Source organism: Bemisia tabaci, chromosome 7, assembly GCF_918797505.1.
Source record: "Bemisia tabaci chromosome 7, PGI_BMITA_v3".
NCBI classification, from domain to species: Eukaryota; Metazoa; Arthropoda; class Insecta; order Hemiptera; family Aleyrodidae; genus Bemisia; species Bemisia tabaci.
The window spans coordinates 25,457,181-26,296,291 of record NC_092799.1 but is presented as its reverse complement, the minus strand read 5'-3'; the positions used below and the strand labels follow the sequence as shown (position 1 = coordinate 26,296,291).

General features: G+C 39.5%; 20 protein-coding genes across 37 annotated transcripts; 9 read left to right on the top strand and 11 right to left on the bottom strand.

Moving 5' to 3' along the window:
- The first annotated feature begins 7,144 nt into the window (after positions 1 to 7,144).
- Positions 7,145 to 26,039, top strand: LOC109034047 (uncharacterized). 2 transcript variants are annotated; one of them, XM_019046971.2, is made up of 4 exons: positions 7,145 to 8,096; positions 16,781 to 16,965; positions 17,616 to 17,800; positions 19,079 to 26,039. In XM_019046971.2, the coding sequence occupies exons 1-4, from the start codon at positions 8,006 to 8,008 to the stop codon at positions 20,124 to 20,126; spliced, it is 1,509 nt and encodes a 502-aa protein (XP_018902516.1). In that variant the 5' UTR covers positions 7,145 to 8,005; the 3' UTR covers positions 20,127 to 26,039. The 2 variants fall into 2 exon arrangements, with proteins under 2 accessions (XP_018902516.1, XP_018902517.1); XM_019046972.2 differs by lacking the exon at positions 7,145 to 8,096 and adding an exon at positions 14,558 to 14,918.
- A 2,089-nt stretch (positions 26,040 to 28,128) lies between these two features.
- Positions 28,129 to 45,109, top strand: eIF4A (eukaryotic translation initiation factor 4A). 2 transcript variants are annotated; one of them, XM_019046968.2, is made up of 11 exons: positions 28,129 to 28,403; positions 32,717 to 32,837; positions 33,830 to 33,977; positions 34,994 to 35,103; positions 35,909 to 36,074; positions 37,121 to 37,230; positions 37,910 to 38,018; positions 39,712 to 39,884; positions 40,660 to 40,829; positions 41,748 to 41,913; positions 44,782 to 45,109. In XM_019046968.2, the coding sequence occupies exons 1-10, from the start codon at positions 28,378 to 28,380 to the stop codon at positions 41,890 to 41,892; spliced, it is 1,278 nt and encodes a 425-aa protein (XP_018902513.1). In that variant the 5' UTR covers positions 28,129 to 28,377; the 3' UTR covers positions 41,893 to 41,913; positions 44,782 to 45,109. The 2 variants fall into 2 exon arrangements, with proteins under 2 accessions (XP_018902513.1, XP_018902512.1); XM_019046967.2 differs by having other exon boundaries at positions 44,778 to 45,109.
- A 651-nt stretch (positions 45,110 to 45,760) lies between these two features.
- LOC109034060 (uncharacterized) lies at positions 45,761 to 59,683 on the bottom strand. Its single transcript, XM_019046994.2, has 8 exons — positions 59,324 to 59,683; positions 58,038 to 58,226; positions 56,626 to 56,913; positions 55,458 to 55,763; positions 54,518 to 54,820; positions 52,926 to 53,251; positions 51,291 to 51,465; positions 45,761 to 50,441 (listed from the first exon to the last, which is right to left on the bottom strand). The coding sequence occupies exons 2-8, from the start codon at positions 58,210 to 58,212 to the stop codon at positions 50,227 to 50,229; spliced, it is 1,788 nt and encodes a 595-aa protein (XP_018902539.1). The 5' UTR covers positions 58,213 to 58,226; positions 59,324 to 59,683; the 3' UTR covers positions 45,761 to 50,226.
- A 263-nt stretch (positions 59,684 to 59,946) lies between these two features.
- LOC109034015 (RNA-binding protein 25) lies at positions 59,947 to 82,766 on the top strand. The gene is made up of 17 exons (XM_019046924.2): positions 59,947 to 60,306; positions 61,473 to 61,564; positions 62,694 to 62,734; positions 63,276 to 63,534; positions 63,935 to 64,072; positions 64,684 to 64,881; positions 66,503 to 66,603; positions 67,280 to 67,366; positions 67,981 to 68,306; positions 70,790 to 71,159; positions 72,051 to 72,217; positions 73,666 to 73,819; positions 76,343 to 76,718; positions 77,323 to 77,457; positions 78,329 to 78,489; positions 78,812 to 78,958; positions 80,000 to 82,766. Exons 2-17 carry the CDS (start codon positions 61,477 to 61,479, stop codon positions 80,090 to 80,092), a joined length of 2,841 nt encoding a protein of 946 aa, XP_018902469.1. The 5' UTR covers positions 59,947 to 60,306; positions 61,473 to 61,476; the 3' UTR covers positions 80,093 to 82,766.
- Positions 82,767 to 83,603: 837 nt separating this feature from the next.
- Positions 83,604 to 636,854, bottom strand: by (focal adhesion protein tensin). 10 transcript variants are annotated; one of them, XM_072303044.1, is made up of 22 exons: positions 636,720 to 636,854; positions 591,087 to 591,334; positions 383,400 to 383,511; positions 378,582 to 378,619; positions 212,263 to 212,307; positions 197,580 to 197,777; positions 194,959 to 195,131; positions 185,981 to 186,130; positions 180,774 to 181,058; positions 178,542 to 178,723; positions 176,773 to 176,973; positions 140,580 to 141,261; positions 97,757 to 98,237; positions 94,293 to 94,415; positions 92,334 to 92,521; positions 91,840 to 91,896; positions 89,934 to 90,030; positions 88,545 to 88,734; positions 87,924 to 88,148; positions 87,362 to 87,511; positions 86,395 to 86,677; positions 83,604 to 85,943 (listed from the first exon to the last, which is right to left on the bottom strand). In XM_072303044.1, the coding sequence occupies exons 2-22, from the start codon at positions 591,171 to 591,173 to the stop codon at positions 85,787 to 85,789; spliced, it is 4,104 nt and encodes a 1,367-aa protein (XP_072159145.1). In that variant the 5' UTR covers positions 591,174 to 591,334; positions 636,720 to 636,854; the 3' UTR covers positions 83,604 to 85,786. The 10 variants fall into 10 exon arrangements, with proteins under 10 accessions (XP_072159145.1, XP_072159144.1, XP_072159147.1 ...); XM_072303043.1 differs by lacking the exon at positions 636,720 to 636,854 and adding an exon at positions 621,004 to 621,344; XM_072303046.1 differs by lacking the exons at positions 378,582 to 378,619; positions 383,400 to 383,511; positions 591,087 to 591,334; positions 636,720 to 636,854 and adding exons at positions 245,518 to 245,622; positions 267,016 to 267,439; positions 285,222 to 285,449.
- LOC140225006 (uncharacterized) lies at positions 441,556 to 444,819 on the top strand. Its single transcript, XM_072302335.1, has 3 exons — positions 441,556 to 441,800; positions 442,705 to 442,901; positions 443,420 to 444,819. Exons 1-3 carry the CDS (start codon positions 441,733 to 441,735, stop codon positions 444,442 to 444,444), a joined length of 1,290 nt encoding a protein of 429 aa, XP_072158436.1. The 5' UTR covers positions 441,556 to 441,732; the 3' UTR covers positions 444,445 to 444,819.
- Positions 445,515 to 447,450, bottom strand: LOC140225007 (uncharacterized). Its single transcript, XM_072302336.1, has 2 exons — positions 447,348 to 447,450; positions 445,515 to 446,763 (listed from the first exon to the last, which is right to left on the bottom strand). Exon 2 carries the CDS (start codon positions 446,650 to 446,652, stop codon positions 445,603 to 445,605), a length of 1,050 nt encoding a protein of 349 aa, XP_072158437.1. The 5' UTR covers positions 446,653 to 446,763; positions 447,348 to 447,450; the 3' UTR covers positions 445,515 to 445,602.
- LOC140225005 (uncharacterized) lies at positions 449,350 to 451,283 on the bottom strand. The gene is made up of 3 exons (XM_072302334.1): positions 450,791 to 451,283; positions 449,885 to 450,127; positions 449,350 to 449,577 (listed from the first exon to the last, which is right to left on the bottom strand). The coding sequence occupies exons 1-3, from the start codon at positions 450,965 to 450,967 to the stop codon at positions 449,365 to 449,367; spliced, it is 633 nt and encodes a 210-aa protein (XP_072158435.1). The 5' UTR covers positions 450,968 to 451,283; the 3' UTR covers positions 449,350 to 449,364.
- On the top strand, positions 573,594 to 583,775 carry LOC140224980 (uncharacterized). Its single transcript, XM_072302241.1, has 7 exons — positions 573,594 to 573,768; positions 574,707 to 574,828; positions 575,456 to 576,215; positions 576,653 to 576,837; positions 577,879 to 578,047; positions 579,048 to 579,379; positions 583,024 to 583,775. Exons 1-7 carry the CDS (start codon positions 573,699 to 573,701, stop codon positions 583,030 to 583,032), a joined length of 1,647 nt encoding a protein of 548 aa, XP_072158342.1. The 5' UTR covers positions 573,594 to 573,698; the 3' UTR covers positions 583,033 to 583,775.
- A 22,860-nt stretch (positions 636,855 to 659,714) lies between the features above and the next one.
- Positions 659,715 to 678,130, bottom strand: LOC109038134 (maltase 2). The gene is made up of 11 exons (XM_019053092.2): positions 677,494 to 678,130; positions 673,574 to 673,748; positions 671,165 to 671,344; positions 669,416 to 669,570; positions 668,359 to 668,484; positions 666,486 to 666,724; positions 664,081 to 664,279; positions 663,317 to 663,572; positions 662,328 to 662,523; positions 661,401 to 661,544; positions 659,715 to 660,935 (listed from the first exon to the last, which is right to left on the bottom strand). Exons 1-11 carry the CDS (start codon positions 677,494 to 677,496, stop codon positions 660,806 to 660,808), a joined length of 1,803 nt encoding a protein of 600 aa, XP_018908637.1. The 5' UTR covers positions 677,497 to 678,130; the 3' UTR covers positions 659,715 to 660,805.
- A 12,007-nt stretch (positions 678,131 to 690,137) lies between these two features.
- On the bottom strand, positions 690,138 to 705,579 carry LOC109038121 (uncharacterized). Of its 2 annotated transcripts, none has more exons than XM_019053076.2 (6): positions 705,347 to 705,579; positions 703,511 to 703,567; positions 702,369 to 702,446; positions 700,183 to 700,346; positions 697,770 to 698,001; positions 690,138 to 695,649 (listed from the first exon to the last, which is right to left on the bottom strand). In XM_019053076.2, exons 1-6 carry the CDS (start codon positions 705,433 to 705,435, stop codon positions 693,186 to 693,188), a joined length of 3,084 nt encoding a protein of 1,027 aa, XP_018908621.1. In that variant the 5' UTR covers positions 705,436 to 705,579; the 3' UTR covers positions 690,138 to 693,185. The 2 variants fall into 2 exon arrangements, with proteins under 2 accessions (XP_018908621.1, XP_018908622.1); XM_019053077.2 differs by having other exon boundaries at positions 702,369 to 702,443.
- LOC109038122 (pseudouridylate synthase TRUB2, mitochondrial) lies at positions 700,896 to 722,863 on the top strand. Of its 4 annotated transcripts, XR_011900194.1 has the most exons (8): positions 700,896 to 701,187; positions 705,890 to 706,030; positions 706,839 to 707,030; positions 708,302 to 708,521; positions 709,603 to 709,739; positions 712,299 to 712,598; positions 718,740 to 718,796; positions 720,707 to 720,788. XR_011900194.1 is itself a non-coding variant. In XM_072302216.1 (6 exons), exons 1-5 carry the CDS (start codon positions 705,892 to 705,894, stop codon positions 712,562 to 712,564), a joined length of 954 nt encoding a protein of 317 aa, XP_072158317.1. In that variant the 5' UTR covers positions 705,725 to 705,891; the 3' UTR covers positions 712,565 to 712,598; positions 715,403 to 715,572. The 4 variants fall into 4 exon arrangements, 2 of the variants coding, with proteins under 2 accessions (XP_072158317.1, XP_018908623.2); XR_011900193.1 differs by lacking the exon at positions 700,896 to 701,187 and having other exon boundaries at positions 705,726 to 706,030; XM_072302216.1 differs by lacking the exons at positions 700,896 to 701,187; positions 718,740 to 718,796; positions 720,707 to 720,788 and adding an exon at positions 715,403 to 715,572 and having other exon boundaries at positions 705,725 to 706,030.
- Positions 722,864 to 723,062: 199 nt separating this feature from the next.
- LOC109038126 (uncharacterized) lies at positions 723,063 to 727,697 on the bottom strand. Of its 2 annotated transcripts, none has more exons than XM_019053080.2 (6): positions 727,537 to 727,697; positions 726,572 to 726,760; positions 725,515 to 725,638; positions 724,906 to 725,064; positions 724,185 to 724,319; positions 723,063 to 723,465 (listed from the first exon to the last, which is right to left on the bottom strand). In XM_019053080.2, exons 2-6 carry the CDS (start codon positions 726,625 to 726,627, stop codon positions 723,283 to 723,285), a joined length of 657 nt encoding a protein of 218 aa, XP_018908625.1. In that variant the 5' UTR covers positions 726,628 to 726,760; positions 727,537 to 727,697; the 3' UTR covers positions 723,063 to 723,282. The 2 variants fall into 2 exon arrangements, with proteins under 2 accessions (XP_018908625.1, XP_018908626.1); XM_019053081.2 differs by lacking the exon at positions 727,537 to 727,697 and adding an exon at positions 727,341 to 727,488.
- A 2,358-nt stretch (positions 727,698 to 730,055) lies between these two features.
- LOC109038118 (uncharacterized) lies at positions 730,056 to 746,773 on the bottom strand. Of its 2 annotated transcripts, none has more exons than XM_019053071.2 (9): positions 746,476 to 746,773; positions 743,139 to 743,233; positions 742,588 to 742,708; positions 738,631 to 738,952; positions 737,870 to 738,045; positions 735,966 to 736,098; positions 734,387 to 734,586; positions 733,206 to 733,376; positions 730,056 to 732,236 (listed from the first exon to the last, which is right to left on the bottom strand). In XM_019053071.2, exons 2-9 carry the CDS (start codon positions 743,224 to 743,226, stop codon positions 732,209 to 732,211), a joined length of 1,239 nt encoding a protein of 412 aa, XP_018908616.1. In that variant the 5' UTR covers positions 743,227 to 743,233; positions 746,476 to 746,773; the 3' UTR covers positions 730,056 to 732,208. The 2 variants fall into 2 exon arrangements, with proteins under 2 accessions (XP_018908616.1, XP_018908617.1); XM_019053072.2 differs by lacking the exon at positions 746,476 to 746,773 and adding an exon at positions 744,736 to 745,463.
- A 548-nt stretch (positions 746,774 to 747,321) lies between these two features.
- Positions 747,322 to 751,483, top strand: LOC109038119 (protein FAM210B, mitochondrial). Its single transcript, XM_019053074.2, has 3 exons — positions 747,322 to 747,587; positions 748,604 to 748,916; positions 750,314 to 751,483. The coding sequence occupies exons 1-3, from the start codon at positions 747,500 to 747,502 to the stop codon at positions 750,522 to 750,524; spliced, it is 612 nt and encodes a 203-aa protein (XP_018908619.1). The 5' UTR covers positions 747,322 to 747,499; the 3' UTR covers positions 750,525 to 751,483.
- A 157-nt stretch (positions 751,484 to 751,640) lies between these two features.
- Positions 751,641 to 763,799, bottom strand: LOC109038117 (RNA polymerase II-associated protein 1). Its single transcript, XM_019053069.2, is given in 11 exon segments — positions 751,641 to 752,112; positions 754,240 to 754,373; positions 754,998 to 756,114; positions 756,116 to 756,756; positions 757,154 to 757,296; positions 757,628 to 757,794; positions 759,859 to 760,020; positions 760,642 to 760,820; positions 761,992 to 762,146; positions 762,490 to 762,718; positions 763,154 to 763,799. Coding segments are annotated over 11 exon segments (3,114 nt in total). The 5' UTR covers positions 763,287 to 763,799; the 3' UTR covers positions 751,641 to 752,058.
- A 1,306-nt stretch (positions 763,800 to 765,105) lies between these two features.
- On the top strand, positions 765,106 to 767,904 carry Blos2 (biogenesis of lysosome-related organelles complex 1 subunit 2). The gene is made up of 4 exons (XM_019053075.2): positions 765,106 to 765,370; positions 766,397 to 766,527; positions 767,119 to 767,230; positions 767,576 to 767,904. Exons 1-4 carry the CDS (start codon positions 765,325 to 765,327, stop codon positions 767,713 to 767,715), a joined length of 429 nt encoding a protein of 142 aa, XP_018908620.1. The 5' UTR covers positions 765,106 to 765,324; the 3' UTR covers positions 767,716 to 767,904.
- Positions 767,905 to 768,756: 852 nt separating this feature from the next.
- LOC109038115 (EF-hand domain-containing family member C2) lies at positions 768,757 to 787,527 on the bottom strand. The gene is made up of 14 exons (XM_019053067.2): positions 787,477 to 787,527; positions 786,247 to 786,408; positions 785,500 to 785,650; positions 783,843 to 784,069; positions 782,329 to 782,571; positions 779,606 to 779,846; positions 778,107 to 778,290; positions 776,276 to 776,418; positions 774,036 to 774,232; positions 773,217 to 773,344; positions 771,254 to 771,370; positions 770,571 to 770,750; positions 769,465 to 769,567; positions 768,757 to 768,896 (listed from the first exon to the last, which is right to left on the bottom strand). The coding sequence occupies exons 1-14, from the start codon at positions 787,525 to 787,527 to the stop codon at positions 768,777 to 768,779; spliced, it is 2,247 nt and encodes a 748-aa protein (XP_018908612.2). The 3' UTR covers positions 768,757 to 768,776.
- A 5,361-nt stretch (positions 787,528 to 792,888) lies between these two features.
- Positions 792,889 to 837,212, bottom strand: barc (RRM1_TatSF1_like and RRM2_TatSF1_like domain-containing protein barc). The gene is made up of 8 exons (XM_019053090.2): positions 836,626 to 837,212; positions 835,297 to 835,499; positions 834,241 to 834,424; positions 833,043 to 833,248; positions 799,473 to 799,645; positions 797,480 to 797,666; positions 796,435 to 796,571; positions 792,889 to 794,902 (listed from the first exon to the last, which is right to left on the bottom strand). Exons 1-8 carry the CDS (start codon positions 837,023 to 837,025, stop codon positions 794,584 to 794,586), a joined length of 1,809 nt encoding a protein of 602 aa, XP_018908635.2. The 5' UTR covers positions 837,026 to 837,212; the 3' UTR covers positions 792,889 to 794,583.
- On the top strand, positions 812,423 to 831,585 carry LOC109038133 (natural killer cells antigen CD94). Its single transcript, XM_019053091.2, has 3 exons — positions 812,423 to 813,908; positions 821,052 to 821,282; positions 831,214 to 831,585. The coding sequence occupies exons 1-3, from the start codon at positions 813,818 to 813,820 to the stop codon at positions 831,507 to 831,509; spliced, it is 618 nt and encodes a 205-aa protein (XP_018908636.1). The 5' UTR covers positions 812,423 to 813,817; the 3' UTR covers positions 831,510 to 831,585.
- Positions 837,213 to 839,111: the final 1,899 nt, after the last annotated feature.

Below are 839,111 nucleotides of genomic sequence, written 5' to 3'. Positions count from 1 at the left end.
AATTTTGGTCCATTGTTGTTCTTAGAATTTCTTAATGGCAATATTTTAGCCATTTTCCGTACAATTTTATTTAAGATTGCGCACAAGAATAATTCATGGGGGTATCGTTAAGAGGTGAGAAACTCTCATTGAAAAAAAAAAAAAAAAACTAGTTTGAACTGGTTGTTTGGCATTTCATATAATCCCAACGATTTGATTTACCAAGCCAGACTCTCGGTTCACGTAACCCAAATTTCGGCTCATATGCATGTCCGAACTTCGTTCGTAAGTTTCTTTTGCCGCCTAAGTTCGCTTTGGCAAACCGAATAGTTGCGATATTATGGAACACCGAAGTATGACCGAACTTTTTATTTCAGTGATGTCCTTCCTCGACTTCAACAATTGAAAAATTAGATCCGTTGACAATCTGCCAGAAATTGGAGATTTCATTGGAGATTGGATGGTGCACTTTCAATTATCGCAAATTATTTTCTTGTTGGTGATCAGTATCATAGTGGGGGTGGTATTTGACCGGATATGGAATGTATATAAAGACAGTCTAACTGGCAACATACCTCCTTGAAGAAAAAAAAGTAGGTGCATAGAGTGTCATCATTTTTCTGAGACCGATTTTCTTGCTTGATTCCCATGAATTACTCTTATGTGCAAATCTTAATTAAAATTTCCTTGAAGATGACTAGGATATCATCCTTAAAAAATGTTAGCGACATCAAGGAACCCATTTTATGGTGAACGCACCAGGATGTACCAAGTTTGAAACGAGAAAAAATACTCCATGAAATTCAATGTTAAGGATAAAGTTTAACGAATATTTCCACGTCCAAAAATATTCTTCTTGACATTGAAGTTTTGATGAGAAAGAAATTATGAAAACTCAAAATTTTTCCCCTAAAATGCAACTTGGTGCGTTTCTGTTAAACTCAGTCCAGTCAGTTGGTCCATATCAATCTGCAACGAACACGAAGACGTGTTGGTGTCAAGTCAGCCCCTTGATACAACTATTATTCGTACTCGATGGATGTCCATATTGCATAAGCAAAAAGCTGAAGGCGTTTTGAAACACCTATTAGTTCCACACCGAGGGTTCTACTCAAACGATTGAACTTTTTTTTCCAAATATACGGCACCCCCTTTTTTGAAGTGCAGGAAATAAAATTGATCGTACGATTTTTTCTTTTTTCCTTTCAATGAATAATTAAATAAAGGTCAAGTCGTTTGAAAAACAAGTGCACCCATAGTAATCTTTTCATTGGCAACTAGGTTTGATTAATCATTCCTATAATGTAAGATGAAGATCTGAGATCCCAGTTTGGAGTGCAATATTTTATACATTCTTTTTTTTCATTCAATATTTTTTCCAAAAGTTGAATCTTGCAGAGAGTATCTAATTAAAATTTGAATTTAAATAGGCATTTGGACTTTCAAGAATAAATCGCGGTCAAAAATTACCGCAAAGCAGAATATTTCTGGCAAAAGAGGTCTTGAATCATAGGGTTAGATGCGTAATAGTTGAGGGCATCAACTAACCGTTCGGAGGCAATAGACTTCATGCAAACTTTTAGCGACTGATCGTTAAGTCGCTTTCATGTGCATGGCGTCCCACTTGCCGCATGCTGAGTAAATTACGCGTTTTAACTAATCGCGAAATTTTAAACCCGCAGCACTAAAGACTCTAAATGATACACTGAATATAATAAAATACAAAACATTTTAAGTAAACTGCTCAATTGGCTTTTTTCATGAGCAAGTTTTCTTTAATTATGGCAGGGGTCAGGACTCAGGTTTTTGCTTAAATTGTTATTAATCTATGATACCCCTTGGACACTAAGGGTATCACATAATAATAGAAGAGAAAAGGAGGAATCAACGATAAAGGCAATAATTAATGCAATAGATCTGAAATATTACTTAAATTTTTTTAGCAGCTTCATGCAGCAATGAAACTGGCAAACACGGCAAGGTAAAGTGGACTGTAGCTCTATACTCTCTTGCTTGTGAATCCGCATAGCGCCTTCAATCCGCGCGAATACGATTTTTGTTGGATACTGGTAGATATCAGAAGGCATTAACAGGCAAAAGTGAAAATGAAAATTATTATAAAGTGCTTCATTCCCCGTGCCCATGCAAACTTTTATGTCTTTTTGTTCGCTATTCAACGACAAGATAAGAAACGCAATTTTCTTTTTCTCTCAACCAATCTTGATCTCCTCTTTTCCTTTTTCTGAACTACTTAAACACTTTAAAATATTTTGACTGGCGAAGTGTTTAATTGAAAGATATTCTATCCTTTAGTTTAAATTGTATTGTTTATTATTTAATTTTTCTACCTAGAATTTGAACTTTCATTTATTGGGTAGGACAGGCACGAGACAGTTTCTATATATAAAGTCGCTCCTCCAACGCACTCTGGCATTCTGCGACACCCAAACGCCACATATACCTATCCTTTCAGAGGTTATCGGGCAACTGGCACCGCAACAAGTCGACGTTAACGAAGAGACGATACAGTTTAAATTTTTAAATATATCCAAGAATTTTAGTATTGCGGAGGGGTGAGAGTTAAAGAGGTTGTAAAACCTTTTTTCGAGGTTGTAAAACCTTTTTTCGACGTGAATTTTTTGTGCGATTTTAAGAAAATCCTTTGAGACTTTTTTCAGAAAACAAGCAGGCACCTTTTTATGAATGAAATAATATGTCATAGGATTCGCACCGTTGCAATTAAGTTACTCTGGTTCTCATCCCTTCATATGAAAGAGCAAGAATGGTTACAAAGCTGTAGTTGACGTCTAGTTTTCTTTTTAAACTTATGACTCTCATTGAGCGTTAATAACGTTAATCACGTTTGTGCTCAATTATTTATCCAGGTATCTATTTTGATATTTGTGACGGAGTCCAGGGCCGGATTCACCTACTTGCCGCCCATGGGGCGCCTATATTTTGCCGCCCCCTTTTCATTCGTTTTGAAACTCGATAAAAACCATCGAATGAACCCATCGAATGCACCTCTCCCCCGCGGGCACTACGCGGGGGAGAGGTGCATAAGACGCATTTACTCGTGTTGAACACATTTTTTGGGAAAGCCCGCGGTCAACACTACTTGCAAAAGTTCACGAAACTTTGCGCGGAAGTTAAGTTCCGTAAACCTATCTCTGTGTGGACAAGGCCTTCCATTCATAAGAAATGAACGAAAAAATTATGAAAGAACAAACATAAATGTGGTTCAATGATTTTAACTTCCGCCGCCGCGCCGCGCAGACCGCACCGTGTTGGACGCAATGCGTGAAGTATTCACACAGTCTTGTAGACGCTATGCGTTTCACGCTGACCGCACTGTGTTTGGCGCAATGCGTGAAGTATTCATGCATTCTTGTAGGCGCTATTCGTTTCACGCTGACTGCAATGACCGCACTGTGTTTGATGCAATGCGTGAAGTATTCGTGCAGTCTTGTTGGCACTAATATGTGTTATATGCCGCTCGCCGCGCCGAGGGCTTCTCCTTTTCATCTCAACTCCTCGATGTCATTTCTCGCTAAGTCGCGCCGTTCTAGGCCAAATTGCGTGTTTGGTTTCTCTCGTAACTCGACTTATTGAGGGTGCTGTCTCTTGAATCACTGAGAGACGACAAAATTAGAAATTACTATACTCTCGGAAGAATGAGAGATCTTGTCGCCTTTTCTCGATTGTAATTTTGTTTTTATAAATCCGATTTTTTTTTGTTTATACCTACACTTTAAAAAATTGCAAATTTTTGCCGCCCCTTAGATTTGCCGCCATGGGCCGCGGCCCATGTGGCCACCCCCTTAATCCGGCCCTGACGGAGTCAGGGTTTTGCTTTCACACAGGAACTTTTAACCATATTCAGCACAGCGAAAGACTTAATTTAGGGTAAAAAATGAAAATTTATAAGTTTCGATGCCGTTATGTACCTGGGTGAATTCAAATAAGGGTCAAATTCCAGGTTCAATTTCCTCCCAAAATTTTTTGGTGAATTTTTGGGCGAACCAAACTTTATTTTGACTCTCATTAGGTATAGACTTAGGAAATATAGCTCGTCGAGCTTAATAGTTATGCTTAAACCCGAATTTCCACCGTCACGTGTATCACTTCCCAAAATTTGCTCTAATTTTGCCTGATTTCCCAAATTTTCATCTCAGGGGTGACATATAATACATTTAATTGAAAATTGAACGCAATTGTCATAAAAGCATCGTCGAGCACTAAATTAAAGCATAAATGAAAACATGTAACCCTTTCATATCTTACAAAACCAAAAAAATTCATCCATCATGAAAGATATCTGGAGCTTACTCTGCTTATGCTTTTAGAAAGTTCCGTCTGTTTATCAAAATGCCTACTATTTTCCTTTAACACGAGAAGAAGCTTTTATTTCTTGGAATATTGCCATACAAAATTGATCAAAAACATCGAATTTTAAAACTTCGAGTGGGCGTGTACCCGCCGAAAAGTTTGAGGAGTTGCATTAACATATCAATTACACTGGTCAACGTTTTTTTTTTTTTTTTTTTTTTTTTTTTTTTTTTTTTTTTTTTTTTGATTTTCCGAAGATTTGCCAACGGTTTCGGAGTAGATTTTTGGCGCTGATTCCGAAGATCACCTCCATTTACCTGTATCAGTGCGACTTATCCCGGGAAAGTTCGGAATTATTCCGGAGAAATCGGAATTTTCCATAAAAATCTAGCTTTTCCAGCAAAGTCAATCTTCCGGGAGAATCTGTGCACGATGGAAAAAACCTAGGAATTTTTCGATTTCGTAGCCTAAGATACATAAGAAACCATGTATTGCACCCCTATTAAAATTTCCTTTCTTTTCCTAATGCAAGGTTTTCCGGTCCAGTTTCATTAAAATCAATTAATTAGTTACCGAGATAGTGTTTTAAGCCACGGCCACCACCTTAGATTTTCGAATTTTGGAAAATTCGACTAAAATTCGAGTTCCTCATTCAAAAATACCCGCGGGTACCAAGTTTCGCGTAAATCGATTGATTAGGCGCTGAGATAGCATTTTAGGTCATGTCCGCCATCTTGGATTTTCGAATTTTCAAAATTCGACTAAAAATTCGAGTTCTCCCATTGAAAAATACCCTCGGATACTAAGTTCCACTTTAATCGACTGATTAGGCGCTGAGATAGCATTTTAGGCAACGTCCGCCATCTTGGATTTTCGAATTTTGAAAATTCGACTAAAATTCGATTTTCCCATTCAAAAATACCCCCGTATACCAAGTTTCGCGTAAATCGATTGATTAGGCGCTGAGATAGCATTTTAGGTCATGTCCGCCATCTTGGATTTTCGAATTTTCAAAATTCGACTAAAAATTCGAGTTCTCCATTGAAAAATACCCTCGGATACTAAGTTCCACTTAAATCGGTCGAAAAGAGCGCCTACAGGGCTTAAACAAACAAGCCTCAGTTGATTAGGCGCTGCGATAGCATTTTAGGCAATGTCCGCCATCTTGGATTTTCGAATTTTCAAAATTCGACTAAAAATTCGAGCTCCCCATTGAAAAATACCCCCCTGTACCAAGTTTCACTTAAATCGGTAGGAAAGAGCGCCTACAGGGCTTAAATAAGCAAGTCTCAGTTGTAACAGTTTTCCACTCTGTCCCACTAAACTGGGACATGGGACAGGATGGAAACATATGGGACAGGATGGAATAAGCTGTTTTTTAAGCTTATCTCTAACAGTAAAGACAATTTTGGTGTTTTTTTTCACGGAATATTTAGTAGCACATCCTAGAGGATCGGAATAAGAGAAAATTTTCCCTAACGCACACTTCGAAAGTATTTTACGAGCTGATATTAGTGTGTGTGTGTGTATGCTTGACGGCCTGTTAGTTATCGTGTATAGCATTCTGTTTGGCATCGTTAATGACGTTAATCTTGCACAAAAATTTGCGAATTTCAGAATTTTTGCCATCTACGACGTGTGAACTATTCAATCAAAACAAAAAAAGTCGTTTTTGGATAAACCTCAACGTTACGGCAATCATTTAGAGCTTATTACATCGTTGCCATGTCTCTCCTGACTGTTGCTGACTGTTGCTCGGGACAATGATTCTAGCGCGTGAAAAAGTTATTGATGGAGCAAAAAATAAATTGACATATTTTTTTTCTCAAATTAAAAAGCATTACCTATGATCTCCGATAAAGTTTTCTTAAATAATCACTCTAGTTATGCTGCAACATCGATTTAAAGTCAAGAACCAGGCACGGGGGACACTCAAATATGGGACAAATGTAGGCAATTTGCACATTCAAAGTTCTCCTAAATTTTTATTTCAGTCCAAATAAAGTGGGAAATAGCATGTAATAGTCAACAATAGTGTGGAAAATGAGAAAAAAATTTGATCTGCCCATGTTTCTCAGATTATGACGATTAAAACAGCTGGGGACATCAGATTAGACGCTTATTTGAACTCACCCACCTATGTAAGACAATTAGACCGCGGTTAGCAGAAAGGAACCAAGCCACATCAGCAATTGCCAAATTTATTTGGGCGATTTAATTTTTTACATGAAAACAATTGTGCGGATTTTTGTGCAAACAGTGAATTTTCTGCATGGCGCGAAGCAAATTCCTCAAACTTTTCAAAGGAATTCGCACAGAAGTTCTCTTGTAAAGAAGTGAATTGGGAATTGCCCAGTTTTTGGCGATAGCTGATGTGGCTTGGTTCCTTTCTGCTAAACGCGGTCCAATTGCTTAATCTTACTTTAAAGTCCCTCAACAGTCAGTATTGATAGGGCGATGGTGCAAAATTAAACCCTTAGCCGTGGTAGGTATATTTATCAATTATCTTGTTCCCCTCCTCAAGAAACCTCAACTTGTCCAACTCCGTCACGAATCATTCACGTATTTTTATCCCTCTCATTTTATTTTGATAACGATGGAGGTAGCTGAGTATGTCGTTATCACATCCACCACCCCGCGGCTAAATTTCTAGAAATCATCGAAGCCGACCAAACTTGATGTCCATCGGGTGGTGTGAAAATAGGCAACCGATCATGGCCGCGGCAATAATAGTTGGTTTCGAGCTACTTTTTCTCGATGCGTAACACAACACAACACAGCTCGACTCGACGAATTTTTATTTTCTGTTTACCACTGACAACGAGCGTGAACTTTGTATTCAGATTGTGTGGAGATTAACTCGTTGTCATATGTTATCGGCCTTGTTTCAAGTGTCTTGTCGTCAGTGTCTGCCTTTTGTAGTTCCCTCGACTTTCTGCGGGATCGTTGTGTGGTTCTTGGGCCGAACTTTCATCGAAATCAAGTTCCCGTAAATTATGCGCGTCCCATTTTCCAAAACAAACTAATATTGAATGCGTTGACCGAGAGCTCGATGAAATTGGAACCATAGAATATTTCTTCAAAACCCCTACTTTGAACTTTTTATATTATGTTTTGACGTATAACTTTACAGCATTTTTCGGTGAAATAGACATTTTTGTTTTCAACGTAAAGAGGTGCGGTGGTGGTTTAACGTAAATTCGTCGACCGAGAGCTCGACAAGATTGGAACCATAGAACATTTCTTCAAAAACCTTACTTTGAACTTTTTATATTATGTTTTGACGTATAACTTTAAAACATTTTTCGGTGATAAAGACATTTTTGTTTTCAACGTAAAATGGTGCGGTGGTAGTTTAACGTAAATTGGTAATTTCATTCATTTGACGACGTTACGAAATGCACTCGCGTGATCGGTGATCGATGGTGTTGAGCGTGTTATCTTGCTTCTTAGAATATAGACGCGTTATCAATGTTTTTATTTTTCTTTCGCATCAAAATCCACACGAAAATAACCTCAGTACAATGTTTACCGTTCAATTAGCTCAGTGCGATTTTGTGAAGTTGACCGCGCTTTTCGGCTACTCCATCGTCATTTGCGTAGGAGCGTAACTTGGTGTTGCGTATAAATCTGATTTAGTGAAATAAACATTTGCTTTTCAAGTTTCTGGGAAAATCTTTGGTGCAAGTAGTGGAAAATGCCGTCCTTGTCCCGCGAATCGCCCGAAATGGGCAGCATAGCGTACTATCACACTGCATATGCTTACGACTCTTTCAATGGATTACAAAGTGAGTTTTGACCGTTTATTTCCTATTAATTGGACCGAGTTTAACAGAATAAAGGAACCAAGCCACATCAGCTATTGCCAAATTTAACTGGGCAATTAAATTTTTTACGAGAGAGCGTTTGTACGGATTCCTTGGAAACTTTAAAAGAATTTGCTTTAAACTATGGAGATTTTTCACTGAAATTTGCACGAAAATCTGCAGAACCGTTTTCATGTAAAAAATTAAATTGCCCATTTAAATTTGGCAATGGCTGATGTGGCTTGGTTCCTTTCTATTTAACGCGGTCCAATTCACTATTATATTGAGTAATGAGACCTAGTTAGAGGGGAAATTCATGCCAGACACTTACTAGACAATAGGTATACCCGTGCGAACTTTTTTATTAGTTCTATGGTTTTCTTGAAGTTTGTTTCAAGTTTTTAATCCTGTTTAGGTATTACGCCCTCAAATGAACAATTTTTAAAAAAGGGAGGTCATTGAAAGTTCTAAGTTGGATTAAGGGATTGTTCCTGAACGATTTCCTATTTTAGAATTTCCACAATAAGAATGACTTAATCTAACTGAACATACGTAAGTTAGTACATAGACAAAAAAACTGTGCCATGAAACAGGGAATCTTGTTTCAACTTGGAAAACATTTATTTATCGACACTCTCGGACCATATATCTGAAAATGAGACTTTGCAATTCTTCTCTTTTCTCGTAATTTTTTATAGAGAAACAACTCGTTTTCATTTTTTTTTATATATTTTTCTTTATCTGCAAAAAATTTCAAGTCATAGTATTTGCTAATTGTTCTTTCATTTAAATTAAGTAAACCGTGAGCGGAGACTTTGAAACCACGTACTTGACATCCATGCAGTCATCGATATTTCAATTCAACGCGTTGCAGACTTCTCGCGATAGTTTAATTTTATAGGTGTTTTTTGTTTTAAAACCCCTGTGACCATTCATTCAAATTTTAAGAATATTCTTTAAACCATTTCAAGGAATGAGGTTGACTCAATCCTCTTAAAAAAAAAAAAAAATTGGTAGAGATTTTGAAACACCGCAGTAGTTTCCGAGCGGTCATCATATATATTTAGTTTCTTACCCTAATGTGGGGTCAATTATTTCTTTTGTCCTGACGTAAGGAAAAATTAAAAAATTGAAGGCAAAACTTGCAGATTATGTGGTATAGTGAAGTAGGCATCGCTCCTTTAATCATAGGGTACTCAAAGAAAGGATATGGTCAAGGAGCGACTATGAATGCAGCCTTAAAGCAAAAACTACTGCATGGATTCTCTCAAAATGCCTTCATTTCGTTGGGTATGCAATATGATCCCATGAAAGTTAAAATAGTTGCTTATGGTCAATGCAGACTAGGCGCGGCGGGAGTTACCCTTATTCGGTCGTAATTTTACGATATAAAAAAAAAGGTATAAGAAGAAATCGTGAAATCTAAAGATGAAACATGGTTGAAACCTCAAAACGATAATAGGTGTTGAACGTCTCTGAATTTTATCTCTTCCGTTAGAAAATGGATCTCCTCCTTGTCAGGCTCATAAATGCAGGCTTAAACACGGCTTCTAATAGATTCATCGCATCATGTAAAATCAAAGCAGCAGCATATTGAATTTGAAACGAAAACTTTTGCCCTTCATCGGAATTTACCATAAAGCATGTTGAAAGTACTCGGAAAATCATAATCTCCGAACGAAAATTCTTGAAAAAATAGTTACCAATTTTTTGGTGAAAAATAAATCAAAACTTTTATTCTACTATCCATCCGCCCCTCCCATGCCCGTGCACGTTTCAGCACCCCGCACCCCCCCCCTCCTCCCTCAGAGGGGGGCAGAAGTTTTATCTTTTTTTTCTTTTGGCTCAATGGTCCTATCACCGAACAAATTTTGCGAATCTGCACTTTCTGCGTCATACAATGGACATCAGATGATATCAAATGGACGTATTTCTACCAAACGGAACTATATGCATTGAGACATGATCCTTGAGACCAGTGTTCAAAACTCATCTTTGAGTTTCAGTAGCCATGCATGTGGCCCATCAAGCTCGATTTTTAGGGGCCATTGAATATTTTTTAGGGGCCAAATTGACTTTTAGCCTATGTATCATGGCGCATTTAGTGAAAAGTTAGACGCAAGAAGTTTTAGTTACAAAACTAGCAGCTGTGAATTGTAACTTTCGAAAAATCACTGGATGGAAAAATTAGGATTTTGTTTTGGAGACGGTGATGGGGGAGGCAATTTTTAGGGCCAAGTTGGCACAGAACCTTCATTTTTTAGGTGCCATGACCTGTCTCTTAGGCGCAATTGGCGCGTTGGCGCCTGTGAGTTTCGAACACTGCTTGAGACCCATAAGAATACATGCATAACAGGACTCACGTCATCGATGTCAAACTGATATCTGGACCGAGTTTAACAGAAAGGAACCAAGCCACATCAGCTATTGCCAAATTTAACCGGGCAATACAATTTTTTACGAGAGAACGTTTGTGCGGATTCCTTTGAAATTTTTAAGGAATTTGCTCCAAACTATGGAGAATTTTCACTACAATTTCCACGAAAATCCGCAGAACCGTTTTCACGTAAAAAATAAAATTGCCCAATTAAATTTGGCAATAGCTGATGTGGCTTGGTTCCTTTCTGTTTAACGCGGTCCATCTATGCTTTTACCAGAAGTTCAATCAAGGTAAAAGAGTGAGACGTGTATGCCCGATTCAATGACCGCACTCATTGTATCGATCGGCTGAGAATAAAAATAAACGACGAGGGTATTATGAAACTGAAGATTAAACTTATTGCTGACATTGGATAATATATATTCCACAGATAGACGGATGGAATCAAGCTGAATCAATCTATCTAAAGTTGTGGCCACTTCAAGCTCACCGTGTAGTATGACATAGATGTAACGAGAGTGGGTAAACATTGAGTAATTGTGAGGAGGTAGCCGACTAGGAGAGTTCGTCACTTTCCGGCCGAAGTATCACAAGCGCCATGCGACGTTTCAAAATTTCCGGTGCCACTTTATTTTTTTACAGAGAAATTGCTCAACGAAGCTGTTCGAAAATTTCTTTGAATTTCATTTGAGCTGCCGATAAAATTCAGTGAAATTTTCAAACAGGTTCAACCAACAATTTCTCTGTAAAAAAATGGGGTGGCAGCGGAAATTTTTAAACGTCACATGGCGCTTGTGATACTTTGACAAGAAGGTCAAAGAAGGGAAGAAGTTATCGATACTTCTTATTTGCGAATGTATTCAACAATTTCGCATGCTCAGACATTTCTATTGAAATTTATCACCGTCAATTTTTCCTTCTTTTCATGAAGACTTGATTTTAGAGAAGCGTGTGCAGAAAACATAGACAGAATAAATACTCTTGAAGAAAACACCAGCGATAACCTCTCGGGTTTCCCCTTCAATCCTAAGTTGGGCAACATACACAACACTCCGATGTGGAAGCAAATTTTTAAGTCCACGCGCAGGGTCGGATTTCCCTACTTGCCGCCCATGGGCCGCTTGTATTTTTCCGCCCCCTTCTCATTCGTTTTGAAACATCAATAAAAACCATCAAGTGAACGTGCAGGAGGGGGAGGGGTGCATAATACGCGTTTACCTACTCGTGTTGAACACATTTTTTGCGAAAGCCCTGTCAACACTACTAACAAAATTTCACGGAACTTTGCTTCTCCATTTATAAGAAATGAACCAAAAAATTATTAAAGAACAAACATAAATGTGGTATGATAATTTTGACTTCCGCCGCTGCGCCGCGCTGATCGCACTGTGTTTGGCGCAATGCGTGAAGTATTTCTGCAGTCTTGTAGGCGCTACGCGTTTCACGCCCACCGCTCCTGACCGCACTGTGTTTGGCGCAATGGGTGAAGTATTCATGTAGTCTTGCAGGCGCTAATAGGTGTTACATGCCGACCGCCGCGCCGAGGGCTTGTCCTTTGCATCTCAAGTTCTCGTCATCATTCCTCTCTGCGCTAAGCTCCAGGCCAAATTGCGTGTTTAGTTCCTCTCTTAACTCGACTAATTAAAGATGCTGTCTCTTGCTTGTCTCTCTTGCTTGATGTTGAAAAACGACAAAATTAGAAATTACTATACTCTCAGGAAAGAGAAATGTCCCCTTTTCTCATTGATAATTTTTTTCCTGAATCCGATTTTTTTTATACCCATTCAAAAAAATCGCAAAGTTTGCCGCCCCCTAAATTTGCCGCCATGGGCTACGGCCTGCCCATGCGGCCGCCCCCTTAATCCGGCCCTGTATAAGTACGCTTATAAGTTTACCCACTCTTGGACTGCGACAAAAGATCATCCGACATCATTTCCGCATTTAATTCAAGAAGCAGATGGCGGATCTTCTCTTGCAGTGTTGGTTGGCGCGGACTCTACCCAACCACAATTGAGGAGCTTAGAGGACAAGTCGCATAAGTGCAGTTTTCGAAAAAATTAACACATCAGTGAATCCGCAACTAAATCTAAGTTTGAAGTAAAGTCTATGAAAAATTCACCGGTAAAATCCAATGTTTAAGCATCAAAGTGTGAGTTTGAACTCTCTTTCCGCCATGTGGCTTCATATAATTTAGAAACTCCAAACACGTTAGTCTCGAAATGGCGAAAACTGCACTTTTGCGCCATGTCCTCCGAGCCCCTTAATTTATTTCAGTCTCTGCTACATGTGTAGTTAAGGCTAAATGGTTTGGGGATTCGCCTCTGGAAAATATCGAAATTTGTGAAATCTGTTACAGGATTTGATCAGTGGCGTGGTGTGCTTTGCGATATATCGATTGATACGCCACTCAGACCTATGAAAAAAGATCGATTATCGGTGTGTTCGTAGCGAACACCTTAGTAATCGATTCTTTACTATAGCTGCAAATGGCGAGATATCGATAATCGATCATTCACGCCACGCCACCGCGCCGATCACCGCCGATCACTTATGTAAAATTAGAAAACGTATCGATTAAAGCTCGCTCTGAACTGACGTAAGCTGTTTAAATGAGATAAACAATGATTCAATAATCCTGAGGGCGACCTCACTTTAGTAGAACGAAGATGCCGGAAGGAACATTGAATTGAAAGGGAAAATAAAATAATAGAATGAGACGGACCTGTGTTTCGAGAGGGTGACAAGTAAAATACGGAAAAGAGGAATCAAAGTGGATAAGATGAAGAAAACAAATTGAATGCGAGACCCAAACAGAGGTCAAGAAGCGATGCTAGGTAGTGGAGGTCGCGTGTAGTCTGTAGTGCGTTTGGCCTGCCTTAGCGTTGCACGGCGCTCAACCCTAATTCCCGTGCTCATGATGCCATTATGATTCTTTCCATCATTCCTTAAAGTATTGTATTTCGTTTCCGCTTTTTAATTCACCAGACAAATATTTTATTGTGTCAGGTATCGTAAATAACATCTAAATATACAATTATTATTTCGGATGAATGAGTAAGAATCCTAAACAAACGACTGAACCGATTAATCATTTTACGATGCAGTGATACGAAATAAATATGTAACGAAAAAGTGACGATTTTTCAACTTTAAAATCTGAAAACTTTTATTGTTACTTCGCACCCTGAGTTGCTTTTAGCACAAGTTACGAAAATCACGAAGTACCCTTCAAAGTTTGTTTGTTGCTAACGAAAGTTTGAAAGTAAAAACATGAAGTTTGAGATGATTCACATTGGCCTGTTTCATTTCATTGGAACATTTTCGTATTTTTCCATCGGAAGACGAAACATTTGGGAAGTCAGCTTGCCTTTGAATCGCGTTTGCGAATCAAATAGTTGAATCTTTTGAGGAAATTCTTTTAGTATTCGTAGGATCCTGAACAATCCTGAAAAGATTATTATTGAAATCCAAGCCACCCCTCCAGATTTCCTATTCTGAATAATTATTATGAGTATCAATAATTATGAGTATGATAATTCATCCTAATTCCTACTCAATTCATATAAAGTATTCTGATCTACTAGAATATACAGTATGAAACGACATCAGTAGTATCTACCTACCTATATGAGTACATATTTCGTTTTCTGACAACTCATCATTGATGAAAGTTTCACGAAGGAAAAGCACGAATTGACTGTCAAATTTAAATAGCGATAATCTCAACGACTAAATTTTTAGACATTTTATCTGGACCCGCCTTCACCACTCGAAAATCAACAATTAATAAAACGTAAATTGAATATAACAATATTCAAATTATTTTTCTGTCATCATCCGTGGAGCATATACTTTGAATTTCTTCCTACGGCTGATGCTTGCAGTGCGGTGCTCTTTGCCTTTTCGCGTCGACGGCTGGTAAAAGTAAGGTGCGCAAATTCAAAAGAGTGCCAAAACGGACGTACCAACATTTGAAAAATTGGCAACTCCTGGACTCACATTGTGCAAGTTCAAAGTCTTATCTAATCAATAATTCTTCGATGTCATCGCTTTTTCAGTGCATGGCAGACGATCATATAAAAAATGCTTCACATATTTAATCCAATTTTCCGATATGAATGCTTATTGTGAAAGAAGTAAACATTCATCTCATCCGCGCACCACTTGCGATTGTAAGACTCTAGCGTCTTGACAACCCTGTTCTTTCTTATCAGTATCAGTTATTTATTTTTAATTACCTTGGTCAGCAACTTTGTATTCTTTAGTTCCAAATTTTCTCTTTCGTCGCAACAGTTATGATTTTATTATTCACCGCCGTTGTAACCGCATGTTTTCGAATTCATTTCTGTCGTATTCACTTCAACTGATCACGCGTTTTGTCTAATTTTAGTTTCATTTTGTTCGATCCCACATTTTGAGGTTATGTAAGTTCATATTTTCCCCATTCACTTTTTATTGTACATCGCTTGTGTGCTTAATTTTTTATTGCTTCATTGTGCGTAAGTATGCTCATGGCAAATTGGCTCAATATCAGACATCCATTATCATACAATTCTCAGTTGCAAACAACTCACACTGTTGTGATCCTTGAGACTCGGTGATGTGATGCTGAGAGCGAGACGATATATTGCTGTGCTGATATGAAGCTCCTCTTTTCTAAGGCTCCTGTTTTTTTTTCTGAGCCTTTATGAATCAGACCCTCAAATGAGATATGTCACGACTAAATTTAAGTAAGAGCTGCAACAAACATTAGGGAAAGATGGAATTGTCGCCTCCAAATTCCAACACCATTCAAAATCTCTTCGACTCATAAACATCACATTAAACCTGTTTAAGTTAGCTTATGTTCCTTGTCATAACTCCATTCTTAATCATACCGGAAGTCAAACTAAAAGTTCATTGAATTGGATACTAGAATTAAGACACCGATAATCTTTTTTCCTCACTTCTTAATGACTGAATTTTTTGAATGGAAGTTTAACTCAAATGCACTGAAAGCAATCAGAAGGAGAAATTCTAATGTTAATTCAACAAGATTTCACAATACTGTTGATTTGAACTCACCAAAATTTCTGACTAAATGGATTTCACACAACCATGAACATCCATCTCTCTCAATTCCAGTAAAGTGCATCTACGAAGGATATAGACAAAGAGGTAGAGTGTATTTTTGTTGATCATCGCATCATATTCAAATGCAGGAAGGGCCAACTTCAAGTTTTATGGCTGGAGCAGATCACGTACGCTGACTCAGGCTTCTTACCTTTTTCTGAAATCTAAAGCGTCAGGGATTCCATTCAGAAAATACGTAATGATAAGGGGCGAAGGGGATAAAAAAATATAAAATTTAATGTTCCATATTTCATGAACGGCCCCTGGTCAGTTAAGTGTTTGTTTTTCAAATTTGCATGCTGCAATAAGGACGTAGAGCATCCTCTCCAGTATCTATACATTAAGGATTACTCAAAGAATCTGTTATCAAGGCAAGATAGTGTGCCTCTCCTATCATCTAAGGGGTTTGGCATAGATCAACTAAAACCTACTGTTTTGCATGACTCAGGACCATCATCAGCTGTGTACTGAAGCACCAGAGGATTAGAATATCGCGACATTTTATACATCAATTCAAGCTCAACTACATTTGACTATTTTGAACAATTTAACACGGCTCTAATGAGGAACAAGTGTGTCTAAGCATATCAAAACTTTGGAATAGAAACATTCATGCCAAGCCGTTTATTAAACTTATTAATCTTAATCCTATAATGTCAGTCTCGAGTTTCTGAGGGCATTCAATTCTCTACTCTAGGATGTTGTAATATGCTTGTCTTTGAAGATAAAGTAATATCACAGGTTGAAACTAATGCTTCCGCACTTGTTTATTTTCTTTCGATGACAGACATATTGTCAAACTATTTTTTAATGAGGCTTTTTTTTCAAGACTTGGGTCTATAGCCAGATGTTGTGTTCATAAGCTGGGTATGAATGTCCCTTCTTTCAAGAAATGCAGGCTCTGGTAAAAAGAAAACAAATTTGCCTTCCTCCACTTTTCTAAAGAAATTACAGTTAATAAAATTAGCTTTAACATCTATCACTAAACTTGTCTCTTAAATGAAGCGTAACAAAGATGGAAAAACTCAGAATAATGGAAATTGCACCGAAAAAAAGGAAAGAAAAAACAAAGAAGTTGAGGGGAATCCTTCGAGGTTCACTGAAACTTTTGACCTGATACCAAAACCTATTTAGACAAATTGTTGTATAATTATTGCAAAATATTTGTTCGCAGAATTTGGAAAAATGCATGGAGCACGCCGAGTGGCTGTTTTCTGCTTGCTGACAGCAGTTTTACCTACAATTCTTCTCATAATTCCATTATACCTGAGGCATAGTGTATTTATGGATGTTGTCTATTCTGTGGCTGAGTCAGATGTCCTTGAAATAGTAGAAGGAATATCAACTATTTTCTGCCAGGTTTGTTTTTTAATCTTTGAAATCATTGAGTTTCAACAAAATAATCAACCGCACTGCACTGATATTATAAATACCCAATCAGGGTGTCAGGGAGAAACCGAGAATTGCCAGGGAATATCATTAAGCCAGGGAAATCAGGAAAAAGTCAGGAAACTTGATTAAAAAGACAGGAGATAAAAAAATTGTGAAATTTGCAATCTGGAAAAATATCCTTACAATCAAAGTGAGTCCCAATGTGGTTTTAGGCTTCATGATCTGAATCACGTTCTAATTACTGAACAGAGGAGTGAGTCTCAGTGAGGTATTTACTTTCAGTTAATTTAAGGATTCACACTTGAAGAAGAAAGGTTTACCTGGCTTTGTCATTACTCATTTGCAGTGAAATGAACGTAAAAATTGTACATTTTCAGTTCCACACCCTTAAATTGTCCATGTAAAAATCAGGGAGTTTGATCATTTTGGTCGGGGAAAACTTAGCAGTCTTAGAATTGTTTTTCTTTGAGTCTGTAGACATCCTGCCAATCCATGTTGACGAGTTGATTTACTTTGTAAAAAAATTAACAGAAGCTGTTCTATTCTTCAATACAGCTGAAACTGATTTAACACTAGTGCATCCCCTACAACTTCAATCATTTTTCGTTTTGTTTCAGGGTCAAACATTGAAAATGAACTCATCATTTAGTGCTTTTCAAATAAAGGGTTCTCCAGAACCTCAAACAGATATCAGGAAACATATCCGTCTGAAAAAGAGTATGTCCTTACCTGATGACACTTTGGAATATTGGGGCTTTTACCTTCCCAATGGCTCTACAGTTTCATTATCTGTCTGCTCTAGGTAAAATTATGATTTATTATTGTTTTAATTTGTTTCTACAAAGTGGAAGCACCAAAGCAAATTTCCTGTCGGTTTTTGATACTGATAGAACCCTCCCACTTTTCCTTCCCATTACCTATGAATAAGCGATCAGTCACATAGTGTTGAAACAGCTTTATGAACTTCTCTGGTGGTCAGAAGATGTGACAATTACCTTGCCTCCAAGTAAGAATTGAATCAGACACTCTCACAAAGACTTAAGCACCAGTAATGAAAATAAGAAAAAAACAATAAAAACTATATCAGTCGGCCTGTTCTAAATCTGAGCTCTAAAATATTAAATTGATTAATGAATTAATTGCATTATTAATCAATCCAACAGCTAAAATGGGTCGATTACTAAAGTCTCTTCTGTTAGTTTTATATTTTCATTTTTGGCACTCGAGTCTTTATGGAAGTGTAACGAGGTATACTAATTCAATTAAATCGATAGATTTCAGTAATGGAACTAGAAGTATGAAGCCCAAAGTTACTGTAGAACAAAGCACTTTTTTGCTAACTTCGTATTGTTGACAATTTTGTAAGTCTGCATTCAAAGCCAAAGAGCATTGCTCGCTTTTTTTTCTTTATTTTCGTTTGCAGCGATGCTATTGTGCGGCATGTTTGATCAGAAAATGTCTTTGTTGGCAATTACAATAATGGCACAATCTGCTGTCAGGTTAAATTAGTATGGTGTCTTATTCTTCAATTTAAAGGTTGTAGAAAATTGTTCATAGTGGTTGTGAAGAATTGAAATTTCCAAGTCTCCAGTCAATGAAAAAGCTGAAACCGATGCACCATATGAAAGCTGGTCTTTTAAATTGTCAAGCTGAAACTCTTCTAACCTCTTAATTTTCAACAAAAATACTGGAGAGCTTATCATGCGAGCAACATTCATCTTTTAGATTAATATTGCTGTATTTACAAGTCACATCAGTGTGCTTTTTTCCCGGGATACGAATAATTTCTGAATGAGGACTGTTTCTTACAATCTGGCGTTTTTGCCTCATAAAAATATCTGAGGTATACCTCTTCTTTGACACTTACTAATCAAATTTTTAGGATCTTTCCTTTAAGATGGTGGCTTTGCTTAACAAGCTCAACAATTTCCTTGCATTTGCTGAAAACAGAGCCCTAGCATTTTTTGCACTCCCACTATTTTCTATCGTTCCTTGGAATAATGTACTGAGTGCTGACCCTTCCTTGTCTTTGCTTGAAATTCTAACGCAGTATCATTTATCTTTTCCTGTTCATTTTCAGGTATGATGGGTCTAGGATCTTAGTTGTGAAAGGTGAGAAGAATTTGAAGACTTGCGGTTTGTTGAATCACCCCATGAGGAAACCTCCCAGTATGGCCACAGGTCAAGGTCAGGTAACAGTCACTTTTGAAACCAATGCACAAGTAATTCTGTCCGACAATGACATAGATCCACCTCAAAATGGAACGGATGAAAGAGATTTTGAGGGTGAGGACTTATCAGATTACAATATGGAAGAAGAGAAAAGGAAAGAGATAGAAGAGATCCGAAACAAAAACATAAAGATTTTGTCAAATCAAGAAAAAAAGGTGGCTGATAATAAAAATTTAATCGAGAGTGACAGCAAAAGCAAGGCTGATGTAAGTCCGAAACTACATAGACGTAGGAGGCATGAGAAAACCAAGAGCAAGCATGAGATCGAGAAAGAATTGCTAGCAAAGTTACTGAACGAAGATGAAAGTGAAAGAGTAACTTCTCCCAAGCGAAAGAGGTTTGCCAAAGCTGCCCAGCAGTCGCATCGTTTTGATGGTGGTTTAGTGCATGGAGGTAATGCTCTAACTTACAATACCTCTGCTCATGATTCCTCTTTCTCAAGTTTCGAGTATGGCTTATACACTTGTTACGATGGCAATATCCTTCTCACTCAAGGATTTCCTCCTTCAAAGCTTTGCACAAGTGTTGAATTTTTTGAAATGCAAAAGCACATGAAAACCGTGCATGATGTTGTGTCTGACGGGTATTATTACTACATATTTTACAGTGACAATGATTTTCAACTGAATGATATCCATGCTGTTTTCGATATATATAAGCCAACATATATGTACGGTAATTACTCCCATGGCTGTATAAATAAAACAGAGTGTTATTTTCCAATTAATTTCTTATCTGATGAGACTGTTGTAGTTGAAGTACCTACTAGAGATGGTATTGAACATGAAGGAGATGATATAACATTGCTGACATCAACGTGTCATCCACGTGTGACAGTCTATATGTTGTTCCCCATTTCCATTCTGTTCCTAATTCTAAGTTGCGCCTTTCTGTGAAACGTGTGATAAGTAACCGATAAAGCTGTGATATTTTTCAAATCAAACTTAGTATTTGAATACTTTAATTTTTATTTGGTTTTGGGTATTTTACTCTAAAGTAAAGCGAACAAAGAATTGAATGGATGAAGCTTTGAAATCGGACCAAGTTGTAAACGTTCTACATTATGAACCGGTTTCCTCCGTATATGATACAAATCTTGGAGTGGTTGAAATATTTTTAAATGTTAATCATTTCCAAAAACTACTAATCAATGCAGCTGACAGAGGTGTAATAATATGCTTAGTATTGTCCCCTCTATTGTTTGAATGATAATAATGAGAATGAGGATGGAGAGTCCACTCAGTGCTAAAATCCAATAATCGAAAATTATTAACCCAACTAATTCTATACATTTCCAAGCGGAAAGAATTAAAAATTTGAATGTTCTTGCTCCTCATCCTATAATTTTTATTTCAGCATTTGACCATCTTCAGTGATTAGGTTCACCGGAATTTTACTCAGTGTTGGAAATATGTATGATATTCCTCTCATTGCAATAAAAATGAAGTTACTAACATTTTAGCCCCTTAGGAAAGTTTAAAATGTTGCGACCTAATCAAGCAGTGTGGCATTTAATGTGGGAATGTTCGAATTTTTTTCAGCTCTTATTGGTGATGCAAAGTCAGTTTTTAAGGTTAACCATGAACATGAGGACTAAGATCTTGAGACCAACATTGTCTTATCATTGCTAAATATGAATCCTAGGATGTTTTTATCACAGTTCGTTCCCACTATAAATCGCAAGTTTACTAAATAGTGGACTTTTTTTGGCCTTTAAAAATGGAACCAAGCTAGTTTATTTTGGATTGAAGACTACTCGTAAATGGATTTTTTTAAATTTTTTTTCTAGCGATACAATTGCTTTTAACAGAGCAACTATTTTCTGACTAAGGCATGACAATCTTTGAGATAAGATGCTCTCTTTCTTTGTAGCTGCAATTGAAATGTGAGTTTTGCGACTTTCACCATTGAAATAAGACCGTCAAACTCGAAAAGCTGATGTGGGTTTTTCAAGTGGTTGGTTTCTGTGATCAGCTGGACAATGATTGTCTTTGCTTTTACTTTTTCATCAATAATTGCACCATTACTTGCGACCTTTCCCTACTAGCAAAAATTTGTCTAACCCTTAACTAGGATAGTTTTCTGTCTACTAAACCTAAATTCTAATAATAAACAAAATCCAATACTGTTGCTGTGGAATAGAAGCTGACACTGTAAAAGTTCAGTTCCAGGTTGCAGCTAGATTTTTTTTTTTTTTCCTGCATTTGTAACTAATATTTATTTATACCACAAATATTCTTTAAAAACCATTTTTCTTCTCATTTTTCATGATGTGTAAAATTTAAAGGACCTATGGTTGAAGATTCAGTTGTTTTCGGCATCATTCTCTGATATTTATCTTTTTTTGTCTTCTTTAAACTTCCACCCTTCAATTGCATTTATGAGTTTTATTCCCTTTCAAGTATTTTTCTTGATCCTGTCTAATTTTTTTTTTTTACCAATGTATTTGTCATCACTTTTTTACATTTTTATTTTTCTCATTTTGTCTAAAATCGGTTTTACTTTTAGTCTTTTCTACTATATGTAATAGTCTCGAAGTAAACACGCACTTCAGATGTAAGAATACTAATACCTCAGAAAAGAAGGCTCTTTGCTAGAATTAGCGGTAGAGGCCTGGTGTTTTCATTAATTTTTCCTCAATGAAGACATTTAGCAATATGATTTAAACTAACTTCAGACCGAAATAAAATCAGAACTTAAAGAATCAAAGCAAATCATAAGTTTTCTCTATTTTTCAAGAGAACTAATTCATCGTCTCATGTAGGAAGAAACGTATCTTGATTATGCTTTTTGAGTATCTCTAAGAAGACGTCATTTTTTTCATTTTTTGTGGGAGAATCGTCCTATGAATTTGTCTGAAGATTGCAGAATCTTTTCCAACAAAAGTAAGAAAAATTCACAAAAATTTCAGACATTCATATCATTAAGTTCATATCAGTTTTCCTACAAAAAGATAAAATGTTAGTGTGAAATACTGAAACAGCACAATCAAGATACAGAACCGCGTACGAGAGACAATATATTACATAATTACAATAAGTAGAAAGTAGAAATTTTAATTTTGATGTCAATGAGTAGCAAATTAATATAATGACAAAAAAAGCAATGATCTCTCCTTGTAGGTAGCTTCAGATTTAAGAGTGTTCAGTTTTTGTGATAAAAAAAGGAAATGTAAAATGTAAAAGACAATTTCTATTAATGTTTTAGAATTTTACTCAATTCTTCATTTTGTTATTATTTTCAATATTCATATCAGTCTACCATTCTTTTTGCTATGGTTCACTTAGCTTTATTTTTTGTTATGTACTCGTTGATGTTAAAACTTGAGAGTGTTATGATTATTTTTTTTATAATGTTTTTAAGTAATTGAAAAGCATTAGATATTGTAAATATTTTTATTTATTTTTTACCGTGTACATCCAATTGTCATGTAAATATGTAATAATGTTTATAGAATTTCGACTATTTTTTATGATCATATTTTTTCGCGAGGAGTAGTGATTCACTTCTCTGAATCTGACAGTTGATCACACTCACCGCTTTCATTTTTGTAGGCACATCATTCATTGATCATTCTTGCAAAAATGCATAAACCTATTTGTACATAAATTCAAATTTGTATAATTTCTTCTGCACACACAGCTGGGTATCACAAAATCCTTTCCATTACCTATGGCGATTGATGTTGCTCTTATGCAATCTGTGGTTTCTGTGGTAATCTGTGGTTAAAATCTTAACTGTCTCTGAGTTAAAATCAGGTTACAAATGTCATTCAAAATTTTAGGTCCTTTGTTTGATCCATCCCGGACAGAGAAGATAAATTTTGTTATCAAGGCAGAAAATCAAGGAATTGGGTGCTGGATAAATGTTTCACATATTTGACATGGTGTTGTTTACAACCTAACTTAAGCACGATGAGCTTATAAATTGAAACTTTTTGCGTGCTAATTTTGAGAAAAGTTGGGTTGATCAATTAGGGAGCTTCAGTGCAAAAAAATTAGGCACCTTTAGTGCTCTCAAGATGTGGGGTTCCAAAACCGTTGGGGAGTGGTCTCAGTAAAATTAAGTTTTCTCATGAGCCTCACGACTACCTCAAAAATCTTAGACTTGTTTCAAAATTGAAAATATAGGTAACTAAGAAGTTTCTTTCGCAAATTTGATTTATCTTGTTTTGTTTATTAGGTACAAAATAGGGAACTTTACTATTTGACAACCCTCGTACTTCAAAGCAGCTCCTGTTACACTTTGCTCAAGTTGAATCGTAAGAGCCAGAAAGTTTAAAGTTAATTTTTATCATTTTGTCAAATCAAAGAAAAGCATTTCATTGCTTCACCTGAAAAATTAATTTTATATTTTAAAACTATCAGCCTCTTTGTTTCTTATGCCAGTGAATTAAATGTTTTCTTATGAATGGAGCACATGCTGTCATCAAGTGGACGTATTTCTACCAAACAGACCTATGTGGAGGTGAGAAATATGAGGTGTGCTTGTTAGTTTCCTGGCCGTAAGAGTGAATGAGAATAATAAAGCGCCAGTGACGTCAGCGGCGACGATGGAGACTCCGAGCCGCGGATCCGCATCTTTAACTCATGAGCCCTGTCCACAACGCTCTCTTGCCATGCCCGTGGCTCATGAGTTCCGCATTCAGTTGGCACATAGGTCTCTTTGATAGAATGTAAAATTCCGCTTTTCCAATTCTACAAAAGGAATCACGCCCACTTTTACATTGCTTCTTATGCAGCTTTCTAGAGCACACCCCATATTTCTCACCTCCACATAGATCTGTTTGGTAGAAATACGTCCAAGTATAAAAGTAATCCAATATTTACCAATCATCTAGGTTATATACATTCGCCTCCTAAGCCTAAGCCGTAACATGTTTTTATTTTCTTTGAAGTTTTTTTTTCATTATTCTTGCTAAGCCTCTCCTAGTCATATGTTTCCTTTACAATTCTCATGTCTTTAAAATGCTAAAGTAGAGGTACAAGTAATCATGTTTTTTGCAGCTCATTTTTATTTAGAAAAGCTGGAAATAATTTATTATTTTAGAGCTTTTCTCAACAGGTGATTTCTGATCCCAAATTTCAATTTCCACCTCTTATCCCCATGCAAATGCTGAAGATTCATAACTCACTTTAATTTTTTTCAGCGTTAATAATTTAATTCCTATCCTAGTACTTTGGATCGCCCTTGTTACAATTCCTTATTTTTTATTACATATTTTTTTTTCCTTCCCAACTTTTGCTCAGCAAATTTTCCTTTAATGTGTCACTGATCACTCATTTTGCCGCCCTCTGGCCGAGGGTATCTCAAGTGCCCTTTGTGCTCAGGCACCGTGTTGCTAAACTTGTCCAACTTTCACGGAAAAACCAATGAACAGAATCACTTCGGAATTTTACCCAATTTTTCTTTTATCATCAAGATTGTCTTGAAATTATCCATGAATTGTCATGAAAGTTTGTGCAAAAGTTTAAACAAAAACATTCAAACAAAATTGAGATGTCAGCAGCATAGCATCTAATCATAAATGGCACTTGTGATACTTTGGCCTGAAGGTAATGATTTGTTGCTATGTTTATATTCTGAAACAAGTTTGTATATCTTTTACGAACATTAACAAATTATTAACGCACGCAAGTCCTCCTTAACTTATTTAAGGTTGTTTGCATTTTAAGTAACAAGTATTTTCTAAATGGGAGGTATTTTAATCAATGTATGAAAACGAGTGAAAAATGATTGCCATTTTTTAGCTGTAAATTTTAGGGAGTGCTCTTGCCATTATCAATTTTAAGTATTTTGTTCATATTCTCACTTGTTATTACTTATTAATTTATTTCTGTCTTTGTCTGATGTCATTTCCCTGATTGTCAGCTGTGAAAGGGCTGTGCAGACATTTTCTCCTCATTTCTCCATTCTAGCTCATATTCAACTTTCTATTTCACAATTTAGTTTGAGTTGGTGAAATTCACTTTAAAATCCTCATGTCAGATGGAGAGGGAAAAAAATTTAACTAATATCTCCTGCAAATAATGGGTTCTAAAATGCAGTATCTTGCTCTGTGAACAATGATTTAGCTCACATTACGTTGGTAACCTCGCTAATTTTTTCCAACTCATTTCTGTTATTTTGAACGAATCTATCACAAGTTAGGTATCACAAGTTAGGGAGTCAAGTCCGAAAATAAGTACACTTTACAAGTTTTAACTTGGTTTTGAATGTGTCCAAGAAGGATGAGCATTAGCATAATGATGATATAGCATTCAGCAACAAAGAACCAAGTGATATTGACTATCGCCGAATTTCATCTGGCAATTAATTTCTTTCAGGAGACGAGTTTTGTGGATTCTTTCAAAGATTTCAAGAAATGTTTCATTCTCAGGGAGAATTTTCCAAAAAATCTGTGCAACTTTTTTCCTGTTTCCAAAAAGTTAACTGTCATATGAAATTTTTCCATACTACTTGGTATATTCTGTTTTTACCTCATTTGTTTCCCTTTTTGTCAATGAGAAATGCCTCACAGGACTTCTAAATCTCTGCTTTGAAGGGAAAAATGTCTCTACAGTCCTAATTTAAATTTCATTTTTTCATTAGAATCAGTGTCCCTTTCGAATATCAGCCATATTATAGTTTTGAGCTTCCAATATTTTTCTAGAACTTATGTCTGATCTGCATTATTTGGCCTTAGAATGTTGCTCAAAATATATTGTAATCATACTTACTTCGTGTGTAATGTGTTTTATTCTCTTGTGTTATTTTAAGTACATGATAAAGTGGTAAAGGAAAAATTACATAGTCCTTTAATCAGAAAATTTTCCTTTTATTCATTTTCGTTTTCTTTACCTCCTCTCTTCCTTCTTGCAAATAAATAGGCATAATTCAAATCTTACAATCCTTAGGCGACATACGCTTTTATGGCACTCTTCTATCACACTTTAAGTGATTTGTCCCAGGCTTTGGGCGTAGGCAATTTGCCATGTAACGCATGAGTCTTAAGAATCATTTGCAGTGAGAAGAATTGAAAAATTCAGAGGAATAAAAACTGGATTTGGCAACGAAAAAACATTGCTTTCAACATGTAGATTGATTACTTTATCAAATGCAATATTTGTTTTGTCGCTAAATCCTGTAATCTATGTTAGAATTTTGCAATTTTTTCCATCCGAAATGATTTTTTAAGACACATGCACAGGGGCTATCATTGCTTATTTGGGCTATAATTTATGCCCTAATTTCTGCTGTATTATTTTTCAAAAGTGGAATCATAATTTCCTAGCATCGATCTAACTGCATTTCTTATTGCCTAATATTTTCTCATTTTTTTTTTTACAATTTTTTTTTAACAATATAAGCCTGAACAATTAAACGCTTCGAAACTTCATTTAAATTTTCTCAGGTTGTGAAGAATATTTTAACTTACATAAGTTTAAATTTGAATGTAGCTTGGTTTCCTGTTAAACCCAAAAAAAAAAAAAAAAAAAGACAGGAAAGTAAAAAAAAAATAAACATGAGAGGAAAGTATGTGTTGTGCAGTCGAGCTGTTTCTGGTTCCCTTCTCATAAGTTTAATAGCAACATATTCCTATTTTTAAGATAATGATGAATCATGAGTAGAATACATGAAACATTTCAACACTTTATCTCCTCACAGAGGCATTACTTATAATTTTAATTGTTGCTGTTAGGGCTTCATATAGGTACTTGAATGGAAATTTTACAGTTAAAAGTATCAGCTATGTAGACAGCTATTATATCTCACAGTTTGAATATTATTGCAAATTTTCATCAGTGAATTTTAGGAAAAGTAAGTAGTACCTATCAAAGTACTATTTTCAACTCAATGATACAGACTTTTTGATATTTCCAATGAAGGCTTCGCCCTTATTTTTAAAAATTGATTTTTATCAAAAGCACTGCGACTAGCTCTCACATCATGTGATCATCTGGTACATATTTACCCAGCATACCAGAAGGTATCGACACGGTATCTGCAGAGAATTTACCTGAAGGATTACGTAGGTAATCGGTTTTTTCATTCGCACTGCGCACCAAGAGTGTCATCTTCAATGTTATCTCACTTTCTGCTCATGCCTCCCATTCCTCATGAGTCTTCCGGCAGTATATTTTTACTTAAACTTAATGGATACATTCTGAGAACATACCTATATTCATATCGTAGTATTTTAAAATTTGCACACTTTATACTATTCTTATAAGAGAAAACAAACCAACTGAAAAATTGTGCTGTAAAATTCCATAAAACTTACTGCACATATGTAGAGAGGGAGAGTGAAGAAAGTTTCCATGTGCTACCCTTAAGTATACCCAATTAGTTTTTCACTTGAAAGGCACAGAGCAAGATGGAAAATGTGCAGGTTCATATGGACCGTCGTCGTGAATTTACAAAGTGCGGAGGGCGCACAGTTTAGAATCCTCATTATTGCTACAGAAGAAAATTATAAATGCATATTTGGGTAATTACCCGGGTATTTGAATGCTGGATGCCCGTTGCCGCGCTAATTTAAACGTCAGGATGTTAAGCCCATTCTGCTGTGGGCCAATAGCGACTGTCTATTTTGCCAACTCCTGAAGAGTGGGGGCAATGAAGACAGTGATGCATGAGAAAGAGAATAAAAAAAATTATTTATCTTCTACCATTCGAATCAATTTCTGAATCTTGGAACTTGAAGGACAAATCAATCAAGTGTTAAAATACAAGGAGTACGTAAATCTTTGCCGTCTATTTTCTTTGCACTATCATTTTATTCGAGTTTCATCTTTTTCCTTCAATCAGTCGCGGACAGACTGAAATTTCCTTTTCAAGGTCATTTCCCTTATTGAACTTTGCCTTTGCTCAGGCGATGAATGCAACACTGCGGCACTTTCCGGCAAGTTTTTTCAATCGAGCATCGACAAAGTAGTCCTTAGTTTTGAGGGTTATAATTATTAAATTTCAGTTTCTAATCAGAAATTCACTTTAGCGTGAACTTTTAATTCTCTGCATAATTCAAAATTACCTCGCCGATCGTTCCTGTTCACCGTCATTTAATTTATTTCGGCTGCTCAGCGGAAGGATAATTGGCGAGACTTCTCCAAATTTCTCACTGAACCTGCGAACTTCCTTCTTTTCATCCGCGAATTATCTGTGAACATGTCGTATCCCTCGTCTGATAGAAGGTAAGTTGATGTTTTTGATGGATTTAAATTGATTTTACAGTTCCTTCCTTCGGTGTCACGGCCTTTAGTTACTTCGAATCAATATTTCAGTGAAGTTTTGTGGTTTGAATCGCGAGTGAACGTGAAAATCCAGCGAGTCGTCCGCCTAACCTAGGCCGCCTCCTCGCTTTGCCAACATGGCGTGGTACTCATTAAGCGGCTTTTTACAATTCACTCGTTTCGAAATCTTAGTTTGCCCTTTGATCCACATTTCTTTTGTCGGATTGCCTCCCAACAGCTGCCAATCAATAATCATATGCACTTACCACTCAGCATTTACAACATCAGTAACTCCTCACCGGAAACTCTCGCAGCCTCAGGCCTTTGTCATGCAGCCTGATATCACCCTTTTATAATTGTTATCATCAATTTATACATGAAAAGGAGCATTTTTAGTAGCTACATCTTTTTCTGGCATGATTATTTGTCAGTCCTTAATGTTCATGTACCCCTGTTCCCTGTAAGTCGCATAGTTGTGTATACATGTGAGCAAGCACATGTTCACTTATCTTCCGTATCATCCCCGACCCTTGTCATATGGTTTCGCTAGTTAGCAGGAGATTTCTCTAATTGTAGGATCCCATCGAATGCAGGACTGTAGTGTACCTGAAGTTCCACTAGATTCAGCCCCTGTGGAATGTTGTTCTGTTTCTCGCCACTGGTATCCATACATGATGCACAGGTGCCATGTATAGGCCTCTCGCCCTCTGATATGTCAATATCAGTATTATTATTTACCTTTAATCTCTTGTGTCTCATCTTATGTTGAAAGTTCATTATCCTAACTCTCTAACTGTTCCATATTCCACTACTAAGTTTTCATCTAAATAAGTCATGGTCATTCTGTCTTCTGATTTTGTATACAATTCTTCAAGGCTACATCCTGTCTATTCAATTAACCTGAGCCATTGCTTGCATTTCAATTGGCTACTATTTCACTTAAACCCTTATTATTAGTAAAAGTAGATGTGCCTATATGTCTTGAATGTAATATTTGATGTTAGCTGGATAAGAAAATTTGCTTATCACATCTAATTAGCATATCTTCTTTCACCTACTCCTAGAATCCCTAAAACGCTATGTGTGATCCTTTGAGAAGAAGCCTTCAAGCCGTTTGTTTTAAAAGTGAGAATTATCATAGGGAAAACTAGAGCAGCTTCCATCAGTTGGCTTGGAATCAGTGCCATGATTCCCAATTATGCCACCATCATTCTCTGATTTCTGCAGGCATTGGAAATGATTAGTCAAGACAATTTGTAGCCAAGTCTATCTCGTTCCAAAGATAATTACTACCCTGTTACCTGCAAAATCATGTCTTTTCAATTCGCTTCAGGCTGCAAGTGGGTGATTTCATGATAGCAGAATAGTAGTTTTGCCAGTTTAGTTTTTTGAGTTTAAACTAATCAATGAAGAATACAACTGCAGCCTGATCGTTGAAATTTATGTCAGCACGACAAGAATCGAAAATCGAGATATTACACGGCGCAGATAGGGCTATGTCTTGGCTTATCGTGCCGACATAGCCAGTTACAGTTTCAACAATCCAACTGCTGTTATTGAAAAAATTTCAAGTTGTGACCTTGTAGTGATTCATGCGTAAAAATATAAGAGATTATTGTTACCAAGACGTTTAAACCGTAAAACATTCTACATGTCACTTGACCAACACAACATTTTTTCTCTGTCGGTCACGCGTAATTAACATTCCATTTTATGGTCTAAAAGCCTGAGTGATAATAATGTCTCACTAATGTTTGCATAAATCTTAGGCCAGTACACAAATAAAACAGTTCCCATTGGCAATTAAGTTTTTTTTCCGTTTAATTCGTCTCATTGCTTTGAAAATACCTGATAATGAAACTGGCGACACCACTATTCTCATTATCGTGAAATCACTCAGGTATCTAAATTACCTATCTTGTTCCCTCTTTCTTCCTCTTCGTTTGGTCTTGGGGTGTCAAAAATTCTTCTGTCTATTTTACATGTTGAGAGCCTTAATCTTACTACAAATCATTAGTGAGTTGAAGCTGAGTTACCAATAATCAAGTCACAGCTCAGTGCTATCTTTTGCATTGAATCACCCTAAGTACTATAGTATAATTGATCCCCGATGACAAGTGTAGGTCTCCTTCCTCTTCTTTTTTTTCATCCCTGAAACGAGTTTCCTTCCCAAAACCTGCAGCTCTGGGAGAGACCAAATTAGAGCTGGGTGGTCAGCTAAGTTGACGGTTGTTTATTTTCGGTTTGCAAGCGTTTCCGCTTCACTACTATCTACATGAAAACATCCGTCTCTCGCAGAAGCAAGAACACAAGCTTAAATAAGTTTTTTAATACTTACAAACCTTATAACACTTTAATTTTTAACCACCCAGAAATTGCAACCACATGGAAGTCGCGAATTGAAAAGGAGTTTTTTTACGATACGATCATGAGACTGATGTTTTCAAGGGGGATAGTAGCAAACGCCGCTTTGTGCAGAGGCCCAAATTTGTTGTTGGCGTATGCAAACTGAAAGTTAACAACCGTCAACTTAGCTGACGATACCTATGGACTTTTCTGAATGTTACAGAACTGTTAAATTGAATTCGGTGAGCTCTTCTTCAGCCTCACAGTACCTTCTCTTTTCTCATTAGTGATCTATGTTACAATGATTCCCGAACTTTTTCACTTTAAAATCGCTGATGCTACATTTACTAAATGTAGATGAAACTAGTTTTTCTGGTTTTTCTCTCTGTGAAGAAAGGACTGCACCACTCTCATTGTGAGTCTGGAAATAATTTTGGTGAATTTTAGAATCTCAAGAGCCCTCCTTATTGAACTCTTGTCAAGTCTCTCAATTTGCTGCCTGAAGCCACAACTTAAATTGATGAATTAAGAGGAAAATGAAAAAACTAACTTCACCAACTTTTTACTTTCTTGAACTCAAACTGTGTTCATGATGGGCACCAGAAAGTCGGCGTGGTTGAGAACATGCATGGTTGAACTTATGTCAAACTTCATGGGTTACCTCAGCTCTCTCTTAATATTTCTTATTAGCAACAGCTTAAAAGGTGCTGCACTGAGGTGAACATCTAACCCCAGTTAAAACTTGTGTATAAGAGTCCTATCCTCAGCTTTTGTTTCAGTCAATCAAAAAAGAATCAGAGAATTCGATTTTATCATTTTTTTTTATTTCGTTTTTTTGAAAAAGAATCGATCAGCTTTTAATCAGAGAAAATTAAGGATTTTGAGGAGAACCTATCGCCAAAACCGACAGATGATTATAGACTGATTTAGTGACCACATCATTTGATATAATATCAAACTCAGTGTCTCAAACTGAAACAAATAACATTACCTTACGTACTACCTCTGTGTGAGTTGACTGTGTTATCTCATTACAATTTAGTCCTTGCTGTGTCATAAAGGAACTAAGGACTCATTAAACACGAGAAATTTCGATTGCCAGAAAAAATTCGACGCATTATACCACCATGGCTCTAATCAGAGACAAGGTTATGTGTTTGTTCCAAATTGAACCATGGTGTATCCACTAAATCAGCCTATTATCAGAACTTAAATTGGAGTGAAGGAAAAGATGTACAAAGAATTCAGATAAAGATGGAGGAGGGAACAGGGGAGTAGGTAAATCTATGTTTTTATTTTGTGATCTGATAAATTCTAAACTTTATCTAACAAAAAACTTGGAATCTGACTGTTCAAATTTTTCGTGTATTAAATCGGTCTGTAAAGCTGCTTGCGTTCATCCCTTTTTTTTTCAGCCACAAATCTTATCTTCCTATCAAAAGCTGATTGAATCCTCTGATAGGAAAAAAAAAATGATCCTCTGAAAAATTTTCAATTATTGACTCATTTGACAGCATGTACTTTAAGTATAGTGAAAATTAACTTAAAATTAATTTCTCAAAAGTCTTGTTCTCAGTGCAGGTCATTGTTGAAAATTCTTCTGTACATCATGCTTAAACCAGTAGCACTCCTCCGCACTGAAGTGCTCTCTTCATTTCTTCTTCCTTTCTTCAAATTGCCTGACTGCTCATCTTCCTTTCATCCTCCCAATGTCTGCTTCGGTAGATCCTCATTTTAAGCATTAAACTCTTCTTGAAGCTTACCTCTCTTGTACCTCCGACTCATCACAATTCATCATAGCATAAAATAATGTTATCTTCCAAATTTTGTTTTATCTCATCATTGAATTTTATTTCTTTTCTCTCTATTTTTTCACTTTTTAAGTACTAAGTGTGATTCTATCTAACTGTGATCTTTGATTTCTTCAGATCCGATTCAGAAAATTGGTCTGACTCCAAGAATGGACCATCTGACCAAGAGCCTCGAGATGGCGGCTCCGGCCCCACAAATATGGACCCGGATGGCGTCATCACGTCCACATGGGACGAGGTAAGTTTTGCAACCTCATGATCACTTCTTGACAGAAAGTTCTAAATGGAAACTAGTATTCATGAGAGCTTTAAGCATGTATTCAATTTTTCCAAATCAGAGATGAAAGTAAGAGGAACAATCAGCCAAATAATTATTACTGTAACAAATTTGAAAGTTCAAAAAAGGCGGAGAAATAGAAAGCCTGTCTTTGTTTACAACAAGCTGCGTTGAAAGACTCGAGCGTAGTCTCATTTAGACACTCACTTTGACTTAACTCTCCAAGAATTAGGTACATCAGATATATCATGAGTACCAATTTGTCTCTGATGTGTAGAGTTCATAGCTTGAGTTTTGTCTTCCTCATTGATAATGAAAAATGAACAAAGGAAGAAAGGATTAAATATTTCTAATGTGGCATCTGGTAAATTTCATTATTTTTAGCTTTCAAGTTTCTCAACATTTTCTTAGCCACGTCAAGCTAACAGTTAAATAATCTTGTGTTATTTTAGTCAAAATTAGCAAATCCAGTGAAATATTGCACCCTTGATGAAGTTTAAGGATGAATGCAAGGTCTCCAGCAGTCTGGAAAACCAGGTTGTTCCAAGGTTAATTTTGTGAGCTGCGTTCAGCAGAAGACAGTATTTTTAAAAGGGAAAAATCAAAGTGGTACTTAATTTTGTTTATAAGTCAGGGAAAGCCAAGGAATTCGAAAAGTTTAGAGTCTGGGATAAGTTAAAAAGTCAGACAATTGGAAAATAAAGTAACCATGAAAACCCTATGAGCAGGAAATTAATACTGGGTTGTACGCCGCTCGGGCAATTAAGACTGCCTTTTCATTGCTGAAAAATGGCCAAATTCGCGGTGTCAGACTTTCAATTTGCCTATTTTCACTGACAACTCGACGAAGATAAAGATGGGCCATCGACCAGTATAGGCAGACAATACAAAATTAGTGTTTGTAATCTGGAAAAGTTATAAGAGCTTCTGTTTTCTTTTCTTTTCTTTTTTAGATCGTCGAAAGTTTCGATGACATGAACTTGAAGGAAGAACTCCTGAGAGGTATTTACGCTTATGGTTTTGAAAAACCTTCAGCAATCCAACAACGAGCAATCTTACCTTGTGTAAAAGGCCATGATGTCATCGCACAAGCTCAGTCTGGTGAGAATTATTTCAAATAATTCAATTTCAATTTGAGGCTTATTATAAGTATTGTTTTTCGAACTGTCATTGTCAAATTTCACGAAGAAGGCTTCTCCCAGTCGTTCGAATAGAATTTCTTCCTGCCTAACCTGTTTCTAAAATCTTAAAATTGTTCAATTTTTTTTTGCTACGCGTTTTATTGGTTTTCTCCTACCACCATTATTCTTGGTTCAGAGTTCAGCCGAAGAGAAAGAATCTAACTGATGCCACCAATAAATGGTAAAATCTTGCATGCCTTAAATTGGTTGGCGGTTTAATATTTTTTTAAAGTATCTGCTAATTGCTCCTGGTGTAATATTTCATGAAAAAATTCCATCATAAAGTTTCAAACAGCGCTTCTGAGGGAAAGAAACGCTTATTATAATCCAACAAACCTGAAGTCAACAGTCAAGATGATATAACTAGGCCATGTTTTCCGCTGAGCTTCAGCTTATCAGTGAATGCGGACTCTCTCACCTGCGAACGTCATGACTGACCGTCAACAATATCATTTCAAATGGGTGTAAACTTCAAATTCGTTTTTCTGTGTCTATTAGGAACAAAAAAATAATTGGGAGCTTGTCTCAACTAATACTTCAAGAAAATGCACCAAATTAGAACAAGCATCAGTGACCCATTAAAAGCATTCGTGAAAGACTTTGACATGTCCTTGGTTTTGAAAAATTTATAAAGCCTGATTATTATTATTATATATTGCGTGTCATTTTCACCTGTATCATTTTGAAAGAGTATTTAACAAAATACCGGGGTGAAGGAGCAAGGAAATTTAGGAACAAGTTCGCTAGAATAGTGCTCTTCTTAGTCTAACAGAATTTCTCAAATTGTAGTATTAGAGATAGTTCACCATACAACTCGTCAATGAAAAGAAGAGAAAGCTTTATCAATTGAAGAAATTTGGTGCTGAGTCATGCTGTATATGAAATAAGAATTTTAATCAGACTCAGGTCTCATTTATGCCAATTTTATCCTTGCAGGAACTGGGAAAACAGCTACATTCTCTGTTTCCATCCTTCAAAAATTGGATACCAGCGTCCGGGAATGCCAAGCTCTAATTCTTGCTCCCACCCGAGAGTTAGCTCAACAAGTAAGTCAACTCTCATAATTTTTTCTTTCCCTGTCATTTAGTCAATGTTGAACTCATCACACAGTGCCTGAGGTCTAATTGCCATTAACCTTGAACTTCTAATTGCCAAGACTGTTTTCACCTCAATCTGCCAAGCCATCATTATTTTTTTTAATATTATTCCAAGGCGGACCAAGGTATAAAATTCAAACAAAATTCCATATGGGCCATTCATAAAAGAAGTAACACTGCATTAGCTGACCACCTCCCTCTCACAATAAAGGTCCCTCTAAAAAAAATAAATGCGCAAAGACAATACGATGCATAATTTAACATTGTTGGATGATAATGGATGAAAAATTGCCACCACAGTCAAGGAACATTGGAAAAACCAATTTCAGTAAAACTACGAGAACCTGGAAATGCCTCTAAAAAGGACCGAAGTGTGAGGGAAAAATTGTAAGGTCACCTTTATTTGCTTATAGAATGTATTTGAGCTGTGAAACAACCAAGTTTGCCTAATAACTGTTTCAAATTACGTCTTTGTAAGCATTTGGCACATCGTCAATTGTCAGGAAATTTCACCGAAATGTGTCAGGGAATTGCATTTTCTAAATTCTTTTACAACCCAGTTTACCAAGGTCACTTTCCCCGTGGTAAATCACAAATTTTTGTTATTCCATGTCACTAATTCACAATGTTGTCAGGGTCAACAAATTTGTCCCTCTATTAAGTGCATCTTTCCTTTAAGTATAAAAGTTAACATTACTCCTGCATCAAAGTTGTAGTAACAGGTTGAGATTAACTATCTTTTCTTCTGTTACAGATCCAGAAAGTAGTTGGAGCTTTAGGAGACTACATGACCATCATGTGTCACGCCTGCATTGGTGGAACCAACATCCGTGAAGACATTAAGAAGCTGGAATTAGGAGTCCATATTGTTGTCGGAACTCCTGGTAGAGTCTACGACATGATCTCGCGAAACGCATTGAGTGAGTATTCTCCAATTCTTCAAAAACCATTTCTCCTTCTTTCTGTCAGGGTGAAATGGAGATGTTGTGTGTGTGAGGAATTTGCAATTTGACTATTGATACTTATATAAAAGTTTGCAAGAAACACGATGGTGCCACTGGTTTTCTCTGAAATCAACTCCCAAGCTCAAAAAAAGCTCTCAAGTTGAGGCCAAAATGGAGGGGATATCCCACGTTATCCTGAGAGTCCACGTCTACATCAAGACAAACTCTCCATGCAAAGATAAGGAGCAAATACACTAACAGAGCTGCCACTTTATTTGGGGACTCTAAAACTGGAAACACGGCTACCCTGCCAATGTATTTGCTCCCTATCTTCGCATGGAGAGTTTGTCTTGATGTAGACGTGGACTCTCAGAATAGCTTGGGATATCCCCTCCATTTTGGCTTCAACTTGAGAGCTTTTTTTGAGCTTGGAAGTTGATTTCAGAGAAAACCAGTGGCACCATCGTGTTTCTCACGAACTTTTACTTAAGAATCAACAGTCAAATCGCAAATTCCTCACACATGCAACATCTCCATTCCCTCCAACTCTGGAGAAATAATTGGAACCCTCCATTAATATGCCTTTGACCTGGGGTATCAGCAAGAGCTTGATCATAAATTTACCTCTAAAGTTTGTCTATTTCCATCTGTGCTATGTTTGGGCCTTTCATTGGTTTTCATGCCTAGCTCCAAGCTTCAAACTCTTGAAATATATTTTCTACCCTTACTTGTTTTGGGGTTGATTCAGTTAGATTTCATTCTTGCTAACAAATTTTTGCTTAGTTGGTTAGGCAAACAAATCTCAGCTCAATTAAACCGAGTGAAACCGCGTCACCAATAATTATGTCTTCTCAGGCGCAGCAATTAGTTAATCCCAGTGGAACTGCGGAACTAATAATTTTGTCTTCTCAAGCGGAGCAATTAGGGCAAGTGTTTGCCAAGGTAGTTGAATCATTTTTTCCGCAGTGAATATTCAAGTTGATTGTTTGATAGTAATCTGTCTCTCTCTATGTGACTTTCAGAGACGAACCACATTCGTATCTTCGTGCTGGATGAAGCTGATGAAATGTTGTCAAGAGGATTCAAGGAACAGATTTATGATGTTTTCAAGACACTCCCCACTGATGTCCAGGTAAGGCAAAAAAATTTTATTCTGCTCTTTTTGAAGGCGTGTTATCCCCTTCCCATTCCTTAACCTCTGCATTTATAAGATGACCTTCTGGTAAGCAATTCATATCAATTTTAGGGGTTTTCAGAAATTTTTAAAGCTATGCATCCGTATTTCATACACTTTTCTCCTTTTGTATTTCTAGCAGCGAATAAAGGTATAGAAAGAGAAATCTTCTATTCTCAAGGAATGGTCAGCAGCGTTAAAATTTTTCTGCCCATCCTAGGAAATATGTGATAATCATAATTTTGGACTCACGTATGGTTCCAACTGAAAAAATTTACCAGCCTTGTTAAGAAGTGCTGACGTGAAGATTATCAGAGATGGACTTGTGCCTCAACACCTTATGATCAGGGTCTAGAAAGTCCCAAGTTTACCTCTAAAAACCAAAATAGCAGACTATTTCTCTGTTAAAACACTGCAAAGACAAACATTTTGAGAATTCTGACAAGCTGCTCCAATTTTTTCTTGTTTCCATGGTAATACTTACTTTTCTTGTGCTCTGTCTGGTCATGTTGATGCAAAATTTCCGCACCCCTGTCAAGATCGGAGAAGTGCATATGAAAATGACAGAACATTAAATACATCAAATGCATCATCTTTACTTTGAAGTATTTACTTTTTTTTTTTTTTTTTTTTTTAGGTTATTCTATTGTCTGCCACCATGCCAACTGATGTGCTCGAAGTGAGCAAACGATTCATGAGGAACCCCGTTAACATTTTAGTGAAACAAGAAGAGTTAACATTGGAAGGTAAAATCTCTTACTAATTCACAAGTTGCAGTTGGAACATGTTCCAGATGATTCTATTGCGTCTATTGTCAAAATTTGAGTTGAGCTATTAACAAAAATAAACTAAAATTGTTCAATCTATGCACATAAGAGTGCTTAAAATACCTGATGTGCAGGCCGACTATCGAAACCACATCAGCACGGCAAGACAAGACATAGCCCTATCTGAACCATACAATATATTGCATTTCGATTTTTCATCAGATTGCTTTACACTTCAAATAATTGGCCTGCTGGGGAATAGACAAATTGTCATGCGACTGAGCATCAATTTTTCTATCCAAATTTGACTATCCTCTTACAGGGCGTTCTGTATCAACTCTTGCATGAAAATTTAGACCAACCCGTCTGATTCTTTACAACATTGTCCCTTTCTTGTGCAATTCTATAGTTTAATCGTGTGTAAATATTCCACATAACCTCAATTCAATGTGCGTTTTTAGCTTTTTGAGACCTTAGGTGCCGCAGAAACACTTCTCCAATGCGGTGTTTCAGAATCTCCGCTGCTACTTTAACTTTTATTGAATTTTTCAACCAGGAAATGTTAAGAATATTCATTAGAAGTTTCAACAGAATATGAGGACTTATCTGTAACAATAGCGGATGTGAAAAATTACCTTTTTGACACACATTTAAAAAACTGTTTTGGCATCAAGATAATTTTGAGCAAATACTTGAGATGCAATCTTCGAGATCTGTACATTATGCTAGAGCCAAACATATAAATTTTTGTTCAAACAGAACAGTTTTTTAAGCAAGTTTCAATAAGGTAATTTTTCACATCTTCTATTGTTACAGATAAGTCCTCATATATGAATTTGTTTTCCTTGTAGTGATAAAATGTTAGCAGGCTGGATAAAATAAATTATTTGACAAGTTTAAAGAGTATACTCAGGTAGATAGCATAAATTAATTATGCTAGCCAATCAAGCCCCAAAGATGTGTAGGCAAGAAATGAATGGAAATGAAATGGTTTATCTGTTCTGCTCTGTAGTCTAATGGTTAAAATTTTGTATTCTTTGACTGGACAAGACTAAGGAGAAATGGAGTTGACTGATTGGTTGGCTTTATGTGTTGTCTTTCTTGGTTACTCTTGTGTCATGAGGGATTGATGACACGCTATTGGCAACTTTAAGAGATGGTGTCTTATCGTCAGTTCCATCAGACATAGACAGGTTAAAGAGGACGACTGACTAAGCCAACCCATCGCTCAACTCCATTCCTCCTTAGTCTTTTCAATCAAGCCGCTGGGCCTAAGAACATTCCAACAGTGACATCGGCGGACCCAGCAAGTTGGCAACATTCTTTTTCTCCATTTAAACCTTTGGAAATGTATCGATTCTTGGAGAGGCCAGGTGCTCCGACAAGAATCGACTATTTAACATAGGTTTTAACGGATGGAATCCATTGTTGCCAAATTGCTGGATCCGCCTCTGAACAGTGATCTGCAAGGTACCTCAGAGTACATCCGGGTCTAGACTTTGCCAAGTTCATTTACAATAGCATTGCCTCAGTTATTTCATTTTCAACAATAGGATTCTGTGATGTCTGGAGGATGAGTTCAAGAGCTGGTAGCTTTCTGAGCAAGCAAATCTAAACTGAGCAGCTTGTGATTATCTGTTGTCTATAATGTTTTATTTTTTTTTTTTTTCAGGTATTAAACAGTTCTTCGTCAATGTGGAAAAAGAAGACTGGAAATTAGACACGTTGTGCGACTTGTACGAAACTTTATCCATCACTCAGGCTGTTATATTTTGCAACACCAGACGCAAAGTCGACTGGTTGACAGAAAATATGCAGAAAAAGGATTTCACTGTTTCAGCTATGGTAAGTTCATATGAAAAGGATTATTTCTAACTTTTGGTTTTTTTTTCATCGTAGAAGATGTTTTCATTCTTTGCAGTGCTTTAATCCGACAGGCGCCAAGAGCAAATTACACAAAAATACTTCTTATTAAAATCGTGGCCGAAGTTAGCACCTGAGTACTCGAAGTCAGTTAGCTGCGTAAACACCGTAACCTAGGCAAAGTTTATTTATTAATTGATACTTGCATATAGTAGAGAGTGTTGGAAGGAAAGATTTGGAAATTTGGTAAAGGAAAGCTAGAAAATGGGCAATCAGTTACAAGTACGTTTTAGTTTCAAGAGACATCAAAGTCTCGTCTTAAATCATTGCAGAATTAACTATTTTGGCTCTTTAAAAACCTATTTTCCCGGATAATTGATCCAAGTTGGCCAAATTGGTCCCTAAATATTGCTTTAAGTTTTGGACATCAATTATTCGCCATTATGTTGCAAGTATTATAATTTTATAAGTGACTGCCAGACAAGGTATGAAAAATCTGGTTCCTCATCAAATGAACTTTCAGAATAAGTTGAGAAATTGAAAATTGCCAAAATCAATTGACAATTAAAGTTTTCAAAATTTAAGTTATGCTTTTTCCCTGTCAGTATTCGGAATATTCAGTTTATTGAAAATTGTATGCTCTCATCATAAATCTGGAAAAATATTGCGCTGTTTCCCGTTTTATATGTGAAACTACTATGGGTACAATTCTCTTGTGCTTTGTTTGGCATTGATGGTCTCTCTTCTTGTCTTTCAGCATGGAGATATGGATCAGCGTGAGAGAGAACTCATTATGAGACAATTCCGTACTGGTTCAAGTCGAGTTCTGATTACTACTGATTTGTTAGCTCGTGGTATTGATGTGCAGCAAGTCTCTCTTGTTATCAACTATGACTTGCCCTCTAATAGAGAAAATTATATTCACAGGTTTGTTCTTTATATTTCTATCGCTAATATCTGTATTTATTGGTTAATCCTCGCGCAAGTTTCATCAGCCTTCTGAAAATATTTTTTAAATAGTTCTGTGTGTATCCCATTAAAATCCCTATCTGTAACTGTACGGATGCATACAATCATATCAGTATTGTGTATCATTTCTTGCTAATCTTTCACATATCTGATTATCATGAATCGTCCTTCTTGATGATTCTCTGCAAAATGAGCTTGCTCAGTGTTTTTGAATTCTTGCCCTTTTTAAAAGTAGAGACAGAACTCAGTTCACAGTTATCTTCCTGGATTTTTTTTAAAAATGTTAACCCTCGATAAACAACCTCAAAGTTGCATATTTTGAGCTTACATCCAATTGCCGAGAAAGTCATGATAGCATCCAAAAATATTTGACCTGTGGTAGGCACACTTTGACTGCCAGAGGTTTGCGACATGATTCGAGCAGCTGTTACTAATGCTTAACCACATAGAACATGAATCATGGCAGAGGAGTCATAAAAGTACCTACTGCAGTGAAGATATTTTTCGACGCCATTGTGGCTTTCCCGGTGATGGGTCTTTTAATGGAAGCTCACAATACGCAACTTTGATCGAGTTCTTGGTGTGTTAATTTTTCTCAAAGCCAAGGAAATTCCTGTGCACCAGTTCAGTCTCTACTTATCAAAAAAGGAAGAATTGAAAGCTACAGATTAGGATCATGGTCTTGTTACGGCTTTGGATCTTACTTCCTCTGGATTTCCCTCTGAGTTTTCCTCAAACAGGGACCTGTACAATCCAATTCCATAAGCAGACAATATAATTGTCAAAAATCAGAGTTCATGGAAGAAAAATGTCTATTTTCTAAGGAAAGTTTTTATTTTGAACTTACATTCATGTTGGTGGGAATTGATGTTTCAGAATTGGACGTGGTGGACGATTCGGTCGTAAAGGAGTAGCTATCAATTTTGTGACAGAAGACGACAAACGTGTTCTCAAGGATATTGAGACTTTCTATACAACTACAATTGATGAAATGCCGTTGAACGTTGCTGATCTATTCTAAAACCGATCATTTTTGCAAAGTGTGAGTATCTCTGAATACTTGTGCATCTGTAGTGGTGGACAATTTCATTCGTTTCCTTCGTGCTGACCAAGTGAACATTAATTTGCCCATTTTTCATTTCTTTGCTCGGTATTAAAGCGATTTTGACACTTATGAACGAGGACAAGTTGTTTCTTGATTCTCATAATCACAGTTAATTGAATTCTTTCGGGGAAAGACAAGTTATCCTACTTTAAAAGGACTTTTATTTACGTAAATATCTAATCATTAATTTATTTACCCCTTTTGTATGTTTTAATCTGCGTCTTTTTTCCGTTTTCAAAGCGTATTTATCTTTATAATAGTGAATCAGAATGATTTAATTTTAATTGAGTGACTAAAATATTTCTGGGTTGGCTGTTTGATGGTGTTAGAGGACAGTTTGTTTAATTTGCGAAAGGCTTCAGTGCCATGTCGCCTTATTTTCCTTCATCATCGAGAGTTCAGAATTTGCTTTGTTGCCTGTGCAATGCTCAAATTAATTCAACCGTACAAGATGTCTCCAGTTTGGTAGCGTTGGCCAATTATTCATATTTTTCAGATAAAACACTTTATTTCTTAAAGTTATTAGAGGCTTCATTCTCTGCATTTCCTCACATTGCCAAGTGCTTTGTAGGATTTTGGCATGGGTTTTTTAATCAGAAAAGATGTAAACGGCGGCCTTTGTTAATTTTATAACTTACTCATTTCCGTTTATTTTCACATCAAAAGAAATTGGTGTTGTATACTTTTCATTGTACAAGGTTTGTAATTTTGTTTAGCTTCTTTATTATAATGAAATGAAAAATAAAGAACCCAAAAGATTCTTCTTTTAACTACCCATTGTTTTTTTTTACTTTTTCGTCGTCACTCCTTTTCAAAGAACTGAACCTATCACGGGCCTTGAGTTCGGTAAAGTCCTATTCATCCTTTCTTTCAAGGCATTTTTTGCCACTTGAATAAAAACGCAGTAGTACTTGTTAGTAACAATATCGCTGTTCCCAAAATCATGGTCTCTTTGAATTTTTGAAATCATGATTATACCCGTTTCAGTCTTTTTTACCATCAATTAATCAGTTACATTTTTTAGTATCTTGAGAGGCTCTCTCTATCATTGCGTCAACATTGAAGATTATCAATTGGCAATCTCACGTAATGAACTGACGTTCAGTTTTAGTGTGCCTATTAATTTTAATTTTTGAGTTCAGAAGATGAGGAAAAACCAAACGGCTCTTCTAGTTGGTAACACACCTCAAATGCTCGATCCCTCTTTTAATGATAATTGTCACCTAAATGTAGGCATCATTTCTGCAGCCCATGACTTTGAAAAGTATACATTTGTTAGAGGTATCGTCAGCTAAATTGGCAGTTGTTTACTTTCCGTTTGCAAGCAACCGCAATGCAGTCATTCAGTAACGATAGAAGATTAACGGCTGCAGAATTGCCAGCAATGCTGCTACTATGCGCAGAGATGTAAATCAGTCTACTAGAGGTGACAATCAGAAGTAAACAACTACCAACTTAGTAGCCGATACCTCTAAAGAACTCAAGTTTTATAAATCTCCTTTTCTTTATCTTGACAGTAGTTAACTATCTGAATTAATGAGGAAATTTTTGCAGACATGGCTTTGGAAGCTATGGAGAAGGTTTTCATTCCTTTGACCCTCTTGAACTATTTATTTTTCATTGATTTCTTTTTCAATTCATCGACAGTCAATCTAATAACAAGAGATCCGAAAATAGTTTCAAAATGACTTAATGATGTCTAGTTCATTTGACAAGCTGATTACCTATCAAGCTTATAGAGAGGTAGACAGCAATTAATCTCACAAGGCCTCAGGAACGTATGAAAAAAGTGGCAAGTTGATACACGCCAAAAACTGGCCAGGAATGTTTAAATTACGATGGGACAACTGTGGTGCATGATAGTATAGCTTGATATTGTTCAGTTCTATATGTAGCAACTGTCTGATAGCGTTAGCAGCGTTCCGAAAAGCACCGAACTTGCTTCATTGAAAGGAACGGTCTGATCGTATGAGCTTTACATCTTGCATCTGTATTGATGAAATTATTCAGTATGTTAAAGCAAAATTTCGGTTCTTAGGATTAAAACTTTAGTTAATGAGATCAGAATTGATGATAGGAGTTTGATCCTCCAAACCGAAATGTCGCTTTGAAAAATTAAATAGCTTGGTTTGTCTTAAACACCGAACGTTTAGCTCATATGATCCAACTTTTTTCAGTGCAGCAGACTCGCATAACTGTCAGTTATCCCTACAGACTGATCTGGCTTTATGGGGCCAGGGACTGAAAAGTCTACAAATCAGACATTACTTCATACCTCTTTTCTTTCTAATACAATTTTTTCGTACTGAAGCAATATCCGCCAGCAATATTTTTATTTACACATCGTTCCCTGCCGGGCAGAATATCCCAAGTACTCTTTAAGCCTTGATGTTGTCTTGCTGGACATCTCAAGATTTTTTATTTCTTTAAAACTTTTGAACATACTTTCATGAAAATTTCAGTGATGTCTTGAGGACATACAAACTTTTTTAGTTAAATTTTCAATTGAGTCTCTTCATTGATTTTTCCATAAAGAATTAGGCGAGTTTAAGAATTTTGGCAGAATAGTGCCTAAGCATAATACACGCTTGTATTGTGTGCACTGTGCAGAAGGTGATGGCATGTTTTGTATTCTTAATTCAAAAGGATTTGGGCTTAAAATCACCAGATAACTTGATATCCTACAATGGCTGCCTTGTGTTGAAATGGAAACCAATCTTCTAATTTTAGAATTCGAAAAATTCCTAGCATTTATAAACTAATTTTTCTCCTTACTTATCCTTTCGGTTTTATATTTTCAGGTAGTCTCTTGATTGCTCACTACTGGAATGGATTTATTTTAAAGAACAAATCTTATAATTTTGAGAAGAAGGTAGATTTTTCAACAATTCTTTTGCATCTGTCCTCATCACTAGATGTGTAATTATTGAAGTTAATAAGAAAGTTTTTAATTAATGTAATATATATGTAAATTTCTACATATATATTTATCAAAGTAAGTCTAAGTGTGAAAAGAAGAAAAACTGTATCTTATTTTATGATAATGATGATCATAACATTTTTATTGTAATTTATTCCCTTTTATTGAACTCCCCTTTTATTTTTAAATACATTTTTTTTTTAAAATTCCTTACTTTATTCATTTTCTCTTTTTTCTTTTCCATAATATTTGCTGAATTGATCAGCAGTAACTAACTTGCAGGTGCTGTTTCATTTTTCTACCAATAATTTAAATTGAGCCCACAGGACTCCTGCCCCCCTGAGCCTGTAGCGGACTGAAAGGTATGTTTAGAGGTATGGGAGGGCTATAACATTTGCTCAACGGTTTGGGAGATGTACCATAGTGGCGTGGCGTACTTGGCGATATATCGATTGATCTATCATTGAAACCTATGGAAAAGGATCGATTAACAGGGTGTTTGCAGCGAACACCTAAATAATCGATTCTTTACTACGGATTCAAATGGAAAAATATTGATAATTGATCATTCATGCCACGCCACTAATGTTCCATAAATCTATCCATTTTCACCTTCATGAAAAATTGACCAGCACTTTTGCTCCGTTTTGCTCTTCGACCAATTGGGTAGGAGATATTAGCATCTGTTTGTTGCTAAGGCGGATTCATTTTCTTGGCACTAAAGAAATGGAGTAGCAACGTTCATTTAAATGTTTCTTTTACAGAATGAGACCAGCGTAATTTAGCTTACTTGAAATTTTGAAAATTGAGATCAAGAATGAAAGGGGAAGCTGGAAAAAAAAAAAACAAACTTGTCAACAAGTGTGGAATTGAAAATTCTTTACTGACAGATTTACGAACAAGAGGACAAGGCTCCGTAAAAATTAGATGTACTTAGGGTATATTAAGCATGTTTTTGGATCCACACTAATAAGATAAAGTCGAGTCATAGTGAAATAAAATCACTCGACACCATGGTTATGACTTCACTTTGTCAAAAAATTTTCCTGTAGGCAAGACAAGACATTATTTTGAGAAAATAAGCGTTTATACTTAGTTATACTCTAATTTTAATGAGAGGTAGATGACTGTAGTAGGCACTCACTACCAAGCAAACGAGAATGCAATTTATCGACTAGGTTTGCAAATAGCATTTCAGTAAGCCATTTTAGACTATCTGAGATGATTTAAGGATACCAAGAATGCTTCCATGGATATGTTTTTCAATTTTTACCCCTTTGAGTGAAGAACAGGGTACATAATAATGATTTTGAAAAAAATATTTGATTTAGTATTTCATGAATTTAAATGGAGGTATTCACTGGCTACGTACTCCTTGGATGACGAATCCACTGTACGCTATTATGGAGTCTATGATGCGACTGCAGAAACGAATATTTCGTTTAGATGGTTCAAAATTTCTACTCCTATTTTATTTTGTCAGAAAAAGACAAACCAACACTACTACTAAAGATTTCCATGGATAATACTTCCCACCGAGAAGAAAAATCAAGGAAGATTTCAAGAAAAGACCTTGAAAAATAGTGTAGGATAGAAAGTCTGCTACGTCACAAATCGAGATACGCGTTCCTGCAGTTTCAACAACTTTGAAAAAGTATTTTACCGTTCTGACATCTAGAATATATGCACTTATTAACATAGCCTGACTCAAAAATGGGGTTTTCCTTCCTTACACAGTAACTGTTTACCCCTGTCACACATAGGGATGTTCTTTCTATCCTAAGTATGAGGTAAACTTAGTTCAATGATGAGGATAAAAAAAGCAAAGAAAGACCAAAATGAAGAGGTCGTCTCCAAATTAAACAAATAATATTCCATGAAAAATAAATTTGGACTGTCCATAACAGAAAAAGTTTAAAGCAACTTCGAAGAACAGTTGTGCGTGAATGAGTTTACAATGCCCCTTCACTTACATTCAAACTATTTTTTGACTAATAAAAAACACACCGACAGGCTGTGCATTAAAAATCAGATTCATGATGAAGTCTCTCTGCAGTAGGGTTGGTTGTTGAAATTTAAGGAGGCGCGACCAGACATTGAAAATTAATACATACTCGTATATTCGTGTACATAGGGTTTTGTCCTGTCTTATCTTTTCAACACAGCCTGAGATAATTTCAACTATCGACCACTAGGAGACTTAATGTATTAGCTAGCATGAAAATAGTAACTTAAGTGAACAATGTATCATCATTTCCTAGAATACTACAGAAAGAGGAGACATCAAAACCCAAGAAAATGAGGAAGTTGAAATTTCTAGTCAAAGAGGGTCGTCTCAGGAAGCATTCCCCAACATAGAGGGGAAAGAATCTTGATAGGTACCTCAGGGCTAATTCCACGTAAAAAAGGAATAAAGATGCAGACAAAACCTCCATGTTAAAAGAGAATCAACATGAAATTTATTAGGAACACTTAATCGAGAAAAATAAAAAAGAGAATAAAAATGGTGAGGCAGAAAAAGACTAGAGAGCAAAATGAAATCATCAACGTTAAATTCTTGCCCAAAAATTTTCTTCGCCTTGTCGGCTACCTTCTTATTTAAAAAAAGTCAATATTCACTGCCTACCTTCGGTAGTAAATAATAGCATTCAATAAAAAATATTATCCTGTATTGCTTGTTGTTAGCTTTTTTTTTTTTTTTTTTTTTTTTTTTTTTACCTGATCCACACAAGTATTTTCCCCCTTTCTTCAGTTTTTAAAAAGCATCATTTTATTTTTTTTTAAACTGTTCTCTTTGTCATACAATATATACATTTAGGACTTTGAAAATATTTCACTCCTGATGATTTCTAAGATGAATAAAGATATATAGTTTGAGAGAGATACAAATTAAAACAACTTCATCTACCTAAGTACACTTATAAAAAACTGTTAAGAGTTCAAAATGAAAATTCGAACGTTTCCATGATTAATGGTGTAACTACTGGTTTGTTGGTCCTTAAAATTTTTAACAACAAAAGGAACCCCCCTCCCCCAAATTACAACTGATTTTTCAAAGTGGCGGTGAGCGGTTAAGTCATGAACGCGGGATAACATCAAATGAAAGCGTACTGCTGTTGTCTGAATGCTGATTGGTTGCTGACAAACCTGAAGATTTACACATTGTCAGGCTCACCCTCCTAAAATGTCGATGGTTCCTTTGAAAAATTAACTTCAAGGATGGTCAGCATAAATAAAGTCATGCAAAAGGAGCCCAAGAATACGTATCAAATTCTTGTGAGTGCGAACATTTTTAAAATAGGTTTTGGATTTATCTGATGTTGATATCTGTTCTGAGAAATTCATCAAAGAATTTCAAATTACTTTGAAAAAAAATGCATGTTTTTTGAAATCCAAAGATTGACATAAAAGGCGAACAGTAATCGGATGCTCACGTATTCCTTGAGTTTCTTTACTTTCAGCATACTTAATACATATCTGAAAGTAATCAATTCTAATGTACAAAAATTCGTAGTTGAAACCATATTGCGTTCTTCCATTAACTCCAGCAAAGAGTAATTGAAACCTAATGACTGAACTTTCTTTTAAACTAGTTTGATAAGGTCCTTAAAAATATCATATACACCAGCAGCCTGATCGTTGAAATTTTGTGTTTGTCCGGTAGACAAAGATGAAATAGGTTAAAAGGCGGAGCAAGATTGGTCGGCTAAGTTTTAACGCTGCTTTATCATGCCTATGTTGGGTGAAACTCATGACAAGCTAAAGGCACCTCAAAAGTTTCCAACAGTACGTTGTCCATTCCGCCTGACAAAGGTGTGATGAAGCAGCGATAAAACATGGCCAACCAATCACACTCCGCCTTTTCACTTATGCCATCTATGTCTACCCGACAAACACAAAATATCAACAATCAGGCTGCTGACTTGAAGACTGAAGGTTATAAAGTCCCCAACTGTGACAGAGTTGGACCTTTTTCAATCGTCAATTGACAATTGGCAAAACTAAAAATAAAAATACCGATAAAAAAACAACAAAACCTGAGAGGAACATAAATTACGAGGAATTTAGGAGGTAAAAACACAAGAAAAGAAAAGAATGAATAAAATAATAAAATCATAAAAATAAAGAAGAAGTAATAGAAATGAAAAATACACATGAGTCCGATTAGCCCTTAAAAAAGGGTACATGACTTAGGGCAAATAAATTGCAAATCACTTAAAATAGTTAGAAAACAGAAGTGAGAGGTATGGTCTTCTATTAAGAGTCACACTTTCCTTAAGTATATACAGCCTTTATTATCCTACTATAATTTGTTCTCTGTATAAGAACATTTAGCAAAAAGCAGAACATTTCTAGGTAGCTGTTTTATATCTTCGAACATATTGGTATTTTTTAGTGATAAATACAGTATTAGGACATGTTTTCATACAGGATAAAAAAAATCAGTCTTTTAAATGTTTTTACCGCAGCAAAAAAACTCATACTTACTAACATGAAATTGCGTATCAATGGTGAAACTGCGGAAATGCATATCTTGGTTTGTTGCGTTGCAAACTTCTTGTAACACTTTATTCTCTCTATAAAAAACTTCCAACTGTCATTTCTTGAAAATTTTGGCGATTTTTCTTTTCTGTGTGAGGGCTTTTTATGAGAACTTATGGCTATGATGTTGGATTGGTCTACTTTTAAAAAATTGAATTGGAGCAGAGATTTTGAAACAACGCAGCCAAGGTGAGCATTTTTGCAGTGTCACTGTTGATGTTTTGGAATATCACTCAATTTCTTTGAGTATGATGAAATTCTGAAAATGAGTCTGAAAGGAGGCAAAATTAATGTGTCATCTTATCTTGTTTCATAGAAAGATAGTTAAAGGTTCAGAAGCTTGATGCAAGGTTCTTTCCAGCTAAAAAGGATAGACTATCATAGCGTTGAAATATGTGGTGTATCATTTTTCCACTTCAGCAAGCAGCCTATTTTGCCGAGAAAGGGAAACCTGCCACAATCTAGACAAATCTCAGAAAGGAAAAAAATTCAGAAAATCATTTTATCATGCTGTTACCCTCTTTTCAAAGTATACTTGCTACAAAAAATGTAGGTACTGCATCAGGATGCAATTTCAACGACGATTTCAAATTCTCATCTTCTGATTTGAAACAAATGAGGGTACACTTTTGTGCCTTAAGAGGGAGACATAATTTCAAACAATGTCTAATTCCTGATAGGAAGATATATCACAGAGGGAAATATTCATTTCCAGACTTTTTATCTTTGGTAAAAGAACAGTAATTTCATTGGAAAACAGAGCAAGTTGAAATATTCTAATACTTGCATTACTTGCTTGTCAGTTGATTGGATCTATTTTCATAGAGTTTCGGGAGTTCTGCTTCGAGATGAATGACTTGTACTTTTGACTGTAGCTGCCAATCTGAATCTAATGATTTCTTCAGGAAGCCCATACTTGACTCTCCTTCTTTCAGATTCACAAAAGTGACTTGATACGAAACCAGTTCTTGCAGACCATCTTGGTTGAGATCACTTAATAACACTGAAAAAAGTTACATGTGACTTTAGGGGGCGAAACACACAAATTTGTCATAATATGTGAAGCACGACTATAAAATTTTGAGATTAAATCACAAGGCTACAAGACTCAGTTTTATTTCTCTTGTCAAATTCTTTACAGATCCATAAACCTTAAATTCATTGAAAATATACTTAATTTTATACATATAATGTTTCAATGCAAAACAGATTTCTTGTTCTGACAATGATCCTTGATCTGGCTTGACCGTCAATAATTAGTTCATCTAATAGTGCGTAAGAACGGTAAAAGCTTCACCAACAGTCTGCAAGGTTCATTCAATGAGGAAGTCGTTTTTTCTGACACTTCACTCCGCTCCAAAAATACTGCATTTTAAACCAAACTCTTGAAGTTCCACAGTTGTTAAATGACGACACGCAAAATTTTTCATGCATAATCAACGTAAAGGCCTCAGAGATAAAGTTTTACAAAATCCAATCCAGACAAATACTTGGGAATTACAAAATAATTGTTGGCAAAGAAAGAAATGATGAATACGTATTGTGGTAAATGCGCATAGCGATGGCAGCTGCTTTTTTTCTTGAGCTTGTTGCAATGATAGCGGTGTCTAGGATACTTTACCTCAGGTAGAGACACGCTCATTATCGCTATCATTGCTATATCGCCCGCTATCATCGCAACTTGCAATGATAGCGGTGTCTAGGATACTCTACCTGTGGTAGCCCTACTTGACCAATTGACTGAGCAATGTGCCTCTGTTGGGCGTTTCTTTTTTCAGGAAAATCTGGAATTTCATGACAATGCCAGAGACATTAACTTCCTTCCTTGAACAAAGGAAATTAGAGTACTTACTTGACTGTCCTTGCAGTTGATGATCTGGCTGGCACTGTTTTGCATAACACAACTGTGTGATATCACTTTGACTCGCACTAACTACATGAAGATTTCCAGTTCCGTTGAAAACAATGAGTATAACATTTTCTCTCACTTTGCGCACAGCAAAATGGTCTTTACTAGTTTCTTCCACCTGAAAGCATGAAAATCATGGAATGAAAAAACAAAAATCTTCACTTTACAAAAGGCAAATAGATAGAATCTTGGATTTTATTTTTGTTGAAACATCAATGGAAGAAAAACTAGAGGAAAATTATACAAAGTCACCACTCAGATAGTGAGCTTCTAGACTGGGTGTAAATTAGAGCAGCGCACGACATGTTCCCTCTTTAAAATCGCACGTAGAAAACAAATCATCCATCGGGGAGTATGGAAATCAACTTCTAAACATAATACATAAAAAAGTTTATAATTAAAATAGGCAAAAATACAAAAGAGGACATTTGTATAATTTAGCTTCCACTTGATCTATGTTGAAAATACTTGTTCATATCTTGTTCGAAAGTTGATTTTCTTACTTCCTGTAGTGAAAATAGTTTTTAACGTAGAATTTTAAAAATAAAACAAAAGACGTTCATTTCTAGTACAGGCCAAGTCTAGTGGCCCATTAGAGCTGATGATAATAAATGAAAAGGTCTTGATTATGTAAGCAGTGCACCAAAAATTTTGAACTATGCCACTGACTGAATGCTACCATGGATATCTTCTGTTGCTTCCAAGGTGGAATCTTGCAAATATATTATTATACTTTTAGCTACAATTAGAAATAAATGTAATTTTGTATACTGAATAAAAGACAATATAATTAGCGACTACAACAAAGATTTTGAGCGACCGATCAAGAGTTTACACTCTTGGTTAGCTTCCATTAACTAAGTTATGATTTAGTTTTAAATTGAAGCATGTTTCAACTTAAATTTACAGGTATGGTGACCATTCCTTTGTCTAGATAAGGGCTTTTTTCCCTGTTTTCAAAAATATACTGTCAAGGTAATTGCTAAAGTGATTAACTGTTCATTTTGAGGTATCTTCTAAAAGCAACTACAAATTTAAGGTAATTCGATGGGCACTATATTTTGTGTCAGAACAGCATATGATAGATCACATCAATTCGTTCCATTTTTTCAGCTACTCGTCATTTTCCTTGAATTTTGAGATCCCAATTCTGTTGTCAGGAGTCTAAAGAATTGACTTACCAATTTTGACGAACAAATTCAATGTGGTATAGGTGTGGTTTTTTTAGAGAGAAAATATCGCATTCGAATGCAGTTTCGATATCGTTATCAAATGCCATATTTTCTCTCTATAAAATCACACCAATACCACATTGAATATGTTTGTCAAAATTGGTAAGTGAATTCTTTAGTCTCCTGACAACAGAATTGCTATCTCAAAATTCGAGAAAAATGACGAATGGCTGAAAAATTTAACCAATTGATGCGATATATTGCATGTCGTTTTGACATAAAATATGGGGTCCATCGGATCACCTCAAGTTTAAAATATATATAAAAAGCAGATGTCAGTCTAAAGACAAAACTGAATAATTAGAAGGCAAAGAAATAACAAAACAAAGTTTGGCGGATTACGTACTTGCGAAGAGGGTAGCCACTCCCAAACTTTCAGTAGGAAGCCTGAGACAGAATTTTTAAACTGAATGGTAACAGGGATCATCACGGTTGATAGTTCAGAAAAATGGCGCCAGAAAACTTTCCCTTTACTATCCATTACTGTGATGTTCACGAAACAATCAAACGGTGGAGTTCCATGATTTTCTACAGTCAGAGTATGCTCACCAACAGTGTAGTTTTTATGAAAAATAATACGTTCGTGTTGCTTCAGTGTGTAGGAACTTCTGTTAATATTAATGGCATTGGTGGATTTGAACACATCACTCAAATTTAACGTTGCGGTTTTTTCTAAAGTAAACAAAAGCAAATTGATCAACAAACAATTATAAACATGTATTTTACAGCTGAAAGTAGTTTTCACTTATTTGTAAGGATAATGGCTGATGGCAGGGACAGAGTTCTATGTATTTTATCAGAGCAGGCAGGGTGTTGTGTCTTTTTAAAAAATATCAGGAGGGATGTTCAATTAATTCAAAATATCTCAACCGATTATCTTTGTTTGTTAACACACAGGGTGATCTCACCTAGGAACTCAGTTCACAAGATAAAAAATTAGATTTTAATCTATTTAAGACTGACCATGGGAAAAGAGACAACAGCATTGGAAAACTGAACATGGAGATATTGATGCCACTGATCAAAGAAAAAAGGTTCATAACAATGCTGGACCATAAATGGTTCCTTGCATGGTACGCAGGGATGGTGAGTGGCACTTTCCTTAATTGCCGCTAGACGTAAACCCCAGTAATTTTCAGCTGTTCTCAGAACTTCAATCTGGTCTAGGGGGTAGTAAGTTCACCACTGGGGATGAAGTAAAAAAATCTTCTTTTCCTGGCTTCAAAATCAAAGACAAGGACCTCTTCACAGCTGACATCAAGAGAGCTGTAGCATTCATATCCATTGAGTTTGCACATAAAAAGAGATTGCTTTCAAAAGTTAGGTGAGCTCTTTAAAACTCATCTTTTACTGGACCATTGATTTTATGTTGTTGTTCTGATTATTGATGTGGATGTTGAAGATAAATTTTTGAACCTGCACGAGGGCTGTTCCCCGGTAAAATGGACTTTTTTAGCGAACCAGTGGGCCGATTCCTGATTACTTTACCTTGTTGGCAAGCTGAGAGTATGACAGAAACACTGTTCTTTACCGCAGTCATTTATTGTTAATACGTTCGGAGAAATAAGCAGCTTGATCTTCAGAAAATGCTTGATCACCTGATTGGGCAGGCGCATGAAAATGTGGAAAGGCTCTTGTAAATGTGGAGGGAGGGATGTTTTTTAGGGGAGTCAAAAGGAAAAATAAAAGGAACTTAGAAGAAAAACGTCCTCGCTTATGAGATATGAGGGAAATTTTTTAAAGAGTCAATAAGAAAAATGTGAAAAGCCAGCGGATAGATGCGTGAAAACGTGGAGGCTTGAGAGATTTTGCACCCTAAGAAATGAGACGATGGAACTTACTTTTGGTGCAACCCCCATAATTTAATAGTTTGATTAAAGTCAAAAATGGTTATACAATGTTTAAAAGGACATGATGATAAAATTGAAAAGTACTTACCATCGTTTGAATTCAATTTACAAACATATAATAATGTGATTTGAGATAAATCAAAGCCTAGATTACTCATTTCCACACAATCTTTGTTTTCTATTAATTTCACAGAACCATCAGACCCTGAAATGATTAACAGTTGATATTTGTTATGGTTATCAGTGGTTGATGATTGATTATCACAGCTAATTGTGGCCAGTTCCGGCACTTTGTCACCATTCAAATCGGGTAATATCACAGGAAATTCAAAATCAATGTCTTTACTTTGGTAAAGGGTAGATAAAGATGGGTATCGCCACTTTGTCTCACCTGAAATACAAATAAAAAAAATGATTGACGCAAAGAAAAATTGGGAGGGAAAAATGTTAAGGAAAATTATGGAGTTTCATAAATTTCTGAAACAACTTGAGACGTTTCTTTAAGTTGGAATATTGTTGCAACGTTGTCAATTTTCATCACTTGAATGCACCGCAGAGAACGCACTTTCCAAATTGAGTTTCCAGCTCTAAATTCAAATTAACATTCCCATCTGATTCAGATACTTAAATTTAGCGAGTGCATTCTAATAACCGGCTAAATGAAGATTATTTCTTGTCTAAACATCACCTTCGGTAAGGCAATCTTAATTCTTCTACTTGCTTCTTAATGTTGCTAATGGCTTTGTCATCTTTCGTGTGAGGTTCTTAAAATATATTGTCATTTAAAAGGATAAAATAAATGTGAAAAAGAATAATCATAATAGATCTTGCAAGAAAATTAAATAATCCAGCATTGGATGTTAAAGATGATACTTTATAAAGTAAAAAAAAGAATGTATTATAAATTATATTTCAGCATTATGAAAAGTCTAAAACCATTTTGTTCTTGTAACTTACAATAATCTTTACCCGGATCAAACAGATGTTCAATTGATTAGATGGAAAAATGTATGATACAAAAAACTAACCTTTAATCGGTGAAACAGCAGCGATAAAAGCCTTCCCAGTGACAATGCATTCATTGACACCGTCATTATCAGTGTCAATTAGGGCACAATCTATGTCCGTGGGAGGATTATTCAACCTTCGATAGCTTGGCCAAGCTAGAGCACCATTTGAACTAATTAAAGAGACTAATCCTCCACCTTGGGGTGGAAAATTATCTCCTCTTAATGGAACGTGTAACTTCTTCCATAAAGAGCCTCGTAACATAAACAATAAATTTTGGTCCCTATCCCAGGAACCTTCGATTATGGTGATGGCTCCTTTGATCTCTGAAACGATAAGGACATTTTTTTCTTAAAATAGGTAGTGAAAAATTAATTCAGTACTGACACAGTTCTCAACAGTTATCCAACACGAAATGAAGGGCTTTTAGAAACTTCTTGAGGATTTCAGGAAATATTTTCTTGGTCTTCCAAACTTTTTTGAAAGTTTGGGAGTCTTGATTTACTGGAAAAATGTCATAATAATGAAAAATTCTATCCCCCATGTACCTTTATTTTCTGCTACAAGTATCTGTATCAACTATACTCGAATCATCTGAAAATATAAAAGTTGAAGCTGCAGACTAATTTTCAGATTTATAGCAGCATAAGTTGTTTTTGAAAATTTTAGGATACATCTGAGAAAACTGTGTGAAGATATCTAGAGTTCCATTTAAACACGATATTATACATTTTTGACAGCACAATTTCATTCCTTCCAAGACGTTCCAAATTGGCAAGGGACGGATGTGACTATTACACGTCAAAAACTGTGACTGTGGCAGCATTAAAATGAAGAAAAGGGTATTTGTGAAACTGTAGGGAGGAAACTAAACTAAATATGTGAGGGTATAAAAAGTTGTGTCTGTGGACTAATTTTCAGATTTTAAGCAGCACATATTCAAACCTTGTGCAACAAGCCCAACCAATAGAGGCCTCTACATTCACAAAGTGAACCTCCTCACGGTTTAACTTTAAAACCTGTTCAGGACAGATTGAAATGATAAAGCTTTGAATTTATTTTCTTCCTTCTTCATTTTTGACTCAACAGCATTTTTTGAGGGGGGCAGAGTTTGCAGTCCTCAGAAGTCCAAAACAAGGACCACATTAATTTATAGACAGAACGATAAGGTTTAGAGTCAAAGCTTACCGAGATCAATCAGGAGTTTTTCCCACGAGGTCGTTGAAAGTAATTGCAGTTTTGCTGGACAAGTTTCGATACCACAAGGGACAATCCATAGAAATATTATAACTGTACTTATGCAAATAAATATGGAGGAGATAAAAGCTATTTTCCGCAAATTTGACATAGGCTTTACGTAATATAGTTCATTTTTTGGGGACCCTCCTGGTTGAGTTTTTGTTGATGTTGAGGATGTGCGCGTATTCTGCGACCTTTCCATTGACTCCAAGGGCTGGTAGTTAGTTTTCAAAGTCCCTATAAAAGATAAAAAATGTTCAAATTAGATAAAGGTACATGGTCAAAATAAACTTACCCTACACTGTTAGTACGTTTTCTCAACGCATCTAAACAGTCCCAACAACCTCAGGAGACTATGGAGTAAAAACTTTGGACATTCAAATGTAAACCCTCAAGTCATAGGGTTATTCTTAAGGAGTCGAAGAGTGGGAACAGTTTGGAATCGAGAAGTTTTGTTTCCAAACAGATTAATTCCACTTTGCAGTATTTCAGAACTGAAGAAACATTAGTATTTAAACATCAAGAACTAAAAAAAAAATATTGTGGAAAGACCTGCACTTAGGAAGTTTATCTATCTATTCAGATCATTCATATTTGTCTGTATGAGGTCGATCAGATCTATTGAAAAATAAGGCTGGTATCAGCTTCAGTGGTAATGATCATACTGCGTCTCATAATTAAAGACTTCTTTGTTAAAAGGTCATTTAAGGTAATTCGACGGCTGCCATTTTTTGTGTCAGAGGGATGTATGATATGTCGCATCAATTTGTTCCATAATTTCAGCTACTTGTCATTTTTTTCGAATTTTGAGATCGCACTTCTGTTGTCAAGAGACTAAAGAATTCATGTACCAAATTTGACAAAGAAATTCAACGTAATGAAGGCAGGGTTTTTTTTTTTTTTTTTTTTTAGAAGAAAAATATCACATTCGATCCTGATATCGAAACTGCAATCGAATGCGATATTTTTCCTCTGAAAAAACCCTGCCTTTAATACGTTGAATTTCTTTGTCAAATTAGGTAAGTGAATTCTTTAGTCTCATCAAAATAGAAGTGCCATCTCAAAATTCGAAAAAAAATGACAAGTTACTGAAATAATGGAACGGATTGATGCGATATATCGCACGTCGCTGTGACACAAAAAATGGCAACTGTCAAATCACCTTAACATACGCATATATACATGAATTAAATATTTCTCATTTTCTAGTTAAGATTGGGAATGAACCGTGTTTTCAACATCATGTTTTCTTTAACTTACTATCCACAATTAAAAAAGCTGTAGAAAACAGCTGTCACCGTGTAACTCAAAGGTCTTTATTCTGGTAACAGTAAACTGGAAAATAAAACGAAAACTTTTACCATTTTCCTGATCCAAAGAGCTTGTGTCATCTAGACGAATACGATTTTTCAATATAATTTGAAATCCATGGGTTTGAATAATGCTTTGTATTTCTTCTTCTGATAATTCAGAATCGCTGTATGCTTGAGGTATCAACTTGTACTTTGCATCTATGCCTGGAGTAGCTCTTGACATCACACTGAATTAGCCTGCAGTTATGAAAAACATATGGTAAACAGAATTCTTTTTCCACATTTAAAAATCACGATACAGTTTCAATTAAAATACAGCTAAAGGATTAAGCAAGTACAGCAAAATATTCGTTGAGCAGAGAGACTGCAGGCTCCTCACCAGTAGATCTGGGTAGTAGGCTTGTGACAGCCAGGAAAATGGAAACAAGCTGCATACTTAAGAGGCAAGAGAGAAGAAACAGAGGTTGCTCTTGCATCTGACTAGCGCATCATTTAAGTTAATGACTCATATATCGACGGTGTATAAGTCAGCGATCATATGACTCGGTTTGCGGCGTCACAGACTACCTGTCATATCTTATTCTTCAAATGGAACTACTCAACAGCAATTCTATGAAACTGCCAAGATTTTTCTACTCTGCGCTAAAAAAATTCTGCAAAAATTTCAAGGAATGATGTCAAATTTTCCTCCTTTAAAAAAATAACATGGAGGCGGAGATTTTCAGACACCGCAAACGAGATATGTGATTGCGGACTTACATCGTCGATATTCATAAGTAACTATCAAATTAATCCTCTGAATTATAGGAAGTGTGCTTTGGACTTGTGTCTGTTGGGTTTTGTAATTGTAGGTAAATGAAAGGCCGGGAACATTATTTTAAATGGACATTGAAATTTCTTGACTTGTAAGTAGGGATGATACTCCAATGTAAGTAAGCACTGAACTTTTCTTTCAAGTAACGGATAATATTTCATTTTCAAATCATCTATCTAGCTACAGTGTAAAACTGGATTGCACCTGGAATCGTATGAAATTTACACTCTCATGCTTACACTAAGCTGCTTAGTGCTGGTCTGTGCTTAGTCTAAGCAAAGATAGCACAGACTGACTTGAGAGCTTCTACAAATGATTGTCTTTGAACAGTAAAACATTTGTTTTAACAGATAATGCTCAATTACAATAGAAGTATCTTGGCTTCTTCGAATTTTTTTTGCTCCATTTTGCGGTGAAAAGCTTACAGCTTCGGAAAGAACTCAAATGGACAAATGATAACGAGGAGTGCCTATGTAATATAGCGTTTTTTCAGAATCAGTTGTGAACACAGCATACTTACGAAGATGGGTCAGCAAAAGAATAAAAAAAGGAAGATAATATCTCTCGAGAATAAGCATGGATGCAAGTGAGTGAGCTTTAAGCACCGACTTTCACTAGATCATGTAAACTGCTGTAAAAAAGATGAAAAAATGCTTTCATGTTTAAGTATTGCAATAAATTTAAATGATATTGATATACGAAAACATCGGTAGTAATCTGACCACGAATGTCCTTTCAAAGTTCTGCAGAAAGAGCACTAAGATATTTGAAACAGCTTTCAATTTTCGCAACTCAGAAATATAATCATAGTTTATCTTATCCTTATCTGCCTTATCACAATTGACATAGAATAATAAACGTAGCCTTATTATTCTATGCAATTGATAATAACAAGCGAATTTTTTGCGGACTGATTAACCCATGGTCGAAGAAGTAACATACGTCGGACAGGCAATGTCTGAGACGAGTAAGCTACGTCATGTAATACCTGTAATCTGCTCCTCGGATTGGCGGATATGAAGCTCATTATTGAGTGAAGACGAGTCATTTGCCCATCCTTCGATTCATTGTGCATTCAATTTGGGAACGCTGTAAATTTTTTGGAACTCGAAGAAATGAGGAAAAACAAATTCGACTTTTTGGAATTTCGGAAAGTTTGAACCATAAACGTCCGCAAGGGTAGCGTCCGCTTCGCTTCCGTTTCCGTTGTCCGCTTCGCTACGTACCGCAACCGCACTACCGCAACCCGCAACTCAACGCAGCTTCGCGGAGTTCGCGGTTTCGTTTTCGTACACCAAACAAATTTTACGTGCCGTCGCCGCGTGAACGTGTTTTCAGTGTCATTTCTATTAGTGCCAGACTCTTTTTAAGTGCAGCATAGTTTGCCTGTTTTCAAGCTGTGTTTCGTGCATTTTAGCCGGAGAGAAAGAAGACCAACATCATCCTATTTTACCGACTGTTTCTCAACTTTTAATGAGGGTCGTGTAGTGTTCAGTTTTAGAGGTTAGCCTGATTTCCAACCATTTTGTCTGCACTTATTTTTTGAATATTACTTTTCTCATCCACTCTTAGAATTCCTTTATTTAATCTCACTTTCAAGAACTTGCTAATTTGCTGATTATTTGGGAGATTTGAACCTTTCCTCACTAAAACGATCTAGTTGCTATGCATGGTTTTGGCGGTGTGCGCTATACAATTAAAATGTCTATTATTGCACAGACATGGACTCAAAAGGATGGTTTAAGTAGTGAGCAGTCATGTTTTATCTCTGTTCACGAATCTCACTTAATCTCTTCAACCAATTGATTAATTTTGCACTGGAATTCATCAATAAGTTGCACTGTCTTCCGTAGTTCAGGGGGGCCCTGCAATTAGTATCAGCAAAAGTAAATTCCAGAAACCTGAGGTGAACGTTGCTATCAAATCTTTCCGTTATCAGATGGCTCTCTGGCCCATCAAGTAGTGGTGGCAGGGCGTCTAGCCATTTGTCATGATGTGACATGCAGGTGAGGTTAGGTTGAACAGAGAAGTCAAAGCTCTCATTTTAAATTAAAAGTCTCCATAACATTCAGTGTCAGAGATATATTCAAAGAACTTGAGTGCCTCTCCCAGATGTTTATCTAATTGAAAAACTGTAGAGAAAGTTTTAGATGTACGATGTAGTGTTATCATCGTTCTCCTACTCTTTAGCTGCATTGACGATTCAAACTCGGCCAATACTATTTAGAACTGGGGAAAGAAACGAAGAGACAAATGTCACATCCAAAAATCGCACCATTCAATAGATATTTACATGCTAACCCATGGGCCAACTGATGATTGATGCATCTAGACTGATGTGACTTATGCCTCTTCTTTTCTTTCCCCAGTTCTAGTTCTGCTTTTTTAATGCAGCCTATCAGTTCAAATGTCCTTAACAATTTTCAGAAAGTAACGTTGAACACATGGTCGTCAACACCTCAGCTACCAAAGTGTGAAACGTTAGGGCATGCATGCGTGGGCTGCAGCTCCTTAAATTTCAAAATTAAGTAAGAACACTGCTTCCATCCATTCTGAAATGTCAATGAATCTGCAGCATTTTCCTCACTGAAAGAAAAGGCTCTGCTCCTGTCTGTTAGAACCTATATCTTGATCTTATAATAGATAGCACAATTTTATTCTTTTTCCAGGTTAATGGTCATGTCGTTTCCGGGTCGACCTCCCATGGTTCCTGGCATTCCGATGCCACCAGGAATGGGAATGCCGTACATGTCCATTGGTGGTAAGATTTTTCATTTTCATTATTGGTACTGAAAAGACATCGTCGCAGAGTAGATTTGTTACATTTTGAGATGAAAATCATATATTTTCTGCATCAACCATGGACTGTGATTTCATTTGTAGGAATGTATTTTACATCAATTATAGATTAATTTTTTTCTCATCATGAAACGAATCTACTTCGGTAATACCTCACCAATCTCGTTTTTCAAGAATGGACCACTAGAGAAGGTACGAATTTAAGCATTCTGATACATGTATCTTAACGAAAATTTCACATCGAACACGATTTGCGCAACAGAAATTACTGAAACCAACTCCAAACGGAGATATCAACATTTTAATTTCACATTGGTTACGAGGAATTTGAACTGCCCGCTCACAAGAAACTCAAAGCTCTACATGAGTCAAATCGCGCACTATAACGGTTTGAGCAAGCTTCTCAATCGAGCAATGCTCATTTCCCTCTATGTGTTGTTCAAACCACAAGAAATTTGCTATAGCTGAGCCAAAGCGTAAAGATTGAGGTTGCCAGATTATTCTATCGCAAAGACGTTCATGATACCGTTTAGCGCGCGATGTGAATCTTGTAGAGCATTGGGTTTTCATGAGCGGGTGGTTTCAATTCACGCACCAAGAATTATTAAATATCTTCGGATGGAGTAGATTTCGGTTATTTTCGTTGTGCGCATCGTGTTTTACGTGAAATTTTGGTGAAGAAACATGTATCAGAATGCTGAAATTCGTACCTTGTCTAGTGGTCCATTTAAAGTACCCAAGGTAGCGCATTGAAATTCTACAAGAACTGGGCTGAAGTAAGTAATGTGTAGTAGCAAAGTTGACCTATGCTAGTCTGACCTTGCCTTGCATAAAATCCCAACCCATACCGGAGTCGTTTTCCTTTGGTTTTTTTATAGCATCCGGTTTCAACAATTTTTCCAGATGCAGGTAGATAAATGTACTGTGGTTAAGGAGTTCTCTATATGAAGGTGCACCTTGTTTACATCGCGCACCAGTATTCTATCTATTGTGCGTCAATCTAGGTATCATCCATTTTATTTTAAATTTAAATACTTTTGTCCCCTTGTTCCGTAACTAACTAACTAAATAACTTCTTCTTTTGCTTCCAGGTGGACCACCATTGATGCCTGTAGCAATGCCAATGGCTCCGGTAAATTATGATTTCTGCTCTTAAACTTCTCTAACTTCCTGCATATTTAACCTTTTCTTGTCTCAAAGGAAGGATAGCTTTTAATAGTATTGACTCATTTATGGTGATTGAAAAGAAGGTGCAGTCAAGCAAATGTGCGATTTATGGCTCTAATTGGGTCAAAACTCCAGACAGGTTTTGACTTTGACCAGAAAAGAAAACAAAACGCTGGTAGCTACTGCAGATGAATCTAATGGCCTAAGAATGATTATTAATTCTAATGAGTTACTTTGGTGACCGGTTGTCAGGAATATTCATTTCGTGCTTGCAAATTTTTCCGTTGCCCAGTGCAATTGCTTTAATGTCAGTCAAAATCTTAGAATTCTTCTTTTTCTGCCACTAAAAGCTTGAAAAACATCCTTGTTTGAGAGAGAGTTGATAAATTATTAGTTGCACGAGCAAGTACCTTGAATTTTTGTCAAAATCTTAGATATACCTCACAATCTTCACTCTAAGTGTAAGAAATTGTCATGTTTAATTATGAGCTTTTCTTTACTTTTAGATGATGCCCGGTCCAGGAATGGTTCCGCCTCCAGGTATCCGTCCTTACACAGCACCACCACCACGCTCCCAACCGCATCAAAATAATATGGCAAAAAAACCCTCAACTCCAACAAAGAAGCCCGATCCTGAACCAGAGAAACCACCTGGGCCTCCGGTAGTTGTATTTGTCGGTAACATAACTGAAAAAGCGCCAGATGCAATGATACGACACATTTTAGCTGCCTGTGGTCCTGTCCATTCTTGGAAAAGGGTTCAAGGTAAATTCACATCTAAATCATTTTAATACAGGGGTCCAAAAAGTTTTAGAACAAAAACGGATTCTTGCAAAGTGGCCCTTTCGCCTCACTGCAATTTTTTTTTCTAATTTTGTCTGCAAGAAGAATCAAAAAAATAGCAAATGCTCCCCTTTTTTAAAGTCATCAGGAATGGGGAAGAAAAGAAGGAACAAGGAAACAAAGTAATCTCCTCTCTCAGCACTTTTTATCACAAATGTCTGTAGAACGCTCTTCTATGTTCTGTTATTCATTAAAAACTAAAGTTTGAGTCTTTGTGGACTGAGCCATTTTATCCCACCCGCTGTCACAATAAATATATTTTGTGAGTCATAAATATCTGCTCTGCAGCCCTAATCAGTTGTTGTGTAATGATTTTTTTCAGGTTTTGGTTTTTGCGAGTATGCCAGCCCTGAATCTGGACTGCGAGCAATCAGATTACTACATGAAATGGATATAGGTGGAAAGAAATTAGTAGTCAGAGTTGATGCTAAGACAAAAACAATATTGGATGAATTCAAAGGTCAGTTCAATTTTTAGAACATTCAATAATTTAACGTTTTCATTTTCTCTCTCAGAAATACATTGTTCAAACCGCTTTTATGAGAATGCAATCAGTCAGGCGATATCCTTCAATTTAAGTGGTTTTTGCTCTTTTTGTCCGAATATGCAATGAAAATTCAGCTTGTAACCTTTCATTTATCAGTTTTCACGCTCATCATGTGACTATCCCACATAGAGACCTAGTCTATTTTGAAGCTACCTGATGTCAGAAACCAAAATATTATGCTGTATGCATGGGCGGAAGTGCCTAGCCTTGGAAGTGGCGCATATCCAATTTCTGACCAATCATTTGTGTCAAGAGAGGATTGAAAGCTTAATTTTTGAGAGATGTAATGGATGATAAAGCTTAAGGAAGAAAGATGCACCAATCACGTAGCCCAGAAATAGAAATGCAATAGAATAAGAACTAGAAACATGATCAAATGAGGTTAAAAAGTTGAAAAAACTTAGAAGGGAGGACTTTTCAGTCCGTCAGAGGCTCATTGTTAGTTGTAGGTAACAATGGAAAATCAGTAAAAGAATTGAGCTGCCGCTCTATCCCAGTAACTATTCTAAAATCTGAATTTTCAGCTGAAAAAACGAAAAAGCAAGATGGGAGTTCTACACCAACAACTGAAGAGCCGGAAGAAGATGGATATCTTGATGAAAATATTAAAAAAATTGATGACTCAGCTATGCAGCGGATCCAACAAATCATGTTAGACTATGATGATGACATGAAAAAACATGTGCCTTCTGCTAATGCTCAGCTTCAACTGCCAAAAACAGGTAACTTTTTTTGTTTTATTATTCTTGATTGTATTCCTTAGTACAAGTATCAAAAGCTTGAAATTGTGACTTAGAGATCAAGTGTGTTACTGCAGCACCAGCTTTTCAAGGCTGGTAGCTAGTCAAAACTTGACCTTCTTGCATCCCGCAAGTGACAGAGGCTGGTGCTACAAGCCTAATCACTTTAAGCTAGATCGAGCCTTGCCTCAATATTAACGGACAGTTAGTTCACCAGCACCTAGACTAATGTTGGGACGTCGATTCGATTGAATCTTAGATCTCGAGGATTTGGATTTGGGATTTGGTGTCAAAATACGCAAATCCGAATCCTCGAATCCTCCAAAATTTCAAAATTCGTGCCATGAAGCCAAATCCCAAAGATTCCTTTAGGTTCTCAAACTGTGTCGAATATCGATATTGTCTCTCTATCTCATCGATCTCAAATTTCGACTCATTCCAGAATGTTTTCAAACTATAAATATCAATGTAAATACTTGCCGTGTCGAAATATCGCAACCATTGTTTGTTTACCTGCCTAATAATTTTTAAAAAGTACTGAGTTTCTGAAAAGTGAAGGATTTGCGATGAATTTGGATTCAAGGAATTCAAAAGTTAAAATTTGGGATTCGAATTCGGGTAAATTTAGAATTCGACTCAACACTAACCTGGAATGAGCGAAGCATAGGGCGAGACATGAAAAGAGCAGCTCTTGGTTTGGATAGATAAAGGAAGAGGGGCAGGGCGAAAGAGATCAAGCCGTAGCAGAAAAACAGAAGAGGTGATTGTGTAGCCCAGAGCAAGCAGAGGAGAAAGGAAGGAGGCAGCCTCTGCATTATAGACATTATTAGTTATCATGTCATAGCAATGAGTTAATCTCTTTCAACATGTCTGTTTAATGCTAAAGATACATCCAAGCAAATTACAATGAACACATCAAAAAAGTTCGAAATCCGCAATTTAGTGCGTAATCTGTGTATTTTATAACGATATGTTCAGCTACACTAAATCAGTGCTGAAACGCACAGAGTATTATTTTGCTACTTCAGCAGGGGAGCCAGAGCCTCTCTGCCAATTTTTTTAACGAATTTTTGGGTCCTCACGGGCCCACTTGTAAAAATGGCAAAACTAGGGTTCTTTGTGTGAAGAAACCTTTGGCCTCTTTTCGATCAAAATTTAGATGAGACACTGCGTGACCTCCTCTTGTGAGCGCAGAACTGTTTTTACTATCAGATGAAGCTATTATTATTGATAAGCTGAAGCCAGCTTTCCCAGTCACAATTATTCCACTTCCGTATCACCACCTGAAATCGGAAGGATAAATGAAAACGGTGTCTTTCATTCTCTGCATGAACTTTTCTCCCTCTTTTTATTGCACCCTCTCAGCTCAATATCTTTAAGCTCAGGATCTCCGACCACTAAAACATTCTAATGAGTCTTTTCGGGCTTTACCCCCATTACTCTAAAGGCCATTAATCCATTGGAGTCAGGCCAGGCGAACCAAAGGTCAAAAAAAAAGAAAGGATCTCCAACCAGTCCTTTACATTTCACCCTTTAAAATCCTCAGAGTACTCTGCGCCGTAGATTATCTTCTTTCTCATACTTTATCAATTCTTTTTTACAGGCAAAGAAGTCACAGATCAACGAATAGCTAAAACACATGAGCGGCTTCTTCAGCTAACGCAAGCCTCAGAAGCTGCAAACAAAGATGGTGATAATACCAAGGTATGGTTCTTCTCGATTATTCTATTTAATATAAATTTAGTGGAAAGAAACATGCAAATTGTTGATGTATTCATTATAAGTTTTATCAATTACGGTTGAGTGAAAATGGTTTTTTGGCCTTGAATGAAATCGGGAGAAAAAAAGAAGTTTGAATGTAAGAACCAATATTTTTGTCTACAATCTTTGCAGCATGCCTAAAAATTTTCCCTGCTGTTTCTAATAACAGAGTTCTTTCAGGTCCACTGGCTAAATCCTTCCATGTAACACCACTCAAAACTAATCTGTTTGTTTCACAACTGAAAGATAGGAAAATCATTTTTCCCCGATATCCAGTAGTGTTAATGCTACCTATTTTCAGTTGAAAGCAAAAATGACCTTGGTCCTTCTCTAACACCCACGAGTGTTTTTGAGTCAGTTTTTTTTCTTTTAAAGGAAAAATAAATACAAAGGTGTTTTCTTAGTTTAGAACAGAACGCCTTTCTTTAAAAATTGGACCCAGAATCAGTTTAACTTTTTGGAAAACTGATCTGGGTTCACCAGTGTGAACAATCATCAAGCAGTTTTTCCGTAAGTAACCTTAAAATTTATAATTGAAATCCATGAATTAATCAAAATAGAATCGTCATTTAAGTAGATCATTATCTCAAATCTCCAATTCTTACATTTTTATTTGCAGCGCCTAGATTTGGATCCTGTCGAGTATGAAGAAGGAAAACGTGATCTCATCACTAGGGAAATAGGAAAATTCCGTGAAATCATGAAGGTAAGTCTCCCCCTTTTTCCATGTTAATTTTCGTTGCATATTATAGAAGCACAGTACTTACATGTCCTGCGTGTAAATGAAATCCGTCTCACAAAATTTAGATTTACGTCCATTCAAGTGGGGGATAAATAACAAACTATGTTATGAATTTTTCAAAAAAATTTATGAGAATATTTATGATGAAGTTTACTTCTCAGAATTTTCAAGCCTTAGCACACCTTTAAGTGTCTACAGTAGCTGGAAATATTCTCTAGCATGCTGTGCATGCACTCTTACATATATTTGCCGGTTGAATGAAAAAATGACCTTGGTATTTCTCCATCATGCACTGATTTTCGGGGGAAATTTTGTTTTTTCGGATAAAATTGGACTAACTGAGACAAACAAAGAACATTTTTGGATAAGCTCCAAAAATGTTGCTAGAATCCTTAATTAACTTTTTGGTAATTGAAGAAAAAAAATCATTTGTTAATCAGTGTAATTTATGAATTGCCCTTTCCTCATTGCTTCTTTTATGTGTCCAGTACGTCAGTGACATGATTAGTCTCTCTAGCCATAAGAATTTATTTTCAATGTAAAATTACTTCAATTATTTTGAAATATTTGTTGGGCAGAAACAAGAAGAAGAAAAAGAAGTCGAAAGGCGGAGGAGAGAAAAGGAGGAACGAGACAGAGACGGACATCATCGAGATCGCCATCGAGACCGAGACAGGGATCGCGACAGAGACCGTGATCGTGACCGAGACAGGGATCGCGATAGAGACCGCGATCGTGACCGAGATCGTGATCGTGACATAAGATCTATCTCTCCATCTGAAAATGGAAGGACGAGACGGAGTCATCGAAATTCCCGCACTCCGGATTCAAGTAGTTCTGCAAGGAGCATCTCACCAGATGATCGCCGCCACCGTTCTAAGTCTATTAAGCGCTCGCGCTCAAAGTAAGTATTTTCATCTATTGCCATTACTCTAGCTTATTTTGGGACAAAAAACACCTAAAAATTTCAAATCAAACTGGAGTTATGACGTTCTGAAGTTTAAAGCTTGAAAAAGGTATAAGGAGCCATTTGAAACTCTAATTCACCAGGCTTAGAGCGCAGGTTTTACAACTTAATTCCTTCTTTTGGCACAAAAATAAATTAGAGCATTTTTAACCTTTTCTTGGGGGCATTTGAGCGAGTTCTCCATCAACAAAGGTGTAATTGTATCAATAAAAAAATGAATTTTTCCCTGTAATTTTCTGCTGCAGCGAAAAGCAGTTTAATTTTTGAACCCGTGCGTAAAGCCAAAAATGTTAATTTTATCAAAAAGATCGCTCCTCAAATTTTTTGTTGAACTATGGACTGTTTTTGATACATCAAACGGGTGAGATTGTATCGATATCGATTGGTTCAAAACACTCGAAAGTCAATTGAGTAATCTGACGGAACGGGTTTTTTGTGATAGGTTTTTGATTCATATGAATAATAGTTAGCCAAGAGTAGTGAAAATGCTACGAAATTTCCGGTGCCGGACACGGGAGCTGTCAGCATCAGATTCCGGGTGCAGATACCGAAACGACGGTGGTGGCGCACAGCGGATGGCACAGGAGCTGGGGCGCTTCGCGGGAACATAGAATAATAATAACGAGCTGACCATTTTCTGACTAGCTGAGCTTCTTATTATTCGATGGCGGGAATATGTGAACAATACCTATATGAAGCGTGTGGCTCGCTTTCAGTTCCCGAGATCCCGACCCGTGTCCGGTGCCAGTGAATAGTCCCAAATACCTAGAGCTAATGTAAATAGCTTGTAAATCCAAACTTTTTCGACTGAAACGAGAATCAAACAGACTCATTCTAAAGAGCGCAAAATTTCCTATCAATCAGTATCAAAAAATTCGTCAAAAAAAATTCCTGTGACCGAAAAATGGGTTTTTAAAAAAACCGCGGCAAAAATTCTTACGACCAGTGACCTTTTTTTCTCATTTTCCCTTGAAACTGTTAATTTTAGAGAAAATGTCTGAGGACGTTTTTGAAAGGCCATAAAATTTTCTATCAGATCGTTACAAAAAAATTTTCGAAAAAGTAATATCTGAGGACGAAATTATGGATTTTAAAAACGGCCGCGGCAAAAATTCTTATGATGAGAAACCTTTTTTCTCATTTTTCTTTTAAACTGTCGACTTTAGAGGAAAATGTCAAAGGACCGTTTTGAAAGGGCGTAAAATTTACTACTTTTTACTATACTAGACAATGATCCTATTTGAAAGCTTATCTTCAGATCATTTACTAAAATTGGTATTCGGTAAGATGCCAAAAGTGAAGTGACAGAGGTTCATTGCTGAATGCCGTGATCACTGAATCTTTGGGGTCCAACCATGCAGGATCTTCGGAAAGATTTGGTTTGCATCGTACCTGTAAACCGACAGTTATTATTTTTCCCCTCAGAAATTCAGCTGAAGACGATGAAAAGTAACTATAAACACGTGCTTGCCCTACCGGCCCTTTTAATATCACGTAACCAACGTCAATCCAAGACATAATGACTTCACTTTACACCACAAGAGCTGATAAGAACTAAAATACAACCACCTTTCTGTAGGCCTTGTCTCCACGAGCCGTTTCACGTGATTTGTCCCAGGGAAAAATCCCACTTACGAAGTTGGGAAAAATATTGAGTTAATCAATATTTTTCCCAGTACCAAGTATGGTACTTGTACCCCTATAGGACCCACTGAGAGAAGAAGAAGAAGTGAAAACAAATTGTGCGATATTTTATTCATTACTACATTGTTCATGTTTGTTTAGTTAAAATAATGAGTCTAATTGTCAATTGAGTGCAATTATTATTTAAATCCTGGTTAAATACTCGACTTTATCCAATTTATCTTCCCGCGCAAACTAGTCGCAGGACCGTATGAGCCTCGTCCCGTGGAGACGGTAACAAACTGGGATAAATCCCAGAAGTTTCATTCCTGCGATTCGAACTTGGGACAAATCCCATGAAAACGTCCCGTGGAGACAAGGCCTTACTTTTTCCCGTGGCAAAAGTTATTATTTACGTCATCCGAGCGCCCTAACTCCTGTGCAATCCGCAGTCGCGCCACCACCGTCGTTTCGAAATCTGCACCCGGAAACTGATGCTGACAGCTCCCGTGTCTGGCACCGCGAAATTTCTCATTTTCAGCTTTTCTGACTCTATCTTAAAATTTTGGTTTGAGGTTATGTTCTGTTGTTTTGAACAGAATGATACATCAAACCACTATCGAATACGATCCATTAGACACTCTGTTTGAAGTAGTTTGAAGTAAGAGAACAGGAAAATTTAATAGAATAGTTTCTTTCAACAAAGGTGAGTTGACTTGAGATCAGTGGCTGATCAGAGCGATTGAAGTGTGGTTTCTACTTCTCTTATGTACTTAAAATTATTTTTGTTTTTCCAGATCACGTGACCGTGAACGAGATCGTGACCGAGAGCGTGAACGAGAGAAAGAACGTGAAAGAGAGCGTGAACGTGAGCGAGAACGCGAACGTGAGAAAGAACGAGAGCGGGAGAAAGAGCGCGAAAAAGAGCGGGATCGCGAAAGAGAGCGGGAGCGAGAAAGAGAACGTGAACGAGAACGCGAAAGAGAAAGAGAGAGGGAACGGGACCGTGACCGAGAGCGAGAGAGGGAGAGGGATCGAGACCGTGATAGAGAAGACCGTGAAAGAAAATCCGAGCGTGATATTCTCAGGGAGAAGGAAATGGATGAGGAGGCAAAGGAAAAGAAGAAACTGGAACGGAAAGCACGAGAAAAGGAAGCTGCCTACCAAGTATGTTTTTATTTATTATTAATTTATTAATCAAAATAATTACATGTCACCACTACCGATTCTAACAAGGGTATCTATAGACATTTTTTGAAGTAGCCTAAATGCTAGAACTAAAATTAAACGAATGATAAAATAAACTCGCCTATTTTATCATTAAGATCCGTCCATAAAAATAAATTGAGTATATTTTGGTAAGATATGAAGAAAAAAGTGCAAAAATATAAGAAGTATTAAAGATAACAAGTGAAATAAGATAGTAATAAACCAAGTATGTATTGATACCTTTGATCTCGTGTTCTATCTGATTGAATGGGTCCTTGGTACAGGGTTGCCGGTGGTCTGGAAAACTAGAAAAGTCAGGAAATTTGCGGCGACCAGGGAAAGTCAGGAAATTCACATGAAAAGTTAGGGAATTCAATGTGTACAGCGTTTAGCAGAAGTGAGTAATTAAAAGAAAAATTCAAAGTGAAAGTTTTATTTGAATGTCAGGGAATCCGAATATTATGGAGTCATGGAAAAGCCAAAATAGTCTGGGAAATGGGAGAATTTTATGATGAAAAAATTATGGCAAACCTGTGGGTATGATCTCAAGGTGATTTTCGAGTCCCACAATTGAAGTGTTAAAAGAAAAAAACACATTATCATCCAAATTATGACAGAGTAATTTTTATTATTTTAATGTGTTTGCCTACAATTTGCCTCTGTTAAACTGAAGACCAAAAGTTTTTAGGGCTGTGCAAATAGTTCAAAATCGGGAATAACCAACTTGACCGACTCTGCGCAATAACGGACATTTATGAATATTTGTGCCATTATGAATATTGCAGTGGTGAAATGTGTAAGATTTTATTTGGCTTATTTTATTAATTATGTTCATTTTTTTCTTCATAGGAAAGACTGCGTATGTGGGAAAATAGAGAAAGGCATAAGCAAAAAGAACATCAAAAAGAAAAGGAGAAGAAAAAATTAAAAGAAGAAGAACGTGAAAGAGAAGCTAAAAGGTTGAAAGAATTTTTGGAAGACTACGATGATGAAAGAGATGACATTAAATACTATAAGTAAGTATTTGTTCTCCTTGAATTCTGTTTTATTTCTTTTTATGCATGTTCTTCTTGCATTAAGTTTCTTGCAGAGATCTCTTAATGTTGGTACAATTTTTTATTTGTTTTAAACTGCTCTCTGTGATTACGTAAATTACTAAGAACTTTTTTCTTTAAGTTTTTGGTGTATTAAGTGATTTTTAAGAGGTGTTTTGGTCGAAAAAGATGATATAATTACTCCTTTTTTACATTGATTTGAAGTTCCCCCAAAAATATATCTAAGGTGTTGAGTCATCGTACTAAAGGCCTGATTTTCATTCCAAGATCAGGCTCTTCTGTTAAGTCAGTTTTTATTATTTTTTCATTCATTTGTGAGAAATATCTTAAGTCCTTTTGGAGCTGAACCCACACCCTCACCCCCCTTTTTTTTATGTTAACACAATTTTATCTTCCATTATCTGATGATAGATTTTGAAGGCGCAGCTTGGTTTTTTTATCTTACATAATGAATGAAGAGGGTTAAAAAAAATCAATTCTTTTTAGAAAAACTGCAAAGAAGAAAGAATAAATACATACGCTCAGTAAAATATTCACAAATCAATTCGGACAGATAATACAGGAAGCAATTCTGATGATATCAAAACAAATCTTAGGTTGCTAGCTCACTCTAACTCTTAACTCTAAGAATTTTTGTCGTAGTTCATGTATTATATCTTACAAGATTTCACTTTAAGAGATAAGTCATGAAACTAGCTTCTCAAAAATTTGGGTGAATCCTAGTTAGTGTGTTTGACCAAGAAAAAGTTCTAGTTGCCAGACCAAAAAGGGGGGCGATTGATTATGAATCAAAATACCCCTTTAATCAAGGGGGAGTGGCTGCCTTCTGGTGTGATTTGCCGGAGGAGCTTTGGTGATATGTGGCAATCAGATGTCACAGAGCGCTCAGAAGTACTATAAGAGCAGCATGTTAGTTGAAAAAGTACCCCTGTAATTTGCATCATCTTTTGCTCTTATGTGCCTTAGTTACTCCCTGCATTTTAACCCAGTTTATTGTAGTGTTGTGTTTACAAAAATGTAAAATCAATAAGCGCTTGTCACCTACTTTCTCTATTGACCTTCTTTTTACCCTTTTGAAGGTGTAACTGAACGAAAATTTGCCTGTATTATCAATAAGTGTTAGTTTATCATCACCAGACAGGTTGAAAACATGTTCAATTGAATTGACCACTAGATATTTTTGTAAGTGTCACTCATGAGTATTTTATAGCCGATGGACTTTATTTATGTGAGCTGTAAAGAAATAACAAGAAGTATTGGCAACTTCTTTCATATTTTGAACTCATTTATATTCGTAGTGGTCATGGTGGCTTTCTGATGTGCGCTTTCAACTCTTTTTCCATCATTTTCCTCAGTCATAAATTCATTTCCGCAAAATACTTATCCAAGTGACCTTACTTGTTCAACAGAGGACGAGAACTACAAAGGAGGCTTGATGCAAGAGCCAAAGAAATGGAATTGGATGCTCGTGACAGACAAAATGAAAAAGAAGAAGTTGAAGAAATTAGGAACAAAATATTCGCCTCTGCAGACAGTAAAGATCCAAATGTAGAGTTTGCCAAGGTGAGTGAATTGACTTAAAATTTTCATCGAAACTCGGAAGATCAATGAGCTGTGCCATTAAGCAAATTTTAACTGTAATCAATTTTAAAAATTAATAGCATTTAAAAGTTCTGCCATGTCTGTTTCGATTTATGTTATTCTATGATGTTAGCTTATCACTCTAACTGTAGTGCCTTGCTGATGTCTTTCAAAGAACAAATGCTCTGATCATTTCAGTCTCTCAATGGAGATACTCGGACCATGGGTTTTAATATCAATAATATAACAATATCTTCGTCAATGCATTCATTGAGGTTTAACATTCTCTTCAATTTTGCATTGTCATTACTTAGATGTAAGTTTCTGTTAGCTCCATGCTGGCACAATTAACAGAAATCTTGTTCACATAACGCTTTTGGCCACTGATCTTGTGCACAAATGTAAAAAAATGTACGGCTTGGGGCATTAGAGCAAAAACTGCCCACAGCTAAAATGTTAGTCACATGTGCACAACATAGCGCAACGTAAAGCTCAAGTGTTGGGCTTTTGGCAATCAACGTCAACGTTAAAATTAACTGTTAAATTTTTGACTGAGACAGAGCATTTGCTTCCTTTTTTTTCTCCGTTACATTTTTGACCCCACCTATTTTCATAACATTGTTTGATCCACCACCTCACCATTTACCTCTCTTTTCCACTATTTAATTTGATTACATGTTATGAATTTTTTTTAATTTAAACCTTATTTGCTTCATTATTCCCTGTAGAGATGGTCTGTGCTCCCTTCTTTTACCATTCAATCCCCAAATTCAGTGACCCCAACCTTCAAACCTAATCTTTTTGAGACAAGTGAGACATTCAACATCCAGAACATCTTTGCTAACAGCAAAGTAACACTCTATCCCGAGATATTAAAGGTAATGAATTTTGTGAGTTTTGAAAATAATGATTTTTTTTTTTTTTTTTTTGAACAAAAAAAAGAAAGAAAAAAAACCTTCACCTATGCAAAGGAAAATTTTTTATACTAGATCAATGATACAGAACTGTTCCAGCTCAAGGCCTCTTGGAAGTTAGATGCACTGATGTCTTCAATTTTTTTCTGCATTTTTCACATTACTCTATGATCAAACCAAATTTTTAGAATTGTGAAACTAACCAGCTTGTTGGTGCTAAAGCTTCAATGAACATCATGAATTGTTGGGTAATACATGAAAAGTTGTTTAAGTGGGAATGTATAAACTTAAAAAGATCCAAATGAATTTTGAGTGTCTGTGAGAACCTCAAAATACTTTAATAGGATTTTTAATCAAAATTCCTGTCAAGGCTTCTTTTTATGACAGGTCACAGTTGAACACCAGTAAAGAAATATTGAGCGAGTTTCGACAGCCAGCCTTGGTCGAAATAAGTTTTTATCATACTCCAACCAATTAGAACTTATACATCAAAACTGCAAGAAAGTGAACTTTTTAACAAACAGGTGGAATCAGAGACGAAGGACTTAGAAAAGGAGTAGAGAGCTGCAAGGCCACTGAAACTATCTCTCTCAATTAAGGAGTAATATCATAGGGAACCTATCCCCCCCCCCTCTCTCCTGCTCATACCCTCCCTACCACCTCCATTAAAACTTGAATGTAAATATGTAATGAATTTGTATCAAATATATAAAAATGTACGTTTTGCAAGAGCATTTGTGAGGTTTCTTTTTAGGAAAGGAGGCGCACAAAATCTGTTTTGATTTGTCAAAACTGGTTACATTGTTTTGGGGTTTTCATTCATATGCATAATAGAGGTAGCATTGCTGTACTTTCATGTTGCTATACTCTTTTTCTTTATGTTGTGTGCGCTTATCTTTCCCCCGAGTCTTCCGTATGGACTTTCATCTTTCAGACCCCTTAAGCAGTCTTTGATGAGTTACGGAGTCCTTCCTAGAGGTGTTGGAAACAATCTGTTTAAACACTTTTCTTGTCACCATTTTAATCACAGCCTCATTTTATGCACCATATGCTGGAAAGCACTCCTGGCCTCCATTAGGCTCAAAGTTCTTCAAAAAAATATTCAGATATGCACTATAGTAACTTCTCTTCAACCTTGATGCTAAGAGCTGGTTTTTCATTTTGATGGCTAAAGTCGAAAAATCTGTTTCTTATATAGCAATGTCAGTCTCTGTTCGTGTTTTTATTTTTTCAAGAGAAAACTAATCGTCAGTTTCTATTGAAATTTCCTGTGAATTTTCTTCACTCAATTTAAAAAACACACAACACGCAATTGCAAGGAAATGTTTCGATTAGTTTTCCTCAAAGAGATTAAAACATAATATGAGTTTCATAAACATTACAATTGAAATGCGCGTTATTCGCATTTAGTCATCGATGCACATCCATTCAGGAGAATTTTGATCACTGAACTTGAATGTTTTACAATAATTGAGCAACTAAGAAGCATCTGAAAAAATTACAATAAAAATATGATAGTTTATTTAACTTACTCGTTTATTCATTATTTTGATGAGCTATAAAATGCTTTCTCTGTTTTTTGTTTTTGCAGTTATTAAAAGCTAGAGAAGACTTGTACAAACCAAAACTTCTAATCGATATGAATTCAGAAAAATCCAAAGAAAAAGAGAAAGAAAAGGAGAGAGAAAAGAGAGATAGAGAGGATAAAGATATTGAGATTATAGACAGAGAAGCCGAGAGATTAAAGGAAATGGAAGAGGCAGAAGAATCGAAACGACGTGCTGCAGCAATGGCAGAGCAGCTGCAGATGGCTGAAAAAGAAAGGATGTACGCGGAAGAGCACCATCCACCATCGCCTCCTAGCCCATCTCCGCCACCTCCAGACGATTCGTTCTCCCCTCCACCTCCGCCAGAGGAAGACTCTCAATTCAACTCTTTCTATCAAGATACAACAGACAGCAAATCAGGTAATTCATGTCTTGTGTTTATATGCCTCTTTTGTATCTGTGGTTTGTGTAAAGACCGCTATATGTTTTTTAGGGAAGACGCTAGTTGTATCTGTAGAAACAATGGGGAAAATTGGATGGAATTAAGGACAAATAGCTGGGAGATCCAAGGAGCGTGTATTTACGCGAAGTGAGCAAGAGACAAGAGAGAAGTGTAACCACGGAAACATGCAATGGATACAAGTGAAAGTGTATAGCATCTGTCATAAGTTATGATCATGCTTCATTTTTCCAGTAGGGAACTGACCTAAATATCTCTTTAAAATTTTCTGTGAAAAACATGAAACATTTTCTGGTTAATGAGTAAAGAAAAAAACATAGAAGGTGAATTATAAGAAAAATTATGGTTGATTCGTTTTAAAAAACTAAAATAGGAGTGAAGGTTTACCATACCGCAATCTGGTACTATCACTTTTTGACATCAGTCATCGATACTCCTCTCCATTCTATTTAATTTCTTTGCCAATTTGGTAGGTTTACCATAAATATACTGATTTTTAATTTGTATTCTAACTGTCTGGTGAATTTTCCCCTTTTTGCTACATTTTATTCTTTTGTTTTACAGGATTGAAGGAGTACTCCTCACCTGTTCCTGCCTCTGGTGATAAAAAGAAGAAAAAATTAGACGTAAGAGAAGTTTTCAATAATGATGATGATGACTCACATGTTGCAGCTAAGAAAAGGAAACTGGTACCACTAGGTAAGCAAATAAGTACAGTGAAACCTTGTTAGGTTGTTCTCAATCAAGATGGAGGAAATTTTATGACTTAAACAACCTTTTTACTTAACGAATTTCCTCTTCTTCTGCTTCATATTCCTTGGATTTCACACTCCTATTAGAAAAAACTCACTGTCTAATATTAATGTGTTTACATAGCTCCTTTAAGTGTCAGGAGTAGGAGCAACTGTCGCTCAATTCAATTCAGTGTTTAAAAGGACATCACATGTCCATGTGACTCAACAGAAACAATTATCTCAATTTAGTAATCAGCATAGAAAAAATATAGAAAGTGATAGTGAGTGGAGAAATAGACCCGTCTGTAGTAACTGCAGGTCTAATAAGGGTCATGATGAGGTTGTGTCTCATACAGCATGAAGGAAGTTCCTTCTTTATCCGTTCCAAAAATTTAAGGAGTTATACAAAGTGACAAGTGATAGCGAGATCGTGTAGGCTCCTTTCTCAGGACAATCCCGACCCCCATCCGCAAGATGGCAGGCCTCTACGTGGACAAGTGCCTCCAGAAATGAAAAGTCATTTAAAAATGTCATCATTTCTAGAATAAATACAGCACTATTAATTCACCTTATACAATAATTTCTAAAGAAGCAAAAGCAGCATGTACTTTTTATTTTCACATGTTTTACAAGACTGTCCCTCGTGACCCATCTCATTCCGTGCACTTGGCAATGTAATCAAAAACTTGTGTCATTTCCTTTTAGACATGTCTCTAGCATGACTGTTCATTTATTCAGAGGGTATTATGTGCCACTCATCCAAGTTTTGATATCTGACATCTTTGATATTCAAGCCACTTATAACTTTTATGATGTGCGTTTTGCTAATTTTATAGATTATGGAGAAGATAAGAAGAAACCTAAAGAGGAAAAGAAAGAGGATGTAGCCAAATCCCAAGAGGAAAAACGGAAGCACATTAAGTCACTAATCGACAAGATTCCTACTGACAAATCAGCATTATTCTCGTTTCCATTGGATTGGGCTGCTGTAGACAATGTAAGTTTTTTATTATCGTGCTTTTGTAAGTCTTTTTTTTCTCTAAATTAACCCTGTATCATTAGTTTTTAAGTCTAAATTGTCAATGTTTTTGTTTTGCTGACAATAATTCCAAAGAGTATCTGGTCACAAATTCCTTCGATGAGAACCGTCAGACTTTGATTGTGGATTTTTTTTTCTATCGCAACTCTTTTGATTGTTACACAATTTTTATTTTTTCCTTGAAAGCTGTCCTCAAACTGTCAGTTTTAGCCAGATTTAACTGTACTTTTCTTCTTACATGTCAGTTTTGTATAATGTGCTCTATTTCTTTGCTTTTTAGCAACTAATTGAACGAAGAATTAGGCCTTGGATCAACAAGAAAATTATTGAATATATTGGAGAACCCGAACCGACTCTAGTAGATTTCATTTGCTCCAAAGTTCTGGCAGGCAGTGCACCTCAGGGAATTTTAGATGATGTTCAAATGGTAAGTACTTGTTGTTCATGCATTCTCAAGATCTTTCTCATATCAAGAGTAATAATTTCCTCCTTTGTAACCAGTCATGTACCTTATCATATTCTGCTTTAGTGAACAACCTTAGTATCCCTCTCACCCCATCCCTTAGTGCCAGTATTTTTGTTTCAGACATTTTTTGAACAGATAATTTTAAAAAAAAATTACCAAGACATCTACTCTGCCAAATATCGCAATTGGTCACACAGTCAAACCGAGTCTATCTGTGTAACAAGGTCAGATTTCCAAGGCCCTGATTTGTTCTAGCTGTAGGCACAGCCTGGATTTCCTACCTGGATTTCGATGCCCTATTGCTCGATCCAACCAATGAGAATACTATGCTTTTTCAAAATGAAGTGGACCCGATCAATTTTGATGGCAATGCGCTCTGATCGGTGAGCAAGTAACCAATTGCGGCAGCAACCTTGTTAGATGGATGCGCTCAGTTTGATCGTTTGACTCAGGCTCATAAGATAATATATTTATGACCTTTAACAGGAAACATAGATTAAACATCTGGAGTTGTGGCTGCCTGAATGATTTTGATGCTGAGTTACATATCTCAAGAGTTATTCTCATCAGTTACATATCTCACCTCAGGGAACAGAAAAAGAATGTAGAAAAAACGGGAAATTTAAAATTTTGAAAGGACTATGAACTTTGCGATAGAGACAGATCTGTATCCATGACATCTCTTAACAGCAAAGCAAAGTTTAGCATGTGTACATGAAATGTATCATTTCACCATAAACGATATTTTTTGCTTTTTTCACCAACATGAAGAAAAGAGGCAAACTGGGAATTGTGGACAAACAAAAATGCGAAATAGTGTGAATTGAGTGGGCTAGCTGGATCAGAGAGAGTATTTTTCATCTATGTTCTCATAAAGTGACATGGGAGCTTGTGTCAGCATACGATGCTAAATTTTAAGCGTTGTTAAGGTTTGAGGCTAATCTTGTTTGATGTTTCATCATACATGCAATTCACTTTGTCTTTCTTATTTTAATTTCACAGGTGCTTGACGATGAAGCAGAAGTTTTTGTCGTTAAAATGTGGCGACTTTTAATATACGAAATAGAAGCTAAAAAGTTAGGTTTGGTGAAGTGAATTTCCTTGTCCTCCATCTCCTCTGACGAAAAATGTTGTAATAACTTGTGTGATCTTTTTAAGTCTTTTAGTCTGTGTGTAAATATTTCTACTAAATGTTCACACTTCTTGTATAGTATTTTAAAGACTTTAAGTTTAATCATTCAATGGAAACAATTTTCTTTTAGGTTTTATTTAATTTTTTTTTTTTTTAATGCCATGCACTCTTATGCGTTTACATCGAGTGATTCAATCAGTAATCAATTACTTCTGTCAGAAAATTTTATCATTCATTGAATTTTCTTTTCATGCCATTATTTATCTTCATTTGTGTACCATGTTGACTGCCACAGATTTAAGCAAAAATCGAGGTAACTTTTCACATGGAAATAATACACATAGAAACCATGTCCAAACCATAGCAACAGAAGCATATTCTTTAGGACATTAAAAGTAACATCAACTTTGTTTGAGAGCATGCAGGCAGTGTAGTATTCAAATGGAGACCTCCAAAATAAACCAATCGTAAGCGCTGATCCATACACGCCATTCAATATGTTGAGTTTGGTTTCTCCTTCAAAATAATTGAATATGCTGATGCGATTCAAATTCGTAGTGTTTTGTTGAATCTGTTGTTCAATAACTTTTTATTGCTGGGCTTTTTGTCAAACCAGTTGATTTTCTGTACAGTTTCAAAAGATCGCTCGAAAGCCTCATATTTTGACATTGAGGTCTCTTCCCCCAGAGTTCAAAATGCGTTCCTCTGCCAAGCTTTCAAAGCTGCAGTGTTTTACTGTGCATAAGTTTGATATGATTTCCTGTGTATGACTGTTGCTTATGATATGGATCTTGTCAGTTCCTTTTTTGTAACATGTTTCGTAATAAGCCTTGTGAGCTTTTAATGACTAAGAAATAGAAGCAAGATACTCAAATTAAAAATTAGTCAAGGAGACCTTTTTCTGATGGCTGATGATGAGAGATGGTTTCTTTTTAGTTTCTTTCTAAGTGACTCAACCCTAATAACAATTTTTCCTGAGTGGAAGACACAACGGCTATCAGGCTACTTTAAAAAATGCTCCTTTTTCCAGCAAAAATCCAAATGAAACATTTTATCAAGTGTCTCTTCCCTCCAATAATAGGTTAAGTCTGTCTTGACAAACTTTGAACTTGCACTTGTAAAATGCATCATGCAGGTTTGGTGTATATATTGGCGTAAAAACTGATCTAATGCTCTTTCACAAGATTTACTCGACAAGAACCAAAGTGCGGAAAGAAGCTGAAATGGAAAATGTAAAACTTTTAAAAGAGGATATATTCACAATTTGAATTATTCATTTATTAATCTGGGCTAATTTATTCAAACTCAATACTGCTAGTTATGCAATGAGAATTGAGGACTCAATGAACAGATTTTTGAAGAGCTATTTGATCATTCAGTTGAAAAAAAAAAAACAAGAAAAATACGTTGACTTCTAATATGAATTTTTTCCGAAAGTGCATGACTTGATGAAATTATTATTGTGTTTAGTTTCAAATTTCTTGAGATGTCACTTATCACCTGAAGAATTGCTCAGTATACATCAACTAAAGCACCCACCACAATGAAACTGGGAGGTGAAGTTGAAAGATAATTCAAGATTTACATAATGTTATTTGAAATTAATGTTAAATGAAATTATGTGAGTTAATCACAAATTATCTTTCAGAGTTCCTAAGAATTATGTTAAATGTTAATCATCTTAAAAAAATTTGTTTGAAAATATTTTTCGTTGCAGCACCTAGCCTTTCTCGAATTTCTGGTCGTAAACCTGGATTGAATCGCGACATCAAGGTGATTTATGTTTTGTCACCTGAATAGAAATTTTTATGATCCAATCTGGCATACCAGCACACTTTAAATCGATTGACTGAATAGCAAGATTAGTCATTGACTCTGAAATATAAGCATAGCGACCTATTGCTAGGAGGTGCAATGACTGATCTCCATTCCTTTTCATTTCCAAGTAAACTTTCGAAGAAAAGAATATTTCCAACTTAAAAAACAATAATCCGCTTTACTCACCGAAGGTGCCCTGTTTGGTCACTTTTTTTGCTGCTTTACTTCGTAGATGCCTATTTTTATTTTTATTATTTTTTTAAGCTCTAAAATCTTTCCAGTCAAGAGATTTGACAAGGGAAAAATCTCTGTGATTTTAATGTAACCCTTTTTTTTTTTTTAGATGGTACTTTAATGCTAAATGATCGATTGAGTTTCCCTCTTTATATATCAGTTGAGATGTTCTCACATAGCTTTCACCGATGAATTTTAGGGTAACTCCATTCTCCATTTCATCATCAGATTGTCTTACTTTAAAAAAGCCTTGAAGATGAAATCAATCTTGTGAGGAAAGAACTAGTTCAACAAAATTTTTGATCATTTTTATGAGTTGTTATTGTATAGTTGAGTTTTGTACCCTTTGGTTATTTATTTACTCAACACTTATCAATGCTGAATCAAATGTATAAAATATGTTACTTCGAATGCTTTATCTATCTGGAAGTAATCATTCATCGTTTCTCTTTTGTAAGAATTCAGTCAATTCTTTAGATTTTTCGAAAGTGAATGATTTTCCAATATTTTAGTATTATTTTCGCAATAATGCAATGTCCATGCATTAAAAATCAATTTCTTGTATTATATTTGTTATAAAATCCAGATTCAATCTTTTTATTTACGTTAACCATCATCCTTATGAAGATAGAAACATTGATCCATTCTTGCACCAGAAAATTGCCCATCTCCTGAACAGTTCTTTGCTGATTATAACAGACAAAATTTTCCAGCCATCGTCTTTGCTGGATCTACTTATCTACTTTCCTCATGCCTTAAGGGTCTAGAATCTCTTTTTCTCAATTTTAATGTTCAAAATTTCATTTGTAGTGGACAAAATTCATTTTTCCCAGAGACAAGAATAGATCCATTATAGTAACTTATCTTACAAAGTAGATCCAGAGCTTGAGAGGAGCTGGAAGATTTGCTCCGTCTATGCAGAGGTATCACTCATTGAAAAATAAAGTGAATGATGTTATCTACTGCGATAGGGCATATGATAGTTTCTTCCATGTTGGTGCCACCAATCAGTGGTACACACATTTGCACTGGCTGCTCACCGTAAAGCACAGATGAAACAAAGGCCATAGAAACTACAATATGCACAACGGCTTCGGAGGATGCAAAACAGAGTGTTTTAATATGGTCAATATCTGCATTTATATAGCATGAAGCTCAGTGTTCAGACAGATCTTTTTTTTTATCTATTCTATATGCTAAAAACCACCAAACCCTGATTCTGCCACTAGCAGAACTGACCCATTGCAAGCTTGACAAAATGTTTTGTCAAGGTGCGTCAATGGGTTAAGAAATTAACAGATTCAGATTTCCCTTATGTATTGCAGATGATCAATTTGATCATCTACAAAACATAAAGGCAATTTGATCATCTTCAAAACATAAAGGCAATCTGCATAGCTTATTAAAATGAAAGCAGGTGGGTTTTTTTTTTTTTAAACAGAGACTTTTTTTATTTATTTTTTACACAGATTTTCTTATGAATAATAATACTTTTTTATTACAACAATTTGATTTAAATTTCAATATGCATAAATATACAGACAACATTCAACGGATGAGTAAAATTAACTTTGATACCTTTACAAACATTTATTAACAGATTACAACTTTAGTGAATATGTACATGGTTGATATGAAAACAAAATACTTACTTTTGTTTGTACTATGATAAAATAACTGTGAAAATTGTGTAATGTTAAAGCGAGAGAAAAAATGACTAGTTTCTTTCTCAGCTTTCATTGTAGTTACTAGAAAATACTGTTTCTGGCTTTGCTTAGTGGGTGGGAAAAGATTTATAGGTCAATTACATTTCACTGCTGAACAAAACGGTACTTGCTCAAACAAAATGGTAAAAATAATCTTTCCTAATCTGTTCACTTTCAAGACATGAGTCAGTATTCCAAATAAATATATTAATCTTCTAAAAATTTTGAATTGACATCTTGTTATGTAAAATTATGCAGAAAATTGGAGTTGAAATTTATTAGCACTTAGAAACCCATATTCAAACAGCAAAGAGAATGCAGAATTTGCAATTCAATAGAAAGAATAATAGGTACTGACTAGGAAAATGAGTTACAAAAATAGATTATCTTCAATTAATGACAATAATTAAAAAAAGAAGTTGCCCAAGAGAAAGAATATTAGGACCTCTCTGTAAAATATTACATCCTTCTTCTCAAAACCCGCTAATATTTATGAATTTAACTGTTAATGATCTAAAATCTTCTTCCGGGCATGATCCACCGCTAAATCCATAGCAATCACATAGCTTTGGGGAGGGAATTGTATTTCCTCAAGAAATATTATTAGAAGTTCCAGATTTGAGGCTCAGCATCTAACTAGGCGAACCTTTTTTTCATTGAAATTTATTGAAATTCTAAATTTTTAATTAGCTGTTCAAATAGATAGAGACAAGAGAAACATTTTATCTAACACATACATTTGATTTTTCTACAGGCTGACCTTGTTTTGGAATGTAAATAAAAATTGCGATTTAAACTGAATTACTGCCTTGAGCACGTTATATATGATTTCCATTAAAATTTTGATTTCAAAACATGTTATTCAATAACAAATTTTTGACTGAAACTCCATTTAATCAGAGGAAATTTGTTTTAATAATGTTTTTCAAATGGACTTGAAGACAGCAAGTTACTAAAATCAGTAAAATGAAAGCTATAATAACAGTTGAATCAATAAAATAACTACAGAGAACCATACAAAAAAAAGTTCAAAACCATGTAAATAAATACCTACTTGGGCATAAAGTTCTCAATAATGCGTACGCATTTTGCCGCCTCCACATTTTGGTATCTTCAGTGCTACTCACAGTAAGTCGTACTAAGAATGCCAAAGTGTAGTACCAACGGAATATGTATGCAATATTAACAATGTTACAGACAAGTGAATAATTATTTACATCGTTTTGCAACAGCTGACTTCGTAAAAATCATATTATTTTGCACATCTTCTCAGTAATGAGGTACTATATACTCCCAATAGTATCTCTATTAGAATATATATACAAGTCAACCTAGTAAAAAATAATTTCATATTTTTTTGACAGGAACTATAATAATCCTGTGCCCTGTGATTTTACAGCGGAAAACAAAGTTGGTGGAACTTATTACTTCGTTGTTACTTTCATGGTGATTGTGAAAAGTAGTATAAAATGAAAAAGAGTGAAAAAAAACAATATGAACAAGAACTACATAGGCCATTGAATAATTATTTCATTCCGTTCTCCATACTTTGAAGAATAATGAGAAAAAGGATAAGTAATCAACGTCATTTTCATTTAAAGGACTGTGCCATTGAGAAAGATTGAATTAAAAGGTCATTTAATTAAAGTTAAAGTTTTGCGTGCCCGCCGCAGATGTAAAAATTAGGTATGCAAGCGCTTGGTTTTCCCATTTTCATATATTTGATATGATAATTAATTAAGAGCAATTCTGAAAACAGTTTTTATCTAAATAATTTAAAATTGAATATAGCTGTATTATTGACTGGTAATGTCAGATAGTTCAAAGAAAACTTCAAGACACAACAAATTTTTAAAATATTAACAAAGAATAAAATACAATATATTTGGGTATTTCTTCTCATACGATATTTGGTTTCAAATTACTATTCATCATAACTTTACAAACAAAATTTACTATAGCAGTGGCTGGTTGTTCTGGTTCCAGTTCTGCAAATATGTGGCACTCATTATCTGTTTGGCTGGCTGGTTTTCGTGCGATGAATCCGAAACAGCGGCTGCAAGTACAAAAAATTAAATTATTAGTGAACAGGATAAACTTGTAAAAGCATGGCAATGGAAAAATTGCAAGATAAAAAGACGTCATGCAATGATACCTTGAGGATGAGAGGAATTTTCAAAAACGGTTGAAAACAACCATTCTTTGGCTTAGGGAGCCTCGGGATTACGCACAATCGATTCTACGCCTCGAACTATGTAGGATTCGACAATAAACTCGAATTTTGTTTTGTTATCCTACATGGACTAAATTTTCGAAGTCAAAATCGAAAGTTCTTCCATTGAGCTGAAATGAGGCTATTACCCTTGAAAATGAACCACTGAGACCGATTATCGGGTCTTAAAAACAAATTTTCAATTAAGGAGAGATCTGGTAATATGTAACATCTTTTAAACATGAAAATCTCTCAATTAAACATGAGTAAAAGAAACGAGGATATGATTACTTACTTTGAACTAGTTGGAAGACCGGTAGTATCGTTCTGTTGACTCCATCGATGATCTCCAGGGTCAAGGCCACAATAACTAATGGTATTTACTGGATAGTGCCGCCTGAAGAATAATCTTCTTTTATTGTCTGTCAAAGTAATTCCGTGGCTAGAGACTTTGAAATGAACGACAGTTGCCCTGGGCAAAGGGTTCATTGAGAACAGAGCACCAATTCCTCTCACAATGGCTTGTGGTCCAGTTAGAGACTCCGTTTCAACGGTAACTAAGTAGAGCACGTTACATGCTGTGAAGAAAGAGACAAGCTCTGTTAGGATTTCACACAGGAAGGAAAATTCACATTTAAAAACATCAGAATAAACTATTTCAGCTCCAAACACAGTATAAAATATTCCTGCTTAAATAAAAAGTCAGAAGGCAAATGGTGAAAAATATGTAATGTAGCTAGTGTAACAAACCGTGATGGTAATAGTGAAATTGAAAATTTGAAATTAAAATTTCACAACTTTTAGCTGCTATTTTGTCTGTACTATGCATTTAGGGTTTTTTCTGAGGCCTCCATGAAATGCTTGAACAAAAATTGAAATTTAATTTAATCTGTGAAGGAAATTCCCATAAACTTTTTTTTCTTTTAAAAAACTGCTGATTAGTTTTTGAAAAAAAAGAAACAGAACACGAGCGAGGATTTGTAACATTATTTCCATTTTTCGACTTTAGACATTGATGTTTCTCCCTGGTTTTTTTCACTTTCACTTTATGACATAAACATCTTCCCTGACGACTTTGAAATTACAACTTTAAACCTGATATGCAGAGCTTTATGCTCTGCCATGCTATCAGCAGCCAGATTCTAATTGCCAGATGTAAGTGCCAGATTCTACCTTTGGGTTTAAATGTATGCTGATAACAAAGTTCCCAAACTCTATTTTAACACTATATCCATCCTTAAAATTTATAAAATAAAATTCACCTGCTCCATTAGCCAGCAGAAGTTGTGCAGAGCTTATCGTATTGGATCCATCAACAACCGAACTTGCAGGATTCATTTCAGGTAACACTAATTGGCATGGTAAGGCAAGAGGCATTATTGAGTGCTGATAAACTAGAGCTGACAATGATCCTGGAAAATAATAATTTCAACAAATTAAAAAGAAGTATGCCCGTGAAGAATGTTCAATAATTCATTTTCCATTGCTGTTTTTTATGCTGAGTGCAGTAATGCTTCTGAACTGCGATTTAAATCACTTGATTAAGCTATTAAATTACTTGAAAATAAGGACTTTATCTTTCACATATGTTTTTTGAAACTCTATTCTTAATGGGTGCCAGAGATATAGCGCCAAAATAGTGATCATTATTGGGTCCAACATAGCTGCCTATGAACAGAACAAATATTAAAATTTCCAGAAGTCTTGAAACTAAGTTTCCCCACACCTGCTCTTGTTTCACTTGGAGCTGTAGATGTGTTGCTTCCAAAGGAAATCCCAGTAATAAATAAGTTTGATTGACCGGAGTGTTGGTGGTATACTTACCAAATACAGGCTCGTTGGCGCAACCTTTCAAACGAACTCCTCTCGGAGTCGGTTCAATCAGGAAGTGCCTGACAAGTTCATTCGAAGGATCGCTATTTGGAGTTTTGTTCACCGAACCTGGGGGCGGAGTTGCAACTTTTAGAACTAATCCAAAAGCTCCAGGAAATGAGTTTGAATCCCTGACAATAAATGTACCTGGAGGTTTATCCCTCAACATTGCGATAGCTGAAATCAAAATGGATTAAAATTACTAATGAGGAAAACTCAACTTCACTTTCGTGTAGCTAGTAATAATAGCTACAAACAAGCATGAACATAAAGTTGTAAAAGTAAATACTGGGATAATAAGAGAGGTCAACATTTTTAAAATTTCATTCCATAAGCTTTAACGGGTAGAATAGAGCTTTAAAATCTTTGAGGACTATATCATTTGCCTCAATGGCCTGCTTGTACTTTTGCTTTAAATATAACTAAACTATGAGAACTTATTGACACTACTTACCTAAGTAATAGACCATTAAATATTGTTAAACTATTGCGGCAAAATCATGAAAATTTAAAACATGAAACTTGTGATGTATGGAATCAATTTTTAAGAAAGGCCATCTGGTAGGTACCCACCTTCTTCCCGCGACATGTTAGGCTTGTACCAATATTTGGATGTGTCCCTGACAAAATTGACATTGGCACGGGAAACTTCATGGGTAGTTTCGCTATTAGAATGTGTCGATGACCTCCGTGATGTTCCGAAATATACAGATGGCGATGAGTGACCGGTGCTTCCATTTTGTAAACTTGTTAGCGCGGGACTCTGGAAAGAATAGAAATTTAGTTTAAATTAAAGTGTATTTTGGAAAATACTCATAAGGAGATTATGTTACTTGGCCAGCTTAAGGCAAACTTAATGTCTGCTTTACACGGTAATTGAATCGGTTTCTGTTATACGGGCGTAGGTCCAAAAATTTCAAAATCGTTTTTTTTTGCATTTTCAGCCTCCTTTAGGGTACACACACATTTTCTGAAAAGATGGCGGAAGTCCTATGTATAGAAGCCTGTGGAATAGGGGGGCGAGTTCTCAAACTCGCGCATTTCTAAAGTTTCTGTAACTTTTTTCATAATAAATGAAGAACATTTGTATTGAATTTGCATCTTGACCTAGCTGTTAGCTGATATAACTTCTTATTGTGCATTGATCACAAAAATACATGATTGAAATTTGAAAACTTGGTTTCAACACTTTTTTAAATGAAAATATCCCATGTCACCTTCATTAATTTTGGAAAAATAGGAGTAATTCTAGAAAATTTAGGCCTTTAAATAAATTTAAAAACATATAATAACTCCCTATGCTATATAAAAGAAAAAAACCATGTGCTACATTTTTCAAACTTACTTTAATATTAGTTTTTTGGCTTGAAACTGTCTCAGTCATCCTTCGTTTTCTGGTATAAGGGCGTAAGTCCAAAACTTAAAATTAGCCTAAAAGGGTACTAAAATTTTTCTGAGCCAAAAAAACATTTCAGAACTTTTAAACGGGTGTTTATACAACCTTTGAACCTTTTTTGAAATTTAGTGGTGTCCTGCATAACGAGAAAATCAGTTTTTTACCTCTCCTGAAAAATTTGGATTTGTGGACTTACGCCCGTTTAACAGAAACCGATTCAATTATCATGCCGGTCCCCAGGGGCCAGCACCTAGAAGAACCAATCTTAAGTCAATGTGACATATTCTAAATTTTCCCCTGTCAAACATTCAAAGTTGATGGAAAATATTTTGAACGTGAGAAACGTCGTTAAACTTTGACCTTAACATTGAGTCTCATAGAGGAACAAACCTTCAAACCTCTATTCCTCGAAAACTTAAACTCTTCAAGCTTGATGCAGCTAGGTGCATTTCTGTTAAATTTGCCCAATTTAAAAGCCTTTTAAAAAACGTTTGGTTTTACCTCTTAAGTCTCTTCTCACTCTACGCTTATTTTGCACACATTACAGTCAAAAAAAAATACCATACCTTCGGGCTATGAGTCTCTGATGAGCTATCGTAACTCCTGGCAGACATCATGTTACGCTCCCTTTGTAACGTTTCAGCAAGAGGAGACCAGTCTTTTCTGCAATAAAACCAAGAAAATTAAATAAATCAAAATGCAACTAAATCATGAAATTAAGAACAAAATTGTGGAGGCAATTTTCCGTTTTGAAATTATTCCTTGGTCGAGCACTCAAGAAAAAGGACTCATTTCAATGGAGCAATGGACAAATTAAATCTAAAACAGTGATCACTTATGCGTACTGCACACTTGAAAACAGCACCAAAACAGGGCCATGCACGGAGGCTAGGTGGGTCGAGCGCAGAGCCAGTCAAAAATACATGAGGTCCTGTCAATTAAGTGTTTTTCATATTGAAAAGAAAAGTGAAACAACAGTGAAACCAAGGAAATGTGTATGTAAGCAAAGAGTCCTCCTGTAAAGTGTGATGGGCTAAAGACAAGAGTATCCAGTCTTTGTCTGTACCAATTGAGAGATAGCGCTGTAGCTGAGTCGCAACAATCAAGGTTTCTGTAATTGCAGAGTTTTTTTTTTTTTTTCTTTTTCCTAACAGTGCGTGCATGGAGTTTTACTTTTAATGACTTTATCTTTGTATACTTTTACTCGATGAAAGATGCGTCTCTTTCTCAACTTCATCTATGAACATTGTGAAAATACTGCTCTCATGGTGAGGTCTTCAATTTTTCTGGCAGCTTATTATGAATTTCTCATTATTATTTGCTTCATTGCTTAAACTAAAATTTTTTAAGGATCACTTTTTATAATTTCATACCGCAATGTTGGTTCAGTATGGGACATCGTCATGTTTTGATGGAATTAGTATTCTTACTTTGTACACAGTGTTCACGGAATATGGGGAGAATAAAATATCGAGACAGTTGCAGAGGCTGAAGTAAGTGAAAAGCAAAGGTTATTCTATTCTCTACTAATTTCTTACTCTTTTGTCTTTTTCCTTTTTTTAATTTTTTCAAAAAAGACCACCCACAAGAAAAGGACCATATATTATTAGTCCATAAAAACTACAAATTGAGTTCTAAGAGTTTTCTACAAAAACTATGGCACAACAAACGCCAATTAATGTCAAATCAAACTAGAGTTGTGGTTGTTTGAAGTTTTTAGTGAAATAAATATAATTTTGAGAACAAATATCATCTGTCATGTTTGAGGTACGAAATTGCCAGATTACAATGCAACTTTAAATGTTCTATATTGGAACCAAAATGACTTAAGACTTTCACTTAGTTTTATAAATACTAGCGAATATTTTTGGTCGAAGATTTCAAAATCAAATTTTTCAACCCACCATGACAGAAATCGCACAACTGAAAATTTTGCCTCCAAGGACTGGATCTATTTCCCTACGGACAGTCACAAATATTTATAATTTCTCACTTTTTTCCCCAAAAATTCAACGGCACTACACTTACTTTGTCTCACCAATTGCAATTTCTTAAGTATTACATTTTGATTTTTTTTTAAAAATAATACAAAAGCCCCATGATTATTTCAGGAGGCCATTTATGAGCACTCCCTTTCATAGATGACATTGCGAGTTGTTGGTGAAGAGTGGCTGATAGGGAACGACTGGCTGTGTTTCCATAAAATGCTGGTAAACATTTGTAGGCAACAAGGACCGATACAAAGATGAAGTATAAGTGGCAACTGAGGAAGCAGAAAAGGAAAGGTACTAAGATAAAGTATGAAGAATGATTTTATACAGTGCAGGCTACACGTGAAAAAACGGAAGAACTGAACATCTCATCAAATTGTGATGCAAGCAAACGCTGATTGCTGACTCCAGTTAAAAAAATTAACTTGAAAAACTCAAAACCTAGCACAAACTCATGTCAGGCTCATTCTTTTTTACCTACCGAGACCTTGTGGTATTCTGAGAGGGTTTCTTAACATTTTTACCCATGCCTGCTCGTCTATTTTAGAAATGAAAAGAAAAGAAAATATTACAAGTGGTTTATAAAGGGATAAAGAATATTAATGAGGGAGTAAAATCTAACGCTACAGAGAACATTGAAACTTGATAAATACAAAATCAGTTCCTTCTTTCCAAATAGGCTAATATAATTGAAGAGGTCTTCATGAATAATAGCAGTTAAAATGGGAAAATTAATCATGAAGTTCAAATAATTTCCAATTTTTAAATCCATAAAATGACAAATAAATAAATAAATCATGAGACTTCAATTGGGATACCTTCATAAAACTTTAAAGGTTCTGCATTCCAGATGTACTTCATTTGCGATTCAAAAGTTCATTCAAATTTTGTGCAGTTTGTCCACCATCAAATTTTTGTGGCCCTTTTTGGCTCAATTTATCAAAGAGGCCTAAAATCTTAAAAACGAACTCTTACCTTTGTGAGGTAGGACTTTTGGGTGGCAAACTCGAGGCATCAAAGTGGACACTGCTGTTGCTGTAAGGGGTGCGAGGATGGACAGGGAATGCTGGCGTCTGAGGTCGAGGCGTTGTAGTGTGCGGTGGACTTGATTCCGTATCACTGATTGAAGCAGTGCGCAATGATCCCACACTCTCATGCCGGCTCTGAAAGTATTATTATCATATAAATAAAATCAATCAAAATGAAACAGAGGAGCTACATTTTATGATCTTAGATAGCAATGGATGGGTTCAAAAATATTTTCGTTTGATGATGGATTGTGTAGAGCAAATAAGACTACGCACGTTTTTGAATGATATGAGAGACATACCTAAAGAATTTCACTATCGCAAATAATTGTCAACTTTTTAAAAATAGGAAAAAAACTAGTATTCAATCTTATGTACACAACTCTTGGTCAGTAAAAAATCATGCATGTGCAGTTATATTTATTACACTCGTCCAATCGGACTGCATTTTGCAATTAGGAACTATAGTTCCTGGCTCAGTTTAGAAATAACGTAACATTAGTTTCCCCATGTACATGACTGTTTTTACCGATGAGCCACAGCTTGTAGTTCCAAATTGCAAAATGCAGGCCAATTACAAGAGCACTTAGCTTAAAAGTATTCACAAAAGTAAAAACAGATGGTGGTACCTACACAATCATAGAATTGTCGTCAGCACAAAAAATTATAATTATCTCTTAATTTGATTCTTTTCATGAGAGGATTTGCAAAGTGGAGAAAATCATAACTTCTGTTGACGTTTCCTGACTTGCAGGCCGACAGAAAGTTTGTAGACTTACAACTTCAGAGTAAGAACGATTTGTTTCTTTCATGGAATGAATTTCACTGTTTAAACGTTTATTCCAAAACTAACTAAGCGAACAGGGTAGTTATACGTCAAATGCAATGCCAGCTCCAGAACGAGGTGATTTAAAATATCATTTGAGCTGAACTTGATATGGGTGCACAGTTTAATTTTGAAAAAAAAAATTGAGAGGATACTTAGTTTTCAGAAAAACTAATTAGAATTTTAAGAGAGAAATTTAAAAATACATGCTCACAACGTAAGTGAATAAATACAAGTGGGATCAAATTCAGCAGTAAGGAACCATCAGGCATCAGCATTCACCTAATTTTTTTCGTTATATTTATATTAATTTTAAACGAAAAAGACTAAGTAAATGAATGTACAACACTGACAGCTGGCCACAATGTAATTTTTCAATTACCATCACATTACATTAGGTGTTTAAGCCGTGTCACTTAGGGCTCATGAGGTCAATAGTAGGGATCTGATGTCAAGCACTGACATCAACTGATTAATAAGGAGCTGCTAACGGTGTTTTGCAATTTTTCCAACTAAACATCAGAATTTATCATTTTCTACATGTTTTGCTGGTGTGGTAGAAAACATCAGCAACAGAGGTACTAACAGTAAGTACACACTCTTCTTCATAAGCTTCAAAAAATCATTTTTACAAGACAAAAATAAAGTCACAGAAAGTTTCGAACTTTAATGCTAGGTATGAGATTTTTTTTAAGAGTAATACATCGACAGTGAAAGTCCAAAACTACGCATCTCGGTTTGCGCCGTCGCAGACTTCCTGTCATACTTTATTTTTTAAATGAAAAACTACTTGACAGCACTGAAACACTGCGGTGTAAACTGCCGTGATTTTTCTTATCAGTGCCAAAAATTCTGCAAAAACTTCAAGGAATGATGTCGATTTGTCCTCCTTCAGAAAAATAAAATAGGAGCGGAGATTTTCAAACATCGCAAACAAGATAGGTACGTGGTTGCGGACTTGCGCTGTTGGTATGAGCAGTATCAGATGATTCCTTTCTTCTGCTTTTGTTCCCAGAGGTAATAAAAATAAGCTTTGGTTGCGATTAAAAGCAGAAACAACAACATAAAAGGAAGGGGTACCTGGTGCCGCAACCAAGTGGGAGAGCTTGAGGTATCATGACTAGTTAGCGTGGCAATGAGGGATGCTAGGTGATCACTACCATTTCTTTCCACCACTGACAGTAATCCAGTCGACGGTGAAGGCTGAATACAAGCATGTTAATAAAATAAAATTACAGCGTGCTCAAAAAATATTAAAATGCAGTGTTGTGAAAAAATGTTCAAATCAAAGAAAATGCATATTGACACAATTTACAAATTACTATTTATACTTACAAAGTGTGGATCATCTGGTTTTTAATTAGGTGGTGTTAGAGTGGTAATTTATGGTAGACTCATTGTTTAAAAAATCACTACAGAGTTGGCCGCTCTGATCGGAGCTGCCTTTTAATATTTTGGGCTTTTAAAGAACAAATGCTGAGAAAATCTAGGAACCTTGAAAAATATCTTCCTTGCATCAAACGATGAGCAGTGACCAGTGAGGATCTGGAGATACCTCATATTTTCAAGCCGCTGTCTTCAGGCAACAATTACAGCTACAAATGAATGACCTACGACTGGCCATTTGGTGTTGGCTGTTAAGAAAGTGCTGCGATTTAGATTGACAAATAAATTGTTTTTTGATAAACTTTTTTACAACGCTCCCCAAAATGAAAGTCAAAAGCCATTGAAAGGATAAGATGGGCGTTGCTGCCCATGTACTTAAAAATGTTAAATTCCTACCATTGGCAGATTGGCCAGGGTGTCTATTCATTTCTAAAACTTGGATAAAATGTTTGGACAATAGTCAAATATTTTCTTGAAAAGAACACCCATTAATTGTGCCGCCTGAATGAATGAAGCATTGGCCGTTTGGGTGGTACTAATTCAATGCTAATGAGAGATTGACTGTAAGTCTGAAGATATGATGCTGAAGTTATGAGTAATTGGTGTTTTATCCTGCGTTAGATAATACAGATATCAATTTCGTTGAGTTTAATATGATGATAAGTACCTATTGAAGTGGTTATGTTCATCAGAAACAGAGTTATGGGGGAGGGCACCTCATAAACACCAAAGATTAACACCTATAAACCAGTCAACCAGTAAATCTTGTAAATATAGTTAGTCAGGGGATACACACCACAACATATTTACACAAACATCATACAATGTTAATAAGAAGCTACTTTACTTCCAATCTTGTTCTAAAAATATTCAAGTGTTCCTTCGCATGTACACCTTCTTTGGATCGAATGGGTAACAACTTGGTGCTTTCAGGGTTGAAATCTACCCACATAAAATTCTGAGCTCAAGAGTTTATTCCTACTTCATTTGAATTCAGTAAATTTAATTGGCAATAAAATGTCAATACTCTAATGTATAGGTCCGGGATGTAAATAATACCTGTTCATTACGGCATGATTTTGAAGGAAGAAATCAAACTAAATTTGATCGATGAGCAACATCTTCGGCTAGTCTTAATTTTCCATTTGAAAAAGTAACAATTAAACATACCTACTTTATTTCACACGAAGTTTTAAATCAATAACGAAATCTGTATTGAATAAATCACTGTTGGCTTTGTTTGTTTACAAACTGTGCTCCATGTGTGCTCGCGTCACGTGCTGCGCATGCGCCATGAGCGCTATGCAATTTATGAATGAACCATTCAAAACAGAACGGACCAATGAGAGGCCAAGAATTCGGCATCGTACTCATCGTAGTACTACGCGTAGTATTTGTAGTGAGTGTTGCCAGATTGAAAGCACAAATGACTGATGAAGCTTCCTAGGCCGTAGATACACCCGATATTTCAGTTGGAATAGCGTGGGAGGAGACACGTTGCGTGTCCATCTAGTCCTAAAATGTATTTTGTGTCATTTTTTATTAACATAGAGATATGGGCTCTAAAAATGACTGTTCAGAGATTTACGTAACTTCTTCAATGCCGTCAAAAAAAAGGATTTGTGCAATTTTACTCCGGCAAACTACACGTGTCGTATGCAAGAGCGGACTGGATCCAAACTTTATAAATTCCATTTGGGAGAGGACGCTCAATTATTGATATTTTTTATTTAATATTTGAAGGTGACAGTTGCAGCGACTTTTTTCTGGTGTTTTTCTAGGGAGAGTAAAGATTCGATCGAAAAATAAAAACGTGAGTCGACTGGCGTAATTCGATCGACAAACTCGTGAATCGATCGAAATAGGTCGATCGGTTTGCGTTTTTACTTTTCGATCGATCCATGTCGATCGAATCGCCACCGTCTTACTTTCTCACTCCCTTCGTTTGTCGTTTGTCGATTGAATCGGTGTCGATCAGTTCACGTGGATCGATTCACGTTTTTAGTTTTCGATCGATTCGTGTGGATCGAATTCATACCTTCCTTTTTCTTATGTGAAGATTGGCTGCCCTCCGCTCCTCACTCAGCAACACCTGTGGGCTGACTATTGAAATTGATAGACAAAGCGATAGACAAAGAAGACGGAAAGGATATGGAGGGATCCTATTGGTGGAAGCTAGTGGTTGCAATAGACAAAGGAGGTAGGTAATAGACTAGCTAACAGCAACCACAGAGAGTTAGTCCATCATTTCCTCTCTTAGTCGATTTCAACCGATGGGATCGCTCCATACTCCCTATGTCTTCTTTGTCTATAGCTTTGTCTATCAATTTCAACAATCTGCCTGCAGGCAGAACTACCCCGCAGCCTCTAAGAAAGGCAGTCCGCTCGTGCGTACGGCATGCTACAAAAGCCAACCGCAAATGAAGAGTGCCGTGCTGAGGAAAAACGCCGCATAAACATTCAAGAGTTGCCAAATCTCCCTGGATAAAACGTGTATTTTGACGAAATTCATGCATATTTTTCCTCGAAGCTTTCAGATACTTTAGATTAAATTGCGTACAAAATTTTGTGAGAATTTTGGAGACCAACATTCACCCAAGTAGCAGAGGTTGCAACAACTTGCAACAAAATCGTTTGATTCTTGCAACTAATAGATTGATGTACAGATTGTCTACTCTCTCCCCCGAAGGAGCTATCAATGTTGGAACTAGTTGCAATTAAGTTGAAACATGTTTCAACTTCAAAGTATTTCTGGTTGCCTATCTTTAGATTTTAAACAGCTTTGGTGCAGCAATTTTGCAATCTCAGCAGGTTGCAAATTTGTCTTCCGATCAGATCGCCGAAAATCGGCACTTATCGACCAAAAGTTGACCGAAAGTTGCAACTTTGTTGCAACTAATGCCAACATTGTTTCAACTTTTCGCAACTTTTACATTGAAAAATGCTACTTGGGCACAAGTTCCTCAGTAAATTCGGTTTATGTGGAAGGAAATTTGGCAACGTCTGAGGGCTCATACGGCGTTTTTACTTAGCACAACAGAAGAGTGCTCATGAAGGTGGAGCGTAGGCGTGGATTTGAGGTGCACGATGCAAAACAATAGGAGCGTGAAAAACCAAGGACTCGGAATTGGATAGTAGAGTAATTGTGGAATGCTTACCTCGCCGTTCTCGGCGTACTTTTTGATCTGCTGCTCGTGCGCCCGCTTGACGGAGACGAAAGGCCGCTCGAAAGTGTCGAGCTTTTGCCGGTGGACGTTGCCGTTGCTGATGGCGCTGAACTGCTGCTTCTGGGAGCGGGAGGTGGTCCTGTGCGGAAGGACCGGCGAGGTGGGCGTCGAGGTCCCGTTCTGGAGCTGCTTGTGGTGGCCGGCGGCCGTGTTGATGTGCAGCGGGATGGAGAAGTCCTCCTCGTCCTCGCCGGAGAAGAGGGTCGTGTCACTCGTGTACCCGTCCAGCCTCTGGCTCGGGCTCGGCTTTTTGTACCTATTGTGATGGACCAGCTCCGAGAGGAGCCGCGTCTCGTACGGCAGCCGCTCGTTCCTGATCTGCACCTCCTTTCGCTCCTTCAGCTTCAGCTGCTGCCGCTGGAGCCACGTCAGGTTGTGCCCGGTCCCGTTCATGCTCCCGCTCACGACGTTCCTGCAACAAACAAAAAATCAACAAATTAGTCCCAAACAAAAAATCAACAGATTAGCCCCAAACAAAAAATCAACAAATTAGTCCCAAACAAAAAATCAACAAATTAGTACGGCGACAATGGAATGGCAGATAGTAGGTTGCCCAGAAAGGTATTTGATTGGGTTCCTCCCGGAAGAAGGCGGCGTGGACGTCCAGTAAGAGGTTGGCGGGAGGGAGTGGAGGGGGAGATCAGACGGTGTAATCTGCCCGATGATTTGTGGGAGGATCGATTCCGATGGCGATTTGGAGTCGCAGAGCGCTCTAGTGCGCTGAGGTAGCGGCTTGATATGTATGTAGTACGGCGACAACACTTAGGATCGGCGATTTCGAAATGGACCGAGTTCATCAGAAAGGAACCAACCCGCATTAATTTTCTGTAACCCGCATTAAGTTGAAACTCATACCGGAATCACACGCTGAATTTGGCAGCTGAATGTGGAGGTTAAAAGTCATTGCTCAACGGCTGAAATTCGTAAATTCGAGTTATCACATTCAGATTTGTATCAAATTTAATCGAATAGTTCAGACAAATCCAGCATTATCCGATGGTGGCTGAGAATCATTGCTGAATTTTGCGCGACACGCGCAAAATTCAGGCATTGGGCCGAAGACTTCCACATTCAGGCCTTATTCAGCTCCTACATTGAGCGTGTGATTCCGGCACGAGAAAAAGAGGCTTGAAGTTTTATTACTATACTGCATAAGGCAAAAGTATTACTTTAGAAAATCTTTAACCTCTCTTTTCACAAACTTATATAATTTCTTTTTTTCGGCTTTCAGATTTTGGCAGTGGAAAATAAACGACTGTTGGACTCAAAAACATTCTTAATTCATTCAATTGTTTCGAAAATATGAGCAGGGCCAAATTTACCTACTTGCCGCCCATGGGCCGCCTGTATTTTGCTGCTCCCTTCTTCTTCGTTTTGAAACATCAATAAAAACCATCAAAAGAACGTGCCGGAGGGAGAGAGTTGCATACGACGCGTTTACTCGTGTTGGACAAATTTTTTGCGAAAGCCCTGTTAACACTACTGGCAAAAGTTCACGGAACTTTGCGCGAAAGTTAAGTTTCGTAAACCTATCTCTGTGTGGACAAGGCCTTCCATTTCCAAGAAATAAACGAAAAAATTATGGAAAAACAGACATAAATGAGGTTTAATAATTTTAACTTCCGCTGCTGCGCCGCGCTGAACGCACTGAATTTGGCGCAATGCTTGAAGTATTCATGCAGTCTTGTAGGCGCTATGCGTTTCACGCCGACCGTTGCTGACCACACTGTGTTTAAGGCAATGCGCGAAGTATTCATGCAATCCTGTAGGCGCTAATAGGTGTTTCATGCCGACCGCCGCGCCGAGGGCTTCTCCTTTTCATCTCAAGTCCTCGTCATCATTGCTCTCTGCGCCGCACCGTTTCAGGCCAAATTGCGTGTTGGATTCCTTTCTTAATTCGACTAATTAAGGGTGTTGTCTCTTGTAAAAGTGAAAGACGACACAATTAGAAATTACTTTACTCTCAGGAAATGAGAGATTCTGTCGCCTTTTCTCGTTTGTCATTTTTTTTTCTGAATCAGATTTTTTTTATACACCTAGCTACATTAAAAAAAATTGCAAAACTTGCCGCTCCCTAAATTTGCCGCCATGGGCCGGGGCCCATGTAGCCACCCCCTAAATCCTGTCCTGGATATGGGTTGGTTCCTCTCTGATAAACTCGGTCAAATCGATTAAGTTCAAGACATTTATTTCTACGCACAAATAAACGAGAAAATAGCATCCTTTCTTTGAGATCGAAACTGAATCGATTTTCAGAACATTAAAAGCGGTGACAGATTAAAACAGTACAATTTTCGTTCAATTTTTATTCAAATTTTGAATTTAGAATGATCTTCGGTTGATGGCTGAGACGTCTAATCGACTCGTCAAACCACGATCTGTTCGCAGTCTTTCTGTGATCGATTGATGAAATGCGGTGTAATACAAGCCCCTTCACTGTAAAAGATATGCAATTACTATGGTAGTCGCGTATCCTTAGTTGCATAACCAGCGTTTTGAAGGATTCTTTTCCCTTTGAGAGTTTTCCATGCAGGGAGTTAAAATGGGAGAGAAAAAATTAATTCAGACGTGCCGGCCCACAGAAAAAAGCACCTCACGCCCCAGGAGAAACATTTTTAGATATAAAAGAGATTTTTGTAGAGTTGAATTGAAAACTATTATTTGAAGAATTGGACGGAGAACTCACTTTGTCGAGAAATTCTCGAATTTGGCTTCACATTGTGCTAAGTTCGAAAATGGACTTAAGATGAATATTTAAAAGAAAAAAACCCATTCACAGAGGATCAGTTGCTCTTATTGGGATTAAAATGCAAGCTTTCGAAAAACTTTGCATTCGATCACGGTTGGACCGCGTTAAGCAGAATGGAACCAAGCCACATCAGCTATTGCCAAATTTAACTGAGCAATTTAATTTTTACATAAGAACGGTTAGGCAGATTTTTCTGCAAATTGCAGTGAATTTCCTATACAGCACGAAGCCAATCCCTCAACATTTTCTAAGAAATCCGCACAGACATTCTCTTGTAAAAAATTAAACTGACTCGTTAAATTTGGCAATAGCTGATGTGGCTTAGTTCATTTCTGCTTAACGCCGTCCAGTTTAACTCTCGCTCCTTCGCAAGAAATGGAGAATACAAACAATGGCGCGGCGTGAATTGCGATGTATCGATTGTTATACCATTTAAACCTATGGTAAATAATCGATTATTTAGGTGTTCGCTGCGAACACTCTACTTATCGATCTTTTTCCATAGGTTTAAATGGCATAACAATCGATACATCGCAATTCACGCCACGCCACTGATACAAAGTGGGTGAAAAAATGACCCCCAGGAATCTCGACTACTGCAACTGTTGGTTCGCATAATCAGATCACAGAGCGTAAATCTGTTTCTGCGATCGCCGAAGAGAGGGAATGGGCGTCGACCAATTATGATTTAAATATCCCCGAGGAGACGTTTATTTCCGCGTAATCAAGGTGTTCAAAGAGGCTGGAGTGGGCGTAATATTTCAGATTTCTATTTCATGCACCCCAGATGTGCCGTAACTGCTACTTTGGCGCCAGCTTAATTTAGACGGAGCTGGAACAGGAGTTGGAACTTGAGTCTTGTTTTTCCGTTACGAACTTCTTCCAACGTGGCCCAGTTATGCGTTCCGTCTGGCCGGACGGCCGCGCTAGCTAAAAATTTAAGAAGCCGGCTTCTCGTGTCCTCTGCGCATCATGTCTACGCCGCACACTGGACCGAATCCATTTGAAAGGTCGGACATGAAATTTTTGACTAAAACTGCGAATTTTGGTGTCTAAATTGTGACATTTTAAATTATAAGGGGTGAAAATAAGAAGAAGATAAAGAAGATAATTTAACGAGAAAACCAACGGAACCACTTTAAGAACCTCAAAGTTTTGTATAAACGGAGTTACAAGCGTTTAAAGTTTCCAAATTCTGTCCGACCTCTCCTATTGACTCTATCCACTGTGCGCCGCTAGGATACTTTTTACTTCACACATCCGAGGGATCCCCTGTTATATAGCAATATTTTGGAAATATTGTTAAAATATCTAATCTGTAATAATTTTTCTTGGAAAAAATTTGAATAACTATAGAAAAACGCATCTCGCGTGCTATTATAAACGATGAGATAAGTTGGAAGTACACGAAAACACGCATTGTTTATATATAAAAATTGGGTCACATTTAAGAAAAAGGAACCGGCGCGATTAGTGTTTTCAAAATCGTAAGACTTCTTTTTTTCTTTTAAAAATACTTATGTACAGTATTAAAATTCACACGGTTGTTTTTCTTTCCAAAGAACTGGTTCAGCTAGCAAATTTCGGTTCCTAGGATCGAAAATTTTGGTTATCTGTGCCGTAAAATTTTAATTTTTTGTACAATTAACTGAAATTCAGGCCATGTAACTGAAGTTTTTTCTCAGTGGGTTTGGAATCCAAGAAAGTTACTTGCAGTGCTTAGACAACCCATAAAGAAATTCCCAAAAAAATGACATAAATTCTCTTGCACAAGTGAACTATTGATCGAGCAAAATTTTGCGAAGTTGCAACGCAAATTAACCATTCTGGCTCCGACCCATTCAAATAAGCTATAATCGTCTTATGATTTGGTGACGATAATCACCTCCAAATCATGTTGATCGCTTGAAGAATTCGTGTCAGATTGTGCGATCGTTGACGTCATGAGTCTTTGCAAATTAACACGGCGCCTTGTGCAAAAAAACTATAAAAATGAAATCGAATATAAAACAAACCGGTAGCTTTTTAACCAAATTGCAGATGTTTGATTTTATTACACTTATGTCGCCTTAAGTCATTGAGATATGTAAGTAGGCAATGCTCCGTACAATATTTACAAAAACACGCTGTATTTTAATGCGAGAGTGTGATTTTTTTATTGCATTAATTAATCTTTTTGTAAACTATCTTAGATCTTATCTTTCTTCCTTTTTTCTCATGGTAGAAAAATCAATAACAACATAATAACTCACCTTAACTCAGTACTATACTTTTTATCCATGGTTGCAATTGAGAGCCTTTTCGAAGGTTCTTTATAGTCAAAAGGACTACAAAAGTAATGTAATCGTGCTTCATTTCCCTGCCGGGAGTCCATAGTTTTTTTTTTTTTTTTTTTTTTTTTTTTCTTTCTTCTTTCCACGGTCAATGTTTTCAGGACACATGTTTTTCTCAAAACCAACACCTAACCACTCCATAAAATCATGCGCAGCATTGTGCGGCATGAGCAGCTTGATGGGGCACAATACAAAATACAATCGCGAAGATATGAAGTTGAGATTTTAAGTTATTAAATATCAGATAAAAAAATCCTGAACTCAAACTTTTCTTTCTAATTTTCAATGTGAAGATCATAACTCGTATCCAGCACTATTCACAGTTGCAAAATGTGTATGCAATATATCAGTCTTTCGGATAAGCACTGAAAGTTTTAATCTCTATTGGAGATTCAAATGGTGATTTGATATTTAATTACAACCTTCCATTTTTCCTCCAATTCTAAATTCGCAAAAAAAAAAAAAAAAAAAAAAAAAAAAAAAAAAAAAAACGATTCGCAGAAACTGAATGTGTCTGCAGTTGCGTCATTCAATCTTAACGAAGAGAAAATAAATAAATTATGGCGAAGATCGAAGAGTTGGAATCTCGACAAAGGGAGGAGACAGAACAGACGGGCTTTGATAAAATACGAGGTTAAACGGAGAGATAACCCGGAGCAGTTAATTTTGAATAATGAATTTTATATTTCAATTAGGACTCTATTGTATAAATCATGTTTATTTCTCACGTATCTTGGCTTCGACTCTTCTGAGAAACGAAGGAGAGGGTGTAGTACTATAGCACGCCTGAGGGTAAGACCGCCAACCCAGATGCTCGGATAATTTAATTAAGACATCCAAAACGAATCGGACTGTACAGTGTAATTAAATCGCGTCCTTTTGATTATAGGTTTAAGCGATCCTTTACGGACGGTTTTTTATGAGCCTTGAGTTTTTGTGCGTTTGAAAATGGACTGAGTCACAGGATTGGAATTGGCGTCTGGAGCTCGCCCAACAGATTTTGACTCAGCGATGATTCGAATCCCCGAATAAAATTCAGGGAACACGGCAACCATGGTCACGCTCGACTTGTTGCGTTGGCCGCTCTGTGAAGGCGTATGGTCGTAGATCTAAGGACTCGAACGCTCGACGCCCATCTCTTTCCTCCGTTGACAGGAGGGCATATCCTCATTTTTGCGTGATCCCTGGGAAGCACGATCTTATTTGACCGATAGAGGTCATCTCAAAGTTTAGTTACTACCTTCCGTCAGCGGAGCGATCATGATCTTTCATCGGGGACCGTCAAGTCGCCGTATCACATCCTACTGGACGAATAGGCAAGAAATGAATACGGCGTGTACTCGAATGTTATGTTTAATAAGGAGCGTTACGTTTTGAATATTGAATTGTAAAATACAATTTTAAAGATAATGGTTCATATTTTAAATTGTTTGTTTTGGACAAAACTTAAAAGCAAAAATATAACATTATAACAAGCATTTTAAGACAACAGTAATATCACTCTGAAGTATTCATACAGTGCCTATAATTCAAAGATAGTCAAGAAGTGTTTTTTTGCAAGTAAATTCTTACCTAACTCTAATTGGACGTAGTTATGCTAAAAGGAACTACGTTACACGCAAGCCCTACGCAAATAGTTCCGTTTAGCAAAAATACGTCCAATTGCGTTTCGCGATTGTCACGAAGTTGGGTGTCTCGACACCTAACTTCGCTTTGTGTTCCGACTGCCGTTGTGAGAAACGTCTCAAGACAACGATTGTGGAGAGAGAGAGCCGCTGAATGGATCGACCATTTGTACTCGTCAAAATCTTCAAAGAGCCCCGATTCATAACCAATTAGCATTCATCAAAATAATGCGAGGAGTTTGTTTGGTCACGAGGCGAGTCTGCAAACATAGACGCTCCTCACCTCTGGTGTTGGTGTGTCGTCATTTTTACCGGATTCTACTCACGCGGTACCGGTGAAAAAGTGACATTTGTGAACGGAGAGACAACCAGGTCTTCACACCGCTGAAAAAGTCTCATCACGCTCGCCCCGAAGCCGAACGTTGACACTCACGTTCTCATTTTGGAGAGAAGACAAAATGACGTATGAAGTCTTTGCAGAATTTATTCAACTTAAAAAATGAGAATAAACTACAGGACCTTATTAGTGAGAAGAGTACACGTGACTGTATTCAAGAGAGGCAACCCGTAGTCCACCACGGCAAATTACGTAATTTTTCAAGTTTACGCTATTTTTTCAAGTTGATCGGCTTTCGAGTTTTTCGGTGGAAAACTCCATAGTACCCGAAATAAAGAATCACAAATAGATGGCTAAAGTGCAAAACCCCGTATCTCTATTGTAGTGTTTCAAAATTCCCGTTTCTGATTTCTACCTCGAAGAGAAACAAGCAAACTTCATAGCTTGAAATTCATACAGAATATCGACTATTCTTCATAATGGACCACTAGACTAGGTACGAATTTCAGCATTCTGATACATGTTTCTGAACCAAAATTTCACGTAAAATGCGATGCGCATAGCAAAAGTTACCGAAATCAACTCCTTACGAAGATATTTAATAATTCGCGTGAATTCAAACCGCCCGCTCATGAAAACTCAATGCTCTACGTGATTTACATCGCGCGCTAAACATTCATCATGATAGTCTCTGCGATATAAAAATCTGGAAACCTCAATCTTGACGGTTTGGCTCAGCTATAGCAAATTTCTTGTGGTTTGAACAACATATGATGGGAAATGAACATTGCTCGATGAAGAAGCTTGCTGAAACCGTTGTAGCGCGCGATTTGACTCGAGTAGAGCTTTGAGTTTCTTGTGAGCGGGCAGTTCAAATTCCTCGTAACCAATGTGAAATAAAAACGTTGAAATCTTCGGTAGGAGTTAGTTTCAGTAATATTCGTTGCGCTAATCGTGTTTTACGTGAAATTCTGGTTAAGAAACATGTGTCAGATTGCTTAAATTCGTACCTTGTCTAGTGGTCCATTATCTAAAAAAATCTCCCAAAATAGCAAATAGTTCTTGCTCCCCACCAACAAATTTTTAATTTGAAAGGAAAATAATCGTGTAAATAATACTATACATATATCAAGTATTTTGAACAGAGAAGAGGAAGTTGCACAATTTTGAAAACGATTTAATTGCACTGGCTCCTTTTTGCTGAGTGCGATCCAAATGGCGATCCCTGTTCCTGGAGATTTACCGTCTTCTGCGGGCCGATTATTGAAACTGATAGACGAAGCTATAGACAAAGACGACAAAAGGGATTTGGAGGGATCCTATTGGTGGAAGCGGGTGGTGGCAATGGACATAGGAGATAGGTAATGGACTAACTAACGGCAACCCACCAAAGACCCGACAGTTAGTCCATCATTTTTCTCCTTAGTCTATAAGAACCAACCGTGTCAACCAATAGGATCGCTCTAAACTTACTATGTCTTCTTTGTCTATCGTTCTGTCTATCAGTTTCAATAATCGGCCCGCTGGTGACATAATGTTCTGAAACTGCATTTAAATGACCAAATTTTCGACACGAGACGTGACACTCGATCTTATTTCGCTTTTGCGCGGGACAATTGTCCATTTGTTCTTGGGTGAACTTCATTAGGTGCGCGGCGCTGCGCTGGGGACGTCGCAAGAAAAAAGGTCTCGAGAGCTCACCTGGCCGTGCCTTCCTTTTTTCGCGCGTTCGTTTCTCCAAGTTGTCTTCGGAGGAGCTCCTTATCGAGCGTAACTGAACTTTCACTGATTCTCTCCGATGCTTCCTTCTGGCCGTTCCCAACTATCCAGCCAACTCTATCGCCGTTCGGTTAATCTCTTCGACACGAAAACGTTAGGAACGACCACGGACGATATATTCATAGCCAGGTTGAACGATGGTTCAACGACCAGACTCCAAAAGCGTGTTTTCTGGCTCAAAATAAAATTTCTTTCGCTCAGAAAAGTTTTTGCCCTAGAATGCCGCCAATCGGAGGTTACACATTTTTGGGGGAATCATCATTGAAAAAAAAAAGAAAAAAAAAAAAGAAAAAAAAATTGGTGACGATCAAATGGACTGCGTTCATCAGAAAGGGACCAACACACATTAAGTTGAAACTGAGAAAAATAGTTTTGAAGTTGTATTCCTGCATAAGGCTGAACGTAGAAAATGAACTTTAACTCCTCTCTTCACAAACTAATTTCTTTTTTTCGACTTCTAGTTTTTGGTAGGAGAAAAACTACGGTTGGTGGAAATCAAATACGTTCTTAACTCAATTTTTTTGGAAATGTTGGTTGGTTCCTCTTTGATGAACTCGGTCGTAATACGGACAAAAATTAATGGAAACCCCCATAATTGGACTACATTTTGCGAATAGGAACTACGATTTCTGACTCAATGTAGAAACAATGTATGTATCTATAGTTTCCCTAAATACATGATTACGGATGAGCCAGAATCGTCGTTCCTACTTCCAAAATGAAGTTCAATTATAGGCGGAAATGTATCCATGGCGTCAAGAATATCAAGATTCCAAGTTAATATTGAAGGGGCATACCAAGGGTCCCACAGGGGGAACCAAGTTTTGAACCTTGAAAGATTCGCGACTTTCGAAATACCCTTCTTAAGATTTTGATATTCTTGAGGCCATAGACGAATGAAGCACCAGGAAAAAAAGAGATGTGGTCATATTTCATTAGTTGTGGTCCATTTTCACCAGAATTCAGGGAAAACTACAATTTTCCCTAAAAATTGGGAAATCTGTATTACTGTGGATAACTGGAGACACTTCTGAGAAGGAACTTTTTTGCGAAAACAAGTTTTCTTTTAACCCGTAGAAAAGGCTCCAAGGGTCTGTAGATTTAACACTGAGGCACCTGTATAACGAGGTGCATAGCTGACCGGGTAATTCTAATCGGTAAAATGTCACACTTACGTAAAACGCATGTTAAGGTAAACCCAATGCGTTTAAATTAATTGCATAATGATGTTCAGCGATCCAAGACAAATGTAGAGATCATAGCGATAAGAATGTCTGCAAATCTGGGAGCCTCGGCATTAATAACACCTTCCGAGTGAGTTATGCCGGCTTCGAGGAGTTGAATTACCGACACGTAGTCGGTAGACACACTATCCTGTGGATATTCACGTAGACGACTTTTCACCTACGCCCGTGCCTCGCTTAAAATACACACGAAAAAGTTTCGATCACGATGAAATTATTCATAAATTCATGACTGCAGAGTCTGCACTATGAACGATTACGTTCAAACATAATCCTCGCGGAAAAAAATCGCACAACTTGTTTTGACAGAATCATTTGGGTTTGATTGCATGCTTAAGCCGATTTTAAATTTTTTTTCCCTTTGGGGGGGGGGGGGGAGGTAGAGTCATCAAGACTACTAAAAAGGACCATATTTTTTGGGCTTTATTTTGAGTTTACGTAAACAAAATTATTCTTTAAATTTCACGTCATCAGTTTCTATACGAATCTTACGAATATCTCTGCCAGTCACTGTGTAAACCGCGTTTTGTTAGCCTCTTACGTGAGCTTATTTGAAGTTTATCGACGAAAGTTTAAGGACACCAAAGAAAAATGAGGATAAAAATACTGAAGTTCTGTCAGCAGCTGAGATTAGGGCGCAGAAGTCTCCTACGAGATTAACAGTTTTCTAATGTACGATCAATATTAACTTGTGAGTTACTCTGAAATTAGTGTGACTTACATTGGATTTCTTTTCATGAATTACTCCGGATGCAGCATTATTTCATTGTGTCTGCGATGGATCAGAAATAATCTACAGCGCTGCGAAATCAATGCAGAAAACGAAACAATCAACACTGTTCTTGGTTTTTCCACTCTTCAGGAAGTTAGAAAATGGTGTCTTAAAATGCCACAGAATAAATTAGATGGTTGTTTTTGTATTCTCAAGCATTACTAAAAGAAATAAAACCCGAAGCACTTGACAACTTTTGCAGTATATTCGGAGGGGATAAAAATTACAAGAAAACAAAAACCATACACACACACTTCCATATGGAATTAAGCACCATTATCGGGGGAGTTGCGTGAGGGGGCAAAAATGCGAAAAAATTAGAAAACAAAACTAAGAGAACCTGGGCAAAAACAAGTGAGTTGAGGTCCAAATCAAGACATCAAGGCGAGAAAGAGGAGATGATACTGAGAGAGGTGGAAAAAGGGGAATCGCGGATGGTGATAGAGCAGCACCCTGGGCTATGCCAAGCACTGCCGTTCTAAGGTAAAACGCCGTATGAACATTCCACAGTTGCCAAGTTATCTTGATAAAACAGGTATTTTTGACAATAGTCATGCATATTTTTCCTTGAAATTTTCAAATATTTTAGATTAAATTCCGTACACACTTGCCTGAACGTTTTGGAAAATAGTATTCACAATTTTCCCAGTAAATTCGGTTTTTATTGAAGGAACTTTGGCAACGTCTGAAGGCTCATACGGCGTTCTTCCTTAGCACGGCAGAGCAGTCGCCATGCCCCACGCGTGGGTGTGGTGGGGTAGGTGGCCAATTTCAGTCGGACTCTAAAAAATTGGACAGACCTTGCGACATGATCTACCTGGCTGGCAGTTGGCAGCCGCCTATTTAATATCACTTCAACCATTGCTAATTTGCCGCTAAATTCTACTGAATTTTGCGGACTCCGCCAGAAGTTCCATTTTCCGGGAAGAGTAATGGCCACGGGACGGGGGACAATTTTTTCTCCGCCCGACAAAGAGCCAAAAAGAGAAAGGGGCGGGCACCAGAGTAGAGTACCTGTACACAGGAGGGTATTGCCATCTCAATCCTTTTACTGTAGAAAAAGTGTACCGCTCTCTGCTTGGTCGGCTATCATGGATCCCCAAAGTTGGCCCAATGTAAACAAACCCCATCCCCTCCGCTCCTAGTTTGGCCCAATGTAAACAAACAAGATGGCGACAAAGTTCTACTAAGTTCTACACTTGATTTTGGATGTGATCTATCACATCCAAAATCAAGTGTAGAACTTGAATTTTTGCGAAATTTTTTTCGTGTGCGAATTTTTTTAACATCCGATTTCTGAATTGAGTTCGAATCGAACTTCGATGAATATTTTTGCCGAAAATTAACCTTTGAGTGTGATTATCATTCATTTCTCAGCCGAAAACACGTGTTCCTCTGGGTCGGGTTTGTTTACATTGGGCCAACTTCGGAGCTCCATGATAGCCTAAAACTGATGAACCAATCAGAGAGCGGCACAGAGATGCCAATACTCTCCCGTACGAAGGTACTCTACCAGACCCCCCATGAGACTCTCACAAGCGTCAGCTTTGCAAAAGAAAGGCGAGGCGAGCTTAACTTACGAACTGAGATTCGGAGCATGCGAACGGTGACTATCTCGGATGGATCTTCCATCTTCCATTCTGGGTGCTCGGTGAAAATTTAGGGGGACCGGGGACAGTCGCGCAGCTGGGGGCGAGCGCTTTGAACACCGGGCGATTTACTCGCAGTGATTTTGGAACAGTGGCGTGGCGTGCTTTGCGATATATCGATCGATGTGTCATTTCAACCTATAGAAAAGTATCGATATACAGGTTGTTCGCAGCGAACACCGTAATAATCGATTATTTACCACAGCTTCAAATGGGGAGATATCGATAGATCGCAAGGCACACCACGCCGCTGTTTTGGAATGTCTCCAGTGAATGATGGTGAGCGGGTTGTGTGACAGACTGTTGATTGAATTGTACCATGTCTTCCTTCCAGATTCTCACTTCCGATAGAGTCTAACACACCCGATGTTGCCGCCACGTTTGTCGCCCGAGCAGCTTCCGACTGCTAGCAGTGCCGATTTCTGACTGTAAAATTAGCAGCCTGACCCGCAAAGGCTAATAAGATTGCGCGCATAGTTACTGCGCCTTCAATTTCCGAAGTAGGCCTGGGAACATCTTCCCTGTATCAATGGTGATCTAATCGAAGAAGTGTTCCATTTATTTTATCCTAGTGTCTACAAGTAATGATAGACATATAGATAAAGATGCAAATTTAAGCCTAGTGATTTTTAAAAGGGAAATAAAGCACTTCCCTATCAAAAAGACGCTTGTAACGCTTTAGTGACGTAATATTCCACCAAAAAAACCACTCCAGCGGGCTGATCGTTGGAATTGATACACTGGAAAAAAAACACATTGGATCTAGAGTCCAGACTCTTGAAAACATTGACAAGAAAAAGGACTCTTGATTCAATCATATTTAAGCTTAAATCAAGAGGAAATCCGCTCAAATTTAGAGGCTTGGTTCTTGATTTAAGCTTAAATCTGATTGAATCAAGAGTATTTTTTCCTGTCGATGTTTTTAAGAGTCTGGACTCTAGATCCAATGTGTTTTTTTTTTCCAGTGTTACGTATTTTAGGGAGGGTCCCTACGGGGCAAGCATGAGCCAGATTCTGCGATAAAAGCGGATTTTTACCCAAAAAGTTCCAAGAAAAGTTCGGTATTTCCCGAGGAGATCTGACAACTGAAAGCTCACTTCATCTGACATCGCCTTCGTCGCTCCACCTGCACGTCGACGTCGATCAACGGCGGCTCCGGCGTCTCGGAGTGGAAACGATATCGTGAGCATCAACGCGTCCGGTTATTTTGGAGTTTTTTCGCGTTTCCATTCCGCCGCTGATGAGATCCTCTCCGAAACTTGGACAAAATTTTAACCGCTCGGTCACGACTCACTGGAGTGCCCCACGGGACGACGTCGCCATTTTAATGTCGTGCAAAGAAAGAACGCCATATGAGCAGTCCTGCGTTGCCAGTTTTCCCCCAAGAAAATATCCATTTTTAAGGAAACTCGTGAATATTTCATGGAAAGAAAAAACACATTGGATCTAGAGTCCAGACTCTTAAAAACATCGACAAGAAAAAATACTCTTGATTCAATCAGATTTCAGCTTAAATCCAGAACCAAGCCTCTTAATTTGAGCGGATTTCCTTCTGATTTAAGCAAAAATCTGATTGAATCAAGAGTATTTTTTCTTGTCAATGTTTTCAAGAGTCTGGACTCTAGATCCAATGTGTTTTTTTCCAGTGTTCCCTTCAATCTTTTCAGAGACACTGCGTTAAATTACAGATAAAATTCAGAAAAATATCCAAGGGAAAAATTGGCGATGTTTCCGGATAATTCGTGCTTTGTAAGGAGAGATTTGGCAACGGCCGCGCGTTCACACGGCGTTTTTCCTCAGATCGGGAGTCTAGCTCTGGAAGCACGCCGATTAATCAATTCACACAAAGTTGAGTTGTTAGAGCTTTTAATGGGCGCCGAGCTTGCAAATAAGGAACGGACGAGTTCTCGCGTCATGCCAAAATCGGGGAAAAGTTTACCGTGGCGCCATCTATTCTGGCAGTAAAATTAAGTCTAAATTACTGTTCGCTTTTACCTTGTTTCGGCGCGGTGAGAATTATTTCTCTCGGGAGCTCGCAACGACAAAAAAGCGTCGCACAAAGGGACAAGCTAATAGAAGAGGTCGGACATGAAATTTTTGGTTGAAATTTCAAATTTTGATGTTTACTTCGTCATAAATTCAATTTCAAGGGCTGTTTCTAAAAGATCGTTTTACGAGAAAACCGATAGAACCACTCTTGAACTTTTTTGTTTCGGATTTTCGAAAAATTAGGCTCTCAAAGTTTACAGATCTTGTCCGACTTCTCCTATTGACTCGGTCCAGTGTGCGTCGGTACTCCAGCATGTGAAATAGCACGGAGAAAAAATCTTTAAATTTTTTTAAGAGGATACTTGTGGGCTAATTGTTGAAAATGATAAACAAAGCGATAGACAAAGAAGACATCGGGAAAATGGAGCTATCCTATTGGTTGAAACAGGAGGTTGTTATGGACCAAGGGGCAAAATGATGAACTAAATATAGGCTTTTTCATGGTTATATTGCATTACGTTCCACCGATAGGATCGTTACATTTTCTCTTTGTCTTCTTTGTCTATAGCTTTGCCTGTCTATTTCAAAAAACAGCTCTCCATCGTACGGAAAGGCAAACGCTGTATCATGAAAATTCAGACTTTTCCAGATTTCCTCCCGATGAAATATTTGATTTGAGAAAATTTCTGAAGACTTTTCCTTCAAGTTTTCCGACGCTTCAAATTGAATTGCGGATAAAATCTTCTGAGAAACTGGAAGAAAAATATTTACGCAAGTTCCCCAGAAAATTCGTACTTAAAGCTCATTCCCTACTACGTCAGAGCGTTTTACGCGTGCTTTCATTCATGCGTCAGCTTCGTTCACTGTATCATTTGGAGGGCAATATCACTGCTGACAGACGTTCAGATTCGTGTGGATATTATTTTTTTAAAACCCTTTCCCCCAATTTCTACGATATGCGAAGTTAAATCATTAAAAAGACGCGTTCCTCTGCCAATTTTTCTGAAATTGCCACCCCAAACTGCGAAGCTTAAATCCTCTAATTGTCCTTGTTCGAGACGCAGAAATAGACAAAAGTATTAAAATCTATTCTCCAGAGAGGACCAGAGATCATTTTCCGGGAGACGTGGAATTTCCTCCGAGGCCAAGAATTTCTTTAAGGTGGCGTTAAAATTTACGACACATTAACGCGGGACGACTGGTGACTGGGTCCTCCTTATCTTAATTCAAGGCAGATGGAGTAAACATGACCAAACCATTCGCACACGGAGGAGGCGAACCTCACATTCCCACCAAAAAACGGGGAGTTTCGCTGCAAAGTAACGGGGGCCATAAACAAGCGTATCGTGCGTTCCAAAGTTTCCATTATATTTATCGCGAGATAAAAATAGCTCTCGAAAAAAGTAAACACGGAACCTGGAGGAAGAACCACTTAAAGCTCCGAGCAGGAGATAAACAAGAGACGAAACTACCAAATACCCAATTTAAAATTTGGACGATGGAAACCTGTTATTTATTGGACACTTAAGAAATCGAGACTGGAACCTCGGCAGCCCCACAAACGGGGAACAGGTGCTAAAATAACCGGCTTCCTAGAAAATAGTAATGGCTAATATCATTCATAATTTTACGGGACTTAACGCTTTAGAAAAATAATCACGTTCAGCCGTGGTTGGCACGCGGCGATCTAAACATTTAAAGCGAAGTCATCCGGTGCATTTTCTCAGAATGAGAGGAGAGAATGTTTAATCCTGTTTTTAAGTACTTCAGTCTCTTCAAATTATGAATAATTGATAATCATGATCAAAAAGAGGGAACAACAATTCAACCGACTGGAATCTTTTTTCGTCAGTAGTTTGGTAGTCGATTTAGAGTTGGCAAGTTCCAAATCAGCACTGGAAAAAAAAACACATTGGATCTAGAGTCCAGACTCTTGAAAACATTGACAAGAAAAAGGACTCTTGATTCAATCAGATTTAAGCTTAAATCAAAAGGAAATCCGCTTAAATTAAGAGGCTTGGTTCTTGATTTAAGCTTAATCCGATTGAACCAAGAGTATTTTTTCTTGTCGATGTTTTTAAGAGTCTGGACTTTGGATCCAATGTGTTTTTTTTCTGGTGAGAATAACTTAAAGCTCGAATTTGCAGTTCAGATAGTCGATCCGTTAACAGCCAAATTCTCGACAGGATAGAATAGCCGAGGACCAAACAACATCTGATCTTTCTTTTGAACTCTTTTCTTAGAGAGCGAATCAAGAAGGTAATTTTGTCCGTTATTTTCGAAATTACCGCTCGGCTTGATGAAAATCCGATCGTAGGCTAGTTTCTGTTTCTTGATTTCCAAGTTCTGGGAACCCAATCAGGATTTCAAAAGTGGGTGAAACTGATAGGATTCAAGGCCACTACCAATTGTGTAATATCGGACCACGCAGATCGGATCGTTTGAGTGACCGTCAGGCTAAAAGCTGCACCCGGCAATACATCTGTTTCGGAACGCCTGCGTGATTCCAGTACTGCCGTGTTAAGGAAAAACGCCGTACGAACCTTCACGCGTTGCTACATTACCTTTGACAGAACACGAATCTCCTGGTAAACTCATGGATATTTTTCCTCTAACTTTTCAGATTATTTTTTTCGCAACTTTATCTGAAATTCCTGAAAATGTGAAGGAAACATATTCATCGACTTCCTTAAAAATGAACGTTTCATCGAAGGAGATTTGGCAAGTCTCGAATGTTCATACCATGTTCTTCCTTAGCGCTGCAAAGTAGAGGAGTGTTGTGCTGCACGCGTCTCGCTTGCGCTAGACCTGCGCGCGTAAAAATTGAGTAGCGTCGTCGCGTGGTTGCGCTCGGATGTGGGAAGGGATGAAGGTGACTCGAACTAGTCCTGCCGATCGCTAAGAATAAGTAGGAATCCAGCTCATTTAGACGAGATTTGATTCAATATACGCATAAACTGATAACCATCGAACTTCACCTTCAAGATTGCTCTGCTCGCGGATTTTTCGTCGGCATTACTGGTGGCCCGCAGAATCAAAACCGAAAAATAAAAAGACGAATTGACTAAATTTTTCAATGTACCACTGGATAAGTAACGAATTTCAGCATTCTGATACATGATTCTCAACCAGAATTTTACGTAAAACACGATGCGTACAACGAAAATTACAAAAATTAACTCCTTGCGATGCTATCTATTGATTCTTGATGCGTGAATTCAAACTACCCGCGCATGAAAACTCAATGCTCTACGTGATTCACATTCCGCGTTTAACGTTATCATGACAGTCTCCGCGATATAAAAATCTGGCGACCTCAATCTTGGCGCTTTGGCTCAGCTGTAGCAAATTGCTTTTAGTTTGAATAACACATGATGGGAAATGAACATTAATCGATTGAGAAGCTTGTTGAAACCGTAATAGTGCGCGATTTGACTCCACGTAAAGCTTTGAGTTTCTTGTGAGCGGGCAGTTCAAATTCCTCGTAACCAATGTAAAATAAAAACGTCAATATCTTCGTTTGGAGTTTGTTTTATTAGTTTTCGTTGCGCGAATCGTGCTCTGCGTGAAATTCTGGGTTAAGAAACATGTATCAGAATGCTTAAAGTCGTACCTTGTCTAGTAGTCCATTAGAAACTTAAGTTTCTGGAGACCCCTTTAGTGCATAAGGAAACTAATGGTATATACGTTGGTTCTAAACTGAATTAGAAATTTTGTTCCTAATTGCAAAATATATGGTCCAAATGTAGAGGAATAGGCAACGTTGGAGCAACGATTAATTATTTTTTCTCCGTCGAATACTGCCCACCAAAGTGTTGAGCCATCTGTTTTGCAAACTGCACCTAGTTTTAAAAAGTTGCTTTACAAAAGCTCCATCGGTACAAACTTATCAGCCATCATAAGTTCATAGTTCAGTGTATCCAAGATATTGTTCAAATCGGGCGAGAATGTCGGAACAAGAATGCTGCATAGCCAGCACGGCGCAGTAAACGGAAGGTCATGAGTGTTGCGTCGGTGGACTTTTTGTTTTGTTTTGTTTTGAAATTGATTAGGTATATAGAATCCTTATGCAATACTAGGGGGCTACGCCCCCTGGCCGCTACGCGGCCCAACCCCCTGAAGGCGCTCCGCGCCATCAATGGGCCGCTTCGCGGCCCTATTTTTACCCTCCTATCGGTGTTAGTTTTATTTTTCCCTTAAAAAATTACGATATGAGGTATACTTACTTTTAGAATGAAATAATTTTTGGTTTTGATGAATAAAGAAACAAATTTTTTTTTTTTTGAAGTCTAATGGACGCGTTTTGGAATGACTACTTGATGAAATATTGCAGTAAAACAACGAACATTGATGATCAGGTATTAACTAAGAAATTCGGGAGACGGGGATCGAACTCACATCATAATTTAAGTGGACGCTTTCGGCGTCTTTGACGACTCGGCCACCGCTCGTCTAGTGGAATCAGGGGCGAATCTTGTGTAGATAAGTGTAGAGCTGATGCGCAGGCTACACAGCTACTGCGCAACCTCCTCGACCACTGCGCATCCTCCCGCGCATAGCGGTAGCAGTCTCGGAGCATTCTGAAAATTCACTCACTTTTATAACGTGATTGTAAAAAAACCTGGGTCCTATTTCCAAAATCTGAATAGAGCGGGCTCATCTAGGGCCAATTACCCGTCGATTACCGCAAAAAACTTAGAAATCGGCCCGGTAGAACGCTCAAACGAACTATGACAAAAAATATAAATTTACATTGTTTAAATGGGAGAATTCGCAACTTTACCACTTAATATAAAAAAACCTAGGCCATATTTTGAAAATCTGAAAAGAGTTGGCTTATCTAGAGACAATTGCCCGTCGATAGCCGCAAAAATCATAAAAATCGGCTTTGTAGAACGCTGGAACTAAGCGTCACCAGTTTCGCAAAATTAGGAGGCTTGAGAGCTTATAGTATAGAAGATTTCCATAAACAGGAGGGTCGAGTAAAATTTGACAGGCATTCCGTTTCTCGTTCGATCGGATCACAGCATGGGTGCAAGGCTGAACCACCAGCACCGGCATGGGTGAAACAGTGGAACTCTCGGTTGTCGGCCCGCAGCGGTTCTGCCCGATTTGGGAAAACGGGCTTCGGGTTCACGCGTGTTGGGCACATCGTGCCACAAAAACCGCGCGCACGTTACAACCGAATCACTCATTTTCGATTATAATTGCGACCATCCACTGGTAAAAGGACCGAATGCTCGAGTTATGACTGGAGTCCCTTTATACTGAGAGTCAAGACATCACCCCCTCATGGAGTCACAAACGGGAATAAATATTACACAAATTAAGGTAAAAGGACCGAATGCTCGAGTTATGACTGGAGTCCCTTTATACTGAGAGTCAAGACATCACCCCCTCATGGAGTCACAAACGGGAATAAATATTACACAAATTGAACGTTTTTCTCCATCTTAGAGTCACTTTATACTGAGCGTCAAGACAACACCCCCTCATGGAGTCACAAACGGGAATAAATATTATGTACACAAATTGAACGTTTTTTGTAATCTTTGATCGGCCCATTCTCAAATTCCTTTCTCCGTTCCTTCTCTCGTTCCGTTTGTTCCTTGCCGAACCCGTAATTCCCCGGTCCATTCCAGATTATAATCTTTGCAATCGGTGAAAGTGTTATCTTTATTCCCGTTTGTGACACTGTGAAGGCCTAAAATACGGGAACCAATCAGAAATGGATTCACAGTGTCTTGACTCTCAGTATAAAGGGACTCTACTCAATCTTTGATCGGCCCATTCTCAAATTCCTTTCTCCGTTCTCTCTCTCATTCCGTTTGTTCCTTGTCGAACCCGTAATCCCTCGGTCCATTCCAGATTCTAATCTTTGCAATTGGTGAAAATGTAATTTTTATTCCCGTTTGTCTCAGTTATTAGAAGTCCCGATCACTGACTTTAACAGATCTTTGAATTGGTGGCGGGCAAATTCTGGGGAGAAGCATAATATGCTTCGTTGTACGCGAGTTTCTCGTTAGTATCCAGGTTTATACATTCCGTTGAAGAGAGGAAAGTATGGAAGGATGGCGGAAACGCAACAGATCGAGCGTACAGAGGAACAAGAGCTTGACACCTTCCTGGGTCAAGAGTAGGTAGATCCCCAAGCGGACGGGCAGTACTGACTCGCTCGAGTACTGGTTACATGTGGCTGCCCACGCAACTTTATACTTAATTCGCCACTCGAAAAAATAAGGAGAATAGGAAAAGCGGGGAGAGGGGGAAAATGTGGGCGGTCTCAATCATTCTTGAATGAGACGTCCCTCTGGAGTCCACCTCTTCATTGCGCTGCAAAGTGGCCTGCGTTAGAGGAAAAATACCTCGCAGACCCCGCACTAAGTATCAAAGAGGAATGGAGGTAAGGCAAAATCACTCTTAGCGAGTCACCGATGTCTCGGCTGCACTGGTTATAGGCTGGTGTTTTGATGGTTAAAATCAGCGGTTCGAAAATATAATATAATCTCCCCCACGACTGCTCACGAGACGAACAAGGACCCGAGCTATCATGAATATTCCAGCGATGCGATATTCTTCTTTGTCTATAGCTTCGTCTATCAATTTGAATTATCAGCCTGTTGGTTTGAATGGCGCGGTGTGGTTCCGCGAAGAAAAAATCACCGCGAAGTGGAGGCACTTTTCCGAAAATGACAGTGGAATCAATTGTACGGAAAAATTATGTCTTGCTGATTTAACAATTAAATTTTTAAGCAAAAGTGTCCGACATGTTTCAATGTGGATTTTACGATGAGAAATGCTAATTTGACGCCACGGTGATTAAAATAGAATTAAAAAGATTTAAATAGAATTAGAATTTTTTTATGGTAAAATCTTACTATAGTAAAAAAAAATAAGGCCTTTTTTGTGTGTACGTCCGTGTCATTTCGCATTCTCATTGGTCTTTCATTAACCAATCAGAAAACGTCATTGAAAATCCCCGGGAAATTTACATGTATCCTTCCGTAAAGGAATTATTGATAGGTAGACAGGTATAAAAATGGGATGTATTTCTTCTAATAACCAGGATAAAAGGGAGGATTATTACCTATACAGGATAGTCCTAGAAAAACGGGATGTACCTATATTGATAAACCGGGATAACAGGAAGGATATCGATCATTGTGTATCGATATTCGATACATCGTTTGTTCTAAAGCAGTATTTACTGGGATAAAACGGGATTTCTTCATAATAACCGGGATAAAAGGGAGGAATTTTACATCCTATACGGGAGAGTCATGGATGAACGGGATGTACCTATATTAATAAACCGGGATAACAGGAAGGATATCGATCATTGTGTATCGATATTCGATACATCGTTTGTTCTAAAGCAGTATTGACTGGGATAAAACGGGATTTCTTCATAATAACCGGGATAAAAGGGAGGAATTTTACCTATACAGGATAGTCATGGATGAACGGGATGTACCTATATTAATAAACCGGGATAACAGGAAGGATATCGATCTTTGTGTATCGATCTTCGATACATCGTTTTTTCTAAAGCAGTATTGACTGGGATAAAACGGGATTTCTTCATAATAACCGGGATAAAAGGGAGGAATTTTACCTATACAGGATAGTCATGGATGAACGGGATGTACCTATATTAAGAAACCGGGAAAACAGGAAGGATATCGATCTTTGTGTATCGATCTTCGATACATCGTTTGTTCTAAAGCTGTATTGACTGGGATAAAACGGGATTTCTTCATAATAACCGGGATAAAAGGGAGGAATTTTACCTATACAGGATAGTCATGGATGAACGGGATGTACCTATATTAATAAACCGGGATAACAGGAAGGATATCGATTTTTGTGTATCGATCTTCGATACATCGTTTGTTCTAAAGCAGTATTGACTGGGATAAAACGGGATTTCTTCATAATAACCGGGATAAAAGGGAGTAATTTTACCTCCTATACAGGATAGTCATGGATGAACGGGATGTACCTATATTAATAAACCGGGATAACAGGAAGGATATCGATCATTGTGTATCGATATTCGATACATCGTTTGTTCTAAAGCAGTATTGACTGGGATAAAACGGGATTTCTTCATAATAACCGGGATAAAAGGGAGGAATTTTACCTATACAGATAGTCATGGATGAACGGGATGTACCTATATTAATAAACCGGGATAACAGGAAGGATATCGATCATTGTGTATCGATATTCGATACATCGTTTGTTCTAAAGCAGTATTTACTGGGATAAAACGGGATTTCTTCATAATAACCGGGATAAAAGGGAGGAATTTTACATCCTATACGGGAGAGTCATGGATGAACGGGATGTACCTATATTAATAAACCGGGATAACAGGAAGGATATCGATCTTTGTGTATCGATATTCGATACATCGTTTGTTCTAAAGCAGTATTGACTGGGATAAAACGGGATTTCTTCATTATAACCGGGATAAAAGGGAGGAATTTTACCTATACAGGATAGTCATGGATGAACGGGATGTACCTATATTAATAAACCGGGATAACAGGAAGGATATCGATCTTTTTGTATCAATCTTCGATACATCGTTTGTTCTAAAGCAGTATTGACTGGGATAAAACGGGATTTCTTCATAATAACCGGGATAAAAGGGAGGAATTTTACATCCTATACGGGAGAGTCATGGATGAACGGGATGTACCTATATTAATAAACCGGGATAACAGGAAGGATATCGATCTTTGTGTATCGATATTCGATACATCGTTTTTTTCTAAAGCAGTAATGACTGGGATAAAACGGGATTCCTTCATAATAACCGGGATAAAAGGGAGGAATTTTACCTATACAGGATAGTCATCGATAAAACGGGATGTACCTATATTAATAAACTGGTATAACAGGAAGGATATCGATCTTTGTGTATCGATCTTCGATACATCGTTTTTTCTAAAGCAGTAATGACTGGTATAAACGGGATTTCTTCATAGTGACCGGGATAAAGTGGAGGAATTTTACCTATACAGGATAGTCATGGATAAAACGGGATGTACCTATATTAAGAAACCGGGGAAACAGGAAGGATATCGATTTTTGTGTATCGATCTTCGATACATCGTTTTTTTCTAAAGCAGTAATGACTGGGATAAAACCGGATTTCTTCAGAGTGACCGGGATAATATGCAGTAATTTTACCTATACAGTAGAGTCATTTATAATAGTGGATGTAACTATGTTAAGGAACCGGGATAAAACACATCAAATGCATCATGAAACATAGCAAACACATCAAACACATCATGAAACACGTAAAACGCAATATACACATCATGATACACCTAAAACACATCAAACACAACAAACACATCATGAAACACAATCAAACACATTAAACACAACAAATACATCATGAAACACAATCAAACACATCAAACACAACAAACACATCATGAAACACAATCAAACACATCAAACACATCAAACACAACAAACACATCATGAAACACAATCAAACACATCAAACACACCATGAAACACAATCAAACACAACAAATCGCATGTATCGATAATCGCACGTTTCGATAACCGCATTTATCGATTCCAAATTCCCCCAAATTTCCCCATTTATACAAAAAATTACGAATCTTCCTATTTCTCTACTGTTCGAAATTATATGAATTTAATTTTTGATCATTAATAATTGTATGTATTTCATTACAATTCTTTTCTCCTATCTTTGCGACTTATTTTTCATTATCAGTTGCATTACTTCATTATCATGTGATGAAAAACAGCTGAGTATTTTTCACCACTTGGTTTTTCGCAATTTTTCCGTTGAAAAATGCTACTTGGGTTGGGTGATTTAATTTTACCGTGAATAATATTGGTAGATAAAAAATTGTACCATCAAGTCTCCAAGGGGTTTCATCCCCTGGCGTTAACTCTGGGCGTTCTCCGTGCGTCCATCACGTTTACCGGTCGATTTTACCGGTGATAAAATCGCTAGGATCATCAACATATGAGCGATTATCGCCTCAGTCGCCACGGTGGTAGGCCAACACTTTCCCATTAGGCTATGGCCGCAACATGATTCCCAAGTGCGAATTGCCTCTATGTAGATGGATCGGCGCTTCGCAACCTTACAACTTTTTACATTGCGTTGACTGACACCGAGTTTTCATTGGATTTTTTTTTTTTTTTTTTTATTTTCCCTCCTCTGTACTTTATGAAATACGTACTGTACTTTATGAAATACGGTTGGTAAAATGAGGTTCTACTGGTAATCTCATCATTCTGTCTTTGTAAAATTACCAAGAATAGTGAGATGGCAAAGATATCGATGGACCTTGGTAAAAACGCCGATATTTTTTATCGCCTGTGGTAGAATTACAGAGATAAAATGGTAAATTAAGTTACCGGGAATTGATTACGAATAAAAGTGGTATTCTTACCTGGAAAAATCAGTAAAAATACCGGTCTGCCTTTCTAACATTACCAATGATTGATAAAAAAAATGAGATGGTAAAGTTACCAACGGATCTTGGTAAAAACGGCAGCGGCGGCGGCATAGAAACATGTTTCATAAGCGTCATTCATGCGTTAGTAGGCGTTGATGAAAAATTGCAATTTATTGCAATTTTATCTCTATAAAATCGCGTTCGATAAAATCGCGATTTTTCTCCCGATAATATTGCGATGATTCGCCGTCGATAAAATCGCGATTTTTTTATCCGATAATATTGCAATAAATCGCGACGTCGATAAAATCGCGATATATTCTCCGATTAAATCGCAATTTATGGCGATCACTACTACTCGGGAATTGCAGCAGCAAATCCAAAAATTGTTACGCATCACCGCCACTCTTTAATTTAAATATCAAACCGACCTGTGGCCTTTTATCAAGGTTAATATAAATACATCCCGTTTTATTAATGACAAACCTATTATATTTCGTTTATATTATATTATATTCTATCCTATTTGCTTTCCATCCATTTTATTTTTTCCCATATAAACCGTTTCAAACTGATTATTCACCTTTTTTTAAAACTCCAACCTTAATTGAAGTAAGTTTTTAGCTAAATTGAAGATGATCTTTTGAATGAATAAGCACTTAACAGAACTTCAGCAGTATTAATATTAATACAATTTACGAGAATAATGTAAATTAAAAAAAATTAAGTGATATTTTCATAACGAATTGACAGAATATACGAGGGGGTTGGGCCGCGGAGCGGCCAGGGGGCGGAGCCCTCTAGTATACATTAAAATTTGAAGCATGACCCACACTGTTTTTAATAATTTAATTATTAAATCAGCACTACCATTATTTCCCTTGCATTTTTAACGACTTGTGCTTCCATAGTGCCGTGTTCCAATCATATTTTTGATGCCCTCATATCACCTAATTCTGTTTTTCACCGTCCTGCAAAAGGGGGAACGATACTTACACCGAGATGCAACTATTCGAGCTCTGAAGTCGTAGTATGGTATCACCCGAAAATGAAGGCGAATCGAAATTGGTCGCGGCTGTCTTTACTCCTGCGGACGTGGAGGCGAAACGAGTAAACTTACGAGATGCGACTATTCGAGCTTCGGAGTCGTGTTATTGTATCGTTCAAAAATGAAGGCGAATCTAACGGGACCCGGCTGTTATTACTCGACTAGCTGAGGAGTTGTAGTTGATGCGAATACGGGATGACATTCTTCCTCACGGGCAGCAACAGTTATCCTACTTTTTTGTTGGCTGTTGAGCCTCGAGCTGATCCGACTGACAAATAAGTTACTCGATAATATTGGTTTGTTTATACTAAAGAGGGAATTGTTTACCTAAAAGAAAACAATTTCCAGGGTTAGTGGTGGAGCTCCGAGAGTAATAAGTTCTTTCCTGTCACCAAGAACCAGAGACAATAATTGAGATCTCCTTCAACCTCTCGGTGACAGGTGGAAACTTTTTCCCCCAAGGCTTCATCATGCAACCCTTGAGCGACTTTTCTGATGGCTTCTTTAGCAAACCAGACGATGTTTTAGAAACTTTCTGGGCTAACTGCTCATCCCAAAAGTCAACAGCCAACAAGGAAGGACGGTGACAGCTCCATCACTGGCCATAAGGAAATGTTGAGCCCCCAAAAGTAAAGATTCCACCGCATTGCCGCGGCACTAACGGAAGTTCCTTATTTGCCTCCGCCAAGGCAAGGGCCCCATAAGCGTCTATTATTCGGACTGTACATTTTTCAATGAAGAACTATTCCTAGCTCACATTAAAAAGTATTTCCTGTGAAGAATGTTCAATGATCAATTTTCCGATAGGTATTTTTTATGCTGGAAGTAATTTTTACCCCTAGAGACTTTGGAAACATACTCCTGAAGTATTTTATCCATCCAATAACTTGAGTAAGCGCAATGCTCATCTTAACATCGTTACTATACAACTAGAAAAATAGGTAGGATCTGATATCCGCACTGATGACACTGTGGCAGCGACGATTATTTCCTCTCCGTATCACTAGGCAAATGTGAGAGTCAACTCAAGAAAATTACTGAAGGCAAGATAGTATACAGAGAAAAAAGTTCGGTCCGAGCTCTTACTAAGCTCTCGGAAGTCAAACCGAACTAATGAAAAAGCTCGGTTTTATATAAACCGAGGATACGGTTCTTAGAATCAAGCGTACGGTTGCATGAACCTACCGTACTTATGTTTCATACAACCGAATACTTTTTCTCGGTGCGGGTAGATTTTTTCTTCGCGGGACCACACCGCGCCATTCAAACCAGCAGGCTCAAATTCAAATTGATAGACAAAGCTATAGACAAAGAAGAATAGGGGCAAATGGTGGGAGCGGGTGGTTGCGATGGGCAGAGGAGATGAGAAATAGAAAAATTAACAGCAACCAACGAGAGACCTTACAGTTAGTCCATTTTCCCCCTCAGTCCATAAGAACCACCCGTTTCAACCAATGGGAACGCTCCATACTCCCTATGTCTTCTTAGTCTATCGATTTCAATGATCAGCTTGAAGCCCCACAGTATAGGATGACTCGATAAAGCTCGCAAGCTGAGCTGTAGGTAGCGATCGGTGGGTTGGGAGGTGTTAGATGAAAGCTGGAGGAGGAGGGTGATGGCTTTATTTGAGCGGACAACGGAATGCTGTCGCAACACGAACTGAAACGAAAACGACGGACAGTCCCACCGTAAGTTCTTCGACGTTACGCTCGACCGCTGAGCGAGAGATCGACTGCCTCGCTTAGGAAAAAGGACGTACGTGCATTCGAAATTTGCCAAATTTATTTTGATAAACAGCGCGTTTTTAGAGAATCTTGTATTTTCTTTCGCCGAAATGCGGAAATTCATCCGAGAAAGTAACATGAAAATAAACACTTGATTATTCAAAATTGCGTGTTCTGGTAAACATGTTCCTACATTTAATTTAATTTTAATCACAAAACGCGGAATGCGATTCTCCAATTATTTTCTTCTCTTGACTGCTAATTGGTCTAAATTTTGCGATACGGAACCACATTATCTGGCTTAAAAGCACTTATCTGCACGCATAGAAAAACCGAAAGCACAGGTTGATTAAAAAATAAGCCAGAAATAGTGATTCTTACTAGAAAATATATTAAATCAGTCATTTCGACACACCGCAATGAATGTATGTGGTTCCGCACTTTGACCATCGTTACGCTAGGTAAAAACATGTAGGAAATCAGAGGGAAACGAGTGCGTGAAACGCGGAACTCGCAAGAATAACTTTTGGCTCAATTTAACACAATACCCACACAAAAGTTTTTAATACATCTAGAGATAAGCCGCATTTATTCAGTTCAATTCCCGCTTTACGCAGTTTAATCTTCATGCAAACGTACGAAGAAAAAACGTTCTATCTTTCCAAAAGCTAGACTCTTTGTTGAAAAGCCCGAACTCCCGTTTGCGTAGTGACTTACAATTTAATTTCATTCTGCAGTAAGGAACTACAATTTTTCAGCTATACATAAAAACACCTATTTATACACGGAGACTGATCACACACATGTTGTTTCTAAAATGAGCCAAAATTTCATTCAGATTTAATTCTGCAGCGAGGAACTACAATTTCCTAATCATACATAAAAACACCTATTTACATACGGAAACTATATTACACATATGTCGTTTCTAAAATGAGCCAGAATTCGGGGTTCCCAATTGCTGTATGTGGTCTAATTTATTTTAACTTACCAGCTTTCGATGAAAACATTCACAACTCTCCACAAAAATAAACATTATATCGGGGACGATCTGGCAACACTAGACTGCTCACACGCCGTTTCTCCTTAAGGCAGGAGAGTAGGCCACCACCGCGGCGTCCACCCGCCCCGGAGCGTTGAGCAGATGTGCAAGAAACCACCGAATTACGCAGCGGAAAGGTGAGGAACGTGGCTAAATTATAGCCGACTTGGCAACAAGGATGGCCGCTTTGGTGGACCGGGACCGTCCTGCAACATCCCTATATGGAACCAAAGCGCCGCTGATACGGATTGCGTAACGTAAGCGGCGCGCTAAAGAAAATTTCTTCTCCGAGCGTTCCACCGAGTCTTTTTACGACGCCACCGCGTCACGGCTCATCTGATCATTGTTTCTCGATACGGTTTCCGTTTTGGACGAGCCTTACGGTTGGGTGTGGGAGAGGCTCGGAGTTCAACGGAGCGAGACTGAAGCTAGTAGAATAGTAGAAATATCTGTAGAACCGTAACTATATTTTCACCGATTCAACAAATCAGGGTCACTATGCGACAGCTCTATTGCCTATGGCAGGAGATAACTATTCGTACTTTGTTTTGGTCTATTTTGCAGATCTGGCAATGTGAAGGCGTTTCTAGCTGTCGGGCGCCTTCCTTAGTTTTTAAGGAAGTTACACAGACTTAAAAACAAAACTAAGGAGATAACTATTCGTACACTATTGTGGTCTATTTTGCCAATCCGACAGTTTGAAGGCGTTCTTACCAATCGTGCGCTTTTCACCGTTTTCAAACGGGCTAGATGTATCCAACGGGGTTGGTTGCGCTGGTCACAAAATCGTGTTTTGATGCTTGACTTTTGTAGATCAACTAAAATTAAGAAGATCTGTCTAAACAGCAATTTTCGACGTTGAATATTAACCGAGCTACCGTCCTTTGAAAAGTCGGGTTTTTGACGTCATCCATCGCGGTAGTGCATAACATGGTATGTACTACCGCGGTGGATGACGTCATAAATCAAGTATTTCAAAGCGCGATATCTCGGTTAATATTAAACGCAGAAAGTAGCTTTTTGGACGGATTTTGTTATTTTTAGTTGATCTGCAAGAATAAAGCATCAAAACACAATTATGTGACCAGCGCAACTGACCCATCCTGGCGTAGGTGATTAATATTAAGACACCATCGGAACGGCGACAAGGATGCACCGCAGAAAAAAGCACCGAGGAAGGTAGAGACGAATTCCAGGATGAGGAAAGGAGAGCCGGGGGGAGGGGGGGGGGGGGGCTCGCGAGCAAGAGCAAAAGATGCGAGCGCGATACATGGGAGCACGAGCCGGCGCGTGAGGCGGGAGGGGGAAAAGTGGGTTACGAGACAGATGTTGACCATCGGCGGCGAAACGGCGAGAAGCGGGCCGGGCCGGCGGGCGCCGGGCGGTCGACGGGGGAGTGGACCGCGGTCGCCGGCCGGGGCGCCGGTTTCGGCCGGGCACCCGTCCGAAAAGCCCGGAAAAACCGCCTCGTGAGAACATGTGCTCGAGAGCGGGCGCCCGGGTCGCGGGTCCACGACGCGACGCAATCGCCACGCCGCGACATCGACACGTTGGTCGTTGGTCGTTGCTCCGGTCTGGAGATCGCGGCCGTGTCACGGGTGCCGCACGCATGCGCGAGAGCGCCCGATGGTCGATGCGATGTCACCGGTGGCGTCTTATTTGACTAATTTGATGGTTTTTACCGCCTGAATAGTTCTTACTCTCCAGGCGATTTTTTGCATTTAGCCTACTTTGACTGGTTCGTCCGTTTTGACTGTTGGATTGGTTTTTCGCAAACCAATCAAAGGATAAATCAAATCCCAAGTTGGTGGGGTCTAATTTGACTGGTTTGTCAGTTTTGACTGTTTTGACCGTTTGGTTGGTTTTTCTCACACAATCATAGGGTCAATCAAATCCCAATTTAGTGGGGTCTTCTTTGACCAATTTGTTGGTTTTGACCGCCTGAATAGTTTTTGCTCTCCAGGCGATTTTTGCGTTTCGCCCATTTTGACTGGTTCGTCCGTTTTGACTGTTTTGACCGTTTGATTGGTTTTTTTTTTCAAACTAATCGAAGGATAAATCAAATTCCAAGTTGGTGGGGTCTAATTTGACTAATTTGTTGGTTTTGACTGTTTTGACCGTTTGATTGGTTTTTCTCAAACGATCAAAGGGTCAATTAAATCCCAATTTGGTGGGGTCTTATTTGACCAATTTGTTGGTTTTGACTGTTTTGACCGCCTGAATAGTTTTTTCCTCTCCAGGCGGTTTTTGTATTTTGTCCATTTTGACTGGTTCGTCGATTTTGACTGTTTTGGCCGTTTGATTGGTTTTTCTCAAACAATCATAGGGTCATAGGATCCATCAAAGGGTCAATCATAGGGTCAATCAAATCCCAATTTGGTGGGGTCCTATTTGTTTAATTTGTTGGTTTTGACAGTTTTGACTGCCTGAATAGCTTTTGCTCTTCAGGCGGTTTTCGCTATTTAGCCTATTTTGATTGGTTTGTCGATGTTAACTGTTTTGATCGTTTGATTGGTTTTTCTCAAATCAATCAAATCCCAATTTCGGAGGGTCATCTTGGACTGAAGCGACAACCCCGCTGGTCGTGGAGGCAAGCGGGCGGCTGGACGGACCCGATCGTTCATCGGTCATTAGTCGGGTATCAATAAAAGCGGCGCGGCGAAGCTATTGAGCTCTTCTTAAAAAGGCGCTCGCTTCGCCGCCGGCCCGTCCCAAGTCCGGAGGCCCAACTTTGTTGATTTATGCCCGGCCGCGCGGTCCGTAGTTAGGCCGTGCATACAACTACATACTAAGCTACCCGTGCTAAGGAAGAACGTCGTAAGAACATTCGGGAGTTGCCAAACTTCCCTAGATAAAACATGTATATTTGACGACATTCATGCATATTTTCCTTTGAAATTTTCGGATATTTTAGATTAAATTGCGCACAAAATTGTATGAAAATTTTGGAAACAAATATTTATAATTTTCCCAGTAAATTCTGTATTTATCGAAGGAAATTTGGCAACGTCTGAAGGTTCATACGGCGTTCTTCCTTAGCACGGCAGCATAAGTAACCTCTCTCCGAACAAACGAGACCCGTGGAGTGACCTACGAATAACGACTCGCATTCTGCCGTGCTAATGGAAAAACGCCGTATGAGCATTCAAAAGTAGCCAAATTGCCTCTCAGAAAATATTTTTTTTCGAGAAAATTTATGAATTTTTCTCCTTGAAATTTTCAGACGCTGCAGATCAAACTACGAGCAGAAACCTGTTAAAAATTGGAAGGCAAATACTTATAAATGTTTCCGAAATTTTGTGATTTGTCGGCAGAGATAAGGCAACGTCTGAAAGCTCATACGGCGTTTTTCCTGAGCATTGTGGAATAACGAGTCGAACGTTTCTCGGCGGGTGCTTGAAACTTTCCGAAGATGTGCTTATTCCTTACGCAACCCAGAGGATAAATTGACGAACGGGTCGTTAGCCATCGACCTTGATCGAAAGGTTCCCGTACACGCGATGCTTTCTATCCATCAAGGTCGTGTGATAAATGGTGTAAAAAAATTGGCTTACCGCCCGCAACGGCCTGCAGTAGCCCGATTCTGAAACTCGTGGAAAACAGAGATATATTTGAAAGATCTCGCGCTGATACCTTCCATATGGTGTAAAAGTTGTACTTTCGGAAGGCAACGCTTAGATTCGTCTGATGATGACTCATGACGGAAAAATTGAGCACACTGAAAAAAACTCCGGCTGCGAAAGTCGTACTTACGGGCTGTACAGACATACGGTCCACGTTCCGGGCTCAGAGGCCAAAAGTCCCGAGCGTAGCACCCGGAACTTTCGGCCTCTGAGCTCGGAACGGACGGTTTGTCTCAATATCCCGTAAGTTTTTTCTTCAGTGCAACGAGTTCAGCAAGCTAATTGCTAAAACTCGCAATGAACTCGCTTGAAAGTTGCTAAAACTCGCCTACCGTGATCAATGGGTTCAGCGAGCTATTACCTAAAACCACCTCACCACCTCACTCACAGTAAAGTTTACACTTCACTTGCATTTGGAATGCATTTTGCAAAAAGGAACCACTAGCATTGCAATGATGCTAAGATTGTGCAACTTCATCTTTTGCAATAAAATTGCGGAAATTGTGAAAAACTATGAAATTTAGATGGTAATTTTTGTCTTAAATTTACAGTTTTTAGCGAGTAAAATAGAAACTATTAATGGATAATCGGGTTTTTCCTCCAAGACAAAAGAAGTTGCACAATCTTAGCAACATTGCAATGCTAGTGGTTCCTTTTTGTGAAATGCAATCCATTTACTCTTTAATTGATTTACTTTTTACTTCTTAGTATTTTAAGGTATTACTTGGTATATACTGAGTATACAAGACCTGCTTAGTATTACTGAGAAGAAGTATATGTTACTTCTGAGATGTAGTGCTCACACTTTAAAATAATTAGGTCGTGCTCCTTTTTCGCTACATGCTCTGTCTTTTCCATTCCGCTCAATTAAACGGAACGAAATTGCTCTCCTGTTACACTGACAAACTGGGCGAACTCCGAACGGTTTCCGATACACTCACGCTTGTGGCTCACCGATCTGAAGAAAGCTCATTGCATTGTTTATTAAATGGCTTTAAATGGACGCTACACCCGATACCGCGCCTTTGCGGGCGGGGTCAATGGTAAACGAAAAGGGAGACCATTAACCGTCGCACACGGCACACCAAGCATGCAGAGCCCGATTTCGACCTTCCAATCTTTCGCAGAAACGAGAATGGGTTGGTTGCGCTGGTCAAATATTTACTGAGAATACTTTTCTTCAAAATTTTCCGAAAATTTTGTGCGCAATTTGTTATAAAATATCTGAAAATTTCAAGGAAAATTGTACATAACTTTCCTACCCTGGTAAAAATTGGCAGTAGAATCTGTGTTCCAAAATACCATAGACCTACAGCCGGCTGTAAGATTTCCAATAGCTTCTATAGCAGGCAACACAATTTCTTATAGCCTTTTATAGCCGATGGCGACTAAGCAACAGCCTGGCGATAAAGTGTATGCTAAACGTCACTAATTACGGATAATAGGACTTAGTGAGTTTTTGGACTACCGCTCTCTTTTTGGGCAGTAGTATCTTGATTTATTTTGCCAGGAAAGCTCCGTACTTTTGAAGGATACCTTCCATTCCCAACATGTCGGAGCGCCTGCAATTTTGTATGATACTGTGCAATACCTCTGGTGTGAAATAGTTGCTTCAAGCGCCGTGGTACGCTGCGGCGCGGCGCGGCAGGCAACCAGCGTGACACGCGCATAAGCGCCTTCAAACCTAACAGGGATACTTCACGCATTGCGCAATGCGTGAAGTATCCCTGTTAGGTTTGAAGGCGCCAGTGCGCCGCCGCTCCGTTTTGTGTTAGGCTCTAATATTTAATCTCGCGGAGTCAGCGTTTTTCAACTCATGACTTTGAAATGTTTGCACACTCTGTATGGATTATTCTCATTTTAATTGATGAAAAAAAAATATGTAGTGAAGGAAAATATAATGTGCGTTTTGTAAATATGAAGGCGATTCCGTACAAACTTAAGGATTTACAAAGCACACGAATTTCTACACAATTTCTTATAGCCTTTGATGGCCGATGGCGAAAAAGCAACAGCCAGAGGATAAAGTGTAAAACCCGGCGATAGGAACTATAGCCCGGCTGTATAATTTTTTATCGCTTCGTATAGCCCGGCCGTATAATTTTTTCCACTTTCTACAGTCAGCTATATGATTTTCTATCGCCTTCTTCAGTCGGCTATATGAACTCCTATGGTATTTTGAAACGCAGCTCCTATCGCCAATTTTTACCAGGGTACAAAAGCCATGTTTTAACCAGGGAAATTTGGCAACCCTCGAATGTTCATAAGGCGTTCTTCCTAAGCCGGGCAGTACATATATTACCACCTGAGTCTTCAACTCGATAACTCCGATTATTTTTGACGAGAAGTTGAGTATGCTGATAAAGGGCGATTTAGCATCGAAACCAAAAAGTGTCTAAAAAGCGGCAAGAGCGAAATTATTTTTAAACATAGCGCGAGATGAACCCAACGATATTCAAAAGCCGGAACCTAGGATGAGCAGCGATTCAATGGCGAAAGAGGAGATAAAATCATTAATTCGAGCGCGAGGGCTATTGTTCGTTCGATCATGACAACATGAAACACAAGCACCCTTGTGTATCCTTATAAGATCATCTACATCATATTTTGGCGCGGCGCAGTGCAGTGACAACATTCGGTTACAAATGACGGAGGACCATTTTCAAAATGTTGATGACCCAAGTCGAGGGAGGCGCCCCGGCCGCTTCGATTGTTGCGGGAAGCACACTCGACGAAGTTGCCAAATTGCTAATATTTATTTATTTTCTTTGGCACAGAGTAGAGTCCCTTTATACTGAGAGTCAAGACAATGTGAATCCATTTCTGATTGGTTCCCGTATTTTAGGCCTCCACAGTGTCACAAACGGGAATAAAGATTACATTTTTGCCGATTGCAAAGATTATAATCTGGAATGGACCAGGGAATTATGGGTTCGGCAAGGAATAAACGGAACGAGAGAAGGAACGGAGAGAGGAATTTGAGAATGAGCCGATCAAAGATTACGAAAAACGTTCAATTTCTGTAATCTTTATTCCCATTTGTGACTCCATGGGGGGTGTTGTCTTGAGTCTCAGTATAAATGGACTCTAGTACAGAGGAGTAAACTCTTTAGGTTGGGGCTGCTGTACAAGTCAGTCTAATATCTCAACAGCTTCCTCCTACACTTCTACACTTCCATCGTCTTTAAACAGTAAACTTGTGTTATGGACTCATCGTTTTTCTCAGCATAACGTTTATACACACAAAATTTCAAGACAAATTTTGAATAGTTTAAAAAAAAAAAAAATTATACACGAGAGGCAATTAGGGAACTTCTGGGATAGTTAGGCTAATCTCGGTTGATGTCATTGAAATAATACAACAAAAATAATAAATAAAAAAAATCTGCTTAACAAGTACGATTTACCTGCAAAGTGCTTAACATTTTACAGTGCCCTTAAGAACATCAGACTTGAAAGAACTATTGAAAGTCATAACACGACAAAACTTTATAGGACAGGTTATTTTTGCACACCAAAAAGCACGAACACCTTTTCTACAATAAAATAATAATGAGGTATTTTGGATGACTTCCATCTCGGTAAGAGAGTTCCATTCAATGCCTTTTAACTACCTCAGCTGGAAGAAGAGAGCAGGCGTCTCATTATCGAATAAAATAGGAAATCGTTAAATATTTCGGCAAATTTAGAGGTGTGTCAAGAGAAAATTAAAAAAATTAAAAGCATATATGCGAGATTTTGCATGGGACATATTTTTCGAGTCATTGATGGAAGCTGTATGTATAATAATTAATGTCTTCCCTGATCAAATTTCAAATTTCATTTTCGCATATACATGATGAAACACTTTCCATGAAAAAATAAAATAAGCATTTAGCTAATTCAATCGCGGGGTGATATTTCGTTCCCGACTGGGCAACATTGCCGGCAACTTGAAACTGGGTTAGCGCGTCTCTTCCTGTGGGCGTATGGAGACTTGGAGATCTGTCCTAGGGCTCGGAGTCGAGAAACGATCTCATCAAGTGAAACAATTTTAAATTTAGTCTCCGCCGACCAATTTACTGTTTGTTTTCTTCCTCGTGCTTTTCTTGCTTACTCGTTCGGGAAAACAACCGCAGGCCTAAATTTTTTTCCCTCTCAGAAATCCAGATTTAAATAGACTGCAACGGCACCGGAAACCATCGATTGCATGTTCTTGAAAACAAGCTGTCTCGAGAGGAGATATTGGCCGCGAGAATAGTTCATAAGCCACAGCCTGCCGATACGGTCAATGCAATGGTTTTATGGATTCAAATTTATTGATCGATAAATGTAAGAGTTTCAAAGCAAATATTCTTTGGGTTGAACGGTAAAAAAAAAATAAACTCTCGAGATTATTTTAAGATGAAGGGTGAAAAAAAGGCTCAGCCGAATTTTGTCAGCTCTTTCGCATGCAGGTGCCCGACATCCATCAATGGGTTCAAACCACACGACTGGCCAATTAGTAGCGCTAAGCCGGACTTAAGTGCAGTCGCGACTCGTCCTCAGTACTGTCGTGCTTAGGAAGAAAGCCGTATGAGCCTTCAAGCGTTGCCAAATTTCCTTCGATAAAAAACGAATTTACTACGAAAATTGTCATGATTTTTCTTTGAATATGTTAGGCAATTTTGTTCGCAATTTAATCTAGAATATCGAAAAATTTCAAGGAAAAATAAGCATAACTTTCCCCAAAAATACATGTTTTTTCCGGAGACATTTGGCAGCTCTCGAAAGTTCATGCGACGTTCTTCCTTAGCACGGCAGTATGTAGTTACAGTATATTTAAGAACGGTGGAGGGACCAACAAAATTCGGCTCCTGAGCCGCACCTTAAAATCATCACGGCGCGGAGATGCAGGAAAGGCAAAATGACATGAAGCATTTTCTCCGATTATGATTGTTTCAAATACACGGAGAATCCTGTGACAAAAATAGTCGTTTTCCTTTAGCACAATAGAGATAGACAAACTATTGCCCGATGGAGAGAGGTCCAATTCGAAACTTTGAGCTCTGATGCATACAAGCTCTTTTCGTACTCGGACGGTAGTGAGCAAAAATGTCACGTAATACCCTTTAAAGCTACAACTCGAATTGCGCGACCGTTCTACAATAGGAGCGCCTGGTTTTCTTGGCGTAAAGGTCACTCACTTCCGGTGAAACGGCGTCATGTAACCAATTTCGGACAAGCTGCACTTTTCGAAAACAAAAGACACTTGATTTGGTTCACGGATTAACTACTCGTAGACTGCCGTGCTAAGGAAGAACGCCGTATAAGCCTTCAGGCGTTGCCAAATTTCCTCTGGCAAATCACTAATTTTCAGGAAAATTTTTGAATATTTTTATGCCAATTTCTCAGATAATTTTGTTTGTAATTTGATCTAAAGTGTCTGAAAATTACGCCGTCTTTAGTCAAATCGTCGTTCCCACAACGAAAGAACGTAAATACGTTTCTATGTTGCCAAACCCCGCACAAACTGCATTTTTATCAGTAGAACCTCGAGCATTTTCACGGAAAATTTTACTGATTTTTCTTCTGATCTCATGTAAAAATCAGACAAATTTTAGACAAAATTTGCACAAGTACATTCATGCAAAAAATTAGATTGTTTGAGTAAATTTTGCAACCTTGGAATGGGGTTAAGCTCTGTCATCCAAGAAAGGCCGAAATGATCCTCTTCCTATTCACCCCTAAAAATCGGGCGCGCTAGTTAAAAATTCATAACATTTTTGGGTACTTCTCTATTGGCTAGAAATCTCAACTCGAGTATAGATCTCGGCCTGTTCCTTATACCATTTAATAGGAGAATTCAGTTGCAATGAACCGTGTTTAAGAAATAAAAGTAGATCAGCCAATTATTTATTTCCTCCGGCACGAAACTTGAAACCATCTCGTTTATTGCCCTCATTTATTGACTTGAATTGCTTTGCGATAACAATCGATAATTATCTATTTAGCCTCTAATCAGTCGTTTATGGCCTTGAGCCAAAGGATCCGAACGACTCCAAGAGCACCTGTATTGATCGGGTATTTGTAGCCAACAAAAGTACATTCACAACGATCGATATTTCCAGAGGGACAGGAAATCCGAAACCCGTAGACTGAGAAATCAGTTCGGTCATTTACACGTGGTTCGATTCACATCGATCCTGAAAGTCATCTGTCTGCCGCGGTTGATAACGACACTTGCTCCTCGCGACACTTCAAAGCACAGGTTACCTGTGCAAATACCAGTTATCTTCCTTATAAATGGCACGTTCGAGCGTTAAAAAGGAATTGTTGGCAAGCGCACAGCGATAAGTGTGGATACAATTATTAAATCTATACATTATGTATAAACGGTAAGCACTATTTCAGCGCCAGGTTGGTGCGCTGATGTCCGCGCGGCATGGATGGACGGAGGGAGGGGGAGGGTATTGATAAGGGAGAGCGGGGGCGGGGAGTGGCTCGGGGGCAAAACTTGGGAGATGCTATCTGATAATAACTCGACACGGGGGAACTGCCTGGCAAAGGTCCATGATAGTATACGGAGACGCGATGAGCAGTGCAGACTCATGGCATTGGAAAAAAATAAACAATGCAGGCATCCGATGGATGGCACGAAAAGCGAAAGAGGTAAAAAAAAATTGCAGTTTCAACTTGCTGCGGGCTAGAATTCGCCTATTTGGAGGGGGCGATTTGGACAGATTTAACCAGAAATGCCGCAAGCGTTTGAACAGTTGCCTAACTTCCTATCATGTTTTATTAGTTTTTTTTTTTTTTTTTTTTTTTTTTTTAAAGAAGAGCAAAACGAAATGGACCGCGTTTAGCAGAAAGGTACCAAGTCACATCAGCTATTGCCAAATATAACTGGGCAATTTAATTTTTTTACAAAAGAACGTTTAAGCGGATTTTTTTTTAAAATATTGAGGAATTTGCTAAGTACAATGCAGAAAATTCATTGATATTTGCACAAACATCACAATTAAATTCATGTAAAAAATTAAATTGCCCGATTAAATTTGGCAATATCTGATGAGGCTTGATTCCTTTCTGCTTAGCGCGATCCAAATTCCAAGTCATAATATAGCTATTCGTTAGTTCGCTGCGGGAAAAAAATGAATAATGGTAGCAATCGGGCAATGTTTGATGTTACTGATTCTGATTAAATTAGTCCAAAAAGCGTCGGAAATAACACGTTATTAGTCACCTGATTCCGAGGAACTGATTTGAATATGCCGTGAAGTAGTTACTGCTCTAGTGAGTCAAGTTCTTTTAAAGATGGGCGTTGCCACGACAAATTTAACCGCGGAGCGGCTAAGCCAATTCAGAAGGTGGTAGACGGAAACATGTTATATGTCCCGCACTACTATCTTCCCTCCTGTCTTAATGTTATTTTCGGAAGTTAACGCTCAGATCCGTTCAATGATGATCGATGACCAGTGTTGAGCAACTTTTTTAGGAAAACGAGATTTAGTTTGACAAACTTGCTTTGCAACCTGCTTGGTCCGATGTGCATGAGCTATCATTTCATCGAGAAAATGCTTGGCAAGTTAATCATCACCAAGCGAAAAATGGTGTTGACTTTCGAACATAACTTTTGCCTCAATTAATGTCATTGCTCGAACTGAGAAAACCGTTACTAGATGACATGGCAAACAGGGTTATGCCCTAGTGATCGTTCGTAAAAGAGGAAGGAAAATTGAAGACAAATGCTGGTGGTATATTCAAAAGGCTAAAACTTCTGAAAAAGGCGAAAAATCACATTTTATGGAAGTCAATTTTGGGGACGTGGGGAAGAAGCCTTGAACTTAAAGTGCCTCTTTGGCTAATCCTTCAAACAGAGGTTTGCAAGCACTGGAAAAGAAAACACATTGGATTTAGAGTCCAGACTCTTGAAAACATTGACAAGAAAAAGGACTCTTGATTCAATCAGATTTAAGCTTAAATCAAAAGGAAATCCGCTCAAATTAGGAGGCTTGGTTCTTGATTTAAGCTTAAATCTGATTGAATCAAGAGTATTTTTTCTTGTCGATGTTTTTAAGAGTCTGGACTCTAGATCCAATGTGTTTTTCTTCCGGTGAGGATTGCAAGCGATGAAATGATTAAGTTGTACCATGTTTCGGAATCCTAACCGTAATTAAGGAAAAACTCTACTTGAACGTCCAATCACGACGATGTCTCGCGGTTACGGAGTTCAAAAAAGGAAAGCTTTTCATGACTTTCGATGGCAGATCATCAACTAATTTTACGATCCGACCTGAATATCACACGCAAATTGGGTTCTTAATGTAAATGATTGTATTTGAAAACACAGGTCGCCAATAAGCTGACGATAACCTAGAAAGGGACGCAGCTAGAGCATTTAAAATATTTCGAGGTATTAGCCGCGAAAAATTTAAAAAACGAGGATTTGTCGGGCTAAATTTTACTCCTTAGGAAGTATCGTTTACGCTCGAGTTCGTCGTGCCGGTTTTTTTTCCTTTCTGATTTTTTGTCAGCATCCGCTTCGTAAGTAAGTGCATTATTGCATGAGGAAAACTCGGTTCAGATTAAATTTCACCTCCGAGAGACCCTAAGCATGCAGAAACACGCAGACACAAGTGTCTTTCGAAAAAGTGGGCGAATAAACCTCGAACATGCTGATAAAATTCCCGTTTAACAAATACTGCAAATAAAAGACCGTTTATTTCTGTTCGAACCTGAGAGCACTGGTAATAGCTTCGGAGCGAGTTTTTGGATTATCCCAAAATTATTTAAATTGTTCAATTTCACTTACGTCTTGTCAGAATATGCAACATTAAATGAAGAAAAAAAGAAACATGTCTGCTACTATGCTAAGGATTGAACTTTTTTCCTTCTTCGTTACAGCGCTAATCTGATTTCTCCTGTAATTTCAATGTGCATGTTTATCCACTCCGCATTAGCGGCTCACTTAGCAGACAATTTTATGACTTTCTTCTTTCCATTGCTGAGATGCAGTTTTTACACGCATCCATTGTTTGATCGTAAAATACATTCCTGCGTTGTAGCTATATTGCAAGTACCGCCCAGCTCACGTTATTTACAGAAGGAACAACTAAAATATATGCTCCCAGGAGCATGTTTAGCAAATACCCTGTATGCATGACACTGAAAATTGAACGGTAGGTTAATCTTTTCCCAGAAAACGAATAATTGGGATAGAATTTTTACGACTTCGCGTTGTCGATTCGTATTTTTGTCTGTTCCAATAAACACATCGGCATGTGAAAGTATACAATAGTCCTACGGTAAGCGTAAGTTTCCTAAGCGACGAAAATGAAAATAAGACTCTAGCTACGCAGGATGAATTCCTTAATTTTATACAATTCCTGGCTTATCAAGGTTTCAGAGATAACAATTGACTGACAAAACATTTTTTCCCCCAACATTAAACGGACTTCTGGCATGAAAATGCTCTACACGAGGCATATTTAGGACGAAATTTAAGCTCCATCGACGGAAAACAGACGCGATCAAAATCATTCAGATAAAATGACACAACATTGAAATTCGAGGCTTGACGGCAAACTTCTATGGTTTTTCAACATTTTAGATAAAAAAGATCGACTTTCCCCTGCCTTTTCAAACATGAGCGCAAAAATGTTTTATTTAGACATGTCGTCGTTTTCCCCACGAAAGAACGTAACTCCTTCAGTGCTGCCGAATTTACCTTTGCAAATTGTATTTTCACCAGGAGAATTCTGGGCATTTCTGACTAAATATTTCACTGATTCCTCCTCTGATTTCATGCAAAAATCAAACTTTGGAACACAAATTGTACAAATACATTTTTGTAGAAAATTGAATTGCTTGAGTCAATTTGGTAACTTTGGTATGCAGTTACGTTCCTTCGTCGGGGAAACGAAGACATTTGGAGCGAATAGTTAAAGCTCTCCCAGCAGAGTCATTCAGAAATTGAATGATAACTATTTGTAATTTTTCCCTCGCTTTTAACGGTTACGTGAAAAATGGTTAGTTCAAGTTTCCCCTAAATGGAGAATTTGCACGCAATTTTGTTGTTGTTTGGTCAGAGAGTGCTGAAAGATCAAATTTTGCAGTATTTTTTAAAATTGTTTTCTGATATGGGAAATGGTATAAAAATAGATTTAAAAGAAAGAAAAATCACCACCTAGTGACGTCATCTGGCGGTATTTTCCACTTAAAACACATATATTTTAGCAGATTCGGTTATTTTCTCATATCTCCTCCAAGAATTGCTCAATTAATGAACCAAGGGTATCCTCATGTTCAGATCATTCAGTAGATTCCACTCAAACAATCAGACACCTGCAAATTCTCCATTTTCAAAAACCTGTCATGCTAAAGCCAAAGATTAGACTGATAACAATTCGGACTTACCCCTCGTGGAACTCGGGCGATCTCGGGGGCGAGGCGACGGCATGGCTGCTTCGGCTCCTCTTGAAATCCCTGGGAGGGACAGGGGCCTGCCTGTCGTTGTGGTGCCCATGCCCGTTGGTGATAACAGGGGCCGGGAGCGGCGGGCTATCCTTGAAACTGGCCTTGCGGACGAGGCTGGGGCTGGAGAGCCCGGTGGCTATCTGGGTGCGAAGCATGGCCTCATTGGGGACGGCCCCGTAGGTGAAGGGCTGGCTGTCCTGCCTCGCGTGATAAGGGATATCGTCGTCGATGAAGCGGATGCCGGACTCGCGGTCTGGCGCCGACTCGGGACTGGCACTGACTGGGCGCTCGGGCGTCCGCGAGTTGGCGTTGGCGGCGGGCGGAGGCGGGAGCGGCGCAAGGTCGGGCAGGTCCGGGATGTTCTCCACGGTGAGGAGCATGTTGCTGAGGAGCTCCTCGAGTTGGCGGTGCTGATCCGCGTCGGCCCCCGGGGGCGATGAGGACGCGTTGCTCGCGCTCGCGTTGTTCTGGCTCCCCGTCGTGTTCAGCACGTTCCCCGCCGAGGAGATCCCCGAGTCCATGGAAGACGAGCGCTGCTGCCCGCTAATGAGCCCGCCCTTCTTCCCCACCGTCGCGTATAGGGATCCGTCCAGCGGCCCCGATGTGTGGCATACCTCCCCGTCTGAAACATCCAAAAAAAAAAATCACATCAGCATTGTTTCCATGAAAAGTATCACAAATTCATGTATTTTAAAAATTCAATACATACAAAATGATTCAAAGAATGACGGACGAAAAGACACTGAGGAAGATACTTGATTGGGTTCCTCCTGGGAGGAGACGAAGGGGACGCCCAGTGAAAGGGTGGTGACACGGGGTTTCAGAAGAAATCGTGGCCTAATGAGACTAGGTCTGTCCTTCCGAAAACGAAAATAAGACCTCTACTGCGCATGACGTCAGCAGGAGCCCCTTCGAGCGGGAAGTTTGAAAACGGTATAGGCTATCCCGGGGAGGGCGGGGAGCGGGAGGTTATCTCGATTGGGCTCCTGCTGACGTCACGGCAAAACTCCGATGGGCAAGGGGCGGCTGTGCAGCCGCGCGGGCGGGGGGATCTGCGCAAGGACAGACCTAGTCTCATTAGGCCATGAGAAGATATGAGGGTATTGCAACTCCCTGAATGGCTTTGGGAGGATAGGGGACTTAGGCAGCTAGGTGTCCCAGAGAGCCCTATAAAAGCGGCTTTGTATGCATATCCAGAAGTCCCGCATCATCCCTGTAACCTCTCCGGTTCTTGCTACTTGGACGTATTTCTGCCAAACGGAACTAGAGACGGGTGAGAAAGATCGCGGGTGCACGGGGTGAAAGGTGGATAGGAGCCAATGTAAAAGTAGGCATGATTCCCTTTGGAGAAATGGAAAAGCGGGATTTTACATTCTGTCAAACGAAATTATGTGCCACCTAAACAGGGCCGGGTTTTACCTACTTGCCGCCCATGGGCCGTTTGTATTTTGTCGCCCCCTTCTCATTCGTTTTGAAACATCAATAAAAACCATCAAGTGAACGTGCCAGAGGAGGAGGCGGAGGGGTGCATAAGACGCGTTTACCAACTCGTGTTGGATACATTTTTTGCGAAATCCCTGTCGACACTACTAGCAAAATTGCACGGAAAAATGACTCCTCCATTTAGAGGAAATGATCCAAAAAATTATGAAGGAACAAACATAAATGTGGTATAACAATTTTAACTTCCGCCGCTGCGCCGCGCTGATAGCACTGTTTGGCGCAATGCGTGAAGAGTTCACGCAGTCTTGTGGGCGCCATGCGTTTCACGCTGACCGCTCTGTGTTTGGCGCAATGCGTGAAGTATTCATGCATTCTTGTAGGCGCTATACGTTTCACGCCAACCGCTCCTGACCGCACTGTGTTTGGCGCAATGGGTGAAGTATTCATGCAGTCTCGTAGGCGCTAATATGCGTTAGATACCGACCGCCGCGCCGAGGGCTTCTTCTTTTCACCTCAAGTCCTCGTAATCATTCCTCTCAGCGCTAACTTCCAGGCCAAATTGCGTGTTTAGTTCCTCTCTTAACTCGACTAATTAAAGATACTGTCTCTTGTATCATCGAAAAACGACAAAAGTAGAAATAACTGTACTCTCAGGAAAGAAAGATTTTGTCCCCTTTTCTCATTGATAATTTTTCTTTCTGAATCCGATTTATTTATACCTATAAAAAATTGCAAAATTTGCCGCCATGGGCCACGGCCCAAGTGGCCACCTTCTTAATCCGGCCCTGCACCTAAATGTGACACTCATGAGCCGTAGGCATGTGACAATTAGAGCGTACAGCGATAACAGAGCATATACAATTCCTTGCAACTTAGTAACGGTATTTTTCTTCCATTTAAATCCATTGAATACAATCGATTCTAGATGCTATTAAAAATCGATTGATTAACGTAAGTTCAAATGAATTAAATGCAAAGTAACAAACTTGCGAGAGCTGCAACAGCAACTGCCCAGCCAGAGATTGGCGTGGGCGTTTTACGACGCTGAGATCCACTACGCGAACTTTACGCGTGGACGCGGCGGGATGAGCAAGGTCTCGCTTAAAATATGGATTATTAAAACAGAACCGGAGCAACTGCACTTGCAGAACTGGATTCCTCCGGTGGAATTGCGGTTTCCCTGGTTGAAAACTCGTTTCGAACAAAGCACCGAATTTATTGCTCCGTCGCCGGCGATTTTATAAACGCTTAAGTCGGTCCTCGGAGATGGATGAAAGATTTCGCGACCGATAAGCGGGCTAATCCAAGAGAAATTACGCGTGCCACTAGAGCTCATTCGAATACTCCTCGATGATTATGAGTGAGGATGATGAACTTCGCTGTGCTATAGAGAAACGCCGAAAGAGATATCGAATGTTGTCAAATTTCCCTTGGTAAAATATTCATTTTTAGGACAAGGAAATTTAGGAGAGCATACTCACAAGGCTGGGACCGTTGAAGTATTACGTGAACCACTTAGAGAGGGGGAGGGGTGAGAGGGGGAGGGGTGAGAGGGGGAGGGGTGAGAGGGGGAGGGGTGAGAGGGGGAGGGGTGAGAGGGGGAGGGGTGAGAGGGGGAGGGGTGAGAGGGGGAGGGGTGAGAGAGGGAGGGGAGGGGGAGGGGGAGCCTGGTCTTATGTAAGCCTTCATTTGTTTAAAAAAATTCGAATATAAATGAACTTTTTCATCTATTTTTCAGCAAAATTCATTATTTCCTAAAAATTGGAGAGGGATGGGGGTGGGCCGGTCTTATGTAATTCAAAAGAAAAGGAGCGGGAGTTTGTCGTACGGAACAAGAACAAGAGCAGGAGTGTCGGAAATTCGGCCTAAATGCCTCACGTGATATTTGAATAGCCTCGAACTTATGATCCCAAAAAAATATGCCAATTTAAATTTCCTTTCGCGCAAAGTTCCACGAACTTTGGCTAGTAGTGTTGACAGGGCTTTCGCAAAGATGTGGCCAACACGAGTAAACGCGTCTTATGCACCCTTTCTTCGTTCACTTGATGGTTTTCATTGATTTTTCAAAACGAGTGAGAAGGGGGCGACAAAATAAAAGCGGCCCATGAGCGGTAAGTACGTGAATCCGGCCCTGCTAAACATGTAAGTTTTATTCTGGGAAATTTGACAACATTTGAAGGTTCATACATTGTTTTTCCTGAGCACATGAGATCTGCTCTGTCAGGCAAAATATGAGTAATTCTGATGGATAGGCCACGTAGATTCGCGTATCTTACTCACCACAGGAGTTTTCAAGGGCCGCCGGCCGTGTATTTTTCGAATTTCAAGAATTACAACCCTCGCGGCGGTTACGTTTTGAAAATTCTGGGAGATCATTCTGCGTTCAGATCATTTGGATGGAGTTCAGCAGAAAAGTCATGTTTACAATGCAATGTTTTGAAATCTCATCTCTTATTTTACGGTTAAGGAAGGAAACCATCCAAAGTATCATCTTTAAAAAGTTTGTAGCAGTTTTTCTGTTGATAAGTACATAGGAGGTCCTCCCAACGACATAGAAAGCAAAAATTTTGGTCGTTTTCCTTCCAAAAAATTCAAATAAGAGATACAAAATCGAAACACTGAAATGCAGCTATGACTGTTTTGTTTAACTCTACCCATTTGTGGAACATATTAAAGAGCTTTTTACCACGGCAAGTGACTTTCATATTAGCAGTGAGATCAGAGCCAATTATAAACTTCAGTTCGCACATCGAAGGAAGATTCGTGTAATTTTTGATGCATAGTAAACTTTCTAAAGTGAACTACAAGGAACGCAAGCCACCAGGGTGGCGGGAAATATTACTGTAAAAGAAGTTCTTTGGATCCAGAGTAAAAGTCTATACTGGGATCCACGAGACTTTTTCTCCCAGTGCAGTCAGGAATCGCCGGCAATTTTGCCAGCAGCAATCGGCATGCGTCTTGCTGCCGATTTGCGTCTTAATTCGTTTATCAATTATTCGCATCGACATAGTAAAGGCGTCATTGGAAAACTTTTCCAGAGCACGATCTCCGTTTAGAGCGCCTTCAAATCCCACGGATACTTTCCGGTTCATCAGGGAGTTAGTTCAGTTGCCTATCCGAAACCAAACCCAACTAAGTTCATTAATTTCACCACACGTTCGCGTTTTTCATGTTGAATTTTCTATTTACCGAGAATTTTTGGCTGAATTTTTTTACGTTATTTGAGGTCTTCAATCCATTTGAGGACTTTCATTTCTTCTTTTTCAGAGTTGGGCACTTTTCGAAACAAGCTATTCAATGATGGTCCATTGAATGGGACCGCGGTAGATGGGAGGGAGGTTGATGGCAGTAACGAGAGAGAGAGAGAGAGAGAGAGAGAGAGAGGGGGGTAAAGCATGAGAAGTAATCCCGCGTTTTTCATGTTGAATTTTCTATTTACCGAGAATTTTTGGCTGAATTTTTCTAAGTTATTCGAGGTCTTCAATCCATTCGAGGACTTTCGTTTCTTCTTTTTCAGAGTTGGGCACTTTTCGAAACAAGCTATTCAATGATGGTCCATTAAATGGGACCGCAGTAGATGAGAGGGGGGTTGATGGCAGTAACGAGGAAGAGGGGGGGGGGGTAAAAGCATGAGAAGTAATCCACAAGACGAACTAGTGCGAGGAATATGAATGAGAATATGGTCATATATGGAAGTGGACAAGCTTGGGATTTCAGCTCGCGGGTCCGGAGACCAACAGTGGCGTAGCGTGAATTGCGATGTATCGATTGTTATGCCATTTAAACCTATGGTAAAGAATCGATTATTAAGGTGTTCGCTGCGAACACCGTATTGATCGATCCTGTTGCATAGGTTTAAATGGCATAATAATCGATACATCGAAATTCACGCCGCGCCACTGGAGACCAACGGTCAGCGCCACCACACTCACATCCCGAGAGTCCTCGGGCGCTCATTGCGAGCTCCAGAACTTCACGTTGCCGCTCATCTTCGCTCAGGTGTATTTTTTTCAAAATCAGGGATTCGCGTGTGAAAATTCCCGTATTTCCCACCGATTTGACAACGCCGTATTGGGGTCCACTGGACATTCCGCGGTTGTAATTACTGAACTCCAAAAAGCCACGTACAAGGGCCTAACCTTAGAGCTAGTTTATGACTCCCGACAAAAGCTGTCGGGAAACATTAGGAACAACGCGAGCTACATCGTGATTCTGGGTTCGGTTCGACGTGAGAAATTCGCGCGATTGGAGTGTAGACGGAAACAAAGCCAGTTTATTTGCTAATTTTCCCCAAAAGAAGGGATACATTAGTGATTTCTCTTAAAATAATGATAAAAAAAACCCCAGAGTCACGAGTGAATTGCATTTAATATATTTTTACTAATTTTTTTTAGAAAAGTTATGAATATTTATCCTCGAACTTTTCACATACTTGGGATCAAACTGCGAACACATTTCTCTGACAAATTTGAAGAAGAATACTCGTAAGTTTTCCTGAAATACAAGTTCTTTGGAAGGAAACCTGGCAACATCCAAAGGTTCACGCGGCAATTTTCCGCGGCAAGGCGGTTCACTCGATGACTATTTTGACTACATATTGCAGTTAGGAGCTAATTTCGGACTCAGTTTAAAAACATCGTACTATTTTCAGGTCCGGATTAAGGGGGTGGCCACAAGGGCCGCGGCAAATTTAGAGGGCGGCAAATTTTGCGATTTTTTTTAAAAGTAGTTAAAAAAAAAATCGGATTCAGAAAAAAAATTACAAACGAGAAAAGGCGACAAAATCTCTTATTTCCTGTGGTATAGTAATTTCTAATTTTGTCGTCTTTCTGTGATACAAGATACAGCACCTTTAATTTGTCGAGTTAAGAGAGAAACCAAACACGCAATTTGGCATGGAGCGGCGGCGCGGCGCAGAGAGCAATGCTGACGAAGACTTGAGATGAAAAGGAGAAGCCCTCGGCGAGGTGGTCGACATGTAACACATATTAGCACCTACAAGACTGCATGAATACTTCACGCATTGCGTCAAACATAGTGCAGTCAGCAGCACTCAGCAGTCGACGTAAAACGTATAGCGCCTACAAGACTGCATGAATACTTCACGCATTACGTCACGAACAGTGCAGTCAGCGCGAAACGCATAGCGCCTACTAGACCTCATGAATACTGCACGCATTGCGTCAAACATAGTGCGTTCGCGGCGACGCGGCGGATGTTAAAATTATTAAACCACATTTATGTTTGTTCTTGCATAATTTTTACGTTCATTTCTTACAAATGGAAGGCCTTGTTCCCACAGAGATAGGTTTACAGAACTTAACTTTCGCGCAAAGTTCCGAGACCTTTTGCTAGTAGTGTTGACACGGCTTTCGCAAAAAATGTGTCCATCACGAGTAAACGCGTGTTATGCGCCCCTCCCCCTCCGGCACGTTCACTTGATGGTTTTTATTGATGTTTCGAAACGAATAAGAAGGGGGCGGCAAAATACAGGCGGCAAGTAGGTAAATCCGGCCTTGACTATTTTCTCTATTGGTAAAAGTGTTTCTACGGATGAGTCGGGAATTCTAGTTCCTAATTGGAAAATGTACTCCATTTGACTCCAGCTTGTCCTCCACCCTAAGAAACCGCAGATCCCCATAAGAATGTTACTATTGACCCATATGCAGCTTCCTGTAAGAACCGTATTCGTGGGTGGGGTCACTCGATCCAATCTCGCGCATGATTGATTTCAGCCTCCGCACCGTCTCATGGGAAGAGAATATCAGAACACACACCACGAAAGGAATTTTCATTTTGGACCAACCTCAAATGCGACTCTTAGCAGCGTCTGCGGAGAGAGCTTGCGAAACTTGGTCCGTTCGATGGGCCCACGTATGCAGTATTTACCGGTGATTATTTGCAGTTAATATCGCTCCGTCCATTAATCGCTCGTTTAATGATGCACTTCGGAGCCGTTTGCAAAATCAAAGCGAACCGATTGTAACCGTGGTCAGTGATAGAAAGCGGAATTCCATGAGAAAGAGGAGGCGTTCAGAAAATTTGAAATGTCATCCCTTTTATGGGCGCGTGCATCGTCTGCCTTTTTCCTTTTTGACGTTTCTATTTACTCCTTCACTTAATTATAAATATGTTCGGATTTGTGGAAAGGGGTCTTGTCTTCCGGGAGCAGATTGATAAGGTTAGCCGAATTCAGAGGAAAAGGTCAAAATTGGCGGTTCAAGATTCTTGACGGAGTGTGAAGAATCCTTGAAGAAAAAGCTATTTCCGTTAAAAGCTATTTCCGGGTTTAGCTTAATTCTTTTTCAATGTGCTACCTTCTCCAGTTTTGCGTGCAAGTCAGAATTTCTGTACAAAATTCAACCTAAATCTTGAAAATTGTTCGCTTTGGTACTTCAAGACGTCATATCTCCCTCAATTTTTGAGCTTCCAGGGTCAAAATTCCGTCGAAATATCCAAATTTTCTTCGTCTATGTAGTGGTACCATTAATTCAAGTTTGAATTTTTGGAAGATTTTTGCAAGGCCCCTTTTCAAAGATTCTGTATCACATTTATCACTTGTTTAGTCCTTCGAATTGCCCTCTATTCCGTCTAAACGTCCGTATGGTACAATGTTGCCAAACAGTGGGCGGTGTGAAGCTTAACGGAACGAAAAACATGCGCAAAGGTTACAAAGCGGGGTGCGGTACTGCTGTGCTGAGGAAGAACGCCGCATGAGCCTTTAGACGTTGTCAAATTTTCTGTAATAGAACATGAATTTTCAGGAAAATCTGTGAGTATTTTTCATCCCATTTTTCAGATGATTTTGTTCGCAATTTCACCTGAAATTCCTGAAAGTTTCAAGGAAAAAAATTCATGACATTCTCCAAAAATTACTATTTTCTTAGAGGAAATTTGGCAACTTCCGAATGTTCATACGGCGTTTTTCCTTAGCACGACAGCATGCGAGTTGCATTCTACCGTCCTAGGGAAAAACGCCGTGTGAGCCTTCAGGCGTTGCCAAATTTCCCCTGGAAAATCATTAATTTACAGGAAAATTTTTAATTGTTTGTCTACTAATTTCTTAGATAATTTTATTTGTAATTTGATTTAAAACGTCTGAAAAGTTCAAGGAAAAATATTCATAATTTTATTCAAAAATATACATTTTATCGAAGGGAAATTGGCAACTCTCGAATGTTCATACGTCGTTTTTCCTTAGCACGGCAGTATGCGAGTTGCACTGCGGTTGCGCGGGGATAGAGAAGCGCGTAGTTGACACGGGCGGTGAATGATTGCGGTGACAGACGAAATAAACAGGCCTGCGTTATACAATATGGCCATACACGTCCTTCCGTCTGGGACCAGGATAGGACCGCGACCGAAGCTCAATCCTCAATCACGTTACAAATCATGACCGCAAAGAGCGCGGGATCGTGGGGACCGGACCCGGCACCTATTCAAAGCGACCGAGGACGAAAGGACACAACCGACGGACAAAACGATGGTTCAACGTGTTTGACAAACTACACACACCGCTAACGCTCTTACTAATAAACATGGGACGGGGACCCCCGCCCCCCACCCCGTCCTGGCCGGGGCAACATTGCCGAATGGGGAATGAAAGCTCGAGTTGGCTGCTGGGAACTTTCGGTGCGTCGCACGGTGGACCGAGCCGATCAGTGGCGTGGCGTGAATGGAGATGTTGCATGTGTGAGGAATTTGCGATTTGACTATTGACTCTTATGTGAAAGTTCGCGAGAAACATGATGGTGCCACTGGTTTTCTCTGAAATCACCTCTCAAGCTCAAAAAAAGCTCTCATGTTGAGGCCAAAATGGAAGGAATATCCCACGCTAGCCTGAGAGTCCACGTCTACATCAAGACAAATTCTCCATGCAAAGATAGGGAGCAAATACATTGACAGGGCTGCCGCTTTATTTGGGGACTCTAAAACTGAAAACACGGCACCACTGCTAATGTATTTGCTCCCTATCTTCGCATAGAGAGTTTGTTTTGATGTAGAGGTGGACTCTCAGGGTAGGGTGGGATATCCCCTCCATTTTGGCCTCAACTTGAGAGCTTTTTTGAGCTTGGGAGATGATTTCAGAGAAGATCAGTGGGACCATCGTGTTTCTTGCGAACTTTTACATAAGAATCAATGGTCAAATCGCAAATCCCTCTAATGCAACATCTCCATTGTAGAGTGAAATTTGGTGCATATCACAGTCCGGAGTTGACATGCGGCCCAAAGAACTCGAGTGGTATGAATGATATGATGATATGAATGTTATGAGTGATATGAATGTTATGAGTGATATGAATGATATGATGATATGAATGATATGATGATATGAATGATATGATGATATGAATGATATGATGATATGAATGATATGATGATATGAATGATATGATGATATGAATGATATGAATGATATGATGATATGAATGATATGATGATATGAATGATAAGATGATATGAATGATATGAAAGCAGAGCGGAATCTACAAGTTTAAAGGAGCGAATTTTATTATTATAAAATCATATCGCTCAGGTTCTTCGCGATGTGTTGACTCTGCAGTGAGATTTTTCTCCTCCCTTTTTAAAAACGTGTATGGAGAGAGTGAAGCTATGGTTGTGCCACACTCTGACTGTTTCGCGAGTTTTTGGATCTCCAAGACGGTCTTGAGGACCAATGTCAACAAACACAATATTCAGGAATTTGTGGATTTCATCGTTTCTCAGCAGAGACAGTAATAAATGTAAAGACCTACACCGGCAGTTGGAGCAGCAATTTTGGTATTCAGGTAAGTGAAGCAAAAGTTGAATATGGAGGTCAACGCTACTTTCCGCATCATGATGATTACGCAAACTACAAACGCAACTACAATGTTTTTGGACACTCTCGTGGGAAAACTAATACAAAAATCAATGAGCTCACAATTAGCACTTTGTTAGTGTTAGACTGAGATCATTAAAAAAGCGCGATTTTTAGCGCCTCGGCACAGCCACTTGGTTCATTTGCATAGGTGATCTACCTTCGCCAAGAAAATCTACCTTATCGTGCGATGGTCTAAATAAGCAGACCAAAAATTTCCGTAAAAGCGCTCGACACTGCAGGTATAAGACTATTTATTGTGGAAACTGATCATATATCCTGAAAATTCAAAATCAGTTAAAAGTCATTTTGCCGATTGACTAAATGGATGAACAAACCCGGTCTAATATTAAACTAGCTGTTCTTCAACTTAATTAAAAGGACAATAATGAATTTTGAAACAATTATTTTGTTAACTGAACCGCCCTTCTAGCCGACCAATCAACAAACTGTGTATACTGCCTCATATGGATTACATTTTTGCAATAAGGAACTACTATTTCTGGCTCATTTTAGAAACAAAATATATGCCATTGATTTCCCTATATGCAGATACGTCCTTTTATGGAAGAGCCAGGGATAGTGGTTCCTGATTGCAAAATGTAATCTATATATTCTTATTATATTCCGTTAAATGTTTTAGGTATTTCTTCAAGAAATGAGATACGGTTACTAAACATTTTGCGACTTTGATTCAAAGGCCCGGTAGGTATCAGTTCGTCCATCGGGAATCCATCTTATAAAACTGACTCGACCACTATTACCACTATTTTTATGCGATTAACATATAATAAAATGGAATAATTGAAAATTGGACAACCGTGTTCGGGGTCTCTCTCCTGTAGGACTAAATCGACCGATGCAGACGCGAAAGGTGCAATGGACGCACGCAAACATCAAACAACGGAAGGACCCAGAAATTTTACACGCGAGTTTCACTTGCATTACAAACACACAATGATGCAAGACTCTTGCGGTTCTTTCGGGCTAACACAGACTACCGTAGTTTGCTTTCTATAGATACTCGAGTGGAAGGGTTGGATATGTTCCTACGCATTTAGTTAACTTCCGGCACTATAGTTGAAGTCTCGAATGTTGAAACCTGCAAAATGTGGTCATAAAACGCGTTTAAAACGTTGCGATAAAGTTGCGCGGGGTGGGAATTTTCTGCTTCTTCTTTCGACGATGTAAGCCTAACAAAACGGAGGCAACGGTAAAAAAGGCTTTAAAAACATGGGGGAGTGAAATTCTGGCTACCGAAGAAAAAGATTCGGTTCATTATTAAACACTCTTTGAAAATCCAGAAAAAACCCTGAATCGTAAATGAAAAATATTTCTCCTTATAATGTTCGAGAAATCATTGTTTCATTTGAAGGATGAAGGAATTTTTAGAAAAATAAAAATGAATTTCGTGGAAGGAATAAATTTTAACAGCGATAATTAGGATTATGTGGCATTTCAGTCCATTTTTTCTTCTAATAAAAATATTTTTTACAAGAATTTCCGTGAAATTCTGTCATAAGATTCTAACGAACAAACCTCTCAATTCGTAAAGAACTTGATGTACTTCTGTTAAACTCGGTCAACTTCAGCAGCAGACCACAACTGCCGTGCTAAGGAAGAACGCCGTATGAACATTCGGAAGTTGCCAAATTTTCTTCAATAAAACGTTAATTTTTTTGGAAGGAAATGAATATTTTTCGGTAAAATTTTCAGGAACTTTAAGAAAAATCGCGAACAAAATCATCTGAAAAATTGGAAGGAAAATATTCATATGCTTACGAGGAAATTCGTGATTTATCAAAGGAAATTTGGCAACGCCTGAAGGTTCATAAGGCGTTCTTCCTTAGCACGGCAGACAAGTTCTCAACGGTTGGGTTCCATTTAAAAATAAACAACCACTCTTCCGGGGGAGTTGCGGAGAGTTTGATCCATAATGTGATTTTCAAACGCATCGCACACAATTACGTCATCAAAGTGATTTGCAGTGATAATAATTAGAGGCGATACAACTGTAATTGCTGTAGCTATGATTCGAACAATGTAAGCCGGAGAATCTCGGCGCCGTATTTGGACCTGCACAAGACTGTTCCGAACTTGAGGGTTCATTTGGACTCATTTCTGCCGAACGGAACTGTGTGCATTACGACGTGAGCCCTGATATGCATATATTCTCATGGGTCTCGGGGCTCGTGTCGTGATGCAAATAGTTCCGTTTGGCAGAGATACGTCCATTTACCATTGCAATCACGATCGAGATAACATCGATGATCGGTGGGTACATCAAAGCGGGAATAATAATTGTCAGTCCTCGGTGAGATATCCGACGCTCCGCAGTCAGAACGGCGTCACGCCGATCGAGGATTTATACTAGAAGGAACTATGTCACGCGCCAACCCTATGCACATAGTTCCTTTTAGCATAAATACGTCCGATTGTGCGTCTAAAAGCATGGGAATGGAGCTAGATAAAGAATGGGATTGGCTTCACCTTCTTCAAAGCACTCCGCACACCTCGGAGTAACCTCTCACTCAGATCGAATATCTTCATGAATCCATGAGTCAGAGTACGTTAAATTTTCAGATCAGGCGGGAAAAATACGGCATTAAAATTACTTCACCTCACGGCACATCTCCCAAAATGGGCTAATAAACATAGTCTTTCCTAGAAAAAAGCCGCGTGTTCTCTTAACCTAATATCTAACTAATAACCTAAAATCTTTTTTAAAGTTATCTTTAATTTCACGTATTAATATTTTCATAAACTAGTTAGATTCAAATAATTATTATATTTGGGTTAATAGAAATCGAAACTATTGGAATAGCGTGTATCTTAGAAATATTAGTATTTTTTTAATTTGATTCGATAGAAAACGATGCACACGACGAAAGGATCGAAAGCAACTCCTAAACGAGGTATCAACAAGTATTTTCAACATAGGTATATCAAATGGAAGTTAGATTATACGAATGGCGTCATTTGAGTTTTTGTGATTTCACCAAAGTTAATTGTACAACTTATACCTTGGTCATGAAATTTTTTACGGACTTCCTGTTGTAGGATTCGTTTTCCTCGTGAAATTCTATGGGGGAAAACAAGCTGCGTAACTAGTCTATACCTTGTCCATAGTCCCATTACTACTTAATTGCAAAGAAAGACCATTAAGATGTACTGGTGCAGTAGGATAGCCAAGTGGCGGTGGATTCAGGGGGTCTAAAACCTCTACGATGCACTGGAAAAAAAAAACACATTGGATCTAGAGTCCAGACTCTTGAAAACATTGACAAGGGAAAATACTCTTGATTCAATCAGATTTAAGCTGAAATCAAAAGGAAATCCGCTCAAATTAAGAGGCTGGGTTCTTGATTGAAGATTAATTCTGATTGAATCAAGAGTATTTTTTCTTGTCGATGTTTTCAAGAGTCTGGACTCTAGATCCAACGTGTTTTTTTTCCAGTGTTTTCATTTTCAACAACCCTTAATTTTTCGTGATTTTTTGGATTGTCGTACCTATGAAAGCCTCTCTTCTTCCCATGGTAAAATGTCTATCTACGCCAGTGTTTAAAATGGATGTTCGTGCAAATGAATGAAATCAAAAGAAGCTATGGAGCTCATCGGCGGTGCAACTACCAGATCAAGTATCTCGATTGCGGCGTTTAAAAATCTCCGCGCCCATTTTATTTTTTTGATGGAGAACGAATCAATATCATTTCTTGAAATTTCCTCGGAGTTTTCTCTGCACAGAGAGAGAAAAACACGAGGTTTTCAAGAATTGACGTTAAGCAGTTTTAGATTTAAAAAATAAAGTATGACAGGAAATCTACAACGTCGCAAACTGAGATACGTGGTCTAGTAGTTTTACTGTGCATATGTACAATTTTCCTTTTAAATAATTGAATCCTTTGCACGCAGATTTTTTTGCATAAATACATCCATTTTTGACATTGATTCGTCCTTTCAGCGGAGCAACCAATAGAAAAAATTTCCCCTCGGTGATTAGAAGTGAAAAATAGGAAAAAAAATATTTTTAACCGATCAAATTTTACAATACAATACCATGTTATAACATGCAAGGGAAATAATTTGAGGGTGGCGAAGTGGGAGTCACACCCTCGGTCTATCAAAATGAATGGGAAGAAAAGAGTGAGAAAGTCGGCTTCACATGAGTTTCAAAACTATACACGCTAAAAATCAATTTTTCCAGCATTTTGACACTGCACTTTTAAGCGTTTAAGTTCAAAAGCACTACTTGGTTACCAGATGAAAAATGATGAAGAAATCAAGTGAAGGTAAGAAAACAGTGCAGTCATAATCACAAGACCTCGAAGCACCGCAATCGTTCCCAACCTTACGTCTGAGCCGAGCCCAAATAAATCCGCGAACCTTTTTTTTCCCCGATAAACTTGACTACATGCAGCGAAAGGAAAGTTATGAGAGGCAAAAATTTAATAGACTCAAGAATTTATTTCTGGTAAAAAAACAAACGGACAGAAAACTCGCAGAGGGATAAATAATAAAGCTTATCGGCACGCAAGGACAAAAGGCAGGGACACAAACACCACAACGGACACGCAAATTTGTAAGGGCAATAAGTAGCAGAAAACTGCCGTGCTAAGGAAGAACGCCTTATGAACCTTCAGGCGTTGCCAAATTTCCTTTGATAAAAAACGAATTTCTTGGTAAACTTATAAATATTTTTCCTCAAATTTTTCAGATAATTTTGCTCTCAATTCCACCAAAAAGTCCTGAAAATGTTAAGGGAAAAGATTCAAAACATTCCTGAAAACTGAACATTTTATCGAAGGAAATTTGGCAACTCTCGAATGTTCATACGGCGTTCTTCCTTTAGCACGGCAGAAAACGTCATTGATAAAGCGCTAAAAGGCCACACTACCACGCTAAGGGAGGAACGCCGTTGGAACACTCGAATGTTGCCAAATTTCCTATGGGAAATGATTCACTTTCCAGGAAAGTTATGGATGTTTTTCTTTCAAATTTTTAAGAACGCTTCATTAAAGCACGCGTACAATTTTCTCGTAAATTAGAGGTGAAATATCCACAAGTTTTCCCGAAAATGCGCATTTAAAAGGACATACATTCGCCAACATCCAACAGTTCACACGACGTTTTTCCTCAGCACGGCGGCGCGGAGAACTAGGGTGTCGATGCTATCGCGCCATTGTTCGGATGCCACTCTCACAAATTAGGTCCATTCCGGGCGGGGTTGGGAAGCAAGCAGCGAGTGAGAAAAAACACCTACGCGGAAACCGGTTGCAGGTTGCAGGGAGCCCGACGGAAATCCAAAACCGGTCGACCGACGCACCGTGGAAAAACCCGAGGGGGGAGAGATAAATGAAGACACTGAGAGGAGAGAAAAAAAACGGGACGGCGAGCTCCGCTTAGGATCAACACCCACGTCCGACTGATGTATACCAATAACGACGCCGCCGCGCCGCGCAGCGCCGCGACGTCCAGAAATAGACCCCGGAGCGAAAGCCGTCCGCACCGTCGGCGGCGTCGGGGCGCCAACTCTCGCGTCCCCCCCCCTCCTCGCCCCGCACCGGCCCCCGACGCTGAGGTGTCGAGAGGGAGCGGATTTAGTATTAGTCGAAAATTATTAAAATGATGCGGCCGGTGCGCGGTTTCGAGGGGGGGGGGGCGGGGGGCGGGCCCCCCCGCGAACGCGAGCGTGCGGCGAGGAGGCGCTACGCGTGCGCATTCGGGTTTGGATGTTGATGTTGACTGTTGAGTACTCGCATGAATTAGCCGCTCGTGCGAGCGAGCGAGCGAGCGGTGCATCATCCGTTACCGTAGCGATTACGTTACCGGAGACCATCTGCTCGGGTGAATTAGCGCCAGGCGGATCATATGGGCCGGGTGACGTCACCCTGGGGCTTCAACCTCGGAGGCTCCAGATTTTGAAGGTATAGATCGTATTTGATACATTGAACAGGTGAGATTGTATCGATATCGATTGGTTCAAAACATAAAGATAGGCTCAAAAGTCAATTGAGTAATCTGACGGAACGAACGGGTTTTTTGTGATAGGTTTTTGATTCGTATGAGTACTAATTGACCAAGAGTAGTGAAATTGCTACGAAATTTCTAAAAATTCAGCTTTTCTGACTATTATCTTAAAATTTTGGTTTGAGGTTTTGCTCTAATGTTTGGAACCAAACGATAAATCAAACCACTATCGAATACGCATTTATGCTGGAAATGTGCAATGTATGTGCAAATGAATTACATTCAAAAAAGCATAACACAATTTCCGCGTTTCATAGTTCTTTTAGACTTAATTAATTTGCATATAGTTCCTTTGGCCGTAGACACGCCCACTTGCATGTAAAATGGGAGGGCAAATAAACCTGTCACTATAGTCGAAAAATGCATACATCAATTATGAAATTTTGTAAATCTCCGCTCATGTTTCATCTTTTTGATAGAAAACGGCTTCTAGTGAAATTTTCTGTAAATTTTTCTCGCTCATTTTACCAAAACTACACACGATTGTTAGCAAACACTCTGATTACATTTCCTTGAAGAAAATAATCGGACATTTTTGCACGTTGTACTAAAGATTCGCATTTAGACTACGATATTTTAGAAATCACGCACTGACAATTCAAGCAATGTAATGAAGCGAGGCAAAAGTTATTTTCAAAGTTCAGCGCTATTCCCCGCCCCGTGATGTTCACAGGGAATAAAAGTGAAATGCGAGATGATCAGAGCTGAAACTCCATTCGTTGAGTCAAAAATTGTGTCTTGAAATGCAAAGGCAGAAGGAGGTTTTAAGATTTCCGACCACTTGAGAGCACAAGGCGCAGATACAATTATTTGAACGTACGAGTAATGTGGGGAAGCGTGCGGAAAATTTGAAGGCGGTACAAACTTTTCGTTCTGCCAGTATCCATGCGCTACCGGTGAAAAATGCGAGGTTTTAGTGGCGAGGCGTGAATGATCGATTATCGATATTTCCCCATTTGCAGCTATGGTGAAGAATCGAGTATTAAGGTGTTCGTTTCGAACTTCCTGTTTATCGATATTTTTCAATAGGTTTAAATGGCAGATCAATAAAGGCCAAGCACGCCACGCCACTGCGAGATTTCAGAAATATTTTCTATTCCGTCCCCAACTGAATTTAGTTCTTCTCGAGCTCTATTAAGACGAAATAATCTAGACTATATATTTAATCCTAATGAGAGGGAAGTTATATTCCTAATAGCTCTTTGATGAATCGCTGAAAACACACAAAATATCTACGAAAAAAATTACGTCTAACTCTAGAGAGGCGCTTATGAATTTTTGAGTCAACCAACCTCCTTAAAAATAGGATTGTTTTATTTCATTTTAAGATTGATATGTTTACCCTTCATTGCACGATGTAAATGATGTAACAGTTTTAAGTCTGATGAATGTCATCACTAAACTATCCTCGAAATTCTTTTCCTACGCATACGTTTCTGCGAGAGGATAATTCAAGAGAGAAGTTTCCTTGAATCTGTTTTATGGGAGGCCCGTGCTTCCTTGGGATCAGCGTAACTTAACCCCACGCGATTAATATGAACGTGACTCGGTGACAGACCGAAATTAGACCAAATTTGTTCCCCCTCGGGTCGATTAAGCCGACTGGCAGTATGATTAATCGCTGTGAGCCTAAGCCGATAGCAAACTGGCGACGTCTTCCGAGGTCTCCAAACAGTTTCAGAGATAACACCCAAATGAAATTCCTCAAACTATCTTCAGGGTGTCCAACAGTTATAAAAAAACCATAATTGGGGACTTTCGGGGACTTTCGGGGGTTTTTTTTTCAAGAAAATCGGGAACTTTTTTCCCGAAAATGTAAACGAAAGGGAGCTTGTTAGAGCGTTAGAAGGCGTATTTTATACGACTAATTCTACAAGTCATTTTGAACCGATGAAAACATACGAAAAACCAAGCAACACTTCAGTTTTTTCACATACTGAAGTGTTTTTACCAGTCAATGACCTTGCTTTTCTGTCGACTGGCTTTTTATTTTAATTTAAATCATTTTCAAACCCATTCTATTCCGTTCCGGGTCGGTGCCACTCTGATTCCCTGTTGCTAGAAACCGTCCGATTCATCACAATACGTCGCTCCTCTGATGTAAGGGCGTATCTCAAAATCTGCATGAGTCCCAGAAAGTATGGATTTGTATGTAAAACAAGGCTCACGTGGAAACTGAGATACGCACTTAGGTCAGAGGAGCAACGAATCTTGAAACAAGGTCCTCCAAAGAAGCCTTCTAGCCTCCCTACATGTTCCCCTGAAATTACTCCCCTCCGCAAAATTCATCGCCCAATTACTGATCAACACAAGACCTAATCAACATAAGCCTGTAATCTTTGCTTGGACCTTGGCGATTGCTCTTCGTAATCACTAATCGATCTCCCAATGGAATGAAGGGTCGCTGACGATGTTTCAGACTTCAGGTAACATACGATTGAAGATGGAGGTATTTTTGAGCGATAGTGACTCACGTTTCAGCCGGCGGCCACAGACAAAAAAAAAAAGAAAGAGAAAGAAAGAAAGAGAAAAAAAAGTGACAGCAGAGCGAGATTGTATGACTGTGACAGGAGCAATGACTGCTTGTTAGCATCTTGGCGAGACGAATGACGGCTCCGTTGCCACGGTAACACTATCTATCTATGAAGAAACGCCCTATGAAAATCCAAACGTTGCCAAAATTCTTTTAACGAAATGTGAATTTTATGGAAAATTTGTGAAGATTTCATTTGGTAAATTCTACAGACTTTCACTCATAATGCAATTCAGCCTGCTTGAAAATTTCAAGGTGAAAGATTCTTAACTTTCCTACAAAATTAGGATTTTATTTGAAGACATTTCCCAACGTCTGAAAGTTCATAGGCTCTTCCTCGGCATGGCAGCGACGTCATTTTAAGACGGGAGACCTGTCGAGTTTGCGAGGGGCTACCTTTCAAGAGTCACTCGTTTACGGCTGCGAGATGAAAGACCTGCGAGTTAAACAATTGGCGGTGAGGGAACAAAATAGCCACAACGTGAAGCAGGGGATGAGATGGACCCCAAGCCCGATGCTGACAATAAGTGACAGATCCTTATCTGCTCTGGAGCGGGGACAAGCTGGCTGTCCACGTCCAGCCGATCTGAGAGAGGCCCGAGGAATCAAGCTTGCGTAAATAACTTGTCGAATGTGCTAACTTGGAACAAGCAGGGATACGAACGCGGTCGATCGACTCCGAGTTCTGCACGCACCATCCACGCTGCCGTGCTGAGGGAAAACGCCGTATGAGCCTTTAGACGTTGCCAAATTTCCTTCGATAAAAACCGAATTTACAGGGAAAATTGTGAATGTTTTCCCCCATATTCAGACGATGGAGATGTTGCATGTGTGAGGAATTTGCGATTTGACAAATGATTCATATATGAACGTTCGCAAGAAACACGATGGTGCCACTGGTTTTCTCTGAAATCAACTCCCAAGCTCTAAAAAAGCTCTCAAGTTGAGGCCAAAATGGAGGGGATATCCCACCCTACCCTGAAAGTCCACCTCTACATCAAAACAAACTCTCCATGCAAACATAGGGAGCAAATACATTGACAGGGTTGCCACTTTATTTGGGGACTCTAAAACTGAGAACACGGCAACCCTGCTAATGTATTTGCTCCCTATCTTTGCATGGAGAGTTTGTCTTGATGTGGACGTGGACTCTCAGGATAGCGCGGGATATCCCCTCCATTTTGGCCTCAACTTGAGAGCTTTTTTTTGAGCTTGGGAGTTGATTTCAGAGGAAACCAGTGGCACCATCGTGTTTCTCGCGAACTTTTACATAAGAATCAACAGCCAAATCGCAAATTCCTCACACATGCAACATCTCCATTCCGCACGCAATTTAATCAAAAATATCTGAAAATTTCAAAGAAAAATGCGCGTAAATGTCGTCATAAAAATATGTTTTATTAAAGGGAAATTTGACAACTCTCGAAAGTTCATACGGCGTTCTTCCTTAGCACGGCAGTACGACAACGCACGTCTCACGTCTTCGTCCGATCGCAACTACGCGTCGCGGTGATCTTATCACCCTCCGCTTCAAAACTGGAGATTCGGAGTCCATTTTGCAAGAAGGGACTACTATTTCTGGTTCGTTTCAGAAACAACATACGCGCCATTAGTCTCCGAATACAACTGAGTGCTTTTATGAAAGAGCCAGAAATAGTAATAATGGTCCATTTTAAACTTGGTGCTTTCCACAATCGCGGAGAGATCCTTCGCGATTCGATAGGAGTTTACAAATTTTTGCGACTGAACCAGTCGGTGATATCGCCTAACTTGTAATAAAGAAAATCAAGAGATTAGTTCTCTGCGAAAAGAGGATATCTATCATCTACAAGAAGGATCCAAGAAAACTCAATTGTATGTCTTTTTAAAGACGCAAATCATCATGCAAAAACGCATCACGTCCAAAGTAAATTCGCTCTTGAAGTTAATGAAGATTGGGCAGGATTGTCAAACTTGGCCATCACTCACTCTGCACACTCTTGGGAACATGGAATGCAATGGTCAATGACCATACAAACGGTCATCTGAACGAGAAATAGTGTTAACCTTCGAATATAACTATTTCCTTACCTGATCACATTACTTACATTATAAGAGCGGGGTCTCTAACATACATTCTCTCCGTTCGGATCATAATCTTGATTATTAGAGTCCCTTCATAGAGAGAGTTGAGACAACGCGGCTTATGGACGTCTCAAACGGGAGTAAAGATTACACAAATCGGACGTTTTTTATAATCTTTGATCAACCCATTCCCGAATTCCTGTCTTCGTTCCCTCTCTCATTCCATATGTTCCTTGCCGTACCCCCAACTACCCGGTTTGTGACACTGTAAAGGCCGAAAAAACGGGAACCTATCAGAAATGGATTCACATTGTCTTTACTTTCAGTACAAAGGGACTCTATTGATTATGTGCCGTTAGTGTCAACGTAGTGCGAAAAAAATTGTTTCCAGGATAGGTATTACACCTATTAGGACTTGAAAAACGCAAACCCAACTGAGAACAGGCTCCAACGCGGCGCGCATGGTGAGAGCAGCGGACAAATTCAAGTGTGCTACCTGAGCAAACATGAGTTGCTACAGATATCCACCGATAGAGACACACTCGCGGGTCGCAGGGACCGGGGAGCATTTTTAATGGTGGTCCGGGAGTCATGCATGAGCCGCATTGTTCCCCGGATTTGAAGAGCGGTCCGCGGTCCGGGACTCCGACTCGTGAATATTACGACCCGGGCGCGCGGGTACACATACACCGTACGAGACGCGAATTATTGCGACAATCGGGAATCGGGCCGACTTGCATACAATTATGTATATGGACTCGAAAGCAAGAGTAGCCGCGCTGCTCATGCCGCCGATTGTTCGTTCCCCGGTCCGGGGTCCGGCCCCGGTCCGTTCCCGGGCGCCACCGCCGACCGGTGCCGACCGGAGCCGGCCTCCCAAGCGCCAAATACGGAATCCCCATTCCGATGTCCGCGTAATTATCCGCTCCCATACCGCCGCTAGTTCACACCCGCGTTGCCAGATGGCGACACGGGTCCTGCCACGCATCGCCTAGGAGTACATTCCTACATCCATGCCATGCTAGAGTACCTATATAGCGAGAGTATGGACAGATTTCTTCATGGCGAGCTTAGGGCAAAAGTGCAGCCACCCTTCTAACCAACTTCCAACGCACAAAATTTCACTGCCAGTCTGCAGATCTAACCAAGCTGGCTAAGAATGTACATAAATGAGCGTTCTTCCGCAAAAATGAGTAAATTAAAGCAAAAACTAAGTCGAATACGTGCTTTACAAACGATGGTTCGTAAGAATTGTATCAGTAAAGCGTTCTGGATAATTGAAATTCATAGGTTGGCTGCATTTCTGGGCCCTAACTTTATTCGCGGAGGCATTGGTGAAGGCCTGATGGATTTTCGGAGTTTCACATCTGTCTATACTCTTGCTATACAGGTACTCTAGCTAGGAGCACATTCCTGTATCCATGCAATGGAGGAATGCATGAAATTAAAAAAATCTGCATGGTAAATTTTTACGGACGGACTACATGAAGTAACCGGGAATACCGGCGTCTTACCGGTGTTGTCGCCTTCCTGCCCTCCCCCCCTGATATTTTCCAAAAAAAACTGCAGCCAAAAGTTCAGGGCAGCAACAGCCTGATAGTTGAAATTTTATTTTTGTCGGGTAGACATAGATGACATAGGCTAAAAGGTGGAGCGTGATTGGTCGGCTATGTCTTGTCCCTGCTTTGTCGAGCCTATGTCGGGTGGAGCTCGCGACAAGCTTAAGTTTCCGACAATACGTCGTCCATTCCACTCCACCTGACAAAAGGCGCGATAAGACATAGCCGGACCAATCACTCTTCGCCTTTTAACCTATGTCATCCATGTCTACCTAACAAACACAAAATTTCACCAATCAGGCTGCAGGCTGATTGTTGAAATTGATAGATAAAGCGATCGACGAAGAAGACAAAGTGAAAATAGAACGATCCTGTTGGTTGAAGCGGGTGATTATTAAAAACTATGGGGGAAAATGATGGACATACTATATAGACTATTACTTGCCTTCTTTGCTCATTTCAACTACCCGCTGCTACCAATGGGATCGCTCCATTGACCCTCTGTCTTCTTTGTCTATCGCTTTGTCTATAACGTTCAATAATCAGCTTTAAGGTATGGTAAAGACATAAGATGCAGCACTCGCATTATAAAACGAGGGAAAAGTGAAGCCGTTCTGGCGCTGTGCGTTTGTGTGTGTGTGTGTTAAACTCGCCCTCTCAAAATTAGTCTGTTTTACGTTCTGAGCTGGCTTAAAATACCTAAAACGATAATATTAAAGGTGGCACGGCGGTGACTTTTCATCATTTACCTACTTCGGTTCAATAGTTCTCTTCTTTAGTGCCCGTCTTTGTATTTCTCAGGTCTTTGTTTCAAAGCTTTGCGGGTCATAAATCTTATTTTTTCACCTCGAACGGCAACACGAGCCCACGGATACAGGGCCGAGCGGGGGAGTGAACAAGCGCGTCCAGGAGACGTCGCGTCGCGTCGCATCGCGTCGTCGTTCAAAGGAGGCCTTCCTCCAGAGAAAGATGATAGAGCTTGTAAATTGCACATTGCCTCTCTGGGAAAGAACGGTATAGCTCAAAACTGGCGCGAAGGGGGCAAAGCCCTTTCTTAAAGAGGTACATACTGTACATTCAGAACAGCGCTGCCGTGATAGCGAAGAGAGCAGTAAGGGCAAAAGTGAAATTTTGAGAAAACGGACTCAGAGGCTTCTGACAGGAAAATTGTATTCACAGAAGCCTCCGTTCTTTCTCGAATTGCCACTAATCGTCCGAAAGACACCTGCAGGCTGATTATTTACTTTCATAGATCTCGGCTATAGATCTGCAAATCTCATCTATCGCGCATCTATGATCAAACTATTTGTGATTCTACACTGTGATTCTATCCGATGGATGAGCGATAGATCAGCAGAATTGGAATACAGTGTTGAACGATTGCTTTGAAATGAAAATAATCGTTCTGACCAATCAGACACCTTGATTCACCGAGTGAAGAAGAAGAACCGCGTAGGAAACCTAACCTCCAAATAGATCATTTATCGTGTTTTACTCAACTCCGTCTTATCAGCTACCGTGGCGCAGTGGATAGCGGCGTCGATATTCAGTCGCTACCAATCCGAGCGATGGTGGGTTCGAATCCCGCCGCGGCAGTACCAGTCGGCCAATCAGAAGCACAGTTTTAATAGATGTCACCGCATCTACTGCCTTAGGGCCGGGGGATCCGCATCTATCAGTGGATCTATAGCTGGATCTATTGAAATTAGTTCTGAATCGCTCGGAATCTCTGTCTCATAGATCCGCAGCCCGCATCCATCAAGGTCAATAGATGAGGGAAGTAAATAATCAGCCTGCTGGAAATCGTTTGGATGATTAAAAATCGACTGATTTTATTTCAATTACTTAAAAATGTTATTTTTCATATTCATGCTAGGTTATTGTTAGGCAAGACAGCCGTAAGTGCTATCTTCTGCATGATTTCGTAGTTGCGTTTTGGCCGCACAACAAACACATTTTCAGGTAGAAATTGGCAGAAAAGGCTGGCACTTTACTTGACAGCACTATTTTCATTGGCTCTCTGGAAGAATATCGTCACTTACTGCTGTCTTGCCTGAAACTACGTCATTTTTTGCGCACTTACGGCTTTCTCATAAGTCTTGTTTGCAAGAGATTAAGATGAATTTTACTGTTAGCTATTTCAGTGATTTCATCTGAAAGAGTTTCGACAAATTTTGAAGGAAACTCGATTTCGGAAATTTGACCCTTACTGCTCTCTTCGCTATCAGGGCAGTGTCGAAAAAGCCGTTAAGGGGCCTGGAACAACCAAGAACGGTACTGATTAAGTTCCGCAAGTCTCCGTTACAGAATTGCTCACGTGGGAGGACTTTTCAGCGACAGAAGGAGACGAGAAATTTTGAAGATGAGCTATAGGATTTTGTGGTTTCTATCCAAAAGGCCTAGGGTAGAACAATTTGGCCGAAGAACAGGTATTTCATCAACCAATATTACTTAAAAAATAGCATTGATTTGAACTTTTGCCTACCGGATTACATAGATTAGATGATTGTAAGAGCCCACGCCAAATAAGTTCACGCACTTTTAGACTGAGACAGAGGATACGCTATCTTACTTCTTGCATGTATTTCACATATAAAAGTGACGTCAGACTATCTTCTGTCCCAGTCTAGAAGTGCGTTATTTGGCGTGAACTCTAGCACGAGGTCTCCTGAACAAGTGATCTCTTCCGTGCTGAAGAAGAACGTCGTATGAGCCTTCAGACGCTGCCAAATTTCCATCGATAAAACATGAATTTTCAGTGAAATCTGTGAATATCTTTCCTCCGATTTTTCAGAGAATTTTATTCATCACCAGATCTAAATTATCTGAAAATTTCAAGAGAAAATTTTCATAACCTCCCTAAAAAATTGAACATTTTACTGGAGGGAATTTGGCAGCTCTCGAATTTTCATACGCCGCACAGTGGATCAAGTCAATAGGTGAAGTCGGACAAAATTCGGAAACTTTAAACGTTCGTAACTCCATTTATACAAAACTGTGAGGTTCTAAAAGTTGTTCCATTGGTTTTCTCGTAAAATTTTCTTCTATGAGCACCCCTTGAAATTTAAAATGTGACGAAATTAACACAAAAATTCTTAGTTTTAGCCAAAAATTTCATGTTCGACCTCTCTGATTGACTCGATCCACTGTGCGGCGTTTTTCCTTGGCACGGCGAATCTCTGGACGTTGCTGAAAACTCGGTATATTTTTCTTGGATGCGGACTCAACGAGCCGAGAGCCGGTGTATCCTTGTTCCGGCGATGAGATGAAATCTCCAGAAACCGTCTGGAAAAGAGTGCTTTCGAGTGGCACGAACAGACACCAAAATAAACCGAGGATACGGTGCGTTAACGGGGTTTCAACTACCGCGCCACGCACGCCACGGGCGGCCGTCCCAGGATCCAACGACTAAATCCGTCCCGAGGAAATAATCTAATTAGCCTTTCAATCAACTGGATAATTGTCTTCCAAAATAAAATCGGAAAAAATGCGGTAGGTTAGCTGGATCCTAATCGTCGCTCCGGGTTTACCGTGGGGTCACGGACCAAAAAGGCGGCAGGAGAAACGGGGAAGGAGGAAGAGGCGAGAATAAAGGAGATGTGAAAAAGTCGTAATTTGTCACGTGCCAAAAAAACATCTCTCAAGTTCCTGTCGACGCCTGCCTGTTTTTCGGCGTCCTGCGCACCTCGGATTAGAGAGCCGTCCATAGCTAACTTCGTGATCCGTCGGCTCTTCTGGAGGATGATAGGATCGCACCAAAGAACAAGGACCCTCATCGGGAAAATTTAAGGGTAAGCTTTCGACTTTCTGAGGCTGAGATGTAATAAAGACAATCGAGAGGGCGTAGGTTTATAAAACCAAGGGGATATTATACGGCGAATTTTCAACGAAGAAAAATCGTCATTCCTTGCATTCGGTGATTCTCCTTCTCTATGTTGAGAATATTCTGTGAAAATTTCAAGTCATGACGGTGGTCCGGTCTCCTTTTAAAAATAAAATAAGAGTGGAAATTTTTCGACACTGCAATGAGCCTGTCGCAAAATTTTGCTGGAGCTAAAATAAGGGTGCTTCTCATCAGTAATTGTGTCAAATATCATACGTAAGCACATCAGGAAAGTTTGAAATGCACTCCTAACTTCACAATCTGCATAAAAAATTTGCGTTTTCTTCAGCTTCCCACTTCAAAAATGATACTACGGCACAGGTGATAAAATCGTTAGAGACGTCGTTCTATCCAACCCCTGTGCCCTCGGATACCACACAATATTCAACATGGCCGACACTAATCCGCAAAACACATGTTCCTGGACGAGACTCTAACCATTTGTTGACAATCCAGCGTGTTTACATTCACGATTTCTTTGCGACGATAAAGATCCACTTTGGTTGACCTTGTGCTCCTGATTGCGATTTGCGTGCGGAAAAGTCGATTATGTTGGGTATTGCTAATGCGAAAGGGTTGAATGGAACGACTCTTCTAACGAAATGTTCACCTGGGCCGTTGTATCATTTTGGAAGCGGGAAGCTAAATGCAAATTTTTTACACAAATTGTGAAGTCGGGAGTGCATTTCAAACTTAGCCCACGTGTCATCATGATTTTTGAGACGTTTACTGATAGAAACAACTACTTTTATTTTTGCTGCAGCAGGCCCATTGAGATACGCATTTTTGCAATTTCACCGTCAATATGCGCTTTCAAACCAAAAACTCAAAATTCTATCCCTCGTTACTCTTAACATTTACCTGCTAGGATTCTCCATTTCAACCTCACATCGAAATCCTCCGATTAAAAGATCAAAAAACCTTCAAGGCATAATGAAACAAAGTCAGACTTTAATATTCTTATTTCGAAGCCACTGACGGCCGAGAAGTATTCTACGCGGGAAATGAAGACTGACCCGACTTCACGGGGCAAGATCGTATCAAAACCGGGGTGTTTCGGTTTCTAATGACTTGCAATGGCCGAACAATAAAGGATAATAAATTAATTTGCAGTCGGGACATTTCTGGATGAACACAATGAGTCTTATCTTGATTCGAGGGACCCTCGGCGCCCCGGATCGATGAGCCGCGATGCTGCTCTCTGCCTTTCACTCAATCCGAATCAATTCGTCGCTCTCCGGTCGAAACAACGTAACTACCTTTCAACGGTGCCAAATTTCCACTCATTAGTTTTGTTTTATCACCTCCAATTATCGGGGAATCAGCCTAAGAAAGTCACTAGTTTTTCTTCTGATAATGCACGAAATTTGGCAAAATACAGGACCAAAATTAGAAGTCATAGCTTTGTAAACAAAATTGAATTCGCTGGGTCTATTTTGCAACCTCGGAATTGAGTTATGTGCTTTTTGCCGAGGAGACGACGAATTCTTGAATTCACGGCGTTTCACTCACAATCAGTTTCAGCCGCGATCCATAGACTTCCAAGCACGAAATCTATACTCGGAAAGTATGGTTTCTCATGGATTTTAATCAGTAGTATTTTTATGAATGAGACTACATGCTGATAAGATATTTTCTGACGAGGGGTGCGATCGTGATCAGTGGCGTGGCGTGCTTTGCGATACATCGATTGATCTGCCGTTTAAACCTATGGAAATGGATCGATAAACAGAGTGTTCGCAACGAACACCTTAATAATCGATTCTTTACTATGGCTTCGAATGGGGAAGTATCGATAATCGATCATTCAAGCCTCGCCGCTGATCGTGATCACGTCGGAAGAGACACTCGAGACAAGTACTATCGTATCGCACGATTCAAAGTTAGATCGAGGACGGAGGAGGTCCTATTAATATACATTGATCCAAATGAATTAAATTGTCGTGAGTGAGTTGGCAATAAATATGTCGTTTTCCGCACGAAAGAACGTAACTCCATTCCAATGTTGCCAAATTTCCTTTCGTAAATTGCATTTTTACCAGAAAAGTATTGGGCATTTCTATCTGAGAATTTCACTGATTTTTCTTCCGATTTCATGCAAAAATCAGACAAATTTGGATATAAATTGCACACTTACATTTTTGTAAAATAAATTAATTGTTGGAGTCAATTTGGCAACCTTGGATTGGAGTTACGTTCCTTCGTGCGGGAGACGACGAATATAGCGGAGGAACTCTTGTAAAAGCGCCGTGAATAATGCAGTTTTGTCCGGTCATTAGTAAGAGTTATCGTGAAATTGACTGTAAATGAATCGATGAGAACGAAAACACCAACTCGGTAACTCTAAAAGCCTCAATGTTCATTATAAGGACAGTCAATTTTCATAAAGGTCATTGAAGTTAGCGAATCTGTTCCAACTTGGACCTTTTAAGTTTTCTTCAGTACTTGTATTACGGCACCAAAAATGTTTTTCTTGGACTTACTTCTTGGAGGTAACTCTAAAATCCTCAATTTTTATTAAGGACAGTCAATTTTCATAAAGGTCATTGAAGTTAGCGAATCTGTTCCAACTTGGACCTTTTAAGTTTTCTTCAGTACTTGTATTACGGCACCAAAAATGTTTTTCTTGGACTTACTTCTTGGAGGTAACTCTAAAATCCTCAATTTTTATTAAGGACAGTCAATTTTCATAAAGGTCATTGAAGTTAGCGAATCTGTTCCAACTTGGACCTTTTAAGTTTTCTTCAGTACTTGTATTACGGCACCAAAAATGTTTTTCTTGGACTTACTTCTTGGAGGTAACTCTAAAATCCTCAATTTTCATTAAGGACAGTCGATTTTCGTGAAGGTCATTGAAGTTAGCGAATCTGTTCCAACTTGGACCTTTGAAGTTTTCTCAAGTACTTGTCTTTCGGCACCGAAAATGTTTTTTTTGGACTTACTTCTTCACCTACTGTGCAGTTTTGTGTGCGTCCTCATTATTTTCATTTTTTCGAGTTGGTGTGTTTTCGTTCTCACTGATTCAAATAAATTTGCTTATAAGTGTAGGACTGTCGAATGAATACGGCTCTGATTTTAAGACCTGAATATTTTGGCCTTTGGACTCTTGTTTCCATAAAATTATCAATGACTAACATTGATATTTCAGAAGACCTTCCGATACACACACAGTGAATGTTAGGTTTGCGAAACAGGAAACAGCAGTTGTTAATCGGTATCGGTATATTATACATTCGCTTTTGCCCGATTTTAATTTTCTTATGACAGAAGAAAGGGAATTCCAAAATGCCTTGTCTTATAGATAATCTGCATCATCTAATGTTACTTTGTTTCTTAATACCTTTATTAATTTAGTCCATGTAGATGAGTACAAGATATACAGTTCTTGTGAAGTATTTTTCAATAAAATGTGTGAAACAAGTAAAAAAAAAAATATCGACAAATCGTTTTCAACCAGTTTTGCTTCCGACATTTGACATTGCAAGAGAAAATCAATATCATGGGAAAATTTGAGTAGAAACTCCATTTGGATTAATTTAATTGAAAAGCTTCAAATGGGTATCGTTCAGTATATTCGTATCGTAATTGGTATCGTGTCTTATTATTTATTTATTCGAATTCATTTAGATATTCATCTAATTGGCATTTAACAGTGATAGTTAGGTGGAAATTTTTATGAAGAATCGCGACAATAAATCATAAAACAATACAAAAAGGATGTGTAAGTTGGCGAACAAAAATTTACTGCATCGTATCTAATAAGATTAAGATACGGGTAAGCGAAGAAACGAATTAAAAAAAACATAACGAGGCGAAGAAAAAAAAAAGCGAAAATTTTTTACCTGCTTACAAGCAACAATATTTATATTCAATGATCATGTGACACAAATATTGAGGATTTGTTCCTGATTAGGCAAACGTTTTCAAGCAAAATTATAGGTCTGAAAACCCGCCGATTAAAACTTAAGCACCATAACATGGGAACTACATCGAATGACGAAAAGAGTTATAAAATCTTTTTCATGCAGTGAGGGCAAAGTAAGGAATTGAGGCTTTCTCATAGCATACTCTCCTGGTGTTACAGGTTGAACCGAAATTACCAGCTTTTAACAGATGCTTACGCTTAAAAATAGCTCGTGCGGACCTGAGCTGAGGGAAGCGGAAGTATGCGGTGTGCGTAGCGCGTGTCTCTGAAACTTAGTTTCCGGTGGACTCCTCCTATGAGCATCTATATTGTTAGTCATTCCTCAACTAAAGTAACAGAGATTTGATTCGGCGGCCTTACAAGAGAGTTAATTTTTCTCAATGGGTCAGGTATGCCATTCACAGAATTGTGTTTTGATGCTTGATTCTTGTAGATTAGCTAAAAATATTAAGATCTGTCCAAACGGCATTTTCTACTTTTAATATTGACCAAGATATCGCCCTTTGAAAAGTCGGGATTTGACGTCATCCACCGCGGTAATGACACCATTATTGGTTTCTTCCACCTTGTTTTCATTTGTCAGGGAGACGCACATTTTTACCGATTACTCAACGTGAAACTCGGATGAAAGCGAGGTGGAAGAAACCATGGGTGTCACTACCGCGGTGGATTATGTCAAAAACCCAACTTTTCAAAGGGCAATACCTCGGTTATTATTGAACGTAGACATTTGCAGTTTAGACCGATTTTATTAGTTTTAGCTTATCTACAAGAATCAAGCATCAAAACACGATTTTATGACCAGCGCAACCAACCCATTCAATGGGCCTGTCGCAAACTTTAGCTAGAGCAAAATAGGGAATTTTCGTATTTTCGTAAAATTCATTTAAAACAAATCGCTCTTGCCAGTCATCATCAGGCGAGTTGGACAGAGCCGGATCTAGCAGTTCGGCAACACCTGATTTCCTCCAATATATAAATGCTAAATAATCGACTCCTTGTAGCCCCTCCAAGAATCGATAAATTTCCATGGATTTAAATGGAGAAAATACAATGATGCCAATTTGCTTGATCCGCCGATGGAGTTGGATTTGGTTTTGTGCTCACCAATCATCATTGGGCGGAAAATTGCGTTGATCCCCGACTTCGACATTTGCCTCTCTCGATTACATCGTTTAGATTGACATCGCGGGGTCTTTGGACAAAGCGCGCAGGTAAGAAAGTAGGTTATAGTTGAGTTGGTGAAAAAAATGCTCAATTCCGTAAGCCGTTTGCGGCTGAACTTCACGGTTCGTATAAGAAACGAGCGGAGTGAATTTCCAAAATGAAGTAAGACGTCGCTGCCCCGGCTGAGGTTGTGCAATTCATTATTCCGGAATCAGGCTGCAGAAGTGAAGACAAATGACGGTGCTGCAAGCTCCGCAAATGAGATAGAACGGGGAGGGAGGAGAAGAGAGGAGGAGAGGAGGGCGCGGAGGGGGGCCGTGAAAATCCCCGCAGAAATCATAAAACACGGCGAGGAAAAAAGATTTGGCGTAAAAACGGGGGCTCCCGGCGAAACGGAGAAAAAAGAGAGTGATAAAGGGGGTTATAAAAGAGATTTAGTGGTCGATGAGATTTAGAGACAATGACAGACCCGGCGATAAAATTAAGAAAAACAAGGGAGGGTAATTAGCCGAAAAGCTTTGCAGGTGTCTTGGATCTTTGACCTATTCCGGCTCGACGCCATGGACGAGGCATCGGGATTTTTCATCTCCTTTTTCCCCCTCTCCTTCTTTCTGCTCCTTGTCTTCCGCCGTACCTCGGCCCTGGGCGGGAACGCCACTTTTAGCTCCACTCGGCAGCATGCAGCTTTGCACCACTCACCGTTTGAGGCCCCTATTCGTGGTCGTCCCTTGACAAGCTCATTTGCTCAGGAACAACCTATATGGTGCTGTGATTAAGGAGACCTTCAACATAGCACCATTAAAAGGGCAATTTTTAAGAGCCTCCAGTATAAATCGTAACGTAAGGGCGTATCCCAATTTCTACGTGAGCCCTGGTTTACAAATAAGTCTGTGCTTTCTGAGGCTCATGATGCGCCCTAACGTCAGAGAAGCGACAAATTCAACAGGATAACTTTAGGAAGTAGATGCTTGCCTTTGATTGCAATGATTTGACCACTACAAACAACACAGAACAAAAAAAAAAAAAAAAAAAGCGCCTAGAAATGATACAATTTTGAGGTTTTTTTATGATGACAATACTTCTCCTACCCGTTTGGGAAGCGAGAGAGTAAAAATTCTTTGCATTTGAAAAATTTAAGGTAAGTATGGACCTGCCTTCACGTTTCAAATTTCAAAATATTTTTTCTCTCGAAAATTCCTGATCCATGACCGATTTTCCCGATTTTCCCTGACGACATTGAATTTTCTGATATTTGCGGTTTTCAAGCCCTAGATAGACGATCAAATTCCGAACCAATTCCGATCAAAGTAGACATGCTGATGACTTGTGGTCACTATCTACCATCAAATTTTGACGGGCCGCACTTTTTTGTTCAAAGTAAGATCAGAACGGAGTGCTACCGTTCATCATTTCCTGCCACAGGAAACATTTCTGCCAAGTTTTCATTTTAAAATGAAGCAAATTAATGAGTTTAAGACTGATGACTCCCGACACTTTGATGCTACTTTGATCGGAATTGGTTCGGGAATTTGATCGTCTATCCAGGGCTTTTCTGACGATTGACACCCTGCAAAGTTTGCTGAATGTTCAAAGTTTGCTGAATGTTCAAGAACCTTCAATCTTGATAGAGGTATATCATCAAATATTAAGAGTACTGATGAAGTACACAATATAGTTGACGAGTGTTACGTCGCTTTATTTACCATAAACTGCCCATTAAAAAGAGACTTTTGCGGTTGAATCCTTTTTTTTCTGTGTGTGTGACCTCAGCTATAACACTCGGTTCTCGTATTCATTTTATGAGGGACGCTACCGCTGTGTCCAGCGCGGTCTGCCGTCTGCAGTGCGACGAGACGGTCATAGCTTAAAGTTCGCGGTCGGAGCGCCTCGCTTTGATGGTTCGTGCGGCCTAGACAAAATGGGTTATTTAGTCGAAAAGCCATTTCAATTTCCAGTTGCCCGGGCCACGTGCATAAAATTGTTTTTCATCCGAGCTTCTCTCTCGCTCTGCCCACCTTTCTCTCCTCTCAATTTCCTCACTTCTTGTCATCGCGCCAAGAACACACACACACCTAAATAAATTTACCTTTACCGAACTGCCACTCCGTCTGCGTGAATAATCCTCACCGACAGCCCAATCAAAATTTCGAAGATTTTGTTTTGTCGCCGGATTTGCTATCATAGCGCCTTCCTTTTTGCGCGACGCAAAAAACGATGAAGCTTGATTTGTCGGTTCTTGAATGGATTTAAATGTGTAAGTCACGTAAATAGCAAACATGCACCCTCTCACCCGAAGCAGTAAGATTCACGGTCACGTATTCTTGTCAATATAGCAAACATGCACCCTCTCACCCGAGGCAGTAAGATTCACGTAAGTCTTGTGTATATTGTGTCTTATAAGTCGTTGAATTGATGACGAAACACAATATTATGCCTGATGATCTTCCACTTTGACGCTTATTCGTAATCATGCGTTAAACGACTCCTTTCCTCACGCATGCACCATATAGTAAACAGTGTGATTAAGGAAGGTCTCAGGAATCCTTTAACTGAACACCTTAAGGGGGGCAATTTTTCCGGACGGTTCAAATGAAAATGAAAGTTATCTATTATTTTAACACATTTTATGGTAGACCCCAATTTACTTTAAAATTTACAAAATCTGCAGTACACTTAGTATTTTTTGCGACTGCAAATTATTGCCATCTCTTGCGGTGACTTACGTGAGTCTTAATGACCCAAAGGAGTGAGGGTGGTTGAAGTATTGACAAAGTACGTGATTAATACACAAAAATCCATTCGCGAACTTACAAAACAAGGCGCACAGACTTTTGTGTCGCGTGAAAAGAAGGAAGCTTTTCTGATTCTAAAAAGGGTTGGTTAGGAGACACGCGCACGATTGTGATGCCAACAATCAAAAGCATAAACATTTGTTCTTCTAAGATTTTTAGGTTTTCGGCTACTCATAATGCGAAATAAAAGGTGAACTATTAGCCGACTTTCCAAATATAATATGCAATAATTGCTACTCAGGCCATGCTTCATTAAAAAACAATGTGCAAGAGGATCCTATTGCACACGTCATGCAAGAAGGCAGACGTATTAAATGCCTGTGCTACGCATTGGCAGCATAGCATTGCGAGTTCACGCCTAGCGCCATTGCGCCTTCAATTTCGCAAACGCAACGCGGGCATCCGTCAAGCACGAATAGTTGTGTCACTGCGCCGTCATCAATGCGTTCCTTTTCCCTCGCTCCGTTTCCATATTTTGTCGGTTCCGTTTGTCTTGTTTGTAATGTTGCTTCAAGGGCTACGTAAGCAAAACAGCTGAGGATAGAGGTGACGTCATCGGGCCTCGTCTTTTTAACTTTTCTCCCAAATCTGAGCGACACCTCACAACTGGCAGCATAGAACAGGTCATTGTGACAGTTCACGCTTCTCATCGCGCCTTCAATTTTGCAGACGCAACACGGGCATCCATCAAGCACGAATAGTTGTATCTCTGCGCCGTCATTAATGCGCTCCTTTTCCTTTGCTTTATTCTCATATCGTGTTGGTTCCGTTTGTCTTCGTTTTCGTGATGCTTCAAGGGCTACGTAAGCAGCACAGCCGAAGATAGGAGGGACGTAATCTAGCCTCGATTTTTTAACTTTTATCCTAAATCTGTGCGACACCTAGCTTTACGCCGTAAGAATTAGAACACGACTAAGTAGAGAAAAGCCTTGAAGCTGGTGCATTTCCTTTTTCACTGAATTAGACCACATTTCACAGATAGGAACTACAATTTCTGGGCTAGTTTAAGAAAAAACGTAAGTGCCATTAGTTTCCGTATAGACATGGGTTTTTCTTTCACAAAAGGGCTAGAAATTGTAGTTCCTAATTGCAAAATGAAGTACAGTTATACGATGGTGAAAAATAGGTTTAGTACCTTATTCAAGAGCTATAGGTATATTTCAATCTTAGGGTTGCTAACGGTCAAATTTAACACGAGAGCAGTCACAAAATTCATCTCTGAGAGAAACTTATTCCACAGTGTTTCAGAGGATAATTTTTAAAACCTTCCCTCATACTAAAAAAACTCTTTTCTGGGGGTGGTCGGGCCGACCCCAAAAAATATCCTGGCTGCGTCTGTAGCGAACGGTGAGAAATAAACAGTGGAAAACAGTTACAGGCTACATAGACACACCTCCGCTCCGGGCTCAGAAACCGAGCGTTCGGGTGCTGGAGCCGTAGTTTCGATTGCTACGGCGCCTCTGAGCCCGAAACGCGAACGGTATGTCTATATAGCTCGTAAGTACTGCTTCCGCGACCGGGGTGTTTTTTCAGTCTATGGATAATACTGCCGTGCTAAGGAAGAACGCCGTATGAACATTCGAGAGTTGCCATATTTTCCTCGATAAAACATGTATTTTTGACGACATTTATACATGTTTTCCCTTGAAAGTTTTGGATGTTTTAGATTAAATTGCGTACAAAATTGTCTGAAAATTTTGGAAAATAATATTCACAATTTTCCCAGTAAATTCGGTATTTATCGGAGGAAACTTGACAACGTCTGAAGGCTAATACGGCGTTCCTCCTTAGCGCGGCAGAATAGCCCGGGGGTTTTTTCAGTCTATGGATAATAGCTCGGAGTTTTTTTCCGGTAAAGTAAGTTGGATTGGAGGACTTACCGGCAGTGTCTTCGGTGTCTGTATCGGCTGTGTCTCCGAGGGGGGAATCCGCCAGATTCTCGTAGCTGTCCCACCTGGTGACCGGATCCGTGGACAAGTCGACAGGGACCGCGGGGGTCGGGGCTGGCGCCGGGAGACGCACCGATTCGGGGGTCGCCGAAAAGTGGAGCTCCACCGCACCGTCCAGCGGAAACCTCAAATCTGGAAACCAAGAGTGCACTTTGTCACAAAAATCCCATTTCAATTTTCAAATCGAATTAAATCCCACACAGAAGAAAATAGATGATGCTGACGACAGAGCCTTCTGTTCATAGGGCTCCAGCTCTTGCAGTTTTTTTGTTACACTTACAGAATTTTTCTGTTGTGAGAACAGAACTTCGGTCGTGGGAACAGAGTACTCTGTCCTCATGCTGGAGGCTTCTGTGACTGTTACAAAAGAAGTGCAGGAGCCCTGTGAATAGAACTATTTTTTTCAGTGCACGTTTTGTAAAGAGGAAGAATCTCAAAGCAATCATAAGAAGTATAATGAAAAAAATGGTACGCTGTTTTAGCACGTAGGATCTCAAAAACGTGTCTGTTGATCCAAAGCTGCCTTGACTGCTAACACAGTTACATTTGCATTCACAAATTTTAAAAGCAGCTGCGTGGGCAGGAAATGCAGCATCTTCAGATCATCTGACACATTTTTGACATCCTAGAAGCTGAAACTGCATACCATTTTTTTCAGTAGTTTAATTTTTGGTCAGAGTGCTGTAAATTTGGGTTGTTCATATTATTAAAAAATGTTCACACATTGTTTGCTGACACATTTTGGGTTCATGTTGATCCACAGAGCACTAAAACGGTGATCAGTATACAAATCACTAAATAAGTTGGGGGGAAAATATATTAATTTAAAAAAATATATGAATCTCGAAGGTTACAGATATAGAACTTGTAACGATATCATTAGGTACCAACATTAGTTGAAAATTTGATGGCCTCAGTGCGAAACCTCGTAGCTTCATTGCGGTGTATCGAAATTTTTGCTCCAATTTTATTTTTTCGGGGAGAAACAAGCCAACTTCGCATAATTTTCCAAAGAAAAAATAAAGTATGACAGAAAGTCTGCAACGTCGCAAACGGAGATAGGTGATTTTGCACTTTGCCCATCAGATTCTATACCTAACTTAGAGATTCATATATTTTTGAAATAGCTTTTTTAAATTACGAGCGAAAAACGGTTCTCAGAGTTTTTACGTGTTACTGAAAACAAAGATTTTAGATCTTTCTGTGTGGTTGAAGAGAGTTTTTAATGATAATTCTGACCCATTTTGACCAATTAACGAAACCTCGAGTTTAATAAAATAACAACTTAATTTGGGGAAAGGCAGCAAAAGAGGGACGAATCAAAAGCAAAACCCGATTGATGATGAAATTGTAATTACTTCGAAACGTTCCGGGTTTTGCTTTTGATTTGTCTCCCTTTTGCAGCCTTTCCCCAATTAAGTTGTTATTTTAATACGTGTTTTGGCTGATAAAGTTGTTTCTTCCTTGAGCTTTAAGTTCATGGTCACTCGGCTAGTTGCGAGACATGCTGTGCGGCAAATTGGCAACGATCCTGCAGTTACTGCTCAGGTATGGAAAAATAAGGCTATTCGAACCAAAAAATGTAATCTATGCTAAACTAAAATTTAATGAAAGAAATAAATGGAATTTCACAAATGATGCGAGAGAGGACACGAACGATGATGAAAGTGCACGCATTTCAGCGAAGGTCGATAACTCACCGTGACAGGCTGAATCTAATTCTTGACGAGTAAAGCTAACAGTGTAGTCCGTTATAGCACAGGTATGAAATTGGCACGAGAAAATTTGCTCTCTGAGCGGCGGCAGAGGTTCGCTTGCGTTGCTGCTGCACCTTGTCGGGCTGTCGGCTGTGCCGCTGTCTCGCTGGTTGCCAGAATAATGTCTGCAAAATGCAAGCCTCCAATTAATCTTGCGAGCCATCTCACCTTAGAAAAATCCCAAGCATCACCCGTTTGACGATCGGCAAATGCGCGCGCTCCAATTGACATCCCTAATTGCGCCATCGAGAATCCCGAATTCGAGACCCAAGATCAACAGAGCTGTCGCTAAACTTACGGAGGAATTTGAGGCAGTTTTTGCTGGTCCTTTCAAGAAGGTGCACAGTCGGACAGTTAAAGAGGAAAGGAGACTTCCCTTATTCGCACGCTGAAAATGGGAGTTGCTAGTCGCTGCTCGGTGCATCGCCACACACTGGACCGAATCAATAGGAGAGGTCGGACAAAATTTTGAAACTTCAAACGCTTGCAACTTTGCTTATGCAAAACTTTGAGCTTCTAAAAGTGGTCCCATTGGTTTCCTCCTTAAATTTTCTTCGGGAAGCACCCCTTAAAATTTAAAATTTGACGAAATTAACAGTCAAATTTGCAGTTTTGATAGAAAAATTCATGTCCAACCTCTCTAATTGACTCGATCCACTGTGCGCCAGTAGCAATATCGTAAAATTCAGACAAATTTGTAACGAACTTGCACAAAAAATTCAATTTTTAAGGAGAATAATTTCTGTTAAAAGTTTTGCTAATTTTAGCGAATAATCAAAAGAAAAATCAGTAAATTTCAACTGGAAACGGCCAATAATTTCCTTGTAAAAATAAAATGTGTGGGTCTAAATGTTGTGACATCGGAATGGAGTTGCGTTCTTTCGTCAAGAAAACGACGAGTTACGTGGTAGACGAATTATAATGTACTATGATGCTAGGGCATGTTTATTGGCACTCTAACACTCCATGACTGGTTATTCGAAGAGTGTTTAGAGGATAATCAACTGTCTATAAATTCAAATATTATACAGTGTCTGCAGCTTCAAATTCGTGTTCGGCACTCAAAAAGACATTACTAGCATTGGAATTCAATCCTTTTCGTCATTCATAGGAGAAGTCACTGAAGTGACGAGTTGAATTTTATGAGATCACAGCTCAATGTAATGTAGTCTCATGCTTGATTTCTCACACTGCCCAGTGATCCATTTCTAGCCGATTTCTGAGCGTCGACCGTACACAACCACGGTCTAGGCCGTAATTGTGATCGTTCCGGACCTAAATCACTTTCTTTCTCTAGGAAAAGCTCATATTTTGGAATTACGGGAGGTTTCGGAAGGCTTCAGACATAGCATAATAAAAGAGCAATTTTTACAAATTTCGACTGAAATTCTTCATGTTTAAACAGATCTTGTTATTTTATCATCTAAAAGCTTAAACCATCAAAACACGATTCTATGACTACAGCAACTGACCCATTCTGGTCGAAGTTTTTAAAAATTACTAGATTTTTTAATGGCTTTTCAAATATCTTCTCCAGCCTCCCATGGTTGTCAAATATCTCCTCCAGCCTCCCATAGTTGTCAAATGAACCACGTGGGATTGGGCGGTGAAGTCAGGAGCTCTGCCGTGCTAGGGAAAAACGCCGTATGAGCCTTCAGGCGTTGCCTAATTTCCTCTGGCAAATCACTAATTTTCAGGAAAATTTTTGAATATTTTCCTACCGATTTCTCAGATAATATTGTTTATAATTTGATCCAAAACGTTTGAAAATTTCAAGGAAAAATATTCATAATTTTTCTCAAAAATAAACATTTTATCGAGATAAATTTGGCAACTCTTGAATGTTCATACGGCGTCTTTCCTTAGCAAGGCAGAGCTGTTCAAGGAATAATTTTGGACAAGAGCCCAAGAAAAGCTTTCACTGGAAAAAAAACACATTGGATCTAGAGTCCAGACTCTTGAAAACATTGACAAGAAAAAGGACTCTTGATTCAATCAGATCTAAGCTTAAATCAAAAGGAAATCCGCTCAAATTAAGAGGCTTGGTTCTTGATTTAAGCTTAAATCTGATTAAATCAAGAGTATTTTTTCTTGTCGGTGTTTTAAAGAGTCTGGACTCTAGAACCGATGTGTTTTTTTCCAGTGTTGGCCATGGTGGGAAGTATTGATACTTGCCTATGATAGCACTTGAGTAGGATGTCTCCCCTGAGCTGAAGGCCTCGCCGCTGGCGTTCGGCGGCGACGTTGACGGTGAACTGTTTGGTGTCCCCGGTGACGGTATACACGCCCGAGGTGTAGACAGGGACCAGCCCCTCATAGACCTTGAGGAATGCCCGGCACCCGCCACCCATGCCGGGCTCGAAAGCCGGCGCCCCCAGCACCGTCACGTGCGTCAGGAACAGCGGAGCTGAATTCACTCGGATGTTCGCAGATAGGAGACCGGCCATGTAGTCCACGTACCTGAGGCAAAAAAACATACAAATACTTAATTCAACGATTTTTGAAGCGTTTAAAGCCCAATTCATACTATCAAACTTTTCATCCGACATGATTGAACGAAAAGTTAGATGGAGAGTTGGACGCAAAAAAATTTGATTCAATTACCGTTGCAGTGTGATATCGTCATAAGGCTGCGGTTTGCGAAGATACAGCTTCGGCTCATGTCGGTCGGAAGATTTGGTTCCAACTTTTCGTTCAACTTTCCATTCAATTGGCACCGTCAATTGGTTGGAAAGTTGAACGAAAAGTTGAGTGTGACATCGCATTCAAGTTTCCCTTCAATTTTGCATCAAATTGTCGTTTTTTCTCGTCAGTATCACACTATCCAACTTTTCATTCGACAAGTTGCATTCAAGAGTTGGATGAAACGTTTGAGTGTGTGAATTGGGCTTAAAAACCACCGTGGCTTAGCACGTGAAATGCGTTTTATTACAACAAACATCAGTGGAAAATGAGAGGAGATAGCGATTTGACTGCTGTAGTAAATCGCCTCCATCATTTCCCATTCCGGTGCGCTACAAATTCATCTAGGTCTTGGACTTTTCGAAAGCGGGTTTCTTCAGGATTTTTGCTCTAAAAATACACAAAAAATCACCGCATAATCTAATCACCTGGTGCTTTCAAAATAGTTAATAAAAAAACACAAGGTTTAGAGACTCATTCCCTCTCATAAAATAAGGACTTTTTGGAAAACCTGTTAATTTTTTCAGATGATCTTATCTTGTACACAATTAAATCTAGTATGTTTGACTTTTTACATTGTTGTTTTTTGACTTTTCGAAAATGGTTTTCTCATGAATTTTGGCTGCAAAAATACGCAATAAATCACCCTATAATATACTTACCTGGTGCTTTCAAAATAATAAAAAAACACAGGGTTTAGAGATTCATTCCCGCTCATAAAATATAGACTTTTTCGAAAACCTGTTAATTTTTTCAGATGATCTTATACGCAATTAAATATAGTATGTTTGAAAATAATAAGGAAAAAATATCTATTCATAATACTAATGAGGAATACAATCCCCATTAAGGAAACATTCCTGAACGTTACAATGCTCACATGACGCATGACGTTTTACACGGCAGAGTGCAGTAGAGATCTCACGGCGTGGGAGTGCATCTGCCCGCGCCCGGTGCAACGACGCGACGACGGCGGCGTCGACGTGCATCGTTTTTATCCACCGACGCGACGCGGGGGTTTCCACTTTAGTCGAAAGCCTCTCGACAAAAGCGCAGCAAACAAAGACAGATGGATGCCCGAACAAAGTGCGAACAGGAGCCCGAGAGCCACTTGACATAAATTAAAAAGAAAGGAGAGAAAATCCGCGCTAACATTCTTATCGGGCCAAACGCCGGAGCACTTATGGATAAAAGAGGGTACGCCGGGATGCGGGGGCGGGAACGCGTGCAGAAACCGCGTAACTCCCCTTAAAACCTTCACACAGCTGCCAAGTTATCCATTACGCGTACACTTTTACGTATAAAAAAGGTGATTTTCAGCACGATCTGGCAAGGATGGACCCTTTGCAGATACGCGAGAGGGGACGTCGCGGTGATAACGACAAAATGGACCGCAACAATACCGCCGCGTTAATTGATGACTTGTAACTCGGAACAATGGGCATTGTTACTAATTAATCATTTTTCAAAATTGAAAAAAGGCCGGGCCGGGCGGGGGTGCAGGCACGAAATGACTGTCGGAATAATGCGTAAGTTGGCAGGGAATCCTGCCTTAATCGGGCGCATCTTACTCCGGATTCCGCTGATGAAAACAACGTTTTACTGTGTAGCTTGACGGTGGAACTAAGGACGAGGATCTGGATAGCTGTTTTACGAGATTCTCACTCCTTAATTATTTTTTTTATGGAGAGGAGATTTTCATTTGACATATTTTCATAAAAATTTCAGAGCATACTCCGGGAAAGGCCAAACCATTTGTAGTAAATATAGGCGTTATTTCGAAGTCATTTTAAAGGATTTCCTGATCAACATTCCGTATAAATATCTCGTGTATTTCCTGATCAACGTATCAACGTTTGATATAAATATCTCATGTACTGCGGGGTGATATGTAGGGTTCTTAAAAATCTTAGAATGAAAGTCTTAGAATTGAGAAATAAGCAATAGAATCTATCGAGGATGTAGGAAAAAATAATTTAATAGATGAATGTTATAATTCGATTATTTAAATTGATGGATTCAACCGAAATTATCCTAACTACTCATATGTAGCCTAATTTTTTCTGGTTGTTTTATTGTGTAAACAGAAAACCAAGGAACACTGAAAATTGAAATTTTGTGTGTGTGTTTCTTTTTAATTAATCTAGGGTGAATTCATAAACATGAAAATTGAAGGCGTTGAGTAGTTCAGTTCCCTGTTGAAAAAAATAAAGAAATAAAAAATAATAATAAAAGAGGGGAGAAAATTAAGCAACATGAAATGCATTTAGGCTTATTCCAGTTAGATTCGTCCAATGTGTCGCCCATTTGACGTGAGGGAATATCGATGGCATGAGTTCGCAATCACATATCTCGTTTGGGGTGTCTGAAAATCGCCGCCTAAATGTTATTTTTCAAAGGAGAACCATGACATCATTCCTTGAAGTTATGCAGAATTTTCTTCGCACAGAGAAGAAAAATCACGGCAGTTTTAAAGAATTGCCGTTGAGTAGTTTCCCGTTTAAAAAATAAAGTATGACAGAAAGTCTGCGACGTCGCAAACCGAGTTATGTGATCACCGACTAACACCGTCGATATATGGCGTCGAAACACCAAATGGACATTTAAAGCCCTATTATTCGATACCGCGATTAGTCTAACGCGAGTATGCGCGAGTAATAATAGTCGCGTCAAACACGTAGTGCGGCCGGCGTTAAACGCACATCAGCGCCTGCAAGACTGTAGGAATACTTCACGCATTGCGCCAAATAGTGCGGCGGGCATGAAGCGCATATTAGCGCGCCTACGAGACTGAATGAATACTTCTCGCATTGCGCCAAACGCAGTGCAGAAATACACCTGCCGACTGCCGACTTACACAGCCGTTATCTCAATTTCTTTGTGAGCCTTTCTTTACATATAAATCCATGCTTTCTCGGGCTCATGCGGAGATGGAGATACGCGTTTCCACCAGAGGAGCGACGAAAAGATTGAAGGCTGAGGTCATATTTTCGTTGACATCTTCTTTCATGATCGCACATGACAGAATAAATTTTGTGCTCGCGTGACCTATGATTTTGCGCAGAGTCCTTTTGCCTTGGATTTCAGAACTTATGAAATTTCGAATGACCCAATTATACGTCTTTCGACGAGATGATCCGTGACTCAAACTAATTGGTTCTGGCGCCTTCGGTGGCCTCTCATAATTGATCCAATTAGTGCCCTCACCGACTCCATGACTTGCCGTTTGATCAAACAATTGCAATAATATCGTAGTCTTCCTGACATAAAGGCGTAACTACACTTGACGATGAGTCCTGTTGTCCATACAACTCAATGCTTTCTCAGGCTCGTCTCAAATTGTAGTTACGCCCTTTTGTGAGCCGAGCGAAGATATGATGACCACAGACTCGTTGATTCTCTGATCAACCTTGAAGAAAACGGATCTGCCACTGTGTGTTTAAATTTTATCTGGTGAAAAATAAAAACCTCATTTTGGAAAATCCCTAAATCCTCCCCTGTATATAGTCATTTTAGTCACGTCGCAATGGGATAAGCTAATAGGAGATATTGGACTTGATGTGGAAACTTTGAAAGCTTATTAGAACACCCTGTAATCGATTCAGCATAGCTACAAATGAGGAAATATCGATGACTGATCGTTCACGCCTCGCCATTGGTTCCTAGTAGCAAAATGAAGTCATAATATCCTGTTTTATTAGTGCTGTCTTTGATTTTTTCTGGACCATAATATAATCCGATCGTAATTTTTGACCGGTCGATTTCCATCAACAAAGAATGCTTACAGTTTGTCCTGAACTACCATATCTGACTCATTTTAAAGCAACATATGTGCCGTTAGTTTTCCCGTGCGTATAAGCGTTCTTACGGGCATTAAGCTAGAAAAAGTTATTCCTAGAGCAGAATGAAGTCGAAATTTTCTTTTCGGTCGGCACGGTCTTTGATTTTACACTGGTCCATCATCCGATCCTAATCATTGACGGATCCAGTAAATTGTCTACATTGTCTCTTCTCCAAAAAAACCCATGTAAATGCATCGATTCTTGGAGGGGCCAGGTTCTCAGACAAGAATCGATTATTTAGCATAGGTTCAAATGGAAGAATTCCGGCGTTGCCAAATTGCTGGGTCCGCCTCTGATCCTAATTCTCGATTGGTCAGTTCCCACCGTCAAAGAGTGCTCGGTCGAAGGAGATCGAATAACCGCGACAACGGACAGAAGACGGTCAGGGGATGGACAGACTAGTCGACGAGCCTGTGTCCGTTCGTCCAAGTCTCAGCCGCAACGTGTCGAAGGTGTAGCTGCGACTGATGTCCTCAACGAGAGCATGGACCGCAGTGGCGTGGCGTGAATTCCGATTTATCGATTGTTGTGCCATTTAAACCTATGAAAAAAGATCGATTATCAGGGTGTTCGTAGCGAACACCTTAGTAATCGATTCTTTACCATAGCTTCAAATGGCGAGATATCGATAATCGATTATTCACGCCACGCCACTGATGGACCGGTTTCGGAAAAAGGCGAGATGAGAAGACGTCGCGGATGCTAGTCGACTCGAATCGGTGGTTCGCGGAAGTGGAAACGCAGGAAAAGAGAGATGCCACGTCCTCGTCCAGGTCCAGACGCAGACGGAGCGGAGATGAAAAAACGGGGAGACCGGCTCGGAGCTGTAAATTGATGGACGAGTGCGTGAGTTCTTACCTGCGGTTCGATGGCTGCTCCAAATCGCCAATTTTAGAATCTAGAAACCGTCTCATTGCGAATCGGTCCAGGGCCTGGTCGGGGCCTCCGCAAATGTCGGAATAGTGCGCAAACGCGGCTACCACCACGCCGATGCGCTCCTTATTCCCCCTGGAAACATTCAGAAACAACAAATGAAATTAGCATCATCTCGGATAATATTCCACAAAAGAAAACCACCCCAGTTGATCGTTGATATTGATGAGGAACTTTCCGGGAAAAGGGCACATAGAAAAAAATCGCGTTCGAGAAAAATGCGTTTGAAGTTTTTATCATTATTCTATGGCCACTGACTGTGACTTACGTTCGAAATCGGGAGTCCAAGCTGCGATGTAAGTTATCATCAGTGACCGGAAAGTAATGATATGACACTTAAGATACATTTTTCTCTTACGCGATTTTTAGGTATGTGCCCTTTTTTCCGGAAAGCTTCTAAATTGATAGACAAAGCGATAGGCAAAGAAGACATGAGGAGTATGGAGCGATCCTATTGGTTGAAATGGGTGGTTCTTATAGACTAAGGGGGTAAATAATAGACTAACTATCGGGTCTGTCGTGGGTTGCCATTACGTAGTCTATTACCTACCTCCTCTGTCCATTGCAACCACTCGCTCCCACGAATAGGATCCTTCCATATCCTTTCTGTCTTCTTTGTCTATCGCTTTGTCTATCAATTTCAACAGTCAGCCCGCAGTGCTGGGTCCTAAAATGGCGTCATTCAGATTTTCGGTAAGTTACGGCTGATTGATTGAAATTGGTAGACAAAGCTGGAGACAAAACAATATATGGTGGAAGCAGACGGTTGAAATGGGCTAAGAAGGTAAGTAATAGACTATCAACGGCAACCCAAGGGAGACCCTTTGGTCAGCCCATTATTTTCTACCTCAGTCTATACCCTTTCATTTTCCCTTTATCTTGTCGATTGCTTAGTCCATTAATTTCAATAATCATTCCGCAGGCCCACCCTCCAAAAGGCTTGAGACTAATCCCGGCAGAGCCGGTACGTAGATGCGTACCCAAAATCTAGGTGATGCCATTAATTTGACCCACCACTCTCGACGTGAGTATCAAACTGTTATATTGGTCTGCATGAATAAATTACTGCATGGTAAAATGACGGGTGACACTTTTAAACGGATCAGCGCATTGATGTTAGAGCATGCACTGGTCAGCATTGACGGCAATCTATGTGAACATGGAGCGGATACGAAGATACTGAGGTTCCTAAGTTTGGGTTGTGTGTGTGTGTGTTTTCGAAGGAAAACGAGCAAGCTTTGTTACTTGGCATTTTAAACATATATTGTTAAAAAATGGAAGAAAGATGGTTTGAAAATGGTTAAAAATTCACGGAGAATAGTGAAAATATGCCCAAAAATATCAGTTTTGACGGGATGTCCGCGGCGTGGTTTCCGTGTTCAGTGAATTTAATAAGTTGACTATTTTACTTCAGCAAGAGAGTCGGAACAATTTAGGATCCTGCGTCAAAGCCGAATCAACCTGGTACACATGAATAAAAAAATCTAGGGCTAGATAAAACGTTTCTACATTGACTTTAATAGCAGAACGATTGAAGCGACCGTAGGTATCATATCGAACAGATCGGAAACAGTGGCGTTATCTCACGAGCGAAGCGTGATTTATTTCGATGTGTCACGTAAATTGCATGCAGCGTATTTGAAGGCGTTTTAAGGCCTCGTCTTGCGCAGGAGATACGAGCGGCGACCGGCGAGGACTGAAAAGAGGGCTGACACCAGCGTAATTTTTACTTACGCGTCGATCAAGCCCAGAGAGGCGAGTCTCAATGAAAGCGAATTCTTCATTTGAGTACGATAAGTTTATACAGATAAAACACCACGGGACAAACAGGAGGTAACAAAATAAAATGAAGGGGATCAGTTGCCTCGTGGAGCAACAAGGACGCCTATTTGTTTCTTATCATTTCACACACTGGAAAAACAACACATTGTATCTAGAGTCCAGACTCTTGAAAACAATGACAAGAAAAAACACCCTTGATTCAATCAGATTTAAGCTTAAATCAAAAGGAAATCCGCTCAAATTAAGAGGCTTGGTTCTTGATTTAAGCAAAAATCCGATTGAATCAAGAGTATTTTTTCTTGTCGATGTTTTAAAGAGTCTGGACTCTAGATCCAATGTGTTTTTTTTCCAGTGCATCACTCTTCGGACTGTTTAGGTTTGTATTCATATTTCCGTTTCAAATCAGCCCCAAATATATTCTGCCTGCCTTTAAATTGATTGAAGAAGTTCAACGACTAATTTAAATACAAGTGTTATTACGATATAATCATGAAATAAAAACATAAGACACGATTTAAAAAACATAACAATATCAATTATGAGAAAAAACAGTTAAAAAGCTATATTTAGTTAAATAAATGAACAAAAAAACTTGAAGCAATTTTAATGCTAAGCTCAGGAAGGTTTCCGCTCACATTCTTTTGCCTGCATTTGATTTAATAGAGCCTAATGCTTCTTTTCCATCGTCACACTGATATATTTTAGGGCTCATAAAATTTCATTCCTTGGAATTTATTTGAATCGATATATTATTGATCCAATAACTTTTGCAGTGGATTTCTGTTTAAATGGAATAGGTGCGAAAAAAAATTCGATACAAACATTTTTTTCTGGCAACAACTGATATAATCGCCTTCCGTTTAATTTATACTCTAGCGATAATCCATTACATCTTGGATCTTTGATCTACCGTGCTATATTCTGAAGCGTGAGGTTAAACGGGTCGCAACTTTTACGAATTCCTACCGTCTGCAGCCGGAGCCCTCCTTGTTTGCAAAACAGCGTGTCCAAGTCTACCGCGCCAACGAAGAACGGCATACGAGCATTCTGACGTTGCCGATACCGCCCGAAAAATATTTCTTTTTGACAAAAATTGTGAATACTTTTTCTTGGTATTTAGACATAAATCTAGATTTTGCATAAATTTGATACTGGGAAATAATCGGAGGAAGATACGAAAAATTCTGCATGGCTGTTAAACGAAGTTAAAACCTTGTAACTTTTAAAGAGAAAACTCTTTAAAATATCTGAGTTAAAAAACCCCTTTATTCTTTTGTGCATGAAAATGCAACCTTGCACTTTTACATGTTTTCCACCAATTTTTAAATACATGAGAGCCGCGTTTGCAACGCTTTCTGACGCTCTGCGACACATAGTGCAATGTTACCTACCCGACCAAAGCCCTCCACGGAGTGACACTCCATTCTTTTACCGGGCGTTGCCTTCGTCGATTTTACCACTTACTTATTTTAGTGAATTTCAACAAAAACATTAAATAATTATATAAGATTTCAGTCTTTTATGTCGCAATATTGAGTTTCTGCTCTTGCATTCAGCATTAATTTGAGGGATTTTTAGAATGTAACAAAAGTTCCATGCTAATTTTTCAAATACATTTTTTTGCCGTAAACTTCACACAAATTTTACTTAAAAACTCGTACATTTTGACAATTTTTCTATAGTTTATTAAAAGGCCGAATTTTAAACCCAACTCACACTATCAAACTTTTAATTCAACTCTTAAATGCAACTTGTGGAATGAAAATTTGGATAGTGTGATAACGACCCGAGAAATCGAAAATTTGATGAAAAATTGAACGAAACTGGAAGACGTCACATTCAACTTTCCATCCGATTGAAAATTGAACGAAAAGTAATTGAATCAAATTTTTTGCTTTCAACTTTCCATCCAACTTCTCGTTCAATTATGTCGGTTGAAAAGTTTGATAGTGTGAATTGGGCTTTATAGTCAATGATGCTACACGAGAAGTTATTTGAAAAATTATTATCTTATCAGAGGAAATTTCGCAACATCCGAAAGTTCATGCGGCGTTATTCGTAACACGGTAGATTTCCAGGTGGACCTTGACGTACTTAAGGACACGAGCACTTCACGGCTCATTTAGAAGTAGTGCGTTTTTCCTTTGAACAAATATGGATTCATACGGTACGGAGACCCCAGTTAATCTTCGATCACTGCACTGCCGTACCATAGAAGAACGCCGTTTGAGCTTCTCAACACTGCCAAATTTCCTTGAATAAAACAACGGTTTTCTGGAGAACGTGAGAATGATGTCTTCTCAGTTTTTCACAATATCTTAACCGCACTTTTTTAAATAAATATCCGTAAATTTAGAAGAAAAACACCAAAGGCAGATTCATCAACTTGGCAACACCGGATTTCCTCCATTTAAACCTATGTTGAATAATCTATTCTTCTCGGAGCACCTGGCCCCTCCAGGAATCGATACATTTCCATAGGTTTAACTGGGGGAAAATCAATGTTGCCAATTTGCTGGATCCGCCAACGAAAAACACTCATAAATTACCTTAAAAATAAATACTTAATCTGCACTGGAAAAAAAAACCACATTGGATCTAGAGTCCAGACTCTAAAAAACATCGACAAGAAAAAATACTCTTGATTCAATCAGATTTAAGCTTAAATCAAGAACCAAGCCTCTTAATTTGAGCGGATTTCCTTTTGATTTAAGCTAGATTCTGATTGAATCAAGAGTACTTTTTCTTGTCGATGTTTTTAAGAGTCTGGACTCTAGATCCAATGTGTTTTTTTCTAGTGTGGAAAAGTTTGGCAATATCCGAAAGTTCATACGACGTTCTTAGCGCAGGGAAGCACTCGACGATAAATGTGGCAAATCTGCGCCAGAAATACCCGGGCAAGGGCACGTTGGCACAGGTCTAGCAAGAAGCACGTAACTCTATAGAGAACCTTGCGATTATACGTGGTTTTTGCCTAATTAAGTGGAGCATTGAGGCATACGGTGTGCCGGGCATGCTGCATGTGTATGCCGGTGCAGCTTGCAGTTGCTATAGCTTGAGCTTCGGCCGTGAGCCGACTAGGACTTCAGGGATGGCCGATGGCATCGTTAAAAACGCACGTGAAGATTATTAATTGCGCTCGGCTTAAACAGACCCGGACTGCGTGAGGTTCGAACCTACTCTCAAAGACCGAGGTAGAGCACTAAACGGCCAGCGTTGCTGGTTTTAACCGTCCAATTTGAAATTCCGCGGGAAAACCCTCCTGGCTCATCCTTCACAAGATTGGTAGGAAGACGTTTTATTTTTATCCTTAAGCAGCAACTTTTCTAGAATTAATTACAAAACGTTTTTGGGCAGTTTTGGAAAACAACTTCCGGGCATTTTTTGTTCCAGAAAACCTTTTTCAAACTATACGATTTACTTTTTTAAATTTCATTGGTGTTTTAAAGAGGAAAAATGAAAAATTCAAACACTCTTTCGGAAAACCCATTTTTAAACGACAATTGTAAGATCTGAAAAAATCACTCGTTGTATCGGTAAGAAATTCGAAAATGAGTACATAAAACCTTTCAAAAATATGTATAAAATGTTTTTTTTAAAAAAAAAAAAAAAAAAAAAAAAAAAAAAAAAAAAAAGACTTTATAAACTTAGAGACTTCCTGGTGACTTCCAACGCTTTAAATATTTTGAAATTATTAAAACACGACTTCAAACATTTGACAAGGCGTAGATTATGTCACCCCAAGTCTGCTTGCTTCCAGGACTTTATGTCCACCTACCTTTCGTCCATTAAATAAATGTCCACCGCTATTTATGTCTACTAAACGTTAAGTCCAGTCTTTATTAAGTCCACATGATTTAATGTCCAACCATGAATATGTCCAAAATTGTCCAAATTGTGGACATGTTATGTCCACAATTTTTTCTACTCATTAAAATGACAGGAACCACCTCAAAAATAAATGCATACTACTACTACCTTCACTCTTGAAAACATTTCATTCATGAATCAAGTCATGAAAGAGAACAGACTCTAGGAGAGATAAAAACATATGTTCATGTGTACAGTGTGCGGATATGATAAGATGAAAACCAAAGCGGGAGCCTATGAAACGCTCCAATGCCAAATAAAACATTTTTCAGCAACAGATGCAGTCAAAATTGAAAGTCCTCTTTGACTAGTTATTTCGTGCGCCTTTAATCTTGTAGGATACTGTGCAACGCCTCTGACGCGAAATAGTTGCTGAAAGCTAAAAGGCAACCAGCGTGACACGCGCCTACAAACCTTACGGGATACTTCACGCGTTGCGCAATGCGTGAAGTATCCCGTTAGGTTTGTAGGCGTCAGTGCGCGTTCTGCGCTGCTAACACGCCGCTCCGCTCTATGTTAGGCTCTAATATTTAAACTCGCGGAGTCAGCGTTTTTCAACTCATGAATTTGAAATGTTTGCACTCTCTGCATTGATTATTCCCTTTTAAACTGATGAAAAAGAAATATGTACTGCTGGAAAATATAATGTGTTTTTAGTAAATATAATAGTGGTTCCGTTTCAAATTTAATGATTTCCAAAGCATTCAAATTTATTATTTTATGTTTTGGGCTTTTACTGTGCTGCTGTGTGGTGTAAGCGCAACTAAAAGCTCAAAATTGGACGTATTTGACTCAAGGAGGTCGATGTACAAATAAGTTAAAAACAAAAAATTGCGTGCTTCTTAATTTTTTTCCTCTTTTATTAATTTTTGTATAGTTTCTTTCATCGAACTACGGCTCATTGAGATTCATATCGATGCCATTGCTTGGAAAAGGTTTTACAAATTATTTACCACGTTTTAAAAATGTAAATGTTTTTAAAATGAAGTAATCAATTTCATTAAAAAAAAGAAAAAAAGAAAGGGAAAAAAAAAATGTGCATTTAAGGCATATTTTACATCGGAAATTTCAAGGATGAAATGAAACCAAGTATTTACCAAAGACAATTTGAAAAGATGAATCAAAAGAAGAAATTAACATTTCATTTAAAATATGAGTTACGATAACAACGACTCATTCTCTCTTAATTTCTCATTTCGATATTGTCAATATAATTTTACACACGGACTAAAATATAACGCTCGAATTTGATTTTAGTGGACTTTACATTTGTGGACTTGACTTAGTGGACGTTTAAGTAATGGACTTAACAATAGTGTGGGCTTTAGAACTGTGGACGTAAAAATTGTGGAGAAAAGTCTGTGGACGGAAAAAAGTGGACATAAAGTCCGTGTACCGTCTGCTTAAACGTTTCGAAGTCTTTTTTGCGATGTTCGCTTTTTCCCCGTTTGCAAGAGACGCCCCCGAAACTAAAACATTTTATTGTTTTCAGCGACAATTAAAAAACATATTTTAAACTTCACTGTGGTATTATTGTTCCACCGTGTCTTTTTCCACGTACATATAGTTTTCCGGGCGGTTTGACATCCGCGCGCCAGGTCTCACCTTAGGCCTCGGCGGAGCCGCCTATGCAAATCCACGTATCGTTTTCGTTCCATTTTTATGCCCTAATGGAAACAAATGAACTGAACTCGGGTGTTTTAAGGAGCCCCCCTGCTCCCCGCGTGCCCCCTCTTTCCAAGCCCCCACCCCTTCCGGCTCCGCGCGTCGCTCCTAGATTTTTATTATTGCGTCGATTGCCTCTTGGATGCACGGCCGAAAGGCTCATAAATCAGGCTCACAATAGAACAGAAATATCGTCGTTTTCCAGTTTTCCGAACGAAAGAACGTAACTCCACTCCTACGTTGTCAAATTTACATTCCTAATTTGTAAATTTACCCGGAGACCCTCGGGAATTTTTCTCGGAAAATGTCTCTAATTTTACTACGGATTGCGAACGAAATTAGGCAAAATTTTAAACAGGAGTTGCGCCAACATTTTGGGGTGAAAAAGTGATCATTGAAGTAAATTTTGCAACCTTGGAATTGAGTTACGTTTTTCTGTCAGGGAAACAAGAATATGTGTAGATCGAGCTTGCCTCTATTTGGACCCCACCTTGCTCGAACTTGAAAGCTCCAGATGAGATTTCTGAATTTTACCGGTGATTTCGTATTTTCAACGTCGTCTTAAGACGCATCCTGAATCTTTCTAAATGGATCGTTAATGCTCAAAATTACGGCTTAAATGACAGTTCTAAATATTACACTTTTTCACCGTTTGAATCGAGTTTCTGAAAACTTCGTCTTTGATCTGTTCTTTGTGCTATTAGTTTCGTGAACTATTTTATTATTACCTGCTTGATGAGCTATTTTCAATAAAAATGGAGAGGAAAATTTTGGAACTAACCGAGGATTCACGCTACTCCTTTTTTTAATGTAACTATGAAATCTCCATAGGTCCCCATAAAATCCCCATGGGGATCCATTGGGATCTCAAGGGCCTCTATGGCTTTTTGACGTAATCTTTAGAGAAATCCTTCTATCTCCAGTCTAAAGTAAGTCATGCGTGTTTTTGAAGTTTTTTCTTCCGTTTAAGTACAGTAGTTCCTAAGTATAGAATACGCCCAGAGATTCTTTTTAGCACGGGTAAGTCCTTTCTCAGAAAAGAAGAAAACGTAGCCCTCAAAATCCTAGTGACTAAGTTCAGACCCAACCTAAATTTTAAGTTATTTTGTGGCCCAGTACAAGTAAAATTGATGGTAATAATTGGACTGAGTTCATCAGAAAGGAACCAACCCACATTAAGTTGAAACTGAGAAAAAGAGGAAGTTTTACTCGTATTATTGCATAAGGTTCAATGTAAAAAATAAACTTTAACCCCCATTTTCACCAAAAACAAGTTTATTTTTAGACTTTCCGTTTTTAGCAGGAGAAAATATACGGCTAGTGAAACTGAAAAACATTCTTAACTCAATTTTTTCGAAAAAGTGGGTTGATTCCTTTCTGATAAACTCGGTCCAATTTTTGATACAATATTAAGACTGTAACTGGAATTTGAGGTTGCGCTAATGATCCGAAAAAGCTTCAAAAGAGATACTATTTGTTTTCCTCCGCGTTTCTCTTTCACATGAGCTATTTTTGAAGTTTTCATGTGTCTTTAACAGATGAATTTGAATGATGTCAGAAATGTGAATGCGGATAACGTAACGTACCTTGCGTGGAGAACGGCTATGCGTGCCGGGTTGCCTGCCAGCCAGGAGTCGATTTGCTTGCAGACGGTACAGAGTCTCTCTAATGACGGGGCCAGATCGGGGGGCCACCCCAACTCGGTGACCCTGTCGTGATGACTCCTAACACTCCTACGAGGTTCTGATAAATTGAAAACCTGAAACAAACATATGTTCCTTGAGGACCGCTCGATAAGTTAAAATGACAACATGTGGAAACACGCTGTTCGTCGGACACCTTTCACTTGCTAAAATGGAAATAAGACGCCACTGAGGGTATCCTTATCCTGTGGTCGTTTGAATAATGAGCCGTGCTTTAAGGTAAATACTCTTGAGGAGAGCGTGTCACTGGGTTCTTTTACGACCTTTAGGACTCGCTCAGAAAGTTACAACTTTACAAAATTTTGGAATTTTGAGAATCTTTGAAAATAGTATTATTTGGTGGCTGATAGAATACTAAAACTAATCAAAAACAATGATGTCATTTGTGTGATCTAACTTCCATTAGATCTCTGCCGCAAATACTTGTTGATGCCTTGTTTGAAAGTTATTTCCGAACTTCCCATTGTAAGAATTCTTCTCGATGTTAAGATTCTGAAGAGGAAACATGATACGTCTCTTTTCTAGTTCAAACCTTGCCCCGTGACCCGAAGAGAGAGAAAAGGGAGGGAATTCAAGGAAACATTTTATATTTTTTACTTTGTACTCGTATAATTGAATTTAGAGGTAGATATTAAATCCCATTAATGCATGATGATTCGGAGGCAAGTCAACTTTGATCTCCAGATGCGAGAAACGAGGGAGGATGATAAATCTCATGATTCTGATGAACGCCTTTCACGCCACGCGGACAATACGTGGCGCATCATAGTTATTCAATTATGAACCGCCGCCATCATCATACTAATAAATGCAGTTGTTATAAAACAATTAAGATTAGGCGGGAGGAGTGTGGGACGATGAATACGAACTGTTAGACGTTTCACGAGAATTAAAGGATCCTGGAAAGGATGTGGCATCCCATAGCCGCCAGGTTAGACAATTTAAATTAATTATTCAGAAACGGAACACGTAGAAAACTTGCACATTTCATGCAGCCAGGCTGCGATATCATTTTGCAAGTTCAAAAAAAAAAAATTTTGAGACACCTTCTTTAGATAAGACAAAAATAATTTTTTAGTTAGAAAACGCCGCTGACGGACAGAACCTAATTAGTGAGATAGGATGTTTTGATAACTAAGCGGCAACAGTGTGCGAGGACTTAAAAGGAAATCACCGGAACGTGAGAAGAACTAAATTAATAAAAAAGCAAGGAGAAAATTAATAGAAACATTCGAATGAAATCTAGGGGGCAGGACATACGAAATGATTAGGGAGAGATATACTGCCGTGCTAGGAAAAAACGTCATGTGGACACTCAAACGTTGCCGAATTTCCTCCGAAAAAATAAGTTTCCGAGAAAACTTGTGGATCATGAGAAAACTCTCGGTGAAATGACCTGTGCTTCTTGCAATATTGATGAGATCGAGTAGTGTCGTTACCATTTGGACGTAAATTAACTATTTTACACCCAAATTATGTTCACACCAAATGAGGGAAATTCAGAGTTCGTTTGGGGACAGAGCTTATAAGAACTTTTGGATTGGTCAGCAGTATTTACATCTTCATTGCACAGTCGATCTTAGCAGCATTGCAAGCCTTATGGGCACTCATCTCTTAGGTACCGATGATGTTCTTTTTTGTCGTCAAATGTTCCTGTTGAAATATTTGATTCGCACTGAAATCAAGCAAATCATCTAAAAATATTCATAATTATACATAGCTTTTCTTGAAAATTAATACATTGATGAATGTGTATGAGCCCGATCGCTCTGAAACAGGCACGTAGTCAGGATTTTGCTTTGAGGGGGGCTTGGCCGGCTGCAAGGGGTTTGCCCCCTTCAGAATAAGGGCCCCCCACGAAATTTTTTTGAAAAAGGCCCTCATCGCTGTTGCGGGGCATATTGGCATATTCTTTTTCAGACCAAGAATGTATGGATCGCATTTAGAAAAAGGACCCTCTGAGATTGCAGTGTTATCAAAATCGTGTCAATTCTTGTTTTCTTTTAAAAATACTTAATATTGTGTAAAATATTACAATTTAAACGGTTATTTTCCTTTGAAACTAACACTTTTTTGGTGGGAAGCAAAAACTATTTGCCATTCTAGGAGATTTTTTTAGATAATTATGAAAAAGCAACATTTTAAAAACACTATAATTGTGCTGGTTTCTTTTTGCTAGATGCGATCCATATTTCCGGAAAAATTTGACAACATTCGATGGTTCATACGTCGCAGTGGCGCGGCGTGCTGTGCGATATATCGATTGATCGGTCATTTAAACCTATAGAAAAGTATCGAAAAAAGGGTGTTCGCAGCGAACACCTTAACAATCGATTATTTACCACAGCTTCAAATGGGGGAAAATCGATAGATCGCAAAACACGCCACGCTACTGATACGTCGTTATTCCTCGACACGGGAGTTGAGACGTGGAATTGGACGAGGTTCCATAAAGATGGGGGTCTAAGCGTTTGTGAGTGAGAGTTGACGGGTCTTGATTTTACCATATAGTTGTCAGGATGTTTGCCCTGGAGCATGGTGGCGGCCTCTTGGTGGCCGGCGATGAAGGCCGAGTGGGGGAGGTCCCCGGGGAACCACAGGGCGATCATCCTCTCGGTCACGTACGTCAGGTCCATTCCGCTCATCGCGGATTGGTCCCGAGGGCGCCGCGCCGCTCTCCTCCCACCGCTGGTCATCCTCGTCTGAAACACAAATTCCAAAAATCATCAACCAAACTTCACACGAATCATCAACGAAACTCCAGACAAATATCATCCTCACCAACACCAGAAAACACATTTGAATCCCAAATGAATATCATGATTGCAATTTTTAGACCCGCACGAATGTGGTCTTCCAATGCTGCCGTGCTAAGGAAGAACTGCGCATGAGCATTCGAGAGTTGCCAAATTTTAGAATATTTTGCCTCGAAATTTCCAGGAACTTCAACTCAAACTACGAACGAAATTCTCTGAAAATTGGAAGAAAAATATTCATAAGTTTACCAGGGAATCCGTGTTTTATCGAAGAAAATTTGGCAACGCCTGAAGGCTCATACGGCGTTTTTCCTTAGCACGGCGGAAGGGGCCTCTTGATAAGGAGTAAATTAAAACACTACGCAGAGATTCGAGATGAAATTTCATTCTACTGGGAAAATTTTAGAAACAACTTTCATTTCGCTGAGAAAATTTGACAAAATTTCATGAAATGAAATTGGACAGAATTTGACTTTCATTTTATGAAGTTCATGAAATGTATCTCTGCCTGCTGCGCAACATGTGTATCCTTTAAAATGTTGGGAGTATTGTTTTATCTCAATTAGCTTATTAATTGTTCACTTGTACGTAAAGCTTTGAGGGGCAGTGGCCCAAGTCACGATAGGAAAAAGACAAAGAAGTGAACTGAAGGAACAACAAAGGAGAGACGAAGAACACAGCAGAGAGTCTGAGAATCAACTCCTAAATGACGTGTAAATTCCATTTGATCTATATTTGAAATACTTGTTAATGTCTCGTTCAGAAATTGATTCCCATTGCATTAATTGTTTTCTACGTGATATTTTGGGGAGGAAAAATTTGACGTTATTTCTTGTCCGGACCATGTCTAGTGGCCAATTGTATCGTCTGTAAAAAATTCAATCTCAAATTCCAATTTTACAGAATCAAAAAGCCAGTTTGAACTTCCTTTCCCCCATAAGGATCCATGTAATTCCGAAACTTCAAACACGTAATTCTAGAAATAGCAGAAACTGCACTTATGGGCCTTGTCCTCCAAGCTCCTCAATTGAGGTTTGAAAACTGTTACCAAGCGCAGCCTGCGGGATTGTCTCATTAAAGAATCTAATATCTGTAAAGGTCGAGAGAACGATGCATATTTTTCGCGCTGCATACATTGAAGAAAAAGGTGAACCCGGTTCATTACATTGAAGAAAAAGGTAAACTCGGTGCATTACATTGAAAAAAGTACTCAGAGCCAGGAACGTTAGCAGCACCTTATCGCTTGATACGGCACGGATCAATTTCACGAGGAATTAAAACGGGATTTTATAGCCAATCTTCGAAGATGAAGTTGAGAATAACAATGATCGCGCCTAAGGTGTCTTCGCATTACCGAGGGAATCGTCGGCGGAATATTTAAATGGAAAGAGTAATTCTCTTCGTTAGTTCGCAGACCACCATGCCGTCCTCTGTTATTGATACGGACATAAGGTCACTGATGGTGTCTAGCCCGCTTTCAAAGCGTATTTTCTCGTAGTTGATGCAGGAATTAGGGTCTAAAAGACTTAAGAAAACTATTGTAAATTATTTAGATTTGCATTTTAATGGTAGTTTTAAAATGACGAGAACTGTTTGTGCATCTCCTATCATGAATAGGCTGTCCCAAAACAACTGTCCTTTGATCTCGTTCTCGAGTGAGAACTATACACGATGTGGGCCTGCGGTTTTTGAGAAGCTCTAGAACAATTCAACAAGTTGAGCTTAGTTGGTCAAGAATTGTCGAATCTACAACAATTAATTTACCGAGGCATGTTGGAAGCTGTTGTTAAGATCTCGTTCAAGTGTTAATTTCCGAATTTTCTTCACGTAAATCGTCTTCTACGTGGGATTTTGAAAAGAAAAAGAGTAAAGATTCTCTGTAGTCAAGACTTTTTCTAGTGACCCATTGGTGTTTGTCGAATCTACAACAATTTGTTTACCGAGGCGTGTCGGGAGCTGTTCTTAAGATTTCGTTCAAGTGTTAATTTCCGAATTTTCTGTACGTAAATCGTTTTCTACGTGGGATTTTGAAAAGAAAATAAGTGAAGATTCTCTGTAGTCAAGACCTTGTGTTTAGGCCAAGGCCTATTAGTGTTTCTTTACTTTTCCCGCAAGTACATCAAGCAATTGTAGGTATCAAGATAAAGAAATATCATTACGATAAAAATTTAAACCATTAAATGATGAAGACACCCTGAAATAGGTAATCACAAAGCATCCGAGAGCTTCAAAATCGAAAAGTGCATCATTTTTCAATGCAAGATTGCGACTTGACTGCGGCATAAAAAGGCTCGAATGCCAAGTTATAATCTAAAACTCATACGAAGGCCCCGCATCTTGCAGGGTTGAAGGTCTGGGGTCAGCGACGATTCCATTAATCTGGATTTGCGTTCGAGGGAATCGACGTTTATACTGCCGTACTATGGAAGAGCGCCGTATGAGTCTTCAGAAGTTGCCAAGTTTCTTCCGGTAAAAACCGACTTTACAGGAAAAATTGTGAATATTTTTCCCCAAAATTTTCAGACAATTTCGTACGCAATTTAAACTAAAAATATCTGAAATTCCAAAGAAAAATGAGCATGAAATGTCGTCAAAATTACATGTTTTATCAAGGGAAATTCGGCAACTCTCGAATGTTCATGCGGCGTTCTTCCTTAGCACAGCAGCATAATACAGCGGCTAATTTCTAACTCTATCGTAAGCATCAGGTCCATTCTGCCTTGCGCAGGAGAAACGCCGTATGAACCTTCTGGCGTTGCCAAAATTCTTTTGATAAAACACGAATTTCCTGATAAACTTATGAATATTTTTCTTCCAGCTTTTCAGATAATTTGGCTTGCAATTGAACCTAGAGGTCCTCAAAATTTCAAAGAAAAATAATCATAACTTTCCTTTAAAACAAACATTGTATCAAAGGAAATTTGGCAACTCTGGAATGTTCAATCGGCGTTCTTCCTTAGCACGGCAGCATTCAAATTCGGTCTCAATCCCCTGCGAAAGTTGCGGGGATAGACAATGAGCGGAGAAGATCCCTGGGGGTTTTTCGTAATCTTTTCGAGTGAGCAGGTTCGCCGGGATTTGATTTCAAAGGTTAACACACCAATTAGGGTTATTACCCAGGGATAGCGCGGTAATCCCCGGCGTCCGACTCTGGGATCTGTCTATTCATCGGCTCCCCTCGGAGTTTGTCCCTAGGCGCTGGATCCGAGGTTGAGGAGCATGACTAGGTCGTTTCGATCAGGGTCGAGGGCTCCTTGAAAGCGTGACAAAGGACTCGCGAGTCGTGGCTTCATTTAACATGTTTATTTTAATATAACAAAATATTGTTGCCGTTTGCGATAACGAACACGTTCTGGGAACCGGCGCTGAGCGATTGTTGCCGGCTCACTCAGACTGTGCAGCCGTCCTGATATGAGGAAAAACGCAGAATGAACATTTGAGGGGTGCCAAATTTTTTTTTTTGTTAAATGTTTATTTTTGAGGGGGGTTATGAATATTTTCCAGAGACAATTTCAGATGACATGGATCTAATTAAAAAGAAAACTCTCTGAAAAATTGAACGTTTATCATTCGTACGTTTCCCTGAAAATTCGTACTTGATCTAAGGGGATTTGGCAACTGACGGACGTTCATACGGCGTTTTTCCTTAGCATGGCAGTATGAACATTTGAGAGATGCCTTTTCCCGGATAAAACATGTATTTTTTAGGGAAGTTGTGCATATTTGTCCTTGATATTTTAGATGAAATTGCGAACAAAATCGTCTACAAATTTGAGAAATTTTTCTTTGCAGTGAGTTCGTTTTTCATTGAGGGGAATATGGCAACGTTTGCCTCTGCAGGCACATACTATGTTCTTCCTTAGCCCGGCAGTATAATATACGTTCTCTCCTATTGAGAGAACGGTTACTGGAGCTTACTCTACTGTTTTACGGAGAAAAGCACTAACACCCAATTTTAGAAATCTCCCTTCAAAATTTTTTAAAATTAGTTTATAAACAGACTGGTTCAGCTAAAACATCACAATTTATCTTATTTTTATAAATGCAAAATCACTGGACAAACAGTGAGATTAAAAAATGGAGAAAAATAAATATTATTTGCTTGTATTACCGTGAAAATTTTACGAAAATCATGAGGTTATGCACATTTACTCTGTTTTAATACCAAAGTCTGTGCGAGCAATCTTGGAAACATATTTATAACTTAGAATTTTGTTTTAATTTTAAAAAAAAATTATCCTCGGGACTTAATTGCGCGTTGTATTTTTCTGACGATTCAGCGACTACTTTGTAGGTACTTCTGTTCTCAACCAAAAACGGACCTATCCAATACGATCCGGCCGGAGGTTAGGACAACACAAATAGGGTACAAATAAAAACAAGGGTACCGATGATTGAGATTGACGTAAAGTTGGTCATTGGTGAGGGTGAGCGGATATTTATTAGATAGAGCGGCGTGTACGGCCAGTCAGCTACACTGCCGTGCTGTGTAGCCGGAATAACGTCGTATGAACATTCGAAGGTTGCCAAATTCCTCGTGACAAAATATCTACTACGAAGCAAATTTATGAGTATCTTCACTTGAAATTTTCAGGTACTTTGGATTGAAGTACGGATAAAATCCGCTGAAAAATTAGAAGAAAAGTATTCACAAATTTCCCTGAAAATTCGAATTTTGTGAAAGGAAATTTGGCTACACATGAGGGTTCATGGGGTGTTTTTCCTCAGCATGACAGCTACACAGGCGAGTTGACAAGGGCGTTAAGTGGGGCCACCAGATGCTTTCGCTGAGTCTTTGTTCCTCCCCGATCAGGTATGGGCGCCCCCGCAGACGCTGCAGCTTGGCGGTGATTGATTTTAAAGAAAGCACCGAAAACATTTACTTCTGACCGCGATGTTGCCATCCAGTGCACATTTTACACATTTCAACGAACACTTGGGCACAAAAAGACTCAAATAGGACGCGCGTGAAGCAAGATGAAACCAAGTCGCATTAGCCATTGCCAAATTTTATCCAACCCTTAATTTTTTTATTCAAAAACCGATTGCACGGATTCTTTTCTGAAATTGTCAAAAGGAAAGAAAAAGTTCTTCTGTAAACAAAAATTAGTCGATGAATTTTGGCAATGGGTGATATGACTTGGTTCCTTTCTGCTAAATGTGATCCAAATATATCAAAACTAGTTGCAGGTTATGACGGTTTGAAGTTTGCAGTAGAAAAAAAATTCAGCTGTTTCAACGAGGTTGTTGAGATTTTGGTCGATCATGCTTGGGGCTCAAAATCGTTGGCTTGTCATGCACAATTAAACCCCATACTAGCAAAAAAATTAATAAAACCGCTTTAAATTACTCTATGCGATACAAGAGAATGTTTTTCATCAACATTTGACTTCTGATTATTTTACTGAACCTACCAAAAATGAATCTCCTAAAACTGCCCTAAGGTTCCTTTCCTAAGGTCCTCGTGGACTTAAGTCATCACTCAAAGCCATGCTATTATCTGTTTTTGGCTACTCTAGAAAAGCCAGATCTTAAACCAATGAGTTTTGTTTTCCTTTTACAAATTGGGCAACACCACACTCCGACGGTCAACGCGCGCTGGCGGACGGACAGCATCCAATGCAGCCCTGGACATGCAGTCCAGTCGCAGTCGCTCCCCTCGTCATCGCAGACCCTTGGACTTGAGTCCCGAATCCCGAAACGCCGAGCCGCCAACCCGCTATGATTGAGCGTATTTTAATGACGAGAATTCCGTTTCGTTTTTTTCCGGCCGCCGTAATCCACCGCCCGCACTTGAGTCTCAACAGCTCTGTTGGCCATTCGAATTGATTCACTTGTCAGTGCCGCGTTTATACAACGCTGAGAGCTTCCAGAGCACGTTCACGGCTTTTGATTAACGAGTCATCGGCTGACCTCCACCGCCGACTTAAACGCTTAACTCTATTTTCTCGTGAGCCCTGGAGACCATAGAGTTATACGGACGACGCAGTTCATTACGGAATAAGTCACGTGCTTACGTCGGAGGCGCGATGACAGCTCACCCACGCGCCACGAGAGCGAACTATAATTTACGGTCCTTCGATTTTCCTTGATGATTGAAAGATTCATCGGAGGAAAACACATCGATTGAGAGCGGAGTAATTTGATTTTTTTTTTTTTCAAGTGTCTTGATTCGATGCGAATAGGGTTATGAAACAGACGTGCAGAAAAGGGCGAACAAATATGCTTGGATGTTTGTTTTGGCCGCACTGTTAGAAAAATGTGATTCGATGGGCGCCATATTTGGTGTCGGAAAGACATGAGATGTATCCCATCGATTAGTTCAACATTTGCAGCTACTTGTCGTTTTTATCGAGTTTCGAGATCACATTTCTGATCAACGGACTAAAGAACTTACTTGGAAAATTCGACAAACAAATTGAGCGTAATAAAGGCAGGATTTTTTAAGAAGAGAAATATCACATTTGATACCGGTATCGAATCTGCACTCGCAAGTTCGTTTTTTTAAAATAAATGTTTACTTTCAAAAATCAAGACCTTCCTATGGAAAATGTGTAGATTTTCCTTTGCTCAACTGCTTGGGCACTCGACTGAGTATTAGCCTCCAACATATACAACTATGCGCAGGGTGGATATAAATCTTACCTTACATGCTTGCGCGGACAAAATATTGAACATTTTATATATCTTTCTCTCATTGATATACTGTTTTACATTGGAACTCGTGCCCAGCTGCTAAATTACCTGGTTCGGATAGAGAGGAAGAGAGGGCGAGTAAAAAGATCCTGGCTGCGGCCAAGTCATTCGGTTATTAAAGTAACCACCGCAGCCTCCCCGCTGCGGTGCCCGTACAAATACTGTGCTTAAATAGATATAGAAAAAAGAAAGAAGTAAAAAAAAGGCTCTTCACGACAAACGACGCAGCAATAGGACGGAAGTCAAAACACGTTGTAGGATATGAGCTCTGGATAGAATAATAAAAAGGAAGGTAATCTGGAACCGGAAACTGGGTAGCATCCTGAAACGTTAGAGGTGCCTTTTGTACCCAAACGCGAGCTTCAAACTTTTCGTCCTGCCTCGGCGCCGCGGCGCACAGTGCACTGGAAAAAAAAACACAGTGGATCTAGAGTCCAGACTCTTATAAACATTGACAAGAAAAAATACTCTTGATTCAATACTCTTGATCGATTGATCGGCCGTTTAAACCTATGGAAAAGTATCGATAAACAGCACTGGAAAAAAAAAAAAAAAACACATTGGATCTAGAGTCCAGACTCTTATAAACATCGACAAGAAAAAATACTCTTGATTCAATCAGATTTAAGCTTAAATCAAGAACCAAGCCTCTTGATTTGAGCGGATTTCCTTTTGGTTTAAGCTTAAATCTGATTGAATCAAGAGTCCGTTTTCTTGTCGATGTTTTTAAGAGTCTGGACTCTAGATCCACTGTGTTTTTTTTCCAATGTGGCGCGAATCAACAAGAAACGTCACACTTCATGTAAAAACTTGAAAACTTATCTCTTCTTTAATTTTAAACTATGCCGTTTAAAAGTCGTCTTAGTGGTTTTCTTGTTGAATTTCTATACTGAACACACCTTAAAATTTAAAATGTGACGAACTACACATTAAAATTTGCAGTTTAAGTCAACAATTCCATGTTTAACCTCTCCCAATGGATCGTCCTATTGTGCGACGGTTCAATGCAAAGCACACGTTTTATTCGGTCTCAAACGTTATCTTGCTATGTTATTTTTCTATGTGAATTGCCTCTACGGTCATTTCATTTCCTGATTTCTTATCTATTACATGATGTCACTGATTAAATTTTATAGTGGATTATTTTTTTTCCGTGCTTACCAGGAGTTCAATTCAAAATCATTCATTTTTTTCCAAAATACGGCACGATGCGATTCTACGTGCCCTCTCACACGGCTGAAAAAGATAGAACAAAAGCCTAACAACAGGATGCAACTATTCGAACTCTGGAGTAATAATGTGGTATCATCTGAAAATGAAGGCGAATCAAATTGGTTGACGGCTGCGACTGCCTTTTCTCCCTTGAAAGTGGGATGAATAAAACGAGAGGATACGACTATTTTAACTCCGGAGTCGCTATGTGGTATCTTCCAAAAATGAAGGCGAATCTGATTGGTTGACAATTAGTTTAGTTTCGTTTGGATTCGAATTCTAACATTGGAAATGATTTGAGATTGCTCCAAGTGTGAAATTCTGTTTAATTCGGTCTAGATGTTTATGCTCTTTGAGCCAATGGGTTGCCAGAAGGGGTGGGGAAGGGAGTAGATTATCACTTTTGGAAATGAAACTAATGATTTGATGCTAAATAAACACACCGGGAAAAAAAAAAGTAAAATGAATGGAAAAAACCTTCAACGATTGGAAAAGTAACTATTCTCTAAAATTTCGAGACAAGCCTTGCAGTGTTTTCATTTCATATGAAATCTGATTCTCCAAAATCCGCCCTTAAAATTTTATGTAAAGCTACAGCAACTTCCGTTTTTTGACACCTCCTGGGACCCAAGACAAGCGTGCATTCTGAAAACTTTACACACCATTTATCAACGTTAACGACTGAAGTCAAATCGATTGGACGCCCTTGTTTCACTAAAATTGGAGCGAAAAAGAGACTTGACTGACCAATTCCCTTATTTACCTCAGGGAATGAGACGTGCATACAACCCAATTACGGAAAGATTTATTGTCCAATTTGCGCATGCAGAGAATGCGACGTTTTGCATGGCTCAAATATCTCAGATAAGATCTTTTTCCCGACTTGGAGAGTTCAGCTGTAATTCACAATCGATATTATATGCAATGCAGAACTTTAAAGCTGGCCAATGTTTGTCGCATGATACTGCGCCCTGTTGCCGTAACGACGTAAGGTGATGCGGGAATGGAAACGAATCGGAATACTTCGATATATATATAAAGTCGCTTTATAACGCACTCTGGCGTTCTACGACACCCAAGCGCCACATATGCCTGTCTTCCCAGAGGTTATCGGGCAACTGACACCGCAACATCTCTTTGTCAACGCCCTGCCGCCAACCCTTTACGGGACGTCCCCGTCGCCTCTTCCCAGGTGGTACCCAATCCAAAACTTGTTTGGGCAACCTCTCCTCCGACATTCTTTGCACATGTCCATACCAGCATAACTGCCTGGACATGACGTCGTGCACGATATCTTTCTCAACCTTCATCACCTGGCGAATTCTCTCATTACGGACACGGTCCCGTCTCGAAATGCCGGCAGATCGCCGCCAAAAATCCATTTCAGTTGCCCTCAACATTTCTTGCGTTCTTTTCGTCAAAGGCCACACTTCACTACCATAGAGCACGATACTTTTAACGATGGCGTCATATATCCGGTGCTTGTTTGCCTTTGAGATGCTCTGATCCCAGAGCACCCCGTTCAGCATCGCGATGGCTCTCCTGCCCTGGATGATCCTGTCCTTAATTGCTCTATCCATCCTTCCATCCTGATCGAGCCAAACACCGAGATACTTATACTCGTCACACTCTTCGATGTGCCGTCCATCCTCAAGCTCTATGCTTTGCCGTTGATGCGCTGCTCCCACGACCAGCTTCTCTGTCTTGGACACACTAACGTCCATGCCCCATTTCCGATATTCTTCGACCAACTTCCGCGTCATGTAATCTGCATCTTCCTCATCTTGAGCTACAACGATCTGGTCATCGGCAAAGCATAGAGTATAAAGGGTCTGCCCATCAAGGAGTGGAACGCCCATTCCTGCAACCTTCTTTTTCCATTCCTCTAAAACGTGCTCTAGGTATACCTTAAATAGTGTTGGTGACAAACAACAGCCTTGTTTTAGCCCTTTTGTGACGAAAAAACCTCCGGACAACTCTCCACGACATTTAATTTTTGCTATCGTCCCGTTATAAAATGATTTAATTGCCCCCACAAGTCCTTTGCTAAAACCCCTTTTTTCCAAGGCTTCCCAAAGCTTCACTAACGGCACGCTGTCATAAGCTTTCTGAAGATCCACAAACACCAAGTGCAGCTCCTGGCTGACCGCCCTTTTCTTCTCGATGACCTGGGTAATGGTGAACAAATGGTCGACGGTAGACCTACCGGCTCTAAAACCAGCCTGTTCTTCGGCTTCCTGGCCGCTCCAAACCTCTTCGACCTTTGCCTTGAGAATTTTACCGTAGACCTTGCTCAAGGTTCCTGTGACCGATATACCTCTGTAGTTGTCGCAATCTTGCTTACTACCTTTCTTATGACTGGGAGTAATCCAAGATTCCTTCCAATCCTTTGGTATTTCGGAACCATGCAAACAGTCTTGCATAAGTTTCCTCAGATGTTCAAATAGTTTACCGGTACCACATTTGGACGGAGTTAAACAGAAAGGAACCAAGCCACATCGGGATCGAACCGAGAAAAAGAGGTTTGAAGTTAAGCTCCTGCATAAGACTCAATGTAAAAGATAAACTTCAAGTTCAATTTCTGCAAAATTTGCTCCAACAAAAACTTTGAATTTTCGGCGATAGATAGTAGAGCAGTGGTTGAGTTCAAAACCACACATAACTCAATTTTTTCCAAAATGTGGGTTGGTTCCTTTCTGCTTAACTCAGTCCATTTTATCAACTCCGCCGGTATACCCCCAGGTCCAGGAGCTCTGCGAGTTTTCAACTCCCTCACAGCCTTCACTACATCTTGGAGCTGGATCTCCACGTTGGAATCTTCTTTAGTGCTTATGACTCCGCCTTGAAACTCGGGTCGCCTCTCCGTTAATAAATCTTTAAAATAGTCCTCCATCTTGTCAATTGGTATCGGAGATATGATGTCGCGCATTTTATTCCGTCGCAACCCTTTGATCACTTTCCAGCCTTCCGTACTTTTCCGGCCTCCAAGGTAGGTATTTATCTTCATGCAGCTTTCTTCCCAAGCCTCATTTTTCTTCCGAGTGATTACCCGACGGACTCTTGCTTGAGCCTGTCTGTACATGATTTTATCATCCAACTTTTGGGAAGAGAGAAACTGATGATACCTATTCCTTTTCAAATTTATTTCCTCCTCTACCTCCGCATCCCACCAGTACGGTTTTCTGTTATCATTTTTTTGATCAGAAACCCCCAGGGCCTCCGCTGCCGCCGAGTGAACGCAATTCTTAATGAATTCATACCGCTCTTCCGTACTGCCATCGCATGCATCTCCTAACTTTTCATCCAGGCGCTTTGCGTACAGAGCCTTGACACTCGGGTGCTTTAGGCTATCGATGTTGTACTGAACTTGATGTACGCGTTGTCGCTCCGGTTGTTGATTGTCGCCTTGATCGTTCTGCGACACACGAGCGGGAAAGGCTACATCCGCTCTGAGGAAATAGTGGTCACTACCGCAGGAGAGTCCTCTACATACCCTCACCTGCTGGATCTTCAGGTTTGTTACCTGTTTAACGAGCACGTAGTCAATGATGGATCTTAAGCCGCGGGTAGGTTGGACCCAAGTATATTTGTGAATATCCTTGTGTTGGTAGAACCCGTTCAATACTTTTAATTCCCTCTGCTCGCAAACGTCGATAATGCGGCTTCCGTTGTCGTTCACTGTAACTTCACCGAACGGGCCAACGATTTTACTGTTAACCCGGATCCCGTTCTTCCATTTAGATCTCCCAACACAAGGACTTCTCTCCCAGGTCCTACCTTCACTACCTCCTCGTCCAGTTCTTCGAAAAACTGATCCTTAAGTGCGATGGTAGCATCATCATTGACCCCGTATACCCCCAAAACAGTGACTCTGTGACCGTGCATAGTTAGGTTCATCTTAATCATGCGAGCGTTGATGGCTTCCCAGTTCTTAATATTTATACTTCGATGCCGTGCTAAAGAGAAATGCCGTAAAAGCATTTGAATGTTGTCATATGTTTTTCGACACAATGTTAGTTTCTGAAGAAAGTTATTGATGCTTTCCTGGAATGGTAAAATTTGGCTCCGCCCTTTAAACATGCCTTAAATTTTCGATCAAGCTAATAAATAGAATCGGTCAGGCCTCGAACAGAACTGGACTCTATAAGAATCGACTATTAATGAAAAAATTAAATGAGAATAAGAAAAGGTTATCAACTTAAAAGAATCGCGATTTCTTTTTCTGTGAAGTTATAGAGAGTTTTCATTACGGAGTGACTAAAATTCTCTGAATAATTCAAACATGAGAGTAATTCATATCTTCTCCAGAGAATTCTTATGCTATCGGAAAAAATTGGCAACATCTAGATGTTAATACTGCAGTTTTCCGTCGAACGACACAGTCAAAATCAACGGTGATTATAGCTCACGATGTGTCAACATACTTTACCACCTAACTGCAAGTAACTGCAAAATATAAACCAATTAACGGCTGCGGTTGTCTTTGGTCCATTAGAAGTGGAATGAGTCAAAATAGGGGATGCGACTATTCGAGCTCCGGAGTCGTGACGTGGTATCATCCGAAAATGAAGGCGAATCGTATTGGTTAAAGGCTGCGACTCTCTTTACTCTCTTGGGATGAATGAAAGAAAGGGATGCGACTATTCGAACTCCGAAGTCGTTGTGTGGTATCGACTAAAAATGAAGGCGAATCTAACTGGTTGTAAGTTATTTCAGTTTAGTTTGGATGTTTAAATTAATGATGAAAATCATTTGAATTTTGTCCAAAAGTAAATTAGCCATTGGAAACCAATTACTGTAAAATTTGAAATCAACTGATTGAATTAAGCATCTGATTCATTTTCTACTACTTATTGGTTGCATTAATGATTGAATCAGTGAGAACAAAAACACACCACTCGATAACTCGAAAACGCCCAATTTTCATTAAAGACAGTCAATTTTCAAAGGTCATCATAGTTACCGCATCTGTTCCAGCTTGGACCTTTAAAGTGTCCTTAAGTACTTGTCTTTCGGCACCAAAAATATTTTTCTCAGACTAAGTTCTCACCTACTGTGCAGTTTTTGTGTGTCTTGATTATTTTCATTTTTTTTGAGTTGAAGTGTTTTTCTTCTCACTAATTCAATTTTACGTAAGAGATGTTCGGAAACAAGGATGTATTTTCCTCCCAATATTACACTTAACACATTTTAATTTGCACTGGAAAAAAAACACATTGGATCTAGAGTCCAGACTCTTGCAAACATCGACAAGAAAAAATACTCTTGATTCAATCAGATTTTTGCTTGGATCAAAAGGAAATCCGCTCAAATTAAGAGGCTTGGTTCTTGATTTGGATTACATTTTGCAATAAGGAACCACTATTTCTGCCCCATTTTAGAAACAACATACATGCCATTGGTTTCCCTAAGCAGATATGTGCTTTTATTGGAGAGCCCAAGATAGTGGTTCCTTTTTGCAAAATGTAATCCATTTAAGCTTAAATCTGATTGAATCAAGAGTATTTTTTCTTGTCGATGTTTTTAAGAGTCTGGAATCTAAATCCAAAGTGTTTTTTTTTCTAGTGTGTCATTATCTAAATCCCAAGTTTCGAAAAACAGAGCAAATCGGCAACAGTGGGGTAATGAACTTCAACTGCTGCAAGTCTATCCAAGGCATGCGCATGCGCCGGACGACGGGTGGTCTCCCCATTTTCCCTTTATTTTCTCCTGGACGCCACCGCCACCGTAGACCGATTCATCAATTGCATCCGTAGTGAACATCAACAAAACAAACTTAAATATTATTTCGAGAGGTGGGCTTAGCAGCGAGGGCGGTCCTAGCTAAGCTCCCCGACAGACCCTCGAGTAAAATCCGTATTTACGCTCGCGGGCAGCATGATAGTACTTGGCACTCATCAATTTTTCAGCGCCTAAACGCCAGATTACCCGGATTCTATTTACATAATTCGACGCGTCCACTGATTTATTACGACTTTCCTCGAGGAGCGTAATAGCTGGGGATGCCGGTGACTTAAACAGATTTAGTTAGCAGCTGGGATGATGCAGGCAACACGAAGGGAAGGTTTTAATAAACGAAATCATGAGGGCAAATTTAAAAAAAAAAAAAAAAAAGTTTACGGTGATGCATGCACCTATGCTCCGATGACTATGCAAATTTTACAGGTGTATGCTCTAATCATACGTAGACAGGTCAATAAATCATGTTTCATGTACTAAATGCAGCAACTATGTATTTAATATTTCAGTGATGCACACTGAAAAATTAACATTTCCATTTGACTTAGAAATATACGTCATCGAATATTCCACGAAAGAAGTACGTGGAGAATCAGTTGGTTTGGAAGGAAAATGAAAAGTTTTCCGATCGTTTTGAGAAAATAAAAACCTTATTTTTTTTAAAACAACCGGAATTCTAGCGATAATAATTCAAATTGAAGTATTTTTTGACTCTGACAGATTTTTTGCTTAGTGTAAAGCTCTAAGTAAAAAAATGGATTGATAAGAATTTCAAGATACTCACCGATTTATTTTTCGTCGAACTTTTGCTCGTGGCATCGTTCGAGTGCTGAAACAAAGAAAACAAACACTGGTTAGATACAATTTAAATAGTTTGATTACATTAAATGGACGTATTTATACTGAAAAGAATTATGTGCAGAAGAATTATTAAGAATAAAATCAAAGGAGACTATGGAATGAACAAGCAAACCCGATGCACATAGTTCCTTTAGCATAAATACATCCAGCTTTCGTTGAAAAACATAAAATCAAAAGTTGACGACGAAGTTATTGAGAGCTCGTTAGCTTGTTCCGAAGCGTTTGAAAAAAGTCAGAGTTTTCATCAATTTAGAAGTTGATTTGAAAATGTTTAAAAAAACATATTGAAACCACACTCCTCTCCCGATTTAGCGTAGAAAAAAAATTGCAACCTTTTCATTTGCTAAAAAAGCATACGCAACTTAAAATTTCGACACGCATATATTCAACTTTTACTTTAATTGAAGGACGAGCTACTCGTGAGAATGAGATAGTAACTGATACGAGTTTCCGTTATGATTTTAGCTTTTCAGGGAATGTATGACAGGAAGGTCGACGTAATTTTACAAAATAATCTCTTTGCCCGACGGGAAATTAAGCTGACGTGTATTCAAAATCTTCTCAATGACAAATAATGCGGTGAACTTTATCTTACGAATACCCTCAAAAATATATTCCAGCAACTGACCGACGTCAAAATGAAATTAGGCTAAATTTCTACCACTAGCCTGAATATTTCTATGCGTTTAATGACTTTCTGTGAGTATGGAGCTGTTTCATTCATTTTTGAGGCAATGGAGAAAGTAAAGATGTAGATGCATGATACGCAGCTTAATGGTGAATATTTGTGGTACCCCACTTTTGCACGCAAACGATTTCATCAAGGACCTGGGTGTCTATAGACTTAGGGGAGGAAATTATTCCCTAACTTTTCTATGTTTACCCTCACCAAAATAATCAAAATTCCCTGCTTTTTCACAACAGGACCTGAGGCCCTGAAAATTCTTGTTGTTTCCGGTCTTTCAGTCTACAGCCTACGGATATTCTGAAGAACACGAGTATTTTGAAGGACTAAGACCAGGAGACCAGCTATTTGTACCCAAAACACGACACTTTTCGAGGCGTTATGGCTATACGTTTCACGGACAAACGCACGCATGGCGACGACGGCACGCGGCACGCGCGTGTCCCGTGCCCGGTGTCAAACCGGTGCCCATCGAGCAAACTCAGCCTGTAAATCAAAAACACGTAGAAAACGGTCGAAACTGCCAAGAAGTGTGGCCGTAAGATTGTGCATGTGGGTGGAAGAGCCGAGCTCGGGTCAGACGCCCCCCGCCTCGGGAAGAAACGCGTAAAACCACGATGGAAACCACGAGGAGATCCGCGATTTTGGCGGAAGCGAGGGAGGATGCGAGGCCCGGTGCGAACTCCCAAGTGGACTCGACGAGCGGGACGTGTGCTCCCACCTTCGGGCGGGAATGACATGCGCCGGGTTCCAGGATCCACCGGGCAACAATTTCATCCAACATCTGGACTCAGCTTCGAATCGAAGGACTGCGCTTGTGCTATATTTTTGATCTGCTGATTTGATGCATTCAAACGCTACTCGATTTGACTGCAGGCGCTTATTCTTCTGACTATAATAAGCTTTCTTCCTCAATTAAAGTCCTCCCAAATGTGCTCCCTTCGGAACTACACTCTTCACAATCCACCAAAGATTAGCAGTATGAGCATAGAATTACAAACACAAGTCGCAGGTCTCCTAATGTGTCAGCTGTGGACGCATGTTAGAGGTCGAAAGAAAGTGAAGTGAGGAAGAAGGTGGCGGAGGAGGAGGAGGAGGAGGAGGCGGAGGAACAGGAGGAACAGGAGGAACAGGAGGAACAGGAGGAAGAGGAAGAAGGGGAGGAGGAGGAGGAGGAGGAGGAGGAGGAGGAGGAGGAAGAGGAGAAGGAGAAGGAAGAAGAGGAGGAAGAGGAGGAAGAGAAGGAAGAGAAGGAAGAGGAGGAAGAACATGATGATGAAGAAGAAAACATGACAGAAGAAGATAAAGAAGAAGACGACGATGAAGAAAACAAAGAAGAAAAAGATGAAGAAGATGAAGAAGACAAGGACTAAGAAGAAGAGAAGAAGAAAAAGACGACGACCAAGAAAAATACAAGGAAGAAGGCGACAACCAAGAAAAATACAAAGAAGAAGACGGCGACCAAGAAAAATACAAAGAAGAAGAAGAAGAAGAAGAAGAAGAAGAAAACGACCAAGAAGAATAATCTTTTCCTTCGTCTCCATCGCTTTTTCCCCGAAAAGGATTGGTCTCGAAACAGCACTTTGGCGACGATTTCAAGTTCAGAGTCGCAGTTTAGTAAAATATGTATCTTTTCTTTTTTTGCACAAAAATACTCGTTTGACAACAAGGTAGGTGAGAGGTTAGGTGGTTGGGTCTCACGTGCGGTCAAAGCGGCGCGGCGCGAGGCGCGAGGCACGCCGCACGCTGCGCCTCAAAAGTTAAAACCACTGCCATGCAGCTGCTGATGCTGAATCTCCTCTCGCTCCATCTCATCCAAAGGTGCCTTTTCGTGCATGAAAACATCATCCACAACTGAATTCATTCAAGATTCGGCTCAATCCGGCATCATCGGTTCACTCCTTCTTCTCACGCGACACCCATACGCCACAAGTTCATTGCCGAACCAGTTACCTCCGGTCGTGGTTCCTCGTCCACGTAATTGGCCGACGTTAGGCGCAGACAGGCGGTGCATGTTCAAGCGCGGCACCTTGATTGGGTAGGAGCACAGCACGACCGCGGCTCATGTTGAATTTCAGTTAGATTTCTTTCATTAAACGGTGACCAATTGTGCTGCTCTTTCATTATCACTCGGCACTCGTACACTCTTATTTTGCGGTTTTGTCAAAATCATTACAGGAGAGCGTGGCGTTGATGGGAGGGGGATGGGACGGGGGATAGAAGGGCTGCTGGGAGGTGCGGTGGGAGGGGGTGATGTGGAAAGGGGGAGGGGGGAGGGTAGCATGTATCGACGTACCGTGCCCCGCTTGTCTGAAATCTAGGTAAACCCTAATTGGACTTCATTTTGCAATTAGGAACTATATATTCTGGCTCATCCGAAAAAAACACTTATGCACGTAGGGAAACTAATGGTACATTGTTGGTACGTGTTACGTTGTTTTAAAACTGAACCAAAACTTATAGTTCCTAATCGCAGAATGTTGTACAACTATTACCCCTCTCTTTCAAGGGGACCGCGGTGTATACGAAAAAAAAGGAATAGCAGATCTCATCAGATTTAGAGCTGATTTTGACGCCACCATAAAATACGGTTAAAGCCGCCTATCTAGTAGAGATGAAATTATGGAAATTAGCATACTACCATCATTAAGGTTAATTTCATTATATTTTTTTGGTTGCCATCGAAATCTCCAATGAATATGGTTGGATCCATCATTTTATGGTCTTGACTTCCCCGCAGAAAAATGCAAACTGAGCACTATCCTACCATCCTGGTTATCATTAAGATACATCTATTTGAGGGTAGCATGCTATGCGATTATTTAAAAAGTCATCTTCAAACACTTATAGACCTCTGGATTTTTTTTTTTAAAAAAAAAAAAAAAAAAAAAAAAAAAAAAAAAAAAAAAAAAAAAAAAAAAAAACCAGATGCCTCGTGAGAATGAGATTCCGTAGAGATGGAGGAAAGGAAGACACTAATAACAATTTAAAAAGCGGGTGATAAGGCTAATTTCCACATAACCACCAAAATGTTTCGGCTGAAAACTCAGCCTTCCTCAGTTGAATAAAAACAGTAAAAATGCAAAAATCTAAAAACGTTGTACTTGGCTGTATCCAAAGCGAGAAAAATGTTGTTATCAAAAAGGAAAGGAAGAACTATGCTGGGTTAAAACAAGACCAATAAACATTTTCTGAGGGCAGAGAAGAATGCATATTTGACACCCTGAGCAGCAGGTTTCTGAACGTCGCGCGTCGGTTGTGATGTAGCTCAATAATTCTTCTCCGAAGCCTTGGGCTTCGATGTACAAAAAAGATTCATAGTACATTCGGGCAGCTATAGTCTATATCTTAGATCTGAGCACCGCGGCTCATCGGTGAGCAACGATTTGGGGGATCCTAAACGTGGAGACTCATTAATATTCAAAAAACTTGAATATTGAAATAAATAAATAAGTACGGTACAATAAAAAAAAGGCGATTTGTAAATCAAGATAATGAATGGTTATGATGAAATAAATCACGAGGAGAACATGCTCGTGAAAAAGACCTTGGACTGAAACTCTCTGCAAATATGCTTAGGCACTTCATGAGCTCATGCTCGACCCTTTTCACATGATTTAAAGAGTCTTCAGACATGTGTAAGACCTGACACAAAACAACTATTTGCACTTGAAAGCACTATACGTGCCAATTTATTTGCAAATCTTATCGTCGAGTAAGATTACATTGTTGACTTGTAAGTGAAAGGAATTCAAAAATATTTGATGGAGGATTCCGAGAACTTGTGATTACAGTTCATTTCACTGAAAGCGTCTTACTTACTACACATGCGTATCATATCATATTATTATAAAAATGATATCTCGTTGCACAACAATCGAGAAGTTTTTTCCCGAAATTTTGAGCATCCATTCAGGAATAAAAGAAAGGGCAGAGTGCCAGATCAAAATACAGAATAAGTTATCTCTGACCGGAATATTAAAGGCAGTTTTCTGCATAAAAATCTTGCATTATTTCTGTGTACACAAATTTTAGTAATCCCCGAAAATTAATATGAAACTACAAATACATGCTGTGAAAAATTCAACACTACAAAATATCTTCTCAGGCAATTCGAGCTTAAAGAGGCCAGTTTGTCCGCATTATAAAAAAGCGTGGGTTGCTGATTGAATGTAAATATTATGTATGAAAAGAAACAACAATAATAAATTGCTATGCGCCTTGTCCCTCTCTTTCCTTCTCCTTGTGTATCACAAAACCACTCACCAGAAAACGGGCTGACTGAGCTACGAGCATTAACATTACTTATGGCATTAGGGAAATTTTTCACGGGTTGATATTTTATTTTGATCATTTCTACATATGTTTGTAAACACGCCGAGGGACAATACACTCCAAAAATATTATAGCACTGTCCGAACTGATTCCGTAAAACACAATTTAGCCTCGATAACAGTTCGGGTGGTTTCTCACCAGTGGCGTGGCGTGCTCTGCGATGTATCGATTGTTATGCCATTTAAACCTATGGAAAAGGATCGATAAACAGAGTGTTCGCAGCGAACACCTTAATAATCGATTCTTTACCATGGGTTTAAATGGCAGAACGATCGATACATCGCAATTCACGCCACGCCACTAACTGTTTCTCACACGCTCTGCCTTTGACAATGACAATTTAATGATTATTTATTCGATAAAAATTTGAGGGAAATACAGAGACGGCGGTTTGTCGATACCGACTTTGTGGATCCCGTAAGAGAGCAAACAAAAAGAACGCATTTAAGCGCACCCGAAGAAGCCATAAATAAGGCGGACCCCGGGAGAAGCTACAAGGAAATCATTTTAGGAGGCGAGAAGTTATTTGATTTGAGAGGTTTCACTCGGAGCTCGGAAGATGCGGAGAAAGAGTTTGATCGGTGGACACGGATCGGATTTTAATTAACATATGAATTCCGATTGCCTCCAAGTGGGAGGAAGCTATTTTGAGTGGGCTGTGGGTATCGGGGTATCGGCTTTGATCCGTCCAAAGGAGCCTGGGAGAAATTAGAATAGAACAACAGATAAGATCACGAAGGAATGCACGAGGCAAATATTGGGCTCGGCGGTGTGGTTTTAGCACAATCGTGCGTTGTTTTTTTGCTGTTGATCAAATTGTGAAGCAACATTTTCCTCGACATTGCGAAAGTTTAAAATACTTGTGAAAAGTAGGAGGAAAAGAGGTGTGAATTTAGATAAAAATTTTGATTTCTTGGCAGTGAATATCTCATTGTGCCGAAATTGTACAAAATTCAAACCTTCCAAAAAACATCGAATTCAGCACGATTTTAAGGCGTCGTGCCGGCCAGGTTGGTCTAGTGGTCAGCGCGTCTGCCTCTAGGTCAATGGGTCCCGGGTTCGAATCCCGGTGGTGGCGTCTAATTTTCACGGAATTGGAATTGACGAGTAGATCCGCTGAAACAGTTTCTCCTCGGCCCTAATTCCTGAAAATTGGAAAGGCCTGGAGCATGGAAATCCCACGATGTCTACGGACACTAAACATTGTCTAAAGTTGGCTGAAGGTGCTGGACACGAAGCCATTAGACCAACAGAAAAAAAAAAAAAAAAAAAAAAAAAAAAAAAAAAAAAAAAAAAAAAAGCGTCGTAAAACATTTTTGGCAAAACTGAGTTAGCGACTTTGCCGCTTTCTTCAGTATTAAGTACGCAAGCTGATGTTTTGGGTTTTTTTTTTTTTTTTTTTCTTTTTTTTCTTTTTTTTTTCAATTCCACACGGAAGCGCTGTACAGACGCTGCAATGTGTACAAAAAAAATTGCAAATCAAACCACAAAATTATAAGAATTGCGAAGTTTGTCCTGAGATATCGTTAGATAGCAGTTAGGCGGTATTGTTCATTATCCATCGATATAAATTGCAATTTTTTAAAAATTTGGTTAAACCAAGCGCGTAGGATTTTAGAGATGAAAAAACACGAACTATTAGCACCGATTTTATCCCCAATATACGTGATTCTTAACGCGGCAGTGTAATAAATCCGATTTCCCCGAGTGAAGACGCCAGAAGTCGCGCGAACCCGTTGACGAAGGCGACTGGCTGGGCGCGCGAGGAAAAGGACGATGAAATAATTAAAAAAGCGGCGCGCCGCCGGAAGAGGAGTCGGGCACACGTCGAATGAAATTAGACGATCATTATTAGGGCGTTAACCTTTTTGTTTTGATTATAATGTTATAGCAGCTATTGCGTGTCCATTATTATTATTAGATGGCGCGTACCGTGGACCCCGCGCCGCGCGCCCGCCACGGATTGCAGCCCGGTAATCGACTCGCTTACGACGACGAGGTCTGAGGAGGTGGTGAATCGGCGATAGCCCCCACGGAGATGGCACCTGGAGCATGGATCATTGTTTCGGCTCGATTTAAATTAAGTCAAGAGAAAAAAACAATTGAAGGGGCTTAGGCGGGGACGCGAGGATGTTGCTGTCCCGTCTGTTTATATTGTATTGAAATCGAGGCGAGAAAGTTCGTCTTGAAAATCCTGTGAATCAAGACTTTTTGGGACCTCATGTTTTACGGTGAATTTGATTTGATACGGTGCGAATTTTTATTGCATATATGCTTAAAATAGTACAATGAAGAACAACTTAATCAGCCAAAAATACATGATAAAAAAACAACTTAATTTGGGAAAAGGCTGCAAATGGGGGACGAATCAAAAGAAAACCCGGAAAGTTTCGAAATTGTTAAAATTCCATTATCAACCGGAAAAAATATAAAAAAATATAAAAATAATGGAATTTCAACTATTTCGAAACGTACCGGGGTTTTCTATGGATTTGTCCCCCATTTGCAGCCTTTCCCCAAATTGAGTTGTTATTTTAAAATAGGACATTTTGTCGGTTTGCCCAAAATCTAAGAACCGATATATGTAACTTGCTCTGCGAAACATGTTGAGTTTTCGGCTCTAAATCTGCAAATAATTTTTTGTTGATAGTAACAAAAAAAGAAAAGAAAGATACGTTTAAAAATTATTCGTGCTACGGAAAAATATCTGAAGAGCACATTCTCGAGAATATCCGTATCAATGAGTAACAAATCTAGTAGGTGAGAATGATGCGACTAAACGAACACTCGAGTAATTTTCGGTATCATTTCTGATTGAAGGCGCTTTTTGCATTGGAGCTTTTGCCCGCAATGTAAGTACTTTGACAAGAGAAATCAATAAGTTTAGTTACTTTTTGGAAATTAGGATTCACTTTGCCTTTCAAGCCATTTTGTATGATGCATGGTTTGAGATATGAAGACAGAACAATCTCAGATTAATGATGTAGAAACCATGCATTAATGAAGGTTAATGAATGGCTATCAATGATGATGGTATTATTCGTTGTGATGTCAAAGATCTGATTTTAAAAATTTTAATTCATTGAAATAGAACTAACACCATATTCTTAAGCTTCAAGTTCGAGAGGCTCCACTTTTTATTCTTTGATTCATCGTTAATTAATGATAATGGATTCTAGGTAACCTATATTTGTTAGTATTATTATCAAGAGAAAAAAGGACGGAAAAAGAATTGAAATTTGAAAATACGATTGCCAGATTTGAGTAAAATACTTGAGGACTGGACAAGGAACGGGAAACATGCTGAGTTTTCGAGTCCTTAGGGATGCTCCCTTATATCCGACATCGACGCCCCACCCTCACCTCCACGGACCGAACTTGTCGAGAAAACGTTATTTACAGCGGAAATGAAAATGAGTTGAGAGGACTGACACCCTTCTCCCCCACCCTTGCACCCCCTCGCCCCTTACGTCGCATAGTGACGATCGATTATCGATATTTCCCCATTTTGAGCTATGGTAAAGAATCGATTATTAAGCTGTTCGTTGCGAACACCCTGTTTATCGATCCCTCTCCATAGGTTTAAATGACAGATCAATCGATACATCGCAAGGCGCGCCACGTCGCTGGTGTCGCATCCTTACCCGACACCGAGGATCCCTGGGTGTGTGTACCTATGCTGCCGTGCTAAGGAAAAACGCCGTATGAACATTCGAGAGTTGCCAAATTTCCTTCAATAAAATGTTTATTTTTGAGGGAAATTATGAATATTCTTCCTTGAAATTTTCAGGGACTTCAGGTGAAATTGCGAACGAAATTATCCGAAAAAATGGGGGGAAAATATTCATAAGTTTACCAGGACATTCGTGTACTTTCAAAGGAAATTTGGCAACGCCTAAAGGTTCATACGGCGTTTTTCCTCGGCACGGCAGTATACAGCTCCTGGAATCTCCTCGTAATTACGATTAATGGCCACGCCTGAGACTGAGAATCAGAAACTTATCGATTGAGCGTAGCCTAGTTACGGGGTTTTATATCCTGGGTCAAGGTTTGTTTTCATTGTGTTCCCCGAGAGGACCCCCAATCACATTCGCTCAATCTATCACTGATCTCGGGGCCCCTTTCTCCACTCTGTCGAGAGACGTTGCCGCTGCCACGGAGAGAGGATGAGCTAGGAAAAATGTCCATCTGCATGAATCAAAAGCAGCTTCGATTGAAAAAATGGTCATTCGTTGTCTTCAATTGAATTAAACCGAGGTTGTGTCCTCCCGCTTGCTTGATAGGATTGTCCCTGCCGAAGTGCCGATACATTAGAAAAATCTGAAACGAAGCTAATGGATATGTTGCATGTGTAAGGAATTTGCGATTTGACTGTTGATTCTTATGTAAAAGTTCGCGAAAAACACGATGGTGCCACTGGTTTTCTCTGAAATCAACTCCCAAGCTCAAAAAAAGCTCTCAAGTTGAGGCCAAAATGGAGGGGATATCCCACGTTATCCTGAGAGTCCACCTCTACATCAAGACGAACTCTCCATGCAAAGATAGAGAGCAAATACATTAGCAGGGTTGCCGTGTTTTCAGTTTTGGAGTCCCCAAATAAAGTGGCAGCCCTGTCAATGTATTTGCCCCCTATCTTTGCATGGAGAGTTTGTCTTGATGTAGATGTGGACTCTCAGGGTAGGGTGGGATATCCCCTCCATTTCGGCCTCAACTTGAGAGCTTTTTTGAGCTTGGGAGTTGATTTCAGAGAGAACCAGTGGCACCATCGTGTTTCTCGCGAACTTTTACATAAGAAACAACAGTCAAATCGCAAATTCCTTACACATGCAACATCTCCACTCAGCTAAGATATTTTCTTCTTCAGATTCTTTAATTTCATGTTTGGTTCAATCATCACTCGGCAAAAATTAGCGTTAAGCACCGAATTTAACTTTTACCGCGCCGGATAAAATATTTTAGACTGTCAGAGCGGAATCTCTGAAAGGCTCTGATTATAATTAACCGATTTTACCGAAGCCTCTTTCGATATATTTCGATTTTTCTAGATGCGATTCAACTGGCGAAGCCCAGTGCGCTAGAGTACCTGTATACGGGAGAGTACTGCCATCCCTTTCACTACAGAAAAAGTGAACCGCTCTCTGATTGGTCGGCTACCATGGAGCCCCAAAGTTGGCCCAATGTAAACAAACCCCAGCCCCTCCGCTCCTAGTTTGGCCCGATGTAAACAAACAAAATGGCGACAAAGTTCTAGACGTGATTTTGGATGTGATAGAAATTTTTTCATGATCAACTTCTGAATTGATATCGGATCGACCTTTAATGGATTTTTTGCCAAAAATTAACCTTTGAGTGTGGTTATCATTCATTTCTCAGCCGATAATACGTATTCCTCTGGGTCGAGTTTGTTTACATTGGGTCAACTTGACCTGAAACTGATGAACCAATCAGAGAGCGGCACGGAGATGGCAATACTCTCCAGTATACAGGCACTCTATAGTACGCCAATCTGCGAGGTTGGCCACTGAATTGGCAGCATGGACTGTTAAGAGAGGGGGTGGAAGCTTTACCAGATGAGAACATTATTGAAACATCCAGCCGAGAGCACGGTAGGAATTAATTTTTCGAGGAGCTGATAAACTACTGTAGACTGTGCAGGAAGTCGGGAAACGTGAGACTAGGAGATCGTCGGACGGAGAAAAAACACAAAAACTCGGTCTCGGTGTAAATCTAAATGAAGACATTATAAAGCACGATGGGTTTCCCTGAAACCACTGATCTTGCTTCGCCACTCCATGAATCTGCTGCCCTTTCAGGGTTGCCATAGGTATTCTGAGAAAGGGACCTCAGTCCCGGAGGAAACATGTTTTTAGCGATCCCACGCAAACAATCCAAGCAACGTAATCGGATGAGGCTTGTTGGGTTTTTAGGTTGATGCTACTTCTTGCCGGATGATGGTTGATGAGCAACTAATTGGGCAAAAAATCAAATGGGTTTGCCTAATAGTGAATGAAACTACTTTGCTACATGGATTTTTGCACATTGGGTTGGGAGCACTAAACCAATTGCTTGGGCAAATTACACCTCCAAAAATGTGTAAAAGTTATTTTCGGAAGTCCAACAGGGAAGATAAGGCACAGTAAGGAGTCTCCAGGCTCAATTTTGAGTTATGTCAGAAAAACTCCTTTCTCAGGCTCACAAATACCGTTCAGTTCTCTTCACTTCTTCTACAGAAATACGTAAAATTAAGAGAAAATACCTACGTTGCAGCTACAGAAACACACAATTTAATGACGGTAATTCAAAATGCCTGTCTCTCCGTATTTCTTAAAAAGAAGTTAACTAAAAATTGTACTGAAATCAGGGGCGGTCTCGCCAAAGATACTAGGGTGCTAGAGCATTCCAGAGATTCTGACGGGTAGCTCAAGGTCCCCAAAACTCACATTAAGGAGGACTTTTGGTTAATGGGGGGGGGGGGAGGGGGCACTCGAGAAGAGGGGCCCCGAAAACGTATCTGCACTCCCAGAATTTTCGAGCTGAATCGACACGGATTTAAATTTTCAGAGATAAAAGGTTACTATGGTCCGGTTCTACCATCTTCGACTGGAAGTTCAATCCATCGTCTGGTTGAAATTTGACAAATGCTTGAGTACAAGTGCCCCATACGATTTAGAAATGTCACACGGAAAAAAATTAAATGCTGATTTGGCATTTGAATTGTTAAAAAAAAGCCCGTCAAGTTTCAAATGCTGATTTTACCATACAAAAATGCTAACACAACATTTAAATGTATTCGTTTTTCAGTGGGCGTAGTTAAGTTAGCATTTCTCCAAATGTAAAAGCAGCATTTGAAAGTTGTCGGACATGTTTTTTAACAACATAAATGCTAAATCAACATCTAATTTTTTTTCTGTGCACTATGCAATTCCCACAATTCTTAAAACAGAGCTGAGGGTTTTGCATCGTCGGGGCCGGGCGTTGACTTTGAGGAGGAGTCTAAGATGCAGTCTTTAGTGCCAAACTTGGCTTCCTCGTGCCACTGCCGAGTATCAGCTCACGAAATCTCCGGCAAACTCACTCACTCCTCGCTCAAACGGGCACTACTTACGCTAATTTAAATCTAAACACTGACTCATGGGATGGCGCGCCGTTCCCGGACCGAACACGACTCCTTGAGATCCACGACGGAAGCAATATCGGTAGCCACCCGTTTCTCATACCTTCGTCGGAACGTAATGGTGGTAGAAAGAACACCCTGAACCTCTACCAGAGGCAGGGCGGCATGAAAAGTAAGAAAGAAATGAAAGATTGACAATTTCAGTGAAGTATTTCATGAAATTTCACGAGGCTGAGAGATATTTCATATTTTTCAGGGGCTAGAGTATGCAACCCGCACTAAAACACACAAAAATAGAAGAAAGTCACAAATATCGGTAGCCACCCGTTTCTCATAGAGTACCTATATTGAGAGAGTATGGCCACTGGGGTTACCACCTCTGATTGGCTCAGCCATCTTAGGCTAAATGGAGCCCTTAGGACCCAAAAATGGCGGACGCCATAAATTAATGTAATGCAAAATGACTCAAAATGTAGTTTTCTTTGCTTATCGTAACGAGAAATTTACTCAAATGCACTATTGCGACATCTTTACATATTTTTAAGGCTAATCGTGTGCAATTTTTGAGAAAAATTATCTTAGATGTAGTAAGGTTGGCAGCAAGTGCGGTTGGTGATAACCGTCAAAAGTTTGCAATGACCCCCCTCCCATCCACAAAAACCAAAACAAAGCACCGCCATTTTTGGGTTCTAAGCCTCTCCATGGAGCCCAGTGGCCATACTCTCTCAATATAGGTACTCTAGTTTCTCATACCTTCGTCGGAATGTAATGGTGGTAGAGAGAACAATCTGAACCTCTACCAGAGGCAGGATAGCATGAAACGTAAGTAAGAAATGAAAGATTGGAAATCTGAGTGAAGTATTTCATGAAATTCCACGAGGCTGTGAAATATTTCATATTTTACAGGGGCTGCAGTATGCAATCCGCACTAAAACACTCAAAAATAGAAAAAAGTCACAAATATCGATAGCCACCGCGTTTCTCATACCTTTGTCGGAACGTAATGGTGGTAGAGAGACCACTCTGAACCTTTACCAGAGAAAGCAGGGCGGCATGAAACGTAAGAAAGAAATGAAAGATTGGAGATTTCAGTGAAATATTTCATGAAATTTCACGAGACCGTGAAATATTTCATATTTTTCAGGGGCTAGAGTATGCAACCCGCACTCAAACACAGACAAATAGAAGAAAGTCACAATTTTTGCGAATGTGTTTGCGAAACATGAGAAGGGACCGATAGTTTTCAATATCTTTCATAAATTCCTGAAATTTCAAGAAATATTTCACGTGCAATTTCAAGATTTCATTCTTCGTGAAATTTTGCCACCCTGACCAGGGGGAGGACCTGCAGAGGCACCAGCTGCCTCGCAATCGTTCGGAAAGGATAGTGATAGGATAAGATAGGATTCGGATAGGATAGTGCATGGTAGGTTGTTACTATGTGATTAGAGAAAATTTATTTCAGAAACCCCTCACTGACAATTTGAGAATAGGCGACTAGACAAGGTCTGAGGTCGTAGAAAGAGCCACGTGTTTTTTCTTCAAAATCCTCCGTAGAAAACAATTCACACGACACACAGTGTATCAAGTCAATTAGAGAGATCGGACATTACATTTTTAACTAAATGCATTTTGTGATTTTTGGAGTAATATATTTTTCCGTCTGAAGGAAAAGCTATCATAAATGGATTACATTTTGCAATACGGAACCACTATTTATGGCCCATTTTAGAAACAAAATAGATGCCATTGGTTTCCCTATACAGATATGTATTTTTATGGAAGTGCCAGAGATAGTGATTCCTTATTGCAAAATGTAATCCAAATATGGTTGAAACTAAAGGAGGGCGAGTCGAATTAGCAGAGATTTGGCGTAGTCTGCGTTTTCGGTTGAATACTCTAAATTCTCTTCTTTTAGCCACAACAAAAAGGATGTCATCAGACATGCACATCATGGGCAAGAACTACTCAGTTTCTTCCGCACTCCATCCTCCATTTTAACGGTGCCAACAGTCGATTCTTTTAATTTATGGGGTCGCAAGTGTAACACCACTCCTGACACTTGCTAATTGTTATTCTTCTTGGTACGAAATCTAAAATGAGACCGAATGTGCGATCCGGAGCGCAGAATTTCAATAACGAGCCGTTCGGATGCAAATCCTTGCAAACGCTAAATTTAAAAATGACAGGAACAGTCATTATGACTGGGGAGATTTATGACTGCTTCGACAGCTGCCATGTAATTGCATCAGAGCTCTTCGCTCATTGGTCCTTCCCTCTCTTTAACGACTTCGGGGGAAACAAGGAACTATGGCAAAGCCAATTTTAGAGAGTAATCTCTCGTTAACTCGTGAAACATCGACTCGGCTCTTTTGTTTCAATCTTTCAGCAGAGTGCCCTACTTTTTCAATCATCATGATCGCACTTTGTAAAGGGATTATTAACTCAAAAGTTTCCGGAAGTTAAACAAAGGAGCCGTCTCGGAATAAGTGCATTTGTCGCTTTCTTCAGTTTTGCATTGATTTCTTTGTACTCGTCGCTGTCAGAAATGTAGTCCTGGATTTCATGTTTATCTGCCGAGGAATTTTTTTAACTCTCTATCATGCATAGTAGAAATAAATTCATAGACTGCTCCGCTTAAACCATTAATTTTTGTTTTGGTAGCATGAGGAACCTCTTGAAAATCTATTTCAAACTTTTTTTTTGAAGTTCCCACCCACCAAAAGCCCAAGATAATTCTCATTCACAACTGATTTAGTTTTTTACTGTTGTTGAGGCAGGTGCCTGCGTTTTAAGTTTTATGTCCCATTGTATTATTGTTTAATTAGGGTAAAAACATAGAACGGTTGTAGAGCGTTTACCTGCAGTCAAAATCATGATGCCAAGCAACTACATTCATGTGATAAAGTTATAATCAGAACAGTCATAAAGATATACGCTATAATCCAGAGAAAATTGCGAAAACAATAAATTATTCAATGTTTCTTTCATTGCGATTTTTTTCCGTAATTATCTGCATAGAAGTAGTAGAGGGGTAATTTAAAATTTAAATACAGGGACACACGCGTGGGAACGATGTTTGATTTTACGTTGCTTTTAAACACAGTCAGAAGTCACCGGTGGTGAGTATTATTTGGACCGTGTTAATCAGAAAGGAACCAATCCACATCAGCTATTGCCAAATTCAACTGGACAATTTAATTTTTTTTACAAGAGAATGTTTGTGCAAATCTCTTTGAAAATTTCCAGGAATTTGCTTCGCTCTATGCAGAACAATCACTGAAATTCACACAAAAATCTGCACAACCGTTTTCATGTTAAAAAGTAAATAGCCCGATTCAATTTGGCAATAGTTGTTATGGCTTGGTTCCTTCCTGCTAAATGTGGTCAATTTGCATCGAAATTTTAGGATGAATAAATAGACAAAAAAATATCGATGGTGTGAAGACAAACTGACTCACCTTTCTTAAGTTTTAAATTCAGAGGGCCTTAGCTGGAAGGAAGAACCGACTGAAACTCGTAGATACTACTACAAATTATGAGGGAGTGACTGATAATTTCCGCGAGTAAAGGTGTGATTTATGATAGAGGCAAAAGGTTTATAAACTGACGGAGAGATAGAGAAAAAAAAATTGGCACTTTTCGTTTTATACTAAAATCCGCTTCAAGCGAGTTTAAACGTTGGAGAAAACAGGATCTTACGCTGTTTTTCAGCTATTTGTTCTAAAAAAATCTATTTCGTAAACGTGAGTCGGAATTGTAAGTATCCAAAATCATCCGTTTGAGTTCACAATCAGAATCCAGTGATTCCCGTTTGAATACTTTCAGCTTTACTTTAGATTCAACGAAACAGATTTTTTGGGAAGAAACAGCTAAAGCAAGCCTTTTAGTCTAGTTAGGATAAGTTATTTTTTTATCAGAATATTAAAGAGAACTAGTAACTTAGCAGCGTCTATGCAATAGCTCGATGTATTTTTTAATCCGGAGTAGAATCACTTTTATTTGGACCACTTTATGCATCAACTTAAAAATTTGCACGGGCGGAAAAAGCACCCAAAATTACGGTTAAATTACGACAAAAAAATGTTATCCATAGCTCATCACCAAACCACACACCGGGTAGAAGTCGGAAGAAATCGATGATAGATTTACAGGTCAAAAATTGAACGATTAATCAATCGTGAATATCGTAACGCGCGAGATTCGGGTGAAAATAAATGGACGAGAGTCGCGCAAATTGCATAAGCGACTGCAAGACGGCGCGAAACGGCTTGCACGAACTTCCCGCTGCTGGGCGAACGCGACAACTGCATGGGAAAGCGTCGCGTCGTGGGACTAGGATTTTTCCGCGCCAGTTTTCTGAGCGTAGATCATTGCGCACCCTCCCTCAACCCTGCCCCGACCTACATGCCCCAACCGACGGCCCCGTCCTTTTAAACTTATCTCCTTCGCCCCTCTCCTTTGCCCTGCACCAATCCCAAAGCAAACGTGGATCCATTTACATCAAAATTTCGGCGATGGGGTCAGCGGAGATCGGAACATAGTATTTTAGAGACCCCGCACCAGCATTGATGGATCCAGCAAAGTGGCGATATTGTTTTTCTCCATTTAAACCTATGAAAATGTATCGATTCGTGGAGAGGCTAGGTGCTCCGACAAAAATCGATTATTTAACATAGGTTTAAATGGAGGGAATCCGGTGTTGCCAAATTGCTGGATCCCCCTCTGCGCACCAGCAATCCAAGCGATAAAATTGGATGAGAAAAAGGGTTATATTCGAAGGTCAGCGCTACTTTTCACCTAATGATGATGGATGGGTAACTTTTTGAGCAAACCTGCGATTGAAATTCGCTTACAGATGGCTCATGAATGTGAGGACGAGCACTACTCCACTAGGCTAGACTTGGTTTGATTAGGTTAGGCCATAAGGACATCATTAGAAAAATCTGAGAGTTGATTTCCAAGAGTGACTGTTACAAATTCAAATGAAAAAGTTGAAACGGAATAGCCCGAGAGCCAGACGAAATTTAGTGACAAAATCGTGACGCAAGTTTTGACCATTAAATCTGCACTGACACGGAAAATGCTTGTCAGCCACGTAATGGCACACGCTACAACGTGGCAGACGACCATTTTCCATGTCAGTGCATGTAAGGCTATCGCTTTTAAGTGGTCAAAACTTGTGTCACGAGTTTGTCACCAAATGTACCCTAGCTCTCGGACTATTTTTTCATGAAGAGATCTAATACAGAATTCTTCCGACCCCTTTCAAGCAGTGGCGTGGCGTGAATGATCGATTCTATCGATATTTCCCCATTTGAAGCTATGGTAAAGAATCGATTATTAAGGTGTTCGTTGCGAACACTCGGTTTATCGACCCTTTTCCATGAATTTTATGGTAAATCAATCGATATCTCGCAAAGCACCGCTTTCAAGGAGCAGACCTCGTTTTTCCCAGAGAAAAAAGATGGTTCCTGTTCGGTAAACACCGCTCAAAGGAGTACGCAAAAAACAGAGGTAAAATCCCCTGCGAAAAAGCATTAAACGGATGTGGCGGAATGGGATATTTTGTTATGATGGGCCGCGGCCGAGGCTAAGGACCATGCTGATGTGCTAAGGAAAAACGTCGTATGAACATTCCAGAATTGCCAATTTTCCTTTGATAGAATGTTTATTTTTTAGGAAAACTATGAATATTTTTCCTTGAAATTTTCAGGAACTTTAGATCAAAATACGAAGAAAATTCTCTAAAAAATTGGGGGAAAAATATTCACAAGTTTACCAGGGAATTCGTGTTTGATGAAAGGCAATTTGGCAACGCCTGAAGGTTCATACGGCGTTTTTCCTTAGCATGCCGATGTGAATCGTAGGAAATTTGAGGCATCCTCTCTGCAACGAAGCGTTTACCCGCGCGCTGCCTCCTCAGTTTTTGACGGGCTTCTCCGAGAAAACATTCCGCGAGGCATGAACACGAGAAATAACAAGAAATATCGGATTTCAGCGACAAGCCGCATCTTTGCTGATCCTTTCTTCCTCCTCTCTGGGGTCAGTTAGGATGTGAGCCCGAGAGGCCGTGAGACGTTAAACCCCTAACGTCACAAACCATTGCTCCGATGAGTGATCACACTTAGGCAAATGAATTGCAGGAAACTCTTGTGGTTACGGGGTTCTCATTCTCAAATACTTAGGCGGTTCTGCGGGGGTGCCAGTAGGTGCCGGGCACCCCCAAGCAAAAATTGAGTACGGTTATCTGAACCGTGAAATTACTGCTTTTAAAGACTCTATGTATTCGCTCACACTGAGAAAAAATCCCAGCAATTAATTGAAAATGTTTTCAACAGAATTAATATTGGTAGCCGTGTTTTACAAAGATCCTACTGTTTTTTTTATGGTAAGATTGTAGTTTTGATGGAAAGATTTGCTAAAAATTTTCTACGTTGAGTTTATAGGTATTTAAGTAGAGAGGAAGGAGAGAAAAAGAGAAAAGGGGGTAGGAAAGGGATAAAACTTGAGAGCCGAAACTTAGGCCTCCCCTGAGCGACCGTCCCCTTCGGGGCCGGAGGTCTAGAACCGCCTATGCTCAAATACTCGTCATTTCGTAAAATGGACTTCATAGGGATGTAAAATTATTGCAATGTATTAATATTCCAAGTGAAAATTTCGCGGCAAAGTAAAAGGCGAATTGCCGAGAGTAGATTATTCCAACAATGTCGGAAGGATTTTTTGGGGGGTTTATCGCCATTGATTAAATATTTACATGAGGTTAGCAAGTTTCTACGAACTGAAGAAGTGACTTAGGTCTAAAAGTTTACTTAGAAAAGGCACCGCGACTGATCCATTTGACATTCGTCGGCTATGCGAGTTGGTCCAGAATTACTCTTTTTGACTCTCAGACTGCATGAAATGACATAGTCCTGGACAAGTCTACATTTCCGCGAAGTCGGAAGGGTTGCAACCAATCAAAGGAGGGAAAATGCTGTGTTGAAATCAAGAGCTAAGCTCAGTTTCTTGATGAATTTTGGCCAAACTTGGATCCACTCACTTTTCGACCTACCTCGGGAGGTGAATTTCGTTCTGTTGTAAGGGGTTGGCAGTAATTTAAAAACTTAAACAAAATCCAGTCGGGAAATTTCAACTTAAGGTGCTGTTGGTTTCCTTTAACATGTCAATTTCCAAGTATATTCTAGAGACCGGGCATGGCTGTTTTCCCCAGTCTTTGAAAGAAGCAAAGCAACGAATGGCAAAAATAAAGCCATGTGGAATACAGCCGTTAAAATACCACATGAAAATTCAGATGTTGCCAAAATGTTGGTGATACACCTCAAATTTTCTTAAAAAGGAATGCATGTTTGATTCTTTAAATTTTTCGTAGCATTTTATTCACAGGTCAATCTAGTTAGTCTGCAAATTTCAAAGAAAAATATTCACATCCTGAAATGTGAAATGAATATCATGTTCAGAGAAATGCAACGCTCGAGTAATCGTAGAGCGATTTTCCTTAGCACAGCAAAATTCGTCGTTAGTCTTTCGGCTAGTGTCTGCAAAACGCCTTCACTTGCGTGGGTATGCGCAACACGGACATCCATGGAGCTCGAATAGTTGCACCCAGGCGTTATAACCTAACTCGTTTAGAATCCGTCGCTTCGGTTGTTTCTCTCACACCTTAACTTAATTCCAGCGTTGCCTATTGTGCCGATGAGGTAAACCGTCACTGATTTTTCTTGCGGCATTGCCAATTTTCCGATAAATGCATTATTGTAATGCAACGTTGCCGGCCCTCGAAATCGCATTAAATTTGGTATCTGAGCATTATATGTGAGAATTCCTTTAATCTACTTTGATTAGTCGTTCTTCACTTAAATGTTTTCTTATTCCCCCTTCAGGAAAACTAGTTTGACGCTTGGTGCAAAATTTTTGAAGAAATATCCTGTGGATCCCACGGACTTTGGAACAAAATCTATGACTATGCGTCTTTCGACAAAATGAATATTTCCTGTATCAAATACAGGGAATATGTAACATCACATGCTAACATACACGAATATGACTTCCTAGACGCAATGGCGGAACTACATAATACAATAAAGTCTGGTAAATATAAATAGTGAAAATTTAATTATATTCTACTCATTCCCTCCTAAGATGTGGGCTGCGTTTAGTAAAACACTTATTGAGAAGAATTTTTAAGATAATTTTTCCTTAAAAGTTTTATACATACACTAGCTCAAAGAGAGAAAAACATCCCGAAAAATTCCGAAGAAATATATTCATAACTTCTCCGGAAATGTAGAATTAAATCACAGGAAAATCGACAACGCTTAAATGTTCATACGGCGTTTTCCTTTAAAGATCCTTTTAAAAAGGAATCCCACTCGAAGCCAGTGGCGTGGCGTGCTTTGCGATCTATCGATATTTCCCCGTTTGAAGCCGTGGTAAATAATCGATTATTAAGGTGTTCACTACAAACACCCTGTTTATCGATACTTTTACGTAGGTTTAAATGGCCGATCAATCGATAAATCGCAAAGCGCGCCACGTGACTGCTCGAAGCTGAGACGAAGACTAGGTTCGACGGGCTCTTAATAACCATTAATTTCGGATTGACACTCTTCAACAATGGTGTTACGTTTTAATTACAGGTGCGACTGCCGCTTTTGACTCTCTACATGCAAGCGGGAGGCATTTATCATTTGTAAAGTAGATTGAAATTTAAACGACGGATTCACAAGGTGTTGCAGGTAATCTTCAGGGGGCAAGGACATTCCTCCTCCTCTATTTCCCTCCGAGCTTAACCAGACTTGCGCGGGATCCCATGTTGCCGTTCATGATAAAGGGCGTGCACTTACAGAGCCCTGGAAAAGGGAAAGAGCCTACACACAAATTCTTCGCTAAAACAATCCTATTTTAAATTTTTCGTAGAGGACAATTCACGCGAAGCGAAATTCCAAAATCTACTGCTAGGCAAGGTTTTTTTTTATTTTATTTTATTTAATTTTTTTAAATTTTTTATTTTTTTTTAAAATTTTAAAATCATTAAAACATCATTCCTCATCCATCATTCCATCATTCATCATTCCTTATCCAGAAATTAGAATAATTCACCTCCTCATACCGGAATTAGAATACGGGCTATATTTGGAGAATGCGCAAATTACCCTGCTCACAAGAAGTACAAACCAAAAAATATCTGTGTCAGATTTATTTTTGCCATTTGACTAATGTTAGTCGTACATTTTTTTTCTCCTACAGAAGCTGATTTTCTATTTTTCATTGAACTTTCCCACTTTGTCCTTAAAATTTTGAGGAAGAAACATTGGATACTAAACTTTTTGTCTGGTGCCCCATTTGATTTTTTTCTTTTTTCCCACCCTTTTAGTTCAGCTAAGTACGAAGGGCATACAATTGAAAATAAAATGCTATGATATGAATAGGAGTGCTTACTTTCAAAGAAAACATTTTGCCGTATTTTGTACTTCACGAAAAAAAATGAGGTAGCATTTACTATATTCTTGTTAATAAACGGCACAACCAGAGAGTATGGTAACTTTCATCAAAATTATCGATAGGATTTTTCCTTGTTGTGACAATAATTTTGGTGAAAATGACCATACTGTCGGTTGTGCCGGTTTTTATTTTTAACCTGAGTATGGTAAATGCTACCCAACTTTTTTTCCGATACCCACACCTCTCAACTTTTTCTACGTACAGGATTTGTCATATTTCGTATCTCAATATCCACACCTCTCAACTTTTTCTACGTACAGGATCATTTTTTTTCTATGTTTTTCTTCACCTTCTTTTTTTTTTTTTTTTTTTTTTTTTTTTTTTTTTTTTTTTTTTTTTTTTTTTTTTTTTTTTTTTTTTTTTTTTTTAAAGTGTGTTTGCATTGGTTTGTTCGTAAAGTTTACGCCCGCCGTATGCCACAAAAGTAGAAACATTCGAGGCACCACGTATCCTGTATCCCAGAAGAACCACGTGAAATCCGGCAAGGGCGGCGGAGAAGAGCCGCGTAAAGCGACGGAAAAAAGGCAAAGGAGACCGCTACAATAAATAAAACCGCATGTTGCTCGGACCATGCTGATGGCTCGGTAATGGGTTTTATAATACCAACTTCCCGCTCGTGCGTTTCTCAGAAGTTGAGGTTAGGCCCTCATCCCGGGCGCGGGAGCACGTCACGGACCCAGGACCGGACCAGGGAGCCTGGATCTCGGATCCTGGACCCGGGATAGGGGAGAGTATTAGTTATCTATATAAATAAAATCGTTGGGGGTTTCACTGTAACGCTTATTTCTGGAGTTCTACCGGACCGATTTCGACGATGCTTGACTCTGGTTAAAGCCCTTGACGTCCCGATGTCCGCAAAATTTTCAGACTTCCAAATTTTTCAGCCTCTTTCGCTTAAGACGCTTTTAAAGCCAAATCCACCCCCCTCCGACCTTAAGTTTCCGAGAGTTGCGGTATGTTTCCGTTGTAACGCCTAATTTGAGAGATCTACCGGGGCGATTTTTACGATTTTTGGGTCGACCGCAAGCTCCTAGCTTCTAGATGCTCGCAAAATTGTCAGACTTCCAAATTTTTCAGACTCTTCTTCCTGAGACGCTCTTAAAGCCAAATCCACCCCCCTCCGGCCTTAAGTTCCCGGGAATTGGTTATGTTCCTGTTGTAACGCCTATTTTGAGAGATCTACCGGGGCGATTTTTACGATTTTTGGGTCGATTGAAAGCTTCTAGCTCCTAGATGCTCGCAAAACTATGAGAATTTCCAATTTTTCAGCCATATCTGTGTAAACCGCTGAGAGATGCAAATAGACCCCTCTCCATATTACTACTACACAGCCTTCACCCAACGCCGAAGGTCCTGTCTGAATAAAAGGAAGCCGCCCCAGCTACGTGGTTCCATAAAACTGTCGAAGCGACGCGATGACATGGGTTTTCCCGTCCTTTTGTCTAACAACCCTCGAGCCCGAGACTGCTCGCTACGGGATCGCAGCCCTATTGTCTCATATGCCAAACAAAATCTGACCCTCAAAATTTAAAGACAGTAAAAATGCAATTTTTTCTATCATTCGGAAATTGTTTTTACAGTGTATATTTTTCGATTCGCGGTGAAATTTTGAGCAGAATGGTGGTCAAACTAATGAAAATTCATGATTCTACGGTACACTAAGATCGATACCACAACTGCTGCATTTATAACTTGCTGAACGATATTTCCGTTACTTATCAACATATCACGACGAAATTTAGTTCATTGTAATATACTTTTTTAGCAGAGCGTAAATTTACTGAGAAAGTTGAAATCGAACCCGATGAGAGAAATTTCATCAATTCTTTTGGAGCTCCAATAGGCCGAGCAGGAAGGGAAAAAAGGATGACGAATTGAGATCTATTGCTGCCGCCTGGTCTCCTGACTGTCCAGGCCCAGCTGTTCTTGAACGCTATGACGAGATTTTGTCGGCAGACGAGTCAAAACATGATTTTCCGACCAGGGAGCGACATCCAAACCTCGCGCTAATCCTCTCATTGTATTTTTATTGGAGTTATGTCCGAATACTTTGAAGAAAACCGAAAATGGTCTCTTTTTTAAAGCGTAGTGTTTGCAATTCTGCCCTGCTAAGGAAGAACGACATATGAACATTCGGGAGTTGCCAAATTTTCTTCGATAAAATGTTTATTTTTGAGGAAAATTATGAATATTTTCCCCATGAAATTTTCAGACGTTTTAGATCAAATTAAAAACAAAAGTATCCAAAATTTTCAAAAATTTTCCTGAAATTTAGTGGTTTTCCAGGGGAAATTTGGCAACGTCTGAAGACTCATACGGCGTTCTTCCTTACCAATGCAGAATTATGTTTGTCCCTCCCGTTACCCCTACATCAGCTACCTTTATCGAAGAGCAAAGGAAAACCGTGGGAAAAAACAGGAAACAAAATGTTTTCAGGACTGAATTGCTTCCTTTGAATTGCTTCCTCTGAGTTGCTCCGAAAATCAGTCTATTCGTGTACGCTGCCAACTTAGCTGCATTCTGCACCTCGAGAGCAACACTGATTAGATTTCGAAATCTCGCGACTTTTTGAGAGGTTGCCCATCGCTCATCTGCTTTCGTCGGATACGTTCTTTTACGGTTATGTTAGTTGATCAATGGGTACTTAACAATATCTGCTCAATTTTTCTTTCTTTTTTCACGGAACAGTTCCGATTTGTGAGTGTCCGATATTGAGTGATACTATTTTGCCTCTGTATTCGCGAGATACGTTCTTTTGCGGCCGCGCCAGTCGATGAATGGATATTTAGCAATTTCTACTCATACTTTCTTTCCTTTCTTTTTTTACGGAATATCCTCGGTTTTTTAGTGTCCAACCCAGTGCGAGGCTATTGTACACCTGTTTTCGCCAGAAACGTTCTACACAATTTCTACTCATATTTTCTGGGTGCAAATGTGCGAGATTGTTGCGTCCTGTGCATGAAGTTTGTCTCTTTTTAGTGCGTATACTAATTAATGAGTCTAATAATTTACACATTCAAACAATTCACTCGAATTTTTTACGCAGAATGTTCCTTGAGTGAGTAGCTAACGACTAGGAGGAGTAACTCCAAATTTACATGTATTTTGCCGGTCAGTGCCGAGTAACCGAAAATCCTTCTTTTATAAGGTAATACGTTTTGTACCCCGTTCGTTCATACTTTTGCGCGAAATTCATTTGAAAATACATCCATTTATATGATGGCCAAATGCATGAGATGCTTTTTTTCATGTAACATTCGAAATTGTCTCTTTTCTTAAGTCCTAAACTTCTCTACTACTGGCGCCACCCGACGTATGATTGTTTAAGTCTGTAGCTTTGGCGTGGTGTTGGCTGGAGTCCTGGAGGACGCCAGTGAGCTACTCCTCCTGGCCAATACCAAGTGCGCAGGGCTTACATTGTCATATTCCGGAGGGACTTCGCCTTATTTAACTCACAGTTAATGCCGCCCCCCCCCCCCCCTCGAAGAAAAATCCCTTACAGGAAAACTATCCATAATGCTTCTTGGCAATTTCGCGTAATTTCGTTTTTCTTTTGAAAATTTACATCGAAGATCATTACGGAACTGAAAACAGGTAAACTAATTTAGGAAGGAATGCCTCTCGTATTCATGTATTCAGAAGAGTTCTTATTGGATTACATTACTTTATCATCTTTTTGCATTTACGGCACGGAATACGGCTCGCTTGCGAGCCGTAAGTCACTCGCGAAGCGAGTGACCGGGGGTCCAGGGGGCGGAGCCCCCGGCTAGACGCGAGGCGAGCGAAGCGAGCCACAGCGGCTAGTGTTAAATAATAGACGACCACATAGGCGGCGGTGGACCGGCCCACAGTGGATCGAGTCAATGGAAGAGGTCGGACAAAGTTTGGAAATCTTAAACGCTTATAACTCCGTTAATACAAAACTTTGAGATTCTAAAAGTGGTTCCATTGGTTTTCTCGTGAAATTTTATTACAGAAACACCCCTTGAAGTTTAAAATGTGACAATATAAACATCAGAATGGAGAATGTGCACCCAGAAATGGTATTGCTTCGTCTGAGAGTGCCTAATAAGCTGAGTTCGCAGTATTTTTCATAATTATTTACTGACACTGAAAATCGGAGAAAAATGGATTTAAAAATGAGAACATTTGCCGCCTTATGACGTTATCTAGCAGCATTTTCCATTTAAACACATGTATTTTAGCAGAAGAGTTATTTTGTCATATTTTCTCCAAAAATTGTTCAGTTTAGAAACCAAGGATATCCTCGTAATCAGTTTTCTTAACGGTATCATTTTAAAGATGAAATTCACAAAATTTATGACAACTGCAACTTCTGTATTTGCAGTTTCAGTCAAAAATTTCATGTCCGATCTCTCTAATTGGCTCGATCCACTGTGCGGCGGTGTATCGGCCCGAGCGTGGGCGGGTTCATTCTAATTCGCTTTGTACCTGCTTAGTGCTTAGCATGAACCCTTGCCGACCACCGACCGCCAAGCCCCAAAACCAAAATGGGGAGGGTCAAATACTTGACAGAAAACATACAAAACGCACGCTCAATTTTACGTATTATATGGGGTGAAATGTTTTCCACACTACTTTGTACTATGTAAGATGCGGTATTCACACACTGAGGAGAATCGGATTCATACCAATGGATAAAATTGAGGAATTTTTCGGTAACAGAAAGTATGAGGCTTGCGATGCTACTAAGATTGTGCAGTTTTTTAAAGCGTTTGCGGTGGCTGAAATTTATTTACAGTCGACTTACTTCCTTACAATAGTGAGGAGCAGATTTAGAGAAAAATTCATAGCGGAACTGTCAGATAAGTTACAGACAACTACTGTGGGCTATGAAATCGAATTTCTTGGAAGGGATCAGGATTCCTGCAACTCTACCGACAAAAACTTAAGTTAAATTTTACGACGAAAAAGAAATAGGATATACGTTGAAAGGGAGGAACAATTTCCGGGGAACTTTACTCACGCAGTCGTGTGATGTGTCTTGGAATTTTGGCATAAACTGACAATTCTTACCTGCAACAAACGAAAAACGGAAAAATTTAAAAAAACGAAAGAATCTAAAGTTACAAGAGAAATAAAGTAACAAAATAATTGCATGCATAAATAATTAACACCCAAAACTTTCAACTTTTGCTTGAACGGTTTCATCCCGAGTTCAGCAGTATCCGTAAAATACTTCGGTCATTTCAGATCCACAATTCATACGCCAATATACATCAATTTTTGACGTTTTCATACATCTAATCTTTCTTACGCGTTTTTGAGATTCGACCGTTTAAGCACAATTCTACAAAAACAGTGTCTGATCAAGTAAACGGGTGCCTGGCTAGAAGTTACGACTGCACTTTCAGCAGGAGGGATACACAGCCTTGACTGGACCGACATTTTGGGACGGTGATTCGGTAGTTGGGCAGAGTAAAGAAAGGAGGACCCGAGAGAAGGAACGGGTCGTATGAATACGCGGGGCAGGAGAAAGACGAGAAGTCCAAACAACTTCTTAAGAGATATTAATGAGCCTCTCGGTCGCTTAATAGATACGAAGCAGCTCCAGCCTCTACGATATTTTAATCACAAATTAACGATTAATCACGCCTCACGCAGGAGTGCGTACTGCGTAAGCTCAGATAAACTGCTCAGGCCGAGTTTTGACATCGTCTGACTCATCTTGGTTCTATACACGCATGGTTTCCATGCATGCATTTCTGCATACAATCAATTAATTAGTCACAAATCTGAAAGCAAAAGCTCGACTGACCAGTGACTAATTTTATTAAAAAGGGTCTAATTAAGTCATGAGAGAGAGATGATGGCGAACCAGAATACTTGACAGAGTGCAGTGGCGGATAATTTTTGTGGAAGCCGAGGCTAACATCGGGCTGTAGCGCTAGTGAAGAAGAAGAAGAAGAAGAAGAAGAAGAAGAAGAAGAAGAAGAAGAAGAAGAAGAAGAAGAAGAAGTAGAAGGAGGAGAAGAAGAAGAAGAAGAAGGAGAAGGAGGAGAAGGAGGAGAAGAAGAAGAAGAATTAAGTAATGAGGGCATGTATACAACTGCTACTTTGATTTCCATAGTTACTAACTTTTCCTTGTAATTGTGAGCTTTTTCGAATCTATCTTCGGTTTTGATTTCGTCAGACCGTGCTTGTTTTGATATTTTCTTGATTTATAATATTTGACATATTGTAAATATTTAGTATGCTCTTTGTATAATACATAATGGTTTGTTGACCGATTTACAATTCTAACTGTTTGAAAAGCTTTTTTTGAAGATTCGTTTTTATCCTTTTTTGTATTCATGTTTTTTCTGCCTAACCTCTACTCTTTGTGTGAAAATGCTTAACAGCAAACGACCGACATGGAACATAGACAAAACACTGATGGAATACAATGAAAAATGAGGAATTCCTCATGAGGAGAAATAATGCGCGGAGCGTGAAACAATGGAAAAACACTCGAAGTTGGGTTCCGACTCAACATGCAACTATTTTAACTCCGCGGTGGGCCGGGTTGCATACGCCCGATTTTGCGGGCGAAATCTAAGATTGGCCTACGACTTTCGGGTAGGTTGCGGGTGTATATAGTGTTTTCCTCGAGCATCACGTCTATTCCAGGTCAACTATTCGGACACTCCTGTCGCACAGATTTGTGGCGCGTTTATAACAAACCGAGATGTTTTGACATAAGAGACTAATTTGAAAAATATCTATGCGTATTGACGACGGAGAATTTTCTAGACGGCGATTCACACCTCAAACATTGAGGTGGACTAGAATTTCTACAAGTAATGATACCTTATGATGGGAATAAGACTTGTCATGTTGCAGGTTCAATAACACGAGCAATTACTTGATAATACTAATTTTCCCTTTCGTTGTGGCGCCTGTACGTGAACTTGAAAAAGGGAAATGCTGAATTATAGAGATATCATGTCGATGCATCGATAAATTATCTGCACGATCTAGCGTTAGCTTTCAGGATATAATTAGTCGATTCTGCAATAAGTTAACGCTACCATTAGATCATCGGTTCCTGCCCCACTGAAACAGTGTTTACGGCGTTGCTTTGTCGCAAATTTTGAGAGGTAACTTGTGAGACTAGACACTAGAATACAAATAAGACAGTATAATAAAATGGCAATGGTATGTCTTTCACCATAGATGTTCCTATAGCGGTCATCACGAAAAAGTTGACCTATATTTATTCATGCGCGAAAATTAGACAAGTCATCTTAGAAAAATAAATGTATATTATGTTATGTCATAACTGAATTTATTATTATATTTTTTAACGAAAATTGAGCGAAGGAAATTTTTGCAAGAACATTAACCACGTTCTTGACTTCTTTAGTTTTACGATATCTCCGAAGCAATAACTAGAAAAAGGGGTAAAACTATAGTATTTTGAGGAATAAAAGTACACTAAGATAAATGTGTGTCACTTTCCGTATGAACTGAACTTTTGTGTTATTTTTTCTCGCAATTTGCACTCTTGACTGTCTTCATAACAACCGTTCTCCAAATCCTTTACCCCACCAAATTTTTCGATACACGCAATAAATTTTCCCAGACACAAAAATCGAACTTAAATTCAGAAAATCAAAATTTTCGTTAAACCTGAAACTTACCGAAGAGTTCAACTATCTAACTCGGAGTTCGGTTTCGATGACTAAAAACTCTATTAGGTTTCTGAATCTAAGTTCAGTTATCTTATGAACGGAAGTCATTAATTCCTCAATGAAAATAAATTCTTATTTCGATAAACTAAATATTCAATATTGACTCCAAATTTTTTGTAGTTATCGACTGAAGAAGCCAACTACTAAGGGGAAAGAGTGGGCAGGAAAGATCAGCAAAAGTACCTGAAAGTTTTCTTAAATTCATCAGCTCACCTACATGCAAATTGTACTGATTTTTCTCGGATAAACTTGGCAACAGGACATATTCTTGGATACATTAAGGTAATAGCGACACGATCGTCAGTCCTGGTGTTAGTCTCACCTGCCTCGCCAAGAAGCAAAACATGACGATAACAACGCTCTGGCCCAGCAACCTGAGCGCTAGACGGGAAAAGCATAATGAAGGGTAAACTACGCTAATTGTTGCAGTTGCTAAACGCATCTTACTGTGATTACCGCAAAAATTACCCGTGTCGATCCAGCACTTTATTGGAACTCCAACCCGTCCGCCTACAATCGAAGCGCGGTTGCCAAATGTCTAGGAAAAATATGTAGCGAGACAGTTACGTACAAGGTATACAAATAAATATATTATCCGTCGAAATTACTTTTATTTACAGCTTGTACCCCGTGTTCCTCTCATTTCATTCACATAAATTGATGGAGTTTCCATGGTAAAACATCGCAAGACGAACGATAAGCACGCACTGGAGAAAAACACATTGGATCTAGAGTCCAGACTCTTAAAAACATCGACAAGAAAAAGTGCTCTTGATTCAATCAGAATCTAACTTAAATCAAGAACCAAGCCTCTTAGTTTAAGCGGATTTTGTTTTGATTCGAGCAAAAATCCAATTGAATCAAGAGTATTCTTTCTTGTCAATGTTTTCAAGAGTCTGGACTCTAGATCCAATGTGTTTTTATTTTTTTTTCCAGTGCGTCAAAAAAGTCTGATATCACTTCCAAAACGCGCAATTCGCGTGGTCAGTAATACAATTATTAAACACGCATCTGCGATCAAAGATATGAAAAAGAATAAGTGTGAAACAGCCAAAAAGCCGCACTGTGCTCCTACAAAATGTCTGAAATCAAATCCTTAACGCACAATTTATATGCGTTGAGTGTGTACCAAATTTTCAAATTTCTCACGCTCGTAGGTGGTGTTTTCTGCGTTGTTTGCAACCTTTGCTCAGAGAGATGTAACAAAAACCCTGATTTAAAAATCGAACGATTTTTTGAGCCATTGATAAATGCTTTCTTATCTATGAATCCAGTCGTTCAAAATAATTTTGCTTCTGATGTATGAAAATAATTCTTGAAACCAACTGGAATCATTGGGGAACAACCAGCGAAGATTGTCCGAATACTTAGGCTAGGTTTTCTTACTTCCTTCTCTATCTCTGTGCAAATAGTTGCAAACAACGAAGTAAAAAAGGCCCAAGCCCATGAGCGCGGAGAATTTCAAAATGTGTAAAACGAACGCGTAACGCAATCGAATGTTAAGAATTCGGTTCCAGAAATTTTGAAAGTTCACACTGTGACATTTGGGCTGTTTCATACCTTCAAGAACTCGATCTATTTATCTGGATCTCTTAAAAGAGCAACATTAAGGCTGCTTAAACTCTTGAAAACTTGATAAGTTTCCAGGATTTTTCATAAAGTTGACAAATGCGCAAAGTTGCAACCGGTTTACCTTCTAGGTTACACAGTTAACCCTGCAATATTTTCATACATTCCGGTGATTTTTCCACGAGGAGTGAATACATTCAACATCTGACTCATTTACTCTTTACCATTGCGACGATTCCATTCCGATTTAACACTCTTCCTCTCTTGCTAATGAAGTCTGTATAGTGAAGATCACTTTACAGAAGATAATTATAAGCTATGAGTCGAATTCTCTCACCACTACACTGCCGTCCTATGGAAAAACGCCGTATGAGCCTTCAAGGCGTTGCCAAATGTCCTTCAAAAACAATGAATTTTCAGGCAAATTTCAGAATATTTCTCTTTCAATTTTTCGGAGGATTACCTCCGAAATTCGATCTAAAAAGTCTGAAAATTTAAAGCAAAAATATTCAAAACTTTCTTCAAAAATTGATATTTTCTGACAGGAAATTTTACAACACTCATATTCTTATACGAGGTTTTTACTTAGCACAGCAATGCACGCGTGACACTAATGCGCAAAACACAAACGCTTGGCTGGCATTTAGAATCCACGAACCGGGAGGGATGAGTGGAAATTCTCCCCGGTCCAGCGAAATTCCAGAAATTCAAAGCTACTGCTTGCGAGTGGAAATCACCCATGCAGTTTTTCGCTTACCCGCGCGACCATTCATGCATGTGATTCTGAAATTTCAATGAGATGGCCGGCGCGGCGCGTTTGCAACGAGTTCTATTGTTGCGGTTCGAGCGGGTCAGATGTGACGCCGCGGAAGAGATATGTGCAAGCACCGAACAAAAAAAGAGGAAATTTTAACCCTGGATAAGATTAATAAAATGCTAAAGTTGCCGTTGTGTACTCGCATCTCTAGAGATGGAATGATGCAACGGTGGAATGGACGATGGTCTTGTTTAAGGGTTGGAAATTAGTAAAGACTTGTAAGATTCAGGGGCTTGGAGGACAAGTAGTATAAATGCAGTTTTTGACAAAAATTGAGATCTTCATCATTTCAACTAAAAATGGACTGCATTTTGCAATTTGGACCTATAAATTCTGGTTGGGTTTAAAAACAACGTATGTTCCATTAGTTTCCCTATGCACATAAGTGTTTTTTCAGATGAGCCAGAATTTATAGGTCCAAATTGCAAAATGCAGTCCAAATAGTCCTTAAATATACACAAAGCCGTGGCATATCGTCGTTGAGTAATTCAGTTATCCGTGAAAAAATATGACATGAGAGAAAATTAGGCAAAATTGAAGAGCGATTACACTTATTCCTGTTAGATCCGCCCAATTTAATTTGAACAGTTGGAACCTTCGACAATTTGCTTCTCATGGTGCACGGATTTTCTCCGGCTAGTCCTTAAAAGTTTAATCTTTTCTTTATCTTTCTTATCGGAGCGATAGGAAGTATTAGGTGAAACGGAGTGAGAAAAAAATCAGCAGCAGAGAGAAGATAGGCGAAGGAAGGGAACTGCGAAAAGAAGGAATAGCAGTTTTGCACTTAGTGTGACGACAGTTTGCACAGGTTTGAGAATTAGCATGAAATTATGCAAATTGCCGTGACATAGCCGTGAAAACCTGCACACCTGAGCGGAGCACAGTTCGCTATCGGACTAATTTTTATCTCTACCAGTCAGAGGATGGGGCAGCTCTTCGAAATGTTCTGGGAAAAACCTGGTACTTTTTTTCTATTTTTTCTTATAACAAATATGTTATTAAAAACGCAACTGCTACAAGAATTACATGAATATAGTTAAAATAAACTTACAAGAGAATCAAACAGCCAACGTTAAAAATATCTAAAATAACAGGATTATGGAACTCGGCAGAGTCCTCTACTTCAGTAATGCATTTATCGCAAATAAGTCAAGCATATTAAAATTTTCAGATTTATTCCAAATGTTCAAATTCTTTTCTAAAGTTACCAAAAAATATTTTTTAATCATTTCCTAGAGTTTATCTATTGAAGATTAAAATAAAACGTTTTTTAAAATATTATCTAGACAAACTTGTTTCAAGATGTGCTTTTAGTATTGCAGCTCACTCAGAGCGCGAGACTCATAGGATGCAATAATTATGACACGAACAAAATGAACCACAAACAGAATGACAAAAGCAAAGGCGAAAAAAATGCGGTTAACGTTAGATACATTAGGAGAATAAGTTAGATACGTTACCTGTTCCTCGTAGGCGAAGACGGTGGGAAAAGCCTTCTCGGGCTTAGATTTCCATTGTCGATGTATTTCGTATGCATTTGTCCTGAATCTCGGCGAATTCTCGGCCTGAAAAGTTTCCATTATTACTTTCACGTCGAGAACGGAAAAAGGATAGTAGTCGCTACTAGACTTTCTGGCTATCCATGATCCTCAGGAAATCTAGTACTTCTGGTATTCTGGCAGCGTTTACCATACAACTATAGAATATGTAAGACACTGACAGGAACAAGGAACATGACTTGAGTTACTAAATATCCGAAAGATCATGATTAATAGAGAGATAGTCTAGAAGGAACTGCCTTTCTTTTTTCCGTGGATTTGGATTATTTACTTCATTTTGATTCATTGTATTACATTTTTTATTTGAGAGACGTTCGATATTTTGGATTCGTAATATAATGTCGAGAAAAATCCAGGGCAAAAAATAAATCGCTTTTACACTGTATATGCGAGGTCAACTTGCATTCTGCAGGAACTAGAAAAGTCGAGATGAAAGAATGGAAGGTTCGGAATTTTTCCTTGAGCCGCGTTTAAGTCACCGTAAAAGAGGCTCTACCGTTTTTATTGTTTGGACCCAATTCGATAAGTAGAAGAATCCTCATGATGACGTCACCACTAATACAGGGTTGCCGCTCTCTGACACTTCCCTGTCATTAAGTTCCTAAAAGTGTCATAAAATTCCCTGAATTTGAGATACGCCAGACGGTTAAAAAGACATACTTTGAGAAGTTTTAACGCACAAACCCATTCCGTAAAGCAAAAATAAGTGACATATTGACAATTTTTCCCTGACACTTTCGTCATTTCCCTTGGCTTAAAATGCCTTGGCACTCCCCAGCTTTCCTGGTATTCCCTGATTGTGGCAATCCCGCATAAGTACACGGAGAGAAAAACTTCGTGCATGGGACCCGAAGTTCAGGTCATATGGGTCTCTGAAGTTTTCTGATTAGGCATCCGAAAACTTGAGGTTGAGCTGCCGAAGTTCAGGTCAGACATCGAGGCACTTTGGTATGTACCGGAGTACTTCAGATGTGTGACCCGAAACCCTCGGTATGTATCGAAGCACTTCAGATGTCTGACCCGAACTTCGGTAGCTGGACCTAAAGTTTTCAGATGCGTGATCCGAAAACTTCGGAGATCCATATGACCTCAACTTCGGGTCCCACGCACGAAGTTTTCTTCTCCGTGTTGCCCCTGGCTTAAAATGCCTTGGCACTCTTGGCCACCGATTGTGGCAATCCCGCATAAGTATCTACACTGGAAAGAAAAAACACATTGAATCCAGAGTCCAGACTCTTAAAAACATCGACAAGAAAAAGTACTCTTGATTCAATCAGAGTCTAGCTCAAATCAAGAACCAAGCCTCTTAATTTAAGCGGATTCCGTTTTGATTCAAGCAAAAATCCGATTGAATCAAGAGTATATTTTCTTGTCAATTTTTTCAAGAGTCTGGACTCTAGATCCAATGTGGGTTTTTTTTTTCTTTTTCCTGTGTTCGGTGCGTATCGAAGCACTTCAGATGTCTGACCCGAACTTCGGCAGCTGGACCTCAAATTTTTAGTTACGTGATCCGAAAACTTCAGAGATCCATATGACCTCAACTTTAGGTCCCACGCACGAAGTTTTTTTCTCTGTGTATCTATATGACTTAAAATGCGCTCGGAAATGGAACAAAGCGACAACGCAGGCGGGATCAACGGCTGATTTTGAAAATCCGCGACCGCGGCCGTTACGGCGTTACACGGTAGATGCGCTCTGGCGCGAATCCGTATTCGAGGGCTTTGAGCAGAGACAAAGTGACACGGATACCTCGTATTTTACGGAAACGCAACGGTCACGAATGAGTGAAGGCTCATAATTCCAAGCTCGGATCCACGCCGCGTCGCGTCGTCACGCGTTTCACGTTAGGCCGCACGCCGCGCGCAGGTGATCCGACTGATCAGGCATCGGGCGTCAGGCGTCAGGCCCGGACGTCAATTTACGGGACAAAGGCCCGAGGCTATTGACTTGCAGCATTGACAAATGTCGTTGACGAGTCCTGCCGTGCTAAGGAAAAACGCCGTATGAACCTTCAGGCGCTGCCAAATTTACTTCGATAAAACGCAAATTTCCTGGTAATGTTGTGAATATTTTCCGCCCAACACTGGTAAAAAAAAGTTGCTTGAATGTAGAGTCCAGACTCTTAAAAACATTGACAAGAAAAAATTCTCTTTGATTCAAATGGAAATCCGGTTAAATCAAGAGGCTTGGCTCTTTGATTCAAGGAAAAATCCGATTGAATCAAGAGTATTTTTTCTTGTCAATGTTTTCACGAGTCTGGACTCTGGATCGACGTGTTTTTTTTTCCAGTGAATTCTCCGGATACTATTATTCGCAATTTCACCGATAACTCTTGAAAATTCAAAGAGAGGTATTCACAAATCTCCTAAAAAATAAATATTTTTATCGAAGGACATTTGACAACTCTCGAATGTTCATACGGCGTTCTTCCTTAGCGTGGCAAAGTTGCGGCTCTAAGGTTTCTCGACGGTGACTAAGGTGGATCTAAACGCTCGGAAATTGATTTCACAGCCCTCGGTGTTTATGAGTCGGATTTAAAGCTCCTTGAGCGAAAGTAAAAGTTGTTCTAGCAAGTGCAATGTATGTAAAGAGGTCAAATGGATTTTGATTTTGCCTATTCGTTGAAACGAAGGAGAACTAAATGCGTTGATGGCGAAGTCCCCGGTTTGAATCTGCCACCGATTCCTTGGATTATCTGATTTTCACTCAAAGTTTTCCATCTGAAGTATAACCATGGCTCTAGGTTATTCCAAGCCCTATACGTCATTATTAACAGGGGGAAATGGAGGTTCTCATGGAGGTAAAAAGAGAATCGAATTCATTAAGTAAATGTGACTGAGAACAGATTCAAGGACAAAAGGTTTCTGAGGAAAAAAATATGATTATTTATTTAATGGATCTGGGGATAATTCTCACAATCGCCTCAAAACGCACAATTAAGAATTAAAACACGATAAATTGATCAAAGTTCGACTCTTGGCCTGGCCAAAACTAATGGTTCGACTCCCGATCTGCTTCCTTGAAAACGAAGCATGTCCATTTGTAGATGAGCCCCGAAACACAAGTATATCTATGCATTTTAGGGCTCATCAATTATCACATGCTCAAGTTGGGAAGTTGCATGGGAAACTGGGATCAGATGCGGCACCGAGTCAAAGTCAAGCCATTCTTTTAAATTGTTTTTTTCGTTCGTCAGTGGCCGGGGACAAAGATCCAGCCTGCCAAGAAAAAACAGCGTACCTCCGATAAAAAACCTTACTTTGATCTGATGTTCTTGCGAAGCGCAGGGATGCACAACGACGGCCAGATGCACGTCGACACCAGTGTGTAGGAAGCTTTTTTTGTGTGAGATCTGTGATTCCCTCGGTGCGTGATTAACAAGTGCTCCATTCTACCAAGCTAAGGAAGAACGCCGTATGAACATCCGAATGTTGCCATTCACCCTCACAAAATACTTGTTTTTTATATTTCATAGAAACTGTTAAACACTAAAGTTTGGAGTCCCTTTATACTGAGAGTAAAGACAATGCGAATCCATTTCTGATTCATTCCCGTATTTTAGGCTTTCACAGTGTCACAAACGGGACTGAAGATTACATTTTCACCATTTCACCAATTGCAAAGATTATAAACTGGAATGGACGGAGGAATTGGGGGTAGGGAAAGGAACAAATGGAATGAGAGAGGGAACGGAGATAGGAATTCGGGAATGGGACGATCAAAGATTACAAGAAACGTCCGATTTGTGTAATCTTCATTCCCGTCTGTGACATCCATAAGCAGAGTTCTCTCAACTCCCTCTATAAAGGGAATCTACTAGTGGACGTATTTAGGCTAAATGGAACTAGAGACATACGGGAAAAATGGGGTGTGGTCTAGAAAACGGCATGAGAAACAATGTAAAAGTGGGTGTCATTCCTTTTGGGAAAATGGAGAAGTATGATTTGACATTAAATCAAAAGGAACTTAGCGCAAAAATATTCTGCACTCGTGAGCCGTAGGCATGTGACAAGAGCGTTGTGGACAGGGCTCATGATGAGTTGAAGACCGTCTTCGCCGCTGCGTCACTGGCGCTTTAAAATTCCTACTCATTCTTACGACTTCCAACTAACGAGCACCCTTCTTCTTTCCCACCCGTCTCTTCCTTTTTCGCATTCTAAATTACGAACGAAATGCTCTAAAAATTCGGAAGGAAAGTATTCACAAATTTTCCGGAGGATTTGAGATTTGTCAAATGAGGTTTGACAACGTCTGAAGGCTCATACGGCGTTATTCCTTAGCAGGACAGCATTGCTCCAGTCACTTCGGATGGACACCGAGCCGTGGAGAGACGTTATTAATCAGGAGCTGTTGACAGGTCGTGTCCCTTCTCCGCGGAGATACGCACTGCGTCAAGCTACCCGGCGCGGCGTCTGGTGCGTAGGAGAACGAAACAGAATCCTATAATAGCCCGGCTGACATGGGCATGGGTCCAGCTCTGGAAGTAAAGCCGGAAGTGGCTAAAGCCTCGGATCCCATTCAATGGATTCGAGCTGGACAGATGAAAAGTGTGTCAGGGAGATGGATTTGGGAAGGAGGGCAAAGGAATGTTTTATGAAGTGATGAATTTGGGAATGTTTCACTGCGTCGACTTATTTCAATCCGACGTGAAACAGCCCGATTTTATCTCATTAACAGAACAATTCAGTACTTTTTTGGTACCTCGAATTGACGGAATTCAAAAAATTTCAAAAATTAGAATTTCCCGCTCGAATTGCGACAAAAATGGAAAAAATCCCGAACCATCTTGCGAAATTTCCGCACTTTTTCAGTACTTCCGGACCGCCCTTAAGAAATCCGTATTATTTCCGGAATTTCAGGACTTGCAGACACCCTATTTGCATAAAAACGCTCGAGCGATAAACACGTTGTCCAACAACCAAACGAGCAATGAAAAGCGGTGAAATTGACGACAGGACATCCAAGATGCGCGAGAAGACTGCATAGGCCAGGCGGCGAGGCGCGAAACGCGAAGGTTGCTTTTGACCGCGATTCAAGGGCCGCGAGGGGGGGGGGGGGGGCTAAGGCTGCGGGGGGCCGGGGCCCAGTGAGCCGTGACATTAGTGGAGCAGCGATGGGCGAGATTATTGGAGCTGTTGCAGTTTGACGGTCGCCACTCGCCACTAGCCGCGCTGCGGTCGATCTCGACCATGATCCTGCGAGAACCACGTAAGTCCTACAGGAACCGCGTGTAGATGGGTGGTTTGAGTGGGGCTTCTCTGTGTTTATACTCTTCCCTTTGTAATCGAGCCACCTTTGGAGGCGCCCTCTCCTCCGGAACATCCGATACACACCAGCGGCGTGGCGTGCTTTGCGATGTATCGATTGTTATGCCGTTTAAACCTATGGAAAAGGATCGATAAACAGGGTGTTCGCAGCGAACACCTTAATAATCGATTCTTTACCATGGGTTTAAATGGCAGAACAATCGATACATCGCAATTCACGCAATCACGCCACGCCACTGATACACACGATGACCGGTTCACGTTACGTGGATGGCGCTCCGGAGCGTGGACCACGTCCCGCCGCACAGTGGATCGAGTCGATTAGAGAGGTCGGTCATGAAAATTTTGACTATAACTGAAAATTTTGATGTTTATTTCATCACATTTTAAATTTTAAGGGGTGGTTCTAGAAGTAAATTTCACGAAAGAACCAATGGAACCACTTTTAGAACCTCAAATTTTTGTGTAGACGGAGTTATGAGTGCTTAAAATTTTCAAATTTTGTCCGAACTCTCGTATTGATTCGATCCGTTGTGCGCCGCGCCGCGATTTCATCCTCCGACGCCGCGGGTCCCGATGCTCATCTCGGCGAGTCATTAAAAGCGGTCGTCGGGACGCCTCTTGTTTGCTCCGTCGCTCCGCACTATGGAGGCGATCGTCTTGGTAAATTCGACTTTTATTACAGGGCTACCATTTTATTCTACCGAAGATTCCGGGATTAATTCTGATTTCCCGAAGGTCCGATAAAATTCCGATATCTTCTGAAATTCCGGGGAAAACTTCCGATTTTTTAAAACATTCCGGGAAATAATTCCGAGTTTTTCAAAGGTTCCGGGAAAAATTCCGAAATTCGCCTGGATTTAGTTCCGAAGATCATCTGATTCAGTGGCGTGGCGTGCTTTGCCCTATATAGATTGATTTGTCATTTAAACCTACGGGAAAGGATCGATAAACAGGGACGCCTCTTGTTTGGTCCGTTGCTCCGCACTAAGGAAGGGATCATCTTGGTAAATTCGACTTTTATTACAAGGCTACCATTTTATTCTGCCGAAGATTCCGGGATTCCCGGATTAATTCTGATTTTTCAAAGTTCCGGGTAAAATTCCGGTATTTTTAAAAATTCCGGGGAAAATTTCCAATTTCTGGAAAAGTTCCGGGAAATATTTCCGAATTTTTAAAAGTTCCGAAATACGCTCGGATTGCTGGATCCGCCTCTGAATGGAGAATTCACGCCAAATATCTCAGAGAATGGTATTATTCTAATGACACTAAGAAAGCAATAATTAATGCGAATCCGTTCGGAAAACATTTAAGCTCACAATGTTAACAGAACATTCAAACGAGCGTGACGTCCAATTTTATCTGTTATGGATGCCCGCACCACGAACGGGTCCAAAAGTACTGGCTAGCGCCAGTTAAGTCCTTGCTAATTATTTCATGACGCTGCAATTTAAAACGCATCAGAGTAAGTACCGAGCTCATTGCACTAATTTAGGTTCATGGGCGCTTGTGCACGAGTAGAGACAGATACACAAAACTGGTGCATCCAAAGTTCCGTCATGAATGTTCACGCTCGGAACTTATCAAAATCATTCAACTTTGTAACATCTAATCATGCAGGGTCTCTCACGCGTGGATAGTAAAACCTGGTACCTCGTAGTTACTAGACTGGTCCTCGGGTTTGGGCACGATCCCACAACATATATTAGCCAGTACTTAGCTTTTGGTGATGTTAACCATATGCTTAGTAAAACTACAGCAAATCTAAAAGCTAGTTTAGACTTCTGGAGTTCTGGCACCGGCTTCTATTTTTTTGGGAGTATAGGTAGCTACACTGGGGGGAAAAAACACATTGGATCTAGAGTCCAGGCTCTTGAAAGAAAAAGGACTCTTGATTCAATCAGATTTAAGCTTAAATCAAAAGGAAATCCACTCAAATTAAGAGGTTTGGTTCTTGATTTAAGCTTAAATCTGATTGAATCAAGAGTATTTTTTCTTGTCGATGTTTTCAAGAGTCTGGACTCTAGATCCAACGTGTTTTTTTTCCAGTGTAGGCAGTCTGGTAGCCACTATAGGGCTTTCTTTCACGTTTTACTTACCTGGATCTATGGTATTCACAAAACGTGAGCATACAATTTCTATGAAAGCCTGTTCGCTCAATGCACTTCCGAACGTGCTGAGGGTATGTATTTTAAGGTCTAGAACGGAGACAGTGCAATAATTAATAAAATTTTAATATCAAAGGCAAACATAATGCTTGAAAAACTCAGAACCGAGTTGCGAAGCACCGAAGGATAGCAAAATAAACTAAGCGAACATGACTGAAAATTTTGCGCTCATGCGGAACAGCAATTTCCTACAGACTTGGGCGTTGTGTGTAAGTCGATGAGAGTAAATTTGACCTTATTTCGATTCTTGTCGACGCAAGCATCAAATAACGTAATGCTCTAGATAAATCACTGAGTCATTTTTTTCCGACACAGGATGCGCTGTCCGCGTTTACGAGTCGAGCGAATCATTTGGATCTGGAAGAAAACTCGGTTAAACCCGATTTTCACGATGCGCCTCCTATCTAAAATATTCGTCTCAAACTGTCAGAAACGTTAGTATACCGAAAGGAGGTGTTTGCATTTCGGGCATCTTGGAATTTTTTGATGACGTAGGTGGGTACAGCGACGTTTTTATCCTGTCGATTTTCTTGGAAATGGTGTGATTTAAGGAAAAAAGTCATTCTATAAAAAGTGCTTGAAATTATATAATGAGTTGATTTACGTAAAAAAAATCGGACATTATGGTCCGTTTTTCATATTTAGCTAAACGTCGCTGTACCCACCTACGTCATCAAGTCATCAAAAAATTCCAAGATGCCCGAAATGCAAACACCTCCTTTTTTTCTCTATGAGTATACCGTTCATTTAACAATCCTCCTAAAAATACAACCTATCCTTCACCCTTCCAACTAGTTTCGCTGTCAATGGCGAGGCGGTAATGATAGATTATCGATATTTCCCCTTGGAGCCGTGATGAAGGAATCGATGATTAAAGTGTTTGCTGCGAACACTACGATCCTGGCCCACAGGTTTACATGGCAGATCAATCGATATATCGCAAAGCACGCAACGCCACTGTTTGCTGTTTGTGCCCCAGCACAGTAAAATATGAAAAACAATCAAGCTGAATAAAACAAAAGAAAAATCTAGTCGAACATAAGAACAAGAATTTGTGAACAATTGCTTTATTTTCATGTGATTTCCGAGAATAAGGTGCAACGATTGCAACCTCAGAATCAGAGGACAATAGACACGTGATTAGCGGTAACTGATTAATTCTGTGAAATCTGCCGTGCTGAGGAAAAACGCCGTATAAACCTCTATGCGTTGCCAAATTTCCTTCGATAAAACATGAATTTCCTGGTAAACTTATGAATATTTTCTTTCGGATTTTTAAGATAATTTTGCTCGCAATTTCACCTAAAGTTCCAGAAAATTTCAAAGAAAAATATTAAGAACTTTCTTCAAAAATAAACGTTTCATTGAAGGAGAATTGGCAACTCTCGAATGCTCATACGACCTTCTTTCTTAGGATGGCAGAAATGCGCCGCGAATAAAACCATCCGACAAGCCCTGCCATCCTGACTCACAACCAGGCTTCTTAACCAGAGATTTGCGAGACTAATCCTTCTCCCTGTCGTAATTTCTAACTCACAATGATAGACTTTAGTGCGTTTTATGTTGGCGAATTTATTTTCTCTAATTCATGTTATGCTCCGGATATGAATAATGAAACATTGATTAATTGGATTTCGGACTGTTGGACTTCCAGTTATCACTCTGCAGTGAGCTACGCAGGGTTGCAGGTGGGGAAAGAATAACAGATCACTGCAAGCCGGTAACGCTGTATTAATTATCATTGCAGATCCTCAGGTATGTCTGTGGATCGTTGATGATATTTTATTTTCACAGGGGGTTTTACACCCTGTCTGTGAGACCAACGATTAATAAATAATCGTGGCAAATAAATTAGATTTTTAACACGTACACGAGTTTCACCATTCTTCCACTGTTTTCTTCCCATTCTTCGGTGCTAAGTGAAAATATTGTGGGTGAATCTGAATGTTGCTATATTTTTCCAGGTAACACATTCATTTTTGGGGAGGATTATGTAAATTATTTTTAGATACTTTGGATCAAATTGCGAATTACATGCTCTGACATACCACTTACGTTAAAGACTCGGCAGCACTAACAATGTAAGCAATGGAATCCGGCTAAGCTGAAGTTCAACGTGAAATACGACGCTCCTTTTCGCCTTATGATAACTTATGAGCAACTTTTTGACTACAAAATCAAATTATATTTGCCTGATATTGACTGATGAATTTCGGGGTTAGGAATATACCAAGTATGTTTTTGGAAAAAAATCTTTGGTCATAAGTTATCATTGGGCGAATCTGAGCGCTGACTTCCAAAAGTAACTTTTACAATTAGAGAGGATAACAATACGAGGTCACAAAAATGCATTACCTCTGCAGTAGTTTCTCTGACAGTTCGTAGTTTATCGAGGGAAATTTGGAATCATCTGAAGGCTCATACGTCGTTATTCCTTACCACTGCAGTATTCTAATTTACCCCCGCCCTGCCTAGCTAGAATTTCAAAAATATTACCGACTATACATCAGCGTCACTAACCGAGGTAAAAATTTTCAAGTAACCTGCGGGTAGAATCGCCAGAGGAGCTAATCAGGAATTCCGGCCGAGCTCCCGTCGCACACAGGAGCGAGTAAATAGGAATAGTCCGACAAACTCTGGAACTTTTGAAAGCTTGTATTCTCGAAAATATGAAACAAACACGTTTAAGCATGGCTCAATTTTTTTTTTTTTTTTTTTTTTTTTTTTTTTTTTTTTTCGTGTAATTTCATTTCAGAAACATTCTCAAGGTGTCTACTAAAACAGGCTGGCCAAAAATCAGAATTTTCACAATACTTTTTCAGTACATTCCCAAGAAATTCAGTACCTCTTCAACAGAAAATTTCAGTACAGTTCAGGAACTCCATTTGATGAAATTCGAAAAATTTCAAAAATTGGAATTTCTTACTCAAATTGCGACAAAAATGACAAAAAAATGAAAAAAATTCCGGACCTTCTTGTGGAATTTCCGCACTTTTTCGGTACTTTTGGACCACCCTCATAAAACTAGTACTATTTCCGGACTTTGAGACACTTTGCACCCTTGTAAATTGAATTTGTGACGAAATAAACACAATAATTTGAAATTTCACCCAAAAGTTTCATGTCTGACCTCATCTAGTATCTCGTTCCACTGTGCGAGTGTGCGCCGGTCAGCCCGTATGGGCCACAATTTTTTCCCGTCTGGTGGTTGGAGTTTTCTCGGTAATTTGCATAGCGTTTCGCGCGGGAGACGTCGAGGGTCGACGGCGCGTTACAGGGCTTGCACCTCCGGAGGTTAATTAATAAAATTAGTTAGCGCCTTAAGAGGCCCGATGCCCCGATGCAGGACGACAGGCTCGAGGAGACCATCGTTCGACATCCATGCTTCGTGACGCGCGCCAAAGGTTTCCCTCCTGTCGAGCCGCAGACGTGCCGTACTAGCCACAACCGTCTTCACCGACTTGTTCCTACTATGCTCAACACATCGCTGTTGCGAAATTTTTCACCTCCACTGGGAAAAAAACACATTGGATCTAGAGTCCAGACTCTCAAAAACATCGACATGAAAAAATACTCTTGATTCCATCGAATTCTTGCTTAAATCAAGAACCAAGCCTCTTAATTTGAGCGGATTTCCTTTTGATTTAAGCAAAAATCTGATTGAATCAAGAGTATTTTTTCTTGTCAATGTTTTCAAGAGTCTGGACTCTAGATCCAATGTGTTTTTTTTCCAGTGTATGGAGAATTTGCAGGTGTCTGCACTGAAAGAAGAATACGGGCTATGTAGACATACTGTCCGTTCCGGGCTCAGAGACCGAAAGTTCCGGGTGCTGGAGCCGTATCTTTAATTGCTCCCGATGCTACGTTCGGAACTTTCTGCCTCTGAGCCCGGGACGCGGACGGTATGTCTGTATAGCCCGTAGGTATGGCTTCTACGGCCGGAGTTTTCTTTAAAGTGTGGAATTTTGTGAGCATCATGTTCAAGGGGATACTTCTGAGTGAACTAAACATCATTAGGACATCCTTGGTTCCTAAAATGAACAATGATTATAGAGAGGATATGACCAAAGGACCTAATCTGATATGATAAATGTGTTTGAATAGGAAATGCCGCCTAATGACGTCCAAATGCGACAGATTTTCACACTTTTAAATCCATTATTCTACGATGTCCCAAGTTAGAAAAAAGTAGGAGAAATACTGCGAACGTAGCTCATTAGGCACTCTCGGATATAGCGATAAAACTGTTTCGCTCAAATTGTGATTTTGTGAGTTTTAAATGAGAAGCGAGGATAGAGAAGCATGTGAAATTATTAATCACGTGCAATTTCCCTCAACGAATATGAATACACGGTGAATGCAATGCAGCTTTTATCAATCTGCTTGCGATAACTACTATTTGAACTGGCTGTCGTATTGCATACTCATTCAATTGAGGGAAATTTTTAAGACTTGAAAGTACACACTCCACAGGGTTGAATTGGACGTATTTATGCTAAAAGGAACTATGTGCATAGGATGTGCATGTAATATAGTTCCTTTTGGCATAAATACGTCCGATTGCGGTGATAACTGGCACTCGATTCCACGGAAAATTAAATAAATATTGCAATCCCTATATATGAATAAGCTTAAAATTAATTTGATGGTAATGCGATTTCCTCCCATAAAATTTTGAAAGTGAAACGTGCGGCGAAATACGAGCCGTTGGATTCAAACCATGCCTGGTATTTTGTCACGCAAATAAACCTAAAAGCTATAAACTTTCATTTCTCTCCTAATCTGGCGACGCGTGCAATATCCTCCTATGCAAAGCACGAGACCTGAGTTGCGTGATAGCGAAGAGAGTAGCAAGTCATTTCTGTATGAGCCATGATTAGCACACGCTTTTATGAGTCTCAGAGTTCATCCTAGCATGCACTTACTGCTCTTTTCGCTATCGAGGCAGTGAGGACGAGAGACGCGGACATCGGAGGCCAGAGGTCGCCACTATTTTGAAAATTAATCAAAGATGGTAAGTAGACGAACTCCGCCCACGGCAACTTCGGGCTAATCCGCTCGCGCCGTTTAAAACAAAAAAAAAAGGAGAGAAAAAGAAGTAGAAAGGTGACGGTAAAAACCCGCCTTTCTCAAGTTCATGACCGGTATTAATTGTTCGTTAGCGGTTCCGTCCGTCGCCAAGCGATAAATTCTCAACGCAATATGATACATGGTCCCTCCGAGCCAGCGGATTTAGGTACATACTGTCGTACTTCAGAACGCCGTATGTGCATTCGAACGTTGCCAATTTTTTCCGGATAAAAAGTTTCTTTTTGAGAGAAATGGAGATGTTGCATGTGTGAGGAATTTGCGATTTGGCTGATGATTCTTATGTAAAAGTTCGCGAAAAACACAATGGTGCACTGAAAAAAAAGTAGTTAGCGTTGAGAACTAATTTGGTAAGTTCTCGCCAAGTAGAATCAAAATTAGGCTTCAGAACTAATTTATTGTACTGAAGCACCAATCAATTCGCTTCATACGCTGACTTGACTTTACTAGAGCGCGAACCAGAATTGGAAAACAGCACTAGCTGTAAAATTAGCGCTGTGGTAAGACAAATTCACCTTCGGGTCAAACTAATTCGCCCTCAACACTAACTGCCACATTGTCCGTTACATTTATTTAGTTTCGAAAAAGTGGCGTCGGTACAACAGCCTCAATCGCGTCAGCTCGTGAAAATCAATTAAAATGTGAAATTTCGGGCTCGTTTGACAATGTAAATACTCCCGGTATGATTTATAGTGTCCTCTCTTTCTTGAAAACGTTCGAAAGCAACATTAATAAACCTGTTAAGGTTAGAAATCGTCTGTTCGATTCAAAACGTAAACAAGCATGATATTCGTTGGAGTCGTCAATCTTCTGTATTAAATTGCGATTAAAGCGTTCCGCGTTCAGTTTATATTTTACGAAAATCTGTGAACTTACTGCTTACTTCTATAGTTCGTGTTCTCCCGTAATTTCAAAAGAATATCTCAAGTGTTCGGACGAGATATGTTTATTCAGTGTGAACATTCGCTACCGTTTCATGTATGAGTGTGTGTCTCTCTAAAGGATAATTCTGTCTACTTGCACATACCTATGGGATATTCCTTTCCTCTGTCGTTCATTTGGAACCGGTCAGTTGAATTTTACCTCTCATCTTTTAAGAAATCTTCTTTTCCTGAAAGTATTGTCCAGTTATCATTCGCTAAGCCGTTTTCCCCTCTCTCAGTTTTGAGGTTAGGTTGACCCAACCCTACCGAATGCGAATTAGAGTAGCGGAATTAGTTCCCAGCACTAATAGTGGTTAGTGTACAGAAACCAAAAATCATGTGTGTCCAAATCACACAATATGAGTTAGTGTATAGAAACCATTTTTAGTCATCTGACGCTAACTCATTTTTTTCAGTGTGCCACTGGTTTTTTCTGAAATCAACTCCCAAGCTCAAAAAAAGCTCTCAAGTTGAGGCCAAAATGGAGGGGATTTCCCTCGCTATTCTGAGAGTCCACCTCTACATTGAAACAAACTCTCCATGCAAAGATAGGGAGCAAATACATTAGCAGGGTTGCCGTGTTTTCAGTTTTGGAGTCCCCAAATAAAGTGGCAGCCCTGTCAATGTATTTGCTCCCTATCTTTGCATGGGGAGTTTGTCTTGATATAGAGGTGGACTCTCAGGGTAGGGTGAGATATCTCCTTCATTTTGGCCTCACTTTGAGAGCTTTTTTTGAGCTTGGGAGATGATTTCAGAGAAAACCAGTGGCACCATCGTGTTTCTCGCGAACTTTTACATAAAAATCAATGCTCAAATCGCAAATCCCTCACATATGCAACATCTCCATTATAAATATTTCCCCCCTCAATTTTGAGACACCTCAAATCAACTTGCGTACGAATCTCTCCAGAAAATTGGAAGGGAAATATTTTCAAATTACCTGGAAAATTCATATTTTATCGAGGGAAATTTGGCGACGTCTGAAGGTCTAAACAACGTTTTTCTTTCGTGCGGCAGCATATGTTCGAGCTAAAGCTGGCAAAAACTCACTCTTGACACCTACGCTCGTAAAAATTTCAATTTTACAATCTCGAGAGACTTCGAGCGGAGGTAAAAAAGTACCACAAAAATGGACGTATATTTATGCTAAAAGGAACTATGTGCATAGGATTTACATGTGACGTGGTTCCTTTTAGCATAAATACGTTCAGCATAATACAGGTCTAATTGGTTGGGCTAACGCAGTACCTACATGTGCCCGTTAACCTTGCCAAGTATTAAAAAGTTCTCCGAGAGAGACCTGGTGGTATTTGTGTATCATTACTCTCGTTAGGTTTGCTTTTGTTTCTATTATTTCTAACCAGTGCGAGTCTCACGCTTTGCTGTTGATTCAATGGAAGAATATAATGTTGACGTATTTCTGCCAAACGGAACTATGTGCATTATGACGTGAGCCCTGTTATGCATATATTCTCATGGGTCTCAGGGCTCATGTCTTAATGCACATAGTTCCGTTTGACAGAAATACGTTCATGTCTGTTTATAGTCTATGCGTCGACGGGAAAGAGTTGAATGGTTCACTTCAGATAAGGACCTCCTTTCTTCTCATTGAGCAGGTGAGGGGAGGGGCCATAATGTTTGGATTGAAGTTTATTGCTGATTTTTATGACAGAGCTCAAAAACGATAACAGTTCGTACATAGGTAGGAACCGAGGTATATCTTACTCGCTTGGTGGCAACTTAGGGATTTAAGGAGCGGTGGAGTGGGCCTATCGACAAGGCTGAATAATGAATTTCGCATGAAATTTTCTCTTAGAAACGAAGATTACGACGGAAACTACAAAAAGTAAGTAATTGGTGAAAGTTTCATATGAATAACGCGAGTGGGTCAATTTCTCAATGGTACATAAGAGGAGAAATTGCATCTCTTCGGTTGTTATTAACTCTATCTTCAATTCGTAAATCGAGGTAATTTGCAAACTCTTCCTTCCTGAGTAAATTATTACACGAGTTGAGTTACTTGGAAAATTCATATTTTCCGAAAAGAAACTTGACAACCACCGACTTTTAATACGACTTTTTCGTGAGCAGTGGCACCAACATCTCAATTTGAGTCTTTCGATAGTGCTGTCCCGGTTTTTTCACACCCCCAAATTTGAAGAGTAGCGAAGGAAAACTTGCTAAGCGCTGAGAAATGTTGTGAAACTTGTGCATGGCTTTCGTTGCTGTAAAATAGCAAAAATTTCTACACCCCAAGGGCTGAATACTGGAAAATTTTGTTTTGATTTTGGACTGATTCTCATAACTCTCGAACATGTTGATTCTTTAGCCGTTAGATGAAAGAGACAGCGGCAGAATGTAAACAACACCGGAAGACGCTCACCAAGTTTAAATTCCCAGTCTTCGTCCAAGGTGTTTTGGTTGTAATCTTGACGATTTGGCAACGTGAATCAAAGAAGTAGTAACCGGAATCCTTTTGGCCTATCTCGAGAACTAGGGTGGGCGGAAATTAAAAAGTTGTCAGTTTTACCACTGCCAACTTAGGCGGGATATTGAAAATGTTTTTCTCCGCTCGCTATTGCACAGCATTGTTCTGAGATGCAACCATGCAACCGCGGTCCTGTTCCGTGCACAAAATGCGTATCATATTAATATGCATGCGGTACCGTGGCACTCCCCTCCTCTTAGCCCCCGCGCATCTTCTATAGAAATACTCATCAGATGCTCTTCACATCTCGCCTGATTGATTATTTACACACCCTGTCGATGGACGGAATGACGATCCCGGTTATGAAAGTCCTGTTTGTCTTGTTCATCATTTAACACTTTTCAATCGGGGCCTGTACTCCGAATGACGAAAAATTGGCGAATTTTCCAAGAACCTCAAAGTATAACAGCAGGCTGATCATTGAGATTGATAGACAAAGCTATAGACAAAGAAGACATAGGGAGTTTGGAGCTATCCTATTGGTTAAAATGGATGAGTCCTATAGACTAAGGGAGAAAATGATGGACTAACTATCGGGTCCCTCGTGGGTTGCCGTTAGTTAGTCTATTGCCAACCTCCTTTGTCCATTGCAACCACCCGCTTCCACCAATAGGAGCCTTCCATATCTCTTTTGTCTTCTTTGTCTATAGCTTTGTCGATCAATTTCAATAATCGGCCCGCAGGGTGTCTACCAAAACAGGTTGACCAATAATCAGTACTTTTACAGTACTTTTTCAGTACATTTCCAAGAAATTCGGTACTTTCTCAACTGAAAAATTCAGTACTTTTTCAGTACCCTCATTTGACGAAATTCGAAATATTTCAAAAATTTGAATTTCTCGCTCAAATTGTGACAAAAATGATAACAAATTCCGGACCTTCTTGCGGAATTTCCGCAATTTTTCAGTACTTCCGGACCGCCTTTAAGAAATCAGTACTATTTCCCGACTTTTAGACACCCTGTATAATCTTGGCTAGGAGTGCAGTAAAATAGAAAGAAAGCTTGCAAAATTCTAGATTTGGCAAATCGATATCTTTTTTTCTCTCTTATTTTTTCTAGGAAATGTTTCTTTATTGGTGAAATACAGAAAAATAACAGAAAAACGGTTCCTTATGAAATTAGATTAAACTATGTGTAAATAATGCAAGGTGCAAAAGAGAAACATTAATGGAATGCTGGAGGGGTGCGAACGCATATCATCGGCTGGAAATTAATATCATATCCCACGAGAAATTTGTAAAATTCGGCAAAATTGTGTGTTTGGTAACATTTTTGGTAAAGTAAGTTATAACTGAAAATGTCAGGTACTACGGGGATTCTTCACTGGCAGACAAGAGGCGTTTTGAGCGGAAATTTGGTACGTGTTGTTTGAGCGCATGAATAAATGAGCTGAGTTGAGCCCCTGGTGTGATTTACGACGAAATGACTTCGAACAGTGAAATCATAACTCTACACAAACCATTCAATTAGCTAAAAAAAAACGTGCGCTAATCCGAACTGCTGACAGGATATTCGGTCATATAGGTACCAAGGTCATGCACCGTTGCGCGAATCGAACCCTTCCCAGTTTTACTACCGACCTTCAAACCTTTCGCATGCTCCATCGACGTAACACCGAGAACTATCAGCGGTAAACTGACGCAAAAACCAAATAATTTCAAGCGAGGGAGTGGTTATTCAAAGCGCCAAAAATCATTTTCCAGGCCCTTATGGTTTTTCCCCGTCCGATTACCGCCGGAACGAGTTCATCGCGGTAATTTTTTCGTCTCGGTGCGGATCACGGTGATAAAATAAATTTTTCGAGTCAAAACACTGAAAGAAAGAGGCTCCACGAGTCATAAAACAGGTCCGGGGAGACGCGCTAATATGATTTAGGCGCGAATCGCCGATGTTGCCACCTACGAGGCGAGTTTTCGAACAGCACTTGATGTGTGAATCGAGGATATTTCTCGAACGACTTGACAACGCTGGGGCTGAAAAGGACTTCCAGCTGTAAGATCGGTACAAAATCAGAAAGTGCCGCGCGTGAATAATTTAAAATAACTGGCGACCGAAAAGCGGCGTTTTGAGTTCATAAATTAGCGTAACCTGAGTAGGTGGCGCAGTGGGCGCGGTGCGTTTGTATGCCCTCCGAGCGTGGAGTCCGGGATTTAGCTCCGGGCCGGCCGGTATCGATGGACTCGACCACTGGCACCTGAGAAAATATGGACCGCGGTACCTGTTCTGCATTCGAGAAAAGATCTCACGCCGCACAGTAGATCGAGTCAATTAGAGAGGTCGGATATGAAATTTTTAACTAAAATTGCAGATGTTGATGTTTATTTCGTCACATTCAAAACTTTAGGGGGCGCTACTAGAAGAAACACGGGAAAACCAATAAGACCATTTTTAGAGCCTCAAAGTTTTGTATAAACGGAGTTATGATCGTTCAAAGTTTCCAAATTTTGCCTGCACAATAAGAAAATAGAGCGAGGGAAAGGACATGCGTTGCTGACGGCGCAGAGATACAACTATTCGTGCTTGATGGATGTCCGTGTTGCATCTGCGAAATTGAAGGCGCAATGGCGCGAGGTGTCTGATTGAAAAATGAATGCCGAATCTTCATCTCCTCGTTTATTTTACCAAAACCTCACACTATCAGTGGCGTGGCGTACTTTGCAATCGATCGATATTTCTCCATTTGGAGCTGTGGTAAATAATCGATTATTAAGGTGATCGTTGCGAACACCCTGTTTATCGATACTTTTCCATAGGTTTCAATGGCAGATCAATCGGTATATCGCAAAGCACGCCGTGCCACTGCACACTATCCTCCTAAAACTCCCCTGCGCCTATTACGCGGGCACTTGCTTCAAGAAGGTAAACCGACCTTTTTCAAAGCACTGACGTCACGTCGAATATAAACTTCTGCAATCGCAAGAGTGGAATGTAAAGAAAACAACAGCATTTGCGCACCCAGCGTGAATATTTGCAGTGGCGCGGCGTGCTTTGCGATATATCGATTTTTATGTCATTTAAACCTATGGGAAAGGATCGATGAACAGGGAGTTCGCAGCGAACACCTTAATGATCGATTCTTTACCATAGGTTTAAATGACATAACAATCGATATATCGCAAAGCACGCCACGCCACTGAGTATTTGGCTCAGGAGTTCGCTTCATGCCCATCAAACGTATATGCAGCCCTCTATTTACAAAAAACCATCCATTCCGCTGTTTTTCCGTTCGCAGAAGGGAAAACAATGTTTACAACTCAACTGGGCGCAATATTAATGAATTCCATCGGACGTCCGAACGTCGGCTTCAAAACTCGGAATCGCCATTCGACCGAAGAGTTTTTATCGACAGGCAAAGCTGGGCACACGCACCAAGTTCCAGACCTCCCGGATTGGACTTTCGCCAATTCGATATCGTAAATCGACTTAATCGATCTTACAAAGGGAAGTGAACGTGCGTCGACGATATATCGAAATATCGAGGGCTGAGCAAGCCGCTGGTTGAGCTGCGAATTTTAGCTTCATTTGCGCCCTGCTTTTAGAGCCAGATGGATAATGGAGGAGGGTTTCACGACCCAACGACTTTAAATATTTATTCGCGCAACGGAAACGGATCGAAAGCCAAACAATCGGGGTTATTTTGAGATATAGGTCGTTCTTCGACATGCGTTGTTCTTGAGCGTACACACGGACTGCGTACTGTGCTCTGGTGAGAGGAGACGGTTCAATCAGCAGGATGAGGTTCTTCTAAGAATTGAAGCTGTTATGGGAATTGGCCACACGAAATGAAGGAAAGGAGCAGATTTGGAGCGGAACAATTATATCTGCAAATAATATTTTCAGTTTCAGCTGCACAAGTGTCGTGACATCTTACATGTTTGGCAAAGTAAAGTATGAGTATAGTTATGTGTTCGCAGTAATCCTTGGGAGACTGTAATCTTATCTAGGGAAACACAAAGGAAAGAGAATCGTTGCTCTTGGTATAATCTTTACTATCAGTGGATCGCAGATCCTATCTACCTTGCTAGTAGTAGTTACAATTTTACGTTTTTCGTAACTAATTTTTGACCCAACTAGCGGAGTACGAGAAACCTGAAATCTACTACTATCATTGTGATAAAACGATTCTTTTTTCCGTAAATAACAGATTACAGGGGTTGGAGAATGCATTAATAATCTCAGGGTAGACACGTTTAAAAATTGAAAAAATCATTGCTGCCCTGACGTAAGGGTATATTTTGATTGGGGCTTTAGTAGAAGAGCCCCACCATGGCAAAATTGTCAATCAACTTCCGAGACACCCAGTGGACGCTCCGGTCCGACCCCCTCCCCTCCACACTCCCTCGCGCGATTTACGTACCCTATTGCCGTGCTGCCAAAACCCCTAAAATCAACAATCAAGCCAACGAACCAAAATAAAGTAACCAAACCTAACCTAACCTAACCTAACCTAACCTAACCTAACCTAACCTAACCTAACCTAACCTACCCTAACAAGAAAAACACGAAAAATACAAAATGAAAATAAACAACAATAAGAAAACGGAAAAGAAAAAATGAAACTCACCTAGTCATTGCAATGGAAAAAAAGTTGCAATGTCAGTTAGCATTTGTTCGAACAGGGAACAGGGGTAATAGATTCCGCTTTTGTAAATAACGAACAGCCTCCTCCTCGGAATTCACCTCTTGACACAAACGAAACATGACGCACGCACAATGAAATCAGAACTAACGCAAGTGTGACGGGCAGTTACTGAATAGACTCCGCCGCTCTGAACTTTGACCGAACATCACACCACCGACCTCACACATTCTTCCTCCCTCCCCACCCATCATTTTCCGGCTGCAGTTTGTTTACCCGTTTTGCAACCGCACTCAACCAGCCGTCCACCTGAAGCGTCCACCGGGTGTCTCGAAAGTTGATCGACAATATTGCCGTGGTGGGGCTCTTCTACTAAAGACCCTTTTGGTTTCTGCTGAACCCCAGAGAGCATGGATCTACATGCAAAATAGGGTTCACGTGGAAATTAAGATACGCCCTCGCGTCAGAAGAGCGTCTATGTGTGAAGCGTGTGGATTTTTGTAAGATGCAAGATTTAAAATGAAGTGTAATTGAATTCATCATGAACTTTTAACACGGAAAAAAATAGATTGCAGATTTAACAAGTAAATTGTTAAAAACTAGGTCCGACATGTTTTAAATGTACATTTTACAATGGTAGAAAGCTGATTCAAACACGGGGGTGGTAGAATTAGCATTTTAAATTGTAAGATCTACACTGAAACGCGTCGGACACATTATTCAACAACAAAATTGTTAAATCAGCAATATCATTTGTTCCCGTGAAGATCCGTGATTGTTCTGTCTAGAATGAACAGAATCCATACTTTTCGGACGAATCAAAATGAAGTAAATAATCAAACTACGACGATGAAAGTAATAACAAACGAATTTCAAAATCTATACCTGTAATTCACAATAATTCACCATTATCATTGGGCACTGAACACGTTACTGGGGAAGTCACGGGCTCCTGCCTGCTATTCTTGATGAAAACACACTCTCTCCATTATTTCACGGCACTGAAAAACACTCCATGGCGGAGATCACTGAGAGCGATTAATTTGCGTCAAAACTAGGCGACACACATGAGAGCAGCGAGGATAATTTCCCGGGAAGTTTTAATTTACCCTCTCGACAAACTTGTCGCCGCAACAGGCTGAGTCGTGGGATCAGATAATATTAATGAGCTAATTAATACTCGCATTTGTTCCATTTCTTCCCTCTTGTTCATTTCCTGGTTCGCTCCGAGGGATCTTCACTTCGGGTTCCGCTGTTAGCACTTCATTATGGTAAAATATTAGAGGAGTCTGATTGAAAAATGGCTTTGCTGAAAAATCCGGGTATCAATTTTTGAGTATGAGTGCACCAAAAAGAAAGTATGACGCTTTCAACTACATTTCCGGCTGATTTCGGCGCCAATCAGAAGTTTAGCTACACCGATCGAGTCAGACAATAATGTGGTTGAATCTACCATAGTTGATTGGCGTTAAATCAAATAGGGGTTTGAGTTGAAATTACCATACTTTCTTCTGAAAAATTCAAGAATCAAAACTGGCTGAGTTGTGTCGCAATACTGCTGAAAGCCAGATGTATGTAAAATTACCAACAAAGAAATTGAAATCAGCATCAGAAGCTTGTCATAGATATTTCAGAGTTGACGTCTGTACTTTATTATTTCCGCGGAAAAATAAACAGATATTTTTAGAAAATTCTTGCCGTAACAAAGATAAAAATCGTAAAGGAATTCCAAGGACAAATGAGGATAAGTTCTTGAAAAATACTGGTTCACAAAACGGTAATTTACAGGATTACGTTAAAATATTTACGGCTGCTCATAATTCTTATTATCTCAATTCAGAACGCACACAAACAACGAACAATCACGAGTAGTTCAAGGCAGCGATCAATGCCCGGTCCCTCAAAATTTCTTTCCAAATTGTATTTTTCCTTATAAAATCGTCCTTTAAAATTCTGTACCCCTTTTCCCCTATAGATTGATTGCAGAACTGCTGTCACAAATATAATATGGATTAGAAAACCTACGCCTGAATTTCGGCGACACATGAGCATATCGGTCCTAATTCCCAGTATCCGCCAGCTTAGACTTACTAATCTTGAGCTTCATCGTTTTAAAATGAGTTTTCTCCGGTTTTTCGACCCACGCGGGTTTCGCCGACCCGAGTTTCGATGCTCGAGCAAGCTACATTCATTCACGTTTCGCCCGGGATTTACCTCATCGACACTGTCCGAGCGATCGAAAATAAAGTTATATCCTGCGTTTTATTGACAACGCTTTGAGGATGAGCTGGCGGCAAAAGCCGAACCGTGAGATACATGTAAACATTTGAGCTTAAGTGGATCCGATTGTACGGCGAGGAGCGACGTTGCCATTCTAAGCAAAACACACGTTTTTTCTGATTTTATTCGAGGAGATCTGGCAACCGTGGAGGAGAGGCGGTGAGGTGCGGCTGATACGGGACGAATTTGATATAATAAATCTTCCCAAACAGGTGAATAGGCGTGAAGTCTTTCCCGCCTCGATCTGTGGAGAGGTGTAAAAAATCGTTGTAAAGTGCGATAAGATAACTTTAATTGAGATGCGTCACTCAAAAAGCGACGCTTTACTTTGGTCTGGTGCAAATTAGTGCCGTATTCGATTGACTTCGATCGTATTCACCTGCGACTTGTTTCGAGCATGCCTTCAAATCGTCAACGAACACGGCTCGATCTGACCGAGTGCACCGTTCTCAGAACGAGCTAGTTTTGACCGTGTAAAACTAGGCTTTTAGACCGTGCATAAATAAGAGACCCACGAACTTAGGGGGAAAAAACTATGTCTTTTTTCTATTTAAACTGATACAGACTCGGCGACAAGATCCTTTTAAGGCTTTAAAAAAACCATTACAGGGTTGCAAGTTTTTGGGGAAAGGAGGTAATGCACAGTGCACACGTTAAGCTGAACTAAAATGCGTGATACAAATATTGCAACTCCTGAGCCGCTCAAATTGTATCCATCGATTTGAAGGCGATCTTGATTTCTCATTCCTGTTATCAGTTATTCAGATGTTCGCGGAAGAGCGAAGCTAAACTATAGCTTTTGCAACTTTTCTCAAATCGTATCCACTTTAAAGTACTTGCCGAAAAATGTGATTTTGGGAGATTATTAGAAAGTTGATTATTATTTGCACACGTGTCGAACCTGACATTGGTTCACAGTCATTAGACTATTCCTGCATGTCAAAATGTTGATTTTTTATTCATCTACTAAAGTGCTTCCCTGCATTGGATCAGATATATGGGAAGCGACGAGGATATGAGGTAAAACTAAAACGAATAAACTAAAAAATGCGTATTAAGAGGAGTGAGTAATAATTGATGACAGGAATTGTGAAGATCACTAATTCATCATGAGCTTGTTTTAAAAAATTGTTCCCATCCGGACAGGTTATGGGATGTTTCGTTTGCATCCTTAATTGAAGAGCCCCTGAGTAGATTAAGAGCCTTTGATTCAGCAGGGTCGAGGGTCACGCCAATCAGACAGATTTGAACGACTGGAGGATTCATCAAGCTTGATAATTTTTTTCAAACAGATTGCTCGATAGAGACATTTGCGGAATAAGATTTAAGTCCTTGAAGCTTTCCTACAGACTTCCCTCGATTGCTAATTCCTGTGCTCAATGCCAATCAGCAGTTTTCCTGTCTCTAAATTTGCATGCGAGAAAAAACGTTCTCCTAAAAAATTGCCTCCGCGTACTACGGTATCGTTCCTTATGAATGGTCATACTTTTTGACTCAACTAAAAGCTTGATTGGAGCAACGTCAAGAGTTGGATCCAGCCAGATAGAAAATATTGTAAAGACTCAACCCACACTTCTAACTTTCCTATGATGTAACAGCAGCCCGTTGCGGGCTGATTGTTGAAATTGGTAGACAAAGCTGTAAAGACAAAGAAGACAAAAAGGATATGGAGTGAACCTATTGGTGGAAGTGGGTGGTTGCAATAGAGAAAGTAGGTAGGTTATAGACTAACTAACGGCAACCCACGCTTTCATGGGTCCGATAGACCCGATAGTCAATCCATCATTTTCTTCCCTAGTCCATAGGAGCCACCCATTTTAACCAATAGGATCGTTCCACATTTTCTATGTCTTCCATGTCTATCGCTTTGTCTATTAATTTCAATAATCGGCCCGCTGGACTTCGGGGCGACCAAACTGATAATTGGGCACAGATGATACGCTTAACGCGGTTAAGCGGGAAAATTACTCTTTGGACTTCTCGTTAATGCCAAGGAAAAGAGAGATGCGCTCGTAGAAGAAGGATAGTCGAGACGAAAATCATTTCGAAATCTGCCCTCGCCGCTGCTCCGAAAAGTTGATTAGATTACACCTCACTTACGCCCAAGTTTCAAGTTAAGTTGCAAACCGAAGCTGCCGCGCGGTGGAAAAAACTCATCTTTTCGACTTACTAATCGACGTGCTGAGGAAAAACGCCGTATGAACCTTCAGGCGTTGCCAAATTTCCTTGGATAAAACAAGACTTTCTCGGTAAACTTATGAATATTTTTCTTCCGATTTTCCAGATAATTTTGCAACTTCACCCAAAGTTCCTGAGAATTTTAGGGCAAAATATTCACAAATTTCCTTAAAAGTATACATGTTGGAGAAGGAAATTTGGCAACTCTCGAAAGTTCATACGGCTTTTTTCCTAGTGCGACAGTAGTCGGATGTATAACGGCTCACCTCGGCAGCGGTACCGCGAACGTTTACCGTCTAAATGAGGTCTGTTCGGAAATAAATTAATACTTCTACGCCGAGGAAAGTTGAGACGATGCCGTTCGCTTCGAGTTGGACAAATTTGACTTTTTCACGCCGTGTTGAAAAAATTGTGTTTTACGACTTGGCCCGACAACGAGGCCCTGTTTTGCACGACTTCGGAGCGTAACCCGAATGAAATGAATTTTGATGGTGAATTAGCAGAAAAAATCTGACACTTATCACGAGCGCTGGGTCCTGACGTAGACCTCCCGGTTGAATTCGGAAGCCTAGCTGGACACTAAGTTTCGCTAATCCTTGAAAGAATTTACACCGAGTTTATTTTCCTAATAGGTAAAAGTTATGGTGGTTTAATTAAATATGTTAACTATCGAACTAAGGATTCTTAGTACATTACTTTGAGATTCCCGATATTCCCAAGAGATTATGGGTTAATAGAGAGCAGTGCCGAATAGGGGTCGTGAGGCATTAGAAAGCGCTATAAAGCGGGAATAAATTAACAACAAACAGGCGTGTTTGCACAAAAAAGCAACTCTTCCTTTCCATCTAAAAAATCCATTTGCAGCTTTCTATCTTTCAAAAATCTGGTTTCTTTAGGCGCGAGAAAGACATTTAAATTTCCATTTAAAAGAGAAGAGGAAGATGAAGAACTATGACAAAGTTGGTAAAAAAGAATTTACTGGGAGTACTTAGTTCATTTCCGCGAAATAGGTTCCCATTCAATTACTAGATAGTTGGATTTTAATGCACCCATTTAAATCCAACAAGAATTCCATAAAATGTACCCTCTGTAAGATTACACAGACTGAAAAAGAAATGGACGTACTTCTGCCAAACGAAGCTATGCACATTATGACGTGCGCCCTGTTATGCATGTATTCTTATGGGTCTCAGGGCTCATGTCTTAATGCACATAGTTCCGTTTGGCAGAAATATGTCTAAATTAAATGCTGGAGAAAGGTGTGTTTTGCCTTCGTAAACAACGCCGCGACGAAAGCTACACCAGATTTTGTTTAAAAAGGGACGTGGCCAGTTTCAGACGAGCCACAAGACAGTAATGTCTCTATGTACTTCAGGACCCACCGCAATTGGATGTGATCTTTTCTAGAAAACTACTGAGTAAACGGCCGAAAGCCCTCAAAGCAGGAATCTCAGTAAGCACATGTTGGCTCGGGCAAAAACCTCCTCGAACCAACCAACACCTCTTTAAGTGGGTCAACACTTACCAGCCTATGAAATTACGCGGTTGGCTCGAAATTCAACCCGAATACCAACAAACGCAGACCTCATCTACCGCTTTAAGGAAAAATGCCGTATGTGCCTTCAGACGTTGCAAAGTTTCCTTCGACAAATATCGAATTTTCGAGAATATTTATCAACATATGTCTCCCGATTTTGCAGATAATTTTGTTCGCAACTTCATTTAAAACATCTGAGAATGGAGATGTTGCATGTGTGAGGGATTTGCGATTTGACCAATGATTCTTATGTAAAAGTTTGAGAGAAACACGATGGTGCCGCTGGTTTTCTCTGAAATTATCTCCCAAGCTCAAAAAAAGCTCTCAAAGTGAAGCCAAAATGGAGGGGATATCCCACGCTATCCTGAGAGTCCACCTCTACATCAAAACAAACTCTCCATGCAAAGATAAGGAGCAAATACATTAGCAGGGCTGCCGTGTTTTCAGTTTTGGAGTCCCCAAATAAAGTGGCAGCCCTGCCAATGTATTTGCTCCCTATCTTTGCATGGAGAGTTTGTTTTGATGTAGAGGTGGACTCTCAGGGTAGGGTGGGATATCCCCTCCATTTTGGCCTCACTTTGAGAGCTTTTTTGAGCTTGGGAGTTGATTTCAGAGAAAACCAGTGGCACCATCGTGTTTCTCGCGAACTTTTACATAAGAATCAACAGTCAAATCGCAAATTCCTCACACATGCAACATCTCCATTTCAAAGAAAATGATGCATAAATTTCTTCAAAAATAAATATTTTCTGAGAGGAAATTCCGCAACGCCTGAGGGTTCATACGGCGTTTTACCTTGGCACGGCAGTCATCGATCCGTTCGACCATCGAAATCGAGAAGCCCGGGTAAACCCGTGAAAACACTTGTTAAGACAGGTATTACAAGATCAAATAGAAGGCTCGGAAAGTAAATCCGAGGAGAGGACTGCTGTGATTTGTAAGAACCGCGTATTTATATTCGATTTTGATTGGGAGTTACGCGCTTTCTGCTTCGCCGGGCGGAGGACAATGGAACAGGCGCGAAAAGCGAGTTAAAAAATATCAGCAACGATTTCACCCTCGACTGGCGCTCTTTGTGCGGGTCCAAGAACAATGCCGCAGACAAAGGAACACGCGCTCTTCCACTTGTTGCTTCTCGGGTAAAATAAGTCGCGTCCGGCTCCCAATGGGGATGGGGGTGAGAAGGGCTGTGCTCAGGAAGAACGCCGTATAAGCCACTAGACGTTGCCATATCTCCTTTAATAAATAAAGAATACACTGCGAAAATTCTGAATATTTTTCCTCCAATTTTCCAGACGATTTTGTACACAATTTAATCTGAAACATGTGGAAATTTCAAGAAAAAATACCCATAACCTTCCTGCACTGGAAAAAAAACACATTGGATCTAGAGTCCTGACTCTTGAAAACATTGACAAGAAAAAGAATCTCTTGATTCAATCGGATTTTTGCTTGAATCAAAACGAAATTCGCTTAAATTAAGAGGCTTGGTTCTTGATTTAAGCTAGATTCTGGCTGAATCAAGAGTATTTTTTCTTGTCAATGTTTTTAAGAGTCTGGACTCTAGATCCAATGTGTTTTTTTCCAGCGTGAGGAATAAATCTTTGTCAGGGGCGATTTGGCACCAGCGGAGTGCTCATACGCCGTTCTTCCTTGGTACGGCAGTGTGGATCCTGATCCTCTTTTCACGGTGGTTGCTTCTCGTTTGGTGGTAAAAAATCTCCGGCCCCACATTCGGTGATCTCCTGTGCTTGGAAAAAACACCGTATGATCGTTCGAAAGGAGAATTATTTTTTCTTGTCAATGTTATTAAAAGTCTGGACTCTAGAGCCAACACTGGAAAAAAAAAAAACACATTGGATCTAGAGTCCAGACTCTTAAACACATCGACAAGAACGGATACTCTTGATTCAATCAGATTTAAGCTTAAATCAAGAACCAAGCCTCTTAATTTGAGCGGATTTCCTTTTGATTTAAGCTTACATCTGATTTAATCAAGAGTCCTTTTTCTTGTCAATGTTTTCAAGCGTCTCGACTCTAGATCCAATGTGTTTTTTTTCCAGTGAAGCGACTTTTTTTCCAGAGTAACTTGTGTTTGATTTGAACATAATTTAAAATACTCAGTTCCAAGTTCCAAGTGCTCTGTCAATCAGACCAGGGTAACTGTCAGAATAATTAACTGTGCGGCAGGACCAAGAGAAATCCCTAACATAACATCTATATGCCTATGAGTTTGACCAGTGACCACTGTTTTAAAATGTTCGATTTTGCTCCTTGTAGAAAGGAATGGTAGCCTTGCCACTTTCAGACATGACTCTTCGATCTTCGATAAATCCGAAACAGTGGGCCACACAACACCAGACCGATCGAAGATACTGGATTCGTTAAAACGGAGGAGGATGAGCGATAAAATTTGAGGTTTCCTCTCTATATGATAATAAGCGCCTTAAGGGTGGTCAAACGGACAATGGGGTCCTCCACGGTATGATCCGATACAGAGATTACGTCTTTTTCAATTCCCGTTGATCCGGCCTATGAGCCCGGACGATAAAATAGATAGCGATCACTCTCAAGTTCGACTATGCTCCACATGATGAGCGCTTGAGTTTTTACGACTGGCTTCGGAATAGGTGATGAGACAAACTGACCACGGGCCAGGCTGTTCGACTGGCGGGGTCGAGAAAAATGATCTAAAAATGAGCGCGTCCGATCAGGATGAAGAGCCGACGGATTTTTTGAAGATAGATTATTTTTTCCCTGGTCTGATCATAGGTCCTTAGAGGTCCGTGCGTCGTGACACTCAAACAGGGTGGCAAAATTTCAGGAAAAATAAAGTCTTGAAATTTCACGAGAAATATTTCATGAAATTTCAGAAACTTATGAAAGATATTGAAAAATGCCGGTTCCTTTTCATGTTTCGTAAAATGTAAAAATCGTGACTTGCTTCTTCTTTTTTTTTTGTACTTGAGTGCGGGTTGCATACTCTAGCCCCTAAAAAATAAGAAATTTCCAAAAGAAAGAACTTTTCCAAAAAACAATATTGCAACAGAAATAAAGGCTGAAAAATAATTCAGGAGCCACTTTACTTAACTTTCGTCGCCAAAGACATGATTTCTATGGGCGTTCGACGCATGGCGCTTGGTGAAACCAAATCACCGGCTGTGACAAGCACGACTGGACGTTGCTCCCGTGCTAAGAAAAAGCGCTGTATGAGCATTCAAACGTTGCCAAATTTCCCCTGATAAAAGAAAATAATTTTAAAAAAGTTCTGTAAGTTTTACCTTGAAATTTTCAGGTATTTTAGATTTAATTGCAAACAAAATTGTCTGAAAAATTGGAAGGAAAATACATACAACTTTTCCGATAAATTCGTAGGAAATTAGGCAACGTCTGCAGTTTCATACGACGTACATCAGAATGTCCCAGCATCCGAAAGCTGAATCGGCGGTGGTTGAGGCGCTCCACGCCGCACAGTGGAACAGCTAAGAGCAGAGGTCGAACATGAAATTTTTGGCTAAAATTTCAAATTTAAATATTTATTTTGCAACAAATTCAATTTCAAGGGGTGTTTCTGAAAGGCAATTTCATAAAGCACCCAATGGAGCCACTCTAAAACTTTCTTACTTCGTATTTTCGAGAATATAAGCTTTCAAAGTTCCCAGATTTTGTCCGACTGAACTCGGTCCACTGTGCGGCGGAGTGCGGAGGCGAAGTGCGTGGACGCAGTTGCACTGCTCGCGGAGCGGGGCCCGGTCGAAGTCTCCGAGTGCGGATCGATTTGTTTATATTTCAGCATTCTGTCAGGTTATTGACACTCGGTCGGTGCCCCGCGAGCGTCGCGACGCCAATGCGACGGCGTCGTCGTGCCGGTGCCGGAGCCGCTGGCCATCATAACTAGATCAGAATCAGAGTGGTCAAATACGCGTGGTATGAATACCGAACCGTGGACCAGGGGCCACCAACCCGGAGATTCCCAGCGTAATCCCCTGGGTCCTACCAGCCTCCTCTCAGCAGTGTCGCCGACAGGCTATGTGCGGCTCAACTGAACTGATTGTGGGCAGTGAAGAAAATTTGTAGAAATAACTGGTTGTCCTATTGAGAGCGTGGTCAGGGGTTGCATAATGGTACACTGAAAAAAAAAAACTCCGGCCGTGGGAGCCGCAATTACGGGCTATATAGGCATACCGTCCATTCCGGGCTCAAAGGCCGAAAATTCCGGCTGCTGGAGCCGTAGCTTCGGCCTCTGAACCCGGAACAATCGAAGCTATGCCGAAGCTACGGCCCCAGCAGCCGGAATTTTCGGCCTTTGAGCCCGGAACGGACGGTATGTCTATATAGCCCGTAATTGCGGCTCCCACGGCCGGAGTTTTTTTTTTTTTCAGTGTACGAGTCAATAGGAGAAGTCGGACAATATGCGAATACTTTAAAAGCTTCCATCCACACACTGAAAAAAACTCCGTCCGAGGAAGCCATACTTCCGGTCTACATATAGACATATTGTTCACGTTCCGGGCTCAGAGATCGAAAGTTCCGGGTGTAGCACCCGGAGCAATCGAAGATACAGCTCCAGCACCCGGAACTATCGGCATCTGCGCCCGGAACTGACGGTATGTCGTATGTCTATACAGCCCGTTTGTTTGTTTCGAGAGTTTCGAGTCCTGCAGTTTCGAGATGATCTGGGATCGAAATATTTTGTTAGGATAATCAGACTTTTCCTTCCGAGTCCGAGTCGGAACGAAGAGAACCCTGCCCAGGGCTATGACTTTGTTTCGATCTATGACCCCGAATTGTGAAGATCCAAACGTTACTAAACGCTAGAGCTCCAGCGACCACCATCGCGTCATGCCCGCAGTCAAGTCGTGTCGCCTGGTCGCGTTCACGGCGAGCTCGTTTGTTTGAGAAATCACGAAAATTGTTTTCCATAAGTATCTCGTTTCAAGAATCGCCATGAACGGGCCCGCGCTTCTCAGCGAACAGTCCAGACTGTTGTTGTTTGCCGACCAACGTCTTCATCAACGATGAGCTAACCATCGTCTGGCAAAAAAAAGCGTAACCTCGAATCGACTTGCTGCGCAGAAAGCGGTGGACTACATGGATTACATTTTGTACCAAGGAACCACTATCTGTGACTCCTCTGTAAAAGCACCTATCTGCACACGGAAACCAACGGCATGTATGTTGTTTCTAAAATGAGCCAGAAATAGTGGTTCCTTATTGCAAAATGCCAGAAATAGTGGTTCCTTATTGCAAAATGCGGTCAATATTTCCTCAGATGATTCAAACTATAGTAATTTGTGATGTAGTTACCTGTGCCTGTGTAAAAGGAGTATGGACAAGTCGGTAATTTTTAAGTTAGGTCATGGAGCTTTGAGGGCCCAAAAGGGCGGCCAACCTTTGAATCCAAATCATCCAGAGTGATTTTTTGTTACAATTCTTACGACCCGTCGCACAGCGACTCAGTAAGAGAGGTCGGACATTAAAGTTTAGACTAAATATGTGAATTTTTATGTTTATTTCGTCATATTCTGAACTTAAAGGGGTGCTTCTGGATGAAAATTTCACGAAAAAAACAATGGAACCACTTTTAGAACTGCAAAATCTTGTATAAATGGAGTTATAAGCGTTCAACGTTTCAAAATTCTGTCCGACTTTTCCTATTCACTAGATCCATTGTGCGTCGTTTGTAAAGCACGTATTTGACTTATTCTTAGTTCTTGCATGAGCTTACTCATTTATGCGGGAGACCGCTCATTTATGAGCATATTCTTGGCCATCTTGGTTTGAAATAGGAATCTGAAGATTAGCAATGACATTTTTTGGTGTTAAAAGGATTGGCTGCCCTTTTGGGCCCCAGAGCTCCATATTTGGATATGTGTGTATTCTCCCTATGCAGATACTCTATTGATGAGGATCCTCCTTACGTTCAGTAGAGGTCTATTTCACATCCCGTTGGAGTTGGTTTTTTTTCTTCCTTGACCACATCCACGATGACGGAGACCTCCCAGAAGCCGCGAGAAATCTCAAAAACGACCGTAATCATAGCCTTATTCAATTAGAATTCCGCACGCACAGCATGCACCGCAATAATTCAGGATCAAACCGATGAAAAAATCGCGTCGAAAAAACGGCCGTGGCCGTAATTGTAACAGCGTGCGTTGTTTGGCCTCTTTGATTAGAATGAATGGACGCGGAGGCTTCGTCACCAATTAGCGGGCTCATAATCGTAGGCAATGCATCCACTCGCCGGGCGCTCTGATTTATCGCCCTGCGGATCGATATGTTATTAATTCAGATCCCTCAACGATCAATTATCCGCGGGAAGTGTCCAGCGTCGTCGCTCGTCGCGTCGCTCGTCGCGTCGCTCCCTTGTTTGCCCATCCGACGCCCGTAATTACACCCCTCGACTATCCAGATTTATCGAAAAATTCCTGCCCGACCCGCGCCGCACAGCGGTTCGAATCGTTAGCAGAGGTCGGACAAAATTTGAAAACTTTAAACGCTTACAACTCCGTTTATACGAAATTTTGAGGTTATAAAAGTGGTACCATTGATTTCCTCGTGAAATTTTCCTCTGACGGCACCCCTTAAAATGTAAAATGTGAGACGTTAAACTTCAAAATGGAGATGTTGCATGTGTGAGGGATTTGCGATTTGACTGTTGATTCTTACGAGAAAGTTCGCGAGAAACACGATGGTGCCAGTGGTTTTCTCTAAAATCAACTCTCAAACTCAAAAAAAGCTCTCAAATTGAGGCCAAAATTGAGAGAATATCCCACCCTACCCTGAGAGTCCACCTCTACATCAAAACAAACTGTCCATGCAAAGATAGGGAGCAAATAGCCAACGCCAAATACATTAGCAGGGTTGCCGTGTTATCAGTTTTGGAGTCCCCAAAGAAAGTTGCAGCCCTATCTTTGCATGGAGAGTTTGTTTTGATGTAGAAGTGGACTCTCAGGGTAGGGCGGGATATCCCCTCCATTTTGGCCACACTTTGAGAGCTTTTTTTGAGCTTGGGAGATGATTTCAGAGAAAACCAGTGGCACCATCGTGTTTCTCGCGAACTTTTACTTAAGAATCATTTGTCAAATCGCAAATCCCTCACACATGTAACAGCTCCATTTTTCCTCTGCAAACACCCCTTAAAATGTAAAATATGAGACATTTAACTTCAAAACTTGCAGTTTTTATAAACAATTGCATGTGCGACGTCTCGATTTGACTCGCTCCTCTGTGCGCCGCGCCGTGCACAGAAGCGGGATCACGAGCCGGGCTGTCGATAAAGATCGATGCTCAAACATTCCGACGCATGTTAATTGACCTCTTAATCATCGATGGGTAACAGTTTCCGACACGGATGTCGGAGGGTTTTCACTCCAACCCCATCGGCGTTGCCGATCCGGTGCCCTCTGACAGTCACCCATACGTCAAAATATTAACGATTACGTCAGTACTGCCCTGATGAGAAAAAACGCGGTTTGAACTTTCGGCCGTTGCCGATGTTCTTTATGAAATACGAGTTTTCTGGACAACTTGGGAATAGGCCAAGAGACAAGGAATGGACTAAAACTAAACGTCCCTTTTATTCTTTTCAAAATTTCACGGAGAAAATCATTCGCTCGATGGGAAGTTCAGAAATTAACTCCTGCACGAAATATCAACGACACGCTTTAGCTGCGAAGGACTATGGATTGCGCCAGGCACAGACGCAAGTCAAACAAAGACACAGACAAATGGAGGCTACATTATATCAAATGACTTCAATTGTATTTTGCTATTCAAACAATTGCTGATTGTGAACGTACATATTGGTTACTAGGAATTGATTTCCAGGCTGGAGCAATAAATTGATGGGACGGGTTTGGATCAAAATGCAGGGATCACATCAGAGACTTTAACGCGGAACAGAAAAACTGACGTATCGACAGACGCATATCTTAACGCATGAAGGCATTATCCTCCTCTCTGATAAAATATCATAAGAGTAAACTCATTCGGCGATCCGCGTATAAACTAAAGCTCCGAGAACACAACTTTACTTCCTTTTTTCGTGAGTTACTATTTTCGAAACAAAAATGTGGAGAAATTCGCAAGAACTACGTCCACTCTCTTCTTTTCAAAAATTCAAGAATTAAAAGCTATTGAGCCAGTTCATCCAAAAATAAAGTAACATCACATTAGACTTGAAAAATAATTTGTTTGAAGACATTTTATACCTAAATTGTAAATTGTCTTCTACTATATGAGGAACTGAGCAAATATTTAACCAAACAAAGGGCAGCTCAAGGCTGTAGCTGCGTATCACAGCCGGTTGGTCAGCATTCGACGTAGCATTGCGCGAGGCTCGAGTCGCGTTCCCGTCGGTTTAAATAAAACAGGTGACCGGTAATTGAAGACAGATGAACGACCGGCCGATGACTGATGACATTAGCGACGGACCGTTTTATCGCGGTTACAAGCCCGGATTTGAAATTGAAATTCGATTTGGAGCAAAAACCCCAGCGGAAGCCATAAATATCGGCTCCAGTACCGCTGCGAAACCCGGCGCAATACCGTAAAGAGCACTTAAAAACATGTCGAGCAAATTGCTTGTCTCCAAGGCTCACTCCACCGTATCAGTGCCCTGTCCTGCTTTGCGATGAATCGATTGATCCGCCGCCATTTAAACAGAGGAAAAGTATCGATTATCAGAGTACACCTTGATAATCGATCCCTTATCGTAGCTTCAAAGGGGAAACTATCGAAGGCTGATGCTTCACGCTTGGCGACTGACTCTGCTGTATATCCTGAGTTTGTGACATCAAGACAAATTGGCGATATTATGATTGTGCTTGTGCGTCCCAATGGTTGAGATGCATGGGTCGTCGGCCACTCGCATTCCTGAATATGTACGCGCCAAGGAAGCAGTTTCCTCAAAAAAATGGCGAAAATTCTTGTCTTCGTATTACACATTAATTCAGTGTCAATCATGGAGACTTGAGTGAAAAAAAAAGAGCTTGCTGGAAAATGTAAGGTGGAATTTACATACTTTGATGCAGGGTAAGAATTCTGTTGAAAATGCAAAATTCTATAGAAAAAGTGGAACAAATGAGGGAAGTAGGCGACGTAATTAAACTAAATAAACAATTAAACAATCTGTTACTCTGGGTTTTCTACATATATTTAGGATACGATTACCTGAAAAAAAAGTGGTAGGGGTTATCCCCTAAAATTGTGGTACTACCACAATTTGTTGGATGATACGGACATTTCTAATAAATTGTGGTAGTACCGCAACATTTGGGTTAGTAACCTAATTTATTGGAGTACTACCACAATTAATTCCTGTACTACCACACTTAATTGGAAATGTCCATATCACACAACAAACTCGTGCTGTTTTTTATCCGTGTATTATCTCATGGAATCTCATGACTTCTAACCGAATTCACGTAAAATATTGGTTTTTTTAATTTAATTTTTAATTTTTTTTTTTACTACTTCAAATAGCCTACGAGGCTAAACTTTGCGCTTTAGTCCCGTCCCCCTAGTCCCTACAACCAGTCCCAGGCAACCATTGCTTAAGACCATCAAACTCAGGTCGCCTGGCCGAGAATCGAACCCGGACCCTTCCGATCATAAAGCTAGCGCTACAACCACTACACCATAGACACTTGAGGCAAGTTACTATTCGGCACAACGGAATTTCGTTGACATTTTGAAATTTTTCAAAAATTTCTTCGACCGTGGTGAGAAGAATCATTAATTAACGGGCCATACAGGCTATTATGTCGCACCTACATTGTATATGCCAAGACCGGATACCCACAGCGTCGATAGAATCTACATCCACAGAACGGACACTATGACACTGATGAGACGGGCCGGAATAATAATTAAACTCGTTAAAACAATCAATTATGCCGCGCGTGAGAGCAAAGGATTGCGACATTTGACCTCTCAAGAGCCCCGGCTGCAAATTCATTCATGAACTCGTCAGCAGCCTCACTCCTCGCAAGGTTAAGGCCAACAATACAGATGTCCACTATAAGTAAGACACGCGAGGCGCATGATCCATTCATAAGTCTCTCAGTAAAATGTGCATTTTGATAGTGTCAAGGTAAGTCTCTTTACAACTTCCAACGGTAGCTGTGTACGTTCGTTCTGCGCGCTGATAGAGAGAGAAACAATTACCTCGTTTACAATAATTATCAACCGTTTTTCTACCTAATTACCGCGATATCGGCCACGACGTTCCAAGATCCATTCATAAGTCTTGGAATAAAAAATGCCGTTCGATAGCGTCAAGGATTCTACAACTTCAAACGGTGCGTGTGGTGTTTAACTCCCGTATAAAAAATAAAGATAGAAAAACCCGATCGGTGGACGTCAATTGTTTTTGAATCTTATTTATGTGGCCTTTCGCATACTTCCCATTTATACATTTTAATCAACTTTTCCTAGATCTCGGAGCTAGAGAATTTCTTAGAATGGAAGACACACTGAAAAAAAAACATGTTCCGATTTATTCGAGTAATAAGTTTTTCACAGGCTTGACCCTCTTTGAATCTCCAAGCCTACTCATGTTTTATTTGTATTAACAGCGGGCTGATTATTGAACTGGGTTGTGTGAGCTATATACAAAGCAATAGACAAAGAAGACAAGGCAAAGAAAATAGAGTTATCTTAGGTTGAAACGGTTGGTTGCAATGGACAAGATAGGTGAGTGATAGACAAACTAACGGCACCCTTAGGAGACCATTTATCAATTATCACTCTTTCCCTCAGTCTATGGAAGCAACCCGTTTTGACCAATAGGATCACTCCATTTTCCTTTTGTTTTAATTGCCTATAGTTTTGTACATGAGTTTTAATAATCAGCCCTGAAAGGGCTAAACAACATAACGCTATGAAACTTTCTCTGAATTTTTTTGGATTCTGAGAAATATAGTAACGCAATTTTTAGTGAAACTGTTGCATAGATTTCTGGTAAAAAATAATAAAATATGAGAAGAAATTAAGATTTGCAGTTACGCTGTTTCAAGATAAACCCGTCCTGATTCGTAGTATATAAGGTCTCTGTCAGAGCGGAATGATGCCGGTGACAGTGGCGTGGCGTGCTTCGCGATCTATTGATATTTCCTCATTTGAAGCAGTGGTAAATAATCGATTATTAAGGTGTTCGCTGCAAACACACTGGCAAAAAACACATTGGATCTAGAGTCCAGACTCTTGAAAACATTGACAACAGAAAATACTCTTGATTCAATCAGATTTAAGCTCAAATCAAAAGGAAATCCGCTCAAATTAAGAGGCTTGGTTCTTGATTTAAGCTTACATCTGATTGAATCAAAGAGTATTTTTTCTTGTCGATGTTTTTAAGAGTCTGGACTCTAGATCCAATGTGTTTTTCTTTCCAGTGTGGTTTAGGGTTCCATACCGATCGTAAAACTGCCGGTTTATGCAACTTTGTTTACGGTTCTGACCAAATTCAGGGCTGGATTGCCACTAAGCTCCTTGAACCTTTCTTTCTAAATCTTTTCTAAAACTTTTCTAAATCTGATTGAATCGAGAGTATTTTTTCTTGTCGATGTTTTTAAGAGTCTGGACTCTGGATCCAATGTGTTTTTTTTTTCCAGTGCACCCTGTTTATCGATACTTTTCCATAGGTTTAAAAGGCCGATACATCGATACATCGCAAAGCGCGCCACGCCACTGGTCCGCGATGGTTTCGGATCCCACTAACCACGGAAGAGCCAGGCGTAAAATATAGAATCATCGCTCGAGGACCTCTTGTTCCTCTATCGGTCAGTTTCCAGAACCCGGCGCTGCTCCGGTCTGGACCAAACAATAGGACACGGATGGACCATTTTAAAAGGATTTGTTTTGCTGCGTCTCCCTTTCCCCCTTCCTTTCCTTCCCGAACCCCCCCGGCCCTCCAGCCCCCTCGGACACCACCGGTTCTACGCAGTGTCCCGAGGTTGGGATTGCCGCGTGAAGTAGAGTCATTCCTTGTACAATGTGTTTGTGTGGCTCTGTTCTGCGTTGGTTCCTCCGATATTTGAACGTATTTCTATCAAACAGAACTATGTGCATTATGACGTGAGCTCTGTTATGCATATGATCTTTTGGGCCGCAGGGCTCATGTCTTAAAGCACATAGTTCCGTTTGATAGAAATACGTCTATTTGTATGACTTCGCCACGCTAGGTTTGTACCATCGACGGAACAACTTCATCCGAATGGTGGGTCAGCTAGCTTTATAGTGGACTTTATTCGAGGGGGGAAAGGGGGGTCCGGAGAGGGTTATGCTTTATAAGAAAATTCTTTGGATAATGCTGATTCATAACTTTGGAAATCAAACCCGTATACAATGGGTGCATTATTTCGACGGGTTAAGAGGTTAAGTATGTGGAGGCTGCCATCTCCACACAGACGGATCATCATACTGATACTTATTTCCCGGGAACTTGCGGTATAAACGGTTGAAAATAGTCATTTAAAATGTTTATAGTAAATTTTACCGTAAAATTTACAATTTTACCGCTTTTCTGGATCTTTCACGTAGATTAGATAGTAATCGAGCCAAACTTTGAGGTCGCAATATTTGAAGGAAACGTATTTATTTTTCGTAGCGATTAGCGAGCTCTATTCCTTATCCCACCTCAAGGGTGTTGAGACTACATTTATCCCTGAGTTTTCATTTCGCCTGTAAGAAACTCCTTGCATCCCACGAATTTTCCCTTCATAATATATTCCGCTTTCTTGAATGCCCGGTGTCTAGGCAAGTACGATAGTTGAAAATAAATTATTTCGGCATAATTTGTTCGGAATTGAAACGTTCGATACAAGCCCCCCCCCCCCCCCCCCCCCAAAATGACTACCTTCAGTTAACGATACTGAAGCTGACACTTTACTACTGGAAGGTTTAATCAGCTATAAATGTGATAATATCTAATTTTCTTCATTCCTGGGGTACATTTCAGATAAATTCGTCGGGGATAATTCTTCACTGCTGAATAATTTCACAACAAAAATCGATCAGAAAACACACACAAAATGCATCAAACGATAACAAAGCCACTTTTCAATCATCTTCAAAAATATACTAGAAAAATTACGATTAATTGCCGAAAGCACATTGGAGACCGAGTCATAACACCAGAGATCCGAGGGTAAAAACTGCCACAGAGTGGGCCACCGTAAATCCACGGGGCGCGGGCCCCTGCACAACGCGAGCGAAACGAAAGACGCGGCGGAAATCGGAAGACGGACGCTTCACCCACGAACCCACGTGGTCGAGAGGCCGATGCCGATCGTAAACTGAGCTGCGGGCCCTCAGCCGGCGCCCGACTCCGCTCCGACCTTCGAATCGGTGCTGCACTACTCACTCGAAACCGGTGATAATAGTACGCAGCGCCCGAGAGGTATGCAATTTGCATCGCGCTGCGTGAGCCCCGCGCCGAGTGCGCTCGCCGATGCAGCTGCCCCTGCGCGGAGGAGAGCCGGCGACCCGCGCGACACCCGAAGCGGCATCTGCTGGGGGTCGTAACGTCCTAATTTAGTGCGTTCGCACTTCCTTTTGCCGCTCACCCTGGCCTAACTCCTGGTTTCCTTCCGTCTTCGACAACGTGGTTGTCAGATTGGTGGTTTTTCATTCATGCAGGGTGTCCACGTAAACAGGCTGGCCAAAAATCAGTATTGTCCGGTACTTTTCCTGTACATTCCCGAGAAATTCAGTATCTCCTTAACAGAAAAATTTGGTACTTTTTCAGTAAGTCCAATCGACGAAATTCGACAAATTTGAAATTCCTGCTCGAATTGCGACGAAAATTACGAAAAATAAAGAAATTCCGGACCTTCTTTCCGCGTGCGAATTTCCGCACTTTTTCAGTACTTCCGGACCGCCCTTAAAAAATCAATACAATTTCCGGGCTTGTAGACACCCTGTCCATACTGTCGTGCTAAGGAAAAATGTCGTGTGAATATTCAAAAGTTGTCACATTTCCTGCGAGAAAATATGCAATTTTGAGGAAAGATATAAGTGATGCTCCTTGAGATACTTAGATAATTTAGATCAAATTGCGAATGAAATGCTGTGAAAAATTGGAGGAAAAATTTCACAGGTTTCCAGCTAAATTTGTGTTTTATTGATGGAAAAATGGCAACGCCTGAAGGCTCATGCGACGTTTCTCCTTAGCATGACAGCATAGTGTCGCCTGTCTGATGTTAGAGGGAATCTAATTGTCCACGTGAGCCTTGGTTTACATATAAATTCATGCTTTCTGGGGTTCATGCGGAGATTGAGATACGTCCTTACACCGGAAGACCGACGATAGTGGAAAGATAAAAGATGAGTTCGGTGGTTTGATCATGCAGAATGAAAGATCATTAACAATCCACAATTCGTCGGCAGGTGTGGCAACAATGTGATTTCTACCCCTGAAAATCCATCGTCATAAAACTGTCTCTCACCGACATTAACACCTCAATATCCTCTTCGATTTATGGAAATATCCTCCAGAGATGTGACCGATTTCACGAGTATATTTGGTCCTGAGGGTGTGTGCTGATGATCACTATAGCTTCGAGTTGGAGGGTGAGCAGCGCTGAATAGCTACTTCACGAAACAAAAACATCGTTTAAACACTATGAAAACATAATTCGCGGTATTTGAAGGGAGACAGACCAAAATTCAGGGATTCCGAACAAAGCAAGATCATCATACGATAATCAATAAAGTGACAATGTAAAAACTTCCATTTCACTGACAATCGTTAGTAACGTGGTTTGGAGCGATGAATAATTTTTAAATGAGGTGGATGTAGCGATGGGGAAAGAATGTATCTTGAAGAAAAAACATAGGATTATCGTCAGTTGACCGATGAACTGAAGACTAATGAGTTTGCTGGCGAAAAAAGGGTTTTTTTTTTTGTGTCTCTTTTCTAAAATTCGTGGATTTTGTTTAAATCCATTCCGAACGAAACCTTATGATGGCAAAATTCTTCAATAAATATTTAAATTATAGATTTCAAAGCTCATTTTGGAAAGGAGCTTCCCATGCTAAAATTTTAGTCAAAAAAGGCAACGCGTTCAAGGATATTAATAATAACGCCTTGATACAACTATTCGTACTGTATGGACGCCCGTGTTGCATAAGAAAAAATGGAAGGCGCTCCTGTCACTCGAGTTCATGACGCAGTAGGCACACGTAACAGCGCACGACACGCTAGTATGACAATTTGGCAAGATATAAAACCAAGGACGTTTCGGGCCAATTACATGCCCATTCTCAACTGGAGCAGAAGCTAAAAAATGTAAAAGTTAAAACGAGAAAATGAGCATGCGACTGACCGAGTTAGGAATCAGTGCAAACTGAAAAACAGAGCGAAGATGGACAGAGGGGCACTATCACCTCCTTGACATCCCCTCGCTGTTTTATGTCTCCTCTAGACTTGTATACCCATTTGTTATTTTGTATTTTAGTGTATTTTTATTGTTTCCTCATGATTAAACGTTTTATCGGAGGAAAGGCAACTCCTGGATGCTCATACGGCGTTTTTCCGCAGCGCGGCGGAACGCATGTGGGTTCGGCGCATCCGCGTTGTTCGCAAGGTTGGCGAACGGAGAGTCGGGAGATGAATGGTTTCATCGGGTCGCAGTCGCACCCAGCACCCAGCCCCTGCACCCGGCAATCGGGCACGGGGACCGCGGGGAACTGGGCTTGCATCTGTTTCAGATAAAATCTCCGATGCGCGCGCTCCGCGCCTGGATCAGACGCAATTCCTGCGAATTTTGCCTACGATTCGCTTTCCGCTTTCTTTTCCCTCGCCCCCCCCCCCTTCTTTAACCCCCCCCCCCCCAAGTGTCACGCTCCGTCCTGCATTCCGGAGCGCGCAACATGCGACCCGTTGACAACGTCGCGTGGCCGACGTCAGTGTCTGGACCCTCCGACCCATGTTGTCGCACTGTATTCGCCTTCAGAAGAATAATAGAGGATTTCCGGCATTTTTTTCATAATTCTATTTTCTTCGTTTTTTTTAAAAAAAAAAATATAAAAATAAAAAATGTCCGAGTATCTGGAGCAGTGCTCCCATTCCATGACCGTCAAAAGTTCCGGGATTCGGAACTTTTTCGTTCCTAATTCTCCCACACCATGACCGTCAAAAATTCGGGGATCCATTATAGATTTTTCAAATGTTCCGAGAAAGATCCGGAACTATTCGGGAATTTCAAGAGTTCCGGGAAAAATCAAGGAAAATCTCAAAAGTTCCGGAATTCCGAACTAGTTCCGGGAAATGGGAGCACTGATCTGGAGGTGGTAATCTCACGCTTAAAATGATGGGGCCTGTTGCAAACGTCAGCTAGAGCAAAGAGAGGAGTTATTTCTTGGAGAAAATGACTGAAAAACCACGGTGAAGTCTGACATACACTCCTGACTTCTCAATCTGCGTAAGAAATATACGTTTTTTAAGCTTCTCACTTCAAAACCGATACTACGGCTCCTCCAGTGGCGTGGCGTGAATTGCGATACATCGATTGTTATGCCTATTAAACCTATGGAAAAGGATCGATAAACAGAGTGTTCGCAGCGAACGCCTTAATAATTGATTTTTTACCATTGGTTTAAAAGGCATAACAATCGATACATCGCAATTCATTCTACGCCACTGGGCTCCTCGGCACAGGGGAACATCTCATCAGAGGAGTCGTTCGATCCCACCCTTGCGCACTATAGGATGCAACACAATATTCAATATGGCCGACGCTTCCGCGCGCAAACCTCAAGGAAGCACCATGTTCTTACAGCCCGTGTCCCGCTATCAAATGAACTCATAGAATGCAAGAGGCGATTGTTCATCAATATTTGACAACATTGACAGATTGTGAAGGTAGTAGGTAGGAGTGTATTTCAAACTTCCCCGATGTGCTCATGGTAATCTATGGGTCATTTTCCGTTGGAAATCAACTCTGTTTTCTGTTCTAGTTGAGTTTTGCGACAGACCCATGTAGTCAAGTAAATAAAGAGGAGTTCAGGTACTTACATATACACTGGGAAAAAAATACATTGGATCTAGAGTCCAGACTCTTGAAAACATTGACAAGAAAAAGGACTCTTGATTCAATCAGATTTAAACTTCAATCAAAAGGAAATCCGCTCAAATTAAGGGGCTGGGTTCTTGATTTAAGCTTAAATCTGATTGAATCAAGAGTATTTTTTCTTGTTGATGTTTTCAAGAGTCTGAACTCTAGATCCGATGTGTTTTTTTCCAGTGTAGCGTCGTACGTCACAATTTAAAGTCGAGAAGAAAATAACTAGCTTATAAACAAGATATTAAAACGAGCCTAATTCCTTGAATTAAAGGAAGGTTTAAGGCGTCAAGCCTCTGTTCTTCAGTATCAACTCGGTTTGAGTTTACTTTTCTTTGGATCTCGGCTGAATGGTTTTTACTGTAGCAGTTGCCGTTGAAGAGCCGACAACACGGGGTATTTTATTTTGCGCGCCAGACTCATTGGTTGCGGGCCGGGCACTTGCCATTGGAACGTGGGCGTCTGCAAACTACGTCTGGTTTTTACATCCTCTTCTTTCTCCTTTTCTCTTTGCATCGTGCCAATTCGAACAACAGCACACGCAGGCACGCACAGACCGAGAGCGCCTAGCCGACGCGTGACCCATTCGCGGGCGCCGCCGCCGCGACGCTGCTGGCCGGCCGGCTCCCCGATCACGCTGAGCTCATTGGTTTTCGGCTTCTGTAATTGGCGCTTGGGGCTTGGGTGATGCGTGCTTTTGGAGTAGGTTTTTTCAGCGGAGAAACTTATTTCAATGATCCACTGTCTCTCCTGCTTGCAATTAAACTGTTGCAAACTTCAGCTAAAGCAGAAAGAGGAGATGTTTTTTTTTTTTTTTTAAGAGAAAATGGCTCAAAAATCACGACAAGTGCATCGAGGAAGACTGAAATGCACTCCTATCTGCGAGAGGAACATGCAGTCTTTTAAGCTTCCCGCTTTAAAAATGATACTACGCCAAGTATCTTGACCTGCCTATCTTGATACTACCGTGCTTACCTTTCCTTAGCACGTGCTACACTGGAAAAAAAAATCGCTTGGATCTAGAGTCCAGACTCTTGAAAACATTGACAAGAAAAAATACTGTTGATTCGATCGGATTATTGCTTGAATCAAAAGGAAATCTGCTTAAATTAAGACGCTTGGCTCTCGATTTAAGCAAAAATCCGATTGAATCAAGAGTATTGTTTCCTGTCAATGCTTTCAAGAGTCTGAACTCTAGATCCAAGCGGCTTTTTTTCCAGTGTACGGAAAAATGCCGTATAAACACTCGAGAGTTGCCAAATTTCATCCAATAAAATTTTCATTTTTGAGGAAAGTTATGAATATTTTCATTGGAGATTTTCAGATACTTTGGATCTAGTTGCGAATGAAATTCTCTGAAAAAGTGAAGAGAGCATCTTCAAAAATTTCCCTATAAATTCGTATCTTATCCAAGAAAATTTGGCAACGTCTGAGGGCTCATACGGCGTTCTCCCTTTGGCCGACAGTATAGTTAGTGTAGTGACGATGGTTCTGAATGCGATTATTCCGTTGTAGAACTCTACATGGAAAATTGCAAAAAAAAATTGGAGAAATTAGTTGACCTCCAAGCAAAAATCCACGTTGTGCGAAGCTGAAAGATGCAGGTTGCGAAGAGTAGATTTGTTTAAAGAGTTGAATGACTCCACAGCGACTAGACACAAACGAGTCAGTGTAATTTTATTTACCGACAATCACAGTGAAACGGCGAAACCTGCGCGTACGCCTTGCAGAGACGTTTACGGAGACCCGCTAAAAACATATTGATGGGGGTTTGAAGAATCATCCGTGTCGTGAATTGCGATATATCGATTGTTATGCCATTTAAACCTATGGAAAAGGATCGATAAATAGGGTGTTCGCAGCGAACACCTTAATAATCGATTCTTTACCATAGCTTCAAATGGCGAGATATCGATAATCGATTATTCACGCCACGCCACTGATCCGTGTGCATAAGTACCTGACGACGCCGAGCTTTTTGTTTGAAGATCGAGAGGAACCGATAAGCCTAAAGGAAGAGCAATCTTCGGAAAAAACAAGACTGCAGAACAAACACGTCGGTTGGAAGAAGCTGGTTTGTAGATCTCGCCGGGTGATAATCCCATTCAAAGTGTCGTATTGTTACAAGTTCGTAAACTTAATTACATCGTAAAGACGGGAAGAGGTGCACAAGCTGACGATGGCTTTATAAACTGCGCGGAATCACAATTACGCCTGTAGTAAAATTTTAAAGAGTCAGTCGAGATAAATCATGTACGTAAAAAGAAGCTCCGCCTTGTCTCGAGAGCGCAGGCTGTACTGTGGGTGAATAAGTTATCATAATGACGATGATCGCATAATTCAAAAATCAAGAATGTAAAGTGGGGAGTGCACAAAATTAGCGTTAATCTTCGTATATCGGTTCGCTCGCAGGTAATTCGGGAATCATCCGCAGGGACTAACGGTTATAATTTGCAACACTGGTTCTCCTGTGTTTCCTTTGGAGGATGCTGCTGAGGAAGAGAATTCTTCTAATTCAATTATTCCCATCAATTTTCGGCGAAACACTTGTGTTCCAGCGAAACGCATTAAAAATCAATATTTAGACGATCCACTCATGAATAATTCAGACGGCTAATAAGTTAGCAACAATTAAGGGCTGAGAGCGGGGGATCGAGAATATTAATAATTTAATTATGGTGTGTCTCGTTTTGAAAGATCTATTGCTATTGTAAATGAGAGTCTGTACACCTTATTTCAACTTTTCTTCTCTTTCTTTTGCAAACGTAGCTTGTGTGGGCTTATAGAAATAAGGAAAAAACATCAATAGCAACCCCTTCCCCTTGAAACGAATTGATGCCCGAGGGAAAAATAATAGGGAACACCCGTTGTCGATTTGGACTACAAAATTGGAAATGGTTTTGAGGCAACTAAAATATCATGCTTCGAAAATCAATTTTGCAGGTGTCTAAGAAAGTATTAAACACTTGATCATGAAAAAATTAACCTGCTGGCCGGCTGAATAAGAGATGAGGAATGTTGAATGTGATTTTTCCTCAAAAGTGGAATCATGATGAACATCCTTAAGGACATGCAAATGGGGCAGAAATGACTCCTAACATGTTTAAATGTAGACATAAAAAAACTGGAATTTTAAAACTCCCAAAGCTCATGTTAAGTCCCCACCTCAGCGCTATCTTGTTTTTCCTTCTATAAGATGAATTCACCGTAGGACTTCATAACCGTATCGCATGCGTTAGGGACAAAATGAAACTTTGTGTTAGGTTACTAACTCGAACATCAGACTTCTTCGGAGAGTACTTAGCATTTGATGGACTACTAATATTGTATGAATGAAAAACAAAAGGCAAAATTAGGTGAAAACTAGAGAAAATAAATGCACAGATGTGGGATAGTATACCCAATGGCACGCGGGTTTTTAGATCAATTCATTTCGTGTTCTTTTGATAGGTAAGGTTTGGCACCCCACACTCAAAACATACTAGTAGAGAATGAGCTATAGGTAACCTTAGAAAAACGAAGTTTTCAATAGTTTAGGGTTTTAATTTAAATAATTATCGCCTCAATATTTAACACTTTAGACCTAAACTTAAATTTTGTTGGGAAGGGAAAAGGGTTCCAAAACCGGCTTCGGTTGGTTTTAGTAGGTGTCTATTTTGACTAATTCAATGCGCAGGGCTGACCCGGCGGCCGAGAACATATGTGAATCTTTCATCATGCAATCCTTAAGAGTGAATTTTTGTGAGCTCTAGTGAGCATTCCTCAGCATGAACGTAGAGGGTTCATCAGAAATCGAGCATACCTGGTTCCTGAATTGACAGATTCATATTACACAACCAACATCCCTACAGACACATTTACTGATCGCAAACAAAATCTCTTGTGAACCAGTTCAGAGCAAATAAAAAAGACGGGAGTGGGTAGAACTTGTTAGCAGGTAAAGCGGGTGGGGATCAGCTAAGGCGCCTGCCCTGCATCCTAAGTTATGGATCCGTCCGTCAGGATAGACGATCCTTGAAATGACGCTCTCTCAAAATGTTGACCCTCTCTCTCCATTCCAAGTTAATATCATGTTAAAAGGGTGTTTTTTTTTCTTTCTTTTTCTCTTCTCGAAAGAGCACCGAGGACATCAGTGGACAATTTTTCCCAGGATTATCCTTAAAACTCGAACGTAAAGCTCGAGAAAAGGTTAAAAGGTGAATTGAAACACTCCTGCCTCCAAATGGACCGCATTTTGCGATTAGAAACTACTATTTCCAGATCACTGAAAAACAGCGTATTTGCCATTTGTTACCCTGTGAAGATAAGTGCTTTTACAAATAGCGTCGCTCCTCTGGCGCTCACTGGAGTCACTGGACCGAGTCAATGGGAGGGGAGAGGTCGGACAACATTTGGAAATTTTAAACCCTTATGACTCCGTTTCTAGAAAACTTTGAGGTTCTAAAAGTAGTTCCGATGGTTTCCTCGTAAATTTTGCCTCTAAAGACACTCCATACAGTTTAAAATGTAACGAAATGAACATATTAATTTGTAGTTTTAGTCAAAACATCTTATGTCCGACCTCTTCAATTGACTCGATCCGTTGTGTAGCGTAAGGGTGTATCTTGATTTCCGAATGAGCCCAAGAAAGCATGGAACTAGGTGTATTGCGGGGTTGAATTGGACATTGAGATACGCCCTCAGTTCAAAAGAGGGAAGATGAGTCAGAAATTGCAGTTCCTAATAATTACAAAATGAAGTTCAAATGATCTCAGGGGATGATAATCCATGAGATGCAAAAAATTCTGACGCGAATTATTTTAAGCGCATTTTGGGGAGATTATTGGAATTCAATATATCCCATGATATTTGCGGCAAGTGTGAGAATATTAATAGCAAAACCGAGTTCAAAATCGATTAAAAAAATATGTTTCCGGGCAGTTTTTTTCCTAACCTTTTCTGCACAGTAAGTTGGAATTTTTTTGCCGTCGTACGTTAAAAATCAGTATAAAGCTGGAAATCTCAATTCGGAGTGAAAAAGCTCATATGAACAAAGTTTTCCTTCGAAGGTCGTTGCTAGTTTTGCACCGAACAGCGTATCTCTTGGAGGGCAAATTGTGCTCATATGAGCTTTTTCCCTCTGTATTGAGATTTCCAGCTTTATACTGATTTTTAACGCACGACGGCTAAAAAAGTCCAACTTACTGTCTTACGACCGGTGCGTCTACCGCAATCAGTTTGTGTTTTCTGCACAGATGGAGCCTTTTGAGGAACGCTTGCAATTCAAAACGTGCTAACTTTGAACCGAGTTAAGTAACACATATGTCCCGAGACATATTGTCAGCTTACTCGATGGACTTCGAGGTCTCTAATCCGAGCATAGCTAAAGATTTAGTAGAGTCTCTTCCAGCACTGTCACTGTCCTTCGGTTGCATTTTGCTAACGAAGTGCGGTGCATTTGCATTCGAGCGCATTGTATACGAGCTATACTATTTCATTCGATGAATCGGAGCAGCTGCTCCAGAGGCGGCAAAATTCAAACGACCGACGTTGACAAGTTGACAGACAAATCGTTAGTTTTTTTTTTTTTTTTTTTTTTTGAGAAACAATAGACGACCAGTAGCATGCAGTAGGCCTATGTATATGGCCGGAAGATATGATTTTATGATTTTGACGAACTTAAAGGTAAGTCGGAACCCATCTTAAAATTTGCAAAATCTGAAATATATTTTTTTCGTGTTGGAAATAATAGGGAACTTGCTTCGTACTATGCAGAAAATTCACTAAAATTTGCACGAAAATCCGCACAACCGTTTTCATGTAAAACATTAAATTGCCCGGTAAAATTTTGCAGAATCTCGTGTGGCTTAGTTCCTTTGTGCTTTACGCGGTCCATGCTAAGTATCTCCATAAACCTCCTTTTTTTACTATGTCATTTTCTGGAAAAACGAGGGAAATTGTTTCGGTTCCGTTCGGCGGCTATGAAAGGGTAGAAGATTGAACGGCGGCGTATTCGTATGCGCAATGCGGATTATGCGGGTGGACTGGGCTGCCATCATCCGTTTTCCATGCTCCGATAGAGGAGGATGTTGGGCGTTGGGCTACGATGCAATGATGCAGATTCACCATCTGTCAAGATCTCCAGAGTATTGAACACGTTCTCTTAATAATAAAACTTAGAGGTGTTAGATGTGTCAGTCTCGCCGTCATAAATCGTAGGACTTTGTGAGATGAAAAGGGAAAAGGGCTGACGGCTCTATAAATAGCTTTCCGGAGGGCGGGCCATGCTGATTGTAAAATGTACTTTGTACGTCCATTTCAGCTTTGCCGATTGTCGAGATTGTAATAATGACTGATAAATCGAAAGACTTCACTGTTTCTTTCGCGTAAGACTTACAATGTCACGAAAAGGGTCAAAATTAGAATGCATTTCAGATTTCACTCCAAAATGACGAATTTGACCTCTCTAATGCAGTCCTTGGATTCCTTGAAAATGCCTTGATAATTATTATTGGGAGTGAATAATAACGTAAGCTCAGACAAATCATGAAGCCAATAGGATTCGGAGCTTATGATTTTTGTTTTGGTAAAAGCGCTGCATGACGATTGGACCCAAAAAATTAGGCTGTAACCACAACTTTTTTTAATTGCTGTACCATTGTGTGCAAAGTCTTACTACATTAAATTTCTCAAAAAGTGGATACTCGCTCCAACAAACGAAGCTGAAGAGATGAAACTGACCATAAAATGCGTGATGAAAGGGATGCGCATGCAGAATTTGTATCAAATGCTATGCATGAGTCATCCGAACACGTGTTTACGATCTGGACATGCAAGTAAGAAAATGCGCAACTCTCGCGGGCGAAGCCGGGAGCAAGTTCGCAATATTAAAAGGGTCGTAAAAAAGTGACACGTTAAGTGCGGAGAGGTAGCGAGCTTGATGAATTTCAAAAGTGAATCGAAAACCACTCAACTCACCCGGACACCGGTTCAGATAACTTGGAACATACCTGGAACATAAAAAAAAAAACAGAGTCTCGAATTAGTTTTACAACTTAATTTACCGATAAATCAGGTCGAAAAACACCAGCGTCTCGTAAATAATGGGTATTTTTCTTTCGGACAAGATCAGTTACGCATCGCTTAGTTTAACATGCTCATTGCGAAACCAGTCGACATCGGGGCGCTTTTGACTGATGGCTCGATTTAATTTAAATATTTTGACGCGATACGACTTTCCAAGACTATTCTGCCGTCCTAGGTAAAAACGTCGTATGAACACTCGAGCGTTGCCAAATCTCCCATGATAAAATGCGAATTTCCTGGAAAACCAGCGAATATTTCTCTTTCAATTTTTCAGAGCCTTTCAATCGCAATTTGTCTCTAAATTATCAAAAAAACTTCAAGGGAAAATCATCACATCTTTACTCAAAAATACGCATTATATCGAGTAAAATCTGGCAACGCCTGATTGTACATACGACGTTCTTCCTTAGGAGGGCAGTATTCCGACACTAATGCGTTTGGCGCATACTCGCCGAGAGGAGAAATTTATTGCGGGCGTTTTTGCACTTGCTCATCGTGTGTTGCGAAACGAGCAGCTTCTAATCGGAGATTCGATCAGATCGAGACTAAAAGGGCAACTTGGACCATCAACACAGGTGAAATGTAAAACTCACCTTCCATCTGACGTAGAGTAAAATTGAGAGGGCAATATCGCTCTCCCCGCGGAAAAAGAGAAACATTGAATGCTCAATTTGGACTTTAAAAAACGTGAATTTTTTCTAAGATGTACCAGTAGAGAACCTATATTGGTTCTTTTGCAAGTTCCGATTATGTAAAATTTACGTTAAAAAGTAAAATTATGAAACAAAATTGGCATCAAAATTTTGAAAAATACTAAAAATCACTTGTATTAATACTAGACACAAAGTGAATTGCAATATAGGCGACCATGAATAAACTAAAATTTCATGTAAAATGTCCGTAATTTTTGTTAAGATTCACTACGATAAAGTGAGAAAGAATTTGAAAAATTTCGAAGTGGCACTTTTACATACCTAAAATAGATTAAAACGAGACTCCTAACTCGAATATTTTAAGAACAATATCAAAAGTGTTCTCTTCGAAATTTAAATTTTTTTGACTGTTCTCAACCCGCTGATGGTATACGAGGGAGCCTTCAGGAAAAATGTCATAAAATACAGAAAATTCAAAACGTCGGCAGTTAAAATGGTACTTTTAACTGGACTGCATTTTGCAATTTAGAACTATAGATTCTGACTCTTATGGGAAAAAACTTAAGTGCATAGGGAAACTAATGGCACATACGTTGCTTTGAAACCAGGCTGAAATTTATAGTTCCAAATTGTAAAATGTAGTCCAACTGCTCTTGACCCATCAATTATTGTATACGTGGGAACATGCAAGGAACATGTCGTTAAATACAGAGTTTTCAAAACTTCGGCACTTAAAATGAATGCAAGGCATTTGGGGAGGGGAAGTTCAGGAAAATTTGTGGATTTGATAAATTTCTCCTGTCAAAACATTGAAATCTTTACAGCTCTCAATCAAAAATGTACAAAGCTCCGAAAAATACCAAAATTTGACGATCGTCCTGGTAATTGGAGAAAAATGCCTGATTTGATGAATTCTTTCTTTCAAAACATTCAAAGCTCTACAGCTCTCAATCAAAAACTTACAAAGCTCCGTAAAATATTAAAATTTGACGATCTGCCTCGAAATTTGAGAAAAACGCCTGATTTGACCACTTGCGTAGAACATATATCTAAAATCTTTTCTCATCGAAGAGGTCTTGTTCGGCTATTCACGAGCTCATCCCAATCCCTGGAACCTCAGCCTATTTCCATGCAATATTGGCAAGGTTGACTCAAAGCAGATGCAACGGCAGATTCCGGCGCTCTGATTGGCCGGCACCGCACGTCCAACCCCGCGGCGACGCGTCCTCGGCCCCCTCCCCCGCCCCCCCCCGCTCGCCGCCGTCGGAGCTTTCGCGTTAACGGTAACGTCGTGAACTTATTGTTCCGTTTTGACCTTAGATATCAGCGACCGCTCGGCAGTCACCGTCGGTCCCACTCTTTATGGCCACGACAGTTGCGACTGGTTTCCACGGCCGGTAGCGGATCCGTTCTTCGGCCGCGCGGATTTTTGGTCTGAATCTATTCGGTGACCGTTGTACTCGCTGCAACTCGCAACGTCACCAGGACTTATCGGCGTTTCTGGTGTTCTTGCCTGGATTCGTGCTGTCTCGGCCGTGTCCATGAGTGTGTATATTTGATGGTCTCCTAAGTTACGCAGAGATGAATGACCTTGATGCGGGGGCAATGAGGAAAAAAGTTCGGTCGTCTATGAACTATGCACTGGAAAAAAACACATTGTATCTCGAGTCCAGACTCTTGAAAACAATGACAAGAAAAAATACTCTTGATTCAATCGGATTTTTGCTTGAATCAAAACGAAATCCGCTTAAATTAGGAGGCTTGGTTCTTGATTTAAGCTAGATTCTGATTGAATCAAGAGTACTTTTTGTTGATGTTTTTAAGAGTCTGGACTCTAAATCCAATGTGTTTTTCTTTCCAGTTGGGTTTAGGGTTCCATACCGATCGTAAAACTGCCGATTCATGCAGCTTTGTATACGGTTCTCACCAAATTCAGGGCTGGATTTGCCACTAGGCTCCATAGACTGCACAGCTGTACAATTTCTGTGTTTATATTTACTATGGGTACCGGAAAAATTACCGGAACTCTAATAGCATTCGCACCGAAAGTAAGGTAAATGCTATTAGATGTCTAGTTATCATTACCCTACAGTATCACTGAGTCAAAGATAGAGTAGACTCATGGGGGGGGGGGGGAGATTTAAGATACTTATGGTTACAGCGATACAATTTTCTTTTTTTAGGAGGGATTTCGGAGCTCAGCATAGTATGTGTGCTCCTTGAGCATGATATTCTGGCCAAAACTTTTTACAGCCCTGTGACTATCTGTGAGCTTATTTACTCAATTGGATCTTGGTCCAATAAAATTGTGCGGAATCGCGAGATTTAAAATATTCCCAAGGGTTCGGTATAAATGTCGTCCCTTTCCGTCGTTCAAAAGTGACGGGTTGTATCGGGGGCTATGCGAGGCCTCGGCGCAAAATAGACTCCACAGCTGTTATCGTAAAGTGTCACTGTTTGTAAAGAGCATCTGCAGTTGCACATTTTCTTGCAGTTTCGCAAACAAGAGCCAGGCCATGGTCGCAACTGTTTTCACTCATCACCCGGTGTGAGAGATGGTTTCGCCTCGTATAAATGTGTGTGAACGATCGCTTGTTACGTTGCACTAGTGTACTACTCCTAACTGAACTGTTCATTTTCAAAAGAGTACTTAATACTACACACTCATGAGCCCTTTAAATCGTGATGAAAAGAAAGAACCAAGCCACTGGACATTTTTGCACGTAGGCCTTTTTCTACCGTTCTAAGGAAAAACGTCGTATGATCCTTCAGACGTTGCCATATTTTCTTGACTAAAACACTAATAATTTACTGAAAAATTCTGAATAAATTACTCCCAAGTTTTCAGACTTTGTTCTTATAAATCCATATAAAGTAATCGATTCTTGTCGGAGCACTTGGCCCTCCAAGAATCGATACATTTCCATAGGTTGAGTGGGAGAAAAAAAATGTTGCCAATTTGCTGGATCCGCCAATGAGGAAATTTGGGTCATTCGGAAAAAACAATGGAAGCTTTGGATGTGTATTGTCTCATTGATTTGCTTTAGTCTGCTGACAGAAAACCGAAAAAAGGAAAGAAATTACATCATATGCGTGAGAAAAGACGAGTGACACTTCGATTTTGACTTCGAAGAGCTCTTGCCCTACATGTCGTGCGATTCAACTGCTTAAAAATAATTTGTCACTGTGATTCATATCCAGTGCCTGTCACATGAGGTCTGCACTAAAAAATGAATTGAAGTCATTCCTATTTGGTGTATTAAAATTCTCTACGTGAAACTATAATGATAGACGAAGATAAAACCTCAGTATGATGAAGTATTTGTATCTTAAACAATATCACCAAAAAAACCGGAAGTACGGATCGCTTGTACGTTTGGCAGAATATTGAAATTTTCTGTTACCATTTTCAGTTATGCCTTCACTTTCAATCGTACAAACGATACACTGAAAGTAATTTACAATGAATGTATTTTTCGAGAAGGAGGGGAGGAAGAGCGAGCGAACCTTTTCTTGCATCTTTATTGAACATCAGTAATAGCTGGAAGAGAGACAGAATTTCTCAACATTTATCATCACAGCAAAAATAGCCTATACTCTGACAACTCACAATTCAACGTTTCCCAGACGAAAGCACGTAACTCCACTCCACGGTTGCAAAATTTACTTAAAAATTTAAAATTTTTACAAGCATATACCTATGCAATTTTTGTCCCAAATGTGTCTGATTTTAGCATAAGATGAGACGGATATTCAGTGACATTTTCAGATAGAAATACCTACAATTTTCCTGGTATGAACGCTATTTACAAGGAGAAATTTGGCAACATCGAAATGAAGTTACGTCCTTTTGTGAGGGGAACAACGAATTGTACCTGAAGTTAATAGCATGATCTTCTCTGTTCTGTCTTTCCCATGCGTTCAAGTCTGAGCAACCTGAACTGACCTCCTCCGCTGCAAATTTATTACAATATTATCGGCTTGTATGGACTTTGACAGAACAATAATTACAGAAAATCTCGTTTAGCGTAATTTTATCCTCGCGCACTCCAACTGAAGCTACTGATGGAGTTATCAATCTCATTGTCCTATGCAGCGAGCTAAAAGAGAGGGCACTGGGAGAGAGAAAAATTGAGGTCTAGAACCATTACAGTGGGAGAGCTGAACAAATTAACAGCCCCTGCACGGTAATGATATGCATTTGCCAGCACATCTTGTGACTGACTTAAAAGATGCTATTAGATCCTAATAATTACTGATAAGTAGATATTGAGTATCATCTTCCGAATGTGGTCCTGGAGAGGAGCGGTGGCGTAGCGTGCTTTGCAATACATCGATTGTGGTGCCATTTAAACCTATGGAAAAGGATCGATGGACAGGATGTTCGCAGAGAACACCTTAATAATCGATTGTTTATCATAGCTGCAGATGGAGAAATATCGATAATCGATCATTCACGGAGAGGAGGGAGCCCACCCAGACGCCCAGACCGCAGAGGCAAGCCCACCATTTTTCTCTGCGACCAGAGTAACACTTCTCCGATCGGATTTTTCAGCTTCCCTCGAGTATGAGCATCTTTAGGCCCCGAGATCTCCAGATAAGGCCGGCTAATGGAAATTTATTACACCCCCTTCTTAAATCGAGTCATGTTCAGAATTCTTTCCTCCTTTTTTGTTTGGTTTTTGTCAGTTTTTGATCCCTTCCCTATCCCCTCGCGCCTTTTATTTATTTTCACCTGTGGTGAAACCTACACCATCACTTGGTAATTAAAATTCGGGGATCCTTGTTTTTTTTATGAAGAGAGATGGATTTGATACAAGGGTGAGGAAAAGATCTATCTTATTTCACGGTGAGAAAAGGATTATTTCGGGATATTTAAGAAATCTGTGATTGTATCGTGCGATCAAAATTTATAAGAGAGGTGTGACGATATTACTCGATCATTCATTGCATTCACAATAGTCTACATAAAGAGACATCAAATTATGAATCGCTGGCAATAGCAGAATAAGACGATATGATTACCAAATAACGCCTCCATTTACCCTCTTGTACTAATTTGTAGCAAATTCACTTCCATAAAAGGTGTATTTATATTTGAAAATGAAACTGAACAGTCATAATATTTCTTCTTAGCCACAAAAAAGTGTTCGCGTAATACCACATATAAATTTGAATAACATTCGCATTTTGTTTAGAAATTATGCGTTATGACTTATAAACGAGTGTAACCATTCTTATTAATGCGGACCTCACAAGTTCTCCAATAAAAACCGGGAATAAAAGAAATTTAATATACATGTTTCCTAACCCGTCGTTTTCTAAACGAACGGTTGGAAAATCGGCTGAAATAATTTAATCTATTACGGGAATGTGACTGAACAATTGCTGTCAACAGTTTTCATGATTTTTGGAGGCAATGAGTGGAAAAGTCAGTGAAATTTTCAATTGAAATAGCCCAATTTTTATCTTATAAAAATACAATTTGCAAGTAGAAATTTTGAAACAATGAAATGTAGTTACGTTCCTTCATCTGAAAAACGACGGCTTTGACCTTGCCCGCTAACAGCGCTTTGGAGGGTGTTGAAAGGCAGGGGTCCACGAAAGATCTTTCTTTGAATGATTTTATGGAGTGGTTCTCTGCGATGACAGCACCCTGCTGATTTGAAAACTTTCCTGATCGTGGTATATTTCGTGCCATTGTTGCCGTGGTGAACTAATATCATTCGTTTCGTGGCTCCGCTGACACAAGGGCGTGACTATTTTTCAAGATGAGCCCTGGTGTCAGTATAGCCCCATGTTCTCGAGGACTCATTTCATACTGATATTACGCCTCACGTCAGTAGAACAATGATTTTAAATTTGATATTACGCCTCACGTCAGTAGAACAATGATTTTAAATTAAAAATCCCGCGTTATCGAGAAAGCTGCGATCTGCGCTGTAGGTATTTGAATACCCTGCAGAATAGTGACGATTGGCGATTTTTGAACTACACGCGTGACAATACACGAGGGTCGGTGCACGGCACCGCACCCGACACTCCTGTCAAAAAAATAAATCACCAATAAATCCAAAATGGCGTTCAGCTATCAGTGTCCCTTCATTTTTCTATATATTATAGCCAGTATGCAAGTTGACATATTGAACACATTTATCTCTAAATTTTCGTAGATTTTCTTCATTTTCTTCTTCTACTTACTTTTTTTATGTGGTTTGACTTTTGAATTCACACACAACAAATTTCGACGACAACAGTGACACCGCCGTGTTTTTCTCGGAACTTCACAAAGCATTGAGGAACCTCTTATGATGATAAAACTGTTTGCCTGGAACGATATTTGGGGATTTTTCCGGGAATTGACCACGGATGATCTTAAAAAGTAAGTATTTATGCTAAAAGGGATTATTTGAATACTTTGAGTCAATAGGAACTATGATATACGCATATCCGATGCGCACATTTCCTTTTGATACATTTCATTTTCATGCGGTTCCTGTTAGCTTAAATGTCTTTTTAAGGGAGCCTTGAATAAATGTCCAAATGAGTGCGTTTTTTAGTCACATTATCCGTCACGGAAAGATTAGGATAATTTCAACTATATATCTGATTCATTCTAGCGCCAGCTCTAAGTATGTGGCTGCATAAGAAAGAGGTATGGTTGAATCAATCAGAAGTGCGGTTGAATCGACCTACATCTGGCTGGTGCAGCCATACTTCTGGCTGCCAACAAAATCAGTTAGGAATGAAGATAGAAATTCCTTACTTGTTTCCATCCTTGATTAAGTGAAGTTCAGTCTACTACTTCACTCTATACCAGAATTAAATATACTCGAGGAAAAATTTAGCAACGCTGCATTTGGTCTATTCACGCACAATGAAGCCATGATATGAGGCCCAAATAGGTGTCGACGGGGGAAGAGCGGGGGGACGTTGCATCAAACGTGATAAGTTGCAATTCTGTATACCGAGCGGCGGTCCATCAATACAAAGCCGTTCGGCTGTCATACATAGGATGGTCCTAAAAAATGAACGTGTGAGAGACAAAAGACGTACGGTGAAACAGTGATGTAACGATAGGTTACATACAGCAATCAAACCGCGAAATTGTTTTGACCTTCTTTCCTCTTTCGTGGCGGGTTATTGATATGGAGCTTTTCAGCTGCGATGACGGCGTGATAGGAAGCTTTTGTAGGTTCACAACAAACTATTGAAGTTTTTCCTCTTAAAGGGCATACTCTACAAAAAAAAAATCATACAATGCGTCGCACAGTGGATCGAGTCAATAGGCGAGGACGGACATAATTTGGAAACTTTGAAAGCTTATAACTCCGTTTATACAAAACTTTGAGGTTTTAAAAGTGGTTCCGTTGGTTTTTTCGTGAAATTTTCGTTTCGAAACACCCCATAAAATTGGAAATAAATCGATAAAAACATCAAAATTTGCAGTTTTAGTCAAAGGTTTCATGTCCGACCTTCCAAATTGACTCGGTCCATTGTGTGTCGCGTCGTTTCTTTCACGAAAGGACGTAACTCCATCTCAATGTTGCCAAATTTCCCCGCGTAAATTGCGGTTTAACCAGAAGAGTTTTGGGAAATTCTAATTTAAAATTTCACTGCTTTTTTCTCCTGATCTCGCGCGAAAATGAGAAAAAATTTTAAACAAAAATTTCGCAGGTTGCAAGTATAGTATATTTTTGATAATCTAGGGTATATTCACAAAAAGTTTACATTCGCAGAGTAGTTAATTTCTTTGTTTTAAAAAATGAGACATAAGAGAAATGTTGCAACGAGAAGCAGTTAAGCTGATTTCAGTTAACCCCGTACTGGAAAAAAACACATTGGATCTAGAGTCCAGACTCTTGAAAACATTGACAAGAAAAAGGACTCTTGATTCAATCAGATTTAAGCTTAAATCAAAAGGAAATCCGCTCAAATTAAGAGGCTTGGTTCTTGATTTAAGCTTAAATCTGATTGAATCAAGAGTATTTTCCCTTGTCGATGTTTTTAAGAGTCTAGACTCTAGGTTCAATGTGTTTTTTCCCCAGTGTGTCCAACTTTTCTTCTACCTTTAATCGTGAAGGCATTTTTAAGTCAAAAGAAAACCACCAGCGCCTCGGGAGAATTTTCGTTGTTCCCCTCGAGTAAACATAAAAACTAATGGGCGAATTCCCACGATGTTTCAAGGTTGCGGCTAAGGATTTTGGCCGGGTGAAAAATGACGAGCTATCATGGCTATGAAGATAATCTGCCGTGCTAAGGCAAAACGCCGTAAAAGCCTTCAGACGTTGCCAAATTTCTTCTGATAAAATACGAATTTTCAAGGAAAATTGTGGATATCTTCCTTTCAATGCTTAAGAGAATTTAATTTGCAATTTAATCTACAGTATCTAAACATTTCAAGAGAAAATATTCACAAATATCTTCAAAAATGAATGTTTAGTAAAGGGAAATCTGGCAACATCAGGATGTTCATACGGCGTTTTTCCTTAGCGCGGCAGTAATGAGCTCCGTTTAAACATTGCGACCAACAATGGTAGAGCGCAGTAGTACATACACGTTCACGACGCGACAGACGCGTCAGTGGGGCTTGGAGCCAATGGATTCGGTGATTAGCCTGGACCATAAGTCATGTGCTCGTTAGACAAGCTTGAAAGAAGTGCGTCTACGCTGGAGAATACGTCCATGTTGCCAAACTTCAGGATTTTTTTATAGTTTTTTCGGTCATTTTCTGAAAGAATGAGAGCCTGTACCGAAAATATGTTCGTTCGCTTTATTTCGGTTACCTGGGCAGATATATCAAACGGACCCGCTCTCTTTATTCAAACAGGGTGTCTGGTTATTTTTAAGTTTGGGAAAACCTGATTCTTTCTGCTTTTTGACTGCTAAATCCTGATTTCATAATTTTTCCAAATCCTGATTTTTTGTGGAGAAAAATTAAAATTTCTGCATGCGCGTATGCGAAAACAGAACTCTGGAATTAAGTTCTAGGGATTAAAAACGACGAGTGTAACTTCACAAAAATACCTCGATAAAAAACACCGATCGGACGGCCGACTTTTCTCAAATCCCGATTATACGACCGATTTTCCCTCAATTCCTGATGAAATCGGGATTAAATCCTCATTGACCTCAAATCCTGATGATGGACACCCTGTTAAAGTTCTCTCCGTAAGAACGCAATCCAGGGTTCTAGTCCAGGCAATAGAGCTCAAAATAGGAGGTTTGAGGGAAAGTTTAGTCGAACTAGCAATTATGGGCTAACTTTATGTTTTTTGGGTCGTAGAATCCGAATTTCGACTTGCCTGACAGATCCGACCTTCCCCCCGGCCGCCATTTTGAAAAAACGACTAAAATTTACGGTTTTTCCCCATTTTTTGCTCATAACTTTTTTTCTGTTCAAAATATCGAAAATCCCCCCACTTCTGTCAAAAGAAGATTAAATTTGCAAGAGATTGGTATGTACATATGTACACTTAACGTGAAAATCGTGAGAATGGGAGCGCGAAGACGGCAGCGGGAGGTATCGATTTTGCATCCCTGCAACCCTTTACGTGTAAGTCATACGCAGGTCATCCAAAAAGTAAGGTTCCCTACCTTATATCATCCGAGCGAAAAGAGATAAATCAAATCGGTAAAAAAGCACATATTAGGCATACTTTAAGCTTTAAAACAAGCTCAATTTTTGAAAATCGGTTAAAGGATTCACGAGTAAACTTAATTTTACTGAGACAACCTCCTGTCGCCGCGTGTCCACCTCCGGGGTCAGGATGCGCGGAGAGTCGATTATTGAAGACTCGGGTTATCGTTTCTATACATCACATCAACAAGAAATTTTAAAGTTTTCATTCAGTAGGCCTTATCTTACTTTTTGACGTAGTCTTCACATCTTTTTTTGACATTTCTGGTATCATTACAGCAGCTTCTTGATGCCCTTCGCGTAGAAGCTTTCGCCTCTTGACTCCAAAACCAGTCATTGTCATCTATCTGTACCTCTGAATCGGTTGAAAATCGCTTCCATCGTGGAAGTTTTCCGCTTGGGAACTAATGAAAGTCACATGAAGCTAAAGTAAGAAAGTTTGAAGGATTGGGGGAAAATTTCCCTACGCAAAGCAACTGATTTGGAAGTGCAGGTCGCTGTCAATGACCGGTTTTGGAGTCAAGGCGAAAGCTTCTACGCGGAGGGCATCAAGAAGCTGCTGTAATGATACCAGAAATGTCAAAAAAGATGTGGAGACTACGTCAAAAAGTAAGGTAAGGCCTACTAAATGAAAACTTTAAAATTCCTTGTTGATGTGATGTATACAGGCGATAACCCAAGTCTTCAACAATCGACTATCCATGGATTCTGACCCCGGAGGTGGGCACGCGACGACAGAAGGTTGTCCCAGTAAAATTAAGGTTACTCGCGAATCATTTGACCGATTTTCAAGAAATTGAGCTTGTTTTAAAGCTTAGAGTATGCCTAATATGTGCTTTTTTACCGATTTGATTTATCTCTTTTCGCTCGGAAGATACAAAGTAGGGAACCTTACTTTTTGAATGACCCTCGTATTAAACAAGCGGTTATTTCAATGTATTATTTTATTAATCCCATTACATAAATGACTGGTAACGTATTTAGACAAAATCAAAAATATTTTCAAAATGTGGACATGTTTGACAAGTAAGTGAGTTAGTCCAATCGTGGGCGTTTGGCAGCTCGGTGCAACGAAGTTCTAACTTTTGGTGACGGACAGGTGGATGGGCCTGGTTCTCCTCCATAGACATCACGGCTGGCGTTGATTTCCGACTCTAAAACACTATCATGAGTATGAAGCTAGAAGTCAGACAAAAAAAAAGAAAAGAAAAGGAAGGAAAAGAAAAGAAAAGGGAACAAAAGGAACCTAAATTGATGGATGATTAAAATTTTCGCGTCACTAATCCCCAATAGAAAAAGCACTCTGATTTACTGTATCAAGCAGTCTGGTGTTCATATATGACGTGTATTTCTGATAATCCTTACCGAAATTTTTGGTAATGATTATCAGGAATTCATGTCAGTAACGAACACCTGATTGTTTAATAAAGCTTGCCATGGAATTTTTTCTGTGCAAGAAGTTTTTGATAACAAGCGAGCAGTGTAAAAGGTTCATTGTTTATTTCTGAATGTAGGCTTTCTGGAAGGTCTTGAACTTCAGTCGTGACAGCTTCAAAATCTTCTTCTGTACTTTGCTCGTCGAAAAAGTCATAAGCTTCGACATCATCCTCGTCCTCAGAGTCCGCTGAAGCAATTTCAGGCGTGTTTTCGCATGTATCACTACAGTTGATGCACAATGCTGAGCATTTAAGCCCACATTTCCTGCAACAGCACGCGCCTCGACAACTCGTTTTGCACTTACAGGATTATCAGAAATACATGCCATATATGAACACCAGACTGCTTTATACTGTAAACCAGAATGCTTTTTCTATTTGGGATTAGTGATGCGAAAATTTTAATCTTCCTTCAATTTAAGTTCCTTTTCCCCCCTTTTCTTTCCTTTTCTTTTCTTTCCTTCCCTTTTCTTTTTTTTCTTTCCTTTTCTTTTCTTTTCTTTTCTTTCCTTTTCTTTTCTTTTTGTTTGTCTGACTTCTAGCTTCATATTCTGGATACTGCTATATAGAGTCGGAGATCAACGCCAGCCGTGATGTCTATGGAGGAGAACCAAGCCCATCCACCTGTCCGTCACCAAAAGTTAGAACTTCGTTGCACCGAGCTGCCAAACGCCCACGATTGGACTAACTCACTTACTTATCAAACATGTCCACATTTTGAAAATATTTTTGATTTTGTCTAAATCCGTTACCAGTCATTTAAGTAATGGGATTAATAAAATAATACATTGAAATAACCGCTTGTTTAATATGACTTACACGTAAAGGGTTGCAGGGATGCAGGGTGTTAAGTATCTAATGGCGCAAGATCGATATCTCCCGCTGCCGTCTTCGCGCTCCCATTCTCACGATTTTCACGTTAAGTGTACATATGTATATACCAATCTCTTGCAAATTTAATCCTCTTTCGACAGAAGTGGTGGATTTTTCGATATACTGAACAGAAAAAAAGTTATGAGCAAAAAATGGGGGAAAACCGTAAATTTTAGTCGTTTTTTTCAAAATGGCGGCCGGGGGGAGGGTCGGATCTGTCAGGCAAGTCGAAATTCGGATTCTACGACCCAAAAAACATAAAGCTAGCCCATAATTGCTAGTTCGACTAAACTTTCCCTCAAAAATTCTCTATTGCCTGGACTATTCGTGGATGGACGGGGGTCGACCTCCAACTCCGATTATGTATTCTGCGCGCGGTTCCGCGTTCTAATTTAATTTGTCTTCAAATAAAAAGTGGAGGGAGAAAAGCGGAAAGCAGTGGAGACGTAGGGACGGAATCGCAATTTCACGATCAATTTTACACGGTGGCCGGTGGTTGGGAGCTATGCGCACTTAAAACAATAATTTGGGAGAATTATGGAGCGAGTTGTGCCGCTATTACCGTCTCAGATACAAATAAGTTATTCGGATCTTAGTTGAATTTCATAAAATGCTGTACATTCCTTCATTTTTCCGCAGGGCTGACAGTTACACTGAAAGAAAGAAAGAAAATAAGAAAAAAAACTCTGACCGTGGAAGCCGAATTTACGGGTGCAGCACCCGAAGCAATCGAAACTACGGCTCTAGCACCCGTAACTTTCGCGCAGCCTCTGCCTCTGAGCACGGAACGAACGGTATTCAACCGACAACTCGACACTTTGCTCATGACTCATGAATCATCATATTGGTGAATTTAAACGTTCACTGGAAAAAAAAAACACATTGGATCTAGAGTCCAGACTCTTAAAAACATCGACGAGAAAAAATACTCTTGATTCAATCAGATTTAAGCTTAAAACAAGAACCAAGCCTCTTAATTTGAGCGGATTTCCTTTTGATTTAAGCTTACTTCTGATTGACTCAAGAGTCCTTTTTCTTATCAATGTTTTCAAGAGTCTGGACTATAGATCCAATGTGTTTTTTTTTTCCAGTGTTGATTTCCGAAAGTGACTTTTACACTGTATGGTAGATCGCAATGTCACTTAAATATATTGTCTCTGCGCAAATCCGACAATAAAAAGCGAAGACTCGATTGGAAAGAAGCTCAATCATAGAAGGGATGAGTAAGCGGCGGCGTGCTCTAGTCCACGTCGCGTCGGCGCCGTAGAATCTGGACTTGTACCTTAGACCGTCGCACAAAGGGGCGATTCGAAGACATCAGTCGGACACGACATGGAGACTTAAAAAGCTCACATCTTCGTAAATTCAGAACGTGGACGTTTAAAAAAGGTTCTCTCGTAAAATTACCATTAAGAGGCGTTCCTTAAAAATTTATAATGTGAGGAATTAAACAAAAAAATTTGCAATTTTGGTGGAATTATTTGTCTAATCTCTCTCGACGTTTCGTTCCACTGTGCGAGGAGTCTAGTTCTCGGTGCCGGATCGGACGAGAGAGGCACGGTCGGCGACGCGACGCAACGCGGCCGGATGTGAATTGGAGGTTATGTAGCGGGGAGGTGGTTTCTTGTGGCCGGCCGTAGATGACGGTCCCTCCCTGGTCCACGCTAGCCGTCCCGGCCCCGATGAGAGTCAGGTTTGTGGAGTTTGTCCTTGCGACTATATTTGAGAGGGCGTTGCAATGTTGGCCGCGCTCCAGTTTCGCCCTTAAATCCGGCATCTACAAGTCACTTCCTTAGGATAATACCTATCTTTCAGACTTCGAATTGGATACCTGAAGGATAAAGTCTACAGGGAGCATGGAACGTTGGGAAATGGCGGGAATTTTCCTGATGATAGTCAAAAACTTCTTAACTTCAGAGAGAAACTACTCACTCCTTGAAAGAAAGTACTTCGACTATCAGAAAAAACTTCTTGTTCACAGTTAGAAATTCCTTGACTATAGTCTAAAACTTTAAATTTGAGGGGCTTGGAGGACAAGGAGCATAAGTGCAGTTTTTGCTATTTCGAGAAAAACGTGTTCGAAGTTTCGAAATCACACGGCTCCTTGGGGCGGAGAGAAAAATCAGACTGATTTTTTTATGCTAAATACGGGAATTTGAAAGCAAATTTTTCACTGAATATGCATTAAGACTTCTTGAAATCATTAATATCTACGTTTCCTCAAAAAGTGCATTTATGCGCCTTGTTTTCCGAGCCCCTCATCTATTGTTAGCTAGTTCCTGACGAAAGGAAGCAACTTAGAAAAGATGGTTAAGATTCCTGCTCTTTGCAAACTTGAGAAACTCAGATTTACTTTGAAATATACGTTCTTATATGCAACGGGTATTTGTGATTGGAGTAACTATTCTTCCGTAAAATTTTGTGAGAAATAATGTACGATGATGCCACAGGTTTCCGCTGGAATAAACTACCCAGCTCTTAAAGTCAATGCCGCAATGGAGGAGATTGCCTTAGTAGGCAATCTCCTCCATTAAGGTATAAACTTTGGAAGCGTCTAAGAATAGTTTGGGCGTTTGTTTGGGAGATAAACAGCGGCACCATCGAGATTTTCGCGAAATTTTACTTGAAAAAACGTACTTAAATCGTAAAATCCTATGACATGCAAGAGTGTATCGTAAATCCCCGTGGCATGCAAGGAGCTCCTCATTGATATTTCCTTTCGAAGGATGACCAGGTCCTCGCGCGCGGTTAATCCTGCCGGGTGTTCCAGTGAATTCTTGTCACTTTCATTATTGCTCATCATCATTGACAGGTCTGGATCCAAAAAAGAACCCAATTCGAGGAAGGAAAAGCCAGCAGGATATTCTTCCACTATACCCGGAAATTATTGAATCAATTTAAATTTTGAAAAAAACATTCGCGATCACACATCAATAGGTGATCCGATCAAAACCCTACCGCTGTAAGAATGTTAAGCAACATTGAAGTGAGAGAAGTAAGTCACAGAGGTCGGCAAAGCCATCAATTTAAATTCGGAAAAAAACATTCGCGATCACACATCAATAGGTAATCCGATCAAAACTCTATCTTTGTAAGAATGTTAAGCAACATTGAAGTGAGAGAAGTAAGTCTCAGAAGTCGGCAAAGCCAAACAGTGTCAATGCCTCCCCCAGTTGGACCGCGTTTAGCAGAGAGGAACCAAGCCACATCAGCTGTTGCCAAATTTAATTGGGCAATTTAATTGTTTACAAGGGAACGTATGTGCGGATTCCTTTAAAACTTTTGAGGAATTTGCTTCAAACTACGCAGAAAATTCACTGAAAATTGCACAAAAATCCGCACAACGGTTTTTTTGTAAAAAATGAGATTGCCTGATTCAATTTGGCAATTGTTGATGAGGTTCGGCTCATTTCTGTTTGACGCGGTCCAGTTAATCTCGAGGAAAAGAGGGAAATTCTGAAAGTCGATGTGGAAGTCAATAATCAATGTCAATAACTAAACAAGTATTGACAGAGACGTGATGAGTGTCCATGCGTATGATCTCATCCTGTCATGTAGACTGACTGACCACACACGGAACATTAGCAAGTTCCAGCTCGCCGGCTTAGACATGTTCTTACATATTTTTCTCATTAACACTTCGTCGTTCTTACTGGAAAAGAAGGCTCAACTTTTCCTGGCGCTGGAGTCCCTCTGTCTGAGATCTTCGGAAATTATCACGTCTTCGGAAACCGTTTCAAGTGCAGGTATTCAGTATCAGTGGCGTGGCGTGAATTGCGATATATCGATTGTTATGCCATTTAAACCCATGGTAAAGAATCGATTACTAAGGTGTTCGCTGCGAATACCCCGTTTCTCGATCCTTTTCCATAGTTTTAAATGACATAACGATCGATAAATCGCAATTCACCCCACGCCACTGTTCAGTATCTATAAGCATATCTACGTGCAGAGAGAAACCCAACATTAAAAACCAGCGCTCCATATCTATTTTCAGGAGGAGGATTTTGGGGATTTAGGAGTTCCCAAAAAACCGACTCTATTGTCGAAAAATACTGCACAGAGTAGAATTTCTCTCCAAAAGCAACGATTAGTCCATGCAAAAAAGGGTTAATACTGGACGTAATTTGGCGTTTAAACAGATTTAATTGTTTTTCCTCACTTATAAGCAGTAACCATCTTAACATGCTTCTGTTACTTGCGCAACTGACCCATTTTTCAGATTCTTTAGACCTGCAGGGTAGGCACCCTGTGCAAATTTTAATTTCGAGTCAAATTTTGAGAAAGTGAAACCGACTACGTTCCGTGATTGAAAATAAAGCGGCGGAATAATGTAAATACGAATCAATCTGAGTGCTGCATAAATAGATAGCGTTAGATCCTAAACTGGACGGGCTGGAACGTCTCATCACGGCCAGAGCTGGGGGCGAAGCTGATGGATGAGATAGGATTAATGGCCGGTCAGCGAGTTATTGAAGTGCTCCGAGAAGGTTGTGTCAGTGAACGAGAAGTACCCATAAGTCATGTGGGTGGCGGAGAACTCTATTGGGTTACGTTACGGCTACGGAGTACCGAGAAACGATCGTATCGGAACACCAATCGCGGGAACATCGCGACTGGTCCATCACACGGACCATACTGCCGTACGAAGGAAGAGGAGAAACGCCGTATGAACCTTCAGGCGTTGCCAAATTTCGATTGATAAAACACGAATTTTCGGGTAAATTCATGAATATTTCTCGTTCAATTTTTCAGATTATGTTATTCGCAATTTCACCCAAAGTTCCTGAAAATTTCGTGAAAAAATACCCATAACTTTCCTTAGAAATAAATATCTTACTAAAGGAAATTTGGCAACTCTCAAATGTTCATACGGCGTTCTTCCTTAGCAAGGCAGCATACTGCTGTACAAAGGAAGAGGAAAAACGCCGTATGAACCTTCAGGCGTTGCCAAATTTCCTTCGACAAATCACTAATTTTCGGGATAATTTATGAGTATTTTTGTCCCAATTTCTCAGATAATTTTGTTTGTAATTTGATCTAAAGTTTCTGAAAATTTCGAGGAAATGTATTCATAACTTTTCTGAAAAACAGACATTTTATCGGAGGAAATTAGGCAACTCTCGAATGTTCATACAGCGTTCTTCCTTAGCACGGCAGCATACAACCGCATTCGACTCCTCTCTTCGCACGGTGGGGTAAAGAGGGATCATGTTGGGAATTGAAGCTCCCTTTTAACGTAACCATGTCAATTGTGGACAGAGGCGGATCTAGCAATTTGGCAACACCGGATTTCCTCCATTTAAATCTAAGTTAAATAATCGATTCTTGTCGGAGCACCTTGTCCCTCTAAGAATCGATACATTTCCATGGGTTTAAATGGGGAAAAAACAATGTTGCCAATCTGCCGGATCCGTCAATGATCGTGGAATTGACTCCTCGGCTCTCGCGTAAGGTTCCGAAATTGAAATGGTGTCACTGGAGTATGTTCTCTTCCTCGATGTCGTATATGGTGCGTAATTTGTTATAAAAACAACACAATTGAACGCTGTAGGGGTGTGAAATGTTCACGAACCAATAACCGATCAGTCGTTCGGGAACTGCGTAGGCTGTGGGAAAAGTGCCTGGGCTAACGACCTTGAATAATGGATGATATAAATTTATTACGTTTTAACCAAAATGCGCTCTATTTTTGCGTACACCCTCCAATTTGTGGTGTATGTGTACGCGCGGTACTTTACGCATTTCCAAACAGCCTGGCCACCTTGGAACTTGGCATGATTTGCGAGTCAACAACCGAGAGCGAGACTAGAGATCGGGTGGAGATTGCGCGATGCTTGAAGTATCCATTCACTTTTGCAGGCGCTTCCAGTGATCGTTTTTCGCGCAAAGTGCAAAGTTTCGGAAATTTTTTTTCGGAAGTTGAGATACCTTTTCATAGATTCGGTAACGGTTATGAAGCAAAAAACCTTTCTCGTACGTCCACAAGGATGAAAAAAAGTTTGGCCTCTTTTCCGTTGACGTACTCGGAGACTTTAACGCAGAGTAGAAAAGTAGGATAGCGCGAATAACATTATACAACTATTTTGATTTCCAAAAAGATTGAATTGGATATTCACAAAAGGAAGGAGAATATGATACTCTGAATCATCCCAACTATTCGGTTCATCAAACCCAATTTTCCTAATGCATTCTTCTTTACAATCACAATCGATCATTTCTACAATTTCCTCTCCTTACTATCAAGCCCGAAGTGAAACGATAAGGAATTCTGCTGTGCAAAGGAAAAACGCCGTATAAACTTTCAGTGGTTAACAAATTTTCTTTGATAAAACACGAATTTCTAGGTATACATATAAATATGTTTCCTTCAGATTTTCACATAATTTTGTTCGCAACTTCACCTTAAGCTTCCGAAAATTTCAAGAAAAAATATTTATGACATTTCTCAAAATGTACGTTTTATCGGAGGAAATTTTGCAACCCTCGCATATGTTCATGGGACGTTTTTCCTTACCTTGGCAGAATAGGAGTTTTCCAAGAGGGCGAGGAACAAATGATAGAGGAAATTCGACAAATAAATAAAAAGAAATGTGAAAGAGGGTATTAGACATTATTACACAACAGTGTTTAGCTGCAATGCCCAATGATAGCTTGAGCTTTCCGATGAGGATGAGACTGGACAGCCAGATAAATTATTACAACCCCCACTCTCCTCCCTCGGGAAGCCGACTGCGAGCAAATAATTTCATGGAGAGCATTGAAGACTTGAATTAAGGATAAGAGCAGGATGGATGCAGGCGGTCGCTTGTCATTTTTATACCTCCGACCGCACTAAGAATTTTCGCGACCGTAATTACAAGTTAGCAGCTTCGAGGAAAAAAGGGTGGCATGCGGTCGCAATTTAGTAAATTTATGGCGCTTAAAATATATTAATTACTGCATGAGGATTCAAAAATGTAACAGCGAAGCTAACCGATTTAGAAGATAAATCATGAGGAATGCACGCGAAGGATTTTATACGAGAATAATTTTTAGGGTGTATACATACGGAGTAACTTGCTGATACTACCACTGTGGTAGGTTTTTGCATGAAACAACATGAATAACTTTAAAACTCAAACTACGAACAGCGAAGGTTTGTAGCCTCTGAAAACCCTAGTATGAGGATGCCTTGAGGAAAATTGGCGAGCTCTCTTAATCGGCATTCCTCATGACGAGAGTTTCAATTTTCTTGGAATATGGATTTGGGTCAAATACGTTTGTATTTCAAGACTTCTACTTGAAAAACACTCGTCTGCAATCCTCCCTCACAATTACGTCACTTGTTTTGGATTATTCGTAACCCTGATAGAATCATACGTAAGGAACGCGAGGTAAATTTGGATGTTCTATGTATTGTTTGGACAAGTTTAATGATTTTCCTTCTCCACGCAGAAATCACTCCCCGATTAATCCGCGTTCGATCGTTTGTTTCCGCGTAGAGAGATGTCCAAAACACACGGTGAATTGTGCAATATTGTAACGTCACACACCCGTCGTTTTTAACTGGGCGATCGATAAGTTTGAACAGTGTTAAAGCTCCGGCCCTACACTCAGAAAAAAGCTGCGGTTACAAGGACCTAACTTCAGTGCATATAAAGTACCAAAGTTTCCTGTCCAGGCAACCGAAGTTTCAATACGTACAAAACAAACTTCAGTTCAAGCAACTGTGGTTTTCGGTGAGAAATACGCGTTTTAATATAGTTAACGGAAACTTTGGCACCCGCACTAAATTAGGCGGTTCTTTCGACAGGCGAAAGCATGAACTACCCAGGTTAAGAATTTTCACGTTTATATGAGCCAATTTTGCTCAACAACAAGATGGCGGAGCAGGGGCCTAACATATTTAGAATAGATTATCTATGATAACTTTATTTAGTGCTTCTGGTGTCAAAGCACGGAGGACGAAACCCGTTTTTCTGTACTTTATTTTTTTGGCTGTAGTGTACTTCTCTCGAAATAGATGGTAGGAATTTTGGTGAGTGAGTTCTTTCATCTCAACAGTGTTCATTTTCTTCAGGGAACCTAAAAATGCGCCTGCATACAAAAACAGCAGAGCGCTTCTTTAATACGTATTATAGCTTTCTAGCTTGGTTTTCTCTTGCTATAAGCGAAGTTGTAAGTCACGTATTTTTCACTAAGGGTCTCCTTCAAGATTGAGACGCCCCTTTTCAAAAAACAAAAAACAAAACACAAAACAAAAATCCAAAAAACAAAAACGAAAAAAAGTAACCAATTAGAATGTAACACAATCAATTAATTACAGCGACATTGCAATACGCTCCTAACAAAAGGACTCTAAACTGCAAAGTGCACCGGGGGAAGAAAAGGGACAGGGATGCAGTAACGCCGGGATGAATTCAGCACCCGCGGGGAGGGGGCGAGGGGGAGGGGTCAAGCGAGCTATTTGCGTCGGGATGTAGGTCAACTAAAACCTTGAGGTCGCGGGAAGCCGATCGATGGAACGGTCCTCGGTCCTGTGTCTCTATTTATTTTACTTACATTCCTCCTCCTTCAATTGGAGTTGCACGAGCCCTCGACTACTACGAAACGTAACTAAATAATCTAGGGCTGCTGCACTGACTTTGACCTGGATTCGTTTTGAGTCCTGAATAAATTCCGCGTTCGTCGCCCGACCGCAGCGGGAGAGTTACGGCCACCCGCCGCCCACCCCCGCCCCACCCCTCACCCTCATTATTTCACTCTCTCTTTCGCGATTCCATCTGTGCGCCGCATCCCCCCCGTAAACCCATACTCCCGTGCCACGTGCCAGGGAAGAACGTCGTATGAGCCTTCAGACGTTGCCAAATTTCCTTCAATGAAAACTCAATTTACCGCAAAAATTGTGAATGATTTTTTTTTTCAACACGGAAAAAAATAGGGTAGTCGACACAACTAGCGGCTAGTTAAATGTAGAGTCCCTTTATACCCAGAGTTAAGACAACTCACTTTTGGTTGGGCTGAAAGTGGCCTAAAAAAAAATCCAATTCTGATTGGTTCTCGCTCATGGAGGCCGAAACGAGTGCACCAAGATGGCGGTACCTCGAATGTGAACAAGAATAATGAAAATATTACCTAATTGTGGTTTATCAAGAGTAAATTGTCATTTCCATCGGTCCAAAATGAAAATAGATTAAGAAATTATTCACAAACCAATCTCATTTTCTTTTTAATTGATCAATTTGTTGATGTTGTTGTTTTTGTGTGACAGACATCGCAGGATTCCTGATCCTTATCCCTCAATATCGTTCGTTTGGGTGCACTCGTTTCGGCCTCCATGGCCAGCCAAGGCCGGCTGCGAGTCAGCTGATAATCGAGTTGTCTTAACTCTGGGTATAAAGGGACTCTAGTTAAATGCGCCAGCTACCGTGCGGTAGTTACGATAACTACCGCGGTGGAGTTCACAACTAACCCGGTAGTTACATCAACATCCATGGTTGTTGGTGCATTTTTAACTAGCCGCTGGTTGTGTCGACTACAATATTTTTATCCGTGAAAATTTTCAGACAATTTTGTTCGCAATTAAATCTAAATATCTGGAAATTTCAAGGAAAAATATGCACAACTCTCCTCAGAAATGCAGGTTTTATCCGGGGAAATTTGGCAACTCTCGAATTTTCATACGGCGTTTTACCTTAGCACGGCAGCATAGCGCCTGAGACAATTCGCCTCTTGTTCCTGGAGGCTGCTCTCGTAGCGTGACTTATTATATCGTGATCTTACGGAAAACAAGCTCAGAGTTTTTGTGAGGTTTGCTTTTGAAAAATGTTGACTTGACTATTTATTGCACGGTGTTGTATGAAAGCTAAACATGATTTTTGGCTTTAGTCCTTTGAGAAATTAAATTTTGTCGAAGCAACAATTTTTCCCTGGAGGGAGAGGGGTGTTACTTTACCCCCAAATAACAATCTTAGGAATACAATCGAGTGAGGCAAAAGTTGAGTGTGGAGGTCAAAGCTATAGTTGTCGCCTAATGATGATTGATGAGCAACTTTTTGACAAACAATCAACTAAAATTCGCCTAATGATGATTGAAGAATGCCGGGGTGAGCATTCTGCTGGAAGTTTTTGCAAATTAGGTGTAAACTGACTCACGAACTAAAAAGCTTTCCTTAGAAAGGGGCCATAGCGAAATATAACGTTTGAGAAAAATACGCTTGACGTTCCCATTATTGTCATCTCACCACTGAAAGTGACTTGAATCGGAGCTTGGACTCAAATTTCCGATGTAAGTCATCGTCAGAGGCACCAAGGTCGTGATGGAAACTTCAAATGCATTGTTCCCAATCGCGGTTTTTCGAGATGGGCTATTTTTTCGGAAAGCTCCTCAATCGCTAAACTCTCTGGTTCCGAGTCATGCTGGGTTTATTTGAGCGTTACTTTTAAAAATATCATAAACCTAGTGGGAAAGGTATCATTAATGGGCCTCTAAAATATACTGTCTCGGTAAGCGCTGCGCTGGAGGAATGAGAAAATCCTCAAGGGCCGAATACGAAGGACCCTGCCGATTGCGCCACACTCCGGATGTGGAGCGCCGGCAGCATTTACGACCGGGGCCTGGTGCTGAGAGTTAAGAGAACCTCAAATTTTAGTACCGCCGGTCTAGCGCCCAGGAGTGCCCAAGAGCGGGGCCCCCAATATGCTAATTGCGTCCCAGCCTGACGCGCCGCACAGTGGATCGAGTCAATTGCACAGGTCGGACATGAAATTTTTGACTAAAACTGCAAATTTCGATGTTTGTTTCATCACATTTCAAATTTTAAGGGGTGCTTCTGGAAGAAAATTTTACGAGGAAACCAATGGAGCCACTTTTTGAACCTCAACGTTTTGTACAAACGGAGTTGTAAGCGTTTAAAGTTTCCAAATTTTGTCCGACCTCTCCTCTTGACTCGATCCACCGTGCGCCGCCCCCCCTCCCTCCCCGAGGGTGTCCGGTCGGGTGTCAGGAGCCCAAATACGTGAGCATCAGCGACCAACGGGAGCCGCAAGCCATCAGTAATGCCAAACTTAGCGGGAAACTCAAAGGCTCTTTCTGGATTTCCGAGGTTTTCGGGGAGAAAAGGCAACGTTGCAGGAGTCACGACACGGGTGGTGGACTGATGAGCACGACCGGGGAGTGAGCACTGACCACGACCGACGACGCGGACAGGAGGTCAAAACCGCGCAACTGCGAGGGGTTTGCAGCGGGAGTTAAGTGGTTTTTCCATAGGGGGGAGGCGCGAGGAGGATGATGTGACGTCAAAACAAACCCGGCCGTGGGTACCCACCGGGAAAAATGTTTGGGTTCGTGACCGGGGTCGGGGCAGCACTGCGCGTCACGTTGTTTCATCGGCCATTCCGCCATTTTTCGGACGAAAGAACGTAATTGCACATCGATTTTGAAAATTTTTGGTTCGTAAAATATGCATCTTGAGCATTTTAAAGAGAAAATCTCAGTGATTTTTAATTTGAGTACATGTTAATGACAGCAGCATACGCCGTGATTTCTATGATGCTAGTAAGTTTAATTAATCTTATCTACTTCACAATTAAGAATAAGGCTGTTAATCCTCGGGAAAAATACTCCACTTTTGAAAGTGGGATGGATTTAATAACATCTTTACGACTTCCATTTTCCTTACATTTTTACTTTGTTTCAATTGTTTTTCTGATTTTTGATGTGGAAGTGATGTGTAAAGAGAAAATTTCGGTGATTTTTAATTTGCGTACGCGCAAAAATCGGCAAAATTTTAGAGAAAAAAAGTACGGAGAAGAGGAAATGCCTTAAACTTTCCGAGAGATGGTGTCTAGATAGTAATACAGAATGATGAAACTTGGCGTTTGCACAAATCTTATTATTATTAAGTAACTTAGAAGAAGTCGGAGGCGGATCCAGCAATTCGGCAACATGGGATTTTCTCCACTTGAAGCTACGCTAAATAATCGATTCATGTCGGAGCACTTGGCCCCTTCAAGGATCGATACATTTCCATAGGTTCAAAAGGAGAAAATACAATGTTGCCAATTTGCTGGATTCGACGTGACCCTGGGCATGTGCAAAAGAAGTGACCCAATATTTCCGTGACACTGCGACAGAGGTATTCACGGAATATTTAAATGTAACAGTGGCGTGGTGTGCTTTGCGATACATCGATTAATCTGTCATTTTAACCTATAGAAAAGGATCGATAAAAAGGGTATTTGCAACGAACACTTTGATAATCGATTCCTCATCGCAGCTCCAAAAGGGAAGACATCGATAATCACGCCTCGCCACTGAAATGTGACTATGTAAGAGCGGCGGCAAGAAAGTATTGACGGTAAATTGCATTGTTTCCCAATCTTTGGTGCCAGTAAATTTTAGCGAAAGTGTACATGCGTATTATCACTTTATCAGTTCGTCGTCAAACAGCGTGTTTTCTCAAAAACAAATGAAGGTAACGATTGAAAAGACAGTCCTCTTTTTTCGAGAGACAGAAGCTTCAACTTTCATATTCGACGTGTCGAGGCAACTGTTGGTATCACGGCTGATTCAATCCGTTAAATCTTCAACTCCTGGGAGCCCACGGATCGATTGAAAATAAAAAGCGCCTTCAAAAAAAAGAATACAACTAAACCAGCACGCTCACGCTGGGCACAACGCGGCATTTCATTCCTAGCATTCGCTTTGCGGTACTTCACACCACGACTACGGTAGGCTGTGAGATCATGAACTGTGTTGTCAACTAGTCACGGTTACTACTCCTTTACTTACTACGCTACTTGTTTCATTTGCTAATTAATGAAAAATACTTTGAGGACATCGTGAAATCATCCATGCAATAATCCTGCCTTCACGAAAAAATATACATTGCATTATTACATTTTAAAATAAATGAATGATCAGCACGCTTTGAAACTATCCATGATATAACTCTACATGAACGAAATTTAACTATATATTGTATATTACATTTTAAAATAAGCGAATGATATATTCAGTTTGAGGGCAGTTATCATTTGAATTTAAGTATTGCCGTAAAAATTATGTATTTGGGCATTTAGGTTATTAAATCGTGATATAGGCCATACAAAATTTCAGCGATGACAGATGGTGGCTTAAAAGATTTTGAATTTCTGTTTTTCATATACGGCTGAATCCAGTAACTATAGTAACTAAGCAGTGGCGAGGCGAGGCAATGGTCGATCATCGATATTTCACCATTTGAGTGTGATAAAGAATCAATTATTCAGGTGTTCGTTACGAATACCCTATTTGTCGGTCCTTCCCCATAGGTTTAAATGGCAGATCACTCGATACATCGCAAAGAACGTCATGTCGCTGTATTAAGATATATTTCTCGGAAACCCCCATTATTATCATAAAATGAAAAAAATAGATTGATTAGAGATGCTAACCATTTTTAAGCACACATGTATCTCATATTAAGACCGGCGGGCTCATAGTAGAAAATGTGTAGACAAAGAAGACAAAAGAGGTATGAAGGGATCCTATTGGTGAAAGCGGGTGGTTTCGATGGATAAAGGAGGTAGATTGAGTTGAGCAATTAGCCGAGTTTTCAAATATAAGCAATGATTGCGACTCAGGCCATGCTTTAATAAAATAAAACCAATTCTATTTATCTATGTACTTTCCCTTGCATACACTGGAAAAAAAACACATTGGATCTAGAGTCCAGAATCTTGAAAACATTGACAAGAAAAAATACGCTTAGTTCAATCGGATTTTTGCTTGAATCAAAACGAAATCCGCTTGAATTAAGAGGCTTGATTCCTGATTTAAGCTAGATTCTGATTGAATCAAGAGTACTTTTTCTTGTCGATGTTTTTCAGAGTTTCGACTCTAGATCCAATGTGTTTTTTTCCAGTGCAGATGAAGATCAAAGTGTTGGTCGAAACTTTGTTTGTTCACCATGTTAAAGGTAAAATCTATGTAAATATACCTAACATCCTCCAGCACATTATTTTACTTTATTAAAGCATGGCCTGAGTCGCAATCGTTGCTTATATTTGAAAAATCGGCTAAAAGCTCAACTTTTCTTTTCATCATTACGGGTAGCCGAAAACCGAAAAATCTCATTAGTCCATCATTTACCCCTTAGTCTACAAAAACCACCCATTTCAACCAACAGGGTCGCTCCATACTCCTTATGTCTTCTTTGTCTATCGCTTTGTCTATCACCAACAGAGATGGAAAATTTCATGAAATTTATCCAAGTGAAATTTATTGAAACTTTTGGGGATAGATTCACCGGGGGGAGGCTGAGAAACACCTAGAAACAGTAATTTTAAATTTTGAAATTTTTTACCCCAAGCGTAAAACATTCGCGCGTTGCAAATGTTTTCGTTTAATTTAGAGGTTAGGTTGGAGTTTTTCTCTCTAAACTCCCCTTTTTGCCCTCCCTTTGTGTCTGGCACCTGCAGTAGAGTAGCATAATACCGCAGCATCAACAGAAGGACCAGCTGAAACGCTTTCAGACCTCCAAAGGTTCAATCAATAATTCTAAAAAAGAATTAATAAATTTCAACTTTTGTGAAATTTATTCGAGCCTTATGGAATTTCATGAAATTTCTGAACGTGAAATTTCACTTTCCATCTCTGATCACCAATAATCAGCCCGGAGGGTGCCCTTTAGAGCGCAAATAGTAAAATTGGCAAGTACTCCCGATTAGAGATTAGACGCGTGCGAGCGGGGAACCAGATAGTTGGAACTGGGAATTATGGAAGGGGGCGGGGGCAATAAGATTTACAGACACAGGAATCCAGACGCAATCTCTGAACACGTACGCGCGCGGCGCGGCAGGTGAGCACAAAGTGTAAAAGAACATTCGTGGGGAAGTAATGATATTTAGATTAGACCGCATCAACGTTTATTTCCTCTTTGACGCCGCGCCGTCCGGCTCACCAATGCTGTTGTGAATTAAGTATCAGTGTACGTGTCTTCCATTAGTCTGCATGATCTCTGCAGAAATCTGAGAGCCCTCTGCATTGTCAAATAATTTCAGAGGGGCGATTACTCATGAGTCAAATTGGAAGATTCTGAAGGGTGTGTCCCGTTTGGCTCATTTTTGACCCTTACTTAGATCTAGAAGAAAAATGGACCGCGTCAAGCAGAAAGGAACCAAGTCAAATCGACTAGTGCCAAATTTAGTCGAGCAATTTAATTTTTTACGCGAAAACGGTTGTGTGGATTCTGGCGCGAAGTTCAGTAAATTTTCTGCGTCATAAGACGCAAATACCTTAAAATTTCCTAAGGAATCCGCACAAATCTTCTCTTGTAAAAAATTAAATTGCCCAGTTAAGTTTGGTAATAACTAATGTGACTTGGTTCCTTTCTGCTAAACGCGGTCCAAATAGCTTAGAATGTCATTCATTCACAGACAGACTCAAGGTGGATCTTCAGTGCTTTGGAGAACGAATTGGCGAACGAATGGTCGATTGACCGATTGATATAATGTTTGGATTTTAGGGCATTTATTGAGAATTACAGAGCACCACATTACGTTGGCGTACGTCCGATATTTGCAAACGAAATATGACCGAGAAGCGCTTTTAAAATAAGTCCGGAAGAAAGTCCCGTGTGAAAATCGCAAATTAAAAAACAAAACAATTTGCGATTTTCATTCGGGATGTACTCGCGGAGGGTGTTCATTGGTCGTATTTTGTGTGAAATACCTAACAGACTTAAGGAAACTACTCAAGAAGAAATTGCTCTTATTTGAGGGTTTCTTGAAAACTTTTTCTCTGACTGACCGAAAGTAGTGAAAGTTTGCCATTATCGCGAAGAGTTGCTCCTTATAAGGGTTAAAAACCCGCTTGTAGACGAAAATCCCTAAAACTACCCCTAAAAATTAATTTTCCTCCGACAGAGAAATTGTTCGTCGAGGACAAGAATTTGGAGGACGATTTATTGGAAGCATGCCTTATCCGCACAAAAACCTCTGTTTTATCATTTCCCCACAAAACTTGTGATTGACACTTCCGCACAAACGCCATCTTTATCGATTGCGGTTTAGAAAAAGAACTTATGTTTCAAGATTACAATATGCCTACTATTAAAATTCAGATGACAACTACCATTTCATTGACTTGTTATCAAGTTTTGGCTCAACTTTTGTTGGCCTGTCCTACTTAGGTCCTGATGATGCTATCCTAACTTTTAAAACTTTAGAAGTTTTTGCACCGTAAGATATTCAATGTAACACATTCTTAAAGTACATAGAAAAAAATTGCATTAATCTGCGTGGTGTTGCAAAATTGTGTGAATAAATAAAATTTGCGGAAAGATTTTGTAAGGAAATGTTTACATCGGAAATTTTGTGCGGAAACGTCAATCCTCCGATTTATTTTCACTCGGGCAGTGGAAGCGAATATCACATACGCCAAAAACTGACCCATTTTGGGGAGGATATATTTTTAATCTTATTTTAACGTGAATTGATAAATTTAGCTATATAGTGGCGCGATTGTGTGACATGCGCGACTGACCTAATCGACCGGTAGCAATGAGCCCAGACAGGGTGTGCTGGAAATGGTGGCCGGTAGTCCTGAGGTCGTGCGACCAGGCCGACACGGACGACGGGCAGTGGCAGCGAATACCACATACGCCAAAAAATGACCCATTTTGGGGAGGATATATTTTTAATCTAGTTTTTACATGACTTGATAAATTTAGTTATATGGCGACGCGAGTGTGTGACATGCGCGACTGACCTAATCGACCGGTAGCAGTGAGCCGAGACAGGGTGTGCTGCAAACGGTGGCCGGTAGCTCTGAGGTCGTGCGACCAGGCCGACACGGACGACGGCCAACGGCGACGACCGAGCGAGACCAAGAGACAGCCTTTGGGCAGAGATCGGCCTGGCCTTCACAACAGCGTTGCCAACCCCACCAATTCCTCCCGGAAGACCAAAACACGGTAAACGAGCTTTTGCGCACGTTCCGCGCCAGGAGGGAGGAAGGCAGTAAACTCAGGATAACAAGGATAAAACGATTGAATGCGGAAGGGAATTGAGCAATTTTCCGGTCATCAAGAAGAATTCCAAAATGCCCCAAACCGCATCCAAGATTGAACAAAATGGACCACTAGACAAGGTACGAATTTAAACAATCTGATACATGTTTCTCAACCAGAATTTCACGCAAAACACGATTCACACAACGAAAATTACTGAAACCAACTCCTAACAAACATATTAACGTTTTTATTTCACATTGGTTACGAGGAATTTGAACTGCCTGCTCCCAAGAAACTCAAAGCTCTACGTGAGTCAAATCGCGCACTACAACGGTTTCAGCAAGCCTCTCAATCGAGCAATATACATTTCCCATCATGTGTTGTTCAAACTATAAGCAATTTGCTATAGCTGAGCCAAAGTGTCAAGATTGAGGTTGCCAGATTTTTATATCGCAGAGACTGTCATGATAACTTTTAGCGCTCGATGTGAATCACGTAGAGCATTGAGTTTTCATGAGCGGGTGGTTTGAATTCACGCATCAAGAATCATTAAATATCTTCGTAAGGAATTAATGGCGGTAATTTTTGTTGTGCGCGTCTTGTATTACGTGAAATTTCAGTTACGATACATGTATCAGAATGCTGAAATTCGTACCTTGCGTCTAGTGGTCCATTCTTTAACTTTTCCGGATTTTCGATGACTTTTCAGGAACTTGCCACCCTTCGATGAAAAATCAGCTCCGCACTCATATTACTCCCAGGAGGCGGAACAGGTTCCGGTTTTACTCTGAGCTTAACAGAGAGCCATGAATTCCAATGCTTTCAGCGCAATTCCCAGACTCTCCACGATTGGACAGAATTCACCAACTTTATCAAGTCTTCAATGACTTTTCCAGGGACGCTGAAAGTTCCTCATCTTCACATTTTTGAAGGCAACCGTCGCATTTGTAAGGTTGCCTGTAAACATTGCTGTCCTTTAAGACTTGTGCGCCTCACTGTTTCCTTCGCATGAAAGAGCGAGCGTAACTATTTTTTCGCATTAGAAAGCGCGTTACAGTTTCTACCGCAAAAATTAGGAGCTTAGTAGATTTTCATGCTTTCTATACAGGGTGTCTACGAAAACAGACTGATCATAAATCAGTACTTTTACAGTGCTTTTTCAGTACATTCCCAAGAAATTCTGTACCTCCTGAATATAAAAATTCAGTACTTTTTCAGTGCCTTCAATTGACGAAATTCGAAAAAGTTTATAATTTCAATTTCTAGCTCAAATTGCGACAAAAATGACAAAAAATTAAAACGATTCCGGAACTACTTCCGGAATTTCCGCACTTTTTCAGAATTTCCGGGCCGCCTTTAAAAAATCAATACTATTCCCTGACTTGCCGGAAATTCCGGACTTGTAGACACCCTGCCATATTCACATTTTGGCCCTTTTTAGGTGCCTTCACATGTTTTACCCTTTTTCTGGTGCCTTCACATTTGCTCCGAGATCGGTCTGCGATCAGCCAATCCAGCTCTTTCTGCACCCTTGGACTTTTCAATAACTTATATATATTAGAGTCGCTTTTACAGCGCTCTCTGGCGCTTTACGACGCCTAATCGCCACAAAGCTCGGTCTTCCCACAGGTCATCAGGGAGTTGACACTCCCTCAACACCCCCTGTCGCCAACCTCTCACTGGGCGTCCTCTACGTCTCCTCTCGGGAGGAACCCAATCAAGCATCTTTTTTGGCAGCCTCTCTTCCGTCATCCTATTTACATGACCATACCAGCCGAGTTGCTTGGTCATGATGTCGAACACGATGTCATTTTCGACTTTTCGATAACTTGCCGCGCTGTAATGAATCAGCTCCGCATTCATATCACTCCCATTTTCGGGGACGAAACAGGCTCCGGAGTGAGGTGCACTCCGGATTGATTTCCAAGGCTCTCGAACCCTCCCGAGTAACGCGGCAGCACTGCGGATCGTTGAACGGAGCGGTCCGCATAAGGAATCGGTCGGGAAAACCGGCCTCGGCCCGGCCGCTCCGGCCCGGAGTGAAGGGACAATCGGGGGCTTTCGGCAACTCGCCACTCGGCACTCTCCACTCGGCGGCGGCCCCGGATTGGCCGATCCGCGGCGCGGTTTCCGAACCGGGATTAGAAATCGCGGAGCTGGGGGGCTGGCCGCGGCCGCGTTGCGTCGGGCGATGTGACGGCGACGGCGCGGGTAACGTGTCCTGTATTGCTAATTATCCGGCTCGTCTCTCAAATGTCTCGCTGAATTGAGATCTAGAGCTACGACTTCCTACTGCCCGTCGATATCCGAGCCAGGCCGACCGCTCCGCTTCCACGGAACATCGCGACCCGGAGCTTCGGATCCAGAAGCGGAGCCGGCAATTTGGCAACACCGGGTTCCTTCCATTTAAACCTGTGTTTAATAATCGATTATTATCGGAGCACCTGGGCCCTCCAAGAATCGATGTGTTCCCATAGGTTTAAATGGAGAGATGACAATGTTCCCGATTCCCGAGCTTCGGATTCAGAGGCGGAGCCAGCAATTTGGCAACACCGAACTGGAAAAAAACACATTGGATCTAGAGTCCAGACTCTTGAAAACATAGACAAGAAAAAGGACTCTTGATTCAATCAGATTTAAGCTTAAATCAAAAGGAAATCCGCTCAAATTAAGAGGCTTGATTCTTGATTTAGGCTTAAATCTGATTGAATCAAGAGTACTTTTTCTTGTCGATGTTTTTAAGAGTATGGACTCTAGATCCAATGTGTTTTTTTTTCCAGTGCGGGTTTTTTTCCATTTAAACCTGTGTTAAATAATCGATTCTTATCGGAGCACCTGGCCCCTCCAAGAATCGATATATTTCCGTAGGTTTAAATGGAGGGATGACAATATTCCCGATTCGCTGGATCCGCCAACGTGGCGAGGTGACCGCGAAAAAGACACTAGCAGAGAGAAATCAGGGGCGTTATTTAGGCAGACGAGTATTCACCAGAAAAGTTCGGGCGTAAAAGAATGGGGGGGGGGGGGCGTCCTGAGAGGTTAACAAAAAAAGGGCCTTTTCAAGGTCGATTAACCCAGCTTAGTCCGTTAGAAAAGCTGAGTGTGATAATCTTTGCAAAATGGCGGCGAGGACCGTCCGCGTTGACGAAACATTCCGCCAATTTGTTTGTCCCACTCTGTTGTTCCGCCAATCCGATTACATTGTTCTTATGCAGATCGGGGGGGGGGGGGGGGGTGTGGAGCAACGGATCAGCGCAAATCGGGGGAACTCGTCGCCAGATTGGGAAATTCAAAAGAACATTTTGTTATTGACTGACCTGAGTCTATATCCACCTAGCGTTTTTGTGCGCTTTTTTGGAAACTCAAAGATTTCTTTCATGTCCATCCAAAACGAAACCTCATAATGAGATGATCCTATAGTGAAAATTTTCACCAGAAAACACAAGAAAACGGGTAATCAAGGATACAAACAACTAAACACAAAGTCTGAAACATTTCGGGCAGGGCCGGATTTACCTACTTGCCGCCCATGGGCCGCCTGTATTTTGCCGCCCCCTTCTCATTTGTTTTGAAACATCGATACAAACCATCAACTGAACGTGCCGGAGGAGGAGGGGTGCATAAGACGCGTTTACTCGTGTTGGTCACATTTTTTGTGAAATAGCTCTGTCAACACTAGCAAAAGTTCCCGGAACTTTGCGCAAAAGGTAAGTTCCGTAAACCTACCTCTGTGTGGAAAAGGCCTTTCGTTTGTAAGAAATGAACGAAAAAATTATGAAAGAATAAACATGGATGTGGTTTAATAATTTTAATTTGCGCCACCGCACCGCGCCAACCGCACTGTGTTTGGCGCAATGCGTGAAGTATCCCTACAGTCTTGTAGGCGCTATGCGTTTCACGCTGACCGCACTGTGTTTGGCGCAATGCGTGAAGTATTCATGCAGTCTTGTAGGCACTAAGAGTTTCACGCTGACCGCACTACTGAATTTTTACTTTTAAAAATGCTAATATTTTGAAGTTGTTCGGTTAAAACAGCAATCCATCATCCACCTTTTGTTAATTTTTTGGGGCACAATATTTCATCGGTCAATGTTACTAGTGGATTGAAACTCATCATTTGGCGAAATTTACGTGTTCGTTCTTTGAACTCAACAACATGATCATCAACCACCAATAGGCGAAATAAGAGTTGCGACTTCCAAATTAGACCTTGGTCTCACTCATTTACATTACTTCGATTGCTAAGGCGGGGTCTAAGAAATATTGTTTCAGACTCTTCTTCTTAGAGGATAACACTCCGAGATTACGATTACTAATTGGATTATACATGTTGCAATAAGGAACCACTATTTCTGGCCCATTTCAGAAACAACACAAGTGCCATTGGTTTCCCTTTGCAGATATGTGCTTTTATGGGAGAGCCAGCAATAGTGGTTCCTGATTGCAAAATGCAATCCAATTCATGGAGGAGGGAAATACTGCCGTGCTAAGGAAGAACACCGTATGAACATTCGAGAGTTGCCGAATTTCCCCAGATAAAACATGTATTTTTGACGAAATTCATGCATATTTTTCCTTGAAATTTTCAGAAACTTTAGATTAAATTGCGAAAAAAATAGTCTGAAAAATCGGAAGACAAATATTTACAATTTCCCCGGTAAATTCGTATTTTATCGGAGGAAATTTGGCAACGCCTATAGTTTCATACGGCGTTTTTCCTTAGCACGGCAGAATAGATAAGTGAGGATAAGCGGACTGGCTTTTTCCTCCCGAGTCCTCTGCGCGAGGAAGACCTGATCCCAGCATCACAATTTTCAGGCTCCGCAGTTTTTACTCGGAATGAGAGAGCATGCAGTTTTCTATGTAAACAATTTGTTTGATTTTATCGGGGAATGGAGCGAGCATTTCTTACTCGGAGAGTCGAGCCCCATCGACAGCTCGGCAAAGGCAGCATCGAAACATCGATCAACCTGATTGAAGCCGCGGCCGCGACCGGAGTTCGCAGCATTTCTACAACATGTCCTAAAAGGAAGAAGAAACAGGTGAACCGGGTTCACTGCGCGCTAGCTCCGCCCCGATTCTGACGTCACGTTTTCCTTTTTTCGCGTAAGGAATGCGAGACCTTAATACGACTCGGCTCTCTGATGCTTTCGTGGCAAGTGCGATCGGCGTTGAAGCTCACAATGGATCGCCGGACACTGACAGGGTAACAATGAACTCTCGTGGTGACGCGTCGTGGGACTCAACGGAAACTCCTGATGCCTCCACCGATTGCAATCGTCGTGACGTCGCGGTGACCTCGGGTTCCCTTTGAGCGTAATCAATGGGTCATAACGTCGCTCCTCTGACGTAAGGGCGTATCTCGATTTTGACATGAGCCCTGGAAAGCATAGAGTTATATGGACGACACTCGACAGGGCTCACGTGGAAATCGAGATACGCCCTTACGTCAGAGGGGCGACGATAAGACAGGGTAAGAGTTAGGCATCTAAAAAGCAAGTTTTCTCTTAACGTCTTCTCCACTGGACGTTTCACGGGATTTTTCCCAAGTTCGAGTCGCAGGAATGAAACTTTTGGACTTTTTTCCCGTTGAACAAGACGATAAAATTTCTTCTTCTTACTTCTAAGTCGTTCCTAAGAACCACAATGACTCTTACGCCTTATCTCCACGGGCCGTTTCGCGGAATTTTTTCCAAGTTCGAATCGCAGCAATGAAACATTCCCCGCGAAATTGTGTGAACCCAGCACCATTTCTCCACTTTGTTATATACAGTTAAGGCCACTTCTTAGTGTTTTATTTTTTCATTTAATACCTTGTCTAGTACTCACTTCGCTAAATAAAAATATGACTCACCGACTTGAGTTGGAAACGGCATTAATAGTAACAGTACATACCTGGAACATAGTGAACAAATACGCCAAATTAGTACTAAGGCAATGAAACAAACACTGGATGTTGAAAATACATGCAGGCAATACATACGATAACCATTAAGCTATCAATCCAATGCAGTGTTAATTGAGCACGATTTACAATACATTTGCGCAAACACATTTATTTAAAAAAAAAAATTCCAAAATAAAAAAATTCAGGCATTCATTATTGGGGCATAAACTTCCTTCCTCGAAAATCAAAATCCCCTCAGCAAGGAGATATGAGGTTATTGGGTTAACTTTTCAAAGGTCTTCATTGATTGCTTTAGTCTGTTTTCCACACGACGCTAAGTTTTGGAGAGGCGCCCGATTTTTGCTGGATCCGGCCAGTAATTCATCTGACTTTCTACACATTGCCTTCTATCGTCTATTTTCGCACACGTAAGGGGTTTAATTTTAACTCAACTGTACTCGAACAGGACATCTCTAAAATAAACATGGTGACTTATTGACAGGTGAAGACAGATCTATAAAAGAATTAGTACTCAGACTCATTCTGTCTTGCTAAGGAAGAACACCGTATCAAAATTCGAGAGTTGCCAAATTGCTCCGGATAATATATGTATTTTTGCAGAAAATTACGCGTATTTTTCTTTGAAACTTTCAGACGTTTCAGATAAAATTGCGAACAAAATTGTCTGGAAAAATTGAGGAAAAACATTCACAATTTTCCTGAATAAAGTATACTTTAATTGAAGAAAATATGACAACGTTTGAAGGCTCATACGGCGTTCTTCCCTAGCACGGCACCATTCGTTCAGACCGCTTCACCAATGATGCCGTGATTTAAAACGATTTTCTACATCACAATGAAAGGTCATCATGTATTCTGAAGGAAATTTCCTGAGATCGAATAGATAAAATATTTTGGCGACATTAACAAGTATTCCGAAAGTTACAGTCAGTTAGAAAGTTTTAAGTTACAGACTTTTTCTTTAATACAGCTGATCAAGAGTTGCTACAAAATTTAGAAGAAGAAATTTCCTGATAATCCCTGATTTCCATATTACATTTTGGTGAAACTCCCTAACAATTAAAGATACGCCAAATACATAATAAGAAATAGTTTTCAGGCAAAATTTGTTTTTCAAACGTCCAACTCATTCCAGACAGCAAGTTAAGGTGACCCAACAATTCTGCCGTGCTACGAAAGGAAATTGTAAGAACATTTGAGGGTTGCCAGACTTCCTTCGATAAAATGCTCATTATTAAGGTAATTTATGAACATTTTTCCTTGAAATTCTCAGGAACTTCAGTTTAAATTAGGAGCAAGATTATCCGAAAAATTAGAAGAAAAACATTCACAAGTTTAGCAGAAAATTCATGTTTTATCAAAAGAAATTTGGCAACGCATGAAGGTTCATACGGCGTTTTTCCTTATCGCGGCTGAGTTGTTCCCTGACATCTCCAGGTTTTCCCTGACTTGTTAAAATTCTCTGACACTTCCCGGTATTTCCTAGCATAGTAACCCTGCCGATCCATTTAAGCGGCCTATACACCTGCGAGTTACAAGCGCTTGTTGAAATTGAAACTGAAACACCAATAGGAAACTGGAATTTCAATAGCACGACGTCGAGCTATCGAAATCCTCCTTGCCTATTGGTGCTTCACTTTCAAAAAGCGCTTGTAACTTGTAGGTGTATCTAGGCTTTTAGTGACGCCCGATTTGGCGACGAGGGTTGCGGCCGGGGCCTTTGGTGGTGTCGCGGAAACGAGGCTACGGGAGCCAACAGTCATGAGTGCCATTTTATAAATACAGTCATCAATAAATTGCGCCTTGCGTTTCATTCATTACGCAGACTGCCGCGGCTAACAGCTAACAGCTCGAGGCTGGAGGGAATGCAGTTGAGTAGCATTTTCCGTGGGAGGCACCTCATCGTCTGTCTGGCTCTTACCGCTGCCTTTGTACCACCTGTTCACTCTTTCCGCAGGGTTCTACCAGTGGAGGCATAGTAAAGTATTCTGCCGTGCTGAGGAAAAACACCGTATAAACTTTCAGGCGTTGCCAAATCTCTTTAGATAAAATACGAATTTTTAAGAAAACGTGTGAATATTTTCCTCCGAATTTTCGGACAATTCTGTGCGCAATTTAATCTGAAAAATTCAGGGGAAAATATGCATACAATTTCTCAAGAGTACACATTTTATCCGGGGGAACTTGGCGAATGTGCTTACGGCGGTTTTCCTTAGCACGCCTGGTGACCGCCTAATCGTCCCGCGCATGCTTTTCAGCCAATCAAACACCCGACCCGACCCGACGGCCACTTTTGAGTGCCTTATGGAAAATAACATGGGAAATTGATATCATTTATTTGTTCCGGATTCAGCCGATTTTCCGGGGAAAATATGTCCATTATTGACTTCTCGAAGATTTGGCGTTCCTTTTGATGTACATAGTACACTCCACTTTCTCCAAAAAACACCAATGATCTTGATTTTTGGTGATTTTTTTTGGAGAAAGTAGAATGTGTTGTCCATCAATAGAAATGCCAAATCCTCGAGGTGTCAGTCATGGGTATCGTTGTCCCGAAAAACCTGATAAAATTCTGTGTCAAATCCCAGTTTTCCAGGTTTCTCAGACCTGTGGGCACTCTACTGGTGCTTTGGATAGCATTTTGCAAAAGGGAACCACTAGCATTGAAATGTTGCTAAGATTGTGCAACTTCTTTTGTCTTGGAGGAAAAACTCGATTATCCATTAATCGTTTCTATTTTACTCGCTAAAAGCTGTGAATTTAAGACAAAAATTACCATCTAAATTTCATAGTTTTTCACGATTTTCGCAATTTTATTGCAAAGGATGAAGTTGCACAATCTTAGCATCATTGCAATGCTAGTGGTTCCTTTTTGCAAAATGCAATCCATTTGGTCCACCGAAAGAATAGAGGAACAAGAAGGAGAGATGAAGAGGGACGAAAAAACGGAACGAAGGAGCGTCGGGAAGGGTTGAAAAGTGGAACGAACATATAATAGGGAGAAATCTGAAGGAAAGTAAAAATATTGACAAGACTTTGCCACGGTATGTTTGCGTTGGAATAATTCGGTTGCGGTTTCCGTAACACGGGTTCCCGTTGGAGACCCGTAAAGCCGGCTAGCAATGCGGCACTTGTCTTGGTGCCGTTTTCGGCCATTTCGGCAGTTAGAAGTGGGCCACGGGCCTATGCCCATTCGTGGCTCGTGTTATAATCTCCGTCGTGCATGGTCTCCGGTTCCTCGAGCGCTGTCCGCCCAAATGTGCCCGGAATAATTCATATCGATTGTTTTTCGAGCTCTCCGCGCTGATTCCTGATTTTCGCCCGACATCGTGACACCCTTCAATCGCGTTGACAAATTTATCTTGTGTTGTGTTCGGCGATACTCATGCGATGACCATAAACCAGTTATAATAAGAGAATCCCAAACGAGAAAAAAACTCGTCATTGGTTGAACAGTTCGGAGAACATACGCGCACCGACACTTATCGTAAACCGTTGTTTGGACCGAGTTCATCAGAAAGGAACCAACCCACATTTTCGAAAAAATTGAGTTTAGAATGTTTTTGAGTTCCTCAGAAAAAAAAATATTAGTCTGTGAAAATAGGGGTTACAATTTACTTTCTACGTTGAATAAAACTTCAATCCTTTTTTTCTCAGTTTCAACTTGGTTTGTCCCTTTCTGATAAACTCGGTTCGTTTGTGGCTAGAGACAACATATTTGGAGACCTCACATAATAGTATTCTCCCTAAAAGTGTGTAAGATATTTCCGGGAATCAACGCTCAGATTCGCCGAATGATGAACATGGTCCTAGAAGGAATGGGTTTGGCAATCCTAACCTAATTTGCATAAATTCGCCTACAGAAGTGCTCACTTTGACATTTATCAGTTCTTCGCTCAACACATTTTTCTTCAAACATCAATGAGTCATAATTTTTCCACGATTGAAAATTTCTTCGTTCAGGTATCTTATCATTGAAATTCTCTGGATGGTACTACTCCGGCTCAGAATGCATTCAAACTTGGGTGATACTCAACACATCACCCCAGCATTAGTTTAGTTGCCTAGCCCAGCCAAAGCAACTCAGGGTGAAATAAAGATCAAAAGGTCATAAGCGTAAAAAATACTCTCAGTATCATTTGGTTTAAGAAACCTAAGGGTGCGGCATTGCTCTTCTTTCCTTCCTTCATAAATATAAAGTCGCTTTACAACGCACTCTGGCGTTCTACGACACCCAAACGCCACATATGCCTTCCTTCATTCCTTCGCAATAAAATCTGCACTTAACTTGCAAAGGTGTGAGTGGCTGAAGTTGCTAGGGCACCTCTATAAAATAAGTATATTCTACTTCTGCTGCTACCTTCCTTCCTTTCTTCTCTTTATCCCCGCGTCTCTGTTTTGGCTACGGATTTTCTTTATTTTCATCATCTTACAGTCCCGCCCTCCATCTCACAACGACCTTCCAGAATTCCCGGTGAACCAGTCTTCCTCTGCAAAATTATGATTCCTTCTTCTTCTTCTTTTTTTTGTTTACTTTTCTCTCCTAAATTCTGTTTTGTTCTGGTTCTTTAAATATCTTTCGATGAAATCAGCGCCAATATTACTAAGATAATTTAGACGAGGCAGCAGTGATAGCAATCTGACAGCGCTCTCTGGCTCAGTTCAAACGATGGTAGACGTGATGTCTGTCGACACGTTGTCACGCTTGAGTCATTAAGAAACAAGCAAGCAAATAAAATAGAAGTCAAAAAAAGACTTCAGCTCAGCCAGCTTATTAACGTGCGAATCGAGGAACTAACTGGTCATTTAGATTCAAATTAAATGGGCATGTCACGCCAAGATCACACATCCCGTTTAATTTGTTCAAGAGACAAATCCTGCTCTTGTCCCCTTGCAAAACCCCTAGGAAGTACAAGCACGAAAGTTACACACTTACGGTTTGTTACTTTATTTTCCTTCTACGTCGAAAACAAATTTCGGCACTTCAACAAGTAACACGCTTTACGGTTTTTTTAAACCTTCTTCTCTCTCTGCACAGCAGCTTCAGTATTTCGCTTTTTAAAATGTCACTTTGTCGTTTCCCAAACGAAAGAACGTAACTATATTTCTATGTTGCCAAACTTCCTTTCGGCAATTACAATTTTAACAGTAGAATCGTGGCCATTTCTGACTGAAAATTTCACTGATTTTTCTTCTAATCACGTGCGAAAATCAGAAAAAACATCGTGGCATTTTCAGACATGACATTCACGATGAAAACCGATATCTTTGACAAAAATTGAAAATATCAGGTTTTTTTTTTTATTTACCTGTCAATTAAATGGCTAAGTTTTTACACATAGAGTAGAGAAATGGCAAAAACTGTGCTTTCTGGTAACAAAACGAGCTTAAAATGAAATTTATTCGGTCTTGTTCTGGTGGTTTCGAGTATCCGTTATTTTTGGTATTCGGCGCCGAGCTCCACCACATTGCACCGCACGCATCAAAGCGTGGCGTGAATTGCGATAAATCGATTGTTATGCCATATAAACCCATAGTAAAGAATCGATTTTTAAGTTGTTCGCTGCGAACACCCTGTTTATCGATCCTTTTCCATAGGTTTAAATGGCCGATCAATCGATAAATCGCAAAGCACGCCACGCCAATGCACCGGATAACCCGTGCTTCACCGCATGCGTTATCCTATTTACATCTTGTGTTTTCCTTTTATGCTCATTCGACGTCCACGTTTGATATTCATAATTTATCATAAAAACGTCACCGATTTTCAATATTGAGAAAATAAATAATCCAGATCTGCAAGACTTAGCTTCTTTCTCCTCGAAAAATCGCTCAAAACAGTTGCAAATACAGTTGAGGCGGCTCAACCAAAATTCTTCAAGGCAAGGCAAGCCTCAGGCTACGGAAATTCAAAATATCGTGAAAATATTCTCCTCGGCGAAATATTCAAAAAGCTGTCCAAAGCTGGCGAGCGCGTTAATCTGGGGGAGAACCGGTGTCGGCACCCTCATTATTTTGATAAAAGCATTCACTCGACGAACCAGTGGCGTGGCGTGAATTGCGATACATCGATTGCTATGCCGTATAAACCCATGGTAAAAAATCGATTTTTAAGGTGTTCGCTGCGAACACCCTGTCTATCGATCCTTTTCCATAGGTTTAAATGGCTGGTCAATCGATAAATCGCAAAGCACGCCACGCCACTGCGACGAACTTATTTGGAATTTCCACCGTCGCGCAGCGCCGAGCTGGTTTCCAACGCATGCGACCGACTCGCATTCTTCGGAACGATGTCGCTGAATTCGTCGCCTGAGAGACAAAAGATCGTAACTGCACTTACAAGATGAGTCTAGAAAAGCATCGGGTTATGTGGACGGCAAGCTTAATTGCGGAGTTTAGTTACGTCCTGGTGCAAGAAGACGACGACTTCTTGATACAGGATCTCACCCGGGCGCGGGCGAGGCACATTTTGACCACACGATTCCCATTCAGTTTAACCATTTCGATTTTGGTTAGCATCCATCCGAAAAATTCCCGACTCGGAGAAAAAAGATCATCGAGATAATTCTCGATTGCTGTATTAGAGGCCTCGAAACGAGGAACAGAATTTTCACTCTTACGCATGCTTGCATGCCTGATTCTGTGTATCACCCCTGCACTATTGTGAGGGTGGTACACAACACTGGAAGAAAAACACAATGGATCTAGAGTCCAGACTCTTGAAAACATTGACAAGAAAAAATACTCTTGATTCAATCAGATTCATGCTTGAATCAAAACGAAATCCGCTTAAATTAGGAGGCTTGGTTCTTGATTTAAGCTAGATTCTGATTGAATCAAGAGTACTTTTTCTTGTCGATGTTTTTAAGAGTCTGGAATCTAGATCCAATGTGAGTTTTTTTTTCCAGTGAATAGTGATACACACCCCCGAAAGTGAGAGATGGCTTCTGACCAAAAAAAATGTAGACATGCAACATTGCAACATTGGAATGCAATTACGTTCTTTCGTGGAAACGATGTTTTATCCCAAAGGCCTCGAAAACTGACGAGAAACCCAGCGGAGGAACGTCTTATTAAAACCACACTCCCATTGTTTACGAGGCGACACCGCGCGGCGCCACACAGAGTGTGGAATATGCTAGTCACCAATGTTTATTTTTGCGCGGAGCATCGGGCACTAAAATGCAAATATTACGCAAGTCACTTCGCCTAGCCTTTTTTGATCGAGAGTAAAATTGGAGGTATGCGCTGACGCCGCACAGTGGAGCGAGTCGATTGGAGGGATCGGACAAAAATTGGAAACTTTAAACGCTTTTCACTCTGCTCTCACAAGGATCTAAACGTGGTCCCATTGCTTTTCTCGTGAAATTAGCTTCTAGAAACACCCCTTAAAATTCAAAATTTGACTAAATAAACATAAAAATTTGCAGTTTTAGTAAAAAATGGAGATGTTGCATGTGTGAGGAATTTGCGATTTTACAATTGATTCTTGCGTAAAAGTAGGTGAGAAACACGATGGCGCCACTGGTTTTCTCTGAAATCAACTCCCAAGCTCAAAAAAGCTCTCAAGTTAAGGCCAAAAAGGAGGGGATATCCCACGCTATCCTGAGAGTCCACGTCTACATCAAGACAAACTCTCCATGCAAAGATAGGGAGCAAATACATTAGCAGGGTTGCCGTGTTTTCAGTTTTGGAGTCCCCAAATAAAGTGGCAGCCCTGTCAATGTATTTGCTCCCTATCTTTGCATGGAGAGTTTTTCTTGATGTAGAGGTGGACTTCTCAGGATAGCGTAGGATATCCCCTCCATTTTGGCCTCAACTTGAGAGCTTTTTTTTGAGCTTGCATGGGAGTTGATTTCAGAGAGAACCAGAGGCACCATCGTGTTTCTCGATGACTTTTACATAAGAATCAACAGTCAAATCGCAAATTCCTCACACATGCAACATCTCCATTGACTCGATGCACTGTGCGCCGGGCTCGCCGGGATGCGGCAACCCGCAGCGCAGCGCGTGCTTCCGAAAGCGACCGCGCGCTGCGCTCTGGAATCGGCAGGCGGCTTGGCGCGTGGATATCTGATGACATGTTGATTCTCCGACGGCCACGCTCTTGCCAAGTCTTCCTGAATTTATACTGTCTTTTCAATTTTAACGGTAGGAACTTTCGTTCAACGAGGGAGAGATCTTGGAGCCGAACGAATCAAAATTGAAAAAAGTGAGAGCAAGAAGGATCTTATCTTAAAACCGGCACTAGAAAAAAAAAAAACACATTGGATCTAGATTCCAGACTCTTAAAAACGTCGAACAGAAAAAATACTCTTGATTCAATCAGATTTAAGCTTAAATCAAGAACCAAGCCTCTTAATTTGAGCGGATTTCCTTTTGATTTAAGCTTAAATCTGATTGTATCAAGAGTATTTTTTCTTGTCAATGTTTTGTAGAGTCTGGACTTTAGATCCAATGTGTTTTTTTCCAGTGCGTTTTGGATTAAAAACGGCTTTGAAAGTTCCAGTTATTTATTTATTCATTTTTTTTCATTTTTGTAAATAAAGAAAGCAGTTGTGGTGACACTTGAGAAAAGTAATTGTATTCTAGTTGTAAGTGATAAGAAGACCACGACGTAAGACCCCAGTTCAACAACACATGGAAAAAAACGTATGGGTTAAGGTCCAACGTGGACATTTCCAATTAATTTTGGTAGCCCATATCAATTTATTAGGTTACTAACCAAAATGGTACGGTATTACTATACTGCGAGTGGATCTGAGAGCGCTGAATTCAAAACGAATTTTAGAGAAAAACAAGGAATTCAAACTTAACATCGCAGGCGGAAAGTTCAAAGACCTAAAATTGTACACAGCCTAATTTACGTACGGACAAAGCATGAAAATGACGATGACAACATAAAAGCGCCAACAATGTGAGAATTCGAAGGAACTTTGATCTTCCTCGCATCCTTTTTTTGTCGACGACTGATGCTAACATTTTAACACTGAAGCACGACCGTAGCCTTGGTGAGCCGTGTGCGTTCACACATGAGGAGGCACACACTTCAAGAACGGTTTGAACACACGTCTAATGCGTTTAATAAGTATTTTGATGGTATCTGTCTCGGGATAAAAGAGGGGGGAAGGGGTGGGGGAGTGGGAGTGGCGATGGGGCGCGGCGCTTGCGGCATTGATAGCCCCACTTGCGTGGACATTGAGTGAAGGATCCTTGATTATTGTTTACGTTCTGTGACCACCATCAAAGATCCCACTTGTCGTTAAAGAAACGCTGCGAGACAAAGAAAATGTAACTGTAGACCGTCTCGTTTTGCGGATGCGACATGGCAGCAAAGAGCGATAAAATTCGTCGTTTTTTAACCGGAAAATGGTAACCATATTTAAAGCTACGCAAAATTAACTAAACAAAATTCAGTAGACTACAAAAATATGGCTATGCACTTTCTACCGTAGGTTTTGCTAATTTGTTTCATTATAATCTGAGTGACACCGGCGAACTTGACAATTTGAGACTCTCATCAGTTACCTCCTAAAAATACGGATTAGAGGAACTTCTGCAACGTTGCAATGTAGTTGGGTTAGGTTCGTAACCTTCGTCGGTTCGAAGGCTTTCGTCTATGTATAGGGCTGTTAGGGGCCCAAAATTGGCAAATATGGGTTGACACAACTTAATATGTGGTTTCATCCACTTAGGGCACTATGAATAACATGTTGAAACACGTTAAAAAAAAAAGAAAAAGAAAAAGAAAAAGAAAAAAACGGACTTTTTCTTAAACTCGATCCAAGGGTTGGATTAAATAATTGCGATACCTCGACTAAAACTAACAATTTACTTTTCAGCTGAGAGAGAAATATGACAAACTGGCTCGTAATTTCATCAGAGAATAGTACAAATCGTAATAACAAACTTAATTTCCCTCTGCATCAGACTTGCACGTCACATGCATCGACGTCTTGCGGTCTGAAATTTCTTTAGTGTTTTAAGCTATCAAAGTCGACAGAGGTGCTACTTATCGATAAATTACGAGCGGCGGCGTTAAAAATAGGAGTTTTCCCGATCAGTAATAGGTCAACGACAGTGGATCACGAGCAGTAGGTAAGTGAGATCAAAGCCAATGCAAGTTTTAAGGGCGCACACTTTTTACCGCGGATAATATGAGTTCTGATAATCACTCGACTCTTCCGCTGCGATTGCAACCGCCTCACAGTGGATTGAGTCAGTCAATAGGAGAGGTCGGACAAAACTGGGAAACTTTAAACGCTCATAACTCCGCTTATACAAGATTTTGAAGTTCTAAAAGTAATTCCATCGGGGTTGCCATAGAATTTAGAAGACAAAATTCCCTAAAATTTCCCTGACACATTTATTGAAATTACCTGGCGATTGAAGATATGCCATGATGGTGAAAGAGACATAATGGACCACTAGACAAGGTACGAATTTCAGTATTCTGATAAATGTTTCTTGACCAAAATTGCACGTAAAACACGATACGCACAACGAAAATTACTGAAATCAACTCCTAACCAAGATATTCAATGATTCCTGATGTGTGAATTCAAACCACCCGCTCATGAAAACTCAATGCTCTGCGTGATTCACATCGCGAGCTAAAAGTTATCATGACAGTCTCTTGCGATATAAAAATCTGGCAACCTCAATCTTGACGCTTTGGCTCAGCTATAGCAAATTGCTTATAGTTTGAACAACACATGGAGGGAAAATGAGCATTGCTCGATTGAGAGGCTTGCTGAAACCGTTGTAGTGCGCGATTTGACTCACGTAGAGCTTTGTGTTTCTTGTGAGCGGGCAGTTCAAAATCCGCGAAACCAATGTGAAATAAAAAGGTTAAAATCTTCGTTAGGAGTTGGTTTCAGTAATTTTCGTTGCGCGAATCGTGCTCTACGTGAAATTTTGATTAAGTAACATGTATCAGAATGCTTGAATTCGTGTCTTGTCTAGTGGTCCGTTAGAAATAGTTTTCAGGCAAAGTTGTCGTTCGAAACGTCAAGCCTTTTCCAAAAATGCAAATGAAGGTGACTCGAGGATTTTTCCCAAGCATTTTCGTCATTTTTGCCTGACATTTCCAGATTTTGCCCGGCTTTTAAAAATTCCCTGACATTTCCCGGTATTCCCTGAGTGTCGCAACCATGTTTCATTGGTTTCCTCGTGAAATTGTCTGCTAAAGCACCCCTTAAAATTTAAAATGTGACGAAATACACATAAAAATTTCAGTCTTGGTAAAAAATTTAATCTCCGACCTCTCTAATTGACTCGACCCACTGTGCGCCGGTCGCATTCGTGTTTGATGCACGATAACAAAAAAATTGATATTGAACCGATTTGAATGAACCATTGACCTTAAATCGTCTGACGTGAGGGCGTGTCTCGATCTCCTCATGAGCCCCAGAAAACATGGGATTGAATGTGACTCAGGGCTCACGTGGAAATTGAGATACGCGCTTACGTCAGAGGAGAGACGGAATGCCGCGAACGGAAAGTAGAAAATTTTCAAATACCTATTTGTTTTACAGCATCGTAGCGAAGAAATCGGGCACATGCTGATTGAAATGCGCTTATAACTCCGAGAAAAGAAAATCTGCTGTAAAATTATGGAATCGATTGATTAGTGTTTTTCCTAAAACAGAGAGGCTAGTTTTTCTTTCATTTTGGGAAATCCTGATATAATCCTGATTTTTCCTCATTCTTGACTGCTAAATCCTGATTTCATAATTTTTCAAAACCCTAATTTTTTTGCGGAGAAAAATTAAAATTTCTGAATGAGCGTGTGCGAAAGGAAAACTCCAGAATTTCGGATGGCCGAAATCTCAAATCCTGATTTTACGACCGCTTTTCCCTCAAACCCTGACTGACCTCCGATCCTGTTAGAATCAGGCAAATCGTGAAAATCCTGATACAAGACATCCGATAAAACTATTCAAAATGTTGGATTGAATTTTATACAAATACTCAAAGAATGTATCAGTAGTCAGGGCTGCATTAAGGGGGTGGCCAACTGGCCACATGGGCCCCGGCCCATGGTGGCAAATTTAGGGGGCGGCAAATTTTGCAATTTGTTTAGATATAGGTATAAAAAAAATCGGATTCAGAAAAAAAATTACAAACGTGCAAACGGTCTTTCGGTGATACAAGAGTCGACCGTTAATTAGTCGAGTGAAGAGAGAGACCATGCACACAATTTGGAATGGAACGACGCGGCGCAGAGAGCAATGATGATGAATAGGAGTTGAGATGAAAAGGAGAAGCTCTCAGCGCGGCGGTCGGCATGTAACACATATTAGCACCTGCAAGACTGTATGAATACTTCACGCATTGCGTGGAAGACAGCGCGGTCAGCGTGAAACGCATAGCGCCTACAAGACTGTGGGAATACTACACGGACTACACGCATTGCGTCAAAAACAGTGTAGTCAGCGCGGCGCGGCGGCGGAGGTTAAAATAATTCAACCACATTTATGTTTGTTCTTGCATAATTGTCACGTTTATTTCTCACAAATGGAAGGCCTTGTTCACACAGAGACAGGTTTACGGAACTTAACTTTTGCTGATAGTGTTGACGGGGTTTTCACAAAAAATGTGACCAACACGAGTGAACGCGTTTTATGCACCCCTCCCCTCCTCTCACACTGGTACTTCACTTCATGGTTTTTATTGATGTTTCAAAACGAAATGAGCAGGGGGCGGCAAAATACAGGGGGCCCATGGGCGGCAAGTAGGTAAATCCGGCCCTGGTAGTAGTAGCTGTCATGCTGGAAAAAAGGAAACTCCAAGAACACATGTAGACATTTTCATGTTTTCTTTCATGGTAGCATTACATTCAAAAGCAATAATTGATATTGTCATCTCAGTAAAAGTAATTTATAACAACTATATCCTGTTTTGTCGATTCACTTCCATTTTCTGCGACATTCTTAAATATTTCGGGGTCGAAATTTGGAGATTATTGGTTTCATTTTCGGTCAGATTGAAAAACTGAATAAGAGGCTATTTTCATTCAATCTAGATTAAATTCGACTTGTTGAGATTTTCCTTCTTTTCTCTTTTCTTTCGAACCGAAAAGAGAAGGCGACGCACCTCATCAATTTCGTTCGTATAAAAACAGTGATATGCAGGACCCCCGATGAAAAAGAATCCGACCGACGTAAAAGCCGTCGAAGAGCACGGGCTGGATGAATTCTGAGCTGCGATCCCCAAATTATGTTAATTGAGTCATGCGACTGCGCCGCACAGTGATAAAAACCAGTAGGAGAGGCCGGTCTTGACACGGGAACCTTAAACGCTTATACATCTACATTAATACGCAACTTAGAAGTTTAAAAGTGATTTTCATGGCTTTCTCGTGGAATTACCTTTTGAAGGCACTTCTTGAAATTTGTTTGACAACATAAATACTGGAAAAAAACACATGGGGTCTAGAGTCCAGACTCTCAAAAACATCGACAAGAAAAAATACTCTTGATTCAATTGGATTTTTGCTTAAATCAAGAACCAAACCTCATAATTTGAGCGGATTTCCTTTTGATTTAAGCTTAAATCTGATTGAATCAAGAGTCCTTTTTCTTGTCAATGTTTTCAAGAGTCTGGACTCTAGATCCAATGTGTGTTTTTTTTTCAGTGTGGTCCATAAGAACCATAGAAAATAACCAACAGGATCGCTACACACTCATTATGTTCTCTCTGTCCATCGCTTTGCCTATAAATTTCAACGATCAGCCTGCAGGTCGTCGTGAATCAATCGCTTTGTCCATCGAATTATCGAATCATTCCCTTCGACAGCGTTATACACCGGAAAAAAAACGCATTGGATCTATAGTCCAGACTCTTAAAAACATCGACAAGAAAAAGTACTCTTGATTCAATCAGAGTCTAGCTTAAATCAAGAACCAAATCTCTTATTTTAAGCGGATTCGTTTTGATTCAAGCAAAAATCCGACTAAATCAAGAGTATTTTTTCTTGTCAATGTTTTCAAGAGTCTGGACTCTAGATCCAATGTGTTTTTTTTTTTTTTTCCAGTGCGAACCCGTATCAATGTGGAAATATCGATAAAATTCGGCCCCTAAATGCGAAAATTTGGCGCCCGAGCCAGGTCTCATGGAGCCAGGATGCAGTTGGCCAACGTTACAGAGACCCACAATTAGACGTGACCGACCTGCGACGACCGTTCTCCGGGCAGACGTCTAGCGACCGACGCGACGTCGGGCCCATGCAAAAATGCGCCGCGACGCCAGACGCACGGATTCGCGATTCGCAGTTCGCACGCGTCGCCCCGAAAAGCGTCGTCCCGAGCCCATTTATCATAGACACGACATATTCTGCCGCGCTCGGGAGGAACGTCGTAACAGCAGGCCAGCGTTGCCGAATTTATTCCGATAATTCACGAATTTTCCAGCGAATCTGTCTCTTCAAAATTTGAAGGGGCGAGTCTTCTTGACAAGTTTACGTGCGGATGAAAGTTGAGGCAAGAATGTTGACTTTATTACTGGGTTTTTGACCAGAATATAGAAAATTAAATTTCCTGACATTTCCCTGAAACATTTAGTGATTTTTGCTGATAATAGAAAAAATACCATATTTTTGAAGGGACAAAGTTTTTTTTTTTTTTTTTTTTTTTTTTTTTTTTTTTTTTTTTTTTTTTGGGTGAGGGGAAAAATTCGAACCAGTGCCCCCATCACAGGGGTCACCGAGGCCTAGCCCTCAGCACCCCCCATGAAAGGGGCCCATCGAATACCGGTACGGCAGCGACCATCAGCCGGCGAGAGGCCGACGAAACGACCCCTAGCCGACCAGTGACAGCCGCTGAGAGATGGAAAAATCCGGTTATGTGAGGTTAGATCACGCCGCTGTGAAGGGACAAAGTTAGAAAATAGTTTTCGGGCAAAATTTGTTGTTCGAAACTTCAAACCCACTCGAGAAAGCGAGTGAAGGTGATAGGACGATTTTTCCCTGACATTTTTGTAATCTTTTCCTGATATTTCCAGGTTTTCCCTGACTTTTTAAAATTCCCTGACATTTCCTGGTTTTCTTGGTATTCCCTGACTGTGGCAACCCTGTTATTATTGAATCGTTGATTGATGGTTCACACCGTTGAAGAACAGTAATGATCGCTCGAGCATGCTGTTAAGGAACCTCAACTTTCGTATGGCTTGAGTTTAGAATAACTTCTTCCGACTTAAGGTCGAGTTTAGAGGTACATAGTAGGTAAGTAGGTCTCCATTGTATTTAGGGAAGAGGAAGACCTATTAGGAGATCCTTGACATCGCACCATGAAAAAGACAATTTTTAACGAATCTAGCGGAATTCGGGCATGAATTCTGCAAGAGATAGTAACGTTTTGTCGCTCCAAAAAGTAAAAAATCATCGATAAAAAAAAAAAAAAACTGTACGACAAACTTCGAAGAAGTTGCGAACCTACACCTTGAATTATAAAACCCCAAAATTGTACCTTTTGACTTTTAATTTTTTTTCAGACAAATCATTTCAACTCCTTGCAAGGATCCATTTCAAAAGTTAGTGTTGAATTTCACTCAAGATTCGCTAAAATTTTCCTTTTCATGGCCCTTCGTTGTGGTTCAGGGTCTCGCCACGTACGTTGATCACAATGTAAACCATACAGGGACCTCGAAAGAAACGGACCTTTTAGGGGACGACAATGAACACGACTCTGAATATTTTACCCCGGAAATTTGGCAATATCCAGACGCTCATACGACGTTTTTCCTGAGCACGCGGCGGTATTTCTCTCGCGCGCAGATGTTTATCACAGACGCTCCGGTTCAAAGAGAGTCCCCAACCCCTGCGTTGCGGCGTAATTATTATTATAAGCGCATCCTTTATTTATTTTATTCCGCCGACGCGACGCAGCGACGAGCGTCCAAAAAAAGAACGCGCTCCCTCCGAAGAAACTAAAAACGTGCCTGGGCGAATTTGAGAAAAAAGTTCGGGGGACGTTTCCACGAATTTCTCCTTCGCGTTTACTCACGATGTGACTCCGTCCGGGGTTCGAAAAAATGATGAATGACACGGGGAAAAATGAGTTATTGTGGGGGCATGTTTGGGTTTTGTCGCTTATTCGATTGTCGTTGCGCGGGACACGAAGAGCCGGTGAAATTAAGCCGGCAATCGCTCAAGATGATAGAAAGAGGGGTTCATTAATCATGGGAAGTGTAGAGGACGGTTTTCCAGACGCCGCGCCGTCCGCATGGATACCGAGCAGACTGAGTTTTCCATTTCCCGCGGGTAGTCAACAGAGAGGAGGAATATTTACAAAAAGGTATCAAGTCGTATTTCAGAAATATTTTGAATTTAACTAGTCGAACGATGTCTCTCGTCAGGAGTGCTAAGTGGAGATCATGAAAATATTGGTTAAACTTTGATCCCTCAAACTTTCGTCAACTTTGCCCCAAGACAGAGTGCCACACAGTAGAACGAGCTAATATAAGAAATCGGACATGAACTAAATTTCAAATCGACGGTATAAGTCGGCAATTACATAACCCGTTTGCGCTGTCTGAAAATATCCGCCTCTATGTTATTTTTTTAAATGAGAACAAATTTACATCATTCCTTGAAATTTATGCAGACTTTTCTTCGCACAGAGAAGAAAAATCACTTCAGTTTTAAAAAATTGTCGTTGAGTAGTTTTCCGTTGAAAAAATAAAGTATGACAGGAAGTCTGCGACGTCGCAAACCGAGTTATGTGATTGCCGACTTACACCGTCGAAATGTTGATGTTTATTTCGTCACAAATTCAATTGCAAGGAGCGTTTCTGAAAGAAAATTTCCCCAAAAAACCAATGGAATCGCACTTAAATTTTCTTCTTTCATATTTTCGAAAATATAAGCTTTCAAAGTTTCCAGATTTTGTCCGACGCCTCATATTGATTCGGTCCAGAGTGTGTCGGTGGTCTAAATCAATGCGTGGGAAACGGAATGAATTGGACGTACTTCTGTCAAAGGGAACTATGTGCATTAAGACATGAGCCCTGAGACCCATAAGCATATGCGCATAACAGGGCTCACGTCATAATGCACATAGTTCTGTTTGACAGAAATACGTCCAATTGAAACGTTTCGAGGAAAACCCCGCGACGAATTCGAATAAAAAACGGACGGAATGATGACAAACCCCAGACGGCTCCGTTGTTTACGAGTCCTCTTGAAACGCGGCCCAAAGTTCAAATTATGACGGGCGGCGGATGGGTCGGACGAATCCCGCGCGAAAACGCGGCGTTTTCTGCGAAGAATTCCGGAGGTATTTCCAGAAAGGAGGGAAGCGGCAAGAATGTTCCCGGAAAACGGCTGGAACCGGAGGACGCGGACCGGAGGCTGCGAGGTTACGAGGGTTCAGTTTCCCAACTTGGACACGGCCACATCCCGCCATCGGCCATCGACTATGGATGACCCGAGACCGCGAGACTCAAGCTCCAACGCTCCGTCGACTTCGTCGTTGCCACCGCGACGCACAGTTGGCCGAATGGAGATGTTGCATGTGTGAGGAATTTGCGATTTGACTATTGATTCCTCTGTAAAAGTTCGCGAGAAACACGATGGTGCCACTGGTTTTTCTCTGAGATCAACTCCCAAGCTCAAAAAAAGCTCTCAAGTTGAGGCCAAAATGGAGGGGATATCCCACGCTATCTTGAGAGTCCACCTCTACATCAAAACAAACTCTCCATGCGAAGATAGGGAGCAAATACATTAGCAGGTTTGCCGTGTTTTCAGTTGTGGAGTCCGCAAATAAAGTGGCAGCCCTATCAATGTATTTGCTCCCTAACTTTGCATGGAGAGTTTGTCTTAATGTAGAGGTGGACTCTCAGGATAGCGTGGGATATCCCCTCCATTTTGGCCTCAACTTGAGAGCTTTTTCTGAGCTTGGGAGTTGATTTCAGAGAGAACCAGTGGCACCATCGTGTTTCTCGCGAACTTCTACATAAGAATCAACAACCCAATCGCAAATTCCTCACACAATCACACATGCAACATCTCCATTAGTAAGAGAGGTCGGAACAAAATATGGAGACTTTCATAGCTTTTAACTCCGGGATTACACAATTTTAAGGTTTTGAAAGTAGTTCCGTTAGTTTTTCCGTAAAATTTACTTCAAAAATCATCCCTTGAAATTCAAAATTTGAAGAAATACACATCTAAATTTGCAGTTTAAGTTAAATAATTCGTGTCCAACCTCTCTCATGGACTTGACCCACTGTGCGGCGGTTAGAATCCACGTCCTCTACAGGAATTCTTTGGATCGGGAGGAGATGTGGCAATGGTGGTGTCCAATTTTAGGGGAAAATATTTCGGTGGTATGGGTCAACATTTGTGATGGGAGCAACATTTTAGTGAAAACTCTTGCCTGCATTCGATGAATGGTGGTTTCCGACCAACATTCATTGAGCATTTCTGTCAGTTTAGTTGTTACGGTCGCATACTCTGCTCCGAGAAATTCGACAAAATTTTAGAAACTTTTTAAAAAAAAAAAAAAAATTGAAGGAAAAAATGATGTGTTGAACTCAAAAGGTCCTTGTTAATTCATGTTTTTCTGTCAGTTAAGATGTTACGAGTGTCACACTTAGCTCTAGCAAACTCAACAAAATTATAGAACCTTTTTTAAAGAAAAATTCAAAAAAATCAATAATGAGTTTAACTTCGAAGTTCCTTGTCAGATTTATGTTTTCCTTCCGATTGGACAGCGTTAAGCAGAAAGGAATCAAACCACATCAGCTATTGCCAAATTCAACTGAGCACTTTAATATTTTGTAAGAGAAAGTTTGTGCGGATTCCTTGGAAATTTTAAGAAATTTGCTTCGTACTGTGCAGAAAATTCACTGAAATTTGCACTAAAATCCGGACAAACCTTACCCTGTGAAAAATTAAATTTTCCATTTAAAGGCAATAGCCAATGTGGCTTGGTTCCTTTCTACCGTGGTGTCTAGTTTTCTTAGCAAAGCTCATTCCCTGATTTTTCCCTGATTTTCAGCTCATTCCCGGATGAGAAACCGAAGTTTTCTCTCACTTTCCCGGGGTTTTCTTGGGGAAAGGAAAATCATTTTTCCAGAGTTCCAAATATGAATATAGACTTTGATTCATCTTACAGCCATTTCTTTGGCGCACATTCAAAATTTTGATTAAAAAAATGTTCCTGATGTTGATATTATGTGGTCGATGAAAGCTTCCACATTATTCCCGGTTTCTGGAACAAATTCTTGATTTCCCCCGGATTTTCCCGGTAGACTTTCATTCCCTGATGAATCCCGGTTTTTATAGATCTAGACACCATGCTTTTTTCTTAACACGGTCAAATTTAAGTATTTATAGACACAACTCCAGCAAATTTAACAAATTTTGAAGAAAGAAACTTTTTTAATCTCTGAGTGGGGCTGACTCGGCAACGCTGGACCAGAAACCAATTGTTGGAGCTTGGTGGTTCTTCTTCAACGGGGATCCGGGCTCCCAACATCGATGACTACAATGTCCCCTCGAAGGTCAGCCATTCTATGCGGATCCACCGCCACACCGCCACACCGGGCGCTGCGTGCCGCCTCATGATGGACAACGGAATTCGCGCCGGCCGGCGAGCGTTTATTGAGTCCCACTTTGGGCGGAATCGGAATCGTGCAAGCACTGCCCCGCGCCTCGCGCACCGCAGCAGTAAAAATTTAATCGATTACCTTAAAAGAGGGAGCTGAGGAGCCCATGACACACCCGGGGGCTGGGGGGCCGGCGGAGGGGGGCAAAAAATGGAAAACAATAAACAACGCGGTTTGGGGCCACGTAGCTGAGGATCTTTGAATACTTCTCCTGGAGATGGAATGGGTCCGCCGATGAGGATGACGACAATGATTGAAACGGTGTATGAATGTATGTATGGATGACATGTTAAGGAAACTCTGTGGCCTGGTCCGTAATTCATCCTGCCGTGCTAAGGAGGAACGCCGTATGAGCCTCCAGACGAGACCGAATTTCCTTTAACAAATCATGAATTTCCGTGAAAATTTGCGAATATTAATCCTCCAATTAATCAGAGAATTTTTTTCATAATTTGGACGTATTTATGCTAAAAGGAACTATGTGCATAGGGCTTGCGTGGTACATAGTTCTTTTTAGCATAAATACGTCAATTTGATCTGAAGCTTCTGAAAATTTCGATGAAAAATATCCATGACTTTCCTCAGAAATGAGCATTTCATCGGAGGAAATTTGGCAACTCTCGAATGTTTATACGGCTTTTTACCTTTGCACGGCAGCATAGAGCGATTTTTAAAGGAGTGAATCCTTTTCGTTGAAAAAAGGGTATGATTCGAACTGACCCAGGTGACTCGCTTATTTTCCTGATGCAGGCGCAAAGACAATATCGATGGTGAAACTTCCAAACCATGCACGTATCTCGTTTGCGGTGTTTGAAAATCTCCGCTCCCATTTTACTTTTTTACAGATGAGGGAATCAACGTCATTCCTTTAAAGTTTTCATAGAATTTTCTTCGCAAAGGGAAGAAAAATCATGGCAGTTTTTAAAAATAGCCGTTGAGTAGTATTCTATTTAAAAAATATGATAGGCAGTCTGCAACGTCGCAAAGCGAGATACGTGGTTTGGGAACTTTACCGTTAGTATATTTTAGAGACCTCGGTATGGATTCTGTAGAAAATTATCAAAATTTTCCGCCGGGATGGAGAATTTCGAGGCTCCGCAGCAAAATCCTCTAACTTTTCGGGGTTGGCCAAATTCCCAGACTTTTCCTGGTTTCTATTACTTTTCAAAAATGTGTCACCATGCAAAACTCAGAAAAAGCATACTCAATGTAATAATGTATTTGTCTACGATTTCCACGAAAAGATATAACCGACAAAAAGACACCCACAATGGCTCGGAGAGAGAGAGGGTGGACACACAAGAATATTTATTTTCAGCGTAAGATCCGGTTCGTTATTTTCTATCTGCCTGCTAGCAAGTTGTCTTTGAAAGCCAATAAAGACACCTGGGCAAGGCTTTTCATAGGATAAAAAGCTCGCTTTTAACAAGCTTTAATCTAATCTATTAAATGTCAACGGAAGTGAGGAGCCTGGCGCCTCTGAGTATACCGAGTTGATCAAACAAATTCGGATGTGTGCTTTTGCCCGCGCCCACCTCTTGGTACAGGATGATCAAAAAATCTCACACAATTTCTGTGAAGCTTCGAAATTTGTCTTGTTTTTAGGGAGGTCCCCCTGAAATTTGTAGGGGTCCCAAAGTAGTTTTTTCGGACCTGGAAGCACTCTTACAATTTTAGGTCTTCATCTTAATTCGTTCAAGAGTTAGAGAGGTGGTGCCTTTTCCTGTTGGTGTGAGACATTTGGATCACCCTGTATTTTCTAACATCTTTGTCTCCGCAGTCCTGCGACAGATGACACCGATCTTGTCGACCAACAAATTTATCGATCGATTTTTGCTCGGAGGGGAATTAAGTGACCCTCCCCTTGCATTTGAAAATTAACCATATAAGGGGGCAATTTGTGTCCATTTTGACCACTTTTAGGGCCATTTCCTAAAATTTTCTGATTAGTCCATCCCGCAGTAAAGAAATTTTGCCTCCATCGGAAAACTTTTCTGCCTTAAAGTTCGGCTAAAATACCGCCCCTACTTTCAAAACTTGAAAAAGTTCCTACAAAGAGCAAACTTGACCTGATATGGGGCCAATATTGGTATATTTTGACCACCTTTAAGGTCATTTCAAGTTTGTCCATCCCGCAGTAAAGAAATTTTGCCTCCTCCGAACAACTTTTCTCCCCTAAAATTCGGTTGAAATACCGCCCCTACTTTCAAAACCTGAAAAGTTCCTACACAGAGCAAAATTGACCTGATATGGGGACGATTTCGGTCCATTTTGACCACTTTTAAGGTCATTTCCTAAATTTGTCAAATTTGTCCAAATTTTCTTTCTCCGAGAAACTTTTCTCCCTGAAATATCGGCTGAAAAACGCCCCTAATTTCAAAACCTGAAAAACTCCTACAGAGGGCCCGTCGAAGACTTTTCGAATAACACGAGACCATGAACCATACCCAACGTTTTATTAAGAGTTAAGAATTAATTAGGCTCTTGCGAGCTTGGTTTTTTCTTCTTACTTCTCGGCTGCCCTCTTCCGCTGCGACTGCATTTCGCGGCTCCAGCCATTGAGACGCTTTTAAAAATAGCCGGAATCAGACAGAGGGAGGAAGGACGAGCCACGGCTGAATCCGAAAAATCCTATGAATGAGTGAATTTCGCCGGCTGGAAATAGACTCCGCTCCAGAATCCTCCTCAGTTTTCAGAGTCGTTTCGGCGGCTAGACAAGGGACTCGGCTGCAATAATTTTCCACTCCGGTCCCGGGAGCATCTTCGCGTCGCTTCACTGGAGCCGGAGAACGCTCTCCGAGTATTTACGACCGAGTTGATAGAGCTAGTGTTCGCTCATGAAATTTTCCCCGCGGCGTTGCAATTTTTTTCTTTTTTATCACTTCAAATATCCCACGGGGGACAATCTTGCGCTTTACCGTCCCTCATCAGACTGGACCCAGATAACCGATGTTTGAGACTATCAAACTTGGGTCACCTAGCCGAGAATCGAACCCGGGACCTCCAGATCAGAGAGCAAGTAAGCAACTGAGAACTGAAAGTTCCAAAGTCGCGACGATGGCCTGGGACACATAGAGTAACTTTAATCTGAACTTTTCGCAAACGGGTTAGTTTGACTGAACGTATGCAGTAGAAATTGCATTTCACAGAACTACCCTACCTTAAGGAGTGTTTAATACATCAAAGGGACATGTACCTTAATGGCGCTCTGGATATAGTCTTTAGAGAGTTCCCCGTTTTCGGCTCCGGTTTTTTTTCTCTCTTTTTTTCTTCTTTTTTTTTAAAGAAAACCCAGGGTAGTATACATACGTCCAGTTTAATTCACACGACATCTAGCAATTGGGGACTACAGATTTTGGCTCATTTTTAAAGTAACATAATGTGTGTCATTACATACCCTATGGAGATCGGTACTTGTACGTATGAGCCAGAAATTGTAGTTCCTAATTGTAAAATGTATTCTATTTATTCATTTTGATAATCCTATTTTTGGGGGAAAAAGCGATGAAAATTGAGCGAATTATAAGTGAAAAATAGCTGCACTGCTGCCCGCACCCTTCCCCTCATCCTGAGTATTCTGCGTTGCACCAATGTATGTCTGCAATAAAACTCGTAGAGGAGTGTGAAAATAATGCCGTTCGCAATCGCGAGATTTTTGCGTCAGACAAACGGCCGTACTTATGCTAAAAGGAACTATGCGCATGGGCGTTACGTGCGACTAAGTTCATTTTAGCATAAATCCGTTCAAATTTTAAGCGACTAATTAAGAGAGAACGGGCTGCTGTGCAGTGAATATGAAAGGTGCTTAAACTGAGGAGTTCACGGGTCAATTTCAAGCGCATGGACAGTTAGTCTCGTCGCTCCTCTGACGTAAGGGCGTACCTCTATTACTACGTGAGCCTTGGTAAATAAAGAGTTATACGGGGAACAGGGCTCACGTGAAAATATAGATACGCTCTTATGTCAGGGGAGCGACGGTATGAGCGCGGTGTGCAGTCGAATCGTGAATCGTCGCTGTCATGCCGGCTTAAATGGCCCGAATTTTACGAGCACCTACGTTCGATTTTATGGCTTGGACGGCAGCGCTGGAAGACAATGAAAATCTGTTTATCGGGATGCGTTCATGCATGAGTCAAGCCGCGAGGAAATTACCTCGCAAGACACTTTTGTCGGCACATCGAACTTGGGATTGTTGATGTTGAAAGTCGCACCAAGTGCAACAAGTTCGATCGATGAACTTGCGCGCGCTTCAGAGAAGCCACCGGTACTTTTCATTCTTTCTCTTTTTCTTCTTCTTCTTCATGCATGACCGTGAAACGGAAATCAAGGAAATTGGAGTTCCAGTGCAGGTAGGTCACCAAAAGTGTGTCAAATAAAAAAAAAAAGTGCCTCTAGTGTAAAAATCTTGGATTTCTTATTTCCGATTATAAAATTATACACTGGGGAAAAAAAAACACATTGGATCTAGAGTCGAGACTGTTGAAAACATTAACAAGAAACAGGACTCTTGATTCAATCAGATTTAAAAGGAAATCCCCTCAAATTAAGAGGCTTGGTTCTTGATTTAAGCTTAAATCTGATTGAATCGAGTATTTTTTTTTTTGTCGATGTTTTTAAGAGTCTGGACTCTAGATCCAATGTGTTTTTTAATCCAGTGTACATTTTGTACGGTAGATATTTGCAAAGGTTAAATTTTTAATAACTCAACTCTTTTTGAAAAAACCAAGGAGTAGAAAAATAAGGATACCGTGCTTAAAATTGTACTGAATACGGTTGGGGGAAAATTACGTTGTGTGTAAAACGGGAAAAAAAGGAAAAAGTGTATGATGGACTTGAAAGATTACACTTTCATTAATACAAGGTCAGCTTTGATAGATTTCCCTGAATTTCTAATATATTAGAGCGATTTCTATCTCCAGTATTCTAGAAATGTCAAATATCTGCGTAACTTTCGAAGAAATGGACCAATTTCACGAATTGAATCTAAATCGTTTCGATCTACGGAAAATACCACCGCACTATCCCAATAAAATTCCTCTACTCAAGGAATAACCTTGATTCAAAAACCGGAAAATGAAAAACAGTAATCAGAAACATTGCGGAGTGGGAGTCCTCTGTTGAAACTATGCGAGGAACGCAGGTCCATAGAAAATTGCGATTTCCAGCCCATGGCTGATGTGGAAGAAACTTTAGGTACCCATCAGAAGTGTTGATTGAATTCTCTGCCTGGTCAAATTTCGTTCTATAAAACGGCGAAACCACTCGTAGTATGTTTGAGTGTTCCAAGAACTTTTTATTCCAGTGGTCCCGGTTGGCATCTTGTACTGAAGTCACGCATTAGAGTGCACTTTGTATGCAAATTGGATTGGCTCTAACTTTTCAATCTGCGAGTTTTTTTCATCGCACGATTCGGACTGGTTTCTCGCTATTTGCAGTGTAAAAATAGGGATGGCAAATGCTACACAGGACTTCGAAAACACGAGAGATTTTTTCGAACATTCGTCATCGAACAGTCGGATTAGGATTTCACATGAAAGTATGCCTATAACGTTAAAGCTGTGTGAATTCTATCTTCAACAATAAAATTCTGCGAAACTCAAACACAGGGAAAAGTAGCTTATTGAGAATAAAAATAACATCAAAAATAACTTCCTCTCTTGAGCCTTTATTTGGACAAAGCTCCGTGCATGAAAGCAATCCAGAATCCAGCTTTCTTGGAAGAGAAGGCATTGAGAAAATGACCAGAATTCGACATTTATTCGCATAAGGAACACCTGAAAGTTGTTAGTGCATAGGTTTTTTCCTGGTAGCTAATGGCAAGAAATTATAACTTGATCTAAATTTATATTATTTACTTTTCATGTTAGTTGGTTCCATTCAGTTGGTTGGCAAATGAGCTAATTGGCAAATGAGCTAAATTGAATCCCAAAAGGGGAGCAAGTGGTCGGTCAGTTCCTTTTAATAGCTTAAGAATGGAATTTGATTCATGACTAGAAACAACGAACACTTGATTCCTTTTTGCGAAACAATCTATACGCTTGGCCGTTCAGGAGCACTGAAAATTTTTGGTCTCAGATTCCTAGATCTACTTACGGTTGATGATTTAATGACCCCTTATCTATACGGGTTCATTAAAAGTCTTCAAGTAGCAGCATAAATGACGTCATCCGCAACAGTAACAAAATTAAAGGGGACCATGTAATGTGACGTAATCGCCCTGTATATCATGAATGGAATCCCTTCCCGCCGGAGCGATCGGACCGACGAGGGGACAGGAATCATAAACTGTCGTGCTAAAGTATAAACATCGTATGAACAATCGGACATTGTCAAATCGTTCCGGAGAAAACATCTACTTCTCACAGATATTAGAATTAATGGAACGATTTTTTCCTTTTGGGCCAAAATCCAAACTTCAAATTCCGAAAAAATGGGGAAAACTGAGCCAATTTTTGGCGCCCAAAAATGTATTAAAGTGCTTATTTAGGTCATTCAGAACCGGATTTCAAGTCCATCGCTGCACCATGTGATGCGTCTACTCCTGAGTAACAGTGATCCACTAAAAAGACAAAATCCGAAGTTTCGGCCCTTGTGCCCTTAAAAAATAATCGATTTAATTTTTTTTGAAATGGACATATTTAACCTAAGGAACTATGTGAATAGGATTTGCGTGCAACATAGTTCCTTTAAACATAAATACGTCCAAATTATAAAAAAAAAATACTAGATAATTCGATTAATCAACTGGCCCGGAAAAATATGAGGAAAAATATTCAAAAAATTTCCAAATCTATATTTCATCAGGAGCAATTTGGCAACGTCTGAAAATGCATTGTTCTTATGACGTTTTTGCGTAGCAGGCAGTATAAAGGGCCGGATGTAATGATGCATCCTCGACTCATCCGTGCACTTGGACACCTAGACCTAACCTGCGCGATGAGCCGTCCTCTCGACGCACAGCGGTTCGAATCAATGGGAGACGTCGCACATGATTTAAAAACTTTAAAAGCGTTTATCTACGTTAGAATGAAATGTTAATGTTTTAAAATCAGTTTCATTGGTTTTCTCGTACAATTATCTACTACGGCAACCCAAAAAATCAACATTGTGACGAAATGAACGTAAAACTTTAAAATTTTTGACAAAAATTCATGTCCGACTTCCAGGGTGTCTACTATGACAGGCTGACCGAAAATCAGTACTTTTACAGTATATTCCCAAGGAATTCAGTACCTCCTCGATAGAAAAATTCGGGACTTTTTCAGTACCTCCAATCAACGAAATTCGATAAATATCAAAAATTTGAATTTCTCGCTCAAAATGCGACGAAAATGACAAAAAATTAAAAAAATTCCGGACCATCTTACAGAATTTCCGCACTTTTTCAGTGCTTCCGGACCGCTCTGGAAAAATCAGTACTACTTCCGGACTTTCCGGAAATTCCGGACTCGTACACACCCTGCGACTTTTTCCAAAGACTCGTTCCTCTGTGCGGCGGCCCGGGCACCCATCCATAAAAATAATGGGAGGAAGGGCAGTAATGGGAATAATGGGCGGTGGAGGAGTCAACGAGACGGCATGGGATCCGATGATCCAATACCGATCGACGAGTCGATTATTTTCGTTCGTAATTTATGGCGCTGTCTTTATGACTCAAAACGCTTGCTCGCCACCCCCGCCACCTCCCCGCGTGACCTCTTGACCAAGCCGACGCGACCCACACACGCCAACCTGCGGACATGGTCGCCGGCCGCAGTGGGGTCCCAGGGATGAGGATGAGGGGCAGGCGACACCCACCAATGGGGGACGATTAACATTCTCATCGTAAACTGAGGATCGGAGCGTCGAGATCCGAAGACGGAAAATGATCAATCCACAATTAAACTAATCTCCAGGGATGGAGGCGTCTGTCTTCAGGGTGAGTAGTAAAACAGGGTGGCCAAAAATCAGTACTTTTCCAGTACATTCCCAAAGAATTCAGTCCCTCCTTAACAGAAAATTTTAGTACAATTTCAGTACCTCCATTTGACGAGATTCATGAAATTTCAAAAATTTGAATTTGTCGCTCAAATTGCGACAAAAATGACAAAAATTCCGGACCTTCTTGCGGAATTTCCGCACTTTATCGGTACTTCCGGATCGCCCTTGAAAAATCAGAACTGTTTCCGGACTTGCAGACATCCCTTTGGCATGAGGTTATGCCGATGATAAACACATTTGAACGTGATACATTTTTTAGCATGCAGCTGTTCAACACATGCGCATGATCGTCAACGGAAAAATGGATCTACCAGCCAAAAAATCGAAATTAAAATAATGGCATCACTGCTCAAAGGAGTGGTTGCAAAAATTTTGACACTGAGGCGAAAAATAAAAAAATAGACTGAAAAAAGCACGAAAACATCGAATCGAACCCGAGTTTTGATGGTTTACAATTTTCAGCATGGAAAAAATGATTTCAAGAGAACATCGATTGAATTTTCACTCGATCATGTCGGGGGGTCAAAATTTTTGGATAACGATGTGATTTTTACCCTCTTGATCAGGACACGAAATAATTTAATCATTCGTGATTTATTTTTCGGTGCATTCTGAAGAGAGTTTCTTACGTGAACTCAAATTCTGGGTTTTTTACTCAAATTGCTGATAAATATTGTGGTCTTGAAAAGGTTGTTATCATTTCTGCTGAAATGACTCATTCACAAAAAAGGAAATAAAAGCAGAAAAGTATGACTTTGCTTTTTCAGAGAGAGATAGAGGAAGGAGAGCAATTTGAACAAATCTAGGGAAAAGCTTAATCATACTAAGAAATGAGTATGGACACCGATGCGTCTGAGCAAAATCTAGTTTAAAGTCTGACCATCCCTCATTTGCCATCTTTGACATGACCGAATGAAGGTGGTTTAGGGGTTGAATCTGATTTTTTGGCATGAAATGATGGAGATTACAAATCATACTATCGAAAATTTTGAGAGTATCTGCGAGGAAACAAAATGTTGCTGGCCCCTTGAAAATGGTATAACACGTTTAACGGACCATGTTCAAAATATGATTTGAAGACTGTTAAACTTTCCAATAGTTTTCCGGTCTTAAGGAACATCGAGGATGCATTCATGTTTAAAGTTTCCCCACTATTTTCGACTCGAATTCGGTTTTTTTTTTTTTTGGGGGGGGGGGGGCAGGGAGATATGAGAAAAAATCATTCTACTTTTACGAGGGGCTGGTCATCAAGTGTGAGACTACTAATGAAAATAGAGCCTCCGAAAATCAAATTCGGAGTGCAAAGTGGAGATTAATGAGGTCGCGGCAGTTTTGTTACGTTATTTCTTGAGTTAATTGCAGTTACATTCTCAAAACCTTAAAATTCAAAATATTTCGTACACATTGCGAAGACGGTCAGTTACTTTCTTCCCCCGACCAAACCTCAAACAGAGACTGAAAAATCGACAGATCTTACCTCAGAGAGCGAAATAAGAAAATACAAAAAAACATTTTAAAGAACATCGAGGATGCATTCATTTTTAAACTGTCTTTCCTTACTACTTGTGACCCGAATTCGGTTTTTTTTGGGAGGGAGGAGGGGGGATGAGTAAAAATTAATTCTAGTGTAAGATTGATGGGAACAGAGCCTCCGAAAAATTGAATTCCGAGTACAAAGTTGAGATTAATGAGATCGGAAGTCTTGTTACATTATTTCTCGAGTTAATCGTCGACACAACCGTCGAACAGAGACTGGAAAATCGGCAGATCTTACCTCAGAGAGCCAAACGAGGAAATCCAAAAAGCATTTTAAAATCCAAAACTGAACCAAGTACAACAAACACGAGCAACACAAATCCGAAAACACCGCGAACCACGGGAAAAACACTCGGCGCCGCGAACAGGAAATCCGCGAATCCGAAAACCGAAAACCAAACAACTCAAATTACACCTCGAAACCGCATCGAAGCACACACCAGAACGAAAACAAACCCGAAAGTTGACCTCGCGATCCGAAATCCGAAATCCAAAATCCGCGAGAGAGGAGACGTCGAAACGAGACGGAATCCGATTTTTCGCGGAGTGGAAGATGCACATGGAGCACACGCGAGAGAGGAGCGCGAGCCGGTAAGAAGCGAGTCGAGCACGCTGGAAAGCCGGAGACTCGGCGGCGATTACAACATAACCTAGCGGGTAAAACGGCAAACAGATAAGTCTCCACATATGACAAGTCAAGTACAAATACCTCCGGTGTGGATATGGTCAAGGTGAGTTCCGCGCCACCCCGCCGCCGCATCCCCTCGTCGTCGCCTCCTTCGGTCGTCCTCGGCGAAAACCGCGGATATCCAGGGGCGTTTCGTGGAGGTTGCGTGGTTTCTGCGTCGCGAGGCGTTTTTATCCTTGATCGCGGATTCGCGATGAGACCAGCGCTGCTCCCGCTTTCTTCCACGGCTCATCGCCCTCCAGCGCACACTGGGATGGACCATTGAAAAAGGTCGAGTAATTTAGGGTGGCTGGTGGAACTGGCTGGCAAATTTTGGTACTTTTTCAGTGTTTTCTTTAAAAATGCAAACTCTTCAATAGAAAATACAGTGCTTTTCCAGTGCCTTGTGTGACTAAATTCGGAAAATTTCGAAATTTTAATTCGAAGACCGTTGGTCAACTAACTGCACAATTGAAGCATTTTTCAAACTGGTATGGGCCATTGAGAGAGGTCGGGCAATTTAGGGTGTGGAAGTGGCTGGCAAATATTGGTACTTTTTCAGTATGTTTTCTTTAAAAATGCAAACTCCTCGATAGAAAAATACAATGTTTTTCCAGTGCCTTGTGTGACTAAATTCGAAAAATTTCGAAATTTTGATTCGAAGACCGTTGGTCAACTAACTGCACAATTGAAGCATGTGCTGGGGATGGGCCATTGAAAAAGGTCGAGTAATTTAGGGTGTCTGGTGGAACAGACCGGCAAATTTTGGTACTTTTTCAGTGTTTTCTTTAAAAATGCAAACTCCTCAATAGAAAAATACAGTGATTTTCTAATGCCTTGTGTGACTAAATTCGAAAAATTTCGAAATTTTGATTCGAAGACCGTTGGTCAACTAACTGCACAATTAAAGCATTTTTCAAACTGGGATGGACCATTGAGAGATGTCGAGCAATTTAGGGTGTCTAGTAAAACTGGCTGGCAAATATTGGTACTTTTTCAGTGTTTCCTTAAAAATTTCAATTTCCTCAACACTGTTGTCATAAGAGATAACACCGAATGAACCTTCAGGCGTTTCCAAATTTCCTATGATAAAACACGAATTTTCTGGTAAACTTGTGAATATTTTCGGTCGAATTTTCCGCATAATTGTGTTTGCAACCTCACCTGAAATTCCTGAAAATTTAAAGGAAAAGTATTGATAACTTTCCTCAGAAATAAACATTTTATCGAAGGAAATTTGGTAATTCTCGAATGTTTATACGGCGTTCGCTTCATCAGCACGGCAGAATAGGAAAATACGGTGCTTTTCCAGTGCCTTTATGGGACTAAATTCGAAACATTTCGATACGTTAGGTAATTCTAAGTTCCTTAGTTTTCTAGCGGGCAAGTCTACACGAAGAATTGATCCGCAAGGGATTTCATTCTTTCCAAGCTGTCGAAACATAAGCGGCATGAAAAATTTCGGACCTTTTTGCAGAATTTCCGTATTCACTCAATATTTCCGGACTGCTCTCAAAAAATCAGGGTTACTTCCGGATTATCAGGTACATTTGATACCCTAGAAAATTAAATTTTTTATTAAACCTGCCAATTGGACTACTCGTACATTTCTCGATTAGGAACTACAATATCTGGCTCAGTTCAGAAACAACGTATGTATCATTAATTTTCCTATGCACATACAAGTTTATTACCAATGAGCTGGATATTGAAGTTCCTGATTGTAAAATGAAGTCCAATTTTGATGTTCATCTCCTGATATTTTAAGGTTAAAGGTGTAAATCTTGAAAGACATTTTGCAACGAAACTAAAGTACCACATTTACAATATACCATGAAAATTTCAAAAAATGTTGTTCGTTCGATTTCTTCTGATAATTTGAAACAAGAGCGGAGATCTTAAAACACCGCAAACGAGATAGCTTTCCTGCAGCTTTATCGATTGCAACGACTCTTAAACGACAAGATTCATAGACAAACAAACAAACAAACAAACAAACAAACAACTTAACAAAGATATGAGTTTTTAAAGTTTCCAAAGCATGTTTGAGTTTTCCAATCGACTGACTCCTCTCCCTCTGTGCGACGCGACGCTCCCGACCTAGGCTATCGACCAAGACCGATTCTTCCGATCTCAATTTCTAATTCTTCCTTTTGCCTGATCTTCAATCCGTGAAAATTTGCCTATGAATCTCGTCGTTTAAGGGTCGTTGCATATCGATAAAGCTGCAGAAAACATATCTCGTTTGCGGTGTTTTAAAATCTCCGCTCTTGTTTCAAATTATTAGTAGAAAACGAACGAACGACATTTTTTGAAATTTTCATGGTATATTCTTCATACAGAGACATCAGCAATATTTCCAAGAAAAACGTTGAGCGCTTTTCAATTTTTAGAGATAAAAAATTGTGACAGGAAGTCTGCACAGCGCCGCGAACAGAAAGACGCGTATATTTGCAGTTTTATCATCAACGTTTTGTCTTTTTTTAAAGCAAAGGCTTAAAAACTTCATCTCAACCTTGATAACGATGATGGGTCAGGGGGGCTTATAGTAATGATACAACAAGTCATCCAATTTCAGGCATTTGAACTCGATGTAAAACTGCATGGAAAATCGTGGTGTAAAACTGGGACCAGTATCCTCTAAAACAGGGATGATAAGATGGATGGGCGTTGCGACAAGGGATGAAATGAGAGGATATCGATTTACACTTTAGCACGAAGACGCGTCGTGTGCAGAAATTATTTTAGGTTAAGTGGATTTGTGCAAAGAACGGGCTAGTACGGCAGTTTAAGGCTCAAGCTAATGGCATACACTGAGAAAAAGCTATGGTTTATAAACCTATTAGAGGTAAATATGGAACACCTATAATAGTCGTAAATAAACTAATGATTCTCGGTCTGTGAACCATACTAAGGTCTCTGTACCTAATTAAGGTACAGAGACCATAACTAAGGTATATGTGCTATTATTATATGTAGAGGTACTACTATTAGTGGTGTTCCATATTTACCTCTAATAGGTTTATAAGCCATAGTTTTTTCTCAGTGTACGCAATAAAGCGAGAGCTTCCGTGCGGTCTTCGCTAGGTATAAAGGAAGGGACTCGTATGTTGACAATTTTCACAGGAAAAAATATGAATTTTAGTGAGGAAGTAAGGAAGTCAAGAGACGAATCAACGCTTCTTTAGTGATTTTATGATGCAATAGTTCGCTGGAAGGTGGCGGTCAAAATTACGTTAGGTGGTATTTTGAGAGTCGTGACTCATTGTTGCAGATGAATCACCAAGTAACCTGGAGGATGGTCAGGATATTTTCGGAGGAAAACGAATCTCGTAATTTATGCATCAGGTCCGGTGGATGTTTATTTTTGTCACTGCAGATTAATCATTTCACTTTTCCTTAGAGGAAAAACAATCGCTGCTCTTTTAGTGGTCTTTTAAGATTATTCCAGGTCCGATGAGGCCAAGATATTATGCTTTTAATGGGTACACGGGATGTATTTTTCATGGTAAACACGCTATGTTACCTACTGTAATGTGGTATGTTATGGTTCCACGGCGAGGTTGGTTTTATGGTAATACGGCATGTTACTTTTATGATAACGCGGCATGTTACTATTACGGTAACACTAAATTTATTTTAATGGTGTACTTCTATGCACAATATGTTACTTTTATGTTTTTTTATTGGTTTTTACTAGTAACACGGAATAATACTTCAATGGTAACGCAGGATGTAATTATTTGGTAACACGACATGGTCGACATGTCAGTTTTATGGTAACACGAACACGGCATGTTATTTTCATGGTTCACATCTGTTAAACTGGAAAATTTTATGAAAATGGATTAGCATCTAACTAGACCAGACATTGCCTAATACTTGTCTAGGTGAAATTCCCTGAAATTTTCATGGCATTATGTGTCTTAGCATTCCGCTCAGAAGATGAGAAAGAAAAAAAGCTTGAGAATAAAATGTAGTAAAGTGAAATTTAGTCAGATTGTGTCTGGTTAAATTCGGTCAATTTCTCTCAGGTTTGCTTGATGTTAGCGGGTACCATCGAAAGTGGCAGGCGCAAGCACTTCTTTTCGTGATATTCTCTCTTTTTTATTATGGGAGGGTGAACGCCTTTTAAGCGAATGATGGATCAATATTGTTACTATGTAAAATTCAAATAAGGATTAAGATGAAAAATTTATTGGTGACTTTTAAACGTTAAACAATGATCATACAGCATAAATTTCACATTAAATGTTTTTCCTGGTCAAATTTTACGATTTTACTCTTGACCTGCTTCCGCGATAAATTTTCCTCTCACTTACTGTCACATCGTTTTCTATCATGTTAATAACCGCTTCAATAAAAACCCCAAAAATAAATTGACTTTTAACCTCATCATTCATTCGGAATTTGGAAAAGATTTGGATGGCTTGAACTTTTAGGCACATAGCGACACTTAGAGCAAGTATTTAAATGACAATAACAGCAAGTCAAACAGTTCCTTTGAGAATTGAATTAAATATGTTATTACTCGAATTACAACCGATGAGCCCACGGATAAATGCCTTCGCTACATCTGATCTTTATTTATTACCAAGAAAAGTAACCATTAAGACCCTCCGACAAATAAGATACCCGAATCGCCAGTCGAATTTCCCTTACTTGTCACCTCAGTTGAAGGAACTGGATTGGAGCTAACCGACTTCGTCCAGCTCTTGCAAAGGTCGTAAGTTAAGATTATGCAAAACCACACAGAATCGTTCGAGGAGTAAGAAGCTTCCAGTTTTGTCGTCTCAGGCAGAAACGCTGTATCAATTATCAAACGTTGACACATAACCTCCAAGAAAACATAATTTTTTGGAGAGTTTGTGGATAGTTCCGATTAAACTCTGCCGAGCTGAGGGAAGATGTCGTATGAACATTTAAGAGTTGCCAAATTTCCTCCGCTAAAATGTTGATTTTTGAGGAGAGTTATGAATATTGTCCCTTGGACTCTTGAGATATTTTCGATTCAATTGCGAACGAAACTGTCGGAAAAATGTAAAGAAAAACGTTCACACGTTTTCTGTCAAATGCGCATTTTACCAAGGGAAATTCGGCAACGCCTGAAGACTCATACGGCGTATTTCCTTAGTATGGCAGAATGACAGTAAATTATGTGCAAAATGTAGCAAAACGCAGAAAATTTTAAAAACAATATTACGTTGATTTTTTTTCAAAAACAATATACATTATGATTCAGTGAAATTTGACAACACTTAAATGCTCATACGGCTTTCTTGCCGAGCACAGGTGTTTTGGAATTCGCACAGCAGTCGATAATCGGGACCCAGGAAGGTAATCTACCATCGGGACTTGCCAAAATAAATATTTTGATACCCGCGCGGAACGTGACAGTTATCGCTGAATTTGAATGACGGAGCGCACTACCCGAAAAATAACGGCCTCACTCCTTTGCGGAATGCGTGATCGATCATAATTCCTCGCTCGGCTGACAAAATGACCTAACTACAATTTAAGATGAGCCCGGGAAAGCATTGTGTTGTATGGACGATAGGGTTCATCGTGAAGAGTAGTTACGCCCTTATGTCAGGAGGGCGACGAATTTCGCGAATTAATTGCAAGTCCCGAGCTTGAATAATGGAGGTGGGTTAGCGGCATTGGACAGTGGCCAGCCCCGGTCGTGGACAAAGAACCGCTCAACTGCTATGAGAATCTCTGACGAATACGTGGTTTTAATCGGACGCGGGAGGAGGCAATTCATTGGAAGACGAGAGACGTTCTTTCGTGACAGCCATCATTATACGCGTGTGTGAAACCTAATCTTTTAAAGTCTCGCGCGGGGAGGTTTCTTCCGTCCCGCTCCAGGGACCGACGTTGTCAAATATTCTGTTAAAATATGAATATTTGACACGTCTATGGATAAAGGGACTTCAATTCCAAAAAACCGAAGATGAGACACCAGGTGTCTACTAGAGCAGGCTGGCCAAAAGTCAGTGCTATTACAGTACTTTTTCAGTACATTCCCGAGAAATTCAGTACCTGCTCAACAGAAAAATTCAGTACTTTTTCAGTATCTCCATATGACGAAATTCGAAAAACTTTAAAATTTTGAATTTCTCGCTAAAATAGCGACAAAATTGAAAAAATTCCGGACCTCCTTGCGGAAGTTCCGCTTTTTTTCAGTTCTTCCGGACCACCCTTAAAAAATCAGTACTGTTTCCGGACTTGTAGACACCCTGCACTGAGAAAAAACTATGGCTTATAAACCTATTAGAGGTAAATATGGAACACCACTAATAGTAGTACCTCTACATATAATAATAGCACATATACCTTAGTTATGGTCTCTGTACCTTAATTAGGTACAGAGACCTTACTATGGTTCACAGACCGAGAATCATTAGTTTATTTACGACTATTATAGGTGTTCCATATTTACCTCTAATAGGTTTATAAACCATAGCTTTTTCTCAGTGTGGACACTGATACAAGAGGATAGAAAAGTGATTTGCGCTCACTTCGAGGGAAAACGTTAAAAAAGCCAAACAAAACTGAAGATATGACGGTTTGAAATTTATAGTTCAAAACATTTAGTTTAGATGGAACAATGCTTAAAATTGTATTCTCTGATTATCGTATCAGATTACCCATCAACTGAGAAAATAAAAACAGATGACACTGTATTAGACACCTTGCCGAGAATGAAGCAGTGCAGTCTATGAATGTATAAAGCTGAAAATTGCCCGCCGTAAAAATAGTTGCTCAGTCTTAGCAACCCCTGAAGATACTACTGAGTCTTGGCTTTTTCACTCTTCAAATGGGAAATATTGGTGATTCTCTGCCAAATCTGGCATCTCTGCTGGGGCTTTCAGCGGGGCTGCCGGGCAGCCCCGGTTTCTGCACTGATGGATGCACCTGGGACGTGGGGTCTGGCAATGGCGCTGTACTTGCTCTCGGTCGTTGGTGCCCATATTTGGACGTGTTTCTGCCCAACGGAACTATGTGCATTAAGACATAAGCCCTGAGACCCATAAGAATATATGCATAGTAGGGCTCACGTCATAATGCACATAGTTCCATTTGGTAGGAATACGGCCATTTAGCATCCGCTTTTGTCTCGAGCTTTTTCTCTCCTCGCGCCGCGCCGGGTGAGCGCATCCGCATGCTTCAAACGCCCTTCACGTGAAACGTCATACGGGTGCATCTCTCCCAGGAATCCATGGTCCGAGAGCTCATGCTTAGTAGAAGAACCAGGCAAAATAGTATTCTTTTTTGAGACAAAATCTACGTAGGATTTTTCCAAGGAGGTCCTTCGATCTGAAAATGTCGAACAGACTCCCTTTAATGGGGTGCCTTTCTAGCACCCCCCCTTCCCCCGCATCCATTTTCCACAGAAAGTTCCTTACGGTGAAAAAAACTTCGCGCATTGGGCCAGAAGTTCAGGTCATATAGTTCTTTGAAGTTTTGGGATCGTGAACCCGAATACTTGAGGTCTAGCTGTCGAAGTTTGGGTGACCTATGAGTTACTTCGCTTGAAACTTCTATGAAGTCAACCGTATTACCGAAGTGCTTCAGATGTGTGACCCGAACTTCGGCAGCTGGACCAAAAGTTTTCGGATATACACTGAATGAAAAATAGATAGGGGCTGATTCCTTACTTGGACATTTCTAATTAATTGTGCACTGGAAAAAAACACATTGGATCGAGAGTTTAGACTCTTAAAAAAACATCGACGAGAAAGAGTACTCTTGATTCAATCAGAATCTAGCTTAAATCAAGAGCCAAGCCTCTTAATTTAAGCGGATTTTGTTTTGATTCAAGCAAAAATCCGATTGAATCAAGAGTATTTTTTCCTGTCAATGTTTTCAAGAGTTTTGACTCTAGATTAAATAAGTTTTTTTTTTTTTTCCAGTGAGCAGTGCCCCGACAAATTAGGTTACTGGCCCAACTGTTGCAGTACTAACCAAATTATTTGGAAATGCCCATATCATTCAACAAATGAGGTAGGGCCACAATTTTAAGGGATAACCCCTGAAAATTTTTTTGTGTACACGATTCGGAAACTTCAGAGATTTGTAACTGAACTTCGGGACCCAAGCAAGAAGTTTCCTCCCTCGTAGAATTCGGGCCATGCTACCGGCAAGCGCGGCTCTGCTTTCTGTACTTGAGGCTCCATGACGAGTCCTCGACTGTCAACGCCGACGAATTTTATGTCCGAATTGTGCAATCCGGGGCGAGCCGATGCAGCGTTTGTCAAGTTGGAAGACGAGTGCATTATGACTGCAACTTGGAGGCTAAAGTTGATTTATGCGTGAGGCTCGGTCGTATTGTTCCACGCAAATGAGCAATTTACGCTCGCACGCACGCCGGCAAATCGGGTAGCTCACATACTAAACACTGGCGGCGCTTGGATTCGTCACAGAGCGACTTTCCACGTCCCGACAGGAATCACCGCGTGAGCTCGGAATAATTTAACCGCGGGAGTTTTTCGAGTAGTTTTTGCGTCGTCTGTCGGTGCTCCGCTACTGATCTGCATTGAGATCTTAGTCAACACTGGAAAAAAAAAACACACACACATGGATCTAGAGTCCAGACTCTTAAAAACACCGACAAGAAAAAATACTCTTGATTCAATCAGATTTAAGTTTAAATCAAGAGCCAAGCCTCTTAATTTGAGCGGATTTTCTTTTGATCTAAGCTTAAATCAGATTGAATCAAGAGTCCTTTTTCTTGTCAATGTTTTCAAGAGTCTAGACTCTAGATCCAATGTGTGTTTTTTTCCAGTCAAGCTCGTATCGCATGATCAAAGTAAAGTTCTCAAAAAGGCTCATCGATGGTATTTTTGGTTGTTAGCCACTCAAAAAGGTAACCGATGGTTTCGGGACACATCATAGATCACATCTTGAAATTCTCAAAGGATTTCATGCACGTCCGGCTGAGAAATTAAATAATTAGAGCCACTTTGAGAGCACTACTTTGGTCGTGTGATTCGGGCTTCAGAACGTTTTACTTTTGCGTTTCAAATTTTTAACTCGTTATTATTATGTGTAAGCCTTTGACGGCTTTTCACGATTGACAAATGCAGTCTAGAATTTTTGATTTATCTATTTCTTGAAAATTTCCCTGATTTTTCCTGATTTACACAGTTTTTGTAATTTCGAGAAATGCGTATTTGAAGTTTCGAAATTACGTCGAGTCTTAGGGCTGGAAAAAAGTTTAAACCGACTTTTTGATGCTTGAAAATTGGAACTTGGAATCAAATTTTTCACAGAATATGCATTAAGACTAGTTTTACCTGAGATCATTCATAACTCAATTTTGTCAAAAACTGCACTTATGCGCCTTGTATTCCAAGCCCCTCAATTCGAGGACGAGACCCTCGGATTTCCTCTCATTTTACTTCGAATCCTTGTCCTTGGGGAAAAACAACAAAATATTCTACTTATGTTTTGCAGAAAAAAGCAATTTTTACACGTTTTACCTGATTTGTAAAGCCAAGTCAGTGCGGATCATCAATTATAAAAATAATTCGACTTAGGAGTGAAAGAAAAATATTTAAAAAAAAATCTCAGAAGTGGTGACTGTGAAGTCTCTACATTCTCTACCTGCTTACACGTATAAAAAACCTATTACCAAAACTTTTCAAGAGTAAGAGACGGAGAAACAATTCTGCAAAGGCCGAACCGAGCAAGGGCGGAAAAACGCATGACAATAAATTGCACACTGCGCCAATTTCATCGAATCCTATTTCACCGAGAAACTACAAGTAGCAAAGAATAGGGGCCTATCATTTGCTCAGCGTGCGGTACGCCCCAACGGAGCCGTAATGGCAGATAAGATTTAAAGCAGTGTAGGCTTTAACTGAGAAGGCTGGCTACTAAAATAGTAAGTACATCTATATCGACAAAATTATTGCTCATATTGAGGGCAATTTCAGGTTTTTTACTCGCGGAATGAGTTACATCTTGCTCCGCAATGGGTATTTGCCCCTGAACAAACGAGCATTGGTTTTGCTGATTGCAGGGCATTGCGGGCTCTTTATTACTCTTCACGACGGGATGGTCCCCGGAGCAAACTTAGAGAATTATCCCTGCTTTTATTCTGCTGTGGTAAGGAAAAAAGCCCTAAGAACACTCACATGTTGCTAAAATTACTTTTGATAAAATATAAAATTCAGGGGAGTTCGGGAGTGTTTTCCTTCGAAATGTCTGAAGACTTTTAATTGCAGTTAAATTCACAGTGCTTGAAAATTTCGAGACAGAGTATATATGACTTTTCTCAAAAATCAGGATTTTATTAGCAGGCATAAGCCTGCAACGTTCATTTGGTTATAGGCCGTTTTTCTTTAGCACGGCATCAATGTTCCGGCATTTCAGTGGTCGGTTCCGTTTCTCTACGATGTAGTTTCATGCGACGTTTGAAATAGGAATGCGACGAAAACTTTTGTGAAACTGTCTTCACCTCTGCTACATCTATTTCATCAATGATGAAACATTTGGTTTTATTGTTAGGAGTCAACGCAGATACACTCATCGTTATACTCCTACTCATTTCCATTCGCTAGACTCTACAAATCCAGCATGGAGTTCAACGGTTAGCTGGTCGTTGCTGCACACCTGAGTTGGTGGTCGCCATTGGCAAGCATTCACTCTCCTTATTGAAAAGGTTGGCAACCCCGAGGTACAGCCCTTGGATTCTTGTAATGTGTATGTGGATGTGTAACTGTGGATAATTGTAAAATTTAGTCCGATCGTACAAATTTATCCGACAACGACCTTATTTAATGGCTGATTTGACTAATGATGACCTTATTTGAATCAGGGAGTTCGAAAACACACCAACTCGGAAAAAAATTGTTCAGGAAACACCTGAAACTGCGCAGCGGGCGAAGAAGTTAGTTTATAAGAAAAACCTTTTTGGTGCCAAAGGACAAGTACTTAGAGACATTGTAAAGCACCAAGTTGAAATCGATGACAGACCATGATTTATGACAGAGAATTAAGCGTTTCAAAATTTCCGTTACACGTGTGGGGTTGGTGTGTTTTCGTTCTCACCGACTTTCAGATACTGATTTTTCATAGTCTGCATTGAAGAGTTTATATTTTTCGACCTGAATGACGCTTGAATATTTATCTAAAACTTGTTGCTACACGGTATAATGAACTGAAAAAAGAAAACCGCAAAATCGGATGGTCACCCGTTTCCCTTGAAATGGCCAAAAATTGGTATTTCCAATAAAATACTTCGATTTTCCCTTTTCACGTCGCTGCTTCGAGCACTTCCGATTGCAATTTCGAAATTTCCTTTTGCGTGCAGATACTTCTATCCATAATTGTTACGAAACCGTAAAAAAATGAAAATCGAAAAAACCCGAGTTGGTGTGTTTTCGAAATCATTGATTCATTTTTTAAACTGGCGGCAAATTTGAATTGACTCATTTTTGTGTAAATATTCAATTTGCAGGTTGATTTTAGAAATTTTCAATACGCTCAACATATTTGGCAGGTTGCCGATTCATGTCTTGTGATGCTCCAATCCTCACCTCGCCTAATAGTCCATTTAATTTATGTGGATCAATGATTGCAGCCCTAGCAGAGCTGCTGTGTTGAAATTCCAATTAAACACACCGATGTGACCACGCCACAATAATGGCGAGACAAAACAATTCCAAGTTGTTTTGAGGTTCCTGATGAATCGCGATGATGAATTGTAAAAATGCAGCTCTGGATTCAAAACTCCTCACGACTCGAGAGCGAAGATGAACAAGTGCGGAGCGATTGTAAGCTGATTTTAAACAGGCACAATACTCACCATTACTTACGATGGCACGATAAATAGCCCATTGAGTGGCTAGTTGTGCGCGCATGCGGCCGCTTGGTGCCGTAATTTATAACGCGTGTAATCCATGATCACCAATGCCATGTTGTACGTAAAAGAGGAAGTTTTTAGCTACTCCGTGGTTCCGAAATTTAGATTCCACGTATAGTTATCGAGTTGGAAACCGCGGCCGCTCGTTCCAACCCATGCCCGCCCAACACAAAATATTGCTGCAATATTTTCGCAATGTTCCAAGACAATATTGTCGCAATATTGTTGAAAAAACACTCTTTAAATATTTGTTCAATATTTTAAAAACATTTTTGACAACATTTTCAGAATGTTTTTGCAAAAATATTGTTTGAATATTTTAGCAGTGTTTACAAAATATTTAATTTACAATATTGTTAAAATATGTTGATGTGTATAGTAAAAAAATGTTTCAAAAATATTTTAAAATATATGTTGCTGCAATATTTAACAAAAAATATTTTAAAATTATTTTAGAAATATTAGTTTAAAAATATTTGTTTAATATTATGTTAAAAATATTTTATAAATATTTTTGTAATATTTAAAATTATTTGCTAAAATGGCAAAAAATGGTTTGCGATTTCTGCAATTTGCTTTTTTTGCGAAAATGCCCACCTCGTGGCAAGAACGACAAAACAATTTGCAACAGTGGTAATTTTATTGTGCGAAAATGGCAAACTATACTTTTGCGAAATTAACATCACTAGTTTATGCTATTATGGCTAAAACTTTTGCTAGATTTTCAAAATGTTTGCCAAATTAGCGTATGGTTTTGCTCTGTTTACCAATTATTTTGCGGAACTTACTAAAATCAATCGCTATTTTAGCAATCTCAATATTGCGATTTTGCCTACCTCATAAATTGCTTTTTTCACAAGATATATTGCGAATTTAGTGACATTTTTGCGATTATAACAATTCAAAAAGCTATTTGATTGTGCAATTTAATTGTGCTGAATTAGCAAATTGTTTAAAATTGCTGAATTTGCAAAATTATTGTTAAGTTAGCGATCTCATTTTGCGATTTTCGCAATAGCAAAATACAACCGTGTGCGCGCGCCTTAGGAGCCGTTTTTGGTACTTTTGTTCTTTTCTTATAAGATAAGATAAGATATATTATTCAAGAAGTAAAACATAAAATAAAGAACAACATTAATCTCCCGGATCGGACCTAAAATTAAATTCAACTGATAATAATAGAAAAAAGAAGGGGGGGGGGGGGGAGAAAAGAAAAGACAAAAAGAAGGGGAAAAAAATAAATAACATAACATAAATACATCGACATAAATTCAAACTAGAAAAATGCTCAAATAATTAAAACTGGAAAAAGACGCAATTATAAAAACAGTAATTTGGTAAAGAAAAAAATGAGAGAGAGAGGGAGAGAGAGAAAGAGAGAGAGAGAGTTAAAAAAAAAAAAAAAAATGAAAATTTGAAATACATGAATAGGAATATGTTGAGTACAATTAATATAAAATTTGAAACATAAATTACAGGATGAAATAAAAAATAATAAATAAATAATAAATAAATAGTAAATTCTGGTAAAATATTATAAGAATCCGTCAATGAACAAACATATTACGGACTCAGAGGCCTGCGATAGTTAAGAGATTGAATTTACGGGCCCATCTACATCAAGCCTGGCTGGTCTGGTGGTAAAGTACTGGATTTCGGAGATCAACTCCATCCCGAGGCGTGGGTTCTAATCCCGACTAGGACGGCGCGGATTTTAAGGTAAGTAATAACTCTACGATTCACAATCTGGACGCATATGTACATTAGAAAGAAAATTAGTACCAAAGGTGTCTCCTAGAGAGCGCGCACACGGATATGGAATATGTACCCTGATCGCAGTATTTGTGCAATATTTTCGAAATATTTTGGCAACATTGTCGACAATGTTGCCAAAATGTTGCTGACAATGTTGTCAACAATATTGTTAGGTAGGACCCTAGCACATTGCTGCAATATTGTGCCAATATTGTGACAATATTGCAGCAATGTTGTCGGAAATATAATAACAATGTTGCTGCAATATATTGGAAACATTTTCGTGTTGGGCGGGTGGTAGTTTGCAAGTAGAGAAAAATATGAAAAACTTAAAATTTCAGTGAAATATTTTATAAATTTTCAAAAGGCAGTGAACGGCTAAGGCGAGCAATCCGCTTTCAAAGGCAGATATTATGAAAAAAGTAACGATTTTTCCTTTTGGGAAGCCTAGGAAGCAAACAACATATACAATAGCCGGACATGCATACATCCAAATAATATTACTTTTTCCAACCTACCAACAATTGAGCTCAAAAATTTTCCCTCCTCTTTCTGACCTCAATATTGGACATTCAAATTGTTTTTTATCAAATCCTTCCCTTTTTCAAACAACTTAATCTCCAATTTTAATTCATTCTCTCCTTGTCCTTTCTTTTAATTTTTTGTAATATTCTTTTTTGCATCTCTACTTTAAGGTGTTAATGACCCATGATGTTAAAACACCTTCAAATAAATGTATCACACAACAGCAACAACAACATGCGTTTTAATCTTTCTACGACTCTCGGATTGAAAATTAACTCTCTAATTTAAGTTCATTAACAGATAGTACAAGCAAACTTCATTTTTTGCACTTTAGAATCATTTGCATGCACTTGATTCATTCTGAGAGCTCTGTGATGCCCTAGACGGCTAAGCCAATCAAGAGGATTTTCCGGAGGCTATACAGGTATTCTACCCTAGTCGTCGCGAAAATAATGTCTAAGAGGTGGCAACCAGCTGCAATGACACTAGCGGCTACAGCGGCGCATCACCATTAGGGCTGGCCGCTGGCCGGTAAAGCACCAACGGGCACCGCGCACCGCACAGCGCGCAATCAATTCACGAGTGCTTGAGCACTAATTGGGCGGCGGGATTTCAAGCGCGACCCCGGACCCGGACACGATTCAAAAATTATTCGGGACCATCGCGCACATGGACGTGTTTCTGCCAAACTGAACCATGTGCATTATGACGTGAGCCCGTTATGCATGCATTCTTATGGATCTCAGGGCTCGTGTCTTAATACATATAGTTCCGTTTGGCAGAAATACGTCCACATAGACTCGGCTCACGAGTCGAAAACACTCATGCTCGAGCGCTCCTATTCACCTCCTCCTACAGTACACGCAGGCCATGACCGAACAGAAAATCTAAAAAGTTTTCCCGGGCGCAGGAATTCGAAACTCATCGTGGAGGGTACGCCGTGATGAAAATGAGGTACATGATATAAACAGCAAACGTAAATAAAATATATACTCTATGTTCAAGGTATTTTTACAACCACCTGATGAAAGAAAGATAGAAACAAGAAAAGTTTTCGCAAAATCGTGGCGATTTATACGTACAGAGCCATGAATAAGTCATCTTTTTGAAATTTCTGAGGGGAAAAAGGGTTTTGATAATGGGAAGGCTTAGACCTTTCTGCATTACTGCTCGTAACGGAGCTACGCTCCTTCGTTCGGGAAACGATGGTATGTTACCGGCCTTGAAGTATTGCACATAGACCCCATTTTTAAAAACTTTCAAAGTTAAAACGACTGGTTTGCTTACCACTATATTCGGATTTACCAGAGACTCATTTTACCAATACGTTTTGCTTCAACCGCATGTCGATAAAAAACCCAGATTCCCAAAAATGGAGATGTTGCATGTGTGAGGGATTTGCGATTTGACCATTGATTCTATTGTAAAAGTTCGCGAGAAACACGATGGTGCCACTGGTTATCTCTGAAATCATCTCCCAAGCTCAAAAAAAGCTCTTAAAGTGAGGCCAAAATGGAGGGGATATCCCACCGTACCCTGAGAGTCCACGTCTACATCAAGACAAACTCTCCATGCAAAGATAGGGAGCAAATACATGACAAGGCTGACAATTTATTTGGGGACTCCAAAACTGAAAACACGGCATCCTTGCTAATGTATTTGCTCCCTATCTTCGCATGGAGAGTATGTCTTGATGTAAACGTGGACTCTCAGGGTAGGGTGGGATATCCCCTCCATTTTGGCCTCGACTTGAGAGCTTCTTTTGAGCATTGGAGTTGATTTCAGAGAGAAACAGTGGCACCATCGTGTTTCTCGCTAACTTTTACATAAGAATAGGAGTCAAATCGCAAATTCCTCACACATGCAACATCTTCATTGAGAAAACTGGAGGTTTAGGAGTTTTTTTCCTCTGGCATTGGCGGATTTTTCCGTCGGGACGGCAAATGCGGAACCGCGAGGGGACAGTGCCGCTGGAGCCGTAGCCGGCGGCGGTGGACCACGGCTTGGCGCGGCGGCGGCGGCCGGGGATAACAATGGCGAGCTTTGAGGAGCTTCTTTGTGCCCGTCTCCGGCGGTTGCGACGCCCCATGTGGTCTGCTTCATGCTAATTAACACCATTATTGTCTCAGCTCCGACCTCGCCTACCACAACCCGACTGAATCGCCACACCGCACCGCAGCCACCGCCGAAACGCCCGCCCACCGCCCGCGTCATCCGACGCGACGTCACGCGTCACGCGTCGCGACGCCGCAGACTCTCCCGTCGCACCGTCACGGCCCAGCGTAAAGTGTAATAATAGGCGCTTACGGGGGAGTTTTTACACTCGCTTTACGTCGAGAACAACGTCACTTTTGGAGCCGCCCATACTGAAGAGTTACGGAAAAACGCCGTATGACAATCAGACGTTGCCAAGTTTCCCTCGATAAAAACTGAAATAACTGGGAATTTGTGAATATTTTTCCACAAAATTTTCAGACAATTTTGTACGCAGTTCAATCTACAATATCTGCAAATTTCAAGGTAAAATGTGCATGAGTGTCGATCAAAAATACTTACTTTATCAAGGAAAATCTGGCAACTCCCGAATGTCCGTATGACTTTCTTTCTTAGCACGGCAGCATAGGTGACTTTAAAGATGGCTGGAGACCGCCCAACCGAACCCCCTTAAACGAGGATGGGGGGGGGGGAGAGTGGACCTCACATGGGGCACGAATAAAACGGTTTGCGTCGGGGACACAGAACCGGTAGGTCAAAGGCGATCCCTGTCCTTTCCTCTGCCCCTCACCTGCGAGTTTCTGTAAATTTATCCAGCATGCAGGGTTTCAATGGTGGGGGGGGGGGGGGTTTGTAATGAAAGATAGAGGGAAAAATGTACTGCGTAAAATCTTACCTTGCTTTCACACGCTTTATGGCAAATGTACTTGCAAACTGGAACAAAAACAATAAAATTATCCTTTAACAGGTATCAATAAACTAGAAAGTGGATTTTTTTAAAATTTTGATTTAAAATGCTTTGATTCCTATTACGAGCAAGCTCCAGTTCGATACTCAGAAGGCTTCTTTACTACAACTTGCACAGAAAAACAGAAGCCCGTGACCCACTGTCAAATGAATTCCTCGAAGTTCACTAATCACTTCACACGAACAGTGTTTATTTTTAAAGTCGAAAATTAAAAAAAAAAAAAAATTAATTTAACATGAAGTTTGTCCATTTCACAAAAGCCACTAATTCATTAAAGAGCCTTGGATATCCGTTTAGGGAGCTCTCCCCACTAGAAATGGTTCACCACCTGCCCGCCAGGAGCACCTCGGCGCGGCGCGGCGCGCTGCCAGCGCGAACGCACATTGGCGCCTACAAACCTAAAGGGATATTTCACGCATTGCGCGATGCTTGAAGTATCTACTTAGGTTTGTAGGCGCCAATGCGCGTTCCGCGCTGGCAGCACGCCGCCGCGCCACGCCGCGTCGCCGCGTAACGTGCCATAAACTTGCCCAAATTCGATTGGTCAGGGTGTTAAAATCTTGGCAATTTGACATCAAATTCGAAATCAGCGACTATTAAACCTCTGGGACGAAACTTTCGGTGATCTTCCAGTCATTAACCGACTTACTCCTTCCTATTTTTGAATTCTGAGCCATAGTGCACCGCGGACAGTCAATCTTAAAGGATCAGAAGGCTTACGTATAATACCAAGACATATAATGGGTCAAACGGTACCTAAAGTGTTTTTAACAAAGAGCTGGGTCATTAAAAAATGAAATTATTTTTGTTTTGTCATTTAAACAGTGTTCATGAAAAACACTACCCTAGTTTAAAAGTTAATGTGCAGGATTCCTGTTTTGCAATTCGTATTTTTCGTGAAATTTTGAAGAGGAAACACATAACTTTTTCTTGTGGCCCAGTGGGATAAACCGCAACGATACACTGTTGTGGATTACAGTCTGGTACAGTAATATTCAACCGGCAAAAACGCTCTTCATCGAACTTCGGTCGACTAATTATTAGCTGCACATCAAATCAATACCCCTCCACGTAATTATTGACCGACGGTTTGTTTAATCACGAAATAGTAGGAACTACGGTTAATTAACCGGAGGCGTCACCTGGGTATCTTCAATGCATTTTGGATAAGACAAAAGTAGTGATTAATTGTTCCAATTATGGAGCCTGAATGGACTGAATTTTTTCAGACAGTGGAGTGATGCTTTGTTCTAATTATATAGTTGGCAGTTTTGCATCAATGTTCAGAAAATATGATAATCACTTGCTCAATTTTACAAAAAAAAAGGCTTGATCTAAACAAAAATATCCTCAAATGGATCGCATTAAACAGAAAGGAACCAAGTCACATCAGCTATTACCAAATTTAATTGGACAATTCAATTTCTTACATAAAAACGGTTGTGCGGATTTTCGTGCAAATTCCTCAAATTTTCAGAAAAATCCGTTCTCTCGTAAAAAAAATTAATTGCTCAGTTAAATTTGGCAATAGTTGAAGTGGTTTGGTTCCTTTTGCCTGGACAGTCGAAACGCCTTCACTTCCGTGCTTATGCAATACAGACATCCGACGACATCCGTACAGCCGGAATAGTTGCATCCAGGAGTTAAATAAAATGAAATTTGTGTAGGGTTCGTCGCATTTGAAACTAAGGGCGCTCAGCTTGTTTCAATTACATCGTGGCTTGATTCCGGCGTTGCATATTAATTGTCCTGATAAATTAAACCCTTGCTGATTATTAACGCAATTTTGTTAATTGAATCTCTCAGTTCTAAACGACCTATCTTGGAAAAACAAAATTTTTCAGGAGACGATAAAAACTGCGTAACAACCAGAAAACGAGTGTTTCTACGCAAAAAAGAAGAAAATAAACATTGTAAACAACCTGAGTTTGGTCGTTTTCGAACTGAGAGATTCAATTTGGATTTTGTTTAGATGGATATTATTTGGGATACATTGAAATAATTCACATTCGAGTAATTTTCTTACATTTTTCCCGTTCCTTTCTCATATCTGGAAAGTTCTTATGCGACTTCTAAAAGTACAGGACGCTGAGAGCTGATGAATTCAGATAATTCAGCCATTAAATTCGCACCCGAGATAAATAAGAAGTCGTCCGGTCGTGAGCGATTTACATACCCGCAGACGTTAATGCCGTGCTCTGCGATATGTCGATTGATCTACCAATACCATTCAAACCTGTGGAAAAAGATCGATAAAAAGGATGTTCGCAGCGAGAGCCTTAATAATCGATTCTTTACCACAGCTTCAAATGAGACAAAATCGATATCGATCGTTCACGCCTGTCCACTGTTTAAGCGGTGCCGGAGACTGTGCATCAATTAAATTAATGCTCTCTCGAACCTGTTACAGAAGTTCGCGGCGACACAAAGTGGGTCGAGTCAATCAGTTAGTTCGAACATGGAATTTTTGACCAAAATTGCAAATTTTGATAGTTATTTCGTCACATTTTAAATTCAAAGGGGTGCTCCTGAAAGGGAATTTCACAAGGAAACCAATGAAACAACTTTTAAAACCTCAAAGTTTTGTATGAACTGAGTTACAAGCTTTTATAGTTTCCAAATTTTGTCCAACTTCTCTTGTAGACTCGATCTACTGTGCATCATTAGTTGCTCGTCGCGAGTTGTCCGCGGGCCGGCTGAAAGCTCGATAATATTTTTACAACAATGCTCAGGACTCGGCAATGTTAATTCGTCAAGTAATTTTATATGCTAATTAAGCTTTGATCTATTTACGGGGCGTGCGCCGAGTGGTCAACGGAATAAACTCTTCATTACATCTTGTTTCATGTCCTCCCGGCTCTTTGAAGCACTCGGAACCTGTTAAATGAGTCTATTACGGCGAAAAACGCGTCCATCTCCCGAGCGACTCATGAATCAGCACAACTGAACGGGTTCGAGAGGAACGCACTAAATCGCATCGAGCTTGAACTGAGAAAAGGAGGTTTGAAGTTTTATCCCTCCGCAAGAATTAATATTAAAGACAGAGTTCGGCGGCTATTTTCAAGATCAAAATATTTCTTTCCTATTTTGAATTTTTGAAGAGAGAAAATTCACGACTGGGTGAATTTAATACTACTCCTAACTTATTTTTCCTCAAAATGCGACTTGGTGCATTGCTGTTATATTCGGTTTTGGTCCATATTCATGTAGGTTGAATGATTCTGCGGATCCGGTGAACACGAAAATATATCGACGGTATGAGTCCGCAATCACTTGTCTAGGCTTAAGACGTTGCAGACTTCCCGTCATACTTCATTTTTTAAATGGAAAACTACTCAACAGCAATTCCTAAAAACTGCCGTGATTTTTCCTCTCTGCACTGGAAAAAAAACATTGGATCTAGAGTCCAGACTCTTGAAAACATTGCCAAGAAAATATACTCTTGATTCAATCGGATTTAAGCTTAAATCAAAAGGAAATCCGCTCAAATTAAGAGGCTTGGTTCTTGATTTAAGCTTAAATCTGATTGAATCAAGAGTACTTTTTCTTGTCGATGTTTTTAAGAGTCTGGGCTCTAGATCCGATATGTTTTTTACTTTCTCGTTTTTCCAATATGTGAGAAGAAAATTCTGCGAAAATTTTAAGGAATAATGTCGAATTATTCTCCCTTAAAATAATAAAATGGGAACAGAAATTTTGAGACCCTGCAAACGAGATTCGCGGTTGCAAACTTACACTGTCGATAATTAAAATCTTGTGGCAGTATGTTCGGAAAGGGATCGAAAAAATCCAAATATATCATGAAAGCTTTTTAGAGGCCACCCCAGTTCAGAAGATCGACTTTTCTCGAGTTTGGTTGAAAAGTCGGAGGAAATTTTGAAGAGGAGCTGTGGGCTTAGTTTGATACTTAGAAACTTTGTTTGCCCCAACATGCCTGTAAATCACCCCTTTTTGCTAGGATTCCCAACGACTCTGGTTCGAGTTTTTCTGAACTGCGGTACCTGATATAGCCAGTGGATGGTTTCGCATAAATTCGATACATCAAACGACTGAGATTGTATCGATATCGATTGGTTCAAAACATAAACATAGCCTCAAAAGTAAATTCAGAAATCCGAGAGAACGGATCTTTCGTAACAGATTTTTGATTCTTTCGAGTACCAAATGCCAATTCAAAGTGAAATTGTCAGGAAATTTCTCATTTTCAGCTTTTCCAGCTTAAATCCTTACAGTTCGGTTTGAGGTTATGTTCTATTGTTTTGAACCAAACGGTACATCGAGCCCTTATCGAATATGGTCCATTACAAATTTGCGTGATTTCACATAATGAGTAGAGTACCTGTATAGGGAGAGTAGCGACAGATCTGAAACTCCGAAAGTCCATCAGGTCTTCACCGATGCCTCCGCGAATAAAGTTAGGGCCCAAAAGGGCAGCCAACCTATGAATTTCGAATGTCCAGAGCGATTTACAAATACAATTGTTACGAACCGTCGTTTAGAAAGCATGTATTTGGCTTACTTTTTGCATAAATTTACTTATTTTTGCGAAAGAACGCTCATTTACGTACATTCTTAGCCATCTTGGTTAGAATTGAAATCTGTAGGCTGGCAGTGAAATTTTGTGTGTTAGAAGTTGCTCAGAAGGGTGGCTGCACTTTTGGGCCCTAAGCCCTCCATGAACCGATCTATCGCTACTCTCCCTATACAGGTACTCTAATAATGGGAAGGTATAAAAAAGATTCTTACCGCGACAACAGCTGCCTTGCTGGTTGATCGGCTGATGGCAGAGATGGCACGGACGCGGTTTTTTGAAGACTTTGCTCCGGAACGCATGGCACTGCGCTGGCTCACCCTCCGGCTGCAACAAAAAGCGACACACACCGCTGTCAATACACATTAGCTTGACAAACACTTGATTGACGACTTCAAGAGATGTGACGACACCAGAGACACACATTTTGCGACACAAGATCACTTGAAGTCAGGAAACAAAAGACGGAAAAAATACGAGCGGTTCGATCCGTTTGTTGCCTGTATCGACGGGTTAAATATTCACGAGACTTTGAAACATTAAATGTGAATGGACCACTACACAAGGTAGGTACGAATTTCAGCATTCTGATACATGTTTCGTAACTAAAATTTCACGTAAAACACGATGCATACAACAAAAATTATCGAAATCAACTCCTTACGAAGATATTCAATGATTCCTGATGCATGAATTCAAACCACCCGCTCATGAAAACTCAATGCTCTACGTGATTCACATCGCACGCTAAACGTTATCATGATAGTCTCTGCGATATAAAAATCTGGCAACCCCAATCTTTACGCTTCGGCTCAGCTGTAGCAAATTACTTATAGTTTGAACAACAAATGGTGGGAAATGAACATTGCTCGATTGAGAGGCTTGCTGAAACCGTTGTAGTGCGCGATTCGACTCACGTAGAGCTTCAAGTTTCTTGTCAGCGGGCAGTTCAAATTCCTCGTAACCAATATGAAATAAAAACGTTAATATCTCCGTCAGAAGTTGGTTTCAGTAATTTTCGTTGCGCGAATCGTGTTCTACGTGAAATTCTGGTTAAGAATCATGTAACAGAATGCTTAAATTCGTACCTTGTCTAGTGTTCGATTGAAAGTGGATCGTATTTAACAAAAAGGAACCAGCACGATTTGAGTGTTGTAATGTTGCTGCTTCATACTTATCTAAAAAATCTCCCTTGAATACTAATATGTTTTACTTCCCACAGAGAAAATCGTTAATTTTAAAGAAAAATAATGGTGTGATTTTTAAAGCTGTACACGTGTATATAAAGTATTTTTAAAAGAAAATAAGAAGTTGTACGATTTTGAAAACACTGTAATCGTGCTGGTTCTGTTTTGCTAAATGCGATCCAATCAATTTTAAGATTTAAAAAATAACAACTTAATTTGGGGAGAAGGCTGCAAAAAAACAACAGAGGATAAACCAAACCCGAAACGTTTCATCATATTAACAATTTCATTTTCAACCGGAAAAAATAAAAACGAGCCGCCAATTCGCTGTTATTGCGAGACCACGACTTTAAGATTAAGGGGTCGGGTCATCCTTAAATTACATAAAGCATTTTTTCCGAAAATTGAAGAAAAGCGTAGGAAGTACCATGACTATCTGGCTTCTAGGACTGCAGACACCCGCGGCGCGTATAGGAAAGCCCAGGCGAGGGTTCGTCTTTTAATCACCAGGAAGAAAAACGAGTCTTGGGAGACCAACTGCTCAAGGATTGACACATACCTGGGGGGAAGGAAGAGTGCTGAGAGCTGGAAGCTGATCAAAGGCCTAAGAAGGGACATGAAACGGGACATTATATCTCCGATAACAATCTCACAGCTTGACGAACATTTTAATAAATTATTGACGGAAGGACGACCAGAGTTTCAAACGGGGAATGCTGAAAATATAGTCGAGGATCACTCAATGGAAATTCGAGTTGAGGAGGTGGTCAAAGCAATCAGGGAATTGATGAATGGAAGAGCTCCTGGGCCAGGAAACATTCCAGCCGAGTTAATTAAATGTGGGACTGGCAAGTTGGTTAACCATCTCAGGGATTTGCTGCAGAAGTGCATTGACGGTGATGACATCCCGAAAGAATGGAAAGAGGCCTGGATAACAGCGTCGCACAAAAAAGGAAGGAAGGATGACTGTGGGAACTACAGAGGGTTAGCGGTGACAGGAACGATAAGTAAAATTTATGGAAAAGTGTTGAAAGCGAAGATCGAAGAGGAGTGGACCCCGTTCGAGGCGGAGGAGCAAGCAGGTTTTAGGGCTGGTCGGTCTACCGCTGATCATCTGTTCTGTGTTACCCAGTTAACTGAAAAGAAGAGAATTGTTGGCCAGGAGCTTCATTTAGTGTTTTTGGATATTGAAAAGGCTTATGATAGTATTCCTCTTGTGAAACTCTGGGAAGTCCTAGAAGAAACTGGTTTTAGTAAAGGACTTATTGGGGCAGTCAAGCAGTTTTATCGGGGGGCTTTTGCTAGAATTAAGTGCCAAGGAAGGCTTTCAGACGGTTTTTTTGTCACCAAGGGGCTTAAGCAGGGATGTTGTCTGTCACCGACGCTGTTTAAGATATATCTAGAGCACGTTCTGAAGGAATGGAAAAGAAAGTGTGCCGGCATGGGCGTCCCTCTAAATGACCAAGAAACACTGTTCACGCTATGCTTTGCTGACGACCAGGTAGTCATAAGTCAAGATCACGATGACGCGGAGTATATGACCCGGAAGTTGGTGGAGGAGTACCGCAAATGGGGCCTCGAGGTTAGTGTCCGTAAGACAAAAAAGATGTCAGTTGGAGGTGCTCAGCAAAGCATAGTCCTGGAGGATGGTCAACATATAGAAAGTTGCGAACAATACAAGTACCTGGGGGTGAACCTGACTTCGGATGGGAAGCTGGATCAGGCCATTCGGGACCGTAATCTTCTAGGAAGGAAAGCCATCGCCATGCTTAATGGGATCCTTTGGGACCAAAGGATTTCCAAAGACAACAAGAAGAGGATTTATAACTCGGTTGTCAAGCCTATTATCACCTATGGCAGTGAAGTGTGGCAGTTGAAGAAGCGGACCCAAGAAATGCTCAAGGCGACCGAGATGGATTTCTGGCGAAGATCGGCTGGAATCTCGAGGAGAGAACGTGTCAGGAATGAACGTGTCCGAGAGATAATGGGCGTTGAGGGGACGACTGTGCACGATATCATGACCAAGCAATTGGTATGGTATGGGCATGTGCAGAGAATGGCTGATACCAGGTTGCCGAAGAAGGTGTTGGAGTGGGTCCCACCAGGTAGGCGACGGAGAGGGCGTCCAGCCAAACGGTGGGTAGAGGGCATCCATGAAGAGATGGAGAGATGCCACCTTCCAGAGGATCTCTACCATGACAGATTCCTGTGGAGAATAGGCGTCGCAGAGCGCCCTAGCGCGCCGTAAAAGCGGCTCATACATACATACATTTTTTCCCATTTTTAGACTCCCCCCTCCCCTTCCCCTAGTAAGGCACCGTAAGGCATCTTTTACCCCCCCCCCCTTATGAAATTACGTAAGGCTCGACTGACCCCCCCCCCTTTTTTTAAATTATCGCAGATCTAACCATTATTTGCTTTCAGAAAAACAATGAAATTTGTAGGCCAAAATGTTTATTAGTGGAACTAAATTTGTAAAATAAGTTCGAAGGAGATATTAATTTTATAAACGAAAATGCTTGTTGCAAAATTGAAGATTTTTTTTTATCTTTGGAATAGTTAAAAGTATCAAGTTGACATAAGGATGAAGCCACAACTCATCATCCCACGGAGTGGAGAAGCGTGTATCAAGAGAAATGACAGGACCCTGGTGCGATCGGTTGGCAATCGGTGATAAGCTGCTTTCCTCTATTTCATGTTGAATTTTATTATCAACCTGACGAAAAATAGATTTTTGCATTTTCTTTAAATATGAGCTGGAAAGCTTACGTAAGGCTCAGCCCCCCCCCCCCCCCGAAGGAATTGATTGTGATTTTAGATACGTGGGGTAAAACGTATCGCCGTACAAGTGGAGTAGAGTTCCTTTATACCCAGAGTTAAGACAACTCACTTTTGGTTGGGCCAGGGTTGGGCTGAAAGTGGCCTAAAAAAAAATCCAATTCTGATTGGTTCTCGCTCACGGAGGCCGATACGAGTGCACCAAGATGGCGGTGCCTCGAATGTGAACAAGAATAATGAAAATATTACCTAATTGTGGTTTATCAAGAGTAAATTGTTATTTCCATCGGTCCAAAATGAAAATAGAATAAGAAATTATTCACAAACCAATCTCATTTTCTTTTTAATTGGTCAATTTGTTGACGTTGTTGTTTTCGTGTGACAGACATCGCAGGATTCCTGATCCTTATCCCTCAATATCGTTCGTTTGAGTGCACTCGTTTGTGACTCTATGGCCAGCGAAGGCCGGCTGCCAGTCAGCTGATAATCGAGTTGTCTTAACTCTAGGTATAAAGGGACTCTACGCCGTACAAGTGGAGGATGCACGCTATTAGTTGAGGAATCGGTTCACAACTGAATTGCTTTTGCTACTGCTGGAGGGGGGAAAAGCTGCGCCTGCATGGGTTGGCGACCAGTGTCTGGAGCAAAGTCTGCGGGCTGAGTTTGTGCTCCGTGACTAAGAAGAACCAAGTTGGAGGACGCAGAACGAGGATGGAGGACGTAGGTCACACAACTTGGGCAACGCTGCCTCGTCGCTAGTTCAATCCCAGTTTTTTGTGCCAGTATTCTTCTTCAGTATCCAGAACAGAGACAATATATTTAAGAGACTTCGCATGGCTATGTCCCCTATGGTGTAAAAAGTTCTTTCGGAAGTCAATGCTTAGACTCGCCTACTTATGATTCACGAACAGCAGTTCGTCACCTCACTGGAAAAAAAACACATTGGATCTAGAGTCCAGACTCTTAAAAACATCGACAAGAACAAATACTCTTGATTCAATCAGATTTAAGCTTGAATTAAGAACCAAGCCTCTTAATTTGAGCGGATTTCCTTCTGATTTAAGCTTGAATCTGATTGAATCAAGAGTCATTTTTCTTGTCAATGTTTTCAAGAGTCTGGACTCTAGATCCGATGAGTTTTTTTTCAGTGGCTTACGGCCTAAGTATCACAAGCGCCATGCGACGTTTCAAAATTTCCGCCGCCATCTTCTTTTTTTTACAGAGAAATTGTTGGTTGAATCTGTTCGAAATTTTCACTGAATTTCATCGGCAGCACAAAGAAAATTCAGTGAAACTTTCGGATGGATTCGTTGAACAATTTCTCTGTAAAAAAAAAAAACAAATGGCGGCGGAAATTTTGAAACGTCGCATGGCGCTTGTGATACTTTGGCCGGAAGGTGACAAGCTGAGCAGTTCCGATTAGCAATCCTGACACAATGTACAAAAATTCGCCTGGCAAAGTGCTCGTTCTGGCATCAGTCATCATTTGGAGAGTTTCATTTTATTTTATGCTCCCCTAGTTTCTCATCAATTCGCGAGAGAAGAAAAATACTGGTTGACCTTCGAACTTAACTTTTTGCCATACTCGACTAAAATGCTTACATTGTTTGTGCAGGGTCCATCTCTAATCCAGAGAGTGCAGCCCTTTGGCCTTAATAAAACATTATTCGAATGGAAGTAAATCATGTATACCTAAGTATTGGACGTATTTAAATCAAAACTAATTATATAAATTGTGACATCAGCCCAATCGTGCAAGTATTCTTATGGATCTCAGGATTCACGTCAGAATGGACACAGTTCCATTTGATTTAAATACGTTAAATTAAGCATGATTTCAGGTTTGATTGAAAACAAGGCCCATAAAAAAGACAAGTAAAACGGTCAGGAGATCAACATCCCCACGTCACTGTCATTGTGTTTTCAGTCATTTCTTCGCGCTCTGCAATTTTAATGAACAAGTTTTTAGGACCCATCTCAATTCACACGAAAGTTAACGATTATGTCGGAGGTGCCATCTCTTGCTCCGGGCTAGAAATTAGTTTCTGATGCAATCCTCATTGAAAGAGGCGACACCCCAACAATCCGGCATGCAGTTTTGGAATTGGTGCGTCGTAAAATTCTTGACAGTTTTGAGCAAATTCACGACGCTGCTCTTAAATTCTTTCTAGGATTACTTGTCTGAGGAAGCAAAATTTGACAAAGCTTTTTAACGGGATGAAGATGGATGCAGACATAAAAGTTGAGAGGGTCTTCGTCCTAATTGGTCTAAATACAAAATTGCCGGAGAAAATTCAATTTAAGAAATTACTATTAGTGTTCGGGGGGAAAAAATAGGTGGGGCCATGAATTTTTACGATTCCTACAAAGAGCACGAAGATAATCACTGAAACTTATTTCGAATGCACGAGAGAGACGGTTCATCGATCGTATTTTTTAATGCATGGGACAATTTTTACCGAGACCCCGAACTGCTTTCAAGTCCCTGGTATCAGAGTTAATTTTGGTAGCTCACGCTCAGGTTTGCTTCACAACGACTCACGACCAAATTATTGAGCCAGTTTTTTGACAAACAAGACTTGGTCTCGGAGACTTAAATGCAGAATAGAAAAGTAAACCATCTGCAATGATGGAAAGCATTTTCTTGTCAAACACCTTTGACGAGTCAGGGGAAACCTTGGAGGATTTAACGCTGAGTAGAAAAGTAAACCATCCCATGACATGACAACTCCCTATTCGTCCAGTCCAAATGACGGTCATGGTGAAAAACAATGCCTTCTCCAATGCCTTTGGAACTTCCGTGTTTTGGGCTTTGTCCCCCAGGTTTTGAATCTAATCTAATCTAATCCAACACTTTTGAATGTAGAGCAATTGGGAGTTAGATCAAGCAAATGACTTCATCTGTATTTTTGCTATTTATCCCATGTTAAATTCTACACACTCGAAGTGATCCTATTGGTTGAAACGGATGGTTGTCAAGGGGGAAAATGCTGGACTGATTAAAGGGTACCTCTTGTGTTTCCAATAGTTAGCCAATGGAGATGTTGCATGTGTGAGGAATTTGCGATTTGACTATTGATTCCTATGTAAAAGTTTGCGAGAAACACGATGTTGCCACTGGTTTTCTCTGAAATCAACTTCCAAGCTCAGAAAAAGCTCTCAAATTGAGGCCAAAATGGAGGGGATATCCCACGCTATCCTGAGAGTCCACGTCTACATCAAGACAAACTCTCCATGCAAAGATAGGGAGCAAATACATTGACAGGCAACAATAAAAACACACTAAAATACAAAAAACAAATGGGTATACGAGGCTAGAGGAGACATAAAACAACCAGGACGTTTCAGGCCAATTACATGCCCATTCTCAACTGAAACAGAGGCTAAAAAATGTAAAAATTAAGACGAGAAAATGAGCATGCAACTGACCAAGGTAGGAATCAGTGTAAACCCTGCTGATGTATTTGCTCCCTATCTTTGCATGGATAGTTTGTCTTGATGTAGAGGTGGACTCTCAGGATAGCGTGGGATATCCCCTCCATTTTGGCCTCAACTTGAGAGCTTTTTATGAGCTTGGGAGTTGATTTCAGAGAAAACCAGTGGCACCGTCGTGTTTCTCACACACTTTTACATAGGAATCATTGGTCAGATCGCAAATTCCTCACACACGCAACATCCCCATTACCTACCTACTTCCACCTGTAGGATCCCTCTATTTCCCCTGTGTCTTCTTTTGTAATGTAGCTTTGTTCATTAGTTCCAATTATCGTAACCTTACTTTTCCAACACCCTGTAACATGCCTTGAACCAGGAGTCCGCGGTCTCCGCAACGTATTGTCCCTGATCGTGTTCGATATCATGGCAACAATGGGTTGAGGTCGGGGATAAGAGGGAACGGCGAGGCGGGGTGGGCGAGAGAAAGGGGCTCGAAGCTTGTGCGCTAACTCGAACTTGTCATGCCCATAAGAAACCGCGATACCGAGTACTCCAAGAACTTCTGCCCCAGCCCCTGACAGCCCCGAACAAAAAGCGCGCATCTACTCGCGTATACCATGGGGATTTAAGCGGTTTCGCCTAAGCAAAGGACTGTGTCGAGGCCGCACCTGCGAACGCACAACCGAGATTAGCCGCCCCGACTCTTCTATTTTGTCCATTCTCATCCGCTAGTAATTCGTCCTCACTCTTCTCGGTGAAAAACCCCGTATGAGCACACCGAGGTTGCCAGAGTCCCCCTTCAAAATATTCACTTTTAAGAGGAATTTTCGATGTTTTTCTTAAAAGAGTTGAGATGCGCTGAATTGAATCGTCGAAAATACAATTAATGTATGAAACCTAAGCTGCCATGCTAAGGGAGAAATGACTTTCAATTAATGATAAGCCGAATAAATCAATCAAATGTCTATTGGCAGCTAGCTCTTGATAGCAGTAGTCGCTGTACATTAAATAGAGTAGATTAAGAAATTTTCATTGTATTTATTGTATATATTCATGTGCAAATATATTAATTGATGAAAAAAAAATGGCACGAGAAAACGCCGTGTGAGCCTTCGGGCGTTGCCAAATTTCCATGGACAAAATACGAATATTTTGGGAGTTTATAAATATTTTTCCTCCAGTTTTATAATAAATTTTGTTTTCACCTTTAATTCCTGAAAATATCGAGGAAAAATATTAACAGTTTTCCTCAAAAATAAAAATTTTATCGAGGGAAATTTGGCAACTCTCGAATTTTCATACGGCGTTTTTCCTTAGCACGGCAGTAAGGAAGGGCGTGCACACAACTTATTGGAAAAAAATTTTGGTTATATCGGCAGAAATGTGGCCGCGTAGGATTGTTCTGACGTCGTTTTTTCTTGAATCGACAGCTCTCCATGTACGCAGTATCCGTCCCCGTTTATCCCCGGCATCTTCTCGCTACCCCTGCCACTATCCTACTCTCCACCCCCCTGCCCACCCGGGTGCGCTCCGCGGTTAACTTTCAATTCCTGGTTTTTTGCGGATTCCGATACAACGATCCGGTTCATTTATCCCCGAACGCGATGGGAAGGTCATCCACGTCGTCGTCTTGGCCAGACGGAATGTCTTCGTCGATGTAAGAACTTTCAGTACATGGCTGAAATATATGGGGTGTAACTAGGTCCTTTGACCCGGGTATTAGAGAACCTTTATAGGGAGAAGATGGATAACTCGAAAATTTGGAGGTTTGGTTTGATCAGGTCATGTCTTGGGGCCCAAAAGGGGAGCCAACTTATGAACTCGAATTATCCAGTGGTACTACTTTTCGCATTTCTACCATTTACACTGATAAAAAATCATAAAAGCTCTATAAAACTTTGATTTCGCTCAGTTTCAAAGTTTTAATTCTTAAAAACGCTAGTTTGTAATGCGCTGTCGGCTATATTGACTAATCATCTATTCTTGCTATTCGTTTGGCTAGATTTTGGAAGTGGTTGGCTGATCAGTTATAGTTTAGGAAAATAAAAGACGTCGCGGCTGACGTTAGTTTTGCCGTGCTAAAGAAAGAACGCCGTATAAACATTCGAAAGTTGCCAAATTTCCTTCGATAAAATGTAATTTTTAGGGGAATGTTATGAAGATGTTTCCTTGAAATTTTCAGGAACTTAAGGTGAGATTGGGAACAAAATCATTTGAAAAATTGGAAGGAAAATATTCACAAGTTCATCAGGAAATTCGTATTATATCGAAGGACATTTGGCAACGCCTGAGGTTTCATAAGGCGTTTTTCCTTAGCACGGCAGAGTTAGTAGACGTGGCTAATTGCTTGTATGTTTAAATACATATATTTGACAACATTGTGCTACGATGACTGCAAAGTATAAAGAAGATCGGACAGTGAGCTCAAGTGCACTATTGCCGTTGGACTTCACATTTCCTCTGAACAGTTCAATCCTGACAATTAGTAATTGCGGTAATTATACGGATGTTTACTGGTTCGCACATAGGATTGCAATTACCTATTGCCGTGTACCATTGACCGATTATGTTTCCCACGTGGCTAATCAAGAGGAAATCACATGAAAAGCGATCCCACGTTTTCCTCCCTTCTTTTTTCACTTATGAAAAGAGCCGAAGACAATGTTTTCACCTTTGTCTCACACCACCTACTGCTCAAAGAGCACGAATTTTTTATTAATTTCATGAACTTTCACTTAAATTTCAGGAGCTGAGCGTGTTGTAACCCGTATTGATAAATCTAAGATTTTAATCGAAACTTTAAAACTCGACTTAGGATAATATATTCATAATTTTTTATTAATTTTTTCACTATTTCTGAGCGTATCGTAGCCTACACGGTTGAAAAAGTTCAAAGAATGCCATACAATTTTCTATTAGAAAATTCAATTAAATCGTGCACGTCACTGAAAAAAGAGAGATAAAACCTCGATTCTGTGGATTACACTTTCTTTGGTTCGGGGAACTTTAAAGGTTTGATCTAGGTGAAACCGAATTTTGAGTCAGAGAACTAAAGATTTCGATACTCAGAATCCTAGAGTACCTGAAAAAAGATATATAAAATGGTTACCTCGACCGAAATTTGGTTCCTCTGACCTAAAACTCCGGTTACCCGGACCGAAAGCTTCGGAAATCAATATTTAGAGAAGCTATCCATCTCGCTAGTAAGATCCCAAGCGTATTGTGTACATTCCTGAAGGAATCAATCTGTTTGGATATTTAGCAGAGACGTTTACTGCCGTGCTAAGGAAGAACGCCGTGTGCACATAAAAGAGTTGCCAAATTTCTCCGGATAAAATACGTATTTTTTAAGAAAGCTATGCATAATTTTCGTTGAAACTTTAAGATCTTTTAGATCTAAATGCGAACAAAAATGCCGGAAAATTTTGAAGAAAAATTAAACTCAATTTTCCCAGATGTGTTGTTATTTACCGTGGGAAATATACGAGCGTCTGAAGGCTCATACGGTGTTCTTGGTCTTACAAAGTCTACAGTCACTCCTGGCGTCCTGAATCAGGCCGTAGCAGCGTGAATCGTTCTCAATGTGCCCCGTCCCTTGAATATTAGAGCCAAAAGGCAACAACCAGCGCGAAACGCGTGCTAGCGCTTGCAAGACTGCAGAAATATACTTCACGCATTGCGAATTGCGCGTACTCTACGATGCGGACGGCGCGCAATGCTTGAAGTATCCCTGCGTGAACGCGCAAAGTGTGAAGTATCCATGCACTCTTGTAGGCGCTACTACTCGTTACGCACTGTGCACTATTATGTTTGGATGTTTTATTCAAATTCACGTAGTCTGCGTCTTTCAACTCATGATTTTGAAATGTTTGTACACTCTACTTGGATTATTGTCATTTAAAATGATGGTGAGAACATTTGTATTTATTTTATTTTTTTAAAATTTTTAATTTTCGCAAAGTACCGAATCTGTAACCTCGCGCCAATATTTTCCCCGCTTTAATTTATTCATTAAACGGCACCCTCCAGAAAGGATGCTGAGAGTTCTTAGCCTTCCCATATTTCAAATCGAGACCACCCCCTCCCCCTTTTTATAACCCCTGTTGTTTTCTCAGAAATTTCTAAAAAATGAATGATTGTCGTAATTTTGCGAAAACCTAGTGAATTTTACCGCGATTCTACGAAAAACACATCCTTTTCATCGCAGTTCTGCATACAAAGCGCGATTCCTACGACGCTGTGTAATTTGGAACGTTTCCTTTCCATTTTCACTGGCGAGCAACCTCGAACCGCCCTGTCGCACAGTGGATCGAGTCAATGAAAGAGGGCGGACATGAAATATTTGACTAAAACTGGAAATTTTGATGTTCATTTCGTCACATTTTAAATTTTAAGGGGTACATCGAGACAAAAATTTCTCGAGGAAACCAATGTAACCACTTTTAAAACCTCAAAGTTTTAATTTTACGGATTACTGAGATGCAATCGACAGTTGACGATAAACCGATTTGCGAATTTTAAAAATATTAAAAATTTGGATTTTGTATTGTATAAAATTTAAAAATTTAAAATTGATAGATAATAATCTTTCAAAAAGTCATTCACTTAAAATAATCTTTAATTTTAGTTTGTGTAGAATTTGAAAGCTGTCCGGATTTTTAAACTGCTTCCAAATTTTGGAGGCTGTTGAAAACTGTATCGTCCACGTCATTTTATGTGCCGAAAAAGTTCGTCTTAAGCGCAGTTGCCGCTTATGCCGAAAAATTTCGTCTTAAGCGGAGAACGGTTAAGACGAAAAGCCGCTTATGACGAAATTTTTTTCGGTCCCTTCATTTTTCGTCTTAACGACCTTTTACTGTATAAGCTTTTAAAGTTTCAAAATGTTGTCCGACCTCCCCCATTGACTCGGTCCACTGTGCGTCACTGCACCCAGCCCCGTTGCGGTGCGGGTTGCAGCGGAATCCCCGCCGAACGTCCACAATCCACAACTCTGCCGTGCTACGGAAGAACGCCGTACGAACATTTGAGAGTTGCCAAATTTCCTTCGATAAATATTTATTTACGAGGAAAATTATGGATAATTTTCCTTGAAATTTTCAGAAACTTTAGATCAAAATAAAAACAATATCCTCCAAAAAATTGGAAGAAAAATATTCATAAGTTTACCAGGAAATTCGTGTTTTATCAAAGTAGATTTGGCGACGCCTGAAGGTTCATACGGCGTTTCTCCTTAGCACGGCAGAGTTCCGCCGTGCTATGGAAAAAAGACTAATGATCATCAGGCGTTGCCAAATTTTCTTCGATAAATCACGAATCCCCAGGTAAACTTATGAATGTTCTTCTTCCAATTTTTTGGAGAATATTGTTTCTATTTTGATCTAAAACGTCTGAAAATTCCAAGGAAAAATATTCATAATTTTCCTCATGAATAAATATTTTATCGAAGGAAATTTTGCAACTCTCAAATGTTCATACGGCGTTCTTCCTTAGCACGGCAGAACTCCCGTCCGACTCGAACACCGCCACCGTATTAATGATCCCATTAATTTTTTCTTCACCTCCTCGCGCTTAATGAGCGTATTTAGAAGTCCCAACTCTCCACTCTTCCGATGCCGCTGGACCAACCCGCTCTCGACTTCGACTCCGGCCCAGACTACAATGCACACGCCGCTAATTTCACCGACTTTATTCCAAAGATGGAGTGTTTTTCATTTGCACGACCGACTACTTGTGCCCCCCCCCCCCGTCCCTGCCCCTGGGGCTCCCCCTTCACCGGGAGTCGCTCGTCGCCCCCCGCTCCCACGGCGGCGGCCAGACTGCCTCGGGCCCCTGCCCACCAGAACCCTTTCTCCTCACGCACGCATTCTGAAAATACTTCGGATCGCCCGACGTAATTAAATTGGTTCATTTGTTTTCTCGGCGATTTTGCGTGGGTGTTCACTGCTCGAAGTTGAAAAGCCACTACACTGCGGTGCTGAGGAAGAACGCCGTATAAGCCATCGGGCGTTGCCAAATTTCCCTCGACAAATTACGAATTTTCAGGAAAATCCGTGAGTATTTATCCTCAGGATTTAGTTCGTAGTTTGATCTAAAAAGTCTGAAAATTTCGAGGAAAAATATACGTAACTTTCTTCAAAAAGAAATATTTTCAAAGAATAAATTTGGCAACACTGAAAAAAAATTTTCGGCGTTTTACCAATGTCCGTTGGTACCTTTAACATCTCATTTTTTTTTACCAATGATTGGTAATTTTACCAAGACAGACTGGAACGCTTACCTAAAAATCGGTATTCTTACTTTTTTTTTTTTCAGGTAAGAATACCACTTTCATTGGTAATCAATTCACGGTAACTTTGCCATTTTATCTCGGCAATTCTACCACAGTCGATAAAAAATATTGGCGTTTTTACCACGGTCCTGTAAAATTACCGTGAAAGTTCAACAATTTTACCGAGATTTCTCGGTAAAATTACCAATTCCATAAATGGTAATTTTACCAAGAAAAAACTGGGATCAAATAGAACCCTGAATTCTTGGTAATTTTACCCTTTTCTTAGTAAATACACCGAGAATTTTTTTTTCAGCGAAGTCTCGAATGTTCATACGGCGTTCTTCCTTAGCACGGCAGTACAGACAAAATAGCGATGGCCGAATAACGAAACCACGTATCTCCGTTTGCAACGTTGTAGACTTCCTGTCATACTTCATTTTTTCATTTGAAAAAGTGGGGAGGCGTGAATAATCGACTATCGATTACCCCATTTGAAGCTATGCTATTAAGAATCGATTATGAGGGCGTTCGCTGCGAACACCCTGTTAATCGAACCTTTGCCATAGGTATATATGGCAGATCAATCGATATATCGCAAAGCACGCCACGCCGCTGATTTGAAAACTTTCCTTGGAAACTTCCTTCATTTTTCTACTTTATTAGCAGAATATTCCGGAAAGTAGGAAGGAAAGGCGACTAAGAAAAATTATCAATACTTTGAAATCTCCCTCGATACTACTCGATAGATAAAACTTATTTTTACACGCACTGGAAAAAAAAACACAATGGATCTAGAGTCCAGACTCTTAAAAACATCGACAAGAAAAAATACTCTTGATACTATCAGATTTAAGCTTAAATCAAGAACCAAACCTCTTAATTTGAGCGGATTTCCTTTTGATTTAAGCTTAAATCTGATTAAATCGAGAGTCCTTTTTCTTGTCAATGTTTTCAAGAGCAGCCTGGACTCTAGATCCAATGTATTTTTTTGGCGCGTATACGTAGTATACCGCCTTTGCGATCGTTTCGAACCCTGCTCGATACAATAACCGAGTCCCTTAGTTCCTTACCGAAAAGTGACTACCGCGAACTTCTGAGATTTTCCAAAGCGTGTAAAAAGTTTATTTATCCATCAATAATTATGATTTAAAGTTGTTTCTCATTCTGGGGGTCGCTAGTTTATGTGCAGTGAATACCAAGAGTCTAAGTTACTTGGTTTTTTTAAAAAAAGCCTAAGAATGCGACGCGCTGATTTAAAATATGCATATATAAGCAGAATCAAGCGAATTGATTCGAGGATGGCTGAGCAGGTCGGCACTCTCGGAATGAGAATCTAACTCCTCCGTTTTGTTCAAAACGTTGCTTTGACAGATCTGTAACCTCGGTTATATTTTTCAAAAGTTGGTACCCGTGCTTTGAAAAACCCAAATAAGCCAAGTTCGTGTAACTATGGTGTCGTTGCCTCGACCGGGCTGTGCTGTGTTGCCAATTGTTGGAGGATAGGTTACTTGCCCGGTGGTGGCTACCGCCACTCATGATAGTGCAATCTGTGTAAGTGCAATCTGTAAGTGCAATCTGTGATGAGCCTCGAGACTCATTAGACCATTAGCTAAACGTGGCTCATACAGGAATCCACTTACCCCTCTCTTCCCCACGCTCCTGATCACTGCGCCGGCGTCTCGACGAACAATAGCTAATGACGGTCGCCAAGCGAAGCCGGGATCCTCAGCCCCTCGCCCAATTACTTACGCTTCATTAACCATTTCACCGTCACGCTAGGATTCGTCCAATTTTAAAAAAAAATTGTTTCGCGAGTTTTTAGCAATTTTTTCCTTACTTTCCGTTAAAACACGAATTAAAAGAGGTCTCATTCATAAAAATCGGCCAAATAGAAGAGAAGTTGCAGTATTCGAAATCCGAAGAAATCAACAAAACTTCTCCAAACAAAAAATAAAATGAAGGGGGAAAAAAGAAATGTATAAATTACAATTTAATATGATTGACCTCAGAATGTGACAAGCAATTCAATTATAAAAAGGAGAAAAAATTGAGTGAAATTACAAAAAATTAGCCTCTTGCAAGGGGCTTTCTTGTATGAGTTTTGACCTGAAGACAAGTAAATCCCGTTATATTATTAAAACGAAATTGACTCCATAGTTTAATGCCTTAGTTTCTTGAATACGATTATTTTAAGCACTCGAAAATTTATACCAGCAATTTTACCCATGGGGTGATTTCCTGAGAGCTGATAATATCACGAATTTCTCATAGAGCCCTTCAAAAATGGCTTGCTTTTTGGGCAGCCGATTCGGCCATCAAACCGGGGTTTAAATGGAAGCTGATAATAACACAAAGCTCTGAGAAAAATTTTGAGATGAGTATAGGAACGGTTTGTAAATTACGAGGAGAGGCGGGCATTCTGTTCAGCATATCGATACATAAGTATTTTCACACGTAGAATTTAATTTTCACGTCAGGGAGTCGACATATTTTGATTTTTTTTATTTTATACGGAAAATTTATGGTTTTTCGGGATTGAAATTACTTACAATTGTTTCATGAAAAATGAATGCACCCAAAATGACTATAGCATTTTGACTTTCACATACGTGCACTCACTAAATTGATTGGTAAATTCAAAGAGTGGGTACATCGACCTGGTATATCAAGTTTCTGCGATTTTTTACGGCAAATCGGTAGATTTTCGGGATGTGGATTGCTTACTTTCAATTCATGAATGAATAAAGCATGGACATGGTTGAGCTTCTTTGCATGAAAAGACGTTTAAAATAACAAAATCAAGACATATTTAAGACAATTGCATTTATATCGAGTCAATTTCTTTTCAATAATATAACGGGATTTATAATACCGGTGATTTGGGTATTTTAGCCCCAAAATACCTTTAAATCGACTTTATCTTCTAGGAGTTCGACAGAATTTTTCCTTTCTTCGCTTAAATTTTTCCGTAGTACTTTTCTTCAAGAATCTGAAAAGATTTTGCTTGAGGCAGATCAAAAAACTTAAATTTGTTCGAATAGCTTTCTAGATTCACAATACACGGTCTCGTGAAGGTGCGTCGTTGACCTTGCAGTGTTGGATCGTGAATTCTCTTGTTGTGCTGCTTGCCTTTTTTGAAATCTCTGTAAATGAAAACTAAAGGGGTTGATATGTGCGAGTTAATGACGCGCCTTATCAACACATTGTGTTGGAGTTCACTGCTTGTTTTTCTATTGCGCGATTTGAACCCACAGCCAGGACGCGGCCCAGTCTCAACTCTGATCTACGGACTACCTTTATTGATACATTACGTTAAGGCGTCAGATAAAACGTGACTTTAACCGGCCGGTGGTCCTTGAAGGGAGAATAAAAATAATAAAATCTACTGACGGCCGGACCAGTTCTTGACAGATCCGTTCCTTCGTTCCTGCGAAGACCAGAGCGCCGCACCGCGTCTTTCAGGGAGTGCACATCACCTCATAAAACGGACGATCCAGCTAGCGCGGTGTGTTTGGTATCAGTTAATCAGGAGAAATCGAATCTTTAAGGTTGTCAAATAGTATCAGTTATGAGTCCAATTTTCTTTAAAAAATTGACTATACGCACTTTTTTCAACTGGAAAGTGTAACACGAGTGAAATCGCACAATTTTTTATGTATTTCGAAAAACTGCCACGTGAAAATTTGACTTCATAAGCTGCTCATTTTCAGATTGATCGTTACTTCACTGGAAAAAAAAACACATTGGATCTAGAGTCCAGACTCTTAAAAACATCGACAAGAAAAAATACTCATGATTCAATCGGACTTTTGCTTAAATCAAGAACCAAGCCTCTTAATTTGAGAGGATTTCCTTTTGATTTAAGCTTAAATTTGATTGAATCAAGAGTATTTTTTCTTGTCAATGTTTTTAAGAGTTTGGACTCTAGATCCGATGTGTTTTTTGTTTCCAGTGTTCTACAGTCAATTCTGCAATCAAAATTTTGAAAAATAACATGAAATCATGAACATAACGCATAATGCATGACGCCTGAAGCTTAAAACAGTCAGGAGGACCCTTGAAAACTTGGGAGATTCCTAAGTTTTAGGAAATACTTGCAGGCAGCAACAACCATAACCAAGCGTCTGATCACGTTGCCTAATAATTCTCTTCTCTACGTTGGTAACTTCATCTGACCTGTACGACTTGAAAACACCCTTTTTGGAAAACACAACTGACTGGGCCCGACTAACACCCTGCAATGATTACAATTTGATAATAACGGATAATCAAATATGTGGATCAAAAGACGTTTCTGAAGGAGCCGCTACACGTTACAACACTAAAAATATTATAAAATTCAATTATTTAACTAAAGATTGCTCTCGAGAGTCTGTTTTGAGTCTCTTTTGAGTCGGTTTTGAATTGCGGGGCATGATGCGCTTTTGAATTCTTCGATCACCGTGAGTAAAAATTAATACACTTAATTTCATTAATAATGCACGCTTACTTGCTTACGTAAAATATATAGGAAGAAATGTGTTTCCGTGCACAAAATCTCAAGGATCTCGAAGACTCATACCTTCTGAAAATAATTCAAAATGCGCCTGATTATGCATATTCACTCTCGGACAGAATAACTTTAACGCGAATTTATTGTGAGACCGAGCGAGAACATTCTGACATGAGTACGATTGAATCGCCTTGATATGCGCCTGCGAAACGCTTTGATACCGATATCTATACGCCACTGAATTCTCGAGGGGGCGAACTCCTCTCTGGGGGCTTCGTAGTTCATTTGGACGTATTTCTGCCAAACGGAACTATGTGCATTATGACGTGAGCCCTGTTATGCATATATTCTTATGGGTCTTAAGGCTCATGTCCTAATGCACATACACTGGGAAAAAAAAAACAGATCGTATCTAGAGTCCAAACTCTAGAAGACATTGACAAGAAAAGATACTCTTGATCCAATCAGATTTTTGCTTAAATCAAAAGGAAATCCGCTCAAATTAAGAGGCTGGGTTCTTCATTTAAGCAAAAATCCGATTGAATCAAGAGTATTTTTTCTTGTCGATGTTTTTATGAATCTGGACTCTAGATCCAATGTGTTTTTTTTTTCCAGTGTAGTTCTGTTTGGCAGAAACACGTCCATTTCAAACTCATGCCATGGTTTCTCTACATAAAAACACAATTTTCCCCACAAAAAGATTTCTGCGGATTTAGACATGCATCTTCAAAAGGCATTTAAAAACGGTTAGATTGCCATTTGTTATTTGTAGCTTCAGGCTGTTCCGGGAAAAATGAACTCATTGTGTTAAAAGGATGGGGAGTTTTGTCAGAACTTTCCCGGGGGCCAAATTTTGTTGGTCCTTTTATTCCACTTAAATATACTTAGGGCGAGTCTCGACTGCATTGAAGTCCAGCTCAGCGCTTCTGATTGGCCGGTGGTACGGTTTGGACTCATCGATAGATGTTGCACCGCACTTATGTGTGGAAGGACCGACAAACTTCGGCCCCAGTTTTTTTGCTGAAATCTTGGAGCCTGTTTACAATACTGTTTTTGAGAGATTTGTTTGTCGTTCAAATAGACTAAAATGGAACGATGTCATTGGTTGACTGAGTTCAACACTCAGTATAATCTTTTTCACTGTTATTCGTTTATTTTATTACCAAAAAACCGTACGCTCTACTTGCCGATGCTTTAATGTTTGTAAAATGTAACAGAAGAAGAAACTTAAAAGATAAAATTACTTTCAGAATAAATTGTACTTTCCATTGTAATACCTGAAATCGTTCGGGCATCTCCCAGTGACTGGACACAATTATGTGTACAATCAGAAAAACTGAACTCATGATAATCGTTTTGAGGTTTTTGTTTTTCTAAAAGTTAAGTTTCTGTATCTTCAAACTACAGAGTATTATATTCAAAGAAATAAAAACATCATCACCTTCCGAGAGCTAGAGCACAAAGAAAATCTCCGTTTTGAATCAAAAGAAGCGCCGAATGAATATTTCCAACGCTGAAATTCTTCTCATGAGGACTGAAATTCTCCTCGAGTTTATTGATATACCTTTGACGTGAAGGAAATTCTAACTATCTCAAAAAACATTCGTGGTGCCGGGTCAATTCATAATATTTTTCGCCGTGTGACCAGGTATTTATCGAGGAAAAGATACACTTAACAAAGGAAAGATAAGGCGAAAAATATGCTCAACAAGATGGTAGTTCTGAATGCGGTGATGAGTCGACGGTAAAAGGTTCCTGACTTCCTGATTCCGAAAAGACATTTAAGGCCTTTTCAGCAAAAATGCCACCTATTTATCGGATATTCTGCTAGGTGTTGTCGGGAGCAGTGAGCCCGTGCGAATAGTACCGATCAAAAAACGCCTTCAGTTTTCAGAATACAACTTATCGTGCATCTCCGCCTTCTCGTTCCTCAGGCGACCGAGAGATGGCGGTAGTGTAACCCAGCCCTAGCGCACAGTGGAACTAGCAAATCGGAGAGGTCGCACATAAAATGTTTGACTGGAACTGCAAATTTTGATGAATATTTCGTCACATTAGAAATTTTATTGAGCGCCACTTAAAGTAAATTCAACGTAAAAACAACCCATACCATTTTGAAAGCTCCACGTTTCAAATTAACGAAAAAATGAAGCTTTCAAAGTTGAAAACTTTTGTGTATGTTTTTTCCCACTCTCACTCTATTGTACGAAGCGGCGTGCAAGTCTCAAAGTTAGAACTAACGTTTAACGCTTTCTTGTGACGTCCGCAACGGCCTTTTTTAGCGTGTATCTTGAAATGTATACGCGATACTTTTCAACGAAAATTTGCAGCGCGCAAGAGATTAATGCTAATTATCTAAAGCTACAAAAAATGGAATTGTTTCCTAATAAATAGACTCACTTACGCACAGTTTCAGGCATGGGCTGTAACGTCCGCAGCTAAAATAATTCCCCACAAAAAGAAGAAGTGAGATCGATTATAACAGAAGGTTGACGAAATTTTTTTGTAATATGTAACGATGAGTTGCAGCCATTGGACGTATTTCTGTTGAACGGAGTTGAGCGCCAATTTCAATTCATTTTCAGGAATTTAGAATCCCGGATTGTGTGTTTTATCAAACGGAAGGAAGCGGCATGAAAAGGCATTGCGAGAATAGGACGGAGTGAGCTCAGCGGTCCGCAGTCCTCGCCAATCCAACACAGCCCCCCCCCCCCCCCTTCTTCCCCTTATGCCGATTGGTTCCGTGTAGCAGAATTACGTCCAATTATAATAATGAATCACTCTGAATGATTTGAATTCATAGGTTGGCTGCCATTTATGGCCCTAAAAGCTCCATGGCCTAAACTCAAAATTTCCGACCCGTCCATGCTCTCCCTATAGACACTCTAGTTCCTTCTTACAAGATAAAGTGCAAATATAAAACATGGAGATTTCACAGAGACAAGAGACCCTCTACTCGTAACTCCGCTATGGTGGAAGCTTTTACTTTCGGGACTTCAACACTTAACTGTTGACTTACCTACATGGTTGATGTTTGAAAACGTGTTGGCAGTTTCGTTTTGCAAACAAGCAGAAGTTCGGGAAACTTGTTTGGCTCATGACGTCACCCCAAGCGCATCATCCACCATGTAGGTAGGTCAACAGCCGAAAAAAGAGTGATGACTGTTGCTCCCTTCTAATTGGACGTATTTCTGTCAAACGGAACTAACCACCATAGGGTGAGGAAGGTAGAGGTGGGCTTGGATTGGCGGCGCAACCGGGCGTCGGGCTCATTCCGTCCTATACTCGCAATGCTTTTTCATGGCGCTTAGTTCCGTTTGACAGAACGCGCTATCCGGCATTCTAAATTCCTCAAAAGGAACTCAAATTGGCGCTTAGTTCCGTTTGACAGAAATACGTCCAATTTTCCAAAAGGAACTGTTGAATCCCCGACTCTAAAAGCTTCCTTCCGTCTGTCGCCAAGAGGACAGTGGAGGGACTCTGGTCTCTGAGACTTCATCCTACATTCTGACAACGTCGCATGTATCGGAAGTGAATGGAACTGGGACGCGCTTCGATTCAAAGGCTCCGCGAACGCCCGGCGGGTGGCCGGTGTTGGCGGGAAAAGAACCACCGAACTAAATCGCCGTTTAGTGTTCTACCAGGTGCCATTTACGATGGGATATCGCACGTGCTAACTGCTAAGCCGCGAGTCAAGGTCGTCCCGCGGTGCAGACAATTAGCGGTCTCTTTGACGGGAGTTTTTACGGCCCTCCTGTATGCACCGGCTGATTTGCATGAGAAATCCTCCGCCGCTCCCATAGGAATCGGCTCTTTTCAAAGGGGAACGAGTCCATTTTTTCATGAGCCTTGGCTTGCATAAGAGGACATGCTAATCGAGACTCATCGAAGAATGGACCCTTACCCTTTTGAAGACGACTGATTCATAGGACAATCGCCCGCGTATCCCATGAAGGTGAGTTGATGTAAATTGGTCAAGTGACCCATTTAGAGATGAGGACGTTGTGCTGTTCAAACAACTTTTCAAAGCTGCGGACTGATTAATGAAATTAATAGACAGCTCAATAAAAAAAGGATGTAGAAGGAAATTTGAGTGATCTTAATGGTTGAAAAAGGATCACTGGGGAAAAAAAACACATTGGATCTAGAGTCCAGACTCTTGAAAACATTGACTAGAAAAAATACTCATGATTCAATCGGATTTTGGCTTGAATCAAAACGAGATCCGCTTAAATTAAGAGGCTTGGTTCTTGATTTAAGCTAAATTCTGATTGAATCAAGAGTACTTTTTCTTGTCCATGTTTTTAAGAGTCTGGACTCTAGATCCAAAGTGTTTTTTTTTTTTCCATTGTTGAGCTTTTAGACTGACGGGGGGAAATCGTGGACTATTTATGAGGTCTCTTGACGTACCCCTTTGTTATTGCAACAACCCGTCTCCACCGTAGGAGTGTTCCGTTCCATTTTCCTTGAGTCTTCTTTGTCTGGCAATTTTAATAATCAACCCCCTGTTTGCCCGTGTTACTGAAAAGAGCAGCAACAATCAAATTTTATTCAAAATTTATTTGTATTAAATTTTAATATTTTCCCCCATTTTATTTAGAATTTGATCCATCTAATTCAAGCAAACTTCAATAATGACGCCGCTTAAACAGTGGAATTCATCTGTTATTCAGGGCCGGATTTACCTACTTGCCGCCCATGGGCCGCCTGTATTTTGCCGCCCCCTTCTTATTCGTTTTGAAACATCAATAAAAACCATCAAGTGAATGTGCCGGAGGAGTAGGGGTGCATAAGACGCGTTTACCTACTCGTGTTGGATACGTTTTCTGCGGAGGCCCTGTCAACACTACTAGCAAAATTTCACGGAACTTATCGGGAAAGTTAAGTTTCGTAAACATATCTCTGTGTGGATAATAAGATCCTCCATTTATAAGAAATGAACAAAAAAATTATAAAAGAACAAACATAATAATGTGGTTCAATAACTTTAACTTCCGCCGCTGCGTCGCGCCGCGCCTGGCTGATTCCACTGTGTTTGGCGCAATGCGTGAAGAATTCCTGCAGTCTTGTAGGCGCTATGCGTTTCACGCCAACCGCTCATGACAGCAGGCGCACAGTGTTTGACGCAATGCGTGAAGTATTCATGAGGTCTTGTAGGCGCTAATATGTGTTACATGTCGACCGCCGTGCCGAGGGCTTGTCCTTTTCATCTCAAGTCCTCGTCATCATTCCTCTCTGTGCTGAGCTCCAGGCCAAATTGCGTGTTTAGTTCCTCTCTTAACTCGACAAATTAAAGACGCTGTTTCTTGTATCACCGAAAAACGACAAAATTAGAAATTACTATACTCTCAGGAAAGAGAGATTGTGTCCCTTTTTCTCATTGATACATTTTTTTTTCTGAATCCGATTTTTTTATACCTACATTTAAGAAAATTGCAAAATTTGCCGACATGGGCCGCGGCCCATGTGGCCACCCCCTTAATCCGGCCCTGCTGATAGTAAAAAAACAAGATTTGTCAAGGAAGATTAATCAGTGAGTATTAATAGCATGACCTCATTTTCGGCAAAACAGCGGTGAGCTGATGATGCTTCCGAACAGAGCAAGATCTATGGATTGATTTAGTAGCTAAATCATAGCTTCAAATCGAAGTTCCGATGGTTCAATTTTATTGTAAGCAGGTTAACCTTGTCGTATATTTGCGCCGTAGTGGTTTAATGTGACCTGGTGTTTCTTGTTATCGCAATTTCTCTTGTTGGATGAGCCATTGATTGATTGATTGATTGAATACGTAATCGATTGATTGATTGATTAATTAATCGATTGATTGATTGATGACTCGTTAATGACCAAATTGTGAAAAATTAACACTATTACGTCACAAACACTTTAGACAAGAGGTTATAATTTGAACCTTCCACAAATCGATTATGTCGAGTATTGCACCTATCGCAAACCGATAGTTCCAAAGTCAAAATTACAAGAATGACGTAGCCACTAAATCAGTCTATTGCCGCCTTGTGCTTCACGTACCTTTATCAGTCGAATTTTTATATTATTTCATACCTTGGCATGGCCTTAATCACTCATGCAAGGCAATCAGACCATTCATCAGTTTTCTAGCAAATTTGCAAGCAGGGGCAGAAATCTGACAACGTCAAATTGTTGGTACGGCGTTTTTCCTTAGTGCAGGAGTATTTATCATCGAAGAGTTTTGACAGTCGAGCCGAGGCCCTCTCACCCACGTAAACAGTGAACACACACGTAGCCGTAGTGTCGCGGCGAGAAAGCATGCCAGCGAAACAACTTTATTTATTTTCGAAAGCAACCGTTGGTAATTTGTCAAGCCATGATTTAAACGACAGGGCATTGTCGGACTCGGGTTTAATTCATATGAATTGCAAAGTGCGTTGGTATGAGTGCACCCACAACAGGAATCTATTTTGGCTCGAAAATTTCGCCTACTGGATTGATAAATTCGACGTTTCTTGGACCAAAAATATTCTAAATTCAACCAAGCAATGTAACTACACTTCAACGTCGAGAAGTTTCAACTTGAAGATTGTATATTACTAGAAAACTGTTGAGCGCTTCTGCCTGAAAATTTTCCCCGGTTTTTCCGCTGATCACAAGCATAAATCAGCAAAATTTTGGACAGCAATTCCTTAATCATTCTTGTAAAAATTTGATTGTTACAGTCACGTTTGCATTCTTAAAATAGACCTACGTTTCTCCTTCTGGTAAATACGTAATTTGTGACAGTTTGTAGGAGAAGGGATTTGAGACTACGAAGAACATTTGTTGGAGAGGCAAATATTTTGGAACTGGGTCGATAAATCGAATGTTGAGCTTTCGACCGATGTAAAACTTCTAATCGTCGCTTTTCAGCCGCAAAGGGGTGACTTCATTCTAAGCAAGAGACAAATCAATTTCTACAAGAATATGACTTTGTGATTACCGTTCGAAATTTTATTGATTCAAGTATCTAATCAGAGAAAATTAGTCCGATTTTCAGTTACAGATGCCCACGTAAATGCGACAATGTCCAATGACGATATCATTTTCCGAAACTCCCAATGCAGGTAGACTTGTTTCACATAAATGCAACATATTAATAAGACTACGGACAACTGGTGTACTATATATTGCAATCAGAAAACATTATTTCTGGATCATTTATGAAATCACCGATCTGCATAGGGACACCAAAAAGCGCAAAACGTTGTTTCTAAAATAAGCCGGAAATACTGCCGTGATAGCGAAGAGAGCTGTAACTGCATTTCCAGGGTGTCTACTAAAACAGGCTGGCCAAAATCAGTACTTTTTCAGTACATTCCGTAGCAATTCAATACCTCTTCAACAGAAAAATTCAGTACATTTTCAGTACCTCTAATTGACGAAATTCGAAAAATTTCAAAAATTTGAATTTCTCGCTCGAATTGCGACAAAAATGGCGAAAAAAATGAACAAACTCCGGACCTTCTTGCTGAATTTCCGCACATTTTCAGTACCTCCGGACCGTCCTTAAAAAATCAGTACTATTTTCGGACTTTCCAGAAAATCCGGGGTGCCTACTAAAAGCAGGCTGGCCAAAAATAAGTACTTTTTCAGTACATTCTTGAGAAAATCAGTACCTCCTCCAACAGAAAAATTCCGTACTTTTTCAGTGCCTCCATGTGACGAAATTAGAAAAGTTTCAAAAATTTAAAATTGCGACAAAAAAGACAAAAAATTTTAAAAAAATCCGGACCTTCTTGTGGAATTTTTGCACTTTTACAGTACTTCCGGACCGCCCTTAAAAAATCAGTACTATTTTCGGACTCTCCGGAAATTCCGAACTTTTAGACACCCTGATTTCTCTATGAGACATGGTTAGCACATGCTTTTAGGTGTCTCGAGGTTCATCCAAGCATACACTTACTGCTCTCTTCGCTATCACGGCAGAATAGTAGCGCCTTACTGCAAAATGTAGACCAGTTCATTGCTCGCTATGAAATATAATCACGCGAATAAACATCCGCAATCCGCGGCCGGAATGCATAACAGTGCACAGCTTGGTGTGGGCGTTGACGCCTGCCACGCGTGTTGCCCGAACCGTTCTCTCGAAGATCGAAAAACAACCCATCTCGATGCGAAACCCGCGAGAGATCGGCTATTCTCGAGCGCGCTATTGCAGTGAGGCGTGTCGGACGGGTTGCATCCCGAAAACAGCGCGAGAAACGAATGCAGCTATGCACATTGCACTCTCAAGGCGGAGAAACCCCCGGCGCGACCGCGGTGCATAATGAATGGAATCCTGCCGTGTTAAGGAAAAACACCGTAAGAGCCTTCAGACGTTGCCAAGTTCCCTTCGATAAAGACCGAATTTAACGGGAAAATTGTGAATGTTTATTTTTTCAAAATTTCCAGACGAATTTTGTACGCAAAACAATCTAATATATATGAAAATTTCAGGGAAAATTGTGCATAAATGTCGTCGAAAATACTTATTATATCGAGAGAAATTTGGCAACTCTCGAATGTTCATACGGCGTTCTTCCTTAGCACGGCAGAATTGCCATGCTAGTGCGGCATTGCTCGTGTTGCGTGGTCTGGGCCAGGCCGCAGCCCCCCCCCCCCCCCCAACCAGTCGCGAGTACGGCTCAAACTGAATAATAAATTTGAGTGATTGCCCCGACTGCCGAGAGTGGAGCTTCCAGCGCGCTTTGCGATACATCGATTGATCTGTCATTTAAACCCACGGAAAAGGATCAATAAACAGGGTGTTCGCAACGAACACCTTAACAATCGATTCTTTAGCACAGCTTCGAATGGGGAAACATCGAGAATCGATTATTCGCGCCTCGCGGCTGGGAGGTTTGTGCGGCCGAGTAAGATGCAACCGCTAAGTGCACACCGGACCTCTCTTGGACGAGGATTTCCATTAGGAATTCTGTTTAAATCACTCCGCAGCTAATTATAAAGTACTGAGAATTCGAACGAGTACTGCGAATTTAAAAATTAGGATGCCGTGCCCTATAAATTATGCGATTTCTTATTCGTCCACGTCCCATTCGGAATAGAGGGATTGAGTTAGAGTGCCTTCATCTGCAGTTGAAAACCAAAGAACCGAGTGACTACATTTTTACCAATTCGAGAAATGGGGGGAAAAACATCGCTATCCACAAGGAAAACACCGTAGCTCCAATCCAGATTTTGGCCATTTTGCAAATCTTTCTCACACAATATTTCTCTGCAAATACTCATCCTTTATATTTTCGGAACAGTGTTCGAAACTCACAGGCGCCAACGCGCCAAATGTGCCTAAAAAATCGGCCATGGCGCCTAAAAATTGAAGGCTCTGCGCCAACGTGGCCCTTGAAAATCTGGATTTTCACAGGAAGTCACATACAGAAAGAGATCCAAATCTATTTGCATTGAAAAAACTCAGAATTGTTAGCACTACAAGTGAAAGCTTTTTATATTCCTCACGATTTCATTCTAAGTGCTTCTGTCGTCTCCAAGTTACATGTACTTACTAATTCTGTTACAAAAACATCTTGTGTCTATACTTTCACTAAATGCGTCGTAATGTATAGGCAAAAAGTCAATTTAGCCCCTAAAAAATCTTCAATGGCGCCTAAAAATCGAGCTTGATGCGCCGAATGGCTCCTAAAACTCGAGGGTGAGTTTCGAACACTGTTTTCGGAATAACTTTGTTACACAACAGGGAAGATGCAATTAAAATATCGAGCATTGTGTTGTTAACGAGATACCTGATCACATTGTAAACTATGTGGGCCGTCCCAAAAAAGGAGTTTTCAAGAAACGACTATGAATACTCATTTATTCCTGGGATATTTCTGTACAGCGCAAGGGAAAATTGGCGGCCTTGGGTATGGATTTGAAAGGCGTCGGAGCACGTGAGATGAGGGGACGTTGACAGTGGGATCTCGTGGTGGATTGCACCTTGCGAGATGCAGATGCCTCGACGAGGCGACTGCACAATTATTATGCTACATCACTCGGAGTCATGTCCAAGCTTCGCACTCGAGCAGCGCGCTGGCCTTAATCTCCCACACACTGATCCCGATGGGGTGTGTCAAATTTACCAGCGAATATCACAATACGTCTGACTGAATACGAGGCGTATAGGATCAAAACTGCTCTTTTTCCTACAAACTTTCGGAAAATCGCAAGACATAATAATCAGAAGCCACAATAAAAACACGGTCAACCGAATCAGTGAGAACGAAAACACACCAAATCGAAAAAATGAAAATAATCAAGGCAGGCACAAAACTGCACGGAAGGTGAAGATAGATGTTAGTCTAAGAAAAAGATTTTTCGTGCCGAAAGACAAGTACTTAAGGATACTTTACAGATGCAAGTTGGAACAAATGCGCTGACTTTAATGATCTTCATAAAAATTGACTAGCTTCAATGAAGATTGAGCATTTTCAGGTTACCGAGTTGGTGTGTTTTCGTTCTCACTGATTCAACTTTAACTTACAGACTCATCCTGAACGATTGAGAGATAGCTTTGATATTTTAATGGCTGATGCAGTGGGGCTGCAGTAGAATAAGTTTGAATTTTATTTTCGGAAAATACGCAACAAATGGCGTTTTCATACATTCCTTGCTCATTAGACCAAATTTTCGGTGAGAGAATGACTTTCGAAATCGCCAAAAGTCCACTCTCGATAAAAATAACGCTCTCTTTCTTATTGTTGCTCGCGCCGCTTTGCCAGACTGCTCACTGGGAAAAAAACACATTGGATCTAGAGTCCCGACTCTTAAAAACATCGACAAGAAAAAATACTCTTTATTCAATCGGATTTAAGCTTAAATCTAGAACCAAAGCTTCTTAATTTGAGCGGATTTCCTTTTGATTTAAGCGAAAATCTGATTGAATCAAGAGTATTTCTTCTTGTCAATGTTTTTAAGAGCCTGGACTCTAGATCCAATGTGTTTTTTTCCCAGTGCGGAAAACTTTGCAACCGGTGGTTAAGTCCTCACGTCGCGTCGCCTCGCGTCTCGCCGACGTAATCGACTTAAATAGCGCTAATCCGCGCTGCGTCTGCGCCGTGCGGCGACCCGGCTCCAATTATCAATTTATTATTTTGTTTAAGCGTTATTCACGCCTCCACGCTCGGGACCCGGCTAAGTGGATTATAATATAGTTTCACCCACAGTCCACCGCCTCATCCACCGCCGCAGAATTTTTCCTCCGTCTTCAACCACCGTGAGCGCAAAATCCTCTCTCCAACTAACGCGGAATTAGCCGCAAGTCGTGTCAGGATAAATGGACGTATATCTACCTAACGGAACTATGTGCATTAAGACTTGAGCCTTGAGACCCATAAGGATATATGTATAACGGAGCTCACGCCATAACGCACGTACTTCCGTTCGGCAGAAAGGCATCCGCAAAGGGAAGAAGAATTGGTGGGTTCACTCTTTCCACGTTATGTAGGAAGTTAAACTCGACCGTGGGTTTCCTCTGGCAGTACAGTCACTTGTCAGAGGAATGCACGGTTGAGCTCAACTTCGCATGTGACAAGGAGGGTGAGTCCATTTTTTTCAACTGTGTATGACGACTACTTCGGCTGATCAGAGGTTATGCTATTTTTGTAAGAATAACTAAAATATCTAGAAATCAGGCAAGTGCTCTCTGCCACCCACGGTAAAAACGTTGCAATTCAGGGTGTCTACTGAAACAGGCAGCTCAAAAATAAGTACTTTTACAGTATTTTTTCAGTACATTCTCAAGAACTTCAGTACCTCCTCCAACAGAAAAATTCCGTACTTTTTCAGTACCTCCAGTTGTACGTTTACGTGCTTTTGGAGTTTATTATGGGTTCAAGCATGTCTATTCGGTCGAACGCATCATGCGAATCGACATACTAAACTTGTGAGTTTATAACTCACAAAGCGCGGAAATTGTGCGTTTTTGTGCTTTTGGAGATTCTTAGGGGTGCAAAAACGACTATTGGACCGTAAAGGTCGAAAGCATCATGTGATTCGAGATTTGTCTCTTGTGAGTTTAAAACTCGCAAAGCGCGGAAATTGTGCGTTTACGTCCTTTTGGAGATTCTTAGGGGTTCAAAAATGGCTATTCGGTTGAATGCATCATGTAATACGAGATCTTTCTATTCGGTATCGGCTATTCGGTCAATCGCATAGTGCGATTCGAGATCTTTCACTTGTGACTTTAAAACACACAAAGCGGCAAAGATGTGTGTATACGAGCTTTTGGAGATTCCTATAGGTGCTAACAAGGCTATTCGGTCAATCGCATCGTGCAATTCGAGATCTTTCACTTGTGACTTTAAAACACACAAAGCGGCAAAGATGTGTGTATACGAGCTTTTGGAGATTCCTATAGGTGCTAACAAGGTTATTCGGTCAATCGCATCGTGCAATTCGAGATCTTTCACTTGTGACTTTAAAACACACAAAGCGGCAAAGATGTGTGTTTACGAGCTTTTGGAGATTCCTAGTGGTGCTAACAACGCTATTCGTTCAATCGCATCGTGCGATTCGAGATCTTTCACTTGTGACTTTAAAACACACAAAACGCGGAAGATGTGTGTATACGAGCTTTTGGAGATTCCTAGTGGTGCTAACAACGCTATTCGTTCAATCGCATCGTGCGATTCGAGATCTTTCACTTGTGACTTTAAAACACACAAAGCGGCAAAGATGTGTGTATACGAGCTTTTGGAGATTCCTAGTGGTGCTAACAACGCTATTCGTTCAATCGCATCGTGCGATTCGAGATCTTTCACTTGTGAGTTTAAAACACACAAAGCGGCGATGATGCGTGTTTACGAGCTTATGGAGATTCCTAGGGTTGCAAACACGGCTATTCGGTCAATCGCATAGTGCGATTCGAGATCTTTCACTTGTGACTTTAAAACACACAAAGCGGCAAAGATGTGTGTATACGAGCTTTTGGAGATTCCTATAGGTGCTAACAAGGCTATTCGGTCAATCGCATCGTGCAATTCGAGATCTTTCACTTGTGACTTTAAAACACACAAAGCGGCAAAGATGTGTGTATACGAGCTTTTGGAGATTCCTATAGGTGCTAACAAGGTTATTCGGTCAATCGCATCGTGCAATTCGAGATCTTTCACTTGTGACTTTAAAACACACAAAGCGGCAAAGATGTGTGTTTACGAGCTTTTGGAGATTCCTAGTGGTGCTAACAACGCTATTCGTTCAATCGCATCGTGCGATTCGAGATCTTTCACTTGTGACTTTAAAACACACAAAACGCGGAAGATGTGTGTATACGAGCTTTTGGAGATTCCTAGTGGTGCTAACAACGCTATTCGTTCAATCGCATCGTGCGATTCGAGATCTTTCACTTGTGACTTTAAAACACACAAAACGCGGAAGATGTGTGTATACGAGCTTTTGGAGATTCCTAGTGGTGCTAACAACGCTATTCGTTCAATCGCATCGTGCGATTCGAGATCTTTCACTTGTGACTTTAAAACACACAAAGCGGCAAAGATGTGTGTTTACGAGCTTTTGTAGATTCCTAAGGTTGCAAACACGGCTATTCGGTCAATCGCATCGTGCAATTCGAGATCTTTCACTTGTGACTTTAAAACACACAAAGCGGCGAAGATGTGTGTATACGAGCTTTTGGAGATTCCTATAGGTGCTAACAAGGCTATTCGGTCAATCGCATCGTGCAATTCGAGATCTTTCACTTGTGACTTTAAAACACACAAAGCGGCAAAGATGTGTGTATACGAGCTTTTGGAGATTCCTATAGGTGCTAACAAGGTTATTCGGTCAATCGCATCGTGCAATTCGAGATCTTTCACTTGTGACTTTAAAACACACAAAGCGGCAAAGATGTGTGTTTACGAGCTTTTGGAGATTCCTAAGGTTGCAAACACGGCTATTCGGTCAATCGCATCGTGCGATTCGAGATCTTCAACTTGAGAGTTTGGAACGCACAAAGCGCGGAAATTGTGCGTTGACGTGCATTTGTAGTATATTTTTAGGGATTCAAACATGGCTATTCGGTCGAACACATCATGTGATTCGTGATCTTTCACTTGTAAGTTTAAAACTGACAAAGCGCTGTGCGTTTTCGTGCTTTTAGAGATTCTTAGGGATGGAACAAGGCTATTCGGTCGAACGGATCATGCGATTCCAGATCTTTCACTTTTGAGTTTAAAACTCACAAAGCGCGGAAATTGTGCGTTTACGAGCGTTTTGAGAATCTTAGGGATGGAAACAAGGCTATTCGGTCGAACGCATCATGTAATTCGAGTTTATTCACTTTTCCACAGAAACCTCTTTTCTTCTTTTCTACAAAGCGTGCCGGTGATGGTTTGAAATTTCTTACCTTTTAAATTCCTATAATTTTTCAACCTTCCAATAAAGAATAAGGCGTGGAACAACGCACTGATTTAGCACCCATTAAATAATCGGACATTCCTCTTCGTAAAAATGTCATCATTGGTGAAAACTAATCATTGTCCAAAATAAATATCCTCCATACTCTCCATGGAGAGAACCGACGGTATGTGCACCGGAACAGACACACCTCTACAACGTGACACTTGCATGCATTAAAACACGAGTCCATATAAAGTTTCAATCACCGTAGCACACCTCGGTCCGATTTACGCTAAAGGATAGAAAATACCCTCGCTGCTCCGCGCGCACTCCGCTAAAGACAGACATCAGCGTCAACGTAATAACTATGATCCGGATCGCACCATTCATCAAAATGTTGACTGGTGGAGTCTCCACCGCCGTTGATTCTTGCACCGGGGAAATTGAAAACCTAATTGTTCGTCGAGATTGCCGGACGTCCGGAAAAAAGTGTTCGTGAGAACCGATCACCCGGGACAGTTTTCCTCTAGTGCACTAGCAACACTGTCCTAGAGTACCTTTATTGACAAAGTATGGCCATTTCTGTGCCGGTTTTTCATTGATCGCGAGAAAATAGGCGTCTTACGGCCGTAAATAAACAGACAAGATGGCTGTTATCAGCAAGCAAGTTTGAGGTTATGCACATCTTACATCCTCCTATGATAAAGGAGAAAGGCGATTTAATAGTGTTTTTTCATGTGTTATTCATAGATATGTTCGTATAAAGCCGCTTTTATATAGCGTGATTCGTATATACACTGGTAAAAAAACAGCTTGGATCAAGAGTCCAGACTCTTAAAAACATCGACAAGAAAAAATACTCTTGATTCAATCGGATTTTTCCTTGAATCGAAGAGCCAAGCCTCTTGATTTAAGCGGATTTCCATTTGAATCAAGAGTATTTTTTCTTGTCAATGTTTTTAAGAGTCTGGACTCCTGATCCAAGCTACTTTTTTTTACCAGTGTATGCTTATGTGCTTATTATAGCGTTATTCGTAGATATGCTAGTTAAAATTATTACTGCTGTATAATTGGATGTTTTTCGAATACAGCATCGGTCTTAAAAAGCCGAAGATTTACCATAAAGAGAAATATTCATGAGTCGTCTCTAGATTAAATATAATTCAGAAGCGATTTGGCAACCTTTGAATAATCATAAGGCGTTTTTTCAAAGTACGCGGCGCGCGGAGTGGCGGCGGGACTGTTGTCTCAGAGTTGTTCCGCTGTCGCCGGAAAGGATGGACGGGGAGGAAAATTGAAGAATCATGGGGGGCAACCATGTAATTTTGAAGGGTTGTGAAGCAGAGGAGGCGCGCTTGGGAAAACACAATTTCTACTCTGATTGAAAGCTGGTGTTTTTTCCGTGTAATAAACGTACCCGAGTGTTGCTGCTCCGAACCCGAGATATTTACGGTAACTCAATAAACATTCGATTTCTATAATGAATGGAAGAATCATACTTAAATCTCTCCTCATGCGGAGAACGTACATTCGGATTTGCGGGTTGCGGTCAATTCGAGCGCATTTAAGTGGCGATCAAACAGTAAAATGGTCCATTTTGTGTACAATTTTTATTAGTTTGATGACTGGTGATAAAAATAGTTTTATTGACTCCTTTGCATCGTCAGAAGCTCTCGTTGCGCGTGGTTGTTCGGTTTTTTCTTCTTTTGTATCTTCCTCAGTGAAAGGAGGTAACAGAAATCAAGAGTTAGTGTTTCTTAAGAATGTAACAAAGTAGGATCGACGTGTAATATAATTTAAATGAAAATGTTTTAAGGTAATTATTGCCAAAATTCACAATTATCAATTAATGAAAAGCGCAATTTTTGACGTAATGCGGAACGTATTGCATTTGACATGCAAAACAATACCAAAGCGTAAAACGTATCTAAACTATAGAAAAAATGCTTTACAAATATTTTTCTTTTAAAAATTAGAAAATATTTCTCTTTAATTAAATGAACAATTTCTGGAGGTGGAAAAAAATTGTTATAGTTTTCAGAAATGTTTCCTTGAGTAAAAGAAATTTTCTTTGATTCAAGTGAGTTGCTTTAGTGCAAAAAAAGTAACTTTATCATCGATTACAAATTGAATTTTCTTTAAATTCTCGTTTCAGAGAGAAACCGAACACGCAATTTGACCTTGAACGGAGCGGCGCGGCGGTCGGCATGAAACGCATAGCGCCTTCAAGACTGCATGAATACTTCACGCATTGCGTCAAACACTACGGTCAGCAGCTGACGGCTTGATACGCATAGCGCCTACAAGACTGCATGAACACTTCACGCATTGCGCCAACACAGTGCGGTCAGCGCAGCGGTGGAAGTTAAAATTATTAACAACATTTACATTTGTTCTTTCATAATTTTTTCGATCGTTTTTTATAAATGGAAGGCTTTGTCCAAAGAGGGATGGGTTTACGGAACTGAACTTTTGTTAGTGTTGACAGGGCTTTCTCAAAAAATGTGCCCAGCACGAGTAAACGTGTCTCATACACCCCTCCCCCACCGGCACGTTCACTTGATGGTTTTTATAGATCGTATTTGACAGATCAAACAGGTGAGATTATATTGATATCGATTGGTTCAATATGTAACCACAGCCTCAAAATTCAATTTAGCAATCTGAGGTAACGGGTCTTATGTGATCGCATTTTTATTCTCTCGAGTACCAAATGGCAATGAAAAGTGAAATTGTTAGGAATTTTATCATTTTCAGTTTTTCCAAATTAAATCCTGAAATTTTTGTTTGAGGTTATGTCCTATTAGTTTGAACTAAACGATACATCGAACCACTGTCGAAAACGCTCTATTGATGTTTCAAGACGAATGAGAAGGGGGCGGAAAAATACAGGCGGCCCATGGGCGGCAAGTCGGTAAATCCGGCCCTGGTTCCGAAATCAATTTACGCTCAAGCAAACGTGTATTTATCGACAACTGGGAAGGCGGGCTGGGGGCGGCTGGGCGGCGGTTGAAACAAAAAAATGAAAATTGTTGCTTACACCCGGTGCTGCTATTTTAGACGCATAATTTATTTCACTTTCTCGATGAAAAAATGAAATTTATTTCCCGATCCTTGACTGTTATCAAGGGCTACGAGGGTCAACCTGTGCTCATTCACCGCTCTTGATTTCCGTTCCAGGTCTCGATCATTAAAACCAGGCTATTGGATTGAGTCCAGATCCTTGCGCTTTTGGTCCCGTCTCAGGAACTTGCGGTGGCAATAACCGTTTGTAACTTGGAAATTGAACGAGTGGTGAAATTAACTACGAGTAATGTCAACGTTAGTCCTCAACGGAAACTGTGTTTCTGCTTTACCAGCCTTCGCGATCTACGGCTACTCGAGGAGGCAATGTCTTTAAAATACGCGGTATCAAGTTTAGAGGGGGATTTTTTTCCATGAGCTGACATTGGAGACAATGTCCTTTAGAGACACCGCACTGCGGGCCGATTATTGAAACTTATAGACAAAGCTATAGACAAAGACGACAAAAGAGATTTGGAGGGATCCTATTGGTGGAAGCAGGTGGTGGCAATGGACATAGGAGGTAGGTAATGGACTAACTAACGGCAACCCACTAAAGACCCGACAGTTAGTCCATCATTGTCTTCCTTAGTCTATAAGAACCAACCATGTAAACCAAGCGGATCGCTCCATACTCCCTATGTCTTCTATGTCTATCGCTTTGTCCATCAGTTTCAATAATCGGCCCGCTGATATACATGTGAGGGGCTTGGAGGACAAGGTACATATGTATAGTTTTTGCTATTTTGAGAAATGCGTGTTTGAAGTTTCGAAATTACATGTATCTTTATGGCAGAAAGAAAGTTCAAATGACTTTCTGATACTTAAAAATTGGAATTTGGGAGTAAACTTCTCACGGAATTTGCATTACGTATAGTTTTCATTGAAATCGTTGATATCTCAATGTATTCAAAAGCTGCACGTATGCGCCATGTCCTCCAAGTCCCTCAAGAGTATTTTCCTTAGTGTAGTGTATATGATACTTTTGAAAGTCAACTTAAATTCACCTGATAATATAGCTGATGATCAAACAGTTGATCAATCGATTTCTTAATTTCAAGTATATTCTAAACTGCAAAAGCATAGTGAATTGAACACTTTATTGGTCTAAAATAAACTTATTTTTTTTATTAGATTGTACTCTATAGTTTTCATTTTGCCTGTGATTTGGTTGTGCAACGAGAGGAAGGACCAAAGAAGTCCCTAAGTCCGGTAGCACGCTTTTTTCTGATTAGCTTCTTTTCAAAGCATATTGAAGTTACACGGAAAAAATAGGGTAGTCGACACAACCAGCAGTTGGTTAAAAATGCGCCAGCTACCGTGCGGTAGTTACGATAACTACCGCGGTGGAGGTAATAACTCACCCGGTAGTTACATCAACAACCATGGATGTTGAATGTTGATGTAACTACCGGGTTAGTTATCACCTCCACCGCGGTAGTTATCGTAACTACCGCACGGTAGCCGGCGCATTTTTAACTAGTTGCTGGTTGTGTCGACTAACCTACTTTTTCCGTGTACCCTGAAGTTTAATGTAGGAATAAAACTTCGAACCTCTTTTTCTCAGTTTCAATTTGATGTGAGTTGACTCCTTTCTGCTGAACTCGGTTCATATTTCCCTCAATGACGTTTTCATTTCTGCAAAAAGTTGTGCAAATTCTTCCTCACACACTTAATTGAACTACGGAGTAGATTCTATGAAAAATTCAAAGAGAAAATGCACTAATTTCCAGGAGATTCGATGTGAGTTGGCTCCTTTCTGCTGAACTCGGTTCAAATTTCCCTCAATGACGTTTTCATCTCTGCAAAAAGTTGTGCAAATTTTTCCTTACACACTTAATTGAACTACGAAGTACATTCTACGGAAAATTCAAAGAGAAAACGAACTAATTTCCAGGAAATTCGTGATTTACCAAACGAAATTCGACAACGCTGGAATGTTCATACAGCGTTTTTCATTACCGCGGAGGTACATAACAAACGCCTACAATCAACAGACCGCGGGAGGTCGGCGAAAATTAATTAAACAGGAATTGGCGAGGATGGCGGGTGTATTTCGTGTTTGCTCTCGGAATAACAATCCGAGTGTTGCCCCAGTTTCTCCGACCTATTAGATCCGATCAGCGAGTCAAAAATTAAGGCTGAACACGCGCCGCGCCGCAGGATCGGGGCGCGATGCTCGAGTAGACGAAGACGGACAATTACACTAAACATTTCATCTTGGCGATCAATCAAACCGAACCCTGAAAAACACTCCTAATCGGTCGGGGATCCGAGGATAGCGGACACGCCGCGAGCTGCACTTCAAGTTAAGTAGCTTGATTACATATTAAATCCAGACCTCCATCTTCGCCGAGCTAATGAACTGGCCCCGCCCTCTAAACCAACGAATCTGGTTAATAGATTTAACGGTCTTCATTTATTCGCAACTGGAGTAGGTACTCGAGAACCCTCCTCCGTTTGCGATTGCGCGAGCAACTTTTTGCTTTAATTGCTGGGATTCGCCGCTTGCTCGCTTTGAGAGCTAGGGCCTGACCTAGAGAAAATGTTTTATCGAGACCCGCGATGCTATCGTCACTATGTTTTGGACGTTATTTTCGGGAGTGGTCGCTAGGATTCGCCTGGTGATGACTGATCCACTATGATACATACTGATCTGTACTGATCTAATAAAAGATGTGTCCCATTAAGGAGGGTATTTTTGCCCTAACTTTGGTCGAAAATTGAAACAGCTTAGAATAATGTCATGTATGGTCAAATCGACTCTTAATCATCTACCCTGTGAGAACTTGTCCTTATTTGAGGTGTTTTTGAAAGGTTTTTGCCTGATTTACCAGCGCAATGTAGTGAAATTTTGCAGTTTTCTCGAATAATCGCTCATTTTCGGTCCTAAATTACATTGTTTATGTACATATACGAGCACAAGTGATTATCACTTTCATATTCGAATATGTCAATCTTTAGTACACCCATTACAACATATTTAAAGGAGAAAGTGGTAGTCACTTGTGCTCGTATATGTACATAAACAATGTAATTTAGGACCAAAGATGAGCAATTATTGGAAAAAATTGCAAATCTTTACTACTTTGCGCTGGTAAATCAGGCAAAAACCTTTCAAAAACACCTCAAATAAGGACAAGTTCTCACAGGGTAGATGATTAAGAGTCGATTTGACCATACATGACATTATTCCAAGCTGTTTCAATTTTCGACCAAAGTTAGGGCCAAAATACCCTCCTTAATGGTACACATCCTTTTAGAGTTCCCGCAATAAAACTCTAAGAACTTTAATACAGAGTGGCAAAATTTAAATTCAGAGGTCGACGTTATTTTTATTGATGATTGATGAGCGACCCGCAGAACAGGAAATAAAAGAAAATTCGCCTGATGGAGACTGATTAATGTCAGAGTGAGCACTTTGCAATATATGAGAGTAGTTGCAAATTAAGTTAGGGCTCCTTATAATCAGTTGCTTAACTCTTTGATCATGCGTCAAACTTACGCGTATTTGAGTGTTGATTTCGCACACTGACTTTTACACCATAAAGAAGACAGCAGAGTAAAATACATGGATGATCTCTGGTCGGAGTGACTTTGCGTTGCTTTTGAGGGTAATCAATTTTTGCTGATAGAAGTGTGACTCACCGAATAATTGCGTTGGAAACAGTATTTGTAACTAGGGGGCTCCGCCCCCTGGCCGCTACGCGGCCCAACCCCCCGAAGGCGCTCCGCGCCATCAATGGGCCGCTTAGCGGCCCTATTTTTACCCTCCTATTAGTATTAGTTTTATTTTTCCCCTAAAAAAATTCGATATGAGGTATACTTAATAGAATGAAATAATTTTTGGTTTTGATGAATAAAGAAAAAAAAAATTTTTGAAGTCAAAAGGATACGTTTTGGAATGACTGCTTGATGAAATATTACAGTAAAACAACGAACTGTCTAAACCAGGTAATTATTAAATATCTCTGGAGTCGGGAATCGAACCCACACCTTGATCAATGAGGACACTTCCGACGTCGCGTCGTAGACCACTCGGCCACCGCTCATCTTGAAGTAATCGGCGGAAATCTTGTGTAGATAAGTGTAGAGCTGATGCGCAGGCTACACACCTACTGCGCAACCTCCTCGATCACTGCGCATCCTCCCGCGCATAGCGGTAGCAGTCCCGGAGCACTCTGTAAATTCACTCACTTTTATAACGTGATTTTAAAAAAACCTGGGTCCTTTTTCCAAAATCTGATTAGAGCGGGCTCATCTAGAGCCTATTACCTGTCGATTTACGCAAAAATCATGGAAATCGGCCCAGTAGAATGCTCAAACGAACTATGACAAAACACATAAATTTACATTGTTTATATGGGAAAATTCGCAACTTTACCACGTAATATAAAAAAACCTGGGCCATATTTTGAAAATCTGAAAAGAGTTGGCTTATTTAGAGACAATTGCCCGTCGATAGCCGCAAAAATCATGAAAATCGGCCCGGTAGAACGCTGGAACTAAGCGTCACCAATTTCGCAAAATTAGGAGGTCTTGGAGCTTATAGTATAGATAGGAACGGTGTATACCTGAAACATAAATAAAAAAAATACATGAAATTAGTGCCAAGATGATAAAACGAATACTGTGCGGTGAAAAATGTGCAGGGAAAACGCACTATCAAGATTTCAAGACGGGGCATCGAGAATTATCGGTCATCAGTTATTTACGCGTTGACGTCCGAAAGTAACTATACCGAAAGGTTACTTGTCATGTCGGTTCGCCTTCAATTTATAGTGTAGGCAACACACACTCCCAAGTGGTCGAATAGTGGTATTATCGTGAGACGGCAGGCTCACTCCTAGATATATGACTCATTATTTTTGGAGCCCGCTATCTTGCACCTGGCGTTATACGAGATTACTTCAAATTTTACCGCATGAAATGCCAGCATGTCAATAACCCGATTTTTCCGTTAATGTTGGTTAAATCGTTTTATTTTCACCTCCGAAGTCAACGTAAACTATTTGAACGAAAAGAGATTCGGTTCAAAATAATTTCAGCGCGAATAGATTTCAGTTTTGGTGTGTTCGCTACGGAGCAAAACATTCTACATTCTCAGTGTGCTCAATGTCAGACTAGCGAATCGTCGGAAATTTAATTATAGTTCATTTGACGGTTGATGTCTAAAATCTCACACCCCCACGCTGTCGTGCTAAGAAAAAACGCCGTATGAACATTCGAGAGTTGCCAAATTGCCCTGGATACAACATGTATTTTTGAGGAGGATCATGCGTATTTTTCCTTGAGATTAACGGATAGTTTAGACGAAATTGCCAACAACATAGTCTGAAAAAACTGAAGAGAAAGATTCACGATTTTCCCAGTAAATTGAGGTTTCATTGAAGGACATATGGCAACGTCTGAAAGTTCATTCGGCGTTTTTCCTTAGCACGGCAGCACGCGGCGCAACTGCATCAGCGATCCCTTGAACTTTCATGTGATGAATGCGTAAACGGATGCCCGAGCCCATATTTTACCCCTGGTTCAAAATATACTGTTCCGCTGCTTCGTCTTACGAAATTAAATCGAGTGACCTTGTTTTAATCCAATTTACTCTTGATGACGCATACTCAGCTATTAATAAACTCACAAAACGTCTCGGTAACTTCTTCTCAGCATTTAAAAATTATCTCCCTGGAGTCTCCGATAAGCATGATTTGAAAAATCGTTTAAGAAATCGTAGCGATAACTATTCAAACACGACGCGACGTCGCGTGGGGCTATGAACTCACAATTTTTCAAGAAGTTATTCTTCGGGTGTAAGAGAATGAATACTTTCACCACTAACTGGATTAGTCCAGACGGATGAGAGTCTCACCCTTATTTTTGAAAAATATTGAGTAGACGGCTTTAACAAAAATACGTCAACACTGGAAAAAAAAACCACATTGGATCTGAGTTCAGACGCTTGAAAACATCGACAAGAAAAAATACTCTGGATTCAATCGGATTTTTGCTTAAATCAAGAACCAAGCCTCTTAATTTGAGCGGATTTCCTTTTGATCTAAGCAAAAATCTGAATGAATCAAGATTATTTTTTCTTGTCAATGTTTTCAAGAGTCTGGACTCTAGATTCAATGTGTTTTTTTTTCCAGTGCACGTGATAACTTTAAATATTGTATATTACGTACCCTTTCCTAAAAGCATATCAAATTATATGTATAAGGGCAATTTCCACAGACTGCTTGACTGCCAGAGAGAAATATCTTTGGAGCCAAAAACAAAACAAAAAAAACCAACTTGGTTGTTTTCAGAAAAATCAGAAAGTTTTTAAGAATTGACTTTCAGTAGTTCTCCAGGTAAAAAGTATGGTACAACGGAAAGTCTGCGTCGTCGCAGACCGAGATCAAGGTTTTGATTTTCCATCGATATTGATTCCATTACAGTGTATAACAATTAGAGATCCGAGTAATTCGTGTGCACCGAACAGACATAAGCTAATCTCACACGATCAAACCGCCCGCCCGCGCCCTATGAAAATATCAAGGTCAGGTGTTGAGATTGGCTTATCAAAGGACTTGGACCAATCACAGCAATTCTGTCGTGCTAAGGAAGAACGCCGTATAAACCTTCGGACGCTGCCAAATTTCCTTCGATAAAACACGAATTTCCTGGTAAACTTGTGAGTACTTATCTTCTAATTTTTCAGATAATTTTGCTCGCAATTTCATCGAAAAGTCCTGCACATTTCAAGGGAGAATATTCATAACTTCCTTGGAAAAAAACACATTTGATCTAGAGTCCAGACTCTTAAAAACATATACAAGAAGAAATACTCTTCATTTAATCGGATTTTTGCTTAAATCAAGAACCAAGCCTCTTAATTTGAGCGGATTTCCTTTTGATTTAAGCAAAAATCTGATTGAATCATGAGTATTTATTCTTGTCAATGTTGACAAGAGTCTAGACTCTAGATCCAATGTGTTTTTTTCCAGCTAGTGTTTCCTAAAGAATGAACATTTTAAAAAAGGAAATTTGGCAACTCTCGAAAATTCATACAGCGTTCTTCCTCATAACGGCAGGATTGACCTTAATACATCGATAGCAGGGTTAGATCGCGAAACATTAGCTATCGGTTTTACACCACTAGAACAGTTCAGTTTCATCGGACTTTTTCAGCTTATTTAACGAGTCTCTTTTTCTCAGATTTACCCTCGTTTGTCGGCAACTTTTTCCTTCGAATTTTTCGAGAGGATTTATGGGGCTGGGGCTCATTGCTTAAAGCTCCTTAACAGCACCGGCTTTTGGCGTTATGACGCAACGCGAGGAAGGATGCGCGGAATATTTAAGCGTGCGACGCACAGTGGACCGAGTCAGTAGGAAAGGTCGGACAAAATTTGAAAACTTCACAGGCTTATGACTTCGTCCATACAAAACTCTGAGGTTCTAAAAGCAGGGTGTCTACTGAAACAGGCTGTTAAAAAAAAGTACTTTTACAGTACTTTTTCAGTACATTCTGAGGAAATTCAGTACCTCCTCAAACAGAAAAATTCCGTGCTTTTTCAGTACCTCCATTTGACGAAACAAGAAAAATTTCAAAAAATTGAAATTGCGACAGAAATTACAAAAAATTGAAGAAAATTCCGGACCTTTTTGCGGAATTTCCGCAGTTTCTCAGTACTTCCGGGCCGTCCTTAACAATTCAGTACTATTTCCGGACTTTTCGGAAATTCCGGACTTGTAGACACCCTGTAAAAGTGGTTCCATTCACTGGAAAAAAAAACACATTGATTGGATCTAGAGTCGAGACTCTTGAAAACATTGACAAGAAAAATATTCTTGATTCAATCGGATTTTTGCTTGAATCAAAAGGAAATCCGCTTAATTTAAGAGGCTTGGCTCTTGATTTAAGCTAGATTCTGATTGAATCAACAGTACTTTTTCTTGTCGATGTTTTTCAGAGTCTAGAATCTAGATCCGATGTGATTTTTTTCCAGTGTTGGTTTCCACGTAAAATTTTCTTCCAAAAGCACCACTGAAATTTTAAAACGAGACGAAATAAACATCAAAACTTGCAGCTATGGTCAAAAATTTCGTGTCCGACCTCTCCGATTGACCCGATCCACTGTGTGACGGCTCCCGCTCTCGGGTCCGGGCGGGCGTTCGCGTCAAAACAATGCGTATCGCCTGATTTATGGCCGCGCGAGCATCGAGCAACACCCTGCTCCATTCCCGCGCAACATCTCAGACTCTGATCATCCGTTAACATCCAATCCGACTTTCCAGCTGCAATACTCCACTCTGCCACACTACGCTGCCGTGCTGAGGAAAAACGTCGTATGAGCCATCAGACGTTGCCGAATTGCCTTTGATAAAACAGGCTGTTGATGTAACTACCGGGTTAGTTGTGACTTCCACCGCGGTAGTTATCGTAACTACCGAACGGGAGCTGGCGCGCTTTTAACCAGCCGCTGGTTGTGTCGACTACCCTATTTTTTCCGTGAGGTTAATCAAGGAGACAACGATAATTTTTCAAAATTCTAGTTTCAAGATTTTAGCGGCTCTGGTGCTTGCACTAGTTTCAATTTTCCGGTCATTTCCCTGAATTTCCTTACACAATGAAATTGCCCCACGATTCCCGGTTGATTTGCTACAGCTGAAGACACTCGGTACATCAATTTTAGAGATGTGCTTATTTTTCCATTAAATATATTAAATTGCGAGTAAAATACTCCCATAATTTCAAGGGAAAATAATCCAAAAATTCAGGAAATTACACAGGAAAAACAAACACATTGGATCTAGAGTCTAGACTCTTTTAAAACATTGACAAGAAAAAATACTCTTGATTCAATCGGATTTTTGCTTGAATCAAAATGAAATCCGCTTAAATTAAGAGGCTTGGTTCTTCATTTAAGCTAGATTCTGATTGAATCAAGAGTACTTTTCTTGTAGATGTTTTTGAGAGTCTGGACTCTAGATCCAATGTGTTTTTTTTTCCAGTGTAGTATTTTATCAGAAAAAATCTGGCAACGCCAGCATGCTCATACGACTTTATTCCTTCGCACGTCAGTGCTCGCGTGGCTTAAAACAAACGAGCGCGATGCCATTAGACTTCGAATTTTGAATCCGCGCGTTTAATTGTGAGCTCGCCTCACCACTCACTCAGATGCGTTAATTTATTGCCCCGATAGCAACTCTCGTCTGCCGTTGCAGTGGATGCCTCTATCATTGGAAGCCGCGGTTGCGAAACACCGTTTGACTAGACTTGAAAAACGGATGTACAAAGGTGCTTAAGTTTTTGTGAGAGCTTTTATCGCAATTGTGATATTTTAATGCAAAATATAAACGAGTTTTTTGTTTTTAGAAAATTTAATTTCGGTAGAGAGTAAAAATTGTTTTTAATCCATTTGCAAGTGATAAAATAAAGAGTAGACAGAAAGAGTCTCCGGTTATTGGAATCCAATAATTAGAAGCTCTCTCAGATAAAAAAAAAAAAAAAAAAAAAAAAAAAAAAAACCAAAAAAACCTTTTATACCTACCCTTTATTACACAAATGCGGTCTAACCGATGTCAATGTAATAAAACATATTTACTAGGAATTGAGCAAAAACTAACGGTGGATAGTCACTCATGTAAAATATGCCTATCTTTATATTATTGTGAATATTAACTCCAATAATATTCGCTTACAGTTATCGAATAGAATCCTGGGCACAGAAGAACTCTCTCAAAATTATATTAAATTCTCTTTCCTAGAAACTTTAGAACTTTCAGAACTTTTAGTGATACAGAAAAAAAATAATACCCTGTAGTCTTGCTATCGATGAAAGTTAAAATAAAAAAAAATCTTCACAGTTCACAATGAGGTATTTCACCAAATTAGCCAAGTTAACTTAATTTTCGGCAAGGGATTCAATGTATTTGAATTACACAGTTCAAACATACACAGTTAAGCTGCCGTGCTAAGGAAAAACGCCGTATGAGCCTTCAGGCGTTGCCAAATTTCCTCTGGCAAATCACTAAGTTTCAGGACAATTTTTGAATATTTTTTGCCAATTTTTCAGATAATTTTGTTCGTAATTTGATCTAAAGTGTCTGAAAATTTCGAAGAAAAATATTCATAACTTCCCTCAAAAATAAACATTTTACCGAAGGAAATTTGGTAACTCTCGAATGTTTATACGGCGTTCTTCCTTAGCACGGCAGTAAGGGACTAGGGGTAACTTAAGTCTCCGAAATCACAAGTATTCATTCTTTAAAGGAGTGATGAACTTATGGACCCGAATAACCTGTGGCAAAACTTGGAATGAATGGGGAAAAAAGAGGGAAAAAAGAATGTGAGATAGACCTTGAGCAATAAGCAGAGATCAGAAAGCCTTGGAGAGCTTTAGAGAGCGGTAAAAAGTTGAACCTGGCAATAAAATATAAAGAGGACGCAAGTGCTCTTCTTTTTCTTCTTATTCTTCTTCAGACTTTTGCCATTAAAGGAAACCGTTACGGACGAACGATCGTTAGAGCTCTTGTAAAGGCTTCTTCGTTCAGGGTAAGTTTGCGGTGCCCACCCTCTCGTCACGCCCGAGTAAAGAAAAGGTTGAACATATAATAATTACAATGAGTGCAACAAACTTTCCCCAAGAGTCTTGACTCTTCCAAGTTTCTACCGGGCCTTAAGCGTTGAGTGGTTTCTCTCAGAGATTACTTGCTCTGAAACTCGAAGTAGTTTCAGGCAGAACTGACACTGCAATCGCGAAAAAAAATTCCTGAAAATTACTTTGTTGGAGGAAATGAAAAAAAAAAAAATTAAAATAACCTACATAAAAAGTAGAAAAGGGAATGCGTATACAAGAATTGAGAGAGCCTCATTGTAGAAACCTTGAAATATTCGATTTATTTTAAGAAAATGTAAGGTCTACATAGGGTTGGTTTTAATATTGCCATGAAAACCCAGGGAGAATGTCAGGATAGCAAAACTGGGGAACCAAGCTGTCCGATTTTTCTGAAGGAAACCAACCGATATTGTATTTATGGGAACAACCTCAGTAGGGCGAGAAAAATTGCAGTGATTTCGAGTGAGGATTTTGGTAGATTTCCAGGTTCCAAATAACTTAAATAGGTGATGACATATTGGAATAATGTAACGTAAATGTGACCGTTTCGCTTAACTCTACCTAGTTAGAGTACAGCACCAATTCAGGATGTGTACAACGTCAAATAAGTCAATGGAAGTACAACACCAACTTTTTTCCTTTTTCTTTGTGAAACCGCGAACATACAACGACCTTAAAACGAACATACGTATCCCCGGATTGTACTCAACCCGAGGCTTCATAAATCAAAACTGACGTTATTGACGGAATGAAATTTTCATTTGGCGAGAAATGTGACAAATTCAAGCTTGACTTATCATCTGCCCTGTCTCCTTACTGTATGATCAACATCGGTTATGGTGCGGAACGTCGCACGTCGCCGACGCGACGTCTTACTTTAATATCCAGCAAATCGAGACGCACCATTTGTCATTCAACCATAACGGAGACGCACCTGAAATATATAATAATACTTTTCATATTTATTCTGCAAGACTTTTGCAAAAAGCGAGCAGTGGAAAATTTCGGATGACGCACAGCAGCTGTCACCATCAGCCGTTAGGTATCAGTGTGATAAAGTAAGAATATTACCATTTAGTGTTATCAATTCATCTTTTTTAACGATCACTTCTTGAACCAAACTTTCACCTGCTTCACACGACAAAATAAGTTCGGTAGCGTGGACCGTTTGTTCAAGGAGTTCGGTAACATGATCACGGTACTGCACCAAAAGTAACTTCCGAGAACGAAATATTGCGACCGAAGTGGAAAATCTGTTCCTTTCAGCGAAGAGCGTCAATGCGAAAAAAAAGAACATGAAAATGCAGAATCTTAGCAACATAGCAATGATTACTCTGTATGCTTTGATCGAAAGCGCCTCATCCTCATTATAAACTGCTGAGCGTATAGTTTGCAAGAAGTTGCTGTTTATTAAGCACGTCACACCTTTTTCGCACATTCGTGTGAATGTTTGATCACTCCAAGAGACCTTTTACTACATGCGAACTTACGTGTTGTTGGTTGTGGTTGACCCGAAGGTCTCTGGGATCTCGGCCATTGTGCCAAGAAATTAACGCTCTTGGATAACTTTTCATTTTCAGATTCCTGTGGTGTTTTTAGTTTCGAGCTCCTTCGTGCCATCCAAAAGCGATTCTTGCAATTTTCCTCCATTCAAATCTATTATAAATAATCGATTGTAGGCTAGGCAGCCAGTTAAGATGAGCATTGCACATCGATTGTTTTAGAAGCGTTTAAATTAGCGAGGTCAAATTAAGAGAAAATGAATGTTGACTTAAACGTCTGAAAGTTATGGAGTCATTAAAGAGAGAAAAATCTCTTTTAACAATAAATGAACAACTTCCATTGAAAAATTATGCAGACGAAATTCCTCTTAAATCGACTGAAATCTTTTCTGAATTGACTAGAATTCCTATAAACACAACCGAATACTATCATATCATAACTGTATTATTTTCGGAAGAGGCCGGAATTTTTGGCGGGAAGTATTAAATTTTTTTTTCCCACGGTAGAACGTAACCCGCCAGGAGTCCGACCCCAGAAGTAACCCAATTTAAGAAAATGTGATTTCTTGAGCTATAAAGGTATTTTTCTAAGAAATTGCTTTTGTCGTGTCAGTCTTGAAAGTTGAGTGCTCTTCATAACATCGCGCCGTAGAAAATGGAAAATGCACGATACTTGAATGATTTCACGTCTAATTTCTGAAGAGTACAATAAAGCAGATCAGAAGTGCATTTTTATGCTTATTTTCAAACTTACCACATGGTGGTATATCATTACCTTCCCTCCGGATTCTTGGATTTTAATCGCGAATCTAGATTCTTTTATTTAATATGTGTTTTTCTAGGTTCATTCAATTTCCTTAGGAAAAATGTTACATTACGCCGCAGCTGAAGGAGATTTTTCCACGAGGCTTTCGGTCTGAGAGTCTGAAAATCAGAGGAAGCACGTTTCTCTGTGGAAAGCATACAATTCAATTCGACGAAAGAACTCATTGCGGCTTTTATTTCACTCCCAGAGTCGGACTGGCGTAAAAAAAGTTAGGCAGCTACTAGGATTTTGGGGCCCCTGACGTAAAAACTGGGCCCCTATGGGGGGTCTGGGGGGTCGCCCCCCAGGGACGGGGGGGGGGGGTCCGGGGGTCCTCCCCCGGAAAATTTTGAAAATTTAACCCCTGAAAATAGAAGTTTTAGGCTCTTTTCGCATTGAAATTTGATAAATAGCGCCTCCGAAAATGTCACCAATTTTTTAGATTTTTCTTGAAAAATTCGGCGATTCCTCTTGTTGATAAAGAAGCACATAACCTCCTCAAACTTTACGCATGGGCCTCTGCTGGTATCTTTTCAGAGGCCCCGCCCCTGAAGTTACCTTCTCCCGGCTGCAGGGCCAGTAGGGGCGCCTCCAAAAAGAAGTCATCTTAAAGTGAGTAACCTTCAAAGACCCGAAAAAAGAGCTTTCGAGACCCGGAAGGGCCCCTGAAAGTGAAACTCTTTTTGTCGAGCCCAGGGTTAGGGGCCCCTGCTGACATATTTTCAAGGGCCCCAGAAGTGACCTTCTTCGGGCTATAGGGGTCTCAGAGAAAGAGTCATGCTGTTTAAAGTAAAAAACCCTTAGAGGCCGGGAAAATATAGCTTCGAGGGCCGGTCCAGGGCCCTTGAAGCTCATATTTTCCGATCGCTGAGGGGCCCTTTCAGGGGCCCTTGAGGTTACCTTTTCCCGGCCGTAGGGGCCTCAGAGAAGGTGTTATGAGTTAAAGCCTCAAGGACTGAAAAAAACGAGGGGTTTTCAAGGATTCATTTCATTTATTGAAGAATAAATTCAAGGATTTTTCACTTTTTCATGGATTTATTTCATTTATTGAAGAATAAATTCAGGAATTGTCGGCTCAGGGGCCCCGTCGGGGCCCCTGAGCCGACAATTCTTCGGCAGCGATCGCTGCCTAGCTGCCTTAGCCAGTCCGGCCCTGTTCACTCCCTGCCTCTCCTCTTTCTACTCCTCTCTGCGGTAAGATTGAAATCAATGCATTGTCTTGAGATTGTCCTCAAAATCAATAAACCACCGTATTGAAGGACTTCTCCCATTGTTGAGAAAAAATGAAGGAAATGAGTAATATCCACTCTCGAACGTTTCGACTGAGGATTGGATGGGGTTACCAATAAAATAATGACGGAACTAAAAAATATGGGACGAAGTAATAATGTCGGAAGACTGTTCTCGGCATTCAAAGGTATTTGCCAAGAAAAGATATAGCAGAGTGCTTTGTTTACACTGACAGTTCAATTTGTAGACGATGACTAAAATTCATCCTGACTTTAGTTATTTACCGATCAATAACTAACGAAAGAGTAATTTCATTACGACTCGTATTGAAGGGAGACTGAATGACTCATGCGATTTCCCTCTGCCTCGCATTTATGCAGTTTCTTAAAAAATGAGATATTAATGATTTTATCTAAGACTGGTCTTTCAATATATTTCGTCAAAAATTCACTGCGAGAGTTCAATTTTTTTTAATCAAAAAATGAGATTCAGCTTCCTTTCCACCATTAAGCTCAACGTACAATTTTGAAATTTTTGACAAGTACTTCTTAAAATAGCAAAAACTGTACTTATGCGCCAATTCATGGGCGGTTCTACGGGGGTGCCAGTGGGTGCCGGGCACCCCCAAGCAAAAATTAAGTACGGTTATCAGAACCGTGAAATTACTGCTCTTAAAGATTCTGTATTCGCTCACACTGAGGAAAAATCCCAGCAATTAATTGAAAATGTTTCAAACAGAATTAAAATTGATAGCCGTGTTTTACAAAGCTCCTACTGTTTTTTTTATGGTAAGATTGTAGTTTTGATGGAAAGTTTTACTAAAAATTTTCTACATTGAATTTATAGGTATTTAAGTAGAAACGGAAGGAGAGAAAAAGAGAAAGGAGGGTAGGAAAGGGATAAAACTTGAGGGCCGAAATTTAGGCCTCCCCTGAGCGACCGTCCCCTTCGGGGCCGGTCTGCGACATTTTCCACCTCTGGGCACCCCCAAGCATGAAGGTCTAGAACCGCGTATGTGCGCCATGTCCTTCAAGCCCCTGATTCGCAATAAATCTGTCAAGAAAAAGAAATATCACCGTGGCTAAAATGTTAGGAAGATACTGTCACCGAACCAGCAAAAGGCACAAATCGCCGTTTTTCTCGCAAAAGAACGTAACTCCATTCCAATGTTGCTACATCATCCCGAACAAATTGCACTTTTGCGAGGAGAATTTTGAGAATTCCCAATTGAAAACTTTACCGACTTTTCTTATCTCATGCAAAAATCAGACAAATGGAGATGTTGCAAGTGTGAGGAATTTGCGATTTGACTATAGATTCATATGTAAAAGTGTGCTAGAAACACGATGGTGCCACTGGTTTTCTCTGAAATCAACTCCCAAGCTCCAAAAAAGCTCTCGAAATGAAACCAAAATGGAGAGGATATCCCACGCTATCCCAAAAGTCCACCTCTACATCAAGACAAACTCTTCATGCAAAGATAGGGAGCAAATATATTGACAGTGTTGTCGTGTTCTCAATTTTAGAGTCCCCAAATAAAGTGGCAGCCCTGTCAATGTATTTGCTCCCTATATTTGCATGGAGAGTTGGTCTTGATGTAGAGGTGGACTCTCAGGATAGCGTGGGATATTCCCTCCATTTTGGCCTCAACTTGAGAGTTTTTTTTTTTTTTTTTTAACTTGGAAGTTGATTTCAGAGAAAACCAGTGGCACCATCATGTTTTTCGCAAACTTTTACAAAAGAATCAACAGTCAAATCGCAAATTCCTCACACATGCAACATCTCAATTTTCACTTGAGCCCTGGAAAACATGTAATAATATGGAGAACAGGGCTCAAATGGAAATTGAGATACGCCCTTACGTTACAGGAGCGACGTTTGTACGTTTTACTTGTCTTGGTCGGCTGATTAACTCCTATATGCAAGAGAGAATACGCGAATGCAGTAATTGACCCAGTGGTCGCCGAGCAACTGTTGCATTGCATGATATCATTGATATCACTGGGTCGTAACATTCCGCGGCGGGACAAGGATCTCTGGAAGCGTCTGCGCCAAGAATGACCCTGCGGAAACGGTGCCTTGGAGAGATTACACACAAAGAGACGATAAATACTCATTCACAGACCCTCGCATATAAACATACTAGTTAGTTAGTTTGTTCGAATGAGCATTGCGAAATTGAGCTGTCAACGGCAACGTTTAATAAAGTTTTCAAAACCACGACTGTAACAGCGCGATTGTGCCGTTCATTATGACCCCGCAACCTCGATGCCCTTATATTTTACGAATATTTACATATATGCGTATGTTATGAGCTACTCTTCAAACGGTTTAATGTTTAAACGCTGTTCTTACCTTTTCCTCCCTTTACCTAGAGTACCTGTACAGCGAGAGTATAGACAGATGTGAAACTCCGAAAATCCATCAGGCCTTCACCAATGCCTCCGCGAATAAAGTTAGGGCCCAGAGATGCAGTCAACCTATGAATTTCAATTATCCAGAGCGATTTATTGATACAATTGTTACGAACCATCGTTTATAAAGCACATATTTGACTTAGTTTTTGCATAAATTTACTCATTTTTGTGAAAGAACGCTCATTTAGATACTTTTTTAGCCATCTTCGTTAGAATTGGAATCCACAGACTGGCAGTGAAATTTTTTGCGTTGGAAGTTGGTTAGAAGGGTGGCTGCACTTTTGGGCCCTAAGCCCTCCATGAGGCGATCTGTCCATACTCTCGCTATACAGGTACTCTACCTTTACCAGTTGGTTCACGGAGAAAAAAACTTCTTGCATGGGACCCGAAGTTGAGGTCACATGGATCTCTGAAGCTTTCTGATCACGCATCCGAAAACTTGGGGTCGAGCTGCCGAAGTTCGAGTCAACCATCGAGGTGTGTACCTGAGTACTTCAGATGTGTGACCCGAACTCTCCGGTATATATCGCAGTGCTTCAGATGTCTGACCTGAATTTCGGCAGCTGGACCTCAAGTTTTTAGATACGTGGTCCGAAAACTTCAGAGATCCATATGACCTCAACATCGGGTCCCACGCACAAAGTTTGTTTCTGCGTGTTGAGTTTTAGATGACAATCGCCTCTTCAGGATTATCCCGCTTGGACTGGTGGAAAATTTTGCCATGCTGGAGGGAAAACGCTGATTGTGCATTCGAATTTCACCAAAATATCACGCATTTAGTGAGGAATTTAAGGAAAACTCAAGAGTATTCTTCCTTGATATTTTCAAAGAAACTGGGTTACATTTCGGATAAACTGAAAGGAACAAATTAATTGGCTCTAAAGATAATTCTTAATTTAGCAGAGGAAATTTCGCGGATTTTTAAATATAAACTAATTTATAATAATACTAACTAATCCACACGAATCAAGCAACAAAACACGGTTCTGTGAATAGTGCAACTGACCCATTTCTCGGTAAAGTGTAGATCATTTAGGCGGAAAAAAGATAACTATTCGTGCTCAAAGGTAATACTATGTGGTCTAGCTTCTCATTTGAAGGCGAATTTTCGGGTTAACCATTTTAAGTAATATTTATATTTGGTTGCTTTACTCTCCAGCGGCGAATCCATTCATCAAGAACACATGAAAGTGGAGTGGGAGTTAAGCGCCTTTCGCCCAAAAAAGACTATAATAAGTTATATAACTACCCTATTTTTCCGTGTCGATTACATACATTTTCCTACTGTCGTGGAAAAAATATCGTCGAATCAACACCACCAAGACAGCCACGAATCAACACGTCAAGCTGCGGTTGCAATATTGCACGCCTCAGAGATGAATCATTATTTTGGTATGCAAAACGGGATTTTTTCTCAATCGCAGGAAAGCACTGGTGGATCATTCGAAAGCGCTTTTGAACGACCGACAAAGGGGCCAAAATCGACGGATCGTCACGCGATGCGGCCATTCGGTCGCAGCTTAGCCTTATCTATGTTGTCAGTTTGTCAGAAAAAGTAGACTTTAAACCGGACAGAGAACAGGAGCTTTAAATCCTTTTCGACGAGAACATCCACCAATGGCGACGACGGATGGTAGACAGCTGCGCACGCGCGCGGTAGCACGTGATCGGCGAAGGAATGAGATGCTGTACAAAGGAAACTATTAAGTTTCCGTCTCGCTGGCTCTAGCGCCATCAGCGGCGGCGCATGCTTTTCGATACATCGATTGATCTGCCATTTAAACCTATGAAAATGATCGATAAACAGGGTGTTCAAAACGAGCACCTTGATAATCGATTCTTTACGTAGCATCAAATAGGGAAATATCGATAATCGATCATTCACGCTTCGCTGCTGAGCGCCATGCCGTGGCATCCCACCAAAGCAAAGCGTGCTCTGCCGTCCTAAGGAAGAACGCTGTATGTGCTTCTGAGTGTTGCCTCATTTCTCACCTAAAAAATACTTCTTTTCGGGGGAGAGTTATGAATATTTTTCCTCGCATTAATTAAATATATTAGAGGAAATTGAGGGTAAATTCTCGACAAAATTTGAGAAAAATTAGTCACGAGATCCCTGACGGATCCATCTTTTATTGAAAGAGTTCTGGCAACATTGAAACGTTCTTACGGTGTTTTTCCTGTGTATTCGCTGTGAATCGTAAATATTTCTCTGGAGACAGGAGTCGAGTCGGCTCTGGTGCTGCATCAGCGGATGCAACACGCTTCACCGTGCACATGCATTCGGATTCAATCTTCGCCTCCAACGATTGCGTCAGGAGAGATGGGATTCGATAAAGATACCAAGTGTGTCACCGAATGTTAGGTCTTACAAAAAAAACAATTTTCGTATTTTATTTTCTGCACTTCAAAAGAGGTGGATCGATGAGAGGCCAAAAGCGCCATCTGAGGAACTCGTGGAAGCCAATTAGAGTGGCTTGTCAACAAGACTTTTTTCAACATTCGGTAAGGACGTATTCCGCTTTAGGTTTAGGTTTGGTTTGATACTAGTCGGTAGCTTCGCTTAAAACACTCTCAGAAATTGATTACTTCTTCGGTAAAAGGGCATGTAGACTCCGAATGCCGCAAAGATTGTGCACGTAGTTCTTCAATTCAATTATAACTAACCTATCCGAAAGCTCTGTCATTAATTTTTTCCTAGAAAAATAAACGCCTGAAGGCTTATACGGCGTTTTTCCTTAACATGGCAGTATACGAGGCACTACAGAGCTCTCTGATACGGTCATTCTTTCCCATCCATCTGCTGATTATGAAAGCTGCCGTGCTAAGGAAAAACGCCGTATGAGCCTGCAGGTGTTGCCAAAGTTCCTCTAGCAAATCACTAATTTTCAGGAAAATTTTTGAACATTTTTCTGTCAATTTCTCAGGTAATTTTGCTTGTAATGTGATCTAAAGTTTCTGAAAATTTCAAGGAAAAACATTCATCATTTCCTCAAAAATAAACATTTTATCCAAGGAAATATGGCAGCTCTCGAATGATCACACGGCGTTCTTCTTTAGCACGGCAGAATAAATGCGGTTATTTAATAGTTTTTTGAAGCTGACGTTTTCTGCGGCAACACCGAGACGATACTTGAGCACGCGGACTTGGGACCGATTATGAACACGACTTGGTATAAAGCCTCGAGTCGATCATGATCATAGCACTCGGAGCAGCGAGATTCCAACCTTAACATCCGATTAATTAGCGACTCAAACTCAACAATTGCACTGGCAGTGATACAATACTCCAACTGGAAGTCCTGTGGCTTTGTATTGTGCCGCGATAACAGCTCGTGTATTTCATCCAATCCTTACCGCCCTCCGGCACGCTGCAGTGTTGAGGAACAACACCGTATCAACGCTCGAAGGTTGCCAAATTTCCCCGAAGTGAATATTCTGATATAAAGGCGATTCCTCCCTGGAATCCACCACGGTGGTGCATATCATGGTTCTTTCCACATTGATTCATCCTTGTTTCATGCCAAGCAATCAGTGCGAATATGTGTGTCACTACTGGATGACTCCAAGGTAGAGGAAACCATACTACTGCGGTGGATAACATCGCACACGGTGTTTTTCGAAGGACGATATCTCTGTTCATACTGAACACAGAAACTTATAAGGCCTTGTCTCCACGGGACGTTTTCATGGGATTTGTCCCAAGTTCGAATCGCAGGAGTGAAACATCTGGGATTTTTCCCAGTTACCGTCTCCACGGGACGGGGCTCATACAGTCCTGCAACTAGTTTGAGCGGGAAGATAAATTAGTTAAAGTCGAGTATTTAACCCGGATTAAAATAATAATTGCACTCAATTGACAATTAGACACATTATTTTAACTAAACAAACATGAACAATGTAGTAATGAACAAAATATCGCACAATTCGTTTTCACCACTTCTTCTTCTTCTTTCAGTGGGTCCTAGGGGTACAAGTACCATACTTGGTACTGGGAAAAATATTGATTAACTCAATATTTTTCCCAACTTCATAATTGGGATTTTTCCCCGGGACAAATCTCGTGAAACGGCTCGTGGAGACAAGGCCTAGGTGTCTGCGGGCTAATTGTGAAAGTTGATAGACAAAGCTATAGACAAAGAAGACACTGAAAACGAAGCAATCCTATTAGTGGAAGCGGGTGGTTGCAATGGAAAAAGGAGGTAAATAATAGACTGACTAACGGAAACCCGCGGGAGGTACTGTGTTTAGTCCGCCATTTCCCCCTTAGTCTATATGACAACTACCCGTTTCGACAAATATGCTTGCTCCATGTTCCCAACGCCTTCTTTGTCTATCATCATCGATGTCCATAATCAGCCCGCTGGGCAGATCTTACATTTTTTTTACTGATCTATAAACTTGAAAAAATCAAAATACGTTTTTTTGACTAGCTCAACTGACCCAATCCAGGAATTTCGTATTTCATGAAAGGACAATTGGCAATGCTCGAAGGCTCATAGGACGTTTTTCCTTAGCAAAGCATCATAGGCGTGCTCGGCGCTATATCTATTCGCAAGCGCCATATCTCCCGCCGAGATTTTGTTTACGCTTAAGTCAGTGTGCACCCTCAGTTTATCGCATTATGAGCCGTCTTACGAATCTGATGAGATCTTGCGCAATGCACCCTTACCTCACGCTTTGTTATTACCCGAGGGACCGTCAATGAATTACGTCATCTCAGAAATCTAAAAGTTATCCATAACCTGTCTCAAACCTTGTGCTTGGGTGGAATTACAGTTCTACGAATAACACACACTTTTTGGCAGAACGGTACCCCGAATCCGCCGTTTCCAGATGACCAAAGGATATAAATCAATTTTAAAATTGCAACATTTTGACTTGAGAATGGGCCAGTGGCACACCTTCACAAAAAACGTTGAAACTTCGACCTCTAAAGTGATTTTTCGCGAAAACGCCAAAAAAAGCATTAAAAAGTTCCAAAAAGCTTTCCTTTAGGTCAAAAAAGCTGAAAGTTGTGACAGCCAATCACAGTGTGACATTCCATGATGACGTAGAGAGGCGATGTTTACATTTGATGTCCATATAACTCAATGTTAAATTAGCGACTTTCATAGATGAAAAATGAATATTATTTGCCTTCCACTTGAACATACGAGGGTCATCCAAAAAGTAAGTTCACCCCTTTCATATCTCCGAAACTAAAAGGGATAAATTAAATCGATAAAAAATAACTTCTTACTTATATCCTCAGCTCTCCATAGGTACCAAGATTTTTAAATTTAGACCACTGGTTGCCGAGATATTCGATTTTTACGTGAACAACTCCCGGCCAGTTCCGTCCACCAAACGATGCGCTGCGATTCCCATCACGCTACCTGAAATGGACTGTGTTCCTCACACATCTACGTAGGAATAACCAACTCAAATATTCTAAGATTGGCTTTAAAACAATCTTACCTTATTTTTCGACGTAATTTCCGTTCCTATAGATGCATTTTTCATAGCGTTTCTGAAGCTTCTTAGTTCTCAAAGAACACTTTTGGTGGACTCATGAACCAGCCATTGACTGCTTCCATCACCTGCTGATCGTTCTCGAAGCGGTGGCCACCTAGGTGCTTCTTGAGTTGCGGAAAAATATGATAGTCACTCGGGGCAAGGGCTGGAGAGTATGGAGGATGAGGTGACACCTCCCACGCAAATTTGTCCAACAAATTTTGGGTCTCTTTCGCCGTGTGAGGTCTGGCATTATTGTGAAGGAATAGGGGACCACGAGACAAGAGACCCGGTCGCTTGTTTCTTATTGCCAATCGCAACGAATTCAATATTCCACAATACCGTGGTGCATTGATTGTACACCCTTTCTCCAAATAATGGACGAGAAGTACTCCTTGAGAGTCCCAGAAGACAAAAGCGACGCGACAGCGCGCGGTGCATCTCATATCAGCGCGTCGTTTGGTGGACGGAACTGGCCGGAAGTTGTTCACGTAAAAATCGAATATCTCAGCAACCAGTGGTCCAAATTTAAAAATCTTGGTACCTATGGAGAGCTGAGGATATAAGTAAGAAGTCCTCTTTTACCGATTTGATTTATCCCTTTTAGTTTTGGAGATATGAAAGGGGTGAACTTACTTTTTGGATGACCCTCGTATATGATTGCCATTCGAAAACTGAATCAACAAATTCGCTGGAAAAAACCTCGTCGGCTCAAAAACTGAATAAAATCTCTATTTCCTCGAGTTGATACATCGCATTCCGAAAGCTAACCTCCAAACCGGACATGCGAAGTGCGAACGCGAACTGTGAGGGTTTTGGTTTTGTGTGAAATTTTTAGTGAAGTTTTTAAATTTCTATAAAAATGCCAATGCCTCAAACAGCAGCAGGCTTCGTCCAAGCCTGCCCTGGAAATCTGCCGGGCTGGACACTGCCATGCTGATAGAATTTTTTCAGAATCCAATGTTCCAAGAGCCTGAGCTCAGGCATGTGAAAACTATGAGGTAGGTCCGTAAATCTTATCTCCCCTATTTTATTTGGCTGCTTACGCTTTTGTGGAATCATCTACTTTCTTCAGAATTTTATTGTCATAAGCGGGATTGTAAAACATCCATACTCTATGATTTCAAACTATCAGGCATTATGACTTGGTCGGATCTATTTTGTCAGATCCAAATAAGTCCCTTGAATATTTTTTGCCACAACCCGGACTTTTGAAACAGACACCCAAGTCTGATGAGCTAACTACTGGGCCACTTCAATGAGCCAAATCAAAAATCAAAGTTTGATTGTCTTGGCAATGTCATGGTCATTTTATTCAGAATGGTTTCCAATGAAAGCATTGCAGTGTTCTTCGACGGGTTTTGATCATCTCCGAATCAGTCTTTGATGATTAGTCAGACACAGTTTATAAAAGGAGCCACAACTATTGCTACCTAATGTGAAGGAGAAACTCTCATATCATGTTTCTCGATTCTTCAGTTTCAAAATCTTTGCTCTCATTTTATTCCTCTCAAAGGAAAGTAAGAATGTTGCTCGAAATTCAATGTATCTCTGCCAAACAGAACTATGTGCATAAATTCATGAGCCCTGAGAGCCGTAGGAATATATGCAATACACGGCTCATCTCATAATGCAAATAGTTCCGATTGACAGAAGTACGTTAAATTAAGGAACTACTCCTGAAAAACATAAAAAATAAATAATATTGACCAAAAATGTAACGATTCTGAATGAGGGGTGGTGCATGACAACCTGATGAAGAGAGGTTGTATACATGAGATCCTCGGAATGTAGTAATAATGTGCTGGTGAAAAATCAGTATCCTATAAACTTACTAATTTCGTAATAATTTTCATTTTTGTTCTTCATATGGCTGCCTTTAAAAATACAATTTATGGCTTTCAGATCAACTCGTGTCTCTTATGGCGATAACGCTGTGGGCTATGTGCAAGTGAAACGCGAGGGTGGGACATGCCATGTAATGGCAAAAATAACACCCGAACATCGCATCAACAGCCCACCATATCAGGTTCATGTAGTTATTGACGAGAAAGAAGAAAAAGTGAAGGAAGCGTATTGTGCTGATTGTGCTGGAAGTGCTGGTAAATATTAAAAGTTCATTCAAACTCATATGTCCTTAACATTTCGTTCTCTTCATTATTTGCTACAATTTCCAATTTTTCGATTGCAATAAGATTGTCTTGTAATGCTGAAGACTATTTGCCATGAATGTTTAGCGGTGAAGATGAAACCATCCTGGAATAGTTTAGAAATGGATGGGAAAGAAAAATTAAAACCAGTTCGCTTCGCTAGTCTGAATAAGCATGGAAGCATAATTTATAAATTTGTGAAGAAGGTTGGAATGTAAGTTTTGGCTTAACTCAAAAATTCAACAACTTTCAAATTGTAAAGGTGAGAGACAAATTTCAAATATTTTTCAATATTTAAATTTTGAAGATATTCAACAAACCAAATGTAGATAATATGTCCAGTTGTTAAAATGCACATCCTTGTTATGTTACACCTCACAGCAAACAGGGTCAAAGGCCTGATTTCCACCACTTTGTCCTGAATTAACCTTTCTGTACCAATACTTAGCCTTTGTTTCTTTGTTTCACAGATTGTTGCAAACACGCTGTGGCATTTGTCGCTTGGCTGCACCGCGAGGCCGAAAAGAAATCGGTCACGGATGTCCAAAGCTATTGGCACAAATCAAAACTATCAAGCATTAAGACCTCAACTCCGGAAGATATGAGGTTGGAGAAAATGGTTAAGCAAAAGGTCGCTGCAGTTGTTGACAATGACGCAGCTAATACACAAGAAGAAGCCTTCTATAAAGAGCTTACCAAGGAGCTATGCAAGAATAAATCTTGCTCATCTTTGCTGAAGCAACATTTGAGTGTCAAATTTTCATACGCAATTCACCATTTGTTAATGAAATTTATAGGGTCTGGCTGCAATGTAAATGCTGACGATTTCGTACTTTTTTGTAGCAGCATTATGAAGGAAGATGAGTGCAAGAAGTTGGCGAGACTAACTGCGAATCAAGCCGATGACTCGCTATGGTTCGATTTTCGTGTCGGTAGGGTCACAGGCTCTAAAGCTCACGAAGCATCGCGATGCAAGACTGATGATGGAGTTACCGTCAATAGTGTGCTGGGAGTCCAGAAATTTAGGGAAACAGAAGCTATGAAACGAGGAAAAGACTTAGAGCCCCTAGTGCGAAAAGCATTTCAAAATCATATAAAGACTCCAATCTCATGCAGCGGTTTTGTAATGAGTGGTAAGCACCCTGTATTTGGAGCCTCACCGGATGGTCTAACGAGGACTCACATCGTTGAAATTAAGTGTCCTGTCAAAATGGAAACATTTAATAAATATTTTAAGGATGTAAATAGCAGTGAGCCAGAGCCAGCCCCTATTCGAGTCGCGCAAATGGACTGGCAAATGAAAATGTGTGGGAAAAGGAAGGGTTATTTCGTTGTTGCCTACCCAAATTTTAAAGAAACGGGTTTATTTAAAGTGGCAGAAGTCACACTAGACAGTGATCGCATTCAAAATACAATGAATGACGCATTGGATTTTTGGAAGAAATTTATTTTCCCAAAGCTTGTGGATAGCATCTTAGGTGTTCGTGTATCATAATAAACTAGATGAGCCGAAAAGATATTTTCAAACCCAACTTTATTTGTTGTTTGTAAATTTTGTACTGCAATGCATACGGATAAATTATTTCGGGTAATGCAGGAACGTGTCCGACTTTGTTCACTTTTCAAAATGACTAACGCAAATTTCACTATGTCTTAACATAATATAATTATTTTTATATTCAATCTACAGTTAAAATGTTTCTTTTAAGTCATTTCATGATTATCTCAGATTAACTTGGTAACTCAATAAACACCAGTTAAAGAGAGGCAGATTATGCAATAGAATATAATGGCTACTCAGCATAATTTGCATTGAAATTCCCTGTTAAAATTGTAAATTGTTAATTAAATAAATTTTTATTTTCCGGAAGTCCTGCCTTACTTTCACTTCTTTCTTGCAAGATGTTACCGAAGGAAGATTTCCTCTCAAATTTTACCTCACAATTTTGAATTAATATCTTTATATTTACCTAAAAAGGGTCTCTTTATGTACTTAGATGTATTCTGTCAACAACCGAAGAAGAGGGACAACGAAGTTGTCTGCTCCTGGCGACTTATTGATTCATTAAAAGGATGTTTTAAGGCACCTGCAGTTCTAAAGTTTGAAACTTGAGGTGCTTGGAGGACAAGGCGCACAAGTGCAGTTTTTAAAGAAATGGAGATTTTCATGATTTCAAGTAAAAATGGTCTTTATGAATACTGTGTGAAAAATTTGCTCCCAAATTCCAATCTTTAAGAATCAAGAAGTCGGTCGGAACTTTCTTTCCGCCTTAAGGATCTATGCGATTTTGAGACTTCAAACTCGTATTCCTCGAAAAAGCAAAAACTGCACATGTGGGCCTTGTCCTCAAAGCCCCTCAATTTTCCTAAGCAATTTTTTTTGAAGGGGGCACAGTATAAATATAACAAATTTCCTAATGAATGATGGTGCATTTCCCCTTCGCTGAGTAGAAAGTGTTTGTTAAATGATGAAAACCAAATAGCCAGGTTTCCTTCTTTCATACCTACTTAATAACAAATATTCATATAAAGGGGAAGGTGATTCAAATAGAATACAAAGTTAAATCTTATTATTTTCATTTTATTTTCATGTAAAAATTGACTATAACATAGAAATAAGTCGGAAAAGGAAAATAAAGCATCAAGTCAGAAACTACAGAAACAGAGGTCCTTGAAGGTTACTAAGTCCACAGACTATTACAACAATATTATTTGCTAAGCTGAGCAAATCATGGTGGAAATTTGCAGCATGATCTACCATTTCAAAGTTTCTCAGGCGCCCTATTACTCTTTCTATCACAATGCGGAGCGAAGCAATAACTTTTGTTCCTCGAACCTGTCTTTTAGTCATTTTCACCGTTTCCTTTATTACTTTCTCAGAATTTCCCTTCTTTACGGTCTTCTCTTCAGTATGAACACTAGGAGGGCGTACTAATCGGGAGCCACTATCTGATATGAGACTTTCTACATTTTTGAATCCTCTATCTGCCATGACTAATGTGTTGCGAGGCAGAACTTCAAGATAACCGCTATCACGTAAAATGTTGCAGTCGGTTGCTCTTCCCCCATATGCACCAGAAATAAAATTTATAAGACCATCTGGTGTGCTAGAAATTAAAAATTTAATTGTATTGCGCTTCTTGTACTCCGACCAAGTCAACGATTGAAACAATGGATTAGAAAATTTTTCTATCTCAACCTCAAAGCAGTCCAAGATGGACTGTACTGTAGAATAATGTGCCCTGAAAGCGAGCGGGACATTAGATTGAATTATCTGTGGGCTTGGCCACTTGATGCATGTTGCCATGAACCTTGCAATTTTAGGAATTGACTCATTTACTATTCTACAAACTGAGCTCCGATGAAGCCAAAAAATATGCCCCAATACTTCAGAGGATTCATTTAAGCGTATTTTTCTGAGAGCTACAAATATGTTCCTTTTATCTAAGCCAGTGTGCTTTTGTAACAATGGAACCAGGAACATGGTTTCCTTATCTAGTCCCACAAAAACTCGGGGAAATTTCTCCATCAATTGCATATTACAGGTCGCAACTGTAACGCCTAGGTGAAGATCTTTCACTTCATCTGGTAAAGTGTCAACAGAAGTATTAGTGACTTCTGATGGTACATACTCAGATGCTGAAGCATTATCTGTAGCGACGCTGAGATGTGTTTCGTTTAAGGACTTTTCAAGTTCCTCCATTGAGTAGACGTCATGCCAGAAAACCCTGCCTTGCGTTGTCTGCGACGAACTTTCTTTGGTAGCCGCAACCTTCGTTTGAGTGTGTTCACTGCGATACCTGGGGTAAGCAGTCTGTAAAAAAGAAAGATGAGCTTAGTTAAATATGAAGAAAAGATGGTTTTTTTTTTAACGTCTTGGAGAGAACCCTTCCTACTACAATAAATTCTGTTCATTTTCCTCTTAATTTAACAATTAATGAAGGTACCACTTCTTCTATTATTCATTCATACTTTGTCTTTCTTCTGCATCTACAATTTCACTTTTTTTTGGTCGCAAATTTTTCTCTTTCTATTTGAGCTTAAAAATATTATTTTTTGTTTTGTCAGGCTATGCCAACCATTGTTTAGTTATTTTCTTGTTGTTTATTTCATTTGGTTCAGTAACATATGCCACACAAGCTCTTTTTGGCATATGGAGCTGTTTTATTGTGCTTCTATAAATTTAAATTTTTGAAATAAATAAATCTTGAATCTTGAGGTATTTTTAACAAATATTTTGGTCTCACAGTAGGTACAAATTTTTCATACTCTCATTTCAATGGAACCGTTTCCAATGATGTTTTTTAGGTTTACCCAAAACTTATCCTAAACTTCATTTTTACAGTGATTTTTGGGTAGCAGTGATTGATTGCAAATGTAAATGAATGATTGTGTTACCTGAGTCTGGGTATCTCGTACTGTCTTTCGAGCTTCACAACGATATTCAGGAGTGGAATTTATGACAGTCTCTGGAAGTGCTGCTGCTGTATTGTGGGCAGGTTCTAAAGAGGGTTATTCATATAGGCGAAAAATGTACCCAGCCCGGAATGTACGAAACTTTGTGGGCTGATAGTACTAGTTGAGAGAGGCTTATACCTAGCTCCGTTTTTGCAGGAACCCCAGGGAAACAGCGTTGCCATTTTTTAAAGTCGTAACCTTCAAACATCCATAACTTTCGCAGAAACGCAGTCACAGAGCTCGTATTTATACCAAAAGATGCAAAAAATTACGTTCTATCGATTAATGCCAAAGAAATTTTAATTTGACTCCATTGTTGCCACGTTTTGGCCATTTTTTTAATTTTTGTAATTGTTTAAAATCACGTTACCGCCTAAAAAAGTGTTTGCGGTTGGTAGAGATTGTATAAAAACCTGTCGGAATTATTGTTCGTTCGATTCCGCATCCATCGATATATTATACTTTTCTGAGAGACTCAGGAAACACGAGTTATAGCGATTTGAAAATTCGGCAACACGCCCGATACCCCGATATTGACGCTCGTTTAGGTACGTTTCGCAACTCCGTGTTAAAGCAAAACGCCTAGACCAAACAAAATTCGAAAAGTCAGTTCATGTTTTGCGCTTTTTTGAAACTTTCACATGATTTTTAGGAATTCAAGTAGCGGCGGTGTTGCCGGTTTTCAATGAAAACCACCGCTGCGATCACAATTTAAAGTAGTACTCATTTAATCTTATCCAGCTACATTTGTTAACATAAACTGACCATTTGCGACATGGTGTTGACAACATTGCCTAATTTCCGTCGGAATTCGCGTAGAGGCGGGGTTGCTAGTTTTCATGGAAACCGCCACCGCAATCACAAAAAAAAAAAAATGTATTACTTATTTAATCACGTTCAGCCTTATTCTGTAGTTGGAATTGTTTATTTATCGAATCGATGGTTTGGTTTCTTCTATCTCTCTGCAACGGCAGTGGTGACCGACAGTAACGAGATATCGAAATTTAAAGCTACCGAATCACTCAAGCGGTCCGATGAGTAGTTTTGGCGAGGGGCCTAGATCCATTGCTCTTGATCTCTATACAATATCGATATCTCGGTACTGGCAGGCACCACTGCCGTTGCAGAGAGATAGAAGAAACCATCGATTCGATAAATAAACAATTCCAACTACAGAGTAAGGCTGAACGTGATTAAATAAGTAATACATTTTTTTTTTTGTGATTGCGGTGGCGGTTTCCATGAAAACTGGCAACCCCGCCTCTACGCGAATTCCGACGGAAATTAGGCAATGTTGTCAACACCATGTCGCAAATGGTCAGTTTATGTTAACAAATGTAGCTGGATAAGATTAAATGAGTACTACTTTAAATTGTGATCGCAGCGGTGGTTTTCATTGAAAACCGGCAACACCGCCGCTACTTGAATTCCTAAAAATCATGTGAAAGTTTCAAAAAAGCGCAAAACATGAACTGACTTTTCGAATTTTGTTTGGTCTAGGCGTTTTGCTTTAACACGGAGTTGCGAAACGTACCTAAACGAGCGTCAATATCGGGGTATCGGGCGTGTTGCCGAATTTTCAAATCGCTATAACTCGTGTTTCCTGAGTCTCTCAGAAAAGTATAATATATCGATGGATGCGGAATCGAACGAACAATAATTCCGACAGGTTTTTATTCAATCTCTACCAACCGCAAACACTTTTTTAGGCGGTAACGTGATTTTAAACAATTACAAAAATTAAAAAAATGGCCAAAACGTGGCAACAATGGAGTCAAATTAAAATTTCTTTGGCATTAATCGATAGAACGTAATTTTTTGCATCTTTTGGTATAAATACGAGCTCTGTGACTGCGTTTCTGCGAAAGTTATGGATGTTTGAAGGTTACGACTTTAAAAAATGGCAACGCTGTTTCCCTGGGGTTCCTGCAAAAACGGAGCTAGGTATAAGCCTCTCTCAACTAGTACTATCAGCCCACAAAGTTTCGTACATTCCGGGCTGGGTACATTTTTCGCCTATATGAATAACCCTCTTTGTATGGATCTCAACATGACATTCCACAGAAATGTCATTAACAGACAGGTCATCAACAAAGGCTGATACATCATTAATCACTTGCAATGGAACCGCAGGCTCCACATTTGTTTCCAGAGGCTCTGTTACTGGATACTGTGAAAAGATAACAAGGAGGATATTCAATTACTTAAAAAAAAATAAGTCACAGTACAACTATACGTTGCCTACCAATTAAGTAAGAAAATGTTTTCACTCGCCAGACTGATTTACATAGTTCAAGGCAGATATCATCTTGCGCTGATGGATCCATTTAGAAAATTAAATCTAATAGTTTGTTCACATATTCTTTAGGAATTTTACTTTGCAAGAATCCGGAGGAGAAATTTTTTAAAAATTATAACATTGAACAAAAGAAGGTATAAAATGAGTCAATATTTACTTTCAGAAAGGGGTACATTACCTCCAAAGCTGCCGCTCCTACATCAGACCTTTCAGCATCTGTATTTGATATGTCCTTTAGGACTTCCATTCTCTTCCTCTTCTCTACGGCAGACCTTATTGAAAGTGTGTGAGACCTTTTACGGTCCTTCTGACAGTCAAACAAATGGGGAGTCACATCTTTCCTGAGGACCCAAGGAAATGGTTTCAACCCGCTTTCCATCATCACCTTATTCTGGATCCAATTTTCAACATCCTTTTCTACCTGCAAAGGAAGAAAAAAAAAATTAATATCCGTACGACAATAGCAGATTGCTTTCACTACATGACTTACAAGAAAGCGTGGCTCTTGCGAGTTAAGTTCTGCTGCATTTTACTTAACAAATTCTGCAGCAATGATGATAAGCAGTGCAGCTGCGTAACACTTGATAGTTGATATATTCTTGGTTTATTACATTTATTCATAGTGTCGTTGACCTTAGTATCAAATGGGTAATTCTCACTTCTACAGCATTTCCTGGGTAGAACTTTTGAAAATTGAAATCATCACTGTTGTATGCCAAAAGTTTTTGGACCCCTATTTGTATGTAAATCCAATGGATTGAGGCAATTCTTTGGAGCGCTGTTTGATGATGTCGGAGCACATTTCACAATGAGAGATATTACTAGAGGCAGAGTTCTTTGTGATGATAGAAACTGAATCTAAAATATCCTGTTCAGTGATCTGAGTTCAGACTTGTTAGTTTAATGCCCAACACGTCTGACAAATGCTTAACGCTCAAGGGATGTTGATGAGACTGCGTTGCAATGTGGTTAATGAACTGAAAAACCCAACAATCGGATAAGTGTTTTCCAAAAAGCACCTCTCTGGACTCAATTGCTCGAGTGAGTCATAGTAATAGGGGCATAATATAAAGTACCTACCTACATCAAAATGATCTTCACAGCAGCGAAGAGAGGACTGCAAAGAAGTGCACTGACTTCGGGCCATCTGCAACCATAGCCTCCTCCTTTCCCCTTTAGGAACTGTAAAAAATATTTTTCCCGGTGTGGAATCACTTGAATTTCCACAATCACGCACAAAACACTTCACTTTACTGGTCATTTTCTGATTTTCGTGACTATTCTTGGGTATGATTTAGCAATATTATTGTTTTGCAAGTGATCAAGGTTAGGTTTACATTCGTATACGACAATTAATGATTAAACTCGAAAAGAGTTGTATCAAACATATCGAGACTCGACAGCGGAATTTTGAACGTAGAAATTCCAAAAAATACTTTCAAATGATTTCAAAAAAACTACCTAAGTTCAGAAAATTATGACACACGTAGGTAACATTACACACGGTAGATAGGGAAGTTGTTGTTTCCTCGCCTGTCTACGTCATCACCATGGCGCGAAAAAAAAATAGCGTTTCAAACGGGTTTTCTTAGTGATTTCGGGCTTTAAAAAATCTAAAAAAAATCATGGAAGCTCAGATCACTCCAAACTTTAAGAAAATGAATTAAAAAAAAAGGGTGCCACTGGCCCATTATAGTTTTACTAAAACAACTATTGGGCATTTCTAACCGAAAATCCCTGCCGACCTACCTGAACTGGCTTGTTACACTATGCAACGTACTATTCAGTATACATTCCCAAGAAATTCGGTACATCCTCAACAGTGAAATTCAGTACTTTTTAGGTACCTCCAATTTACGAAATTCGAAAAATTTCAAAAATTTGTATTTCTCGCTCAAATTACGACAGAACTGACAAAAATATGAAATACATTCTGGACCCCCTTACGGAATTCCCGTACTTTTTCAGTACTTCCGGACCGCCCTTCACTATTTCCAGACTTTCCGGAAATTCCGGACTTGTAGACACCGTGCTAAAGTATTAGAGCTCAGCCCTGAATTGTCCTTTCCGCATCTTACATTTTTCATCTTCGTTTTGACTTTCATTAAATTGCAGAAAAACATCTGAAAACCAATTTAAAGGGGGAAATGCACTTGAGATACACCGGCAACACTCGACCATTCATACGACATTTTTCCTTAGCTCGGCAGAGTAAGGATGTCCTCCTCGCTAGGACACAACGAAATGGCGGGATTTTGTTCAAGGAGATGGTCCCTGAGAAAGCATCCGGCCCGAGGGACCATGAATAACGAGCTCCCCTGTAATCGTGTCCGGCTGGGCCGGGGGCTCGGGGGCGCGAAACTCGACGCGCTAACGAGAGGACGGCGAAAAATGAGCCCGTTGATAAAGAAAGCAATTTGCCGCTGAAAATAACGGGTTTCGCACATCACACCTCGCACTCCACCGTCCGCCAACGCACCGCACCGCACCGCCTCTCTTCCTGTCCCGCGTCCGCGGTCACCGAGGGCAAGGTCGCCGGGGGATGGGCGTCCCGACGCCGACGTCCGACGCGTCGCGCCGCGACGCCTCGCCGAGGGCGCCGATGCGACCCTGCGCCCTCAGTGTCCAACTCAGGGCGGGTGTTCGCACGATCTGGAGGTGCGAAAGCTTCCCGACGAAGCGACGCACAGTGGATCAAGCACTGGAAAAAAAAAAAAACCACATTGGATCTAAAGTCCAGCTCTTGAAAACATCGACAAGAAAAGGTACTCTTGATTCAATCAGAATCTAGCTTAAATCAAGAACCAAGCCTCTTAATTTAAGCGGATTTCGTTTTGATTCAAGCAAAAATCCGATTGAATCAAGAGTATTTTTTCTTGTCAATGTTTTCAAGAGTCTGGACTCTAGATCCAATGTGTTTTTTTTTACCAGTGTGTTTTTTTTTTCAGTGAGTCAATAGGAGAGGTCACCGATCTCAGGTCGGACAAAATTAGGAAACTTTAAGAGCTTATATCTCCGCTTATACACAATTTTGAGGATCTAAAGGTGGTTCCGTTGGTTTCCTCGTAAAATTTTCTTCTTGAAGCACTCCTTAGAATTTAAAATTTGACGAAATAAACGTCAAAATTTTCAGTTTTAGACAAAAATTTCATGCCCGCCCTCTTTCACTGATGACTCGATCCACTGTGCGACAGGGCGGTTCGAGGTTGGTCGCCAGTGAAAATGGAAAGAAAAGGTTTCAAATTACTCAGCGTCGTAGGAATCGCGCTTTGTATGCAGAATAGCGATGAAAATTATGTGTTTTTCTTAGAATCGCGGTAAAATTCACTAGGTTTTCGCAAAATTACGGCAATCATTCATGTTTTTGAGATTTTTGAGAAAACAACAGTGGTTATAAAAGGGGAGGGGGTGGTCTCGATTTGAAACATGGGAAGGCTAGGAACTTTCTGCATCTTTTCTGGAGGGTGCCGTTTATGAATAAATTTAAGCGGGGAAAATAGTGGCGCGAGGTTACCGAATTCGGTACTTTTCGAAAATTTAAAAATCTTAAAAAGATATAAAAAATAAAAATGTTCTCACCATCATTTTAAATGACAATAATCCAAGTAGAGTGTACAAAAATTTCAAAATCATGAGTTGAAAGACGCAGACTACGTAAATTTAAATAATACATCCAAATACAATAGTGCACAGCGCGGAACGAGTAGTAGCGCCTACAAGAGTGCGAGGATACTTCACACATTGCGCGCACACGCCAAGGATACTTCAAGCATTGCGCGCCGTCCGCATCGTAGAGTACGCGCAATGGGTGAAGTAGATTTCTACAGTCTTGCATGCGCTAGCACGCGTTTCGCGCTGGCTGTTGCGTTTGGCTCTAATATTCTAACTCGGAAAGTTAGCGTTTTTCAACCCATGATTTTGAAATGACTGCACTCTGTATGGATTAGATACATATAAAGCCGCTTTTATAGCGCTCTCTGGAGCTCTGTGACACCTAGCCGCCAAAGTCCCTATCCTCCCAAAGCCCTGCAGGGAGTTGGCACACCCTATCTTTGCATGGAGAGTTTTTTTTTATGTAGAAATAGACTCTCAGAATAGCGTAGGGTATCCCCTCCATTTTGGCCTCAACTTGAGAGCTTTTTTTGAACTTGGGAGTTAATTTCAGAGAAAACCAGTGGCCACATCATGTTTCTCGCAAACTTTGGATAAGATACATAAGAATCAACAGTCAAATCGCAAATTCCTCACACATGAACATCTCCATTGGAAGTAGAGATACGCCCTTGCGTCAGATGAGCTACGAGTTGTGCAACAGCTCCAAACCATCAAAAACCATAATGCTCCTGGACTGTTGTTCCTGAGCACTTTGTTTTACTTTACCATCCTCGGAGAAAAACATTGTGTCTCCGTTTGAGTATCGGAAAGAAGTTCCCTCATCAGACCCAAGTCCATTAGAGCTTCACGATGGACAATAAAATCGGCGCGCTGACCACATCAGCCTTATTACTAATTCTTTACCGCTCCGCAGGTCGATTTTAGACTCGGTATCGAATGATCCAGATCGATGAATCTCTATCTTAGCAACGCTTTATATCGATCAAGGTTACTCGATACTCGATATTCGATCCGCTGCGCTGGGACGACCAGCATGACTACTTTCCGCGAGCACTCTCGATTTTAATACCTTCTTCCCTTCAGATTGTGACGCTCTCGTTACGTAACATTCACTGAAAACGCAATAAAATGAGTCTAATGGACGCTGATTAGGCTCAGGCTAACCAAATTATACGTGCAGCTACCGCTTACAGCGCGGAAAGAGCCTGTGGAGCACTAAAAATTATCGAGCTGGTTCGATCAGTGCAATTAGCGTTTTGCTCGCTTTGAATAATGACTGTGATCATCTAAGTAGAGAACTTGGAGGATTTGTCTCTGTGTGGCTTGTAACTGGGTGACCGGTGTTACGCGGTTGGGCTGTCGGCGTTGTCAACTTCATAGGTGCTACGAAATATGCTGTCTCTTGGTTTTATTTTGATTTTGAAGCCATCATGTGGTCTGAATTCATCCGAAAGGAAACGGCCCCGCCAAGGATAAAATTTCCAAGAAGAGGTTTGAACTATTGCTGTGCTGTATAGGTTTGATCTTAAGGAGGTCTAACACGTGGCAAGATCAAACGAGGGGCTTGGACATAGAGTACATAGAATCGGAATGTAAGTGAGAGAGCTGGCGCCACTTTCATGCATTTTCTAGGTCCCGAATTCCGAGATTGCTGTATGACGCCGGGTCACTTTTTCGATACATGATCGATTTATTTCAATACACGGGTACCCGGTCATCCGATGTACACAAAGAAGATTTCTTAAAAAAATTATATATTAATGACCTCACGTAAAACTAGTCCAAATGCATATTCTATGAAAAATTCGCCCCTAAATTGCATTATATTGCATCCAAAAGTGTGTCTGAACTTCTTTTTTTGCTGTAAGGATTCATGTAATTTCGGAACTTCAAATACGTACTTCTCGTGATATCAAAAACAGCACTTATGCGCCGTGTCCTTCAACCCCCATTATTGAGGGATACTCCTCGCCATGGACCAAAATTTTATCGATTTAAGCTCGAATAAGCTCGGTATACCAAAGTACACGCTAAATGCGTTGGATTTCGGTCGAACTTCGCTAGTGCTTATGATTAAACCATGTACTAGTGTTGTTGATTTCTTTTCGATTTTCTGAAGCTATCGATTTTTTGCACAAAATAATCTATTAAAAATCGATTTTCGGCACGCGATCTTGCAGCTGAATCGCTATTTTACTCACAAATCGAAATTTTTCGATTTTATACAAACAAACATTTTACTCTTGAATAATAATTAAAAGAGCAACAAGCCTATTATTCTTCGAAACTAAAGGAAGCCATCGAAATTGCTCCAATTTAAGGACAATGAAACTCAACGCTCAGTGAGGCGAGAATTTAAGAAAAACGAACGGCATAATACTCATCCTAAAAATCGATTTTTTATTCAGGGCGATTTTCTTGATAATCGATTTTTTGGGGCTTGTTTTTAAAGCGAATAATCGATTTTTCGGACAAAATTGTCACTTCCGATTTAATCGATTTATGCAAAAATCAACGACACTACCATGCACTGAAAATGAGTTGCGATGAAACGTTTAATGTAAACTGGTGAGCCTCGCTCATGGCGGGGATATTGCAAGTTCGATGAAAATGAAGAGGCGGTGAAACTGGACGTGGGAAGGCTAATTAAGTTGTTAAACATCCAGGCGCAGCACGATGTTCCATGAACCCCCCGAGAACAACAGAGTTGCGGTTTATGCCTCGCAAAGCAAGTATTTAGGCCAAAGCGATGCATTGCAGTCGTCCATAACACGCCCTTTATTAATCGAACCATGCTCTTCCGGCAATTTCTCTCCTTTTCGAAAGAGCGCTATTGCGCTCAAATTCCGACTCAGGGCTGCCACAGAATTTAGAAAATGAAATTCCCTGACATTAATTCCCTGACACATTTTAAATTGTATGTTGTTGTTTTGCAAATCCATGGAAGAAGAAAATGTGAATATACTGGCACAAGTTTGACCCTCGTTCTCAAAAATTGGAGGGGATATTAGTCCTTAAATTCCAATGAAAAACGTAATTCAAGTGTTTGCGGAAAATTAAGAAACATTTTCGGCCGGAAGATGAAGTCCCTTTTCACAGATCCAGTCACTTTGCCTCCAAGCCCCTCAATTATTCGTCCACCGTACGTGCTAAGGAAAAACACCGTAAGAGCCTTCAGACGTTGCCAAGTTTCCTCCGATAAAGACCGATTTTACCGGAAAAATTCTGAATATTATTTTCCAAATTTTCTGACCATTTTGTACGCATTTTAATCTAAAATACCTCAAAATTTCAAGGAAACATAGGCATGAATGTCGTCAACAATACAAATTTTATCAAGTGAAAATTGCCAATTCTCGAATGTTCATACGGCGTTCTTCCTTAGCACGACAGCGTACGACAAACAGGCGACTAATTTTTACCGGACCCGTTCAAGGGCAGAGGGTGACGAATCCCTCATCTCGAAACATTTAATCCGGGCTCACGTAAGGTTTCACCTCTAAATCCCTCCTCATGGGAACGAATTCGCAGGAATTGCGTATACAGGTCGTGTTCCTTTCGCACTTGGGTGTCGCGTCGGGCCGCGCGCCGGGGAGGAAACCTCAACACCGTATTTTTTGTCCCTCGGAAAAAGTAGGTCAAAGGGAGGGTGTATCGCCGTGTGCACACGTAGAGGAAACGGTGGCGATGCACTGATGCTCCGAGCCGGATCCTTAGACGATCGCGCCACGCCCGGCTTCACACAACCGGCGAAAAAAAGTGCGAGGACGCTCGCTTTTTTTTCTCACAGCGGAAAAAAATAAGACGGTGGCTCTATATCTGTCGTGCTAAGGAAAAACGCCGTATGAACCTTTAGGCGTTGCCAAATTTCATTTGATAAAACACGAATTTCCTGGTTAACTTATGAATATTTTCCTTCCAATTTTTCAGATAATTTTGTTCGCAATTTTGCCTGAACTTCCGGAAAATTTCAAGGAAAAATATTCATAACCTACCGCAAAAATAAACATTTTATCAAAGGAAATTTGGCAACTCTCGAATGTTCATACGGCGTTCTTCCTTAGCACGGTAGATATCCTCTCCACACTCGCCAGGACAGGAAATAAAAGTCGGGCGGGGAGTTGTCGCTCCAGACCTTCCTTCCATCCGTATCGCCTATTAACGGGACGATTTATCAAAGACAGCGAATGCCGGATGAAGAGGGGTGAAAGTCAATTTCTTCCCCGAAGATATATCATGTAAATGGTGCGTTGGTCTCGCTTTTACTTTTCAATTGGTGCCGCGAGAAAATTGTCTGGGATTCGAGGAGTTTTCAAGCCGTGTCGATCGCAAGTAATCGGGACCCCACATTGTGTGTAGGGACAGGATTTAATTGAAGGAATAAAATCAATGCCATAAAATTAATCTTACCCATATTCGCATCATTTCATATTCTTCGCGAAGTCGGATTTAGAGAGTGCCACGCGACTAGATACTTTTTTCTTCTTGTGAGGTGATTTTATGACAAAATGAAAAAAAGTACGATACTAAACGGACCGGCAAAGGGTGGCCTCTCCGTTTTAAAGTAATGTGATACGTATTATATCTTACCCCTCGGAGGAGAGAAAAAGAAAACGTTTCCGTTTTTTAGCAGTCTCACCTGAAACAAAAACAACAAAAGCATTAAATTGGGGAATTGAAGACTAAAAAAGCTTGAATTAGTTGCTTCGATTAAAAATGCAGAGAAACACATTCCGGCTGCTGCCGTTACAAATGTTTTAGAATGATTTATTTTTCCATTGGGTAATGTAGGAGCTGTTAAAAAGTTGCCCTCACAAACAATACTTTTCCTCTCATTTAATCATAAAACTGTCAGTTCTAAGAATAGCCCCTACACATGATTCAGTGCCAATCCTAAGTGTAAATTGAAAACTTCAAAGCGTGATTTTGAGAAGGATTTTCGGGCGGCCCCACGACAGGTATGCCCCATACGGCCTCCGCACCACCCTAATTCCTAAATTCGATACTGATTGTTCGTATACACATTCGCTTTCTTAACGTGAAATTTTTGCAGTTCAAAAAGAGGGTTAAGCAGACTAGGGTTTACTTAAAAAGCTTATGAGAAGAAACAGGAAAAGTAACTCCGATCAATTCGCTAAATTCAATAAGAATTCCTTTTACATTTCTTGTGTAGTGCCAACTTAATGAATCCACTCAAAATTGTCCGCACTTATTCTCACCAGTTTGCCTTCAATAAGCTGATAGGCAATCTGAGCGGCTCAGGAGCAGTAGTAGTTGCTTGCAGCCATTTGAGTATTTCATCGATTTCAGTTGAACCTGGGTTATCTACTTCGCATCTTACTACCGCGCTATTCTAGCAAAGTTTGTCTTTAAACATTTCGCTGTATATGCTATTAAATCTTTTTTTGACATTTGAAAAGCTGTTTCAGCGAAAAAAGGCGTAATTTCCGAGCCAATTCTAATAGTGGAGGGTGCTGCATGAGAAAGGGCATAAACTGTGCTTTTTGATATTGCCATCGAACACGCAATGTTAAAAAAAAATGTTTAAAGAACAATTTCAGGGTTGCCATAATTTCTTCATCTTCAAATTACCTGACTGTTCCCAGACCATATTTTCGCTTTTCTCTGACATTCGAATAAACCTTCCACTTTGAATTTTATCCTTTAAATTACAATCACTTCTGCCAAAAGCTAAACGCATTAAATTCCTTGACTTTGTATGAATTCCTTATCTTTTCTTGGTCGCCACAAATTCCCTGACTTCTTCGGAATTTCAGAGAGCTCGTAACCCTAAATTTTGGTTGAATCACTCTGTAATACGACGATCTTCTCCGACGGTTTCTTTCTCTTACTTCAGGATTGCCTGAATGACCCCTTAGGAAAATTCTCATCCTGGCCAGAGAAGGAAAAGGGGCAAAAATCAGGATTGAATCTGGTGATTCACAGCGACAACGGGTAATGCGTCCGCGTGGATGTGCCGCTGTGGCGTCGGGCTTCGGGTCAGCGACGGACGTCGAGGATGGACCGGAAACAGACTCCTCTTCGCCGCGCTCTGTGAGGCACGACCGACACCGACGCCATGACCGACGACCGCGATGCCACCGACCGACGACAAACCATCGGCCACCGCGGCTAACGCCTTCATTACCAACCTTCACATCGGCGACCATTTATCATTGCCCGTCGCTCAAGAGGACATCGCGTCGTGCGATGTACCGAGAGCGGCGGGCGAGCACTTTTCCAAAAATTCCCGTTTTGGTACCAGAAAAATAATCAAAAAACAATTCTATGCCCGTCGCGGCTGACTCATTACCTACCGACGAGGTTATGGTCTCTAGATAATGGTAATTGTCAAATTTCGAGGCAATCAGATGAATTGTGAGGACCTACACAGTAGAAAAAAGCAACCGACATCTAATATATTCTGACGCGTTAGGAAATTATTGAAATTTTCATCCGAGAAAGTTAGAAATGTGCTATGAATAATTGACTCGATGCGACTGGTCCGAACTGACATAAAATAACCGTAAAAACGGAAATTTTTATTGTGAATCAAGTTTTGCATGATTTAAAAGAGTAGTCTGAATTTATTAATATTTAGAGAGACAAAATTGATAAACACAAGTATTTTTTCTAAAATTTGATTATTCACAATTCATAACGTTTTTATTATTCTTCCCCATGTAAATTTTAAAATAATCTGTAAGGTATTTTGAGGTATATGTACCTTCAGACCAAGAATTCCAATTAACTATCATGAAACAATTTTCTGTTCAAAAATCAGGAACGATCTGAAGTTTCAGAGTCAAGTTCCTAAGGTAAGTTCGATTCAAATCGCGCTAACGGTACGTATGGTACGATGCGAAACAATTACCATATCCCCCAATACGTTTGGCATTTGCCAGGGAGCTCCTAATCGAATTTGACCGTCCGAATACCTCAGATCCTCCAAGATCGTTATTAGTCCCGAAAGACATTTGGACGTACTTCTACCAAACGGAACTTTGTGCACTAAGGCATGAACCCTGAAACCCATGATAATATATGCATAAAGGGGCTCACTTCATAATGCACACAGTTCCTTTCGGCAGAAATACGTCCATTTTACAGTCACTACCGAGGAAATCACATCTGATGAGCATCCACGTTTCCACCCACCTTCGTTTCGCCGCGAGGAGAGCTTCCAACTCCAACCCGCGGCTCGCGCGAGGAGTGCGGTGAAAAGGATTCAATTTGCGTTCCAGCATCTCCGATCAAGATTTATGTCTTCATGCGACGGTGCGAAGACCGAGCAACAAAAGGCGTTCCGTCGATATCCGCCTGCGAGTGCAAGTCCGCAAGAAATTGAAGGGCGGAGTCCTAATGGAATTACGGCTCGATAGTCGATCCTTCCATCGAGACTTAAAAGTAAAGTTGAGAATCGTAGCAAATGAGCCTAAGGTAGGGGGTGGAGCTGAGCATCGAGGGGGGGGGGGGAGAGAAAGAGAGAGGGAGAGAGAGGAGCTTGGGGGTGACGTGAGAGGGGCTTGGTCTCGGATTGTGTGCATATTTTATGCGCGATCCGAGGTTCGACTTCCGCGCACCGGAAGAGAACCGCAATAAATAGGCAAGCGATACGGTATACCCACCGAGCGATGGTGCTAGATATCGGGATAAACCGTCGATTTCCTGAATAGTTTGATATGGAAATGGAAATTTTTCGTGGTAAACCGGCAGCTGTGATTCGGGTCCCAACTGCACTGCCTCGATTTCGTCGGTGCGTCATAAGGTGGGAAGATGTAAAATCATTCGTTCAAATTGTTATTGCAGACGGGAAGGTATGAAATTCTCTGAAATAATAAACTACGATCTTGTAAAAGCTCGATAAGCTCGATCTTGTAAAACGCATTCTCTGTTTAAAATTTAAAAGTGTTGCCGTTGTAACAGGGGACATTCGCTCGAATCTAAGGTGGATGCAGGGTTGCCCTTGATCGGAGGAAATCCGGAATATTCAGGAGCCTTCTCAAAAAATCACTAAAATTGAAGAGATACTGACAAAATTAGTTTACTGACCACACATAAATATCACCAGTCAGTTTCAGTGTTTCTCATGAAAGAATTTTATTTAATTTCTTACCTACTATAATTTTATTCCAGATCGATCGTTTCTCTCAAAAATTATGAAAAAAACGGGAAATTTTTTTTTGGACTGAATTGGAAAATCAGAACATTGTACGGATCATTTTCGGATGCAACCCTGCGCTCTTGCTTCTATGGGCAAGAATCACAATATCCGTCCAGCTGTCAGTGACGTTTTTCTAACTGCTTTGGAGCAAGCAGGATTATGCAAAGGTTGTAACACACATTTCCATTTCGCCTTTAATTTTCTAGGCAGGCCAGAAAGTCTCTTCCGGCAAGTGATAGTTATCTATTCAGGGAAATCTTACTATGTGGTAAATTATGTTGGACCCTCCCAGAATCAGGTACAGGACCAAGAAATCTCAAAGGTGGCTCTATTTTTCTGTTCGCAAGTTCAAGTCTTCATGATCGATGATAGATATACAATATTAAAAACATGCTTTACTCCCAAACACGTTGGAGTAAAGCTATTCCCCAACACGTGTTCAAAAAAGAAAGAAACGTTATCAGGCCTACGGTAGACGCAATACTATTGGGCGAACTCGACCAAAATTTGTTAATTTTTTTTGGTGTGTGTGGTGTATTTTCTTGTGCAGTGTATTTTGTTTGTATGGTGTATTTTTTGTTGTTGTGTGTGTATCTTAGTTGGGATCAAGACCCATATTTTTATACTGAGCAATTAATTGCGTTATATGTTTTGGGGCCCTTGTATATACACTGGAAAAAAACACATTGGATCTAGAGTCCAGACTCCTGAAAACATCGACAAGAAAAAATACTCTTGATTCAATCAGATTTAAGCGTAAATCAAAAGGAAATCCGCTCATTTTAAGAGGCTTGGTTCTTGATTTAAGCTTAAATCTGATTGAATCGAGAGTATTTTTTCTTGTCGATGTTTTTAAGAGTCTGGACTCTAGATCCAATGTGTTTTTTCCAGTGTATCTTCTTTTAACTATTAAAATAAAAATGATAAATAAAAAAAACCGATCCATTGCCAACACTCACTGTTAAAAATTTTGGAGAGAAATTCTATTCCTGAATCGCTCCGTAGTAGTGTAAGTCACACCTTAGGGCGTACAGATTCCTCTCCGCATTCATATCCATTGGGGTCTTGGGCGCTATATGGACCACATTTTGCAATAAGGAACCACTATTTTTGGCTGATTTTAGAAACAACATAAATGCTATTGGTTTTCCCCATGCAGAAAGGTGCTTTTATGGAAGCGCCAGAGATAGTGGTTCCTTATTGCAAAATGTGGTCCATATAGACTCCGGCGCAGAATTTAACTCCAAAATTTTAACAAGGCATGTGCCTGCACCCTGCTGTGCAGAGAAATCTACAGAGACGCTACCGTTCCTAATACGAGACTTTCCTTCGTGGGTATACCTGGCGATGACAGAAAGTGCCGGTGGTAACGTAAGGGCGAGGAGGGCGACGAGAGAGACCACCTGAACTGCAATATGAATGAATATTTAATTGGTTCAGATGCCGCAGCCGCACAGTGGGTCGAGTCAAAAGGAGAGGTCGGACAAAATCTCGAAACTTCGAACGCTTTTAACTCCGTTTATACACAATTTTGAGGTTCTAAAAAAGGGTCCATTAAATTCCTCGTGCAATTTTCTTCCGAAGACATCCCTTAAAATTTAAAATACGACGAAATAAACTTCAAAATTTGCAGTTTTAGTTAAAAAAAGCTTCCCGACCAAGCGATACACAGTGGATCAAGTCAATAGGAGAGGTCGCCGATCTCAGGTCGGACAAAATTAGGAAACTTTAAGAGGTTATATCTCCGTTTATACACAATTTTGAGGTTCGAAGAGTGGGCCCATTAAATTCCTCGGGCTATTTTCTTCCGAAGACGTCCCTTAAAATTTAAAATGCGACGAAATCAACTTCAAAATTTGCAGTTATAGTTAAAAATTTCATGTCTGACCTCTCTAATCGACTCGACCCACTGTGAGCCGCTTGTTGACTGGGATGAGTGGGATCGTCCAACGCGATGAGTCTGCCTCCGAAGCCATGCAGACTGCTAATCAGCCTGCTCACGCTTCACTGCGTGTCCCACCACCAGCCCCCCCCCCCCCCTCCACGGAGTTAGGGGGGACCACTTACACGGCACCCGAGCATCCGTGTTGCGAAGACAGTCAGTCGAGGTCCTGTGCCAGTAAAAATGCAACCCACAGTGCAACAGGTACGCAGCGCTGGCCTCCCTTCGCTATCTCCCTCAGACTCACATCTCAGAGCCGAGGAGAGATCCCTGAACCGAAATCTTGGCAGTTAATTTATATTAGGGATTTCGGACTACTTGGAGCTTCCGCGGGGGTGACGATTTGCGTTTAATACTGCAAAATGGCGAGTTATACATATTGAAAATGTAAAACCCTAGTGCTGTAAGATCTATTTACAAAATGTGTAATGGTGTAATTATGTTGTTGTTGTTGTTTTTGTTTTATAGAGGGCGTCCAGCCAAACGGTGGGTAGAGGACATCCGTGAAGAAACGGAGAGATGCCAGCTTCCGGAGGATCGCTCTACCATGACAGATTCCTGTGGCGGGTAGGCGTCGCGGAGCGCTCTATATAGCGCGCCGTAAAAGCGGCTCATACATACGTTGCGATTTACTATTTCTAAAGTCTGAATCGACGAAGAATTGTTTGATGATCAATGGGAGAAGATTTTCCCTGCACGCTTCACTCAGCTTGCTAAGGCTATTCGTGTCCTGTTTCCATACGCGATAGGATCTACCTACTAAATATGTCGTTCGATGTAGGGATATAAGCAACCATGTGCACAAAGCTAGAGGAAAGCTCTGCGATCGCTGGACCAACCTAAGGAGAACTTTTGTAGATGAAGATCTTGTCAAAAAAACGACAGCCATCCACAAAGCTAGAGGAGAGCTCTACGATCGCTGGACCAACCTGAGGAGAACTTTTGTGGATGAAGATCTTGTCAAAAAAACGACAGCCATCCACAAAGCTAGAGGAGAGCTCTACGATCGCTGGACCAACCTGAGGAGAACTTTTGTGGATGAAGATCTTGTCAAAAAAACGACAGCCATCCACAAAGCTAGAGGAGAGCTCTACGATCGCTGGACCAACCTGAGGAGAACTTTTGTGGATGAAGATCTTGTCAAAAAAACGACAGCCATCCACAAAGCTAGAGGAGAGCTCTACGATCGCTGGACCAACCTGAGGAGAACTTTTGTGGATGAAGATCTTGTCAAAAAAACGACAGCCATCCACAAAGCTAGAGGAGAGCTCTACGATCGCTGGACCAACCTGAGGAGAACTTTTGTGGATGAAGATCTTGTCAAAAAAACCGCAGCCATCCACAAAGCTAGAGGAGAGCTCTACGATCGCTGGACCAACCTGAGGAGAACTTTTGTGGATGAAGATCTTGTCAAAAAAACCACAGCCATCCGCTTTATGGTTCCAATTCTCTCTTTGGTGCGCATTTGTAATCTCCTTTTAAGCGCTCAGCCGATAGGCAGCGCTTTTTGATTTTGGTTTGCCTCTGAGTACTAGTATACTAGTGCTAATTCGTTTAAATGGCGCACCAGCTCATCGATGTGTAGGCTTTTTTTTGGGGGGGGGGGGGGCATTTTTAAAATAAATAAAGCTGTGAAAACTATATTTTATGCTTTTACCGTAATGCGTGGTAGTTTCGATCGTTTGTCTATAAGAAAATTTCTTAGCGGTAGAGTAATTCTTATCAAAATTGATCGTTGAACTCAAATGAAGCCTAAAAAAACGCGTCTGATGAGCTCAACGGTGAGCTCATTTTCGGGAAACAAAAATACGCGTTTACAGTTTCCATGGTAACCTTTGTTTGCTATCAGCTGATGTTTTATTTCCATTTCCCAGCCAAGTCGACGGAGTTTATACGTCCTTTCTTCACTAAATACATTTACTAACACCTGAGCGCTTTTCTAATACGACAGTATTCGAACTTTCCCGCTTGTTTATATTCTTTCGAAGTCCTTACGACATGTTCATTTTTTATTGCTGACTAAGACCGCGTGATTGTTCGACTAAAACAGCTTTAAGTGATTCGCAGTTTTTACTGGGTTCTACTATGCTGTTGGTTTTTAATTCTAATATTTCATTGAATTATTTGGATGAATCTCAATGACCTTGCACTTTTTTCATTTTTGTGAACCACTTTTTGCCCTCAGCATTGTATGTTGAGTCTAAGGGAACGGTTCTTTAATTGAGTGGAAATCTTTCCTAAAATTTACGTAAATTTGTGTAAATGTTGCGATTAAACTTGAGTGCGTCATTATTTATTGTCCACTGAGACTGTGTCGCGTGTTTTTTTATTCTCGAATGACTATAATGAACATCATTTTTCATCTCTTAAACATGGAGCCGCGAACGCTGCATTGTTTCTCGCCGCAATCGAATGACCCCATCGTCATTAATGGAGTCCGAATGCAGGCGGGAGTTCGGTTGCCAAATGGTAGGAAAAACGGACGTTAAAAAATGTTGGAATTTAATGTTAAGTTTGTTCAAAAGTTTCGTGGATATTTTTAAAATTATGATTGACTTTTCCCGTTGAGACTGTTGAAGCTCTTGCTGCGCGATGTTTTGGGCTGAAAGTGTAGAAATCTTGTTCTTTAAATACAGGAGTCTCGGAGAGCGAAATGGGACGATTTAAAGTCGAAAATTTTTAATTTATGTTACCGTTTTATTTTATTACTTTTTTTTGTATTATTATAATTTGTATTAATGTTACGTCTGATCAGGCAGAATAGTGGGGTATCCTAATTTTCCGGGCAATATAATGTTGTTTTTTCTTTTATGTTTTATACATTTTGAATAAATTTATCTTATCTCAGAAATTAACTCATTTAAATTGGAGAGTCTTAGAGTGCAGAGGTTACTTTTTTAAGTCCACGGCTGATGACCGTTGAATTGAGCAATGGGTTCAGCAGTTCAGCAATCCATTCTGATTTGCAAAAACTCGCCTAGCAAATCACTATCCCGATATCCATCAATCATTAGGCAAAAAATAACGTTGCCCTCAATTTATCGATCAAATCGCTTACACGGAAAAAACGAGCTTAGGGTTGGGACCTACATGTTAGTGCTGGACACTAACGAGGGTTAGGTCAAATGGAGCCAGCAAGTCAGAGGAGTGCTGGGCACTAAACAGCTCGAGGCTGGGTCACTAAGGAAGAAGTAGTGTCAAGCCCTAAAGTGACTTTGGAGCGAGCGTAAAATATGAAACGCCTCCGCCTGGGATCGAATTCGGATTGCGCCGGTGGAAGACCAGCGCGTTACCACCAGGCTATGGTGACTCCGACTTCCAATGGGTGAATTTACACCTGTTAAGCGCAACTACGTCTCGCGGCATCTGATTAGCACTACTCATGTTCAGTGCCCACCTGTACTGCCTTCCGATGTTGAGCTGTACAGCGCTTAGACGCCAGCCCTCAACTACTCCCCACTAAACGGCCAGTAGTGCTCAACACTAGTCTTGTTTTTTCCGTGTAAGTTGATATGGTGCAGGATATCTAAAATTGTGTATCCACCAGTTTTGATTTGCAACAATAGAGAATTTGCAGGTGTTTGTTTGGTGAATTTCTTGTTTGAGTGGAAACTGCTGAGTGAACTGAACACGAAGACACCCTTTGTTCATGAATTGAACAATTATTGGAGAAGATATGACAAAATGATCTAATCTGCTAAAATACGTGTGTTTAAATGAGAAATGCCGTCAGATGACGTAATTAGGCAGTGCATTTTCTCACTTTTAAATCTATTTTTATACTATTTCCCATATCAGAAAACAATTATGAAAAATACTGCGAACTCACCTCATTAGGCACTCTCAGATGAAGCAATAAAATTTTTGTGTGCAAATTCTCCATTCTTCTCTTTATTTCTGTTTGAAAAAATTAACTAATGTTTTAAGGACCATCCTTTGAAAGACCTTTGAGGTATTGGGCAGAAATTATAAGAAAATTTATTAAAAAAATTATAGAAAATACTGTGAAATCAGCTTTTTAAGCACTTTCAGGTGAAGCAATTAGACATTTCCATGCAAATTCTCCATTCGTCTATGACCAGGCAACCAAGGAACGAGGCACAAGAATGGACCCGAGCAACGGAGTGGATCCCCTTTCGAGGCCCGAGGCGCCAGCCACGGATGAAAACGAGGAACTTATTCAAATTGTGGCACTCGTGCGAGAGGCTCGAAACGAAACGTTGGAGGGACACGCAGAAAAATGATTTACATCACTGATCACATACTTCTATTCAAATTCGATCCGGCAGACGACCCGAGCCGAGTCAGAGCGGCTGCTTTTCAATTTCTAATTAGTTTGTCTTATAGATTAGTCCGAGACCCGGTGCCGGTGCAGTTGGGCCGTTGCCAGTTTCAGGTGTCGACTCGGCTTTAAGCTGGGTTTCCACGACTGAAATGGAGGTTCAAAATGAGGTAATGTATCGACATTTGCAAATTGGCCAGGTTCCGAGGAATTGCTTCGTTTTGAAATTTTACTCAGTGTACTTCATGGTGGTAATTCGGCTTCACAAGAATCTGTGTTCCAAAATACCATAGACCTACAGCCGGCTGTAAGATTTCCAATAGCTTCTATAGCCGGCTACACAATTTTTATAGCCTTTTATAGCCGATGGCGATAAAGCAACAGCCAGGCGATAAAGTGTATGCTAAACGATACTAATTACGGATGCTAGGACTTAGTGAGTTTTTGGAATACTGCTCTCTTTTTGGAACGTATAGTATATTGATTAATTTTGCGAGGAAAGCTCCGTACTTTTGATGGATGCCTGCCATTACTAATATATTAGAGCGCCTTCAGTTTCGTATGATACTGTGCAATACCTCCGGTGTGAAATAGTTGCTTCAAGCGCCGTGGCAGGCGGGCAGCCAGCACGAAACACGCATTGGCGCCTACAAACCTAACAGGGATAATTCACGCGTTGCGCAATGCATGAAGTATTTGTAAATATTAAGGTGGTTCCGTATCAAACTTAATGATTTCCAAAGTACACGAATTTCTACACAATTTCTTATAGCCTTTTATAATCGATGGCGAAAAAGCAACAGCCAGGCGATAAAGTGTAAATCCCGGCGATAGGAGCTATAGCCCGGCTGCATAATAATTATCGCTTCGTACAGCCCGGCCGTATGATTTTCTCCGCATTCTACAGCCAGCTATATGATTTTCTGTAGCCGTCTTTAGCCGGCTATAAGAATTCCTATATGGTATTTTGAAACGCAGCTCTTATCGCCAATTTTTACCGGGGAAGAGAGAAACTTTGGTTTCTTGAACAAAAAAGTTCAGTTTACGCCACTGGTTAGCCCCACGTCATCGCTAAGATCGGAAAATATTGTCATTAATTCCATGACAATTTTCATCAGGACAGGATGTCTAGTTTTTTAAATATTGGGAAATCCTAATGAAATCCTGACTTTTTGCTTAGAAAAATTAAAATTTCTGCAAAAGCGTATGCAAAAGCAGAACTCTATAATTAAGTTCTAAGGACTTTTCTCAAATCCTGATTTTACGACCGATTTTTCCTCAAACCTGATTGACCTCAAATCCTGATAGAATCGGGAAAATCCTGATAGATTTTCACACCCTGCAGGATCTCTCGGAAAAGCAGTATCTTTCTCAAAAACGGCTCTCCGCGAGAAAAATTTGATTTCTCGAAAAACTGATGCATGAATGGAGGAACTTTTTATTTTCGGGGAAACAGAGCCCATTTTTCCGAGAAAACTCTTGTCGGGACGGTATTCCCTGGAAATTTGTCTCCGACTCGGTGCTAAAGAAATACAGTCAGTAATTACGCTGTAAATATCATTTTTACACAGCTGAAGATTGGAGAATCAAAATTCAAAAAATGCTCCATCTGGCAGCATATCAAACGCACGAAATGCTGTGGCTAAAAATATCCATGTTTTGAAGAGCAGGTTCATTAACTTCTCAGAATGCCTCGTGTTTCAAAGGCTACGCACATTATTCGATTGTTCTACGCTATCGTAACCAGTGGGCTCATCCTAAGCTTTGACTAGAAAGCGCATCTAAACAATAGTAACAGAGTACATGCATCTTGAACGCTGTTGCCAGAGTGTGCTGGATAAAACTCTTGAATAATAAATAATTTTACCGACATTAATTTATGATGCAACAAAATGCATCCTATGTTGTGACATAACTCACTATTTATTAAAACTTTATCGGCACTATGAACACATGACTTGAGAACTTCACGCCGAACTTTTAAATTTCGTACCCGATTCAGTCACCTGAAGATGGGCGTTCTAGTCCTTATTGACAAGAAAAAATACTGTTGATTCAATCCGATTTTTCCTTGAATCGAAGAGAAGAGCCGAGCCTCTTGATTTAGGCAGATTTCCTTTTGATTCAAGCAAAAAGTCCGATTGAATTAAGAGTTCTTTCTCTTGTCAATGTTTTCAAGAGTCTGGACTCTAGATCCAAGCGAACTTTTTTCCAGTGATTGGTCAAAAGAAATCCTAAAATTCTTTGCACGAGCTAAGTATAGTGCTAATGCGGCAGCTAAGGTTAAGGTGCTAAGCTGACAAAATAGGAAGGAAATGAACTGGTGGCCTCAACTTCTGTCCTAAACTTATTATGATAAGTAAATTTACAGTTGGACTAAACGTTTTGCAATTTGGAACTTCGAGGCTATCTGTAAAAACACATATGTGTGGGGGGACACTAATGGCACACACGTTGTTTCTAATCTGAACCAGAAATTGTAGTTCCTGGCTGCAAAAAGTAGTCCACTTGTCATCTCTCTTCTGTCAAAATGCATTCACTAAAAATGCGACAGTACAGGTGGATGGAGATGAAAATCTGTCTCGCTCCACATGATCTCACAGTGACATTCCATGGCAGATGTCACGTTTAGGAAATACCTTCGACCCTTTCCGTTCCTGAATCTACCTTCAAATTATGAGTTTAAGTTTCTCTCGGAGGATAATAACCGCTTTAAAAGCTTGCATTGTTCCTTCAAGCACATTCTTGCCTCTATTTCACTTTTCTATTTCCTTCTCCTTCGCTCGGTATCACCTCTTCTCTTCGAAGCCAGAGAGAAGATCGACCGTCTCATGACGAGAAGAATGGGAGAGCAGAGAGATGTTACATCTTATCAATCAACCTCGAACAATCAAAAACGCAACCGAGTACACACATCTTGCCCCCCACCTGAACAATTCAAGCTCCCGAAAACCGTGTTGGTGTTGGTGCAGCCCCGCGGTGGGGCACGCTGTCCCATTCAAGTACCCGGGGAACTATGAATATTTCATGGAATTCGTCCGTTCATACACCGCGCCATCACCTCATACCTATCCTGCCAGCTGCTTTATCAATCCGTGATGCCCGTGATATACAGTGTGTTTCCAAGTGTCGAGGGACAACTTTAAAGGTCAGGGTAATATTTGTTTGTCCTCAACGCATGGGTTCCAAAATCGAACCATTATACCCTGCTACAAGGGTCCAAACTTTCAAAAAAGCGATTTTTTTCCAATTAAGAGACACCATAAAGACGAACTGTGATACTGTGAGAAATGTTAAGCTATGCTCGATGATTCCCGAAATCAATCTAGAATTTGGTAAAGAAAAGAGTTCCAGGTGAATATCAAGAGAGGTCGGAAGGGCAAAAAAGTATAATTCTCTTCCGACATCGTTTTTAATGGGACGAGTGCAAATTCACGATTATAAGCTTCAAAACTTACCTGAAAACACATACATCCTACCTAAATAGGGAGAAAAGCTCACGATAAAGGGGGTCGGTCAGCAAGTCTATTTTACACTGCGACGTTGTGAAGTCCCGCTTGATAATTTATACATTTATGTCAGAACGATTGTGCATTTTATTAACAAAATTATGGACGAATTTTCTCTCTGTCAATTCCATGAAATTTAGGATGAAAACCATGCACCCGTTCATTCGTAACGACAAAATTTGCCACTTAAATGTTCGCAACGTTGTGGTGCTATTAAGATAAGGCTTCCGGCTCTGACATAATTTAAGAGTAGCCACCCCCTCCCAATTTTGCACCCCCGAAGATTCGTGGGTTTCTATTTTGGGACCCTCATTAACAACGTACAAAAAATGCCCAAGCAACTTTCAGAATCTCTATTGAATTTTTCGACACTAACCCTGGGACACCCTAGAGTCCTTTCATACTGAGAGTCAAGACAACACCCCCTCATGGAGTCACAAACGGGAATAAAGCTTACACAAATTGAACGTTTTTCGTAATCTTTGATCGGCCCATTCTCAAATTCCTTTCTCCGTTCCTTCTCTCATTCCGTTTGTTCCTTGTCGAACCCGTAATTCCTCGGTCCATTCCAGATTATAATCTTTGCAATCGGGGAACATGTAATCTTTATTCCCGTTTGTGACACTATGGAGGTCTAAAATACGGCAACCAATCAGAAATGGATTCACATTGTCTTGACTCTCATTGTCAGTATAAAGGGACTCTGGGACACCCTGTAGAATCTGAGGAAGATCCCACGATATTAAAATAAGTTTGGCGACCGCGCAACGACCCCTGGAGGGCGCACGCGGGGCGGCGTCAAGATGAGGTGGGGGAGGAAATATGGAAGTCAGCGCGGGTGGTCTGACGCGACGCACGAATTTCCTATAATATATGATTAGGCCGTAAAGGGTAAATTGATTAAGAGAACCCATTATTAGGCATTATTATTCGGCCGAAGTTCGGGCGCAACCACAAAGTGGACAGGTGATCCACTGCTCCACTCATCGAAATTTTCACTTGAGCATGAGGTCTCAACCGATGACTTAACTGTGTGTCTTGAGGTCGTGGCGAATGCATTTCACGTGGAATTCTTCCCGGCTGAACCTGAAGTATTAAGATGTTACTTTTACCCCCACCCCCCTCCCCCACGCTGCCATGCTAAGGAAAAACGCCGTATAAACCTTCAGGCGTTGCCAAATTACCTTTAATAATTCACGAATTTTTCGGTAAACTTGTGAATGTTTTCCTTCCAATTTTTCAGTTAATTTTATTCACAATTTCCCCTGAAGTTTCTGAAAATGTCAAATAAAAATATTAATAACTTTTCTCAAAAATAAACGTTTTATCGAAGGAAATTAGGCAACTCTCGAATGCTCATACGGCGTTCTTCTTTTGCACGGCAGCGCGGGTGCATTGTATGTTCTTCATAACCAGTCAATAGGCTTTGATGATGAAATTCTCTGTTTTACACGTATGCTGCAAGGTGACATAAGCATTTCGACCGTAAAGGGTGAAATATACGGAACTCAACTTCGATGTTTCAAATTAAATTATCGTTGTTGTCATATTTTCTTTTCATAGAAAAACGAATGAACGTTTTCAGATGGAGGTTTTGAAGAATATTTTGATGGAAATATGCACCTAGAAAAGATCAATATACGGCGTTTTTAAAAATAGTCTATTTTAAAATTAAGGCTCGGTTGTGAAATTAATCAGTCTCGATCTCGCAATAACATCGAATCGAAGACTCATTTTTCCCCTGGTTGAAAATGGTATAGTGATTTATTGTAGAACGGTACGGGTTTCTTAAATTATCTTTTGTCTTGCTGTGGAGCCTTCCACCAAATTAAGTTGTTATTTTTAATTATTTTTTAAAAAATTAATTTTGACGGGATAGTCATGAAGAGGCTGGATTTCCGAGCATTCTGTGGTCAAAGTTGTCCCTAGTGAAAAAGAACACTGAAGAGCTGAAAAGGAGTTGCGAAGTTTTACCGTCAGGAGTTTTGCGGATAGATCTGTTCGGCCAAACGGTGTATTCATTCAGAAATCGAATAATTAGAGTATTGCACACGACATTTTCTTACAAAATCTTGGTCTGTTTCAATGGCTTGAATCTGATTTTTCTTTCAGGAAATTATAATGATTATTTTTCCTAAAGAAATAATGACAAGAAAACTGTAACGTAGCAAGTCGCTATAATGTTTTCCGACTTTCTCCATCAATTTTCTTTTACGTTGATTCAATACTAATCTTATCTTCATGACAATGCATGAGAATTTCAAGACAGGTACGTATTGAAGTACGCATGTACACAGCATCTCGGGTTCTGTGGATGATGCGCACTCCAACCGGAGATTCTACGCGTCATGCAGCCTTAAATATTTGACCACCGGGTGCAACGACGTCGTGTCAAAGCTCTGTGTTTTTATTCACCGCCTTTTGTGTGAGTCAAGTGCTTCTGAGTGTTTGTCCTTCCTCCGCTGATCCTGTCTTCTAGTTTACTTTCCTCGACGACTTATTCATGAGGATCCCACGCTAGTTCATTGAGACCATTGCGTATAAGATTTTGATATGCCTCCTCCACGAATCTGCTTAGAAAGCAGGGGTTTTGGCGGAGGAAAACGGATGAAGGGTAATTCTACTATGTTAAAGTCTAATTCTACGGAAATGTCTGCGTAAACGTAACCTCGATGTCTCCACTTACGTTAAAACGGGTTTGCGGTTTTCGTTAAGTACACCTTAGAGCTATTTTGATAAGTTATATTAGATTCTCTATCTCAAACAACGATGACTTTTGGATGCCCAAATCAAAAATTCAACCAATACCGTACTATTTCTGACGGAATGTTCCTAATTTAATCATTTTCTGATTCCCTAACTATGAAAGCTTTTCAAATTCCCTGACCTTGGAAATAAACTTCCACTTTGATTTTTTCCTTTCAACATTGACGCTGACTTCTGATTGACGCTGCTCGCAAAAATTCTTCGACTTTTCCTATAAATCCCCTGATTTCTCCTGACTTCCTCACGTCGCTATAAACTCCTTGGCCATCCAGATTTTCCAGACTGCCAGAAACCTTGGAAGCATGGTAGTGTCGAACGCTGCGAGGTCGGTGACTCGAGTAAACTCCTGCACTGCTGTGCTAAGGAAGAACGCCGTATGAACATTCGAGAGTTGCCAAACTTCCCTAGATAAAACATATATTTTGACAACATTCATGCATATTTTTCCTGGAAATGTTCAGACATTTTGGATTAAATTGGGTACAGAATTGTCTGAAAATGATGGGGGATAATACTCACAATTTTCCTGGTAAATTTGGTTTTTATCGAAGGAAACTTAGCAACGTCTGAAGGCTCATACGGCGTTCTTTCTTATCACGACAACGCAGACCTCGAAATTCTCCATTACAAAGCCCCTACTTCTCTCCCCAGAAACGCATGAAGGATGAAAAAAAGCGCAACTTCACTTGAAGTTCACCTTCGTCATCCGTAGAATTCGACGCCTGCCAGAGCTCACGTAAAAATCGAGTTATGCCGTTACGTCGCGTCGGCCGGGAGGCGGAATTCCTTCCGCCTGGAAACGGCACTAGACGTCTGAGCACGCACGAGGGTTCTGCAATGGGGACTCTTAAGAGTATCTAATCTAATCTAGTATGTAAAACAAGGAAGTAACTAAGCGAGCCGGGCTTATCAATGCATTCGAGGGACCCATTCGGACCGAGAACGGGGACGAGGGACGAGGGTCCGGCCGAGGCCTGTGACAAATCCTCGTTTTCAACACAGAACAACGTAACTACATGTCAACGTTGCATTTCTTTTTAAAAATAATAAGAGTTTCTAACTGAAAAGTTCACTGCACTGAAAATAAAAGTTGCGGGCTATATAGGCATTTTGCTCGTTCCGGGTGCTGGAGCCGTAGCTTTGATTGCTCCGGGTGTTCGGCCTCTGAGCCAGGGAATTCTGATACATATGAGGACTTACCTGTAACAATAGCGGGTGTGAAAAATTACTTTTTCGAAACACATTCAAAAAACTGTTTTGGCATCGGGAAAATTTTGAGAAAATACTTGAGATGTGATCTTCGAGATCTGTACATTACGTCAGAGCCAAACATATTAAATTTTTGTATGAACAAAACAGTTTTTTAAGCGTGTTTCGAAAAGGTAATTTTTCACATCCGCTATTGTTACAGATAAGTCCTCATAAATAAATTCGAAAATTCAAAACGCGTTTTCAACTCTGAAATCGTACTCTATACATAAAATTTTGATGCAGGGGAATGCAATATAATGCTTAAATTCAGACCCTGCTTTGAATACATCGCGCAGTCGTATTCTTGTAGGAGGTCTGTGATTCTGAGTTCATATTGCAATCTTGGATTGAAGTTACGACTTTTTGTCCGGGAGACGACGAAATGTGCGTGCGCCAAGCTCGAACGGGGCTGCGGAAAAGTTAACGACGACCAGCTGGAGCTTGATAGCATGTTAATGAGTCGCACTGCGGACCGGGGCGATGTGCTTGAGGCACGGTGAAGAAAAGGCGACTGAACAGTACTGCCGCGTTACCGAATAGAGCAGAAGGTGCAAAAATGTGTAAGCTTTGAGAAAATTGACCAAGGAGCGTCTTGGCGGAAACCTTTATTTAACGATGAAAGCACCCTTTTCTCTTTAAGGGTTGTCAAAATTCCTTCAAACGACCCTCAGAGATTCGGAAGGAACGAATTGAATCGGGACGTGCGAAAACCGCTAATGTCCATTTTTCCAGTCTTCAGTTTTTTTTTTATTTGATGGTGCTTTTAAAGAGTTGATACAACCACAAAAGCGATGAAAGGACTCGTTTTGGGATTAAAGTAACCCGCAGACGAGTATTAACGCCACTTTCATGGTTGCATCCAACTCCGAAAAGTGTTATCGACTAAAAAAACTGATGACTGGAAAAATGGACATTAGCGGTTTTCGCACGTCTCGACTCAATTGTACCTCTGACAGTTTATGAAATGACCTTTTCATTTGGATACATTTTGATGCTTATATTGTCACGTTATATATTTTATGGGGTGTTTCTTAGTAGAAATACTCTTAAACTCTCCCGCTTTTTAAGTTTCCGACTTCCTTCACACAGTCACCCCTTAACAGCTTACATCTTCGTAATGCAAAATGAGGGGCTTGGAAGACAAGGCGCATAAGTGCAGTTTTTGAAAAAATTGAGGAACTAATGATTTAAAGTAAAACTAGTCTTAATGTATGCTTCTGAAAAATTCGCTCCCGAATTCCAATTTTTAAGCGTCAAAAAGTCAAGTTTGAGCTTTCTTTCCGCCATAAGGATCCATATAATTATACAACTTCTGACATATATTTCTCGAAATAGCAAAAGCTGCACTTATGCACCTTGTCCTCCAAGCCCTTCAAATGTAGAAGTTTGAGAGAAGTCCTATATTAGTTTCTTAGTAAGATTTCGTTCAAGTAACACCCCGTAAAAAGTATAATGTGAATAGGACGATAGAACAGTCAAATCGAAAACCTAAATTACAGGGGGAAAAACCTCTCTGAACAGCTACTTCTGCTGCGCGTAGGTTCTGTAAACAGGTGCTGAACAGTACGGGTTGAAGGATCATAAAATTCAAGAATTGGCAGGGCTGCTAGTGTAAATACTTCACTAAAACTTGCGTGGATCACAAATTATGAATTTCTATTGGCCACGCAAGGAGATTAACGACACGAAGTATCGGTTTGAAGGGAGTAATTAGTTCCCTATTACCGTCATAAATTCCTGGCGAGAAATAATAATGCTCTAATGAAGCGTACGGTATTTGCAACTGCAGGGCTGGAGGTGATCCATGGTTGCAGGCTGCAGGGAGTGCAGGGCCACCAGCTTCTTCAGCACGCATCACGTGGCATTGACAAAATTCTAGGGTGAATTCTTGATGTATGCGATGTGACATCGACTTGGTTGAATGGATAATTTGAGAGGCTCAAAGCATGAGTGAAACTGGTGTATTTGTAAGTTCCTGGGACTGGCGATTATTATGATTTTTAATATATCAAGAGAAGAAGCTAACGATCAATTAGAAGTACTAGAGGGAACCACAGTCAAATAAGTTTCAGTTCTACATTAGAGATTAGCAATAACTAAATGATAGAAATGCAGAGGAAATACGAGAGAAAAAGTTGTTCTTTTGAATTCCATACCTTAAATGAACGTATAGCTAAACTAATAAAACTCGTAAAAATAATGTGGAATAGTATAATGTTTCAAACTAATAAAAAATGCTCAAGTAATTCATTTAGTAATTTCAACGACATCAGAACATGCCAAGAGTTTTATCAGTTCTTTGTACACTTGTACTATACTAAAATATAAACGCTCTAGTTCAGTCTAAACAACCACTTTCACAATTTAAGTGACACCGGTTCCCTCTTAGGGCTGTCAAAGAGAGCTCACAGGAATTCAACTTTTGTGATTAATGTAAAGCAAAGGTTATAAAGTGAAGTCCTCGTAACTTAGCGCAACTGCACATTCGTCGAAGTAATACTTTGCGCATTGCAGCGCGATCCGTTTTGATCCGCCTTCATTTCAGCGTGATACTTTATGCGCTGCCGCAAAGTTAGTTAGTTTATTGAACCAAATGAAACCTAACTGGTGATTGTACTCATGTTTAACTATTTTTAATGGCGCTTAGTAATGGTAAAAAGTCTCGTTCAGCCTAAAACTCGATGGTATTACACGGTGTTACTCGAGCGCACGAGTTTTCCCACTCATCCTATCCAGAAGAAACATTTTATGTGCGTCATCATAAACAACAAATAAAATCACCAGTTTTGTCACCTTCGTGACTTTCACTGAAACCGCTGACGTCATTTACCTACGTGACGTTCACAGAAATCAACGTGACTTCAAATTGCGCTAAAAAGTCCTTCCTCCCGATTCTTTTGCAGCACTGTGCTGTACTTGCAAAAGATCAACCTGGAGGTTTATGTTTTGTTGCAGAACTTTGCAACTTTGGCACTCTCCGCTAGTTTCCCCTCTTAAAAAACATAATCTATATGAAATTCTTTGAAAGATCGAAAAAAGCCTTACCTAATGGAGATGTTGCATGTGTGAGGAATTTGCGATTTGACTATTGATTCTTATGTAAAAGTTTGGGAGAAACACGATGCTGCCACTGGTTTTCTCTGAAATCATCTCCCAAGTTGAAAAAAAAGCTCTCAAGTTGAAGCCAAAATGGAGGGGATATCCCACCCTACCCTGAAAGTCCACCTCTACATCAAAACAAACTCTCCATGCAAAGAAAGAGAGCAAATGCATTGTCAGGGCTGCCACATTATTTGGGGACTCTGAAACTGAAAACACGGCATCACTGCTAATGTATTTGCTCCCTATCTTTGCATGGAGAGTTTGTTTTGATGTAGAGGTGGACTCTCAGGATAGCCTGGGATATCCCCTCCATTTTGGCCTCAACTTGAGAGCTTGTTTTGAGCTTAGGAGATGATTTCAGAGAAAACCAGTGGCACCATCGTGTTTCTCGCGAACTTTTACATGAGAATCAACGGTCAAATCGCAAATTCCTCACACATGCAATATCTCCATTAACTAAAAAAAGATGTAGAGTGTATAAACTACGGAAATCTTCGAGGTCTGCGTTACGAGAATGATGAAACTCTTTATGAGCTTAATACAACAGGTTTCCCGTGGTTTTTCAGTTTTACCGTGGACATTGAATTTCAAGACGCATGTGCGTATAAAGCTATAAATTCACAGACATTTCGAGGGAAATTCGCTTGACTTAAGAGCGCCGAGTCGCGTAAAAATAAAACGCTCGGAGGAAGAGGAGTTAATCCGAAACAAAGTTCGCGAACGTATGACAGGTGAAATTAAACGCGAGAGTGGTAACGGCAATAATTGGAAAGATAAATACGTTACTGTCGGTATAACGCCAAGCACTTGCGAAAGTTCAAAGCACAAACACTTGAAATCGGCGCGGCAGCAGCGTGGACAAGTTTCGATGATCCTTGCCGTTTTCGCACTCGAATGATGTTGGGAGGTTTTTATTTACAGTTGGGGTTCGCAACAATGCGCACCGTTGGTTTGAAACACTGCCAAGCGAGTGCGGCATCGATTCCCGTCTCGGTTTGATTGAGCAACGCGGCTGGCGCGAGGCCTCTGCACTCGCGGAAAAACTCTTGGTTCAAATTCAGCTATGACTCATTCCCAATCAGAGGCTTCTCTCAAAAGTTGAGAAAAGAGACAATACACTGGAAAAAAACACATTGGACCTAGAATCCATGACTCTTGAAAACATTGACAAGAAAAAGGACTCTTGATTCAATCAGAAGTAAGCTTAAATCAAAAGGAAATCCGCTCAAATTAAGAGACTTGGTTCTTGATTTAAGCATAAATCTGATTGAATCAAGAGTCCTTTTTCTTGTCGATGTTTTTAAGAGTCTGGACTCTAGATCCAATGTGGTTTTCTTTCCAGTGGGGTCTCTAAAATGTATTGTATCTGCTTGGGAACTTCGGTTTTCTCCATTGAAGCCCCGTCTACAAAAATCGATATAGACTCAAAATTAAGGGACAAATCGGAGTCTGCCCGAGCATACCTTCTGATAAATCGCTCCATTTTGAGCGTGGATAAATCACTTTAAATACATTATAAATAATCGACTTAAGGTGAGGACCTTACTTCGATACACTTTTAAGTAAAAAAACGGTCAATGGTTTTATATTCATTCATATACAAAACTCAGTGTTACGAACTTGCTTCAAGAAACTAAATTTAAAAATTTAAAATTGCCTAGTCCCCGACGTAAATAGCCTAGATGCTGATCGTCGTTAAATAAAATTAACTAACTAACTATATTTGTATACGGCCATCGTATCTAATTGGGTATACGAACGAGGATGACAGACCGAGTTTGAAGTCGCCAGGTTGCACCATACTGACTCTGCTGAAATGGTAGCACTGGGTTCCGTGCTTAAATGTATATAAAACAATCGATATGTATCAACACATGCTGCCTCAAATGGTAGCACTGGGTTTCGTGCTTAAATGTATATAAAACAATCGATATGTATCAACACATGCTGCCTCACCAAAATCGATTATTATAATGGCTTTAAATGCAGATAAAAAGTGCTGCCAACTTGAGGAAATCGCAAATAACGACATTTTTTCTCCCTTCCTGCCCTGATCAATTGGACAAGAGCAATCGAACAAGAGCTACTGGTTCCTTGACCGGTGGCTGGCCCTTTGTGATGCTAAATTTTCAAGAACCAATAAATTAATCCGGATCGTTTTTTGGAAGGATCCTTCCATTCGATCAAAACATTACCCACGCCATGCTGTGCTTGTCGGGGAAACACGACAATCCCATTAAAACCACGTACGATATTTACTCATTTTTTTCTCTCCTCATTTAAATTAATAGTATTTCTCAGGGAGCGACAAGTTGGAATCTCTTTCATTTGAATACATTTGTCATTCGGAAATTATGGTGTCACGCGCGGTGTGAGGATTTGTCCTGTAAAAATGGACGATGCCGATGAACACGTATCGATAAAATATAAAACTGAGAAATTCACGAATTTTCGTGTCGATTAGGAAACGCTGGCAAGGCGTCCTGGTCAGTCTCAATAGTTGACTCCGAAGAAGTAACTCTTACTTCCTCTCTCTCACATATTATTCTTATTTTGAGGTTCAAAAATGCGGCACACCTGTAATGATGACTCGATTCTTGTCTTGTCGCGGGACAAGTCGCCGGGACCGAAACGTCGCGTCATCTTAACAGGGTTCGAAATTCGGAGGAAACCCCACGCGGATGACGCCCATGCTTTGTCACGTCTCCGGAAAATTTGGATTTTTCCTCCCGTTAAAATTAGAGAATTATGTGTGGATTTTCGTCAATAAACTAACGTGGGATGCGCATTAAAAATCGGAAATACGTCATTAAATCACATTCCGAAAGCGTCGCGATGAAATGGAATTAATATTGAATCCGTTCGTGCGTGGGACCCGAAGTTTACGAGGGGGGACCCAAAAAAAACCGGAATTTCGCTGTAACTTGGCAACAATGGAAAATATTCGGGTTCCACCGCTAGGAGGTGTAACTAAGAGCTATGAAGAGTCACTATGCCAAATTTCAACATCGTAGCACATTTTCTTTCCATTTTGGCGAGACTTGGCTTCAGGGGTGTTTGGCGACTTCGTAGTTTTTTTAAGATAGGTGATTTTCATAGGCTGTGTGCGGCTAAACTCTGTCAATTTTTGAAGTGAATGTTGCACAGAACATGATTTACCTATAACATAAGTGAAAAAATGTTTTTCTTCGTTTTAAAGTGTGATTTATTGTTCTAACGTAGGCTGAACGCCAAGCGGTCGTCACCGGCTAGAGCGCAAAATAGGGGATCAATTCGGCAACAACGCGTTTTATGCCAAAATTTTTCACAGCAATGTTCTGAATATTTCTGTATTACATCCAAGTGATATCTGCTAGTAGACGAAACGATATTTAACCATGTTCATTCACAAAAACGCGATTTTTTTCATGTTTTCAGCGGTTCTAGCCGATGACGATAGCGGTTTAGAGCCATACAGGGGTTTCGGGCGATACAGACCATTTTGAAACTGAAAAACCGTAATTACACTGAACTTTTTGATAAGACTTGTCCTTTAGAAGCAGCACTTTAAAAGGTTAACAGAGAAAACCTATTTTTATCGAGCAAGAGAGAAACATTTGAGCTCTAAGTGTTGTTACTGAAATTGACTCATCTTAAAAAACTACGAAGTCGCCAAACACCCCTGAAGCCAAGTCTCGCCAAAATGGAAAGAAAATGTGCTACGATGTTGAAATTTGGCCTAGTGACTCCTCATAGCTCCTAGTTACACCTCCTAGCGGTGAAACCCGAATATTTTCCATTGTTGCCAAGTTACAGCGAAATTCCGGTTTTTTTTGGGTCCCCCCTCGTAGGTCATATGGATCTCTGAAGTATTCAGATTGAGCATCTGAACATTTGAGGTCTAGCTGTCGACGTTTGGATCACACATCTGAAACTTCAGTTCTTACAACTGAAGTACTTCAGATGTGAGAACCGAAGTTTTTCGGATGTGAGAACCAAAGTTCTTCGGATGTGAAAACCGAAGTACTTCAGACGTGAGAACTGAAGTTTCAGATGTGTGATCCAAACCTCAGCAGCTGAACCTTGAGTGTTCGGATGCTCAATCCGAAAACTTCAGAGATCCATATGACCTAAACTTCGGGTCCCACGCACGAAGTTTTTTTTCCGTGTAATAATGAGAATCATTCATTTTCAGCTTTTCATCATCTTAAATCCATACTGAAATTCTTTCTCGGTGGTATCATACTGCCGTGCTAAGGAAGAACGCCGTATGAACATTCGAGAGTTGCCAAATTTACTTCGAAAAAATGTTTATTTTTTAGGAAAGCTATGAATATTTTTCTTTTAAATTTTTAGAATCTTCGGGTGAAATTGCGAACAAAATTATCTGAAAAATTGGGAGGAAAATATTCATAAGTTTACCAGAAAATTCACGTTTTATGAAAGGAGATTTGGCAACGCCTGAAGGTTAATACGTTGTTTGTCCTTAGCACGGCAGCATTGACGTCGTGCGTACGGATTGTATACGGTAAGTTAGTCAGTTGAGGCATTTTTCGGTAAAATAACGTATGAGATGTAATAGACACTGTAACTAAATGAAGAACCAGTGCGTATTCATGACCCAAGACAAGATCCTCCCTTTGAGAAAGTCAGAGGTGGGTAGTATTCCCGGTACTTTTCAAAAGCTGTATTAACGCCTACATTAGACCAACAAACTTGGCATAGGGATCAATGACATTATTTTTTGCTAATATAATGATTTAACTATCTCAAACACGAATCTAAAACATACGCCAAAAATGCCTACAGCGTGTTATCAACTTCACCTACGCAGTATGTGCTGTGCTGCCAAATTGAATCTAATTAAATATTTTATTTTCAAGAATAGTTATGATTATTTTTCTTCATAATGTTCCAATGCACTGGGAGGGATTGCAAGTAAACGAGTCTGAGAAAGATTCCGAGCATAATAGGAAAACATAAAAGTTTAAATGTTGGTAGATACGAAACATGTAAGTTTAGCCTGTTGAGCCCTACGCTTCTAAATATGCGGGCTCCGCACGCCGTCTTCCGGGGCTCAAGCCCGGATATATACGGGTTTCTCCAAAAAAAATTCCTATTTTTAAAATTTTTAACTGATTTTTTCTTATTTCTGAGCGAGGCTAAAATAATTTGAAGTAAGTATTGTTAATCTGCGATGCATTATGTATAAATCCTGAAACATTCAAGTTATTTCATGAGAAAATTAGGGAGAAAAATTAGGGGAACATTCTTGTGGACTCAAGCATTTTCTGTGATTGCCCATTTCTACCCTAGGCCAGGAGTACACTCTCTGTCTACCGTAACCCAGGAATAAAAGTGCCCCTACCTATGTGCAGTATTTCGTAAAATTGTCTTCAAGACCCACCTAAATTTTTAAAATTTGACGAGAATAACATAAAAATGTACGGTTTAGGTGAAAAAACTCCATGACTGACCTACCCCCACTGGCTCGTTCAGGGTGTCTACACAAACAGGCTGGCCAAAAGTCAGTACTTAGACAATATATTCCATTCCCAAGAAATTTAGTACCTCCTCAACAGAAAAATTCAGTACTTTTTCAGTACCTCCAAAAGGCGAAATTCGAAAAATTTGAATTTCTCACTCAAATTGCGACAAAAATGACAAAAAAGTGAAAAAAATTCCGGACTTTTTGCGGAATTCCACACTTTTTCGGTGCTTCCGGGCCGCCCTTAAAAAATCAGTACTATTTTCGGACTTTCCGGAGATTCCGGACTTGTACTTAAACCCGATTGACGAAATGCGAAAAATTCCAAAAATGTGAATTTCCGCTCAAATTGCGACAAAAATTCCGGACTTTTTGCGGAATTCCACACTTTTTCAGTGCTTCCGGACCGCCCTTAACAAACCAGTACCATTTCCCGACTCTCCGAAAATTTCGAACTTGCAGACACGTAGACACCCCGCCGACCTACCCCAACTGGCTTGTTACACTATGCAGCTTAAAAACGAGTAAAATCCGGCAGCCGAGCGGAGGAAGCGGTGGCAATAAAGAGTACGAGCGCGCGTCTCCTCCCTCGGAATTCCGAGATGAATAAATGCCGGATCCACGTTGGACCGGCACCGGTGCGCTCCCGGGTGGACCCGCCCTTGTATCACTCCGAGTCCGTCCTGATCTCGCGCACCGCGGACTGCGCCGAGGAGGGTCGGCTCATCCAGCCCGACGAATCCTTTTGTTTATGCGCCTTGTCGGGCTTCAACTTTACATGACCGCGCTCAAATTGAGCCGTGGTTAAGGACTCGCGACGTAGACACTTCGGACAGGCCACCACCGCGCCGAGGCACCGATACAAATTGGCCCCGCTCTTCGATGCAGCGGAGCGCGCACCGAGCAAGGTATCCGTGGTCCACCGGGTGGTTTCCAACTTCTGGATAGCCATATTTCGACCGGGCATCATTCGTTCAATCAGGCTTAGTTGTCCTCAGAGTTGGAGTCATGTATAGAGTGCCTATTTGGAGACAGTGAAGACACGTCGATAATTTTGGAGGTTCGGTCATGGAGCGCTTAGGGCCCAGAGGGGCAGCCAACCTATGCCGGGGCCGGGGGTTGCCTATGGGTTTCCATGCTACGGAAAAACGCCGTATGAACCTTCAGGCGTTGCCAAATTTCTTTTGCTAAAACTCGAATTCCTTGGTAAAACTTGTAAAACATTTTTCCTCCAATTTTTCAGATAATTTTGTACGCAATGGAGATGTTGCATGTGTGAGGAATTTGCGATTTGACTACTGGTTTTTATGTAAAAGTTCGGGAGAGACACGATGGTGCCACTGGTTTTCTCTGAAATCAACTCCCAAGCTCAAAAAAAGCTTTCAAGTTGAGGCCAAATGGAGGGGATATCCCACGCTATTCTGAGAGCCCACCTCTACATCAAGACAAACTCTCAATGCAAAGATAGGGAGCGAATACATTGACAGGGCTGCCACTTTCTTTGGGGACTCTAAAACTGAAAACACGGCAACACTGTCAATGTATTTGCTCCCTATATCTTTGCATGGAGAGTTTTTCTTAGTGTTGAGGTGGATTCTCAGGATAGCGGGGGATATCCCCTCCAGTTTGGCCTCAACTTGAGAGCTTTTTTTGAGCTTGGGAGATGATTTCAGAGGAAACCAGAGGCACCATCGTGTTTCTCGCGAACTTTTACAAAAGGATCAACAGTCAAATCGCAAATTCCTCACACATGCAACATCTCCATTATGAACTGAAGTTCGTTCTGCTTGTCACTAAAAGCTTGCGGTTAGCCGGCGATCGATTGCTGCTTGCCCATGACCCCTGCCGGCTGATAGCTGAAATCGGTAGACAAAACGATAGATAAAGAAGACAAAAAGGATACGAAGGGATCCTATTGGAGGAGGCGGGTAGTGGCAAACATCATGAATGTTACGATCTCGTAATTCAGGATTTATTTTAAAAACTGTCGGGGTCTCGATAACTTCCAGCATTTTCTCCCGAACTCGCCTTTCAAGACGTACTTAACGATTGGAGTAATTTTACAGATTTACATAGATTTCAATTAGATCTGGGGGTCAGCTGAAAAGCAAAACGCGGCACGGTTGAATAAACATTCGAGTCCGAGAGGAGGAGGTTTTACATTTGTATATTTATGGTGTCGTCACACTAAATCAGTCGTGCAAGTAACTGAGAGCGACTGCGATTATGGAAATGCAGAGATGAAGGGAGCAGCCCGGCTTCTGTTGAAAATATTCTCGCGGCTCATTTACCCTTCAGCGCTAAATTACCATCTCGAGAGCGATGGCGAAAAGATTTCGAACATCGGTAGCTCTCTCCCATTCGACGCATTAGTTCTCATGATATTAACGCCGCGCCGGCACAATTAAGTGAATTACTGAGTCACGCACACGAAAATGTTGAGTTGGTGTTACGGAGAGACTACTGAAACCTTCGGACTAAAAGCGATAGTCTGAAATCGTGCACTGGAAAAAAAAAACACATTGGATCTTGAGTCCATACTCAAGAAAACATTGACAAGAAAAAATACTCTAGATTCAATCAGATTTAAGCTTAAATCAAGAACCAAGCCTCTTAATTTGAGCGGATTTCCTTTTGATTTAAGCGTAAATCCGATTGAATCAAGAGTCCTTCTTCTTGTCAATGTTTTCAAGAGTCTGGACTCTAGATCCAATGTGTTTTTTTTTTTTTCCAGTGTTGTTAACTTTGAACCTGGAACTGAGAAATTTGCTTGTATTTACTGAAAAAAAAATTGGTCCCAATTCACCGGAATAGTTCGATTACGACGATCTTTTTTTCTCAGTGTACGAGATTTCATTTTAGAAAACGTCAAGTTTTAATGGAGCTCCTCTCAAATTGTCTCGCATGTGTGCGTTTTAATTTATCACGCCGCCCTTGTAAACTTTGAACCCTGTCTAGTGATCCGCTACCGACCCGAGATTCCTCACGCCTCTTTTCAAAATCGCCAAGCCTCTCATAAATCACGCGTGAACAAATAGCTTTTTTGTCGCTGGAAATGAGTAATGGAGCGTATTGCGAAAATTTCGGGAACTCCCGCACGAATGCGTCATTTTCGGGGATCAGAAGCTCGCGCGGCCCCGGGGGGCGGGGGCCCCCTCGAGGTGCGTAATCCGCGGCCGAAGGCCCTGGCGACAGCTGGCGCTAGTCTTTCGTCAGCGCACAACAGGCAGCCACGAGCCAAAAAACGATCCAGTCGGCGATAGTGCGGTCCCTCATTCCCCCGTCGATTTTAGCGCCTACCACGTTTCACCAAGGGATAAACTGCCGTGCTAAGGAAGAACGCCTTATGAGCCTTCAGACGTTGCCACGTTTCCCTCAACCCCAATTTTTCTTTGGCAATTTTTCTTTCAAACTTTGGCATAGTTTTTTTTCAACATGGTGTCTAGTATTTTTTAATTTTGAAAAATCCTGATATTGTATAAAGATTCCTGAGCTTTTCATTTTGAAAATTCCTGATATTTTCCTGATTTTTCTCGACTCATGGCACGGTATAGGCAAAAAGCAGTAAGACTTTCTCCGCTGAGGAGATTCCCTTAAGAAAAATTCCTGATAAAAAGTCCGATTTTTCGGATTTTCCTTTTATTTTCCTGATCGGCCAAAATGCCTAATATTTTCCGGTTTTTCCTGATGCTAGACACAAAATTATTCGAACGATTTTGTTTGCAATTGAATCTAAAGTATCTGAAAATATCACGCAGAAAAACGCGTAACTTTTTCTTAAAAAAGACATGTTTTATCAGAGGAAATTTGGCAACCCTCGAAGTTCATACGGCGTTTTTCCTTGGCACGGCGGAGTGGGCCCCCTTGTTTACTGCTGACTTATTTGCCCTTACCCTTTTTTTATTGGTTTATGTGGCGGGCCACTCATGCGGGCGTAACATTGCGGCGTGGCAATAGCGACAGCCGAAAATGTGAACTGGATGCTTTTGCTTTTGCCCTGTTTGCGCTGCGAATTGTTACCTCACTCGGTGAGTATGTGTGCGCAATGCGGGGTACGGATTGATCGCGTGGGTGTACGTTTGAACTACATTTTGCAATTAGGAACTACTGTGATTTCTGGTTCAGTTTAGATGCGACGTGTGTACCCTTAGTTACCCTATGCACTTTAATGTTTCTAAGGATGAGCCAAAAATGTAGTTCCCAATTGAATCAGTGAGAACGAAAACACACCAACTCGGAAAAATGAAAATAATTAAGACACACACAAAACTGCACAGTAGGTGAAGAAGTTAGTTTAAGAAAAATATTTTTACTGCCGAAAGACATGTACTTATGGCCACTTGAAAGGTCCAAGTAGGAACAGACGCGCTGACTTCAATGACCTTTATGTAAATTAACTGTCTTTAATGGAAATTGAGTACTTCCGAGTTACCAAGTTGGTGTGTTTTCGTTTTCACTAATTCAATTGCAAAATGTACTCCCTTATATGTTTCCGTTTCGACTAAATTTTGCAATTAGGAACTGCAATTTCTTGCTCAGTTTAGGGACAACGTATATACCATTAGTTGCACCATGCAGGTGAGTCATTTTACGAATGAGCCAGATATTGTAGTTGTCGATTGGAAAATTCAGTCCATTTATTCTTTAAATACAAGGGTAAGGGTGAGGTTGGAAGGGCAACGCAGAAAATTTTCAGTGAATTTAAGAACTTGTGTAAATATATTCTTAACAAATCTTATAATATTATACATTTTCCGGGTGTATAAACTTTGGCGGATTCATTTCGGTATTCAGCGACGAGAACGGCCGAAACCGGACTTACAACGTTAAGGCATAAGCGAGCTTCATGACTTTTTTTTTTAAAAAAAAAGAAGAAAGAAAAAAAGAAAAAAAATTTTAAGGTTTCTTTTTATGTGTTTTGAGCGGGAAAACTGGCGGGAGTTTCTTATTGATCTTAACTTTGAGCATTTCAAAGATTATTGGCTATCAGCAATCATCAGGTAAACCTAAGTTTCAGTTTCCGACGGTAAATACAGTACACTTGGGGAAAATAACGCTCAGTAGTATGCGACGTCTTCAAATATTACTGTATCTCTGAAAAAAGTTAAGTTCTTTGAACTTAACGTGCTATTCCTCCAACTATATTCGGTTCAGAACAGAGCTTTGAGTTCGTATGACCAAACGTCCGGTTTTATGTCACCAAACTTCTTCGATCAATTCACTTCAACTCATGTCCCCAGTTACATGAGCTGAAAGTTCGATTTGACAAACCGAACACTTGGGATGATATTATACACAAGTCACACCGAATATTCAGTTATAATAGAAAGTGTTGACGAGAGGTACTTCCGTTTTTGAACGAACTTACGGCCAGTAATCATTAATTATGATCGGCAACACTGCCCTGTTGCATCTGGTTGGAGGGTGAATTCCGGGACTCGAAAGCGGCAAGATGTTAACGCCAGCAGTCGGCACACCTACGCATCACGAGACTGCTACACGCTCTGCTTCAAGCACACTGACCTAGCTTCTCCTCAATGAACTAACCCGAAGCTCTCCCCTAGAGGAAGTCTCAATGCGGAAGTGATCGAGAAATGCACCACAGAGTTTTGTTAGCACCGTGCTTAGAGGTGAAATTCGAAAAATACATAAAGCGGAACTTCCCAACAAAACACCTCATAACAATGTCAAAGTCTCTAAGATTTTAAGACTATTTTACAGGCACCTAAACTTATGAACTTTGAATATTTATCAGCCAAAATATTAGGAATAACACGACGGAAATACTTCACGATCCTTGCATGGACATTTTTCTAAGCATTCCCAGAACTTTTTCACCCCCGAAAAAATTAGTTTTGCAAATTCCATTATCAGTTGCGTTAATTTAAAATAAATCATTTCTTTTTACCTGATGTAAATGACCTGATAGAGATTAGAGAACCGAGCCAGATCGCAAAAATGTTACATACCTGCAACACAAGACAAAAGGAATTAATAATTCATAGTGTTTGACGTTTATAAATCCGTGATACATAAAATATTACCATCAGTTAGCTAGTGGACTATGCAATGAGCTTAAAAATCTTTGGCAAACAATATTTTTCATATAATTGTTCTGATTTTAGGATAGTGTTGCTTAAATAAAGAGAGAACCACTATCATTTCAGATTTTAGATTTTGAAACTCAGAAACTCAAGCTCAAAGGACATGCGTTCCATTTTTGACAGTAACAGAAAGAAAACGTCGCATTGCAGCATTTGTGCATTATTAAAATGCCGAATTGCCTTCAAAAAGTTGATTATGCAAAATACCATCACGGAGGGCCACTTAGTTACCTCCAAGTGATACAGTGTTTTCATCGTAAGGTGGACTAATAGGTGTATCAGCTCCCTTTTCGCATCGCATCTACAATATTCGTAAAATATTCGAACAACCGTCGTCCAAGTTGAAACTGCACATTTCCACTCAGCAATAGTGTACGCTAAGGGAATCACCCAAGCGTGCTGCTCAGCGAGCCTTGATCAGTACTTACTGCCATAATTACGACTTTAAACAGTAGCGAAGTGTTTTTAATTGCACCCATTTCCCACACCGCCGTTCATCTCGTAATGAGTAGGACCGATCATAAAATAGGCGCGAGAGTGGAACTCTGCCGTGCTAAGGAAGAACGCCGTATGCGCCTTGAGGCGTTGCCATGTTTTCGTCGATAAAACTTGAATTTGCTGGGAAAATTGTGAATATTTTTTTTTCAATTTTTTCTGAAAATTTTGTTCGCCATTCAACTTAAAATGTCTGAAAATGTCAAGGAAAAATACGCATAATTTTCCTCAAGAATTCACTGGAAAAAAAAAACACATTGGATCTAGAGTCCAGCCTCTTGAAAACATTCAAGAGAAAAAATACTCTTTATTCAATCGGATTTTAGCTTGAATCAAAACGAAATCCGCTTAGATTAAGAGGCTTGGTTCTTGATTTAAGCTAGATTCTGATTGAATCACGAGTACTTTTTCTTGTCGATGTTTTTAAGAGTCTGGACTCTAGATCCAATGTGTTTTTTTTTCCAGTGAATACACAGTTTATCCGGGGACATTTGACAACTCTCCATCGTTCATACGGTGTTTTTCCTTGCGGGGCAGAGCTGTGAGCTGCAACATTTTCAGCTGCGGAGCAAAGGCGACATCAGCAATTGCGCTAACTTTGAGCCTGGCTGCAGTTTTTCCCTCGTATTACGTTGCCGTAGCCGTGGAATGCGAGGTCGTCGATTGGGTTTAACAGTCAGCATCAACATTCCGCCAGACAATCGTAAAGGTTGCCCGCTCGACTTTATGGAGGCGGGCTAATGCTCATTAATGAACGGTGTATTACCTTTCTTCATCGCGTGCAATTTTAATAATGTAGTTTATCCTTTTTTTAACGCTTGGACGCTTAAGTGTGAAAAATTATGGACGCGATAATTTCTATTTAGCTACCTGAGATCCTCTGCAGGAAGACGAGTTTGAGGGACGGATAGAAATCTCTCAAGGGAGTGATTTTTGTTCAATTGGTCCAAAAGCGGAAAAGTAAACAACGGGAAACTGTACTTCTAGTACTTCAGCTAGTAAACGGCAAACTGTGCAGTTCATCTTTGTGAAAATAGTAGGCGTAGAATTGCATTTTAACTTGAAACGTAAGAGCTCATTACACATGTCAAATTGAGATTTATGGCTCTTCCTCGAAAGTATACGTTTTTCGGACTGCCTAATTCAAACCGGGAGTTGTTTTAGGTTATTGTCATACTCTGGAGTATTTTACAGGCAAAAAATGTTCATAAATATCATTTTCTGTGATAATACAAATGACTGCGGTGCCATGTTTTGTGCGGCTCCTCGGCAAATTGCAGTTTCTTCTTTAGTGAAAGGTTGCATTTATTCAACCCCCATGAAAAATCAAAACACTTCACGGAAAAAAACAAATTACCGCTGAGCCTCAATACTTCAGGTAAACTAGCGCCAATTACAGGCAAACGAGCAATGTGTCTACTAAAATCGGCTGGCCAAAATCGGGTTTTCACAGTACTTTTTCAGTACATTCTCAAGAAATTCAGTACCGCCTCAACAGAAAAATTCAGGACGTTTTCAGTACCTTCATTTGACGAAATTCGAAAAAATTCAAATACATGAATTTCTCGCTCAAATTGCGTCAAAAATGACAAAAATTCCGTGCCTTCTTGCGGAATTTTCGCACATTTGTACTACTTCCGGACCGCCCTTAAAAATCAGTACTACTTCCGGACTTTCCGGAAAAACCGGACTTGTAGACACCCTGACAAGGGAATGCTTTCTATATTATACAGCTACAAGCAAAATCTTGTATTTTTATACACTTTTTTCTTAATATATACGTGCATTGAAATTAGATGAGAGCCTGAAGAGACCATTTCGACCTCAGCTATGTAGCCTTAACTCATTCTCTCTCAGCCCCCGTTCACCCTCCGAGACGAAGTTCTCAACTCGAGCCGTAAATTGCGAACCCGTTGTGCGTGTGTGAGTGCGTTTTATCTCAGAGCAGGACACTCGGGCCCCAGTTTATAAAGCCTCCACCAAAAAGTAAGCAAAATTAATCATAGTCCGCACACATCCGAAATTCCAACCTAACTCAAACCCGACGGTGGAGTCTTTATCACCGCGCCCCAATCTGGGCTGCCGTGCTAGAGAAGAACGCCGTATGAGCATTCGGGGGTTGCCGAATTTCCCCAGATAAAACACGTATTTTTGAAGGAAGTGTGCATATTTTTCCTTGAAACGTTCAGATATTTCAGATTAAGGTGATTCAACAAGCTCAAGTGACGTGGTCGAACTGGCATGCGATATATTGCATCGATTAGGTCAAAAATCTTGGCAGATTTTAAATTTTTAGCAAAGAAAAGGACGATAGCCCCTGCGCATGAGCCTAAAGAATCATTCCAAACCCAAAAATCGGCAAAATTCAGAAAAATGAAAGCAGATTAGTGTTTGGGAAAAAACCTCGCATTCGACACAGAAATCGATATCTGAATCGAATGCGAGGTTTTTTTCCAAACACTATTCTGCTCTCATTTCTCTGAATTTTGCCAATTTTTGGGTTTAGAATGATTCTTTAGGCTCATGCGCAGGAGCTGTCGTCCTTTACTGAGCTAAAAATTTAAAATCTGCCAAGATTCTTGACCTAATCGATGCAATATATCGCATGCCAGTTCGACCACGTCACTTGAGCTTGACGAATCACATTAAATTGCGAACAAAATTATCCGAAAAATTCGAAGACAAATATTCAAAATTTTTCCAGTAAGTTTGGTTTTTCTTCGCACTGGAAAAAAAAACCACATTGGATCTAGAGTCCTGTCTCTTGAAAACATTGACAAGAAAAAATACTCTTGATTCAATCGGATTGTTGCTTGAATCAAAACGAAATCCGCTTAAATTAAGGGGCTTGGTTCTTGATTTAAGCTAAATTCTGATTGAATTAAGAGTACTTTTTCTTGTCGATGTTTTCGTGAGTCTGGACTCTAGATCCAATGTGGTTTTTTTTTCCAGTGCGGGAAAATACGGCAACGTCTGAAGGTTCATACGGCGTTTTTCCTTAGGAGTGCGGGGCTCCTTCGTGGAGCCTCCTGTCCCCAATCGGAAATTTGACCTTGGGCAGATCGGAATAATATTGTGGCAACCTTAGCGAGATTGTGAGCATATTTCAACAGTAAGGTTGGCCTGAGAATCTTGGTACAATATGCCATCAATACTGGATATATAACCTTAGTATTTTAATATTGCACCAATATTAGCAACATTAGAAATCCAACGTCAGATGGTGCTCGGTGATTCCAAGATTGTCACAATGTTGTCACAATATTGGTTATACAATATTGGTAAACTAATACTGTCGTAGAGTTATGTTTTCAATATTGCAGTAATATGTTAGTTTTAACATTGGCGCATTATTAAAAAAAATACTGAACATAGGCTTCTGCTTATAATATTGACACAATATTGACACAATATTAGGAAAACAAAATTGCTAAAATAATATCGAGACGATGTTATCTCTGTGATACTGCGGTATTGTTATTATGTTAACATTCAATTAACGTTAGAACAACAAACATAACAGGCTTCTGTTCGTAATATTGTCATAATATTGACACAATATTGGATATCTAAAACTGCTGAATTGATATTATGCTAACATTATTTTTACAACATTGTGGTAATATTCGCACTTTAACATTGTCACAAGATTAAGAAAATAAACATTTTAGGCTTCTGTTTCTAATATTGTCATAAGATTAACACAATATTGTGCGCGACGAGCACAATTCGACCGCGTTTGCTATTTCCGCCACCAGGGCGCGCTCGCCGCGGATCTGCCGTTGCGGTCCCTTTAAGGGCAAATTAAAGGGCAAAAACTGCGACCTTTCGCTTTTTGACGTAATAGGCACATGATCCATAGGCGTCTAACCCATCTTATCGATATTCTTAGGCCAAGGGCTCAAATGGAGCTTTTTGGCAACGGTCCGCGCGCGGCCGCCCCGTCAATGGGGCTGGTTCTCGTTTCGCCTGGGCAGTGCCCGTTATAAGTGGGATCCAAGTTGAATACTTCAGCCAGTGCAAGCAGCCAAGGAAGTAGCTGACTTAGGAAGGTTCCTCGGCACTCCAATGTTCCGTATGCCTACATTATAGGCATTGCGACGCTAAGAAATTTCTTCCGCGAGGACGGCAGGTAATACGGCGTTCTATCGCCTACCTTGCCTCAGAGGGAAGATTGGAAATCCAAGCTTGTCTCAGAGGTAAAATAAATATCCTGCCAATACTATGGCAATATTTTAACATCAAGACTATGGCAACATCATGATCAGAATAACCGCTGAACAAGCTTGGAGCAATATTATTAACATAACATTGTCACAATATTGAATATCCAAGTTTGTCTCGGAAGTAAAATAATGTCCCACCAATATTGTGGCAATATTGTCAGGATAGGCTTGGAGCAGTCTTACAAACCTAACCTTGGCACAATCTTTGGGCTCAAGCTTGTCCCAGAGGTAAAATAAATGTCCTGCTAACATTGTGGGAACATTAGCAAGATAAGCTTGGCAACTCTATTCAAATGTGAAAAAATGTCATACTAAGCTTGTACCAAGGTCAAATTTCCGATTGGGCACTGAATGAAAGCAGATAGTGTTTTGAAAAAAACCTCGCATTCGATTCAGTTATCGATTTCTGTATAGAATGCGAGGTTTTTTTCCAAACACTATTCTGCTTTCATTTCTCAGAATTTTGCCGATTTTTGGGTTTAGAATGATTCTTTAGGCTCATGCGCAGGGGCTATCGTCCTTTTCTTTGCTAAAAATGTAAAATCTGCCGAGATGTTTGACCTAATCGATGCGATATATTGCATGCCCGTTCGACCACGTCACTTGCGCTTGACGAATCACATTAAATCGCGAACAAAAATGTCCGAAAAATTCGAAGACAAATATTCAAAATTTTCCCGGTAAATTCGGTTTTTCTTTGCGGGAAAATACGGCAACGTCTGAAGGTTCATACGGCGTTTTTCCTCAGCAGTGCGGGGCTCCTTCGTGGAGCCTCCTGTCACTATTATCACACCTGGCTTTTAATCCGTGCGTCCGAAGTTGTTTTTTACCGGACTCCGTGATTGATCGGTCCCCAGGCTCGGGGGTCGAGTGGTCCATCGTTGGGCTAGGCCCACGTTATCGCTCCAAAAAGGGTAAGCACATCCTTCGGTGAGCCCTACTACGCATAAATCCCCACTTCATTGAGGGCTCACTTGATAATTGATTCGGGTCGTTTAGTCGCGAAAGTTATCTCCGGCGTACAGAAGCTACTTAGCACCGTAATTCGTGCCCACGAATGCTTCCACCGTCTTATGCGGCTAATTTCAATGGTTACCCGCACCGTATGTTGTATTTACTTTTCCCTTTTTTCCCGTCGCTGTTCTCCGCCATAAATAACGAAATAAACACATAAACGTCGGGCGTAAGTCGATTCGACGGGTCGTTCCAAAAGCGATTCCTTTATTAACGCTTCTCGGCAATTCCCTTCCTTATTAACGCTCCTCACCTCCATCTAATGCTATCGCGAGCGGTAGATTATACTTTAAATTTACGGTGCTGCCCCGAGAAAAGCTGAGGCTGAGGATTTCGTCCGACGCGAAAATACAAACAAGTCGACCGACGCACAGAGGATCGAGTCGTTTACACTGCCGCACTAAAGAAAAACGCCGCATGAACCCTCAGGCGTTACCATTTTATTTGATAAACACTGGAAAACAAAGTAGCTTGGATCTAGAATCAAAACTCTTGAAAACGATGACAAGAAAAACTACTCTTGATTCAATCGGATTTTTGCTTGTATCAAGAACCGATCCTCTTAATTTAAGCGGATTTCCTTATGATCCAAGTAAAAATCCGATTGAATCAAGAATATTTTTTCTTGTCATTGTTTTCACGAGTCTGGCCTAGATCAAAGCGACTTTTTTTCCAGTTAAACATGAATTTGCTGGTAAACTTGTGAATATCTTTCATCCAATTGTTCAGAGAATTTTGTAAGTATTTTGACCTAAAATTCCTGAAAATTTCAAGGGAAAATATTCACAATTATCGTCATAAATCAATATTTCAAGGAAATTTGGCAACTCTTGCGAGTGTTCATACGGCGTTTTTCCTTGGCACGACAGTGCAGAGATCGGACATGAAATTTGGGACTAAAACGGCAAATATTGATGTTTATTTTGTCACATTTTAAATTTCAAGGGGTGCTTAACGAAGAAAATTCTACGAGAAAACCAACGGAAGCAATTTCTGAACCTCAAAATTTTGTAGGGACGGAGTTATAAGCGATTATGGTTTCCAAATTTTGTCCAATCTCTCCTATAGACTCGATCCATTGTGCAGCGTTGCGATTCGATGACTCTGGGACGCTTTTGAGTAGAGTGCAGTCGTTCGGTTTCTCTCATGCACTCGGAAAATATTACGGTTGGATCATTAGGAGTGTTCAATATGGGTCCCCAACGTCGAGTTTTCCTCCAGGGGCCGTTCATAAAATACGTAACGCTGCGTTAGCGCTACGCAGCGCTCACGTAACGAGGGAAAAGGAACAATACCACGTGGCTGACAATTTGCATACGAAATCCGCTTAAATTAAGAGCTTGGTTCTTGATTTAAGCTAGATTCTGATTGAATCAAGAGTACTTTTTCTTGTCGCTGTTTTTAAGAGTCTGGACTCTAGATCCAATGTGTGTTTTTTTTTTTTTTTTTTTCCAATGTGCAAAATCGTCGGTTTGTAGATGGACCATTGTTCCTTAGCCGTCGCTACGCTACAATTTCAGAAAAAATTAAATATGATTTTCGATTTTTTTTTTAAAAAAAAAAAACCCGTTCTTTGGATCTGATCCCAAAACTGGGCGTTAAAATTATCGTTCTACACTGCAAGGAGACTCTTACACGGAGGTGGACGAAAATTCCGATGTTCTATGTTAAAGCGATATTCAGAGTATGAGGGGTCAATGCAATAAACAGAGAACATAAAAAGAATATCCTGTCTTAATAGACATGCAGAGGCATTGCACGTCTAATTCTACTTTTTCTTTGACTTATTCATAAGTCCAAGCGATGCGAATGAGAAACAGTCAACGATGCGATAACAAGAGAATGGACTGGAAAAGATTACACGTTTTCATTCCATTAAATTTACAGGATCAAAGACAACTTGTAAAAGCTGAGTCGGAAAGTTTCGATTGTTATTGTCCTTCTTTGTGACGCGGTACTTTTACAAGTTCGGTCTCGTAAGTCGGAGGCGTCTTCTGAGACAGATCAATCCCCAGGGAGCAATGAAAGCTGAGTAAAGCATTCCACGAACTATTAAATACACACGATTAAACTGACCACATTCCACAATTTAACCCACCACACTCTAAATCATGCGTAATTTTGAGGGTGCTTAAATACCGACAGAGAAAACTCAGCTCTTTAAAGCATCCATTTTTCTCTGAAGCTCTGATATGATAGCCATGCTTTCGAGAAGAAGAAAAGTATTTAAATTCCAAGCGTAATAATCGGTACTTTCTATCTTGTTCCTTTACTCTTGAAAGTTCACATTACTTCAATCAACATTCATATATTGCAATGGGCCAGTTGCGCTGCGGTCTTAGAATAGTGTGTTGATGCTTTATTCTTGCAAATCAAGTGAAAATAATAAGATCTGCCCAAACAGCAAATTCCTACGTTGAATATTGACCGAGATATCGCGCATTGAAAAACTCGATCTATGACGTCTTCCACCGCGGTAATACATACAATGTTGTGCAGTGCACTACCGCGGCGGATGACGTCAAAACCCCGACTTTTCAAAGGACGATATCTCGGTTAATATGGTACGTAGAAAGTTACTGTTGGGACAGATCTTATTTTAGCTAATTTACAAGAATCAAGCACCAAAACACGATCCTGTGACCAGCGCAACTGGCCCATTTGCCAACGATTGCTCCTTACCCGAGACATCCACACAATTTAAATACCTCCCCATTCATTTTACGAGAAGCTAAGTGCACTATTGGCTTGCGATAGGCGCAACATTGTTTTGTTTCCTCATGCATCTTTCCCGCCGAAACGAGAGTAGCTATCCCCGAGCCTGGCTCTTCCCGACTGGTACCATTTACCAATTAGGAATACCAGAGAGTGGTGCACTCCTGAGCAGGAGGATCGCTAAAAGGAAGGAGGGGGTCGGGGGGCTTGTGAGCAAATGATTGATGATGACGAGCGGGGAATATTGAAATTAAAAGACTTAATAGAAAAGGGACCGCGGAAACAGGCACGCGCCGTAGTTGCCAAATTTGGTGAACAGTCTGATAATTCTAGTCGCAACTGGATAATATTTCGCGGAAGAACCGATCATAACAAGTAAAGAAATCGTACTTATCATGGTAGCAATGACCTGTAAAAACAATTTTCTGGAACTCTTAAAACACGTTGAACAGTTCGTATTAGGAAAGCCTTTTTAATTATCTTTTAAAAACTTTCAGAGAAATTTACGTAAGAAAACTAAATAAAATATAACTCCTCTTTTCAGAAGCTTTTTTTGACATTTTTTTTAATATTTTCAGCGTTGAAAAGTAACAGATCAAACTTTACGAGTTTTTTTCCTTAAATTTTACTGAAACAAATACACAAAAAAGTTACCCAAAACGAACGAACAACAACAACGTGACAATTTTCTTCGAGTGTTCTTTTAACATGTACTAAAGTATTCTAGAAGTAATTTGTTGCAGTATACTTGTATGCAGTATATTTGCTGCAGCTACAAAATTATTCTTCATCACATTAAAAACCAGGATAAGCCGAACTCGAAATATTTAAGGTATTTCCTTCGGAAAATACACTGAAACTGTTCGTTCTTTTTCATTCACTGGGTCGCTTTTTGCACGATCTGAGGGCATAGGAGGGAGTAAATCCTTACTTTTATCGTGCATCCTTAATATCTGAAAAATACTTGAATCGGAAGAACGGAGTCAAAATTAAAACCGTCAAGGTAAAGCTCAAATAAAGAGATCGTGGGTTAAGAAGTTGCATAAGGCTCAAGGCTCAAATCCTTGAATCGGGGTGGCAAAATTTCGAGAAAAATAAAATCTTGAAATTTTACGTGAAATATTTCAAGAAATTTCAGAAAATAAAAGATATTGAAAAATACCGGTTCCTTTTCATGTTTCGCAAAATGTACAAATTGTGCGACTATCTTCTATATTTGTGTGTTTGAGTGCGGTCTGCATACTCTAGCCCCTGAAAAATATGAAATATTTCACAGCCGCTTGAATTTTCATGAAATTTCAGGTAATATTTCTATGAAATTTCCAATCTTTCATTTTTTTCTTACGTTCCATGCCACTCTGCCTTGAATAGATATCTATCGCTGAATGGCTGACTATATGCGACCATCTACGAAAATTGAGGACGAAACAGTATTTCGCATCGAAATATTTTTATTGTTACGCTTGTTGCACGATCTGGAGGCAAAGCAGCTTGATTCCTCGCGTACAATCCCTCAAAATCGTCGAGCGTCAAGCGACGTCGAGCAGATGGAGGGAAACTAATGTGAATTGAAAAACGTCACTACATCGCAGAAGTCACGAGAACACCCCCTTCCACACCACCACCGCCGCACAGTGGATCGAGCCGACGGGAGAGGTAGGACAAAATTTGGAAACTTCAAAAGCTTATAACTCCGTTCATACCAAGATGTTGGGGTTCTAAAAGTGGTTCCGTTGGTTTCCTTGTGAAATTTTATATTAGAATCATCCCTTATGATAAAATATGTGACGAATCAGACATCAAAATAGAGATGTTACATGTGTGAGGGATTTGAGATTTGACCATTGATTTGTGACGATGGTGCCACTGGTTCTCTTTGAAATCAACTCCCAAACTCAAAAAAAGCTCTCAAAGTGAGGCCAAAATGGAGGGGATATCCCACGCTATCCTGAGAGTCCACGTCTACATCAAGGCAAACTCTCCATGCAAAGATAGCGAGCAAGTACATTGACAGGGCTGCCACTTTATTTGGGGACTCAACAACTGAAAGCAAGGCAAACCTGCTGATGTATTTGCTCCCTATGTTTGCATGGAGAGTTTGTCTTGATGTAGACGTGGACTCTCAGGGTACGGTGGGATATCCCCTCCATTTTGGCCTCACTTTGAGAGCTTTTTTTGAGCTTGCGAGATGATTTCAGAGAAAACCAGTGGCACCATCGTGTTTCTCACGAACTTACACATAAGAATCAATGGTTAAATCGCAAATCCCTTACACGTGCAACATCTCCATTAGCATTTTTTGTGAAAAATTTCATGCCCGACCCCTCTGATTGACTCGACCCCCTGTGCGCCGCCGTCTCCTTGAGTGGGGCACGTGGTCCTGAGGCTCTCAGCCCGACGGCAGATGGCACGGCGGGGACCAGGAAGCGGGACCTCCGGGGAAAATCGTTTGCGGCCCTCGCCGTGCAAGCCACGGAAAGGAGCGGGGGGAGTATAAACACCTAAAAAGGCTTTTGTGCGCGCTGCACTGTGCGAATCAACAATGCAAACAAATAGGGCTTCGCGCACGACCCCCGTCAATTTTTAATACGGGGCTCGTTAATAGCGGTAATAAATACCTACTTTATGATTCGGCCAGGTTTTACATTGTTCGCGGGCGGAGAGAGAGGTCAGGGGCCAGGTCAGGACAGGCTGATCTTCATCTGGGCCGCATTTTGCACTCCCGTGACCTTCAAAAAGCGCCGCGCCGGCTACGAACCCCCTCCCCCCTCTCCCACCAACCCCCGCGAATTCACTCGTTTTGTAATCCGTCAACACAATGGGCTTCGCCGAGAAATGGGTCGAAAATGTCAACCATTGTGCTCCCCCTTATCTTACGATCGGTACGGTATTTTTTTGTGTAGATCTTCGTCTATAAGGATTCTCTCGGGTTTTAGAGATCATTCACTCGGAGATATAATGTAACTATCCAAGATACTTCTTTGCAGCTTGGAGAGGCATTGACCGCTATTACTTGAAAAGTTCGCGACTTTCGCTTAATCTTTTCACCTGCATAAACTCACAATTAATGTCTGTAACCCCATGAAATTTGAGATCGATTTTTCTGCGTAAATTCTTGTTTAAAACATTTCAAGTTTAATTGGATTACTTTTTGCAATTGTGAACTACAATACCTGGCTCAGTTTATAAACATTAGTTTTCGTATATACAGAGGTAATTTTATGGATGGGCCAGATACTTAAGTTTCTAATTGCAAAATGTCGTCTAATTGAATTGTGCCGTGCGAAAACCGCTATGCTCATGTTCCAAGTCTTGTGTTTTTTGGGTTAATGGTACCCTCGGTTGATGCCATGAAGTATACCTATCAGAGTTAGATGCCATGAAAGTAATGTTAGTAACGCGCTTTAGAGTTATCTTAATCCCAAGACAAGTACTTGAACCCTTTTCATGATCGTATCAACTGTTGAAACGTATGTACGAGTAAGTAAAGAATGTGATTTCCTCCCGGACACATTGAAAAAGCGGCTGGGTACGAAGACTTCAGCTGATTTTCGTGTGTACCCAACAACGTCGATAGGTACGAATCCTCAACTCGCGAACACCCTCTCTTTTTTCCATAAGGGCTGATGGAATCGACATCATCCATTTACCTTCTGTTGTTTGAAAGTGAATATTCCGATATTTTGTTGGTGTGTGTCACTTGAAAATGCAGTTATTTTGTCGAGTTCTCTTCCCCTCACGCCTCGCGAGATATAGGAAGGAGGCTGACGAAAACGGTCGCTCCTCGAACATGAGGGCGTGACTGCATTTTGAGATGAACCTTACTATCCATTTAACCCCATCCTTGTCACGGCTCAACTGGAAATGAAGATACGCCCTTACGTCAAAAGATCGACGAGACTAGGCAGACGGATTCCTACCGAGATGATAGCGATGGGGCTGTGCATTAGCGCTGTTTGTTTTTTCACTTTCGGGGCCGCCGCGCCGCCGCACATTGGATCGAATCAATAGGAGAGGTCGGACAAAATTTGGAAACTTCAAACGCTTATAACTCCGTTTATACTCGACTTTGAGGCTCTAAAAGTGGTTTCATTGGTTTTCTCGTAAAATTTTCTGCTGGAACCACCCCTTGAAGTTTAAAATGTGACCAAATGGACATCAAAATTTGCAGTTTTAGTCAAAAATTTCATGTCCGTCCTCTCTGATTGACTCGATCCACTGTGCGCCGCGTCGCGCGAGGTGCGAGCGCTACCGTGCTGAGTAAAAACGTCATATGAGCATTTTAATGTTGCCAATTTTCCTCCCCTAAAATATTCATTTTCTAGGCTATTTATGAATATTTTCTCTTGGAACTTTCAGACGTTCAAGATAAAATTACGAGCAAAATCCGCTGAAAAATCGGAAGTGAGACTGTCACAAATTCTCCCGAAAATGTGTGATTTGTCAAAGGAAATTTGGCAACGACTAATGGCTCGTAGGGCGTTCTTCCTCAGCACGACAGAGCTCTTTCGGTGCGGCTTTCATTTCGGAAAGTGAGACGGAAGGCCGTACCCTCGCCGGAGGGGTTGCAGTCGGGAAGCGCATCGCAAGGAGTTGCAGTCTCTAAAAATACTGCGCGGTGTGCATTCTTATCAAGTCCCTTTTTGTCTCGCGTAATTACACTCGGGCGGAAGTGCCACGGACAGGCTGACGACAAATCAAGTGTCATTGTGATCGACTCGCGAGACGAGAGGGTAAGCCTGTTGCGCGAAGACACAACACCGTAAGAGCGTACAGACGTTGCCAATTTTCCGCGGATGTAGTGTTTATGTTTAGGAATGGAGGAATGAAAATGCAAACCTGATAACAGGGTTGCACAGAATTTGGAAAATTAAAGTCCGTGACATTTCCCTGACACATTTTGGTGAACTTACTTGACAACACTGGAAAAAAAACACATTGGATCTAGAGTCCAGACCCTTGAAAACATTGACAAGAAAAAGGACTCTTGATTCAATCAGATTTAAGCTTAAATCAAAAGGAAATCCACTCAAATTAAGAGGCTTGGTTCTTGATTTAAGCTTAAATCTGATTGAATCAAGAGTACTTTTTCTTGTCGATGTTTTTAAGAGCCTGGCCTCTAGATCCAATGTGTTTTTTTTCCCCAGTGAATTGAACAACAATGTCAGATTTTTCCGGGCGATTTTTCCCTGATGTTTCCGTCATTTCCCCTGACATTTCGCCATTTTCTCCGATATTTCCAGGTTTTCCCTGACTTTTGAAAATTCCCAGACATTTTCCGGTATTATTTGACCGTGACATTCAGGATTTGGCAACGTTCTTACTTTTCCTCCCAAGACAGAACTTTTCAAGATGGAAATGGGAAAATGACACACCGGCGCGCGGCGCCTCATGGGGGTCCAGATATCCCTCGATAATTCTTGACCGGAGACTTCTCACCTCGTGGAGTCCGACAAAAAAGAAAAAAAATCACAGCGCGATCTCCGATTTGATCCTGATTAAAACTGAAGAGATGGGAAAAAACCGGCTGGGAGCGGACTAATAAACTAGCGCATTTCCTCCGAACACTCCATAATGGATGAAATTTCGTTCTCGGAAATTCATATTTTCAGCTCGATTTCTGTCCACATAATTGACTCCGACTAATATATTCATAATAACTCGGGCGGGCGGATCAATCCCGGTTGCCTGCAATTCCAATCAACGGACTTAGGAAAACTGGATGAAAAGAGTCGATTCACAGTAGCGACCTGGCTGGTTCGAAGAAACTGATGCACACAATGCTGCCAAGTTGAGCGATTATAACGGGATTTTTCGATAACTAATGAGAGCTGCTGTATGATCCTGGGACTACATCGATAAATGGGTCAGTTGCGCTGGTCACGGAATCGTGTTTTGATGCTCGATGCTTTCAGATCAGCTACAAATAATTAAATCTGTGCAAGCAGCAACTTTCTACGTGGAATATTAACCGACATATCGCACTTTGAAAATTTCGCACTGGAAAAAAACACATTGGATCTAGAGTCCAGACTCTTGAAAACATTGACAAGGAAAAATACTGTTGATTCAATCGGATTTTGCTTAAATCAAGAACCAAGCCTCTTAGTTTGAGCGGATTTCCTTTAGATTTAAGCTTAAATCTGATTGAATCAAGAGTCCTTTTTCTTGTCAATGTTTTCAAGAGTCTGGACTCTAGATCCAATATGTTTTTTTTTTCCAGTGTAGTGAAGAGGCTGGTACCAACCCCGACACAAAACCGTTGCATATTTTATGCGATTTTTCTCGTAAAAACCGAAAAGCACCCTCTTAATTTTTTCGAGAAAAATTTCGACATAAAAGTGCTTTCACTCGGCACGAAAAATCACTAATTCGACTATACGGCGCTGTTTTAAACATTGTTCCTTATGGGAGCGTCCCAGGACCGAAGAGAATTTCGACTTAAGCGAATTTCCGTCATAAGCGTCGTTCGACTTAAAGAACATTTACTGTAGTAGTATATTAGGATACTTTTCTCTGAAACGGTGCCTTAGCAAATATGACCATGAACACCTCTGTAGTTGGGTCACAGGAAAGAAAAGGAAAAAGCAAAGATTTTTTTTACAAAGATGAAGTAAAAGATGCATCAGTTAAATTCGATATTAATTGCTGAAGCGGCAACGTCGGCGAAAGCTGCGGCCGCAGGCGAGGCAGCGCGGCGCCAGGGCGGGAAACGCGTCCCGACGTGAATGCGCAACACAAACAAACAATTTTCATTTTAAATTTTTAATACCATCACTTGACTGCATTGTGCTCGAAAGTGCTTGCATTCCTCGGCTCCCACTGACCGGGCCCTGCGGCCAGCAATCTTTCGGCCTCTCCCTGTCTACCCGCAAAACCACACTGTAATATCCTGTGCAACTTAACGCGAGATACTGTCTATTATGGTTCTTGCCTTGTAAAAGGGCAAGTCTCACAGATCTTAACGCACATGGTCGCCACCGAGACTAACACGCAAAACGTTGGCATTGGCTATTTTTATGAAGAAATTAGAACCTTTACCTGTTCTTTTCATCAGAGACTGGCCCGGGGGCCCCTGAAAAGGTACACTTGAATCAATTGAATCAGTGAGAACGAAAACACACCGACTCGCAAAAATTAAAATAATTAATACACATACAAAACTGAGGCCGAATTTCGTCGGTCCTTCCTCCGTACTTAAATATACTTAAGATTGGTCTCGACTGCACGTAAGTCCGGCTTCGCGCTTCTGATTGGCCGGTGGTGCGGTTTGAACTCATCGATGGCTGTTGCACTCCGTGTGAAAAAGCCGACAAAATTCGGTCCCTGCACAGTAGGTGAAGAAGTTGGTCAGAGAAAATGTTTTTGGTGCAGAAAGACAAGTACTTAAGACACTTTAAAAGTCCAAGTTATGACACATGCGCTAACTTCAATGACTTTCATACAAATTGGCTGTCTTCAATGAAAATTGAGCATTTTCAAGTTACCGAGTCGGTGTGTTTTCGTTCTCACTGATTCGATTTTAATTTATGTTTAAAATATTATTTATATTTATTTATTTAGGTATTTATTTATCTATGAATTGATTTACCAATGTATTGATTTTTAATCGATTTTCAATCATAAAAATACCTCGATTCACAAATTAAGCAATTTAGAAATATGAATTTTCCCAAACAAGGATTTCAATGTGTTCAGCACCAAAATACCTCGTAAAAAATACCCAAAAATAGATAGGTGTAAAGTGACCGCTCCGCGGAGGAATTTTCTTGCTCTCTTCCTGGAGCAATCGTGACATTTGGACTGAGTTCATTAGAAAGGAACCATCCCACATTTTTGAAAAAATTGAGGTAAGAATGTTTTTGAGTTCCACTAGTGGTATATTTTCTCCTGCCAAAAACTGAAAGTTGAAAAACAGAAATTAGTTCGTGAAAAGATGGGTTAAGATTCATTTTCTACATTGAGCCTTATGCACGAATAAAACTTCTTATTCTCCGTTTCAACTTTATGTGGGTTAGTTCCTTTTTGATGAACTCGGTCCATTAAAAAGTGATACAACTATTCGACCACGTGGGAGCTCGGGTTGCCTACACTGAAAATTGAAGGCAGACCTACAGTAAGGTAAAGTCACTACCGCTCCGCACAAGGTGCCCTTCTGTCCCTCCCTCCATAAAAAGTTCATAGTTCCGCCCAGGGTCAAGTTCTTTTGAGAAACTTAATGAAGTGAAAAGAGTGATTACCTCAAAATTCTTTCGTACGTTCATCTTACAACATGCCATTCAAAACCTACACGGAGAAAAAAAACTCGTGCGTGGGACCCGAAGTTTAGGTCATATGGATCTCTGAAGTTTTCAGATTGAGCATCTGAACACTTTAGGTCTAGCTGCCGAGGTTCGGATCACACATCTGAAACTTCAGTTCTGACATCTGAAGTACTTCGGTTCTCACATCCGAAGTACTTCGGTTCTCACATCCGAAGTACTTCGGTTCTCACATCTGAAGTACTTCAGATGTAAGAACTGAAGTTTCAGATGTGTGATCCGAACCTCGGCAGCTAGACCTAAAGTGTTCAGATGCTCAATCTGAAAACTTCAGAGATCCATATGACCTAAACTTCGGGTCCCACGCACGAGTTTTTTTTCTCCGTGTATATTTAGAAACAGAAGGGTACTTAAAAAATTTATGTCCTGTAACTTGGAATACCTACGAGACCGGTTGAAAAAAAGTCGATTACTGTGCTGCCGTGCTAAGGAAGAACGCCGCATGGACATTCGAGAGTTGCCAAATTTCCCTTGATAAAATATGTATTTTTGAAAAAATGAATGCATTTTTTCCCTTGAAATTTTCAAATACTTTTGAATAAATTACGTAGAAAATTGTCTGAAAGTTCTGGAAAATAATATTCACAATTTTTCCAGTAAATTCGGGTTTTTCGGAGGTAACTTGGCAACACCTGAAGGTTCATACGGAGTTCTTCCTTAGTGCGGTACTGTAACCCAATGTAATACGAGGTAAGAGGAGGGGGTCATTTGAAACGAAGCGTTCACGACTCCAAGCAGATTATCGAGAAATTCAAATTGGATTTTTGGTTAGTGTACTCAACTGCTAAGCACAAGCAGAAGGACATGCGAGTATTCAAATTGAAACGTGTCTTGAATTACTGTTATTAGATTGAGGGTGTTAGTGTGCGGTTTATTGCCTCGTCAAATGGCCGTAGCGAAAAAATAAATTGAGAGCAATATCGTGCTAAGGAAGAACGCCTTGTAAGCATTCAAATGTCGTCACATTTCCTCGTATACTACCGTGCTAAAAAAGAACGCCGTGTGAGCCTAAAGAGGTTGCCATGTTTCCTTCAATCAAAGACGAATTTACATAGAAAATTGCAAATATTTATTCAAAATTTTCATACATTTATATTTGGAATTTACTCTGAAACATCAGAAAATTTCAAGGTAAAGTATGCATATCTATCCTCAAAAATACGTGTTTTATCCGGGAAAATCCCGCAACTCTCGTTCGGTGTTCTTCCTTAGCACGGCAGCATATAGTGATGTTCTTTTCTTTTAATAAATTTGATTACTTTTCCTTGAAAGTTTCAGGTGCACCGTAATCAACTGCGAATTGGACTCTCCTAAAAATTCGAAGAGAATAATTCCAAAATCTAAGGAAAATTATCAATTTGACCGAGGAAATTTGATAACGTCCGATTGCATGAACGTCGTTATACCTTTGCACAATAGAGCAAGAGGCGGAAATATCATCGCTCCTTTGACAAGAAGATGTAATCAATGTCTACGGGAGCCCTGATTAACATACAATTCCATAATTTTTGAGGCTCGTGCTAAAATCGAGGTACGCAAAAATATTACTACCGGAAGAAGACAAGCTTTAAATCGTTCCGAATCTCCTTTTTTTCCCCCTTGGTTTTTCTCGTGAAGAAACTGATCGTTTTTTCAGTACACAGAAGATTCCTGACGCACCAAAAAACAGGGCTAAAAATAAAGGGTTGACGAGAGAGGGCTGAGAGATGATGGATCCCGAGTTTGTTCACACCCATCATTTCAGGACTCAAGGTCGGAGAGGGGGGAGGGATGTAGGGCTGACAATCATACGTCTCTCACGCACTGAACATCACAGCATGGCCTCATCCTATTTCCGGATCCGGGGTGGACGTGTTTTCTGCAGTGGCGTGGCGTGCTTTGCGATATATCGATTGATCGGCCATTTAAACCTATGGAAAAGTATCGATAAACAGGGTGTTCGCAGCGAATACCTTAATAATCGACTATTTACCACTGCTTCTAATGGGGAAATATCGATAGATCGCAAAGCACGCCACGCCACTGGGTTTCACGGTCCTTGCCTAGGCAAATTCTTACATCATCTAACTCCTGCCCTAAGAAAAATTTCCATTCAAATCCGTGGAAACTTTCAAATGCATATTTTCCGCATAGCAATTCAAGTATTTAGAGTAAAAGGAAATGACATAAAATGGCGAATTCGTAACAACGTATTTTTGGGGTTTTAAGAAATTGAATCTTTCCTCTGAGGCATGATTTTGCAAATTTTTATTAGTTCTTCTTTTTTCGAATAACCAACTCCCAAATGCTTAAAATTTTGATAAAAAAGTTATTTCTTCTGTGTTCTTTTGGCGGACTACAAAATAGATTGGTGTCCCCCAGAATTTGAGATTTAAAATTAGTTCATGCCATAGAGGGTTAAGAAATGTCTGGTTGATTTAAGGTGCATTATTTTCGAGACGACTGGACTTTACCACCATGGCGCAGAGGGCTCGAATTAGAAACAAATTCATTTTTTTGTTAACATTTGAACCATAAAGTAGGCACTAAATCAGTCTACACGGAGAAAAAAACTTCGTGCATGGGGCCCAAAGTTGAGGTCATACGGATCACTGAAGTTTTCGGATCTCGCATCCGAAAACTTGAAGTCCAGCTGCTGAAGTTCGGGTCAGACGTCTAAAGTGCATACCGAAAGGTTCAGGTCACACATCGGAGGTATCCGGTACATACCTAAGTACTTCAGATGTCTGACCCGAACTTCGGCAGTTGGACCTCAAGTTTTTGGATACGTGATCCGGAAACTTCGGAGATCCATATGACCTCAACTTCGGGTCCCATGAACGAAGTTTTTTTCTCCGTGTATCATAAAATCCGAATCAAGAATACAAAAATATATTTAAATGAAAACGTGGGAAAAAAGAGGAAATCAATCGTCGTCTCATAAAATAAGCTGAATTTTTATCACATCAGAAACATGAAAAAACTCGAAAATTTGAAGAAGCTACAGCAATCGTGAGTGTAGGATGAGCAGGTTTTTTTTAGAAAATCTCAGCACGCGAATGCAAGTTAAATATTTATCAATCACATGAGTACGTATAAGTGTCAGGAACATCTGTGCAAATATGCCAAGTGTCGAGGGAATGAAATCTGCGAACACCAGGAAGGATGTGGGTCAAACTCGCACAGTACGTAAAAACTCTAAACTCCACTCTAAACTGACTGGCGCTTGGAATTCAAAATTCTAAAGTCAAAAAACCGCGATACAAACAACGCTGCCATGCTGAGGAAAAACACCGAATTCTTTTTCAAACTTTGCCAAATTTCAACCGGTAAAATATTTGAGAGGTAAGAAGTTATCTATACTTGTGAAATTAGGAGTTAACTTCACAGCCTCAGCAGCTAAATGTCTATACACAATAATAACTAAGTAACTAACTAACTAATTAACTAACCATACATTTCTGATGCGTTCAGCGTGATTGTTGAATCATTTTCCGCTCTGGCAAAATTTTACAACTGACTCATTGGGGACAAAAGGGGCCATTCATATAATACCTAACGTAAAATTTTAGATTTTTTCGTCCGCCCCCCCCCCTTCCCATGCCTATCGCCTTCGTCAAGCTTTGGGACGTGGGTTTCTATCATTCAACATTATAAAACAAACTGTCCCCTCACTCAAACCTCAGAGCATGACGTATTTTATGGACGGCCCAAAAGTCTGTGAAAAACTCAAAGGGGCAATGTGCAAGTTTTCCAGGCAACTTTCATTTTATGTATGAAAATAAATTTGGCAACATCCGGATAACTGTGCGGCGTTTTTACGCGGTGCGACCGAATGGTTCAGGTCCACCCGCCTGCCCACCGCGCCGGATTCGCGGTTTGGTCCCCGCTTTCTCACTTTCCGCCACTTGAATGGTTATTAGGTGAAGGGGGGAGGGGACGGGGCGTTAGAGGGGGATGTGTAAGTCGGCGGCAGGCAATTAAAGGTGACCTCAACTCTTTGGCGGTCAAGGTCGCGCCGTTATAATTACGTTTCATAATCATCTGATCATTTATGCACACTCTCACAACTGCACGGTGCATCCCGCATCTGCCTCTCGCGTTGCCAACATGTGGGAGCACAGTTCTCACTATAGGAAGCCATTCGTTGTCCCCTAGCAACGTAACTGAACGCAGTGTGGCAAAATTTCCGTAATGAATTGTATTTCTACTGGTACTGGGTAACTGTTGGGCGTTCCTAACTAAAAATTGCTCTCATTTTTCTCCAGACATGAGCACGCCGAAATCAAATTCTTCTGAAAAATTGAATTGTTCCATTCAATTTTGCAATTTTTTCCGTGTGGGAAACGGTGAATTTAGAGCGAATTTGCACGAACCTACGCACATTTTCTGTCAAATTTACATTTTTTTATGTCTTACTTCGCGTGGCATTAAAATGACTCGCATTGGTTCAAATGGCGCTCATTTGAATGTTCTTAATTCGTTTGATTTTATTGAGATTATAGGCAAGATACTTTTTCACCGACTTTGAAAACAATAATTTTGCAGCAAAAATAATTTACTTTTATGCAAATGCTGGGTATGGAAAACTGCAGAATCTTAGCCGCATTGGAAACCTTGAAGGTCTTGCACCGAAACGTCCTCGATTCCCGTAACGCAGAGATACAGCGTTCAAAAGTTCAAAAATTGATTCAACTGACGACGCGACGCGACGGCACGAGTTTGCTGGTTATCAAGTGACATTACTCCGGGCAACAATCATTGTCAAATCAATTATTCTCTGCAGTTGCATCGGAAGAGATAAATATTGATACGATGATGTGCATCTTGTCAGTGAGTTATGCAATAACAATTAAAACGCGACGTAGCCGCGCCGACAAAGGAAAACGAGCGGATGGACATAGCGGCAGAGGATTTGATCCGGATTATCACGCGTTACAATAAGACGCGCCGGCGCGACCGACACGCGTCTCGCCACGGTAGCCTCTGGCGTTGCCATATTTCATGAAAAATCCACCATTTTAAAATGCATGAGAGGGAGAAATGTCGTTGGCTGAAATACTCATTTCGATGTGATTGTTTGGGGGCAAAAACCAAAATATATTAAAAACTCACCAGCCAGAGGAGAATTTATCTAATATACGACGCGTTTCGACAACTTCGGTCATCTTCTGGGACGCGACTCCCGATTTAAAGATTTTAAAGAAATTCCCTTTTGACTAGTGAGTTTTTAATATATTTTAATGAAATTTTAATTTGAACTCTAGTCTGGTACTTTTCAACAAAGTTTCTTAAATTGATATTTTCTCTGCCAAAATTATGTACTGTGAGAGAAAATTCAGCCACGTAAAATGCAGCTACGCTGGTGGCTACGCTTATTTCTGTTTCTTTTTCAATTTTCGAGACTGGTCAAAATCCTCCGTGCAACAATAATAACTAGTCCGAGAACCAGACTATACTTAGTGACAAAATCGTGACACAAGTTTTGACCACTGACCTGAGATGACCTGAGTTTGATGGTCTCAGGCAATGGTCACCTGAAGTTGGGATTGGTCTTAAGAGCTAATTGAAAATTGGTAACAAAAAAGGAGAAGAAGAAAAAACACTTAATCTGCACTGACAGAAAATGATCGTCCGTCACGTGATGGCACACGCTGCAACGTGGCAGACGACAATTTTCCGTGTCAGTGCATGTAAGGCTATCAATTTAAGAGGCCAAAACTTGTGTCACGAGTTTGGCACTAAATATCGCCCGGCTCTCGGACTATACCTACTTGAAGATTTGTATCTAGCACTGCCCGTAAAGCTTGACTCGAAATAAATCGTGTTAAACTTAAGCGTCCAATTTCAAGGCAAGCACTGATTTACTATTCTTAGGTCCATGAATAAATAAGCTATAAAAATGTACAATTCACTCTCAAATTCTTCGGAAAAGAGATATGCTTTCCTAGTTACGAGCAAGAAACGAAACTGGCACAGAGACACCAATAATAAAGTTCAACTGACTTAGCAACAGTGTCTCTGACTTAACAAGCCCTTCCCCCGTTGTCCGTCCAGTTTTGTGTGTTTGTACAATTACAAACTCGGAACCCGACGTTTACATAATGATATTTATTAATGGTAATTAATGTACTAATGATTCAATCAGATTAGCTCCACAGCAGAGCATATTTTGGGACCAACATAGCATGAAACTTGGGTAAACAAACTTTCCGGAGTTCTATGAAATTAAATCATTAAAATTTTAATTTCAAAACGGAAGCACGCTTGCACGCAACCCTCGCCTCACGCATTCGATGCTCTACTTCGAGTTTTTCTTGCGTCTGTTGGTTCAACTGGAAATCTGTTCCAACATGGAAACTTCATTCATAGTTTACGAGTAAACAGCAAAAGATATTCTCCCAAGTCAGTGACAGTGGTATTTTTCCTCCGTGCAAATCTGTGTTGGTAAACAATCTATTCTTAGCGTAAGTTACACGACTATATTCAAAATCCCCGATGCCTGTGTTGTATATGTTGCCTGTGGTTCATTTCACACGATCAAACCGTGGTATCAATATATCAAGGTCGAAGACTATGATTGGTCCAAGTCATCAAATGAGCCAATCACAACACCTGACCTTGATATTATTCATAGCAGGGTTTGATCGTGTGACAATGGCTTAGGCGGTGTTACGGAAGGCGAACCCTTAGAGAAAAATACCCGCCGATAGGTGTATGTATGTATGTATAAAGCCGCTTTTATAGCGCTCTTTGGCGCTCTGCGACCCCTAGCCGCCAAAGTCCCCTATCCTCCCAAAGCCCTTCAGGGAGTTGACAAACCCTCATTTCTTCTAAAATCCCCTGTCGCCACCCTTTCACTGGGCGTCCCCTTCGTCTCCTTCCAGGAGGAACCCAATCAAGCAACTTCTTTGGCAGCCTTTCGTCCGTCATTCTATTGACATGACCATACCAGACAAGCTGTCTGGTCATGACGTCGAATATGATGTCATTTTCGACTCCCATGATCTGACGCACTCTTTCATTGCGGACCCGATCTCTCCTAGAAATTCCAGCAGACCTCCTCCAGAAATCCATCTCCGTTGCTCTTAGGGCCGTTCCTGTCACAAGCGTCAACTACCAGTTGAGTAGCTGTTGACCGTCAACTACCGGTTGACGTGTCTTGTCAATTTTCAACCATCAGTTGAGTTCCCGTTGACCGTCTGTTACTCAACTGCTACTTTTTCTGGCTGTCGAGTCTTCAACTTGAGGTTGAGACCATTTTATAACCTCACTTTTTTCACACTGGATGTTATGTTTTGGTTCTTACGGTTGTTGGCGTGATCTGTCTTGCGATATTCGTTAATAATTTTATGGTTTGAGTTTCTCTAATTAAGTTTGAAAATGTTGGCTCTCTATGATGAGTTCGTCAGCTCCTCAGATGACGAGGAAGAGTATGTATACATTCCACGGAGACCTGCCCTCCGAAGGGCCAAGTGAATTATTTTGACTTATTGAGCGAACCTCAATTTTTCATGCGGTTTCGCCTGAAGAAAGAAACAGTGGCCTTGCTACTCGTCCAAATTGAGCCCATGATCAGGGTTGCAAGCGTGAAATGAAAAATATGAAAGGTTGGAAGTTTCAGTGAAATATTTCATGAAATTTCACAAACCTGTGAAAAATATGAAAAATTGGAAAAATTGGATTTTCTCGCCGCCAATTGACAGAATATTGATATCAATACTTTTACTTAGCAAACATATAATTCCAGAACAAAAATATAGTTCCTGTCTTTGCTGTAATTCAGTAATTGGAAATCTGAAAAAATACCAAACCTATAACCTTATAACTCTTCATTCGTCAACCATTTTCAGATACACAATTTGTTTTTAACTACATATTTCTTAAAAACTCAAACTGTTCCAATGGAATAATTCATGAAGTTTTTAAAAATACTGATGACTCTGTTTGATGCTTAAAGCGAAAACAAAAAAAATCAAATGTCATGAGAAAAACACTGGTATCGTTGAAGGGTGCCATTTGGAAGGATTCTGTTCCCCCTCCCCAGAATCTTGCAACATTCACATACATACAGAGTTAAGAAATTTCGTGAAAGATTATAAAAAGAAATATCATGAGGAAATTTCAAGAAATTTCATTTAACACACAGAATTCAGGATTAAACCCTAGAAACTTATGAATCTCCTTAAGTCTCTTTATACACACGTGGTAAACTGTGAAAGGGAACTTTAGAAATGTCCAGAAAGTTGAGTAAAACAGCAAAAACATATATAGGTAATTTTAATTTTTTTTCTCAAATTTTGGTTGAACACACAGCCGTACTAGTTGAACATCAAAATAAATTTTACGGATAGAGTAAAACGTTATAGCTTTCATACTTGGAACAAAACAAATTTCTTGACTATAAAGAATTCTAGTACCCCCTAATAGTTTCACCTTATTTCTTGGTACAAAAGGGAGGGAGGGATCTTAAACTATCCTTGAAACAATTTAATGGATTTTTCAGGAATTAACAGTTTCCTTCGCTAACGTATTTCTTTTTTTAAATAGGAAATATTTGATACACAAGTAGAGTACCTGTATTTTTGAACTTCGCAGTGCTAGATTTTGAGATCGGTAAGTAGGCAGGTATTTTACATTTCTTGAATCTGAGAGAAAATGTTTGACATTTTGTCGGTCGAAAGAAATTTCATGAGGAAAAAAGAAATTTCATGAAATTTCTTGTGATTTCTTGTGAAATTTCACGAAATTTCTTGTGAAATTTCACGAAATTTCGTTCGATGAAATGTCTTTTAGCAACTCTGCATACATATAAAAATAAAATCTAACAATATTAATCTCAGCAGGAATCACATAAGGTCCGAAAAAAGTTATATTTCCCCAATTTTCTAAAAAAATTCCTTCGCCCTTTTGTGGAAGTTGTTCTCTACCCTCGGAGTCGAGAGTCGAACACGAACACACGACGAGTGACGTGATTTCTGGAAAATAATGGCTGCCGATTGACCGGAAATGGCTTTTTTCTTGCATGTTTTGGAAAAGAGTAGTACTGCAATCAGACACTCATCAGTCAACAGCCTGTTGACCGCTAGTTGACGAACTAGAGGTTGAAATTTCGTCACAAGACACCCGGCTCCGCTGAACTGGTAGTTCGCCTCAACTACTAGTTGATCAACTAGCAGCTAACACCCAGTTTGACAGGAACGGCCCTTAGCATCCCCTTTGTCCGCTCCTTCAGCTGCCAAACTTCACATCCATATGTAAGAATACTCTTGACTACAACGTCGTAAATTCTCCTCTTGTTCTCCTTGGAAATCCGAGGGTCCCAGAGGATTCCATTTAACATCGCTGTAGCCTTCCTTGCCAGGGTGTTTCTTTCCTTAATCGCTTGATCAGTTCTTCCATCCTGGGTCAACCGCACTCCCAAGTACTTATAGTGCTCGCAGCCTTTGATCTGCTGCCCATCCTCCAACTCAATGCTTTGCTGATCACCGCCAAAAGTCATCTTCTCAGATTTGGATATGCTGACTTCCAGACCCCACTTCCGATACTCTTCTACTAGCTTGCGCATCATGTATTCCGCGTCGTCTTGATCTTGAGCAACCACCACCTGGTCATCAGCAAAGCACAGAGTGAACAGAGTTTCAAGATCACCCAAGGGGACACCCATACCAGAACATTTCTTTTTCCATTCTTTTAGCACGCACTCGAGATAAATTTTAAATAATGTTGGCGACAAACAACATCCCTGTTTTAAACCCTTAGTAACATAAAATCCCGCTGACAACCCCCCATGGCACTTAATTTTGGTAAAACTCCCTTTATAAAATCGCTTAACAGCGTCAATCAACCCCCCGTTAAAATTCGATTTTTCCAAGGCCTCCCAAAGTTTCACCAACGGCACACTGTCATACGCCTTCTGGAGATCCACAAAAATTAAATGCAGCTCCTGAGCTACGGCCATTTTCTTCTTAATGACCTGGACAATAACAAAGAGGTGATCTATCGTAGACCTGCCAGCTCGAAAACCAGCCTGCTCCTCTGCTTCGTGATCTTGCCATTCGTCCTCGATCTTCGCTTTCAGTATCTTCCCGTACACTTTGCTTATTGTCCCGGTCACTGAGAGCCCCCGGTAGTTGTTACAATCGTCCTTCCTTCCCTTCTTTTTGTAGATGGCCGATAGGTGTACTCAATGTAAATTAGCCTTATCCGAAATTGAATCAGTGGGTTCGAAAACACACCAACTCGGGTTTTTTTTCGGGGGCGGCCCCTTACAAAAAATATACAATTAGTTGATTCTCGAGCATATTATTTTATGATTTTTCAGCCAAGCATACATAACAGCGCTGAGACGCTGACTACGGAATCAATAGGTAGTCATGCGACTTAAATTGTAAACAATGCGTGTGTGCTTAAGACTCGAGAGTTATTGCTCCTCCGTGTTTGTTTTTAAATACGTCCATTGTTTGCTCTCTCCAGGTTCCAGCTTGACGTGTCTCGTCGCGGTTGAATGAAGTGCGAAACGCTAACATCACGTAAAATGTGTCGTAACACTTCAAGATACGTATCTGGCACTCGAAATAAAACAGTAAACTTGCATAAATTGCCCTTTTACTAGTGCTGAGCACAAATGAAAGCTCTGCTTTTGCTCGATGTCAGTCATGAAAGAATCGAAATAGAATTACACGCGTTTTTCGTGCGGAAAGACGAGAGCTTTGCTACCAATAGAAATGCTGATCATTAAGTCAGAGCTCGACTGCAAAGTGTTGTAGTATGCTTTCATGTTAAAGATTTCTAAAAATAAATGTTTCTTGCCCGTTTTCAACGGTGTTTCCTACACTGGAAAAAAAACACATTGGATCTAGAGTCCAGACTCTTAAAAACATCGACAAGAAAAAGCTGGCAAAGGTTTGTAAAAACTCAAGTGGTGCCAATAAAACGTGAAAAATAATTATTTAAAAATTAAGATTTTATCATACCAAACTGAGTTGTGAGAGAGACAAGCAGCAGACATTACCTGAAAAAGAGAGAAAAAAATAAAATACTGTACCATTAACATTTTCAAAATTAATTGATATACACTAAACGTCTTACAAAACATTGCGTTTCCTCCTGAGACAGCGAAAACACTCTGGTGTTTTTGAGAGGTTCCATGATTTTTCTAGCAGGATACGTTCACTGGAAAAAAAACACATTGGATCTAGAGAGTCCAGACTCTTAAAACATCGACAAGAAAAAGTACTCTTGATTCAATCAGAATCTAGCTTAAATCAAGAACCAAACCTCTTAATTTAAGCGGATTTCGTTTTGATTCAAGCAAAAATCCGATTGAATCAAGAGAATTTTTTCTTGTCAATGTTTTCAAGAGTCTGGACTCTAGATCCAATGTGTTTTTTTCCCCCAGTGTATGTAGTAATCTGTTATCTGGTCAACTCCAAAAACCTGCACGGAGAATCCGATTGTGAGTAGGGGGAACTCGGAAAAATGTTGACATGTTTCATTGTTTTGGTGTGAAGAGCGTGCGCCCGATAATACATGATCTTCAGAATTTCGGGTGCTTTCCCAGAAGCTTTTCCTCGGCACGATTGCATCGATTCATTGACATTCGATGACACTCTAGGTGTAGCACGAAAATGATATGATAGATTCAAGATCTAGATTTCAATTTTCCTATGTCAGACGTAATAGCCGCAAAGCTGATTGCAAACAAGTAACGCCTCAAATGACAATTTGTCACCTTCCGGCCAAAGTATCACAAGCGCCATCGCTGAAAAGTTGGAATTAGGAGTGACTTTTCGCGGTTCGGGACTTTTCTGGTTTAAACCGACAATTCAGCTGTCAAAAATGGAAATCTTTTTCTCTTCGATCTATTATCTATTGTTGCATTTTCATTTGCGACAGATTAAAAAGTTAGCTTATCACGAGCGCCATCAGGTTTCAAAACAGGGTTTCACAAGTGCCAAAATAGACCCGTAACTTGACTTTTCTCCAGAAATGTCTGAAGTAGGTGATAAGAATGATTCTGAAGACGTGTTTAAAATTTCGAGTCGATTTTATAAGAACCATGATTAACTTTTTCAGTTTTACATTGGTCTTACGAAGATCCACGCTTAATTAGCGCTTGCGATACTTCGACCGGAAGGTGACGATTACGAACTGACGATCAGGTTTCGACAAATCTGCAACGATAAAAAGGCCAGCTATTGATATGCTCTTGTTTAGTGCATACAAGAGCAAAGCGAGCTGATTCCATGCACTTACAACGACTGAAAATTAGCGATTTTCAGATGGCCGTCGAACCAGTTTCCGATGCAAGGTCGCGTCGGCGCCGGAACTTTACCGTGTGCCTTACAGTCGTCTGGACAACTTTTAGCCCACAATCAGGAACAACTTCCAACAGGACACTCGTCTAGTCGTCTACGATGCCAAAAAGTAGGTCAGTTTCTCTCTCCACCTCCATCCTCCGTCTCCCCTGGGATCCGATCAGCTTCGAACATCGCGCCAAGACGAGCTGGACCCGGTCAAGCTCAAGCTACACAGACACTCAATTGGACATATTTATGGTAAAAGGAACTAAGTGCATAGGGACTGCGTGTGACATAGTTCCTTTTAGCATACGTCCAATTGCGCAGCTCATTCAAATATCTCCCGCTTCATCTTCCTCCCCCCCCCGTCTCATTTTTCTTGGGTGATCCTGGACTCGGGTATGTGCTCCAGTGAGACAAGACTGTCCATTCTTCAAATGCCCGCGCATGTCCTCGCCTCCCTCTCCAAGCGACTCGCCAAACCAGTTTCATGCATGGTTAATGTTCACTCCTCCTACGAACGGAGGAGGGGGGTTTATTGGGGGGGACGGGGGGCGGGGGCGAGGCGCAGGGGACCGGGGGGCACAGGCGGGGGGCATCCCGATCTCGGCTCCGGAATCCTCTTCGAGTAACCTCATGCCCGAGACCTTTATGAATGAACCGAGTGCATCTTCGGAACGAGGATGCAACACAAAACTATTTACTCACTGTTCGGTTTCAAGTGAGCCGTACAAGGTGTTTACACTCTTGCATTTTTTAATTCACGCATTGAATTCCTGAGATTCTCTGGTTTTGACTCAAATGCGCTTAAGGTGATTCAATGGACACCATATTTTGTGTCACTACTCGTCATTTTTCTCCAATTTTGAGATCGCAATTCTGTTGTCAGGAGACTAAAGCACTCACTTACCAATTTTAACAAAGAAATTCAACGTAATAAAGGCGTGGTTTTTTTAGAGAGAAAATATCACATTCGAGTGCAGTTTCGATATCAGTATCGAATGCGATGTTTTCTCTCTGAAAAACCACGCCTTTATTATGTTGAATTTCTTTGTTAAAATTGGTAAGTGAGTGCTTCAGTCACCTGACAACAGAAATGCGATCTCAAAATTGGAGAAAAATGACGAGTAGCTGAAAAAATGGAACCAATTGATGCGATATATAGCATACCGTTCTGACACAAAATATGGCGTCCATCGAATCATCTTAATAATTCTTTCACTGGGGAAAAGTCTCTTGGATTCAGGAATAATACTCTTCATTCCATCGGATTTTTGCTTGAATCAAAAAAATATCTGCTTAAATTAAGAGACTTGCCCCTAGATTCCCTTCCGTTCGAATCCCTTCTATTCATGAAATACCCAAGTTTAAAGAAAGTTAGAGCATTTTTGAAGAGGCTCTTTAGCAACACTGGAAAAAAGTCTCTTATTGGACCCGGGGTCCCGACTCTTGAAAAAGTTGAAACGAGAAAATACTCTTGATTCAATATTGGATTATTGCTTGAATCTAAAGAAAATCCGCTTAAATTGAGAGACGTGGCTCTCGATTCAAGCAAAACTCCGATTGAATGAAGAGTATTTGCTCGTGTCAAATTTTTCAAGAGATTGGACTCAGGGTCCAATGAGATATTTTTTTCTAGTGTTCTTAGAGATCCTCTTCAAAAATGTTCTTACTTTCTAGAAACTTGGGATTTTTCATGAACAGGAGGGATTCCAAGAAACTTCGTAGTGAGGGAAACCTCCTTTGTAACTTAACTTCAAAAATAGTTTTGGCGAAACAACGAGGTGCGATTTAGAATTTTAGGATATGAATAAGAATTTAGTGATGCAAACTGAATAAACTGATGTGCTTTCGAGACACGAAAATCAGCTTCAAACTTGATTTATACCTTAAAACAAGGTTTCATTTTAGCCCCATGTTTTTGAAACTCCCAGGTTTTCAGAATTCAGAGAGGAGGTAAAAAAACCTCCTCTGTGGTTTTTTGCCCTCAACAGGGTCTTTCATTAGCTTCGGGATTCAGGAATTTCAAAAGTTTACCGTGATTTCCTGAATCACAGGAACTAATTTTTCACATGATAAATGTGGCAATTGCTGCACAGAAAACCACAAAATGTTTAGAGTGAGGGTTTTCGAGCATGCAAATTACCAAGCTTTCCTCGATTACGCTCGATGAATGACGATGATCAACTGAACGTATTTCTGCCAAACGGAACTATGTGCGTTATGATGTGAGCCCTGTTATGCATTTGTTCTTATGGGTCTCGGGGCTCATGTCTTAATGCATATAGTTCCGTTCAGCAGAAATACGTCCAATTAAATCTAAGTGTGGAGTCAAAAGGAACATGCGGTCGTCCTCATAACCACTGCGGTGTCACTAGAAAAATAAATAAAGTATCACGTTTCTTCCGAGATCGAGCATCAATGCGGGCATTAAGTCGTGAAGTTTTAAGCTGCTTTTTGTGTATGATTTCATAGCCTCTATCGAAATGATTTGTTTCCTTTTATTTGATTGTGAAATGTGTGAATTGATTCTAGCGCGAGATTTCAAGAAAATCACCCTCAAAAAAAGGGAAAACATTGTACTGAACGTTTCTTCCATTTACAGTTGCTTACCCTGGAAAAAAAACAAACACATTGGATCTAGAGTCAAGACTCTTGAAACTCATGTGCAAGAAAAAGGACTCTTGGTTCAATCGGATTTAAGCTTAGATCAAGAACCAAGCCTCTTAATTTGAGCGGATTTCCTTTTGATTTAAGCTTAAATCTGATTGAATCAAGAGTCCTTTTTCTTGTCAATGTTTTCAATAGTCTGGAATCTAGATCCAATGTGTTTTTTTCCTGTGTAAGGAGGAAAACATAGAGATTTGGAAGAATCAGTAAGAACAAAAACACACCAACTCGGTAACTGGAAAATGCTCAATATTCTTTAAAAACATTCAATTTTGATAAGGGTCATTGAAGTAACCGGATCTGTTCCAACCTGGACATTCTAAGTGTCTTTAAGTACTATCATTATGGAATATATTTAAGTTAGTTCGTTAATATATTTTAAGACATTCAGCGTCACAGGCTATTAACGTATTTACAGAGAATTTTGAAAATGGGTGTATGTACGAAAAATTAGATTTTTAAATTAAGAGAGGCGAAGAGTTTCAGAATTTTGGTATAGCGACATTGGATTCATCGCATGTAAGTTGATTTGTATTTCTGTTGATTGTAGGTGAGTAGGAAGCTTGTGTATACGTACATGGACTCTTGCCGCACCGTATAAACGCATTTACCCACCAACTATACGAGGATAAACCAATTTTGTAAGTTTCATCGTCATAGCAACAGTTTCCTAAACTTAGAACACACAGTCAATGGTCTGACGAACATCCCTCAACAGCATCATCAGACAAGCTCAACTTGCGCAGTTGGAAAGTAAGGCACGCGTTTTCATCGCTCTGTTTGATTTATATTTTAATGCAGTCGTAATTAATTTGCTGCCTCGGCATAGCCCACGGACACATTTCGAGGCACGCCGTGCGATCGCGCCAACCACATTTTCATCTCTCTCTTTATCAAACTTTTCCTCGTCACGAGCCAAAAGGTTTTCATCTCTGGTTAACTAGTTACATGTCCAGCTGCTTTCGTCTCTTCATTCTCTGATTATCATGCGTTCATGACTCATTTGAGTGCGAAGTGGCAATTTTTCGGTATGCTGCACGTGTGTGCACAGCTTTTTCTCGATAAGTAACGAGGAAAAATTTGTAATAGGTATTATGCGTGTTGGCATGGTAATTTAGTGTGTATTAATTAATTTTCCACAGTCCCACAGAATAAGATTTATCTTTCTTCTTCAGTTGGAATGCTAATTTATGTGTATAAAGTAAGCGCTCAGCTCTACACAGTCCCGTCGAAATAACTTTTAATTACTTTTTCAGTTTTAGTGATGAAAGAATGTATTAAATTATCTTCCTTTTGTTGGTGAGAGCTCTTTTTCCGAGTGTTAGAATTGCGATGGAAAAAGTTCGGGCCTCCCTTTTTTCAGTCACTCAGTTAAGAGGGGAGAAGCTTATTTAACTTTTTTAAAATAACACGTTTCCTCGAATTGAATACGTGAAAACAAGAACACACCGACTCGAAAGAATGGAAATAATCAAGACTTACACAAAACAGCACAATGGGTGAGGAAGTTAGTCTAAGAAACGAATTTTGGTGCCGAAAGACTTTTTAGCAGGTCAAAAAGGTATCATGGGAGGGATACAAGGGCTGAAAATCACGAAAAATTACTTTTTTGAGGTAAACATTTTCTAGTTTGAGCGGTAGTTTTTCGACCTACACCCACCCTACGCTATATTACTGAACAGAGTGTCATGGAATCGATGGAAAAGGCAAAATTTCGGATCCATTGAGTTGATATTTGAAAGTCCAAGTTTCTTACTCTCTCTTTGAATACCGTAGGAAACTAAGAATTCTTATTCTTAAAGTCAACAACGTTTATTACAATGATCATGCGCATGACAAAAGGTAAACATTCATGATGATGCTGCTGCATTAAAGAAAAGAAACTAATGAGTAATGAGGGACGGAAAGAGGCGGTGTTTACAATAAGACCGCGTTAAGCAGGAAGGGGCCAATCCACATCAAATATTGCCAAATTTAATTGCGCAATTTAATTTTTTAAATGGCAACGGTTGTGCGGATTTTTGTGCAAATTTCAGTGAATTTCTGCCACAGTGCGAAGCAAATTCCTTAAAATTTTCAAAGGAGTCCGCACAAACGTTCTCTTGTAAAAAATTGAATGTCCCAGTTAAATTTGACAATACCCTAGTAGCAGAGCTACTTTCACAGTATATAAACGAAGTATAACTGTTATATAAAGAGCGTATTTATATAAAAAATGTATAATCAAAGTATAACGGTTATATAAAATGTATATAAAGAACGTATTTATATAAAAAATTTATAACTTGAAGTATAACAATTATATAAAACTTTTTTACAAATAAATTTTATATAAATTAATTATAAAGGTTATTCGCGGAATTTATAAAAAAAATTTTATTTTCTTAAGTAACGAACATAACTTCGTTATAAAATGATCATATAAATTAACAATAAATGTTACTTAATCAACTTGTAAAAGAAATTAGTATTAGAGACAGTGGCGTAACGGGCGCCCCCGCACACCTGCTATGCAGGGGGGGGGGGGGGCCAGGCGCCAAGGGGGCCCTCGGCCGCCGGAATTTTTTTTTTTCTCTCTCTCTTTGATGCTTAACTTTGGTTTCAAACTTCGGGCCTTTTACTCACCGAGATGGGGCTTCTTCCTTTGATTTTCATTGTTAGCTCGGGGTTTTTCATACTTCTTTCGGACTGTTCCGAACTTCTTGTTTGCTGGAAGGCCCTTGCCTTCCAATGTCCACTCAGTGATTACTAAATTTTTTTTCTTTTTTTGTCACTTTTCGTATTTTCGGGAGATCCAATAATCTAAAGGGCCCTCAAGGCTCTTGGGGGCCCTTTGATCCTTGGGCCTGGGCCCCTCTGTAGATCCTTGGGTCTGGGCTGGGCCCCTGCCACCCTTTAGATCCTTGATCCTTTAGGGGTCCCGTATAATCGGGTACGGGATCTGGGACGGTGAGGGGTGAGGCATTCCAAGTCCAAGTCCGTGATTTTAGATGCCTCGGGCCAAAAAATGGGAAGGGGTGGGAGGGGGGATAATTTTGGAATTTTATCGACATGGGGGGGGGCCTAGAAAAAATTTTGCGGGGGGGCCCAGCGAAAGTCCGTTACGCCACTGATTAGAGATTAAGAGAAGATTCTGGATCAGCAGCTAAAGTCAGAATATTCTCTGAGTGTTCATCATCTTCCACTACGCATGTGTAGGAGAATCCTCCAGCTACTTTTGCATCATGCAAGGTAACAACGGATGACATATGTTGTGCAAACATGCTCAATAAAATAGAAAATGAACAAGAACCACTCACCAACTTGCTCAAATCAGTAATCCACTGGGTCAGGAAAATCCACTTGACAACAGTGAATCCAAATTTCCAATTAGAACTGGTATAAGTACAGAGAAACACTTGAATACGCTATGGATGCGTTGTAAGAAAATCTTAAGCACTCTTTGGCGTAAGAAAAAAATTAGCACCATGATTTAATAGCTGATCAATACAGAACAGCACTCTTAGAAAAGCACAGACACAACACCATTTTTCACTTTATTTTTACTTCTAGTAGAGAAATGCATTTTTCAAAGGATGCGACATCATCGACCATTGCTCGACAGCAATGAATAAGATAAAAATAAAGCTTAAATAATTTCACAATTTACTCCGATCATAGATGATATTAAGGTAGCCATTGATTCTTTACCCAACGTCCTTTTCACACATAACAAGGAACGTCATAAGGTACAGAGCAAATGGCGCTAGGCAGTGACGTACATGTGATATCCCAAGTTCCTGGAAGTGTCGATCTGCAAAAATACAAAGCGAGAAACAGATCACCAAATTTATCCACTTGCAATTAATGACCGTCAATAGAGACAGACATTAAAATACATTATAATAAATAAACCACCATTTGTTAGCAGAACAAGTTTTTGTGAGAGTAAGACCCTTCCGTCTGGAGGGACGAGGACCTTCCTTAGACCTTTCCTTCCGGGAAACACTTAAAAATGAACCACTTTACTACTTACAGGTCTGAGCTGCTGGATGAATTACATTACACCAGTCAATAAAATTTTAAACTCACGCCCACACCGTTGAATGTTGACGGATGACCTGATATATCGCTGAATATACGTAGGATGGGAAGTTGGCACATCTGAAAAGCAGAGCGGTCCATTCTTGTTTCAGCTCTTGTAGTATTTTAAAATTAACAACTATATGTTGTCTTAAAAGGGATGAAATAAGTGCAACACCAGCACCACTGCAAATGTGCGATTTGTCAAAGTTTTAGGCAAGTATGAGGTGTTTCAAGTTCTCGCTAATAAATTAGCCAGCCAATTCAAGAGAATGGCAGAGGATACGCAGTGAGGATGCCTTTCTATAAGTCAGTATTGAACGAACGGGTGAAAGAGCTGTCGTCTTGCAGTAGGTAACAGTCGGCAAACTATTTGGGCAGGAAGAGAGTTCCCAATTTTTAATTTGAATATTTGGAATCGATAGATGCCAATAAACTGAATTGAAATACGCAAGGGTGTGATGATGAAAAATTACTTACTAATCGTGCCAATTTTTGAGTAAAAGGAAAAATGTAGAACAATGTAGAACTGTTTTACAAGAACAGATGTGCGAGATAAACATGAGATAAACAAGGAGGATGTAGACATCATAACATAACCTAACTCTTGTCAAGGTGTTCCTGGAATAATCGTTCCTTGCCGATACTTCCAGGGACGTATATATTTATCAAAATAATTATCAAAGAGAATTATCAGCAGAATGTTTCAATGGGATTAAAGTACAAAAACTGGCATTCTTAAATACATTTAGAGGCTGATTTTCATTTTCATACGAAACCCAGATGAAAAGTCAAAAGGTGGAACGGTCCACCGCCCAACTATCCGGTATCCAACTTGGGGAACAGAATGTTTTGAACTTTCTTTCATTTCACCGAGCCGACCCGTTGACAACGGTAACGTCCGCCGTTAATTTGAAAATGAAAACAATATTTGATCTTCTTTTCGTGATTCATATCATCGGCATCCACCTGTACCACCCAATTTCATCAAACACAGGTAAATACTTTCCCTTCTGCTTCCACCTTTAAACTCTGGACGACGGACACAAGTATGAGCCTGTCACCCATTGTCAAGCAACTGATAGTAACTTGAGTTTAATTTGCTCTGCCGATTTACGATTCAGTCGATTTAAGTACCTATTCAAACTAGCAAGGTAATTGTGATTACTACCATGTGCTATTCCTAGCTGCAGTTACAAAGTTGAGCAGAAAGTCTATGTCAAATAAGTTCACGCACTATCCTTCAATGAGACAGAAGATTCTCTTTCATCGATGACCAGAATCGAGATGGTGGATCTTCTGTCCCACTCTTAAGGTGGAAATCGAGGGAAAACAAGTATGAACCGCTCAGCATTTCAGATGTGCCAACTTCCCATCCTATGTATATTCAGCGATAGATCAGGTCATCCATTAACATTCGACGGTGAGGGCGTGAGTTTAAAATTTTATTTTTTTTTACTACTTTAAAAAGCCTACGAAGGCTAATCCTTGCGCTAGTCCCGTCCCCCTTCTGTCCCTTCAACCAGTCCCAGGCAAGGGCAACCATGACTGGGACTGGTGTAATGTAATTCATCCAGCAGCTCAGACCTGTAAGTAGTAAAGTGGTTCATTTTTAAGTGTTTCCCGGAGGGAAAGGTCTAAGGAAGGTCCTCGTCCCTCCAGACGGAAGGGTCTTACTCTCACAAAAACTTGTTCTGCTAACAAATGGTGGTTTATTTATTATAATGTATTTTAATGTCTGTCTCTATTGACGGTCATTAATTGCAAGTGGATAAATTTGGTGATCTGTTTCTCGCTTTGTATTTTTGCAGATCGACACTTCCAGGAACTTGGGATATCACATGTACGTCACTGCCTAGCGCCATTTGCTCTGTACCTTATGACGTTCCTTGTTATGTGTGAAAAGGACGTTGGGTAAAGAATCAATGGCTACCTTAATATCATCTATGATCGGAGTAAATAGTGAAATTATTTAAGCTTTATTTTTATCTTATTCATTGCTGTCGAGCAATGGTCGATGATGTCGCATCCTTTGAAAAATGCATTTCTCTACTAGAAGTAAAAATAAAGTGAAAAATGGTGTTGTGTCTGTGCTTTTCTAAGAGTGCTGTTCTGTATTGATCAGCTATTAAATCATGGTGCTAATTTTTTTCTTACGCCAAAGAGTGCTTAAGATTTTCTTACAACGCATCCATAGCGTATTCAAGTGTTTCTCTGTACTTATACCAGTTCTAATTGGAAATTTGGATTCACTGTTGTCAAGTGGATTTTCCTGACCCAGTGGATTACTGATTTGAGCAAGTTGGTGAGTGGTTCTTGTTCATTTTCTATTTTATTGAGCATGTTTGCATGACATATGCACTTCACAAGTTGGGGTAGTCGCCACGACAACCCCTGTGATTAGGACAATACGTAGTTCGAACATCTGCAGGTAGTTGCACGACTACACCTAGGCAGTCGTGCGACTACCCCAGATGTATTCATGCGACTACCATTTTTACCCAGGGGGTTCCATTTACGTACCCACCTAGTAACAGGGGTATAGTCGTCTTTTTTACCAGGGATATAGCTGATGTGGCTTGGTTCCTTTGTGTTTAATGCTGTCCATCTGTGGGGGAAAAAAAAAAAAAAAAGCCAACGCTTATAAGGGTACTGTAACTTTTATATAACGGTTATACTACGGGGGTTTCCTTTGAACATCCCGTTACTTAACCGTTATATAACCGTTATATGAGTGGTATACTTTCGTTAAATACTCATTATAATTTCATTAATTTTTTTTTTATATAAATCTGCTACTAGGGTAGCTGATGTGGTTTGGTTCCTTTCTGCTAGGCACGGTCCAATACTGCCGTGCTAAGGAAAAACGCAGTCTGATCTTTCAGGCGTTGCCAAATTTCGATCGATAAAACACGAATTTCCTGGTAAACTTATGAATTTTTTTCTTCCAATTTTTTACATAATTTTGTTCGTATTTTTACGGAAAGTTCGTGAAAATTTCAAAGAGAAATATTCATAGCTTTCTGTACTGGTTACACGCTCAAATTTCCATCAATTTCCGAGCAAATGGTGACTGTTGCGCACCATCTACCATCAAATTTCTGCGGCCTGCAAAAATTTGATGGTAGATAATGGAGCTGTGGGGCTCATCCTTCATCTAATTTCCACACAACCGTGCTTATTTCATGCTTATTTCAATCAACACGCTGTTTTAATTAATTTTACTCATCAATCTAGATAACTCTCGACCGCCATCTTGGTCATCATTTTGATCGGAATTTGACGGAAATTTGAGCGTGTAACCAGGTCATTCCTCAAAAACAAACATTTTACCAAAGGAAATTTGGCAACTCTCGAATGTTCATACGGCGTTCTTCTTTAACACGGCAGAATAGACCTGAGGATCAATGAGAGTGGATCAGGTGTCGGAACAACGCGCGAGCAAGTGGCGCGGCAAATAAGCTTTCCATGTTCGGGCAACGGAAAACGAGAGTGAAACAAGTCTGGCTCCCATGCCTCGCCTCGCCGCTCCGCCCTGCGACACGACACACGAGTGATTTTACCTCGAGCGAGAAAAAGCCTGCCGCGGGGATCGTGAGAACATGTTGGTATTTTAATAGCTCCCGCGACATGCTCGCAAAATCATCCGGACCATATTTCATGGCTCGTCTCCAGGACTCACTCGCGACACGCCGCTTCTTCACGCCAGCCTCCCGTTCCAATAACACCTGGATGCGGAATTTAGTCAGGAGTTTGGTGAGCTCCTGGATCTAAGATGATGCATTTATATGCAACGCGCATCTTCATATGTGAATCACTGAGTTCGAAAACAGACAAACTCGGGTTTTTTTCGATTTTCACTTTTTTCACGGTTTAGTAACACTTATGGATAGAGGCATCCGCGCCCAAAAGGAAATTTCGAGATTGCAATCGGATAAGTGCTCGAAACAGCGAAGGGAAAAGGGAAAAGTCGAAGTATTTCATTGGAAAAACCATTTTTTGGCTATTTCAAGGGAAACAGGTGACCATCCAATTTTTCGGCTTTCTTATTTCGGTTCAGTATACCTTGTAACAACAAGTTGTATAAATATTCAAGCGTTATTCAGGTCGAAAAATATACATTTTTCTAGGCAGACTATAAAAATTCAGTATCTGAAAGTCGGTGAGAACAAAAACACACCAACTCGGAAATTTTTAAACGCTTGATTCTCTGTCATCAAACATGGTGTATCGATTTTAGCTTGGTGCTTTACAAAGTCTCTAAGTACTTGTCCTTTGGCACCAAAAAGGTTTTTCTTAAACTAACTTCTTCGCCCGCTGCGCAGTTTTAGGTGTTTCCTGAACATTTTTTTTTTCCTAGTTGGTGTGTTTTCGAACTGACTGATTCATTTCATGGCTCGTCCCGAGGACTCACTCGCGACACGCCGCTTCTTCACGCCAGCCTCCCGTTCCAATAACACCTGGATGCGGAATTAAGTCGGGAGTTTGGGGATAGAAGATGATGCATTTAAATGCAACTTGCATCTTCAGATGTTTACTTTCTGCATGGGTTGGGGACGATTTACTTTTCCCTTCATTGAAAAGCAAAAAATGTCTATTTTACGGACTGGAGCATTTACCCTAATAATGGAGATGTTGCATGTGTGAGGAATTTGCGATTTGACCATTGATTCCTATGTAAAAGTGTGCGAGAAACACGACGGTGCCACTGGTTTTCTCTAAAATCAACTCCCAAGCTCATAAAAAACTCTCAAGTTGAGGCCAAAATGGAGGGGATATCCCATGACTATCCTGAGAGTCCACCTCTACATCAAGACAAACTCTCCATGCAAAGATAGGGAGCAAATACATTGACAGGGCTGCCACTTTACTAGGGGACTCGAACATTGAAAACACGGCATCACTGCGAATGTACTTGCTCCCTATCTTTGCATGGAAAGAGGGTTATTCAAAATCGGCGATTTTACCCTACGCTTGGATTTTGCCCGGAGTTGGATATGTTGCTCCTATCACAAGACACGCCTTTTTCCGGCATTGGCAAGTTCACCCGAAATTTTTCCCGCGCGCTACAGCGTTGCCAAGTTGAAAACAGGCAAATTCCGTAAGTGGCATCAAAATTGAGCTATGAAGTTGCGGTTTTAACGAAAATTCTCTAAAAAATTACGCACTTTTAGGAAATGACCATGTTTTTAATGTCGCATTCAATTTTAACATGCATTATTGCCAAATTTCAGATTTTTAAATTCGACAAATGTTACATATCCGCAAATACCCAAAAAGGCTATCTTCAAATTTGAATAAGAAGTTGTCTAATCGATAGTTCGTTCGATTCCACATCCATCAATATATTATAGCTTGCTGGAAAACTTTTGGTTCGCGAGATATCATCATTTTTGTGAACAGCTTTATGGAGCGACGACGCTTTTTGAGTCCGGGGCGGATAGAAATTTTAGCCTCCAAAAACACCGGGGTAGCATTAATTCCATGGTTTCCTGTGTAACTTTTGGCGCTGAATCCGAATTTGACCATTTCATAAAAAAATTGTCACCAAGATGTTGCCAAAATTTGGCAAAAATTGCTTAAAAATTCGGCCTTTTTGGCGGATTGTAGCCTGTGACTTGCCAGGAGTTGATCACACGACAAAATTGGGTTATTTCCACAGTTAAAAACTCGTTTAAACTATCTACAAGCTGAGTCAAATTCTTTCTGCTCACGGTAAAATTAAACGCGCGACAAGCAGCAAACTGAAAAAAAAAGACACCAAAATTGGCCCGCTCTTTTGCGGTTTTTGTCGGTAAGTTTCTTGTTTTCCGATTAAGAGAATGTTTTCTTAGGAAAATCTGAATTACGCCGAGTGTAACGACAAACTATTGTATTGTTACATAATATATAGGGGAGACGGGGACAGCTAACAAGCGACGCTAGCGCTCCTATGGTTGTTCGGGGAAACATTTGTTTGTGTGTGGTGTTAGCCCTCTATAGGTACTTCATTTCTATGCTGTGCATCTCCAGTTTGTTGACAATGGAAATTACTGACAACAGGTCATTTACTTTGAAGGAAGTTTTTTGCACATTTTAAATATTCAATTTCTCATTACTTTTGGCGTTAACATTATGAATCAAGGAAAAATCTACTTGCTATTTTCCAATGCACAGGTTCTTTGGGTGTTATTACCTGTACTGAAAAGTTTACCACTATTTCAGAATCATCACGTTATGAGGTTATGTTTATGGAAAACCCCTACCGGGGCACACTGATCTCTTTCCTCAGGGGTCCTGCGAGGGAAATGGGGACTTCTTCACCCCCCCCCCCCCACCCCCCTTGGGCTCGTCGGGGGAGCATGGGATGAAGATCCCCGCTCCCCCCCCCCTTCGTTTTCACTAATCAATCACATCTTTACCCAAAATACTGACTCAATTTGGTGAATTTTGGCAAATTGTTGCCCCCAAAAATTTTACCCCCCCCCCCCCCCCCCCCCCCCCCCGAATTTGTTAATACCCTCCTCTAAGTAGGAGATGAATCATCCTTCCCTTCAGGATAAGGAAATGTCGAACTTCCTTTCCTGTAGGGGTAGAGAGGGTTCCTACGGCCCACTCACAAGAAAAATGGTCACTGTGCCCTAGTCCGTGAGCACTGTGCCCCAGCCTTGGGGTACAGTGGCCAAAATTTTTTTTCAACTTTCTTGGATTTTTAACAATTTTTCTAATAGGTGCAGACCTTTGAAACTTCCAGGGGTTTTGAGGTACTGACATACACTTATCATCCCCCATAGCAGATCTTCAGAAACCTCTTCAGGAAGAGCAGAGAAAGCAAAAGGAAAAATCCCAGGTCGCTGTGCCCGGTCTCCCTAGATAAAGAGCCGCTTTAACAGCGGTCTCTCGGGCCCCGCGACGCCTAACCGCCATAGTCCCTTGTCCACCCACAGGTCCTCAGTAATTTGGAGCGCCCTGTTCCTTTTTAAGCCCTTATTGTCCTTTCCTGGGCGTCTTCTTCAGTTTGGTGTCGTTACTTTTTTTCTATTAAACTCCATTATCTCAGAATTATAAAATAAATTTGTATACTAAATATAGGGCAATGAATAATAACGGTCAAATACCGCCAAAATTCAACGATTTGTACGTAATTTTTGGCAATATTGCAATGCGTCTTGTCTTGTTTTAATGAAGTCAGTCTGAGGAGTACATTTTATTCATTAATTTTTAGCAGAAAATTTTCCATTATTGTTTCAAAATGTGGTTTATTGACACGATTCGATAAAACTCACTATTTTATGAATTTTTCCTCTCTGAACTAAATACCCTAGTTATTAGTATATATCTAAGTTGAAAATTAAATTATTCTACAGAAGTGTATTATTTTGCAAGAGAGATACATTTATAAAATTTAAAAATAAGAGGTGAACAAAGAATATACGACAATAATATCGAAAAAAACCAGCGAAAATTAAAGTATTTTGTTTAAGCTTGGCAACATTGGAATATGTTCGATCTTATTTTATTGTTCAATTTTATTAAATTCTGCTCATGTTGTTCATTAGTATAGTCAAGAAACATTCTCTTAATCGGAAAACAAGAAACTTACGACAAAAACCGCAAAAAGCGCCAATTTTGGTGTCTTTTTTTCAGTTTGCTGCTTGTCGCGCGTTTAATTTTACCGTGAGCAGAAAGAATTTGACTCAGCTTGTAGATAGTTTAACGAGTTTTAACTGTGGAAATAACCAATTTTGTCGTGTGATCAACTCCTGGCAAGTCACAGGCTACAATCCGCCAAAAAGGCCGATTTTAAGCAATTTTTGCCAAATTTGGCAACATCTTGGTGACAATTTTTTTATGAAATGGTCAAATTCGGATTCAGCGCCAAAAATTACATAGGAAACCATGGAATTAATGCTACCCGGTGTTTTTGGAGGCTAAAATTTCTATCCGCCCGGACTCAAAAAGCGTCGTCGCTCCATAAAGCTGTTCACAAAAATGATGATATCTCGCGAACCAAAAGTTTCCCAGCGAGCTATAATATATTGATGGATGTGGAATCGAACGAACTATCGATTAGACAACTTCTTATTCAAATTTGAAGATAGCCTTTTTGGGTATTTGCGGATATGTAACATTTGTCGAATTTAAAAATCGGAAATTTGGCAATAATGCATGTTAAAATTGAATGCGACATTAAAAACATGGTCATTTCCTAAAAGTGCGTAATTTTTAGAGAATTTTCGTTAAAACCGCAACTTCATAGCTCAATTTTGATGCCACTTACGGAATTTGCCTGTTTTCAACTTGGCAACGCTGTAGCGCGCGGGAAAAATTTCGGGTGAACTTGCCAATGCCGGAAAAAGGCGTGTCTTGTGATAGGGAACAACATATCCAACTCCGGGCAAAATCCAAGCGTAGGGTAAAATCGCCGATTTTGAATAACCCTCTTTGTCTTGATGTAGAGGTAGACTCTCAGGGTAGGGTGGGATATCCCCTCCATTTTGGCCTCACTTTGAGAGCTTTTTTTGAGCTTGGGAGTTGATTTCAGAGAAAACAAGTGGCACCATCGTGATTCTCGCGAACTTTTACCCAATAATCAATAGTCAAATCGCAAATTCCTCACACATGCAACATCTCCATTGGTGAATACTACCGGGAGTCTAACTTCCTTTACCCAACTGCTACAACTGGATAAAAACTTCAACAGACTCATGGTAGACTTTACCATATTTTTCTCAGTGCAATCTAGAGGCTACCTTGTAGGCCCAATAAAGAATTAGTGCGGGGTGAAAATGACAATTGCTTTGTTTCGGGTAGCTAATGTCACACAAGTGCCATCAATATATCACGGTCAAGTGCTGTGATTGGTCCAAGTCATCGAATGAGCCAATCAGAACACCTGATCTTGAAATTTTGATATCTAGGTTTAACCGTGTGACAGTAGGGTATGGGAGTGCTCGAAGGTAGTACTAGATTTTTCTAGTACCAGAACAGATTACAGTACAGTTTTCCAACTTTTTCGAACGTAGGAGACTAGAGAACAATCAATTTATAAGTAAGACAATGTGTCACTTTGAGAAGTATAACAAACGTGGCAGCAGCGTAGAAATTCAGCCTTACAATAACACTTGATACCTGAAGTCCCATGCGCATGATCAATCCGCAAGCTTATAATCCGTTCTTTATTAGAGCAGGGTATCAGCTCATTGAACGGTCCGGTTCAGTGCTTAAGCTGCAAATCCAGTATAATATTTTGCCCCGAGTATTGATTGAGTTAACGAATGAGAAATGACAGATTTATTTCCGTCGCAATCTGTTTCTAAACACGTCACTCCACTTGTGTCATTGTGTGAGTATTTCAATGGGGATTGGGGGAAAGGATATTGACGAATGAGACATACCAAGGTGAAGTCGTTGTAATACTATAAATATTGGATAATCCCCGTCATTGTCAGTTATAAGTTGGAGAGTAATGCCTAAAAAACCGATACGAATTTGTACCGATATGCGTTAGATTATCACGGTATGCATGTACGGCGAAAACATATCACGCAGAACATCCTACTACATATATAAAAAAAAATTACGTCAATCAAATTCGATCAACGTCAAATTTCTCACAATAAATTGATTATCAAAATTGGACTGCATTTTGCAATTTGGAACTATAAATTCCGGCCATGTTTAAAAACAACGTATGTGCCATTAGTGTCCCCATGCACATAAGCGTTTTTTCAGATGAGCCAGAATTTATAGCTCCAAATTGCAAAATGCAGTCAAAATAGTAAGAGGCGTTTAAAAAGTCATTGATTACGCTTATTTTGTACAAAGAGTTTCCCGAAAATTCTTACCAGAACAATTTCGAAAACGACATTTCAAGCTCAATGAAAACCTTTCAACAGCACGTCTTTGGTCATCATTATTTCTTCTCGAAATCATTCAACTATTCTATCAATGTACTTTTTACATAAACGGGTAAAACTGAAGACGCATTTGACTTTCTCCATATTGAGTTGGAATACAAATATTCGTGCTCCAGGGTCGTCCGTGTTGCATGCCCACAAGCTTGCCTGATTTTCTTGATGACACAGCCTGGTTCATTACGAGAATGAAAAATTGAAGGCGCCTCGGCTTCTTCAATATGGATGTCTGAATACAACTATTCGTACTCGAGGGATGTCCGTGTTACATACACACACAATTGCAGGCGCTCTGATTTTCTTGATGTCACAGGCTGGTTCATTACGAGAATGAAAAATTGAAGGCGCCTCGGCTTCTTCAATATGGATGTCTGAATAAAACTATTCGTACTCGAGGGATGTCCGTGTTGCATACACATAAAATTGCAGGCGCTCAGATTTCCCAATTGAAAAATCTTATTGCAACTCTTCGCACCCAAGGGATGTACGCAAAGACAATTCATTTAAGAGACTCCGCGCACTGAATCTTCGAAGCTGAAAAGGCAGCTCTAGGAAAACGATTCGATGATTCGAAACATAGGTACGTTACACGGGTTAGGACTAAACTTTCATGTTTTCAAGGAATGAGAGGCCTGGCCCTCGAAGCGAATCTGTGAGACCCTAAACATTACGTTCGTCCGAATTACAGCTGCGAACTCAAGACCAAACGTCCGTATTAATGCTAAAAAGAAGTATGTGCATAGGGCTTGCGTGGAACATAGTTCCTTTTAGCATAAATAGGTCCAAATAATTAATTCACGATTAAGTGGACGTATGGTGTCCGGGCTGTGAGCGGCCAATTAGTTTTTTAGTGCTGGTGCTTCTTTAATTACCGCCCACAGTTTTGCTGGCCATGTTGCCGTTTCTAAGCCTCCGCTGAATTCACGGATGAGCAGCCCGAAAGATCCCTCGTGATATATCCGGAAATTTGGTGGCTAGGATGTTCGAATAATGAGGGGTGGGTCCTGGAGGTTATCAATACTGCCAACCTAAGGAAAAACTCCGTATAAACATTCAGGCGTTGCCAAATCTAATTGAGTAAAACACGAATTTTCGGGAAAATTTGTAAACATTCTTCTTCCAATATGTCAAATAATTTTGCTCGCAATTTCTCCTGAAGTTCCTGAAAATTTCACGGAAAAACATTCATAGCTTTCCTCAAAAATGGACATTTTATCGAAGACAATTTGGCAACTCTTGAATTCTCATGAGGCGTTTTTCCTTAGCACGGCAGAATACACCAGGAAACGAACCGGGAAAGAATCGGAGTGTTTCCTCACCACATGCCTTGTTAGGTTTAGCACTTCAGAAAATCTGACAAAGAATAAGGCGCAGGAGCGACTCGCAAACCAATCTTTGGGAGTTATTCGATTAGTTCGGTTGGGCATTGGAAAATTGCTCTTGGTTGGTTTTGATTTATTTGAAAGAATCCTTTTGAGTCGAGGCTCACCAGTAGGAAAACCCACCAACGGTCTTTACCTAAAACAATAAATCAATTTTTTTAAAAAAAAAACAATGTCATGTAAGCACATTTAAAATCGAACTTAACAAACACAGTTACAGAGGAGTGCTCAGCGCAAACGTAGTTTGGACTCATACGTTTATGACGATTTTTTTTTTCAATAAAATGCACGAAGGGGAGTGCGGATCACAGCAATTGAAAATCAGACTCTTTGGTATTGATTCAGACTCAATAGAATTTACCATATACTTTCTTCTCACGGAAGGAATATCTTAATTGATGAGCCATGATGATCGGACCCTACCTGATGGCTCATTGATGTTGGCCTACCTAAGTGAACACTGATTGTTTAACATGTAGTTTAAATGTACTAACAATAAGTCTAGGATCGTCAACCCACAGCGGCGGATCCAGGAAGTTGGCGACTATGTTTTTCATTCATTTAAAGCTATATAGAAATGTATCGATTCTTTCAGGGGATGCTCCAACAATAATCGAACATTCGATACAATTCTAAATGGAGAAAAGCCAGTTCTGCCAACTTGCTGGACCCACCTCAACTTTTAAAAAACACCGATATTATCAAGCGAGAGGGCGTATGCGCGATTCATCGACAGCAATGATCGAGATGGTTTCAGTGAAGGGCGAGCATTCGAGCAACCCATCCCGAGTCCTACGGTTCAATCGTTGAATCATTATCAAATGACCTTGATCGATACGTCCCTATCTTAATAATGCTTTTTATCGATGAAGGTCATACTATATCGATTCAACAATCGACCTGCTCACTGGAAAAAAAAAACACATTTGATCTAGAGTCCAGACTATTAAAAACATCGACGAGAAAAATTACTCTTGATTCAATCAGAATCCAGCTTAAATCAAAAACCAAGCCTCTTAATTTAAGCGGATTTCGCTTTGATTCAGCAAACATCCGACAGTATCAAGGGTATTTTTTCCGGTCAATGTCTTCAAGAGTCTGGACTCTAGATCCAATGTGTGTTTTTTTTTTTCTTTCTTTCTTTTTTTTTTCTTTTTTTTCCAGCGCTGGCTCCGCCGTGGAGCTGAAAGATGCACACGTGACTTTAGCGAGGATAGCGCCAGAGCAAGACGAAGGTGGAAAACCCCCGCTGACAAGAAAAAAGAAAACCTATGGGTTGAGTGACGCGGAGGAAAGCCACGAGCAGAAGCTGAGATGAATTTATTATCGAGGCGAAGTCGCGGAAAACGACGGGAGGGCACCCGGGTACCGCTCAGTGCAGAGCAAGTCTGTGTTAAGGAAGAACACCGTATGAGCCTTCAGGCATTGCCAAATTTTCTTCGATAAAACACGGATTCCTTAGTGAACTTATGAGTATTTTTCTTCCAATTTTTCAGAGAATTTTGTTCGTATTTTAACCTGAAGTTCATGAAAATTTCAAGGAAAAATATTCATAACATTCCTCAAAAATAAACGTTTTATCAAAGGAAATTTGGCAACTCTCGAACGTTCATACGGCGTTCTTTCTTAGCACGGCAGAACTGCGGACTGAGGCTCATAAACTTCGGATTCATGCAATTGGTATCTCGCTAGGATTTGATTTAGACTAATGAGCCGCTGATTCTTGGAATGGACGAGGGAATTTTTAGTGTGCTTGAAGTATGAACTTAACGAGGAAAATCCGTGTTTTCCCACACGGAGAGCTGCATGCTACGGTTGAAAAACCGAGTCCTTGAATTCAATATTTTAGAAGCATGTATAACGGTGAAATTTTTGTTTAAAATTTCGCTTTTTGATGTGTTAAAATTAGCAACCTGTAAAGGGAAAAATCAGTGAAATTTTCAGTTAGAAACGCCTATCGATCACCCAGTAAAAATGCAACATCGTAGAAGGATCACCAAAATAATCTAGGACAACGAGAAAACTCGTGAAATTTGCTTCTTTCGTGCACAAAGGGACAAAAAGCACTAAATATTACTTAAAAGTCATATAAGAGACAACATTTTTAAATTTTTTATGGGAACTCCTCTGGGCCCCTTTTTAACGTCGCATTGCTTCACACGGGCCAGCAGAATCGATCTCGCACCAGCACTGGAAAAAACACATTGGATCTAGAGTCCAGACTCTTGAAAACATTGACAAGAAAAAGAACTCTTGATTCGATCAAAAGGAAATCCGCTCAAATTAAAAGGCTTGGTTCTTGATTTTAGCTTAAATCTGATTGAATGAAGAGTATTTTTTCTTGTCGATGTCTTCAAGAGTCTGGACTCTAGATCCAATGTGTGTTTTTTTTCTAGTGAGGTGGTAAAAATTCATAAATGCAGCATTGCTCCTCCAATTTTCACAGCTTCTCAGGATATTCAAATGAAATTAATTACATTCATTAACGAGTCCGCGACCCTATTACACTATGAGAACGAACTGAATGACTTAGCGCTTCTCCTCGCTGCTGAATTCACTAAACTTGGCATACCACTTTCATTTTTTTAACAATTTCAGACACGATTCAGGCTCGTCTTTCAAGCTCAAGATAATCATCCATGCTTCACAATTAAATAACTTTCGGCGAGGTTAAATAAAAGCATCGCGCAAAAAAACATCCGAGTGCCGTAAAATTTGACGCAATGCTTTCCCAGTTTTTTCCTCATGAAGCTGGCAATTGAAGTGAGCGAATAGCCGGCGAATCCAATTATTTTTTCGATGAATGGGTGCTTGGAAAAATTTACTGCATTGAGTGCCTCTCTCAGATTTGCTTAACAAAGGGAGGGGAGGGGGAAGCTGCAAAGCTCGAATCACCAACGGGCGGATTTTGTTAAAAGTTGCAGTAGTTGGAATATACCCGCAGTTGCGTGAAGAACACCGTATGACCCTTCATGCGTTGCCAAGTCTCTCTTGATAAAAATAAGAACTTTATCAGGGTGTCTAGTTTTTTTCGTTATGGAGATCCTGATGAAACCTTGATTCTTCCTGATTTCTGACTGCTAAATCCTGATTCCATAATATTTCAAAATCCTGATCAAATCCTGATTTTTGGCGGAGGCGAATGTGACTTCACACAAAAGCTCGATAAAAAAATCTGATCGGACGGCCGCCTTTTCTCAAATACTGATTTTACGACCGATTTTTCCTCAAATCCTGATGAAATCGGGATTAAATCCTGATTGACCTCAGATCCTGATAGAATCGGGAAAATTGGGGAAATCTTGATGCTTGGGACCCTGTTTAAGGAAACTTGTAACCAAATGTTATCGTATTTTTAAGAGTAGACGGTTAACAATTTGATTTGAAATATCTCACAAGTTCAAGGGAAAATGATTGTGAATTTTTTCAAAAATTAATGTTTGGTTGGGTTTAACTCGGCAACATGCGAATATCCATAAGGCGTTTTTCCTTAGCAGGGCATCGTTGTAAGAGAGCAACGACCGAAAAGCAGTTCGGGGCTTTCCCTGTGCATGAAAATATGACGTTTGAAATGCAAGAACGAAAGCTCTCAAATAATAGTTAGCTTGTAATTCGTTTTTGCATCGAAGCCCGTCCATGGACGTCAACCACGCGGCATAACAGATGAAATGCTGTTCCGCGTGGAGGAAAAATGACGGCTTTCATGAATTTATTCAACTGCTCATTCCTGCACCGAAGTGAGGGATATTTGGAAGGCAGCCGCAGCTTACCGCTGTTGTCATATTGTGCTGGCTTGGACCGATAAAAATTAATTCGTGTATGCATAAGCCACACTCCTGTCATTCATCAATACCTACTTGAAAAAACCCGTCGAGAAAATTGAGAATTTGCGGGTGTCTAAACCTTGATGAGTTAGTTAGTTAGTATAATTTTAAGACATTCAGCGTCTCAGGCTTTTAACGTCTTTACAGATAATTTTGAAAATGGGAGTATACACGAAAATTTAGATTTTTAAATTAAGAGAGGTGAAGAGTTTTAGAATTTTGGTAGTAATATTGGGTTCATCGCATGTAAGTAGATTTGTTTTTCTGTTGATTGTAGGGGAGTAGATCTGTGATTGGAGATATCGGAGGGCAGAGCAGTCCATAAGTATGTGTTTATTTCGAATTTAAGTGGAGACTAATACATATATGAGAGAACTGAACATGAGAAAACCTTTGGCTCATAAATTGAACGATTATTAGCAAAGATATGACAAAATGATCTAATCTGCTGAAAAACATGCGTTTGAAAAGAAAATGCCGCCAGATGACGTCACTACTGCAGTACTAAGGATAAAAACGCCGTATGAGCCTCTACAAGTTTCCTTCGATAAAAATCGAATTTAATAGGGAAATAATTGTAAGTATTTTTTTCCAAAATTTTCAGACAATTTCGCACGCAAGTTAATCCAAAACATCTGAAAATTTCACGGAAAAGCATGCATGAATGTCATCAAAAATACATGTTTTATCAAGGGAAATTTGGCAACTCTCGAATGTTTATACGTCGTTCTTCCTTAGCACGGCAGAGTAGGCGTAGCATTTTTCAATACAAAATCTATTTTTTTAACTATTTCCCATACCAGGAAAAAAATATAAAAGAATAATGCGAAATCAGCTATATAGGGACTCTCAGATGAGGCAATAACAAATTTACATGTAAAATCATGTAATGTTCACATCTCGTGTTCTAATGTCCTCTCCAAATTATTATAGCAATATGCAATTTCCCTGCGATCGCGGACAAAGAGAGAACGTGTCTAATGCATGCGAAGAGTCTACATGCATAGTGACGCTCTTGACTGATTGCTTGCAGGACATTGACTTATGGGTCCTTCGAGCATCTCTGAAAAGTAAACTTTAGCGCGTGAAGTTCAACATATGCCTCCAGATTTACATAAAAGATGAATGAGGCATGAGAGCAACAAACGGATCAGTAAACCTAGCTGGTGCTCGAGATAAGATTAGTTCGGTTTCATCTTCTCGCTGTCTGTTAACCTAAATGCATTACCGAAACGAATTTGAGTATTTGCCTAGGTATACGATTGATTCGATTGGGTTGACCGTGACTGCAACTGTGCACTGCTTGCGGGCAAATTATTACCTCACCTAAAAACTTCAAAACAAAAACCGAAAGTTGCAGTCAAGCGGGCTCTTGATTGATATTCTATTTTAATGTGTCCCCTTTTTATACCGATTGCAGACACCCATGTGTTTGGCTGAAACGTTTTTGGGTTTTCTCAGAGATTTTCATCACCTCTACCATCCAGAAAAGGACAAAACACACGACGCTAAAACTCGGATTTTTCTACCTGCCTTTCGCAACGCACCAGTACCACAGGCTTACAACCTTCCCACATCACACAGCGAGAAACAAATTACGTACGCTTTGTTTGGCCCCTTCCCCTTTAAATTAGCAATTTGCGATGAATTTCGGAGAAAAACTTCCAACTCGGGTCAATTTTTCAGATAGGATTTTCGAAAAATCGCTCATACGTACAGTGGATCGAATACGTAGGAGAGGTCGGACAAAATTTGGAAACATTAAACGCTTATAACTCCGTTTATACAAAACTTTGAGGTTCCAAAAGTGGTTACTGATTCTCTCGTGAAATTGTCTTCCAGAGGCATCCCTTGAAATTTAAAATGTGACGAAATAAACTTCAAAATTTGCAGTTTTAGTAAAAAATTTCAAGTCCGACCTCTCTGATTGACTCGATCCACTGTGCTACGCGCCCATTTCAGAATTACGTGACACAGTCCATGTCAAGGAGCACTCCCCTGGTATTACCATAACGTACCTGGGATTTCAATACCCCCACTCCCCTGTAACGCAAGCTCAGACCCCTATTCCGCTTCACGGAGAGCGTTGCGCATTGAACGAACGGCCCCAAGTATCAATTATTACTTACAACCGAAAGTATCGATAAAACATCCGACATTCCTATGTGCGGAAACGGACCTGGAATTCCATCGCAAGGCTTATGATAGCGACGATGCGTTCGATGGCCGAATGAAGACATATCGAACGACGCCGAGTTCAACGAATGGGCGTTGTGCGAATTGTTGGGCGTGTAAATTGTAAAGCTCGATTATCAGTGCTCGAGCCTTCGTATCGGAATGGTCATTGAATTGATACGGACGCCGAACTCTCCGCGTAATAAAAGTTGTGCATCTCGGATGCAAATATGCTCCTCTGGCCTTGTCGCGCACAATTCGAATCACACCTCTTTCTCCTCCCCCGGCTGCGAGCGACCAATCTTTCCATTGCGTTGCGATGACTTGCAACGATCACTCTTCTACGTTTGTTTCATGGTTCGCTTTGTTTGACTGAGTTCGCACCTAATAATCGTGCGCAATGTTACTACATGATAAAATTCTATTTCCGTGTTGAAGATAAGTTAAGCCGATTGACTAGTAGGTCGAGCCAAGTGAGATCCCAACTTGGAGACAATAAGGGCGGTTGAGAGTCAGTTACGGTCAAATGCGTCAACATTCATTAAATTTGACTCAAAAGGAGAGTCAAAATTAACTATATAGATTTTAGATCCTGTGACTTCGGGAGAAGAAAAGTGTCATTTAAAAGTTCAGCTCTTATCCGTGTTTGTTTGCAGAAAGATGAAATCTCAACAGCGATGAAACGCATACTCTGAAATTTGCCGCCTGGGGTGATTTTGCCCAGGAAAAAACCTTCGTTAAAAACCACCTATAGCCTCGACGCATATGGCCCACCAAACTTCTCAGTATAGATAATCAGGTTCAAAGGATATAGAAACCTAATCAAATCAAAGGTAAAGAAATCAAATTTATCGGTTCCTACAACGAAATTTCTCGATAAATATTAAAATTCTTCGATGATGGCGATGATGTATAAGGTAGCCGAAAACTAGGGTGACCGTAAAACTTATTCGTTTGAATCGAAGTTCAGTTTCGATGGTCAAAAGGCTCGATTAGTAGGACTGAAAATTCTTGTGGGCTACATGAAGCGAAGTTCAGTTATTTTAAACTTAGTTTTTTCCACCACCTAGTGCTCGAAACAGCGTAAGTGATGTGTCGAGCTAGTGTGCAGCTCTAGCAGAGATTTTTGAAAACTCAAATGGTGCCAATATCACGTGAGAAATAGTTATTTTAAAAACATATTGTACCTTACCAAACTGAATTGTGAAAGAGACAAGCAGCAGACATTACCTGAAACAGAGAAAGAAATATTAAATACTGTGCCATTAACGTTTTAAAAATGAATCGATATACACTAACTAGACGTCACACAAAGCATTACATTTCCTCCTGATTCAGCGAAAAAATCTGGTATTTTTGAGAAGCTTTATGATGAAGTCTTAGGATGTTTTACGGCCGGTTACATTGCAATGAACAAAAATTTGTACTTTTTAGATCACTTCAAGTCTACGGCTGGCATCAGAGACAAAGAATTCATTTTCATAAAAAAATATTCCAAGAACACTCTCCGTTGTCCATCATCACGTCATCACGTCTATTTTCGAAAAAACCGCCTAACTTTCGGGTCGTATTTTCATGTTCACCGATCAAGAACAGTGTCTCATTGCTGGTATCACAGGGCGGGTGGCAGCTGGCAGAGAAGGTAATAACAAAAGGGCGGCCGATTAATCAGTATAATTTTCGACGGAGCCGATGATTAGGTGTTTAGGGATGGAATATGTAATAATCCGATGTGCAGCATTTCACACCAGAGTTTCCACCTGCACCACGCCACGCACTACCCCAATGCGATTCAAGGCTCACTTCGCAAGGTGGATACGCTTGTTCTGCCTTAAACCGCTCCGCTGAGGGTTCGTGTCGATCGTGTGGTCGGGGTCGGTCATCTTCCGTGCTAGGCAATAACCACGTACCTCAATTGTAAATAGAGTGGAAATAAGTGGTTTTTGCTCTCGGTCACGTCGCCTCGTCGCCGGTGCAGCAAATTGAATGTTGCGTGTTGCGGTATAATGCGAGCCGGCCAGACAACAAATTACACGGTTGCTGGGTTTAATGAATAACGTCTCTATTTCCACGAGGGTTTCGATGCTGTGCGCCGGTTGTTTTTTTTTTTCGAGTACGCCGGGCAACTTCGATTCGGATCGTGCGATAAAATTGCAGCACCTTGTGGCTTTTTCCCGCCGCGAAAACCGCCTTTTCGCCGCGGTTTTCTGAAAGTAAATACGATGACTTTTGGTCCGGGTTGGCTATGCCCAAAGACATAAAGACGGAGGGCTAAAAGCAAAAAATGAAGCTTCTTTTCAACCACCTCTACTATTGGCTAGAGGATTGGCGGCGAAATCGGGAAAAGTTTGAATTCAAATATAGGGCGGGAACTGAATAAAATAATTGCGGAAACAAAGTATTCTAGGTTGATTTTTGCCCAAATTCACTTACCCACTCATATTTCTTTAACTTTAGGTTAGCTTTGGTCCGTCGACGACCGATTAATTTCATTTGGGAGTGACGGTCATCTAGAACTGTAACGACCTGTTTGAACCTGCAGAACCACCATGAGCAGAAGAAAAACTAACTTTATCTGAGATTACTGCCTATTACTGAGCAAAAGTAGGTGTATTATATTAGGACGCAGACCGAACTTTCTTAATATAATCGTTTTAGGCATTTAAAACACGTTTAGAAGAAGAAATAAGGAAAAATCAAGAGGACAAGTTCAAATCAAATTTCCGTTTGCCGCCATGGATTCCCGCGCTCATTTACACACTCACACAAGCACCCAGCGCCAAACCAGGCTTCACTTTTTCCCCGTGCTTTTAGATACGAGCACTCCGTCTTTATGTCTTTGGCTATGCCTCGTCTTTGGATCCTGGGAGATGGAATCGTGGCGTCTGGACGGACGCTCCTCTCCTCACCTCACTGAAACCCGACAAAATACTTTTTTCGGTGGAATTTGCAACAAGCAGTGCCAACGCCAAAGCGTTGGAGGGCGCTTCTTTAACACTGCGCATGCGAGGAACGTTTCCATACGGCCAAGCGAGAGTATTGCGGACGGACGATGTATAACAAATTGCCTACGTGAAGGTGGTCCGGCAGCAACATACCCGCCGCTAGTCTCTGGAAAACAATAGAAAATAGTAGTTGCGTACGTTGCCAGCGAGCGCATCTGTTTCAATTACCTAGCATCGAGTCGGGCCCAGAGACAAGAGACCCTCCACCGGCCTCCTAGCGACAGGTGGAAGCTTTTACTTTCGGGGTTTCAACAATTCCTTATGGACAATTATTAGGGAGCAACAGTCATCACGCTAGTTTCGGCTGTGGACTTACCTACATGGTCGATGATGAGCTTCGGATGACGTCATGAGCCAAACAACTTTCCCAAACGTCGGCCATTTTCGGCTTGTTTGCAAAACGAAACTGCCAACACGTTGTTGAACATCAACCATGTAGGTAAGTCAACAGTAGAATGCTGAAGTCCCGAAAGTAAAAGCTTCCACCATGGCCAAAATACTAGTGGAGGGTCTCTTGTCTCTGGCCCGGCCTCTAACTTTCTATTCTCTCTGACATAACCTTAAACCTTCAACCCAGAGCCGCAAACAGCTGACGCTTGACGATGCTGCGCCGAGAAAATGAACCAATCACAAAATAGCACAGTAATACGTCACTAAAATGAAGAGATCACGTGACTGTTCGTGATTTTTTCGAATCAATCTGAAACTACAACCTCGAATATGAGGCATTTAAGCATAACGAAGCCCCAAAATAGTTTAACCAGGTAATACGTCCGTGCGAGATTGTTATGCTTAAAAGCAAAACATTTCACGAAAACTTTTACGAATACCAGATGCAGAAGAAAATCAAATTTTCCAGGGTGTACCAGAATGGCGTCATTACCCATAAGGCAAAACGGTATGTAGTATAGTACATGTTACATCGGGGGAGTCGAACGGCTGGAAAGGGCGCATCTGGTACCCAGAAGCGCCCAAAAGAATTAAAGTTATTAGAAGACGCCGAGGGCGCCCGGTTGGAGGGACGAAAGGTTGGAGGGAGGGGATTGAAGCAGAAATGTTAAGGTGCTCAATGCCCCAAGATTTGTGTTTGAAAGAGAGCAGTGGAGGTTAGGAGTCGTAGAGCGCGAGGGAGTGCTGTAAAGCGACTTATAATGTATGTATTAAAGTTAATAAGAAAAAAGTTAGTTTCAGGGATGAAAATGCGATTGGAGGCGAGAAAAAAAGGGCGAAAGGCAAACTCTGTTTAAAAATCGAAAATATCGAGGAGTATTTTGCTCATTTGGCATCGAAAAGATCGATCGGCGCGGCGGCGCGGCGGTTAGCTTTAGGAAGTCAACTTTCCCAGAAGAAAAAAAGGTTTACTTGTTGGAATCTGTTCGAAGAATTCCATGGGGCAGAATAATTTAATCGTTAAAAATTTAATTTGATAAAAGAAAAACGATCATTCGAAGAGTTTCTTTTTGTCAGTCAACGCTTCTTTGTTCATTGGAAAAGAAAGAGGAGAACGAGCGAAATTAAATCAAATGAGGGAACCAAATGACCAGCCGTTTCCTTCAGGACCGCTTAGAAATGAGACCTAATGAATGATAAGGAGCCAATTGATAAATATTAAATATCAATACTGAAGTCGAACATTTTACACCTCAATTGCAACGTATCCCAATTCCCAATCTTGCTAACTTTTTAACTTATCAAAATAGCTACGCAGAAATATTTTGATATGTACACCAAACTTTACGGGCTATGGCCCCTCCGAAGACTTCAATACTCAATTCCGTAGGGCTCAATTGCTCCACTGAAGCTTCCGCATTTTTATGATATACCAACAAAATATGAAGATTATGCTCCTAACTAGCCTTTGGCGATTACCACCGATGCTTCAACGTTACGCCTAAACCTTTCGGTGATGAATATTAAAGACTTCGAGGGGCCATAGCTCACGATTACAGGATTTGCCGAAGGGTTCCTCCCAGCGTAAAGGGACGGTCAAAATTAACGGGGAGACAACTGTCCTTCGATGCGCATTTCATAATGACCCTTATGGCTACTTAACAACGCATACAAGACATAAGCGGGATGGCGGCATCCAGTAATTTATTCTGTAAATAAGCGCGGTGAATCGGTGAGCGCGCGGACCTTGGTTCACCCGGGAGCCCGGCGGCGGCCGAAAAGGAGGCTCCTGATTGACATGACGATGCATAATGATGGTGATGATGTCGATGAAGTTATCAAAACACGCAATCCGCGGGCTACACCCTGTTTTGTTTGCAAACCCCCGGTCTGGCGGAGCCGAGGTGTTGTTAACAAAGTGTTTCTGAAGGGGAAAAATCTCCGCTCGCGATAAAGTAAATTATGCGCTCCTTGACGCGCCCATGTTTGCGGGGCGAGCGAACACTGATTTCGCGATGACTGTGGAGTGTGGAGCAGTGCGAATGCGAGTCCACGCGAGCTCGTTCGCGGACGATGCTGCCGTTTCCCAGAATTTATGACGAATTTCGGGAACTCTTTGATATTTTGCGACTTTTCTCGTAATCTGCGAGATTTCGGAATTTTTTTAAAATTTTTTGGGAATTACTTGGAATTGATTTCACTGGTAGAAAAAAACCTCTTGGACCAATGCCGCATTGCATTGACTTAAGAGTGCAGTTTCTTGTCGCCGGATTTAAGTCTTGAACTCTTGTTTCAAGCGGATTTTGCATTGATTCAAGCGGATTTTGCATAGATTCAAGCGGATTTTGCATTGAAACATAAGTCCAGACTCTTTCCGGCGACAAGAAACTGCACTCTTGAACCAATAGGTTTTTTTTTTTACCAGTGTTCTTTTTAGGTGATGCCGAATTTTGGAAATTTTATGATTTTTCACAAAATCTTCGAGGTTTCTGAAATTTTTCTGATTATTCGGAATTTGTCTGTTATTTACTTTTTCCTACCTACTGTTTTGAGCTATGCTTGGGTTTATCACCAGCACTTCTGCCACATCCCGAAATTAATGCTGGATTCGAAATTTTTCCCGAAATCTACACTGGAAAAAAAAAAAAAAAACACATTGGATCTAGAGTCCAGACTCTTGAAAACATTGACAAGAAAAAGGACTCTTGATTCAATCAGATTTAAGCTAAAATCAAAAGGAAGTCCGCTCAAATTAAGAGGCTTGGTTCTTGGTTTAAGCTTAAATCTGATTGAATCAAGAGTATTTTTTCTTATCGATCTTTTTAAGAGTCTGGACTCTAGATCCAATGTGTTTTTTTTCCAGTGTACAGTATTCCTGATGTATGTATTTCTCTTTCCTTGAAATGTTTCGGGTTTTCCCCTTTATCCAATTGTTTTGGGCGATTTTTCCACTAGCTCTCACCTACTTTTCAATTTAGAATGCTGGGTTCACTTTCCGTTAATCCCTCCATTCCTTCTTATACTCTGCTTCCTTTCCTTCAGAATTGGCAATTCCTAATTTCATGGAAGTTTCTTGCCATTTCCTCAATTCCTCAGTCTCAATCTCAATAAATTCCTAAACACGAGGCATTTTAAAATGGTACCACCTGAACTTTCTACTAACTGAAGTTTATTTTCGCAGTTTATTTTAAAAGTATGTCCATTTCTATTGTCCTCATTATAGTTTAATGTTCTTTTAAAAATTATTCTTACGATTATTTTCAACCCGGAACATTTGAAAGATTTCGGAACCAACAAGTTACAAATCTCGGAATCTTCGGTCCAGCCAAAATGGCAGCACTGCAGGTTGCCAGTCCCTGAGGACCGGAGCACATGCTCACATGCAAATCGTTGCACTTTTAATGTAAGGGCGTAACTCGATTTACGCTTGAGCTTCAGAAAACATGGATTCTTATGTAAAACAGGGCTTGCGTGGAAATTGACATACGTCCTTACGTCAGAGGAGAAACGAAATGTTCCGCGATTTCACTATGGAAGTAATTACCGTTCGTGGGAATAAAATCACCGCGCTCAAGTACACGCAAAAGAACCTCTTAGGGTATTCCACGCGTCATTATTGAGCTGCATTTGTCTCCTTTGCACTGTCCGGGACATGATTTTATGTCGACGGATACTTACTATCCCGTCCTAAGGAAAAACGATGTGTGAGCATTCAAACGTTGCCAAATTCCTCTGGCTAAAGGATTTAATTCGTGAGATTTTATGAATATTTTCCCGGGAAATTTTTAGATATTCGAAATTTTATTGCGAGAAAAATGCGCTATGAAAAATTGGAGGGAATGAATCCTCAAATTCCTCGGAAGCCCCATATTTTTTTAAAAAAAATCATTTTGGCAACGTCTGAAGAATCATGAGGCGTTCTTCCTTACCAGAGCAGCACTGAGAGAAAATACAGGTGGACAACTTAATCCCGAATTTCTCTTTCAAACATGGCTTGGAGCTCAAGTTAAATTATAGTAAACAGGAGAATTGTAGTTTGGTCTCGCTGGGTTAAGCGATTAGAGTGAAAGTTCAGTTAAATTAGTTTCGAGTTAAATGTACCTTGAATAAGACTAATTAACTAATGAAAAAAGGGGAAGGACGTTGTTCCTTATTTGCATTATTTTAAATGTTTCTTTCACTCATTTTTAATTCTTTTTTTTACCTTCATTTATTTTCATAGAGTAAGATATAATACGTTACTTCTCACAAGTTATAAATTCAAGTTTACAGGTAGTAGGCTCCTCCCGATACAAGGTTAAACCTTAGTGAGTGGTAATGATACTTTTTCATTCTTCTTCTTCTTCTTCTTTTTCTTCTTCTTTTTTTTTTTGGTATAACTTATTTGAAAAATTCTCATAGTACTTTGAGAAATGGTAGAAAAGACCAAAATATAAATTGAATTGAACCGAATCAAAATGACAAGAAAAATTCTTGGTGGTAAATTTTTTCAGTGTATTTTCCTTCAAGTATCTAGCGGTTACAAAAATAGTCATTGACACACTTAACGGAACAGAAGCAACGATACTATGTCTGTGAAGGCAAGAAGACACATCCTCATCCCTCCGCCACTTTTAGCATTAATTATTAACATGTGGCAAACTCAACTTGAGTAGCCTGGCACCGGAGTCAGTGACTAGGGCCATAAAACGCAAGCAGTTACCATAAGCACCACTCTACTTCAAAATGAATGTTTGCTGGATGAGTGTTTTCGGTAGCTTCCTCCACACTGGGGTTCTTGTTACCCTGGGCTTCGTTTCGAAACGATTTGGCTCTTTTCAGTCTCTCGACGCAAGCTCTCTTCACTTTCAAAAATATTTCATCGAGTTTCCTAAATCCATCGAAGCTCAGTGCTGTTTCGATCATTTTAAGAGCACTTGAATTCATCTCTCTAGTTCTTAGCTCTGAAGTAGATGTGAGGTCGCGTGAGTAAGAATTTGCTTTCACGTAAGAACTACAATACCTCGAGGCAGGGATGCCAAGTGAGAATCGAAATTTTTTCTTTGACATCTGAATGAAAATATATTGTCTCCTACCTATCTTAATTTTCTACATACATCTTAGCTATACACCTACGATTGTGGGCTGAGAGATTCTACTTGTGGAATTTGTTGCATTTCGGATGGAAATCTCGCATAGATAAAAGCGTCATTTTTGGGGTCAAATAATTTTTGGGTGAGTAATTTGAGTATTATGTTCCTGCATTTAATTCTCAGTCTTGCTCTTGATATTGGAATATAAAACGCGGAAACAAACCACCGCATTCGGTTCATTATAGGAGTGCATAGGTACATGCAATTAATTGATCCACGCAGATAAGCCAAAAACCGGAGAGCATGAGGGGTATTTGCCGTCGCCCCCCCCCCCCCCTCCGAAAAAAGTCCAGAATATCATAACAAATAACTTATTGCTTTCCCTATAAACTGATTTCCTCTTCTCCTTGTCTGAGGATCATTGAATTTATGCGCCTCACTGGAATAAAAAAAAAAACATTGGATCTAGACCCCAGACTCTTAAAAAAATCGACAAGAAAAAATACTCCTGATTCAATCGGATTTAGGCTTAAATCAAGAACCAAGCCTCTTAATTCGAGCGGATTTCCTTTTGATTTAAGCTTAAATCTGCTTGAATCAAGAGTCATTTTTCTTGTCAACGTTTTCAAGAGTCTAGACTCTAGATCCAATGTGCTTTTTTTTCCAGTAGTGTTGGGAACGCAAGATTATGTCTAATCCTTCAGAAAAATTTCTTGAACGCTTTACACGAAATACAAGGACTTTGTGCCTAGCAAAAATTAAATATTTGAATTTGGAAAATTCGCCATCTTATCCGCTCTCCTTTTCTTCTAATGTTGGATAAGCTATTTTGATCCGTATAGCTTAAATATATACATCACCCTCGAGTCTTTTGTGGTGACCGATAAAAACTCAAATTCTGGACGCCCGACAACTATGTTGAACGTTACATTTTTATAGCCCAATCGATTAATGGAGAAGCATGCTTCGTACGGCAGTAAATCTTTGATCGATCTGAAACGCATTTTCTTTTCCTGCTCTAAGGATGCTGGTCGAAGGAGAGACAGACATCGCTTGAGAGCAGTGTAAACTCATATCCTCCATCAAAAACTTTGAGCTTAAATTGGCTCGAGACGTACCGGGATAAAACGTCTTGGGAGAAAATAAAAAGTTAATGCGTGTCGAACGAATCAAAACATTTCGCGCGCTATGTTATGATAACAGCCACTTATACTTACCGGTTCCATGATCGGAATTTAGGCTGGGAAGCAAAAGTAAGCTGCTTCTAGAGAGCTGATGGTAAATAAGGGTGTCCTGCGTTCACCCTCTTGGCCAAATATAGTAGAACTACTGGGAGGATTATTCGATTTACACTCGATTCCTACACCGTTGCTTGGTGGAAAAGTCGTCGGCAACTTACGACAAAACGACGAGACAGAGCTTGGGAATAAACAGCGGACACACACGAATAATTTTCTCAATGGGAATAAAACTTACTTTCGGGAATCAAAACTGAAAGAATTTACCACACTTGGATCCGTGAGAACAAACTAACTCGGTAACTCGAAAGTGCTCAATTTTCACTGAAGACAGTCCGTTTCATAAAGGTCATTGGAGTTATAGCGCATCTGTTCCAACTTGGACCTTTAAAGTTTCCTTAAGTAAGTACTTGTCTTTAGGCACCAATAATCTTTTACTTAGACTAACTTCTTCACCTCCTGTGCAGTTTTCTGTGCGTCTTGATTATTTTCATTTTTTGTGCTTTCGTTGTCACTGATTCACTTCTGGTTAAATGATTATACGCCAATTCTTTTTTTCAGTGTACGGAGTTGATATAATTTACATAATTGAGGAGCTTTCCGGAAAAAGGGCACATAGCAAAAAATAGCGTTTGAGAAAAATGCATTTTAAGTTTCCATCATTAATTTCTGGCCACTGATGGTACCTTCCATCGCAGCTTGGACTCCCGATTTCGAATGAAAGTCATTGTCAGTGACCATAGAGTAATGCTCAAAACTTCAAATGCATCTCTCTCAAACGCAATTTTTTGTTATGTGCCCTTTTTCCGGAAAGCTCCTCAATTGTGCAACTAGGTAAATATCACGAATGAGGAACTTTTGAAACGTTGGAGTCTGAGTAGCGTCATTTCAGCGGGGAGTAAGTTTACAAAACCCCAGAAAATTTCCTCTCATGCGTGTCAATCTAATTTCCTCATAATTCTTGTCCTTTCCTGCCTCTCCTTGATTTAGATTTAGACTCGTAATCTCATTCGGCGGCTCAGGATGTCATAAAAACTCCGCATTGGGTGCAGAGGTGGGTGTAGCACACAGCAACGAGAAGAAGTGCTCGCCTGACTGACAAAAAATTACACCACTGAATCTTCTTGAGGCGACGACGATGCAGAGACACGACGAAATTAATGACGCAGTCACAAGAAATAATGATCGACCAAGGATAAACGCATAAAAGTATCCTGCCCTAGTCAGATGTGACAGCGATAGGGAGGGGTGCCGAAAGGTGTGAAGCCAAACCCGAACAGAGATGTCCGACGTATGATGTTCATAAAATGGCAAGTTCTCTTCCCAAAAGAACTTACGATGGAAGGGGAGATAATGGTCGGTGCTGTTGGAATTTCAAGTCTCTGGGGGCTTCCATCGCTCTCCGGGGATCATTGTGTCCGATCATATCGGATTCATGAGATTTGACACACAAAAAAGTAGGAACTAGGGAGTCTCGTCTGAATCAACAACAACTGACAACTGAATCAGTGAAAATGAAAACGCACCAACTCGGAAAAATGAAAATGTTCAACAGACACAAATAACTGCGCAATAGGCGAAGGCGTTGGTATGAAAAGAGCTTTTGGTGGCAACTTTAGGACACTTGGAAGACTCAAGTCGACAGAGATGCGCCATCTTCATTGGGCATCTTCAATGTAAGAGCATTTCTAAGTATCTGAATTCGTTTGTTTTCATTCTCACAGATTCACTTCTGTACCAGCGTTGAAGCAAAAGTTGTAAGTTCCTCCATGAAAATCCGAAAAAGGATGTGACAGTAGAAGCTTTTCATCAGGTGGCCGATGCGAGAGACGGTAAATTTGTTTATTTCGATCATTTTCGATTGATAACTTGTTGAAAATGAAACTTGTTCCTGGACAATTTTTTTCCATGATTACAAAATTTCAATTTTGATTCTTTGATGCGGACAAAATTTTATAAACAAAAACATTTCCGTTAGATACAAAGACTTCTGCCCGAGAAGTGTTACTTCACTGGAAAAAAAAACACATTAGATCTAGAGTTCAGACTCTTAAAAACATCGACAAGAAAAAATACTCTTGATTCAATCAGATTTAAGCTTAAATCAAGAACCAAGCCTCTTAATTTGAGCGGATTTCCTTTCGATTTAAGCTTAAATGTGATCGAATCATGAGTCCTTTTTCTTGTCAATGTTTTCAAGAGTCTAGACTCTAGATCCAATGTGTTTTTTTCCAGTGTTGGAGAAGGCGTGGTTTGGACCCCCTCAATTTAAAATCGACCCTTTCTAATCTCAGTTGTTTCAAATTTTGATCAAATTCAATGTTTTTATTAACACATCTCAAAGTTTTGAGCCCCCAAGGAAATCCTACTTCCTCTCAACAACACCCCTATTCCGCCCTCAAACTCAACCTCTCCGCATACAGATGACAGAAATTCAACCGAGGTCGACGGAGAACTAGACCGATCGAACCGGTTCCACAAACTTCCCGTTGATCCCCGAGTGGCGAGAGGGGAAACACCTTTTCTTACGAGAGCAATACTGTGGTTTTGGAACTGTTTCGCGTGGGTGGAAACACGTGTCTCGAATCCTGATCGCCGAGCCTTCATAGCATTCGAACTGCGGATCGCGTCTGTCGACTTGCCGGCCGAAAAACCACGGAATCTCGATTTTTAAACCAGGAGTCTTTTCTTTAATGCCTCATCCGGCAACGCTGCAAATTGCAGTGCACCGCTGGGCGCGCATGATTCCGAGCGGTGGTAATTACTATTCGACTCGCGTCGCGCTATTCTGCCCGGCTAAAGCAAAAATCGCCTAACTCCCTAAGAAAACCTGCGAATATACGCGGTTCTTAACCTTAGTTCTCACGGAGATCACGCATCGCGCTTCGGAGCGACACTGGCATGTGCAAGTGTAACTATGAGTCGGAGAAGAGAATACTATATATCCATTCATTGCAACTGAAAAAAAAATGCACCCCCCCCCCTCTACCACTACTCATTTCTGAGTGCACTAACTCTTCAAGGATGAGCTTTTTGCTTAACGAGTCCTTTATGCGGTGCACTAGGCGCTGGCAGGAGAGGTCCAAGGTGTAGACTATCATAGGGTTGGCGATATCAAATCCATTAGGTAGTTCAAAAGATCAATCATTGGTGCAAAACTACACTGGAGAAAAAAACGCATTGGATCCAGAGTCCAGACTCTTGAAAACATTGACAAGAAAAAATACTCTTGATTCAATCGGATTTAAGCTTAAATCAAGAACGAAGCCTCTTAATTCGAGCGGAATTCCTTTTGATTTAAGCTTAAATCTGATTGAATCAAGAGTCCATTTTCTTTTCAATGTTTTAAAGAGTCTGGACTCTAGATCTAGTGTGTTTTTTTACCAGTCTAGTTCAAAACATCAATTTTTGGTGCAACACTTGCAAAAAATCGCATACCTTATAGGAGTAAATGGAAAATTGAAATCAATTTTTCTAGCCGGTCAACGATTAAGATTGCAAAACGATTTAAATCGAAAAAATTGTCAAATTTGGGACCAATAATTGTCAAATTTGGGACCTAAATTTGAAGGCGGTAACGGCAATGCCATCATATTTTCGCTTTTTCATAAATTTGATCCCAAAGATACATTTTCTTACCGCCGCGCCGCCGGTCCTCAGAGCCTCTCAGTCCGTGTACGATATTCTGAATGTTCACATATTACAAATTCGTTTCCTAGGATTCCTTCCACAACTTGGCAAGTTTTATAGGAAATGCACGGCATATCGGAGCTGTCAGAGTTATGTTGCAGCAAAAAACGCACCGATGACCCAGATCGGTGTTTCTGACAGCGACGAGTCGGAGACCTCGGGCGGGTAAGAAAGTAAAGCTGGCGCATGGTACCCTCGGAAACGCTGCCGTGCTACGGAAAAACGCCGTATAAACCTTCAGGCGTTGCCTTTCCTGTGATGAAATAAGACTTCATTGGGGGAGATAGTAAATATTTTTCTTCCAGTTTTACAGACTATTTTGTTTGCAATGGAGATGTTGCATGTGTGAGGAATTTGCGATTTGACTCTTGATTCTTACGAAAAAGTTCGCCAGAAACACGATGGTGCCTTTGGTTTTCTCTGAAATCAACTCCCAAGCTCAAAAAAAGCTCTCAAGTTGAGGCAAAAATGGAGGGGATATCCCACCCTACCCTGAGATTCCACCTCTACATCAAGACCAACTTTCCATGCAAAGATAGGGAGCGAATAAATTAGCAGTGATGCCGTGTTTTCAGTTTTAGAGCCCCCAAATAAAGTGGCAGACCTGCCAATGTATTTGCTCCCTATCTTTGCGTGGAGAGTTTGTCTTGATGTAGAGGTGGACTCTCAGGATAACGTGGGATATCCCCTCCATTTTGGCCTCAACTTGAGAGCTTTTTTTGAGCTTGGGAGTTGATTTCAGAGAATACCAGTGGCACCATCGTGTTCCTCGCAAACTTTTACACAAGAATCAACGGTCAAATCGCAAATTCCTCACGCAAGCAACATCTACATTGTAAATATTTTTCGTCCAATTTTTCAGACTATTTTGTTCGCAATTCAATCTAAAATGTCTGAAAAATTCAAGGAATAACATGCGTAAATTTCGTCGAAAATACATGTTTTATTCGGGGAGATTTGGCAACTCTTGAATGTTCATACGGCGCTCTTCCTTAGCACGGCTGAACGGGTCTGGATGCTTTCATTGCAACCCCAGCAGCCAATAACGGTTGTGGTGAGGATCCCCAGCTTTAAGAAAATAAAAGAGGAGCGAGGAGCGAAATACGAAAAGCCCATCTTCAGTGGCGTGGCGTGAATGATCGATTATCGATATGTATGGCCATTTGAAGCTATGGTAAAGAATCGATTAATAAGGTGTTCGCTGCGAACACCCTAATAATCGATCTTTTTTCATAGGTTTGAGTGGCGTATCGATCGATATATCGCAAAGCACGCAACGCCACTGTCCAACTTGGCCTGGTGTTGGATTATTTCTTCCTCGATCGAAAGTGACACCTAGCTCACTAAACAGAACATCAACTTCAAACAAGTTAATAAACTTTGGATTCTTTCTATTATTTCGAATCGGGATGACGAGAAGTATTTTTCCGATGAAAAGGCCTTCAAAAACTTGCTCAACTACACGGAAAGTAAAGCCTGAAGGAATTTTTAGTTGGCTGAATCACAAGTTAAAACGATATCAAATTTAAGTATTATTCCTCAAGAGAGACTTGAAAAAGCGAATCTATTAGTTTGACAGGTGTCAAAAAATTAATGGCTTAATGATCCTCGTTAATTTTGATTGAGAAAGTTGTAATTAATCGTACTTCATGATAGTACGGCGAATTTTTTAATTGAAAGGGTTCCCGAGTGTTAAAGAACCAAAACCAGTCATTTTTTCATGATTTCTCATTCCTAACCTAGACTGTAGGATCACAGCGTGAAAATCTAACTCAAGAGTCACAGGGTTCAGAGCGAATGATTGGCTATTAGTCTCCGCATTTGAAAATATACTTTTTTCACTGATGGACCTCGGCATATGCGCAAACATTAGGATGGATGATATTACATACTACACTGTGTTTTCCGAAGAGGTCGTATTCCGTAGATATTAAACACGGCAGACTGGCATGAAAGAGAGCTCCACTAATAAGGCAAGAGGAAACCTGAGGCAAGTTTGGACATTCATTTTTGCTAATCCGTGGCAAAACACAATTCTGCAACCAACGCAGCCAACCTATCACAGGCATAACATGCGTCATCTTCATCCTTATATGGTATTTTTTTCCGAAAGATTCGTAGATAAGACAGGGAAAAGAAGGAAATACGGAGGAATGTCATCCCATCATCCCATCAGGAATAGAGATGAAAGATAGCACCTTCACAAATTTAAACAGAACCGCTAACAATTTATTGCCGCGCGGTTTGAATCCTCCAAGTTAATAAGCTAGAGAGACGAAAAAAACCGAGAAATTGAATTATTCGACGACTTTAGATTGATGAAGAATAAAAAGGCGGAAGGATTGAAAGCAACTTAAAAAGGATCACATTCCTCTTCTGGATAATTTTTGAGCGTTCAATCTCAAGAATGAGTATCAGAGCTGCGTCAGTCCTTCCGAGTAAGGACATTAAACGAAGGATCAGGGTTGCAATTTTTATGAAAATTAAAATCTTGAACTTTCACGTAAAATATCTCATGAAATTTCAGAAATTTATGAAAGATATTGAACAATACCGGTTGCTTTTCATGTTTCGCAAGATATAAAATTATGTCTTTCTTCTATTTTTGTGTGTTTGAGTGCAGGTTACATTATCTAGCCCCTGAAAAATATGCAATATTGCACAGCCTCCTAAAAATTCGTGAAACATGAGCCCTGAAAAGCATGGGGTTATATGAAGAACAGGACTCACGTAGAAATTGAGAAACGCCCTTACGTCAGAGAAGCGACGAATTAAACGATTAGAACCACGTCAAATCACTGCACCTAATTCAATGCTCATGTTGGATCTGCATGTTACAACGTCGCGACCAATCGACCTCTAAAAATCTAATTCGACGTTACCCACGCGTCAAAAAAACCAGCATCGGAACGATAAACAGTTAGTACAAGTCAATTACATTTGGCGCAATTGATTGGCACGTGTTTGGCGTCCTATTGTTGGGAGACAATGATGTTGCACTTGCGGAGTTACATAGTACACGCTTTGAATAAATGAAGATCTACCAATAACATTCCGATGTGGAGTTGGAAACTCTGACGAATCAAGGTCGCGCAGCGAGCGCGCCGATGCATTTATGTAGCCAACATAAATCACAAGCCTCGATCCCGTCCATTAGGGAAAAAACCGGATATGAATGAGGCATGATCAATCGTTTCGTTTTACTAGCTTGATCCGTTCTCGGGCGAAAATGAACAGTACGCAACGAGATTACGGATTCGGGCGATGTGAAAAAAAAAAAAAATTAAAAACATGCGCGGCCCGCATGTTTAAGTTCTTGCGGTCAAAAGCTTTCTCGACGGAGGTGTAGGAAGGTGGAGGGTTGCAGGAAGTCCATAGATCAAGGCACTATTCCCGCCGATAGGCCCGATGTCCCAAAAATTATGGATATGTATACATAAAGCAATTACCTGTGATTTTCATCAAGTATTTTCCTACCCTAGTGAGAAAATATTGAACATGAAATGGCACCCCGTCAAGAGAAATCCATGTGGTGTTATGGTTGATTACTGCCTTGAGTGCACTGACTGGAGGAAGATTTTGGAAAACACTTCACTGGAAAAAAACACAATGGATCTAGAGTCCAGACTCTTGAAAACATTGACAAGAAAAGATACTCTTGATTCGATCGGATTTTTGCTTGAATCAAAACGAAATCCGCTTAAATTAAGAGGGTTGGTTCTTGATTTAAGCTAGATTCTGATTGAATCAAGAGTACTTTTTCTTGTCGATGTTTTTAAGAGTCGGGACTCTAGATCCAATGTGTTTTTTTTCCCAAGTGTTGGCGAAAAGTACGGATAGGGGCCAGATTCCAATGAGAAGTGCTCCAACAAACTTTTCCTGAAGTTTGGAAAGTCTTCGATATAGGCGACAATATTGTTCAGGGACAATTTTGGGGATTTGGGTAAATAAATTTGTAAGTTCTCCATCAAACGACGTTGAAAAAGAGCCATCGGGACAAAAACTACCCACATTCTGAATAATTATGGAAAAAATGGCATTTTGCATGCCGATATTCTGGAAGGTGGAAATGAACATGGATCGCTGGGCACACTATCTTTAGCGTTTTATCGGTACTCTCATTTGACCACAATAAGGAATTGATCATATTTTCGACAGTTAAAACAATCGCATTTTAGACAAGTTAACGTCAACTTGCTGACGGAATACGCACTAAAGTAGAAGAAAAGAAAGATTTAAAAAAAAAAACAAAAAAAAAACACACATTTGGTGATTTGGATGTTCCGTGAACTTTGCAAGCAGATTGGATGGGCTATCAAACGTTAATTATTGATGTGCATTCAACAGCTCACGCCCACTTATCCGTCGTTCAGTTTTTGACAACTCATGAGGTCGTAATTTGAGTTCAAATCACGCGGCTACATCATCCTGAGCTTCCAGATCATCTTAAGTGTTGATCTTTAAAAAGAAGATGATGTCTCACTAATATTCCCACGCCTAAATTTTAGCTCATTTACTTCCTGGTAGCTCGCGAGCTTTAGCAGGGCATTTTCTCGTTGGTTTCACGATGGAGCAGTCTTCACGCGAATGTAAAAAGAGCAGGCAATTATCCTTCAATCTAAGTTTCTTCCATTGTGAGTTCTATTTTTATTCTACTCCGATGGGCAACCTGAGAAAATCAGAATCAGGTCTCATACAGGAATGCACTAAAACAGAACACTTGCAATTGATAATTAATAACAATTACGCTCGATTGTTTCGTTCTTAGATCTTTTGGATTCCGCCAAAAAAAGGAAGTTGACGTAAACCGTGAAAAAAATTCGAAAAAGTCGATCATGCATGGTAAGCCGTGAAGTTCCGAAAAACGTGTATAGACTGTGTAAAGCTGCGGTGCGTAGGTCACGCGTTTTCAGGAACGAAAATTTTCGCAGAAAAGTTCACGTGAATTTCAAGCTTACATCCACTTTTCGGCGAAAAATCGGGTTATGTTTTTTTTTATCATGGTAATTGATAAAAAAGCGAGCGACAAGCCAAAAATTAATTAAACAAGTATTATTTCAAACTACATGTAGATGAGAAATAATACAAAACTTACAAGATACAAAACATGTAGTTTGAAATATTACTTGTTTAATTTATTTTTGGCTTGTAGCTCGATTTTTTAATCAATTACCATGTTCTATGCAGCTTAGCCAGCCAAATTTGGCATCAATTTTTTTTTTTATTTTTTTTTTTTTTAAAGCTTTGCTTCATATTGGACGGAAAACTTTTTCGGTTCCGGTAAGCGAACTCATCTGTCAAAGAAACCAAAATTTGGTGTTCAATATGAAATGAACTTTTTCTCTCCGTGTACTACAACTTTGACTCTAGTTCTAATGGTCACACTTTTCGCTTACACGTCACTATCCGTAGAGCCGGCCTGGGCGGTGCCACGAAGTAATGAATAAGGTAAATGAGCTAATTCGTATGGATAATAAAGTGATCCAATCCCATCTGCGAACTATTCTCCGGAGCCTTGGGGTGAAATGAAAATGCATTACTCCCCCTCTGACAGGGTCTCCTGCTTCGGCTGTCAGTTCCGACAGCGTCCACCTGGTGCCACGCCGCCGCGCCGTCGTCGTAGCGCCCACCCCGTGTTTTTCGAGCCCCAATTTAAAAACCCCCGCCCATTGCGATCTAAATTCAGAATTCCGTAAACCTGATGATGAGGAGCAGACGGTAAGGGATGTAAAAACTGAATAGAGGTTTATTAGTTCCAGCCCTGGAGAGTGCCAAGCCGGTCCGCTTTTGTCTATTTTGATCAGGGATCATGCCTTGTTAAGAGGTTTTTCCCCGTTTCTTTCTACATGTGCAAGCAGGATTTATTAACAGTTGCATGAAATAAAAGAGCTAGTTGACACGAATCTAAAAATCATCGGGCGTCATTTTGTGTGACTTTCTTGAAACCCCACGAGTGACTATTTTTCGTCAGAAATCCTAAAAATCGTATAGAACGCTCTTGAGGTTATACCTTATTTCAAACCATAGCTAATTTCAATTTTGCATACATGTAAATAGAGGCATCTACTGTGTCTTGTCAGCTTTCAAGAGAGGCTAAGGAGACCTAATTTTGATGCACATTTGGCTAATCATCACGGAAATATGGTTTTTATTTGAACACACCTCGTATTTGGCGTAATGCACAAATTCAGTAGTTGATATACAGGACACATAACACAATCAAAATAATAACAATAAAATGTAATTCACATATATTTGGTTGGTGTGGCTGGCTGTGCGGGACCAAGCGTATTAACAAGGTGAATATCTGATTCGAGAGCATCAACTTTTGATTCTGTCATGTATTTGTGGCAGGATAATAATCAAGTCAAGTTTGTCAGACGCAGATGGTAAAATAATCTTACCAGAATGGAAATCATGCTTCTTTTGCTAACTGTAGAATGAATAATTATGTACTTATCTTGGAAATGATCTACTATAAAAATACGCATCATACAATGATATTTGTAATGATGTCTATATGATAGCCCTTGAGCTAACATTTAGTTATATCCCAAAAACATGTCGTAAGTTACAGAATTTGTTGAATTTTACAGTTGAAATACGTGATGATCATCTGAATAGGACAATAACCGAAAATTGTATAAATTCTCTGAATTTTTCTTCAAAAACGTTGAAAACTCGAGGGTTTACGGAACTTCGGAAATGGTCAAAATACCATTTGCCTAGCATTTAAAAATGCCTGATCTGACTATTATCAATAGTCGGCTACAGGATAGGTTCTCCAAAAGCCTGAAAATATCCACGGAAAAGTGTCGATTCATTCGTCCTCCCCAAATTTGAGATCCCAGGCGCTAGACTTTCATCCCGCATACGATGCTAAGTCACTAATTCGAGGTAATTAAGGGTTGGATTCTTCAGCGCCGAACCTCACACTCGCCCACCCTCGTTGGGGCTTATAGGGTGGACGAGCAGTGTGGCAACAGTCGCTGTGCCAGCCCCTCGGACACAATGCCGGTCATAAAAGTGGGAGCGCGGTCATCGCGAATCGTCGCAGGACTCGTCGGCAGAAACCGAAGATCTGCATTGATTTTCCACTGGAGTTAGGCTGTTTCTGCGAGGCGCGATGGCTTTGTGCGGCTCCATTGTGCGTGAGGCAATTAGTACCGCGCGAGCTCGCAAATGTGCACGCCGTCCATTGTTGTGTCTTGAATCGATCGTTTAACTCGCCGCGAATTTAAGGCTTCGTTGGTTTCCGGAAAACGGGCGGTCAATCCAGCATCTCGCGGCATATGGTGGCGTTGGACGGTGGGATAGGTGCGGTCAGCGAGGGGGTGAGCGCTGTTTCGTTTGTTTGACAGTGGCTGCATTCTTCGATAATGAGTCACTCGATGGGTTCAAAGTTGTCAACGGAGGATATCCGAACGAGGGATGTGTTTCTCTGAGCACAAGAAGGTGGCAAGGAAAGTTGTGCAGAGCTGGACCGCGTTTAACAGAAAGGAACCAAGCCACATCAGATATTGCTAAATTTAACAGGGGAATTTGATTTTTTACAGGAGAACGTTTGTGCGGATTCCTTTGAAAATTTTAAGGAATTTGCTTTGAATGATGGAGAAAATTCATAGAAATTTGCATAAATATCCGCACAATCGTTTTCATGTAAAAAATTAAATTGTCCGATAAAATTTGGCAATAGCTGATGTGGCTTGGTTCCTTTCTGTTTAACGCGGTCCAGTTGTAGTTAGTTTCTCTGAATTAAATTCTTGAAAAACTAAAAAGTTAAAAAAAATCATTTCTAAGGTGTGTAAAAGCTGATCAAAAGCCGGCGGCAACCGAATTGACGTAGCAAGGCGATGCTTGGAGCTGAAATCAGCCAATCAGCAAATGCCAATCTCCCCGCCTGTCAACATCATTAGCGCCCGTCATCTATATAATTTCGAACGGGCCATTTGACATTTTCAACAGGGATTTCTTTGCCATTTGGGGTTTAAATAAGTCTAAAAAAGTCCTAGGAGCGTAATGCTGTGTGTACCTTGAAAAAATGATTTTTCAAAAATGGTTGCCCATGACCAATGTCTTGTTAGGCCCAAGAATTAAGTTTCCCGGAAAATTTAAGCCGCGGGAGTTGTCGAGGAAGTTTCCGGTAGCTCCTTAAAGTGTGAGTGATAGTTGTTTTTGTATTGACAGAAAGTTGTGTAGACAGAGAGAGAAGATAAGGTGCCAACCGCTGCGTGTACTCAGTTTTAGAGTTGCCGCAGAATTTAGAAAATATGTTTTCCTAACATTTCGTCGACACATTTTGGTAAAATTCCCTGACAATTGAAGACAAGTCGGATGGTTCAAAAGACATGATTGGAGATAGTTTTCATGCAAATTTTGTTGTTCAAAACGTTAAATCCATAAAGGAAGCAAATGAAGATGACGTGCAATTTGCCCCTGACCTCTTAAAATTCCCCGACATTTCCAGGTTTTCCCTGGCTTCTTAAAATTCCCTGACATTTCCCGGCATTCCTTGACTAGCGACCCGGTAGTTTTGCAAAATTTTAAAATTCCTGCTCTGTTTCATTTTTTGATGCATGAAATGAGCCGTAAATTATTCGGCGAACTTCGTACGAAATTTCTTAAATCGCGAAAAAAAAAATACTCTCTACTAAACGTTCATTTTGTCCTCCAGAGACTTCTAAATTAATCCAAATAATCCCCGAAAATTATGAACAAGGATTATTATTACGATCACATTTGTCTAATTTACCCAAGACTTTTCAGCTGCAGTCAAGACTTCCTTGTTCAAGAGCTGGAAATAATTTTAAAGTGGTTGAAAGTGTTTTAATTGGATTCAAACCACTTAGTGCACTAAGACTGAGGGCTAAAGTGCTTACGAAGTTAAGAGTTAGGCTGCACTTTGCCGATGCACGACGCCGCCGGCACACGGTGGATCGAGTCAATGGGAGAGGCCGCATATAATTTAAAACCTTTAAAGTGTTTAATATGACATTTTGGTGTTTTAAAAGTAAATTAATCGGTTTTCTCGTAAATTTTTCTATAAAAAGCACCCCCTTCAATTGAAATTCTGACGAGGTGAACGTAAAATTTTACAATTTTTGTCAAAAATTTCATGTTCGACTTCCTACAAAGACTCGTTCTACTGAGCGGCAGGGGAAACTTGAAGCTCACGCACGCTCGGCACATAGTTGGAGGAAAACTTGTTGCATGTTTTGATCTCCGGACGATTAGCATGAAGCTCGCTGTATACGTCTCGGTAAACAGCATGCCATTTGTTTCCCAGGGCACTACTGATTCTGAGGCCCAGTTGGCAAGCTACATTGCACCTTGCAAAGTGCACGTTAATTCAGTTTGTTTGCACACGACTGAGGGCCGTTTTCAGTCCTATGCCTTAAACAGCTACTTTCTTCAGGGAGACCCTGTGCGGTTTATTCTGAAATCAGGGAGGGGAGTTCAAGAGCTCTTTTAATGTATTATTATGAAAAGTACAATTTTTCAGATACTTGAGTGAAATTCGACGTTTAAACCTCAAGAAAAAATCCTTGCAAGGGATCGTCATGATTTGTCACCGCAAAAAGTACAAACTACTAACAACAATATACGACAGATTTTTCAAATTTTAAGTAGGTCCTAACCTACCTTAAAGATTGTCAAAATCATAGAATCTTTTCTTTAGTATTTAATATATTTTACTGTGAAAAATCATGATGGTCCCTTGCAAGGACCTATTATCTACACTATTCTGATGAATTTCACTCAAATTTCGTGAAATTTTTTTTATATGATGTAACATTGAAGAGAAGGTGTTAAAATTGTAGGAATTTTTAACTCGAAAGTGCATTACAATTTTTTACGAACAGACGCGTTTCGCGAAGCCTACACATTTTTAGCGTATGAACGACTCCAGGTGGTTTTAAACAAACTATAGGGTACACGTGGAATTTGTGGTCATTAAATCTTAATATTTCCATATTTACATGAATGAGTTCACACACTGAAAAAAAATTCTCGGCGTCTTTACCAAGGTCCGTTGGTACCTTTACCATCTTACTTTTTTTTACCAATTATTGGTAATTTTACCAAGACAGACTGGTAAGCTTGCCTAAAAAGCGGTATTTTTACTGTTTTTTCCAGGTAAGAATACCACTTTTATTGGTAATCAATTCCCGGTAACTTTGTCATTTTATCTCGGTAATTCTACCAGAGTCGATAAAAAATATTGGCGATTTTACCAAGGTCCAGTAAAATTACCGGAAAAGTTCAATAATTTTACCGAGATTCCTCGGTAAAATTACCAATTCCATAAATGGTAATTTTACCAAGAAAAAACTGGGATCAAATAGAACCCTGAATTCTTGGTAATTTTACCCTTTTCTTAGTAAATACACCGATATTTTTTTTCAGTGCACAGAGATACATAGGTGTAAGACTGCAAGTATTCTGTTTTTTTCTCTTTTTTTTCTTTTTTTTTTAATTTTTAAACGAAAATGGTGCCTGGTCATTGTTACAATATCGTCGGTGAGAGAGGCACGCCATGCGCCACGTTAACGTCCACTTTCCTCGGAATGTCAAAGCACGATCCCTGGAGTCGAGGCAACTTTGACAGGTAATCAATGGAACAAAGTACACCGCAGTTGATTCACGCAATGTTTTACGGCGGCGGCGCACGTTTTCGCTCTCGCCTTTGCGAAAAGAGAGCAATATTTTTAAGGCTTTATTCCGGAACAATGAGGGTTGCGGCGCGAGCACAACTCGGCCTGGACTGAGCTCTTAATAACTTCGGAGGCTTATGCTCGCACTTAATTAAAAAGGCACTCATAAAACGCCGAGTGTTCCGCGACCGAGCTTTGATGAACTTGCGCGGCGGAGGAGAGGGCTTTAATAGCACTCGGCACGCTATTTTAAAAGTTGCGAATCAAAAGAGCGTGGCGCGAGTGCAAAAGCTCGGGATCGAGGAAAATACCAGGGATCGAGACGTGCATGCTTCACACACAACCGTCTCGAACGAGGGCGTCGAAAGTTTCGCAGTGGGCATGGTGCTGCCTTCAAAATTTCACCCCCTTTCTATAGAGTGACTGTAAAAATTGAAAAATGGAATGGACCAATGGACGAGGCACAGAATTGAGCACTCTGATGACCAGAATGTCACGTAAAACACGGTTCGCACTGGAAAAAACACATTGGATCTAGAGTCTAGACTCTTGAAAACATTGACAAGAAAAAATACCCTTGATTTAATCGGATTTTTGCTTGAATCAAAACGAATTCCGCTTAAATTAAGAGGCTTGGTTCTTGATTTAAGCTAGATTCTGATTGAATCAAGAGGTTACTTTTTCTTCTAGATGTTTTTAAGAGTCGGGACTCTAGATCCAATGTGTTTTTTTCCAGTGCGCACACTGAAAATTACTGAAATATTATCGTTTTTATTTTACATTGGTTACAGAATTTTAGTTTTTCAGTAACAAGAAAAACAATATTCAACATGAGTCAAATCAAATGGCTATCAAGTTCTTGAAAAACATGAAACGCCCGTCTAAGAGGCGGAGAAATGTTTGCTTAAAAGGGACGAAAATATTTTGAAAAAATACACATTTTCAGTAATAAATTAAGTATCTCGTATCATTGGTCAACCGTGAAAAAGAAGTTGCGAATCAAAAGAGCGTGGCGCGAGTGCAAAAGCTTGGAATCGAGAAAAATACCAGGGATCGTGACGTGCATGCTTCACACACAACCGTCTCGAACGAGGGCGTCGAAAGTTTCGCAGGCGGCATGGTGCTGCGTTCAAAATTTCACCCCATTTCCACAGAGTGACCGTAAAAATTGAAACATGGAATGGACCCGTGGACGAGGCACGGAATTGAGCACTCTGATGACCAGAATGTCACGGAAAACACGGTTCGCACGATGAAAATTACTGAAATCAAATTCTTGCACGGAGAAAAAAAACTTCGTGCGTGGGACCCAAAGTTGATTTGACCCATGTTGAGAATTGTTTTTCTTGTGACCGAAAAATTCAAAATCTGTAGCCAATGTAAAATAAAAACGTTAACATTTCAGTACACGGAGAAAAAAAACCTCATGCGTGAGACCCGAAGTTTAGGTCATAGGGATCTCTGAAGTTTTCGGATTGAGCATCTGAACACTTAAGGTCTAGCTGCCGACGTTCAGGTCAAACATCTGAAACTTCAGTTCTTACATCTGAAGTACTTCGCAGTTCTTACATCTGAAGTGCTTCAGATGTGAGAACCGAAGTTTTTCGGATGTGAAAACCGAAGTACTTTAGATGTAAACGCTGAGGTTTCAGATGTGTGATCCGAACCTCGACAGCTAGACCTTAAGTGTTCAGATGCTCAATCTGAAAACTTCAGAGATCCATACGAGCTAAACTGCGGGACCCACGCATGAGGTTTTTTTCTCCGTGTACTGAAATATTAACGTTTTCATTTTAAATTGGCTACAAATTTTGAATTTTTCAGTCACAAGAAAAACAATTCTCAACATGAGTCAAATCAAATGGCTGTCAAGTTCTTGAAAATCATGAAACGTCCGTCTAAGAGGCGGAGAAAATGTTCGCTCAAAAGGGACGAAAATATTTTAAAAAAATACACATTTTCGGTAATAAATTAATTATCTCGTATCATTGGTCAACCGTGAAAATGACTGAATAATTGTAAGATGCTAGACGAACATCAGTTGCCGGTCTCGCGATAACTAATGACGTTTTAATGTCGATTTTGGTATCAAGTGTTACCTCGCTCCACTAGCCTCTCCTTATTCCGGCGAATCTGAATGCCTAGAATTCTCCGACGATCTCGTCAATCGTAATGATATTGGAGTAAGCGGAAAACACATAATGGTCCGAGTCGTGAGACAAGAAGCGGCATATAAAGAGTTTATCTAGAGTGCCTGCATAGCGAAAGTGTAGACCGGGGTGAAACTCCGAAAATCCATCAGGCCTTCACCGATGCCTCCGCGAATGAAGTTAACCCCTTAAGGTGATTCGATGGACACCATATTTTATGTCAGAACAACATGCGATATACTGCTCTGGGATCAGAGCATTTCAAATGTACTGAATTTTTCTGTTGAAGAGGTCCTGGACTTCTTGGAAATGTACTGAAAAATTACTGTAAAAGAACAGATTTTTGTCCAACCTGTTTTAGAAGACACCCTGGATGCTCGGCGAGCCTCTCCACTAGCCACGCGGCACAAAAAGGTATATTTTACTTGGAAAAAAACCCAAAAAGCGTTTCCTAATAGGAACATTTAAACAATATTTCTTTAAAATTGCTTTACAAAGGTCATAGCTACAAGGCCGAACACGGGCCTCATACCGTCGAGGTCCTTCAGTGGCGTGGCGTGAATCGCGATATATCGATTGTCATGCCATTTAAACCTATGGAAAAGGATCGATAAATAGGGTGTTCGCATTGAACACCTTAATAATCGATTCTTTACCATAGGTTTAAATGGCAGAACAATCGATACATCGCAAAGCACGCCACGCCACGGAGTGTTCCCGACGGCTGACGCCGGAATTAAAAACGTGACCAACTTAATCAGCCCCCATGATTTACCCTCGGATTTTAGATAAGCGGGTTCCCAGGACGGACGGCAAACACCCGTTAAATTGGGCGGCGTTAAAAATACCCGTAACAGGTGTGAGAGGACACAACCCGAGCGTCAGATGCGAGGGCGGGGACGGGCGGATAAGCCACAAGCACGCGCGGCCAAAAATTGTAACAACTTAATTAAGCACTCCGTGAGCTCCTGCCGCCGGGTTATTGAAGTTTGTATAACCTAATTCCGAGTCATTTGGTCGATCCAATTTAAGCTTACCCGGGGTATCCAACGCGGGCTTGTCAATATTTTCTTACGCTTGTCGCCACGAGTTTTTCTTCGCCTGTCGAACATCCTCAAATGCTGTCCGGACAAGGGTCCTTACTTGAGACGATTTTACACCCCTGACACGATCAAATCGGCAGGCGAGATGGACCACGTTGAGCAGAAAGGAATCAAGCCACATCAGCTTTTGCCAAATTCCGGGTGTCTACAAGTCCGGAAAATCCGCATGAAGGTCCGGAATTTTTTCGTATCTTGTCATATTTGTTGCAATTTGAGCTGGAAATTCAACTTTTTGAAATTTTTCGAATTCCATCAAATGGCGGTATACTGAAAAAGTACTGAATTTTTGTGTTAAGGAGGTACTGAATTTCTTGAGAATGTATTGAAAAAGTACTGTAAAAGAACTGATTTCCTTTTGATTTAAGCTTAAACTTGATTGAATCAAGAGTATTTTTTCTTGTCAATGTTTTCAAGAGTCTGGACTCTGGATCCAATGTGTTTTTTTTCCCAGTGTTTAATAAGAGAAACAGTACAGCACGATCTTAGCGACCGAATGGCGCTCACGAAGTTTTGAATTAGACATTATGAAGCGAGCAGACCCATCGAAGATCTTGCCGATCGATTTGAAACTCTCCCCCCTGAGAAACTAGGCGAAATTAATAATGTTAGTCGAAAGACAAGATGTATCGATCAATAGCCTCTTGACAGCTTTTTCTTCCTTCCCTGCTCTCGATCACACTACCGTGCTATGGAAAAACGCCGTAAGAACATTCGCGAGTTGCCAAATTTCCCCTGATAAAACATGCATTTTTGACGACATTCATGCATATTCTCCTTTGATATTTTCAGCTATTTTGGATTAAATAGCGTGCAAAATTGTTTGAAAATTTTTGGGGAAAAGATTTACAATTGTCTCGGTAAATTCGGTTTTTTATCGAAAGGAACTTGGCAACGTCTGTAGGCTCATACGGCGTTTTACCTTAGCATGGCAGTATAGATCTACACTGACATTTTCGAGCGGACCCTCTCGACCCCGAAGGTCAAACATGTGTATTTTCGACATCCTTTGTTTCCTTAGAATAACAAAACAGAGTGAATCCTCGGAGAGAGTGCTCATGGCCCCTCTTCATTTTCACACGGAAACGAGGAACATAATAATGTTGTAATATTCTGCAAGGTTAGTTGGTAGAAATCGGAAATAGATACAGCTTGTCCCAGATTCAAACAAATAGAAGCGTGTACCAGAAGAATATTTGTGTTCTTGTGTAAACGTCGGTCAGTAGAGGAAGAGCAACACAACGGCACTATTCTACTAAAAGAAACTTAATTTTCGAGAAATTCTCGAAAATGGCTAGAAAGTTTCACAGCCTTTTCCCCTAGAAGTTCCAAGACCCCTAAAACCCCTTTAGAATGCCTTTGTGGTGTCAGATCTTTATATTTTTGAAGCCACGTATGGATTTTGCGCTGAAAATTGTGTTGAAGAACCATTTTATTTGGAGTTTTTTTCCCATGACCATTGTCAAGATTCATAGAAACTCACTAATTAACACGAGATCTTAATATTTGTGAAGCAATAAATGGAATTTGGCGCTTAACATTGAGATGAGGAACCATTGTTTCACTAATTTCTATTCAAAACCGTAACAAAATCCAGGAACAACCTAGTACATTCTCACCTTTACAGAGTAGCCACTTTTCACGAGTTTCCGCTCATAACCGTCACCAAAATTCGGAGAGAAGCTATGATTTTCGCGAAACCATTGGGAGCCATACATGGAACTCCGAGCACTTTTGGGGGAAAAAACTTATAGAACAAAAAAAATCTTGATTAGCCCCGTACCATACGCATTCTGGCCGTTTCATCATATGACACCCTGTACAGTGTACATCCCCCAGTGCGAGGGGACGCGTGACCTTTCTCAACGCGGAGTAAGTTGTCGGCGTTAGGAACACGACGCGGGAACAGGGAGCCGGCGGAGCTACCCTTCGTTTGTAAACACGCTCCCTTCCCGGTTCCCTGCGTGTGTGTGCTCTTCCGACTAATTGGAAACTGTTTCTTTTTTGAGCCCTCCGCTTATTTATTGCTTGCTCGCCTTCCTCCCCGAGAAACAATTACGTTCCTGGAAATAAACCAACAAGTGACGTCAGCCACCAATATTCCGGTGTCGGGCCCCTCTGACTCGGCCGCATTTTTGTATTTATCAATTCGGGCTTAACCCCTGCGCTGGCCCCATCCCTCCCGCCCCCGCGGGTGTCTTGGGCTGTTGCACAACACCGCGAGGCGGGATGCGAACATTACTGCCAAATCGTACTGAAAAATCAGCAGTTCCCCAGGGTGTCTACTAAGACAGGCTGGTCAAAAATCAGTACACGGAGAAAAAAAGAACAGTTAAATTAACGAAAGTGTCTACTTGGAAATTTTCTACGTTAATTTAACACCGAAAAATAGTTGATCCAAACGGATAGGGTACTTGACGTTAACGGACGTCTCACTTGAATCAACTGGACTAGTCTAGTTGAATTTTTTCCAGTTATTCCAAATGAGAAAGCCCAGTTACCGTAACTGGAATTCCATGTTTACTGAATTGCGCAGAAAGTTGTAGTGGTTTTATGCGAGTGTCATATAAGTAGGTATGCGATGGAATTAACGGGAACGAAGTTTTTTTAGAATTCAGTTTTGCTCGCAAAACTATCAACCGTCTAGAAATTCGTATTTCCTTCAATTTATATGCTATGCAATATGCGCTTCTCGTTGTTGATAGCGATCGTCAGACCCAAAGACATAAAGACGGAGCACTAAAAGCAAAAAATGAAGCTTCTAGAGCTTCTTTTCAATCACCTCTACTATTGGCTAGAGGATTGGCGGCGAAATCGGGACAAGTTTGAATTCAAATGTAGGGCGGGAACTAATAAATAAAATTGCGGAAACAAAGTATTTTAGGTTGATTTTTGCCCAAATTCAGGTACACACTCATATTTTATTCACTTTAGGTTAGTTTCGGTCCGTCGTCGACCGACTGATTTCATTTGGGAGTAACGTAGATCTAGAACTGTAACGGCCTGTTTGAACCTGCAGAACCACCATAAGCAGAAGAAAAACTAACTTTATCTGAGATTACTGCCTGTTACCGAGCAAAAGTAGGTGTAATATATTAGGACGCAGACCGAACTTTCTTAATATAATCGTTTTAAGCATTTAAAACACGTTTCGAAGAAGAAATAAGGAAAAATCAAGAGGACAAGTTCAAATCAAATTTCCGTTTGCCGCCATGGATTCCCGCGCTCATTTACACACTCACACAAGCGCGCAGCGCCGAACCTAGCTTCACTTTTTCCCCGTGCTTTTAGATACGAGCGCTCCGTCTTTATGTCTTTGGTCAGACCGCATTGTCGACCTAACCTCAAAAGGATTGAAAATTTCGTTTAGGCCTACACCTGCGGCATGCGCTTGAAGTGAGTTAAGTACCTATGTGATTTTATATCATTATGTCTGATGATCAAGTGAAAGATTTCCTCGCCAGCAACGGGCTTGCAGTATACTTCGTTGAATTTGAAAGTAAGTAATAGTTCTTCCATTACATAAATTGAAAGACGAATTGGTCTGGCACCTTCGCATGGCATGTCAACATGTGTTCTTCCATTCCATGTTTTCTGTTCAATAAATCACTTGAGGTTGCAAGAATCTTAATAATTTGTCGTGCTGTTTTAAACTTGAGGTTCAAGTGTCAAAGGAAAGTACTTTACTTAAGTTGCGCAGAGTATGCGTCAGCATGAACCACAGAGCGTTTTCTCAAATTCTAACCTCTACGTATACGTATTAGTCTGTGATCAGTTATAGCTATTTTCTCAAATTATAATTCAACATTGGCCTGTGGTACTTAATGAGAGCCTCGTCAATGCAATGTTTGGAAACATCTTATGTGATACACTATCAGTAATGGCTGGTTATCTGAATTTCTAATCTAGTATTTTTGAGCGTGCCGAACTCAGAACAATCTTTCGATATGATGGTTGAAAATTGCTAAGAGCAAAGAACACATTGAAGAGTTGGCTGTTCCTGTTACCAGTAAACTGATCATGAGATGAGTTTCCAATGGTTTGAGAACACAAGCATATGTCAGTGAATTTTTGAGCAGGCTTCATAGGACTGCATAACACCCATCTGCGGACCGTTTATTGAAATTTAAAGCAGCCCATTAAGACATAAAATTGCTATATATTGCATGGTTGAATTAGGGCTATGTCTTGTCGTGTCAGGCTGACATAGTTTCAATAATTGGTCCGCATGGGGTCAAGTATATAGGAGTGTTGCGAACCATGATAGTGTCGAGTGCCTGGAAATAAAAGTAAAATAACAGCTGTTTATTAGGAGAGAGTTGCTTTTCAGGTGACTCTGTTGCCGCACTGCTCTTCAGAGACTGTTCTTTTTTTTCTTTTTTTATTCCTGATTTTATTTATTCTTTCTCCTGCTCTAATTTGACTTTCAAATTCCAGAGGAACAAATAACATATGATCTGTTGAACGAGCTAGATTCAAATCTCTTGGAAAAAATTTTCCCCATAGCTGGGCCCAGACTCAAATTCATAAAAGCACTGAGAGGAATAAACAACCAATCGGTCAGTGTTTCAATGCTTCTTATATATTCTAGGAGTTGGGAAAAAATTGACAGAAATTTATTTTCAAATAATTAAGTGGCAGTCACATATTTTTCAGATGTGTTCATTACCACCAAGTCCTTAATAGGGGTCATATGTAAATTATATATAAAATATTACTCTCTAAACAGTGACTCTTTTTCTCCAAATGAAGTTGTTTAGCTTCATGCAATGACTGTAAAAGAGTGCTTTGAAAACTCGGTGCGAGACCTGATACGAACAACAATAAGTTCTTGAGCCATTTTTTCTGTCATTTTAAGATAAATAACCTCTTTTTGCATGAAAAGTCACAGGGGAGTGGGCTTAACAATTTATTTGCATTAACTATGTATTGATCAGTATATGGGAAGGAGGATGCTCCATTAAAATGGAGTAGGTAAATAATTACTTTTGACTTCCATATTGTATATTAATGAACAGATCCAATTAAAGAAAAGTGGAGGTAAAATAACCCCCAATCTTTCTCAAGCTGCAGAGTGGGAGGGGTAGTGGACTGCTCAGGCTACACAGTATGGTGTGCATTAGTTTTACGCTACCAAAATAATTAATATGCTGTAGACTTACTGGTTTTTTTTTCTCTTTTTTTAGAGTTCAGCGATTGAGATTGTCAATGTAAATCAGACAAACTCTCAAAATCCAGAGGAAAATAACAGGTCAGTGGATCAAAATCGAACAGAGCAGCAAGTCTTGGTTGACTTAAGTCCAGCTTCTCCTCAAACAATCGACATTCCATTAACAAACACGGAACTTTTGGAACTAGGCATTGCAATTCCTCCTGACAATGCACAGCCAACGGCAACTACTACTGCAGTAATTTCAACTGATGCAACTACAACTGCAGTAATTACAACTGGTGCAACTACAACTGCAGAAACAACAACTGCAACAACTGCAGCTCAGCTTCCGTCTGCAGTCGAAACAACACCATGCAAGTCTTTTGACGCCTCGACTCTGAACAATTACGTTGAAAAATTAAAGTCCCTTCTTCAAAATTCCTCAGAAGGGAAAAGTTTACTAAAATTATCTGAGAGTAACACTGAACTCTCTGATCACTTCCGCATCGCGTTGGTCGACTGTATTATTTCCCAGGAGATAAAAGACAGACTTAAATATAAAATTCCCAGTGCAGTGCTCAAAGCTTATAGTCTTGTTATACCTAAAGTATTTACGCACGAAAAATCATCTGTTTATTATGTAGACTACGTATACCTTGGAAAAGGGAAAAAAAAAAGTGCAAGGGGCAAACTTGTGGACAAATATAACAACAAAAGAGCTTGCCTTCGAAAACTAAAACTTCTCTCTCCTTTGAAAGCAGCCTCAGAGGAAATTCCTACCGCTATATCAGAAGGTGTGTAATGATTTGTTTTATGTTATTAATTCTACTCTACAAAGAAAAATTAAGTGGACACTCATAACTTTTTTCAATACTGAATCTGTTCTGGCCGATTTCGGCTTACAATCATGAAACTCCTTGAATCCCCCCCCCCCCCCAATTGTTTGAATCCTGAATGTGTTTTCCTGAAGTCACAGCTCGAAAAAAATATGTCAATATTTATCGTTGAGTAAACAAGACTTCTTTTGACAAAATTTTGAGTTCCCCTGAAAGAATTTCAGTCTCAACTTTATGTTGATGTTCCACAGATAAGGATATTTAAATTTGTGTGATAAATTATTTCATTTAAACTCATTTAGCTAAACTGAAAATATAAGTGAGCCTGGCTCTCCTTCACAATGGAAATATTTCTCCTTCAGCATCAAATTTATACAAGGTTTTTTTCCCCCCAGATGAAGAGGTTTTGGAAGAAGACCTACAAATTTTGCAAAACAATCTCGACCCATGGTGTCTGATAGTCCAAAAGTGGAAGTCCTCCTATGGAGGAAGAATGAAGATACTTCGCTCTGTTGCAAGTATTGGAGAATATTTAAGAAAATTTCCTGCTCTATCGCTCCCAAAGCGAGGATACTTATTGGTTCGTATGCTTCTCAGTACTTTCTCTCTCCATCCTATCAAAAGCTGCTCCAAACTGCGTGAGAAGATGGCGTAAATTATTGGCCTCATCATTTTACTTAAAGATACAATGAAAAATAGGAAACAAAATTCCAATACAGTCTCAACTAGGAGAAAATAAAGGAGTGTTACGTGCATAAGAGAGATGACGATCACCATTTAGATAGAGATTTGCTGGTTTTGCCAGTGCGTGTTCAAGTTCAGTCTGTATAAACTGATATTCTCATTGTAGATAGAAGAAGCACACATTTTCTCTCAAGAGAGTTGTGCTGTTCGGCACAACACTAGTTACGACTGATCAAGAAGGCAGCTGTAGATGTGTTTAGAATCTAATTGGACCCATCATCAACTCAGACCCTCAGCTGATTTACACGACTCTCCAAGCTTAGAATCAGAAAATCAAGAGGCTGCGCTGCAATGATAATGGGTACAATTAGACTTGAAATATGTTTGCAGTTGCCCTCCTCATTGGTTGTAACTAGCGTTGCACCAAACAGCATATTTCTCATGAGGAAAAAATTGGTGCCCTGATGAGCTTTTCTTACCATTGTGTGAATGTCAGTTTCAAATGATAATGAAGGTACGGGTGGCAAAAATATTCCCTGGGAATTTCCATGCATATAGTTTGAAAATTTCTCTGTAATTAAATGCAATGAGTATGGACATTTTTCAATGTAACAATCTTGAGACAAGGTTTTTAAAGTTTTGCCATTGATGATTAGATCTGTATTGACTTACAAGGCTTCCATGAAAGTTGGCATCCTTTAAATTTAAATTTTCTTATACTTTTCTTTTTCTCCTGAAAGACCAACTTGCCCGAAAATTTCCATTTTATATCTCACAGGAATTTGCCGGAAGACCATCATTTCCAAAAAAAGGAATTTTTAACCTTGGAGCTTACTTTTAATGGTGCTCGTTCCTGAAGTGCACACTCACAATCAGCCTGTTACCTTGGATAATATAGCGGATGATATTTTATTTTCATTTTTGGTTCATTTTCCAGATCTTGGAAGATTTTGCTGTAATCCATCCTGAAGAAGCTAACAATTTTCACACTCAATTTAAGGACGTGGCTAAGAGCATACTTAAATTTTCAAAAGAGAAAGCAATCACGGATCTGCCCTGGAATAAGTTGATTGCCAATGCCAATATTAATTTAGAAGAAATCTCGGGTAACTATCATTTTATTATTAGTTTCTTAAAATTTTCTTTCTCAATTGGGAGGGAAGAATTACCTGACCGAGGCATGCAAGAGGGGGAGGGAATCTTTTTTCAATAATTTCATTTCATGTTAACAAATGAGGAATTTGCATAAAGTTTTAATTTTGATTTAATGCCTTGACTGGAAAATGGCTGTCTACTGAAAGTATTTTCATTTCATTTTTGCAGTAAACATGGAGCATTTGAAATCAACTTATTTAATGCTTTCAAAATGTTAAATTACAAATTAATATTGCCTTAAGGTACATGAGGTTTCTCAGCAGCCTGGAAAATCTGGATAGTTGGTATTTACGGCATCCCAAGTAGCACAATTTAAGGAAAATATTAAAATTAAATTGCAACTTGATTTCAATAAAATTGTAATTTTTTTACCATTAATTTGCAATATTCTTACATCACTTAGTGGATTTATGCCGATTTTAATCAATCAGCTAAATGAACTCCATGTGTCAGAAAGATAGACAATGTGCAATGCAATGAAAAATTGCAACTTATTTCAATTTTATTGCATCAACTTTCATTAAATGGGGCTCCTTCAAATAGGAGCTAGGCAACATACGCAACACTCAGTGGAATTGCAATATTTCAAGTATGTAATTGCTACTTGCGATCTATGCTACTTGGGTTACGGGAAAGTCAGGGAATTCATAAAAAAAGGCATGTAATCTCGCAAGCAACCTTTAGAGGAAGTCAGTATCAGTAGAAGGGATAAAATGAAATCAGAAGTTTTGTTTGTAGGTCAAGAAAACTCAGGGAATAAAACAATTTTAAAGTCAAGGAAAGCACAAAAAAAACCGGGGAAAGTCAGGAAATTCGGAAGTGCAGAAATTATGAAAACCCTTTATAACGTGTACATGGAAAAAAAAACCATTTAAAGAAATACTTTGAATTGATCGAATTTGAGACTTTTGCCTGCTTCGTGGAATTAAGTTCTGGCTCTCCTTCTTTCAGACACTAACATTGATCAACTAGCTGCCCTAAAACTCATTCCATTCTTATTGACACCACCTGGAGTCGTGAACAGTAAAGCTTCTGGAAACAAATGGAAACCTTCTCGTATGGAATCTCTGGAAGGGTTCCTTTTTGATGTACCCTCTAGTGGCAATTTAGAGAATGCACTTGGTCAAAGGCATGAAAAAATGTCAAAATATGGACTTCAGAACCAACCTTTAACACTCATCATAAGAAGTGCAGAAACAATTTCCTACCAAGTAGAAATTGAAACGGTGAGATTTGTTCTACCCTCAGTATTAGAGGCAATAGATTTTTGTTTCAAAAGTTTTTTTGTTTTCAACTTGGAATTTCCACCCGAAAGCAACAAAATATTTCACTTTTTACAGAAATATGTTTACAAAATACCCTGTCCAGGCTCATTGTATACAGCAAGCATAGATTTGCTCGCCAGTAATCTGAAATTGTGATTTCAACGCCGCTAAACTAGAGAAGTTTTTTTATCTCCTCGTTTCCCAATTACTCATTTTTTCTATTTTTTCTTGTATTTCTACAGTTTATTCTTTATTTAGCATTCCATTCTTTGGACTTATCGCATTGATCTCGGTAATTATTGAATTTTTAGTGTGGCTGCTTCATATGTGAGAAATCCTCAGAGATTAATTTATTCACAATGCCTGTTTGTTTCGTTTGTAAAGAAAATTTTACTGTTATTAAACAGCTTACTTTTCATTATTCTTTGATTCATCGATTAAACTATGACTCAAAAGTTTTCAAATGTGCTGAGGCTGGATGTTTTGAAGAGTTTGAGAAATTATATTCTCTTACTGACCACCTTGCAACCATTCATAAGTTTCCACGAAATGTAAGTGAAGTCAGTAAACGGTTGAAACCTCCATCAAGTGGTCCACCTCCCAAAATTATGAAATGTGAAGCTTCAGTCTCTGGCATCAGTTCTGAGGAGATGAATCAAGAGGTGAATGATCCAAACTTAGAATTTGAAAACTCTGTTGATCCATTTACTGAATCATCAATTCTTAATAATCAATCAGAAAAATTAGATCCGCAGTCTAGAGCTCTTGTTTTTGTCTCAAATTTATATGCTAACCCCAGCTTACCCAGAAATTGTGTTCAAAATATGGTTGAAAATTGCTCTGACCTTTTTTCCTCAGTGATTTCTTATGGTAAAGCACGATTAAATTCTCTCCATAGCCAAGTTAGCAAAGAAGCATTATCTGAAATTCATGATATTCTATCAAAAATTCAAAATCCCTTTCAAAATTTAGAAACTGAATATAAAAGAATGGAGCTTTTTAAAAAATTAGGAACATTCATCCAACCTCAACCAATTTACCTTGGCACCTATCCTGTTGATAAAAAAATTGATGGAGCAATACTCAGCGTTGACACCCCTGTGTATGGACAGTACATATCTGCTCCAAAACTTCTCTTCAATTTTTTTAGTCAGGTTGATGTATTGCGCAAAACTCTTGATTATATGAATTCACTGATGCAGGTAAAAACCTGCCTTACAAATGTTGTTCAGGGGCAGTATTGGAGAAGAAGGTTTGAGAATTGTGGTAAGATTGTTATTCCACTTTACTTCTATGTCGATGCCTTTGAGGTTGGCAATCCGTTAGGTAGCCACGCTGGTCTGCATAAAATATCAGGTGGATATTTAACAGTAGCATGTATTCCTCCTGAGTACAGTTCAAGCTTGAATAACATTTTTGTGACCCTGTTATTTAATGCAGATGATAGAAAAACATTCGGCAATGAAAAAGTGTTTAAACCTCTCATCAAAGATCTTAAAGAATTACATGATAATGGACTCTCTTTTAATACAAGTACTTTTAGCGGAAAGGTCTACTTTGCACTCGCAAATCTACTTGGCGACAACTTAGGTAACCATGAAATAACAGATTTTGCTTGCTCATTTATGGCAAAGTTTCCTTGTTTGTGGTGTAAGGCCACTAAAGAGGAAACCAAAACTTTATGTGTAGAAAAAAAAGAAAAGCTAAGAAATAGTGAAAACTATAAAGAAGATGCAGCCAAATATGATGTTTCATTAACAGGCATTCATAAGCCAAGTGTATGGAATCAAGTACCATCATTTGAAGTAATTTACGGGGCAAGTTGTGATCTGATGCATGATTGCGCTGAGGGTGTTGGTCCCTATATAATGCTTTTTGTCATTAAGCATTATTTACAAAACAAATTTTTCACTCTCAACACACTTAATTTCAGGCTGAAAAATTTTGACTATGGCCCTATAACCAGTAACAAACCTCCATTAATCTCTGAAAATGATATTCAAAAGTCTAAAATTAAAGCATCGTCTGCTGAAATGCTTAATTTGGTGCGATACTTTTCTCTGATTATCGGTGACCTCATACCAGAGGGAGATAAGGTGTGGAATTTATACCTGAATTTCAAGCAACTTCTTGAACTGTTACTAGCACCTTCCCTCCAAAGGGAATGTAGTGACCTTATAGAGTATTATGTGAAGGAGGTAAATGTAGCATACTTGGAATTGTCAGGGGAAACATTAAAAAACAAATTCCATCACTTGACACATTATCCTCGGTTGTTCCTTGAGTTAGGGCCCAGTGTTAAAAATTGGGTCATCCGTTTAGAAGGTGGGCACCGCCTAAGCAAACTAAATGCTAATGTTGTTATGTCTAGAGTAAATCCATCCTGCACTTTGAGTATTAATAGTCAGTTAAACTTTCAAAGCAGATTGCTTTCTGATAAATTCATGGATGATACGCTTGAATATGGAATGTATGAAATCGTCCCTCTTAGTTTAGATTTGCAAAACTTTAGTACTTATCTTTGCAACAATAATCTGCTGAAAAAATATGCTTTTAAAGTTTCTTGGGTAGTGTGTCATGGAACTAGATACTCAGCAAAAATGGTGTTAATTTATGACATCAGTGAAAATATTCCAGATTTTGCCAAAATCATGGATATATATGTTATTGATGATAAGCTTGTCTTCTTCAAATGCTCAAAGCTGGAAGTAATTGATATTAGTCCACATTTCGGTTGCTATGAGATTCAACCCACTGATGAATTGATCCTTTTAAATCAAAACGATTTGATCGACCCAATTCCAACCTGCATTTCTTTAAATGCCGTGGGAACCAAATTTGTTACTCTAAAACACTCAGTGTAATAATTGCCTTAGCAGATATTTTTCTCTTATGTTTTTGCTGCATATACATTTACTTATCCAGAATATGAGAGAGGCTACTGATCTCTGAGGATTTCTCACATTCCTGACACGTAGATGACTTGTAAATAAGTTTACCTCTATATTTGTTTTTTTTTTTTTTCTTGTTGGACTTGTGATAATTAGTTTTGAACTTTTCAAGAGAAGAAAATTAGTTCCTAATAGCCTGTTTTTTCCCGGTTCTGCCAGGTTTTAAACACAATTTATTAAGTTGTGTATGACACTCCTGCAGTTCCAAGACCTCTGAAGCCTTTTTTTAAGTTACCTTGTTCTTAGTTTAATTTCATATTTTTAAGATTTTTGACTTCACTGTCATATCCTTCTCCTTTCCATCCTTATTTTCTATCGATGTCCTTTTTTCTTTTTCTTTCTCTTTGTTGCCCTCGATTCCCTCCTATTCCTTTTCCTATTCTTCCTCTTCTTTTAAGTTTACTCATTCTTCATTCTTCCCTTTTTACTATTTTTCTTCCTCTTCTTTTCCCTGGACTTCTTTTTTTATTTCCTCTTCTTCTCCTTCTTCCTCTTTACATTTTCATCCACCGCTTTTTCTTCTCTCCTTCCATTTGTTCTTCTTCTATCTCTTTTTTCTGTGTCTTTTGTCTACTTTTCTGTCTGTCTATTTCTTTTTTCTCTTCCTTGATCTGTTTTCACCTTTCTTTCCTCTTTCTGTTCTGCCGCATTCTACCCCAATTTGATTTTCTTATGTTACATAAGTGCTTTTATGGATTAGCTGGGATTTTTGGTTCCTAATTGCAAAATGCAGTCCAATTGTGAGGAAGTTTTGCTCTTTGTAATGTGATGTCTTACACTGTGTTCCTTTTCTGCCTTATCTTGAATGTCCTTTCGATTTTTTAAAGGAACCAAAACTGTGCTTTGATTATTTTTCTAATACTTTTGATATTACCAAATTAAATAATGTTATAGTCAATAAATTTAAGATTATAAAAGTCCATACTTTATTAACGTTTGTTATTATTATTTTGATTCTTTCTTATGAAAGTAATGTAATTTTTCAACGAGCCCTCAGTAGTGAACTTTTTGCTGTCACAACACTCTGAAAGCGAAATGTATTTGTGGTCTACATTTAGTGGCAACTTCTGTATACGAGTTATTTTCTTACTTTAATAAAACTTATTAATCTGATAAATTGTATCTCATCCAAATGTAGCCATCATAGGTTCCTCGCACAATTCAAAGGAATTTTTGGATTTGTCATGTTGTAGGGCGTGATACTTTTATGGAATGATAATGCAGAATTCAAAAACTTAACAATTTTTTTAGGAGGGATCATTTCATTTTATTTCCATTATTCAGAATGAATGTTAAAAATAACAGAGATAAATTTACATGTCATTATAAAAAAGCAGCTCATAGTAGACATTGTCAAAATTCTTGTCTATTCTTTGCATTTTATTCATTTTTTATTTTATTCTATACTCAAGAATTAAATTGTAAATTTCAAGTAATTTTTTGAAACGTGATGTTGGTTGGTTCAACAAATGGGGCAAATCTGAATTGAACGTGGCATTTGACAAGGTCTGATGTGAGCTGTTTTTTCTATGAATACATTTTTTAGTATGTCGATCAACTTCTACTGTAATGATTTCCACTTCAGATTGTGACGGTCAACATTGTGCTCAAATCATTGCATCAATTTGGCGAATAACCAGGGGAAAGTTTCATTTCTTAACCGCCAAAGAGCATGCATTATTTATCTTTCACATGCGCCAAAATTAATCAGAAAATATGTAGGAATAAAACTTGCGAGGAAAATACTGTTAGTAAAAAAAATACTGAATTTTCAGCCACCAATGATTTTTCTGCATTGAAAAACTGTAGTTCCTGTACATCCATATTTTTCCAAATGCTTAATAGTTTCAGTCACATCTCAGCATGCAAGATAAGCACTGCCCCTTTTTTCTATTTTGCACCTGTAGAAATCGAAATTTTTCCCCGGATTTCTTGCTCAATTGATGCAATGTACTTATCAAAATCTCACTCGCCTATACTGCCGTGCTGAGGAAGAACACCGTATGAGCTTACATGAGTTGCCAAATTTCCTTAATCAGAGCCCGAATTTCCTGGGAAATTTATCAATATTTTTTACAAACTTTTCAGAAAATTTGCTTGCAATTTGATCTTGAATATCTGAAAATTTCCAAGAAAACTACTTAAACCTTCCTTCAAAAATTATTGTTTTAACTAGGGGCAACTATCGAGCGTTCGGACGGAGATTTTTCTGAGCATAGCGGTACAGCAAAGTAAAACTGAGAAAAGAGATGATTTTGCTGAACCAGAATATCTTGTTGTACCAAGGATCCAAAAATTTCGGGTTCCGAAGTACAACCAGATATTATAAAGAGCAATTTTTAGAGGGGAGGGACAGTGTAGGGGTAGGGGTAGGGGTAGGAGCTCTTCAATTAACCGGAAATTTTCCAGTGAAATCAAGTAATTTTTCCAGTCATTTCAAGGATATTTTCCAGTTATTCCGAGGATAATTCCAGTTACCCCAAGGATAATATCCATTTAAACCAAGGATAATTTCCAGTAACTTCAACTGGAAAAAATTTAACTGGCTATTCCAGTTGATCCAAGTATCATTCCATTCCGGGAAATATTCATTGGAGTAGTCTCATTGGATCAAGGAGTTTTCTGGTTGATCTGACTAAAAATTTTTCTCAGTGTACTTTCACAGTACTTTCCCAAAAAATCCAGTCTCTCATCACAGAAAAATTCGGTACTTTTTCAATACCTCCATACAACGAAATTCAAACAATTTCAAAATCTTGAATTTCTCGCTCAAAAATGACGAAAAAAAGGAAAAAAATCAGGACCTTTTGGCAGCATTGCCGCTCTTTTTCAGTGTATCCGGACGTGCCTTAAAAAACCAGAACTATTTTCGGACTTTCCAGAGAATCTGGACTTGTAGACACCCTGCTCGTTTCACTGCAGCGTAAAATTCAATACTTTTCAGTACCTCCATTTACCGAGATTCGAAAAATTTCAAAAATTTGAATTTCTCGCTCAAATTGCGACAAAAAGGACAAAAGTTATGAAAATGCCGTACCTCGTTGAGAAATTTCCGCTTTTTTCAGTACTTCCGGACCGCCCTTGAAAAATCAGTACATGCTATTTCCGGGCTTGTAGACACCCTGCCCATGTAAGATATCCAATTTAATGGCATAACGTGGCAACCTTGAATGTGGAACTAAAATACTAACTAGCCCTGCACCTTGTGCCCTCGCGCACGCCCTTTCTCCCTCTCGATTTCAACCCCTTGGCACTGACCTTCGACTAATTATAGGCTCCGTGTGCTTCGTTTTGTTGTCTAATCATTGGCCTCGCACTCGAATTCTGTGCCCTTAAAAAAATGATCGCGGAGGGATGATCGTGGAATTTAAAGTGTGAATTCAGGACAGTGTAGTGAGAAATTCCACCGCGAGGGGAGTGCCACCCCTGTGTTTAGATGTTTTTGATTATGCTTGTTAAAAAAGATCGCGGAGGGTATCAGAGAAAAATAGGGGCTCGGGTTAGATTTTTCTCGATCGGGTATCATCTAGTTGATTTCTTCGTTGTAATCCTGGAGTAGATATAGGCAACATTGGAATTTTATTTATTAAACTTTCAGCTATGGTCGCATGCGACAGATACTACACGAAAATCCTTTAGACGCCTGGATGCAACTATTCGGGTTTGACAGATGTCCGTGTTGCATGCGCACGGAAAAGAAGGCGTTTTGACTTCAGACCGCGTTTACTTGTGTACGCTTGTGATGTTTAGGTTACTTTCTGTAGTATTTTATTTTCCGAAAGCGCCTTCATTTCCGTGCATATGCAACGCGGACATCCATGAGCCCGAACAGTTGCATTCAGGAGTTAAAATGAAATTGTGTAGTATTCGTCGCATTCGACACTATCTAAGGGCGCTTAGCTTGAGAAAATAACAGAGTCCGTAAATCGCTATTAATTTTTTTTCGAGAAGAGTGGTACGGATAAGTCTTCATGACCCCAAGTGGTATTCCTGCTTTTCCTTCAGGTATATACAAGATTGAAAAAGTGAATATGAGTTAGGGACGAAATAGTAAAGTTACATCGAACAAGTTGATTGAATTCAAAACAATGCTGAAATACAATGTTAGAATATATTTACAGATTTTTTCGGAAGTTTAAAAATAGGACGGCGATATAGAGGTGAGGAAGGCCGATGAAATTTATTTCATATTTATGCTTCAAGATTGGTGAGGTTGCAAGCCTCGTAAAATTAGGGTGTCAAAAAGCAGTTAAGTTCGGAGGCACCAACGATTTATCCGACGACACTACTGCCGTGCTGAGGAAAAACGCCGTATGAACCTTCAGACGTTGCCAGATTACCTTTCATAAAACGCGTATTTCCTGGCAAATTTAAGAATATTTTCCCTCCAATATTTCAAGTAATTTTGCTCGCGATTCCATCGAAAAGTCCTGAAACTTTCAAGGGAAAATTCTCATAACTTTCCTCAAAAATAAACATTTTATCGAGGTAAATTCGGCAACTCTCGAATGTTCATACGGCGTTTTTCCTTGGCACGGCAGACTAGCGGGATAAAAAATCCGCACATCGAGTCCGGGCCGCGGAGAAAATTAATCGAAAACAATTAAAGATACAAAACGACGGGACTCGGGTTTCGAGGAGCAGTCGACAATAACTTATCGGACGGCCAGGTGAGAGTGAATTAAAAGAGCGAGCGAGGGCCGGGGGCTATGCGGGTCGAGTCAAGTGAATGAAATTGAAATACATCGTTTTCGATAGTGGTTCGATGTATCGTTTGCTTCAAAACAATAGAACATAACCTCAAGCCAGAACTGTAAGAATTTAAGTTGGAAAAGCTGAAAATGAGAAATTTCCTGACAATTTCACTTTGCATTCGCATTTGGTACTCAAAAGAATAAAAAATCTGTTACAAAAGACCCGTTCTCTCAGATTTCTGAATTTACTTTTGAGGCTATGTTTAGGTTTTGAACCAATCGATATCGATACAATCTCACCCGTTCGATGTATCGAATACGATCTATTGAAATACATTCGGCTTTTAATTTTGAAACAACGAGCACATGCATTGGGAGGTCCCGGGTCTTGGACGAGATGACCGCAACGCGACGCGGTTTAATGGAGGCGAGCTAGGACGGGAGTGTCAGGATTGCCCAATAAAATATAAACAATCGAGGAGGATCGAGGCCTTGAAACACGGCGACACTGAAACCAATAACATTAAGTTTATGTAAATAAAGGATACCATCGGCCCCCCGCTGAACCCCAATCCCACCCCGGGCTCGGACAGGGTCTCCGAGGTTATGTTTCCATTATTAGAACCATGTTGTCGCTTTTCGGGGAAAAATACACCGATTTGGAAAAGAAAATTGAAATTCTTGGAATTGCGCCCTGTATAAAGCGTTCCTTATCTGAATCAATAAATACAAAAAGGGCACAAGTCCAGAAAACCAAATTGTTCAGGAGACACAAAAAACTGTTTATTTCGTGGTAGATATTTTTTGGAAAGTCGTTATGTTTAAAAAAATATCTACCACGAAATAAACAGTTTTTTGTGTCTCCTGAACAATTTGGTTTTCTAGACATGTGCCCTTTTTGTATTTAGTGATTCATCTGGACTTCGCGTTTACTGAGAAAATTTAAGTTCTTAGCAAGAACGGAAGCCGATTTCTCGATAGTTTTTCATTAAACCATCACCATCCGGCCAAAGTATCACAAGCGCCACACTGGAAAGAAAACACATCGGATCTAGAGTCCAGACTCTTGAAAACATTGACAAGAAAAAGGACTCTTGATTCAATCAGATTTAAGCTTAAATCAAAAGGAAATCCGCTCAAATTAAGAGGCTTGGTTCTTGATGTAGGCTTAAATCTGATTGAATCAAGAGTATTTTTTTTTTTGTCAATGTTTTTCACTGAGAAAAAACTATGGTTTATAAACCTATTAGAGGTAAATATGGAACACCTATAATAGTCGTAAATAAACTACTAATTCTCGGTCTGTGAACCATACTAAGGTCTCTGTACCTAATTAAGGTACAGAGACCATAACTAAGGTATATGTGCTATTATTATATGTAGAGGTACTACTATTAGTGGTGTTCCATATTTACCACTAATAGGTTTATAAACCATAGTTTTTTCTCAGTGTTAGGAGTCTGGACTCTAGATCCAATGTGTTTTTTTTTCCAGTGCATGCGACGTTTATGAATTTCCACCGCCATTTTATTATTTTTTTACGAAGAAATTGTTCATCGAAGCTGTCCGAAAACTTCACTGAATTTTCTTTATGCTGCCGATAAAATTCAGCGACATTTTCTAACAGACTCGACCAACAACTTCTCTGTAAAAAATAAAATTGCGACGGAAATTTAAATGTCGTATGGCGCTTAAGATACTTCAGCCGGAAAGTGACGAAATGCTGAATATAGAACTCGTCGCATCGAAGACGCGACGTATCACGCCAAGTAAAGTTTAAGTTGTGAAAGCTCAAGTTTCCTTGCAACGAGGGAAGTTTCTTCATCATGACGGATGTTTTTTGGTTGTTTCAACTCACATGTAAAAAAATGCTTGCGGAAAAAATTCGGTATTTACACGAATCCCGAGAAAGGGTTTTCGGAGTTGCATATCTTCGGATTATATTTTATCTGAATTATCGTCTGCAAAACTTGGCAAGTCAGTATTTCAAGCTTCCAGACAAGTTCAAAAATTGAAAAAAATAGTTTGTTGAAAAGTTATTGTTTCTTTTAAAGAGGTGCGAATGACCCGTCGAACTTTTCATTTCAACAAGTTCTTGAAATGGCTCAGAAGACACGTTGAATCTCCAGATTGAAAGAAACAAAAGAATTTAATTGCGGCAATACAGATTCCATCGGCATGCTTGCGCATAAAATTCGCGTGGATAGTGGTATCCTTGGAATCTTCCGACTGGACATCAGCGGCACTTAATAAAAAGATCAATTCAAAAGCTTAATTAAATTATAATCTTTTACTTCGAACCAGTCATAATATCCTAAGTTATTCACCTGAGCTTGTCAAGCAAGTTCAGAAGAATGAGATAAAGCAGAGGATTAGCATACGTAAGTAAGAGTTTTGTTCATAGGCAGCTTTTACTTTTCCTTCCACTTTTCTTCCGTTCAATGCACTTAATGGAAAATTACCTACGCATTTTTCAACTCCGAATGCATTGCGATTGTAATACGACAAATCATTTGAGTTGTGTCTTTGGAGCCTCTGCAGCTGCACACAATCTGTGGACAAACACTGCCGTGCTAAGGAAAAACGCCGTATGAACATTCGAGAGTTGCCGAATTTACTTCGATAAAATGTTTATTTTGGAGGAAAGTTATGAAAATTTTCCCTTGAAATTGTCAGGACTTTTCGATGGAATTGCGAGGAATTTCGTAGGTTTAAATGGAGAAAATTTCGGAGGAAATTTGGAGGAATTTCGTAGGTTTAAATGGCGACGGAGAGGGCGTCCAGCCAAACGGTGGGTAGAGGGCATCCATGAAGAGATGGAGAGATGCCAGCTTCCGGAGGATCTCTACCATGACAGATTCCTGTGGAGAATAGGCGTCGCAGAGCGCCCTAGCGCGCCGTAAAAGCGGCTCATACATACACATACATACAATGGAGAAAAACAATGTTGCCAATTTGCTTAATCCGCCAATGATTTGCGACCATCCAAGCGAAGAGCGTTCACGCGGGGAAAGTCCCGGGTTTCCGCTTATTTTCCTTCAGAATCTCGCGGGAAAACTTCGATTCTTATTCAGAGTTTAGAAAAAAAATGAATTTTTTAATCTTTTATTCAATTTTTAGAGCCGAGTCGACAGAGTGCACCGACTTTGAAGGAAAAGTATCACTTCGAAGTGGAAAAAAACCACATTCCCGATTTAGGACGCAAATGAAGAGAGGAGGCTATCAATACCTCGTGAGCGCTATCGGTTGTCGCTAAGATTGTGGGAACACTTCTCTTCTTCATCGGGAACCCAATGGCATGGGTATAACATTCTTATCATAAGAATCAAATCAAACTTCAGCGAAAATTTCTCCAATTCCGAGTCCATTACACACCAAGGTACAAGCTTTGCAACATCTGATGGTGCTACCGGATTTTGAATTTCCACTCTTTAAAATCCCCGATTTTTCTCGTACCCCGATAAAAACCGGTTACGCTCCCGATTTTCCCAAATCCTGACCATCATGCTCTATAAACCCTAAAATCGAATACTTAATTGAATAGATTATTTTCCAGATCACATAAGCGTCAATCTCTATTTTGATGGAGAGCGGTTGTTTTTTCTTCGTTTTCTCTGGTATATCAATCATGTCCGCTTTAATAGCCTTCTAAGAACATACATTTTGTTGAATTCGAAGATTGTTAACAGAGCAAATAAAACTGTTTTTTAAGTTCTTCTCGCATTCGCAATTTTGGCGCTTATGTGATTTGAAAAACAATGCAGGGGTGCAGAATCTTCTGAGCTTCCACATTTTCACACGCCCGCCAGCCGACTTTCCACATTTTTTTTATCATCAGGTCTCAACAAAATTTCCCACCAATCTAAAAAAACATGGCGTTTTTCCTCTGTTTCCCTTGGCTTTTCGACTTTTGGCCCCTCAAATGTTACCTCCTTCCGCATTTTTGGGGCTTTTCCACATCGGGCATTTTCTGCAACCCTGAAATAATGGGTTCAATTTCTGTCTCTACTAAAATCATTCCAAAAAAAAATGAAAAACAATAAGATGAAGCGAAGCAAGCTGGTAAGAAGAGACGCTTACCTTTAATAGAAGCCGGATTGGAGCGCTGATGACGGGTCGCTTCTTTTCTTGATTGGAGCAGAAACAGGCGTTGATCCAAGCCATCATGAGGTCGAGTTTCCCGGAGGAAAGATCAACACGTCACAACACAACCCCTCGCCATCGGCCACCCCTATCCCCCGCACTTTTCCGCGTTTAGAATCCCCACTGATACGATCACCACACCCGGATCCGCTTTTTCCGATGCGATCGCCGCATTTTTCGAAACACTGCAACAAAAAAACAAAACAAAATTTGTTAGTATTACAGATAAACGGCCGAAATAAGAAAAAAAATAAAGAAATGAATGGAACCCCAGGGTGTCTACTAATACAGGCTGGTCAAAAATCAGTACTTCCACGATTCTTTTTCAGTACATTCTCAAGACATTCAATTGCTCCTAAACAGAAGAATTCAGTACTTTTTCAGTATTTTCATTTGACGAAATCCGAAAAATTTCAAAAATTTTGGATTTCTCGTTGAAATTGCGGCAAAAAAGAAAACAAAGAAAAAAATGACTAAATTTCCGGACCTTCTTACTGAATTTCCGCACTTTATTAGTACTTCTGGACCGCCCTTGAAAAATCAGTACTATTTCTAGACTCTCCGGATTTGTAGACACCCTGAATCCCCGAGTGGTTACCATAATACTTGAACGGACCTTACAGAGGGCCTTAGTTAGAGGCTACATGAGGAAAGGGTTTGATACGCAGAAAATTCTGTTCGTTTTAACCGGGCGTGGTGGGTGCGAAGGTAACCCCAGTAGGAGGAACTCCAGGGTCTAATGAATTCCTGCACGCTATTTTCAAGTTTTATCATACGAGATTGCAACTCACATGGCGAGCTCTGCCGTGCTAAGAAAAAACCGAATAAGATTCAGGTGTTGCAAATTCTATTCCGATAAAATACGAATTTCGTGAAAAACTTTTTTCATTGATTTTTTCCAAAAAAAATACTAAACGCGATTTCATCAAGGACGGTGGCGGATTCGCGGAGAGGGTAGGGGTACAGTGGCATGTCCTCCTCTGGCAAAAAAAAGAGCGAATGGGGTTAGGAAATGGGAGAAAGAGAAAAAGGGGATGGATGGGAGTAAAAGTAGCCTAAACATTTACTACGATGGTTTTTTATTTTCAGACGTGACTACACTACTGCTTCCTTCTTGCTGGAAATTTTGTCCTAAAACTTCACACCTCGGAGGAAAATAGTGTGATTACTGAAGAATAATCACAGTAAAAGAGGTAAATATCCGCCGATTTTAAAACATCAAATATTTAACAAATGTTGGGCGAAAATTGCGTAAAATTTAATAAAGAGATTCTTTTAAGAGACATTTTCTGAGAGGGTCCACCCAGACCCCCTAATGGGGAGTGTCCGCCTTACCCCCTCCCCCTCCACTCACTATCACTACATTCCCCTACTCTAAAAAATACGAATTCTCTGCAAAACTTGTAAAAATTTTCCTCGATTTACTTCAGAGAAAATTAAACGCAATTTCACTGGGGCAGGTATGCAGAAAGTTCTTAGCCCTCCCAAAAATTTGCTGAAAGTCTTCTCCAATTTCCACAAATTTTTAAAGCCTTTCAAAATTCTCACGCGAGCTTCCACGCGAGCATGATCGCGCGATCGAGAACATTCTGCACCCCTGACTAAGGGTACTTGAAAATTTCAAGAACAAATATTCGTAATTCGTCGCTCGGCTGGCATAAGGGCGTAACTACACTATGTTATGAACCCTGTCTTCCATACAATGCAAAGCTTTACCGGGTTCATCTCAATGTGCAGTTACGCCCTTGTGTCAGCCAAGCGACGAATTAATCTCTGTGGTGAATATTTTAACGGCAGAAATTTGGCGCCACTTAATTGTTCCCTCGGCGTTTTTCCTCACGGTGGGGCTATCTTCCAGGACCCGTTTCATAGCCGTCGGGTGCTTTATGCACTCCTAGCCGAGGCCCATGCGCCACGCCGTTTTAGCTCTTACGTAGCGTAGCCACGGCCGCCTGTTGCATCTCCACACCGCGGAAATTCTCTTGTTATATTGGTTTTAGGGTATCTTGTTTCCCCTGTTACCACATTTTACCCTAAACCCCTGGACCGTCCACGGACAGACCTAGTTCCGTCCGTTCATCCGACAACCCGTCTAATGGAACTGGTTTCAATCCTCTTCCATGTGTTGTGCACGTTCCGTTCCTCACCTCCGACGCACAGTGGAGCGAGTCAATAGGATGGGTCGGACAAAATTTGGAAACTTCAAAAGCTCACAACTCCCGTTTATACACGATAGAGAATTTGCAGGTGTCTGAAATTTGATGAATTTCGTGTTTAAGTGGAAACTACTGAGTGAACTGATCACGAGGATACCCTTGATTCATGAATTGAAAAATTATTGGAGAAGATCTGACAAAATGATCTAATCTGCTAAAATACGTGTGTTTAAATGGGAAACACCGCCTTATGGCGTCACTAGGCGGTGCATTTTCTCATTTTTAAATCTATTTTTATACTATTTCCCATATCAGAAAAAACATTATAAAAAATTCTGTGAAATCAGCTTTATAAGCACTTTCAGACGAAGCAATGAAAAATTTGCATGCAAATTTTCCATTTTGAGGTACTGAGAGTGGTTCCATTCACTGGAAAAAAAACACATTGGATCTGGAGTCCAGACTTTTAAAAACATCGACAAGAAAAAAACTCTTGATTCAATCAGATTTAAGCTTAAATCAAGAACGAAGCCTCTTAATTTGAGCGGATTTCCTTTTGATGTAAGCTTAAATCTAATTGAATCAGAGTCCTTTTTCTTATCAATGTTTTCAAGAGTCTGGACTCTAGATCCAATGTGTGTGTGTTTTTTTTTTTTTTTTTTTTTTTTTTTTTTTTTTTTTTTCCCCCAGTGTTGGCGCCCTCGTGACATTTTCTCCTCTAAGCACCTCTTTCCTCCAGCTTCCCTCTATGGGGGTGGGGATAACACTTCGAGAAAGGGAAAAACGCCCATTGACACTTTTGATCAGTAGGTTAAGACCTACAACATATAAAAAAACCGGCCGATTTAACCGGGTCCACTTTTCCCATAAGAACGGTCCGTTGTCCTTTGAAATGTGACGAAATAAACATCAAAATTTCCAGTTTGGGTCAAAACTTTAAGTCCGGTCCTCTCCGATTGGCTCGACTCGCTGTGCGACGGCCTTTCCACTGCGCAGGAGGTTCGTCTCGAGGCTTTACGACCGTTTTTTAGTGGCCATTTTTTACGCACAAACTGCGCACCGCTGGGCCGCTTCCGCCGCTACGCTGGTCGCGGCTCCCGTTGGGCCCGCTTTGCATGAAACTTGACCTATGTCACCCTCTCCCCCTGTATGTTTCCTCCTGGCGCTCTATACCGCGCCGATGGTCACCAATTAAACGACCGTAAAAGCCGCTTACGTCATGAGTGACGCTTTCGGACTTCGGCTGAGGATGTACTTACTACAAAATCGTGGGACGCGAAGTTTTTTACCTGCTCTGGAGTTCCAGTATACTGCCATGCTAAGGAAAAAGACCGTATGAGCCTTCGGACGTTGCCAGATTTCCAGAATTTGCTGGGAAAATTGGGAATATTTAGCGTCGAATTTTTCAGATATTTTTGTTCGCAATTTGATCTTACACATCCGAAAATTTCACGAAAATGTACAGGGTTATTCAAAAGTCACGCACCACTGGCCATACTTTTAGTTCTAATTATGACATCGACTTGCGGTTTCAGACATTTTTCCTCTTATCGAGGGGGAGAATTCTTTAGGTACTCTCTAGTTTTTTATCCCCTCGGGAGGAGGGGGAGCGGGGGGCAACTCAAAAATTTCAAATGGCCACCTCCCTCATGGCCAGTGGTGCGTGACTTTTGAATAACCCTGTATACATAACTTCTCTCAAAAATACACGTTTTATCCGGAGAAATTTGACAACTCTCGAATGTGCATACGGCGTTTTTCCTTAGCACGGTAGCATATACTGGTGGCGATGTGTTCAAGTGACGTACCGGCTCAACAATCAGATGGCGGAGGGGGCCTACCATATTTGGGATAGATTCATCCGTGAAATCCAGCCAGGCTCATTGCTGGTGGAGTGGTGGCCCCGGGTTGCGAAAACAGGGTGGCTATTGAAATTTCAAATCATCATTCCCTGACTTCTCCTAATAAAATTCACTGACTTTCTTACGATAACGAAAGGGCAATTAATTAATAGTCAGAACGTTGGCACAACAACGCGATATTAGATACAATTCCTATCAACCGGAGCGAGCGTTCCGCATTTTTCTTTTGTTTTGTCCCCCTTTTGCAGCTTTTCCCCAAATCAAGATGCTATTTTATTCCGTGTTTTTGACTGATTAAGTTGTTAATCTGAGATCGTATGGTGCGCTTTTAGTTCAGAACCTCTATTTCCATGACATTTCATCACAACGTTTCAAGCTCTTAATATATTATTTTGGATCACTTCGTGAGTGGCGCTTCACGTGTGGTTTTGATCTAACTCCTAAACTAAAGGAAAAAAGTGTAGGAGTCAATCAGAAAAAACATTTTAAAAAAGTGGGGGGGGGGGGAGGAACAATGTATTGCGTCAGCTGTAGCGGCAAGGCAACTGCGACCACCAGCCAGGATCAGGGACTCCAGACGACAAAAGCAGTATAAATCGATTACTTATAGATAATTATTGACGTGAGATTGTGGGGCTATTAAAATTCCGACTTCATTAGGCGAATGATAAACTAATCTTCGGAAGAGGCTTATAAGACCGGCCGCGACCCGAGAAACTGGGCCCAGGAGCCGATCTTCCGCGCTAGGAAAGAACGCCGTAAGAGCATTCGAATGCTGCCAAATTTCGCTCGATAAAATGCTCTTTTCCAAGGAAAGTTACAAACATTGTACGTGGAGATTGTAAAGACGCTGAATTACATTTTGAATGAAATTCGATTGTTGCGGAAACAATGATGAGATATGACAGCAGAGTGGAGAGTCAGGTTAAATAATATTATGAGGAAGCAGTCGATTTAATAGACACAATTAGGTACTGTTCAAAGATTAAAAGAACGAGAGACACTAAAGATCTAATACGGTTATGATCAGTAGGATATGAATAAAATTTTGAATGAAGAGTAAAAGGAGAGGAGAAATGACAAAGCAACATTATTTAACTGTTAAACACTTAATTTTCTTGCATCAAAGAACAGAGAATTTCAAAATTCGTCGTCTTCTAAGTAATCTCGGCCCCATCGTCTTTCATTGCCTCTTACTCTCCCTTTGTTAATTCAATTGATGTAAGTAGAAAAATGCCTTACAGCAGTTGTAAGACAGTTCCAAATGAACTTCGTTTTAAAGAACATAATAATGATAACGATGAAACATGTTTCGGGCCAATCCTTAAAATCGATTAATTTCTTTATGCAATTGTTCAGTTTTTTTTATCGCTTTTTCAATTTTTCGTTTTTCCCCGTGTTCTTATTTACATCAAGTAGTTAATGTCAAGCGAAGGTCTGCTGACTTTGACCTGTTGCCCGTCAGTGGCACTTACACCAGGAGTGCTCCCTCTTCGGAGGTTCACTGGAACAGAAAACACATTGGATCTAAAGTCCAGACTCTTAAAAACATCGACAAGAGAAAATACTCTTGATTCAATCAGGATCTAGCTTAAAACGTCTTAATTCAAGCGGATTTCGTTTTTATTCAAGCATAAATCCGATTAAATCAAGAGTATATTTTCTTGTCAATGTTTTCAAGAGTCTGGAATCTAGATGCAAAGTGTATTTTTTTCCAGTGTGGGAAAAAATCGTCGAAAATTTTAAGGGGAAATTCACAAAGTCTCCAGTGAGTTTGTATATAATCGAAAGAAATTTGACAACATCTAATCGTTCAAACGATGTTTTTTCAGGGGACGGCCGGAGCTGATGCCCGTATTATATTTCCCTATCGGACAACACTGGCGAGACTCGGACCAAGTTGATCTCGAGAGCTTAGGCGGATTTTGAAAACGGAGAAGAAGAAAAAACTCATCCTGGGAAAAGTGCGTTTTTACCGCGGGTGTAAAAATAGACCCGATCCTTTAAGTCCTCGGCCTCCGAGAGGCTCCTTCACTTTGAATTACAAAACCGCATTGCGTAAACGCAAGCGTGAGTGCGCCGAGTTCCTAGCGCGCCGACGAGCGTATTTTATTTCACGCATCAGCAAAACCGAGGAGACAAACGGCGAGTGGGATTTGGGTCACTTTCGGACTTTCAAAAATTCCGACTCGGGACGAGTCAGCGTTTCCGAGAAGTCAACAATCTGGATCCGTGGGTGTATGACCTCGCTTAAGTGAAAAAGAGGAAGAGAAAAGTTCAATCACGCTGGAGAAAATCTCTCGGATCCAGACTCTTGAAAAAATTTGACGAAAAAAAATCCTCCTGATTAAATCGAAAAAGGAAGTTATTTTAAAACAGAAGATCATGATTTTGGGAATTTCAATTTTCTCCGACTCTGGTCGATCACTGGAGAAATGGTCCTGTTAGATCTAGAGTCCAGGCTCTTGAAAAAATTGACAAGCGAAATACTCCTGATTTAATTGGATTTTTGCTTGTATCAGATTTAACGAGAAAAAGAACCTCTTGATTAAATCGGAAAAGGAGGTTAATTGAACACCGAAGATCTTGATTTTCGAAATTTCAAATTTCTTCCACTCCGGTCGATCACTGGAAAAAAAGTTCTATTGGGTCTAAAGTCAAGACTCTTAAAAAAATTTGACAAGAAAGATTACTCCTGATTTAATAGGATTTTTGCTTTTATCAAAAGGAAATCCGCTTAAATTAAGGTATACTAAACTCTCGATTCGATCAAAAATCCGATCGAATCGAGATAATTTTCCATGTCAAATTCTTCAAGAGCCCAAACTCGGTATTCAGGAGGCTATGAAAACGCGATAAAAATTTTGCAGCAAGTAAAATATCCTTCAATTGAGATCCTCCTTGAGTCTCAAGTGTGTGCCAGTAGCAGTTGTGCGCGAACTCGAAAACAAAATGTATCGCTCGAGCTGTGCAGAGGCCAGATTACTCAGGATTGGCAGTAACTCGCTTATCAATAATTACTTCCAGCTTAATGATTCATTTCCTTGGAACTATTCAGGATTCTCGGTATCTCTGACCAATTGATCTCTCCCCTATTAAAATCAAAGCGGGGGGTTCGGGTGTTGCGCGGGGTGAGGGGTCATGCAATGAAGGCGTTGATGCATGAAGGGTGAGATCATTAAATTGAGCACAAGTGCCAGTTCAGTAAAAATATCATTGGAATTTGTGTCTTTATTCCTAGTTCTTAAATGCCAAGGCTAGGCGGGAGAATATTCATAGTCATTCCTCGAGCTTCCTTTTTTCAGGGTGCCTTAATTCTTTCGCAAAATGATAAAAAGAGGCTTAGGGAAATTCTGAACATAGTGTCATGATGACAATTTAAACGAGTCAGTAGTTAAGAAATAATTAAACAGAATGAGGTTCAAAAGATCCTTATGAGGGATATCAATGATTTCCCTCTACAAAAATTTCAAGTACAATGGAGCCTTTTTTCAAAAATTTGAAAATGCTGGAGGAAAGGTTCTCAATAAGTTCTTCCTCGGCATGGCAGAGTAGCAGGATATCCACTAAAAAAGGCTTGCAAAAAATCAGTTCTTTTACAGTACTTTTTCAGTACATTCCCAAGAAATTTAGTATCTCCTCAAAATTCAGTACTTTTTCAGTACCTACGATTGACGAAATTCGAAAAATTTCAAGAATTTGAATTTCTCGCTTAAATTGTGACAGATACTATGAAAAAATGGAAAAAATTCCGGACCACATTGCGGAATTTCCGCACTATGTCAACGCTGGAAAAAAAAACACATTGGATCTAGAGTCTAGACTCTTGAAAACATTGACAAGAAAAAATACTCTTGATTCAATCGGATTTAAGCTTAAATCAAAAGGAAATCCGCTCAAATTTGAGAGGCTTGGTACTTGATTTAAGCTTAAATCTGATTGAATCAAGAGTACTTTTTCTTGTCGATGTTCTTGGGAGCCTGGACTCTAGATCCAATGTGTTTTTTTTCCAGTGAGTACTTCCGAACCGCCCTTAAAAATCAGTGCTATTTCCGGACTTATAGACACTCTGAGTAAGTCTTGGAATCTGAATTCACCATGTTTCTGAGCAGGCATTAAACGCGCACCAAGATGAACGCATCACTTGGCATCGACGAAGATCAACCCTTTCAACGGCTCGCGTGTCGCGTCTTCTTTTGATTGATTATCGATTGGTTCCTTTTAAAAGTTGGAGCGCCGCCTGGCTCACCCCTCAGCCCTCACAGATTTGGAAATGAGTCACACCGAGCCGCACCAATTATGTCTAATTTCATTGCATGATCATATATTTCCATCGCGCTTGTCATTTTCATTTTAGTCAGCGCCTCCCTGGTCGGCTCCTTCCTCTACCCGCCGCGGTTTCCGTCTGCGTTGTCATTTAAGACGTAAATATCGGATTTTTCGCTTGGTTTGAGATCAGGATTTTCTGGACTTCACGCTTCTCGAGGCGACCAATACACGCTATTACACTGGAAAAAAAAGAAGAAAAAACACACATTTAATCTGAAGTCCAGACTCTTGAAAACATTGACGAGAAAAAATACTCTTGATTCAATCGGATTTAAGCTTAAATCAAGAAGCAAGCCTCTTAATTTGAGCGGATTTCCTTTTGATTTAAGTTTAAATCTGATCGAATGAAGAGTCCTTTTTCTTGTCGATATTTTTAAGAGTCTGAACTCTATTTTGTTTCCCCCAGTGTAGTGTCGCATCACAGAAAAGCGATATATATCGACGTTTTCGTATTGGTAGCATTGAAAGAGGTTATGTCAATGTTATTATTTGGATCCAATTTGATATAATGGAGAATCCTCATGATGACGTCGCACTATGGTCCACAGACCCTATTTAACGGAACTTTAGTCAAATTTTGAGGGTGGAAAAAATTAAAGTTTGGCACTACAGTTTTATCATACATACTCTCATGGATCGTCACCTAAGTTTTCATCGACTAATAATGATTTATAAGATTGTGACGGACCCTAACAACAGAGCGCGCGGTAGGTCTTCATTAGCTGATTGTGAGCTGCATTCGGTGGTGCGTTACAGGGTGTTTATTTTACCGAGTTACGCCTCATCTATGTAAATTTTTGGGCAACGTGGATCCACCTGATAGCAAGTGACTTCCTTTTCACCCCGTTTCATTAATTTTGAACCGAAATTTGTATGCTTTTGAACGCTCCAAACATACGCCAAAAAATGCTAGAAATCAGTGAAATTCGTAATTTTTAGGAAGCTCTAACTTTTTTTTAATTCTAGTTAATGCTTTGCGGATTGAAAAATCTTGTTCAACATATCCTTGACTTTAAAATGATGCCAATTTAAATTGCGCCTTTTTGCAACTAACGGTCGAAATTAATTTTTTTCGGAGTGCACCTCCGTACATCAAAATGTGGAATATTCCATGCATTTTTGGCGTTTTTGCGACTGTTAAATTTTTTCTAGGTACAAAATAAAAGTATTCCGATGTATTTTGAACTACTGAGTCCGAAAATGACCTTTGTATTTTCTTATCACCTCTCACTTTTCCGAAAAAGCAACTTTTTCCCGGGAAAATGAGCAATTTTGACGTATTTTTGTCATAATTGCAATTCATGTTGATAAATTATACTGGACCCGTGATAAAGAGATTCTGTCATGTATATTAAGCTGCTAAATCCGAATATGAAATAGGTTTTGGTTAATCACCCTCCAGTTCTCCGATAATGCCGATTTTTCCGCGCCTTTTGGGTAAAACCTTTCCCGGACTCTAAGTGTGCTAAAAATACGGTTTAAATTGATTTCGATGTTTGATATATCGATTCTTATGTATTTTGACTTGCTAAACCCGAATATGACCTTAGATTTTTCCTATCACCCCTCATTATCCCGGAAAATTTAATTTTCCTCGGAAAACGAGCTTTTTTGGTATTTTTCCGACGATTTTCCGTATTCTGAGGAAAACGGGGGTCTGTAAGAGGCAATTTGAGGTCGAACTCCGGTTAAATGTTTCTTAAGACGTCATAGAAGACCTAAAGAGGAACTTGGAAAATCGCTACAGCTCCATAGAATAGGAAAATTGGCGCAAAAATACCGAAAAAGCTCGTTCTCCGAGGAAAATTGAATTTTCCGGGATAATGAGGGGTGATAGGAAAAATCTAAGGTCATATTTGGGTTTAGCAAGTCAAAATACATAAGAATCGATATATCAAACATCGAAATCAATTTAAACCGTATTTTTAGCACAAGAGTCCGGGAAAGGTTTTACTCAAAAGGCGCGGAAAAATCGGCATCATCGGAGAACTGGAGGGTGATAAACCAAAACCTATGTCATATTCGGATTTAGCAGCTTAATATACATGACAGAATCGCTTTACCACGGGTCCAGTATAATTTATCAACATGAATTGCAATTATGACAAAAATACGTCAAAATTGCTCATTTTCCCGGGAAAAAGTCGCTTTTTCGGAAAAAAGAGAGGTGATAAGAAAAAACAAAGGTCATTTTCGGACTCAGTAGATCAAAATACATCGAACTAGTACTATTTAGTACCTGAAAAAAATTTTACCTACATGTTGCAGAGGTCAACAGTCGCAAAAACACCAAAAATGTCCATTTTTTCCGGGTAAAATCGGCTTTACCGGAAATTTTAAGGGTGATGGACCAAAACGGAGGTCATATTCGGATTTACCGCCTAAAAATAAATGAGAATAGTCTGATCTCGACAGAGAGACACTTTTGTTATTATTTTTATACATGTCTAAATAGGGTGGAAAAAATCTTCAGTCTTAAAAGCGCCAGAAATCACATTTAAGGTTAAGTTTCTCGGTCAGGATGTTAATATTTTGTTAAACTAAGATGTAAAATGAAATCAGCGACCCAAAAAACATAAGATCCAACACCTTTTATAACGGTGCAGTGCATTTTCGAATAAAGTTCCGTTAAATCCAGTCTGTGGACCATAGTGCGTCGCCACTGATAGCGTCTATACTATTCGTGAAAGCGTGTTAGCTGAGATTTCTGAATTTGAACAGATTTGTAGACAGAGGAATTGCGTAGAGGGCGACACCCGTCGACTTCCAAATGAAATAAATTAAATAGGGGTGTATCAAGATTTGCACCGATTGAAGAAATAATTTTTGAAAGAAAGTAAAAAAAGTTCAACTACACGAAGCTCAGATGTCCTTTCCATTTAAAAATTGGAAGAATTTAATTTTTTCCGATAGCATGTAATTAGTAATAAGTTGGAAAAAAAAATCAAACAAATTTGATCGGAATCAGCCCAACTGCCTTTCACGCTAAATAAATTACATTTTCTGACTTGAGGATAGAATTTTAAGGTTCCTCGAAGAAATTCACTGACTTTTCAGGGTGAGGCAAATTTCCTTGATTTTCTCAAGTTCCCAATGACTATTCAATATTTTGTCACCCTTTCTGAGCCGCAAATAAGGGCTCTCACTACGCCGCACAGTAGATCGAGAAAATAAGAGAGGTCGGACAAAATTCGGAAACTTTAAACACTTATATAACTCCATTACTCCGTTAATACGAGACGTTGATGTTCTAAAAGTGGATTCATTGGTTTTCTCGTGAAATTTGTTTTCAAGAAGCACTCCTTGTTTTTCAAGAAGCACTCCTTGAAATTTAAATTGTGACGAAATAAACATCAAAATTTGTCATTTCAGTCAAACATAGCATGTCTTTCTAATTGACTCAATCCACTTTGCGCCGTGGTAGGTCTAAGAGGTATCAATGAAAATCTTCACCGGGTGCCAGCGATGATTTTAATCGTTGACAACACCGTTTTCCCTCCATTTAAAAATATCGGTATTAGACGAAGCAAGCTGCCTCACCAAGAATCGATTGTTCATCATAGATTCAAATGGAGGAAAAACAGTTTTTTCCAACATTCAAGAACCGCCACTGCTGAGTGCACCAAGCGTCACACCGAAACATTTTTCCCGGTAATATTTTTGAGTTCTCTCAAAAGAGGCGCAAGACGTCACGCGTAGGCGAGTCACGATTAATAATGAGCGTAAGACAGTGAGATAAAAGGAGCGCGAGCGGGTTAATGAAATTATTTTGCCGGCGCTCGGCAGCTCTAAGGAAAGGCTCGAGACCACAATAATAGGAAAGGATTCGATTGTGAGCTGGTTTCTCTTTCATTCACTGACTCCAAGTTTGGGCAAGGGTCGCGATGAATGTGGAGGATGCCCCTTCTCAAAAACGCCAAACAGAGTTGTCACTTCACGGATTATTTACCCTTGCGCCCTCTTAAGAATGTCAACTACGGATCGATGACATTATTTTGTCGTTGATATATGACTTTGATCGATAAATAGCTGTACTAAACAATGGATGTTTATCGATCAGAGTCGATCGATAACGCCAAAGGTGCCTCATTACTTGGGACCCTTTAGAGCGAACTTTCGGACAATTGAGATTTTAACCCTCATGACAACTTTGATGCTTCCCTGAATAGTGCGATAAAAGCTTTACAGTCGCTTGAAATTTTCAGTTAATTACAGGGATTTTCCACAAGAACATGTTAATTGCAGGGATTTTCCACTAGAACATATGGAAGATTGACTCGAATGAGCTTGAGTATATCAAGGGTCACCTAATTTCCATAAATCTGTCGTATAATCTCGGCTTTGAACTCTGAATTCGTGATCATCCACGAAAAAAGAGTCCCTAGTTCAAGGATGCAACATTTTCAGTGCTTTCAATTACTTTTTTTGGGTTGGGTCAAAAAATCGGATTTTAAGATTTAGACGGAAATTACTCTAGTATACTAAAGTGTAATTCATTTTTCTGGCATAAGAAGGCGTAGATTCGTATAATGTTCCGATTACTTTGTGCTCCAAATATGGCAGTTCAGTATTTCAGAGAGTTTTCTTTAATAATCGTGTTTTTTGAGCTGCAAGCTTCAAATCATCATAAATCCAGTGTAACAATCAAGATTGCCACAACATTTGGAAGATGACATTACTCGGCATTTCCCTGATTTCCGTGAAACATTTGAATAACATTCCCTGACAGTTGAAGATACGTCGAATGGTTAAAAGACATAATTTGAAATAGTTTGCACGCAAAATTTGTTGTTCCAAATGTCAAACCCATTCTCAAAGGCAGATTAAGGTGAATTAACAATTTTTCCCTGACTCTTTTATCATTTTCCATGACATTTCCCGGTATTCCCTGACTGTGGCAACCCTGAACTATGCATGTTGGGGCACTTTTAGACCCAAGGTATTTGCGGAGCTCTCTATTAGGCTCTAGTATCAATGAGTCAATTTTAGGGTTTCATCGTTTCAGGCGGACGATCACGTTGATTCGAAAAAAAATTATCATTTTTCGTGCCGACCTCGCGAGGGGGGTTTACTGCTGCACGAGAGGGGAAGGGGGTGTTAAAAGGGTGGAAGAGTCAAGAGTCCCGCGATGGCACAGCCGCGCCGGTGGCAGCGGTGAACGGTGACACGACGGTGAGGCGACGCGGTTGATTTCGCGGTTCCACCATCAATCATCCTTTCTTCATCACTTTCCTCGGAATAGGTAGTCGCTAATGACCTCTCCATAATCCATGGTCCCTCGGTTCGAGCTCGCTAACCGTCTCGTCATGCTTTTACCCTTATCGCTGCACTCAACGGACGCCTGTAAAACAATGCCACCCCCGTCCCCTGTACCCCGTTGACTAGGGGGTGTTTCCTCCCCGATCCGTAGTGCTTGCAGGATAAAAATTTAATACGCGGTATTGTTTTTTTCCCCTGCCCCCCCCCCCCCCAATACTTCTCGATAGTCACTCTCCGCCGAGCCGGTATCAGGCCAACCGATTGTTTCAATGATGGATGGACTGACGAACACTATCGAAATTTGGAGAGGTCTAGAAATGTCTTTCTCTTTGGAAAAGGGTCCATATTGTTATACATATTTTAGTTTCGAGTTTAGATAATAGAGTGCACTTGAAGACCAATGGCACCTTCTGACTCGAATTTGACGGGAAGGATGAAGGGCAGTTGCGATTATTGAAATTTAGCAACACGGTTTTTCCTCCATTTGAATGTACGTAAAACAATCGATTCTTGGTGAGGTAGCATACCTCAGCTGGTTTCGATATGTTTTATGGATTTAAAAACAGTGTTGCTAACCTGCAAAATTGCCACCGATAAAGGGTTAGAACGCATTGACATTTTGCCTTCAGTTTTCACCGGTCAGAAAACATTCTCCGTGCGGCAACAGTTGCCTGATTGAAAATTAGTGTTTTGCGCTGTCGACAAATCTTTCCTTGCAGTTAATTGTCTTCAACTTCACTTATTTCGATACTATTCAGTCTCTACGATCGGTGATTAAGTTATTGCGTAAAAATAATGATAAGCTCCCAATTATTTGTGAAACGGTGCTTTTCTAAAGACAGTATACTTTGATGTGTTTTAGAATCGTTTACTTTGATGAATGTTTTAATTATGATTGTGTCTATGTATGTATTTCAGAAACAGCAGTATTCAAATACGGACTTTGATAGTAACTTTTAAATATTGTTATAATACTTTATTGAAAAATATCGTGCCAAAAAAATAAAGATTTTTCACCTTCACTACTTGGCTTTTTGCAGAATTTCGAGCTGCTAAAGTTGGTGTAAAAAAAATTTTAAAGAAATAATGAAGATAATGCACAGACTGTGTACAGTCAACTTCGATTTTAATCTCGGTATGTTTGTCGATGTTAAGGCCAGCACGCTATTTTCATTTGCCGTGAAAACTTCTCTGACTGAAAGCTTCCTTTTAAGGTGAGGAGAAAATCGTGCATAACTTGATGCAGTCCATTGTTCCATCCGGCACCATAAATTGAAGACAAAACAACTTTCGCAAAGTTCAAACATCTCTTCTTTCATATTTTAAGAAAAAAATCAAGCGGCAAGACGTGAATCGAAAAACAAACATTCGCTCGACACACTGACGCTACATGACAAAAACAATGGGAAGTCAAGTTATCTCTTGTAAACAAATTACTACCAATAACCAAGATCAATGTTGTATGGAATGACGAACACGCACGGTAAAAATTGGCCATTGAATCTCGTGCATCCGCGGTCTGACAAAACCTCAACAACCGCTCTATGGGTAAAAAACTGAGATAACGATGACCGATCAGGAATTAGTAGGTTCCTAATAACAAAGCAAGTTATTTCAAGTTCAGCGACACTTATAATTTGTAATTCACATTCACATGCGTGTAAATAATGCACTGGAAAAAAACACATTGGATCTACAGTCCGGACTCTTAAAATCATCGACAAGAAAAAATACGCTTGATTCAATCGGATTTTTGCTTAAATCAAGAACCAAGCCTCTTAATTTGAGCGGATTTCCTTTTGATTTAAGCAAAAATCTGATTGATTCAAGAGTATTTTTTCTTGTCAATGTTTTCAAGAGTCTGAACTCTAGATCCAATGTGTTTTTTTTAAAGTGTGTAATTTTCCCACCTGATCCTAACACTTCTACCCTAGTTTACCGATCGAGATCATTACGATCAAAAGCTCAAAAACTTCGAAGTGAGCTTCATGCGAAAAATGAAAACGATTTCAAACAACCTTGTTTCACCTTTACACTCGTGGCTTCATATAATGAGAAGTGCAGTTTTTATAAGTTTTAACACGCTCATAAAATCACTACTTCTCTTTATTTCGGCCATAGAGTCTTTAAACTTTAATGAAAACTTAGGGCTAGAGGACTTGGATACATCGAACATGAACATCGCTTTTAAATGTACTTCTTTCAATTTGAAATCCTGCAAAATAGACTTTTCGCCTCAAACCGTAAAATTCTAGCCGATAAAAGCTCAATCTTAACCCACTGCGCAACGAGCGTAGCGGCACGGCGCCAAAATTCCATATGTAAATGTGGTATGATTCACACAGAACGAACAAATCGACTCGTGCGAAACAGGCGGGGGTTCAAAAACTCAAGGGCCCTGGCTTTTCTTGCTAGTCGAGAGGCCAGGGATCATGAGTTTTAGAACTTTCGTACTTTGCCCATGAGTAGATTCAACTGCGTGATGATGTCATGGGATGCAAAGTGCAGACATTCAACATACTACTAACGCTCTTTTCGAAACAAAAATTGTGCTTAGCAAGGTCAAACTTAAGAAGGTGGTAATATTCACATTTCACCTTCGTTGTGTTCATTACCTGATTTTCTTATTCGTGAAAGCACGGCGATTTTTCCCTTGGATGGTTTTCCAAGACTTGCATTCAGACCCACCAACGCCCATGATCCTTACCTAATTTGATTCGAATTCGCGGGGCGTGGCAGCCTTTTCTGTTTAGACTACATTTTGCAATGAGGACGATAATACCAGACTCGAGTTAGAAAAAACATATGTGCCATTAGTTTCCCTAAGCGCATGAGTGTTTTTACGGATAAGCCAGCAATTGGACCGAGTTTAACAGAAAGGAACCAAGCCACATCAGCTATTGCCAAGTTTACCTGGCCAATTACATTTTTTACGAGAGAACGGTTGTTCGGATTTCTTTGAACATTTTAGGGAATTTGCTTCGCACCATATGGAGAATTTTCACTGAAATTTACACGAAAATCCGCAAAACCGTTTTCATGTAAAAAATTAAATTGCCCAATTAAAGGCAATAGCTGATGTAGCTTGGTTCCTTTCTGTTTAACGCGGTTCAATTGTAGTTCCTAATTGCGAAATATCGTCTATTTGTTCTAGAGATACCAAACTACCGGACTGCGTTTAGACTTCAATGTAGTCTTCATTTTTTCATGTAAATAATGCAAATTTTGTACCTATTTTAATATTAATACAATTTCTTTAATTTCCTTCCCGAAATTCCATGCATGAAGAGCATTGATAGTTTGTACCCATGTCATGTCAACGTGAAGCTACTGTCATCAAATATCGCCATCAAGTGCGCCAACGCTATCGATACGTATTATGTTGGATCAATGAAAGTGTTGTAAGAGGTAGGCGGCTGTTGACACAAAATATACTATCTAATCTTTAACGTTTTCGTTGCACCAATATTTGGGCGGGTACCGGTACCTGCCAGCATATTGTGAATGCATATGTTCGCGGTTACGTGCTCTCAGTTTTTAAAAAGTAAGCGAGGAATTAACCTCCTGAAGTGCATATTTTTTGCGTTTCATGGAATTTTCTAATTTTCACTTCCGATTTCTAGTTGATTGATACCGATGAGCAGAGGGGTTTGTCACTCAAACTTACATTTGAGGGGCTATGAGGACAAGGTACATAAGTGCAGTTTTTGAAAAAAATTGAGATATCAATGATATCAAGTATAAAACTAGTCTCAATGCAATTTGCTTGAAAAATTTGCTCCTAAATTCTACTTTTTAATGACTAAAAAGTCAGTTTGAACTTTCTCTCCGTCATAAGGCTCCATGTAATTTCGAAACTTAAAACACGCATTTCTCGAAATAGCAAAAACTGCACTTATGCAACTTGTCCTCCAAAATGACCTAAACATAGACCTAGAGGCCAATTTAGGCGAAAACCCCGAATTTTTGCCAAAATTGGCCCTCAAACCCATGTTTAGGGCAGTTTCAGGCCCAAAGAGAAACCGAAAATGACTAAATCATGATGCATTCCGTAAAAACATATAGACCTTCAGTGCGCACAAAATCGTTAAGTGGAGGAAATTCAGCCAGTGTGGGCCCAAAATCGGCCCTTATCGACATTCGATATCCCTCCTTTCGATAAGATCTTTTCTGAACCTTCAAAATTTTAACAATTTTTAGATTTCATAAAGAAAAACCGAATTTTTGTTGAAGTGTATGTGTTGAACATGGCCGATTGCGAGCATGTACATGCGGTGTGTGGCCGTCTTAAATACTTGTGTACTTTAATCGGGACGATCTCAGAAGCATGAGACCCGCGGCAGGAATCTGACGTGTGATTGCCACGTTTTATCAGATCCTGTTTAAGATCATCCGTTGCTGGAAGCGTTCGGAAGACGCGGCGCACGCAGCTATTCTGCCCTCATCGGACCAGGACCTCCCCGGGTCCCCGTTTAAAGAGGCCGCGCCAAACCAGATTTCAAGCGGCGATTATTTTATTTATTACTCCTTCAGATTTTTCAGACTTAAATACCCGCTGCAAGACGGCGATATCTCACCTCACCGCCGCACGGTGGATCAAGTCAACACTGGAAAAAAAACACATTGGATCTAGAGTCCAGACTCTTGAAAACATTGACAAGAAAAAGTACTCTTGATTCAATCAGAATCTAGCTTAAATCAAGAACGTATCGATCTAGCAGAGGTTTGTAAAACTCAAGTGGTGCCAATAAAACGTGAAAAATAATTATTTAAAAATTCAGATTTTATCATACCAAACTGAGTTGTGAGAGAGACAAGCAGCAGACATTACCTGAAAAAGAGAGAGAAAAAAATTAAATACTATACCATTTACATTTTCAAAATTAATTGACATACGCTAAACGTCTTACAAAACATTGCGTTTCCTCCTGAGACAGCGAAAAAACTCTGGTGTTTTTGAGAGGTTTCATAATTGTTCTAGCAGGATACGTTCACTGGATAAAAGGAAACACATTGGATCTAGAGTCCAGACTCTTGAAAACACCGACAAGGAAAAGTACTCTTGATTCAATCAGAATCTGGCTTAAATCAAGAAGAACATAGCCTCTTAATTTACGCGGATTTCGTTTCGATTCGAGCAAAAATCCGATTGAATCGAGAGTATTTTTTCTTGTCAATGTTTTCAAGAGTCTAGACTCTAGATCCAATGTGATTTTTTTTCCAGTGAATGGGAGAGGTCGGACAAAATTTGGAGACATTAAACGCTTAAAACTCCGTTTAGACAAAATTTTGAGATTCTGAAAGTGGTTCCATTGGTTTCCACGTGAAATAGTCTTCTACAAACACCCTTCGAAATTGAAAATGTGACGAAATAAAAATCAAAATTTGTAGTTTGAGTCAAAAATTTCATGTCCGACCTCTGTGATTGGCTCGATCGACTGTGCGCCGGCGCCGTCGGGATTTCGCACCGTATGATTTCCAGGCCGCGATATGGCGTGCTTTGACGATGGATCGATTGATCCGCCATTTGAAGGTATGGAAATGAATCGATTGCCGGTGTGTCGGTAACGGCCACTTCAATAATCGATCCTTTACCATAACTTCAGATGGAAATATATCGATAGCCGATGATTCACACTGAAAATTGGCGGCGTGAAAGCATCTCTTGCCATAATAGACACTATTTAGCTAAAATCCCAAGCTTTCCTCCAAATTAAATCGGATGCCTTCGTTTTACCCGAAACAATACTATCTCCTCCAAGAGATTTGAAGGGGGAAGCTGACCAATGCCTTCGTTTTACCCGAAACCATACTATCTCCTCCAAGAGATTTGAAGGGGGAAGCTGACCATTTTTCTTTCGAAGAAAGTTGGACCTTTCACCTTAAAAATAACTTTACAACATAAATACAGGGTAATCTATTAGTCCCGCACCACCACTTTAATTTTATAACAAAATACACTTCAAAGTTTCGCTTGGCTCGATTCGCAAGTCTGTCATTCGCCGTCTCTTGAAGGCGACAAAACAAAATTTCGCAAAATTCAACTTGATTGGGCCAATATTGGGCTAACAGCGATTATATGGACGCTACTTATCACAAGAGCACTATCAAGATGGGGACTTTTGACAGTGGCAATAGGTGATAGACTTAGTGGAATTGTTAAGTGTCACTGACTCTCAGAATTGAAACTGTGATACTGAAGTAAAAATATGATCTGAAAGTAAATGGTTCAAAAGAATAACTGAACTCATCAAATTTCGAACCATTTTTTGCCTAATCCGACAACATTGCTTAATATTTCATAAATCATGGTTGCATTAGCGATTCATGGAGGCAGTTCGCTCGTTATTGGATTTATAGCTTTCTCGCGGATTATAATTTCGGGTGCTCTCATTTCGGTGTATCGTACAAATCACAAACGTGTTACACCTTCGGTGATGCTAATCAGACACGAATTATCCCATCCAAAGCCAAAATTTTCGCGAGATACTTGCGTCAATATACCGCCTTAACTTAGCATATTGCATGCTTCAGTAATCCATCCAACCCAAAATCGTCCGCAGGTTGAACTTTTTTACGGCCACCCTAAAGTTTCAGTGAAATCCAAACGGTACACACCGTTGATCAATCAAAGATAGGATATCACTGCTTGTTTACACTGAAAAAAAAGTAGCTTGGATCAAGTATGATAATTCTTGAATTTGCCGCCAAGAATTTTCTTTACCTTGCTTTAAGCTGACTTTTTCTTGATTCAAGAAAAGTAATGCTTGTGTTAAGCAAAAGAGTAACTTATATTAACCAGCAAAATTCTTGATTTAAGAAGAAATACTTCTTGGCGGCAAATTTAAGATTCTTTTTTTTCCAGTATAGAAGGCTCCCTGAAGTGCTTTCGAGGCACCACAAAGTGAAAAGTTTCACGATTTCTAATTAATTGAATGATTGCTGGGCTTTTTACTTGCGAGACATTTTTGATGAGAACATCTTACGATTTTTGTGAGATTGCCTTTAATGATAATAGAAATAAAAAATTCGACAAAGATTTTATGGAGAATCCTGATGATAAGTAAGTAAGGTAGCATGTTATTTGAAACCGACAAACATTTTAGGAAAATTATGCTCCTGATTATAGGACTCTTAATAATTATGTTTGTTTTTAAGAATTGCCACTGACCTCCAGCTGACGCAACTTAACTTTCGCTGGCGCTAAAATCAAACAGGCATACTAATGTTTGAAATGATCAGACTTTTTACCGCATTATAACCGTAGTTTTATTTTCCTCTGTATAGGTTCTTTTTACAAAAATCGATGAGGAGCATCTTTTATCGAGCTTTCAACGTCTTTGCAAAGAAAAACATCAACGCAATTCCAAACAGTCAGAGAGCTGAAAGGAGTAGATTATTTTTGCCTCTTGCGGGCACACAGGAGAGATGCTCGCTTCTCTTCTCTGAAATGATCGACCGCCAATAAACATGCTTCGCCGTCTGGTTTCGACTCACGCTGAGAGCGGAAACATTCATTCACTATTTACAGACAACCCATTCGAAAAGCGAATAAATCTCGGAACCTGATGTTTATAGCGCGACCGAAACTTCCAGATGACCTTCACTTTGAGCGCGAGGAAACTTGGATAAACTTTTGCCAGAACTGAGCCGAGTGTACTAATGCATGGAGCGCATTTTCTCACAATAATTAGTGAGCGCAACTGACGATTGCAAATTATCATTACAGCTTCCAGCAGAACCTATTAAAGATGCATGTTAACAATGGCTTCGAGTAAGTTCTCACGGATATTACAATGCGTAAATGGGATCATCCGTCGGAAAAAGGAGACCAGTGCTGAGAAACCCATTTTGTCATTTCTTCACTTCATCACCTCGGGTCGGTGGGTCCATAAAAGTTTTGAAAATCAGAAACCCATAATACGCAATTTCAAAACTTTGAAATCTTTGAAGGGGCCGGCCGTCAGACGTCCCCCTCACCACGAACAAGCCGTCTCTACAGCATTTCTCTTGCGAAAGATCGCAAATCAAGAAAAAATGGGGAAATTGAGTTTGGATCTAGATGAGAGGCACACCGCAAAAAAGTGACTTGTTGCGGTTGGGAAATCGGGCTCATTGGAGACTTTGCAGGTGTCTGAAATTTTGTAACTTTCATATTTAGAATAAAACTGCTGAGAAAACTAGGAGCACGAAAATAGCATAGGTTGCTAAATTGGACGATTATTGGACCTAATCTGCTAAAATACATGTGTAAAGGTGGAAAATGCCGCCAAATGACGTCACAAGGCAGCACAATTTTCTCAAACGTTTAAATCTTTCTTCCTCTTATTTCCCATTTCAAGAAAAAAATTAAAAAACATACTGAAAACTCAGCTCATTGAGCACATTCAGATAAAACAATAAAAATTTTATGTGCAAATTCTCCCCCGCATTTTGCAATGAGGAACCAATATTTTTCGCTCATCCATAAGAGCGTCCATCTGCATGGGGATGCAGTGGTTCCTTCTTGCAAAATGTCGTCCGATTAGTTCCGGATCATTTTCAAAAATAGTTTCCACCGACGGAAAAATTTCGTGTCTGCATTTTTTATCAGTGCACTCAGACCTCGAAACAAGACTTTGAGCATGACTAACGAACAGCAGAATGGACAGCTTCAAAACTGCGCCGGCTCGCGAATCGTTGAGCTTTGAAGTCGGAAAAGGCGGTCAAAACAATTAGCCACGCACTATCACGCAGATGAGCTTTCTTTTTCCGAGTCTGTCCGTGTATTTATACATCTCACCTCCTACACGATCCCTTCCCGAGGAACTAAAAATACTTTCCGCCACATGAAATAACTTTGACGGAAGTATGCACTACAAGGATAACAGCAGTCACATGCGGAAATGGTAGCGGCACTGAAACACTTCAACCGCGTTATGGGTGTTGCTCGCCGCACAAAGATTCATTTCTCTTAAGAATATAGTTTTCCACTTTCTTTTCCAATGGACCACTAGACAAGGTACGAATTTCAGCATTCTGATACATGCTTCTTAACCGAAATTTTACATAGAACACGATACGCACAACGAAAATTACCGAAATCAACTCCTTACGAAGATATTCAATGATTCTTGATGCGTGAATTCAAACCACCCGCTCATGAAAACTCAATGCTCTACGTGATTCACATCGCGCGCTAAACGTTGATCATGACAGTCTCTACGATGTAAAAATCTGGCAACCTCAATCTTGACTCTTTGGCTCAGCTATAGCAAATTGCTTATATTTTGAACAACACGTTATGGGAAATGAACATTGCTCGATTGAGAAGATTGCTGAAACCGTTGTAATGCGCGATTCGACTCACGTAGAGCTTTGAGTTTCTTGTGAGCGGGCAGTTCAAATTCCTTGTGACCAATGTGAAATAAAAACGTTAATATCTTCGTTAGGAGTTGGTTTCAGACATTTTCGTTGCACGAATCGTGTTCTGCGTAATATTTTAGTTAAGAAACATGTATCAGAATTCTTTAATTCGTACCTTGTCCAGTGGTCCATTTTGGGGCAACACGCATCAATTTGCTTAAAATTTCGTATGTTAGCTGATGTTACTACTATCAGTAAATCAACTCTCTGTCCTTAATGATCGAAGACACCAATGGCGAGGCGTGAATGATCGATTATCGACAATTCCCCATTTGAAGCTATGAAAACGCATCGATTATTATTAAGGTATTCGTTGCGAACACCCTTTCTATAGATCCTTTTACACAGGTTATAATAGCAAATCAATCGATATATTGCAAAGCCCGCCACGTGACTGGTGGACGTAGATCAGAAGAATCTTGCAAACTGCAAAAATAGTATTACAGCTATCATAGACAAACTACAAATCAGACGCTATACAAGAGGAATTATCATAGCGATATTTGTAATGATAAAAAAAAAACAACATTTCTGGGAATATAGGATTTGTCACGATCATGGAGAGGGATCACATTATTTTACAAAAAATCATCTGAGTGTCAACTGAGGCGTTAAGATGGTAGCGTGACATATTTACTGACATCATTTAGATACTGCATGAATCAACAGGAAATTCCAGAGAATATTGTCCGAAAAAGGAATCCAATCGTTTTTAAATGTATACTAGCTGATTTGAAAAAAAATATTTACGCAAGATATAACCAGGGAATTCCTCTGATTCCTCCTCCGGAGACAGGTTGCCGAAGAAGGTCCTTCATTGGGTTCCTGCTGGGAGAAGACGCAGAGAGCGCCCAATGAAAGGTTGGAAAGAGGGGGTTGAAGCGGAAATGTTAAGGTGCTCAATTCCCCAATATTTGTGGTTTGAAAGAGAGCAGTGGAGGTTAGGAGTCGTAGAGCGCGGGGGAGTGCTGTAAAGCGACTTGTATGTATGTATTCCTCTAAATTCAAGAGGAAATTGTTTTCAGTTCAAGCCCTACTTAATTACGACTCTCAAGCTAGGCACGATCAAGTTCAAGCACCACACACTAATTCTATAGTTTTTATTTCTTACGAAATTACGGTAATTTCTGTTTTTTCGAATTGCAAGAGTTCTTATGATATTCACGCCTCACAAAATGGCAGGGATATTTTCCTACATTCCCTTCCATTCCCAATTTTCCCTTTCCGGCTATATACCATAAAGGAGTAATTCGCCTGGAACTAGCGCAGCCGGTGTGGGCGCAGAGGAGTACTACAGGGCGCACGCGGCTAGGAACTGTTGGGATCCATTGTTGCCTATCAGCTATGAATAATCAGAAACTACAAATGATTTATGTGAATCATGCTGATACAGGGTAGTCGGAAAGTTTCGCAGAACCCCACTTTTTTCTTCAGTGAGCTCCGGAAACGACAGATGCCGGAGGTTTCCTGGAGGTGATACATTCGATGCTTAAGTTCGGAAACTTGGTGTGCTATATGAATTGGAAGGTCCATCCCAGTAATAAATGAACTACTTATAGCTATACAGCCCACGGTGGAAACAGAGTTAATGGGAAAGTTTGGGCAGTGTGGGAACATTAAAAAGTTATATCTCAGTTGGACGTATTTATGCTAGAAGGAACTATGTTGCACGCATAACCTATGCATTTAGTTCCATTTAGCATAAATACGTCCAGTTTTTAAAAAACAAAAAGGGTTTGAAAGAAGTTCCATTAGTTTTTCTGTAAAAGTTCGTCTGAAAATCCCCCTTAAAAGTCATAATTTGAAGGAATTAACATCAAAATTTGCAGTTTTGGTAAAAAGATCTCATGTTCAACCTCTCCCGATGCCTCTACTGCAGCTGTCTCGTTTATTTCCTGGATGTTACAACTCCTACATTTACGAAATTACGTCGGATGAAGGAATTGCAACTTTTCATTCGTTGACGTATCTCTTTCGGGTATTAAAGAAATCATAACACCACAAAATTTAATGGGATTGCTTTGAGACATTCAACTTTTAGCTGAGTTGCAACCAAAATGTTTTGCCTTATCCCTCATCACAGGGTTGCCACGAAATTTAGAAAATTAAATTCCCTGACACGATTGAGTAAAATTCCCTGACAATTAAAGAAACGTCGTAAGACCGAAATGACATATTTGAAACAGTTCCCAGGCAAAATTTGTTGTTCTAAACGTCAAATCCATTCTAAGAAGCAAATAAAGGTCATTTAATAAATTTTCCCTGACAATTTCCCGGTTTTCCCTGACTTCTTAAAATTCCCAGACATTTCTCGGATTTCCCTCACTGGAAAAAAAGTAGCTTGCATCAAGCATGATGATTCTTGAATTTGCCGCCAAGAATTTGTTTTATCTTGCTTTAAGCTGACTTTTTCTTGATACAAGACAAATAAGGCTTGGGTTAAGCAAAAAAGTAACTTATATTAACCAGAAAAATTCTTAATTTAAGAAGAAATACTTCTTGGCGGCAAATTTAAGATTCTTTTTTTTCCAGTGCTGACTGTGGCAACCCTGTTATCGGCCCTGTAATGTTGCTCTCATGGAACTTCAGTAAAAACGAATTTCAAGTTCCGTTTCAAAAGCCTGGGCACCATTCTTCGGGCTAACCCTGAATACCGAGCGTAAATCTGACAACACGGAGCGGATCTTATCGTTGTGTTGCACTATTATGGTACGTTATGGAGATTTGCATTTTATGAGCAATAGCCGAACGGAACATTGCGACTTGATACCGTTACTTTTGTTTTACCTCACGGTTTATCCTCCCGCCCTTCCTTGCGTGTCACCTCACACCGCGGGGACGATGAAGAGACAATGCACAACCGAAACCGCGCTTCCGCTCCAGTCCCTGACCTTGCCCGAAAATAAAAAAATGTGTGACCGGGATTAGCATCCTGTGCACCGATTCTCTTTTTCACGCTTTATTAAAGTGGATCTTCAGCACTTGGGAGATAGATTCGATAATCCATCTGTCAATTGAATCAGTGAGTTCGAAAACACACCAACTCGGGGAAAAAAATTGTTCAGGAGACACCTAAAACTGCGCAGCTGGTGAGGAAAATAGTTTAAGAAAGACCTTTTTGGTGCCAAAGGACATGTACTTAGAGACTTTGTAAAGCACCAAGTTGAAATCGATACACCATGTTTGATGACAGAGAATTAAGCGTTTAAAAATTTCCGAGTTGGTGTGTTTTCGGTCTCACCCACTTTCAGATACTGATTTTTCATAGTCTGCCCTGAAAGATATATATTTTTCGACCTGAATAACGCTTGAATATTTATATAACTTGTTGGTACAAGGTATACTGAACCAAAAAAAAAAAAACAGCAAAATGGGATGGTCACCTGTTTCCCTTGAAATGACCAAAAAATGGTTTTTCCAATGAAATACTTCGATTTTTCCCTTTTCCCGTCGCTGTTTCGAGCATTTCCGATTGCAATTTCGAGATTTCCTATTGCGTGCAGATGCTTCTATCTTTATGCTACCGTCAAAAAGTGAAAATCGAAAAAAACTCGAGTTGGTGTGTTTTCGAAATCACTGATTCAATTGGACCACCTACGTTTTGCAATTAAGAGCTACAATCTTTGGCTCAATTTAGGAACAACGTATGTACCATTGGTTTCCTTACGCAGATGAGTCTTTAACAAATAAGCCAGATATTGTAGTTCCTGATTGCAAAATGCAGTACAATTGATCATTTCTGGATCTATAAGGACATTTTTTAGATTTTCCGAGCATCAAATCAGGAATGAAAAAACTTCTCGACCACGCGGGTCGCGATCGTTCGCGTGTGAAAATGGGAAGGCTCCAAAAACGGAATTTCGAAATGGGATAGCTGGAAAAATCGTAATTATTTTGGCAAAACAGCGGGTAAATCATGTGTCTTTCGTAAAATCGCGGTAGAAATCGTGTGCTTTTCTAAAAGTAGCGCCAAGTTATGCGTTCGAGCTATAAAAAAGTTATATTTTCGAATTATTTTTAGAAAAACGGGTTTTTCAAAATGGGAAGGCAATTTTAAAGAATGGGAAGGCCAAGAACTTTCTGCACCCCTGCATCAACATCAAAAAATACAAAATAAGCAACTTAAAATATGACTCAGGACGTCGGCCTCAGTCCCATTTTAAGTTGTTTATTTTGTATTATCGTTTCGGGCCGATTAAATTGTTTTTTCTTACTGAATATTCCATTTAGTCGATGATTATTTGTATTGAATCATGATACTTCGCAGACTGCCGCCCTGACAGAGGACGCCAAAGGAAAAAAAATCAGAAATAAATCAATAAAAATAAGAAATTACTGGTGTAGTTTCTCGTATCTCTTACAAGAAATGATTAAGTTTAAAGCTGATGATAAAAATTAAATATTGAAATATGATACGACATTAATTTGAACCAAATTAGGCACATTAGCTGGCGCTTAATAGCAACACATTAGCAAGAATGACCACTATAATGACGGGCGGCTGACATCAAACACTATGATCGTTAGCAGTTAGACAGAAATGGATCGATTGGGAAATTCTTTGATAGAAATATACAGAACGGCGAAAACCAACAACGGGGGTTTTTTTTGGTATCAATTCTTTCGAGAAAGGCTGCCACTGAATTACGTGACGCACATTTTCGCATATACTGGAAAAAAAAAAACACATTGGCTCTAGAGTCCAGACTCTTAAAAACATCGACAAGAAAAAATACTCCTGATTCAATCGGATTTTTGCTCACTGGAAAAAAACACATCGGATCTGGAGTCCGTGCTCTTAAAAATATCGACGAGAAAAAATACTCTTGATTCAATCAGATTTAAGCTCAAATCAAGAACCAAGCCTCTTAATTTGAGCGGATTTCCTTTTGATTTAAGCTTAAATCTGGTTGAATCAAAAGAGTCCTTTTTCTTGTCAATGTTTTCAAGAGTCTGGGCTCTAGATCAAATGTTGTTGTTGTTGTTGTTTTTTTCCCCTCCTTTCCGGAGTGCAGCGCGCTCCTTGGGTTCTATAGACGCTATTAGTGCCACGTCACAGTCGGTATCGATTGTATCGAACTGGATCCAAACAATCAAACATAACCTCATCTTGACACCTCCCTCCCAGAATTTCACTGTCAAAAGCCAAGAAACTGGAGTGGCATAGGAGTGGCCTAAATCATGGTGGCCCTCGTGGGTATTTTCACCTTTCTGAAACTGCTTTATCCCGTCAACTTAACAATGCGGGAACGTTCCGCGATTAAAAGAGCTGTCTCTAACACAACTTTTTTCTCAAACTGGGCGAATTATCTCTGAAATTCTTTAGTTTCATATTGAATAGTAAGGTTATGTTTGATTGTTTGGATCCAGTTCGATACAATCGATACCGACTGTGACGTGGCACTAATAGAGTCTATTCGGTCGGTGGTTGTGATCACTTCTCAATCCATTGATAAAACACGATTTTCCTGGTAAACGTATGGATATTTTTCTCCCAATTGTTCAGATAATTTTGATCGCAATTTTATCTAAAGTTCCTGAAAATTTCAAGGAAAAATATTCATAAATTTCCTCAAAAATAAACATTTCATCGAAGGAACTTTGGTAACTCTCGAATGTTCATACGGCGTTCTTCCTTAGTACTACACCCGGAACTTTCAGCCTCTGAGCCCGGAACGCAGACGGGGTATGTCTATATACAGCCCGTAAGTACGGCTTCCACGGCTGGAGTTCTTTTTCAGTGTAGATTTTGAAATACTGACGTGCACATACATTTTCAGGGATACTGCAAGGTTTATCATGTGTGGTTCTCTCTTCACTCCGTGCACCATAATCGCCCAAAAATGAAGATTTTTTTTGTATTGGATGACATTGCTTCCTTTACCTATGGACAGAGTGAGCGAATAAAAGTATGGTCGCACGTCTCTTAAACGGGTAAAGATGAAGAGAAATTCTCAAAGTGCCAAATCAAGATACGTGCCCTCTCGTACTTGAACATTGAAACAACTTCGTAACAAATTATTCTTTGGAGAAGTTTCCCGCGACCAAGTTAGTTCAAAAGCCAAAAAGTTCCGACGCCAAAATGAAAACTGCCTAGTGAGCTTCCATAAAATACTGCGCGAAGTCTGACAGGACAAGATGATTTGAAGGGCCTGAAGGTTTACATTCAGATCGCAAAAAGCCTTGGAAGTTTTCAGAAAGTTCGTCTGACCTCCCATCCCCAGTTCTTTCCAACCGTTTATTTCCGGCTCTCCGAAAATATTTCACAGAATCACGAAGCATTTCAGAGGAGCTTTCACAGAGTCAGTCAAGTTTCTTTGACGATGAGTGTACTTAGCATTGATCGAATCGAAGAAATGAAATGAATGATCGAGACTGTTCCGCATTGAAAAAGGGGGGTTACCTCGGAGGGATTTTCGATTTTGAGACTACCTACTTGAAATATTGGGATTAAGGGTTGCTAAAGTATGAAAATTATTGACTTCCAACGCATCCAGTACCTTGATGATGATGAATAAAACACTCGTCTCGTCTACTGAATTTGATGTGCGATGACAGTCATCCTATCATATCAAGGTCAACTTTGTTTATTTACTCGAAAATAATGACAATTCTTTAAAAATGTTGGCGTATTTTTTGATTCCAAAAATGCCCTGAAATATCTTCATGAAACTTGCACCCGTTCACGAATGAAGATACGAGAAAGTTTTCGGGCTACAATTTGCGATATTGGAATACGATAAAGCTCGCCGGATCGGACACCTGCACTTTTGCGAGCGGCCTATCATCAAGACAGATCCGATGATAACGTCGATTGGAAAACCGAAATTGACAACAACTGACCTTATCAGACGAACAATCCAAGGGGAAAACGCCGCTCCGGTGGAAAAATCAACCGATCACACTGAGTTATCCATCAGATCCGCCGAATACACCACAAAAACCCACCGGCACACTTAAAACCGCCGAACGTAAACAAATCACTCGCCGAATGTAAACACGGAGGGCGAACTGCCGAGAGAGACGAAATCGAGCCGTTTCGATCGGCACAATTCACAGAAACTATTAGCGACGAACCCAATCCGATTTCACACCGGTTGACACTCGTTTTTCCGACGCTAACTTCGAGCCGGCACGGGGCACAGAGCGACACAGTCCTGACTCTCGCGCGAAGCAAGGTGTACTGAAGACCGCTCTCGGCAGCACGCGGGCTGCAGCCCGGGGACCAGACGCGGGAAACACCCCCCCCCCCCCCCGGTCTGGGCCGCTGCACATAGCCCCATGCTGCTACAGAAGACAGGACATTATTCTAACAAAACTATTATCCGCATTGTGGACCAATTCGTCGGGAATCTCAGGGATTGTAGAAAAGGCACGCGCCTCGACGTTCTTTATTCACCGGCGGCGAGACGTGAAATGATCGCTTATCGGTGTTTCCCCATATGAAGCTATGGTAAAGAGTCGTTTGTTGGGAACACCCTGTCATTCGATTCTTGTCATTGGTTTCAATGGCAGATCAATCGATATGTCACAAAGCGCGCCAAGTCACTGTTCTTTACCTTTAGCTCTCTCCAACAACAGATGAATGGACTATGTTGGTTTTATAACACGGATCTGTACAAGAACAGTAAGGTCCAGTTCTACCACCTGTGGATGATAACCTCCTGTCACAGGAAAAATGTTGACGGTGTTTTCCCAAGCGGCATTTTTTTTTCCCAACGGAAAAATCGCGATATGTTTAAATCGAGTTGCGATTTTTTCACGATTTTTTGGTAATAGAATCGTTTGGATCGTCAGCATCTGAGTGATTATCCTCGATCATATTGTTTTATCTCTGTAAAATTGCGTTCGATTAGAATCGAAATTTTACCTCAATTTATCACCATTTTTTGTTCGATGATATTGCGATAAATCGCCGTCGATAACAGCGAATTTATTGCAAATGTATTTAATGTAATCCCATTTTTATGCGACTATATAACTATGAATCGAAGTCGATAGAATCGCAATACATTCTCCGATCAAATCGCAACTTATCACGATTCCTGTTACTGGGAGTTGAGGTATTTTAGAATTGTATGATAGATTTTATGGTCCAGATCGCGGACGACTGACTAAAAAAACACGTATCTCCGAAAAAAAAAAATTTTTTAGGAGATTGAAAAAACTTCCCAACTTCTTTCCAGTCGACGATCCAAACGTAAAACTTGGTGAAAATATCACAAGTACTCATTCAGTCCTTCGACATTTTTTGCAAAATAATGTTAGTTACGAAACACGATAGGACGCCGATGGTATACCACACTCATACTCCGGATAAGAGAATCAATGATTTTAACTTTCTAATAAATATTATTTTATTTTATATATTTTGATATTTTCTTATCTCGTTATGTAAATACTTTTCTCATGTAGTTTCTTATTTTATTAGCTTATTTTAGTTGCTTTGTAGTTTACACGTGTTGTTTATGTAAGCCCTGATGATGGGACCTGGTGTCTTGCTGCGGCTCCATGTAAGTAATCACTTGAGATTATATAGTATGAATAGCATTGTGGTTTGATTTAAACAAACGATTTTAATTTTAAGTTTTACCATAATATAATAGATGCTACTTGTCCAACCATGTTTGTTTATTTGCAAAAGGCTAAAGAGTGCTATCCGAATGAGCAAGCCATTACGGTGAAAGAGGATCTAATCAAGGTACACTTGCAAGACATTCTTGACCTAACTACGATTCGTTTATTCCAGTGTCTAGGGGATGTCGTGAATGATTGCTCGGAGGATGAGAGAAGTTTGCAACTGATTGGGTAATGGGGTGTTGATGGTTCGACGCACGATGAATACCAACAAAAATTTACGAATAATACACAGAATGACAAACACATCTTTCGGAGTTCCTACCTTTAAGACTGATTAGTAATGTTAATGGGGAAAAACAGGTCTTATGGCAAAATCCAACACCCTCCTCCTCAAGGTTTTTCCGACTGATAAGAACCCGTTTCATCCACGAAACCGAGGATATAATAAGAGATGAATATGCATACATATAGAATCAATTCAAAATCTGAAGGCAACTGTAGTTCCCGAAGTTGAAGGAAATAACTTCATGGTGAAGCATACTTTAACGCCCACAATGGTGGACGGGAAAGTATGGAACGCCTTAACAGAGAGCAAATGCACAACACGCTGTTTATAAATGTACTCCAACGTCTGCAAACTTCAATTACCTGACGAAAAGGGGAAAGGAAGATCCCGAAACCTTCAAATTTGGCTTCTCTATTTCACACGCTAAGGTTTTTTGAGCATTTGTTAAAGGTTGCGTACAAGCTACCAATAAAAGAATATCAAATTGGTAAGCAAGACACGGAAAAGAAAAACATTTTGACAAATAAGAAGAAAGAGATTCAAGAAACTTTCAAAAGCGCAATGTACTTGTCAATAGATGTTGATAGGGAGAGGCTCGGAACCACGAACACCGGTAATGTCTCACGTAGGTGTTTTTCCGCTCCGGAAAAGTTCTCAGAAATTGCTGGAATCAACTTGAATCTCATATTTAAATACTTGCTGTGATATTAGAGGTCATTTCAAGTGGTTTTAAAGTAAATACAGACAGCTTTGCTAAGAATTGCCGAGAAACAGCCGAATTGTTTGTAAGTTTGTATCCTTGGTACCCTGTGTCACCAACTTTCCTTAAGATTCTAGTTCATGGAACTTCAGTTTTCCCGTGCTATATTACCTATTGGCCAGTTATCCGAAGAGGCAGTCGAAGCAGGACACAAAATTTACCGAGATTTTAGGTCTAATTTTTCGAGAAAAGACGCTCGAGAACATTGCAATCGAGGTATTTTGAATAGACGTCTTATGTTTTCGGATCCTTTCATTTCAAGCAATGTTCAAAAGGGGAAAGAGTCATTTTCAAAAGAGGCACTAGAGTTGCTACTCGCCGAGAACGTTTAAATTACAAATTAAAGGAAGACGGACGGAGGAGGAGGAGAGGATTAAGGCTCTTTACGTACCTAAAATGCCAGTTTGTTTTGTAAATTTTAGTAAAACCGTAGTGTAAATTTTAGCCGTTTGTAATTTGTTTGTGTGTATTGTTGTAATTTTAGTTTATTTTGTGAAATTGTTGTAATTATAATTGTAATTTGTAATTGTTTTAAAGCCTACAGGCTGCGAAATCATTTGCAGTGACGGTGGCTGTTTTCGCAGTTTTTCATATTTTAGATCTATCAAAGATCATTTCAAGTAATGTCATTCATTTATAGACCCATCAGATGAAACATTCATGCCCAGTATGACTCAACCTCACATCCAAGGCGATGATGAATTAATAAGTAATATAACACATTTGGTGAGCGAAGTAGAGGAACATGTCAGGGATACGGCCCATGATGAGGAACTCTCTGAACTTCTCTCTGTGGAGCAATTTCAAAATTACATTAAATGGGAGGCAGCAAATATGCTCCAAACCTTATATGCTGAGAATTTAATACCACGGAATAAAGTTCAACTAGTTACTGATTTTGTAACACATGTTTTCAATTCCCTTATCGATTTTTTAAAAATAAATTTAAAAACCAAAAGATTTGGTACTTAATGAATCTTAAATGACTGTCTCTTAATTAATAACCCCGTTATAAAAAACACCATTCCTTGGTCTAGAAGCGGTTCAAATATTTTGGCAGTTTGGGAACGTTCATTCCTCCTGAACCGCTTTTAATCGCGCGCGGAGACTTCAGAGACAGTCATAGTGGATGGTGTCCAAAAAACAACTAGTGTTAAGCACGAAGGCCAGTGCATTCCGCTAAAGAAAGTTCTCTATCGGTTTTTGGGTACCAAGTCTGCACTTCCAAAAATCCTTGATTATAGGAATCAATTAAAAGACGAGAAAAAGATAATCTTTAATTTTATCCAGGCAGAGCATTGGTATCAGAAAAACTGTGACAAATTAGTGATACCTCTTGCTTTGTATAGCGATTCTTATAAAGTAGGCAATCCATTAGGTTCTCACCATGGGATCCATAAGTTAACCACAGTATATGTTATATTGTATAACAATAGCAGTTTGTTGTTGTATTGTATATTGTATGTATTTGTTTGTTGTGTTATGTTGTATTGTTGTTGTTATATTGTATTGTTATATTGTATGGTGTTGTATTGTATATTGTTGTGTGTATTGTTATATTGTGTTATATTAAATGTTGTATATGTTATGTTGTATGTATCTGTTTGTTGTGTTATGTTGTATTGTTGTTGTTATATTGTATTGTTATATTGTATGGTGTTGTATTGTATATTGTTGTGTGTATTGTTATATTGTGTTATATTAAATGTTGTATATGTTATGTTGTATGTATCTGTTACCTCAATTCAGAGGAGACTTGTCCAATATTTGTCTATTCATGATTTTCCATTTTTTTTAACAATAAGTATTTCGGTAAATCAGTCTTTCAAATTTGATTAAATGAATTGAAATTATTATTTTCCGATATTATTTATTTTGATATGCCAGAATTTTCTGGCTCAGTTTATTTCACTGCTGAATTAGTATAAGGAGACCATTTAGATATCAATGGCAAGCTTGGTTTAGTTGAAGGCTTTACAGCAAACTTTCCATGTAGGATTAGCGAAATACACATTGACGATTTAAAATTCCAAGCAGAGAAATTAACAGTAGCTCTGAGAGACAGGCTAAATTATAAGGAAGATGTAGCTCTCAAAATCAGTAGATTGACTGGAAGAGTGCATCTTTCATCAACTGTCCTATTTTTCTCTCACAGAGAATGTAGGAAGTGACCCCTTGCATGACCTCTTAGAAGAGGTCGCGAAGTATGAGTAATTCTTCAAGATTTGGTGTATAAAAAGAATTTATTTACATAAACATCTTAAACCTTGCTTATTAAAAACTTAGACTATGGAACTGTTGATCGAAATATCCCTCCGCTAATAACTGATGACAAGTTGAGAGAAAACAAAATTCATATGATTTCGGGATGATTAAGAGCGCGGTGGACCGTCGCCCAGTCCTCACGTCAATATTGCGGATTTGCAAGTTTTAAATCGATGCGAGCTTGGAATTCATGAAGTCCGCAATTTGAGATAGGAAAAGAGCTATGATTTTCCTTCAATTCCGCGTGATACCACATACCTACTCCGGAGTTCGAATAGTTGCTCGCTTCGTTTTCGAAAGTGGGAAATTGCGCGCAGATTATCTCAGTATTGCAAAAAAATACGCTACTTTTCCAGCGGATTCAGACGTGTGCATGTCAGTAGTGAATTTGTCTGAATTATTTCTGTTTGTATTAATTTATCTGATTGGGTGGTTTAGGATCATGAGTTGGACTATTAATAATTGATTAATAATTTGATACTTAATAGAAGTGTGTCTTATTTTGTTTGTGGGTTTGTGTACATCAGGAAAAGGATATAGATCTGGAGAGACAACAATAGGATATATCTGGCGAGAGGAATTTGGCTTCATTTCTATGATCTCTAGGCTATTTGAGATTTATGATCCACACAGGTTTTTTTTCAACCTAAATCTCAACTGATTTCCTGTTTTTGTAATTTTACTGTTGAGCATCTCTGAGTTTTGGCGTTTAACTACTTCTATTGTTTGTTTATATATCTTTCTACTATCTGTCTTAACTACTGAATTTATTAATTTTTACTTTTATAACAAAATAAAAGTTAGAGTATTTTTTTTTAGTTCTTTATTTTTGTTTATGTTATTTATCAATGTTTTAGGTTTGGTTCCCTACGTTTTTCCTTGTTCTTCACACTTTGTTTTCTCTATTAGGTTTGGTTTGGCAATGCTTGTCGTTAGCACTACCGGCTATGTGCTTGAGGCATGTGTTCGGACCGTACTTTGCCGACGGCAAGAACAATGCCGCAAGTATACTGACGGCGGGAATGGAAGCTTCGGCGGCAGGACTACGGAGTTGGTTAAAAAAGGACGACGTCCTTATTGTAGATAGACGATTTCGAGGCTGATTGGACCTCCTAGAGGACATGAATCTGATTCCAAAAATCCCGCACTTCCTCGAGAAAAAAAAAAACCAGGTTGTCTACAAGATTTTCAAAATGAAATTCCCTGACGATTCCAGGTTTTCCATGACAAAAAATGACAAAATTCCCTGACTTTTTGGGTTTAGCCATACGATGAACTAGTTAAAAAATATTAAAAAAAAACTATCCTTAGGAATGACCCCGTAAAGTCATATACTGAATTACCATGGCGTTGCAAGGAGTTGAGTAATACTTTTGAAAGGAACGAGATCCTAAATACTCAAAATTAAGCTAATTCCAAAATGGTATACTCAGACTAAAATTCACCTTCAAAATTTAATGTTTAAGCTCTACTACGCTCTCTATGTGACATATTGCCCCGTATACTTTTGAAAATTCAAACTATAGTTCACCCTGGTGGTTTCATAAATATTGGCATATTACTTAGTGCCCTGAAAATACAAGTCTCTTTTTCTTAAAATATAAAACAAGAGTTGTATATGTGCCTAACTCAGGTAGATTTCGCTATAATCAAGAGGAAATACGAGTCTCTTCTCGATTTTAGATAAATTTGCTTGATTCAGGATTTTTTTTTTTTTTTTTTTTTTTTTTTTTTTTTTTTTTAAGGTCAATTAATTCAATGGATTCCAGAACCTATTGTTGGTATTGAATTTGTCTTATACTCAACAAGCGTTGGCTTGTTAGAATATAATCCACCAATAATATTTCTACAAGGTGGATGCACCAGTTGTGAACATGTTGATTTAAGAACCAGAAAAATTTCATGCAAAATGCAGTTGACATTGAATATTTCTTTACTCAGTTAAAGAAAAACTAAAATTCTAGCACTTTCATTAAATTTCCTAACTTATTGAAAAAATTGATTAACCATCTGCTCAAAACTGGGGCACTTAGTTTCCTATCATTATTTACTGTAATTTTCTGCTGTTAGCAAGTTAACTTCATTCAAGTTTATTTAGTCTATCTTGCCATTTGGCATGAATTAAGTAGATAAATTAAATAGGGCAGATCGATTCGATCTTTAAAGTTAGCGAACACACATTAGTGAACCTAGCGGCCGTGTTGCAAACTGGTTGAACAGAGCAGTTTACATTATCAGCCACGCGAGCGCGCTACTCGGCCAATTCGGCAGTGACGAGCAAAAATAGCCGCGAAATGTTCGAATTGCGAAAATTCCCTTTCACCGGTTTTCGATCGAATTCCCTGACTTTTCCCGGTTTTCCAGACAATGATCAAATTCCCTGATTTTTCCCGGTTTCCCGGTTTTCCAGACCTGCAGACACCCTGAAAACAGCATTCAATGACTGAAGCCAATGAATCAAGATTGGTTACCGCAGTTCGGTGGGCTGTGGAGACGGCTGCGCTACAGTTTCGCACAGGTGCAGTTTCGCACAATTCAGTGCACAATCTTGCAACGTCTCAACGCAGATCAGATTTAAAATCTTCTGCCGCAGCATCTGCGATGACGTCTGTATGTTTTTGGTCCAATTATTTTTAGTGGTGGTTTTTAGTACTGGGATTTTAACCGAAAGTGTTCCCCAAGTTTTTCAAGGAGTTTGAAGTGTTTTAAAATGAGTAATAATTTTACGATAGTTAAAAATAACCGCGGCAAAGAAAGCATCTCATATGAGGGCTTTAAGTATTACAAATTTCGCCCTCAAAATTCCAGTATTCCTCTCTCATTTATTTTGTGTAGAATCGTAATGTTTTTCGAATTATTTGACCGTGAAAAGTAGAGGTTCTGCAATGTTGCTCCATAGTGCACTAGAATATAGCAATGCTTACCTTACAGAATCAAATGCGTGCGAAATGGTAAACTGCCACTGGAGACGGTTAATGGGCTCATGAAAACATTTAGGGCGCTTGATCATAGGATGCCTAATTCACAGATTCCCTACAATGGAGACTATGTTCGAATTGTGTGTAGTATTTGTAATGCCTTCCGTCCTCCCAGGATCTCTGAAGACGAAACTTCCACAATTATTGGGGAGCGAATGTTAAAAATGGCCGCAACCCCCAATACTTTACAGCAGAAGGTCGAAAGCGAAAACCGAGCAAGGAGAAGAGTTGTGAGGCAGGAGTTGGACGCAAGCAACATCACTGATTTCCCAAAGTTAACGCTGGAAGAGCTAACGTTATTAACTTCAGGCGTTTATCAGTTGAAACAGGCGGAATCCTACTCGATGGAGCATCGAGACCAGGATGGATTGTACCAAGTTTTCACACACAAGGACAGTGCAGATGTGCTTCGAGTAAAAATTCAAAGTCGACAGACCAGTGTCTACAAATTTTCTTTCATTCTCCCCTACTTTCCAGTTTCCCTGATCTATTAATTTTTCTTTCTTGCCCCTACTTTTCATGAACCTTTTTAACCAAGATTTGCTGCAATCTGTACGATGTTTTCCCACCCTTCGAAGCGATATTACAATTCAAAATAAAACCTTTCTGCGTCTTGTGGTGTCATAAGCATCAGGAGACTCTCGAAAAAAAGATTCTTTCTTCTTCCACTATTTGCAATCAACTTCCATCTTTGCATCTCAAAAACTTTAAGACATTTGCAACTTCGGAATAAATAAATAGAGGAAGTAATATTCACTTCCACGTGTCCGCGACGCTAAAGGAGCGTCGCGGACGCTAAAGGAGTCGTCGTGACACTTCAAAAGCGTCGCGGTCACTTCAAGCGTGTCCACACTCCCACAGCTCGCGACGACTAAAACTTGTCCGCGACGCTCCTCCCCAGGCGCCGACACTTCCAAGGTCGTACGCGTAAGGAAAAAGCTCGCGGACCCGTAAAGTTGTCGGGACTGCTTCCACATGTCCATCATGTCCAGAGTTCCGGATGCGTTCACTACGCAACTTAAGCGCGTCTGTCCCCGCTCTACGCCGCGGAGAGATCCCGATAATCTGACTAAATGATTGCCGGACGCACCTCCCGGAGAAGACCTGTCGGAAAACGGCCCTGAGACGCTCCGATCTGTCGCCAACAGATCGGAGCGAACACCGACAAATTCCGCTCATCCGCTGCTTTCCTATTTCGAATGTTTCAGTCGACAAACCCGCGAATCGAACACCAAAAGCCGTAATTGATCGACAAACCGTAATCTTCGAACTAAGCAGCCTGAATCGATCGACAAAAGCCGTGGAACGATCAACAAACCTGGAGGCTTTCGACATACACGTTGAAGTCTCGACAACCTATATCGATCGACAAACCTTATCATCGAATTACTCGATCGTTCACGGTTTGGTTTTCGATCGATTCATTCCGCATACTTGATACCTTGTTTTTTTTTTTTTTATTATTGCAATCATTTCTCGTCGATCATTCACGTTTTTTTCCATCATTCACGTTTTTTTCCCGATCGATTCACGTTTTTTTCTGATCGATTCACTTTTTTCTATCGAGTCACTTTTGTCCCAATCTTTCAGTCATTCGAATCGACAACAAAAAAAAAAAAAAACCGTTTTTTTAAAATGTTCCATCGAATCGTTCATCGATTCACGTTTTTATTTTCGTCGATTCTTGTCGATCGAATCCACACCCCCTAAAAAAAAAGCGCCTCCACCATTTTCGCGGCTCAAAGCATACAGTCCGATCAACGAAAATTCGGAAAATTACACGAACAGAGCGGAAAAAATCCTCAAATTCCCTCCCTAAGTCCGTGCTCCGAATTGTAGCGTCTTCTCCGCCCTCGACTCTACAGCATTTTCCGCCGCGTCCAGGACGCCGCGGACACACGCGCCATCTATTCGTAAGCTCATGACCGCTCAAAAGTCGTCCACACTACCCAAGCTCCGACCTTGGAAGGCGTCGTGAGACGCTTAAAAAGGCTTCGCGGACCCTTCAGAGGTGCGGTGGACCTTAAAGGCTCACACGCCCTTAAATTGTCGCGGACGCTTGCCACAGGCTCCTGACACCCAAAAGGTTCGCAACCTAAGAGGCTCGCGGCCCTTTAAAGCGTCGTGCCACTTCCAAGTGTCGCGGACGCTAAAGGAGCTCCGCACCACACAGCGATTAGAGGGAGAGGAGCAACCACGAGTCAGCACCATAAATAAAAGACCTAGCCTATGAGTCTCGTTTAGTTACGGTCAGCACTAACGTCTGATGGCAACCTCAAACCAGAAAGCGCTGCATGGCTAAGTATCGAAGCGCCGTGAAGTATTCAAAAAATACGATCCTTCGACGGATTCGCTTCTCTCCCGGTTCGCGTTTTTTCTTTCCCTACTTTTGTCCGACTTCTCCCACCAATTCTCTCCCTACTTCCTACTTTCCCTTTTCCCTCGCAACACCCTCAGACAAGCTCGAAAGTGTACACTACTGTCTCCGTGCCAAACAACCGATCAATGATGGTACTGTCAATGATGTCCGTGAAGTTAGCACCCCGACTTTTAAAATTTTAAATTTTCTCTTTTGCTCATCATTGCTCATCATTTGCTCACCTCGAAAATTGCTTTCATTTTTTTTGCTCAAGCATGTACCCCCCAAAAATCGAACTTGAACTTTCAGAGAGGTCATAGACCTTACTACCCCCACTTTGTCCGATTGACCTGAAAATGGTCTCAAACGACGCAGAATCATTTGCTCACCTTTGCTCAGCCCTTAGTTTTCGTTGCTCACCTCCCCCTCCGCCAAAAAAATGAACGACGGCATTGTAGGGGACATCAAGGGCAGCACCCCCACTTTGTCCGATTGAGCTGAGATTGGTGTCAAACGACGCAGGATCATTTGCTCACGTTTGCTCAGCAATAAGGACATCCATCAAGTTTAAATAGTTGCATCAAGTCCCCGTCACCGCCGACCAACGCGTCTGTCGATCGAATCAACTACTGCAGCCTGATTATTGAAATTTTTTGTTTGTCGGATCGACATAGATGACATAGGTTAAATCGCGGAGCGTGATTGGTTGGCTATGTCTTATCGCTGCTTTGTCGTGTCTATGTCGGGTTGACCTCTCGACAAGCTAACGGGACCTCTCGACAAGCTAACGGCACCTCTTAAGTTTCCGACAGTATGTCGATCATTCCACCTGACAAAGGCACGATAAAGCAGCGTTAAGACATAACCGACCAATCACGCTCCGCCTTTTAACCTATGTCATCTATGTCGATCCGACAAACAAAAAATTTCAATAATCAGGCTGCAGGTAGTATGAGCAGGGAGTCAAAACGCCTTCAATTTTTTGAACGCAATACGGACATCCGTCGAGGTTGTACAGTTGTATCAAGCCGCCGTAGCAAACGCGTCCCATTGTTTATCGATATACAGACGAATATAAGTTGAGATAGGAAAGTCATAATGCCTTCAATTTTATGCATACATATTTTGGGGCATAATGAGAGACGACGTTACTCCATTTGCGACGTTGCAGACTTCCTTAGAAATTTTATTTTTCTTTCGAGAAGCTGGTCAATATAAAACTTAAATTCTCCATGATTTTTCGCATTCGATAGCAGAAATTCGGTTCAAAATTAGAAGTCGTAATTTCTCAAGGAAGAGATGAAATTAGAACAGAAATTTTGTAACACCGCAATGGAGATACGTGGTTTCGCACTTCAGTCGGTGCGATACGGACATCCATCAAGATTAGACTCATTTATTTAAAATGAGGTATGAAACGAGCGAAAATATTGCGTCAAGATTTCCGGCGACTAAAGAGAATCCGCGGAAATTGTTTAGAAAAACTGTATTTGCCTTTCGTAACAAGAATGATTAAAAATAAGACATTAGTTGAGGTCTGCAACGTTGCAGTCTGAGCTAAATACGCTTCCTTACGCGTGTAGGAAAGGATATTTGAACTCATTCACGGCAGGCGCAGTGATACAACTATTCGACCACGGGTGTAAGCATGTTGCTGCCAGCCGGATTGAAGGCGCGCCACACTCCAGCAATTACTCGGGTCCCGTCCCGTGCGATCTCCCTGGCTGGCGCGCCGCTAAAATCGCCGCAAAGGGAGGACTGCACGTCATTATCCTTGACTCTCTGTCCCGTTTTTACCACAATTTGAGTGAAAGTGTATCCCTGAATTGTAACGATTCAGAATCTCGGATTCGGTTTATTAAATTCATTTTTGTTTAATGAGGTATGAAACGAGCGAAAATATTGCGTCAAAATTTCCGGCGACTAAAGAGAATCCGCGGAAATTGTTTAGAAAAACTGTATTTGCCTTTCGTAACAAGAATGATTAAAATAAGACATTATTTGAGGTCTGCAACGTTGCAGTCGGAGCTAAATACGCTTCCTTAGCGTGTAGGAAAGGATATATGAACTCATTCACGGCAGGCGCAGTGAAACAACTATTCGACCACGGGTGTAAGCATGTTGCAGCCAGCCGGATTGAAGGCGCGCCACACTCCAGCAATTACTCGGGTCCCGTCCCGTGCGCTCTCCCTGGCTGGCGCGCCGCTAAAATCGCCGCAAAGGGAGGACTGCGCGTCATTATCCTAGACTTCTAATTCATTATGAACGTAATTCTCGATACGGAAAGAGCTATGATTTTCGCGAGATACCAAATACCTACTCCAGAGTTCGAATAGTTGCTCGCTTGGTTTCCAAGTTCTGAAAAGTGGAAATTGCGCGCAAATCATCTCAGTGTCGCAGAAAATGCCCGCCTTTCCCAGCGAATGCGGAAAAATTTCCGGTGAATGATTCAGAACTTAAACAACCACACAATTGTCACCTCAATATTGTGCAAAAATTTCCGAGTTTTAAATCGATGCGAGCTTGGAATTCATTATGAACGTAATTATCGATACGGAAAGAGCTATGATTTTCCTTCAATTTCGCGTGATACCAAATACCTACTCCAGAGTTCGAATAGTTGCTCGCTTGGTTTCCAAGTTCTGAAAAGTGGGAAATTGCGCGCAAATCATCTCAGTGTCCCAGGAAACGCCCGCCTTTCCCAGCGAATGCGTAAAATCATGGTTTATTCTTTGTTTCTCATCCTGATATTTCGAAAGACGTACGCATTACCTCGAAATTCCCGACTGAAAGTGAAAATTTGAGCGTTAATCCCTGACAAATCGCGGCAGATTTGCGATTTGTACGGCGGTTTTGTGATATCGATAAAATCGACGGTTATTCATCACACATCGCGAGACAAACACAAAATTGCAGGTGAATGATTCAGAACTGAATAAACAACCGCACAATTGTCACCTCAATATTGTGCAAAAATGTCCGAGTTTTAAATCGATGCGAGCTTGGAATTCATTATGAACGTAATTCTTGATACGTAAAGAGCTATGATTTTCCTTCAGTTTATCGTGATACCTACACGTGATACACCTCCAGAGTTCGAATAGTTGCTCGCTTGGTTTCCAAGTTCTGAAAAGTGGGGAATTGCGCGCAAATCATCTCAGAATCACGGATTTCTCTTCCCCAAAAATTAACGATTCTCCCTACGATTTTCAACAAAATATTAGAAATTACGCAATAATCTCCGCAATATGGCAGGAAAAATTCGATTTTTCCGACAGATTTGTAAAATGAATAATAATTAAGCGTATTCATCTCATACCGCGCCACAAACGTAAATTTTCCGTCGGATGACTTCGAACACAAAATTTTCACTTCCGTACGGCAGAAAATTCGCGATTTATAAATAAATACGAATATAAAATTCATAATGTCCGCAATTTGGGATAGAAAGGGCAATACTTTTCCTTCCATTTCGCCTGATATCACATACCTAAATGAGAAATCACGCGATAATTACAACCTTAATATCACGGGAAATACTAGATTTCTCCAATGGTGTTTAAAATCATTAACATTAGACGTTTCACATACATATCGCGGAGCATACGCAAAATTTTCAGCTGTCTATAAAGACCACAGAAGCCAAATTGAGCTTATATTTTCCTTCAGTTGCGGGAGATACCACTAGTTGAACACTTGCTTGCTTGGAGTCCACGTGTGGTGAGGTGAGAAATTACGCCAGTTCCATCTCCAAGTCGCGCGAAGTACGAGACATTTGCTGCTCATTCGGTCAATCAAAAGAAATTATTCGCTTTATAACTCGGTATTTCAGCAAATTCGCGAATTTTTCTACGTTTTAGCAAAGTATTAGAAATTACGCGAGATAATCACCCCAATATCGCGGCAAATGCTGGATTTTCCAATCATTCTTGCAAAAGTAAAATGAAATGAGCTAGTATTCACATCAATATCGCGGCACATACGTCCATTTTCGGCTGAAAGTGACGATCAGACTGTTTGCCTCAATATCGCAGAAGATACGCGATCTTTATATCGATGGGAGCGAAACGTCCGTAACTTTAATTACGTTAAAAGGTATAATTTTCCTTCAATTTCACGTGATACCACATACCCACTCCAGAGTTCGATTAGTTGCTCGCTTGATGTTCGCGTGTGGTGAGAGAAAGTACGCGAGTTTCATCTGAAACTTGCGACATACACGTGACATTTGCTATTCAGGGATTCATTAAATAAAGCTAATTCCGCGCTTTCCTTCTTCGTTTTACAGGAAACGATCGATTTATGCTGAGATTTAAAAAAATGTATGTTCCACGATAATCACCGCATTAAGGAAGTTGCCCGATTTACTAAGCGGTTATGTAAAGTCACTAAAAATTACGCGGTATTAGTTAGTCGTTAGTTACATGTTTAATTCTGGTAATTGGGCATGACAATGCAACTTGAGGTTCCACGCAAGACTGAGTTATCGACAGTAAAACTGCAAACTCGCGTTGATAGAATCGAAAAGTTCATTCCTTACTCTGCTAAACAATCTCCTTCGACTGAAGAATATTCTACGAAAATAGGAAGCAAAATCGTTGGCTTTTCCTTGGGATGTAAATAAAATAAAGTGGATATTTTGGAACATCGCAAAAACAGTTTTTGGCAGTTTCACTATCGATATAGCAGTATGACTCATCTGCGTTTAAATGCATAATATTCTGAAGCAGGAAGGCTCAAAAATGCGGGAAATTTTTGAGATGAAGTCTTTCTAAATGGTAGAATTTAGGCCTGCACTAAAACACTTGTCAGGAGGTGACTCTCCTGTGTGCAGCGGATCAAAAAGTCCAACACCACCGGTACCAGGCACCCTGTAACTTTTAGAAAATTAAGCGAGAGACTCGAAATTTAGTCAGTGCTTCCAAGTCAAAGGAGACGACCTTCGCCGCCCCCTCCCCAAAAAAAATTAGGTAACCCTCCTGAAAATAGCCGAGAACTCAAGGGGTTATAAGGGTGATGCGAAGCTTTAGAATCACTCTTATCAGCTTGCGACTGTCCCGCCCCCTCCCACTTGGATCGCTCACGCGTAAGTTCATGAATCCCTCGTTAGTTTTCCTCTGCTATGCATACCGAGAACTGCGGGTCGATTGTTGAATCGTTATCGAATGACCTTGATCGATAAAAAGCATTGCCGAGATAGGGATTGATCGATCGAGTTCTTTCAATAACGATTCAACAATCGACCCGCTGGTCAGGTTGCAAGAAACTCTTCACATCGCATCGCTGCAAATTCTAGTTATGAAAAAGGAAAAATATAATCCGAGTACGTACCATTGAAGAGATATCCAATCTGCATGACTCCAAGCTGAAAACACTCACGATCCGAAAAATGTTCACAGAATCTCACGATCCGATCACTGAAACGCATTAAAAAAATTTCATGGAATCTCACGATCCGACCGCTGAAACGCACTAAAAAAATTTCGTTAAAGCTCACGATCCGATCACCTAAACGCACTTAAAAATTATCATTAAATGAAGTGACAGGTATCGAATTCAGAAAAGTTATAAAATGTCGCTAACTTTCGATTGAGATCTCAATTCTGCCCTGGTTGCTTCTAGTGTGATATAGATATTCTTATCAATAACGTGAAAACGGAAACAAAGTAACACAACAAATTTTAAGTATTAGTGAAGAGAATGATAAATATTGGAAAAAGGCAATTTCAAAGTTTCCTGATAGGTATTACAAACGCATGGTGGTATGGGAAAATGTTGGATAATTTCAACGGATACTTAAGTACTTGGAGACCTTGCCCAGCTATTAATATTTTCCTGCAGATGTAAATTTTAGAGTCTCCTAATATATTTTACATATTTCTCAGGTTTCAATGTCAGAATAGTGAAGCTGACTTTTTTCACACATGAATAAACCTGTTATCGGCTGACTTAGTTAGCATTTGATGATTGAAACTGCAGAACTCAGGATCTCAGAAAACTCTCATGTACTGATTCCACGAGAATGCACTTTTGTAAAAAATTACCCTCAGTACATTTGAAGTCTCTCATTTCTCTATTGCGTTCAATTTGCGGACGGTTTTGAACTTCCGGACGTTCTACCGACCAAGCTTTTTGAAGTTGTTAATTGCAAGTTGTGACAAGTATCAGGTTCACCATTTTTCAGATTTAATCCAAATGATGTAGAAGGAGCTATAGCATGTCAAGGAAAATTACAACCTCCGAGATATGTTCTTTGTGGCGGTCGTTCAAAACGACCATTCACTGACAACTTGGAGATTCTTAAAAATATGATAAATTCCGCAAAAATTGCTAAAAAATAAATAAATAGGTGAGTAATAAAGCAAAATTCTTGATTGCACATTAAATGAAGAGTTCCTGGTATGACAACTTATACGGAAAAAATGAATTTAAGAATGGCACATCAAAAAACGTGGGAGCTCATTATGACCACACTAAGTTTAAATTCAGAGGTAAAAAATGAGTATTCTTCTCGCTATCTCTCAATTTTTTATTCATGAATCCCAATACCTATGAAGATAAATGAGTTATCTTTCGGTGCGGAATGGCTCTTTATCCAGAGCATGATCGTTTTCATGAAAATATAGGCCTAATAGAAGTAATAGATGGGATGCAAAAATTCAAATTGGTATTTCTGATGGGCTAGCTTTCCTCTCAAAATACGTGGCCAACATTTCCTGGTGAAATATTTCAATTAAAGGGCTGCATCTCAATCAGCTCGGCGACAAAAAGCATGTTGTGAGCGGAAAATGGCAAGATTTTTTGCGTGTGATAAGAACGGTGATTCGTCCAGCCATGCAAGAGATTCAACAGGTGGCAGGCTAAAGATGGTGACAGCTGTGATAGTGGCAGGCTACAGACTGTGACTAGTGTGACTGCTATACTAGAGGTAGGTAAGCTAAAGATGGTGACTGCTGTGGTAGTGGCAGGATAAAGATGGTGACGGCTGTGCTAGTGGCAGGATGAAGACGGTGACGGCCGTTCTGATGGCAGGATGAAGCTAGTGATGGCTGTGCTAGTGACAGGCTAAAGATGGTGACTACTGTGCTGGTAGCAGTATGGTGATTGGTGACTGCTGTACTGGTGGCAGGCTAAAGATGGTAACCACTATGCAGGCGGCGTTGGCGTTGGCTTGATTTTCTCGTGGATGCAGAGTGAGGAGACTGTCATTCTTGAGGCTGAAGGCTGCTTCTGTTGATGTTGACTGCGTCCCGTCTTGCACCTCGGTGTTGCCCTCTGGCGGCAGTTCTGGCAGTTGGTGTCTACTTCTGTCTACCTATTTCAAGACAAAACCTGTTGCTCCTCACTCAGCACGTGGAAATTTAAAATACTGACTGAAATTGGTAAAAATGAGGGGAAAGAGAAAGTAAGAAAAATTAAAGGAAATAATAGGATAGTAGGGACTTGAGAGATTAAAAACATTAAGAGAAAGAAGAAAAGAAGGAGAAAGTATACATCATTACGTTGAAAAAAGAAGGAATGAATGATAAAAACTTACCTGAACTTACCTGAACAAGAACTTACCTGTAAATAAAGTTTTTCGAAAAATGTTATCGGAAAATGAACAAATAAAACTCTTGGGCTGGATCACTCCAAATTGTGAGTGCATGGATGCTGAAAAACTTCAAGGCACACCTTGAAACTTCATCAATCTGAAGACTCCTAGAGATTTCCTCCTGAGGTCCTAAAAACGTTCGGACCACATTAGGCAGAAAATAACCAAGAGATTTCAAATCAACGAAATTTCGAGGGGTACATTGAAGGTCCTAGCCTACGGTTAACTATTTTCACCTCAACCCCACTTCAACTATCTCTCTAATCCCACCAAGGGCACCTCCTCATCCCATGCCAACCTCAGCCCAACCCCCATCCCTAATTTTTTATCGCCCACTCCCGGGAAACCTGTCCTAACCTAAATGAGCTCATTACGCCAAACCATTCCATCCTCAGTCCCATCCATACCACACCCCAGAATTCATCTTAAAAACCCCCTAAAATCACCCTAACCACACGGTAAAAAATTGTGCGGCAGTATTTTCACCCCGAAAATTTCGGCAGCTGATACCGAGATTTGCAGTTGTGGCTGATGAAATTTTGCAGAACTGCCGAATGCTCGGTAGAACATGCCAGCCAGCCAGGACCGCAAATCTCCGCTCCAGCTGCCAAAATTTTCGGGGTGCGAATACAGCCGCAAAATTGTTTACCGCGCATCCCCTTAATCTCAACCCATCCCACACGGCAAAATATTTTACCGTGCAATCCCACACCATCCCAACCCCGACCCTACAACTCAAACCCCCAAACCGCGACCCCCCCCCCCCCCGCGCCTAGCTATCGTCCACCTAAACCTGCCCTATGCTAATCAACCCAACCTAACAAAGTCAGTCAGTCAGTCGGTCAGTCGGTCCGTAACCATGTGCTGGTAGACATGGCGACTCATCGTCGCCAAGTTCACCATGCGACCCCAGCAGTAAACCCAAGGTCATCCACCGAGGGTTAACCCGATCACCAACCCTGGGTCTGGCCCGCCACCGTGGCTGACAGCAGACAACTCACTCTTCATGCGTTCAACGGTCCGACGTCCGACGATCGAGTGGCTGGTCCACCGGATGGTCCGTCCGACGCTCTGACGCTACCGTCCGCCAGGGCGTCGGACAGAGCGTCCGGCGGTCCTGCCCCACGACCGTCAGACGGACCGTGTAAACGCATGTTCACCGGATCTGACGGCGGCTGACCGTCGATGTACGCCACGGCCACAAGATACGGGTCGCCTTTGAGCGGAACCTCCGGAGCCAAGCGCGCTGCCGAGGTCACACTCACACCGTGAGACTGTGAGCGTGACCCCAGCTGTTGAAAAAGTAGCTTTCCTCACCTCTATCCTCATTTGGCACCCACCTTTGAAAAGTCAAAATCGGAGGGAAAAAAAGTAGAGCACAGAGACGTTGCTAGGAATTTTTTAAAGAGGGGGGGGGGGGTTTCCATTCAAAAACCTGACGGTAAATTTTAGGGGTCCACGAAGCTTCGCATTTTGCGAAGCGAAGTGCGAGGTCGGAAAAAGCGAAGCGAAAATTTCGCGGTAATTCAAATTTTTGCGCTCTTTCGGAATCGAAGCCAAGTGTCGATGATTGATGGATGATTCTCCGCGTAAACCGGTTCTTTGCGCATGCGCTTGCGGCCGCTCCGCGTATAAGCCGTTGGTATCAGCGCCTTTTCTCCTAACCTCAATTCCATCATCATAAAATTTTTTGAAAAGTTTAAATCGATGGTTTTCAAATTATATTTACCCAAATTTTGCAGGTATTGCTATATTTTACATCAAATTATAGAAAAAAAAATTAAAAGGAAAATAAAAAGTAAAAACAGTTTTTATTTTTTATCATTCCGTGATCATTTAAGCAAAACCGATGACAAATTTAAAAAAAAAAATCTTAGATGTGCTAGCATCTCAAAAAAAATTCATTCTTAAAATTTAAGGGAAGAGGGGGGAAAATTTAATGAATGCATTCTTCACGTATTTCCAAGTGTTCAATGAAGTTTACCACCGCCGCACGCCGAGTCGCGACTCCCTGGGAGTAACCGCAACGAAATTCCGCGGGTTGCATCCAGCGAATTTGAAGGGGTTTATTGTCCGCTTCGCTTCGCTTTGAAAATCGCCGCTTCGCGGACCCCTAGTAAGTTTTAAGTTATTTTCTGTACGTCCGCGATGATGTATTAAGTCTGCCCTCCAAAAGTAAAAAAAATAGGTACAATTAACGAGGTTGACGCTGGAACCTCCCCTCCCCTCACCCTTTACCTACGCCACTGGTAGAGTAAAAGTGAAATCGGGCCTCATTGTTATGGAGGTAAAGTTATGGAAGTAAAGTTATTCATAAGGCTTATTGATTTTCTTTGTAAATTGTCTGTTTCAGCAATAGACCACGCAGTGCAATGTCTACTCCTGTAGATCTACTTCTATAAGTTGAGTGACTTCGATTGTTTATATACTTCATTATTATTAATACAGCTTATTAATTTTCTTTTAAAATTGTCTGTTTCAGCGATACATCACGCAGTGAAATGTCTACTCGTGTGGAGCTACGTCTATAAGTTGAGTGACCTCAATTGTTTACATGCTTTATTATTTCGAAATCATTTTTAGTACTTGAAAAGGACGATGAACTATGTTTGCTTAAATTTACTCTCGAAAAAAAATCTCATCAGCCGTTCTTTGCGTCGGTGGTATAGCCGGGGATTTATCATAAGGAGGCCGGTTTTGGGGTCAAAATTATCTCATAAGGAATTCAAGTATAAAAACTTATTTAACTCGTAGATAATGATCAGTCTTTAATAACAATTTTCAGAATCCTCCCCTGTCGATTACACGTTAACGGCTCATGTGAAATTTTACAACAAGAGAGACTCAAGAAATTCATAAAGAGCCAGGCTGCCACTATCTCCGGAGTAATGTGGCGAAGTTAAATAAAAGAAGGCGAAGAAAATAAGATGCTGAACTGACCGGAAAGAAAAGAAATTTGAGGAGGTAAAACTGGAATTTACCGACGGGCCGAAGCTTACAAAATACGGATAAATGTGTTCCAGGGTCCCGGAGTTACTCATTTAGCATCTGGGGCAAGTACCATGGATGTCGCTGAGCGATACGTTAGAGATTTTTGTGGTCATTTACTAGATAGGAGTAAATGCAAATTAAAGGCAACCGATTTGGCTACGGTTTAGGGCTTAATCCTCCAAGGATACACAACACACTGGGAAAAAAAAACATATTGAATCTAGAGTCTAGACTCTTAAAAATATCGGCAAGAAAAAGTACTCTTGATTCAATCAGAATCTAGCTTAAATCGAGAACCAAGCCGCTTAATTCAAGCAAAAATCCGATGTAATCATGAGTATTTTTTCTTGTCAATGTTTTCAAGAGTCTGGACTCCAGATCCAATGTAGTTTTTTTTTTTTTTTTTTTTTTTTTTTTCTTTTTTTTTTTTTTTTTTTTTTTTCCAGAGCACAACACATGTGATTGGGCATACGGAAATGCATGTAAGAGATTCAGGTGCCTGTCTGGTTATGAAATATGTAAAATAATGTGGAAATCCCGTGGTAAAAAATAGGAAAGAAGCAACGATGAATTTTTCGAAAGATGGATGAAACCTGTGCTAGCATTATTCGCGGGTCGAGCATTGAGAACCTTAATCAAAATATATAGAAAGGAGAATTTGGAGCTGCAAAGATTATGAGGATTCAGTGATGGTCAATTCGTATTATATCGGCATACCTAAAAGGCTATTTATATCCAGTTTAAGTCAAGTATTTGCACAAAATTCAGCCACAGGCTTCAGATTGACATTCAACCAACTTACATGAGTTAGAGCCGATGGACCAAGACTAGCCGCCGCGAGTCGCCTCACGCGTATGATGTCATAAATGTTGCGTGTGATAAGACGTAAGTGTCTAATTGAGTCTTCCCCACGTGATTTAATATGACTTATTGTAACTAGGTCCATTGGCTCTAAATCAAGGATTAATATTTGCTTAATAGATAAACTTAAAACTATGTAGTTAATTCCCTTTTTTTCTTTTTCTTTTTTCTTTCTTTGTTTTTCTTTCTTTGTTTTTCTTTCTTTGTTTTTTTTTACTTTGTCTTTTTCTTTGTTTTTTTTTCCTTTGTTTTTTTTCTTTGTTTTTACTCGTTTTCTTTCTTGTTTTTTTTTCTTGGTTTTTTTCTTTGTTTTTTTCTTCGTTTTTCTTTGTTTTTTTTCTTTGTTTTTTTTCTTTGTTTTTTTTTTCTTCGCGTTTTTTTCTTTGTTTTTTTCTTTGTTTTTTTCTTTTTGTTTTTTTTCTTTGTTTTTTTTTCTTTGTTTTTTTCTGGTTTCTTTTGACATTTTTTATACAATTAAATAAAGAGTAGTGGTAGAAATAATAGGAAAAATAATGAGAGATAACCATATGCCCAGCCAATGTCATTGGCAATCAGAAAATGAGTTTAATTCTCCAGTTCTGGAATTATTTAAAAAAAAAAAAAAAAAAAAAAAAAAAAAAAAAAAAAAAAAAAAGTTAATTCAACTAGAATTTTTGACTGATGCCAAAATCAGCCAGGGATATGGTTAAGTATTGCTTGCATTTTCCGATCTAAAACTTACACATCATACATTGAATCATAAAGATATCCGACTAAAATTTTCGATTTATGCCGAAGTCAGCAAGGGACGTAGTTAAGTGTTGCATACTTTTTCCTATCTAAAACTTGCACATTTTAAATTAAATCTAAAAGATATCCGACATTCCCAATCGCCGTTACGGCTTCAGCGAATTACTTTCGTTCAAATATACAATGTGCAAGTTCTTTACATAGTTTTTACAGACGGGGTACTGCTTTTAAAGCCCTGCATTCCTTAACGCGACGTATCCTGCCTTGAATGGCATCAATATTTTCCGTTCCTTTCTTCCGTCTACTTAATAGTATCATCTGCGTAGTTTGCGTCTCTACCAGTTGTTTTTTGTCAAGAGATGCACATGAAATAGTCCAGTTCCACTTCCTGTCAAGATACTTCCCAAATCGTTTCTTGCGGTTGAGGTTTGGATTGCACCCGTCTGATGATAATTATGTCTTCCTTCTCGTTTTTAAATTTATCTTCTCTTGTTGATGAAACTGTCTCAGCCATTCATTGGTTGAGACAAACAGCTCGGCAAATACGTAAGCTGAGAACAATTTTCATAGTACGTAATCTCGTACCATTGGAGAAGATTCAAAAAGTATGGGTAAAACCACTTGTTCATTGAGATCGTGGAACCTTTGAAAATGCAAGAGCAGAAAACAAGAGACGTGGAATGCTTTTTTTCACCTTGCAGCAAGCTGTATTCAGAAAGTGTCGCACAAATCAAAAGCTTCATCATCATATTGATCACTTCTGAAGCGCCACTCTCCGATGGAGGATTGGCAGAAGTTGCATTCGGATGATCCTCAGAGGAGCGAAAATCGAAAATTTCATGAATGATAAAAATAATTTTCAGATTGGTCTTTCACTGAAAAAAGGGACTGAAAAAGTCAATGTTGAAGCACACTGATGAAAAACCATTCAAATGCGTCTGCGGCTTGCGCTAGTTTGTCTGAAAGTCTCCTTCGAAAAGCGAAATGTTGGCGCTCTCATGAGTGCCTCCTCAAATGATTTGGAGCTTAACTCGCCGACCGGCGTCTTGATCCAAAATGCCGATGCAGCTGAAAGTATCTTCCTGGACACCGATGTTATGAGGCCCTTGGAGCGCCTGCAACATCGTAGATATGCTTCAAGTGTTACTCCTTGAAAGTGTGAACTTCAAGCCAACGGGATTCAACGTGCAAGAAACCGGTTGATTTGGTGGGCAGTCGTGAAATTGTCTCCCAAGGTGTGAGGCGGAATCCTTCTTTCAAACATAGAAGTCATGAAGGATTAAAGAATTAAAAGAGTAATTGGTCGGGCTAGCAGTTAGTGATACGAGCGCTTTTCATTTCAACCGACTCTTTTCTTAATGTTCTATTTGATATCCTGGGAGCGAAGTGTTCTGCAGATGAAATCACTTGAAAGATCAACTTAAAAGATCGCATGTGGATTTCTGATCGATTACGGACTGAGTCCAGTGATTATAATGGGCAAGGCACGGAATTATGAGAAGTTCGTTACCAAGATTATGAGACTGGCATGTATCCTCCAGAGCGCCTGCAAAATTGCTGATATACTAAGTGTTATTCCTGCGCAGTACAGCGTTTTATGAACAGACGGCGCCTGGCACATAATGCTCCGTTTTATCCTTGAGGGTATTTTCAATGGTTTATCGGATCCCTCCGGTGGCACGGGCTGAGCTTTCAGCGTGCGAGAATCGACGTGCAAAAAACCAACTGACGAATTATGGGCAGCGCAAAGATCGTAACACTGTTTTCCAGGCGATTGTGCGCCTACATTCCTCTGGCAGGTACCAAAATCATGAGGAATTAATCATTGGCACAGCGATTGAAGAATTTGAAGAGGTAACAAATAGCGTGAGCGCAGTTTCCTTTTTCTTGAACTGACAGTGACGAGACAAACCTGGATGAGCAGCAGCGAGCGTTGGAGCAATAGTTAGTGCACAGTGAAAGTATAGGAGTGACGGGTATGTTGAGTCATGTACTGAAGGTAGGCTCAGAATTGAGTACTTAGAGCACATTGTTTGAGAAAATTGAACTCGCACGTTCCTGAGGTGCAAGAGAACTTCTCTGTACTGCGTGCTGCGTAATCTCTCCGGAAGGAGCACTGTGGAGTACGGAGGATCCTCGCACTTCTCTGTACTGCGTGCTGCGTAATCTCTCCGGAAGAAGCACTGTGGAGTACGGAGGATCCTCGCACTTCTCTGTACTACGTGCTGCGTAATCTGTCAGCTGAAGGAGCATCGTGGAGTAAAGAGGATCCTCGCACTTCTCTGTACTGCGTGCTGCGTAATCTATCAGCTGAAGGAGCATCGTGGAGTAGAGAGGATCCTCGATAGGTATCACCGGAGGTCCTTGCGACTGCCACAGGACGGGACGACCCAGCTACTGGAACAGCATCGTGCATGTGCCTTCTAATGCTGGTGGATATCCTGCCAATCAGGAAGGGTAAGACAGTTTGAGTAGAACTTGGTCTTCGCCTCATCACAATTAGGTGAAAGCCAATAGGAAAGCGATGAATTTGACCACGGATTGTGCGTCCACGCAGGGAGTTCTTCGCATGAATGTTGGTCGATACGGCCTGTATTCGTTCATTTGTCTGTCTCCTTTTTCCGTTGACAATTCCTGATTTCTTGCACATTCAGTGATTATGAGTCCGACGGAGCAGCCGAAATCACGTTGCATGCTCATGATACGTGAACACGTGGAACTTGGGCTTAGGAGCTTTCCGACTTAAATCACCGATTGAAGAATTAATGTTGACGGATAATTTCCCAGAACTTGAGAATGCTCGAAGATCCGAATTTGGCAAGGAATGAGACTTGTAAAAGCAGTACTTACAATAAAAATACTGAATATAGCCCCTGCTGGCTTTGGGCAATCATAAACAATAGTACCGCAAGCGGTACCTGAATAATAATAGACAAATAGTAAAATCGGATTGGATGGAGGAAACAATGAGATTATAACCATTCGAATTTATTTCAGGCATAGCAACACGATCCATACTTTTACCCCAAAAGCAAGATTGGGCTGGTTGGGTCGATTTACGTGAACTGGACTACATTTTGCAATTAGGAACTACAATTTCTGGATCAGTTAAGAAACAACGTAGGTACAATTAGTATCCCTATGCACATAAGTGTTTCTACAGATGAGCCAGATATTGCAGTTCCGAATTGCAAAATGTAGTCCAATTAAGTTTTAGAGAAGGAAGCGTGGACTACATGCATTTGACAGTCGGGGCCAAATCTTGTTGCTTTTCAGTCGACCGCAAGCTGCGAAATAAATTTAACTGAAAACCGGAAAAATTATATTATAAACTCAGTCTGTATGCAAGTTGAGCCTTTTTTTGCAGCAGGCTTAAGTTATCATTAGTTCGTCAACACTGGAAACTATTAATCAGCGATCGAATAACATAGTCAAAATGCTTTAAAAAAAATTAATAAAAAAATGGTGGGCCTAATCAGCACGAATCGAATCAGTGGCGTGACGTGATCTGCGATGCATCGATTGAACTGCCGTTTAAACCGATGGAAAAGAATCGATGAGCAGGGTGTTCGCAATGAGCACCTTGATAATCGATTCTTGACCAAAGCTTCAAATGGGGAAAAATCGATAATCGATCATTCACGCCTTGCCACTGACTAATCGAATGGTATAGGAAGCGCTGTTGAGGGCTTCCGCAGGTGCACATACAGCGGCTATCAAAGACGTGTTCTTGATACAAAATAAAACTTTAAAAAAAAAAAAAAAAAAAAAAAGACTTTACGTGCAAGCGTTTCCCAAAATCGTGCGACGCACAATTTGACATACCTACAATCCGTCGACAGCCCCTGACGGTTAGGCAATTACAAAAATCCCTTAGATGCGCGGGATCGATCATGTAGATCCGCCGACAGCCCCTGGCGGTTAGGCTATTTCGAAAGTTACTAAAACGCTCGGGAGCGATCATGCAGAACTGAGGAAAGAAAAAATCGACAAATGTCCCTTTTTCCTGAAAAGCACACTGGAAAAAAAACACATTGGATCTAGAGTCCAGACTCTTGGAAACATTGACAAGAAAAAATACTCTTGATTCAATCGGATTTTTGCTTGAATCAAAACGAAATCCGCTTAAATTAAGAGGCTTGGTTCTTGATTTAAGCTAGATTCTGATTGAATCAAGAGTACTGTTTCTTGTCGATGTTTTTAAGAGTCTGGACTCTATATCCAATGTGTTTTTTTTCCAGTGCATCAACCAAAAGTTAGCCCATTGATTGACACATTTTCTAGTTTTTTTTTCCTTTGTCGTGCGGCAACTAGGTGGTTTCTAAAATCTGCTCGCAGACACCAAATCTTCAGAGAGATCTGCTATGGTACCACTGCAAGTCCATCCCTTTTGGAAAACAGGTTACAACCCCCCGCGCCTGTTTCGGCTCTGCCCGCACAAGCGGCGATTTCGGCCAGACGTGGGGGATCCTGCTTATTCTGCTTAACTTTTCCTAGTTATTTACAATTAATGAGAGTGCACGGGATGAGTAGATTTACGTTTAAAGATGTTATTTTCTGATATAACATTTGTCCAAAAAATTGTATTCCTCAGTTTCGTAGACATCAGTCGTACCGGCAATAAAAAAGTCCCTTAAACGCGCGAGGTCTATCGTTATGTTCCGCCGACAGCCCCAGGCGGTTAGGCAATTTCATAACAACCTCAAGCGCTCGGGACCGATCGCGTAGTTCCGTTGACAGCCCCTGACGGTTAGGCAATATCCACACAAAGCGTTTCATCACTGAAAAATATATTTTGGATGTAGGGGTAATCTTCTCTCAAGAAGTTTGTTTTCAAGATTTAATAAATAGTACAGAGTAGAATAGAGGTGAAGTAAGTCCTCATCAAGATTGCAAGGGCTAAATCAGAGAGAGAACAATACATATTTTTCTTCTCTTTATCTTCATTATCGCAGACCGTTTGGATCACGTTAAAAAACGAATAATCCATTAGAAATTATTCGTGCAGGTGCAGCGATTACTGTCCTGTTACTAGTAATAAATATCAACCATCACTGGAATCAACAAATTATTTTAGCACCATAGGAAGCGACCAAAAAAGGAGAGAAAATGCATAAATAAATAAATACGCGAATAAATAGAAAAAAAAAACAGATATTCCACATTATTATGCTAATCATCTCTCGTTATTTCCAAGAGCCGTTTTTAAGAGTTGAAATTTAGTTAAGAAGAAAAATAGACGTTGCAACAACTTGACAGCGAAAACTTGACGAAAAAACTAAAAAAGGTTCTTTGAAAATGCGTTAGGGTAACATCCACGACCGAGACGCGACTATAAAAAAACGAGACATTTTTATGTTTGTTCCAAACGGGTTGGGTTTCATTTAAAATTTTTCGAAAAATTGAATTTGCACCACAGTATGTGTATTTGCGATAAGGAAAACACCAATACGATGTGTCGATTGATGCACCCTCGGAGGATAAGTTTTTAATTTTTGGCCAGGAAATTTTTTTTCCCCAGAAAAATACAATATTTTGCTAGATTGCAACAAAATCTTCCATTCAAAAAAAAATGAGATTCTCATTAGATTTGAGAACAAACGTGATTAAAATTCCGAATTAGTTCACTGTTCCATCGCTTACTTGGAAGGGCGGGGTTGTTCTATGTTCCTCGCTGGAGGAAAACCAAAATGCTTCCGTTTTTTATTGGGACCTTCTTTCTAACTTCAGACCTCATTTCATAATATAGACTGTTGCCTTCAAACCATTTATTTTCAGCTAAATGATAGAAACGGGGGGACTACTTTAGTGCTGGCACTTGTAAGCTTTTGAACGATCAGTCTTCAAATTTCTTTTCTTTTTCGTTTATCAGTCGTAGCCGTTAAATTCAAAGACCAAATGTTTATTTTAATTAGACAGGGAATTAGTTAAAATTACAGAAATACTTTTTGACTACGTTCGAAAGTTGGTGTTTGACGGGCACTTACGCGAGGAATTATTTCGTAAAATAGTTTACAAAAAGTTTACAAATAGTTTAAAAAAAATATATATTTAAGTGTTTCGTGAATTGTTTAGGTACCATTAATACCAGTGATATAGAGAAAAACAAATTATTTCCAAAAATACTACCCAAACTTTTGGAAAGTTTTTCTTTTTTAAAAAAAATATTGTGCTTGGGCCGACTATAGGGTCACTTACTTTCAGATCAGCCAATCTATGATTTCAAATACCGGTTATAATTAACTGTAAATAAAGCAATGAAGTCACGTCTTTGTATAAATCAAGGATTGTTCGAATGAAAAAATTTACGATGGCGTACACTTTTGATCAGATTTGATCCCAGGAACTCTCATGGATTATGTTATAGGCCCATTTTTTAATCAAATGAACGTTATATCTGATCGCTATTCGCCTATCTAATCTGCTTTCTGCTGAATGTAAGGGTCGTCGGGGATGACTTTTTTTCGAAAATTTTGGGATAGAAGCCGGAGGGTTGGCTTCTGTTTAGGGTCCTATGGCCCCCATAAAACGATCTGTCCATATCCTTTAATACTAGGTACTCTAGAATGAGAGAGAGTGTATAGTTTAGACTTCAACTACTAAACAGCTTAGTCCAGATCGCTGGTATTCGATGAAGCTAATGCTGAAAAAGCGTGAAAAATGTTGCTACAGGTTAGGCAGCTTGGTAAATTGACGTCAGCACCAGGAGTGCTTACTTTACTATTTTAAAAAAAAATAAAAAGGAGCTCTTGACTGGTCTTCTTGAAACTCAACATGAGGCTTTATCGAATTATTGATGTTTTTAGTAAATTGAAGCCAGTGCTAGATAGTGCTTACTTTACTATTTAAAGAAAATAAAAAGAAGCTCTTGACTGTTCTTCTTGAAACTCAACATGAGGCTTTATCAAATGATTGATACTAGTTTAAAATATTAGTTTTTCATCAAATAATATCTTACTGAGCTTTGAGATGTAAAGTATTCTCGTTGGGTATCCTTAGGTACAGCAAATAGTAGCGGTTAACTTCTCTCATGCGGCCTGGTGGGAGTTCAAAACTAGAAACCAATTTTCCCTTATTTTTTTATTATTCTTGGATGCAAGGAGCTATTAAGGACCGGGGGGGGGGGGGGGCGCTTCCCCCGGAGAATCAACCCCAAAATTAAAAGAAAGTGGTTCGGAAACGTTTGGGGTCTTCGGTTGGATTTAAAGTCTGAAATTATGGGCTCCTACAGACTTTCATGATTGTTTTATCAAAGTCAGAATCATTTCAACACAGGTGCAAATTTCCTCAAACACTTGGAAGCCCAAAAGGATAAAGTTATATTAAAGATTCATCCCTGATCGAAATAGCCCCGTTCAATCTAGACTCACAAGAAAATGTACATAACAATGCATGGCGAGGCAATGCTGTACAGAAGAGTGATCCTGTTATGCTACACTTGGGTCCATATCTGTGCCGATATTTTGCGGAAATTCGTTGTTTATCGGACTCATAAGAGTTTTTTTAATGAAAGTCTGAGTTTTTGGTATGAGTGCATCCTGCAATTTCTCGTTAAATCAGATAGTTTTAAGGGCATCAGCGGTTCCTATATTTGAACTCCCATTGATTTTCGACGACACCAGCGATCTGGACATATCTGAGGACTCCCCGCAGGCACGTAGCTAGTATTTAATATTATAGAAGGGAGGGGGGGAGGGGCTTGATCGGAGGCGGGAGGGGGGTCTGCCCCTTCAGAATAAAAATGGTCCGAGACTCCCCCCAGATTCTTACGATTTTTTTTGACAATAACCTTTCTTTACTTGGGGGGAAATTTGGGGGAGCCAGGCCTGCCACAAGGGGGGGGGGGATACTGGGTCCCCGGTACCAGGGCCCCGGAGGGGGCCCGTGCTGCCCGTGAAAAACCACTAAGAATGCACATTGCACATGCAACCCTTGTTTCGTAAGAAAAAGTGAAAAATTTACTCTAAAAATTTCGCAAAAGGTGAATACATTTTCAAAAACACGATAGGGCACTGTAGAATTCTTCTTAAATTTACAAAGGAGTATACATCTCGGAAAATTTCTATCTATAGGTATTTTCAAGATTTTCAGTACAGAATGATACTTTAAGTAACTGCGTTTCATTTTCTTCCGTCGTCAGATGCTAGCAGTCTCCAGTCTGGGCATCCTTGACTTCAATGGCTCATGGCTCAACTCCCTTGCCATAGACAAACGAAGGGGCAGTCCAGGGGACCTAACCCCCTCAGAATTGAAAATAGTATCGTGCGCCCCCCTAAAAAAATAAAATATTTCCTGACGTTTTGAATGCAACAATTCGCAAATATTTCGTGCTGAAAGTAGAAAAAAAAAAACCGTAATTATTCCGCAGAAATTGATGGCAAAATTCGTCATGGAAGCTTCAAAACGCGTCCGAATAGATTTATAAATTCAAAAATTTCTCGGGGGATGCCCCTCGGAACCCCCCCCCCCCCCCGTGCTTGGGGCCCGGGCCTTAACACTGGTACCGGGGCCCGAGATGGGATGTAGCGGGCCTGGGGGGAGCCCCTCCCCAGCTACGTGCCTGTCCCCCCTCAATTCGTTAGTCATTGTAATCATAGCAGGTGCCACTAAGAGGATGTGAGGTGAGCTTAAGCCTTGGACCGGCTTGACTCCAGGATGTCCCGCTGTCCCCGAGTTCCCCGGGGAACCCAAGGGACGCGGGTAGCGACCCTTTCTCGTGGCAGTGGCGCACACCGCCGACCGACCGCTCTACCAGTTCCGGCGAGAGAGCGTCCGCAGTCTGCTCACGGATTTCCGCGGGCAGCCCAGGGTTCAGGTGATCAGGCTGCTGGGGGCATCCGAACAGGTTACAAAGCGCACTCCGTACGCCGCGTACGGGAGCCGATCGCCGGGCCTCGATCTCACCGAGGATCACATTCGAAGTGAAAACAAATTCACTTCAAGTGTGATCATCAGTGAGGTCGGGACGTAGCATTTCAGCCCTAGTTCACGGAGTACGAAATGGGCTAGAAGGACTCTCGTTACGCGGTCGAATCATGAACCAAGTCCCGTGGGACTGGGCTCGTAAGATCGCGTAACGAGTGCCCAGAAGTCCAGTCGAAAACCCCGGTTTCCCACCCTTCCCCCTAACCCACCCCCCAACCCAGAGGAGCATTCATTCACTCAAAACTGAGTCGATCAAATCAGGGAAAAGATTAGAGTTTTGTAGCACTCAGGAGAGTGGTTCGATAGGCGTTCGATCTACCGATGTTCGTTTACTTCCTGGGAGGAATCATCTTAAAGTAATTAAAAATTTGCATGCAAATAAGATACATAAAAGTTAGATACCTACTAAAGAGAGTGGGAGCGATAGTATAAAATGAGAAAGCAGTATCTAAGGAATTAAGAGAAAAGGATGAAAATGAGAGACAGCAGAGGCAAGCACACATCAAAGAATGAATGGAAATAAGAAGATGTTGGGGATAAGCCCTAAGATCCGGAACAATTTACTTATTTCACCAGCAAATGTAGTGCAATGTAGCTCAAATAAAATTGACGACCGTGCAGTGGGTGAGGAGCAAGGGTTTGGCCCTTCAGAAATCACAAAATGATGTAAAAAATCACAACTGTAACAATGAAATAGAATAAGAAATCCTGATAAAAATTGTATGCTACAAAACAGCATAAAGTATACAAAGCTGAAAATTGTAACAAAATTGTATAAAAACCTAAAAAACTGTCGAGGCCTAAAATTATGTTGACCATTATGACACCCAGGCAGTCCAGGTAGTCTTGAGATACTTAGTGCAGTATTACAAAAAATACTGAAAGGGGGGAATGGGGGGGTTTGTGTTTCTTTAGAGTCGACGCCAAAAAGGCTCTCACACTTTTAGATCGACAGAAGACAACTGTCCTAAAATTAGTATGGAAATTGAACAAAAGATTAAATTTAATGAATCTTCTTTCGCAATCAAAAATTGCGTACATTAGTTTCGACGTGGACCGCACGGCGTACGTGCCATGCTACTCCAACAGAACTCGAACTCACGAAAATTTCCGAAAAATGGGGGAGGGGGGACCTAAAGTGACGATGCTCACAATCAGTCACCCTTACTCAAGACTATTGGAAAACATTGCGAGGTTGGGGGAGGGGGAGTGCAAGGTGAAAGCAAAAATACGTCGAAAAAGTTGGGAGCTGAAACTACGATTGGACGTATTTGGATCGAAAAGAACTATGTCCATTTTGACAAGAGCCGTGAGATTCATGAGGATACATTCATGACAGAGTTCATGTCACAATGGATATAGTTCCTTTCGATACAAGTGCGTCCAGTTCAGGGAAAAGCGATAACCAACGAGATCTCAAGAGTTTCTTACTTCTTAAATGATTTGGCGCCAAGAAAACGTTTCATACTTTTAGGGAGACCACACACATCCTGTGGCAGTGAAGTCAGCAAATCGACCCCCCCCCCTCCTTCCACCACCCTCACTGTGCAAAACTCTGCCACTGTCTCAGTTTTATCTCTCTCCCCATCCCTACACTTGAAAATTGCCTGACAAACAAACCGCTCTCTCTCTCTCTTCCATCAATCTTCTCTATCATCTCGCTCTCTCTCCCTTTTATCCCCTTTCTTTCTTTCTTTCAACTCTCACCCTTCTTCTCCACCTTTTACCTATCCTAGATTTTCTCTCTCTTTCATCTATCCATCTTCTTCTCTCTTCAACTTCGCCTGTTGCACCCTTGTCGGCAAAATAAGACACTTAAACTCCTCGGGCCTTTGCAGTTCGACTAACTAAGTTAAATATCTTGGTTTTAGGGGATGCAAGAGTTGTTTCTAATTCAACTTAAACTTCACTTGAATGAAACTGAAAAAACAATTTACTGATAGCACAAGGGAACGGTTAAATCTTGAGTGGTGATTTTTCTCGAAAATAGGGGGCAGTTACTGTACTGTTCCTATATTCCTGAAAGCTAAGTTTTCAATTTTTTCCTGCACGCCTTCCAACTCCCCTGTTCCCTTAACCAGTCCCTCAATTTGCTCTGTCTCCTTATCATTTTCAATTTTCAGTCCCTGCACTAGCTTTCCGACTTCCTTTTGGTTCCCTACCCCCTCGCCGGGCACCAGTCACAGACCCAGGTACTATTCCATATACAGAAATAGTGCCTGGATTCCGCCATTTACCACTCGCCTACTCTCACAAAAAAACGCAGGAAAAATATTTAGGTAGGTAAGTAGGTAGGTACCCATGATATTTTGGAACGTTGGCTGTGAACGAACTCCAAGGGATCCTGTGTCACTCCCAGATAGGGTACTTTACTTTTCGTGCTTCGAATAAATTTCATTAACATGAGCACTGGACACACACTTAAATGCTGAAAACCAGAAACTTGGTTCAAAAAAATCCACGGTCTCGAAGGAGAACCCGACATGAGTCCCAGAGAAGCTACGGACCTTAGAATGCGTGAGAAACAAGGCAAATTACAAAAATGTATTCGCCTATGTGATGTAGAATGAGAAATGAGAATGTTGGAATTGAATTTCCAGAATGGGATGGTTCTAGATATGTAAGTGTAAAACAGCTGAAATCTTTCAAGCAAGATTGGGTGGCCTAAATGTATCTATAAAGGGACTCTAAATGAATCATGCTTTTCTAACATTCAAAATTAAATATTGAGTACGTACTATACGACTCAGTCCCCTAAATTCCTGTGTAACACAATACAGCAGAAGGAAAAAACTCAAGAATAGGCGAAAGAGAAAAGATGAGTATAATACACACATGAATGAAAGAATGACTTATGGTTCAGTACATACTACACATGGTTCTTGGCATCAGCCTACCACCTCAGGCCTCAGGGCAGAATTGATTTCACAATCTCAAAAACAGCGATATGGTACCTGGAAATGTGAATAGTATGGATGATTGGAGATTAATATCGCGTGCAACACATTAACACCCGCGAGATTGATATGTAGGTGACAAATTTCGAGACGAAAGCCGGGTAAAGCATTTGAGAAACCGCGTTTTAGGCACTCCGAATCACGAGAACGCAATCATTGCCATTTCACGTGCACTGTTTTAATCCGGTCACATTGAACTGAAACACTCGCGAACTTTAGTTTTCGGCGATTCACGAAAGTAAACACGGTTACGAAATGATTTCCGATCGGAGAAGACATGAATCTCGGGACTCGTGCCTTCTTGGAGGAAATAATGGCGTGGGTTCCCGAAAATCGCTACGACAACGCGTGGCCCGACAAAATAGCGAGGTGACGACCGACTGTATGACGCAACAAGTAGTGGCCTGTCGGAAGCGTCTCCGGGACGGGGAAGGGGAAGGGGTAACGCACGCATACCGCACACGCCGGCCGGCCGGCCGGCCTTCCCCTCCCCTCCCGGCTGGCGACGATCGGACCTCGATACGCAACAGATCCTTGCTCTCTGTCTAATGAGGGGAGGGCGAGAAGAGTTCTTCCTCAAATTGTTCCTTTTGAAGGAAAATAAATGTGTGGATTAGGTTCGAGTTCATATGTTAGATATTTTTGATTGAAAAGGAGTTCTGGACGATTTTGAAAACACTGTTAGCGTGCTAGTTCCTTTTTACTAAAAGCGATCCAATTACTTATTAATTAAAGGAACACGGCAATTACTAGGGAGTCTCAGATTTGCTTTTCTTTTCTTTTCACACCCCGACCAACCCCGAATACGCGAAAATCAATCAACACCTCTTGAGTGTGATTTAATCATCTCTCACCCCCCCCCCCCCCTCCGAGAGATATGCTTGTTGACGGTAGAAAGATAGCCTTAGAACTGGTGCATTTCTCCCTTTTACTTATACTGGCGGAAAAATGAAATATTTTTAAATTAGTAGAAATTCCTTGAGGTTATAATAAAAAGGATCCATAAAACAGAATAGGAATGAAATTTCAATTGAATGAGAGAAAAATGTGAATCAACGAGGAGAGTAAAAAACATTAAAATAGAGGAAAACATTTAAATTAAAAATCGAAGAGGTTTATAAAAAATAAAATAAAATATAAAAAACAATGTGAAATCTCTTTAATAAATGATTTGAAAAAAAAAAATAATCATTTTTTCTCTTTTTTTTCAATGAGTTTTGCCCTAAGTAAGACATAAGACAGTGATTTGGCAACTCTCGAATGTTCATACGACGTTTTTCCTTAGCACGGCAGCTTAAGATTCATGGGAAATTAAAGAATAGCGCAATCGATGCGGTTGGCAGTTGTCTCTTTGTAAGCTTGTGCTTTGAGCCTCTTCTCTCCCTCCCCCCCCCCGGGGGGGGGGGGGGCACCCATGACTCTGCATCCGCCCAAGTGCCCTACGTTATTTATGGATGTTCCTTTAAGTATTTTATTGTATGTATACAATTTTGAGAGAAATTGTCTGAAAATTTCAAGGAAAAATATTCATAAGTTTCCTTGGGAAAAAATATTTTTTGAGAAGAAATTCGGCAAAATTCGAATGCCCATATGGCGTTTATATCTAGCACCGCGGTATGGTGGATGCCATCTTCTTGTCCACCGAGCACTCAACTCCACTGCACTTCAAACTTCGGCAGGCGCAGTATAGGCAATTTGCACAGCGGAACCAGTGCGTAAAGGTGTAGCGTTGGAAGTTTATTCGAGATGTTGAAGGCGCTGAACAGTGAGCATACATTGTGCACGGGCGGCGCGACCGGCCTGCCTTTCGTAAGCCTTTTGTTGCCCACAATTATTTGAATACACGGGGTCGGCTTCCCGGTTCCTTATCGTGTCGACAGCCGGCGCACGGTGAATCGAATCAATAGGAGAGGTCGGACAAAATTTGGAAACTTTAAACGCTTATGACTCCGTTTATACAAAACGTTGAGGTTCTAAAACTGGTTTCATTGGTTTCCTCGTGGAATTTTCTTCTACACGGAGAAAAAAACCTCGTGCGTGGGACCAGAAGTTTAGGTCATATGGATCTCTGAAGTTTTCGGATTGAGCATCTGAACACTTTAGGTCTAGCTGTCGAGGTTCGGATCACACATCTGAAACTTCAGTTCTTACATCTGAAGTACTTCAGATGTGAGAACCGAAGTTTTTCGGATGTGAAAACCGAGGTACTTCAGATGTAAGAACTGAAGTTTCAGATGTGTGATCCAAACCTCAGCAGCTGGACCTAAAGTGTTCAGATGCTCAATCCGAAAACTTCAGAGATCCATATGACCTAAATTTCGGGTCCCACGCATGAAGTTTTTTTCTCCGTGTAGAAGCACCACTTACAATTTGAAATATGACAAATTAAACATCAAAATTTGCAGTTTTTGTCAAAAATTTCATGTCCGGCCTTTCTGATTGACTCCATCCACTGTGCGGCGAGTGGGCCGAGGGTGATTGAGAAAAAAATTGTCCGTTTCGGATTTTGGTTCTCGGTAGAAATTTTGAAATGCAGTTGACAATTTCTGGTCAATCCGTTGATTTTTAAAAGTGCCCGAAAGTGAGAGCACGAAAAACCACAATTTTTATCTAAAAAATGGGGAGGGGTGTGCAATGCACCTTCCAATAATCGACCCGAAATTATTCTCAGGTCTATTCTTGTCGCCTGTCTTCTGGGGAACCATAATTCGGGACCGAAAATGTCTTCTGAATCATTCTAGGGTGGGCCTTTCTTAAAAATAACTTACTGGGGTCGAACTGCTGAGCATGAGCTTCTAAAGGTACTAGAGTCAATAGAACTATTCAACTGCCCATAATAAACAGGCATAGCTGGATGATAGTTTAATAATCAGGCAGGTAAAGGTGCATGGTGTCAACAAACAGAAAAATATCTCCCTTATAAGTGCAATTAAAAAATTAAGTCTACGGGAGAGGTTTGGGTCACGTATGGTTAGATTAGGTTAGTTTAGGTCAGGACATGTACGGTTAGATTAACAGGTAAGGACAGGTAAGGTTAAAACTAGGTAGGGTATAAGGTCGGGGAAAGTTAAGTTCTGTGGGTTAGGTCTTGTATGATAACGTTGGATTAGAGTAAATAGCACAAGAAAAACAAGACTTGAAATTTGAAAGATGTCGTTGAGAGAAGTTTTAAGTTTCGTTGACGCCGTGATCGATGACACCGCGATCAAATTTCACAGGAGTCAGAATTTTTTATTTTTGTATGATCATGGTGTCAACAGAAACTTAGAAAAACTGTCTATTGACACCATAATCATCCAAAAGTAAAAAATTCTGACTCCATAAAAATTCTGATCGTTCACACCATGCAACTTAATTCTGCTACACATTCAACATACCTCAGAATTTTCGACAGCATTTTTCAAGGTCATGTAATGAAAAAAAAAACACATTGGATCTAGAGTCCAGACAACGTCCAAACATTGACAAGAAAGAATACTTACTCTTGATTCAATCGGATTTTTGCTTAGATCAAGAACCAAGCCTCTTAATGTGAGCGGATTTCCTTTTGATTCAAGCAAAAATCCGATTGAATCAAGAGTATTCTTTCTTGTCAATGTTTTCAAGAGTCTGGACTCTAGATCCAATGTGTGTTTTTTTTTTTTTTTTTTTTTTTTTTTCCCCCAGTGTGAGCTATAATTCTTCAAGTCCACCTCTGAACTCCTAAGGCTTGAAAGAGCGTTGCAGGGACTTAAACGCCTGTTTAGGAATGTAAACTGCACGTACTCCACTCCTTGTGGCTTAGGTCAGCGTCAAAATCAAAGGAATACGGGCCAACAAACATAGCTTCTTAGAGTCGCCTTTTATGAGAGTAGACCCTGATAGAATCCTTTACCTGATTCCATATAGGATAGAACATCGAACTTCTCAACGGCACAGTTCTTAGCAGTGTAGCAAGTTTCATATTGTATTTGGCGTAGAAGGCACATAGGAAACCTTATTTCAAAGGCAAAGAGAGTCAGCTCGTTGAGAGCAGTTACATGGATTTCTAAAAAAAAATCACCTCGAGAGAAATTTTATTATAACAACTTCATTTTCAAAATCAATAAGTTTATTCTCATTGATACCTCATTGTATGGCAGACTTCAGGATATCTGGGAGGGACTAATTTGACATTAACGTCCAGATTTTTTAAGATTTTCACCGAATGATCAAATTAGAAAATAAAAAAAAGAGAAATAAAAAAATAAATAGATACATGATGCAGTTTTTTAAAGTAAAATAAAGTGATTCAAGAGTACTATTACTTTAATGAATAAAATAAAATAAAAGTAAGGAACAAATCTAGATCATACATACTTATGTCAGTACAGACATGCATGAAATTCAAAATTGAATTATTTTAACTGAATTTTCGAATGAAAAGTTACAGCTCGCAGCTTTTAAAGGCCGCTATGGCTGCAAAACCATTAGACATAAAAAAGAAAAGGTATCTATCGGCCGGGCCAGACCTGATGGTGTTTCTAAATTCCAAAATTTGGCAAAGTGCGTAGCTCCCAATTCAATGTTACAATATATTTTTCAAATCACTCACTCTGCAGAGCACGTTCTCAGTAAAATTTTCTCTCATTAAATCACTTTACACAGGACGTGTTCTGTATTTCAGATATATCTGAAATACTGAAGCTATAGCTTCACTTTAAAAAAAGAAGAAAAAAACATAAATATGCAGAGAATTTACTAAAACTGATCAAAAACTAATTTCAAGATATTTAAAATATCTTGAAACGTGCACGGTTGAAATTAGTTTCAAAACACGGAGATGACACTAGATCCTTCCAAAATCCATAACGGGGGTGCAGTTGAAAATTTTGCGAGGGGACAAAAGGAGGGGGTCCAGCTCAACAAAAACCTTATTTCTTTCTCTACTTACGATGTTGTATAGGAATTAAAACCGCGATTTCCGAACCTAAAATCATTAAAATCGTAATTTTTTTAAGCTTTTAATTTCTACAAGCCTTTTCCAACGATGGATTGCTCACTTGCTCAGGGTCTCAGTAAGTAGAGAGTAAAAATCCGCGAGCACCTTATTCACTGAAATAAATGGTTAAAGGCCTCTTTCTTAATGTAAAAAAGTGGACTCGATTCAAAGAGTTTTTTTCCTTAATACATTTTTTTTAAACGAAGAAATTTTCTTAAATTTAAATAATTTTTTTTTTTTTATTATTCAAAGGCAAATGAACTTGTCATTGATGACAAAGTAACGTCTCTGTAGATTAAAAAAAAAACCATTCATTTCACTAAGTAACAAAAATGTTCCTTAAATAAAAAAAATCGAAGTCATATTGCTACTCTTCCATGGTGTAAGTCGCTTTTACATCTCACTCTTCCGGGAAATCAGACAGAATGTCAGCGTAAATGTCATTGACTTGTCTCGAGGAACCGCTTTGAGTGGAGCATACCATGGCAGCTTTCGGTCGTAAATGAATTTTATCCGTATATAGCATGATTCTAAAAAAATAAAAATGGACACAAAGGTGTTAAAAACGAAGCAGATTACATTTTTCCACCCACCTAAACATCTAAGAGGTCATGCAGTAGCATCTTAATCTCAGTTGACTACCTCATTACGACGGCAACCTGCTTTCTCTATTTTTCTCCTTCTTTTTTGGCGTCTGTTTTTATTTGTATGAAACACATTTTTTCTGTAACTAACAATGTAAAAAATGGTCTGCATTTGATAGTGGATACTTAAGTTATTAGTAATTAGGAACGAAGTTCAGATTCATGGGTGGGAATTATTTCCTCTCTCTCCAGTCTCCAATTTTTGAAAATGGATCGCCCCTATCTTTTCCTGCCTCTCCCCTCCTTTCCATGTATCTCTCCTCTTATCTGATGCTTCTAAAAGGATCCTATAATGTAAAAAATAGTAGTTTCTTAATTTTTTTGGCAATGTATGATGTTTTCAAAACTTACCCTGGGACGTAAGCGCAGTTGACGCTGCAAATGTTCAATTTGATTGTTTCTGGAAGTTTTGCGATAGAACTCAGATTTGCAGTATTTTCAAATTCAGTGCCAAGGTTAGCGATCACAATGATGGTCGGATGTCCCGGTAGTGATCTAAATCCAACAAAATGGACAAAACGTTTTCAAACTTTGTAGCAGATTGATTTGTAAGCTCATTACTGTACGTATAATTTAACAGCAACTGGCTATTATGAGTAACACAATTATGACGGACCAAACTAAGAAAGGGTGATTCATTGATAAGATGGCGACATTTAGACGGAATATTTACAGCAGAACGCTATACACAGGGTGTCCCGGATACCAGTATTTATAAATACGGGTCAGTTTGACCCTACTTGAAACTTTGCGTACAAAAAAAGTCATGGGGCAGCTATAGGTAAAATAATGCTATTAAGATACACTGGAAAAAAAAAAAAAAAAAAAAAAAAAAAAAAAAAAAAAAAACATATAGGATCTAGAGTCCAGACTCTTGAAAACATCGACAAGAAAATGGACTCTTGATTCAATCAGATTTAAGCTGAAATCAAAAGGAAATCCGCTCAAATTAAGAGGCTTGGTTCTTGATTGAAGCTTATTGAATCAAGAGTATTTTTTCTTGTCGATGTTTTTAAGAGTCTGGACTCTAGATCCAATGTGTTTTTTTTCCAGTGTACCTACGCCTGTTTTGCATTCAGGTATGGGCGTGACATATGACGGATGAGACTGTCTACTAGTAAAATATTCCATAGATTTTCAGCCATACATATATGACTTGTTTCTCCTCGAAAAAATAAAATGGTAGCAGAGATTTTAAAATACCGTAATGGAGGTTCCGCACTTTAGCCATCGATAAATAGAAACCGCGATTGCAGTGATTCTGTGCGTCATAATTACCTTGTAATAACGAGGACCCATTTTGTCAAGGCGTATACTTTCAAGTTTCCGAACTGAATAACCGGTGCCTCTTTCAATGCGACCAGCTTTTGGTAGTTTTTGAAGTGGCTTCTTTTGTTTCTTTTTTCTGTCTCAAGATTATGCGTCCAGTAACGAGGATTCACAGGTAACCAGGTCTTTTTGTTTTTTGAGAAGCCTAATTGAGAAAAAAAATCCAGAATTAGAAAAAAAAACCCAGCTATAACTGACTAAATTTGTAAATAAAATATTGAAAGTTTGTATTCATGAGATAATCCTGCGAGCCACATTCTGTTACCTAAGTTGGATGATAAAAAAAAAAAAAAAAAAAAAAAAAAAAAAAAAAAAAAAAATCATAATGGTGGAGTGAGAGCAAGAGAGATAGAATGCCTTCGGAAGGAGCCTTAACTTTTTATCCGGTTTAAAAGTTTCCACTTTTATCCACTTTTTAACCGGATAAAAAGTGATCGGGAGAAAGGTAATTTCATCAAATTCATGACTCTCCTGGTTTTTACTGTATGCCGGCATCGTTTTCTACAACAGAGTGACCTTCAGTTCCAAAGAGAAAGGTGACCCACCTCTTCCACTCTCACTTTACCCTTATGTGTTGTTATCTTAATCTAATTTTGGAGGTCGTATAAAATGTGTTTTTCTCTTTCTTTTTTCATCATTTATAAATTTTGTTTCAGGTGCGAAGCTCTCGCCCAAACATTCCGGCCACAATGTACATTGTAGACATAACAGAATTCGGCAAAATACACCGTAATTACATGTTCTCTGAAACCCAAAATCGAAATTTTTGTTTCGGGAAGTTTCAAAAGAGTTTTGAAACTATACGGTTATTGAAAAAATGGACTTCTTGATGGAAAGAGATTTTTAAAATTTTCTGAGAAGGGAACTTGATTAGAATTTTTCAATGGAAAAAATTGTCGAAATCACCTAAAACAGATGGACGAAAGGAAGAAATTTACCTCCACTAGTGCATGTTCCCCATTGGAAAGGGGTCCGCGCAGGATCTCTGGTGAATCTTAGATACCTCTCAGGGCCAGCATTCAAGGCAGGGGGGTCCAGAGTTTGATCCCATCGGATGAATGTATCTTCCATTCCTATTTCGTCGCCCATATACGAAACTGACGTCCCAGGAAGCACCATCTGCATCATATGGAGTCCGTCCAACATATCGATGCCGTAACGAGAAGCAACTCGACGTTGGTCGTGATTACCAATCTATAAAATTAAATCAGCCGATACAAATCAAGTTCAATTAATGTACAATAATTTTAGATTAGAATAAACATAAACAAGACATAAACTAATGTCTGAAATGTAATATCGAGTGGCATAACTGTTGGCTCCGAAGGCCAGGAATTCTATTTCTGAGATAACCTTTGAGTCTCCTTCAATACATAGCTAGGCAAAATACCATGCTCTGCAGTTTCATCCGTACATGCATGTCACTGGTTTTTTGTGAGGTTTAGTTTGGTGAGAAATTGATTTTTTCGGCTTTCTAGTTCTTTTTCCGACCTACTGTTTCGATGTTCGACGTGACTCTCGTCTCAAATCGTCGGATAATCGGGGTATATTACTGTAATTTTATACATCCAGAGGTCAATCGATCTGCCCAACAGGTCACTGGCTCTCATGTGCCCGTGTAGTAATTTCGAAGTTCTAGGCGCGCAGTGCAAGGTTACACTTGCAATGGGAAGAAAATATAATAAGAACAGAATGAACTTACCACCCAGTTGGACCACTTCCCAATTGGTAGATTGCTGTACCAAAGCTCAATGATTCTCTTGAAATCGCGGGCACTAGATTGCTGACTCAGAGAGGTGATAAATAGAAAATTGAAAGTAAAATGAGCTCCAGGTTCATCCTCAGTTCCATAATACTTCATTGTTTGTGTTATATTGGAATAAGCCTCCGTTGCCATAAATCTAGAGGTACAAAGAAGGGATGATTTGATGTGGTCTGTACACTGTGGTATAAGTAAAAATATAATGGAAGTGTTCTAGGTCCCTGGTACATGCTATTTTGCCCCGCTTAGGAAAACTGCCGTTCGAACATTGATACACCGTCTTTCTGATGAAGCATTCATTTTTGAAGAAAGTAGTGAATAATTGTATTTGAAATTTTCTAACACCTCAGATTAAATTGGTGGCGAGTCATTTTTCCTAAAACATCGTTTCCTATAAACCTTTACCTACACCTACCCTTACGCCTAAATCCACACCTACACCAGTGTTCGAAACTCGCAGGTGTCAACGCGCCAAATGCGCCTAAGAAATCAGTTATGGCGCCTAAAAATGAAGGCTTGTGTGCCAACGTGTCCCTTAAAAATTCCCCCAAAAAATTCCTACTTTTTTTGTTGGGTGATTTTTTGAAATTTCGACGCATGTCATCGGATTCTGACTTTTCACTAAATGCGCCGTGATATGCGGGCAAACAGTCAATTTGGCCCCTGAAAAATCTTCAATGGCCCCTAAAAATCGAGCTTGATGGGTCACATGGCTCCTGAAACTCAAAGGTGAGTTTCAAACACTGACCTACACCTACACTTACACCTACACTTTTTTCCTTATCGGTTTTTGTCCCATTGCGGATAGTCCTGCAAGTGGATTGTACTATTGACTTTTTTTCTACATGAATTTGTCCTAATTTCAATTTTAAAAAATAAGATACTCATATGTTCAATATGTAGGTTCAAATAACAGGGCAGCATCCTGGAACCCCATGTAAGCTGCGAGGTTTAGTCGAAAACTTTTTTCTTTGATCTACTCATGCTCAAGTTTCGATTGCAATTTATTACGACAATTATCTTTAGGAAAAAAGCTAGTAGAATATTTCATTCCTCGAATTTACTATGATGGGATAAAAACTAGTTGCAAAATTATAGGAGATGTGTGGTAGGGGAAACATTTTAGGAAAAATGACTTGGCACCGATTGAATGGCAAGCTAAGTTATGGGAAAAATCAACGAAAAATTCGCATTAATTCGCAAAAAAATTCCATTTTTGTCAGGGCCGGATTTACGTACTTGCCGCCCATGGGCCATCTGTATTTTGCCGCCCCCTTCTCATTCGTTTTGAAGCATCAATAAAAACCATCAAGTGAACGTTCCGGAGAAGAGGTACATATGACGCGTTTACTCGCGTTGGACACATATTTTGCGAAAGCCCTATTAAAACTTGTAGCAAAAGTTCACGGAACTTCGCGCAAAAGTTAAGTTCTGCAAATCTATCGCTGTGTGGAGTGAGGACTGGACAAGGCCTTCCATTCATAAGAAATGAACGAAAAAATTATGAAAGAACAAACATATTTGATTTAATGATTTTAACTTCTCCGCCGCCGCCGCGCCGCACTGTGTTTGGCGCAATGCGTGAAGTATTCGTTCAGTCTTGTAGGCGCTAATATTGTGTTACATGCCGACCGCCGCCGCCGCCGCCGCGCCGAGGACTTCTCCTTTTCATCTCAAGTCCTCGCCATCATTGCTCTCTGCGCCGCACCACTCCGGGCCAAATTGCGCGTTTGTTTAACCTAACCTAACTCGACTATTTAAAGGTGCTGTCTCTTATATCACCGATAGACGAACACATCAGAAATGACTATAATCGCAGGAAATGAGAGATTTTGTCGCCTTTCCTTGTTTGTAATTTTTTTTTCTGAATCCTATTTTTTTATTACCTACATTTAAACAAATTGCAAGATTTGCCGCCCTCTAAATTTGCCACCATGGGCCGCGGCCCATATGGCCACCCCCTAAATCCGGCCCTGATTCTTGTCAGGGGAGACTTGACAGCGTCTGGAGACTCATACGGCGTTATTCCTTGACACGACAGTATTCGGGGACAAATTAGGGCAAAGAATCCTGAATATGAAGATTATAGTTTCGAAAGGTACTCCGATTCAGTTGCCCTGAAGGGATCATTGGAAATGTTTACCTGGAGTCTCATCACCACCGAATGGACTCTGTTTTTGAAATCCATGCGTCCTTATGACTAACCCACGAAAGGAACTATGTGCCTGGGGAAACTAATGGCTTTACGTTGTTTCTAGAGAAAGCCAGAAATAATAGTTCCTAATTGCGAAAGTTAGTCCAAATATAAAGTGCTTCATAAGTACGGTTAAATCTTAATAACTTACCTGACAGTGTTAGTTTTCGCCGAGTAATCATCTAACAGTTTCCGGAATTCTTTTATGACGTCATAAGTTTCCGGTTGATCCCTCGAATAGATAGGATTCAAATACTGCTGGTCTGTTGGGAGTGCGTCTGGATTGTTCGATCTCGGATTGTCTCTGAGTAACTCATCCTCAAAAATGGTCATCACCGCATCCATGCGGAAACCGTCTACTCCTCTATCCATCCAAAAAGTTAGCACGTCCTGTTTGTTAAAATAGTTTTTCAAATATGCACTATTACAGATTGAAAAATTAGGGAGCTTCCAGCGATACTCAGAAACTGTTTGTGAATATAAGGAAAGAGTGAAGAGAGGAAGAAGGAACAGATGAGGGGCTTGTAAGATATAGACAAGGTGCATAAGTGAAGTTTTTGAAAAAACAGAGTTATTAATGATTTTAAATAGAACTAGTCTTAATGCATATTCTGTGTTGCTTTTCTACTCTTATGAGTAGAATATTCTAGTGATATGAGTAGTTCTCATATGGGTAGGATTGCTACTCATATAAGTAGGAAGTTTTACTCATGTGAGTTGGGGAATTCTGAATAGCATACTCGTCATTTTTAGCAGGGATCAGCTATTGCCAAATCTAATTAGGCGATTAAATTTTTTACATGATACTTAATTGTTGTGCAGATTTTTGTGTAAATTTCAGTGAAATCTCTGCATAATATGAAGCAAATGTCTTAAAATTTTCAACGGATTTCGCACGAACGCTCTCTTGTTAAAACTTTAATAGCCCAGTTAAAGGCAGTAACTGATGTGGCTTGGTTCCTCTTCGCTAAACGCGGGCCGATGGAGATTTAGTGGTAGATTTGGTAGATTAGTTTGTATTTCACTTCCTCATAACCGAATGCGAGTATCACAAAGATCGCTGATATTCCGTCACCTTCCGGTCCAAGTATCACAAGCGCCATGCGACGTTTCAAACTTTCCTCGACCATTTTATTTTTTTACAGAAAAATGGTTCTACGAAGCTGTCCAAAAATTTCACTGAAAATTCTTTGTGCTGCCGATAAAATTCAGTGAAATTTTCGAACAGACTCAACTAACAATGTCTCTGTAAAAAATGAAATGGCGGCGGACATTTCGAAACGTTGCATGACGCTTGTAATACTTTGGCCGGAAGGTGGCAAAAAGATCACTGATATTTCTCTCAGTGAGTTTTTACGAGCATTGTCAAAAAAATTTATATGATATTGCTCATTGCATAGGAATATTGTCGGCATCACACTGAAAAAAAATTCTCGGCGTTTTTACCAAGGTCCGTTGGTACCTTTACCATCGCACTTTTTTTTACCAATTAATGGTAATTTTACCAAGACTGACTAGTAAGCTTACCTGTATTTTTACTGTTTTTTTTCAGGTAAGAAAACCACTTTTATTGGTAATCAATTCCCGGTAACTTTGCCATTATTTATCTCGGTAATTCTACTACAGTCGATAAAAAATATTGGCGTTTTTACCAAGGTCCAGTAAAATTACCGAGAAAGTTCAATAATTTTACCGAGATTTCTCGGTAAAATTACCAATTCCATAAATGGTAATTTTACCAAGAAAAAACTGGGATCAAATAGAACCCTGAATTCTTGGTAATTTTACCCTGTTCTTAGTAAATACACAGAGATTTTTTTTTCAGTGCATTATGGCTACCCCCCTTGCGGGACCAATTAATTGAATCGCGATCGTCCAGGCATTAAACCCTGCAAGGTCCGCAGGAGAATAATTACTTTATTGCGGGCTCTACGGCTTTCTCTGCGTAGCGAAAGTCACCTGATCAAGCGGGCACTTATTAGGAGCTTGGCTCTTGCTACCAGACGATGAAATTAAGATATCACCTTCATCTCTTGCACGACGAGTGGGTTCCTGTAGTTCAGATCGGGTTGTTTCGGATGGAACTGATGTAAGAAGTACTGCTGTCGATCCTCGTTCCAAGTCCAGGCTGACCCTCCAAAATCTGACAGCTAAAATCATGATTCATAGCAATCAATGGGTAAATTTTATTTGTGAACGTCCAGGAATAATACGTCAGGGGCCGTCCAAATGTTGGAGGGAAATATATTCCTAACTTTCCTATTGAGTAATGTTCTATCAGAGGAAAATTGGCAACGTCTAGATCTTCATACGACGTTTTTCCGTCCCAGCAAACTTGCTACGGCGGCAGCGAAGCCTGGCACAGTTGTTCTGGGACACTTCGTATAAACTGTGCAACGCTGCATCATGACTGATTGCTAGATCGTGGGATCACAACCGTCTTAATACCGGAGTAAGATCAACTGATGCAATTGTGCCCCAGAGACTTGAAAAATTAATTATCGTTGTTCTTTCAATCAAAAAACTTCAAAATATCAGCATTTTTATTAGAAAAAATGCAATTTTTGCATTGCTGTGTTGCCAAAATGAGCTTTAAATTCAAGCGAAATTTTTCATTGGAAGATTGTCTCATTAGTAGGGATGTAATATTCGTTTTAGCACACTTTTTATTTTACTTATCTTGAGCACAAACTGCACGTGTGCTCGTAATGAGCACAGATGCAGTTTGTGCTAAAGATAAGCACAAAGTACAAATTGTACTCGTTTTAAGTGTGTGCTAAAACGCATTTTTCATCCCTACTCTCATTATGAGGTTTTGCTTGGGTCAGATTTGAACGAACTCCCTGCATTTCCAAAATGGCACAGAAAGGCCCTCTTTTAAACAGGCTCATATGAAGATGGAGTTGTTGACATGATCGCGAAAAGAAAATTCTCAGCGCCATTTCCTCGTCCAGTGTCTCGTTGACTTGCGGCGAGGAACATGCCTAAGTTTGCGACATAGGAGGAAAGTACAGATACATAGAATGACTATTTTTGCATTATAATAATTGTACTTTAATTTATTGTTTTTGGCATACTTACCCAGTTATTGGGTGGAAACATTCGACCATTAACCACTTTAGCATCCTGCCAAACGTAATAGTCCGTGTAAGGCTCCTGCCTGCTGACAGACTTTTTGAACCATTCGTGTTCATCGCTCGTATGATTTGGAACAAAATCCAAAATCAATTTCAGTCCTAAAATGGAGAACCAAACATGCAAGAGCTTTCTTCAAGGAATATTTAAATATAATATAATTTTACACGAATGTCTCGTTGATTGTGAGAGAGTATTTTTGTGATGGCTCTTGTCAGCCTCTGTTTGTAAAACGTTCACATGCAAAACTATGCTGCCGTGCTAAGGAAAAACGCCGTATGAGCCTTCAGACGTTGCCAAGTTTCCTTCGATAAAAACTGAATTTACCGGGAAAATTGTGAATATTTCTTCCCAAAATTTTCAGACAATTTTGTACGCACTTTAGTCTAAAACATCTGAAAATGTCATAGGAAAATGTGCATGATTGTCGTCCAAAATAATGTTTTATCAAGGGAAATTTGGCAACTCTCGAATGTTCATACGGCGTTTTTCCTTAGCACGATAGTATGGTCAGAAATTTCAAGTATTTTTGACTGCTTGTGTTAAAAACTCTCGCCTAGTCTACAGACTCCACGCACTAAAATAATTCAAAAATCCATTTTTGATGACAGGAAAACCCCTGAATTGTTTTTTATTGCGTTCCACTGAAAATCAAAGAATGTTTCTGTATTCCCTCCAAAAATCCAATTCAATTGTATGTAATTCAAAGAACTAATTTTTTATGTATAGTGTTACAATATGACACAAGACATGTGTGACGACTTAATTGCGGATGCCCACTCCATCTATGCTCGAAGGTAAATCATCAATTGTGACCCGAATCCATGAAAACAAAAAGTGTGATACAGGCCTTGTTACACGTTAATAAATCACCCTCATCGACCGATCCGTTTTTTAGTCCCCAAACACACTTTGCTTTTTAGGATTCAAGAGTAACTTTTAAAATCATCGCAAATCGAAGTTGCGCTTGTGTCTAGTGGAAGATCCAGCAATGGAGATGTTGCATGTGTAAGGAATTTGTGATTTGACTGTTGATTCTCATGTAAAAGTTCGCGAGAAACACGATGTGGCTACTGGTTTTCTCTGAAATTAACTTCCAAGCTCAAAAAAGCTCTCAAGCTGAGGCCAAAATGGAGGGGATATCCCACGCTATTCTGAGAGTCCACCTCTGCACCAAAACAAATTCTCCATGCAAAGATAGGGAGCAAATACATTGACAGGGTTGCCGTGATTTTAGTTTAAGAGTCCCCAAGTAAGGTGTCAGCCCTGTCAATGTATTTGCTCCCTATCTTTGCATGGAGAGTTTATCTTGATGTAGAGGTGGACTCTCGGGATAGCGTGGGATATCCCCTCCATTTTGACCTCAGCTTGAGAGCTTTTTTGAGCTTGGGAGATGATTTAGGAGAAAACCAACGGCCACATCGTGTTTCTCGCGAACTTTTACATAAGAATCAACAGTCAAATCGCAAATTCCTTACACATGAAACATCTTCATTTGGCGACACCGGATTTCCTCCATTTAATCTTATGCTAAATAATCGATTCTTGTCGACGCATCTGCCCCCCCCCCCCCCGAAAAAAATCGATACATTTCTATAGGTTTAAATGGAGGAATGAAAATGTTACCGATGTTCTGGATCCACCCATGCTTGTGTCTTTGCTTTCGTAGCCGGTAAAAATTCAAGTTATACTTACCGTTTTCATGGAGCAAGTCTTTCAAATTTTCAAGATCTTGCATGGTTCCGAAAATTTGCTCAATTGCTCTATAATCAGCGATGTCATAGCCAAAATCTGCCATAGGGGATTTGAAGATGGGCGAGATCCACACGGCTTTAATCCCAAGTTTAGCAAGGTATCCTACTTTTTCCACGATTCCTTCATCAAAAGACAAAGTTTTGAGGTTTTAAAATCATTGATAAGTAAGCGCCTGCCATAGCCTGCACAGACTGGTTTTACTTAAACAGTTATGAACAGTTTTGAAATATTGCACTTTCAATAATTCGCAGCGTGCTTTATACGCACATTTACTGATCTGGCGTTCTATCTAACGAACGCTTTGTGGCCATCCGTCGTAAAATTGCACACTTCTTCCAGTGCGGCCATACCATTTTCCCCCTCTAAACTTCGATTACATCCACAAAAGAGATTTTAGTAACAGGGCCGGATTCACCTACTTGCCGCCCACTTTTCATTCGTTTTGAAAATCAATAAAAACCATCAAGTGAACATGCCAGCGGGGGAGGGGTGCATAGGACGCATTTACTCGTGTTGAACACATTTTTTGGGAAAGCCCTATGAACACTACTAGCAAAAGCTCACGGAACTTTGTGCGAAAGTTAAGTTTCGTAAACCTATCTCTGTGTGGACAAGGTTTTCCATTCATGAGAAATGAACGAAAAAATTATGAAAGAACAAACATGTATGTGGTTTAATGATTTAAACTTCCGCCGCCGCGCCGCGCAGACCACACCGTGTTTGGCGCAATGCATGAAGTATTCCGACAGTCTTGTAGGCGCTATGCGTTTCACGCCGACCGCTGCCGAACGCACTGTGTTGGACGCAATGCGTGAAGTATTCACGCAGTCTTGTAGGTGCTATGCGTTTCACGCTGACCGCAATGACCGCACCGTGTTTGATGCAATGCGTGAAGTATTCGTGCAGTCTTGTGGGCGCCAATATGTGTTACATGCCGATTGCCGCGCCGAGGGCTTCTCCTTTTCATTTCAAGTCCTAGTCGTCATTTCTCTCTAAGTCGCGCCGTTCCAGACCAAATTGCGTGTTTGGTTTCTCTCTCAACTCGACTAATTAAAGGTACTGCCTCTTGTATCACTAAGAGACTACAAAATTAGAAATCACTATACTCTCAGGATTTTGTCGCCTTCTCTCGTTTGTAATTTTTTTTGTAAATCCGATTTTGTTTTATACCTACACTTAAAAAAATTGCAAATTTTTGCCACCCCTTAGATTTGCCGCCCCTTAGATTTGCCGCCATGGGCCGCGGCCCATATGGCCACCCCCTTAATCCGGCCCTGTATAGTAAAACAATTTCAATAAAATAGAAAAGCTCTCCATGTTTTGGGCAAAATCATACATTTCACGCATCAGGTTTTCAGTGATATCAAATGGAACTTCTGAATCATTTAGACGTGCGCAGCAACATCCCTCGCAACTTGGTGACTTTTTGAAGAAAGGTGCTTTCACCAAACTTTCGACGTTTAAAAAATCCGGCATGGTAGCAAATTTAAAGGTACCCTCGTAAAAAAGGAGACAAAAAATCCGCTGCCAACCACGGATGATCCGAGAGCGGATAATCGAAGATCTACTCTGCCGTACTAAAGACACACGCCGTATGAACCTTCAGGCGTTGCCAAATTTGTTTTGATAAACCACGAATTTTCCGGAAAGTAAACAATTTTCTTTCAATTGGTCAAAGCATTTTGTTCTAGACTTTATCTAAATAGTCTGGAATTTTCAAGAATAAAGATTCATGACTTTCCTCAAAAATAAACATTTTATCGAAGGAAATCTGGCAACTCTCGGATGTTAATACGGCGTTTTTCCTTCGCACGGCAGTACTGTACCTATATGCATAGTTTCAGTCAAAGTATGTTAAAAATGTATTTAATCAGTTTCCAACCGAAACTTGCACTAACCATTTCGGCCACCGAATAATTTAGACGTAAAAGGCCGCTCATAATCGTGACGCTCTGAGAGGGGGGGAGGGGAGTCGAGAAGAGCGTTACGCCATTTTGTTTTTACGTGTCAAAGGATAGGGACCTACGTCACGAAAGCGTTATAAGAAGGGAAGGTTAAAGATGCCGGAAAAGTGCATCACGTATATTACAGAGGCTCACTGGCGGACCCAGCAAATCGGCAACGTTATTTTTCTCCATTTGAACCTATGAAAATGTATCGAATCTTAGAGGGGCCAGATGCTCCGACAAGAATCGATTTTTTTCCAAAGGTTTAAATGGATGAAATCCGGTGTTGCTAAATTGCTTGATCCGCCTCTACAGAGGCTCTCTAATTTAGCTCTACCGTGTCATTTTAATTACGAAAACCAAAACTTAATTGAAAAAATTTCTGACGAAGAGTTCCACTAACCTTTCAGGTCACCAACTCCATCGCCATCGGAATCTTTGAAAGATCTTGGATATATTTGGTAGATAATGCCTCTCTCCCACCATTCCAAATCCCTTTGAGGAATAGCTTTCAACAATTCGCATCTAGTGGAGCTCAGTAACACGCATAAGGCTGCAGCAATTTGAATGAACGTGCCCTGTAACGATATAATAATAGCATAATCTGATTTACCCTCTACTTACAACCAGTGTTCGAGACTCACTTTTGAGTTTTAGGAGCCATGTGGCGCATGAAGCTTGATTTTTAGGGGACACTGAAGATTTTTCCGGGGCCAAGTTAACTTTTTGCCTTTATTACGGCGCATTTAGTGAAAAGTTAGACGCTAGATGTTTCAGTTACAAAACTAGTAGCTGTAACTGAAAGAAGATTTCGATGAATCACCAAAAAGAATAATTAGGATTTTTTGAGAAGGGGGAGGGGGGAAAATGGGGGAAATTTTTAGGGGCCACGTTAGCGCAGAGCCTTCATTTTAGAGGCGCCATCATGATCGATTTCTTAGGCGCATTTGGCGCGTTGGCGCCTGTGAGTTTCAAACACTGCTTACAACACTGTTTTCGAATTTTTAAAAATTACACGCAGACTTTTTTCTATAAAAGCTCGCCAATATCGAGGTCTAATTCGATAGCATTTAGCAAAAACGAACGCGTTTACAGTGTTATAAAAATGTTGCTTCTTCATAATTATCGCATTAAGTATAGCAAAAAGTTTTTGCTTCCCATAAAAAAATTATGTTAACTTTAAGGAAAAATAATTCTGTACATTTTAATACTGTGCGCATATTGAGTATTTTTAACAAGAAAGAAGAAGTTGCACGAATTTGAAAACGCTATAATAGCGCTGGCTCCTTTCTGCTAAATGCGATTTAATTTATATGAGAGTATACATCGATTTTGAAACTGAAAAGATAAAGAACAGATTGCCATCTTGGATTTTTGAACTTGGAAAATTTGAGTTGTAACTCAAGTTTACTCTCAAAGAATGCCACCTTACACCAAGTTTTACAAAAATCGATAGAACAATAGCCGCATAGATTTGTAATTTTTCGTAAGAAGCTTTCATTTAAAAAACTAAACAAGAATTAGTATGGTTTTCGGGCGCCAAAGTAGAATAGAAAGTCGGTTCACAGGAAATTGCTAAAAGTAAAAAGAAAACTTAAAAATTAAGGCATTCGTATGACTTATTGGTCTTATACGAATATTTAGGCACGATAAACGGCGCACAATGAATCGAGTCAAAAGGAGAGATCGGACAAAATTTTGAAACTTTAAACTCTTGCAACTCCGTTCATACAAAACTCTGAGGTTCTATAAGTGAATCCATTCGTTTCCTCGTGAAATTTTCTTCTACGAGCACCCCTCGAAATTAAAAATGTAACGGAATAAACATCACATTTTGCAGTTTTAGTAATACATTTCATGTCCGACCTCTCTAATTGACTCGATCCACTGTAACCCGCAACGAAAAAAACACACACATCACACACCGAAAACATTTCATCAGCTTTAGTCGAATACGATCTGAATTTCTAGCTCGCTCGGTAGAAGCCATTAGTGCTACACACAGTCCATCGAGATGAATCAATCAGAGAATCCTCAGATGCTGTATATCAAAGGCGCTCCACATAAAAGCCGCCCTGCTAGTTCTGATAAGACACTAAATTTTTCCTGTCCATCCAAGCGCGCTACACACAAAAGTTCATTCTGCCTCTGATAAGGCACTAAAGCTCGCTACATTTCTCCCAGTGCCCGCGGTTTACTCCTCGTCCAATAAGTGAGGGAAAGGGACCCTCTTGCAACTTGCAAGATACAGGCGACCGAGGAGAAAGTGAGGAAATGAGAGAGTGGATTATAATCTGTAGACTGACGATAGGTACAGTTGAACTTCATTTTGCAACGAAAAACACCACTGTTTTTGGCCCTTCCATAAGAGCGCCTGTTCGCATAAAGAAATTAATGGTACATATCCTGTTTCTAAAATGAGCCGGATATATTGGTAGTTTATTTCAGAATGTAATCCAGTTTCACTGAAAAAAAAAGTTACGGGCTATATAGACATACCGTCCGTTTCGGGTTCAGAGGTTAGAAGTTCCGGGTGCTGGAGCCGTAGCTTAGATTGATCCGGGTGCTAAGCCCTGAACTTCCGGCCTCTGAGCCCGGAACGCGGACGGTAGGTATGTGTCTATACAGCCCGTTAATACGGCTTCCATGGCAGGAGCTTTTTTTCAGCGTTGATTTATTAAAGCACGATTTTATCATATTTTGACAAAAAGTCTCTGATCAAAGCAAAACGTGATTCAATAGCTTATTAATAATAAAAATCGCAATACACACTTAGGTATACCTCGATTGCGCTGCTTTTTACTTCTTTTAAAAGAAAGAAAAAAATTATGAAAATTACTGATCAAAATGTGCACAAAATATCCCGCACAGAGTGAATAATGATAAAAAAACATTAGTTGCGTAGCTAAAAATTCTCTAAAGGGGGGGGGGGGGGGGTCCATTAAAAAACGTGACGGTAAATTTACATAATTTTGTGTACGTCCCAGATAATATTTTATGCCTGCCCTCCAAAAGGAAAAAAACGGTACAATTAACGAGGCTAAGGGGGGGGTCCAGACCCCCTGGCCCCCGCTCCCCTTGTCAACGCCACTGAAAAACATTAAAAGAAGATGTTTATTTTATTTATTTATCTATTTATTTATTTATTTATTTATCTATCTAATTTATTTATCTATTTTATTTATTTATTTTTTATACGGACAAAATTTAATGAGAAATCTGCAAATTCTTAAACCAAGCAAAGAGCTTTTTGTGACTCACATTGTACCTAGTCAGATTATTGAAGGCGAACTAGTCGCAACAAGCGCGAACGCGAACACAGTAAAATAATGTGATTAGTGTAGACCGGTGATAGCGAAATATAACTTGGGTCGTCAGTCAGTGTCAGATAAATTTTTTAGTCTGGAAGGTAATTACAAGCAAGCATCTAGGAAATTTAGGAAAATAAGCCTACGAAATAAACTTAATTAAACTAATATTTTTCGAGAAAGCACGGCAGATTTTTAACTGTTCATGGTCGTTTGTCCGCACAAAATAGGTAGTGAAAAACTTGCAATGTCGCAAACTGAGGTATAAATGCTCTTAACCTCGCCGTCATTGATGAGAAAATGTGTAACTGCGCATGCGCTGGAGTGAAATTTCAGCGGCAATCGTGATCTTCTACCATCAAGTCGAAGTGATACTCTCGAAGGCGCTCTCAGCAACTATTCTACCACGAAAGTATTGCACAGTATCAGACGAAAATGAAGGCGCACTATAGCGCACGAGAGTGGACTGGTATCGTAGAGTCCTACTTACCGTGCGATATCTCGCTCCTGTTCGATCGATTTTTGTGAAACTCGACACAAGATGGCTGTTTGTGACTGGGAACTTAAATCTCAACTCAAATTTTGAAAATGCAAAAATCCAAGACGGTGAAAGTGGCCTAAAATGATATCTTGAGGCCTTCAAAATTATACAACTTGCATTCGAATCAATTCTTTTCCCGTTGAGTTTCAAAATCTATATACCTCAGGTAAATTGGGCCTTAATCTCTGCGCGTTCTTAAACTGTTTAATGCTGAAACTGTATTTCTATTCATTTATTTATTTTTCTTTTACTTTTAAATTTCATTACTCATTTGATCATTCGAAGCAATGAAATGTGATATTTGCATCATGAGCACAACCAGTCTACTAGACGTAAAATTATGCATGGATGAAGCATTTAAAATTAAAAATCTAAAGTTAGGATTTAAACTAAGGAAACTAAGGATTAATTAGTTCATGGTCCAAATGATTCCTTAATAGTTTATAGCGTCATAGTTCATAGTTATAATCATACCATTTTGCGTATCCTTGATGATGAAGAAATGAACTGCCAATGGTAGGGGGAAAATCACTTGATTTCGAAAAACGTCAAATGTGCATCAGGCGCGATTTCAAAAATCGATGGGAAGGTGGATCAGAAAAGAAAATTCAACAAATAATTATGGTTATCAAGAAGTGGTAAAGGATAGTTTTTTCGTGTTTGATTGGCACTTAAAAAAACTAAAATGAAACAGACCTGATTGCACCGACACTCAGTGGAAAATGGCTCTCATATTTAATTTTTTATTTTTTTTTATTTTTCAAAAAGAAGACGTTGTCGATATTTGTGTGATATTAATTGCGAAATTAATTTTCAGTTGATACACAACAAAGCTACGCACACCTTTAAATGCTCACGCACAAAAAATAATCAACTGATTTTAATGGAGTTAGCAGGATTCGCATTCAAAACATGTTGTCCGTCTTTTTCATACTTCGACTGTGCATCTTTTGGAGGGTTAAAGTCCGTAAACCGATGAAAACTAAATTTTGCACTCTTCAACCTGAATTTTCATTCTGAAGGAGGGAAAAGCAGGAGGAATTTTCGGAAGGTCACTGTTGGACGTGCGCGCGAAAATTCACGACTGCGACTGTGCGAAATCATTGTTCCGCCTGAGGTCCCGAGACAAAGTCCCAAATCGCAAAATAAGATGCAGAACGGATTGGGCTACGCCGCACAATGGATCAGGTCAATCAGAGAGGCCGGACATAATATTTTTAACTAAAAATACAAATTCTATTATTTAATTCGTCACATTTTAAATTTTAAGGGGTGTTTCTGAAAGAAAATTTCACGAGGAAACCAATGAAATCACTTTTAATACCTATAAAAATTTTGTATGAACGGAGTTATAAGATTTTAAAGTTGCCTTATTTTGTCCGCTCTCTACCATTGAATCGATCCACCGTGCGAAGCACAAGGGAACGAGCCAATGGGAGAGGTCGAACATGATGCGAAAACTTTAAGAGCTTATATCATTGGCAAATTCAATAGGTTGGCAACATCGTTTCCTCCCCCATTTAAACCTATGGAAATGCATCGATTCTCAGAAAGGTCAAATGCTGCTACAAGAATCGGACTACATTTTGCAATTTGGAGCTATAAATTCTGGCTCTTCTGAAAAAACACTTATGTGCATAGGGAAACTAATGGCACATACGTTGTTTTTAAACCGGGCTAGAATTTATAGTTCCAAATTGCAAAATATAGTCCAATCGATTATTCAACTCAGGATGAAATGAAAGAAAGCCAATGTTGCCAACCTGCTGAATCTGCATCTAGCTTGGATCTTCGTTAATACTACTGGAAAAAAAGTCGCTTGGATCTAGAGTCCAGACTCTTAAAAACATCGACAAGAAAGAATGCGCTTGATTCCATCAGACTTTTTGCTTGAATCAAAAGGAAATCCGCCTAAATCAAGGGGCTCAGTTATTCGATTCAAGGAAAACTCGGATCCCGCCCAACACGGAAATATTTTAAAAATATTGCTGAAATATTGTCAAAAACATTTTAACAATATTTTAACAATATCGAAATAATATTGCTGCAATAGTTTGTTGTCCGCCCCCCTGACAATATTGCAGCAATATTGTCAAGGTAATATTGATAATATATTTTAAAAATATTTACTTGCGATGAGGTTATAATATTCCATATCCGTGTGCGCGCACTCTAGGAGACGTCTTTGGTACTAATTTTCTTTCTAATGTACACATGCGTCCAGGTTGTGGATCGTAGAGTTGTTACTGACCTTAAAATCCGCGCCGTCCTAGTCGAGATTAGAACCCACGCCTCGGGGTGGAGTTGATATCCGAAGTCCAGTACTTTACCACCAGACCAACCAGACTTGATGTAGATGGGCCCGTAAATTCAATCTCTTAACTATCGCAGGCCTCTGAGTCCGTAATATGTTTGTTTATTGACGGATTCTTATAATATTTTACCAGAATTTATTATTTATTATTTATTTATTATTTTTTATTTCATCCTGTAATTTGTGTTTCAAATTCTTTATTAATTGTACTCAACATATTCCTATTCATGTATTACAAATTTTCGTTTTTTTTAACTCTCTCTCATTTTTTTCTTTAACAAATTACTGTTTTTTATAATTGCGTCTTTTTCCAGTTTTAATTATTTGAGCTTTTTCCTAGTTTGAATTTATGTCGATGTATTTATGTTATGTTATTTATTTTTTTCCCTTCTTTTTGTCTTTTCTTCCCCCCCCCCCTTTCTTTTATCTAGCGATTGATTTTAGTAAGTTCCGCAAAATAATTGGTAAACAGAGCAAAACCATACGCTAATTTGGCAAACATTTTGAAAATCTAGCAACAATTTTAGCCATAATAGCATAAACTAGTAATGTTAATTTCGCAAAAGTATAGTGCCATTTTCGCACAATAAAATTACCACTTTTGCAAATTGTTTTGTCGTTCTCGCCACGAGGGTGGGCATTTTAGCAAAAAAAGAAAATTGCAGAAATCGCAAACCATTTTTTGCCATTTTAGCAATTAATTTTTAAATATTACAAAAATATTTATAAAATATTTTTAACATAATATTAAACAAATATTTTTAAACTAATATTTCTAAAATAATTTTAAAATATTTTGTAAATATATTCTACAAACTGTTTTAAAGGTAATTACATAAATATATTTTGTAAATATATTTAAAACATTTTTATAAATATATTGTTACAATATTGTCGCGTGAAGTATCCACGCAGTCTTGTAGGCGCTATGCGTTTCACGCTGACCGCACTGTGTTTGGCGCAATGCGTGAAGTATTCGTGCAGTCTTGTAGGCGCTAATAGGTGTTACATGCAGATTGCCGCGCCGAGGGCTTCTCCTTTTCATCTCAAGTCCTCGTCATCATTTCTTCCTAAGTCGCGTTGTTCCAGGACAAATTGTGTGTTTGGTTTCTCTCTTAATTCGACAAATTTTAGGTGCTGTCTCTTGTATCACTGAAAGACGACAAAATTAGAAATTACTATACTCTCAGGAAATGAGAGATTTTGTAGCCTTTTCTCGTTTGTAATTTTTTTCTTCTTAATCCGATTTTGTTTTACCTACATTTAAAAAAAATTGCAAAATTTGCCGCTCCCTAGATTTGCCGCCATGGGCCGCTACCCGTGTGGCCACCCACTAAAATATTGAAGCACAGGTGATGTTAGAACATCGCAGGCATCCGTTGTTGGTAATGGTTCAGGTATATTTCGTCATGGTTTTATGGACTTTTGTCCTCTTTACATGTTTAAGTAGCTGTTACTTGTTGAAGCTTGTCACCCACAAAAGGTGAAGTTTGCTAAGGTAGTTAGAATCTCTGAAAAATTTCTAACTGCTCTGAAAAACACAAATTACTCGCATCAATTTCGCAACTTCGAAATGTGATTTCGCTTAATACTCTCTGACCACCACAACTTTACACCGGCCTCCTCCTCTTTGTCATCTCCTTTTCGCACCTATTTGTCCTTTTTCATTTTACCATACATAAGAGTCGCTCTCACAGCGCTTTCTGGCGCACTCTGCGACGCCTAACCACTCATCATTTTACCACTCACTAAATATTGACGTAAGCCTGGATGATACTTAGTAAGAACTTTTGAAGGGAACGAGTCAGGAAGAGGACTTCAAAATAATAGCTTCTTATGAACTATGGAGATTTCTTTTAGACATGGACGGAAAACAATAGACCATTAGACAGGGAACGAAATTAAGCAATAACGAAGCAATAATTAAACAATAATTTGCCATTCCTCATTCAAATTGTACGTAGAATACGATGGGCGTACTAGAATATTCCAAAACCAATTCATACATGAGAAAACAGAGTTTTTTGTTCACGTCAGTTCACACTTCCACTAATTAAAAACCAAAGACCACTCTAGTCGAATCAAGCATGAAACAACTTTCGGCATATTGTGCGATGGAAGAATTTTTCTGTGCGGTGACTTTTTTTACAAGATAAAAGGTGACATGTATCAGATGCAGAGGGAAATGGGTTTGAAACCAAGCTTCAGTCATATATCTGATGTGCGTGTTTTCGAGGACTAATTTGACCCACATTGATGATGATTTTTCCGCGAGCCGGACGTTTTTTAATGTTTATAGTGTAAAATACACAAGCTAATTAATTCCTCTTTTATGAATTGATTTTGGAAGTTTTTAATGTAGTCAACATTGACGGTCAACAATGAAGTTAACATTGTTGACTTCATTAAAAATTTCCAAAATCAACCTCAATATGCTGTTCACTCACACTACACTACTCTCTCTACGCACAGGAGGGAAGGTAGTCTAGGACTAAGCTACGGGGCCCCTTTTCCCGCAGCTGCAAGCAGAGAGGAAAATTTAGCGAAAATTTTTTAGTCCTGCTGAAGAACCCACAGAGATAGAAACAGGGAAGAATCTTTAAAAAGTGTATACCTAAGTAAGTCCTAAAATGGACTAAAACTAAAATAAAGGCGTGAAATAATGAAACAAGTGACGATCGAGCCAAAGAGAGCCTCAACGAATTAGCCACTTCATTTGAAATCGACACGCTTGACTTAAAATGAATGCAATTTCATTTCAGTCACTCGTTCTGTTCTATTCAAGCAGGTGTGGGTGAATGATCTGACCAACGTAGGTACACTGTTTCAAAATTGAGTGTTAATGTAATTTTCATTATGATCTTTTCTTAGGCTTTCTTTAGGGTTCACCCTTAAATTACTAAACACTGAATTTTCGATTCCCAACAGTCAAAATTCCCGGGATTCCTTTTGAACTTTTTCAAAAATTCAAAGAAAGTTGCGGAAAATCCAAAAGATCCAGAACATTTCGAGAATTTCAAAAGTCCCGGGAAAAATTCAGAAAAATCTCAAAAGTTGCGGAATTTGGAGCTAGATCCGGGAAATGAGAGCACTGCAGAATGCGGTTGTGTGAAACTGTAGTATTAGTATATGTAATTACCCAGAAAACAATGCCAAATTGACTGCTTTAAATGAGTATTTCATGGAGTCACAGAGTCCTAAAAATGACACCCCTGGTAAAAATGGTGACAAATGAGTGGAAAATCAAAGTCATATGAATAGAATTTCACTCATATGAATAGAATTTCAACTTATATGAATAGAATTTAACTCATAGGTTTGAGCAGAATTTCTCTATTCACTTTTCACCGACTCATATGACTAGAGATTCTAACTCATACGACTAGAGATTTCAACTCACATGAGTTCAGCGTTGAATCTACCGTGTCCGATATGTCAGAAAATAATCACCGCATCAAAAAAATTATAAGAGCAAAGTGTTCTTATTTTTCAAATTTAGGTACAGGATTTTCGGCAATTATGAAAGGAAAAGAGACTCGAAGAATCTCGAGTTCCACAGAAGAGAGAATGTCGGTGACTAAAGTCGGATTTAGCATATCGATCGCTAACGATATCTTCACGGGAGACTACATAATCTTCATTTGCAACGTTGTAGACTTCCAGCCATACTTTATCTTTTCCTTAGAAAGCTAGTCGACGTAATTTTTTGAAAACGTCCTTGATTTTTCCTCTCTGTCAGTGGAAAATTCTTCTTAAAGAGCCGTATGCAAAAACGACATTTTTCGCCCCCCCACTAAAACTTATTCAAACTTCGTCTATCAGTTACTAATACTGGAGCACTTCTTTCCCCAAATTTTCAGACCCCCAAAAAATTTTGGGGGGGCGCTAGGGGGGGTGGAAGTCAAAACCTGTGAACCTCGATATCTTTCGAACGAAACAAGATATTGAGGCCCGGTTTGGACGAAAAATCGTCTAAAATTGCATACTTTAAGATTCTAAAGGTCAAAATCCCAAAATCAAATTTTTAAATTAACTTATGTGCTTTTTTTCAGTTTTTGAGGAAAAACAATTTCTTTTAAACAGATTAAACTGAAATTTCACATTTTTTGATTTGAACCAAAACCAGTTTTTTAAATTGCTCGTCTTTTTCCGCATCCAACGAGTGGTCGTATAAGCTGGGGAACCGAACGGTTCCGGAGTTATGATTGATTGAAGTTTCCGCTCAACGCGCGCCGACCGATTTTCGCGCGCAAAAAAGTCGGATTTGACTGTTATTAAATCGGATTAAATGTTCAAACTGAGCAAAATGCATTATTAGGGATTCTTGAGGGTCGCTGAGTTCAGAAATTACAGATACTTCCAAAAAATTCACGTTTTTAAAATTACAGCTCCGTAGCGCTTTTAGAGGCCCACTGAGCGCCGACCGGCCGCTCAGTGGTCCTGTACGGAGCTGTAATTTTAAAAACGTGAATTTTTTGGAAGTATCTGTAATTTCTGAACTCAGCAACCCTCAAGAGTCCCTAATAATGCATTTTGCTCAGTTTGAACATTTAATCCGATTTAATAACAGTCAAATCCGACTTTTTTGCGCGCGAAAATCGGTCGGCGCGCGTTGAGCGGAAACTTCAATCAATCATAACTCCGGAACCGTTCGGTTCCCCAGCTTATACGACCACTCGTTGGATGCGGAAAAAGACGAGCAATTTAAAAAACTGGTTTTGGTTCAAATCAAAAAATGTGAAATTTCAGTTTAATCTGTTTAAAAGAAATTGTTTTTCCTCAAAAACTGAAAAAAAGCACATAAGTTAATTTAAAAATTTGATTTTGGGATTTTGACCTTTAGAATCTTAAAGTATGCAATTTTAGACGATTTTTCGTCCAAACCGGGCCTCAATATCTTGTTTCGTTCGAAAGATATCGAGGTTCACAGGTTTTGACTTCCACCCCCCCTAGCGCCCCCCCAAAATTTTTTGGGGGTCTGAAAATTTGGGGAAAGAAGTGCTCCAGTATTAGTAACTGATAGACGAAGTTTGAATAAGTTTTAGTGGGGGGGCGAAAAATGTCGTTTTTGCATACGGCTCTTTCAAGCTGTAAATTTGACTTGTCCCTCCTCGAAAATGTAAACTATGGGCAGATATTTTGAACATTACAATGGAGATACGTGGTGTCGCACCTTAGCCACCGATATTTGCGATTGAGACTAATCGACAGTTTATCTGAAAATTTGCTGTGAATTTTCCTTTTTCACCCATCTCACAAACGACACATTCTGTTAATATTTTCACCTGGGAATAAGAGCCTTTACAGAATAGTCTACCCACCCGCTCGGTTCCTCTCTGCTTGACTTGATCTGACTAATTTCCTATACTAAAAGTTAATAATTGTAGGTCAGGTCGGTGACGCCGAATGAAATAAAACGTGAAAAATTCATTTCAAATTATTCACAGAAAATTTCAGAGAGCAATTTTGGTTCGTTAAAAAAAATAATTAAAATGATCAAACGTACTTTGAAATTTTTAAACTTTGGAATGGAGATTTCGCATTTGCATTCATTGACTTTTGCCAGGCATCGATATTAATTGACTTAAAAACAGAATATCGTGGCAGTTGATACCAAGTACTATTACTAGGTGTTAATAAAGCATCCAGAAAATATTATCAAGAGGTGCGGCGAGACATGCACAATTTCATGCAATTTCTTACACAGACATGCAATTTCTTATAGCCTTTTATAGTCGATGGCGATTCAGCAACTCACAGCCAGGCGATAAAGTGTATGTTAAACGTCACTAATTACGGATGCTAGGACTTAATGAGTTTTTGGACCACTGCTCTCTTTTTGGGCCGTAGTATCTTGATTTATTTTGAGAGGAAAGCTCCGTACTTTTGATGGATGCCTGCCATTCTTAAGGTTAATCTTCAGCGTTAGTTCTGAAAAAATCCACCACGTCGCGCTGCTAAAATCTGACTCCGAAATCAGCGATTATTTAAATATGAAGAGAAAGACTCTAAATTCTGAAGCTAATAAGTTCTAGCAGCATGTCTGAAGAATGTGTAAAGTCAAAGATGAGCTTTCAAAGTTGCACAATAAAGGCTGGAATTTGATCCCCGTTTTCCTTATGGGAATCCAATGAGTGTGAGAGAGACAGCTCACGGTGGGAGAGAGATATCTGCCAACTGCTGAGAGCGATCAAGCGCGATTGGTTGCATCAAGGTCATCATGCTTAACCCTACTTTTTTCTGGGATCAAATTGCAGAGCTTCAGAAATGACTTTTCACGTTGCTTTTAGGGTCAATAGGAAGAAGAATGTTATAGCTAGAACTTATTTATCTTCGATTTAAACAGAAATTCCTTCAACTTTTATAAAAGCTCAAGGACTCACGTGGTGCTGTACGGACTCTAAAACACAGCGGTGGCGCCCCCTGCGCGGAGAAATTTCTTACTTCACGCAGCTGTAATACACCTAAATATATTAGAGCGCTTTCAGATACTGTGCAATACCTCTGGTGTGAAATACGTTTCTTCCAGCGCCGTGGCACGCTGCGGTGCGGCAGGCGGGCAGCCAGCGCGAAACGCGCATTGGCGCCTACAAACCTAACAGGGATACTTCACGCGTTGCGCAATGCGTGAAGTATCCCTGTTAGGTTTGTAGGCGCCAGTGCGTCGCCGCTCCGCTTTGTGTTAGGCTCTAATATTTAATCTGGCGGAGTCAGCGTTATTCAACTCATGATTTTGAAATGTTTGCACATCCTATATGGATTATTCTCGTTTTAGTTGATGAAAAAAAATATGTATTAAAGGAAAATATAACGTGTGTTTTGTAAATATTAAGGTGGTTCCGTATCAGACTTAATGATTTCCAAAGCACACGAATTTCTACACAATTTCTTATAGCCTTTTATAATCGATGACGAAAAAGCAACATCCAGGCGATAAAGTGTAAAGCCCGGCGATAGAAACTATAGCCCGGCTGCATCATTTTTTATCGCTTCGTATAGCCCGGCCGTATGATTTTCTCCGCATTCTACAGCCAGCTGTATGATTTTCTGTAGCCTTCTTTAGCCGGCTATAAGAATTCCTATAGTATTTTGAAACGCAGCTCTTATCGCCAATTTTTACCAGGGACCATAACGTCCTATTTTGTTTGCTTAAATCAGCTCATGATATACTTTCCGACTCATGATAATACTTTTTATAGAATGACTTTTTCCATTAATCACACAATTTTTAGGAAAATCGATGATAAAAGTCGTCCGTACCAACCTACGCCATAAAAAAAGTCCAAGATGCCCGAGATACAAACACCTCCTTTTTTCTCTCTATGGATCATCGTTCATCTCCGAACTTAATTTTGGCCTTACCGAATTGCATTGCCTAGATTGTCAGTGCGGGTTTTCTAAAATATATTACTTCTGTTTGTCTCTCAGTTCTCTTACACAGGTGGTTGTTCTCCAGCTATTTGTCATAACCATTCTTTTACGAACTGACCTCGCTAAAAATTTGCATGAACAAAATAATATCCCGTCTCCTCGCTCTTTTATGGAAACCGTCCTGTTATGACGTCATGCCGCACCGCACCAGAATGCGGCTCAAACAGAATCGAGAAAACGAACGCTAATTAGTAGCACCAAGTTCTGAGAAGTATTTTCCTGGACACGCTTATTCAATACAGACACGCGCTTATTCTGGATCATTTGTTATGCTACACAACTTGATGCGACGCGCGCTTGTTTCTGCCATACTGCCGTGCTAAGGAAAAACGCCGTATGAACCCTCACGCGTTGCCAAATTTCCTTTGACGAAACACGAATTTTCTGGTAAATTTAGGTATGGATATGTTTTTCTCTAATTTTTCAGATTATTTTGTTCACAATTTCACCTAAAATTCCTGGAAACGTGAAGGAAAAATATTCATGAATTTCCTTAAAAATGAACGATCCATCAAAGGAAATTTGACAACTCTCGAATGTTTATACGGCGTTCTTCTTTAGCACGACAGCACACTGCTGCAAAACATGGCCCAGGCAATCATCGAATCGTCAAAAAACCTCTGGAAAATTTTCTGAACAAAGTCATCTGCTTATAGTGCCGGATTTATGATTTTTTTTCTCACTTTTTTTCTTTTTTTTTCAAGTAATATAATATTAATTTAAGCGCCCTGTAAGAGAAGGTTTTAGGAACACCCGATTAATGCTAAGAAAGGAACCAGGGAAGGAGTTACAAAAATGTTATGAAGTTTATTGGCTCTCATGCTCTTTAGCGTGTTTAGTATTTCCCTTTGTGTACGAAAAACGAAATAAGAAATTATTAAGGAAAATAATTATTCACCCTTAGATGGCCCAGTCTTTTTTTTAAACGCCAAGTCCCGAATCTGATCAAATCGACTAGAAGAAGAAGAAGAAAAAAAAAACCACAAACGGAATATCATGGATGTAAAGCAAGGGAACGGATGCGGCGCAGAGATACAACTATTCGTGCTTGATGAATGTCCGTGTTGCATCTGCAAAATTGAAGGCACGATGGCGCGAGGCGTGAATTCGCAATGCTCCGCCGCTCTATGCTCCTAATGCTGTGTCGCTCATATTTCGGAGAAAAGTTAAAAAACGAGGCCGGATCACGTCTTCTGTGTTGCTCACGCATTCCTTGAAACATCACTAAAAATAAGGCAAACACACGATGGAAACAGAGCAAGGAAAAGGAAACGCGTTCATGACGGCGCAGAGATACAACTGTTCGTGCTTAACGAATGTCCGTGTTGCATATGCAAAATTGAAGGCGCGAAGGGGCGAGGAGTAAATTCGCAATGCTCCGCCGCTCAATGGTGCTAATGAAGTCTCCTCTAGGATGTATTAAGTAGATCTATACGTAAAGCTCCTGTGTAATGGCCCAATAACTCTCCCAGAAAAGATTTTGGGTCAATTTGACCCGACTTAGGCTTTCTAGAGGTAGTCGCCCAGAGAAATTCCCTGACACTCAATTTTTTCCTTTTTTTTTTCAATTTAATGCCTGATTATTTTTGACGATGTACATGTCTAAAGCTCGTATGCACCTGCCCATACAACCCGCAAGGCACGTGTTTTTAGAAAGCCGCGAGTCAATCTGCCGAGCTTGGACATCTAAGGGTTAAAGTCTCTCATTTTCTTCGGTCACCAGTGATTCTTTCTTCCGTTTTCCATCTCAGAGGCTGCGTTAGATCTTTGGAGAAATGATCACCTCCATGTTTCCATTTATGGTAGGTCTCAAAACGATACAAAGAGTTTTATTGCGGATATTTTGGCTGGAAGAAGGGACAAAAAGGAGGGGTTTGTCGGCCTCCTAAGGTGGTGTAGTGGTTGTAGCGGTGTAGCGCTAGCTCTACGATCGGGTGGTCCCGGGTTCGATTCCCGGCCAGGCGACCCGAGTTTGATGGTCAAACAATGGTTGCCTGGGACTGGTTGTTAGGGACGGAGGGGGGACGGGATTGAAGCGCAGGATTAGCCCTTGTGGGCTATTTGAAGTTAAAAAAAAAAAAAAAAAAAAAAAAAAAAAAAAAAAAAATGTTTCACTTGAATAAAATTGAGCCGTTTTGAAGCATACCTACAGTTCAGAAAATGAAATTTCGAGAAAAAGATGGTGAATGAATGTTTGAACCTGTCATGTTCTGGGTTGAAATTTGTCCAATCAATAAAATGGCTTCTCACTCTCTCTTCTGGCAGAAAACAGGACTAAACGATTCGTGCTTTCAGATAGGCACGTAGCCTATGCAGGAAAATTGAAGGCGACCTTCAGGTAGGCAACGACTGCCTATAGGTTAAACAATATCGTTTGGAAGTTCGTATCGTATTTAAATTTTCTTGGATCTATATAAGTGCTTTCCGAATAGATGATTCACACTCCCTGGTATATTCGTTGCCTATGTGGCAAAATTGAAGGGGAACTTCAGAAAGACAGCACCTAGCACAGCGCCTCCCATGCAAGGCGCCTAAATTAATCTTTCCCCATGGAAAACAATTTACGAAGTCGGCGCTACCAATTAAAACGTCCAGAAGAAAATACAATAAGGAAACTAATTATTTATGAGCCTTCAATCACTTTTTTTCTTCTTAGCAATTTACTTGTTTAAAAATCGTAGCAGACCTTTTTCATCAAAGAGTTTTTTTTATATTTTTTTTACTGAAATTAAGAAGGAAAAAAAAAGGGAAAAAAGATGAAGAAAGTTTTCTCTCTCCTGAAATTAATAGTTCTCAAAGGGGCTCTTGAATTTATGAGTTTCGTGAAAGCTTTTCTAATAGTCATAGCTATTACTCTAACCGCCCTGGTGGCATTGAAAGTTTTGGGACTTAGGCAAAAATTAATCAACTAAGTACTTATTGAGAATACGAATTAGGAAGCCCGTTCTGGGATTTTTCAAGTAAAGCGGATGTAAAATTAACATGAAAATTTTTCAGAATTCTAAAAATTGTTCAAATTGGTTTAAAATGTATTTTTTACAAAAAATTCAAATTGAAAATGTGTGCCCCCGATTGCAACATTGCAAATCTCTGCCTATGTTTTATTTCTTTTTACTTAAAAGAGAAGATCCTGACAGTTTTCTTTGAAGCTTCTTAGGAATTTGCTTTACTTATTTAAAAAAATTAGCAGAAAATTTCCGATGGATATTTCGGTTAATTGGTATAAAGAGATATTTTGAAATGTCGCATTGGAGATATATTTCTCAACTCAAGCAATCATGCAACACACAAAACTAAAAATGTGTACATTTTTTGGGTAAATTTCTGAAATAAATTATGTAAGAGGTTGAAAAAAAAAAAAAATTAATCAAAATAGAAAAAATCAGATGTTTATTTGCCTTAATTTTCAGAAATCAAACTAGAGCATTAAAGAGAAACACTTAAACAAAAATTTGTTTCAGTTATTTAAGATCAAAAGTCGCAGGGATAAACATTCGCCCACATTGGCGAATAGAATTTAAAACAAATGGTGTGAATCCTTTACTTTAAGTAAATGTCTTTCAACATGACAACGAGGAAAGAAAATTAATAAGGCACACTATATATAATACTCCATTTGTAGAAAAAAAAAGAAAACTAAGTCAGGAGGCGGAAATCATAGGCTCACAATCCTTCGAGAGGAGAGGAATAATAATTTGAAATCACTTATGGAAGCAGGTGTGAAAAAATTCATCACCAGCAATGAAACTTACAAAAAATATTTGATACATACATAAATTGATTAAATACAATTCATCACCTTCCAGCCATAGTATCACGAGCAAACACCATTGGGACTTAGACAATATGTTGCCGAACTTCTGAAACTTTTACAATTTTTTATGAATAAAGTAATGAACAAAATCACTACGAAGATATATTTACGAATATTCCCATTTTCAAGATAAATCCTTAAAATTTTCAAGAAAGTATGGACAAAAGTTTTCAAAAACAAAATAAAACAATATTGAAATGTCTAGCAAAATAGCATCCAAGCGTAAATGGCTGATTTTTTGGCTGGAAGGTGGCGATTTGATCCCCCCTTAAAAATGAACTAATTAAAAAATAATCATTGACAAAGTTACACGCAGTTTTTCCTTCATCAAACACAAATTTGATCAAGGATACAGAAACTAGAATAGGCAGAATAAGTATAAAAAAAGTAGAAGTTAGTTGAGCGAATTTAGCCGATTCTTGTACACTTAGAAAGAATTTAAGCTTAAAAATAAAAAATTTGAGGATGGAAGAAAATAATAGTCTAGTGAAAAATGAAGTAACTCTGCAATCCTGCATACAGGAGAGGAGAGACTATGTTTAAGTGTAAAGCGTAAAAGTTAATCTACATTAAAAAGTTGAAAGTATTACATAAGTATGAAGCACAATTCAGAGAAAAGAAAGTTTCAGTTACAAATCTAATTATCATTAAGCTGGAGACTTGTGAGACTCATTTGTAAAAAGTCATTTGTTGCTCATACATCCACTCATTTTTTTACAAGCCTGGATTACAAGTTTTTTTAGTAACTATGTGATAGACTTTCATCTAAAACCTCCAAGTCAAAAAATTAGAGGTCTCATAAACATATTTCTTGGTTTAGGATGCATTGGGTCATAAGTGCCTAGCTTCTGAGTTGTACAGACAGATAATAGAACATGACCCATCATAACATCTCTCTAAATTGCTTTGTCAGCACTCGCAAGTAACAGCTGATAGAAAACCAGATACCGAAATAGACTGAAATAGGAGTACAGAACATTAATGACAAAAGATATACATAATAAAAAATAAGTTCACAGTAAATTGAGGCAGATGAGGAAATTCACTTCTGAAAGAACTTGTCTTTTTTCATTAAATGGTGCAAACTACAACAGAGCACAAAATTATAGGTCTCCAATTATATTTCTCTGTAAGCTGGGCTGTTGGATTTTAAAAATGGCGCATTCAAAACTTCTTGTAAATATATAATTTTTGTCCAAAATGTAGACTTGAAAATTTAGACTACTGCAATTATGCCCCCACGTGCATTCACAAAAACCTAAACATTTCTAGCGACCCTAATTCCGTTTAATTTGTTACATCAAATACTGTTTAGAATTTTTACATAAAATAAACACTGACTTCTTCACAAACAAAACAAAGGTAATTTTGTACAGGCTATGAAAAAATAATTACCAACAAAAATATCACAAAGTAAAACTATAAGAGAAAACTCTAACAAGAACACATGAGAATAAGAAAAAGGAGAAAGAATTTCAGCATGAAGAATCCAAGGGGCTTTAGAATGATCATTTAGCCTGAAGAGGGGAGAGCACCGGGAGAGGGACCTTATTTTGTTTTCCTTTCCCATCTTTTTTGTCTACTTTTGTAAAATGCAGTCAAAGTTGATCAAGCAATGAAGAGCTTGGGATAGAATTACATTTAATAATGATTTATACATCCATGGTGGAATTTCCAAACCTTGTGTACACCAACTGACATTTAACCCAAAAAATCATTCATAAAGTATTTCAAATAAATGAGTAACGCATCTCAATCGATTGTACTTTAAAGAATGAATTTTGCCGAGAATCAAACACAAGTATTCTGGTTTGTTTGCTTCTTCAAAAAATACATAGCATACGTTTCCAATTAAACACTGAATTCAGAAGTATGCGTAAGGAAGGAAAAATCGGGATATCTTCTATGATTCAAGAAAGCTGACACGGCAGAAATCAAGACAGAATATCAAAGTTGATGATTATACGTCATTATTTAGACATAACTTAACAAAGGGCATCATTACATATCACAAATTGAATTCCATCACATTATTAGGGTTCATAAACAAACGCTAAAATGAGTGTAGTATTCGTGGAAGACCATAAAATTACATTTAAGCCAATAAATATCAGATGTGTGAAACCACTTTCTGGATAGACTATCTCACGTTACATGTGATAATGCTTCTGTGCACCTTTATCAGTGCTTTAAGTTCTCAAGTTTGGTACCTGTGTCTGAAGCAGCTCATTAAAACCACTAGGTCTTCTTTAAAACAATGAAAAGATCCGAATTTTTCTTAAAAATGGTCAGTTAAGGTAAAGTAAAAATTTAATCTATTCTAAACTTATTCAGTCAAATGTATTTGAGCTTACGTAAGCATGGTTTACATAATGTTCATGTATTTTACAAGATGTGAGAAGTACTTAACACCTGACCAATATACCGCAAGTTCTATGTATCATACAATTAAATAAAAATAGCATAAGCTTCTCCGACTCATTTGCTCCCCATTTTACAATAAACTGAACTTACGGTATAATGGCCGGTCATTAATTATTTCTCACCCTTTAGCTTGAATTTTTGGACAACAAAAAATAATATGAATCGAGAGAAAATAGAATACAACTATGTATTGATGTTGGTGTAAAATTGGTTGTACATTGCACTAGGAACTGAGAGGCCAGGTGGATAATAGTCCCTGGGCATATTGTTTTGTCCTGCATTAACGACATAAGGAGCTCCTAGAGCACTGGGTGTGCTGGTGTACATGGTTGAATTTATATGATCTGGAATGTTTGAATGTGGTAGACTGCCAGTAGTTTGTCCATCCATAGTTTGAGCATTAAAACCTGGAGGTGGCTGAGTCCGACTAAAAACTCCAGAGGAGAAAATAAATTCACGGGCAAATGACTGAACAAAGAGCTCTTGGTCCGCGCAGTTACTAACTTGGTTCTGGATGGTTTTAACTAATATAGGGAGCATATTTGTAAAATCAACACTGTTTACAAAAACGATACCACTGTCTCCTGCTACAGATACTACTGTTTGCTTTAAAATATGAACTATTGCCTCTTCACTTAGAGTTGAAGTCATTTCTGAATTTCCACTGAAGTAATTATGTTTGGAAATAGAGGGAACTGCACAATTGGTAGGAACATCTTGCGGAGACCACTGATCAGAGTGACTAGCAGTAGTCTGATTGTTAACAATTTCATAAGAGGACATTTCCATGCCACCATTTAATGTCATCTGGCTGTAAGGATGATTACATGAATTATTTGAAAGTTGTGGAGTTTTTTGAAATATTGAGTTATTAATATGATGCTTTGAGTTACGTGAATCAGTAATTTGGTCTGCGCTTGGTAAAGAATCACTAGAACCTGAATTAGAAGGCAATGAATGAATACTACTGTTAACAGTAGGAGGGTTATTGTGCAACTCGGCTGTCACACCTGTTTCAGCGGGTAGCTCACCATTAATTTTGGCCGCCTGCTGAGCTGCAAGCAGTTTTGACAAAGACGATGACGGATCTTTTAGGGATATCTCTACTATCTGCTGTATATTTTTATGTAAATCAGGGGAATCTGGAAGGTTTAATTTTTTAATTTCCTCAGCTAGAGCTTTAATCAAGCTTTCAGGGAGATCTAATGCTTGTACGGGATTTTGCTCAGGCAAGTGATGACTATTTAAGCCTTGATTTGATTCAATTGATGAAGCACCCTTTCCCTCATAAATTGGCTCTAACAATGGAGAAAACTTTGAGGAATCAGTTTTGTCAGGCGCAACAGAAGCTGCATTTTCAGCCAACTCGTCTCCCTCCGTGCCGCTCAAAATACGTTGCAGTTTTTCAGCGTTTGAGATTTGGTTGTTGGATGGTTTAAAAGACCTTGATGGGATTTTTAACCGACCAGATCCAGGCAAACGGGGCCTTTTGCTGAGATCTTTTTCATTATCTACAATATTTCCAGATGAGGAACTTTCATCTTTTTGCTCTTCAGAGACACAGTCGTTACGACGGCTTTCTGAGGATTCTGCACCTTGGACGGTCTGCAAGATGTCTCTGAGTTTACTGACAGCTATTTTGGGACGAGGTGGATTATCTTGATAAAATTTACATGCAGGTTTTATGATGGGTGCAGGAAGATTCTTCAAAAACGGTAAAAACTCATCGTCCTTTGAAGAGCCAAAATAGTCTATGAAATTGTCAGGGTCAAACAACTCTGGGTGAGATTCCCTTGTTACAACTGGAACATGACTTGTTTCTGGATAAAAATCATAATTTTCAGTTTCAATTTCTGAAAAACAATCCTCTTCATTATCTAATAGTGTAGGTTCTGGTGAAGTTCTGAATTCATGATCCTGCTCAATTTCATCACTGATCTCTGCCTCAGCTTCAGAATCGTATGGTTCGTCCTCATAATCTTCAACATAATGTTCAGAGGGATGATTGTCATCACTGTTGTAGTGTTTCTCCTCATAATCTTCAAAATAATGTTCAGAGGGACGATTATCATCACTATTGTAGTGTTCCTCCTCATGATGCTCAACAGGATGGTCAAATTCACTATCTTCCTGGTGGGTTTCTAATAGACTGCGACATTCAATGGAATTCATCTGGCATGTTTCAGTTTCATAACAGCCGAAGTCATTGTCGATTCCTAAATTATGAAGTCTAGTTTCAGCTGAATTAGTGTTCCTCGATTTCTGACTAGATTTGGACTTCTTTACCCTCTGCTCTTTGGGAGGATATTGGGGCTCGCTAAGTTTTGTTTCTACGATGGTGGCAAAGTCTACTTCTTTCTTAGATTCCTTTTTAGACTTCTTGCTTTTGGACTTCGCTTTTGGCACAGCACCCGTGGAAACAGAGACTTTGGATTCTTCTACTTTAGTGCCTGTAGAACTTTCTCTGATCTTCTTTTCGCTTTTAGCGCAGCTCTTTAGAGACTCCCGAGCCTTCGTAGAACTCTTATTCAGTACTGGCTGCCATTCATCACCAGAGTCATTGTTGCTATCCGCATAGATATCACGGTTTGTATCTTCAGAGTCATCATAAAAAATGGAGGCATCATTTCTGCTGCTGAACGGTACACTGAAAGAAAACAAACAAGGAAAATAGTTGCGATTGGAAAATCCATGAAAATAAATAACAATAATAATGCATATTTTTTAAATGAGAGATGATACTCAACGGATTTTTAGTGCTGAATTCAAAAGGGCCAATAACTTCTTGCAATAATTTCTGAGAAATCGAAATATTCCCTGAAAACTAGGAATTCCCTGAATAAATAGGATTTTATAGAAAACTGAATAGACTTTTATAGAAGATGCATGCTAGGAAAAAACAAAGGTAGTTTTTAAATTTTGCAGTCAAACATACATAAAAACATAAACTGTATGCCGACGAACTTTTCTAAGGAAACATTTGTCTCCTTTGTAGGACAAAATACGCCCATTTATCTTAAGTAAATCTGCTTTGTTTGACCTTAATCTCACTAAGTATCACTGGATTAAGAAATTAAAAAAAGAGAGCAATAGCTTCTGTGTTCCGTTTCAATTATCATCTTTCAAATATTGGTGCTCCGTCATAATATTTTGTTCTGTTTCTTAGAAAGCCAAAAAAGGCTATTGTCTAGATATTGAATCAACAAATCATGAATTCAGAATAAAAGAAAATTTAACGTTTTTTGATGCATGAATTCAAACTTCCTGCTCATAGGAAAACAAAAATCTTCTAAAATTTAATCGCACCTTTAAAATTACAGTGACAGTCTCTACAGTATGAAAATATGACATCCTCAATCTCAGCACTTAGACTCAGCGATTCAAAGTTGTTTACACTTAGAAAAACACTGGGTGAGGAAGGAACACTGCTTATTGAGAAGCCAGCAAAAACCGTTAAAGTGCGTGATTTGATTTTGGTGAACTTTTGTTTATTTTATTTTTTTTTTTTTGGGTCGTGGAAACCAATTTTTTAAAAACAAATTCTACTTAAATTAAACCATTGTTATCTTGGTTTGGAGCTAATTTCAATTATTTTCATGGCACAAATTGTATTCTACATGAAGTTTTGAAGAGGAAACATGTATCAGAATGCTTAAATTCATACCTTGTCGAGTGGTCAATTAATAAAAAAACACTAGGTGAAGGAGGGACACTACTCAAAACTCGGTAAAAAAAAAAAAAAAACATGAACGTAATAACAGAGTCGGACTGGCGTAAAAAAAGTTAGGCAGCTACTAGGATTTTGGGGCCCCTGACGTAAAAACTGGGCCCCTATGGGGGGTCTGGGGGGTCGTCCCCCGGGATGGAGGGGGGTCCAGGGGTCCTCCCCCGGAAAATTTTGAAAATTTAACCCCTGAAAATAGAAGTTTAGACTCTTTCCGCATTGAAATTTAATGAAAAGCGCCTCCGAAAATGTCACCTATTTTTCAGATATTTTTTGAAAAATTCGGCGATTCCTCTTGTTGATAAAGAAGCACATAACCTCCTCAAACTTTACGCAGGGGCCTCTGCTGGTATCTTCACAGAGGCCCCGTCCCTGAAGTTACCTTCTCCCGGCTGCAGGACCAGTAGGGGCGCCTCAAAAAAGAAGTCATTTTAAAGTGAGTAACCTTCAAAGACCGGAAAAAAGAGCTTTCGAGACCCGGAAGGGCCCCTGAAAGTGAAACTCTTTTTTTGAGCCCAGGGTCAGGGGCCTCTGCTGACATCTTTTCAAGGGCCCCAGAAGTGACTTTCTTCGGGCTATAGGGGTCTCAGAGAAAGAGTCATGCTGTTCAAAGTAAAAAACCCTTAGAGGCTGGGAAAATATAGCTTCGAGGGCCGCTCCAGGGCCCTTGAAGCTCATATTTTTCGATCGCTGAGGGGCCCTTGCTGGCATCTTTTCAGGGGCCCCTGAGGTTACCTTTTTCCGGCCGTAGGGGCCTCAGAGAAGGTATTATGAGTTAAACCCTCAAGGATTGGAAAAAACGAGGGTTTTTCAAGGATTCACTTCATTTATTGAAGAATAAATTCAAGGATTTTTCACCTTTTCATGGATTCATTTCATTTATTGAAGAATAAATTCAGGAATTGTCGGCTCAGGGGCCCCGAGGGGGCCCCTGAGCCGACAATTCTTAGGCAGCGATCGCTGCCTAGCTGCCTTAGCCAGTCCGGCCCTGCGTAATAAATGAGATTCAAAGAAAGTTAACTGAAGTAACTGTCAGAACTCACTCTTTGGGAGGAGCTTCATAGTACTGAGGCTGCTGTTCTAGGACCTGGGATGCTAAATGCTGCTCATAATACATCGAGCGGAGTCTATCTTCCTGTTCTGCTATTCTCCTGCTCTCCGCAAGAACTAATTCCATCTCATCCTCAAAATCCAGACCGGATGAGAAAAGTCTGGATGTCGGATTTACGAATAAATCTGCACCAGTTCTTACATTCCACTGATTCACTGGTGGCGCTAGAATTTCAACAAAATATAAGAAAGAAAGAAGATTATGACACTGAATAGATAAATTATTTTGTTGTGTACGAGTTAAACTAGCTGTGGCAAGAGTCGAATTAATGGATTATTCAATCAATTATTTCGGTGTCTTCATGAAAGGCAACTGGAGAAAAGTCTTGTTTGTTCCTGAAGGCATCGAAGATTTACTTGATTATCAGCATCTAAAACTTGTACTTCTGAAGTTTCAGCTTCAACTTAAAAAATGATTTCCCCGTCATTTTTAATTCTTAAGCTGAAGCAAGTGATGTTAGCCTAATATGAACTTAAATAATTCAACTTTTTCAGATTAAAAAAAAAACTTGGCTGTAAGTTCAAAAAACACCCTGCACACCAGTGGGGGTTTACTGGCTCTCGGTGCACTTTGATGAAACTTTAATAAGTAATCATAAAGTTCAACTTTGGGTCAAAGTAAGAAATTTGGTGATTCAGTAGAGAAGGAGCGCAGATATTTAAGGAACGACCATGCCCACTAATTTCTGTCCTTGCCTGGACCTCACTCGCAGTTACCTATGAGCTCAGCTTGTACAAACTATGTACCATTTCTTTTCCTCCGCATCTGTTGATCAAGTTTCAAATTTGAGCGGTGGTTTGAGCAGCTATCTGAAAATAAAAGGTGTCGCATCACACCACAGCCTGTTAATCTCAAGCCTTTTCTGCCCTGCCATCCTTCCTGCTTTAGCTTCCCCACTCCTTCTTTAATACGTATGTTCAGTTGCGAACATCTCAGCTCTTACTATACCATATCGCCTTTTTGGCCATTCGCCTTCAGCCTAATGATGAACTTGATGATAACTCAGAGTTGCCACAGAATTTAGAAGATGAATTTCCCTGGCAGAAAGCCCTGGCAGACATGAATTTGCCCTGATTTCCTTGATGCATTTTGCTAAAATTTCCTTACAATTGTGATTGTGCCAGATGATTGAAAAAACATAATTTGAAAAAGTTTTTGGGTGAGATTTGTTGTCAAGCCCATTCTAGAAATCAAAGGGTGACTTAACAATTTTTCACTAACACTTTTATCATTTTCATTTTTTTCCCTGACTCTATAAATTTCCCTGACATTTCTCGGTATTCCCTGACTATGGCAACCCTGACACAACTTCTTAAATTTCATTAAAATGAACCAAGTGCCAGTGAGCTTCTGCCACCGAGGTGCAGGGCTCTTTACTTGAAAAAATATTTATCCTCTCAAGTGTTCAAGTTTCCTCAAAACTTCATACAGTTTCCAAAAGGATCTTGCACTTCAGCTACCTCTACTCTCTTCATGAGCAAGTAATTCAAGAATGAACAATCCCAAAACAGAAAAGAAATTGGGCTGAGCACGGACTTGGCACGAGGTCTTTTTTTAAATGAGCTTCATTACTAATTTTATATTGTTACAAGTTTGAAAAGTAGAGCCGATTCTTAGAAGTTGGCAACACCGTTTTCCCTCCATTTAAATGTATAGCCTGTGTCACACTACCAAAATACTCCATCAAAATGTCAAGGTCAAGTGCTGTGATTGGTCCAAGTCATCGAATAAGCCAATCACAACACCTGACCTTGATATTTTGATGGCTAGCTTTGACAGTGTGACACAGGCTTATGTAAAACAAGCGATTCTTGGTGAGGCAGCTCGCCTCACCTGAAATCAGAGACAAGAGACCCTCCACTAGTATCTTGGCCATTGTGGAAGCTTTTACTTTCAGGGCTTCAGCATTCTACTGTTGACTTACCTACATGGTTGATGTTTAACTACGTGTTGGCAGTTTCGTTTGGCAAACAAGCCGAAAATGACCGACGTTTGGGAAACTTGTTTGGCTCATGACGTCACCCGAAGCTCATCATCGACCATGTAGGTAGGTCAACAGCCAAAATTAGGGTGATGACCGTTGCTCCCTAATAATTGTCCATAAAGAATTGTTGAAACCCTGAAAGTAAAAGCTTCCACCTGTCGCTAGGAGGCCAGTGGAGGGTCTCTTGTCTCTGCCTGAAATCAATACTTTTTACGGCATTGAATGAAACACAAACAGTGTTGCCAACTTGCAAAATCACCACTGTTGAAAAGTAGAGAGTGCAATTAACTTACTGGAATAGCTGCTCAATGAATTGTGTAAATTTGGACGAATTATTGACTAGCATTTAGAAGTGACTTACGAGGGGCAGGAGCTGGAGCAGGTTTTGTTTGCGTACGGGCAGGATATGAGTAAGATGATGCACTGTAACTTGGAACTGGCAAGGCAGATATGTCCACTGGCGTCCGCTTAGATTTCTTAACTTCTTTCTTTGTGCATTCAACTTCAGATTTTTTGCTAGGCATGCTGAAAGAAAAAAAAATGTTGAACAACACTGCCTCAAAGTAGAGAGAAGAATAAATTGCAGCTTATGAGCTTTTTGGCTCAGCTCGAGGTCCGATTAAATTGATTTTGAAAAATTGAAAGTCCACAACAAATCAAAAACCCACATAATTAAACTTAGAGTTTGAATTTATTCTTATCACTGCCACCGGTCCATCGGAATTTCTCTGTTGCAATAAAAACAATAGATACTACATGCAATGAAAAATTCGTACAGGTAAACTTCATCCTCAGAATAAAATTCTTGATCATTAAACTGATATAAAATCAAATAAATAGTTCAGAATCCATGAAGAGAGAAATGGTATAAAATAAAGAACACTATAGCTCCTATGAAACAACAGAGTTTAGGAAGATATAAAACAGCTTGTCTTCAGATTCTCAAAAAAGTGATCTCTCCTGTATTTATCATGGCCAGGAACTGTGACCAGAGTGAACGCCTAATCTAATCTGAACTAAGTTATCATTAAGATAAGGCTTAGTTGAATGTTGAATGGATTAATTATTTCTGTTCTTCGGTAATGTAAACTGTTGCATATTTAAACTTAAAATCTTTTATATTAGTGATGTGATGGATATGCTGTTTGCTTTTTATCATCCAGTATTTATGGCCTTTATAATGGTTTTTTTTCAAAATGATATTTGGTTTCGCTGCAAAGCCTATACCTTCTGCTGGTGCTCATACCGCTTTGTTCATCATTGTAGTTCATAAAATCTTTTTTATTATGGCAGTGCTGTCTGCAAGGGTCTCAGGTTATTTAAGTGTTTCTCTACAGCTGTGCAGCATTATAATGATTTGACAAGTGTAAGTTTTCAATTATATATGTATTTGATATTTGTTTCAATCCGTTTAGAAAGATTTCATGAAATTTTTTAAAACCTCTACAATGGACTCAGCACATACATTATAAACCTTGTGGAAACAATAAAATTACAGAGACAAATTTTGAAGTTTCTTGTCAAATTCTCAGACAATATTTGATGGTGTCATCTACAGCCTCTGAAAAATCGTTGAAATTTCATGGAAAATGAAGATACACCTTTCAGCGAGATATGATTAAGCATGAAGTTTTATAAAATTTCATTTAGACTCTAAAGTTCAGACACAATTATTTTCACTCTTCATGATTGGACAAGGTGCACTAAGTATATTTTGGGAAAAAGAGAATTCATGTGTCTCAGTCTCTCTTTCTCTCTATTTGAATAAGACGGTTTGATGTAATTCAACATTTGCTTCAAGGCCACTGTTATGAATTACCTTTCATTTTACTTTCAGCCACCGCCCAAAACTTTTGTCTAAAAAAAGTTTGGACCAAATGTTGTCACTTAACACTACCATAAAATGAGAAGATAGTCCCCCTCCCTCAAAAATTGCTAGCTACAACCATTCACCTCTCTACAATATCCACTGGATTCTGATACACAAGAAGGACCAAAAAGTAACCAGAAAACCTTCCTACAGCCGCTAGCGATAAAGTTTTGACTTCTCCGTAAAAAAAAAAAAAAAAAAAAAAAAAAAAAAAAAAAAACAAATTAATGATATTGAATCAAACTGTAGTTATGATGACTGAAGTTTGCAGCTCAAGACCGTACTTTCAGGAAGAGCTGCTTAACATTTTACTTAGTGCCTTCGGGATCATAGCTGTTGAGGGGATTTTTTTATTAGTTCAGGATTCAGACTTGTCCCTCACTATTGCAAATGGATTACATTTTGCAAAAAGGAACAACTATCTCTGGCATAAAAGCACCTTTCTGCAACGGAAAACCAATGGCATATATTTTGCTTCTAAAATGAGCCAGAAATAGTGGTTCCTCACTGCAAAATGAGATTTAAATCATCTTCAGTACTTTCCCCTTCTGTCTCAATCTGAATACCCTAATACCCTGTGCCCATCAATTTGTTTGCCAATTTCAATCTTACTCTGAGTGCACTAAAAATACTAAGATTCAAAGTGTAAAAGTACTGGTACAACAAAATGTAAGTACCTGATATAGCTTTCCTCCTTGTCTTTTTTGGCTTTTAGGACCGTGTACAGTTGTTGATCGGGTCTTTTCTGTTTACTGCTAAGAAAGGAAGAGAAAATAAAATTAAAAACAATACATGAGTTAACCAAGGAATAGTTAATGAAATTTTCACAGCGATACCCTGTCTGTGTCTGTCCCTTCAGGATAACAGAGTGAAGGAGGAACAAGGCTATCTGGTGGTAGCCGGTCTGTATTGTTCTATTGTTGCAATGAAATCAGGGATCACTCATAGTGCCTCTGACTTCCAGTGCGCCTTACGGTAGAGAATTAGAAAAACACAGTCCATCTCAGTGGAGGCATGCTCTAAAATTCTGCGTTCAGTAGTATGTGCCACAGTTGTCAATGCTATCTCCCACTGCACAGAGGGAAAAAACAGCCCATCTAATACCAGAAAAATCAGCAGTGAATATAGAAGTGGATGTATAATAGGGCTTAAAACTACAACAAAAAATTTTGTTCATTTTACAAACTGCAAGCTTTTAATTAAATAAGTGCTGTCCATTGAATAATCACATATTTATAAATGATTTTTCGTGATACTTGACATCAAGAAACTACAAGAGAGGGTAGATTTTTTCAATATTTGCAAAGAGAATTTGGCCATTTAACATTCTTTTGAAGTAACTTCCATGCAGTTTGCTGTTGACACTTGCGTTGGGTCGTTGCCAATTGCCTTTGATATTTACATGGAAGAGAGAAAGCAGCATCTGAATTACTTCGTTAAGATTTAATGTAATTTAAGTAGTTATATCATCATACAGCAGAAGCATATCATTTTCGTAAGAGTTTTTAATGCTCAGTGAGCAGTGGTACCATTCTGCCATGCTAAGGAAGAACGTCATATGAACCTTCAGGCATGGTTCCTATGATAAAACGCAAATTTCCTGGTAAATCTAATTTTTCAGATAATTTAGCATGCAATTTTACCTATAGATTCTAAAAATTTAAGGGAGAAATATTAATGACTTTCCTAAAAATAAACATTGTATCGAAAGAAATTTGGCAACTCTCGAATGTTCATAAGGCATTCTTCCTTAGCACGGCGGCATTGGTTGGCACTTGCTGTGAAAAAAATGCGCAGTTATAATGAAAACTATACTTACAGATCTTTCTTTTTGAGTAAATGCCCCAGTCCAGCCAATTCCCGTTTTGTGGCACCACTAAAAAAAAGAACAGGCGACAATCACACAGGGTTATCGTTAAGCATAAATTTTGAAATATCCAGGGAAGCAAAATAATTCTTAACCTTTCCATTTACCTGAACCTCTTCATCAAAACTCCTGGTGTGTCCAAATTTCTGAAAATGATGAATTTTTTCTTCACTGATAAATGTACATGTTCACAAGAACTCCATTTCTATTTTAACTTCAAGAAAGTGGAACAGAGCATTTCTTTGTTAAAGATACTATTATTACTTCTTGAACTGAGAATTGTATGCAAATACAATTTGATGTTGTATGAGGTCGATGGGATCGTTGGGTTGCGTTTGAAAACGGGAGAACCAAACGGAATTGGACAAGTTTACTTCAACAGTGCACCTTAAGTTGAGCCCAAATCAGACAGTGCAACTGGTAATCTGACAAGAGCGGACAAAAAGTTGCATGGAAAGTTGAAAGAAAAAACTTGAAATGCTGCCATGTAATATCGTTGTTGTGCCCGACATCAGCATTTCGTTACTTTCGTCAGCTTCTTGCACACAAATGCAGTTCAAAATTTAACTGAGGTTTTGATTCCACTTGCAATGCTGATTGGATGCATGGAAAGCTGCGGGTGACATCAGGTAGGGCTGTTTTGTCAGTTGTCGGTAAGCTACCAACACAGTTCCGTTGAGAAAAAGTTACGATAAAAGCGCTCTTACCGATTGCCATCTGAGTTTTCAGAGCTGTAAGCTGTTGCCATGTGTACATCTATTATACGCGCCGCCGTGCCAGGCAATCTTGACAATCTGACACACGGGGCAACAATACATTGAGTGCGAGCTCTCAAACCTCCGATTAGGCCGGCTATTAACGATATCATCGCCACTGTTGGTACTGCTGCCAATATCGGTTTAAGACAATACCAATAGCGTTCTGGCAAGAATTCGTTTGAATACCCCTAACATTAGGTTCGTGTTTCTGTGGAACTTTAACATCCGATTATTGAGTCCTCGTTTCAGTATCACACAGTCCAGTTGTCATCCAACAAAAGCAGGAGAAAAGTTTGACCACCTGAATCGGGCTTCAGAGCCATGAGAGGAGAGACATAGTATTCAAAATTTTGATGCCTGAAGAGAGACACCAGATCTTACGAAAAACTTTGAAAGTCAAAGAAGTAGTTCGATACAAACCCTGACTTGGGTTCTCCTCTTTTGCCTGGATTAGTGCATTAAATTTCAATGCAAAAAAGCAGATGTCATTCATTCAACACACTCTTCAAGTCGACCAATTAGTTCTGCCATGAGCTCTACATCTATAGGGCTTTTTTTTTATCGCGGAACAGGGTGGATCGTAGTGGAACGCACTGGATCGGAATCCTGAGCGATCCGGACCAATCCAAAGTGTTCCAAGTGATAAAAAAATCCAAACTTGGAATTTGGTTTGATTTGTCATTGTTTCGATTGCTTGAGGACGGGAAGTTCTTCGCATTAGGTTAGGATCACATTGGATTGCGAGCTCGCCCCACCTTGGAAGAGCGATCCAGCGTTCCACCCTGATCCACTTGGAACGCTTAGATCACGGCTGAGGAATGGAATAAAAAAATACCGATGTTCATCGCGATTCATCGCGTTCCACGGCAATCCGCATAAAAAAAAGGCCCTCATAAATGAAAGAGTTACTGTGCACATTGGTGCACAGGCGTTGAAGAGGAAAAGGTTCATGCGGTCCTCCTAAACGGAGCAATACAGGAAAACACCTGGGGGATAAAGAAAAGAGAATGAAAAGAAAAATTCAACATACCTAGCTCCCGAAGAGTCATTTTTTGCACAAGCCAGCAGGCTCTGCTCGAGGGCTCTCATCAACTTATTTTGTGCCTTGCTGGTGGACATGGCTGGCTGTAATGATGCAATCTGATGGTGTAGAAAACTGAAATCGGCTGCAGCTAAAAAATGAGTTGATCCGGAATAAGATTTAAGATACTAAAAGCAGTGAAAGCACATCGCCAATCTATGATTCTAACCTAGACAAAAATCAAAACAAGGAATTCCTCCACCCCTCCCTCCCAACTTCCCTCCCCGAAGGTTTTCCTCCTGCAGGTTCAGACAGGAGGGCGATGTTGCCAGCCTCTTTTTATGTAATTACAATGCATGCGAAAGTTAGGTTAGGAGAGATGTGTGCGAAAAATCTGCAGAAAATTTCAGACATTGATCATCTCATTTCGGATTAATTTTATTAAAAATTGCAGCCTTTTTGTTTTTTAAACGTTTTGCTTTAGTTTTTATTTTGGAGTTTTGTGGTAACTTTAATATATCCTTAACCTTACGTAACTGTGTTTCATCGAAGGCATGACTAATGTTACAAGAATTATAACCAGCCAAGCACCAGTGGTGTGGAAAAACCTAAATGGATTGATTTGTGTCCACAAGCCATCTGAAAGGAGTGTGAAGTCAGTTCGAAAAATTATCGCCGAAAGGATTTGTAATGGTAATCATTTCAATCACACATAGTATTAAGCGAGAGGATTCCGCATGGTGATTCTTCAGAACACTTTTTGTCTCGGAATCGGGCCTTTAGTGAAAATTTAAGATTAGAAAATTTTGTATCATGGTCTGTAAATTTCATACTGCAGTCAGATCAGGGCAGCCAAATTTCATGAAAGAACCCCGCACAGACCTTATGGGCAAAGGCTCTCTCTAGAATCTGATGAAACTTTAATTTCAATTTCAATTTATTAATTCTTCAATTTACACAATACAATAAAAATACATAATCAACTTCCCTCATCCATGAGGTGACTCGTGTGGATGAGGCTGTTATGCCTTGGATATGTTGCTCAGCTAGTCATTCTGATCAAAAGTTCTTATGGGCCGAAAGAGATCCCATGAGCGGTTTTCGATATATTCGTTGTTGTATGTGCGTAAATTGAGGTCTGTGCAGGGTTCTTTCTCTTTAAATATTTTCGGAAACAGAAATGTGTGAAATAAGCGGTCCTTCCCCAGCGAATTTTAGGGATGAGAAGAAAAAAACTAATTTTACAGAAAATACTTGCTGTTCGTTGATTTCTATGACAACAGGAATAGCCGAGTTGTGCAACGTCCTGATTCTGAAAGAGTTAGGTATTTACCAAACGCCATTATTTCATTTTATAGGCATTGAGCTTCTGTTTCACAGCTTTGATTGGAAAATGTTGATTTTGAATTGTCACAGATGGTCCTCACTGTTTGATGTAATTAGCCACGCCACTGAGGTACCATGATTTTCTCATTTTTCTTAATGGCTTTCTTATTTGCAGAATTGAACGAACTAGAAGTCCGGCCGCCAACTACTCATGTCAGCATAGTTGGTGATACCACCAAGGAGCTAGATGTTCAAGTGAAACCAAGTTTTGCCGATCACCCTGCAGTTGTGGGCCCACGATATATACCAGAGGAACTTTACATTAGTACAGGAAATTTTCTCGGTTACCATACGTCAGGTGTCCTAGGTAAGCTGCACCAAGACTTCTCTAAGCCAGGGGTCCTGAAATTTAATCTCACAAAGCTGGAGGAAGAACATTTTTTGAGATAGCCTTAACATCGCTGCTCCCATAGGACTGCGGGCTTCACTATTTTCTTTACATAAAACAGCATGTCACACAGTTTTCTTCGCAAAAAGAAATGAACTTAGCAGTTTCCCTCTAAAAGAAATAACACATTCAACGGTTTCCTTTACAAAAAGTAGTGCTTTCATATGAATTTCAAAGAAATGATACTAAAATCAATGAAAGTAAAATGCTGAATGCCATCAGCCTTTACCTTCACGGAAAAAAAAAAAATTGCTGAAAACAGTGAGTGCAATGTTTCAACGCAGATTTTACAAAAAAAAAAATGAATTAGTTTACCATGTGGTTTAAGTAGCAAAATAAATGCTACTTTAACCACCCCCGTGGTTAAATTAGTTTACAATGTGGTTAAAGTAGTATTTTTTTGTTGGAAAATCTGCGTTGAAACATTGCACTCACTGTTTTTAGTAATTGAATTGTTGAATCAGCAATTTTTTTTTCCCGTGTTTTTTCCTTTTCAAGTGCCTTCACATTTCCTCTGCGATCAGCCAACTGAGCATTTTCTGTACCCCTGCATATGAGTAAAAAATTGTCTTTTAATTGAAAATAACCACACATACATTCAATTCTTGCCAAAAGAACAGGTTCTTGTCGTGTCAGCTAACTTGTTTTTGACCGAAAACTCCATTTTGACTGCATCAGATAACTGGAGCATCGCTTAATTGAGGCAAAACTTTACTTGAAATTTTCATGAAGAAGCATGCATTTTGGAGCTTCTTCTAGCCTCTCCATTGGTTCATTCTGCTCAGTAAGGTCAATGAACTCCGTGAAATTGGCGTTAGAAGAGACTTTTTAAAGTTTCTGAATGAAGACCACTATTTGGAAGAAAATGCAGAAAGTTTTGACAAGAGGAATCGGCTATCTGAAACGTTTTCTGATGAGTGCTTCTACAACTATCCATAGGATAGCTTATGAGGTTAAAGTTAGATTCCTCCAGGAAACTGAAATTCAGTACTTCTGACCTGAAATAAATAATTCCACATCTGAGCAAATCTTGAGGATCGAAGTTAATTATGTTGCAGATTGTACTTACAATCAGTGTATTTTACCTTTTCTCATGCAATTGAATAATATGTTAAATATTTTTGTGAAATTGAAAAATCTATATGGGTATCTAATTTTCTGTGTGAATGTGCTTTGTTTGTTTTTTCTAGTTCTAGGTCTACAAAATCTTGGCGCAAAAAAAGCTAAATTCTTACGTAACTCATCGCTACTCAGAACATATCAACTGAAAGGAAAGTTGGGAGTTGCCACTGCTAACTTTTTCATGGATGGGAAAGTTCTCTTCCGTGGCCGTTACGATTATATAACCCGAGACGCTGTGGATAAAGTGGCTGCAACGATGGAGGCTCTACATAGAAAAGTGATTTTTGAGTAAGACTGCCCTTAGATTCACCCAGATTAACCCGCCCTTCAAATTAAAAATTTTGATTATTAAAATAGATTAACAGACCAAATATCAATTAAAGTTTAACCATTTAAAAATTAATTTGAAAAAGTAAAAACACAAAAATAAATTAATTGTAAGTAGAGATGATAATCTTTTACTTTTTGTATCAGGATTCCTTAAAAATATAAACCTAGTTTTAGATAAACAAGGTTGATCATTGTGGCTTATTTACAAAAGCAAACGCTTTCTCACAAGTTAAATTCTTTGTTTTCCAAGAGAATGGATCTGTGCCAAAACCAAATTTTATCGAAGAGACAGAAAACTTATCTTTTATTACCTGAGGCCTTGTCCAGGTGGGTGCGGTTTGGGAACTTCAAGCAAACTTGATTTAGAAACTTATCATAACTCAGCTTTAACTTCTTTGTGAGACCTCATTTCGTTGGACTATTTTGCCCAAAAGGTCCACAAACTCTCTCCTCTAGTAGACAAGGCCAATGCTTGTTTGAAAGCTGTGAAAATTGATTTTTAGTGAGAATACTTTCTGTAACCTTTCGGGTCACTTTTGTATTTTTATTTGTATGCAATTATGCATGACTGTTACACAAGTCACATGCTAAATAATTACATAATACAAAAGAAAGCAGTTGTTTTAACGAATGATGTTAATAATAAGATGTGCTATTATTCAATGTCGAAAGGCTGATAATTTCCTTGTCAGAGTACGGAGCATTTTTGTTAAAAACCTGTCAAGTGGGGATAAGAAACTAGCGATATTTTCTAATTTTAACAAGTCTCTCAGACTTTCAAGAAGTGAGTTGAAGAGTTTGAAAATTTTAAGTTGAGGCATTTCGCATGAAATGAGGAGAAAATGTTAACAAATTTATGAAAAACACAGGGAAAAATTTTAGGAAATTAAAGGAATGTCAAAAACATTTTAACATAAAAGTTTTGGAAGTAATTTGATGAAAGGAAAGTTTTGTCTTTCGTGTGCTGCTATTCAAATTATTATCTTTAATTAGTTTTCATTCTTTACTAACATTTTTATGTTTTATATTATCTTTTTAGTCTATGTTCTGTGGACCCACGCAGTCAAACAGCATATGATTGGGCATCTCAAGGTCTTTTGCGCCCTTTCAAAACAAAGTCGCCTGTTATTTATGGAATTAAGTGTGTGGATTACTCTCCGCCAGAATTTACCGTTGGTAAGTTTATTTACCTCTGTTTCTTAAAAAATTCAGTTGTAAAAGCCAAAATTTAGCATTAGACCCCTAGACATCAAGCACTATAAGACTTGTTCTCTGAGATTTTGACCATTGACAATCTATGTTTAATAGTTTAAACTTATTGAACATTTTCACAGACATCCTCCAACCAAAAAATTTCTCCTCTCCGCTTCTATCAATTCAAACACTCTGCTCGTCTCTAAACAAAAGTTTGAATGGAATCAAGTATTAACAAGAGTTTTTGGCTGTCTAGAAAATCTTGAAAACCAAGGAAAGTTAGGGCATAAACTACATTTTGGGAAAGTCAAGAAGTTCATAGATAAAGTCTGTATTTCCTTTAGAAAAGTCAGGGAATTTCGGGAGCAGCACTTTTGCTCAGCAACTTCAGTTGCGGCCCGATTATTAATCTATGTCAATCTAACTAGATAAGACAGCTCCATGTCTTAACCATTTAATATATCATATTTTGATTGTCTTGTTGTATTGGAATAGATGCAATCATTAGACCTCTGCTACGCTTCAAGAGAACATACAACTTTTGAGTGCGTTTCTCCATAGTTTGAACCTTGAGAATTGGAAATTTTGTCCAAAGTCGACCAAAAGATAACGTAATTAACAAGGAAAAAATCAATGTAGGTAGAAGATTTGTTCAAAGGTAAAGAAATTTTGAAGTTTTGGAGTCAGAGAATTAGAAAATGAGGAAATTGGAGAGACCTTGTACAATTAATTTTGACTTGCCTTCGTGCTGAATTTTTCTTAGCATGTTAGCAAGCACAGTAAATCAGGAAAATGGAAAATTTGGTAGGAAAATATAATATTCATGAGGCCTAACTTAATTAAATCACCACACTTATAATTAATTTTCCATAACTAGTTTCACTTTATCAGTTATTAGTTTTCCCTGGTAGGGTGAGCTTATGGCCAATGGCAAAAGGGTCACTAGAAGAGGCATAAATTTAAAGCATCAAGCATCATGTTTTCTCTTCAAAACTTCATGAGGAAAACGAGTCATACAACATGGAAGTCCAAAAATACACTCCTAAACAAGATACAAGTGGTCAAATAAAAATTTTGACATCTAAATAAGCTGACCTCCATTTGGAATTCATTTTGTAGTTAGGAACTACAATTTCTAACTCATTTGTAAAAGCACTTATCTACATATGGAGCCGTATCTAAAACACTTTTTATATCTTATTCAAGAGTTGATTTTCGAACTTCCCTTTGTGTGAACCATTTTCTTCATAAGATTTTGAGGAAAAAACAAGTTTTCCTCTAGTTCAGACCTTATTTAGTGGCTCATTCGACAGTAACCTTTAAATCTGAGTATCTTATTTATATGTTGATCTTGGACATTTTCAACCCGTCTATTATGTTTGAAGTGGAATCAAGATAAGAAATTTAATCATTTATTATTCTTATCCTAGTCTGTCTGGTGGTTTACCTTTAAGGCTGAAGTCGATGATATCCTTGATCTCAAACAGCATCGCCTTTAGTTGCAAACATTTATGTACTGAAAAAATACTAATGGAGAGCGGAATCAAAAAGTGAATAGAATAGCATTACTGCCGTGCAACGCACAAACGCTGTAAACGCCATTTAAATTTTTTTGGAAACAATGTATCATAGCAGAAAAACTTGTGTACCTTGAGACAACGTTTTTACAGAATTGTTTTGCAAGTACTATGAAGAACCTAACTTGAAACTTTGAGGTGGACAAGTAGAACAGTTTTTATTTTATAAAGTGTTCAGTTCCAAAAAACGCAGGGAAGTCTTGACGGATTTACGATGTTCTTGCTGATTTTTAGCTAGACTTGATTTTTAGCTTGGCAGATTACGGCAATTGGAAACTAAGAAAAGAGAAAATATTCGTGGCTGTCCTCAAGGCCACTTTATTATATGGTTAATGATCAGACTTATCTGGAATCAGTCTAACTACATCAGATGTTCCCTAATTTTCCATGATATACCATTTTTTAAACAAAAAACTAAACAACAGGGGAACTTGAAATTTTTTGAGAACACTCCTCACGATTGAAAGTAAATTCACAGAAAGTCTCAAAAGGTTGAATAGTTTAGTTCTCTGATAAAAAAAAAATGAAACATGAGAGAAAATTAGTGAATGTAAAATTTAGTTCCGCTGGCTTGGGTTTTATTCGTCTGAACATGACTCCGCAAAAACAACTAAGCACTCACATCAGCAAAGTTTGAGGTGGCTCTGGAAGGAATCATATTAAAACTTTTAAGCTTTTTAAATAATTGAAAAAAGTACGCTTTCTAACAAGAAGATTAAACGTTTAATTGAAACCAAAAGAAGGTTCTGTGCCTTATGTTTCATTCCCACAATGAAATATTTTTATGTAGACTTTATTTTAGTTTCAAAGATGAAGTAGTCTAAATTTAATGGGGGCTAGGGGAACCTGTTGGCAAAATTTTCCAAAAATAATCCCATTGATCAAAACAAGAACAGGCTCAAACATAAGAATTTTAAGCCTATTTAATGGTAAAAATTGGTGAATTCCATCTCTTTGTTTGCAGAAGTTCAGTGCACCAATGAAACAGAAGAATTCCTAATCGAACTCATCAGTAAGCTTGCCGCAAAATTACGAACAGCTGCAGCATGTGTACAGATCAAGTGCATCAGATTCTCTCATTTTGATATAGATGACGCTTTACTGAAGAAACATTGGAGTTTACAGCACTTCCTGGACTCAGTTTTAGATGGTGATACAAAGTACCAAAAAATTAGAGATACTATATCTCCTACGCTAGTCAATTTTCAATCAGAAGAAACATCCACGTAAGCTGACTATTCAAATGGAAAAGAAAGAAGCGAAGGTAATAATATACTTGCTTTTCTTAAATCCTTTTTAGTATTACGTAATCTGTGTTTTCCAGGGTTGCCTAGTTTTATGTTATGTTGGTATGTTATGTTGGTATGTCATGTTATGTTGGTATGTTATGTCATGTTTTGTTATGTTATGTTATGTTATGTTATGTTATGTTATGTCATGTTATGTTATGTTTTGTAGGTAATGTTTTAGTTAGAATTTTGTTGGTCTTACTCTCTAAACTTGATTCGTCTTACTAATTCGTCTTACCTAATACCCTGAGCTAATTTTCAGCTGAGTCGGATAGTATTAATCTATGATGGTAGATCGACATTTTTATGGTCAACTAGGTCAAAAAAAAAAGTTTTTTGTAGCATTGAATTCATTGAACTGGTTGATGATAAAATAAAAGTAAGGTAATGGTCAAACTTAGCAGGAAAAATTATATGAAATTTGCCCCATTAGTAACCTGGAAAAAATGGTCACCCTTCCATTCAGATGCAAAATGATCAGATGAGTTCACTTAGTGTAGTCTCTCTGAAAAATCAAATTTTCCCCAGGGAAATCTATTTCATGGAACAATTTTTGAGTTTGTAAGAAATCCTGGTGTCCAGAAAAGAAAAGAAAAGGAAATTAACTGTTAAGTAATAAGTCTTATTTCATTACACAAGTCTGCATTTAAAAAAAAAGATCAACATGTGATAACTGTTTCAATGTATGTATTTTTATGCTGAGCCTTGAAACCGTTTTCCTGTAATTTCATCAGGATTTTCCTGAAAAATTAAATTTTCTAACTCAATGTCCTACAGGACTGCTATTGCCAACAAGACTGAAATTTTTAAGAACAAAAAAAAAGAAAGGGGAGAGAGGAGATAGAACGAGAAGCCCAAAAAATAGATCTGTCAGTAGCTGCCGATTCTGCTCGTGTGCCTCAGCTGGAGACCGGACCAAACAATTAGTCCGACACTCTAAATTCCTTCTAACCTGCTGCTTGTGCAATGGCTGACTCATTGAAAGAAGCATTTCAGATCTTTGACTTAAAATGTCTTGTTTTCCAAATTCTAACTGGCCGGGGACAAGAGCGGGCTGGTCCAAGGGGCTAGAGGGCGATTGCGATTGCCCCCCTTTTTGATAAAATGGCTTTGGAGGGGCTGTGTTGGGCAGGTTTCAGAATCCTATTCAGTACTTTTTCAGAAGTTTTGCAGAGTTTCTGTGGGCTTCTTTTAAACCTTTTCTACTCTTTTTTATCAAGAATTGCCCCCAAATCTCTTGTCGACATGGTTGGTTAGACCCCTTGGAAATTTGGAGCCGGTTCTCCCCTGCCTGGGTATGACTGATCAAATGAGACCCCTTCGCGGACTAGGCAGATGGCTTCAGAGGGCCCTCAAGGAACTTAGAGGATGGTTTTCGGGAGCCCTTAAGGATCTCAAGGGAACTCAAGGTTCAAAATCCAAAAAGTAACCCAAAAAAAGAGCAACAGCCTTGGGCCCTCCAGCAAATGATGAGGCAAAAGCGGCCAAAAAGAATAGAAGCGAGGGAACCCTATTGTTAAAAAAAGGTCTACGTAAACCCTAAAATAAAATAAAAAAGCGACCAAGGGCCCCAGGCTCCTGAGCTCGTCTGTATAAGAGGGTATGCAATGGTGCTAGCAGTCATGCTACCGATCATAAAAAAACTGAAAAATGAGTTTTAAAAAAAATCACCAAAATTAGTCTATTTTTTTGGCGCTTAGACCATGTGGATTGCATTCAGCAAAAAGGAACAGCGCGATTAAAGTGTTTTCAAAATCAGGCAACTTCTTTTTTACTTTTAAAAATACTCAATATATGAACAGTATTAAAATTTACACAATTATTTTCCTTTGAAATCAACAATTTCTTGGAGGGAAGCAAAAATTATTTGCTATTCTGGGAGATTTTTTGGATAATTATGAAGAAGCAACATTTTTACAACAATTCAATTGTGGTGGTTCCTTTTTGCTAAATGCGATCCATGTATCCATGTGTGTGGTAATCAATATTGTTTGGAAGAAGCCGCAGGTAAAGAGTATGCAAAAGGTTCCTGACTTTTCCTTTTGTAATTGCCTTTCCTTGTCTGTAAATCTCTCATTTTTCCACTGTTTTTAAAAACACGAATTCTTTCTCCCAAGTCTGTTTTCCACTTTAGAGACCTTCATTTCATAGCCCGCTTGTTGCATAAACGGAAAAAATTAAATCACTGATTTAAAAATTCAAATGCTAAAAAAAGTGACTGCAATGTTTCAATGTAAATTTTACAACAAAAAAGTGCTACTTTAACCACCCCTATGGTTAAATTAGCTCACAATAGTGGTTAAGGTAGCATTTTTTTATTGTAAAATCTACGTTGAAACGATGCAGTCACTTTTTTTAGCAATTGAATTGTTAAATCAGCAATTTAAGTTTTTCTGTGAAGCACCTCTCTTGGTGCCAGGACTCCTCACTCAGTCTTTTTGCCTAAGGGACTAATCACCCTCACGTTTTCATCCAAGACTTTTTAACCCACAGATACTTATTCAACCACAACCCTTTTAACCCACGTAATTTTTTATTTACAAGCATCTTCATCAAATGAGTATGACTTTTTAAGATGTTAATGAAAGTTTCATTCAATAATATGATTGAAATTGGCTCAAAAAGAAATGCAAGATCAGCATGGTTTCAAGAATTTCAACATCTCTTGTCCTTCTTCCTTGCCGTTCCTCTATCGTCTTTTTTTGTAAGATTAATAAGCCTCACATAAGTTCCTCAAACGTTCATTGTTATTCTTGTATTTTTTTTTTTTTTCTTCTAGATCCAGAGGTCTTCAAACACACTCACCACACCACTTTATTCAGGGATAAGCCCTAGCGGAAAGTGAAAAATGTGTGGTAGTGTTGGCCAACAATTATGTTAAGAATTTTAGAATTTAAACTTTTGGTTGGTTTAACTCCCTAAAAAATATAAAATCTCTCTTTAATTGCATCAGCTGTTCCTTCCAATAGCATCATGAAATAGTATATATAGCAGCGCTCTTCACCTGTGACTTCCATAGGTAGTGTAAACTGCATGTAGGAGAAAACTTTCTCTGTGTGAAAACTCTCTTATATAAAAACGTATGGGGGTCGAAATGCTGTGTGTGAAAAGTTCTAGATGAATTATATTGAGAGTGATGAGTCTGTGGAGAAGCAGTCCCAGAATCCCTCTCTTACAGTATTTCAAAAGTTAATTTGTGGCCTTTTAGCTACTTCCCAAGTGGACTGCGTTAAGCAGAAAGGAACCAAGCCACATCAGCTATTGCCAAATTTAATTGGGCAATTTAATTTTTTACATGAAAACGGTTGTGCGGATTTTCGTGCAAATTTCAGTGAAAATTCTCCATGGTGCTAAGCAAATTCCTTAAAATTTTCAAGGAAATCCGAACAAACGTTCTCTCGTAAAAAATTTTACTGCCCAGTTAAACTTGGCAATAGCTGATGTGGCTTGGTTCCTTTCTGATAAATTCGGTCCAAGTAGCACAGTGCAACGAAAATATTGAAATTAAATTGCAATATTTTTACATCATTAGTCGATTAATGCCGATTTTAAACAATCAACAAAATGAGCTCCATGTGTCAGAGAAATTAGGCAATGTGCAATGCAATGAAAAATTGCTACTTATTTATTTAAATTTGATTGCAATAAGTTTCAATAAACGGGGCCCCTTCAAATAGGAGGTAGGCAACATACACAACACTCAGTTGAATTGCAATATTTTTACTATATACAGGGTGAGCGAAAAGTCCCCGACCCCCCCTCTAACTTTTGAACGAATTGAGCTAGGGAAATGAAACTTTGGGAATGTTCCTATCTCAAAGGGGACCATCTTTTAAGGGGGTCAAAATTTTGGTCCCCCCCTCAGGGGGGGACAGGGGCCCCCCAACTTTTTTTTTCAAATAGCAAACCCTATCTTGTGATACCTCATTCGAAAGAACATAAAAAACTAAGAATTTTGGCGCAAACCGCAGATCAATATCTTAATTTTTGACCGAGTTATGATAAGTCAAAGGTCAAATTTGACCTATTTTCAAAAAATTTTAACTCCGGTTCAAATTATCGTAAAGAAAAAAATAAAACGGGAAAATTTACCAAATCGTGTTCGCTTTTACGTAAAAATTTCAAAAATCACTTCGATTTAATTTTAAGGGGGGCTCGGACCCCCAAATACGTCAATTCAAAGGTCATTCAATTTTCCCGCGAAATAAGCCAATTTCCTCTGGATTTGCCTCCACAATATCTCAGTAAGGTCAAAATCAGTTCAACATTACGTTGGCAAGTCCCCAAATTTCGGGAAAAGTTAAAAAAACGAAATTTAAACGGTCAAATTTAATCACCTTAAATTTCGTTTTTTTAACTTTTCCCGAAATTTGGGGACTTGCCAACGTAATGTTGAACTGATTTTGACCTTACTGAGATATTGTGGAGGCAAATCCAGAGGAAATTGGCTTATTTCGCGGGAAAATTGAATGACCTTTGAATTGACGTATTTGGGGGTCCGAGCCCCCCCTTAAAATTAAATCGAAGTGATTTTTGAAATTTTTACGTAAAAGCGAACACGATTTGGTAAATTTTCCCGTTTTATTTTTTTCTTTACGATAATTTGAACCGGAGTTAAAATTTTTTGAAAATAGGTCAAATTTGACCTTTGACTTATCATAACTCGGTCAAAAATTAAGATATTGATCTGCGGTTTGCGCCAAAATTCTTAGTTTTTTATGTTCTTTCGAATGAGGTATCACAAGATAGGGTTTGCTATTTGAAAAAAAAAAGTTGGGGGGCCCCTGTCCCCCCCTGAGGGGGGGACCAAAATTTTGACCCCCTTAAAAGATGGTCCCCTTTGAGATAGGAACATTCCCAAAGTTTCATTTCCCTAGCTCAATTCGTTCAAAAGTTAGAGGGGGGGTCGGGGACTTTTCGCTCACCCTGTATGTAATTGCTGCTTATTGCAATCTGTGTTACTTGGGGTCTCGGGCCATTTTTGTTCCAACTGTCCGTTTTGCTCTATTCAGGGTTGCCAGTCAGGGAATACCGGAAAATGTCGGGGAATTTCAAAAAGTCAGGGAAAACCTGGAAATGTCCGGGAAAAATTGTAAATTTACCTTTATTGGTTGTTTAGAATCTATTTGACGATTAGAACAACAAATTTTTTCTAGAAAACTATTTCAAATGATGCCTTTTTTGCCAAATTGCGTGTTTCATTTGTCGGGGAATTTTACTTAAATGTGTCAGGAAATCAGGGAAATGTCAGGCAATTTCATTTTCTACCCTGTCTATTTCCTTGTGAATGTCTCGCTTGGAAAAGGGTTTTTTTCCCCTTTCTTCCCGCTTTTCCTATTTTTTAATACTATGTAAGATTTTAGACTATCTTGTCGTAAAGTGTTATGGGTTTCGACGAATCTGAGGCGTCCATTTCTTCGCGTCACGCGACTTCACGCCCCTGATGCTTCGCAAGCACAGAGGATTGTTGCCGTTATACAATTTTTCGCGATTCTACGGCATCAACATCGGGGGGGGGGGGGGGGGGTAGTCTCTCGAAGGCCCTTATCTCTTTTGCTCAAAATTTCGTACACGGAGAAAAATGTCTTTTTTCGTTCTCACGCGTCGTCGTTGCGTCGGGCGTCCCAGCTCCAAAAATGCAGCTTAAACCATTTCAAGGTCGCGCCCTATTGATAAAGTTATCATCCGTATGGATCAACAGACGATATCAAATCGACGGTTATTATTTTTGATGCTCATCTTTCTACACCTATCTATACCGTCACCGAAGAATGTTATCAGCGACTTTTCGGTCTGAGAGCTGGACTCGTGGAATTTCGGGCGGCTCTGCAACCCGCCGCACTGTGGCGAATTTACGATTCGCCGTGGACTCAAAATCGAGGCCATGGATGTTAAAGTTCTAACGATTTTAATGCCGATGAATCTATCCCAGACACGGTCAGGTCTAATAGTTTTTGGTCATGTCGAAATAGCCTCAAATAGTACCTTTTTAATTGACTTTTCACGGCCTTTTCTCGGTCGCTGAAGCTCCTCTTTCCTGTCCACTGTGTGGGGAGGAATTTGTCCACCGTAGATTCAACTGATTGTGATATGTACATTGCTGTTTTATTTTTCAGTGCAAGAGAATCAGCCGTAGCAACAGCCCTCTTCAGTAATTCTCTACACCACCAAAGGTACGATTTATTCCTCTTTTATGCTCTCTTTTTCGTCCGTGGTATCCAATTAATTTACCTATTTAGGAAAGATGATTTATTGTGTTTTTTACACTCTCAGAATTTAAAGAATGATTTTTTCTTTAACTACACTTTCATAACTTATTTCCTCTAGTTGAGTTACATGTCGCAGAAACAATGGGTCGTATCGACGGTGTCGGCAATCACTTAACTCGGTTTGCAATGTTCGGTGGGCATGAAGGCAAAGTGGCCCAGACGTCTGGCCACATTTTTGTCTAGGTATTAACGAAAAGGGCTTATTTACAGAAAGTTCTATTGCAAAATAATTTCAATAAGTTGCAATGTTTCTCTGCATTGCAAATTGCCTACCTTTCTAACACATGATTCTCATTTTATTGATCGTTTAAAATTGGCATTTGTTGAGCAAATGATGTAAAAATATTCCAATTTCATCGCAGCTTTACCTATTTCAATATTTCCGCTGCACTGTGCTGCTTGGGTTGTACATTTAACACAATACTAAATACCCTCTTACATTCGTTTTGAAGAGAATATCATCTCGATAGTGAAACTGCAAAACTACATTTCTCAGTTTGCAAGGCTGCATATTTTTTGTCTTTTTTATTTTTCTTAAACATGGTTGTTCATTGTTATTGCCCAAAATTTAAGTGTGGATGCAAATACTGTCAGGTAATATTTTGTTTTGAAAGAATAGGAATGGAATTGTTGGAAAACTGTAATCAAGATACATGCTTAGTTGTTTCACTATTGATTGCTTAAAGTATGCCACCAGCCTCAGAAGCATGAGTAGTTAAAGTTAGTTAGACATTTTATTAAAAATTGGCATTTATATGGACCAAGTTTCACAGAATGCACCAAGTCACATCAAGTTCGAATGGAGAAAAATAGGTCTGAAGCTTTATTCTCCCATTAGTATCATTGTTAAGGACAAAATATAATGATTATTTTCAAATTTAATTATTTTTCTCTTAACTTATTGACAGGAGAAAATATACGATTTGTTGAATTAGAAACTACTCCCATCTCATTTTTTCCAAAATGCGATTTGGTTCGTTTCTGTGGAAATTGATCCAAATGTCTTATTATTGAGTCTAGGTCTAAAACTCAACAGAAACAAATTAAAAAAGAATCAAACAAATTAATAAATCTACCATAAAAATTAGAAACCTCATGAAAATCACATATTGAGAGAAACTTTACCAACAAAGAAATAGAAAATGTTACAGAGTAACTTTCCTAATAACGTTACTATCGAAACTAATAGCTTACTAATATAGTAAGCTACCAAATACTAATAGTTACTAGTAAAAGCTACTAGTAAAAATACTAATAGAAACTAATAAACTAACTATAAAACTACCAGGAAAGAGAATGCTTAACAAGAAAAAGTGTATGTAGGAATGCATAATAAGACACGGAATATATGTTTTTAATAATGGTGACAGATTTACCTTATTTTAAAAAAATTTCATCTATTACCTAGAAAAATTTTCATCTGCAAGCGAATAGAATAAGAGTAAAGACTTTTTTGCTGACAGAGTGTAGATAAAACACAGTTATAGTAGTTATCATCCACATCCTCCTCGTTCTACAAGTGGGCAACAGGACTGGGGTGATGAAAGGATGTATGCAGTATGTTTAGTGGTGTATAAGGCCAGTCTGCTCCCCTCCCAGGTAATAAAAGACACTTGTAAATACTTTTACGGAATGCATCTCCACACATTCTAATGAGTTGGAGTAAATATAAGGGTGTCTGTTTGAAATCACTCTAATACATTTTTTTCTTTTTGACATGATGAGTTTGATAGACTCTTGTTACAGAACCAATTTTTGAAATTATTTTCCTCTGAACATATCTAATCTGTTTTTTTCTTCTTATTTCTTTCCAGAGATGGACTCAACGCTTGAGTCCACGGAACCCATGCAAATGAAATGCAAAGAAACAGAGGCTCAGGAAGCTAATGCAGTGAAAATCTCTCCCTTTCAAGTTCGGTCTTCTTCGTTTTGTTTCTCTACTCCTTTTCAGCATCCATCTGTAATTTCCAGTGATTTTCAAGCAAGTCGTGAGGTAACTGATTCAAATCGTCCTTCCCGAAATCTTTTTTTCAAGGAGACTTCAACCGTACTATCCGATTTTGGAACTGATGGTGGCTCTGCATCATCTATTTGTACAGCTGTAGACTCTGCAGCCAATGAGTTTAAGCCTTCAAGAACACAGTTAGGAATATCGAGTAATGTTAATATTACCAATCACAACAGAGTTAATGATACAACTGATTTGAGTCGAATTTTTACTTTCAACGAAAATGGCGGAATAATGCATTTGTCATCTCCCCCTCTAGCGTGCATTGATAGAATGTTGAATAACTTTCGATATGACCCAGATCGACCGCATTACTCAGGTTATGTTAGCACTTCTGAAAAAAATTGTCTCACAAGTCAAACTTCAATTACAGGAGGAGCATGTGGAGATCCAAGCTCCCTTTCTTATCAAAATATCGATAAATTGAATTTATGTAAAGCCAAGAATGGCTCCTCAAAAGAGCCAATGCAAGCCTGTGATCATGTCACTAGTGTAGAAAATTCCCTCAGAGTGAATGATTTCGTCGTGGCAAGCACGAGTGACTGCACCCAATCAAGTGTTTGTTCCCCTTTACCCGCTCTATCTGCTTCACAAGGTGCAAGTACGCCAACTTTCCATGTCAAAAGACCGGCCAAGTCCCAAGGTCCCATCTGTAGGAAACGTAGACATTCAAGAAGGGTAAACATTCCCCCAGGCAAAGCCTCAACACCCAAGATCATCACAAGTTTTATGGATGAATTAAAATCTGATGAGACTATGTGTCTTGCTGAATTATTTTTAAAATGTGAAAGTCCTTTACCCCCTCCATCTACATCTCACCAAGTCCAAAGACCGGCCAAACTTCAAAGCTTTTTGAGTAGAATTCCACGATTGAAGAGGAATAGGCACTATCCAGTAGAGTTTAAGAGAATTTCTCCAGGCCAAGCCTCTTCTCAGGAGAGAGATTGGAGGAGCAAAGGTGCTTGTGTAAGCAGTCGTCCAGGCAAGACGATACATCCACAAGGAAGTCAAAGCGTTTTATCTGCTCCATCTACATCACAAGGTACAGGCATTCTTTCTCGTAGGAGCAAAGGTGCTTGTGTAAGCAGTCGTCCAGGCAAGACCGCACATCAACAAGGAAGTCGAAGCCTTTTATCTGCTCCATCTACATCACAAGGTGCAGGCAAACCCACAATTCCAGCCAAAAGATGGGCCAAGCCGCAAAACCCTGTCCACAAAAAACGTAGAAGTTCGATTAGGGTTGCACTCAAAGGCAAATCTGAAATTCCTGTTCAGAGGAAATATGCGAATTCAGGAAGGATGAGCACCCGTCAAAACAGAGCCTCAGCACCAGAGGCATCGAACGGTGCAGGCAAATCCACAAGCCAGGCCAAAAGATCGGCCAAGCTTCACTATCCAGTAGGAGTAGGCTCTATCCAATAGTTTAAGAGAATTTATCCAGGCTAAGCCTCATCTCAGCAGAAAGATGGATATTCTTACCCCGGTTCTCCTGTTCAAGGTGCAGGTAAATCAATAAGCCAGCCCGAAAGATCGGCCAAGCTTCAAAGCTCCTTGAATAAGAATTCACAAAGGACGAGCAATTATCCACCTAAGACCTCGTCTCAGAAGGAAGACGGCAGTTCTTGCTCAGAAGGTACAAGCAAGTCAATGAGCCAGGCCTAAAGACTGGCCAAGCCCAGAATTCCTCGAGGTAGGAGCAAAGGTCCTCGGTAAGCAGTTGTCCCTGGGCTAACCCAGGTTTAAAATTAAAAATAGTTAAAATTAATTACCATGCATTTTATTTTATTTTCAAATTTATGTTGTTTCCTTTCCATTTTCAGTTTTTCTTATTTTTTATCTTTTACTTTCTTCGGTAATTATTTATGAAATTATTAAAAAATGTAGGGGTCCTTTGCGAATGAAAATCTAAATGTATAATTATAAATTTTTTCTTTTTTGTTTTATTTACAGCTTTGGCTTTCTTTCAGAAGTTTATTATGTTCATAGATAATCTGCTCTAATAGAACGTGAAATGAGTGAGGAAAGATATACAGCACTAGTCTTAACTAATTCATTGAATTTCTAAATCGATTCACTCTTCTACTCTATCTATTGTGAAAGCAGGCACCATGTTTTTTAATTGTACTCAAACACACTTGAATGTATTTAATAAAGAAGTGAAGTCAATTTTACATATTTTTATTTTAGAAATTAACGTTTTTGCAAGTGCAATTTCAGAAGGTTTGATTAATTTTTAAGTGCTAAGGCCAATGTAAAGATATTTTCAATAATGAGTTGCATTGCTGAATTTAAAGCCATTTTCTCTCCATGAGAAAATGTCTCACTGGAATGTATTGCCTCAAGTAGTCTACACTGTCAGACGAAGTATGGTGAAATTTTGTATCACTGATGACTCCTCTGCAAGTGTGTCCTGAGATCACGTTTTTCTGCATATTCTTTGTCACAGTAATAGCATCTAAACCGTTTGATGTTCAAATGTCTTAGCATGTGTTCCTTGAGCTTATCTAGGCGGCAGAATAGTTTACTGCATACGCTGCATTTAAACTTCCGCTCTGATGCATGTGTCTGCAAAGAAAAGCACAGAGAGAAATTTTCTTATAATATAGCATATTTTTTTAGCATAATGTTAATTCCAGTTCCTGTACAGTAGAGAAATAAAAAAATATATGTATTGTTTTTTAACGAAACTTTGATGACATTTTTCAACAGTCTCACGCAGGCTAGGGAGATAAGACGGCACTTTAACTCAGTTCAAAACAAAAGGGTTCACATTTTCTACTCAGTAACGGTGCTCCTTTTCAGTGTAATAATGTGTGTTAAATTCGGAAAAATGTACTTTTCAGGCCTAATTCTTCCTAAGGGTGGCACATAGAAAGTTTAATTTTAAAAGCTTATCTTACGCAGGAGATCTTAAAGAACATCATATCAAAAAATCTTCTAATTTAACCAGCACTGAATTTCTTGGTATTCCGTGTGTAATCTGCGTTGCAAACTTTAGATGAAAGGAACATTTACAAATCTTTAAGGAAATCTAAGAAATACTTCCTTATAAAAATAAAAATTCTGCAAAGTTCAGCACCCTTACTGTTTTACTCTATTTTATTAATATTTGGCAAGTTTCACCTTAAGTTTTAGTAGTGCTAATTATAAAGAAAGATTTGAATCTGACAAATTGACTTTGACTGATATTTCCCTACGTTATACTTTTATGTTATACTCATACTCTTAAAGGATCAATCCTCCCGTACGAAGTGACATTATGTAGAATATGACCAACAACTTACTTTTTCATGAACTTTTAAATGAGAACTGGTAACAAACTTTTTTGAACACACAGAACAAGCATACGTCCTTTTATTCTTGTGCATATTGTAATGATAAACTAAATAATCCGCTCTTTTGAAAGATTTTCTGCAGATCTGAAAAAATTCCAACATTATAAATATGAAAATACATATTAATAAGTGATGATGTTTTGTGGATTATAGGGTCATAGGGTTTCAAGGCTATGATCCTCTCTTTATCAGCCTCTCATAAGTGGGCAGGAGGCTTTAGAACTATAAAGTTCAGATTCTGTAGGGTCAATAATTTAGAATTTAGTTTTTATCCCGAGATAATTGGTCAGTTATTTAACCAGATAACTGTAATTGATCGAGGGCACTGTCCCTTTTCCTTTCAAAGGTTATATGAATGCAATGTTAATTAAGGTTATTTGGTGTAATGTTTTCTTTTGATGAGAATAATGCAAGATTTGGTGAAGAGCTTTGACTAGGTCATGACTACCTCCCTCCCCCGGTTTCTTTAAAAGATATTGAGTCGACCTCAAAACCGTGAATTACAGACGCTTCAAGGTTGATTAAGAACCCATCTTTTTCCGGAGACTGTTTGTCAACTAAGTAACCAAATAATATGTTGTAAACTTACTTAAAAATTCACCCTCGTTATACTTCATTTCAATGCCTAACATGTGGAGACAAGGTATTTTTGGAGAAGAAATGTACGCACCTTACATACTGACTTCTGTGAATCATCATGCTGAGCCATATGTCTGCTAAGAGCAAGTTTGGTCATAAATCTAGCCGGGCATTTTAGGCATAGAAAACAACCAATGGCATCGTGAGTTAATTTATTATGCTCCTGCAAACTTCTAACTGAATGAAATTCCTGCAAAAATATAACCAAACATAGCTTTATTAATCAAATTTCATTAAAATTTCAGAACTCCCTTGTGGAAGTATAGCTGAAGCATGATTACTGACCCACTCTCTCTTAAAGTTAACTGACCTTTGATTTGTTAACCTCATGATGCTTGCTTGCATATTGATATTGAAATTCTCAAACAACATATCTCGGAAAATCCGATTTTTTAGGAGAACAAGAAAAAATAACAAAGTGCATTTTCATTTCCAACAGGCTGATTTTACCCTTCATCCAAAATTTGCGGGTGTGCCTTGGCAAAATTTGGTCCAACATGAAGCAGCCCTATATTCAAGCAGGAAACATTTCATTTTTAATGCCATGGAAGAGGAATCACTTACCTTTTAATTCATGCATATTACTTACCAATTCATTTACACTTTATGAAAATCTGGTTAAATACTCATGGATATTTACCTTAAGGCACAGATCACACAGGAGATCATGATTACGTGAATTCTTGACTATCAAATGGCTATTGGTATCTTGATCAGACCTCAGCTCTTTCCCACATTCTTCACATTGGTCCGAGTCCTTGGTGCTGAAAAGAACAAAGAAATGCACGGTAGTAGATTGGTTTGCGACGCAGGTCCCTTCATAAACTAATTAATTTTAGAGGGCAAAATAACATTTTAATTGTTTAATTGGACGCATTTCTATCAAACAGACCTATGTGCAGGTGAGAAATATGGGGTGTGCTCGCTAGTTCTCTGTCCGTAAGAGTGAATGACAATAATAAAGCGCCAGTGGGTCAGCGGCAATGATGAAGCCCAGGCGCGAGGGGGAGATTGTCGTCGGGCGCTTTAACTCATGAGCCCTGTCCACAACGCACTCGTCCCATCCTCGCGGCTCATGAATCCCGCATTCTGTTGGCACATAGTTCTGTTTGATAGAATGTAATATCCCGCTATTAATTATTAATTCTGACCAAAGAAAATAGATCTATTTCATAGGTCTACTTTCTGTCAACTTTCCATTTAGAAAAAAGATAGAAAATTTACTGAAAATAGAATTATTTTCTAGCCAATTTCTAAATGTTATCTTTTAAGAAAATGCAAGGAAAAAATGTATTTTCTCTCTATTTTCCTGTGTCTATTTTCTAGATCTACTTTATACCTATTTTCTTTCAAGAAAATTGTTCTATCTAGAAAGTAGACATTTTCTTGATGAGCGCCACCCAGAAAGTAGATGACAATGTTACTTGGGATAATGCGGAAATGACGGAAACAAAAAAGTCAAGGCTTATTTTCTGTATCATAGGGGCACTGAAGGGTACTCTGCCACCTCAGTACAATGTATTTTACCACAAAAATTCCCAGCTCCATGACGTGGCCCTTCTTTGAACGATGTGAAACATTCTGTAAAAACTCTCCAAAGTGAGGGAAGGAGCAGGCAGGTAGTTGTAACAGATGACATGTGAGGCACAGAGAGAAGAAAAAATGGGGAAAATTCCCCAAAATTGGTGGGTACTTACTCGTTTTTGGACTCTCCCTCAAGAATTTGAGATTCCTTCAATGAAATAGCCTCCATTTTGACAATTGTGAGAATAGTATTCAAAGCTGATTGAGCCAGTTAGGCTTTTTACTTAACTGCCCAGTCCGAAGTGGAGAGTGTGTGAAAAGTGAAAGGATAATATTTGTACATATTCAGACCAAGTTCAACGCTGCAAAAAAAATACAACAGTAAGGGCTTTTTCAAGCAAATGGGAGTCAAAAGGTATTAGCTACTGCCAAATTTGATTGGGCCAAGTACTTTTTGGTGGAAGAAATGGTTGTGGAGAATTTTCAGAAAAAATCAGAGAAAACAAAACAACCATTCTGCATTCTCTTGTGAAAGAATAAATAAGTACTTAGTCCATTGGATTTTAATGATGCCTAAGGTCACTTGGCTCCTTTTTCTTGAATGCCTCTGATTAAAAGTTATGCAGAAGAGAGAAGAGAATGGAGTTTCATAGTTTCATTTGTCTAACATACATGTAATTCGATCTGGAATGATTGAAATAATATTTTACACAAGTATATTTAAAAAGTCAAATAACAAAAATTGTGCCCTGTTGCTTAGCTAAAAATTCCTCATAATACAAGAGAGAAAAACACTTTTTCATCTTTTATCAAATATAGAAAAACACTACCTATTCAAATAATGGATAGGAAGGAATATGAGGCGTCCTTTATTGAGGAGCTACATTATTTAGGGGAAGTATTATAGGCACCGAATTATTGATCGATAGTAGGTATACTTACTTAAACTGAATGAAATTTCAAAGTAAATGATGTGAGAGACAAAACGAACAATTCACACAGCCCTAGACCACGGAGGAATTCTTGGCAGGGACTCTAAATAATATTAGGTACCTATGTGCTCACATTATGCATGTCAGTTAGACAGGTAGAATTATGGAATGAAATCCAGGGTAACAAGTATCATCCTCCTTCTTACCTGCAACGTTACTTCAAAGCTTCGTGACACATTATCACCGCCTAATTGTATCCATTTCAAATTAATAGTTTGCCGTAGGATCCTCACACATTGGCCACACATCACTGATAAGAACCTTCTCCGCTATAGGCTGATAAGAATCAATATGCTTACGTACGACGTACGCGCCGACAAGCTCACGCGCCTACGCGCGCTTTGAACCGCGCATGTTGTGTCCTACTTCTCTCTCATTGGTGGAACACATTGCTATGTTTACGCGCCACATCCGCGAATCGCTTTCAAAAAGTTACCGCGCAAATCAAATGATCGCGTCCAATTAGGCGGGAAACCTCGAACACCCCTTCTGGGAAATCAGCCGAAGACTGCATCAGGAGTTCAAGATTTGGCTAGTGAATTAACAATTTCAGGCAATTGTGTGACCAGATCCCCCCCGTTTTGCACAAAAAATGTATTAGACGAAGTATATTTTCGAAGCTCAAATGATTTTAATTTTTTGAAGTTTCGGTTGTTCTTTTCTTCACGAAAGTGCCTAACCTAGTAGCATTGTGTGCACCTCATTTTCAAACTTAAACTTCTGAAAAATTTAATTAATCTCTCTAAACATTCTGGCTCGCCGCACGTTTACGAAGAGGCTCCACCTCCTTTACCGTGCCTAAGGAAGAACGCCGTATGAGCCCTTAGGCGTTGCCAAATTTTCTTCGATAATACACGGATTCCCTGGAAAACTTATGGCTATTTTTCTTCCAATTTTTCAGAGAATTAAAGTTCGTATTTTGATCTGAAGTTCCTGAAAATTTCAAGGATAAATATTCAAAACTTTTCAAAACTAAACATTATACCAAAGGGAATTTGGCAACTCTCGAATGTTCATACGGCGTTCTTCCTTACCACGGCAGCCCTGGTCACTTGCTCTAAGAATGCGTTACGACTTGCTGGGCTAAATCTGTGCCGTAAATGGAAAAGGTAATGAAATGATAAAATGCAGTTGCAATTTCTTTTGAAAAACACCAATTCAAGAGCAATTACTTTCCGGAAATTTGAATTCATACGCAAATAATTGACTATTTAGAGCAGCTTTATTTTCGGAGCAATTCAGAGGTAACAGTTTAGGCCTGAAAACAGGTACCTACACGTTTCCTGTCTTTTCTCACGGTTTTCCTTTGCCCATGGAGAGAAGTGGTAGTTATAGGGGCGAGAGGAGGACAAATTTAAATTTCAAAACACTGCCTTAAAGTAGATCAGGCCCTTTCTGACTTTTTGTTAACTGGACTTGGGCAAAGACATAGGTATGTTTCAAAATTGACTCGGCTTGATGTAATTCAACTTCCTCCGTCTAGGTACAGACATTATTTTACAAAATTATCGCCGTTCAAGGATCAATTTTTTCATTTTCAGGACCTTAAATCTCCGCAAAATTCACTCGCAGACATGAAAATCATTTCCACAATTATTCAAAGGAGGCAGGAACCGATTTATCATGTTCAAGACAAATCAAAAAAGAGAAATGTCATTTATTTGCAGTCGACTCCGCTTCTTTCCTTGAAAACAAATTTCATAAAAGCAAAACGACACACTTTTCCCGAATTACCTATTTTCCACTTTAATTCATTATTTCCCGAAAATTGGGTATTTTTAAAGGGAAAATACAGAATATTATTTTGCTTTCAGCGACAAATTTCAAAGACATTTTTTCTATTACTAGACTGAGCATATACTATGGCATTTTGTGTGACGTTTGCTCAAAACAGTTTTCTACAGGTCTTCCTATCTACAGCAACATTTCAGAAATTCAAATTTAGGCTACATACATGATTCCTGACCCCATGGACCTGTGGGGGTGAAAAAATAGATCCAGAAATTAAAGAGGGCTGGAAAAATTTTTCTTTTTTGTTCTCCAAAATTTCAGAAAATCAGTTTAGGAAATATTCGCAATTACTAAAGCAAACATGGATCCACTTTCATGGCACATAGAACTTGAAGAAGAACACTTCCTAAGAAGTGCCCTTTCTGCACCACCTCAATTTACTATGTAGCACTTTATAGTGTTTTTCAATAAATTAATTTTTTAAAAAACTTTATGAGACTTCTGAAATTCTTTTTCAAAGGTTTTATTACCATCCTTTTTTATACAATTATTTTTAATTTGATCCTCAAAATATTTTGTTACGAAATTAATAAAATTATGGGTAGGCTGAGTAGATATTTCTCTCTTTAGATCTCTAGATTCGAGTTTAGATGCCTTTTTGAATAATAGAGTAAAATGTTGCCATGAACTTTCTTCAACAAACAAATATAACTCACTACAGCACACGAAGAGACATCATTGCTCAAAAGCCGTCATGGAACACAGACGTTTTGAGAATTTTAGATACCTTTGACATTAGAGAAATGATTTTAAGGAGTGTTCTACATAAAGAGGAGTAAAATGGAAGAACATTACCTACTCTTCATTGATAACTTTTCCCCTCATACCAGTTCAATTTTGAAGGAGGATATAGTATTGACAAACACAGAAGAGGTAAAATTTTTGTCGGGTTTTTATTCAGGTAAGTATTGTTGTACGTATCTTACAATATTTATTCATACAGGAATTTAAAAAAAAGAGGGATTTAAGCTATTCAGCATTTATAAAATTAAAGCTAAATAGTGAAAAATATAGCTTTAAAATTAAAGCCCCGTGGTAAAATGAAATACATCAAAGGTCTGGATTGCTGAACTTAAAAAATTAGGGGTGGTACTTCATTAGTACCATTTACCTGCCATTCCCACTGAATTAATTCGATCAGTACTTTAAGCTGAAAAAACAAATTGTCTACAAATCAAAGTAAGAGACCTTCCATTTTTAAAGCTCCACTGTTTTCTCTTAGGCGTAATTCATTCAAGTACTTTATAGGAAAACTTAGTAAAATATTTGCGCTAGAATCACATTTTGAAGACTGTGTACAGAAATCACGAATTTCGTTTTGCAATGCTGCAGACTTATTATATTTTTTAATCTGAAAATCAACCAACACGATTTCTTGAAACTTCTATTGATTATTCTCTTCTGCTTAAAGAATATTCTCAGAAAGTTTCAAGCAAGACCACTCCACACAGGGCAATCATTGCACATCTTTTTGAAATTTACTCTCCTAACAGGCATCAATTGACTACAATCAGTGTGATGTCCAAGTGGCTGCTCTCATAAGAAATGTGTTGCATTTAAATTTCCCGCAGTAATGAGCGGTTAGGGTTTCAAAAAAGTTCCATAAGAATGACAGACCTGTGTGGATAGGTCTTGATTTCAAGAGATAAAGTTTGATTATTTTCCTCTAAATATATCAGAGGAAAAATTCTGATTCTGAAATACTAAAAGTAAGATGCATGGTTTCTGAGTTTAGTCCTGTGCCTACATGGCATGAAAGAAAAAAAATAATTTACGTCAGTTCTAACAGCTGAACTTTTTCAGGGCAAGGATCTGCTTTGTCCAAGTTTAGTTAGTAAACTATTCTTTATACAGCTTTGTCATTTTTCACTATCAGTCCAACACAGAAGAGTCTGACAGACACCCAGGCAGGGTTTTTTGTACTCATGACCTATTGTTGCAATTCAACAACAACAAAAGTATCTTACAAAAAATTACAGTATTATTGATTATAGTGATAATAAAGTCTTTTGATCAGGGAACATTGCATAAAAAACTATAACAAATCGCACTGCTTTGGATCTAACATGCAATTATGTATGCATTGCAAATCAGTACATAAACCTTCCGGGTAGAGTAGTTGATTAAAATTCTTAAGATTGAAAGAAGTCAAAGGCGATAGCTTGAAACTCATTCTTCTCTACAACACTTCATTGACTAGCGAGGATAAAATTTTTGGTTCGGAAATAAATTACATATCAGCTGCTAAAAGTGTTGGCCAATTCTGCCAAATGTGAAACTGAGGATAACTTCAGCACTAACAAAAAAGAAAATATAGAAAAAACCACATCAAAATAAAATTTCATGTGTCGTTCCATAAAATAAAAAAGTTATGAGTTTGAAACTTTTGATCTTCTCCAGTTACAAAGTTTAGTCTTTAAAGTACTGCTTAATAATGTAACTTAAAAGAGCAAATCTGATGCCTTTTATTTTGATACACTTCCACGGTATTTATTTTAAACTGAGCTGGTAAAGGTACACTGAAGTTGATTGAGGAGGTTCAAAAAGGTTTAGCACCTGATAGAAAAATGACTTCTTGATTAATTAGATCTTCATCTTCTTACGAAATAGAGATTGCAAATAGTAAGAATGATACTTGAGAGTTGCAGTTGGTAAGAACCACAATAAATCTTTAAAAAATCTTAAAATAATATTTTTACTTTCTCGTTTTTGTATTCCTTTTAACTTAAGCTATGAAATCAAAACTGAACTGACACTTCGTACAAATAACTTAAAAATGACTCTTCTTACACTGACCACGCAGTAGTTTTTGTACAAACTTCAAATTTACAGAGTATTGTTTGATAATATCACATCAAAAATGAAACACAAAAAGGTTAATAAATATTTTTTAGGCGAGAGATAACAGTAAACATACTTATGATAATAATTAAATAAATAAGTTGAAACAAGTAAATATAGAATAGTTTGAATCTTGTTTCAAACATCCAGTCAGTACACGGTGCTGAGAGTAAAATATTTCACTATTCAATGACGTTTGCGCAATAGCTGATACCTGCAAAAAAAAAAATGGGGAGGATATTACCTACTCTGGAAACGTTATGACTCGGAGAGTATGTACCTTATACAGTATCATAAACATTAAAATATTGCCTGCTGCAGCTTTCGGGCGTATGTACAACTGACTTGGCAAGCATGTAAAAAATTGAGCTTTTCATTTTTACAGATCATTTTTATGGTAAATTAAGAGGGTTATAAAAATTACTTTGCTTATGTATATTTTCTTGCTTCTACATAGCCAATGGAAAGGTAAAAAAAATGGATATCATTGAGCTTCCAGAGATGATTGCCCTTCCGCAGACCCCCGGAGCCAAAGAGCCCCCCTTTAAAAGTTCTGTGGAGTACATATTTCCTAAAATGGCCATATTAAATCTACAAATGCACAATACGTATACATTGGAGGGTCCAAGTGCTCTGCAGCAGCATATTTTTACAGTTATCCTGGGCCTGTTGACATCTAGCGGCCGCACAGGAGCCAAATGCGTTGGGTCCATAGACTTGATGCACCTCACAATGTACTGATCAACTAATAAAGTGCGTCAATTATTTTAAAAAGTACCAGACTAGGTCAACGGTTAAAATAAAATTTAAAAAACTCACTAATCAGAGAAAATTCTTGACTATCCGAAGCGCGTTTGGACCCGTTGGATCATCATCAGGGCGTGAGTCACGCCCTGACCGTCATCTCACACATGAAGTAGAGCCGTATTTGAATTTTAATGCAGGTTTACAATTTTTTAACCTTGAAACTAACTATCAGTAAAAATTTTTGGCAGAGGATGTTACTAGTTTAACTTTTTTGATATGATGTTAGAAAATGTTGATATTTCAAAATTAATCCTCACAACTCTTTCTTAACAGAATATTTTTAGAATGAAAGTTGTACTGTTAAAAAAAAATGTGATTTTTATTTTGCATGACTGAGGAAACCATATAATACTTCAGAAGGGCTGTTTGCACTTACCTCCTGCGACAACGTTCATTGTCAAGCCAGTCTTGATATTTATACCACCACTCTTCCCATTTAACATAATCGCTAAGTGATAAGTCTCGGAGGTATCCCTGTTTTTTGTAGTAGGCATAACGAGTTCGAACGTCATCCCAACTACCCTCGGCAAGAGCAGCTGATGATGGCCTGAAAAGCAAAAGAATGAATTATGTTTCAATTTTAGAAATAAAACAAATTTTTTGATCTGCCTGCACTAACATTGCCTGTCAGAGTGGTTATAGTGACCATCTTTCCATGTGGTTTTCTGAGGCTAAAATAGTTGTAATGACTGGTGTTTTCCGGGGAGTTTTTCCATGGCAAGAACGTTAGTTGCAGATCTACCATGGAAGTAACCAGATAGTACATATGATCATGAGCCTAACCTGTGCCAGAAGTGTAGAAAGTTTTAGCCTTCTTCACATATTTCTAAGCGCCTGTCGGTAACTTTTCTACATTTTCTCTATTAGTTTCCCAAAGAATTTTCTACTAATTTCAAAATTGAAAACTTTTTTTTCATGCCAGATGCTTGTAGAAAGTTTTAATGCCTAATGCTTAATAAAACATCTAAGAACATGGGTGACGCCTGCTACTTCCTCCAATCGACTAAATTGTATGCGTTCAAAAGACTTTGAACAGTTGCAATATGGGCTTAATTGAATAATTTCATCTAATTTACTAGACCCTTCAACATTGGTACTATCCTCCCAAACTTTTTAATAATCATAATTTAGTGAGAGCAAAAGTGGGCAAAGGAACAAAACCGCTTAACTGACAATTTCAGCGAGAATGAGTTAACGACTTCGCCGCATTCTACAGGAAAAATACCTAAGCTAATGTTTGTAGTTTTTTCCAATTCCGCATGGAAGTGCTGTAATGTATATAAAGAATCGCAAATCTAACCTCTGAATCACAGAGATGGCGAATTATTTTCTTCATCCTGAAAAATCGTCCTCTTGCAGATGGGCGGAATTGTTCCTTAGCCATCGTTATGCTTTCACAGTCATAAATAGACAAAATAAAAGCTTTTCAGCAGCTGTTTTTTTGCTATTCTTTAAATAGGGTGTGTTAAGATTACTCAGAGCTTCACATTTTAACAGCCCTGAAAAGTTACTAATTTCAGACAAGAAAGGGTGGAAGGAGAGTATGTCTATATTTACCCAGGAAATGGTGATGGAGGCGAGTCCATTTCAACAGTAAACTGATCCCCAGAGGTTATTTTCAAATTGCGATGATGCTCCAGGTCTCTATCGATGCTCCACTGAGCCATGCGTCCAAAGCGTTCTGAGAGAGTCATGCGAGGCTGCGGAGAAGGTGAACTGGAGTCATCTGAATTTGATTCTGTTTTGATGGGACGTGGCTGAAAATTTGGAGGATTATGATTAGTAAAGAGATCATCGGATTCAAGAGATAACTGATCGGATGCTACATAGGAATGAGAGAGACTTTTGCATCGAGCTTGGAACCAAGGGGCGAATTCCACTTGTACCTGGACTTGGCACAACTATTCATGCGTTTTCCATATGTTTTGAATGGACACCCTTATTAACCAACACTGTGTGACTAAATAAACATGATTTTGCATGGTAATTTTTTGCTTCCTTTTAATACTATGGTTTGATGCGCCTGATAAGCTTGCTTCATAAAAGATTTTTTCTTTTTTTCTTTTTTTTTTTAAACTTCAATATTTTTGTAATTGACCACTAGACACGGAGCGAATTTGAGCATGATGATAAATTTGTTCTGATCAAGAGTTCACATAAAACGCAATTTGTACAATGAACTATTACTGAAAGAAACTCATGACCAAGATGTTAACGTTTTGATGCATAATTTCAAACTTCCCGCTCATAGAAAAAGCAATAATCTGCTTGAGCTAAATCGCACACTAAACATTACCATGACGCAATATGAAAATATGCCTACCTCAATCTTGGTGTTTCAGCTCAGCTATTGTATGTTGTTTACACTATGAACAACACAGGGTTGGGAAGGAACACTCTTTGATTAGGAAGCCTGCCAAAACCACTGTAGTGCGCAATTTGATTCAAGTAGACTTTGGTTTTTCTTGTGAGCGAGAAATTCAGATTTTTTGTAACCAATGCAAAATGTAAACAATAATACCTTGGTTTGGAGAGGATATTAGTTATTTCCATCACACATTCTCAAAAAGATATTTAAGAAGCAACATAAATCAGAATGCTTAAGTTCATACTTTGTCTAGCGGTCCATTCTAACAATCAAATGAGACAAAATAAAATCCTTTTCGCGTACATTTTTGGATGTTGAACTTGCATTATGGCTACCTTAACAAGGACACTTACAACTATAGAGGCCATAATTTTGCAATCCAATGCTGCCACAGTAGATAGCAATTGTAGAAAAGAGAAAGATCAGGTGAAATGAGGTACAAAATGATGTCTCCCTCCACAGCTGTTGATGCTATCAAGACAGTTCTCAAAGGCGTTATCTTTGCTTCCTTTATCTCTTCAGTCAGAGCATTAGCACACCTATAGACTTGAGTAAACCTACTTGGATTAAATAAAGAGCACATATTTGTATCATCTCATTTATCAGCAAGATGTGCAAGTAGAAGAAGAAAGAAGAAAAGAACTGAGTACATATTTAAAACCTGAATTTATTGCTATCTATGCATATGAAAAGACCCCTACATCGCTTACTCTTAAGATTTTCGCAAGTGGACCTCACTTGATTTCTCAAAAGTTGAATGATAGATACCTTGAAAAGACTCCTTTCACGATCGCGCTTCTTTTGTTTAGATTTCCGCTGCTTTTCTTTTAACTTTTCATTTTGGGCTCGTAGACGTGGATCTGGTCGAACTGATGATCTTGGCACCGAAAATGAGCGAGACCTAGGAAAATGACAAAAATTATAATTTAAAAACTAATAAAAAACGGGTGAGAGACAAAAACTGTGTAGGTTCTGTTACAATTCGATGCCAAGTTTCAGTACCTTTGAGCATAAAGGTCAAAACTGCATTTTTCCTGTATCAAAGTATGACAGGAATACTGGCCCCACTGCTTCTCATGTAATTCAAAATGTTGTAAGTTTTTCATCTTGCATCTGGCATTAGATATCACCATCAAATTTAATTAGGTACTTGTATAGAGGTTTTTCTAGGTAAACTGAGAATGTTCACAACTCAATCTTCTCAGAAATGTTGGTTACACCTCTTTTACCCTATACTCCATATTTACATACTGCTACATTCTAAAAAATTAACACATTAACTGCCATGGTTTGCCTTACGATTTCTGGCAAGTTGAGAGATGCAAAAAAAAACTTGCAAGCATGACAGACGTCACTCTAGGGCAGCAGTAGCGTCATCAAATTATATAAAAATGGCTTTCATAAGCGCCGCCCCTAGGACAACAAACATGTACACAGTTTTTCAAAACCTGTGAGATGTTGACACAAATAGGAGGCCAAATAGAGTCTAAGAATGGATTGCATTTGTCGGAAGAAAACCAGCTTGTTTATAATGTTTTCAAAATTATGCAACTTTTTTGCTTCAACATATACTGAACAGAGGAACAATAAACAATTTTATCAATATTTTACTTTAAAATTAACAATTTTTTTGTAAAAAAATTTAGGCTGTGCGAATAGTGAATTTTCCGAATGAAGCTAATAGCGAATAATTTCGGTAACTATTCGTGAATAGCGAATAATTTAAGTCAATTATTCACAGCAACGAAAAGTAAAACGAATAATTCGAAATGACTTTTTTAAGTGTGAAAATTTGCAAATATTACAAAAGGTACTCTTGGAGCAACCAAGATATGCGGGCCAGTCGCAATTGCGCTTGCTGTTCGTTAATTCGTCAATGTTGGTTAAGATCAAAGAAGATCCGCTGTTCGCGACCTCTTGGATGAAAGCGGAAGCCTTGCGCAGGTCCTCACAACGTTTCACGATTGCCACTCGGAAATTTGTTATTTTTGATGGCGCGAATATTTGAAAATTCATTCCTCGTGACAGCGCAAATATTTGAAAATGTCAGTTCAAAAATTCACTATTCGCGATGGCGCGATTATTCGCAATTTGCGAATAGTGCGCGAGGCAGACGAAGCGAATATTTGGCAAATATTCGCGGCGGGAATAGTCGGAATTGCGAATATTCGCACAGCCCTATAAAAAATCAAAAAGTATTTGCCATTCAAGGCATTCTTTTTAAATGAAGAAGAAAATGGACAGTCTTCACAACAATGAAATTGAGTTAGCTCTCTTCTATTGAATACAATCCAAATAAAGCTTGCACAGTGAACTTCCTTTGAAGCAAACTGCAGGCCAATTATTAAAATTTATAGACAAAGCTTTAGACAAAAAAGACAAAAGGGATATGGGTGGATCCTATTGGTGGAAGTAGGTGGTTGCAATGGACAAAGGTGGTAGGTAATAGACTAACTAATGGCAATCCACAAGAGACCCTATACATAGTCCATCATTTTCTCCTTTAGTCTGTAGGAACCACCCATTCCGACCAATAAGATAGCTTTATACTCCATATGTCTTCTTTGTCTATCGCTTTGTCTATCAATTTCAATAATCAACATGCTAAGGCTGATATAAGTTGCAAGGGTTGAAAATGAAAAGCTTGAAAAAAAATCTGTGGTTAAAGGTACCTTGATCGAGGTGGTGGTGGCCTAGGGAGAGGCGATCTTGGCCTCAAACGGGGCTCTTTTGGTGGGAGCCGTTCCTTTCGTACTCTTTCACGAGATTTTGGCTTTGGTGAGCAAACGCTACAATGTGAATCTGAACAGCTGCTGAGAGAACCTGAGCTGCCACTTTCGGACCTCCGCTGGAAATATAAACATAAAAAGCTCAGGTTAAGTTTTGTGAACCAAGGCTTCCAATTTGAGGAACTTGAGTACATATTTTAGATTGATAATACATTGGTAAAGAAAAAAAGGAGAACGAATTGGGGGCTCAGTAATTAAGTAGTAAAAAGTTATTAAAACACTATGTAGATAGAGCAGTAACTATGATTTAACAGATCAAAGAGGGCTCAATTCATCGGAAATTTGAATCTTCATTCGGCCCCTTTGCTTATATTTAAACACTTTGAAAAATGGATTTTTCCTTTAGATGGTTGTAGCAGATTAATTTTTAAAGTGCATAATTACAAAAGAGTTTCAAAAATCAGCTGCGATTCATACCAGAGAGAGGACAAATAATAAAAAGCCAGTCTCATGCGCCCCACATCCGCCAATTTTTGCGTTGTAGACTGTAGTACAAAATCTGTATTGTATTCATTAATGATGGTTCTTTATTTCAAGAAAGATCATGGAGAAGGTATCCGATCATCCACACAAAAACAACTTTCTGAGGAAGTCACTACGCATGCGAGAGAAATTTTAGTAAGATTTAAAGAAATTAAAGTTACCCTTGCAGGAGGGGATGAAAGTTTCCTGACTCTGGCAACTGGCGACCTAGCTCTTGGAACAGGCGATCTAGCTCTTGGAACTGGAGATCTCGCTCTTGGAACTGGAGATCTAGCTCTTGCGACTGGTGACCTGGCTCTAGCAATTGGAGATCTTGGAGGCTTAGCCGAGGGAGATCGGGGCCTCGGAACTGGGGAACGCAAACGGCCAGGCGGTGAGCGAGTGTAGGAATTCCGTCCCATTGGACTAAGCGGACTCCTTGAATGTGAGGACCCACGTTTTTCTTTATCGACGTACATTTTCTTGAAACCAGTGTGCCTCCACCTAAAAACAGAAAGGGACAAAATGATTTAATTCCTAAAATAACTTTCAAATTTACTTATTGACCTTGTGCCAAGATTATAATTTAATGGGGTGGGGGGGGGGGGGTAATAAAAATAAATAAATAAATGCAAGCAAAGATGCGGCAAGAGATGTTGCCAATATACCTCAGACTACCCTTTTTCTAGGTGGGCTTTATCAGTTTACAGGCCACAGAGGTAACCCATCTCAAATCCTAAGGTTCATGATGAAAAAAATGCCCAACTGAATTTTTCACTATCCAAAGACCCGTTGGTGTAAGTTGCAAGTTGAGGGAAAAAATGTGGAGTCAGTGTAAAGTAGGCAAAATGCTTGGCGAGGGGTTACACCAATTGAAGTCTACCGGCATCAGTTAAGGCTGCTCCAAGTGCTGGCCAGCTAGGCCAAAATGCATAAATCCCCCGAATGATTTAAGGATGCAACTTGCAGAGTCAACGATAAATAATGTTAATTGTTTTTGTCCCTTTTTTCAACTTTATGACAACAATTTTGATATATTGCCCAGCCGAATAAATCTGGTGAAATATGTTTTTGAAACTTCTTAATCACCTTCAAAAAGGGCATCCTAAAGAGAAATAATAATAATAATAATAAATAATTAAAATTACATTTTAAGAAAAATTAATGTATCTAAAGCATTGACAGTTTGAAATTAAATGGAAAAGACAGATTAATCATTTTCTACTTATCAATCCACAATCAACTTGTCACTGATGGGTCTGTTTTTCAGTGTGGTTGTTATCATTGACTTGAACATTTTGAAGCTCTTACACCTTGAAAATTAGAATTTGATTTACTTATTTCTATTTTAAATTCTCAATTTAAGCTTAGAAAAGCAGAGCTAGGCAAGTGTGCTTGTTGAAGCATATGCTATGCTAAATGGTCTCCGTGGCGACCACTTTTTCTCTTCATCTTAACCTAATATATATGAAAAAGGAAGTCCTGCTTGTATGATTCTTCCAGTTATAATTTATCCTTAAAAAGGTATTATTAATAAAAATGTGTTGATTTATCTATAATATTGTTGACCTTTTTTCTGAGCTCAACAAAGTGGTGACCCCGACGTGATTCTTTTCTCAAAATCTAGAAAAGAACTAATTATACTGTTGTGTGAAGTTATGAGTCTATCTCTGGTTATGGCTTTTGCTGATATCAGAGACTCAGTTGTTGGTTATGGCTTTTGCTAATACCACCTTGGATTTTGGTTATGGCTTTTGCTAATACCATGGATTTTGAACGGTTATGGCTTTTGCTGATACCAGATGGATCGTTTTAAAGGTTATGGCTTTTGCTGATACCTCGGATCCTTTGAGGATTTCACAGTGTTGATATCCTCTAGACTGGCCAGTCAAAACTTTTGTTGTATGGCTTTTGCTGACACAACTATTGGCTGCACTGCATGCCTTTTCTTTTGTTGTATGGCTTTTGCTGACACAACTATTGGCTGCACTGCATGCCTTTTCTTCTGTTGTATGGCTTTTGCTGACACAACTATTGGCTGCACTGCATGCCTTTTCTTTTGTTGTTATGGCTTTTTTTTTTTTTTTTTTTTTTTTTTTTTTTTTTTTTTTAACTAGCCCTCAAGGGCTAATCCCATCTGCTCATGAACCAGTTTGAGCCAATCCCTACCAGTTTTTCAGTATTTCCCCTACCAGTCCCTATAGACCAAACTCCTTCCACCTATAACATCTCGGTAGGAGCTCACCCTCCCCCCAGTTATCTCTCTGAAATTTCATTAATTCATTCCATACCCTATTTCTAAAAGCTCCCAATTTCAGTTCCTCCCATTTCTCACAACCAAATAAAGTATAATCTCTCATTCCCTTAAAGAATAGCATACTATCCACATCCCTAGCATCATTATATTTCAACTCTAAATTCCTTCCCTTTCTTCTATCTAATATTTCCAATAAATCCCTATCTCTTAAATCAATCAGTCCTCTCCTCATCTTATATATGAAGATAAAGACCCTGGCTTTTATCAACAATTCTATGCATAGCCAGCCTAGCGTCTCAAGCATATCAATTATCCTATTTTCCTTATCACACCCTAGTATATATCTCATGGCCGAATTCTGTCCCTTTTGCAAATTTCTAATATCCTTACTACTTGCCTCTCCAAGAAGAGAAATGCAGTAATTTAATTTCGCTCCAATTAATGAATTATAGACTAGCTTCCTACTCTCCTTCCCTATAAAATCCTTAACCCTCCATAGCATGCTGATCTTAGCTCTATACTCCTTGGCCACCTTCCCTATATGTTCTTTCATTTTCAGGTCTTCTGATATCCATACCCCTAAATATTTCATCACCCTAACTCTTTCTAATTCGAAGTTCTCTATCATTATCCTACCCGCCCATGTACCAGGCCCTACTGGCCCATGTACCAGGCCCTACTTTTGCTGATACAACTATTGGCTGCACTGCATGCCTTTTCTTTTGTTGTTATGGCTCTTGCTGATACAACTATTGGCTGCACTGCATGCCTTTTCTGTCGTTGGTATGGCTTTTGCTGATCCAATTACTGGCTGCATTGCATGCCATATATTGCTCGAATGAAGCAGAAAACTCAAAAAAGAAGCTACAGAGGAGTTGAAAATGCGAAAGGAAAACATGGAATATCAACTGTCCAGAATTGTGAACTCTATGGAAACAACTTCCGAAACAAGCTCACCTGAGATAAGTAAAATAAAAGCCCAGTATACCAGTTGTACCAACTTGATTTTTGAATTTTAAAAGTAACAGGTGCATTAAAGCACCTAGAGCAAAATGTGTGGAATCTTTCTTTAGCCAAGTGAAAAGTACACATAAGTATACACATAATTACGAAGAAATAATATATTTGGAACTATGTGTCGTTCCTACTTTTGAGGATACCTCAAAGGGGGGAGTGTGTTGAAGCATATGCTATGCTAAATGGTCTCCGTGGCGACCACTTTTTCTCTTCATCTTAACCTAATATATATGAAAAAGGAAGTCCTGCTTGTATGATTCTTCCAGTCATAATTTATCCTTAAAAAGGTATTATTAATAAAAATGTGTTGATTTATCTATAATATTGTTGACCTTTTTTCTGAGCTCAACAGTGCTGTTTAAAGTATCGTTTACTACAGGAGTGCAGAATGTTGACGATCAGTCGGGCTATATCTTGCAGGTGAACAGTGTACACTCCAGCGGTATCGCGCTGATTTTTTGTTAAACGTACTTCGAAAGCATAGATTTTTTATCAGATTACAGAAATTGCACTAGTTTATGATAAAATTACTTCAATTGCACTTAACATTTGTCAAATTTACTTCAACCGCACTTATTTTTTGTCAAAATTACTTCGACCCTGCGGTGTAATAGTGTGTAGGGAAAATTTGCATTTTGCTGGTGAAAGCGTTCACTGATAAACTTTCTGTATCCTTGATTGACTGTGAGCTTAATGCCCTTCTAGCGTATTTATTTGCAAGCACACTGACCCAGGGGTTACACTGTTTGCAAACAACTTGTGAAAGTTTGATCAGGATTAGACACAGATAGTCCGTGATGGTGGTGTGGGCTGAAAAGGAATCTGGACCTCTGTGAACTCTCATTTTTTGTATTGAAATAATTACCTGTTAGGGTCTTTTTCTTCTACTTCCAAAAGTTTTTTGTTCCAATATTGACTCTGAGAGCCATTGTCTTTCCGTGCTTTCTTCATCATGTTGTCCAATTCCCGTCGTCTTGGAGGAGATGCTAGAAAAACATGGGAGAAATCTTCATTTTAGAATAGACAGTTTGGGTAAGTTTGTGAAGACTAATGGAGGAATTTGAAAAATTTAAAGACAAGATTTATCACAATGGTTAGAACTTTGAATCCTTATCTTCGCTAAATTATACACCTATTTTTGATGATAGACTATTATTGAAATATCATGCTAATTTATTTTTAACGATGTTATTGCATTTACACAATTAATATATTTTTCGGCTCTCAACATATGAGTACCCATTCATTAACAATAAAATAGTTCCTGAATTTTTTCTACTGGCAGAATTAATGTGTATACTGTATTTCCTCCTTTTTTCCTGCATTTACTTGCAACGAAGGAACCAAACTCTTAAAGAGGTACCCTTGTGTTGGGAATGAATTTAACTGAGAGGAAATTTCAGCATGTATTATTACCAAGTCCTCTGCGACCACTAGACTTCCCACTGTACTCGTCCATGCGCAACCTTGTCTTTTCACGCTCGCGACTTCTCCTTGAGCTCATTGTCTACCTATTAAAAAAAAAATAAGAAAACAAATTTTAATACCAAGGAGAATAATTGAAAAAAGAAACTATATGCAACTAATGGAAAATTAACGCAGATTACTAAACAATTGAATGAACTTATAGTTCTTGAAACTAAAATTATTTGAGGTGTATTGCATCATGAATGATGAGTAACAGAAGAATTTAGATTTAAAAGAGATTTCGTTTGTTGATTTAGTCTCTTACGCTTTGATACTTCAGGTAATTTTTGTAAAAATACTGATACATTGAGTGTCTATCGTATTAACCAGTTAATGCAAAAAAAATGTTGCAGAGACGCAGAATTCTCTTTTAAATAGGACATATTGGTGTCAAAGAAAAATTTTGCCTCTCCATCTTCTCTTTAAGACGTGAATGACACAAGAAGAGCATCTGAAAGAAGAAATGATTTTATCTTGAATTGGAATTGAGCTTCATAGTTATTCCTGTAGAGAAATAACTCTTGATCAAGACAATCTCTCATCATCATTTGTTTTTTTTTTTTTTTTTAAAACTTTGAGTTTATTGTCCATCTATTTACAAAAATTGCAATATGACATCTTGATATCCCTACTATTTTGTCTCAGATGTTAGCGACAGAGCACATTGATCATAATCAGACGCTTAGAGAACATTACGTTTCAAAGTGGTGAGAATGATCCATGAGCTTCACCAGCGAATGGTCACAGAATGAATTGTCTGAAAATAAACATTAGGAGACTAAAATATAGATACTGTACATTTATTATGATAGATGTTAGGTATTGTGTCTGGATATTTGCGTGAATAAGTAGTAGTAAATTATGAATCTACTTTTTTAATTGGGTGTAATCTGCACCTCAAGAAGTGGCAGAATATAGAGAAAAAAAGTTGGCGTTTGCACTTCGGGCATCTTGGAATTTTTTGATGATGTAGGTTGTTCCGGACGATTTTAATCATCGATTTTCTTGGAAGGGGTGTAGAAAAAAGTCATTCTGTATAAAGTGTTGGAAATTATATCATGAGTTGATTAAAGTAGAAAACTGGAGATTACGGTCCATTTTTCATACATCCAATTCCAGATTTTGCCAGAGTGCCTATGTGACGGGGTAAACAATCCTCCTGAGTCCTGATGCAAACACCTCCTCTTTTTCTCTGCGGTGGCAGGTGACAGGTAGAGATAGGTGAGCAGCTCAGTCAAAAGTTAGAAGAAAGATTAGCTCTGATGAGTCTAGGTCGTTTGAATGAGCTAATGAACTTGTAATTCAACCCTTAAGCTATACCCTGAGCTAGTCACTAACTTTGCCCCTCACCCTACGATTGGAACAAATCTTAATTTTTTGCGGTGACCCATGAAATAATCTTCCACGACAGTAATTTGATGGTACGAAATTTGATCCAAAATGTACAAAAGCTGGAGAGGGGCTTTAGAAAAAGTGAGAGAAAAAAAATAGGAATAAAGAAGTGGAATGAAGACATCAAAATAAAAATAAGGAATGATATTCATACCTCTGCATGTTCCATAAAGCGTAAAAAGAAAAAATCCGAAAATAATAACGCCGCGCCGCGAAAGAAAAAATGGACAATTCGATGCCGGAACCGGAAAATCAGCAAGCAATGATATGGAGAGAGGGTGCGACTGAGAGGATGAGGATAAAGGTGTAAACTTAGGTAAACTGAAGCTCTTATCGAAGGAATTCCAACAGGATATGGGCATTACCAAGCGCGGACAACTTGCAAAACAATGGTATCCGACGTCAGAGAGAGAGCACGCGCACGAAAACCATAGTAGGTTATAAGTAAAACGGACCCGTACAAGCTGTCATGAGTTTTGATACGAAAAGGTATTCACGGAAACATGATGACCGGTGAGCAAACCAGTTTGTCACACGACTGACAAACCAGACCGAAACCGCTGAGATCACGAGCGCCAGATCCATTTCGCCACAATACCGTACCGGCTGAAAAATCGATTTCGCCATGAGAACACCATGAAAGGACGCATACTCACCAAGCGATCAGTGGGTAAAGAAAAGAAACCGGTTCTACATAAGCTGCTCATAGCACTGCAGCTACACCGTGGTTGTCGAGTACCGATGATAATTTTCACTCGCACACTACCGTAACAAGCTGCCCGGAGCACTGCAGCTTTCAGCGCACGTGCGGTTAACCATGAGATGTCCATGGGTATGCCACTGCAGAGCCACTTCCTATCTTCCTCGTCAGAGATCCATGAGCTATATATTGAAGGCATCATGGACGATAAATAACAGGCGCGCATCAATGGAATCCTGCTACTAATCCCCACAACACAGATGGTGGATGGATCCACGCAGCGTTGAACTAAACTCTAGGTACGGAATTTAATTACATGCCCCCTTCAAAGCATGCTAATTGGACACAAAAAGAGGATAGCTCTTAGAGTGTTGGGGTATCTGTGAATAGTCAAATACGTAAGTCATCATGAATTTACATCTTACTTACAATATTGATGTCACTGAAGTTCGCTTCAGGTAAACTTCAGTTGTAAATATGAAATGTTTCAACCTCTCGCTTGAACTTGTGCTTACTTGCTCGACACGTAACTAAAGTGTCTCGCTATATTTTGAAAGTAACTACATCTTACAACAAATTGAATCAACTAAGAGCTACCCTCTGATTGAGAGATATAGTAAAACTTCCTCAGTGATGATTGTTAGTATGAAAGCATATGCATAGCTCCAGATGGAAGTCAACTGAAGTATTGGCATTAGCCGAAATCGAGACATAGTTGCTGATTAATCGTTGTCAGAATTCGGCGTCCATGATCCTCAATGGCTGAATGAATGGTTAAATAGTGATGATGGTATAGAACAGCGCAGAGCCAAAACTCCATGGCGAGACATTTTTTCATTTGTATGACCGACACACTGACGAACTTACCTCGAGACACGACACCTTCAATAGCGGATTGAATTCTCCCGAGTCTCACGGACTTTGACTTACGGTTTGATTTCCGGTCAGAACACATCGAGTCGTATAGAATAAAGGCTTCGAAAAGGAAGCGAGAAGGCGTCTCTGAATGATGCTGGGTGAAAAATGTATGAACCAAGGTTGAGATGAAGGTACCCCGAATCAGGGGTGAGCCAAATAGTGGGTCCGAAGATGCTGAGATCAAATCACGGACGATTGATTGATTGCTCGGTCGAACATCGGATGCGGCACACGGATTTACCGATGTAAAAATAGGGATAAGAAGCAAGAACTTACGGTTGATCCCGAGAACAGGGGCACTAGGGTAGCCCAGCCGATTCCGATCTCGGTCACGGAGCGAATGCAAAACCGGACGAAAGACGATAGGCGAGACGCCGATCAGGCCGGGCCGGAGAGACTTTCCAGCTGTTTCGTCGATGTAGAACTCACAAAACACTGCACTGCACTACGAATATTACAACGTCGTAGATAGTAATCGTGAAAACAACTATCAGGCGGAGAAGCGATTCTTCTAGTGAAAGAAGTCGTCATTCACCCACCATCTTGCTACTTTCCGGGGTCAGCGCCATTCATTAATATGTTGCCGGTTGGATAGTTATTGAAGTAATAACAAAACAGTGACGTTGCATTTGATACATAGGAGAATTAAAATTTTTTTTTGAAATGACAATATGACAACCCAGCATAGATTGGACGTGGCAATTTGATTGGCTCTCATTGGAAGATGATCAGACTAATTCAAAAATTTGATTGGCTCATTTGAATTCTACCGCTCTTTGATAAGACAACAACAACATTAGTTAAAATTTGTAGGTTATATTTACATAAAAGAATACGATGGTTAGTCGTGTTTTGTTCGAAACAACAAAATGTTTCCGTTTTCTTCTTGTTTCTTTTTGCGCGATTCTGAACAACCAATGAGAGAGCAGATTCAAATTTTAGGTTAGAAATCAGCGTTGCTCTCTTGAACAACATAAAAGCGACCTGCTCTGAGCACGTTGCAGTTGTTGTGCAACAATGTTGCTGTAGGGGTTCTCAAATTTTGCGCACGAAAATAAGCCCCGCCCCCACAACACAAAACAACTTTTAACAAAATGCGATTGTTGCTCGTTTTCACAACATGTTGCGAGTGTTGCCTCCGAACAAAATACGACTGTTGTAATTTTCTTCTTTCAATCTTTATTTTCAATCTGTTTTCAGTGAAAACTCGTGGTATCCATCGGAAGTAGCAAAAACGCCTCAGTAAACCTGGGTCCAGTGAATCAAAGTGTATTTTACCCTCGATTCCCCCTCGTTTATAATGATTTTATCGCTAACTTCCCGGACGTGCTTGTCAGGAACAAGATTATTTTTTGGGAAAAAGTTACTCTCATCCGTTCTTGTCAATGGTAAGTCATTCTTCATTTGTATTTCCAGCTGATCCAACGTAAAGAGGTATCGCTCATGTATTGCCGCAGCTATATCCTAAATAATTCTCGATGTTGCGACCATGTTTACGTACCTTCTAAAGTTGAATTTTCAATGTGGCAATTAAGGAAAAATAGCGACTGTAAAATGAATTATGAAGAACTCTCACTGCGTTTCTTGAAAGAAAATTGTCAGATGAAGAGCAATCTATGGTTTTGATTTAAATTGATGCTGGTCACCTTCGTTGTCAGCATAATATTACAGCTGTTCTAGATTGATTCTTACATTGTGTGAGTCACGCTGTCGTTGTATGTGAATGATCTACTCAGTTGTTCAGCCTTTTGTCCTTAAATGAGCACGATGCAAAGAATCGTTCTTATTCACACACTTATTTGTAAGTTCTAGGTTTTCTGCACCTCTTCCTACCTGTTTCTGAAAAATAGGGTCAATTCAGCTTTTATTTTTTCTTTTAAAATAAAATGTTTGAATCGCTTATCTGCTTATTGACCCTAAGCACACTGCATTATAGAGCTATATACTTAGCCTGTCAGATTTTATCAGGTTCAATTTTTGCAGCCTATATTTACATCTTGGCGCAACATTGCACTTGCAGCAGGATGGAAGTTATCCGCAATATTTTGGATGAAAAGCCACTAGATCTACAAAAAAAAGATATACCAATATAATTTAAGTCGCAAGGTTTCAACATCATGTCCCCAGTTGTTTTCGTTCTGATGGTAACGTGTACAACCTTTTATTTTGAAATGTATTTTGAGGATATATAATGCCAAAATGATGAAATTTATTAAAAGAGAAGAGTAAAACATACTTCAGGTTCGGAATTAAGTATTTTGTGAAAATTCAAAATGGCAATGCCTCCTACAACTGTTTTATCGGGCTGCTTTTAATAGATGCATCCTATCATATCCTCCTTTGTTTTTTTGTGAGCTTCAGGTTACAGTATCTTAGATTATTTTCTTTTTCCTTTTTTCTACAGACTTGGCTGCACTAAAATTTACAGTCCCAGACCAAATAAGGATCCTCAAAACTTTCAATTCATTAGCATCAAATAATTTTGATACTGTTTGCCGCTTATCAAGTAGCCGACACTCGTTTCAAAATACTTTCATGAGCACCTCCAACAAAGGAGAAAAACCTGCAGATGCCAGCGCTGATACCAGTAAAGTAAAAGTTAATCCAATGAAGGAGAAATTGAGATTGGCTGTCAGAGACTATGGTGCTACAGTTATAGTGTTCCATATTGGAATATCACTCATATCCCTGGGAACATTTTATTTAGCAGCATCAAGGTAAGTGTAGCTAAAATTTATTAACAGAACATTTCTATTCCAGCAGAAACTCCTCAAGAAATTCACCGAGAAATGTTCTTTTTTGTGGTTTGTCTTGATTGGAGTTTCTTAAAGCTAACTAATTGACACATCCTAGACCATCCTAGGCAAGAGGTGACTAAATACCCGTGTAAGGAAAATAAATTTTCCTAAGAAAATAAAAATTCTCTTCACTCACTATTCTACAGCAGTCTCGTTCTTTTGCCTCTCAGTTTGCAAAATATCAATTGAAAGAAATATAGTGTGCAGCATGTCGGAACTCTGCCAGCAGGCCTGCACCAGTTTATCAGTCCATTTTTTTCTTTGCGCCTTTGCCACACTAATAAAGAGACTTACCACATTCGAAGGAAATACATTACTATGTTAACAACAGACATTTTTTTAATAGACAACACTTAGTCTTGCATTGAATTCTCAGAAAATTTGCTCTTACAAGAATGCTGCTCCTCAGACTACAGCCTTTGTAGCCTAATGGCAAAGCTGGCACTGGACACATTCAGAAGATGACAAAACCCAGCCCCTACATCAAAATATTCAAAACGTTGGCATGAAAGTAGTAAATTTTACTCAGTAAAATTTTTCAGCAATTTTGAACAAAATATTTTACAGATTTCTTTCCACAATTCTCAGTTTCTAAGGAAATGTTTTTCAAGATCGTTTCTTCAATGAATGGTTAAAGTAAAAATTGAAATGTAGAAGAAGAATTATCTTAAAAATTGCTGCTTCCAGAAATTTCTTTGGTGTATAATTTCAAAATGAAAATAAAAAAGTGAAAATTCGTTTGAATAGTGAAAATGAAATGCCAAACCAAGAGCAAATACCAATAAATTTTTTTGTTTAGAAATGCCTTATGAAAAACCAGCAGGTCATGCAAAAGGGGAAAAAATGCTTTTTCTTATTGGCTATACTGTAAGTCACAAAATCAGTCTTCATGGGAAAAATTTAAAATAAAAAACGCTGTCATTCAGGGTTAAGGGATGGTCTCAGAAGCAAGAATCAGTCACAATCTCACTTTAAAATGTTCTCTCTCTTGGAAATCTCCTCAATCCACGACAACCTCCTGCTGTTTGAAAGGAGGATGGTCTCTTTAAAAATCCATGGAAAAATGAAAAGCTATCAAATATTTTTTCGCCTAATCTTCTTGATTAAAATATGTATGTCTTGGCCAAACAAGTTGACATATTTTTAGAGCGCAACAGAAGATCCACCATTTTGATTCTTGTATTGACTTTCAATCCTAATCTGAAAACAGATGATCTTCTGTCACCTTATTAAAGTGTAGGATCTTATTTGGGCGAACTTTATCAACTTTCATCTCTGGAAACATACTTAATTTACTTTTTTTTCTATTTTTATAGTGGTTTAGATGTGGAGGGAATGGCTCAATCAGTTGGATTTGATGGTCCTGTCACCGCAGCCACAGTCGGTAATGCTGGTACCTTTGTTATTGCTTATGCTATTCACAAATGTTTTGCTCCGGTAAGAATAACTATCACTCTTACGGCTGCACCATTCATAGTTCGATATCTTCGTAGTAAAGGTATTTTGAAAGTGAAACCCCCTCAATAAGTTCCCCAAGATTCACAACTCTGTTAATGCTATAAGAGACTCTCTCTGATTATTGCTGTTTAATGGAATAGCAAATGCCAACAGCCAAATAACTCAAAAACGAACAACTGCTATCACATCTGCCTATGTCCCAACATTACTCTCCTGAGAAATTACCGATTGTACTTATTCCAATGGTCGCTATGGCTGAGCTTTTTGGTTTTCTCCTTTTTATTGCTCGGGGTCAATCCTTTTCTTTTGCTCACTTACTTAACTAACTTAAGTGCGAAGTGTTAAGCATGGAACGCAGTTGTTTTAATTGATTATGAAATCTAACATACAGAGAATTTCTGGACCTCAGTGTTTGAGTAGAAATTGATTTGGGAGTGTTTAGGACAGTTATTGAGCCTAGACATTCAACTTATTAATGTACTTTAATTGATGGATAACCCAACATGATAGGGCTTCATTCCTTACGGTCCTTTCATTAAGGCACAACACATTGATTGATCAACCCTCTGTAAAGTAAAGGTAGATACTGATCCTGATGAACATAACTCTTGCAATCAAACTTTCTGATAAAAATTAAAATTTTGACTGTTACATTGGTTTGCATAAAGTTATGTTTGTAATTAAAAAGCATATAATGTGTTTTAAATTTTCCATTTGTATAATAATTAATTTAGTGGTAAGCTATTAATTGATTATTGTCAATTTTGTCAACATCGGGTTTCTTCTTTCTTTGTTAGACTAATTAGACTGCATTAGGCGAATTGTATCCACAGATTTAGGATTTCTCTTTGTTTGTGGCTCATGTGATGCTTTGACAAGAACAATTGAGTCCATGCTGAAAGTTGGACCCCTACTGAACGATTGAATTTTGTGTTTTTGGATAAGTTCTTTTTTATCACATTCTTGTTATTTTCCAAATGGTTGTTATGTACATACAAGATAAATAAATTTATAATTATTGTCATCAATCTCATTTCCTCTTTATTTTGCAAAACTAATTTTGTAACAGCAGAACTCAAATTAGTGTGAATGGTGAAACAGATGAAAAGGAAGCTCCCAAAATGCACATGATTCTACCTTCAAAAAGTACGAAGGAAGAGGGATAGGTAAAAAAATTGGCGTGTGTGGTTTTTCTGACAAAAATATATATTATCCTATTAACCTTCCACAGTAAAGGTACAAAAATAAGTTTTTCTGAAGACTCTAGTCATGACCGATTAGAACTAAAAACCGGTTCGAGGCAAAAACCGGTTCGAGGCCGGTTCGGTCTTTCAGACTTGGTGTGATGTTTGACATCTAATAAATGCAGTGAGCTGCCAAGATCCTACGCAAGTTTGCACACTAATGGCTGCTCAGGGATTTTTACTCATGCTCTTAAGGGAATTCCTAGTCCGATAGAACTCGACCCTGGTTTAGGTGAGTCACCATCGATATATAGTAAGATGTCCCAAAATTGGGAACAAATTCACTTACACAAAAGCATTACAAATGCTCCTGTAAGTCTCCTCATAAAATCTTAAGTACAATAGGAATTTTAGATCCATTACATCGACTCACTGATCTCATACTGATAGTTGAGTAAATTTGACTGTAGCTCCTGTAATCAAAAAAAATGAAGAAATCAGAAGATGAATTGTACATTAGGGAAATGGCATAGGTTAACAATTAATTCATGTATTACAGTGAAATCTTTCATTAAGAATAATTCGTAATAGATACTGAGACTGTCATACATTGAAATGAAATGTTCAAGTGAAGAAAGTTAACAATGCAGAGAAACTGATACTCAAATAGTTGGTCAGAACTTCATGACTGAAATTACAAAAAAAAAGTTTGGTAAAAAAATGGTTAGGGGGAGAGGTGAAACTCCTTTTCTAAACTTGGCTTATGTAATGTCAAGGATAAAAAATGAACCACTTTACCAATAATTTTTAAGCATTTTTCAAGACCCGTGTAATTTTTCTCCAAATGCACAGTTTTCTTCCCATATCATAAGCCCTAATCGGCAATTTTTAGTTAAGTTTGAAGGGAGATCGCTGTTGCCTTTGTAATTGAATCAGGACGTGCTAATGTCCATTTTATCAGTCTTAACCTTTTTCGAGTTCATCATACTTTTCGGAGTTGGTTGCGACCCCGAAAGTGGCGGTAAAACTCGTCTTCGGGATTCCTTAATCCCAAAACGAGTCCTTTCATCTTTTTTATGGTTCCATCAACTCTTTAAAAATATTATGAACTCTAAAAAACTCAAGACTAGAAAAATGGACTTTAGCGGTTTTCGCACGTCCCGATTCAATTGGTATGTCTCTCTGAACAATCTTTTTTACTCAAACGCTTTGTTATTTCTCAAAAAGGGCATTCACCCCTGAAAAATAGTAAAGATTGAAGTTCAAGCACTTTTCAAGTACCTTCCCTAAAATATAAAAAACTGAATCACTTACTTTCTTAGATTGCCTATACATTTGCAATAAACTTATCTATGACTTAAGCCTGAAATATCTATGGCTAAAAATATGCGAATCTCCAGATGCTACGTTGCAAATCTCCACTCAGGTTCTCCAAAAGAAGTCCAACCGATGGTTTTCCAAGGAAACTTCTGCGAATTCTTTACTTTTGTCGAATTATTCGCAAGAAATTTTAAAAAGATGTTAGGATTAATTTTCTTTTTAAAAAATGAAATATTATTGGAGATTTTTAAATTTTGTAATGGAGATACACATTTTTTATGTACGCCATATGTTTCTTTGAAAGCAGATGTTTCTAAATGAATGATGAAGAAGCATGACAGTTTAGAATTATAAAAAGAAATACATTTCTGTGGGTTTTTTGCAGCTTTTTAATCCTTCAATAACTGATGTGAAAAACACTAGCGCATGGGCTGAAACTTAGTATAATGATGATTGATGCCCTAGAGATTTTTATACATTGCCTTTAGCATTTACACATTATATTTTACATTGCCCGGCCCTTGCAAGAGAATGTAACTTCAAACCTATTAGGGTCGTATTCACAGTCAATCCTTAAATATCTCTTTCCCTTAGGAGGCCCCATAAGGTTTACATTATGATTAAGGTAAGATTAAGGAGGCCCTCGAAAATAGCATCAAAAAGACGATTTCTGTAAAAGTCTAGTAAAATTTGACAGTGTTTATAACTTTGGAAATGGGTCCTTACAAAGGATTACAATGCTTTCCCACTGCAAAAAGTTCAAAATACCCAGGAAAAAATTCTATGATTTTGAAAAACTTTAAAGTAAGTGCAAGCCTCTCTTAGAATTTACAAAACTCACGTTACATACATTTTTTTCCGGGTTTTTTAGTAGTAAAGCATTGTAATCCCTGTCAAGGACCCATTTCCAAAGTTATAATGCTGAGTTTTACTGAAGGTTCGCAAAAATTGTTCTCTCCATGATGGTATATGCTAAGAATCTCCTTGAGCTACCCTTGGTCACAATGTAAACCGTATGGGACCTCCTAAGGTAAGGAGCTGTCTAAGGAGCGGCTATGCATGCAACCCTTATTCACTGTTGCAAGTCCATGTCATTCGAAACTTCTTTGTCGAAAGCTATTCATATTAGGCTAGGTAAAATCAAGGATGAATGAATTAATGTATTCATAATCACACCTAGACTGCACTACATTTGTCTTCAGTACCAATATTTCTTAAAAAATAAAACGATTCAGCCTGGAAAATGGAATAAGAAAAATAACAGGAGAATAGGAGCATACCTTATTTCCTAAGGCGTTAATCCTTCCGAGCAAGATTTTTGCACAAGTGAGATCAGGGTGCAACTTAATAAACATGGCCACGTGATGGAGAGCCACGTTATAAAGCAGAGGACTCCAGCTCATTCGAACTTTATCTGAGAAAGAAAATTTTAATTACAAACAAGGTGATCAGATAAGACTTCAAAATACACAAATTGCTCTTGAGAAATGACTAATGTTCTGCATAATCTTTTCTTAATGATTTCATGAATAATTGAAACCTAATCAGTAATATATTTTGAGATGAACAGGTTTTTTCTCACTACAAGAGATAGAGCAATGTCCTGAGCAAAGGCTCCTGCAGCGGCTACGGTTCAATAGTTGAGAACAAAATTAATTTATCAATATTGAGGGTCAAAATGCAATTTTGCAACGTTGCAAATTTCTTGTTATACATTATTTTTTCAAAGGAAAACCAACAAATATTATTCCTTAGAATTCTTATTAATTTTTTTTTCATCCCACACAGAATATTCTCACGATTTTGAACAATTCTTTGAAAAAAATTAAACAACAGCAGATAAACATTTGGCAAATTTGGCATTTCTGCCCATTTTAATGCCCAAATTTAAGTATTAAAAGTAAAAGTAGGGTAGTGAGTTTCCATTGCCAATTTACAAAAATTTATCATGAAAAATTCAGAGTTCAACCAATCCACAGAAGTTTTCAAGAGGATAAAAATTGACAACTGAACCAAATAAGAGAAATAAAGGACTTACTAGTTGCTAAGAAATACAGGTAAGTTGTGAGTAAACTTTCATCCGTTTCCACAGGCTCAAGATAATTCTGCAGAGGCAAAAGGTACTTGTCCAACGGTGTCCCCAAAAATCTGATGGTTGGTGACTGTTCACTCCAAACAAGTTTCCGGAACCGATCACTGTGCCTCTGTTGTAAGGGAACCACGATGAAGTTACTGAAGGATTCGTCATTATATGACACACCGTTCAACTGCTCCAGTAGTTCACGATAGAAGTCATAAAATGACGTCAGACCAGAGATAGGCTTTTCGAAGTCCAAGCTATCATTATACTGCAAAAACTTCATCAGAATTGCGTTCAACAGTAGCGGAAAATCCCGGAACAAATCATTCTCAATCAAGAAGACGCAACATAAACGGCAAAATCGGGCTGTGACTGAGGTTCTGCTGGCGATGACGGGTCTGAGACACTCTAGAATATAAATCCAGTAAAGTGCAACTTCTAAGACTCCTGAGAGGTTTTCAGTAATTTGAGAATTATGTAGCTGCATTATTGGATAGAACTGCCAATCTGTCGGCAAAGCAGGCTCGAGTCCTTTTTCTGAAGAAAATAGTGAAGAACGGCAACTTTTGTTTACAGGACAGGATGTAAGATTTAGTAACTGGAGGTAACACTCAGATATAGAGTTTAATTTTTGGAGACCATCTTCTAACAGGATTTGATTTGTATGCATATCTATTTGGGCATTGACATTGGTAAAAAACAATTGATTGAAAACTATCAGTTTAAACAAGTCGGACAAACTAGCTTTATCATCTGTTTGAATGCATAAAATCAATACCAAACTTAATTCATGGTAAATTTTCGTGAACTCTGCTACAGGTGACATTGCAAATAGTTTACAACAATCAACTAGGAATAACATTTCATGCCTGGCATAAATACAACTACTTCTTGAATGAATGCTTGTGTCTTGGGTAATTTCACTGAAATACCTTTGAATGGATTCATTCCTCAAAAATGCCTCTGACCATTCATAAGGATTGTGCAGAAAAAATTGCACTATACCAGAAAACAGAGGAAGCACAGACTGCTTTCTTAATGTGGGTGGAACTATTCCAAGGACAAGTATATTGTCAGGAGACTTCTTCGTTGAACCTTTCAACAACCACGAGTTCGAGACTAGATTTTGTCCGAGTTGACTGATTCTTGGATTGAGGATTAGCTTGCGCAAACTTTCTTCTATAATATTTTTTCACACTGGAATTTTTTGTGAACACAGCTAGGAATCGAAGCACAAGGCCACAGAGTTTACAGAAAAACCAATCTACTTCGCAACTTGAGGTCAACTGAGTGAGCCACTTGCGACAACACTCGACAGAAGTAGGCACGAACTCTTCGACAGAATGGTAGTTTACAGCAGCTGCTGATTCCAGCATTACAAATAAACTGCAACAATGACTGATATCTAACTCATTCGAAGTGATGGATGTAGAGTTCAGATGAAAAATGAGAAGTTTGTGAATTACAAAAGAAAATTCACTGATCTTGTTGAGAGCGATCCCGTAACGGATGAACGTGTCCCAGAAATGGAAGCACTCGCAGATCAGGAGAACTGAGCTCTGTTTGTTTCCTTCATGCTCAGCTGCAATAAACTTGAGAGCCATTTCAATCAAGACTTTCTGTTCGTGTAGATGGTACGCTAAACCGTTGCCATGGCTTGCAATCAACCGAAAGAATTTCAGGGTTTCGATTGTGTGAGGACCGGGCTGCAACAGCACTGGAACAAGATTAAAAATAACAAGATTTTGACGAAATTTATGGGAGAAAATGTCCATAATTAAACAATTTTTTTTTTTTTGTATTTTTAATTTTTTGTGTGGGTCAATCATTATAATACTTTGCGAGGGTCTGTGTCCAAAGTTACACTGTTATATTATACTTGAAGTTTGTGAAAATTTCCTTAAAATACGACTTAAAAGGCTTCCTTAAACCTCCCTAAATTATAATGCAAACCATATAGGGCTCACCAAAGGGAAGGAACTGCTTAAGGAACAAGTAAGAATACGGTCTTTAGTGTTAAATAATCTCTCTGAATATTCTTACGCCGGGACAAAAATCAAGAGAAATCAAGACAAAAAAAACTAAGAAAAGATGTTGATGGCAAACTTACTTACATATTTTTTGGACGGTTTCTAGAAGACCTGGACACTTGATGAGAAGTAGGGTCGATTCGTAGGAATGGCGTACAATTCTAATGAGACATTTGATAACATAAACAATTTCCATTGGTTCTGGTCTTAATTCATCTAAGATATACCTGCCAAAGATAAGAGAAGTCATTTAAACATTTCTTCATAACACAAGAAGCATGTTTAAAATACGTTTTGGCTGTTGTTTTATTAATTCAAGAGATTTTGATTAAATGATCCTTTTGTGGCAATTTGAATGATATGAGTCTTGAAGAGAGGCATGCAACTTATGTAACTGGAAAATAATTTTAAAAATCACTATACTATTGTGATTCTACAATGTCCATCCAGTACAGTCCCTTCTAGGGATCTATTCTATATTCTTCTACCACGAAAGGAAACATAAGCACATACTTAAACTGTCATATGTAATGACCACAAAGATACCAGTCAATTTACCTTAGTCTAAGCAGTAAGTCTGTTCGTAATGCTCCCTTAATAATATCTAGTTTCAGAATATCAACATCTTTTATTTCTTTCTCTTCTTTGTGCAAATCTTCAACGGCAATAAACATTAGAGGCTGACATACATCTGAAAAAGTACCTAATTCTCGATCAAAGCAAAGCTGAAAATGAAAAAAATACACCTTCAGATTATACTCACCAAAAATATGAATAAAAAATAAAACAGACCGTCCAACCTAAGTTTTGTGATAAAAGTAATTACTGGTCTAGACTTTGGAGTGGTATAATTATACTACCATGAATGTTAATTTGAGCGCATGACACACTACGATTAGAATCTATCTTTTCATACGTCTTCATTTCACTATTGGCATTCTTTGACTTATAAACTTGAGTAAACCATGCATGTTAGCTACTATAGTGTTTTTTCTGTGTACAGAAAAAAAGAATGCAACTGACCCATGAGGGAACTTATCAAAATAATCAAAATTTTCTCTTTTCCTCACAAATATAAATAATCGTTATTTTGGATGTTAAAAACCAGTACGATTCTTAAATACAGTAATAAACACGAAAAAAGGTTTTCATACATTGAAAATCCCTGAAAATGATTTAAAATTATGGCAATGCGAAAGACAAGAGATTTTCATTTCTAGTTTGTTATGATTAACGATTGGTTTCGCTAATCATGTTATAAAGTTTGTGATGAGATAATTATTTCGGCACCAGTCAATCTTTTTGAGTCAGGATTGACAAACTGACTAAGGAATGATCGATAAAGGATAAAACAAGAGTTCAGACGAAATAGCTTGTATTGACGTGATGAAGGCACATATCACAGATTTCACAAATTAAATGTCACAAGGTTACACAGCGTTAAAGTTGAAGTGAAGAGTTGCACTACTGATGGAATAAAACCGATGAGAGAAAGAGACACGGGTCGTGGGTCGTAGGGATGTTAAAGACCAGAGAGAGAGTTACACGTTTCGTGGGTCATGGGGATGGTAAAAGACCTCGATTTTTAGGCAACCCACGCTTATATAGTCTTGCTGACGTCACGGGTGGTGAGACAACAAGGCTACGCGTGATTGGTTGGTTATAATATATGTAGGTATCACTTGCAAGTCTAGTACAGTCGAACCTCGATAACTCGAAGCTGAAGGGAAGCGATGAAAAATTCGAGTTATTGAGGTTTCGAGATTATCGAGGTTTCGAGTTAACGAGGTTTGGAGATGAAAAATTCGAGTTATCGAGGTTGGAGGTTCGAGGTTGGTGCTAGGTCAATTTAGAAAAAAAAACCGTTATTTGTTTTACGTTATCATAATAAGGGAATATTGGGGAATGAAAGTAGGAACTAATATTTAACCCCACGTCCGATCGGGGTAGGACAATGGTTTATTATTGGAAAAAATATGTACACAAAGATCAAGAATTAAATTTTAAAAAACTGAGTTATTCTGCTCTGCTGCAAGTGTTGCAAACGGTGTCTATCTACCTCATTTTCAAGTGTTACCAAAGCAGAAAAAACATCATCACTAACATTAGGCAGTTGCTCCACAAAGGGATCTGGGGAAGGATGCATCTGGGCCGAAGCATATCCTTCGAGTTATAGAGGTTTTTCTCCAATTCCTTCGAGTTACTGAGGTACATATTTGACACATGGTAGTTGCCTTCGAGTTATAGAGGTAAACCGCCGATTCCTTCGAGTTACTGAGGTACAAATGAGCCTCAAATGTCTTCGAGTTAACGGAACAAATTTTTCGAGTTATCGAGGATTTTGGCCTTCTGCGGAAGGGAACGGACATTTTCTTCGAGTTATTGAGGTTTTCGAGTTATCGAGGTTCGAGTTATCGAGGTTCGACTGTAATTAATTTTATGGGACATTATTAAAGATTGTACAGGGATAAAGTGAAAAAGTTGAAAATAAGGACTGGATTGACTGAAACTAGAGTTAAAAATGAAAATCGAAAAATGTAAGGGAAAAAATATGCTGAGGTGTTGACATAGTTATTATATTTTTTTTAGAGTTGGGCCAAAATGGATATTCCACACCACTGGATCCGGATACGGATACCGGATAATTCGCCAAAGTTTCCGGCTGGAACAGGATAGTGCTTTTTATATATCGGATATTCGGAATTCGGCCGGATAATCCAGCAATCTGGATACCCGGCCCAACTCTGATTTTTTTTCCTTAGTCTTGAATAAGTTGGTCAAATTCTTACCTCATCAAGATGGCAGACCAGAAGATTGCATAAGGCTCGTAATGAGGTCATAACAGTTGATTTAATTTTATCATCAAGGGAGAACCTTATTAATAAGAAGAGCTCTGGATTCATCAACTGTACTCTTAATGGAATATCAAAACAGCCATCGTACTCTTCAGCCTGCAGAAATAAAACAAAAAAATAGAAAATATAACTTCTGCTTCACAATATTTGCTAACATTGAAATGAATAATAGGCATGAACACTTTTTTTGATACAAATTGAAATTTGTTCAAAAACCGATTTTAATGACTTACTTTAATTTTTTACTCCACAATGAAGAACGTCACCTGAAGATGGGCGGCCCGCCCAAAATGGCAATCAAGGAGTACAAAATTAAAGTAAGTCATTAAAATCAGTTTTTGAAAAAATTTCAATTTGTATCAAAAGAAGTGTTCATAGTGCCTATAAGGTCTTAGAAAATTGTGCATTATGTTACAACATAGTAATAGGCATAAACTCTACAGGAGCTACCGTGGACATCCACGGCAAACCCCCACCAATTTTCTAACTTCACCAACGAAAATATTGTGGTGCGGGTTGTATAAAATTTGTTCACAGAGTAGGTATTGTAAGTTATTCCTTTCATGGAAAAAATGCCGCTAATCTAGAGACGCCTTTGGTACTAATTGTAGGTTTGATGATTCAAATTCATGTTGTGCTTCCTTAGGTTTGATTCATAAAACCATCATGTAAAATGGAGAAAAGTAGAGCTCACTGCTTCATAACGGTGAGACATACTCTTTCTAAGATTGATGCTAAGCTTGATATGGCCAGTATTCGCTGCTGGGTCACAGCACTACGACTTAGATGAAGTAGCTCTTGTAAGGTGTAGCCAGGCCTCTGCGCATCCTCTCCATGATGGTGTAGGCCAGCATTTAATGTTTTATCAGTACCGTCAGTGTAAGGCAGCAACACACCTATATTTACAAACAAATCAAATTTGTCAGCAAAAAACAACTTAGAAAGAAAGAGAGGGAATTTTAATTATTGGGGGATAGGAGATAACCAAATCAGTGAGACGCTTGAAGGGGATCAAATTTTGAGTTTTACCAAAAATTTGACAAAATTTAGAATTCTGTAATACTAAATAATGTAAACTTACATTTTAAGCCCCATATAAAACTATTAGAGGGCATGTTTCTGCAGTTTTACCTTTCTTGACAGGAGAAATTATTTCTACCTGCACATTAAAATATAATATCTTGAAGACCAAATTTTTAAAATTATCAGAGACCCTTATCCTACATACATACGACAACAGAAGTTCTTAAAAAATTTAACAATGACCAAAGTCAAAAAAGAAGTACCTATCTTGCTATTGCAGCTCTGCAAGTCTCGCTTAATAACTTTAATTTGAAATGAGAAGGACCTAAAATATCTCTTGAATTTAATATCAATTTTTTTCATTTATTAAAAAATATTCATAAAAAAATTCAAGGAGATATTCTGAACTGTTTTATTTTAATTGAAAAGATGTCTTTAACAACCTTTTGAGTTTGATGAGCTCTTGAAATTGAAGTTTATATGTGCCACTTGGTAGAAAATTAGGGTTAAGTAATTTTTTTCCGCATTTTCACATGCATTTTTCTGTCGAGATGTGGCACTGCCACTGTGTGAGATAAGCAGGGCCTATTACACTGAAGCAGTTGAAGCAAGGTTGCGCCTGTGTTCATTTCATCTTTCTGACCAGCTCACATCCAGGAAAGAGAAGCTCTACTCGATCACTATCATTCCTATTAGTTAATGCCAGTTTCAATGCTGAAAAATTATCTTTAAGTCACCACCTATCATACCCTCTATCATACGCCCTCCTATCCTCAAAATTCTTGCATAGTAAGTTCAATTTGAAAAACTCATCTAGTTCGGAAGGTCGTAGAGAACACATATCAAATGATAATCAGATTCAGACGGAGCTAAATTCCTTGGTTTTCTGTGCAGTAAGGTCACTTCTTTGGTAAAAAGTAGAGAAAAAGTATCCTCTAAAATGTTTCGTCACCAGTATATTTTTGAAAAACGTCTAATCCATCAATGTACTCAGTCTCAAACTTATACATTTAATTTTTATGAGTTATATTTTGAAAAACCTACCATTAAAATCAAATCGAGCTGTATATGGTGCATCCGGTGGTATTGGTGGGAGAGGAGGTAGATCTTCTAACCATTTTAGCTTCTCCTCTTCAACGACATCCATATGAACATACTTATTTGCTAGTTCAGGAACTCTTGAAAGTTTCGTCTCTTCCCTGAAACATGAATATAAAAAAGTATCAAGAAAGTTCCAACCTCTCAAGAAAGTATATTTAAAATCAAATTCACTCGGAGTTTATTTTATTTCATTTACACAATCTATACATCCGTTATGTTTGTTAATTGTGGGGTCTGGGTTGATTGAACAATTAAAGTCTAAGCCGTTTGATCTGGCTATACCAGTGGCTGGGGAAGACCAATAATATTAATTGTATTACCTTGAGAAATATTTACCATTGAATTTTATCATTTCAACATCATTCCAGCACATTGAATACAAACATAGGTATTCATATCTTTTGATAAGTGAATCAAACATAAAAATGGGAAAACACTTACTCAGAAATGGAGTTATGGGATGAGTTCTCTACCATTGGAGGTTCGACAGATTGAAGCAAAGCTTTCTCCCGTTTAGCTCGTAAAAATTGGACCAAGGCAGGATCTAATTCTTTCAACAATCTTTTTTGCTCTTCTTTGATTTCTACGATTGAAAGATCTTTTAATTTTTCGATATTCTCATTGTGGATTGCATTGGCATCTAAGCTGTTCACAATAAAGCTTCGGTCACCTGGAAAGAATTCAGACAGGGATAAAATAAAGATAGGGGAAGAAAAATAAGCATACATTTCCAATTTAGTTTATTCTTGCCTTCAGATATCTAACTTTGGATAAGCCTAGCCAAGTCCTTGTCGAACAAGAAAGAGCTGCTGAACTGGCTCAAAAGGGCTATGCATCCTCATGGAACATCAAGAAATTCGGCTCTGACTAGATTTCTGTAATATTTGATAGGTATGATGTTCCTTCAAGCTTCCTGAGTATGATGACCTTTGAAAGTTGTACTTTTTATGGGGGAATCTTGAGGAAAGCGGGGCTGAAAAATAGAAACTGAAATAAAAAACAAATACTACTATACATACTGACGATTACTACTACTACATACTGCTATAATAACTGCATGGACAGGCTTGATTGCAAATTTCAACACAAAATTAACAATTTTTACCAAAATTTGAAGATGAGGGCTCATTACAGGTGTCGGACGTCTCCTCTGCAGCTACTGGGGTATCATCCATTTTCTCCAGTCGTTGTGCTTTCATTCTTTGAGCAAAAATACTTAGCTTCTTTGGAGGTGCCATCATGGAGTGAAAAATAACCACAGCCAATTGAATGGTTCAAAAAAGGGGGAGAGTGTTGCCAGGAACTTTTCTTAACAGAAAGCTTCTTGTTGCATAAATCCAAAAATCAGGATCAATTAGATTACACTAAGCAGGTGCTACAGTCGAGTACCATTTTCATGATGCCCATTGAGACCTGGTGGGTGACAACACTTTTCAACTGTCAATTATAGATTGCATTTTAATCTGTACTTCAGAGGACACAACAGAGGGAAGAATGGCAGAAAATCTTGATTGAGGATCGCATGAGCTAAACACCTCGGTAAAAATGCAAGATGCTTCGAGACAATGACGGGCGAATGATTCTTGGTCAGAAACTTCAAACCTTGCGAGTAGTTCTTGGTTCTCTGTGCGCGATCGCACTTGTATAAAATATTTATTAAATATGTTAAATATCACATTTCACCACCACCACTTTCTATGTTCACAATCACAACCCATGCGCTGCCCCATGTCTCATGTCAACTTTTGAGGTTAGGTGGCTTTGTTTACTAACAAGATTTAATTCGATATTGTTCATTCTATATTCGATTGATTCGATTTTGTTCGATATCTTCAGATATCTTAAATGTTTATAACCTCTTATCAGTAGTATTAGTTATCTAGTTATCTATCGTGATCGAATACTAAATTTATTATCAATGCAATTCTGGAGCAGGATTTTATCTAACTCTTCTCCCGTGAAATAAAATTATTCTTACAGCAGACATGTATATTTCTTAATGTGCTAAAATACCTTTATTTACTTCAATTATTCATTCCTTCACATTTTGTTACCATGACAGAGAAGTATCCTGGTGATGATGTTGAATCTCCTAAAAAAGGTATGCCCATCTCTTTCTTTTGAAAATAATATATGTATCACCTTTAAGGCACGTTTCTCCATGAATTTTCTTGTTTTTTGGCATCAAACTAAGTAGAACTCAAGGAAAATGAGGCAAAACTTTACAAGTTACCATGTAAGGTTCATCTGCTGAAAAAATAGAATAAAGTCTAAAATTCCTAATGAACATCACCAAGATGGTTCTGCCACCAGCAGTTCATTTTTTAAGGCACGGATCAAATACGGTTATCTATTATTCTCACGGTGCCCATCAAATTATAGGTAAGAAACCTAGTCCTGTAATAATAATGGCATGGAATGACGGGCTCTAATTGGTGACTTGACCATCCCCAGTAAGTTATCGAAAGAATTTACTTCTTAAAAGATCCTTTGCGAATAAAGCCAAGTAAATATGCAGATAAAAGTCCCGTGTGATATGTGAAGTGTACTTATTCAAAGTAATTTCAAAGGGAAGGGATGAAATGTTCAAAAGGTAACGTCCAAATTTGCAAAGTTGTAGAGGCGCTAGGCACAAATTGGACAAGGTGCCGCTAAGTAATGATTAAATGAATTTTTTATTGTTATTAATTACGGAAAAGAGGAAAAGAGAATCAGGCCGAATGCCAAAATCCAAAATTCGAAAAGTGTAAGGTGGTGTAGGAGCCGAACCTTCTTCGAGATTACGGGCGGCGAGCGGCAACCTGATTGGCTACGAAGATTGCCGAGCATGGCCGAAGGCCTACTCGCCGCTTGGTAGGTGTTGACGGCGGTTTGACAAACAGCAGTTTTTGGTGAAATGTGGTCCGGAATATCTGGGCCAATCTGTTCACTCCAACCATAGAGTACAACAACCCATGCGCTGCCCCATGTCAACTTTTGAGGTTAGGTGGCTTTGTTTACTAACAAGATTTAATTCGATATTGTTCATTCTATATTCGATTGATTCGATTTTGTTCGATATCTTTAATGTTTATAACCTCTTATCAGTAGTATTAGTTATCTAGTTATCTATCGTGATCAAATACTAAATTTATTATCAATGCAATTCCGGAGCAGGATTTGATCTAACTCTTCTCCCGTGAAATAAAATTATTCTTACAGCAGACATGTATATTTCTTAATGTGCTAAAATACCTTTATTTACTTCAATTATTCATTCCTTCACATTTTGTTACCATGACAGAGAAGTATCCTGGTGATGATGTTGAATCTCCTAAAAAAGGTATGCCCATCTCTTTCTTTTGAAAATAATATATGTATCTGATCTTTGAATTATCAGTCGGTATCCACATCCAAGAATTATAGATGTTTCTTGGAAAGCTAATCAAAATTGACTCAGGAGTCTCCCTGAACGTATCGAGTCATTAGACAGACCATGTTTGTTTACAACTGATCGCCGATACAATCATGAAAAGAAATCATCATCATTGAGAATCTTAGACCACAAATTTTTATGTAGATGACGCACAATCAACAGTAAAAGAAATGTCTCGTGTGTAGATGATGAGACGACTTTCCGTGGTATTTATAGATCCCTATGTTTTGGGTTTTCTTTCATCGACTTTTACCCCCGAGTTTTGCCACCCGACTTCCATAGTAGGTACCCTGCATCTCCTCTTTCTAGAACTGCCTCCTCCTATCTCACACTTTTATTTCCCTCTTTCATGATCTAATTCTCTGAATTAGGTTTTGCCTCTGATCTTTGACGAGGTATATTATGGATGGTCTGAGTGAATGGAACAGTTATGCGAGGAAATGTATGTCCAATGATCAATTTAAAGGAGCAGGTTTATTCCCACTCTGAGAAGTAAAATTGTTTGTTTTGGCGAGGTGGTGATTAGCTCTTGGTTACGTAATATCTTATGTAGGTAAAATTTTATAAAAAAAAATCGAAACATCTTGTTTTTAAACTCTTGAGAGTCAGAGGGTTATGGAGAGTGTTATGTCATTATTATAGGGACCAAGCAACCAAGCCACAGAAGCATAACCAGGTGGGAGGGGGCTCAAAAAATCTGAGATCTAGCGTATTACGTATTCAATGAATGGGCCCTGTAATCATTCTGTGGCCGTATGTATTCTTAGATTTTACCCTTTGATATACGTCTGTAGGAAGCAGGTACTAATTTCCACAAATTTTTCTGTACATTTTGTTGAGTTTCATACTGGATTGGAGTTAAGGTAGCCTGAGTTGCCATATTTATTAATTTAATACTGTAATTATTTTATTTTTATTTTTCAACTGTTGCAGGGCCAACTCTTTCAACAAGCACAAGTAGTTTTGAAGCTCTTGATCCTCATGACCCAAATTTAAGTCAGATTGCTAATACTATGTTCCAGAAAACTGGAGATTACATTTCGGGAGAGTTGACCTTAGCTCAGGTATGAAAGAGATCAATCAATCCTCTCGCCTTCTAAAAGGGGGGGGGGGGGGCAAAATTAAAAAGTTAATTAATAAGTAAAACATGTAAGAGAATGCAATCTGATTATCTTATGTTTCTGGGTTTTCTGAATCATGTTTTAAATTCTAAAAGATGGGATCGGATGGTGATGTTTTGAGAAATAGAAAGCGACAGCCTTTATTAGTATTGGAACTGTACTTCAACTTGACAGTTTTTACAAAGAATGTTCAAAAATGATACAGCAAGATTCTGTCCGGTTAGCTCTAAAAGAAATTGGCATGAGTTGGATGAGGTCCTACTCAAATTTCTTGTTTTTGTAATGCTTACAGAAGAAATAAGAATAATATTGATATTCCACAGGTTTTTAGGAAGGATACTTAACTCTTTTTCTTACTGGTTTTGTGGCTCTTGTATCGAGAGTTTAGTGTACAAATTGCTTTTAGTTAAAACTCAGGATTTTTTAAGAGCCAGCTTTACTGCAGTAACCTATTTAAAATCTGCCTATTCATTGGATTTAACTTTTCCATAGAGTTGTTTTTGTGACAGATTTTCCATCCTTTTTTCTTTCCAGGAAGACTATAAATTACTAGAAAGTATGAATAATGCAACTGTCACAAAATTTGCGGACATGCGGACGGTTGCGACCAATATTCAGAAATCTATGTCTGATTTGAATGACAAATGTAAGTACGTTTTTACTACTTTCGTACTTTTTTTTAGGTAGGACATTTTCTTCCCTTGTACATGTTGAACGTTGCTGGTGTAACTACAAAACCTTGTGTCTTAATTTTTGTCAGTTTTGAGTCAGGTGCATTAATGGGTTGTAGAAGCTGTTGTTGATCTGCCATCATAAAATGTCAGTTCAAAGATATCAGACATTTTTTAACTCAAAATCATGAAAACATTTTGTTAATTGACAATGCCTTAAACAAAACACAAGATTCTCTTATCTATTTGTTTTTTGCACTGTGATTGGACTGTTGGATTAAAGTGTCTTTTAATTTATTCTGCTTTTTTTCTTGTTACAGTTAAAAGTTTAGAGCCGTATTTGGAGCAAATAGCAAAAATAGAAGATAGTGCAATGAAGTTAGAACAAGCTGCATATAAACTCGACAACTATACGAAACGGATAGAGGCAAAATTTAAAATGATCGAGAAGAAAACATAATTTGGTACAGAAACGAGCTTTTATTTTTTTAATTTTTTTTTTTTTTTTTTTTGTGTGTATGTGGTGGTGGTGGTGAGAATGTGGACTTAAGGGTGTTCACTTTGTGAAACTTTCACTAATAGCTACTGAAGGTCCATACAATGGTTGAAGGAGAGACTGAACATTCTTTAATATAAGTTGTCAGCAGCATAGAGATGAAAGTTTTTCCCTTAAAAAAAGCTTCTGCGTGGAAATTCATGAAGTTCTTCTTCTTCTAAATGTGAATATCTCAGCTTTCCAGCTTGAAAACACCCTTCATTCATGTCTTCTCTCATTATTTGATATACTTTTTTGATCATTGTGCTTCAATTTTGCTCCAAATTGTTTTGTAAGTTAATTGACACTTTCCAATTTGATCAAAACTCTTATTATGAATTTGGTATTAACTTATGCAGATGAATTCCGTTGTGCCCAATTTCAACCAATATGTTGTTCTAAATGATTCAAGCAATAGTTCAGCTTTAGCTGAGATAAGAAAAAATGAAACAGGCACCATAGCATCAACACCAAGATACTGGCATTTGAAGCTAAGGAAGGTCTATGCTGTCAGCCCCAAAATTCCTGTAGTAGCACCTAATTCAATTGAAATGCATGTGACTTTTCGTATTTCACCTCCAAATCTAGTCCGAATTGATTCTGTTTCCAACAAAAGAAGTTGTCTTGCTCACATAATTCAGTAGGGTTGAGAAAATTTTTCAAAAAGATCTGCATAAGAGTTATATGCGAGTATTAACTATCAATATTTTTATAAAGACTGACAAGTACAATTATTTTCTTGCCGAATGCACTTTAAGGGCCTCGCGTTCATCTTCAGCAGTAATCGCCTTCGACCAGGCCAGTCACTAAAGACTAGAGCAGGGCCTTTCAATCACATCCAATCTAAAAATAATCATGCAAACGAGTCTTTTTAAAACTGCTGATAGTCAATTCGAATTGTTCTGGTAGTTCAAGAGGTGAGGATGAATTCAGTGTTAAGTTTTTAGACATCAAAAGTTTTTTTTTAAAAATGTTTAATATCAACTTTACGGAGAATTATCAAAGAACTGATCCAGGTTCAAATCCTTTATAAATTTATCAAGATTAATACTTGTTGAATTCTTGCATTTCTGTGATATTTCAGCCATCAATTCCTTTAGTGATCCCTGAAATGAGTTCATGAAAAAAATAAAAAAAATTAGTGAATTCACTGAATTTTTACTCCAAAAGTGACTGTGTCCAAAGCAGTGAAAAGTTTCAAAGTGAAAAAAAATTTAATGTTGAGGTATAAAAAAAATAATTTTATGATTGAAAATCTGAATAATATAATGTTACTAATAAAAATGCACTAGGTTCCAATTTCGTAAATCTATCTTTGTATATGTTCCATCAGAGAACTTGGAAGAGTTCCTAGATATCTTAGAGCACTTTTTCTGGCGATTTAGCCTTCATATGCGTTACGGAAGTCTGCTGCCATTGGGGAAATAATATTTTTTCCAAAAAAAAGAGCTTATATCCTTCATTTACTCTAGTCATATTACACATTTTTTCATCAATTTTATCCTTTGGAATCCTATCAAATCAAACAACCCTTTAAGATAAATTTCGTTTTAATTAGAAATGTGCTGTTTGGATGAATCAAAGAGACTTTTCTACTGAGTAAGTAACTTATTTAAAAGGAAGGATAATGTATCAGTTTCAAGAAAAACTACCAAGACAAAGAAGGAAACTCACTATATTCTCCTTTCCGTAAGTTGTAATATCAATCGCAACTGATTTATAGTCCAAAAATTGCAGCAGCTCCATAGAATCTATTAAGTTGTCCGGCTCTGTAATGCTAAATTGGAAAAAGAGTGGTGAGATACTTACAAAAGAATTAGTACTTTTAATGTCACTATACTTAACCTACCACTCTTAATTCATTGAGACATCATTTTTTTTTTTTTTTTTTTTTTTTTTTTTATGTATGTCTGTAGACGATGCTTCAGTTTTAATTATCGAAAGAATTAAGTGCAACACTAGATTTTCAGTGGTGAGAATATGATCGTTAATTCAATGCCACATCGTTCTCCTCAGTGTGTCACAATTTTACGAGTCAATCACCTATAGAAGTTGAATCTCTTACTTTTGGGGGTAAAATCTCAGAGAAAATCAAATCTAAAATAAATGTGTTTGCTTGCTTCTTTTGAGCTTTTTGGTATATAAGTCATCCTCCCCCCGCTCTGTGAAAATTGGAATTAATGAATTATTTTGAATTTTTATATATACTTGAAATAAAGAAGAATCAAATTTTAATGAAGAATCCATCTTAATGACTTTATTCCATGAAATATCCGTGGCATGTCACAGTGTGTTTGTTTGTTTGGTTGGTTGGTTGGAAGATGAATCATTCCATTACATTAAAAGTCCTTTTCAATCTCTAAGTCAATGTCCATTATTGAACAATGACGCTGCTCTTCCAAAAACGTGGTGAGTACTAATATTATTCACTGCATCAGTGCATTTAATCATCACTTTCTCTCAAATCTCATCAGTCTGAAAATGTACTTGCATCTTCGCATTTCCTCTACTTCGCTCCATGTACTTACATCATGAACAGCTTAAAGAGAGAAACTGTGGATAAAATCTGCTATGATATTTCTCTGAAATGTATTTTTGCCAGTGCTATAAAAGAATAGAGATTTAGCATTTTTTTGGACCAATATAATTTTTGATTGCTTATCTTTACCAACGAAGCATGATTCTGTAACCAAAAAAACAGATTTTTCCTAGTTTTGATCATTCAAATATTACTTATTTGGTGAAATATATCTTTAAGAATGGAATTTTTTTTTATTTACTTATCAAGAACTATCAAGATGAGTTCATGACTCAATGGGATTTGCGCTCCCCTCAAAACTGTGTATGCAGTTTTCTTAGAGACTTTGTTTGTTTTTGCTGGGTCCCTATGTCGAAATTGTTCCAAGAGTCTATCAAAATCGTGGAACATGAACCGCCGTAAATTATCGTGCACCAAAGTCCTGCAAAGATAAGAAGGATATATGGAGTTGGAGAGGTATCAATTCTGACTTAGGTTCGAAACAAATGGAATTTCTTTGAAAAATTAATGGGGCATTTGGGAAAAACTGCCCCAATTTGCAATTATCAAGAGTTTTATACATGGAACGTTTCAATAAATTCCTTCTTATAGTCATGAATAAGTATAATAATATGAATCTAAAGCTGAAAAAATGTATCTTTAGTTTATGACACAACAGAATTTTTAACTTGAAAATAATGCTGTAGACATAATCGTGAGTCTCAGTCTGTGCTACACTATTTCACTAAGAAGGTATTTATACTCTGCAAATTTTACTTGAAATGACTATTGCCGTATATTTTCTGAAATGTGTTTTTAATTCCTTTACCCATAATATCCCTGATTTATGTTGAGGTGAAACTGATATCATGTTATTCTACTGTCATTCTCTCCGTGCAAAGTTTTTAATTAAATCCCTAGATTTGTCTTAAGTCACAGACTTACCGTAGTTTTTGCAATAACTCTCTCCTATCCTCTTCTGACTGCATCCTGTAGTATCTTGCCAGAGTCAAAATTTCTTGTTCCACTAATTGGTTGCCCATGTATTCTTGCATTGCGGTCCTAGGTTTGTCAGATGAAAGAATGTGTTTTGCCATTAAGATTGATCCAATTAGTGATATATACTTACTATAGTTGCTATGCAGCATCTATGTCACTTTTTAATGTGAAAAATGACAAACAATTAAGAGCCATAAAATAAATAATTTCTAAATCGTTCGAAATAGGCGCCTATCTGCCAAATAATACAATTTTAAAATAATTACTAATGGGTGTACATTATGTGATTAATTTAAGCAGGTAGATAGGTAATTAATCTTATTAAGTTGAAGGCAGCTTCACTTGCATTTGTCAAATAATATTTTGGCTTGGATCCTACTAAAAATGGCTCCGGAAGCACCACAAATTTTGAAAATTTCCTAATAGAGGCTCACCTGACTCCTTACGGTGAGGTTAGATGGGGGTCTCTTTTCTGGTAATCCAGGATTGCGCGAAAGGTCTAAGAAAATGTATGAGGATTGCCCGAAAAAGGCACAAGGATTGCGCAAATAAAAACCTTATCATCTGCTACAGGAATGCGCAAAGTTAAAATGAAATTAATTTAAGGGAAAAGTCTTGCAAAACAGGAAACAGTTAGAAAATAAACACATTTTTATGTTATTGCTAGTTTAGGTTAGTTCGTTAACAAGTCATCGATGTTTTACCCTCTGATGATAAATGAAGTGAAATAATAGAGTAAAGTCCGAATGCTCATACGGCGTCGAAACACATCATGGGTTTTTTAAGCTCTATTTTTCGATGCGGCGAGTACCTATTCTAACGCGAGTTCGAATAATCGCGCCAGACCCAGTGCGGCCGGCGTTAAACGTATAATTAGCGCCTGCAAGACTTTTGGAATACTTCACGCATTGCGCCAAACGGTGCGGTCGATGTCAAGCCCGTAATAGCGCCTACAAGACTGCCTGAATACTTCTCGCATTGCGCCAAACGCAGTGCAGTCAGTCAGTTGGCGTGAGACGCATATTATACGCAGCGCCCACAAGACTGTAGGAATGGTGTAGTACTGCGTGTCATCATTCTTTACTTTCTGCTCCAGTTTTTACCATAATTAAAAGGAAAATATGTACTCTCGTTGTAACGATTCAGAAACTCGGATGATATTCAATTTTTGCTTTTTTTGTTACATTAAAGGAAAACAGAACGAACAAAAATATCATCGCGTCTAAATTTTCGACACTTTTATTTGAGAGCCTTAAGGTAAATTCAAAGAAACTTTTATAGAAAAACTGTGTTTAGCTTTTTAAAAACATGTACTTTTTAAAAATAAACACAAGAGTAGTGCATAACGTTGCAATCAGAGATAAACATAGGTACGCTTTCTTTCGGGTGCACCTGTCGGGTTTTGAATTCGTTCATCTCTGGAAAAAACTTGAACATCGTTGTTCTACGATTTTGTACGTGTTTTCAGCGGAGACTTGCCCGTGAGTAAGGAGGGAATGAATAGTCTTCCACGATGTGATTATCTGCCACAAACTACCAAGGTTGCCAGATTCACGCTTCTTCGTTAAATAGCATTCGCGCAATCCTATATCGTATAGCCGCCCTCTTTTTAGGCAAATCTCGGGGGATATTTCTACAATCTATGAACATTTCCGTAAGAAAAAGTCATCTGTCAATTGAAACCGCTGAAATCCTCAAACCGCTTCAAGCAACCATTACTGCTCCTGAGCCGCTCACATTGTCCAATCAGCTTATTAAAGGCGAATGGGTAGAATAAGCGGAAATCATCGTGTTGGGACTTAAGGGAGTAATTAGTAAAACTGAAATCTGGACAAAATCCGGAATATTATTCTATCTTTTTTTTCTTTTCAATTTTTGTCTGCTTGAATAATCGAAGTGCCTTACTCACCTAAAATCTTGAAAGTTGATCAACTTTTCGGGTCTGTTTGTATAATATTTCTCCAAGAAATGTCTGAAGATCGATTTGAAAGCAGCGCGTACTTTGTCCAAAACAACAAGCACATTGCTGAAAGGAAACTGCATCCCATGAAAGATTAGCGAAAGCGAATAGTGGAAAATTTGAGAAATTTTAAAAGATTTTTACCAACATAACGATGATGATTGTGAAAGAGTCGCGGAGCTTATTCTTCGGTTGCAACTTTTCAAAATTTTTGCTGTTGTTTTATATTTCCGAAGGAAAATCAATGAACATTATTAATAGAAATTTTCACAGTAAATGCTTTACCAATGGAAGAAAAATCATTGCGAACACTCAGGGTGGCAAGAAATTTGCATCTTTCAAAGATGCATAATTTAAGTAAAGGTGCGTTTTGTAAAATTGAGTCAAGCATTTTGTGCCTTTCATTATCGGATAAGTCCGTTACTTTCCGCGTTATTAAAAAATCGCATTAAAAAGTGCGGTATATGGCAATTAAATTGCTAAACATCGTAATTTTTGGTTCGATAAAATCATGATCAATTTCTGTCGATAAATTTCGCAATTTTTATTTCGAAAATATCGCGATAAATTGTCGGGCGATTTTATCGCGATAAGATCAAGGACAATCGCTCAGATGTTGATGATCCTGGCGATTTTATCGCCGATAAAATCGTAATATACAGCTATTTTTCCGTAGAGAAATGCTACTTGGGTTGGGTTTTGCGCCTTGTCCTCCAAGCCCCAGATCAATTACAGCAACATTGATCGGTAGGTGAATGAAAAACTTACGTCGATGCAATGTTCCTCCATGTATTCTAACGATCGGGAATCAGCACTAGCTAAATAGAAACGGAACCCTTCGACAGTGATTGTATTCCCGATGTAAAAGTCCTCAGCCTTGTAATATTCCGGCAACTTGGATGAGAGAATATCTTGATTCGGTTTCAGGACTTTTCGTCCACTGTAAAACATACCGCCACAGAAACCTGCAATAGCACTAAGTGAAAGTGTAATGCATACAAATAGTAGTTTGTAGGGTTGACGTCAGCGATGTTTTAATAAACATGTTTTTGTGGAGAATGAGAATGTGACGGAAGATTTAAATGGAGATAGCCTCCATGCACGCGGGGCTTGTCGATTTCCTCTGAAATTTTTCAAGTGGTGAATGCATAGCTGAAGTGCGCTTCAGCTAGAATTGTATTTACAAAAGGGTGGTTTTTATACGAGGATTAAAAATAAACTAGTAGTAGTAGTAAAATAATTTTATTTTAAAGCGGTGCTTTAGCATCTGGTGCGGAATAAAACAAAAGAATATGAAATATGCAAAACGATTAGCCCGATAACGGAACTGGGCTGTTTTGAAAACGCCTTCAAATGCGGCGTGATACCTCACGCACTCCGGAGAGTTCAAATAGTTGTATCATTGCGCCTTAGAAATGCGACGGAAGATTTAAATGGAATTAGCCTTCATGCAGGCTCGCCACATCCCATCTCGGGCCCTGGTACCAGTTTTAAGGTCCGGGCCCCAAGCACGGAAGGGGGGGGGGTCCGAGGGGCATCCCCCGAGAAATTTTAGAATTTATACGACTAATTAGACGCATTTTGAAGCTTCTATAAATAATTTTTCCATCAATTTTTGCGGAATAATTATGTGTTTTTTTTTTTCAAAATACTTGCGAATTGATGCATTCAAAACATCTGGAAAATTTTTATTTTTTGGGGGGCGGGGGGCTATTTTCAGTTCTATGAGGGCCAGGCCCCCCTGGACTCCCCCTTAGTGTGTCTATGGCAAGGGAGTTGAGCCATAAGCCATTGAAGTCGAGGATGCCCAGGCTGGAGACCCTTAGCATCTGACGACGGAAGAAAATGAAACGCAGTTACTAAAAATATCCCTCTGTACTGAAAATCTTAAAAAAAGATAGAAATTTTCCAAGAAATTTACTTCTTTGAAAATTTAAGAAGAATTCTACAGTGCCCCAGCGTGTTTCTGAAAATCTATTCACCTTTTGCAAAATTTTTAGGGTAAATTTTTCACTTTTTCTTACGAAACAAGGGTCGCATGTTAATTCGTAGTGGTTTTTCACGGGTAACACGGGCCCCGGTACTAGGGACCCAGTATCCCCCCCCCCCCCTTGTGGCGGGCCTGGACATAGCGGTAGACAAAGCGATGGATAAAGAAGACAGTAAAAATGGATCGATTCTGTTATAGTGGGAGCGGTTGGTTTCAATAGACAATAGAACGTAATTATGCTAAAAGGAACTATGTCCCACGCAAACCTTATGCACATAGTTCTTTTTAGCATAAATACGTCCGATGGAGGAGAGTAATGCACTAATTAATGGCGACTCACGAGGGACTTTATAATAGTCCATAATTTTCCCCCTTAATCTATGATAACCACCCTTTTCAAACGATAGGATCGCTCCATTTCCCTTTATCCGCTTTGCCTATTGCTTTGTCTATCAATTTAGGTAAATCATTAGCCCGCAGGTCCTACCTATGTCCATCACACCTGAGATTGTAACTTGGGCAGGTGGTGAACATAGATCATTGAGTTTTTAATACGTATATTTATTTATACATGCCAGATAGTTTCGTTCTCGTTTCATTTTCAATCGATAGTTTTAGGGATGGAGAATTCTTGTTGCCTTGGTTTACTTTTCTATGTACCCAAGTAGTTACTCGAGTGCAATGAGAATATTGCAATAACGTTGCAATTGTTTGCAATGAAATTGCAATTTGTTTTTATCACGCAATCGCAATATTTTCACAACATTGGGCTAATTAATTTTCCGGTTCGAAACGATCAAACGAGAGGCAATTTGCGATGGAATGGGAAATTGCAAATTATCTTATTTATATTACAATATAAATTTCAACTAAAGGTGCTCCTTCAATTAGTATTCAGGCAACATACACGACATTTCCATGCTGCAGCAATCTTGTTATCGTCATGCAGTTGCCTTTTAATGCAACAAGTGCCAATTGGAATGTGCGGAGACGTATCGAATCGATGAGTTTCACTTACCGGAATTTTCGGTTGGATTCTCAAAAATGTCAACTATGTGTGTTTCAAGGTAGTAGGTGATCGTGAACTGTCTCATTTGGTCGATAACATCATTTGTGTAAATTTTTGCCGCAAATTTCAAGAAATTGCAACTGCTACGATCTCTACAGACAGAGATGGAAAAAATTATACGAAACGCTCAGAGGTCAGGAGGTGCGGTTGGGCTTTGTAATGGACTTGGGGGTAGTTAGAAACTTTCCGGGGGAAGGGACAGGGGCCCACATTTCTTCCACACGGGATTTTATTGGACTTCATTTTGCAGTCGGGAACTACTACTTCTGGCTCAGTTTTGGAACAACGTATGTATCTCGTAGTTTCTTTATGCACATAAGTCCTTTCACAAATGAGCCAAAAATTGAAGTTTAGTCAAATTGTATTTACATGTTGTAACAAATTCTTCGGGAAGAAGGGATCGCCCGCTCCCTTCCCATTTAAGTTCCATTTACACGATCAAATTGAGCCGTCAAATTGGGCCTCTCATTGGTCGCATCCTCACCTCAGGTCTTTTTCCACCAATCAGAGCTTCAGTTTGATGGCTCAGTTTGATCGTGTAACTGAACCTCTACGCTCATGAAGATGGACTTATTTTCTCAGAGTGCACTACCGGACAGGGTCCGAATTCAAGCATTCTGATTCATGTTTCCTTAGTGAAATATTATGAGGATTTCAATCATAGAAAAATATCTTACTTTTTAACTAGTCATCGTGGGTAAAAAAATGTTCCTGGAGGAACACGCTCAAGTCGCGATAAATTTTTTTTCTGATGAAATCAATATCGAGGGCTAAGGAGCAATACTGCCGTGCTGAGGAAAAACGTCGTATGAGCCGTCAGGAGTCGTCAAATTTCCCCTCATAGAACATTAATTTTGGAGGAAAGTTATGAATATTTTTCCTTGAAATTTTCAAATCCTCCAAATCTTAAAAATTGGGAAGAAAAACAACCAACAGTTTCCTTGGATATTCGTATTATATCGAATGAAATTTGGCAACGCTTGAAGGCTTATACAGCGTTTTTCCTTAGCACGGTAGAATACCGCCTGACAATTTTAGCAGAAAATGAGTTAGCGACATTGCCGCATTCCACAGTCAGTGGCGTGGCGTGCTTTGCGATATATCGATTGATTCGTCATTTAAACCTATGGAAAAAGATCGATTATCAGGGCGTTCGCAGCGAACACCTTAATAATCGATTCTTTACCATAGCTTCAAATGGCGATATATCGATAATCGATCCTTCACGCCACGCCACTGTCCACAGTAGAATATACGCAATCTGATGATTTTAGTTGTTTTCCAAATATGTAGAGGAGCGTTGTGATGAGGCTGTAATGTATGAAAAAATTTAAAATCTAAGATCAAAATTATATACAAAAATGGCGAGGTTTTCTCTTCGTCCTGCAAAATTGTCAGTTTACAGATTGGCGATATTGCTCCGTAGCAAACAATATGCGACCGAGGTAAGTACATACCTATGTGGACTATACTGCCGTGCTAATGAAGAACGCCGTATGAAAATTCGAGAGTTACCTGCCACATTTCCTTCGATAAAACATGTATTTTTGACAACATTCATGCATATTTTCCCTAGAAATTTTCAGATATTTTAGATTAAATTGCGCACAAAATTGTCTGAAAATTTTAAAAATAATATTTATTAGCCCAGTAAGTTCGGAGTATATCGGAGAAAACTTGGCAACGTCCAAAGGCTCTTACGGCGTTCTTCCTTAGCACGGCAGTATACCTGAAGCGTAAGTTGGTCACCACTAAAAACATTAGACCAAATGGTTGTCACCTGGCTGAAGTTTTGGCCGTGGGAAGAGCCATTATCTCACACTTGGGAACGCAATTTAAAGCAGAATCCTCCAAGGACCCAAATCCGTTGTAAGGCGGAAGATTAAGCTCCTTGCGCATGTTTCGCCTCTTCTTAGGGTCCACAGTTTCATCGAACTCCGGATGATCTATCGGATCAAAGTCCTCTGCAAAGAATACAGGTGCTACGTGTGATTCGTGCAAGTCACGATTGAAATCCTATTTAAGTGGGTACCAAATCAGGAAGAGATGATAAGATCTGGATATAGGGCCGCTTCTATACTACGTCTGATAAAATGCACTTTCTCGTCAAAGCAAAATTGCTATTTTTGAGGGATTTGGGGCCTATGCACATGGTGTCATTTGGAACCAAAGACAGAACGAGCCGCAATTTAAATTTCGGGCCTAGTGGCAACCCCTATACTTTTACGAGTCGTCTCTATTTACTGATCCACCTAGTGCCTACTTTCTGGGGACCTTATGGAAAATAACGCAGGGTTCATTTTTCATCGAAAATATCTCGAAATATATCGAAATTTATGCATCGGAGGTTTCAAAAATCAATTCTCCAGATTTTGCTGAGAAGATTGATGGGTAAAACATGACGCTTTTTTCTCAAAAACACCCACAGTTTGATCTGGAATTTGGTTTTTCATGGCAAATGTCACATTTCAAGGTGAAAAAAACAATATTCCAGGTCGAACTGTTCATGGGGTGTCCAGTTTTATTTTTTCATTTTGGGACATCCTGATAAATCCTTAATTTTCCTGATTTTTCACTGCTAAATCCTGATTTCATAATTTGTCCAAATCCTGAGTTTTTACGGAGAAAAATCAATTTCACAAAAATAGCTCGATAAAAAAATCCGATCGGACGGCCGACTTTTCTCAAATCCTGATTTTACGACCGATATTTCCTCAAATCCTGATGAAATCGGTATTAAATCCTGAATGACCTCAAATCCTGATGAAATCGGGAAAATCCTGATGCTAGACACCCTGGTTCAGTGTTTGAGAAAAGAGTGTCATGTTTTACCCATCAATCTCTTTAGAATAATCTGGAAAATTATTTCTGAGACCTCCGATGTGTAAACTTCTTGTTTTCGTGATATTTTCGATGAAAAATGAACTCGTGTTATTTTCCAGAAGGGCCCCAGAAAGTGGACACGAGGCAAATCAGCAAATCAGATACGACTCGTAAAGGTATACGACTCGTAAAGGTATAGGGGTTGCCTTTCGGCCCGCAATTGAACGTATTTCTGCCAAATGGAACTATGTGCATTAAGACATGAGCCCTGAGACCCATAAGAATATATCCGTAACAGGGCTCATGTCTTAATGCACATAGTTCCGTTTGGCAGAAATACGTCCAATTCAAATCGCGTCTCGTTTCTATTGAACTGCTATTCTATTTGTTTTCTATTTGTTTGGAACTGAGATATCTTAACCTCGGGTTAGGCGGTAAAATCAGTTAAGAGCTCACCGAGGCCGAACTTGAATTTGTAGTAATTCCTCGTGAATTCGTCGCAATCGTAAAGCACCACCTTCCTCCCGTACACCCACACTTCGCCACCTATATGCAGATCAGTCTCCGAGTAGTAATCCAACCTCTCATTGCCGCAGTTCAAAACGTCGTAAATGAATCTCGTCTTCTGTTTTTCCCCGAGGACGTTCAATACCGTCAGGTGGGAGTCGGAACCGATTTGGCTCGGATCATAGCCCCTCTGCAAGTAGAGAAGAAAACTCCTGAAAAATGAAACCCAAGTGTACTCCTGTACTGCCGTACGAGCCGAACCGCCGGATGAGCCTTCAGACTAGTGGCGTGGCGTGAATAATCGATTATCGATATTTCGCCATTTGAAGCTATGGTAAAGAATCGATTACTAAGGTGTTCGCTGCGAACACCCTGATAATCGATCTTTTTTCATAGGTTTAAATGGCATAAAAATCGATGTATCGCAATTCACGCCACACCACTGCTTCAGACGTTGCCGAATTCCCTTCTATAAAACCCAAATTTACCGGAAAAATTATGTAAATATTTTCCCCTTAAAATTTTCAGACGATTTTGTACGCAGTTTATAATCCAAAATATCTGAAAATGTCAGAGAAATATATGATTTAATTGCGTCCAAAAACACGTTTCATCAAGTGAAATTTGGCAACTCTCGAATTTTCATACAGCATTCTTCCTCAGTACGACAGTGTAGTATGGAGTTCTCGCGTGACACGGAACTTAGTATTTAAGTACTTTAAAAATTGTAAATATTCGCGAGAAACACGATGGCGCCACTAGTTTCTCCACGGCACCGACAAAACGCACTTTTGCAACAGGGCCAGAAACACTCGTTTTTGACCGTTTCTCGGCTTAGGGAGCTCCGGCGAGTCTCGGGACCGGGCGCAATCGATTCTACGCCTCAAACTACGTAGGATTCGACACTAATCTCGACATTTTTTCCCCTCCGAAATCGAGAAAAATCCACAGGCAGGGGTACATACCATGGACTAAATTTTCAGGGTCAAAATCGTAAGTTCTCCGATCGAGCCGAAACCAAGCTAATCCGCTTGGAAATGACCCGCTGAGTCGGATTTTCTGGTCGGAAAAGCTCCACGAGTCTGCGGTACCGACAAAAACGCACTTATGCAACAGGGCCAGAAACACTCGTTTTTGACCGTTTCTCGGCCTAGAGAGCTCCGGCGAGTCTCGGGACCGGGCGCAATCGATTCTACGCCTCAAACTATGTGGGATTCGACACAAATCTCGACATTTTTTTCCCCTACGAAATCGAGAAAAATCCACAGGGGTACCCTTTTGTTTGGGGCGGTAATGCAGGATTGCACTTAAGGTCCAAGAAAATATATGCGGATCGCGCGAAAAAGGCACTTAAGGAGTGTGCGAATAGAAAACTTAACATCTGCTACAGGAGTGCACGAATTTGAAATAAAGTTAATTAAAGGTAGAAGTTCGGCAAAACGGAAACACTTGGAAAATAAACGCATTTTTATGTTAACGCCAGTTTAGGTTAGTTTGTTGACAAGTCATCGATGTCTTACCTTCTGATGATAGGTATATGATTTGAAAAGATTGAATAATGGTCGTGGGTATAATGAACTTTCCTAAATTCTCGGAAATAATATGTATAATCGGGAGAAATGAGGCAACGTCGGAATGCTCATGTGGCGTCGAGACAAAACATGGGTCTTTTAAGATTTATTATTCGATGCCGCGAGTATTCTAACGCGAGTTCGAATAATCGCGCCAGACCCAGTGCGGCCGGCGTTAAACGTATAATTAGCGCCTGCAAGACTTTTGGAATACTTCGCGCATTGCGCCAAACGGTGCGGTCGATGTCAAGCCCATAATAGCGCCTACAAGACTGCCTGAATACTTCTCGTATTGCGCCAAACGCAGTACAGTCAGTCAGTTGGCGTGAGACGCATATTACACGTAGCGCCCACAAGTCTGTAGGAATGCTGTAGTACTGCGTGTCATCATTCTTTATACTCAATCCTGTCGCAGTCGTTAGGGGGCTGAGGGGTGGAACCAGGGCAACCCTGCTAATGTGTTCGCTCCCTATTTAAGCATGGAGAGTTTGACTGGATGTAGAAGTGGACTCAATCATAACGCCGAAACATCAGGTAATTTGAAATAAAAATGTCTTAAAATTTAAACATTTCAAATGATTGAACTTCGAATCATTCTACAAGGTACTAAAAAAAGCAACAAAAAAAAAAACACAAAAGCAACATACAAAAGCAAGGGAAATACGTTAGTATACAAATTCCTCCGGGAATACAATTATTTTAACTTTCCTGTAACTAAAATTGCATTAGCACATATTTGAAGGAGTGACTAATCGCAGAAATCAAAATTCTTACCCTGGCTGTACGTAGGCGATCACCAGCGAATAACTGCCTAGACTATAAGAGCTTAAGACTATAAGACCATGATGGTATCTTAGAAGGGCGGTATGTTAGCACCTCAATAATTATCTGGTCAATATACGATGGAACAATGATAAAAAAAGTAACGTCGCAAATTAAAATGCATCCTCTGCTTATTCAACGGTCAATACTGAAAAAGAGGGACACAAGTAGAGATCCATTTCAGTCGTCAGTTGTCTACTATTGCTGATTTAAACTCACAAAAAGTTGGTAACTGGGTATGAATTCAACCTCGGGACCCACTCACAGGACGCGTCGTACCTTAGGAAGTTTACTTCGCTGCAAGAAGCATTTTCGCTTGTTATTGATCTCTGGTAAAATTTCAAAAACCTCGATCGTGCCATCAGCAAGGTAATAAAATAATTGCAATGCGTGGACGGTCCCTGTTTCACTGTGTCTATCATCCCAGTAGCCCTTGAAATTCAGCACTTGTCGATCGAATTCCAAAAATTGTTTAACACCGTGTAGCTTCCCATCAGTCGCTACTTTTGGCACCGCTTTACTCTGAGAAAGAGATCAAATATCAATCATATTAATAAAGAAGGCAAAATGATTGGGCTTTCCAAATAAAAATAAGTTTTCTGAATTGCGAGCTTTACACGGTTATAACGATAGCTTCGATTTGCATTAATAGTTTCGGTCATTTTTTGTGCACGAATTTGTGCCGCCGCACAGTGGATCGAGTCAATTGGAGAGGTCGGACAAAATTTGAAAACTTTAAACGCTTATAATTCCGTTTATACAAAACTTTGAGGTTCTAAAAGTGGCACTTTTGGTTTCTTCGTGAAATTTCTTCTATTAGAACCCCTTAAAATTTAAAATGTGACGAATTAAACATACAAATTTTCAGTTTTAATCAACAATTTCATGTCTGACCTCTCTAATTGACTCCATCTACTGTGCGCCGCCGCATCAGCACTCCGGAATTCTGCCAAATTTCCCCTCAGAAAATGCTTATTTTTAAAGAGAGTCAAGCATATTTTTCCTTGAACTTGTCAGGTGTTTTAAATCAAATTACAAAAAAAAAAATTCTCTGAAAAATCGGGGGAAAAATATATATGAATTTTCCCGGAAATTCGTGATTTGTCACAGGGAATTTGGCAACGTCTGGGGCTCATACGGCGTTCTTCCTTAGCACGGCAGTGTTTATCTTCCAACTTCACCTAATTGTATTGACGTGCAGCATTGGTTTCTACCATCGACTCGGAGACAAAACCTTTAAAGTCATGTGGGGTAGGATAGAGTCCCTTTATACCCAGAGTTACGACAACTCACTTTTGGTTGGGCTGAAAGTGGCGTAAAAAAAAAAAAAAAAAAATCCAATTCTGCTTGGTTTTCGCTCATGGAGTCATAAACGAGTGCACCAAGATGGCGGTGACTCGAATGTGAACAAAAATAATGAAAATATTACCTAATTGTGGTTTATCAAGAGAAAATTGTTATTTCCATCGGTCCAAAATGAAAATAGATTAAGAAATTATTCACAAACCAATCTCATTTTCTTTTTGATTGATAAATTTGTTGATGTTGTTGTTTTTGTGAGACCGACATCGCAGGATTCCTGATCCTTATCCCTCAATATCGTTCGTTTGGGTGCACTCGTTTGTGCCTCCATGGCCAGCCAAGGCCGGCTGCCAGTCAGCTGATAATCGAGTTGTCTTAACTCTGGGTGTAAAGGGACTCTAGGGTAGGATACGTTCTATGGGGGCCGAAAGACTTGTCGAATAAAGTAACATAATACTTTTAAAAAAATATAGATGATGCTCAAATATTACCTCAGTTCTGGACTCGTAAAAACTGTCTCGAGGCGTTGGCAATGGTTCTGGTACCGGAATGCCGAAGCGTGTTAAAAAATTTCTCGTGAACGCGTCACAATTAGTTAACGTAAATTTCCTTCCGAAAAGTTTAAGCACTCTACCCACGTTTAAATCTGAAATATCATAAAACGATCTTTGGCTTGTCGGTTTGTTGCACGGAACCCGCTGACGCGCGATTAAGCAACCTGTAAGATAAAGATGACAATACAATATTAGATCGGAGGAAAAATCCATGCACTGAAAAAAAATTCTCGGCGTTTTTACCAAGGTCCGTTGGTACCTTTACCATCTCACTTTTTTTTACCAATTATTGGTAATTCTACCAAGACAGACTAGTAAAGTTACCTAAAAACCGGTATTTTTACTGTTTTTTTCAGGTAAGAATACCACTTTTATTATTAATCAATTCCCGGTAACTTTGCCATTTTATCTCGGTAATTCTACCATAGTCGATAAAAAATATTGGCGTTTTTACCAAGGTCCAGTAAAATTACCGAGAAAGTTCAATAATTTTACCGAGATTTCTCGGTAAAAATACCAATTCCATAAATGATAATTTTACCAAGAAAAAATTGGGATCAAATAGAACCCTAGCTGAATTCTTGGTAAAATTTACCCTTTTCTTAGTAAATACACCGAGATTTTTTTTCAGTGTTCTGTATCAACCAAAAAACACAATCCCGAAAACAGCGGACGCGTGTGGTTTTTCAAATTTTACATTCTTTGCGTGAAGTCACCCTCATCAATGGAAGTAAAGATAGATGTGCGGAATACTGTCATGCTAAGGAAGAACGCCGTATGCACCTTTAGGCGTTGCCAAATTTTCTTAGGTAAATCACGAAAGTTAGGGGAAATTTATGAATATTTTTCTTTCAATTTTTCAGATAATTTTGTTCGCAATTTTACCTAAAGTTCTTGAAAAATTTCTCGGAAAAATATTCATAACTTTCCTCACAAATAAACATTTTATCGAAGGAAAGGCCACTCACGAATGTTCATACGACGTTTTTCCTTGCACGGCAGAATACACATACATCAGTGGCGTGCGGCGTGCTTTGCGATATATCGATTGTCATGCTATTTAAACTTATGGAAAAGGATCGATAAACAGGGTGTTCGTAGCGAACGCCTTAATAATCGATTCTTTACCATAGGTTTAAATAACATAACAATCGATTCATCGCAATTCACGCCACGCCACTGACATACATATACCTTCCCTGCGGCATGGAAGAGGTTTTCATGCTAAAAGGTATCTCTTACCGCTATGAAGCGAACTTTTAGTAAAAAAAAAAAGTCACCAAGACGTTCACAGCCTCCTCCCTTTTTGCTTCTACTAGCTCATTTTCATGTCATTTGCTCTTTATCCATGCAGCCAAATTGAAGAATAAAAAACCTTATAAACGGGTCCTGCAGGTAACCCGATTTCCAAGATCTTGCAGACAAATCGCGAGGGTTATTTTTTTGGGTGGGGGTGAGTTTCCGAAATGTAAAGGCATAAATTTAAAATACTAAAAAAGGTGGGGTTCATGAGTGAAAATTAAGTAAATTAAATATTACATTACGAGGACTTGTAATTGCAAAGATTTGCTGGTATGCTAATTTTTTAACGCACCTTGAGGAATTCCGCTGTTTAATACTTTTGGCTCGACAACTTTGATAGTTCCGTCCTCGAGGAAGTACAATATTTTGACGTTTCGAATCATTTTCTTACACTGATATGACTCCGAAGCTGGTTCCTCAAAAAATGCATCGAAAGTAAGCGTCTAAACGAAGAAAATTGTTTATTTTAGTGCTACAGTGAACGCTATCCAACACAAAGGAATGAAGAAACACATCACTGCCATAAAAAATTGGGCACTTGATAGCTGATTACTTTGTATAATTCTTAAAGTCACACCAAAGAAACAATTATTCAGTTACTTGGATTGAACTTCGCTTGTTCATTATTTCCACTGCAGTTTTTCAGTTTAGATGGCTGAGGTCCTCGGTCATATAAACCAAATTTTGGTTAGCTGAATTAAAGTTTGGTTTCTATGACCAAAAACTTTGGTTACCTGAATTGAAAAACTTTGGTATTGCGAGGAAAATCTATCGGTATGATTTCTTTAAAAAACCATGGTGAAGATGAACACAAATCATGGAGCACTCTCCGCAGCACTATTCATAACTTCTAGGCACGTATCAGAGCAATATACTGGATAAAAAATTAACACTTTACGAAGAAATCAGCGATTTCTTGCTCTTGAAACAACGAGTCTTGCTCTCTTGCCATGTCTTACTTTTTTGAGCATTATTTTCCTTTCTTCCTCTTATTTCTTTTTGTCCCGCGCCTTTCTTTAGAATAAAGCATTGAACTCACCTGTCTATCGTATAGTACCCAGGATGGTAATTTACAAGAACTGTCATAATTTGGACAGCACTTTTCCTCCTTAGGTTCCTCGAAGTCGGCTTTGTCGGTTAATCGACACACACCATCGTAGTATTCAAAGTGATGTGGGCAGTGAAAATTCCGAGGCGATATCTAGATTAGGAAAATAAGTAAGAAAGGATTTTCACGATCAGAAGCTACATTTTCAATCATTTTATTTTTTTTTTGTCATTTATAAAATAACAAAATTCTATCCAACCTCACGTCCTCGTCGCAACTAATATCTTTGAGTTCAATTAAAATTGGTAGAAGCTTGCATGCGTGGTGGAGATTGAAGAAAACGATAGCGCCTTCAATCTTCTTGCATGCAGCGTCGTAAAATGTAAAAAGATTGCCCACTTTCAGAGGAGCGAAAACCGGGGTTTTTCCTTTTCACGTGGAATACCTAAGTTTTAAAGAATGAAGGAAAAAAGTTGAAATAGTACCGCTTAGATGGAAAACCAACCTCTTCAAACATTCCCGATATTGCAGGGTGTAGTCTGTGATGATAGTAAAAAAAAACTGATCTGAAAAACGTGCCTTATTACCTCGAAATCAACAAGTACGTAGCTCTTACATGCGTGTTTTCAAATTTACTGCGCTGCATAAAAAACCGCCTTCAAGTGCTCTTAGGTGTAATTTCGCCATTAAAATACCTAGCTTTTTTCTAGGTTATAACTGAAATTTTTTTCCGGCGGTTCCTGAAGTTGCTGCTACCGTAATATCGGACAGTGGTTATGGTTCCTACCCAAGTAGCATATTTCTCAACGGAAAAATCGCTATATATTGTGATTTAATCGGCGATAAAATCGCCAGGATCATCAACATCTGAGTAATTATCTTAGATCTTATCGCGATTTTATCGCCCGACAATTTATCGCGATATTTTCGAAGTGAAAATCGCCATAAAATGACGATTCAGTCTCGATTTCATTGACGAAAATTGATCACGATTTTATCAAACCAAAAATTAAGATATTTAGCGAATTAATCGCCGCATACCGCAATTTGTAATGGGTTATTATCTCGATATATTGCCACCGATATAATCGCGACAACCAATCGATAAAATCGCTATTCGTCGGGATCACTGCTTCTTGGGTACTGGTGGTCTTCCAATCCGTGCTTTCTTTTATAAATGTAAAAAGGGTGATTTTATCTGCTTATGGATAAATGACTTACCGCATTGAGAGTAATCCCAGGCACCAGAGGTAGAGAAGATTTATTCAACATTCTGAAGAACACCTTGGGAATTTACAATTGAAAAGAACGTTCCTAGAGGTTTTTAAACGAAGATAAATTGGAAAATAAAAAAGTCGAGAAAATTAATAGATACCCCTAAATTTCCTCCTCTCATAGCATGGTGATTTTAATTTGTACATAGGTGTATTACATCAACCAGGTCTGCGAATTCTACCCGGGATGACGAAAAGTAAGGTTCTTAAGTATTTCAATTACACTGATAAAATGATTAAATTAATTATCTTTGTCTTTAATACCTATTAAAAGTTTTAAAAAAATATTTACTAATTGACTAAAAATTAAAAATTAATTAAATTATTTCCAGCAGAAACCACAAGGTAAACAGACGATCCAATTTCTTTCATATTGCTTCATTTAAAAATCCAATTGTGGTCGAAAACTTTTTCATTCGCGACAAGCGTTGCAACTAGACCTGATGCCCTGAATGAACTGATGACGCGGTGATTTTTACGAAGGAACATCGGGGAAATTTGACCGTTTCCCGTTATGAAACTCTTGCCTCTTGCGTTGACTTTTATTGATGTAACAACTCGCAAACAGACGCTTGGAGCCACCGAATGCGTATCACAGACGTTCGGGGGTGCACGCTGGACGCAACGCGCAGGTGCGTGGAGTTGAGTTTCTTTTCTCGGGAAACGCACCTGTAGCTTTAACGAGAACACTCGCTAGGAGCTTAGGACGAGGGTCCAAGAAATTGCACTATTTGGCAACACTGCAATCACTGCATACGGAAGATAGTGACTAATTAATGGGATACGATTTTTACATAGTTAGAAACTATTGCTGCGAGCGTTATTTCTTCCAGGCAGATACTTACATTATTTCACTTTCAATATACCTCCCTCGTACAATTGTTTGTGATTTGAACTGTCGGTAAAAACGCAGAACCTAAAAAAAGAGGGAAATTTAGAGACTTTTTTGTTGAAAATATAAAAAGCCGGGAAATTTTCCGCTCTGCAAACAGCGATAATCTCGATAAGTTATGATTCCACTCGTTTTCTCCGATAACGGTCCTGCAAATTGCACAGTTTGACAACGCTGCTACATATGGAAAATTGCTAATAATTGATGGGTTACGATTTGCACATAGATCCAAGTAAATTAAATGAGAAAATTCAGTCGAAGAAGGTAAAGTGTGTGGTTGCCGGTGAAGTCAGGCGAGCAACTTCGGCATGAACAGTCTCAATTTCATTTAAGTATATAATTTTCTTTTTATTTACTTATTTCCTTTTATCATTTTGATTTAATACACAAACTGTTCTCTCCGCATGCAACGACAACATGTGAATGCAGTGTGTGACACATTCCATTATTACAAGCGGAACGAATTCAAGGCGCTCCGGCTTTTACAATGGCTGGATTTGGATGCAACTATTCGTGTTCTCGGGATGTCCGTGTTGCATAAGCAAAAAATTGCGGGCGCTTGGGTTTTCTTAAGCGCAACGTACGGCTGCGATTGTCAGTTCGCGAGGATTTTCTACTTTGCATTCCCAACGGCGTTTACCATGAAATCCTTGGAGTTCGAATGAGCCGTGTTGTATCACGGCAGCGTTGTAAAATGGTGCAAATGGAGAATTTGCACGCACATTTTTTATTGCTTCATTTGAAAGTGCTTAAAGAGCTGATTTCACAGTATTTTTTATAATTTTTTTCTGATATGGGAAATAGTACAAAAATAGATTTAAAACTTAGAAGATGCACCGCCTTGTGACGTCATCTGGCGGCATTTCCCATTTAAACACGTGTATCCTAGCAGATTAAATCATTTCGTCATATTTTCTCCAATAATTGTTCAATTTATGAACCAAGGGTATCCTCGCGTTCAGCTCACTCAGTAGTTTCCACCTAAACACGAAATCCAGCAAATTTCAGACACCTGCAAATTCTCCATTGCGGAAATAGTATCAGTAGTAATTTTGCGGGTTTGATATCCGCAATACCTCTGTGGATAGGTTACTTTAAGTAAAATTTATACTATCTAGCAACGCCCCCGTGATGCAACAAGGCTCATTCGAACTCCAAGGATTTCATGGTAAACGCCGTTGGGAATGCAAAGTAGAAAATCCTCGCGAACTGACAATCGCAGCCGTACGATGTGCTTACGAAAACCCAAGCGCCCGCAATTTTTTGCTTATGCAACACGGACATCCCGAGAACACGTATAGTTGCATCCAAATCCAGCCATTGAAAAAGCCGGAGCGCCTTGAATTCGTTCCGCTTGTAATAATGAAATGTGTCACACACTGCATTCACATGTTGTCGTTGCACGCGGAGAGAACGGTTTGTGTATTAAAGCAAAATGAAAAAAGGGAATAAGTAAACCAATGAAAAAATTACATAAAATGGAGACTTTTCATGCCGCATTGCTCGCCAGACTTCACCGGCAACCACACGCACTTTACCTTCTTCGACTGAATTTTCTCATTTAATTTACTTGGAACTATGTTCTAATCGTAACCCATCAATTATTTGCGATCTTCCGTATGTGGCAGAGCAGCGTATCGCCAAATTGTGTATTGCAGGGCCGTATTGGCAGCAACGAGCGGAATCGCAATGTATCGTTATCATTGCTGTTTGCAGGGCGGCTAGTTTCCTTGGATTTAAAAATTCCCCCAATTTTTACATACTTTCAATATGAAAATCTCCAAATTCCCCCGGGCTTCCCTTTATTTCTATTTTTTGTTTTGTGTGTGAGTTCTGGGTTCTAACAAAAATTCGAATCACAAACAATTGTGAAAGGAAAGTAACTTGAAATTGAAAAAATGCAACATTCTGCCAGGAGTAATAATTTGCACAGCAATATTCTCTAACCTCTCTCGAGTTATCAAAGTTGGGCAAATCTCTCGATTGTTTTATACAAACTATTAATTAGCGACTGCTCACGGAAGAAAGGAGCTTAGAGCCTGGATACATTTTCGCATAAGCGGAATTTTTGTCGTTAAGCGGGATTCGGGTTTCCGACAAAAATTGCGCTCCAATTTTCCAAGTTGAAGTTGGAGAGCGGCCCGGTCATCGCGGCCGAGACTGATGCGTTGCCATTTATGGATTTGAATATCGAATAAAAAGTCTCAGGTTTCGTGAAATGGACTATAAATTAGGAGGGGAGGGGGAGTTTCTACTGTTCCCTACGTCATTTCATTGACTGAATGCTTCACGCCGCGCCGTCAGGACTCATAACATTGGTTTGACCTCACATTTTTGATGCTTTTTTGAGGAGGAACGTTCGTACAACATTCGACTTCGTGCCATCGTACAAATAATAATTTTGGGGTTTTCAGTACAATGGTCAGGGCCGGATTTAGGGAATGGCCAAATGGGCCGCGGCCCATGTCGGCAAATTTTGCAATTTTTTAAATGTAGGTATCAAAAAAAAGAGAGAAAAAAATCGGATTAAGGAAATAAATTACAAACGAGAAAAGGCGACAGAATCTCTCATTTCCTGATAGTAAAAGTATAGTAATTTCTAATTTTGTCGTCTTTCGGTAATACAAGAGACAACACCTTTTATTAGTCGAGTTAAGAGAGAAACCCAACTCGTAATTTGACCTGGAACGGAGCGGCGCGGCGCGGTGGTTGGCATGAAACGCATAGCGCCTACAAGACTCAATGAATACTTCACGCATTGCGTCAAACACAGTGCGGTGTCGCCGTCAAACGCATAACGCCTACAAGACTGCATGCATACCTCACGCATTGCGTCAAACACAGTGCGGTCAGTTTGTTCTTTCATAATTTTATCTTTCATTTCTTATAAATGGAAGGCCTTGTTCACACAGGGATAGGTTCACGGAACTTAACTTTCGCGCTAAGTTCCGTGAACTTTTGCTGGTAATGTTGACAGGGCTTGGCAAAAAATGTGTCCAACACGAGAAAACGCGTCTCGTGCACCCCTCCCCGCTGCACGTTCACTTGATGGTTTTTATTGATGTTTCAAAACGAATGAGAAGGGGGCGGCACAATACAGGCGGCCCATGGGCAGCAAGTAGGTAAATCCGGCCCTGACAATGATACCTTTTATTGTGGAAGGTCTGATTTGGGAACTGGGCAAAAACAAACTTGGCCACGCTTTAGTTGAGAAAAAAGTAAGTTGGTCCATTATTCCTGCTGAACGTGAACTAAGTTCTGCGGAGATGGACCACTAAATTTATTATTTTCAGCGTCATTGCACGTCATTTGAGTAGGTATTAGGTCTGCAAGGAGGCTTCTAACGGTTAAGAGATTGAGAAAATAGGGGGGGGGGCGGGGGGGGGGGTAGCAACTTCGGAGGTAACAACTACCTCGAGTCGGGTCTACCTCGAAGATTTTACTTAAGGTCTAAAACATATTTAGAAGGGGGATATTTAGATATTTTTACGGGTCATTTTATATTATTGAAACTGACATAGTTACTACAATTGGAGGTTTGTCTCGATGCACTGGGAAAAAAAAACATTGGATCTCGAGTCCGCAGACTCTTAAAACCATCGACAAGAAAAAATACTCTTGATTCAATCAGATTTAAGCTTAAATCAAGAACCAAGCCTCTTAATTTGAGCGGATTTCCTTTAGATTTAAGCGAAAATCTGATTGAATCATGAGTTTTTTTTCTTGTCAATGTTTTCAAGAGTCTGGACTCTAGATCTAATGTGTTTTTTTTTTCTAGTGTGAAACGGAAATTATTAATTTATCAAGAATTGGAAAGACTTCTTAAAATATGAAGTAACGATAATTAAATCATAAACAAATGTGTCTTTGCTTCTAAAACAATCATAGAGTAAGGCTACCCAAGTAGCAGTGATCGCGATAAATAGCGATTTCATCGGTTAGTTATCGCGATTATATCAGTGGCAATATATCGAGATATTATCGCATTAAAAATTGCGATATACGGCGATTAAATCGCTACACATCGCAATTTTTGGTTCGATAAAATCGCGATCAATTTTCGTCGATAAAATCGAGATTAAATCGCCGTTAATCGCGATTTTTATTTCGATTGCCGGGCGATAAAATCGCGATTTTATCCCGATAAGATCGAGGATGATCGTTCAGATGTTGATGATCCCAGCGGTTTTATCGCCGATAAAATTGCAATATATCCCGATTTTTCCGTTAATAAATGCTACTTGGGTAGGTGCCTTCAGGAGCTATCTCTGCCGACGATTGCAACCAAACGATGACATCGAAGCATTGATGCAACTATTTGTGCTTAACGGACGTGCGTGTTGCATAATCACAAAACTGAAGGCGCTATTGGGTATCTTGCCTGAACAGAGATTTGCGCTGCTTCAAGCGCTGGCGAACCTTACGATTTTACTACGAATAATAGGAAAGGCAAAAAATCAAAAAAAGTAACTGACTTGTCTAGTTTATTATGTTCCTAACTTTACAAAATGAAAAACAGAACAATGACAGTACTTAAAGTAAATTGGAACTATCAGGTACCACCAACGAATGACACGTGGGTAAGTAACTTACAAGTCGTTCATGCATCTTAAAGTATCCGAGGAGATACTAGGTGAATTTCAAAAGAGAGATCCATTTATTTTTTGTCTTTCTTTTGGCATCATGGTTGCGGCGACCAAAAGTAAAGAAAATTAAATTCTAAGTATTTGTATCGAGTAATTGCTTTACTACAGGTGAAAGATGCATTGTCTATGGACACCTGTGGGCCGATAAGATATCAACATCGAAAGACATAAGACGTAAAAATGCGATGTATTGCATGGTTCAGATAGACCTTTTCTATTGATCCTCTTTACTATGGAAAGATCTGTATTTTAGATTTATTTGTGGTAAAAAAACGGTAAGTTCGTTTTCTTTTTACTATTTCTGGAAATTAAGTCGTTAAATTCTCATTAATTCATAGAAAATGCATCGTGAATGGTAATAAATGCAGCACTTTGAAATAAGGATCCGGAAAGATAGATATAAGTACCATAAACACAGAAGCTTGCATAAGTTAAAGCTAAGTATTGACGAGAGAGGAGTTTCAGTGGTGTGCTGATTTGACTATACACACTTGTTTATACTTCGACTAGTACTCTACAATTACAGGAATGAAGCAGCTTTAAAAATTTCACAGAGAAATATCTATCCATCATAAAAATAAACAGTTGGTTGTAGGTTACTGTCCCTAATCCCAAACGGCTCATTTCTAAGTAATGGCGAGGTTGAGGAAAATGATTCTACGTGAGATCAAATGAGAAAAAATCAAATACAATAGTGGCGAGATGGACATTTCCGAACGCCGTATTGGCTATCTCGGCGCTACGCGCTTAATGCAATTGTTTTTTGTGGGTTAAGAATGTTTGTACATTGTACAAATCGGGGGAAATCCCTTCGAACTAAGTGCACTCCCTATATGGCAAAATTGTACAAGATGGAAATTACTAAACACTTTCGTGCTACGGAAGAACGACGCGTGGGCCTTCGGACGTTGCCAAATTTCCTTTAATAAAATATGAATTTTCAGGGAAAACTGAGAACATTTTTCCACGAAATTTTCAGAGAATTTTTCGAGATCAGATCTGAACTATCTGAAAATTTCAACAAGACACACTCGTAACTCTCTTTAAAAATAAATAATAACTAGTAGGACGTTTTGCAACTCTCGAATGTTCAGACGGCATTTCTCCATGACACGGCGGTACGCAAGCTCATTGGGCGGCCATTTGGATCGTGTTTAATATAAAGAAACCAAGCCAAACTACTGCCAAAAATGGAGCAATTTAATTTCTTACGAGAGAACGTTTGTGCAGATTCCTTTGAAAAATTTAAGGAATTTGCTACGTACTGTGGGGAAAATTCACTGAAATTTGCACGCAAATCCGCACAAGCGTTTTCAAGTAAAAAATTAAATTGCCCAGTTAAAGTTGGCAATAGCTGATGTGGCTTGGTTCCTTTCTGTTTAACGCGGTCAATTTCACGAAAAAATAGAATAATTAAAAGTAAGTTTTGCAACCTTGGATTTCAGTTACGTTTTTACGTCGAAGAAACGCGCCAGGGATGGACGAAAAGTGCATCCGATGCACTCAGCGAGCGGAGTCATGCATCGCCGCTTTCCGCTACCGATTTCCCTTCCGTTTCGTTCTCGATCATTTTTTTAGTGTTTTCTTCTTCTTCTTCGGTCTCATCCCCGCTGCCGGCGCTGCTCCGAGTGTTCGAATCCGACTCCACCGCATCTGCGTCCGCGGTTTCAGCTTCTGCGTCCGCGGTTTCAGCATCTGCGTCCGCGGTTTCAGCCTCGGGGGCCCCGTGAGTTTTTTCACCGGGGGTCTCGCTTTTCTCGCCCGCGTCGGCAGATTCCAAAAATTGATCCCACTTCTTCAGTCTTTCCTTCGCCTCTTGCTCGGACTCTTCGATTCTGAAAAGAAGCGCAACAGAAGATCTTTAAAAACTTCTGTTAATTTTCAAGGTGGGTTGACGTTTCCGCACAAAATTTCCGATTTTGACATTCCCACACAAAAACCTGTATTGTCATTTCCGCACAAAACATAGAGTACATGGAGTCGTAATGTAAGTGGGAGAGCTGGCGCCACTTTTAAGCATTTTCCATGTCTCGAATACCGAGACTCCTGTGTGACGCCGGGTCACTTTTTCGATACATAATCGATTGTTTGCGATACACGGGTACCCGGCCATCCGATGACAACAACAACAACAACAAAGGAGATAGGAATTACCACGTATTCCACACCGCCATTTTGGATCGAAAATGTATCGAAAAAGCGACCCGAACTCGGCGCACACCGGGCTCGGAATTCGTCGAGCAGAACATGGCGCCAGCTCTCCCATTAACATTACGACTCTATGTACTCTATGGCACAAAATCAGCCGGCAAAACTTTATTTTTGCACGACTAGGCAACTCCGCGCAGATATTCGAATTGTGTTTCTCTTAATCCACGTACAGAAAAAATTTAGAAGAATTAGAGGGAAACATTTTACTGACCTATTGTTTATCGAGGATCGCTACATTTTTTTGTAAAAGATAACACCGTAAGTTTTGTCATCATTTGATGGCAAGGTAACTTGTGTAACTTCATGACACTTGTGCGGAAACGTCAATCACGATCGTTGTGGAAATGTCAAAATCCCAGATTTTGTGCGGAAAATGTATACTTCCATTTTTAAAGATTTGAAGCAGTTCATTAAATACGTAATATTGAAACTCGGATTTTCTCATCCCCCTCCTCTCGCTCGAAACGCTGGTCTAAGCCCCGCCCCCCAAAAAAAATTTCTGATTAGGCCCCTCTCCTTTTCCCTCCCCCCCCCCAATAGGGTTTTGTGATAAGTTAGAAAAATTGCCAAATTGCGTCGAGTTTCCACAAAATTATCGAAAACTCACAAATTTCAGCGTTATGTAACGCAGTCTAGGATCCAACCCCCTCTAATATAGCATTAAGTTTTCCTTAAACTGTCCTTTTTAGAGAAGATTGAAGGAGGTTTATAAGTTTCTAGCATCTATTTTGGACGCGGGATGGATGAAAAAACAAATTAATTACTTATATCATAAAATTATAAATTATTAAATAAATGAATAAGTGAGCAGAGCGAAAAACTGCGTCGGGTCTCGGTCAGATAATTGTAAAGCCCTTGACATCAAACTGAAATTATTGTTCACATTTTTGCAAATAAACAATCAAGAATTAACAACCCGTATGCTATTGGAAGTGTTGAAAACTTTTAACTGCCCGGGACCTTTCGGTACCACGAACTAAACACAGACCCCAGATCTATTTGTCCATTTGCTTACTTTATTTGTTTACGTTTTTTTTAAAAAAAGATATGATATTGAGGGAAGCAGGTTCTTGAGGAACTTTGATCGTAAAATATCTGGAGTTTTATTGAAAAACAAGCTCGACGAGTTTTCGTGTGATTAATGTGTTTTACATACCTGTACTTGGTTTTTCCATCCCATTGTTCAGCGATGATTTTCCGTTGACCGAACCATCGACCGTTGATCAACTGGATACAGGCGTCTGCGGCTTCAGCTTCCTTAAAATTTATTTGGGCTACACCTTCAGGATGTCTCTAGAAAACGAAAAATTAACAAGAAAAATACATTATTTGCAAAACTAGAGCATTTTCTGCATTTAAACTTCTACACATTGTTCACCTTAGATGTCTCCACACCCTCCTTGATAAGAAATATCTGGCGACCGTGAGGAAATTGAGGCAAGATTGCCGGAATATGCAATAAAATGAGAATACTTAACATGAGTTCAAATGGGGGGAAGTGCTGATTTTCAGCACTATTTGGCAATTGGGAACTATGAGGAGCCGGGGGCCCCCAGAAATCTACTTTCAGTTTTCCAGAGAATGTGAGGGATTTTGCTAAATAAATACGTGACATATCTTTCATCTTAGAAATCGTATTTCATTCAATTTTTAGCCGCAAACAGCTCAAAATTGCTATTGCGAGGTCTCCTTTTTTCAAAGATTTCTAGGCAGACCCTCTGTACTTTCTTTGGAGCCAAAGAAGACCCTCTGAACCCCTCTATAAAGCAAGTAAAGTCCCCCAGATCCCCCTCGGTGGAGTGGTTTTCTGAACCCCAAACCCCTTACGATAAAGTGCCCACCCCCCCCCCCCCCCACCGCTCATGCACTGGCTACACCATCGACTAGCAGATTAATACAGGGTAGTACCAGAAATAATTACAGAAACAGAATGCTATAACTTTAGTTTTCATAATTTCAAACGCATTTACGGACAGATCGCTGTTCTAAATGTAAAACCATGTCTAAAATTTTCACTGGGAAAGGCGCGAGCATATTCTTAAACTGATACAGGGATTCGCATGACTCCCAAAAATTAATGTCGGCCAGTGTCCTTATTTCCATTAGTACACTCATTAAAACGCAGTGGGTCATTGACATACATGATAATCTTTTCAACTGCGGGTACCAAGTTCTAGAGAGAGAACTGATGGACAACTTACATCATAAATGATGACTTTCTTAATAGCTCCACACTTTGCTACTTCTTCGCGGAGATCTTCCTTGTATTCGAGAATTAGAGCGGGACTCTCATCAAAAATTTTCGGATCGAATAAATTCTTGATGATCACAATTTGTTCGTGTTTCGCCCTCTGTCCACGCAGCTTGTCTGGTTGCCAGGCAAACAGCCTACCAAAAACAGAAATCGAAATATCGTTGCTGAGAGGATACAATTGGATAGAAAACATGGATAGAAGAGCACATCGACGACGGAAGTAATATGACACAATTCGATTTTTTACGTTGCGAATTTCCTGGCGTGCTTTGCGATACATCGGTAGATCTGTCATTCAAACCTATGGAAAAGGATCGATAAAGACGGTGTTTGCAGCAAACACCTTGCTAATCGATTTTGTACCATAACTTAAAATGGAGTGATGTCGATAATCGATCATTCACGCCACGCCACTGATTGCCTGTCACGTTCAAAACCAGCGAACGTTATTTTTGAGGGTGCGGTGGCGTTTGCGGACGTGGCGTTTGCGGATTCTAAGAATCGGGTGGCGTTTGCGGATTCTCATATTTTGACGGTGGCGATTGCGGACAGGCGGAACAGGGCCGGTGGACTTTGCGGACCAGAGAATTTCGGCGGTGGCGATTGCGGACGGAGGGGTAGGCACACACATATGCACCCCCCACCCCTGCGCTGTATATTAAAGAGAAAAATTACCGGAGAGGCTCTGGATTCCTTTCCATGGATGTAGAATGAAAAAAATATTAGTATTAAACATTAGTATTATATTAGTATAAAAACATATAAGCAGTGATCATACAGTAAATTTTTAAAAAAGGCATATCAGAAATCAAGAAACTGAAAAATCGTCAGTTTCAGTCCATTTTTAGGATGAAAAACCTGTTGTAAATTCTAGTCTAAAATTACTGAAAGTCAAAAAATTAAAATACGTTTTCATTTTTCTTATATTATTTTTTGACTTTCAGTAATTTTAGACTAGAATTTACAACAGGTTTTTCATCCTAAAAATGGACTGAAACTGACGATTTTTCAGTTTCTTGATTTCTGATATGCCTTTTTTAAAAATTTACTGTATGATCACTGCTTATATGTTTTTATACTAATATAATACTAATGTTTAATACTAATATTTTTTTCATTCTACATCCATGGAAAGGAATCCAGAGCCTCTCCGGTAATTTTTCTCTTTAATATACAGCGCAGGGGTGGGGGGTGCATATGTGTGTGCCTACCCCTCCGTCCGCAATCGCAACCGCCGAAATTCTCTGGTCCGCAAAGTCCACCGGCCCTGTTCCGCCTGTCCGCAATCGCCACCGTCAAAATATAAGAATCCGCAAACGCCATCCGATTCTTAGAATCCGCAAGCGCCACGTCCGCAAACGCCACCGCACCATTTTTGAGATATCGGCTGATTATTCTTCGGACTAAATGTCGCTACATGGAACCACAATTTCTGACTCGTCCGCGTTAAAATGCTATCTGCACCTACCTGAATAGGGAAACTAAAGTCACCACAGATGCGTTTTTTGAGATGATCGAGACGTAGTGGTTCCAAGTGGTATTGCAAAATCTAGGTCATTTTTCTTGTACAGAATATTCTGTGAAAATTTCAAACAATACCGTTCATTGGAAGTTCTTCGAATGAATAAAAAAAAACAAAAAAAAAAAACAGCAAAATTGTTGAAACATTGCATATAAGATACGCGTTTTACAACTGTCACCAACAATATGTAAAACGGCGGGTAAGGCAAGAGGAAATCATTATCAAGAGAAGCTTACGATCATTTTCGGAAAAATTGAGTGACTGAGTCAAAGTTCAGGATAAAGTCAAGTGCTTCGGCGTTCTTCTAAATTTATGCACGAAACAAATATATTGAATAAATGAGTGAATTTACTCAATTATTTGAGGATAAATGAGGAGATTAAAACAAAACCAAAATACATTTGAACTATATACTTACTTTTCATGCATCTTCTTAAGTTTCTCTTTGTCTTTCTTCCTTTTCTTCTTCGGCTTCAGAGAAGGATCATACGAGTCTCCTTTCATTGTGAACTTGGCTCTCTCTACACTGATTTTCTTCCCTCGGACATCACTACCATCTAAAACTTTTAATGCTAATTCAACGGATTCTTTCTACAACATAAGAAAAGATCATGTCTGTTAGGGCCAACAATACCAATGCTTTCTTTCGAGGAGATTTATCCCACTAGTAATTTAACTAAAACAACTGTAAAACTCATAGGGGGTTTATTATCTTTGTAAAGACAAGACAAGACCAGATTTTAGACAAGACCAGGAAATACACAATAATTCCAAATCTACGATAAAGAGAATTAAAACGGTACCGATCACGTGATGAAATGGATCTGCATGACAGCATATAAAATTTACGCACTAATTTGGATTTGTTCTCTGTTGAACAAATAAAACATGAGAGGAAATTAGGCGATGTCTGACGTTATGAGGCGATTCTGATTCATTCCGGAAAAAATTACGTCCACAATTCTGTCGAGCTAATAAGAAACGCCCTACGTGCATTCGACGTTTAACAAACTACCCCGATTGAGAACTAATCTTTGAGAAAAGATGGGAATGTTTTTTCTCGAGGATTTCGAGGAAACCAAAACAGGCATCGTGAATAAACTTCTCTGAGAAATTATGAAAGAAAATTCCCAAGTTTTCCAGCAAATTTACAATTTTTCGGAAGAAATTTAACACCGCCCAAAAGTTCACACTACGTTTTGTTTCAGCATGACAAGATTTCCGCAAAATCCAAACTGGCCACGAGCATATTAAAATAAGGAACTTAATTTTCTGGCTCTGAGATAAAAACACCTATTTATACTTTGGGAAACTAGTGGTACATATCTTGTTTCTAAAATGAGCCAGATAATGGAGATGTTGCATGTGTGAGGAATTTGCGACTTGACTGTTGATTCTTATGTAAAATTTTGCGAGAAACACGATGGTGCCACTGGTTTTCTCTGAAATCAACTCCCAAGCTCAAAAAAATCTCTGAAGTTGAGGCCAAAATGGAGGGGATATCCCACGCTATCCTGAAAGTCCGCACCTCTACATGAAGACAAACTCTCCATGCAAAAATAGGGAGCAAATACATGAGCAGGGTTGCCGTGCTTTTAGTTTTGGAGTCCCTAAATAAAGTGGCAGCCTTGTCAATGTATTTGGTCCCTATCTTTGCACGGAGAGTTTGTCTTGATGTAGAGGTGGACTCTCGGGGTAGGGTGGGATATCCCCTCCATTTTGGCCTCAACTAGAGAGCTTTTTTTGCGCTTGGGAGTTGATTTCAGAAAAAACCAGTGGCACCATCGTGTTTTTCGCGAACGTTTACATAAGAATCAACAGTCAAATCGCAAATTCCTCACACATCAACATCTCCATTGTAGTTCCTGATTGCAAGATGTGCTCCAATTAAATTTCTTCGGCCGATTTTTTCGCCCTTATGAGATGGTAAAAGTAACTTCACGACTGCAGCAAGCAGAGAGGCCCCTTCCACTGAAGTCACGTAATCCAGTGATTAGCCTTTGACAGGTGACGGACTATCTCGGAGGCTGACCTTAGGAGCACTGTGGCAATTTATTAAGACCTCAACGAAGCCTGACATTCTTGGACGGCGGGTTGTCAAAGAACTGTAGTGCGGGAATCCTACCGTGAGGTTAGGTTCGGATCAGCCGGAAGAGGATGATGGTAAGCGGAGATAAATCAGTAACATAGAAGCGTGGTTGCGGTACTTCAGTTATTGCAACGATGGCAGTCGAAAACCATCGTTGCCATAGTAACCGTCGCACAGTGGAATGAGCTCGTAGAAGGGGTCGATCATGAATATTCTGGACAAAATTTCAAATTTTGTTGTTAATTTCGTCACAAATTCAATTTTAATGGGTATTTCTGAATGGAAATTTCACGAAAAAAACCAATGAAACCATTTCTGCGAGAAATGAGGGACTCGGCCCCAGGGCTGGATTAAGGGGGTGGCCACATGGGCCGCACCCATGGCGGCAAATCTGTAGGGGGCGGCAAATCTGTAGGGGGCGGCAAATTTTGCGATTTTTTTAAATGTAGGTATTGAAAAAATTCGGATTTAGAAAAAAAAATTACGAACGAGCAAAGGCGACAAAATCTCTAATTTTCTGAGAGTATAGTAATTTTTACTTCTGTCGTCTTTCAGTGATACAAGAGGCAGCACCTTTTATTAGTCGAGTTTAAAGGAGAAACCAAACACGCAATTTGGCCTGGAACGGCGCGATTTACCTAGACAGAAATGATGACGAGGACTTGAGATGAAAAGGAGAAGCCCTCGGCGCGGCGATCGGCATGTAACACACATTAGCGCCTACAAGACTGCACGAATACTTCACGCATTGCATCAAACCTGTGTTTGATGCAATGATGTGTTCGGTCATTGCGGACAGCGTGAGACGCATAGCGCCTACAAGACTGCGTGAATACTTCACGCATTGCGTTAAACATAGTGCGGTCCGCGAGGCGCGGCGCCCAAAGTTAAAATCATTAATCCACATTTATGTTTGTTCTTTCATAATTTTTTCGTTCATTTCTTATGCATGGAAGGCCTTGTCCACACAGAGATAGGTTTACCAAACTTAACTTTCGCGCAAAGTTCCGTGAACTTTTGCTAGTAGTGTTGACAGGGCTTTCCCAAAAAATGTGTTCAACACCAGTAAACGCGTCTTACGCACGCCTCCCCCGCTGGCACGTTCATTTGATGGTTTTCATTGACGTTTCAAAACGAATGAGAAGGGGGCGTCAAAATACTAGTGGCCCATGGGCGGCAAGTAGGTAAATCCGGCCCTGCTCGGCCCTATGACCCTGCCATCATCGGCTTCCTCGTGTAATTTTAGAGCGGCGATGGTTCGGCTCATAATCTCACGTGCAATGTAAGTTCTATTTTAGATCGAGGTGCGTCTGCAATGATTCCGCATTGATGGATGCGGATCATTACGGAATGGGAGGGATGAAGCGTGCGTTGCGGAACCACGCCGGTCTAACTTGATGACACACAATTACGCTCGATCTTCAATCACTCGTCATGATCATTCGGCAGAACAAAGAGCTCATGTGTCTGTGCCCTCCTCCGAGATCCGAAGAAATGATAACATTGGTGGCGCTGCAGTTAGTCGGATATTGTGAAATATCAACGAATAACCCATATTCAACCCACGATTACGCCCAGTTTGATACGTTTTGTGACAATTTATGGACAGTAGTTCGAGAGCCAGACGATGTTTACTGACAAAATCTCGACACAAGTTTTGACCACTTAAATCTGCACCGACACGTAAAAGGTTGTCTGCCATCTGATGACACACGACCATTTTCAGTGTCAAAGCATGTAAAACTATCGATCAAATAATCAAAACTTGTGTCACGAGTTTATTACTAAATATCGTCTGACTCTCGGGCTACAGGGTAATTTTAGCTTCTTAGCAATGTTACGGTGAGCCGTCATCTTGTTTGTTTATTTACGGCCGTAACTAGAGCATCGTGAAGCCAAAAAACTCGTTGACCAATCAAAAAGCGGCACAGTTTTCTTATAGTAAAAAGATACGAATGATCATACTCTGTATAAAGGTACTCTAGTCCGATGAAGAAAAAATGAAGTATGACAGAAAATCTGCAACGTCGCAAACAGAGATACGTGATTTCGCACTTTAGCAATCGATATAAGTTATTTTGAGGCCAAAAAAATAAAAAAATAATAATAATAAAATAGCTGAGAAAAAATGACATGATCGTGTGAATAATATTATCTAATAATGAGATTCACAGTATACTTGCTCGAACTGACCCGGCAGTTGGCACTTGCGCTCAGTGGCGTGGCGTGAATTGCGATGTATCGATTGTTATGCCATTTAAACCTATGGAAAAGGATCGATAAAGAGGGTGTTCGCAGCGAACACCTTAATAATCGATTCTTTACCATAGGTTTAAATGGCATAACAATCGATTAATCGCAATTCATGCCACGCTACTGCTTGCGCTGACGGTGAGAAAAAATGAGGAGGGAGCGCGGCAGGTGAAAAATCCTACCACACTGACGAGGAATGTGCAAGATTATGCAGAAACTTGAGAAAGGAATACAGGAGCAGCGAACGAACGTTACATGACGAATAAATACCGAAACAGATGGAATACGCTTAAAACTACGGAACTGACATTCTTCATTCATGAGTTTCTCGAGAACTGAATACTCGCAAAGGCTATCATAATCGAAATTCGGGTGGGGTACTCTGAGAAAAAAATTGTTAGACATATTTTATTAGATTAAAACGAAATTTTAACTAATTGAAAAAAGTCATCGCTAATAATCCATCTTTTCCCAGACGGAGGAACGCAACTCCATTCCAAGGTTGCAAAATTGAATAAAGCGATTAATTTTTTACAAGAACGTACTTGGTGCAATTTTTGTCTAATATTTTCCGGATTTTTGCATGAGGTCAGATGAAAAATCAGTAAAATTTTTCGTTAGAAATGCCAGAGATTCTACTGATGAAAATGCAATTTGCGAGGGGAAATTTGGCAATATTGAAATGTACTTACGTCCTTTCGTGGGGGGACGTCGAATCTTGACAGTCACAGGATCCATACTGCCGTGCTAAGGAAGAACGTCGTATGAACATTCGAGAGTTGCCAAATTTCCCTTGATAAAACATGTGTTTTTGACGCAATGGAGATGTTGCATGTGTGAGGGATTTGCAATTTGACCATTGATTCTTATGTAAAAGTTTGCGAGAAACACGATGGTGCCACTAGTTTTCTCTGAAATCATCTCCCAAGCTCGAAAAAAGCTCTCAAAGTGAGTTCAAAATGGAGGGGATATCCCTCCCTACCCTGAGAGTCCACCTCTACATCAAAACAAACTCTCCGTGGAAAGATAGGGAGCAAATACATTAGCAGCGTTGCTGTGTTTTCAGTTTTGGAGTCCCCAAATAAAGTGGCAGCCCTGTCAGTGTATTTGCTCTCTATCTTTGCATGGAGAGTTTGTACTGATGTAAAGGTAGACTCTCAGAGTAGGGTGGGATATCCCCTCCATTTTAGCCTCACTTTGAGAGCTTTTTTTGAGCTTGGAAGATGATTTCAGAAAAAACCAGTGGCACCAACGTTTCCTCGCGAACTTTTACATAGGAAACAATGGTCAAATCGCAAATCCCTCACACATGCGACATCTCCATTTTGTAAGCAACTTAATCTCAAATATCTGAAAATTTCGAGATAGAGTATTCTTAAATTGCGTCAAAAATACATATTTAATCAAGGGAAATTTAACAACCCTCGAATGTTCATACGACGTTCTTCCTTGGCACGGCAGCAGACACTGGAAATGCAGTCGCTCAATAATCCAAGCTTTGAAGTCAATGTTCGCGCCTACCGAATTTCATCAGGATTATAAATAGCTCCTCATATTTCTCTATCAGTTTCGAATCGGATTACCGACCGTCAGGTCGACTGTAAAAAGCATCGTAAAATAATACCAGAAGACTTTAAGCTTGCAGGTTCGCCTGATGGGAGAAACAATGACAGGGCTCGATAGTAAAGCTCTCGGGAATGCAGCAGCTTTTTTGTTCGATTGGCAGTATGACAACCTCGCAAATTAATTTCCGCCATAAGTCAAGGATTGTCATTCGGCATTGCATTACGACTGCTCTTACGCGTGTTTGGTTTGACATCAGTCCCAAACGTGTATTGATACCGAATGTTTACTTTGACACTACTGTGGTGTAGAGGATAAAAACAAAAACGCAAGTCGCAGATGAGCTTTAGGAGGAGTAAGCGGATTTTCCGTACTTAACTGTCTATTTTTTTTTTTTTTTGAAGGAGGAGGGAGAAAAATAAACTCGGCATTTCGTTGTAAGGACGATATACAATATTTTGGAGACCCTGCCTGCTCTGCTATCTTCCTTGTGGTGCAAGTAATAGCTACTTTCGGAAATGAACGCTCTGATTCACTTGATGATGACTGTTGGAAATAGGGAAAAGTAACAATGCTAACATAATTTGCAAAATTTTGCCGGAAAAAGCTCACCCATTCCTCATTCGTGAGTCATCCTTCGGCGAATTTCATCGGTATTGAGAACAAGTTGCAGGGCCGGATTAAGGGGGTGTGTATGTAAAATGTAGGGGGCGGCAAATTTTGAAATCTTTTTGAATGTAGGTATCAAAAAAAGAGAGGAAAAATCAGATTTAGAGAATAAATTACAAACGAGGAGAGACGACAAAATCTCTCATTTCCTGAGAGTAAAAGTATAGTAATTTCTAATTTTGTCGTCTTCCGGTAATACAAGAGACAACACCTTTAATTAGTCGAGTAGAGAGAGAAACCAAACACGCAATTTGACCTGGAACGGAGCGGCGCGGCGGTCGGCATGAAACGCATAGCGCCTACAAGACTGCATGAATACTTCACGCATTGCGTCAAACACACTGCGGTCGGCTTGAAACGCATAGCGCCTACAAGACTGCATGAATACTTCACGCATTGCGCCAAACAGTGAGGTCAGCAGCGGTCGGCATGAAACGCAAAGCGCCTACGAGACTGCATGAATACTTCACGCATTGCTCCAACACAGTGCGGTCGGCGCGGCGGCGGCGGAAGGTAAAATTATTAACCACATCTATGTTTGTTCTTTCATAATTTGTTCGTTCGTTTTTTTTTTTTAAATGGAAGGCCTTGTCCAAACAGGGATGGTTTTACGGAACTGAACTTTTGTCAGTGTTGACAGGGCTTTCACAAAAAATGTGCCCGACACAAGTAGACGCGTCTCGTACACCCCTCCCCCTCCCCCACCGGTACGTTCACTTGATGGTTTTTATAGATCGTATTCGACAGATCACGCAGGTGAGATTATATTGATATCGATTGATTCAACATGTAACCACAGCCTCAAAAGTCCATTTAGAAATCTGAGGTAACGGGTCTTATGTGATTGAATTTTTATTCCCTCGAGTACCAAATGGCAATGAAAAGTGAAATTGTTAGGAATTTTCTCATTTTCAGCTTTTCCAAATTGAATCCTAACATTTTTGTTTGAGGTTATGTTCTGTTGTTTTGAACCAAACGATACATCGAACCACTGTCGAATACGATCTATTGATGTTTCAAAACGAATGAGAAGGGGGCGGAAAAATACAGTTGGCCCATGGGCGGCAAGTAGGTAAATCCGGCCCTGACAAGTTGTTCATCAATCATCATTAGGCTAAGAGTAACGTTGATCTCCGAACTTAACTTTTACATTAGGTACCCGATTACATTGCTCAAAATGTTAGTTCGGGGTCTCTAAATTATATTTTCTCCGGTCCATTCCTTGAGCTCAGTGGCGAGGCGTGAATGATCGATTTTTGATATTTCGCCATTGGAAGCTCTGGTAAAAAAATCGATTATTAAGGTGTTAGTTGTGAACACCCTCTTAATCGATCCTTTTCCATAGGTTTGAATGGCAGATCAATCGATAAATCGCAAAGCACGTCACGCCACTGTTTGAGCTTGTAATAACAAGCAATTAGAGCCAGTGGCGTTTCTTGTAAGTTTTCAACCCTATTTTTCCCCCATTTAAACCCTTCTAACTGATCGATCCTGTAGGTATACGAGGCAACCTACCTAAATTAATATCCATTGGTTTCCATCCATTTAAAAGTGTAGAATCTAGTTCAGACTGGGAACTTACAAGAATATCGCCTCTTGCTGGAATCGAGCTTTTCGATGGCGCCCATCTCTTCTTTCCCTTAAAATCGATTATCTTTCGCTAAAAATTGTTCATTTGAGCCCGTGATAAAGATGATATTAACTTGATGAATAAATCGACAATGTGATCGTTATTGACTAGGGATATCGATCTACAAGACTGTGAATGTCAAGATACACTGGCAACATTGAAATCGACCGCAAGGAGAATGAGGGGTCATACAGACGGCTAAATCGAGTAATCGAGCATTACTCATACACACCAGTTTAAAATAGATGCTTGAGTTTGGTCTAAAAATTTCACTCAGAGGAGGCAGACGATTTGATCTTATTCTTCTTTTCTTCTCGGAGCTAGATGATTTCATTCGGGACAGCCAAAATCAGGGAATCAAACATGATGTTACGTCCGAGTATGTGAGGGAACTTGCGTTGTTTTCCTCCATAGCTGCCTTTCCTCCTAAAGTATTGTCACGTTTATACTACACTAATACACTATCGTGCCTTACGTGGGTCGACTTTTATCTGCGTAGCACATGCTGTCAAAAAGATGCACTATGAGTCTTGGTGGAGCGACTTACACAAAAATTTTGAAAATTTTGCGAAAAATATGAAAGGAGACCGAAGAATGTCCATGTCGAATAGATTTTCAGAGAACGATTTTGACCTATTGGCCCGATTATATGACGTCTTATAGACCTGTCTCATGTTCATACTCACAATTTCCGCGTTAATATTTCAAGTTTTGCGATGATTTTGTTCTTCTAAACGCGAAGAGTAAGAATTAAATATAAAAACATGCAATAGCTAACTGTTCCCCAACATATTGCGCCCTTTCTTGGTAGGGCAGTAAAAGGGTTGCTTGATATGACAGGTTTAAAATTACAGTCAGTGATATAAATACCTCCGTTCAAACTTAATGCGGGGATTGAACTTGAAGGCCTAGGTCATAGGTATGAAAACTTTTAAAGAAACTCTGAGTTGTGTTATTAAGGTCATCGGAGAAGGCGATCGACTCGCAAAGCATGTGGCGGGAATTGGGGTTAAATTTTTCTGTCCGCGCGAAGATACCATTGCTGCAATGCTGTAACAGCAATTATGGGTCTGCAACTGATGCTGCGGGTTGTATAAAAACCGTGGCATATTTATGCGCCATCGATTAATTCATTGATCGATTAATCGAATTGTAAGTACCGTTTAATGGCTGACACGTCGAGTGCAGAGAGGCGCACACTACTATCTTACATAGGTCTGCTCATTGTTGCGACATTGTTTCGAAAATTGAGTTCATTCCTGTCCTTACATGGACGAGAGGTGAGAATGATCAACGAAGATATCTTTGGAGAATTTTCAGGAGTCAGTCGCGCTGGTCACAGAATCGTGTTTTGATGCTTTATTCTTGCAGATCGACTAAAAATCAGAAGATCTGCCCAAACAGCAACTTTCTACGTTGAATATTAACCGAGATATCGCGCCTTGAAAAACTCGATTTATGACGTCATCCATCGCGGTAGTACATGCCATGTTATGCATTTCCGCGGTGGATGACGTCAAAAACCAGACTTTTCAAAGGACGATATCTCGGTTAGTATTCAACGTAGAAAGTTGCTGTTTGGACGGATCTTCTTATTTTTAGCTAATCTACAAGAATCAAGTATCAAAACACAATTATGTTACCAGCGCAACTGGCCCGTTCACGGAAATTAATGAAATTCCTTTTGATTTTAGGACTTTATCGAGAAAAAAAAACAAATTTATGAGAACTTCCCCGCAGCGACTTTTAGAGATGCCACGAATCTTATTTGGATTCATTTTTTGGTTGAATAAGAAAAAAATAACGTGCATCTGCAGCAGCTGGACTTGATAATCTAAGAAGATGGTAAAATAGAGCTGGGTCCACACAAATTTGAGGGGAAAACAAGGCTAAAAAGTTCAAAAACATCAATTAAAGTCAAAAGCTTTGATTTCCCCGCAAAATAGTGTGTACTGTGGATCCAGCACTATTTTACCACCTTGTTGCAAAAAGTTCGGGTCTCGTTTTTTAGTGTCTTTTCCTGGCTCGATAATCTAAGTTACACCATCACTGGAAAAAAAAACACATTGGATCTAGAGTCCAGACTCTAAAACATCGACAAAAAAAAATACTCTTGGTTCAATCAGATTTAAGCTTAAATCAAGAACCAAGCCTCTTAATTTGAGCGGATTTCCTTTTGATTTAAGCTTAGATCTGATTGAATCAAGAGTCCTTTTTCTTGTCAATGTTTCCAAGAGTCTGGACTCTAGATCCAACGTGTTTTTTTTTTCCCCAGTGATTGCACTGAGAGACAACGGTGTTTCGATCGTAATAAATTGCACGTTGCAAAGAAGAATGCAAAGCTCTTCCATGTCCGACGTCTTTCCGGCCCAATCAAGGCTGGCCAACTGCGAGTTTTCATTAAGAATGCATCCCGGTGCATTTCCAATATCTCAAGTTACCAGATGTCCGCAGACAGCTCCAATTCAGATTAACGTCCGCCAGCAAACGAGAAAAACAGGGTTACATCAGCTTCGATCTTCGATACCCATCATAACAGACCAGTGAAATGACGCCATTGAGTGCATGGGCGGGACTAGAACGAATTTGTGGAGGGCATAGGGGGCACCTTATCAAGGTGGTATTGGGGCAAGGAAAGACATACCGCCAAGGGGGGGGGGGGTACGCCCCCAGCTCTGAAGGGAATTTTGAAAATTGAGATGTCTCAGGGCAGCGTTAGAGCTTCCAGTCAATTTTGGAGAGAAGACGCCCTTAATTCTCCAGGTTTTCTAGACCAACTTTAAAATATTTTCTGATCTTTTTTCGCGAACAAATCTCCTAAGACACCCCCATGCCGCTACCTTACCCTACGTACTTTTGTAATTTCGTTATTCCGTTCATACTTTACACTAGATAGACATGGCGTGCGCTTGAAGAGGATAATTTTGGCATGGGCCTCTATACAGACACAGAATGAATTGAAACACTAGACACCGTGGTTTCTTCTTCAAAATAAGATGAAAACGCGTCACATAACGAGACTAAAAAATTTCATTTGTGAAAGCAGAAAAGTTTTTGTTATCACGAATGGGGCGTTAAAGGGTTATTTGATTTGTATCTTTTGTTTACTGCCGATGAGGAGGTTCAAACCACCCCGAAACGTCTCTGTCATTTTGTTTGTTCCTTAGACTTAGTTCCTCATTTTCTTACATTTTGTTTCGTTACATTATTCGAGCAATTTTTTGTACATTATTCTCATCTCTTTGACAAGATATGAGAGTGTGCAATTAACATTGATTAAATGGCAAAAATACAAAAGACATCATTTGCATGATAACACTTCAATCTGATCTGTGTTAGAAATACTTGTTAATATCTTGTCCAGGAGTTGATTTTCGAAGTTCCTGTTATGTGAATCGTTTCCAGGTCAGATTTTGAAGAGAAAACATGCGACAGTTTTCCTGCTTCGGACCACATCTAATAGTCCATTCTATCGAGAAATTTTGACGAGCTGAAACTTTTTTAAACTTCTTTCCCCAGAAAGCTCGTTTCCATTCTCAATAGAAACAACCCAAATTATTGAGCGATCACGATATAAAAATTTGAAGAAAAAAAACGAGTTTTCCTCAACATTGAGTAAGGTCTCTGTTTCTTCGGTCACCTTCTTACGCATATTGACCCAGGTCCAGACCCACTTGATTTTAGACGATGACCTTTAAAGGTGAAAAGCGCTGAGGAGTTGAGTCAAAATGTCAGAGAACGGAGAAGTGTTCCTTCATCTGATGAAGGTTTGTTTCAATACAATTTGCTCCGGGCAGTAATACCCTTTTCCTTTCGTGAGTAATTTATTCCCGAGCAATGGTTTATGGGTCCGCCCCTCAATCACGTCATACTCGCTGGAGGAGAGGAATATGTCCTGACAATGAGTGCAAGGGTTTTGTTTTTCAGGCCGCAGATACTGAGATCGAATCTCTTGACAGAAAATGCCTTCAAACTCGGCGTAGATTTCTGAAGCTAAATCCACACGCTAGCCAATTCCTCACTATTCCTGAAAATCACGAGATATGACGTTTTCCAGAGGTAAATTCCGAGTCATGATGTCCAGACCCCCTGAACACCCCCTCCGGCTCCAGGGGAAGATTTTGCACCCCTGCGCGCATCTGAATCAGTACTTTCAAAAAGGATCGAAGTCCAATTTTTCAAACTCGTTTTTGTTCTAAAGAAGCCCAAGAAGCGGACTACCGCTGCTTTCTCGGATTGTATGGTAAGGACAGCCGAAGAGCTCAAAAATGCAGAAAAAAAAAATGATTTTGAGAAATGAATTTCCGCACTTTTTAAAATTACTGATGCATCCATCCTCTACAGTCATACGCAATTCGTGGACGACCCCTCTGGTGCGTTTGCAGGGTGTCCAGTTTTTTTTTCATTTGGGGAAATCCTGATTTTTGCCTGCTCAATCCTGATTCATAATTTTTCCAAATCCTCATCAAATCCAGATTGTTTGCGGAGAAAAATTGACGTCATCACTTCACGCACGGCGAACGTAACTTCTCAAAAATAGCTCGACAAACAAAATCCGACGGCCGACTTTTCTCGAATCCTGATTTTACGACCGATTTTTCCTCAAATCTTGATAAAATTGGGATTAAATCCAGATTGACCTCAAATGAATTGGTGAGAACGATAACAGACCAACTCGGTAACTCTAAAATCCTCAATTTTCATTAAGGACAGTCAATTTTCATAAAGGTCATTGAAATTAGCGAATCTGTTCCAACTTGGACCTTTAAAGTTTTCTGAAGTACTTGTTTTTCGGCACAAAAAATGTTTTTCTTGGAATTTCTTCTTCACTGCTGTGCAGTTTTGTGTGCGTCCTCATTCTTTTCATTTTTTCGAGTTGGTGTGTTTTCGTTCTCACTGATTCAAATCCTGATTGAATCGGAAAAATCCTGATAGCAGACACCCTGGTTTGGATTTCATTCACAGCTCACCGCCGGAAAACACGGAGCACTGCGGGAAGCAGCATGGGCGGGGGTTGCGTCATCCAACGTCAACGTCCGTCGTGTCGTGGCGGAAATAGGAAAGGCGCGCGTCTCGCGGACGGAAACGGCTGAGCGGGCTTATTCGGATTCGCGCGCGATCTATCGACCAATCAAATCCCGGCATCTTTCAGACTCCAGCTGAACCCGAGTCCCCGTCCGCGGCATCCCACCCGGGGAGGAACAGTTCCCTCTTACGCGTCGCCCATTCGAAACTGGTCGCAAGCTCTCGTCCATTGATCGCTACAGTCGCCGGAAAAGTAACGATCGCACTTCCTGTTCGGAGTGAGAGAAATATTACGCGCCTGATTCCCCCGTGACATATTTTTGGAATTTTGAGGCTTTTTGTTACAAAAGTTACCGAGAACAATTACGGAGATTAGACTGTTGAAAAGATTCGGAAAATGCGGTTTTCCCGGAAAAGTAACGATCGCACTTTTGCTATATCTTGTTCGGAGTGAGAAAAATATTACGCGCCTGATTCCCCCGTGACATATTTTCGGAATTTTGAAGCTTTTTGTTATAAAAGTTACGGAGAACAATTACGGAGATTAGACTGTTGAAAAGATTCGGAAAATGCGGTTTTCCCGGAAAAGTAACGATCGCAGTTTTGATGCACCTTGTTCGGAGTGAAACAAATCTTACCCGCCTGATTCCCCCTGACATATTTTTGGAATTTTGGAAGCTTTTTGTCGTAAAAATTATGGAAAATAACAGAGATTAGACTATTGAAAGAGTCAGAAAACGCGATTTTTTTGCGGAAACGTAACGGTCGAAATTTGACCGTATCCTGATTGGAGTGAAAACAAATCTTAAGCGCGTGATTCGCCCGTAGCGAATCTTGTGTTTTGAATGTTATTAAAGTTACCGAAAACAATTACAGAGATTAGATCGTTAAAAAGAGTAGAAACTCTCGTGCGCAGTGACGGAATTTGATCAAGGATTTCAGAGGATTAATGTATTTGGATAACGCTTCGATTAAATGATTAGTTTTGACAAAGTCTTTGAATATTTCTTCAAAATTTAAAAATAAACGAAATCACTTAAAATTTAGTGTTTTGAACCTACTCGAAGCCTAAAAAAGTGTCGTAGAAGCTGACAAATTATCTTTCGCGCTTTGTGAAGTCACAATTTCTTGCACAGATCCCGCGGTAAACTTCATTGTGGTGTTTACTGCATCAGTGCATCAAAGTTCGATGATCGAGAGTGCGCGATGAAATTTTCACCTTGATTCTACTTAACTAAAAAAGCGGACAAATCTATCGCTCTCTTTAATTTTTCGAGGGATTTTTCACCAACAGCAGCAGATACACCCGTTGAATGTTGGAAAAACTGTATACGATTGAGTGAAAATATAGTTTTTCGAAAGAAGTTTCATTTATTTGTGTTCATTTACGGTTCATACGTAGTTTGCATATTCTGTAATTTTACGTACTTTGTTGCTCTAGACAGTGCTTAAATGTTCGAAAAAATTTCAAGGCACAGAACACGCCGGATTATAACGCAGGAAGTGATTAAAAGTGAGATTTCGTGTGACAGTGATGCTGCTGTTTAAAGGAGACGCCACAATGAAACATTTTGGAGCTCTCATACTCATGCAACTTACTCAGATGGTACATCTCCTAGACTTGGGTACGATTTAGTTTTACTAAATTACAACATTTTACATGAGTTTATTTACGGGACAGGGGCCTTCAGAAGGGTGACCAAGAGAGGTTCCGTAGTTATCCACAATTTACGTAGAATTGGCTAAAAACGCCCTGAACTTGCAGCCTTATTGCGAAAATAAATAGCAAGGGCTGAGTTGTAGCCTTTTTCTGTGAGTTACTTTCACCGGCATAGACCGAGGAGTGCACATTGAGAAAGAAGACCGATATTGAATAACACTTAATTCTTTTGGTTCAGATGACCGAAGATTTCAATCAAATAAATCGAAATTTGATTGATCTAACCTAGAGTTGGTTCCTATAACCAGAAACTTCGGTTTTTACATCGACAGAAAAAGTTTGGTGTTCAAATTGATCCGGGTTCCGGGAAATGGGAGCACTAGGCCAACGACGACATGGACTCATTCACGAATAAAAAAATTAAAAAATTGAAATTAAAAAAAAAATTAAACAAAAAATTTTAAAACAAATTAAATTTTAAAAAAATCAAAATTATTAAATTTAATTTTTTTTTCAAATTGCAGGTTTACATTGGGCGTAAGAAGACGTCTAGAAAGAAAAAACAAATCATAGTTTTAAAGAATTAAGCTTAACTTTAAGAGTATTAAGCAGTAAATGTAAGATTCATAAAAACGATTTAAAGTCTTCTTTAGGCTTCCAGGACTTTATGTCCACCTACCTTTCGTCCATTCAATAAATGTCCACCGCTATTTATGTCCACTAAACAATAAATCCAGTCTTAATTAAGTCCACATGATTTAATGTCCAATCATGAATATGTTCCAAATTGTGGACATGTTATGTCCACATTTTTTTATTCTCATTTAAATGACAGGAACCACCTCAAAAATAAATGCATACCACTACTACCTTCACTCTTAAAAACATTTCATTCATGAATCAAGTCATGAAAGAGAACAGGCTCTAAGAGCAGATAAAACCATATGTTCATGTGTACACTGTACGGATATGATAAGATGAAAACCAAAGCGGGAGCCTAGGAAACGCTCCAATGCCAAATTAAACATTTTTCAGTAACAGATGCAGTCAAAATTGAAAGTCCTCTTTAACTAGTTATTTCGTGCGCCTTCAATCTTGTAGGATACTGCGCAACGCCTCTGACGCGAAATAGTTGCTTAAAGTGTTACGGCGCGGCAGGCAACCAGCGTGACACGCCCATAGGCGCCTACAAACCTAATGGGATACTTCACGCGTTGCGCAATACGTGAAGTATCCCGTTAGGTTTGTAGGCGCCAGTGCGCGTTCTGCGCTGCTAACACGCCGCTCCGCTCTGTGTTAGGCTCTAATATTCAAACTCGCGGAGTCAGCGTTTTTTAACTCATGATTTTGAAATGTTTGCACTCTCTGCATTGATTATTCCCTTTTAAACTGATGAAAAAGAAATATGTACTACTGGAAAATATAATGTGTTTTTTGTAAATATAATAGTGGTTCCGTGTCAAATTTAATGATTTCCAAATCATTCTAATTTATCCTTTTATGTTTTGGGCTTTTACTGTGCTGCAGCGTGGTGTAAGCGCAACCAAACGCTCAAAATTGGACGTACTTGACTCAAGGAGGTCAATGTACACAAAAAATTGCTTGCTTCTTAGTATTTTCCTCTTTTATTAATTTTTGTATAGTTTCTTTCATCACTTTTTCTATAGGATCATTGAGATTCATATCGATGCCATTGCTTGGAAAAGGTTTTACAAATATTTACCACGTTTTAAAAATGTAAATGTTTTTAAAATGAAGTAATCAATTTCATTAAGAAAAAAAGAATGTACATTTCAGGCATATTTTATATCGGAAATTTCAAGTATAGAAATGAAACCAAGTATTTACCAAAGACAATTTGAAAAGATGAATGAAAAGAAGAAATTAACATTTCATTTAAAATATGAGTTACGATAACAACACCTCATTCTCTCTTAATTTTTTCATTTCGATATTGTCGATATAATTTTACACACGGACTGAAATATGACGCTTGAATTTGATTTTAGTGGACTTTACATTTGTGGACTTAACTTAGTGAACGTTTAAGTAATGGACTTAACAATAGTGTGGGCTTTAGAACTGTGGACGTAAAAATTGTGGACGAAAAGTCTGTGGGCGTAAAAAAAGTGGACATAAAGTCCGTGTACCCCTCTTTAGAAATAAGCGTGTGGAATAATACGATGCTTCAAAACAGAGCTAGTTTTACTATAGAACAAATAACATTTTTTTAACATTTTTTTTCCGAAGCTCTAAAAATCCGCAGCAGATTGGGAAAATGTTTGAGGCTGCCCAGATCACAGCTGCCATTAGACTCATTAGTCCCGTTAGGCGCACTCAAATCGAATCACGTTGAGTGGTTCCGAATTGCCGCTCGGGGAGGGCGAGGGGGAGGGGGGAGGGGGCGGGAGGGGCCGCTGCACCGAGCTAAATGCCAGAATTTCACGTTTATGACCGAGACGAACGTAAAATAAACGGCACGTACTAGCACCAAGATTTTGAATTTTAATCGATGGGATCGAGCAACTTAGCGTCGATGTGATGGTGTTCACGAAGGGGAATTAAGAGATTTCATTGCCGGCGATTCGACATGCGGAGTGCGGCGTGCGCTCGCGTTGGAAAACGATCGTGAAACTCGAACTGCATGCATTCGCAGACTAGAGGGAAAGAGGAGGAAGGTGGAGGTAGGGGGAGACATACAGTCGAACTGAATGAACTACATACTATAAGGCTCAGGTTGATAAAACGCAGTGGTCTATGTAGAACTTTAATTCCAGCCAGGGTGTCCTGCCCTTCCGGACACTTCAGGGGGAGGGGGAAGCTAGAGTCCCTTTATACCCAGAGTTAAGACAACTCACTTTTGGTTGGGCTGAAAGTGGCCTAAAAAAAATCCAATTCTGATTGGTTCTCGCTCATGGAGGCCGAAACGAGTGCACCACGATGGCGGTACCTCGAATGTGAACAAGAATAATGAAAATATTACCTGATTGTGGTTTATCAAGAGTAAATTTTTATTTCCATCGGTCTAAAATGAAAATAGATTAAGAAATTATTCACAAACCAATCTAATTTTCGTTTTAATTGATCAATTTGTTGATGTTGTTGTTTTTGTGTGACAGACATCGCAGGATTCCTGATCCTTATCCCTCAATATCGTTCGTTTGGGTGCACTCGTTTCGGCCTCCGTGGCCAGCCAAGGCCGGCTGCCAGTCAGCTGATAATCGAGTTGTCTTAACTCTGGGTATAAAGGGACTCTAGGGGAAGCAAGTTCACTTGAGGGGATGGGGAGCGGCAAAAAATATCCTAAAATTACCGCTAAGACCGAAAAACTTATCAAAATTTCCCCTATGTATTTGGAAGGTCGAAAAAATGCGAAATGTAGAGGGGAGGGGGGGGGGTTCATAGTTCACCTGAATTGATGAAATCTTTCAAGATTTCAAATATTATCGAAGGAAATTGTTTGGAAATGACAAAGTTTCCCTGATTTCTTCATTTTCCAAATCCTCGACTTTTCCCTGATATTTTTTTTTTCTCCTGTTTCCAAAACTTTCGATTTCTCTGAATTTTGAACAAAATTTCCAGTTCGATTTGTTCTCATTCTGATTACGCTAACTTCTGCTAAACGCTGCTCGCGAAATTTCCTGACTATTCCTATATATTCTCTGACTTTCTAGGTTTTCAAGATCGCTGGAAACCCTAGAAATGCTGTTAACATGGTTCAATTTGGATTTTGATACATTGCTATATACTTATTTCGTGCGGTTTCTTCATAACGAACACCGTAAAGGGCCAACATTTAAAGTAACTAGGAGTCATCTTTTGTCAATAGACTAAGATGTAAGCAAATTGTTTCAAAAAACGAAACGAAACGAAAAACTGGATATAAACCTTTGAAGAAAACTTTGGGTGTGGAGAAGAGACATCAAATCCTCAGTAAATTAAAATACTTTCGGAAATGTTTACAGGTTAATAGCCAGGGAAACATTGTGAATTTCACGTTCCTAAAATTACGTGCCCCAGAAGTAGTCAAAGGGAGTCCGAGATTGAACTTTTTTTCAAATGGGTGTTAATGGGTTGATATCACCTTAAATTTTGAAGCATGTCCTGAGCATGCATTGAGAACGATATAAGCAAAAAAGATCCAGATCTATGTCCACGCCTTTAATTTCCACAACACGTGCTTAATACTGCGCAATTTTTTAAGTATCATAGTATGTGAAAACTTTTTTTTCGTAAACTTGACAACCATTTATTCCTCTAAAATAACAAGAGCCTTCAATGTGAATGTGACGATGTAAAATTTTGGTCAGAGTAAGTTGATACTAACAATAAGATTGCATAGCCCGGTAATGAATTGTTCCTCAATCCATGACACTCGACCCCTTTGGGTCAAAATCCTGACACGTCTACATATTTTCTGCACGACGATCCACACTGCTGCATGCTGCCATGCTAAGGTAAAATGCCAGATGAACATTCGAGCGTTACCAAAATTCTTCCGATAAATTTCTCGTTTCTGAGGAAACTTTATGAATATTTTCCTTCAAAATTTTCAGTCATTTTGGATCAAACTACGAACAAAATTCTAAAAATTGGAAAGAAAATATTAGTTACAAATTTCCCCGGAAAATCGTGATTTTTCAAAAGAAATTTGACAACGTCTGAAGGTTCATGCGGCGTTCTTCCTTAGCATGGCCCACGTCGCGTCGCGTCGCGGTTAGCCTCACTATCAGTCAAAACACCTAGCTTCCGTTCCCTTAAATCGTTTAAGCCGTTGCGATAAATTACAAAATGATGATACATTTTTTTTTGCCTCGCACTGAAAAAAAGTTACGGGCTATAAAGACATACCGTCCGTTCGGGCTCAGGAGCCGAAAGTTCCGGGTCCTGAAGCCGTTGCTTCGATTGCTCCAGGTGCTACGCCCGGAACTTCCGGCCTCTGGGTCCGGAACGCGGACAGAACGTTTATACTGACGTACTAAGAAAAAACGCCGTATGAATGTTCGAGAGTTGCCAAATTTCCTTCAATGAAATGTTTATTTATGAAGAAATTTATGAATATGACTCTCTCTAAGTTTCAGGGATTTTAGTTGAAATTGCAAGCAAAATTATCCGAAAAATTATAAGAAAAATATTCATAATTAAAGCCGGAAATTCGTACTTTATCAGAGGAAATTTGGCAACGCATGAAGGTTCATACGGCGTTTTTTCTTAGCACGGCAGCATATAGCCCGTAAGTACGGCTTCCACGGCCGGATTTTTTTCCAGAGCGATGGTTTTGCAAGCTTCACGATCAAAAACATAATTTTGAGACCAAAAACATGTGCCGAGCCAGGGTGTCTACTAAAACAGGCTGGCCAAAAATCAATTCTTTTACAGTCATTTTTAAGTACCTTCCCAAGAAATCTAGTACCACCTTAACAGAAAAATGCAATACTTTTTTAGTGCCTCCAATTGAAGAAATTCGAAACAGTTCAAAAATTTGAATTTCTCGCTCAAATTGCGACAAAAATGACAAAAAAAGGGGGGAAAAACCCCGAACTTTTTTGCTGCATTTCCGCACTTTTTCAGTACTTCTGGACCGCACTGGAAAGAAAAACACATTGGATCTAGAGTCCAGACTCTTGAAAACATTGACAAGAAATAGGACTCTTGATTCAATTAGATTTAAGCTTAAATCAAAAGGAAATCCGCTCAAATTAAGAGGCTTGGTTCTTGATTTAAGCTGAAATCTGATTGAATCAAGAGTATTTTTTCTTGTCGATGTTTTTAGGAGTCTGGATTCTAGATCCAATGTGTTTTTTTTTTTTTTTTTTCCAGTGCGCCCTTAAAAATGCAGTACTATTTCCGGAAATTCTGAACTTGCAGACACCCTAGATGTGGCTTGGTTCCTTTCTGCCGGACGCGGTCCAATTTTTCCTTGGCGAAGACAACCTCGCCGCTCGGTGGAACATAAATCGAGCGGAACATGATGAGAACCCGAAACAGGGCGATGGGACGTCAGCGGGTCCGCTTATGCATCTCGGGAGGGAGTGTCTCATCCCTGGCGTGTCCGCCCCTTCGCCGCGAGCCCCGACTCGAGCTCCTGACAATGATCTCAACATCCAGCCGACCATTATCTATTGACAGTAGTTTCATATTTCCTGGCCCGTAAATCCTATCGCCGCGCCGCCGCGCCGCGCGCCAGCCGCAGATTTAAATTCGCGGGTCAAACAACTACGCCCTCTCAGCCGGTGCATTGCTCCGGCACTCAGGCCCTGGGTCCCGGTCGATGGATCATCTTCGTCATCGCCTTGTCAAAGCGAGCGAGGGTTCCCGGGCGCCCTGGAAAAGTTCCGAGAGTGCGGCATACACGGGAAAAAAATGTTTAATTCGCATGTTTACGCGTTGAAATCGTGGAAAACGCCCGCAAGTGTGTTCAGATCTCTCCGCACAGAGAAAAAACAGACGACGGTTCCAACGTTAAGACGTTGGACAGTTTTAAAACGTAAAGACATTAATTTCTCAAATACAAGCCTACAGGCATTACATAAAGTGGGCAAAACAGGAAAAAAAAGGTAGAAAAGGTACATTAAAAAAAAATTGAGAAAATAGGTATTGCTTTCCGCCACGAAAAATGGCGCCGATTCCCATGGAGCAGTGCGGGCCTTTACCACTGGATACATTAGTAACATACCCGATGCAAAACGACGGGAGAGATAGCTAGAGACTTGAGATTTGCCCCTGAATTTTTTTTTTTTTTTTTTTTTTTTTTTTTTTTTTTTTTTTTCATGGACTTATCAATTTTCACCACAATTAGGGGTTGGAATTTGAAATAAATATCACCGAAAGCATATGCCTGCTTAGACGGATCTCTCTTTTTTGGATCCGTTTGAATGGTCCAAAAAGTTGGCCTTGAGAAAATCCCCCGAGTTTCATTTCAAAAAACTCATGGATTGGGGAAAATGTTGGTGAATCTGCATGAAATAATTCATTTTGTCACTAGAAAAGACAAGAGAAAGGATGAATAAGAAACCGGGGGAAAGGTTTATTCGAATGATAATTGAACGATCTCTTTATTGCGTCTACTTAATGGTTATTAGCGATTGATACAATTATTTTGTTACAGATGATCCAGAGGTCGGATCGATAGTGAAAGGGATCGAAGACAGAGTGTACATCTGTCCTCCAAAATTCGTGCGGCAAGGAAATAGCTGCTATTATATCAGTACCGATAATGCAACCTGGCATGATGCCCACTTCAAGTGCCAATCGATGTCCAAGAAAAAGAAAATCACCCTTGCTGTTCTTGAAACCAAGAAAGAAGACCGGAATTTGAAGCAGTTCTTGAAGTCACCTCGTAAGTTTGACATTTTTTCATCTGTCCCTAATAATTTTGGAATTTATTGTGATAAGGTCCTACTTGACGAAAAGATTTGGTGTGCACTGGAGAAAAAAACACATTAGATCTAGAGTCCAGACTCTTAAAAACATCGACAAGAAAAAGTACTCTTGATTCAGTCAGAATCTAGCTTAAATCAAGAGCCAATCCTCTTAATTGAAGCGGATTTCGTTTTGATTCAAGCAAAAATCCGATTGAATCAAGAGTATTTTTTCTTGTCAATGTTTTCAAGAGTCTGGACTCTAGATCCAATGTGGTGTTTTCCCCAGTGTGTTCTTGACGGTTAGCTTATGTAATTATTGTTCCGATCGGAAATTCTTGCGTTACAAAACCATTCTCGGAAAAAAACCCTCATAAACTAGGTACTACCTTTACTGGCGATAAAAATATTTCTGTTCAATCCGCAGAACAATTTTACCTTGAAAATTCAAATGAATCGACTATGATGCGCCATAACGACACGTACATTAGAACTGAAGATATCTGAGAACATATTGAGGTGACTAAAAAGCTTGCATGAAGGTGACATCTGCGGATCGAAAAACATCGCATTGATAGAGCATTTGCAGGTGTCTAAGATTTGAGGAAGTTCAATTTTAAGTGGGAGCTGTGAACTGAAGACAAGGATACCCTTGGTTCATAAAATGAACAATTATAGAAAGAGAGATACGACAAAATGATTTAATCTGCTAAGATACGTGTGTTTAAATGGGAAATGTATCCAGATGACGGCACAAGGCGGCACATTATCTCACTTCTAAATCTATTTTTCAAAAATTTCCCATTACAGAAAAAATTATGAAAAATACTACTTACGCAGCTCATTGAGCACTCGTAGATACAGCAATAAAATTTTTCGTGCAAATTCTCCACTTTCCCCCCCTTTTTTTGGAAGAAGATCGGAAGATTCAGGGCCGGATTTACCTACTTGCCGCCCATGGGTCGCCAGTATCTTTACGCCCCCTTCTCATTTGCTTTGAAACATCAATAGATCGTATTCGATAGTGGTTCGATGTATCGTTTGGTTCAAAACAATAGAACATAACCTCAAACAAAAATTTTAGGATTTAATTTGGAATAGCTAAAAATGAGAAAATTCTTAACAATTTCACTTTTCATTGCCATTCGGTACTCGAGATGATAAAATTCGATCACATAAGACCCGCTACCTCAGATTTCTAAATCTACTTTTGAGGCTGTGGTTACATATTGAACCAATCAATATCAATATAATCTCACCTGTGTATTCTGTCGAACGCGATCTATAAAAACCATCAAATGGACGTGCCGGTGGGGGCGGGGTGTATGAGAGGCGTTCACTCGTGTTGGGCACATTTTTTGTGAACACCCTGTCAACACTAACAAAAGTTAAGTTCCGTAAACCCAACGCGTGAAGTATTCATGCGGTCTTGTGGGCGCTATGCATTTCAAGCCGACTGCTGCTGACCGCAGTGTGTTTGACGCAATGCGTGAAGTATTCATGCAGTCTTGTAGGCGCTATGCGTTTCAAGCCGACCGCCGCGCCGCTCCGTTCCAGGTCGAAGTGCGTGTTCGGTTTCTCTCTTAACTCAACTAATTAAAGGTGTTGTCTCTTGTATCACCGAAAGACGACAAAATTCTTAGAAATTACTATACATTTACTCTCAGGAAATGATAGATTTTGTCGCCTTTTCTCGTTTGTAATTTATTTTCTGAATCCGATTTTTTTCTCTCTTTTTTTGATAACTACATTAAAAAAGATTGCAAAATTTGCCGCCCCCTACATTTTGCCGCCATGGGCCGCGGCCCATCTTAATCCGGTCCTGAGAAGATTTAATGGCATGGGTACTTTCCCCTGATTAAGAACCCTTAATTTAAGGAAGCAATGGACCAATAGACAAGGTACGAATTTAAGCATTCTAATACATGTTATTTGACCAGAATTTCACGTAAAACACGACGCGCACCACGAAAATTACCGAAATCAACTCGTTATGAAGATATTTAATGATTCTTGATGCGTGAATTCAAACCACCCGCTCATGAAAACTCGCAAATGCTCTACCTGATTCACATCGAGCGCTAAACGTTATCATGACAGTCTCTGCGATATAAAAATCTGGCAACCTTAATCTTGACGCTTTAGCTCAGCTATTGCAAGTTGTTTATAGTTTGAACAGCACATGGTGGGAAATGAACATCGCTTGATTGAGAAGTTTGCTGAAACCGTTCTAGTGCACGATTTGACTCACGTAGAGCTTTGAGTTTCTTGTGAGCGGGCAGTTCAAAATCCGCGTAAGCAATGTGTAATAAAAACGTTAATATCTTCGTTAGGAGTTGGTTTCAGTAATTTTCGTTACGCGAATCGTGTTTTACGCGAAATTCTGCAAATGAAACATGTATCTGAGTGCTTAAATTCGTACCTTGTCTAGTGGTCCATTAAGATATACTCCTTGGCATTGGATACGCGTACGCACATGGCGATTTGTGAGCCCACCATGCAGTGGCGTGGCGTGAATTGCGATGTATCGATCGTTATGCCATTTAAACCTATGGAAAAGGATCGATTAACAGGGTGTTCGCAGCGAACACCTTAATAATCGATTCTTTACCATAGGTTTAAATGCCATAACAATCGATACATCGCAATTCACGCCACGCCACTGCCACCATGATCCGGCAACTTCATCTCCGGTTGCCTACGACGACGGACCGGAAGATTGCTAAACTTAAGTAAATATTTACAAAAACGTGAGAATGGACATGTTGAGTGCGTAAGGAATCCATCGCCAATAAAAGCCGCGGCTTGTCTGGGATTGCAACGAGAAGGTTGCCGCTCATTAAGTGCAGCTACAAATATCGTCACCTTCCGGCCGAAGCACCAAAAGCGCCATGCGACGTTCAAAAATGTCCGCCGCCATTTCATTTTTTTCCACAGAAATTGAATCAGTGAGTTCGAAAACACATCAACTCAGAAAAAAAATGGTTCAGGAAACACCTAAAACTGCGCAGCGGGCGAAGACATTGGTTTAAGAAAAACCTTTTTGGTGCCGAAGGACAAGTACTTAAAGACTTTGTAAAGCACCAAGTTGAAATCGATACACCATGTTTGATGACAGAGACTTAAGCGTTTAAAAATTTCCGAGCTGGTGTGTTTTCGTTCTCACCGACTTTCAGATACTGATTTTTCATAGTCTTCCCTGAAAAATTTATATTTTTCGACCTGAATAACGATTGAATATTTACACAACTTTATTCAACTTTAGTACATTAAAATGTTAAAATTTTAAAAATTCCATGATTTATGACGTGCGGAAAATTTCTTGATAAATGTGCGTTCAGGATCTTACAATCGTTTAACATATTATTGTATACTGCATATTTTTAGAGAGGATTCTTTCTTACAAGAGCAACGAATTATTTTGTCTAAAATTAGGGTAAAAAATCAAAATTTCAATCGAAGTAAGAATGTTTTTATATTTGCCAAGGCATTTGACAAAATGCCTGATTTGAATATTTGCCTTCGACACATGCAAATTGATGCGTTTTTGTTTAACTCGGTCCATTTGAACTCTAAAAATGTTCTTTCAGAGAAAAATTCATTTTGGCACTCTTCCAGCTATTTTCAACGAGAAAAACACTTCCTTTCCCGAGAGTAAGGTTGCTAAAGGATGTTCGATTGGCAACCGTGCTTTTGAAGGAGTAGATTGCACTTCGCACGCGCTGAGTGACGCAATGCATATACGCATTACGCATGACGCGTTGGACACTCGGGCATGCGTGAGCATGAGCATGAGAGTTCCGAGCGCTGAAAGCTGAATCAGCGGCACAAGGACATAGATGAAATTTTGAGTCCTCAAGGAGTTGTTTAGTGGTGTCATAAAAACTCCTTCGCCTATCGCTTCATAAATGTGCACATGCGTTCTCGAAGTTATGTGGTCATCAGAAAAAGATCAATTAAAAATCATCGAAGAGACATGATTGATGCAATCCTAATTGACCTGAAGAAAAATTGAATCAGTTTCTGTTGGTCAAAAATATCATGAGCCCTGGCTTTCGTTGATCACGCAGAACGCTAGGGCTCATGAGCTTTTGGACTTACGCCTGCCTGACAGAAACCGACTCAATTAATTTTCTGTTTGCAACACAGTTCCACCGATGGAAAGGCCTCTTACGTAATTTTGTATTTTTTGACAATTTTGCCTTAGCTCTCATTAGTTCGGTCATCAATACCGCGTCCGATAACAATATAACTGCATTGATGTTTACCAATACAATATTAAAAAATTACAGGGCGTAGTGGGCGTGGAAACTCTTGTAGTTTTCAATAGCCAACTTCTGATGACCAATGACAACCAGGGTGTCCAGTATTTTTCATTTTGGGAAATCCTGATTATTCCTGATTTTTGACTGCTACATCCGATTTCATGATTTTTTCAAATCCTGATTTTTTGCGTAGAAAAATAACTTCACAAAAATAGATCGATTCAGATGGCCGACTTTCCTAAAATCCTGATTTTACGAGCGATTTTTCCTCAAATCTTGATAAAATCGGGATTAAATCCTGATTAACCTCAAATCCTTAAGGAATCGGGAAAATTTGCAGAATCCTGCTGATACTAGACTACCTGATAACGCACCTTTCATTGCACCTGAAGCCTTTCCTGTCAAGTCTCCTAAGCAGAAACGTATTGCTCCTTTAAAATCCGACCAATAAATTGGCGATGCGCATGATGGGGAAATGAAAAATATATTAGCGAGGTTTGCAAATAGATACGATACCGTCAACGGAAAAAGAGACCTTAGTCCAAAGACGCTGTGCTCCAGTACAGTATAGACAATACAGTTAAACCTGAAACCTCTTGGTTTTTCACAGAATTTTTCAATGAGTCAATTTTCCGAAGGTTCTTATTTTTAGCCATGTTAGTGTTTCCGGAGTCAAAGATGCTGATCCCGTCTAGTTGCTGTTTTATAGTAAAAAGAAGTTGCATTTGCTGATCGTGCTTATGCCGCGCACAAATAAAAACTACGAGCAAATTCATTATTTCAATCATACGAAAAAGGAAGAAGGTAACGCGATCGATACTTAGAATAGGAGACAATGAGACGACGCAAATCAAATTTGCGTACATCATCAAGCTACCTAAACACAATAGAGTCCGAGAGTTACTCAAGTATACTGTCGTGCTAAGGAAGAACGCCGTACTCTTCAAACGTTGCCAAATTTCCTCCAACAAAACCCGAATTTACAGGGAAAATCGCGAATATTATTTTCTCAAAATTTCAGACAATTTTGTACGAAATTTAAGCTAAAATATCTGAAAATTTCAAGGAAAAATATGCATGAATGTGGTCAAAAATACAGGTTCTATCAAAGGAAATTTGGCAACGATCGAGTGTTCATACGGCGTTCTTCCTTAGCACGGCAGTATAACAGTTAGGTGGTCAGCCATCAGCAGTATTGTAGGCTAAACTGAGAAATGACACCGAGCATATCGCTGAGCACTATTACCTCATTTTTTCGTCGGGGGAAAATTGAATCAGCGTTCTTCGAGGGGACTCTCCGGCATGTTTTGCACGATTAGCAGGTTTTAACAGTTGAAAAATCGCGATTATTTGGAGTCTGGGTAATCTGTATATTGATACGGATCGGTTTCCATGGAGCCGCGGTGACGCTATATTGAGGTCTGATTGACTGGGTGGTCAGACCGTCTGACTACCTTATTAAAGGAGCTCAAATGGACTGCATTTTGCAATTAAGAACTACAATATCTGGCTCACCCTTAAAAACACTTACGCGTAACGGGTGTGACCGATTTTGGAAGTGAGTTTTTCCTCAGTGAGTGTAAAGTGGAAACTCAGCGAATTTTATGAATGTAAAAATCTGATTAAATTATATGATGAAGCCAAGGGTTTTTGCTTCAACTGCCGATGATCCGTTTTCGATTATCTGTTTTTCTTTCCTTGAAAAATGGGAAAGTTTGCGTAACGGGTGTGACGTAACGGGTGTGACAGATTGTCTCTCTGAGGTCCATCATTTCTGAGAGAGTTTAAAAGTTAAAAAACTTACTTTTCTTCTCATACTCTTATTGTAGGCAATCCTAAGCAGTAAATCAATCAACAGTTTGACGCATTTTAATGTAGAACATGCCAAAACTACATTTTTCTACAAGGTGGCCCAGACCTACCGTTTGCGTCACGGGTGTGACGTAACGGGTGTGACAAATTGTCTCTCTGAGGTCCATCATTTTTGAGAGAGTTTAAAAGTTAAAAAACTTACTTTTCTTCTCATACTCTTATTGTAGGCAATCCTAAGCAGTAAATCAATCTGCAATATGACGCATTTTAATGTAGAACATGCCAAAACTACATTTTTCTACAGGGTGGCCCAGACCTACCGTCCCAGGGCTTTTCTTCGGGTAACCCAGGATTCCCCTTTCGTCCCCGCGGTCCTGGACCTCGCATGGCCCAAATTAACCAAAAAAAAAACCCTGGCACGGTAGGTCTGGGCCTATAGTAAAGTGAAAATATTTCAATCAAATCGGGGAGATTTCAACGAGTTCTATTTGAAGTCCTTTGGAGATAAGGTGTATTAACTTTAAATACTGAAATATGGCAAAAAAGTTGGCTATCTCTCTCTGATTAGATGTATACATAACCTCTAATTATGCATATGAGTGTATTTCTCGTGATAACCATAGAAAAAATGGTGAGAAGTGAGGCAACATCTGCGTAATTGAAGCCTCTTCTCATTGGTCACACCCGTAACGTGTCACACCCGTTACGCATTTTTGCCCATCAATTGTTGAAATAACGCGCTAAGGGAAACTAAGGGTGCATACGTTGTTTCTAAACTGAACCAAAAATTGTAGTTCTTAACAGGGCCGGATTAAGGGGGTGGCCACATGGGCCGCACCCATGGCGGCAAATCTAAGGGGCGGCAAAAATGTGCACTTTGTGTAGGTGTGTGTAGGTATAAAAAAAAGATCGGATTTATAAAAACAAAATTACAAACGAGAAAAGGCGACAAAATCTTTCATTTCCTAAGAGTATAGTAATTTCTAATTTTGTCATCTCTTAGTGATGCAAGAGACAGCACCTTCAATAAGTCGAGTTAAGAGAGAGACCAAACACGCAATTTGGCCTGGAACGGCGCGACTTAGAGAGAAATGATAACGAGGACTTGAGATGGAAAGAAGAAGCCCTCGGCGCGGCGATCGGCATGTAACACATATTAGCGCCCACAAGACTGCACGAATACTTCACGCATTGCATCATACACAGTGCGGTCATTGCGCGCGGTCAGCGTGAAACGGATGGCGCCTACAAAAATGCATGAATACTTCACGCATTGCGCCAAACACGGTGCGGTCTGCGCGGCGCGGCGACGGAAGTTAAAATCATTGATCCACATTTATGTGTGTTCTTTCATAATTTCGTTCATTTCTTATGAATGGGAGGTCTTGTCCACACAAAGATAGGTTTACGCAAAGTTCGCGCAAAGTTCCGTGAACTTTTGCTAGTAGTGTTGACAAGGCTTTCCCAAAAAATGTATTCAACACGAGTAAATGCATCTTATGCACCCTTCCCCCGCTGACACGTTCATTTGATGGTTTTTATCGAGTTTCAAAACGAATGAGAAGGGGGCGGCAAAATACAGGCGGCCCATGGGCGGCAAGTAGGTGAATCCGGCCGTGGTTTTTAATGGACCACTAGACAAGGTACGAATTTCAGCACTCTGATTATTTGTTCTGTAACCAAAATTTCACGTAGAGCACGATGCGCACAATGAAAATTATCGAAATCAACTCCTCACAACGATATTTAATGATTCTTGATGCGTGAATTCAAACCACCCGCTCATGAAAACTCAATGCTCTACGTGATTCACATCCCGCGCTAAACGTTATCATGACAGTCTCTGCGCGATGTAAAAATCTGGCAACCTCAATCTTGACGCTTTGGATCAGCTATAGCAAATTGCCTATAGTTCGAACAACACATGGTGGGAAATGAATATTGCTTGATTAAGAAACTTGCTGAGACCGTTGTCGTGCGCGATTTGACTCGCGTAGAGCTTCGAGTTTCTTGTGAGCAGGCAGTTCAAATTCCTCGAAACCAATGTGAAATGAAAAGGTTAATATCTTCGTTAGGAGTTGGTTTCAGTAATTTTCGTTGCGCGAATCGTGTTCTATGTGAAATTTTGGTTAAGAAACATGTACCGGAATGCTTAAATTCGTACCTTGTCTAGTGATCAATTGCAAAAGTAGTTCAAATGATCTGATTCGCATGCTCACAAACGCACTGGAGAAAGGAATCAGAGAAGGTGACATCTATTCGTGACTGTCAGTGGCGATTCTTGAAAGTTGGCAACGCTGTTTTCTCTCCATTTAAATGCAGGTAAAACAATCGATTCTTGGTGAGCCTAGAATCGATATTTTCAATGGATTTATACGGAGGAAAAACAGTGTTGCCAACTTGGAAAATCGCCACTGGTGACCTGTTGATCGTCGACGTTCAAAATTATCAACTTTCGTAAACAGAAGTCAACTTCAACCTACGCAAGAACATGCTACCTTTCGGAATTTATGCTCAGACTATAATTTTGTTTATGTAGGCACTTAATGATCACGTGATGAGACCTTTTCAACCAATAAAGATATTGTGTATGCAGCACAAGTATCGGTTAACGATTTTCAAAGTTTCCGCTGATGCTTTAAGTATCAAAAGGAATGAAGTGGCACTAAACGAATTCCTCGTTGGGAAATTCAGAGACTCATACCATAAGAGCTTAAAAAAGAAAAGCGATTTTATGAAAGAACTTAATGATTGGACTACATTTTGTAATTTGGAACTACAATTTCTGGCCTAGTTTTAAAAAAACGTAAGTATCATTAATTTCCCTAGGGACGGAAGGATTTTTATGAATGAGCCAGAAATTGTATTTCTTCATTGCAAATGTTCTCAAATTAGTCCTCGTTGAGAAAAGAAGAAAAAAAAGGAGGTTGGAGTAAAAAACAGAGTAACAAATTGAAATACGTTATTACTGTTTTTTTTTTTTGGGGGGGGGGGGGGGGAGGTAAGAAATCGAGTTTATTTGTGATTAAGTCATAAGTTTGAACGACATTGCCAAGAAGCCGTTTCACTGATTTTCGGCCGCTTTCACAAGAAAGTAGTACGCATGCGCGTGACTACAGCCGTAAGGAGATTTCTACAAAAATTCCGAAGAGCAGGATAAAAATACGAAGAGATCAGATTGCATTATAATTGAACTGATGACCCATGTCCGCTAATAATAATCAGAGGTGGGGAGCATTGACGCGCCATGAAATTTTGCACTAGCATGAGAGGGCTGATCACTGAATGCTGACTGTACACTTCCGTGCTAAGGAAAAACGCCGTATGAACCTTCAGGCGTTGCCAAATTTTCTCTGGCAAATCACTCATTTTCAGGAAAATTTTCGAATATTTTCCTGCCAATTTCTCAGATAATTCTGTTTGTAATTTGATTTCAAGTGTCTGAAAATGTCAAGGAAAAATATTCACAATTTTCCTCAAAAATAAACATTTTATAGTAGGAAATTAGGCAACTCTCTAATGTTCATACGGCGTTCTTCCTGAGCACGGCAGTACAGTGATGGCGCAGCAGCAAGCACACGGAGCGTCGGAGCACACCGAGCGAGCGAGCTAACGAGCTATCGAAATACGAACTATAAAACGCCTTCAAATGAGTTACCAGCAACACGCCATGCCGCCTTGTAAAAATGTGCTGAACTTCATGTAAGGGGACTCGGACAGTTCTATTAGAACAAATTACGAGCTACATAAGATGAACGCCGATATTGTTTATCTTTTATACAGTCATTTATTTAAAATAAAAATTAATCAGTGAGTAATTCGTCTGTTTCAGCTGAACGGGATCGATGGATAGGGGGAATATTCAACTGGAAGCAAAAGCAATGGCTTTGGGGCCCAACCGGCGCGGTTGTTAAATATAACAGGAAATTTCTGACCCGAGCTAGAAGGAGGCAGAAAGACTATTTCTTTCATTGTATTGTTCTAAATGCAAAACGAAAATACAATTGGAAGGCTGAGAAATGTTTGAGGGAAAGACGCTATATTTGTGAAACAAAACTTGAGGTACGAAAAGATCCAAAAATACAACGAGAGTACCAACTTTCCAAAAATGAAATTATACAGGCGTAATAAACAGAATATGTAAAATTGTACAGTACCTAAGCCTCGCTAGCAAAATAAATAAAAAAAATTGATCCCTTCAAGCCTTCCAATTTAATTTCTTTCTTCCAAAATTTTCATCAAAGAAATATTAGTATTACTTGGACCTAGTTTAACAGAGCAGAAGCAACCCACATAAAGTTGAAACTGAGAAAAAGAGGTTTGAAGTTGTGTTTCTCCATAAGGCTCGATGTAGAAAATGAACTTGAGCCCCTCTTCACATAGACTAATTTTTTTTCACGACTTTGAGATTTTGGAAGGGGAATATATACGACTAGTAGAACTTAAAAATATTCTAAACTCAATTTTTTCAAAAATGTGGGTTGGTTCTTTTCTGATGAACTCAGTCCACTTGCAGGCAAAAAAGATAAACTATACTGATAGAAACGAAGTGAAATAGACTATTTCACCGGCGTCTAAAGTCATGAGAGATCTAGAGATCTTCTGTCAAAACAATATACAGTGAGCTCCTCAGGCAAAGTTCGGACCCCACATCGTCCAGCTGCACATTCCCTCTCTGCACAGCATCAATTCTACTCTTCATGCTACATACTTAAGTTCTGCGGAGTATATTTTACTCCAAACAAAAGTATATATTACAAGGTATTATATTCATGACCATATACACTCTGGCTCCACATGTCGCTCTAATATTCAGGCCCCCTCACTTCTTGAACATTTTCAATCGACACAGGTCAGTCATTCCCGAGGACGAGTTTTGGAACTCTACTGCGCAGTGACGTAGTATTGAGTGCCTGCAATGTATTTCTTAAGGGAGCACCAGAGCACCCAATGTAACGTAGCATTGAGTGCCGCTGAGTTACGGACGGGCGGGGGAGTGGATCTTAAAAGATGCACAATGACTGACCACTGTGGATTGGCCTTGTTTTCAATTTGACCCTTAGACTCCTTGGTTAGATTTTCACGTTGTGCTTTCCCAGCCTAGGTTGGGATAGGAAATCATGCAAAAATGCCTGTTTATAGTTTTTTTAACCTTTATCCAATTATTCCTAAACAAAACAGCTTGCAATTTTATATGCTTTATCCTTAAGTACGTAGTAGTGAAGATCAGTCACCAAAATTAGTTATCGACAGCCAATTTTTTTTTAGAATAAAAACATAAAAAATGAAGATTTTTGAAGTTCCAAGATGAGAATTCTAGTCTGTACGGACTCAAAGCGGTTACAGGAGGACAAGAATTCTTGTTCGTAGCAGTCAAGAGGCTCAAAAAAAAAACCATGTCTATCCTTACAGATGAAACCGACAGTTACTTTTTAGATCATTCATTAGTCTATGAGGATGCTTGATAACTTAAATACAAGCAAAACCAAACATCTGCTGTAACAAAGTAGGAAGGACAAAAATGTTGAACAGGTAAATAGAATTTGGAAAATGAGGGAGAGAATACACAGCAAACAAAGAAAAAACGGAGGTAAATGGAAAAAAAGCCAAAAAAGTGAAAATTTTAGAACAATTTAAAGATGGTAGGTAGTAGGGTCTTACCTTGATATAAGTGCAAAGAGCATCTCCTTTCAAGAATCCTGTTTTGGGATCTGAATATAATTTGATCTTCATTTTGTTAGTTTCTAAATCTTTCATCACTAGTCCACACTTTTGCATTAAATCCACAAACTCATTCTCCGTGATATCACAAGGTAAGTTACTCACATACACTTTAGTATTATTCTCATCATCAAGCTGAAACCAAGCTGACAAAAAAATTACAGTTTAGAGATAATTTAAGGTAAGCTGAAAAAGGGAATTCTATCCATACAGCATGTCTACACAAAATTTTGAGAGAGAGAAAATATCAACTAATGGAGGTTGTTCTTCACATTTGAGTGAGAATCATGTAAACTAGAAAGGACCCCTTACACTCCTTATGGGAAATTGAACCACAATCTATTTTTAATATTTTTATTGCATTCAATTCATCTCAAGATGCTGATCAAAAGTCATCATTGCGCTGACTTTCTACAATGCACCGTTTCTGCACAATACGCCCGGAACGCTTTAATTATTTGGCAATAAAGAGTCAGGAAGATTCCTCATTTTAGCACTCGAGAGAAAGTTTGGCTGTATGTCAACAAGGAAATCAGGGGAACTCCAATACCAAGCGGCAGTCTTATCTCAGATTCTTTTTTTAATCTATTTTTTGACACATTAGAACTGATTAGATGTAAGTAAGAATTTTTCCATGTTTTAGAAATATCATGTAAAAAATAGAGCAAAATATATGATGCCTATACTTATGTGAGATATTTTTGCATCATTTATAAAACTTACAGGACATCAACAGAAATTCTGGTTAAAATTTTGGTAGAAATTTCTACAAGAGTAAAATTCGCGAACCACTTTCAAAAAAATTCTTGATTCCTGATTTCCCTGACATTTCCCTCACACGAAAATCGCTTGTAAAATAAAATTCCCTGACATGCCAAAATTTTGCGGATTTCCTGACGTTTTCCCTCATTTCCCTGACACCCAAAGAAATCCCTGTCATTTCCCGGTTCTCCCGGTTTTCCTGGTCGCTAGACACCCTATATATGTACATGGAATGAAGAAAAGTATATTACAAGATGTCGTAAAAGGAGTGAGCCAGGTTTGGTGCTCTTAATGATTCAAAGGTATGTAAAACGAAAGTATCAGCAATGGAAGGTTTTATTTTGAGACTAGAATACTTGTTGATTAAAGCACTTACTTGGTTCCTGGGGTGCTTTCTTTTTGGGGGCAGTTTCTCCATCTGCACCTGACTCACTTTCTCTTTTTTTCCCTTTTGAATTTTTGGCGTCGGATTCATCTTTGGTTTTATCCGATTCTTTAGAGCTTGTATTGTCTATAAAACCATAACTCATTTGGTAATGAGCCAAAAAATCATCATCAACCTGCAATAGAGAGGTTGTAAAGAGGAACAAATTATGTATGCATGAGGTATTTCAAAATTTATTTCATATTAAAATATCATTTTAAAACTCATTTGCACATAATAATTTTGACGGAGTCTACTTTTGCTCCAGCCTGTGGAGTAGCATTTGCGCCGTTTATGACAGCTAGATGGTGCCCAGATGATGCTTCAATATGTTGTGATATAGGTTGATTTTTGTGCCAGTAAAGGGCTCAAAGTTGCATTTTTATAAAAAAATAAAGCCTCAAACATGGAAGATTAAAACTTTGAACAGATTTTCCTTCAGGTTTTTTGAACTGCAATTTTAAACCGTTGTACCTCCAGTTTGGTTTGACAATTTAGGTTTTTATTGCGCTGTTTCAAAAATCTCCTCTTTGCAGCTGTACCAAAATCCTGTTTATCAGTTTTTCTGTACTTAGTAAGGTCCCGTTTACTGTGAACGGTCAAATTTTGGGTTACATACTAAATACTAATATTATGACCAGCATAAAAACAGATATATTTTAAAGTAGGTGGAAAAATGGTACTAGGTTCACACCATTTCGCCATTATAGATCTCTCGGCATGACCTCAACTCAGTATTCCAATGCAAGCTGCCAGAGCTGAACACCCCCCCCCCCCCCCCTCAGTCTTGTACTGGTATTAATTAGACCAAAAAAAAATGTTTGACCCTTTGAAAATTTTTTTGAATTTCTTGGCCTTGTTTTCCCTGCGAAATGGTGTGGACCCAGCACCATTTCTCCACCTTGTTACATAAAGTTTGGGCCACTTCTTAGTGTTTGTTACTCATTTATATTTTTAAGTTAGAATCCTTAATTACTTAATTGAAGAAAAAAGAGGCAGGTCTTTTACCTTCGGAAACCAAGCTTTCTTTTCTTCATCCCAAAAGTAGACAGCTCCATCAGAAGGATCCTTGTAAGTATGGACGCCATTTTCAAAACCATAGGAACCTTTAGACATGTCTAGGGTGTTGATGATTTTCCCTTTTGGTTTATTATTATCTTCATCATCATCATCATCATCATCATCAAATTCCTCTTCATCGTCCCTCCTAGCTAAAAATTTCAAAAGAAGTTATTACAATGGACTACCACTAGGTATCAAACACATGAGAATTAGTACTATTATTTTATCAGCTGACAATAGCATTTCAGTTTGATTCTTAACTCCTATTTGATGTCTTGCTCTCTCCCAAGATGAAATTAAAGCTTAGCAGGATTTAAAGAAAGTAGCCTTCAAGCAGCTTGATGTGCCTGACCCATCTCTCTTTCATTCAAATTGGTTGCCCCACAGACTGGGCGAAATAAATAAACATCAGTAGGTATGAAAGTAATTATTTCAGGTCAAATTTTAAAAGTAAAAGCAAGCCGATCCTTCAGGTTTTTTTCCCGACAAGACTTACTAAATAAAGCACAGCTAGCTTTAATGTTGCCCTTTAAGAGACATATTTAATAGCCAAGCAATGGAAGAATTTAACCATTCGTTAATTTATGATCACAAATATTACGCTGGAAGCCCTTGCTCCCCTTCTCTGATGACCATTCCTACTCATAGCAGCACAAGTAATTTTCCTAGTTTCAAAGGATGATAAAAGCCCCTGATAAAAATCTGACCATCATACCTTTCAAATTTCATTTGATCAACCATGAGAAACATCTTTCCTAATGCAACATTTTAACTATCTATTCTTAAAATATAGAACCTGGTTGATGATTATATCGATTAATAGGTCAAGATTTTTTCAGTGTTGGAGGAAAGCAGTGGGCTAAAACATTAATGAAAACGCACACATTTCAATATAATCCTCGCACGAAATTTAGCCTTTAGAGGTCATGTCAAGTTGTGCCTATCTGCCACACAGGTCATAATTTAGTGATATCTTCTATAATGTGATGCAATACCGAATGTTGCAAGTTCAAGGGGTCTGAGAGAAATTCTTCCCGTTGCGGTCAACCGTCATGCCCAAACTTGCAAAATTACGAGTGAGGCTCGGTGGGACGAGACTGGCCCGACCTGCCACTGAGCCTTGCAAGTTTTGGAGTCAACGTGAGGCCTGGTTTGGCAGTTGGCTGCAAGGGATTATGCATTCAGCCTGTACATGTTTCTGCAGTATAAGGCACTGATTGATTTGATCTAAGGAGGAAAAAACGATAAAATGTATCCAAAGCCTTTTACCCGTACCTCTCTTCTGCTTATTTACAGTGGTTGGACCCGGAATAGTAACATTGGAAAAGACAGCGTCCTTTGGAATCCACTCGTACTTTTCGCTGTTCCACGCATATTGGTACTTGGTGGCAGGATCTGTGTAGATACAGATGTCTCCTTCATAATGTAAGTTTGCAGGATCAAGACTTGGATGACTGTTTGTTTCGCTTCCAGTGGTGGACGAGTCAGGTACGGTTTCAGATGACAGAGTGCCGACAGTACTTACAGGGGCCTCCTTGACAAGATCAGTACCTTGACCTTCTTCTTTATTATTCAAAGAATCAGTTACTGAGTTAGGATCAGAATCACGAGGGGAATTATCAACAGTGCTTCTAGATACTTCCACAACCGAACTGGCACTTATGCTGTCACTCATTTTGCGAACATCTGAACTACTTTCCCTTATTACATCACTTTTGCTAACTAGTCTGGCGGAATTGATGGCAGATTCAGGCAGGGAAAAAATATAATTGACGGGAAAATACAAAAAATAGCGGTGTTTTTCCGACTGTAGATTTGAGTTCACGATAACTTTGAGGTTAGGATCGTATCACAACATTCAAAACATCAACAAATCTGAATGCGCATGCGTCGACCGTTCCAAGTCTGTGATTGGATTTTGTACTTTGCGCCAATTTTCTAGCGCCAAATTCAAAATGACGGACAGTCCAAGCGCGTGCGACAAATGAACGGACTGTTCTGTAATAAATATCAGAGATAGCAGTCGTCGTCGCACCATGTCCAAATTTCTCACCCAGTATAAATGTATATCCGTGACGCATTGAAGTGAGGATGATGACAACATATTGGAGGAAATTAAGACAAATTTATAGGAAAATATTTCATTAACCATCGAGTCATAACGTCCTGCTTGAATGCGACATTTAGTCTCTTCTTCAAGAAGTATAAATATTAATTTTTTCGGTAAGTTTAAATATTTTATAAACCACATATATCTTATTATTTGCTTAATTTCATTATTTCCCTTAGTTATTTTAAATCTATTATCAGTTTCAACTATAGTCATAATAATTAAAATTACGATTACTGGAGTTAATTTTTCTCTAATTGAAAGGTAGACTACATCTTTGCGTATTTTTTGCTAAGTGTGTGTGCCCTGAAGGTTTCTGCCCTGAAATATAAGTTTCTGGGCCTCCTACGGGACAGTTCATAAAGTAAGTAATGTTGAAAATATATTTTTTTACCTCTCACCCCCCCCCCCCCCTTCAAAACGTGCCCTTAATACAGATTTGCGCGCCTCTTAAGAAAATTACGTAACGTTCTGTTCGACCCACCCCTCTCCCTTAAATGGCATTTAATGGTTCTTTAATGAAATGCTGCCATCTCGTCTCGATATTGCATGTGCATTTTTTATGTGCATGTGCAATTTATTCATTAGGATACTAGAGAATGTTTAGTTAGAATCTCCTACTTGACTGAACTCAAAAAAAGTCGCTAAACCGAAAATGTCACCTACATGGACTTAAGCTTTCACTCCTTTCAATGACCACATGGCGGCGGAGAACATGCAAAAACTCGTATCTCGTTTGCGGCGTTCCAAAATCTTCGCTCCTATTTTATTTCATCAGAGGAGGACACACCGTCATTATTGCTTGAAAATTCTAAAGAATATTCTTTACAAAGAAAAGGGTAACATCAGGGTAATTTTTTAGAAATGAAATTAAGAGATTGCCAGAATGCTTGAGAGATTTGATCAAAAATAATAACCCTACAATTCATTTCGTAAAAAAATTAAAAGAATATATGAAGGTGAACCCATACTATTCCCTGAAAGAAATTAGTGAAAATAGTCAGTAAGATCTGCTAAGATATTGTATTAGTCAGTAAGATCTGCTAAGAAATTGTATAATGACGTGTATTTTTAGCCCGCAAAAATTGTAGGCTCCATGTACAAAATGTAAAAATAAAAAAATAAGTACTTTTCCATTTAAAATTAAATTTTGACGAAAAATCCTCGGTACCATAAACCGAGGTACGGGGTTCTGCACCTCTGTTGCATCCATCGAAATGTTTTGTCCATGTCTGGTTAACATTGCAAACTTCATGTTCGGAAGATTTTCTTATCAGACGAAATGGTGAGCTGCAATGAACGGATGTTAGACAATGAGGCGATTCACGGCAATTCTTAGTTCTTGACCGTGGAAGGGCGTATAGCGTGAGGCGTTCGAGGCATTGACCTCACAAGGTGCGCGCGTCCAAGTCGACTAGACTCAAGTGGTCGGCATGTGTGGTGTGGCGTTGTGTTTAAAGTGTGTTCCTGCTCATAATTACTGGACCACCACGCGGTAGTGAAAGTGTTCGCGACTTGTCTACCTTTACCGATCCTTCTTTTGCTCCCCCCCCCCCCCCCCCCGTTGGTTCTCGTTTATGCTCGATCCGATACATGCCCTCCCATATTTCCGACCACCGCACAGAAACACATGTAGCCGGCTAAAGTCGGA

Bases quoted from the DNA above. Each gene is read 5' to 3' on its own strand.
- LOC109034047 (XM_019046971.2), top strand. From the start codon at position 8,006: ATGCCGTCCTTGTCCCGCGAATCGCCCGAAATGGGCAGCATAGCGTAC. The intron at 8,097-16,780 runs GTGAGTTTTGAC...ATTTGTTCGCAG, and splicing joins CTCTTTCAATGGATTACAAA to AATTTGGAAAAATGCATGGA. The intron at 17,801-19,078 runs GTAAAATTATGA...GTTCATTTTCAG, and splicing joins TCATTATCTGTCTGCTCTAG to GTATGATGGGTCTAGGATCT.
- eIF4A (XM_019046968.2), top strand. From the start codon at position 28,378: ATGTCGTATCCCTCGTCTGATAGAAG. The intron at 33,978-34,993 runs GTGAGAATTATT...TTATCCTTGCAG, and splicing joins CATCGCACAAGCTCAGTCTG to GAACTGGGAAAACAGCTACA. The intron at 36,075-37,120 runs GTGAGTATTCTC...TGTGACTTTCAG, and splicing joins GATCTCGCGAAACGCATTGA to AGACGAACCACATTCGTATC.
- LOC109034060 (XM_019046994.2), bottom strand. From the start codon at position 58,212: ATGTCAAGAGCTACTCCAGGCATAGATGCAAAGTACAAGTTGATACCT. The intron at 56,914-58,037 runs GTAAAAGTTTTC...TATCTTTTATAG, and splicing joins CTCTTTGGATCAGGAAAATG to GGACTTTGAAAACTAACTAC. The intron at 55,764-56,625 runs GTAAGCTTTGAC...TTATCGTTTCAG, and splicing joins AAAACTCCTGATTGATCTCG to AGATCAAAGGAGCCATCACC.
- LOC109034015 (XM_019046924.2), top strand. From the start codon at position 61,477: ATGGTCATGTCGTTTCCGGGTCGACCTCCCATGGTTCCTGGCATTCCG. The intron at 64,882-66,502 runs GTAACTTTTTTT...TCTTTTTTACAG, and splicing joins GCTTCAACTGCCAAAAACAG to GCAAAGAAGTCACAGATCAA. The intron at 67,367-67,980 runs GTAAGTCTCCCC...TTTGTTGGGCAG, and splicing joins AATTCCGTGAAATCATGAAG to AAACAAGAAGAAGAAAAAGA.
- LOC140225006 (XM_072302335.1), top strand. From the start codon at position 441,733: ATGCTGATAGAATTTTTTCAGAATCCAATGTTCCAAGAGCCTGAGCTC. The intron at 441,801-442,704 runs GTAGGTCCGTAA...TATGGCTTTCAG, and splicing joins AGGCATGTGAAAACTATGAG to ATCAACTCGTGTCTCTTATG. The intron at 442,902-443,419 runs GTAAATATTAAA...TTTGTTTCACAG, and splicing joins TGATTGTGCTGGAAGTGCTG to ATTGTTGCAAACACGCTGTG.
- LOC140225007 (XM_072302336.1), bottom strand. From the start codon at position 446,652: ATGGAGGAACTTGAAAAGTCCTTAAACGAAACACATCTCAGCGTCGCT.
- LOC140225005 (XM_072302334.1), bottom strand. From the start codon at position 450,967: ATGACCAGTAAAGTGAAGTGTTTTGTGCGTGATTGTGGAAATTCAAGT. The intron at 450,128-450,790 runs GTAGGTAGGTAC...CTTCCTTTGCAG, and splicing joins GCTGTGAAGATCATTTTGAT to GTAGAAAAGGATGTTGAAAA. The intron at 449,578-449,884 runs GTAATGTACCCC...ATCTTTTCACAG, and splicing joins TAGGAGCGGCAGCTTTGGAG to TATCCAGTAACAGAGCCTCT.
- LOC140224980 (XM_072302241.1), top strand. From the start codon at position 573,699: ATGTCTGATGATCAAGTGAAAGATTTCCTCGCCAGCAACGGGCTTGCA. The intron at 576,838-577,878 runs GTTCGTATGCTT...TTCATTTTCCAG, and splicing joins CAAAGCGAGGATACTTATTG to ATCTTGGAAGATTTTGCTGT. The intron at 578,048-579,047 runs GTAACTATCATT...TCCTTCTTTCAG, and splicing joins TAATTTAGAAGAAATCTCGG to ACACTAACATTGATCAACTA.
- by (XM_072303044.1), bottom strand. From the start codon at position 591,173: ATGATGGCTTGGATCAACGCCTGTTTCTGCTCCAATCAAGAAAAGAAG. The intron at 195,132-197,579 runs GTAAAATCAAGA...TGTTTGTTTCAG, and splicing joins AACATCCTGACAACTATATG to GTTTTCAATTTATCAGAACC. The intron at 98,238-140,579 runs GTAAGTCCGAAT...TGTTTGTTGCAG, and splicing joins TCGCCCGAGTTCCACGAGGG to GAACGTCGTGAGCGGGAGCA.
- LOC109038134 (XM_019053092.2), bottom strand. The intron at 664,280-666,485 runs GTAAGTTATTAA...TTGTACCTCTAG, and splicing joins GCGAAAACTAACACTGTCAG to ATTTATGGCAACGGAGGCTT. The intron at 660,936-661,400 runs GTAAGTTTTGAA...TTATTTTTTTAG, and splicing joins AACTGCGCTTACGTCCCAGG to AATCATGCTATATACGGATA.
- LOC109038121 (XM_019053076.2), bottom strand. From the start codon at position 705,435: ATGTCCACCAGCAAGGCACAAAATAAGTTGATGAGAGCCCTCGAGCAG. The intron at 703,568-705,346 runs GTATGTTGAATT...TCTTTTTTTTAG, and splicing joins AATGACTCTTCGGGAGCTAG to TGGTGCCACAAAACGGGAAT. The intron at 695,650-697,769 runs GTGAGTTCTGAC...GTTTTCTTTCAG, and splicing joins TATGAAGCTCCTCCCAAAGA to TGTACCGTTCAGCAGCAGAA.
- LOC109038122 (XM_019053078.2), top strand. From the start codon at position 720,709: ATGGACTCAACGCTTGAGTCCACGGAACCCATGCAAATGAAATGCAAA.
- LOC109038126 (XM_019053080.2), bottom strand. From the start codon at position 726,627: ATGGAGGCTATTTCATTGAAGGAATCTCAAATTCTTGAGGGAGAGTCC. The intron at 725,639-726,571 runs GTAAGTACCCAC...TGTTCTTTTCAG, and splicing joins GAGGGAGAGTCCAAAAACGA to CACCAAGGACTCGGACCAAT. The intron at 725,065-725,514 runs GTAAATATCCAT...ATATTTTTGCAG, and splicing joins TGTGTGATCTGTGCCTTAAG to GAATTTCATTCAGTTAGAAG.
- LOC109038118 (XM_019053071.2), bottom strand. From the start codon at position 743,226: ATGAGCTCAAGGAGAAGTCGCGAGCGTGAAAAGACAAGGTTGCGCATG. The intron at 736,099-737,869 runs GTACCTTTAACC...TCATTTTCCTAG, and splicing joins CCACCACCACCTCGATCAAG to GTCTCGCTCATTTTCGGTGC. The intron at 734,587-735,965 runs GTATCTATCATT...CCAAATTTTCAG, and splicing joins GTGAAAGGAGTCTTTTCAAG to CCACGTCCCATCAAAACAGA.
- LOC109038119 (XM_019053074.2), top strand. From the start codon at position 747,500: ATGATTTTATCGCTAACTTCCCGGACGTGCTTGTCAGGAACAAGATTA. The intron at 747,588-748,603 runs GTAAGTCATTCT...TTTTTTCTACAG, and splicing joins CTCATCCGTTCTTGTCAATG to ACTTGGCTGCACTAAAATTT. The intron at 748,917-750,313 runs GTAAGTGTAGCT...CTATTTTTATAG, and splicing joins TTTTATTTAGCAGCATCAAG to TGGTTTAGATGTGGAGGGAA.
- Blos2 (XM_019053075.2), top strand. From the start codon at position 765,325: ATGACAGAGAAGTATCCTGGTGATGATGTTGAATCTCCTAAAAAAG. The intron at 765,371-766,396 runs GTATGCCCATCT...CAACTGTTGCAG, and splicing joins TGTTGAATCTCCTAAAAAAG to GGCCAACTCTTTCAACAAGC. The intron at 766,528-767,118 runs GTATGAAAGAGA...TTTTCTTTCCAG, and splicing joins GAGAGTTGACCTTAGCTCAG to GAAGACTATAAATTACTAGA.
- LOC109038115 (XM_019053067.2), bottom strand. From the start codon at position 787,527: ATGTTGAATAAATCTTCTCTACCTCTGGTGCCTGGGATTACTCTCAAT. The intron at 778,291-779,605 runs GTGAGCTCTTAA...TATTCTTTGCAG, and splicing joins CAAATTCAAGTTCGGCCTCG to AGGACTTTGATCCGATAGAT. The intron at 771,371-773,216 runs GTGAGTAAGGCA...TGACAAACCTAG, and splicing joins ATCAACTTTCAAGATTTTAG to GACCGCAATGCAAGAATACA.
- LOC109038133 (XM_019053091.2), top strand. From the start codon at position 813,818: ATGCTGCTGTTTAAAGGAGACGCCACAATGAAACATTTTGGAGCTCTC. The intron at 813,909-821,051 runs GTACGATTTAGT...ATTTTGTTACAG, and splicing joins GGTACATCTCCTAGACTTGG to ATGATCCAGAGGTCGGATCG. The intron at 821,283-831,213 runs GTAAGTTTGACA...CGTCTGTTTCAG, and splicing joins GCAGTTCTTGAAGTCACCTC to CTGAACGGGATCGATGGATA.
- barc (XM_019053090.2), bottom strand. From the start codon at position 837,025: ATGAGTGACAGCATAAGTGCCAGTTCGGTTGTGGAAGTATCTAGAAGC. The intron at 796,572-797,479 runs GTAAGTTGTCCA...TTCGTTTTCTAG, and splicing joins AGAAAGTCATCATTTATGAT to AGACATCCTGAAGGTGTAGC. The intron at 794,903-796,434 runs GTATGTAAAACA...GCTTCTTTTCAG, and splicing joins GATGGAAAAACCAAGTACAG to AATCGAAGAGTCCGAGCAAG.